At 42.0% G+C, this 950,859-nt stretch overlaps 1 protein-coding gene and 1 pseudogene across 1 annotated transcript; one reads left to right on the top strand and one right to left on the bottom strand.

Annotated features, from left to right (window-relative positions):
- Window positions 1-134,364: 134,364 nt before the first annotated feature.
- LOC124796645 lies at window positions 134,365-134,482 on the top strand (annotated as a pseudogene).
- A 101,909-nt stretch (window positions 134,483-236,391) lies between these two features.
- LOC124795457 (voltage-dependent calcium channel subunit alpha-2/delta-3) lies at window positions 236,392-732,861 on the bottom strand. The gene is made up of 25 exons (XM_047259484.1): window positions 732,755-732,861; window positions 669,704-669,926; window positions 607,691-607,822; window positions 604,614-604,891; window positions 594,341-594,451; window positions 566,417-566,609; window positions 549,427-549,563; window positions 534,804-534,887; window positions 519,454-519,534; window positions 503,079-503,153; window positions 502,293-502,313; window positions 479,066-479,170; window positions 456,154-456,225; window positions 439,812-439,953; window positions 432,620-432,665; window positions 432,309-432,487; window positions 399,185-399,278; window positions 361,110-361,142; window positions 311,884-311,997; window positions 311,526-311,778; window positions 268,417-268,659; window positions 264,069-264,186; window positions 243,412-243,676; window positions 243,059-243,269; window positions 236,392-240,285 (listed from the first exon to the last, which is right to left on the bottom strand). The coding sequence occupies exons 1-25, from the start codon at window positions 732,803-732,805 to the stop codon at window positions 240,175-240,177; spliced, it is 3,372 nt and encodes a 1,123-aa protein (XP_047115440.1). The 5' UTR covers window positions 732,806-732,861; the 3' UTR covers window positions 236,392-240,174.
- Between the last annotated feature and the right edge of the window lie 217,998 nt (window positions 732,862-950,859).

Raw genomic sequence — 950,859 nt, 5'->3', positions numbered from 1 at the left:
CGACATTTCATAACCAATAGATTGTGGTCAGAGACCATACCTGCCCCTGGAAAGTCTTACAATTTAAAACCTGGTTCCTAAATCTCTGTCTTTCCATTATATAATCTATCCGATACCTTCTAGTATCTCCAGGCTTCTTAAATATAATAAATAATTTAAAAACATATAATTGTGTGGTCCAGTATGCAAAAACTGATAAATGATTTTTACTTGAAATCTATCAGTCACAGAGATATAAATATAAACTTTGATTTTTGACTAATTGTTTTAGAAAATTATTTCAAAATTGGTTTTACTTTTACGTAATTCGCAACTGAGCAGTAAAATCATCAAACATAATGGACTGATTTACTTCCAAGAATATTACTTGAAAACGAAAATATAACAGTATTATAAGTAGCCTCGGCGTATTTGTACTTTAAGAGCATGGACTCAGGTAATGAAATTATAGTGGACCCACACATCACTCGAAGAATACTCCTGTTACCATCTGATGTATCAGCACAGCATGGAATTCAACTTCTACACAACGACACAAGCGCAGCACAATAGGCTGTGAGGTGGTAGGACTGGACCAAGTCATACATCAGGCAATGACCCACGACAGTTGCACTGAACATTTATTTGGCACATTTAAACAAGACAAATAACAAATAAAACCGTTAACACATTTTTAAAACTACCATTTATTTGAGAGCAAGTTACTTCAAAATTTAAACATTCATAAACCACTGCACTTATGGCCTATTACACATTTAGTGAAATTAGTTAAAAATTATTTACTCAAAAACTACGATCAATCCGAAGAACAATTTACTAAAATTTAACGAGGAATTTAGTCTTTTGTTACTGCAGTGATTGGTATTACCAGAGTAATTCAGAGTACAGGCAACAACAAATCAGATACCATGGCACACAACCACGTTACTTAAATGGCAGGGACCCTACAATGTAGAATATAAAATATAAAATTTCATGTGACCAAACAACCTCGTGGGATTCAACAAACTACTCCCAGAAGCGGACGCCCGCCCACTCAACTGTTTCCAATACAGGCTCGTCATGGACCCCCAAATGGGACCAGCAACGGTCACGAATAGGCACGAAAAATTCCAGAAATAGTGGGTATTGACACAATAATTCATTACAGCACATCATCTTTAGAATTAATCAGCCCATTGATGAACATCAGCTAAGCAGTACAAATGTGCGTAAGGCCACATGTAACTCACATATAAACCTTAACGTATTATATTACCAACCTCCAACTTTCGTGGTACAATATGTCTGCTTCCTATTACCAGTGACAAGCGAAGAGAGACGGGGTCAAGAACAAGCTAGGAGTGTTCTTCTCCCTGATGCATTGTATAGTCTGCCCCGATAGCCGGGTGGTAAGTCGGCTTTCAGCCGTGATACCATGCGGACGGGCTCGGCGCACAGGGCAGCGCTCCGCAGGTGTTGGCTCTGAGCACTATGCGACTTAACTTCTGAGGTCATCAGTCGCCTAGAACTTAGAACTACTTAAACCTAATTAACCTAAGGACACCACACTCATCCATGCCCGAGGCAGGATTCGAACCTACGACCGCAGCGGTCTCTCGGTTCCAGACTGCAGCGCCTAGAGCCGCACGGCCACTCCGGCCGGCTCCGCAGGTGTTGTTTACACGCTAGCGCGCGGTTGCGTCGTTGTAGTGCATTAAAGTACCGCTACCGACCCGCCATGGCGTTCTCATATCGACAAGCTACAATCAAACTGACGTTGAACGCATCGTACACGAGACAGAAGGCCCATAAAACTGAACGGTTTCTCGAGACATCATGCACATAGAACAGCAAGAACTGACAGGCATTCATTTGTCTGTTGTATGCAGCACAGTGTACCTCAAACTGATTGAGGAAGCGGCCTGCGACAGTCTCCTCTAACGATTTGCAAACGGCTTTCGCTTCTGTCACGCAGACGGTAATGTGAGCGTGGTAGGAGTTGACCATGCTGGTCTGGGGGTGCGTACTGTGCGCATCTTTGAACTACCGTTAGAAGTTCCTGCCAACCTTGTCGTTGATGAGCTGCGGCCATACGGCACAGTTCTGAGCCACATAGAGGAGAAATGGAACACATTTGAAACGTACCCTGTCCTCATCGTGGTACGACAAGTGCGCATAGAACTTAAGAGGCACGTTCCATCTTATGTTTTCGTTGGTGGCTGCCGTGCAGTTGTTATATATGATGGACAACCGAGGACCTGCTCGGGCTGCGGCCAGGAGGGTCTTGTCAGAACTGAGTGCCTGCAGCGCCACCTCGTTCAGGTGCCCCGCAATGAACTTCCCCAATGATCCACGATGACCTCTCCCCGCTAACGTATGTGGAGGCGGCACGACATAATGTGATGGATGATCAAAACCTGCTACCACCTCAAGCCACTGCGAGCTCCGTTGGACAGTCAGCGCCGCCTCCGCCGATGACGGCGACGACGACGACGACGATGCAGCCAAACGGTGCAGAGGTTCCTGCTGCCTCCGTCCACCGCTGCTTCGTGGGCACCCAGCCGCCGTCACCGTCGGGATCGGACACAGGGATTCCCAACGACCGAGACCGTGTCGAGGCCCGCCCTCCAGTGGATGTCGAATCTCGGACCCGCAAGCAAAAATCACCCAAGCCACACAAGAAGAGGCGATTGTCAGTTTATAAAGGGGACAGGGATGTGAAGCCGGCGGAGGAAATCGACTTCGTTGACGCGTCTACAGTGGCAACGGATTCCAGTGGCTTCATTCACCAGAATGCGCCTGAGGATAAGGAACACACTACTACATCTGGTGGCCTTGAAAACGAGGCGCTTCGCGGCTCCTGTGAAAGCGACCAAACACCACTGACCTCACATTCCTCTCTTGGTGATTGGGCAGACGATATGGAGGCCCATGATGCACAGCACATATCGATACCTCCATCAGAGCCCATGGGTGACATTGAGCCCAGAGGGCTCTGCCAGTCAGTGGATCATCCGCACAGTAATGCACGGCATGCGGTTGGATGGCTATGTGGTGTGTGAGATCACGGTGAACTTGCGCCAGCACACTGCCTCTGCCACTTGATATGTCCCAGTCATACCGTGTGGGAACAGTCAATGTCAATGGTGTCCACTCCACTGTCAAGACCCGCATGTTACACGACATGATCAGAGCGGCAGACTTGAACATTGCCCTTCTCCAGGAGGTCCATCCAGAGCTGCGCTTAGACCTACATGGCTACACCACCTACAGCCTACCCTCTGGTGATGGCGCAGGAGGAACGGCCATCCTTCTCCGAGATGGCATAGACGGGACGGACGTGACATACTTGCCGAACGGGCGAGGCATCGCTCTCACACTTGGCGCAGTTCTCCTCGTTAACGTCTACGGTCCCTCCGGTAATTCGGACCGCGGTGAAAGGCAAGTCTTCGATTCGGAGGAGGTTGCCCCACTTTTGCAAGGAAATATGCACTATTACATATTGGGCGGCGATTTTAACAGTGTTCTGCGGCCCGAGGACCAGATACCGCATTACCTCCCATGCCCAGCTCTACAAGCACTGGTACGTGACCTCGCGCTCCACGACACATGGTTCTTACATCATGGGAACCAGCGTGGATATACGCACTTTACCAGCCACTCTGCCAGTCGTCTGGACCGGATATACGTCTCGCGTGCCCTCCACACAGCAACGCGTGATGCAGAATTCTGGACGACTGTCTTCACGGATCATCTCGCGTATATCTGCACTATCACCTTACTCACAAGACGCAGCAGAGGCACGTGGACGCTGAACGTCTCCCTCCTTCGCGAGGAAGCGTGTCGGCAAGCAATTACTGACACGCGGCGTCGTTGTTTCAGGCGCCTGCCCATGAATACTTCCACGTTCCTGTGGTGGCTGGGATGTGTCAAACCTGCACTCCGAAGAACGCTGATGGCCTACGGGCGTGACAGATCGAACTGGCAAAGGACTACATCGGAATTTTACTATACACCGTTACGTGAGCTGGCGACGCAACTGCCGTCTCCCGAACGTCAGATGTCCGTACAGCGCATCAAAGCTCGTCTACTTCGCATCAGGGCAGAGCAGCTAGAAGGTGTCCGCTTTCGTGCAAGAGTGTAAGACTGCCTCCCAACGAGACGGCATCAGTCCATCGCAATGTGCGCGAGAGGCACCAAAGGCGAACGTCAGCTCATTGCGGTGGTAAACGCGGAGGAGGGAGGCCACGCAGTGACGCAAACGGACATAGCGCACACGTTCGCCCGACACTATGGGACCTTGTTCATGGAAAATCCGCCAAACGTACGTTATTATGACGAACTGTTGCACGATTTTCTCGACCCTAGGGACATGGCACCCGTTTATACTCTGCTGTTGCCCATGATATCCGACGAGTTGACATCGGGCCTGGCACGTGAAGCACCGAACAAATCGCCTCGGCCGGACGGTTTACCCCTGGAATCCTACCGCACTTTTGATGACCTTATGGGCGACAAGTGGCCCCAAATGTTTCAAGAACTAATACGCCCTGATTTCACTGTCCCCACAGAATTCACAGACGGCAACTTGATCCCAGTACCGAAACCGAATGTTGGTTGTAGGTGGCAGGACTTTGGCCCACTCACTCTCCTCAACAACGGCTACAAGATCTTCGCCCGCATCCTTGTCGCCGTCGATTTTGACCACGCATTCGACCGCGTCGACTACGGCTTCCTACGCGCAGTTTTGCAACACATCGGCCTCTCTCCAAAGTCTGCACAGGTGGTCCTTCGACTGGTCCACGAAGCGCGCTCCCGCATGATGGTCAACAGTTACCAGTCTGCTCACATTGTTGTTGGACAGTCAGTGTGACAAAGGTGCCCCTTGTCGGGAATATTATTTGCGGCAGCGCTTGAACCAGCTTTACATGGTCTACGGCAGCGATTAACAGGCATTTCCATGCGGGACGTGACCTTTCGTTGTGGTGCATTCGCCGATGACGTGGTGTTCCTGGCCAGATTAGAGGATGAAATGCATATGGCGCTTCAGTGGCTACGCCAGTACGAGGCGGTCGCTGGGAGCGTCATCAACGTGAAGAAGACAAAATAAATGGATGTCGGAGGGGGGCTTTCCCACGCAACGTCGGTGGCCTTTGACAAGGTGCCCGTACTCAAATGTTTAGGAGTACAGTTCTACAGCAATGTTCGCCACACGGCGGCGGCTACGTAGCGCCGGCTCCTACACCAGACATGTGCTGTACTGCAGGACAACAAATTGTGTCGCATGGATATGCTCCTCCGAACACGCTATGTCAACACCTATCTTGTCTCCAAACTGAACTATTTTGAACGTGTCCTTCCCTTGACGGCTACGATGGCCGACAGATTTCAAGCAGCATATGGACATTTCGTAAGTGCCGGCGTTCTTTTTAAGTCCGATACACCACCCTGACACTGCCGCCGCAGCGGGGGGGGGGGGGGGGGGCGGTATCGGTTTAATTCATGTATATAACCGTGCGCTATCGTTTTATCTCAACACACTATGCGTCGCACGTGGACATCTGCCCACGCCACTCTGACGGGAACCCTGATAACGGAAGTGGCACCACACTCTCTGCATTTCCCGGTTTCTGTAGGACACATTTCACCGGCACTCGCCCACATCAGAGAGTTTTTGATTGACCTTCCGACGACACGGATGCTCAGCACGAAACACTATTATCGCCTCTATCAACAGCAGCAACCTATAAATACTGTCGCCCACAGACATCCTGAAGTTGCCTGGAACACGGTGTGGCGAATGTGGCGAACGGTACACACGCCTTTTCTATCTACGACGGTGCGTTCATTGTGGTACGTGGTTGTGAATGGGAAGTTTGCTACTCGTCATACATTCCATTCATCGACCCCTTGTGTCCGACATGCTCAGTCGTTTACTCGGATGCACACCGCGTGACTTGTGTCGCGACCAGCGAGTGCTCGCTACTGACGCAGCGCATACTGGCATTACTCCTGTGGCGATTGCCGGAGTCTATCTCACCTGACGATATACTGCGTCCCAACCGCGTATATTTTCCATCAACCAGGACGAACGCCATTAACTGGCTAAAGGGCATGGCCCTTTCCTACATATTTGGCGATGCTCACAAAGGCATACTCGACTTTTGGTCCCTACTGAAGCACAGAACCCGTTTCGCAAATTATTTAGGTTCATTATTTGCGGATCCTTCTGCTCACTGGGGCGTTCCGGGTGTAAGACGCTGAAAATGAAGAAGAATCCTCGAGCATATTGATCCTCTACGGACGGATAGGGGGGAAACCCCTCCCAGCAGATGAGAAGATGACTCGGCCGCTCGGCTACGGCAGTTGTGGGATCTTTTCTTGTAATGAAACAAAAATAAGTCCACAAATACAACGTAAAATAAAATTAAAATATTAAAAATATTATAAAAATTAAATAAATAAATAAATAAAACAACATAGACAAACCCGCTAAATCCTCTTCCTGATCCCTCGATCCTTGGATCCTCGAATATGTTGCTTGGGCATGGCGGCGGGATGGCCAGGCCTCGGGTGTCGACCCCTGCCCTACCCATCGTCCTGCTCCTGCAGCGATTCCTTAAAAAAACAATAAAATTAAATTAAATAAATGAAAAAAATATTCAGTGCGACGGACTGTCATGACAAGCAACCTGGGTTCGATTCCGGCTTTGTCGGAGATTTTTCTCCGCTCAGGAACTGGGTGTTGTGTTGTCTTCATCATCACCATTTCATCACCATCGAGGCGCAAGTCGCCGCAGTGGCGTCAACTCAAAAGACTTGCACCAGGCGACAGGTCTATCCGACGGGAGGCCCTAGTCACACGACATTTCCATTAATTGCAGAGAAGTTATTACATTTAAGGAATTTACTCCTTGATACTAAGCTTAAATTTAACATTTGCTATAAAACAGGAAAATTTTACGCCACCTATGCAATTAGTGAAGCACATAAGGTTCGTTTACATTTATTTCGTCGCGAGATACACTTCTCGTTCCAATTTTGTTTTAAATTATTTTTACGACACAATAGTCGCTGGTACGGCACAACGAAAATCGTGCCTTATCAGTACACACTATAAATTAAAGCCCTCCCCCCCCCCACCGGTTTTTCTGTCTGTATATGAAGGCTAATCTCCGTAACTATTGTAGGGATTTTGATATGGTTTTCACTAACAGGTAGACTGATTGACGAGGAAGGTTTGCGTGTAAAATTTATTACCGTCACGGCAGACTAACGCGAATTCTTTACAGACGAAGGGAAAAACTGGTAGAATCCGACCTCGGGGAAGATCAGTTTGGATTACGTAGAAATATGGGAACACGTCAGGCATACTGACCCTACGACTTACCTTAAAAAATAGATTAAAAGACAAACTTACGTTTCTAGCATTTGTAGACTTAGAGAAAGCTTTTGACAATGTCGACGGGAATACTCTCTTTCAAATTCTGAAGGTGGCAGGGGTAAAATACAGGGAGCGAAAGGCTATTTACAATTTGTACAGAAACCAGATGGCAGTTATAAGAGTCGAGGGACATGAAAGGGAAGCAGTGGTTGGGAAGGGAGTCAGACAGGGTTATAGCCTCTCCCCGATGTTATTCAATCTGTATATTGAGCAAGCAGTGAAGGAAACAAAAGAAAAATTCGGAGTAGGTATTAAAATCCATGGAGAAGAAATAAAAACTTTGAGGTTCGCCGATGACATTGTAATCCTGTCAGAGACAGCAAAGGACTTGGAAGAGCAGTTGAACGGAATGAATAGTGTCTTGAAAGCAGAATATAAGATGAACATCAACAAAAACAAAACGAGGATAATGGAATCTAGTCGAATTAAGTCGGGTGATGCTGAGGGAATTAGATTAGGAAATGAGACACTTAAAGTAGAAAAGGAGTTTTGCTATTTGGGGAGCAAAATAACTGATGATGGTCGAAGTAGATGTAGACTGGCAATGGCAAGGAAAGCGTTTCTGAAGAAGAGAAATTTGTTAACATCGAGTATAGATTTAAGTGTCAGGAAGTCGTTTCTGAAAGTATTTGTATGGAGTGTAGCCATGTATGGAAGTGAAACATGGACAATAACTAGTTTGGACAAGAAGAGAATAGAAGCTTTCGAAATGTGGTGCTACAGAAGAATGCTGAAGATTAGATCACATAACTAATGAGGAGGTATTGAATAGAATTGGGGAGGAGAGGAGCTTGTGGCACAACGTGACTAGAAGAAGGGATCGGTTGGTAGGACATGTTCTGAGGCATCAAGGGATCACCAATTTAGTATTGGAGGGCAGCGTGGAGGGTAAAAATCGTAGAGGGAGACCAAGAGATGAATACACTAAACAGATTCAGAAGGATGTAGGTTGCAGTGGGTACTGTGAGATGAAGACGCTTGCACAGGATAGAGCAGCATGGAGAGCTGCAGCAAACCAGTCTCAGGACTGAAGAGCACAACAAGAAAAACAGTTGAAAGTCTCTTGCCCGGCGGTACTAGGCGCTTCAGTGTGGAACCGCGCGACTGGTACGGTCGCAGGTTCGAATCCTGCCTCGGATGTCCTTAGATTAGTTAGGTTTAAGTAGTTCTAAGTTCTAGGGGACTGATGACCTCAGATGTTAAGTCCTATAGTGCTCAGACCCATTTGAACCATTTTAAGTCCCACAGTGCTCAGACCCATTTGAATAATTTTTTCTTGCCCGGTGTCGGTGAATAAATATGATACTGCAGTGAATGTGTTATTCCGAATTAAGATGCAAATTTTCATTGGACATGCATGCATGCACGACATATGGAAGATGGGGTGTCACCGTGAGTGGTGCTCGGGTAGCCTAATGGCAAGGCGGCCGCTGACGACACGTGGGAAATCCATGTTCGAGTCACGTGCATAGAACTGATGGTTGTCCATATACGCAACCGCTGTAGTCGTCGGAGTGCCTGTTCCTTTGGATATTCATGCATGTCCAAAGGAGCATTGCATCGTAATTCGAATAACTCAGGCACAGTAATATCATATTTATCCGACAGCACCGGGCAAGCAACTTTCAACAAAAATGTCTCGTCTGTACGGGAATAAGTGTAATGGATGTACGAGTACAGGTTGTAGACAATTGGTTGACGACATAGAAAATCTGGGTCGGGCCAGAGTCGGGCTCAGACAGCCTAATGGTAGCCGCCACGGTAGCTCAGCGTGTTCAGTCAGAGGGCTGCGTGCTCCCTGTAAAAAAAAAAAAAAAAAAGGAAACTGAGTCAAAGAATCAACGATCAACTTGAACGGATGTCTTGTGACGACCGCCCAGACCAAAAAAAAAAAAATAAAAAGGTAAGGTGACTGCTCACGGTATGTGGTGGAACATCCGGGTTCGAATCCCGGTCCGGCAAAAATTTTCATTGTCGTCATTCCATTTTATGGACATGCGTGCACGTCCAAAGGAGCATTGCATCTCAATTCGGAATAACAAAGGCACTGCAGTATCGTTTTCTGGAATGTTGCAGATCTTTAGGAATGTTCTCGAATGTTCCATTGTCTTCTTGTGGTAGGGATATTACGGCGCGGCACATGGCGTTAGTATACATAACGAAGAAGAACGGATCAAGTAAAAGTACAAGCAATAGAAAGTAAAATAAATTTAACTGAAACTTCATTATGTGGAATTTTAGTGTGTTTAACAGTTAACAAGACACTGAAACGGAAAAGAGAAGGAGATTTTTCCAGGGGTGAATTGAAAAGAAGGAAACACAAATAACAGCAAAATAACGAAACAGATGAGGAGAAGAACCACGTTTAGAGGACAAATAAAACTAAAGCGAAGCAGATGTTTTTCCAGTTAGTTTTCACATATTATGACCGGATAATGGGAGAAAACGCAGTTGGTTTTATAGTCTGAAATAATCAGAAAGTTAATTTTCACCCTTGGTCGTATTTCATTTACGTGTTGCACATCGCACAGGCGTCTCACCAAATTTGCTTTGAAGTAGTGTCCGCCTAACGTTAAGGGAAACCGCTATTTCGTTTTTTCTGTATGAGCCATAAAGTCTTCAGATTAACATCCAGTTTCGTCATCTAACCCATTCTCTATATCGTCATAATTTTCAGACGAAAGAAGGTAATAATTTCCTCAACAGAAACAATACAGTCATTTAGTCGTTAGCACATGTGTTTGAATATCATGGAATATTTGCAAATGTTTCAGCGAACTCCAACGGATTGACATTGTCACGAGTTTCTTTATTCAGTGGACGTACAAACAGCTGGCCATGGTACATCTAACTTTTTGTCCTTAGAGTCTGTCACATGTTTCCTTGAAGTCATTTTAAACCCGCAACAAATGGTTCAAATGGCTCTGAGCACTATGGGACTTAACATCTGAGGTCATCAGTCCCATAGAAATTAGAACTACTTAAACCTAACTAACCTAAGGACATCACACACATCCATGCCCGAGGCAGGATTCGAACCTGCGACCGTAGCGGTCGCGGGGTTCCAGACTGAACCGCTCGGCCACACAGGACGGCCAAACCCGCAACAGACAGGGGCCATATTGTAATGTGTAACTCAGTGTTAACTTCTTAACTGACACTGTGCCAGTATCTCTGTGTTGTTGTTGAATTAATTTAAATTTAATGATTGTACCAACGACCGCTGCTACTACTTCCAAACTGTCAAATAATGAACTAAAAAAAGAATCGGAGAAGTGCGAGTGGGACTCCAGGTCTGAAGTTATTTATATATAGTTCATCCGTCCCAGGAATCAAGAATCTCGACGATTTTTGTCTGTTATCGATTTCGATACTGGCAAGATATCGATCCTGGGAACTCCAAGACTATCGAGAATGTTTTAATTTTAAGTTTAATTTTATGCGTAATTTCGGATTCGCTATTGTAATTTTTCATTTATTTTATTAATTTTGCTGCTGTATTAACATGCTATGCTAAGTGGCAAGCGCTGATACGTTGCTCTGTCTGATCTCGTCCTTGTTGTAATTACTGGTAAAATTTGACGAATGTCTCCAAAGAAGGAAACGGAACAGCCGGCCATAGAGTTAATGTGTTACGCAAATATCGAATTTTCTGTGGGATTCTTCAACAGATATTTTATGGGATATCAGATCCTCATCTCTAATAATGGAAGTGGGGTCCTGCTTCAATTAATAATATTATTTTACTCTGAAACATTACAGATGGGGTACGTGTCTTGTGCAGAATGAGCGTTTCGCAAAGGACCTGTGATGCTAACGCCGGCGTGAAACAGTAGTCGAGGCGCCTTCATCCTGTCACCGCTTGACGGCAAAGGCATCTTTTTCACAGCGGCAGGGGACTTTACTTCAACGTAGCTCTTCCAAATAGCACGAAATATTAATGTATTCTACACACAAACCTTCGTCGTGAATTACTCTACCTGTTACTGAAAACCACGTCAAAATCTCTCCATAGTTCCTGAGATTTTTGACGGATTATAAATGCAATGTAAACTTTAGGTAGCAACAAAATATTTTTGTGTAATATAATTACAAATTAACAATTTTTTTTCCTGTACTTGTACAGTGAACCCTTGCTTCTTGTCAAATTTGATGATTCTAGGTCACGGAAAGTACCTTACAAATTTTGAAGAGTGATTATCAATGATAAAATCCACTACTGCTGTAAAAATTATTTATTTCAAAAAAGCAAACACACAACCCGGTTTCAGGACATGTCAGGTGGTTTCATAGACCTGTTTTTGGTGGATGTATGAATGCAAACTTAGACCGTCAGATAGCATGAGCAGTCTGCTCGATTACGTTACAGGTACACGGCCGCTCCCGCTAGCATGTCAACTTTGGTTTGTGCTTGGTACGGTTCTGATGGGTGTCTATGCAGCACTAGTGACTAGCAGACTTTACTTAAGAGGCTCATTGTTTTCCTCGCATGCCTGCAGGTACACAGTGTACAGAACCTCTATTTTTAGAAAATTCAGTGTTCGGAAGATCACCTATCTATCTTCATGCGAATCCAAGTGTGTCCGCGCCCCTAAGGCCGGACCGTTATAAGTTTTGTAATGGGGATCTGGGGTGTCGGGCAGTTAATACTTTACATATTGTATTGCACTTAACGATGGTTTCCTCTCTTTAAACTGGGAAGCTATGACCTTTTACGTAGATCCTTGTCTGCGAGGGGCTTTCCTGTTATATGCCTTGTCCCGGAAACTCACAATTTTAACATATTTTAATCTCAGTTATGCATCCTTTGTGGACTCACATTTTAACGTACGTATAGTGAGTTTCTTCTAAGAATTTCTGTTGGTTCTGTTTAGCTTTGATTATTTTGTCCTGACCCCGGATCGTGTTTTACTTTCTAGAAATAAATGTTTTTTACAACAGTAGTGGAATTTCTCATTGATGATGAATAATAGTTGTGAATGTCCCGTCAAGAGAAACGTATGCTTGACGAGCGAGTTTGTATAAAAACGCCCATATCATTTGATTGCGTTGATTTAGAAGTTTAATTGATTTACACCGGCAAGGAACCGTAGACCTTAGTACCTGGCATAAATTTCAAATTGATGCCTCCACCCATCTGCGAGGAAACGGGGTCTTAACAGTTTGACAGACAAACAGACGGACGGACTACAAAGTGTTCCTACCGCTTTAGGTGCAGAACCTTAAAAATAAAAAATAAAAAGAATATACGATCCAGATTAACCGGAGGTCAGGATTAACGAGCCCCGGGTTAAAGAGATTCCACTACGATAAACTTGCAATTGTAGGGGTAATTGTGGCTTTATGGAATTGTCTTTCCCCTTGTTCTTCTTCTTGTTGTTCTTTTCCATCTTCTTGTTCTTCTGAAAAAAGGATAGGCCAGTCCAAAGTTTCTTCGTTATGACACAGTGGCATCCATTCAGAAGAACTGTGAGACGTAAGATGAAAGTGCTCGTGGTTTCTTTGCTCAGTATTCTTTTTACACTGATGCGTCAAAGAAACTGGTATAGGTATGCATGTTCAAATAAAGAGAGTTGTAAACAGGCAGAACACGGCACTGCGGTCTGCACGCCTATATAAGATAAATTGTGTCTGGCGCAGTTGTTACAACGGTTACTGCTGCTACAATGACAGGTTATCAGTATTTAAGTGAGTTTGAACGTACTGTTATAGTCGGCGCACCCAGTAATGGGACACAGCATCTCCGAGATAGAGATGATATGGGGATTTTCCTGTACGGCCATTTTACCGTGAATATCAGGAATCCGGTAAAACATCAAATTTCCGACATCGTTGCGGCTAGAAAAAGATTCTGCAAAAATGGGACCAACGACGACTGAGGACAATCGTTCAACTCGAAAGAAGTGCAACTCTTCCACAAATTGCTGCAGATTTCAATGATGGGCCATCAACAAGTGCCAGCGTGCGAACTATTCAAGGAAACATCATCGATATGGGCTTTTGGACCCGAAGGCCCATTCGCGTACCCTTGATTACTGCACGACACATAGCTTTAAACCTCGCCTGGGCCCATCAACACCGATATTGGACTGATAATGATTGGAAACATGTTGCCTGATTGGACGAGTTTCGTTTCCAATTGTTCAAATGGTTCAAATGGCTCTGAGCACTATGGGACTTAACTTCTAAGGCCAACAGTCCCCTAGGACTTAGAACTACTTAAACCTAACTAACCTAAGGACATCACACACATCCATGCCCGAGGCAGGATTCGAACCTGCGACCGTAGGGGTCATGCGGTTCCAGACTGTAGCGCCTAGAACCGCACGGCCGTTTCCAATTGTATCAACGTGATGGACGTGTAAGGGTATGGAATAACCTAATGAATCCATGGACTCTGCCTGTCGGCAGAAGACTGTTCAAGCTGGTGGAGGCCCTGTAATGGTGTGGGGTGTGTGCAGTAGAGCGATATGGGATCCCTGATAGGTCTAGATACGACTCTGACAGGTGACACGTACGTAAACATCCTGTCCGATTACCTGCATCCATTCGTGTCCATTGTGCATTGCGACGAACTTGGGCAATTCCAGCAGGACAATGTGACACCCCCCCACTTTCAGAATTGCTACAGAGTGACTGCAGGAACACTCTTCTGAGTTTAAATACTTCCACTGGCCACCAAACTTCCCAGACATGAACATTATTGAGCATATTTTGGAGGCCTTGCGACGTGATGTTCAGAAAGATCTCCATCCCCTCGAACTCTTAGGGATTTATGGATAGCCATGCAGGATGCATGGTGTCAGTTCCCTCCAGCACACGCCATGTTGCGGCACTTGTGCGTCCTTGCAGATGTACCGTCTCGGTCTGAATTAGTCTCCAAGTATGTTATTTTGTAAACTCATATTCAGCATCGTTCATATGTATTCCGCCCTGAATGTAATCTATTTGTGCGACACAAATATTTTGCTACTCTTCAAACAGAAATAACTGAAGGCAGTGAGGCTTGAGGGCTTGTATTTTTTAGCCTCGTACCTTTAATATTTTTGTACCATTGCGAGATCCTCATAATTATAATTTTTTACATTAAATGACTAAGTTGATATTATTAATTATGGAAGCTTATATAAAGTTAGTGGAACATTTACCCACTTTGTGTTTTCTTCGTATTTCCATTGTACACCCAAGAAACTGGTGCACCCTTGCTCTCCAACCTGTGAATCGAATTACCCAGCCAGTTATTGTCCTGTAGCTTACAGCGTATAGCACAGTAGGCACCTGCAGTTCATTGCATTCCCCATTAATACTTTTTATTTTAATCTGTTGTACATCCATTGATGTGATACATTATATCTATGCTTTCCGTTTTATTTTGATTTGCTGATAATTATTAGCGAAGCATGTCAACAAGTGTAATAACCGCGTTGTAAAGTAGACAAATTTAATATGTAAATGATGATGATGATCGCAGACTTATCTGTAAGGATATCGTATCCTGCCTAGCGATATTATCAACTGTCATCGATTTCTTTGTTTCCAGACACGCACATCGTCAACTGACTTAACCTCGAGTACAGTTATCACCTCGGAATCGGAAGACTCCACATCAAGTGAGTTCAGCATGTCCAGTGAGTCTTCATCGACTACCGACAACGAATCTGAGAGCGACCCCACATCGGACTCAGCGCCATCGCAAGTCCCTCTGCATGCCTCGACGTCACTACCGCTAGAAAGCACCCTGTCTACAGTCCCGAACACAATTACGGCCTCCGACGAGTCCGAAACCAGTGAGACGTCAATGCTTCCCACTGTCAGGACGACTACCGAGGTGCCTTCTCTGGCTTCCGCGGTCACCCACAATGAAGACGGGCTCAGCCACACCACAACGGCACCCACGGCACCAGTAGGTGGGCAGCCACACACAGCTCCCAACAGAAGCTGCTATATCTGGCAGTGCGACGCCACCACGCCTCAGCCACAGAACAGTGCCGGCTCGACAATTTGTTCTGGTGAGTAAGCAAATAATTCCCGACAACGTCATCTCAAGTCCTATTCAGTTTATCATCATATTTTTGTTTACTGAGGACACAATGAGCAACGTACACCGATACCCAGGACATTATGAGCACCTCCGTAAAAGCATGTAGGTCCACTTTTGAAGGGAAATACAGCAACAATTCTGAACCACATTAAATCGACAAGGACTTGATGGGTATGTGGTACGAAATGTCAAAGCACAGGGCAGCGCAATCCCTGTATGTACATTCACATGATTATTCTGCAGCTCACAGGTAACTGCCTGGTAAAGAGTTCATCGAACCACGTTCAAGGTACGAGGGTTTCCCAGAAAGTAACGTACTGAATTTTTTTCTTCAACAATTCTTCATTGAATATAAGGAGAATTACACACACAAAGAATGGTGTTTTATCTGCACACCCTATTTTTCCACTTAATCTCCAGCGCGCTCAATGGCCTTCCTCCATTGCGAAACAAGGACGAGTATGCGCTGTCGATACTATCCTTGTCCTGGTGGCGGAACCAGTGCTTCACTGTGTGAATCACCTCCTCATCGTCTTCAAAATGTGTTTCACGAATGGCATCCTGTTATGGCCCAAACATCAGCTCGTTACAACATATCAGGTGTACGAGCCGTGGATGTTCTCCCCGACGTCTGCAAATCGTGGAGCTCCGCCGAACCGCCTTCTGATGACCTCACCCTCCGTGCCCAACGACTAAATGTACTTCTGTCGACAGCAGATGCTCCATAGACTTTGCACAAGCGTTTGTGAATATTACGCACAGTTTCTTTCTCTGCAGTGATAAATTCAATGACGGCACGTTCTTTGTACCGTACATCACCTACAAACGCCATTTTGAAACTGTCCTGCAGCTACGCTATCTGTCGGAAGTGACGGAAACTTGGCGTGCTCACTCAGGAGACTTCAATTAATACATACTTAACGTTTCGCATTTGTTTTCTGATGAGAAAAAAAATGGGGTGCATTACTTACCGAGCAACCTTCGCACTCCTCTGTCGCGCTCTTCTTGAACAGCCCAGGGGTAAAAATGAACACTTTCTGTGCACCCTCTCATTTCTCTTATTATATAAGAATGATCATTTCCGCCTACGTAAACAGGCACCCAGTTTCACACTCAGAGGAGAGAGTTTGTGATTGAAATTTCAGGAGAGAAACGACTTTGTTTTACTGATGTCCACCCTATATTCAGTGTGATATGTGATATTCGTTGCACTCCCTTTCTCCCCCCCCCCCCCCCCCCCGCCTCCCCAGTTCACAATAATAATAATGTCGTGTGACGAGCGCCTCCCGTCGGGTAGACCGTTCGCCTGATGCAAGTCTTTCGAGTTCACGCCACTTCGGCGACTTGCGCGTCGATGGGGATGAAATGATGATGATTAGGACAACACCCAGTCCCTGAGCGGAGAAAATCTCCGGCCCAACCGGGAATCGAACCCGGGCCCTTTGGGTTGACATTCTGTCGCGCTGACCACTTTTCTTTTTTTTCCTCTCTCCATTTTGTTCGTTGTTGATCGATGTGTTTGTTCGTTGCGGACGTCACATGACATCCGGTTAAGTTCGTTTGTTGATCGTTTCACTCAGTTTTTTTTTATTTTTTTTATTTTTTTTTTTTATTACAGAGGCTAACCAGCTCTCTGACCGAACACGCTGAGCTACCGTGCCGGCAAACCACTCAGCTACTAGGGGCGGACCGTTTCACAACAATAGAAAACGAGCCCCCTCCCCCTTGTTTGAACTTTCTCGGTGTCCTATCTGACGTGGATCCCACACTGCGCAGCACTACGACGGACGAGCTTCGTGTAGGCAGTCTCTTTAGTTAACCTGTTGCATTTTCTAAGTGTTCTGGCAAAACATTGCAGTATTTGGGTTGCTTTTACAGCCCCTAGTTTTGTGTGATTTATCGTGTAACCGAAATTTAGCGGATTCCTTTTCCTACTCATGTGGATCACTTCATACTTTTCGTTATTTAGAGTCAGTTACCACTTATCGTGGCATTCAGCTATTTGTCTAAATCATTTTGCAGTGATTTTGATCATCTGATGACTTTGCAAGACGGTAAACGACAGCATCACCTGCAAACAATCTAAGAGGGCTGTTGAGATTGTGTCCTATATCGTTCATATTGATCAGAAACAGCAGAGAGCCCTTAAAACCTCCGTCAGGATCGCCGGATATTATGTCTTTTCTGCACAATGGCTTTCCGTCAGTTATTACTAACTCTGACATTTATGACGGGAAATCATGAATACACTCGCACAACTGAGACGATACTCCACAGCCACGGAATATGATTAGAAGTAGCTTGTGAGGAACGGAGTCAAAAGCCTTCTGAAAATCTAAAAATGTGGAATCAATTTGACATCACCTGTCGATAGCACGCTCTACTTTGTGAGAATAAAGAACCGTTTGTGTTTCAAAAGAACAATATTTTTCAGAAATTGTATTGATTACTTGTCAAAAAAACGTTTTCTTAGACGTAATTCATAATGTTCAAGGGCAGTACATTTTCCAGAATTCTACTGCAAATCGACGTTAGTGTCATGGGTCTGTAGTTCAGCGGAATGCTCCTATTTTCTTTCTTGGGTATTGGTGTGACTTGTGAAACTTTCGGTTTCTGTCATTTCTACGAGCGAGCAGGTGTATATGATTGCTAAGTGAGGAGCTATCGTGTCAGCATACTCTGAAAGCAACCTGAGGGGTATACAATCTGCCTTTATGAAGCGTTTGAAGCTGCTTCTTTACAACGAGGGTATCTACTTCTAAGTTACTCATCGTGACAGTTGTTCTTGATACGAATTCTGGAATATTTATTTCGTCTTCTTTTGTGAAGGAATTTCGGACAACCCTGTTTAGTAACTCTGCTTTAGTGTTACTGTCATTGACATCACCATTGTTTGTACTGTTCTCGGGTCTCCAGCCGGGTGCAGTCGTTTTCAAACCACGATATTTCAACAGCGCTCCTTGCCGTCATCTTCAGGTGATACCTGCAGACTGAGCATCTCTACTGAATCTCCTCCCCTTTATACTCTGATCGCTCCCCACCCCTTCCCCCGCGTCTTGCCGGAAGCGGCGCTGCGTGCAGTGGTGGTGGGGAGGGGCGGGCTGCTGGCTGCCGGATGCGAACTGTGGACCATCAGATGTCCTGTGGCCTCCGTCGGGCGCGGAAGTCGCTTTGGGTCGGCGCTGTGCTTTTAGTTGGCTGAGTGCTGGGTCCCAGGCTTTGCTGAGGTTGAACCCGGCGTCTCTGTTGATCAGCCCATCAGCTACACGTATTTCAATCGCCTCCTTCAGAACACAGTCCGAAAGGGACGAGGCCTGCCGTAAAACTTTCGTTTTCGCGCACTCCATAGTATCTCCAGTATCCATGTAATGTTCCACAACCGCAGATTTTGTAGGCTGCTTCAGTTCAGTGTGCCTTCTGTGTTCCTGGCATCTTTCTTCGATTGTCCGTACAGTTTGCCCTATGTATACCTTACCGCATTTACACGAAATACGGTAAACACCTGGTTTCCCGAGCCCCAGGTCATCTTTTACTGTACCTAGCAGGGCACGCGTTTTCGGAGGTGAGCGGAAGATACACGAGTGATACGTTACACGCTACAATTCGAAATCCTCTAGCCGCAGATGACTGCGAATATGTAGACATGAAGAATAAAAATGTAGAATGTTAATAAGTTTGTTTCATTTAACAAGCTACAAGAGTTTCCACATAAAAAAATTCGAAGCATTACTTTGCAGCACGCCCTGGTATCCAATTTTAGAAAAGGAGTGCAGCACACATAAAGTGAATGCTTGCATTTCAAAACGGAATAAGGAAATATATTAAACTTCTATTACCTGGGTGGCTAGAGGATGAAGTCTGAACAGTATTTCAAGGAACAACGCTCCCTCCCTATCTGCTCCTGGGTACGTCTTATAATCTAATAACTTATTTTGGGATCTCTGAACATGATGTATTCGTAGGAATCTTGCCACGTCCTCTAGCCGTTTCCTGGTGTGCCTCCTCTTTTGATTACTGAACACTGTATTCGCTATTATTAACTGAAATTTATTGCAGAAATCAGTTAGCCTTTCTCCTCTCTCATTCCTGTTACTAATCCCATATTACCTGCAATTCTCACTTCTGTTCCTTCCCCTACTACAGCATTCCAATTCCCAATGATTATTAGATTATCATCCACCATTACATACTGAATTATACAGTCAACATCCTCTTCTACTTTCTCTCTGTCTTCATGTTATGATTGTGAAGTCGCCATATATATCTGAACTGCTGATGCTGGTGTTGCTTTGCTGCTGATTCTGATGAGAGAAAATCACTGAACTGTTCATAGTAACACACACTCTGCCCTACCTACTTATTCATAACGAATCCTCCTCCCGTTACACAGTTTTCTGCTGCTTATCTGAAATCGTTATTTTCTTGCCATTTCACTTCACTGACTCCCACTGTAAGCCGGCCATTGTGAGCGAGCGGTTCCAGGCGCTTCACTCCGGAACCGCGCTGTTGCTACGGTCGCAGGTTCGAATCCGGCCTCGAGCATGGATGTGTATGATGTCCTTCGGTTAGTTAGGTTTAAGTAGTTCTAAGTCTAGGGGACTGATGACCTCAGATGTTAAATCCCATAGTGATTAGAGCCATTTGAACCATTTTGAACTCCCACTGTATCTAGAGCAAGTCTCTGCACTTTCCTTTTCAGATTTTCTAGGCTTCCTACCCCATCGCGGCAGACGAACTTTACGTCTTTCCATGTTGACATAATGATATCGCGTTTGCGATTGGAGTGGGCACCGCATCACGTAAATTGTACCGTGCATCAATGGAAACGAGTCCCCTTGCCGGAAGAAGTACGTTTCTTGTTGTACCCAATCGATGATCGTGTTTGAATACATCATAACCCACGCGAACGGCTATTCTAAATTTGCATCGACCCACATATGCAGGCTGGTGAGTCAACCATTGTATCAGGGGCAAATTCACCTGAGCGCTCGTGGGAGCTGTAGTAGTAATTGAAGGCGCTATAACATCTGTGGACTACATCAACATTATTGTGGACTCGCTGTTTGATGTTTTCCCCGATGGCTGCAGCACCTTCCAGCAAGGTAACCATCCACATCACTAGGCGAGAATCGTGTTACAGTAGTTTGAAGAGCATGATATTGTACGCACGTTGATGTCTTTGCGACCAAATTCGCCTAATTTGTACCTGCAAAACACAGGTCCGTGGTTTACCCCACTCATACTATTATTGTTGAAGGTGACTTCAACATACCCTCGATATGTTGGAGAAAACTATTTAAAAGCTTTGGTAGGCATAAAATATCGTCTGAAATGATACTAGTACACCAGCAGCAAGACGCAATCAATACCTTCAATTCGCAATAACAATGGTGATGTCATGTGATCTTAGGCTTTCCCGGCGAATTAGCTATTTGTACTGTTCTCGTGTCTCCAGCCGGGTGCATTTGTTTTCAAACCACGATATTTAGACAGCGTTCCCTGCCGTCATCTTCAGGTGATACCTGCAGACTAAGCGTCTCCGCTGAATCTCCTCTCCTTTATACTCTGATCTAAAAATTTGGAATCAATTTGACATCACCTGTCGATAGCACGCTCTACTTTGTGAGAATAAAGAACCGTTTGTGTTTCAAAAGAACAATATTTTTCAGGAATTGTATTGATTACTTGTCAATAAATCGTTTTCTTAGCCGTAATTCATAATGTTCAAGGGCAGTACATTTTCCAGAATTCTACTGCAAATCGACGTTAGTGTCATGGGTCTGTAGTTCAGCGGAATGCTCCTATTTTCTTTCTTGGGTATTGGTGTGACTTGTGAAACTTTCGGTTTCTGTCATTTCTACGAGCGAGCAGGTGTATATGATTGCTAAGTGAGGAGCTATCGTGTCAGCATACTCTAAAAGCAACCTGAGGGGTATACAATCTGCCTTTATGAAACGTTTGAAGCAGCTTCTTTACAACGAGGGTATCTACTTCTAAGTTACTCATCGTGACAGTTGTTTGTGATACGAATTCTCGAATATTTATTTCGTCTTCTTTTGTGAAGGAATTTCGGACAACCCTGTTTAGTAACTCTGCTTTAGTGTTACTGTCATTGACATCACCATTGTTTGTACTGTTCTCGGGTCTCCAGCCGGGTGCAGTCGTTTTCAAACCACGATATTTCAACAGCGCTCCTTGCCATCATCTTCAGGTGATACCTGCAGACTGAGCATCTCTACTGAATCTCCTCCCCTTTATACTCTGATCGCTCCCCACCCCTTCCCCCGCGTCTTGCCGGAAGCGGCGCTGCGTGCAGTGGTGGTGGGGAGGGGCGGGCTGCTGGCTGCCGGATGCGAACTGTGGACCATCAGATGTCCTGTGGCCTCCGTCGGGCGCGGAAGTCGCTTTGGGTCGGCGCTGTGCTTTTAGTTGGCTGAGTGCTGGGTCCCAGGCTTTGCTGAGGTTGAACCCGGCGTCTCTGTTGATCAGCCCATCAGCTACACGTATTTCAATCGCCTCCTTCAGAACACAGTCCGAAAAGGACGAGGCCTGCCGTAAAACTTTCGTTTTCGCGCACTCCATAGTATCTCCAGTATCCATGTAATGTTCCACAACCGCAGATTTTGTAGGCTGCTTCAGTTCAGTGTGCCTTCTGTATTCCTGGCATCTTTCTTCGATTGTCCGTACAGTTTGCCCAATGTATACCTTACCGCATTTACACGAAATACGGTAAACACCTGGTTTCCCGTTTTCAGAGGTGAGCGGAAGATACATTTGATGTTACACCGAGCCAGAATTCTGCGGGGGAAGGGGTGGGGAGCGATCAGAGTATAAAGGAGAGGAGATTCAGCGGAGACGCTTAGCCTGCAGGTATCACCTGAAGATGACGGCAGGGAACGCTGTCTAAATATCGTGGTTTGAAAACAAATGCACCCGGCTGGAGACACGAGAACAGTACAAATAGCTAATTCGCCGGGAAAGCCTAAGATCACATGACATCACCATTGTTATTGCGAATTGAAGGTATTGATTGCGTCTTGCTGCTGGTGTACTAGTATCATTTCAGACGATATTTTATGCCTACCAAAGCTTTTAAATAGTTTTCTCCAACATATCGAGGGTATGTTGAAGTCACCTTCAACAATAATAGTATGAGTGGGGTAAACCACGGACCTGTGTTTTGCAGGTACAAATTAGGCGAATTTGGTCGCAAAGACATCAACGTGCGTACAATATCATGCTCTTCAAACTACTGTAACACGATTCTCGCCTAGTGATGTGGATGGTTACCTTGCTGGAAGGTGCTGCAGCCATCGGGGAAAACATCAAACAGCGAGTCCGCAATAATGTTGATGTAGTCCACAGATGTTATAGCGCCTTCAATTACTACTACAGCTCCCACGAGCGCTCAGGTGAATTTGCCCCTGATACAATGGTTGACTCACCAGCCTGCATATGTGGGTCGATGCAAATTTAGAATAGCCGTTCGCGTGGGTTATGATGTATTCAAACACGATCATCGATTGGGTACAACAAGAAACGTACTTCTTCCGGCAAAGGGACTCGTTTCCATTGATGCACGGTACAATTTACGTGATGCGGTGCCCACTCCAATCGCAAACGCGATATCATTATGTCAACATGGAAAGACGTAAAGTTCGTCTGCCGCGATGGGGTAGGAAGCCTAGAAAATCTGAAAAGGAAAGTGCAGAGACTTGCTCTAGATACAGTGGGAGTTCAAAATGGTTCAAATGGCTCTAATCACTATGGGATTTAACATCTGAGGTCATCAGTCCCCTAGACTTAGAACTACTTAAACCTAACTAACCGAAGGACATCATACACATCCATGCTCGAGGCCGGATTCGAACCTGCGACCGTAGCAACAGCGCGGTTCCGGAGTGAAGCGCCTGGAACCGCTCGCTCACAATGGCCGGCTTACAGTGGGAGTCAGTGAAGTGAAATGGCAAGAAAATAACGATTTCAGATAAGCAGCAGAAAACTGTGTAACGGGAGGAGGATTCGTTATGAATAAGTAGGTAGGGCAGAGTGTGTGTTACTATGAACAGTTCAGTGATTTTCTCTCATCAGAATCAGCAGCAAAGCAACACCAGCATCAGCAGTTCAGATATATATGGCGACTTCACAATCATAACATGAAGACAGAGAGAAAGTAGAAGAGGATGTTGACTGTATAATTCAGTATGTAATGGTGGATGATAATCTAATAATCATTGGGAATTGGAATGCTGTAGTAGGGGAAGGAACAGAAGTGAGAATTGCAGGTAATATGGGATTAGTAACAGGAATGAGAGAGGAGAAAGGCTAACTGATTTCTGCAATAAATTTCAGTTAATAATAGCGAATACAGTGTTCAGTAATCAAAAGAGGAGGCACACCAGGAAACGGCTAGAGGACGTGGCAAGATTCCTACGAATACATCATGTTCAGAGATCCCAAAATAAGTTATTAGATTATAAGACGTACCCAGGAGCAGATAGGGAGGGAGCGTTGTTCCTTGAAATACTGTTCAGACTTCATCCTCTAGCCACCCAGGTAATAGAAGTTTAATATATTTCCTTATTCCGTTTTGAAATGCAAGCATTCACTTTATGTGTGCTGCACTCCTTTTCTAAAATTGGATACCAGGGCGTGCTGCAAAGTAATGCTTCGAATTTTTTTATGTGGAAACTCTTGTAGCTTGTTAAATGAAACAAACTTATTAACATTCTACATTTTTATTCTTCATGTCTACATATTCGCAGTCATCTGCGGCTAGAGGATTTCGAATTGTAGCGTGTAACGTATCACTCGTGTAACATAACTGTGTCGGTGTGCGAGAAACAGGTTGCTGTAATCGATATTCTAATTCGAAGAGTTCGTCCACACACGGAGCCCCCTTTGCTTCAGCTTGATAATGCCACGGCATTCACGCGCACTGCGGCGTCTGAAGCAGTCCGACACCTTGCGTTTATTCTGATCAACCTCCCTCAGTATACATCCGGCTTGGACCCATCCGATAGTCATCTCTTTGCAAAACTTAAAAAAAGAAAAACGCCTTCGAGGACTTGACTTGGATAGCGATGAAACGTTGGAAGCAGAGGTGAGGTTGGGGGTTGGGGCCTCCGTCAACAAAGTCAAACATATATATAGTTAAGGCTCACCAGCCATTTGACCATCTTCTTCTGTGCGGATGCACAAACAGTGCCCGAACTCTTACAGTAATCGGCAAAAAGCCGCGAGTAATGAGTAAAATGGGCAGGGGCACTATGAATATAGTGCGGGACAATAAATTGGGAATGTGGGTCTCACGGGAAGCTTGCCGTTGACAAGTCCCTGCAGTCGCACTATCCTCGGTGTTCTCGGTGGCTCAGATGAATGCCGGCCCGGTAGCTCAGCGTGTTCGACCAGAGGGTTAGCTGCCCTCTGTAATAAAAAACTGAGTTAATGGATCAACAACTATCTTTAACAGGCGTCATCGGACGTCAGCCCCGAACAAATACAACGACCAATAACGTACAAAATGATGTTTAGAAAAAGACCATGTTCGTTCAATTAAAAAAAATGGATAGAGGGTCTACCATGTAAGCAGGAGATCCCGGGTCCGATGCCCGGTCGGGGCACACATTTTCGACTGTCCCCGTTGACGTATATCGACGCCTGTATGCAGCTAGGCGTAGTGATTTCATTGAAAAGTCAAACATTCCACAGTGACGGCATCTACAAACTGATCTCTCGTTGAAAGAAATTTGTTCGAAATAAATATGTAGAAATGACGAATATTATGTAATGATGCATTATTATGTACCTCGCAATAAATATTCTATTCAAATTTAAAAGTGTTGTAGTCGAGAAGATTTTTTCAATATATACTTAAGAGTCCATGTGTTACATTATTACTGTAGTACACATCAACAATCAGTAAGCGAAAGTAAATTGAGAAGAAGTATTGTCAAGAACCAGCTAACAATTAAAAACGTTTTTAAATTGGAGCTATTCGTAACTAACACAATTTCATCTTTCAAGACAGGGGACATTGTTAAGATATTAAAGAAAGACAGTAAATTTGCAAATATCGCGTGGTAAAAGAACTCTTTCCATTTAAGATTACAAAATTGTGCACGACAGACGAAGTAAACCCTAACCGTCGACAGGTTATGTAACTAGTTTTAAATATATATAGAACGTCTGTCAGCAAACAACTCTGTAAACGAAGAATTAACAGTATGCTCCAAATAGCTTTAAGATATTACGCAGCACCATGTAGAACTCCTAATATTTACAAACGCTGCATAAAAAACGAACTTCTGTCTAACAGCAACAAAAACAGCAAAGACTGTCGGAAATTGCTTATGGCGGTGCCTAGCGGGCATTCCCTCAAATGATTCTAATGATTCTAAAATCAATCAATAGACTGAAACTCCGACCGGGAAACACCACGTGTTTCTAACTTCACTATCATCGAGGTGCAACACTCTCCCTACAGATCCGGATCACACTTTACTTATGATGAAAAGAACGCGGAAATGTAGGAGAATTGTCCGGAATAATCATTGTGGAAATAATGAGGAATGATGGACACGTTTCAAGTTATCCAAGGCTGTAGATATTGTCATGCTTACTACAACAGTAGCCAGTTCAACTGAAGAGGAATGGACGTCTCTAAAAACAGCACTCGCAGAAGTTTTGAAGGGAAACATAGGTACAAGGACGGTAACTGCGAAAAAACCTTGAGTAACCGAAGAAACACTTCAGATGATCGACGAATGAACGAAGTAAAAAAATGTTCAGGGAAAGTGAGGAATACAGCAATGTAACCAACTTAGGAATTCAGTAAATAGGAAGTGTAGGGAAGCTAAGACGAAATGAATGCAACAAGGTGTGAAGAAATCGAGAAAGAATTGGTCTTCAGAAGGACTGATTCAGCGTACAAAAAAGTCAAAACAGTCTTCGGTGAAATTAAGAGCAAGAGCGTCGGTATTAAGACTGAAATCGGAATTGCACTCTTCAACGCAGATGATTGAACGAATAAATGGAAACAGTAGATTGAAACTCTCTACGAGGGGAGGGGGGAGTTGTGTGACGTGATAGAAGAGGAATTGGGAGTGGATATGGAAGACGTAGACGATCCTGTACTATAGTTTAACAAAACTTTGGAAGACTTACAATCAAATAAGACAGAAATTATAAATAACAATCTTCCGGAATTTTGAAAATCATTGGGCGGACAGATATACCACCAACTACCGTAAAATATCAGATCTAAAGATATTAGAGACACATAACTGATAGAACTATTGCACATTCAATTTAACAACTCACGCTTTGAAGTTGCTGAAAAGAATAATATACAGATGAATGGGAAAGAAATCGGAGGATCTATTAGACGACGAGTACTTTAGCCTTGGGAAAGGTAATTTTGGTGTTACGACTGAGTATGGGAGCAAGACTTCAGAAGAATCAAGACACATTCATCGATGTTGTCGACCTAGAAAAACAGTTCGAGAAAGTAAAATGGTGCAAGACGTGTGAAAGTCTGAGAAAAGTAGGAGTAAACTAGAGAGAAAGCGGGTAATATGCAAGAACGAAGAGGAAACAACAGGAATAGAGGATAAATAAGAAGGTACTCAGATTATAAATGGTATGAAACAGTGATGCAGTCTCTCACCAATCGAAGAAGTGATGATAGAAGTTAAAAAAGGGGGGGGGGGGGGGGGGTTCAAGAGAGAGATTGAAGTTCAGGGTGCAAAGATATCAGTACAATATTCGCTGAGGACACTGCTACACTCATTGAAAGTGAAGAAGTCCAGGGCATGATGAATGAAATAAGTTGTTTGATGAGTACACACTCAAAACTGAGAGTAAACTGAAGAAAGGAGAAAGTACTAAGAAGCAGTAGAAATGAAATTAACAATAAACTTAAAATCAAAGTTGAGAAACATGAATTAGAGTAAGTGTAGGAATTCTGACGCTTAGAAAGTAAAATAACACATGGCGAACGGAGTAAGGAGAACATAAAAATCTGACTAGCTCAGGCAAAGAGAAAATTCTTCGCCAAAGGAAATCTTCTGGTATCAAACATCGATCTTGAGTTGAGGGAGACGTTTCTGAAAATGTACGTTTGCAGCACGGCATTGAATGGTACTGAATCGCGGACCGTGCAAAAACCGAAAAAGAAGAGAATCGAAGCTTTTGAGGTGTGATCCTACAACAGGATGTTGAATGTTAGTTGGACTGATAAGATAAGGAATGAAGAGGTTCTGGCTTTAATCGGTAAAGAAATGTACTAGAAGAAGGGACAGGATGATACGTGCGTTAAGACATGAGAGAACAACTTCCTTGGTACTAGACGGAGTTGTAGAGGGTAAATTGCAAAGGAAGGCAGAGTGACTGAGAATATAGAGTGCAAGAGCTACTCTGAGATAAAGAGGCTGGTATAAGTGAGGAAGTCGTAGAGGGCCACGTGTGTTATAAGACCGATATCTCGTAAAATATATATATTTGTGTTTTACGGAGAGTACTTTTTCTATTGCTGTCAGTTGCCCTCTTTCTTTGTTCCAACTGAGAATGGTCGGCGGGAAGAACTGCTGTTGGTAAGCTTCTGTGTTAGCTCGAATTGCCTTCCTGGCATTTTCAAGATATACACAGAGGAGGTCGCAGAATACCCGTTGACTCTTCTAGGAATGTACGCTCTTGGAATTTTTACAGTAAACCCTGCCATGATGCAGAACATCTCTTGTAGCGTCTTCCTGCAGAGTTGGCTAAGCTTCTGATGACGCTTTCGCGGTCACTAAATAAACCTGTAACGAAACACCTGCACTGCAGGCAATGCAGCATCAACCTGGGCGCAGCTGTCTGTACTTCTTCTATGGATCATCTGTATGTCAGGCAGCATCAGCCTGGGCGCCGGTTTCTGCACTTCTATGAAGCACTTGGATGTCAGGCAACATAGCATCAACCTAAGCGCCAGTATCTAATTCCTTCTGGTACTCAGTTTACCAAGGTTACTGTTACCCTGCTTGTGGCATTCGCTATTGATATGGAGGAAACATTTGCCGATACGCCTCTGTATACCACTGAATTTTTCTATTACGTCACTCGTGGTGAGTTATCAGGTGGTATTGAAAGAAAAGAGCAGACAGAGGGTAAGAGCACTTCTATATCCTCGCCAGAAGGCAATATATCATACCAATATGTTGTAAACTGGCAGGGTCTCACTCGCACATGCTAGCAAAATAAAATCTAGATAAATAACGGCAGAAAACTAACGTTATTGTGAATTATGGCTATCACTAAACATCACTACAGGAATCCTGACTTAACCCTTACAGATCAAATACAGTTCCATAATTCGTCCGTAGTGAAGTAGTAAGGGCCGTTTGCTGGTTATAAATTACATAACGATTTACCACTCCCAACCTGAATTGTCTTCTTCCTCCTCTCTTTCCCGTTCCCTTCTCTCCCTCTCTTTCCCAGTGCATCACGTTCACCAACCTCCGGATTGCTTCCATGCACCATAGTACTACTCTGTGAAAGTGTTCACCTGGTGTACTGTTTTCCCCTTTACATTCGTACAGTCTTTTGTGTATATTTCAGTACCAGTTTGTATATAATCTAGAGATTTGAACTAATGTCTGTATAATCATCTTGGGGTTGAAGCTCTTTTTTCTGTGTTTCCTTTAACAATACGTATGTTTATGGATAGGGTCCGCCTTTAGCAAAACACAATTTTGTTTTTTGTTTTTTTTTTAACCCAAACATGTTTCACTGTAATTTCAGCATCTTCGATAGACTTTTATTTCTCATCTGTTAAAGATAAAGAATGTTCTTTACTGTTCGTATAAATATAATTATTAGTTTTTCAATCGTAATTACAGATATTTGGAAAAAAACACATAAATTATGAATTCGGACCTTTTCATGACATGGTGTGGTTTTTCTGATGTGTTGTTTTTCTACAGTGACTATTTTGTTCCACAGTTTGTTATCTGCAACCACTTACACCTTGTTGTTGTTGTTGTTGTGTTCTTCAGTCCTGAGACTGTTTGATGCAGCTCTCCATGCTACTCTATCCTGTGTAAGCTTCTTCATCTCCCAGTACCTACTGCAACCTACATCCTTCTGAATCTGTTTAGTGTACTCATCTCTTGGTCTCCCTCTACGATTTTTACCCTCCACGCTGCCCTCAAATACTAAATTGGTGATCCCTTGATGCCTCAGGACATGTCCTACCAACCGATCATGTCATTGTCACTGTTTCACTGTTTACCAGCTGTAAAAACAAACATAGCAGCAGTGTAACAGTTGAAGATGTAAAAACAAAATGGCTGACAGTGGAACAGTTGAAGGTGTTGCAGGCGGTTGTTCTGAATCTTTCAGAGGTGTGTGCGAGTTTGTGTGTGTGTGTGTGTGTGTGTGTGTGTGTGTGTGTGTGTGTGTGTCTGTATGTTTGTGAAAAGGGAGAAAAAGAGAGAGAGAGAGAGAGAGAGATTGTGACAGTAGGTTTTAGGGTTTTTTGTGCATGTGTGTGTGTGGGGGGGGGGGGGGAGGGGGAAGCTGGAGTGGTGGTGGGAGGGGGGGGGGGGTTGAGAGCTCTATAGGTTGGTCTTATCTAATAATTCTTTGAGGGCAAAGTTCCATTGCAGAGAGCTGTGTATTCTTTATCTCTTGTTTCCCTTCCACTATGGCTTTTTGTATCTGATAATTTTCTTCAATTATTAGTTTTTGTGGGGGGCTGTTTCTGCATTTTATAATTTTCAAATCAGTATTGATGTTTGTTGGGTTATGTTTTTTGTCCATGAGGTGTTCAGCAAATGTGGAATGACAGCTTTTACTTTTTAATGCTCTTCTGTGTTCTGTATAATATGTGTAATTCAATAAGCTTAAGTATGTCAAACAAAGGATTTACGGATTTTATCCAAGGCATTCAATCCATCATTACATAGTTTTATTGTTTTGTACCCATGTCAGAACGAAGCATTCCAATTTTGTCTTTTTTGTGTAGATGCACAACTTTTAAATGTCACATAGCTATGGTCATGACCCTTTGTACAGCTAGAAGCTCTCGTTTATGTTGTATGTACTGTCTGTTCAATCTTACGTCATCTGACGATGCCCTAGAAACCTAAAAACCGGTTAGCAACAAGATATAATATAAATGTTAATGTTGTTGTTGTGTTGTTGTGGTCTTCAGTCCTGAGACTGGTTTGATGCAGCTCTCCATGCTACTCTATCCTGTGCAAGCTTCTTCATCTCCCAGTACTTACTGCAACCTACATCCTTTTGAATCTGCTTAGTGAATTCATCTCTTGGTCTCCCTCTACGATTTTTACCCTCCACGCTGCCCTCCAATGCTAAATTTGTGATTCCTTGATGCCTCAAAACATGTCCTACCAACCGATCCCTTCTTCTACTCAAGTTGTGCCACAAACTTCTCTTCTCCCCAATCCTATTCAATACTTCCTCATTAGTTATGTGATCTACCCATCTAATCTTCAGCATTCTTCTGTAGCACCACATTTCGAAAGCTTCTATTCTCTTCTTGTCTAAACTATTTATCGTCCATGTTTCACTTCCATACATGGCATTCTTCAGAAACGCTTTCCTTCCCATTGCCAGTCTACATTTTATATCCTCTCTACTTCGACCATCATCAGTTATTTTATTCCCTAAATAGCAAAACTCCTTTACTACTTTAAGTGCCTCATTTCCTAATCTAATTCCCTCAGCATCACCCGATTTAATTTGACTACATTCCATTATCCTCGTTTTGCTTTTGTTGATGTTCATATTATATCCTCCTTTCAAGACACTGTCCATTCCGTTCAACAGCTCTTCCAAGTCCTTTGCTGTCTCTGTCAGAATTACAATGTCATCGGCGAACCTCAAAGTTTTTACTTCTTCTCCATGAAGTTTAATACCTACTGCGAATTTTTCTTTTGTTTCTTTTACTGCCTGCTCTATATACATATTTAATAACATTGGGGACAGGCTACAACCCTGTCTCACTCCTTTCCCAACCACTGCTTCCCTTTCATGCCCCTCGACTCTTATAACTGCCATCTGGTTTCTGTACAAATTGTAAATAGCCTTTCGCTCCCTGTATTTTACCCCTGCCACCTTCAGAATTTGAAAGAGAGTATTCCAGTCAACATTGTCAAAAGCTTTCTCTATGTCTACAAATGCTAGAAACGTAGGTTTGCCTTTTCTTAATCTTTCTTCTAAGATAAGTCGTAAGGTTAGTATTGCCTCACGTGTTCCAACATTTCTACGGACTCCAAACTGATCTTCCCCGAGGTCCGCTTCAACCAGTTTTTCCATTCGTCTGTAAAGAATTCGCGTTAGTATTTTGCAGCTGTGACTTATTAAACTGATAGTTCGGTAATTTTCACATCTGTCAACACCTGCTTTCTTTGGGATTGGAATTATTATATTCTTCTTGAAGTCTGAGGGTATTTCGCCTGTCTCATACATCTTGCTCACCAGATGGTAGAGTTTTGTCATGACTGGCTCTCCCAAGGCCATCTAGTAGTTCTAATGGAATGTTGTCTACTCCCGGGGCCTTGTTTCGACTTAGGTCTTTCAGTGCTCTGTCAAACTCTTCACGCAGTATCTTATCTCCCATTTCGTCTTCATCTACATCCTCTTCCATTTCCATAACATTATCCTCAAGTACATTGCCCTTGTATAAACCGTCTATATACTCCTTCCACCTTTCTGCTTTCCCTTCTTTGCTTAGAACTGGGTTTCCATCTGAGCTCTTGATATTCATACAAGTGGTTCTCTTCTCTCCAAAGGTCTCTTTAATTTTCCTGTAGGCAGTATCTATCTTACCCCTAGTGAGACAAGCCTCTACATCGTTACATTTGTCCTCTAGCCATCCCTGCTTAGCCTTTTTACACTTCCTGTCGATCTCATTTTTGAGACGTTTGTATTCTTTTTTGCCTGCTTCATTTACTGCATTTTTATATTTTCTCCTTTCATCAGTTAAATTCAATATTTCTTCTGTTACCCAAGGATTTCTATTAGCCCTCGTCTCTTTACTTACTTGATCCTCTGCTGCCTTCACTACTTCATCCCTCAGAGCTACCCATTCTTCTTGTACTGTATTTCTTTCCCCCATTCCTGTCAATTGTTCCCTTATGCTCTCCCTGAAACTCTGTACAACCTCTGGTTCTTTCAGTTTATCCAGGTCCCATCTCCTTAAATTCCCACCTTTTTGCAGTTTCTTCAGTTTCAATCTGCAGTTCATAACCAATAGATTGTGGTCAGAATCCACATCTACCCCTGGAAATGTCTTACAATTTAAAATCTGGTTCCTAAATCTCTGTCTTACCATTATATAATCTATCTGATACCTTTTAGTATCTCCAGGATTCTTCCAGGTATACAACCTTCTTTTATGATTCTTGAACCAAGTGTTAGTTATGATTAAGTTATGCTCTGTGCAAAGTTCTACCAGGTGGCTTCCTCTTTCATTTCTTAGCCCCAATCCATATTCACCTACTATGTTTCCTTCTCTCCCTCTTCCTACTGACGAATTCCAGTCACCCATGACTATTAATTTTTCGTTTCATTTCACTACCTGAATAATTTGTTTTATCTCGTCATACATTTCATCTATTTCTTCATCATCTGCAGATCTAGTTGGCATATAAACTTGTACTACTGTAGTAGGCATGGGCTTTGTGTCTATCTTGGCCACAATAATACGTTCACTATGCTGTTTGTAGTAGCTAACCCGCACTCCTATTTTTTTTATTCATTATTAAACCTACTCCTGCATTACCCCTATTTGATTTTGTATTTATAACCCTGTAATCATCAGACCAAAAGTCTTGTTCCTCCTGCCACCGAACTTCACTAATTCCCACTATATCTAACTTTAACCTATCCATTTCCCTTTTTAAATTTTCGAACCTACCTGCCCTATTAAGGGATCTGACATTCCAAGCTCCGATCCGTAGAACGCCAGTTTTCTTTCTCCTGATAAACGAATGAGAGGTGGCGGCTGGAAGATGTACAAAGCTGACGGCGGCTGCGGAAACGAAGTGCTGACATCACGTACCATCGTACGGCAACAGGATGATGCCATCCGGCAGAGGACTACACGGCAGCCTGTAGGTAACGCGGGTTCGTCTGGGCTTTATTCGAAGTTAATTCTCTTTACGTTATATAACTACTGCAGTAGATACACCTGTCTAGGTCTGTGAAGTCCCACAACGTGACCAACCTACCAGGACTACACTACCATACTGCATGATGAATTTTTGGTTCGAATGGTTCGAATGGCTCTGAGCACTATGGGACTTAACATCTGAGGTCATCAGTCCCCTAGAACTTAGAACTACTTAAACCTAACTAACCTAAGTACATCACACACATCCATGCCCGAGGCAGGATTTCACCCTGCGACCGTAACAGCAGCGTGGTTCCTGACTGAAGCGTCTAGAACCGCTCGTTCACAGCGGCCGGCCTGAGTTTTTGGACTTGGAACAAAGTATGGTCGCTCTGAGGAGTTGTATTTATGGTTTAAAACTGTATAGTAGTGGAAACCAAAACAAAGATAAGTTCTGTATCTCCAGTGAAAGTCAGTGCTGTAAAATGTTATATTAATGAAAAAATGGCACGAACCAGAAAGGTGGATTGATTTGTTTTAGGTATGGTTTACTGGAGAGCACTTATTATTTTATTTATTTATTTTTTATTCTTTCATCCTTTGCCAAACGGAGAGATTGACCGTCGTACAATTGCTGGGCCGTTCCAGGTAAATCTCAGGGAGCCGAGAGTGAGTCAATATCGTTCCTAACCGAGAATATCTCGGAGAGGGAATCCACTTTCCGCATTTGTTAATACACCGGTGTGCTAAAAGTAAGGATAATGTGTCACTACCAAGTAACACAGCTCGATGAAACGTCGACCATACACAGAAAGAACTGCTACAGTACAGAAGGTAAATGGAAGAGATACCCAATGAGATGAACAGAAATTATGCTTTCATTCACACATCCATTACACTGAAGTCACCGCGATTTATAATGGTCCCTTGGACATTACAAAAGGTGGGACACGGCTCTTAATAGGATGTGTGATCACACCGGACGGCTATGTATGTTCTACAACGTGATCCCATGCGGGAGTTCCATGACTCCCCGCCGCAATTTAAAACTGCTGGATGGTCGGTGGTGCACGTGGACTGTCACAATACATCTTTGCAACTCATTCCAGACGAGCTCCATGGAATTTAAGTCGTGTAACAGATACGGCAGTCCGTTCGCCGAATATCTTCTCTTTCCAATAACTCCTTTGAAATGGCTCTGAGCACTATGGGACTTAACTTCTGAGGTCATCAGTCCCCTAGAACTTAGAACTACTTAAACCTAACTAACCTAAGGATACCACACACATCCATGCCCGAGGCAGGATTCGAACCTGCGACAGTAGCGGTCGCGCGCTTCCAGATTGTAGTGCCTAGAACCGTTCGGCCATCCTTGCTGGCCACTATTTTGAAAGGTGGCTATAATTTCGCACCTTACGAACACTCATCCACATACTTTGCCGTGATCTACAAACACAATTAGATATCATGTGATAGGTTGTACATCGTATGTATGAATATATAAAGGAGACTGACACTGTCAGGTACGTCTTGTAAATAATTGTTAACGCTTATGGCATGAAAGGTGACGGAGTGTGTTTATTATAAAAACGGCATAATGAATGATTGCCTATACTAGCAGAGGTCGGAACGCCAGTGGAAATGAAACGGCTGGCGGAACTGAAGCCCTGGGTGGAAGGCCCACACAGGTGTGTTGGTCCTGCTTAAACACAGGAAATAGCGAGACGGACGTCGTAGCACCTAAGCGCTGTAGCACAATAGAGTCGCGACCGGTCGGTTTTGTAGTCAAACTACGAAAATCTTGGACGCAGGTGAGAGGAACGAAGAAGCGGCACCTCGGAAACCACGCAGGCTGGGTTATTGCTAAGTATTTTTACTCAGAAGCGTACCATTGTACACGTATAGGTTTTTCCTCACGAACTTTCCTCGCTGAACGACTGAAGACTAAAATATGATTCGTCGGCGTTAGGAAGAATCTGTAGAGAGGGAGAATATTCTGTGGTTTCGGGAATATGATTCGTTTTCGGAATTACGAGGGTGGGGATCCGAGCCTCGCTGGGAAGCCAGCAGTGGAGAAACGCGGTCTTCCGTTGTGAGCGCACGTGTGTGACGGTCGCTTGATATCAGCTTTGTTGATACAGACGGACTTGCTGTCTTTGCTCCCAGGGGAGTTTATAGTTAGAATAGTTAGGCACTGTACTGTTATGAACCTATACGATTCTGGACTTCACCTCCGGGTTGGAGGACGTCGTTGAGTATGCAGCGTTCAGTAATTGAGAGCACATCCTCTGCCTATACTTACGTTGAGACATTATCTGCACTCCGTCCTTGGGGTTGGAAGTTCGCGTTTCTCGTTTGTAGAACACAGAGAGGAGAAGATAGTATTAGAATATATTATTCAGAGGACCGCCTTCTGCCGCCCTATTGTTTGAAAGAGTTTATTTGTGGCTGGAGCTTCCATCGACGCATACGTGTACGAGAACCAGGACGCCAACGCACCAGACGCAGTACATATGGTGATATCGCAAATTGCTTCGGCTTATTAGGGCTATAAAACTAAACACCCGTGATCACATTAGTGTATTTCCACTGAGGTTCCACACCACCGTAGATCACCTTTGAAAGTAGTGGCTTCTAGTGTTTGGTACGTAGATGATATCAGTCATTTCGCGTTATTGATATTAGATCGCGCAATCATAATAATGGACAGAGTTGGACAATTGATTAGTAACTTTACTTAGGAAATGTAAACTTTGTAATATAAAGTTTTTTTTTAATCTACAATAAAAATATATGCAGGAATAACGTTTATCATTTAGTAGGATTAGTTGCTTTCATCGTTCATCTATGTTTAGATTTTAATTTATAGAATTAAGAGATCCTAAGATTTGCTTGAAGGGGTAGTCAGAGAGGGCCAAATCTTCATTTTTGCGTTTATTATTTTCCGTTGTGCACATTCATTTTACACCCGCCTGGAGTAGCATCTCGGACCTTCACCTGTTCAGTTCGATGCGGTTGCGCATTGTCATCCATAAAAATAAAGTCAGGGTCCAATGCACAGCTGCAAAGACGGAAATGGGGAGGGAGTACAGCGTCGGCCGGTGAGTGTATCGTGTTCCAAGACTTGGAGGCCAGTCCTTTTTTTTTCTTTTTTTGAGTCATCAATCTTGTGACTAGTTTGATGCAGCCCACCACGAATTTCTCTCCTTTGCCAGCCTCATCATCTCAGAGTAGAAATTTACGTGCTCAATTAGTTGATGGCTGTATTCCAGTTACTGTCTTCCTCTACAATTTTCGCCCTCTACAGCCCCATCTAGTACCATGGAAGTCATTCCCTGATGTCTTAACTGTCCCTTCTCCTTGTCAGTCTTTTCCAAATATTCCTTTCCACTCCGATTCTGCTCAGAATTTCCTCATTTCAGACCACCTAATTTTCAACATTCTTGTGTAGCACCACATCTCACTGGAGGCCAGTGCGCCCATGCAAAATGATGGCTTCCACACCATATCACCTGGATTACAAAACCGTCTTGTTCGACAATGCTATACCACCCTCATATGGCGAAAGGTGGGGACACGTAAAGCACCCACGATCGTTGTGGAGCATTCATCGTTTTGTTGGTCCAGTTGTTTTGGTGGGGAGAGGTGTATTGTTGGGCATACTGACTTCCAAACCTTGGAACATGGCACACTCACCAGTCAACTTTGCTGTGACGCTTTATTCCTTCCCTATGATGCGCCTTTTCAGCACTGCATTCGGGCCTGACTTCATTTTTATGGAGGACAATGAGCAACCGCATCATACTGCGTAGGTGGAGAATTCTTGGAACACGAGGCTATTCGACGAATGAACTGGCCTGCCCATTCCCGCGATTTAAACTCCATCGGGCGTGCGTGGGATGCGCTAGGGAAAACTTCTGCAACACATCCAGCAGTTGTCAACCGCACTGGTGAAGGAATGGAACGCTCTACCATAATAACATCTTATCAGCCTTGTGGCCAGGTTGGAAGGACGTTGCATAGCATGCATTGCTGTCCTTGGTGATCAGATTCTCTACTAAGAAGCATGTTTCGCATTTTGTAGTGTCCAGGGGACCATAACAAATGACGGTGACGTCAGTGTAATTATCGTCTTCGAATGAAAGCATCTTTTCCGTTCATCTCATTGGATAGTTCTTTCAGTTACCTTCTGTAGTATACTCTACCAGTTCTGGCTATGTATGGTTGAAGTTTCATCGAGCGATCTTCCTTGACAGTGGAACATCATGCGAAAGATACTTTTGTCGTTAAGTTTCGCACAACATTGTGGAAAGATGCCTCCTAAATACTTCAGTGCACGTGAACAGTGCAATTGGAGCTCTTTTTGATTTGGTTCTGGGACAATATTTTTCCAGATGACTAAACGAAGGCAGTGTGTGTATGTCCTCTCATTTAATCACGGTAGTAGAATACTGCCAATACTTTATAGCATTGTATAGTATGTATTATATGTTAACCGGGGGCCTAGAACAAACGGAAAGGTTCCGTCCCCACCATAGTGGTCCATAACCCCACGACGACTACCGCAGTCCACTTCACCCTTCCGCCGTCCCACACCGAAAGACTCGCGTGGTAGAGTAATAGTGCTGTATGCGTACGTGGAGAGCTTGTTTGCGCATCAATCGCCGACATAGTGTGGCTGAGGCGGAATAAGGGGAACCAGCCCGCATTCACCAAGGCAGATGGAAAACCGCCTGAAAACCATCCACAGACTGGCCGGCACACCGGACCTCGACACAAATCCGCCGGGCGGATTCGTTCCGGGGACCGGAGAGCCGTGCGTCATACCGCACGGCTAACCGGGCGGGCATGCTTTATAGTCTGTCGAATGAGCGATATTTTGACACTGTCGTAACAGTGTCTGGTGTAGACACGTGAGCACTAGGATGTTCTCCTGATGATGATGAAGATGATGAGGAAGAGGAGGAGGAGCAGCTATGGGTGTTAGACTGACCGATTCCGAAGCAAATTTCGGCCATAGGTTAGGTTTCTAGATGTAGCTCTACAATATATAATGGTTCAAATGGCTCTGAGCACTATGCGACTTAACTTCTGAGGTCATCAGTCGCCTAGAACTTAGAACTAATTAAACCTAACTAACCTAAGGACATCACACACATCCATGCCCGAGGCAGGATTCGAACCTGCGGCCGTAGCGTTCGTTCGGTTCCAGACTGTAGCGCCTAGAACCGCACGGCCACTCCGGCCGGCTGTAGCTTTACAGTGGGTTATTTTAGATGTAGCTTTACAAAGTGCGGCCCTTCTGCAATGTCGCTCGTACCCTCCACCTGGTCCAGATTCAGCGGACGTCGAGTCCGTTGTTAACAGGCGGCCGTCACGCCCTGCAAGCAGAGCGCGTAACGTGCGACTGCGTTACGCACGTCACGCGCTGTATCCGCTGTGTTGACATTTGCTCAACAACTGCGGTACGTCCCTGAATACCAGCCGCTCAATAGGACGCCGTAGCGCTCGTGTTTGTGTGTGTGTGTGTGTGTGTGTGTGTGTGTGTGTGTGTGCGTGCGTGCGTGCGGGGACGATGGTTTGCAGAATCCCAGAGCGGCTAGACCGCCGCCGCTAACTACTGAGCAAAGCAGCTGGGCTTCACACGCGAACGCCTCTTGAAACTGAAACGGGGTGCAAAGATCGCCTAATATGCGGCTTGCCTACCCTTTGTCTCTGGAAAGTTGGCATCATCTCATCTGCTTAGGAGAAATTCAGATTATTCCTAAACGTTAAACGTAACAAAAAATAATCAATACACATTTTGAAAGCTTTTTCTGCTGCGTGGGAGCCGGCCAATGTGACCGAGCGGTTCTAGGCGCTTCAGTCCGGAACCGCGCTGCTGCTACGGTCGCAGGTTCGAATCCTGCCTCGGGCATGGATGTGTGTGATGTCCTTAGGCTAGTTAGGTTTAAGTAGTTCTAAGTCTAGGAGACTGATGACTTCAGATGTTAAGTCCCATAGTGCTTAGAGCCATTTGAAGCATTTTTTGCTGCCTGGGACACCAACAGTATTAAAGTATGAAGTTTTTTTGGCACTAAATCTATGCTCTGTACTGCAGATTCAGAACTGTACCGAATGGACAGCATATAATTCCTCCGCCAAGTATTAATGGAAACAAAAAAAAAAAAACAGTCGATTTAGTCCGTTGTTGGAAAGCAGAGTACTGAAACGCCTGCGGCAATTGAAGACATCAAAGAGGGTACGTCAAAGTTAAAATATGCACCACACATATTCATTTAATATTGAACAGAGTAATACTCTTGTTCATCATTTAAAATGATTATCATATTTCTGTGGACTACGCTGTTCCGGAATAGAATTAACGCATAAGTAATTAAATTAATGTATTGTTGTGAGTAAAAAGGTAAGAGTAGAAATTCCCTTAGGCGCAAGTGGAAAAGAAAGCAACATTATCAAATGTCAGCGAGAGTTTTCATTCCGTATTCCTGACAGACGTAATGGTATCGACAAATTAAAAGTCGTCTTAATCCAACCCTTAACACTTGCTCCGCCGTTTACTTGTGTGCATGATAAAAATATTGCCAGATAATTATGTCATTAGCTACGTATGCATAAATATCAACCATACGCACAAAGCTGATTATATTTCACAGCCTGTTAAAAATAACAGGTATCGTATTTCACGGTCATGATGAAGTAGTATTTACTATTACAGAATGGTACTTCAAATTCGCAATTAAACATATATCTAGAAACCAGTTTGTAATCAAGTGCGCACGCCTCTGGTCCACCAGGAGTGACAACTGGCCTCAAGATAAATACTATGAAATATACATCATCTACATGGATGATTCATATTCTCAAATTAAATTAATTAAAGAAATTTAAAGAAGATTAACGAATTCGTAAAAAGTATTCGAACTAGTGGTGGTATAGGTCTAAAAGTGATTAAGTGACCAAACAATTTAAAAAATTGTATGTATGTGTTTTCTGATCACATTACCTCCACATTTACCGAAGAGAATCATCGGTGATGGATACATATCAGTGGGATGGAGAGAGAGACAGAACTTCAGTAGCCGGAAGGAGTGGCCGAACGGTTCTAGGCGCTGCAGTCTGGAACGGCGCGACCGCTACGGTCGTAGGTTCGAATCCTGCCTCGGGCCTGGATGTTTGTGATGTCATTAAGTTAGGTTTAAGTAGTTCTAAGTTCTTGGGGACTGATGACCTCAGATGTTAAGTCCCATAGTGCTCAGAGCCATTTGAACCACTGTCGCCCTTCATACAGCCTGACAACCACGAGTGGCGGTCTGAAGGGCCATTTCATTTCATAGCAGGAACCCTTAGGTTGTCATCCGCGGCACAATTACAGCATAGCGGTACGTCTGTGACCCTTCATGGCAAGCCATCCTGGGTTACATTTCAGCAAGATAACACCAGCTCGCACACTGCTTGTTTTCGCGCTTCCCAGAACCTATCTTAACCAGCAAGGTCACCGGATCTCTCCGCAGTTGAGAACATTTGGAGTATTATGAGTAGGTCCCTCCAACCAGGTAGGGAGTTTGACGATCTAACGCGTCAATTGGACAGAATTTGGCACGATATCCCTCAGGAGGTCATCCAACACTCTGTCAATAAATGCCAAGCTGAATAACTGCTTCCATAAGGACCAAAGGTGGACCAAAGCGTTATTAACTTGCTCAATTTGCGAAGCTGTTTCCATAAATCATCCAGCTTTCCTGAAACTGTAATCATTTGTTTGTCTGTACATGTGTATCAGAGCTACCGATTTCCGTCCCTTTCGGTTAATTCCTTCTCGGTGTGTCGTCTTTTGTTTTTTTTTTTTATCTTGCAGTGTATTTCATTTTTAGAAATGCCCTAATTATTCACCTTTCCTTGAGATAAGATACGTTATTTGTTTCTAAAATAGTGGTAACCCTTATCACACTTCATATGTAACCAAAAAGGCTGAGCAAGTACCTACAGGTTCTCGTGTGATTTATGATAATATAAAATATTTTTCTCTTTCTTTTTTTATGAATGTCTTTAATACAAGGTGGGCTTTTCTCAAAATTACTAATTTGGTTATTAGTTTAATTTTGATTTTGTCTTTGATTTGAATTAAATTGCTTTTTGTAAGACGGCTTGTTCAATGAAAGTTAATCCTTAGCAAAATCATTAATCACGTTAATAATTGTATGACACACTGACCTTGTAACACGTTACATATAATTTGAAAAATGAAATAATTTTTTTTTAGGTTCTTGTCTTGGCTAAACGTTTCTGCTCAAACATGAGATCTCGGATTATTATTTGCATACGCCCAAACACGCGCAAGAGAATAATTTCTTGCCATTTTCTTTCGTAATGCATTGTACTCTGAGTCGTGGCTCTGAGTTTCGGCTGTTAACTGAAAATAAAAATCTTAAGCTATGTCTTCCGTTGCAGAGGCTGTGGAAAAAATGTGTATTATAACTGAAGCGGATGAATAATTCGCTTCCGCTAATTTCATAGATTAAAATTGCCACATTATTGCGGCTGTGGCTGCAACGGCCGCTGCAATTGTTGAGCTGAAAATAACTTGAATTACTGATATTCAAAGGAAGCGGACATGAGATAGGCCTCACCTCTTACAATTAAAAGTGAGTAATAGCATGAAACTAATATATTATCTGATTACAAGTACAGTAATACTTACATTCAACAGCACTCGCTAAGATGTCCGACTACTCGCATCGAAGACGACAGAGTCAGTGATAACGGATAAAAGATGGTTCCTTTACCATCTAGGTAGTCCATTATTGTCAGAGTGCATTCTTTTTATTCTTTGCACTCGAAAATGACGCACAGGATTTTATATAATGATAATAATAATAATAATAATAATACACATGAGAGAAAATTACATTTCACCTGAGCGGTTAATGTTGACGTATAATCCAATGTTAAATGTTTTTTTTTTCAAACACCACTTTCAAGTTTTTGTAATATTTGTACTGGGTATGGTACAAGGTCAAATCATTCAAACACGGAGACTGTGTTTACAAGACCCGTATTACTAATGTAAGCGTCTGAGACTCGTCTCACATCAAGTGAAATCACTTACACCAGGAGAATGCGTCAAAAACATTCATACAGCTGATCACCACTAAGGCCAGATTCATTCGACTGGAAAAACCGACTGAACAAAAAAAAAAAAAAAAAAAAACAGTCGGCTGGCCACTCGGTTGTTAAAACCAGTCGGCTGCCCCACAGCCACAGAGATAGCGCAGAAATAGACTGGAAGAAAAGCAGGAAAGAAAAATGGTTTAATTAACAGGGAGATTTTCTTCAATTCTTCTATCCATCGCGCTCCTCTCTTCTGACTACGAGAAGGAGGTTTTTCCTCGGCCTATGACAGTAAACGCACGCTGTTGTCAGTGTCATTTTGTGCGACTGGAGGCACGGTAGCTCAACGTGTTCGGTCAGAGAGCTGGCTGGTCTCTGTAATAAAAAACTGAGTGAAAGGATCAACAACGAACTTCGACGGATGTCATGTAGCGTCCGCCACAACCAAATACAAGAAACAAAATGAAAAGAAAAAAAAAGCAACTGTGGTCTAAGAGAAGCGTCCTTCATTATTAATCAAAACGTTCTGGAACCGTGGTTCCAACCCAGCCACCGCTTACATCGTTAATAAAAATCATCAGTAATGGGGGTTATAGGACTTCTGGTATGAGGCGTCATTTTTGTGGAAGTTTTAAAATCATTGGGAGAAGAGGCAACCAAACGATTATTCTAATTGCTATGTAAGGTCTATGAGACTGCAGGCATACACTTAGATTTATGGAAAAATATGATCCTCATAGTTCTGAAGTTAAAAAAGACAAATTAGTGCGAGAAATGTCACACAGTCACCTTCACAGTTTATGCATCCAGCTTTCTGACAAGAATAATACACTTTAATACACTTGTACTGGGAAAGAAAATTGAAAATATTTTACATGAAGATCAGTTTGCCTTTCGGAAAGGTAACGGTACCAGAGAGGTGGTTCTGCCGCTACGATTGACCATGGAAGTAAGACCTCAGAAAAATCAACACGAATTCATAGGATTTATCAACCTAAAAGAAACATTTCGACAATGTGGAACAGCGCAAGATCTTCGTAATTCTCAGAAAAACAGGATGAACCTGTAGGGAACATTTAATATACGTATATGAACCAAGAAGAAATAATAAGAACAGAAGACAAAGAAAGAAGAGATTGGATTAAGAAGGGTGTAAGCCGGAATGTAATCTTTCACGTACTGTAGACTACATAGAAGAAGCGACGATGAAAATAGAAAAAGACCCGTAAGAGTGATTAAAATTGTGTGTGAAACGGTATCAGTGAAATGTTTTGCGAAATCAATTTCTACAGTTACTGAAAGCAATGAGAATTACAGAGCGTATTGAATAGAGTGAACAGTTTAATGAGCTGGGACTATGAACTGAGAGTAAACCAAATAAATACGAAAACAGTGAGCAGCTGAAGAATTGAGATTAGCGATAAGCCTAACATTAAAGCTGGGGACCACGAAGAAGACGACATGAAGGACTGTTGCTATCTTGTAAAAATAGCACATTGAGTACGAAGAGAGCGGTTCTAGGCGCTACAGTCTGGAACCACACAATCGCTACGGTCGCAGGTTCGAATCCTGCCTCAGGCATGGATCTGTGATGTTCTTAGGTTAGTTAGGTTTAAGTAGTTCTAAGTTCTAGGGGACTGATGACCTCAGAAGTTAAGTCCCATAGTGCTCAGAGCCATTTGAACCATTGAGTACGAAGAGAGGAGGACAAAAATGAATGCTAGCACGGCAAAGACGGCATTCCTGACAATAGAAAATCTACTAGTAATAAATATGGGTCTTAATTTGAGGCAGTAATTTCTAATAATGTACGTTTGGAGCTTAGCCCTGATGGTAGTGAGTCATGGACTGTGGAAAACCGGAAAAGAAGATAGTCGAAGGAGTTAAAATGGGTGCAATATAAGGTTGTTGAAAATCGGATGAACTGATAAGGAATGAGGAGGTCTCCACAGAATCGGTGAAGAAAGAAACTTATCACGTACTCCGCCATTGTTCATCGGCTGTGTTGCGTAAGTATCTCGTGTAAGGCTACTGGGAATATTCTATCATGCATATACAAGGAAGAGCCAAAGAAACTGGTACACCTGCCTGATATCGTATAGGGCCCCGCGATCAAGCAGAAAGGTGGCAACACGACGTGGCCAGGACTCGACTAATGTCTGAAATAGTGCTCGAGGGAATTGACATCATGAATCCTGCAGGGTTGTCCATAAATCCGTAGGAGTATGAGGGGTACGTTGCAGGCATCCCAGATATGGTCAATAATGTTCATGTCTGGGGAGTTTGGTGGCCAGCGGAAGTGTTTAAACTCAGAAGAGTGTTCCTGGAGCCACTCTGTGGGGTGTCGCATTGTCGTGCTGGAATTGCCCAAGTCCATCGGAATGAACACTGGACATGAATGGATGCAGGTGATAAGACTGAATGCTTACGTACCTGTCACCTGTCAGAGTCATATTTAAACGTATCAGGGGTCCCATATCACTGCAACCGCACACGCCCCACGCCATTACGGAGCCTCCACCAAGGGATTTATAAAGTTGTCTCCATACCCATACACATCCATCCGCTCGATAAAATTTTCAACTAGACTCATCCGACCAGGTAATATGCTTCCAGTCATCAACTGTCCAGTGTCAGTGTTGACGGGCCCAGGGGAGGCGTAAAGCTTTGTGTCGTGCAGTCAGCAAGGGTACACAAGTGGGCCTTCGGCTCCAAAAGCCCATGTTGATAATATTTTGTTGAATGGTTCGCACGCTGACACTTGCTGGTGGCCCAGCATTGAAATCTGCAGCAATTTGCGGAAGGGTTACACTTCTGTTACGTTGAACGATTCTCTTCAGTCGTCGTTGGCCCTGTTCTTGAAAGAATTTTTTGCGGCCGCTGCGATGACGGAGATTTAATGTTTTACCGGATTCCTGACATTCACGGTTCACTCTCGAAATGGTCGTACAGGAAAATCCCCACTTCATCGTTACCTCGGAGCTGCTGTGTCCCAACGTTCGTGCGCCGACTATAACTTGACGTTCAGACTCACTCACATCTTGATAACCTGCCATTGCAGCAGCAGGGTAACTGATCTAACTACCGTGCCAGACACTTGTTGCCTTATACAAGCGTTGCCGGTCGCTGCGCCGTATTCTACCTGTTTTCATATCTCTGTATTTGAATTCATATGCCTATTCCAGTTTCTTTGGCGCATCAGTGTAAGTGACATACGCTAAAGCATCGAACTGTTATGTGCCAGCTAAACGCCCGTACTCTCACAGGACATTAGGTTCGCTATACTTCATTTATATTAAACCTACTTACAAAATTGTGAAATTTGCTAAATATGTACATAAAAACTTATAGAAAGTTAATTTACAGGGGGTGGAGAGTTGGCAGTAACTCTAATATGTACCGGGTGATCAAAAAGGTCCGCAGCTCGTGGTCGTGCGGTAGCGTTCTCGCTTCCCATGCCCGGTTTCCCGGGTTCGATTCCCGGCGGGGTCAGGGATTTTCTCTGCCTCGTGATGACTGGGTGTTGTGTGATGTCCTTAGGTTAGTTAGATTTAAGTAGTTCTAAGTTCTAGGGGACTGATGACCATAGATGTTAAGTCCCATAGTGCTCAGAGCCATTTGATCAAAAAGTCAGTATAAATTTGAAAACTGCATAAATCACGGAGTAATGTAGATAGAGAGGTACAAATTGACACACATGCTTGGAATGACATGGGGTTTTATTAGAACCAAAAAATACAAAAGTTCATAAAATGTCCGACAGATGGCGCTTCATCTGATCAGAATAGCAATAATTAGCATAACAAAGTAAGACAAAGCAAAGATGATGTTCTTTACAGGAAATGCTCAATATGTCCACCAGCATTCCTCACAATGTTGTGAACAGGACTGTAAAGCACGTCCGGAGTTATGGTGAGGCATTGGCGTCGAATGTAGTCCTTCAGCATCCCTAGAGATGTCGGTCGATCACGATACACTTGCGACTTCAGGTAACTCCAAACCCAATAATTGCACGGACTGAGGTCTGGGGACCTGGGAGGCCAAACATGACGAAAGTGGCGGCTGAGCACACGATCATCACCAAACGACGCGCGCAAGAGATCTTTCACATGTCTAGCAATTTGGAGTGGAGCGCCATCCTGCATAAACATCGTACGTTCCAGCAGGTGTTTATCAGCCAGGCTGGGGATGATGCGATTCTGTAACATATCGACGTACCTCTCACCCGTCAAGGTAGCTGTTACAAAACCAGAATCACGCATTTCCTCGGAGAAAAAAAGGCCCGATAACGGTAGATGTGGTAAATCCAACCCATACCGTGACTTTCTCGTCGTGCAATGGAGTTTCCAAGACAGTTCTAGGATTTTCGGTACCCCAGATTCTGCAGTTGTGGGCGTTGACAGACCCTCGGAGCGTGAAATGAGCTTCGTCGGTTCACAACACGTTACTCAACCAAACGTCATCTTCCGCCATCTTTTGAAACGCCCACATCGCAAATGCCCTCCGCTTCACTAAATCGCCAGGTAACAGTTCATGATGCTGATGGATTTTGTACGGATAGCATCGGAGGGTACGCCTCAGTGCCAACCAAACAATAGTGTATGGAATGCCGGTGCGACGTGCGACTGCACGAGCGCTGACTTCCCCGTGCATAGACGAACCCGCTACCATCTCCATTTCTTCCTGAACTGTCTCGGCTGCATTACGCCTTGTGCTCGGTCGGCCACTACGCAGTCTATCGTCTAAACAACCCGTGGCTTCGAACTTCGAAATCATTCTCGCGACAGCTGCATTTGTCAACGGACCTTTACCCGTTCGAATCCCCTTCCTATGGCGATAGGATCGTAACGCTGAACTAGCACATTCCCCATTCTGATAATACAGCTTCACTAAAAGCGCCTTTTCAGGTAACGTCAACATGCTTCGACTGCTGGCGCATCTGATTCTCTCTCTCATTACAGCTCCTTTTATACACGATTATCATGCGTAGTCACTGACGTTTTGCTGTCCAGCGTCATCTGTCGGACATTTTGTGAACTTTGGTTTTTTTATGGTTCTAATAAAACCACATGTCATTCCAAGCATGTGTGTCAATTTTTACCTCTCTATCTACATTATTCCATGGTTTATTAAGTTTCCAAATTTATACCGACTTTTTGATCACACGGTATATGACAATAGAAGGAGTAAAGGGAGGAGGACAATAGTAAGAAAGCAATATTTCCGTAAGGCAGGGGATGGGGCGGAGGGGCAGGGACGACTGCTATGTGGAAATAATAGAATCCACCTTTTCCTCTACCTGTAGGCCGACTGACGACAGTCGCAAGCCGCATTAATGCCGAGGAAATTTAGGCCTGCACCTCAAAAATTAAACATAAAAAAGCTGTTAGATCTAATAATGTGGTGCGGACTCCGTTATAATACCAAAACACGTTGACGTAATTATTTTGCATGGACTCATCGGCTCTTTCAGTAGGCAGCTAACAAATTAAATCATTATTCGCCTCTCAAATGTCACGTCAAATTCCTAATGGCGTCCGTTGAACTGCGTGTGACTTGAGTTGGCTAAGCCGCTAAGACTTCTAAAAAGATATTTAGCGAAATATTGATAGCCCGAAGTGAGTTCTATCTTGTGCAAACCACATTTCTTCCAGATCTAATTTCGTTCAAATCTGAACTTATAATTTCATTTTTACTTTCTGAGGCCACATTGAGATTCTTGAGCTCCTAAGATAGCTTTAATCGTTAACGATACATTTGTGCAAGATGCATTAAGACCCAGAGCGTCGGATACTGACACGTTAAGTCAGACACAGGCCATGTGACCCCTACGGACATTTGAGTGGGACATTCTAACAAATAAACAAATAAATTTATCTTAAATACGATTACTTTTTTAAAATTATTATTTGTCGTACTAAATATGTAAATAACTCATATTTTATTCTATATTCCTATTAAAACATTATGACAACTGTGCCTATCTTTGACGCACCATAACCAGAACAATTGCGGCAGCTGTAGCCATCACTGTAGCCGAATAACGATTTAAAAGCAAAATAGAGCTGCTGTTGTAACATTTTTTTTATTTTTCTGTATAAAATGTAATTATACACTGCCATGAAATACAAACAAGTGATCATAAAAAGAAAGGGTGAGTTAAAAGTGCGAGTGCTAAAAGCATATTCTCTTGTTTTTTTTAGTTTCACAAATTCGTCAAATAATAAATACCAGAGTAAAAGGTTACAAAATTAATTAATAAACGACTAATGTTGCGTTATCTTCTTCTTCTGCCTTCATAGGTTAGGTGATTTCAGCTGGTCCGGACAATAAGACAGAGCCATCTCTTTCGTCGTCTTCCCCTCTCCCCTGTCCTTCTAGGTTTGTTGCCAAGAATTTGTCTTGGAAACCTATTCTCATCCATTCTGTCTACAGGTTCCCACCATCTGTTGTTGATTAAATCTGTTTTCTTGCGCATTGCATCCGCTTGTGACTTATTTCTAATTCATTAATTTCTGAAGGATATTCTCTGGCGCAGCCCCTAACACTACGAAGAAATCTCCGTTCTGCAGTCTGGATCCTACTCGTATTCTTTTTGGTGGAAACCCAGGTTTCAGATCCATAGAGCGCAGTAAATACTGCCACGTCTTTGTGAGACTTCATCTGCGTCTGTTTGGCGGCTTCTTTTGAAGCGTATTTGTAACCGTTCCGCAGATGGCGTCAAATTTTTCGATCGTTTTATCAATTTTCGTCGTGTGTCACAGCCGAGATAAAGTGCATGACCTGTTCTAGTATTACGTTATGTATTGTAATTTAAATCTTATAGGCGATTTTCCCTTGAAATCATAACCTACAAATGCTGCGTGCGTCTTTAAGTTAAATTCTTGCCTTTCCCCTACCACTCGTTTTTGACTGAAAATACCATCAGTGCAGAATTGTTCTTTTCAAAAACTTATTTGTTCTTCTAATTATATTGTATCAGAGATAAGGTTTAGTCTACTGCTTAAGGTGATGCTGCAGATTTTATGGCCAGTGTTAACGAGACTAATTACTCCAAAGCTGTTTGGATCCCTTCTGTTGCCTTTGTTCAAGATGGAAAAAATTTTAGCCAAATTTCACTCCACAATAACTCTACCGGCAGTCTAACAGGCGTTAATGAGATGTAGCGTACGTTCATTGAGTGAAAGATCTCCGTATTTAAACATTTCGGCGTTTATGACTTTTGTCCCTGTTGCTTTTCTGTGTTTCAGGTTTTGCATTGATGAATATAATGCATTCATTTCGATGAATTTTATGTTTATGTTGGTTGCGCCATTTTTTCAGTATTATTCCACCACTGAATCGTCAAACCAGAGATTCTTAAAATACTGTTCCCATCGTTCTAAACTTATTATATTTATTTTGATGTATCTTCATCTTTATGATTCGTGTGTCTCATTATGCTTTCCACTGTTGTTCGTGGATGTGATTTTCAATTACGTTAATAAAACATTCTCATGATTCCTGTTGCTTTTTCTGGTATATTTCTAGCTACGTTTCTTTTCCTGTTATATATGAGATGTTCTTGAGAGTGTGATTGTAGTTTAATATTGCATGCTTGTTTTTTTCTATCAATCCGTTCCCAATTTTTTAAGACTGTCTCTCTTCTGTATATTGTATTTTTACCAAGAAACTTGTCAGCTGTTTCAAAACTGCTTTTTTGATGGTCTACCTCTCTTCTGCAGTCGTATTTCTTGCACTTTATCAGCTACCCTTGTCCGATAATCTAATACTATCCGTTTGCAGGAGGTATACCTGGTATTTTCTACACGTTTAGGCCAATTTATCTGTCTCGATTTTCTCCATCTGTCCCAAAACTGAATTTTAGACCGTACCATCAAGAGATATGCGCCAATATCGAATCCTCTAAAAATATCTATGTCGCTCAGACGTGGCGTTATTCTGGGGTTAGCAATCTTAATAATGAAAAAGGATCTTGCTCCTTCCCGCACCATGTATGCTCACTAATTTCTTTCTGTTGAAACAGGGTATTTGATATCTTCAAGGGGTTAAAAGCGAAGAAGTGTCTAGGCTATGGCCATTTTTATTAATGTGTGTTACACCGTATATTTCAGCTAACTGTTGGATTAATGTTTTGCCAACTCTAGCATTTTGTTTCCGACTCCGTTATATGTTTCTATTCGATAATTGCTCCAGAATGCTATTTAATGGGATTTAGATATCACAAAATTTCCCCTGCACCACATATTTAGCGCATGGATCTATAGGTACTAAATACGGCCCCTAGGGATATTCACACAAACCACCGTTTCAGTATTTTCGTTTCTCCAGATGACCTACACGAAACGTATTCAGTAAGCCGTGTAACTCAATGTAGTCTTCGTCTGGACGAAGTCATGTTCTCCACAGTACACACTTTTTATTACTATGAAATGCAATTTCGTACCTCACACTCACGTGCCACTTCTTGTAGTAATGAATTCGTACACGTTCCGCGCATTCTGTCAAATGGCTCTTTCTTTCTCATTTTAATTGTCCATTTAAAATTTTACGATTATTTTTCAATAAATCACATGCTTCAGTCTAACTGTTTTACAACTTCTCGAGGACGTTTCATACCAGTTCACTTTTATATACGTTAGTAATTATCTGCGATGACATTAAACCGTCAAGTTTAATACACATCAACTGGGTGGCGTAGCATGGCAACCGTGCTATCTCTGGAATAAAGTTATGGCAGGCTGTTGTTGAACAGGGTGCTGTGAGAAACGTTTTACCTTTGGATGAAAAGTTAAATTTAAGACACTACAATGCTTCCTGCGAATTTTACGACTATATCCCTTCCCTTCCGAAACTATATCACAGCTTTAACACTATACAGGGTGGTCCATTGATCGTGACCGTGCCAAATATCTCACGAAATAAGCGTCAAACGGAAAAACTACAAAAGAACGAAACATGTTTAGCTTGAAGTGGGAAACCAGATGGGGCTATGGTTGGCCCGCTAGATGGCGCTTCCATAGGTCAAACGGATATCAACTGCGGTTTTTTTTAATAGGAACCCCCACTTTTTATTACATATTCGTGTAGTACGTAAATAAATATGAATGTTTTAGTTGGACCACTCTTTTCGCTTTGTGATAGATGGCGCTGTAACAGTCACAAACATATGACTCACAATTTTAGACGAACAGTTGGTAACAGGTAGGTTTTTTAAATTAAAATACAGAACGTAGATACGTTTTAACATTTTATTTTGGTTGTTCCTATGTGATACATGTACCTTTCTGAACCTATCATAAATGCTCAAAATGATGTCCGTCAACCTCAATGCATTTGGCAATACGTGTAACGACATTCCTCTCAACGGCGAGTAGTCCGCCTTCCGTAATGTTCGCACATCCACTGATAATGCGCTGACGCATGTTGTCAGGCGTTGTCGATGGATCACGATAGCAAATATCCTTCAACTTTCCCCACAGAAAGAAATCCGGGGACGTCAGATCCGGTGAACGTGCGGGCCATGGTAGGGTGCTTGGACGACCAATCCACCTGTCATGGAATATGCTATTCAATACCGCTTCAACCGCACGCGAGCTATGTGCCGGACATACATCATTTTGGAAGTACATCGCCATTCTGTCATGCAGTGAACCATCTAGTAGTAACATCGGTAGAACATTACGTAGGAAATCAGCATACATTGCACCATTTAGATTGCCATCGATGAAATGGGGGCCAATTATCCTTCCTCCCATAATGCCGCACCATACATTAACCCGCCGAGGACGCTGATGTTCCACTTGTCGCAGCCATCGTGGATTTTCCGTTGCCCAATAGGGCATATTATGCCGGTTTACGTTACGCTGTTGGTGAATGACGCTTCGTCGCTAAATATCTGTCATCGTCCCGTAATTTCTCTTGTCGCCAGACTTATACATTCTACACACCAAGGTGAACTGTCGTTCTGTTGCCACTTCCCACAATGATTTTAGAAATTCTGATGGAATATTATCTATACGTTCTACCCATTCCTGAGAAAAGGAGGTCCTAACGGTCGGACGGACAACATAGCGATCCTACAATGGTTCCGTTACCGGTTGAGGTCCGGAACCCTAAAAATAGCGACTTCTGAGAGTCTTGTGATCCCTCTTCTCTCAATAGAGTAACTTTCTGCTGAGGCATATCTGTAGAGATAGCTCTTTTAAATCCTGATTCTAATACTGGATCCCATATCTCTTCTAAATCTCCTCCTGTTTCTTCTTCTATCACATCAGACAAATCTTTCCCCTCATAGAGGCTTTCAATGTATTCTTTCCACCCATCCGCTTTCTCCTCTGCATTTAACAATGGAATTCCCGTTGCACTCTTAATGTTACCACCCTTGCTTTTAATGTCACTGAAGATTACTTTGACTTTCCTGTGTGCTGAGTCTGTCCTTCCGACAATAATTTCCTTTTCGATGTCTTCACATTTTTCCTGCCGCCGTTTCATCTTAGCTTCCCTGCACTTCCTAATTATTTCACTCCTCAGCGACTTGTATTTCTGTATTACTAAGTTTCCCGGAACATTTATGTACTTCCTCGTTTCATCGATAAATTGAAGTATTTCTTCTGTTGCCCATGGTTTCTTCGCAGTTACTTTATTTCTACCTACGTTTTCCTTCCCAACTTCTGTGATGGCCCTTTTTAGAGATGTCCATTCCTCTCTGAGCTATTCCTTATTGCTATATCTATAGCCTTAGAGAACTTCAATCGTATCTCGTCATTCCTTAGTACTTCCGTATCCCACTTCTTTGCGTATTAATTCTTCCTGACTAATGTCTAAAACTTCAGCCTACTCTTCATCACTACTATACTGTGATCTGAGTCTATATCTGTTCCTGGGTACACCTTACAATCCAGTATCTGATTTCGAAATCTCTGACTGACCAAGATGTAATCTAACTGAAATCTTCCCGTATCACCCGGCCTTTTCCAATTATACCTAATCCTCTTGTAACTCTTGAACAGAGTATTCCCTATTGCTAGCTAAAACTTGTTACAGAACTCAATTAGTCTTTCTCCTCTCTCATTCCTTATCCCAAGTCCATATTATACTGTAACCTTTTCTTCTACTCCTTCCCCTACAACTGCATTCCAGTCCCCCATGAGTATTAGATTTTCGTCTCCCTTTCAATATCCACATCTACATCGACATCTACATGATGACACTGCTATTCACAATCAAGTGCCTGGCAGAGGGTTCAATGAACCACCTTCAAGCTGTCTCTCTACCTTTCCACTCTCGAACGGCACGCGGGAAAAACGAGCTCTTAAATTTTTCTGTGAGAGCCCTGATTTCTCTTATTTTATCGTGATGATCACTTCTCCCTATGTAGGTGGGTGCCAACAGAATGTTTTCGCAATCGGAGGAGAAATCTTGTGATTAAAATTTCATGAGAAGATCCCGTCACAACGAAAAACGCCTTTGTTTTAATGATTGCTACTCCAATTCACATATCATGTCTATGACACTATCTCCCCCATTTTGCGATAATACCAAACGAGCCGCCCTTCTTTGTACTTTTCGATGTCATCTGTCAGTCCCACCTGATGCGGATCCCACACTCAAAATCAATACTCCAGAATAGGGCGGACAAGCGTGCTGTAAGCAGTCTGTTTAGTAGATCTGTTGCACCTTTTAAGTGTTCTGCCAATAAATCGCAGTCTTTGGTTTGCTCTACCCACAATATTATCTATGTGATCGTTCCAATTTAGAATATTTGTAATTGTAATCCCTAAGTATTTAGTTAAATTTACAGCCTTCAGATTTGTGTGACTTACAGTAATCGAGATTTAGCTGATTTCTTTTAGTACTCATGTGAATAAGTGCACACTTTTCCAGCCGGCAGGTGTGGCCGAGCGGTTCTAGGCGCTTCAGTCTGGAATCGCGCGACTGCTACAGTCGTAGTTTCGAATCCTGCCTCGGGCATGGATGTGTGTGATGTCCTTAGGTTAGTTAGGTTTAAGAAGTTGTAAGTTCTAGGGGACTGATGACAATAGATGTTAAGTCCCATAGTGCTCAGAGCCATTTGAACCATTTTTTTTGGCATCCCCTGTCGATAGCACTTATTACCTCATGAGTATAAAGAGCTATTTGTGTTTCACAAGAACGATATTTTCTGAATCCGTGCTGACTATGTGTCAATAAATCGTTTTCTTCGAGGTACTTCATAATGTTCGAATACAGTATATGTTCCAAACCCTAACTGCAAATCGACGTAAGTGATATACGCCTGTAATTCAGCGGATTACTCCTACTTCCCTTTTTGGGTATTGGTGTGACCTGAGCAAATTTCCAGTCTTTAGGTGCGAGTAGTTGTATATAATTGCTAAATATGGAGCTATTTTATCAGCATGCTCTGAGAGGAACCTGACTGGTATACAATCTGGACCGGAGGCCTTGCCTTTACTAAGTGATTTAATCTGCTTCGTTACTCCGAGGATATCAACTTCTATGTTTCTCATCTTGGCAGTTGTTCTTGATTGGAATTCAGGAATATTTACTTCGTCTTCTTTGGTGAAGGAGTTTCTGAAAACCGTGTTTAATAACTCTGCTTTAGTGGCACTGTCATCAGTGACTCCACCGTTGTTATTGCGCAGTGAAGGTATTGATCGCGTCTTGCCACTGGTGTGCTCATACACTTTCTCTCTCTCTCTTCTCCAGCTTCCGACATCGGCATGTATACCTGAACTATCATTGTCGGTGTTGGTTTGCTGTCGATTCTGATAACAACAACCGTGTCACTGAAGTGTTCACTGTAACACACTCTCTGCCCTACCTTCCTATTCACAACGAATCCTACTCCCGTTATACCATTTTCTGCTGCTGTTGACATTACCCTGTACTCATCTGACCAGAAAGCCTTGTCTTCTTTCCACTCCACTTCACTGCCCCCTACTATGTCTAGATTCCTTTGCATTTCCCTTTCCAGATTTTCTAGTTTCCCTAACACGTTCAAGCTTGTGACATCGCACGCCCCGACTCATAGAACATTATCCTTTCGTTGATCAATGAATCTTTTTCTCGTCGTAACCTCCCTCTTGGCAGTTCCCTCCCCGAGATCAGATTGGAAGACTATTCCGGAATCTTTTACCAATGGAGAGATCATCATGACACTTCTTCAATTACTGGCCACTGCGGATACACGTTACGTGTCTTTAATGCAGTAGTTTCCATTGCCTTCTGCATCCTCATACCGTTGATCATTGCTGATTCTTCCGCCTTTAGAGGCAGTTTCCCATCCTTTAGCTACCTAGTTTTTATTTCAAAAATTGTGTACAGTCACAGCCTCTGCAGCGATGTACTCTGATGGTCGCGCTGTTAATGCGCAGTACGAAAATGGTTGAGGCTGCTTTCTATTTTGTAGTGAAACATGCGCATGGAACACAGTTAAAAAGTGCCGAGAAACAGGCTGTTCTTACCATTTTTCATAAATTTGCGGTGACAATCGGCTTTGATGTTTTCTCGGCGTTGTATATAATGCAATCCATATCGTAAACCGTATTGATTTAGTCTCGCAATCTAGATTTGAAGACTTCACCCTGACCTCATTCTTGCGTCCTACATGTTGTCTTAGCAAAGATAATTCTTGATATATAGTTAGCCTCAGGTGGTGGAATAAAATCAGTCTCACTGTATACGTGTACATTGAGAAAGTCAGAGAGAGAGTAACTGATTAATAGGATGCGGTTCCACTTTGAGAGTATGTTAAAAACTATAATACAAAAAACAAAAAAGGGAAATAAATAAATAAATAAAACAAAAAATACACCAGTTAAAAACAAAAAATAAAAAATAAAACAAGAAACACAAAAAACATAAGCAAAAAAGAAAAATTAAAATAAAAAATAAAAAGCAAAAAAAAAGTAAAAACGTGTAGTGCAGTTGGTAGCGTAATGGGTTGTGAGGAACACACGGGTACTCGTGCGGTGATTCAATTCTCCCCAGAATCATTTTTCTTTTTTTTTCCCTCGTTCAATTTGAAATACCTTCATATCGTAATTATGAAACTCATCATCATTTTTTATGAATAATGCAAGTATTCTTGTTTCTAATTACATATTGGACGCAAAATTCCTGTTTCCCTTTCAAATATAAATTCTTAATTATCGATGTTTTATGAAAGACTGTTCCGGTTCATAAAAGTTGTTTAAATTAAGAAAACATAACAATTTACTTTTTAAGGCAGAAATGAAAAACCAGATCCTCTTTATCTGGACTATGTCCATCGCCTTATACGACGGAGTTAGATAAGTATCGTAGAGACATGAAAAAGAATCATTTTCACAGCATCGAGCACATCATACAATGCTGCATTTTTACGCTTGGTACTGTACCATTGCAATATGAACCCAACAGTACTGATCTAGAGCCAAGGTGTGGGATTTGGCCCGAGAAGTAACAAGACTGCTAAGCTGGCAGACGTACTGGACCTAACGCATGCAGGTTTTTCACACGCCTCTGTCGAATGCTGGAGGGATATAGAACAGCTCGTCATAAAAGAAGAAGAGAAAATGCTGCGCCTGGTTGGATTCGTGGATTCTGTTGTTGATAGGCGCGTTATCAACGTAGCAGGTGACACTTCGAGAACTGAAACGTATTTCTCGGATTCGGATAAGGAAGGAGCTAAGAGATTACCAGACGACTGACTGTAAGTAATACCTTCAGTGGCTTCAGTATTTAGCTATACGGTGAAATCCTTCGATACTCTCTTACGTTACACAAAGCTTATACAGAAAAATTACCCTATTGTTAAGTCGGGAATTTTCATCATTCTTGTTTTTAATTACAATAGTACGTTAGCTAAAAACAATAACGTGTTGCGGTTTTCGTCTAGTCGTCTAAGGACCGTACAGTAGGATATTTTCAGTGTATTATTTCATTCTGCTTAAAAATTAAATGACATTCGTAGCCACATTGCTCCTCTGCTCGTCTCTTTTTACGTGAGAACTGCAGCTGGCCACGCCAGTGCAAGCTACCTGTACCAGCTGATCGGCCAGTGCTGTCCAAGTTAAATGAGCAGGTAAAGCTGTTCTCCCGTACTATCGCGAAGTCCGATGTGCGCGTAACGCACAGCACGATACGTATCCTTATTATCGTACTTGACAGTACCCTAGACAGCTTGGCTGCAGTCCCACGTGAAACGGAAATCCAATGAGATTCCAGCGAAAGCGGAAGAATACGTAGTGCATTGTATTTGTTCCAAAAAGAGCAACTTATTATCATGACGGATAAATGTTTTAAACAATCAGGAGCAAGACAAAAATGCTAAATGAAACACGCCGCACATGAAAATCAGTATTATGAAAAACAAATAGAAGAATTAAATTTAATTGAAGGGGTCTGGTAAAAAGGAAAGCACATTCAAGAAGGTAGTGCCATCAGCTGTAGAGTACTGTTGCAGCATTAGCAATCGCTAGCAAGCAGGCTCTAAGACTTAGAACAATGTTAGAAACGCTCTGATGTCGCAATTTCAGAAACGCGCAGCGGAGGTCGCAACAGGTCGATATGCGGAAAGTGTAACAAAGACGCCCGGGGGAATTAGATGGCAATTTTGGAAAACAGGCAACGTCCGACTTGCAGTATCCTGTTGCGTAGCTTTAGCGAACTGAAATTCGAGGAACAGTGTGATAATTCTGCACTCTGCATCGTATAGCAGTATGTTTTCCTGAATGGGGTGACTTCAACGGAAACAAGCGTAACTTCAGGTGTGCCCAAGGGCAGCGTAATAGGCCCGCTCTGCTTTTTACGATTTACATAAACGATTTGGTTGATAGTATTGACAGCGGCATTAGACTCTTTGCCGATGATGCTGTAGTCTACAGGAAAGTAATAACACACGAAAGTTGTGAACAAATCAATGAGGATTTTCAGAAAAGAAATGCGTGGTGTAATGACTGAAAGTTACCTCTCAATATTAGTAAGCGTAACCTACTGCGTAGAACAAGGCGAAAATCCACATTAATGTACGAGTACAAAATAAATATCCAGTCTTTGGAAGCGGTAACATTCGCCAAGTATCTGGGTGTGACTATTCGAAATGATCTCAAATGGAATGATCAAATTACACAAGTAACGGGCAAGGCGAACTCTAGATTGCGGTTTATTGGTAGAATACTGAAGCGATGCAGTCCTTCAACAAAGGAAATTGCTTACACTACGTTACTTCGTCCAGTCTTAAAGTATTGTTCGACTGTATGGGACCCTTAGGAGTTGGGTCTCATTCAAGAGACTGAGAAGGTCCAAAGAATGGTGGCAAGATTCGTGACTGGGACATTTAGCCATCGTGAGAGCGTAACAAATCTCACTGATAGTTTGAAGTGGGACACACTTGCAGATAGAAGACGCGCTAAACGGAAGGGGCTGCTCACTAAATTCCGAAATCCGATCTTCGCCGAGGATGTAGAGCATATATTATTACCACCAACTCTCAAACTGCGCAATTATCTACATTCAAAGATAAGGAAAATTAGAACACGTACTGAGGCGTTCAGACAGTTTTTTTCCCTCGCGCGACCCGCGAGTGGAACAGAGAGGGGAAATATGACTTTGGAGCGAATTGTGCCCTCCACCACACACCGCTTGGTGGCTAGCGGAGTATATTTGCAGATGTGTACTTCGCGGTGGGACCATGAGAATCAGATGAGAGAGATAGTATTCTCTACCGAGGTACCCAGTTATTTTCCTAATGACCAAGATTTTGCCCAAGTAACTTTTATACTGCATATTCCTTTTGAGTTGTTGTTTGTTGGCTATTTTATAAAACGTTAGTGTCAATATATTTTACAGAAAATTCCTGCTTTGAAAGAAAAAATAAATAAACTTATTATGGGTCCAACAAGCCCACCCCGCCTTAGGCTTCCATGCTATAGAAAATTTCCCTTAGTAGCATTTCGTATTTTTCGTCTCTACAAGAATGCAAGTTAGTTTCTTGTTGGTTGGTATACTTGATATTCACAACAACCGGTTTACTTTCAGAGAAGTGATTGTTGATGTCAGTCAGCTGTTATTTATCTTGTAAACTTGCAGTGAGTTAGTGCAGTTCCCTACTGTTCACACCCAGACTTAGAAATGACTATAAAAGAATTCGTGACTCGTCTTTAGAAAGAGTTCTGAATGAAATTTTAGATGAAGATTCTGACCCGGGGAGTAAAAGTGAATATGAGGATGGCGTTATGGAGTATGATTCAGATCGGGAAAGTGATGTGAATGTTAGAGAAGATTAGCGCAGCTTCAGGCAGTGACCATCAGGATGTTATTGTGGCCAAGTCTGGAAGAAGGTACGTAACCACACGGCCTAGAATTCCTCAGAGGTCTGTTGCTAATATAGTAAGAGAGCAGGCAGAAGTAACTCCAGCTGGTGTTTGCCATTCACCTGGAGAAGCCTTGAAATTACTTCTTACGCCTGACATCATGGATGTTATAGTAAAACATTCAAATGAAGAGGCAGTTAGGAGAAATGTTACTTTGACTACTGAGAAAGAATTGTATGCTTTTATAGGAGTCCTGATACTTATGGGGGCAAATAAGGACAATTCTGTCAGTGTACACGATCTTTGGTCAGACCTAATGGGTCGGCAAGTTTATAAGGGTATTATGGCAAGAGAACGTTTCAAGGAACTTATAAGGTTTGATGACAAAAGTACCCGCCAGCTAAGAAGGGAAGCAGACAAGTTCACAGCGATCCGTGATATTTTCAACAAAGTGAATGATAGGTTTCCACTACTGAATAAACCAGGGGTCCTCCTCACGATTGATGAGATGCTCAGCTTATTTAGAGGGCGCTGCCCCTTCAAAGTATTTATGAAGGATAAACTGGGCAAGTATAGCATCCTTATACGTATGATGTCCAATGCACCTGAGAGATACGTCTTGAATATGGAACCCAGTGCACGTAATGTTCAGAACTTGTCGAAAGAAGAGCGGGGTTCAGCAGCTGTCGTCAAACGTCTGGTAGCACCTGTGAAAAATACTGGTCGAAATGTTACTACAGACCGATACTACACATCGGTGGATTTGGTGGAAGAGTTATACCAAGACTACAAATTTAGTACAGTAGGAACTCTCCCCCCCCCCCCCCCCCCCTTGCCACTGGTGGGGAGCCTTGTGTGCCTCAACGATACAGATAGCCGTACCGTAGGTGCAACCACAACGGATGGGCATCTGTTGAAGGGCTAGACAAACGTGTGGTTCCTGAAAAGGGGCAGCAGCCTTTTCAGTAGTTGCAGGGGCAACAGTCTGGATGATTGACTGATCTGGCCTTGTAACGCTAACCATAACGGCCTTGCTGTTGTGGCACTGCGAACGGCTGAAAGCAAGGGGAAACTACAGCCGTAATTTTTCCCGAGGGCATACCGCTTTGCTGTATGATTAAATGATGATGGCGTACTCTTGGGTAAAATATTCCGGAGGTAAAATAGTCCCCCATTCGGATCTCCGGGCGGGGACTACTCAAGAGGGCGTCGTTATCAGGAGAAAGAAAACTGGTGTTCTACGGATCGGAGTGTGGAATGTCTGATCCTTTAATCGGGCAAGTAGGTTAGAAAATTTAAAAAGGGAAATGGATAGGTTAAAGTTAGATATAGTGGGAATTAGTGAAGTTCGGTGGCAGGAGGAACAAGACTTTTGGTCAGGTGAATACAGGGTTATAAATATAAAATCAAATAGGGGTAATGCAGGAGTAAGTTTAATAATGAATAAAAAAATAGGAGTGCGTGTAAGCTACTACGAACAGCATAGTGAACGCATTATTGTGGCCAAGATAGACACGAAGCCCATGCCTACTACAGTAGTACAAGTTTATATGCCAATTAGCTCTGAAGATGATGAAGAAATTGATGGAATGTACGATGAGATAAAAGAAATTATTCAGTTAGTGAAGGGAGACGAAAATTTAATAGTCATGGGTGACTGGAATTCGGTAGTAGGAAAAGGGAGAGAAGAAAACGTAGTAGGTGAATATGGATTGGGGCTAAGAAATGAAAGAGGAAGCCGCCTGGTAGAATTTTGCACAGAGCATAAATTAATCATAGGTAACACTTGCTTCAAGAATCATAAAAGAAGGTTGTATACATGAAAGAATCCTGGAGATACTAGATGGTTTCAGATAGATTATATAATGGTAAGACAGAGCTTTAGTAACCAGGTTTTAAACTGTAAGACATTTCCAGGGGCAGATGTGGACTCTGACCACAATCTATTGGTTACGAAATGTAGATTAAAACTGAAGAAACTGCAAAAAGGTGGGAATTTAAGGAGATGTGACCTGGATAAACTGACTAAACCAGAGGTTGTACAGAGTTTCAGGGAGAGCATAAGGGAACAATTGACAGGAATAGGGGAAAGAAGTACAGTAGAAGAAGAATGAGTAGCTCTGAGGGGTGAAGTAGTGAAGATAGCAGAGGATCAAGTAGGTAAAAAGACGAGGGCTAGTAGAAATCCTTGGGTAACAGAAGAAATATTGAATTTAATTGATGAAAGGAGAAAATATAAAAACGCAGTAAATGAAGCAGGCAAATGGGAATACAAACGTCTCAAAAATGAGATCGACAGGAACTGCAAAATAGCTACGCATGGATGGCTAGAGCACAAATGTAAGGATGTAGAGGCTTATCTCACGAGGGGTAAGATAGATACTGCCTACAGAAATATTGAAGAGACCTTTGGAGAAAAGAGAACCACTTGCATGAATATCAAGAGCTCAGATGGAAACCCAGTTCTAAGCAAAGGAGGGAAAGCAGAAAGGTGGAAGGGGTATATAGAGGGTCTATACAGGGGCGATGTCCTTGAGGACAATATTATGGAAATGGAAGAGGATGTAGATGTAGATGAAATTGGAGATACGATTCTGCGTGAAGAGTTTGACAGAGCACTGAAAGACCTGAGTCGAAACAAGGCTCCGGGAGCAGACAACATTCCATTAGAATTACTGACGGCCTTGGGAGAGCCATTCCTGACAAAACTCTACCATCTGGTGAGCAAGATGTATGAGACAGGCGAAATTCCCTCAGACTTCAAGAAGAATATAATAATTCGAATCTCAAAGAAAGCAGATGTTGACAGATGTGAAAATTACCGAACTATCAGTTTAATAAGTCACAGCTGCAAAACACTAACGCGAATTCTTTACAGACGACTGGAAAAACTGGTAGAAGCCGGCCTCGGGGAAGATCAGTTTGGATTCCGTAGAAATGTTGTAACACGTGAGGAAATACTTACCCTCCGACTTATCTTAGAAGAAAGATTAAGGAAAGGCAAACCTACGTTTCTAGCATTTGTAGACTTAGAGAAAGCTTTTGACAATGTTGACTGGAATACTCTCTTTCAAATTCTGGAGGTGGCACGGGTAAAATACAGGGAGCGAAAGGCTATTTAGAATTTGTATAGAAACCAGATGTCAGTTATAAGAGTCGAGGGACATGAAAGGGAAGCAGTGGTTGGGAAGGGAGTGAGACAGGGATGTAGCCTATCCCCGATGTTATTTAATCTGTATATTGAGCAAGAAGTAAAGGAAACAAAGGGAAAGTTCGGAGTAGGCATTAAAATCCATGGAGAAGAAATAAAAACATTATGGTTCGCCGATGACATTGTAATTCTGTGAGAGCCAGCAAAGGACTTGGAAGAGCAATTGAACGGAATGGACAGTGTCTTGAAAGGAGGATATAAGATGAACATCAACAAAAGCAAAACGAGGATAATGGAATGTAGTTGAATTAAGTCGGGTGATGCAGAGAGAATTAGATTAGGAAATGAGACACTTAAAGTAGTGAAGGTGTTTTGCTATTTGGGGAGCAAAATAACTGATGATGGTCGAAGTAGAGAGGATTAAAATGTAGACTGGCAATGGTAAGGAAAGCGTTTCTGAAGAAGAGAAATTTGTTAACATCGAGTATAGATTCAAGTGTCAGGAAATCGTTTCTGAAAGTATTTGTGTGGAGTGTAGCCATGTATGGAAGTGAAACATGGACGATAAATAGTTTGGACAAGAAGAGAATAGAAGCTTTCGAAATGTGGTGCTACAGAAGAATGCTGAAGATTAGATGGGTAGATCACATAACTAATGAGGAGGTATTGAATAGATTTGGGGAGAAGACTAGCTTGTGGCACAACTTGACTAGAAGAAGGGATTGGTTGTTGGACATGTTCTGAGGAATCAAGGGATCACCAACTTTGTACTGGAGGGCAGTGTGGAGGGTAAAAATCGTAGAGGGAGACCAAGAGATGAAAACAATAAGCAGATTCAGAAGGATGTAGGCTGCAGTAGGTACTGGGAGATGAAGAAGCTTGCACAGGGTAGAGTAGCATGGAGAGCTGCATCAAACCAGTCTCAGGACTGAAGACCACAACAACAACTTGAACTCTCCAATCAAACAGGAAGCATATTCTAGGCATAATGAAGAACACGTCAAATCGAGCGCTATATTCATTAATGTTCTTGTTCACAGACCCATCAACAGATAGGCCTCCAGTAACTTTGGTGTCCTACATAGCAAAAACGAATCCAAGTTAAAACTTACTGATGTTGTCTACAATGCACCAAGATAAAGGCACTGTTGGAGGAGAGAAGAATAAAACTGAGATAAATGCATATTATAATTCCACTAAAGGTGGAATTGATACCATAAATCAAATGGCGCATATGTACACCTGCATGAGGGGAACAAAGAGATGGCCTCTATCTGTATTTTACTCTCTCATCGACATTTGTGCTATCAATGCAACCACCATATTCATCCAGCAACATCCAAGATGGAATGAAAAGAAACACAACAAACGGAAACTTTATCTTCTGCCAGCTGGGATGGAACTAGTGAAATTGCAGGTAGAAGAAAGAAGTGCCAATGCAAGAGGGTTATCTAACCAAATTGTTCAATCAATTTTTTTTTAAGAACACATTTCAATATATTGCCAATTGTAAGCTTACAAAATAGAACAAAAATAGTAAACTGACAAAGCCTCTTCAGTCCAGACAGAGACATAGAACCAAAACGCAAATTATATATATAATTGACTGTCTTAACTAGAATGGCAGTTCTGTCATTTGATTCATAACCGTCCAAACTCAAACAAACGGATAACGAGAGATGCACAGGAAACATAAATTAATGAAAACGTCATAATGAAGTTAATAACACCATTGAGAAGTCGGGAGCAGTCCTAGGAACAGGTGTAATCCCTTATTCGTTCTGTATTTTGTTCGCTACATAGTCTTGCAAGTGATTTTTGTCCTTACCGGCATCGATAATTACCCTACGCCTTGTTTTACAAAAATTATGTCTAACATGTTAGCAAACATCTTCCTGAAATTTGGGTAACGTTTCATCTTCCAACGTGCCGTTCTCATGTAAGCCTCGAAAGTAATGAGATTATCTTCACTATTGTGGACGATGATGTATGTCACAAACTGTCCTAACATCCGCATCACGGTGTTGTTCTTGATAGCAGGAAAATGTTTCGTGTCCGGCCAGAGCAGGATGTCTGTGCAGTGGCTGGCTGGGCTGCTGCGGGTAATCAGGCCCAGCCTCTGCTGCACCCATTTCCAGTTAATGAGATGGCCGCCACAAGTGAAGCGATGGCGTAAGGTGTCGACCAGAAAACAGCGGACACATTTATCACTGTCACTTAAACCGATTCTATGCAACCTTTCATTAGTGGGTATAACATCGTTTACCACTTTATACCATGTGGACGCCACTTCAGCAGTGTGGACGGTTAAACTTATGTTGTCCCAAACTGCCTTGCAATGAACACTCGGGTATTTAAGTTCAATGGGATTCCGGACTATTGAAGATGTCCATCTTTTTAATAACAAGTGCGTCGTCGGTAAATCCTGCGTGAAATAATGTCCATCAATATAGCTTACTTCAAGAAAAAACTGCTTGACATGTCGTAGTTTGTAATGTATTTTAGCTGCATCAATGGGTGGGTGCATATCGGTGGGTTGTAAGGTTCAGAAGAGCCAACTGGTTACGCTGAGAGGTTCCTTGTCCAACAAATGGGTGATTCGTTTAATATATAACGCAGTACACTTTCGGTTAATGTCAGGCATGTTGAGTCCGCCGGCCTGTCTGGAAGACGTCAGCGTGGTGTATTCCACTTTGAACAGATGCCCTTGCCAGATAAATCTATTAGAGAGTTTCATCACGTGTTTGGCCTGCATCTTGGGGACTGGAAATAGTTGGGCCATATAGTACGCTTTACTGAATACATAACTGCTGAGGAGTCGTCTGCGTTGGAGAATGTTAACGGACCGCCAATTATTTTCATAGATGGCACCTTGCATTTTATTGGTGACCTGCTTCCAATTGTTTGCATTCATTTTTAGCGGGCATTTGTCGATAATCATCCCCAGAGTGGTGTGGGCTTCGACACGCTTCGCCCAAGGTGTAATAACTGCGTCAAATCCTCGAATGTTGACAAAGGTGCATTTACCGGCGTTGATTTTAGCACCGGAAGCACGACAGTACTCGTCTACTGCGGTCTTGACGGTTGATACGTCTCCGTCGTTGCGCAGTAACACTCCGACGTCGTCGGCGTTAAGCACGAACCACGAAGGACGTCCCGGCGATCGAAAGGCCTGCAAGATTGTCATGAATAGAGCGTAAAAGCGGCTCGAGCGATAAAACAAATAACATCATAGAGAGAGGGCTCCCCTGCAGCACTCCTCTTTGGACCTCGATGGGTTGAGTAAGCTGTCCATTTACGCTGATTCTGGTTGTAATGTCCGTGACGAAATGTTGCACGACATTAATAACCCGTTGATCAAAACCACACTGCTGCAGTAGCTGTAGGAGGTACTCTTGGCAGACGCGATCAAAAGCCTTACAAAAGTCGATAAACAGCAATGCGAGATTCACGTTAGTGACTGACGCTATGGCTATTACATCTCTATATTCCGAAAGGGGCGTCATAATAGTGCGACCAGGGAAGCATGATTGATGGTTGTGAAACACTTGCTTCATTAACGGAGACAATCTGCTGTTGATTGCTCTGGCAAAGGTTCTGTAATCAAAACTGAGTAAACTAATAGGTCGGAAGTTATCTAAGGTTTTTCGGTGTTTGCTTTTTGGTATCAATACAATTCGGTCTTCCTTCATTTCGGCCAGCACGTCACTCCCTCGCATCACTTCATTGAGAACATCTGTAAATGCGTGTCCGATTATGGGCCAGAAACGCACATAAAATTCCCGTGTCAAACCATCAGGGCCAGGGGATTTATTCGATGGCGAGCCAGAAATCAGTTCAAGGACTTCGTCTGGAGCAAAATCGTGTACGACCGCCGTGTTGTCCGCAGGCGTGACTACGGTGGGCAGAGCACGCACGATATCGCCGCCGTCATCACCATATGTATCGCATTGCGAGTACAGATCCGTGAAGTACCGGTAAACTGTAGTAAGAATATCGCTCTGTCGGGTCAAACGAAGTCCATCATTTGTGTCCAGCTCCTCGATAAAAGCTCGCTTGCGATGGGCACGATGTTTTATGAGGTGATGCAGCGATGCAAGTTCGTCCTCTTGAAGCGACTTTGCTTTAGATCTGATCTTCAGTCCTTCAAGCTGCGTTCGGTTTATGCCTATAAGCTTCGCCTTTATTTGTTTGATGGCCGTCGGCTGTGTGTTGGTTTGTGTCGTAGTCGCATACAACTCTCGCAGAACTGTCTGGTAAAAATCAATCGTGCGTTTGACATCTTGCGCCCGTTGCCAACTATAATTTCTTAAGGATAATCGCATTTTCCGTTTGACCACAGCATTCCACCAGGCTATCTTGCTCAGATATTTGCAGCATTGCTTGAGACAATCCGCCCATGTCGTGGAGATGACATCTTGTAGCAAGGCATCGGCGAGAATAGAAACATTTAGGCTTCACGGAATCCTATGCCATTTAGTGTGCTGTTTGGCCAGATTCATCGTGACACAGAGGGCGCAGTGGTCGGAGAAACTAGCCGGAATGACATCGGCGTCCAGAATATGTTGGCAAATGTTCTCAGAGATGTACAAACGGTCTAGACGGCTACATGCGGTGGTGGTCAGGTACGTGTACTTTACCAGGTTAGGAAATTTTAGTTCCCACGCATGCTTCAGCTGCAGGTGACGCACCAGATCATGTAGTTCTCTACAGTAATTAAAGTTTGGCAATTGGTCTTTCCTGTGGATCACACAGTTGAAATCACCACTAATTATCAACTGGGTTGGGTTGCGGCGTAACAAGTATATGATGTCTTGTCTAAAGAAGTTAGCTCTTTCTGATTTTAAGGTCGTTCCAGATGGAGCATAGATATTGAGACTATTCTACAAAAGAAAATCAAAGAAGTGACAACAGAAGCATGTCAGCCTCCTGCAGGGAAAGGTCGGTGCCATATTTGTGTAAGAGAAGCTAAAACAAAGACGCAGAAGTACAACAATCTAAGTAAACCAAAACAGTATTGTGGACAGTGTCATAAACACGTGTGTAACACACATTCAGAAAAAATTGTGAAGTGTGTCTCTTGTCTTGAAGTTGAGGACTCAGAGTAGTCTATTGTATATGAAGACATCTGTATTTTGTGTTGTAATATGTCAATTTTTTATTCACTCAATCCAATATTTATAACAGTTAACAACATTTATAAACCGATGCCTTAGTTACAATACATAAACCATTTTGAAAGTTGTAATTTTTCGTCAGTAAACTTATTTAATACCTGTGAGCGCGCCGAACCCCCTCCCCCCCCTTTTTCCCCTTAGGCATCCAAGTTAGAAAAAAAGGCTTGGGCGTCCTAGGGTTAAATAAAAATAAGTTAGGGTAATCACATAATAGTACAGACCTTACTTTATGATACTCCTATCCTTCCAGAATACATCTGTAGTTTCAGCACTTTGCCCGTAATTGATTGGGACCAACATGTGTATTAAGTTTATGGCTTATTAAATATGCGAACAAATCGACAAATGATTCCTATCGTTCGTAATTCCATTAGCTTTTATAATTTTTGGTGGGAATATAGATGAATTGATTAGTAACTCGGTCTCTCTTTGTATAGGCTGTAAGTAACGGTCGACTGGACGTCGTCAGAGTAAGCGTGAATCGCTCAGGAAAAATCTATGCTCTGTAATAATTACGTGGATGACGACATAGCTACTTGCAGTGATATGTACAGAACTGCACCATTTTACGACCTACTATTGAACCCCTGGTAACACAATATGGCACGTCACGCTCTAGGAGTAACTGAAACAACTACAGTGCATAAGCTAAATAAGAATGTCTCTGCTGCAGTTATTTACAGTCGCTGACAAAGGCACAGGCGGAGTTCGATCTGTGCCACGGCGCTATTGTCTGACGAGTACTGAGGAATGCCGATCGGCAAGGCAGACATTGTCAAGTAGATCTGGCCAATACCAGCAGTTAGCAGCCGTCTATTGTACCACGGCATCCAGAATTTCTGACAGGCGACAATATTGATTTCACCTGGTATTGTCTCTGCTATCTGTTAGGATTCCCTCACACCAGCGGCAGAGTAAATGCGATTGCTGTAAGAGGAAAGTGGCGTAGTCAAAACTCGAAACTGCCAGAAAACCAACCACCACTGTCCGAGCGTTTTCTAGTAGGGATGCATACCCGGCATGCACGCTGGAGATCAGCTTCTGATGACCACTTTTTCAGGTATTCCTAAGGAAAAATATTAATGTTATTCCAACAAAACGGTCAGCGTTACAATAACACGATCGTGACAGTATTATTAAACGTTAATGCAGTTATTGGGTTGGTGCAAAATGACGTCCCGACACACCTGACCTGTTGCAGTCAAAGACAGGCAGGGATGCACGTGCACCTATCACAATACCAACCCACACCATCAAACCACGACATCCATACAGGTCCCTTTCAAGGACATTAAGGGTTGGTATCTGGTTCCTGGTTCACGCTAGATAAAAACCCGGCGACAATCACGCGACAATCACTGTTCAGACTGTACCTGGACTCGTCCGTGAACATAACCTGCGACCACTGTTCCAATGATCATGTACTGTGTTCTTGACACCAGGCTTTACGGGTTCTCCTGTGACCTGGGGTCAGTGGAATGCACCTTGCAGGTCTCCGGGCGAATAAACCATGTCTGTTCAGTCATCTGTAGACTGCGTGTCTGGAGACAACTGTTCCAGTGGCTGCGGTGTGGTCCCAAGCAAGGCTACCTGCAGTACTCCGTGACCGTCTGCGGGCACTGATGGTGAGGTATCGGTCTTCTTGTGGTGTTGTACACTGTGGACGTCCCGTACTGTAGCGCCTGGACACGTTTCCTGTCTGCTGCAATCGTTGCCATAATCTTGAGGTCACACTTTGTGGCACACGGAGGGCCCGTGCTACGACCTACTATGTTTGACCAGCCTCCAGTCACCCTAGTATTCTACCCCTCATAACGTCATAAATATGTGTTCTTTGAGCCATTTTCAACCATTAGCACGTTTGAAAACGTCTGCACACTTACTCGCTGCACCGTCCTCTGACATGCACCAACACACCTCTGCCTATGTGGACTGCTGCCAGCGCCACCGTCCCACGACCCGAGGTCAAGTGCACCGCATGGTCATACCCCGAGGTGATTTAAACCCGCAAACCGCCCACCAGATTACTTGTTCCACCATGCATCAGCATTATCCTTAATTTGTGAGCATGAGTGTATTTTGCAGCCGTGACTTATTAAACTAATAGTTCGGTAATTTTCACATCTGTCAACACCTGCTTTCTTTGGGATTTAAATTATTATATGCTTCTTGAAGTCTGAAAGTATTTCGCCCATCTCATACATCTTGCTTACCAGATGGAAGAGTTTTTTCAGGGCTGGCTCTCCCAATGCTGTCAGCAGCTCTAACGTTGTCTACTTCCCGGGCCTTGTGTCGACTTAGGTCTTTCAGTGCTCTGTCAAACTCTTCACGCAATATCATATCTCCCATTTCATCTTCATCTACATCATCTTCCATTTCCATAATATTGCCGTCAAGTACACCGCCTTTGTATAAACCCTCTATATAATCCTTCCACCTTTCTGCTTTCCCTTCTTTGCTTAGGACTGGTTTTCCATCTGAGATATTGATATTCATACAGGTGGCTCTCTTATCTCCAAAGGTCTTTTTATTTTTCCTGTAGGCAGTATCTATCTTACCCTAGTGATATATGCCTCTACATCCTTACGTCCTCTAGACATCCCTGCTTAGCTATTTCACACTTCCTGTCGATCTCATTTTTGAGACGTTTGTTCTCCTTTTTGCCTGTTTCACTTACTGCATTTTTATATTTTCTCCTTTCATCAATTATATTCAGAATCTCTTCTGTTACCCAAGGATTTCTACCTGCCCTCGTCTTTTTACGCACTCGATCCTCTTCTGCCTTCACTATTTCATCTCTCAAAGCTACCCATTCTTCTTCAACTGTATTTATTTCCCCGGTTCTGGTCAAATGTTCCCTAATGCTCTCTCTGGTACTTTCATTTTATCCAAGTCCCATCTCTTTAAATTCCCACCTTTTTTCAGTTTCATCAGTTTTAATCTACACCACATAATCAACAGATTGTGGTCAGAGTCCACATCTGCCCCTGGAAATGTCTTATAAATTAAAACCTGGTTCCTAAATCTGTGTCTTACCATTATGTAAACTATCTGAAACCTTCCAGTGTCTCCAGGCCTCTTCCACGTATATAAACGTAATACCAACAAGCAAAACAAAAACGCCATGAACTTATGCACCAACGTAATAGCTTACAGCATTAGCTGTTCGCGCCTGATTAACTTAAATGTCAAATGTACTTAACAGTTTCAAAAGCTTCTCGTTTGTCTTGTCTTAGCTGCAGAACTGAATTTGAAAACAGGATTTCCAGCGGTACGACGTAGGCTTAAATGTCACGATACTTATTATGAAAATCGTGATAGCTCTTTTACGAGTCCAGAAAACTGATTCATAATAGGGTCTTACGTATAAATGTAGATTTTCTCGTTGAATACTACCGGTGAAAATTTCTTGCCTCACCAGTCCGGTTGAATTGATAGAATATCGCGACATTTCGACAAGTGTCGTACATATCATCATATGGCAAAAATAAAGGTTTGACAATACGCTAACGATCTTGATACAACATTAATTAACATGCACTAATGGCCATTAAAATTGCTACATCAAGAAGAAATGCAGATGATAAACGGATATTCATTGGACAAATATATTATACTAGAACTGACATGTGATTACATTTTCACGCAATTTGGGTGCATAGACCCTGAGAAATCAGTACCCAGAACAACCACCTCTGGCCGTTATAACGGCCTTGACACGCCTGGGCATTGAGTCAAACAGAGCTTGGATGGCATGTACAGGTACAGCTGCCCATGCAGCTTCAACATCATACCACAGTTCATCAAGAGTAGTGGCTGGCATATTCTGTCGAGCCAGTTGGTCGGCCACCATTGACCAGACGTTTTCAGTTGGTGAGAGATCTGGAGAATGTGCTGGCCTGGGCAGCAGTCGAACATTTTCTGTATCCAGAAAGGTCTGTACAGGACCTGCTGAAATGTAGGGTTTTGCAGGGATCGAATGAAGGGTAGAGCTATGGGTCCTAACACACCGGAAATGAAACGTTCACTGTTCAAAGTGCCGTCAATGCGAACAAGAGGTGACCAAGACGTGTAACCAATCCACCCCATACCATCACGCCAGGTGATACGCCAGTATGGCGATGACGAATACACGCTTCCAATGTGCGTTCACAGCGATGTCGCCAAACACGGATGCGACCATCACGATGCTGTAAACAGAACGTCGATTCATCCGAAAAAATGGCGTTTTGCCATTCGTGCACCCAGGTTCGTCGCTGAGTACACCTTCGCAGGCGCTCCTGTCTGTGATACAGCGTCAAGGGTAACCGCAGCCATGGTCTCCGAGCTGGTAGTCCATGCTGCTGCAAACGTCGTCGAACTGTTCGTGCAGATGGTTGTTGTCTTGCAAACGTCCCCATCTGTTGACTCAGGGATCGACACGTGGCTGCACGATCCGTTACAGCCATGCGGATAAGATGCCTGTCATCTCGACTGCTAGTGATACGAGGCCGTTGGGATCCAGCAAGGCGTTCCGTATTACCCTCCAGAACCCACGGATTCCATATTCTGCTAACAGTCATTGGATCTAGACCAACGCGAGCTGCAATGTCGCGATACGATAAACCACAATCACGATAGGCTAGAATCCGACCTTTATCAAAGTCAGAAACGTCATGGTACGCATTTCTCCTCCTTACATGAGGCATCACAACAACGTTTCACTAGGCAACGCCGGTCAACTGCTGTTTGTGTTTGAGAAATTGGTTGGAAACTTTTCTCATGTCAGCACGTTGTAGGTGTCGCCACTGGTGCCAACCTTGTGTGAATGCTCTGGAAAGCTAATCATTTGCATATCCTGTCGGTTAAATTTCGCGGCTGTAGCATATCTTCGTGGTGTAGCAATTTTAATGACCAATAGTGTAATTTGAAAGCTTACGGGACTGTCACAATTCACTTAAATTCACTGGATTCCGAGAAATAAATGTAGACATTATTTTAAAACAATCAAGTTCCGTTCCTTGCAATTGCGGATATGCGAAACACTGTGCGAATGTGCAGTGCGTGATGGGCAAGATTTATTTTCTGATCTATCACATGCACATAGTGAGTGAAGGGAAAGTGACTGTCTGTATGCCTCTGTGAGCGTCCTTGAGTCTTTTCTCTTTTTCCCGAATCTCTTCCGTGAGATATACGACGAAGGCAACAGAAATGTCGCACAGCAAAAATCGTCGAATATCGTAATGTACATGGTTCCCTTTAGTTAAGAAAGGCAAGAAGAAAGGCAATGATCGATTTAAGGATATCGATAGCTATGCACTCTTCAAACAATTGGTCACTTACAGAGATCTGAGTAGTGGAACTGCAGTCAGGTACATCAATGTACATCAATAATATATTCTATACAACAAAAAATTATTTGATGCCATCGTTTCCTAATGCGCCTACTGCGCGAATAATTCTTCTGAAATTGCTAGAAGGAGTTGCCACAAACTAAAGCAGTTTTTCTCGATGTGAGACTTATAAAAACATATACAGAAACGCCATTCTACCGAGAGACGTTTATTGATATAGGACTGCTAGCTGTGGAAAGGAAACTGTATGAAATTTTGGAATCCGGAAATTCCATCGACGAGTTTAAAATAATAAAGCAATAAGGATGACTGATGGCTTGTAGATACAGATCGTGGACAAAAATATTTAAACAGCGCGAGAAATGCATGCTTGAACATTCACTGAGGTGACAAAAAAAAGTCATGGGATATCCATATATACAGATATCAGTAATATAGCGTATGAAAAGTGCAATGGCACAGATGTCATTTGTACTCAGGTGATTCACGTAACAAGGTTTCCGAAGTGATTATAGCCGCACCACGTGAATTAGCATACTCCGATCGAGGAATGGGAATTTGAGCTATACGCATGGGACATTTCATTTCGGAAATCGTTAGGGAATTCAATGTTCCGAGCTCCACAGTGTCAAGAGTGTACCGAGAACACCATATTTCAATCATTACCTCTCAACGCGGACAACGCAGTGCCCGACGGCCTACACTTAGCGACCGAGAGCAGCGGCGTTTGCGTAGAGTTGTCAGTGCTGACACACAAGCAACATTGCGTGAAACAACCGCAGAAAAAAATGTGGGACGTACGACGAACATTTCCGTTAGGACAGTGCGGCGATATTTGACGTTAATGGACTGTGGCAGCAGACGACAGAGGGCGACTGCCTTTGCTAACAGCACGACTTCACTTACAGCGCCTCCCCTGCGTTCGTTACCACATCGGTTGGACCATAGACCTAAATAGACAGACATGTCTGTCTATTCGACACGATATATGACAAGACAAATTGGTCAGGTGTCTGTACGATTTCACTGGATAATTTTGATATTGTTCAGCTTCAAAGGAATATTGGATGTTTTTAACTAATCTGTCGAGCCCTACGTCCTGGATTATGGTTAATAACCTACACCGGTAGATGATTGATAGAAAAAATAAACAGCTGGGGGTTAAAATTCATTTTATAAAATACTTTACGGCTGTTAAACCTCACCTTATGGAAAATTACATACTTACGTTGGGCTATTTGGAGACCCTTTGCATCCATTCGTGGACTTCATGTTCCCAACCAACAATGGAATTTTTATCGATGACAATCTTCATGTCACCGAGCCGCAATTGTTCGCGATTGGTTTGAAGAACATTCTGGACAGTTCGAGCGAATGATTTGCACACCCATCGAACTTTTATGGGACATAAACGAGTCGTCAGATCGTGCACATAGCCCTGTACCAGCAACACTTATGGACGGCTTTAAAGGCAGCATCACTCAATATTTCTGCAGGGGACTTCCAACAATTTGTTGAATCCATGTCACGTCGAGTTGTTGCACTATGTCGCGCAAAAGGAGGTCCAGCATGACACAGGAAGGTATCCCATGACTTGTCACTACGATGTCAATTACTTGCCGGATGTTTTCCAATCTTTCTCTTCCTCTACAGTTTTCACCCTCTACTGCTCCATCTAGTACCATGGAGGATCTTCCATGATGTCTTAACAGATGTCCTATCTCCTGTCAGTGTTTTCTCATATGTTCCTTTTTCCACGCCAATGCTCTGGACAACATCTTCATTCCTTATCTCATCATTCCCCCTAATTTTCAATATTCTTCCGTGGCACCACATCTCGATTCCCTTCTGATCCGGTTTTCCCATAGTTCATGTTTCATCACCATACAATTCAATGTTCCACACGTACATTCTCAGAAATTTATTCCTCAAAATAAGGCCTATGTTTGATACTAGGAGAATTTTCTTGGTCAGGAAGGCCCTTTTTGTCAATGCTATTCTGCATTCGATGTCCTCCTTTCTCCGTCAGCTATGGGTTATTTTGCTACCTCAGTAGCAGAATTCCTTGACTTCATCTACTTTGAGACCATCAGTCCTAGGGTTAAGTTTCTTGTTGTTCTCGTTTCTGCTATTTCTCGTTACCTTTCTCTTACTTCGATTCACTCTCAGGATTTCTTCTGTTACCCACGGTTTCTTCGCGCTTTCCTTCTTTGCACCTATTTTTTTCTTTCCAACTACCGTGATTGCCCTTTTTTAGAAATGCGATTCCTCTCCAACTGAACTGCCTACTGATCTATTCCTTATCGCAGTATCTAGAACCTTAGAGAACTTCAAGCATATCTCTTAATTCTGTAGTAGTTCCGTAATGAAATTCTTTACGTATTGATTCGTACTGCCTAGTATGCTAAATTTCAGCCTACTCTTCTTCACTACTGCGTTTTGATCTGGGTACGCCTTACAATGCAGTATCCGATTTCTGAATCTCTGCATGACCATAATGTAATCTAACTGAAATCCTCCAGTATCTCCCGACCCTTCCCATGTGCACTTCCTCCTCTTGTGATTCTTGAACACATATTCAACTATTACTGGCTGAAATCGACTGCAGAACTCAATTAGTGCTTCTCCTTTCTCATTCCTACTACCTAGTCCATACTCTCCTGTAACTTTTTCTTCTAGACCTTCCCCTACAACCGCTCTCCAGTCGCCCATGACTATTAGATTTTAATCTTCCTTTAATTACTGAACTTCCCGTTCAACATCATACACTTTCTCTATATCATCTTCTGCATGCGACGTCGACTTGTGTACCTGAACTATCGCTGTCGCTGCTGATTTCCTGTCGATTCCGACATGAAAAACCTTATCACTGCACTTTTCACAGTAACTCATTCTCTACCCTACCTTCCTATTTATAATGAATTCTACCCCTGTTATACCATTTTCTGCCGCTGTTGATAACACCCTACACTCATCTGACCAGAAATCCTTGTCTTCTATCCATTTCACTTCACTGAACCCCACTACATCTAGACTAAGCCTTAGCATTTGCATTTCTCCGATTTTGTAGCTTCGCTATCACCTTCGAACTTCCGGCACTCCACGCCCCGACTCGGAGAAAGTTATCCTTTCGTTGTATATTCAATATTTTTCTCGTGGTCTCTCCCATTTGGCAGTCCCCTCTCGGAGATCCGAATGGGGAACTCTTCTGGAATCTTTTGTCAATGGAGAGATCATCACGACATTTTTCAGTTACAGGCCACATTTCCTGTGGATACACATCATGCTTCTTTAATGCAGTGTTTTCCATTGGCTTCAGCGTCTTCACGCCGTTGATCATCGCTGATTCTTCTTACGGGCCGTTTCCCACCCCAAGGGAAAAGGAGTACCCTGAACCGCTCTCCGCCGCTCCGCCCTCTTTCACAAGGCCGTTCGCAGAATGAGGATGACTTCTTATGCCGGAAGTCTTAGGCAGTCATTGCTGATAGTTTTTATTCAAAATCTAAGCGGTGGCAGGTTCGAAGCCGGGACCGAGGACGTTTTGATTAGTAACCAAAGACGCTGCTACTAAACCATGGGTGCTTGATGTTGGAGATAATGAGTTTGAACGTGGTACTCGTATGTTGGGTATTTCTGTAAGCAAGAGACCCGAAGTGTCTGCTATTCCAAGAGGCACTTCACGTAATCCTGTGCCACATACTCGCAGGAAAGCGGATAAATTTCATTCACTAAATCACAATTGGGACGAAACTGTGTGTTGAGCGATTGTGACTGACTGTCGATTGTGACGGCAATAGCTGCGAATGTCACTACAGAACTGAACGTCGCAATCGTGAAACAAAACAACACGAAGGGAGCTCCATAAGCAGGAAACTGCAAAGAGCTGGAATCTCGAAACCCTTCATCAGTTATATAAATGACCATAATAGGAAAATGTGTTTCTGAAGTCATCAAATCTGGATGGAGAAATGGAAGAATATCATTTGGTCGGTTGAGTCTTGCTCCACACTGTTTCCAACTTTTGGTGGAGTTCACGTCCCAAAAGTAAAACATGGCGAGTGTTTGGTGATGATCCGGGCAGCCATATCGTGGTGTTCCATGAGCCCATGGTTACTTTGCAAGATCGCATTACTGCCAAGGATTATGTGACCGTTCTGGCTGACCAGGTCCATCCCAAAATGTTCCCCAGTGGTGATGCTGTGTTCCAAGACGGCAGGGCTCCTGTTCACATCACTTGCATCGTAGAGGACTGGTTTTGAGAGCAGGAGGATGAATTCGCGAATCTCCCCTTGCCACCACAGTCACCAGATCTCAATATTCTTGAGACTTCGTTGTCTACTTTGGAGAGAAGGGTGCGTAACCGTTATCCACCTCCGTCATCGTTACTTGAACTTGTCACTATTTTGCAGGAAGAATAGTATAAGATTCCCTTGAAACCCACACAGGGACTGTGTTTATCCATTACTATACGATTGGAAGCTGTTTTTAATACGAGTACCAACGGTTTCCCTGCACCGTATTAGCCATTGTAATCTGTTGCGTCTTTCGTATTTCCACATTTTTATCCTTATACATTTTTATCCTTGTATATGTGAGGTCAAAATACGATCAGACTTCAAGAAGAATGTAATAATCCCATTTCCGAAGAAGGCATGTGCAGACAGGTGTAAGTATTAAAGAACATTCGGTTTCATAAGTTATTCTTGTACAATAGTGACAAGAGCTATCTACAAAAGAATGGTAAAACTGGTAGAAGCCGACCGTGAGTTCCGCAGAAAGTCAGGAACACGAGAGGCAATACAGACGCTACCACTTAAGAGTATCTTAAATGACAGACTTAAGAAAGTCAGACTTACATTTACAGCATTTGTAGATTAGAGAAAGCTTTTGATATTGTTGATTGGAAAACACTGATTAAAAGGTAGCAGGGGCAAAATACAGGGAACTGAGTGTAACCTGTAACTCGTACAGAAATCAAACTGCAATGATACGTGTTGAAGGAAAAACACGAGAAGCAATGGTTGAGAAGGTTGTGGCATGGAATTGTAGCCTATTCACGATGTTATTCAGTGCGTACAATGAACAAGCCCAGCAAAAGGAAACGGGAGAGATTTTTGGAAAGGGCGTTAAAATTCATGAACAGGTAATAATAACATTCAGGTTTGCTGAAGAAGTTGTATTTATGTCAGGGACGGCAGAGGACTTGAAAAATTAGCTGAATAGAATGAATAATGTCATTAAAAGCGGTTATGGGACAAATATGAACAAAAGTACAACAAGCATGATGTAATGAAGTGAAATCAAATCAGGCGATGCTGAGGGAATTGGATTAGGAAATAAACTAAAAGAAGTACATGACTTTTACTGTTTTGGGAGTAAAATACCTGACGACGGCCTAAGTAGAGAGGATACAAAATGCAGACCGTTTGCAGCAAAAAAAGCATTTACTAAAAAGAGAAATCTGTAATCATTTAATGTAGGTTGTCTTTTACGAAGGTCTTTTTTGGTGGCATTGGTCCGATGCGATGTGTCTTGTTGTTGTCTTCAGGCCTGAGACTGGTTTGACGCAGCTCTCCATGCTACTCTATCCTGTGCAAGCTTCTTCATCTCCAAGTACTTACTGCAACTTACATCCTTCTGAATCTGCTTAGTGTATTCATCTCTTGGTCTCCCTCTACGATTTTTACCCTCCACACTGCCCTCCAATGCTAAATTTGTGATCCCTTGATGCCTCACAACATGTCCTACCAACTGGTCCCTTCTACTTGTCAAGTTGTGCCACAAACTCCTCTTCTCCCCAATTCTATTCAATACCTCCTCATTAGTTACGTGATCTACCCATCTAATCTTCAGCATTCTTCTGTAGCACCACATTTCGAAAGCTTCTATTCTCTTCTTGTCCAAACTATTTATCATCCATGTTTCACTTCCATACACGGCTACACTGCATACAAATACTTTCAGAAACGACTTCCTGACACTTAAATCTACATTCGATGTTAACAAATTTCTCTTCTTCAGAAACGCTTTCCTTGCCATTGCCAGTCTACATTTTAAATCCTCTCTACTTCGACCATCATCAGTTATTTTGCTCCCCAAATAGCAAAACTCCTTTACTACTTTAAGTGTCTCATTTCCTAATCTAATTCCCTGACCATCACCCGACTTAATTCGACTACATTCCATTATCCTCGTTTTGCTTTTGTTGATGTTCATCTTATATCCTCCTTTCAAGACACTGTCCATTCCGTTCAACTGCTCTTCCAAGTCCTTTGCTGTCTCTGACAGAATTACAATGTCATCGCCGAACCTCAACGTTTTTATTTCTTCTCCATGGACTTTAATACCTACTCCGAATTTTTCTTTCGTTTCCCTTACTGCTTGCTCAATATACAGATTGAATAGCATCGGGGAGAGGCTACAACCCTGTCTCACTCCCTTCCCAACCACTGCTTCCCTTTCATGTCCCTCGACTCTTATAACTGACATCTGGTTTGTACAAATTGTAAATAGCCTTTCGCTCCCTGTATTTTACCCCTGCCACCTTTAGAATTTGAAAGAGAGTATTCCACTCAACATTGTCAAAAGCTTTCTCTAAGTCTACAAATGCTAGAAACGTAGGTTTACCTTTCCTTAATCAATTTTCTAAGATAAGTCGTAGGGTCAGTATTGCCTCACGTGCTCCAACATTTCTGCGGAATCCAAACTGATCTTCCCCGAGGTCGGCTTCTACCAGTTTTTCCATTCGCCTGTAAAGAATTCGCGTTAGTATTTTGCAGCTGTGACTTATTAAACTGATAGTTCGGCAATTTTCACATCTGTCAACACCTGATTTCTTTGGGATTGTAGTTATTATATTCTTCTTGAAGTCTGAGGGAATTTCGCCTGTCTCATACATCTTGCTCACCAGATGGTAGAGTTTTGTCACGACTGGCTCTCCCAAGGCCGTCAGTAGTTCCAATGGAATGTTGTCTACTCCCGGGGCCTTGGACTCAGGTCTTTCAGTGCTCTGTCAAACTCTTCACGCAGTATCGTATCTCCCATTTCATCTTCATCTACATCGTCTTCCATTTCCATAATATGTCCTCAAGTACATCGCCCTTGTATAGACCCTCTATATACCCCTTCCACCTTTCTGCTTTCCCTCCTTTGCTTAGAACTGGGTTTCCATCTGAGCTCTTGATATTCATGCAAGTGGTTCTCTTTTCTCCAAAGGTCTCTTTAATATTTCTGTAGGCAGTATCTATCTTACCCCTCGTGAGATAAGTCTCTACATCCTTACATTTGTGCTCTAGCCATCCCTGCGTAGCTATTTTGCAGTTCCTGTCGATCTCATTTTTGAGACGTTTGTATTCCCATTTGCCTGCTTCATTTACTGCGTTTTTATATTTTCTCCTTTCATCAATTAAATTCAATATTTCTTCTGTTACCCAAGGATTTCTACTAGCCCTCGTCTTTTTACCTACTTGATCCTCTGCTGTCTTCACTACTTCATCCCTCAGAGCTACCCATTCTTCTTCTACTGTACTTCTTTCCCCTATTCCTGTCAATTGTTCCCTTATGCTCTCCCTGATACTCTGTACAACCTCTGGTTCTTTCAGTTTATCCAGGTCCCATCTCCCTAAATTCCCACCTTTTTGCAGCTTCTTCAGTTTTAATCTACAGTTCATAACCAATAGAAAGTGGTCAGAGTCCACATCTGCCCCTGGAAATGTCTTACAGTTTAAAACCTGGTTCCTAAATCTCTGTCTTACCATTATATAATCTATCTGATACCTTCTAGTATCTCCAGGATTCTTCCATGTATACAACCTTCTTTTATGATTCTTGAAGCAAATGTTAGCTATGATTAAGTTGTGCTCTGTGCAAAATTCTACCAGACGGCTTCCTCTTTCATTTCCCTCCCGCAATCCATATTCACCCACTATATTTCCTTCTCTCCCTTTTCCTACTACCGAATTCCAGTCACCCATGACTATTAAATTTTCGTCTCCCTTCACTAACTGAATAATTTCTTTTATCTCATCATACATTTCATCAATTTCTTCATCATCTGCAGAGCTAGTTGGCATATAAACTTGTACTACTGTAGTAGGCATGGGCTTCGTGTCTATCTTGGCCACAATAATGCGTTCACTATGCTGTTCGTAGTAGCTTACACGCACTCCTATTTTTTTATTCATTATTAAACCTACTCCTGCACTACCCCTATTTGATTTTGTATTTATAACCCTGTATTCACCTGACCAAAAGTCTTGTTCCTCCTGCCATCGAACTTCACTAATTCCCACTATATCTAACTTTAACCTATCCATTTCCCTTTTTAAATTTTCTAACCTACCTGCCCGATTAAGGGATCTGACATTCCACGCTCCGATCCGTGGACGCCAGTTTTCTTTCTCTTGATAACGACGTCCTCTTGAGTAGTCCCCGCCCGGAGATCCGAATGGGGGACTATTTTACGTCCAGAATATTTTACCCAAGAGGACGCCATCATCATTTAACCATACAGTATAGCTGCATGCCCTGGGGAAAAATTACGGCTGTAGTTTCCCCTTGCTTTCAGCCGTTCGCAGTACCAGCACAGCAAGGCCGTTATGGTTAGCGTTACAAGGCGAGATCGGTCAATCATCCAGACTGTTGCCCCTGCAACTACTGAAAAGGCTGCTGCCCCTCTTCAGGAACCACACGTTTGTTTGGCTTCTCAACAGATACCCCTCCGTTGTCGTTGCACCTACGGTACGGCCATGTGTATCGCTGAGGCACGCAAGCCTCACCACCAACGGTAAGGTCCATGGTTCATGGGGGTAGGTGCTGTCTCTTATGGAAGTGAAAAATGGGTGATAAACAATTCAGACAAGAAGAGAAGCTTTTGAAATCCGGTGCTAAGCAAGAATGGTACAAATTAGATTATTAGATCGGATTACCAGTAAAGGTACTGGATCAAACTGGAGAGAAAAGAAATCCATGCCACAACTTGGCAAAAAGAGGAGATCGTGTCGTGAGACACACTCGGAGGCATGAAGGAACCGTCAGTTTGGGAGGTAAAAATTGCAGAGAGAGACAAAGCCTTGAATACAGTGAATAGGTTCACATGGATATAGGTTGCCGTAGACGTTCGGGGATGAAGATACTTGACCAGGATAGGCTACCGTGGAGACCAGCAACAAGTCATTTTCGGACTGAAGACCACAGTGACAACGACTGCTGAGCCACGTTATTTAGAGCTCCACACGGTACCACTATGCGTTATTTTTAATACATTTTTTTTCTATTTTGATGGATAGACTGTCTGAGGTCTGGGTGATAGTAAAGTTTTTTTTCGGCCACATACCAGAGAGATGGGATAATGGGCGGGGGGGGGGGGGGGGAAATGTGGCAGGGGTATCCCGACTGGGAATATTTCTCTACCGTACTTAATTTAGTCATTCCACAGCTGTTTAGAAAGAAAGTTCGTCTTCCGGCTAGTAAGCAACCTAATACATGAGCATTATGTTATATTTCTCTGAAATCATGCCACCACCTGTTCTTCAAGCCCGTGAAGGCATAAATATTGAATTTTGTAATCCATTTGAATTCGAGAGATCACTTTTCATAATTTAGATCACTATAATCAGCAGAAGGAAAACAGATTCAGGAGAAAAGCTTCTCAGGAAGGTGCTAATTTCGTCAAATTATTAACAACCAAAAACTTCATTCTACTGTAGACTGGTCGAGTGCTTTAGGCTGTAATGTATCTGAAGCGCAAGTCGAAGGTTCGGAGTATGAACATTGTACAATACGTCACACTTGGCTGACACACGCTCAGATTGTCAACAGATCCAGTCGTCACAAATCTTCATAGGTATTCCATATGTATTCATTATCTTTGATACTCATTTGTATGACAATGAATTTAAAACTGTTTTGAATTATGAGAAACAGAGTTCACCAAGTTACAATGATCTGTGACTTGTAGGATATCGTGTATTAATTTGGCGTTAGATTAGTGCAGTCTACATTCTTGGATTTCATGGTGAGTATAAAATGGGAGACATCAGTTTGTTCAAGAACGACGCCTGTGTATGAATACAAAATTTATGTTTAGATTCTGCAGTAGATACAGAGAGTTCTTTCTGTAGGTCAGTTCTCTCCTATATTTCTTTTTTAATCCGAAATGAGTTCACATGAAATAATTTCTTATTCACGAGATGTTCTGTTTAGAAGTGAAACTAGTTCGGGTTTAAATTCTTTATAGGACGCTATACAGATTCCTCTTGGTCGGAGTCCTGAAATTATAACAACTTCAGTCTTGACATCTTGGGTTGTCGGGTGTTCTGCCGGATATCAGCGTCGTACTTGCACGATATTTCGGTCACGTAGCTCGAGACCTTCATCAGGTGCGATCTGAGACTGCTCCTCGAGTGGATCTGGTCCAGTATTTATGCCTATGGACTTCCCCCTCCACCAACGGCTGCAGGCGCTTCCTCTGTGGTCCGCGCCCATTCCCTGTGACCTGCTGGAGCGTTGCTGCTCCGTTTTCCGTCCGCTGCGGTTCTAGGTGTTCCCTCTGCGGTCCGCGCCCACCAAACCCGCTCCTGGGGGTTTCATCTACGGTCTGGGGTACCAGGCGTTCCCCCTGCGGTCCGCGCCCGCTCACCACGGCGCGGACCGCAGGGGGAACGCCTGGTACCCCAGACCGTAGATGAAACCCCCAGGAGCGGGTTTGGTGGGCGCGGACCGCAGAGGGAACACCTAGAACCGCAGCGGACGGAAAACGGAGCAGCAACGCTCCAGCAGGTCACAGGGAATGGGCGCGGACCACAGAGGAAGCGCCTGCAGCCGTTGGTGGAGGGGGAAGTCCATAGGCATAAATACTGGACCAGATCCACTCGAGGAGCAGTCTCAGGTCGCACCTGATGAAGGTCTCGAGCTACGTGACCGAAATATCGTGCAAGTACGACGCTGATATCCGGCAGAACACCCGACAACCCAAGATGTCATTAGATCGCCGGGAAAGCCTGAAGAGTTACAACTTCAGTCTTTCTTCAACACTGTATACTCTTGTGACACTTCAAGCTTTCCCGGCGAATACTCGTGTATTGTAAACAGTCTTCACTGATTTGGCATTGGATGGCTAGCCACCAGCAAAGTTGAACCACCTGAAGATGTCGGACAGTTGCTCAAACGAAGTATTGTGGAATTTGCACAACGTTATCCGGTGGCAAACCTGTGAAGACTATTTACCACTGTATACTCTTGTCTATATCAGTATTGTGTTTAGTGACATAAAATGTTATGCAAACGGTAACAGTTCCTTTTTTCATTGGAAGCTATTCACTCATATATTGCCGGCCGGTGTGGCCGTGCGGTCTAGGCGCTTCAGTCTGAAACCGCGTGATCGCTCCGGTCGCAGGTTCGAATCCTGCCTCGGGCATGTATGTGTGTGAAGTCCTTAGGTTAGTTAGGTTTAAGTAATTCTAAGTTCTAGAGGACTGATGACCTCAGAAGTTAAGTCCCATAGTTCTCAGAGCCATTTGAACCATTTGAACTCATATATTGTGTCACAGGTACGCTGGATGGACAGTTGAACGAAACAATTCGGGAGCGGTTGCGAGACCGTTGTTGGGAAACTATGTTCGGCCAGGAACTCATGAAGCTCACCGTCATGGACTTGGTAAGTCAAACTGAATGTATTTTATGCTGCAACAGCACTTTCAAAGTGACGTTCCTCTCATTATTGCTTATCGATGATCGTAAACATTGATGTATTACTCAAACTACTCTTGTTTTCTCATTTTCTGAGATAGTATTATGCACGCAGTCTTTGCTAGCTACCTTGCCGGGAGAACCCCCACCCTACCCCCCCCCCCCGTATCAATATTATGGCCGTTTCAGTAGTCATTTCCGAGACCCTGTGATGTCTTGTTATTGGTAGGGCAAAGCGCTCGCGTCACACCCCAGGCACAGCATAACACTGAAACCCAGAGCAGAGAATCCAAGTTGCTAGGTACAGCAGGTAGACAAAAATATGGAAAAGCCAAACACAGGACACATTACCACGCCTAATACGGTGTAGGAAAACAACTGGCACTCGAACAGCTTCCAATGATCTGAGAATGGATAAATGCATACCCGTATGGTTTTTAAGGGACTCTTACACGGGGTTTTCAAGAAATCTTCGATATGGTGCCTCTTGAAGCACCAAGCACGTTGTCTGCGTTGGTTACAGAACCACCAACCATAGGACTAACAATTTTCAAGCGATAGGATGCACTTAGCTCCGACATAATGCTCTCAGAAGTATACAGAACACTGTTCTGACCGTGACTAAGACTTGCAACTTATTGAGGACATTGCGCAGGTGCCGTGCATGGTCAAATACAACAGCGAAACCTACAGGCTTGGCTACCATTTGCATTTATATTGAAGCATGCATTTTTTGCAGTGTTTCCATCTTTTTGCCCACTCACTGTATTTTGGTTGTGCTCTGGGTTGTCAGTGCTATTTTAATTTAATTTGTTTTCTCAGCTAAGCGAAATTACTGATTCGTTACAATATTCATCGGCCGACTTGATGGTTTGGATAGTTTGTGACGAATTCGTCTATGCCGGCAGTCGACTAAATCAAGACGTTGGAGACTCAAGAGAACGCAAGATCTGTACTAGATGGGGCAATACATGTATGTTTGGCGATTACTGACAAAATCAGTATCATGTTTTCTTAAAACTAACAGAGGAGCTCGTCCCATCGTCGGACAGGTGTGGTTTAGACATTCACATGCTATAAGGCTGAATTGAGTGTGCTGAAGTGGTATCGTAAAACGCTTGCGTGTTATTTCTCACGCCACTTTCCTTTTTTCTTGGCAGTGGTGAGAAATCCATTGTTAAGTGAACATGCATTGATACTGGTGATCTACAAATGACCGACATATGAATTTTGGACCCCCTTTTATAATTTTAACGAAGGTATTATAATGTCAACTAAGATTTGCATGAAGTAAAAATAAGATAGCGTTATCTGAATAGCAGTAAGTCTTTTTAAAGCTATCGCGTTGGTCTCTGTCCCGAACACTACATTTGACCCCAAAAACAGAGAATCAGTTCTGCAAACAGCTGAAACAGTCTTTAATTTTTCAGGAAAAGTTGTCAGATAAACATTTTCAAAGAAATCAAAATAGGATGAGTAGACAATTAAAAATTCTGTCAGTGGCGTACTAGCTGGAAAATTCAGCATTAGGGAAGCAGCAGGGCACTTTTTGTCCCACAGAGCTCATTATGAGAGCGTGTTGCTGCCCTTAAAAGAGCCGATAGTAAAGCAATGGTATCTACTTTGGGCAGGTTCAAAAAGACTTCCACTGATCAACGGAAAGCTGAGCTACCAATTTCCTTAAAAGGTTAGACAACTATTTTTGCTCTTAAATAGAATTTTTAAAATTAGTTTATGATTTAGAGAAACATTTGAAGTTGCCGCGTCAGTTCAACACGAACAAGAAGACTGCAGGAAATAATTTCTTTTGTGGTTTCATGAAGCACTACATTTCGGATTTTCCGTATGGCATGGCCAATCTACCAGTCTCAAAAAGAGCACAAGGTTCCACAGAGAGCAATGAATTGTGATTTTGAAGGCCGGTAATAACATTGATATTATTGTTCCCCTTAATTTTATTTTTTGTATCACCTTTACAATATTTTGTTTCGTATAGGGTGTGTCAGGCGTTGGGAAGTCAGTTGAAGCACATCATTTTGGCAACTTCCTTAAAAAATTATTAATGATATTAACAATGACTTATGCGGTTCTAGGCGCTGCAGTCCGGAACCGCGGGACTGCTACGGTCGCAGGTTCGAATCCTGCCTCGGGCATGGTTGTGTGTGCTGTCCTTAGGTTAGTTAGGTCTAAGTAGTTATAAGTTCTAGGGGACTGATGACCAAAGATGTTAAGTCCCATAGTGCTCAGAGCCATTTGAACCATTTTTGAACTTTTTTTTATTTACTTTTGTCATTTTTTGCGTTAACATCGTATGTTTTCATTATTAACGTAAACGTAAACACAACATATGTATTAGGCCTTAGGTCTGCTCCGACTGGCCAGCTACTGCCTACAAGGCAGTATGATCAGCATGATGCGAATGCCTCCGCCATTATAGCCAGCAGGTGAATCCTGTTGAAGCCGTTACGTCTTTATTCAAGCATCTCCTTATTTGGCCGCTTCTGGCTTAGTGGACTCCATTCCAGACCCCCGTCCCTCAAATAAATGGGAGGAGGTATCAGGTACCGAACCCGGGTCCGTCTGCACTGACGGCAGCAACACTAACTATTCGGCTACAGTATAATTGTAATTCGTTCATAACGATTCCAGAGACATTTGTGCCCACCAACGGCACGACTTCCCCTGCAACACTGTCTCGCGCTTCCAGATGCGAGTTTAGTTTGCAAAGATTTTTTTCTGCAGTTGGGAGCTCACGTGAGTACACCTTCTTACTAGACGATGTGCGTTCTGAACAAATGCTTGTGCCGGAACCTGGAGAATTACTCCGCACTATCGCCTCCCTAGCTTTGCTAAATAAAGTTCCCTGCACCGTGCGGATCCTACAGATGCTGTGTCGCTGCCACCAGGTTGTGACGGCGGCGTCGACGCTGGTGATCGACTTCATCCGCGCGCTGCTGGTTCGCGGGCTGAACGGCTGTTGGTGCTGGGACCTCGAGAAGCAGTTCCCGCAGTACGGCGACTTCAAGATCGCCGAGAACATCCTGCACCTGGTCTACAACCAGGGCACCGTCTGGATGGGCATGTTTTTCTCGCCCGGCCTGCCGCTCATCAACATGCTGAAGCTAGTCATCCTCATGTACCTGCGCTCCTGGGCCGTGCTCACCTGCAACGTGCCGCACGAGGTAACCTTTCTGTTTATCGCGTGCTACGTCCGAGTGGCCACAGAAAGTCCAACGGTACCAACCTCCCGGTGTCATCCTCAGCCGACTGGCGTCATCGGTTTGTGATATGGTTGTCGGTTTTCGTGGCTTGGAGCCTCTAGCCCTCGGTGAAACAGCTCCTCAATTAGCATCATGAGGCTGAATGCACCCCGGTAGGTCAAAACCGCATGGCGGCGTGGATGGTTGCCCAACCAAGTGTTAACCATGCCCGAAGGTGGCGAAGAGTTCTCGAGCTTCCAGCCTGGTGGCGGTGTCTTCAAACTGCGACGTTTCGACGAGTGACATACTCGTCATCTTCTGGCGAAGTGCCGAGACTTTGACGCTGACGCTGGGATGACGAGCCTATCCTTGGCTCGTGGTGGTGCAGTTTAGACAAAGTTTGTCATTCCTGCGGTTCCTGTAAGAGAGAGAAATATATATTACCACTCTTGTCGATTGGTCCTGTCTGGTTTAACCTGAAAAAGAGAAAGACACATTCTGTTGAGGGATTAGTAAAACTTAATCCCTCAGCAGGTCAGGTCAACGCGTGGTTGGCCTGTGATGAGGCTGTTGCCCCAGTCCACGGATGAGCCGGTTGCGGGAGCGTCCCGTCATCTCGTAGAACTTCCTGGCGATGGCGCGGAACCTGTCTCGGAGAGGCAGGATCCCGGTGTCCTCGTGGAGTTGGCGCGTCGAGAAGCTCCTTGGAAGATGCATAGCAGTCTTCAGGGCGCGGTTCTGTATCCGTTGCAGAGTCACAATGTGAGCATCTGCGGCTTTCCCCCAGACCACGGCCGCATACTCTAACAGTGGGCGAACCAATGTTAGGTAAAGCGTGATGCCGTGTTGCGGTGGCAATGACGACTGCGGGTTTAGCAGCGGATACAGGGCGCGGAGGCGTCCAATTGCTCTCCCTTTCACGTCACGGATGTGATGCTTCCAGGTGAGCCTGCGGTCTAGTGTAGCCCCTAGGTATTTCGCCGTCCCACTCCGTGGGATAGGTTCTCCCAGGATTTCGAGCGGCGTAAGCCCTGGTGGCAGAAGTCTTCGAGTGAAGACGACTGCCTGGCTCTTTGTGGCGTTGGATTTCAACCGCCATTTTGTTTCCCGTGAGCCCAAGGCGTCGCACCCGCGTTGGAGGCGGTTTCTCAGCACTTGGGCGTTCATGCTGCGGGTGAACAGGGCTGTATCATAAGCGTACAGCGCCAGTTCGACTCCTGCCACTTTCGGCGCGTCTGCAGTGTACAGGGAGTACAGCGAGGGGTCGAGAACCGACCCCTGCGGCACCCCTGCTCGTATCTGCCGGTCTGTGGACGTACCGTCGTCAGCCCTCACGTGGAAGGTTCGTTCGGACAGGTACGACCGCAGCAGCGTCATGTAGGACGTCGGTATCCCTTGTTCAAAAAGTTTGAACTCAAGACCGTCGTGCCACACCGAGTCAAACGCTCGGGAGACGTCGAGGGACACTGCGCCAAAGAATTCCCTTGTTTCCAGTGCTCTCATGGTCGGTTCTACCACCCGCAAAAGCTGGTGGGAAGTGGCATGCTCTTCTCGGAACCCGAACTGCTCGTCCGGGATGATGTCCTCCTGGGTGACGTGTCGCATCAGTCTTCTCGCGTACAGCCTCTCGAAAACTTTCGAGAGGGACGGGAGTAGGCTGATGGGTCGGTAGCTCGATGCCTGGCGTGGGTCCTTGCCGGATTTCAGGATGGCCACGACCTCCGCGTGTTTCCACCCGATCGGAGAATCTCGTTGAAAAGATCGGCAAGTTGCCGGTGTAGGCCCGGCGGAAGGTTCTTCAGCAGGAGGTTTGTGTCGCCATCGCTGCCTCCAGACTTCTTGGGGTTCAGCGAGCGAAGCTGCACAGCAACTTCCTCCTCCGTTATCGGCTCGATAACGTCGCCTTCCTTGGTAGTTGCTCGTGGACCCGCCGTATGTGGTCGTCGTCGATGACGTCGGCCACCGGTGTGAAGTTTGCTGCAAAAGCGTCAGCCAGGACGCTGGCTTTCGCGTCAGGGTCGCTGGCGAAGTCGTTCCCGACCTGTAAAGGCGATATTCGCTGTCGCCGGCGTAGGAAGGACTTTACCACCCTCCATGCACTGCCCATTCCTGGTTCCGGTGATGCTCGACTGCTGCCTTAATTTCCCGTGTCATGCGGTTTAATCGGCGCTTCGTGTCTGGTTGGCGAGTGAGCTGCCATTCACGAAACAGTCGGTTCTTCTCGGTGATCGCGTCCAGGATAGGGCGCGGTAGCTGTCGCGAGAAGTCTCGTGGTCCTCGGCGACGTCTCGGCGTGGCTTCCTCCGCTGCTCGGAGTATTCTTCGGGTGAAGAATGCTATGGTAGCGTCTGCCCCTACCACGGCGGGGTTTGGCGCGTCCTCGAGCAGTTCGAGGGCTGTCATCGGACGGCTGTCTGGAAGAGAAGCTCCGGCCACGTCGAGGCCAAAAATGACCGGTACGTGGTCGGAGGAGAGGACGTTGCGCGTCTCGGCGGTCACGAAGTGCCCGATGCCCTTCAGAAGAGCAGGGTTGTCCCCGTGCAGGGAAGATCGTGGGGTCAAACGGCCCCACGGTGATCGCGCCGTTGCGGTGAACAACGCGGGAGAGGCGGCGCCCGCTGCGGCTAACAGTTCGCGAGTTCCATTCGGTGTGTTTCGCATTGAAATCCCCGGCAATGAAAGCTCGCCCCTCCAGCGACAACAGGACGTCGAAGTCGGCTTCGTCTAGCGGTCTGCTAGGTTGCCGATAGACCGACACGAAAAGAATCTTTCCGTGCCGAGACTTTGCGGATGCCGGTCCCTGTATACCTGCGGCGTGCCGCCCCCCCCCCCCCCCCCCCCCCTCACAAACCAGGCAACGGGCGGCCGGGGTAGAGGGGGAAGCAGGTGCGCCGGTCGTGTCTCCGTCAGAGCATTCCGGTCGCGTCTCGTGAGCTGGACGGTTCTTGGTGCGTTCCTGGCGTATTGCGGTTAATGCTGGATTCCAGGCCGCGCTCAGTTGATAACCTTCGTCCCTGTTCACAAGATTCTCGTGGACCCGTATTTCTATTGATTCTTTAATGACGTTGTCCCAATAGCTCCCGGCTCGGCACAGCACCCTGGTTTTCTCTAAATCAAAGGTGTGGTTTTCTTTGATGCTATGTTCAGCTATAGCAGATTTCCCTATCTGTCCAAGTCGGACATGCCTGGTGTGTTCCTCGCACCTTTTAGAGATGCAGCGCTGCGTTTGTCCAATGTACTGTACACCACATTCGCAGGCAATGCTGTATATACCAGGTATGTTGAGTTTGAGTGGGTCTTTAGCTGAGCCCAGCAGCTGATTCGTCTTCGGCGGTGGTTGGACGAAAGAATTTATGTTTGATTTTCTCAGTAGCCTCCCGATTTTGTCAGATATGGGCCCCAAATATGGAAGAAACTTCCTCTTCCTCTACCTGAAATTTGTCAGCCTGTCTTCTCTTGAAGGCCCTACCAATCTGTGTTTCACTGTACCCTTTTTTCCGAAATACCTCTCTTAGGTGGTTTAATTCGTCTGAGAGGCTTTCTTTGTCACAAATGACGCGCGCCCTATGTACCAAGGTGGACAGTACTGACTGGCGTTGCGCCAGATGGTGGCAGCTGGTTGCATGGAGGTACAGGTCTGTGTGCGTCTTCTTTCTACACTCCTGGAATTGGAAAAAAGAACACATTGACACCGGTATGTCAGACCCACCATACTTGCTCCGGACACTGCGAGAGGGCTGTACAAGCAATGATCACACGCACGGCACAGCGGACACACCAGGAACCGCGGTGTTGGCCGTCGAATGGCGCTAGCTGCGCAGCATTTGTGCACCGCCGCCGTCAGTGTCAGCCAGTTTGCCGTGGCATACGGAGCTCCATCGCAGTCTTTAACACTGGTAGCATGCCGCGACAGCGTGGACGTGAACCGTATGTGCAGCTGACGGACTTTGAGCGAGGGCGTATAGTGGGCATGCGGGAGGCCGGGTGGAGGTACCGCCGAATTGCTCAACACGTGGGGCGTGAGGTCTCCACAGTACATCGATGTTGTCGCCAGTGGTCGGCGGAAGGTGCACGTGCCCGTCGACCTGGGACCGGACCGCAGCGACGTACGGATGCACGCCAAGACCGTAGGATCCTACGCAGTGCCGTAGGGGACCGCACCGCCACTTCCCAGCAAATTAGGGACACTGTTGCTCCTGGGGTATCGGCGAGGACCATTCGCAACCGTCTCCATGAAGCTGGGCTACGGTCCCGCACACCGTTAGGCCGTCTTCCGCTCACGCCCCAACATCGTGCAGCCCGCCTCCAGTGGTGTCGCGACAGGCGTGAATGGAGGGACGAATGGAGACGTGTCGTCTTCAGCGATGAGAGTCGCTTCTGCCTTGGTGCCAATGATGGTCGTATGCGTGTTTGGCGCCGTGCAGGTGAGCGCCACAATCAGGACTGCATACGACCGAGGCACACAGGGCCAACACCCGGCATCATGGTGTGGGGAGCGATCTCCTATACTGGCCGTACACCACTGGTGATCGTCGAGGGGACACTGAATAGTGCACGGTACATCCAAACCGTCATCGAACCCATCGTTCTACCATTCCTAGACCGGCAAGGGAACTTGCTGTTCCAACAGGACAATGCACGTCCGCATGTATCCCGTGCCACCCAACGTGCTCTAGAAGGTGTAAGTCAACTACCCTGGCCAGCAAGATCTCCGGATCTGTCCCCCATTGAGCATGTTTGGGACTGGATGAAGCGTCGTCTCACGCGGTCTGCACGTCCAGCACGAACGCTGGTCCAACTGAGGCGCCAGGTGGAAATGGCATGGCAAGCCGTTCCACAGGACTACATCCAGCATCTCTACGATCGTCTCCATGGGAGAATAGCAGCCTGCATTGCTGCGAAAGGTGGATATACACTGTACTAGTGCCGACATTGTGCATGCTCTGTTGCCTGTGTCTATGTGCCTGTGGTTCTGTCAGTGTGATCATGTGATGTATCTGACCCCAGGAATGTGTCAATAAAGTTTCCCCTTCCTGGGACAATGAATTCACGGTGTTCTTATTTCAATTTCCAGGAGTGTATATACTGAATGGCCCAGCGAGCCATCCGCTTTCTTCCTGATCAGTATGTCCAGGAATGGGCCATTCAGTATATAGAAAGAAGACGCACACAGACCTGTACCTCCATGCAACCAGCTGCCACCATCCGGCGCAACACCAGTCAGTACTGTCCACCTTGGTACATAGGGCGCGCGTCATTTGTGACAAAGAAAGCCTCTCAAACGAATTAAACCACCTAAGAGAGGTATTTCGGAAAAACGGGTACAGTGAAACACAGACTGGTAGGGCCTTGAAGAGGAGACAGGCTGACAAATTTTAGGAAGAGGAAAAGGAAGTTAACAAGAGACTCTCCTTTCGTCCATATTTGGGGCCCTCATCAGCCAAAATCGGGAGGCTACTGAGAAAATCAAACATAAATACTTTCTTCCGACCACCTCCGAAGACGAAGGAGCTGCTGGGCTCAGCTAAAGACCCACTCAAACTCAACACACCTGGTATATACAGCATTGCCTGCGAATGTGGTGTACAGTACATTGGGCAAACGCAGCGCTGCATCTCTAAAAGGTGCGAGGAACACACCAGGCATGACCGACTTGGACAGATAGAGAAATCTGCTATAGCTGAACATAGCATCAAAGAAAACCACACCTTTGATTTAGAGAACACCAGGGTGCTGTGCCGAGCCGGGAGCTATTGGGACAGCGTCATTAAAGAATCAATAGAAATACGGGTCCACGAGAATCTTGTGAACAAAAAAATGGTTCAAATGGCTCTGAGCACTATGGTCATCAGTCCCCTAGAACTTAGAACTACTTAAACCTAACTAACCTAAGGACATCACACACATCCATGCCCGAGGCAGGATTCGAACCTGTGACCGTAGCAGTCGCGCGGTTCCGGACTTAGCGCCTACAACCGCATGGCTCTTGTGAACAGGGACGAAGGTTATCAACTGAGCGCGGCCTGGAATCCAGCATAAGCCGCAATACGCCAGGAACGCACCAAGAACCGTCCAGCTCACGAGACGCGACCGGAATGCTCTGACGGAGACACGAACGGCGCACCCGCTTCCCCCTCCACCCCGTTCGCCGGCTCCTCTGGACCCAGCCTCCCGCGGTCAGGTGGGGGGGGGGGGGGGGGCGCCGCAGGTATACAGGGACCGGCATCCGCAAAGTCTCGGCACTTCGCCAGAATATGACGAGTATGTCACTCGTCAAAACGTCGCAGTTTGAAGACACCGCCACCCGGCTGGAAGCCAGAGAACTCTTCGCCAGCTGTATACGCCGGGAAAGCATACATTCACATTTATGCCCGAAGGTGCGTAACTTCGGTGATCTGACAGGAATCAGTGTCCCCATTGGGGCACTACCGCTGGCTTCATTTATTATATACCGCAGGACATATCTCCTAGCTTTGTAAGAATCAGATTACATTTTGCCTTAGTCTACGCCTACATCCATACTCTGCTAACCACTATGGATTGCATGGCAGAAGGTATTTCCCATAGTACAAGTTATTAACCCTTCTTCCCTTTTCAGTCAGGTATGAAGCGCAGTAAGAATGACTGCTTAAACGCCTCTGCGCGCTGTATTTAGCCTAATTTCGTACACACAATCTCTACAGGAGTGATAATGTAGGAGGCTGCAATCTTCAAGATTCGCCAAGGGTCTTCCGGTTCAGTTTTTTCATAATCTCCATGAAGCTCTCCTATAGGTGAAGCAAATCTGTGACCAATCGTGCTGTCCTCTGTATACGTCCAATATCCTCTATTAGTCCTAGAACGTATGGCTCCCATGGAGTGAGCAATAATCTAGGATGAGTCGCTCTAGCGTTTTCTAAGCAGTTTCTTTTTTAAACTGAATCACTGCCCTAGAACTCTATCAGGTCTGCTACCTGCTTTACCTATGCGACCGTTCCGTTTATACCCTTACATATTCTTGCACCCAGGCACGAATTGACTGATTACAGCTGTGAATACCAGATTTTGTAATTATAGAATATTACGTTATTCGTTTTGTGAAATGCAAAGTTTTACATATCTGTACCTTTAAAGCAAGTTGCCAGTCGTCCCACCAATTTGAAATCTTATCTTACATTAGTAATGAAACGAAGAAAAATCAAATATCAACACGTTTCATGACGTCTGTGGAACAAAAGAAAGGTTTGAACATTATTAATTGAAATAAGACGGTTGTAATTTGTGGAGAGTACAGAGGCAGCTCTCGCACATACTGTATATGCTACAACCAAGTTCGAGTACTAAAATGGATAATCAAGAAAAGAAGCCACGTCGTAACAACAGTTGCAAGCGGGAAAAACAGTGAAAGTTGGAAACCTAAAACTGTGTCATTGGCTGTTAGTCGATGAGCAGACTGGTATCCTAGGATTGGTTACACATTAAAGGAAACAGGAAAACTTCACAGAAAAGCTATGACACTTGGTAGTCAAAGAGACTCTTAAGGGGAGACTGAACTTCGAATTACCGAAGGGAACGTGAAACACCATTTTTATTCATAAACAACACTAAGAATCAACTAGGTGATAATGAATCTTAATTCAAGCCCATAAATACCAGAGTTTTTGACTGTTCAAGTTGTCTGTCTATTTCCTTTAGAGGCCTATGTCGTTTGGTGCAATAATGCAGCTACAAATATTCTTAAGGCGAGCTTTGTTAATAACTTAAAGCAAAGCTGTAAGGGAGTCGCGGATGATCAACAAAGGTGTCCTGCTATGAAAGAGCACTCCAGACCATCACTCTATGTTGTCGGGCCGTATGGCAAGCGACAGTCAGGTTGATATGCCACCGCTGCCTAGGGTGTCTCCAGATACGTCTTCAACCTGAAATCTCATTGACTGGATTGTGGCTGTCTTCACTGAAAAGTCCGGCTTCGAATTAAGCCCCGACGGTCTGCGAACACGTGTCTGGAGCCCCCCTGGATTGCAGTGGCATACCAATCTGACTGTTGCCCGACATACAGCCCGACAACCAGGACACATGGTCTGCGGTCCGATTTCCTTTCATAGCAGGACATCTTTCGTTGTCATCCGCCGCACCCTTATAGCACAGTGGTACGATGACCACATCATACACCCCGTTTTGTTGTCCTCCTTGGCAAGCTATCCTGGACTTCCTTTTCAGTAATATAATGTCTCGCACACGGTAAGAGTTTCTATTGCTTGTCTTCATGGTTGCCAAACCCTACTTTGGACAGCAAGGTCACCTCATCTCTCCCCAATGGGGAACATTTGAAGCTTTAAGGGCAGAGACCTGCAACCATCTCTGGAGTCTGACGATCTAACGCACCAGTTGGACAGAATTTGGCCTAATATCCTCAGGAGGAGAGCCAGCAACTCTATCAGTCAGTGCCAAGCAGAGTAACTGCTAGAGTATGAGCCAGAAGTGGACCAACGCGTTACTAAATTGCTCAATTTGTGAAGCTCTTTCTCTTGAAAAAATCATCCAATTTTTCTGAAACTTTAATCATTTGTTTGTACAAGTACGTCACTTCTACCAATTTTTTTCTTACGATGTACGTAAAATGTGTATTAATAAAACAGTACTCGATTGAACGTACTCTTCAAAGGCTTGAAGACATCCCATTTAAAGTTAGCGGTGTACTTATTTCCAGTGCGTTATAAATATTTCATACATGCAATTAATCCTAAACGTTATTGTTATTTCTAGTTCAAACCTGACAATGACTAATACACCCCAAGAAGCTAGCCAGTGCCGCTGGCGTAGGAGCAAGTGCTGCGTAGATAAACCGACACTTCCATTAAACACAGTAAAGCTGTTCACACGATATTTTTCACATTTGTCAACGACGCCGGAGCACAAAATGCAACGATCACAGACGTCATTTCGTCACGATCAAGCCCCGACCCTCCACTATCGACGACCATTTTTCGGCTGTCCTCTTTCTACTCATACATTGAAACTCAATTGTTCAAATGGCTCTGAGCACTATGGGACTTAACTTCTGAGGCCATCAGTCCCCTAGAACTTAGAACTACTTAAACCTAACTAACCTAAGGACATCACACACATCCATGCCCGAGACAGGATTCGAACCTGCGACCGCAGCGTCGCGCGGTTCCTGACTGTAGCCGCTAGAACCACTCAGCCACTCCGGCCGGTGAAACTCAATGGTGTAACAGAAACATTTACTATTGTTGAACCAGTTTAAAGTTCTTATTTTTGTTTTCTCTATTATTTAATGTGCGTTTTATTAATGTGATTGGGTATTATTATTGATTGATTTTTATTTATGGTTTGGTTTAGCGATTCCTTTTTCATTGTTTGCTCCTTTTATTTAAGTTTAGTCCTTTTAATTATGTTTGCGGTGGCTATGAAGTATATATTGCTTATTGTTCTCCGTAACGTAAAGAATACGGTTATAACATATGCGTTTCGCAGCAGCAGATCTCGTTACGTCTCTGGAACTTCTCCACCTGAAATCGCTAAGGATAATTTATCGCTCTGCGGAAATCGATCGGCACAGCCAAGTGCTATGCTATGTCATTGTATGGAATGTGGCGTCTAACTTTAGTTTGTGAAATTATTTAGGTCTTCGGTGAAATGTTCTCCACTAATCCCAAAACCGTGTAAAACTGCAGGGTCGAACCATCAAACCACACAACACTTCCGAACGACATACGTCTTTATAATCACTAAATATTTCTTTCTTTTGAAATGATAAATGGTTATGAACTCTACTCACCTGATACTCCTTTTATGCTTTTATATGTATTAATTTTCTTCGATACAATAAAACATAGATTACCGCCTTAATGGCGGCTTCCAACAATCTCCTCTCAATCCGACATAGAACATCTGCCTTCCTATGTCCAACATAGAATAATTATTTCTTTGCCGTAGCTTAATACAGTCTATATATCTTTGTTATCGAGTTCGCACGGAGATGTTTAAATTCCACAGAGTATTTATCTCTCTCGTAGGTATTTTACATTTATCGTAGTATTAATAGTCCGTCGCCCTGTATTTATGTCAACATCCCCGGTACGGGACTACAAGTCCCACTGCTACACCTTCACATGCCCATGTGAGGCAAAATTTTTCTGCCTGACTCATGTAGTATTATCACCGTCAGAGGTTGGTACGGGAGTACAAGTCCCACCGCCACACCTCCAAAGTTAATTGCAGTGATGCAGTCACTGCCCTATGGAAATTTACTGCCTCACCGACACAGTTAGAGCGCAATAGACCGGTGATGCTGTATTGTAACTTATCACCCCGGACTACAAGTCCAAATAAAAAAAAAATAAAAAAAGTATTTAAGTGTTTTGTATCATTTATGTGTTTTGTATCACGTAACGCTACCATATGATTACCAATTTAAAATCACTACGTAAGACCGAGTAAAATATAAAGGAAACAATTGTTTATGGAGGTTGCCCAGAGCTGTATCGTTACGCCTAGTCCACACCGAGACTCAATGTTTCGCATCTTCATTGCACGGTTGAATCGAGTCTGAAACAGCACACAGCTGTGATTCAGACCTGCAACGTGTTCCCATGTGCCCAGATGTGTTGCGGGCCTAACGTGATACAAGTTTGAATCCTATTGAGACAGGACTCTCTGAAACAATGTTGCTCAACATGGCAAGTGTGGACGTGTTCGGGGTAAGTTTGGCTCACTGTGGCACACGTAGTCGTCAATGCTATTGTCGTCGTCTAGCGTCGCTGTATTTTATATTTTCAAATATGTCGACAACTGAAACTGTTTCGAAACTAACTGAAGATCTTCAAGTGAACAACTGCTTGTGGGACATCACACTTAACGAACAAAGAAACCGCGACAAACAAGGACAGGCGTTAAAAAGTTTGTCGAAAAAATTTCGCATTTTAATAGCGGAAATGGGAAAAAGTCACAATCTGAAAAGCCAGTTTCGGTGGGAGTACAAGGAATTGGACGAAAGTGTAACTTCTCCCAAAAATGTTCATGATTCGGATATGAACCATTCACGTTTCTCCTACATGCTAATCAATTAAGAAGAACTCATAGTACTGGTGTAGGAGAATATAAGGTAAGAGAATATAAAATAAGCTATTGTTATGAGCTTCAATTCATTTTTGTTTTAGTTTGAACAAGGAGAAGGAAAACGTAGTTTATATTTTTTCCAAATAATTTCATTCTGCCAAGGCACTGGACCTTCAGATGATACAAAATAATCTCTAAATTCATTTCTGATTTCCTGAACTTCATTTGGAGATCTCCTCGGTAAAGTTGCGATTCTTGTATTTCTAATCTCCACGCTCCATGTATAAAGTTCCTAACAGAATATTCGAGAATGGTATCGTAAAAAATTATGCAAATAGGCACTTGCAACATCCACAGTTTTCACTTTACTAGGCTGTAGTACTATTGTTTCCCGTAAACCCTGAAATTTCGCGGCCCATATCCCAAAAACATTTTCAGTAATATGGCGTGCACGACTCAAGCGGTAACTGAATATTCTGTCAGCACGTGCTAATGATCCTTTGTTGTAACCAGGATGTGGCTTCATCAAATTTCGTAACGTAGGAAACGAATCATCTACTACAAACACGAACGGGACGGAGTTTTCTTTCCCTGGCAGTAGGATGGGTTGAGACAAACCCAATGTTCCATTACCTAATTTTTCATAAAAGTTTTGTATACCGTACTTAAAGACTCCATCACCAGAAACTCTTCCTTGACACACCACATCCAAGAATAATTAAATTGTAGATGGCATCAGCTACAGTAAGCAGAACAATGCTCAAGTACCCCTTATAATTAAAAAACATACTTTCGCTGTGTTCTGGAACCACACTGTTTCTTTTTCCTTTTTTAAATTAGAAATAAAAGCGAAGCAGATCGACGCACGTGGACTAGTTCCCAATACATTTCGAGCAGAACTGCCCCTTGTAGTGTGAACAAGACTCTTTGTCGCGGGACTGTTCCTGAACAGATGGGAAGTATTGAATCGATGCAGCCCCACAACGAAGATCCGCAAAAAGGTACTGGTGTGGACTAGGCTTTACTACACCTTACTTACAGCTGAGGGTTACCAAGCAGACGGTGCAGTAGGTAAGGGAACAGAGGTATCGTTGGGCCTTTTGTTGTTCAAACACAGTGCGTCAGGGGAGGTGCCATTCGACAGTTAAAGTCTAACATATCGCGCATAATTTGTAACTACAGCTAGCGAGACTGTAAACAAACGTTTTAACAGCTTAAGTCGATACGAAAAATAATTCGACACATATAGACGTTCAACGTCAATAGTTTCTCACTAGTGTACGAAAGAAGATTATAGTCGCATTAAGTATCAACCAAAGCAAAACAAGATTGACCACACACTGCCTGAATGAGATTTCGTAAAACAAAAATGGGGTAAAAATGTAACAGTGGACAAATTCACTTGGAACAATACAGACAATGTAAAGTAAACAACATGTGTCACATGAAAATTATGTATCATTCCCTTGAGAGCCTGCTCGTCATTACCACCTAAATCTCAGACACACTTTGAATAAGAGCCTTGCTTTCTCGTTTGCTTTGCATAAATTTAGTTGCATTTCATGTAATTACACATATCTGGTTATGAAGAACTTTCCATTTTAACTACTGTGTGTGGAGATGGCGATGACACGATATTCAGTAATGAGATAGAAATGGGGTTGGAACACTCGTTCGGAGTGACACTTGGGGCTCTCGCTGGGATAAGAGGCTTTTCACACATAGCGTACAGGAACACTAAGAATTTGTTTCCAGTCTAGCAGTGTAGCACAGCGTGCTGTAGTCTACAGCACGTGTTACTAGGAATTAGTTGCATGACATTTGCATGTGTTTACGCTACAACAATTTTGTCCTCAGTGATCACCCATATAGACTTTGATTCTAAGAATTTCTCGAGGAGAATGCCGCGATGATTTCCTAGAAAAGACATAGCCTTTAGGTAGTATTGTAGATCTTCAGTGGCGAATATTTTACAAATTGCTAGAGACATTTAGCTGATTTTGTTTCGTCTCCAGGAAGCATCACGAGGAGATAATCTTTCTTCGTCACCCATTAAACCTATTTATAATAAAAGGTGTTTATAAATGAATATCGAGGTTTTAACGCTTTATAATATTTATTACATGAAACGTACAGTTATAAATGATATGTCAAATGAAAGAGCAACTGAAACACTTTTACCAAGAACCTTATAAATGTTCAATGTGAGCACCATTTGTCACACGGCATTCATCAAGTCTATAGCAGAGCGCTGGATAGGCCGCAAGGGGCCCAATGACAGGGCTTGCTTTGCATGGCCTCCACGTTCACCCGACCTAACGCCATGCGATTTTTTCCTTTCGGACTTCATCAAGGATCGTGTGTACGTGCCTCCGCTACCAGCAGACCTCCCTGAATTAAGAAACCGGATTGAAGCAGCTGTTGCTACAGTCACTGAAGACACCCTTATCAACGTTTGGGAAGAATTCGGCTATAGACTTGATGTGTGCCGTGTGACAAAAGGTGCTCACATTGAACATTTATAAGGTTCTTGGTAAAACTGTTTGAGTTGCTCTTTCATTTGATATGTCATTATAACTGTGAGTTTAATATCATAAATACTATAAAGCGTTAAAACCCCGATATTCAGTTATAAACACCCTGTATTTACAAGATTGCCAATGAGTATGAAGTTCATTACAGTTATTTTCAATTATCTTTAATTTCCAATGGCTGTGGCGTTTTCTTCTTCACTGGTATTTCTATTGACCACACAAGTTAGAAATGATTTTAAGTTTCTGTCACTCTGAAGCCTTTTCAAAGCCTTTCTTAATTTTTTCGCTTTTTCCTATCTAACTTTAAAATTAATCGGTCAGACTTATGGCTACGGTAGTCTGCGTCTTCTCCAACATTTTTTATTAATGCGTAACACTGGGATGAATTTTTTATATTAACGAACGAAAATTGGAACTTTAATAGTGTCAACTATTTATTTAGGGCCTATACGATATAGATACTTGTTTCAGAGTTTTACTGACATAAAAATGGTCACCGGCATCATGTATAACTCGTTGCAAGCGATTTGGTAGTCGTAGATGATAGTTCGAGTGGTACGATCCGTTGCCCGACAAATCTCTGTTAACAGTTCTAAAGTGAATGCCATAAAGTGTTCCTTCAATACAGGAATCAAACTGAAGACACAAAGGGTTAAGTGAGAGGAATGCGGTGGTTGGTGCAGCACTTCCCAGCACCATCGATGGAACAAATCAGTCACAACGTGCGCCGTATGCGCACGAGTAGTCCTGCAAATTTATGGGTGGGTCGTGCAGAAAGTGTCGCTGCTTCTTTCTCTAAGCTGGTAACATGTCGTGTTCCAAAAATGTGCAGCTTAGAAAAAGAAGCCGTGACACTTTCTGCAGGGCCCACACATCAATTTGAAGGACTACATGGGCGCATATGGCGCACGTTGTGACTGATTTTAAATGAAACAACAAGTTTACTGTTACCAGTCACCGTTTTATTTGTTTCCACGACGCGTTTCAAAGGTTTAAACCTCCATCATCGGGTGGATTTACATTATTTAGTATGACATTTGTGTGTGTGTGTGTGTTGTGTTACGATTTTGGAGGAACATGTGGCACTGCCTCCAGTGGTCACAGGTTCCTATTCATTGTCGTAACACATCACATGTATACTGTCACATTGTGACAAGTTCCTATAAGTCGTAACACAACACACACACAAATGTCATACTAAATAATGTAAATCCACCCGATGATGAAGGTTTAAACCTTTGAAACGCGTCTTGGAAATAAATAAAACGGTGACTGATAACAGTAAACTTGTTTGATTTAATGTCAATAACAGTCACGGTAAAGCCTAACCTAAAATGTTCGCATTTAAATGTGACTGATTTGTTCGATCGATGCGGCCCTACCACACTCCCCGGACTTAAACCCTTCTAAGTGCAAGTTTATTCCGAAATTGAAGGAAGCAGTTAGTGGCATTCGCTTCAGGATTGTTACAGAGATTTTTCAGGCAAAAGATCGCTTCACTCGAACCATAGGCAAAAGATCGCTTCACTCGAACCATCAGCACAACTGGCGCTGCTAAGGGTATCCTACGAGCGACTTTCACATCACCAGCAACGAGTTATGCATAATGCCGGTGGCTTCTCTGGAGGACAGTAAAACTTTGAAACCATCTACTTTGTATAGATTGTAAATAAATAGCTGCCACTATTAATGTTCCAGCCCTCGAATTTATCACTGATTTCACCTTTCAGTGATGTTATTACGATGATGCCTTCCACTGCAATTCCACATCTTGGCGTATGCTTGTTATCGAGCCGCTGGTCGTAGAAGTCTTACAATCGTAGAAGTCCTGAACAGCAGGACAGAATACCCTACTTCTGCAACAGCCTGTCCCGAGGTCCATTACCTAAAGCATCTTGCGCTCCGCAAAAATGTCAAGTCATTCCATCTCCACACGAGTGCCACTCCGCACAACTGTCATGAACTCACAGCAGCGAGAACGCTCGGCACTGCGCAGGTTGGCAGGAAACAACTGGAACCGTTGCCCCTTCGGATCAATGTTGTGGAATAGGAGAACTAACAGTAATTTATGTATACAAACACCCAGGATAGATTGCATGCAACCGGTGGTGGCGTGTTTGTCGCTGTTAGTAGTAGTTTATCCCGTAGTGAAGTAGAAGTGGATAGTTCCTGTGAATTATTACGGGTGGAGGTTACACTCAACAACCAAGCTAGGTTAATAATTGGCTCCTTTTACTGACCTCCCGACTCAGCAGCATTAGTGGCAGAACAACTGAGAGAAAATTTGGAATACATTTCACATAAATTTTCTCTGCGTGTTATAGTCTTAGGTGGAGATTTCAATATACCAGATATAGACTGGGACACTCAGATGTTTAGGACGGGTGGTAGGGACAGAGCATCGAGTGACATTATACTGAGTGCACTATCCGAAAATTACCTCGAGCAATTAAACAGAGAACCGACTCGTGGAGATAACATCTTGGACCTACTGATAACAAACAGACCCGAACTTTTCGACTCTGTATGTACAGAACAGGGAATCAGTGATCATAAGGCCGTTGCAGCATCCCTGAATATGGAAGTTAATAGGAATGTAAAAAAAGGGAGGAGGTTTATCTGTTTAGCAAGAGTAATAGAAGGCAGATTTCAGACTACCTAACAGATCAAAACTAAAATTTCTGTTCCGACACTGACAATGTTGAGTGTTTATGGAAAAAGTTCAAGGCAATCGTAAAATGTGTTTTAGACAGGTAAGTGCCGAGTAAAACTGTGAGGGACAGGAAAAACGCACCGTGGTTCAACAACAAAGTTAGGAAACTACTGCGAAAGCAAAGAGAGCTTCACTGCAAGTTTAAACGCAGCCAAAACTTCTCAGACAAACAGAAGCTAAACGATGTCAAAGTTAGCGTAAGGAGGGCTATGCGTGAAGCGTTCAGTGAATTCGAAAGTAAAATTCTATGTACCGACTTGACAGAAAATCCTAGGAAGTTCTGGTCTTACGTTAAATCAGTAAGTGGCTCGAAACAACATATCCAGACACTCCGGGGTGATGATGGCATTGAAACAGAGGATGTCACGCGTAAAGCTGAAATACTAAACACCTTTTTCCAAAGCTGTTTCACAGAGGAAGACCGCACTGCAGTTCCTTCTCTAAATCCTCGCACAAACGAAAAAATGGCTGACATAGAAATAAGTGTCCAAGGAATAGAAAAGCAACTGGAATCACTCAACAGAGGAAAGTCCACTGGACCTGACGGAATACCAATTCGACTCTACACAGAGTACGCGAAAGAACTTGCCCCCCTTCTAACAGCCGTGTACCGCAAGTCTCTAGAGGAACAGAAGGTTCCAAATGATTGGAAAAGAGCACAGGTAGTCCCAGTCTTCAAGAAGGATCGTCGAGCAGATGCGCAAAACTATAGACCTATATCTCTGACGTCGATCTGTTGTAGAATTTTAGAACATGTTTCTTGCTCGAGTATCATATCGTTTTTGGAAACCCAGAATCTACTCTGTAGGAATCAACATAGATTCCGGAAACAGCGATCGTGTGAGACCCAACTCGCTTTATTTGTTCATGAGACCCAGAAAATATTAGATACAGGATCCCAGGTAGATGCTATTTTCCTTGACTTCCGGAAGGCGTTCGATACAGTTCCGCATTGTCGCCTGATAAACAAAGTAAGAGCCTACGGAATATCAGACCAGCTGTGTGGATGGATTGAAGAGTTTTTAGCAACCAGAACACAGCATGTTGTTCTCAATGGAGAGATGTCTACAGACATTAAAGTAACCTCTGGCGTGCCACAGGGGAGTGTTGTGGGACCACTGCTTTTCACAATATATATAAATTAGCTAGCAGATAGTGTCAGAAGTTCCATGCGGCTTTTCGCGGATGATGCTGTAGTATACAGAAAAGTTGCAGCATTAGAAAATTGTAGCGAAATGCAGGAAGATCTGCAGCGGATAGGCACTTGGTGCAGGGAGTGGCAACTGACCCTTAACATAGACAAATGTAATGTATTGCGAATACATAGAAAGAAGGATCCTTTATTGTATGATTATATGATAGCGGAACAAACACTGGTAGCAGTTACTTCTGTAAAATATCTGGGAGTATGCGTACGGAACGATTTGAAGTGGAATGATCATATAAAATTAATTGTTGGTAAGGCGGGTACCAGGTTGAGATTTATTGGGAGAGTCCTTAGAAAATGTAGTCCATCAACAAAGGAGGTGGCTTACAAAACAGTCGTTCGACCTATACTTGAGTATTGCTCATCACTGTGGGATCCGTACCAGATCGGGTTGACGGAGGAGATAGAGAAGATGCAAAGAAGAACGGCGCGTTTCGTCACAGGGTTATTTGGTAACCGTGATAGCGTTACGGAGATGTTTAGCAAACTCAAGTGGCAGACTCTGCAAGAGAGGCGCTCTGCATCGCGGTGTAGCTTGCTTTCCAGGTTTCGAGAGGGTGCGTTTCTGGATGAGGTATCGAATATATTGCTTCCCCCTCTTTATACCTCCCGAGGAGATCACGAATGTAAAATTAGAGAGATTCGAGTGCGCACGGAGGCTTTCCGACAGTCGTTCTTCCCGCGAACCATACGCGACTGGAACAGAAAAGGGAGGTAATGACAGTGGCACGTAAAGTGCCCTGCTCCACACACCGTTGGGTGGCTTGCGGAGTATAAATGTAGATGTAGATGTAGATATCCTTGGCGTCTACACCTCATCCCGTTATGTTAACACCCCACCATATACCTCGGAGATTTTAAGAGCCATCGTACTCAATCGAAGTATAAAGAAAGTGATGGAAATGATGAAGCCATTGTAAATTGGGCAGAAGACAATAGCTTATATTTGGTGTTTGATGCAAAGGATAAAGGAACGTTCGTTTCAGCAGCTTGCAGACAGGGGTATAATCCCGATCTATGCTTTGTAACAACTAAGGAAAATAAATTACCTCTGCAAAGTTCGCGATTCGTATTACACGATTTTCCACACAGCCAACACCGCCTAATCTTAAGTGAAATAGGGACAAATACCCCATTCGTTTAATCCTTTCCACGACCTACATGGAACTTAGGGAAGCAAAGTGGGATGTATTTAATAAAAATCTGGGCAAATGTCTTGGTTGGATACCCCCAAAAGCAAGAAACTGTGAGAGGCTTGTTGGAGCAATGATAAGTGCAGCAAAGAAGGCAATCTCTAGGGGTTACCGGAAGCGATGTATTCCAGGTTGGAATGAAACTACTGAGAAACAATTTGATAGATTTCTAAGAAACGAGGAAGTGGAAACAGCGGATAACCAACCTCATAAGCTCAACACAGCCAGACGAATTAGGTGGACAGAGACTGTTGAGTCACTCAATTTTCAAACATTAAGTAGAAAAGCATCGTCATTACTAAGGAAGTTGGATGGAAACAAAGTTAAAGTAAAGAACAACACTCAAATATCTGCTAACAACGTTGCTTCACATCTACTGTTCACATCAAGATCACCAAGGGATAGAACTCATACCAGATACATCGGGCGCAAACTTACACTGCTCAAAAAGAACACGAAGGAACAATCTGACTTCTCAAGAAGTGTCCTGAAATTTCCACTGCTCTTAAAACTCTGAAACCCGGAAGATCGGAAGTGACGGAATCCACCCAGAACTTCTTCTGAATAGTGGGAACTATGCAAAAAGATGGTTGGCGGATTTTTTCTCTGCTATTATGATGTCTGGTTCAGTCCCAAAAAAAATGAAGCAATCGAAAATCATAGCAATACTCAAGCCGGGCAAGACACCAGACCAGCCTAAGAACTACCGCCCAGTCGCACTGTTGAGAACTATTTATAACTTCCTTGAAAGACTTCTATACAGTTGGATTAGTCCAGTAATCCTTGAGAACCTTCCTATCGAGCAAGCTGGATTCCGTCCAGGATGGAGTTGCACTGATCAAGTCTTATCTTTAACATCATTTATTGAACTAGGATACCAAATGAAGCAGAAAACATCAGTTGCTTTCGTCAATCTAAGTGCAGCATATTATACAGTTTGGACAACAAAACTAACTGGCATGTTAACTGGAAAGACATTTATTGTAACTACAGAAAAAGACACTTACCGCCAAGAAGTATTGAATAATGGTTTGCTACAGGGATCCGTCCTTGCCCCTCTCTTGTTTAATCTATATATATATATATCTGATATCCCTCCAACACAGTCCAGTATGTTTGACTATGGAGACGACTGGGCAATAGCTACACAACACAAGACTTTTGAAAGAACTGAAGAAATCCTAACTTCTGATCAATATATCTTAAGCCACTATTTCCGCAGATGGAGGTTACAGCCAAACGCAAATAAAACAGACGCTTCATGTTTTCATCTGTCCAACAGTTTGACACACAGAGCTATCGATATCTATTTCGAAGGAGACAAACCCCATCAAAATATGCACCCAGAATACCTTGGGATCGCGTTACATAGGAAATTTTCTTTTAAGGAGCACTTGACACGAACGTGTGCCAACGTCAAAACCACACACAACATTCTCCGTAAACTCTGCGGCTCTCGTTGGGTATCGTGAGCAGACAGTCTCCGGTTTCAGCACTCGGTTTGATAAACCCAGAAGCAAATTATTGTGCGCCTGTCTGGCGTAGTAGTCCACACATAAAAAATATATACGTACAACTTAAAGAGACCATGCGCATTGTTAGTGGGTCAATACGATCTACTCCCACATACTGAACCACATTCCACCTCCCGATATCAGACAGAAGAGCGCGCTACTGCGTGAATAGCAGAGGACTGCTAATAACACCGATCTTCCGACAGTGGACGACGCATTCCATGAGTAGCGAAAAAGACTAAGATCATGACATCCGGCTCTCGTCACAGCCAGGACTCTCATGGAAATTGAATTCAGTCCTATCGATGAATAGAAACGCCGCTGGTGCCAAAACTGTTCCCCACACTTCATGAAGCTACCCAGCATCCAGAAGAAACCCCATGAATTCGACCAGCCTCGGGCAATTTGGACTATATTGAACGGTATCCGAACGGCCCAAGGACGATGTGCAGACACTCTCTACAAGTGGGGCCAATCTTCGTCACCATCCTGTGAATGTGGCGCAGAACGACAGACAGTTGCTCATTTTGCATCGACACGTCCCGCACATGCCTACAAGGATCCTTTCGAAGATTTCCTCACAGCGACGAGTGATGTTAAAAAATACATAAAAGACCTTGATATCCGACTATAACTGTTGTTATTTATGGTATTTTATGCTGGAGAGCTGTGCTTAAATGTTGATGTGTAGAATTTGTAATCATTAGACAGGGTGGTCCATTGATAGTGACCGGGGCAAATATCTCACGAAATAAGCATCAAACGAAAAAACTAAAAAGAACGAAACTCGCCTAGCTTGAAGGGTAAACCAGATGGCGCTACGGTTGGCCAGCTAGATAGCGCTGCATTAGGTCAAACGGATATCAACTGCGTTTTCTTTAAATAGGAACCCTCATTTTTTATTACATATTCGTGTAGTACGTAAAGAATATGAATGTTTTAGCTGGACCACTTTTTTCGCTTTGTGATAGATGGCGCTGTAATAGCCACAAACGAATAAGTACGTGGTATCACATAACATTCCACCAGTGCGGATGATATTTGCTTCGTGGTACATTACTCGTGTTAAAATGGACCGTTTACCAATTGCGGAGAAGGTCGATATCGTGTTGCTGTATGGATATTGTGATCAAAATGCCCAACGGGCGTGTGATATGTATGCTGCTCGGTATCCTGGACGACATCATCCAAGTGTCCGGACCGTTCGCCGGATAGTTACGTTAATTAAGGAAACAGGAAGTGTTCAGCCACATGTGAAACGTCAACGACGACCTGCAACAAATGATGATGCGCAAGTAGGTGTTTTAGCTGCTGTCTCGGCTAATCTGCACATAAGTAGCAGACAAATTGCGCGAGAATCGGGAATCTCATAAACGTCGGTGTTGAGAATGCTACATCAACATCGATTGCGCCCGTAACATATTTCTATGCACCAGGAATTGCATGGCGACTACTTTGAACGTCGTGTACAGTTCTGCCACGGGGCACAAGAAAAATTACGGGACGATGACAGATTTTTGGCACGCGTTCTATTTAGCGACGAAGCGTGATTAACCAACAGCGGTAACGTAAACCGGCATAATATGCACAATTGGGCAACGGAAAATCCACGATGGCTGCGACAAGTGGAACAGCAGCGACCTTGGCGGGTTAATGTATGGTGCGGCATTATGGGAGGAATGATAATTGGCCCCTATTTTATCGATGGCAATCTAAATGGTGCAATGTATGCTGTAATGTTCTACTGATGTTACTACAAGATGTTTCACTTCATGACAGAATGGCGATGTACTTCCAACATGATGGATGTCCGGGTCATAGCTCGCGTGCGGCTGAAGAGGTACTGAATAGCATATTTCATGACTGGTGGATTGGTCATCGAAGCACCATACCATGGCCCGCACGTTCACCGGATTTGACGTCTCCGGATTTCTTTCTGTGGGGAAAGTTGAAGGATATTTGCTATCGTGATGCACCGACAACGCCTGACAACATGCGTCAGCGCATTGTCAATGCATGTGCGAACATTACGGAAGGCGACCTACTCGCTGTTGAGAGGAATGTCGTTACACGTACTGCCAAATGCATTGAGGTTGACGGACATCATTTTGAGCATTTATGATAGGTTCAGAAAGGTACATGTATCACAATGGAACAACGGAAATATGTTCAAACGTACCTACGTTCTGTATTTTAATTTAAAAAACCTACCAGTTACCGACTGTTCGTCTAAAATTGTGAGCCATACGTTTGTGACTATTACAGCGCCATCTATCACAAAGCGAAAAAAGTGGTCCAATAAAACATTCATTTTTTTAACATTTTTATGCAGCGACAAAACTGACATTGTTTATAGAAGAATATACAGCCTACAGTTGCAGGTTAACTTTATCGTTTGCATAGGTTTCAACGTTAGTAATAACGTCTTCAGAAACTGCAACAAGTTAACATTATAATGCGCTAGTAAATTATATTAGATATGGTCATCCTACAGGATGCAACGTGTAGTACTTACATAAAATATTATTTAAATGTTTGCCTAAAACAGGCCATGTCCTAGGTCAACTTTATAAAACCAGATGCATAACCATAAGGTTTTGTCACTTCTATTAAACAAGCTGTAGAAAGTTCACTTTAAGCCCGTTGTATGGGCCTCGTCGTGTGACGAGACTTCGGACCGCGAGGGCTTCGCGGTCTGCCTCACAGAGGGCGGCGCGCATGCGTGAGACATATGGAATCAAACTCTTATTACGCACGCGTCAGATAACCTTTTTGCTGTGAATTAATTTTCTATTTTACTATTGTAAGTTAATTACAGTATCCAGCATGACTACGTTTTACATTCTACTACAGAGCCCTCTAAACTGACCAAGAAATCTCGTATGAACATCTGTAGGAAAGGATCTATTATTACAGAAACTGTGTGGTCACATGCATTTCGAGGGTTGGATTCCCGCCGGCGTCGTCTGTTCGCCGCCGCCGCCGCCTGGTCGCCGTCTGTCGGTGCTCGCCGTTTCCTCTTCTGCCGCCGCCGCCTGGTCGCCGCTTCTTCAGCCGCCGCCGCCGTCGTCGTCGTCTGTTCGCCGCCGCCGCCGCCGCTTGGTCGCCGTCTGTCGGTGCTCCCCGCTTCCTCTTCTGCCGCTGCCGCCTGGTCGCCGCTTCTTCAGCCGCCGCCGCCGTTGTCGTCGTCTCTCGGTGCTCGCCACTGCCGCCGTCTCTCGGTGTTCGCTGCCGACTGCAATCATGGACGCCCCAACTACCACCATCATCTACACCTCTCCTTCACCTGCCCCCACTGTCACGTCATGGAGTGCTTCCTCTGGGATTCACCCGTCTCATGCACCTCCCCTACTCACAGTCTCCTCCCCATCTATCTCCTCTCCATCGCTGTATCCCCACCTGTACGTCACTCCTGCTCCTACCCCTGCTACTGCCCCTGCTGCTTCTCCCGCTCCTGCCTCTGTCCCTGCTCCCAACCCCCCTCCCGCTCCTGTCGCCCGCCGAGACGACTTTCCCCCTCTCCCCCCTGTGACTACCTCTGCTTCCCCTTCCAGAGTCTCCGCCCGCCGCGCCACAGTCGCCGCTACACAGCGCCCTACCCTCTCATCCGGTGCTACTGCCTCACAGGAGGGCCCTGCCTCCCATCACCTCCCCATCCATCCAGTCCCTCATCCCTCCTCCCAGGCAACACCCACCAAAAAATATTCCAAACGGCCCAGTGGCGACCTCTCCTCTACTCCTTCCTCCAAAAAGCCACTGCCCACCCCACCTCCCCGCTATGGATACCAGCCCGCTATGGATACCACCCCACCTCCCTCCTCTCCAGCCCCCTCCCTGTATACCTTTGTCCTAGCCAACCCTGATCCGCAATTCCTGGATGCCCGCACCCTCACCCTTGAAATCTGGAAGTACATCCACAGTGCACCCATCACCCAACTTATCCCTCACAGAGACTCTGTTCTCATCAAGTCTCCCTCTCCGTCCTTCCATACTGATCTCCTCTGGCGCCTTCCCCGCATCACCTTTGGGCCCCACGCATCCCTCACCCCATTCCTTACATCCTCCTCTCCTCGTCAACCCCAACTGCCTCGTCGTCCGCCGACCCTCACTGCCGTCATCACAAAACTCAGCCCTGTGGTCACGAAGGCTTAGGTGTTGGCGGAACTGAATGCCCACCCCTCCCTGGAAGTCCGCTCTGCCCGCTGTATTTACAACTCCTCTGGCCCTACTTTCCTCATGCATATCTTTACAGAGTCCGCCTCCTCCATTGACCACCTCCTCACGCAGGGAGCCCTGATTTTCAACCGCCGCCACCCTGTTGACCCGTCCTGTTCCCCTCCTCAATCCTACTGCTGCCAGCGTTGTCTTCTGTACAATGACCATCTCACCCAAAACTGCAAGAACCCACCCACCTGCCCCCATTGTAAAGCCTCCCACTTCCTCAAACAGTGTCCCAACCTCGCCTCCCCCCCATCCTGCAACACCTGCAATGAACCTCACCCCACCTATTCCTCCAAATGCAAAGCCAAGCCCCCTCCCACCAACCCTGAACTCACTGTCCCCATTCGCCCCATTGACCCACCCATCCACCCTAACAATTCCCTTCGCCCTCCCCCTACAGCAGAAGACATCATCCGGTTCCTCACCGTCGTCCTGCAGAACATCCACCCCTTCCAGCGCCCCCACACACTCCAGCAGATTTCCCTCGCTGCCCGCTCTGTTTTCCACTTAAACAACTACGCCACATACTCCCACAACCAGGCCCACTTTACCTTCACCCGCCTAGACACCCTCGTTTAAGCCCCTCTCTCCCCTTCCCGCACCCTTCCCACACCCAACCTCATGGCTCGTCAACAGTATCATCTCCTCTACCTCAACATTTGCTCCCTCCCTGCAAACAAATACCTCTTCATGCATACCCTCTCCTAGCACCAGGTTGACTCCTTCATCCTTAACGAAACCTCCCTCCAACCCCATCATGTGGTCCGCGTCTCCCCTTATCTCCTTCACCACACTGACAATCCCCTTCCCCTAGCTCGAGGTGGGGTTGCTATAGGCCACCTCAGGCATCTCCCTGTCCGGCCACAACCCCTCCTCAATGATCCAACCGAACACCTTCTCCTCAGCCTCTTTTTTCCCTCCCTCACCGTCACCTGTGCCAGTATCTATATTCGCCGCGCAGCTCCTCTCCCCTTTGACTTCATTTCCCATGTTGACCGTACCTTCTCCACCAATGTGATCGCCACAGACCTCAACATCCACAGCCGTGACCCTGCCACCCTTTGGCAGTGGCATCAGTTCCTTGCCACCCTCCATGGTGACCTTGTTCCTCTCTCACAGCACACCTGTCCTGAAAGTAACTCCACCCCCGATGTTATCCTCGCTTCCCCCAACCTCCTTGGTCGCATTGTCGTTGATGTCCTCGATCCCGTCAGTAGTGACCATCTCCCTGTCCTTCTCACCATCTCCTCTACCCATCCTGCCACTGCAGCCACCCGCCCAACTGCCCCTCCAAAGTCTGTCCATGACTACCACGGTGCCAATTGGGATGCCTACCGGGAATCCATTGCCTTACAGGTCGAAAGCCATCCCCTCACTTTCCACCACCCTGATGACATCACCCATGCCTCTTCCTTCCTTCAGAAGACCATCACTGATGCTGTGGAGGCTCATGTCCCTACCAAACTCATCCACCCTCACCGCCCTACACTTCCTCCACAGGCTGTCCTTCTTCTGCGTGAATCCCGCAGGCTCTTCGGTCCTTCCTCCGCACTCGTGACCGGGATACTCTCACCCGCCGCCGGCAATTACAGCGACATATCTGGAACCTCCTTACAGCAAAGAAACGCCGGGACTGGCGTCAGACATGCACACGCCTCAACTCCACCCTCCCTGTCAACTCCTCCAAGTACTGGTCAGCCTTCCACCGCCTTACTGGTAGCCATCCCACCCCGCATTACCCCATCCTCCATGACGATCGACCCTTTCCTGACAACCTGAGTAAGGCTAGCCATTTTGCTTCCCACGTATACAAGGTCTTCTCCATTCCCGATGATCCCCATTTTGATTACTCCCTCTTCCCCACCGTCCTTGACCGCACTGACACCTCTGTCCCCCCACTCGCCCCTAGCTTCCAGTACTTGGATCGGTTACCCCCCGCCGACATCAACACTCCCATCACCATGCAAGACATCACACTCGTCCTCCGCTCCAAACGCAACACCGCCCCTGGTCATGATGGCGTCACCTGCCGTCACCTCAAGGAATCCCCTCCATCCTTCCTGTCTGTCCTTGCTACCCTGTACAATGTCCTCCTCTCCACTGGATTTTACCCTGACCTGTGGAAGACTTCCCGTGTCCTGCTGTTCCCTAAGCCTAACAAACCCCCCTCTGCTACCTCTTCCTATCGTCCCATCTGCCTCACCTCCATGTTCAGTAAGGTCTTTGTGGCCATCCTCTCTCGCCGTATCCACCGCCACCTTAACCAGCACCGCCTCCTTCCTCTTACCCAATGTGGCTTCCGGCCTTCCTTCTCTGCTGACGACCAGCTCCTTAACCTTATCCATCTTCTTTCACTCCAACTTAACTCCCATTGCTCTGCTATCTTTGTTTCCCTTGATCTCCAGAACGCCTATGACCGTGTCTGGCGTCCTGGGCTCCTTTTCAAACTCCAGACCTATGCTCTCCCCATCAACTTCGTCCGTCTCGTTGCTTCCTTCCTCTCCCATCGTCCCTCCTATGTGACTATCCACAATTCCAACTCCCATACTTTCTACCCCTCTGCCGGCGTGCCCCAAGGTTCTGTCTTTTCCTCTCTCCTCTATCACCTGTACACTGCTGATATGCCCCAACCTCCCCCTCCTGTTCACCTTCTCCAGTTTGCTGCTGACACCGCCTTCCTAGCCCTTTATCCTACCCTTCAATGGTCCCAACGTACCCTCCAAACCCACCTTGACCAATTCACCACTTGGTGCAACCAGTGGTTCCTCCGTGTTAATCCCTCCAAGACCCAGGCGATCATCATAGGCCGCACCACCCACTCCTTCCGCCTCCATGATTTCTACCTCACCATTTATGGCCGTCCTATCCACCTCACTCCTACTCTCAAATACCTTGGCCTCACACTCGACCGCCACCTCACCTTGACTCCCCATCTCCTTACCATCCAAAACAAAGCTCACAACCGCCTCCGCCTCCTGAAACTCCTGTCCGGCCAGACATGGGGTCTGCATCCTTCCACCATCCTACACACCTACAAATCCATGATCCGCCCCATCCTTTGTTATGCCAGCATCGCTTGGATTTCCGCCCCTCCCCGGTTCTATACCGCCCTCCAAATCCTCGAACGCCATGCACTCCGCCTCACCTTCCGCATCCGCCTTCCGTCCCCCACGCGCTTCCTCTATGACCTCATCCCCTTCCCCCACCTTCTCCTTTTCCTTGAACACATCCGCACACTACATATTGTCCACCGCCTTGATCCCCCTCACCCCCTGGTGTCTCCCTTCCTCTCCCAACCAGTTGCCGCGCCTTTACCATTGTGTCCCTCCCTCTCTCCATCTCCACACCCTCCACCTCCTTTCCCAACACAACTTCCACCGTCTACCCCTCCCGGATGATGAGCTTCGCCCTGACATCTACCCTTCCTACAAACTCTAACCCCCTCTTCCTGCCTCCTCCTCAGGGCTCCCTCTCCTCCCCCTCCCACCTTCTGAGCTGATTTCCCCTCCTACTCCCCCTCCATCTCTTGTGCCTTCTTTCAGTGTCTCTGCACTCCCTCCTGCCCTGTCTTCCCTTTTCCTCTCCCGCCCCATGTGTCTCCTGCCTCTTTGTGAACCCACGGTTGCCCCTCCTCTCTTCATCCCGCCGATTCCCCAGCTGCCCCATGCTCTCCCCTCCTTTTCCATCCTCTCTGACCTTTCCCTCGGCAGGTCCCACCTGGTAGTTTTATTCTTCGTCATGTGTCCTCCAAGTGGGTTTTAAGTGTGTTGTTTCGGAGTGTTTCTAATACTGTGGCCAACTTTTAACCTGTGCATGCACATCCAGTGTCTTCTCTGTGTTTTAAGAATCGCCAACTGTGTTTTTTAAGTTTCTGGTGACTTTTTTAACTGTCCCCAATGAACGTCTCCATGTCAGTGTATTTTTACCTCCATTTTCTCCCCTTACTCTGTTTTATGTTCCCCTTTTTTATCTCCTTATGTATGTATTATTTTATTCTTGTTTCAGTTGTCGTGTCACTCGGCTGAAGAGCGGCGGATTGTGCTGCTGACAGCCCTCCTCCGCCCATATGGGGCAGGGGAATGAAATCACAATAAAAAAAAAGGTCACATGCATTATGAATTTTTGTGAACCTAGTATAGGCTGGAAACCTTCGAAGTATGCCCTATTTTTTAGATACAGTTGATCGTTCAGTAACTTGCCTCTATCTGTAATTAGGTGTGCATAAATTTGTAGTTCCTCAAGGGTGTCGAGTCTGTATCCCTTGACTTCATGATGTAGTAGCTCTATGTAACGTAAAGTTTTAGGTGTATGAGCCATTTGCACCAGATGTTCCGCAAAGGCTGACCCCCGTGTTCCTACGTCCTTTATTGTAAGATGTTCTTTAAACCTTACTGCTATAGCTCTGCCTGTTTGACCTATGTAATAACATTGGCAATCATCACACATAATCTTATACACACCTGATTTCGCTTTCTCAAGGGAATGAACCAAATTTTGCTTTAAACTATTACTCGTCGAGTAGGAAATTAAAACCTGAATTTTTCAATAGGCGCCCTATCTTGTAGGAGACATTACCTATATAAGGAATCGACAACCATTTCTTGGTCTGATCTTGGGTTTGAGCATTTGTGTGCCCATACAACGGCCTTACAGTGAATTTTCTACAGCTTGTTTAATAGTAGAGACAAAACCTTATGGTTATGCATCAAGTTTTATAAAGTTGACTTAGGACATGGCCTGTTTTAGGCAAACATTTAAACAATATTTTATGTAAGTACTACACGTTGCATCCTGTAGGATGACCACATCTGGTTCAAATGGTTCAAATGGCTCTGAGTACTATGGGACTTAACATCTATGGTCATCAGTCCCCTAGAACTTAAAACTACTTAAACCTAACTAACCTAAGGACATCACACAACACCCAGCCATCACCAGGCAGAGAAAATCCCTGACCCCGCCGGAAATCGAACCCGGGAACCCGGGCGCGGGAAGCGAGAACGCTACCGCACGACCACGAGCTGCGGGCGATGACCATATCTAATATAATTTACTAGCGCATTATAATATTAACTTGTTGCAGGTTCTGAAGATGACGTTATTACTAACGTTGAAACCTACGTAAACGATAAAGTTAACCTGCAACTGTAGGCTGTATATTATTATATATTATACATTCATATTTCTTTACGTACTACACGAATATGTAATAAAAATGGGGGTTCCTATTTAAAAAAAAATACAGTTGGTATCCGTTTAACCTATGGCAGCGCCATCTAGCAGGCCAACCATAGTGCCGTCTGGTTTCCCCCTTCAAGCTAGACAAGTTTCGTTCTTTGTAGTTTTTTCGTTTGACGCTTATTTCGTGAGATATTTGGCCCGGTCACGATCAATGGACCACCCTGTGTATGTATTGCCATACGATAAATAAATAAATGTAGAATCGCGCAGCTCTTAGGATTCAATGCGATTCTGCTCACGGGCCATGCTATTTTGTGCGAGCTTTACATATTGCTTTGCTTTGAGCTTTACATAGAGGGGGGGAACCTGCTCCCAAATTTATCGACAAAAGTCAGACAACCAAGCTGTCGGATATTGGCACTACTGCACAGTTCAGTGGTGGTTGTGTGCGACAAGGTGGTGTTCCGAGCGTCGCGGTCCAACAACTTCTACCTGGCGCTGCTGCTGACGATGCTGTTCCTGTGCGTGCTGCCGGTGGGCTACGCCATCGTGTGGGTGGCGCCGTCGTGGCACTGCGGGCCCTTCTCGAACTACCGGCGCATCTACGAGCTGGTGACGAGCAGCGTGACCGCCGCGCTGCCCGCCTCGCTGCACCGGCCGCTCGAGCTGCTGCTCTCGCCCTCCACCGTCATCCCGCTGCTCGTGCTGCTCATCCTCATCATCTACTACCTGCTGTCGCTCACCGCCGCGCTGCGAGAGGCCAACAACGACCTCAAGGTAGGTTCACGTCGCTGCCACCATTGTCTCCTCCTTCCTTTTCTTTGATTGGATGTAGCCCTCCACGACTTCCTCTCCTGTGCGACCCTCTCAACTCAGAATAGCACTTACACTCAACATGTCAATTATTTGTTGTACGAGGGCTATCCACAAAGTACATTACGTTTTCGTTTGTGTCCGTTAGGGGCGGGGCTAGCGCGGCCATCTTGGTGTCATGGCATTCCGCCGCTCAGTCGGCATCCTGCCGTGCTAGTGAGAGGTTCGTGCTGTGCTCCGTTGAGTTACTGTGGCAGTTTGAAATGTCAGCGTTAATTGAAAATGCCGCGAAGTGTGAAGTGCGTGCTGTAATAAGGTTTCTGACTGCAAAAAACTGTACACCGATAGAAATCTATCGGCAGCTTTGTGAAGTGTATGGGGACAACATAATCACTGAAGGTGGAGTGCGTCAATGGGTCATAAAATTTAAAAATGGCCGAACTAACGTTCATGACGAAGAGCGAAGTGGAAGACCCAGCATAGTGACTGCCGAACTTGTCGAAAAAGTCGATGCCACAGTCCGTGAAAACCGTAATTTCACAATAACGGAACTCTCTATGAGTTTTCCACAAATTTCACGAAGTTAGTTACACGAAATCATTACCGAAAAGCTTGGTTACCACAAGTTTTGTGCAAGATGGATACCAAAAATCTTGACAGAGATTCACAAAAATCAGCGAATGGCTGCAGCGTTAACGTTTTTGGACGCTTACGGGAAAGATGGCGACTCATTACTCGATCGCATCGTTACTGGTGACGAAACATGGGTTAAGCATGTGAACTGCGAGACAAAATTGCAGTCAATGCAGTGTGGGCACACAAATTCCCCCCAAAAAACCAAGAAATGCATGCAGACAATGTCGGCAAAAAAGGTGATGGCGACTGTCTTTTGGGACAGAAAAGGTGTGATTTTTGCGGATTTCCTGGAAAGAGGCACTACAATAAACTCTCAAAGGTATTGCCAAACTCTGCATAACCTCAGAAGAGCAATACAAAACAAGCGCAGGGGAAAGTTGGGCTCAAAGATCTTGCTGATTCACGACAACGCCCGGGCCCACACGGCAAATGCCACTCGTGAAGTTCTCGAATCTTTTCAGTGGGAGTTGTTTCCTCATCCGCCGTACAGTCCCGACCTGGCACCGAGCGACTTCCACTTATTCCCAGCAATGAAGAAGTGGTTGGCTATGCAGCGTTTTGATGACGACGCATAGCTTCAAGAAGAGGTAACCACGTGGTTGAAGTCGCAGGCGGCCGAATTTTACGACGAAGGAATTTCCAAGCCCGGCCATCGCTACGATAAGTGCCTTCATTTAAATGGCAACTATGTAGAAAAGTAGTATTTAAGTATGGCTTTCATCTGTATATTAAAAAAATTCCAATACTTTATTAATTTTAAATCCAAAAAGTAATGTACTTTGTGGATAGCCCTCGTATGTATTCCAGTCCCTGTCTTCCCCTACAAGTGGAACTCCCTAGAGCTCGCCCATGTACCATGGAAGCTATTACCTGCTGTCTATGTACATGTTGTATCAATCTGTCCATTCTGCTTGTATCTCCTCGCCAACTGTGCGGAGAACCACTCCATTTCTTATTTCACCGTATCAAAGCAGTTCCATACTAGGAGAATGAGCATGAGGAAGTAGGTGCAGGAATCCCGCTTCACCTTTCTAAACAAGTTCATAGTGTTTGCCGTTGCCTTCTTTCGACCTGATACGATGTATCAAGTGTGTACCTGTGTCGTGCAGAACTGTGATGAGTTATTGTGCAACGCACTGTTATGTTTGTATCGCTTCCGATCAAGGGAAGGGAGAGGGTGAATCTGAATGTCGGCGCGGAGCCTACTCCTTTTCAGTATTACTGAGATGACCGCTGAGCTTAAGGCCACCATCTGATGTGGGATCACCATCAAGAGTGTCACATGCTCTCCCTTCATGAGACAGTGTGGAGAAGTTTGGAACTTAATGCAAGACAGTGGCGCGAAGACTACCGATCAGGAACTATATGCCATTATCTCTCCCCACCAGAATTCGAGACGCATTATCTCCTAATGGAGCGCCACAACGCAGACGTACGCTATCAACTTCGACTATGCTGACGTTTTCTTATCTTATAAGTCCAATTAATTTTAAGCATCCTTCAATAGCACAACACACATCCTCTTCTTTTTCTGCATTCCCAAAGCCCATGATCCATTACCAAAGAATGCTGTTCTCCAAATGTACTTACCTATAAATTTCTTCTTCAACTTAAGGCCAATTTTTTTTACTAGTAGACTTCTTTTGACCAGAAATGCGCTCTTTGCCTGTGCTAATCTGCTCTTTTTATGTCCGCCTTTGCTTCCAAGGTAGCAGAATACCTTCATTCCGTCTACTTCGTGATTTTGATGTACATTGGGGTGACGAAAGTCATGGGACTCCTACTGATATCTTGTTGGACCTCTTTCGTAGTGCAGAAACTCGACGTGGCATGCACTCAACAAGTCAATGACCCCTGCAGAAATACCGAGCCACGCTGTCTCTTTAGGCGTCCATAACTGCTAAAGTATTGCCGCTACAGGATTTTGTGCACGAAGTGACCGCTCCATCATGTCCCATACATGTTTGATAGGATTCATGTCGGGCGATCTGAGTGGCTAAATCATTCGCTCTAACCGTCCAGAATGTTCTCCAAACCAATCGCGAAAAACTGTGGCCCGGTGGCTTGGGGCATCGCTGTTTGACAACATGAAGTCAACGAATGGCTGAAAATGGTCTCCAAGTAACCGAACATAACCATTTCAAGTCAATGATCGGTTCCGTTGGACCAGAGCATCCAGACCATTCCATGTCAACACATCATACACCATTATGGAGCCACCACCAACTTCCACAGTGCCTGGTTGACACCTTGGTTCCATGGCTTCGTAGTGTCTGCGCCATACTCGAACCTTACCAACTGAAAAGGCCATTGTATACAAGTCGTCTAGGGTCCAACCGATATGCTGACGAGCCCAGGAGAGGCTCTACACACGACGTTGTGCTGTTAGCGAAGGCACTCGCGTCAGTCATCTGCTGCCATGACCCATTAAAGCCAGATTTCGCCACACTGTCCTAACGGATGCGTTCGTTCTACGTCCCACATCGATATCTGCGGTTATTTCACGCACTGTTGCTCGTCTATTAACCTTGACAACTCTACGCAAACGCCGCCACCCTCGGTCTTCAAATAAAGGCCGTTGGCCACTGCCTTGTCCGTAATGAAAGGTAATGCCTGGAATCTGGTATTCTCGTCACACGCTTGACGCTGTGAATTTCGAAATATTGAACTCCCTAATGATTTCCAAAATGAAATGTCCCATGCGTCCAGCTCTAAGTACCTTTACGCGTTCAGAATCTGTTAATTCTCGTCGTGCGGCCATAATCACCTCAGAAACGTTGTCACATGAATCACCTGAGTAGAAACGACAGCTCTGCCAGTACACTGCCCTTTAATACTTCGTGTATGCGATACTACCGCCATCTGTGTATGTGAGTATCGCTATCCCATGACTTTTGTCAAATTTGCAAGAGTTATCATCAGTCTGCTTTCTGCAGGTCCTCATAACTTTCGCCTTTCTTATGTTTACTCTCAGCCCATAGTATACTCATTAGCCTTCCATTCCATTCAACAGGTCCTGCAATTCTTCCTCACTTTCGCAGACAAGGGCAATATCGGCAGCCAATCTTATCACTGATATCCTTTGACTGAATATTAACCCTAATCATGAATATTTCTTATATTTCTGTCATTCTTCTTCGATGTATAGATTAAACAGTAGGGTCGAGAGACTGCTTCACTTATACCGTTTCTAATTTTCAAGTACTTCCTTCTCGATCTTCCGACACTATTTTTCTCTCTCCGTTCTTGTAAATTTTGTGTATTACCCGTCTATTCTGTAGCTTACGTCTATTTTTCTGAGAGTGTCGAACATGTCACACGATTTTATATTATCGAACGCTTTTTCTAGGTTGACAAATTCTATGAAGACCCTTTGTGCTGCTCGAGTAGCAAGTCTAGTTTAGGTAATAGCGTCAGCTGACAGAACAATCTATATGGGGCGATCAGATGAAAACAAGACAGATGGGTAAATAGTAAGCAAACTGTTTATTATCTAATCGCCAAAACTGTTAATACATTAATCCCACTGTGTGATGAGACAGTCAGCGCCTCCGCGGAAAAATATTTGCGGTTGTCTGGGGAACCATGGTTGTACCGAGCCCAAAAAAATGGGCGTGACATAGGGAGAGATCGGGACTGCGTGGAGGGTGTGTAAGGGCTTCTCAACACAAGGTTGTTTCAAAAACGTTGCAGAAGTGCCACTCGGAAGTCCCTACACGTCCTCCATACAGTCCCGATCCCTCAGTGTCCGATTTCCGTATTTTTGGAGCTCTGAAGAAAGACATTCGTGGACGTCTACTTGTCTATGAAGGGATTGACCACCTCGTATCGCAGTGGTATCAGTGTGTTAACAGTTGTGGCGATTACTTTGAAATAATTTACGGTTTATTTTTTTTTATGTGCCTAGTTTTCATTTGCCTGGCACTGATATGTTACCAAGCAACTGTTCCGGCACCAAAAGCCATTGTGCCTATCTTACGGCTTTCAGGGGTAACAAAAATTTGATTTTCAATATTTGACGTAATTATTGACCGAATTTAAGGACTTAATATGCTCTCACAACGCACCTATTGAAAGGTTTGCTCATATGTTAAAAGTTTAACACAATAAGACACGTATTACAGTTAGAAACTATGCGTTTTTCTTGAGGTAGCTTATTCGAAGGCGCGCATAATTTCAAACATTACCTAAACTTCTTCTCGCTGTCACTTCTCACCAAACGATGAAAGTAAAAAAGTTTATCACTTGCTAATTTTCACTGTAGATACAGTAAAATATTAGTATCAGACATAACTTTTTAATTTATTACTTCTTCAGTGCAAAAGCTATTCCCTGTACAGTTTTCAGACAAAATCCAAATATATCACTGAATTTACCTGCAAAATTGTATCAATGTGCATCATTTAGTTCGGGAAATATGGCGTCATAAACTTTGAGATTCGTGGAAAACGAGTATTGCTTAAAATGGCGCTCATTAAAACTTCAACATCAGGCATGACGTTTTAATTTATTACTTCTTTATTACTCTAGTCGGAACACACTTTGAAGACGGTATCTACATATATCACTGAAGGTACCTGCAAAATTATATCATTGTACAACACGTAGTTCAGGAGATATGACGTCATAAACATTGAGATGCGTGGAAAACTAGGTTTTGCTTAAAATGGGGTGCAAATTACCCAGACTATAATCATCCAATGTTTCGTAATGAGACCGCTTAGCGACCTCCAGCAAATTTTAAAAATACTTTTTAATCTTTACCAAACTTTTCCGCACTTATTTGATTAACGTCAAATATTTTGCTCATTAACTCATTTGCAATCAGACTTTTTTTATACAGGGTGCGGCGCGGGAACTTTCTTACTTGAAACGCGATCCACACACCGGCTGTTACTCATTCTTGTGTGATGTTGAGCGTATTCAATAGGTTAGTTTAGCAGCGATCGTGCAGTGGACGAGAGATGAGAGCTCGTTCACCACTTATTTTTCCATTGCCCGTTCGGTCATCGCAACCCAGCGACAATCAGCGAACAGTTTAATATCGCGCCTACAGTCCGTGTTCCTTATCGCAAATCGATTGTTATCTGGGTAGACATGCTTACGGATACTGAGAGTGTGCAAAAAGAGAAACAGTGTGCAAAAAGACAAACCAGGACCTTCAAGAACCCAGCAGTACATTAGAAAACACCGAGCGAAAACGCCAAGCGATCTGCACGCAAACATGCAGCTGTTCGTGCACTTACTGATCGTACAGTGAGACTAATTTTTCGTGAAGACTTCAAACTTCATACATAAAGACTGGCACTGGTGGACACACTTAATCCACGCAATTTTGTTTCACGGTAAAATGCACGCGGAGCCCTGATCTAAAACCTCCCTCATGTCGCCCTTATGTTCTTCAGCAATGTGATACATTTTCACTTGTATGAAGGCGTGATTAAACAAAACATGCGGTATTGGAGTGGCACGAACCCCCTAGAATTTCATGAGCAGCTTCTGCATACAGAACGTGTCATTGTTTGGTGTGCATTATCAAACATGACATTATTGGCCCATCGTCTTTTGAACAGATCGATAGGGCAGTCACGGTCACTTATGAGATGGTTGAGGAGATTTTTTTTTTGTTTCAGAACTCGAATGAAAGTGGCGCATGTCTGGTTCCAACAATATGACGCCATAGCTCACTCGGCACGAACATGAGTGACTGTCTTGCGCGGAGGCTTCCTCGAACATCTCTTTGATGGGCGATCTTCAGTGCCAGCACTCTCGCCAAATTTAGCCCACTCCGATTTTTTCTTATGGCACCATCTCCAAATCACTGGTGCATCCCAGTCGCCCACGGACCCTGGGTAAGCTGAGGAACAACATTCGTGCTGCCATTATCAACATAGACAGAGCCGCTGGACAAAGTGGACCAAATCTTACGATTTCGACTGTCCTAATGCAGTGAGCAGAACGGATGCCACCTTCAAGATATCGTTTTCAAAACCTAATGAAATAAAAGTTTAAATATACTTCAATGTAAAGAAAAGAGAATTCAGTTGCTATCTTCAATGCGTCTTGTTTTCAGACAATGGAAAATCCGCGACGGAATGTAACAGTATTTTGGCTCAAATGGCTCTGAGCACTATGGGACTTAACTTCTGAGGTCATCAGTCCCCTAGAACTTGAACTACTTAAACCTAACTAACCTAAGGACATCACACAAATCCATGCCCGAGGCAAGATTCGAACCTGCGACGGTAGCGGTCGTGCGGTTCCAGACTGTAGCGCCTAGAACCGCTCGGCCACTCGGCCAGCCTAACAGTATTATGAAAAGGATAGTTGCTACTCACCATATAGCAGACATGCTGAACCACATATAGGCATAACAACAAGACTGTCACAAATAATCTTTTGGCCAACAAGGCCTTTTTCAAAAATAGATGACAGACACACGCGTTCATGGAATAGAACTCACAGACATGTGACCACAGTCTCTAGCAGCTGAGGCCAGACTACGATCAGTAGCTGCAGTGCATGATGGGAGAGGCAACTGCGTGGCGGCGAGGAGAAGGCTGGGGCATGGAGGAGGAAGGATAGCACGGTAGGGGTGGGGGACAGTGAAGTGCTGCTGGGGAGCGTGCAGGGACGAGGGGGTAGGGCAGCTAAGTGCAGTCGGGAGGTTAGACAGAAGGCTGTGGAGAGATTGGGGGGGGGGGAGGGGGGTAGCAGAAAAGACAGCTGCTGCTGCTATAGACCGGCTTCAGCTGCCAGAGACTGTGGTCATGTGTGTTTGAGTGGTGTTTGCGTCAGTGTGAGTGTGTGTCTGTCCTCTATTTTTGACAAAGGCGTTGTTGTTCGAAAGCTTATTTTGTGACAGTCTTTTTGTTGTGCCTATCTGCGACACATCATCTCCACTATATGGTGAGTAGCAACTATCCTTATCATAATATTGATACTTCTTGTTTTATGATATTTTATAATGTTCCCGCGCTGCTCCCTGAACATGGGAGTTCAGTTCTTTAAAGAAACGGAGATTTACAGGTGTAGTAGGGTTGGGTTGTTTGGGGGGAAGAGACCAAACAGCGAGGTCATCGGTCTCATTGGATTAGGGAAGGACGGGGAAGGAAGTCGGCCGTGCACTTTGAAAGGAACCATCCCAGCATTTGCCTGGTGCGATTTAGGGAAATCACGGAAAACCTAAATCAGAATGGCCGGACGCGGGATTGAACCGTCGTCCTCCCGAATGCGAGTCCAGTGTGCTAACCACTGCGCCACCTCGCTCGGTAGGTGTAGTAGAAACGAGCACCAAGCAGATGAGTGGTCTGGTAGCTATGTGCCGTTGTCGTGCCTGGCAGGTGCAGCTGCGGCGCGAGCGCACGGAGGAGCGGCGCAAGGTGTTCCGCATGGCAGACCGCCGGCTGGACGGCGGCGCCGCGGCGGCAGGCGACGCCGCCACGCCGTTCGCCCGCTGGCGCCGCGCACTTCCCGCGGCCGCCGCCGCCGCCACGACCGCTGCCGGGACAGACCACCAGCTGCGCGGAAACGGCGCGCTGCCCGGCGGCATCACCGGTAGCGGTGAGCTTCCGTCCGCTCTTCTTCCTGCTTGGCTTCGTCTTGTAACGGTCTTCCTGCGAGGAGATCTAAGAAACAAATTGAAAAGTTACTTAATATTGAGCAACTTAGCTTTAGAAATTGGTGCACCTGCCTAATATCGTGTAGGGCCCCCGCGACCACACAAAAGTGTTGCTACACTGTGGTTTGGGGAATACGGAAGTGTCAGATTCCACCCTTCTGCTTTGACCCATGACGTCATCAATATGGCGGAAATGGCTACTCTAAATGTCTCCAATATGGCGCCTATGATATCACTACATACACACAGCAACAAACACGAAAATACGTATAAATAAGACATTAACATCTCCCTCCAAAAATACAGTAAAACTAACGGGACAACCGCGGGAAATTGGGGGTTTTAGGAAGAGGACAAGCTAAATATAACAGTAAAAAAAGAAACACACCACGATCCCAAAACACACAAGATGACGAACAAAAAAAAAATTTACAAAATCTACGGGAATCGGACACTGATCTTGACCTACATAGGTCAACGGCAGCTGACGATACCAAAACACCAACACCTACAGCAAAAACTACGGAAATTGGAATCAGACATTTCCCTCGACACCAGCTGACGGTGCCAAAACACCTATACCTACACATAAAAAGACAAAAAATGAAATCGGTCATTTCCCTTGACCTATATAGGTCAACTATAACTACTGATAGGAAAAAACCAACACCTATAACTACAAAAAACAAAACCAAAACCACAACACCTCAAAAATTAAAATTTATAACATCCCTACGTACATTAAAACACATTCAATACACAATAAATACACAAAACATTGCAACTCGAGAAAAATAGACCCCAAAAACAATTACTTATCACCAACAAATTTCGGCCGGCCATCCCACACACACACACACACACACACACACACACACACAGAGGACGCCATCAAACACAACAAGACGACATCTACAAGCACAACCAACTCAAACTCCGCTGTCCATAAATCGGTACAAGTACGAGGGGGTGGATATCTCTTCTGAACAGCACGTTGCAATGCATCCCAGATATGCTCAATAATGACAGTGTCTGCGGAGATTGGTGGCCAGCGGAAGTGTTTAAGGTCAGAAGAGTGTCCCAGGAGCCACTCTATAGCAATTGTGGACGTGTGCGGTGTCGCATTGTCCCACCGGAATTGTCCACGTCCGTCGGAACGTACAACGGACATGAATGGATGCAGATGATCAGACAGGATGCTTAAGCACGCGTCACCTGTCAGAGTCGTATTTAAACAAATCAGGCGTCGCATATTACTCCAACTGCACACCCCCTACATCATTACAGGGTCTCTACCAGCTTGAACGGTCCCCTGCTGAAATGCAGGATCATAGATTTATGAGGTTGTCTCTATACACCTACAAGTCCATCCGCGAGTAATGAGTATGTTGGGGTGAGACACTACGAATGCAGTGTGTGGACATACAAGGTGAGAATGTGGGTCTCGCGGGAGGCGGGCGCGAGATAGTCCCTGCAGTCGCGCTATTTTCTGTGCCCTCGGTGGCTCAGATGGATGCAGCGTCCGCCCTGTAAGCAGGAGATCCAGGGTTCGAGTCTCGGTCGGGGCACCCATTTTCACCTGTCCCCGTTGATATATATCAACGCCCGGTAGCAGCTGAAGGTATTAATATTATTATAATTTCGTTCTAGATGGCTGCAGGTCATCAATGTCCGAAAGAACAGACACCAAATCCATAAACGTAACATGTAAAAGTCCCTAGTACTTGAAGTGTAGATGAAGAAGAAAAAAAAAATTATGCACAGTCTATCCAGAGAATTGCAGGTGACCTCAGTGCAGTAGCTACGGTGGCAACTTCAACTAACAACAGTAAACAACATATGTGCACTCGACCAGTCAGTTGCGAGTAGGCACTCCTAAGTAGTGAACGTGAAGCCACAGTGTGTCAGCGTCGTGGTACTACAAATTGCAATGAAGCAACACCTCTGAACCAAGTTTTCAAGATATTCTGTGCAATGTTTTGAAGAAAAGTGTGCGCAAAGTTTGTCCTGCATCTCTCGACTCCCAAGCAAAATAACGATACGTTGACGCTTGCGGCGTCGTGATTTATACGCAAAACGAAGACTGTTCTTTTCTGTGGAAAATCATCAAGGGTGACGAGACTTGGCGTTATCAATTCGAACGTAGCACAAAACTAAGAAGTGTAGAAATCCACATGAAGGGTCAAGGCTTTGACGACATAACCCAAAGAAAGACTTTTCTGTTTCGCATGGCTGTATGAACGTTCTGTGCCTTGCACTCAAGTGGGGGGAAACTACGTAGAACATCTGAAGCATTAAAACTACTATCTCCTTCTCTGGTTTTTAGTATTATTATTATTATTAATCCGGGCCCGAAACTTTTTCAGCTGACGGAGGATGCATATGTTAGTAAGATCGTTTAGTTGTATATTGCATGGTAGGATATGCTAGTCTGTGTAAGAACGGCCCACTTTGTTGGTGTATGCTGTTAATTATGGGAAGACAGGCCAAGTAGAGGAGGACTCGCGATCTTAGGATTTCGTACAAACTTAATTAATCGTACACATAGTTTATCTACAGGTTTTGATGAGCGAGTTTGTGAGTGTGAAAATATGCCACATAAACGACAGTATCTTTTACTGCTTTGACTTAGGAGCTTAACTTTTTTACACCGCTAAGGGACCGTAGATCTTACTATTCGACATAAATTTCAGATTGATACCTCTATCCGCTCCTAAGAAAAAGGGGTCCTCACAGTCGGAAAGACAAACAAGACAACAAACTGATTCTATAGGGGTTCCGTTTCCACCTCGTTGAGGTACGGAACTCTAAAAATCATTAAAAATTTTCCTAGACTGGAAGCATTGTAAACATATAACACTGGTTTCGGTGTGGGGCGGCGGTGTGGTGAATGGACTGCTGTGGCCTGTTGTGGGATTGTGAATCACTGAGGTCTACGGCGGGGATGAAGCCTCTCTGTCTTTTCTAGGTCCCCAGTTCCATACAATACAAACAATACAACTGTACACATGTGAGATTACTCGCTATCCAGTCATATTATTGCGACCACTTGTCAAAAGCCTGAATGACCACTTTTTGCAGTGCGGGTCGCTGTGAGACGCGCAGGAACAGGTTCTGGAAGATAACGACAAGGATGTGGGGCCATGGCGACTCCAGTGACGTGACCAGCAGCAATAGGTTTCTCGGCTGAAGATCCAAGGGGCGAATAGCCTGATCGATGTGGTTCCACTGGTTCTCCATCGGATTTAAATCCGTGGAGTTTGGTGGCCAGGGGAGTACGATAAACTCATCCTGGTGGTCTTCGAACCAGGCACGATGCTCCGAGGTGTGTAACACGTAGCGTTGTCCTGCCGGTAAATGCCATCAGGCCGAGGAAAAACAAACTACATGTAGGGGTGGACATGGTCCCCAAGGCTAGATGCTTATTTGTGTTGATCCATTGTGCCTTCCAGAATGATGAAAACATTCCCCAGACCATAACGTTCCTTCCGTCAGCATGGACTCTTTCGACGATTGTTGCAGGGTTTTTGCTTTCAGACGTTTCATGCCGTACACACCAAAGGCCATCTGTCCGACGGAGCACTTGAAAAATCCACCTGTCCCTACTCAATAAATGCCCAGTTGCGGTATTGGCGTGCAAATTCCAGCCTTCGACGCCGACGAACAGCATTCAGGATGAGTGCATGAACCAGGAGCTTGCTGCTGAGGCGTATACGCAGCAACATTCGCTGAATGGTCGTTGAGGAGACATACACTACTGGCCATTACAATTGCTACACCACGAAGATAACGTGCTACTGACGCGAAATTTATCCGGCAGGAAGAAGATGCTGTGATATGCAAATGATTATCTTTTCAGAGCATTCACACAAGGTTGGCGCCGGTGGCGACACCTAAAACGTGCTGACATGAAGAAAGTTTGCAACCGATTTCTCATACGCAAACAGCAGTTGACCGGCGTTGCTTGGTCAGACATTGTTGCCATGCCTCGTGTAAGGAGGAGAAATGCGTACCATCACGTTTCCGACTTTGATAAAGGTCGGATTGTAGCCTAGCGAGATTGCGGTTTATCGTATCGCGACATTGCTGTTCGCGTTCGTCGAGATCCAATGACTGTTAGCAGAATATGGAATCGGTGGGTTCAGGAGGGTAATGCGGAACGCCGTGCTGGATCCCAACGGCCTCGTATCACTAGCAGTCGAGATGACAGGTATCTTATCCGCATGGCTGTAACGGATCGTGCAGCCACGTCTCGATCCCTGAGACAACAGATGGGGGCGTTTGCAAGACAACAGCCATCTGCTCGAACAGTTCGACGACATTTGCAGCAGCCCGGAATATCAGCTCGGAGACCATGGCTGCGGTTATCGTTGACGCTGCGTCACAGACAGGAGCGCCTGCGATGGCGTACTCAACGACGAACCTGGGTGCACGAATAGCAAAACGTCATTTTTCGGATGACTCCAGGTTCTGTTTACAGCATCATGATGGTTGCCTCCGTGTTTGGCGACATCGCGGTGAACGCACATAGGAAGCGTCTATTCGTCATCGCCATACTGGCGTATCACTCGGCGTTATTGTGTGGGGCGCCATTGGTTATACGTCTCGGTCGCCTCTTGTTCGCATTGACGGCATTTTGAACAGTGGTGGTTATATTTCAGATGTGTTACGACCCGTGGCTCTACCCTTCATTCGATCCCTGCGAAACCCTACATTTCAGCAGGATAATGCACGACAGCATGTTGAGGTCCTGTACGGACCTTTCTGGATACAGAAAATGTTCGACTGCTGCCCTGGCCAGCACATTCTCCAGATCTCTCAATAATTGAAAACGCCATACAAGCTCTATTTGACTCAGTGCCCAGGCGTATCAAGGCCGTTACTACGGCCAGAAGTGGTTTTTCTTCGTACTGATTTCTCAGGATCTATGCACCGAAATTGCGTGAAAATGTAATCACATGTCAGTTCTAGTATATTATATTTGTCCACTGAATACCCGTTTATCATCTGCATTTCTTCTTGGTGTAGCAATTTTAATGGCCAGTAGGGTAGTTGGTAGCCCCTCCGTTTATCTGGTGGTCAGTTGCTCCATAGTTGCACGATTATTGGCCCGTACACATCTCTGCAGCCGACGTTCATCCCTGTCATCTATGGGTCGGGGTGCTCCATAGTTGCCTCTAAGTATTTTTGGGTAGCACAATTTTGCACAGTATATTTTACCCGTGGCGGCATACCAACAGTTTACAAACTTAGTCGCTTTGGAATGCTACCACCCTTGGCCCAAAAGCAAATGCTCACGTCGTTTTGGACGTCAGGTAATTCGCTCCATTTCCATATTACGGCGACGAGTGCAACGTTTTCCAAGTTCCCCCGATACGCTTTATATTCCCTCCACTCGTAGTGCTGCCACTTGCCGTCTGTGAGAGGTTATTGCTGAACGTAGGCAGCGCTCACATTAATGTGACTGGAGCTTGTGGATACTTCCTGCAGAGCTGCTTCTACATCTACATGGTTACTCTGCAATTCACACTTATGTGCCTGGCAGAGGATTCATCAAACAATTTTCATACCACTTCTCTACCATACCACTCTCAAATGGCGCGTGGGAAAAAGGAACACCTAAATCTTTCCGTTCGAGCTCTGATTTCTCTTATTTTATTATGATGACCATTTCCCCCTACGTAGGTAGGTGTCAACAAAATATTTTCGTGTTCGGAAGAGAAAGTTGGTGATTGAAATTTCGTAAATAGATCTCGCCGCAGAGAAGACCGCCTTTGTTTCAGTGACTGCCACCCCAACTCGCGTATGATTCCAGAGACCCTCTCACCCCTATTGCGCGATAACACGAAAAGAGCTGCCATTCTTTGCACTTTTTCGATTTCCTCCGTCAATACTACCTGGTAAGGATCCCACACCGCGTAGAAATATTCCAGCAGAGGACGGACAAGTGTAATGTAGGCTGTCCCTTTAGTGGGTTTGTCGCATCTTCTAAGTGTTCTGCCAATAAAGCGCAGTCTTTGTTTCGCCTTCCCCTCAATATTGTCTATGTGGTATTTTCAATTTAAGTTGCTCTTATTGTAATTCCTAGGTATTTAGTCCAATTGACAGCCCTTAGATTTGTGCGATTTATTGTATACCCAAAACTTATCCGATTTCTTTTAGTACCCAAGTGGATGACCTCGCACTTTTGTTTAGTGCCAGTTGCCACTTTTCACACCATACAGAAATTCTCTCTAGATCATTTTGTAACTGCGATTGATCGTCTGATGATTTTAGTAGACTTTAAATTACAGCGTCATCTGCAAACTATCTAAGGGGGCTGCTCAGATTATCACTTAGATCATTTATGTAAATCAGGAACAGCAGAGGGCCTATGACACTACCTTGTCGAACGGCAGATATCACTTCTGTTCTACTCGATGATTTACCATCTATCACTACGAACTGTGATCTCTCTGCGAGGAAATCTAGGAATATGGAATCGATCTGAGGTCCCTTGTCGACAGCACTCTTTACTCATGGGAATAAGTAACTAGCTGCGCTGCACAAGAACGATATTTTTTGAATCCGTGTTGGTTATGTATCAATAAGTCATTTTCTTCAAGGTGATTCATAATGTTCGAGTACAGTATATATTGCAAAATCGTACTGCAAATTGAGGTCAGTGATATGGGTCTGTAATTCAATGGGTTACTCCTATTTCCTTTCTTGAATATTGGTGTGACTTGCGCTTCTTTCCAGTCTTTAGGAACATACTTTTCGTCAAGTGAGCGATTGTATATGATTGCGAAGAAAGGGTGCATACTCTGAAAGGAACCTGATTGGTATAGCATGTGGACCAGAAGAGTTGCCTTTCTTAAGTTTTTTGAGTTGTTTCGCAACAGGTAAGATATCTACTTTTATGTCACTCATGCTAACAGCTGTTCCGGTTTCGAATTCTGGAATATTTACTTCGTCTTCTTTCGTGAAGGAATTACGGAAAACTGTATTTAGTAACTCCTCTTTAGTGGCACCATCATCGGTAACATTTCCATCGCTATCGCGCAGTGACGGTATTGACTGTTTTTTGCCACTGCTGTACTTAACATACGACCGGAATCCCTTTGAATTTTCTACCATATATTGAGGAGCAACGGCCTTGCCGCAGTGGATACACCGGTTCCCGTCAGATCACCGAAGTTAAGCGCTGTTGGGCGTGGCCGGTACTTGGATGGGTAACCAGCTGGGCTGCCATGCGCTGTTGCCATTTTCCGGGTGTACTCAGCCTCGTGATGCCAATTGAGGGGCTACTCGACCGAATAGTAGCGGCTTCGGTCAAAGAAAACCATCGTAACGACCGGGAGAGCGGTGTGCTGACCACACGCTCCTCCACATCCGCATCCTCAGCTGAGGATGACACGGCGGTTGGATAGTCCCGATGGGCCATTTGTGGCCAGAAGACGGAGATCTACCATATTTTGAGACAATGTTTCATTGCGGATACTATTAAAAGCATCTCGCATTTACGTCCGCACTAAATTTCGAGCGGTTCTACGCGCTGCAGTCCGGAACGGCGCTGCTGCTGTGGCCGCAGGTTCGAATCCTGCCTCGGGCATGGATGTGTGTGATGTCCTTAGGTTCGTTAGGTTTAAGTACTTCTAAGTCTAGGGAACTGATGACCTCAGATTTTAAGTCCCATAGTGCTTAGAGTCTTTTTTTTTTTTTTTAATTTCGAGCTTTCGTGAAAGTTAGCCAGTCTTGGGGATTTTGCTTTCTTCTGAATTTGGCATGCTTTTTTCGTTGCTTCTGCAACAGTTTTCTGAAGTGTTTTGTGTGCCATGGGTATGCATACGCTGTGTTAGTCGTCATATACTGTTTTGAGTAGTGAAGCGTTACGGTGCTGCGTTGCTGGCAGACCTGCTGGCGAGGTTGGTGAAGCGCACGCTGCGCATGTCGTCGGCGACGTCTGAGGAAGACGCGGCCACGTCTCCGCCGGCGGGCTGCACGACGCTGCCCGAGATCCGCATCAGCGCCTCGCCGGACCCCAACGCCGCGGCCGCCGCCGGGGACGCCGACGCGGACGGCGGGCAGCGGCAGCGCAGGCGCCAGCGGGCAGAGCCGCAGCAGCACGTAAGCACAGCCGTCCTCTGCTCGCGTCACAACAGCTGTCTCCGCGGAGGTTTCCTGCCCCGTCTCACTTCTCTAAGCAACTGACACGCTTCTGTGCACTAACTTCACGTCGACAGGCGACAGCAACTTTGCTTCGTTTTCCTGTTTCTGTTACTTCTGCATCCTCGTACTAATTGTTGCAAGAGCCACTGAGATTACACAAAACAATAAGAAAATATAGTTATAGCAGTCATAAAAGCTGCCCATCTGTGTGTCTAAAGCAGGTCGCACAATATATGGCGCACATTGAAAATTTAATAATAAGTTTATAACTTAGCAACAAGTATATATATACTGACAGCCACACTGCACTCATACAAATACTGGCCGAACGAGGAGCCGTCCGCTGTGGCCGAGCGGTTCTAGGCGCTTCAGTCTGGAACCGCGCGAGCGCTACGGTCGCACGTTCGAATCCTGCCTCGGGCATGGGTGTGTGTGACGTCCTTAGGTTAGTTAGGTTTAAGTAGTTCTAAGTTCTAGGGGACTGATGACCTCACATATTAAGTCCCATAGTGGTCAGAGTCATTTGAACCATTTGAACCGAACAAGGAGTGTAAACAAAATATATAAACATATTGTGCAACATTTATCACACGTCTGTAGCATCTACCAACATAGGAAAAAACAAGTCCCGATTTCCCATTGGAAAAGGCGATCCTATATCCCCGAAGTTATTTATAGCAGTTCTCGAGGTGGCTATGTCCAAAATTATTTGGAACAACACAGGAATAAGGATAAATGGTAAAAGGCTCACCAATATGAGATTTGCTGATGATCCTAGCTAACAGTAAGATTGAAATGCAGTCCTCTATAAAAGACTTAAGAGATCGTTGTCAATAAGTTGGACTTAAAATAAATCGCTCTAAAACTAAGGTTGTGCTGCAGGACAAGCAGCATTCAACGGCAACATCCTAAACAATGTTACAGAATAAGTTTATCCGGGGCAATTAATTGACACAAAAGGAGATTTGAAACTTGAAATTTTTCGTCGAATTAAACGGGGTTGGAGGACTTACGAAAAGAATGCAACAGTTTGAAATCCAACATACGAGTCTACTTAAAGAAGACAGTTTTTGATCAGTGTGTCCTACTAGTTTTAACATGCAGTTGTGAAACTTGGACTTCAAATGAATTTTTCAAAAGGAAACTTAGAACTGCTCAGAGATCAACGGATAGGTCAATGTTAGGTCTCACTAAGATAGATCGACAGAAAAGTGAAGACATACGAGCAATAACAGGAGTAAAATATATTATAGAACGGGTAAAGACTCTAAAATGGCTGTGGGCAGGACATATTGCACGAACGAAGGATGGAAGATGGACAAAATCAGTTTTAGACTGGAGTCCCAGAGAAAAAGGAAGGCCTCGAGGGAGAACACCTAATCGCTGGGATAAGGAACTCAGGAAAGTTGCGGGCTTCAAGTGGCAGAAGACAGCAGCGGTCAGAGATGCATGGTTCAAAATGGTTCAAATGGCTCTGAGCACTATGGGACTTAACATCTGTGGTCATCAGTTCCCTAGAACTTAGAACTACTTAAACCTAACTAACCTAAGGACATCACACACATCCATGCCCGAGGCAGGATTCGAACCTGCGACCGTAGCAGTCGCGCGGTTCCGGACTGAGCGCCTAGAACCGCTAGACCACCGCGGCCGGCAGAGATGCATGGAAACACTTCTTAAAAACGTATTTAATAACTTAAAGAGGCTACATCTTGTGTAGATTGAATTAGCTGAACATTGTCCCACTCAGACCTCCCTGATTTCAAAGACCCAGGACACGCGCTCCGTCACGAACCCCCATATGAAGAAATCAAGCGGCATAATGTCGGGTGAACGTGGTGGCCAGGCAATGGGTAATCCGCGTCCGATCAAACAATTGGGAAATTTCCTGTCCAGGAGCTTGCGAACAGCTGTTGACCAATGCGGCGGAGCTCCATGTTGTTGAAAAATGATGTTGGGTTGCAAGTCTCGTTCTGAGGGTACGCAAACTGCTCCAACATGTCCAGATACACTGACCCATTCACTGTTTTCTTCCGCGAAAAAGAACGCTCCAACAATCCTTTCGTGCACTAGCCCACACCAGATGTTTAGTTAGGGCTATCTCTAACATGTTCAGTGACAACGTGCGGATATTGCGAACACCAAATCCGAACATTATGCCTATTTACCTTTCCTGATAGATGAAAGGTTGCCTCATCTGAGAATAAACATGTTTCCAGGAAGCTGGCACCCATATAAATACGCTGCAGCAGATGCGCAGCAAATTTTTGTCCGGGTGGCTTGTCGTTCGGCGTCAGATGTTGCAGAATTTGCACTTTGTAAGCACATGTACGAAGACACTTGTGAACTACACGATGCAATGTTGATCGAGGTACAATTTGCCCAGATGCTTCACGAATTGACTTATGTGGGCTTCCGAGAAACGATCGTAGCAGTCACGCGGTTCCCGACTGAAGCGCCTAGAACTGCTCGGCCGATCGGATTGCACAATGGACATGAATGGATGGAGGTGATCAGAAAGGATGCTTACATACGTGTCACCTGTCAGAGGCGTATCTAGGCATATCAGGGGCTCTATATCACTCCAATTCCACACGCCCCATGCCATTAGAGAGTCTCCACCAGCTTGAACAGTCCCCTATTGACATGCAGGAACCATAGATTCATGAGGTTGTCTCCATACCCGTACACGTCCATCCACTTTATACAATGTGAAACAAGACTCGTCCGACCAGGCAACATGTTTCCAGTCATCAACAGTCCAATGTCGGTTTTGACGGGGCGAGGTGAGGCGTAAAGCTTTGTGTTGTGCAGTCATCAAGTGTACATGAGTGGGCCTTCGGCTCCGAAAGCCCATATCGATTATGTTTCGTTGAATTGTTTGCGTTGGTGGCCCAGTATCGAAATCTGCAGAAGTTTGTGGAACTGTTGCACTTCTGTCACATTGAACGATTCTCGTCAGTCGTCATTGGTCCCGTTCTCGCAGGATCTTTTTCCGGCCGCAGCGATGTCGGGGATTTGATGTTTTACCGGATTCCTGATGCTCACGGTACACGCATGAAATGGTCGTACGGGAAATTCCCCATTTCATCGCTACCACGGAGATGCTGTGCTCCATCGCTCGTGCGCCGGCTATAACACCACGTTCAAACTCACTCAATTTTTGATAACCTGTCACTGTAGCAGCAGTAACCGATCTAACAACTGCGCCAGACAATTGCTGTCTTATATAGGCGCTGCCGATCGCAGGCCGTATTCTGCCTGTTTACGTATCTCTGTATTTGAATACGCGTGCGTATACCAGTTTTTTGGCGGTTCGGTGTATAAATTTTACTAGCTGACGTCCAGTTTGCGGCTACCTCGGTACATTTCGAGTTCTGCCTGCTCTGAGTGCGAAAATAGCGTATCCTTCAGCCGCCTGTTCGTTTTCTAGATATATTAGACCTATAAATTTAATCTGAATCATTTCTTCTTCTTTTCTTCTTCTTCTTCTTGTGAATTCTCTATGACTGGTGGCATTTCCTCGTCCCCGGGCGCCATCTTCTTCCGTCTTGGCTTGCCTCAGCAATCATATTCCTTGCCTACATTGTCTCCTGCACATAATTTGGCCAGTTGCGTCGTCGGCGACCCTTTTTTTCTTTAACGAAGTACTCACCGCTCAGGCTGCAAGGTTAATGTGCTCCCGATGTGGCTCGGTGGTAGCCTAGCTGCTGACTGGATCACCCTTGCTGACAGGCCCTGGCCGCAAGGGCCGATGGGTGAACTAACTAGCTCAGAGTCTCTTGCAGTCCTTAGTTATTCCTTTCCCACCTACTTCATCAAGGGGCAGGAAGAACTCTAAGCAGGACGATGTAGCGCGGTAGTTACCACAGTGATCTCCCATTCGGGAGGACGACGGTTCAAACCCGCGCTCTCCATGATCTCCCTAAATCGCTTAAGGCAAATGCCGGGATGATTCCTTACATAGGGCACAGCCGATTTGCTTCCCCATCCTTCCCTAATCCGAGCTTGTGCTCCGTCTCTAATGACCACATTGTCGCCGGGACGTTAAACACTCCTCCTTCTCAAGGAACTCTGAGGCGTGGTGAAGCCAATCTCCCTAGTGGAATAAAACCCTGACGACAAATCCTGGTCCTCCAGGTTGGGGGTTATCCTATGGGCCAGCTTCCCATTCACAGAAAAAGACAGGCAGCTAAAATATCCAGTAACACGTCTGAAACATTTAAAACTGTTATTTTAATTTATTTTCAAGTTATTGAGCGACTCGGCAAGAACATCTAGCAATTATTTGTAAATTACAATACGATGCTGTTACTGATAACCAATGTTTTTATTTTAAACTGAATTACAGTTACACACATTGTTATAAACCGACACAACCAACACTTCACTGAGCGCACAGTGTTGTAGCGCCACTTCTGATTTTATCGTTTCCTCATAATCAGTACTACCGCTTTCCTTTCATACTTCCTCATCATTCGTATATTCCCTCTCACTCATCTCCTATCTCCTGCTAACATATCTTAAACGTATATCTCTGTCTTTCATACCTTCTCAGAACATGTTTACTTTATTTCTATATACATCGTTCGTGACAACCTTCAGGAACTTCGGTGTGTCGCCATTACTAATTAGGCACGTCACTTCACGCTGAGGAGTTTCATGTCTCCCAGCTACCTCTTGGAAAATGCCTTTCCGAGACTGATGTCTGAAATACTCCTTTGTGATACTGACAAGGGGGAGACTGAGCACTCTCATGGATATGATGGAGTACCTAGCAGAATATTAAAGTACTCTGCTGCACACGTTAGCCCTGTACTTAGCCATATTAGTAACTCTTCCTTTAAGAGTGATCAGTTTCCTGAACGACTAAAGTACGCATTAGTCAAGCCGCTTTATAAAAAGCTAGAATGGAATAATGTAGACAATTTTAGACCTATTTTTATGACACCAGCATTTGCTAAAGTTATTGAAAAGGCTGTGTATGTAAGGATAATTGATAGTCTTAATTCACATAATTTGTTATCAAACGTACAGTTCGGATTTAGAAGTGGCTTAACTCCTGAAAATGCTATATTTTCTCTGTCTGCATGAATTTAGCAGAAGGTTTAGAATGCTAGGCATCTTTTTGTATTTAACAAAGGTGTTTATTGTGTTGATCACAAAATATTGCTTCAGAAGTTGTACCATTTTGAAATACCGGGAGTAGCTCACAGTTGGTTTACCTTTTACTTTAATAACAGACAGAAAAAGGTCATTCTCCAGTGTCGAAAAGGCTATGATGTGGTGTCTGAGTGGGGCATGATTAAATGGGGGGGGGGGGGTGCCCCAGATATCAGTGCTCCTATTCCTTATTTATATGAATTATATGCCCTCTAGTATTACAGGTGATTCTAAAATATTTCTGTTTGCTGATGACACTATCTTGGTAGTAAATGATGTTGTGTGGAACGATGGCACTCTTTCAAATAGAGTAATTCAAAACATAAGTTCATGGCTTATAGAAAATAAATTAACGCTAAATCACAATAACACTCAGTTCTTACAATTCATAACTCACAGTTCAACAATACCGATGTTTTAACTTCACAGAATGGGCCTATTATTAGTGAAAGTGAACAGTTTAAATTTCTAGATGTTCAGATAGATTGTAAACTGTCGTGGAAAGCCCACGTTCAGGATCTTGTTTAGAGACTTAATGCTGCCGTTTCCACTATTCAAACGGTGTCTGAAGTGATGATAGTTCGACACGAAAAGTAGTCTACTTTGCTTATGTTCATTCGCTTATGACGTACGGTACTACATTTTGGGGCAACTCTTCCCATTATAAAGAATACTTTTGGCTCAGAAACGGGCAGTTCAGGCAAAAAAGCGTTGTAAGTTCGCGAACCTCTTGTCGACCCCTGTTCATTGGTCTGGGTTTTCCGACATCGGCCTCTCAATATATATATATTCTTTACTGTCGTTTCCTGTTAACAATATTAGCTTATTCCTAAGAATTAGCAGTTTTCACTCATATTAGGCATAAATCTAATCTGCATTTGAATCGAGCAGAAAGGCGTGCAGTATACTGCAGCATCCACTTTCAATAAGCTACCACAAGAAATAAAAAATCTTAGCAGTAAGCCACGCGTTTTCAAATCTAAACTGAAGAGTTTCCTTATGGGCTACTCTTTCTATTATGTCGAGGTGTTCCTCGAAAAATGAAGCTCTTATGTTGTTGATTGCTTTTACATAATCTTATGGCTTGTCTTTTTTTCTTAATAAACATTTTGTTTTATGTGTTATTACCTTTACGTTGTAATTTCAAATGCTGACTCGTTCCATGATCTTGAATAATTGCTTCTCGATGTGGCCCTACGAAACTAGACGTCTAAAATAAAATAATAAAGTAAAACTTGCTCAGGGAATCCCAAATCAGCACAATTACATAATCCTGACGGTCTCTTTCGTATTCTACGTACGTATGTCTTGACCTAAAATGAACTGTACCTCTGCTTGGGACGAATGACTCATGTGTAATCTCTCTCCGATGTTTGGAAGAAGACTGCATACCCGATATGCCGTATTTCCATTGTTCCAATCCCACTGCCAACCGTCACGTGTCCTAAGTTATTAGTTATTCTGTAATCTGTAATTTCTTGTACTTTATATATATTATCTGCTCACAATGAAGATGTTGCCGCAAGATATGTACTGTTTTGTCTTAGGGACATATTCCCACAGTGACGAGAAGAGCCTCTACCGACATTAAGAAAATATAAGAACTAGTGTCATTCCAATAGAAACCAATCTTCCTGTGTTTACCGTTTACATCGACTGCGTCATAAGCCATGTAACCGTAGTACAAATACAGACTGGTACAGAGTCACTTTCAAAACGTTTTCGTATAACATCCTGGTAAAAAAATTCATACAAGCGTATGTCCGAAAATCCATCTTTTTGATTTATTGATGGAAGTTTACAGTGTAGATGACTGCAGCTCATTAATACGTAAACTCATAACAAATGTTCAAAATTCCCTCCACTTGTTTCTAAACACGCAAGCACTCGTCTAATCGTGGCCTGCCGCCTCTTTAAATATGTTCCCCGACGGCTTCGTATGGTTTCGTGGGCTTCCATGACACGCCTATGAAGAGTTTTTGCAGCTGGGTTGTCTACTGAATAGACCAATTGCTTAGGTGCCCCCGGAGACAATAATCCAAAGGACTGAGGTCGTGGGAGCGTGCAGGCCAAGCAACCTGTCGTCCTCTGACTGTCCATCTGTCATGGTAGACTGGGCAATACCAGTTGTTATATTTTCATAACGTCTCGAAGATCTAAGTTACTACTTATTCTGAAACCAATAATTTCGAGCACTTTATCTATGTTATCTCGTCACAACCAATATGTTGTGACAAGATATCGTACTGTTTTGTCAGCGGAACATATTTCCACATTGACGAGAAAAGCGTCTGCCTTACACTGAGACTGAAATGTGCTGGAACTCCATCATGCATACACCAAATGTTTCCTCTTATTTGCAGGGACACATCCTCTAGCACTTCTTGGAGAGTGTTTTGAATAACATCCCTGCAGACAGAAAGAAACCGTAAGACGAGATGCCCTACCAGGCAGTCACCAACAGTTCCACTCGACGCATAAAACTTAAACTGATGATGATGTCTACCCTACATCGTAGTATGAGGACTGCGACCGGCCCATATGTGATGGTTGTGGAAATTTGTAATTCCATCTCTTCGAAAGGTTGTCTGTAAACAAAACTGAAGAGAAAAACAACGGAAGGGGAAAAGTACTCCCGTGGTGAATGGTCAGCAAGCTTATGGCCCTGCATACTTTGAAGATGACAGGGATACATGAGCTGGTCGTGAAGTAAGCTCCACGCTGGATTTGGAGGTGCACCACATGACAGGTCCACTTGGTGTGCTTATAGCTGACTCCTTTTCGATTGCCCGCAGAACATGCTCTTGCTGGTCAGGCACACGAGCAACACGTGGTCATCTTCGGTCAATTGTCTGTGGTGCTACGGATCCTGTCTCAGTAACGCGAATATGCACAGCACCAAAGGTTGGATGACTCGGCTGTTTCCGATCTGAAAATGCCGTCTGATACAAGCGGGCGCCCTCGTGTCCATTGCCATAAAAGTCATGTCTGTCTGCTCACAAAATGTATATCCCCCCCATGTTTGAACGGAGCGTTTGCAGTTAACTCAGTACCTGTAGTAAGTACATTTACACGGCTGATGCGTTGAAGAGAGACGAATGACGAATGTAAAGAAGTCTCCCTGACGACACAACGCCAACTAGGACACAACGAATCAAACTTTTGCATAGATCAATGTTATTGGGTTGAACCTGGAAAGCCGTTGGACGTCAAATTCCATTAATAACTCGAAAACGAAGGAATATTGATCTTACGTTTATATGAATTTTTTTCTTGTTTTGGTATAACGAACTCGTCTCCAAAATCTGTAAAAGGATTTTTTAAACATTCTGTACAATATCAGCTTTATGTTACTGCGGTTTGGAATTTATTTGTTTATTTATTTCAGTGTAGCCTGTTACCTAGATTTCCCAGCGGCACCCTGGACAATCCGTCCCGAACAGTTTGGGTTTACCTCCTACCTGTCCGCTGAACTGCAAGTTCTCCGGATCACGGAGCACATCAGCAAGGGTTTTAATTCCAGCATGTCGACGGCAGCGGTTTTCTTGGATGTGCAGAATGCTTATGATAAGATTTGGCAGGACAACCTGATGTATAAAATTCTGACGCAAACGCCCATCCCTGACATCTACGATAAGATCGTGGATGATTTCCTTCACCAGAGGACCTTCCTCGTTTGCTCAGCGGGGAAAGCGCTCCAGTGTACGCCACATGTCAATGGGTACCCCTCAGGGCTCTTCGCTGTCCCCTCTTCTTTTTAATATCTATGTCAAAGACATGCCCGTCCTCCGTCAAAGCTATTTGGCGCAATACGCCGATGACACGGCGCTTTATACGACCGTCCGCAATCCTGATCAACTCATTGCTCGCCTCCAGACGCAAGTGGACACAACAGTCACCTGGTGTCGCTCCAATAAAATTGCTCTCATTGCCGCCAAAACCATGGCTGTGTATTTTACTAAAAGGCGCCCTATACTCCGCAATAACATCTCAGTCGGGGGCGTCCGGGTCCCGTGGGCCCCAAGCTACCAAGTATCTCGGAGTCTGGTTGGATAAGAAACTTTTCTTCCACCGCCACGCAGAATACGTCACCCATAAAGGGTTAAAGTTGACAGAGGCCTTGTACCCGGTCTTCTCCAGCCGAGAGCTCAATTTAGATATCAAGCTCCGGCTGTATCGCTCCTTTGTCCTACGCTCACTAACGTATGGTTCCTCTGCGTGGGCCACGATTAGAGAGTCCCAGATGCTGACTCTCCAGGGCCTACAGAATAAAGTTCTATGGTGGAATCTTCACGCCCCTCGGCTCACCAGGATTGTCACTCTGCATGAGGAGACAAATACGGCCCTTCTCAAGACGACCATTTGCCGTAAGGCTCGCCAACTATACAGTAAAGTGGACGCCCTCCGTGACTCGGTCGCAGGACTCCAAACCATCGGCACCACCGTTCCACGGCGCTGGCACCGACACCCCGTTCCTGTCACCATCCTGGAGGACTCGGATTCGGGCTATGACTGACGACAGCCCCAATACGACCACGTTTTTCTGTTAGTTTTCGTACAGTCACTAGTAGTGGCCTGTTCTCGTCCAGCCATTTTTTTTTTTTTACCCTAGAGTTGGCGCATTACTGTCCCCCTCCTCTGCATTTCCACCGTCGGAGGGTGGCACGAAACTTAAAGTTCCACCGCCACACCTTCCAGGTGCTATGCTCGGCTGTTATTCAGCTGTTGCTTTGACTCCCCTCTCGCTTGTCCACCGAGACAGTTGGACCGTATCTGAACCGTTGACGCTGTGTATTAGTACACTGCCACATTTAAACAAGGCAGCATTCATCCTTACTTAAATTATTACCATCAACAGTCAATTTTTTTGTTATACGTCGACAACTAATGATACAAGATACACTATTATACTTAACACAATGGGCTCTGCGTAATAATAATCTGCCCTTTGTCAAAGTCGCTTACTTCAGTAGATTTCACCATCTGCAGCCCATATATTCGCTACGATGCTCCTCTTATATACTTTTGTCACCGCGTAATGTGCCCTCAATGCCACCAGGCGGCATCCAACGTCGCGGCGGGCAGTGGTCATGTTTTGGCTTATCGGTGTAAACTTACTGAACTCTAGCTATAAGTATAATACCAAATTACGATACCGAGCGGGGTGGTACAGTGGTTAACACACTGTACTCGCATTCGGGAGGACGACGGTTCAAACCCGCGTCCGACCATCCACATTTAAGTTTTCCGTGACTTTCCCTCATAGCTCCAGGCAAATGCCGGCATGGTTCCTTTGAAAGGGTGCTTGCGCTCCGTGTTTAATGACTTCTATGTCGACGGGACGTTAAACTCAATCTTCCTTCCTTCCTTCAAATTACGGTGCCTGACAAGGAAATGTGTAGCACCCAGAAAATATGGTCGGTTGTCAATGTAACTTGACACATGGCGGGTATGTAAATGACTTATAATTCCCGGTGACAGGTAAAATAAAGAGTACATTAGTCTTGTTCGTAGTATTGTTGCCAGGCCTGATAGGGTAGACAAAGGGCGCGACGAGAGTCAAACGTTGAGTGATCACTGCGAAGCATACGAGATACAGCAGTCGTGATATCAGCATCGACAAAACCGGAACGAAGCCTTACTATGGGTCTCCGTTTGACCGGCTGGTCAAATCGTGCAATATCCCGATTTGTGGCACATCCGGATTTGACAGTGGCCCGATGGTGGACTGCGTGGGAACGTGAGTGCAGACGTACTTGTCGTCAAGGCTTCGGTCCACCACGTGTGACCACCCCAAAGGAGGATCACAACATTGTGCACAGAGCACATCATAAGCCTTTAACATCTGCGCCAGCTCTCCGAGAACAAACGAACGACTCCCTGAAACATTTTGTGTCATCTCATACCAGTAGTCGGAGACTGGCGGCAACCCGACTAGGAATTGCTGTCTCATGTATAGGCTGCTGTTAATCTACAACACAGACGGATGCACTTTGAGTGGTGCCATGAAAGGGAGGCAAGCACTGTTGACGAATGGCTTAGCATTGTATTCAACGATGAAACGCGTATCTGCACTGTTCCAGATGCCAATCGTCAGCGAGTATGGCGAGGACCTGGGAACAGGTACCGTTCTTCCAGTGATATAGAAAGGTACAGATATGGTGTGGGGAAATGGAAATGAGCGTTTGGCGTAGTTGGCCGGAAGGCCCCTTACGGGGCAGGTCCGACCGCCTTGGTGTAGGTCTTATTACATTCGACGCTTCATTGGGCGACCTGCGCGTCGGATGGGGATGAAATGATGATGAAGACAACACAACACCCAGTCCCTGAGCGGAAAAAATCCCCGGCCCAGCCGGGAATTGAAATCGGGCCCCTTAGGACGACAGACCGTCACGCTGACCATTCAGCTATCAGGGCGGACATGGTGTGGAGAAACATCGGGTATGACTTCGCGTCACGGCTTGTAGTGACTGAGAGAACTCTGACGACACAACGATAAGTCACGGACATCCTGCATCCTCATGTGTCACTCCTCATGCGACGGTATCGTGGTGCAATTTTTGGAAAGGACAGTACACGTCCACAAATGCCACGTGTCTCTACGAACTCTCAGCGTGATGTTGAGATGCTACCGTGCCCAGTAAGACCTCCCTATCTGTCCCCGATGGAACACGTCTGGAACCAGCCCGGAAGTCACCTCCGTCCCAGTGCCATTATCCACGATATCAAGTACCAGAACAGATGCGGGCCAGCTTACCTCAGAAGAGGATACAACTGCTTTGTGATGTCCTTCCTGAGCGAATCGGTGCATGCACCCAGGCCAGAACAGTTCAACATCGTACTGAGGAGTGGGCTCCTTTGTAAATATAACTCGATTTTGTAATCAATAAAATAACATCACATACCCTTTCAGCCACAGAAGTTTCATTTTATTCCATTTTGCGGCCCGTATCTTCGACTGAATGATTAGCCGTTCGTCTCTGGTCCGCTAATACCCTTTGCTTACCGCTTAATGCACCTTCAGCGTCACCAGGCTGGATTCAGTCTTGTGGTGGAAAGTGGTCATAACGTTTTGGCGCATCAGTGAATGTAGTAGAATGTGGTAGAACTTTGTAGCTAATGAATGATTCCTTCTGCCGATTCCGCGCGGTTTTTAACCGTCATCCGCCATGATCGACGTTCCCTGTCCGTCAGTGCGTGAGATCTGCCTGGTCTGGTTTTGCTGTAGTTATTCCATCGCGTTTTCCCTTCTCTATCACATGACCAAAAGTCGAGTTGGGCAGCTTTCCAAAAACTGAAGTTTCCCTGATATACTTGTTTCTGAAGTGACATGCAATGACTAATGCAGGTTCGAAGTGACTAAGCTCTCCTGACCGACCTGTTCTGCTGTTACTGCTTTTCTACTAAGAACACAACACTCTACACCTAATTTTATGCTAGCAGATCCGACTCTCATGACATCTAATGGTCAGTTACACATTACACAGTGGCAACTCGATACTTTTGAATATACAGCGTGTATACCTACAGCGTCCGTTGTTTCGCTCGCCTTTAATCGCCTACGAGTATTATCGAATACAGTATTGTGAACTTTCTCTATACAGGGTGGGCCACCTTAGCTGAAAAGTTTGTGGGACAAAAGTTGCATGGGACAACGGGGACCATAATATGACGTTGGTTTTTTGGTGCTAGGTGGGGTCGCTTCAGAGATATGAAAGTCAACTTTGTTTTTTTAAATGAGATGGTACAGTTTTGTACTTACTTTCTGATAGCGGCTATCGAGACGAATCCAATGATGTACAACAGTAAGGTCTTTGAAGGTCAACAGAGGTCACAAAGGTGGCACGAACGTCCATTTACAGAAGGTATTCGAAGTGATGACCATTGGTATCAATGCAGTGCTGCAATCTTCTTTATCCATCTAACGTGCCATTGACATGTAAACACAATTTGGCAGTTTCGCAATACAACACTAACAGGAACGGTACAACTAGTATCGTCGAATCAAGCGAATGTGAATTATGAATTCCTTCGAAGAACAAGTCGATGTGCCTCTCATTTACGGAAAATGCGAACGAAATTCAATGAGAGCTAGAGACTTATAAGCTGAAAGACATCCTCTACGTACTCACCCTACACGTTGTACATTTAAATATGTGTATGATAAATTGAGAACAAGTGGATCTTTAACGCATCGGAAACATATTCGGCAAAGGAAAGTTACTAACGAGGAAACGGAAATTGGTACTCTTGTCACTGTGGTTCGAGACCCTTGTGTTACTTCGCGTCAAATAGCAAGGGAATCTGGCAAGAGCCAGAGTAGTGTTGTTCGTGTTCTGCGCGCCATAAATATCATTCTTACCATATCAGTTTCCACCAAGAATTAACTAGTACGGATTGTATGCGTCGCGTTGCATTCTGCCGATGGGCTCAACTAAAGATTCAGAGGAATGACAGATTTATTAATTTGATTTGATTTACTGACGAGGCTACATTCACGAACCATGGAAATGTTAATCTGCATTACATGCATTATTGGGCAACTGAAAATCCATTTTGGCTGCGGCAAGCTGCATACCAAAATCCGTGGTTGGTGAATCTTTGATGTGGGATTCTGGAAGACAGAATTGTAGGCCCCTATTCCATCGAAGGAAATCTTAATGGTAAGAAGTACACCACATTCCTGCACGAAAGATCTGTTGTTGGAAGAAATACCTTTAGGAACAAGGAACAGAACGTGGTATCAACACGATGGGTATGCGGCACATTTATCGCTGATGGCTAGAAACGAGTTGCAAAGACAATTCCCAAATTGTTGGCTTGGACGCGGAGGAGATGTGTCTTGTCCGGTTCGTTCGCCAGACTTGACGCCTCTTCTTGTGGGGCTTCGTAAAAGACACTATTTATAAAGACGTTCCAACTACACCTGAAGATATGCGAGAGAGAATTGTTAGCTCATGTGCTTCGATAAGTGCCGATGTGATAGGGAACACCACTCAATCCATGATAAGAAGATTGTAGCACTGCACTGATACCAAAGATCATCACTTCGAACACCTTCTGTAAATGGACGTTCATGCCACCTTTGTGACCTTTGCTAACCTTCAAAGACCATACTGTTACACATCATTGGATTCGTCACGACAACAGCTATCAGAAAATAAGTACCAAACTACAACACCCCATTAAAAAAAGTGACCTTCATATCACTAAAGCGACCCCACCTAGCAACAAAAACCATCGTCATATTATGGCCCCCATTGTCCCATCCAACTTTTGTCCCACAAACTTTTCAGCTCCTGTCACGCTTTAGGTGTTATTCTAGGTGGCAATAGCTAGTGTTTTCATCCGTGTCTTCAATTTTGGGACTTTCCTTACGTGGGTTATTTTCAAGAGAAGTACGGCGCATTTGGTTTCAGTTATGCATTTCTTAATTATTCAAAACGGAGGAGCGGACTCCTACGAACTTTCACCAAGTTTTATGTCCACCCCCGGCAGCTGAGTGGTCAGCGCTACAGAATGTCAGTCCTAAAAGCTCGGGTTCGATTTCCGGCTGGGTCGGAGATTTTCTCCGCTCAGGGACTGGGTGTTGTATTGTCCTAATCATCATTTCATCCCCATCGATGCGCAAGTGGCGTCAAATCGAAAGACCTGCACCCGGCGAACGGTCTACCCGACGGGAGGCCCTAGTCACATGACATTTACATTTTACCAAGTTTTATAAATTTCCGCTGGTGTAAATCTTTTTAAAATACAATAATAAAATATGAAGACTCGGTGTTCCAGTTTACAAATTTGAACAGAACACTTATCACACAAATAATTTTAAAAGCTGTTTGAACAAAGTTATTTTACAGACCAAGTTGGCACTTGATATTCGTTATGGTGCAGCCACTACCAGCATCCCTCCATGGTCCGTATCTTGCCCGAAGGCGATGTCATCTTCCAACAGAATAACTGTCCCTGTCACCATGCCATAACCTTGCTACAGTGGGACGGGAAGTGTGATAGTGAACTCACTTTGATGTCTTGGCCATCAAACTCGCCTGATCTGAAACCGATTGAATATGTCTAGAAAGCAATTGGGCACCATCTCCGCGCCCACAAACGTCCATCCCGAGAATTGCGTGACCTGTGCCTAGGCATCTGCCGGCACATACCTATCAAGGACTTGTCGAATCCGTACAAAGCGGAATCACTGCTGTACTGCGTTCCAAAGGTAGCCCGAACGATATCTTTACGCACACTGAATTTTTAGCTATTTATTTACGTGCAGCAACTGACAATAATTATTTATTTGACGGAAAAGAATTTTCTTTTAACCTAATGTATACTGAGGTGACAAAAGTCATGGGTTACCTCGTAATATCGGACCTTCTTTTGCCCGGCGTAGTGCAGCAATTCAACGTGTCATGGACTCTACAAGTCGCTGGAAGTCCTCTGCCGAAATCTGCCTCTCTAGACGTCCATAATTGCGAAAGCGCCGCCAGTCTACAATTTTGTGGACGAACTGACCTCTATATTATGAGCCATTAATGTTCGATGGGATTCATGTCGGGGATCTCGGTGGCCAAATCATTCGCTCGAACTGTCCAGAATGTTCTTCAAACCAATCGAGAACAATTATAGTCTGACAACATGGAGCGTTGTCAAAAATGGTTCAAATGGCTCTGAGCACTATGGGACTTAACATCTATGGTCATCAGTCCCCTAGAACTTAGAACTACTTAAACCTAACTAACCGAAGGACAGCACACAACACCCAGCCATCACGAGGCAGAGAAAATCCCTGACCCCGCCGGGAATCGAACCCGGGAACCCGGGCGTGGGAAGCGAGAACGCTACCGCACGCCCACGAGATGCGGGCGGAGCGTTGTCATTCATAAATGTGTCGCCGTTGTTTGGGGGCATGAAGTCTATGAAAGACAGCAGATGATCTCCAAGTAGCCGAACAAATCCATTTCCAGTCGACGAGAGGTTCACCTGGAACAGAGGCTACAGCCCATTCCATGTAAACTCAGCTTACTGCTTTATGGAGCCATCACCAGCTTGCACAATGCCTTGTTGCACTCTGTTATATCGTTACGTTGGTATTCTACAGTATATACAGGGTGAGTCACCTAACATTACCGCTGGGTATATTTCGTAAACCACATCAAATACTGACGAATCGATTCCACAGACCGAACGTGAGGAGAGGGGCTAGTGTAATTGGTTAATACAAACCATAAAAAAATGCACGGAAGTGCGTTTTTTAACACAAACCTACGTTTTTTTTAAATGGAACCCCGTTAGTTTTGTTGGCACATCTGAACATATAAACAAATACGTAATCAGTGCCGTTTGTTGCATTGTAAAATGTTGATTACATCCGTAGATATTGTAACATAAAGTTGACGCTTGAGTACCACTCCTCCGCTGTTCGATCGTGTGTATCGGAGAGCACCGAATTACGTAGGGATCCAAAGGGAACGGTGATGGACCTTAGGTACAGAAGAGACTGGAACAGCACATTACTTCCACATGCTAACACCTTTTTATTGGTCTTTTTCACTGACGCACATGTACATTACCATGAGGGGTGAGGTACACGTACACACGTGGTTTCCGTTTTCAATTACGGAGTGGAATAGAGTGTATCCCGACATGCCAGGCCAATAAATGTTCAATGTGGTGGCCATCATTTGCTGCACACAATTGCAATCTCTGGCGTAATGAATGTCGCACACGCCGCAGTACATCTGGTGTAATGTCGCCGCAGGCTGCCACAATACGTTGTTTCATATCCTCTGGGGTTGTAGGCACATCACGGTACACATTCTCCTTTAACGTACCCCACAAATAGAAGTCCAGAGGTGTAAGATCAGGAAAACGGGCTGGCCAGTTTATGCGTCCTCCACGTCCTATGAAACGCCCGTCGAACATCCTGTCAAGGGTCAGCCTAGTGTTAATTGCGGAATGTGCAGGTGCACCATCATGCTGATACCACATACGTCGACGCGTTTCCAGTGGGACATTTTCGAGCAACGTTGGCAGATCATTCTGTAGAAACGCGATGTATGTTGCAGCTGTTTGGGCCCCTGCAATGAAGTGAGGACCAATGAGGTGGTCGCCAATGATTCCGCACCATACATTTACAGTCCACGGTCGCTGTCGCTCTACCTGTCTGAGCCAGCGAGGATTGTCCACGGACCAGTAATGCATGTTCCGTAGATTCACTGCCCCGTGGTTTGTGAAACCCGCTTCATCGGTAAACAGGGAGAACTGCAACGCATTCTCTGTTAATGCCCATTGACAGAATTGCACTCGATGATTAAAGTCATCACCATGTAATTGCTGATGTAGCGACGCATGAAACGGGTGAAAGCGGTGACGATGCAGTATGCGCATGACACTACTTTGACTCAGTCCACCGGCTCTCGCAATGTCCCGTGTACTCATGTGTTGGTTCATGGCAACAGCAGCTAACACACCAACTGCACCCGCTTCTCCTGTGACGGGCCTGTTGTGGACCCGTTTGCGTGCTACGACCATACCTGTTGCATACAGTTGTTGGTAGATGTTTTGCAATGTGCGGCACGTTGGATGCTCTCTGTCCGCGTACCGTTCTGCATACACCCTGCAGGCTTCAGGTGCATTCGTCGACACTCGCCATAGATGAGTATCATCTCCGCCTTTTCAGAGTTCGAATACACCATGGTCACAGTTCCTACAACACTATACTATCACAGACGTCTGGTAACACGGTGTACTACAGTTGGTCTGCGTGCGGATTCGAATGCAGAATAACAATAGCAGCAAGCGCTACATGCAGACACTGTGACAGCTAGACCAAACCACAACAGTGCACTACAGCCACACTCGTAAACAAGGTCGTCATCGTAAACATGTCCCTGCAGATGCTGCTCGCCGACCGTGGCCCGTGTTTCTTACAACACGCAACTGATCGTCGGAGGTTTCAAGCGCCAACTTTAGGTTACAATATCTCCGGATGTAATTAACATTTTACAATGCAACAAACGGCACTGATTACGTATTTGTTTATATGTTCAGATGTGCTAACAAAACTAACGTGGTTCCATTTTAAAAAAACGCAGGTTTGTGTTAAAAAACATACTTCCGTGCATTTTTGTATGGTTTGTATTAAACAATTACACTAGTCCCTCTCCTCACGTTCGGTCTGTGGAATCGGTTCGTCATTATTTGATGTGGTTTATGAAATATATCCAGCGGTAACGTTAGGTGGCTCACCATATATATATATATATATATATATATATATATATATATATATATATATATATATCTGTGTGTGTGTGTGTGTGTGTGTGTTCGTGTTTGTGTGTCTGTGTGTGTGTTTATGTATGACGTCATCGCTAATGTCCACAGGTGGCGCTGGTACACGAGTTGGCTGCCAGAAAGCGGCGCCAAGAGTCCAGCCCTGGACTTGAGGTTAGTACAACGGAGGTTCATCATTTTAGTGCGCATTATTGATAATCCCTTCATGAACTGCATACATGATGTATCGTATTAATGTAGAACTACTGGCTTCACGCATAAATGAAGTGTGTGCCAGGGCTAACCGGCCTTCATTTACTAATAGTTGCATAACACAATAAATAATTCCCGCTCTCTCTCTCTCTCTCTCTCACACACACACACACACACGCGCGCGCGCTTGCGTCTAATCGTGCACCACAATTTCTAGTCCCAAGTTATAATGTCTAATAAGCATTTGTTTTATAATAAAGACCTTAATTTTGTTTTGTTTCATTTTAAAAATTGTATCTGTTTAACAAATGTAAGCTATTCATCGCATTAGTTTTTTTACATATAACGTATTATTTCTGTATGAAGTACTGTCCTCAACATCCAACTCTTCATTGATTGTAAATTATTTTACAGTATTTTTCGGAACAATAATTGCCCAGTTTGGGAATACAGAAGTCAGTAAGTTAGCAAATTTTGCATATTTTCACCCCATGATGTCTTACAGGATGATACTCTGGGGTAACTCCACACTTAGGCAAACAAAAATAAATGTTCATTGCACGAAAGAAAGTAATAAGAGTTTTATGAGGGGTTCATATTGGTACATCCTGCATATCTTTAACTAGCTGGGAACGTTAATCACAGCCTCACAGCACATTTATTCACATGTGAAATCTGTTATCAACTGTACATCTGAGTTGAGAATATCAGAGACATTCACAACACTAAAAAGGAAAATTATCTGCATTGCACTGTAAAGAATTTAACATCGGCACAGAAAGGAGTGAATTATGCAGTTATAAAACTCCTTGACAATCTACCAATGGAAATAAAATGTCTGACAGATAACAAACGTGTTTTCAAATGTATGAGGACCAGACAAATGATAACCGAACACTTGCCACAACGGGGCCATTGAATGGTCGCATTCAAAAGTATAATCACCACACGCATTAAGACTTTTATCCCAATGGGAGAACGCGGTCGGCCGCTGACGCATTCACAACCCTACCCACTCTTGCACTTCCTCATCCTGAAACCAACGTCCACGTATGTCTCTCTCCAGGTTGACAAAGATGTGAAACTCACACTGTGAAAGATCCTGGCTACACGGAGAATGTTGCAGTGTTCCCTATCCAAATCACTGAAACGTAGCCTCCGTCCGATTGGCAGTGTGGTGGCGGGCGTCATGGTGCAACAGGATGATTCCACCCGACAGCGTTCCTGAGCGTTTTAACTTTACGACGCGTCCATATTTCTGTTAAGTGTCTTCATAGCGCTGCGCTTTAATTGTCATCCCACGCTCGAGTAACAGCGAGCGGACGGCCCCTGCAGCCGAAGAATGAGATCATCAGGACGTTACCGGAACTTGTGTGAACTGCTTTGTATTTCGTTGGAGGGAGTGACGTGGGATGTTTCCACAGCTGGCTTTTCCGTTTTCCCTAGGGCTGTCGGAATGTTGTCGGACGGGTTCATACTGTTGCACGATAAAGCCCGCCCACAGACTGCCAATCGGACGATGGCTTCGCTTCAGCAATTTAGTCGTGAAACACTGCAACATCCTATGTACAGCCTGGATCTTTTACCGCGTGATGTTCACATCTTTGATGACCTGAAGAAAGACATACGTGGGCATTGGTTTCAATCGGACGAGGAAGTGCGAGGGTGGGTACGGTTGTGGATGCGTCAACAGCCGACCATGTCCTGCGAAACAGAAACTGATCGTCTCGTCTACCAGTGGAATAAATATCTCAACGCGTTTGGTGATTACTTTTAAATGGAACCATTGTAGTGGGTGTTCGGTTTTCTGAACTAGCGAATAGTACATCCACATCATCTACATATATACTCCGCTGGTCACCAAGCGGTGTGTGGCAGAGGGCACAATTCGCGCCAAAGTCACATTTCCCCCCCCCCCCCCTCCCCCTCTGCACCACTCGCGGATCGCACGAGGGAAAAAAGACTGTCTGAACGCCTCAGTACGAGTTCTAATTTCCTTTACCTTTGAATGGTGATGACTGCGCGATTTGAAAGTTGGTGTAATAATATACCTTCTATATCCCCGGAGAAGATCGGATTTCGGAATTTAGTGAGCAGCCACTTCCGTTTTGCGCGTCGTCTATCTGCAAGTATGTCCCACTTCAAACTTTCTGTGAGATTTGTAACGCTCTCGCAAAGGCTAAATGTACCAGTTTCGAATCTTGGCGCTATTCTTTGGACCTTCTCAGTCTCTTGAATCAGACCCAACTGGTAAGGGTCCCATACAGACGAACAGTACTCTAAGACTGGACGAACTAACGTATTGTAAGAAATTTCCTTTGTTGAAGGACTGCATCGTTTCAGGAGTCTATCAATAAACCGCAATCTAGAGTTCGCTTTGCCCGTTGTTTGTGTAATCTGACCATTCCTTTTGAGATCATTTCGAATAGTTACACCCAAATACTTGACCAATGTTACCGCTTCCAAAGACTGGGCATTTATTTTGTACTCGTACTATAATGGGGATTTTCGCCTTGTTATACGCTGTAGGTTACATTTACTAATATTGAGAGATAACTGCCAGTCATTACACCACGCATTTATTTCCTGCAAATCCTTACTGATTTGTTCACAACTTTAGTGTGATACTACTTACCTGTAGACTACAGCATCATCGGCAAAACATTCTAATGCCGCTGTCAGTACCATCAACCAGATCGTTTATGTAAATCGTAAAAAGCAGCGGACCTATTACGCTGCCCTGGGGCACACCTGATGTTACGCTTGTTTCTGTCAGCCCATTCAGGACGACATACTGTTCTCTGTGTGTTAGAAAACTTTCTATCTAACCGCATATGTCATCGGACAGACCGCAAGCGCTCACTTTTTGTAGCAACCGACAGTGCGGAACTGAGTCGAACGCCTTCCGAAAGTCGAGAAATATGGCATCAACCTGGGAGCCGGTATCTAGAACCTGTTGTTTATCATCCACAAAAAGGGCCAGTTGTGTCTCGCATGACCGCTGTTTCCTAAAACCGTGCTGGTTTCTGCAGATGAGCTTCTCAGAGTCCAGAAAGGTCATTATGTCTGAACACAAAATAAGTCCCATGATTCTACAACAAATCGATATCAGTGAAATTGGCCGGTAATTATGTGCATCCGATTTTCTACCCTTAACTGCGAATAGTGTCGTTTATATTGATTCGTAACTTGATCTGTACAAAGGGAGCCCATGTAGCATAATAAACAGTAGCAATACCAAAAAAGAAAACACTGAATTTGTCATTCTGTAGGTTTCCTACGGACTACAACATTATAAGACATCACGTTACAGGACTGTTTGATTACGATTTCCTTGTAACCTACGGTCAATTATTTCAGAATAACATTTCATTCCATTAACAAGAAATACTTGTAGACATCAAACAGCAGAAGCTATGATGAATTGCAGAAAGACATCATACATCTACACAACAACGGGAAAATTTGTTCACTCCATTTCGAAAAAACAAAACAAGTTTACGAATGCATAAAATAGGAAGTAGGTATCTAGTGCACTAACATAATTTAACGTTTAAATAAGCCAGAGATGACCTGTGATGAAATTTATAGTGAACCAAATGTTCATATTAAATTTAATCTATTCCGTGAAAAATTCGTAACATTAATTGAAAATAGATTTCCGCATAAACTAATTAGAAAGGACATTAAACAGCCATCTAAAAAAACATGAATCACTATAAGGATGGAAGCGTATTATGAATGGAAAAGGGAAATGTATCTGTTGGCGACAACTAGTAGGGATCTTGCAGAAATTGCACACTACAAAAATTACACCAGATTACTAAGAAAAGTAATTAAAATTCAAGGGACATGCACATTATGTCAGAAATCAGTGATTCCGCCAACATGTTAAGGCTGTATGGAAGGTAGTGAAGCAAGAGACAGGACAACTTGTCACAGGACAGGACAACATGACTACTGAATTAAATGAAAGAGCTATAAATGATGAGACACAGATAGTAAATATATTTAACAAGCATTTCTTACATGTAATAGAAAATATAGGGTCGAACAGTTCAAGAGAAAATCACCGCAGAATGCCGAAATAGCAACGCTTATGAAATTCAATTATGTGAATGTATCACTAGCGTTTCCTTCTAAAATTAAGAAAATTATATATTCTCTCAAAAGCTCATCTGATTGGATGATGTTTCCAGCAGAGAACTAAAGATTTGTGCTCATTTAATAATTCTGAAATGTGTAATTCATCACTAATTTAAGGTATTTTTCCAGAGAGACTGAAATATACCATCGCTGCATCCCTCTAGGAGAAAGGTGGTAGGAAAGATGTCAGTAACTACCGACCTGTTTCACTTCCGACATCATATTCCAGAATTGTTGAGAAGACGACATATTCTAGAATAGTATCTCACCTGAGAAACAGTAATATCCTCAGTAAACGACAGTTTGGATTTGAGAGGAGTTGCTCAACTGAAAATACCATTTACAAGTCGACTCACAAAATTTTACAAGCACTGAATAACAAAATAGCACCGCCTGGTATTTTCTGCGCCTTATCTACAACGTTTGACTGTGTGAATAGCGATATTCCCCTTGATAAATTGTGGTTTTATGCTGTTGAGGGTAAATCCAGCCAATGATAATGTATCTAACCAAAAGAATGCAGAAATTTTTACTTAGTAATTCTGTCAATGTAAAGAGGGGAGATTCATTTAACTGGGGAGAAATCACGTATGAGGTTATCCAAGGCTCAATCTTAGGTCTGCTATTGTTCTTCATATAACTGTAAATAACGTTCCATCTGATATACAATAAGCAGAATTAGTTATTTTTGCGGAAGATACTAGACCTGTAATTAATCAAAGCATACATATAGCAACAGAAGAAATGCTAACAATATTCTTTAAAGTTCTGGTTCTCTACGAATAGCCTCATTCTCAATTTAAAAAGGGCCCGACATATTCAATTCTTCAACGTTTAGAGGTACTGTGCCAGTAATAAATTTAACGTGGTGAGGAAATAAGGTGGAAACTTCAGAATTCTTAGGTTTCGACACTGATAAGAATTTAAATTGGAAAAAAGCACGTTTTGGAACTCCTAAAACAACTTACTTCACCCGCATTTGCACTTAGAATCACTGCAAAACTTTGGGAGAGACAAATCAGTGAGTTGATAAATTTTGCAAATTTTCATTCAATAAAATATGAAATAATGTTTAAGCTTAGCTAATCATTAACCAAGAAAGACTTCATCGCCCAAAACGAGCTGAAATTCGTCTTGTAGACATACGTTTAAGGAGTTAGGAATTTTGATTACTGCTTCACAGTACACTTACCCCTCATGAATTTTGTTCTAAATTGTCTACATCTACGTGACTGCTCTGCAATCCAAACTTAAGTTCTGTGCGAGGGTTTTTGGCACCATCTTCAGAGAACTTCTCTACCGTTCCGCTCTCTGACAGTGCGCGGGAAAATGAAGACTTAAATCTTTCTTTATAAGCTCTGCTTTCTCTTATTTCAGTATGATAATTATTTCTCCCCATCTAGGTTGGCGATAGTAAAATATTTTCACATTCACAGCAGAAAGTTAGCGTTTGAAATTTCATGTAAAGATCTCGCCGCAAGTGAAAACTTCTTTTATTTTAAAGATTGCTGTACAAACTCGCTTATCATATCCGTGACACTCTCTCTCCTATTTCGCGATAACATAAAACGAGTTGCCCTTCTTTGAATTTTTTCGATGTGCTCAGTCAGTCCTATCTAGTAAGGATCCCATACGCCACAGCAATTGTCTAGCAGAGAACGAACAAGAGTAGTGCACGCAGACTCTTCAGTAGACATGCTGCATCTTCTAAGCGTTCTGCAAATAAAATGTAGTCATTGGTTTGACTTCCCACGATAACATCTGTGTAATCGTTTCAGTTTCAGTTGTTCATAACTGCAGTTACTAGGTGTTTAAGTCAATTTGACAGCCTTTAAATTTGTGTGATGTACCGTGTAATCGAAATTTAACGAGTTTCACTGCAGTTCCAAAGGAACAGTGATACACATAATTACAATACCAGAAGAAAATATGAAATTCATTACTCCACGTTCAGGTGGTCTTCAGTACGAAATGCTGCAACCAAAATTTTTGATCATTTAGTCAGTGATATAAAATCGTATCTGACAGACAGCAAAATAAAACTACAAAAAAATTGAAAAAGATAGTCTTTGATATCTCCTTCCATGCCATAGAAGAATTTCTATTATTTTATGTGTAAAAGGTGATGGGTAAGAAACACTGAATCACATCTGTATATTTAACAAAGCCACTTGTAAATGGTCAGCGTGTAGCTACATTTAGAAAATAATTTCTGATGTGAATGTAAAAAGACTCGCCCCACATCATTACGATTTATCGTATAAATAATACATGGAACATGAAGCCAACTAACGAACTAACTGAAACTGAATAGGAAATTAACACACTGGTGTGATAACGAAACGAAAAAACAAATAAGTTGTTCCCAGCTTAGCAGATCCACAAACGTCAGAATTTTTCAACATCGTCATCTTTTGAAGACGAAGTAATTAACCAAATGCCCGTCAGTTGGTAAGACGAGTGAAACGCAACAACGAGCCAGTCTTTAGATCTCGTGTCAAAGAATGGTTAGAGGCGCCATGTCACTGACTGCGCGGCCCCTCCCGCCGGAGGTTCGAGTCCTCCCTCGGGCATGCGTGTCTGTGTTGTTCTTAGCATAAGTTAGAGTAAGTTAGTTTAAGTAGTGTGTGTAGGGACCGATGATCGAAGCAGTTTGGTCCCTTAGAAATTCACACACATTTGAACATTTTGAATGTACCAATTGTAAGTCAGCAACTGGAATACTTGTTTCTTACGGGTAAAAGCTGTGTTTATGTTCTCTTGCTTTCCATATTTCATCCCGCTCGCCCCACGCGAACGAAGGGTAGGCTGTCAACAGTTACAATTTCTTATTCTCCTGTCAGTCCTTTTTAAAAATTTAAAACATATAAAAAAAATTTGTACATAGAGTTACAAATGAAATGTTTTCACAAAATAAAATATAAATTGTAACTTGCGTTGGTTGAAAGATAAAACATTGTTTGGTTGTTTGTTTAAAATATTTGATCATAGAATAATGAAGTCATGAGTTTATGTAGATTGTCAGGGGTAAGAGTAGTAGGGGATCTTTGGGTATTTGGATGGTATGCAGTAAGGGGTTTTACGTGGTGCGGGTTTGATTGAGGGTTCTGCGACCGTGATGAGGGGTGAGGTTCCAAGCCAAGCCTTAAGATGTGGGTGGTGGGAACGGGTGAGGGCGGTAGCCATAACAAATGGAAGAGGGACGCGTTCTACTAGACATAGTTGAAAAGTTATATATGTGAGCGGATTTCAAGGTCGGGTAGGGATATGCGATTAAAGTGTCTTTGGGAGCGAATGTGAAGATGTAGTGCTGGGGGAATGTGTTGGTACAGACGTAGCACAGTACTAGAATTGGAGAGCATGGGGAAACTAGAGGATGGTTAGTGTCACGTTTGCCGGTAACATATAATATCCGTAGATGTACAGTATGGAAGGAGGATGGGAGCATTTTATAAGTTAATAGAGGATTCGTGTAGGGGAGGGTAAACGTATCCGAAAGGCTAAGCGGAGTGAGTGGAGTTATGGATCTATAGAGCCTGTTAGAAATCGGAAGGAGCGTAAATCGTTGCTACACTTGATAGCGGAAGGTGAAACGCATCAGAGATTTATAGATATGGGGGGATTGTGGACGGGCGCAATCTCCATGTTCGGCTGGTAAGTAGTTTTGGTCTATTGTGGACTTCCTATTGAGTGGTTAGTAGATGCGATTCCGCTGTTAGTTTGCGATCAAACGTTACCCTGAGCTGGCTTTCGTGGAAATCATGGCCAGAGAGACACTAAAACTGCCTAATATGTAAATTTATAAATCAGCACATATTACAAATAATTTAAATTATTTGCAACTTTGAACCTAATTTTATCGCAAAATATTTCCATGTTTTGTCTAAAGTAGAAACAGCACTACTATCGACAAAATGAGAAGATTTTTATGTATGTTTGCGCAATTTACAATCTTTGATTGTTAAAAATATTTGAAAAAGAGTTGTGGTTGACTAAGCAATCAGTTGTTAATTTACTACGCTTTTAGTAAGCCATATTCGATATATACAAAAGAAAAGTCTCTGAAAAACACGGGCACTTTTATCCCCTACACAGTGTGAGACAGCCAAGACCATCCGCCAAACATATACCCAGAGTGAATAAATATATCGAGGTGTGGTTTTTGCCAAGTTATAGTGGACAATGCGGCGAATTTCCTGACGTTCGCAGGTAATTTTTACCGTTTATAGTCGCCCAATTACGATGTCGACTTTGTTTTCTTTTCTATTGGAACTATATACATTTATCTGTGGCACTTGAAAGAAACTTCTAAGAGAACTTCAACGACATAACGGGTATGGGACTTGATCATATAGTATCAGGCTAAAAGCGTCGCATATCGCTGTCCCGCCTTCTGGAGAAGAGGTTCCACAAACCTCTGCTCTGTTATACCAAATGTAAACAAACACATAATTCAAGTGTGGTTCTTGTGTTTGCCTGTACGATTGAAGCCTATCAGTCTGCGTTCTGCTGTTGTAACAATCAGATAACTTCCTCGTAAACCTATTGAGACATTCACAGTGTATAAATCTATACGACAGTCGAGAAAGTGAATATCGCTTATGGCGAATGGCGACAAACTATTAGCGCAACGGTACGATTGTATGTTGAACAGTATCCAGATCGTGCCAAGCGCTCATGATTTGTCTTTGTAAAAATTGTAAGAAGAGCTAAAGAAATTGGAAGTGTGGGGAGATACCGAATCGGATTTTGGGTAAAGAAATCTTTTTTAATTTTATTGGTTTATAAGATTCCTCCAAGTTTCCTCTTTTAAATGACATATCATCCATGGCTCTATTAGAATTATAACTATTTTATTTTTATAGATCCTTGAAATTGGGTAATGCGCTTTTGTAATACACTTCGATTATGGCTGACCGTAAACTTTTCGGCAGTATATTCATGTGACATGAATTGAAATACCCGCTTTCCAGCAACTCTTTATACACTATTTGTCCGAAATTGTTTGTTTCTGGTTTCATGAAGCTACTCTTTGATTTTTTGACTTTGGATTGTTTGTAAACTGTGTTCTATACGAAAGTTGTTGTGTCGACTTTTTTCGTATTTAGCGCTTCATTTGCAGTATATTGCGCGAAGCTCTTCAAAACAGGGTGTGCTGCAAAAATGTCAACGAAACGTTTCTCTGGAAGTAGAATCCCATGTTGGCCTGGATGCCCAATTTAATTTAATATGCAGTGTTTGTAAATACAGCTGTAAGCTGTAAATAATGGATACAAGAAAACTGAACTTTATAGTGTAAATATTAGGTTAGTTTATAGGTTGCAAGCATTGGGTAAGGGCCAGGCAGCAGGTGATATGCTATGTGGTGTTTTAAATCTTTCCAGTGTATATTCAATGTTTGATGCTTACAACAATGTACTAGAATCTGCAGTTGAAGATGTATCACAGAAGTCAGCTGTGGGAGAAGCAGTGAAAGAAAATGATGACAACAGTGACCTCACAGAAGCTTTCGATGGCACATGTCAAAAAAGTGACCACACCTCCAACAATGGTGTTGTCACAGCGACTACTGTTGACATTGGTAAGGTTATTGGTGATGCAATAATGGCCAAATACTGTATATCCATAGGTAGGCTGAAAATGACATGGTGATTATTATGGTAGTAGTGGTAGCATGGAGGTTGCCAGGGTGAAAAAATTTTTCATCGCTCTTCTGAGTGGTATAATGTTTGCTATGTCCAGTATGTACCAGATGGTGACTCCAAAACGTTCAAAGAAGTTTTGGTAAACAAACCACATGGGAACTGTGGAAACATAAGCAAACTTGAATGTATAGGACATGTGCAAAAGAGAATGGATGTCAGGCTAAGAAAGTTGAAATCAATTATGAAAGGAAAAAACTAGATGATTGGAAAACCTTGGATGGGAAAAGAAGACTGACTAATTTATAGAGAGACCACATTCAAAATTGCTATGAGCAATCAGGCCAAATACAGGCAATCTTGTAGGAATGACGAAAGCTATATCAGTTTTGTGTTTCCACATCGCATCCACAGATGAGCAACCTGTAACAAAACAGTTTGTGCCCCAAAGGTGAAAATAATAGGTGTAATTATTGTAATTACAATAGAGGGCTAACAACTGGGGAGAAATTCAGTCATCACCACAGTCTACTAGCAAATGGTTCAAATGGCTCTGAGCACTATAGGACTTAACTTCTGAGATCATCAGTTCCCTAGAACTTACAACTACGTAAACCTAGCTAACCTAAGGACATCACACACATCCATGCCCGAGGCAGGATTAGAACCTGCGACTGTAGCGCACGCGCGGTTCCAGACTGTAGCGCCTAGAACCGCAAGGTCACTCCGGCCGGCCAGTCTACTAGCCGCAATCATGGAATAAACGAAGGCCATCTTCTGACATCTGGCTGACAGAAGTCTTCTGATGAAATGTCTTCATGGAAGAACGCAGAATCCCAATGAATGCTTGAATAGTGTGCTATGGCATCGTCTGCTAAAACATTGTGTGTTGGACTTAATACACTGCATTTTGGAATGTGTGATGCTGTGGCAACCTTCAATCTTTGGAATATTTCTAAATTCCAGTTCCTTGAAAAGTTGGGATTGTGTGTTGGTTCCTGCACAGTACTTGTTATGTTGACTTTAGGTCGACACAGACTAAGGCATGCAGACAATATAATCAAGACATTGGTGTAAAAAGCAAGGCAGGTTCAAACGGTTGCCAAAACAAAACTTGAAAACGATAATGAAGAGTGTGAAGAGAGTATTAACTATGGGTCAGGAATGTTTCAGTATTCTTTCTCCGTTTCCCATAAGTTTACTTTTCACTTATTCTAGGAACATTATCTCAGCTACTGTTGAACCTAGAAGTCTGAAATTTTTATGATATAGTAAGATGGGTTTCTTGTACATATTAAAAAATGACTTTTGAATTACTTGATTTACAAAAGATGTAGACGTGATAATTTACTGCAAAGTGATGGAAAAAAATTTACTGTAAGGCAATTACAAAATATCTCTATAATATTATAATTTAACATAGAAGGGATAGGCGATTCCACATCCTATTGTACTGTATTGTAAATTGTTGAAAGCTCACTTTAATTTTATCTTTTCTCTTTTGCAGATATAAAGGAAACGTATTGATAGCTGCTATTGCCTTGGACAAAAGGCTCCTCTGGTCATTTGTTTGATGTGTATATTTTTCTTTAAAATCAGCTGAGCTATACTAATATACTTACTTGTAAGATAAAATATTTGCCGTTTTGTTGCTAAAATTTGTGAACTTGGATGCTGAAGACATAGAAGGCATTCTAACTTCACATTTTTAGTAATTTCCCCCAGAAAAATTAAATATTTCATTAAAAGCAGAATAGCTAAAACTTCAAATACAAACAGTGGCTCGGCCTGTCGAAATGGTTTGACTAAGAAAAACATGGCGGCTGCGTTAGCGACGACTGCCACAATGAGCGCTGTAGCTAATATCTTTGTCACTCTAAGAAATTTAACTCGTGGTCAGGCATTCATATAGTAAAATGATAATTAAATCAAGACCCTAAGCTGTCGACAGGCGTTGATTTACATCAACGGGGACAGTTGAAAATGTGTGCCCCGACCGGGACTCGAACCCAGGATCTCCTGCATACATGGCTCTGTCCATCTGCGCCACCGAGGACACAGAGGATAGGGTGACTGCAGTGATTTATCTCTTGCACGCTCCCCGTGAGACCCACATTCCCAACTTAATGTCCACACACTACATTCGTATTGCCCCTGACCATTACACTCATTACTCATGGCAGACAATCTTACCAAGTCCCGTAAGAGTTCGGGCAATGCATGTGCATCCAGCACAGAAGAAGAAGGTCAATGGCCAGTTAGCCTTAACTATATGAAGATGGTATCTGTTCGTTCGGACGCGTCCAAAAGAACAGATACCATCTTCATATATTTCATATAGTGGCGGATAGACGTCGCCCTTCTCAACAAAACGCGTACAACAGTTATACAATGAGCATTAAGCATAAAAGATAATAATAATCATTTACAGAATATATGAAACAACATCTTAAACTGACTACTATAGGTGTTACTATGCATGGGGTTAATGTTGCTGTTCCTAACACACCAGTTTGTGGTTCGTCCAGTTGAATGTACTAAGCCAGCATTTTCTAGCACTTTGAGATACCTAGATATCTGCTCCACCGAAGTTCAAATCCTTTCATCTTTCACAATATGTATCTCTCGGCACCTCATTAAATTCCTATCCCACATTTCACACAGTAGACACCTCTGCATACTGTATACTATATGTACACACGACTCTTATATCACCATGGTTTCCCCTCCAGTTCTCAGTCCCAATATGGTGCCATTGTATACAGATACATCCCATCAATGCTACATCTACAAATACTCTACACGCTCTCCTAAAGGAACCTCAGTCGATTTCCTCTCCCAGACAACGAAATCCACTCCAAGTTTCATCCATCCAGTCAGAACTAAGTCCTCCCTCCACATCACTCCCCACATTAGACCTGCCTACCTCCCTCTCCATATATCCTTAGTTTTTTCCTCTTCATATCGTGACTCGGCTTACACCCCTGCCCCCTACGTCATTTGTGTCTCCTAACATCCACCTCCTCCTAGCCTCATCTCCACAGTTTGTGACGTATGATCCCCTTCATTTATACCCACACACTACGACCAAATTTAGTGTCTAGCCTTCCCTGTCCGATAATTTTCCGGAGTAAATCTTCCAACTGTCCGTCTATATGTAAAACTTCCAGTGAATATACAGATATTTACCCATATTTACCAATTTTAGTAGATCGTATTGAAAATATATGTGTAAATGGTTGACTTTTCGGCGGGTTCACCAGAAAAACATCGGTTCAACCGATATTCGACTATCGTTTATTAGTGAGGGACCCTTATTACAATGTACTGATGGAGTGGATAGAGAAGAGTCAAAGATGAATTGCATGGCCGGCCACTTTGGCCGAGCGGTTCTAGGCGCTTCAGTCCGGCACCGCGCTGCTGCTACGCTCGCAGGTTCGAATCCTGTCTAGGGCATGGATGTGTGTGATGTCCTTAGGTTATGTTTAAGTAGTTCTAAGTCTAGGGGACCGATGACCAGACGTTAAGTCCCATGGTGCTTAGAGCCATTTGAACCATTTTGAACTGCACGATTCCCACTGGTTCTTCAGTTAACATGAGAGTTTTGCAGAAATACTGAACAGTCTCCTGCGGGAGATATTGGAGAACAAGGCTCTTTCTTGAAATGAGTGCACCTAGAGAGGAAAGGAGTAACAAACTGAGTTACTTCCTTCCATGTTCATCTAGTGTAACGTTCATGAGATAAGAGAAATTCGATTAGGGAACTTCAGTCTTTTGTGGAGTGCAACCAACACTCAGTCTTACCAGCCATTAATGCAATAGTAAGGCGATAAAATGATATTCTTAGGGTATATACCCCCTTCTCTTATCCTTGTTAAATGTAAATAATTCAAGTTGCTCTACAAAACCCAAATAACGAAATATTAAGGTTCCGGAAATATTGTATTTCAGCTTACCTGAGCCATTGCTACTGAAACTGGATCAGTAGTATACATTGTCACTATCAACACCACACTTGTGGTCAAAATAGTGGACCGTTTTAACTCGTAAAGTGGTCATACGCTCAGAAAATTTTATTGGAACTAGGTCTAGCATTTTCCAATGTCTTTTTCAAATATATTGATGAATAAAAATTACAGTATTTCAAAGGGAACATCGAGTTTATATTCTGTGCACCTCTACAGACGCAAAATGATACTGGACCATTGACTAGTTAATTTGGTTCTACCTGTTAGATTCTGATGAAATAAGACGGAAAAAATTACATTCTGTGCACCTCCACAGACGCAAAATGATACTGAACCACTGATACATTAAATTGGTTCTGCCTGTTAGATCCTGATGAAATAAGAAAGAAAAAAATGTCATTATATGACAGATAATCTCGCGAAAATGTCCTTATGTCCACAATTTTTTGTTCACAGGCTTGAATTTCCCTCAAAGCAATATTTTTATTTTAGTTTTTAATTTGTAGCCTTTGGACATATAAATATGAGAACATTCGTGGGAACTTGCAACAATGGAAGACAAATTGTACAGCTAAAAACTTATATTTATGATGAACATCCACTGTTCACTCACAGTTCTTAGTGTCCATCCTACATTAGTGACTAAGAAATGTATTTGATATTAATGAATTCTTACATATATATTTTTTTCAGGACAGAAATGAAGAAACAGTCCAGCTGGAGATGTGCCTCAGTAAGGGATCTCAAGATGAGTTAAAAGTTACTTTGTGAATACAAATATCTGAAATGTCTATTCATATAATAAATTACATTAAACTCAAAATATATCAAATAGTAACAAAATGTATACTTAATTGCATAAATTATTGAAACAATTGCCCTTGTTTATTATTTTGCAAGAGACAGAAATTGGATGAGCAGAAACTACACAGGACTCTTCAAAAACTACAGGTAGTTTTCATAATAAGACTGCAAGACAGTCACAAGGTACATAGTATAGAAATAAAGATGATGTAAAGGACCTCATGAAGTTGTAAACACACTTCACAGATCAAAGTGACAGCCCTCTGCAGTGCAACAATATGTTATTTTAACTATTTCGATAAACATCACAACATCAGTAGTCAGATACCATAATTTCAAAGTCACCCCCTCCCCCTGTACCCTCAAGGTCATCCCCTCTCAAATCACTCATCATGGTCACATCCACCCTTCACACATTAAAGTCACCCCTCCTCCTCAGGTTCATCACTTACCTTCTTCTCTCACCTCTTTCCCAAAGTGACCTCTGGTGCTGAAAATTTTGGACTTCAGTCCCATCATGTTCGTTTTGTTTACATTTCATCATAACTTTTGGGATTCAAAATGGGGGCGGGAGTTCGCCCTTTAAACAATTGCACTTTATATAAATATTTTCTGGAGTCATCAGTCTTCTGACTGGTTCAGCGTAGCCTGCATTGAATTCCTATGTCCCTCATGTCCTCAGTTATTTGTTGTATGTAGTCCAATCTGCATCTTCCCCTACAGTTTTTACCCTCCACAGCTACCACTAGTACCAAAGAAATTATTGCCTTATGTCTTGACACTTATCCTGTCATCCTGTCCGTTCTTATTGTCAGAGTTTTTCATATGTTCCTACCTATACCAGAACTGTGGAGAATATCCTGATACGTTAGTCGCATTACTGCAATGGAATAAATGTGCAGCGTTGCAATTTATTTAAACAACTGTGTAAAGTGAGCGGTTTATGCAGGGAACTTTAAACAATTCGAGGTTACAATTGTGCATGCAACCACTAATAGTGGCACAGTTGCAAGATGGCAGTATGTAGTTTAGCACTTACATGAGCGTGCATTACTTTAATAATATTTAAACAACTTACGGAGCACCAGTGGGTGGAGCCACTGTCAGCTGACTGATAGCATCTCTGAAGGGGGCGGAGTCGCCAAATACTGATGAAATGTTTGTCAAAGAAAAAATACTTTTGTGATAATGAGCTGTTTCTTCGCCAGTGCTCTTCTGACCTCACAGGCAGCACTACATATAACAGATATATTGTATCCAGCAGTTGTGGTAGATTCCTCAGCAAATTTTGAGCAGATTTATTCAAAAGTCCTACCAACACCACTCCCCTACTGGCTGGTCTGAACAAAATCCCTGCAGATTTCGACTAGTTCACCCCATCCGAACATCACCATGGCTGGTTTGAATAAGCTTCTCGCCAGTTTTATCTTGTTCATCCTGTCCCACCACCACTCCCTTACAGCTTGTATCATACGTTTCTGTAGCAGCATTCACCACAGCTGGGGTCCTGTCATTTCTGAGACAATTTTGTATGATCCCCAGCTGTATCATGAGTGAAGCACATCAGTCTGAGGTGAAAAGAAGAAACACATATACAGCACATCATCTTTATTTCCTACGGAGGCAACTAAACTGAAAAGAATAGCTGCTATCTATGACATAGGTGTCAGTGTAGGGTGCATAATAATGAATCGTGTGTGTGACCCTCAAGTGTGTAGATGAGCTAGATCATGCTGTGAGTAAGGTGCCGAGTGTTTCCTGTTGGGGTACATAATAGTCTTCTGCCTCTGGCTCCCAGCACCCATTTACAACAAGTCACACTGCAAAAATAAAGACACTGAACTTTTTTAAGTTATGGTGGATTGTGATCTGTGCAACGGCGATAATGACCATGCACTGGAAAAAAACGTTTTCAGTTACATAAACAAGAGATCGTTTCCATGCCATAGCATATAAAAAACTCCAGACGAAATTTAAGTATTAGTATTAATTGGTGCGCAATTTCAACATAAGGGGCAATCAAAGAGTTTCCATTTGAGGGCATTTCTAGAGCATACATACAAAATAGCATGACTCTAATATGCGTATATAAGCACTGATATGTAGGCAAGGATTAGTGCAGCATTCGCATCTTCAGAATAAGTGTGTGATAATTATGTAAATGTGAACTGTGGCAACTTATTACCAAATGTGTCCAGACAGGACCAAAATGCTGTTATTGTTTTCTTGACTGCCAAAGGACAAACATCAGCAGACATTCAGTGTAGAATAAAGAATGTATATGGAGCAGCATGTCCATCGAAAATCACAGTTGTGGAAAACCGTTGTGCAAGCTGCTGCTTCACGAAAATGCATGTCCTCACAGAGAAAATGTCGTAAAGCAAAAGTTAACGCCAAGCACCCATGCTAAGTTCTGATCTCTCCCCATACAATTATCATTCTTCAGTCCCTTAGAAAAGTATCTGAAGTGTAGATGATTCTTGCCAGATGAAGAATATGCAACAGACAGTTACAGACTTCAGGACATAGTGCTTTACCAAATGGGCATCTTTAACCTTCTTTGTCAGTGAAATGACTGCCTCAATGCTCACAGCGATTTTGCCTGATTCACATAGCAATTCTGGACTGTGCGGCCTTCTTAATGGAAACTTTTTGATCGTCCAGTATATGACGCATATCTATGTGTGTTTGGGTCTGTTTGTGTATGTGTCAGCGCACGTGCAGGCGCGCGCGCGCGCGCGCGCGTCTGTGTGTGTGTGTGTGTGTGTGTGTGTGTGTGTGTGTGTGTGGGTGGGTGTGGGTGTGTGACAGAGAGAGAGAGAATTAATGAGTGCATGTGTCCCATGAATTGTAAAGGTATATGAAGACACAGAATGCATGTATTTACAAGAATGTGTATTTACGGATTTAATTTGATAAACATGTCAGCTGGCATTCATATGTAAATAGCTTCTATGAAAAACTATAGAAGAATTTTGTGGAGATTCCATGTCAGAATGCACAGCCAGCAGAAGTGTCCATTAAACAGCACCTGATGTGCGCCAATATGAAACAATAATATGTGTGGCACCACCACGCTGATGTAGGCACAGAATTATAATCATATTTCAGCATTTTCATACATCCAGATGTATGCAAAAGTTTATGATGTATCTAAATAAACAGAAAAGTGTTTGTCATGTGTTTTTTCACCCCTATAAAAGCTATTGTTTGCTGATGTAGCAGCATATCAATATCATGAGTGGATGTATGAAATATCTTCTTTACAGAGATTTCTTAGTAACTCACTGGCCATGCAATACAATGGACAAAAGGGAGAATGATTCAATACAGTGCAGCAATATATGATCCATAATTGCAGCCCTGTCAGATTGTAGCAAGACGAATTTTATTATGTAATCTCATACCCTGATGGAGTTTGTTCCAAATATGTATATGCATTTTAAAAAACGTTATTTCACACGAAGTTCCAACTATTAGATCAGTTGTTCCCAGGCTCTGATGGTGCGACATAGAAGACATTCCGTGAAAGCATTGCTGTTTCATACCATAAGAAGAAAAACCAAATGTTGTGCTTGTATTTGATGACAGTGCCGTGAAACAAGGAATTGGTACAAAAATATTCCTGTTTAGATGGTCATTTGGGGTAAATGTTTTTTGTTTGACTGTGGAGATTGCTGGAATCACACATATTTGAGTTTGTGATTACTGATAAAATATGATGGCTGAATGATGTATGATACAGATAAAACTCCCAGGAATTTTTGTGAAGATAATCTAACGAGATGTAAGTGTGTCAATACACAGCACACTATGGACAAATACAATTATATGAAACCTCCTGAAAACTGAACTTATGTAATATTGAGAGCTGAATTAATGAATGTTCTTATAAATTCATACAAAAGTATTAACTATACTGCTATAAAGTGAAAGTGTGAAACAAGCACTGGAAAGCTATAGAATAGAACACCATAATGGAAGACTAGCAGAATGAATACAGTCATATTACAACGGTTGATCATGTGGAGTAAGGGAATTAATATCTAACATTCTGCGTGGTGTCTGTTGTTCTATGTCGTATCTCCCTACCTATTTGTGGGAAGGCAGGAAGCCATACTGGGACTGTTAGTACAAAATTAGAGAGAAATGTTCTACAGATTAACACAAAATTCCATAAATTCTAGATTATAATTAATATTTTCGTTTCAAAGATTATGGTACTTGAAAACATGCTGACAGAGATGAAGGTAAGAAAAAACAATTAGTCTGTAGAGTATATAAGTTGTTTCTGTTTTAATGCACATACAATGTCGACCACAACGAAAAGATGCAAAGTCACTGAAATATGTAATGTGATTTGACAGAAATTAGGATTGCTAAGACTGAGACAGTGTGAGAGAGACAGATTTCTCACAGAAATGTTTAAGCCTGTCACTGAAACTCTTGAAAAGATCACATCGTCAATGCAAACAACCAAATAGTGGAGATGATACGATCACAGTTTCGTTAACTGTCACAGCAATAATGAGATAGGTGAAACACAGAGTCATCGGAGAGGAACCGTATGTTTCATGCATTAACTATAAGCGTAACAAAGCACATAATACAAATTGTAAATAGAGTATTTGAAAGGCTTACTAAACCTAATATTCTTAAAAACTTTGAAAGATGATAGATATTAGGGAAATAATTAAAACTGTATAACTGAATTACATAGTACAAAAAATTCCCCAACATGGATAATAAAAAGCTCATACAGTAATTTAAAAAATTATTAAAACATCGTTAGAGGATCAGTGTGCTGCTGCTATTACTGACATTTAACATAAAAAATGGACAATTGATCTCTGTAGTGTATATAATGATGATAGCAATAAGTTAGTAAAACAGTTAAGACTGCTCACAGCATTGGCAACCACAGGAAATACTGCACTTAAAAACAAAACTACAAATATTTCAGAGCTCAGGTAAAGATACATTATAGAATAATTATGGAGACGGTTGTTGTGGAGAATTACACAAATCAGCATGCAAAACATTACTGCACAGGCATGTTATAATATGGGGCTTGGCAGACTTACGGCAGGTGGAGCTTGTAAATATGAAGCATTATTCATGGAACAAAAAAGGTGTCAAGTACATTTTAGCAGTTACTGATAAATATTCCAAATTCTCTTGGATCTATCTGTAAAAAATAATAAAAGATAGGGCAGGCAGTTGCACAGGTTGTGGACCAATTGTTGCAGATGGGGACGAATCACTCTCCAGTAAACCTTCAGATCAATTACGGTGAGGATGTTTATAACAGATACTTCAAGGCAGTACTGGAGCAGCATTGTATACACCACTAATCAACATTCTCTCAGATGAAAGCAAATGACATGGAACGTTTCGACAGAACAACAAAAACAGACAAAGGGGTCCTTTAAAGTCTTTGTGGGTCATACAAATGCATAGATATACCTTCACAAATAACTGAGCAGTATAATCAAACAGTAAATCAAACAAGAAACACGAAATCAGTTGATGTTCTTATAAGGATCTTCTAAATACTGAATACAGTCATATTACAACGGTTGATCATATGGAGTAAGGGAATTAATATCTAACATTCTGCGTGGTGTCTGTTGTTCTATGTCGTGTCTCCCTACCACTTTCGCGCAACGACGCTCTGAGCGTGTTTTTTAAGGAACTGACTAGTTTGAACCTGGGACCTGTTGCTGGTAGGGAGACGCCAGACCACACATGACATGTAAAGTTCAGAAGAGTTCAGTGAGACTAGCGATGATATAACCAAATACTTAATGATTTCAGCGCCAGCTCCACTGCACTCCCTGTAAAAGAATCTTAATACTAACTAAATTTAGTGGAAGGGGTTCAAGGCTTTCCTATTTTTAGTTAGCTGGTAAAATAACGTCGAAAAAGCAGTTAAGTTTACCATTGGAAATTTTATTCTACTCACAAAACATTGTTTATAAATTGCACTATTGATAAAAGGAAATGTTTTAAAACAGGATGATAAAAACCAACTGCGTTCAACAAAAATGTGAACGAATATTCCCTGAGTGGGTTTCCAAGTTCTACAATGGATCGAAGGATGACCTATGCCATATCACATCTATAATCTAGGTTTAAATTAAGTTTCACAAAAGAGAAAACTATCAAAATGGTCTACAGTGACCCTCAATTATATTTAATTACTTATCTAACTTGTCGTAAATTACAGTGGCTGATGTGGCTTCTCAGTAATCATATAACAGAAAAATCATCGCGTTTCAGATTTTAACTTATGCAGTAAATGTGAATACCATGAGCTTCAATTGACGATCGACACTAGTATTACGTAAAAAGGGGATGTAACAGATGAGACTTCTGCAGTTCTGAGTGAAGCCTTATGCGCTCAAAAATGCTGCATCGCGTGCGTTCATTACCTTGTCGGTGTTCATCAGGGGGCGGTGGCCAGCGCAGCTCCAGACAGCTCGCCATTTCGGAAGCAACTCTCTCCTAACTTCTGCTTACTACAATTTACCGAAGTTGGTTTAAAAAAAACTATCTGGCTGTGTTTTCATCTGAGCAATCAGGGTCTCAATGTTAACCTTAAGCTCCGCCTACAAAAATTCTGTTATCCAATGAGAAACGTTATACTTTGCGTGATGGGGCAATGTTTTTAAAGTTTGCAACGTATCAGAGACGCGAAAAGGTCTCACGCTAAAACTTGCAGCTGGTGTGGCCCTTTTAGTGTTATCGTAAGATCTATACTGTTCTTCTGGAGGACACTATCTTTTAACATGGTCTGGGGGGTGGTCCTGGCGGTTACTTTTCGTGGTGGAGCAATGTTTTTAACGTTTGCAACGTAACAGAGACGCGAAAAAGTCTCACGCTAAAACTTGCGGCTGGTGTGACCCTTTTAGTGTTATCGTAAGATCTATACTGTTCTTCTGGAGGGTTCTACCTTTTAATATGGACTGGGGGTGGTCCTGGTGGTTAGCTGGCGACGTGGGTATCCGTCCCTTATCGTAGGGCCTTCTAGCTTAACACGGTTCTGCTCTCGGCTTCTGTTCTCGTTTCTCCCCTCGGAACTGCGTCTGTCTCACGGTGGGAAGGTATGACATGCATTTAGGCATTCTTGTGTTAGTCTGCGGTATTCCATTTGCTCACTCGTTATTCGTATTACTTTGGTTAATTTAATGTCCCTATTTATTCGGAGCTATGTGACATACTACTGGATTTGTTTATCATGTCAACAAATATGTTGAATGAAGTTTGCAGAGAACACAATGTTGCATGTGCCATAAGCAAAGATAAAATAGAACAGCATGCTGCATGTCAAATTTTAGCTGATAAAGTTAAGCAAATGCTTACAAGAGGAATCATTGGTAAAGGACAAATATTGCTACATTTACCACTGAGTAGCAACTTTTCAAAATGCTTAATGTCCACTAGGGTGCAAAATTGAGTTTGATATGAAATCATACATTTTATGACCCCCTCTTCGAACTCCTACAGTCATATCCAGTCCAAACGGAGTCTGAAACAGTCAAAAATAGATTCAAACAGTATCATAGACAACAAATAGCGTTTTGTGTTCTAGTACAAATGAATCAAACTGCACAACACCCATCAGTTCAATTTATTTTGTTTTATTAAGCAACGTTGGCTGTAATGTAACAACAGTGGATTGAAGCGAAACCTTTTAACTGACCAGTTAGTATTCACTTTCAGTATTATGGCATTGTGGTGTAAATTTCGTCCTTTTCATTCCAGCTGTAAGAAATATGGAAGTCAGATGAAAAATATTTGTTCTTTCAAAATGGAGAGTTTAATAGGAAGTGGATTTGTAATTATCATTGATTTGTTTTTGTCTTTTTCAGTTAAAAGAAAATTTCCAATACATGTGATTTTGCTTTCCGATTTGAGGACATTCCAGGAGGACATACTTGTTGTCGGCCAACTAGAAAAGAAATTTCGTAAATGAATATTTCTGGCGTTAAAGTGCTTTATTGAATACCAAAAAGTCAATTTTTTTAAAAAATGAAATGTGTTAACTAGCTCTAAGTTATTGAAAACTGATCAAATTCATTATGTCCTAAACAGCTTACATCAAAAGGCAATTTGTTCAAGGAATACAAAAACCACATTTACTTCATCACAAAAGTCCTGTTATCCTGAGATTAAAACAAAAAATTCACTTTGTAATAACCACATGTTTATCATCATGTATTCTAGAATGCTATTTTCACTCTGCAGCAGAGTGTGCGCTGATATGTAACTTCTTGGCAGATGAAAACTGTGTCCCGAGTTCGAGTCTCAGTCCAGCATAGTTTTAATCTGCCAGGAAGTTTCGACAAGTATTCTGTGAGTAATTCGAAAAACTCATATAATCCTTTTTTTGGTACAAGCTTTTCACTTCTTTTTAAAATATTACTCTCTGTGAATACACTTTCTGAAAAGTCGCTCTTCCATAGATAAAACGATGTGTGTCAAACTTAAATTGAGTATCATTATAAATTTTCGCCAAGTTATGAACACAGTTCATTGTCCACTAAAGGAAACCCAAGTGGGTTAGCCATCATTGCCAGTAGCTAAATGTGCCATTGATCATAATAACAAGAAGACTGGTTAAAATGCTACCAGTACATCAGACATTCAGTGGATTCTTCCACTCATAATTACAACATTGGCAGGATTTTGAGCTATTGTATCAGTAAGTGGTGGAGCGGCATCCATCACCCAAATAGTGAAAAATACAAAAAGCATTCAAGAACAACTTGATGAGGTGAAAAATACCTGTGGCTGTTGGAAAAGGTCTACATTTAAAACCATGCTGACATGGACTGGGATTGTTCATTAATGATGGCTCAGAAAACAAAAGCTTCAGGCTATAGCAGCCAACAGGTTGATTACTAAGACTGATATACTTAAATACGTAAGAAAGTTCTGCATTCCAAGATTTTGCGCAGAGTTTATGCAAAATATATTGCCTGAGATTATATGTAAATTCGCCCCCATGACCGATGGACCTTGCCGTTAGTGGGAAGGCTTGCGTGGCTCAGCGATACAGATAGCCGTACCGTAGGTGCAACCACAACGGAGGGGTATCTGTTGAGAGGCGAGACAAACGTGTGGTTCCTGAAGAGGGGCAGCAGCCTTTTCAGTAGTTACAGGGGCAACAGTCTGGATGATTGACTGATCTGGCCTTCTAACACTAACCAAAACGGCCTTGCTGTGCTGGTACTCCGAACGGCTGAAAGCAAGGGGAAACTACAGCCATAATTTTTCCCGAGGGCATACAGCTTTACTGCATGGTTAAATGATGATGGCATCCTCTTGGGTAAAATATTCCGGAGGTAAAATAGTCCCCCATTTGGATCTCCTGGCGGGGACTACTCAAGAGGATGTCATTATCAGGAGAAAGAAAACTGGCGTTCTACGGATCGGAGCGTGGAATGTCAGATCCCTTAATCACGCAGGTAGGTTAGAAAATTTAAAAAGGGAAATGGACAGGTTAAAGTTAGATATAGTCGGAATTAGTGAAGTTCGGTGACAGGAGGTACAAGACTTCTGGTCAGGTGACTACTGGATTATAAACACAAAATCAAATAGGGGTAATGCAGGAGTAGGTTTAATAATGAATAGGAAAATAGGAATGCGGGTAAGCTACTAAAAACAGCATAGTGAACGCATTATTGTAGCCAAGATAGCTACGAAGCCCACGCCTACAACAGTAGTACAAGTTTATTTGCCGACTAGCTCTGCAGATGACGAAGAAATTGAAGAAATGTATGATGAAATAAAAGAAATTATTCAGATAGTGAAGGGAGGCGAAAATTTAATAGTCATGGGTGACTAGAATTCGTCAGTAGGAAAAGGGAGAGAAGGAAACGTAGTAGGTGAATATGGATTGGGGTTAAGGAATGAAAGAGGACGCTGCCTGGTAGAATTTTGCACAGAGCACAACTTAATCATAGCTAACACTTGGTTCAATAATCATAAAAGAAGGTTGTATACATGGAAGAAGCCTGGGGATACTGACAGGTTTCAGATAGTTTACATAATGGTAAGACAGAGATTTAGGAACCAGGTTTTAAATTGTAAGACATTTCCAGGGGCAGATGTGGACTCTGACCACAATCTATTGGTTATGAAATGTAGATTAAAACTGAAGAAACTACAAAATGGTGGTAATTTAAGAAGATGGGACATGGATAAACTGACTAAACCAGAGGTTGTACAGAGTTTCAGGGAGAGCATAAGGGAACAATTGACAGGAAACAAGGAAAGAAATACAGTAGAAGAAGAATGGGTAGCTTTGAGGGATGAAGTAGTGAAGGCAGCAGAGGATCAAGTAGGTAAAAAGACAAGGGCTAGTAGAAATCCTTGGGTAACAGAAGAAATGTTGAATTTAACTGATGAAAGGAGAAAATATAAAAATGCAGTAAATGAAGCAGGCAAAAAGGAATACAAACGTCTCAAAAATGAGATCAACAGGATGCGCAAAATGGCTAAGCATGGATGGCTAGAGGACAAATGTAATGATGTAGAGGCTTATCTCACTAGGGGTAAGATATATACTGCCTACAGGAAAATTAAAGAGACCTTTGGAGAAAAGGGAACCACTTGTATGAATATCAAGAGCTCAGATGGAAACCCAGTTCTAAGCAAAGAAGGGAAAGCAGAAAGGTGGAAGGAGTAAATAGAGGGTCTATACAATGGCGATGTAATTGAGGAAATGTTATGGAAATGGAAGAAGATGTAGATGAAGATGAAATGGGAGATATGATACTGCGTGAAGAGTTTCACAGAGCACTCAAAGACCTGAGTCGAAACAAGGCCCCGGGAGTAGACAACATTCTATTAGAACTACTGACAGCCTTGGGAGAGCCACTCCTGACAAAACTCTACCATCTGCTGAGCAAGATATAAGAGCCAGGCGAAATATCCTCAGACTTCAAGAAAAATATAATAATTCCAATCCTAAAGAAAGCAGGTGTTGACAGATGCGAAAATTACCGAACTATCAGTTTAATAAGTCACGGCTGCAAAATACTAACGCGAATTCTTTACAGACGAACGGAAAAACTAGTAGATGCCGACCTTGGGGAAGATCAGTTTGGATTCCGTAGAAATGTTGGAACGCGTGAGGCAATACTGACCCTACGACTTAACGTAGAAGTTAGATTAAGGAAAGGCAAACCTACGTTACTAGCATTTCTAGACGTAGAGAAAGCTTTTGACAATGTTGACTGGAATACGCTCTTTCAAATTCTGAAGGTGGCAGGGGTAAAATACAGGGAGCGAAAGGGTATTTACAATTTGTACAGAAACCAGATGGCAGTTATAAGAGTCGAGGGACATCAAAGGGAAACAGTGGTTGGGAAGGGAGTGAGGCAGGGCTGTAGCCTCTCCCCGATGTTATTCAATCTGTATATTGAACAAGCAGTAAAGGAAACAAAAGAAAAATTTGGAGTGGGTATTACAATCCATGGAGAAGAAATAAAAACTTTGAGGTTACCGATGACATTGTAATTCTGTCAGAGACAGCAATGGACTTGGAAGAGCAGTTGAACGGAATGGATAGTGTCTTGAATGGAGGATATAAGATGAACATCAACAAAAGCAAAACAAGGATGATGGAATGTAGTCGAATTAAGTCGGGTGATGCTGAGGGAATTGGATTAGGAAATGAGACACTTAAAGTAGTAAATGAGGTTTGCTATTTGGGGAGCAAAATAACTGATGATGGTCGAAGTAAAGAGGATATAAAATGTAGACTGGCAATGGCAAGGAAAGCATTTCTGAAGAAGAGAAATTTGTTAATATCGAGTATAGATTTAAGTATCAGGAAGTCGTTTCTGAAAGTAATTGTATGGAGTGTAGCCTTGTATGGAAGTGAAACATGGACGATAAATAGTTTGGACAAAAAGAGAATAGAAGCTTTCGAAATGTGGTGCTACAGAAGAATGCTGAAGATTAGATGGGTAGGTCACATAACTAATGAGGTAGTACTGAATAGGATTGGGGAGAAGAGAAGTTTGTGGCACAACTTGAATAGAAGAAGGGATCGGTTGGTAGGACATGTTCTGAGGCATCAAGGGATCGCCAATTCAGTATTGGAGGGCAGCGTGGAGGGTAAAAATCGTAGAGGGAGACCAAGAGATGAATACACTAAGCAGATTCGGAAGGATGTAGGCTGCAGTAGGTACTGGGAGATGAAGAAGCTTGCACAGGATAGAGTAGCATGGAGAGCTGCATCAAACCAATCTCAGGACTGAAGACCACAACAACATATGGAAATTAAAAGAATGTGGAATTGTAAATGTAGATGTTGTGGGGGATCTAGACCTCATTGGATAGCACAGATTAAAAACCAAAATACCATCTACTACGTTGATTTATTTGAAGACCATCAACCACCTGAAGAACTACGTTTGTGCTTTGCCAACAGCCATGCACTTTACAATTTCTGACACTATCAAAACTTTAGTATATATGTGTGTGGAGCTTTACATCTCACATTCCTCCTAACAGCTGCAAAGAAGAAAAATTATATATAAAAAAACAATCTTTATACCTCCATTCACTGTCAAGTCTTAGTTGTGATGCCACGCACTCTGATGTGAAAAGCATAATCTTCAGTACTACTTGTAAATTACTAACCACCAACTGATTTAGCCAGGGAGGATGAAGTATCACTTTGATTAATTGTCAAACTGTAAACTACATGGAGGAGGTAGCAAATCTGTGCAAATACACTATGGTCCATACGATTTTGATATTTTAAACATACATTTAAAACAGTTTGTACCCCCCCACTGATTAACACAATTTGTTTTACCTGCAATATTTCAACAAATTCGTATCCCAACAATAAATTGATCCACACAATCTACTGATTCTTACCTGACGATGTTCCTGGGTATAAAACTGTTGAACTATCTGTGAATTTCATATACCCGTGAGTGACCTTCCAGACATTAGACAATTTTGAGTTGAATATTGTAGACCAAGATAGACATGCTGTCATCTTTCACAATGATGGAATCAAAATACACTCCTGGAAATGGAAAAAAGAACACATTGACAGCGGTGTGTCAGACCCACCATACTTGCTCCGGACACTGCGAGAGGGCTGTACAAGCAATGATCACACGCACGGCACAGCGGACACACCAGGAACCGCGGTGTTGGCCGTCGAATGACGCTAGCTGCGCAGCATTTTTGCACCGCCGCCGTCAGTGTCAGCCAGTTTGCCGTGGCATACGGAGCTCCATCGCTGTCTTTAACACTGGTAGCATGCCGCGACAGCGTGGACGTGAACCGTATGTGCAGTTGACGGACTTTGAGCGAGGGCGTATAGTGGGCATGCGGGAGGCCGGGTGGACGTACCGCCGAATTGCTCAACACGTGGGGCGTGAGGTCTCCACAGTACATCGATGTTGTCGCCAGTGGTCAGCGGAAGGTGCACGTGCCCGTCGACCTGGGACCGGACCGCAGCGACGCACGGATGCACGCCAAGACCGTAGGATCCTACGCAGTGCCGTAGGGGACCGCACCGCCACTTCCCAGCAAATTAGGGACACTGTTGCTCCTGGGGTATCGGCGAGGACCATTCGCAACCGTCTCCATGAAGCTGGGCTACGGTCCCGCACACCGTTAGGCCGTCTTCCGCTCACGCCCCAACATCGTGCAGCCCGCCTCCAGTGGTGTCGCGACAGGCGTGAATGGAGGGACGAATGGAGACGTGTCGTCTTCAGCGATGAGAGTCGCTTCTGCCTTGGTGCCAATGATGGTAGTATGTGTGTTTGGCGCCGTGCAGGTGAGCGCCACAATCAGGACTGCATACGACCGAGGCACACAGGGCCAACACCCGGCATCATGGTGTGGGGAGCGATCTCCTACACTGGCCGTACACCACTGGTGATCGTCGAGGGGACACTGAATAGTGCACGGTACGTCCAAACCGTCATCGAACCCATCGTTCTACCATTCCTAGACCGGCAAGGGAACTTGCTGTTCCAACAGGACAATGCACGTCCGCATGTATCCCGTGCCACCCAACGTGCTCTAGAAGGTGTAAGTCAACTACCCTGGCCAGCAAGATCTCCGGATCTGTCCCCCATTGAGCATGTTTGGGACTGGATGAAGCGTCGTCTCACGCGGTCTGCACGTCCAGCACGAACGCTGGTCCAACTGAGGCGCCAGGTGGAAATGGCATGGCAAGCCGTTCCACAGGACTACATCCAGCATCTCTACGATCGTCTCCATGGGAGAATAGCAGCCTGCATTGCTGCGAAAGGTGGATATACACTGTACTAGTGCCGACATTGTGCATGCTCTGTTGCCTGTGTCTATGTGCCTGTGGTTCTGTCAGTGTGATCATGTGATGTATCTGATCCCAGGAATATGTCAATAAAGTTTCCCCTTCCTGGGACAATGAATTCACGGTGTTCTTATTTCAATTTCCAGGAGTGTACATTTACACTTGAAGTCGCATGGGTGTACAGTATAAAACCAATACAGGCAACCAATCGTGTACCACGTCACAGCAGAAACACGACATGCTAACATGGAAGAACTGCAATTTCCTTACAATACTATGCTAGACACTGCAGTTATGTGACTCATTGTAATTCCCCCAGTGGACCATGATGAATTGGTTATATTTCACACACAAGCCTTTTGATTCATCAATTTTTAATAACAGTGATGAAATTTTGATCCTCATTCAGCATCAGGATACTTTAACAGTCCCAAGTAACACTTTCCTATACATATAACGTTGTGAAAATAGATGGAAGTCCTACAACAACATCCCATCTTACACATAATGTCTTCACATGCCAGTTTCAGAAAATAAGATAAGAATTGAATGGTGCTGAAATCACTCTTAATGTAGGGGTCACATTAATCTTTAAAACATGTGTTTCCACATTGAAATCAGACCTAAATGGCTTAGAAATTACAAGAAGATCCACATAAAAAGTAGACTCAACATCAACAAACGAATATAAATATTTTAGAGTGTGTATACCACTCAAGCTGCTATGGATACTTCAAAAGATATGAAATATGTTCTCATCATTGTAAAATAAGAACTCAATATGGTACAGTACTAAGTGCAACAGTCAGCAATGTTTAAATTCAGGGAATGTCTGTGACTGAAACAAATAAGGTTATGACAGATGAATTTGAGTGGAAGGTGTCCTGTATTTCAATAACAAATCAGGAACACGTAAGGCATTTACAGATATTGGGTGTAGAAGTTCAGCTGAGTTCAAGTTTCTTTTCATGGGACCTGTTTGAAAAGTCTGTATTAACGAACAACTCCAACAAACAAGAGCTATTAAAAGAGCATTTCATATACAAATGCCTTGATTCATCACATTCGCACTACAAACTGGCTGGGAGAAAAAATCCGAAATGCCATTCGAGTGGATTCAATGCTTGTAAACTAACTACTGTACCTTAATACACAATTCTATCCATAGGATAATTTACAACAGGATTGGAGTAACAACAGTCACAGCTGTCTGACAGTTAGGCAATGTTTCACTCTTCTTGCAGTGACAGTGACAGTGAAACAAGAATTCAGATACATGCTCAGTCCATTCGAATCTATGAAGTTAGCACCCACTGCCATTATAAACTGCTCCAAACAGAATGAATCGGTAAAATCGGGCCCTATCAATGTTCATGTAGAATTCAGAGCTTCAAAATACTTTCCATTAAACACAACAGCATTTGTATTAATTTTAATGACCGTGTGGTAAATTATACAACACTCACAGGAGCTGTACAAGAACTTCTATAAATGCGTAGGTATGGGGCATCTCCAAAGAATTCCGCGATGATATCTCAAAGCATAAGCATTGTCATCGATACTCAAGTTTTCTGCAACGAATGTGGACAATTTATGCTCAACAATATAGTATTCGTTGCATCCATAAATGATGGATGCGTTATCACAACATTCTCCATAAAAGTTGCATCACAGAAGCCTTTCAGAAGTGTGAAAAGCAGTAAATAAACAGAAAACAACAAGTTATTATCAACAAGTAATTATCACGGAATACATTTGAACGACCCGAGGATGATCTGTGTGGAGAGGACGATAATCCTAAGGACTTTCGACCATACAAGTACAACTGTACATTTAATAGATCGTGAGAAAGCTTCATTAATATCTGATATTCACGAACACGCCACAACATAGAAGTTGGAGGAGTATGGGTATCCTTCAACCTATCATCTGAGGAGGATTGATAGTAATTATGATTCAAACTTTGTGTGCTTCTGAAAATATAAAAATGATACTAAGTTGGATGACAAACAAATGATTTTATTTTCATAATAAACCAACGCCCCACAAGCTTTCGCCTAGCAGCACAGCATGTGTGCCACCAACCCCAAGGTAGCTCCAGTGCGACTGCCCAGTGCTCATTCCTCCCACATCACCCTAGTCAGTGGCACATATATAAGGGACCAGCTCATCGTTGATTCTGTATGATGAAGTGAAAAAGCTGCAGCAGCAATGAGGAAGAAGCCAGCAGTGGTCTATGTGCAGGTCCTGCTGCTCCTACAACTGCAGTCACAGAAGCTGTAATAAAAAACTGTTTTTTACATTCATTTCCTGAAACTTTATAGGTTTTATGTGTATTCGTGATCTGAAGATTCTTTCCATACGTTATAGATGATGATTTTAATGAGTAACAATCCATTCTCATTTTCTTATTTTATATACATGTTTAACTCAAAATTTAAAATATATACTTGTACAGAGCTTTTTTGTAGTTATTAATTGATGAAGAGGCACTATTCCCCATGCCAGTATGGGGAATGCCTCACTCAGTATTCTAAACTTATAAAGAATGTCTCAGTAAATAAAGCATATGCTGTTCTATCTGTTGCGACCTCAAAAAAATTGCTCTTACACGACCTGGTCTGTTTTTGTCCAATACATTTTGGATGATGAAGTGCTGCTGTGGGCTCTGGAAAAATGGCTCAACATGTCATCATGATCTCCAGACCATGTACGTGGGCTATCGCATACACCCGATCACTTAGACAGGTTGTCTTGGGACCTCAGAACCAGACCCTAGCAGTTCATGACAGACTCCAGAGCCCATGCTCAGTTTAACAATTCGCTCCTGGGGTATGAGTTTAAAAGTATGAATTTGCAAACTGGGAGGAAAACATTGCACTGTGTCTGACCCAAACCAAATTGTAAACAGCAAGAGTTCTAATGTGCGAAGAGCTAAACCAATCAAAATCGTACACAAGCCAGAAAACATGGCGTGCGAGCGCCATGTCAGCAGCCACCGTAATCAGTTCACTGGCTGCCAGCACCATTGGTTCCACGTAGTTCATCACCATGGCATTAGTGTCAGGTGCGGGTATCTATTCCCCTCCCCCCTTTGCCCATTTTCTGGGCACATAAGAGCAAAAATGCTCAGGTCTCTGTCTGAAACGTCTAGGGACGGGAGAGAGAGAGGCGCCAGAAGCCCAGCCAGTGAGTGCATCTGGACATCAGGATCTTCAGGTTTACCTTCTGAAGCCAAGGGCAGCTCAAAATGACACCTCTTCCTTGCATGTTCAGTAGGCTGCTGGGATGAAACCAGAGAGAACAGCTCAACCTCCACCAGTTTCTCTCCCTATGCTGTGGAATATGAATGCCACCGTAGCCTTAAGTATTTATCATTGTGCAAGGGTAGTGAGTCCCATTTCGTTGTACACTGAGAGTGAACACTGATATCGTCCAGACAGGTTGAAGGTCCTGGAGCTGGTCCTGAGGCAGTGGCTTACTGTGCTCGTGTCAAAACCATATTTTATTCCTGTGTTTCATACACATACACCATGACCTCAAATATTTGCCGAGCCCTGTGCTGGACTATCACCCCTTCTAGCTAAACCAGTTGACACCCAAGCGTGTTGACTCAAACCAGTACACTATTCCGGAATCAGGATGTAAAACATGACTGGTGGGAGTGGAGGAAGGTGGAAGAGGTCCAACAACATACATGATCATCATCTATGCAGGAGCTCCAGTGGAATAGACTCATTTACTGTGACTGTGTGGTACTCGGCTAAGAAATGTGAAAGAGACTCATCTACCAGCATAGTTTGTACCGTCTTCCCCATTTCACTCTTAAACGTCCTCACCATCCCCTCCACCTCCAATCTGGGTGCTGGATGGAAGGGAGCAATAGTAATGTGCTGGATACCACTGCAGCAACAGAACACCTGAAATTCTAACGACGTAAACTGGTGGCCGTTGTCAGAAACCAGCATGGCCGGGTCACCCTCTATTGTGCACACAGTCGTGAGTGTCATTATGGTGGATCTCACTGTTGTGGTGGACATCCGTGCTATATAAGGCAAGTTAGACGGTGGGTCCACCAGTATCAACTACATCTCCCCAATAAAAGAACCGGATTTTGTCAAAATACACATGTACCCTATCCTATAGTTGAGGCGGTTGAGACCTTTAGCAAAAACTTCTGGGGAGGGTCTGCTTGGCTCCGCAAACGAGCGCGACACTGTCTCACTGCACTTTTCATCAGCGTGCTTGTCATAAGTCAATATATATGCCACCACAGTAACATTTTCATGCGAGACAGCCCTCGGTGAGAAGAATGCAACAACCGGAGGACACATGCATGGAGTAAAGGCAGAACTACAATGCGGCACTCGTCATCCTCTGTGGTAAGCAACAACACTACCTGACATACATTAAGCCACTCTTTCATGCTGAAATAACGTCGAAAATCAGGAGGGGCGTCCTTAGGAAGGCGTGCGGGCCACCTCAATTGAACTGCTGCAAAAACATTGCGTGACAATGAGTTTTGACTTAGGGCTACTATGGGAAGTCTTGCAGCTTTGTCTACTGCATTGTCAATCACTAAACAAACTGTTTCCTACTGTCAAACCCCATAGCGGGACACATGGGCAACCTAGACAACTTATCAGCACTCACATGCTGGCGGTGAGCCGAAAATGGGTATCATAAAAATAAATGCAAAGAAATAATGTCCAACGCTGTAATTTCTGCGTCGGCTTGTCATGGAATCTAGCCTTATGGTTACACAACGATACCAACTGTTTATGATACGTGACCAAGGAAAATTTTGAGCCATACAGGAAAACATGAAACTTTTTAACACCATACATTATGGCCAGCGTCACCTTCTCTATTCAGAGAGTAACTGTTTTTGTCAGGCGAGAGATCTTAGATGCTACAGCAGTACGTCGTACTGTGTGCCATTAATCAGTATTAACCTCTTCTTTGAGTCAAAGGTAGCAAGGTAAGAATCAGGACGTAAATAATGTTTCAGCCGCAAAAAGTCACGCTGACAAGCATCAGACCAAATAAATTTCACACCTTTCTTACGAAGCTGATTGAGAGGTTGCACGACCTCCGATGCATCTGATATGAATTAGTTATAATAGTTTACCATGCCAAAGAGCGATTGTACCTCCTTCAAGTTCTGAGGGCTCCTTCAATTTCTGAGGGGCAGGCAATTTATAAGTGGCTGCGACATGGTAATCAGTGCCCCCCTCCCCCCCTTACTTAAGAGATACCCTAAATACTTGAGGCCGGCCGGAGTGGCCGAGCGGTTCTAGGCGCTACAGTCTGGAACCGAGCTACCGCTACGGTCGCAGGTTCGAATCCTGCCTCGGGCATAGATGTGTGTGATGTCCTTAGGTTAGTTAGGTTTAATTAGTTCTAAGTTCTAGGCGACTGATGACCTCAGAAGTTAAGTCGCATAGTGCTCAGAGCCATTTGATCCATATGAACCTAAATACTTGACACTGAGAGCAAAAATCTTATACTCTTCCACCGCCTAAAACACTGCCCGCAAGTTTTGTAAATATTCTTCCCTTGTGACACCTACAACAATTAAATCACCGAGATAAGTTACACACTATGGAATATGGTGAACTCTTTGCTCAAGAAAGCGCTGAAAAATTCACGGGGCTGACGGAACACCAAGAGGTTACCTGGTAAAGTTATAGAGCTGGAACAGCATGTTAATAACAAGCAACTACTGTGACTCAGCATCGAGGGGCAACTGCAGATAGGCGTCTGGCAACTCGATTTCCGAAAAATAGTGTCCACCACCAACCATACCAATAGCTCCTGGATACGAGGGACTGGATAAACGTCCACCTCAATATCGGAATTAATTGTAGGTTTAAAATCGCAATGCAGCCGAACCATCCCATTGGTTTTCCCAAATATCACTATGCAGTTGCCCACTGACCCACAGCTACAGGTGAAATAACCCGTATACCCTGCAGTCTGTCTAATTCAGCTTTAACTGCACACCCATAGCAGATAGGAAAGAGTGAGCACAGCGAAACTTAGGGGTTGCAGCTGGGTCAAACTGAATGTGAGCCAGAAAATCCCTTGCTTTACCCGACGTTGGCTCCAACAGCTGTGTATGGGACTACAAAAGCTACTGAAGGCCGTCAATAGGACGGACTGAATGCGTTGAATAAATGTGATCAACAACTTGGAAACTGAATGCCGTAAAAGCGACCAACCCGAAAATATTCGACAGGTGCGGCTCAAATAACTGACTCCTCAACGGAATTCATTGGCGACTGTAGGAGATCATTGTTTTGGTAACTGCTTGCAACGGAGGGCTACCCAGCTCATAATTGTAGTCAAATTGTAGCCAACTGGTGCGGAAAGGGCGTTAATAGACAACTGGTCAACATTGCTAGCAGTGCACTTAATATGACAAGAGAGAAAACCGAGAAAGAACTACCCCTAAAAGCGAGCTGGCGGCTACCTCAACTTTGTGCCACATGACGCAGGAGCACCCTGTCGGCAGCCGCCGTAACCGGTTCACTAGCTGCCAGCACCATTGGTTCCCCATCCTTCATTGCCAGGGCACTAGCGGCTGGTGCGGATATCCATCTCTGCCCCAGAACCGAGAACATAAGAGCAAAAATGCACAAGTACATGTCTGAAACGTCTAAGGAGGGGAGAGAGAGGTGCTAGAAGCCCAGCCAGTGGGTCCATCTGGACGTCAGTATCTTCAGATGTGGCTTCTGGAGCCAAGGGCAGCTCAAAGTACATCTCTTACTTGCGTGTTCGGTGGACGATGTGGTATCAGAGACAGTAGCTCAACCTCCACTAGTTGCTCTCCCTGCACTGCGAAATATTAATGCCACAGTGACCTTCAGCAATAATCATTGTTGTGAGTCCCATTGCCTTGTATGCTGAGGGGGAATACTGATGCCCAGACAGGTTGAAGGACCCGGAGTTGGAGAGGCAGTGCATTTCTATGCTCATATGATGGATGTATTTGTTTCCTGTGTTTCGTACATCTATTGGCTTCGATTGCAACCTCAAATAGTTGCCGACTCCTGTGCGAGACTATCACCCCTTCTGGTTAATCCAGTTGACACCCAAGCGTGTCGACCCAAACCAGCGCGCCATTCCGGAAACAGGACATAAAACACGAGTGGTGGGAGCGAGGGTAGGGCTCCAAAGATCCAACAACATACAGGATCACAATCCATTTATAGTGATAGTGCGGTACATGGCTAAGAAATGTGAAAGAACCTCATCTACCAGCATAGTTTGCACAGCCTTCCTCAAATGGTTCAAATGGCTCTAAGTACTATGGGACTTAACTTCTGAGGTCATCAGTCCCCTAGAACTTAGAACTACTTAAACCTAACTAACCTAAGGACATCACACACATCCATGCCCGAGGCAGGATTCCGTAGCGGTCGTGTGGTTCCCGACTGTAGCGCCTAGAACCACTCGGCCACCCAGGCCGGCGGGCCTTTCTCCTTTGGCTCTTAAACGCTCTCACAATCCACTCCAGAACATCTGAAATTCCGACACTGGGTATGGGGAGTAGTGCACCTCCATCAACTAATAATCACAAAAAAAGCTCCGTGCAAATATATACTTTACATTTTGAGTTAAAAAACATATGTAGAATAAGGATATGAGAATGGGTGGTTGCTCACTAAAATCATCGTTTATAACATTTGAAAAGAACCTTCAGATCACGATAAGACGTCGCATAGCACAGGCAGCAGCGATGTGGCCCTTGTGGTTGCAATGGCAACAAACTTTATTTAAATGATGACATTTCCGTGAACTACGTTGGGGTAGCAACCGGGACAAGCCCAACAATCGAAGGAACTTCCCGACGGCGATGAACAACGGCTGTTACTGTCTCTCATACCGGACCAGCTATTCTGACGACCACTGCGCCGTTTGCGTGAAGGCTGCTCCAGTGGTGGGGAGAACGGATTCCTAATATTTACCATTCTACGTCTCTTAATAGGCTGGATGCGAGGCCGCCTCTTTGCAAAGACTGACCACATACGTCGGACCCTAGGGAACGAGAGCCTTCTGTGTTGTCTTACGACGACCTACGGGAAAGACCACACTCCACTTCCGCTACGTGCAGTCATCAACGAATGCTTCTTGGGCTGCCACAGACAACTCATGCGACCGTGCTAATTGTGCTATATCATCTAGGGACGGGTCAAACGACTCTAAGGCCTTCGCTCGTAACGACTTATTCGAAGCTAATCGAATAATTACATTGCGTAAAATAGAACCTGGGTAAGATCCGCCATTTTAACAACTCGTTTCCTGGGCGCAGGTTTAAAGGCATGAACTCGCACTGTCTCTGAGCCGAACCAAGTTGTCAATAACGACGTTTCTAAAGTCCGAGGAGATAAACTAACCAAAATCGTACAAAGGCTGAAACGTCATCAGCACACTTCACCCTACGTTGGAAAGGTGGGGAGCAATGCGCCTCATGGGTTTTTCTCTCGTTTTCAATACCTAGAGGGAACCCAGGGTACTGCTGAGGTTCTGAATAGCTATCAATGACAAATACCCAGGCGCGTTTCATGTGCTTTCCTTGTTCGCGCGCTAGATCTGCACGAGTTGAACATCTCCATTCTTTCCTTTGGGGTTTGTTGCACACCATCCTTCTGTAATTGTTGTTGGAGTGGGGTTAACCACCTCCAACTTTCTAACTGTGTTTCCTGGTTTTTCATCACTGCTGCACGAGTCGTAAGTGACAGATGATTTTTATATCAATACTACTATATCATAATATATTGGAAATGAAATGAGCGTTTGACGTCATTGGCCGGGAGGCCGCTTGTGGAGCAGGTCCGGCCCCCTTGGTGGAGGTCTTATTCCATTCGACGCAACATTGGGCGAACTGCATGCCGGATGGGGATGAAATGATGATGAACACAACACAACACCCAGTCCCTGAGCGGAGAAAATCCCCGACCCAGCCGGGAATCAAACCCGGGTCCGTAGGATGGCAATCCGTTACGCTGACCACTCAGTTATCTTTTTTAAATTATTGTTTTAGAAAACAAATATTCCAATTATACTGGTTTCTCCTTCCAGTAAACAAAAATGTTGGAACAAAAAAACGTTTCTCAAAGCCAAAATAAAAATTCTTTTTCCTTTAAGAACAAATTATGAGGAATGAATAAGGAAAAGTTTTTTTTGTTTTTTTGTTTTTTAATGTAAAGTCGTCGTGCGACTTGTATTTAAAGACCAGTTCTTACAGGAGCTCCTGAAGTGTCTCCGCCTACAGCAGGCCAGCTCGTCCAAACGTGTCTTCTCATTGCGTAGGCGTGGGTTCTGGGTAGCAGATCTATTCAGTTCAGTTGGGTTAATACAGTTTTCAGCTTCTCAGGGCTTTGACGTTCCAGCTACGAGGTGGGTCATCGAAGGTGCTCCGTAAGAAATTGGAAAAATTTTCCTTATAACGTGGGTTGCGTATCAGGACGCAGTGTCGTTCGTCGAGATAAGTCCAATATCCTAGCGTAGACTTGTCGCCAGAAGTAAAAAGATAGTGGATCGTGTGGCCACAGATCCAATTCGCAGAGTGAGTTTTGGCGGAGGGGTAGAAAGTCTTATCGGAGTACAAAAGCATGTGGACGTCGATCTGAGCTGGTGTCTGTCTAGTAAGAAACGCCAAAATTCGCCGCGCAAGTGTCCAGACGTCGAGCGCTGTGCCACAGTGGAACCGGTGGACATCCGTGTCATCCACTCCACAGTGGGTGCAGAGGGATGAATCGGCGAGATGGATGCGGTGTAGAAGATCTCGGTTAACTTGTTTGCCATTCACGGTGATGTACCACGCTGATTGAACGTCTGATTCGAGAAGACGCGCATGGATCGCCTTCCATATGTGTCGCCACACGTACTGTGGATACTTACGTTCGATGGGGTTGGACGGGCGGCACTGTTGTAATAATTCGGAGACTGTTTTCGTGAGGTACAAACGTGTAAGTGGTAAGGACCGGTAGACATAACCGAACTCCAGGAAAAATCGTTGTATGTAATAAAAGGGGGTTGGAATGGTCGATACCAGTACTGGGGCGGACAAGGAGGCCGGCGCAAAGTTGTGAAGCAGGAGGCTAGTAAGGCTCTGCGGGCAACGAAGCCAAATTTTTAGTTGGCCCTGGAGCAGGGGTTCCAAGGCGAAAGCATACAAAATCGTGGAAAGAGGGCAGCCTTGTCGCACAGATCGTGCGATCACCAGGGGCGGTGTGAGGCGACCATTGTACATGATTTTAGAGGTTGTACTACTCAACAGGCGCATAACCACTGTGACAATACCGCCAGGAAAACCCATATGCTGAAGAACTGTCCGTAAATAGAAGTGGTCAACACGGTCAAAAGCCTGGCTAAAGTCCAGTGAAGCCAAGGCGCCAGGGAGACTTTGATAATGCGCTAATGCTATCATGTCTCTGTAACGGCAAAGGGCCGTACGGATGTTGTTGTCGCCTCCTAGGGAAGTCTGGTCGCAGGATGTGACGTAACGTGCGACCTTCTTGAGTCGCGATGCCAGTAGCCGTGTGAATATTTTCATGTCGCTGTTGAGCAAAGAAATTGGTCGATAGTCCTGGATCCTCGATAACCCGTGCGGTTTATGTACGGGGATAATAATGCCTTCTAGAAAGGTGCTCGGGACCACTGTCATCGGTGACATCAGCTCTTGAGCGTTTGCCGTCCACGTGGAAGCCAACAAATAGTGAAAACTTTAACAAATTTCGATGGGTATACCGTCAGGTCCAGAAGACCTGTTATTGGAACCCGCCTTGATAGCATCTACCACTTCATCTAAAGTTACGTCGTCTTGGAGGTCATACACAGCATCCTCCGGAAGAGTGTTCGTAGTAAGCTGAGCGACTTCTGTGATAAGTGCTGTAGAACGTGGTACGGCTGCGTATATCCCGGCAAAATGAGCATGGAGAGCACGACCGACGCTTTGTTGGGCGTCGTGCCGGCGCCCTTCCACATCAGTGAGTACTTGGATCAGAGCTCGTCGTCGTCGTTGTCTTTCCTGAAGGAGGTGGTACATCGACGGACGTTCTTGAGGGATACGGTTAGAAGCACGAGAACGGACTACAGTTCCTTCCAAGTAACGCCGCATGATCAAGGAGATCTGCGCCTTCGTGCGATGGACCATCGACTGCCGGGCACAGTCAAGTAGTATGGTGTAGTAGAAGTGCAGGGTATTAGTTTGCCACGCCTTAAATTCCTTCCCATAACTCATCAGTGTCTTCCTGAGGGTCGGCTTTGCACAGGAGAGCCACCATGACAAGGTGGAGTCATAGGCTTCTCGACGATGGCGGCAGCGTGCCCACGCTTCTTCGACCATACGGCGACAGTCTGAGGAGGTCAGGTGAGAGACATTGAGTTTCCACAGACGACGACTATGCCACACTCGCTGTTGGGCGAGAGTGACGTCACAGAGGTACGCATCATGGTCTGAAAATGCCAAGGGCCAGACTTCCGCATGACGTGTGCCATCAGCAAGGGAGCGGGTAACGTAGATGCGATCTATGCGGCTTGACGAGTGAGAGGTGTAGAATGTATAGCCCGGTTTAATTCCGTGGAGCTTCTTCCAAGTGTCAACAAGTCGTAGACGGTCGATGACCACTGAGAGAGATGCACAAGGTGAATGTCGCGGGAGTTGGTCCGCGGGCTCTTGTGTCGAGTTAAAATCCCCACCGAGTACCAAATCGTCCTGCGGACCTGTGAAGAGGGATGTGACGCTTTCGGCAAAAAAAAGTTTGTCGGTCATGACGGCGGCCAGTGCCGGACGGAGCGTAGATATTAATAATAAGCACGCCGAACAGTGTGAGGGCCATACCTCGCGCAGTGGGGAGGTAGATGACGACCTCTGCAGGGAGTCCATCGCGTAGCAGGATGGCGACGCCACTACCGGTGTCGGATGCGGGGGAAACATGGGCGTTGTATCCGGTGGGAACTAGGAAGTCAGCCACAAACACCTCTTGTAAGAGTGCTATGTCAACATCCGCAGAGTAAATAGTGTCTCGGAACATGGCCAGTTTATGGGGGGCACGAATGGTGGCAAGATTCATCGTGGCGATACGATATTGCTGTGTACGGCCATCCTCAGTATTTGCAGAACGTGCGGTAGAAGTAGCCGGCAGGTGGAGACCCGCCGGTGGTGCCGCAGTGGTGATAATTACTGGCGGGGCGCCAGCCACAGTGTCGCCGCGGTGGACTCCTGTGCAGACACGCTGGCAGTCTGTTCCACTTCTTCTTCAACGTCATCGGCCCAGGAAGCTGACGACGTGGACATGTGACGGTTACGTACTTCCGGAACGGGTGTTGTGGATTCCGCAACATGAGTGGCAGGGGGACCTCCGTCATCATTCGTTGACAACGGCGAGGACACGTCCCTGGCTGGGAGAGGAGGCGCCACAGGAGGGGCGCCTGTTGCTGCCGCATCGCGTGGCTGGACGCAATGTGGGAGATCACCGTCAGACATCAGGTCGACATCTCGCGGGGCCGCCTGAGAAAGGGCGTCATCGGATGGCGTTCGTCGTCGTTTCCTGTGTTTGCGAGGCGACCGCTGTTTTCTGACGTGGCCTTCTGAATCAGAATGTGGTCGCCCGTCGTCTGACGCCGAACCCGTCTGGACAAAGGCAGACGTCGGCACGACACCGAGGTCGCCGTCCACGGTTCCAACAGGAACATCGGGTTCGGTCTGCAACCCGGACGGTCCTGAAGCGAGCACTGGAGCGACGCCGTGCTTGTGTCGTCGGCGCGTTGTGCAGCGGCGGGTGGCGTTGACGATGCTGCTGGCGCAATCGGGAGTGGCACGACGGGGTCCTGTGCAACCTTGGCGTAGGTGATGGGTAAGGACGTGACAGTCGAAGCCTGGGTCTCTTCACGTAACGGCGTCTTTATTAAACGGCGGTGCAAGCATTCGGAACGTACATGTCCCTCCTGGCCACATCCTGCGCACGTTCGTGGCTGTCCATCGTACATGACGATGGCTGTCACACCGCCAATCAGCAGGTACGATGGGACATGTTTCGTCAGCTCAATTTTTATTTGCCGGACGCCATTTAATCCGGGGTAGGTCGTAAATGTTTGCCACTTCTCCGCGACGTGACCCAAGACGGTGCCATATGGTTGGAAAGCGGCGACGACCACATCCTGAGGCACCTCGAACGGGAGCTCAAACACCCGCAATGTCCGGAGACCGAATCCAGCATGGGCGACTGTCACAGCACCCATATGTCCATCAGAGTGGTCCCGAACTCATTTTAATGAAAATAATTCGAAACAGATTAATTCTTTAAAATCAGTGCTCGTAGCACGATCCTTATAACAAACTGTTCTAGCTGATGTATGGAGCCGAAATTAATTACGCACGAGTTGCGAAGAATATTGTTTCGGGTAACATGCGTCAGTGTTGTGCGCGGCTGATATTCGGTGGTTTTAATTATCATTTTGCTGAAGATAACTTTCCATCACAATCCATAGTTGTATAGAATTTGTTGTATGAACTGTGATTTAGTGACACTTACACAACTTATAGACAACACTTTAACACAACGTTAACTTGGAGTTCTTTAGCAACTTGACCAAATCTTTAGCCGGGAGAAAAATTATTTAGTAATTACTCAATGTAATAAAATAAGATTATCGTTTTCATTTACAAATTAGTTAAATACCAATCCACTGAATAACACAGCGAACGCCACAATGGGCACCAAGTTTGATTGAAATCGGTTCAGTAGTTCATAACGTGATATGAAAGACTCACCCTCATTACTTTTCATTTAAATATAAAAATAGTTCACAACCCGAAAATGCCTTCCTTATTAATTGCAAAGTAAAATAATTAAATCACAATTCACGGGCGGTGACGTTAAATTGGCGACCTCAGACGAGGACTACCAAGGAATAAATAATAAATGAAATTTTACAGTGTATATAATATTTACAATTTCGTATTTGTAACTATGTACTTTTTGTTCCATGTTGAAACACATAACTAATGTCTGCAATTGAGAAACATCAAGAGAGTGAACCAAGAAAACGAAAATAATAGGAGCAATAACGCGATAATAAATCGCAACTGTAATGTAAGAAAAATTAATTCAGTGCCAGCCGGCCGGAGTGGCAGTGCGGTTCTAGGCGCTGCAGTCTGGAACCGAGCGACCGCTGCGGTCGCAGGTTCGAATCCTGCCTCGGGCATGGATGTGTGTGATGTCCTTAGGTTAGTTAGGTTTAAGTAGTTCTAAGTTCTAGGGGACTGATGACCTCCGATGTTAAGTTCCATAGTGCTCAAAGCCATTTGAACCAATCCAGTGCCAAATGATGTACTTCGTGCTAGAAAATAGATGGGCCGGAACTCCCTTCGTGTGTGAATTTATAAAATTATTTAGTGTGACTTTTAGATGTTTATGTATGAAAGTTACGCACCACAAGATGGCGGAATTTATTATTGGTTCGCGTAATGGCTACGCGTGATTAGAGTGTTTAGCTTCGTTGGTAATTATTACATCTGAAAGCGATTTTCGGATGTAGAATAACTGTTTGTAGAAAAGTGCATTTATGTGTTTAGCATTTTGGTCTATATAACTCATGGACATGGGAAAAATAGGAAAGGACCGACGTATGAGGACGAGGAGAATGTACACGATTCGGAATTAAATACCGACGATTGGCAAATTCCGGACGATGAACCAGAGTTTACAAGTTCTGCCCCAAGCACTGCTGAGAGGCCGGCAGAATTAGAAGCCAAGATTGAATTACCAACTCCTGTATCTGGTTCTTTTCCTGAATTGTATAAGGGACTAGCAGATTTTATACAGGACAATTTTGAACAACTTGCGAAAAAACAAACCGCCCAAAAGAATGAAAATTTCATACACCTTGCGCGAGAGCAGGCCGAACAAATTAGTACGCATATTCAGGAGAATATGAACGAAAATTTTCAGCAAATTGCAAATCAACAAAAGGAACAAATAAGCGATAAAATTTAACACCAGATGAATGTTAATTTCGAATGCTTGGAGGAAAAGTTAGTGCAGATTTACGGCGACTAGCCGAAGAGCAGGCCGCTGAAATAAGAAAACTAAATTCGAAGATAGAGGCTGTTACTAATAACTTTGCTCCGTTACAACTTACATATAAACACATTCCCGCGTCGGTAATGCAGTTGAACTCGGAAGTGAGCGAACTGAAACAAACGCAATCTGAACTGCGAAATACTGTACAACAGATCGCGTTGCAATGTGACCAGCGGAATGAAGAGTTTGTTACCTGGTTGCATGACAAAGACAAACGGGTTACCGAGTGCTCAACAGCACAAAGTGACAGAAATAATAGTGACTTCGTGAACTGGTTGCGTCAAAAGGATTCACAGGTTCGCGAAGCGCTTAGGACTGAATTACACACCGTAATTCAAAATTCTAGTGCTGATGTAAAAACAGAGTTAGAACAAATTAAAACGATGCTAAAACGTGATCTTCCAAAGTGGAGGCATGACGTGGAAGAGCAAGTAGGCAAACTGCACCATGAGTTGTCAGCTGCGCCATTATGCAGGCGGACACCTAGCAGCAGCGGCGACAAACAATTCGCATATGCATTTACTATCTCCACAGTCGGATGTGTTGCACAGAGAAACACCGTACAACACTACACGAATGACGGGTATTCATCATGTGATACGAGGGCCAGATATGCTTACAAATGTTTAAAATGGCTCTGAGCACTATGGGACTTAACATCGGTGGTCATCAGTCCCCTGGACTTAGAACTACATAAACCTAACTAACCTAAGGATATCACACACATCCATGCCCGAGGCAAGATTCGAACCTGCGACCGTAGCAGCAGCGCCGTTCCGGACTGAAGCGCCTAGAATCGCTCGGCCACAACGGCCGGCCCAGAAATGCTTTGACGAATAGCTTGTTGCAAGAGAGTTTGCTCAAGCATCGTCAATTTCGGACGTACATCCGTGACAAGAGAGGAGGGTCAACACCCCGTTGTTCTCATAAAGAGTTTCAGAAGGATACTGCCCAGATCATGGATAGGCACCCAAAGAAAACAATTTGTTGCCTCACATGTACAAAGCGAAGGTACGCTGTGGGATTAAAAATTATAGAGAAATGCGAAACATAAGAGCATTATTGTCAAAGTATTGGTCTACAGGCCAGAAAGAGCGATTAAGAAAAGAAGTGTACTCACCTGAAGCTTACAACAGTTAACAGGGTAGTATACATAAGTACTTCGAGAAATATATCAGTAAGACAAGATACTGGGATGATCCCATATCAGTAAAAACTGTTATTCGAATTTTAAAGGCAAAATTACCTTCAAATTTAAGAAAAAAAACTCTTGCATGACATTGAACATCTCATATCTGTTGTTGACTCGATAGACTTGTTACATGAGGACACAAAGCCATGGACTCAATAAAACGGGCATGCTAATAGTAAAGACAATGCGTACCAGAATAACAGTGGTAATAGGAACTAGAACCGAAACCAGAACAGAAACGGTAACGGTAGTGGGAATGGAAATAACCGAAAGGCACCACAGCAATGTTACAGAAACAACCACATACGGGAAGGTAAAAACCGACAGCACTTCGGAAAGAAAAGAAGGTATGATAATCAGTATAATCCTGGTTATCGGAATGACAACCACAGCAATAATCAGGGTAACAACATAGCGCCACAAAAATGGGCAAACAACGAGCAAGGAATTAGCAATTGTATACTGCACCACGAAACAGTGGGCAACAGCATTCGATACAGAATAACAACCCACACGAAAGAAATCAGACTAACACTAATAACACTGAACTGGCGGGTGCAAAACCAACCCGTGAGGCTAATTGAAGTGACTGAAAGTAAAAAACCTTCAAATAGCCTACCAACAAACTAATTTTGATCACATTGAGCCTCAAATAGCGGTCGGGAATAGTGTAGAGGGCAATAAGCAAGAAAGGATCAATCTGATCCGTTATAATAACGGTATTGATATACGTGATGAATTGTTCTCTGAGGAAAATTCCTGCAGAGAGGAAAACAAGACAGTGGCGCAGACTGCATCTGAAGCTGAACCAGGAAAAGTACCTACAGTAGTAATATTGACACCGGTGCATCGGCGAACGTTATTTCTTATAAATTGTTTAAACAAATATGTGAGAAAAGTACACCTCTCACATTACCTGGACAGAAGTGTACAATTATCGATGCGATAGGCACCAGATCGAAGAATATTACTTGAAAGATTCATTTGTAAATAGTGACAGAAAATGGAGCACTTTACTACATGTTCTGGTGGTTGGGAATTTGTCAGCCAGCTGTATTATTGGTGTAAGATTTCTGCAAGAGAAGGGCGCAAAAATCGACTATTCTCGGCAAGTAAATGCTATATTACAGTTGATGGAAAAAGTATAATTCTGGATTTGCTCAAAACAAAAGCGTGTGAAAACCAAGTTTGTAGGTATTGAACCTCCACTGACAGGTGGTAGACCGAGGGAGGTGGCGCACTGGTTAGCACACTGGACTCGCATTCAAACCTGCGTCCAGCTTTTCCTGATTAGGATTTTCCGTGATTTCCCTAAATCGCTTCATGCAAACACCGGGATGCTTCCTTTGAAAGGGCACTGCCGACTTCTTTCCCCATTCACACCTAATCCAAATGATGATGGCGTCCTCTTGGGTAAAATATTCCGGAGGTAAAATAGTCCTCCATTCGGATCTCCGGGTGGGTACTACTCAGGAGGACGTCGTTATCAGGAGAAAGAAAACTGGCGTTCTACGGATCGGAGCGTGGAATGTCAGATCCCTTAATCGGGCAGGTAGGTTAGAAAATTTAAAAAGGGAAATGGATAGGTTAAAGTTAGATATAGTGGGAATTAGTGAAGTTCGGTGGCAGGAGGAACAAGACTTCTGGTCAGGTGACTACAGGGTTATAAACACAAAATGAAATAGGGGTAATGCTGGAGTAGGTGTAATAATGAATAAAAAAATAGGAGTGCGAGTAAGCTACTACAAACAGCATAGTGAACGCATTATTGTGGCCAAGATAGACAAGAAGCCCACGCCTACCACAGTAGTACAAGTTTATATGCCAATTAGCTCTGCAGATGACGAAGAAACTGAAGAAATGTATGATGAAATAAAAGAAATTACTCAGATAGTGAATGAAAACGAAAATTTAATAATCATGGGTGACTGGAATTCATTAGTAGGAAAAGGGAGAGAAGGAAACGCACTCGGTGAATATAGTTTGGGGGGGGGGGGGGGGGAAGAAATGAAAGAGGAGCCGCCTGGAAGAATTTTGCACAGAGCACAACTTAATCATAGCTAACACTTGGTTCAAGAATCATAAAAGAAGGTTGTATACATGGAAGAAGCCTGGAGATACTGACCGGTTTCAGATAGATTATATAACGGTAAGACAGAGATTTAGGAACCAGGTTTTAAATTGTAAGACATTTCCAGGGGCAGATGTGGACTCTGACCACAATCTATTGGTTACGAACTGTAGATTAAAACTGAAGAAACTGCAAAAAGGTGGGAATTTAAGGAGATGGGAGCTGGATAAACTGAAAGCGCCAGAGGTCGTACAGAGTTTCAGGTAGAGCATAAGGGAACAATTGACAGGAAAGGAGGAAAGAAATACAGTAGAAGAAGAATGGGTAGCTTTGAGGGATGAAGTAGTGAAGGCAGCAGAGGATCAAATAGGTAAAAAGACGAGGGCTGCTAGAAATCCTTGGGTAACAGAAGAAATATTGAACTTAATTTATGAAAGGAGAAAATATAAAAATGCAGTAAATGAAGCAGGCAAAAAGGAATACAAATGTCTCAAAAATGAGATCGACAGGAAGTGCAAAATGGCTAAGCAGGGATGGTTAGAGGACAAATGTAAGGATGTAAAGGCTTGTCTCACCAGGGGTAAGATAGATACTGCCTACAGGATAATTAAAGACACCTTTGGAGAAAAGAGAACCACTTGTATGAATAGCAAGAGCTCAGATGGAAACCTAGTTCTAAGCAAAGAAGGGAAAGCAGAAAGGTGGAAGGAGTATATAGAGGGTCTATACAAGGGCGATGTACTTGAGGACAATATTATGGAAATGGAAGAGGATGTAGATGAATATGAAATGGGGGATATGATACTGCGTGAAGAGTTTGACAGAGCACTCAAAGACCTGAGTCGAAACAAGGCCCCGGGAGTAGACAACATTCCATTAGAACTACTGACAGCCTTGGGAGAGCCAGTCCTTACAAAACTCTACCATCTGGTAAGCAAGATATATGAGACAGGTGAAATACCCTCAGACTTCAAGAAGAATATAATAATTCCAATCCCAAAGAAAGCAGGTGTTGACAGATGCGAAAATTACCGAACTATCAGTTTAATAATTCACAGCTGTAAAATACTAACGCGAATTCTTTACAGACGAATGGAAAAACTGGTAGAAGCCAACCTCGGGGAAGATCAGTTTGGATTCCGTAGAAATGTTGGAACACGTGAGGCAGTACTGACCCTACGGCTTATCTTAGATGAAAGGCAAACCTACGCTTCTAGCATTTGTAGACTTAGAGAAAGCTTTTGACAATGTTGACTGGAATACTCTCTTTCAAATTCTAAAGGTGGCAGGGGTAAAATACAGGGAGCGAAAGGGTATTTACAATTTGTACAGAAACCAGATGGCAGTTATAAGAGGCGGGGGACACGAAAGGGAAGCAGTGGTTGGGAAGAGAGTGAGACAGGGTTGTAGCCTCTCCCCGATGTTATTCAATCTGTATATTGAGCAAAGAGTGAAGGAAACAAAAGAAAAATTCGGAGTAGGTATTAAAATCCATGGAGAAGAAATAAAAACTTTGAGGTTTGCCGATGACATTGTAATTCCGCCAGAGATAGCAAAGGACTTGGAAGAGCAGTTGAACGGAAGGGATAGTGTCTTGAAAGGAGGATATACGATGAACATCAACAAAGCAAAACGAGGATAATGGAATGTAGTCGACTTTAGTCGGGTGATGCTGAGGGAATTAGATTAGGAAGTGAGACACTTAAAGTAGTAAAGGAGTTTTGCTATTTGGGGAGCAAAATAACTGATGATGGTCGAAGTAGAGAGGATATAAAATGTAGACTGGCAATGGCAAGGAATGCGTTTCTGAAGAAGAGAAATTTGTTAACATCGAGTATAGATTTAAGTGTCAGGTAGTCGTTTCTGAAAGTATTTGTATGGGGTGTAGCCATGTATGGAAGTGAAACATGGACGATAAATAGTTTGGACAAGAAGGGAATAGATGGAAGTAAAGCATGGACGATAAATAGTTTGGACAAGAAGAGAATAGAAGCTTTTGAAATGTGGTGCTACAGAAGAATGCTGAAGATTAGATGGGTAGATCACGTAACTAATGGGGAGGTATTGAGTAGGATTGGGGAGAAGAGAATTTGTGGCACAACTTGACTAGAAGAAGGGATCGGTTGGTAGGACATGTTCTGAGGCATCAAGGGATCACCAATTTAGTATTGGAGGGCAGCGTGGAGGGTAAAAATCGTAGAGGGAGACCAAGAGATGAATACACTAAGCAGATTCAGAAGGATGTAGGTTGCAGTAGTTACTGGGAGATGAAGAAGCTTGCACAGGATAGAGTAGGATGGAGAGCTGCATCAAACCAGTCTCAGGACTGAAGACCACAACAACAACAACCTAATCCAATTGGATCGATGACCTCGCTGTTTGGTCCCCTTCCCCAAATCAACCAACTAACAGGTAGTACTTCAATTGCTCTAGCTGACGTAACCAAATGTACTAATGTTGGCAACAACGATCAAGATCTCGATGCAGTATTACTAGGTAAGATTTTAGAATGAGATTACTCAAGTGAGCAGCAGTGACATGAGCTATGCTATCTCTTGTATAGATACCTAAAAGTCTTTGCAGGAAAACCAGGTATAACAGAAGGGTAGGTATATCACATACAAGTTAAGCCATATGAAACGTATTGTCACACAACCTATTCGATCCCCTGGACCAAGAGAGAAGCCGTACACAAAGAAATCAAGAAAATGTTAAAATGGGGAATAGTAGAAACTTCCTTATCTCCATATAGTAAATTCTCTATTGCCTGTATCCAAGCCAAGAGGTAGTTTACGCTCAGTGCTGGATGCACGAACAATCGATGTATTTACGATGTATTTACGAAATTGCTATTCCCAGATATTGCTGTACGAGGAATCAAGAAAATAGACCGCATTCATTTTCAGCGGCAGAAGTTACCAGTTTCGTGTACCACCCTTTGGGTTAAATGTGAGTGCTGGTGTGTTTATCACCGCTCTAGACACAGTATTAGGTCGCCGAGTTACTGCATAAAGTAACAGTATCGGAAGACGACCTGCTGATAGCCACTGCAACGTGGAACGAGCATATTGAGTTACTTGACAGAGTACGTCACAAGTTCCAGAATTCGAGTGTCACTGCAAATTTGCAGAAATTCACATTAGGAATGGACAAAATAAAATTCTTACGTAATGTCATAACACGTAAAGGTATGAAACCAGAAGCGACTAAGACTGAGGCACTAAAGAACGTGCCACCTCCTTGTAGTAAAAAACAGCTAAAGGCATACTTAGTATTATCTTCTTTATTTCGTCGCTTTGTCCCGAGTCGGTTGCTTAATAATGAAGCACTATTAAGCTTACTTAGAAAAAAACACACCTTGGTGTTGGTCAAACGGGGTGCCAGATTGCGTTTGATAAAATCAAACATGCTCTGGTAAATGCACAAGCTCAGCATCACCCGGATATGAGTAAAAATTTCTGTTTGACGACAGATGCGTCATTCTCCGGACTAGGTGCTTGTGTTTTCCAGATGGATACTAATGGCATCAATGTTGACATTAGAGTCATAGGGTTTGAGAGTAGGACTGTATCGGAGTGTGAGAGATCTTATAATTTTACATAACATTGTCGGAGAACAGCGATCTTAATGTGATAAAATTATTTAAAAACAGTCTTCATCGAAGCCGCTTTTAACCTCTGACCGGTTCCGGCCGTTTAATTACGGGCCATTATCGGAGTTTGCACCATCTGGATGACGGCGATGGCGCCTGACTCGCTGTGGATGCCTCAATCACTGTTACTGTTACAGTGAATGAGGCATCCACAGCGAATCAGGCACCATTGACGTGATCCAGATGGTGAAAAAACTGATGATGACCCATTATGGAAACGCCGAAACCAGTGAGAAATTAACATAGACCGCGATCAAGACAGGTTTTAAATTATTTTATTTGTGAGATCTTACTCTGCCACAGAAATCGAGGCATTGGCCTTAATCTGGTCATTAAAGAAATTTAATTACTATGTGTATAGTAAGTATGTCAACGTAGTATGTGATCACCAAGCCTTGAGTTTCCTCATGAGCTGTTAAGTTGTTGCATCAGCGTTTGGCACTAGGGAAACTTGGTAGCAGACGCGCTATCTCGCCTACCGGAAGGATTGCACGAGTATTCAGAGCTTGTTCACCAGACTACTGAATTTAGAGTACTGTTACTCAAAGAACATACATACAGGAGGTTAAACACTACTGGCCATTAAAATTGCTACACCATGAAGATGACGTGCTACAGACGCGAAATTTAACCGACAGGAAGAAGATGCTGTGATATGCAAATGATTAGCCTTTCAGGGCATTCACACAATATTGGCGCCGGTGGCGACACCTACAACATGCTGACATGACGAAAGTTTCCAACCGATTTCTCATACACAAACAGCAGTTGACCTGCGTTGGTTGGTGAAACGCTGATGTGATGCCTCGTGTAAGAAGAAGAAATGCGTACCATCATGTTTCCGACTTTGATAAAGGTCGGAATGTAGCCTATCGCGATTGCGTTTTATCGTATCGCGACATTGCTGCTCGCGTTGGTCGAGATCCAATGGCTGTTAGCGGAATATGGAATCGGTGGGTGCAGGAGGGTAATACGGAACGCCTTGCTGGATCCCAACGGCCTCGTATCACTAGCAGTCGAGATGACAGGCATCTTATCCGTATGGCTGTAACGGATCGTGCAGCCACGTCTCGATCGCTGAGTCAACAGATGGAGACGTTTGCAAGACAACAACCATCTGCACGAACAGTTCGACGACGTTTGCAGCAGCATGGACTATCAGCTCGGAGACCATGGCTGCGGTTACCATTGACGCTGCATCACATACAAGAGCGCCTGCGATGGTGCGATGGTGTACTCAACGACGAACCTGGGTGCACGAATGGCAAAACGTCATTTTTTTTTTCGGATGAATCCAGGTTCTGTTTCAGCATCATGATGGCCGCATCCGTGTTTGGCGACATCGCGGTGAACGCACATTGGAAGCGTGTATTCGTCATCGACATACTGGCGTATCACCCGGCGTGATGGTATGGGGTACCATTGGTTACACGTCTCGGTCACCTCTTGTTCGCATTGACGGCACTCTGAACAGTGGACGTTACATTTCAGATGTGTTACGACCCATGGCTCTCCCCTTCATTCGATCCCTGCAAAACCCTACATTTCAGCAGGATAATGCACGACCGCATGTTGCAGGTCCTGTACGGGCCTTTCTGGATACAGAAAATGTTCGACTGCTGCCCTGGCCAGCACATTCTCCAGATCCTTCACCAATTGAAAACGTCTGGTCAATGGTGGCCGAGCAACTGGCTCGTCACCATACGCCAGTCACTACTCTTGATGAACTGTGGTATCGTGTTGAAGCTGCATGGGCAGCTGTACCTGTACACGCCATCCAAGCTCTGTTTGACTCAATGCCCAGGCTTATCAAGGCCGTTATTACGACCAGAGGTGGTTGTTCTGGGTACTGATTTCTCAGGATCTATGCACCCAAATTGCATGGAAATGTAATCACATGTCAGTTCTAGTATAATATATTTGTCCAATGAATACCCGTTTATCATCTGCATTTCTTCTTGGTGTAGTAATTTAATGGCCAGTAGTGTATTTAAATATGTGTCGTAAGATGCAGGTCTTACAGAAAGATGACACAAAGTAGAACACAATTATTGAAGCAATAGCTCATGAACCAGTAAATCCAAATTTCAATTTAGACAGTGGCGTTCTATTCCGTCGCCCTGATGCAGAAAAAGATGAATGGTGTGTATGTATTCCTTTTGAATATCAAGAGCCTTTGGAATGGTATACACAGTTCTCCTGTGGGCCACTATGACACAACAAATGTAATCAGAAACTCAAACTTTATTGTTATTTTCCCAGTATGAAACGTTACATCCACCAAATATTGAGCCAAATCCACGATTGTATGTTCTCGGATACAATTACATGCAATATTGCCAACTAAACCTCTTGAGACCATGGCGACTGACATAGCAGGACACCTGCCAAAATCTCGTGGGAGCGTAAAGTATGTCGTAGCACTTTAATTACTACAAAACATATGAAATTGTATGCTACGAAAACCACCAATTTTGCGGCCGTAATCAAACGCAGTAAAGCTACTGTAAAGCTGCATGCCCTCGGGAAAAATTACGGCGGTAGTTTCCCCTTGCTTTCAGCCATTCGCAGTACCAGCACAGCAAGGCCGTTTTGGTTAGTGTTACAAGGCCGGATCAGTCAATCATCCAGAGTGTTGCTCCTGCAACTACTGAAAAGGCTTCTGCCCTCTTCAGGAACCACACGTTTGTCTTGCCTCTCAACAGATACCCCTCCGTTGTGGTTGCACGTACAGCACGGCCATCTGTATCGCTGAAGCACGCAAGCCTCCCCACCAACGGCAAGGTCCATGGTTCATGGGGTTGGGGGTGGGGGTGGGGGAAGGGGGGGGGCAGCGTGGAGGGTTAAAATCGTAGAGGGAGACCAAGAGATGAATATACTAAGCAGATTCAGAAGGATGTAGGTTGCAGTAAGTACTGGGAGATGAAGAAGCTTGCACAGGATAGGGTAGCATGGAGAGCTGCATCAAACCAGTCTCAGGACTGAAGACCACAACAACAACAACAATCAAACGCATTTGCGAATGATTACATCCCTAAGATAGGAAAGCCTTATGCAATACTTTCTAACAATGCCAGTAATTTTATCAGCCACAAGTCGAAATCCTTTTTGAAAAACCAAAAAAATTTAGTAAATTGTAGTATCACACCTTCCACCCAGAAGAGAATCCCACTGAAAGAGTGTTCAGGCAATTCAATAGATTTATCAGCACTTATATACCTCATAGAGAGACCCAGTGGATAGAATATATAGAACCCTTCGAGGAAATTATTAACAATATGCCACACTTCTCCACCACTTTCATACCTGCATAACTTATGTTAAAGACACATGAAAATAATGAATTGTTTAAAACCCTTCCACGAATGCCTAGAACAATAATTGTGTTTGAGGAAAAATTAAAACGCGCTGAAGCTGCGTTAGCTCACCAAGCAAAACTCAGAAAACATAAACATGATAAACCCTTGGGTAGGAAAAAAATGTACCGAACTGGGGACAGAGTGTTACTAAAAGCAATTTTTAAACTCTCCTTGTTGAAAAAGAAGAATGAGAAGTGGCAGCTAAAGTACACTGGTCCGTAAAAAATTGTGGACATTCCTCATGAAACATCCTATCAAATAAAATTAGGGGTTTATACCCACATTAACATCTCAGGAAATTTATTTCGTGAACATGACATTTGTATTGTATATATCTGTGAAAATACACCGGTGTCCAAAATTAAAGCAACAAACCGCTATTTTCCGATCCTGTGTCTAATTCATGATATAATCATACAGACGGTCAACGGATATCCGTATCGTATTCTGCACAGAAGATGCCATTCCGCTCAACGGACAACCAAGCCAACGATGACATCAGGGCACTACCACACGGGGTGGTGTTTGCTGGGTAGCCCCACATCCACGATCGCTGTGTGCACAGTCACAGACAGGGCGGCACAGAGAAGGCGCCTACCACATCCTCTGCGGTGGAGGGTCTTAGGAAGAATAGAAACAGGACAGTCGGAAACTGGTGTAGCCCGATGGCTTAATGTGAGTCTTTCTGTTGTTTCTCGGATGTGGCGACAGTTTATAGAGACCAAAACTGTATCCCGAAGATCAGGGCAGGGCCAACCACATCTGACATCAAAAAGAGAGGACCGTTATTTGAATTAAGGGCGCGATGGTACCACCTAAGTACTGCACGGCAACTGATATCGCAGCATCCACTCGACGTGTTGCATCGAGGCAAACGGTGTACAGAAGGCTTCTGCAGAGTCGGAAAACTGACGCGTCTTCAAAGAAAGGAACGCCTAGAGTGCAGTCATCAGTATGCCATTTGGACGGCAGTACAGTGGGCCAATGTTATTTTCAGATTGGTCCCGATTTGGTCTGGAGAGTGATTGTCGACGGGTTCGCATCTGGTAGGAACGTGGAACACGATTTTGGGAACCGATATCAAGGAGGATCCCTAATGGTGTGGGGGATATTATCTTGACCACTCGAACACCTCTTCATGAAATTGTATGGGTAAATCGGCAAGGTGTAAAGTATGGTGACGAGATCTTGGGATCTCATGTACGGTTGTTGAGAGGTGCTTCGTGCCCAGGCTTCGTGTTGATGGACGGTAATGCTCGACCTCATGGAGCACAGGTGGTTGACCTTTTCTTGGAAACGGAAGATATTGCATGCATAGCGTGGGCTGCTCGCTCTCCAGAACTGAATCCCATAGAGCATGTCTGGGATGCCCTAGGGAGAGGGGTTGCATCACGTTAGCACCCGCCAAACACTCTCCAAGATTTGCGAGCAGCCCTGCAGGAAGAATTATCGTCATTGCCTCAACGTAAGATTTATGACATCATTCACAGCATGTCCCATTGTTGTCAGGCACGTATTGCTGCCTGTACTGCTCTACTGAACACATTAACCAGTTGTCGGAATGTGTGTGCAAATCCGTTAAGTTGTGGAAAAAAGGGAGGAAGACTTTTGTCCACCGTTATGCATGTTGCAGTTGTATACGTTCTGTATTCTTTACGTTGTTTCTACTTTACTATCACCTGTTTACACTTTTTTGTGGCAAAATAAATGCAATCTTGCAAAATTTCAGTTTGTTGCTTTAATTTTGGATTCCAAAGTGTTTCATTTCTATTTTCATGTACACAGTAAATTTAGTTGTGAGAAGAAAAGTCTCAGTGCATTGATATGGATATTGTAAGGAGAAGCTGAAATGCATTTAAATGACGCTAAAAAATGGTTTTGCCAAAAATCCATTTTACTTGTAAAGCCAAAACCTGTCTTATAAAGACATTTCACGTAATAAATTGTAAATAGTAATATAATCTTCTACACAGAATTTGTAGATACTGTGTTAGTTTTAAGATTATTCATTAATCCTTTGGCTCCAAAATATGTGATTAGTTGTAAATAAATGTGCACTATTCATATCAGAAGTGCATGTCCCACAAGATCAAGATAAAAGTTTTGAATGATGTAATGATGTAGATAATCACTCAAGAACGTATTTTCTATAGTGTGATGTCCTGTGTCACTGCATTAGCCAGGGGCCAAGTGGCTCGGGTCATCTATATTGCAATTAAACTATGTGCTTATTTTGGTACTATCTGGCTCTTGGACATTAGTTTTGCATTTTAGAGTTTTTTTTGCGTATTTTTTTTATCGGCATGGTACAAGATTCGGAATGACACTTGAACTGGGTTTTCTTTGGAATAAATAAATTAGCTGAGTGCCATATACGAACAACACACATACGAGTACCTGTAAAACACAGCCGCACAACACATAAAATACTGGCCAAACTGTCGTGTCACCGCCAGACACCACACTTGCTAGGTGGTAGCCGTTAAATCGGCCGCGGTCCGTTAGTATACGTCAGACCCACGTGTCGCCACTATCAGTGATTGCAGACCGAGCGCCGCCATACGGCAGGTCTAGAGAGACTTCCTAGCACTCGCCCAGTTGTACAACCGACTTTGCTAGCGATGGTTCACTGACAAAATACGCTCTCATTTGCCGAGACGATAGTTAGCATAGCCTTCAGCTACGTCATTTGCTACGACCTAGCAAGGCACCATTACCATTTACTATTGATACTGTGAATCATGTACCGTCAAGAGCGACGTTCACCATTAATGGATTAAAGTTAAGTATTCCGCCAGCTACGTCCGTTTTTTCTAAAGTCTAATTTCCTTGTCCTGTTCCAGACCTCACGCCAGCCTGCGTGAGCTAAAACGCGTGCTTTTCGGCTTCATCTAGTAACACGGTGTTGGCTCTCCTGCCAACCACAACATTGGCGACGAGGCAATACCGCGTTCTTAACTATACTGCCCTGATTTACTTGTGTAATGGCTTCGCCACCATCTCCAGATGTACTGTCCGAATTTTATCGCTTACAGAATCAGCAGACGCAGGCATTACTGGATGCCCTTGGGCAGCTCGTCCAGGGTCAACGTGCAATGCAAAACGACGCGGCAGCGGCCGCTCCACCGCTAACGCAGCCACAACACGCAGTTGCACCAACTTTTCGTCCTTTTGATGCTGCACTGGAAAGCTGGACGGAGTGGTCACGCCAATTTGGATTCCATCTCGCCGCCTGCAGAATTCAAGGTAACGAGCGGCAGCCGTTTTTGTTGTCTTCGGTCGGCGTACAAATGTACCGTGTGATAGTCAAAATATTTCCCCGACGCGAAGTAGCAACTCTGTCCTACGACGAAATTTTGTCTGCATTAGATGCATATTTAGATAGTAAAATAACTGATGATGGTCGAAGTAGAGAGGATATAAAATGTAGACTGGCAATGGCAAGGAAATCGTTTCTGAAGAAGAGAAATCTGTTAACATCGAGTATAGATTTAAGTGTCAGGAAGTGGTTTCTGAAAGTATTTGTATGGAGTGTAGCCATGTATGGAAGTGAAACATGGACGATAAATAGTTTGGACAAAAAGAGAATAGAAGCTTTCGAAATGTGGTGCTACAGAAGAATGCTGAAGATTAGATGGGTAGGTCACATAACTAATGAGGTAGTACTGAATAGGATTGGGGAGAAGAGAAGTTTGTGGCACAACTTGAATAGAAGAAGGGATCGGTTGGTAGGACATGTTCTGAGGCATCAAGGGATCGCCAATTCAGTATTGGAGGGCAGCGTGGAGGGTAAAAATCGTAGAGGGAGACCAAGAGATGAATACACTAAGCAGATTCAGAAGGATGTAGGTTGCAGTAGGTATTGGGAGATGAAGAAGCTTGCACAGGATAGAGTAGCATGGAGAGCTGCATCAAACCAGTCTCAGGACTGAAGACCACAACAACAACAACAGATGCATATTTCAATGAATCAGTCAATGTAGTTGCCAAACGGTATACCTTCTTTCGTACAAAACGTACGGCAGGTCAGACAAATCGGGAGTGGGTTGCAACCTCGCAAGGCCTTATTAGGGATTGTGCTTTTGAGTGTCAATGTGGACTCCCTTATTCAGATACTATGGTACATGATGCAATTGCGCAGAACGTTTCTGATGTTCGTATAAGGGAACAGATTTTGAAACTAGTCAATCCCTCCCTCCAACAAGTGATGGACATATTGGATCGGCAGGACACACTTGACTTTGCTCAGGAATCGTTTGAAACTTCGCCACCCGTGTGTCAGGTTAACCGGCCCGCCGGGCGAGCTGCACGGAACAGTAAACAGCCCTCGCGTCTGGCCACGCCGCTGCCGCCAGGCTCTCAGCCACATGTACCGCGCCGGCAAGCAAATGCAGTGCTAAAATCATGCCCGCGGTGTGCTACTAGACATTCGCGTGAGAATTGCCCATCACGCCAAGCTATTTGCTTTTACTGTAATAAAAAAGGACATGTTCAAAGTATTTGCCACAAAAAGCTCAGTACGGAAACTCAAAACCATTCCAGGCCCTTTGCTTCGCGCCGGAATCGGAATCGAACCAAGGATACTCAGGCTCGCGAAACTTCGCCCATGGAAATTCATGTAGTTCATTCCACTCCACCCAGTGCCACTTTCTCTAACAGTGACTGTGTTCGTCCCACAAATAGTGTGCGTCGACATCGCCAGAACTCCCATCAAGTCGCAAGTGATTTTGTACCAGCGTCAGTTCACGTTGCACGAGACAGTCGCTCTTGTCGTCAGCAGGGCAATAAACTTTTTGGGAACTTGGACATTAACGGCAAAGTGATACCATTCCAGCTCAATACCGGGGCTGCAGTTTCACTGATCAATCAAGACACTTACAAACTGCTGGGCACACCTCTGTTGCGTGCTGCAAATGTTAAGTTAACTAGTTATTCAGGTCAAGATATCCCTGTGTTAGGACGGTGCAGCCTTCTTGCAACCTACAAAGGACAAACAAAACTTGTGTCATTTTATGTCCTTCGTTCTTCTTCTGCAGTGAACTTGTTTGGTTTCGATTTATTTCAGTTGTTTAACTTGTCCATAGTAAATCAGGTCCTATCAGTGAACCAGACTGGGCCTTCAGATAGTGTTTCTCGTCTATGTGAAGAATTTGCAGACATTTTTGCACCGGGCCTCGGTTGCACTAAGAACTATAAAAAACATTTGGAACTGAACATAAACGCGCAACCAAAATTTTTCAGAGCACGCAATATTCCCCACGCATTGCGTGATGAGGTCGTAAAAACATTACACGATTTGGAATCACAAGGTGTAATTGAAAGTGTGCAGGCTTCTCTCTGGGCATCAACCTTAGTAATTTTGCCAAAACCTCCCGGAAAATTGAGACTCTGTGTGGACTTCAAGGCAAGAGTGAATCCACAACTAGTGACTGCAACTTTTCCTTTACCACGCCCGGAAGATCTTTTTGACAAACTGTGCCCGAGTAAATATTTTTCGAAGTTGGACCCAGCAGATGCGTACTTGCAAATACTGGTGGATGAAGAATCCCAGCGCGTTGGTGGTTAACACGCATCTTGGTTTGTATCGATTCAAACGACTGCCATTCGGGTGTGCATCCGCCCCTGCATTGTTTCAGCAATATCTACAAACTGTTTGTGCGTCGGTCCCTACTGCAGCAAACTATCTGGACGATATTGTGATCTCCGGAAAGATGGAAGAAGAACATTTAGCCAATCTCAGAACATTATTTCAGGTCTTGCGACAAAATGGTCTTCGCTTGCGGAAGGACAAATGTGTGTTTTTTGCTCGTGACTTGCCCTACCTGGGACATGTACTCAATGCCCAAGGCATACATCCCAGTCCCAAGCACCTCCGTGCAATACAAGACTTGCCTTCGCCGCAGAATTTGAAGTAGCTACAGAGTGTGCTGGGAAAAATTAACTATTATCACAGATATGTGCCGCATGCCTCTTCCATTTCAGCTCCGCTTCATCGCTTGCGCCGTAAAGGTGTTCCGTTCGTCTGGACGACGGAATGCGAACGCTCCTTTCGCCAGTTGAAATCGGCGTTGCTTTCCAATACTTGCCTTACGCCATTCGATCCCCGGAAGCCCCTTTTGTTGATGGTGGATGCATCGGATTTCGAGATCGGTGCTGTGCTTGCGCGCAAAGATGGTTCGCGTCCAAATTTCTCTCGTCTGCGCAAAGAAATTATTCACAGATCGAGAAAGAACCATTGGCTCTCGTGTTTGGTGTTACAAAGTTTCATGATTTCTTGTATGGTCGTCTCTTTACCATCGTCACAGATCATAAGCCTGTACCTCCACTTACAGCGCAGAAATTCATTCGCTGGTCTATTTCCCTCTCGCAGTACCGCTACGATATCTTGTATAGGTCCACTGCTAAGCACGGAAACGCCGATGCGTTGTCCCGTTTGCCTGTTGCTGAGGATAGAGCATTCGATTCCTCTGAACTTGCTTGCATGTTCATTGATTTGGAAACCGATCACGTGGTCGAATCGTTTCCGATTGATTTTCGTCGTGTAGCTACAGCCACAGCTGCCGACCCTGTCCTTGCTACCGTTCTGCGTTTTGTTGCTACGCAATGGCCCTTGTCAAAATCACGGATCGGGGACCCCTTGGTTCACCTATTTTTTGCTCACCAGGAGAGACTTTTTGTACGACGTGGTGTTTTGCTGTTGCGTTCTGATAATGATCAGTCCGGGGTCGTGGTACCACGTTCGTTACAGTCCTCTGTCTTACAGCTTCTCCACCAAGGACATTGGGGTATAGTGAGAACGAAACAACTGGCTCGTCAGCACTGTACTTGGATCGGAATCGATGCCGCGATTACGAATATGTGCTCTTCTTGCGTGGTGTGTGCCGCACAACAATCAGCACCACCGCAGACATTCTTTGCATGGCCAAAAGCCACTTCCCCTTGGCAACGCTTACACATCGATTTTGCTGGTCCATTCTGGAATGCTCGATGGTTGGTTGTGGTAGATTCATTCAGTAATTTTCCTTTTGCTGTCCGGATGTCTTCCAAGACGTCATCTGCCACCATCCAAGCGTTATCTGCTATCTTTTGCATTGAAGGTCTTCCACAGACTATTGTTTCCGACAATGGCCCACAATTCATGTCCGCAGAATTTCAGTCATTCTGCAAGGCCAATGGTATTCAACATCTGACGTCCGCGCCGTTTTCGCCACAGTCAAACGGTGCCGCTGAACGATTGGTCAGGACTTCCAAGTCACAGATGTTGAAAGAGTCGCATTCTCGGGAGGACGCGTTATTGCTCTTTTTGTCCTCGTATCGCTCTCAGCCCCGAGATGGTCGTTCGCCGGGTGAGTTGCTCCATAGTCGCCCTCATCGAACCTTGATGTCTTTGCTGCATCCGCCGCATCAGGTTCCTGTGCAGCGGCTGACACCTGCTTTTGCCCCAGGCGACGTTGTCTACTACCGCCACTATCGAGGTTCATGGCGTTGGCTCGAAGGGCGCATTCTTCGCTGCCTCGGCCGCGCTATGTATCTGGTTTGGGGGCCTCTGGTGAGATGCGTCGGCATCTCAATCAGCTGCGCCTCTGTCGTCGCACGGGATCTGCCACTCCCCGTCTGCTTTCACCGACGGTGCCGTTCGGTCAGTGCCCTGGGGACCCATCTACTGGCTCGCCTCGGCCCCAGGTGTTACCGACGCTGCCTTCCATTTTGCCCCATGGCGACGCGCCGCCGCCGCCACCGCAGCCGCCGCCTGTTCTCCCGCCGGCGACGCCCGCAGGGGACGCGTCGCTGCAACTGCCGGGCGCCTACCTGGGTCACGCGCCGCCGATCGCTTCACGTGACCAGTTGTCCTCCGACATGGAACTCTTGCCCGCTCCGGACCGTATGTCGTCTTCGCCCGTCGGGTGCCCTGGCCCGATGGAGGTCGACCCTTCGGCCTCTCCTGTCTCTCTGCGGGCGCATACACCGCATGTTGGCATGCACAAGAGGTATCACCTCTTTCCGCTGCTGACAAACAAATTTTGGGTTTCTAGGAATACATAACTTGATTTATGAAATGCCATATTTGCATACCACTTGAGTATGACACAGCATACCAATCAAACACAGACCCAATCGAAATCTAATTGATTAGTATTTTACTAATTCGTGCCGATAGAGGCCATCTACACTCCTGGAAATTGAAATAAGAACACCGTGAATTCATTGTCCCAGGAAGGGGAAACTTTATTGATACATTCCTGGGGTCAGATACATCACATGATCACACTGACAGAACCACAGGCACATAGACACAGGCAACAGAGCATGCACAATGTCGGCACTAGTACAGTGTATATCCACCTTTCGCAGCAATGCAGGCTGCTATTCTCCCATGGAGACGATCGTAGAGATGCTGGATGTAGTCCTGTGGAACGGCTTGCCATGCCATTTCCACCTGGCGCCTCAGTTGGACCAGCGTTCGTGCTGGGCGTGCAGACCGCGTGAGACGACGCTTCATCCAGTCCCAAACATGCTCAATGGGGGACAGATCCGGAGATCTTGCTGGCCAGGGTAGTTGACTTACGCCTTCTAGAGCACGTTGGGTGGCACGGGATACATGCGGACGTGCATTGTCCTGTTGGAACAGCAAGTTCCCTTGCCGGTCTAGGAATGGTAGAACGATGGGTTCGATGACAGTTTGGATGTACCGTGCACTATTCAGTGTCCCCTCGACGATCACCAGTGGTGTACGGCCAGTGTAGGAAATCGCTCCCCACACCATGATGCGGGTGTTGGCCCTGTGTGCCTCGGTCGTATGCAGTCCTGATTGTGGCGCTCACCTGCACGGCGCCAAACACGCATACGACCATCATTGGCACCAAGGCAGAAGCGACTCTCATCGCTGAAGACGACACGTCTCCATTCGTCCCTCCATTCACGCCTGTCGCGACACCACTGGAGGCGGGCTGCACGATGTTGGGGCGTGAGCGGAAGACGGCCTAACGGTGTGCGGAACCGTAGCCCAGCTTCATGGAGACGGTTGTGAATGGTCCTCGCCGATACCCCAGGAGCAACAGTGTCCCTAATTTGCTGGGAAGTGGCGGTGCGGTCCTCTACGGCACTGCGTAGGATCCTACGGTCTTGGCGTGCATCCGTGCGTCGCTGCGGTCCGGTCCCAGGTCGACGGGCACGTGCACCTTCCGCCGACCACTGGCGACAACATCGATGTACTGTGGAGACCTCACGCCCCACGTGTTGAGCAATTCGGCGGTACGTCCACCCGGCCTCCCGCATGCCCACTATACGCCCTCGCTCAAAGTCCGTCAACTGCACATACGGTTCACGTCCACGCTGTCGCGGCATGCTACCAGTGTTAAAGACTGCGATGGAGCTCCGTATGCCACGGCAAACTGGCTGACACTGACGGCGGCGGTGCACAAATGCTGCGCAGCTAGCGCCATTCGACGGCCAACACCGCGGTTCCTGGTGTGTCCGCTGTGCCGTGTGTGTGATCATTGCTTGTACAGCCCTCTCGCAGTGTCCGGAGCAAGTATGGTGGGTCTGACACACCGGTGTCAATGTGTTCTTTTTTCCATTTCCAGGAGTGTATTAAACCTGAAAAGAACAAAATGTCGCACAAGTTAGCCCTTTTTCCACATGCGACTATTTTGGGTTGAGAAGTGAAGGGAATTATGTTCAAAGTTCCATTAGGTCGATAACTTCAGCAGACAGCAGTATGGCGGTTTAAAAAGTGTAGCAGTGAATGTACCCAAACTCGCGACGTCGTGTCGACAGTGCGCGACGCTTACTGTTACGCTACTAGCTGACAGATAGCTACAACATCTCCAGAACTCAACAACAATTCCTCCAGAACTTTCGCATCGCACAGTGCTGTGAGATAATGCATATGGCCGGATCTAGACTTCTGAGAGACAGACAGTTACAGCTTTTCTTTTGCACTGCACGACGTTTTTAACAAACAGATAGCGCTCAAGTTGAAAAGAACACTTCCTGTTTAAATTTCTGCATCCTACACTGTTGGCAGTTCTGTGTAGATGTCAGTTACGTGATTTTATTTCGGTGATTACGAAAGAGTCGAATGTATGCACTGGGTAGTCGAGGCAGCTAGTTCATGGTGATTCGGTCAACCAAGTAAATGGATGTACTGAACATGCTGCAAACCACTACAGGGAGTCTGTGTGTCAGAATTCTCATCCAGTGTGGCGCAACATTGTTATGGTAGAATAATGAGTGATGGAGAAGAGACTTTGGTGGTCTCTTGGATTGATGCTAGGTTCATTTACTTATGGTCTGGGTTCGATTCCAACTTCTGCTGATGATTTTTGATAAGGAGAGACAGATTCTGTTCTCTTCTGGCTACGCCAAGTGAAGAAGGTATAATGGCATTGTGGTCTGAAATTCACGTTAAACATGATATTTCTTCTCTACCAAGTAGGCGTTAGGTTGAACCACAATCAAGTCAGGAGTTGCGTCACGTAGAAACTCTATCAGCAGTAACCTTTCTTATACTAGTTATTTATTTCTGGTGACGAAACAAACGCAATGTAGGGTCACAGGACACTTATTCCATCTTTTATTTGAGCGTTTGTATGTCGATAAAATTGGTTCTGATCTGGGAATGCAACTCAGACCGCCCTTAACGCGGAATTTGATCCCTTCGTGACTACAGCTCGACTGCAATTTGTTGTTTGTTCAAAACCGCAGATTCCTCAACATCTCCACATATTGCGCGTGAAAGGGTTCGAATCCTGACCCGGCACTAAAACTTTCATTATGTATTATCAAACTCTAGCATGATAACACCTATCTGCTGGTGGGTAATAATTTTTGTTTTTAATGTATTTTCATTCGTTTTCAGCGCTAACGGCACCTGTCGTTTTTGAGTCCCAGTGAGACACAGAACTGTTTGCGAAATCATTGTAAATTCAAGGATGCTATTCCGAGCTGCTGGTGGAGAAAAATTCGGTAGCTGACGTCTCTTTGTGTGCAGTCAACAACGATATGTGTGGGTCTCGATTCCCAGTCAGCACTGAGCTCTTCGTCATATTATTTCTAGTTCAAACATGCTCACGTGTCACTGCTGGTGTAACAAACCCATTTTAACGTTCGTTTTCTCTAGAATATAACAGCGATAGGTGCCAGGTTGGAGTCCTGGGAAAGCAAAAATTAATGTTTCGCCTCGTCATTTCAGTTAAAACATCTAGCTACTGCCGAGAAAATCCGATATGTCACAGTTGATTGTGCTTCGATGACAATCCAATTAGGTTCTGGGTTCGAATCCCTGTCCAACACAAAGCTTTACCTCACGGCATTTCAAGTAAGTTACTTGTGAAGAAGCAATATTTAACATCTCTCGTAGTTCGTTAACAAGGACAACAGATGCTAGGTAGGAATTCGCGTCCGTTAACAATGTTTACGTTATGTTGTAATTTAAAGTTGATATTTGCTAACTGGTACTGTCTAAAATCGAGGTATATCACTCTCTGTATGCCTAGCCAGGAATGACTGTTAGTTTCCGTCAGTCACGAAGTCTTTGCTTAGTCTTCATGACCTGGGTTTGAATCCATATGCAGAACGAGACGGTTCGTTGTGTTATTTGAAGTTCATACATATTCTCAACTAGCTGCTCGTGAATAACTTAAATTTTTTTGTCATTTTGTGTTAAATAATAAGTACGCCATGTTATTTGTATGAGGAAATCATGAATACGACCAACTTAGTACGTGAATTACCTATCTGACGTAATAATGAGAGTGGTAACATTTCGAGTATGTCATTTATTGTAATAAATGTGAACTTACAAGCCTGAAGAACCGTCTTATCTGTGATAAGATGTTCCCTGATATTTGTAGTACCTTCGTATTACTTTACATCTTGAGTTATGGCGATACAGAGTAGTGTTTTCTAGAGATGACTTGTTGGAACCATTTTCAATAGTCAAACGACTGTACCGAGGTGCGACTAGAGGATCTGCTAGGCAGCTGCGCTATGTGGGTTGCATTCGAATCAGGCGAAATGCAATTCAAGTCGTTCGGATACTTTTGAGCACGACTATACATCACATCTACTGATTTCCATGCCATTAAGATAATTCCTTTTTTTTGTGTCTTAGATTGTATGAGTGACATAAAGAGTTAGTGTTAGGCCTTGAAATTTATAAGAATCTGCTTGTACTGAGTTTCCTGATCTTTCAATTGCTTTTACTGGTATCTCCTAACAGAGTCCTTAATCTGGCTTCATTTTGACACACACAGTTAGAGAAGCTCATCGTTATAGGAAGGGTAAGTGGCATGTGGCAATGACAAATATTTATTTACTTATAGCAGAACCTGCAGCTGGCCATAGTATAATTACCCATATACCCTGATTGGCTGATCAGTCTGGGCTCACTTCTTCACATATACTATCAGAAGTCCACTCTCCTAGCATAGGTGGAGTAAGTGTCATGTGGTGACAATATTACTTAGTTATAGACTTCAGAACTTACCACGGATTTTGCAGACGGTGATGAATTTTCATCAATACTCACTGCCTATATCTCCTAATCAGCTTGTTAATGTTGGTAATTTTATCACAAACAACTAAATAGACTTATTGTTAGTGGAATTTAGGAGCAAGTGTTATGTTGCAATCTATATACTGAATTATGGCTCTCTGGCATCTGCAGATTGTGCAGTTCTTCCATCGTTAAATTGCCTGTATCTGGTAATTGTTTCTTTAATGTGTACTGTACTATAATGATCAGCATGCAGAAACTGAATTACCAGTAAGTCACTCATTAATAGTGGTAGCAGAGTACTACAATTTTCTGGAAAACATTTAGTGTGACACAGTTAAATACTATGTTTAAATTGTAGATATTTGTGTTGTGATTCCAATAGTTTGCTGAACTTCACTCACTTTATGTTGATATTCAGTTGAGAATATGGTACCTTCAGTTGAGGATCAATCCTATGCTCTCCAGATATCTTAGTCTGGAGATGAGATTGAGTCTTAGTTTTTAACTAATTATAATGCCTGTTGAGCCACACTCAAAAACAATTTGTGTATTCACTGTTGTAGTCAATCAGCAAAAACAATTCTGAAAATGAAGTTACCTTCAACCCACATCAAAGTGGTATGAGCCTAAGAGACTTTTCAAAGATATTTATTGTTTCCCTACTTTGCATTTCTTTTTGGTTACCAATATTTTTGTTGATGTATGAAGTGAAATATATTTTGTCAACATTTTCTAGCTTTATTTCCTAAATCATTGAATCCACTTGATATAGTCACATATTGATGTAATTTCAGATAGTTAACTCAAAAAAGTTGGCACCTATATCATGTTAATGACATAAAAAGATATTCTAGGTCTATAATTTTGGAATATTGAAAGCTTTTTTGTATCAAAGTAATTTACTTTCAAAATGTATTGTGCAGCTAACAATCAATTGTTCAAGACACAGTATGTTTAGTGTTTGTAAAATTTAGTTCTCTGTTCACAATACCTCTTCAAATTACCCTTATCTGTTGTGTTAAAATAACAATTTTAAATCTTCAATAAAGATCTGTAGACATCCCCACATCCTGTAGTGATCTTCATAAAGTGTAAAAATGAAATAAATGGTATTTTCAATCAAAGTGAAATGATCCACCTCTTGATTGAAATAGTCATTGATAGAATACAATAAACAAAATTATTTCTTCTTTTATGCAGTTATGGGATATAGACCTAATATGCATAGTGTGACAGCAAGAACACTGCTTGTAATAGATTATTCTCAGATTGAAGAACAGTGTCAAATGTCAATATTCTAGCTGTATGATATCTCACAAATGATCAGACATATCAACTTTTAGCTTATCAAGTCATATGAAGCAGTGGCCCTTCACATACAACATCATCGTCCTTCAACATGTCTCAAACCTACTTCAGTTAAGCAATGGTCAGACAAAACTCAACAAAATTCCAAACATTTTTCATCCATATGCAAGAAACTTGCAAATTAATTAGTCTTGGTAAAACTAAGGCAGGGAAATCATTTCATATTGCATGTATGAGATAACGGCACCACAAATGATATTATTCTGAGTCCAATACTTTGCAAAAATATGAGTTAGAATTTGCGGAACTAAACCGATAGACATATACTTTCAGAGATAGAAACTTATACTTTTGTTAAGATGAAGAAACATATGATTGTCATGTAGGACAGCCATCCTGAGTTTATGTTTCACAGTTTTTTTTTAAGCAAATGTATGCAGTCAGAAATACAGCATATGTGCAACAGAGCTATGACATTGTGATCATATGACAGCCAGACAAGTTGTAACTGTCATTAGTGCCTCATCCTGCAGGCAAGCATATGGACACTGATGTGACCGAACACTTAACTGTCCCTTGACTGCAGTTTTGGGTGTGGTTTTCTGTGGTGCCAGGGCATATGCCAAATCCAGGGGGAGCAATATGTGTGCACCCACAATATTCGCACATCAGTTAGTGAGGAAGCATGAAGCTAATGAAACCAGCTTCATCAGTCCCCACCCCAAAGCAAGGGAAGCTGCGTACATACCCATATGGCACACAGCAATATCATGAGAGGGTGCCACCAAGCAGATCCTCTTCATGGTGTTGTGCCACACTGAGATCTGATCTATCACAGCCTAGATGGCACTTGCAATCTGTGACATATTTTTTCTTTTCTCCCAAAACCTTCAGAGCCTCAGCTCTGTCAGTCACCATAGGGAGCATTGATACTGGAACAACTTTTCTGCTTTTGCCAACAGGATCATAGATTCAAGATTATTTCACCAGTCACACATAAATGGAGAAATGCAATGACACTCAGCTGTTTCCTGCAGTTTTACAGCTGTGGATCCAGTAGTGGTTCTTCAGTTATTTCATGCTACAGTTCCAGTTTCAGCTCATGCTGATCACCCACAGCCATAGGAAGCCTCTATTTATGAATTATTGTAAGATAGTTAAACACTGGGTGTCTAGTGAAATTCAGATTCAAAGACTGAACTTGCCAGTTGTCACAGACAGCCGTTTTTCAGTGTGTTAGATTATTTACAAGGTTAGACTTGAGCTCCCATGCCATGCACCCTCAAACCCAAAGCTATATTTAGAGGTGAGCAAACTGGGCAGCTGCCCAGAGCAGCAGGTTCTACGGGGTAGCAAACCACAGGTATCAAAAAAGATTCTAAAATTTAAACCTCCCACTCACAGGGAAAAATTGACGCATATTAGCAGTGCTGATTAGTTTCTGCAGCATGCGCACATTTGTAAAATTTAAACTTAGCGATAGCAACGAATTTGCCATGATGCACATTAACAAGGGCGGGGGAGGAGGGAGGGGGGGGGGGGGGGGGCATGTACTTTATGGTCATCTAAAAAAAAATTTAAAAAGCAGTATTCCTTAATTGTTTCTGACTTACATTAACAACATACTTTTTTTAAAGGGGTACTGATGTGTTAGTAGGATCCAGAAAATGAAAATATTTTTTGGCTGACTCTTTGCAATATCAACAAACGTTGAATGACATGTACTACAAAGGGAGAAGGGGGTTACTTTATGCCCCTCCCAAAAAAAAAAAATTAAAAGATACAAATTGCATTAACTGATGTTGATTTTTTCTCAAAACATACTTTTTAAAGACATACTGATGTGTAAGTAAGATCCTGAACCTGAAAATACTGAATATGGCATTCATCAGGGAAAGTCACTTCTACTACTAAGGTTTAAACCTTTGGGATTAAGTTTAACAGAAAAATTTAAAACATTTGTGGAATGTGGTAGAAGAATTCATTAAAAGTAATTTTTTTTCAAAATTTTAAAATACAAAGTAACTGGCTAGATTACAACATTTTCAAAACGTGTGCTTAAAATACCCCACACCCTTATATTGTGAAGTTTAAATATCTGCTCACCAGGCAATATTAATTGCCATACATGCAGAAGTGTGTTAATTAGTCTTGGTTATTCTTGACGCCATTAGCAAAGGCAAGAAATGATTTGACATAGTGATGTTAATGAGTTCTTTTATAATTTATTAGATAGTGTTCTTACACAGTTTTGATTGATAATTATGTTACAGTGTGGTTAACATGGCATTGAAGTGTTTAACACCAGATTGATTTTGTTAATAAGCTCTTATCACCACATATTCATGCACATTTCTTTTCCTGTTCATTAACAAACAACATACTTTTGAAACTTTCAGTTTGTGTTTTACAAACAGATTTTCTTTTAACTTCTTTGAGTCACATGATAAATTAACTTGTCATTGCAGTTTTGTTAATTGTTTTACATCTGACATGCAACTATGACAGCAAAGCATAGCAGATGCACACTGTATGATTGTCATGTGAACAAGTGAATAAATTTTGCTTCAGTTTGTTTTGTTAAATCAATTCACAAGAGACTTCTAATGTGATTCCTACCCTGTCATTAATTGATGCTGCTTTGCAATATCCTGATAATCACTGAAGATAATGACTAGAAGAAAGTGACTGCCTGTGGCTCAGTATTTATCCAGAAAAAGAAAAGGAAAAAGAAAGAAGAAGTGTTGGAGAAAGTTTTGCACCTTGACATTTTTTGCTGTTGTCAAGTAACATTCTTCTCAAGGATTACCTTTCTGGAGTAAGTATTTGGAGCTTTCTAATGTTTATGATCCATTACTTGCTATCCTCGTGTCACAATATAAGGATCCTGGAAAGGGAAAAATGTCATTTGTGTCATATGAAGAAATAATCAAAATCATGGAGAAGAGACTGGTTGAAGAAATAGTGGCTAAATGTGTTGTAGCTAAATATTATTTTTCATTGTTGACTCAAGTCCTGATGTTGCACACAACAATGATTTAAACACTGTCCTGCATTTTGCCAATAAACTGGGATTAACAAAAGAGTGATTTGTTGAAATTATATCCAATCCAAGACACAGTGGCCAGGATCTGGCATATGCAATATTCCACTTTCTAGAGAGACGTGGATTGGGCATAATGAACTACAGAGGACAGAGTTATGGCAAAGCATGAGGTGTCAGGTATTTATTTCGGTAAGCTAGACTTAAAGACTTATGTGTACAATATTCCATGTTCAGTACACACTGAATTTGGTGGGTTCGAGTGCAGTAAAATGTTATAAGCTCGCCACTTCTTTTATAGACATTTTGCAAGAAATATTTAATTTCTTTCATGATTCTAGTTAACAATGGATTCATTTAAGCACATTTTTCAGACACAACAACCCTGACTGTTAAATTCCTCTCTATAACCTGATGGTATGCTAGAGAAGAAGTTTGCAGAAGCTCGAATAAAGATGGAGAGCAATCATCAGAGCACTGTTGTCAATAATTAAGAATGGAAGTGAAAAGTCTTTATTGAAATCTTAAGCTAGAGACATAATGAAGAAAATGTGTAACTTGGAGACATCATTTATGACTATAATTTGGGATTCAGTTCTTGAAAGATTCGATGTTGTAAGTAAGCAATTACAAGCAGTAGTCATGGACTTAGTCACTTTTCTGATGTACAGTTCCTTAGTTGGTTTCTTGTAAAAAATGAAAATCACATATGAGGTTTTCAAGAATCTGAGTGAGAAAAAGTTTGAATCTTTTTGTAATATTAGTAAAATTCAACAAAGTGAAGTTCAGGATAATGAACACAAAAAGAAAAACAGAAAATTCTTTGACTGAAGAACTTAATTAGTGGAGTTTCTTCTTATAAGGAAACATTTATGTTTTTGTCTTAGCTGGTTGCACTTGAAATCTAGGAAGGCCCATCCTGACTTAGCAAGTCTACACTTCAGACCTTGAAGACTCAGCATTTGCATCTGAAGTTTGCACTTCAAATGCTACACCTCAGATGTAGAGAATGAAAATGTGTCATACTCTCTTACAGACTTGTGCAAGATGCTGAAGATAGCAACGTAGAAAATGCTTACCCAAATTCAAACGTAGCTCTTCAAATGTACTTGAGTACTCATGCTTCCAGTTGCTCAATAAAAAGACTATTTTCCGCTGTACAGCACGAAAATAATTAATTTACAAACATCACAAAAACAGGGTAGTGTTAGTTATCTTGGTGTCTTTGGTACTGAATCAGACTTTGCAGTGAAACTGGACAATGAACAAACCATAAACATATTTGTTAATGAAAGTGCAAGGACAAACCCCTAGTTAAAAAATAATCAATGTTTTGCCCTCTGGTACCTTTATAAATGCAATGTAAGCTGTTTTTGTTTCTGTTTGGTTGTAATAAATCACAATTTAGTGTTTGCATTTATATTTATTGTAAGAGATTTTGTTTGTTTTTGTGTTCGTAATTTTTATAAAAGCATAGTTTTAGGTTTCCAACTCAAAGTTAAGTGTTACACAGAAAAAATCATGCCTACATGTTAGAAAACTTTAATAAATATCTGTATTTCAAGTAGTGGGAGAGGGCATCAGGAGTCCTAAATAAGTGCCTGCATCCACCTATAAAAGTTTATTATTACACTCCTGGAAATGGAAAAAAGAACACATTGACACCGGTGTGTCAGACCCACCATACTTGCTCCGGACACTGCGAGAGGGCTGTACAAGCAATGATCACACGCACGGCACAGCGGACACACCAGGAACCGCGGTGTTGGCCGTCGAATGGCGCTAGCTGCGCAGCATTTGTGCACCGCCGCCGTCAGTGTCAGCCAGTTTGCCGTGGCATACGGAGCTCGATCGCAGTCTTTAACACTGGTAGCATGCCGCGACAGCGTGGACGTGAACCGTATGTGCAGTTGACAGACTTTGAGTGAGGGCGTATAGTGGGCATGCGGGAGGCCGGGTGGACGTACCGCCGAATTGCTCAACACGTGGGGTGTGAGGTCTCCACAGTACATCGATGTTGTCGCCAGTGGTCGGCGGAAGGTGCATGTGCCCGTCGACCTGGGACCGGACCGCAGCGACGCACGGATGCACGCCAAGACCGTAGGATCCTACGCAGTGCCGTAGGGGACCGCACCGCCACTTCTCAGCAAATTAGGGACACTGTTGCTCCTGGGGTATCGGCGAGGACCATTCGCAACCGTCTCCATGAAGCTGGGCTACGGTCCCGCACACCGTTAGGCCGTCTTCCGCTCACGCCCCAACATCGTGCAGCCCACCTTCAGTGGTGTCGCGACAGGCGTGAATGGCGGGACGAATGGAGACGTGTCGTCTTCAGCGATGAGAGTCGCTTCTGCCTTGGTGCCAATGATGGTCGTATGCGTGTTTGGCGCCGTGCAGGTGAGCGCCACAATCAGGACTGCATACGACCGAGGCACACAGGGCCAACACTCGCATCATGGTGTGGGGAGCGATCTCCTACACTGGCCGTACACCACTGGTGATCGTTGAGGGGACACTGAATAGTGCACGGTACATCCAAACCGTCATCGAACCCATCGTTCTACCATTCCTAGACCGGCAAGGGAACTTGCTGTTCCAACAGGACAATGCACGTCCGCATGTATCCCGTGCCACCCAACGTGCTCTAGAAGGTGTAAGTCAACTACCCTGGCCAGCAAGATCTCCGGATCTGTCCCCCATTGAGCATGTTTGGGACTGGATGAAGCGTCGTCTCACGCGGTCTGCACGTCCAGCACGAACGCTGGTCCAACTGAGGCGCCAGGTGGAAATGGCATGGCAAGCCGTTCCACAGGACTACGTCCAGCATCTCTACGATCGTCTCCATGGGAGAATAGCAGCCTGCTTTGCTGCGAAAGGTGGATATACACTGTACTAGTGCCGACATTGTGCATGCTCTGTTGCCTGTGTCTATGTGCCTGTGGTTCTGTCAGTGTGATCATGTGATGTATCTGACCCCAGGAATGTGTCAATAAAGTTTCCCCTTCCTGGGACAATGAATTCACGGTGTTCTTATTTCAATTTCCAGGAGTGTATATATATTATTTTAATAAATGTTTATCACCCCAAATTTCATATTGTGTTGCCAATATTAAATATTTTATAAATCACACACTGTGATCACACATGTTGCAAAGTGTGCAAGCCAGCTATCTTACACAGCAATACATATTCAGTGTTACAAGGTTCACTTCTATGCTACCTTAGACATTCGGCACGAGACTTCCTTTAGTGAATACAACAGTTAGCAGCACTGCAACAGTGGCTGAAAATGTCGGCCCTTATTCTTTCTTAATTCATAAGGTCATAAGCAAACTGACTGTGCATCTTTGGTGTAGTCACTTTTCCAAAAGTCGCAAAACGCCCATATTGAAGAGCAAATGGGCGGCCATCCATCATCAGTGATGACCTTGTGGAGCCAGTGCAGCAGTGTGTTATGGAGAAACATCACTTAATGATTATGGATCACAGCACCCATCTTTACAAATATCGTGATCCTTGTTGCATGAAATTGCCACTAAGCTCCTGCTGTCCAAGAAAGTGTGTGAGAGACGTGCCAAAAAGGCTGACATTCACCCCCAAAATGAATTTCTTAGGGACAGCACTGACTTTTCTGCAGCAGTACCATGATTACAGCAATGAGTTCCTCTACAGGATCATCGTGGGTGAAGAGACTTGAGTTGCTCAATTTAGCCCAGACTCTGAGCAATAGTAAATATACTACTATCACAGTCTATCTCCAGTGAAGATGAAGTTCAAGCAGACTATGTTGGAGCAGAAAGATGCACATGGTATTTTGGTACAAGAAAGACATTCTGCTTTTGGACTTCTCATTCAGATCTGAAACAATGAATGCTCACCATTGCTGCAAAACACCATGGAAATTGTGATGGGCCATTAAAAACAAGAGATGTGGAATGCTCAGAGCAGCTGTTGTGCTGATCCACAACAACGCTCAACCTTATATGGCGCAACACATAACTGCTCTGAAGAAGTTTGGGCAGGAGCTAGATAATAATTTACCATACAATCCTGATCTTGCTCCTAGTGATTTCCATCTCTTCTTGCTCATCAAGAAATTCTTGTCCCGTGGTCAGCTTCTTCAAAATAATGAAGATCTGAAGATAACTTTCATGTGGTGGTCCCATTCCCAGGTGGCAGACTTCTGCAACACAGAAATAAAAAGGTTACTCCCATGACATGAAAAATATCTACCTTCTGGTGGGTGAAAATGTCAGAAAACAGCACAAACATTGCTGTATCTGTTGCTTATGACATTTTTCATGTAAATATGTTTTATTTCTTTAAAAGTAAATAGGGAGAATTAATTTCTTAATGACCCTTGTATGCAAAAAAGGTAAATTTTCAGCAGTAATTGCAGGTAAACAATGCTTATGACACTGTTTTGAGATTTCTGTCATCCACGTTGACTTGGGATTGTTTACATCTGTAGTTCTTATTATCAGAAGTCAAATGAGAGATGAGATGAGGCAGTTCTGATGCAAAGAAGTACTGAGCTTATTTAATAAAAGAAACCATTCAGTAATAATGAGAAAGGACCTCTTTTGATATCAGTAGTAATATATGATGACAATTTCTCAGTAAAAAACAGAGAATAATGATATTTCTGGTGCCAATATGTAGCATCAAAATATTTAGTTTCAAAGTTCAATTACATACACATATGTTCTCTACTGTAACTAGCTCCAAACATAATCTGTGAGTTGATTCCTTTTTTCTTACAGCATATCTTAAACAATCTGTATCACTTGGCTTGCTTGTGTGGTGTGTGTGTGTGGTGTGTGTGTGTGTGTGTGTGTGTGTGGGAGGGGGATGATAAGAACAGCCAATATTGGCACCAAGTTTTCCAAAAACCTTGTAGCAACTGACAGTTTGAAAAAGGAGTTTTAGATTTTATAAATATAAAACACTTTCACTTATTGCAGGTATTTTGTTATTAATTTCCCCTAAGAGGTCATAAGTTTACAGTGAACATCAAAATTTGTGGCACGAATTAATTACTAGCAGTAATTGCTTTTGGTATATAGGGATGGATAATTGTTATAGTTCATAAACTTGGTTACACTCTGTTTCCACCTAAATTTGAACTTACTCACTGCACAGTTCGACCACCTATTCAAATTTTCAGCTGGAATCAGCATGTGCCAACACGACCTGATGTAAGTTCAACACCACTAGGTCTGTTACATATGAGTTCAACACTACCAACTCCATTACTTTATTATGCAAATATAAATGTCAAAGACAGTATCCTGATATTAATTTTCCATCTAATGGTGCTGACATTTGAGAATACAAATTTCTATTGAAGAGCCTGATACACAGAAAATAGTCTTAATGAATACAGTGCACATCCTGATCTAGTATTGAAGTAGCTGATACATGGTCCAAAAATGATACAAGAGCCAACAACTATTGATGACAATTTTGCATCTACACAAAAGTGCTTTGTAAGAATAATACCCCCTGGATGTGCTTAGTTTGCAAACTGAGGCTACGGAATGTTTGAATATAAGGAAAAGATAGAGAGCTACCCATCACAAAGATGACACATTGAGTTGTAGACAGGCATAATGAAAAGACACTTGCACATTAGTTTTCAGCCAAAACCTTCTTCAAAAAAGGAACGCACATGCACACACACACACACACACACACACACACACACACACACACACATACACAAATGTCTTCTCCAGTATCTTGTACTGGATTGCCAGTCCAAGTTGCGGTCAAATGTGTGTGTGTGTGTGTGTGTGTGTGTGTGTGTGTGTGTGTGTGTGTGTGTGTGTGTTTGTGTGTGTGTGTGTGTGTGTGTGTGTTTGCTGAATGAGTGGCTGTTTCCTTTTCTGAAGTAGGCTTTGGCTGACAGCTTATGTGCAAGTGTCTTTTCTTTATGCCTGTCTACAACTCAATGTGTCATCTTTGTGATGGGTAGCTATCTATCTTTCCCTTATATAGTTGATATTCCGGTCTGGAGTTTCCGTTGTTTGCTTGTTTGTATGTTTTAAGTGGTTTGTGGTTAGCCAATAAGTGTTAGGTTTCATTTTACAACTGCAAATAAAATGAAAAGAAAGGCCTAGAGTATGTACACTTATAATTTCCTCCCAGTCATAGTCCTTACTGGATTATTATTATAATAGAAGGAAACATTCCACGTGGGAAAAATTATATATAAAAATATGTCTGCTTGTGTCTGTATGTGTGGATGGATATGTGCATGTGTGCGAGTGTATACCTGTCCTTTTTTCCCCCTAAGGTAAGTCTTTCCGCTCCCGGGATTGGAATGACTCCTTACCCTCTCCCTTAAAACCCACTTCCTTTCGTCTTCCCCTCTCCTTCCCTCTTTCCTGATGAGGCAACAGTTTGTTGCGAAAGCTTAAATTTTGTGTGTATGTTAGTGTTTGTTTGTGTGTCTATCGACCTGCCAGCGTTTTCTTTCGGTAAGTCACCTCATCTTTGTTTTTATATATAATCCTTACTGGATTACTTATATTTAAACTACAGTACAAACATTATATCATTAGTGCAGTATTTGGAGGAAGAGAATATGAGGACATTTATTGATTACATGTCACACCCATATGATTTTCTTTGTTACTGCCATGTGGTATTTCAATTACATTTTTGGTAACATTTTCAGGAAGCAGCAATCTTGTAATGTATATAAAATCACTGAAGAAACAATTTAGATCAAGATGGTACTTTATTAAAATGACCAATTTTGGCCTATGCTTAGGCCACCTTCAGCTATAGTTGACGATGTGTACAACAGCCAGCTGACCTCAGTCACTGAAACTGAGGTCAACTGGCTGTTGCACATTTCGTCAGCTTCAGCTGATGATGCTGTCTGAAGATGGTCTAAGGATAGGCCAAAACCTGTCATTTTAATACAGTACCATCATTATCTAGACAGTTCCTCGCTGATATTATATTTCAATTATGTGCTACGAGATCTTAATGGATTGAATAAAAAAATAATTTTGTATTCTGCACAATGCAAGATAAGCTTTTAGCAGGTGAATGACACATTAGAATGAATATTTTACATATTTTCATAACTATAAGTATTATTCATGTCCAGTGTCTCTTGAACTACACAGAAAAAGAAGTAAGTCACTTCTGAGGGACTCAACTTGCTGACAGTGCTCATGCCACTTACAGTCCACAGTTGGAATAGGAGATTCCAAAACTACTTTCAGTAAGTACACTCCATACCTTAATATTGTTAACTTATGGACAAACTGTAATGAGAATCAATAAACACATAAACTAGCAACATATTTACAAGAAAATTTCATCTATGTAGGACCAATAAATTGTCATATTCTTTTTTATGCATTATTTACAGTTTTGTCAAATCATATGGCTGAGTAGTTAGATTGCCCAAGCTGTTGTAACATATGTACAACATGATCATAGCTCAGTTTTGCTCCCTTTTTCTGTACTTTCATTTTGTTCACCAGTGATCAGCTAATACAGGGTGGTGGACAAGAAATGGACAAATTTTAAAACCTTGTCAAATTTTCAATTTTGATTGTACTGCATTGAAAATAAGCACAATGTACAGAGTAACTTGGTAAATTTTAGTAACAGAAGGAAACAAATCAAATGTGGAAAATAATGTCATGCAGATGATGACCTTCACTCACAGTGCATTTGTTAATGTGGTCCTTGAAGTTAATCATCACTCATATCATTTGGTACTGCCACAATTTCATTTCTGATGGCACTCTTCAAATCTGTGATGGTTTGTGGTTTACTGACCTATACTTTTGACTTGAAGTACCCCAAAGAAAAAAGACATAGGGGATGAAATCTGGGGAGTGTGGAGGTCAGGGAATGTCACCATCCTTTGTAATTTGTATCCAGGCAAAATCAGTCACACAAAGTCCAGTGGAATCCTTGCCATACCATCAGTGGCACTGTCTTACCAGTATCACTTGTTCTCTGTGTCATTTCAATTTTCATCGAGGTGAACGATGAAAAAGTCTGGAAGCACAGCAACAAACACTTGGAATTCATCATCACAGCCACATTTCTCTCTTTTCCTAAAAGATAGGGTCCAATTATTCCAATTTTGGAAATCCCGCCCATAAAATTACCTTTTCACTGTATGGAGGCCACTGGTGTAAACCTAGTGGGTTGCTAGGTGCCCAGTGATGGTAATTTTATTAGTCCACATGGCTGTATAGATGGAAATAAGCCTTCCTCGTAAACATCACCACTGCATGTTCATCTTCTAAAATTTCTAACATGTGTACACCAAATTGTTCATGTGGAAAATAGTCAGACAAAAGGAGATTCCAAATGAACATGATTTTGTAAGGATAAAATTTCAGATGTTTGTTCAAGATTGTGATTAGACATTTACGAGCAATTCCAAGTGTTTGAGAGCAGTATATTGTTATTTGGCTCCAACTTTGAATAACAGACACTCTTATGCGATTAACATTTTGTGGTATGATGATGGCCATTTTTTTGATCATTTTCATGTTACTAAAAGTGTGAAAATCATTCACCCATCTCAAAACTGTGTTGTGGGAAGGAAGCACATCATGCACACAGAGATTAAGGTGACAACAGGAAGCACTTTGAGTGATCATGATAGACTACCCATTTCATATAAATTCTTCAATGGCAAACACATAATGCTCAATGCTGCAGTTATCCACTGCAACTAAACTTATATGTGTGGGCTAAGGGTAGAGGGAGTTGGTGAACTTCAGTCACCGATACTATCAACTAAAAAAAATTCCATTTCCTAGCCCTCATCCTGTATATAGTCTTAAAAATTAATATAAAACCTCAGATGCTTCCTTGAATTTTGCAGCATCTTCATAGTTACTATATGGTAGCTTGTGAAATACTGACTTAGATTTTTGTCATGAAATATGGCTGGTTAAACCAAAGGGACATACACTCCTGGAAATTGAAATAAGAACACCGTGAATTCATTGTCCCAGGAAGGGGAAACTTTATTGACACATTCCTGGGGTCAAATACATCACATGATCACACTGACAGAACCACAGGCACATAGACACAGGCAACAGAGCATGCACAATGTCGGCACTGGTACAGTGTATATCCACCTTTCGCAGCAATGCAGGCTGCTATTCTCCCATGGAGACGATCGTAGAGATGCTGGATGTAGTCCTGTGGAACGGCTTGCCATGCCATTTCCACCTGGCGCCTCAGTTGGACTAGCGTTCGTGCTGGACGTGCAGACCGCGTGAGACGACGCTTCATCCAGTCCCAAACATGCTCAATGGGGGACAGATCCGGAGATCTTGCTGGCCAGGGTAGTTGACTTACACCTTCTAGAGCACGTTGGGTGGCACGGGATACATGCGGACGTGCATTGTCCTGTTGGAACAGCAAGTTCCCTTGCCGGTCTAGGAATGGTAGAACGATGGGTTCGATGATGGTTTGGATGTACCGTGCACTATTCAGTGTCCCCTTGATGATCACCAGTGGTGTACAGCCAGTGTAGGAGATCGCTCCCCACACCATGATGCCGGGTGTTGGCCCTGTGTGCCTCGGTCGTATGCAGTCCTGATTGTGGCGCTCACCTGCACGGCGCCAAACACGCATACGACCATCATTGGCACCAAGGCAGAAGCGACTCTCATCGCTGAAGACGACACGTCTCCATTCGTCCCTCCATTCACGCCTGTCGCGACACCACTGGAGGCGGGCTGCACGATGTTGGGGCGTGAGCGGAAGACGGCCTAACGGTGTGCGGGACCGTGGCCCAGCTTCACGGAGACGGTTGCGAATGGTCCTCACCGATACCCCAGGAGCAATAGTGTCCCTAATTTGCTGGGAAGTGGCGGTGCGGTCCCCTACGGCACTGCGTAGGATCCTACGGTCTTGGCGTGCATCCGTGCGTCGCTGCGGTCCGGTCCAAGGTCGACGGGCACGTGCACCTTCCGCCGACCACTGGCGACAACATCGATGTACTGTGGAGACCTCACGCCCCACGTGTTGAGCAATTCGGCGGTACATCCACCCGGCCTCCCGCATGCCCACTATACGCCCTCGCTCAAAGTCCGTCAACTGCACATACGGTTCACGTCCACGCTGTCGCGGCATGCTACCAGTGTTAAAGACTGCGATGGAGCTCCGTATGCCACGGCAAACTGGCTGACACTGACGGCGGCGATGCACAAATGCTGCGCAGCTAGCGCCATTCGACGGCCAACACCGCGGTTCCTGGTGTGTCCGCTGTGCCGTGCGTGTGATCATTGCTTGTACAGCCCTCTTGCAGTGTCCGGAGCAAGTATGGTGGGTCTGACACACCGGTGTCAATGTGTTCTTTTTTCCATTTCCAGGAGTGTATTTCTTGCATTCTGTAGTACACAGTCAGGCATTTTTTCATTGTCTATCTTGTATGTCTGTAAATGTATAAAATGCACACAACAGTAATAAATACCATTCTAATCAACATATTTGCCAGATACTGTGGCTCCCACAATAAAAATTTTCTTTCACAAACTTCAATAAACAGTGTAAAAACTTTTCTTTTCCTTTCTGTGCTGAGACATTTAGATACTGATAGAGGATGCTGACATTTATATTGATGAAATTCCTGTTGACATTTATATGACTGCTGAGTTTCCCGATACACAGTAATTATTATTATTATTATTATTATTTTTTTTTTTTTTTTTTTTTTTAGGGGTGATTCATAATACCTATAGTTAAGGAACTTATTTGGTATTTTTATTTTTATTCAAAATCACATTTTAACCAGACTTCTATCTTATTCTGAGTTATACTTATTTTACATATTGTCACATTGTCACAATTTTTCCTGCAGAGGAGGTCCAAGAAACTGGTATTACACAAGATATAGTTTATTTGTCTTTTTCTTTTGTAAGAACCACATATCTTACTAATGTGTTGCACACAGAAATAAGAATTAGTCGAGCAGAGGACTACTTTGCAGATATGTAATACATTCCACCTCCAAAAACAGGATAGTACTTTAAAAAACCATTCTATACATAAATAAAAGGTTTAAATTAAGGAACCACTGAAAAAATGGAATTATAGTTGATAAAAATACTTGTAATATGATTAATTTTTTCATTAATAAGTAGTGTGTGATACGCAGCCATATGATCATGTAGGTGGTTTGCAGTTCACTCTGGTATTCACTGTAGAATGTTAGACTCATTACAAAACAAATCAAAATAAATTGATGTAGAGAAATATTTTTATTAATTTTTATTGCTGATTTTCTGTGTTTTACACAAAATGTTTTCAGGTTTTCATATAGCCAACCACAAGGGGATGCACATTTGTGTCCATATCCCCACAAACAGCAGGAATATTGTAGGGTATTCCAAGCACTAAAATCTATACAAATTTTAACATTACATTGAAGCTAACAGTTGCTAATATTTTACACAAAACATTGCAATAAAATCCATAATAATATTTTCCACATGAGACAAAACTAATTTGAACAAAAAGGTTTCAAATTTCCCACACATTATTACAACACCGCAGTTACGTACAAGGATTGTATAATCAAAGCTTTTTATTTAAATATTTTAGTACAATAATACCAAAAAATAAATTATTTAAATGTAACTGTGCCATTCATCCACCTACTTTTATTCATCTCTTTCCTCACTATATTCAATAACTATTTTTATTCTGATCTCTTATTCATATAATTTAAATGGAAGACATAATGTTTGCAAGAGTAATTAGCAAACAATCAACAGACTTGGAGTAAAAATTCACACATTCTCCACATTAAGGCATCCAAACAATATGCAATTCATAAGTCAATTTCCTTCCCTTCAAAAGTCAAGCCTTCTTTTGTAACAGACCACCACGATCTAATACTCCCTGTAAGTATATCACACCATATAGTATAGCATAACCACACGGCAGAGCACAGGCAAAATGCATGAAAAATGCATATGACTTTTAAAAATTACTGTGAGATGGAAAAATGTACTTGGTAAACAATTAAAAAGGAAAATTCACTCCCTGTCACTTTTTAGCTTTAACAATAGAATACTCAAGGAAAAACTTTCAGTCATCACACCTTTCTTACTATTTGTGCACTGATGAACACACGGTCATGCTTCCTTTTATGTAAGTTTCTTGATAAATAGAGATTAAAAAATAAATCTCAATTCACTATAATTTATCACCACCTCATTATTGTAACCTTTATTCACAGCAACATGAATTGTTTATGTTATAAGTTTTTCTTTCATTGAAGGTGGATTGTCCAATTATTGTTCCATTGAGATTTGCACCAGCTTATTCTGACACAAATAAATTATTGCAGTTTCTTTTTGCACAGTAGGCCGCAGGTCATTTGAGGATGGTAACTGATGTTCCTCTTATCCCTTCAGAAGAGGTATGGTTTGCTGTAATGGCCATGGAGCACTGCTAGGATACATACAGTACATATAGCACACCACAGAAATGCAATCTGATTACAAAGTACATCTTTTTTTTCTTATTGTGTATCAGTATGAGGTACTTTTCACATATAAGAAATTATGCAAAACATGCTCACACACAGAAACATGCACACATTTCTACTGTATTTCTAATTTATAAGATTTCTTAATACTGGTATAAAAAGTTACAGTATGAACAACCACATTCAACACAAATGTATGTCTCTATTAAGTTTCATACCATTTGTAGTAGTAATTTTTCCTTTTACTCTTTGAGGTATTTCTAACAGTAAAGTTTGCGTTGTTGTGCTCATTATGTAGTGTCAAAGTTCCAGTGTTTTTGCTAATATAAAACCATTTTCTTCTGAACAATAATGAACATTTTCTGCAATGACTTATCATCACATAGTCTTTGTGTATCTTCCTAAAACTATCCATTAAAGATTTGCTGGGTTCAAAGTCAGAGAGAAACAATAAACACAAATACTTTTATTTAAAGATATTTGGTGTATTTCTTGGTGCAGCAGAAACAGCGAGTCTGCATACAACTGGCTGAGTCAGTCTATTTGTTAAACTTATTGTCTCATTGTTACAATACTTTCATTATTTGCTTCTAAGTGATTAATTTCTGTATCTTTCATACATGGCAAAGTAAATCCTGCATCTTTCTGTAAATAGATGAGGTTTAGCCTAGGTAACTGTTAAGAATTGGTGGCATTCAAGGAGCTTTTCAAATACAGAGTGCATTTCATTCTCCATTAACAGATGCAGGGGAAGATCAAGAGGGCATCACTCCAGAAAAAGCATTTCTTTTCCTAGTCCATCTGAAGCATATGGGCATAATTATATATATATTTAATAAGTTAACACTTAATGATCTACAGACAATATCAAACTGCACAAGAAAATCAGAAGTGGGATAAGGGTTGTAGTGGTTAATATCACTGATATGTATTAGGAAGGTTACTACTTGAAATTGATGGATAATTAATAGTTTTTCCATATAACAGATTTGGTCTAGTTGTTTCATTTAATGTTATGTTTAATGATTGGTTCTTATTTGCAGAGATATGTTCATCTGGATATGTTTGTATTGCAGTACTTATGCCTGAAATATTAAAACAATGTCAGTTTAAGTGTTTGGCACAGCTGAAGAGCAGAAGAAATTTTTCTTTAAAAAGTATTAAGTTTACTTCTTGCTGGCTTCTGTAGGTTTGAACCAATGTAGCTACGAAAAATTTAGGATGTAAAAATCTGTAGCATCTACTAATCTACAGTATTGATCATTGCAAAAGGGGCAGTCTGTTTTAAATGATTTGTGAAAATTGTGCTATACATTATGTTTACGGTTGTAAGAAAATGGATAATGATATATGATGAGCTGAACATCAAGTCCTTTATAGTGGACCCAAGAGCAGGTTATTTCAATCCAACGACCCCTGATTTGCATAAAACATATTTTGCATTAGGTCTTACAAAGAAAATTAGTTTTCTGTGAAGTATTGATATAACAAATTGGCTCTCTTGAGAGTAAAATTAATGAAAATTTGGAAATTATTTTCACAAATTTGAAAAGAATAATTAAAAACGAAAAATTAGAAATATAACATTGTTATGACAGCACACATACTTCAACAGAAAGACTTCAATCAATCCACCATAGCACATAAAAATTCAACTAATTTTTTTGATACCAAAATGAAGTGTCACATTTTTGATAGGCTTTTCACAATACGCTCAAAAACAACCCACTACAATCTTATATAAAAAATAAAGTATTGTTCAGTCCAAGGGACAAACATTCTTTGACAATTAAAATAAAATGATACATAGTACATATACATATATATATCTAGACTAAAATTTCTGAAAATAAATAATTCAGGAACTAATAGATATCTTATCTACACTAACATAAAACTTTTAATGATTTCTTAACAGAGTTAATGATATTATTTTGTATACAAATTACATTTTTATTTACACCATTTCTCTGTAAAGAAACAGAATCTGGTGAGTGAAGGAAGTAGTAACACAGTACTTGTGGTACCAGTCCAAATTGTGATCCACAGTAATAGTTCATCTCAGTTTTTTAGATGATCAAATAACTTAATACCATTGAACACCAACAGTAAAACATTTCATTCTAATGTAAGAAATAAAGCATGACTGTCTGATAATGAATAAACTGATTTACACAGCCCACTGTGTTAAATATATAGTGATATTTTGTCTGTCCCACAAATGTTATGGAAAATAATTGTCACTGAAGATACCACTTCCTCCATGAACATTTAAAACTTGATGTTTCTTAACAAAATCCTGTAGCACCTGTCTGAAATTACACACAATAAAAATAAAACATTCATGTTATTGTAGGCTGAACGTAATCTGTTAATAATTGATGTTCACTTTTTATTAAGTCTGCTGTAATGTCATTGTCATACCATTGCAGCAATAGCTTGTAATTACATTCATTTTATTTCTCTTCTTGAGACAAACTCACAGAAAAATAAACACAGGAAAATGGTATTTTATTATAAAACAGTCAGTCATAAGGAGACTGATATTGCCCTAATAGTCCACATAAATAAACAGTAGAGTAGCACCCAAGGAGACAAGGACGAAACACTTCCATGGCCACAGGCTCTAATTTCACTTTCCTGAAACAAAATGCAAAGATTTAGCATTTTCCTAAGATGTAACATTAAAATATTACATTTTAAAATTTCAGGAGTGTGTTGTAGGTGAAAAACAATGTGTAAGTGTCCACACTATTGCTGAATGATGCAGAACTCATTGTATAAATGTCATCTGTGGAAAATTTTAGTTTTTCCTGCGGTAAGGTAGAAGAACTGCAAAATATCTCTGGCAAATTCTGATTCTCAGTAATTACTGTTGATGAAAGTAGCTCTATGAAATTCCATATCATGTGACGGACCCTATGCAGGTGAACTACAAGTGTACAGCCATTGATAAAAACAGTGGAACTAAATAATCATATCATGTTTGTTGAAAGACAGCTTGTTAACTCCATGATCAGCTCAAGGTGTTAACAAGATGTCTTTTGACAAATACTTTCAAGCTGCAGAGCATCAAGCACACAAGATTTTCAAATAATATTATGTTCCAGAATAAATCAATCAGAAATGAAATATAAGAGTTGGATGTTTAACAGTGTTTGCGAACTGAGAAATTGGCATTCAATGTAGTACGGCATTATCTGAAATCAAACTGGCAAAGAGAACTATGGGCATTGTATTTTACTTCTGGAACATGAGTCATGCTAGGATGGCTCAGTTAGTAGAGCACTTGCCCACAAAAAGGCAAAGGTTTTAGTTTTGCGTCCTGGTCTGACATACAGTTTTAATCTATCTTGAAGTTTCTTAATCTTTCTATTTTCCTTGTTTTGTTACTCTTTTGCATCAATACTCCTCATATTCCTACATACCAAAATACTGCTACAGGAATTGAGCTGACTTTACTATTCTGAGATGAGGACATATTTGATCTTGGACATTTTGCTTCTTGCTTGTGTGTAACAGTCTCAATCACAAAGGAGATAATACACACTTGTTTTACAGCTTTAAAGGTCATTAGTATTCCTTCTAAACACCTGTAAATACAAGTTTGTCATGTGTATCCTTGCAGAATGCAATTTATATGGTTGATGAAATTTTCTTGAGTTACCACCCAAGTCATTGCAATGTGTTGTCATACCATTTCGACAAATTCCTGCTCATCATCATCAGGTGAAACATTGAGTTGGTTTCTTCACAGCCGCTGAACTGCAAATGACTCTAGTGAAGGCCCAACATGTCAACAGGTGGGCCAATCACATACCTCCAGAAGAGATGTTGTGATTTGTTGGAGGGGGTAGGGGGGGGGGGCTTCAATGGGGTGAAAGGGAATAGTTACAGATGTCAATTCTTGGCTACACCTGTCTATTCTGTCCATTGCCTCTGTTGCATTCACTTCTTTGATAACTAAGTCCCAGAATTCATTGGCATGGCATAGCCAGGTACCCATAGCCCTAGGTGGCCTATCACTGACCTAAAGATATTCTGCATTTTAACCACTGAGCAAAAATGGTTTATATGTTGTGTTTCTCCATTATACTGGCAATCTTGGCTCTGGCTGACCCTGTTTGTGGAAAGAATGCCAGGTACTTAGTTTCTTCTTCTAGAGTGTTTATTTTCTTCTCCCTCCTTGGCTGGAGAGTGCATCTTGTTTGTGTCTCAGAGCAACCATTCCTCTGAAAGATTTCACTTAAATGCTATAACTTGGTACGTAGGCCTTCCTTGTCACACATAGCTCATGTTCTGTGTACCAATATGCTGAGCACAGACTGCACTGTGCTAGATGATGGCAGGTGTTGTTTAGCTATGTGTCTGTGTGTGTCTTCTTCCTATAGACAGAATGCTCCAATGCACCATCAGGGGTCTTCATTATCAGAACGTCTAGGAACAGTAGGCACCTTATTTTCTTCTAACCTACATGGTGAACTTGACATTGTCTTCTCAGAAATTCTTGTAGGTTTGACCAGACAAAGGTGATGTGCAATGCCAATTGCCAGTGGGTTCTCAGATTCAGTCACCAAAGAAGTAGAGGAAATAAGAGTACATGATTTTGTCAACAGGACAGCAATTTCAAACTGAGCGACAAGGGGTGGTGCAACTTCTTGATAGTGCATGTCCCCATATTGCTTATGTCGTAATGCAGAGGTAGCACCAACTAAAGTGGGAGACACTGAGGCATCCATCCTATAGTCTTGGTCTCTCCCCATGCGATTATCACACCTTCAGTCCCTTAAAAAAGGCCTCAAAGGAGAATTCCTGTTGGATAAGAACTTGTGGCCGCAGACAGTTATGGACTCCTTCATGCAGCACAACACGGTGTTTTACTAAGCGGATGTTTCAACCTGGAGCATCAGTGGGATGATTGTCTCAATGCTCACAATAAATCTGCATGATTGGCTAACTGATTCTGGACTTCATGGCCTTCAAACAGAAACATTTTGATCATCCCTTACATTTATATCATATATCTGCACAAAGAGGTGTGGTTCAACAATTTTGCTTGGTTACATTAAACATAATTTAATGAAAACAGAAGATAATATCAATTTTCAAGGACATAAGTTATCAGTAAGTTTCCATGAACTGAAAATGAATGAATTTCTTGGCTTTTATTAAAATAAATAGAACACAGCTTGCTGAGAATAACAGATTAATGTGTATCAGCTAATGTGTGAGGGGAAACCAAGGAAGCACAATGTAATTATGTCAAATTGTCAGTTCAATAGCTACACAGTAAATGTAAACAAAAAGAGCAAACACATAAATTATCTAAGTTTTGAGATTATAGCAAGACTATTTATAATACTGTGAGGATATTTTAGTACGAATGACATATAAATGATAAATGACTTATTACCTCTGGGTGATAATTCATACACTTTGGAGGCCTTCTTCTGTACATTGCCTCCTGTGGCTTATTACGACAGTGTGCTCCTTCTGCTTCAGATACAGAATCATAAGTTACTTCCTGTGGTACTATACTAAGTTGTTTGCTGCCACATGGGCATAGAGTGTCAACAACCAACAGAATTAAATTGCTTTTAGGTATTTTTTGAACACTGAAAGGTCTAAGAAAGGGAACAAGACATTTTCAGTTAGTGAGATTGTCATGTTACATAAGGCACATACAGCTCTAAGGAGGAAAAGAGGAGTTACCTATAACTACAAAACTAACAATGCCAACGTATAAGAAAAGAAGGTTGAACTTACCTTTCACATCCTGTTGAATGGCAGTTTGTTAGCTTTCCTTTCAGTGGATTGATATTAAGTCGATCTGGCTGTAAGATATAGAGATCTACTCGTTTATCACATGGTCTTGGTTGTGTCTTATTTGCTGGATTTATGTGATGAACCACAGGTGTCATGTAAGTATGATAGCCTTGTCTCTCAGGAAGAGATCCTTCACTAGTTGGAAGGGAAGCACCCTCATCTCTTGTTACAAATGTGTCTGCTTCAACTTCAGTGTATGCAGCTCCTGCAACAAACTTTGTTATCAGGAGCAGTCCAACTGTTTTACATTAAGAAGTAAAGGTGCAGCAAACAGAAATGAGCCTTTTTTTAAATATGGCATACTTTTGATGAATTTTAATTGTTCCAAGCACTAAGTTCATAAGAGGTGTATGTCTATAATAGTAATTACTGTAGATGTTGTAACAGACATATTAGTTTATTCATTTATAACATTTGATCACATTGTATATATCATCTTAATGGAATGAGAAAGCTATGGTTTGAGTTATCACATTCCTACAGAAACACTTTATTCTGTTGGGCAAGAGAAAGAGTACACTCTAGTTTTTCTGCACATCATAGTGCACTTCTGCATGAACAAAAATTTACTTTTGTAGGAATTTATCATCATTTACTTAATTAGGTCAGAGGAGAAGCTCAGCAATATGCTTAGATGAAGCACTGATGCAAACAATTCAAAAAAGGTGTTGACTTTGTTAAAATGATAGTACATGCATTACATTTCTGTACCATGATCACAGTAAAGGACTTTAACGTTATTTGTGAAATGAGTAAATATAAAAGGAGAACACCTGTGCTTAAAATTTCATGGAAACATCATACTAGCTAAGAACCATATAGCAGAGCTGCTGATTCACAGATAGGAACAACAAAAAGACTGTCACAAATAAAGCTTTCAGCCAATAAGGTCTTTGTCAAAAACAGACAACAGACATACAAACACACACACTGCCAGCGTGGCTCCAGTTGCCTGAGACTGCAGTCATGTGTGTGAGTTGCATTTGTTTGAGTGTGTATCATATATGTCTGTTGCATATTTTTGACAAAGGCCTTACTGGCCGGAAGCTTTGTCTTTTTGTTGTGCCTATCTGCGACTCAGCATCCCCGAGATATGGTAAGTAGCAACTTTCCTGTTCATAATATTGTTACAATCCATCCTGGATTTTCCATTGTTTGATACTAGCTAAGAAAGTATTTAAGGAATAATTTTGACGGGGATGAAAACCTTACTCTTGTATACCATGGTTAATGAAGGGTGGATTGAAATCACACGTATGTCACAAGATACAACATTTGCCACAGTTGTGCCAAAAATTTTCCCATACACTGGCTGGATTCATCCCTGTGTGGATATGCACAGGAGCACCACAGGTGCCCCTGTGTAGGCTGCAAAAGTCTTCGCAACAATGACCTGACACTGCAGTTGCATTCTGTTAGTTGATTTCCTCTGGGACCATTCATAAGAACTACCACTGTGAACTTAGTCAATAGGTTCAAGGCATTTGTTCCTCAAATCTGCACTGTAACTGATCACATAAACATTGTATCTCTAGAATAACATTGGAAATGTTGGCTGCTATGTGTTCCGTTGTTCTATAACAGTTACCATTACAGCTCGACTTGTCTTCCCCACATTTCAGCCACTCAGGTAAGCACTTGGTGCAGATGACTTACGTGCATAAAATCTGTGCATAAAATCCTCAACCAATTTCCTTATTTTTTTCTTAAGATATTAAGCAACTGTTTTCCCAATTATGAAAGAATGTAGACAGGACAGGAGACAACAAAGAAAAATGAAACAACTGTACTTTTTAATTCAATGATCAACATAATTATACGCTGTTAGCCATTAAAATTGCAACACCAGAAGTTAGCAAATAGCCAAATTTTACATTGTATGTATGTAGAGTAAGAAGAAAAACATAATTTAATTTTTTTAAGGTGATTTGGAGATGTGTAGGATGTGACTTTAGTACACAGGGCTGCCACCTCTGGCTCTGAGAGCAACAATAGTTGTAACTCTACTGAGTATCGAGTTGAATTGAGCTTGGTTGACGTATGTGTGTATATCATTTGATGCTGCTTGAAGTCTATATCACCAGAGTTCACCAATCATAGTGACTGGCTAGTGATGATGTGTGAGTCTCTTGGCAACCCATGGGGGAAAAAAAAAAAAAAAAAAAAAGGTTTCTTGACTCAAGGTAAGTGAAAGCGATACAACTGTACAACACCACTTGGCTGACTGCAAAATGTGTCTATCCCCTCAAGCACCAGTTGCTTGGTACCTTGCATGGCACTGAGTATGGCCCTCGTGAGCATATTAATTGTATGAGGGCTATCCACAAAGTACATTACATTTTGGAATTAAAAATAAATAAAGTATTGGAAATTTTTTTATTATATACAGATGAAAGCCACACTTAAATACTACTTTTCTACATAGTTGCCATTTAAATTAAGGCACTTATCGTAGCGATGGACGAGCTTGGAAATTCCTTCGTCATAAAATTCGGCCGCCTGCGCCTTCAACCACATGGTTACCTCTTTTGGGACAGAAAAGGTGTGATTTTTGTGGATTTCCTGGAAAGAGGCACTACAATAAACTCTCAAAGGTATTGCCAAACTCTGTACAACCTCAGAAGAGCAATACAAAACAAGCGCAGGGGAAAGTTGGACTCAAAGATCTTGCTGATTAACGACAACGCCCGGGCCCACACGGCAAATGCCACTCGTGAAGTTCTCGAATCTTTTAAGTGGGAGTCGTTTCCTCATCCGCCGTACAGTCCCGACCTGGCACCAAGTGACTTCCACTTATTCCCAGCAATGAAGAAATGGTTGGCTATGCAGTGTTTTGATGGCGACGCACAGCTTCAAGAAGAGGTAACCATGTGGTTGAAGGCGCAGGTGGCCGAATTTTACGACGAAGGAATTTCCAAGTTCGTCCATCGCCACGATAAGTGCCTTAATTTAAATGGCAACTATGTAGAAAAGTAGTATTTAAGTGTGGCTTTCATCTGTATATAATAAAAAAATTTCCAATACTTTATTTATTTTTAATTCGAAAACGTAATGTACTTTGTGGATAGCCCTTGTATATGCACACGATAGTTATGGGATTCTGATCATTGCAACAGCAATATCATGGAACAATAAATCAGCCTTGAATGCCCACCGGCCATTGTCAATTTACAGCAAGTGCCAGTAGACAGTTCTCCTTATTACTTGAGCCATAATATGGCCTTCTCACAAACAAACAACATTTAAATGCAATTTCTAAGTGAGAAATCCACTGTACAATGCTTCCTTATACATATAATATAGATGGCATTTGTCCTATCTGCTTTGCACGGTTGCACTAAAATGCTAATCATTTGCATATCCGAGCAAGTAGTTTCTTGTAGGGTACATTCATGATGCTTCAATTTTAATGGTCAGCAGTGTATTACTAGTAAGCATCTGCTTATATTTGATATACTCTCACATTTCACATGTAGTTATATCAAACACAAATGTTCATCAACATTTATTTTGAAGTAATAGTTTGTCCCACTGAGCACCACAATCCCATGTCTTTTCTGTAATAAATATCTATAACTACACAAGGTTTTACAAAAGGAATAGTAAATATTTTAGAGGTGGTAGTACAGACTTACTTGAATAAAAACATTTCACATAACATGTGTCCAATCATTTCTTGTTAAAGAGATACAGCTAGTTATAGAAACATATTTTCATTTCACATGTTGGTACTTCAGTTGCTGTGGGTTTATCTATGTCATTGTTTGTTCTCAAGTTCAAGTTGCAAAGTTGTGTTTGAGTTTAAAAAACAATTATTCAACTGTGATTGCAGTTTGTTGGCCTATTCTACTGTATGTAGCACACTGCATGTATTTACAAATGCTGAGTACCCAATGTGGTATTTGTGTATGTGTTCCATAGCAGAAATTCTGCTGCTGCTCATAGAGAGTACCAGAGATAACTTGCTAACCTCAAAGTACCAAATTTTAGAGAATTTACTTGTGCTTGTGCCAAACTGTATGACATTGGCACAGCATCCAGCGCCATGCTTCAAATGGATGCACAAATGAACACAGTGTAGATGAAGTAGAAGACATTGTTCTATTGGTACAATGTAGTTCTTCAACAAGCATACACAGAATTTCTACACTATAATAGTATCATTGTGCTGTGACCACTATGGCGTGGTGGGGAGACATTCTTCTGGTTGTAAGGATGGTGTAGCTCTTCTCCCACCTGGGGTCTGTGGGTTCAATAGGCTGATGGGGACTATAGGAAACAGCCAGAGGTGAATGTAGTCACAGAAAGACAGACAGAGCTCCAGAAGACTCTTTATTATTCATGAAGCTAGAGCAGCTACAGGTGTGCCTGCAACTTGTCAGGTGGGCACAGCTCAGTGTCAGTCCAGCATCTTAGCAGAGACAGTCATTCCTGAAGGTCATGAATGCTGCTGGGAGACAGCACACTTAAACAGTATTAAGTAGCACTGGCAGCCAGCTAGTGCTAGCACAGCATTCTTGCAGGCTGGAATGATTGCCCTTAGCATAGACTATGGGGCTAGGTGAAAGCTTTGCTGGATTCCATGGGCAGCACAATGGCATCAAACCTCTGATCCCACCTGGTGGCTGGCTGGAGGAGGCTATCTGACCCAGTACGTAGATCCACAGCACTCTGTCACCAAACTTTTCACTAACCCCTTCACTGCAGACAGGCAGTTATTTGTAGCACCTTCATACTGAAATGTTTCACTGTCTGGTAGCAGTGGTATACACAGATGAATGACAAAATGCTGCAGTGAAAAGTTGCTACTAGATTCTTTCCACACATTGATGTAAAGTGCAGGGAAGTCTGCAGATTAGATGCATCATCAGATGCTTGCCTTTGGGATGATAAGTGGATCACTGTGTTCCAAAGTGCCTTGGCATTGCAGTATTCCATCCACTTTGCAACAATGTGTATCAGTGTCTCATATATACAAATATGGTGGACATTATATACACACAGCCTCTTTTCTTATCATTTACAGCACATTTAACACCTTTGGGAAGGAAAGAAAAAAGATGACTGGAATTTTTTTGTTGGCTAATTGCAAATTGCCAAATAGTTCCATTAACTCTCTTTTTCACTCATTATGGTATCAGTGATACTTATAACTCACATTGTCAGTCTAACACAACCCCATCTGCCTATGTGGAGGCACATTTTCAAGAATACTTCTCTGTAAATATGTAGTGTGATATGATAGACAGTCAGTTGATTGGGGCTGTTGTGTTAAGGCACTGCATTACAGGGCCCAGTTACCTTGGCTTTCTTGAATACAATTATCCAACATTACTGAAGAGATTCCTTTGTCAACCAGGATGGGTATGTTCTCCAGCACGATGAGGCCCCTGCACTTTCTAGTCAACAGGAGGCAAATCATTTAAACCTAACATTCCCTCGACGATGGATTGGCACAAACAGTCACATTTCTTAGACACCAAGTTTTCTTGAACTTGTCTTGTAGATTTTTTACCTGTGGGGATGGTTGAAGGTGAAGTCTACAAAGAAACTGATCGTTTGAATTTTGAATAGTGTTGCCCCATAAAAGAATGCAAAGGCAAACAGAGCAGCTGAGCAGAATTACATGTGTTGTCAAGAGAATACAAAAATGCACTGATGCCTGCATTGGAATTCATGAAAATCAACTTTGAAATTAGTCACTTGCCAGCTTAAGACCTTCCGTCAGAATTTGTTTGAGTTATGTTCTAACAGCTGTATCTCTGTAGCCTACAAAAGCTGGACACATCTTATATGAAATGTTTTATTCAAATTAGTCCATACTAACTTTTCCCAAAATAAGTACACTATCCAAATTAAGGAACATAGTCCTGGAGAGTTTCTGTGCACTGAGCTTATCTGCTTCATGTGTATACAATACGATTTTGTAAAATCTCTACAGCAACACCTCTTCATAGCTCTACAGACGTCTACTGTATCACCTACAGCAGTTTGCGCTTCACAGTTGGAAGCTATCAAAAGTGCTACCAGGTGTTCGGGATTCCTTAATTTGACCTGACTGAATGAGTGTCATATTGTTAGTAGTCAAGAATAAATGTATTAAAATATCATGCATGATGCAGCAATTTTTCATGCATCTCAGTGTTTACGGTCTCATATCTCTTGAACTATGTGTCATACAGTGATGTATTTGTGTAATACATTCGGTGGCATATGTGGATACTTTTTGTGAAGTATGTTGCAAACAGAGTTAGCACCAAAGGAATAATAAATTTAAACATCAAGTATGATGTGGCAGTTTTTCATGCATCTCAGTATTTATGACATCATATCTCCAGATGTATGGATCATATAATGATATAATTTTGTAGGTGCATTCAGTGGTGTATGTGGACACTGTCTGCAAAATGTGTTGAGAGAACAATTAACAAAAAAACAAATAATAAATTTAAATGTCATGTACAATACAGTAGTTTTACATGCATCTCAGGGTTTATGGCATCATATCTCTCTAATTATGTGTTGTACAATTATGTATTTGTGTAGGTACATTGAGTGGCAAGTGTGGATACTGTCTACAAAATATGTTGTGAGTAGAATTAGTAGCAAATGAGTAATAAATGTATATGTCAATACAATGCGGCAGTTTTTAATGCATCTCACATTTATGACATAGTATCTCCTGATCTATGAGTCAAACAGTGATACAGTTTTGTAGGTACATTCAGAACCATATGTGGATACTGTCTGAAAAATATTTTGAGAATATGTTTAGTAGAAAAGAAGTAATAAATTTAAATGTCATGCAGAATTTAGCATTTTTTCACACATCTCAGTGTTTATGATGGCATACCTCATGAACTATGTGTGCTACCACGATATAATTTTGCTGGTGCATTTAGCGGTGTATGTTGATACTTCTTGTGAAATTTATTGTGAATAGAGTTAGTAGCACAGAAGTAATAAATTTAAATGTCATGCATGATGCAGCAGTTTTTCACAGATCTCAGTCTTTAAGATGTCATATAACCTGAACTATGATAGGAGTTTGTCACCCGCACAATGATTGTTGCCTGGCAGTAAGAGATGTGTGTCCCACGTTTTGTTGAGATTGTTCCAGTGATTTATGAGAAGATGTGGAAAACACACACACACACACACACACACACACACACACACACACACACACACTTGGGAGAGTGAAACAGTTGTCAGAAACCATTAGGAACTTACTGCTATGTTTGTGTGTGTGTGTGTATATTCTTCCTGACACACTATGTATAATTGTTCAGCAAGTCTATGTATGGCATGTGGTGAGTGATCCATGACGCATGTGTATCATTAGCCCAATTCCTATTAAGAAGTACTTAGGAAGAATGACTGCCTGTAAGCCTGCATAAAAGCACAAAGTTTTCTGTCACCACTGTAGCATCATTTTTATGTCTATGGAAGATAGTAATTTAGCCCTTAATTTCCTTGGAAGTTGTAGTCATAGAATCTAAGACCGATCTTTTTCATGATGTAAAACATATCTGTCTTTGTCATTTTCACTGAAGTTTGCTGGACAAATTTGTGGAACTAACAGACTTGTAACAACTAATACTCTCTACTTCTAATCTTCCCTGTCTCTTTTGTGAGTCTTGATTGGTCAGAATTATTTTCATGAAAGGGATGGAGGAGCGTTTGATAATCAACTTCTTTAACAGATGAATTACATTTTTGGAGAAGTCCAACAAATCAGCTTTCAACTAAATTTATTTAGGCATTCAATCTCTGTTCATTACAGTTGTCAAAGACCATTCAGAACTTACTGCTATGTTCATCAAAGAATTATAACCTCCCAGAAAAAAATTCAAATAAGTAAGTAATTTTCTGGGATACATACAGAAATTGTAATTGGTGTTCTGATGATTTATGTTCTTCAATAGCCTCTAAATTCCATAGCTAAGGATGTGGCAGAACAGTAGCTATTAAGTTTGTGAAAGCAAGAAGTATGACGTTTTCACAGTGTCATCCAGATCAATAACACAGGCCAATGATGGAAATTTTTTTTTTTTTTTTTTTTTTTTTTGCTGAAAATGCCTTATTCTTATGTTTTTTTAGGGTGGGAAATAAAAATATGATACTTAAAAAACTGTATCACCCACCATTTCTTCATATTTTCCAGTGAAATTTATTACATTAAGCGATTTTTTAAAGAATTTAACAGCATTTATATAGTTAAAATATGTTATGAACATAGATGATGTTGGTAACACAGATGAAAAACATTTGCTAGCAAAAAAAGGTCGATTCTATTTTTGTGTTAACAGATTGTGTTTTGTTTACTGTCAACCTAACCTCACTTTCCTGTTTCCTGTACATGTACTCAGTACAATGTCTAATCGTCGTAAAAACTCTGCTGACAGTTTTTGTTATATTTGTGGTGAATTTATGATTAAAAACAACAAATAAACATTGTGGACTCTGTGAAAAAGGTTTATGTATTATACTTATGATCTAAACTTGGTGATCAAGGTAAATCTTGGGCACCACATAAGGTATGTTATGTGTGTGTTGAAGATCTGAGAAAATGGTCCAAAAAGTAGATATGGAGGGAGCGAAGAAATCATTCTGATGATTGCTACTTTTGCAGTGTTGACATTACTGGTCATAATTTGAGAAACAAGAAGGTAATAAGCTACCCTAACCTTCCATCTGCCATGCGACCAATAGGGCGTGGTGTAGATTTGCCAGTTCCTGAACCACCAGATGATTTAAATTCTATTCCAACAGAAGTATTTTCTGGTGTACAATCTGATTTACATGAACCAGATGATAATGATTTCAATTGTAACACAGAAAGTCTAGAGCCCAAATTGTTTACTCAGACTGAGCTTAACGATTTGGTTAGGGATCTGGGTTTAACGAAAGAAAAAGCTGAATTGCTTGGCTCTAGATTAAAAGAAAAGAACTTATTGGCAGTTGGCACCAGCATATACATGTGTAGAAAGAGAGAGCAGCAATTTTCCAAGTTTTATCAATAAGAAGTTGATTTAGTGTACTGCTCAGACATTCCCAGTCTGATGAATGAGTTTGGTACTTAATACAAAAAGAAAGACTGGAGGCTGTTTATTGATTCATCCAAAACTAGTTTAAAGGCTGTTTTGTTACAATGGTAACATGTATGCATCTATACTTGTTGGACATTCTATACATATGAAAGAAAGCTATGAAAACCTAGAAATAGTGCTAAATAAAATAGGCTATTCTGCTCATGGTTGGATGATATGTGGCTATCTAAAAGTAACATGCCTGCTCCTTTGTCAGCAAGGTGGCTTTACCAAATTTCCATGTTTCTTGTGTGAATGGGACAGTAGGGCTAGAGAACAACACTGGTGCAGAAAGAACTGGTCTGTGAGGGAGTCTTTAAAACCTGGTGAGAAGAACATTCTACTCAAAAACCTTGTAGATCCGAAAAACATACTCCTACCACCTCTGTATATAAAGTTAGGCCTAATGAAACAGTTTTTAAAGGCTTTGCCTAAAGATGGACCATGCTTTAAGTATCTCTGCCAAAAGTTTCTACACCTTTTAGAAGCTAAACTAAAAGAAGGCATCTTTGTCAGACCTGACATTAGAAAAATTGATGTTTGATGTTAACTTTGAACACACAATGACGTTAAATGAGAAATAAACATGGATATCATTCAAATAAGTCATTACAAAGTTCTTAGGACCTGAATAGGACCCAGATTATGTTTCTATTATAGCTACAATGTTAAAGAAGTTTAAAACTTTAGGATGTTTAATGAGCCTGTAAGTTCACTTTTTGAACAGTCACCCTGATTACTTCCTGGACAATATGAGAGAAGTTAGTGAGGAGTAAGGAGAGCATTTTCTCCAGGACATTAAAGTGATGGAAAAATGTTACCAAGGCTGCTGGAACACCAACATCATGGAGGACTACTGTTGGCCACTTCACCGAGAAGTTCAGGAAGCAACTCATCTTAGAAAAAGCTACACAAGAAGCTTCAAAGAATGAAAGAAAGAAAGACAATACAAACAGTTTCAGCTTACAAGTGAAACCTCTATTAACACGTATCATTGTTTTAAGAAGCTTACTTTAAATACAAATCATGCTTATGTTGTAACAAAGTATTTCATTAATTTCCCCATTTACCCTATAATGTAGGATTTTTATACTATATAATAAAAAGCATATTGCTCGAAAACTATGGGTGATTAAAAAAAAAAAAAAAAACACCACTAAGGCTAGATTTGGATTCAGCTCGTAAAAATCCATAAACATCAACTATCAAGGTAAAAGAAGTTAATTTTTTTTTTCATTGGCCTGTATTACTAATCTCACAAGGTAACATTTCCAAGTATCAATGAATGATCTGGATGAAACAAGATCAGACTTTGTGTGTAGAGAGGGAAAAATAATGGAAAATGTATCTTTTTGTTTGAGCCCAATTTCACATTTAAGGGGTAAAATACTCTCTGGAAGGTAATTTGGCATATTATATTTAGAGGGAATATCTTCAAAACCATGAAATATAAAAAAATGTGCTTCATATAAAAGCCGAAGCGTAACTAACATTCTTGAAAATTTTATAATCAACTTTTGAAAAAAATTTGAAAATTTGCAAATTACCCCACCACCACTGATGAATTTTGCAAAATGGAAACTTCTGTCACAAGAAGAATTAAAGAAACTTTCATGTCACATCCATCCATGTACAACAGACCTGGTTTCTGTGATACGATTTTTGGAAAATAAGTTGAACACAATGTTCTGTCAGAGTATGTGCAACATACCTAATTAAAATATGTAAATGTTCATCGTTATTCTAATTTTTTTACTTGTTTTGGTTTATATTTTAAGTTGTTGTATTACACTGTAAATTTTTTAGTTTACCATTTCACATACATGTAGTCTGTTAATTGAAAATAGTACAGTAATGAAAATCAGTAAAGAAATGCTTACAACACAATGTTTTTTCCATCAAGTACAAAAATGAATGAATTTTCTCCCACACTTGGAAAGACATCTGTCAAATATCATTTGTCTCATTTAGATGTTAGCTTACCAGATTTCAATGCTATCATGAGAACATTTGGCGGTTCATAAAGAGATTATTGAATTCTTGGTCCAGACTCTCCCTTAGTTTCTTTTAAAACTATGAAAAGGGGCACAAACAGTTTGACAGCTACAGAGACTGATGGCTGAATCGTATAAGTCACATTCTCTTTGTGGTGCATCTCTGTAGACTCTTGAAGAGAAGGTCTCACAAACTGTGTGTGCACCATCAGCAAAAGCTGATCTGTTGGGACAAAGCATTTGAGTATGTACGGCTCGGCATGCTACCTGTCGGAAACAGTCTTTGCACAAGTTGTTCATGACATGACAATGGTGGTTTCAAGATTTGTTTCATACATTAATAGCTGTTTCTGAAGACAACTAGCTGAAGATTATAAAATTTTGTAACATGCAGTAATACACCCTGTTACCAACTCTAGAAGTTGGCCCTGTCTGACACCACTTGTCACTAGCCACAGCCCAGAGATGCATGCAGTTCATGGCCTGCAGTCTACTGCGGTTCACCAACTAACAGCTCATGGGGTACAAGACTGTACAGCTAGATGGAAACACCACAGATAACAACGTGAGTCTCTGAGAAACGCGCATGTTGGTGTCTTCTCGTTGGTGCCACCTATTGTATATGCTGCTGCTGACGGTTCTACACATCACTGCGCAACTCCTGGACCTCTTCAGGACCCCACTCTGACAGAATGTTCTTTGCATCAAGTGGATTTCAGGACGTGTTCATCAACACAGATATTTCTATGGATTCTTCTTCAGACTGCCTGTACTTCTCAGTTTTCACTGAACCTGTGTTGAACAAACTTGTTTCCCAATGGTGTATGACTTTTTATTGTGTATGAGGGGGTACCCAGTAAAAACAAGAATTATTTTTTAAAATTTACATATTTTTAAGTTGTTTACAAAAAATCTTACCCCCTTCAAAAAATCCTCCATTACAACTAATTCCATAGTTCAAAACATTTTCTGCAGTCATCTTTGGAAATGGCTGATAGCTCCTCCCTTTGTTTTTTTCTTGTCTTCTTCAGTGTTGTGGTGTCCTTTCATGCCCTTTTCCATGCATGGAAATACAGAAAAGTCACATGGAGACAGGCCAGGAAAGTCAGGTATGTGAGGCAGTGGAACCATGCCATTTTTAGCCAAAAACTGTCTAACAGAGATGGCTGTGTGTGCAGTTGCAGTGTCATGGTGTAAGAACCAGTCTCCTGTCTGCCACTAATCTCTGACAGTTGATTAACTGTCTGTTGATGGTCTGTCAGCAAAGGCTCTCAAATTTTTTCAATATTTTTGTCGATTTTGGCAGTTGATGGACTTACAGAATGAGGTTTGTCATCAGTCAACATGTTGCCATTTTTAAATTGAGCAAACCACTCGTACACTTGAGTTTTTCCAATACCATCATCTTGGTAATCTGTTTTCAACATTAAAACAGTTTCAGCAGCATTTTTGCTGAGTAGAAAACAAAATTTCACAGCTGTGTGTTGTTCACTTAAACTTGACATCATAAAAAATTAAACAAAAAGAAAACAGCACAAGCAAAAACAATCACAGCAGATGAACAGAACAAGTCAGGTCTACAACACAGGCAGCATCGAATTGGCAATGAGATGCTCTACACATGCCTATTGGGAAGATACTGATCATTAACCCAGTTAATATTTGTCAAATTCTAAACGATCATTTCAGCAGTATGGAATTCCCTGAGAGTTCTCTCAGTTCACAGGATGTGGAACTGAAAGACACCATTGTAGTACTGATTTGTGACAGCATTGATGAGCATTCGACTATTGTGGAACAAGATAATGGGTATAGTTTGATGGATCAGAGCTCTAAGATGAAACAATGATTGATTATGATTGTGTACCTGTCTGCAAAACATGTGAAGAGTCTTTCATCCCAGGCAATGTCTTTCTTCAGAAAGTGAATTAAATTTTGAATACCAGAAATATGCAGTTGAATTTTGGAAAAACAGAAACAAGGGAAAAAGGTTGCTTTCATCTGGGCACATAAAGATCACAAAGTTATGTCAGTGAGACAGCTGTATCACTGGGGAAAGTGTGTTCTTCATGATGGCTCAAAATATGATAAGTTAAAGGTAATATGCCATTGGACTTCACAAAAAGTACTAGAGGCCATGGGTCATCAACTCGTTATCCATGATACTGCCCTCGAAAAGTGGGCCTTGCAAATGAACAGAGAACTAAAGTTACACAACTTCAAGTTAAGCCCCAAATGGCTACTGCATTTTAAAAAGGAACATGAAACTGTATCTTGGAAAATAATAAGGTTTACAATTAGACACAATATAAATGACAAAAATGATCTCAATGAGGTCATTTTATGATTTGTAGTGCAAATTCAGAAGGGGCTGAAATGTGTATAACTCTTATCGGAATGGATTCAACCTGCAGTTACACTCTGAATGTACTTCTTTCCAAAAGGGTGCAATGAAAGTTGAATTCATGGTGCAGTCATTGTCATCAGTTACTTACAGTTACACATTGAGCCTGCAGTCTCTGTAGCTCACAAAGTGCTTACCCCCCTTTTCACAGTTTTATGAGAAACTAATGGAGAGTTTGATCCAAGAATCTCTTTATGAAGCCTCAAATGTTATTGTGACAACATAAAAATTTGGTAAGCCAACATTTGAACAAGTCAAACAATATTTGACAGATATTGTATTTCCTAGTGCAGGAGAAACTTATTCATTTTGTATGCATGGTGTAAAAAAGCATTACGCTGTATGCATTTCTTTACTGATTATATTACTGCAATGATTTTGTATCATAATCATGGGTCAATTATTATTTTCAGTTAATAAAATACACCTATCTGAAATGGTAAACTAAAAAATGAAAAAAGTACAATGTAAATAACAGTGTAAAACATAAACCAAAATAAGTAAAACAAATAATTAGAATAATAATTAACATCTAGGCATTTTAATTAGGGATGCTGCACATACTCTGACAGCACATTGTGTACAACTTATTTTCAAAAAATTGTATTACAGAACCAGCTTTATTACACAAGGATGTTGGTACCTTGATAGCTTCCTTAATTCACATTGTAACAAAAGTTTCTTATTTTGGAAAATTCATTAATGATGGTGTAATTTGCAAATTTTCAAATTTCTTCAGAAGTTGATTATACAGTTTTCAAGAATGTTAGTTACATTTCAACTTTTATACTAAACAAATTTTTTAAATTTCATGATTTTGAAGCTGTTCCCTCTAAACTTATGTGTCAAATTACCTTTCTTTGTGTGCTTTGCCTCTTAAAAGTGAACAGTGAAATTGGGCACAAATAAAAAGATAGATATTTCACTATTTTGCCCCCTCTACACATCTGCCAAGTTTCATCAAGATCGTTCAATGACACTAGGGAATGTTCCCTTGTCAGTGCAGCAGCTCTTGTGGAGTTGATAGCTATCTGCAGCAGCATCCACAGTAAACTCTTTACTTAGCTTTTACATGAACTCAGGACACTTTCTTACATTCTTCAGTGTGGAAGTGACCAGCATCTAGTTTCCTTATGTTTTCAGCAGTGCTATTAATAATTTTCTTGTTTCTATGGTTACAAGTGCTAAACTTGCCAGTAATTTTCACCAGCAAACATTAATGGAAATTGATGGATGAGTTGGAAGCAATGTTGGCAACTGGTGATCAGTTTCATGTGGCCTCGGTGAGTTGCACCAATATCGAGAGTGAGGGGCACCTCTTGTTGCCACAAATGCGAACTGAAGGATATCAGGTTCTCTTATAGCAAGCATCATTTTTCAAGAACTCCTGCTTGGTAGGAATGGACTCCTCATTGTGGCTGGTGGGCATTGTTGAGATATTGACTTGTTTCACGTGAAAAGTGGATGTGGAGAAATTTCAAAATCAATAAAGTAAACAAATTCCTGAAATGAGTCAATAATGTCTATGAACTTAAGGTCTATATTGCTTAAGAGCTTTTGTTTATTACATTATTCCATAGCATTTTTTATCTACTACCTCCATTGGACTCAAACTGTGAACTCTGAAAATGAAGTTCAATGTCACTGCGGAGTAAACCTTTGTCAAAGCTGAATGTCAGCTGCCTATATAGCACAAGATTTTCTACATGTTGACACTTAATTTTGTTTCAGAGGTCCTGAGCTGGGGCATGATGATGTGAGTAGCCAAAATATTTTAGAAATGACGTAATACATTAAAAAAAAATTAAGCAATCTAGATAGTTTATTTCAGAGAAATAGATTTGAAGCAGAGGCAGATGGTTTTGCTTCTCCGCTCTAGCAGTAGCCTTTTCTTCATCACTTCTGGCCAAGATTATATCCCAAGAGTAAAATATGGTAGGGGTTCAGTGAATATTTGGACATGGTAATCCATGGGCCCTATGGTTACTCTGCAAGGTCACCTTACTGCCAAGGATTCTGCGACCATTTCGGATAATCAGCTCCTTCTATAGTACGATGTTTGTTGCCCAATGGGTACAATATGTTCAAAGATGACAGGGCCTCTGTTCATCATCCAGGGCTGGTTTTGTGAGCATGAGGATGAATTGTCGCATCACCCTTGGCCACCACACTCACCAGATCTCAATATTACTGAATTGAGCCTTTGTGGTCTACTTTGGAGAGAAGGGTGTGTGATTGCTATCCACTTCCATCATTGTTACCTGAAGTTGCCACCATTTTGTAGGATGAATGGTGTCATATTGCCTTGAAAACCATACAGGACATTATCCATCTATTCTGAGATGAGAAAGCTGTTTTGAAAGCCAACTGGTTTTCCATACCATATTGGGCTTGGTAATGTGTTGTGTTTTTGGTGTTTCCATATTTCTGTCCAACCCCTGTGAATTGTCAAAGTCTGTCAGCACGATCCCCCCCCCCCCTTTTTTTTTTTTTTTTTTTTTTTTTTTTTTTGGGGGGGGGGGCGGGCGGGGGGGGGGGGGGGGCAGCTAGTGGAAGTGGCAAAGTTAGCTAACCTCAATCATGTGATCTTACTACAGCTATTTTCTGGAGCTTCATAACAGAGGCCATTTTATTTCTGTAAGGAGTGCTGCTGTAGGTTGTTCATCTCAAGATCCTATTTACAAGGGGACTTTATGTTCTGGCTATCTTTGCTTTTCTTGATACTTATGAGATTTGAAGCTCACTGCCTGGAAGATCTTTTTATGCTAATGTTGCAAGAAATCTTTTATCATTTATCTAAATTTAATATTTATTAACAAATAGATTTGTGAATTAGCAAATGAAAGCTGCATCAAACCAGTCTTCAGACTCACAACCACCACTACAACAACAACAACAACAACAACTAATAAATACTGGATTATAAATTTTAGATAAAACTGCTGCCGTATTGTTTTTAGTTATTTATCCCATGAAATCTGAGTACTGGCAGGAAATTAAAATTTAGTACAAATATGTAGAACATCAAATAGAAAATATAATACTTTTTTATTTGTAGAGATTGGACAGTATTATTGAAGTGTTTTTTTTCCATTTAACAATGAAGCATTTAGGATGTTTGTACCAAATTTTAATTTTCTTATATGACCAGAAATTAAATATAGAAGGATGTTAATTTTGTTAAAAAATTATGATTCAGTATTTGTTGATTAATATTTTCATACAATAATATAAACAAAATTTAAATAAAGGTATGTTGCATCTAGTGAGAATCAAACCACTGATCTCACATGATGCATGCTGTTACAAGTAAGGATAATATGATAACAAAAGTATTTTTGTACTTACTAATGTTTAGAAATTTTTAAAGGTGATTTTTCAAGTTTTGTAGAGAATTTTATCACACTGCTTCACAAAACTGAAGTCTTATGTTAGCAAAAAAGACAAAATAAAAAGTTCCAAAAAAGACATTGCACACAGCAAAGGTAGACAGAAAATCAGTAAGCTCTGAATAGCAAATACATGTAAATTGAACTGTATGCAGCCAGCCAAGGGTGAAATATGGCCACTGAATTACGGCAGACAAGCAGTCAGAATTTTAATTGCATAATAAAGCCAGGAGTGAAAAGCAGTGGTGCCCCATCAATGAGTCAGGAAGAAATTTCCTAATTGAGCAAAAAGGACTTTTTTGTCTTTCTGGCAGGATCAAACGATGACGCAAGGAATGAAAAAAAGGTTTTTTAATCTCATTACACATTACTGTTTCTTCAGTGCCACATCTTTATGACTTGAGAGAATGGTCCTGTGTAAACAAAGAAACTGAAAGTGTAAATGTAGAGATGCAAAATATTTGCAGGCTGTTTGAAAATGCAACAAAATATTTGGATGTACTAAATAAAATTTCAAATGTGCAGTGTGATGATACAGGAGTCGTACATCTCAGGACAAGATGTATGTGTTACCTCGAGACTCAAATGGGAAATTTGCTTCAGTGAAGCTACAGCCCTCCAAGACAAATGTGAGTTTTGTTAATGCAAGTGAACATCCCAAATGCAAGCAGCTCACAGAACAGCACAGTAGTTGTGGAAGAGCAAACACCAGAAATAAGTGAAACAGTAGCAACACCATCATCAGAAGCAGCAGCACCAGCAGCAACAACAAAATCTTATTTCTAAACATTCAGGGTCTTGAAAGTAAAGCTGAAATACTGGAGAAACCATTAATATAAAATAAGTATTCTTTCTTATGTTTATCTGAATATTGGCTTAAACCAGGACAAATAGAATACCACATACCAAAAGGATACAAAGATGCAAACAGTTTTTGCAGATCCCAGTACCGTAATGGTGGTACTGTTATCTATGTTTCAAATGAAATAGAGTTTAGAGCATGAGATCTTAGTTGGGCATGTGTAGAGAAACACTTCGAAACTAATGGAAGTATGTGTTAACCATTCCCCTGACCCAGATGAAAAAACGTTTTTAGATAATTTGCGCAGTGCACTCTGCCACAGAACAAAGTGGAAAAATATGTAACTATAACTGGGGGAGACATTAATTCAAGATTTGACGTACCATGTAACAAATTCAGTGTACATGAGTTACTGAATATGCTAAAACAGCACAATTTCCATCATGTAAATTCAGAGCTACCAGTGTACAGGAATTTGATTTCCCAGACCACTCCATGTGAACAGTAGAGTTAATACATTTTATAATAGGGCATGGGAACAAGGCAGTACAAAAGTTATCTAATACCTTAATACTAACAAAAAACAACTTCAGAAAACTGACACACCAGCTGAGCATAACTAACCGGGACAAATTATTTCAATGCTCAAACAATTCATGAAACATTCCACAATTACTTAAAAGGTATGCTAAAAACTCATCTTATTTCAAACAAATATCATAAAACAAGAAAGGGTAAATTGTGGTACACCAAGGAGTTGGAAACATTAAAAAATAAGCTACTGCTGTTAAAGTGCCTTGGCAAAGTAAATAATTCTAATGAAATAAAGGACTTTGAAACAACCACTAAGAAACTGTGTAATAAGGAGCAACTACTGGCAAAACAGAGATACAACACTAATCTCATAAAAATATAGTAAAAACCAATGCAAAGCAGCCTGGTCAGTAATCAATACCATTAAATGTGAACTCAAAAACTTTGATAAGACAGCCCCAATGCCATCAGACACATTCAACAAATATTTTGTAAGCTGTGTTGATGAAATCAAAAAGTTGATTAGTAAACCCAATGTAACATATATGGAGTATCTTAAGAGCACAAACCTTAATCATTATCAGGCCAAACCTTCCTTGAAACACTCCAAAGAAGTATTTCAAGATGAAGTTCTTAAAAAATTGTCAAAGAAATAAGAAATTCATATAGCATAGATATTTTTAATATTTCAGACTATCTATTGAAAGAAATAATACATTACATTGCAGCACCATTAACATATTCGATAAAATTGTCTCTCATAGAAGGGGTTTCTCCTGAACTTCTCAAACTATCCAAGGTGACTCCAGTCTTTAAGAAGGGTAGCAAATCTGATCCAGCAAACTATAGGCCAATTTCTCTTATTCCACGACTAGCCACAGTCATTGAAGGCATAATGAGTCAGCAGATGTATGAGTACCTAGAACTAAATGATATGCTAAACACATCACAGTTTGGTTACAGAAAATAAAAGTCAACCATACCAGCCACAGAACTATTTGTGAGAAACATTCAAGGACCATGCTCACATACAGGTAGCCTTACATGATCTGAGCAAGGACTTTGGCTGTTTTGGCTGCTCTGTTTTGCTCTCTAAACTTTAGTACAATGGAATATGTGACAAAAGTTTAAAACTCCTCAAATCATACCTTAATACAAGGAAGCAAGTCATGAGTTCAGGAAGTCAGCTGTGAAACACAATTGAGGTTCAACACAGCATGCCCCAGGGATCTAAATTAGGACCACTTCTATTCCATGTACATGTAAATGACTTACCAAGAAACATAGACATAAAGACATATACATCTGCAGATGATACAACTTTTCTGTATGTGAACCATGTATTTGATACCCTTGTTAGTAGTATGAATTTGGCAAAAGAAAATGCAATATCATGGTTTAATGTGAATGGTCTACTGCTAAATGAGAAAAAGACCCAGAATATGTGATTCAGATTATCAAAGTCTGTAAAAATAGAAAAACAAATAGCAAATTTTTTAGGTTTCATACTTGATGCTGTGTGGCATTTGAATATGTGAGGATGGTGTACTTTGCTTTTTTTCAGTCTGTTTTAAGGTATGGGTTAATACTCAGAGGAAACAACAAAAAATTAATGAAATTCTGGTGATCCAGAAGAAAGCAATCAGAGGTATGGTAAAAGTAGATAATAGGACACAATGCAAACCAATGTTTATTAAACATAGAAAATTAACAGTTATTAATCTATATATTCGTGATAGTGTTAACTATATACTTGCTGAACTACCAAATTTAGGTGTAACAAATCTATACTTCTCTGTCCATGCCACAAAATAGATTAACAAAAACTAACAATAGTCATTAGTATATGGCAATTGAAATATACAACAAATTGTCTAGACATGCCTCAAGCATGCTAATAAAAGTGTTTAAGAAAAAAGTTACACAACTTCTTGTTAACTAACCCATGCTATTAAAAGAATTTTTAGAAATGTCCAGTATCAACTTAAATATGTAAAAATGTATTTTACAAAATTAATAGGTTAAGTGAACTGATGAAGTCTACTGCATGTAATAATGCTGAATGACTAATAAAGAATTTGAATCTGAATCTAGGCATGGACCATCAAGTAATATAAAAATGAAAAAAATCAAAGACTGCCAGTCCATAAGGTCAACTTGCTAAAGTAATGAATTGTAAAATCAAACATAGAGAAAATATGACAGCTGCAGAATGATACAGTGGCAGTACAAGATGTGAGAAGTCATCATTTTTGAGGCTGAAAAGAACTTTAGGAATTAACAAATAATTTATAGCATAATTTTGTTGACTGAAACTTGAGACTGTTTCAGCTATTCATCATAATAAATATTGAAATGTGTAAAAAGTCTGTTACAGTATACCATCATCATCAGCAAATGTCCATCTAGGATCCCAAAGCTGATAGACATTTGTCTTCATCAATAACCAAAGAAATTTGCTGACGACCCACTGCAGGAACCATTTCATTGGCAGGAGAGGCTGCAAAGGAAGATCACATTTCAGGCAGTCTGCACTAACTTTTGTTACTCATTATCATTAATATATATATATATTTATTTATTTCAGTGTTGACAACTTTTCCTAATAAGATGAAAAATTTTAGCTGGGTGCTACTTCATGTATAGCGTGTCAGCGGTAATGATACAAGAAGAAAAACTGGCAACTGATGAATTCTTTGACTGATTAAGTGTTGTGTTTAAAGACACTGTGTGACATTATACCAGCTACTCTGGATGTTATTCTGTGTATGGTTGTACCAGACTGCACCATAATCAGTAATGTTATTGATTAGGTCAGTCATTGAGAATTTATCTCAAAGTTTAAAATAAATAAACAAATAAAATTAAAACATCCATATTATTAACAGCTCTAGCTTAAAAAAAAAAGAGAATTGAACCACAACATTTTTTGTTGTGTCGGAGCCTATGATGCTGTGTGACATGAGTATTGACTGTTTCAGGCAGCTGGCTCAGCCTGCACAATTACCTGTCTGCAGAGAGGAATTAAAAGTGTTGATTACTTTCCAGAATCAAGCTTTCACTTTGCAGAGGATTGTGGCAGGTTCAAACTGTATGCCAAAATGAGAATCAAATCCAGGACCATGTCTTTCAGGGCCAATGCTATTATTGACTGCCATTTATGGGCTAGGAGGGAGATTTAATCTGCCAGGAAGTTATAATGGTCACTTTGCTTGTAGCAGAGCAATATCAATTACTTTTCTGTAACATGCTTGGAACTACATTTAACTTCACATTCATTTCAAGGTGATGTGTTGAGGTATGAGGATAGGAAATAGAGGGTATTAGTTTTTGTCTTCAGTACACACTAATGGGTTCAATTAATTAGCAATTACATGGATGAGAAGTAGATAAATGGACTGGGAAATTTATCCAGTGGCTCTCAACAATGTAGAGTTATGTCTCTAGAAAATTATACTCCTGGGTATTATCACTATCTCTAGCTCCTAACATGACCTGTTGTTCAATTATGCACCCTGCTTTATTCTTTTTGGGGTGATTTTCATACTTATTGTAGGAGAAATCAGCTCATAATAACACATACCCACAGAAAGTCAAAAAAACTACTGGAATGACCAACAAGCAGTGCTCTATTGAGGTGTAACATCGATTCATTAAATAGAGAGCAGCCAGATGCAGATTAAGCAAGTGACAAAGTATGAACAGGGCACAAATGACACATTTGTTAAGCCTAAAGAAGTGTCAACAGTTACAGTTGATTCTGGTTACGAACTAGACACAAGAAAAATTAAAAACACTTGAAAAGGAAAGTAAAATTTGAAACTGGCAAATATATAATTTGGCAATGAGGGAGGGAGGGAGGAGAGGGGAGGGGTGGTGGGGAGGGAGGGAGAGGGAGAGGGAGAGAGAGAGAGAGAGAGAGAGAGAGAGAATTTTTACAATTTAGCAATAGGAGTAGTACAGATAGCCTGTTATACACATTTAAAAGCAACAAAGTTAAAAAAGAAATACAAATGCAGACAAGGCTTGAAGGAGGAGAAAGGCTCAAGCAAATCTCAGTCAATTTGTTGTAACATAGTGACATGAAGTCAGTAATATTTTTAAATTCTGGAAAAAAGGTGAAAATGTACGAAACATGGACACCACATTAATAGCTAACCTGTCCTTGGGCACACAGCTAAATCTCATACGTTCAGATGCAAAAGAATCATCATGCATTGGCAGATAAACTTAAAATGGTTTGGGGGAAGCACTGAAGAGTTCTAAACAAAGATAATCATACTCAGAAATAGCTAACTTATTATCTCCTGACAAAGCAAGTTCCTGAAATATCAGTGAAGGATGCAGTGTATAAAGGTAAAGTTTTAGTATCCTTCGGTACATAAATTTCACGTCTAATAAAAAGTCATATTGAATAACAGGGTGTTTCCTGACTTTCTGCTGGGAGAATGCTCAGAAGCACATCATTATAAATAGAATTGAGAAAACCTAAGAGATCATAGCCGTTTAGGTGTGTGTGTGTGTGTGTGTGTGTGTGTGTGTGTGTGTGTGTCCTCTAGCTCAAAAATGTATTCATCCACAAGCCTAGTCTGTGTGCTCGTCGACAACTCAACGCCTCTACTATATGGTGGGTTATTGCCTTTACTCCTAAATTATTTACATTCTTTTACATTCTGCCAGAACCTTCCATACTGTAACTGTAGAAACTGCTGCACATAATAAGGATGTACATGAATCCTAGTCAAGGGCATCGAGGTTAATTTGTGATTTTAGTCATAAACTGTTGCACCTAGCAGAGGTTAAATCCATACTATATAATCATTTTTAAAAGATGGACATTATTCCTTACATATAGTGCAGAAAGCAAATTAGTCAATTTTATAAACTAGCTCACCATTCTATGTATATGGAAGGGTACTGCTGGGATATTGTTACTGAACTGCAAGTGTAATTTTTGCAAAGTAATTTGAAGCATCAGGAAGATTTGTAAGAAACTGGTCAGAGTGAACCTTAAGGTTGATGGAAAAATGGCTGAGCATCAAGCACAGCTCTGAAAGGTACTCAAGCAGCAACAGTTATTCTCCAAGTTCACTTAACTCATATGTGTTGGCTTAGTGAACACACACTTGCAGAGTGTGTCATTTTCAATTACTCTACTGCTGACTTTGAAACCATTCCACATCATGAAAGTTTGACCTGTTTGTCAATGCAAATTAAAAATGAACAAATTTTAAAAATTGTATACATATAAAATGTCTGCATATCACTGATTGAAAAAAAAAATTGTTTGGAAAATAAAAGAGTGGTGTAAATAAACATGCTATCCTAATATCTGTTATAATAATTTATGGAATAATAAATATAAAAAAACATTAATATTTTCATCTATCAGAAACTCCGCCCACTTCTTAGATACTGCATAGAAATATGACGCAATGCTGCACAGGTGCACACCTTAACATCTACTGCTGCTACAAAAAAAGAGGGGTTGGGTTGTTTTGGGGAAGGAGACCAGACAGCGAGGTCATCGGTCTCATCAGATTAAGGAAGGAAGTCGGCCGTGCCCTTTCGGAGGAACCATCTCGGCATTTTCCTGGAGTGATTTAGGGAAATCACGGAAAACCTAAATCAGGATGGCCGGACGCGAGATTGAACCGTCGTCCTCCCGAATGCAAGTCCAGTGTCTAACCACTGCGCCACCTCGCTCAGTACAAAAAAAAAAAGAGTAATTAAGTATTATAAAAGGACTAAGCTCCAGAGAATCTTGCTGTGAACCTTCCACACAGCACAAATACTTTACAATCTATTCCTTGTACTTCTGTAAATTAATTATGGCTTTTGTCTGCCAGAAAACCAATGTAAGGATATACATGATCACAACAGCAGCTCAAAATGTACTCAAAGAACAAAATTAAAAATGAAAGACTGGAATGATATCATATAATAACCTGCCAGATTTCCTGAAAACTGATAGCTATAGAATGTTCAAATCAAAGATAATATTTTTTTTTTTTAAATTAAAGAATGCCTTTGTTTATCCAATGAATTTTAGAACAACAAATAGTAAGAATCCACTGATGGACTGTAACACAAAGTATTTACAAGCTAGACATACGAAAATCTAACTGTTTTTATAAACAAATTGGGCAGTTTCATCAAAATTACAATTTATGGTATGTGTTAAACTACCAATGATGTTTGTAAAGATAGTAGTGAATTTTAATACATATTACTGATTTTTATAGTTATTATTTGTAACACTATGAGTCATACATATGATGTTTGCAAAAGTCACCATACTGAAGGCTCCATGCAAAAAATGTGAATAAATAAATAAAAGTTCTGTGTCAAGTGTATATTTCAGATATCACATCAGTTTTCAATCACATTCCACAAATTCCTATTGCTAGTGAATGTGCCTGAAAATATGCATGATGTCTGGAAACTGGTGCACTTCACAGAATTTAAAGAAGATTATTGAACTATTTGGTTTACACACTGCTTGTGATGGTTCAGAAGGCTGCACTTATCTAAGTGCAGCCTGTAACATTATTCTAATTTGACTTTACATTTGTATTTAATACTGTAAATATAAACAATAATATTGCTCCCACTTTTTGCGGGAATAAGAAGTGCTCAGAATTTTCATTGCTTCATTACTTATATAAATTCAAATGATTACAAAACTACCTATTTTTCATATGAAGTGTTGATCTGAATATTAACTTACACTTGCATGAATTCCTGCAGCACTATATGGAGATTTCTGATCAACGCAGGCGCCTTGATAATCGTAAACTGCAACTTTCTTATAAATTTTATCTTGTACCAAGGAGTCCATTATTGTTCCATCAATTTGACCAAAGAACTTTCCTGTATTATCAAGACTTTCAGAAATAATAATAAATCCATTATTGTCCAGTACATAGCAGTCCAGTTCATCAGATACACACGTTTTCTTGCAGTTTGAACACTAAGAACAAACAAACAATTTTTTATTTAATTTACGTAGTGATCAACCAAATATATGCTTGAAAGTTCTCCAGTACCATGCAACAATCAGCAAGAAAGCACAAATTTTATAATACAGATGACTAACTTAAGGAACACAAAATTGCACATTTTTAGTTATAAGGTCACTAACATAATGTCATTTTTCATAAATTGCAATAATATTTTCTTGAATGGTGCTGTACCAATTGCACCCACAATGAATCATTTTTGTTATTTTGCAGCAGGGCTGGATATTTTAATCAGCAGGGCCACTGCTCATGTAACACAGAAGTCAATATTCAAGTCCATATCTAGTAGTACATAGGTTTCATTTGTCAGGAAGTTTCAGGCATGTGGTACTTTTGTGGGCAACTACTTGTTAACAGCTTTCCTTTCAGTGAAACTGAATGGCTGGCGTATCTTTCCACTGGAAATGACATTGTCATTTTGTGCTACCATGAAGTTATTAATTTGGTATTAACAAAGTTTCACTTCTTTAGTCATTTCATTCACAAAAAATGAAAAGTTCATGTGAAGGGCAATCATGAATTCAGGCTTCAATTTGTTTTATGATAAACACAGGAAAAACTAACAAGGCTAAGGACTAAGTACATAGTTCTTACCAATAGGAATCAACACAAGTTTGATTTCAATTAAGTTTATATAATGTTTTTCAGTGTTAAAAGTTCCAACCAGTATGACTAATTTGTTTATGTATGTACACAAAACTATTAACCCAACAGTAACAACCCATTAAAAAGTAGATTCATATACATCCATTACTTACAATAGTGTGACTGTGAGTAACAAATGTGCATGCTACTGAAGTTTAGCTAACAGTGTGGAATTTATGTGTGGGGATGTGTGAACTGTGGTTTCAACAAGACAATTACAATGGGACAGAAGAAAGTACATACAATGAGGTTATCCATGGACAAAGTAATGTGACAGACTGAGATCCATCTACTGAACAATGTGAAACACTTTTTTTACTAAACAACACAACACATGATCTTTTTTCGAGTATGTAATTATATATTTGTGGTTATGCTTGACTTCCAGCCTACAATAATAATTATTAAATGACATTTGATATAACTTAAAATAGAAAATACTTTAATAGTAGTTTTGTTTGGGTCTCACAAAGACACAAATCAGTAGTTCAGAATGTCAACAGTTAGCACAGTCTAGTATTCAGTACTAACTGAAATGCTTTTATTTGTATAAGATGTCAAAACTTCGGCACTTGAACCACAGATATTGAAGGAAATCACAGTACCTATTTACTTCTAATGAAAATTTACATACCTCAATAGCAATTATTAAAGAGATGTGTTTTACAGATTTTAGAATGGAAAATCTTTGCATTTTGCAGGACAAATTATTTAAAATACTATTCTATTTTTTGGTGAGAGAGTTACCATTATCAATAATTCTGAGCAGATTGTCGTCCATTGTGATTTTCATGAAATGAGAATTACAACAATACAATAAATATCATTTATTGTCATAAACCTATATTAGGACTTGTGCAAAGCAGTTAGTTGTAAGGTGATTGCAATTGCATTTAGCTGAAGCTGGTTTAAGGTGTTGCATATTGTAAGAATTATGTCAAGTTGAGGACCAATGATTTATGAATAACTGAAGAATGTTATGAAATCTGGCCAGCAGAAGATTATTTTTAGAGTAAAATTCTTATGATTGTATAGAGGTGTGGAATAATAATAATAACAATAATAATAAAGTCACCTCATAATTTCTGCAGCCAACAAGAAAGATGCACAAATATGACTAACAATCGCTGTCACCTCCAATTCCAGACAGTAAGCAGGACTGTTACAATACATAAGACGTGCTTAAAGGACAGGCAGATTTATGCTCTTCCAGGAGAGATAAGGTCACAAAATTGTATTAGAGCAAGTGGGAAAAAAATTAAAAAGATGAGGTTGGGGTGACAATTGGGGTATTGGAAAAGGTAACAGAAAAGGTGTAAAAAGGGAGTGGTTTATGCAACTTTGTTAACACTGAAGGGAAGGAGCCTCTTCCAGCTATACAAGAAAGTAGGGTGCAGCAGACCACAGACAAAAATACAAGAGACAGTTTTTGAAACTGATCTGAGTGGGAAAATAAAGTGGTTGATTCGTGGGAGCATCATGCTAGGACTGTAGGCCAACATCTGCAGGAAAAACTAGGATCAGGATAGCATATCACATGTACTGTAAAACACAATACTAGGCCTCAGCAAAGTAGTAAAGTATATTGAAGCACTGACACATGATGTGTCCCCAACATCAAAGTTAATTATTAGTAGTATCCTGCATAGATGATTGGTAAGTGATAAATACATAGACAGGATAAAAAAAAATGCATCAGAGAGCAGTGCAAAAGACTTGGTGCAGTTTTCATGGATTCAAATAAATTTATCAGTGATAAATGTGCAGGACTAGATGGACTGCATGCAAACAGGCCAGGATCAGCAACATTCAGCAATATGTACAGTGGTATTTGTCTTTCATACTTAGTAAGGGAAACTAGTATGCAGAGACAGGGGTGTAAAAATTGATAATGAAGTTGAAATGAAAACACACAAACAGAATTTCAAAAGAGATGTCGTTAGGAATATTCAAAAAAGTAACAATACATTTATAATGCACTTGAAAATAAATGGGTTACGTTCAAACTCCACAAATGACAGAGAAATAAAACTTAATGACTTGCAGATCATTTTGTCAGAAATACCAAATATCAAGCTTCTATGCTTGAATGAACACTGGCTTACAAAGGATAGTATCAAAATCTTAAATAACCTTGATAATTTTTTTGTTGCCAGCAGATTTGGAGGAGTAATTTAACACGAGGAGAATCATGCATACTTGTGGAAAGATCAGTGGAATATAGAGCAAGATTCAATTTTGCTTCCATTAATGAAGAATGTATCTATGAAAGCCATTGCATAGAGTTTGGTAAAAATATTGTAATCTTATCTGTCTATAGAATTCAATGTGCAGAAATAATGAAACATTTTTTTGTCGAAATTCCAGTATCTATTGCAAAAACTTCAAAAAGAAACCTTGAAAAGAGTCATAATAACTGCTGATTTCAACATAGATATAGCCAGAGAAGCCAATAACTCAACAAAATTCATTGATATGATTCAAATATCAGGTTTCAGTGCAAATTTCACTGATTTTACTCAAGTTAACAAAATGTCTGCAAAATGTATAGATAATATTTTAACCAATTATACTCATAATGGGGCAAATAAGTTTTGTTTAGATTTAGAACTTTCTGATCATTGTGCTCCATTTATGGAGTTACCAAGAACAATAAAACCTACACCAAACGCCAGTTCAGCAAAGAAAACATGAACTTATTCCATTACAGATTAAATAAGGTGGAGTGGGCTATTGATCATAGTATTTCATGTTCTGAAAATTTTGTTACTTTCTTGGATAACTTTCTACACATTTTTAACGAAATTGTACATCATAGAAAAGTAGGAAATAAAGTAAAGTGGATTACTGAAGCAATAAAAATCTCCAGTGCAAGAAAAAGATGGCCACATAGGGAACTAAAACATAACAAAATACCTGATTTTGTTACCTATGTAAAAAATTACGAACATATTTTGAAAAATGTTGTAAAGGCAGCCAAAGAACTGGCAAATAATAGATTTATATTGGATCATGAAAACAAATCAAAGGTATTATGGTCAGTGATAAAAGCTGAAACAGGTAGAGGTTATGATATTTCTGAAATCAAGACAGAGGATAAAACTATTGTAAATCCTGATCAAATTTTTGAATTATTTAATGAATTCTTTATAAATGCAAACAGATCAAACATCAATGCAGAACATTACCCAGGCAAGGAAAATTTCTTCAACAGTGAGCAATTTGAAGGTGAATTTTTCGGTATGTTTACAAAACTATTATAAAAATTATAGAAAATGTGATACTATCACTAAAAAGCAAAACATCACCAGGATGGAATGGGATATCAACAAAAGTGTTAAAAACAGTCTCTGAAATAATTCCACAGCACTAACTACAATAGTTAACCAGTCCCTTCAAGAAGGTTATTTTCCAGACACACTGAAGTACACAATTCAAATGTTCAAATGTGTGTGAAATCTTATGGGACTTAACTACTAAGGTCATTAGTCCCTAAGCTTACACACTACTTAATCTAAGTTATCCTAAGGACAAACACACACACCCATGACTGAGGGAGGACTCGAACCTCTGCCGGGACCAGCCGACGTACACAGTAGTTAAACCACTATTAAAAAAAGGCACAAAAGAACATAGGGGAAATTATCGCCCCGTTTCTCTTCTTCTATCACTATCAAAAATATTTGAAAAAGCAGTCACCATACAAATTCAAAATTTCATAGAAAAATTTAAAATAATCTCAAAAAATGAGTATGAATTTCAAAAAGGCAAAATCACAGTATCTGCTATAAATCATTTTGTTGACAAAATTAGCTCATCTCTAGACAACTCACCACATGCCACATGAATTTTTTGTGACCTATCAAAGGCCTTTGATAGTGTGAATTACTCCTTGTTACTCTGTAAACTGGAAAAGTATGGAATTAGGGGCACAGCATTAGAATGGTTTAAATCCTACATAACCAACCAAAGACAAAGACTGGATATATCATCAAAGAGAGAAACTTATACTTCAAAATGGAAAACAATTTCACATGGAGTATCCCAAGATTCTCTCTTAGGTCCCATTCTATTCCTGTTTTACATAAATGATCTGCCACTTAGTATTGAGTGTCCCTCATTTTTACTTGCAGATGACACATCTGTGATCATTGAAAGTAACAGTATTGATCAAAGTCCACAAGTTGTATTAAATACTTTAGAAAAATTAGATACCTGGTTTTATTTAAATGGGTTTGAATTAAATAAGGAAAAGACTCAGTTAATACAGTTTAAAACAAAACAAGCAAAATTAAATCATATTCAGGTCAGTCACAGAAACCCGGATTTGCTGTGTGAAATTCCTAGGAATGCAACTAGATAAAAATCTTATCATGGTGATCACACATACAGTACCTTGCAGATAAATTAAATAACCAAGCCTTTACAATGAGGCTATTGTACAATGCTGCCAGTATGGGCATAAGAAAAGTAGAATATCACAGCTACTTTGAGTCAGTAATAAGGTATGGAATTGTATTTTGGAGTAACTCAAACCATGTGTGTCAAATACTAAAACTTCAGGAAACCATCACTAGAAATATGCACAATGTAGGGCGAAGAAAATCATGTCATACACTCCTAAAAAATCTAAGTATATTAAGTGTTTCCTCACTATACATATATGAACTGATTATATTTGCACACAGTAATCCTGATTTATCTGTAGAAAATCATTTTCAACAAGATTACAACACCAAAAATCAAAATAATTGTATGCTGCCCACCAACCATTTAAAATTTTATGATCAAACTCCACATTATATGGGTATGAAAATTTATAACAAAATGAAAGAAAGAAAATTGCTCAGCATAAATGTAGAAACATGGAAAAATCCTTATATGAGAAACTAGTGCAAAAAGTTACTATTCAGCAGAAGAATTCATAAATGACAACATGAAAATTTGAGTTGGAGAGAGCAAGTTTTAGGACTGTTAATTTTTAAAAGTTTGTCACTTTTGAAGAAAAATTATTAATTGCATAATTAAGTAGCTATTCATATAATAGAGGGAAACATTCCACGTGGGAAAAATATATCTAAAAAGAAAGATGATGAAACTTACCAAACAAAAGCGCTGGCAGGTCGATAGACACACAAACAAACACAAACATACACACAAAATTCTAGCTTTCGCAACCTATGGTTGCCTCGTCAGGAAAGAGGGAAGGAGAAGGAAAGACAAAAGGATATGGGTTTTAAGGGAGAGGGCAAGGGGTCATTCCAATCCCGGGAGCGGAAAGACTTACCTTAGGGGGAAAAAAGGACAGGTATACACTCGCACACACACACATATCCATCCACACATACACAGACACAAGCAGACATTTGTAAAGGCAAAGAGTTTGGGCAGAGATGTCAGTCGGGGCGGATGTACAGAGGCAAAGATGAAGTTGAAAGACAGGTGAGGTATGAGCGGCGGCAAATTGAAATTAGAAATTAGCGGAGATTGAGGCCTGGCGGATAGCGAGAAGAAAGGATATGCTGAAGGGCAAGTTCCCATCTCCGGAGTTCTGACAGGTTGGTGTTAGTGGGAAGTATCCAGATAACCCGGACGGTGTAACACTGTGCCAAGATGTGCTGGCCGTGCACCAAGGCATGTTTAGCCACAGGGTGATCCTCATTACCAACAAACACTGTCTGCCTGTGTCCATTCATGCGAATGGACAGTTTGTTGCTGGTCATTCCCACATAGAACGCTTCACAGTGTAGGCAGGTCAGTTGGTAAATCACGTGGGTGCTTTCACACGTGGCTCTGCCTTTGATCGTGTACACCTTCCGGGTTACAGGACTGGAATAGGTGGTGGTGGGAGGGTGCATGGGACAGGTTTTACACCGGGTGCGGTTACAGGGGTAGGAGCCAGAGGGTAGGGAAGGTGGTTTGGGGATTTCATAGGGATGAACTAAGAGGTTGCGAAGGTTAGGTGGACGGCGGAAAGACACTCTTGGTGGAGTGGGGAGGATTTCATGAAGGATGGATCTCATTTCAGGGCAGGATTTGAGGAAGTCGTATCCCTGCTGGAGAGCCACATTCAGAATCTGATCCAGTCCCGGAAAGTATCCTGTCACAAGTGGGGCACTTTTGGGGTTCTTCTGTGGAAGGTTCCGGGTTTGAGGAGATGAGGATGTGGCTCTGGTTATTTGCTTCTGTACCAGGTCGGGAGGGTAGTTACGGGATGCAAAAGCTGTTTTCAGGTTGTTGGTGTAATGGTTCAAGGATTCCGGACTGGAGCAGATTCGTTTGCCACGAAGACCTAGGCTGTAGGGAAGGGACCGTTTGATGTGGAATGGGTGGCAGCTGTCATAATGGAGGTACTGTTGCTTGTTGGTGGGTTTAATGTGGACGGACGTGTGAAGCTGGCCATTGGACAGGTGGAGGTCAACGTCAAGGAAAGTGGCATGGGATTTGGAGTAGGACCAGGTGAATCTGATGGAACCAAAGGAGTTAAGGTTGGAGAGGAAATTCTGGAGTTCTTCTTCACTGTGAGTCCAGATCACGAAAATGTCATCAATAAATCTGTACCAAACTTTGGGTTGGCAGGCCTGGGTAACCAGGAAGGCTTCCTCTAAGCGACCCATGAATAGGTTGGCATACGAGGGGGCCATCCTGGTACCCATGGCTGTTCCCTTTAATTGTTGGTATGTCTGGCCTTCAAAAGTGAAGAAGTTGTGGGTCAGGATGAAGCTGGCTAAGGTAATGAGGAAAGAGGTTTTAGGTAGGGCGGCAGGTGATCGGCGTGAAAGGAAGTGCTCCATTGCAGCGATCATTTTTAGCCGCTTCCCACAGGTTTTAACGTCATTATTTCTTCATCAAACAATTGTTAGCTTCATTTCCATAATCTGCCACCACCAAACCACTCCTTTTAATACATCCTCACGTAGTTTTTTCGAAATTTTCCCGAATTTCTCCACCCTTTAACGTGTTTTGGCGGTAACACAACCACCTAACCTTTATGCACATCATTATCTACCTACACAAGTTCACCACAGGATCAACATAGCCCAGCCCTAACCAACCCTTTTTCGCCTTTTTTCACACCAGATCTCCATTTGCTTTCTAATTTTACCTTTATCTCTCCCCATATATTTTTTCATATTTATTTTCATTTTCATTTCAGCCTCGTGTTCCACTTTCCACCTTCTAGTACCATGTCACCCTCACAACACCTTCACAACGACCCCATTAAGTTTTATTTACATTCCCTCCGCAAACATGCCTTCGCCCTAGCCAGATTACACTCCCATATTTTATTTTCTCAGGCTTGTCTGACATTTGGCATCACCCCCAAAGGCCTCACACTTAAAGTTCCCATCTCTGGCTGCAACCCTTCTTTCCATCAGTCCCTATACCAGTTCCAAACCGAACAATCCATTGCCCTCACCCACCTAATCCTTCACCTACACATCCACTCAGCCAATCAACACGCCCATCAACTCCTATCCTTAATAAAAATCCTCAATCTTTCCTCTCCCACATCCACACCTGTTGTTCAGAGCATCCTCCTACAGGCCAACCGCAAATTAGAACAGCATGCCACCCTCCACCTTAAAAAACTATCCAATCTCCTGGTTTCCCACCTCCGGAAAGGCAACTCACTCACCCTTCACAACCTTTCCAGCAAACCTCAACCTCCTCTCATTGCACACAAACCCAGTCTCTCCCATCTACTCAATCTCCCACTTCCAGCTCCACTCCCTCCAAAACCTCAAAATTCCAATCAACGCAATCTGGAACCACAACATCCCAATTCAGTAGTTAACCTTTCCTCCAAACCTCTCTCCCAATCCGAAACCTCTGTCCTATCCAAAGGCCTCACCTTCAGCCCCACTCCCAGATTTAACCAAACAGCCCTCGTCATAGATTTACTGTCCTACACCCGTACTCTCTGCTGGAAATATCACTTTGCCACGAAGAAAAATGATCCTAATCCTACTCCTAATGATCCAACTCCCCAAGACACTATCCAAATTGAACCATGCCTGGAACAGTTCCGTCCTCCGTCACAGCGGGACCCACCTCCTCTTCCTCAAAATCACCCTCTCCTAACCTTCCAGGAATTTCTGACTTCCAGCCTTGCCTCTCAATCCTTCTTAAAAAACCTTAATCCTATTCCCAACATCACCACTGCTGAAGCCCAGGCTATCCGTGATCTGAAGGCTGACCGATCCATCGTCATTCTTCTGGCGGACAAGGGTTCCACAACTGTGGTACTTGATCGTCGGGAGTATGTGGCTGAGGGACTGCGTCAGCTTTCAGACAACACTACTTACAAAGTTTGCCAAGGCAATCCCATTCCTGATGTCCAGGCGGAGCTTCAAGGAATCCTCAGAACCTTAGGCCCCCTACAAAACCTTTCACCCGACTCCATCAACCTCCTGACCCCACCAACACCCCGCACCCCTACCTTCTACCTTCTTCCCAAAATTCACAAATCCAATCATCCCGGCCGTCCCATTGTAGCTGGTTACCAAGCCCCCACTGAACGCATCTCTGCCTACGTAGATCAACACCTTCAACCCATTAAATGCAGTCTCCCATCCTTCATCAAAGACACCAACCACTTTCTCAAACGCCTGGAATCCCTACCCAGTCTGTTACCCCCGGAAACCATCCTTGTAACCATTGATGCCACTTCCTTATACACAAATATTCCGCATGTCCAGGGCCTCGCTGCAATGGAGCACTTCCTTTCACGCCGATCACCTGCCGCCCTACCTAAAACCTCTTTCCTCATTACCTTAGCCAGCTTCATCCTGACCCACAACTTCTTCACTTTTGAAGGCCAGACATACCAACAATTAAAGGGAACAGCCATGGGTACCAGGATGGCCCCCTCGTATGCCAACCTATTCATGGGTCGCTTAGAGGAAGCCTTCCTGGTTACCCAGGCCTGCCAACCCAAAGTTTGGTACAGATTTATTGATGACATTTTCGTGATCTGGACTCACAGTGAAGAAGAACTCCAGAATTTCCTCTCCAACCTTAACTCCTTTGGTTCCATCAGATTCACCTGGTCCTACTCCAAATCCCATGCCACTTTCCTTGACGTTGACCTCCACCTGTCCAATGGCCAGCTTCACACGTCCGTCCACATTAAACCCACCAACAAGCAACAGTACCTCCATTATGACAGCTGCCACCCATTCCACATCAAACGGTCCCTTCCCTACAGCCTAGGTCTTCGTGGCAAACGAATCTGCTCCAGTCCGGAATCCTTGAACCATTACACCAACAACCTGAAAACAGCTTTTGCATCCCGTAACTACCCTCCCGACCTGGTACAGAAGCAAATAACCAGAGCCACATCCTCATCTCCTCAAACCCGGAACCTTCCACAGAAGAACCCCAAAAGTGCCCCACTTGTGACAGGATACTTTCCGGGACTGGATCAGATTCTGAATGTGGCTCTCCAGCAGGGATACGACTTCCTCAAATCCTGCCCTGAAATGAGATCCATCCTTCATGAAATCCTCCCCACTCCACCAAGAGTGTCTTTCCGCCGTCCACCTAACCTTCGCAACCTCTTAGTTCATCCCTATGAAATCCCCAAACCACCTTCCCTACCCTCTGGCTCCTACCCCTGTAACCGCACCCGGTGTAAAACCTGTCCCATGCACCCTCCCACCACCACCTATTCCAGTCCTGTAACCCGGAAGGTGTACACGATCAAAGGCAGAGCCACGTGTGAAAGCACCCACGTGATTTACCAACTGACCTGCCTACACTGTGAAGCGTTCTATGTGGGAATGACCAGCAACAAACTGTCCATTCGCATGAATGGACACAGGCAGACAGTGTTTGTTGGTAATGAGGATCACCCTGTGGCTAAACATGCCTTGGTGCACGGCCAGCACATCTTGGCACAGTGTTACACCGTCCGGGTTATCTGGATACTTCCCACTAACACCAACCTGTCAGAACTCCGGAGATGGGAACTTGCCCTTCAGCATATCCTTTCTTCTCGCTATCCGCCAGGCCTCAATCTCCGCTAATTTCTAATTTCAATTTGCCGCCGCTCATACCTCACCTGTCTTTCAACTTCATCTTTGCCTCTGTACATCCGCCCCGACTGACATCTCTGCCCAAACTCTTTGCCTTTACAAATGTCTGCTTGTGTCTGTGTATGTGTGGATGGATATGTGTGTGTGTGCGAGTGTATACCTGTCCTTTTTTCCCCCTAAGGTAAGTCTTTCCGCTCCCGGGATTGGAATGACCCCTTGCCCTCTCCCTTAAAACCCATATCCTTTTGTCTTTCCTTCTCCTTCCCTCTTTCCTGACGAGGCAACCATAGGTTGCGAAAGCTAGAATTTTGTGTGTATGTTTGTGTTTGTTTGTGTGTCTATCGACCTGCCAGCGCTTTTGTTTGGTAAGTTTCATCATCTTTCTTTTTAGATATATAAGTAGCTATTCAGTATTGTATATTATGTTACTGATATTATAAGGAAAACTGTAAACCAGTTTTTGTGTTTTGACAAGTCTCCTGTACTTTAAGTCAATTACTTGAAATTGTATGCTACGAGACAATAAACTTCTATTCCATTCTATTCTATTCTATCAAAAACTGGGAGGAGCAGGGAGCAGGCAACACTATGGCCAAAAAAAAATCACATCATGAATAAATGACCTGGGTAAGCTAAGCACAACTATCTTGGATACAAATGTAAGACATTTTTAATGTTCTAGCACAGCACGTTCAACAATGGATAAACAAAGCCAATAGCCAAGTTATACATATTTCTGCTGACTTTGGATGGGGCTCAGATTGACACTGTACTGGTAGCTGTTACTGAGAGGTGGGGACTCACACACCACACCAAAAGGAAGAAAGATAGCTTAGCTGAAAATATTAAACACTGCATTGTCATGACTGGTAATATTCTTGTGATTACAGGTGCGGGAGGTAAGCCTTTTGTAAGTTAAATATCAGGCTGTTATAATTAAAGTACAGCTACTCACAGAGGTCCATATGGTAGTGAAACTTGGTAGAAATGCTAACGTGTTAGTGCGGAACTGATTTACACTGGAAAAAAGTTAGTTCATTAGTTCCAGTTTTGGCCACTAGATGCAAAATCTAGCACTGCACACTATTTGTATGACAGTATGACATCCACACTGTTATTTGAAATTCTATAACATGAGTGAACAGTACGGATGTCAAGAAGAGACTGTGTGCCATTAGTAAAACTGTTTTATTTGAATCGCAGCAAATACATTGCTGCATGGAGAGAGTATCACCAACTGAAAGGTCTGAGAAGAGGCCCAATGTCATTACATGGTTCTAGGAAGATGATAATGAAATTCAAAAACATGGATGAACTTGGTGTGGCACCTAGAGGAGGAAGGCACCCTATTCCAGTGGAAGTTACTGACGAGGTTGCTGTTGCTGTAACTGACCATGTAGAATGTGCTCTGGGTAGTATCTGTGCAGTATCATGAGAATTGTCCTCAAAAGGGTAGAAAATTCTGCGTCTATATTACACTGGAACCTGCACAAGATCCAGCCCGTGCAGCTACTGAAACATCAAGATTCACAGCAATGTGTTGAATTTGTTCTTCGGTTTTCGGCATGGACTCATGTTGATGATATATGGCCAGACAATATTCTATGAGGTAAAGAGGCACATTTTACACAACAGTGTACAGTGAAAGCACAGAATTGTCGAATTTTGGTACTGTCAAACCAAACATTGTGCATGAAGAGCCATTGCACTCTCCTTATGTGACTATGTAGTGTAGATTCACAAGCACCTTTATTCTTGGTCCATTCTTCTTTGAAGAGAATACACTCAGAGGGCCTGTCAGGTGTACTGTGACTTCTGCATGTTACTGAGGCCTCCTCGTAGAGCATGTTACTTCTGCTTTGGAAGAGTGGAAACAGTGGAAACCATTGTTTTCATGCAAGATGTGATGACATCTCACCTCATTCACCCAGTGAAAGATCTGCTTAATGCAAACTTCTACAAATGTGAATCTTCAGGTTTTGGCGGCACAAAGACTGTTCCATTAAGTTTCAGGTGTGCAGCCACAAGAAATCTCCTTCCTCTTCTAATATTTCGGCTGTAAAACATTCAGCCATCTTCAGAGTGAGCCGCAAGACTGCCGCTCCAGTGCTTGCTTCGTCCCTTTATACTGTTGTACCACACGACTGCGCATGCGGCCACAGATGCAAATGTGTTATCTTCAAAATTTTCCAGATGCATGGCCTGTAAGATCGCCTGATCTGAATCCATGTGACTTTTGGCTATGGCGATATCTAAAAGAAAGCATTTACCAGGGACATGTTCAGTCTCCACCTGGTCTGAAGCCCAGTATGACCAACAGGAATCTGTTGCTCAGATGCCACTGGAACTGCTGCTAATAACTGTTGATCACATTGATTTATGGATGCATGATGTTGTCACCACCTCCAATGCTCATACTGAACAAATTGTGTAAGCAGCCATTAATAATAAGACCAACATTATGCCTTTCTCATTTGTTTCATCTTTTCTGCCCACATTCCATTCCTAATCCATTACATATGGAAACATTTCTTCATGTCTTTCTTGCATTCACAGAGCCAGATTTGCACTTGATGGCCAAAATTGGAACTAATTTTTTTCCATTGTTAATTGTTTCTGCATTAATGCATTATCATATGTATGACATTTTGCTATCATATGATAATCACAGCCCACACTAGACATCTGTGAGTATCTGCACTTTAATTACAACCCCCAGCACTTCATTCAGGCATATTGCTTCAAAAGAGGTCACACACACACACACACACACACACACACACACACACACACACACACACACACACACAAAAGTACTTGTTGCAATAATGTAACAGTGGAGCATCAGAATGTTAGAGGACTAAGAAACATAGCTAATGAACTTCTTGCCTAGAGGCAAGTCTTTCATGATGGGTTTCTTGTATTCCAGGCAGGAACAGAAGACATAAATATGGAGCTAGTTCAGTGGACAGACACAACAACAGAGAGGGCATGCTGAGACTAGTGTACAGTCAGCAGACATAAACGTGGAGCTGGTTATGGAAATTGCTGACAATAATGTGGAGGGCTCCTCCAACCTGACATTAGTTCCCACACTATCAGTATGTAGCCAAGATGATGCCACCTTTCATCATGTGATTTCTAGGCCACAATGACGCCACAGTGTGACTTGGGTAGTTCTGCTAATCCACAGCTGTATATAAGGTTGGCCAAGATTGCCTAAAGGCACTTTGTGTTTGATTTTCACTGTGTTCCATCCACCTCAAGTTGAAAACATCATCAGATGCATTGCTGTGAAGTAGACTCTGCTTAAGGATTAACTTTCAGACTAACAAGTGATTGCAGACATTGGACTCTGTCCCACATTGCCTTAAAGACCCTGAAACCGACAATATGTGTCTAATTTATGAGTTAGTACAGTTCCTGGACTTTACTCCAGATCACTGCTGGGCTCTGTATGTGATTGTACTGCGAACTGTTGTGAGTTTGCAATAAATATGTGTTGAAAAAGAAACTTGGTGGCATGTATAATGGGCCCAGTTAAGCTATTAGAGCAACAGCTGCAAATAATCTGGCTTCAACAACAACTAGGAATTCAGGAGGTGGGGCACCACCAGCAGATGAATATACTGGTTTAGCAGCTCAGCCAGCCACCTCATGATGGAAGATAGCAGCTTATGGCCCCATCCCTGTCACCACCATCTACACCATTTCCAGCCTACAAGGAAACAAAAGATGACTGGTGTGCACACCTTCACCATTTAAGGCAACACTTACAGCATTTAATGTCATAGACAGTATGCTTCATTCTTATTGTGGGGTAAGTCAGAATTGTTCCAGTTACTGCAAAAGCTGTCTCCATAAACAGACTTGGTCCCCCTGCCTTTTCAGGACTTGTGTAACTAACCGGCAACTTACAGTAAAATAAGTCATGTAGTGTCAGTCTTTCTGCAGTTTAATCAACACAAAAAAGGCCAAACCAATCACATGCAGCATGGGTGGACGCATCTTCATGGACTCAGTTGAAAATGTCAAGTTGTCTGTGACAAATCGGCTCATAAGGAGTTGTATGCCAATTCACTCAATCAGGAAATTGTAATTTAATTCTCACTTTATGAAATTGTTCACAATGAGTATTAAGACTTCTGTGCCTGACACTGGAAGAAGTCCTATGCATAACTCAATCATTCAAGGTTTCACAGGCAGCTACATTGGCAACCTCCAATATAGCCTACGCCAAGCCAAGGCAACAGAATCGTTCCCACCTACTTTCCTCAAGTCTTCCTCAACAGATAACTTCAAAGCCAACTGCTCCCATCATGTGAAGACAGTTTCCAAATGCACAAACAATTCAACTGCCCCATTTCTAGGCAATCTATGTAGTGTGGATGTGAAAGGTACCTTGCTGTGGTGTACCAGAAGAGTCATAACTGCTTATGCCTACCAGGCCCCCATCTGAAATGCTTGGATATAAACAGCATAAGGATGGAGATAGCAGACACACTTGGTGTTTCAATGCAAGTGTTTGTGGTCCAGAGACTATATTTTTCAGGTTGACGCAGGCACACCTAAAATGCTAATAAATGTGAAAACATTCAACATTTAGGCATCCCAACACTATCACTACCTACACAGAAACTAGTTGCACATGGTAACTGTTACAATATACAGTCAACGCCAGCACACCAGTCGGGAATGACAGAGAAGAGTGTGAGATGTGAGAATAGATCATCCAATCGTACACTGACCAGCCTCCCTCGAGGATGACAATGTGATAGCAGCAGCCAGTAGGTGAAGAAGACGTAAGCTTCATGCCTGACTGGTGGCAGCCCACTTTGATAGCAGCTTCAGCATTAGACATTTTGTTAGCCAATGCATCGTAGCCTCTTCATTAGCAATCTCTACGTAGCACAATTAAAGATCAGTAGTCACTGCAGTTCAGTTGACAGACTGTTGTTATCAGTGGTCACCAGGACCGGAAGTGTTACTTGTGTTTGTCTATTCTGAAGAATACCGATTATTTTGTACGTTGCCCTTTGCTTGCGACACATTTGTATAACTGCACTTGTGGATGATCAGGTATAAATGACTATAAGAATTCTCAGATCAAAGTGAAGTATTTTTACTTCTCTTATTGTAATAAAACTCATTAATATGAGTTGTCAGATTGACTGCCTAGCGAACTGAGTATGCAGGATTCCTAGACATAACAACATGGCAATGAGATGTATGAATAACATGGTGCCAATGATATAGGAGAAATAACATAGTGTTTCTTTTATTCACTGTTTTCAGGAATGTGTTGCAGAAATTTTCTTCATTTGGGTGCTTAATTTTTACATTGTCTGTTTATTGCATTTGCCTATTCCAAAATGAGCAATCCACATCTCCCACCCCCTGCTCAGGAATCTCAGCTGCAAGTGACAGATGCAACACAGCTAACACAGATGTTTCAGTTTCAGATGCAGCAGACTGCCATCCTCCTAAACAAGGTACAGCTCAAATGGTTGCAACATTATGAAGATGTGATAATGTGTTTTCAGTGACTGCATTCAATGCCAAAGACTTGATTCCTCACAAAGTATCACGTACAGTAAAACTACATTACTTTTTGTCAATGGTAGGAGGTGCAGTCTTTTGTCTCATTCAGAAATTGTTCCTTAATGCCACTCCAAATGAACTTTCCTATGATCAAGTTGTAGGTGCTCTAACTAAATATTATGACCAACAAGTGAGTGTGATGGCAGCTTGGTTCCAATTCTTTCATTGCAAGGAAAGGTCAGAACAAACTTATCGCAAGTGGGTAACAGATTTGCAAGGTTTAATGAGGAAATGCAAATTCAAAGGTTCTTGTGGTGCTTTATATTCAGATTTTATGTTGTGTGATGCGACTGTGTACAATGTAAATGATGTCAAACTAAGAGAACAGATTTTGAGACAGTAAGATCCATCATTTCATCATGTAGTGCAAATTCTAGATCAGTATGATTCAGGTACTATAGCGTGTGATAAATTTGAGCAGCCACCAATTCATCAGTTTGAGCCGTTCCTTGCTCACGACCAGCCCAGTAGGCAGCAACAGCAAGCACTATTCACAGCAATAATGCCAAGATTGCCTGTCCAGACAAGCACAGTGTTACACTTGTGGTAAGAAAGGTCACGTACAATCTGTATGTTTGCAGCAGAACAAACATAAGAATTCTGCCCACTCACAAAAATCTAGTCACAAGGGGCATATAATCAAGACAGTATATTCAAAGCCTGCTGCAGCCACTAGCAAAACTAGCAAGCAAACAGTTTCTTCAATGCTACACCAGTCCAACAAACTCTTTGTTCATTTGCATCTTAGTGGAAAACGTGTGAAATTTCAATTGGACACAGGTGCCTCTGTTGCATTACTGAATCGTATCACATATGAACTGTTAGGCTCCATGTGCCTGTCTAAAACTAGCACGCACCTGATGGCTTATAATGAACAAGACATTCCTGTTCTTGTAACGTGTACTTTGCCTGCCTTGTATCGCTCACTTACGTGAACAGGACTTTTACAGTGCTATAATTATACAAGTGTGAGATCATATTTGGCCTTGATTCATTTGATTAGTTTGGCTTTAACATTCAGGACAATGTGTTGTCAGTGACTGCATTCAATGCCAAAGACTTGTTGAAAAAATTCCCTGAACTCTTTTCTGAAGGTTTTTTGCTAATATTACTATGAAAGGCAATGCTCAGCTGAAATTTTGCCAGGCCAGAAATGTTACCATTGCATTACAGGACAAAGTGGTTGCTAAACTTAAAGAACTGCAAGATAGCGGAGCTATTGCATCCAAACAAGCTAGTTAATAGGCAAGTCCACTGGTTTTGCTCCCCAAACCTTCAGGTCACATTCGCCTCTGCGTTGACTTTATCTACAGTCAACCCATAAACTGTGATTGATACTTACCCATTGACACACCCAGAGGATGTCATGGACACATTAGGTGCTGGTCACTACTTTTCAAAAATTGATTTACGTGATGCATATCTTCAGATACCATTAGATGGAGAATCTCAAACCATGTGTGTGGTGAACACTCATTTGGGCTTGTGTAAATATTTGCTTTTGCCAGTGCTTCTTCACTCACCATTTTCCAACACTATTTGGAACAGCTGACTGCTCAAGTACCAAACTGTTCAAATTATTTGGATGATATTGTCATAGCTGGTCGTACACCTGAAGAATACATTGCAAATTTGCATGCTTTGTTTAGTATGTTATCTGATGCAGGACTAAAGTTTAGACCGGACAAGTGTTATGTTTCTAAACCTGAGTTGCAATATCTTGGTCATGTCATAAACAATCACAGTGTACATCCTCCTCAGTCACATTTGTTAGTCATACATGACCTGCTAGTTCTTTGTAATGTCACAGAAATGCACTCAGTCTTAGGGAAATGAACTTTTATATTCGATTCATTCTGAATGCTGCACAAATCGCAGCTACATTGCATCGCTTGCGTCACTAGAACATTTCCTTTGTTTGGACAGATGAGTGCCAAGAAGCTTTTCAAAAACTTATAAAGATGCATTGCTCAGTGATCAATGCTTGATTCACTTTGATCCTGACAAACCAGCTGTGCTGCAAGTTGACACTTCCACTTACAGAGTCAGTGCCATGCTTTTGCACAGATTTGGTGATGAAGACAGGCCTACTACTTTTGTATCAAAAGTGTCATCCAAAGCTCAGTGTAACTGTTCACAAATAGAGACAGAGGCATTGGCAATTGCATATGGTGTCACCAAATTCCACCACCATTTGTATGGCAGAAAATTCTACTTAGTAACGGATCATAAGCCATTGCAGTCCTTGTTTCATACGATGAAGCCGGTTCCTATACAAACTGCCCAAAAATTGCAATGATGGGCTTTTCTTGTTGACTCAAAACCAATACAAGTTGTGTATCATCCGACAGCTCAACATGATAACGTGGACACACTTTCACATCTTCCGATTGACCCTGATACAGACTTTGACACTTCTGCTGCATCTTGTTATCACACCAATGCCCACAATTCTGAATTGCTTCAATCATTTCCTCCGAACTATAGGAAAATTAACAGGCCACAGAAGCTGATTCAGATTTGAACATTTTGCTAAAATACATTCGCACATCTAGGCCTCACTCATTGCATAGCATAAAGAACTCTGTAATGCACTGATACTTTGCACATCAGCATAGCCTCACTACACAGCAAGACGTGATTCTTGTTCAAAATGACAGTGGACAGTCATGTGTGTTGATCCCTAAAGCTTTGCAAAAGGGACTGTAGTTACTTCACCAAGGATACTGGGGAATCGTTCATACAAAACAGCGCGCTGACACTGTACTTGGCAGGGTATGGACACCCAAATATAACAGATGATGTCACAGTGTCACGCATGTGTGGAAAATCAGTCCACTCCACCACAAAACTTCTCTGCTTGGTCTAAGTCGAAATCACCATGGCAACATGTGCACATAGACTTTGCACGTCCTTTTTGGAACATTCATTGTATGATTGTTGTAGACTCTTATAGCAGGTTTCCTTTTGCTGTGCCAATGAACTCAACAATGTCATGTAGTACAGTTCAAGCACTGTCCTCTATTTTTGCCTCAAAGGTTTGCCTGAAGTCATAGAGTCAGACAACAGCCCCAAGTTCACGTCAAATGAATTTGAAACATTCTGTGAACGCAATGGCATACGGAATGTAGCTAGTGCACTGTTCCATCACAGTCAAAGTGAGAAGTGGAGCGTTTTGTCAGAACCTTCAAGCAGCAGATGGCCAAACTGCAACACACACAACAGGGATCAAGCCTTGCATCTGTACCTTGCCTTCTATCATTTGCATCCATGAGCAGGACCACTGCCAGCAGAATTGCTTCATGTCTGCCGCCATCGGACACTGCTCCACCTTCCTCAGCATCTGGCGCTGAAGGAAGGCTGCAAGTATCACTCTGCGCCACATGATATTGCGTTTTCAGTGTTACCAGTGGCAGCAGACAATGGCGAGACGAGATCCTTCACTGACTTGAAGTGTGCAAAAAAAGGCCATCTGAAAGAACACCCCTGATCTGCCCCATGACTAGCATCATTTAAATCCAATCAACCACTGATCTTGGTAATCAATGCATCACTCTATGGCACAGGGACTGTACCACCTCAGGCAAACACTGCAGGGGTTGAACAACCAATCACATATGCTTAAAAAATGTCAACACCTGCCCATATAAATTACTCCCAGATGGTATGAGAGGCCTTAGCCATTAGATACAGCAGCAGCCGACAACATCACAATCTACTGGTAGATCGTGAGTGCTTATCTGGCAGATACCTGAGTACTGAGTGTGCAAAAAATCATACCCCATTATGTTTCTTGCGTTAGTTCAATCAGCCACCACCTGCACACAATGTGTTGCTACATTATTTGATTTATCTTTGTGCATTATTGGTTTGGCACATGTTGAGAGAAAATGTTGAGTTTCATGCCACTACAGTGCACTACCAACTTCTGCAAGTAATAGCGCATGGAACGGACATAGGCAGAATGCTGTAAATAGTTTTTGTGTGCTGTAAACACTGAGCTTGCATATATGCTGACACACTTTGTGAGAACACCATCGCCGGCCGCGGTGGTCGTGCGGTTCTAGGCGCTCCAGTCCGGAGCCGCGCTGCTGCTACGGTCGCAGGTTCGAATCCTGCCTCGGGCATGGATATGTGTGATGTCCTTAGGTTAGTTAGGTTTAATTAGTTCTAAGTTCTAGGGGACTGATGACCACAGCAGTTGAGTCCCATAGTGCTCAGAGCCATTTTTTTGAGAACACCATCCCTGTTCACTATGACAAAGTGAAAGTTATCTCAAAGTTTGTAGTTGGTCATCATGGAGATTTTGTGACTATCCTCAAATGTGACCTTGTATCAAGAAAATAATAGGTAGTGTAACTTCATTCACAATGAGTTGAGTATCAGAAAAAGGTAAAATTTATCATCTTCACTCCGAATGGGAACGTGAAGTTTTCATAACAGAAAGAAATGGCACATGCACTTATTTGTGCCAAGTTACTATACGGTTTGTGAAAACGAGAAATGTTAGAAACATTTCAAAAATATTTACCCAAGTCTGAATGCCAAGTTTCCTTTATACTACGAATGGCAAAAATAAAAAAAATCAAGAAACTTGAAGACCATTTAAGTTTTCAGCAAAACTGTTCACAAAACCAGTAGACAAAAGTGTTGCTGACACTCTTACATCTTATTCTTTTTCAAATGTATTGGCAAAAAGGAGAAAACCCTGTGAAGATGGTGAATTCATAAAAGAAGCATTTCAAGAACCTGCCAATGAGTTGTTTCATAATTTGAAAAACAAGTCTGAGCTAGCTGTTACAGAACAACCTCCAAAGAGCCATTTTATATGCATATAAAATACTGTCAAACATTCAAATATTGCAATTTGATACTAATTACTACGCAGTTAATAAGAAAGTTCTGGTTATAAGCTAAATAGCAAGCTCATGACTACATCAGATTGAAGTAGTATACTTAATATCCAGATTCGGTGAATGGTATGAAATTTTTTGTTAACGGTGAAGCCACTAATTATCTAAATTCTTTAATGATTACCAGTGTTCAGTAGAATTTATATTTGCCTCATATCTGCTCACAATGTATGCATTATTTCATCAAAGTTTGCATACAGTAGGTCAGAAATGTAAAATACTTGCAACATCATTTATAATTAAAGAGAAATTATGCAGTTCTTTATTACAAATATAAAAATATACTGTTTTTCAGCCCTGAAAATCATTATGAACTATGTGGCTACTATTAAATGAAAGTATATTTAATTTGTAAATCCAATTTATGTTAGGAACACAATGCAACTTACATTTTGCTTATAAAATAATCAAATGTAATTCACATTGTTAATTTCCATATATTATCTTGTTTCACATTTCTAAACTGTTTACTTGGGAAACTACCTACACATAATCATCAGGAAATAATGTACCTAAATTACATGGTCCACAGCTTATATCTATTTATTAGTTTTCTATTGCAGTTTTGTAAATTTGCATCTTAAACAATACTAACGATTGTTACTAAAAGTATAAATAGAAGTGCAACAGCATTGTCATTGTGCAGATTGTAGCCAGTTTTCAGAGAGTAAAGATGTAGTCAGTTTATAACGCCAGTTGTTCGTTGCTCCACACTGCCTAGACAGTAATAAAGTATTGCAATGCCTGAACTTTCATTGATGATTTCTGCGATGTGGCAAGATTGCTACAACTTTTTACAGCAACTTACTATGGACAACAGCACATCAGCAACAAAGCAGAAATGAAGACTGAAAAGTTGAGTATTAAATTCTACTGCTAAGTTTACATCATCCAAGAACTTCATTGACTTTTTCACTCTTACTAGTTTCAGTCTAAATTTTTGGTACAAGAACATCATGCTCTGTACCTAGTGGAGGAACCTTTTTTATTATTTATTTTTGATGAGACTACTCAATGAGAGTTCATAGTGAACATTACTTTTTTGCAGTTTTAAATAATTATATTTACTCTCATTAAAGCAGCAATGTTGCTCTGTGGCTGCCATTGAATCCCTTCAACTTTTATCAAGAACAGTCACTAGAGGAGTTTAAACAATATCTAATGATGTTTTTTCTCAGATGAAAACAGACTTGTATGTGAGTTGTTATTTTTCAACACAATTAGGTGATTGCAATGATGCAGCTGGCATTGCTCAGCTGCCAGTTTCTGTAAGGATGATTTTTAATAATATCACTGTCAAAGATAACTTTTGAAAGTAATTTCTTCGAAAGGCTTTGCAAAAGGAGCTCCAGCCTTAAGTGACTCTCAAAACAGTTCTCTTGCTTGGTGCCAAAGAGATGAAAGTTTTCCAGAGTTTTACATCAGTTTTTACATCAGCTGTCTCTGGGTGTTAAGTTTTTAAATTTTAATCAAACTATGAAAACTGTTGTGAAAACAGTCAACAAAATTAGATCTCACTCTTTTCAAATAAAACTTTTCAAAGATGTGGCTGATGAACTGGAACTGCAGTATGGAGATTTACTTCCCCATACTGAAATGCATTTGCACATTAAGGGAAATGTACTGCAACATTTCCAAAATCTTTTACTGCCTATCAAACTGTTTCTGCAAGAGCTAGAAGGGAATATCTGTCAGCTTATACTGAAGATCCTCACTACCTTATGAATTTTTCTTTCTTAATTGATACAACAGAAACACTTAATGTGCTAAATTTGAAGTTTCAAGGTAATGACAAAGATATTGCTGACACGGTACCTGAAGTAAATTCTTTCACTGATAAATGGTGTTTACGGGAGTGCTGTCTTAAAAGAGGTAGGTTAAGACACTTCCCTACTCTGAAGACCCATATAGAAGAACATGAGATCCCTTATGATAGTGAATGTCTTGCAACAACAATTTCCAATTTGAGGGAAGATTTCAATCACCGGTTTACAGATTTCAAAATGATCTCACTGGTACTCCAGTCTGTGTCTTTGCCTTGGGCTAATCTTGAACAACTGAATACTATCTTCTTCCACTGAAAATGTTTTTGACATAGATAGGGCACTTGTTGAATTTTATATAACAACTTTAAAAATGATTTGTATCTTTAAAGTAGGTGAATACGGATTGGGGGTAAGAAATGAAAGAGGAAGCCGTCTGGTAGAATTTTGCACAGAGCATAAATTAATCATAGCTAACACTTGGTTCAAGAATCATGAAAGAAGGTTGCATACATGGAAGAACCCTGGAGGTACTAAAAGGTATCAGATAGATTATATAATGGTAAGACAGAGATTTAAATCAGGTTTTAAATTGTAAGACATTTCCAGGGGCAGATGTGGACTCTGACCACAATCTATTGGTTATGAACTGTAGATTAAAATTGAAGAAACTGCAAGAAGGTGGGCATTTAAGGAGATGGGACCTGGATAAACTGACTAAACCAGAGGTTGTACAGAGTTTCAGGGAGAGCATAAGGGAACAATTGATAGGAATGGGGGAAAGAAATACAGAAGAAGAAGAATGGGTAGCTTTGAGGGATGAAGTAGTGAAGACAGCAGATGATCAAGTAGGTAAAAAGACAAGGGCTGGTAGAAATCCTTGGGTAACAGAAGAAATATTGAATTTAATTGATGAAAGGAGAAAATATAAAAATGCAGTAAATGAAGCAGGCAAAAAGGAATACAAACTACTCAAAAAAGAGATCGACAGGAAGTGCAAAACTGCTAAGCAGGGATGGCTAAAGGACAAATGTAAGGATGTAGAGGCTTATCTCACTAGGGGTAAGATAGATACTGCCTACAGGAAAATTAAAGAGACCTTTGGAGAAAAGAGAACCACTTGTATGAATATCAAGGGCTCAGATCGAAACCCAGTTCAAGCAAAGAAGGGAAAGCAGAAAGGTGGAAGGACTATACCGGTGTAGAGGGTCTATACAAGGGCGATGTACTTGAGGACAATATTATGGAAATGGAAGAGGATGTAGATGAAGATGAAATGGGAGATACGATACTGCGTGAAGAGTTTGACAGAGCACTGAAAGACCTGAGTCGAAACAAGGCCCCGAGAGTAGACAACATTCCATTAGAACTACTGACGGCTTTGGGAGAGCCACTCCTGACAAAACTCTACCATCTGGTGAGCAAGACGTATGAGACAGGTGAAATACCCTCAGACTTCAAGAAGAATATAATAATTCCAATCCCAAAGAAAGCAGGTGTTGACAGATGTGAAAATTACCGAACTATCAGTTTAACAAGTCACAGCTGCAAAATACTAATGCGAATTCTTTACAGACAAATGGAAAAACTGGTAGAAGTCGACCTCGGGGAAGATCACTTTGGATTCCATAGAAATGTTGGGACACGTGAGGCAATACTCACCTTACACCTTATCTTAGAAGAAAGATTAAGGAAAGGCAAATCTACGTTTCTAGCATTCGTAGACTTAGAGAAAGCTTTTGACAATGTTGACTGGAATACTCTCTTTCAAATTCTAATGGTGGCAGGGGTAAAATACAGGGGGCGAAAGGCTATTTACAATTTGTACAGAAACCAGATGGCAGTTATAAGAGTCAAGGGGCATGAAAAGGAATCAGTGGTTGGGAAGGGAGTGAGACAGGGTTGTAGCCTCTCCTCGATGTTATTAAGTCTGTATATTGAGCAAACAGTAAAGGAAACAAAAGATAAATTCGTAGTACGTATTAAAATCCACGAAGAAGAAATAAAAACTTTGAGGTTCGCCAATGACATTGTAATTCTGTCAGAGACAGCAAAGGACTTGAAGAGCAGTTGAACGGAATGGACAGTGTCTTGAATGGAGGATATAAGATGAACAACAAATAAAGCAAACAAGGATAATGGAATGTAGTCGAATTAATTCGGGTGGTGCTGAGGGAATTAGATTAGGAAATGAGACACTTAAAGTAGTAAAGAACTTTTGCTATTTGGGGAGCAAAGTAACTGATGATGGTCGAAGTAGAGAGGATATAAAATGTAGACTGGCAATGGCAAGGAAAGTGTTTTTGAAGAAGAGAAATTTGTTAACATCCAGTATTGATTTAAGTGTCAGGAAGTCGTTTCTGAATGTATTTGTATGGAGTGTAGCCATGTATGGAAGTAAAACATGGATGATAAATAGTTTGGACAAGAAGAGAATAGAAGCTTTCGAAATGTGGTGCTGCAGAAGGATGCTGAAGATTAGATGGGTAGATCATGTAACTAATGAGGAGGTATTGAATAGAATAGGGGAGAAGAGGAGTTTGTGCCACAACTTGACAAGAAGAAGGGACTGGTTGGTTGGGCATGTTCTGAGGCATCAAGGGATCACAAATTTAGCATTGGAGGGCAGCGTGGAGGGTAAAACTCCTAGAGGGAGACCAAGTTACACTAAGCAGATTCAGAAGGATGTAGGTTGCAGTAAGTACTGGAAGATGAAGAAGCTTGCACAGGATAGAGTAGCATGGAGAGCTGCATCAAACCAGTCTCAGGACTGAAGACCACAACAACAACAACGTCTTTAAAGTATTGCAGAGCCCAAAAACCTTTGGCCTCTAATTCCCTATATTAGTTAGAGTTGCATTTCGGGTAACGTCTTTGTTAGCTACATAGCTTTGTATGTCACTATTCTTAAATGTGAATTTATTTAAAAATGATTTGTATGTCACTATTCTCAAATGTGAATTTATTTAAAAATAAGCAAAGAAAAGTTTTGAATCTGAAATTTATAATCAGGTATAGAAGAACAAGATCCAAAAGTATTTATATAACATTTGCAGGCTTCAAAAAGCATAAGGGAAGCAATATTCAACACCTTAAAACAGTTTAGAGCTGACAACAAGGCAGCAGCAATCATAAAAGCACACTAACAAATTCAAAATAGAAAATCACATTTTCAGGTGTAATCTCCACGGCTTTTGAGATCAAAACTGGGTAATGCAAGGAGATGAATTGTCCCCTCTGCTGTTCTGTTATGTGCTAGACAAGGCAATCAAGTAATGGACCAAAAGAACAGAAGAAAAAGAAGGAATTAAAACAATCTCAATTTGGAGAAAATAGGATAGTCTGAGTTTTGACTGTTGACTTTTGCAGATGAAATTTCCATCTTAGCTGAAACTATAGAATATGCAACAATGCAGGTAAATCTCCTACAAGAGACAGCTTCAATAGCGGGCTACATAAATCTTTTGGGGGAAAAAACCCTGAGTATGTGACAGATGCAAAGGAGGCAAGAAGTACTTGGAAACTGATTACAGAATAATGAAAAAAAAAGACTCCAAAATTTAAATACCTAGGTGAAATTTTACAACAAAATTATCTGTAGAAAGAAGCTAACTTATCAAATACAAGGAAAACTTAGATGGCCCTTTAACTAACAAAAAATTTAGCAAGAAATCTACAAGTGCAAAACTCCAAGTTTACATTGTCATTAAACCAGAAAGCCTTTATGTTTCAGAATGCCTTTCGTTAAATACAACTAAACAATTACATGAAATAGAAAAGAAGGAAATTAAAATAATTGGGAAAGTCTTTGGATCAAAATATGAGAATAAGAAATGGAAATTTAGAACTAATAAAGAAGTTTATGAAAAACTAGAATAGACACAATGAGGAAGAGAAGAGTTGTATACTTAAAAAGGCTAGATGAAAAGAGAATGACGCACACCAAAAAACATCAATGACATGGATCAGACAAATTAAAACATACCTGACAGAAATGGAAATAACAGAGGAAGGAATAGGAGAAAGAGAAAAGTTCAGAGAAAAAGTAAAAAGTTTCATGGGTTTCAATGAAAAAACAAAGAAAAAGACAGGTGTGATATGGACAGATGAAAGAAGAGGAGAAACATATGGAAATAATAAAAAAATACTGGAAAGAAAGAAAGGACAAAAGAAATAAGTTATTTCATGTGGTCCTTACTAGGGAAAGAAATTACTGATGAATACCTGGACTCATGTATTCAAATAATTGTAAAAATCTATACATCAAATTTCAAAGATACTTTCACTAATAACCAATCATAAGCCATTAGTGGCAATATTCAGGCCATGCAATAGGCTTCCAGAGTGAACAGCACAGCACCCAAAATGATGGGCCTTGCTTCTCAGTAGATACAATTCCAAATTCACTGTAAGTCTACATCTAAATTCGCTAATTCTGACACACTGCCCTGCATATCAATGGGTCTTGAGACAGCATTTGTCAGTAGTGTCTGCTTCCTGATCAATTTGTCAGTCCAAGACAATGCACAAAATTTTCCCATAACAGCCACCAAAATACACTGTGGCACACAACAGGACACAGCAGTTCAGCACGCCTTTCACTTTTTTAGTAAATGCTGGCCTCCCAAGTTACCAACCTATGTAACTTACCTGCTGCAGGCCCTCTTTCAGTTATTGATGGAGCTATACTGTTGGCTACATATTGCAATGACTTCAGTGTGGTCAATCTCCAATCAAGGAGGTCCCAAGTGTTATGTATTCTACATTGGGATCAATGATGAACGACACACATGTTGAACATTATGCACCAACATCTGTATTGGTCGCGATCAACAGAGACATTGAACATCTGATTCACAAATGTACCAAGTGTGCAGAATATCAAGCAGCCATGCCATACAACTTTGCATCACTGCTAGCATCATGACAGCCATGGGAAAGAAAACACTTAGACTTCTAAAGGCTTTTCTCAAATTCTGTGTGGCTTGTAGTAATGGACATATTGTTAAGTTACACTTTTGTGATAAACATGAGGTCCACCACTTTACAACCCACCTTCTGGTCACTGAGAAAAAGATTCCCAAGAGAAGGCCTGCCTCAAACTGTATTAACAGACAATGACGCCAAGGCCACAAAAGTCTGTCATATTAACCGTTTTCGATGTACTTGTAAGAATTCTCTATGAAAAGCCAGACTTTTAGACAACATCTGCCATTGTCTTTATTAGAAAAGCAATTGAGCAATTGACTGTTAACAAGTATTGGAATAGCACACATGTAACAAATGTAGAAGTGGCCACTGGAACCAGAGATTACACTGGTGTCTATGATGAAATGTCACTCGCAGTATCTCTATTTCCATCAACAAAGTATAACGTCCATGTGCAATGCATCCTGCATCTCTGTTAAAGTTGTTGGCACACATTCTAATTTCCAAAGTGCCTTTGGCAATTGAGTCTCAGCAGTTTGAAATAAGAGCTATATTCCATGTCTGTACAAACAAGATTCTGTGCTTCTTTGTACTGCTGTTTTAGGGCAGTAGCAGTTTTTTCAAGATTGCTGTACCTGACGAGCCACTGATGTTATTTGATAAGTTGAGAACCATGAAGTAGGTCTCATGGAACAAAGGGGTTCATTGCACTTGAGTAACACAAAAAACTCATGAAAATGATGTTCTGATCAGTCCCAATGTTGTATCTTTATTTACAAAAGTGCCTGTTGAAGAAACACTGTGTTTGCTAGCTAACTGTTTCTCATCAGTATTTGTCACATTTTCCCATGTATTGTTTTACATGATATTGTATCATGAAAGTATTTGTTATCCAAAATGAATATTTCACTTGCAGCGTGATATGGGAGAATTGAAAACTTACTGACAGATTAAAACTGTGGTATGCACCAGGATGTGGATTTTTTTTTCTTTTACAGGCAAAGCTCTTACAAACTGAGCTACCTAGCCACAAATCACAATCCGTAAAACACGATCCACTCTCAAAGTTTCTATTCTGCCATTATACCTTTGTGAAGCTGAGAAGGAAGATTGCAGTTTATTTGTAGTCAGCTGAATTGGTAAGAGCATGGCTCCCGTAACACAAAAGTCCTGGTGTAGCACAATGGTTTAATCTGCAAGGAAACTTCAAGTATTTGGCATTTTTTGTGGCCTAGCGCTTGTCAAATTAATATCACTCCATTCAAATTGAAGGGAACAACTAATTACGTTTTGTACATCTTTGCAGTGAAACTAGTTGCTGAGAGAACTAAGCACTAATGGTATCACTTCAACCATCTCTCCAATGTGAGTTCTCAGAATACAGTTTCATCAGCAAGTAATTATATCTTGTACATCTTTGTACTGATGCTAGCTGCTGACAGAACTAAGCACTAATAGTATCATATCAACTGCCTCTCAAGTGTGAGTTCTCAGATTGAAATTTTGTCAGTAAGTAATCGATGTGTGGGCATTTCTTTTAGTCAAGACCAAAGAGTAGGTTATTTGACCAAACACTAATCAAAATTTCACTGTCAACATTCAAGCAGAAACAAGAACAGGTCATATAATCCCACCATGAAATACTGTCGATACACAGTCCTCTACAAGGAAAGCACTAATGAACCATGGAAACCAAAGATAAAAGATAGCGTATCTGCTAATGTTTTGGTAGCAAGCAACTATTTGATTAATCAGGGTGGTTTTCTAGTGCCAAGAGTATGAAATGTTTGCTCCTTATGACATGATTCTCTCTCTCTCTCTCTCTCTCTCTCTCTCTCTGTGTGTGTGTGTGTGTGTGTGTGTGTGTGTGTGTGTGTGTGTGTGTGTGTGTGTGTCTTTCTGCTCTTCTAGACATGTCTGAAATAACAGACATTATTCTTGAACCTGCAGCCATATGTAAACATAATGAAATTAAATATTCTAACAATGGCCTTAATGGGGCACTGAAATGAATACAATGGTGACAAGTGAAAACTTGTGCCATACCTGGTTTCCCTGCTTTATGCACATGGTTACCTTAACCACTTCAACTATCCAACAACACTTTCTGTCTGATCTAAATTCCCATCTTGTCACACACTATTTGCATAGTGCTCCCTGTCCAACACACTCATTGCTTGCTGCCACATATTGGATTCCTGCAAGTGTTCAGGAATGAGAATGCATCTGCAATGAAATGAGCTTATGTCCATCAAGCTGTATATATTCATATATGTATGGTGTTTGTACTTTTGGACATGTCTGAAAGAATAAACATCACATATCTGTAAACATATATGGCTTGACAGCCATAAGATCATTTCACTGTGGGTGTACTCTCTCTCCTGAATTCAGCAGGGTGCAGCAAGCAATGCATATGCTGGACAGGGTGAGCTACATAAGTAGTGTACAACAAGATGGGAATTTCAGTCAGACAGAATGTGTGCTTGGATAATTGAAGAGGTTAAGGTGACCACTGGTTCAAGTTCCAGTCTGGCACAAATTTTTACTTGTCACCATTGAATTCATTTCAATGTCCAACTCAGACCGATGTCAGAATATTTCATTTCATCATGTATATATATGGCCATGGGATCAAGAATGGTGTCTGTTCTTTCAGATATGTTGATGCCAAACATATATAAATAGACACGGCTTGATGGGCATAATATCATTTCAATGTGGATGCACTCTCTTCCTGAACTCTTGGAGCAATCTAGCATGATGTGGCAAGCAATGAGTGTGGCGAACAGAAAGTGCTACATAAGTAGTGTGCAACAAGGTGTGAATTTGAGTCAGACAGAAAGTGTGCTTGGATAGACATGGTGATTCAGGTGACCACTCACATAAAACAAGAAATCTGGCACAAATTTTTATTTGTGACTATTGAATTCATTTCAGTGTCCAACTGAGACCGATGTCAGAATATTTTGTTTCATCATGTATATGTATGACTGTGGGATGAAGAATGGTGTCCATTCTTTCAGATATGTTCAGTCTTTTAGATATGTCAAGTCCCGGATTAGGACAACTTTTCACTTGTCACCATAGAATTAGTTTCAATGCCCAATTGCGGCTTATGTCAGGCTGTTTCATATCATTATGTAACACTTTTTTACTTTTCAACTGGTCCCATATTTTCATCAAAACTTTTCATATAAAAACTTGCAATTGTACCCCATATTAGAAGCAACACTCGGGTGAGCAACTACTTCCATGCAGCCAAATAAGTCATCCTTCTGAATCTGTTTAGTGTATTCATCTCTTGGTCTCCCTCTATGATTATTACCCTCCACGCTGCCCTCCAATACTAAATTTGTGATCCCTTGATGCCTCAGAACATGTCCTACCAACCAATCCCTTCTTCTTGTCAAGTTGTACCACAAACTCCTCTTCTCCCCAATCCTATTCAATACTTCCTCATCAGTTACATGATCTACCCATCTAATCTTCAGCATTCTTCTGTAGCACCATATTTCGAAAGCTTCTATTCTCTTCTTGTCCAAACTATTTATCATCCATGTTTTACTTCCATACATGGCTACACTCCATACAAATACTTTCAGAAACGACTTCCTGACACTTAAATCTATACTTGATGTTGACAAATTTCTCTTCTTCAGAAACGCTTTTCTTGCCATTGCCAGTCTACACTTTATATCCTCTCTACTTCGATCATCATCAGTTGGTTTGCTCCCCAAATAGCAAAACTACTTTACTACTTTAAGTGTCTCATGTCCTAATCTAATTCCCTCAGCATCACCCGAATTAATTCGACTACATTCCATTATCCTTGTTTTGCTTTTGTTGACGTTCATCTTATACCCTCTGTTCAAGACATTGTCCATTCCGTTCAACTGCTCTTCCAAGTCCTTTGCTGTCTCTGACAGAATTACAATGTCATGGCGAACCTCAAAGTTTTTATTTCTTCTCCATGAATTTCAAGACCTACTCCGAACTTTTCTATTGTTTCCTTTACTGCTTGCTCAATATACAGATTGAATAGCATCGGGAAGAGGCTACAGCCCTGTCTCACTCCCTTCCCAACCACTGCTTCCCTTTCATGTTCCTCGACTCTTGTAACTGCCATCTGGTTTCTGTACAAATTGTAAATAGCCTTTCGCTCCCTGTATTTTACCCCTGCCACCATTAGAGTTTGAAAGAGAGTATTCCAGTCAACATTGTCAAAAGCTTTCTCTAAGTCTACGAATGCTAGAAATGTAGATTTGCCTTTCCTTAATCTTTCTTCTAAGATAAGGTGTAAGGTGAGTATTGCCTCATGTGTTCCAACATTTCTATGGAATCCAAACTGATCTTCCCCGAGGTCAACTTCTACCAGTTTTTCCATTTGTCTGTAAAGAATTCGCATTAGTATTTTGCAGCTGTGACTTATTAAACTGATAGTTCGGTAATTTTCACATCTGTCAACACCTGCTTTCTTTGGGATTGGAATTATTATATTCTTCTTGAAGTCTGAGGGTATTTCGCCTGTCTCATACATCTTGCTCACCAGATGGTAGAGTTTTGTCAGGAGTGGCTCTCCCAAGGCCGTCAGTAGTTCTAATGGAATGCTGTCTACTCTCAGGGCCTTGTTTTGACTCAGGTCTTTCAGTGCTCTGTCAAACTCTTCACGCAGTATCGTATCTCCCATTTCATCTTCGTCTACATCCTCTTCCAGTTCCATAATATTGTCCTCAAGTACATCGCCCTTGTATAGACCCTCTAGACCGGTATACTCCTTCCACCTTTCTGCTTTCCCTTCTTTGCTTAGAACTGGGTTTCGATCTGAGCCCTTGATATTCATACAAGTGGTTCCCTTTTCTCCAAAGGTCTCTTTAATTTTCCTGTAGGCAGTATCTATCTTACCCCTAGTGAGGTAAGCCTCTACATCCTTACATTTGTCCTTTAGCCATGCCTGCTTAGCCATTTTGCACTTCCTGTCAATCTCATTTTTGAGACGTTTGTATTCCTTTTTGCCTGCTTCATTTACTGCATTTTTATATTTTCTCCTTTCATCAATTAATTTTAGTATTTCTTCTGTCACCCAAGGATTTCTACTAGCCCTCGTCTTTTTACCTACTTGATCCTCTACTGCCTTCACCACTTCATCCCTCAAAGCTATCCATTCTTCTTCTACTGTATTTCTTTCCCCCATTCCTGTCAATTGTTCCTTTATGCTCTTCCTGAAACTCTCTACAACCTCTGGTTCTTTCAGTTTTCCAGGTCCCATCTCCTCAAATACCCACCTTTTTGCAGTTTCTTCAGTTTTAATCTACAGTTCATAACCAATAGATTGTGGTCAGAGTCCACATCTGCCCCTGGAAATGTCTTACAATTTAAAACCTGGTTCCTAAATCTCTGTCTTACCATTATATAATCTATCTGATACCTTTTAGTATCTCCAGGCTTCTTCCATGTATACAACCTCCTTTTATGATTCTTGAACCAATTGTTAGCTATGATTAAGTTGTCCTCTGTGCAAAATTCTACCAGGCAGCTTCCTCTTTCATGTCTTCCCCCCAATTGATATTCACCTACTACGTTTCCTTCTCTTCCATTTCCTACTATCGAATTCCAGTCACCCATGACAATTAAATTTTCGTCTCCCTTCACTATCTGAATAATTTCTTTTATCTCATCATACATTTCTTCAATTTCTTCATCATCTGCAGAGATAGTAGGCATATAGACTTGTACTACTATTGTAGGTGTGGGCTTTGTGTCTATCTTGGCCACAATAATGCGTTCACTATGTTGTTTCTAGTAGCTTACCTGAACTCCTATTTTTTATTCATTATTAATCCTACTCCTGCATTACCCCTATTTGACTTTGTATTTATAACCCTGTATTCACCTGACTAAAAGTCTAGTCCCTCCTGCCACCAAACTTCGCTAATTCCCACTATATCTAACTTAACCTATCCATTTCCCTTTTTAAATTTTCTAATCTACCTGCCCGATTAAGAGATCTGACATTCCACGTTCCGATCCGTAGAATGCCAGTTTTCTTTCTCCTGATAACGACGTCCTCCTGAGTAGTCCCCGCCCGGAGATCTGAATGGGGGACTGTTTTACCTCCAAAATTTTTTACCCAAGAGGATGCCGTCATCATTTATCCATACAGTAAAGCTGCATGCCCTCGGGAAAAATTACGGCCGTAGTTTCCCCTTGCTTTCAGCCGTTCACAGTACCAGCACAGCAAGGCTGTTTTGGTTAATGTTACAAGGCCAGATCAGTCAATCATCCAGGCTGTTGCCCCTGCAACTACTGAAAAGGCTGCTGCCCCTCTTCAGGAACCATACGTTTGTCTGGCCTCTCAACAGATACCCCTCCGTTGTGGTTGCACCTACGGTACAGCTATCTGTGTCACTGAGGCACACAAGCCTCCCCACCAACGGCAAGGTCTATGGTTCATGGGGGGGGGGGGGGGGGGGGGCATATTGCTATATGTTTCTAATAAATATTTTACATGCCCATGTAATTTTTTATCTTTGTCATTTAGTTATTGACAATGTCTGGGTGAGCTAGCAATAAGTGGCAGTTGAGCAGTCTGTACCATGACAGTAAGTGGAGGAGACACATTATATATGACTGCAGACATGATGCTTACACATGGGGCTGCATAAATAGAAGTTGATAATTTTGTGTTCTGAATAGTGATTATAATAAACAGAGTTAAAGCCAGTACTTTTGTCATTTCATAATCCAGATTTCGCCATATTAATTAATATACAAGGTAAAATAGAAGTAATACCACAACCAATTGATTGTCTGAGGATAAATCAAAGTTCAGCTGGAATTTGCTGAAATTGTTACCAGAAATCATGAAAAATGTCTTACAACTGTTTTGCTTTAATTTACATGCATTCTGTCTGGTGATTCCTTCATCACTGCTTTTCAAACCAATAAATGTCAATAATCATATAAAAAATATGAGTATGTCAGCAGCAATTCTATCAAGGACATAATTAGTGAGAAACATGGGAGGACAGCTGTGACCCTCCCCTTACACAAAAAGAAAAACTTCTTTGCATTCTGAACTCACACCCTGCCCCCACAAAAGAGAAAAACATAATAATTCAGTGTCAGTTTGAAGAAAGACTGAACATTTAATGGACAGTGACTAGTAGCAAATGTACACAGAGCCATTTGTTACGAACTCTCAGAACTGTGAGAATTGTCTGTAAAATAAGGTTCCCAATTATTTTTCACAATGAATAACATTTTTATTGGCATTGAATAATACACATGTGGAAAACTTAAACCTTTACCTATTTTTTGACATAATTGCCATTGAGATTAGTGAATTTTTTCACACTGTGTTCCATCTTCTGTGTGCCTGCACCATAGAACTCTCCCATCATGCCACAAAGATAGCTTAAAACCTCTTTTTTAAACTCCTCACCCCACCCAGGTGTTTCTTCAGTTGACGGAAGTCACTTCAGGCTACATCTGGGCTGTAGGGCAGGTGTGTAGTAGTATCCCATCCAAATCTGTTGATGGTATTGGCCTTCTGTAAGCATTCTCGGCTCTGGTGTGCATACCCTAAATTGTTTGTCAAAATTTTGTCAATGTTGATCTTGCTGACACCAGTGATTATCTCACAAAGCAGCATCCAGTCTTTCAGCATTGCTTCTTCTACTTTCACAATCATCTCGTCAGAAGCCGATGGCCACCCAGAACACAGTTCGTAATGGAAGTCTGTACATCCATCTTTGGATTCTCTGCACCATTTGTGCACATATTGTACACTCATACATGTTTCTCCACAGACTTCACACAGTTGGGAATGAATGTCCACCAGTGTAGTCTTTGCAGTACACAAAAAGCGAATAATGGACCATAATTGGCACCTGGTGTGATATGCGAGTGGAATCTCCATCTCTAACAGCTGCCAAGCCAAGATTGTGCATCACAGAGAGCTTGGCAGGGTGATAAATGGGAGAAGGAGAACCAAGCTATATGCCAGTGTTGCTGGATTCTGCGTACCTGCATTCCTCATGACTGCAGGACCAGGGGAACCTTATTTTACTGACAACCCTTGTATTTTCTCATTTACTGCAAGTCTGACATGAAGTATGGCCCTACCTCCTCCTTCCTGTCCCCTCCACCTCTAGTGCACGTACCAATTGCACTCTTGAATTACTAGAAATATAGGGTGTCTCGATAAGAATGCACATTTTAAATTTTGCATCACTTTTGTTGTGATCTGTTGGCAGCATTTTCAATTGTTAAGTTGTTGTTTAGAGAGATTGTTGTTAGAGAAAATGAATTTATTTACCAGTGGACAATGCACTATTATTGGCAAAAATTATTACAAGCACAGGGGAAGTTCTTTAGACTCACTTTGTGAATGGCAGACCTTTTCATTAGGCAAAATGTACCCAATTCATCAACACTTAGATGGGTAATTGAAAAGTTTGAGAAAAGTGATTCACCTACTGATGTTAACACTTCAGAACAATGTCAATATGCAAAATACTGCCACAGTAAATGAGAGTGTAGTCCAAAGTCCCTGAGCCTGACTCACCTTAAATCACATTAATTGAATTTTTGAGGAGCACCAAGCACTTAATTCTGACAAACAATTTTCATTTAAACCCTTATGATGTTCAACTGATACAACAACTAAATTATCAGCTATTTGCAAGCAGTGAACCTACCAATTGCATGTGAGAGAACCAAAATTTGGTTGACTGTTTTATGAGCAATGTTACCTTTGGTGATAAGGGGCACTTACAGTTTCATGGCTCTATCAAGAAACAAGAATCCTCATGAAACACTTCTGTATGAATGCACAATGAGCCACTGTTTAGAGTGAATTTTGGCCTGGCAGGAGGATTGGGATTTATATTTTTTGGAGAATATTACATGTAATGCAGTGATAGTGAATGGCGTACATTATTGCAAAATCCAAAGTGAGATTCTTTGGACCTAATCGGAGAGTATGGACTGCAAAAACAAGTGGCTCTAGCAAAATACTGTCATATCATGCATGAATCACATGCACTATTGAATGATAAATTTCCAGATCATGTCATCTCTCGCCTTAGAGACCAGAGTTGGCCAGGAAGTCAACTATATAAGTGAACAACCTGCTTATTTCTGAGTTAAAGAACAAAATTGAATGAATCACTGTGGAAATACATTCATAATTGTGTGAAAATGTCTATAAAAATTTTGTACAATGAGTACCTGGCTGATATTTGTCTAATATTGTTACTCACAACAACCAAAACCAAATTGCGTACTGATGTGTTTTAAAAAAATATTTCAACTTTTCAAATAACTAATTTTTTGCTAAAAGTTCAAATTGTGTGTTCCTACTGAAACACTCTTCATACTATTACCATTCATTAAAATAAACAACACGAATTAAGTTCACAACAATAAAAATATTAATGCATACATTAGTCACTGTTGTCCATTTCAGTTTAAGTAACCTCTTGATGAAAATCAATGTCTCCTCAAGCTTATTTACTATTTCTTTATGGATATGGTGCTGTTAAGCCAATGAATAAATTACTCTGGCATTAATATATATACTTTTTGCTTAAAATTTGTTTGAAAGAGCCAATAGAAGCTATTTACAACTACAGACAATGAAAGTTTGATGGCACTAACTGAAAACAGAGTTTTCGACCAGTAACTAATTTGAATTAAATGAAAACATACCTAATTATCGTATGGCATTTATGGCTGGAAGTTCCCACATGGAGAAGTTTGGTAGCCAAGGTGCAAGTCTTTTCAGTTGACATCACATTAGGTGACTGCATGTTGATGATGATGAAATGATGATGAGGATAACACAACACCCAGTCCCCGAGCAGATAAAATCTCCAATCCAGTCGGGGATTGAACCCAGGCGGGCAGTCAGGTGCACTGACCATTCAGCCAAGGAGACAGGCACTTGAATTAATATTAAGAAGGTAGTGATGGGCTGTGTCGGCTCTTTCTATGTTCTTTCATATTTCTCTACTGGCGCAATCCGTCTCTGTCTAGTCACTGGGTGGCGCCTTGGTTGCCTGTTAGTTGACCCTTTGGTTATTGTTTCTTGGAGAGGGTTATTGACCATATGGGCAGGCAATCAGTCAGTCACTGTCAGTGAGAGAAAGACAAGAGGCACATGTGATGTATGGTGAGCTGTTCATGGAGCTTATGGGCTGATGGTTGTCTAAGTAGCTGGAGGTCAGTACAGCTGTGTTGGGCAGCAATACTTGGGTCTAATGTTGATGGATTAAGGAGGCATAGCTACTGAGGTGGGTGTTGGAGTGCTGTTCATTTTCTGGTGCCATCTGTTCTGCCCTTTGGGGGTCAGGTACTCATTACTTGATTCACATATGTGCTCCTTTGTTGAAACTGCTCCCGCTATGCAAGATTGCCTGTTTTTCTCTATGACTTTGTCTCAAGTATTAAATTTACTTTCTTGTGCCTCTGTCTGAAATTATCTGAGTGCCATATTTTATGTGTTTTAAAATTACCTTTAATTGAAACTTGTTCAATGCCTGCTTACCTCCCCATTCGGGCCTGAAATTAATTGTCATATATTCTAGGCCACTACATGTATTAGTGACCACTGAGGTTGAAACAGTCTTATTGGTATTGGAAGCTGTTGTTTCCCTGACTGATGTAATGACTATAAAATTTCCTGCAGTTGTGTTACGCAAACGGAAGCAGCTCAGTGAATTTGCCTCATTTGAGTAATTAAGTTCCATAACTTTGGTGACATTTTGCCCCTTTCAAAAAAATGAATATTTATTGTTCTAAATACAATTACTATTCTAAGTGTTTGAGTGTTAGTGCTCAAGATTTGCCTGTTATCTTTTAAGTCACTTATGTTAATGTGTTCGAGTAGCTCTGTGATTTCTTCGTTATTCCACTAACTTCTTGTTATATTTTATTGAAAGATTAATTTTGAGTTTCTTGTCTTTTACATTCTATGATTATTTTGCATGAATCAGATGTCTGCTTGTTTGCTCTCGGCTTTCCGAACTGTTCATGGCATTTGGAGGCACTTCCCCAGGGTGTTAGCTGTTGCTCACCAGTTCATTGGCTGCGTATATGCGCACATGCGGCATGCCGCTTCCCGTCTCACTGTAGCCTCTGAGATGCTGTGGCCTCCTGGTTTGCTTCGGCATCCCTCATAAGCTGAGTTTCTGTCTTGTAGCAACTGCGCGTTAATTGAACCTGAAGTGCCCATTATTCTAAACTTTAATATTGATGTAATGCTCAATTTGTTAAATGATATTTTATTTTTATTCCACATCAGTATCTTGATTATGCCCAAGGGGCTTCTATCATTGATCACATATTGGATATTTGTGTTGAGAATCATTCCTGTGCTCTTGCATAAAACATTATTACATTACTGGCCTCAGCTAATCAGATACCAGACGTGTGAAGTTTCATATTGCTACACTTCTTGTAAGTTATATACATTAATAACAAGCATCCCCTTTGAGCAGCCAAATGTTAGAATAGTAATCTTTAGCATTATTGCTGTTATTGTTTGCCCAGTGCTAAGTGATGTTTAAGTTATATTTCATTGTACTAATTGCTTGTTAGTCCTTCCTAAATTGGTGCATCTTATTTGTTTAAATTAACTAATTAATCATCATTTGGCTTAACTGAAGAACTTTTGTAGTAATTGCCTGAATGCTTTTCCTTAGTTATTTTATCTAATTTTCTGCTGAAATTTGAGCTGCTGTTGACTTTTTGAATCTGTTGCTGGCATTAATTATTGTCACTCATTGTGTTAATCACAAACAGCTATCATCATTTGTATTTTATTAGTGCTTTTGGTATCTGTGAAATACAAGACTGATGGACTCTTGTAAAGTAACAAATGACTTGATGGCCTGCACCTTTCCCATGCCTGTTTAGTTGTTCCTTTATCCTGGGTAGTCCCCTGACATTTCAAGTGGCTTACTGAAAATTAATGAAGATGGTGGTAAAAATTGGAATAGTACAAGGCTGTAAGGACTGAAAAGTATGGCTCTTAGAAGTATTTCCATTTAAGATACAGAAGTCACTGAATATATTGTCATTTAACTATGATAACCACCACTGACCATTTTTTAAAGGGACAGATATTATGAAATGGCTAACAGAATGGCCACACACTCACCTTTTTCACCAGGTATAGTTTCTTTTTCCTGGAGAATTTTGAAAAGCATACCTTAAAAATTGCTTCTCTTTGCTCATGTTGTTTTTATTATTGTACTGATGATTCCTTTTTGATCTGAATGCATGACAAGAAAACATTTCATCTCTTCACTAATCACAGGACAGCCCACATCTCAGCACACTGTTTACTTTATAAATGGAGAAAGAAGAAAATATACCATTCTTAAACATTCTAGATGAGTAGTAGTTAGTTGGTCTACTTGTCCTGTAAATGCATAGTAAATTGACCCAATGGGCTTGTATCTTAATGGATACAGTTTCCACCAGCCTGCCCATAATGGAACTGTCCTGAACACTGACACATAGAGCCAAAAGCATATAAGATGATCGCCATCTTGGTACCATAAAGAAAAAATCTAACCTCTGTGTTCAGATAATATGCCTATTGGGCAGAAGCAATCAAGACAGATCCCTGCAGAAAATGCATGTCCAACTCCAGTCAAGGAACACAATGGGATGAGTGTACAATATTCCTGCTGTTTCATGGAGCAACATCCAGAAAAATAGGGTGAATTTTAAACAAACACAGGTTAAGACAATCTTTCAGCTGCCACAGAAAATCAAAGAAATGTTGTGCCCTGTGAAGGATAGTCATGCCATCAAAGTCCCAGGTGTTTAACATACACCATTTGAAAGTGGCAGCAACTAAGTGGAACAGACTGTTTGAACCATTTCTCAGCACTATACCAAACATCATTTATAGAATCCTATAAAACTTTACTGTTGTCAAATACAGCCTAAAGAATAAGCAGACTGGATCCTAGCCCACTTTTCAAACTACTGAGACACTATCATTAAAAAGGCTGTGAAAATTAGAATGTGTGCCAACAGCTTTTGTAGATATGCAGGCACCACACTCAGAAATGTGTGGAAGCATGTGCTTGCCATGAAGAGACTACTTGGGAGTATGTCTAGTATTACACTCCTGGAAATGGAAAAAAGAACACATTGACACCGGTGTGTGAGACCCACCATACTTGCTCCGGACACTGCGAGAGGGCTGTACAAGCAATGATCACACGCACGGCACAGCGGACACACCAGGAACCGCGGTGTTGGCCGTCGAATGGCGCTAGCTGCGCAGCATTTGTGCACCGTCGCCGTCAGTGTCAGCCAGTTTGCCGTGGCATACGGAGCTCGATCGCAGTCTTTAACACTGGTAGCATGCCGAGGCAGCGTGGACATGAACCGTATGTGCAGTTGACGGACTTTGAGCGAGGGCGTATAGTGGGCATGCGAGAGGCCGGGTGGATGTACCGCCGAATTGCTCAACACGTGGGGCGTGAGGTCTCCACAGTACATCGATGTTGTCGCCAGTGGTCGGCGGAAGGTGCACGTGCCCGTCGACCTGGGACCGGACCGCAGCGACGCACGGATGCACGCCAAGACCGTAGGATCCTACGCAGTGCCGTAGGGGACCGCACCGCCACTTCCCAGCAAATTAGGGACACTGTTGCTCCTGGGGCATCGGCGAGGACCATTCGCAACCGTCTCCATGAAGCTGGGCTACGGTCCCGCACACCGTTAGGCCGTCTTCCGCTCACGCCCCAACATCGTGCAGCCCGCCTCCAGTGGTGTCGCGACAGGCGTGAATGGAGGGACGAATGGAGACGTGTCGTCTTCAGCGATGAGAGTCGCTTCTGCCTTGGTGCCAATGATGGTAGTATGTGTGTTTGGCGCCGTGCAGGTGAGCGCCGCAATCAGGACTGCATACGACCGAGGCACACAGGGCCAACACCCGGCATCATGGTGTGGGGAGCGATCTCCTACACTGGCCATACACCACTGGTGATCGTCGAGGGGACACTGAATAGTGCACGGTACATCCAAACCGTCATCGAACCCATCGTTCTACCATTCCTAGACCGGCAAGGGAACTTGCTGTTCCAACAGGACAATGCACGTCCGCATGTATCCCGTGCCACCCAACGTGCTCTAGAAGGTGTAAGTCAACTACCCTGGCCAGCAAGATCTCCGGATCTGTCCCCCATTGAGCATGTTTGGGACTGGATGAAGCGTCGTCTCACGCGGTCTGCACGTCCAGCACGAACGCTGGTCCAACTGAGGCGCCAGGTGGAAATGGCATGGCAAGCCGTTCCACAGGACTACATCCAGCATCTCTACGATCGTCTCCATGGGAGAATAGCAGCCCGCATTGCTGCGAAAGGTGGATATACACTGTACTAGTGCCGACATTGTGCATGCTCTGTTGCCTGTGTCTATGTGCCTGTGGTTCTGTCAGTGTGATCATGTGATGTATCTGACCCCAGGAATGTGTCAATAAAGTTTCCCCTTCCTGGGACAATGAATTCACGGTGTTCTTATTTCAATTTCCAGGAGTGTATATAGGATGACAGAAATAAAGATGCTGCAGATGGCATCATACCAGTGACACAAATTCAACATCTACTCGCAGTGGGCACAACTACATCATTCACAGCTGTGGGATTCTATTACTTCTTTGCAAGTGAGTTTCTTTCCTGGTGAGTACATTAGTGGATAGTGTCAAAAACCTGAAGTTTTAAAGAGAATCACTGTGACAAGAGTGCCAAAAAAATTTAACGCAGGTTTGTCATTTGTATGCTGGCCACAAATACACGACTAATTGATGTACATATGCTATGTTCCCTTTCAGCTTCTCTTTATTATTTTCTTCAGAAACAGACTCAGAATCAGAACAAATAGTTAGTATGTTACTTACTGTTGCTGTAATATTCAGGAAGTGAGCAGCCAATGTGGAATGTTGGAACTGGAGCCCAACCACAGCAGCTGGTGCTTGATGACCTTTTGATTCTACAAAAACTGCGTGTGTTGCTGTTACCAGGGTTTTGGGCACCGAACCAATATCAAATGGAACAGAGAAAACAAAACTTTCTGGTTCTATATTATGTTGGTCAACTGCCCTTTTGTACCAAACTTCATCAATTGCACGACGATTATCTTCACTAAAATGACTGAAATAAAAAAGTAAAAATGAAAGTATATGGGCATTAAGACTCAGTTCAAATGCATCATTTATATCTCACAAATCTTAGATTACCATACTGATCTTAGATTACCGTATTGGCTGACTGCTGTCAGTTGTACTAGGAGGAATATGATCTTGCCAGCGTAGTAATCCACTTCGTGTTGCTATGAATGATAATGTCACTCCAAACATTTGGTATCCTTGTCTGTAAAGATGGAAAATGTGTTACAAAACTAATGAGACTGCAATACTGAATGGAAAGAACGTGAGGACAAAGTAACATATTATTTTTAAAATACTTGGAAAGTCTTTCTTTTCTGTACATACAGTACTTTACAAATCTTATACATTTGGCAGGGTTTTGAAAAGAAAGTACATCACAGCTGGAAGCACTGCTTTTGCTTTGGTTAAGTTCTTCACTGAATCTGAAAGGAAACATATGACATTAAAAATTCCTTTAAAAAGAATGCAGGTGACTGATGCCAGATGGGAAGAACCAACTCAAATGTCATATCATTCTATGATGCTCATGTACATGTTCTATGAGTATACTGTTTGCTTCATGAGCTACACCATTTGTTGTCAGTAGCTGCATTTGTTGTTTACCACACTGTAGAAATAAAAAAAAAATGACCAGGCCAGATATTGGTGCTGGTATGACAGCCTGAAGTGTAACTGGAATAGGTTAAAATTTCTAAAGGTGATATAATATGTAAAATTAGGAGAAACATGAATTTTCACAACTACAAATATAAAATTCTACGCATTTTCAAAACCAAGAACAATTCACAAATGATATAACAATCCTCTATTACAAGCTGTTCATTAATAATCGATTAATTTCACAAAAATGGCCTGGGATTTTGCAATGAAAACTTTCTCTTGTAAGCTAAAGGAGCAAAAAGAATACAGTGAATAACATACCAGCAGACAGGTACAAATATATATGTATTTGCATATATATGTATATATATTTGCATAAAATGCAAATGCACAAACACCAAGCATCTTTAATGAATAAAGACATCAACAGTTTTTCATATGCAACCAAAACTTCCTCTAAGGGAAAAAACATTTTATATTGATTTAGAAACTGCACATGTTAGATAATAGTAACTACATTATTTGATAAAGGTCCACAGTTTTGCAGTGAAAAAAATTTAATTGAAAATACAATGTTTAAACACAATGGACATATTCATGAGAGAGGCATCAGTCAACTTATAAACAGCGGTATAACATAATGACATTTCTTCCAAGGCAGGAAACATTTATGTTCCACTAAAAAGTGCAGATCTTAGATAAAGTAACTACATTATTACTGGGTGATGTCAACATTTTTCCACAGAAGAAAACATAAATTTTATTGAAAATACAGAACTCAAGGCAAAGGCATTAGTAAACTTATTGACAGCAGCAGCCCATAATGATAATTAATCTTCAGCACTTGAAACCAGTTGCTTCCCTCTGAAAAGCTACAGGTGGAAAAGAGAAGGTATGATAAAGGAAGAAAGGTTAAAAAATTGTAATACCTCTGCCCAAGTGAAGCTCCAGAAACAGTTTGAACAGATGAATTAACTATAAAGAACAATAATAAAAAAATAAACTATGGAAAGTCCAGGTTGGAAAAACAAAAAGAACAGATCATGTAATTTCTTTTCTGAAGAAGGTTTTGCCCAGAAGCTCAGTGTGTAGTAGTCTTTTTGTTGTGCCTGTCTGCAACTCAATGTGTTATCTTTATGGTGAGTAGCAATCCATTCTTGTCAAAATACTGATAATAATAAAACAGATGCTTAGGCCTACTGAAAACGGGGCAGTTAAGAATAGACTATAAATAAAAAAGATGTTCAGTGAAAACCAGCCACTTTAGTCACCACACATGATTAATTATACTAAAAAGGGGACAGTATGATGAGTGAAAAGATAACATAATAACATTTTATGGAATAACATAAAAGGAATTCCCATAAAACAATGGCAAATCCAGGATGGAATAATGACAATGCTTTGAAAAGGATAGATTTCTACTCACCGTATGTTGGAAATGTTGAGTCAACAGACAAAATGGCTAAAGGGATTTGATTGTACTGCTATCCAAAACATGTAAATAGACAGATAAAAATATCTACTCACCAAGTGGCACACAAAAGGATTTAACTTTCACAAGCTTTTGAAGCCCGTGGCTCCTTCCTCTGGCAGGAGAGTTGAAGGGAAAGGAAAAGGGTGAAGGAAAAGGACTGGAGACATTTAGGGAAAGGGGTGCAATTTGGAAAATACACCCAAAACCCCAGGTCAGGGGAGACTTGCCCGTCCAGCAAGTCTCTCTTGACCTGGGGTTCTGAGTGACTTTTCTGAAGTGTACCCCTTTCCCTAAATGTCTCCAGTCCTTTTCCTTCACCCCTCATTCTTCCCCTTCAACTCTTCAACCAGAAGGAGCCACTGGCTCTGAAAGTTTGTGAAAGTTAAATCCTACTGTGTGTGTGTTCCGCTGCCGCCACTTGGTGAGTATATCTTTTTATCTGTCCGTTTACATTACATTATCAATAATTAATTATTTTCATTGTTATAACTGCAACATGTGGAATACATGATGCTTCTTCCCAGTGGCTACCTTTACTTGGACTGTACAGCCCATCAGTGATTTGAGAACAACAAGAAAAAGCTCAAAAGGTGGGACAAATTTTCTTGGTGGCAAGCAGCAGCAGGCATGCACAGTCAGAGAACAATGGAAGAATAGAGCCAGACACCACAGAGAGACAATAGAGTCATACACAAATAGTGTTTGGTGCTGTGTCACACAGTGGAACAAAAAAGCGAATAAGATTTTATATCTCATGAAGGGCATGGCTGATGATGTCTATCAAGAACTTGTTTTGAGGAGTCATCACAACAGAAGACTTCATCAAGTGGTGTCAGCACAACATGCCAAGGAAAAGAAACAGAAAAGAGCACACCAACAGGTGTTTGACAGACTTCTGAATGCCATACTGATGGCAGTCTTGGATAACCATAAGTATCTCACACTACTAATATGGCAAATAGAAGAGGGAAATGAGGATTTATGACATACATTATTATCAAACCCAGGTGACTGGATGTAGCAGCATTGAGTATCAATCCCAGCCAAGAGAAGGCAGCACTGCTAATTCAAGAAGCAATTTGTCAATAACTGTCCCCAATCTCTACAAGGTAAACCACCACTGAGGAATAGAGCTGGAAAACCCAGACTTTGGTTGCAGCTCTCAGGCATCATCCAAGGTAGTCAATGATGTAGATATAACTGGCTCCCTCATTAATTAGATTGTGTGACAATGGAGGACAACATGCTGGTATGTTCCCATTGCTGATGGCCTGGCATGCTGTACAGTTTTTTAAAGGAAGATGTAGAGGGTTTGATGGCTATTACACTGTAAGATGTTAAACAAGAAGCAATTTGTCAATAACTGTCCCCAATCTCTACAAGGTAAACCAACACTGAGGAATAGAGCTGGAAAACCCAGACTTTGGTTGCAGCTCTCAGGCATCATCCAAGGTAGTCAATGATGTAAATATAACTGGCTCCCTCATTAATTAGATTGTGTGAGAATGGAGGACAACATGCTGGTATGTTCCCATTGCTGATGGCCTGGCATGCTGCACACTTTTTTAAAGGAAGAAATAGAGGGTTTGATGGCTATTACACTGTAAGATGTTAAACAAGAAGCAATTTGTCAATAACTGTCCCCAATCTCTACAAGGTAAACCAACACTGAGTCCCACAGCTCACACTCTTCGAGTTTACTCTCTAACAGGCCACTACCACCAAAATCAGGAAACAAAATCAGCTAACCATGTGTGGCAGTGAGGCAGCCATAAATGAAAATCTTACATAGATGACAGTTGCTAATATATTGGGAAATTTCATTGACATAATCATCAATGATCAATCTGTCCACATGTTAGTCAATTCTGGGTTGTTATATTATGTGATACCAGATACTTTTCATCACCACCAGAATATAATCATGTTTGAGATTCCATGGCTATTGTGCTAAATGTTGCACAGGGAAAATATGTCCAAGCAACAGAGATCTATGTTGTGAGAATATCTAAGAAGGACAGAACCTAGTCCTTTGACTTTGTTGTTTTACCACAATGGACCCATAATGTCACCCTGGGATGGGACTTCTTGCACACCTCACAAGTAGTCACTGTCTGTGAAAGACTGGATCTCCAGATTTACAAAGCTACTCTCAGTACATGCAACCAACAACTGCTTTAGGCAGTTGTCTATGACTGAACACTCACTTATCTCACCATCATAGTTTCGGTGCTTAATTTAACCTCCTTTGCTCCACATAAGGACAAAAAGATATTCAGCCTCCCGGAAAAAAATATATATGTTCATCACCATAACAACAAGTTGATAAGGAGAGGACAGGGACACCAACTGTGATGAACAGCTGCAGCTCATCCCTAAGGGTATGGGCATAGGGACATGTATACCAGTCCAGGAAGCTCAGTTCAGTGTTATGAACATACAATCATGTTGCCCTACCATTGATGAGTGCCAGTCTGTTGTATCTACTATCCAGCTGCCAACAAGTCCCGGCTTTTCTGAGGAAACAGTTTGTGCGTGTTGGTCAATTTGGGTGCATTTAAGTCCAGTGTATTGGAGGCAGATCAGATGACTCAATGTCAAACACCATACCAACACTAGGGATCATTCACCCATCAGTCAGCACTCACATGGTACATCTCCTGATAAATATTAGGTAACTCAGAAAGAAGTACACAAAATGCTGTGGGATGACATTATTCAGCTGTTACACAGTCCTTGGTCCTCCCCCGCGGTCCTCATGGAGAGGAAAGATGACAAATGGTATTTCTGCATCCATTACTGGTGGCCGAACAAAATCACCAAAACATAGGCATCCATTGCCATGAACTGATAACAACTTGGACTGTCTGAGATGGGTGAAGTATTTCTCCTCTATGGATATACAGATTGGTTACAGGAAGAAGGATGTTTAAGAGGCTGACCAGGAAGAGACTGTTTTCATAATGCTGGCTGCTTTCCATGAGTTCAAAATTAAGCTGTTTGCACTGGACAGTACTCCAGCTAACTCTGAATGCAATACAAACAATCTGCTTTACATCTTGAATTAATAAAATATCTTTGGTCCTGCATGACAAACCATTTTCTTGGAGAGCATCTAAGCCACTTGACAACTGTCTACGATGCAGGCCTTTACCTGAATCTGAGAAACTAGATGACTGTTGCTCAAGAAATAAAAGTACTGAGGCAGTTAGTTAATGGAAACAAAGTCCGTCCTTATCTAGAAAAAGTTTACAGCTCCTCGATACATTTGTGATGTGAGAGGCTTCCTCCGTATGTGCTCCTTGTACAGTCACTTCATAAAGGGTTTCATTTGTAATACATGGCTGCTATAAGAACTGCTGTGAGTAGACACTATTCTTGGAGTGAGGAGCACGAAAATTCTTTCTGAATCCTTGAGGAGGTGCTGACATCTTTAACACTCCTAGCACTTCTTGATGAGAATACTGAGAAAGGTAGCAGCAGTTGTTTGGGCATTTAGTAAGTTTTAAACTTATTTACATGTCAGACCATTCACTGTTGTGACTGATCAATGTTCTTTATACTGGTTGGTAAGCTTACAGGATCCATCAGGATAACTAGCAAGATAGGCACTGAAGTTTGTGAAATACGACATCACAATAAAGTATTAAAATGAATGGAAACACAAAGATGCTGATGCCTTTTGTAGAATCCTTTAGAGAGTGCTGGTGGTATCCCAGTCGTACCAACACTAACAAACCTTGCAGCCAAAAAAGGGAATATCCAATGTTACTGAAGATCATAAACTTTTTAGAGAAGGAAGAAGCAAAGGTGAATCCAGATTAATAACTGGAAAATTGTATAAAAGGAATTATGGCCCAATGGTATGGAATGGTTGCTCACTGCACCAGCTTGTTAATGAAGTATTTTCATGATACTCTGACACTATAATTTAGAAAGGCCACAGTGAGCATTGGAAGTAGGTATCGTGGTCCAGGTCTCAACTGATTTGTCAAACATTATGAAATCTACTCTCTGAAATGCCAATGACAGAAGAATGTCCTTCAATTACTCCCTCCCAAGACATCTGATACCAATTCTTTCTGCAGCTGCTCCATACTGGAAGTAACCACTTGGGCTGTTTCCCAAGAAGACAAATGGCTGTAAATTTTCTGTTCTAACTACCTCAAACATAGCTCTGTCTCCAAGGCTGTACTGGCTGCCAAAGTTCTGAAAACTACTAGGTTTCTTATCATAGACATAATTTTGAAGTATGGAGCACCTCTTGTAATGATCTCTGATCATGTAAAAATGTTTAAATCAAGACTACTGTAAGAAGTAATTTTATCATTCAATGAATTACAACTGCCCACCACCCACAGATGAATGGCCTCTTGAGATCTTTTAAGATATTGTTGGCAAATATGCTTTCCGCGGGTATGTTTATGTTTGAGACTATTGCAAACTTTACGTACAACACAGCAAAGCAAGGCACTACAAGTTTTTTTCTCATCCATGATAAGGAGGCTTAAACTAAAGGAGACCTTTGTTTCTGTTTCACCATGATGATGCTCAGAATGCTTACATAAATCATGTGTCACCAGAACTGAAGAAGCAATATAGCTAGTATGTATGTGGACCTTGGATGTCTAGAATAAGGATGGTGAATCTTATAACACCTCACACTGAACTGTAAGCTACAAAATACGTGCTCTAGAATGGACTTTTGCATATTTGTGGAAGGCTGAGCTATCAGAAACATTAATAACATACTATGAGGGTCACTCCAAATGAAATGCACACTATTTTTGTAAAAATACAGTTTTCATTCTGCATGTGTGAAAGTTTTACAGTGTGTAGATACATCCTTCCCGCTTGTTTTCAAACTTAGTTCAACCTGTTCCCGTGTGTGGCACCATAACAGCATGTCTTCAAGATGGCTGCCACACTTGACATTCGTCAGAAGCAACGTGCTGTCATAGAAATCCTGTGCTGTGAAAACAAGACAGTGGAAAACATCCACAAGAGGTTGAAAAAGGCGTGTGGAGATGCTGCTGTCGATTGCAGTACAGTTAGTCGGTGGGCAAGCAGGTTGCATGATGAAAGGGGGCACGGCAATATTGAGGATTGTCCTCGCAGTGGAAGGCCTCGTACTGCACACACTCCAGACAATGTGCAGAGAGTTAACGAATTGGTGACTGTTAACAGATGCATCACAGTGAACGAATTGTCAGACTACATTGGGATAGGAGAAGGAAGTGTTTGTAGAATACTGAAAATGTTGGCATTAAAAAAGGTTTGTGCCATGTGGGTTCCCAGGATGTTGACAGTGGCTCACAAAGAAACAAGAAAAATGGTATGCAGCGAACTTTTGGAACAGTATGAGGATGGTGGAGATGAATTTCTTGGAAGAATTGTGACAGGTGATGAAACATGGCTCTATCAATCATTTTTCACCCGAGACGAAGAGGCACTCAATGGAGTGGCATCATGCAAATTCACCCAAGAAAAAAAAAAATTTAAAACCACACATTCTGCTGGAAAAGTTATGGCTACGGTGTTTTTCGATTCCGAAGGACTCTTGCTTGTGGACATCATGCCAAGTGGAACCACCATAAATTCTGATGCATATGTGACGTCACTGAAGAAACATCAAGTTCAACTGAGTTGTGTTCGACCACATCGGCAAAAGCAGGATGTTTTGCTGTTGCACGACAATGCACAGCTACATGTCAGTCAAAAAACCATGGAAGCGATCACAAAACTCAGATGGACAACACTGAAACACCTGCCTTACAGTCCTGACCTGGCTCCATGTGACTATCATCTCTTTGGGAAACTGAAAGACTCTCTTTGTGGAACAAGGTTTGCAGATGATGACTCCCTTGTGCACGCTGCCAAACAGTGGGTGCAACAGGTTGGTCCAGAATTTTACCCTGTGGGTATACAGGCGCTGGTTCCAAGATGGCTTAAGGCAGTTGAGAGGGATGGAAATTATGTGGAGAAATGAAAATATTGTTCCTAAAGGATGTATTCTACACACTGTAAAACTTTCAAACATGTAGAATAAAAGACGGACTTTAAAAAAAAAAATAGTGTGTATTTCTTTTGGAGTGACCCTCGTACTTTCCTCTTCACAAAATCATATGTCGCTTGACAGATGGTCAAACACTAAGTAGAGGATGACGATCTTACATCAATGAAACAAAAGCTGTGACACATCACCTGTGTTATCTGCATAAAACTACAAGATTCACAGTGCCATCATACAGTGGGCCACTGACTTGATCTAGGTCCAGGATGATACAGATAACTGTGAAACAATGGGTCATGCTTTCAAGAGGAGGGGGAGCAATGCCACATGCTGTGCATTACCTGTTACAATGTAGTAGTTGTAGCTGCTAGGATGGTGATGTGCAAGTCAGCAGTCCAATTATCACCTCATATAATTATTTATAGTTTAATATATCTAAAAACAAAGATTTTGTAACTTACCAAATGAAAGCATTGGTACGTTGATAGAGACAATAACAAACACAAGCAAACACACAAATCTCAAGCTTTCGCAACCCATGGTTGTTTCATCAGGAAAGAGGGAAGGAGAGGGAAAGACACAAGGATGTGGGTTTTAAGGGAGAGGGTAGGGAGTCATTCCAATCCCGGGAGCGGAAAGACTTACCTTGGTGAGAAAAAGGGACAGGTATACACTCGCACACACACACATATCCATCCTCACATATACAGACACAAGCAAAGAGTTTGGGCAGAGATGTGTGTGCGAGTGTATACCTGTCCCTTTTTCCCCTCAAGGTAAGTCTTTCCGCTCCCGGGATTGGAATGACTCCTTACCCTCTCCCTTAAAACCCACATCCTTTCGTCTTTCCCTCTCCTTCCTTCTTTCCTGATGAAGCAACCATGGGTTGCGAAAGCTTGAGATTTGTGTGTGTGTGTTTGTGTTTGTTATTGTCTCTATCAACGTACCAATGCTTTTGTTTGGTAAGTTACAAAATCTTTGTTTTTAGACATATTTTTCCCATGTGGAATGTTTCTCTCTATTACATTTATAGTTTAATACGTACTAGTAATTCTGGTAGTTTCTGGGATTGATTTATTCATGGTATATGTTACAACATTCTATATATGTATGTATGGATGTACTCTCCACTGTGGCAGGCAATTCATGTCCATCTGTACTTTTGTCTGTACTTAGAAATACACTTTACATGCGAAGTGTCAGTTCTTGTTGATGGCTCTGTTCTCATAACAGGGACTTGAGTCCAGATTCTACATTAATGTCCTCTAATGAGAGAACTCTAGCTAATAACAAATAACTAACCAATATTGGATACTGAGCTAGATTAATGAATGATAAGAATGAGTGAAAAAGAAAGTGTAGTGTGATAGAACTGACCAAAAAAATAACACAGACCTATATGAAATGGATCTCAGTCACTCACAAAAGAAAATTATAATGAAAATCAAGAACATTATAGCACCAATATGATTTGTGATGTATTTGTTAATGGACACTGTACCACAACAGATTTGCTATGAAACAGCTCATGCAGAGAAAGAATTTGTGACATGCAATGAATAATCATGCAATGAATATTGTAATGAAGTGTTTGAATGAAATTAATCTAATTATGTGCTGCTGTTTCTTAGTATTTTATAAATATCATGAAAAATGAAAGGGAGAGAAACTGTAATGAATTTCAAAAGCATACTAGACTCAATCTTATGGGTGGGAAATAGTGATTGTGGTATCAAACAAAGTGAAGATGGTGCTATTATTAATTGTTTGTGCTGTTCTCAAGAGTTCTGCCTGGAACGTTTTGTAATAGGACCTCATTATCACTTATGAATTCTATTGTATGATGCAGCAAAATACATCAGTATAGAAATGCCATTTTACTGCAGAAACATGCTACAATTTTGGGTGAGGAAGGTGGAATGAGGATCGAGGCAGCTGGTTCCCCAATTTTCTGTCAGTCTTTTGAAGAAGGGCATATTTGCCTTTTTGTGTTCCTACAGGAGCATTTTTGAGCTGGTAATAAAATGACTGTATTTTCATCTCAGTTTGACCATTTTTGTTCAACATAATCAGTTATAATCATATTTGTTTTGTAACAGTTTCCACACACAATGATGTATTACTTCACTCTGCCAAGACATCCCTTAACCCTGTGAGCTACGTAGAAATTAATGCTCCAAAATATTGGAAGGCATAATGTAAGTTTAATGTAACCCTTTTCCTTCCTGTAGAATGAGATACAGTTGAGAAGAGTCCCTGCTTGGTTATGCCAGGGGCAATTCAGAATCAGTTCATTCCGAAGTTTGTTTCTGCTATTCTGTCATCATACAATTTCTCACTCCATTGTGAAGAGATTATAATGAGTACCACTTTTATTTTAAGAATTTTAAGGAATTTGTGCATTTAAAAATATTTTTGTTGCTGTTTGCATATTATGGCAGTCACACATAACTCTTAAACTCACACAAAACTTTAACCTGTCATGGACATGTCACCCTCCGTCCCCATTAAAACTACCTTTCTGTAATTATTTCTACACAGATATAGAAAATTTTGTAATTTGAAAGGTAGGTTTAATAAATATGAAGCATTATTGAAAAATATTACTTAAATTAGCTACATGGATGAAGGAAGAAAAGAAAGAAATGAAAAGTGTCATTGTAGTAAATAGAATTACAAGTTGCACAAATTTATCAAAAGAATTTAAAGTAAAACATAATCTGTGTCCTATTGTTTGTAACAGCTACAGCACTTTGATTTTATCATGCTGTACAATAAGCAATAAATTTTATTTGCTCCTGTTATGAAGATATGCTGAAAAGTAACACATCCAAATTTTTATGTGAAAAGTCTTACAGCTTTTTAAATAAAGCAAACATTATTAACATTCTTTATGCTTACAAATTTTATTTCTCAACATGATTTCCTGGTGACAAACACATTTTCTCCCAACAAGAGACCAGTTTGCTAATACCATCACTGTAGAACTCTGTTGATGGCGTCACAACCTCACTTCTGCTTGCACCATGTAATCACTATTAAAGTCCTTGAAGGTGTTCTTTAAGTTTTGAAAACAGATGAAAATCAGATGGGGCCATATTAGGACTGTGTGGAGGATGATTTATGACAGTATACCCAAGGTGCTGGATTGTTGCAGATGTCACAGCATTCTTTGTGTGGTTCAACACTGTCATGCTGAAGAAGAGGGTGCTCCATGTGTGGACAAACTCTTCAAATTCTAAACTCAATTACAGTATACTCTTTCTCATGCAATGATATAGTTATGTTGGACACTGTCATGTTACACTCACTCACCAATTTGGAGCTCTCTAGCAGCAGAGCACTGCAAATATGTAGATATGAAGAATAAAGATGTAGAATGTTAATAAAAGGTTTTTATTTAAAAATCTTTAAGAGTTTCACATAGCATTACTTTCCAGCATGCTCTCTTCAATTATTACTTTCAGGTGGCGACCAACTTGTCGAAATAGGGTCAAGCTTGCAGAAGACAAATGCACACAAGAATAAATCAGGAAGAAGACAAGACAGAAAGGGAGAGCAGCTTCTCATATCTCACATGCCCAAACTGCAGTAGGAATGGTCACTCTCGAGTGGGACTTTTCAGCCACAGCAGACATTGCAGACTCTGAATCAAGCATGCTACACCATCACCCTTTGAGAATGGATGGATGCCAAGGACAAGGTCATTCCATTTACTTGCTCTGAGCACAGAAAACTCATTGATAATGTTGTTGAAGTAAAATTTCGTGGTTGTGTTGTATTCTGTTGACAAGATAGCTGAATTTGACAGTCTGCTTCTCCTATACTCAAACTGAAGTAGTTTAACATCTTTAATTTGCTGAAACTACATTGAAACTGCCATAAATATCCTCAAAGCTATTTTGATGTTTGGAAAGCATCTTGAAACCTGTACTTCAGAAAAAAAGAAGAAGATGAAGAAGAATAAGAAGAAAACTTTAAATATCCCAACGGGAATCTGTGTTAGTGCTCTCATTTAAGCTTTCCTGACAAGAAATGAAACTGAGATAAATGGTGTGTTTTATGTAAGATCTGTTTCCCATTTCATTCACTATTACATTAAATATTTTGAGGTAGTCTTGCTTAAACAGTTTCACTCCAGTCCTCGGTTGGCAAAAAATCAGCAAAAACAATATTATTTACTTCAAAACTCAGTGGCCAACCTTTGAGATTCTCACTTGTTGGACATGAACTACCTATGTAGGCAGCAGCTGTATGAAACATGTGCACTGTTGACACAACCCACATCATGGATGTTTAGTAGCAGTCATTTCTTTCTTTACTACTTGGACAAAATGAGACTATGATAATATCATGCATTTTCAGTCTCATGTGAACAGAAAGGCAGAAGACAAGAACAAGTGGGGCAGGAGAACTCATGTGTAACTCATGTATATCATTTTTCTTTTTTCAGTCAGTTTTTGCACTCCCTCTATACTGGCACCAATGGTGGGTGCCTCTCTTGCCATGGCTTCGGCACAGCCCTGATACTTCCCACTCATTTTGAGCAATGTTTTTAACCACATCAGACTTTGCTGTTGCAACAGTTACTGTAAGTGTTACAGATGATGTGACATCTGCATTGTATATCACAGAGGCAGTAGCTGCAGAATTTGCTATGAACTTGAGAAAGATCCACATTTGCTAAATAATTCTGAAGCATGAGATTCTTATGGTATTCACAATGAGCATTTGACTGAGAATTCTTGGTGGCAAAGTCTCCCTTATTCTTTGCAATTTTCTAGGTAAAGAATTTGACTTTTTTACATAAAGCACTTGCATATAAAATGAAACATGAATAAACTAAAACTCAGATATCATGTGGAAGGTATGTGTGACTTTTCTGAAAATGTATATTTCCCTTGTCTAGTTATTCAAGTAAAATCTAAATTCCTTAAAATTTTTAAAAATACTTTAAAATCTACATCTTTAAGCAAAAAAAAAAAAAAATAGTTGTATAAAAAAAAAAAAAAAAAAAACCCTCCCCAATCTCATAATCACAAATCTTGCTGAGGCAGGGTGGCTTGTGTGCTTCAGTGATACAGATAGCCATAGCAAAGATGCAATCACAATGGAGGGATATCCGTGGGCATGCCAGATAAAACATAAAACTGTGGCTGCTGAACAGTGTCAGCGACCTTTATAGTAGTGACAACAGCAACAGTATGGATGATTGACTGATCTGGCTTTGTAATATCAGCCAACTTGACTTTGTTATGTTGGTACTGCAAATGGCTGAAAGTGAGGAGAAACAAAAGCTGTAATTTTTCTCAAGGGCCACATAGCTCTACTGCGTGGTTTAATGATGAAGACATCCTATCAGGTAAAATACACCAGAGGTTGAATAGTCCACCATTCAGGTCTGGGTAGAAACTACTGAGGAAGATGTCAACTTCAGGAAAAACAAAATTTGTATTTTATGAGTGGGAGCTTGGATTGCTAGACCCCTTAATCAAGCAAACTGGTCAGAGCATTTAAAAAGATAACTACATAGGTTGCAGTTAAACATAATAGGAATTAGTAAACTGTGGTAGCAGGAAGAATAAGGCTTCTGATCAAATGAGTACAGTCTCATAAATAAAAATCAAATTGGGGTAGTGCAGTATTAGGCCTAACGATGAATAAGCAACAGGAACACTGGTAAGGTACTATGAACAGTATAGTGAATGCATTATTGTAGCCAAGATAGACATAAGGCCAAAATTCACCACAGTAGTACAAGTTTATATGTCTACTGCCTCTGCAGATAACAATGAAATTAAAAGAATGTATGATGAGATAAAGGAAATTATTCAGATAATTAAGGGAAGACAAAAATTTAATTGCTGTGGGGATGTGAATTTGATAACAAAGAGGAGGAAAACAATAGGAAAACTTGAACTGAGAGAAAGAAATGATAGGAGCAACTGCCTGGTAGAATTATGCGCAGAGCATAACAAAATCACTGCTAACACATGGTTTAAGAATAAAGGAGGTTGTATAAGTGGAAGAGACCTGGAGATGCTGAAAGGTTTCAAATAGCTTACATAATACTAAGATAAAGATTTCGAATCTAGATTATGAACTGCAAACATTTCTAAGGGCAATGTGGATTCTGTCCATAATTTATTGATTGTAAACTGCAAATTATAACTGAAGAAAGTGCAGAAAGGTAGAAAATTATGGACATGGAACATGAATAAACTGAAATAGCCAGAAGTTCTTGAGAGTTGCAAAGGGAACAATAGGTAATGTCTGACTGAAACATGGGAAATGAATACAAAAGATGATGAAGAAGTAGTTTTGGGAATGAAATAGTGAAGGCAGCAGAAGACCAAAAATGCAAACAGACAATGTACAGTAGAAATTCGTGGGTAACACACAAGATACTGAATTTAATTGACAAAAGGATAAAATACAAAAATGCAGAAAATAAAGTAAGCAAAAGGGAATACAAACATCTAAAAAGGTAGATTGAGAGAAAGGCAAAATGGCTAAACAGGTACGGGTAGAGGAGGAATGCAAGACTGTGTAAAGATGCATGACTATGTGTATGATAGATGCTGCCTACAGGAAAATTAGAAACCTTTGAAGAAAAGAGTAGCAGCTGTATGAACACAAACAGCTCAGTTGGCAACCCAGTACCGAGCAAAGAAGAAAAGGCTGAAAGATACAAGGAATATATAGAGGGTCTATACAAGAGAAATGAACTTTAAAACAATGCTATAATAAGGAAAGAGGAAGTAACTGAAGATGACAGGGGAAATATGATACTGCATGAAGAATTTGACAGAACACTGAAAGATGTAAGCTCCAAAAGTCTCCTGGAGTAGATAATATTCACTCAGAATAGTTGTGACTCTTGGGAGAGATAGCCATGACAAAACTAATCCACCTGGATGTGCAAGATAAATGAGACAGGTATAATTCCAATTCCCAAAAAAGGCAGATGTTGACAGATGTGAATATTAATTTACTATCAGTTTAAGAAGACATTGGTGCAAAACATTGACATCAACTGTTTACATACAAATTTAAAATCCAGTAGAAGCCAACCTCAGGGTAGATCAGTTTGGGTTCCAGAGAAATGTAGGAAAATGAGAGGTAATACTGACCTACAACTTATCTTAGAAGATAGCGAAAGGTATGCACAAATTGTACAGATACTAGGCTGCAGTTACAAGAGTAAAAGTGCATGAAAGGGAAGCAGTAGTTGAGAAGGAAGTATGACAGTGTTGTAGACTATCCCCATTATTATTTAGTCTGTACACTGAGCAAGTGATAAAGGAAGCAAAGGATAAATTTGGAAGGGTGATTAAATTTCAGAGAAGAAATAAAAATTTTAATGTTTCCTGTTGACATACTAACACTGCTGGATGGCAAATGACTTGAAAGGGCATTTGAAAAGAATAAATAATATCATGAAAAAAATTGTAAGATGAAAATCAACAAGAGTAGAACAATGGTATGGATTGTAGTCAAAGTAAATCAAATTATGCTGAGGGAATCAGATTAGGAAATGAGACACTAAAAGTAGTAGATGAGTTTTGCTATGTGAATGACAAAATAGCTGATAATGGATATTAAATGGCGACTGACAATAGCAAGAAAAATATTTTTGAAAGGCAGAAATTTGTTAGTATAGAATACAAATTTATATGTTAGAAAGTTTTTTCCAAAGCTATTTATCTGCTGATATCAGGTAGTGACTTTTAATTAAAATGTCCTCCTCCATATGGGAATTACGTAATGTGTGAATGAGTACAGGCTGTGATGCAGGAATTATGACATTTGGAGGTTGGAAACCATCCATGAGTTGTGCATTGATAGCCAAGTGGTTAAGGTGTCCACTCACAAAAACAGAAATCCAAGTTTCAATTCTGACCTGGCACAAACTTTCATTATCATCATTACCTCATACAGCTGATGGTTGTCCGTGTTTGCAACTGTGAATAAATTTTCATGTATTACACAATGGCTGTAGTTGTCACAGTGCCTGTTTATTCAGACATGTACACATGTCCAAAGGAACACTGCATCATTCTTTTTAACAACACAGGTACTGCAACACAGTATTTATCCGCCAATATCAGGCAGTAGATTTCAATTAAAATGTTCTCCCCTGTATGGGAACTAAATAATGTGTGTACACATACAGGTTGCGATACAGGAACAACATACAGAAGTTTCTGTTTGGCAGTGAGTTGTGCACAGATAGCCAAAGTGGTGAAGGTGACTGCTCATGTAAAGCGGGAAAGTCAGGTACAATTCCTAGTCAAGCATAGATTTTCACTGTCATCATTCCCTTACATAAATGATAGTTGTTCATATTCACTATTGTGAATGCAAAACAATAAACAAATATCAAAAGCATGTAATTACTCTCTTGAAATACTTATCAGTATATCAGAGATAAGTATCCAATGAATCAGGTTTAGCTAAGAAGGGAAAGGTTCAGCTACACAGAATTACAAATGCTGACTCATACACTCCTGGAAATGGAAAAAAGAACACATTGACACCGGCGTGTCAGACCCACCATACTTGCTCCGGACACTGCGAGAGGGCTGTACAAGCAATGATCACATGCACAGCACAGCGGACACACCAGGAACCGCGGTGTTGGCCGTCGAATGGCGCTAGCTGCGCAGCATTTGTGCACCGCCGCCGTCAGTGTCAGCCAGTTTGCCGTGGCATACGGAGCTCCATCGCAGTCTTTAACACTGGTAGCATGCCGCGACAGCGTGGACGTGAACCGTATGTGCAGTTGACGCACTTTGAGCGAGGGCGTATAGTGGGCATGCGGGAGGCCAGGTGGACGTACCGCCGAATTGCTCAACACGTGGGGCGTGAGGTCTCCACAGTACATCGATGTTGTCGCCAGTGGTCGGCGGAAGGTGCACGTGCCCGTCGACCTGGGAATAGTGCACGGTACATCAAAACCGTCATCGAACCCATCGTTCTACCATTCCTAGACCGGCAAGGGAACTTGCTGTTCCAACAGGACAATGCACGTCCGCATGTATCCCGTGCCACCCAACGTGCTCTAGAAGGTGTAAGTCAACTACCCTGGCCAGCAAGATCTCCGGATCTGTCCCCCATTGAGCATGTTTGGGACTGGATGAAGCGTCGTCTCACGCGGTCTGCACGTCCAGCACGAACGCTGGTCCAACTGAGGCGCCAGGTGGAAATGGCATGGCAAGCCGTTCCACAGGACTACATCCAGCATCTCTACGATCGTCTCCATGGGAGAATAGCAGCCTGCATTGCTGCGAAAGGTGGATATACACTGTACTAGTGCCGACATTGTGCATGCTCTGTTGCCTGTGTCTATGTGCCTGTGGTTCTGTCAGTGTGATCATGTGATGTATCTGACCCCAGGAATGTGTCAATAAAGTTTCCCCTTCCTGGGACAATGAATTCATGGTGTTCTTATTTCAATTTCCAGGAGTGTATTATTCAGAATTTACTGGATGAACAATTGGAAAAAATTAGCAATGGCACATGGCAGAAGACAAAATTTAATTCTTTGCTAAAAATATTCTTTCAACATTATTAATCTTTGAATTCAGATTTCCTTTACAAAGGATCATGGACAAACACAGCAGAAACTAAGAGAAGGAGTTCCTAACATCCAGGATCAAAGTATTTTGCACCTGGAGGAGAGAGCTGTTTTAGCTGCATAGGACTAACTTTAAGCAAAATATAAGATGCACAACAAGCTGTATTGCAAAATTAACAATGTAGGAGAAGACAGATTGTTATTTTCTGTAAAGAAGATACGTTCAGTTGCAGACAGGCACAATTAAAATACATTTACATAAAGCCTTCATCAGTAAAAGAGACGCACACACCATTCATATGGCATCTGTCTCTCTTCTACTGATGAAGGCCATGGCCAAAAGATTTATGTAAGTGTCTTTTAATTGTGCCTGTCTGCAACTTGACACATCTTCTTTATGGTAAGCAGCAATCTGTTTTTTCCTACTTTGTTGATACTCCTACCTGGACTTTCAATTGTTTGTATTGCAAAATTCTTTGATGTGACATCTAATAGGCAAAATTCTCACACCACATACAAAAACTTCAAAATCCCAATATCAAAGCAACCATAATTTAGAGTATTATTAGGAATGGAAAGAATAAATTTGCAAAGTCAAATGAAATTCAACACTGATAACAATAGTAGTGAGACATCTGACGTTAAATTCAAATCACTGGCAACAAAATTCAATGAATTCTTTTTAAGAAAATGTGAAAACAAAGGAAAAAAACAGGGAACTGAAAGCACAGCCATTTGATTTAATTATAAAGGCACTGCCCATGCTATTAGCAGACATGTCAAAGGTATCACAAAAATAATAAGGTCACTGGATGGAAAAAAACTTTTCTTTATAATAGTATTTCAACCAAAGTACTCAATTCTTGGGCTTATTTGGTAGTTTCCCTTAAGTTAGCTTTGTAATCAGTCAATGGATCAAGATGTACTTCCTGAAAGACTGAAATATGCAGCAACAACAGATGTCCATGAAAATGGAGGTAAGTAAATGACCTCTAATTATACAGGGTGAAAAGTATTTAAACCGACAAACTTTTGGAGATTGTAGGGGGACATCAAAACAAATATTTTTCCCTAATGTCATTTTTTCCTACAAGGATTATTTAAACCGTTGGAGGCTGTATTATGCTCATCAGTTGATAGAGGCCTTATTACAATCTTCAGTAGTTAGAGGGAGTATTATGCTCTTCAGTTGTAGGCAACTGCTGTCCACCAGTCTAGTAGTGCATTGTCTCTGTTTACTAATGGAGCGATACACCTGGAGTGAGTACACTGATATGGTTGGTGCATACTACCTAGCGCACCACAACGGACGAGCTGCACAGCAGGTTTATCAACAACAATATCCTAATCGCCGCATCATACGACCTTTGATGCTGTGTACCAATGTCTGCATGAGACCAGGTCATTTAGCAGATTACCTGGACAGGGATGCCGTCACACGGTAAGAATGCTGCAATTTGAGGAAGCTGTCTTGCAGCATGTGGAGTGGGATCCTTCAATCAGCACTCGTGCAATTGCACGTCACATGGGGACGAATCAGATGAATGTAAGAACAGTCTTTCGAGAGCAATTGTTATGTCCACTTCACTTACAGCACGTTCACAACCTAGAACCAGTTGATTATCCACCCAGAGCACAATTTTCACAGTGGTACCTGGAACAGTGTGAATTGCAATTTACATTTCCATTCTCTGTGTTGTTTACCGATGAAGCAACGCTCGGGTGTGATGGAGTCTTCAACATGCACAATTCACATGTTTGGAGTGAGGATAATCCACATGCCACAGTTACTAGCACTCATGAAGTGCGGTTCTTTGTTAATGTGTGTGTCGGTGTTGTTGAAGACTGTTTAATTGGGTCGTATCTGCTACCTAGTTGTTGTCTCTTGGTCATAAAAAATGGAAAAGTGTTTGTTGGTTTAATTAATTTGCTGCCAGAGAAATCTTCCTCTACCGGGTGAAATACTCCTCATACTAAAAACTGACATTAGGGAAAAACATTTGTTTTGATGTCCCCTACAACCTCCCAGAGTTTGTCAGTTTAAATACTTTTCACCCTGTAGAACCATTTCCCTCCTCCTAATGATAAATACTTTTTGTGTAAAGGTTGCTTCTATCACAACACTGAATAACATTCTGACAATAATCATTTAATACCAGCTTAGTTTGGCTTCTGTACAAAACGAGCAATATGTGATCTCATAAACTCAGTTCTGTTAGAATTAAAGAAGGGAAAAATACACAGGGGCATCTCAAATTTAGTGCTGCAGTGGCACTAGTGTCTGAGTCAGTGTGGGGACTATGTTGAAAAATACTGTAAAGTATGTAGAATAGTACATATATTTGTAATTACTTGTATGTACCCTATTTTGGCTAATAAGAAATAGGGACACAGACTTTCTGATTCATCTTCACACATAATTACAAGCACTGTGTTTGGATAAGTAGAGCAGGGCCACATGAAATGGGTTGTTGTTATTGTGGTCTTCAGTCCTGAGATGGATTTGATGCAGCTCTCCATGCTACTCTATCCTGTGCAAGCTTCTTCATGTCCCAGTGCTTACTGCAACCTACATCCTTCTGAATCTGCTTAGCTTATTCGTCATTTGGTCTCCCTCTACTATTTTTACCCTCCACGCTGCCCTCCAATGCTAAATTTGTGATCCCTTGATGCCTCAGAACATGTCCTACCAACTGGTCCCTTCTTCTTGTCAAGTTGTGCCACAAACTCCTCTTCTCCCCAATTCTATTCAATACCTCCTCATTAGTTAAGTGATCTACCCATCTAATCTTCAGCATTCTTCTGTAGCACCACATTTCGAAATCTTCTATTCTCTTCTTGTCCAAACTATTTATTGTCCATGTTTTACTTCCATACATGGCTACACTCCATACAAATACTTTCAGAAACGACTTCTTGACATTTAAATCTATACTCGATCTTAACAAATTTCTCTTCTTCAGAAACACTTTCCTTGCCATTGCCAGTCTACATTTTATATCCTCTCTACTTCGACCATCATCAGTTATTTTGCTGCCCAAATAGCAAAACTCCTTCACTACTTTAAGTGTCTCATTTCCTAATCTAATTCCCTCAGCGTCACCTGACTTAATTCCACTACATTCCATTATCCTCGTTTTGCTTCATTTGATGTTCATCTTATATCCTCCTATCAAGACACTGTCCATTCCATTCAACTGCTGTTCCAAGTCCTTTGCTGTCTCTGACAGAATTACAATGTCATCTGTAAGCCTCAAAGTTTTTATTTCTTCTCCATGGATTTTAATACTTACTCCGAATTTTTCTTTTGCTTCCCTTACTGATTGCTCAATATACAGACTGAATAACATCGGGGATAGGCTACAACCCTGTCTCACTCCCTTCCCAACCACTGATTCCCTTTCATGTTCCTCGACTCTTATAACTACCATCTGGTTTCTGTACAAATTGTAAATAGCCTTTTGCTCCCTGTATTTTACCCCTGCCACCTTTAGAATTTGAAAGAGAGTATTCCAGTAAACATTGTGAAAAGCTTTCTCTAAGTCTACAAATGCTAGAAACATAGATTTGCCTTTCCTTAATCTTTCTTCTAAGATAAGTCGTAGGGTCAGTATTGCCTCATGTGTTCCAATATTTCTACGGAATCCAAACAGATCTTCCCTGAGGTTGACTTCTACCAGTTTTTCCATTCGTCTGTAAAGAATTCGTGTTAGTATTTTGCAGCTGTGACTTATTAAACTGATAGTTCGGTAATTTTCACATCTGTCAACACCTGCTTTCTTTGGGATTGGAATTATTATATTCTTCTTGAAGTCTGAGGGTATTTCGCCTGTCTCATACATCTTGCTCACCAGATGGTAGAGTTTTGTCAGGACTGGCTCTCCCGAGGCCGTCAGTAGTTCCAATGGAATGTTGTCTACTCCCGAGGCCTTGTTTCGACTCATGGCTTTTAGTGCTCTGTCAAACTCTTCACACAGAATCGTACCTCCCATTTCATCTTCATCTACATCCTCTTCCATTTCCATAATATTGTCCTCAAGTACATCGTCCTTGTATAGACTCTCTACATACTCCTTCCACCTTTCTGCTTTCCCTTCTTTGCTTAGAACTGAGTTTGCATCTGAGCTCTTGATATTCATACAAGTGGTTCTCTTTTCTCCAAAGGTCTCTTTAATTTTCCTGTAGGCAGTATCTATCTTACCCCTAGTGAGATAAGCTTCTACATCCTTACATTTGTCTTCTAGCCATCCCTGATAAGCCATTTTGCACTTACTGTCGATCTCATTTTTGAGACGTTTGTATTCCTTTTTGCCTGCTTCATTTACTGCATTTTTATATTAGCTATGATTAAGTTATGCTCTGTGCAAAATTCTACCAGATAGCTTCCTCTTTCATTTCTTACCCTCAATCCATATTCATCTACTATGTTTCCTTCTCTCCCTTTTCCTACTCTCGAATTCCAGTCCCCCATGACTATTAAATTTTCATCTCCCTTCACTACCTGAGTAATTTCTTTTATCTCATCATACATTTAATCAATTTCTTCATCATCTGCAGAGCTAGGCATATAAACTTGTACTACTGTAGTAGGCATGGGCTTCGTGTCTATCTAGGCCACAATAATTCGTTCACTATGCTGTTTGTTGTAGCTTACCCTCACTCCTTTTTTTTTTATTCATAATTAAACCTACTCCTGCATTACCCATGAAATGGGTAATGATACTGATTTATTGAAGATCTAGATTCCAATCAAAAGGATTTCACGCATATGGCTAAAAAGTACAAGAAGGTTTGTGTCTGTATGGGTAAAGGAAATACTGCTCAAGGCCAGCAACAAACTGGCAATAATTTGTCATGACTTCAGATCTAAAATTGTCCTGGCTAAAAAAGTATTCAATTGGTAGTACATTGTCAGTTTCTAAGAAAATACATATAAATTGTAACACAATGGCTAGAGGTACATATTCCGACAGAAATAGAGCAAATGTCATGGGAACTAGGATAGCAAGGAGACAGTGGTAGAAATGGGTGGTGTGATGCACACAGAAACTGTAACAGGAATGATCAATGCAACCACTAAGACTGAATTCCTAAAAATAGTGGCAATTACAAACTTTTGTTATATGTATGAATGTAATAAGATTTATGACAACACAGCAAATTTATAAAATCTCTTTCTACTGAATCATGCAGTTGTAAATGAAAGATATTAACACCAGAAGAAATAAAATATAAATTATTTATGATGATTAGCTCTGTAGTTTCTTTTGCCACCCATTGGCTTAATATGTTAGCATCAAATCATGAAAAATCATGTCCTCTTTAAGCACTAAATATACCTGAAAAGTATAAATTTTGTTAACATTAGTCATTAATATTTCTTTAAAATAGGTTACATTTTATCTGTAGAATCCCTAATTGTTGCATAAAATTAATCAATCTTAGAAAAAAATAGTTGATAAACACTACAAATGAAAAAATATTGGCAAACTAAGATTTGTGTGTGAAAAACAAATTTGTCAGCACAGCATCTACAAAATATTATTTTTAAGCACAAAACAGCATACTCAGTAGTAAATTCATCCTCTTCTTTCACCTTGTATTGAGTGAAAAACTAGTGCAAGCGATCAAGTATAGAAAAGGGCAATGTTGTTTCATTATCAGATCCAAAGTTTTCCAAGAGAAGACTAAGATTTAGCAGTATAAAGGGCTTACAAAACAAATCAATGTAAAAATTCTAAAATATAGTTAGGAAGAAAAAAGAAACATAAGAAAGATAAAGGAAATAAAATTGGTTTGGAAAAGGGAAAGCTGATGAAGGAATTTTGATGAAGTGTGTACAGGTGAACTCCTATCTTGCATGTTTTGTTTATTGATGCATCCAGACAAATTAAAATGTGCCTCATAGCAGAACAACCCAAGGGCATTATGAGGCAGGCCTTTGATCAAGGCTTCACGTGCAAATTTATTCATTTATTTTTATTTTTTATTTTCTTTAACAAAATGTATGGTTTAACTGTGATCACCAGTTTGTACGGATAACGCTTGGGGGGGGAGGGGGGGAGGGGGGGGGGGAATTCAAACTCACCACGTTCACAACACTTTCTAGTGTCCTGGTGGTTCTTGAAGGTCCTGGTTTCTTTTTTTTTTTTTTTTTTTGCACACTATTAGTATCCATAAACATGACCTTCCACATGTCAATCAATTTCAATCAGGAAGATGACCTGCAGGTATAGTATTAAACTACTGCATGAATGCTCACTGGGGTGCAATGAATGACTGAATGGCCTTGAAAAAGTAAGTCACTATGGCAAATGAGTGCTCCTTTCTCATCCACTGCATGACTGCTACTACACTAACCTTAAAAGCAAATACTGAGTCTCGCCCTATTGAATGTGCTCAACCACAGGCAACAATGAGTAACAGCTATTGTATGACATGGAGTTGAAATAAGGAAGTTCTCACACTGCACCCTGTACATGTAAACAGAATATGTAAAAATACTAGGATGGGACAAGTAGTCAGCCATGGTGTTGATGAAGGAAACATTTACCTGAAACAATATAGGAAAATTATGGAAAACCTGTCAGGATAACCAGAAAGAGCAAACTCCGTCCTCCTGGATATGAGTTCAGTGTCTTAACAACTGACTGCCTCTGGTCTCTATTGTACATGTTCCTCAATTTAAACACAATTTGCACCATATATAACTTATAAAATAAAACATAGCTTTTTGCTTCATTGCTGCGCACTCTTAAGTACACTTGCTGGTGACTCTTGTACCAAGAACATGTTGCTGTGTCCACTGCACTAACTCCATCTTGAATATGGTAGTAAACTTTAAGCCCTATGCATTTAAAATCAAAAAATATACTTTATTAATAACTGCTTCTATGTATAATCTGCATAACTTTGATCTGGAACTGAAAAAGACTTTGTTAGTATGCTGTGCTACAATGTTTAACAACACAAAAACTGAAACTGCGGCATACTTCTTCTTTCAGTCACAGCATATCTGTGTAGTGTCATTATGACAAAGATATGAACATATATGAGGACACAAAACATTAGGTACTGTTACAATGAAATTCTCATAAGCCACTTACACAGTATGTTTGATGTGTGTACAATATATAACATACAAAGAGAGGTGCAGCTCACTGTAACTTGGCAGAGATGTCTTCCAGAATGTCTTAGGTCAAAGACAGAATCGGAAGACTGCTTTTTATGATTTTGTACATAGAGGATCTACTCATTTGAAGTTGTATATCATGGAAAAAAGAGCTTGTTGTTGTATAAACAGTCCCACTCATATTGCCCAAGATAATGCAGAGATTTCTAGAATCTACTCTTGAAAACTGAGCCTTACTTTTTAAAAGTTGTAGCATGTTAGTGTTGTAGATATTATATAATAATTTGATGTGCTGAGACAATAAATAATGTAAGACATGTGGCCTATGAGGCAAATGGCTCCTCAGTAAGCAACGACTGCTACAGCTATTTTGGTCTATGACAGTCTTACTTAATATGTCACAGTTCATGTTACACACTCAAGTGTTCTCTGACAACACCATCAATGATTTAAAGTTATTTGTAATGTAGGTGGGCCCTTACATGAAACTTGTGTTGTACCAGTTGAGACTTGTGTAAGTTCAAAGCCACTAGTGACAAGTACCAAGGGCCACGGAAAGGGATGATATTAAGTGGAAAATAACTGGACTTGGGTGGTCTCGGTTTATTTCTGCCAACCCACAGAAGAATATAATACTCATTCTCAAACAGAAAACAAAAGCATAAATGGTTGTTAGAAAAGATTTGATTGAAGAGACTCCATATTTAATATTGTGCAGTTCCACAATAAGACACATTGCCCTGCATAATGAGACACCATTTTGCAACTATTGAAGCAACATTTTTCATTAGAAACCTCTTCGAACAATGTGTAACAAAAGATAGATTGTTATGTTTGTACACATGCTCGGAAAACCAGTACCATGCTCATCGCATATCTGTCACAGTTCAGAGCGGTCTTGCTCCTAAATTGTCTGAGGATGATTGTCAGATCATTAAATAGGTTAGGGACTGGTTTTCTGAGATGGCTGGAAGTGAGCTCCTTGAGTTGCAAATGACTCGGCTTGTACAGCATAGAGAATGTGTAGGTTGATGTTGAAAGTAGATAAGAGATGACTTGCTCATAATTCTCCAGCAGATGCTCTCTTGGAATTTGTTTGCCATGCTTAGGAGACAAGGGTGCTGCGTGGAGGCTATTGTGTAAAACTAGCGACATCAATCCAGTACTAGTTGTGTTACATAGTTAGCGCAGTTGAGACCTAAAAGAAACTGTAGCTTACAGTCGAAGCAAATACTTTTAAAGTCATTGATATTAGCTAAAGGAATAGGTGCTACAGTAAAACTGTTTTAGTATTTACTTTATCTGATATGTTAACTTTACATTAGTGACCAAAGAAAAATATATTTTTGCACAAAATGAATGAACACTTTCACTTTCTCTTACGGTTATGATACCCGTGATCCATTCTTAACACCATGGGGACATGGGCTTGTGCATGTGGACAAGTTGGGGTATTACAACATCACATTCAATTTTGTGTAGTTATATATTCTTTCCTCATGCACCAGGACTACAATTATGAAAAAAATCTGTATTTTCAGTTTTCATCAACATAGCAGACAGGAAAGATATAAAAATGTGCACTGTGTAATTGTAGTATGGTTCACATACATTTTGGTTGGGACTATTCTTCTTCATGGCAACATAAAAATTAATCAGGAGGACTTACATAAAGTATACATGACACATTCCATGCTGTTAGTGGTACACATTCATAATATAAGGGTTACCAAGAAAGTGGCTGCAATGTAGCAAGGATAAACTTTACACCAAACTTGTAGTGACAAAAATAGTAATGGTTTTAAATTAAATCTCCACTTGTGATCTTCACTATTTGAAAAATCCATGGTAGGATGTGTATGATGATACTCGAATTAGTTTTGTTGATGGACAGCACAACACTATATATCAAGGAGGGCAAATCTAGATATGTGATGCACTGAAAGGATTCTTTCATTTTTGTAAAGCCTTCATAATCATGTTGGCTCATATCTCAGTTTGTCTTGTAGGCTGTATCACACAGCTTGGGAATATGACTTGACCTCGTGGAACAACTCACAGACAGTCAAGCAGCAATAAGTTTCTAGAGGTCATGTACTAACATTTATTTCTCTTCCATCTTGGGAAGGCAACCAATGAGGGCTAAATTAACTGGCTCAGCTTACCTAACACAAAACTCCATTTAATGTCACGCTACCATCCAATATGACAGTGCATCATTTCCACATGCCAACTGTAATCCTCTATAGTACTTCAATTTCAATCCCTTGACTTTTCATCTTTCACAATTTTTTTTCAATTTCACAAATATCACATAGAGCACCTCAAAGACACTGTTGCTTCAAAATCATTCCAGCTTACAAGCAATCATTTCAAAATTACTATTCTGGCTGACCCATACATCAACAATGGTTTTTAGTAACAGCATAAATGTGCTACCAGTCCAAATATATGCATGTAATTATTCTTCAACAGTGTTGCCATCACTTTTTTTACCATTCTTACAGAGTAACACAATAAAAATATACAAAAAATCCTTAGAATATTTTAAGTATAAAAATATAAATGATTATATTATGACCAGCAGCCTGCACTGATTAATTAAACAATAGTTTTAAAATCACACTGCAATCAAAATATTGAAGTTTTTTGTTTCTTTGTACATTCACAGCTTTTCTGTGGACAGAGAAGATTCCAGTTACTTAACACACACATACACACACAAACACCAAGAAAAAAACTGTTTTACTAACAGATTAATATCTCTGTGACATAAATAAAATTAATGTTAGATTTTAACAACACCTAACATGGCATATACAAACAACTTATGATACCTGCCAAGGTTAATATTACACACAACTTTAACTTGGTCAACTGCAGAAGGAGAATGTACAAGAGAAGGAAGCAGTCTCTATCCCACACTTGTATTGCAATGGGGAGACGAGTGTGCAGAGAGAAGAATGCTTCTAATTTCAATAAATTACATGCCAGTGATGCTACACACACCATTTGTCTGTGATTATCACAATGCAACTGCACACAGTATCCTCTGATAGTGACCTGATGCAAAAATACTTCCAATCCAAAGTCTCTCAACTTTCATCTGTTGGGAACTAGTGAGTACAGGAGCCAAGATAAAATGTGTGCATAGTAAACAGGTCAGCAATATTTTACATGCGTCTAAAACTTCTTCTTATGGTGAAATCTATGGAAGCCAATTCACACACACATGTCAAGAAAATTATGAGAGTACAGAGGTTTCTCCTCCCTCCAAGGCAAATATTATATTCAAGTGTTTATAAGAAGAAATCATTATTGTTGAACTTCAAATGGGTTTTGTTTGTGGAGAGGACAGAACTGTTTGTACAGCATGGATTAAAGTGGTACTACATGATACATTTAGTATATATACAAGCTAAGGACTCAGACTCGGAAAATTGTGCTATCTGAACATACTTAATGGAGCAACTCAAAGCTTCAGCCTACCACAGGCTTCTAGCATTACCTTACAGAATTGTGGAGAAAACTGAAGCAATTCACAACTTTCAATGAGTCCATGGCATGTGACTTCATATCATAACCAGTAGTGCCATTTACAAGGGCTGCCTGAAAAGTTCTCCACTCACCCATAAATCACAGCACTACTTACATGATTTTTTCCCCCTTACACTGGTGCAAGTGTTAGAAGATGACACGTAAAACTGCAGGTCATCCCAGGTAGCAGTCAACTGTAGGCAGTTGTTTCATGCAGTTGTAGTGCACATGGTGTTGGATATGGTAAAAATCGAGTATCATACAGTGATTAAATTTTTCGTAAAAAATGGTTTAACACTGACCAAAAGTCATTTGTAGCTCGTGAATGTGTATTGCAGGTCTTCTCCTTCAATTTCCACTGTGAAGAAATGGGGGGCCAAGATGATCCACATGAAGGATGACCAAAAAGTATAAGCACATCGGAAATCATCAACAAGGTGCATGATATGATTTTGGAAAACCGGCATATAAAGGCATGTGAAAGTGCACATATTCCATGGATATCAAAGGAATGTGTTGGTCACATCTTGCACTAGGAACTAAATGTGAGAACCCTTCGGGCAAGATAGGTGCTGCATGTGCTCACTATGACTCACTAAAACATTTACATGACATGTTCCAAAAAATGCTTGTTGTGTTTTAAGAGAAACAGAAGTGACTTTTTGCATAGGTATGTGACAGTGAATGAAACATAGATTGATTGCTACACACTTGAATCCAACAAACAGTCTATGCAGTGGATAAAAGCTGGTTCTTAAGTTCCAAAGAAGGCAAGGACAGTGCCTTCAGTGGAAAATATCATGGTTCAGTGTTTTGGGATGTGAAAGATTTTTTTTTTTTTTACTGACTAGCTAGTAAAAGGTAAAACCATAACTGGAGAATACTACTCTGCACAATTAAACTGGATGCAAGGATTCATGTAAACTGACCCAGCTTAAAGAAGAAAAATTATCTAGCATGAGGGCAATTCTCCTGTCCATGAAAGTGTCTTTGCAGTGGGGAAATTGAGGGACTTACGCTATGAAGTGCTGAAACATCCATCCCATTTCCTAAACACTTTTCATCCAATCAAGAAGTCATGAAGCAAACAAAATACTTTCAGTCCACTGTGGCTGTAGATGGGTACTTCGCATCACTTCTGGAGGAACACTACAGAGAGGGGATAATGACACTGGAACACCACTGGATGAAATTTACTGATATTAGAGTAGATTAAGTTGAAATATAAAGCTTCTATGGAATCATGAATTGTTGTTTTCACTACCAGATTGGGAACTTTACAGTTTGCCCTTGTAGATACACAAGTTTGAGTCCTATTCTGGTATGCTGTTTTAACTTGTCACACATAAATATTGCTCACAAGAGTAGAAAAATATTGTCTCCAGAATCTATTTTTCTTTGAAATACAGAAAATTATTGGCAGAAATACTGAAGATATGTGAATGGCTGTTATCACTGTATGTTCCTTATGATGGCAACCTAATGTGCTCATATACAGGGCTATTACAAATGATTGAAGCGATTTCATAAATTCACTGTAGCTCCATTCATCGACATATGGTCACGACACACTACAGATACGTAGAAAAACTCATAAAGTTTTGTTTGGCTGAAGCCGCACTTCAGGTTTCTGCCGCCAGAGCGCTCAAGAGCGCAGTGAGACAAAATGGCGACAGGAGCCGAGAAAGCGTATGTCGTGCTTGAAATGCACTCACATCAGTCAGTCATAACAGTGCAACGACACTTCAGGCCGAAGTTCAACAAAGATCCACCAACTGCTAACTCCATTCAGTGATGGTATGCGCAGTTTAAAGCTTCTGGATGCCTCTGTAAGGGGAAATCAACGGGTCGGCCTGCAGTGAGCGAAGAAACAGTTCAACGCGTGCGGGCAAGTTTCACACGTAGCCCGCGGAAGTCGATGAATAAAGCAAGCAGGGAGCTAAATGTACCACAGCTGACAGTTTGGAAAATCGTACGGAAAAGGCTAAAGCAGAAGTCTTACCGTTTACAATTGCTACAAGCCCTGACACCCGATGACAAAGTCAAACGCTTTGAATTTTCGGCGCGGTTGCAACAGCTCATGGAAGAGGATGTGTTCAGCGCAAAACTTGTTTTCAGTGATGAAGCAACATTTTTTCTTAATGGTGAAGTGAACAGACACAATGTGCGAATCTGGGCGGTAGAGAATCGTCACACATTCGTGCAGCAAATTCGCAATTCACCAAAAGTTAACGTGTTTTGTGCAATCTCACGGTTTAAAGTTTACGGCCCCTTTTTCTTGTGCGAAAAAAACGTTACAGGACACGTGTATCTGGACATGCTGGAAAATTGACTCATGCCACAACTGGAGACCGACAGCACCGACTTCATCTTTCAACAGGATGGTGCTCCACCGCACTTCCATCATGATGTTCGGCATTTCTTAAACAGGAGACTGGAAAACCGATGGATCAGTCGTGGTGGAGATCATGATCAGCAATTCATGTCATGGCCTCCACGCTCTCCTGACTTAATGCCATGTGAATTCTTTCTGTGAGGTTATGTGAAAGATTCAGTGTTTAAACCTCCTCTACCAAGAAACGTGCCAGAACTGCGAGCTCGCATCAACGATGCTTTCGAACTCATTGATGGGGACATGCTACGCTGAGTGTGGGAGGAACTTGATTATCGGCTTGATGTCTGCCGAATCACTAAAGGGGCACATATCAAACATTTGTGAATGCCTAAAAAAACTTTTTGAGTTTTTGTATGTGTGTGCAAAGCATTGTGAAAATATCTCAAATAATAAAGTTATTGTAGAGCTGTGAAATCGCTTCAATCATTTGTAATAACCCTGTATTATGTTTTGCCACCATGCTCCAGCTGTTCCCCTGAGAATTTTTTGTATATGATGCACGAGATAGGGAGATTACATAGAAAACTGAACAACACCTTCGATTTTTGTCGGAATCTTTTAAGAATAAAAATACTCTACAAACCCTGAGGACAAATTGTATATGTACCATAAAGCCTCCTGCTTTGAGTTGGTATGCTTTGCTCTTAATTCAAGCTCCATCAGTGCACCAGTCCCAGCCCTATGCTTCATTTGTGTTGCTGACTGACGAACAGACCTGCTGGCTGCGCCTGTAGGTAATGCATTGTTTTTGTCTCTTATTTCTTTCTTCTCTTCCTTAACTATTCATAAAAGGACAAGTAGTAAAATTGGCAATCACACATCTCATTTCATGGTACTTCATGCAGGATTCCTTGACAATGATCAGACATAGAAGACTATCAGTCTGAAGTCTCCTTACCATCATAGTTTTTCTACATTTCCTAAATATATTGCACTTTAGAGATTATAACAGTGGAAATCAGTGTTACAAAATAAACGTCAAACTAACAGAAAATACTGCACGACTGTCAACTTATCAATTATACACCTTATATTTCTTCAAACATTGCATGCAGTGAATAACGCAATGCAGGAACTGCTACTAAAACAGGAAATGTAAATAAAAGAGTATGTGCTTTAATAGAAAGGGAAATTATGAGAAGAGTATGCTATATACAGGGTGTAAATTTTAAGTTGACAAACCAGAATAACTTGAAAAATAAGCTTCACAAGAAAAAATGTGTAGAATCCTAAGTAGATTATTTTCGAGGGGGACATCTGCTGGTGCTAAAATTAGCCCGCCACCCCAGCCTCCTGGGGATGGGGCGGGAGGCAACTTTAATGGTTACAGATAAATAAAAAATACTTATTTACTTCATAAATTTTCATTTGCTAAAACTAAAACTCTCCCTCCCTCCCCATAGGGTGGGTCAACATTTGTAAAACTCTTAATTTCTCTCTCTCAAACCCCACCCTATGGGGAGAGAGGGAGAGTTTTAGTTTTAGCAAATGAAAATTTATGAAGTAAATAAGTATTTTTTATTTATCCGTAACCATTTTCCATGCAAAAATGAGAACATGGATTTTCCTGAATTACAGCGCCAACTACCAAGACTCAAAACAAATATTTAAGATAAAATGTATGTAGTTTTTTATGTAGAATCTGATTCGGCAATAAAAAATGGGTGTTCCCATTTTAAATTTTAAAGTTGCCTCCCGCCCCACTCCCTGGGGGCTGGGGCGGTGAGCTAATTTTAGCAGCAGCAGATGTCCCCCTCAAAAATAATCAACTTTGGATTCTACAAATTTTTTCATGTGAAGCTTATTTTTTGAGTTATTCTGGTTTGTCAACTTAAAATTTACACCCTGTAAATGACTGACTTGAGTTTTTAAATTTATTCACTGTCTCTTGAGAAGACGAGCACATACGGATGGTAGCAGGGAAGGCAAATGGTCATCTTCGGTTCATTGGAAGAAATTAGGGAAGTACAGTTCATCAATAAAAGACTCTGTGTATAGAACATCAGTACGACCAATTCCTGAGCATTGCTCAAGTGTTTTGGAACCCCAACAGGTTGGATTGAAGCAATTCAGAGACAGGCTGTTAGACTTGTCACCAATAGGTTCAGTCATCACTCAAATATTATGGAGGTGCTTCATGAACCAACATTTCAGCTGACTGCAAAACAATTCAGTTGCCACCAACATATGTTTCATGTAAGGACCATAAAGAGAAAATATAAGAAATTAGGTCTCATATGGAAACATATAGAAGTCATTTTTCTCTTGCTCTATTTAGGACAGGAAGGGAAATGATTAGCAATTGTACAAGATACCCTCTACCATGCACAGTATGGTGGCTTGCGGTCTGTAAATGTAGACGATGACTACATACTCCCACAGAACAAATCTGAACAGTAATGTTCACCATAAAACATACACATTGTGATAGCCAGCTACAAGAACATAGGAGATGGGGAGGTAGAATGCAGAATAAGGATGAATTTTCAAGTTAATTAGCTGCAGTGAGGAACAGAAGACTCATCCTTATCAATTTATATTGAAATAAAGTTTGCATTCTATTTGTCAGTCACTGCAGCCAGCACAGCTACATTTAAAAATTGTTGAAATAAAGCACTATACAAAATACAATGTAGCTGTTCTGTTAAAATGGTAACTCATAAGAATATGTTAAAGGAAGTCTGAAGAATGGTCCTTACCTTCACCCATTGCTTACGTGGGATTTATTGATGCAATTCTTCTCCACTGATGCTCTCTGCATATTGCATGCCATTTTAATTATATGTTATATTCTGATACCATTCTTAAGACATTTCAAAGAAACAGTAGCAAAGTTTGAAAGACTGCTAATCCATTTACATTAATCTTTGCCATATTTATTTACTTATCTGCAGCTTTAGTACAGCCTCAATTTTTTTATATGCTTACTCATTGTGTACACTGATGAGCAGTTGAGAAAATAATTTTTGAAGAGAGGCCTCCTGTCAGCACAGCAAACAGAATAGTTCAATATGTTTCGTGACTATGATATCAGCAGACCTTATATTGGATGTTGGAATGACAGTCAATTGCACTGTGTATGTTACATGCTTTATCAGTAAATTTGATCACAGTCAGATTGTGGATGCCTGATGCATGTGGGTCATGCAGTCACTGGACTTTCCACATGCCACTATATGAAAGGTGTATTACTAATGCCTCGATTCTGGGAATACTGTCACTGCCGGTGTCACCTGCACTTAGAAACATGTAGATGACAGAACTTTCTGTTGACTATTTTGGTTTGTAGCAATGATCAGATAAACTACAATGTATCAATTCACTCACTAATTCACTGCTGGAATAACAGCTCAGCAGTCATACCATCTAAAACCATCTCCTTGCTATAAAGTACACAAATGACCACTGCATGTGGATCTCTCTCCACCAAGTCCAGAAGTAAACATGAGGAAATGTTATTGGACGAATGAGTTTCAGCACACATTTGTACATTCTGATGGGGCAGGACAAACATACACTGAAGCTACATGAGATAATGTCTTCCACTTGCCAACATGCAACGTTTAAGTAGATAGTGGAGATATTTTCATGTGTGGGATGTTTGCGTTGGTTGAACTCGAGTTCCTGATACAACTTCCATCATCTCTAAATGGGGTGAATGATATGGGAATCTACTGTCCAATAACATGCATTCATTTCTTTGCCAACAGGACCCTAACAAGTGGCTTATCTTCTGCAAGACAATGCACAATGCCATCAATCCCAAATTGTGTCCCAATGGTTTAAGGATCTCTTGATAAGCATAAGAGGGCTCATGAGGCTTTCACCTGACTTCAATCCCATTGACATCATCTGGCACACTATTGAGTGAAATGTGTATCTATGTTAATGCACAGTGTCTGTTTTTTAGACATGTCCGAAAGAACAGATACCACGTGGAATTTGCAGCTGTGATACATATTATGTAAATTGAAGAATCTGTGATGACAAACAAAAATGTGTGCCGGTCCAGAATTCAAACTGGGATCTGCTGCTTACTAGGCAGTTACGTTAACAACTGCACCACTTTAACACAGTGTTTATCACAATTGCACAAACTAGCTTGGCATGCCTCTCAGCCAACCCACATTCCCACTGGGGGCCATCTATCCACAGTCCTCATCCGTGTCCTCCAAGCTTGCTATTTTGAGATTTCCGCAGGAGGTCCACTATAGTTGTATATCTCAACTGAAGGTAGTGGATTCATTCCCCACAGATGTGAATCAATTATATGGATGCATGGTGTCTGTTTTTTGGACTTGCATAACTATGTCCAACCTCCCGTGGCAATGTCAAAGTAGCGAGCATGGAGAATGTGGAAGGGGACTGCAGATAGGTGGGAATGTGGGTCGGCTGAGAGGCATGTCAAAATAGAGCCATTGTGATAAACACTGTGCCCAGATCCCACAGTGGTTAACATGTTTGTCTAGTAAACAGGAGATCCCAGGTTCGAATCCCGGTCTGACACACATTTTCACCTGGCACCACTGATTCTGCATTAAGTCTTGATGCAGCTGACAGCAATAGTTCTATCCCTTTCTTTTCTCCCCTTCCTCTCCCCACTTTCAATTTACATAATAAGAAATTTGTAAAATTTGGACACTGAACAATCTCTGTGACTTACTGAAAGCAGTTGAACATTCATGGATCAGAATGATACCCAAACACTTCCAGTGTCTTGTGGATTCTATGACTGGCAACTGCTGTTATCATGAAGGAAAAAGAGGATGGTGAATGCTACTGTGTAGGTCTATTTAATTCACCTGACCATGAGTGTCTATGAATAAGAAAGCAGATAAAAATAATAACTCCAGACACAAATGATGCACAGAATACTTTATGATTTAATGAAAGCGGTGGTGGATGAGGGGGGGGAGGGGGGGAAGGGGATGAAGGAGGGGGGGGGGAGAGAGACAGAGAGGGGGGGGGGGGGGAGAAGAAGAAGAAGAAGAAGGGGACATGGTCCACAGAATTTGAACTATAGAATTTTCTTTTGTAATCTGATGGAGGAAAGCAGGAAAGCAATTTACAGGTAAACTGAAGTGTATCAAACTTTAAATACAACTGCTTATCATCCCTTATATGTACAAATTAACTACGATTTTCACAAACCCCTCCTTCAAGAACATGTACACATATTCAATACTATTTTATGTGCTTTTTCTTGTAACATGCAATATCTATAATGTTTTACATAAATTTTTCACACACGGCAGTCACAATGATTTAAAACACAATCATAAATGACTTCTTTCTGCAGTCAATATGGATAACCAATATTTCTGCCTAAGTCAAAATGAACTTCATAAACTAAATTTCATACCTAAAAAAGGAAGAAATATAAACATACAATAAAGGCTCAAGAGATTTTCTTTTGTAGGCCCCAGCCTGCTGGAAGACCTGTAAGGATGTGAAATTTATTAATGTAAAAACATATTTGATAAATGACAGCTCTCCTTCTAGATACAGGAAATATCAAAAGAAAATACCTGTTAATAAGTTTCTTTCTGGCCAGAAATATTGTTTTCTGCTCTGCAAAACCTGATGGCCAAAACATTTTCAGCCTGGTCACAGTCACAAAGTAGTAAGTGAAGATTTATAGCCTCACAAATGCACTACTGTGGATTTGTTACTGTAATTCATTTTCCAGAATGCAACAGGCTGATAGATCGCAGGTCAGATGGAGCTAGGAATATCATTTGAATAGTGTATCAGTACCTCAAAAAATTTGGTACAGATTTTATCATTTGTATTTTACTTCATTGAGAAATATGTTACATGTATCTACACACTCCTCTACACATTAATTTTTATGTAAAACACATTTGTATAATTTGTGGTATAAGCTTGGCAATGGTAGCTACAAATAATATAAGAAATACATTAATTAAGTCATTGAAAAAATTAAAAACATTAAAAATTAGCATTTCTTTCTGAGAAAGAAATATGGTTTGTTGGGGAAAAGCAAAATAATGCATAGTGGAAACTACTCATACATTGCATTATATAACAAGAGCATAACCACACTTTCAAATAACAAGAAACTACAAAATGCTTTTCAGTAATGAACATAATACTTACTGCATCCAGAGTGCATAGAATTTTAATTTTTAGTGGATACTACAATATACAGGGTGAAATTTTATGAAAAACCATATTAAACACTGAACTTCTTTAAATGATAATTCTTTTGCAGCACTATGGTCAAAAATATGGTTGATCTCTATTTGCTACCCTAGTGTCAGTGAACAAAAACCAATTAACATGGAAATGGCATATAAAACACATTTTAGTGTCTGCAAGAAATGTGAATGAAATTGAAAAGACAATCTGAAACATTTTGTAATAATTATGTCCCTCATAAGTGATGATAAGAAGGTACAGTACACTCATATTTAAGTTCACAAAGAAACTGAAACTTTCCCAGATCTCTCCACTCTTTAAAATAGATTCAGCCCGTGAAGTTGCTTTATACAGAAAACACAATGGGAAATAAGTTATGAGATGATATAACGTCATTGAAACTTCTGATGAGACAAACTATATAAAACAAAAATAACTTGCTTAACATTACATACTGCATGGATTTGTTGTGGTTTAATATTCACTGTGCTTTTATGTTTCTCTGGCTCTTAGCTTGCCATGTTCTGCCTGCTTCTCACATACCATTACATCACAGAATGCAGATTCAACAGACTGATGACCTCAGCAGTTTTGTCCCTTAGAATTCACACAAACGCGCAGATTTAACAGTTTATTTTAGCTACAGATGTACACAAATGCATCTGCACAAAAACCTGTTAGGCTCTAATGGGATGAAACATTTCTCCCCCAAAATAGCCTTAACTTTAATCTGTATGTGCAGAAAAAAACATCACGATGATACAGCAAACTATCATGATTACATATTTTTTTAACCAGTTTGCATTGCAATCGCAAGGAATTAACAATTGTATATCCAAACAACATTTAAAGTGTGTGAAAAAAATGATAGATTATTTGTGGCTTAAATAAACTAAGCCTATCAAGTGAGAAGAGATGCTACACTTAATTATGCAGCATTAGTGAATTCTTTCATAATACTTGACAGTATATCCTTCATGTACAGTTTACTGTAAATGAAGTTTATCTAAGGCAAGTAAGCTAAGCCACAACCATTTCCATGCACATCAACATGTACAAAATTGCTTTGCCAGAACCGAGTGCTGGAGCAGGTTCTTTTCAAAAGGCTTCCTCACTGCTAGTTAGGTGTTAGGTTGCTACTTTATGGGTGACACTAATAATGAAGTCATTTATGACACACGATGGCTGCCATACAAGTAGTTAAGAGTGAGGAAAAAGGTAAGAATATGTGACACAGATATGTTTATTTAAAGCTAATTTATATGAAGGTAAACTTGTACAGCACTATTCTTTTCTTTCTGCAGTGCATCAGTTAAATTTTGAAAATTATTGAGAAAACCAAGACCAATACACAACATTTAACGCCTGTAGGAAAGGGAAAATGAATAAAAGGGCATGTCACTATGTGATTCCTTAAAGTTCATATACTCTCTGATAATGAAGCAGCCATTGCTCTTTGCAGTGACATTATAAACTGTCATTATTCTGGTCTTTGTTCCAAACACTGGCATAGTGATTACCTATTTTTTAAATATATTTCTGCATAGCATTGTCAGCTTTTGCAATTTCTAGCTAGCAATTTTTCAGTAACATAACAAAGGCTGTCTAATTAAATCAATTAAATTACTCCCATCAAAGATTTTACATTATTAACTTAGGTAATGGTTAAACCATACTGCAAATAAGAAGGGATAGTTAAAAATCTTGTTAGTAACTTGCAAGATCTCCCTTAATTTTGTACTCATTCATCATCTGCAGACTGGTCCTATATGTAATGTATTTTCTCCTTACTAAATCTTTTCTTGCAAACAGGTTTCACAAAAATTGGCCATGTGAAATACCCATCAAACAAAATCTATTTATCTAACTTCCTGCATCACAAAATGTTAACGTTCCTAACATAAATCATTAATACAATTGCCTACACTATTCACATCTCAAAATAACAAATTAGTGTCACTTGTTGAGGGGTGGTATATCTGACCTATACCTGAGACAGTACAGCCATCTAATCACACTAAAAAATGGAAGAGTTTGTTGGCTTGAATAACCTAGATATCTTTCTTCAAGATAAAATGTTTCTCAGTCACTAAAGAGATATTGCTTTCTGCTGCAATTGTTGAGATACTCAGGTTTCGGTTTTGTAAATTTTGAGTAGGGTGTGTGTAGTCTTTAGTTTTAAAAATCACCGTTCATCTTAGCAATGCAGCCTTGTTGAACACATTAAACCAGTAAATGGCAACATTATGAAAAAGACAATTGCTACTCACCATACAGCAGAGATGCTGAGTCACAGATGGGCACAACAAGAAGGTTGTCAGACAAAGCTTTCAGCCAAACACAACATCAGAATTAGACAACACACACATGCACGCGCACACACACACACACACACACACACACACACTTACACAAATGCAACTCACATATACAGCGTGTGTGTGAGTTGGATTTGCATTGAACAAAGTTTTTGACCAAACAGGCCTTCATCAGAATTAGTGTGTACAGTGTGGTGCACGAAATGTGTTACCATTTTGTTTTTGAATATAAACTTTGTTGTCAATACAATCTAAAAGGAACATATACTACAATGAAGAGCCATTGATGGAGATTTGTTCTAACTCAACACATGCTCAATATGTCCACCATTTTGTTTCCTAACTTCCTTCAAACAAACACAGAAGTTAGTGATTACCCTACGGCACATGTCTTCCGTAATTTCACTGCAAGCTTGAAGAATAAGTCTTCTGAGCTCCATTATATCATGTGAACATTTCGGGATAATTTTTTCCTTTAGGTACCCCCAAAGAAAAAAGTCACATGAATTGAGGTCTGGACTATTGGGGGCCCAATTTTGTCCATCACTGAAGCAACCTGGAAACCTGAGTGAAATGATCTGCATGTCAAAATGCTAATGTAAAAACTCCAACACAGTGTTTGCAGTATGTAGCCTTGCTCCATCTTGCATGAACCACTGCATGTTGAAGGGCAAGGCAGTAGCAAGAAGCTATGGAATGAAGTTATTGCAAAGCATGCTCAAATAATGCTCGCTGTTCACAGTTTCTTCAAAGAAAAAGAGTCCAATAAGTCCGTGGCTGGAAATTTCTGCCCACACTGTTGTTCATGAAACACAGTGGCCCAAAAGTGTACATTTTGTTTGTTAACCACACCATCTAAATGAAAATGTGCCTCGTCTGAAAACCAAACGTTGTTGAGAGTTTCTTCCCTATCCTCCGCCCACTGAGCAAACAGTAGTCTCTGCTGCTTGTGTTCTTCAGTGAGCTTCTGTGCACAGGTCATCTAGTATGGGTACATATGAAGGTCACCTTTAAGAATGTGTTGAATGGAGCATCTAGATATTCCCAGTTGCACTGCTGCCTTTCTACATGATTTCCCGGGACTTCTCTGTACAGCAACTCGTACCGCTTCAATATTCTCCAGCGAACAAACAGGCTTAGGCCGATGTCGCTTCACTTCCAATGCTGTTCCTTCCTGTTCCTTCCTGTATTTATCATACAACCTGTGGATGGTCTTCTTGCAAGGGACCCACCGTGTGTTAAAATGTTGTCGAAAACGCCTCTGAGTCACAACAAGGCTTTTTGTTTCATGAAAAAGGAACACAATTGCCGATCGTTGCTGTGTCGTCAGTCTTCCATTGTCAGCCATTGCTGCTTAGTAGCCTCCTAGCGGCAGTATCATGAATTACACATCATTTTGTAACTCATTTGTTTTTCCAAGCTCTGCTGGTACTGCTGTAGAGATCCCAGTGGGTTATCTAATGTGTGTCATAAATTGTGAAAGAAACAATTGGTAACACATTTCGTGCACCACCCTGTATGTTGTCTAATTCTGAGGAAGGCCTGTTTGGCTGGATGCTTTTATCAGCAGCCTTTTTGTTGTGACTATCTGCGACACAGCATCTCCGCTATATGTGAGTAGCCACTACCTTTTTCATAATATTGTCATTATTCCATCCTCAATTTTCCATTGTCTGATTAAGCACTGTAAATGCAACTTATCATTTTAGTTGGAAGCCAATGAAAAAAGAAACTACATAATGTCACCATTCCTCATTACAAGGACTGTACCAATTAAAATCATTTTCCAGTTCATTTCTGGCATAAAATATTTTCTTCATAGTCCATACTAACACTTAATGACAACTCAGCTTTAAGCAGTTTGAAATATTCTAAGGAAAACCATTCCCATAAGAAAAAATCATTCTCTTTGAGGGTGCAGCTGTCACACATAAGACAAATTTAATGATAGATCTATACAGGAAAACAATTTAAAGAGCCAAATGGAGAATATTTTTTACACACTGAGGAAGGTTTCCCCATTTTCCCAAGAACTTAAAAATGGTGAGCAATGGTACCGATCAGTGCCTTTGACTTTAGTCATTATTTGAGATGCAGGTATTATAACCATTTAAGTGAAAGTAATAGATGCAGAAAAAATAGCCTCTTTGATCATAAATCAAAGTCTAATAAGATTTACCTGATTTTTCAATTACTTTCACATTTTTCTGTTTCAGATTGCCTTTTCATTGCCTGATAATCAAATTCTTACTCACATGATAATATGTCTTTAAAAGTCATGCTTCACAGTTCAGAAGCAATTATATTAATGCAATATGTTCAGTGTTTGGACCCAACTGCAAACTGCAATAACATTCACTAATGTCCTACAAATTATGAACAGTGGTGATAAATCTTTCACAATTAAAAGAAAGAATACACACAAAATTTCACTTATGGACAGAGCACTTCTGCATAATTTACCAAATCAGCCTGTCACTGAATAATTGTGTTAAATTTCCAACTTGAAACACATGACCAGAAAAGTCTGAAATTGAAATAATGGGAGTAAAATAGCAGAAACAAAATAATAGGGGTAATTTCATTTCAGCCAAATATGAAAGAAAATTAATACCAAACATAAACATACAGCTCTCAAGAACAAATCATTTAAAATCCCCACTAAAAAAGGCACACATGATATATGGTGTAACTTGGAAGTAAAAATTGTATGAATTAGCTTAATTCTAAATTGACATGTAGGCAACTGACTAGACAAATACTGGAAACAGAAGATAAGTTAGGTGTACACAAACACAAAGGTAGGTGATAGTGTGAAGAATTACTTAAAGACTAAATGGATTGTGAAAACAGATAAAGTGACAGATACACAAGATAAAGAAGAAAGTTTGTAACAAGGAGAGTAGGTGTCTACATCTACACACATGTTCTCCAAACCACTATGAAGTGCATGGCAGATTATTCTTCCCATTGTGCCATATATTATGGTTCCTTTCATTCCTCTTGTGTATGGTGTTTGGAAAGAATAACTGTTTAACTGCTTCTATGCATGCTGTAATTAAACTAATCTTGTCCTCAGCATCCCTATGGGAGCAATATGCAGGGGGTGTAGAGTATCACTAGACTATTCACTTAATACTGGTTCTTGAACATTTGTATTACACACTCCAGCACTTGCCTGGCAATATCCCTTTGTGCGGTGTGGCGTCACCAATTGCATAATCAGCAAGTGCTATCATACAGCACAACTGATAGTGATGACTGCCTTGAAAGGGAACTGCAGCCGACAGAACTACACTGCTGTGCATTCTGTGGAGACCAGTCACTCGCTGGATAACATCACATTGTGCAGAGAGCCAATGAACAAGCAGCCTCTCCTCTGTGCCAGTGGCAGCCTATCATGCAGACAGAGTGTTCTCATGTTAATATAACCAGCACTGCTGGGACTCTACAGTCAGTCTACACTCTGCCCACAGTGAGGACAGTGAGTTCACAGAAGTCCACACTTGGAGTCCACACCAAGAAACCACTGAGCTACCTCCTGTGACAGTCATCAGTCAGTGGTACCACTGCCAGTACAGTGGATGTCTTCGAAGCCATCTCAGAATATAAAGTGGTGTATACAATCTTGCAAGAGGAGCAATCAGACTTGCACTATACGTCAGAATGCAGGCTTTGTTTTTGGAAGCTACCTCTTCCAGGAAGAGATATTTGTGTTCAGCCTATACCAGGGTTCTATGTTCTGTTTGAGTGTTCTAATAAATACAGTAATGGTACCTGAACAGGAAAGCCCCTGGGCCTGATGGCATTCAAAACTGTGTCCTCCAGGAGTTCACATATAGAGCCATAGGATACCTTACACACATAATGAATGCCATCCTAAAACACCAACACTTCCCTGACATTTGGAAGGCGACCAAGGTCCTGATGTTCAGGAAGCAAGGGAAAGACTACTCCCTCCCACAAAATTACCGACCCATCAGTCTGCTGTGCTCACTCAGCAAGATTGTTGAGAAGGTAATATTAAAACGCATCACTAGGCACTGCATCGCCAATGACACATTAAGACTGGAGCAGTTCAGCTTTAGGGATCACCACTCAACAACACGACAACTCCTCCACATAGTCAAATATATAACACACAGCTACAAAATGAACAAAGCCACAGGGGCCATGTTCCCAAACACTGAAAAAGCTTTCAACCATCTCTGGCACAACAACCTTATACGCAAACTAAGCAAAGCTTGTTTCCCGAACGGACTCGTATGTCTCATACACTCATATCTCATGAACAGATGTTTCAACACTGACGTGCAGGACAAACAATCAACACAACGTGGTATCCAATCTGGAGTACCCCAGGGAAGCATCCTAGGGTCCATCTTGTTCAACCTGTACATTAACGACTTCCCAGAAACACAAAACACAACGTTAGCCATCTACGTGGATGACACAGCCATCCTTGCACAAGATTGGAAACCATTGAACATTAATTCAGGAATACAGATGGCACTCAGAACTGCCAAGCCTCGGTTGGAATGATGGCATATTAAAGTAAACGTCAACAAGTGTGAAGCAGTTCTGTTTACATATAGACCGAAACTACTGCGCAAACATCAACACAGTAACAGATAATACTACATACACGCCCAATACGTTTCCAAGAGAAAGTCAGATATCTCGGTGTCTGGCTGGACCAGAAACTTACATGGGGGGACCTCATCGAATACATTGCCAAAAGAGCACATGTGAGGCTCAAACAACTCTACCCAATGGTCAATAGGTGAAGCACACTGAATAGGAGGGTGTCGAGGACCATATACATGACACTGATTAGACCTCTGATGACGTATGCAGCTCCCATCTGGGGATATGCAGCTCCTACACAACTGTGCCACCTGCAGATCATATGGAACAAAGTGTTACGAAGCATTAGCAATGCTCCACACTGCACACGCACCATGGATCTTCACAATGAATGCCGCCTTGAAACTACTAGCTAGGGCATTACCACCTATGGCAAGCCAACATACACCAAGAAGCAACAAACGTCAGCAAGCTCCTGCATATCAGCAACGTTGACTGGAAACTACCAGCTGCTATTAGAGCCAACCGACAGGCCACAGCAGGGAAACTGATGAGCTCGCCCAATGATGCACAAACAAATCGCCAACATCACCCTACACTGTGCATCTGATATATGACCTATCGGACACAAAACAATGATAAACCTAACTGTTGCAGGTTGCTGATGCTGATCGAGAGTTCAACACCAGCACCCAGCGGCAGCCACTGAGCAACAGCACTGCACAATGTCAAAGGTATTGACATGCATGATAGCCACTACTAACAAAGCCTACCCTTGCATGACCTATCGCAGGCAGCAAGACATCCGCTACTGCTCTTACCACCCGACCTAATTATTGCAGAGGTTTTTTTTCCACTTGGCTCTTGCCTTCGCCCTTTTTTTCCTCTGCCCTTCAAACTGCTACCCTTCGTTCGACTTCGACTCAATCTATCTCCAGATGAGCATGTATTAATGGTTAACCGTAACCAGATGTACGCAAAAATCACAGTACCCACATCCTGCGACAACTCACTCTAGTGGAAACTAAAACTTATGCAGAGATGGCAGTAGACCTTTTGAGTTGGTCATCATGCCGGTGTGGGCATGGGAGGCCTCCACATCTAAATAAATAAATAAAAAAGGACTGTTTATTTGTGTAGTTTTCTCCAACACTACACTGGTGCAGTTGTATTGTAGTGATAAGTTACTGGACAGATAAACACATCATAACAGTGCTGCAGCCAATTTTGATTTGAAACCTACACATTTTGCAACTCCTCGGTATTGTGGTATGAAGCTTCTGCTTCTCCTGCATTGCTCAGGTAGTGAACATTTTAGTTGACTCTTTTCCAGTGCATTGCATTGATCTGTGGCCATCTACATGACAGTAATTTGCTCCTTGTTGGGCATTAGTTTTGTGTTCCATGCCATGGATCCTTATCGTTTGTGTATTATTCCGAATGCCAAAATCAATGGACTTCTCTGTTCCCATGTTTACTCTGAACCAGTTCCTGCAGACCAAGCTGGACAAGTTGGTAGCTGCTCAGGGTCAACTGCTGCACCACCTGAAGGACGAGTTGCACCACAACTTAGACGTTCAGTGTCCACCTCCATGCTTCCCCATTCGACCTGGAGTGGGGCAAGTGGACTGCTTGGATTGACACTCTGCTGCTTATGGACCTCATAGTGATGTAGCAAAGCATGCATTTTTCTTGTCAACTGCTGCTGCTCCTGTGTTTCAACTTGTAAAGTGACCTTTTCCAGATAAGCATCAGAGTCAATGCAGTTATACAGACCTAATGCAACATCCAAACACATATTTTCAGGAAAACCTTCCTGTGGCTGCAGCAATCCATAAGGTTTTTCATTCATATACGAGGTTATCTCCATGCAAGGCCTAACCCATGATTGTCAGTTTATATGTGGAAATCTGAACTGCGCCAAGTCTTACGCAGGTTCTGCGGTCAAAGACATTTTACTTGTTTGTACCCCACACTCATGGTTTTGTAACAACCTCATTCACTTGTGCAACTCCTCATTAACTAACTGTTTATCCAAAGTGCATGCTTTTGAACAAGCTCAAAGCCCTGCACAGACATTTCAATGCAATGATTCTGAGGTGTTTCAGACGACTTTTTAGTGTCCTGCTGTTAACAACTGTCATCAGCCAGATCATCAGTGTCAGCCACCTTGACCTTAGGCCACACCCTTCCTGCAGGTCATCCACCAGCTACACGCTGGGCTATGCCTCAGAACCTGGACTCCACTTCATCTGACGGTCGCTCACCACCATGGCCTTGGGCTACACCATGGAACAAGGACTTGCCACATGCCGTCGTCACCTGTCACCGCCAGTCATCTTGCACTCAGTGATTCATCCACTACATCAGGCCATCTTGTCCTTTCAGAACGTACAATGTCTCTTTTTCTACCTGCAGGTTCATGAAACTGATGTTTGTTCACACAAATTGTGCTGTATTGATCCTTCTGGTGTTTCAAGTAACCCAATGTGTCTATGTGGCTCATCACCTCAGGCTTGGGGAAGTGATTCTTATATTGACAACCTCACAAATAGGCTGTTTCATATTCAATTATGAAGTTCTAATGGTAATACTTGTTCTAATGTAAATTCTGCTACACATACTGTAGATAATGATAAAACTGTTTGTTAAAATGTTAATTTTATTCCAAATAATATTCACTTGTTGCACTGAATTTTGCGAATTTGGACGTTGTTGGACATTTTTTTAAATTTTCACACAGATACTAGATCTATTACAAATGTGAATACTGATGCTTTTATTGGTTCTCCACCACTGGTTTCATTAGTTACTCCCAATGTCTCATACAATAACCACAATGTGCCCCTTTGTGGTAATTGTCTTGTACAATCAGTGTGCTAGCACAGTTTCTTGTTGTACGCTCATGAACACCAGCTAACATTTTGGAACCTTGATCTTTTCCAGCATCTGAGTTTCTGTGTCTATGATTTAAGTAACCACGTACAAATCTCAGATGTGGCAAATGGTGGCTTCGTTACTTGAATGGACTGGAGTCACTGACACCAGGGTATTAGCTCTCCTCTCCCTCCACGGGGCCACTTTGGGATACAATCTGGATGGCCATTCTGGATGCTTCCACTAGCTATCTGTACGTCATGTGGTGGGATAACCAACAGATGCCCCCCCCCCTACCCCCTCACCCAGATGCATCAGTGAATCTATGTGATGGATGGCCTTCCTTACCCATTTTGTTGGGCTCCCAATGCTCACTTCGTACTGCAGGAATCTCCCTCATCTGATGCAGCTGATTGGATACGCCCCTGCAGTGGCACCTTGGGCAGACCTCCATCTGCGACCAGCCCTGACAAAGAGTCCTAATGCTGCTGTTTTTTGGGTGGACACCTCTTTTCCCTTCAGCTTGCCTTCTACTTGCTCTTCTCCTGGGGCCACATCATCGCTGTGAGTGTCTCATGAGCTCAACGGGCTGCACCTTGCCTCCAGGTCTGCAATCTTCTGCTGCGACAATCCTGGTGCTCTCAGCAACCCTCCCCTTCTGTGCAGTGCTCTGTCTGAGCATTTACTGTCACACCAGTGTTGTGAGTAGATTGGTCCGAATGCACCAACCACCCATCTGCCCATGCATCATCTCCTTCGGTTCGTCCCTGTTTGAGAACCATTCTCACTTCCAGGAGCCATTGTCCCACCTTCCAGCAGAGGAGAAAGGGGTGTTCCATTGTTTGGCTGCCCAGAGGCAGCCACCTACTATGACATCAACCAACAACTGGGCACTAGACAGATGTCACCAGCTGCAATTCCAGACCTCACTAAAGTGCTTTGCTTCTGCTTCCATGAGGGAGAGGGATATTATGTCCTCTTGAGCTCATTGGCAACATCCCTTTGTACATCACACTATCAGTGGTTGCATAATCAGAAGGTGCAGCCATTCAGCAAGACCAATAGCGACAGTGACCTTAAGAGGGTACTGTAGCTAATAGAGCTACCTTTCCACACATTCAATGTGTGCTTATCACTTGCCAGATAACATCATGTTTCATGGACAGCCAATGAGCAATCGGCTTGTCATTTTGGCTGGTGGCAGCCAATCATGTGCACTGAGCACACTCATCCATGTGATAATATAACAAGCCTTGCCTGGCCTCTACAGTCATTCTACTCTCAACCCACAGTGAGCTCACAGATGTCCAATGTTGGAGTTCATGGCAAGAAGCCAGCGAGCTACCTCATTTGTACTGACTAAAAGTGGAAGTCAGCAGTAGGGAAAGATTTTGTAACTGTGACAATAACTTCATTTGTCATAGCAAACTAAAAAGTTCTGGCTAGGCGTAAGGCTGGCCTGAAATACATCATAATAGTTTGGATGATATCACAGCTCGACACCTTATGCATTCAGCAAAACTACCTACAAAGAACTCATAAAATTACTGGTTGACCAATGATATTTCCTGAGTTCCACATTCATGGTTCCAAGATTGGTCTGATAGGTCTACAAATTGTTAGAACAAAATTAATAATTTGGATGGAAAAAGAGGTAGATGGGCATTCTAGAGACATGATGTTTAATAGTAGACATACCATGAATCTTTGGGTGATACAGATACATAAGACAGTGGTGCCAATTTGGATCATCACAACTGGAAGTAGAAAAAAGTAAAGGAAATAGCAGATATTTTTTCTGTCAGTTTTTTAATGTGTTCAGTAGGATAGTTAAATATTTAACACCTGGTTGGTCATCACAGCTTGGCATACTAGTATTTGTTTTGCAACACATACACCCATTTTTGCTTCCTCATTGGAAGGAAACTGGAAGTTCAAATGAGGTAATGTAAGAGTAGAATTCTTGTAAGATCCAATCACATAAAAAGGTGGATTCCCAATCTAATATCACAGTGGACAAGAAAAGGAGTATGTCAAAAAAACAAGTGTTCATGGTCATTTACTGAAGCCTATTCAGTAAGTTCAATGAGAAAGCTGTAATACATGGAATTAGGTCTCATGATTCTGTTCTTTCAGAGAAATAAAATAATTTTTCCATATTATTGGTATAAGGAGATAATTTATGTCTATAACAGAACCTCAAACACTAAGTTATGTCAGTCTGACGTAATGAAGGCTCATGTTCATAAGGTTACAATATTGGTTAATACCTTCAATCTGACTTGAGATGAACAGTGTGCTTAAAGTTACGTGACTTCTTTATTATCATTATATAGATTTTTCCTCATGTTGTATCTGATTTTTTTTTCATGTGATATTTCTGAAGATTCATTACCACTGATCACAGTAATTAACTTTATTTACCTTTAAAATTGTTGTTTAAATGTTTCTAAATTAAAGAATGTTCTATTAAATTGCTAATTAGACTTTTTGGGTCCAATATCTGACACAACACTATGTATTTTTTTTAGCACTGAATGAAATACCAAACTTTTCAATACCAAGTTTGTATACCTTAAGTAATTTCTAAATTAATAAAAATATACAAATTTATTATTCACTTAACTATACTTTACCTGTGAAGTAGAGCCATCAGCATGGCTAACGGGCTTTAGTGGGTGAGAACAGGAGGTATTAACAGTTAGTGCAGAACAAATACACATACATGAACAATTGCTAAAATTGTGTGCCTTTCATACTAAAATGTGAAGGAAACTGAAACAGAAACACATTCACAAGTAGACTGGTCTCCAGCAGTTAAAATGATATTAATACCATGACATGAGGTGAGGTCATCCATAAAGAAAACCTAGATGCCTAATATGGAAATTCTTTGGCTCTTGAATCTCACATGGCATATATTTTAGACACAATGGCATTATTAGGTTTATGAAACTATTGGTGTTATCATACATTAATGCATGTAATTGTGTATGTTTTCTTTCAAATATGATGAAAGTTGATATATTTGGCATGTAAGTTCCATGTAAGATGTGTGTATACATATTTATTTATGGATGAACTCGCATATGTGAACTAATGCGAAAGTTTAGTTTTCTAAGTATAGTCAGTGTGTCTTTGAGAAAGAGAGAAAACATAAATTTCTTGTAAAACTGTACGTTTTCACTTAAGTAATGTTTGTTGTCTACAAATTCATGAAATCAGACAAGCAAAGTTTTAAATATCTTACATTATAGCACAGGTTAAAAACATTAAAAATTAGTCTGTTTTTGGTTTCATCTTAATCTTTACAGTGTAAATTCATGAGGAATTAGGGATCCTTGAATGCAGTAAAATTAAATATAGAAAAATGGGACCAAAGTAGAGCATGAAAGTGGAAACAGTTATTCTGAGACCACTGAAACCTTTTGAGAATGAAACAATGAGATATCTCAAGTAACTAAAGTTATTTCTGGTAGTGAATCAATTCAGGTGATTGAAAGGGGTGTATATAAATAATTAATTGTTATATTATGTGGAAATATTGTCAATACATACAATGTTCTAAACACAATAACATTTTACTACCACTACAATCATAATTTAAATTTCTTAAAACTGGAATCACATATAACATTTTATGACAGACAATGGAGTTTAATAAGCACACAAATGTACACACTGCTGGCAAAAATTTGAGGATTGATCTCCCAAAAATTAAGCCCACCACAGACTTCAAGACTTAACCTCAGCCTTGTGTACAACTTTTTTTACCTTGTCTTCACAGCAAAAGGAACATTACTATACATGTACAAATTCCATTACAAAAATTTTAAACTTTAGGTAATGATGAGGTATGTATAAAGGTTGAAAATTGTTTTATTTTTTAATTGTTTTATACTACATGTTTTATTCTATAGTGTTTTTTTATGGTGCTTATTCTAAGAATTTGTTTGAAATTGCAAATCTGAAAGCCTTTAGCCTCTTGATAATACAGGTGTATACATTAATTAAAAATGGAGAGATCTACAAGCTAATTTGGGATAAATACTTTCTGTAAAGGAATAATGTACAATAACATCTTGTGTCTGATTAACACACACAAAGTATAAGGTTTTTGTGTTCTAGGATTGGTATAAGTGCTTGTATTAATTATGAACAAATTAGAACTTGTTTATACAGCTTGTTTCAGTTTCCCTTTGAAGAGACTACAGGAACTATAGTCCTAAGTATTTCTTGTATTTATTTACCAATATGTACACCTTGGATAGCCTTAACCTTAGTTATTGCTGAAGAATGTCTAATGTAGTGAACACAGGACATTGTCTCACGTGCAGGCAGCTGGTACTAGCAATAGAGCAGGTCTCATTGGACGTGGACAGGATGAGACATGACTCAGAGCTGTTTGTCTTTCATGTCGACATACACTTACTAACAGTGCATTTTTATGAGTTTTACAACCTGTTCTACCAACGAAGTCTCGTCTAAAAATATACAGAAACTTAAATCAGGTCAGTCACAATGTCCAATGGTGTGATATAAGAAATGAGCTGTCATATGCAAAACACATTCCTCAACATTCAAAATAAAGTGAAATCCTGTTCCATGGTTTACTATGAAGCCACACCAGATAATGAATAAATGAGATGCTTCACACAGAAGCATCAGATAAAACTCAGTATCTGAACTTTGTATATAGGAGACTACAGAGCAAAGTAACGCAAAGCAAATGTGACCACAAAATCAGGCATGCCCATCCTATTATATGCAGCAAGTCAAATCCTGTTGCATAGCTTCAGGATCTGAATGGGGCAGAAATTGGTAGATCTGCTGTACATGTACAGACACACAAATAATTATAACTTCAGGAAAATTGGTTGATTTATTCAAGAGAAAGAGCTTCACAAACTGAGAAAGTGAATAACACATTGGTCTGCTTCTGCCCCCTACATAAGCAGTTATTTCGCTTGACATTAATTGGCAGAGTTATTGGATGTTCTTCTGAGGGATATCATGTCAAATTCTGTCCAACTGATGGATTATATTGTCAAAATTGCAAGCTGTTTGGAGGGTTCTCCCTGTAATGCCCCAAACACACTCAACTGGGGAGAGATCCAGGGACCTAGATAGGGTTTGGCTAACATGAATACAAGCACTAGAAAGTCTCACCATGTGTGGGTGGGCATTAGTTTGCTGAAATGTAAGACCAGGATGGCTTGCTATGAAGGGAAAAACAGGGCATAGAATAGTGACAGCATACCACTGTGCTGTAAGAGTGCTGCGGGTAACAACCAAAGGGATCCAGTTATAAAATGAAATGGCACCCCACACTATCACTCCCAGTTGTTGAGCCATATGGAGAGTGACAGTCAGGTTGGTATCCCATCGCTGTCCACGGCATCTCCAGATATGTCATTGCTGCACGGCATCTCCAGACATGTCATTGCTGGTCATCAAGGCTCAATTCGAAGTGGAATTCATCACTGAAGACAATCGTACCCCAGTCAATGAGAGTCTAGGCCAAATGAGCCCGAACCCCTGCAAACAGACTTCTTGATGTACAGAGGGCAATGGCAGTTAGTGCAAGGGTCTTCTGTGAGCTGCCCATTAATGGTCCTTGTGATCACTGAAGTGCCATTTGCAATTGGGATTAATGATTATGATGAACCTGTGGCTCTGAGTGCTCTCTGACAATTTCTTGGTCCTCACGTTCTGCTGTCCCTCTAGGTCAATGGTTCAAGATGCTTTGTTTGGCCATTGTTCAACCATACCTCCCAAAATCCCTGAATTGTGTCATCACTCCTATTCAAGTGGAGTCTTGCCAATTACTTCACCAGCTTCTTTGAGCTCAACTACACATCCTCTCTCAAATGCTGACATCTACGTATATTGTTCATGTGCCTGTCTGTCAGGCATAGTTACTGTCCAACTGAATACACAAAATGAAATTCACAATGACTTTATGTCCTGGTATTAACATGTCTCATGTTTAATATCCTTGCCAACTGCATGGTGAAAATGTGCTGCAGCGTCACTCATTCATCCATCGGCCACTGAAGTATACAATTTTCCATGTTCTATCGATATCTGTATGAATATTAATTTGTTACCAATTTACATAAATCCTTCATGGTGGATTGTTTTGTGCCCCTCCCCCCCCCCCCCCCCCTGTTCTTCTTCATAAGTAAATGAATTACTTACACACACTGTATAGAAATCAATTGCAAGACTCTTTTGTAGCAATATGTAATAATGGAATATGGAAAGATCATAGGTATTGGTGCCCAAATTATTATTCCAATGCTTACAGACACCTTCAATCTTTCAAATTAGTGGTACAAATTTCACCAAGTAGAAAGCATCAAAATCACTAGGTGACAGTAGGCTGATCAGCATATTACCTGCAATATTGAAGGTCTTGGAATACATTTGGTCTGCTTTAAAACTTATAAAACACTGTGACACAGCCACTGCATTAACTAAAGTGACTGACAACATCAAACATGCCATGTAAAGGAGTGAAGAGACCATTTTGACAGAGTTTATTTCACTACATTATTAATGGAAAAGAAATAGCTGAATTCCTCAACAGTGCAATACTTTGATACAACAGATATCTTAAACACTGATATTAATGAGTGATATCCACTTTTATCAACACACCAGTCCAAAAAACATTACTTATACCATATCAAGCATGAATGTTGAACTTCATTCAGAATCACAGTGGGCAGAAAACCTGGAGCTTAAACTAAACCCAAAGAAGTCACAGGTTATCCTCCTACTGAAATGAAAGTTGATCCACAACATTTTCATGAAACAGTTCCTCCTATACTCCTTGATGGTGTCCAATTGCCTTATTAAAAATAAAATCTCAGTCTAGTTTTGTATGAGCAACTAACCCGGGATGAACTTATTCTCAGAGCATGTAGCAAACCTCTCTCTTGATTGCATGCAATCCAAAAGTTTAGAAAAATATTTCTGCCTATGTAAGACAATAACTAGTTGAGACAGTAGTACTATTACATATTTACTACTGTGATGTAGTTCAATATCGCACAAATAGTGAAAACTCAAGACCACTTGAGATAGCCTTGAATGACTTTATAAGATATATACATGTCAGTCCTTCACAAACTCATTTACATTGGACATAACTGGACGTGACCTTCACATGCTCTATTTTGTACGTCAGGTTCTTAGTCATTTGACTCATTAACACCTCTCCTAAAAAATCAAATACCTATCATTATTTCATAGCTGCAAATGAAGATCTGAAACATCCAGCACCTTGGTCATACCTACGCGTAATGGTAAATATTTTCCATCTCCCTTCCCATTTCAGTCATACAACTCTACAACAAATTAACCAGTAACCAATGTATCATTCAATACCGTTCTGTATTTAAAAGGCGATTAAAGCTTCATCTATTACAACTGGCAAGGAATCCCTTTCAGTACATACCACCTGTTTAACAGTGAACCATTATTCATGTTTCATTGTCAACACTATACATCTTCTCTCAAGCCTAGCTATTTCTATTTTCTTTTTTCATGTCAACTGCTAACCTTGCTCCATTATTTCCCTCTATTTCCCAGTCCAGTAACCTTCTTCTCCAGATTTGATTCTTTATGTACTGCTGTCATGCATTTCTGTTAGTGTGCCACTACTCACTTTAACAAGAATGTCATGAGGAAATTACTTATTACAATTTTAATAAACCACACATTCATTACTGTGTCAATTATTATTGTGTACAGCTCAAGTATTGTGTACACTGTACTGTTAACTAACAAAAGACATTGGTGAGACGTAAAAGAGGGCCTGAAGACACTATTCTTGGCACATGAAATAAATGCATACATAAATAAGTACTGTAATGAACCAAACAGTGCTTATAACCACAGTAACATGTTCTGGGCACATACCACTGCAGTTAATGACTAATGAAAAAAGATTACCCTAAACCAAAAGCTGCATCACCACTCTGACATGGCAACAATCAGATCCGTAATCGAAGAATGCAGCAGTGCTACCACATCCACATAATCAGCCTTATAACAGCAGAATTTATAACTCCCTGGGGCCAGCAAGTCAGCATCAGACAGCTGATCTACATTATGATGCCCACCTGTGTTGGACACTGCTGTAAAGAGAATGATGCACCTATGACAGTTGCCAGCACTGTCACCAAGCCTTGAACCCTTGACTACTGCCTGACTGCCAAATCTCTTGGCAGCCCTGCACTTTGCACCCATGCGGATCAACTCAGCAGGAACCAAACGCCTCCCCATGTTCTGAGGCTTGAACCAAAGTCCCACCAGCCCTATGCCACTGAAGTCTAATGCAGCCAGTCATAGCTATTGATCATCCGGTGTGGAGTTCAGAGCACTGGATCACCCTACTGTCACTTGACCACCTTCACTGGGATGACAACAATTTCCAGCATCAGCTCTGTTATAGACTCAGTAACACAAGACATGCAAAGAGCTTGATACAGCATCAGTGAACACTTGATATAAATAATGTACAATAAAGGGTATTTGTATCCATGGACTGCCTTCTTCTGCTGCACCCATATTCATCTCCAGTGTAGAATCACTTGCCCTCTACAAGCCATCTTGACACCTCATCACAAGACTTTAGGTTTAAAATATTTACATACAATATACAAACCCCATAAAAAGTGCTATGAACAGTTTGGAGAAGATTCACTAACAATTAAACAAATATGGGATTAGTAATTAGAAAAAATAAATAAAACTGTTAGTCTCTGGAAAACATTGGTTATCATAAGGAAAGAGAAGGGCCTCACAAGTAATTAAACCTGATAGAGTTTTAAGCAAAGAAGACAGCACAATAAGCTTACTGTTAGTCAAACTTCTGGAGTTAGCACAAATCCTGTGTAGGATACTGTGAAGCAGCAGCTATCACTTAAATAGCTGCACAGTTAAAACTTAATCCTTAATCAATGGATTAGTTTTCTGTTTGTTAGTTTGCTTGAGAATATTTCAAAGAAAGACATCATTTCCATTAGACAGTTAGTTGAAATGAGTACTTTACTATGCACTGCTGCTGACTTTTGAGTATTTGTTCCTTTTCAAGAGCCCAGATGGATAAGCACACAACATCCTTGTAAATATGTGACAAATATCACATGTCAAGCACAGGAATGCATAGCATGATAGTCAAGGTATACAAACTTGGAATAAGTACCCAGAAATCAGGCATACACAACTGATTGTATTCCAGTGGCATACATTAACAAGTATATGCAGGAAAGTTTAAAACAATTATGGGAACAGCACCAAGCTGTAACCTACACCACAAGAACAACACCAAGCTCTAACCTACAGCCAACAAATAATTCCACTTTGAGGTCAAGTAGCTTTCCAGAAGTGTTAACATAATTTCTTTCAGATGCTTTTTTTTTTATTTGAGTTATAAAACAAAGAACAAATATATCTTGTACCTAGTTCAATTCCTCCAATGATTTGGACAGTAATTACAAGCAGCTGACTGTGCATAAAACTTCTCTGTTCACCCAACAGATTAAAAGTATTAGAAATAATCCCACCTATTAAATTCAGTCAGTGGGCAGCCCCAGAGGTCACCATAAACAAATTGAACTATAAGATTATACAATGATTTGAAAGCTGCAGTAAATGCTCAATCACGTATACTCATACATTCACATCCCACGCAGTGGCAGAAGGAATTGGATCTAAACTGGTGGATGGTGAGATTTTTTTCAAAAATTGATTTGGCTGACATTTACTTCCAACAAGATTTTGTGACATACGTCATTTGTACAGAACAAATACAACAGATTACAATTTTGATCTCCCCACCTTATTTTGGAGATACTCAGAGCAGCTAATTCAAGGCATTACATAGCGTGCACATTACGTTAATGATATCATTACAATATGATCAGAGTGAGAACAGCATTTAAGAAATCTAGCAATGCTCTTCAAGCAACACTGATGACCTGCAATGTAAATTAGATAAATATAGTTTCCTTCATGCAAACGTGTAACATGATGACAATTATTGAACAATATGAAATACAATCATCATAACTTCTGAACAGTTAGGGTTAGGACATTCAAACTGCACAATTCACCGTGAAGCATCATGGAAAGTAGCATGTGCATGTGCACGCATCTTGTTGTTATCGTCCATTTGCACATGAAAAGTCATGGTGCAGCTTGCCTCAGCATATAACACTTGTGGAGGCCTACAAAGTGGGCAATAACAGCCCAACTGGGGCTCAAAGGAAGTTTGTGACCAATTTCCAGGTGCACTAATAACCAAGAATTTGATAAGTAAGTTTGAGAGAATGGGTAGTATCCATGAAGACAGTGTTGGCAATGCTGGTCATACAAAAAGGGTGAAAACGCCTGAAAACATCGAGAAGACAAATGCTGTGTTTCAAACCAGCCCCAGAAAAATGATCAGACGTGCTGCACAAAAGGTGGGAATCAACTGGGAGACACTGTGACAAATTGTTGTTGAAAACCTGCAACTCTTCCCATACAAAATTGAAACCCATTAGCCATTAAGCCCCAGGGCCATGGAGCAGTGGTTGTGTTTCACCAACACTATTGTCCACAGAATTGATGAACAGGACTTTGACGTGAATATGGTTTGGTTTAGTGATGAAGCCCACTTTCATTTGGATGAGTTTGTCAATTGGCAAAACTGACACATTTGGGGGACTGAAAATCCACATTTCATGATCAAAAAGTCCCTTCATCCTCAACAGGTGACTGTGTGGTGTGCACTGTCCAGTTGTAGAATAATCAGTGTGATATTCCTTGATGGCACAGTGATTACCAATGCTATATGAAGGTTTTAGAAAATGATTTCATCCCAGTTATCCAAACTGACACTGATTTCGACAAGATGTGGTTCAAGCAAGACAGAGCTTGACCCAGCTGAAGCAGGAGAGTGTTTGATGTCCTGGAGGAGCACTCTGGGGACTGCATTCTGGCTCTGGGGTACCCAGAGGCCACTAGCATGGGCTTCAATTGGCTGCCGTATTTTCCAGATCTGAACACATGCGACTCCTTTTTGTGGGGCTACATTAAAGATAAGGTGTACAGAATAAAACTATTGCTGAGCTGCAAACAGCAATTCAAGAGGTCATCAGAAGCATTGATGTTCTGACACTTCAGCGGATCATGCAGAATTTCTCTATTTGTCTGCTCCACATCATCGCCAATGATGACATGTGTATCAAACATGTCATAACCTAAGTCCGAATATCTAGGGTGATGTTTACATATTGAATAAAGTTTGTTCATGTCCTAGTTTGAATCAATTTACATTTTTTCATGTAGTTCAAGAATTGTCAGCCTGCACTAAGAAAAAGGAGATTCCTCCCTATGTCTGCACACAGCCTATAGTTCCTATACTGCCTCCAAAAAAATATCAAAGAACAAAAATAATTTCTGGAAAAGTGAATTATCATGCACATTTCTCCTGCAAAACAGTTCATATTGCAAACATACAAATAAAATAAAGGAAAAAAAATCATCAATTTTTTCATTGGTAGCCTGAAAGGTTTTCTTGCATTTAAAGCAGTAACTCACGTCCAACCATTATCAAAACCACTCGTACCCTCTGGGTAAAAAGGTCAAATGCTCTAATGATGCCACCCAGCATAGTACTGGTGGTCTTATTGCAGAAACAAAAAACCAGCAGCTGGAACAGCAAATTGTCTTCACATCTAAAATACACTGTTCAACAGAACATTATGACATCCTACCTAATAGCTGGTATGTCCACCTTTGTCACGGATAACAGCAACAACCCTTCATGACATGGCAGCAGTGGGGCCTTGGTTGGTTGCTGGAGGGAGTTGGCACTGCATGTACACACACCACGTTGAATCACATCCCAGATGTTTTCAACCAGGTTCTGCTCTGGCAAGGGGTGGGGACCAGCACATCAATTGGAACTCACCACTGTGTTCCTCAAACAACTCCATCACATTCCCGGCCACGTGACATGGCACATTATCGTGTTGAAAAATGCCAGTGCCATTGGGAAATATGATTGTCATGAAGGGGTGTCCACTGTCTGCAACCACTGTAACATAGTCCTTGGCCATGCAAGAGCTCCACTGGACCCATGGATGCCCACTTGAATGTTCCCCAGAGTATAATAGAGCCACCAGCGGCTGGTCTCCATCCCACCGTACAGGTGTCATGGACCCATTTCCCTGAAAGATGACACATTCATGCCCTCCCATTGGCATGATGAAGATGGTATCAAGATTCATCAGACCATGCCACTGCACCAACATCCAGTGCCAATGGCCACATGCCCAATTCAGTCATAGTTGATGATGTCGTGGTGTTAACACTGGCACGTGTGTGGGTCATTGTCTGCAGAGGCCCTTCGTTACAAGTGTTCGGTGCACTGTGTGTTGAGACACACTTGTACTCTGTCCAGCATGAAAGTCTAATGTTAGTTCCACCACAGTTCAATGACTTCCTGTTTTACCGCTCTGCCCAGCCTATTACGTCCAACATCTGTAATGAGGGGTGGCCAGCCAATCCCACAAGGTCTGGATGTGGTTTCACCTTGGTTTTGCCACGTACTGAAGACATTCACCACAGAACTCCACGTACTGAAGACATTCACCACAGAACTCCACATACTGAAGACATACTGCAGAACTCCACAAACACCTACATGTCATGCAGTTTCTGAAATGCTCATGGTGAGTGTCTGGTCCATCACAATCCACTTTTGGTCAAACTCTCACAGATCATGGATCTTCCCCAGTCTACACACAAACAGCATGCTCACTGATAGCACGCGCACCATGCATGTGACTGACTATCTGTCATTCCTCACCAGGTGATACTGCTAGTGCCTGGATGGGTTTATAGTGACAGCAGGAATTGGCAGTCATAATGTTCTGGCTGATCAGTGCATTATCAGGAACTCAGCCAAACTATCTGCAGTTTGGAAAAGAAACCATAATTTTAATTTACATAGTCAGGAAGTACCATTTATATCTTCATCATACCAAATTCTACCAAATTACTGATCAACAGCTGCTGTTTTCCTGATTCAGATGCTTGTCATAGCTACAGGCAAAGACAGTGCAATGGGTCTTACAATTTAGCAAACCATCACTACTCACTGTATGCCCACTGCTCAACATACCAATGGTGACATATTGAACTGGTTATCCATGGTCAACAATTATGAATTTGACAAACATTAGGCCACATGTTTCCAAATTGATACTAATATCTTACATGTCCTGGATAAATTCCCAATAATAGACCACAAAGTTACCTAAGCAACATAGCAAGAGCCACGACTTTAAAGGGAGCATTTTGCAGTCCTGAATGGGTGGTCAGAGCATTTACTCCGACAGGCTGGCCCACGTTTCTTGATAGTCTTCTTATTAAGTGAATGCATGATGTCTCTTCTTTCAGTCATGTCCAAAAATACAGACTCCACGCGGAATCTGCAGCTGCTGTATATATTATGTAAGTTGAAGGAGGAGTGGGGAGAAATGAAAGGAAAGAGTAAGAACTACTAATGTTAGGCGCCTCAGGACTTTATGTGGAATCAGTGGCAATGAGTGAAAATGTGTGCTGGATCAGGATAGGAACCCAGGATCTTCTACTTACTAGGCTGTTGCATTAACCATTGTGCCATCCAGACAGAGAGTTCATTACAATTGTGTAGACTATACCAGCATGCGTACCAGTCGACCCACATTCCAACCTAGTGCCACCTATCCTCAGTCCTTGTACATGTCCTTCATTTGAGCTACTTTCGAGGTCAAACGTAATTGTGGATCTGCACTGAAGGCGGTGGATTCATTGCCACTGAGCAGCTGGCCTCAATAGTTCCTTCTTTTTCTTTTTCTTTCCTTTCCTTTGTCCCCTATCCACCTTCAATTTATATAACAAATAACACAGTTGCAGACTCCTCATGGTGTATGTCCAACTTTCAGTGTGGATGCACAATTACATTCAACCTTCTGCGGGAATCTCAAAGTAGCGAGCATGGAGGATGGGGACAGGCACAGCAGGAAGATGGGGACAGGGACAGCAGATAGGTGATGCTAGGTGAGAATGTGGGTTGGCCAGGAGGCATGCCAGGATACTGTGAGCAACAGTAATAAACTCTGTGTTTGGATGGCACATTGGTTCAACCTGCTCCGGCACACATTTTTTCTGCATAAAGTCCGGATGGCAGCTGACATCAATAGTTGCTCCCCTTTCCTTCCCCCCTCAACCTCCCTCCCCCTCTCTCCACCTTTAATTCTTTTCACTGCCTCACAGGTTTAACTCATGTGACAGCATCCAAAACCTCACAACAGAAAGAAATACAAACATAAAAAAAATAAATACAAGAACAAAGAAAACAAACAATGGAAAATCCAGGATGGAATAATGACATTATTATGAAAAGGACAGATTGATACTCACCATATAGCAGAGAGGTTCAGTTGCAGATAAGCACAACAAAATGACTGTCAAACAAGTAAGTTTTTGGCCAAAAAGGTCTTCATCGGAATTAGACAAAACACACACACACACACACACACACACACACACACACAAACCACAACATGCAACTCAGGCACACATAACCTCTCTCTGACTGCCGAGGCCCAACTACGAGCAGCAGCGTGTGATGAGGTAGTGACAGTAAGGAGGAGGCTGGATTGAGGAGGAAGAGGGATAGCTGAGTAGGGGTGGAGGATGGTAAAGTACTGCTAGTGGGAGCATACAGGGATGAAGTGGGAGAATGAGGCAGCTAGGTGCAATCGGGACGTTAGATGGAAGCAGAGGGAGGGGGAGTGGGCAGTGGAAAAGTTGTGAAGTAAAACGAATGTGGGTGTGTTTATGGAACAGAGGCCTGTGTAGTGCTTAATGGGGACGGGAAGGGGATGGGTGGGTAAAGGACAATGACTAAAGAAGATCGAGGCCAGGAGGGTTATGGTAATGTATGATATATCGCAGGGAGAGTTCCCAACTGTGCAGTTCTGAAAAGCTTATGTTGGTAGGAAGGATCCAGGTGGCACAGGCTGTGAAGCAGTCACTGAAATGAAGAACTTAATTTTGAGCAGTGTGTTCAACAACTGGTTGGTCCAGCTGTTTCTTGGCCTCAGTTTGTTGGTGGCCATTCATACTGACAGGAAGCTTGTTGGTTGTCATGCCCATGTAGAATGCTGCACAGAGATTACAGTTTAGCTTGTAGCTCACGTGATTGGTTTCACAGGTAGCCCTGCCATTGATGGGATAGGTGATGCTGGTGCAGACTGGAGTAGGTGGTGATGGGAGGACGTATGGGACAGGTCTCGCATCAAGATCTATTATAGGTATATGAGCCATGAGGCAAGGAGTTGGAAGCAGGGGCTGTGTAGGAATGGACTACGATATTGTATACATTCGGTGGGCGATAGAGTGCCATTGTGGGAGGGGTGGGACAGATAGTGGTATGACATCCCTCATTTCAGGGGACGACAAGATGCAGTTGAAACCCTCGCAAAGAATGTGATTCAGCTGCGCCTGTACTGGCTGGTAGTGAGTCATGAGGGGAATGCCACTCTCTGGTTGGATGGTGGGACTTTGGGAGATGGTGTGTGACTGGAGAAATAAGGCATGGGAGATCTGTTTTTGAACAAGGTTGGGTGGGTTATTACAGTCTGTGATGGCCTCAGTGGGATCCTTGGTGCATTTTGAGACGGTCTGTTCACCACTACAGATACGATGGCCATGGATGGCTAGGCTGGATGGACAAGACTTCTTGGTATGGAATAGGTGGAAGTTGTCAAAGTGGAGGAATTGCTGGTCGTTAGTAGGTTTGATATGGATGGAGATTCTGATGTAGCCATCTTTGAGGCAGAGGTCAACATCAAGGAAGATGGCTTGTTTGGTTGAGGAGGACCAGGTGAAGTGGTTGGGGGAAAACATGTTGAGGTTCTGGAAGAATGTAGATAGGATGTTCTCACCCTTGATCCAGACCATGAAAACGTAATCGATGAATCTGAACCAGGTGAGGGGTTTTGGATTCTGGCTAGTTAGAAAGTGTTGCTCTATATGGTCCATGAATAGGTTGACATAGGATGATGCCATGCAGGCACCCATTGCCATGTCCAGTTTTGTTTGTATGTGATGCCTTCAAAGGAGAAGTAATTGTGGGTGAGGATATAGTTGGTCATGGTAACTAGGAAGGAGGTTGTAGGTTTGGAACCCATCAAGCACTAGTAAAGGTTGTTCAGTAGCGGAAAGGCCATTCCAGAAACAAAGAATGGTATCCAGGGTCCCCTCAAATCCTTAGGCCCATTCCATAACTCTCCCCAGAGTCCACCTTTCTCCTCACACCTGTCACTCCCCACAATACTACCTTCCATATTTTTTCTAATGCCCATAAACCCAACTGCCCTCTACACCCCACTGTAGCCATTTACTGTATCCCCACAGAAAGAACCTCTGCTCTCATAGACCAATACATTCAGCCTATTACCACACAATTACTTCTCGTTTATCTACTTTCCCTTCTCATCTACAAACAAAGCCAGGGTATGGCATTGGACACCCGCATGTCACCATCCTATTCCAATCTATTCATGGGCCATATAGAGAAATCCTTTCCAACCACCCAGAATCCCAAGCCCTTCACCTGTTCAGGTTCATTGATGACATCCTCATGATCTGGATTGAGGGTGAAGACACCTTGTCCACATTCCTCCAGAACCTCAACACCTTCTCCTCCAACTACTTCACCTGATCCTCCTCAACCCAACAAGCCACTTTCCTCAGTGTTAACCTCCACATGACAAATGGCTACATAAGTACCTCCATCCATATCAAACCTACCAACCACTAGCAGTACCTCCACTTTGACAGCTGCCACCCATTCCATACCATAAAGTCCCTTCCATCCAGCCTAGTCATCTGCAGTGATGACCAGTCCCTCTTTAAATATACTAAAGTTCTCACTGAAGCCTTCACAGACTGTAATTACCCACCTAATCTGGTATAAAAACAGATCTCCCATGCCTTATCTCTCCAACCATCCACCACCTCCCAAAGTCCCACTATCTGGCCACAGAGGAGCATTATCCTTGTGATTCAGTATCATGCAAGACTGGAGCAACTAATCACATTCTACACCAGGGTTCGACTACCTCTCGCCATGACCTGAAATGACGACTGTCTTACCCACTATCCATCCCACCCCTCCCACAATGGTATTCCACTGCCCACTGAATCTATACAAAATCCTCAACCATCCATACACAACCCCTGCTCCCATACCCTTGTCTCATGACTCACATCCCTGTACTAGATCTAACTGCAAGACCTGTCCCATACATCAGCCCAACACCACCCACTCCAGTCACAAACATCACATGTCCCATCAAAGGCAGGGCCACCTCTGAAACCAGTCATCTGATCTACAAGCTAAGCTTCAACCACTGTACAGCATTCTGCATGGTCATGACAAGTAACAAGCTATCTGTCTGCAGGAATGGCCACTGACAAACTGTGGCCAAGAAAAAGCTGGACTACCCAGTTGCTGAACACACTGCCCAACACGAAATTCTTCATTTCAATGACTGTTTCACAGCCTGTGCCACCTAGATCCTTCCTACCAACATCAATTTTTCAGAATAGTGCAGTTGGGAACTCTGTGTTCCTATAACCCTCCTGGCCTCAATCTTCATTAGTCGTTGTCCTTTCCCACCTATCCCCTTCCTTGTTCCCATTCCAGCACTGAATAACCCTCTGTTCCAGTAACACACCTGGTCTTTTTACTTCTCTCCTTTTCCACTGCTACCCCCCTCCCCCCCTCCAAACTGCCAAATGGACCTAGCTGCCCTACTCTCTTTCCATCTTATCCCTGTGTGCTCCCACAAATAGCACTTTATCAATGCCCCACCCACACCTACCCCAATATCCCTCCGCACCCCATCTTCCTCCTTCCCAACACCAAGAGTGTTTCTCCTATTATGTGCTGCTGCTCGCAGTCTGGCCTCGGCAGCCAGATACTATGGTCAAGTGTGTGTGTGTGTGTGTGTGTGTGTGTGTGTGTGTGTGTGTGTGTGTTGTCTAATTCTGATCAAGACCATTTTGCTAAAAGCTTAGTTGTTTGACAGTCTTTGTGTTGTATCTATCTGTGACTCAGTGTCTCCATAATGTGGTGAGTAGCAATCATTTTCATAATATTAAGTAAATAAATAAGCAGATAAATAAATAAACAAATAAATACTTTAGATTTCTGAATATTTACATTTACTATGTGATCAAAAGTATCCGGACACCTGGCTGAAAATGACTTACAAGTTTGTGGCAACCTCCATCGGTAATGCTGGAATTCAATATGCTGTTTGCCCACCCTTAGCCTTGATGACAGCTTCCACTCTCGCAGGCACATGCTCAGTCAGGTACTGGAAGGTTTCTTGGGGAATGGCAGCCCATTCTTCATGGAGTAATGCACTCAGGAGAGGTATCAGTGTTGGTCAGTAGGCCTGGCATGAAGTAGGCCTTCCACAATATCCCAAACATGTTCTATAGGATTCACGTCAGGACTCTGTGCAGGCCAGTCCATTACAGGGTTTTTATTGTTGTGTAACCACTCCACCACAGGCCATGCATTATGAACAGGTGCTTGATCATGTTGAAAGATGCAATCGCCATCCCGGATTTGCTTTTCAACAGTGGGAAGCAAGAGGGTGCTTAAAACATCAATGTAGGCCTGTGTTGTGATAGTGCCACACAAAAAACAAGGGGTGCAAGGCTCCTCCATGAAAAGCATGACCACACCACAACACAACCACAAGGCATCGTTTGGCATTTGCCGGTGTGATGTGTGGCTTATGAGCATCCGCTCGACCAAGAAATCCAACTTTTCTCACCTCCCGCCTAACTGCCATAGTACTTGCAGTTGATCCTGATGCAGTTTGGAATTCCTGTGTGATGGTCTGGATAGATGTCTGTCTATTACACGTTACAACCCTCTTCAACTGTCAGCATTCTCTGTCAGTCAACAGACGAGGTCAGCCTGTACGCTTTTGTGCTTTACATGTCCCATCACATTTCCACTTCACTATCATGTCAGAAACAGTGGACAGAGGGATGTTTACAAGTGTGGAAATCTCATGTACAGACATATGACACAAGTGACACCCAATCAACTGACCATGTTCGAAGTCCGTGAGTTCCACGGAGTGCCCCATTCTGCTCTCTCATGATGTCTAATGATTACTGAGGTTACTGATATGAAGTACCTACCAATAGGTGGCAGCACAATACACCTAATATGTTTTTGTGGGTGTCTGCATATTTTTGATCACATAGTGTATATACACAAATTCTTAGACAAATATTAAGAGTAGTCTGGAATACTGTCTCCAACAACTCCAAAACTATGTAATTACTCATTTAAAAATGAATAAATAAAGCAGTTATTTCCAGATGACATTGATTATCATAAGAACAAAATGGCAATAGAAGTAATTAAAAACTGATAGAAGACTGAGCAAAGGAGATTGCACAGTAAACAATGGCACATTTAGATCTCATGTAAAATTTTAGGTTTCACATTTTTTTGTGAGTAGACTTATGTAAACCAGTTCTTAACTTAGAGAAACATAACAGCATACAGCATCCATTGGTGCTTGTCTAGTACAGTAATGAGGCATTAAAAATTGGTTTCTGTAATATTAACTGAGATTATAGGAAACTACTTTGTGGATAAATATTATGCACATCTAACCTCATTAAGATTCAGAGATGCAATTTATGGTTGTAAAGACGAAGAAAAATATTTCAAACACTGGTTTTGCTCAAGTAACTGTAATAAATACAGAATGAAATCAACACGACAGACACACCTGCATCAACAGCTATAAACCAGCAGCTATCATTTAAATAACTGCTTAGTTAATACACAGTCAGTAACACACTTTTCTGTTTGTAACTTCCTGTAAAAAAATTGTCAGTTTTTAAGAAAAAGCAGTAATCTCTCAAATGTAACTGAGACTTCTGTCAGTTAAGGTTTGTCATCACTGTAATAGCTTCAATTGAACAATATCATCACTTGATATATTCCTTAGTGACAGATGAAAAATGTAGCGAATGAAGACTTCATTTAGAGACACATCATTATATCACTGAAAATCATTCATTAAGACTGGTGGAAACACAACCACTGTAGATACACCACTGTTCTTACATAGTATTTTACATCAGAAAGTCTTGTGGAGGATCAACTTACAGTAACAAAGACAAATAATTTATTGATAACAACTGCAAACACACAGATATGGAACTTTATTGGGGTTACAGGATAACATTCAGAGGATACTGCTATACAATACTGTTGATTTTATGTAACAGTAACATTTAATTTGACCATTATTAATCATATGTGAAGGAACAATAATTTTGAGAGCTGAGTGAAGATCATGTTTCATGAAAAAAGACCGAGTAGGTTTTCTTTTTAATCATCAACAATGACAAGCTTCCCACATGACTACCATCGCATTATTAAAATATTTCAAGTTTAATTTTATTTACAACCTCTATGTCACTAATATTCTTCATTTAGGTACATCAGAGGTAAAAATTTTCACATTAAATCTTGTGAGTGACAACATAAGAGTTATCTACACAGGTCACACTCGTGTTGAGATGCACTGGAAGAATTTACAGTAAATATTGGTGGACATGTAGGAAAAATTCTATTACACTCAACTTGCAAACCTAGCCTCTTTTTAGATCTCTTGGCATTCATTAAAGAAAGAGTACCACAGTTATCTGCAATTCACAAATTTTACATAGATTGCAGGAGAAGACTATAAATATTATAAGAGAAACTGATAAGTGATAACATTTGTACATTTAGTTCTGTTCAAATGCGACAGAATTCATGTCCATGTTACAAATAGCATGAATATAGACTATAATTTTGGAAGTGTATGAATTTCTCAAGATTTGAACATTTACAGCACGTTAAATCTTTGTGCCACACATGGAACTGAACCAAAAGTTCTTAATTTTGTAAACAGTTGCACTATCGATGTATACACCATCCAATTTCACTCCTTTATCTACATTTTTACTGAAATTATTGTTGAATGTTATGTAAAATATATCTCTACTGTCAATATTTTTTTAGAATTTTCCTGCAGAAATCCCAGAGGTAAACAAACACATAATCAGCTACCTTAACAATAAAATAAACACGACATTAACTGAAGAATAGGTTTCAAAAGAAATGAAAACCAGGCTTTAGCATATTGCAGTTAGCTTTCTGTTACATCAAATCATGACACAATATATGATAGAAGATTTTGCAATTACTTAATGAACCACACGGATTCCATGGGTGATATACAAGATGGATCAACTGGTAAGATTTACAAACAACCCAATAACAACAATGGAAATTCCAACAGAAAGGCAACTGCTCACTTATAGCTCAATGATGTGTGTGACACAGATACATGCAACATGGAAACAGGTTTTATATTAGCTTTCAAGCTCTTGCTCTTTCTATGCACTTCAGCATAAAGAGGGAAAAAATCTCTTTGTATTAGGCATAGATGATAAATCTATAGACTGTGTAACAAGCACGAAGTTTTTAGGGATGAATACTGATTATCAGTTAACATGGAATGAGCACACAAAGATACTGGCTACAAGAATGTCATCACCATGTTATGCTCTTATGGCTTTATCTACAGTTTGTAACAGACAATGTCTTGTGGTGATATATGATTCCTACATACACTCAATTTTTACCTATTTGATTCTTTTCTGAGAATAAAAGGCACAAAACATGGACAAATTGCAGAAATGGGCTTTATGAGTAATAACTTGTAGTAGTAGTAGTCAGGCTCATTATGAAGAGAAAAACTGGGCACCCTTACTATACTAGCTGAGTACATTAATCGATCTGTGGCGCATATCAGGAATAACACTGCTAAGTATTCCACAAATAGTTCTATACACAGTCATAGAACAAGTGCCAATATAGTTACATTTACCAAGGAAAAACAAGCAAAAATCTCAAAACAGTATTTTCTATGGAATAAAATTGTGTAATGCCATGGAAGTGTTCAAAGCACAATTGTTCAGAAAGGTAACTAAAGCATTCTTCATAACTAGTGCATGATACACAATTAGAAATTACTTGGAGTAACAGGTAATACTGAAAGGGGTGAACAAGAACACCCAAATAAATATATGGACACGGTGAACATGTCAGGACCTAAAATGCCAGTTAATGTGTCCTGACCTAAAGTGCCAGGCAGTATTGTCTTGCTGACCCAGTCGTCCCTCCCCCCTCCCCCCCCCCCCCCCCCCGCCCCCCAAGAAGGAACATGGAGCACACTTGAAAGTTGGTGGCCAAGAACTGGTTGTCCAAACAGGCTGGAGTTATCAAAAGGGGCATAGGAGGATCTTATGGCTCAGAATTCATCAGTGGATGTGCAAATGTGTTCTTATGTTACTAGTTATCAGAAGACATTTGTGTGTTAATCAAGGAAGATTGTATAATAAGGACCAAACAAATGAGGGAAGGATGGAGAGGAAGAGAGAGAGCCTGCTAATGAGTTTCAAATAGAGACAGTAGCAAAGAAGCAATAATAGATATGTCATGACATCGTACCTGCAACATGAAGAGCAGATATCTGGTAAGCAATGAACTTCTTTCCTTTCATCATTTTGTGGGAGTCACCACTGAGAAAAAGTTTTCTAAAGATTTGAAGTTATGTGTAAAGTTTACTGCAAGTCACTAAGTTTTCTCATTCTCAAAGACTGGGTAGTGCACATAGCAGCTATAAATTTTGCAACAAATAGTGTGTAAGCATGGAATAAACATGTTGAAGATTGTATACGCATTTTATTCATTACTTTCAATTGCCTCACATAGCATAAATCAATAAAGAAAAGCATTTTCACAAATATGGTTCAAAAGTCAAAGTGTAAATAGATTTTTCGAAGAGTAAATATTTGTCCCTAATTCTCATAATACTCTTCAAATCAGTAAGTATCTATGCATGATGTGGCAGCTTTCCATATCCTGATCTGAATGTTGTACAATGATATAATTTTGCAAGTAAATACGGTGGTATGTGTGAACACTGTGTGCAAAATGTGTCATGAATACAGTTAGTAGTAAGGAAGCAATAAATTAAAATTTCATGCCTGATAGAAAAATGAACAGGGAAAATGTTGTTGTTGTCTTCAGTCCAGAGACTCATTTGATGCAGCTCTCCATGCTACTGTATCCTGTGCAAGCTTCATCATCTCCCAGTAACTCCTGCACCTACATCCTTCTGAATCTGCTTAGTGTATTCATCTCTTGATCTTCCTCTTCAATTTTTACCCTCCACGCATCCCTCCAACACAAAATTGGTGATCCCTTCATGCCTCAGAATGTGTCCTACCAACTGATCCCTTCTTCTAGTCAAGTTGTGCCACAACACAGAGAAAATGAAGTACAAACCTCCTCTCATCATTACATGGGAGGTGTCAGTGAAAAAAAGTTTTGTAAGGGTTTGACATTATGTGTAAAGATTGTTGCAAGTCACTAAGTGCTCTCATTCTCAAACACTGGATTAATAAAATCTGGATATTTGCGTGTCATGGCCTACACTTCTTTTCCATTCCCACCTTTATCCCTTGGATAGACAGGGGTTCTCAGCCCCTCCAGTGATTCATTCCAGAGAGTAAGTGATATAGGTACTAAGTCTGGTTGAAATTTGTCCACTGATTCTGGATGAGATGTGGAATGTACAAATATGCATACATAAATTTTTATAATATGTATAATTTTTCTTTTCTTCTGTGATCTGATATTGATGAAATATAGCCTATATGGTGCCCTTAGCTATGTTGAAATTACCAGAGAAAGCCCACAAAATCTGTCTAGTAGTTTTGGAGATTAGCATTTTCAGACACACAGACAAGAAAGTATCAGTGAAACTGTAAATCATGTCTTTTTTCCAGGACCTGATTTTGATAAACTAAAGCCTATATGGTGCCCCAAATATGATCAAGCTACCTGCAAAGGCCTCATGAAAATTCATCTAGTAGTTTTGGAGATTAGTGTTTTCAAAGATAAGCAGACAGACATGATGGTTTTACAAATTTATTACTAATATTTATAAAGAATAGGCGACATCTCACCTATAAATGACTGATGCATGTCACTCAGAAACATGGAATGGAAAACAGTGTTTACATTAGCTTTCAAGCTTTCGCTCTTCCTCTAGTAGAACAACACACACACACACACACACACACACACACACACACACACACACACACACACACAGCAAGACTAACCTGATTAGCGATATCAGTTGCCTGGGCAGAAGGAGATGGACAGCAGACCGGGAAGGATGCACAAGGCAAGAATAATGGAATAGTGAGGCATGTCTTTTTTCAGATTAGACAACAGCTGCATAATAAGATTAAAGGAGTTCAGAGGGAAGACAGAGGTAGAAGGGAGGTGGTAAATGCCCACATCTGTACCCTGTTTCTCTCTCCCCTTTTTCCCTCCCCCTCCCCCTTTTTGCACTCTCCCTTTCTCTCCCCCCCCTCTCTGCCCCCATCTTCATCTCCACCTTTCTCTCCTCCACCCTCCCCCCACTGGTCTCTTACATGTTCAACCCTCTTAACTTCTTTTTTCCCGTGTAGCTGTTGAGTCATCTGTCAGAAGACCTGCCTCACACTACCCCCTCCTCAGCTAGTACATCCTTGCCTACTTCCTTTCCACATCCATTTGCCTAAGCAACTGCTATTAACAATCAACAGTTAGTACTGAGTTTGGTTGTCTGTGGGGTTGTGTGTGTGAATATGTACTCTTCCAATAGAGAAAGAGCAAGAGCTTGAAAGCTAATGTAAATAATATTTTTTTTTGTTACCTGCGTCTATGCAACACACTTCAGTCAACTGTAGATTAATAATTATATGTCATTTATTTTTCATATAAATAACACAATAATATTTTTATGCACAAGATGACAAATGAAAGGATTGAGCAACAGCAGATTTCATTTTTAGGCATATAGTTAGGATCTAATGTGATAACATGCTAGATATTGCTTATGTTAGGTGTTTATGATATGATGATGTCAGAATGACCACAACTAGTTTTCTGTATATCTTCCAAACTACTTTCATATACACATTTTCTTTGGAGTAAATCATATGTTTTTGACTGGAAGTAGGTAGTAAAATAGCTATTTGCATTTTCTGGGGTACTTTCTGAAGTTGTGAATGGGTGGTCTGAACATTTGCTTGGACATGTAGGCTTCATTTATGAAGCTATGTTTAGTTCACATCATACCTGGTATTTTTATTCAATGATGGAAGCACTGCATGAACGGGATTTGACATTACCCATAGCTTAATTATACTCACTGTTCTACTAATTAGCAACCGTGACATATGTTGCATGACAAGTGGCTGTGTTCCAGTAACACATTACATCAACTAACAATAAAATTCTTGAACATTGCACATTAGATATAAAATTAACAATGTGCTTCTTAGATATTTAAAAGTCATCAGTAGAGCTGGACTTAATGAGAAGCAGATTAAATCAAAAATAAATTTCTCAGTCACAAGCTGTTGTAACCGTGACAGGAACGGTCATTGGGTTGCTGCTAAAGAAAATGCGGCGGGACCGAATAGTAGTGGCCCACGAACAAACAAGTTAGACTTGGGGCCAGGAGCGTATGCAGCCACCGCTTACAGTGAGACTGCTCCAAAGACCTCTAGTGATCATCGAGTTCCATTCTGTCTGACATGGATTCGAAATCCGTGGCGCTCAGTACCAGACAAACTGTGTAATGTTTTGTTCTGTCAGAGCATCTATGACAATATCCATTCAAACTGCTTACGCATGTGCTCAAGCACATCAGCCATAATAGCATACAAATTATTATAGATCTGAACAACAAACATCTATTAAGACATACATTTATTAAGACATACATGTTGAAGGTACCCAAGACCTTGCAATTTTTAATTGTGGCATATTTACACTTGGCGTGATATGTCACTAGTAGCAAAGTAGTTCTCACTATCTGTTCCCATGGAGAATCTATAAACAAAACAACTGCCAACGTTGAAACAAGAGCACCTCTGACAGTTTGGCAGTTGGCCAGTGAGCTTGCTAATGGCTATGAAACAAAGTGGGTGACTGTTTTATTCACTACACCAGCCTTGTAGAGAGAAGTGGAGCATCATTCAAATATCTTGCTCTAAAATGAATCAATGCTTGAAGTTCATACTTCTGCATCTGTTTTGGGTGGTAGTACTTGTACTTGATGCTGAGCTGGTTTTGAGGCACAAGCATATGTGGCATTTCTGGATATACATATGCTAGTTTTACCCTGTCAATTGAGATAATAGTAGTTTTATGATTTAGTACAATATCCAGTGATTTAGTACAATATCCAGTGTTTGTTTTCCACTTTTGATCACCTGATGTGAGCTCATGTACACAGCCTGTAGAGATGATCTGACACCGTCTGTATATAACATAGCATACATGCATGTTTGCAGCTCATGATGCATGAAGGTAGGTGCCATTCCATGTCAGGAGGATTAATGTGGGTGAATGTATGCAATGTCGTTCCTTACATGACAAATTAAATCAAATGGGGTCATGATCCATTAACTGCACAGATCTCAGATCGATGAATTCACCAGGCACTCAAAATGTTTTGCCACATACAAGCTCCACTGTTGATGAGAATAAGTCTATTTTGTAAGTAATGCAAAGTCCAAGACTGTATGGTAATGCAGTTGTCCTGCTTGTGGTGGGATACATTAATGCAAGCTTTAAAGAATGGTGCCATCATTCAACCACACAACTGCTTGCAAGGTGGTAAATGGTTGTCCTGTGATGGAGAGTACCAGAGAATTCGCCAGGTGGTAAATGGTGTCCTGTTATGGAGAGTACCAGAGAATTCGCTGAGTTACTTAATAAGTAACTCAGACTCAAATCATTGGCCATGTTCCTCAGTAATGTGCAGTGGACAACTGATGTGAGAAACCCAATTTGAAATGAGGGTAAAGGCTGGTAGATTGTCAGCTGGTATAGAGCTTTTGGCCAGTGGATAAATGATCAAGGGCAAGTCATCAGATAACACTGACCATTAGAAGGAGGTACTGGACCCACAACATCAATGTGCATTACTGTGTGTGGTAATTCTCCAGTGGGCACACGCACATGATGGGCTACTTTACTGTGCTGACACTGAAGGCATGTATGAGCCCACTCATGACAATTCTTCTGCACACCAGGTGACTCGACGCTCTGACACCAGGGTAGCATATGCTGTGGGGGCTATCAAAAGCACATCTGCAGAAAGTGGGTGGCAGAAACAGGTGAGAACATCTATTGGAGATGTCACACTATAGTCTGACATCAGAACATGGAATGTCAACAAGTTGTATTTGAAGGTTGGACTATACACTGTGCAGTAGCTTATGGCATTCCTTGTTAGATTCCTGTGCCTACATGAGCTGAACAAAATCAATGAAATTGGTCACATTGTTAACTCACAATAGACAGTCAGTGACCATGCTTTTACACCATAAATATGGTGAATATTAGTGCTGAAATGAGCAATAAATTCCAGGAAACTGTATTACTGTGATGACCATTTGTCATTATTCTGTCTGAAGGCATAGATAAATGGCTTGTGATTGATAAATACTATAAGTCCTCTGGCCTCCATACTCAGACAAAAGATGATGATCACAAACACTCTATTTCCACTGAGAAGCAGAGAGCTTATATGAGAAGAAGGTAAGTGATTGCCAAGCACCACTGACTTGCTGCTGCAACACTGCGTCAATAGCTGTCCGACGCATCAACTTTTAATGTAAGCGGTGCATTCAATGCAGAATATGCCAAGAGTGCAGCATTTGCTAAGCTTTGATTCACTGCACTAAAAGCAAGGCTTATCTCATCTGTCCAGTGGATAGGTGAATTCCCCTTAATCTTGGATCCAGTAAGTGCTGTTGTTAGTAGTTCTTGCAATTTTTCTGATCGTGGTAGATGTTACTGGTAAAAATTCAGCATCCTTTATCAGTGGCATACTTCCATGACGGTTTATGGCCATGGAATCTTCATGATAGCTTCCTTTCTCTGGTAGCAGCAGGGACCGCACAGGCAAAAGCAGATGGCCCAAAAAGGTAACTGAGGTTTACCATGAAAAATACTTAGCTGTGTTCAACCATACCATGCTGTTATAAGTGTTTGAAAATCTTCATCAAGTGTTGCTGATCTGTATTGTGGGCCCCTACCACCACAGCACAGCATGTCCCCTGGTTGCGGATAGAGGATACGGCCTTCAGATATGAAGGGTAGCTGCGAATACAAAAAATAAGCAGTCGCGGACAGCTGGTGGGGAGCAGGTGATGGCATGATGAACCATCCATGTTTCTTCTTCTCTTACTATCAAATATATTCATCAAGTATCAGCAACATTAATGGGCATGAGTCCCTTTGAAGTAAAATATTCTGAGGTAAACAAGTTTCCCATTCGGATCTCTGGGCGGAACCAACTTCGAAGAGATTCACGCCAAAAGGAACTTTCAGGTTGGGAACATGGAACGTTAAAAGTTTGAACAGGTCAGGAACGTTCCAGACATTATTAGATGAATTAGATAGATACCATATATAGACATTACAGCTATTCAAGAAACTTGGTGGCAGGGGGAGGGTAGCATAAAGAGGGGTAACTATAAATTTTTCTATGGAGGTGCGGAAGCTTTTTCGGAACAGGTTTCGCAGTACAGAGAAAAGTGCTTCATGCAGTCAGAGATATAAGGTTCATTAGTGACCGACTATCAATTATAGTGTTGTCCAGCAGGTGGAATAGACTAGTAGTAATTAATGTACATGCACCAACTGAGGACACTGAAGAGGTTGTTAAAGACGGCTTTTATCAAGAACTAGATCAACTGTGGGATGAGTTCTCCTCGTACGATACAAAATTAATCATAGGTGATTTTAATGTGAAGATAGGGAAGGAGGAAGTATTCCAGCCTACAATTGGAAAAGAAAGTTTGCATAACATTTCAAACGATAATGCCACAAGGGTGGTTAATTTTGCTGTTTCAGAAGACACGATTGTTGAAAGCACATATTTCAAAAGGAAGGGCATTCATAAAGCAACTTGGGTCTCTCCAGATGGATGCACCCGAAACCAAATTGATCATGTTCTTGTAGATCAGAGATGGCGCACTAGTATACAAAATGTTAGGACTTTCAGGGGAGCAGACTGCAATTCTGATCATTTTCTTGTAGTTGCCAAAGTTCACCAACAGCTATCTACAGCAACATCAAGGTGTCACAATGCAGAACTTGTTAGGTTCGACACTGACAAGCTAAATGATAAAAACTTTAGAAGAAGGACATGATAGAAATTTGAAATAGATTTGATGCTCTCAGGACACACGAAGATCAAGACGAGGATGTAAATAAACAGTGGATCACTGTGAGGAATAATATCAAAGAGGCAGCAAAGGTCACAATAGGTACAATTAAGAAGAACAGGAGGAAACTGTGGTTTGATGAGGAATGCAAGAAATTGGTAGAGGAAAGGAGAAAAGCACGATTAGATTGGGATTGAATGGGAGACAGAAAACGAGAGGAGTTCTTGAACATGAGAAGGGAAGTTGGTCGTAGGCTACGGGCAAAGAAGAGGGATTATTTGAACAATCAAATTAAAAAAAAAAAAAAAATGGAAACAAACAGTAAAACAAAAAACATTACAGAACTTTACCTAGACATAAATGGGTACAGGAAGGGGTTCAAGGCTAGGACAAATGCACTTCGAGGGGATGCCGGGGGGATACTGACAGACTCCAGTGCTATATTAAGTAAATGGAGGGCGTATTTTGAGTATCTATTAAATGTACACCAGGAAGCAGGAAAAGAGCAGGCATACGAAATACATACAGCAGAACCCCAGATACCTGAGCCAACGTTAAAGCCCAGATCACGTAAGAAACAGATTGACCGTCCTTACGGCGGAACAGGCAACCGTAAAAATAGTTTTCCCGTCGGTCAACAGATGTCGCAGGGGACGCTACAATGCTAACTGAGCTGTCTATGTCGCGGAATTGGCAATGCTGTATCTTCGGTGACTTGAATGACGCTGATTTGCGTTCGGCTAGAGCGCTGGGCGCGAATTGCATTCGTCACACAGCTGACTGTAGACCATGATCGGCTACGGTTTTTTCCGAGTTTTCAATCGAAGAATGTAGATTAGCTCCTGTAATTCTACAAACCAAGTTTATTTCTAGTGTAGGGATACTTCTCACAATCATATGCGAAATGAAATAAATGGAAAGTAACACACAAATAATTCTCTGTTTAAATGCAGACTGTATTGCAGTCGCATAGGTTTTACACTCGCCTTCCATGCCATCTCTTTCCTCGTTGTTATAGAGCTCTTCTGATACGGATTAGGTGGTAAAAAAGATCTCCACGTGCAGGCTAACACTAGAAAATTTTCAAAATCTTCTTGTCTGTGAAATATAATTCATTAATTTACTGACAAATATTGCACTGAGCAGTGGGTTTCGCGTCCTGACGTTACCGACATTATTATTTTCCTACGCCATTTGTTTGCTTTGTCAAAACTAGCGGGCAAAATAATCTTATCTCAGTATCAAAGATTTACATCGTAGCTGTAACTAGAAGTCTGCGCGGACAGGAAAAATGCCGCCGTCCGTATGTGCACCGCATCCACAAGATCATTATCCACATCTGCCAAGTTGCTTATCCGCATTCTGAGATATTAACATTATGTAAAGCAGTTTAACCCACCACTGCTCTGAAAAAAGACTTGTGCCTGGCCTGAATTTTTGTCTGCTGATATCCGCACTCGGTTGTGATGCGAATTAAGGCTTGACATATTTCAGTGACAGTCATTTCAAATTTAAATTCTTTTACTTTGCTTATAACTTATCCTAAATGATATAAGAGTGGCACAAAATGATGAATTTTGGATTGTTGTTGAAAGGGGGCTGCAAACGCGGTAATATACAAGTGAAAGCGTGTTTTTCGAGCATATTTTGGCGGTGTCAACTTTGAAGAGCCACAGACGGCAAACCATAATAATGTTAAAAATTTACTTTGTGCAGTTTAAAGATAACCCGCAAATATTCGCAACAGACGTACGCTTTTATCTGCAACACAGTTATTACTGGGGATATCCGCACTCGCGCAGTCCTGTTACTATCTGTTGTTTTCGAGTGAAAGCTGTGTGAGGATTATTACCGCACAGATAAAAAAAATTAAAATAGGCAGCGTCTATAGTTTGCATGCTATGCTCGTTCTCTTCTATTCTCTTCCCTTCATTCCATTATAAACGCTTGTTCACACGTATAAACGAATGGCAGTGAACATTGGCGAATTATCTATGAATACTTATTTGCAGCAGTGTAAACGACGTTTTACACTCGTTCACTTCGTTCGCTCTAGTATATACCAGGATTTAGAGGGACCGATGACCTAGCAGTTAGATGATCGCTATTATTCATGTATTCCACTGTTGCGATTTCAGCTCTAGAGCCATTTTAAAGTGCCAAGGAAAAGTCTTGTAAAGTAATGCTTCTTAAATTGTTTACCAAATGTTACCACACTATGCTTTGCATTTTGTTATCCATATCTTATATTGGTTTCAGTTTTCACATTGCACACAAAGATGCCTCTACAGCCAAAATTACGATAGTGAAGTGAATAAACAGTTTAAAAAAGTCCAAATCGCAGCAAAGATTTCATTTAAAAATTATATGATATGATTCTTGTACAGGAAGGGCTGCCACGTTATATCAGAATATAAGATCGACAAAATTTAGATAGGATCGAATGCTTAGGGCTCTTTATCAATTCTTACTTGTAACTAATACACTCCTGGAAATGGAAAAAAGAACACATTGACACCGGTGTGTCAGACCCACCATACTTGCTCCGGACACTGCGAGAGGGCTGTACAAGCAATGATCACACGCACGGCACAGCGGACACACCAGGAACCGTGGTGTTGGCCGTCGAATGGCGCTAGCTGCGCAGCATTTGTGCACCGCCGCCGTCAGTGTCAGCCAGTTTGCCGTGGCATACGGAGCTCCATCGCAGTCTTTAACACCGGTAGCATGCCGCAACAGCGTGGACGTGAACCGTATGTGCAGTTGACGGACTTTGAGCGAGGGCGTATAGTGGGCATGCGGGAGGCCGGGTGGACGTACCACCGAATTGCTCAACACGTGGGGCGTGAGGTCTCCACAGTACATCGATGTTGTCGCCAGTGGTCGGCGGAAAGTGCACGTGCCCGTCGACCTGGGACCGGACCACAGCGACGCACGGATGCACGCCAAGACCGTAGGATCCTACGCAGTGCCATAGGGGACCGCACTGCCACTTCCCAGCAAATTAGGGACACTGTTGCTCCTGGGGTATCGGCGAGGACCATTCGCAACCGTCTCCATGAAGCTGGGCTACGGTCCCGCACACCGTTAGGCCGTCTTCCGCTCACGCCCCAACATCGTGCAGCCCGCCTCCAGTGGTGTCGCGACAGGCGTGAATGGAGGGACGAATGGAGACGTGTCGTCTTCAGCGATGAGAGTCGCTTCTGCCTTGGTGCCAATGATGGTCGTATGTGTGTTTGGCGCCGTGCAGGTGAGCGCCACAATCAGGACTGCATACGACCGAGGCACACAGGACCAACACCCGGCATCATGGTGTGGGGAGCGATCTCCTACACTGGCCGTACAACACTGGTGATCATCGAGGGGACACTGAATAGTGCACGGTACATCCAAACCGTCATCGAACCCATCGTTCTACCATTCCTAGACCGGCAAGGGAACTTGCTGTTCCAACAGGACAATGCACGTCCGCATGTATCCCGTGCCACCCAACGCGCTCTAGAAGGTGTAAGTCAACTACCCTGGCCAGCAAGATCTCCGGATCTGTCCCCCGTTGAGCATGTTTGGGACTGGATGAAGCGTCGTCTCACGCGGTCTGCACGTCCAGCACGAACGCTGGTCCAACTGAGGCGCCAGGTGGAAATGGCATGGCAAGCCGTTCCACAGGACTACATCCAGCATCTCTACGATCGTCTCCATGGGAGAATAGCAGCCCGCATTGCTGCGAAAGGTGGATATACACTGTACTAGTGCCGACATTGTGCATGCTCTGTTGCCTGTGTCTATGTGCCTGTGGTTCTGTCAGTGTGATCATGTGATGTATCTGACCCCAGGAATGTGTCAATAAAGTTTCCCCTTCCTGGGACAATGAATTCACAGTATTCTTATTTCAATTTCCAGGAGTGTATATTGATTTACCTGAATTTAAAATCCACTCGCGTAACCTTTCTTTATCTTTGACAGGAAATCTGAACATTTTTAGTTCAGGATTTGTTCGTCTACTCCTTCTACAGTTGATATACTCGCAGGCCCTCGGCATGACGTTTCACTACCACCGGTATGTCAGAAACAGCTGTACTTCACAGACGCCAAATAGTGGAAAGCTGCACGCGTTCGGCCGACGTTGCCACATATTTCACAGAACGGAGTGCCATCTAGTGGTTGATTCCACAAGTAAGGGTGTGACGCTGTTGCCGCCTGGTGGCCGTTCCCTGACAAGGGTTGCCTGCTAGACCATACGATCGGGCAATCTGTTTCTTACGTGATCTGGGGTTAAAGGAAGTAAGAGATGCATTCAACAAATTGAAAAACCATAAAGAACTAGGATCAGATTGCATAACTGTAGAATTAGTTAAAAATGGGAGACAGAAATTGGTGGAAGTAGTTCACAAAGTGATAACTAAAGTATGGAACTCAGAGATGAAACCCGAAGAGTGGCAGGAGTCAATTCTGATCCCAATTTTTAAGAAGGGTGACAAAATGGATTGCAGTAATTATAGAGGGATATCACTATTACCAGTATGTTCCAAAATTTTTTCAAATATTCTGCTAATCAGGCTTACACCATATGCAGATGAAATTATGGGGGATTACCAAGCTGGCTTTTGGAGGAACAGATCAACTATAGACCAAATATTCACCCTGCGTCAAATTTTGGAAAAGAAATGGGAATACAATAAACCAGTTCATATTTTTTTCATAGATTTTACAAAATTATACAGAATTCTTTTGGAACTTGGAATACCAAAGAAGTATGTTAGACTTATAGAAATGAGTTTGAAAAACAGAAAAGGTAGAGTACATGTGGGGAGATTGGAGTCAGAAGAATTTGTAATAAAGAACGGACTTAAGCCAGGAGATGCCCTATCTCCGCTACTTCTTAATTTAGTCCTAGAATATATTGTACGAATGGCAGCAGATAATTCAGAGGGTGTGGAGTTAAATGGAAATATTAAGATATTAGGGTATGCAGATGATCTAAACATCATTAGCGCTAGGAAAGAATCTGTAACAGCAAATGTGAATGCGTTAATCAAGGCTAGTGAAGATGTAGGTCTAAGGATAAGTGAAGACAAAACTAAATACCTGATAGAATATACAAAACTATTATTCTACCTGTTATGAAGTATGGGTGTGAGACTTGGTCTCTCACTGTGCAAAATGAAAAGCCATTTCAAGTATTTGAAAACAAAAATTTGAGGAAAATTTTCGGAGGATAAAGGGATGACATTAGCGGAGAATGGCAAAAACTGCATAATGAAGAGGTTCATGAACTCTATTCAAGCCCTGACATAAACAGTATTACTAAATCACGTAGGCTGTGATGGGTGGGTCACGTAGCTTGAATGGATGAGGGCAGGGCAGCACGCAGAGTACTGGTAGGGCACTTAGAGGGAAAACGTCCTATGGGGAGACCAAGGCGTAGATGGGAGGACAATGTGAAGGCTGATTTGAGGAGCCTTGTTATTGAAGGTGAATGGAAGGAAATGGCCCAAGACAGGGACAGATGGCGAAAATACGTTGCTGCGATAATAGACTCTCGAGTCCAGTATGACCAGTGAATGTGTGAGTGAGTGAAGTGTTGTTGATGCTGTTCTTGTGTGCCTAAAAAGCCAAGCTCATCCAAGTATGCAAAGCAGAATGACAGTCCTGCAGCACAGAGACAATGAACCTTTATCATGACTGAGCATCACTGTGTAGATTAAATGTCATATGAGGATTTCTGAATAAGCTGAATGGAGTGATTACAACAGTCTTTGGAATGTCTTAGTTCATCACAGGAATTTGCATGAAAGCCTTTGCACAAGGAAGCACACTAAACACAGTTGCATCACTAAGAGCATAATTGTAATTCCTTAACAGAGGAACTGGATATCTCTCCAGAACTGTTCTTGGGTATCAGATAGAGGAGTGAAGACCAAGGAGTAAAACAAGGGTAAATAAATCCCTTAGCACTGGATTAAACTCCATTTCTGTAACTGTGAGACGACCAAGAGCTAAGCTTCTAGAATGGCTTGAAACTGGTGGGCCATCAGTTGTTTTGCTAGAATGTGCAATGTTGTGACATACTTCATTCGGCACATTGGGTGATCAAGTTATGGCTGCAAACTGTTCAAGCAACTTGGCATTTCTGCTTCCTGCTGCCTACACCAGCTTGGGGCTGTGAGTCACTGTACTGTGTCAGAATCCACCTGTAGATGCAGTAGATGAGCTGTGAATTCATTACATCAGGTAACAGACTGTTATACTCCAGGAAGATGGTTCCAATTATAGGCTCCATAACAGGCTCAACAATAAAATTCCAGATGGAGGTCTGACACAGCCCTAAGTCCAGCTCAATACATTCTGTACTTCACGTGCCTATTGATGAGTTGTTAGTGCTAGGAAGATTAACAAACCTGGTGGCCAGCAGTTATACAGAAAAGTTCTTGGACAAATGCACAAATCTGAGCCTTTGTCCAAAAAAAATGTCTGTCTGGTCTTCCAGTCACTAATATAGTGATGCTGAGAGACTGTCCTGCAATTGGATGTGCCTTTGTCTAACTGCCCCTACCGTGTATGTTTGCACAACTTATCCCCAAATATCTGGTGACACCAACATGTTGTAGGTGACTGATCTGTACTGCCAGTGAGTTAGTTCTTGAACAACTGCAGGATCTTCTGCAGTAATGATCTCCAACCTTACTATAACTGCATTGAGCCAGCAGTTTGTTCATTTGGCAAGCCAGAGTGTCTGCTTTGCCTAACAGGCAATCGCACTGTTGCACAGCACTGCTGCACTACTGATTGATGGCAGCATTATTGCTTCCTGATGCCTGTCAGACAGATCTTTGATGGTATCCAAGGGCATTTCAATACAAAATGCTACAATGGCCTTAACCTGAGCTGGAGGAGGTAGAGACTGTAAGACATAATGTTTTCGGTACAGTTCCAATGTATACTTTACTATGTAGGAGCCTGAGGTATTGTGATGGCTTTCTGTCTCCGATGTCTTCTTTCATTAACACTACAGATGCATGCTCTCCTGCTGTGATGCAGACACTCAGTGAAACAATGTGATGCAGACACTCAGTGAAACAACTGTCTTTGACCACACGGTGGTGAGTGAGCTGACTGACCATTAGCATAAACTTCATAGTATCTGTGATTAGTCCTGCATAATGAAAAATAGCTTCAAAGTGCACAAACTGAAGCCCTGGATTTTGAGGCCAGAATGACAGAAAACAAAGGACAAGTCGTGACAATGTTGGACCTTTACCATCTGCGGTGTCCTGCATTTCAGTAGTTTGAAAATCGTTTGGCCAGTCATGACACTTTGTATTTCTGTTTCTAGTGTCTATAGGCTTATCTCGTCAGGGTCACCAATGTCAGAACAGCTACGGTAATATCCATCAAAATTACTTACGCGTGTGTTTGGGTACACAAGCCATGATAGCACACAAATTATCGGCACTCGTATAATCTGATCAACAAACATTTATTAACATATAACATGTTAACAAACAGCAATAACTTGTAACTTATAAAATGTGACAAATTTATGATAGGCACAGTGTGTCTCTAATAGCAAAGAAGTTCTCACTGTTCCCCAACCCAGAGTGCTCGTAGGTGAAACAAACACCTGTGCTGAAACAAGAGTGCCGGTCAGAGAACTCACTGATGGCTACAAATCATAGTAGTGAGTGCTTTATTAGCTACACTTCTGTATCCCTGAATTCCTGTATGTGAGGTGCTACCCAAAATATCCAAGAATTGTAAAAATCAGAAAAATATACTTACTTCTTAATGTCACCTTGAAAGTAGTCACCTCAGGCCATTTTTGGAAGTCCTTAAAGACTGCATGGTGAACAGTGTTCAGGACCCTTTGTGATTTCACTTGAATGTCTTCAATAAAGTCAAAACATTGCCATTTCAACACAATTTTCATCTTCAGGAATGGGCAGAAGTCACATGGAGCTAGGCATGGTAGGTAGGGAGGGAGGGGTACTACTGCCATGTAGTTTTTGGTCACGAATTCCTTCACAATGATTGATGTCTGCACTGGCGCATTGTCATGGTGGATGAACCAGTCTTCCTTTTTCTACAACTTTGGCCATTTACACTGAATATTTTCCCTCAGTCACCTCAAAACCTTGCAGTAAAACTAACCATTGACAGTCTGACCATGTGGAACAAACTCCTTATGCACTGTTTCCCAGAAATAAAAAAAATGATCAGTGTTGACTTCACATTGCTACAAACTTGTCAAACTTTTGACAGCCTTAGAGAGAACAGCTCAAATGGTTCAAATGGCTCTGAGCACTATGGGACTTAACATCTTAGGTCATCAGTCCCTTAGAACTTAGAACTACTTAAACCTAACTAACCTAAGGACATCACACACATCCAAGCCCGAGGCAGGATTCGAACCTGCGACCGTAGCAGTCCCGCGGTTCCGAACTGCACGGCCATTGCGGCCGGCAGAGAGAACAGCATTTTCCATTGTGATAATTGCTGCTTTGTTTCAGGATCATAACCATAGACCCAAGATCATCATCTGTTATGACTCTGGATAATAATTTTGGTCACTCTCAAACTCTTTGTTGCAGCTCAGTACATGTCTGAATCCTGAGGTTTTGTTGCTCAATGCTGGGCAGGCAAGGGACCAACTTCACTGTAATCAATCTCATGTTCAGCACATTGGTTAGAATTCACTGACATATACAGTATGACAGCTCAAGTCTGTTGCAAACATTGTGAATTGTCTGCCTTTGATCTTCGTGAATAAAGTCATGCAGTTTCATGACCATTTCCAGCGTTGTACATGTTGATGGTTGACTGGAATGTTTGTCACCTTCCACAGATTCTAGGCCTTCCTTGAACCTCTTGAAACACTCAAATATTCTTGCTTGACTCAGTGCGCTACCACCAAATGCCCCTCTCAGCATGTGGTGGGTTTCAGCTACAGTTTCTTCAACTTGAAACAGAATCTGATGCAAACCCATTGCTTCTTCATGTTATCCATTTCACAATTTGCAGAAGCACTGAGGCACATCCTGACATGCACCACTACAACTCAAAATTGCATGCACCAAAGATGACGCAACTTTGTGCCACAATAGCTAAGATATGTACCTTGCGACATCTAGTGGCAGATGTCATACTGCTTCTGGTTTGACCAGTACAATGAAATTCTCAAGATATTTTAGGTAGCACCTCATACACCCCATATTCCTGGCTTCATCTACCTTTCTATTATAACTCACACATCAGTTTTCTTTTTTTGTTCCCTTCTAATTTCCTAATCTGTTGGGAAAATATAGTTTCCATAGTGCTTTTATGAGATTTTGTCTATGAGAGGATATTTAACAATTTTCTGATTACAACTATAAAATTATAACTAATTGCAGCACTTTTTTTAATGCTTCTGAATGATAAACAGTAAATGATTCACATACCGGTAGCCTAATAAGATATGAGCAAAATACTGTTGTGAAATGCTATGCAATCTAATGACTCAGAATATGTTACAAGATGGAAAACAATATGTGGCATTTCAACTTATCCTCTACCCAAAAAATTAAAAATCTTCTGGCTAATGTTTAATTAACAAAAAAATCAAGAATCTTAGTTTCTGACATCTGAACATTGACCAGATATTTGATTTACTCTTCACAACTTTAAAATTCTGGGCTGAGGATATCTGATGGTTGTAATATTAAACTATTATTTAATAGATGGCAATATGTTAATTTAGCCATAAGCTTTGTCCAATACTCTTAGTTGTTTTGCACTATGAGGGAAAGGAAGAAAATGAGAAACTGTTCCTTCATTTCTTGTACAAAATAAAGAAAATTCTTTCATTAATATTTATTAGGAATTTGGTTTGGAAAAAGAACCTCCAGAGTTGCAAGAAAAATTTTCATGTATGACACTTCCTGACAGATTACACATGTGCTCTGAACTGAGCCCTGTAATTATACTCCCACCTCTTGTGAGCAATGTTGCTACTATCAGTGACATCAAGTCAAATCTCACTGCTCAGCTTAAAGCTTCAGTTTATCAGTATACTTCTGCATCTTTCCAAACCCAAAACAGATTGTGTGGAGTTGGAAAGGAAGAAGTAACAACAGCAGAAGCTTTAATTGGAGTCATTAGACATGCCTAAACAACACTGCTGATAAAAGCATTACCCGTGAAAAGGATGTATGTGGGTTCAACAACCAATGCACCACAGTCTCATTCTGACAGGAAATTTCGTAACAGTGTTGAAACTGTTGTAGGTAAAAGATTCAGTCTGAAGTACAGGAATCAGCTATCTATGTGAAATGACTTTCCTTAGTATTAAGACATCCAATAAACATTCATGGCCCAACAGTAAATTAAGTTTGAAATTCAAGGGATATAAATATTGCATTAGAGCACAAAAGTCATAACGGATTTCTTTGCACATACATAATAATACATCTACAGTTTTCACTTTCTTAGTAAGTAAAGATCATCTCATCACCAGAATAAATTACATTGGTTATACGCTCATAGATGTGTCAACAAATAATGAACAGAATTACTGATTTTTCTTAGTTTTACATTTTACTGTTGTCACCACTATAAGTCTCTTCCAACTGAAGCATGTTGTCGAGCAAAAATTATTTTTGAAAATAAGACAACAATGCAAGTAAATACATGGCACAGATGTAAGCATGAGGACTGTGCATTTTCCATTCTCTGGAATGAGTAATCAACAAATTGTTTAGTCACCAATCAAATACTGTTGTGCCCTAGAGTGTTTTGCGACAGATGTGAAGCACCTATGCAATATAGACATGGCAAACAGATTAAGACTTAGTGGGCATGTTTAAGTGTGTAATTACATCAAACAGGTTTTTTGTGGTTGATTATTATATGTGTAATGACTGCTATCTATCGATCCAGCAAATTCACAGTGAGCCAAGCTGTAAGTTTAAATCGAGTGTTACATAATGGCTTTGATGCCAACTTTGCTGGAGACCAGTTTTACTGCATTGCTTTAAATTTTAAAATAATTCAAACCTAATATCAAAAAATGTGCTTCACATTATTGTGAATGGTGTTTTAGCCATGCAATATCATATAAATTTTTGCTGTGCAAATTTCAAATTTGTGGTAACTGACTCAAAAAGTGTACATCTAAAATAACACATATTTAATGTGATGGTGATGGTACTGGTGGTGGTGGTGCATGGTGCATATATAGATTTTTACATTTGCTGTAACTTACTGTACTCACTTTGTATCTTGGCCAACTGATGAAGGAGTCTGCCGTTCTAGGCCATCTGTAATCACTGCATCATACACAAGAGACTGCATCAATGTCTTGTCACCTGAAACAGGAAAATTTAAGCTGAATATTTACTTATGGGCGAAATCTTAGTTTTGATCCCAATTTGATACTTTATGATTACTTCATTCTATTAAATAAATAGCTGCCATGTAAAATACAGGGTGACAGAAGGTTGCTTAAAGCTAATACCAGTATATAATCTATATTATTTAGCTGGAATATTGTGACCTCCTATAAATAGAAGTGGCTGCCAATAATGAGGTGTTTAAAGTGGAGTAGGAGAGTGTGTACTCGCTATATGGAAGTTCTACTCTTCCTCAACAGCGTTCTAGGAGAGTTCCTTGTCAGTACATAGTGGGTTTACTGGAGCATAGGAAGAAGATACTTCATCAAGGCAGAGGATGATAACAGTTGGACAGCTTCCCTTCCTACACACAAAGTAAGCTGATTCATGAAGTTAAAAAACAGATTACAACAGGGGCAAGAAGCTACAATCACATCAAGAGAAAATGGGCTTCAATACATGTGACATGAATTGTGAGTATGGAAAGAACTATTGTACTCACAAGTCAAAATGTGCAGGGTCCTTCTTGGCCAACATCTTGCACAGAGTGTCTTGTATGTTACAGAGTTCTGTGTACTCATAATATTAGAACACAAGTTACATCTCAAGTGAAGTAGCTTCACCTATTAATATGTATTTTCTCAAAATAGGGGGAAAACATTTATTCACCTACATCAGACTGGATGGATGGAGCATAGAAAGAAGTAAGAGAAAACAGTATTTAAAATAATTTGCGAATTCTTCTTCTTTCTCTAGCAACACTACACACATTCACAAATACAACCACAAATACACCCAAACGTATATTCCCACAGCTGCAGCCAGACTGATAACTGATTATTGTTTAGTGAATGCAGTTGCCTGGACTGGTGGAGGTAGGGTATAGTCAGGCAGATCTCTTGACAGATGACTCAGTGCCTGCACAACAAGACAAAAGGAGTTCAGAAGGTAGAGCATATAAGAGATATAAAGCAAGAGAGGGGGGGGGGGAGGAGGGAGAGAGGGAAAAAAAGAAGAAGAAGGTCGAGATGAAGTGGGAGACAGAGATGGGACAGAGAAAGGGAGAGGAATGGAAAGGGGGGGGGGGGAGGACTGAACAAGAAAGTGAGGGACGAGTGGTGGGAGAAGGCAGTACATGATCTGGGCGGGGAAGGACTGGTGTGGACAGGAGTGAGAAGGAAAAGGGTAAGATAAGGCAGTGGGAAACAGATTAGTGGATATTTACACCAGGAGGCCACGAGAGTGCAGGATATTCTGAGGAGAGAATTTCCACCTGCATAGTTCAGAGAAATTTTCACTTGAAGGGAGTATAGAGTTCACCAGTGTAGTGATGCAGCCATTCAAGTCATCTGTGCAGCATGTTTGGCAACTGCATGGTCAAGCTTGCAGTTCACCAGTTTGGTAGTGGCCATTCATGCAAGTAGACATTTTGTTACTTGTTACAACAACTTATATATGGGCCATCTGGAGGTATACTTCAGTCAATACCTAAAACCCCCTGGGTACTTCAGATTCATTAATGACATTTTCATCTGAACTCATGGCAAGGACAACTTTCACTCTTTCCTCCATAACCTGAACATCTGCTGCCAAATCTGGTTCACCTGGTTCTTCTCAACAAAATGAACCATCTTCCTAGGTGTGGCTTTTCACCTCTCAGGTGGGTCCAAATTACTTCTGTTCATATCAAGGACATCAACCCCCAACAGTAGTAACTCCACCATGACAGCAGTCACCTGTCCCATGTCTACAACACTTTTTGTTACAGCCTTGCCATCTGTGGCTGCATCTTCTGCAATAGAAAGAAGGAGTTTTCTAAATATACTGATGACCTCCTTTATTGACAGACGATACCATACCCAGTTCATCCATAAACCATCTTGTGTGCCATGTCATCCTCAGAGTCTAGAGCCTTATGGCTGTGAACCAGCCACTGACAAGCACTCCTCTGATAATCCATATCACCCTGGGCTTAAAAAGCTCAACCACATCCTTCATCACAGCTTCAACTAACTCTTTTTGTGCCCTAAGATGAAAGATATCCTAGCCACATCACCCACAATTGTGGTCCACTGCCTGTCCAACATACAGCATATCCTTGTCCAACCCTATTGCTGTCCTACACCCCATGTTTGTTGTTGGCCCAGCTGCAAGACCTTCCACATACCCCACCCACCATCTCCTATGGTAGTCCAATCAGAGGCATTTCATACCCAATAAAAGGCAGGGCCACATGTGAAATCAGCCATGTTATACATCAGCTATGCTGCAATTACTGCACAGAATTCTATGTGGACATGAAAAGTAACTAACTGCCTACTTGCATGAATGGTCACTGCCAAACTGTGGTGAACCACAAACTAGATCATCCAGTAGCTGAAAATGGTGCACACCACTACACAAATTTCTTCAACAGCTTTTTCACTACATGGGCCATTTAGATACTCCCTCCCAGCACAAGTTCTTCTGCACTACGCAGGTGGCAATTGTCTCGCCACATTATTCTGTGCTCCTGCAATCCCCCTGGCCTATATCTCCACTAAACTGTTTCCCATTTCCTCTACTTTCCTTTCCCATTCCCTCTTCTGCCCACACCATTCCTTTCCTGACCAGATCATGTACTGCCTTCTCCAATGAATCTTCCTCCCCTGCCCCTCCCCCATTCTTCACTGATCTCCCTCCCCTCTCCACTTTTTCCACCACTCACTCTCCCTCTTCATCTCCACCTTCACCTCTACCTTTCTCCCATTTTTCCCCTACCCTCCTTCTCTACCCCTCCCACACTCTTATGACTCTTACGTGCTCTACCCCCAGAATTCTTCTCATTTTGTGAGACTTGAGTTTCTCCTGGCATATACAATGTTCAAATAACATAGGATTACAGCTACGCGATGTCGTCAACAACCATTGATATTTTGACAGGAGCATACCCTGTCATTTTCAAGGCAAAACTGTATCAAGTAAGTACTGTGCAAGGGAATTTAAAAACTCAGTTTTGCACAGAAATTCCAGAAAGCAGATCACACACACATACACTCACACAAACACTGTGAACACTAGTGCCATCACAGTACCAAAGACAACTGACATCAGAAGTTGTCAATAGTGAAAATTCACATCCAATGGGTGAGGGTAGTATTAACTTTGCACCTGTGTTTTTTGACAAAGGAGAGAGCAGGATTCTACATGGAATTTAAACAAAAATCTGTAAGTCTTTTTATGGGATTACTCGCTTATTTAATTTCAACTGCTTCCTTAATAACACTCTCAAATAGCTGGAAGCACAGGCCACAATCTTTGTGTTGTTATATTCCAAAAGATGACTTGTGCCAAGACAATGTTCCACAATAGTGGATTTGCTCAGCTGTTGTAATTTTGTGTGACACTTATGTTCAGTAGACCAGTCCTCCACAGTTATGACAGTCTGTCCAATATATGACATGCCACAGGTGTAAGGAATACAGTAGACACCTATATTACACAAACCAGGATCATCCTCTGTGGAACCTAAAGGTACCCTAATCTTAGACGGTGGACAAGAAACACATTTCACAACGTACTTCTGTGAAACACAACCAACCCCATTGGAAATGCTCCCTGTGTAAGACAAAAAGGGTGCAGAATTTGGTGCCACCTCAGTATTATCAGCACTCACCCTATACATAGTTGGTCAATAGCATGACTCATGTCTAACCTGTCTCTCACTGTAAGCATTGTGCAGAAAAGTGACCTTAAGATGGGCTTATTCACCAACCAAGTCTCAGGGTCTGAGATGATGGCGGCCCTGTGAACCAAGGTATGAAGTTCCCCTTCACAGTGGGTCAGATGGTGACAACTATCAACCTGTCAATGTGAGTAGGCTTTCTACAAATAGCATTTCCCAATGTGCCAACAACCTTCCTCCTTACCAGCACATCAAGGAAGAGAAGGCAGCCATCCTTTTCCACCTCCACCATGAAACAAATATTTGGGTGGATATAATTCAGGTGTTCTAAAAAGTCACTCAAATTCTGACTGTCATGAGGCCAGGCAACCAAACTGTCATCTACATATTTGAAAAAACACACAGGTTTCAAAGCCGTTGATTCCAAGACACTTTTCTCAGAGTCTTCCATAAAAAAAAAAAAAAAAATGGCAATAACAGGTTACATCAGGTTTCCAATTGCAGCTCCATTTGCTGATCTTAATACTGTTCGCCGAACATAAAGTAAATGGAAGTTAACACATGTCAAAATAGGTTCATTAATTCAACACCAAACCCGACCTGAATCAATCATGGCAAATCAGACAGAAGAATGCAAGTGAAGAGAGAGACCACGTCCATACTTACTAGAATATCAGTTTCAGCCATATGTATTTCTGTAATCAATGTAAGAAATCCACTGAGCCCTTAATGTGATGGTCACGCCAACACACTAGTGAGCTCAACAGAGTAGCAAAGTCTTTTGCTACAAGATATGGCGGAGCAACGATGTTACTCACAAGCGGCTCAAGAAAAAATCTCTTCTTTGTTGACTTTCAGAAAGCTATATAACCTAGAAGGAACAGCACAATAAAAATGAAGAGTCTTGATAGTCTTCTGCAACAAGGAACTCTTCTTCAGGAGACTGCCAGTCTTTCACTCAACACTTTTTGTGGTGTCAGCATTGGTACCACGATACGCTGAATCAGATAGTAACACTACACCTTTTAAACACAATCCTGCTTGTCGAGAACAACTGTAGCATTACCCTTGTCCATGGGTAAAATAACAATATCCAGATCAACTCTTAAGTGAACATACAGGATCCATTACACTCATCAGCAGTTTCATTTAATGACTGCTTCAAAACTGTCAGCTTTTTCTTATGATTGGCTGGACAGTGTTTCACAGTCACATTCTGATTGGAAATTTCATTCTGTAACTGCCCATGTTTGGTGAAGTGAGAAATTTCCATGGCTCATAGTATCCTGCCATATATCAACAGAGAAAGCTTTTCATGATGCAGCTTTATCCATGCTAGTTACATTTTACGCTGAAGCCCAAGTGTTTGCCAGTGGTTGATTTTATTAATTCTGTTGAACAGGCTGTTTTTAAACTACCTCCTGAAGTTGCAGAGGAAGCTAGGAGAGAGGCATACTGTGTGCTGACTGGGACACATTCACCTAACACCATGACGCCATAACAGCAGCTGAGACGACTGCTTTACTTTCTCTTAGAGTTGATCCAGATATTGTTATTTCACCTGTGGACAATGGCAATGTTACAGTTATTTTGAACAAGCTGGATTGCATTCAAAAGCTGGAGTTTTTACTTCCTGATTCAGCAAATCACAGGATCAGTGAGAGAAAGACTAACAGGCTCCTGAAGAAAGTTCCATATCACAGGAGAATATCAAGACTATTATTGTGATGCCCCCCCCCCCCCCCCCCTAGTTTTCATGGCCTGCCTAAGGTCCACAAGGAAGGGATTCTTCTTAGGCTGGTTGTGAGTAATATTGTGTAGCAAAACACCTTGCAACTCTGCGGAGCCCACTAATCAGTCAGTGTAAGCATTATATTACATCAATCATAGACAATGTGTTTGAATGACTCATGATATTCTAGTAAGTTTTGACGCCATCTCTCCCATCATTAGTTCCTCTGTCTGATTGGTTACAATTGATTGAGGTTAGGCTTGACAAACCTATTTCAATGTGCATTGACTTCCATTTAGTTTTTATTCAACAACCAGTGCTACGAGCAGCAGATAGAATTTCAATGGGAAGTTCACTGCCGCACATTATTGACAACTTGTTTATGGAAGACTTCAAAAAACATGTCTTTGAGTCAGTAGCTTTGAAACCTGTGTCTGTTCTTTTTTTTTTTTTTTTTTTTTTTTTTTTTTTTGTTTTAGATATGTAGGTGATACTTTTGTTGTTTGGCCTCATGGCAGTGAGAATTTGACAGACTTTTTAGAACACCTGAATTCAATCCACCCTAATATTTGTTTCATGATGGAGATGGAGAAGAATGGCTGCCTTCCCTTCCTTGGCATATCAGGCAGGAGAAAGGTTGATGACACATTGGGACATGCCATTTACAGGAAGCCTACTCACATTGACTTTTATCTACAGGCTGATAGTTGTCACCACCTGGCTCAGTGTGAAGGGGAGCTTCATACCTTGGTTCACAGGGTCACCATCATCTCAGACCCTGAGACTTTGCTGGCTGAATCAGCCCATCTTAAGGTCACTTTTCTGCACAATGCTTACAGTGAGAGACAGGTTAGACATGAGTCGTGCTACTGACCAACCATTCACAGGATGAGTGATGATAATAACGAGTTGGCACCTTTTTGCTTTATGCAGCGAGCATTTCCAATGGTGTAGGTTGTATTTTGCAGAAATATTATGTGAAATGTGTTTTTTGATCACTATCTAAGATTAGGGTCCCTTTAGGTTCTCTAAAGGATGATCTTAGTTCGTGTAGGGTGGGTGTCTACCGTATTCCTCGCAGTTGTGGCACGGCATTATTGGGCAGATTATCAGAACTGTGGAGGACTGGTGTACTGAGCATACACATCACAAACACAATATCCAAGCAAATCTGTTACTGTAGAACATTGTCAGCACCGGTCAAACTTTGGTATGCAACAAACCAGACATTCAGGCATGACTTGCAGCTATTGGGATAGTGTTATTTAAGAAGCAGTTTAAATGAAATTAGCAAGTAACCTTGTAAATAGAGATTGAGGTTTTTATTTAAATTCTGTGTGGAATTTTGCTCCCACCATTGTCAAAAAACAGAACGCTACCTTACCTATTCATTATTAATTTTCATTATCGATAACTTCTGATGTCGATTGTCTATGGTTGTGTGACGGGACTAGTGTATACAGTGTGTGAGTGTGTGTGTGTGTGTGTGTGTGTGTGTGTGTGTGTGTGAGAGAGAGAGAGAGTATGTTTTCGTCTATGGTTGTATGATGGGACAAGTGTATACAGTGTGTGAGTGTGTGTGTGTGTGTGTGTGTGTGTGTGTGTGTGTGTGTGTGAGTATGTTTGTATGGTCATCCTTCTGGAATTGTTCTGCAAATGAAAGTTTTAAATTCTCTTGCACAGAGGTGACATGCTGCAGTTTTGCCTTGAGAATGACAGTGTGTACTCCTGTGGAAATATCAGCTATATGACTACAATTATTTCAATCCTTTCACCTTGTGGCACAACCAGTAAGTCATCTATCAAAAGACCTGTCTCACTCTATTCCACGAACTCCTCCTACCACACAACACCTGTTGTAACCAGAACAACTGCTCTGTTCACTGTATGACCTGCCATCCTGGTATAAATGGTCTGAAGATGGTCACATACTAGCCGAAACCAGTAACCATAACAAATAAATATTTTATTGTTGTCAAGGCTGTTTTTAATCCCTTCTTAAACCCCTAAGTAGGTTACAGAATTCATCACGTCACTAAAAAGTAGTGATTCCGCTGGCTGTGATTATATTTCTAGGTAAACATCAAAATCTTGTGCTTATTTAACAAGATTACACTTAAGCTATTTTGTAATCTATTAATGACTCTGGGCACATTTCCTGACAGACTTAAATAAATACACACACACACACACACACACACACACACACACACACACACACACACACACACACACTGAAGCCACAACTGAAAATTTGTACCGAGTCTGGAATTCAAACTCAGGTCTCGTGCTCACTAGGCAGGTGCACCAACCACTACGCCACACTGGCACAGTGGCTTTGAACAACTGCATAGACTAACCTGCATGCCTCCCTCCTCAATACAAATTCCCATTCATGCCTCAGCCCACTTGGTATTCCCCCTAAATTTGAATTGCATTGCAGAGTTTCTCCAACTGTACTGGTATAGCACCTCAGCATCAAATGAAACAAGGATCCTGCCTGAAACTCAGGCATAGGTGATTTAGTCAAATGAAACTGTATGGTTCCAGAGACTTTTTCAAGTCTCGAACAGCTATGAATTTTATATATATATTTCCTCCCAGCCTTTCCAAACTGCTTGAGAAAGGGGAGTATGACAGAATACTGAGTCATTTAATTAAGCAGAACTTGTTAACTGACCTGTTTTGGTTTTTGTGAAGCGTTCTCCACAGAGAAAACAACACAACACATCTCAAATGATGTGCTAGCACAGCTAAACAAGAAAAATTATCATGCTGGAGTATTGAGTGTTTATTGTGTGGACCACAAAAAGTTATTCAGCAAACCAAACAGTTACATAATCCTTCTTACATGGATGGATGCTTACCTCCACTACAGAAAGCACCAGTTGTCTCCAACAGACTGTATCTCAGGCATGAAAATAACTTCTGAAAGGGAGAACATAACCTATGGAGTGCCATAATGACTGTTTTTTAACCTACATCAATGATCTACATCCATCTCTACAACTATATTCTGCAAACCACAGTGATGTGCATGGCACAGGGTACTTTCTATTGTACCAGTTACTCTTCCATTCCATTCAGATACGGAAAATGGGAAGAAGAAACTATTTAAATGCCTCTGTGCTCACTTTATTAGGATAATCTTCCATTCATGATTCCTCTGTGAGGTTCTATTTGGTACAGGTCCCACACAGATGAGCAATACTCAAGGATGTGTTGCATGAATGTTTAGTTAGCAATCTTCTTTGTAGATTTATTGCATGTCCATAGTATTCTACGGATAAACTGAACTCTATCACCTGCTTTACCTATGATTGAGACTGTGTGTTCATATCCCTACAAAATGTTACGTTCATTGTATGAATTGATCAATTCCAACCTTTAACCATACATATTATAGTCACAGGATACAACTTTTTTTTAAGTGCGCAGTTTCACACTTCTGAACATTTAAAACAAGTTGTCCATCTTTGCATCAATTTGAAATCTTATCAAGATCTGACTGAATAACTGTGCAGATTCTTTCACGCAGTACTTTGTTACACGTAACTGCATCATCTGTGAAAAGTTTGAGGTTACTAAATGAATTTACATTCTTCACAAGGTCATTAATATTCAACATAAATAGCATGGGTCCCAACACATATGCCTGGAACATTCCCAAAATTACTACAACATCCATTGCTGACTCTCCATCCAAAATGACTTGCTGCATCTTCCCTGGCAAAAAATCCTCAATCCGGTCACAAACTTTGCCTGATACCTCATATGATCATATTTTTGATAATAGGCATAGATGTGGCACAAATTCAAACGGTTTTTGAAAATTAAGAAATATTCCATCTACCTGACCGCCTTTTTTCATGGCTTTCAGCATGGCACATGAGAAAAGTGAGAGTTGGGTTTCATAAGATAGATGTTTTCAGCATCCATGGCAGTGGACATGTAGGAGGTCATTCTGTGTGCGATACCTCATTACATTTGACTCAGAATATTTTCTATGAATCTACAACAAATGGCTGTCTAAGACTCTTAAAGATCAGTTCAAAAACTGTAATGTTTGCTGATGACACACACTTACTAATGAAGGATCCAGACTCAACCTTAGCAGACACAGTTTAGATTACACATAAATGGTTCGGAGCTAATAGTTTAAGATTTAATCTCACAAAGACCCATGTTACGTAATTTCAAACAAACAACAGAAGTATATATTAATGGTCAGATATAGAGTACTTAATGAAGCACAGTGTATAAAGATCCTTAGTGTTCAACTGAATAACAAGACAAAACAATGTCAGCACGTGGAAAAACTAATCAATGAACTCAGTTCAATCTGTTATACCCAAGGAAGCATTTCTCACTGTGTTGACATAAAGCCAAGAGTGTTGACTCATTATGAATATTGTCACTCCATGTTGTCTTACAAAATTATCTTCTGAAATAGTGCATCTAAAGTAAAGAAAGTATTTGTTCAGCAGAAGAGAGCAGTAAAAACAGTGTGCAAAGTGGACAACAATATATCTTGGTAAAGCCTTTTTGCAGATCTATGATTTCTTACATTCAGTTTCCAACACAAATTCCTTAATGGGTTCTGTTGTTGGCAATAAAAATAATTTTCAACTAAATTTTGATGTACTATCATGATTTGCATATGCACTTCACTGGAGAAAGATGGCGCCAATAGGAAAGTGTAGTGACGCTTGTCTCTCGTTAAAAAGGCAAGAAAAGAACAGTTCTTCATGTAGAGAATGTAAAAAGCGTGTGATGAAGGGTATTCTGTGTATCCGCACTTCACTGGAGAAAGATGGCGCCGATAGGAAAGTGTAGTGACGCTTGTCTCTCGTTAAAAAGGCAAGAAAAGAACAGTTCTTCATGTAGAGAATGTAAAAAGCGTGTGATGAAGGGTATTCTGTGTATCAAATGCAACTTCTGGTTACACGAAAAGTGCGCGAAAGTAAATCTAAAGTTCGTCAGCGATGATTTTCCGTGGACATGTCACGGTTGTTTACGTGACGAAACGGCCGATCTTGTAAGTGCAGTTGATACAAAAAACGAAATTATAAAGTTACTACGAAGTCACATTGAGGCATTAAAAACAGAACTTTCAACCATCAAGAAAGAAAACGATACATTAATACAAGAAAAGAAGTCCTGTGTGTGTAAAAGCCATCAAATGGAAAAGCAAGAAGATCGCGAAAATACGAATGACCGATCGTACTTTAAAAACAACATTTCAAGTGTTCCCGTTGATGTCTCGGTAAACTCAGTAAGCCAAAAACCGGAAGATAAATACACTCCTGGAAATGGAAAAAAGAACACATTGACACCAGTGTGTCAGACCCACCATACTTGCTCCGGACACTGCGAGAGGGCTGTACAAGCAATGATCACACGCACGGCACAGCGGACACACCAGGAACAGCGGTGTTGGCCGCCGAATGGCGCTAGCTGCGCAGCATTTGTGCACCGCCGCCGTCAGTGTCAGCCAGTTTGCCGTGGCATACGGAGCTCCATCGCAGTCTTTAACACTGGTAGCATGCCGCGACAGCGTGGACGTGAACCGTATGTGCAGTTGACGGACTTTGAGCGAGGGCGTATAGTGGGCATGCGGGAGGCCGGGTGGACGTACCGCCGAATTGCTCAACACATGGGGCGTGAGGTCTCCACAGTACATCGATGTTGTCGCCAGTGGTCGGCGGAAGGTGCACGTGCCCGTCGACCTGGGACCGGACCACAGCGACGCACGGGTGCACGCCAAGACCGTAGGATCCTACGCAGTGCCGTAGGGGACCGCACCGCCACCCCAGCAAATTAGGGACACTGTTGCTCCTGGGGTATCGGCGAGGACCATTCGCAACCGTCTCCATGAAGCTGGGCTACGGTCCCGCACACCGTTAGGCCGTCTTCCGCTCACGCCCCAACATCGTGCAGCCCGCCTCCAGTGGTGTCGCGACAGGCGTGAATGGAGGGACGAATGGAGACGTGTCGTCTTCAGCAATGAGAGTCGCTTCTGCCTTGGTGCCAATGATGGCCGTATGCGTGTTTGGCGCCGTGCAGGTGAGCGCCACAATCAGGACTGCATACGACCGAGGCACACAGGGCCAACACCCGGCATCATGGTGTGGGGAGCGATCTCCTACACTGGTCGTACACCACTGGTGATCGTCGAGGGGACACTGAATAGTGCACGGTACATCAAAACCGTCATCGAACCCATCGTTCTACCATTCCTAGACCGGCAAGGGAACTTGCTGTTCCAACAGGACAATGCACGTCCGCATGTATCCCGTGCCACCCAACGTGCCCCAAGGTGTAAGTCAACTACCCTGGCCAGCAAGATCTCCGGATCTGTCCCCCATTGAGCATGTTTGGGACTGGATGAAGCGTCATCTCACGCGGTCTGCACGTCCAGCACGAACGCTGGTCCAACTGAGGCGCCAGGTGGAAATGGTATGGCAAGCCGTTCCACAGGACTACATCCAGCATCTCTACGATCGTCTCCATGGGAGAATAACAGCCTGCATTGCTGCGAAAGGTGGATATACACTGTACTAGTGCCGACATTGTGCATGCTCTGTTGCCTGTGTCTATGTGCCTGTAGTTCTGTCAGTGTGATCATGTGATGTATCTGACCCCAGGAATGTGTCAATAAAGTTTCCCCTTCCTGGGACAATGAATTCACGGTGTTCTTATTTCAATTTCCAGGAGTGTATAAATGGAAGGTGGTGACATACAGCAAAAGGAAAAACAAGGCGACAGATACGCAACAAAAGGAAAATGACTTTTTAATAATTAGCGATTCGCTGCTGAAGAATATCGCTGTCCCCAATTGCAAGATCGACGTACGACCTGGTATTAGAACGCATCAACTCAGTAAACATTTTAAAAATATGGTAAATGCAAGACAAGATACTACAGAACCAGATTCTGAAACCAGACATAACTATAATGGGGTGTTTATACATGTTGGGACGAATTCGTTAAGGAGCAGCAGTGAGGAAGAAATGGCAAGCGAAACAAGAAACATGATTCGTACTGCAAGAAATATGTATGCAGGATCTCATCTGATACTTAGCGGAATCATAAACAGAAGGTCGGTGAGTGAAAAATATATCGCCAAAATAAACTGTACTCTTAAAGAACAATGTGATCGTCTTGGGGCAATTTTTATAGACCCAAACAAATTCCTATGTAAAAACTCACTAGCGAAATGGCTTGCATTTAAATAGACTGGGGTCTGTAACGTTCAGCAGAATGTTTGCAGATGTCTGCAAAATCATTAGATGCAAGGGAAACTAATGTGGCCTGAAGGGGATGAAAAATCATACACTCCAGCTGGAAAAGAAAAATATAAGCACCATACAAAAAAAGACGATACTAAAGAATTTGCCCCAGAATACAGCTCACAACATGTAAACCAACAAAAGAAAAATTACATAAAAGTACTTCATCAAAATATTCAATACTTTGGTAACAAAAAATTAGAAGCAGAAGTACTCCTGAGTGAAGTAAGACCAGACATATTATGCATAAGTGAACATGGACTAACTGAAAGTAAAATACATAATGTGGCAGTAAAGGACTACAAACTAGCTAGTTACTTCTGCAGATCTAAATATAAGGGTGGTGGCGTTTGTATATATATTAAAACAGGTACTCTATCAAAGAATGTAAACAGTGAAGCTGCTACATTTCCCATAGCTAGAGAAAAAGACTTTGAAGTTACTGGTATAGTGGCAGAGGATTTTAGAGTGTTTTGTGTGTACAGGTCACCATGTGGCAATATTAGCATCTTTCTAAAAAAAGTTGCTAGCTTATTGAGAATGAATATGAAGAGAAATCTTATTATATGTGGAGACTTCAACATTGACATGGGAAAAGACACAAAAATAAGACAGGATTTTGAAGAATTGTTAATACAGCATAACATGAAAGTGACAATAACTGCACCAACAAGAGTGACTTCACAAAGTGAGACAATTATTGACAACATAATTACTAATATGTGTAACTATGAGTCACATGTAGTTCAGACAGAAACATCTGATCATCATGGACAACTAATCAGCTTTTGCAGAAGTAATGACAAAGTATCAGAACCAAAACAAACAACCAAAGAAATTAGGATCATCAGTGAACAAAATATCAACATCTTTAGAACAATGTTAAGTAAGGAAACCTGGAATGAAACCCTACAGGCCCAGAGTGTACATGAAAAATATGATGCATTTATTTCAAGAATTAAGTACCATTTTAATGTAGCATTTCCCAAAGTAAAGAGACAAGAAAGGCATCAAGATCAAACACAGTGGATTACGAGTGAAATACTAGAACAGCGAAGGAAGCTTCAGGATGTGAGACGGATGGGCGAAGCTGAAAACTATAAAATGTTAAAAAAGAAGTATAGAAAAACAGTAAGAGAAGCGAAAGCAAGAGCAATTGACACCACTATAGCGAAATCAAAAAACAAGGCAAAGGCAGCTTGGAATGCAATCAATGCTGAAAGAAAGGAAAAAGATGGGTCAAACAAAGAAGAAGGTATTAGGTCAATTAAAGTAGACAACACAGTGGTCACAGATGGTATGGAAATAGCAAACATACTGAATAATAACTATATCAGTGTAGTAGAAAACCTAAAATTGGAAAGAAATAGTCAAAAACAGAAGGGTATTAAGGTACCAAAAAGATCATGCAGTACTATGTTCTTAAGACCAGTCACGGAAGATGAATTGCGGAAAACTATACAGAAACTGAAGTCCAAGAAATCAGCTGGTGATGATGAAATATCAAATCATGTAATAAAGCTGGTATGTGAGGAGATAATAACACCACTGCTGAACATAGCAAACTGTTCTTTCAGAGATGCAATTTTTCCAGAAAAACTGAAGATAACGAAGGTAGTGCCAGTGTACAAGAAAGGGTGTAAGGATGATCCCAACAACTACAGACCAGTTTCACTGATATCAGGTTTCTCAAAAATCCTAGAAATGCTTATGTATACCAGATTAGTTAACTATTTGGACAAACATAACATTCTCATGACCTCACAACATGGTTTCAGAAAGGGTAAATCTACAGAATAAGCAATTGTCAGTCTAACAGAATACATTTTACAGTCCTTAGATGAGAAAAAGGTTGTCTCTGCAATGTTTCTGGATCTTTCAAAGGCATTTGACACCATTGACCATGAAATGCTGATACAAAAATTAAGCAACTATGGCATTTGGGGGCAACCAGGTGAATGGATAAAATCATACTTGTGCAACCGCAAGCAGTATGTATCATTAGGAAACTCGTACCAATCAGAAACCAAATCCATCAAATATGGAGTGCCGCAGGGTTCGGTAATGGGGCCATTGTTATTTAATGTATTTGTTAATGATATAGGTGTTGAGGAGGAAGAAAAGAAAATATTGTATGCTGATGACATGACAATACTAAATAGTACCAAAATATGGAACAGCTTGAGAGAAGAGCATACATATCTGCAAATGTCACAGCTCAATGGCTGTTGGAAAATGAACTGGTTATAAATCTAAAAAAGATTATGTATGCAGTGTTTAAAAACAAGGAAAAGACTGTAGACATGGATTTAGAGGTTGACGGAACAAGGCTGGAAGAAGTAGAATCTGCTAGATTCTTAGGTATTCTTGTGGATAATGAACTGAAATGGAAAAAACATATTAATAATGTCTGTAAGAAACTGAGCTCTGTCATATTCTTAATGATGCAGCTATCACAGTATTCAGACAAGAACCTTCTGTGTACAGTGTATCATGGACTTTTCGAACCATACTTACAGTATGGAGTGACGGTGTGGGGAAACTCAAACAAACAAGAGACAAAACGAGTGTTCACATTACAAAAAAAAGCAATTAGGACCATTTTAAGAAGAAAGACCTCTGAAACATGCAGAAACTGTTTCAAGAATTTAGGTATCTTAACTTTTTCATCATTATATATATACAAAACAATAATGTAAATCACAAAAGGTAGTGAGGACTGGATTACAAATGCTAGTGTACACACCTACAATACAAGAAAGAAGAATGAAGTACGGAGCATACCCCACCGACTGGCAATGCTAGAAAAAGGACCCCAGTACTCTGGTATCAGACTACTAAGAAGTCTGCCCAAAACCCTGCAAGATAGTGTACTTCACAATGAATTTACAAAGAAACTTAAAGACTATCTCATTGAAAAAGAGTTTTACAATGTTGCAGAATACTTATGCCATTAAATTTGTATATATTGTTACTCATTATCAGTGATGTAAAAATGTAAGCTAAAGGTGTAGAAAAATAATTGATAAAGAATTTTAATACTTTGACATGTCCTATATTACACGTACATTTACTGTACACGATGTAATCTTACAGGATCAAATAAAATTCAATTCAATTCAACCTCCTTGTTCATGAAATTGTGTAATCTGGTGGTACAATATTCAGTAAGCTCCCATATGACATAAAACAAGAAACTGGGAACTACTGCCCCTTCAACAGAAAATTAAAAACATAACTCATTAGCCACTCTTTCTGCAAATCATCTGAATACAGAGAAACAGAGATTAAAAAGTTCTGTCAGACACACAACAAGAATCAGTGTTTATTATAAAGCTGCATGCATCATAAATAGAACTCAGTATTTATATGCATAAAAATATTGTATTTGTAAAATATAACTGTAATCAAGTAAATATTAAGCTACTACTCGCAGTTAAGTAGAACCTACATAGTAAAACTGAGGAGGCAGCAGCTTTTATTTGAAAAGTTGCCGCATATGGAGAGGAGAACAGATCAAAATCACTTTCTGATGCTGTCTGATCTTGAAAACATTGCTCAAATTCTTCCTTGGGGAAATTAATATATGTGAGTAATGCCAAAAGTCTTTGTTAACAACATCATCTTGCAAGGACGATAATTTAGGAAAATGAGCTGGATTTTATTTTTCCAGTTGTCACCCTAAGTGTCAATTTCATTTTAAAAGCTCATAAACTATCTACAAAATGAGTAATCACCACATGCTTACCCTGTAGTGACATGTTCAAAGCATTCAGATGACTATCTGACTCTGCTATGAATGCAAGAATGCTTTTCCCTGAGGGATCTTTCGATTCAGGAAAACATGTTATTTATTTCCATGAACATATTTATCCCATCTACTAGAGGGAAAAATCAATTTATTAATTCACCCTGACTACACCAGCAACCCTCAGTGTAATAAGGCAGGCTACCATACTGCCTCTCAGTATTCTCAAAAAAGATTTTAAATTGCCTATGCTGTAGTTCATGCTTCATTAGATAACTGGTTGTATGAATACCACCTCTCATCACATTTTTTAGATTAACACTCTTTGCACATTAAGTGCTCCTGGTGAACTGTACAGTGGACACTCCCAATTTCATTGGCCAATGACAGCTTTTGCTTTTTCTCCTTCAGCAGTGCAACAAACCTTGATTTCTTCCCTGTCATTACTGGCACACTGTCTGTAGGAACAGAAACTAATGAATTCCATGAAAAGCTTATATTTTCAATGCTTTCTACAACTAAACCTAAAATATCACTTCAGATTGTAGTGTTCTTCAAGGCTACTACATCAAGGAGCTCTTTTCTCACCTCATGCTCCTTATTAACATCTCTTCTAAAAATGGCAAGCTAGACTGAGCCCCTTACATCAACACTTTCATCAAAAGCTAGAGAATATGACGCAAAATCTTTACAAATACTGTATTTGCAAGCTGGCTCTGAATGTCGTCTGTCATGTCCTGTATGCAATGCATAATGGTCATGTTCCATATAAACACCATCTGAAACTGTTCTACTTGAGATGAGCATAAATGTTCCATTTCAACTACTACACAATCCTTTTTCAAACTGCCATCTTCAAAGGGGCACAGACATTTTGTTAAAAGCAAAGCTATTTTGTAATTCACTTGAACAGCAAACTCCATTTATCTTTCTTCATCTTCCATATCTTCTTCAGATAGCTTCCTTGTAAGTTTAATAATTTCCTGTGTACAGTCAGGTCCATCACATTTTTCACTTCCAAATTCTTTTGTGTGGAGTGACATAATGTCACTGCCAATTAAATTTTCTAAAAGAATTTAATGCTTTGTGAAATACTGCTGAGTAGCAGATAGGCACAACAGAAAGACTGTCTCAAAATAAGCTTTCGGCCAATAAGGCCTTTGTCAAAAATAAACAGACACACACACACACAAACCAGGGTGTATACGTGGACAAGGAAAAAAAATTCCCGGATTTCTCCCAGATTTCCCGGTTAAAAATACACTGTCTACCGAGTGAAAACATACTTTTTCCCTGTTAACTGACAGTATATTTTCTCTCAAAACTGTATAACATATCATACTTTTGAATGGCTATGGTTTTATACATGGATGTAGAATTCCCTGGCACTTTCAAAAATGAAACTCAGGGAAAAAGACATGTTTTGGAAAGATCTTTGATGTACAGCAACATGTACACTGCACATTTTTGTATTACAAAAGTATAAATTCGATTTCCACCAAACACTGCATTTTACTTTCCAAAGCATTGAAATCAAGATTGCGATGTGCTTTTGTAAGCCAGTCATAGCTCACTCCACTTAATCTCACCAGCCGATGACAGCGGTTATTCAGAGCTTAGGACACGTGATGTAGTCAGCCAATAGCAACATCACTGTTAAGTAGTGTGAACACATAAACAGGAAATGTTAATGGTTTAAATTAATTTACATAGAGTTGCTACAAGAAAAGCAAAGCTTTCACATATGATATTGGTTTCTAAGGTTAATACACTGGAAGAGAAGCTAAGCTTTCACATATAATGTTGGTCTTTTATGAGCGTATTACATTTTAAGATATATCACACAAATGTGCCAGTAAAATTTCAATAACGACATAAATTCTCGCTCATAGTTCAACTTGTGTAAAAGGAAATTTACTTTGAAAGTAACAGTTTTCAAACCATCATCCGCAATATTTTCCCACAACCTGTTAGAAATAGGTTCATTTCAGCAGCTGCCAGAGTGCGCCAGGTAACAGGTGCCGCCATGCTTGCGCAGCTACGATGACGTAGGAGGCCCACATGTTCGTATGTGTTAAACATTAAAAGATCTTACGTTACGTCATAAAAGAAACAAGACATCAGAGGATATTCCAAGAGCATCAGAATTTCGTGACACATACTGAAATGTGCACATCTGAAGTGCATATTTAAAGTGCACATTCCTATGTCAAGATTCCCAGTGCAGTATGCCTCGAACTGATATTCAGCTTTTCAGTGAGGTTTTTGGGATGTAAATTTTCAGTACCAGTACTGTATTATGTTTGGTTCTTTATTATGGCATATATATATATATATATATATATATATATATATATATATATATATATATATATATATATAATATGAGGTGACTTACCGAACAAAAGCGCTGGCAGGTCGATAGACACACAAACAAACACAAACATACACACAAAATTCAGGTTTTCGCAACAAACTGTTGCCTCATCAGGAAAGAGGGAAGGAGAGGGGAAGACGAAAGGAAGTGGGTTTTAAGGGAGAGGGTAAGGAGTCATTCCAATCCCGGGAGCGGAAAGACTTACCTTAGGGGGAAAAAAGGACAGGTATACACTCGCACACACGCACATATCCATCCACACATACAGACACGTGGAATGTTTCCTTCCATTATATATTACCACACGAAAGCGCTGGCAGGTCGATAGAAACACAAACAGACACATACATACACACAAAATTCAAGCTTTCGCAACAGACTGTTGCCTCATCAGGAAAGAGGGAAGGAGAGGGAAAGACGAAAGGAAGTGGGTTTTAAGGGAGACGGTAAGGAGTCATTCCAATCCCGGGTGCGGAAAGACTTACCTTAGGGGGAAAAAAGGACGGGTATACACTCGCACACACACACATATCCATCCACACATATACAGACACAAGCAGACATATATATATATAAAAACAAAGATGATGTGACTTACCAAACGAAAGCACTGGCAGGTCGATAGACACACAAACAAACACAAACATACACACAAAATTCAAGCTTTCGAACAAACTGTTGCCTCATCAGGAAAGAGGGAAAGACGAAAGGATGTGGGTTTTAAGGGAGAGGGTAAGGAGTCATTCCAATCCTGGGAGCGGAAAGACTTACCTTAGGGGGAAAAAAGGACGGGTATACACTCGCACACACACGCATATCCATCCACACATATACAGACACAAGCAGACATATTTAAAGACAAAGAGTTTGGGCAGAGATGTCAGTCGAGGCGGAAGTGCAGAGGCAAAGATGTTGTTGAATGACAGGTGAGGTATGAGTGGCGGCAACTTGAAATTAGCGGAGACTGAGGCCTGGTGGGTAACGGGAAGAGAGGATATATTGAAGAGCAAGTTCCCATCTCCGGAGTTCGGATAGGTTGGTGTTGGTGGGAAGTATCTAGATAACCCGGACGGTGTAACACTGTGCCAAGATGTGCTGGCCATGCACTAAGGCATGTTTAGCCACAGGGTGATCCTCATTACCAACAAACACTGTCTGCCTGTGTCCATTCATGCAAATGGACAGTTTGTTGCTGGTCATTCCCACATAGAATGCATCACAGTGTAGGCAGGTCAGTTGGTAAATCACGTGGGTGCTTTCACACGTGGCTCTGCCTTTGATCGTGTACACCTTCCGGGTTACAGGACTGGAGTAGGTGGTGGTGGGAGGGTGCATGGGACAGGTTTTACACTGGGGGCAGTTACAAGGATAGGAACTCTTGGAACCGAAGTGATGCAAAACTTTTCTTGATGTGTCTACTAGAGAAGATCTTGTAGGTTACATTCAGCAGGGTAATTCCTCAGTAATTTGAGCAGCAGGTCTTGTCTCCTTTCTTGTGTATTGATCTATTCTTCTGGGATTATTTTCTGATTCCATATCAACTTAATAATTTGTAGATCCAATTATGAAGATCAGTGCCCCCAATTTTTAAACAATACACTGCCTTTCGTACTTCCTCTAATGTTGGTTCCTCTATTTCTGGGTCGATGGTATAATAGAGTGGCTGCTTATTCCTGGTAGGATTGCCTTCCAAAATTCCCTTCAAGTATTCTCTCCACCCATCCAGAACATTTTGTTTATCTGTCAGCAAATTTCCCTCTTTGTCCTTACAAGCTGTTATTTTTGGTCTATATTCTTGAGTTCTTTAATTTTCTTGTAGAATTTTCCGTTTTCATTCCTTTGGTAGTGCTATTCCATCTCCTCTACCTTTCTCTTCACGTCTTCCCTTTTTTCCCTCCTGCATACCATTCTGCCTCTATTCTCTTTTCATTATATAATGCCTTTTTGGTCTAGTATTCCACGCAAGCATTTCAGACATGCTTCCTTCTTCTGTTCCACTGCCTGTCTGCATTCAACATCATACCAGTCTTCATTCCTAAGTCTCCTCACTTCTGTTGTCTTAATGACATCTTTAATAGAGTTACATTCTTCGTCCATATCATCTCCACCATCTTTTGTTTGTAACTCCCGTCTCAATTTGTTCTGGTACTCCAGAACAGTAGACATATCTTTCAGTTGCTCTATATTCCATTCCTTTACTCTGGTACTACTTCCTCTGTCAACCATGGCAAGTTTCTGTCTCATTTTGGCTCCTACTAGGTAATAGTCAGAATCAGAATTAGCTCCTCAGAATTTCCTGTGTACAGTCAGGTCCATCACATTTTTCACTTCCAAATTCTTTTGTGTGGAGTGACATAATGTCACTGCCAATTAAATTTTCTAAAAGAATTTAATGCTTCGTGAAATACTGCTGAGTAGCAGATAGGCACAACAGAAAGACTGTCTCAAAATAAGCTTTCGGCCAATAAGGCCTTTGTCAAAAATAAACAGACACACACACACACAAACCAGGGTGTATACGTGGACAAGGAAAAAAAATTCCCGGATTTCTCCCAGATTTCCCGGTTAAAAATACACTGTCTACCGAGTGAAAACATACTTTTTCCCTGTTAACTGACAGTATATTTTCTCTCAAAACTGTATAACATATCATACTTTTGAATGGCTATGGTTTTATACATGGATGTAGAATTCCCTGGCACTTTCAAAAATGAAACTCAGGGAAAAAGACATGTTTTGGAAAGATCTTTGATGTACAGCAACATGTACACTGCACATTTTTGTATTACAAAAGTATAAATTCGATTTCCACCAAACACTGCATTTTACTTTCCAAAGCATTGAAATCAAGATTGCGATGTGCTTTTGTAAGCCAGTCATAGCTCACTCCACTTAATCTCACCAGCCGATGACAGCGGTTATTCAGAGCTTAGGACATGTGATGTAGTCAGCCAATAGCAACATCACTGTTAAGTAGTGTGAACACATAAACAGGAAATGTTAATGGTTTAAATTAATTTACATAGAGTTGCTACAAGAAAAGCAAAGCTTTCACATATGATATTGGTTTCTAAGGTTAATACACTGGAAGAGAAGCTAAGCTTTCACATATAATGTTGGTCTTTTATGAGCGTATTACATTTTAAGATATATCACACAAATGTGCCAGTAAAATTTCAATAACGACATAAATTCTCGCTCATAGTTCAACTTGTGTAAAAGGAAATTTACTTTGAAAGTAACAGTTTTCAAACCATCATCCGCAATATTTTCCCACAACCTGTTAGAAATAGGTTCATTTCAGCAGCTGCCAGAGTGCGCCAGGTAACAGGTGCCGCCATGCTTGCGCAGCTACGATGACGTAGGAGGCCCACATGTTCGTATGTGTTAAACATTAAAAGATCTTACGTTACGTCATAAAAGAAACAAGACATCAGAGGATATTCCAAGAGCATCAGAATTTCGTGACACATACTGAAATGTGCACATTTGAAGTGCATATTTAAAGTGCACATTCCTATGTCAAGATTCCCAGTGCAGTATGCCTCGAACTGATATTCAGCTTTTCAGTGAGGTTTTTGGGATGTAAATTTTCAGTACCAGTACTGTATTATGTTTGGTTCTTTATTATGGCATATATATATATATATATATATATATATATATATATATATATATATATATATATATATATATATATATATATATATATATTATATGAGGTGACTTACCGAACAAAAGCGCTGGCAGGTCGATAGACACACAAACAAACACAAACATACACACAAAATTCAGGTTTTCGCAACAAACTGTTGCCTCATCAGGAAAGAGGGAAGGAGAGGGGAAGACGAAAGGAAGTGGGTTTTAAGGGAGAGGGTAAGGAGTCATTCCAATCCCGGGAGCGGAAAGACTTACCTTAGGGGGAAAAAAGGACAGGTATACACTCGCACACACGCACATATCCATCCACACATACAGACACGTGGAATGTTTCCTTCCATTATATATTACCACACGAAAGCGCTGGCAGGTCGATAGAAACACAAACAGACACATACATACACACAAAATTCAAGCTTTCGCAACAGACTGTTGCCTCATCAGGAAAGAGGGAAGGAGAGGGAAAGACGAAAGGAAGTGGGTTTTAAGGGAGACGGTAAGGAGTCATTCCAATCCCGGGTGCGGAAAGACTTACCTTAGGGGGAAAAAAGGACGGGTATACACTCGCACACACACACATATCCATCCACACATATACAGACACAAGCAGACATATATATATATAAAAACAAAGATGATGTGACTTACCAAACGAAAGCACTGGCAGGTCGATAGACACACAAACAAACACAAACATACACACAAAATTCAAGCTTTCGAACAAACTGTTGCCTCATCAGGAAAGAGGGAAAGACGAAAGGATGTGGGTTTTAAGGGAGAGGGTAAGGAGTCATTCCAATCCTGGGAGCGGAAAGACTTACCTTAGGGGGAAAAAAGGACGGGTATACACTCGCACACACACGCATATCCATCCACACATATACAGACACAAGCAGACATATTTAAAGACAAAGAGTTTGGGCAGAGATGTCAGTCGAGGCGGAAGTGCAGAGGCAAAGATGTTGTTGAATGACAGGTGAGGTATGAGTGGCGGCAACTTGAAATTAGCGGAGATTGAGGCCTGGTGGGTAACGGGAAGAGAGGATATATTGAAGAGCAAGTTCCCATCTCCGGAGTTCGGATAGGTTGGTGTTGGTGGGAAGTATCTAGATAACCCGGACGGTGTAACACTGTGCCAAGATGTGCTGGCCATGCACTAAGGCATGTTTAGCCACAGGGTGATCCTCATTACCAACAAACACTGTCTGCCTGTGTCCATTCATGCAAATGGACAGTTTGTTGCTGGTCATTCCCACATAGAATGCATCACAGTGTAGGCAGGTCAGTTGGTAAATCACGTGGGTGCTTTCACACGTGGCTCTGCCTTTGATCGTGTACACCTTCCGGGTTACAGGACTGGAGTAGGTGGTGGTGGGAGGGTGCATGGGACAGGTTTTACACTGGGGGCAGTTACAAGGATAGGAACTCTTGGAACCGAAGTGATGCAAAACTTTTCTTGATGTGTCTACTAGAGAAGATCTTGTAGGTTACATTCAGCAGGGTAATTCCTCAGTAATTTGAGCAGCAGGTCTTGTCTCCTTTCTTGTGTATTGATCTATTCTTCTGGGATTATTTTCTGATTCCATATCAACTTAATAATTTGTAGATCCAATTATGAAGATCAGTGCCCCCAATTTTTAAACAATACACTGCCTTTCGTACTTCCTCTAATGTTGGTTCCTCTATTTCTGGGTCGATGGTATAATAGAGTGGCTGCTTATTCCTGGTAGGATTGCCTTCCAAAATTCCCTTCAAGTATTCTCTCCACCCATCCAGAACATTTTGTTTATCTGTCAGCAAATTTCCCTCTTTGTCCTTACAAGCTGTTATTTTTGGTCTATATTCTTGAGTTCTTTAATTTTCTTGTAGAATTTTCCGTTTTCATTCCTTTGGTAGTGCTATTCCATCTCCTCTACCTTTCTCTTCACGTCTTCCCTTTTTTCCCTCCTGCATACCATTCTGCCTCTATTCTCTTTTCATTATATAATGCCTTTTTGGTCTAGTATTCCACGCAAGCATTTCAGACATGCTTCCTTCTTCTGTTCCACTGCCTGTCTGCATTCAACATCATACCAGTCTTCATTCCTAAGTCTCCTCACTTCTGTTGTCTTAATGACATCTTTAATAGAGTTACATTCTTCGTCCATATCATCTCCACCATCTTTTGTTTGTAACTCCCGTCTCAATTTGTTCTGGTACTCCAGAACAGTAGACATATCTTTCAGTTGCTCTATATTCCATTCCTTTACTCTGGTACTACTTCCTCTGTCAACCATGGCAAGTTTCTGTCTCATTTTGGCTCCTACTAGGTAATAGTCAGAATCAGAATTAGCTCCTCAGAAAAGTGTGCACATTTTCCAATCAGATGCTCATCTCTTTGATATCACTATATGGTCTATTTGGTTTGCTTCATTTGTTCCTCATATTTTCCATGTCCCTTTGTACATATTTTTCCTTGTGAAACAGGTATTTACTGCCTTCAACTTGTCTGCAGAAACAAACTGCACAAACCTCTTACCATTATTATTAGTTTCATCATGCAGACTTTTCTTAGCAAACACATTTCTGAACGCCTCTTCCTTTCCTAGTTTTGCATTATAGTCACCAAGAACTATTTTGGAATCATATCTGGGTATCCTGTCACACATCTTCTGTAGTTGATCATAGAAGATGTCCACAGTATTTTCATCTGATTCTTCTGTTGGTACATATACATCCACAAAGGTCACATTGTGAAATTTGTCTGTCATACACAGAGTACATATTCTTTCATTACATGGGGTCAAAGCAATAACTGATCTATGCATATCCTTGGAGACTATAAACCCAACTCCAAACTCCCCTTGTCTTTTGTCTTTTTCTGAACAGTACACGGAGAATTTCTGTTTATAAATCTCTCCTCTTCACTTCCACCTGATTTCCCGCACTTCAACAACTCCCATTCTATACCTTAGTATCTCTTCTGCAATACTATTCATTGCTCCTGTTTGCAACAGCATACACATGTTCCATGTTCCAAATTTAAGCACCAATAAATACATATTCCTGTTTCCTAGCACAGTTTGTCTATATAGGGACAGTCTGGCATTTCTTGTTGAATTATTTGCAATAACAGATTTTTTACAAGCCAGGGGTATCAATCCTGCACTCAACCCCCAATCTGGAGGACCAGGGTTAGCTCCCCTAGAGGGGTTGATGACCTAGGCTGTAGAGTCACCCCTACCCTATGATGTGGGACACACTCCGTCTGGCTCCACTGTCGAGACCACTCCAGCTTGGGTGACCCTGCCAGTAGCTATGCTATGGCTCTCAACCTCATCAAAGCACACAAACCATCCAGCCCAGCACTGAAGGTGCCTACGATAAGGCAGTGTCACCTGGGAGGGTCATTCACAAGTTATTTACAACAATTGTATTGTCTCTGAGCTTATTATTTGCATACACAGACACAACACCATGGTTAGAAGTTTCCTTATACCATGCATATTCAATATGTCTGTAGTATCCTGTTTCTCAATGGGCTAGACAGTGTTCACATACCGTATACAACTGAATAATCCCCACATTTCTTCCCAAATTTAAGGGTGAAAAACCGGGTTGCACAAATTATTCAAAACAAGGTTGGTACTGCTCTGCCTCCAACAATAGATCCCATTATACTATTGCATTATTGTGGCCTCAGTCTGTGACACATCAGTAGCACGTTAGAAGTGAAGGATTATCAACTTCTTCAAACTTGTTAATTATGGCTACAAGTTCTCATTTGTCACTTGTACACTGCTAAAGAAAAACTGAAAATTATTGAAGAAGCTGAGAACATTGGAAACTGTGCAGTGGGAAGAAAGTACAACATGAGTGAGAGTTGTATTCACATTTGGCAAAAAAACAAAACGTTGCTTCAAGAAACTAAGGGTAATTGCCAGGCATTTTGCAACAAAAAGTGAAGCATCCGGACCTCAAAAAAAGGCTCTGTAGATGAGAAGCGGCAAAATGGATGCACGGTGATGAGTGAAATTTGCCAACTTAAATCCAAATAACTAAGCATTACCAGCTTCAAAATTAGCCAGGGATGGCTCGGTGATGAGTGAAATTTGCCAACTTAAATCCAAATAACTAAGCATTACCAGCTTCAAAATTAGCCAGGGATGGCTATCAAGATTATTCAACTGAAATAGATTAGGATTCTGGAGGAAAACTACCATCACTCAACAGCTTCCAGGCAATTATGGGGAAAAAATGGTGCATTTTCATCGTAACGTGATAAATCTGTGATGCTAACAGTCCTGTATATTATCACAAACTGGTAACGCAGATCAAATGCCAGTCTATTTTGAGATGTCGCTTGACAACATTGTGAACACGAGAGGAGAATCCAACATCATGATATGAACTGGTGGCAGTGAGAGGCAAGGGTGTACAGTGATGTTGTGTGTAATTGGAGATGGACTAAAGCTACCACCTTATGCAATATTTAAAAGGAAACCATTATGCAAACACCACTGAAAGGCATATTAGTGAGAGTGAATCTAAAAGGGTCAATGGACAATGGCCATGTGATTGACTGGGTGACACACGCTTGGCAATCTCGCCCTCATGCGTTACTGAATTCCCGTAACACGTTGGTCCTGGACAGCTTCCATGGACATACAACTAAGGAAGTGCAAGATAAATTATGATACAAAAAGGGACAACTGAACTAGTCATTATCCCTGAAGGCCTAACATCCATCCTACAACCACTAGATGTGTGTATAAACCAGTCATTCAAAGCTGCACTTAAACAGGGATACACACAATAGATGGCTGATGAAAACCACAAGTTCACACCGAGTGAAAACATCAAACGCCTGGATTTGTCCCAGATTTGTGAGTGGGTGAAACATGCATGGGACTCCATTCAGCAACCACTGGTGGAAAAATCCTTCAAAAAATGTGGTATCACAAATTCACTGTATGAAATAGTGGACAACACTCTATGGGAAGATGATGACAACAACAATTATTCTCCCACTAGTGATGATTATGAAAGTAATGATGAATAGAGAGGTAAGGGAGCATATGTACTGACTAAAATATTTTATTGCACATTTGGTATTAACATTAAACTCTTAAACATGGTAATTCACATTTCTTTTTGTTGCTACTGTAGCTAGACCTACAGTAAGCTGGCAGGGATAATGTTACCCGGCTGGCCGCCCGGATAATAGGCCAGCCGGCAGGCCTGCTGACTGGCCAGCTATACACTGCTGAATCAGTTGTGTTTTAATAATTTATCAACCTGTCCAACAGCAGGTGAAGATTATGACACATTTCTTCAAACTAGTGGATATTATACGTAATTTTGAACACATAATCATTATTCTAGAACTTTTTTTGGTAAAGAAAACAAATTAAAAAAAAAAAATTTTTTTACTTCCATCAAAATTAGGGTATGTGGATAATTTGAGGGTGTGGATTATTCAAATATATAAGGTACACAATACATTGCATCTCACTTCCGCAACAAATGACGATAATGAAACCCTTTTTCCCTAAGACACTGTACATTTACACTGTGTGTAACTTAGCTTGCATATTTTCAGTGCTCACATTTCCTTCGCTACTGGAATATTTTTGGTCTTCGCCGTTTATCTCACTGGATCACTGGGCATCCTCTGGAATAAAAAATGTCTTATCAACTAGTACCTGCAGAAGATGTGGCAACTCCACTACTTGACAAAGTTGGCATGTTACTTCAGGCCGATGTTGACTTGGTACCAACTGGGGAACAGAAACCTTTGAATGGAATTTACTCACCATGCAAATTGAATTATTGGAAGTGGAGTGCGCATACCCATAGAGATAAGTACATGACAATAAATCAGCACATGGCTGGCAAGGACGCCTAATGACTGAGCACAAAAAAATGGTTCAAATGGCTCTGAGCACTATGGGACTTAACTTCTGAGATCATCAGTCCTCTAGAACTTAGAACTACTTAAACCTAACTAACCTAAGGACATCACACACATCCATGCCCGAGGCAGGATCCAAACCTGCGACCGCAGCGGTCACGCAGTTCCTGACTGTAGCGCCTAGAACCGCTTGGCCACGCCTGAGCCCATGTCAACTCTCAGCACAAGTGTTAGGCTATGGCCACTGCAGTCTAACTCCAAGGAGCACTGCCCACTTCGCTTACTGCCACTCACGATACGTTGCGATGTGTGCACCCTTCAAGGCAGGCTTTACTCCTCTGTTCTACCCATGCCATTTCACTTGCTTCCTTCGGGACATCTGCTGGCAGGGATACTAAAATAACATTCTTGGGCCTACGTCTTTGTCCATTATTATATATTTTTACATCTTTGTCCATTATTATATATTTTTACATCTTTGTCCATTGTTATATATTTTTAAGTTGAAATGAATACCAATTTTGAATCTATTATTTGATACCTTCATTTTAATTTTTCAACTGTAAAACTGTTCTGACTTTGGAAAGTATTTTGTAAGAAGCTAGTTACAATATTAGTTATGATGCCACCTCTTATTTTGCTAAGGTGAAACCAGGCTCTTCTTTGCTATATGGCATTCACCATTTTTCATTGCCAGTGCCTATTATGACATTCCAGAATGAGATTTTCACTCCGCAGAGCAGTGTGTACAGATATGAAACCGCCTGGTAGATTAAAACTGTGTGCCTGCCAGACTGAGACCCAAACTCGGGACTTTTGCCTTTCACAGATAAGTGCTCTATCATCAGAGCTACCCAAGCATGATTCATGCTCCATCCTCACAGCTTTACTTCTGATGGCCCCTCATCTCCTACCTTCCAGACTTCACAGAAGCTCTCCTGTGAACCTTGCAGAACTAGCACTCCTTGAAGAAAGGATATTGTGGAAACATGGCTTAGCCACAGCCTGGGGGTTGTTTCCTGAATGAGATTTTCACTCTGCAGGGGAGTGTGAGCTGATGTAAAACTTGCTGGCAGATTAAAACTGTGTACTGGGCCAAGACTCGAAATTGGGACCTTAGCCTTTCGCGGACAAGTGCTCTAAGGTAGAGAGCATTTGTCTCTATGGTAGAGAACTTGCTCACAAAAGTAAAGGTCCCAAGTTCGAGTCTCAGTCTGGCAGACAGTTTTAGTCTGCCAGGAAGTTTCTATTATGACTTTGTTCCTGTTTTCAGTATTGAAATTTTCGAACGTTTGCATAGTAGGCTTCAAAGTAAACCTATACTGTTCACCAGTTTTTCCAGTTTGTAGCACAGTTGTTTTTATTACAGTTTATTCCTTTTGCTGTGTCTGCAGTGGTTTTAGCCAGTTTGTAACCCTGCACCCCTGTACGCCTGCTACTGTTGAATTTCTTCTGGGTCCTTGCTTGTTGTTCACTTCCTGCTGTGTGTATTTTTGTTTTCTGTGGAGGTTACATCCAGCAACTTATTTACATTTGTATTTGGTTTGTTCTGAATGATGGATTTTGTTTCACTGACACTACTATGACTTTTAATCTGCTTGTGAGGAAGTGCAAGTGCCCAAGCAGGCACAGGTACTTGTGCTCAGGATCTGTAGATTGTTAAGCTCTGTCCTACACTGTAGAAAAACCATTTGTGTCATTGCCTCAGATAAATTTGCTTTGAAAACTTATGTCCTCAAACTTCATGTAGAATTGGACAGGCTTTTCTTGTTAATTTTATTAAAATACAGTGTATATTTTCAAACAGTGAGTGCTGTGAGAAATGTATTTTACACTGTAGCATGGATTGTAGTCTACTTTTGTGCCTCATACAATTTTATACGTTGGGCCCCTCACAGTTTTTGTTGAATATTAATAATGTTACAGACATTATTAACAGTAACCTCAGACTTTTTGCAGATGACATGGCTACCTACCAGGGATATTCAATATTGATTTACACTTTATTTTTTCTCATCATTCATAGTGCACCATTTGACTCTCATTACAGTTGCAGGTATGAAGTATTTTTGTCTAACCATAGGTGGCAGGAAAAATCACTAGAAGTGTAATCCATCCACAGTAAAGCCCATTTCCCAACTACTGTTATTACATGAGTGAACAACATGGGGTATTATCACAAGGACAATGCTGGACTACATGTTTTCTGTAGAAGTAGGGTGTAAAAACTAAGGATATTCACAGACAATTGGTGGCAGTTTGTGGAGAGTGTGCACCATCATGATAAGTGCTCTTGCAACATGACAACATTTGTCCCACATGAGTTGAAAAACTATGGCTGCCATTGCTGAAATGGGGCTCCAAGTAGTGCCACACCAATTGTATTTGACTGATCTGGCCCATTTTGATTGCCACCTTTTTAGGGCTTTGAAGAGACATCTGCACAGACATCAATCACAGACTTCCTGGACCTTTGTGCAGCTGTCCTGAACTTGGTGAACAGACTCCAAAAAAGTGGTTTGAGGAAAGCCTACATAAGTTAAAGTGGCCAAGTTAGAAGGATATGGTGGGTGTGGAAGTACCTGGAACCTCATTTTAGCAATGGTACCTGTGGTTCTTCAACTCATACAGAAGTGATTTTCATGATGGTTCACAGCCTCCATACACTACCACCAACTGCCTGAGAATATCCTCAGAGTATACACCCTCCTCCCATGGAAACCACGGCATCCAGTGCTGTCCTTCACTGCCACACCTCATGCTATTTTCTCAATAATGATAGCAGGTGGAAAAATGGGCTGCACTGTGCAGGGACTACATCTACTGACGCTGTATATAATGTGTGTGAGCACGGATCAGCCACTGGCATCTTGTTCCAGGACCAAGTTTTTAGTTTATGTGTGTGGTCTTAGTCTGTGTTGCTATGATTTATGACCAACATTACACGAGATAACCTGATGATGCCCTACCTGGCTGAAACATGTCATTTTTGAGACAATAACTACAGTTCTGCAATCTAGGACTGTCTTTTAATACGATTATTAATGCTACTGCTTGGCATGCCACCTGCAGTTAGACCAAAGTACTGCATACTAGCAACTGTAATGATGAGTCAAGTAGTGCACCATGAATGATGGGAAAAATAAAGTGTAAATCAATATGGAACACCTTTTATATAATGAAATAATGTCTGAAATACACTTCAGAAATATTCAATCAAATCTTGATAAGATTTAAAAGTGGTGCAAAGATTGGCAACATGCAGAAACATAAAATTGTGAATTTTACAAAACTAAAAAATGTAGTATCCTATGATTACAATATCAATGAGTCATAACTGTATCAGTCAACTCATATAAATACCCAAGTGTAATAATTTATAGGGATATTAAATTAAATAATTACATAAGGTAAAGCAGGTGGTAGACTTTGGTTCATCAGTGGGAAACTAAGACAACAAAGTAGTCTATGAAATCTCATGATTTTTTATAACATAAAGCAGCAAGTACAGATATGCAGAATCTGTGACAGTCAATTCCCAACTAGTGTCACATGGGATTTTGCATTTCATGGCTCGCTCCTCTTAAGTTAGTACTGGTGGCCCTATACCCCTTTAGGACTTGAAATTTGCACAGCTCCTGTGCAGTGCCTACACAGTTCTTGTATAGCTGTTTGTAATTAATAACAGAAAATAGCTAATTACTCGACTTCAGCATTCGTTACTTGGAATTTCCTTTCTAAATTTTCCTAAAAAGCTGAGTTCAATACACATGTCTCTACAAAAGGATGCATTGTTACCTATCTTGCAGTAGTAGCCTAGAGCAGACAGGTATTGGTCACTTGTAACACCTAGAGGTCTTGCACAGACCTTCTGCGCACGACAATTTTTCACTCTGTACTGGAATGTATACTTTACTTTCATTCTGACATCATTCAGACATTTACTTACTTCCATGATTTGGAGTTGGGCAAAGGAGAAAATTCTATATAAAACTCTTTTGATTCAATGTAAGCACTCATATGTCCAACTTTGTTAACAATTTTTTATCTTTTACTATACACTCTCTTTTCGATGAACTTCACTTCACCCAAGTGTCACAATAGTTAAGAGATTGGATGCATACTTGGGAGGATGGCAGTTCAAATCCCCCTTCCACCACCAAGACTAAGGTTTGCCACTGTTATGTTAACTGTTTCATGCAAATACTGGGTTGATTCCTTTGAAAAGGTTGTAGCCAGTTTCATTCCCTAGGTCGAGCTTATGCTCTGCTGATAATGATCTTGTCATCAGCAGAATGTTAAACTCTCCATCCTCCTTTCTTGCTTCTTTGAACTTTAAATCTTCACATCATTGCTACTGCAAATTATTTTATGTTTCTGCCTTCATTCATGTAATAGTTTTCACTTATTGCAGTTCCATTCACTCATTTTTTAATAATTTAATTTTTGCTTTTTACAGTGTTTCCACTGTACATGTAACGTACAGCATAATTTTGTGACATTTCACTCTGTCACTATTTTAGATACTTTTCACTGCCTCAAGACATTTGAAATCTGACTGATTACAGAATAATTATCACTGCTAGTTTGGTTCTTTGCATGTTAAATGTCAAAATTCATTTTCAGGGACATACACTTACAGAAATATGAGTCCTTCTCCATTTTCTTCATATTAGGATGCCCATCTCTGAGTGGTGATCTTGGCCTCAGTGACATCCATTTCCATCCAGGCTTACGAGTTCTTGACAAAAAATGGAGCACCTGTTCTTCAGGTGTTTTAAATGTATTTTCAGAGGCATAGTTGTATTCACAGTAAACCCTGAAAATCAAAGTATGGCCTTCATTACGGAAACACCAAACTGGATTGTGAACATAAAAGGTCTAAGAACACACTGTCAATTCATTACATTAATTAGAACCATCATACAAAAGACATCTTATCAGTAATTACCATTCTGGATGCACTCGCCAGTTGTTCCCTTTGAAAAATTCTGTAACTGTAACAGAAGAAAGTTTTGTCAGTTAGAGTGAAAACTACTCTATATCAATGTAATTTGCTTCTGATAGTGTTTAAAACAGTGCCATTAAAAGTTATTTAGATATATACAATGACAACATCTTTCATAATTTTACAATATGGTAATCTACTAACTGTTACTGGGAGTCTCGGCACTAATGAATAAAATGTATAATGGTCTGAATGATAGCTAAGGAGATTAACAACGGAAGGTTAGCATTTTATAAAACTTAATGTATTCCTAACTGCTGCATGCACCTTGTATAAAAGGCACATAAAGATTTGTATTTGTTTAAGTCAGTTTTAAGTGGGTTTAACGACACAAGTTAAACATCATTAAAATGTACTGGTGCCCATTATCTTTCAGAAGATATTGTATCAAAACAATTAACGAACTCTTTAATGAGAGTGTTATCTTCATTGCACAACACAAAGAATGGGTGAGATACTGAGAGCACTGTAAACATTAACAGCATACTCTGTTGCAGCAAACCTATTACAGCTCTGACAGCAGTTATTGATTAGTAGGATAATAATTGGCAACTTTTACGTGTGTTGTAATGAACATAAGTAATTATAAAATAATAAATACATAAGCCACTTAAAAACTAACAGCAGTAATGGTGTCTACTAGACACTGTCATATACACAACATTCTCAAATGCAGCAACATACCCCCATAACAAACCCATACATGAAGGAAAACAAAGGAAATGAAACAGTAAATGAGTACACATTCTCTGCAATGGATCTCTATTCTGTGACCTAACAGAACTGTCAAATGACCCAAATCTATAAACACAGGTATGTGCACACATACGCACATACTTGCACACACATGCACACGTACAAACGCGTGTGGGTGTGCATGCACATGTTCAAACAGCCCCCCCCCCCACACACACACCAACACACAGACACAAAACACAGCAAGCCACAATAACCTCAGCATGTGTAGACAAGGTCTGTATATAAAATTTTGACTGTTTCCAAATTTATGAATACTTTTCTAAAAAACTGCAATTTTTGAATTCTATATGTACAGACAATACAGAGCAATTTTCCTACAATAGAAAGAAAACTAAAAAAAAACATGGATGATGCTGTAACTTCAACAAAGATGTCTGGATAAAAAGAAGACCAAATTATGTTTGCTCATGGCAAAATCTGTCCAAAAACAAAATTATTTGTAAGCAATAACGGGCACAAGAGTGCATTTCATCCTCAAGATGAAAAAAATTAGTTTTATTTTAAATATTTCAATTCACTAAATAGTTTTAGATCATTTATTGTGGAAACTCAACCTATGGGGATAATATTTTCAGACCAAAGAAATTTGTTATAACATTTAGATTTCATGTTCAATCAAGAATATCATGGAGAAACCACCTCAAAAATTTCCTCCACTTTGGTCGCACCCTTCCTATCACAATGACCTTCAAATATTTGAATTTTTCCAAGCCCTATGTATCAGTAAACAAATACTGGAGAATCAAATCTTGATGGCAAAGGCATCCTAAAAACAGTTCTGCTCCTTCCTCAAGATAATGTCAGTATTCAGTCCCAACTAACATCTTCCAAATTGAAACCTTTGCCTTCCAACACCTGTAAGACCACTTTCGATAGCATCTCCAAAAGGTTTCCAACTTAATGATAGCCTGCTCCCAATTTGGAGTGCCAGTGCCCAATTATATTAATCTTATCCTGGTGTGAAGAAACCTTGGGCAACAGAAGAAATACTTCAATTGAACGATGAAAGAATGAAGAGGAAAAATGTTCAGCAAAAGACAAGAATACAGCAAAATAAGTCATATAGAAATGAAATAAATTGGAAGTACAGCAAATGCAAAGCAAAATGGAAAAAACATGAAGAATTTAAAAAAGAAACAGCTGTCAGAACAACAGATTCAGCATATAGAAAAGTCAGAACAATCTTTCCTGAAATTAAATGTAAAGGCATGAACATTATGAATGCAAAAGGGATTGCACAGTTAAACACAAGGACAGAGCAGGTGGATGGAAAGAGCACACTGAAGGCCTGTATAAGCAGGAAGAAATGGCTGATGACATGATAGAAGAAGAAGTGAGAGTCAATGTGGAAGGTATGTGGGACCCAGTATTCTAGTTTAACATAGCTCTGGAAGATATGAGATCAAATAAGGTAGAAAACATAGGTAACATTCCTTTGCAGTTTCTAAAATCATTGGGAAAGGGGGGGGGGGGGGGGGGGGGGAGTGCCAACCAAGTGACTATTCAAGCTGGCTTGTTGAGTCTATGTATCTGGTGACATGCCATCAGATATTCAGAAAAATATCATCCACACAATCTCAAAGATGGCTTAAAGTCGTTGACAAGAATAATCTACAGAAGACTAGAAAAAAATTAGGACTTGTTAGTTGACAATCAGGTTGACTTCAGGAAAGTTAAAGGCATCAGGAGGCAGTTTTGACATGTGCTTGATAATGCAAGCTAGATTTCAGAAAAACCAAGACATATTCATAGAATCTGTTGATCTATAAAAAGCATTTAACAATGTAAAATGATGGAAAATGTTAACTATTCTCAGAAAAATAGGTGCAAATTATGGGAAAGATGGAATGTAACAAAATTATGAAAAGGAAATTTGCTACTCACCATATAATCACCACAGTTGACGAAAGCCTTAATGGCCGAAAGCTTTGTGAGAGTCTTTTTGTTGAGCCTATCTGTGACTCAGCATCTCTGCCATATGGTGAGTAGCAACTTTCCTTTTCCAAATATTGTTACATTCCATCCTGGATTTTCCATTGTTTGATAGGGAAAGATGGGTAATACACAATATGTATGAAACCAACAGAGAACTATGAGAATTATTTAATCCATTTTGTTTACAGAACACTGCAGCTGCCGTCATAAGCCACAAGTAGGAAATATGGCAGCCAGCCACTAGCGTTTTTTAATGATTTATTGTACCATTACTAGTTTTGGGCCTGAGCACATCATCAGATGGAAGTGTTGACTTCTTTGCAAGATTTAATTTTATGTAAAGGAGGGCTTTCCATGAAGACACAAATGTAAACCTTGCAAAGAAGGCAATGCTATCAGTTGATGATGGGCTTGGGCCCAAAACTAGTAATGGTACAATAAAATAATTTCAGGAAACCTGGCTGTAATATTTCGTACAGTGTAATAATAAGAATGGAAGACCAAAAATGAAGTGCTCAGATTAAAAAAGGTGTAAGGCAGGGATGCAGCTTTTCTCTACTGCTGATCAGTCTATATGTTGAAGAAGCAATGACAGAAATAAAAGAAAGGTGCAGGAGTAAGATTAAAATTCAGTGTGAAAGAATGTCAATAATAGAGTTCACTGATGACATTGCTATTCTCAGTGAAAGTGAGGGAGAACTACAGGACACGTCAAATGGAATAAATAACTCAATGAGTACAGAATACAGGACCTGCTGAATTTAATAAATAATCTAATGAGTCCAGAATATACAATGAGAGTGAACTGAAGAATGACAAAAGTAATTAGAAGTAGCAGAAATGAGATTAGTGATGAACTTAACATCAAAACTGGCAACCAAGAAATAGACAAAGTGAATGAATTCTGCTACCTTGGAAGCAAAATAATACATAACAGACAAAGTAAGGAGGACATAAAAAGCAGACTAGCACAGACAAAGAAGACATACCTGCTAAGAGAAGTCTGCTAGTATCAAAAATTGGCCATAATTTGAGGAGGAAATTTTCTGAGAATGTACATTTAGAACACAGTATGGAAGCAAATCATGGAATGTTAGGAAATCAGAAAATAAGATAAGCAAACCATTGCAGAATTGGTGCTATTGCAGAACGTTAAAAAAATTTGGTGGACTGAAAAATGGAGGAAGTTATCTGCAGAATCTGCAGGGAAAGGAATGTATGAAGAACACTGAAAAGTAGTAGGGACAGTGTCATAGGACATGTGCTGAGACATCAGGGAATAACTTCCATGGTACTATAGGGAGCTCTAGGCAAAATCAGACACTGGAGTAAGTCCAAAAATGGAGGATGTTGGGTGTAAGTGCTACTCTAAGATGAGGAGGTTTGCACAGGAGGGGAAGGTAAGCGGGCGACATCAAACCAGCCACGAGACAGAAGACCTACAACAAAACTTCTGTGAACCCCTTCATTAACCCCTCATGGTTCCCTGCCCTGCTCACTATTACTACCTGATCCTATTTAACTGAATTCTTTCATGAAGAAAAGTTCACAATCATCTTTTCATTCACTGAATATTACTTGAAAAATTGGTGACATAGTGTAATCCTTACTTTTGCTGTAAATGAGAACCAACTACTTAGCAACAATACTTACTTTTTTATAACAATATCAACACTCATAGTTTTGTTGATCATTGGAAAAGAATGCTGCATATTTCCTATTGCTGCTCATGCTTGAGAATCCTGTCCAACTCAAAGAGAGGACCTCTGTGACTTCCCCAGTGTTGCATCCCAGCAAACCCATTTAGAATCAGCCTTCAGTTTAAAATCTTGATATTCTTCTCTGAGCATTACTTGGCTTGACTGTTCTACTTTTTTCATAAATAATGTCAGTGTCAAAGCAGAGAGAAATAATAGTTTTTATTTTTTATGAAATGATGCCTGAATGATAACACAAAAGATATGCGTTGGCACTGTATGAACACAGACTCTGACTCATTTATTTTACAATGAGTCCTTGTTCTGAGAACCAAAGGCATTGTAAACATATAATATGATGTACCTCTATCTCTGTTATAGACTTCACATATCTGAAATGTCCGATACACAATAATTTCACGACTGTTAAAAGTCTCCAGCCTTGCTACAGTGTTTATTTTAGGACCACATACCGCAGCCACAGTAACTTACCTGTTACCATGTCCATTAGCATCTGTGTTTGTAAGTGTGAAATTCAATACACATCTGCAAAAGACTGAAGGGCCATGAAAAATCACTTGGGCACCTACTCAATTGTTCATACTAATAGCAATATTATCAATAGCTTTATATATTGTAAGGCATGAACACCTTCTCCTATAATAATACAGCATCACGAGTCTGTGTCAATGCTGCTGCAAGTGCGTCTTAAGAGAAACGTCACTTATATAGCTCTTCCTTATCTAACCTCAGTGTAGCTTAAGCAACCTACCAGAAGTGGATTTTAGCCCAGCAGAGCTCAAGTAAGCCGCACTGTGGTTACATAAGGAAGTGCTATATAAGCGACTTTTCTCTTAAGACGGCATCAGTCATTGAGCAGTCGCACTTGCAGCAGCATTGACACAGACTAGTGATGCCGCCTTATTATAGGAGGAGAAGGCATTCATGCCTTACAGTAAATAAAGCCATTGATAATATTGCTATTAGTTCGAAGATTGAGTAGGTGCCCCAGTGATTTTGCATGGCCCTTCAGTCTTCTGCGGATGAGTATTGCTATTAGTACGAAGAATGCAGTAGGAGCCCAAGTGATTTTGCGTGGCCTCTGTGCATAATGCACTGCAGTACTTAAGAAAGGGCATTAAAGAAGGAGCTCCTGCTACAGTAAGCTCCTCCTAAAGTAGACACTTTAGCAGAGCTTGAGGCTTTTAGCAGTCGAGAAATTATTCAGGGTGTATACGTGGATGAGGAAAAAAAATTCCCGGATTTCCCAGTTAAAAATACACTTTCTCCTGGATGAAAATACACTTTTTCGTGTTAAGTAACAGTATACCTTTCCTTGGAACTGTAAAACTTATTAATCCTTTCAATGGTTGTGGTTTTATACACCAGCGTAGAATTTCCCGGCACTTTAAATAATGAAACTCAGGGGAAAAAAAAACATTTTAGAAAGATGTATACTGCATATTTTCGTATTACGAAAGTATAAATACGAATTCCACCAAACACAACATGTTACTTTCTGAAGGATTGAAATCGAGATTGAGATGCGATTTTTTTTAAGCCAGTCGTAGCTCGTGTCAAGCCATCTCGCTAGCCAATGACAGCGGATATTTGGAGCATAGGACATGTGATGTAGTCAGCCAATAGTGACATCACTGTTAAGCAGCACGAACACACAAATAGGAAAAGGTAATGGTTTAAATTAATATACATAGTGTTGCTACAAGAAAAGAAAAGCTTTCATGTATAGTGTTGGATTAATAATGTGTATGTCTGTCTATTGTTGACAAAGGCCTTAACGGCTGAAAGCTATAATTATTAGATCTTTTTGTTGTGCCTATCTGCGACTCAACATTTCTGCTACATGGTGAGTAGCAACTTCCCTTCTCATAATATTGACACATTCCATCCTGGATTTTCCATTGTTTAATTAAAGGAACATGATGATCAAGAGTGTCACTGGATACAGTTGCTTCAATTAAAACAACTCATATCACTTTTTGCTTCTATAAAATATTTTTATATGTTGTGCCAAATGCAAGTTGGGTGATGTGCAACTTTTCCTTTTCCAATGACCAATTTTTTCTGAGTTTTGCAGTAATTCAACTAACTCAAAATTAATCACTCTAGGGTTTTAATATGTGCAGAGGAGAAAGATGGATCTGTAATTTTGGAGATCAAGTAGATACTTTCTTGGTTTATGTATTGCTGTAATTTTGCTTTTCCTCTGTATTCCAGGTATCTTGGATGGAAAACTGTGATTATTGAATAGTTTTAATAACCATACTTTCACCCATGGCTCAAATTATTTTTGTCATCCAATGCACATATGTCCAGAACTGCTCCATTTCTGTTCTTGAACTTGTTAATAGCCTCAATGAATTCTTAAAATGTAAAAGACTTTGGAAACATACTAAGGTATCATTTATTCTCTTTTATGAAATCTATTTTTTTGTGTGTGGTATCAATATGCAGATTTTACTCTTTTTAGGAGGCATGAACATATGACCAGAAGCTACCTTAGAGTGTGATGGGTCTTTATTTGGATGGTCTCTATGATGGCTTAATTAACCCCACATCTTTTGGTTTTGTCTTCCCATAACAATATAAAGAAACATAGAAATTAAGTACACAAATACTCACACAAAACATTTTTTCACATGCAGAATTGCTAGATTACAAATTTTATATTAAGAAATAGAGTTTACAAAGAAAAGATTATGAAGTGATTAAAAAAGACTTACGATTTACAGGCCGCAGTTTCAACTCCTGTTCACCTTTCACTTCATACATCCCATAACCTTCTGGAATGGCAAGACCAAGAGAGAATGGAGTTCCTTCTATTGGATTATAAAAATATTTATGTCTTCTAGTAGTGACACGCCTCTGCAAAAGCAAAGTGCCAACTAACAGTGTAAACTAACACATAGCTACAGATTTATTTTTAAGAAATATAATGTTCTGAAATAATAATTACATTGACATTAAACGGTTTGTAGCTATTTGTTCTTCATTAAATTGCTGTTGCAAAAAACTCACTCCACATTTTGGTATTCAGCTGCATGGAGTGTTTAGCAACTGTGCTTCATTTTATGCTATGGTTTATGAGTATACCCAAAATTTCATTGGTACAGTCTGTTACTGAAACATGAGAACTACATAGGGCTTTCAGTGACCATGGTTACAAAAGACAGTGTTATTTGTACAGCCACTCTACAGATAAGTGGTGTCCGCATAAGCTACAGATAGCTTTGAGCACATTTTTCAGAAAATTTGAGGAACCTTGTACAAACACATTACCATCAGTAAATTGTTCTCAGTGGATGCATTATCCCACTGAATTCGGGAGGCATAGGAAGGTGTCAACACTGGAAAGTCCCATCCTGTGCAACACATGTTCACTGGTGACAATTATTGAATATATCAATATAATCCAGGTCTGACAGCTGTGGTTGCTTTTTCCCCCAGTTGAGAAGCCAAACGTGAAAGTGAAGATTCTTAGGAGTGATGGATGGAACATGGTGACCAGATTCTTGTCTACTCTGAGCCTTGTTGCAAATATCACTTTGGAAAGTTGTATGACTGTTATGGCACATTTTTGCAAGTACAAAAGGATGCCTTAGAATGGTTTTAGGGTTTGTTGCTGTAACATGGTGATATATCTACCCATACTACCTTAGAGAAGTGAAACTCATTGAGATATCAGGAGCTGAGTTGGTCAACCATTGTTGTATAGTCCAATTCGAGCTCAATGTCAAATTCTCCTTTTTTTCCCTTTTGAACATTCTAGTTGCTGTTCATAACCTCTGATCCAAGAGAGGCAGAAAGTTATTTTTTTCTGCAGCACATAAGAATTTCTCTCTGTTTTCAAAGTTTGTATCCCAAAAGTTTCAAGCTCAAGGTTTATTGTTCAGGATTTGACTATTCTCATGGTCATATCTTTCAGCAATATCACTGCTTCAATTTATCTTTTGTTTCTACTGAATAGTCTGAATTATAACTACACTATTTTTATTTCACAATATTACACAAATGCAACAACTGTCTAGGGTTGTTGTAGTGCATAACTATCTTAAACTGGCAACAACTATTTGCAATTTGTCTTAAAAATGTCTACATACTGAGCATGAAAATTTAGTCCTTACTTAATACCTACTGAATTTCAATGAGAAACATTCACTTAAGTCACTTATCTGTTTTGTAAACTGAAATTCTAACAAATACTGAGTGAATATAATATGTTAAAGCACAAAACATAAATATTTGTATTTTACTATAATTAGCTTAGGGAAGAGATTATTAATGAGTTGCTTACGTTTCAATTGCAGTTAATCATAGAAAAACGGTAGAATTCAATATATGGCACATGTTTAAATTGTGTGAGATTGTCATGCAAATAGTGACTGGTGGGGATTTACCTACTGCTTTCAGTAGAACTATGAAAGGGAATTTTCATTGAATTGTGTCAACGCTGTTAACACTTTGTGCAGTAACCATTAATGTTTGGTAACCGAAGGGATAGCATGTACTGAGGCAATGTGGGTGCAAGCAAAAAACATCCACACCAATGTCCGTGCCATCCAGTCCATATTTCTTGAATAATTTATCTCAGAAGTGTTGATTTAAGGATATCTATGTTCCCAAGGAAACAATGTGATTTAATATTTGTTTTGTAAATAAAAAATGTGTTTTTCTTGTTGCAATATTTTTGTTTCAGACACATTTCACCTTTTAGTTTATGACATCTTCAGTCTAGAATGGTACAATATTGTTTTGATATTCAATATATGTAGATTATAAAACAGTTCACAACTTATTTTTCATGTATATAAATCATTACTTAAATCTAAAAACAAAGATGATGTGACTTAGCAAACGAAAGCGCTGGCAGGTCGATAGACACACAAACAAACACAAACATACACACAAAATTCAAGCTTTTGCAACCAACGGTTGCTTCATCTGGAAAGAGGAAAGGAGAGGGAAAGACGAAAGGATGTGGGTTTTAAGGGAGAGGGTAAGGAGTCATTTCAATCCCGGGAGTGGAAAGACTTACCTTAGGGGGAAAAAGGAGAGGTATACACTCGCACACACACCCATATCTAGCCGCACATACACAGACACAAGCAGACAGTTGTAAAGGCAAATCTGCCAACTTATGTATTAAAATTGCCCATTGCAATTTTAATACATAAGTTGGCAGCTTTGCCTTTACAAGTGTCTGCTTGTGTCTGACCCTTAATGAACAGGATCTTAATGTACATTGGGCCATCAGGGTTGGTAAGTAGAATCCAGAGAGAGGAAAAAACTACTGAATCTTTGCATGAAGAAACAACCTGATGGTGGGCAACCCCACTTGAAGAAAAAGGACTTCAATAAGATAAAAAGATGTATGTCAGATTAAAAAACCAGTGTAATAACAGATGCAGTATGGAAGGCCATAAATGAAGTCAAAGTCATTCCAAATGATTTCAGCAGAAAATACTTTACCATATATATATATATATATATATGGATATGTGCGTGTGTGCGAGTGTATACCTGTCCTTTTTTCCCCCTAAGGTAAGTCTTTCCGCTCCCGGGATTGGAATGACTCCTTACCCTCTCCCTTAAAACCCACTTCCTTTCGTCTTCCCCTCTCCTTCCCTCTTTCCTGATGAGGCAACAGTTTGTTGCGAAAGCTTGAATTTTGTGTGTATGTTTGTGTTTGTTTGTGTGTCTATCGACCTGCCAGCGCTTTTGTTCGGTAAGTCACCTCATCTTTGTTTTTATATATAATTTTTCCCACGTGGAATGTTTCCTTCCATTATATATATATATATATATATATATAATAGAGGGAAACATTCCACGTGGGAAAAATATATCTAAAAAGAAAGATGATGAAACTTACCAAACAAAAGCGCTGGCAGGTCGATAGACACACAAACAAACACAAACATACACACAAAATTCTAGCTTTCGCAACCAATGGTTGCCTCGTCAGGAAAGAGGGTTCCCTCTTTCCTGACGAGGCAACCATTGGTTGCGAAAGCTAGAATTTTGTGTGTATGTTTGTGTTTGTTTGTGTGTCTATCGACCTGCCAGCGCTTTTGTTTGGTAAGTTATATATATATATATATATATATATATATATATATATATATATATATATATATATATATATATATAAAAAAAACAAAGATGAGGTGACTTACCGAACAAAAGCGCTGGCAGGTCGATAGACACACAAACACACACAAACATACACACAAAATTCAAGCTTTCGCAACAAACTGTTGCCTCATCAGGAAAGAGGGAAGGAGAGGGGAAGACGAAAGGAAGTGGGTTTTAAGGGAGAGGGTAAGGAGTCATTCCAATCCCGGGAGCGGAAAGACTTACCTTAGGGGGAAAAAAAGGACAGGTATACACTCGCACACACGCACATATCCATCCACACATACAGACACGTGGAATGTTTCCTTCCATTATATATTACCACACGAAAGCGCTGGCAGGTCGATAGAAACACAAACAGACACATACATACACACAAAATTCAAGCTTTCGCAACAGACTGTTGCCTCATCAGGAAAGAGGGAAGGAGAGGGGAAGACGAAAGGAAGTGGGTTTTAAGGGAGAGGGTAAGGAGTCATTCCAATCCCGGGAGCGGAAAGACTTACCTTAGGGGGAAAAAAAGGACAGGTATACACTCGCACACACGCACATATCCATCCACACATACAGACACAAGCAGACATATTGGTCTTTAAATATGTCTGCTTGTGTCTGTATGTGTGGATGGATATGTGCGTGTGTGCGAGTGTATACCTGTCCTTTTTTTCCCCCTAAGGTAAGTCTTTCCGCTCCCGGGATTGGAATGACTCCTTACCCTCACCCTTAAAACCCACTTCCTTTCGTTTTCCCCTCTCCTTCCCTCTTTCCTGATGAGGCAACAGTTTGTTGCGAAAGCTTGAATTTTGTGTGTATGTTTGTGTTTGTTTGTGTGTCTATCGACCTGCCAGCGCTTTTGTTCGGTAAGTCACCTCATCTTTGTTTTTATATATAATTTTTCCCACGTGGAATGTTTCCTTCCATTATATTGATATCATTAATTTGAATCCAACAATTACGTTTGTTATTGTCACTGTTGCATTTCGAAATCTTTTCTGTCGTCTTATTTTCCTCTTTCTGTAGGTCTTTAAATATGTCTGCTTGTGTCTGTATGTGTGGATGGATATGTGCGTGTGTGCGAGTGTATACCTGTCCTTTTTTTCCCCCTAAGGTAAGTCTTTCCGCTCCCGGGATTGGAATGACTCCTTACCCTCTCCCTTAAAACCCACTTCCTTTCGTCTTCCCCTCTCCTTCCCTCTTTCCTGATGAGGCAACAGTTTGTTGCGAAAGCTTGAATTTTGTGTGTATGTTTGTGTTTGTTTGTGTGTCTATCGACCTGCCAGCGCTTTTGTTCGGTAAGTCACCTCATCTTTGTTTTTATATATAATTTTTCCCACGTGGAATGTTTCCTTCCATTATATTGATATCATTAATTTGAATCCAACAATTACGTTTGTTATTGTCACTGTTGCATTTCGAAATCTTTTCTGTCGTCTTATTTTCCTCTTTCTGTAGGTCTTTAAATATGTCTGCTTGTGTCTGTATGTGTGGATGGATATGTGCGTGTGTGCGAGTGTATACCTGTCCTTTTTTTCCCCCTAAGGTAAGTCTTTCCGCTCCCGGGATTGGAATGACTCCTTACCCTCTCCCTTAAAACCCACTTCCTTTCGTCTTCCCCTCTCCTTCCCTCTTTCCTGATGAGGCAACAGTTTGTTGCAAAAGCTTGAATTTTGTGTATATGTTTGTGTTTGTTTGTGTGTCTATCGACCTGCCAGCGCTTTTGTTCGGTAAGTCACCTCATCTTTGTTTTTATATATAATTTTTCCCACATGGAATGTTTCCTTCCATTATATTGATATCATATATATATATATATATATATATATAAAACAAAGATGATGTGACTTACCATACGAAAGCGCTGGCAGGTCGATACAAACACAAACAGACACATACATACACACAAAATTCAAGCTTTCGCAACAAACTGTTGCCTCATCAGGAAAGAGGGAAGGAGAGGGAAAGACGAAAGGAAGTGGGTTTTAAGGGAGAGGGTAAGGAGTCATTCCAATCCCGGGAGCGGAAAGACTTACCTTAGGGGGAAAAAAGGACGGGTATACACTCGCACACACACACACATATCCATCCACACATATACAGACACAAGCAGACATATTTAAAGACAAAGAGTTTGGGCAGAGATGTCAGTCGAGGTGGAAGTGCAGAGGCAATATATACACTCCTGGAAATTGAAATAAGAACACCGTGAATTCATTGTCCCAGGAAGGGGAAATTTTATTGACACATTCCTGGGGTCAGATACATCACATGATCACACTGACAGAACCACAGGCACATAGACACAGGCAACAGAGCATGGACAATGTCGGCACTAGTACAGTGTATATCCACCTTTCGCAACAATGCAGGCTGCTATTCTCCCATGGAGACGATCGTAGAGATGCTGGATGTAGTCCTGTGGAACGGCTTGCCATGCCATTTCCACCTGGCGCCTCAGTTGGACCAGCGTTCGTGCTGGACGTGCAGACCGCGTGAGACGACGCTTCATCCAGTCCCAAACATGCTCAATGGGGAACAGATCCGGAGATCTTCTTGGCCAGGGTAGTTGACTTACACCCTCTAGAGCACGTTGGGTGGCACGGGATACATGCGGACGTGCATTGTCCTGTTGGAACAGCAAGTTCCCTTGCCGGTCTAGGAATGGTAGAACGATGGGTTCGATGACGGTTTTGATGTACCGTGCACTATTCAGTGTCCCCTCGACGATCACCAGTGGTGTACGGCCAGTGTAGGAGATCGCTCCCCACACCATGATGCCGGGTGTTGGCCCTGTGTGCCTCGGTCGTATGCAGTCCTGATTGTGGCGCTCACCTGCACGGCGCCAAACACGCATACGACCATCATTGGCACCAAGGCAGAAGCGACTCTCATCGCTGAAGACGACACGTCTCCATTCGTCCCTCCATTCACGCCTGTCGCGACACCACTGGAGGCGGGCTGCACGATGTTGGGGCGTGAGCGGAAGACGGCCTAACGGTGTGTGGGACCGTAGCCCAGCTTCATGGAGACGGTTGCAAATGGTCCTCACCGATACCCCAGGAGCAACAGTGTCCCTACTTTGCTGGGAAGTGGCGGTGGGGTCCCCTACGGCACTGCGTAGGATCCTACGGTCTTGGCGTGCATCCGTGCGTCGCTGCAGTCCGGTCCCAGGTCGACGGGCACGTGCACCTTCCGCCGACCACTGGTGACAACATCGATGTACTGTGGAGACCTCACGCCCCACGTGTTGAGCAATTCGGCGGTACGTCCACCCGGCCTCCCGCATGCCCACTATACGCCCTCACTCAAAGTCCGTCAACTGCACATACGGTTCACGTCCACGCTGTCGCGGCATGCTACCAGTGTTAAAGACTGCGATGGAGCTCCGTATGCCACGGCAAACTGGCTGACACTGACGGCAGCGGTGCACAAATGCTGCGCAGCTAGCGCCATTCGACGGCCAACACCGCGGTTCCTGGTGAGTCCGCTTTGCCGTGCGTGTGATCATTGCTTGTACAGCCCTCTCGCAGTGTCCGGAGCAAGTATGGTGGGTCTGACACACCGGTGTCAATGTGTTCTTTTTTCCATTTCCAGGAGTGTATATAATAGAGGGAAACATTCCACACGGGAAAAATATATTTAAAAACAAAGATGATGTGACTTACCATACGAAAGCGCTGGCAGGTCGATAGAAACACAAACAGACACATACATACATATATATATATCAGAGCCTGTAACAAAAGCACCCCAAAATAAAAATGTGGCAGCTTTCTGAATCAAGTGAAAAGGGAAAAATTTTGATGAAGGATATTGCCAGATGAAGAACTAAAATCATAATATGAAGAGTGATACACTCTTGCGAGAGAGGTGGTAGTTACAAAAGATGTGGGATGTAGATATGTAGATGATAAGAGTCACATACAAAAACCTAAGAAAATAGGTTGGTGGAATGTGGATATTAAAAAGGCCATCGCAAGTAAGAACAATGCATTATAAACTCTGCATCAGCCAACACACACACTCACACATACACACACACACACACACACACACACACACACACACACACACACACACACACGATAATTCAGGTGCAGCGAAAGATAAGTTTTAGTTTACAAGCAGAAAAATGAGAAGCGATTTACAGTTAGCTGAAGCTGAGAATCAGGAATTCCAGGAAGTTCTGGACACTAGAATAACATCAGATAGGAATAAAAAATTGTTAAATAACATTATAAAGAGTACAAGTACTGAAAATGAATCTACCCAATCAGTTCAACTTCCCAGTGACGAGGAAAACCCATATGCGTTTTGGTACTTTATTGAAGTGTAATGGAGAAACTTAATTAAAGTGTAACAGAGATAAAACTCTGTTAACAATGAATTACATGACTGTGTTAGTGTAAACACAGATAGGTTCATCTGGTGGGAAAAGGAGGATAGTGGTATATAAAATGAAAAATAATAAGCCTGTTGGATAAGGCAAATTCAATGAAGAAATGATCTTGCACAGATTGGGCACCAATGGTTTTACACACTTCCAAGTAGAATTTTGAAAGAGAAATTAATTTGACCCGAAGCAGCTTGTCAGGAGTCTATTACTGAAAAAGAAGTGCACCAACTACTCAAATGTAACTCTGTTATCCCATGGAGTAAAAATCTATGGATTCATCCTCGGGTTAAAATAAGAAAAGTTATTGATACTATATGTGATGAGAGTTAACATGGTTTTGGACTTTAAAGATCAACTTTTGGCACAAGAATGCTAGATGAGAATAACTGGGATTATATGGGAATGTTTTAGTATTAAAAAAGTTCCTGATACAGGAGCAGCCGTGCCACAGAAATATGTGAATGGATCAGACGCAATCATGGCTAGCACAAGTTGGCTGCATCAGAAATCTGTTGGTGCACATACCTACCGTAAGCAAAATTCTGGCAATGTGTGGCTCGCATGGGCATGTGTCAGCAAAAGGCAGTGACAGTGTGAACTAAGATGATATATAGTACAGATGTGTTTTGCAAGACTCTATGATTTCAATCCACAGACTATGTGAGTCAAGCTTAATGTGAGTTCCCCACAGATATATACAAAAGTTTGTCGGGTGCTCTCTGTTCATTTCCACTTTCACTTCATCACATCCACGCAACACATGGTGCTCCACAACCATGAGGAAAGCTAGTTTCATTCTGGCCACGAGTCCACTGTTTTCCCGTGCTCATACCATCAGATGACGCACTCGTCACCGAGGAGTGTACACACTCCACGAGAGGTGTTCACGGGGAGCTCTTATGCAAACACAAATTATTGCGATCACCGGTTAAGGGACGCTGTGATCTGATTTCATTTTTGTTACTTGTTCATTTAGTAATTTTTGCAGAATAAACAAATTTCTAACAAATGTGTACATATCAGTTCCCATCACCACAGCATCACCATAGTCTAAATCCTGAACAATGTGCATCAATGGGACAGTAAAGTTGGATCACTGCATGACTGGCATGTAAGCAGTGATATCCACATGTTCCCACTTTGCTGGTGACCCCAACATGATAACTAGGCTAAATACGTGGTGATGGACTTTCATCAGTGTGAATGTAGCAGAACCACAAGTGATCTAACACTTACATCCTTGTAAACAAAGAGTGATTTGTTTATGGACAAATCATCAAGAACTAGGTCCTAAAGCAAGATGATGACTTTGGAAGAACTGCAAAAGACAATAGACAGTAGACAAAAGACAATAGATGAGCTGCTAGCAGGCAAACAGAGGCTGGAGAGCAAGCTACAGGCACACTCTGCATGCATGGTCTCTGCCCACGCCGAACCAGCTGAGGAAAACTTCCACACACAAAGCATGGCCACACCACCACCACCACCACCCACTGTTACAGGAGCAGCAACAAGCATAGGAAGGGTGCGATTAGGCTGCCGCCCTTTTAGCCCTGCGGCCCAATCGTCGTTCAGCAACATGGAGGCTGTTTTTCTGAGCAACAACACCCAATATGACCTCACCACATTCAGATGCTTCTTGGGATAGCTAAATCAACACCACACGGTTAAAGTGTGACACATTATCACTGTCCCGCCAATGCAGTCTACATATAAGTGACTAAAAGAGGAGTTAATCCAGTGAACTTCATCATTACAGGAACAACGAGTACATCAGTTCCTGCACCAAGAGGAATGCGGTGAAAAGAGGCCATCTCACTTTCTGCGCCATCTGTCGAGCCTCACACTGTTCAACATGATGCTGGACTCACTACTGTGTGCTATCTGGATGTGCAAGCAGTCACTGCCATGCAAACAGAAATGCAGCTGGATGTCATCATGGGTTTTGGCTGATCAGGTGCATGGTGCCCAATAGCACTGTCACAGCACTGTACAATGCCACAGATCAACTCGCAAATTTGATTCCACAGTGCCAAGTGTCTCCTGCAGCCACTGGCCTGAATCCTGACTTGCACCACCTAGTAAAATACTTGGCCACACAGATGGCAGCACTCATCATGCAGGTCCACTGGTTGGCCCACTCACAGACAGAGGGCAGCATGCGCCATAGTGGTAGCTGATCCCACTGCCACTGAGCCAGCTTGTGCAACCAGCAGCACAGTACCAGCCATTCTGGTGTACACTGATGATGCCAGAGCAGCAGCAGAGTGGTTTTTTCTGGTATCATTCACACTTTGACATCAAAGCGGCAAAGTGTTGGCCTGCTTGCTAGCACCAAAATGCCAACTGCAACCAGGCCTAGGTGCATCTGGCTGCAGAGCAATATCCAGGCATCTCTTCAAAATGGAATGGGCAGGCAGAGTGAAGTACCTTGTTGACATGGGTTCCAATCTTTCTATTTTTCCCCAATCCATGCTAAGAGACCATCTGAAGGCTGAGGTGCTGTCTCTTATTGCAACAGACAATTCAACAAAAAAAACGTATGTCACATATCACTGAGATTTGGACCTTGGATGGCACTGCACATTTATGTGGACATTCACTGTGGCTCACATCAACAACCCAATCCTGGGTGCAGATTTCCTCAAATACTACAACTTATTGGCTGACATTGCGAATGCCCAGCTGATCAATTCGACAACAAATCTGAAAATAGTGGGACACTGATGGCCGGCCATTTTCTTCAGTGTTATCCATTGAAGTCATCCAAATAGTACACAAACATACTAGACAAATTTCCAGAGCTCACTCACCCACTTGGTGCACTGAAGGAAGTAAAATACTCGACAGTCCACCACATCATAACTACGCCCAGCCCACCCACCTCGAGCTGTCCATGTCAACCCATGCCTGAGAAACTCGCTGTAGCAAAGCCTGTGTTTGAGGCCATGTTGTGACAGAGCATATTTTGACCATCAAGCAGTCCATGGTCCTCTGCCTTGCACTTAGTGCACTTGTGGCACCCATGTAGAGACTATTGTGCCTTAACTACATGAACGGTGCACCAACAGGATTTTAGTCACACCTTGGTGGACTCAGTTATATTTAGCAAAACTGTGTGAAGGGGTTCACACTGGATCCTATGGCACCTGAAAACATTCACAAAACACCAATTATCAGAATGCTGCCCAGACCTGGCAGTGTTTCCTGGATAGGTTCTTATGAGGCTTACTGTCATGTTTCACATACTTCAACAGCATCCTCATCTATTTGAAGTCGCTCAAACTCCATCAAGCCATCTAACGACCATCTTTCAGCATCTCAGCAAGGCTGGCATCATCATTGACACCTTGAAAAGCATATGTGGGGTCAGACAAACTGAGTTTGTTGGGCATTTAATCACCCCTAGTAGATTTACACCACTATTAGACAAGGTACAGCTCGCCATCTACCCAATGCCGCCAAAGTGCTGGAACCTCTGACTGCAGTGCTACACAGGGCGACTTGAAGCGAAGGGCTCCCACTGGACAGCTGCAATGGGGAAAAGCATCAAGACATCAAGAGGTTGCAATTGTGAAGTAGGTCCTCCTGGAATAACAGCAAGATCTATGTTTTCCTAGCTCAGTTTCACTTTCACACAATTTTTCAAATGACTGCTAAACTGATCTAGCACAAGAAGAGAACTCTTCTTTAATAAAACATGTTTCCTTCTCTCCCAGATGATGTTAATCTATAATTTCATATCAGCCTCATTCATCCAACCCTCAGCCCTTATCATGAGTGTGAACAACAACAACACCTGGTGGTAATTAAAAAGGTTTTAGCATTGTTTTGCGCTCAAAAATGACCTTTGGATTAAGTTCAGTACCATCAGCACAACATGAAAGGACAACAGTGTAGTGCATTTTTTCAGGTCCACTTGTATTTATAGTTACAGTTTTAGCACTAACAGTTATGTTATTCGGAAATCCAATTTCGGAGGAGCTTTGTCCACATTTGCTATTTGGCTTAATTCCACACTGGTTCTCTTTCAATGCTGAATAATAAAGTGATGGAAAAGTAATATTTTTTCTTCATACTCTTGTGGCATTTTCTGAGATATTTAGCTTTTCATTTGCATGCTAAATCCATGATGCTTCATAAACCTGTAGCACTAACCAACTCGATGCTTAAAGTCTTTTAAGTTCCACTGTAGTGCTACCTTACAAGCATGTACTTGATTCATTTTTGTATTAATTCCAGTGGCATTTTGATGGTGTCCTTGACTAAACTTCAATACATCATCTTCTTGTTTTGGCCATTTTGCATTCAGCCCACATCATATGAATACCTTTTATTTTTTCCATTATAAAACTAGCTACTAAAAAAATATTGTACTGTTACTGATAACACAAATCACTTTCAATTGAAATTCACTGGCACGGTACACCGCAACGATGCATCATAAGTTAGACAGTGTTCCAGGTTTTGTGATGGAAGCATGGGAGGGAGACTGTCTTAGCAGGCTTGTGAATTCCCACACCTCATGTTTGTCACATCGGTGCACTGCTGCTGCCAGTTGAATGCAATGTTTCTGGATAGAGATAGGTTTCCTGTGTGATTGAATATATGGCCATTTCTATGACTGGTGTGTATTTTAAATCAAACACTGGGCATTTTTATGTTAACTGTGAGTATAAGATGCACTTGAAGTTTGGAGGCAATTTTTCGAAGAAAAAAGTGCATCTTACAGTTCGTAAAATATGGTACTCCCACCTGCCAATAGAAGCCCTTCCCTCCATGATTTTCACTGACCACAAGCCCCTAACTCAAATGTTTCAGATTAATAATACTAAGTATATACCTTGCCAATTCCGGCAGTTGGAGTATGTGTCACAGTTCTCCATGGACATCTACCATACTTACAGAATCAACAACATTGCTACCAATTGCTTGTCCCATGCTTGTGCCATTATCATTCCTCCTGTGAACTTTGAGGAGATTGCCCAAGAACAGGAGGATGACAAACAACTGGACAGGCTCTGCCAGGGCACCTCCAGCAGCATATAACTTGAGTTAGCGCCTATTCCTGGTTCTGCCCACAAAATTTGGTGTGACATTTCAACAGCAAACACTGCCTGTTTCTCTTGGAGAAATTACGGCACAGTGCTGTCGACAGTGTCCATGGGCTGTCACACACATGCCACAAATCAACACCACTGTGCTGCTCATGCACCTCATCCCCAACCCGGCATCAACACCACTGTGCTGCTCATGGCCACACATTTCATCTGGCCAGGCCTTCGGAAAGACTGCCACAAATGGGGATGCACCTGTACTGTACGCCAGCATGCTGAAGTCGGGAGGCATATCCGCACACCCGTCAGTGCGTTTCCTGACGCAACACAACATTTTGCACATGTCCAAGTGGACATTGTTGGCCTGCTCCCTTTCTAGCAAATGTTATCTGCTGCTGCTTCAAATGCTGGCTGGAGGCAACACCCATAGCTGAAATCACAAGACCATCGCCCCTGCCTTCATTGACATCTGGGTGGCATGCTTTGACTGCCCCACTCACGTCACAATGGATCATAGTGCTGTTCACTGTGTGCTGTTCACAGAACTACCAGCTACCACCTGGTGTCTAACAGTATGGTCGAGCAGCTCCAGTGAACAGTTAAACCCATTCTAACTTGCCACAATGTCTCCTGGAGATCAGCACTCCCACTGGTACTGCTTGGTCTGCAAATAACACTGAATGAAGAGATCAGTGCTTCACCTGCTGGCCTCTTGTATGGACAATCCCTCACCACCCCTGGTAATTTTATGGAGGAGATACCATCACCCTATGATGTGTCGGCCCTTCCCTTGGGAGAACATCTGCGTGCCCACATGGCCCCCCTATGACAGCATGCACTGATGAGGTATCACACTGGCAAAGTGTTTGTTCATGCCAACTTACAGTGCTGCATATATGGCGTGCTGTGTACTGACACAGTACAGCCACCACTTTGGCCACCGTACTCGGGACCACACCGCACCATCACCTGCAGCAACAGAATACTCAATATCAAGTGCTGTGGCAAGCCAAACATAGTGTCGATCAACCGAGTCAAGCTGGATTACATCTTGACTGCTCCTGCTGCTGTTCACGTCTTCGATCCAGTGAAAGACTTGTCAGTGGATGATGCTTCCTCTGCCATCAGTCAGGAATCACCCACACTCGTGATCACCCATGACGCATGCATGCCACCAGCTGTCATCGTGCCACAATGTGCACCTCGTCCCCCAAGCCATATTGCCCAGCCAGCCACCACAGCTGCACAGGCCGCACTCACCACAAGCGCCTAGGCCACCACCACCACAGCTACCAGAGGACTATGTCATGCACTCCGGCTGTTGCATCCATTTCAAACACCTGTGCTGCGTCATAACAATGCCCCAGCCATCATCTGCTGCAGATATGCTGTCTCCAGTGAGCCACATTATCAACATATCATCTCCAGTCAAGCTCCAGAAACCATCTCCTTCGCAACCAGTGGCTTGTCTGTCTCAGCTCCTGGACTTGCGTTCGTTTCCCTGTGCCTCCACCATGTTGGATGTTGATGCCAGATTACCTTCCGTGCTGAGTTTCCGTGTCCTTTCCCATCAAGCTCCAGACATCTACCCCTGTACCCCTGGGCTTGTGTACCACAGTCCCAGGAACCATATCCACATGACAACACTGTATTCACATGAGTAAAGAAATTCATGAACACTTTACTTCATTTCCCTTTCATCCAGTGTTTTTTTGAGATGACATCTTTTCAAGTGACTCACAGTCTTGAAGCTGGCCACTTTTTGCTATGGTCAGCTCATAGGCAAAGCTGCCTGCTGCTACTGTCACTAGCCAGCTGCATGAAGACACACTCACCATGCACCTGCATGCTGACAGCACATACCACTGCCCAATCACCCCTGACAGGCCCTCACACTGGAAACACAATGAAGTAAGCCAAAACAAACATCTATCAGACAAGATTCGCACCTGCACTTTCTCGCAGCTTCCGAGCTTTGGTTTCCACGGTGGGATCTGTCTTTCAGCCATGCCGCAAAAATGCATGAAAGTACCAAGGCCACTCATAGCCAGCCTGAGTTAGATGCATCAGATATCCATCAGTGCACATACCTACTAATAGGCAAAATTCTGGTAAGGTGTGGCACGTACGGGCGTGGATCGGCAGAAAACAATTAGAGTGTTAACTGAGCCACTGTACAGTACAGATGTGTTTTTTGAGAGTCTATAACTTCAATCCACAAACCACATGGGTCGAGATTAATGCGAGCTCCCTACAGATGTGTACAGAAGTTTGTTTGGCACTCTCTATTTGTTTCCACTTTCACTTCATCAAGACCACGAAATACATCATACCCTGCAATCACAAGGAAAGCACATTTCATTCCAGACATGAGTCCATTGTTCTCCTATGCTCATGAAGTCAGATGATGCACTCATCACCGAGGTGTGTTCATCCTCTGAGATCAGAGTTCGAGAGGAACTCTAATGCAAACACAAATTATCGCAGTCACTGGTTAATGGACTTTGTGATCTGATTTATTTTTGTCACTCATTCTATTATTCATCTGTGCAGACAAAAATCATTATCAGCAAATGTGCACTTATCAGTTCCCATTACCATACTATCACCGTAGCCTATATCCTGAACAAAGTGCATGAGTGCGGCAGTACGTCAGCTCACTGCAAGACTGACATGTAAGCAGCGATACCCACATGTTCTCACTTCAGTACTATCATCGAAGCAGTAAGATAATTATATGATGAAACCAAGAGCAGTGAAATAGTACTAAAAGGAAGATCAGTTTGGTTCAAAATAAGGAGTGGGTTCCAGAAATGAAGTAGCATTTTTCCATTCCTCCTCATCATCAAAATGAACAAAGTTTTAAAAGAAGTCACAAGAAAGGGACCAACAGCTAATGATTTTGTTTTTGCCGTAACTTGAGGCAAGAGAGAAATAGAAGTACAAACCAAGCTAAATCTTTGGCATAAGGAATTCATGAAAATGGGACTTAAAATCAGCAAAACCAAGACAGTTTATTTAGTGTTCAGCAGGAACTTTTCAAAAGTGCATCTAAGATTTATGCCTGAGGATACATATATTTTGACCAACTTCCAGTACCTGGTTAGTACTGTTTCCTAAGACGACACCATACAGCAAGAGATTGAGAACAGAATATAAAAAACTTAAAAATTCAGATGCTTTGGGATGGAACATCTCCATAACTGCACCCACTTCTAAGTTCAGCCTGTGCAAACCATACCTCCTATTTATAATGATATAAAACAAAAAAGATAAAATTACTAAAGACATCTGAACAGAGCTAAGATTAGAAACAAGGCTGCTGGAGGCCTCTGGATTGTAGCAATTGCAGTGCTACAGATATAGAAGCCGATCCACACCCAGCTTAATGGAGATGAAAAATGGTGGTGACAAAGATGTTCTTTGATCAGAAAGATAGTAAACACAAAGAAATGGTGTCAAAAGAAATATTATGCTTACCATTTCATCATAGTGGATTTTGACACTAAGCTCTGTCTCTCCCTCCTTTTGGTCAATCATATCATGCCGCAGCTGAAATTAAATAAGAAAAGAAAAGCATAAGACAGAAAAATCATAGAAGTCTTAGAACAGGAACACAACTGAAACTGAAAGTTACAATGAAAATAGTGATGTAAAAAAGAAAAATAATTATGTAACTAATAATTCACTTATTCATTCACACACTTTGTTTCATAAACCCTATCTTGAAGAAGAACCTTCAGGAATCTGAAAGTCAAGATGTACATTAACAAGGAGAAAGCCATTGCAGGCTACTACTGTAAATTATCTAACAACCCATAAATCATGTAATAACCCACTACCACAGGTGCCATTCAACTCATATTCTTCAATACACTGTAAATCAAGATTTTATAAATATTACAAAAAACACAGAGCTTCTGGGGAAAAAAACCACTGCTTTGCTGCTTACACTACTCAGCTGCTGTTTTCATCTAATATTCCATACAAAGTAGTTGTGTACCTTCATTCATTCCATACAATGTTATATACTTAAATGCTTCCTAAGCACAGGAAACATTAAGATCTATTTAATGTGCATCTTAGTGTTGACTGGAATTACATCTCTGATTTAATAACCCGACCAGATGTGCAAATGGAAGATACGGACATATCAGTATGCATAGTATTCCTCACATCCAGTGATGGTACTTCCGGCAAGGCAGCTAGATATATCGCAGGCTGGTCATGAGAAACTCCATAGAGTGCCAATATAAACCCACTCACCGGCTAGTTTGCAATCAGTTTTTCTTTTGCTGGCTGCCATTACTTGACTCTACCTCTACAAAGTGAGCTACAACTGCTGCTTCCGCTGTTTACTTGGGCTGGACTGAGCTTGTGTTTGGACAAAGACTGCTGTTATTTCCAATTAACTGTATGATGAGTGGGGGCCCGATATCTGTATTAGACAAGTTACTATAACTTTTCTGCATAGTGCTTCTGTTTAATGAATGTGCAGTTTTCCCCAGCACTGTAAAACTTATTTGAAACTCTGTTTAATATTATAATAGCAATATGTGAGAACAACAAAGTAGTCATGCTAGGACTGACATTAATTTCAGTGAGAAACAATTATTTTTAGTTTTTTGCAGACTAATGGGCAATTTAACAATTGTTACAGAAAGATAATTTTTTTGTACAGTTTGTTGGTCCTAAAGTGAGGATTGCAATAACTGAATTTCCAAATTAATTAATAAATGACAGAGCCGTTCATATAACACATTAAAGAGTTAGTGGATATTTCATGCATTTTTAAGATGATGCAGTTGTCCATGACAAATTTAATCTTATGTTAATCATAGCAATATCCATTAATATGGTTAAAGGACTGGCAGTCAGCTCTTCATGCATAAAAACATAATGTTGCATTCTTCACCATGTATCTGTATTTCACTGCACAATTAATAAGTCACAACTACATGCACAAGGGAACCTTACAAACTGACTTATGGATTCTGTGTGCCCCTGATTACTTGCAGTTCATCTCTGTTGCTGCACATTGACTGGTTTCAGTATTGTTTGAGTTGCTTGTGGTATTGCTTTTTGGTGCATCTGTGATGGAATCCAACTAAGAGGAGTCCTACAGGAGTCATTATTGTGCTGAGTTGTTAAACTGCTTCTTTAAATTGTGTTTTAGAATTATATTGGCCATCCAACTGGGTGTCTGTTAGCCCAGGCCGCACAGGGAGATGGCTGTCATGTTGCTGACACTGTAGACTGTTGATGAATGCCCTATATTGGTTGTTGTTGTGGTCTTCAGTCCTGAGACTAGTCTGATGCAGCTCTCCATGCTAATCATCCTGTGCAAGCTCCTTCATCTCCCAGTACCTACTGCAACCTACATCCTTCTGAATCTGTTTAGTGTATTCATCTCTTGGTCTCCCTCTACGATTTTTACCCTCCACGCTGCCCGCCAATGCTAAATTTGTGATCCCTTGATGCCTCAAAACATGTCCTACCAACCAATCCCTTCTTCTAGTCAAGTTGTGCCACAAACTTCTCTTCTCCCCAATCCTATTCAACACCTCCTCATTAGTTATGTGATCTACCCACCTAATCTTCAACATTCTTCTGTAGCACCACATTTCGAAAGCTTCTATTCCCTTCTTGTCCAAACTATTTATTATCCATGTTTCACTTCCATACATGGCTACACTCCATACAAATACTTTCAGAAACGACTTCCTGACACTTAAATCTATACTCGATGTTAACAAATTTCTCTTCTTCAGAAACGCTTTCCTTGCCATTGCCAGTCTACATTTTATATCCTCTCTACTTCGACCATCATCAGTTATTTTGCTCCCCAAATAGCAAAACTCCTTTACTACTTTAAGCGTCTCATTTCCTAATCTGATTCCTGCAGCATCACCCGACTTAATTCGACTACATTCCATTATCCTCGTTTTACTTTTGTTGATGTTCATCTTATATCCTCCTTTCAAGACACTGTCCATTCCGTTCAACTGCTCTTCCAAGTCCTTTGCTGTCTCTGACAGAATTACAATGTCATCGGCGAACCTCAAAGTTTTTATTTCTTCTCCCTGGATTTTAATACCTACTCCAAATTTTTCTTTTGTTTCCTTTACTGCTTGCTCAATATACAGTTTGAATAACATTGGAGAGAGGCTACAACCCTGTCTCACTCCCTTCCCAACCACTGCTTCCCTTTCATGCCCCTTGACTCTTATAACTGCCATCTGGTTTCTGTACAAATTGTAAATAGCCTTTCGCTCCCTGTATTTTACCCCTGCCACCTTTAGAATTTGAAAGAGAGTATTCCAGTCAACATTGACAAAAGCTTTCTCTAAGTCTACAAATGCTAGAAACGTAGGTTTGCCTTTCCTTAATCTTTCTTCTAAGATAAGTCATAAGGTCAGTATTGCCTCACGTGTTCCAACATTTCTACGGAATCCAAACTGATCTTCCCCGAGGTCCACTTCTACCAGTTTTTCCATTCGTCTGTAAATAATTCGCGTTAGTATTTTTTAGCTGTGGCTTATTAAACTGATAGTTCGGTAATTTTCACATCTGTCAACACCTGCTTTCTTTGGGATTGGAATTATTATATTCTTCTTGAAGTCTGAGGGTATTTCGCCTGTCTCATACATCTTGCTCACCAGATGGTAGAGTTTTGTCAGAACTGGCTCTTCCAAGGCCGTCAGTGGTTCCAATGGAATGTTGTCTACTCCCGGGGCCTTGTTTCGACTCAGGTCTTTCAGTGCTCTGTCAAACTCTTCACACAGTATCATATCTCCCAATTCATCTTCATCTACATCCTCTTCCATTTCCATAATATTGTCCTCAAGTACATCGCCCTTGTATAGACCCTCTATATACTCCTTCCACCTTTCCGCTTTCCCCTCTTTGCTTAGAACTGGGTTTCCATCTGAGCTCTTGATATTCACACAAGTGACTCTCTTTTCTACAACGGTCTCTTTAATTTTCCTGTAGGCTGTATCTATCTTACCCCTAGTGAGATAAGCCTCTACATCCTTGCATTTGTCCTCTAGTCATCCCTGCTTAGCCATTTTGCACTTCCTGTCGATCTCATTTTTGAGATGTTTGTATTCCTTTTTGCCTGCTTCATTTACTGCATTTTTATATTTTCTCCTTTCATCAATTAAATTCAATATATCTTCTGTTACCCAAGGATTTCTACCAGCCCTCGTCTTTTTACCTACTTGATCCTCTGCTGCCTTCACTACTTCATCCCTCAAAGCTACCCATTCTTCTTCTACTGTATTTCTTTCCCCCATTCCTGTCAATTGTTCCCTTATGCTCTCCCTGAAACTCTGTACAACCTCTGGTTTAGTCAGTTTATCCAGGTCCCATCTCCTGAAATTCCCACCTTTTTGCAGTTTCTTCAGTTTTAATCTACAGTTCATAACCAATTGATTGTGGTCAGAGTCCACATCTGACCCTGGAAATGTCCTACAACTTGAAACCTGGTTCCTAAATCTCTGTCTTACCATTATATAATCTATCTGATACCTTTTAGTGTCTCTAGGATTCTTCCATACATGCAACCTTCTTTTATGATTCTTGAACCAAGTGTTAGCTATGATTAAGTTATGCTCTGTGCAAAATTCTACCAGACGGCTTCCTCTTTCATTTCTTAGCCCCAAGCCAATATGGCTACGTTTCCTTCTCTCCCTTTTCCTACTGTTGAATTCCAGTTACCCATGACTATTAAATTTTCATCTCCCTTCACTACTTGGATAATTTCGTTTATCTCATCATACATTTCTTCAATTTCTTCGTCATCTGCAGAGCTAGTTGGCATATAAACTTGTACTACTGTAGTAGGCATGGGTTTCGTGTCTATCTTGGCCACGATAATGCATTCACTATGCTGTTTGTAGTAGCTTACCCGCACTCCTATTTTTTTATTCATTATTAAACCTACTCCTGCATTACACCTATTTGATTTTGTATTTATAACCCTGTATTCACCTGACCAGAAGTCTTGTTCCTCCTGCCACCGAACTTCATTAATTCCCACTATATCTAACTTTAACCTATCCATTTCTCTTTTTAAATTTTCTAATCTACCTGCCCGATTAAGGGATCTGACATTCCACGCTCCGATCCGTAGAATGCCGGTTTTCTTCCTCCTGATAGCGACGTCCTCTTGAGTAGTCCCCGCCCGGAGATCCGAATGGGAGACTATTTTACCTCCGGAATATTTTACCCAAGAGGACGCCATCATCATTTAACCATACAGTAAAGCTGCATGCCCTCGGGAAAAATTACAGCTGTAGTTTGCCCTTGCTTTCAGCTGTTCGCAGTACCAGCACAGCAAGGCCGTTTTGGTTAGTGTTATAAGGCCAAATCAGTCAATCATCCAGACTGTTGCCCCTGCAACTACTGAAAAGGCTGCTGCCCCTCTTCAGGAACCACACATTTGTCTGGCCTCTCAACAGATACCCCCCCCCGTTGTGGTTGCACCTACGGTACGGCTATCTGTATTGTTGAGGCACGCAAGCCTCCCCACCAATGGCAAGGTCCATGGTTCATGGGGGGCCTATATTTGTAGGGCACAATATTTGTATCTAGTGAAACTTTTGAGTGAGTAGTCAATTTTAATGCTGTCTGAGTACTGGATCTTGGAGGCAACTTCTTGTAATTACCTTGGATTAATCTTGTGTTTAAGTATTACCTCTTGTTTCAATGTTTGTCAATATAGGTATTATATTTCAGAGTACTGGGCATAAGTGATAGTTTTCAGCAATTATCTCTGATAATTTCTTGGGCTTAAGTGTTATAATCTTATTTAAATGTTTGTAATTTTTTTAAATAAAAATGGGGTCAAATTTGCAAAAGGTTCAAATGGTGAATTATTCTTGTGTTTTACATGGTTACTATCTAAGCTGATCTAACACTAATATTAGGTTGTCACTTTTGCAGGCTGGGCTAGTCAGCCATATTGTACGCTGACCCAGCTGATGGTTGTCCTGTCCGACCAGCCAACAAATTGTTCTAGTGTGCCTCACCAGCTGGCTGACTTGATGATGAGAGAAGAAGCGGTCTCAATTCTGAGTGGAGGCTGGTACTAGGACCTCATCAGAACCACTATTCCGTGCTGAGTTGCAGTTGTGGGTTGTTGGTCACTTAAGTTAAGCACTTATGCTTATTGCGATACCCTGTCCTGGGGACCGTCTTAATCTTCCATTCCTCGTTAAATTTGCACTTGCTTGCCATCCCATCCCGGAATCAAGCCTCAAAATTGTGCAAAAAAAGACATTTCAAGCCATCAGACAGTTATTAAATTTCATCAAGTTAAACTCTATGGGAAGTTTAGTTCACCACACAAACACAAAAGCACAGAGAGGGAGAGGGAGAGGGAGAGGGAGAGGGAGAGGGAGAGGAGAGGGAGAGGAGAGGGAGAGGGAGAGGGAGAGGGAGAGGGAGGGAGAGGGAGAGGGAGAGGGAGAGGAGAGGGAGAGGAGAGGGAGAGGGAGAGGGAGAGGAGAGGGAGAGGGAGATGGAGATGGAGATGGAGAGATGGAGAGGGAGAGGGAGAGGGAGAGAGATGGAAGGATTATAAATATCTTGACCTATCTCTGTCAAAGCATATTTTTAATTTTTTAAAGAGAATATTTCTAACAAGGAACCTCCCCATCGCACCCCCCTCAGATTTAGTTATAATTTGGCACAGTGGATAGGCCTTGAAAAACTGAACACAGATCAATCGAGAAAACAGGAATAAGTTGTGTGGAACTATGAAAAAAATAAGCAAAATATACAAACTGAGTAGTCCATGCGCAAGATAGGCAACATCAAGGTTAGTGTGAGCTCAGGAGCGCCATTGTCCCGCAGTTAGCGTGAGCAGCTGTGGAACGAGAGGTCCTTGATTCAAGTCTCCCTTGAGTGAAAAGTTTACTTTCTTTATTTTCGCAAAGTTATGACCTGTCCATTCGTTCATTGACATCTCTGTTCACTGTAATAAGTTTAGTGTCTGTGTTTTGCGACCGCACCGCAAAACCCAACAGAATACATCTCATGTATTTAATGCACTCTCGTCCAAAGTAGCGAACAGTCAACTGCCCACCAGGAACCTCGTTAGCAGGAATACTCTCTCTTCTGTGCGCTGTAGTCGACTGACATCGCGTGTTTCGATGTTTGTTTAGGTGTAGCGTCCCCATACTATGGCGCAGTTACCTCGCATCGGACGGACGGAAGGACAGATAATAATTGTCTGAAAATAAAAAATCAAACTTTTCACTCGAGGGTAGACTTGAACCAAGGACCTCTCATTTCACAGCTGATCATGCTAACACGGGACCATGGCGCTCCTGAGCTCATACTCTCCTTGATGTTGCCTGTCTTGCCCATGGACTACTCAGTTTGTATATTTTGCTTGTTTTTTTCATAGTTCCACACAACTTCTTCCTGTTTTCTCGATTTATCTGTGTTCAGTTTTTGAAGGCCTATCCACTGTGCCAACTTATAACTAAATCTGAGGGGGGTGTGATGGGGAGGTTCCCTTGTAAGCCTTCTGGGGTTCTATATTGATCATGATAATTAAAAATTTTATGTCAATTTCTAAGCCTTCTGGAGCTTGGTTATAATTGATTTTGATCTTGTAAATTATTTAAAGAGAGATTTTAAAATAAATGCTAAGCCTTCTGGCACTCTGTGATTATTGATGTTGATCTTGTTGTAATTTAAAAAAAAAAGAGGGGATAAATTTCAAATCAAATTTTAACCCCTTCTGGCGCTCTGTAATTATTGGTTGTTGACAACTAGCTTTTTGCTTCATTCCATTGTAAAGGAAAATTTTAAATGTTTTCACAAAATAAATCTAGATGTTGTCAACAACAAGTGGTGTTAAACCTGGAGCTTGGCTCTTCCATGAATTCCTGCCACTGCCAATGAAAGAACATTTCAGGCTGAGTTATTTATCAACTCAAAGAACCACCCACAGCATCCTGCTACAGTCTTGCCACAGGTACGTCTTATCCAATTTGAGGTAAGTTTATTTGTGCAAGTATCCGTGCCATTTACCGGGAATGCAAGAATTATACGTCGACATAAAACCAGCCAGCTGCCAAAGCACATGTTGGACACCACAAAACTGTGGCTAACTACAAACTTAACCACCCATTTGCTGAACATGCCACACACCACAATGTCAATGACTTCAGCAGCTGCTTAAATACCCTTGCTATATGGGTCCCCAGTGCTAGTTCCACATTCTCTAAACTATAAAGCATTTATGCCTAACTTTTTGTCTTTAGCTCTAGCCAATTTCTGCCATAATCCTTTTCTGTTCTGGCAGTGAACCCCATTTTTAGGAATATGTCGTTTGGATGTTTACACTGAAATGACTTTATGGCTGGTAAATTATAACTGAAGGCAAGGGCAAAATGGTCCAATCCTGTGTCACCCAAAATAGTGCAATCCTGTGTCACCAGTCGCCTGAAATTCCAACAACATTTTCATGCCCATATATGGTCATTTAAACACTTGATAGAGACTAATGGATGTGGACAAACTTTACTGGTTGAAGTGTCATGGGAGTGTTTCCATGATATCAGTGAGAAAGAGCTCTGTTTGATTTTAGTGCTCGCGGCGGATTGTTAAAACTAGAGCTGCCGTGCTCCCCACCACCCACCTCCCGGCTGCCCAAAGACCCTAGTACCACAGACCAAACACTGTGCATACGCAGTTTGCTGCTGCCATCTAGCGGTAGCCCACAGAGTTACCCAGACGTGCCTCACAGAGAGAGCATCCCAGAGTGCCCCTGAGTGCTAAAACACCAAGAAGAATCGCTTCTCGGCTTTTGGCAAGATCAATGTGTAGTTTTCTTCTTCTTCTTCTTCTTTTTTTTTTTTTTGTTTCTTTTTTAACAGGGAAAAAGGTTCAAGGACACACACTTTAGTTAATGTTTATAATAATAAACAATATCACCAACAACTTTTATGTCATAACAATTTCCGGATCCTTTGACCCAAAGACAAACACCCTCTTGTTCATTTATTTTACGATGATTGCGAGTCCTCAAAACAAAAGCCATGTTACTAGTAAAATAAGAAGCTCCATTATCCCTATTGTACACCTCACAAACTTGAAATGTACGAAAAGCAGTAACATCTCTGGTATTGAAACCCTCCAATCCAGAAACACCTCTAACGGTACTACCATCGTACCGTACAATAGCAACAGTTGGGTCAAAGGATCCAGAAATTGTTATGACATAAAAGTTGTTGGTGATATTGTTTATTATTATAAACATTAAATAAAGTTGGCGGCTCTAGTTTTAACAAGCCGCCGCGAGCACTAAAATCAAACAGAGCGGAAGTGATAAGGACTTCCTGTCGCTCTGCTATATAAGTGGTGTTATCAGTAAAACGGCGTCAGTCGTCATGCAGCCGCGCGTGCAGCAGCATCGAAGTCCACACAGAGAGCATGCCCCGCTATACGATGAGATTTAAGCGTTCGCGTGTTTCTGTTTATAAGGCAATAGATGATGTTGAAATTACTACAACATCAGGTCTTGGAGGTCAAGTGTTCCTTCATGGCCCGTCTACATTTTGTGGAGGTGTTTTGAACTTTACTGTTACCAAAAGTACAGCTGCACAGCATGGTAATGGCTGGATAACTGTTCCTATTGTGATGAGACACCAGGTGAAGCAAACCTTTGCTGGAGGGATAAAACGCAGAAAGATTGCATTGCTCAACAGCTATCATTATTAGCAAAATTATAATTTTTATCTGTTTGTGCACTGAGTATAATGCATCATGACTGTAGAATATTTTAATAATAAGTCATAACTGTCAAGAGAGAATATTTAGCCACAAACTCTGAGCAAGACATTAGTGCAGTCTACTTATACACACAATGTATGGAACATAGTGAAAAAATATTATGTCTGGGAATAAAAACTGCATTGAGAATAACACAAGAAGAAGAGGTCCCGGCCACTATCTAGGAAAGTTTCAACCAAGAACTCTGTACTTACTAGAAGTCAGTCAACACGGACATACAGACACGAAATATTTCAGAAATACTGAAAAGAAGTTGCCAATGAGGGGAAAGTGGATGCAAGACACAATATCTGAGTATGAAAGGCCTTTGAAAGGCATAAAAAAGTATGGCAATAGCAGTAACAGTCAGTCAGTATCAACTAATCATCAAGTAGTGAAGCTGAGGCAGTGGCCAGTGGCATCAGAGGGCAGCAGCAACTAATGATGGAACAGGAACCTCACCCACAAAGAAGACAGTAATAATGGTCCAGTTTATGGAACCCCTACAGGTATTGCGCAACAGCTCATTCCCACGGTACCGACCGTGCCAGCTGCATTGTGTTTTCACGACACGTCTAGGACAATGCAAATCGCCGTTGCTACGGACATTCTTGCCAGTAACACACCCACGCCTACTATGCTGGCCTGCTGTATGGCCTCTCCTGCCATGGACCAGCTGCTTTTCCTAGGGACATCAAAGCCTCCTTCATCCCCTCCCCCAGGTCATCTGCTGAAGCTGCCACCTTTATACGGAGACAACCCTATAACATGGTTTGCTCTTGTCGAGCATCTTTTTGAGTTGCATCACATGTCCGACAGCCACTCTAAATTCCTGTGTCTCATCACGCACCTCCATGACCACTTGGACATAATTTGCAATCTACTCCTCGCACCACTGCCTCAACCGAAGTACGAGTTCACGAAGAAAACGATCATGGAACGACTCGCCTGCTCACCACAAGAATTAATCATCAAGATGTATGAGGAACACCTGGGGGACCGAACTCCATCACAACTCTGGCGCCACCTTCAGTTACTTGTGAGTGAGCATACCATGCCGGACATCATTCTGTGGGTGGTGTGGTCTGCCAAATTGCCTACCAACCTACAGATCCACCTGCTACCACACTCCTTCGAGTCAATCAGCTCTTGTCTCTGCATTGCAGACCAACTGTATTCATTGCTACGACAACACCAACCAGCTCACTACTCACCACTAGGTAGCACAACTGCTCCTGCTTACCAGCCGTCTGCTGGCAGAGGAAGGGCTCGCTTCACTTCTGCGCCTTCTACATCGCCTGACAGTATCCGCTCGTTCTCTCCACCGTCCGAGCACTCCAGGATCACCCACGCACCATATGTGATGGTATATATGCCTCCACTGCCGCAGTCATCACCACCACTGCATCCGACTCATCCGCACTGCTAGGTACCACAAGATTTTTGGTGATAATGCCAAGAAGTGTCAATTATCTTGCCAGCACACAAAAGCCGACCGCAGGACCTAAAAGATGCCGAGTCCTGCAGGGAACCTCACAGGCATCCTCATACATTGCACTCCGTCCACTTGTCCATCTGGCCGAGCGGTCGTTTGTACATGGCTGACATTTCGTCATGGCTCGTTTTCCTAGTCAGCACTGGTGCTGATGTGTCTACCATAACTACATCGATGGCTCCCCCAGTCTTTTCGCTGACGAAGTCACTTCTACGAGCTGTCAATGCAGCAACATTACAAACCTCAGGCTCTGTCAAAGTTACGGCGCGCCTATCTCCTTCTCTGTGTTTTCCGTGGACTTTCTACATTGCCGACATTGATGAACCAATACTCGGTATGAATTTTTTGTCCCATTACAAAATCTCTCCGAACATAGTTCAGGGCTCAGTGCTACAACATCCCACTAACACTCAGATACTGTGCTCCCACACTTATGTTCCACATTCTGGTTCTCTCGCAACACCCTCACTGGCGACATTGTGACCTGCATCACTAACCTACTGTCAGAATACGACTTGGCGGCACAACTCCGCCAGGAAAGCGATGAGCTGAAACAATGAATAGCTCACACTTACAATGAGCTCATCGCAGCACATACCTCGCTGCTGAAACTGCAGTCCACAGTCCCGCCACCTAATCGTGTTTCTCCAGCAGACACCAGCTCAAACACTCATCAGGTTAGTCCAAAAACATTAATTGTGTGTGACAATTCGCGTCCAGTAGACTCCGCATCCCCGCCGTGCTCACCACGTTCACTGCCATACGTGTCAGACAGTGCTTCTACTAACAGTTGCGTGTGCGATACGGCCATGTCCACCGTGCATGCAGCCACCCTGCGTGTTGATAAACATTACCCCTCTCTCGTGTGCCAGCCACATGACTCGATGATCATCGCTGTTCCACACGCGACACCAACACTGCTCTCACCCGTGTCGGGTACCAAGTGCAAGGTTGAGACCAGACAGTCGCCGCACATTCCGAGCCCTCCACACTGGGCACACAGCCACCCTCTCCAAACAAGCACATGCCATGCTCACTTGCTAGACATGTGACTTTCATGCTGCCTTTTCCCACTTGTACTAACGGCTATGCCTCATCGTGCCCTACCCATCCAAAACCTTCACGTCAGGACATTGATCAGTCTTGTGTGCAGTTCTCTGTTTCTTCTGTCACTGACGGAATGACACACAAGATAGTTACCTCTGCCGGCCCTCCCATTAGGCACAAGGTTAGATGCCTCAACCCTATTGAGTTGCACGCAGCCCAGAAGTAAATTAATGAACTTTTGGATGCAGGTATCCTACAACCATCAGACAGCAACTGGTCTTCATCGATCCACCTCATCAAACATGATGGTTATTTCCGAATGTGCGGTGACTACAGACGTTTAAACGCTTGTACTGTCATGGATATGAAAATCACTTATCCATGGTCCTCCAGACCTTGAACTCCAACAGCGTTAAGGTCAACAAAGAAAAATTCCAGTTGCATCAGCCTTCCGTCACTTTCTTGGGTTACACCTGCTCCACCGACAGAATACAGCCTCCCAAATCTCTTGTGCACACCATCACTTCACTGCTTCCCCTGGCTACTTCCAAAGAACTCCGACGTTTCCTGGGCACAATAAATTACTACCATCATCACTTGCCTTCTGCCGCTGCCATGCAGGCCCCACTGACAGACTCACTGCCGGGTAAATAGACTTCAGGATTCATCCTGTTCACTGGACTACACCTATGCTGGAGGCTTTCAATGCATTACAGACTTCTTTATCTCATGCCATGATACTTGCCGACCCCAACCCCTTGGCCGAGTTGTTCATCACTATGGACGCTGGTGACATCGCAGTGGGAGTGGTACTACAGCAATGCCAGACAGACACAGTTTCCCATCTTCATTTCTTCTCTAAAAAACTAGCAACAACTTAGAAGAAATACTCTACTTTTGATAGAGAACTCCTTGCGGTCCACGAGGCCATCAAACACATCCACCACAACGTGGAGGGTGGCTCGTTCTTCATCCTCACAGATCACAAACCACTCGCAGACGCTTTCTGCAACCCCCTCGAGGACCCACCCCCTCGGCGTTTCTGTCACTTTGATCTAGTCTCCCAATTCACAACCGTGTTCGCTACATCATAAAAGGCACGGACAACATTGCCGCAGATTTCTTTTTCGTGGATCAATACTACACTCCTGGAAATTGAAATAAGAACACCGTGAATTCATTGTCCCAGGAAGGGGAAACTTTATTGACACATTCCTGGGGTCAGATATATCACATGATCACACTGACAGAACCACAGGCACATAGACACAGGCAACAGAGCATGCACAATGTCGGCACTAGTACAGTGTCTATCCACCTTTCGCAGCAATGCAGGCTGCTATTCTCCCATGGAGACGATCGTAGAGATGCTGGATGTAGTCCTGTGGAACGGCTTGCCATGCCATTTCCACCTGGCGCCTCAGTTGGACCAGCGTTCGTGCTGGACGTGCAGACCGCGTGAGACGACGCTTCATCCAGTCCCAAACATGCTCAATGGGGGACAGATCCGGAGATCTTGCTGGCCAGGGTAGTTGACTTACACCTTCTAGAGCACGTTGGGTGGCACGGGATACATGCGGACGTGCATTGTCCTGTTGGAACAGCAAGTTCCCTTGCCGGTCTAGGAATGGTAGAACGATGGGTTCGATGACTGTTTGGATGTACCGTGCACTATTCAGTGTCCCCTCGACGATCACCAGTGGTGTACGGCCAGTGTAGGAGATCGCTCCCCACACCATGATGCCGGGTGTTGGCCCTGTGTGCCTCGGTCGTATGCAGTCCTGATTGTGGCGCTCACCTGCACGGCGCCAAACACGCATACGACCACCATTGGCACCAAGGCAGAAGCGACTGTCATCGCTGAAGACGACACGTCTCCATTCGTCCCTCCATTCACGCCTGTCGCGACACCACTGGAGGCGGGCTGCACGATGTTGGGGCGTGAGCGGAAGACGGCCTAACGGTGTGCGGGACCGTAGCCCAGCTTCATGGAGACGGTTGCGAATGCTCCTCGCCGATACCCCAGGAGCAACAGTGTCCCTAATTTGCTGGGAAGTGGCAGTGCAGTCCCCTACGGCACTGCGTAGGATCCTACGGTCTTGGCGTGCATCCGTGTGTCGCTGCGGTCCGGTCCCAGGTCGACGGGCACGTGCACCTTCCGCCGACCACTGGCGACAACATCAATGTACTGTGGAGACCTCACGCCCCACGTGTTGAGCAATTCGGCGGTACGTCCACCCGGCCTCCCGCATGCCCACTATACGCCCTCGCTCAAAGTCCGTCAACTGCACGTACGGTTCACGTCCACGCTGTCGCGGCATGCTACCAGTGTTAAAGACTGCGATGGAGCTGCGTATGCCACGGCAAACTGGCTGACACTGACGGCGGCGGTGCACAAATGCTGCGCAGCTAGCGCCATTCGACGGCCAACACCGCGGTTCCTGGTGTGTCTGCTGTGCCATGCGTGTGATCATTGCTTGTACAGCCCTCTCGCAGTGTCCGGAGCAAGTATGGTGGGTCTGACACACCAGTGTCAATGTGTTCTTTTTTCCATTTCCAGGAGTGTATTTCACGCATCATTGACTTACCCCCCTGCCCCCTGCGCTGGCAGGCCTTCGACGCTCTGCGTAACCTCGCTCACCCTGGCGTTTGCGCCACTACACAGCTCGTCTCCAAGCGTCTCGTTTGGAAAAATATAAAATGGGACAGTCAGACCTGGACACACAGCTGCGTCCCCTGTCAATGCAACAAAATTGGCCGCCACACTGGGCAAGTTCAACATTCCTCCAGGACGATTTCGTCATGTACATATCGATCTTATCAGTCCTCTTCCACCGTTGGAGGGCCACAGATACAGTCTATCCACAATTGACAGCACGTCCCGCTGGGTAGAGGCAGTCCCCTTACCTAACATCACTGCCAAGACTGTGGCCAAGGGTTTTATTTCCTCATGGATTGCTAGGTTTGGTTGTCTGACCACCATCACCACGGATAAGGGTCAGCAGTTTTAGTCTTCCCTGTTCACCACTTTATGTAACGTCTGCAGCATAAAGAAAATTCACACCACAGCCTACCACCCACAAAGCAACAGGTTAGTGGAATGGTGACACTGCACTCTAAAAATGGCGCTCAGGTGCCATGACTGCCTCTGGTCTGAAGCACTTCCATGGGCACTGCTCAGCCTCTGTTCAACTTTCAAGCCCAACTTACAAGGAACTACGAGGGCCGTTCAGAAAGTAACCTCCGGTTGATTTAAAAAAATACACCAAGTTAAATAAAAATATTTTAATATATACATCTTACAACTACATCTTTGCACTATTTTTCTACATAGTCTCCATAGCGATTGAGGCACTTATCGTATCTCTTCACAAGCTTTGAAATTCCTTCTGCATAAAAATCACCCGCTTGTGCCTGGAGCCAGCCTGTGACCGCATCTTTGAGCTCTTCGTCGTCATCAAACCGCTGTGACCCGAGCCATTTCTCCAAATGCATGAAGAGGTGATAATCACTTGGCACCAGGTCTGGGCTGTAAGGTGGATGGTTGATAACGTCCCACTTGAAGGACTCAAGAAGGGCCGTTGTTCAGCGAGCAGAGTGAGGACGGGCGTTATCGTGCAAAAAAACGATACCGGAAGTCAGCATACCACGGCGTTTGTTCTGTATAGCCCGTCGTAACTTTTTTATTGTTTCACAGTACACGTCTTGATTAATGGTCGTACCACATTCCATGAATTCAACCAACAACACCCCTTTGGCATCCCAAAACACCGTTGCCATCAGTTTTCTGGCAGAAAAATCTTGCGAGGCTTTTCTTGGTTTGGTAGGCGAATTTGAATGTGCCCACATCTTTGATTGTTCTTTTGTCTCAGGGTTCACGTACTTAATCCAGGTTTCGTCACCGGTCACGATTCTGTTTAACAATGGTTCTCCTTCGTCCTCATAACGTGACAGAAAGTCTAATGCAGAGGCCATTCTTTGAGTTTTGTGGTGGTCGGTAAGAATTTTGGGCACCCATCGTGCACAGAACTTACGGTAACCCAATCTTGCTGTCACTATCTCATACAAGAGAGTCTTAGAAATCTGTGGAAAACCAGTAGACAACTCCGACATTGAGAAACGTCGATTTTCACGAACTTTTGCATCAACTGTCTGAACGAGTTCGTCAGTCACCAATGACGGTCTACCACTCCTCTCTTCATCATGATCGTTTTCTCGTCCACTTTTAAATAAACATATCCATTCACGGACAACTCCTTCACTCATAACTCTTGGTCCGTACACAGCACAAAGCTCACGATGAATAGCTGCTGCAGAATATCCTTTGGCTGTAAAAAACCTTATGACAGCACGCACTTCACATTTGGCGGGGTTTTCTATTGCAACACACATTTCAAACTGCCACAAAAACTAAACTAGCGCAGGTACGACGTTCACTCGACCACGGCTTGATGCCGACTGACCTGTTGAGTGCGTGAACGCACAGATGGCGTCGCCACTCCCCCTACAACCCGCACTGTGACCAATCGGAGGTTACTTTCTGAACTGCCCTTGTATATCAGAATTCGTTTTCGGGGAGAACCCCATCCTACCAGAGGAACTAATTCAGCCTCAAGTACCTGAAGACTTCCCCCCCTCCCCAGATTTCATTTCATAAGCCACATTCACACCACTTCAAACATGCATGCCTGCACCCACCTATCAGCCACTCGCTGCCGGACACTTACGTGCTAACCGCTCTCAACACTTGCTCCCATGTAATGCTGAGAGACGATTTGGTCCGACAACCTCTGCAACCACCTTATCTCAGCCCCTTTAAAGTCCTCCTGTGGGGCAATACAACTTTCAACATCATCGTCAAAGACAGTCCACAAACTGATTTTTCACACCGACTCAAACCAGCATTTGTGGACCCCGACGTCCCTCTGCTGCCTCCGTCTGATTCTCCTAATGACTCTCCCGCCAGTCTCCCTCCCACCGTGGAGTCTGACAATGTTTCTCGTTGGTCCATGCCATTCTGTTCATCCAACACCTTCCCGTTGCCTTTTGTGGGTTTCTCAGACACGTCACCCTCCACCCCGTGTGCAGGTTTCGCTGATACCTTATCAACTATGGAGACACCCTCTCCCATAGTCACCCTGCTCTGCAATGTACCCCCACACCACGTGGGCGACATTTCAACAGTCACTCTCGACAACTGAGTTCTCATTCTACTCACAGACACAGTGGCCCTGCCACCCAATGACCAGTTAAACATCAGTGTTGTGCATAGCCTCAACCTCCCTCGTGAGTGCAACCTGAATGCAGTTCACGCCTTCATCTCGCCGGACGGCTCGATTAGTATCCAGGCTTGCCACATCTACACCCTGCCATTGGCTGTTCAACCTGCCTGCTCTCGGTCTGGCCGCCGCATCATCTGTCCTCGCTGGCTCAACGACTTCGACGTGGACCTGCCTCCCGTCACTCCACCTCCGCACCCCGCCCCGGTCGTGGTGGAGGTCCCGGTCATGCATCTACCAGCTCGTATGACCACCAATAGTGTCGATGCCCAGATGGTCTTCCCTCAAGACTCACATATGGTACTCCATACTGCGGGGGGTGGGGGTTAGAGGGGGGTGGGAAGGGGGGGGGGGCTGTGTGGCGTCAATAGGTCATATCGACCATAGACAACATTAGTCTTTGGGACTCAGGTCGCTCATCCGAGCTGCCATGTTAATTCAGTCTATTCTCATACATTGTATTGTGTACACATGTATGATAATTGTTGAAATATATGTACGTGCAGATATTAGTGGGGACAGTTTATTCCATATACCGTTATTCGTATCCTGTTCCCATAAAAGTAACATGTCTTGCTCAGTTCTACATTAAGGTGTTTAATATGGTTATTCCATTTTACATTGCTCTGTAGCCAAAGTCCTAAGAATCTGGTTTCAGTGTAGTTACCAACAAGCCCTTAACAGGACGCTTGTTTCAGGAAATGTAAGACATGTTTTTCAGTGTTAAGTGTGCCAAACTGCACTGCCCCGCCTATTCGCACAGAATTCTTCTATCGCATGCCACTGTATTTCGCTCTGTGGATTTCAAATGTGTATATTTTGTAATGGAAACCATCAAACATATATTAAGGACAGTGGAAAGTAAAATGTCCTGTGGTGTCTCTACTGCTCCCAGGGAGCTGATTTGACATCCTATGATTATTTGTAACCGGGAGAAAAGGAACTTTTCAGAAAATTTTCACTCTTTATTGCCTAGCAGCTAGTAACTTTCTCTTTAGTGTGACATAAAATTAAATATAGGAAATGTACTAAAGGCATGAGACAGGCAAGACAGTACGCATTTCTTTTTCTCTCTGATCTTGCTACAGCTTTACACAGTGTGCTTTCCCTTCTATGAAAGAATCTATTACCTCATTAAGGTTGTCAAACATTTTGTTACATGAAAAATGAAAATGTCATTGTGTAACACTGTAAACCCTGTTAATAAGGATAGCACCCAAAACTAGTGTTGTTTCTCGATTTAATTAAGTCTATTTTGTCACTGTCTGCTAGATGAAACGAAACAGCCTTTTCCAATCGTAACACATGCCAAATAAGTGAGATTGTTTTGGCACAAATGGTCATTTTTATAATACAAAAGAATATACTTCAAGTAGTACAAATATCAAATGCGTATCAGACCTACTACAAGCAAAACATTTTATGTTAGGAGATAGTTTCACATTTTATTCGTATGCTCCAGTTTCTCAAGCAAGAGATCAAGAAGTAGTAGCACGAAATTTTTATATAAATTAGGAATATTAATATTCTTCCATATAATTTTATGTGATGTCCCTGTTTCTTCTCCTTCCTCATTCTGATAAACAATCTCGTCATCATCAATTCTGTAACTATTCCTGCCACTGTCAAAACTTATTCTCCAGTTAATTTCATTAACCATGCCAGAATCACCAGTTTAGTTATCCCACACTTATTTTCCAGTTAGACGTTATTACATGGTCACACAACACGTTTTCCACACTATTCCAAGAATAGAACTTAAGTGGCTGCTAACCGGGTACTGCACAACTGGCCTTTACTAATTTAGTGATCTGGCAAACATTTTCAGTCAAAATTTCATTTGCTTGGATACGCTGAGAAGATAATATGTAATCTTCATTACCTGCTATTCCTGTTAGTTGTTTATTTCCACTCTCATAGTCTGGATGTATGGATTTCACTATTAATTATAACACTGATCATTCACACACCCAATCAGCCACATAAGCAAACAGTGATTGGCATTCACCCTTTCAGGGGTATTCCACTCAACTCGTGTAGCCCTGTCCCCTTTGTCCATGAGAAAGTTTATTTCTAGATGCAACGAGGATTCCCTGGCACAGATATCACATACACTATGCATACATCCAAAAATCAACTTATGATTTGTTCATAAATCAACTTGGAATGTGCTCAAAAATGTTCAAAAACCCACAGGGATGCATTTCAAAATCACATAAATAATCCATAGACCAACGTGTGCTGGATCTAGACACTTTGTGAAACTTGGTTTTTTTCTTCAAGAATATGAATTTGGTGTCCCCTTGAAATAGCCACCCGAGGCAGATACCCCAGATACAGTATGATAACTTTGTTGATCTTATTACACAGGGATTGAACATTCTAGTGATAAACTTTTAGATTAGGTCTGTTTATGACTTGATAGTTGGGAGTCATATTTACAGCATACCTTTTGTTTAAACTAGGGTCACCAGTTGTGTTGTCTTTTCATCTGTCTTTCTTTTTCATTTTACTTTCCTCACAGTTGTCAGTTGGACATACAGGAAGCTAGATTTCAATGCAGCTTGCTTATATCCAGTACATAATACTTTGCATATTGTGAACACAATGTCTTTACTTTAAGGTTTGGTTTTAGAATTTCTTTGTTTACACACAAACTATAAATACACTAAGTGAATTAAATTTAAAGTTGTTTGCTACAAAATGATACATTTACTGATTCTGTAAGTTATCTCGATAAAATTCCATATCATTCCAAAGTTGTAGAGTCATTTCTTACTCACCCGGTATTACTTGCAATAAATATGTTGGGAAGTGAGTGCAACAATTCCAGATCATTTTGAAGCTCACTTTACAAGATGAACATTTGTCTACAGTATACAATATTCTAACAGCTTGCGTTTGATGAATGAATGCTTTCTTTCCCTTGTATGTCTCATCCCTGAGGACAGTGGAGAGCTGCAGTAGGGTAAATAAGCAAGTTAGTTTTATTTATGTGTTGCTCCATATTAGACTGTTATCTAGCAGGACCTCAAGACATGTGTTGGTCCATTTTAGATTGTTTTTTATCTATATGTTGCTCCATTTTAGATTGTTGTCTATCTGGAAACCAAGGAATTTCATTCAGTGTTTCATACAGTGTAAGGCAATTAATGTCTCTTTTTGGTACCAACAAGTCATTTTTATTTGCTTGAAATTATGTAACACAAGTTTTTGTGAGATTAAGGTTTGAATTGTTTACTTTGGATCAGACATGCACTTCTTCAGCCATCATTTTAATTTAAAATCATGCATTCTGTTTGTATTTCAATACAGGAACCTGACTTTCAGAATGACAGGTCTGGTACTTAGAAAGAAGTCCATACACGTACAGTGCATCATTCTTGCAGCAGACAATGCTCTCGCATGAAGACCTCATTGTTCAATCTGCTGACAGTGTTTGCATGACCACTCAACTATGTTGGCTGAATACTGTTACTGGTAGTTTTTCTTCTTTGCATTGATGACATAAATTACTTTATTCAAGCAAAAAGAACAAATTTTATTTCAGATGACACCAGTATTTTAACTGTGGCTGCAGATAAAGTATTTGTAATATCAGCAGTACATACTTCTATGTCTCTGATTATTAGCTAATTTCAACAAAATAAGATAATAATAAATGTAGTAAAACATGTTTTCATTAATGTCCACTCTTCCTCACTTCAATAAGTATTTGACACAACACGACTTCTTGACAACACATTATAGAAATCTGTTCCAGAAACTAAAGCTTCAGGGATATGGCTAAAAAAATATTTGAAATAGGATTGTCATGTGAAAGATCTTGAAGCAAAGCTTTCAAAAGTCTGTTACGCACTTTGTGTGTGAAGCCAAAGTGCAAGCAGGTAAAGAGCAATTCAGACATATTATGTGTGCTTATTCAGCACTATTCATGGGCAAATATTCTGGGGAAATTCTGTCCCCAGAAAAAAAGTCTATAGAATGCATTAAAAAGCTGTCAGAGCTACCTGAAACTTAAAGAAATTTGAAATATGTAGAATACACTTCATTCAGCTGAAAATAATGACCCCACTAAGCCTTTATATATGAGAATCTATTTTGTATGCAAATGAGCATCTTTCAAACAGAACTGGGTACCTATAACAAAATAAACATGCCAATACCCACAAGCACATCTCTCAAAGTAGGACAATATTGTATCAGGAAAGTGTTTTGACACATAACAATGAAATTATTCAGTAGCCTATGTAGTGATTATAAATATTAGCCAGATATCTACATCTACAGGGATACTCTACAAATCACATTTAAGTGCCTGGCAGAGGGTTCATCGAACCACCTTCACAATTCTCTGTTATTCCAATCTCATATAGTGCGCGGAAAGAATGAACACCTATATATTTCCTTACGAGCTCTGATTTCCCTTATTTTATCATGGTGATCGTTCCTCCCTATGAAGATTGATGTCAACAAAATACTTTTAAACATAACTTTAAATCATTTCTGATGGAACAGTACTTTTATTCAGCAAAAGAATTCTTGAATTATGAAACACAGCTTGGGTAGATTAAATGTGTAATTATAGACAATTTCTATCATTTAAATTCTATTGTTTGTTATTTACAATATATGAAAAAAAGTTGCTACACACCATATAGCAGAGAAGCTGAGTCACAGATAGGCACAACAAAAAGACTATCAAACAGAGCTTTCAGGCAAACAGGCCTTCATCAGCAAACACACACACATACACACACACACACACACACACACACACACACACACACACACACACACACACACACGAACACACATGAAAAAGCAACTCCAGCTGCATGACCACATTTCAGTCTACCCTTGGCTGAAAAATTTGTTTGACAGTCTTTTTGTTGTGGCTATCTGTGACTCAGTATCTCTGCTATATGGTGAGTAGCAACTTTCCTTTTCATAATCTTGTCATTACTCCAGCCTGGATTTTCCATTGTTTGTTATTTTTTATTTGTAAACTGAAATCTCTCTCTCTCTCTCTCTCTCTCTCTCTCTCTTTCTCTCTCCCCCCTCCTCCCCGCCCCCTCACCCCCTCTCTTTCAATCTTTCAAATTTAATTTGTCCTATATTCAGTATACTATAGTACCTAATGGATTAGAATGTACCAATAAAGGATTATGATGGGAATTACGTTGCTGTATATGCAATCTTCAGACCATACAGGAATTGAATTTACAAAGTCAACTGTAGTTGATTAGATGAATGTCTGTAGCAGTAACTTTTCGTAACAGTCTGTAAATGATGTCAGATTTCCATTTTAATTAAAGATTTGAATTGCATCATAGATGTACGGATGTATGGACAAGCATCACATGTGAAAAGAAAAAGGTGTGTGTAACTTGAGGAAGAAAGCAAAACAATAGTTGTGCTACTAATGTTATTTTTCATTTATATGTAACTGTCTGCTGCTCTGTGCTTCCTCTTCACAAATAGTGGTTATCGTACCTTAAACCAAATAAAAAGCTGACCTATGACATAACATAAATAGTGTGTATCTATTCTGAAAAAAAAATATATGCTTAAATTTCCTGTAATTTTTTGGATAAAATTTTTTGGATATTTATTTTCACTAACAAGTACAAGCATAATACTTTAAAACTCATTCTTGTGTCTTCAATTAAAATGTCATACATGAACAGAGGTAAATGTTTCACTCCATTTGCACAACATCTGCACAGGGTAAAGCTTTCTGACAGGTATTTAAGGTAAAATTTTCAGTAATGCTTACATCTAGTAACAGCGTGTTGTTTTCTCGTGGTCCACCATCACTGTCAACCAACTCAACTTCTGTTAAGTCTACACTGTTATAATTGGGCTTCAGTGTTTCCTGAAACTGTAAAAAAAGTTTTCAAAATTCCAATAATCATATAAACAGAAAATTCATTTTGAGAAATGTGCAAAGCATGATACTAATTTTACACTTTATGAAATGAAATAAAGACAAAATAGTGTCCCATATCTTCTTACTATGTTATTCCACAACTTCCGTTAAGTCTACACTGTTATAATTGGGCTTCAGTGTTTCCTGAAACTGTAAAAAAAGTTTTCAAAATTCCAATAATCATATAAACAGAAAACTCATTTTGAGAAATGTGCAAAGCATGATACTAATTTTACACTTTATGAAATGAAATAAAGACAAAATAGTGTCCCATATCTTCTTACTATGTTATTCCACAAATTATACGTAAATGGCAGAAAAATGAAATACAGCACTATATGTTAAGGAAGTCACGAGTTGTGGACAGGAAAAAGATTATCACAGCTTTCTTTTTAAGAAACTTATTATTTTGTGATATATATTTCTCAGTATCCTTGCCAGTAAAGACAAATTCCTGCATACTAAAAGTGGGCAATAAGTATGAGTTTGTTAATGTTAAATAATTTGGCAGTATCAAATAAGGCTTCTTGTCAATCAGAACATGTGTGGGTATCACACTGAAATGCTTTTTATTAATGATGTAAGATGAAAAGCTGTGGATCATTTCCTGATGTCCATGAATTTGTTTAATGTAAATTTAGGTACTGTTGAGTATTGAACTGCTACATATTGGGAATATGCTTGAAAGCCCCAATAAATTAAGTCCATCCTTTCTCTTTCTACAGGTACCATGCGAGTTAACAACACCAGTATAAATAAAATCATTCTACCATCTTTTCAGTTAATACAACCCAAATACATTTATGGAGCTATAGACAATACTGAGAAGACTGCAGATAAATGTGTATGTGTGTTCACAGCTTCGATGAATTCCAAAAAAGAAAACATTGTCCATTGTATGCTGTAAATTTATCTTTACTTGTTGTACTATTGACCAACTTCAACTAAGGCATCAATATCAAGCAAACATGTAGTAACATTATACACCACATTGCATGAGATCCAATGGGCAAATCAATTTGTCAGTCCACATGTGGACCCACGCATCAATGTTAGCATACTCAGTATCAAATTTGATCAAAATGATAGAAAATATGTGGAAAATCCACTTAGAGTATAACTTGAATTAAACAGTGTGCATAGTGTTTCTGCATATGTACTTGATAATGACACCCCAGTTGAAAGTGGCCAACAGCACAACAAATGCAGATAAATTTACTGCCTACAATGGATTTCTTTTCTTTTACAAAATACAGGGTGACACATGGGAGACAGACGGTTTTGAACTGCGTAGTATTGGGGGCGCAGTGGTGGGAGGTGGTCATGGTGGGGATAGTTCTGATCCACACAAGATGCCATTTCATTTACTCAGTCACTATGGGAGCAGTGGGACTTGCAACATCGAGTGTTTGTCTATGACACTTTCGTGAAAAGTGGTGAGTCTATTATTGCTACGCAGCGATTGTTTCGTGCGCGGTTTAATATCGGTCGACATGGAGCTGTTCCAAGCCGTAACACCATCATCAGATGGGTGGAAAACTTCAGATCAACTGGAAATACACTGGATAAGAAGCATCCTGGCCCAAGAAGCAGAGTAATGACACCAGAAAATGTTGAAAGGGTAAGGCAAGTGGCAGTGAGAAGCACAGGATGGTCATCTAGACCTCATGCCATTGAATTACGAATCAATCGTGAATCGGTTATATGAATTTTGCATAAAGAATCAAAATTCCAATCCTACAAAATGCTCATTGTCCAACAACTTAAGGAAACTGATTTTGCTGAATGAGAAGACTTCGTTTACAGAATGCAAGTGATTTTGGGATCGAATGAAAATGAAATTTTATTGATGAGCGATGAGGCTCATTTTCATTTAAACGGGACCGTGAATAAGCAAAACCTACGTTACTGGGCTCCAGAGCATCCACACCTTATCCACCAGCATCCTCTACACTCAGAAAAAGTAACAGTCTGGTATACTCTTGGCTCTGTTGGCATTATTGGAGCTTATTTTTTTGAAGACAACGGGGCCACAGTTACTGTTAATTCGGTTCGTTACATTCGTATGCTTGAAACATTCTTGAAACCAGAACTAAGAAGACGACGAATCCCTTTAAAACACATTTGGTTCCAGCAGTATGGGACAACATTGCACACTGCAAACACTTCAAATGACATTTCTTAGCCGCATGTTTCCTGGCCGGATTATCTCACGTTTTGGCAATGTTCCTTGGCCTCCCAGGTCTCCCAACTTGTCAGTGTGTGACCTTTTTCTGTGGGGTTACCTTAAGAACTGTGTCTATAACCACAAACCACGAAATTTGGACGAGTTGAAGAATGCAATCATTCAAGAAATTGCTGCCATCCTTGCAGAGATTTTAGTCCATGTGATGGAGGATTTTGAGAAGAGACTTGAGTCCTGATTTTGAAATGATGGACATCACCTTGATGACATTATTTTTCACAAATAACTCTGTTAACTAAAATGGCAGATAATGAGCTTTGATTTTGTGTAAATAAACATGCATTAATTTTAAAGTTCGAGGAGTATTATTTCATTAAAAACCATCCATCTCCCTTGTGTCATCCTCTAAAATAGGAAACCAAATGTAGGAGAAGACAGAGATTGGCATATATCTGCAGGTGCTACTCTGAGATTAAGAGATTAGTGCAGGAGAGGAAGACACGGTGGGTTGCATGAAACCAATCAGAAGATTGATGCCCTACAAAAAATTAAAACTCATTCATATGAACAACTGTCTACCCCGATAAACCATGGACGTTGCCATTGGTGAGGAGGCTTGCGTGCCTCAGCGAAACAGATAGCCGTACCATAGGTGCAACCACAACGGAGAGGTATCTGTTGAGAGGCCAGACAAATGTGTGGTTCCTGGAGAGGGGCAGCAGCCTTTTCAGTAGTTGCAGGGGCAACAGTTTGGATGATTGACTGATCTGGCCTTGTAACACTAACCAAAATGGCCTTGCTGTTCTGGTACTGCGAACGGCTGAAAGCAAGGGGAAACTACAGCCGTAATTTTTCCCGAGGGCATGCAGCTTTACTGTATGGATAAATGACGATGGTGTCCTCTTGGGTAAAACATTCTGGAGGTAAAATAGTCCCCCATTCGGATCTCTGGGCGGGGACTACTCGAGAGGATGTCGCTATCAGGAGAAAGAAAACTGGCATTCTATGGATCGGAGCATGGAATGTCAGATCCCTTAATCGGGCAGGTAGGTTAGAAAATTTAAAAAGGGAAATGGATAGGTTAAAGTTAGATACAGTGGGAATTAGTGAAGTTTGGTGGCAGGAGGAACAAGACTTCTGGTCAGGTGACTACAGGGTTATAAACACAAAATCAAATAGGGGTAATGCAGGAGTAGGTTTAATAATGAATAGGAAAATAGGTTGCGGGTAAGCTACTACAAACAGCATAGTGAATGCATTATCGTGGCCAAGATAAATACGAAGCCCACGCATACCACAGTAGTACAAGTTTATAGGCCAACTCGCTCTGCAGATGACGAAGAAATTGAAGAAATGTATGATGAAATAAAAAAAAATTATTCAGATAGTGAAGGGAGATGAAAATTTAATAGTCACGGGTGACTGGAATTCGTCAGTAGGAAAAGGGAGAGAAGGAAACATAGTAGGTGAATATGGATTGGGGGTAAGAAACGAAAGAAGAAGCCGCCTGGTAGAATTTTGCACAGAGCACAACTTAATCATAGCTAACACTTGGTTCAAGAATCATAAAAGAAGATTGTATACATGGAAGAAGCCTGGAGATACTGACAGGTTTGAGATAGATTATATAATGGTAAGACAGAGATTTAGGAACCAGTTTGTAAATTGTAAGCCATTTCCAGAGGCAGATGTGGACTCTGACCACAATCAATTGGTTAGGAACTGTAGATTAAAACTGAAGAAACTGCAAAAAGGTGGGAACTTCAGGAGACGGGACCTGGATAAACTGGCTAAACCAGAGGTTGTACAGAGTTTCAGGGAGAACATAAGGGAACAATTGACAGGAATGGGGAAAAGAAATACAGTAGAAGAAGAATGGGTAGCTTTGAGGGATGAAGTGGTGAAGGGGGCAGAGGATCAAGTAGCTAAAAAGACGAGGGCTAGTAGAAATCCTTGGGTAACAGAAGAAATACTGAATTTAATTGATGAAAGGAGAAAGTATAAAAATGCAGTAAATGAAGCAGGCAAAAAGGAATACAAACGTCTCAAAAATGAGATCGACAGGAAGTGCAAAATGGCTAAGCAGAGATGGCTAGAGGACAAATGTAAGGATGTATTGGTTTATCTCACTAGGGGTAAGATAGATACCGCCTACAGGAAAATTAAAGAGACCTTTGGAGAAAAGAGAGCCACTAGTATGAATATCAAGAGCGCAGATGGAAACCCAGTTCTAAGCAAAGAGGGGAAAGCAGAAAGGTGGAAGGAGTATATAGAGGGTCTATACAAGGGCGATGTTCTTGAGGACAATATTATGGAAATGGAAGAGGATGTAGATGAAGATGAAATGGGAGATATGATACTGCGTGAAGAGTTTCACAGAGCACTGAAAGACCTGAGTCACAACAAAGCTCCGGGAGTAGACAACATTCCATTAGAACTACTGACAGCCTTGGGAGACCCACTCCTGACAAAACTCTACCATCTGGTGAGCAAGATGTATGAGACAGGCGAAATACCCTCAGACTTCAAGAAGAATATAATAATTCCAATCCCAAAGAAAGCAGGTGTTGACAGATGTGAAAATTACCGAACTAACAGTTTAATAAGACACAGCTGCATAATACTAACACGAATTCTTTACAGACGAATGGAAAAACTAGTAGAAGCCGACCTCGGGGAAGATCTGCTTGGATTCTGTAGAAATATTGGAACACATGAGGCAATACTGACCCTACGACTTGTCTTAGAAGCTAGATTAAGGAAAGGCAAACCCACGTTCCTAGCATTTGTATACTTAGAGAAAGCTTTTGGCAATGTTGACTGGAATACTCTCAATTCTGAAGGTGGTAGGGGTAAAATACAGGGAGCAAAAAGCTATTTACAATTTGTACAGAAACCAGATGGCAGTTATAAGAGTCGAGGGACATCACAGGGTTGTAGCCACTCCCCGATGTTGTTCAACCTGTATATTGAGCAAGCAGTAAAGGAAACAAAAGAAAAATTTAGAGTAGGAATTAAAATCCATGGAGAAGAAATAAGAACTTTGAGGTTTGCTGATGACATTGTAATTCTCTCAGAGACTGCAAAGGACTTGGAAGAGCAGTTGAACGGAATTGATAGTGTCTTGAAAGGAGGATATAAGATGAACATCAACAAAAGCAAAACAAGGATAATGGAATGTAGTCGAATTAAGTCGGGTGATGCTGAGGGAATTAGATTAGGAAATGAGACACTTAAAGTAGTAAAGGACTTTTGCTATTTGGGGAGCAAAGTAACTGATGATGGTTGAAGTAATGAGGATATAAAATGTAGACTGTCAATGGCAAGGAAAGCATTTCTGAAGAAGAGAAATTTGTTAACATCGAGTATAGGTTTAAGTGTCAGGAAGTCGTTTCTGAAAGTATTTGTATGGAGTGTAGCCATGTATGGAAGTGAAACATGGACAATAAATAGTTTAGACAAGAAGAGAATAGAAGCTTTCAAAATGTGGTGCTACAGAAGAATGCTGAAGATTAGATGGGTAGATCACATAACTAATGAGGAAGTATTGAATAGGATTGGGGAGAAGAGAAGTTTGTGGCACAACTTGACTAGAAGAAGGGATCGGTTGGTAGGACATGTTCTGAGGCATCAAAGGATCACCAGTTTAGTGTTGGAGGGCAGCATGGAGGGTAAAAATCGTAGAGGGTGACCAAGAGATGAATACATTAAGCAGATTCAGAAGGATGTAGGTTGCAGTAGGTACTGGGAGATGAAGAAGCTTGCACAGGATAGAGTAGCATGGAGAGCTGCATCAAACCACTCTCAGGACTGAAGACCACAACAGCAACAACAACATGAACTACTGTGTGCATCATCTTCATTTTGTGAGAATTCAAAGTAAATAGCCTATGAGTATAATTTTGTATCCCTCACTTTACAGACCGCCATTAGGAAATTTTAAGAACTTCTTAGAAAAATTGAAACTCTATGATGTCACCGGTCTGACTAAAGGATACAAATGATAATTTGTGGTGAATTCAGTATTAATGTTTGGAAGAAGTCTGAGCTAAAATATTACACTGAAATAATATTACTTAGCACTTACAGTGTAACTTCAGTTGCAATCTACAAGGGTAATTCAATAATGAACTGCAATTTAGTTATATTTTTGTTTATTTTGATAGTACTGTCAGTTTACATAGATGATGCATGCTTTGTTTATTTGTTGTTATATCTTTGCGATTTTCAAGCAACTAGGTTAGTTTTCTTATCGCTGCCATGCTGTTAATCTTGGGTGCTCCACTGTCTATTTGCACCAAAGAAGAGCAACATTCAGTGATCCGTTTTTTTGTGGTCGGAAGGCATTATCAGGGGCCGAAATTCACAAAGACTTTAGGTACAGTACGGGAACAGTGTTTTGCCATAAAAATGTGTCTACAAATGTATTGAAAAATTCCAAAATTGTCGCGCAAGTGTTACGCACGATGAAGGAGCCGGACGTTCGTTTACCACCACAAATGAAGAAACTATTGAGCCTTCACAAGAAATGATTCTCTTAGACAGACGATTAACTACTGACAAAGTGGCGCATTGTATGCAAATTAGTCACAGTTCTGCCTACGAAATCATCCACAACAGACTTTGGTTTCATAAAGTTTGTGCAATATGGGTCCCAAAACTACTCACACAATTACATAAACAAACATGCTTGGACATCTGCAAAAAACATTTGGATTGCTATGGTACTGAAGGGGACAACTTCTTAGACAGCATCATTACTGGTGACAAAACATGAATCCATCATTACAAGCCCAAGAATAAACGGCAGAGTATGGAATGGAAACATCCAAATTTGCCGTGCAAAAAAAAGTTCAAGACCCAACCGTCTGCAGGAAAACTGATGCTTATGGTTTTCTGGGATGCACAAGGTCCAGTACTGGAACATTATGGAGAAAGGGGCACAACAATAAACAGTGTATGTTACAGTGAGACGCTTACTGTCAGGCTAAAGCCTGCAATTCGAAGCAAACACCGAGGATTGCTGTCAAAAGGCATTGTGTTGCTGCACAACAATGCCTGTCCGCACACTGTTGCGCACACTGCTGAAATGCTCCAGAAATTCAAATGTGAAGTACTGGATCATCCTCCATATAGTCCCCATCTTGTCCCTTCTGACTATCACTTGTTTGGTCCACTCAAACAGGCATTGAGGGGCCATCGATTTACCTCGGATGAAGCAGTGGAAGAAGCAGTGCATTCCTGGCTTGCAGCTCAACCGAGAACCTTCTTTTATGAGGGCATCAGGAAGCTTGTACAACTATGGACCAAGTGTGTTGAAACGCAAGGAGACTATGTCGAAAAATGCTGTTCTTGTAAGTTTCCTATTTGATTACAATAAAATTTTATAACTACTATGCAGATAATAATTGACTTACCCTTGTATGTATGGAGATAGTTAACAAACCTAAAGTTCATCCAGTTTTACTAAGTTACCAAATAACAATGTCCAGTTAGCCATAATAGACAATATGACAAATCTTAAAACATGTGTTAACTGAAAAACCATTAGAATAATTAAGTAACTTATAACATACACCTTTAAAAGGAACCTGCAAAGCGTACAATGGAATTATATATCTAAAAACAAAGATGATGTGACTTACCAAATGAAAGTGCTGGCAGGTCGACAGACACATAAACAAACACAAACATACACACAAAATTCAAGCTTTCGCAACAAACTGTTGCCTCATCAGGAAAGAGGGAAGGAGAGGGAAAGACGAAAGGAAGTGGGTTTTAAGGGAGAGGGTAAGGAGTCATTCCAATCCCGGGAGCGGAAAGACTTACCTTGTGTCTGTATATGTGTGGATGGATATGTGTGTGTGTGCGAGTGTATACCCATCCTTTTTTCCCCCTAAGGTAAGTCTTTCCGCTCCCGGGATTGGAATGACTCCTTACCCTCTCCCTTAAAACCCACTTCCTTTCGTCTTTCCCTCTCCTTCCCTCTTTCCTGATGAGGCAACAGTTTGTTGCGAAAGCTTGAATTTTGTGTGTATGTTTGTGTTTGTTTATGTGTCTGTCGACCTGCCAGCACTTTCATTTGGTAAGTCACATCATCTTTGTTTTTAGATATATATTTCCTACGTGGAATGTTTCCCTCTATTAAAACCGTACAATGGAATTAGGTATTTGTGGCACTGGATGTATATTCTACATTTAACGTGTTTCTAAGTAAATTTCTCTCCACCTTTGAAAGCTGTTTCCCAATGAAAACTGTGAAATACAACTTCTGCACACTGTGAAATGTATAGGAGAGGGTTCCATTATACCAGCTAATAGAGCTTTTTCCCATTCCATTTCCATAGTGAGCATGGGAAGAATGATTGCATAAATGCCTCTGTCAGCATTGTAATTAATCTAATCTTGTCTCCTTACTCTCTTTGTGAGTGATACTTGTATAGTCCTAGAGTCCAGAAACTTTCTAAGTAGACTTTCATGGGATAGTTTGTGTTTATTTTCAAATGTCTGACACCTCAGTTCTTCAGTATATTCGAGACATTCTTCCATGGGTAAAACACACCTGTGAACATTTGTGGTGTCCTTCTTTGCATCCATTCAATATCACCTGTTAGTCATATTTGGTAAGGGGTTCCACACACTTGAATAGTATTCTAGGATGAGTTTCCCAAGTGTTTTGTATGCCATCTCCATTGTATACTGACTGCATTTCCCTCGTCTTCTACCAATGAAGTGCAGTCTGCCACCTGTTTTACCTATGAGGGTGGTTTGAAAGGTTCTCGGAATCACCACGAGGGGTCTGCACTAGCACAATGAGTTGTTCATGTGATATTCATTGGACTGTTGCCTGTAAACAAGTGCCACATCAGAGCTCTTGGGTGATGTGGCTCTGTTGTTGTTCCCACATAGTGATTTGCGATGATGGAAAAAATTGAGATTCGAGCAGTGATTAAGTACACTACAAAGGACATTCATGCTGATTTCCAGAGATACACTGGGGGACTCTGCTCCTTCATTTTCAATTGATGCGAACTGGACAAATGAATTTAAATTTGGTCAGAAGAGCTTAGATGATGATCCACACAGTGGTTGGCCAAGATGTGTCACTACACCAGAAATCATTGCAAAAGTGCACAAAATGGTCATGGAGGATCGCCAATTGAAAGCGCGTGAATTGCTCACACTTGCCAGATGTCATCTGAAAGAGTATTTTAGAAATGAAAAAATTATCTGCAAGATGGGTGCTGCCACTTTTGACGCTGGATCAAAAATGCATGAGAATTGACATATCCGAACAATGTTTCACCAATTTTAGGAGAAACGAACAAGATTTTTAGCACTGGTTTGTGACCACAGATGAAACTTGGGTGCACTACTATACCCTAGAGAGAAAACAACAGTGAAAGCAGCGGAAACATGCGGATTTGCTGCCACCAAAGAAAGCAAAAACAATTCCTTCAGTGGGAAAGGTCATGGTACCAGTGCTCTGGGATGTGAAAGGGGATTCTGTTTGTAGATTATCTCCCCATTTGGCAAACAATTACTGGAGAATACTATGCTAACCTCCTGGACAAACTGCAACAAAAGATACGCAAAAAAGCCAGGTTTAGCAAGAAAGAAAGGTCATCTTCCACCAATACAATGCACGCCCGCACATATGTGCCATCGCCAGGCAAAATTACATGAACTAAGATATGAATTGTTGCCACACCCACCTTATTCACCTGATATGGATCTGTCAGACTTCCATCTCTTCTCAAAACTGAAAATTTTTCTTGGTGGATGAAGATTCACTTCAAACAAAGAATTGATAACCATAGTTGACAACTATTTTGCAGGCATGGAGGAAACTCATTTTTGAAATGGGATCAAGGCACTAGAACATTGTTGGACGAAGTGAATTCATCGACAAGGAGACTACACTGAAAAATAAAAAAAGTGTCAGTGATGTAAGTACTTTTTTCTATTCCATTCTGAGAACTTTTCAAAATACCCTCATACAATTGGGCCAGTGTGATCATTCTATTTAGTATCTCTACAAATAGTTATGATAATAAGTTGTTTTTTTTTCATCTCATGAAATACACAATTTTACATTTCTGAACATGTAGTGTGAGTTGCCAATCTTCACATTGCATTAAAATGGCATCAAGAGCTGAATAAGTATTTTTGCAGCTGTTTCAATGACGCTTTGTAACTGCGTCATTTGCAAAAAGTGTCAGATTGCTATTAATACTGTCTGCAATCTCACTAAGATGCAACGCAAACAGAAAAGCTTCCCTGGGGCACACCCAAAGTTACTACTACATCTATCAATGACTCTTTGTCGAAGATAACATGCTGTGTCCTCTCCACCAAGAAACCTTCAATACAGTCAAGAATATCATTTGATACCCAATATGACATACTATTAATAATAAGCATATGTGTGGCACTGAGACAAATGCCTTTTGTAAGTCAAAGAAGACTGTCAGTCTGGCTGCCTTCATCCACGGCTTTCAGGATTTCATGTGAGAAAAACAGAAGCTGGGTTCCACATGATTAATGTTTTTGGAATCCACACTGTTTGGCATCAATGAGATCATTCTGTTTGAGATACTTCATTACACTTCAGTTCAGACTATGTTCTAACTTTCTACAGCAAATGGATGTCAAAGATATTGGATTGTAGTTTTGTGGACACTTCTGCTGCCTTTATGGTAAATGGATGTAAACTGTACTTTCTTCCAACCTCTTTTTCTTCATTTTCTTTAATGGCCTCACCTCCACGAGCTTTGGTTAAAAGTAGTATGATCTGTTGTTTGTCCACGGCTTTTCTAAAGAGCGATTCTGTGCTCAATCCAAATTACTGGTTTAGCCAGGTTAATCCTCCATGTCTTGTACTTTGCTTGAAGTATTGGTTGCAATAGGCTGCTATGCATTAGATGACCAACACCTTAGAGTCTTCTTCTCCTGATGGTATTGAGAATTTTTCCAAATTTTTGTTCATACATCATAGTTCTGCCCCATTTGTGACCATTGTGGATGGTATCCTCAGTATCATTTGATACTCCCAAATTTGAAATGCCTCCATTTGCTTATATAATACTGAGGCAAGTGTCCATGACTTAACTCTAAAAGGTAGGACATTGAACTCATGGCATTTAAGTAGTTGAGTGCAAAGTGTCATGGCTAGACAGAGTTTCTTAACTTTCTGGAAAGAATTTCTGGCCTGCTCAATCTGCAGTGAATTTCTTGAGAGAAGTCCCAGTTATCGTTGATTTGAGACCGCAAATATTTATATGCTAAAATCCTTTCTCTTTTGTCATTACTGAGTGAAATAGTGTCCTGAATTTTATCTCAGTTTCTGATGACATTTTTCTTCTTGACATTTAAATGTAACTCCATGGTGCTGCTCTCTTCAGTAATAGTGTTTAATAGTTCTTGCAATTCTTATAGCCTGGATGCAAGTGAGACATTGTAATAAGCATATATGATGTTATTGATAACTCCATTAATGATTTCTCCTTGATACTTTCCACCAAGAACATCCTGGAAATTCTTTTCAGAATAAATGCTAAAAAGTAACTGGGAGAGAATGCAGCCCTGGTAAACTCCTTTCATAATCAATACTTCCTCTCACAGTTGACCATTGACATGCATGACAGTACTTTGATTCCAGTGAAGATTTCCAATCAACTGTATGTCACAACCATTCAGACTACCCAAGACATCCATCAGTCTGTCACAATGAACAGTGACAAAAGTTTCTCATAACCAATTAAACAAGTATAAACAACAACACATGCATCACAAAATCATTGAAGAAATAGTTGAAGGCTGAGTAACACTTCCTGAGACTCAAAACCTATCCTCAATCCAAATTGAGAGTCTCCAGTCTCCAATGCTCGCCTCATATTTATGATACACCCTCAAAGGCAGTATTTTAAGGAATAAACTGATGGCAAGACTCATTAAACTGATCTTTCTGCAGCTGTTGCAGCACTTTCACTGAGCATTTGGGAAATGGTACAAATTCCAGTCAGTCACTCATGTGGTAATATTCCACTTTGGCAGATGCTGTCGAACAAATCAACCAACATGGAAAGAGATTGTTTGTTCTTGAGCAGTTTTAGAACTTCAACCTGCATTTTGTGAGGACCTGGAGCCTCCAACTCTTTGATATGGTTATGGCATGATCTACTTCTGCTATTGTGGTATCCATATCATCACTCTCCCAGATGCCATGATCAACCATCCACTGCAATTGATTTGTTGTAGGATTTCATTTGTTATGCAAGAGTTGAGTTTCTTACTCTCTGCAACATTTAGTTTTCCTTGGCTCACTTTATTCACTATAGTTTTCACTTGGATCCATGTTTCTTCCACATTATTTATACCTATGTTTGATTGGATGCAATCCAATTTTGTGCACAGTGCTATTTGACCTTGTTCCTCGGTGCTTGATCTTGAAATTTATAGATCCCAATTCAGCAGCTTTTAACACTGGGTGACACTTTTTTCATTTTCGTAGTTTTTTGTGATTAGCAAAAGGTTAATGATCAGAGGTGCCAAGATATGCTATACCTGAGGTCTTCACAAAAGCAACTGGCAACCCCTTGGGCACCTCAGTCAAGCCTGCACCCTACATGGCCCATGCATACTTCAGCTTCGCAGACTCACCCTGTCACAGAACCAGATGGACACCAGGTGGGAGTTCCAGCACTAGCAGAGGCCGGCACTTCCAAGGAATCTATTCATGCCCACTGCACATGTGGGTAGAAAACAGTGCCACGAGTATTCCACCACCAGCCACAATAAAGTTCGGCATCACAGCTGCACAAGTTAGTTCTTCTGGCTTTGGGAGCCTCTCCTAGCCTCTGGGCAGGTGGTATTCACACTTTTGTCTTAGGACACTCTCAAAGCACATCATAGGAACCAATGCCACTATATTCTGCCTTCATTGTAGTTTCCTTGGCGCAATCGGATTGTCTCCAGGGTAGACTTTTATGCTCATATGCTGGTGTTATTCAAGACAGCTTATTCAGACTTGGAATATTTTTCATACAAGTGTATTTGTCTATGAAGACCCTATCATGTTACTTTGTCAGACTCTGGAATCACCACACTGTCGAGTCTTCATACCTGTGAGACACAGTAATTGTGATTTTATTGTCCATTATAATTATCCGGGCTGTTATGCCGTGGTCAGTTGATGAGTTTTGTCTCAATTCCCAACGTTTCGTCTCCGACTGTGGGAGACATCTTCAAGGGGGTCCGTAGGTCGATGGAAGATCCAACACACCCACTGGCTCGCTACTGACTGCCGCTAAATTCCGTGTCCGCGCGCTCCCGCACCGCGGTGTGACGTCACGTGTTTTGAAAACGTCAGTGCAATTGGCCGTTGTCCGTCGCCGTCGATCGCCGTTGCCATCACCCAGTAGTGGACGGGTGGTACACATCTTCTTTAACACCGGCATCCATATACCATTTAATTTCACGCCCTCCTCCTTTTGGTTGAAATTATTTGGGTGTTTAGCAATTTCAATTGCCTCCCTGTAGAGCCTTTCGTAATATTCGCTTGTGGCCGCTAGTACTTGCATCTCTTCAAAATGAATATTGTGGTTACCTGGCTGGAAAGCATGCTCCACAACAGCTGATCGTTCCGTTTCTCCTCTTCTACAATTTCCCTTGTGCTCTTCCAAACGTTTAGAAACAGTTCTTTAAGTGGTACCCACATAAACATCACCACAGCTGCATGGGATCCTATACACTCCAGCTTTTTCCAATGGTTTGCGAGCATCCTTGGCAGGCTTAAGATATTCCTGTATCTTCCTGGTGGGCTTGTAAATTACGGTAATATTCCACTTTATCAAGATCCTCCCTATTCTTTCCGTTACATTTTTCACAAACAGCAGGAAAACCTTAGATTTTGCAGTAGCCTGTACGTCAGTATGATTTCTGCATGGCTGCCTCAATGCACGTTTTATTTCGGTGGATGAATATCCGTTCTTCATTAGTGCATTGTGGAGATGTTCCATTTCAGCATCGAGCAATTCAGGTTCACAAATATTTCTAGCTCTGTCCGCTAATGTCTTGATAACACCCTGCTTCTGTTGTGGACGGTGGTTCGAATCCTGGTGCAAATAATGGTCCGTGTGCGTGGGTTTGCGGTATGCTGAGTGCCCCAAACTAACATTTTTGTTTCTAGGGAGGAACTAAGCCGGTTCCATGAACATCTGAACAGTATAAACTTGAGAATTCAGTTTACAATGAAGGAGGAGGTAGACGGCAAATTATATTTCCTTGATGTGCTTGTTTTTAGAACGAAAATGGTAGTTTGGGCCACTCAGTATACCGCAAACCCACGCAAACGGACCGTTATTGCACCAGGATTCGAACCACCACCCACAACAGAAGCGGGATGTTATCAAGACGTTAGCGGACAGAGCTAGAAATATTTGTGAACCTGAGTTGCTCGACGCTGAAATGGAACATCTTCACAATGCACTAATGAAGAACGGATATTCGTCTGCCAAAATAAAACGTGCGTTGACGCAGCCACGCATAAATCATACTGACGTACAGGCTACTGCAAAATCTAAGGTTTTCCTGCCGTTTGTGAAAAATGTAACAGAAAGAATAGGGAGGATCTTGACGAAGCAGAATATTACTGTAATTTACAAGCCCACCAGGAAGATACAGGAATACCTTAAGCCTGCCAAGGATGCTCGCAAACCATTGGAAAAAGCTGGAGTGTATAGGATCCCATGCAGCTGTGGTGATGTTTATGTGGGTACCATTAAAAGAACTGTTTCTTAACGTTTGGAAGAACACAAGGGAAATTGTAGAAGAGGAGAAACGGAACGATCAGATGTTGTGGAGCATGCTTTCCAGCCAGGGAACCACAATATTCGTTTTGTAGAGACGCAAGTACTCGCAGCCACAAGCGGATATTACGAAAGGCTCTACAGGGAGGCAATCGAAATCACTAAACACCCAAATAATTTCAACCGAAAGGAGGAGGGCGTGAAATTAAATGGTACATGGATGCCGGTGTTAAAGAAGATGTGTACCACCCGTCCACTACTGGGTGATGGCAACAGCGATCGACAGCGACGGACAGCGGCCAATTGCACTGACGTTTTCAAAACACGTGACGTCACACCACGGCATGGGAGCGCGCGGACACGAAATTTAGCAGCAGTCAGTAGCAAGCCAGTGGGTGTGTTGGATCTTCCATCGACCTACGGACCCCCTTGAAGATGTCTCCCGCAGTCGGAGACGAAACGTCGGGAATTGAGACAAAATTCATCAACTGACCATGGTATAACAGCCCGGATAATTATAATGGACATGATATTTCCGGCCATGAAAGTCTATATTTTAGTATGTGAGTTTATTACCATCGAAGCAGATGTTTCTTTCTTTCGTCAATAAACTTTTTAAAACTTTGTTCATTATTTTCCCTGTGTCAGTGTGAGTGACACACCAGTTTGGCTACAAGGAAGAATTTTAGTGATGCGTATCTTCCAATCCAGCCTTGTTACATTTCAACAATGTTTCATCTGCAGGCTTATCATGGTGGAACAGATAGACTTTTCACAAAAATGCTACTTGTCCATCAACAGTTACAACAAAATGTGGAACTATTGTTTGAGCATATAACTACAGGTACTCCCACCCTCCCGGAACTCTCCAATCACCTGGAAGCTCTTTTGTCCACAGTCTTTTGACTCTGATTAGTACCTTTGGCATTCCAACAGTTTAACAAGAAGGTGAAACCTTGGACAAACTACTTTGCCCAGCTAGAGCAGTATTTCTTTGCATTCAAAATAATAGAGAACAAATAACATTGTATTTATTTCCACGCTTGTGTGGGACCAGAGATTTCCCAACTCCTCAAGCAGTTAATCCCTGAAGCAGAACCATATTCACTACCCTATGAACAACTGAGGTCCAGTCTTCCAGAATACTTTGATGCACACGTCCATGTTGCCACCGCAAGGCACAAATTTTTCAGTCACAAACAAGCCAATGAAACATATATATAGAGTGGATTGCCCAACTGCAGAGCCTGTCCAGAGACTGCCATGCCCAATGTACTAACCCCAACTGTATGCTGAATCTTTGGTCAGAACCATGATCCTTGTCCACACACCAGATGACAATCTTCATACAGACCTACTCAAGGTGAAGAATCCTCATTTGGAAACGTGACTGCCTATCATCCACGCATTCAAACAATCTCTCCATTCCACAGCAGCTATTCAAGATCCTCCAACAGTGCTTGTGACAAAGCCACAGTCAGAAAACAAGATCCAGCCCAGAGGCAGCATCCTAATCGCACCAATCACCTATATCGTCGACATTCATAGCAACTTTCCTCTTGTAGTCAAAGTCTCTGCAGCAACAATGCTGATTCAGGAGGGCAAAGGACAGTGGGTGTGACACATAAAGTGTCAGTGGAATGTAACAGCTGGGGACAAAGCTGACCAAGAATCAGAGGTTGACAACACTCCGTACCCACCCAACAGCTTTGTTCAGGCTACGATGCCGCTTACCATCAGTCCCATGTGCCTCTCACTTCAAGTCAATGGACATCCAGTCAATTTTCTGCTTGATAAAGGATCTTTGGCCGCTATCATTGATTGGATCATATATTCAACTTTTGGAGCACCAACTCCAGCCATTCAGTCAGCATCTACGGAGCTCCACTAATGATATCATCCATATCAAAGGGCATTTTCAGGCCATAATCTTGTATCACTAATGCACCATTCAACAAGAGATTCTGGTAGCAGACAAACTGCATCATTTCAACCTTCAGGGGATGGACTTATTCTCTGCTCTCTGAGTCGAGATCCACGATGCTCAGCCTGCCATCCACTCAGTGACTACGAACAAATTCACACCTGTTTTCAAGCATCCCACCTCTGGAGTTACGAATTTTACAGCAGATATAGACCTTCTTCCCACAGCCAAATTGCACTTCTACAAAGCCTGCAATGTTCCGTTTGTCCTTAAAGACATAGTACAGGACAAATTATCCCAGGTTCAAGATGCAGGCATCATCACTCCATTGGCCAACAGCCAATGGGCAATGCCCATAGTTCTAGTGGAAAAATCAACTGCTGTACTATGAGTTTGTGGAGATTTTAAGTCAACAGTCAACATAAAATCCATTGCGGATGTGTAATCAATTTCTAAGTTTGACACTTTGATGACTCCACTGGCAGCGGGCAAAATATATGCCAAAATCGATCTTGAAGATGCCTATTTACAGCTCCCTTACAACACAGTACAATCGTCTTCCATTAAGAACTGCTAGTTTCCACTATATTTCACAGGCGCCTGGAGCAACTGGTCCAGCCACTTCCTGGTATAGTCAACTATCTGGACAACTTACTAGTTGCAGGCAAGGGTGACAAGAAATTATTGGACAACCTGGAGGCCTTCTTCACAGAGCTACAAGAGGCCAATCTAAAATAGCACAGAGACAAGTGTCTCTTCTTTGTCTCTCAAGTCACATACCTAGGATATACTTATTCATGGCCTTTGGCTTTCATCTTACACCAGAACATGTTGACACAATCCGAAATCTATGCACACAAACAAATACAGTTCAGCTTCAATCTGCATTAAAACACCTGAACTACTTCAGGCATTTTATACCACATGCAGCCGCCATCATGGAACCACTACACCAACTACTTCAGAAAAATGTCAAGTGGCAATGGACCCTAGAATGTGCCATGGCACTCTCAAAGCTCAAGCAATCACTCCTGCATCCCACATGCTTAATGGCTTATGATGTGCAATACCCATTGGTATGGGCAGCAGACACCTCAGATTATGGTCTGGGGGTGGTTCTCTCTCACATCATCAATGGAGTTGAACAGCCAATTGTATTTGTGTCCAAAACTCTTGTCTACTTCACAATGCAATTACAGCCAAATATAATAAGAAGCCCTGGACATCATCTTCGGTGTAAAGAAATTCCATGATTACATCTATGGCCACCACTTGACATTCATGACTGAAAAAAACTGCTTCTGTTGTGATTTAATTCAATGGTCACTATTCACAGTTGCACTTCACAGCCCTTCATCTTTCTGTCTACACATAAGATAGCCCATATTGAACGACATCACAGTGTGCCATTGCGGACCTGCTATCTCACTTACCTGTAGGCAATGACAAGGTGTCGATGACAAATCTGGGCTGTGTTTTCACTCGGACACCACTCTGGCTTAGGTTGTCTGTCGCCTCCTGCTCATTGCAAAACTCACCGCACAACACACCAACATGGATCCCACACTTAGGGCAGTCAGCATAACTGTCCACAACGGATGGCCCCCACACCGAAAAGGCATCAGCAATCCAGAAACTGAAGGATTCTGGCATCACTCAGATGAAATCTTATTGCTGCACAATATCCATCTCATACAAGATGGTGCTGTTATTCCAACAACTTTACAGTAACGGGTGTTGTAGCTCCTAAATGAAGGACTCTCGGGCACTATCCTGATTAAGTGCCTCACAGGGCAGAATGTGTACGGGAGAGCATGGACACCACCATTACCATCTTAGTCTCTTCCTGTCCTACAGGCCAAAGCAAACAGGCAAATTCCCCTCACCATTATTACCACTGGCCTGACACCTCTGAACCTTGGTCCTGCCTACCCATTGACTTTGCTGGACCTTTCCTTGGCTTCTCCTGACTTATTGTGGTCAATGTGGTAAGCAGATTTCCCTATGTCTCCAAAATGTCAGACACATCTTCAGACTGCAGCATCCATGCTCTTTCAAATATTTTTGCCGCTGAAGGACTTCCTAAAACAATTGTTTCAGACAGTTGACATTTACATTGTTCATGTAATTTTGAGAAAAAGGTAGCTTCCAACTGATCCACACAACAACCTTTCACCCAGCTTCCAATGGCAAGGCAGAAAGATTCATTAGGACGTTCAAAACACAAATGACCAAACTCCATCAGCACCATCTATTAGAAGACACACTCTTGTTATTCTCAGCATCCTATCAAGCCACTTCCCAGGAAAGCTCCTCTCCAGCAGAGAAACTACATGGATGTTCTCACCAGTTCCATCTCTTTCTTCTGCATCCTCAGTCTGGCCCTGAAGCCACTCAGCACACTCAGCACCATCACTTTACCATTCAAAACCCTGTGTGGGCCCTTAAATTTTCTTAGGACCGACAACAATATCTACCTGCCACCATCTCCCGTCTCCTTGACTAATCTATGGAGGAAGTTACTTTGGCTAACAGGGTCACCTGCCAGAAGCACATCTATCAGCTCCAAAAATGCCTGGGTCCTGGCATAACAGACACTGGTATAACTCTGGTTTCTATTCCAGAGCCACCACACTCATCAACCAGATGGAAGAGGACAGGGCAGCCAACTGGGATATGGACAATGCAACCCAGGGCCAGAACCCTGCCTCCACCACAGTGACACCAGAAGCCATCCCCATGAACTTGGTTGCTGCGCTGACTGCAGTCCAGCACCCATATGAGGACATCAAGATGGGCTGCAACCTTTCATTCTTTTCTGGTGGGGGAGGTATGCAATATCAGAGATCTTCACAGAAGCAGTTGGCAAACCTCTGGGCACCTCAGGCATGCTTGGAGCCTTCAGTGTCACAGACTCGCCCTGTCGCAGTAATGGATGGACACAAGGTGGTGGTACCAGCACTCGCAGAGGCCACCCCTTCCAACGGACCTATTTGCATCCACCATCCATATGGCAAAAACATAGTGCCATGAGTATTCCACTGATGGCCACTATAAAACTTGGTGCCAGAGCACACATATCAGTTCTTCCGGCTTTGAGAACCTCTCCTAGCCTGCAGGTGGGAGCTATTCACCCCCTTGTCTTAGGATGTGCTCAAAGCCCACCACATGGACTGACACTGCTGTATTCAGCCTTCATCGTTGTTCCCTTGGCACAATCAGACTGTATCCTGGATAAATATTTATGCTCATATGCTGGTGTTATTCAGGACAGCTTATTTGGAGTTATAATATTTTCCAAACACATGTATTTGTCTAAGAAGACCCTAACTGTGATACTTTGGTCAGACTCTGGAATCACCTTACTGTCAAGTCTTCATACCTGTGAGATACTGTAATTGTGATTTTATTATCATTGAAGTTGACATTTTTTTCTTTGGTCAATAAACTTTTGTAAACTTTGATCACTGTTTTTCATGTGTCGGTATGACTTATGGAATTTCTGAATTGTTTGTAGACAAGGATGCAGTAATTTGATTGTCCATGCATAGAGATGATGTAGAGGCAACTCAAAATAAGGTGAGCAATTTTCTCATCATTGCCAGTCTCTAAAATAAAATTATTTACCATATCAGCATGTCAATAACAGCCTACCTGGCACTGATATCATCCATCACTGCAGGTTTGGTGAAAGACGGGACTGTCTGGACTTGGGTGGAAAAATGAATCGAAACCAACATCTGATGCACTGGTGCATACACTTGGATAACTTTCTGCAGAATAGTTTCTGTATTGAACTGGAAGAAAATGACCTTACAGGACACAGGTACAACTTTCTTGACAGTCTGTTTGATAACTGGATGAACTATGAACACTACTCCATTGAAATGGTAGGGACCATTTTTGCCAGTATAATACACTTGATAACAATTAAGCATTAACATTTTCCCAAATTAGGTCAGCACATCTCATTCATTCTAAGGATCTCAACTTGAAGTCTTTCTACCCCTCTGATGGCTTTGTAAGTCTTTCCATTTTGAAATAAGCTGCAGCTATTCCAAGTCGTTATCTGTCTCATGAGTGGTCCAGAGAGTCTTAGCACCCCTGCCCACTGGGGGCCATGGCTTTTCAGTTTTACAGTCATGTTAAAGACTTTCCTGTGGATTAAGTATGATGTGGTTGCCTGTTGCCTGTTGCCTTCCTTGTGCAGTTTTCAGACTGCTTATGGCACTAGAGCTGCATTCTCAAACATGGGTCATACCACCATAGCAGATAGTATCTAGAGTGGGGCCCACGTGCACCAATAATGAAGCTGTTACCCTCGATCATCATGGATTCCAATGGAATTTCTTCTGCTGATGGACTATATCCCTCCACAAAGGTTAATCTACCTGAAGCCAATGGCCTGTTAGGGCCATCAGGTTATTTTCTGCCAACATTTCTCAGGACTGGAACACTGGCTGCACACTGTGCTCCATTGCCATAGCAGGATATTCTGGCAAGTTTTTTGTTCAGGATCATTGGTATATTACATTCAAAAGGGGGCTAATTCATTAGTAATTTCAGTGGAAAATCTTATAGGGATTCCATCAGACCCTGGAGCTTTGTTTAATTTTGATGACTTCAGCTGTTTCTCAACACAACTGACATTAATACCTATTTCACTAATTTCCGCGATGATTGGATAATTAAAATGGGGAATTACTCCTGAGTTTTACTTTGTAAAGGAACATTTGAAAATGGAGTAAAGTATTTCTGTTTTGCTCTGCTAACCTCAGTTTCAGTTACTCTCTTGTTCATGAGTGTCTGGACACTAACTGAGGGTCCACTATAAGTCTTTACATAAGTCCAAAATTTGTGTTTTGTGAGAGGGCTTTCAATAAGATTCTACTACAGTAGTCACTGAAGTCTTCCCACATCACCCTTTTGACAGCTAAATGTGTTTTATTTAGCATCTTTTCATCTACAACCCAATGCTCTGTCATATATTTATTGTGCATTTACATGTTTCTTGACAGAGACTACACACCATGGGTGGGTCCATCTCATCTTGTTCCACTACATAAATATCTATCCAGTGCTTGACCAACTATTTTTCTAAACTTAAGCCATGGTTCATGACACTGCTCCTTCCCAGAGACAAATGCATTGATTCCTTGTTGAGATATGATTTGTATTTCATTATAATTACCACAAATCAATCCTATAACAACTTGCAGACATTGTGTCACATTTATATAGATTTTGTAACTGCAGAAAATATTTACAGATAACAGAACAAGTTGTAATGTTACAAAATTTTGAATGGATGGCAACTTAAAGGCAACAACACAATCATGAAGGTTAGCTGTCTGAGTATCATGAAAAGTGTAGATGTCTTTATTGATACAGTACCATGTAGAGTAAAAGAAGAAAGCCTTACTGACAATTTCTTAAAACAGATAGATTAAAACAGAGTCCAAAAAAGCAGAAGAAAACCAAATTCACATCTACTCACAAACAGAGCAAGGGAAAAGGACTGTCTATAAGCTTCCATACGAGCCGTAATTTCTCACATCTTATCTTCATGGTCCTTATGTGAAATAAAAGTTGGCGTCAAAAGCCAGTTCTCTAAATTTGTGAATAGTGTCTTGTGGAAAGAGCATCATCATCCCTCCAGGAATTTCCATTTTTCATTTCATGAAGCACTTCCATAATACTTGTGTGCTGATCAAACCTGTCTGTAACAAATCTAACTCCCGCCACTGAATTGCTTCGATTCTTGCCTTAACCTGACGTAGTGGGGATCCCAAACACTTTATAACAGTCTCCTTTATGAATGAGCTAAACTTTCCCAAAATTCTCCCAATAAAATGAAGGTGAACATTGACCTTCTCCACTAACAACCTGACATGCTCATTCCATTTCATAACACTTTGCAATGTTATGCCTAGCATTAATCGAAGTGACCGTGTCAAGCTGTACCCTGCTTACACTGCGTTCTTGTTTGATCTAGCAGAAAAATGACTGTATAAAAAAAAAATAAAAGAGTGCAAATGATACAGAGAAACAAAAGTCATTCAGAAGCACAGGGCCTGAAACATCAGTGTAGCAAAATATTGCAACTACCAAATTAAAATATCTAGTTTATTTTTTTCTCTCTTATGTGAAACTTACCTGACCATTTCCATTCTTGATCTACAGTGACAGACATGGAAAAGGACATGGATTTTTAAGTTCCAGAAACTACATTTTTTGCAATATGCTATGATTGCTAGTCAAATAGTATACTACAAGCTACATTTTCCACAACTGATTTCATTCAATTCTGTTTCTGCAGTGTGTTTAAATCAAAGACTTCCCATGTAGGAACTTAATTATGCTTGTTCTTAAGACATACAATATTGTAATGTGAGAAATGTCTTTTTAAATAAAAACTGCTGTTGATCAAAAATAATGTTGTGTATTTCCTTTTCAATGTATTTCACGTATTCTTTATGACAGACAGATGATCAAATGTAGACTAACAATTGTACACAGTCACATTTCTACTCTTGCTTTGCATATGTGTGTGTGTGTGTGTGTGTGTGTGTGTGTGTGTGTGTGTACAGGTGTGTAGATGTGTGAAAGTTTTGGGTGGTACTGAATTTAAAAGCAGTGCAAAATTTAAAGAATCAACTGCTTTGAAAATCTTCATTATTACTAACACTTTTGAATGTTATTGATTATCATCAAGTACCTCATGACCAGCAATCATCATCAGGTATCTCATGTTTGGTGATAGTGACAGAATCGAACTCAGCAGTAATAATAAAGATTTCATCACAGCTAGCAGTGCAATAACACAAGTTTTAATAAATATATACAAGCTGTGGAACTCAATTTCAACACTGAAAACTGCTATAATTTGTGATATAAAATGTATGTATGGAGAAACTTTGTTACTAATTAAAAATACTTTACCAACGGCCGGAGATCTGGATGGTACAATATATGACCATTGTTGTTAATAATGAAAGAGTAGCCATTGACACCAAGCTGCAAAGAAGAATTTCAGTTATCATTAACTCTTCAGCTGATGTGACTGACAAACAGCGCATTTAAATACTGTTATTGAAGACATAGTTTATAATATTGTGTAATAACATAAAATTAATTATTCAAGAAAAAAGCACAAAATATTACATAAGATTAATTCAACATCTCTTTTTTTATTTAAAGCAAATAAGGGTAATAAGAATCAAAAAAATATTGAATTAATAAAGAAGAATTCTGGAAGGGTAATCTGCATTTCCGTTTTATCAATATTAATAATAAAACTGTAAAACCGCCATGTCTGTCTGAACACATCACTCTAAAACTACCAGGCGAATGTTTCATGAAGTTTTCACAGGTACTTTTAGTGTAACTTGGGGCAGCATATAGGGTTTATTTCATCAAAAGCAGATCATGGAAAGAAAAGTTATCATAACTTAAAAGTTTTACGTAACATTTTCTGCTGAGCTTAGTATCTTGGAAGTTAACCATCATGCCATAGTACCCCAAAGAACCAACAGAGGGCTGTGTTACTTTCATAGTACATCAAAGAACCAACAGACAGGCTGTTATTTTTAATTTCGGAAATTTACATCAGTGACAGAATTAGGCACTGCAATCTTATCTTTATGAATACAAACTACCAGGGAATTTACATGGCTAAGACATATGGATTTACTAATTTCACTTTGTGTTAAAAACTTGCTTTGATTCATTTGATAGATTTTGTTTATATTCTTTGCTATGAAAAAAGAATTGATTAACTTTGCTTTGTGGTTTGGGTGCCTAATCATTACATTTTGATTTCATACTAATATAAATACCTACAAAGCAGTCGAGTCCTACTGAATACACCAGAATGGCTAAGAAACTGATGACTATGTGGTCTCAAGAATCGGTGAGACTTTGCATAGTTCAAGAACATCTGGCTTTAACTTGCTCTTTGGAAACACCTTCCAAACGTGAAGCACGACATAACTGTGATCAAGACTGTCATGCATTATATCACTACTAAGAACCCTTCACTCACAGAGGATTAAAGTTACTTCTGTCCAATGTAACATCATAGAAGCAGACATTTTGATGGTAAGTGATGCATGTGAGTGAGTTTTATACCCCAAATTTCACTTATTCCTAACAATTTATTATTCTGCTTTAAATATGTACAACTCCTATGAACTTAAGTTATGTCATGACCATAAACAAAGCACAAGATCAGACACTGTGTTTTGTGACCATGAAAATTAGTGTCAGCTGATTTTTGCACAGCCAGCTCTACAGGGCACTCTCCCACCTTAGTGAAGCAAACAAGCTCTTCATTCATGTCACCAATCATACTGCTTTAAACATTTTATACAAAAAAGCTTTTTACCCAATCATACTACTTTAAAATTCATATACAAATAAGCTTTTTAAGTCAAAAATAAACTCCATGTGTACGAAGTGTCAGGTACAGATAAATACCCAAGCAACATTGGTTTCCTCAACTAGTTTTGAAGAGAGAGAGAGAGAGAGAGAGAGAGAGAGAGAGAGAGAGAGAGAGAGAGAGAGAGTGTGTGTGTGTGTGTGTGTGTGTTCGTATTCTAGCTCAAGAATCGATTCATCCACAAGTTCACAATTTCTTTCTTTTGATGAATCAATGCTGTTGATGAATCAATGCTTCTGCTTTTCGTTGAATGGTCCCCTTCACTCCTAAAGTATTTATGTTCTACCAGAACTGATGTGGCCATTCCTCAGGACTGCTTCACTTTGTGTATGTACAGCTACCAGAACTGATGTGGCCATTCCTGACGACTGCTTTACTTTGTGTATGTAGAGCTAAAATTAAATCTAATCTAAGCTTATCAATACATGTGTAAAATATGTATACTATACTTTTTGTTCTGACATATTTCACATCCTTGAAAGTCTCTCTGATTTGAGCCTATGACATAAACAAAGTATACAGTCTAATCCAAACTTATCCACTGATAATAAGCTTCACTCATTGAACATTATTTTTTTAAAATGCCGGTTTCCCTATCTGAAATACAATGTGTCCACAGCCAATATGCTCATACAAATCTCATGGAGTATTTCACAGTAATAATGAAAATATGAGGGCTATTCAGAAAGTAGGGAACATTTTGGCATTAAGAAAAAACTAAGTACAGGAAATACATTTTATTATATACATCTGAAAGAGCGACTGACATACGACTTTTCCACATAGTCACCAAACACATTGAGGCATTTATCATAGCGATGGACAAGCTTCAAAAGACCTTTGTCGTAAAATTCTGCCACCTGAGACTTCAGGCAGTGAGTCATGCCTGCCTGGAGTTCTGCATTGTCATCAAAGCGCTGCGTTGCGAGCCGGTTCTTCATCGTGGAAAACAAGTGGCAGTCGCTTGGTGCAAGATTGGTGCTGTATGGCGGATGAGGGAAAATTTCCCATTGGAATGAATTAAGGAGTTCTTTAAAGCAGTTTGCCATGTGAGATCAGGCACTGTCGTACAAAAACAAAATTTTGGATGTCAGCTTTCCTCGGCATTTGTTTTGAACTGCTCTCCTAAGGCTGTGCAAAATTTGACAGTACCGGGCAGAATTTATGGTTGCTCCACATTCGAGGAAATCAATACGAAGCACACCTTGCCTATCCCAAAACACTGTTGCCATCAACTTCCTTGCTGACAAGGTTTGCAAACATTTTCTTTGTTTTTGGGGGGACCTTGTGTGCCCCCACTCCATGGACTGTAATTTTGTCTCGCAACTGACATGTTTCACCCAAGAGTCATTACCGGTTATGATTCAATCCATTAATGAATCACCATGTTTGTGGTAGGTCTCCAGAAATGTCAATGTTGCCTGCCATCAACTTCCTTGCTGACAAGGTTTGCAAACATTTTCTTTGTTTTTGGGGGGACCTTGTGTGCCCCCACTCCATGGACTGTAATTTTGTCTCGCAACTGACATGTTTCACCCAAGTCTCATTACCGGTTATGATTCAATCCATTAATGAATCACCATGTTTGTGGTAGGTCTCCAGAAATGTCAATGTTGCCCCCATTCACTGTTCTTTATGGTGGTCTGTAAGCATTTTAGGCACCCATCGTGCACAAAATTTGTGGTAGCCTAGCTTTTGAGTGACAATCTCAAACAACAACGTCCGTGAAACTTGTGAAAAAGAAAGTGAAAGCTCTATTATTGTGAAGTGATGGTTTATTTCACGAATCATTTCATCAACTTTAGCAACAAGATCGTCAGTCATAATACTCAGGCGTCCACTCTTCTCTTCATCATGAACGTTGGTTTAGCCATTTTTAAACTGAATGCATCATTACTAGATGGAACATTCACTCATTATATTGCTTCCATACACTTCGCACAGTTCACAATAAATTTCTATAGGTTTTAGGTTTTTTACCAACAAAAACCCTAACACAGACCGTACCTAACAACTGGCGAGATTTTCGATTGCAGTGCACATTTCAAATTTGAATATCGAAAAAACCAGACATGCAGAGATGTTTCCACTGTCACAGATGGATGTCGACTGAGCTGCCGAGCACACATATACCAAAATATATGCGATCGGCATGCACCTAGCAGCGTCAGATGCCAAAGGTTCCCTACTTTCTGAATAGTTCTTGCAAAAGTTTTTCCATGTCAGCTGTTCAAAGACTGATAGGGGTCAGGCAAGGAAATTGACTGTCACAAATCCTCTTCAGTACTGCCCAGAAGCTGTCAGAGCACAGTGTATTTGACACTTGCACTCAATGGCCTAGAACACACTAGCTGGTGATCCTTAAATACTAGTATTTTTGGTTGTTACATATCTTTTCTGGCAGCTGGGGCAATGATGTGTTATGCTGACAATACCTACAGCAGTGAGCCATCGGAGACAGGTTACGAGACTTTGAAGTTGAGATAGGGTGATTAACATCTGAGAACAGAGTCATGGGAAATGGACATGTGAAAGATGAGGTGGCAAATATTACAGCAGGTATACCAAGGCATATATTATTTGATACACAAAGATTAACCAAAGTATGTGACTTGTAGAATGTTTCACTTTAATCAGAAATAAATTTACCGGTCCAGATGTCAACTTATGCAATTTGTGTGAATACCTATTGTTAGTGTGGATACCAGCACATAGAATAACCTTTAGTTGACCTTTACTTTACTTACAAACAGACTGGTACTGAACCAACATGAATAAAAATGAACTTTGATTAGTGAATTACATCAGTGTCAATGAGAAGGACTTAGGTAGGCATGTCCTGTTGTATGATGATTAATAAGCTAAGTCAATGCGTCTTTTGTTGCAGAGGATGCTTGACATCACTAGCTACGAATTTTGTGTTGTAACAATATTATGAAAAGGATATGTGCTATTCACCATAGAACGGAAATGCTGAGTTGCAGATAGTCACAACAAAAAGACTGTCAGAAAGTGAGCTCTTGGCCAACAAGGCCTCTGTATGAAATAGAGAACACACGCACACGCACACACACACACACACACACACACACACACACACACACACACACACACACACACACACACATGTGATTCACACACAAATGACCACTGAGCACTCCCACAAGCAGCACTCAGTGTCCCCCATCCCTACCCTACTTTCCCTCCCAGCCTGCTCTTTACCTCCACCATCTGGTTGCCTCTCCCATCACACGCTACTGCTCGTACTCTGGCCTCAGCCAGAGCTGTCATGTGTGTGTGAGCTGCATTTGGGTGAATAAATGTATGTGTATATGTGTGTGTGTGTGTGTGTGTGTGTGTGTGTGTGTGTGTGTGCGCGCGCGCGCGTGCTCTATTTCTGATGAAGACCTTGTTGGCTGAAAGCTAATTTTCTGACAGTCCTTTTGTTCTGCCTATCTGCAAATCAGCATCTCATCTCAACTGTATGCTGATTAGCAACTATCCTTTTCATAGTATTTGTGGTGTCACTGCCAGACACCACACTTGCTAGGTGGCCGTTAGTATACGTCGGACCCGCGTGTCGCCACTATCAGTGATTGCAGACCGAGCGCCGCCACACGGCAGGTTTGGTCTAGAGAGACTCCCTAGCACTCGCCCCAGTTGTACAGCCGACTTTGCTAGCAATGGTTTACTGTATACATACGCTCTCATTTGCGGAGACGACAGTTTAGAATAGCCTTCAGCTACGTCATTTGCTACGGCCTAGCAAGGCACCATATTCAGTTACTATAAGTCATATCTTCAAGAATGTCTTCTGAACAGATAATATTGTGACTCATGTACCGTCAAGAGTGACGTTCATCATTAATGGATTAAAGTTAAGTATTTTTACATTCCATCCCAGATTTTCCATTATTTAATTTTGTGTTGTATTGTATTTAATTACAGTCACACTGCAAGTTGCTGTCATGCAGTTCCATCCTTAGCCGGGAGTGATGTGTTTGTAAGTTGTTTACCTACAAAAAACCCGGTTGCCTACAAATTAAATGAACTGTAGTATTTTCTGAAAAGTATGAGGAACTTAAAACTTGTTTAGCTTGAGAACATAGCCCGTTGCACTGCTATCGTTGATATGCCATGATAATGACGACTCATACCAGTGCAGTTCATCTTCTTTATGAAGTAATGATGGTGTTCCCTGGTTCACTTGTAGGTTACTTCTTTCCACATGTGTCAGTAACGATTGTAGTTCACATATATGCTACCCTCCCTGCTGTTGTCTTGCATAGTTCCCAATTGTTCAGTTCCTTTCTGGGATTTTTGAATCTGAAGATTGCATCCTGTCAGTCACATTGGGTGTCATTTGTAAGCTCCCTTTCCTTCTCTTGAAATACAACATTAATTTAATTCTGAAGACAATCAGATCTTTCACAAGGAGACAACTTACAAAAGGTTCATGCCGGGCTAAGGAAGAAAGCCAAGTGCACAGTGCCCGCGAGTGCCTGTAGTTAACTATAACACAAAATTAATAACTAGAACTGGGAAGTTCTCTTGACAGTGAAAGATGGTGTCCACCAACTTTGTTTATTAATGTTCTAACAATAGGACACATCTAACTATGCCCTTTTCATTGGCAGTGATATGATTTGCAAATCAGAGTCCATTTATTCCAGAGAAGCAATAGTTCATTCACTCTGGTTCAGTACCAGCCTGATTATAAGTATACTAAAGATCAGCTATAAATTATTCTATATGCCGTTATCAACACGAATAATGGATGTCCACACAAACTAAATAAGTTGGCACCTGGCCCCATGATTTATTTCTGCTCAATTCCAAAGATTCTCTAATCCATTTGTAACTAACCTTTGTGCATATAACCTTTGTGTATATAATAATATACCCCCCAATATAACAGCTTTAATACTTTCCACCATCAATTTCACATACTGATTTCCTGTAACTCTGTGCCCAAATGTTAACTCAGCCAATCTCAACTTCTGACTCACACAACCACAGACTGTCTCTCAGGGTTTGCTGCTTCAAGTGTTGTCAGCATGACATGACAATGTCACCTGCCAGAAAAGACCTGTAACAACCAAAAATACTAGAATTTAAGACTCACCAGCTAGCCACGAGTACAAGTGTCATAGACACTGCACTCTTACAAAGTAAGTCATGAGACCATGAAACGAGGTCATTTTTACTTCCTGATGAGACCAGTGATGTCCATACTGTGCTATATTATAAAAATTAGTGTCTTGGGCACATTACATTGTATTAAATTTGATTACCAGATTCGGCTTTTCAGTCATCATCAGATCTACAAATTTAACAGCAACATATAGGTTTGTAGTCAATTCTGACCACACATGTCTGTGCTAAAATTTTTAGATCTGATGATTGTTGAAAAGCCAAAACTGGTAATCGGTTTTAATGAAATAATTGTCACAAGGAAATCACAATCAAGTTCAAAACCATAAGGCAGGATCATCAATGAAGTACAATACTTAGAACTGAAAACAGATTTATTATTGACACCAAAATACAGCCAGAACAGAACTGAACTCCTTGACAGAGAGAGGAGTTACTTATACACAGACTGAATATTCCAGAATGCTGGTATTTACATAGACATCAAATATTCCAGAACATATAAACATTTCAAATATAAGATAGTTCAAGAAAATTTCAGGAATGATAAATACTATATAACAAAGAATTGTTGGTGATCAAGTTTGGACTGGTCAGCCCCCATACACCAACCAGTGAGTGCCAAATGCACGTGCCATACGTTGTGGCATTGCTCCTCCTCCTGGAGGGACAGTGACCTCCTCACATCCTAATCAAGTTGTTAGTTCTTCTTTACTATTATGAGTATTGAAGGTAGCACCTCCCATTAGAGCTTCATGATCATCGAGTGGTTCGCACCTCTGCACTGTAGCAGAACTTCACATGGAGGACATGGATGATGGCTCCACACTTTTGTTTTCTTGATGAAAAGTCGTAATCTTTGACTTCATCTGTGACATTCAACAAGTGAGAGAGGATATGATATGGCCCAAAGTAGCACTTTAGTAACTTTTCTGATGGTCCTACTTTCTGGACAGGTGTGAGACTTCAAACCAAATCTCTAGCACTGCACCTCACTGGTCAATGCTTGGCACTGAAGTGCTCTCAGTTCTTCTCCTAGACGACCACAGCCTGTATGCCAGGCAGCTGTCTTGCTTCTTTGGCCCTGGTGATGGGGTGTTTCACATATTCATCCTGAGTGTCATTCACTTGGAACAGGAACAGTGTATCCATTCTTGTATCAGCCTCTCAAAAGTGGAGCAGAAAAAATGATGTGGAGCCTGTAGTGTCTTGCTTCGCTGTGTTGCATGCAAATGTCACAATGGGCAGTGCTGTACTCTAATCCCTGTGTTCAACATTAATTACATTGGAACCAAACCTGCCAGCATCTTATTAAATCATTATGTGAAGCTATTTACCTGTGGATTGTAGTTTATGTCCCAATGTGTAATTACCTCTTATACTAGTCTCAACCGGAAAACATTCCCACAATCAAAGATCATCACACTGAGTGTTCTGTGCTTCAAAATTATGTCTTCTATAAGGAACTTTGCAATTTCTAGACTTTCAGCAGTTGGCACATCTTTAGAGAGAGCATATCAGGTCAGGTAGTCAGTGCCAACTATTATCCATTGATTCCTATTTGTCGACTTTGGGAACATCCCCACCAAGAGGTTGATTCCAATTTGTTCAATGGCACTGCTGCAGATGGGATGGGTTCCAAATGCCTTGGAGGTAACTGGGGCACATGATTCCATCATTGCCAGTGGCAGTGGTAGTCCAATGGATTGGTAGTGCCATGGCCTGTGACACTTACATTTGATTCAGTCCAGTCTTTATGAATCTCATGTGATCAGATGTTGGAGCATCACAGAAAAACTTCAGGATAGCTGGCTATAGATGAGCTGGGATGAGAAGCATCTGTTTTTCTCCAATGTACTTCAGTTCCTCTCATATAACACTCTGTTAATTAATTAATTAGAGTTCTCCCTTGATCAGTTCCTCCTTCTTCAAGGCTTCTAAGGTTTTCAGCCGTGCTGGATCTTCCCTTTGTTCAGCAGCAGCGTCATTTAATGCAGCAATGATTGTGGTTTCATCCACACTACCATTGTTCTACCAAAGGATTCCTTGAAAGACACTCAGAGTCCTTGGGTTTGCGTTCACTTTTGTAGAGTATTGTAACGAACTCCTGAAGCTTCAGTGCCCACATTACCAGTCAATCTGACAAATCCTTCAGGCTTGTGAGCCAGCGGGAAGAATGGTAGTCCATCATAACAGTGAATGGGTTGCCAAATAAATACAAACAGAACTCATTTATGGCCAAAACAACTGCAAGGCATTCTTTCTCGGTTGTAGAGTAGTCCATCTTGGAGAGTACTCTGGAAGAATAAGCTACCACCTTTCCAGCAGCTTCCTGATTCTTAATTAGAACTGCTCCTATTTCAAAACTGATAGCATGGGTTCGAAGTTCTGTCTCAGAATTATCGTCGAACAATACTAGAATTGGAAAAGATGTTGGCACTTACTTAAGAACAAGGACAGCTCTTTCTTGCAACTCATTCCAGGAAAACCTAGCATCTCCCTGCAGTAGCTTTTGCAAGGGACATGCCTTGGTACAGAGGCCCTTTTGAATCATAGCAGTACAAGCACATTTCAAAAAAACTTCTCACATCATGATTGTGCTGAGGAGTTGGAAACTCTGTGACTGATCTTATTTGCTCTGGGATTGTAATGGACACTCTCACCATTCACAAGGTGCTCCGAGATTTTTATTTCTTGTGTGGTGAGGAAGAACTTTAGCAGACTGAGGCAGAGACCTGCAGTGTGAACATACTTCACCATGGTTGTTTGGGAGCTTAGATATTCTTCAAATGTCTTAATAAAATGACAATATCTCCAGATACCACATAAGCATTGTCCATTTAAGGTAGCAAAGTAGGTTGTCCATGATATTTTCAAAGGTGATTGGGGCATTACACAATCCAAATAGCAACCTTCAAACTCACAGAGTCCATTACGAGTTATGAGGACTGTCTTTTCCCAAGCAGATTTGCCAACCTCAATTTTCCAGAAGCTTGCCTGCATGTCCATAGATGAGAAATTCTTTGCTCCTTTCAAGCAGTCTAGCATCTCATCAATGCGCAGCAATATATAGAAATCTTTTTTTGAGATTCTGTTCAGCCATCAGTAACCAACACAGAAACGCCATGTGTTATCCATGTTCTTCTTAAGAAGTATAAGAAAGAACCAATGAACCTCTGGAGGGTCAGTGATGTTATGTTGCAGCATATCCTTCACTTCCTTACAGATTATCTGTTGTTAAGGTGATGACAGTGTATATGAGCACTGGCTAATTGGTGTATGATCCCCAGGGTTGACATGGTGTTTTACCCTGGGCTGCTTGGTCTGTCTTTCCTTCACTCCAGATTTGAAAGCATCCAAAAACTGTCAAGGAATGGCTATCACTCAATGACGTTGTTCCTTGGTCAGACCACACCCTACTGGCAGTTCGATAGTGGCTCACTCATTTGCACTGTCAATTGTTGTGTGTGTGTGTGGAGGGGGGGGGGGGGTATTATCCTCTGTCAATGGCACTAAGCTGCCTTTCCTGGACTGGTACAACTGTCCCTGGGCATATACCCATTGGGATGAGCTTGGCTGGTTGTGGCAGTTAGTGATCCAAAGTTATCCTTGACTGTCTACAATGCTTATGATCACTGCTGGCATTCAGATTTCTTTGTGAGCCTATATAGCTTTTTACAATCAACAAATGCTTCACAGTTCAACTGAGCATTTCGATTGATGACTGGAACTCATTTCTTTAATGATGATAGGATAAAGTCTTCACTGGCAAACAACTGCGCAGACCAGTGTTTGTTATGTGTGCTCATTCGAATAGCTTTGTCAGTCAGGAGCTCTGACCTTCCACAGTGTATGACTGCTTGTAATGCCTGTACGAAGTCCCAACTGAGAATAACAATATGACTACATTCTGTTAAAACAACAAACTCATCAGGTTGCTCACTGATAGTTATTCTTGTAATAACACATGTCACTGTTGCTTGAAGGTATTTTCCATTTGTGATCTTCAGCTCAATCTCTTTTGCATCACAAAACCAGGGTGCAGTGATGGGCTTTGTCCCAAAAGTTGGCTATTATCATCTGCAGTTGCCTGGCATGATAGGACTGTAGTGATGGTTGACATGTTACAGCATAATAATCATCAAACATTTATTTCCTCTCTCTACAGTATCCCAACATACCACTGGTATGAAAACTTAAAGTTGAGTTGTTATTTGTCTTCAAATGTCTGTTTTCTGTGAGATTTTGTACTTAGTGGAGGACCTGGTTGTCCCTGCATTGATCAGATGCTGAGTTGTTTGATGGTTGCACCATAAGATAAAGTTGGCAGAGTCCTTTCTTCAAGGCATGTTTGACTGGTGGCAGAGATTGGTGCCATAGATCAATACATCTCTTCTTTACAGTCCGAATTATCTCCTGACATGTTGGTTCAACATTCATGGCTGCTATTTCTTGTGTATTCAGTCTGGTGTTTCTGACTGTCGTACATGGCTGTATCTCTTCCCTCACTATCTGACGTATGAGGGAGACAAGCTCATGGTGACCCACAACTGCCACAGGAACCATATTTGGCAGCTGGTCTTCATCCATCTCTTTCTGTTGCATTTCCTTTACTCAATGGCATCAATGATGAATTACTCTGTTGTTGTGACTTTCTCTGCCAGAAGAGCCTGATACATGTCTTCTATGATGCCCTTCATTATGTGTGAGATTTTATTGATGTCTGTCACATTCAGATTTATAAGGCAGCACCAGGCCAATGTACAAGGGTTGGAACTTTAATAGTGACAACTATTTATTTACAGCTCATACAAAATAGATATGTGTTCCAAAAATGAACAGCATAGAGACAGAAGTGATGACACTTTCTGCAGGACCTGACCATCATTTTGAAGGAGAATGCTCAAGCACGTACAGTGCAAGCTGTTACTGATTTTTTTGACTGATGGGGCTGCTAAGTGCGATACCACCTACTGCACTCCCCTGACTTAAGCCCTCGTGAGTTCAACATGATTTCTAAACTGAAGAAACACTTCAGGCATTCGCTTCAGAACTGCTACAAATTTGTCGGGCAATAGACCACGCCGCTCGAACTGTCAACGCAACTGGCACTGCTAAGAGTATCCTACGACTTCCACATCGCTGGCACCGGGCTATACACAATGATGGTGACTACTTTGAAGGTCAATAAAACTTTGAAACATGTATCTATTTTGTACAAGCTGTAAGTAAATAGTTGCCATTGTGAAAGTTCCAACCCTCATATTCTCTATGTAAATCACACTTCTGCTAAGCAACTTGCTACTGTCACCTAACATTTTCTTCAGTTCAACCTGGAATTTTCCCCAGCTATTGAGTTTCTCTTTATTAATATCAAATCACTGCTGAGCTATGCCATCCAATAAAAGTACACATTTGCCAAAAGCATGATGTCACACACTTGTTGTACTTCATGAGTCGGTCAAATCTTCTCAGCCATTTTGCCACGTCCAAACTAGTGTCTCTGGAAAACACTGATGGATGTCTTGGAATCCATCTGTACCCTGAATATACGGAGCTTACAATAATGTACTGCTTGTATTATGCTTCCTCCCCATGCATAGGTGGCAGTTTGTATGTTGTCTAGTTGGAGCCATCGTGGTGTAGATGTTTTGAAGCACATGGCATCTCTACCAAACAATTTCATGTCAAAAAGATAAAGAAGTCAAAATCCAAAGGCAGGGCCATTAATGCAGTACAACACTTAAAACTGGAACCATGTATATCACTGACACCAGTGCACAGTCACAACAGAATTGAACTCCTGGGCAGTGATTGCAGTCATTTACACAAACACAGAATATTCCAGAATGCTGTTATTTATGCACACATTAAATACTCCGGAATATTTGAAAAATTTAAAAATCAGATATTTCAAGAACATTCTAGAAAAAGTAAACACCAGTTAACAAATAAATGCTGGTGGTTAGGTTTGAATTGGTGACCCATAGCAAGCCAACCAGTGATGGTAACCACTATGCCACACTGTGAGCACCCATGCTTGTGGCAGTATTCAGCGACCATGAGATTGCATGTTAGTATTTAAATCTTGCGAACTTGGGAAGCAGCTCTGAGAGCTGAAGCAATAAAAGGAATACACTTTGGGAGAATAGGAATAAATCTATCATTTAATTTTTAGTCTTTACTGATAAATTTACCCATTAACTCATAACTAAGATAATATGCAAAAGATGGTGGATAATCACTGTTGTTGAAACTGTAAAAAGACAAGGGACATAGAATATAAACATCAGAGAGAAAGATAAAACATAACTGAAGACTTACATCTTGGTAAAACTATGATCACTGCCGGTATAATGAAAGAACACAGCCACTTGGTAAAATTCATTTTGCAGTACTGCACCTGAATATGATCTGCTCGTCAAATGAAAACTAGTAATAAAAAAAATAAATACAGATATCTATATCATATTTCCTGTCAGAAAGAGGCATAAAAACAACATGGAGCAGCTAAGTGAGTGGAAAAGTTCAAGTAACTGGGGGAACTCTTCTGATCCAACGGAATATAGACAGAGAGGGAATAAAGACAGATCCAAAAAATTAGAATTAGCATACCATGTAATCTATACAAGCTAATTAAAAATATGCATGATAAAGGGGTGACCATCATGCCCAAAATTAGACATTATAGTACAGTAAACCCATAGACCCCTCATGGTCTTTGATTAGTGATCAGAACATCTTCATTCATTCCCAGGTTCGAGCCTCACCACCACTTAAATTTTGAATAAAAATCATTGGCAATGGCAGCTGAAGACTTCCAGCAACAGAAGTTACCCTCAATCTGCCAATGGCCTTTCCCATCCCATTATGGAGGGAAACTGCCCCTAAAGGTGGAAGAATCAGCAATCGTAAATGGTATAAGTATGCAGAAGGCACTGGAAACCACTGCATTAAAGACACATAATGTTTATCCACAAGACATGGGGCCTGTAATTGAAAAGTGTCACAATGATCTCTCCATTGGCAAAAGACTCCAGTCTTGCCCCCATTTGGATATTCGGGAGGGGACTGCCCAGGTGGAGGTGACCACGAGAAAAAGATTGAATAACCAAAGAAAGGATAATGTTCTACAGGTCAGGGCATGGAATATTAGAAGTTTGAATGTTGTAGGGGACTAGAAAATTGAAAAGGGAAATGCTAAGGCTCAATCTAGGTGTAGTGGGAGTCAGTGAACTGAAATGGAAGGAAGACAAGGATTTCTGGTCAGACAAGTATAAGGTAATAACAACAAAAGCAGAAAATGGTATAATAGTAGTAGAATTCGTTATGAGTAAGAATGTAGGACAGATCAAACAATGCAAAATCCAGGATGCAATAATAACAACATTTTGAAAAGGACAGATTTCTACTCACCTTGTAGTGAAGATGTTGTTTAGCAGTCTCTTTGTTGTGCCTGTCTGTGACTCAAAATCTCCACTATATGATGAGTAGCAATCTATTCTCTTAATAATATAGTCAAGGAAGGGCAGAGAGTGATTTACTGTGAACAGTTCAGTGATAGGGTTATTCTCATCAGAACTGGCAGCAAACCAACACAACATCACAAGCTGAAGATGAAGAATTTGAGAAAGTATATGAGGATACAGAGAGGGTAATTCAGTGCATGAAGAGAAATGAAAATCTAATAGTCATGGGGGACTGAATGCAGTTGTGGCAAAAAAGTAGAAGAAAGGGTTACCAGAGAATAAGGGCTTGGTACTATAATGGAGAGAGGAGAAAGACTAATGGAGTTATGAAATAAATTTCAGCTAGTAATAGGGAATACTCTGTTCAAGAATCACAACAGGAGGAGGTACACTTGGAGAAGGCTAGGAGAAACAGGAAGATTTCAGTTAGATTACATCATGGCCAGGCAGAGATTCTGAAATCAGATACCAGATAGTAAGGCTTACCCTAGAACTGATACAGACTCAGCTCACAATCTGGTAGTGATTAAGAGAGGCCAACAGAAGTCTACTAATATCAAACATAGGTCTTAATTTGAGGAAGAAATTTCTATGAATGTATGTTTGGAGTACAGCATTGTGTGGGAGTGAAACATGGACTGTGGAAAAACCAGAACATAAGAGAATCAAAGCATTTGAGATGTGATGTTACAGAAGAATGTTGAAAAACTTAGGTGGACCGATAAGGTATGCAATGAGGAGGTTCACCACAGAATCGGTGATGAAAGGAACACATGGAAAGTACTGACAGGAAGAACAGACAGCATGGTAGGACATCTGGTAAAGCTCAAGAAATAACTTTCATGGTACTAGATAGAGCTATAGTGGGTAAAAACTGTAGAAGAAGACTGTTGTATGTGCCATTCTGAGGTGAAAAGATTGGTACACGAGAGGAATTTGTGGCAGTCCACATCAAACCATTCAGAAGACTGATGACTAAAGAAAGTCAAACCAACAGGATTAAATGGTTCCAAGTCTTTTATACTGCAAAGAAGAAAACAGAATAACAAGTACTTGTGAAAAAACAATGAAGGATATTGAGAAAAATGTTGGTATTACAGTAAACTGCAAATGAAACACGGAACAAATTAAGATTTACAAAAATGTATCAAAAAGATTACGCATACAACATGAAAATTTATGTTGAAAATATCTGGGTATACTCTGAGAACAGACAAAAACACATTTACCAAAAAGATTTTTCATTTAATTTTCAGATTGAGAATGACCACCAAATTAGCGGGGGAGGACAAGAAGGACACAGAAGAGATTGGTATACACCACAGGTAATATATAATAGTGATGAGCAAAGGAACTGCATGAAGATTTCAATATCAAAACACAAACCACCTACAATTAGAGCCAGAGTTTTATTAACTGAACAGCAGAAGAAGACAAGAAGTGAAAGAATGCAGAAGTTCTGGGAAGAGGAAAAGAGACAAGCAAAAGTGTGATTCACAAATGGACAAATTCAATGATGAAGTAAAAAACCTAAGCACTCTGCAAAAAGCAGTAAATATTTCTAAGTACAAATGTAACTAATTCATGTCCATTATATACGACTTGACTAAATGTAATACTTTGTAAATTTACATGATCAGCACAATGGAACAAACTTTTGAGTGTTACCACGCAAATGTTCCATCTAATCACCTGATTCTAACAATTCTTGTAACTATTGTAAGAATTAGTGTACATGTCTTACAAACAATTATGAATGATTCTTATTGCAAACATCTTACTCATTCTACATCCTACTGATGTATTTGCAGTATGGTTTCAAGAATCTTAAAATAAAGTATGCTTACATTTTAACTTTTATTAAACATTTCCTGAATTTCAAATTTTCTAGTTTTCCTGCTTATGTGATTATTATGTAGTTCAAAAACATTAACTTAAATTTCAAACAATGGAAAAATCCAGGATGGAATAACGACAGTATTATGGAAAGGATAGATTGCTCTTCATTATTTAGTGAAGAAGTTGAGTCACAGACAGGCACAACAAAAAGATTGCTGAACAAGTAAGCTTTCAGCCACAAGACCTTCACCTGAATTAGACAACACACACACACACATGCATGCCTGTGCGCATAGTCATACAGACACAACTCACACACACATGATCATTGTCTCTGGCTGCTGAGAACAGACTCACTTAACTTAAATTTCACTACACAGCACTTTTGAAAAACAGTTTGCGAATGATCACTAACCTTATATGGCTGCACCAGTTTCTTAATTTGTTCTACAGGAACATCAGTGCCTACCACACCTAGTAAATTGGCCACTCTTTCCTGAAAATACAAAGTATTCTTCTCTTACTTTCATTTCATAGAGGAGAATTTACAAACTTAAAACAATAAATGTGATATTCTAAATCATCTGCAAAGTTTGGGAAACTCTTCTCCTAGCATCTGCCTGTACATCAATGTCTGAAATACTGCGTGATTCACAATTCCTATTACAGTCTTCTGAAAAGGAACACATGACTTGAAACGTACTGTTTGGATATAAAATAAGTTTCAAGATCAGATCACTTTCAAATCTCCCATTTCATGGTGCAGCCCAAAGAGGGTGCCGTCATTAGTTCTTTTGGTAATTATGACATCACATACCACTTTCATCTGGCTACAAAACAGCTGCAAGAAACTAGTACACTTGCAAATATGTGGGTCAACTGTGTTGTTCCATGGATGTACTGCACTCTCAAGTTTGAAGAGGATGTCATTTGGCACATAGAACAGGACCTGATGAAGAGTACTCAAAATGTTGCCCACAGCACACAGAGAGCACTTTTCCCGCTGTGTGCATACCATGAAGCAGGAGGTCTGAAAGTGATCCGATCTTACATCCAAACATACATTTCCAGACATTTACTTTCTGTTAAGTCATTTACAACTCCTAGAAGCCTATAGTATTAATTGCAAAACACTCTGTGTAACTTCTCAAACAATGTAGACAGCTATATCTACAATTTTTAAGAAAACGGTTCAGAAACAAATTTATTAAAAAACCACAGGTATCTTCAATTCTCATACATGGAAACTTGCAGCAATTCTGAAAATATTAATGAAAGCATAGCTTTCATGAATTGTTTAATAATCAAAAGCTTTCATGTGTTCTTCCTTGCTGCTATCAAATTGCTGACTGCTGTATAGAGGCATTATTTTGATATGGCAACAGGTGTTGGTCATGACAATATCATCAATATTTCTGATCCTTATCCATACAAGCGACATTTTCTTACCTTGTTGGCAGCATGTATTCCATTATGTGGTTTGGTCACAAAATAAACAAGCCAGTTTCTGAAAAGGTGGAACTTCAAGTCCATCTGCCCCTCCCCCAAAAATAAACAAACTATGGGACACAGCTATGACAATGTTCAAACAGGCATGACAGACAACTGATCGAAACATGAGCACATATGGTAATGGCTTGGGAAAAACAAAAGGAAGGTCATGTTTAATGTTATGTCTATGATAATAGTACTAGAGATGACGCTGAGGAAGGATAAGGAAGGAAATTAGCCATGTCCTTTTAAATCAAATCGTCCAGGTATTTCATAAAATTTCTTCCACTTCAGTGTGAAGTGGAATCCTACCATCGCACCATTCTGGACTGCTGGTACAAATTCATTAAAGGGTCTGCAAGCTCATCCGATTCAGTGCACGAGCCAATCTATCACAGAGACATTTTATATTTTTTAATATGTTGGAAAAGGAAAAGGTCTCTGTGGGTTCATCCAATACAACATGTGCTTGAGTCTATCACAGAACCATTTCATGGTTTTTTGTTTGTTGTAAGAGGAAAATTTTAATGTAATCTGAAGCTGCCCCACAAAGGCAAAATGCACTGTTCATAAAAGAATAAGTTGCAACCAAGACTGTTTTCAAATCAAATATTCTACATATGGTTGCTGCACCAGACAGCATAATGGAGTGCAAGAAATTTTATGAGAAACAGTCATGTCAGGCAAACAAATTTATGGCCAGATCGTAAAAAACAAAATTTAAAATTATACAGGCATTGATGAACGTCAAATTCAACAAGCAATGTTTGTTTGATAAATCAAATATCAAACATTCTGCTATTTGCCTTACGCAATTTAGGAAACCATGGAAAACCTGTATATGGATGGATGGATAGGTGAGTATCTGAACTGTCATCCTACCAAATTTGAGTCTAACCACTCTGCAGGGATTGCATTGTGGCATCTTAAACATCCTCTTGACTATTAGCTGGGATTTTTATAAGTTTGGTGGCTATAAACTGAAACAGAAAATAGGAAGGAAATACTATGTAGAAAGCTCATGCATTATAAATAACTTGCAATGTCTTGAAACCCACAAATAATTTTTAAGAGATAGTTCAGTTAGCTTTATGAGCAATGTAGTTAATTTATCCTGCCCAGAAACACTGTCACAAGTAAGAAGCACCAATGCTTGGAATGCGTTATCCTCAGCCCTTATCTTAAACTATAAAAGTGGTTCCTAAAGAAGTTTGTTACAATCCAACCTCATGGAACAGCAAACTCAAGCCCCTAAATCTCAAAGTACGTAACACAATAAAAATCATTCAAAAATGAAAATCTTAAAAGATCATTAAAAATTTCAGTGTAACAAGACGTAGTTAACAGTGTGCCTTTCAAGAGTTTGTAAAAAATAGAAACAGAACAGTAATGAGAAGAAAATCGTATTTGTCAGTTACAAAATATTAATATGGTAACTGAACCAGTAAAAACTCATAGAAGTAAATATTTTTGAACATATAACATTACTGAACATTACAAGTAGCAAACCATTCAAGTGACTGTTGCACAGGGATAGTTTAACAAAGAATGCTACATGTTAAAGCTAACTGACAGATGAGTGTAAATGGAACATCCACATCCAACAGTTCTACAAAGAAAGGCAACAAAATAAATACTCTGGATACACAAGATCTGCAGTACTCTGTTTTTCTACCAAGTGAAAGGGTGTTGCCCTAGAATCTGAAAATTTCTGGAAGTTATACTAAAGCCTTCTTAAAAAGAGGATGAATTATATAATAGAGTTCTGCCTGCTCTGATCTCCTGGTCAAAACCACACTTTTTAGAGGTGATAGAATCAGAGTAGACACCTTTGTTTACTGTCACTGAATGTACCTCAAGTATGTAATATCCTAGTGTAATGGAAATAGGCTAACAATTAATGAAACCTAAATTAATATGCTACAAATATAACAAAACACTCACACTGAGTAAAGTTTTCAAAATTTAAGTGAGTATTTTGACTTATTTGGTAACAACTCCTTCACTTTTTACTGAGTTTGACAACACATGAATTTTGAAATCTTGTTGATGAAGTGACTGATTTGTAACAGAATTAAGAGAAAGTTTAACAGACTGAAGTTTTTCTATAGCAAACCTGCTAGATGTGCAAATGAAGGATATCCACATATTGATATGTGTAACACTGCACATGTCCAGCAAGTACATCTGCAGTGGAAACATGGCCAATATCACAGCCCAGTCACATGAGCTCCCATAGCGGGCAAATATAAGGCTGCCTTGTGGTGGTCTCTCTTCAATCTGCTGTTCTCCGACTCATCTATACCTGTGGACTCTTATCTGCATGGAACTTTTATTTTGAAACGTGTGTTTATCAGCTAGGTAGTGCAATTACTGTTTTATGACACAGAAGAGTTACAGACATTGGCTGCAAGTGGGAAAGTTAAAAATTTGTGCCGGACCAGTAGGCATGCTAGAGTAGTCTGTGTAGTTGCAATGACCACTGTGTCAGCTGCTTTAGTAGTTAGAGTATCTGCCTAGTAAACAGGAGACCTGGGTTTGAATCCTGGCCCAGCACAAATTTTCAATTTTCCCCATTGATTTCAATCAATGACCACTTGCAGCCAATGTCTGTAATTCCTCTGTGTCATAATTAATAATGGATGTGGGATCAAAATCTTTCTTACTGTTTTGTTCATGGTCTAACATATACTTGTAATTTGTTGTTACAGAAGTTCCTCGTGTTCAATAAATGTTGTTGGCCCTAATTGAGGGTGTAAATGTCAAGTTGCTGTTAAATGTAGTCCACCATCTGAGATGACATGTAATTGAGGAACATTTTGCTTTAGTGTGCTAACAGTGTTATGCCAGTTGGATTCTGTATATATTTACAATTTGCATGTTTGTATCATATCAAATTCAAAAGTGGGATATACATTCCAAATGTAAGCAAAAACATTATGCTAATAATATTAATGTCACATTATCATCAACCAGAACAGTAACAGATGTAAAAATTGAAATTGAAACAAGAAAAATTAACAGCTCATTAGTAGTTTATAAAACTCTTTCAGCGAAATAAAGACAAGAAGCAGCGAAAGTAAAAGATATATGCTGAGGTTCTGAAGTCAAGGAAAAGTTACTCCCAAATCTTGGTTGTGTCTCTCCTGAGTCAGGGCATAATGGTATTTTAGTGTGCTATGAATTTAGTGGAAGTGCTTCTTTATCTGTATAGATTTATTCTTACACTATCTTGCAAGTATTGATCTATTTGTGGAATTTGATGAAACACAAGTTTTTATGGTTGGTTTTGAGTATTGCTTTGTAAACATCAGTTTCTTTTTAATCATCGTATGTAGACAAGTCCCTAATATACTGCTTATGGTTATTTTGATGGTAAAAATATAATTGGTACAGAATGGATCAAATAAGTTTATTTGTGTATTTATTTGTCTATCTTTATTCATCCAAGGATGTAGGATTTGTGAAGGTAATAAAATGGTCACTGAGTAGGCCAAAATATAATACACAGCATACATAACATGCTTTAAGAGGGTAGGAAAGGTGTTTGGCCATGGCCTAGATTAAGTAGATTAAGGAACCATCCCAGCATTTGCCTTAGTGATCCAGGGCAACTATGAAAAACTGAGAATCAGGATGACCATACTATTACAGTTTGTCACTTGTAGAATTGGAAGAATATGTTGTGGTGACTTAGTCACTTTGATCAGGACAAATGCTCACCAGTGCAAAAGTGTGTTATCTTTGAAAAAAAATGTTACTATAAATGATTTTAAAAAAGAATGTTCTAAATATACGAGCAAAACTTAGAAACTGAATGAATGTATATTCAGTTTGTATTTTGTGTGTGCACAAATGGTTCAAATGGCTCTGAGCACTATGCGACTTAACTTCTGAGGTCATCAGTCACCTAGAACTTAGAACTAATTAAACCTAACTAACCTAAGAACATCACACACATCATGCCCGAGGCAGGATTCGAACCTGCGACTGTAGCGGTCGCTCGGCTCCAGACTGTAGCGCCTAGAACCGCACGGCCGCTCCAGCCGGTGTGAGTGCACAAAAGATTGATAGAAATAAACTTAAAGCAGGAAAAGTGAGCCACTGGTGGAGCAAAATATGTAGAAACTCCCACAGGAAAATTATTTCTCCAGACAGTATGTGGGGTGAGAACTCTTCACATCCCTTCCTATCTTCTTTGCGTAGATAAAACTGGCAGAATGTGTACCAGTACCAAAGTGTGAAATACCAACTCTTGAAGCTTATCTGAAGACTTTCTGCTGTCATGTAGTATACTTCCCTGCACAAACTAAAAGTGTATGTAACACCAGGAAATTCTTTAAATGGATCACCATACGTGGGAAAAATGAAGACTTGGAAATAATTCATAATAAAATAAATAGAATGTCATCTGCTACGCTCAACAAAATCACGTTATTTGTTCTTCCATTCTTTTAGCAAAACAACACCACTTCCAATGCGACAGAAATGCAGCTCTATAAAATAACATGACAACGCACTCCTGCACTCACAAAAGCTGTAATAAAGATGGCAACAGATAAAAAATAATTCATAATAAAACAAATAAAGAGTCATCTGCTATGCAAGACAAAAGTCCATTATTTATTCTCTACACTTTCAGCAAGTTTATTAGTAAACCTGTTATAAACCTGTACATAATGCTTATATATGCCCCTTGGCACCAGGCTGTTGGTGTGCTATGCTTTGAATAGCCCATCAATGGTAAACGTATGGGGCAGCCAACAGAAGCTGCTTATGGTGGGCCACATGACTTGTGCACATGGCATGGTATGCATCGCACCATTTACTGGAGTCCTCCACTTTATAAGTGCAGTGCAGCAGGCACTACCTCTCATACTGTGTTATTACTTTTTGTCAGCAGCTGCTTGTATCAATACCAATATCAGTGTCTCCTGTTCGGCAGTTTTCAGCATTTTTGGAACAAGTGACGACGTTGGTTCCAGGATACATCAACTATCTTGATGACATCGTCATGATGGTTGCATCCACAGAGGAGCCCTTATGCAATTTATGCATTTTGTTCACAGTCTTACATTGCACTGAAATGCAACTTGGCCAAATCACATTTATTTCACTCACCCATTTTGTATTTGGAAATGTTGTTAAACCTTTACATCATCCTGTCATTGCAGTCACAGCTCTGCCTTGCCCTACAAATGTCAAAGAACTCCAAGGATTTTCAGGTACAATTGCTTACTATCACAAATATATTCTGGGCGCAGCTGCACTGGCCCATCACCCACATTGTTGCTCCAAAGATTGTACCTTATCAGTGACTGCTGACCAACAAGTGCAAGTTCATTCTTCTGAAATCTGCAGTACATTCTGCTCCTTGTTTGCCTACTTTCCATCCTGGCCACCAACTGGTTTTGGCTACACATGCCTCTCAGTATGGACTTGGGGCCCTTCTCACACATCAATATGAGGATGGTTCTGAATGTCCAAAACCTTATGTATCAAGAAAGCTCAACACCCCTTGCATCAAAAAAGCTCAACTCTTCTCAGCAACACTACTCCCAAGCTGATAAGCAAGTACTTGCTATCATCTACAGGTCTAAGTTCTGCTTAATTATTGACCACAATCCCTTGGTTTCATTGTTTAATCTATCTATTCCACTGCCTGACAAAGTAGCACATCACCTCCAGTTTTGGGCCTTGTTTCTGTCCCACAATTATGAAACACATTTTCAGCCTACTGTGCAGCATGCTAACACTGACTGATACACTGTCATGAGCCTGGATCCCACTTTTGATCAGGATGAACTCCATTCTCAATTAGATGTTGAGGCATGACATACAGTGGAAAGGTTTCCTATTATTGGCTCCTGGAACACAGCAGCTGTACTGCCAACTTAGTTTTGAATCAAACTGTTCACCTTGTTCAGACTGGTTGGCCATACGCACCTCTGGGCAGTGATTCTGATCCTTTGCATAACTATTTTGCTCTCTGTCATCACATTTTCATATTTGATGGTGTTGTTTTCTTAGCTACATATGGGCTGTCACCTACAGTTGTGACCCCGGCCACCCTACGGTGGCATGTGCTTCAGCTCACAGATCTGGGACATTGTGACAACTCGCATACGAAATTATTGGTCCATCGGCATGTGTTCGTGCTCAGCATCATTGGTGATGACATTGTACTTCTTGTCATGGCCTGCTCTGAGTGTGTACTCCAACAGATGGTGTCGCAGGCAGCTCTCTCTCTGTGTCCCACACTGCAGCATGCAAGGAAATGTGTCCATGTTGTTTTCGTAGAAACCTTCCAAAATTCCAGTTGTTGGTTGTCGATGCTTTCTCTAAATTTACATACATTATCTTCTGTCATTAAAACCTCAGCCATTGCAATGATTCAGGTCCTCTCCCAATTTTTTTCTATAGAAGGATTGCCTTATGCACCTGTGGCAGATTACAGTCCACAACCTGTGTTCCAGGTCTTCCATGATTTTTGCGCCCATCAAGGCATTCTCCATGGAGGGAAAGGTGCTATAACCTTGCAGATACCACTCTTTTTCACCCCCAATCTAATGGTGAGGTGGAACGTCTCGCCCACATGTTCAAGGTTCATACAAAGAAGTATGTTAGACTCCTCCATTGTCAACACCTCGACAGGCTTCTTGAGTTCCCACAGATTTTTGCCAGTGGAAGTTCAGAGTTTGTCCATGATGCTCCTTGCTCGCCAGCCACGCACCCTCCTGCATCTGCTCATGCTGCTCACTAATGGCCGTAGATGGAGTCCTCATCGCAGCCCTTCTTCAGTTTGCTCCTGGTTCTGTGCTCTGAGCTTGGGGATTCTGCTGCTGACCAATGTGGATTATAATCATGGACCACAACTGCAGAGACTGCTGCCTCTATATGGTGTGCACCAGTGATGAGATGGTGGCATGCCATGATGACCAGCTGTGTCCTCGCACCACAGCGAAAGCTGCAAGTCCATTGCCACTGCTACTGCTGCCTTTGCCTCTGACTCTCAGCACCTGTCCTGGTCTCACAGGGCATTCATATTGTGGGAGTAGACCTGCCCTCCTCACGGATGTCGCCACCTCCTGCTTCACCTCCGAGCTCCTCAGTGCCTGCTGCCAGGCCTTCCCCACAACGCTTTGCTGCTACCAGAAATTTTCCCACCAGCTGGGTAGATGCCTTCACGTCTTTCAACACCAGTGTCATGGACGCCACTGGCCCAGTGGCCAGCATCTTCACCATCAGCATAATTCCACCACATCAAGAAACCGAATGTCAAGATGCAACCAGCATTCTTGTCACTGGTCCTTTCTTATGGTACCTTGTAAGGGAGCAGGCACCACATGAGTCCACAGCTGCAACACTTGCATCTCTTCTCACTCTTACTGACTTGGAATCTCCTTCTCCCACAAACATTATCACCTGCAACATCCACCCCAGAAGCCATGGAAGTTTCAACATTTGCCCCAATGCCTGCATCAGCAGAGCGTCCTCTCCCGATGGAGGGAAGGGTGCTATAACCTTGCAGATAACACTTGTCTATACATTGTGGCACAAGGCTACTGGTGCACCACACTTCGATTATTCTGCCAATAGCCTCTATGTAGACCAGCCAACACAGGGCACCTGCGGTGAGCCACATGACTTTTGTGAGACCTGAGTTTCTGTTGGTGTATACAACTTTCAAACAACTTAAAGGAATACAGCCAGGTAATATTTACAGTCACTGCTGATATTTCGGCGGGAGTACATCCTGCCATTTTCAAGGCACAAACTGCAATGGACAGGTGATGTATAAGCAAATTTAAAACCTCAGTACTTTGATTAATTCAGGAAAGATAACACACACACAGTAAACACTAGTGGCACCAAAGATTATCAAAGACAGAGGCATCAATATAGAAACACTACAAACTAGCAGGTGACGTAACATTGACTCTGTCCCTCTGTTTTTTGACAAGAGAGAGAGCAGGATTCCAAGCAGAATTTAAACAAAACCTTCCATCCATGTTTACAATGCTGTTTGCTAATTTAATCTCAACAGATTCATTAGTACATTGGATGTGCATGCCAATATCTCGGTATTGTTATATAACATAGGGTGACCAGTATGCAAACTATGTTCAGCAAAAGCAGATTTACTTGGCAGCTGTAATCATGTGTGCCGTTTATGCTCAGTACATCGGTCCTCCACAGTCCTGATAGTCTGACCAATGTATGCCATGCCATTGCTACAAGGAATGCGATATACATCCACCTTACGTGAACCAAGATCATCCTTAACCGAACCCAAAAGACTCTAAATTTAGCTGGAGGTCGGAAAACGTATTTTACATCATATTTCGATAAAATACAACCGATCTTTTTGGAAGTGCTTCCTGCGTAAGGAAAAACAGCAGCAGACTTAGGTGTCGACTCAGTATTATCGTCAGTCACCCCAATGCACAGTTGGTTGAAAGTGCAGTGCACAATCAATCTGTCTTTCACTATAACCATTCTGACAAAATGTAGCTTTAAGATGGGCCAGCTCAGCTGGCAAAGTCTCAGTGTCAGAAATGACATGTGTCCTGTGTACCAAGGTACAAAGTACCGCTTCACGCTGAGCCGAATGGTGACAACTATCAGTCTGTAAATACAAGTTGGTGTGAGTATGTTTCCGGTAAACTCCATGTCCCAATGATCCATCAACCTTCCTCCTAACCAAAACGTCAAGAAAGGGAAGGCAACCATCCTCTTCCGTCTCCACCGAAGAACAAATGTTTGGGTGGATCGAGTTCAGTTGTTCTAAAAAGGTATTAAAATTCTCCCTACCACGAGGCCAAACAACAAAAGTATCATCAACATATCTGAAGAAATAGACAGGTTTTTGTTGTTTGGCCTCAGGGTAGGGAGAACCTGAATACCTTTCCTTGTAGCTGTGGCATGGCATACATTGGTCAGACCATCAGGACCATGGTGGACCAATGTACTGAGCATAAATGGCACACACGATTACAGTAGCCAAGTAGATCTGCTATTGCTGAACATTGTTTGGATACTGGTCACCCTATGTTATATAACAATACCAAGATATTGGCATGCACATCCAGCGTATTAAGGAAGCTGTTGAGGTTAAATTAGTGAACAATAATGTAAACATGGATGGAGGTTTTTGTTTAAACTCTACTTGGAATCCCGCTCTCTCCATTGTCAAAAAACAGAGGAACAGAGTCAATGTTACGTCACCTGCTAGTTCGTAGTGTTTAATATTGATACCTCTGTCTTTGGTCATCTTTGGTGGCACTAGTTTTCATTGTGTGTGTGTGTTATCTTTCCTGAATTACTCCAAGAATGAAGGTTTAAATCTGCTTGTACATTGCCTCTCCGTTGCCGTTTGTGCCTTGAAAATGGCGGGATGTACTCCTGCCAAAATACCAGCAGTTGCTGTAAATATTACTTGGCTGAATTCCCATAAGTTGTTTGGAACACATGACTTTTGCACATAGCACTGCATCTGCTATGCGATCTACTGGAGCCATACTCTTTATAAGAATAGTGCAACAGACACTCACACTCATCTTGTGTTCATACTTACTGTGAGCAACTGCATGTATCAACAGCTGGATTATTTGTATATTTGTGTCTATGTTATCAACTGTTGTTCACTTATATGTGGAAGAAGAATGATTTCTGGTTTACTGCAGCAATGCTGTTCTCTGTGTCTTACCGTACGATACAAAACGACTGTCTCATATAAACAAATTCCTCATTCCAGAAATGGCACATTTGCAACTAATTTCAAAACTGCAGTCATACTAATACATAAAAAATGTTGGTAAAGAAGTTACTAGCAACTCCAATCACTAGCCGAATTTAGTAAAATACCAGTGACCAGCAGACCGCACTCATTTCTGAAGAAAGCAAACATGTTAAAATAATACATAGGTGTGGGGCTGGATTTCAGAACTGGACACTGATTGTTTGACCAGGCCATTTTATCATCAATTATAGTGGGAGAAAATGAAATAATAAAAATGTCACCTACTCAGTTTGACTTCCAAGGTGAAAAAACTACAGTTGATGTAATACTTGAAATGGTAGATTTCAATCTAAATGTTTTTTTAAAAAGTCATCCAGTCATAGCTATTTTTCTTGGTTTCATTAAGGCCTCTAACATGGTAAAACATAGTGTCCTGCTTGCAAAAGATTTATACATATGGAACAAGGAGAATTGCTCATAACTGATTTAAAAGTTATCTTGAAAATCAAGAACTGTATGGAGAAATTCAGCACATTCTTACACACTACTCATAAAAACCTGGGGTCTCGTAGGGCTCAGTCTTTGGCCTTGCTTATTTTTGCTTAACATACATGAGATCCATCTAGTTTACCCACCAGCAGAAGACCTTCTGTTGCTGCTGATTGTTGTATATGTTACAGAAGAACCTCTACTGTTTTTCCGTAAATATAAGTACTGACCAACTAAATACACTTTTCTGAGTAAAACAGACTGTTTCTTAATATAAAGAAGGCAGTGAAATAATTTAACACACTACCCCAAATAAAATTCCTGGTATCAATTATATCACTAAATGATAATGAACTTGAATTTTTCAATGAAATTAAAAGCTTGAGCATTTCCTTCACTGATTTACATATCCGAAAAAGTCAATTAAAAAACCACAACTGAGTATGATAAAATTCCTCATGTGTCTGAAAATTTATAATTGTTTCTCTCTTTCTTCATAATTTTTGTATAGTTAATAATACACAGCAGTAATTTGCAAGTGATTCCTTTGGTTGACAGAGAGATCACAGACCTTTCTAAAATGGTATCATGGAATGAGAACTGCAAATATTCTTACAAATGTATTATGTGAGATGGCCAAAGAAATGACCATGAAAATGAGGCTGGAGATTCCAGTGCATAAATTAATGGCTGGATCAGTTAGAAATAATAACAATCTCTCTTACCAAAATTTAAATGGATAAAATGAAACTGTGGAAATGGAAAAGATGTAAGAAGCAAACCTTGATATTTTTCCTGTTGCTGAAAAATAGTATTTTTGGAGTGCACCCAGTCACCATTAACTACAAAGAATGATATTTCATCTGTGAACCTGCAAGACATCTTCAAGTGAGCACTGAAAAATGTCATCAGCTACCAACCTTGCACAATTTGTTATTACTCAGTATGTATTTTGCCCATGTGATGTGATTGTAATTACAAGACTGACAATGGACAGTGCCATCAACAGTGAGAGTGCAAAACTCAGCTACTTGGTGAGCTGCCACTCAATGTGTTGCAGACTTTGCTATGGCAAAAAACGAGTGCAGTGTTTGATGCAACATTGTTCCATAACACAACATATTCTCCATAGAGAAGGGCTGCATTATGAAGTCTGTGAGAGGATCTAAAGATAGTGATGGTAATGTGGCAGTACTGTTATCCCACAGTTTTTAAGTCAATAATATGTATGGTTTATAATTAAATGACAATGCCTATCGGAAGATCAAGTGTGACCTTAAAGAAGATTTTCATACAAATTCAGCATTCGTTACATTTTCTTTGTTACCTCAAGGTACCACCAGGAGACTAGAATGTCAAAGTTGCATTCCACCCAGCCTATGTGGCCTTCCTAAAATTCATGAAGAAGGTCTACCGGCTGATACTACTCCTACAAATGATTTAGCTGAACATATCTTATTTCCTTATTGAGATCATTTGTATTCATGCAACATATACAAATTTGCAGACTTCATCAACAGACTTGGAGTACTTCATCTAAACAATTCAGATTGCTTAGCCTTTATGTCATCTCACATTTTACGTGGGTACCACTGACAAGTGTTTCTTGCACTGATCAGCAACAAATTTCTGATGGACATCAAAGCCTTAATCTGGAAACCATGCTCTTATCTCAGCCTGTTTCACATTCAATAAGGAATTTTTTGAACAGACTGACAGGGTTTCCATAATCCTCTTGTTCCCTGGAGGGGCAACCCTATTTTAAGGATGATTTTAAAAGGGGGGGGGGGGCTGGAATCAGCAGCTCTTAAACTATTGTTTGGAGGTACATTGACGATATTTCCAAAGTGTGGCCCACAGAGAGACCAAATTAATGGAGTTTTTGCACAATATCAACTTCATTCACATGAGCATCCAGGTTACTGTGGAAACAGGAAAACATGGTTGTGTGTCATTCTTCAATGTTTCGTTAAACAGAAGAATAATGGCTCCCTGAGTCATTCACTTTAATGTAAGTCTAGTCACATCAATTTCTACTTACAGTGTTCCAGTTGCCATCACCCACTCCAAACCATACTTCCACAAAGGAAAAGTACAGTTTCTGATTCTGAGAATTTGCCTGTGGAGATAGTCTATCTAAGAGCAGTCTTCAAGGGAAATTGATACCCCACCCGGCAGAATAACAGGACACTATCAGTTAAACCAAAAAAACAAGCAATTAGATAAGGAGGTTAGTACACCGGAAAAATTCAGTTTTTCTCCAATTTTTGGGAATCCCTCATTCAAAATATGCAGGATCCTCCAGAAATTTCAAGTGAAAGTAGTTTACCATCTAAGATTGCAGACCTTTTTGGATCACTGAAAAATTATTACTGCAGGAGACTGGAGTATGTGAAATACCTCGTCAATGTCATATGGCTTATATACGTCAGACCACACACTTCATCGAAGAACATTAAGTAGAATATCAATGCTTCAGTCACCTTCTGCAGTCAATGAATCCTACCAGTGCTAAGCAATGCACCCACACATATAATGGAATATGATAAAAAGTATTTCTAATTACTGCTAATTCTTTTTGGAATACCATTATCAAAAAGACTGTGGAGATACAGTTGGCATAAAACCTTAGTAATCAGTGTAGTGATATCAAGTTGCTAGCACATGGAATCCAGTTATTCCCATGATTTGCTCTGAGTGGAGATGACTGAGTATGTGGAGAATCATGATGAGTGGCAGTGCTGTCTGACTGATAATTATAATAATGAAGTATGTGTGAAATGTATACGCATGCTACTAATTTATATGACATGTGTAGCCAATGTCAGTCTCCGATGGCTCACCTGAAGGTTCCTTGCAGATGCACAGATGAAATACTGCACATGGTTGCATGTGATAACCAGCTGCACTCCCAAAAAATCGCTTAAGTTGTAAGAATATTGGAAAACCAATACTTTGATACAGCTGATACACAGATTTAATGACAAAAATCTGTAGATTAAACCTGGGCCTTCCAGCGTGCCATACAGATAAAAACATCTAAATTAAGTCATGTCAGTGCTGTACATTAATTGTGATGGAAGTCAAAATTAACTGCCATTAACAAATGAAAACACAAAATTCCAAGTGTTTTAAGAACTAAAAAATATTGGCCTACACTTAATGCCGTAATTTCAGAGCCTGGATGACTACACAAATATTTACAAGGTTTCTTATAGCATTACATTCCAAGATGACTGCAGCATGAAGTGTGATTGCCTTTATTACTGACAGCTATCCTGCACTTTCAAACGTAAACTTACTTTTTCTCAGTATCATTAATCTAGTGTTTATTTCTGCTAACTGTGCAAGTGATCTTCAGCACTTGGGTCTGGGCATAATTAGCTCTGCAAAAGCAGAATATAAAATGACTGTTACGCCAAACTCAATTTCACAATCTGAGAATAAAGAAGTAATGAATATGAACATAACACAAGCTATACACATGCTTCTTGCTGTGCAGAATACTTTAACTCAGTGGACTGTGCTGTATGCTTTTGGGAATGATGCCTGACATACAGCATCACGTACTGCACAAAATATTGATTTCTCTGAAGAAGAATGAGGCGATATCACAGATGTTTCAGAAAGTGGGGCATTTCAGAGCTTTGTATTCTCATGATGATGACGTCATTGGTTCCACACCCTGGGCAGAGTGACCCATGTGAAGGAACAGTCTGAAAGTTGTAAAGGTGTAAAAATGTTCAAAACCTGGTTCACAGTCATTCCTTTGGTGAAGCTGAGCTGAAAATCTATTTAAGGAAAAGTTCTGTTCAAGGAAAAAGCATTTTGGTCCACTGAAATTCATTAACAAAAAGTTTTCCAGTAAGTAAGCAATTATAATTTAAAATTTTTACTTGATGTTGAACATTCTTAAATATATGAAACCATTGTGGTATTTTTATTTTAAATCAAGATATAATACACAAATAAGCTCAAAAACATTTATTCTAATGCAAGACAAAGAAGCTTGCAAAACTGAGAATAAGATCGGATTCACTTACTGAATAATTCTTACGGTCAAAGACAGGAGTGGAGACAGAGGTCATCAGCTGGCCATCTTGTGCAGCCCCATAAAAATTGTCACCCTACAGACAAAAACATTATTAGTCAGTTCTCATATTTAATCCAAATACATGGCTTTCTGTTAAGTAACAAACTGGAGAAATTTAGTAAGGAGATGGTATGGCTTGATGTTCCATGTATACAATACAAAACACATGTAGAGCAATAGGGCTCTGGCCTTCTCCCCTCTCCTCAGGCAAGAATAGTATGCAGTCAAATTGCCACTTCCAGTACAATATGAGTGAGTGAGTGAGTGAGTGTGTGTGTGTGTGTGTGTGTGTGTGTGTGTGTGTGTGTGTGTGTGCAAGATAGAGAGAGAGAGAGAGAGAGAGAGAGAGAGAGAGAGAGAGAGAGAGAGAGAGAGAGAGAGAGAGAGAGAGAGAGAGAGAGAGAGAGAGTCAGTTGCAAATAATTATAAAATCAGGTCTGACATACATCTAATAACTGAAGTAGTTACAAGTATAATGAATGTTACTACAGATATTTAGGTTGGAGTAGATCTGAAACTCATCAACTAAAATATATTTGGTTAACATCAAGAACATCTTGAGCATAAAATTTTAAATTATAACAAAAAAGTATTGTTACAGTATACATCAGTGCCTATAACTAACTGGTCTGGGGGATGAAAAATTTGGGGAAAAACTGTTATAGAAGTTTCTTTCTGAAAATACAATGAGATAAAACAATAAATATTTCTGTTATTAATATGGTTTTATTTTTATTATCATAAAAGATGAAGATAAGACTGACTAAAATTAATTTTATAGGTGAGTGATAGTGAAGATGTAGGCATTTTTAAAGAAAGTGGTAACAGCTGAATGACCAAGGACTGTAATTACATGTACTGTATGTATGTCAATAAGTGGTTTACTATAACAAGTATCACTGATCCAAATTAAGGAAAGAGATGAGTATCAGAAAGTAATGGCGCCATACTTACAACAAGCAAAAGGTTCAGATTGTCACAAGGTATAACAATAGGAAATCCGTACTAAATCAATGGGAGCAATCTAGCTCTTTACCGTCACTTCACTAGATGTACACAATCATCATCAGTCATTTAATGTCTGCTGCTGGATAGAAGCCTCCTCTAGACTGTCCATGCATTACAGTTTTGACTTTCATGCATCCATATAGCTCCTGCATGCTTTCTATTTCAATTTATCCACCTATGACTACATTGTTTTCTTGTCTTGTGGAAACTAGCAAACAACTTTCTAGGCACACCCACCCATTTAACTGGCTGTACGTGATACCTCCACCTTCATAACTCATCAACAGAGGGCAGCATTGGTATGTGGCAGGTACTAGCTTGTTCTGAAGCCTCTTTTCTGCAGCTCCAGTTGGTAGGAAGCCTTCACATTGAACAAGTGTATAGAGTATGGAACCCTGTGCAGACGGCCAGTCAGTGCGATTTAAGCAATGTGCAGTCATTGAATTCTTGACAGCAGAAGGTGTCACCCCAAAGGAGATTCGTCATCAGAGAATGAAAGCAGCTTATGGTGATTGTGTTGATGTGAGTACTGTGCGTCATTGGGTGAGTAAGTTTTAAGATGTTGAGGCGGGGACATCTGACCTGTGTGACAAACAAAGAGTTGGACATCCTGTGACAGCAGCCACCGAGTTTCACAAGCAAAATGTTGGCAGATTGATTAAGGACAGTCATCATATCATTCAGAGAGAAATTGCAAGCACAATCAGCATTTCCATAGAATATGAGGGTCACATTATTGCATTGCTTGGCTATCGGAAGATCTGTGCACGAAGGGTACCCCAGATTGTGACTCCTGAAATGAAAGTGTACAGACTTGAAATCTGCCAGGAACTCCTCTCGCATTACGAGAATGAAGGTGATACCTTTCTCCATTCAATTGTGACAGGAGATGAAATATGGGTACGCCATTATGACCCAGGGATGAAATGTCAGTCTATGGAATATCGACACAAAGACTTGCCCCAGAAAAAGAAATTCAAGACACAGCTCTCAACTGGAAAAATCATGGCCGCAGTGTTCTGGGACGCAGAGGGTGTTATCCATGTTGATTCCCTTGATCGTGGAACAACAACAAATTCAGAGCATTACATCACAAGGCTACCTTTGATTGTGGCACCACACACAATCATTAACCCAGCTTCAGGGAGGTAGGGCCCTTTCCTTATTCCTCCACTGGGGTAATTCCTGTCTGGCGTGTCCACGTCGCAGGGGTGGGCATCCTACACTTCAGTAGGCCAGAGTGCTAGGAGGGCTGAGTTCAGGCAGGGACCCAATCTCGTGGGGTATAACACGGAACCCATGCCCAGGGTTACGGGTGAAGACCTTAATGGCAGCGACGGCGGAGAAGGAAGACTTCGGAACGGCGTAGCTGGCAGATGAGGCAACCCTCCTTTCTGGGGATTAAATGAGAAGGGAACCACTGCCTAGTGGGGGAGGAGAAACTCCAAAGGCTAAGGGAAACAACCCCAACAGAAAATCCTTTCTTGCATTAGGCCTAGCAAGCCAGTAGGAAAGTCTTCATATATTGCTTTCAAAACACAGACGAGCCTCGGAACGAACCACTCAGGATTTGACCCCACTGCTTCTTCAAGTACTGGTGAAAATGATGGGAGACCTGATGATATTCATCAGTACAAGAAGATGAAACCAACTGGACTAAAAAATGACCTAAATATTGGCACCCTTAATATATTAACCCTCAATGGAAAAATGGAAGAAATGACAGATGTACTAACAGAGAGGAAGTTAGATATATTGGGATTAAGTGAAACAAAGTGGAAGGGAAAAGGTGAGAAGAATTTGAGAGGAGGAGGAAAACTGTATTGGAGTGGGAATAACAGGTCTGGAAGAAATGGTGTGGCAGTGATGGTGAATAAGAATGTACAAAACTGTATTGAAAATGTGAGATATATATCAGACAGGATCATAATCTTAAATCTGAGATTCCAAAAAGAAACACTAAAAGTAATCCAGATTTATGCACCTCAAGTGGGATGTAGCAAGGAAGAGAAGATGGACTTTGAAAATGTGTTAGAACAGCATATAGAGAGTGTTAATATAGTGATGGGAGATTTTAATGCACAGGTAGGCAAAGACAGAGAGGGATTTGAGCAAGTATTGGGATGTTTTGGATATGGAGGCAGAAATGAAGAAGGGGAAAGACCCCTGGATTTGTGCCAGAGGAATGGAATGAAAATAGCAAACAGCTGGTTTATGAAGAGAGAAAGTCATGTTGTCACCAGATACAGTTGGGATGGAAGAACAAAGAGTGTAATTGATTATATTCTAGTAGATAGGGAATGGGGAGGGAAAGTAACAAATGTGAAGGTAATTCCAAGTGTGAGTGCAGATGGAGACCATAGATTACTGGTGGGATAATGGAAAATGAATCAGTGTGTGAAAAATAGAAAACAGAAGAAAGTGATGAGGATACGGGATTGGAAACTGAAGGAGAAGGAATGTGCTGAGAAGTACAGAGAATTAATCACACAAAAATTTCCAAAAGAAGTTTTCTGCGACGTAGAAAAAGAATGGAATTTATTCAAAGACAATTTAGTTGAAGCAGCACAAAAACTATGTGGCAGAACATCTGGAAAGGAAAAAATAAGACAGACAAGTTGGTGGGATGATACCACAATCCAAGCAGTTAGAATAACAAATGGAGCACGGAGAAAGTGTTGGAAAACTAAAAATGACGAAGACCATAAAAGATATATAGAGGAAAAGAAGAAGTGCAAAGAAATAGTGGAAACAGCAAAGAAAAAGGCATGGAAAGAGTTTACAGAAAAAAACTTGTAGAAGATGTGAAGAGTAATAAGAAAAAGTTCTATAAAATGATGAAAAATAAAAGGAAGGCTTCTGAAGTACCAGTAAAGATGGAAACAGAGGACAGTACCATTATTGAAGATCCGGGGAATATAAAAGATCTCTGGAAAGAACATTTTAAGAAGCTGTTAAACACTGAGGAGCAGGTACATGAGGAAACAACAAATAATGGAGAAATTGAGAGAAGTTGGGAAGCAGAATTAGGACAAATTACACGGGAAGAAATGGAAAAAGCTGTGAAGAAGATGAATGGGGGGAAAGCCCCAGGACCTAATGAAGTATCAGTGGACATGATAAGAGCAGCAGGTCCAGTGGGAATGCAGTGGCTGTATAGAGTACTATCAAGCATGTGGAGAAATAGTACAATTCCTGACGATTGGAGAACAGGAGACATTGTTCCCATCTTCAAGAAAGGCAATAAAAGACTTTGTAAAAACTACAGAGGAATAACCCTCATTTGTCATACAGCAAAGATTTTTGAAAGAATTTTACTAAATCGAATAAGTGAAAAGATAGAAAAGGAGCTGAGTGAAGAACAGCATGGGTTTTGGAAAGGAAGAATCAGGATCGACCTGATATTTTCTATCCGTCAACTGATGGAAAAAAAGTTGGGAGTATAACAAAAGGGTGATAATGGTTTTTATAGACATAGAAAAGGCCTATGACTCAGTTGACAGAGAAAGACTCTGGGAAGAAATGAAGAAGATAGATATAGAAGATGGATACATTAATGTTATAAAGACAATGTACAGAGGACACAATTGTAAAATTAGAACACCATTGGGGAACTTTGAATATTTCGAAATAAGAGAAGGACTTAAGCAAGGAAGTATTCTATCTCCTGCACTTTTTAATGTTGTGATGGAAGGAATGAATAGGGCAGTTAAGGATATAGTAAAAGAAAAATACAAAAAGATGATTTTTTTCAGATGATATGGTAATATGGGGTGATAAAGAGGTAGATGTACAGTTACAGCTTGATGCGTGGAAGGAAATAATGAAAAGGTATGGATTAAAAATAAATAAAGATAAGAGTGAAGTAATGGTATTTGGAAGAGAGAAAGGGATCAACGGAAATATTACCTTGAATGGAGAACCCCTCAAAGTGGTAGAAAGTTTCACTTATTTAGGGAGTGAAATATCTAGGGATGGAAGAATAACTAGTGAAATTAGTAGGAAGTTACAGAAGGGAGGCAATTTCTACCAAACAATAAAACACCTGATTTGGAATAATGAAGTTTCAGAAAGAGCAAAACTCCTTATGTATAAGAATTATTACATCGCTTTTGTCACCTATGGTGGAGAAACTTGGACAATGACAGAAAGGGACTGGAGCTGACTGCAAGCAGGGGAAATGAAATTTCTCAGAGCAGTTACGGGAAAAACAAGAATGGACAGAGTAAGGAATGTAGAGATTAGAAAGGACTTTAAACAAGAAAGTATGAGAGAAGAAATTGAAAGAAAGAGATTAAGATGGTATGGGCATGTTAAGAGGGTGCATGGGCAGAGACTCCCCAAAACTATGGATGAACTAAAGATGGATGGGAAAAGACCTAGAGGGCGCCAAAGAACATGGTGGAAAATGGGAGTGAGAATATCTGTAGAAAGGAGAGGTGTAGCCTGGCAGCAAGTGGAGGAAGAAAAGTGATGGGAGGACCGAGCCAAATGGAGAGGACTCATCAGCACCCAGACCCGGCTCCAAGAGCGGGATTCGGATATAGATAGATAGATATAGACATCACAACACTGCGAACTCTGAAACGAGAGCTAACAAGATACTGAAAGGAAAACAGAAATATTTCCTGCAGCATGAAACACCAAACCACGCACTTCACATGCCACCACAGCAGAGCTTCAGAGACTGAATCTCATCACCATAAGGCACCTGCCATACAGTCCAGATTTAGCACCATCTGACTTCCATCTGTTGCCAATAATGAAAGACAGTCTAGGTGGACATCTTTATGCTTCTGATGAAGATGTTGAGAGAACTGTGAGACTGTGGTTGCAGAAACAGTGTGTCGACTTCTTCCGTGACGGCTTCAGAAAACTTGTTCATCGTTGGCAGTAATGTAGCCAATTGGCTGGTGATTACATGGAAAAGTGAATATTGTTAATTAAAGATCACATTCTAAGGATTATTTCTGTGTTTGATTTATTAAAATATTCCCATCCAAACCCACTTAACAAAGGTGGAGGCATTACTTTTCATTCAACCTTCATATGCAAGAAATTCTGGTGTGTCCACCCCTTTCAGTTTATATTAGCAAAGCATGTGATGAATGTGCATGTTGCATGAATTGGGCCACTGATATGTTACAACAAGAGTTGGTACATATTTCTGTTTGTTGACTGGTTTCAGCATCCCTGGCTATGCAGCAGACAGCCAAATCATACTCAGTAACTGAACTTTAAAGGAGCACCTCATGAAAACCTCTCAAGGAAGGAAAGAAGACGAAGGTTTAATGTTGTGGCAATGGCAAGGTCTTTAGAGATTGGAGCACAAACTTGGATTGCAGAAGAATGTAGAAAGAAATTGGATGTGTACTTTTGCAAAGAAACCATACTGGCATTTTGATGTGTCTTGAGTGGCTGGCTGCACACAATAAGTGATGAGTAGCATATAAGTGACACTTCATTAACACAGTGCATGAAGAACAAAGTACTACATAATGTAGCTTCTGATAGATAAAACAGAAAACGATCTTCCCGATCTAGTATGTGTGTGGTGAAGCCAAAAGTCTGCTGTGACTTGTGCTGTAATAATATTTTGATGTACATTGTGGCATAGTCAGGTTGTGATGTGGGTTGTGATAGTAACTGCAAGGTACGGGTTCATATAGAAGAATACTAGTTCTAGGGACACCGAATCCAGGGAAGGCTGGCATGGCATCAGCGGTGGCAAAGACTCATAGGGTAATGGCTGGCGGATTGGTGTGGACGTCGTTGTGTATCTTCCATGGATAACTCCTGAGATGCCAAGTCCAAGGAAGGCTAATGTTGGAGCAGGCAAAGACTACAAGGCAATGCCTGGTGGTTCTGCATGGCATAGTCAGGGAGAGCTCCAACTGATGGGCTGCTAGGCACTGTCAGCATAAGCCTGGAGTGTGAGCATAAGCAATAGCTTGTGGGATGCCTGCCTGTGATCGAGCAACATCTTAAATGGGCCGAATGGGTGGCCATAGCGAAGCAGTCCCTGCCCCGGGCAACATGAGATATCCAAGCATGTTGCAAGCTCTTAGCAATGGTAACTGCAATCCAGTTCCTGGAATCTAGGACCTGAGGTTAGAAAGCGGTTGCCACAGAGGGGGCAGATGGTCTGGGCATGGCTGCCAAGGAAGTCGATGAGAGGCTTGAAATGAGAACAGAAGTGCAGTATCACTGCGGCAGCTTTGTGCTTTGTCAATCTCTTGAGAGAGGCTGGCCATGGCTACATTTTCTACACAAAGTTGCATTTCAGTGGGGAAACCATCAGGCATGGCTGGAGAAGGGCAGCAGAAGGGGCAATGGTGCTGGGATGGGAAGGGGAGTGGACCCAGAGGGTGGGGATTTACCTGAGCAGTGGGGCACCAGGAGCACTGTATGTGAGATGTACAAGAGTGTGCCTCTTGCGGCGGAAACACTGTGAGCATCTAGGTGGTGTGGAAGGAACATGATAATGGGAAGGGCCATTAAGAGGCCAGAGGTTGGGCCTGGGCAGCAAGGCACCATGGGCATCGAGGTCATGCTTGAGGAGCACAAGAGTGAGTCTGTGATGGTGGATGCACTGTGAGGTGTTGAGGTCATGACAGAGGTTGTGATAATAGTCCATTGTGATGGTAACTGCTAGGTTCAGGTTCACATAGAAGAACACCTGTTTCAGGAACACTGAAACCAGGGAAGGCCAGCATCAGAGGAAGGGAAAGCTCCAAAGGTGATGGATGATGGATCAGTATGGATGCTGTCATGTATCTTCCATGGATGGCTACTGAGATTTCAAGACCAGGGAAGGGTAGCGTCAGAGTAGACAAAGATTCCAAGGCAACATCTGCTAGATCAGCATGGCACAGTTGGTGAAAGCTCTGACTGATGGGTCAATAGGTGTGGGCACTGTAAGCTTGGAGTACAGGTAAGAGCGTAAGTGAGAGCTTGTGTGCTGCCTGCCTGCAATCGAGCGGCATCTTAAATAGGCAGCAGGCAAAAGAATATCTTTGTGGTGGACAAATGAATGTGACCCACCGATTTACCTAGTGCCATGATTGCAGTGCCGCTATTGCTGGTGCGTATGCTACTCGTAGTGAGATTGGTGCCTCTGGTGGCAACTGCTGGAGGATGGCTAGTCAACAGGTCTTCTTGCATTTGTTGGTTGTACTGTTGACAAACCAACAGGACACTTCATTTGTTTGGCAAATACTGTCTCTAGTGGAGGAATGCCTGGAACCACACTAGCCATTGGTTGCAGGTGTTGTGCTGGAGACAGAAGTGGTCAGCATATGGCCGGGTATATGGCAAACATCTGTCTTGAAGCTGGCCAGAGATTTTGTAATTTTCCTAAAGTAACTTAAGGAAACCACAGTAAAACTAAATCTAGGTGGGGAGATGGAGATGTGAATGGCCATCCTTCTGAATGAGAGTCCAGTGTCTTGACAAGTGTCCCATCTAGCTTAGTACTTCTCATGATTAATGTATAATACACAAATGTCCAAAATCAAAACAACAAATTGCTATTTCACCATCCCATGTCTAATTCATGATATAATCATACCAACTGTCAACTAGATGTCTGTATGATCATGTTCTACACAGAAGATGCCATTCTGGTCAATGGACAACCTTGCCAACAATGACGTCAGGCCACCTATGAAACAAGGTAGTGTTTGGCAGGTATGTTCACATCCACAATCACTGTGTATAGAGTCACTAATGGTGTAGTGTGACACAGAGACGATACCTACCAGACATATGCGGTGGAGGGCCAAAGAAAGAAAGCAAGCAGGACAGTGGCAAACTGATTTGGCCTGATGGCTTAAAGCGAATCATTCTGTTGTTTCTCAGATGTGGTGACAGATTATAGAGACCAAAACCATATCCCAAAGACCCATGTAGGGCCAACCATGGGTGACTTCAGGAGAAAGAACTTTTATTTGGCTGTAAGGGCATGACAATACGTCTTAGTACTGCACGGTAACTGGCATGTGTGCTCACAGCATCCATTGAACATGCTGTATTGAGACAAACGGTGTGCAGAAGACCTTTACTGTCAGAGATCTGCTGTATGTCTACCTCTGATGTGTCTTCACAAAAGGGAATGTCAGAGTGGAGTCATCAACATGCCACCTGGACAGTCTAAAAGTGGGCCAATGTTGTTTTCACAAGTGAGTCCCGATACAGTCTGGAGAGTGATTCTTGATTAATTCTCATTTAGAGGGAAGCTGGAACACGATTTCTAGACATGAACATTATGGAAAGAGACCGATGTCAAGGAAGATCACTAATGGTGTGGGCAGGGATTATGTTTACCACTCAAACCTCTCTTCATGAAATTATAGGAGTGAAATGGCAATGTTTAGTAGCTGTCAGGTTTCAGATGAGATCTTGGTACCTCATTTGTGGTTGCTGCGAGGTGCTGTGGGCCCATATTTCACACTGATGGATGATAATTCTCAACCTCATAGAGCATGAGTGGCTGATGTTTTCTTGGAAACAGAAGATATTGCATGCATGGCATGGCCTGCTCATTCTCCCAATCTGAATCCCCTAGAGAATGTCTGTGATGCACTAGGGAGACAGCTTGCATCATGTCAGCAATCACCAACCACTCTCCAAGACTGCAAGCAGTTCTGCAGGAAGAATGGGCTTTATTGCCTCAACATGAGACAGATGACATCATTCACAGCATTCCCTGTCATTTTCAGGCCTGTATTTTTGCCAGAAGTGATCGCACCCCATACTGAGCACATTAATCAGTTGTCGGAATGCATGTGAAAATCCATCAAGTAAGAAAACATGAAGAACATATTTGTCTAATATTATGCATGTTGCATTTGTTTATGTTATGTATTCCTTACATTGTTTCCACTTTAGTATCACCTGTTTACACTGTTTTGTGGCAAAATAAACGCAACATTGTAAAATTTCCATTTGTTGCTTTAATTTTGGACACCAGTGTAATTGCTTGCACAGTGTTTTCTGCTTTATAAACAAAATAAATAAATGTGACTTCATGGTCTGTTCATGAACAGTTTACTGGATTCTCTTCTGAAGAGAAACTTTCCTGCTACTTATTTTTAAAGATCAATCAGCAATAATGCTTCTAAGCTATCTGTGTTAGTCTACCCTTCTTCATGCACATTACAAAAATTGTGCTTCCTGTTAATTACTCCACCAAAAACAGTTCCTGGATTATATCATAGTCAAAATAGACACCATGTATAAAAATAAGTAGCTGTACAGTGTCAGTCCTATTTGTATATTCACTCATGCGAGTAAATGCCAGCCAGACTGATTACATTTAATGCATCAACTGTTCAAACAAACTGTGTTCTACCAAATAAGCTGAAACAAACAAAAACCTTTCTACTGCCTAGACAAATGATTTTGACCACATAAAGCTTACATTTCTTGAATAACTCACTGTTCACTAACACCCTGTTCACTTTTGTAATATTATACACTGTGGTGTATATGTCGGACCCGCGTGTCGCCACTGTCAGTGATTGCAGACCGAGCGCCGCCACACGGCAGGTCTAGAGAGACTTCCTAGCACTCGCCCCAGTTGTACAGTCGACTTTGCTAGTGATGGTTCACTGACAAATTACGCTCTTATTTGCCAAGACGATAGTTAGCATAGTTTTCAGCTACGTCATTTGCAACGACATAGCAAGGCGCCATTATCAATTGCTATTTATCTTGTGATGCATGTACCGTCAGACCAATGTTCACCAATTATGGATTAAAGTTAAGTATTCCAGAAGCTACGTACTATTTTTGCTACTATAAAGACCTTGTCCTGTTCCAGACCTCACACCATGAGCTTAAACGCGTGCCCTTCGGCCTCCCGTCCTAGTGGATTGGCTGTCTTGCCAGTCCACAAAATACACCAAAATAAAACTAACTTTTGTTTTCACATGAACATTTTTGCTTTGGAACAAATATTTGTTGCTTCTTCAGCTGAACTATCATTCTGTACGGTTTTTTCATCCCTGAGTCTTTGGAAAGCTTTCTTAAGTACACATAATGTTTTGTGTTAAAATGTGTGAGAGTGTTCTCTTTGAAAACTGCCACTTTTCATTGCAAGTTAAGCATATAACTTATCTCCCAACAGCTCCAGAAATATGTTGTGTTGTCCACACTTTGCTGAATATGCTACACCGCCGTTCACTTTCCTCATTTTGCTATTATTGACCACAATGAAATACTATAATAACTGTTCTCTGAAAGAAAACTGTGAGCTTCTACACAAGCAGGTACAATACAACTGAACAGCTGATGCATTATTGTCTCTATAATTTGCAAAATACAACCACTACCACACTAGATTGATCAGCCACATTATTGGTTTCCGATTAAGCTCATCTTTGGTGCAGTGTTATGCACTTACAGCAGACATTCTTTCACAGAAACATTCATTCATTTACGTAATGAAAACATAGTTTTATGGAAATACATTATGAACTATCTTGATACTGAACCAGCTCATGGGATGAAGTTTGACCACCCAAGTGTTATAAAATGACTGCTAAATTGAAATTAGTAATTATCAGATCTAAGCATTTTTTTCTAATGCATCCAAGGGGTAAAAGTAACTGGTGACAAAGAGAAAGAAGATCATGTCAACATGCACAGGAGAAGTGCTTTACTAAATATAGTTCACTGCAAATGAGAAACAAAAGTACAGAGGTTCACAGGATCTAACAATGAATTGTATTGGAAATCCTGACATAGCTTGAAGATGTGGCTGGTTACCTTGTGGGGTGAGTGAGTACTCTGACAATGAAGAGCTACTCAGGTAGCAGAGTATGTGTGTTGTGTGTGTGTGTGTGGGGGGGGGGGGGGGGCGGGTTAAGTAAGCAAAATTGTTATAAAGTCATGATGGACAATTGTGTACTACATTTGGAGACATGATTAGATTACCAACATCAGTTAGAGAGAAGAACATTTATCCTTGTGGGCCAGAAGATGTTCATAGATAGATGTTCAATAAACTACAGGACTGTCCAGCAGAGTGTGCTACAATTTATTCATCTTATCAACAATAACAATACTCATGTAGTACTAGCAATAGGAATGTGGTTGAAACGAGAAGTAAAAAGAAGTCAAATTTATATTCCAAATACAATATACATTGCAAGGGTAGGCTTGACACCAGTTTTTGTGGTGTATTTACTGTTACAAGGACCTCTCCAGGCCCTAAAATGGTAGCACACAATATTGTTGAGGAAACTGAATCATTCCATAAAATCATCAGCACTGATATGATGGATGAAAGTGACCATATTACAAATGTATACGTTCACGGAATAAGACAAAAAGAAAATTATTCTAGAGAATGGGATGCTAAGTTGACAGATCATAATGAAATTTGTGTGGTTTTCGGCATTCTTTATTTGACTGACTTGAAAGGTGGAAACCACACAAATGTACTGGAACTTCAGTCAAATGACAGTGCAGGAATGATCGCTTTGAGATCCTGCATAAGTTATAAGAGATTTTTATTCCTTTTCAGTTCCATTAGATTTGATGATGAAGAAACTAGGGATATGAGATGTGAAACAGATAGGTTAGCAGTGTGGCCAGATGCATTCTGGATGCATTTCTGAATGCATTTGCCGAAAGCTGTACGAACAGTGACAGTCTTCGAGATTTTGTTACTACTGACAAGAAACCAGAAGCATTCAAAGATCATTGCAGCTTCATATAATACGTTCCCAACAAACCAGCTAAATAAGGCATCAAAAGATTTGCTCTGTGCAATACTAAATCATTCTACAATGGTTTATTGGAAGTGTGTTGTGGCAAACAGCCAGAAGGCCCATTTTGTGTTTCTACTAAGCCACTTGATATTGAGTGTAGACTAACAAAGCCAATAGAAGGCACAAATAGAAATGTAACAACAGTTAACTGGTATACTAGGTATCCACTGGCTCTCTCCTTGCTGTAAAACAAAATCACTTCTACGGGAACCCCAAAAGGTTAAAAAAGAAATACCACCTGAATTTTTGCCCAAAAGGAATAGAGAAATTGGTTCAGCAGTTTTTTGATACTGGAGAGACATTACTATGGTGTCATATGCACCCAAATCCTTTGCAATCATCTCCATAACACACAATCAAGGAACAGTAAATGAGGTTAGTAAGAAACCTCATATAATAGTAGACTATGATAAGACAAAGGTTGGGGCTGATACTGTTGACCAAATGTACAATAAATATTTAGTAATGCAGAAGACAAGAAGATAGACAATGGCTATATGGTATGCACGGTTGAGCGTGGCTGGTATCAATGTGCAGGTGCTACTTCAAGGGGGGAAAAAACATTCACGTGAGTTTTTCTAAAGAACCTTTCTTTTCAACTCATCAAACAACATTTTATCAAAATATGTATAACACCAAGCTTCATAGCTGTAGTTAGCTTGTAGATGTGAAATATGTGGAAGGGCAATATACAGCTCCACAACAATAAGATGTAGGTATGGTAATGATTTTGTCTGCAATAGTCATTCTCAGACGACAGCTCTATGTGAAAATGCACTGTTTGCTCACCTGAGGTTGAAGACAATTAATTCGCAAGTAAATTTATCCAACTTAACAAATTAACATCTGTAACACACATGGAACAATTGTTATGCACAAGCTTAAACATTACTTGTAATCACTGTATAATGTAAATTATTGCAATAAATGATAAAGCACATGTACATAATATACCATGTGCCTGCTCCTGTAACATTAAAGAGAGAGTCTGCTCTATGGTTAAATGGACAATGATGTAATTAACTGAACTTTGCAGACATCGCCCATGATGTCCCACACAGATGCAATCTCCTATTTAACAAAACCCTGTAAGAGCTTTATTCACAAAACCTGAGGGTCTGGTTTTGAATCCTGGAAACTGCACAGTTTTCATGTGTCAAGAAGTTCCACAATGGTCACTGTTTAGCTTTGAAAAAGCATTCATGGGAAATGTAGCACTTTTTCAGCTGTTTACAACTGTTCAAAAACACAATGTATCTTACAGTGATTTTAAGGCATTTCTGGTTATCATTCACTTTATTATGTTTCTGGAATGTCTCTATAACAGCAAGACATGAAAAAGTAGATTAGATATTATAATGATATGAATAAGTTATCCTTCAAAATCAACATAATGAACAGATTATGATTATTACATTACATTCAAACACCCATTTAAGTTTCTGAAATAGGAGTTATTGTAGGAATGATTTCCCCAAAACAGTTTTATGACTAACTAGTGGACATGTAAAATGGGTAAATATCTTGGAATAGGTCTCAGAAAAGCTTAATTAAAGATAATACAGCTACATTAAAAACAACAATTGAAAAAGAAAAAAGTGGAACTGAAAACTGGATGAATATTTTAACATGACAGTTCTGCATGCACTTTGTTACATATGTGTAGTCTTTGAGTATAAGGTAAAAATTACTGAAATATATAATATTTCTGCTGAAAAAAACAAAAACTGAATGTGTATAAAAAACAGGAAGGATGAATTGCATTCAGGCACAAGAAGTTTGTCTTACCCTTCCTCCAGCATAGACTGGTGTCCACTGGATTGGGTGATCATTCTGATACATAACCATTGGTCTTGCCATCACCGATATGTATTTAAGAACTTTCTCCTTAACCTCAGACTTACTCCCTATTCTAACATAATAACCTGGAAAGAGAACAGCATTAAATAATTCCTCAATCTGGAAAAATAAATTCCTTAAGAATCATTGTATTGAGAATCTTACTAAAGGAAAGCATAATAGTTCACAGGTACATTGTTTCACACTCAAGATACATTTTAGAGAACACTATATAAGTGCAAAGGAAGAGTTTTTACAAATAAATTATGCTCAGACGACTTTAGTGGAAGAGTTGTCTTGAGTTAAACTCAGAAGAATCTTTGCTTCTTTTTGGCAAGAAGCTAAAAATAAAACATAATTTGACAGGAAAACATTTTCATGTGATGGCATGCAGTATATGAAACCAAGGATACCATACAAAAAGTAATCACAGTTTTATGCTGAATCATTACCTGCTCCAAAGAATATGTATTGAATGATAGACATCTTACACTTCATAAGAAGAATGCTACTATACTACCATATTTAATTAGAGACAGTAAAGAAAAAAAGGGCGTAGTGATTACTCATGTTAAACAGGCACTATAAAACATGATACACAGCCAAATCTGTTGGCCATATCTTATTACATTGTGATTAACTCAACCATACCCATTAAACAGCAAGCAAAGATGCCCTCCCCAATCATTATAAAAGACCACCTTGGCTGGGAAAGCTATGGCTACTAGTCTTTTCATCATGACCCAACACAAAGAATACCCTCCTCAAAAATTAATCCCACCAACGCAAAGGGGCATTACTACGCCTACCAAACCTACAAAACATTCTGGTCTACCCATATGAAACTCCTACCTCAAAACCTTGCTACATGAATTGTATCCATGTGAAAGATGTAAGACCTGGCCCAAACAATTGTCTACCATGCTTTATTCCAATCCTGAGTGGTTTATTCTATCCAACTGAAGACAGATCTACTTGCGAATGCCACCATGTCACATATTACTTCCACTGCAAATCTTCATGCATGAGTGCAAAGACTACCCATCTATACTCCCTGACAAAGAAAGTGAAACATCCTGAAGGGAAGAATGAATCAAAATGAAACTTCATAGGTTGAGATGGTATGTGATGTTGTTATATTAGTGATTACAAAATCAAGTAAAATTTATAAACAATTTGGCAGTATGAGCCCACTTATCAGCATGAGGTTGTGTCCCCTCTGGCCTGGGTACGTACAGTGATTCAGTTGGGATGGGTGTCATTAAGCCACTGTATCCTCTCCTGAGGCAAGCTGGCCACGAACTGTTGTAACTGATTACTGATATCCTAGATACTGGCACTGGGATAGAGTTGACATCCTAGCTGGTCACAGGCTTATTCTATTGGAGACTAATTTGGGAATCTTACTGACGACAGGAATATTTCAACATCACACTGACAGTTCATAGAGACACATGGTATGTGTTGATAAGCATGGGGCTGTTGAAAATTGGCACAACGATACTGTCACTTGTGAGTTAACACACGATAATGCAGGATTTCCATAACATACTGTTGTGTCATCAGTTTCCTCAGTCACTACTAGCCGTGACATGAAGTCACGCTTGAGGTCTCCCCGCATCATGGCACCAATAGTAGCACTGCAGTGCCTCTCCAAATCATTAGAAGAACCGTACGACGACCCAGGTCACCACCACACTTGCCAACTATGGTCATCCATGGTAAAACAGAAGTGCAGTTAATTGCTGAAAACAGTGTGATGCCATTCATCAGCAGCCCATGCTTCCCAGTCACGGCACCACTCCAAACCCAGTTGTTTCATGTTGTAGTGTTAACTGCAGCCTAAGCATAAGATGGTAATTTCACCATCCTGCTACTCTCTGACCATTTGTGTGGGATGACACAGAATGTAGCATGGAGTCCATTACTTGCTCTCAGATGGCAGGTGCAGATGAGAAAGCATTATGATGTGCTTGGTGCACAATATGACAATCCTCCCTTATGGTGATCAGAGGTTTTTCACCACAACCTAGAAGACGAGTATGCCTGTCTTCATGTTCTCATGCAGTCAGACATCAGACCATCCAACAAATTTAGATACTGTATCATTTGACCAGTCAGCCAAATGAAAAGCCACAGTGTGACCCCTTTCAAACTCTGTCAGATGCTGATAATACTGTCTCACAGAAGTACATAGCAGTTTCTTGTCCTGCACAGTGACCACTTCACGTCTAAAATTTTGCATGCCCCATATACAGGGTGTCCCATGAGCAATGTCAGTAGTCAGGGATATAACAGGAATGGTCATTTGAAAAAAAAAAAGTCTAGTAAACATGGGCTCTAAAACGCCTATCTTAAGAGTTACAAGCAGTTGTTCAGTACAAGAGATGTTTTTACCAGAAGTGAAGATGAACAAGTGCTCATAGCTCCTAAAGTGTGCACTTTAGAGCTCATGTTCACTGGAGATTTTTTCTTGTTTTGGTCCTTACTACCACCTCTCAAAGCATGGAAAGCAAAGAGCTTGCAGTAGAAGATACATGTTTCACAGTATCAAACATGAAAATGTGCTCATAACTCTTCAGGTACATATTTTAGAGCTGATGTTTACTGCAGTTTTTTGCTCTGAATGACATTCCTCCTTATGGACTACCACCTTAATGTTGGTGGGGAGGTTAGTGTGTATCAGTGATCCACTGAGCTATGCTGGTGGGAGCTATGCTCCCAGTAGGGTCACTCATGCCAGACAGGTCAGTTGGTGAGATTCCAGACAAAGAGTAGTCCCACAGGGGGCTCCTGTCTTAGGAGTATGTGTGTGGCAACCACATGGGCCCTTTGCTAAGTCTGAGACTACTTCCACATACTTGTGTCAGACTTCTTCTGTTTTCTTTCCAATTGGCTTCCCTTGGCCAACTCTTACTCTTTCGACCCCAATGGTATTAGGTTTCGAGGCCTGAGGGTGTCTTTCATTTCTCTTTTCTATTCTCCAACAGTCAAAGGTTGGCAAAGGACCCTGGAGTCTGGTCAGGCTGCTGATACCTGTTTGCAGAAACATAACTCTAGGAAATGTCCACTGAAATTTGAGAAATTAATCAGACCTCAAGGATTTCAATGCAGCTCTGCCAACAAACCCTACTCCCACATCCTAGAAGGCATGAGTCATGAGACCCATAGACAATGTATGATACACAGTGGATACAGGCTACAAAACCAATAGGAGAGGATAAAGGCAAACTTATTTCCAGCACCTTTAAGTAACCAGAACATATCAGCTAAGGGAGATAACCCCGAAAGAAAATCCTGGTCCTCCTAGAAGAGGGTTGAGCAGATGGCTGGAAACCAACTCTCAGAAAACACAGACTACTCCCAGTACCCAAACAAGCCTCAGAAACAAGACAGTCTCAAAGGTAAATGACAAGGCTATGAAAAGGGACAAACAAAAATGGATAAATGGACACACCAAAGTAGCAACCTGGAATGTGAGAGGAATTTCCTAAAAGGAGGTAGAACTAGTAAATATACTAAGTGACATGAATATTGATGCTGTAGCAATCATAGAAACTAAAAAGAAATTAAGAGGAAATAATTCTGTAGGGGATTACATTACATTCTATAGTGGTGTTGAACAACATACAAGAGAAAGCAAAGGTGTAGTACTATCCTGCATAAAAAATGGGAAAAAGACATTTAAGATTGTATATACGTAAGTGAAAGGACACTTACAGTCAGGCTGAAACTGATAATGCCTAACGCCACCTTTATATGCATATATGCACCTGAAGCAGGTATAAAAGGTGCATCTGAAAGCTTCTATGCAGAACTACAGAAGACTCTGAGTAATTACAGTGCTACTGATCAGGTTATTATGCTGGGTGATTTCAATGCCAAAATAGGAAATATCCCAGCAGAGAATGTTATAGGTCTGTTCAGAGAACCAAAATGTAATGAAAATGGAAAATTACTAAGGGATTTTGCCACTTAAAACAATTTAAAAATCACCCTCACTTTTTGAGAAAAACGATATACACTAGTATACTTGGACCAGCAGAGGTCTTAGATCAATAATTGACTACATCTTAGTAAATGATAAGTTAGTGGGCCAAGTAAAGGATATAAGAGTTTATAATGGGCAAGATACAGGATCAGATAATTTCTTACTAATCTCCAGAATAGATCTTTTTACAAAATGGAAGAAAAAATTAAACAAGTAACAAACCACCAAGATCAAAGCATTTATAAGGTATACTTGCTTGAAGAGGACAGTATCAGACACCTGTACCAAAGGAGATTAAATGAAGAACTAGCAAAATTCCAAACTAAAGACAATATAGAAGAAGAATGGCAAGCTTTGAAGAATACTGTATGCAGAGTAGCAGGAGAAGCTCTTGGTAAAAAGGAAAGAATACAGGAAAGAAAAGGTCTAAAAATTTGGAATGAGGATATTATGAAAGCTGTCAAAGAAAAACAGGATGCATATATAAGATACTTAGGCAACCCCACTATTGAGAACAAACAATACTATAAGGAGAAAAGAAATAACGCTAAATGCATAGTAAGGAAAGCACATCAGGAACAATGGGATAGGTTTATTTCTAATATCGAACATGACATCCACAGAAGACAATAAATGGCATATAAGGTTTTAAAAACCTTAAACACAACAGAAAGAGAGAAGATACAAACAAATAGTATTGAAGAAGAACTGCTGATAAACCATTACAGCGAATCATACAGCACAAGAAACTGAGATTGAACAACTAGATGAGAGAGGATTACATGAATTAAAATCTGCACTAACATCACTTAAGAACAGAATGCAACAGGAAAAGACAACATTAATGGTGAATTATTTAAATATGGAGGAATGATGCTACACCAACGATGGCTACATCTCTTCAATGAATGTTGGAAGAAGAAGAATATTCCCGAAGACTGGAAAACAGCTAGAGTGATATCAATTTTTAAAAAAGGAGACAAAAGCCTATGTAGTAATTACAGAGGAATAAGTTTACTGAACTCAGCATACAAAGTGTATGGTAAGATTTGAAATACAAGACTTAAAAACTTAGCAGAAGCAGTACTGCATGAGGAACAAATGGGTTTGAGGAAAGAACACTCCACAATAGATGCAGTTTTTATTCCACAGTAAATAATATAAAAACAGAGAGAGTATAATAAAGAAATACACATTGCTTTTATTGACTTTAAAAAAGTTTTTGACACTGTCAATAGACAGAAACTTTGGGAAATAATGACAAATCATGGATATCGAAAGCATCTAGTAAATGCGATAAAACGTTTACATCAAGACACAAATATCACTCTAGATCTCAATGGTGAAATAACTAATGATACCAACTAACAAAGGGGTACAACAAGGTTGCTCCATCTCTTCAACTCTGTTCAACATCTACATTAATATTACATATATGGAAATCAGAATTTCAGAAAGGCATCAACCTAGACAGGAACATTCTTTTAAGTAATTTACTATTTGCTGATGCAGTAATCCTAGCAGATAAAGAAGATGACTTTCAGAAAGGACTCTTACTTGATAAAACAAATAAGTGCAAAATTTAACATGGAAGTTTCAAAAGAAAAAACTAAGACAATGGCCTTCATAGGGAAAGAACCAATCAGAGGAAGAACCAATCAGAACCAAATTAGTGATAGATCAGAAGATTTTAGAGCAAGTAAACCACTTCAGTTACCTCAGATGTGAAATGATGTAAGGCTACAGCAGAATATCAAAATTAAGATTAGTAAATTCAGCCGGGTATGTGGAACAATTAACAGAAACCTAAAAACCAAAACCAGGAAAGACATTCATATTAAATTTTACAAAACTGTTGCAGTTCCCACACTGCTATATGGAAGTAAGACCTGGGTGATTACCAAGAAGCAAGAAAGCCAGATTCAGGCATGAGAAATGAAATTCTTTAGAGGTGTTAAATGTTGCACAAGAGAAGACAGGCTAAGAAATCAAGATATTAGAGAAGAGCACTTGCCCGCGAATGGCAAAGGTCCCGAGTTCGAGTCTCGGTCGGGCACACAGTTTTAATCTGCCAGGAAGTTTCATATCAGCGCACACTCCGCTGCAGAGTGAAAATTTCATTCTGGTGTAGATGATGTTCCAGTGTCACTTATAAACTTTGTTGCCTCACAAATTGCAAAGCCCTTGGCTCACCCTGTTAATTTAACATTCACTGAGGGTGAAGATAAAAATATCGAAAGTGAAATCTCTGTTCAAGTATTGAAGTAGGCATAAAGTTGAAAATTACCTATCCATTTCACTCCTCTCAGCATTCTCTAAAGTAAATGTGCCTTGCATGAGCTCCTCTGGACCCATGGATGCCCATGTGAATGTTCCCCAGAGCATAATGGTGCTGCCGCCAGCTTGTCTCTGTCCTGCACTACAGGTGTCAAGGGGCTGCTGCCGTGGAAGAAGATGGATTCGTGCGCTCCCATCAGCATGACAAAGAACATATCAGGATTCATCAGACCATGCAATGCTCTACCACTGCACCAATGTTCTGTGCCGATGGTCACATTTCCATTTCAGTCATAACTGCTGATGTTGTGGTGTTAACATTGGCACGTGCATGAGTTGTTGGCGGCAGAGGTCTATCACTAGTAGTGTTCGGTGCACTGTGTTCAGACACACTTGTACTCTACCTAGTATTAAAGTCCGATGTTAGTTCCACCACAGTTTGCTTCCTGTCCTGTTTCACCAACCTGTCCAGCCTACGATGTCCGATATCTGTAACAAGAGGTGGCCGCCCAACCCCATGACATCCAGACGTGGTTTCACCACGTGTTGAAGAAATTCACCACAGCACTTCTCGAGCACCCAACAAGTCGTGCAGTTTCCGAAATGCTCGTGCTGAGCTTGCAGGCCATCACAATCTGCCCTCAGTCAAACTTAGATAGATCATGGGCCTTGGTCATTCTACACATGGATAGCATGCTCAATGACACTACATGTATCATGCATGTATCTGATTAACAGTCATTCCTTGCCAGGTGATACTGCTATCGCCTGGATGGGTTTATATCAATAGTAGGTCATTGGTCATAATGTTCTAGTTGATCAGTGTAGAATACAGGTGGTGGAGCTCACGTCAGTTCATAATAATCATACAATCAGATTTATATCTGATGCAAGCTAAGTCGAAATAGATGTACCCCATAGTAGTGTGTTAGCCCTCCCTTCTATTCCTTATGATACGTACACCTCAGACACTGCAGTCAAGATCATGTTTGCATATGACACTAGTGTAACAGAGAGTGATATGAAGGAACCTCTGTCCATTACAACTAATATAAAGTCCTTAAGTCCTTGCATTCATGGTTCAATGCCAGTAAGCTGAGCCTAAATGTAAAGAAAACACACTATATACAATTTGGGGAGATGAGTCAAATCCAAGCTCTCCATCTGCCACTGGGTGGATATCAGTTAGAAATGGTACAATGCCCATAACTTTTAGGAATGTACGTTGACCAAGACAAGCTGGAAAGAGCATGTAACTCATCTCTCCCAAAAATGTTTTGCATGTTTTGCTCTGAGAATTATTTCTAAAGTTTGCTCCTCAGATAGAATATGGGTTATTTTGGTTACTTTCAGTCCCTAGTTTTCTGGAATAAAACTAAAAGTTGATCAAACAAAATTTTTAAATTACAGAAATTACAGCTTGGCTAGGGCTAACTGCAAATCCCTATTCAAAAAGTTATGTTTGTGTGCTGTACCAGCCATCTACAAATACAAATGTGTGTTGAGGGCAAAAAAGACATGTGAACCACTTTGGTGCCATTCTCTATAACATGCTGCCAACATATATACATCTACATCTACATCCATACTCCACAAGCCACCTGACGGTGTGTGGCGGAGGGTACCCTGAGTACCTCTATCGGTTCTCCCTTCTATTCCAGTCTCGTATTGATCACGGAAAGAAGGATTGTCAGTATGCTTCTGTGTGGGCTCTAATCTCTCTGATTTTATCCTCATGGTCTCTTCGCGAGATATACGTAGGAGGGAACAATATACTGCTTGACTCTTCGGTGAAGGTATTTTCTCGAAACTTTAACAAAAGCCCATACCGAGCTACTGAGCATCTCTCCTGCAGAGTCTTCCACTGGAGTTTATCTATCATCTCCGTAACGCTTTCGTGATTACTAAATGATCCTGTAATGAAGCGCACTGCTCTCCGTTGAATCTTCTCTATCTCTTCTATCAACCCTATCTGGTACGGATCCCCCACTGTTGAGCAGTATTCAAGCAGTGGGCGAACAAGCATACTGTAACCTACTTCCTTTGTTTTCGGATTGCATTTCCTTAGGATTCTTCCAATGAATCTCAGTCTGGCATCTGCTTTACCGACGATCAACTTTATATGATCATTCCATTTTAAATCACTCCTAATGCGTACTCCCAGATATTTTACAGAATTAACTGCTTCCAGTTGCTGACCTGCTATTTTGTAGCTAAATGATAAGGGATCTATCTTCCTATGTATTCACAGCACATTACACTTGTCTACATTGAGATTCAATTGCCATTCCCTGCACCATGCGTCAATTCGCTGCAGATCCTCCTGCATTTCAGTACAATTTTCCATTGCTACAACCTCTCGATACACCACAGCATCATCTGCAAAAAGCCTCAGTGAACTTCCAATGTCATCCACAAGGTCATTTATGTATATTGTGAATAGCAACAGTCCTATGACACTCCCCTGCGGCACACCTGAAATCACTCTCACTTCGGAAGACTTCTCTCCATTGAGAATGACATGCTGCGTTCTGTTATCTAGGAACTCTTCAATCCAATCACACAATTGGTCTGATAGTCCATATGCTCTTACTTTGTTCATTAAACGACTGTGGGGAACTGTATCGAACGCCTTGCAGAAGTCAAGAAACACGGCATCTACCTGTGAACCCGTGACTATGGCCCCCTGAGTCTCGTGGTCGAATAGCGCAAGCTGGGTTTCACACAACCGTCTTTTTCGAAACCCATGCTGATTCCTACAGAGTAGATTTCTAGTCTCCGTAAAAGTCATTATACTCGAACATAATACATGTTCCAAAATTCTACAACTGATCAACGTTAGAGATATAGGTCTATAGTTCTGCACATCTGTTCAACGTCCCATCTTGAAAATGGGGATGACCTGTGCCCTTTTCCAATCCTTTGGAACGCTACGCTCTTCTAGAGACCTACGGTACACTGCTGCAAGAAGGGGGGCAAGTTCCTTTGTGTACTCTGTGTAAAATCGAACTGGTATCCCATCAGGTCCAGCGGCCTTTCCTCTTTTGAGTGATTTTAATTGTTTCTCTATCCCTTTGTCGTCTATTTCGATATCTACCATTTTGTCATCTGTACAACAATCTAGAGAGGGAACTACAGTGCAGTCTTCCTCTGTGAAACAGCTTTGGAAAAAGACATTTAGTATTCTGTTTGAGACAAAAATGGCTTTTAGATCAGAGTTAAAATAATATCTTGTTGAACAGTGTTTTTACAATGTAAATGAATACGTTAGCTTATAGGATTACTAGGCCTTCATTCACTGTTGGGTTCTTTTGATTCTGTTAACTGATAGACATCAGTGCTGTGTTTGTCTTTGCAGAGAACATTTCTGCTGTTGGTTTTCTGTTTCCTCTGTTTCAGAAGCAGTGTGATACACCTCTGTTGAGAAGGATCTTGTGCTAGCCTAATAATGATGATTATAGTGATGGCAGGTTTTCGTGTGCTTGTGCTTTATACTTCTTAGCAGTGCTACACAATGCGCTCACATGTTTTATTTCTTGAGGGGTGTTTTAAATCAAAGATTCCTGATCCACCTACATCATTGACTGACTTATTGTACATTTTGTACTTTTCTGCACTGTTAAGTAAATTTGTTCATGTGTACACACTTTTTCTGTAGCTCTTTTATTTTCCTTTATCATTTATTTACTTACTGTGCATGTTGTACTCACAATGTAGACAATGTATTTTATGAATCACTTCCAATCATGACCGAGAGAGAGGTAGCTACTCCATTATTAATGTACAGGACTCGCATTTGAGAGGACCAGCCATCCTGACTTGAGGTTTTCCAAGGTTTCCCCTGTAACTAAGATGAATACTGGGAAGGTTCCTTTTATCAAGCCATCGCCAATTTCCTGCCCCATCCTCACCTTATTCTATCCTATTTTGACATGTCTAATACTATTGTACTAAATGGACTATGGACAAATAAATAAAAAAATAAAATTTACATACCCGGCGATTGTGTGTATGTATGAAGTTATATGGGCACCCAACCCTGTCTTCTTCGTGCTTCACATTTTTGGTAAGGCAGAGTATATGAACAACTGTAGTCAGCAGCATGAGTTAACCTCCTGAAGGCATAGCCACTGCATTTTGCAAATGTGAGTTCGCCTCTTAATGATGCTTCATTGCTGGAAACTCCTGCCCTCAATCTCCACTTGTCTCTGCCCTATGCCTACATGCATCCATGTCCCCACACCATTAACTGTATTCAGATTATTTCTTTTCTCTTTTAGCTAGATTTGTTATCTATGGATCTTCACCTGCTCGTTTAGTGCAACATACAGTATGCTACCTTGAGGGACAGGAAGTGAGCCAGATTTGGTTCAAATCCTTGTGGCAGATTAACGACCATGGCTGATGCATAGACAGCCTGAGTATGATTTTCTGGCCACTTTCCGCACTCATCCATGTCGTTGCTGGGCTTGTTCCCACTTTTAAACTCAGAAAATATTATACACAAACAGTTAAAATATGATAGCACACAGAACAAAGTTTCCATGACTTACAATTATGTGGTGCTCTCCCTTGGCCAAAACCTGAATGAAGCCTCTACCAGATGGGGTACACACTAATGAAAAGAATAAGAAGATACATGTATGGATTCTTATTCATAGTGTTCTCTGAGAAGTCTCTTTCTCTTTGTCTGTAAAATGGAGAGCATGCAGTACTTGTGTTGGAGAAAGTAGCCATTCCCGGGAGAATGCAACAACTGCTATACAGAAAACAGTTCCTGTCTATTTGTGTATTGTTGCATATGCTGATTTACATGGATTCTGTTCATGTGAGATTCTTTTGTTCACCACATCAGTATCTAATTCTGCATAATGTTAACATATTCAGTGGACAATAAACACTCCCTGGACATGTCTGCACTATGTGTTCCCACTGATTTAAAAGGCACATTGCAGAAGAGTTAGTAAAACTTTGTGAAATAGACTGTAGTGCTCTCTGTGACATATTGAGGTAGATACTGCAGAGACACTTCTGCTCACTCTTCAGTTTGCAGACGCATTACATAGTAGGTCATCACCTCAGATCATCGCTTACATTCCCCCTAGGATTTTACATTGTCAAATTACTGAAAGTGACATAGTATGTAAGTTGCATTAAAATCATAGTGGATTTACTGCCCTTTCATCTTACAAAATTTTAAGTATTTTATAAGATGTTGCAGCAATACACCTTGGAGAATCTTACTGAGACTGATAGTGGCTGCAGAAGCCTATACATTTATAAAGTTTATTTATATAGCTTTCTTGTGCCCTCCTCTTTTTGTTGTTTGAGTATCGTGGGAAGTTTCCATTCTTATTATCATTAATTCAAGATAACATCAATTTTCAGTTGTCAGACTCTTAAATGCTTAATGCTAATAACTCTGCTACCATTACTGAGAACAGTGTTATAATGTTTAAGGCACTGATCCTACATTTAGATGAAATGAGCTTCAAGTCCCTATCTAATTATGTGAATTTAGGTTTCCTGTAGCTTCTCTAGATACTTTGAGGCTGGCAGTTCCAGCTCGAATGCCCATGTGTTCACGGGAACAGGTGGGCAGGGGTGGGCAAAAAGGCCACACAAGGGCAGTCAGGCAGCTGGGTCATAGTGTATGCAATCATACTGCCCTGTCTGGCCGAGTAGATGCAGGCAGTGATGGCAAAGTGGTTCCTGCATGCGCTGAACATATGCAATGGGGTCATCTGATAGGTACCTTATATTACAACTGTCCTGTTGGTGAGCTGAGCTTGCAGTAAGTTTCCTGTGGCTTATGTCATGAACAAAGCTTCACATTCTCATCACTCTTCATTTCCTCAATTCCATTATCAGACAGCAAATAGCTAATAAAAGATATGATATATTGAAACAACCTTAGGGCAGCCACAATAAGTAAATTTCAGGGCATATTACATGCCACCAAAAAAGTAAATCTACATATATATTCTGCCAGCCATTGTACACTGCATGAAGGGATGGAATTTCGTACCATTATAATCATTCCCCTTCCTGTTGCACTCACATATGTGCTTAGGGGAAAATGTTTGTCTGTGTACCTCTGAACAATCCTTAAACTACCTTATTTTGAGCACACTCCTGTATATGTAGGGCAACCACAGCTGAAATTTCCCATGATTTGAATAAACAAGGCCACTGCAACTGTTAGAATTCTCTATTGGAGAACACGACCGGTTTTGCATATTCAGGGGCTTCATATCAAAAGATTAAGGTTGTATTTAAGCTGGATTAAGTCATTCCAGGTATCTAAAACTCCTGGCTCATGAATGATCAATGCTTCTTCCCAGGGCTGTCTACAGTAGAGGTTGGAGATGGCTTTAGCCCCCAATACATTTTATCATAGACACATTCGTAAGCCAGAAGTTTTAAGTAGCTGGATATAAATGTTGGAAATGGCTTTATCCTGTTTAAACAGAACCTTACTCTTTTGACCTGAAGATGCAAATTTAATTTGTGAAACCAGTCATGTTCTCCAATAATGACATCTAATAATCACAGTGGTCTTATTTATTGAAATCCCTTATTTTTTCCTTATACAGTATGAATGATGGATGCAGCTGAATCATTCTGAAGTCTATCACAAATTCTGGTTCTTTAAACGTCCTCAATAACATTCAGTGAAAAAATTATCTGTTTTCCCTCCAAGGATTCCCATCCAAGCTCACAGAATAGTTCTCTAACACTCTCACACTGACTGATCCAAACAGTAAAAAAATCTACATCTACATACATACTCTGTAAGCCACTATTTGATGCATGGCAGAGTGTACCTTGTACCACTGCTAGTCATTCCCTCTCCTTTTCCACTCACAAATGGAGTCAGAGGAAAATGTCTGTTTACAAGCTTGTGTATAAGCCCTAATCTGTGCAATCCTATCTTCACCATTATTACACGGGATGTATGTTGGTGACAGTAGGGTTATTCTGCAGCCCGTCACAAATACCAGCTCTCTAAGGTTTCTCAATAGTGTTTCACATAAAGAACACCTTCCCTCAAAATATTTCCATTTGAGTTCTCAGAGCATTTTCTTAAAACTCGCATGTCAGTCAAACCTACTGGTAACAAATCAAGCAGCATGCCACTCAATTGATTTCATGGTTTTTTTTCAATCTGGCCTGCTGGGAATCTCAAACACTTGAGAAGCACTCAAGAATGGGTTGTGCAAGTTTTCTGCACACAGTATCATTTACGAATGAGTTACATTTTCCTACAATTCTCCCAAAAAACTGAAGGCGACCATTCCCCTTCCCGACAATCAACCTTACAAGCTCATTCCATTTTGTACCAGTTTTCTAATGTTACGGTTGGAAATTTAACTGAAGTATCTGTGTCAAGCAACACACCTATTCACCTGCATTCATTTTCATTCTCACACGTTTATAGCAATCTGGCATTCATAAAAACAAATAAAAATTCTGTTTAAGTTTTCATACAGACACTCAGAGACAACATTTTCCCATATACTACAGCACAGCAGCAGGTTGCTGCTCACCCTATCCTTCAGACTCTTTGCATATACAGAGAATAAGAGCAGTTTTAGTACACTTCCATGGGACACTCATGACAATACCTTTGCCTTCAATAAACACCCACCATCCAGGATAATATACTGGGTTCTATTACCTAAAAGTCTTTGAGCTATTCACATATCTGACAACCTACTCTGTATGCTCAGTCCTTTGAGCGCTGTGTGGCACTGTGTCAAATGCTTTTCCGAAATCTATGAATATGGAATATGCCTCTTGCCCATCATCCATCATTTGCAGGATATTGTACAAGAACAGGGCATGCCATGTTTCATGAAAGCAATGCTTTCTAAATCCAAGCTCACTTATGAATAGAAGCTTTCCTCTCTCAAGAAAATTTATTACATTCAAACTTATTATGTACTCAAGAATTCTGCAGCAAACTGATGTTAAAGACATTCGTATGTAACTTGGGGGGGGGGTTCATTCTTTTTAACCTTCTTATATACAAGAATTACCTGTGCTTTTTCCAGCCACTTAAGATTCCCCAATGGCTGAGAAATTAATGATAAATGAAGGCTAAGTAAGGGCCAATGCTGAAGAGTACTCTCTGTAAAAGCACTTTGGAACAGCATCTAGGCCTCACAACTTCTTTGTTTCTAGCTCTTTCAGATGTTTCTCAACATTAGGAATGCCTATTTCTATGCCCTCCATATGAGGGTTTGTGTGGTTGTTAAATAATGGTTTTTCTGTCTGATCCTCCTGCATAACTGATTTTCTAAACATGAAATTTAATGCCTGAGAATTGAATCAATGTCTTCCTTTAATCTGAACTAGTTGGGAATCCCTAACACTTAATCATTACTGAGGAATGACTCATGTTCTGCATGTGATAATTTAGAGCACCAAAAAATATTTACAGACAGTTGACAAGAGGAAAACTGAGGAGAGACATACCAAAAAAGAAATGTTGGATAAGAAATGCAACTCAATTTTAAATCTTTCTTTCTTGGCAGTGTGAAGGGATGTTTCATACTAATGCTGGCTGGTATCAGTCCAAATTCAAGTGAAAGGAATCGGTGGATATTTTGGTAATTAAAATATTCTGTGTCAAAACAAGAGAATTTTAACCACTGCTGATGGTTTGAATGAATTACATGAAAGCGAAGAAAATTATCAGAACCAACAAAATGTGAGATCTGTCTGGAACATTACCGTAAAGAAAAAAACTGGGGGGGGGGGGGGGGGGGGTATAATCCAAACCATCCCTCTGGTATTGGAAAAGAGTGAAATTATCTAAAACAAGTGCCCATGAAATTCAACAGACTTTCCCTCACTTACTAAAAATCAAAGGCAAAAACTAACACACACTATAGTCTAAAATATTCAGTTTTCCTTCACAGAGGCCAGTGCCAAGAGCCTTGCCGCAATGTTAACACTGGTTCCCATCAGATCACTGAAGTTAAGTGCTATCGAGCCGGGTTAGCACTTGGATGGGTGACCATCCTGTCTGTTGGCAAACAGGGTGCACTCAGCCCTTGTGACACAAACTGGGGGACTACTTGATTGAGAAGTAGCAGCTCCAGTCCCATAAACTGACATACGGCAATAAGAGCAGTGTGCTGCCCACATGCCCCTCTATATCTGCATCTAGTGATGCCTGTGGGCTGAGGAGGACACAGCACACGGTCAATACTGTTGGGCCTTCATGGCCTCTTTGGGCGGATTTTAGTTTAGTTTTTTTCACAGAGGCCCCCCCAGGTTTATGGACAACACACAACACATTAAAATCGTGCGATAACTTTGACCCTGTAAAAAGTCAGAATACTCAGAGACAAATCACTTAGCGCTTTCTGAGATTCTTTCATATATAACTGGAGGACAAGTGTCTTCTAACTGATACAGTTATATTTCAACCAGGTAACATTACTCTCATCAAATTTCATTATAAGACGGAGCCTGCATTTATTGTAGAAGGGCTTAAGTGCCAAATATTAATTTTTACCTACAACTACAATTAAACCTCCTGCTAGGTTGCTGAGGGTGGGGTACTACTGTTTTTCAGGCTCTTAGAGTGGTGTCACATCAGGTATTGTTTTCCACATTCATAATTCATAAAATTATCACAGAATATTTTATTCTTTTTTAATACATTAAATTGTCTGAAAGCACTATCTTATGTGATGTACTTCCTAAAACAAACTTAATTTGTCAGGAAACTAAATACAGATGTGTTCTGTTGTGTGAGCTATATGGAAAGAAGAATTTAACACAGATTTCATCATTTCTGACTGACATTCAGTGTGTTATTCATGGCTATTAGTCACTGAATACGTGATCTGCACTGCAGTGGGTTTGGGTCATAGTTTCAGAATAAAAGTATACTAAGTTGCTGCACCGTGTATTCCCACTTGATGGAACTACCATTAAGTCACTGCAACAGTCTTCCTGCTCTCTCCACACACCATATTGCATTACATATTCACGTCCTCTACCTTGGTTTTGCTGTTCATATTCTGCGAGTCCTTGATTCTTGCACGTCTCTTTTTTCCTCTACTCTTCGACGACATGCTTCACGGGTGGGAGAAAACCAACAATCATCAAGTTAATGACCACCCTACTTTTTCTGACACCTATTACATTTTTTGTGTTTTTCTCCTGTGTGCTCTTTTAGTTTTTGTAATTTTTTTTTCTTTTTGCTGTTACTTCTCCAAATACTCCAATAACTTGCAACTGACATTTCAGCCTTGTAGTTAGGAGTGCACCATTTCTATTAAGCTTCTGACAGGTTGATATAACACATTTACAAATCTCACTGATTATGTCCATTGGATTCCAGCCTTCACTCATAGCTTTATCGACCATTAAAATGTTGCTTATCTTTCAAAAAACTATAGTAGCTTATTTTCAGTTTTTCACAGTCATTTACCACAATTTTATCAATAACTGTGCTGTTAGAATCACTGGACAATATCTTATTAATATGTAGTTGTTTTGAAAAGACAGAAAGTACATAAAATGAGCAACATTTTCAATGAGACAGCTTACTCATTATGAAATACATCTACTTGTGAGTTTCACTGCATATTACAAGTTATGAGTTTATACGTGTATCGCCTTGTGTATTACCTTTTAAAAATGCATTACCTTTATTTTCACATGCCATCCAATGCATTTCTTCAGCATTAGAAGAATCAGCGCCTATTAGATATGTGAATACTCGTACAGGCATATGTGGGAAGTTATAATGCTTGAATATTTCACGATATTTATCTGGTGGTCCATCCGTTATCAACATTATTGCCTGATTACACTGGCAGCCTAATGAACTTTTGTTGTACTGCAAAAGAAAAGCAATTTCTTTATTGATGATCTTCAACACATAATCTGTAATGAGAAAAAAAGGCTAACAGTTATGTGTGTCAACTGTACTAAAGTTTTTCTACTAACAAGCAAGTTATTTAAGTTCACAACAATAAAATGACACACACTGTCGAACCATTAATCTTTCCAATGTCAGAAACAATGAGAAAACAGGTAAGATATAGTTTATTTAGCAGATGACAAAATGAGTAATAAAGCTTTTAATGACATAATCACACGATCATTTCATAATGCTGTAACCAGTTCCAAGCAGTGGTCATTTCCATACTATCAACAGATTAAAGCAGGAGACAAAGAATGGTTATAGAATTTATAAAATCTGCAAAGTAACTATCTACCTAATGACAAAAAATAACGAAATTGTACCTACAAGCACATGCCGCAAGTGGGGACATAATGTTCCAAAGGCAACAATAGATAGAGGTCAAGGGGTGTTATAAGCGGAGTGAAGGTCTCTCCTTGTCTATTTTTACATGTCGATATCCTCAAAAGGAACAGCTACTCTGGCCTATTTTATGGTTACATTCATTAGAGTAATGTAACATAACTTTTCACACAGGTAACAATAGATAAGGGTCAAGGGGTGCTACAGGTGAAGTGAAGGCCTCTTCTTGTCTATTTGTACATGTCGATATCCTTGAAAGGGACAGCTACTGCGGTCTATTTTATAGTTACATAAATAAGAGTAATGCAACATGGCAGAATCAGTAATACATCCAGACATTATATCTTTGTCTAGGGTTTAGAGTGGGGTTATGTACTCCTAATGTTAATATCTTTAACAACCTGCCCCTAGAACAAGGGCAAGAAATAGATAATTAAACCTAACAAAACAAAATATAGGCCTAAATTAAAAATATGACTTTATCTTTGAAGCTTCCCTAAAGGTCTTCCCTCTTCCATAAATTAGGAAAAATTAGGAACTTTGACCACTTACAACATAAATAGGCCACTGATTGATCCCTTGTAATTGAAACTATCATTTTACACTGATGAGCCAAAATATTATGACCATATGCTTAATAACTTGTTTGTCTGTCTTTGGAATGAAACATGTCACCGATTCTGCGTATCAGGGGTCAGACAGTTTGCTGGTAGGTTTGTGGCATTAAATGTCTACGCACAGGTCATGTAATTTACGTAAATAACGGAACACTAATTTGCATACATGGCGATGGTGCCTGATAGCGACACAGATGGGTTCCGTAGGATTTACATCAGGTGAATCTGGTCACCAGGACATCAACGTGAGGTCACCATAATGCTCCTCAAACCATTGTAACAAAGTTATGGCTCTGAGACAAAGACAATCATGCTCCTGAAAGATGACATCACCATCGGGAAGATGTCAAGCATGAAGGTATGTAGGTTGTCCACAACTGTCAGCATATCTTAGATTACTTCCGAAGGTCCCATGCAAGTGCAACGAATGTTTCCCATTGTATAATAATACTCCCACCAGCCTAAATCCATGGTACACTGCATGTTTTGAGCCTCTGTTCACCTCGATGATGGCGTTCACAGAGACAACCATCAGTCTAATGCAGCAGAAATGTGATTCGCATGAAGAGGCAACACATTTCCATTGATCAATGGCTGAATCCCAATGGTCTCTTGCCCATTGTAATTGTAACTGACAATGTTGTTGCTCAACCTGTGAAAACATGGGGGTGGCTGCTGCAGAGCTCCATGTTTAATAACGTACAATGAATGCTATGCATGCACCAGCATTGCGCTCTTCCAGCGGAGATGCTACATATCACCATCTATTCTATTTTACAGAGAAGACAAGCCTCCGAACCCTATGCACTGTGAAGAGCTGTCGTAGTCCAACCATTGGACTATGTTCACTGCTCTTGAGATATTTGTTCACAGACTCTGCGTAACAACAATCTGCACTTTGCCAGAGTTAATTATCTCAATGGATTTCCCCATTACCTGCCCGCATTTTGCTAGGGTGATCTCCCATACATGTCTGCTCTGCTTACATTCTTTTATTACTGCGTCACATTCCCGCAACACCACCAGGTGGCATCCAATTTCGCAGTGGGCAGTGGTCATAATGTTTTGGTTTATAAGTGTACAATCTGTCAGTATTTCTTACGGAATAGGGACTAATGCACATTGTACCTAGATCTCAGTTTTTAAATTATTTATCAAATGGCAGTGTCAGCCGCACAAAATTATGTATCTACATCTACACTCTGCAAACCACTGTAAAGTATATGGCACAGTGTCCTCTCTCTCGTTCTATGTACTAGTTTCTTCCCATTTCATTTTTGTATGGAGTGTGTGAAGAAATATTTCTCAAATGCCTCTCTGCATGTAATTAATCTAGTCTTGGGAGCAATACAAAAGAAGCTGCAGTAGCCTATAGACATAGATGCCTCACTTAATCTTGAAACTCTGTTAAGTCGGCTTTTGTAGGACAGTTTATGTCCATTTTCAAATGCCTCACTGTTCAGGTTTCTTTGTATATCCAATGACACTAGTTAAACACACTTTTGAACATTCATGCAGCCGTTCTTTGTATATCTTTAGTGACCTCTCTTAGTCTAATTTTGTATGCATCTAAAAACCTTGATCAGCATTTTGTGATGGCTTGCATGTGACTTTCAGAAGACAAAAAAATATTTTCATCGGTGGGTTCATATTTTGGTTGTCATGTATGATAATAACACTCATTTTAACATTCTCTGGAACACTTCTTTCTTTGAGGGTTACAGTCTCTTAGAATGAAGCTTGCTGAATTCCAAAGGAGTTATTTTTTAACTAGTGGTTGTGGCATCCAGCACACACCTCGATTATGATTAAGGAAATTAAACACATCATATTTAATTGATAAGTTAGATTCCATTGTATCTTTAACAGGAAGGGGAAATTCTACACCATCCCCCCACCCCCAGTTCTCTCCAGTTAAGATCAAGCAAACATAATTCAGTCCGACAGAAATTGTTCGATTCCTCCGTGATGAAGTACTCTAATGGATGTGAAATCAATAGAAATATTACAAGAGCATATTCGGGACTTAATTAAGGGAGGGGTCAATTGCAGTATTCAATTCAAGTAGCCGAAAATTGTTCTTTTACTTGACATAGCAATTTCTCAAATGAAATAAAAAAATGTTCATTTTCTCATTATATTCTTCCAGCTTACGAAGAAATAATAATCGGACTCTAATTTAACGGAATCTTAAGTTTCATAGAAGAGGCCGCGTAAGGAAACAAAGTAAGGGGAAAAATGACATTCGATATTCAACATAAAGGATATGATTATTCTAACATAAACGAAGGACGAGAATATGAGCATGTTTGATAACTATGGCATCGTACCTGAATTAAGAGAAAAAAAATATTGCATCACAACAAAACTATGACGAACCTGGCGCGCTCAGTCGATTGTTTCCTTGTTTCCGATATTATCATACGAGCAACGATCATTACAATAACAATTTTGAGACGATTAAACGCTACTCTTGTTAAGCAACACGTTAACTTTAAATTTTATACACTTCTGGCTGCAATCGAACCAATAGTGGACACATTTTTTACATTTTTTGTTAGTAGCCTATCTCAAAAACATGGTTTTGGTAGAATTCAAGTGTCTTGAGGTGGTGGAATCGCCGTCCACGCATTCTTTGTTTGATATAAGGAAAAAAGTGCAATTTAGACTATTAATATTTATTACTGTTAATGCTTATAATTACTGGAGTTAATGAAAAAGCGTCATCACCAACTAAAACCGCCTTTTATAGCGTGCCGAGTGTTCTCGAGTGTACGAGGTGTGGCTAGAAAAAAACCGGACTAGTACTGGTGAAACAATAAAACGAATGCAATAAGGCTGAAAGTCGCGTGGCCTGTCACGTGACTCTCGCTCCGCCTACTGCTCGAGTTTCATCTGCCTCCTGCACTCAGTCTGCCCGTGGCGTCTGTTTTAAGTAGTTGACGTTTTGTCTGTGCGTCGGAAAATGTTGAGTGTACAGAAAGAACAGCGTGTTAACATCAAATTTTGTTTCAAACTAGGAAAATCTGCAAGTGAAACGTTTGTAATGTGACAACAAGTGTACGGCGATGATTGTTTATCGCGAACACAAGTGTTTGAGTGGTTTAAACGATTTAAAGATGGCCGCGAAGACACCAGTGATGACACTCGCACTGGCAGACCATTGTCAGCAAAAACTGATGCAAACATTGAAAAAATCGGTAAACTTGTTCGACAAGATCGCCGTTTAACAATCAGAGCAGTGTCTGAGTTAACAGGAGTTGACAAGGAAAGTGTTAGGCAGATTCTTCATGAAAGTTTCAACATGAACAAAGTGTGTTCGAAAATGGTTCCAAAGTGTCTCACAATTGAACAGAAGGAACGCCGAAGAATGATTTGTTCTGACATCCTGGAAAACATTGAAAGTGATCCCACCTTCTTACAAAATCGATGCATTGGAAAACTCCTGGTTCTCCACGACAAAAAAAAGCACGAATGTCAAAATCGAAATTCAAGGCAACGATGATTGTTTTTTTTGACATCAAAGGGATTGTGCACATTGATTGGGTACCAGAGGGACAAACAGTGAATCAGCATTACTACATTAGCGTCCTGGCTACCCTACGTGAGCGAGTACGGAGAAAACGGAACGATTTGTGGAGAAAAAAGTCATTGATTCTTCACCAAGACAATGCCCCAGCTCACAGTGCGTTGTCAGTGAAGACGTTTTTGGCAAAACACAACATTCCCATCTTAGATCATCCACCCCCTGTAACTTTTTCTTTTCCCTAAAGTCAAGTCAGCTTTGAAAGGAACTAGATTTGAGACTAATGAAGCAGTAAAAGAAAAAGCGACGGAAGTAATGTATGGACTTACCGAAAATGATCTGCAGCATTGCTATGAACAGTGGAAAATTCGTATGGAGCGGTGTAGAGACCGAGGAGGAGAGTACATTGAAGGAGATAACATTAAATTGTAAATAATTGTAAATAAATGTTTTTCCAGCATCAGTCCGGTTTTTTTCTAGCCGCACCTCGTAATGCACGCAATGTGATATGTAATTTCAGTTCTGGCGGCAGTGTTCATGCATTACAGTATCTTTATTCCTTATCGGTAATTAACTCTATTTAAAAGAAACGTGAAGAGTTCTGGTGGAATTCTAAGGTATTTCAAAGAACTTCTTGGGTCTTCCATTATAAATTATTTCAGCAAGGATGCTGATCAATCGAGCTGACGTCTTTTCTTCATCCAGTCACGAATTGAACCACCTTTCTTATTTTTTCCTTATGCAGCAACAAGCTTTAACTCCATCACAACTCGTGCGACGTGCAGCTGCAAAAACTTTCACTTCAGACACGACTCAGGAACCCACAAAACTACGAAACTGAAGTGTATACTCGTTTTGCCGTGTCTACAGTCGAATATGAAACAATTTGCGTGCAACTCATTCCACACGAGTGGCGCAACCCAACGTGGTCGTGTAAACTAGGAGTGGTGATTTTAGTTGATCTTTGAAGACCGGAACAGTTGATTGCTACCTAAACGGTGCCTAGATGGTCAATAATATTGCATAATAATAGACGTTCTCCTTGGAAATTGGTTCAGATGGCTCTGAGCACAATGGGACTTAACTTCTGAGGTCATCTGTCCCCTAGAACTTAGAACTACTTAAACCTAACTAACCTAAGGACATCACACACATCCATGCCCGAGGCAGGATAAGAACCTGCCACCGTAGCGGTCGCGTGGTTCCAGACTGTAGCGCCTGGTACCGCTCGGCCACTTCGGCCGGCGTTCTCCTTAAACTGCTCAATAATATAGTGCAGAAATATTTTAGTTCGTAATATAAAGATTCTGCTCTTGTGATAATTACTCTATTTTGCTGTAAGCAGAAAAGAAAGATGAACGAAAAATTGAGTAAACGAGCGTCAAAGATCATTCATGAGAGCGTACCAGTTTCATAACTTTTTATGCGTTGTTGGTCCAAAAATTTATAGGCCTACATTAAAAATGGAGCAGCGCTATGTCCCCACACATGGGTACTTGTTTCACTTCTCCCCCGCCCGCACCAAGAAAGCCGGGGAGTACGGTATTGTTATTCGTTACAAAACTTCTTACGCACTTCTAGAAGTGATTTCCCTCGACTCCGCCAAACCTTTCGTTTAGCCAAATGTAGCACTACGTGGCTGAACGCAACGAGACAGTAGCACGGCTTTATCAAATGCTGTATAACCGTTTGTTTGTTGTTTTAAGTATGTAAGTAATGTTCGTGTAACAAATATTGAGTGGGTAGCCATCAGTTCTTGAGGCATGATCGATTTGAAAACTGACTAACTCATTAACCGGTACATCAAAAATGGCAATTTTATAGCCTTGCCCCCCCTCCCCCCCCCCCTGCTCCTAGGCTGGTAAAATTTCTTCCGACGCCTACACCTGATCACCAAGAGCCAAAATACTGGTACTATAATGAGAGACGTAATTCCACCAAGTCAGTGTTTACCTGTTGCGCTACAATACCTTGCTACTGAGAATTCTTTCGAAGATTTGAATTTATAAGTGCAGTTTGAGCTTAAAGTATATGGGACAGAGTTAAAAAAGTCTTGCAACAATAATCTAAGCACTAAACGATTATATTCTGGTAGGTAATGTATACACACACATCAATATCCATATATTCTTTTATTCATAATTTTGTTCTACCGCTAGTTAATTTTTTAAAAAAGCATCGTCCTTTCACGGTCTTTACCGTATTTTGTGAGTAGCAAATCATACGATTTCTGTTTTGCGCTAACATTCCAAAAGACCGACAATCAGATAGCCTACCGTACATATGTATTTCGAAGCACTCCGTCATGACGCTCTTTTGTCTTGTTTCGAACTCATTTTCAACACAACGAATAGTAAACACAATGATAGCCACATATTTAACATTGTCGAGTGGAAGAGACTGGCAAGGACATTGTCACTACCGCCCACAAACGGCACAATATTTCCAGGCAGCCCAATATATTTCAAAAGTTGTTTGTCAGTGTTATTGTGCAACCTCTCAATCTCACAATATCATCTATGGGTCGCTTTAGATCCAGGCCGGTACGAATAATCTGAATTTCGTTTACTGTTACAGATCTTGCGTTTCCTCGGTCGAATCCATCGGGAACGGATGTTTTTCACAGCTAAATGTTCATGCAAAACTGAATGTAGGCCACTGTAGTCTTCGATATGACCCTGTATCTCGTGCAAGTCACATGCCGATGCTCCTCAATCTTGTTGCGTACAGCACCTGCTCTTTTTGGAGCATTGTGGCTGAGGTAGCCCCTCTTTTAACTATAATCTACTGTAGATTCTTCGAGCAAAAAACGGTGCCCAGTAGTTGCACGGAAGCACAAGACACACGGTCGATCACTCACTATTAACAAGGAATCATCCAGCCTCAGTCATCTGTCCCCTTTTTAACCGTGTCTTTCTCGGTATTTTATCCATGATTTTATCTATTTATTCTGTTGTGCCTCGTCGGGATTTTTCGACGGGGTTTCCTGAAGCTCGTGTTATCGGGGTTTCCTTTCAATTCTTGTGAAGGAACGGAACTTGGTTTTCCGTTTTATTGTTATTTTATAATAGATTTTCACCGTGCTCTTGGGCATATCGTTAATATTAAGGTGCTGGTGACCTTACTGTTTAGCGCCCTAAGCCTTACCTTGCATACAGTATTAATAGTAACCTCAGAGTTTTTGCAGATGATGCAACCACCTAGAATGAAAGGAGCTGCATAAATAATCAGCTCTCGATAAGACTTCAAAGTGGTGCAACTTGCTTTAAATGTTCAAAAACGTAAAAATGTGCGCATCACAAAACGCAAAAAGTAACAGGCTATGACTACAGTACCAACAAGTCACAGTTTGAATCGGTCAACTTATACGAATACCGGTTGTAACATTTTGTAGGAATATACAGTTCGTTCAAAAAGTTCTGAGACTTATTTTACTCCTGGCGTATAACCCACGCCAGTACCTTCAAGCAACAATGTGCGTTCGATCAGTCAGTTGTGAGTAGGCATTGTTCAGCAGCATACGTACCATCGCAGTGTGCAATTGAGCAACATCTCTAAAACAAGTGTTTCAAGACATTCTACAGAATGTTTTGAAGAAGAAAAAAGTGTGTGCAAAGCTGAGTGGACGCATGCAGCAACCTGATTGAAATGCAAAACGCGAACAGTTTTATCCTGATCAAATCGTCACGAGTGGAAATACTTGGTGTTATCAATACAAACCAACCAAAAAACGACAAAGTACAGAAATGCAGAGGAATATCAACGCTATTTCGACATAACTGACACTGAAAACAACGTGACACGCATGTTGAACAACATCGCAAAGAAGGACTTTTCTGAGAGTTTTACGTGGATGTATGAACGTTCTGTGCGGTGTATTCCAGTGTGGAGAATTATGTATGATATCTGAATCATTAAAGCCACCATCTTAACGTTTCTCAATTTTTTTAATCTAGTCTCTACATTTTTGGGGCTGACGGGGTATGAAACGATCTCAAAGAGCAGTCGAAGTGGAAGAGGGGGCAGACTGCGTTTCATTAGTTCAATACTAGGGAAATGCAATCAATCTAGAAAGGAGACTGCATACAAAACACTCCTCCCCACACATCCTAGGGTATTGCTCAATGTGTGGGAGCATATTTAACGCATACAGAGGAGAGCAGGACGAATGCTCACCGGTTTGTTTTAACTGTGGGAGAGTGTCACAAACATGCTGAGGAAACTGAACTGTCAGAAACTTTGAGACAGAGTCTGTCCATCCCGAGAAATCCTGCTTACAAAGTTCCGAGAACTGGCTTTAAATGAGGAGTATATTACTACCCTTTACACATCGCTCCCGCAGGCATCTTGATGATGAGATTACATTAATTACAGCATGCACAGGGGCATTTAAACATCGCACAGAGGCATTTAAACAGTCATTCATCGCTTGCTACTTACGTGAATGGAACGGGAAGAAGCCCAAATAATTGGTTCAATGGCAAGTAACCTCTAGTTTGCAGATTGTGGGTGTGTATGTAGATGTAGATGCTGTTGTGTACGCCACGTCAGCGGGCAACTTTCCTTGCTGAAAGTCCTTCTATCCGTGAAGTGACGATTCTCTCAGCTTGAGCTAGAAATGACCCTTTCAGAACACAGATTGACAGGGTGAACAGTGCATACAAACTCCATAGCCTCGCTTACGATTGAATACATTGTGCGCTCTATCGAACTGAACTGAGGATGCAGATTTAGTTTTATCTCCATTAGCCATTTTCCTAGGCCAAAAGATAATCGAGAACGAAGTTTAGATCAAAAGCCACAAACAATTCAATCCATGAGGGCGTTGCAAAATTGTTTTTGGGCTACAGAAAGGCGTATTGGTTTTCGTCGGACCATCGATGTTAGTTACGAGTTGATACCTTCATTAGTGAAAGTTACTCCGTCAGTAAAGAGTATTAACGGTATTACTCGCCGACATGCAATTAACCAACGACAAGATTCCAATCTTGACACACATGCTTGGAATGACATGAGGTTTTATTAGAACCAAAAAAACAAAGTTCACAAAATGTCCGACAGATGCACGTCGTTTGGTGATGATCGTGTGCTCAGCCGCGTCTTTGGTCATGCTTGGCCTCCCAGGTCCTCAGACCTCAGTCCGTGCGATTATTGGCTTTGGGGTTACCTGAAGTCGCAAGTGTATCGTGATCGATCGACATCTCTAGGGATGCTGAAGGACAACATCCGAAGCCAATGCCTCACCATAACTCCGGGCATGCTTTACAGTGCTGTTCACAACATTATTCCTCGACTACAGCTATTGTTGAGGAATGATGGTGGACATATTGGGCACTTCCTGTAAAGAACATCATCTTTGCTTTGTCTTACTTTGTTATGCTAATTATTGCTGTTCTGATCAGATGAAGCGCCATCTGTCGGACATTTTTTGAACTTTTGTATTTTTTTGGTTCTAATAAAACCCCATGTCATTCCAAGCATGTGTGTCAATTTGTACCTCTCTATCTACATTATTCCGTGATTTATTCAGTTTTCAAATTTATACGACTTTTTGATCACCCAGTACATCTATATCTACATGATTACTCTGCAATTCACACTTAAGTACCTGGCAGAGGGTTCATTGAACCATTTTCATACTACTTCTCTACCATTCCACTCTCGAGTGGCACCTGGGAAAAAGGAACACTTAAATCTTTCCGTTCGAGCTCTGATTTCTCTTATTTTATTATGATGATCATTTCTCCCTACGTAGGTGGGTGTCAACAAATATTTTCGCATTCGGAAGAGAAAGTTGGTGATTGAAATTTCGTAAATAGTTCTCGCAGCAAAGAAAACCGCCTTTGTTTCAGTGACTGCCACCCCAACTCGCGTATCATATCAGTAACACTCTCGCCCCTATTGCGCGATAGCGCGAAACGAGCTGCCCTTCTTTGCACTTTTTCGATGTCCTCCGTCAATCCTACCTGGAAAGGATCCCACACCCCGCAGCATTTCCAGCACAGGACGGACAAGTGTCCATTAATATAGGCTGTCTCTTCAGTGTGTTTATAGCATCTTCTAAGTGTTCTGCCAACAAAGCGCAATCTTTGTTTCGCTTTCCCCACAATATTATCTATGTGGTCTTTCCAATTTCAGTTGCTCGTAATTGTAATTCCTAGGTATTTAGTCGAACTGACAGCCCTTAGATTTGTGCGATTCCAATCATATACCTTCATCCCCTTCTGGGACATGTTGAATCCATCGTAAATGATAAGGACAGAGGCCGTGCTGTCATCAAGTCCGCCTTATTCTTGTAGATACTCTGGGTATGCTTGTTGAAAGACTACTTCCTAACAACTGACAATGTCTTCTACTTCATCCGCAATCTGTTCATTTGCACGTTCAGATAAAATGTGACTGCTGGGCATTGCACCAGTATCAAGCCGTTCGGTGAAAACACGAGTAAACACTGCCGAATCTGGTTTGGAAATCGTTACCATGGTCTCTACAAGTAGCAGCACCATTTCCGCTACAAGATCCGTTAGCAAATACCATATCAGCATATTCAACATGTGTAGATACGTGCGGCATGCCTAAACGATACACTAGAATTAGGCAACAAATCACATTGCCAGTTGAAAAGTCAATTATGTAAACTCAAACGCAACTTCACAACTTGAAATTCAAATATAAAACCGCAGTCGATAAATAAACCCATAGAGATTGAAGTATAAACACGTGAAGTGAAATCTTATCTCTCTAACCAGGTACGTCTACAGCGAGGTGACAAAAGACATGGGATAGTGATATGCACACAGACTTGTGGCAGTAGAATCGCGTTCAAAAGGTGTAAAAGGGCAGTGCACTGGCGGAGCCGTCATTTGTACTCAGGTGATTCATGTGAAAAGGTTTCCGACTTTGAACGCAGAGTGGTAGTTGAACCTAGAAATGGTTCAAATGGCTCTGAACACTATGGGACTTAACTTCTGAGGTCATCAGTCCCTTAGAACTTAGAACTACTTAAACCTAACTAACCTAAGGACATCACATACATCCATGCTCGAGGCAGAATTCGAACCTGCGACCGTAGCGGTCGCGCGGTTCCAGACTATAGCGCCTAGAACCGCTCGGCCACTCCAACTGGCTAGTTGAACCTAGACACGTGGGACATTCCATTGCGAAACCGTCAATTAATTAAATATTCCGAGATCCACAGTGTCAAGAGTATGCCAAGAACACTAATTTTTTTTCAGTTATGTCTCAATACGGACAATGGGCATTACGTCTCACCACGGACAACGCAGTGGCTGACGGCCTTCACTCAACGACTGAGAGCAGCAGCATTTGCGTAGAGCTGTCAGTGCTAAAAAATAAACAACACTGCATGAAATAGCTGCAGAAATCAAGGTGGGACGTACGACGAACGTACGCGTTAGGAGAGTGCAGCGAAATTCGGCGTAATGGGCTATGGCAGCAGACGACCGACGCCAAGTGTCTTTGCTAACAGCACGACATCGCCTGCAGCGCATCTCCTGCGCTCATGTCGATATTCGTTGGACGCCACACGACTGTAAAACCGCGGCCTTGTCAGATGAGTCCTGATTTCAGTTTGTAAGAGCTGATGGTAGGGTAAGAGTGTGGCCCAGTCCCCACGAAGCCATGGACCCAAGCTGTCAACAAGGAACTGTGCAAGTTGGTGGTGGCTCCACAGTGGTGCGGGACTGGGTCCTCTGGTCCAACTGAACCGATCATTGAATGGAAATGGTTATGTTCGGCTAGGTGGAGACCATTTGCAGCCATTCATGGACTTCATGAGCCCAAACTACGACAGAATTCCGTGGATGACAATGCGTCATGTCACCGGGGCATAGTTATTCGCGACTGGTTTAAAGAATATTCTGGAGACTTCTGGCGAATGATTTGGCCATCCAAATCGCCTGAGATGAATCCCATCGATCATTTATGGGACATAATCGAGAGGTCAGGTTGTGCACAAAAGCCAGCGTCGGCAATACTTTCACAATTAAGGACAGCTATAGAGGCAGCAAGGCCCAGTGTTTGTACATGGGATTTCCAACGACTTGTTGAGTCCATGCCACGCCGAGCTGCTGCACTACGCCGGGCAAAAGGAGGTCCGACACGATATTAGGAGGTACCCCATGTCTTTTCTCACCTCAGTGTAAGTCATCAATAAAAGCTCTACACATGTTATATGCAATGTTTTATTAGAATTAATCTCTGGTACCAGCTACTTAATTCATTCTGGAAACTCCTTGCCGGCCGTGGTGGGCAAGCGGTTCTAGGCGCTTCAGTCCGGAACCGCGAGACCTCTACGGTCGCAGGTTCGAATCCTGCCTCGGGTATGGATGTGTGTGATGTCCTTAGGTTACTTAGGTTTAAGTAGTTCTAAGTTCTAGGGCACTGATGACCACAGATGTTAAGTCCTATAGTGCTCAGAGCCATTTGAACCATTTTTTTGGAAACTCCTTAAATATTTGTTATTTTTCCAGAAACAGCCCATATAGCGACTTTCTTGACAAACTATGGAAGGAATTCCTCACTGTGAATGGACATAAGCCAACAAGAACAGAAGTATGCGGTAAGGTGTCATGTAAAGTCACGAACAGTCACGCCAAGAATCGACAAGCCGTATGCACAGTGTGAACGACAGTACACGATGTGTTTAGTAGACTCTGCAAAACACTGTTGAGAATCTCTGTAGGTAGGTTGTTCCATTCCCCCTTCGAAGCGGTTTTCAGCTCCAGATTATTAATTTCAAAAATGAGTACAAACGTAATCAGTTTTTTTACTTGTAACTCATCAAAAATATTTACTGAAATGAAAGAGAAAACATAAAGGAACAAAGAGGAAATAGTAAGAGTAAAAAAAATTGTGAATATTGTCAAATTTATGGTAAAACCAAAGTTAGTCACATGCGCATCAACGGCACCCTTTGCTGATCCGACCAGTGCGTGTGGCTACTATTTTGTCGTTTGTATGGGCTGGTTGTGGCGATAGCAGTTTGGGGAGGGGAGGGGGTGGGGGTGGGGAGTGGACAATCATTATCATCACCCTCAGTCATAGCCTACCAAGGGATAACCAGTTTCACTTTACTGAGTGATACTGTAACTGTTCGTCCATCCATGTCAGTGTCATACGTCTTGTCCCTCCGCACTTATACTGCATCCGGGACGTCATATGATGCCTCTACGGGTCTAACTGTAACGGTATACGAGAGGTGGTCATGAAGTTTTAACTGTCATCCCAAAAAGAAAATTACCGAGCGAGGTGGTGCAGTGGCTAGAACATTGGACTCGCATTCGGGAAGACGACTGTTCAGACCCGCGTCCGGCCATCCTAGTTCATGTTTTCCGTGATTTCCCTTAAGCAAATGTCGCGGCGGTTCTTTTGAAAGAGCACGGCCGCTTTCTTTCTCCATCCTTTCTTGACCCGGGCATGCGCCTTGTCTCTAATGTCCTCGATGACGTCGGGACGTTAAACACTAAATTCCTCCTCCGCCACGAAAAAAATTAAGTTCGCTAAGGATGAGGATATTGCGGTAAGGAATACCAAAGTAAGCAGTTCAGTTGAAGAGGAGTGGACATCTCTAAAAAGAGCAGTCACAGATGTGGGACATACAAACAATACAAACATCGGTACAAGGAAGGTAATTGCGAAGAAACCTAGGGTAACAGAAGAAATAGTTTAGTTCATAGACGAAAGAAGGAAATTAAAAAAAAATGTTCGGGGAAAGATTGGAATATAGCAATGTAAAACTCTTAGGAACGAAATAAATAGGAAGTGCCAGGCAGTCAAGGCGAAATGCTTGCAGGAAGGACGTGAAGAAATCAAAAAAGAAATGATCGTCGAGAGGACTGACTCAGAGGGGTCCAGAAAAATGTAGAGACTCTTTGATAGTTAATATCTTTGGAACAAAATGATACATTATTGCAATTTTGTTCAGTAGCTTAGTCCACTGTTTTCTCAACAGATTTTGGCGCGCGTTCTCCAGCAGATGACAGTTAAACAATGAATGAAGTAATACTGTCGTTTGAACAATGCAAGGCCGTATTGGTAGTGGTACTGGAAATACGAAAAAATGATGGAGGTACAATGGCAATGGCGTAATGGATGCGGAACTCAGCCACCAACACATGCAACAATTTACCGTATTTAGGATAAACTTGAAGCCGGCAGTACTGTTCGGAATGTGCATATGGAAAGGTATGGTTGACCAAAAACATCAACAAGCCCAGCTTCCAGCGTTGCAGTGTTGCAACATTTTACTAGGTCACCTCCAAAATCTATGAAGGAGGGTGTACGGGAAAGTGGAGTAAGCCAATCAAGCGTACGACAAATTCTGAAGGCTGCAAAGTGGAAAGTGTACATTCCAAGATCGCTGTACGCTATGAACGAGGGCGCTGTGGTTTGAAGGATGGTGTCCTGCAAGTGGTTTGAAGGCCTGCTTCGCGAGAATGAACGGATTGGAGGGATGGTTATCTGATCTGACGAGGCGCAATTAAAAGTTAACGGTATTATAAACCGCCACAACTGCGTGCAAGGGTCCTGAAAATCTTCACGTTCACGTGGACAAACGTGTTAATCTACTCGGTGTTAATGTGTGGTGTGGTCTGTCATCGTAGGGTGTGATTGGCTCATTCTTCTTTGAAGGTACCGTAGCTGGTGAGATGTATCTTCACATGCCATCCGAGAGGCGTTTGGAAATGATAGATTTTACCTACAACAGGATGACGCACCTCCTCTCGACCACAGAGATGTTACAGCGTACTTAGGTGAAAATCTACCTGGACGACTGATAGGTCGAAGAGGAGCTGCTGAGTATCCACCACGGTCTTCAGACCTTACACCTCTTGACTTCTTCCAGTGGGAGACCTTGAAAAACGAAGTTTATCAACAGAAGCCAGCTATACTGACTGAGCTACAGAAACTATCGAACTGTCCTGTGCAGTTATCACACCGGTAACACTGACAGTCATAGTTCAGCGGTATCGACGTTGTATGGCTGCTAATGGGGATTATTTTGAACACATAAAATAACCCTGTTGTAACGGTATGTCATTTTGTCCCGTTAATATTGTCTATTAAATAGTGTCTACATTCTTATCAATTCCTCTGTAGAAAAGTCAGAACAACCTTCGGTGAAATTAAAAGTGAGGTTGGTAATAGTAAAAGTGCAATGGGAATTCCACCGTTAAATGCAGAGAGAGCGGATAGATCGGAAAAATTCATAGAAGATCTTTATGAGAGGATTGACATGTCTGATGACGCGATGGAAGAAGAAACTGGAGTCGACATGGAAGATGTAGGATATCTAGTATTAGAGTCAGAATTTAAGAGAGCTGTGGAAGAGTTGAGATCAATTAAGGCAGAAGGGATAGATAACACTCCACCAGAATTTCTAAAGTCATTGGGAGAAGTTACAACCAAACCACTACTCAAGTTAGTGTGTAGAATCTATGAGAATGGCGACGTACCATCAGAGTTTCGGAGAAATGTCATACGCACAATTCCGAATACAGCAAGGGCAAGTAAGTACGAGAACCGTCGCGCAATCAGTTTAAGAGCTCGGGCTTCTCACCTGCTGACAAGGATAACACCCAGAAAAATGAAAAACAAAATTGAGGATCCGTTAGATGATCAGTTTGGCTTTAGGAAAGGTAATGCAGCAGAGAGGCAGTTCTGACATTGCACTTGGGAGCAAGACTAAAGAAAAATATCTGGAAAAAGCGTTCGATAGTGTAAAATGGTGCAACATGTTCGAAATTCTGAGCAAAATAAGAGGAATCCATAGAGAAAGACGAATAATATACAGTATGTGAAAGAAACAGGAGAGAACAATAAGACTTGAAGACCAAGAACGAAGGACTCGGATAAAAAAGGGTGCAAGACAGGGATACACTCTCCCGCCCGTACTTTTCAATCTATACATCTAAGAAGAAATGACAGAAATAAAGAAAGGTTCAAGAGAGGGATTAAAACTTAGGATGAAAGGATTTCAATGATAAGATTGGCTGATGACATTATAGTTCTCAGTGAAAGTGAAGAATAATTACAGGATCTGTCAAATGGAATGAACATTCCAACGAATACAGACTGTGGAACGAGATTAAACCGGAGAAAGACAAAAGGAATGAGAAGTAGCAGAAATGAGAATAGCCAGGAACTTAACTTAGAAATTGGCTATCACGATACAAACGAAGTTCAGGAATAGAGCTACCATGAGAGCGAAATTAACCATGACGGACGAAGCAAGGACGACATAAAAAGCTTACTAGCACAAGCAAAGAGAAAATTCAAGAGAAGTCTGTTGGTACCAAACGTAAACTTTACTTCAAGGAAGCAATTTCTGAGAATGTTCGTTTGGAGCATAGCATTGTATGGCAGTGAATCATGAACAGTTGGAAAACCGGAACAGAAGAAAATCGAATTGCTTGAGACTTGGTGCTGCAGCAGAGCACTGAAAATTAGATGGACTGATAAGATAAGATGTCAGGAGGGTCTTCGCAGAATCATCGAAGAAAGGAGCATTTGAAAACACTATCAAGAAGAAGGGACGCGAGGATAAGGAAGTGTGTTAAGACATCAGGGAATATCTCCAGTGTACGAAAGGGAGCTGTAAACGGTAAAAACTGTAGGAGAAGACAGAGATTGCAATACATCCAGTAAATAATTGAGAACGCAGGGTGTGAGTGCTACTCTGACCCGAAGAGATCGGCATAGGAGAGAAATTCGTGGCGGGCCGCACAGGTCAGTCAGAAGACTGATGACTCAGAAACAAAACGGTGCCTCCCATTGATAAAGGGGAGTCTCGTGCGGCAGTTCGATTTCTACGTTTAAAGTATAATGACGGTACAGCGATTCATGCTGAGATGGTGGAATTGTACGGCAACCATACACAGTTAGGTAGCACAGACGTTTCCAGAGTTGTCCAGTAAGCCTGAATGGCAAAATACGAAGTAACAGAGCATCTCTCTGGAATCTCAAGAGAAGTCCTGGTGCTGGAAGACTGGCGCAACACAATCAAGACGATAGTGGAAAAAGTGAGAATAAATGATGGATCAGTTTTGAACATCTTGCACGACATTTACAACACGACAAACGTACCATGCTCCTCTGCTTGATTCTGCGACTGTTCACAGCTATTCAAAAGGCCCACCGAACCGAAGCAGCAGCTGTGTCTGTTGAATCTCCATGGACGGGTACTACAATTTAAGACAAATAAAACGATGCACCACGAAGGAATTATCCGAATGAGATGGTAATTAGTTTATGTGATGCACATGTTGTCAAACAAATTATTACATTTTCAGAAAAAATGAATGATTGATTCAAGAGACAGGGCTTCAGGTACTGAGCAAGTCAATGAGCCTTTGATCCATCTCTGGCCCTTATACAAACAGTTTGTGGCTTGGCATTGATTGACAGAATTATTTGATGTCCTCCTGAGGTATATCGTGTCAAATTTTGTCCAATTGGCGCATTAGATCGTCAACATCCCGAGGAGGTTGGAGGACCCTGCCAATTATACTCAGTCAGTTATTGAGAGATCCAACGACCTTGATGACCAAGGTAGGGTTTGGCAAGCACGAAGACAAGCGGTAGACACTCTCGGCAAGTGCGGGCTGACATTATCTTGCTGAAATGTAAGGCCAGAATGGTTTGCCGTGAAGGGCAACAAAAAGGTGCGTAGAATACCGTCGACGGGGGCTGTGCTGGAAGGGTGCTGAGGACGACAACCAAAGGTCTCTACATGAAAAGAATTGGCAGCCCAGACCATTATTCCTGGTTGTTGGGCTGTACGGTGGCCGACAGTCAGGTTGGTATCCCATTACTGTCCGGGGCGTCTTCAGACACGTCTTCGCTGGTAATCGAAGTGGAACACATCGCTGAAGGCAGCTTTAGTCCAGTCAGTGACATTCCAGGCCGAATGTGTTCGACACCACGGCCAACGGGCTTGTTGGTGGGCAGAGGTCAATGGTAGCAGGCACTAGAGGCACCGTGAGTTCAGCCACGTTTCTTTGAGCCTCCTACTAATGGTCCTTGTTGTCACTGAAGCACCAGTTTTTGTACGTCGGATGATGATAATGATGACTCTGGGACTGTGAGTGCCTCTCTGATTGCTGGGTTCTCACGTTCTGCAGTCGTTCTATCTCGACTGCTTCCTTCTTGACGCTTTGTTCGGCCATGAGTCACCTATTCCTGAACATTGTCAAATATTGGCATTGCTCCGATTCAGATGTCGAGCGATTCGCAGATTACTCCAACCGGCTTCTTTGAGCGCAACAACACGCCCTCTCCAAAATGCTGATATCTGCGGATATTGTTCACACGGCTGCTTGTGAGGCATAGTTACCGTCCAGGTGTGAACACAAAATGAAATTTTCAAAAATTTTATGGCCTGGTATCAACATGTCTCTTGTTTACTATTCTTACGAGCTGCGCGGTGAAATTGCGTTGCGGCATCACACATCCATCCATCGGCAGCCAGAGTTTACAGTTTTGCGTTTTCCTTTGTTATCTGTAGGAATATCAATTAGAGACCAATTTGCGTAACTCCTTCGAGGTGCGTCGTTTTTTGTCTTTAAGTGTATTTGTATCACTGTGTCCTGGAGAGGAAGGAACAAACTCAGCAGCGGGGGCATTCATTCATTACTGCCGAAGAAAGTCAGGACCCAACCATCATCGCACATGGTGAGACTGACATGGTGTGCTGCAAACAGATTGCACTCGCAAGAGGCAAATCGTCACAGGAGCAAACCCCAGAAATTTCCTGGCGATATTACAGCAGACCGTCCAGACAAAGTGCCGCGGAAACCTATCCGAGGGGTTTTTATCGCTCTATGATATCGCCCCAACTGATTCTGCACGGGTCACAATCACATATGCTGCTTTTTTGGGCTATCCAATTTTTTCTCACTCCCCATATTCTCCTGGCATGGCACACAGTGCCTTCTTTTTCTTGCCTTGGACGGCAGGCATTTCCAGAATGACGATGAGGTGAATTTCGAGGTGTAACGTTTCTAGAACAGCGTATATGCAGTCTAAAACCAAGGTTTCGCCAAGTCATCCGTGGTCGGAAATGATTTCCTGCCGTGTAGGGCGATTATACAGAGAAGGGTAACACCACCAGCAAATTTCACAGATGTAGTTTGATTTTTTTCCGAGTAGATAATTTTAAAAAAAGTTATACCCTTCGTATGTAAAGCATCGTATCTCCGGTGCTTTTTTGTGTGCTGTAAGCGATCGTGATTGGTCGTCATCGCCGCACTTGAACGCGCAGCTGCCCTCTAAACTTTGACAATTTGATGATGCCATGTGACATATTCCTTAAACATTCACTTGATAGAGGTAGCGTTTGACCGTATAGCACCTCGCCTGTCAAAGTGTCTAAGTCTCTTTTAAAAGACGCATGCGATCCCAAAAAGTTCAACAGCAGCTGCTCGACCCAGTCTTTCATGGCGGGGCACCTGAGCGCTGTGTTTTGAACGCGCTATACAGTGCGGTTAATGGCTGGGTGATATACATTCGTGCGAATGGGTTTCGTTACCAATAGCACCATTAAAGTCTTGAACAAACTGTTTTCTTTAGTCAGCTGTTTTGTGTGAGCATATCTCGGAAACGTCCGTGCGATCTGGGATACGACGCATCCTTCTGTGGAAGTTATTGGTAAAAACTTCCGATCGGGATGTATAGCGGCCTGTTAATGTTACACAATGAAGGTTTCCGATACTGGTAACGTGCCCACTACGTGCATGCGCACATTTGCGAAATGTTGGCTGGATGGTACAAAGGAACCTCGGCGCTTTGTGACTTGACGCTTGAAAGTCTGGTATTTACGTAGAAACTATTTGCAATACCTCTCTAAGCCAGGCAACACGAATGCACCTTCGACTAAAAGCATTGTTGCTATGAGCCCCTGTGTGATAAAATCTACGGTGCGGGGAAATGGCAGATAGATGAAATTCTGCTGTTAGCTACGGCTTTAATCTATCTGTAACTGCAGAGAGCTACCTATGTCTAGTTTTAGGCATACAGATCGAGGCCCGTTTCAGTAATTTCTCATATCCACTGCTTCTGTGGAAATATTCTGCTGCACATCAATATGGCCACCAACAGCGTTGCCACCACGCTCTTATTCAGAAACGAATACAGACAGCGTCAACTGGAGCTGCCAGACCACAACCTGTTGCTTGCTTCAGTTTGCTAGTAGCGGCCGAAACTAACTGAAAAACTACTCACCTCCAACTGAGGCAGCTTCTTTTATTACGGTGGCTTGTGACGTCCTTTGGCCTGAATAAATGCACTGATTCGTTTGGAAAGGGTTTCATAAAGCCGTTATATCCCCTAACTGTTGTAACTGGTATTCGAAATGCTGGATACTGGCACTGGGACTGAGCTGACGTCAAAGTTAGGACAGATCTGGAGAGCTTGCTGGCCAGGGAAGTACTGTGGACGAGCATTGTCCGGTTGAAAAATTACGCTATGATACAGTCTCATGAGAGGTAACATATGAGGACGCAGTATGTCCGTGATGTACCGTTGGGACGTCAGAGTTCCACAATCACCACCAATCGTGACCCGCAGTCATATCCGAAGACTCCTCACACCATGACGTTAGGAGCAACTACGTTGTGCCACTTCAAAATACAGAGGGGGACCTCTCCTCAGGTTGCCGGCATACTCGTCGACGATGGTCATCCGCGGTAGTGCAGGACCACAATTCATCGTTGAAAATGAGACGCCATTCGTCGGTAGTCCATACTTCCAGGTCACACCACCACCCCCAAATGCAGCCGTTTGTGTTGGGGCGTCAATGGCGGCTTACACATGAGACGGCTACTAGCCTCAGACCAATGGTGTGGGATGATGTTGCGTGGAGTCCATCACTTACTCTCGGATTTCAGGTGCATATATAAAAGAGTTACTGTGTGCTTGGTACACAGTACGGTGATCCTAGCTCGTACTGGTCAGACCTCGTCGACCGGAACCTCTACGATGAATATGCCTGCCCTCACGTTGCCATGCAGTCCAGGATCGGGTCATTGTCACATCAGAAGGCTCCACAAATCTGGAACTAGCACGTTCTACCAGCTGGCCGTACAGAGACGACAATGATATCCCTTTCAAACTGCCGTCCGGTGTGACCGAGCGGTTCTAGGCGCTGCAGCCTGGAACCGCGCGACCGCTACGGTCGCAGGTTCGAATCCTGCCTCGGGCATGGATGTGTGTGATGTCCTTAGGGTAGTTAGGTTTAAGTAGTTCTAAGTACTAGGAGACTGATGACCTCAGCAGTTAAGTCCCACAGTGCTCAGAGCCATTTGAACCATTTTGTTTAATGTTATTACCAGGCATGGCACGGCATGTAAGGGGCGTTAAGAGCGTGAGATGAACGCTGTGAAGGACACGGGATGCCGCGTACCAAAGTGAGTCAGCGTTATCAGCACCTGACAGAATCTGAAGGGGACCTCGTTGTGCGTCTGCAGTTGTCTGGCTGGTCAGATCGTGCAATATCCAGATCTGTGAGGCGTACGGATGTGACATTAGCCCTGCGTTGGAATGCATGGGAAGTGAGCATAGTCGAGTTCAGGCTGACCACGTCTGACTCGACAGGGAACCCCTTCACATCCGTGTCTGCCACTAGGGAACAAGCAATATACTCCCTGCAATATTCTTAGCTACCCCGCACCGTTACTCAGAGACGAGCAGGAGCCGGACTAAGGAGTTACCGTCCCATAAGTAGGCTGCCATTATAGCACAACACAAACGGCTGCAGTTGGAATGGTGCCATGACCGGAATGCATGGACTGCTGATGAAAGACGTTCGTGTTGTGTTCAGCGACGAACAGCGGTGCTGCCCTGCCGCAGATGACCATTGTTGGCGAGTATGGCGGCTACCTGGAGAATTGGTCCCATCCTTCGAATGTTTTGGAGAGACACAACGGTGTTATTCCTGCCGTCGTGGTGTGTGAAGCCATCGTGCACTACTTCGGGTAACGGCTGGTAGTACTTCAGGGAACTCTGACGGCACAACATTACGTCACAGACATCCTGCGTCCTCATTTGTTACCTTTCATATAACAGTATCGTTGCCATTTTTCAGCAGGACAAGTCCATATACCGCACGTGTATCTATTAACTGCCTTGGCTCGATACTGTAATCACTGAAATAACATCGCATACGTTTTTGACGAGGCAAATTTCATTTCGTTTTCTCCTCCTGTTGTGTATGCTTCACTTTTTTTATTTTAAAATTTTATGTTGCAAACTCCTCTCCTGGTGTGGGATCTTATGCACCAGCTTAAACAGTCTGTGCTTAAATGTCACCCTGGATATACATAAATATCGACTTTTAGTTTAAAGTGTTCCGATTACATTACATGCTGTAATAATAAAACATACTATAGCAAGTTGGTAGTGATGGGTACACCAAGATCTTTATATATAAAATATCCGCGTGCGTATATTTGTGCTCGGAAAACTCGTAAAGTAGCCACTCGATTGACGTGAAATTTTAACACAATTTTGCTTTCGAACATGAACGTTTTTTTATCGACCTGTTTTTAAATATTTGTAATACATAAATAAATATTAATATATAAGGGGAAAACGTTGTTACCAAAAATTTCGAGAAGTTCTTGACAGATTTACTTAAAATTTTACGTGATACTGTTATGATCATTCAGACGGACAATAGGCTATATATCTTTTACCATGTGAATACATATGTTACATATAAAGACATAAAGAGGAAATATTGTTACCAAAAATCTCAAAAATACTCGACCGATTTACTTCAAATTTTTTACGTGTTATTCTAGTAAATGTTTGGGCAAACATAAGCTACACATAAGATATATATATATATATGTGTGTGTGTGTGTGTGTGTGTGTGTGTGTGTGAGTGAGTGTATGTGTAGCTTATGTTTGTCCAAACATTTACTAGAAAATATGTAAAAATTTGAAGTAGAAAAATTCGAGGACTCTGACATTGCAGCGCAATTTCTCAAGTACTAGCAATAAAAAAATGTCTCTCACAAAATTTCGTTCTGCGCATATTTTCCGGCAGTAAACGGAGGTTAAAGATGGGCAATCTCGCAACACTGTAATTATACGAGTATGTAACCTAACTACCTCTGGCAGCATCTAGTAGCAGTGCTGTGCATTGGGTAGCACTTTGGGTGAACACAAAGAAGGTCCAGGGTTCGATTCTGGGTCGAGGGATATTTCTTTTTATTTGCATGGTATGGCATCTGGTGTCTTAATCGTCTTAAACCTATTTGCACTTACATACCACGAACACAGAAGTGGAAGTACAATCGCTGTCACTGGTCAGCTTTTAAAGAAGCCTTCTGCACGTCGTGGACGCGAATTGTTCACCACTCCATCTACTAGATTCCATGCCTGTTTTCTGTGTACTCTCCCCCAATGGTCCCACCCATTACGTTTCGTTATGACCTTACGTTGAAGGTAGGGCTAGCAATGTGCAATTTCCAAACATGAACAATGTAAATGTCGGATACATGTGGCTTAAGAAACGGTCTATACTGCAGTATTATTTGGCAGAATGAAGTTGGCAAACACAAACAAATACATTTGGATCCAGAATCGAACCCTCGATCTCCTGCATGCTAACGTTAAAGGCTGTCCACTGCAAAACTAGACAGCACTGTATCCTGACGGAGGTAGTTAACGTACATGTGATTACAGTGTTGCCAAATTGCCAATCTTTAGCGTCCATTTACTAGTGGAAACATGGGCAGGACTAAATTTTGTGAGAGACATTTTTGTATCACTGGCATGTGAGGAACCGCGCCGCGAAGTCCGAGTGCGCGAATTTTTCTTCACCCTATATGTATATATGTCAGCGGAGCATTTATACACAAATTGTTTCTCCCAAGTATGTTCTCTGTCACGATACAAATTTTTAAACATAAATTGTATGTGCAAAAATGTGCTGTTTTGTTTTCTTCCTCGCAGAAGATTTCCACAGAAAACAGAAAGTTGTATTTATGACTTATCGGCTTGTGATTAGAATACTACTGCAGAACGTGAATTTGCAATAACTTTGAACAAGGTACAAGGTCAGAGAAAGGGAGGAGAGGAAGATGGTATGGATAGAGCTACGGGAGAAAATGGACATGGAGAACGGAAAGGAAAGAGGAGGACAAACAGATGGAGGGAGGGAGGGAGGGAGGGGGGTGGACAGAGACAGGGCGTGGAACGCGGGTCACGATGGCGGATTTCTCCTCCGGAACTACCACCGCACGCAGAGGGGGGGGGGGGGGGGGGTCGTTTCAAATGCTCTCGTTCTATGTGGCCGACACGATGTAGTAGCGTGTGCTTCTAACCCACGGCGTGGTCACGGCGCGGATGCAAGTCGCGGTAGCTGGCCCAGCCCACGCTGTTGTCTTGTGTGACCGTGGTTCCTTAGCTAAAGGCTGCCACCTGTTTCGGGAGCTCAGTCTGCTACTTTGGCTCGTAACACGTGAATTAAGTTTTCTCACTTCAGGCGACACATTACGATGCCCACAAAATGGTTCAAATGGCTCTGAGCACTATGGGACTCAACTTCTGAGGTCATTAGTCCCCTAGAACTTAGAACTAACTAACCTAAGGACATCACAAACATCCATACCCGAGGCAGGATTCGAACCTGCGACCGTAGCGGTCTTGCGGTTCCAGACTGCAGCGCCTTTAACCGCACGGCCACTTCGGCCGGCTACGATGCCCACAACGGCGTATATTTTCAGCGCTTTTTCTGCTGTTTGTGGTAACACATCCAAACCACCAGTAGACACTGTTGACACCATCTTTGCTTCCACTGGATGATAAGGATGTCGTACACTGATGAGCCAGAACATTATGACCGCTTGATTAAAAAGTGGGTTGGTCCACTTTTGGAACGCAAGACAACGGCGATTCCGCTTGCAGAGGTATGTGGCTCCAGAAATCTATGCACAGGTCACGTAGTCACCGTAACTTACGAGCAAGTAGTTTGAGGGGGTGGAGCGGTGCCGATAGCGTTCCAGGTGTGTTCCAGTTGGTTCAGACAAGCTAATTTGTTCCAAAGACATCAAAATAAGTTCACTGCCGCGTCCCTCAAATCACTGTAGCACGACTTTGGTATTGTGACACCGACAGTTTAAAAAATGGAAGGTATCATCGCTGGCGGGGAAGATATCAAGAATGCAGGTGGTCTCCAATAACCCTCACATAGTCCACGGGCGTCATAGTGCATTCAGTCACTGCCACAGGTCTCATGGAAACCCCTGGGAATGTCCACCATACGATAATATTGGCCATAGTATCCTGTGTCCTTGGTGCTGTACACGTTCATCGACCAACCTCCACGATGCGGCACATGTTTCGAGCAGCAAGTAGCCTGGATGACAGTGTATCTGAATCCGACCGTCGATCTGGTCTAATGAGAAACGTGATTCATCCGATCAGGTGACACGTCGGCATTGATCCACGGTCCAGTCTTCACGATCCCGTGCCCACTACAACAGTGTAGTTGTGTCAAGACAGGAGCATATTGTGGTTGTCAGCTGCGGAGTATCATGTTCACAAATGTGCGCTAACGATGTGCTTCGAAACACTTGTACACGCACTATACCTGTAAACTGTCGTCAGATCCGCCAGAGGCTGCTATATAGAGCGGTCAAGGCTCCACATATCCCGTTCAGTGAAGAGGCGTCGACGTCCAGAAACCTCATCCGCACTCGTGGTCTCACCATCTTTCAACCACAGATGCTCATCATAGTGGCATGCGAACAGCCGACGAGCTTCGCCATTTCCAAGATGCTCGTTCCTAGAAGCCGGGGTATAATAATCGGCCCCTTTTCAGGGGTTTCCTCATTTTCGGCCCATGTCGTCGCTAGAATGATTCCCAGTTCGTCTGCTCCTTTTATGTACTTTCCTTACCGCATCAAGCACCTGCAACGCCACTGGTTGGCATTCAGTCTCGTGGTGAGCAGTAGTGACCATGTTTTGGCGCATCAGTGTATATTACGCAACATATCTATGGTTCCCCACTTCCAGCTAATATAGGAGCGCAGTCTGTGTATTTGAGCTTCTTGAGTCTTTGAGCTATCTTCCACTTATTACGGTTCTAAAAATTTTCTCCTAGAATGGAAGCTAGTCTATAAACTTCAGAGATCAATTTTCAGTGTGTTCACGTAACTGTTTTCGGGTTCCCTGTATACGAGGGTAATCCCAAAAATAAGGTCTCCTATTTTTTTTATAAGTACATAGACCTGTTTATTTCTACAATGGTTTCATCAGTTTACAGCTTGAACATTTAGCTATTTTTCGACATAATCACCATTTCTGTCGATGCATTTTTGTAGATGCTGTGGCAGTTTTCCGGCCAAATGTTTCGTCATCCGTGACAATTGAGTCCAGAAAGTTGTCCTGTTCGGCTGCAAGGCGGTGAAGAAATGTGCGGGAAGCATCAACTCGTTGCCGCGTGTCAGCATGCATGACACCCATCTTGCGCACACTTTCCGGTAGTTCAATGTTTCCGTTAAAATTCTGTGAGCGGTGCTTCGGGAAACTTCAGGAACCAACGTGCAGAGATCATCAAGGGTGATCCTCCGATCTTCACACATGCTTTGCTCAACCTTCAACACTGTCTCCTCAGAAATTGATGGTCTCCCGCTCCTTCGGTTCGACCAGCTGCAAACTCTCTACACCAGTTACGAACATTTTTGACATCCATGCACGTCTCACCATACACTTCCGTCAATTGGCGATGGATTTTAATCGGCGCAGTGCCATTTGCGTTCAAAAAGCGAATAACTGCGCGCAATTCGCACTTGGCGGTAACATCCAACGGGAGCATCATTCTCAACGGCTGCCAAGCCAAGACTGAGCGCATGTTTACACACAGAGCGTGAAGCACTCTTCATAACAGTGTTAAAACAGAGTTCTGCACTTATAAAAAAATAGGAGACCTCGTAGTTACCAACAGTCTCATAAAATCTCAGTAGACATTTCTTGTAAATTTACATTTTTCAACTATTCCAAATAATATTATCCACAACTAGTTTAACAGTAATTAGTGTAGCGACACACTCAGGTAATCTAGTGAAAGTAAGCTGAGATAATTGTAAATAACGTAGCAAGTAATTAGGTGGAATGTTTGCATCACTTACCCTCTGTAATATGTCAAATGCTGTTACCAGTGCAGACGAAAAATTGGCGATATTTTCCGATTTTCGTGACTCCAAGTTGTTTTTCAGTTCTCTGATGTTTTCCATGTTCGCCTGAAAAAGAAAATTAGACTGATACTAGTTTTACTTTGCAGGGGTACTCGTAGAAGATGTGTGAACGAAATGCAAATTACGATGAACATGAAGAAAGTGAAGCTTCAATTAAAAAGAACGAGAACGCTAACATCTCACTGGCAGACTGCAAATGATGTAGAATAAGTATGAACAGCACATATTTAATGTGTAAATAGACAAATGTAATTTGCAATTTTTGTTTTGGTACTTACTGTAATTGACACATTTATATGTTTAATTTTTTCTTAGATGGATGTATAGAAATTACGATTACATTCTACATAAAAGCAGATGGAATAACAGGTAAGACGTTTGAATATTATTACAGTCACTATTTATTCCCGCCTTATTCCTGTTGACCCTCTTAGAAATATCGAAGACTTTTAATTTATGTATTTACTCTAGATACGAATTATAAAATTTTATACCAGGTTATTAATTTCGGTCAACATTTTTCTAAATGCGCCGAGTCTGCATATGCGAAAGTGACACGTGTAACAGCTACTAGACAAAATCAGTCTCAAATAAAAAATGAACTCGCATCTCCTGGAGGACTCCTTTTACTACATAATAGAATTTCTGAATGTATAATCATATAAAGAATGTGTGTGTGTGTGTGTGTGTGTGTGTGTGTGTGTGTGTGTGTGTGTGTGTATGTGTGTTTGTGTGTGTGTGTGTGTGTGTGTGACTCCTTAAACACATACGTAGTTAAAACAGATCACTGTATGTTCACCATAATGTTAGCTTAAAGTTAATGTAAAAGATATTCACGTGAATGGTCGACATGTTGCCCTACTTTTCATTGAAAGAGTATATCTGTAAAATGATTAATTATACATCACAGCGGGAGATCGCAAATATGATCCGTGGAACATGCAACTATTAACTATACCAGAATGCATGTTCTGTGGCATTCCCACTGAAAATATAATTTGTCGTAGCTGACACTGACCAACAAATTTTTTCGAACTTTCAACTGCAAGAGAATTTCTTACTGATTATTAATGTTTTTGATCATCTGATTTCAAATACGAGATCGGTTTTGCTCTCCTTGCTCTCGTTTTCATGAAATTCGAACTTTTCCATTCCAGCCATTTGCGGTTTGACTAATTATCTATATGTTTATATTATTGACAGTTTTGTAATACTCTGTCCTTCTCCCTTTCAGATCTGATATCATTTCATCATAGCTACGACCAAACTCCAATGTAATAAACATCCAGAAAGTTTCTTTTACATTTGTGCGTGCTATACTTATATTCGTCAAGGACGTAATATAATATCATTTGTGGGGCACAGTTATAAAACATACTATGACACTCTTGGCGAGCAAGACAAACCATGGGCCGCACATACTGCAAGTCACAATTATGAGTAAATGCTGCGTGATTGGACGAAATGGAAGAGTAAGGGTTCACCTATCAGAACCCCATGTCTTGATGAGAACCACCGGATCACACAAGTCACTGCTGTTATTGTATCGCTAATACTACGGCAATCGGTACGAAAAACGGCCATAACATAATCTCAGCAATCAGACCTAATATGCTCTCTGATGAGCTACTACACCCAGTTTTTATACGATTTACTCCATCTGCAGATGCGCATAGCGACAAAAATCCAGAGGCAGGTGAGGAAAGCAAATAATCCCTCACAATCCTCAATTTATCATCAGCTTAACCAGTCGGAGCCGAAAGACGCTGTGTGTGATTTGGGTCTTTCCAAATTCGCAGCTGAAGTGTTAATCTCTAGACTGCAACAAAAATGTGGACTGAGTGGTATTGTAAAAGTGTCATATTAATGAAAGCGGAATGGAGCTTTCTTTCATATTTCAGAGAAGCAAACAGATATTTGTGTTTCCATAATGTCTCAGGTCTTCTCCTGAAACTAGGAATTACATTGTACAATCCAGATGATTTATAGACTGAAGATTTATAGACAGTTCAAAACGCAGTCTGAAGTATGTTACACCTGTTCCAGTAGGTCATTTTTCTGTATATTTACGAGAAGAGCGCAATGACAAGAAGACTGTGATTAACCTACTAAAATAACAGAAGCATAACTGAATAATATGGGTGGAACTCAAAATGTTTATTTCGCTGCTAGACCAACATAGAGCATTTACAAAGTGGCCCTGCTTTCGTTGTATGTGGGACACCGGCTACAAGATAGACACTGGAACCAGAAGAAGAGGACCAAACATGAGAATCTGCAAACCGGTATGCCAAAGGTTGTGAATGATCCAATTGTCAGTCGAGAAAAACAATTTTCCCTCCAGTCCATATCAAACTGGGTATGATTGAACAGTTTGTTAAAGCACTGGATACAGACAGTGAATGTTTCCAACATGTAGTAATGACTCTTCCTGTTTTGTCCCTTGAGAAGATGAAGGTAGAAATGTTTAAACATACCCAAATTCGGGCACTTGAACTTGAGGAAGGATTTATCGCAAAGATGAACATCAAGGAAAGGGCTGCGTGGCTATCATTCGTGGCGGTAATGGAAAACTTTCTTGGTAATAAAAAGCTGTTAACTGTGAAAGTCTCATAGCTGGTATGTTGTCATCGTTTCATGACCTGGGATGTAATGAGAGCGTCAAACTCCATTTCGTATAGAGTCATCTTAATAAAGTCCCTGACAACTTAGGAGACGTCGCTGACCAGCAAGGCGAACCATTCCTTGAGGACCTCAGGACAATGGAAGAGAGCTATCAAGGGAGATGGGAGAAACATGATGGTTGATTACTGCTGGAGTATTTACCGAGATCTCCCCGAAGTACTTCATAAACGGAAGAGCTTGAGACGAAAATTTCTGCCTCAATAGGGTGTGTTAGGTATGAGACACATTTATCTAACTGTAAGCATCTTCATGATGGTACGAGTTTCAATTTGCACTACCGAATTGACATAGACTGTGTTTCTACTTAATTTCTATTTAGTTTAATTTAATTTGTATTACCCAGCTAATTTTAAGAGATTTAAATCAAATATTTATCTCCCTAATTTATGAGTTCAAAATTAAAACATGACATATTGACATGGGGCGATTGTAAAAAAAACTGGAGGTTTCAGAAAAACGACCTCAGTCATGAAATCAGCACCGTTAAATTAGGTAAGAATAACTGCTGATAGCAATGCAACAAAATCTTGTTGACTAGTGTGATTTAGCTAACCCATGGACAGCAGACGTTGGAAGAGTGAATGGCAATTTGATTTGGATGACGCGAGAGTATGGCTACGAGGTGCTATCCGGAATTTTCGGGACTGGTGCTGCCATATGTTGAAAATCTTTGGACTAATGGTCACCATCGCCCTTGAAGTAGGTCTCATTCGCACGTACACACCGGTCCCAGCGCTTCTGCCACTGGTCAAACGTTTTCTGGAAGTTCTATTCTTTGAGGGTGTTTATCACCGCCAGCGATGTTTCTTGAATCCTCTCTAGAGTGTCGAACAGACGGCCTTTCAACTTGAGTTTCAGTTTTGGGAATAGCACGAAGTAGCAAGGTGCCAAATCTGGCGAGTACGGTGGATGGGGTACAACTGCCATGCTGTTTTTTTTTTTTTGCCAAAAAGGTCCTGGTAAGCAAGGACATGTGACAGAGCGCATTGTCGTGATGCAGCAGCCAGTTCCCTTGACGCTAAAGTTCGGGCTTTCATCGCTACATGTTTTCAGGAGCCGTCGCTAAACGTCACAGTAGTATGCAGAATTCACTGTTTGGTTGGGTGGGACGAATTCTTTGTTCACAATTCCCTTGGTATCAAAGAAAACTATGAGCATGCTCTTCACTTTGCTCTTCACCCGTCTCGCTTTTTGGCGTCTCGGAGAACCCGGGCTCTTCTACTGGGATGATTGCTGCTTTGTCTTTGGGTCACAACCGTAAACCCCAGCTCTCGTCGCCAGTGATAACCCGTGACAAGAAGGTTGGAACATAAGATGTGGTCTGACGAAGGTCCGTGCACACTTCAACATGCTGTGCCTTCTGATCGGGAGTCAAGATCCTTCGCACAAATTTGGCAGCGACACAATGCATGCCGAATTCATCAGTCAACATTCATTGACATGTCCCATAACCAGTCCCCACTTCATCTGCAAGGTCTTGAATGGTTCGGCGTAGGTCTGCATGTACCAAATGTTGAACTTTGGCAACAATGTCTGGCGTTGTGCGGCTAACGGGCCTTCCAGTATGATCATCATCTTCGACGTCTGTAAGGCTGGCCCTGAACCTAGCATGCCACTCAAACACACGAATACGGCTCATGCTCTGTCAGCCAAACACTTATTGAATGATTGCAAGGGTCTCCGTAGCACTTTTCCCGAGATTCGCACAGAATTTGATACACACGCGCTGTTCTGTTCGCGGATCCATCGTAAATTCGCCACATACCAAACACAGAGCACTGGAGAAATCAGTGCGGACACGCAACACGTCCTCCTAGCTGAATGCCACTCCGCACACTGACTCATCAGATATGCAGCTCTCACCACCTAGCGGTGCAAAGATCTACTACTCCTAATTTCCAGATGGCAGCACCAGTCCCGAAAATTTTGGATTCCACCTCGGATAACGTTCAGTCTTTGCACGAGCTTTCTCAGTGCAACTGTTCATAAGCAATAGTCTAAGTTTGTAAGAACTTCTCACTTTCTAAATATTAGTCACTATAGCGAATAATGTTTACATCAGTGCAACTGTTCATAAGCAATAGTCTAAGTTTTTAAGAACTTCTTACTTTCTAAATATTAGTCACTATAGCGAATAATGTTTACATCAACTGTATTAGAGTATCTATTGGTAACACATGAAAAATCTGTGCTGGACTGGGACTCGAACCAGGGTTTCCCGCTTGTAGCAAGCGGTCGCTTTAATCATTTCGGCTATCCGTGCACACTTCCAGGACGTTCCAAACCTCCATATGACACATTGTCTACGGCCGCTAATGCTCGCAGATTTACCTGGATTCTCGTAACAGGGTTAATGAGAAAGGTGCTCAACATTAGTATCGTCATTGTTGCCCACATATACTGTAATACATATCAAATTTCACTTATAAAATCTACTTCTGTGTAAAGATAAATAAAAGTGGACATTTGACTGTTATCTGAGCAATGACTTAAAAATCGGTTTGTACATTATACATCGTTGGCTATTAAAACTGCAACATCGTACAGGCGGCATGCAAACAATCTTGCAATTGGCACGAAGTGTACTGCATGCTTGGATATGTAAATTATTAGTATTTCAGTGCAACAGCAGAGTGTACATTCTGTACATAAGGAAAGATTGCGCAGCGGGTTTCTCATTCTGAAATTTCGCACGAATGTTGGTTGTTTGTGAACAGATCTTGTTATTCTTCATGTAAGAAGGAGAAATATCTACCAGCACTCGTTGGAAACTGACGGTGACACGATCTTGAACTAGCGATATTGCAGTTTACCGGTTCCACAGTATTTCTGCTTGCGCGTGTGGGGATACTAGGAGTGTCTTGCTATTATGGAATCGGAATCTTTGGATTGCGGGGGGGGGGGGGGGGGGAGGGGGGGAGGTTATTGGCATACTCAATGCTGTTCGACGCTATGCAATGGTCTTATGTGACTAGCGCACGAGAGGACAGACATACTGTGCGCTCCGCCGTGCAGGATCGTGTAGCCTCATCAAGTACCTTGTTTGCAACAAGACAAGTATGCTCAGGGACAGTCAGCGCGGCGAACACTGTTGCAGGTCCCCTTGTCACGACAGCAGGAGCATCGATAGTGCACCTCCAAAGGCAACGCTAAAGACACAGCAATGGTACCATGTCGTCTTTTCAGACGAATCCCGGTTTTGCGTACAGCATCAAGGTGGACGTATATATGTGTAGAGGCTCCAGGCAGAATGCCTACGGTCAGAATGCATTCGTTACCCTCATATAGGATGTCCCAGGAGGAATGGTCGGTATTCAGGGATATGACAGGCACGATCGTTTGAAGTAAAAAGCTCCATATGGACATACGCCCTAGTCCAAATAGTTTCGGAGACTTCTGTGTTATTCAATACAATATCAGGTTTATACACGTCCACACGTACAACAGTCAGTAAACAGATAGTAAACATTACAACATGCATCTTGGGTATTAATAACCGCTTCAGCTCTATTTAGTCCTCTATTACTGGATCACAACCGGTTTCGTGCCACTAAAAGCCAGTTCTTCAGGTGAACATATGATTAAAACACCAGAGAAGAAAACTTCGCAATCTTTTTACTCAACATTCGTTGTCCATCAAAACAAAACACGCTAAGAGCCAGTATGCCATAGATTAAAAACTGACAGATTCCAATATAGTGGATGGGTCCAAAACAAATCGTACCATAGTGATCTATTGGTAAGGAGATTCAATAAATAGATCACTATGGTATGATTTGTTTTTGACCCATTCAAAATTGGAATCTGACAGTTTTTAATCTATGGCATGCCGTCTCTTAGCGGTGTTTTGTTTTGATGGACAACGAATGTTGGGTAAGAAGATTTCGAGGTTTTCCTGTCTGATGTTTTAATCACATGTTCACCTGACGATGTGGCTTTTAGTGGCACGAAACCGGTTGTGATCCAGTAATAAAAGACTAACTACAGCTGAAGCGGTTATAAATACCCATAGCTGTGGTTGCGCCGCCTACAAGGTTGTCTGCAATTGCAACATGCTTTTTACAAAGTATCTATTGAAAGTATCAGTTGAAAAATACGTATTTTTAACGTGTTCGTCGGACATGCAGAAAGTCGCCACACGGTGCTATTAGCTGCAGCACTTGAACAATATGTTGTTGTTCCTGAACAGGTTGTTGGACCATGCGATCAGAAGAAAAATGGCATCTTTGAAGAATACCTGCTGAATGCAGTATGCCGAAAACTCTGATAAACACTGTGCGAAGGTATTCTTCGACAGCAGCAGGAGCACTAGCATCGCAAAAGCCGTAAATGTACACCATATGTACATATTCCTCATTAGTGTAGCTGCGTGGCGTTTTAGACATTGTTTGTACAAACGCAGTTAACCGATGCTCTCAGTTCCTCGAACTATCTCACCCACAATACACCATGGACAACTGCGCCCAAAGGGTTAGTTTAATGGTAGAAACAGATCCCGAGCAAAGAGACTGAAAGCAGCAAGATATGCTGGGGTAGAATAAAACGTCAAAGAGAATGGCTGGTAAGACAGATGAGTGAGTGCCACTCAAATATAGATTTATATTATATATGCTCTATCTCGAAAACCATTCAGAACAGGACACATGTTCATATGAAGTTTGTTGTTTCGAATGAGCGTTCCTGGCACATTCATGAATATTGGCCATTAATATGTGTGTGTGTGTGTGTTTGTGTGTCTGTGAGTGCCTAAGGGAGCAAACTGCTGATGTCATCGGTCCCTAGACTTACACACTACTCAAACTAACTTAAACTAGCTTCCGGCGGGAAGGACCGAGCAATCCGTGACATGGCGCCTCAAATCGCACAGCCACTCCGCGCGACTGTTGGCCATTACTCCTGGGACAGACTGTATAGCACCTGGCGTGATGGTACGGAATGCCAGCGGCTACACAACACGATCAGCGTTTCTTCGCAAATCCAGTAGTTTCAACAGCAGCCATTACACTCCTGACGTGCAAAAGATGGGCAGCTATGCTCTATCATACAGGTCTCCATGACACTTTTCAACAAGATAGCGGAAGACCGTATGTTGCTGTCCTAACTTACTTTGGTGTAGAGGTTCCATTGTTGCCCCGGGTAGCATGTTGTTAAGATCTCTCACTAATCTGGTCATGGTTTACCGAGAGTCACACGACTACTTGCCAACCGCCACGGCTGATGAACTCCAGCACGGAGCTGAGCTTGGGGTAATGAGCTATATCTGTCATCCAAGTTCAATTCGGCCTGATTCCCAGCTGGGTTAGAGCTGTTGTTGCAGTCAGATGTGGCGGCTCTCGATGTTAAATTTCTCACCTTGTATGCCCTCGAATCGTCTACAAATTTAATTATATGTTCTCCCTGTAACACTATAACGCCCAATAAGTAAAATTTTTTATTTGATGTGCTTCCTTGTGTTGCAGTTTTAATGGCCAACAGCATAATAGCTAACATTTCGTTTCAGCTATTAGAAAAAGTCTTAAAAATTAGTTTGTACACTCTGCGAAGCTGAATACTCCATGTTCAAGCATCAGGAGCCACCAATAAAATCTTTTAACCTTACAAGGGGAACACGTCGGAGGTCGCCGGCAGAGTGATGAAAGAATGAAAACAAAGGGGTACGTAGTTGGGCTTAGGTACCAACACGCAACTGCCTTCGAGAAAATGTCGGTCAAAGTTTCGACGCGTCTTCATCAGGCTACTCGCGGAGCGTAAAACCAACTGCATGGTTAGCGCTGTGGCTGAGAGCACAGTTTCGAAATTTCGCGCCCCATGTTCAAATTCAGTCTTATGTTTATTTTTTCTTTTGTTGTCACGGAAGTATGTGACAGTAGTATGCGACAATCTTTTTATCACATCGGGAAAAACAACGAATTTAATGGCAAAAGAAGTAAAGATCTCAAATCTTATTTTAAAAAAATGATTTTATCATCATAACTGACACGGAGCAACACTTTCCGGAAAAGTGCGGCCAACAGTTTTCGTTTGTCTTCAAGAACTTAGTAACAAATTTGGCCCTCAAGTCCATATCAAGACGTATATCATTTAATCGGACGACATCAGAATGTGCACGCAACAGCCGCAAAACCTCGAAAACTCATTTAAGAAACTTATCATCAGTTTCTGGACAACGTTTCGCGACCTTCCTTAAAACTGGAGTTCTTTCTGTACTTATTCACTCGTGGGATGGGCAAAACGATCCATGCTTGCACGATGGGCTGTTTGTTGATGAAACTGGAATACCGACATGTTCATTAAAAGTAATTCCGTCAAAGTGTATGCAGTTACGTAAACCCTGAGACGTACACTTTTACTAATAAGTGAAAAGTTGCATTTGCCGATTACAGAAGTGACGTTTCTATTCTCACTGCACTCCAAAGGGAAATCACAAGTAGAATTAAAATACGTACCTTGACCTATGCAGGCTCCAGCTTTTGGAAAAATGCTTTGACATACGTGATTTACAGCGAAATGAGAACCAGATCGCAATGTTGTTTTCCAAAAGACATTTCCACAATAAAAAATGTGGCTGTGGTATATGTGACTTCGCACATTGATCTTCGTGCTCTCATTTTTTATATTTTCGATGTTTTTATGAATGCAATGGTTCTCTTGAAGTATAAAAGTAAACATCAAACTGAAAATTGAAGTACTAGAATTTTTATGTTTTTAATTTTCTGTTGGTTATATATGATTCGCGATGATACAGTCTTTTTTTAATAAAATTTGAAATGCTTATTTCTTTTGGCAATAATTCCATTGTATTTTATAACGTTACAAAAAACATTGATGTGACCTATTTCGAGGGCAATAAAAGAAAAGCAGAACATATTTGTTTTGAAGACAGGGAGCGAAAATTCGGAACTGCGCTTTTAGTCACTTAGTTTTATGAAGCGCGAGTGTACTGATGAAGTATCGGAAGTTTGACCGTCATTTTCTCGAAAGCTTTTACTTGTTGGCACCTAACCCGAAATACATGTCTTTTTATATTTTAACTAAAGCTCAGTCTTGATCGCAACACTTATGTCTCAATAACATAGGTCACCGGTTTCGGTTATATTTATATAACCATCTTCAGACCCTTGGCTTCCTTGGAGGATGGAAGGCGGAGCTCTCCTCAGCTGCTACGAAGGGTCTGAAGATGGTTATATAAATATAACCGAAACCGGTCACCTATGTTATTGAGACATAAGTGTTGTGATCAAGACTGAACTTTAGTTAAAATATAATACTCTATTGATCACTGTTTCCAAAAATGTTTACCAAAGATGTCCCTTTATTTTCACCCTTCTTTCATCATGCCAAGTTTCGTCCGTACCAGAGAGCGACCTTTGGCCGGTTCCCCTTGTTAGACCTGTAAATGGCAAGCTACGTTGTAGTTCAGTGTCTCGGTACAGCGTCTTACATTTGGTAGAGTGTTTACACATGAGGTTTTATGAGGCAGACTGCACAGAGAACAATAGCAAAGCGAAGGCACAACGTCTACCTGCACCAGCATGTCTTTGAAGCAAGCGACCAGCTCCTCCGTGGTATCCGAGAATTTGTAGACATTCACGAAGTCGTTGTTGCCGAGGGTATCGAGGATGGCGGAGGCGACTGCCGTCGCCAGGTCCCTCCTGAGGCCCGTCATGGAGCCAGAGCTGTCCAGAAGGATGACGACGTCCTTGGGGCTGGTGGCAGCGTCGATGTACCACGAGCTCATCCGGAAGTCGTGCAGCTCCTGGTCACTTCTGGCAGACGCTTCATCCGGAGGCCACTTAATCGCTGAAGAAGATGATTACATTATCAAAAGACGATCGCGAAAGCGTTGTCAACAAGAAGCGTTTGAAGTAGGAGGTCAGTTTTCAGCGGGGTTCATAAATGGGAATGGAGTTCGAATGACCAAGTCCGTTACGAGGTGATATCCAAAAGTTGCCGAAATATATTAAGTAATATTTTGACGTCTTACATAGATTTAATTCTGCACTCTCACCTCCAGAGTAGCGCCCTTGGGAGCAAATATACGGATTCCAATGTTTATGGCAATTTTTAATTGCATCTTGGACGTCTTTGTTGGGGCGGTTAGAAGTCTCCGCTTAGGCTTACCATAAATCCGCAATTAGCCTGGACAGTCCTGGATTTTTAGTGCTGTCCTTGCTAATGTCTGGGTTGCAAAACTGTCCGAGGTCTGAGAATTTTATGGTGCGAGGATTTTTTTGGAAATTTTAGGCCTACATGTTCGACATCGCGTTTTTAAGCATTCTCTTACAGTCGTGCGTCTCTCAGTCGACGTGGAGGAAGCGCTAACGTCGATTGCTGCAGGCTATTTCAGTCTGGAGAAGGGAATTCAAGTTGAACTTTTAAAGTTCGATTCTCGAGGAAGAGGCTCACTCAGGCTTAGACCACATACGCCTGTAATACCGAAAAAAAACCTATAATGCCAGGTGAAACTCTTTAACTGTATTAACAGGTTATCATTTTCTATTCTGGAATGTTATGTTACAACTCTTTTTGCCTTTGTTCGTTCTCATTTCGCATACTACTTTTGCATTTTTTTTTCTTGTTCATAGCTTTTATTCTGATGAAAGTGCGCGCTATTACGAAAAACATTGCAGCAAAGTCCTCCAGTCCTTCTTTTCATCGTTTTCAAATTTTGTTAACAACTTTGAATTTTCAAAACACTAATGTTAAAATCAATAAAAAGTAGTAGAACATTAAATTGCTTGAGTCTTCTTTTAATAGTGACTTCATTAGGAATAGGATATTTCAATATTTCACTGACAAAAGATAATGCTTTACAAGATAGGCAACGTAAAGCTTTACAAGATAGGCAACGTAAAGTTGTAGCCTTTACAATATCTTCAGGTGAACGCTTAGTACACCGTCCTTCCACAATCACTTGTTGTTGGCACTCAGAAAAAGAACCCTGAATCACTTTTTAAAAATGTTTTAATTTCAGTAACTCATCGCTACATGGAGAGAGAGAGAGAGAGAGAGAGAGAGAGAGAGAGAGACGACCCTGCAATTCTGCATTCGTTTTCCTAAGTCTTTTATTTGTTTCCACAATTTCCAGTTGTTAGCGTAAGCGCACATTGTCGCATTCACAGCAGCATTTTCACGGTTAACGTTTTGTCTGGTAGTCATCTCTTCATTAGCTAGTAAAATATTTAACTGTAAAATATCTTATACTTCTTTACGGTAGCTTCCTTTTTGTGCCCGTATATTTCTGTCGTTATTAGGCTCATTACTACGGCCTAAATCAGCACTGGAAGATTTAGGGTTGTAACAGCATCGGCCTCCAACTTGCTTTTCGAAGGAATATTCAACAGTTCATTTTTCCAATGCCTTCCATAGTCAGAATCAGTAAAATGTATTGAGCATGCACGAGAAATTTCAACTCAAAACGAATCTGCACGTTTACAAGCATTTATCCATTTTCGTTTCGCCTCATCGTTTTTAGGAAGTATATGAAAATTGAATCCTAACTCCCTTACTTACTTGTCAGCGTGGTTAGCACAACTGGTGATAATTATTTTTCGTTCAGAAACTTACTCTAAAAAATCCCTCAATACACTGATAACTACGACGTAACTCTGTACTGAATCGACAGTCACTAACAAAAATTTACACTAACGTAAACAACCCCGCTCGTAAACGCAAGTATAGCACAATGCGTTAGGCAATTGCAGGCTACTGAGCGATGGTTGCGTTCACTGTGTCAGCCGCACAGCTTAATGCTGCGCATACTCCGATATTGCATGATCTGTCTACGATCTTGCAGAATCATATTACTTGCTTTCTGATCGTTTTGTCGTGTTTTGCTGTCCGCAGCTCATAGTCCAGTGGCTAGCGTTGCTGCCCCTGGAGCAAGGCGTCCTGGGTTCGATTCTCGGTCTAGTAGAGGATTTCCCCCCCCCCCTCCTCCCCCCCCCCCCCCCCCCGGGGACAAGGTGTTTGTGTTGTCTTCATCATCTCATCATCATTCATGAAAATGGCGAGACTGGGGAGTGAAAAGATTGGGAATTTTACCGTGCGCTGATAACCACGCCTTTGATGGCCTACAAATCAAAATCACCATCATCATTATCATTGTGGGATGCTAATTTACGGCCGACCGGAACAGCAGTCAACATTAGCCGATGTCCGTCCGTGTTTGCAACGCTTATACCAGCCGTATGCCTTGTCTTAATTAAACATGAACTCCAAAAGCTATATTTAATATCTGTTGCGCCCCTGCAGCCGTTCTCCTACGTTTAAGCAAAACTTTACTCTAACATGCTGCTCTTTCAGGACAGCCATTGGAAAACCGCAAATACGCGCTACAACTACCAACCCACTCAGTTCGCAGCCACCTACCACACCAATTCAGGAAGGGTGTATGAGGAGACACCTAGCGGTATTTCAGTGTACTCGAAAACAATTGCGCACGAAATTCTAATTTCGGGAACTTTTGGATGCCATCCAGCTGTTGAAAACAAAAAGTAAACAACTGCTTTTCCCTGATTTAATTAAGATATACTGAAACAATATTGATAAGTTCAATTATTATTTCTAAATTAATTTTTCAATCCTATATGGTCACACCTGGATATCGTCGCAGAAAGCCAGAAGCGCTGCCGAAGTATTGCCACGACAAGGAGGGATCGATCTCGTAGTTGTTTACGAACAGCGGATCGAGGTGTTCCGACCACCTGATCGCGTTCATAACCTCAGCGTCTGAAACAGAAAACATTGTGAAATAAAATAACGTGCTATGAAGACTAATCGCTGGAGGAAAGGGTTTTGTTGGATTGGAGAAGAGGTATATACTTAATTTTTAATGTTCTTATTTCATAAATGTACCTAGAAATAATAAGACAGAGGCGATTTGGAATAAGGTGAGTGAGAGAGAGAAGTCACCTGACAGCAATACTGCAACTAGACTGGCGAACTGATCGCAGAATGCTTGCCAGTCACAGCCAAGGGACTAATGACGAGGCAGCCGAGTGGTGGGAAACATGAGAAAGGCGTGTCCTCATTAAGAAGTGCCAAGGAAGGAAAACGATTTACTTTTGCAAGCAGCGTTCCACATAACTTACAGTAAATGTACATATATATTTATTTACACACATTTCGTTCATGGCATAAAGAAAATTGAAATATCTGTGTTTTTTCTCTCTCCAACGTAGCACCATGTATCGATATCGAAGTATAAAATTCATTTTACCATCTACGATAATGAAGGCCAAAGATTCGCATTGCTTTCTATGCATTCTTTTTCACAGTAATGTGGCGTACTAAATGTTATTACGAAAGAAGAAATAATACACTGCATATTTTTCCAAGAACCTTCTCGAAATTGTTTTCTGCACCAAGGAGAATAAAAACAATAAGGAAATTTGAAAAGTCTCCCCTATATCTTGTGTGTATTATTAATGCAAAAGCATTTTATTTTCCAAGAACTATATTAACAGAGGACCAACAGCTTAATACATTATTCCAGTATTCCCTGTCCCAAGTTAGAGATAACACGGTTTATAGTTATTTAATTGATATGGGACAAAGAAAGAATCAAAAGGAACCATAGCAATAAAAAGGCAAAAAAGAAGAAAAATACGAAAAGAGATACTCTGTATTTCCTGTTAAGTAGTGAATATATTCATAACATCATGCAAACCAGATGGAGAGCGACACTATCAATACACGAATGTTATATAATAGCAGCTTGTCTGTGATCCGAGACGCCATTTTTCAACCAAATAAAGATGGCTTACCCTAGTAACCACCAACAAAAACAGAGATACGGGCATATTTCCTTTTAATATACACTACTGGCCATTAAAATTGCTACACCACAAAGATGACGTGCTACAGAAGCGAAATTTAACCGTCAGGAAGAAGATGCTTTGATATGCAAATGATTAGCTTTTCGGAGCATTCACACAAGGTTGGCGCCGGTGGCGACACCTACAACGTGCTGACATGAGGGAAGTTTCCAAACAGTTTCTCATACACAAACAGTAGTTGACCGGCGTTGCCTGGTGAAACGTTGTTGTGATGCCTCGTGTAAAGAGGAGAAATGCGTACCATCACGTTGCCGACTTTGATAAAGGTCGGATTGTAGCCAATCGCGATTGCGGTTTATCGTATCGCGACATTGCTGCTCGCGTTGGTCGAGATCCAATGACTGTTAGCAGAATATGGAATCGGTGGGTTCAGGAGGGTAATACGGAACGCCGTGCTGGTTCCCCCCTCGTATCACTAGCAGCCGAGATGACAGGCATCTTATCCGCATGGCTGTAACGGATCGTGCAGCCACGTCTCGATTCCTGAGTCAACAGATGGGGACGTTTGCAAGACAACAACCATCTACACGAACAGTTCGACGACGTTTGCAGCAGCATGGACTACCAGCTCGGAGACCATGGCTGTGGTTACCCTTGACGCTGCATCACAGACAGTAGCGCCTGCAATGGTGTACTCAACAACGAACCTGGGTGCACGAATGGGAAAACGTCATTTTTCGGATGAATGCAGGCTCTGTTTACAGCATCATGATGGTCGCATCCGTGTTTGGCGACATCGCGGTGAACGCACATTGGAAGCGTGTATTCGTCATCGCCATACCGGCGTATCATCTGGCGTGAGGATATGGGGTGCCATTGGTTACACGACTCGGTCACCTCTTGTGCGCATTGACGGCACTATGAACAGTGGACGTTACATTTCAGGTGTGTTACGACCCGTGGCTCTACCCTTCATTCGAACCCTGCGAAACCCTACATTTCAGCAGGATAATGCACGACCACGTGTTGCAGGTCCTGTACGGGCCATTCTGGATACAGAAAATGTTCGACTGCTGCCCTGGCCACCACATTCTCCAGATCACTCACCAACTGAAAACGTCTGGTCAATGGTGGCCGAGGAACTGGCTCGTCACAATACGCCAGTCGCTACTCTTGATGAACTGTGTGGTATCGTATTGAAGCTGCATTGGCAGCTATACCTGTACATGCCATCCAAGCTCTGTCTGACTCAATGCGCAGGCGTATCAAGGCCGTTATTACGGCCAGAGGTGGTTGTTCTGGGTACTGATTTCTCAGGATCTATGCACCCAAACTGCGTGAGAATGTCAGTTCTAGTATAATATATTTGTCCAATGAATATCCGTTTATCATCTGCATTTCTTCTTGGCGAAGCAATTTCAATGGCCAGTAGTGTAATTTGTGAGCCCGCCGCTGTGACCGAGCGGTTCTAGGCGCTTCAGTCCGGAACCACGTTGCTGTTACGGTCATAGGTTCGAATCCTGCCTTGGGCATGGATGTGTGTGATGTCGTTAGGTTAGTTAGGTCTAAGTAGTTCTAAGTCTAGGGTACTTATGACTTCAGTTGTTAAGTCCCATAGTACTTGGAGCCATATGAATACTTTGTGCTGATACGGATGAAATTTTCTTACTCTCCCGTTACAACTGCTTTTGGTTTTAATGCTGTTTACGAGACGAATTTCTCATTTTTAGGGTTTCGTTCCTCTATGGATAAAATCGGAACCATTATAGGACAACTTTGTTATCCGTCTGCCTGTCTGTCCGACTGTAAAAACCATTTTTCTCAGGAACGGGTTGACGTATCAAGTTGAAATTCATGTCACATACTAAGGCATTGTAATAAATGTTGGCTTCTACGTCGATGCAGTTATAAGATACTGCTGATGCTCTTCACGAGTATGCAACCGGGTTTCATCGTCCTGATGACACGATATTTCGACGCTCCAACTGGCGGCCACCTTCAGGTGAGATTGGAGATTCTCTTTTTTTTCCCTTATTGTCATTTTCACACCTGATACAGATGATACAGGTAGGCCAGTATCGGCATACTACGCCGCTCTTCGGCCACATATATGACTAATGATACAAAAGGAGACAATCGAAAAACAGACATGGTAGATATACAAACGTAGACATATAAGATGAAAACACATGGAGCCATTCAGAAACGTGGACACGCACAGAGATGACAGAGTCGACACATGCGAACGATGGAGCACAAACGATGAAACACTATAACACGAACACGACGGCACACACAAACACTAGGCGATGATCTCGGGTGTGCGAAAGTTCACTACATGTGTATGAGTCCAGGACCTGCCAAAAAGGGGAAAAGGTGGGGGAAGAGGGAGAGGGGAGTGTGTAGATGCCAGTGGCAGAGGAGATGGGAGGGGGAGGAAAGAAGGTATGGGGTAGGGGAAGCCTGGGGGGGAGGAGGGAGGGAGGAAGGGAGGAGGGAGAGAAGGGAGAGAGGGTGCCCTTGGTAAAAAACACAGGGTGTGGTAGAGGAGGATCAAAGTTGGTAGGAGGGGTAGATGGAGGGGATGGGGACATCATCAGGGAGGGGGAGTTGGTGGAAGCCACCTTGGGGGAGGGTATGGATATTGGAGAGATGGAGAGCAGGTGGGATGTGGGAATGCAGGCGCGGCGGGACAGGTGCTCAACGCGGCAGCTCATTTATACGCCGTGAACAGCCGAGCGTGAGAAGCGAAAGAGCTGCCCTCTGGAAGGCGAAGAACTGCAGCACTGCAAGAGGTAGAAGCTAAGAAAAGCGATGATTCGCAAATTAAGGTGCTGCCGATCGAAAACCGGACTGTTGTGGTTTTATATATGATAAAACAGGATTCCATATTTTCCTGAACTAAAATCTTTATCGCTATTAATAATCTCATAGGATAATCGTATTTCGACGGATTCCTTGAGTACAATCCCAGAAACGGGAAACCGGAGCAATAATTTGCGTCTCCTTAAACACATATTATGCTCTTCATTGAGACAATGTTCAGCGGCGGCAGATTTTTCAGGCTGGAGCAAACGTGTGTGACGTTGATGTTCCATAAATCGGTCATGAATCGTACGAACAGACTGTCCAGTATAAGCCTTGCCGCAAATACAGGGAATTTTATATACTCCAGGCTTCCTCATTCACTAGCCATCTTTAACAGATTCAAGAAGGGCTTTAGTTTTGGCTACAGGCAAAACGACACTTTTAATACTTATTTTCTGAGAATTCTTGAAATTTTCGAAGAAATGCTCCCCGCAGAGAGTAAAAAAGGAAACTGGTTTACAAGTGTCCATTGTTGCTCCATATGGTGGCCCAAATTGAAAATCAATTTGATGACCGATTTTGCCTGAAAACAATGTGAAGATAATCCTGCTTCAAATTATCGGAATCCGAAGTAGCATTACCTTTCTTGACCAGTGTGCATAAAAAACTCTCAAGCGTTAATGCGGTGGACGACAATTAGTAGTATGTAGGTAATGGTACATATGCGTAGGTTTATGGTATACACTGTGTCCCACAATCCCACTTTCTTTTTTGCGTACGAAAATATCCAGAAAATTAATATTCCATCTTTTTCAGTTTCCATCGAAAATTTGATGTAGTTAAAATGAGCTAAAAACCGATGAAGAGCTTCCATTTCATCTGACCAAACGAGAAAAACATCATCCACATGTCTTAAAAACTTATGGGCTTTGGAGAAAAGTCCTGAGTGCGGTGCCTTCAAGATCTTCGATGAAAAGATTGGTGACAATAGGGGAAAGAGGACTCCCCGTAGGCACACCGTCCGTTTGTTCAAAAAATGTATCATTAAAAAAATATGTTCATATCCACACATGGCGACACAACTTAGTAGTTTTATCATCCAAAAGCTTACCAATTAGCAACCAGGACTCCTTCAAAGGTATGTGAGAAAAAGAGTGGAACAACATGGTAGTTAACTAGGTCTGATGTTCCAAGGCACAGAGACTTCAAGCGTTGAGTAAAATCAGTCGAGATGGATATATGACGTTCACATTTCCCCACATGAGGGCTAAGAACAGTAGCAAGATATTTGGCCAAATTATGTAAGTAGGAGTGTCCAAATTGCAGACGACTGGAGGAAGGGGAATTCTAGGTTTTTGAACCTTGGGTAAACCATACAACTGGGACTCCCGTCTGGGTGATGAAATCAGGCTGCGTAACCGTGAAGGACATCACGCCGCAAAAATCTACATAATCAAAAGATACGGTTGTTTATGTCACATAGTTTGCTACTTATAAACTCACTCATCAAAACCTATAGAGTACTTCCCGTTGGCCTAGAATCATGAAATTTGGCAAGAAGCAAGGATTCACAGTAGAAGCAAAGGAAAAAAATCGTGAAAAGTGTTAATCTGTAGCTATATCACACGAAAAAAATTTCTTTTGTCATTTGTTATCCGATTTCAAAGTAACAATTAAAAACTGAAATATTCCCGAACGTGTTGGAATTCATGGGAGCTGTATCCCCCAGTTTCAATGTCGCCAACGGGCAAAAATCGTCGAGATTGTAGACTCCCAGGATAACAAACTGTCTATATACATAACTGAATTTTTGTGGAACCCTCAGAGCGCGGGTCCTCCTCGCACCTGGCCTTTTTTTCTTTTTTCAAACGAATGCATACTAATCTTCAACATGTCGTCAACGTCAACACCATTAGAGAGAAAATATAGCAACTTGGGGGAGGGGAAGAGACTATGTTGTTGTTGAAGAAACAACCTTTGTCTCAGCTGCTTACTTGTTGCCATAGTCTTTAGTCAAAAGATTGGTTTGATGCAGCTCTCCATTCTAGTCTAGCCTCTGCAAGCCTCGTAATCTCCGAGTAACTACTACAACCTACGTCCATTTGAAGCTGCTTACTGTATTCAAGCCTTGGTCGTCTCCCTTTGCAATTTTCATCATACCCTCTCCTCCCCCCCCCCCCTGCTGCTAGTTGGGGGGGGGGGAGTAGAGTGGCCCCAATTGGGCAATTGGGTGGCGAAGATGGACGCAAATTGGAAATATTTTATCGAAGAATATCAGTTTCGGAGTTTGACTTGTGACCAAGTGGTCAGAGAATCATGGCTACAGACTATTACTAGTCTAACCAGTAATTCCCTGCCCTCGATTCTTTAAGGAATCCAACTCCCATGTATAAAGCAGCATGTTTTAAATTTTGTTGTAAGTCGATATGTGCTCTCATTATCAAACACTGGATGAACACAGTCTGGGTAATTTACGCTACTCCATTTTAAGTAAAGCTAGTTTTTCACCTATCTCAATATTTATTATGTACCTTCTGAAATATGTATCTTACAATGATATAATTCTGCAGATGTATTCAGCGGTATGCGTGGATACTGCCTGCAAAATGTGTTGCGAATAGAATTAGTTGCAAAGAAGTGATTAAGTAAAACGCCATGCCCCATGTTAAAGTTCTACTGCCTGAAAAGCGAAAATGTATAAGCCATGAAGTTTTTTCCTTTCAGATTCTATGAGCCGTGTAAGCGAGAAAAAATTCATAAGGGTCTGAAACTATATACAAAGTTTGTGGCACGTGTTCTTCTCAAATAATGGATGAATATAATTTGGGTATTTGCATGCGGACAAATACTCTGCCTCAATACACAGTATCTAACTTCTTAATGAGTACATTATTATAGTATTTTAAATTTTTAAATTCTGTCAGTAATTACACGAAATGCCGGAAATCAAATTTGTATTGTCCCTGAAACCAGTTGGATAGACAACATGCAACTGGGTCTGTGCACCGTTTTAGCCGCTGAGTAATAACAGACTCTGAGTCAACGGGTTACAGACAAGAATATGAAGGCCTGTTGCGTATTTGTGTATCTGTTTATGTAGGTAACAGCGTAAAGTCGAGAACTTGTTAAACATGTGGAATGTTGTCACTGAGTGTATAATTCCTTATGAACTTTCTTTATTTTCAGTTGTGATAAACAGTGTAAAGGACGATGCTTACAATAGCATGGAATTACAGCTAAAGTATTTCAACGGAACAAAAATAAAAGAGTAATTTAAAAATCCTTATCAACGATAATTACCAACATAAATTCAACGACTTTATATCGCTGTCACCGTCATCTTTGTGCCAGGGTGAGAATTTATCACATTAACCAGCCGCCAGAGTGGCCTCCAGGTAGTCAGATGCAAAACTCCATTCCAGCAACATTGACAGCAGCAGCTAAGTACGGAGGCTAACCATGGATTTTTTTTCAGCAGAGACTTGCTGTTTTCAGTGACATACCACACAGTCGCCTTACTCAGTCGCTGCTAGAAATACTATTATTCTTCGTGTTTTGGAGTTACCCTTTATAAACGTCCAGGAACTTAATATTGCAAGAAACTAATATGAAGCACTTCATTTACTGTGCACTCATGATTATACCTTAAACAAGGTTTTGTCTGTAATGAGACAATGACTTTCTGTAGTCACCGGACGTTACATGGAATACCCGTTGAGCAGTCTTTGTCTGGACTGACAATCCGATGAATATTACGAGGAACACGCGTGTAATTAGGAAAGGCTGGAACCAGCAATAAACTCTATGGCTCGTTTGGTAGAGAAGTAAATACAGTCTTCAGTCTTGATTGCTTTTGCTTACACATGCCCTTTAACTTTAAGCGTTTCGGCCCATGCCTTTATGACCATTAAACGCTCTTGCTGTCTTATACACTGCAATAATAAAATCACATTTATACTTTATAACCACTAGTTAAAAAAAGATGCAATCATGTTTCAAATAATTATGCACTTATACAACACAAAGTATAGAACTGACTGACGTGCGGAAGTACTGTATTTTTTAACGTTTATAAATGCCGAGTAATGACACCTACTTTCTTGAATGGAACGCTGTAATTTTTCTGCAGAAAGAGCCCTAGAAGAGTACTGCAGCGACATAATACAGGGTGAATCAAAAAGAATACCACAACTTTAAAAATGTGTATTTAATGAAAGAAACATAATATAACCTTCTGTTATACATCATTACAAAGAGTATTTAAAAAGGTTTTTTTTCACTCAAAAACAAGTTCAGAGATGTTCAATATGGCCCCCTCCAGACACTCGAGCAAAATCAACCCGATACTCCAACTCGTTCCACACTCTCTGTAGCTTATCAGGCGTAACAGTTTGGATAGCTGCTGTTATTTCTCGTTTCAAATCATCAATGGTGGCTGGGAGAGGTGACCAAAACACCATATCCTTAACATACCCCCGTAAGAAAAAATCGCAGGGGGTAAGATCAGGGCTTCTTGGAGGCCAGTGATGAAGTGCTCTGTCACGGGCTGCCTGGCGGCCGATCCATCGCTTCAGGTAGTTGACGTTCAGGTAGTTACGGACAGATAAGTGCCAATGTGCTGGCGCTCCATCCTGCTGAAATATGAATTGTTGTGCTTCTTGCTCGAGCTGAGGGAACAGCCAATTCTCTAACATCTCCAGATACTGTAGTCCAGTTACAGTAGCACCTTCGAAGAAAAAGGGACCAAAAACTTTATTGGCTGAAATGGCACAGAAAACGTTCACCTTAGGCGAGTCACGTTCATACTGAGTTGTTTCCCGCGGATTCTCAGTGCCCCATATACAGACATTGTGACGGTTGACTTTCCCGTTAGTGTGGAAAGTTGCTTCATCACTAAACACAATCTTTGAAACGAAAGATTCATCTGTTTCCATTTGAGCAAGGATAAAATCACAGAAATCGATTCTTTTAATCTTATCAGCTGCAGACAGTGCTTGAACCAATTTCAGACGATTAAGGTTTCATAACTAACCCTTTTCGCAGGACTCTCCATACAGTTGATTGTGGAATTTGCAGCTCTCTGCTAGCTCTGCGAGTCGATTTTCCTGGGCTGCAAACAAATGCTTGCTGGATGCGTGCTACATTTTCATCACTCGTTCTCGGCCGTACAGAACTTTTCCCTTTGCACAAACACCCATTGTCTGTAAACTGTTTATACCAACGTTTAATACACCACCTATCAGGAGGTTTAACACCATACTTCGTTCGAAATGCACGCTGAACAACTGTCGTCGATTCACTTCTGCCGTACTCAATAACACAAAAAGCTTTCTGTTGAGCGGTCGCCATCTTAGCATCAACTGACGCTGACGCCTAGTCAACAGCGCCTCAAGCGAACAAATGTACAACTAAATGAAACTTTATAGCTCCCTTAATTCGCCGACAGATAGTGCTTAGCTCTGCTTTTTGTCGTTGCAGAGTTTTAAATTCCTAAAGTTGTGGTATTCTTTTTGAATCACCCTGTATTGTGGAATGAGATCAAATAGTAACAAGATAGCAATTGCGCAAACTATTGTCCCGCCATCAGAAGAATAGGTCCTACAAAGCTCTCCCCTGCTACACCAAATGTAAGCACTTAGTTAAGGTACGCTTATTATAAGAACTTTCAGCACTGTAGCGCGTCAGCAATCGTAAGTACCAAAATAATTGTGAATAATCCGCCTGGATTTCACAAACTACCTGGTGTTTACCTAGGTTTCAGCGTGGATAACCACGCCTTCTTCAGAACAAATGTTCGGTGGAGAGCCTATGACCATCGTACGTTGGCTGGGGCGAGGCACCACACACAGGGTTAAGATAACTAATATTATTGACTTGGTACATATGTACCGTGTATTTGTAAAAATTATTTTATGGGGTCTTGCCGCTGTAGGTGTTGATTTTAGCCTTTGACTATGCCTATTTAGGCAAGCCGTTTTATATTTGTTCTGAAGAAGGCGTGGTTACCCACGCTGAAACCTAGGTAAACATCAGGTAGTTTGTGCAATCGAGGCGGATTTTTCATAATTATTACGGTTATTATGTTTATTATTGCAGCTGTCTTATCAAGAGCTCAAAATAAACCTTGAGCAATGAAGGAGACTGCAAAACTATTCCGGTCAGACAATATTGCGCGTTGAACTTCGTCTGGACTTATCGCATTGTAGACACCATGTTTTATACCAATTCATCTCTTCGTGAGCCGACGGCGTTTCGTTATAGAACTCTTTTTTTAGTTTTTTTCTACAGACAAAAGCCCAGATGCTTAAAGTCTGTTGAGAATGAATGTCATTTTGGGTTTCGTGAACGATCGATTCATCGATTTCCAAAAGTTCTGTGAGAAAGTCTGTAATTGTCTGCGCGGAATGAGCGAGATATCCATCATGTTGCTCTCTCTCTATGTCCCGCCAGATGGGTTCCAATAATGACGGCAGCATAGATGTTAGGAACTGTAGATACTTCTGGTACTTTGGGGTTCCATCGATAAAACGGGGAGCAATAATGCGATCCTTCAAAAGCTCGCACCACAAGTTGAAAGACCAAGGTCAAGGTTTTAACTCTTCTCTAAGTCTTCGTCGATTCTCATATGACCAGTGCTGCACTTTGCGAAGGTTGATTTACCCTTGGATTGTAAGCGATGTTTCACCCCTAAAAAAAAAAAAATCTTGCATACTATCGCAAGGTCTCGTGGACACCATTCGAAGAGCTGTAACTGATTTCGAAAGTCACCAGCGATGAAACTATTGATGCAGTGAAATGTGGAAAGGAATGTATTATTAGCAGGATACTACTTTTGATTCCGCTCGTACATTCAAGGTGCTTCATAATGACATAAGGATTGCATGTTACCACTGCTAAAATGTTAGTTTCGTCTCGCTTATCAGTTGCTATTCTTTCCGTCGGTGTATTTTATTTTTTACACATTCGGCCTATTAAATTTTTTTATGGTGTTTTAAACGACAGTCTCACTGCTGCTTTAACAGTTTGGCGACATTCGTCACTTTTTCGACTCTGTACACATTGTGAAAATTTGAACAGCTACACAAGCAAACTGCCCGATAGCTAAAACAGCAGAACGCAGACTGATGGGATTCAGCTACAAAGGTGAACACACGAGCCTCTCGTGAATTATGCGTGTGCCTACATTGCGTACAAAATAGCAGGCGTTCTGACGATATCTTCTCCTGACCTCAGGAAAGTGGTTTATCAGCCACTACTGACATTGTGACGTGGCCCCTCTGGCGGCATATGTACTGATCGTATTATTAACTGGTAACCTACATAAATTAGTATGTTATGAGCCCCCAGTAGACTAGCGATGGATTGACCGCCGGCTCCCAAATACTGACCGCTATGAGTCGGCACCATTCGTAACACTTCGTGTCGACTGTTCTCTGTTTCAGACCGCTGCCAGCCTCAGCGACACCGAAGTTGTCACAGAGCAGTTACCAAACCAAGTGTTGTTGTGTTGTGCATGTGAGCGGACAATTAAAAAAATAAATTTGTGGTAAGGCCTTACGGGACCAAACTGTTGAGGTCATCGGTCCCTATGCCTACACACCACTTAATCTAATTTAAACTAACTTACGTTATGGACAACACACACACGCATGCCCGAGGGAAGACTCGAACCTGCGACGGGGGAGCCGCACGGACCGTGACAAACCGCCTCAGCCCGCATGGCTACCCCACGCGGCGAACGTACGACTAACTAATAAATAAAAGTAACTGCACTTACATTTTGATTCATTATTTAAAATGAGACACGATTACAAATGTTTACAAATAGTTTTGAATGTCATTTTTCTTCTAGTCATTGCGTTGTATTACAACAGCCCTAATTTAATTTCATATTCCTTGCTACAAATCTGCACCGCGTTTGAAGACGACAGTCTCTGTAACCTGCATTCACGAATCCGTGTTACGTTCGTGTCAAAATTTATACCATAATTGCTGATGGGTACGAGTCACACACGAGCCTGAGTTGTCAGTACTGGAAGACAAATAATAAATAATAAAACATTCGCCACTCCCCCCCCCCCCTTCTCCCGCACAACTTCTAATCCCGCAATGGCCGCCGCACAGCTTACCTATTTGCCCCTGAGGCCAGCGGCAACTTTACTTAGCTCACGGTAGAATTCACCAACGTCGATTAAATTTAAGCACGTTTTAAAATACTGTTGTCTCTGTAAGTATTTTTGTTTGTTGCTGAGCAGGAGAACTACACTCTTAAGAAGATCTTAAAGTTAATTGACGATACAGCTAGGAACCCCGGGCCGCACTAACACTTGTTTCGGGCAGCATTTGACGACCACCGTGTTAAGTCGTAGAATTTCTCTTCGAAGCTTCTTCCCTATGCCACGGAATGAAGTATTCAGTATGATAAAAAAATCGTTGTCGTAATTCGCCACTTACATGCACACTTCTGAAATTCGTTGTGTTGACCGCCACAACTTAACGAAAAATCGCAAACCAAGAACGAATGAATTTATAGTGAAATCTAGACCTTTCGCTGCTTACAGGCGATGATAAATATCAACGGGGACAGCTGAAAAATGTGTGCCCCAACTAGGACTCACATAGATATGGCTTACCGGCCAATGATCTTTTTCAGTGCAGATGTACAAACATCGATGAAACTTATGGGAATCTGTAGATTGACTGCCGCGAGTAATGAGTATAGTGAGCTGGGGCACTACAAATGTAGTGCGTGGACAGTAAGTTGGAAAGGTGGGTCTTACGGAGAGCGTGCCAGAGATAAGTCCCTGCAGTAGCCCTATCTTCTGTGTCCTCGATGGTTCAGTCGGATAGAGAGTCTGCCCTGTAAGCAGACCCCGGAGTCGAGTCCCGGTCAGGGCACACATTTTTCAACTGTCTCCGTTGATATTTATCGACGCCTGTAAGCAGATGCCGGCACGGTAGTTCGGCGTGTTCGGCCATAGGGCTCTGCTCGCCCTCTGTAATAAAAACTGAGTAAAGGAATCAACGATCAGCTTGAACGGATGTCTTGTAACGTCCGTCCAGACCAAACGCAACGAACAATACCGAAAAAAAGAGCGTCTGGCATGTAAGCAGGAGATCCCGGGTTCGAGTCCCGGTAGCGGCACACATTTTTCAACTGTCCCCGTTGATATTTTTCACTGTCTGTAAGCATCTAATGGTCTAGATTTTATTATAATTTCGTTCTTCTAGAGCTGCAATGATATCTGTACATATACCAGCTTCACCAAGAACGAATTGTGAACATGAGGGAAAGCTGGTAGGTGTGTTTCTACATGTGAAAGATGATGTCTCTTCAAAATCCGCGCATATAGATCAGGTTTGCTTTAAATACACGCTGTAACGGTCGTGAGCGTTAAGTTAGCTTTGAGATTGGACGTGGCCAGATGATGTTAGTCAAGAATGTCTTAAAGGCGACAAAGAAGCCATTATAAACAACTCACTGAGACTGAACGAGGTCGTGTAATAGGGCAATGAGAAGCTGGATGTTCCTTGTGCGATATTGCAGAAACACTTGTCAGGAATGTAGCCACTGTACATGACTGCCGGCAGTGATGGTCACGACAATGTACAGTCGCAAGAAGACCGGGCTCCGGACGACCATGCGGCACTACCGAGAGGCAAGACCATCGAGTTCGGCATATGACTCTGACGCATCTTACTGCATCTGCAGCACAATTTGAGCTACAGTTGACATCGCAGTGACATAACGAGCTGTTACAGATCGGTTACTTCAAGGAGAGCTCCGACCCGGTCGCCCTGTAGCGTGCGTTCCACTGACCCCAAACGACCGCCATTTGCGACTTCAGTTGTGTCAAACGGGAACTCATTGAAGGGCAGAGTGGAGGTCTTTTGCTTTTCCTGATAAAAGCTGGTTCTGCCTCAGTGACAGTGATGACTGTGTGTTGATTAGAAGGTCGCCAGTTGAGGATGTGCACTCATTCTGTCTGCATGCTAGACACACTGGACCTACGCCTGGGATTATGGTGTGGGGTGCGATTTCGTATGACTGCAGGACCACTCTCGCGGCTATCCCATGCACCCTGACTGCAGATTCTTGTGATTCGACCTGTTGTGTTGCCATTCGTTAACAGCATTCCAGGGCGTATTCCAACAGGATAACGCACTCCCACGTACGTCTGTTGCAGCCCAACATGCTCTACAGAGTGTCGACATGTTGCCTTGTCCTGCTCGATCACCAGATCTGTCTCCAAGCGAGCACGTATCGAACATCATTGGACGGCCATTTCAGCCACATCCACAACAAATATTAAAGAGTCCCTGTACTGACCAGCCACGTGCAACAGGCGTGGAACCATTCCACAAACTGACATCCGGCACATTTACAACACAATGCAGGCACGTTTGCATGTCTGCATTCGACATGCTGGTGGTTACACTGGTTATTAATGTACCAGCATTTCACATTTGCAATGGCTTATCCCGCGCTTGCAGAGAACAACAAGCAGCAGTCAATTGAAAACGAGACTGATGGAAAAAAGTAAGTAGACTGTTTATTATTTCTAAAGTGATCGTCATAACTGTTAATACATTTACCCCCTCGTGAAAAAAGTCGATATATAACTTCATGGAAAAATGCAGGCTGTTGCCTACGAAACCTTCACTACACCCTGGTGTTCATCTCTTCGTCCGGAACAAATCGACGGCCAGTAATGACCTTCTTCAGGGTTCCAAAAATATGGTAATCGCATGGGGAGACATCGGGACTCTGGAGGGTGGGTAAGGGTTCCCAGCGAAACTTCTGTAGCGTAGCCGAAACAACCCTGGAGCCCTGAAGAAACACATTCGTGGCTGTCGATTTGCTTTGGACGAATTGGTGCACACCTGGGTACATGCATGGTTCTGTAAGCAATCGCAAACATTTTTCTGTGAAGACACAGACCTTCTTGTCTCACAGTGGGATACATTTGACAGTTATGGATACTAATTTTGAAATAATGAAAATTTTTCTTACGTTTTTTCACATGTTTCATTTTCCTTTGGCTGCCGCTTATAATATTGCGGAACCAAAAAACTGCACAGCTTTATCTGAAAAACAAATAGCCAAGTGCAGATAAGACTCGCGCACTGAAGACTCGGTGCAAACCTCATTATGTATGTATGTAGTTCATCCATCCTCGGAATCGAGAATCTCGAAGATTTTTGCCCGTTATGGATACCGATACTGGCAAAATATTGGTCCCGGGAATTCCAACAACGTATCAGACACGCTACAGTAGTTTCTCCGACTAGCCTGGACATCCAAAGGACTTCAGTTTATGTGTCGAGAGAGAAGATTTAATAAAATAGTTTTATTTACTTACTAAACCATGACTACAACAAACGTTTTATATTTGTATGCAATAACGTTCTTTCATTATGCTTCTGACGGATGCTGAATGTTCAGAGGCTGAAAAATATTTTTTACGTGATATAATTACAGTTTGACGAGTTTCATACTTTTATACTTCACTTGCCTCTTGCCAAATTTCAGGATTCTAGGTCAACGGGAAGCATCCTAGAGGTTTTGCTGAGTTAGTTTTTGAGTATCAAAATATGTGACATAAATGTCCATATCTTTCCATTGCATTGACTTGGAAGCTTACAATTTTTACACCGCCAAGTGACATAAATCTGAATTTAATACGCCAAACTGTTCCAGAGAAAAAGGTTTTTATCAGACGGACAGACAAACAGATAGACGGATAAAAGTGACAAAAATAGTTTTGCTTGTTATATAATGACTGATTAACAATTTTCGGCTTTTTTCCTTTACCTTTACTACGAAACACCCTTTACTGCGAAACACTGTTTCTTGCCAAATTTCATGATTACACGGCAATGGCAAGCACCCTGTAGGTTTTTATGAGTGAGTTTTCGGGTATCAAAACATATGACATAAATGGCCGTATGTTTTAACTGGAGTGACTTAGGCACTTAAAATTCTTACAAGTAGAAGGGAACATATCTTCATATGTGACATCAATTTGAACTTGGTACGTCCATCCGTTCCTGAGAAAAATATTTAACAGACAGACAGACAACAAATCGATCCTATAAGGGTTCTATTTTTGCAGGTTGAGACACGGAACCCTAAAAAAGAATTTGATAGTTGCATCTTGGTGGTTGATAAGGTTGCGATAACAGGCTGATTTTTTATAGTGACCAATCGTTAAAGTGAGTGTAGATTACCAACATATTTAGTACGTCAAAAAGTACGAGCAGTCTTCAAAAAATAAGTTACACATCAACTGAGCTATCCACGTACAACGCACGACCCGTAAGTAAGGTGGGAGATACTACAATAAAGCTACGAGTGGGGGTCGTGAGTCGCGTCTACATAGCTGAGTCGGTGCACCAAATCTATGCCAGCACGGTAGTTCAGCATGTTCGGCGTCTGTAATGAAATAACTGAGTGAAGTTCTCATTGATAGGATTTGAAGGATATCATGCGTCATTAGCACAAAACCAGAGACAACAAACTGCAAAGAAACACATCAAAAGAAAGACGACAAAAAAAAGGCGGTGGAGCACTTAACCGCGAAAATCAAAGGTCCCAGATTCGAGTCTCGATCTGGCACATAGTTGTAATCTGCCAGGAGGTATCAAATCAGCGCACAATCCGCTCCATAGTGGAAATTCATTCTGGAAAGTTATACATTACTATGGCAGGCTAAGTAACTTTTATTGAATGTTGCACTAAACTTCAAAGTAACAAGGATACATGACACTATTTTGCAACATAGAAACCAAGTCTCTGCAAACATCGGTCGGAACGTTCTAACAGTCGTTCATTTCCTCGCCGGAAGACATATTCGCTCCTTCGTCACGGAGCTATAGAGAGTCCCTGTGTTAACGTCCTCATCGTTGGAATTGTCCTGCCCTTTCCCGCGCCCTCCTCCCCCCTCCCCTCCTCCCCGGAAACATGGAAATCACGTGGTGCCAGAGCTATCTGAAATAATTGGAAACAATTGACTAGCATCATCCACGTCTATACATCCTTGATTAAATTTCTCGTACCATTTCATTACGGTTGATCACGACGCTGCATTTAATCCATATACCGTCAGAATTTCACTGTGTATCTGTGTGCAGTTCAGATGTTTTGTGGCCGAGGGGTTCTAGGCGCTTCAGTCCGGAACCGCGCTGCTGCTACGGTCGCAGCTTCGAATCCTGCCTCGGGCGCGGATGCATTTTTAAGTAGTTCTAAGTCTAGGGGACTGATGACCTTAGATGTTAAGTCCCATAGTGCTCAGAGCCATTTGAACCATCACATGGTTTCAGTAATTAAAACTTCCGGACTAAGAGGCCGTGGTCCAATAGTAGAAATACTTCTCCCTGACGTTTCGCTGCCAGCTGCGGGCAACATCATCTTAGGATTTAGGCACAGATTACAAATACTACAAACGCTTCTCTTAGCAAATGGTTCAAATGGCACTGAGCACTATGGGACTTAACTTCTAAGGTCATCAGTCCCCTAGAACTTAGAACTACTTAAACCTAACTAACCTAAGGACAGCACACACATCCATGCCCGAGGCAGGATTCGAACCTGCGACCGTAGCGGTCGCGCGGTCCGAGACTGTAGCGCCTAGAACCGCTCGGCCACCAGGGCCGGCGCTTCTCTTAGCAACATTGTGAGTACACTACTACATTTAATTTTCAGATTTTTTCTCTTACGGTTTCCTCGATGACCCTTGATCTTTACTGTCCGTCTTCAACATCCAATAATTCTTGGCAATAATATTTTCGTTCGATCTATTCTGTTAGTGCCTTTCTGTCTCCTTCAGTCTAGTGGAAGAGTTCTGTTTGCTCTTCACTATGGTGTCCCACATTTTTAAGGAAGTAAATATGAGGATGTAGGAAGTATACTTTTACTTTCATGTTACGATCCAGCTTCTTGAAATTTTCTCACGCGGTTTTGATAATGCCCCTGTAATTTGGATCCTTTTTGTTCCCTAAAAGGTTTTCAGTAACAGGCATGACAGCAGTCCATGCATCTGTTGCTCTAACATTCATTGTCTTCAGATTCGTAATCCATCATCAATTTGTAAACTTGAGTACCAACAAAATTCCAATATTTCTTATCTGATGAAGGAAAATTTCATAGATAGGCATTTTCTGGAACCGCGAGACCGCCACGGTCGCAGGTTCGAATCCTGCCTCGCGCATGGATGTGTGTGATGTCCTTAGGTTAGTTAGGTTTAACTAGTTCTAAGTTCTAGGGGACTAATGACCTCAGAAGTTGAGTCCCATAGTGCTCAGAGCCATAGATAGGCATTTAAAGCAGCTTGCATTTTGTGGAAGAGCCCTTACAAACTGTGCTTCAACTCTGGTTTATTATAGCGTGGTGGAAGCAATAATTTTTGTGGTCGACGAACGGTTCATGCAAGAATTTTTAGTGCCAAACACAAATGTCTCCGATTTAGTTGCACTTTTGGACACCAACGCTTTAACTTTGCCTGGAGACCACACTCACAGCTCATTTTGTGTACCCAGCTTCTTTTCCTAATCAAATTCCTATCAACAAAAATAAAATAAACTTTCTTCCCTTATGAAAAAAGTGTATCTGACGGGAAAAAAATATGAGCAGTTTTGAAATCAACATAAGAGCTATTAAAGAACACATATTCATTTGGAATCATCTGATATCATCCAGGCTGGTGTTGTATATTTCATGGCTTCAGTAACAATGCATGTAACTCGTAGGAAAGCCGTATTCTTACTTAATGGTTCTTTGCGACGTGGGACCAAGTACGACTACGTAGAAACCGTAATGTATGTCAGTATGATTAGCAAAGAATTTTTGTCCGAATTTTCATTGACAAATATGTAGTGGGAAATGGAGTGTCAAACTGATCAGCGTGAGTTCTCGTTTTGCGGTAAAATATTTAACTCCTTGAAAGTGATCAGGATAAATAAATAACGCGGGAAATTTGAGGGAAAACTAAAATATTTTACGAATATCTGCTGTTAGCTATGTAAATGAAGTGTTAAAAAGTTAATCTGTTTGAGGCTTAGTTTATTCTTTCTTTTTTTCGCATAAAAAGTTACACTCGTATAGAAATTGTAGTATTCTTTATTTCATGTTGGAAAAGTAAAATAAATACCGAATTGCATCATAAACTGAAACTTCTGTTTTCTCTTGCACTACATATTCTTAAGAATAATAGAAAACATGATATTTGTTCGCACTTTCAGCTGTGTAAGGGAATGACGATAACGAACATTTATGCCGAACCGGGTCTCGTACCCGGATTTCCCGCTTTACGCGAGCGGTTGCCTTACCCCTTTTTACTTTTTTACGATTATTTACGTCTCTTGACTTTTTCATGCTTGACGCACGAAAGTATAGCTGCTACATAAATTAAGCACACAAAAAAGTTAGGAACAGACGTTAATCTCACGGCACATCTGACGTTAGATGACGAATAGCTTTCTTGTCGCTAGGGCGCTTATGTGTCTTCTACTAGCAGACGGTAACAAAGATTACGTACAAACCGAGTTGACACTCGGCGCGGTGGCTGATGGGATACACCGTGCACGAGTGTTATAAAGTAGCGTGTCGACACGCGCACCACCTACCCGCCGAAGTTGTAAACGCGGCAACCCGTAACTAATTGTGAGACGGCAAACAGCCATCTGTACCTATCTTACCAAACGGCTCATTCAGTTCGTGGTTCATGGCTCATGGTCCGAGTTGTAGTTTGACTGCGTAACAGCATCCAGGGACAACAAAAGTTTGTTATTCAGTATTTCATATTATTACTGACCGAATTTAAATATTTAAAACGCTGTCATAATCTATTCCTTAAGAGGTACGATCATTTCTAAAAGCTTAAATACACTATAGACGTGTTTTACAGTTAGAAACTGTGTAAATGTCTTGAGGTAGAGTAAATTACCGCACGCGAAAAGACAGACTATAAAATCTGTCCAGTATTTGAGAATGAGAGCACTTAGACTTCAAACAAACTTTATACATAATTTCAAACCTTCTCAAAACATTTTCTCACTGAGACCCCCGCCCTCCACAAAATGTGAAATTGAAAAGCATACCACTCGTAATATTTTCTCTGTTCATGGATAAAATATTCCCATTAGCAGCGTGGTTTGAGGCGCCATGTCACGGACTGCGCGGCACTTTGGTTCCTTTAGGAATTCACACACATTTGAACATTTTTTTGAATGACGTTTTAATCTATTACTTTTGTACTATTTACTCTTTTCGGAACATATTGTGCGGACAGTATCCACGAATATTATTGAATGTACCTGCAAAATTACATTACTGTCTAATACATAGTTCAGGAAATCTGACGTAGTAAGCGCTGAGAGACGTGAAAAAAAACTAGCTCTTTCGCTTAAAGCAGATAGCGACCTACCCGTACTGTGGTTTGATAGCGAGAATACTTAGCGATTTCTAACTAACTTTGAACATAATTTCACACTTTTTAAAACTTTTTCTCGCTTTAGTGGTTTACGTCAAATATCAAATACATTAATTCATTTGTAAAGTAATCAGACGTTTGAAGTTGTTTTACACTTGGGAGTCTGATTCTTTATTTAAGGACTCGATGGTTTACTGGCAGTTGGTAAGAACAGATAACAGCGAAACTGGAGGGAAGGAAATTACAAACTAAACCCTTTGTTTGAGACACACACGTTGTATTCTCGGTGTAATAATATCTTACAAAACGAATATATTGTTCTGGTCGATGTAACTACTTTTCTGAATTTGGGTGTTTTACAACTTATTTTTGACTTACATCAAATTTTTATTGTTTCTACTCAGGTTTGATTTTTACCTGTTAACAATGACATGTTTGCTGGAAACAGTAGTTTTAATAGTAATTAAAATGACTACAACTTCAAGAAAATTATCAGTGGTGGTGTGGCGGGCACAAAGCTCGGAGGGATGGAAACAAATCTCACTCTGTTGCATTAGGAAAACTGCTGGCTGGGAGTAATGGCGCACTCCTGTAATCCAAGCTACTGGGAGGCCGTTGTGTGGGCGAGAAATGCAGATCCACTGCATAGTCGGCCGTTATGCGAACTCTGGTACAACCGCAGTGATCCCGTTGTCCTCTATATCGCTTTGGAAGAGCGAGGAATTTCGTCCTAACAGTGAGTGAACGACGCTCCTCGCAAAACCAAGGTGGACAGAGACTAGTACAGGTGCCACTCCACCACACAACAATTTTTTTTATAATTTTTCTTTCATTTGTGACATATTAGTTGTATTATCTACCATTATTCACTTGATTCAGCATCAGATTCCCGCTAAACTATATCATCACAACACTACATCGAAAGGCTCGAGCAGGTTGTTAGCTGCTTTACTGCTTCAACACAGAGACGAATGGAAGAAACACAGACAGAGCACTGCATGCCACAGTTCGGTTACAGAAAAAAAATGTAATTAAAACTAGATACTGGAGGAGATTTGCTCGTATCTATATCTGTCCTTTCATTATTGTTTAGATGTGAAGAATAGCCAACCAGCGAACTTAAAACTTAATTTCAAATGATTTTCAACTTTTTCTCACTTTGATGCTTAACGTAAAATATCTAATACAGTAACTGATTTGTAAAGTAATCAGACTTTTGAAGCTCTTTTATACATGGGAGTTTGACTAGGGAATCATTGGTTTTATTGATAGACACTGCCCGCGCCAATGTCTGTGAAAGTACTTCGGAGATACCCTGCAAAAAAAGTTCACTGTCCACTATGAGGAGTATCAGTGAATGGCATTATATAACTGATAATAATTATGGATGTCCATCAGGATTATTGCAGTTGCTATGATTTCATTCTGTTTCCGATCTGTAATTTTCGATGTCAACCTAACATTGTTGATACAATTACTAATAGATTACCACTGATGAATGTTTTGTACATATAATTCGTATCACGTTGTTAATTTTGTTGCACGTTAGCTAGATATAATAATGTAAAAAAAGTTTTGAAAAAAAGCCGATCAAATGTTTTGTGGAACGATTTGCTTAAAAGTAAGATATAAAACAGATTAGAGAAACTTATGACGCCCATTCAACGATGCTCGAAATCATGTACAGTGAATGTCCCTCTAATCTATTTTATTTCTCACTTTTAGACAAATCGGTTCACGAATCATTTGATCGTCTTTTTTTCTTTTTCGGAACTGTTCATCTGTTCATGATTTTTCTTGACGTACCGCATTACAAGTGTGTCAAGCAGTAAGCGAATGATCGGCATTGTTTCTGCCTTAGTGTAACAATCAAATCCTTGGGTGACAGTTGTACTCTAAGATGAGTCGCTTTATTATATCAGTTCGTTCGTGGGAGCATTATTTCTGGCAACAGTAGGAAAGATAGGCGAGCCAGATTTTGGAGTGGTTTCTCTTACGGTACTGTTCTAGATTAAGAGGAATGGAGGCTGGGTTGCTGCAGACTGCAAATGATCAGGGGCGTAAGTATAGTCATGAGGGCTCTGGGGAAGTACAGTACATGCACCTCTCCCACTTCATCCCATCTGCATCTGAAACGCAACAAAACATTGTCCATGCATCTTCTCTCACAGCCTGCCACCCTTCCCCTCCTCCCCAACCTTGGATACACCCCCCCCCTCCCCCCCCTCACACACACACACACACACACACACACACACACATACTACATTACACCATTCCAAGCCCCTCTCCTCCTACTGAAGTCTAAAAGTGAAACAAACTTTAAAAAAAGAAAAAAAACAGTTGATTTTGTGTTACATACTTTGGTGAAACGAATAAAATCGCAACAATCTTTTTTTGTTCATCCATACATGAAGAAGCCATTCGTGTGCGCATTATAGCACATAATAAATGTTGCACACCACCCAAAGCACATACTAGTTAAACACAATTGTTAACTAATAAGACTTCTTACATTCAGGATAAAAACATGAAACTAATTAATTAAAAAATTAAATAATGTCCAAAGTGTGAAATACTGTCTAAGTGGGACTGCAAGACCAAACAAGAATGAATAAATTATAAAAGAGAAGTACCTAAGTTTGAATATCCATGAAAACTGCTAATGAAACGTATCTGCCTAGAGACTTAAATCCTTTTCTTACTTAAATGAGCTTTTCGTCGTTCTTTTATGTACAAGACGATGCATCATTTTAGACGAATCAGTATTTCTCGCTCTTTCATTTTCTACTGAAAGTGTACGTCTACATCTCCATCACCAATATGCGAATCACCGTTAAGGGAATGGTAGAAGATACTGTACCTTTTACTGAACCATATTTTAAAGTCTGTTCCTCTTCGGTTCTCGGTTGGAGCGAGGGAAAATGAATTCGTCTGCGTATCTGAGCGAGCCGTTTTCCCCATAATTTTGCCTGCACGGTCTCTACAGAACAGACAAGTTGTCGGATGGCGAACATTCTTGAAAGACGAGTCTGTGAGTTTTCCAAGCACGTCATTGTGAAATGTAGGACTTATTGCTCCGAATTCCACCGTTTAATCTACGCAATTTATAATAAATTCCATGTGCTATATTTTGAAAATTATGAATGTTATTTTAGAATTACATACAATATCTTTTGTTACTGTTTCGATTCTTATATTTCTGCAACTGTTAAAAATATACAACTTTACTTAAATTTTTCTCTATTTTAGAAACCGAATGTCATTATGAATTTTGATTTTGATGAAGTAATTTCTAGGACAGTCTGGAAAACAATACAATAGAACATAGAACAGAATGCGCGGGCGTGAAAACAGTCTTAGTCAGTCTGAACACATCGTGCGTAGTACGTCTTTTGTTATTAGCAAATGCGCGAAAATGTGTTACTTTGCCATAAAAACAATTTATTTGTGATGAGACTGTGTTTTCGTCAATCCGTTGATTGGAGTAAACGTAAAAACAGTTTTATTACAAAGTGTGTTTCATTATGTTTTGACAATTTCAAATGTGAATAACGCGCGCTAAAAACAAGATACAGCGACGGTGGCACCATCTGTTAGTAGTGCGGAGTGTCAATTTTCATCCCATATACATTTGAGTAGCGATCTGATAAGACGATTCTTTCCAAACGTAATACGAACAACGAGTGCATGTTAGTAACATGTGAAGTGTGTACTGCAGGTATATAGGGCGTGAAGTGTATAGTGACGTGTACTTCGATGACTAAAGTGTTACTGTAGACTGTTTACCTTCTAATAAGCTTATCATAGCTTACGAAAATGCCTAAGGATGGAAAGAGAAAGTGTCACTTTTCGGATGATTATACAAAAGAGTGGTCTTTTGTCAAGAACGGGCGTATGGATCAAGAAGCGTTGTGAGAGATTTGTAGCTGTTTCATCTCAGTGACTCACGGAATTATGCAGATGTGAGGCATCACATTTCTACGAAGAATCATACAAATATATTCGCGGTAGCGTCGACATGAAAGACTATTAAATTCATGATGAAAGAAGATACCCCGGAAAAAATGCTTTTTGCTGCTGCACAACCAACAACAGCTTATAAAGTGGTCAGGCATCATTAGTTCGTCATTCCTCTTGAGTGAACCGTAAAACTGAATGCTGAACGTATCCTGACTCTATAGTCGCCACAAAGCAGTCTACATATAGCCAGGAGCCAAGTTACATCGATCGTTAAAAGTATTCTCTCACTACACTCGGTGCCCGAATGTTTAAAACAACTGCAAGGACTTACATTTTACGGCTTAGGCGCCAACGCATCGAACCACAAGGCTGAAAATATGTTTCCTTTAGCTGCTCAATACTTTACTGAAGTTGACGGAATCCAACAGAAGCTGTTGAAGTTTGATTCGTTGAATAATGAAACATCGAAGACAACTGCAGATAAATTAATCGCTTTTTGTGGAGACAATACCAATACCAGTTTCGGAGAGCTTCATCGATGCGGTCAGTGGAATATGTTTCACTAAGTTAGAGAAGAAGAACTAGGAAAAAACGAAGAAGGCATTTGATGCCCTGCCCATATTCTCCACAATAGTACAGGGTTATTCTAAATGATGAACCCATTTACAAAAATTCGTTTATATTCAAGTGCAAATCCAAAATAACAAGCTTTATACCAATGAAAAGAGAAATTTTCAAAGCTTTTGGCGGGCGGACGGTGATGGTTTCAGAAGCGGCCAGTAGAGTTCGCGCGACAATAGGACCGTCATTCCGTTTCACTGTCAGTTGTGAGTGAGATGCTGATTGTGGAGCACAAGGTTTTCTGCGCTCTTGAGTTCGCGAAAAGTGAGTCGCAAATTGTAGTGCAGCGGGAATTTTGTACCAAATTCGGTATTCAACCACCAACTCGCAAAAGCATTAGCTGTTGGTTTAAGCAATTTAAACAGACTGGGAGTGCGTGCAAGGGAAAAAGCACAGGCCGACCACGTGTGTCAGAGGATGATGTCCGACTGATTTAAGAAAGTTTTGTGTGCATGCCCAGTAAGTCTACCAACAAGAGCCAGTCGAGAACTTTGAATACCTCAACCAACTGTATGGAAAGTTCTGATACAGCTTTTGCTGTACAACCGTACCGATTACAACTTGAGCAGGCTCTCAACCACAGAGACAAAGAGAAACGTCTCGGATTTTGTGGTTATGTGCTGGCAAAGATGGAGGATGACGCATTTGTACAGTGTGAAATTTTTAGCGGTGAAGCGACGCTCCACCTTAATGGTAAAGAGGTCCGCATATGGGGTTTGGAAAATCCACATTCACCATTGCAACACGAAAGAGACTCACCGAAGATCGACGTGGCCGATCCCGTGCAAAGGTTTATGGACTATTTTTCTTTGCGGAAAGAATATAACGGGAATCACATGTGGGAACAATGGCTGTTCCCTCAAGTTACGTAAGATTCTCAGTACTGCATTTTGCAAAAGGATGGAGCTCTGACACATTGGCACCGTGATATAGGAGGCTTTTTGAATGACTCCCTTCCTCAGTGCTGAATCGGTTGCAGGGGACTTGAGGACCTGGCTCTGCACTTCTGGCCACCGAGACCTCCTGGTCTCATACCCTGCGACTATTTATTATGGGATTATGTGAAGAAAGCTGTTTACGTCCCGCCTCTACCAACCACCCTCAGCGATCTGTGGAACTGGATCACTGCTGCCTTGCACTCAGTAACAGCAGATACGCTATGGCGTGTGTAGGACGAGTTTAGCCATCGCGTCGATGTTTGCCGTGCAGTCAACAATGCCCATATTAAACATGTATAATTTAGCACATTTCTAATTATTAAATAATTATTAAAAACTAATTAATTACAAATTACTTAGTTGATATCAAACATTCTGAAAAAAACTTTGAAACTTCCTATTTTCATTGGTATAAAGCTTGTTCATTTTAAATTTGTACTTGAATAAATACGAAGGTTTGTAAATGGGTCCATCATATAGAAAAACCCTGTATATCAAACGCTGTTGGAGTCTTCACTGTCGACATTGAAATAATGGTAATGAAAATATTTAATTATTTTTCAATATACACGGTAAGGACAGAGAAGCTGCTTACGCCTTAATGTCAATCATCAGACTCCTCTATCTTCTAAAACTGAAATAAGAAATATATTAATCGACACTCAGAGATGTCTGAATGAAAGAAAGGCTGCCAATTTTATTGACATGCAAACCAAGATTAATCTGAACAAATTAAAGAATGAATCCCTAACCAAGAAATAATTAATTCAATTTCGAAATTTCAGGTAGATACAATGGCTTTTTATACCATAAAATTTGCTTACTTAGAGAAATGGGCTATTTCTTTTAATAAATATCAAATATCTGGAACTCCAGATTGGGTGTTGATTGAAAACACTATTATATAGCTGACTAAAGATGGTGTATATATTTCAGGTGATATTTGTATTCCGGAATTTGTGTATCTTGAAGAGTTGTTAAAAAACCGAGCGGGACTCGGAGGAACGAAAGTTTAAAGACTCCGTGGAAGAAAGGTGGATTTACCATCTTCAGGAAAACGAAAATCCTGAACGCAAATATCAACTGCTAAAATTATGCGAGTATTTTTTTCTTCTATCCCCACACACAACGCCACTGTGGATAGAGAATTTTCGGTGATGTTTGCCCAGTGGACTGATGAAAGAAGTGAGTGCTGCCAAGGACTGTGGAATCAAACTTAAAATGCCAGTTTAACTACAATCTGACTTGCATGGAGTTCTATAAATACATGAAAGGGAAAAAGACTTGCTGGAAAAGGTGAAATCTTCGGAAAAAAATATGATGTAGCAACTATTTTTGGGGCAACAAGTTCCATGTAATTGTACACCTCCATCTCAGTGTCCCAACGAAATCCAAGCTAGATAAGACAACCTTAGGAATTTCACAATGTTCTGACGATTTTAAATCTGAATGACACACAAACTAATCTCGCTATAAAGTTAAGTATTTTACACAAGGTACGACGTTTATTCAAGTTTACTTATGAAATACTACAACGGATAAATGACGACCATTCGCGGTTACACAATACTAGAGGCATTTCACCCAGTTTTTGAACACATCTTTCGTAACAGTTGGAGGAACTCTGGAAATTTCATTGCGAATTCTAATTTTTAGCTGTTGCATGTGTCTCGGCCGGACGGAGTACACTCTCGCTTTCAAATAACCACATAGGTAAAAGTCTGGCAATGTTAAATCAGGCGAACGAGGTGGACATTCGCTACAAGCGCGTTTGGAAATTGTGCTTTTACCATACGCTTCACGGAGAACTTGCAAGATCTTCGATGTGTGGCATGTCTCATTGTCTTGTTGGAACCACATTTTCGTAACGTACAACGAGGGCATGCCTGCAGACTAGTACATCCTTAGCCAAAAGTATTGAGGACCCTAGAAATTTTGCGATATATGTAACAGTAAAAAATAGTTTGTCGGCATCGAAAACGGCCAAAAAAAAATGATCCACGTCAAAGCCACCAATAAAACATCTAGTGTAATAAAATTTGTCATTTGAATGTTTTTCTGTGTACTACTGAGTTTGCTACATTCACTAGTTGTGGACACTTGTCACTAATGATTTCCTGTTTAGATCTGTGACATCAGCGATACTGCTGCGTTATGCGTAATATAACCGAACTTGGTTTAGACAAACGAGTGCAGATAAAGCTTTGCATGAGCAAGGGGATGTGCAGGCGGAGACTTCGAAAACTGTGAAATATTCACGCCGATTTGTACAATATGCTACTGAGCGATTCTCGATGACCGTGTCGCATGTTAATAGGCCCAGAACCTGGCGCAGGCGGATCACAGCAGAACGTGAGGACCGAATGATAGTAAGAGAGTCGTTAAACGAACAGGAAGAAACCCCTTCAGATGTCGCTGGTGAGTTGACTCAAAGTTTTACTGAAACAATATCTGCTCGCATCAGTTGTAGCCTATTTCAAGAAGTTGGTCTGAATGGCTGTAAGGCCAGGAAGAAGTCATGGCTCTCTGACAACAATGGCACGGTATGAATGGGCTCTAAAACATGGAACATTCATCGAACAAGATTGGTCAAATATCGTGTGGTCTGACGAAGCAAATACTCAGTTAGGTTTGTCAACTTGATGCTCTAACAACACAGACCAATTTGGATAGGAAAGAAAATGCATTAATTTAAAAATTCATGAAAGAATTTTCTATAATATTTATTTAAATTTCAGATTTTTGATTCACCGGGTACAAGGAACATAATCCAGAGTGTATGGTACCTAACGTAAAATACGGCGGAAGGAGCTTAATGATCTATGGCTGTATGAGCGTTCCAGGAGTGGGACAATTGGTCGTATGTGAAAGCCGCATGGATTCTGTGGTGTCACCGCCAGACACCACTCTTGCTAGGTGGTAGCCTTTAAATCGGCCGCGGTCCGCTAGTATACGACGGACCCGCGTGTCGCCACTGTCAGTGATTGCAGACCGAGCGCCGCCACACGGCAGATCTAGAGACACTTCCTAGCACTCGCCCAGTTGTACAGCCGACTTTGCTAGAAATGGTTCACTGACAAATTACGCTCTCATTTTCCGAGACAATAGTTAGCATAGCCTTCAGCTACGTCATTTGCTACGACCTAGCAAGGCGCTACTATCATTGCTATTTATCTTGTGATGCATGTACCGTCAGACCGATGTACACCAATTATGGATTAAAGTTAAGTGTTCCAGCAGCAACGTACCTTATTGGCTATATTAATTACATTGTCCTGTTCCAGACCTCACGCCAGCCTGCGTGAGCTTTAACGCGTGCTTTTCGGCTACCAATCATAGTGGCTTGGCTGTCTTGCCAAGTCACAACAGATTCCACGAAGTATATAGACGTCCTAGAATCTGCTTTACTGCCCTCTTTTACAACCATTTTTGGCGATACAAACATGAACAGGGTTAAATACCAACACTGTAACGCAGCCTGCCATAAATCTGTCCTTACAGTGGCTTGGCTTCGGGAAAATAACAGCGAGCTTCTGGACTGGCTTGCCTAATCACCGGAACTTAACCCCATAGAGCATTTATAGGATTTGATGCAGCGCATGTCTGACGACACACAGTTGAGTCAAAATAAGAATTAAAACACCACCTACGCCTTGAGTGGAACGTCATAACGCTGAAGATTCTAAAAAGCTAGTGTACTGTCTACCAAAACGAGTTTCTGCTGTAATAATGGCAAAAGGTGGGCCCAAGGAATATTGATTTTGTGTTACCAATAAACATTAATTTTCTTATTTTTTCACAACACTCGAGGTTACCTAGCGTGCTCAATACTTTTGGTCAAGGATGTAAGAGAGTTCTCCGAGACCCGGAGACTGCAGTTGCATGGAAGTTTCATACCAATTTCCATATTGTTCCCTGAACAGAAATCAGATATTGCGGCTGAAACTTGAAGTGCTTACGAAAAGCATGTTGCATGCGCTCGACAGATCCACCATAGCAAAATAACGCTCCACCGTGAGGGCGCGATGATGCTTCGGCCAGTACGAACTGATTACTGACTTGTACATGGGATGAAAATTGACTCTCCGCACTACTAACAGATGACGCCACCGACGCTGTATCTTGTTTTTAGCGCTCTTCATTAAAATTTTAAATCGTAAAAACATTCTGAAACATCCTGTGGACTAACACTCAAAAAATTGTTTATACGTTTACTCCAATCAACGGGACGGCGAAAACATAGTCTCAACACAAACGAACGGTTTTTATAGCAAATAAATATATTCTCGCGCGATTGCTAATAACGAAAGACGTACTACGCACGATGTGTCCAGACTGACTACAGACTGATTTGACTTTAGCGCATTCTGTTCTACATACTATTGTATTGTTTTTCAGAATGTCCTAGAAGTTACTGCATCAACATAAAATTTCATTTGGTTCCTACAGTAGTGAAAAATTTAAATAAAATTGTATTTTTTACAGTTTCAAAATATAAGAATCTAAACAGCAAAAAAAGATATTTTACGTAGTTCTAAAAACAAAATTCATAATTTTCAAAATACGTCACAAGGTATGTTTACGTATTGTAATATTAATCTTTTACATCGAGAGAAATTGTTTCTGGCAAAATTAATTACTACTTTCAGTACACTGATTACTGTTTGTCTGATGAATAATAAATTACGCTTTTCCACAGCTCATTTGACATTTGGAATTTTAATGAATTCATATGGGATTTATTATAAATTGCGTAGATTAAATGAAAGCTAACTACAACTTTTAAAGTTAACAGCTGTTCTTGAATGTAAACTGTTATGACGCGAAATTTATAGGATGGCCGGTTTTCGTAATATTACACTTTCAGATTATCTTGTTAAACATAGACAAATATGGAAAAGAATATAATTCCGTAAATACTACAGAGTATGACATACTTATGTAAAAATCATAAATCCCGTCCTATATGACTGAAATCGCAAAGAATGTTATGCAAATGGCACTGGAATCTCAACTTTCGGTAGGTCAAGGATAGTATTGAAAGGTCTTGATTACTGACCTGTATATGGGATGAAAATTGACACTCCGCGGTACTGATAGACGGCGCCACCGTGTCTGTATCTTGTTGATCCAGCTGATCCAGAAACCTTTAAATCTTGGTTTGTTATAAGCGCGAACTCTGGCAGGGGAAGGATGGGTAAGGAAATCTTTCACCGCCTCTTCAAAATAAACCCTTCCGCTTTTGCCTCAAGCGATTCGTGGGAAATCACGAAAAACCTCAATACGGATGGGCGGACGGGGATTTGAATCACCGTTCTTCCGAAAGCGAATCCGGTGCCTTGCTCCTGCGAAATATCGCCCATGTGCTGCCAGGAATAGCTAGTGTAAAAGAGTCATGTGGAAAGCTACTTAATGAAACTTTCAACACGTGTGTAAGACGTTCGCTTGAGTGTATATTTGCTAACAAGGGAATGGTCAGACTTGTCATGCCGAAACATGTATTGCTTTTTCTAGCACTCTTATTTAACTGTGCAAAAGGTCCGTATGCAAAATTGTAGCTGCTGACATGAACTGGAAGTCACCTAAAAAAAATCACGAACATGGCTGTTTTCTGCTTGGCGCTTGCAGTGACGACTGGCCACCCCTGGAAATGGCGAGTCGCGAGCGTTGTGCGCATGGCCGGGAAGTGCGGCCGTCTTATCGCGGCGTTCACTAAAGAGGAATACCGCTACAGGGTTTTGGTGGAAAGGGGAAACGAATATTCGGTTCTGTCGCATGCGCGTCCTTTCAATTTCTGGTACGTATTTCGAAACATACCGTCATGAAACTGGTTAGATATGTGAAAGATGTTCTGTACATGTTCATCTATACTTCGCAAGCCACTTTACGGTGAACATTCAATCTTCCCTCACAGGTGATGGCGAACCCTGTAAATGTTTTGCTGCTTGCCAAGGAGATATACCACAGACGCCAAATGAAGCAATCAACAGAAAACACGCGTGAAGACTATGTGTTGTGCGACATGGTTGTTAAACTTCTAGACGAGCATGTAAATGGCGCAGACATGTGGCTAGAAGCAACTGAAACACTCGATATTGCAGACTTTGAATCCACAGACGGCGAAGACACCGACGGAAGTTGCACTCATGAAGACTCTTCTAGTGATAGTGCCACGTACCAACATCAATTATCTCCGAAAGTAACACCAGCAACTACAATTACCTTATCAGACAAAGAAAAAGCTGTGACGTATTGGTTGAACGAAAGTGATAAGAAACGCCTACGTGTCAGTACTGTTCAAAATAAGTATCGCTTTGTCCGTTCTGAACGTGAATTGTTTAGATGGAAAAAGGAAGTTGCTGGACGACGTAAGAGTCGACTGGAAATTGCGACGGAGGTAAATGCGCGACTTTTTGAGGTATTTACCGATGCCAGACAACAGTCATTTAGTGTCAGCGATACAACTTTGCGTGACTGGGCGTTAGAGATTGCCAACGCGATAGGCGCTAAAGAATTTACAGCTTCTCAAAGTTGGATCAGTCGCTTCACGAGATCACATAAAATTGTGGCAATAAAAATAACAAAATTTGTATCGAGAAACAGGTCGGAAAATGAAGTGACACAAATCGAATGATAGAAGTTTTCTTACGAATGCAAAAAATAAGATCGCTAGTTTTAGTGAATCGTACGTGTACAATGCAGATCAGTCAGGTTTTCAAAAAGAAATGCGTGCGAAAAGAGCACTGTCATTCAAAGGGGAAAAACATATTGAGGTAATTGCGCAATCCACGACTGCACTCACCCATTCATACACTATAATGCCCATAATTAGTCTGGATGGTTCATTGCTGCCTAAACTATAAGTGTGTCTTCAAGAACCAACTGGACGTTTTGGACCACGTGTCAAAAGAACAATGTTCTACGCAAGCAATCTTCTCTAGACGCATCGAAGTCTGGAAAAATGGGAAATGAAAACGTTACACTTCTCATGCGTCATGCTTTTCTTCCGTTCTGCGGGAACAAATCTCTTCTCCTTCTAGATTCGTGGTCAGGTCATAAAAAGTCTGATTCATTAAAAGCTGTATTTCGAGCCCACCCTGACAAAGAAGTAGAGATACTTCAGATTCCATCCGGCACGACGAACGTATTTCAACCTTTAGACAGAGTATTTTTCCGTCAGTGGAAGGCATTTTACAGAAAACTAACAGAGAAAATTATTGTGTGCAGATCACTGCAATTTCCTGTCTATCAACGTGACAATATTCTCAAGCTGCAATCAGTAGTACATTATTAATTTTCCTCCCCACGGTTTCAGAATTTGATTAAATATGCGTGGCACTCCTCGAAATATACTGATACTAGGCCTGATTCATTCCTAACACCAGACCAGTTTTGTCACGGACATCTAACAACGTCTGTGATTCGCAGAGCTGTCATATGTCGTCTTTGCTTGTATGTTCTTTGTGCACAAAAAACCTATGTTTTGAACACTGTATCAATAAAAAATGGTTCAAATGGTTCTGAGCACTATGGGACTTAACTGCTGTGGTCATCAGTCCCCTAGAACTTAGAACTACTTAAACCTAACTAACCTAAGGACATCACACACATCCATGCCCGAGGCAGGATTCGAACCTGCGACCGTAGCGGTCACGTTGTTCCAGACTGTAGCGCCTAGAACCGCACGGCCACTCCGGCCGGCCTGTATCAATATTTCGCATTTTTGCGGTAATTACAAGAAATAAAATTTGGACGTGTTCTAAACCGTATATTTATTTGTGTCTATTTCATAGCTATTTGGAAAGAATGTTGTAGATAACATATCAGCCATATTTGTCAACGAATGTTTAGTTATCATACGATGCTTTCACTGGGGGAATCAGCTCTCTCACTGCTGTGGCAAGAGAGCGGCGCGTAGCTAATGCCACCTTGTCCCTAGATGGCGTTGGTATAACCTAGCATGGCTGTACAAGAGGCAGTTATAAGCGCGGAAACCATGCGACAGTCATGTCTTCCTTCATAAAATTGTTTACAGACTTCCAGGTCATGTCAGCAGCTAAAATTCTGCATACAGACTTCTTGCAATGTAAACTCACAGTGGTAAAAAAAGCAACACAGTTTTCGACATGACAAGTCTGACCATTCCCTTGTAAGTAACGAACTAAAGCAGTGGAGAAGCACTTCGACGAGCTTTGTGAGGACAAGGAGCTGACAGAGCCCGTAACTGAGTTTAAAGTAACATTTTTTTGTCCAGTGATTGACAACATTTAATCGAACTAAATACCTGAGTTTAAATAATAAAGTATACATACCAAGACAACATTTTTTCATATATCTAATCTGCTGCCTGTGACGAAGATCTTAAAGATGAAGCACTTAAGTCATTCACCCATAAACGAACTTTACTGGCAGAATTCGGAGCACTAAGCCCTACATTTCGCAAGAACGTGCTTGGAAAACTCCAAGACTCATCTTCCAGCGCAGAACCCACGAATGCAGACAAAATTTTGAGAAAAATTGCTCTCTCAGATGTGTAGACGAACTCATTTTTCCCACACTCTAACCGCGAACCGAAAGGAACAGACTTTAAAGTTTGGTTCCGTAAAAAGTATTTTCTACCATTCCGTTTACAGTGATTCGTAGATTTTAGACGAACATATAGACGTGCATTTTAAGTAGAAAATGAATGAGCGAGAAATACCGGTTTTTCTAAAACAATGCAACATTTTGCACGTACAAGAACGAGGGAAAACTCAATTAAGTAGGAAAAGGATGTAAGTCTCCGTGCAAATACTTTTCAATAACAGTTTTCATGGATACTCAAACTTAGGTGATTTTTTGAAATTATGTACTCACTCTTGTTTGGTCTTCCAGTCCAGTATTAGATGTTATTTCACTTTATTGACATTATTTAGTTTCTTTATTGGCTTAGTTTTTATGTTTTTATTCTGAATGTAAGTAGACTGTCTTATTAGTGGAATAATTGTATTTAAGTAATATGGAACTTCGAACGGATGCAATATTTGTTACTTGCAGGGACGAATAAATTTTTCATGTCTGGATAAATCGAGAAAAAATTGTCACGATATTATTTCGCTTCACGAAAGTATACTCGTATAAAATAAAATCAACTGTTTATTTAATTCATCTGTGTGTGTGTGTGTGTGTGTGTGTGTGTGTGTGTGTGTGTGTGTGTGTGGGAGGAGGTGCCCAACAGTATGTACTGCACTTCCCCGAAGCCCCCAAGACTGTACTTACATCCTGGTGCCAGTAGTAAGATTCTCAGAACCTAACTCTGATAATAAAGCGACTCGCCTTAAGCGACGATATGAAATCCACCTTCTTGTAAACCTGTCTTGTTACCCTAACGCAGAAACAATCCCGATCATTCGTTCTCTGCCTGAGACAGTGATAGTATAGTATGTCAAGAAAAATCGAGACCAAACAAACAGTCTTGAAAAAAGAAAGACGCTCAAATGTTTCGTTCACCAATTTGTCTAAAAGTAAAAAATAAAACAGATTAGAGGAACATTCGCTGTGCATGAATTCGAGCATCATTCAATGGTGCGCCAAATGTTTCTCTAATCTGTTTTATTCCGTACTTTTAAGCAAATCATTTCACAATACATTTGACCAGCTTTTCATTTCAAAAATGTTTTTACATTATTACATACAGCAAGTGTGCTTCAAAATGATCAACATGGCACGAAATTGCGTTTAAAACATTCATTAGTGGTAATCCATCTATAACTGTATCAATAATGTTAGGTTGACGCCGAAAATTATAAATCAGAAACAGAATGAAATCATAGCAACTGCAATAATCCTGATGGACATCCATAATTATTATCAGTTATATAATGCCATTCACTGATACTCCTCATAGTGGACAGTGAACTTTTTTTGCAGGGTATCTCCGAAGTACTTTCACAGACATTGGCGCGGGCAGTGTCTATCAATAAAACCAATGATTTCCTAGTCAAACTCCCATGTATAAAAGAGCTTCAAAAGTCTGATTACTTTACAAATCAGTTACTGTATTAGATATTTTACGTTAAGCATCAAAGTGAGAAAAAGTTGAAAATCATTTGAAATTAAGTTTAAAGTTCGCTGGTTGGCTATTCTTCACATCTAAACAATAATGAAAGGACAGATATAGATACGAGCAAATCTCGTCCAGTATCTAGTTTTAATTACATTTTTTTTCTGTAACCAAACTGTGGCATGCAGTGCTCTGTCTGTGTTTCTTCCATTCGTCTCTGTGTTGAAGCAGTAAAGCAGCTAACAACCTGCTCGAGCCTTTCGATGTAGTGTTGTGATGATATAGTTTAGCGGGAATCTGATGCTGAATCAAGTGAATAATGGTAGATAATACAACTAATATGTCACAAATGAAAGAAAAATTATAAAAAAAATTGTTGTGTGGTGGAGTGGCACCTGTACTAGTCTCTGTCCACCTTGGTTTTGCGAGGAGCGTCGTTCACTCACTGTTAGGACGAAATTCCTCGCTCTTCCAAAGCGATATAGAGGACAACGGGATCACTGCGGTTGTACCAGAGTTCGCATAACGGCCGACTATGCAGTGGATCTGCATTTCTCGCCCACACAACGGCCTCCCAGTAGCTTTTTTTTTTTTTTTTTTTTTTTTTTTTTTTTTTTTTTTTAATTGTATTTTACTAAAACATACATTTCAAGTATTCAACAGTACAATTAATGATTAAACCATTTGCAACATTAAAAAAAAGAACCAGTTTTAAACTATTTATATGCTAAATATGTCTAATACAGTAATAATGGTAAAACAAACTTTAAAAGTGGTTACAGTATAAACTTTGCTCAAGATAACTGAGATTATTCTAGGTGCAAATTATTGTCACCCAATCAGTGGGTTTGTCTACAAAGTTGAATTCACTGTCTAATTTGTAAACTGTCCATTGAATAAAAAATAACAGCATATTTAATACCAGTTTTCTTGACTATGAACCAGTTTAAATACAATACAATTGAACACATACAAAAAAAAAAAAAAAAAAAAAAAAAAAAATTCCGGAAGCAAGGTTAAAGTAAATAATAATAAGGAACCAAGTGACTTTTATTTTTCTTCTGTTCGTTCTCGTTCAAGGTGTTGTAGTGGTTTCACACATTTAACCAACACCCATTCTTTCAAAAATGATCTTCAGCATGTTGCCATAGTGCTTCTTGTGGTTGCGATACGTGCTGATTTTTGCATATTCGCACTTCATGTAAACGCGGAATTCTATCTCGTTGTCCGACCCAAGTGTGTGGATGACATAACTAACATATTTTCCCAGTAACCAGCTAATGGCGTTGGTTTTTAATTTCGGAAAGTATGTCATGTCTGGTCTCAGGAGGAGCGATGGCGTTATATATTCCGTAGAGGATCTGGTGAGAAAGGCGATTTGTTGCCTGATCCAATTCCAGTTATGCACATTGCCACCACAGGTGAATCTGTGGCTAAGTGTATCCACCAGATTGCATTTTCCACAAAGGTGTGTCTGGTTTAAACCGATCCCATATAGTCTCTCGTTGGTGCTGATGACATTATTAACTGTTTTGTACCATGCGGAAATAGCGTCTGTAGATAGCCCGGCATAGTTGATGTTCCGCCATACAGCTTTCCAGTCACAATTTGGGAATTTCGTTTCAATTTTGTTTCTACCCTCATTTAACTTCCTTTCAAGTATGATGTCGCGCGCTGTGATACGTGTGTTGCTTCTGATTTCGTCACTAAGATAACTTGCTTCGAGGAAAAAGTTCCTCACATACTGCAGACGGGCATTAATCCTTCGCACATCAATCGGTGCTTGCAGGCTATGGGGTGTCACAGCCTCAAAGAGCTTTGCGGTTATACATTGTGGAAGTTCTCTGAGTATATGGAAAGTCCGTTTGAGGAACAGAGCAGACGCTTTATTGCCAATATGCACCAACCCGAGGCCCCCGTTTCTGACATCCAGTATAACCGTAGTCGCACCAACCCTGAATATGTCTCCTCTCCATAAATAATTGGTAACAGTGGACATGATCCCTTTCGCTACTAGTTTAGGGATTGGAAATACCTGCGCAGTGAAATACGCTTTAGACAAAACGCAGGAGTTGATGAATCTGACTTTTTGCACCAGGTCCATAGTTCGATGGATGTTCTCCATTACAGCACCATGAACTTTCCTCCTAGTTTCCGTCCAGTTAAAAGCAGCCATCCGCATCGGACATGCCATTAAGGTGATTCCCAAAGTTTTATGTTTGTTGTCTTGTTTTGCCCATGCCAGTCGAAGGTGATCTAGGCCCCGTAGATTCAATATTTGACTTTTGTTTTCATTTACTGTCGCTCCCGACGCTAGACAATATCTTTGGATTTCTCTTTCCAGTGTAACTGTCTCCTCCTTATTCCTTATTACAACGCCCACGTCATCAGCATAAGCTCGTATGACAGTTTTCTCACCACTCAATGTTATGCCTGTTAATCTTTCGTGGACAGTGCGGAGGAAGGGCTCTAAAGATACTGAAAATAAAAACATTGATAAGGGACTGCCCTGTGGAACCCCTCGCCTTATCTGTATGGGTTTAGATGTTTGGCCATTGATTGCTATTTTCGCATTTACACCTGTTGCAATATTCCTTAGCATGTTCACAATCTGGGGGTGGAAAGCCATTCTTGACAGCGTCGCAAAGAGGTATCTATGACTAACGCGGTCAAAAGCTTTGTTGAAATCTATAAAGATTAAAGCACATTTTATACTTGTCACTGAGGTAATTGCAATGACGTCTCTGTATGCAGATAGACTGTCGAATATCGTTCTGGTCGGAGAGCAAGATTGGTGATGACTCAATATTTTGTTGGAAAAGGCAGAGAGTCTTTTGTTGATAATACGCGAAATTATTTTGTAATCAGAATTTAGTAGCGAAAGAGGCCGAAAATTGTTTAAGTTGGTTTTGCCTTTACTCTTAGGAATCAGTACTATTTTACTTTCCTTAAACTCTGCAGGGACCGGTTTTCCGTTCAGGACCTCATTTGCCATGGAAGTGATCTTGTCCCCAATTATAGACCAGTAGCGGGCATAAAACTCCACAGGGAGGCCATCAAGTCCCGGAGATTTGTTGAGAGGTGAGTTACGCACTGCCTCATGCACTTCATCTTTAGTAATAGGTGACAGGATGTCAGCGTTGTCTGTTCCCGACAATTGTGGACCTAAAATAGTGAGAAAGTCCTCGAGAGCTGCATCTTCCACTGTGGTAGGGGCATATAAGGTTTCATAGTACCTGTGGACTTCGTCCAGTATTTGTTTCTGGCATGTGAGCCTCGTACCAGTATGCGTCTGAACTTCATCAATTAAAGTTTGACGTCTGTTTTTAGCATGCCGCACCAAGTGATACAGAGAAGCTGTTTCATCTGCTACGACAGATGTGGCTTTCGATTTAATTTTGAGTCCCTCCATCTGTTGCCGTTTAATGCTTAATAACTTGGCTTTTATTTTTTTGATATCATTCAGACGAATTACGTCATCATGGGCCTGTTGATATAAGTCTCTTAAAACTTTATAATAAAACTCCATTGTTTTCCTCAACTCCCTGTGCCTGGCTGCACTATACTGCATGACAACTTTCCGCAGCCTTGGTTTAGCCCTCCTTGTCCACCAGTCTATGACTGTTGGGTGCTTGTCTACTGTGCGGAGGCACATAGTCCACGCAAACCTTATTTCCTGTTCCAGTTCTTCGTCAGTTAAAACAGAGATATTTAAGTTCCATTGGCCTCTGAATCGACGGGTTGGTTGTACACTTAGATTAAAGTAAGTTAAAAGTGTACTGTGATCGCTAAAATACACTGGAATAGTCTCAACGTTTAATAAATAATTTTGCAAATTTGGTGACACGTAAATTCTATCTAGTCTGCTGCGGGAGTGGCTGGTTATATACGTGAACCCGACTGACGTCGGGTGCTGAAGTTCCCACACATCCTTAAGGTGTAGATCACTTACTAATTTTTTTAACTGTGGCGAGTAGTTGAAGTTGGGTTGTTGATCTTTCTGGTTTAAAACACAGTTAAAATCTCCACCTAGTATAAGAGAACACGGATTTTTCCTCAATAAATAAATCAGTTCATCTTGAAAAAACTTCGCACGATCCAATTTGTGGGAAGTTCCTGATGGGGCGTAAAGGTTAATCACTGTCACATCGAAAAGTTTTATGCCTATGGCTCTTCCTGATTCTAGTCGTTCGATTTCAGTCACCGGAATGCCTTCCCTTATAAGAATGGCTGTACCCATATTGGCTTCCGTAGAAACATTAACAATTTCGAAAAAGCCTGGGATCCGAAATTCCGTTATCGCAACTTCTTGTAGCAACGCGATATCTGTTCCGGACTGGTACAAGAATTCCTTTAGTGCTGCCAATTTCAAGGGTGACTGTATTTTATTAATGTTAATAGTAGTAATGCTATAAGCTTGCAGCACAGACATACCGGAAGAAGCTATCTGGGATGAGGTTCGGTATGATTATAGCAGCAAACGTGCTTCCCTACAAGGCACGATCTTTACAAGCTGTGTGCCCATTACATGTACTAACTGCCTAGAAAATTTGCACTGCTTTTAAACAAATAGCTTGAGAAGAAAAGTATCCTGATATCCTGACAATGCATTGCTATAAGTCACTGTGGCCATTCTCTTTCTCCTCGTCAGTGTTGGACCTGATGACTTCATATTTGATATTCTTTTTCTTGATGTCTTTCTTCTCTGGTGTGACTTTCGCTTGATGACGCGTGACAGCAAGGCCCGGTGTCTGTCGCAGCCGCCGGCGGTGGCTAAATGGGGCAACGGCCGTGGCTTGCGAGTCGTCAATGTTTGGTTCCGGCGTGGTGTCTGTTGTGTTGTTTTGCTGGCGAGGCGGTGATGCTTGTGTATTTCCTCCTTCGGCGCGGCGTTGCGCTTCGGAGTCAGCAGGTTCTTTACCTGGTACTTCCTCGTACGGTTCGCACTGTATGGGTTGTGCACTTGATGCGGTTATTTCAGCCGTGACCTCAGGCTCAGGGTCACATTTCCGTGAAAAATCACTACCCGCTGCGTCACTATCTGTTCGTGGCGGTGTAAGTCCTTGTGCGGAAGTGGGAGCCACATCGACCTTCATTCCATCTCCTTTTTCCACTTCCAACAGATCTTCAGGACTGGGCTTCGGCCTCCTGGCAACGGGTGTTTCACAGGAAGAGTCCTCATCAACATTTCTTTCAGTGTCCTCTAGAGGACGCTTTTTTGTGGGAATCTCGCTGTCACGGGACGGAATTTCAGCAGTTAATGCAGGTTTTAAAGACGGAAAGTCATTAACATTAAGTGCAACATTTTCAGAGGTAGTAACAGGATCCACGACCGCCGCTGGCTCTGTTGTATTACTGGCTGGCAACAAATCGTTGAGTGTCAATTTCCGGCGTTGCGTAAGGTTATTTGTTAGCACAAATACACGGCGAGGGCAGTCCTGACGGAGGTGACCAGACTCGTTACATACATGACATGTAGGGGTTTGTCCTGAGTACATAACATGCGCCTTGAGCCCGTCAACAAAGATGTGGGAGGGAATGTTTGCTTTCACTTCCATCTCCACGGAGCGAATGCCGTTAAAGCACTGCAGCTTGAAATGCGAAGCCCACCTTTCGTTGACTATTTGCCTGACAACCCCATACTTTGAAAGGACATCTTTAATTTTCGAATTGTCTACTTCTATGGGAATATTCAAAACCCTAACATTCCTAATTACAGACTCGGAATTCCGGAGTTTGACAGTACTTTTAGTACCATCACGGTGTATAAATTCCGTTTCATAACCAAATTTTGCCAGAAAGCGGTCTACACTCGCGGAATCGTTAAACTTTACAAAAATGCAGTATTCATCAGAGTCGAGCTGCATGGTATGAACAGATTCAGAATGAAGGCCAATTACCTCGGTAATCCAGTCGTGTATTTCAAGTGCAGAGGGCTGTACTCGACGGGTGTACTTGTCGAAGGTGAAAATCACGGTGTTTTTTCTCACGGAGTTTGCCATGGTGTTCTGCAGCGAAGAAATCTCGGACAACGCCGAAATCCCAACGGCACTTCGTAGAAAGATGACACGAAAGAAGACCAAATGCTCAATTGATAACGCTTAATTCACGTGCAAAACGTCAATAAACGAGCACAAAACACGAAAACACTGGCGTAAACACTGAACGTTCACGGAGCAAACTTGAGGAGCGTGCGACCGCTGCGGCAGCTAATGCCAGACTGTCTCCCAGCCAGCAGTTCTCCTAATGCAACAGAGTGAGATTTGTTTCCATCCCTCCGAGCTTTGTGCCCGCCACACCACCACTGATAATTTTCTTGAAGTTGTAGTCATTTTAATTACTATTAAAACTACTGTTTCCAGCAAACATGTCATTGTCAACAGGTAAAAATCAAACCTGAGTAGAAACAATAAAAATTTGATGTAAGTTAAAAATAAATTGTAAAACACCCAAATTCAGAAAAGTAGTTACATCGACCAGAACAATATATTCGTTTTGTAAGATATTATTACACCGAGAATACAACGTGTGTGTCTCAAACAAAGAGTTTAGTTTGTAACTTCCTTCCCTCCAGTTTCGCTGTATCTGTTCTTACCAACTGCCAGTAAACCATCGATTCCTTAAAGAATCAGACTTCCATGTGTAAAACAACTTCAAACGTTTGATTACTTTGCAAATGAATTAATGTATTGGATATTTGACGTAAACCACTAAAGCGAGAAAAAGTTTTAAAAAGTGTGAAATTATGTTCAAAGTTAGTCGGAAATCGCTAAGTATTCTCATTATCAAACATTCCATGAGTACAGTCTGGGTAGCTCGCTATCTGTTTTAAGCGAAAGAGCTAGTTTTTTCACGCCTCTCAATGTTTACTATGTCCTATTTCCTGAATCATGTGTTATACAACGATATAATTTTGCAGGTACGTTCAGTAATATTTGTGGGTACTGTCAGCAACATGTGTTGCGAATTGAGTTAGTAGTAAAGAAGTAATAAATTAAAACATCGTTCTTGATGAGAAAGTTTTATTGCATAAACAGCGAAAATGTAATGAGTGGTAATCTTATTTTCCTTTCATTAATTTGGTGGGTGGTTTCAGTGAGAAAAAGTTTCGAGAAGGTTTGAAATTACGTATAAAGTTTGTTGGAAGTCACTAAGTACTCGAGTACTGGATGAATTTTATAGTTTGTCTTTTTGCGTGCAGTCAATTACGTTGCCTCAAGCCATTTACACTCTTTGTAACTGTAAAACGTGACTTCAGTGTGTTAAACCTTTTAGAAATGATCGTACCTCTTAATGAATAGATTATGACAGCAATTTAAATTTTTGAATTCTGTCAATAATCGTATGAAATACTAAGTATCAAACATTTTGTTGCCTTGTGTACCGTGAAGCGGTTAGCCGTTTGATAGTGGCAGCGAACCGTCTCAGTTGATGGTTGCCAAGTTTAGAATTTCGTCTGGTAGATGGTGCGTATGTTACGCGCTACTATACAACACTGATTTACGGTGGCTCACAGTTGTTACTCTCTGACAGTTGGAAGATACACTAGCACCTCTAGCGGCAAGAAGACCATTCGTCACGTAATGTTAGATATGCTGTAAGATTAACGTATATTTTTAATCTTTTTCTTCTTGATTTACAAAATAGTTATAGTTTCTGCTTTCCAAGTATTACAAATACTAAGAGACATGAATAACAGTTAAAATAAGTAGAGCCAAAACTGATGAATAGAATGACAAAAAAGTGTTGTAAAAGACGGTCAAACGTTTTGTGAAAAGCTTTGTCGAAAAGTAAGAAATAAAATAGGTTAGAGAAATATTTGAGGCAATTTTGAATGCTGCTCGAAATTATTTACAGCGAATGAGGTGTATCAAACATTTCTCTAATCTATTTTATTTCTGACTTTTTTCGCAAAACATTTGACTTTTTTTCAAAACTTCTTTTTATTTTCACGTTTACAGTATGAAGTATAATATATTCAAATATTGATCAGCAGATCATAGTATTATTCTTAAGAATATCTAGATCAAGTGAAAGCACAGAAGTATCAATTTATGCTCCAATTTGATATTTATTTTACTTTTGCAATATGAAAGACGGAATTCTACAGTTTCTACACCAGTGTAACTTTTTATGTGCAAAGTAGCTAACCTTCAAAGACGTTAACTTGTTGACACCTCGTTGATATATATTACAACAGCTGTTTGTGAAATATTTTAATTTCTTTACTTATCTTTATCACTTTCAAGAAATTAAATCTTTTGCTGCAAAACGAGACCTCACGCTGATCAGATTAATAACCCATTATTCCATTTCCCGCTATTCCTTTCGCAATGAAAATTCGGACAAAAATCACTTGTGTAATTTTCCCTCACGTCACTAAGTATTTCGTTATTAATTTGATTACTTTCGAGCTGCTAAACATTTTCTGCAAGACTACACCTCACGCTGGTCCGATTGATGCTCCTTCTGTCCATTTACTGCCCTTAGTTTGGCGATGAAAATTCGGACCAAAATTTTTCCTCAAATAAAAATTAATTTTTTCTTAATTATCTTGATTAGGTTCAAAAAAGTAAACGCTTTTTGCCAACCGAGGCCTCACGCTGGTCAGTTTGACACGCTATTTGTCCATTTCCGACTTCATCTGGCAATGAAAATTTCGGACAGAAATTCATTGTGAAATTCCTTTGGGGACCTGTTTTTGCTCCACTTCAGTTTTTCCAAGAGAAAGAAAAAGAACTATCCCTATACTATTTGACGTGTATTCACATCTGTTGTTACGTGAGCAGTTGTTGAACACTCCTTTGGTGACCAGAAATAAGCCTGGGAAAGAGGTTTAGTCTAGAAGCAAGTACAAAGCCAACTAGGGTAAAACACAATTTATTATCGAAACACTATGGCCTCTGCTACTCTTTTTTGACATAGTTTACAATTTCTACGTAGTCTGTACTAGGTCACATATTGGAAATTACCGTCAAGAAGGACCGTAAGTCAGAACACGTCTTCCTTACGAGATCTACGCATTGTTACTAATACCGTAACAGATATTTGAAAATCAATATGTTTTCTTAACTAAAGTTTGGTGTTGGTCAAAACTGCTCTTAGTTTTCTTCCGTCACATACATTTCTTTCGTAATGGAATAAAGATTATTTTATTCTTTCGTTATAGAAATTTTAATAAGAAAACGAGCTGGGTACACAAAAAAGCGCTGCTTTTTACGTAAGTGTGGTCGCCGGGCATATCAAAATCGTTGGAGTGTAAAAGATTGACAAAATCGGAGACATTTGTATATAGTACTGAAAACTGTTGCATGAACCGCTTGTAGTCCACAAAATATTTTGCTCCCACCACTGTGTAACAAACTAGTGTTGACAAAGTGGTTTGTAAGGGCTCTTTCACAACATGGAGACTGCTTTAAGCGACTTTCTATGAAATTTCCCCTCATCAGACAAGAAATATTCAAGGCTGGAATTTTTGCTGCTCCGCAAATTCACAAAGTGATGGATTACGAATCTGAAGACAATGAATGTGAGAGAGACAGTTGCACGGATTGCCTTCACGTCTGTTACTGAAAACCTTTTAGGGAATAAAAAGGATCCAGATTACATGTGCATCATCAAAGCCACTTGGAAAAATTTCAGGAAGCTAGGTCGTAACTTCCTACACCTCCATATTAACTCCTTCACTGAAAATCTGGGACATTATAGTGAAGAGCAAATAGAACTCTTCTACCAGGACATTAAGCAGACACAGGAGCACTGCCAAAGTGGATTGAATGAAAATATTATGGCTAAGAATTATTGGATGTTGAAGAGGGACAGGAAATATCAAGACTCGGGGAGGAAATCATAACAGCAAAAGTTTGAAAATTAGACGTAGAAGTGTACTCACAATGTTGCTAAGAGATGTGGTTTTAGTACTTTTAGTCCGTGCCTAAAAAAATAAAACAAGAATTTCGACAGTATAGACATTGATTAAAATTTAAATTTCATAATTATGCTTCAAATAGTTCGGGTTTGTTTACGAAATAACTTTTGTACTATCAGCCACGATTTTCTTTTTATTTATATTTTGCAGTACGCTTTTCGGAAAATGATTGTTTACTTGTATATATTTGCTACGGTACTTATTTCTATGTGTCACTATTTTTATTTAAATATACCGTTGAAGCTTGTTGTTGTTGTGGTCTTCAGTCCTGAGACTGGTTTGATGCAGCTCTCCATGCTACTCTATCCTGTGCAAGCTTCTTCGCGTCCCAGTACTTAATGCAACCTACATCCTTCTGAATCTGCTTAATGTATTCATCGCTTGGTCTCCCTCTGCGAATTTTACCCTCGACGCTGCCCTACAATGCTAAATTTGTGATCCCTTGATGCCTCAGAACATGTCCTACCAACCGGTCCCTTCTTCTTGTCAAGTTGTGCCACAAAATCCTCTTCTCCCCAATTCTATTCAATACCTCCTCATTAGTTATGTGATCTACCCATCTAATTTTCAGCATTCTTCCGTAGCACCACATTTCGAAAGCTTCTATTCTCTTCTTGTCCAAACTATTTATCGTTCATGTTTCACTTCCATACATGGCTACACTCCATACAAACACTTTCAGAAACGACTTCCTGACCTTTAAATCTATACTCGATGTTAACAAATTTCTCTTCTTGAGAAATGCTTTCCTTGCCATTGCCAGTCTACATTTTATATCCTCTCTACTTGGATCATCATCAGTTATTTTGCTCCCCAAATAGCAAAACTCCTTTACTACTTTAAGTGTCTCATTTCCTAATCTAATTCCCTCAGCATCACCCTACTTAATTCGACTACATTCCATTATACTCGTTTTTCTTTTGTTGATGTTCATCTTATATCCTCCTTTCAAGACACTGTCCATTCCGTTCAACTACTCTTCCACATCCTTTGCTGTCTCTGACAGAATTACAATGTCATCGGCAAACCTCAAAATTTCTGAGCTTCTGAAGCTTCTGAAGAAATTAACTGAATCACTTTCCAGTTTCCCATGTAATATTATGTTTCTAGTTGTTGTGGTATTCAGTCCGAAGATTGATTCGATGCAGCTCTCACGTTGTTCTATCCTGTTCAAGCTTCTGCATCTCCGAATAACTAGTGCAACCCACATACATTTCAATCTGTTCATGTCTCATGATCTGCCTCTGCAGTTTTTTGCCCCCCCCCCCTTTTCCGCTTTCCTAGAATATTAAAAACTGAAAATTTCTTGATGCTCAGAGTTGTCCTTTCAGCCCCTTTCGTCTTTGACCAAATAGCAAAACTCATCTACTACTTTTGGCCCTCTGCATCGCCTGGTTACACAGACGGCATCCGCCGCACGTAGGGGCCGCGCGCTCTGATGGCCTGTGTCACGGAATTCGCGGCCCCTCCCGCCGGAGGTTCGAGTCCTCCCTCTGTCCTGGGTGTGTGTGTTGTTCTTAGCAAAGTTAGTTTAAGTAGTGTGTAAGTCTAGAGGCCGATGACCTCAGCAGTTTACTCCCTTAGGAACTCACACACATTTGAACTGCATCCCTTTATCCTAACTTCACTTTTGCTATGTTCATCTTATAGCCTCTTTTCAAGACACTTCCCATTCCATCCGACTGTACTTCGAAATTTTTTGCTCTCTCTGACAGAATTACAATGTCATCGACAAACCGTAGTTTTTATTTCTTCTTACCAATACCCTTCCCAGTTTACAGATCGAAAAACAGAGGGAATAGGCTACAAACTGTCACATTCCCGTTTCAGTCACAGTTCCCTATTCATGTCGTTCGTCGTACAACTGTCGTCAGGTTTCTCTACAGGTTATAAATAGCCTTTCGCTCCCTGTATTTTACCCTTACTACTTTCAGAAATTTAAAGAGTGTATTCCAGTGAAGTGTCGAAAGCTTTTTCCAAATCTAGAAATGTTACGATCTTAGGTTCGCCTTTCCTTAACCAGACTTCTAAGATAAGTCGTAGGGTCGCATGTTACAAATTTCTTAGGAACACAAACTCATCTCTTCCAAGGTCAGCTTCTATCAGTTTTTCCATTCTGCTATAAAATAAATCAGTGTTTGGCAACATGACTTACTAAAGTCATAGTTCAGTAGTATTCACACTTGTCGGTTCCTTTCTTTGCGTACTACTGATTTCCATTTGAGCTCTTGTTATTCATACAGTTGCAACTTTTTTCTCCAAAAGCGTCTTTAATTTTCATGTTGGCGTAATCTATCTTTCCCCTAGCTGTGCATGTTTCTATAGACTTACATTTGTTCTCCAGCCTCTCCTACTTAGCCATATTGCATTTTCCACTTCTGACACTCTCATTTTTAGACTCTCATATTCCCTTTCACCTCCTTCGTGTGCTGCGTTCTTAAATTTTTTCCCTTCATCAGTTAAATTCAATATCTCGTGTTATTCAAGAATTTCTACCTGCCCTTGTCTTTTAACCTATTTGATACTCTGCTGCCTTACTTTTGCGTCTCTCAAAACTACCCATTCGTCTTATACTGTATTCCTTTCCCCTCTATCAGTCATTCGTTGCCTCATGCTCCTCATTCATGCTCCCTTTGAAAGTCTCAACAACCACTGGTTCTTTCAGCTTATCCAGGTCCCATCTCTCTTATTTCCTACCCTTTTTCAAATTCTTCAGTTTTAATCTGTAGTTTAAGACCAATAAATTATGATGGGACACACCTGCCTCTGGAAATGTCTCACAGTTCAAAATCTGCTTCCGGAATCTCTGATTTATCATTATATAATCAATCTGAAACCTTCCGGTGTCTCAAAGTCTCTACCAAGTATACAATCTTCTTTCAACATTCTTAAGCCAAGTGTTAGGGATGATTAAATTATGCTCTGTGCAAAATTCTACCATGCGGCTTCTTCTTCCATTCCTTCTTCTAGTCTATATTCTCCTACTATTTTTCCTACTCTTCCTCTCCTACTATCAAATTTCAGTTGCTCATCACAGTTTAATTTTTCTCTTCTTAATTACCGGAAAGCATTCTTTTATCTCACCACACATTCTTTCAGTTTCTTTATTATTTGCTTACTTAGTTGGCGTATAAACTTTTATTACTTTGTTCGATGTTGTCTTTGTGTCTGTCTTGGCTTCGATAATGCGTTCGCTATGCTGCCCCTAGTAGCTTTCGGGATTCTTATTCGTTATTAGACCTACTGCTGCACTACTTCTATTTGATTTTTTATTTGTAACCTGTATTCACATGACCAGAAGTTCTGTTCATCCTGCCACTGCACGTCAATAATACTCACTGTATTTTCTAACTTACCTACCCAGTTAAGGTATCTAAATTCCACGCTTCGATCCATAAATTGCCGGTTTTGTTTTTCTGATGATGACATCTTCCCGACTAGTCTCCACCCGGAGATCAGAGTGGAGGAGTGCGGTTTACTGGCAGAAAACTCACTTGTCCGCCCTCTTCTGGAGTACTGTTGTGCAATGTGGAATCCGCATCAGACAGGACTGACGGAGGACATCGAAAAAATTCAAAGAAGGGCAACCCGTTTTGTATTATCGCGAAATGGGGAGTGTGTGCCAGGGATATTATACGTGGATTGGGGTAACAATCATCAAAACAAATGCGTTCTTTGTTGCGGCAGAATCTTCTCGTGAAATTTTAATGACCAACTATTACCTCCGATTGCGAAAATATTCTGTTGGCATCCGCCTACATAGGGAGTAATAATCATCATGATAAAATACGAGAAACCAGATCTCGCACAGAAAGATGTAAGTGTTGGATTTTCCCGAGTGCCGTTCGAGATTGGAATGACAGAGAAATAGCTTGAAGGTTGTTCGATGAACCATTTGCCAGGCACTTAATTGTGAATTGCAGAGTAATCATGTAGACGCAGATGTTTAACCATAAAGTTGAGATGCATATCCTCGGGAAAAATAACGGCTGTAGTTTTTCCTTCCTTTCAGCCGTCAATATTTTATCTTCATGTTTTTGGAGTATGAATGGAACTCCAGGTCTTCCAACAGACGTACCTTACAACCTTTGTTTAACCTGTGGACTATTTTGACATTTTGCTCTGTTATCAGAATGAGTGTCTTGTATTGTTTGTACGTGGGGCTATTACTGATGTTGTGTCGTGTGTGTGTGTGTTCAGGCCTCAATGTGCTCTGTTTACATGATGTTGAAAACTCGGCCTGTTTGTCAAAGGTTCCAGTCATGTTATTTTGTATATTCCTGACTCTGAATATGTGTCATGATTGCAATTTATGTTTTAGTAGATGTAGAGAATCCAGTTTCTACTCTGTTGGTTTTGAAGATATTTACAATCTTTGCCAATTTATGGAATGCTAGATATACATTTAGTTTTATTTTCATCTTTTGTGGTGTGATTTGTATCAGAGTGTTTCTTCATTTTGCCTAGATATGCATCAACCATGGAAGCACTGTAGCCACCGGAAACTGCAATGTGTTTCACTATTTTTATTTCCGATTGCGTGTTTTCTTGATTCAAAGGTATTTTAATTGCCCTAAGCAGCACTGAACTTTGTTGTTGTTGTTGTTGTTGTGGTCTTCAGTCCAGAGACTGGTTTGATGCAGCTCTCCATGCTACTATATCCTGTGCAAGCTTCTTCATCTCGAAGTACCAACTGCAACCTACATTCTTCTGAATCTACTTAGTGTATTCATCTCTTGGTCTCCCTCTACGATTTTTACCCTCCACGCTGCCCTCCAATACTAAATTGGTGATCCCTTGTTGCCTTAGAACATGTCCTAACAACAGATCCCTTCTTGTAGTCGAGTTGTGCCACAAATTCCTCTTCTCCGCACTTCTATTCAGTACCTCCTCATGAGTTACGTTATCTACCCATCTAATCTCCAGCATACTACTGTAGCACCACATTTCGAAAGCTTGTCTATTTATCGTTCATGTTTCACTTCCATACATGGCTACACGCCATACAATTACTTTCAGAGAAGACTTCCTGACACTTAAATCTATACTCGATGTTAACAAACGTCAAACGTCTCATTTCGTAAACTAATTACCTCAGCATCACCCGATTTAATTCGACTACATTCCATTATGCTCGTCTTGCTTTTGATGATGTTCATCTTATATTTCCTTTCAAGACACTGTCCATTCCGTTCAACTTCTCTTCTATGTCCTTCGCTGTCTCTGGCAGAACAATGTCATCGACAAAACTCGTAGTTTTTATTTCTTCTCCATGGATTTTAATTCCTACTCCAAATTTTTCTTTTGTTGCCTTTACTGCTTGCTCAATATGAAGACTGAATAACATCGGGGATAGGCTACAACCCTGTCTCACCCCCTTCCCAACCATTGCTTCCCTTTCATGCCCCTCGATTCTTATAAATGCTATCTGGTTTCTGTACAAATTGTAAATAGCCTTTCGCTCTCTGTATTTTACCCCTCCCACGTTCAGAATTTGAAAGAGAGTATTCCAGTCAACATTGTCAAAAGCTTTCTGTAAGTCTACAAAAGCTACAAACGTAGGTTTTTCTTTCCTTAATCTATCTTCTAAGATACATCGTAGGGTCAGTATTGCCTTACGTATTCCAACATATCTACGGAATCCAAACTGATCTTCCCCAAGGTCGGCTTCTTCCAGTTTTTCCATTCTTTGGTGAAGAATTCGTGTTAGTATTTTGCTGCCGTGACTTATTAAACTGATAGTTCGGTAATTTTCACACCTGTCAACACTTGCTTTCTGTGGGATTGGAATTATTATATTCTTATTGAAGTCTGAGGGTGTTTCGCCTGTCTCATACATCTTCCTCACTAGATGGTAGAGTTTTGTCATGGTTGGCTCTCCCATGGCTGAACTATATGCTGCCTGTTTGTGACGGTTTGGGTGACATGAAGTTGCAGGTGTTGTGTTGTTGACTATTGTATTTTTCCTATAAATTATGAATGTACATGTGTTGTTGTGTCTCATGATATTTAGGTCTAGGTAACAGATAGTTTTGTCTTGTTCATGTTACATTGTAAATGAAATTTTCTGTTGTAGACTACTGAACAAATTAACGATGCCTGCTATGGTTTTGGCATCGCCTTTTGCTACCAGGAGTGTGACATTATCTCCTAGAAAATTCTGTTTCTTTTAGGCAGTGTTCTTGGCTATTAAACAGTTTGTGTTTCAAGTGGGTTGTTTACATGTCGGTTGTGGTACCAGATATACATGCTCCTATTGCTGTGCCATCTGTATACCTACAAATGTCATCATAAAGCAGGGCCAGCCAGAAATTCCGCACGCGTGCGGTGCCTCTGCACATGTGCAACTTCCGGGCCACAGCGTGCACGCCGCAGCCGTCAGTGTTCATGTAGTGCATGTTTCTACGCACAGATGTCGCTTTATCCACTTGCTGAGATACTCTGTACCGGCGCATTCTAGTGCTTTTTCCACAGCTTGCAAGCCAATCATGGGAAGGTATTTCGCGTATTAAACACTTAAAATACTGTCACAGTCTACTCATTGAGACGTCTGCTTTTATGTTAACAGTTTAACCCAATAAGACAAGTAATACAGGTAACAACCGTGGGTTTTTATTAAGGCAGCTTGACTGACGGCACGTAAATACGCGTAATGTTTTTGATCTAGTGTTTAAGAAATAGAGCACTTAGCGACTTCCAATGAACCTTAGTCATGATTTCAAATGGCATTAAACCAACGCAAGGTTTCCTATAACTAATTCTCGGTGCCCTCAGTTACACCCACATAATTTCTGTCTCGCTGACCTCTGAACAGATGACAACCGCAGACCTCTCGATGATCACCTGTACCATTATTGCTATATCTTTCATCAGTTCCGTCTGAAATCTGCGTAATAAACGACAATTAGATGAATGTTATGTTTTATCGACTTCAGCTGAGCTTAGCCCTTCACACATTTAAAAAAAAACCTAAATGTAAGTATACAACAATCGGTTTAATGACCAATTTTCCTGATAATAATGTAACATGGAGCAGAATGAGGCAATAATGCACAGTTAGTAAACACTAATTTTTAATTATGAAAGGAATAAATCCAAACACGTTTATCACTGGTCATGCGAAATGATATAGTTAATATCGGGCACAAAAGCACGGCTCATTGACAAACGCAAGCAATTGCGGGGGATTTTCATCACTGGTGCTTGATCGAAACGACCGAGAACATAGATCTGCCGTCCGTTGCTTTTTCACAGTACCTGCCATTTCTCAGTACTGTCAAGGTTACGGTCACCAGGGGGTAAACGAGACTGGGTATGTTGCGCTCTTCCTTGTACCACATAAACAGGGAAGAGGAGCCGCCGCCGTTCATTTAGGACACATGTCTAATAACAGATGTCGCTGTCGCTCGCTGTCGCACACGTGCGCACATGTGCAGCACTTCCGCACGTCTGCACACTGTGCAGCGTTTGGCCGGCCCTGTCATAAAGTGTAAAGCACTTGTAACTTAGGAATAGCCGGAGAAGTTCCATGAAGTTCAAGTACGCGGAATAGTGTGCGGTTGTTGTGAACAAAACATTGAAATTGCAAATAGACTCACGGCGAAATTCTGGCGGTGTATGAACTAAATACAGGGCCGTGTCCAGTCGCAGCGGAATGGTGTCAACAATTTGATCAAGGCTGTATAGACGTGGCTGATGTTGATCAGGAAGTTCAGATCTTGCAGCATTTGATTTCCACTTTTCAGCAAACAGAAAAAGACGTATGTGGGAAAAAATTTTTGCAACGATGATGACATTCACAGGTCTGTGACGAAGGAGCCAGTGTCTAGCGGCGAGGAATTGAACGGTTGCTAGAACGTTCCGACCCTTGTTTACAGAGACTTGGTAACTATGTTGAAAAATCGTGTTCTGCATCTTTGTTACTTTGAAGTGTATTGTGCCTTTCATTAAAAGTTACTTGGCCTGCCATGATAACGCGTAATCTTTCAGAATGAATTTTAACTCTGGACCGGATTGTGCGCTGATCTGATACTCTCTGACAGATTAAAACTGTTTACCAGATTGAGACTCCAGTGTGGGACCTTTGCTTTTAGCAGATAAGTCCTCCACCGTCTTTTTGTCGTCATTCTTCCGACGTGTATCTTCGCCGTTTTTCGCCACTGTCTCTATGCGAATGTCGCATGGCATATTTCAGATTCTATCGATGAGACCATCACTCAGTTTCTTTTTAATTTTATTTACTTTTTATTATAAATGTTTGCCAGTTATCTGACGAAAGACGCTGAGCTACCGTGCCGGCAGAACCTCGGTATACGACCTGAGGTATCCAAACGTGACTCACGACCCGCACTCACAACTATACTTCAGCCAGTACGTCGCCACGTATCTCTCTTACGGGTCGTGAGTTGGGCGTGGATAGCTCAGTCGGTGAAGCACTAGTCCGCGAAATTAAAAGAACCCAGTTTCGGGTACCGGACTGGCACACAGATTTAATCTGACAGAAAGTTTCGACATGTAACTTATTTTTTGAATTTCCTTCGTATTTTTTGACAGAGTAAATATATTGATAATCTATACTCGCTTTAACGATTGGTCACTATAACCTCACAAAACAATTAGCGTGTTATCGTGACCATATTAACCACCAGGATGCATGTATCAATTTTTTCTGTGTAAAGCTATGCACTGTTTAGGTTCCGCAATCGTATAAGGTGTAGGCAAATGAAAAAAAGAGACAGATGGAAAAGAAGTAAGTAAACTGTTTATTATTTCAAAAGTAATCGCCATAACTGTTAATAAATTTATCCCACTGTGAGACAAGACGGGCCGGCCGCTGTGGCCGAGCGTTTCTAGGCGCTTCAGTCCGTAACTGCGCTGCTGCTACGGTCGCAGGTTCGAATCCTACCTCGGACATGGATGTGTGTGATGTCCTTTGGCTAGTTAGGTTTAAGTAGTTCTAAGTCTAGGGGACTGATGACCTCAGATGTTAAGTCCCATAGTGCTTAGAGCCATTTTAACTATTTTTGAAGACAAGACGGATTGTACCATCATGGAAAAATGTTTGCGGTTGCCTACGGAACCATGAATGTTCCTAGGCTTGCACCAATACGTCCGAAGCAAATTGACGGCCACGAATGAGTTTCTACAGAGCTACAAGGTTGTATCGAGTACGCTACTTATGTTTCGCTGGGAAGCCCTTACACATTCTCCATACAGTTCCGATCTCTCTCCAACATTTTTGGAGGCCTGAAGAAAGACATTCGTGACCGTCGTTTTGCTTCCGAAGAAGAGGTGCACGCCTGGCTACAATCATGGTTTGGTAGGCAACCGCAAACGTTTTTCCACGAGGGCACTGACCCCCTTCTCTCGCAGTGGGATAAATTTATTGACAGTTATGAGAATTGCTTGTGAAATAATAAACAATTTAATTAATTCCAGAATGAGATTTTCACTCTGCAGCGGACTGTGCGCTGATATGAAACTTCCTGGCAGATTAAAACTGTGTGCCCGACCGAGACTCGAACTCGGGACCTTTGCCTTTCGCGGGCAGGTGCTCTACCAACTGAGCTACCGAAGCACGACTCACGCCCGCTACTCACAGCTTTACTTCTGCCAGTACCTCGTCTCCTACCTTCCAAACTTTACAGAAGCTCGCAGGAGAGCTTCTGTAAAGTTTGGAAGGTAGGAGACGAGGTACTGGCAGAAGTAAAGCTGTGAGTACCGGACGTGAGTCGTGCTTCGGTAGCTCAGTTGGTAGAGCACCTGCCCGCGAAAGGCAAAGGTCCCGAGTTCGAGTCTCGGTCGGGTACATAGTTTTAATCTGCCAGGAAGTTTCAATTTAATTAATTTTTTCCCTCTGTCTTATATGACTGTCGCTTATAGTTCTAGGTGAGTTATGTCCCTCTTTAGGCATTCCCTGTTAGTTGGTTATCTTGTCAGCAAATACATAATTATTAAAAATCATTGTAGATCTAAAAAAATATTTACTGGTAATATATATGTAAACAGCACCATAGTTCCTGGAGGTGTACATACATAAATTACGACTTCGTATGTACAGGGTGATTCAGCTGTCCCTAGTAGTGGGATACATTTACGCTGGATGCCACGGTTTCCTAGTTATTCAAGAAACACGTACAAAAGTAATTTTAAAACGAACCTCCACCCCACACTCATCCCTCACCAGTTAGGATTTCTATGTGTCCCTCGTGACACGTTTCAGGGCGTTTCTGCAGCGCGTAAGCAATATAGGGTGACTCCGATACGGTTGTATAAGCACCGACATTTAGGCAAGGGATTAGTTTGACATTCGTGTCTTCCGATGCATATGCGGTAAATACAGAAAAGTCAACTATGCCTACGTTATTACCAAATGATTCCGAACAGGACCAACATTCTGTTTTGCTTTTATTGGCTGACGAAGGACTATCATCGATAGACATCCATTGGAAAATGAATAGTGGGCATGGGGAGAAATTACGGAGAACAATTAAGGTGAAAAGTCCGGGAAAACTGCGACATGAATTGCTGCTACTTCATCATAACGCACGCCCCCCATGTTGAAAATGTAACACGCAAGTCATGCCAAATCAAGTTAGAGACACTCGGGCGCCTGTCATGTGTCTTGATCTCTTCCCATGCGGTTAACACGCATTCGAGCCCTTAAAAAAGGTGTTGAAAGATCAACGATTTCTTTGCGACGTGGATGTGCAGCAGGCAGTGATGGACTTCCTCACACAGCCTGGTGCTTTGTGCGATGATTGCCTCAACGCTCACGGCGATTTTGACTAACTGGCGTACCGATTCTGGACTGTACGGTCGTGGAAGGGGAACTTTTTCATGATGCTTCATATGTGGTAACAGAAGGAACAAACCAAGTTTTGGACACGAGAAGAAAGGATGGAAACGATTACACGTGCAGAAGGGTATAAATATCTAGCAGTAAAAATGACACAAGATAATAAACAAGATGCGGAGATTAATTCAACAATAAATTCTGGAAAGTTCAGTATTGGAACATTACATGGTATTTTATGGAATCAACAGATTGTAAAGTAAAGGAAAAAAATCTTCAAAACAATTATTAGAAGCGTTATGACACATGGATCAGAAGTAAAGAAAACGGAATTCCAATCAATAGAAATATTGATGGCAACTAAGATGGTCTATTGAAGACGTTTGTAGACATATTAGTGCAGAAAAGATTTAGAAATGAAGTCACAAGGAAGGAAAATTCATGTCACAAAAGATTATGTGAACGAAAGACAACTCGTATGGTATGGACATACGAAAGGATGTCAGAGGAGAAATTGCTGTGGCCGATCATCGCATGGGAACCACTAGGAAAGAAAAAAAAAAGAGGGAGAGCACTGGCCACATTAACAAAAGGTTCAAAAATGGCTCTGAGCAGTATGGAACTTAACATCAGAGGTCATCAGTCCCCTAGAACTTAGAACTACTTAAACCTAACTAACCTAAGGACGTCACACACATACATGCCCGAGGCAGGATTCGAACCTGCGACCGTAGCAGCAGCGCGGTTCTCGACTGAAGCGCCTAGTACCGCTCGGCCGCAACAGCCGGCTTAACACAAGGAATTCACGCATTAATTAGAGGAAAAAGTAGTGAAGAACAGATAGGCACAAATGAAGAATGAAAATTAAGATTGGTGTATAATCTTTCGATACCAGAAAACGTAAACATAACGTAAAAATCGGGAATGATAACAACATGTAAATATAAAATATTAAGAAGGAACATTGTGTTAATTGATGTCATTATACTGAGGTGACTGAAGTCATGGGAAACCTCGTAAGCCGGCCGGGGTGGCCGAGCGGTTCTAGGCGCTACAGTCTGGAACCGCGCGACCCCTACGGTCGCAGGTTCGAATCCTGCCTCGGGCATGGATGTGTGTGATGTCCTTAGGTTAGTTAGGTTTAAGTAGTTCTAAGTTCTAGGGGACTGATGACCTCAGCAGTTAAGTCCCATAGTGCTCAGAGCCAGCCAACACCTCGTAAGATCGTACCCGGACCTCCTTCTGCCCATTGTAGTGCAGCAGCTCAACGTGGCGTGGGCTCAACAAGTCGCTGCAGAAATACTGAGCAATGCTACCTCTATAACCGTCCATAACTGCAAAAGTGTTGCCGGTGAAGGATTTTGTGCTCAAACAGACCTTACTATCAAGTCTCATAAATGTACGATGGAATTCATGTCGGGCGAAGTGGGTGGCCAAATCATTCGCTCGAATTGTCCAGGATATTTTTCAAATGAATCGCGATCAGTGTGGCCCAGTGAATGGCGCATTGTCATCCATTAAAATTCCATCGTTGTTTGGGGACATGAAGTCCATGAATGGCTGTACATGGTCTCCAAGTAGCCTAGGACCAAGTCCATTCTACGAGGGTCACTCCAAAAGAAATGCACACTATTTTCGTAAAAATACAGTTTTCATTCTGCACGTGTGAAAGTCTTACAGTGTGTAGATACGTCCTTCCCGCTTGTTTTCGAACTTAGTTCAACCTGTTCCCGTGAGTTGCGCCGTCACAGCATGTCTTCAAAATGGCTGCTACAATTGACGTTCGTCAGAAAAACAAGGTGCTGTCATAGAATTCCTGTGCTGTGAAAACGAGACAGTGGGAAACATCCACAAGAGGTGGAAAAAGGTTTATGGAGATGCTGCTGCCGATCGCAGTACAGTTAGTCGGTGGGCAAGCAGGTTACGTAATGAAAGCGGGCACGGCAGTATTGAGGATTGTCCTCGGAGTGGCAGGCCTCATACTGCACACACTCCAGACAATGTGCAGAGAGTTAACGAATTGGTGACTGCTGACACACGCATCACAGTGAACCAATTGCCACGCTACATTGGGATAGGGGAAGTGTTTGAAGAATACTGAAAGTGTTGGTGTTAAAAAAAGGTTTGTGCCATGTGGGTTCCCAGGATGTTGACAGTAGCTGACAAAGAAACAAGGAAAACGGTATGCAGCGAACTTTTGCAACAGTACGAAAATGGTGGAGATGAATTTCTTGGAAGAATTGTGACAGGTGATGAAACATGGCTCCATCATTTTTCACCAGAGACGAAGAGGCATAATGCAAGTTCACCCAAGAAAAAAAAATTCAAAACTACACTTTCTGCTGGAAAAGTTATGGTTACGGTGTTTTTCGATTCCGAAGGACTCTTGCTTGTGGATATCATGCCAAGTGGAACCACCATAAATTCTAATGCATATGTGACGACACTCAAGAAACTTCAAGCTCGACTGAGTCGTGTTCGACCACATCGACAAAAGCAGGATGTTTTGCTGTTGCACGACAATGCACGGCCATATGTCAGCCAAAAAACCATGGAAGCGATCACAAAACTCGGATGGACAACACTGAAACACCCGCCTTACAGTCCGTGTGACTATCATCTCTTTGGGAAACTGAAAGACTCTCTTCGTGGAACAAGGTTTGAAGATGATGACTCCCTTGTGCACGCTGCCAAACAGTGGCACCAACAGGTTGGTCCAGAATTTTACCGTGCGGGTATACAGGCGCTGGTTCCAAGATCTCGTAAAGCAGTTTAGAGGGATGGAAATTATGTGGAGAAATGAAAATATTGTTCCCAAAGGATGTCTCTACACACTGTAAAACTTTCAGACATGTAGAATAAAAGATGGATTTTAAAAAAATAGTGTGCATTTCTTTTGGAGTGACCCTCGTATATAAACACATCCTAAACGACTAAGGAGCCACCACCAGCTTGTACAATGCGTTGTGGACAATCTGGATCCATGGCTGCGAGGGGCCTGCGCCACACTCGAACCATATCATCAGCTCTTACCAACTGAAATCGGGACTCATCCGACCAGACGCGGCTTTCCAGTCGTCTAGGGTCCAACCGATACGGTCACGAGCCCAGGAGAGGCGCTACAGGCGATGTGGTGATGTTAGCAAAGGCATTCGCATTCGTTGTGTCCTCCCATAGCCCATTTACGCCAAACTGTGCCGCGTTGTCCTACGTTTGTCGTACGACCCACATTGATTCCTGTGGTTATTTCAATAATTGTTGCTTGTCGTTAGCACTGACAACCTTACTCAAACGCCGCTGGTCTCGGTCGTTAAGTGAAGGTCGTCGTCCACTGCGTTGTCCGTGGTGAGAGGTAATGACGGAAATTTGGTATTCTCACCACAATCTTGATACTGTGGAGCTCAGAAAATTGAATTTCATAATGATTTCCGAAATGAGATGTCCCATGTGTCTAACCCCAATTACCATTACGAGTTCAGAGTCTTTGAATTCCGTTGGTGCGACATCACGTCGAATACATTTTCACGCGGAACACGGCAGTACAAGTGACAGCTCCGCCAATGCAATGCTCCTTTATACGGGGTGTTCAAAAAAGTCTCTCCGCAGTGCCGTATGATTGTTAGCCGCGCGTGCCGTATGATTGTTCGCCTGCCTGGGTTACTTCCTTTCAAGTGGACTCTCCCAACGTTCCACTGTTTCGTTTATCTTAGCCAGCGTCAGTAGTATCGTTGGTGTGTGTCGTTACGTGTTGACGTGAACGTTCAAGTTTAGTTCCTTCCTTCGTTTGTTTCGTTTTGGCACTGTTAAAATGCTAAACATTGAAGGACATGTGTTTTTAGTCGGACAAGTGTTCAAAGCTGGTGGTAAATATACAGTTTCAGTTCGTCAAACATTTAATTCAGTTTTCCCGGAGACAACACTCCCACATCGCGATACTGTGCGAGATTTGGTTAACAAATCGAAGTATGGGTTCACCGAGAAGTGGTCGTCCTAGCGTTTTGTCTGAGGATAAACTACTCGATATTTCCGATAAAATGTCAATGAGTCGGAACAAGTCAGTAACAAATTTCGCCCAAGAAATCGATGTTAGTGTCGGAACGGCCCATACAGCTGTAAGTAAAAAATTAAAACTTTTCCCATACAAAGTAACATTCGTGCAAGAACTGAAACATACTGATCATGGCAAGAGACTGCATTATTGTCAATGGTTGAAAAAATTCGTTCAACAAAATGGAAGGGATGTTATTAATAAAACGTTTTTCACTGATGAGGCGTGGTTTCTTTAATCCGGGTACGTGACCTAGCAGAAAAAAAAGAGAGGTCATCAGTCCCCTAGAACTTAGAATTACTTAAACCTAACTAACCTAAGGACATCACAGACATCCATGCCCGAGGCAGGATTCGAACCTGCGATCGTAGCGGTCGCGCGGTTCCAGACTGAAGCGCCTAGAACCGCATGAACTTGCAAAATTTTCGATGTGGAGTACTGCAAATCCATTGTGCATTCACGAGAAACTACTTCATTCTGTGAAAATAGGAGTTTGAATTGCAACTTCTAGACGTCGGATTGTGGGTCCCATATTTTTCAACGAAACAATAAACGCACAACGATACTGCAGTGATATTCTGTACCTATTCATAGGAGAACTTATGTTAAGTGAAATACTGAACGGTTATTTTCAACAGCTCGCGTTTCAATGTTACTGCTCGCTGATGTTTTTGGTGATCGCATAATTTCACAGGGACTTTGGCCCCACGACTGCCTGACCTAACATCACCTGACTTTCTCTTCTGGGGTGAAGCGGAAGCAACTGTCTATAAAAACCGTCCAAAATCCATCGATGAATTGAAAACTGCAATATCCATTTCCACTGCTTCTATTACAGAAGAAATGTTACATCTTGTATTTGGAAACATGATTGGACGAATTGAATTGTGTAGTCAACAACAGGGGGGACACTTTCAACATTTAATGTGAAAATTTGTAAGTAAAAATGAATATTTAATAAATTAATAACTTATATTTCACTTAGTTTTATTTCGGTATATTCACTGCGGCATACGGCACGCGCGGCTAACAATGATACGACACTGCGGAGAGACGTTTTGAACACCCCGTACCTTGCGTATGCGATACTACTGCAATCTTGTTTTTGCACACCGCTCTCTCACGGCTTCTGTCACCTCGGTGTATGATCGCGCAGTCGTGTTCGGATTTAACATCGAACTGACACTGGTGGAGGTTAGCTCCCAGCCCGTGCACGATCATCACCCGATGTGTTGGAGAAGGCAGCGGGCAGGACCCACCTGAGTCGTGCACGTCGGGCGGCATGAGCACGGCGCTGAGGCTGGTGTTGACGGCGAGCTGGTCGAAGTGGCGGTTGGGCGTGAGCGCCATCTCCTGGTAGCCGGGCCGCAGCCGGCCGTCCGGCCCGTACTCGTTGAGGCGGCGCGAGTTGTAGTAGCGCGCACCCGACGACCGCTCCGGCCGGTGTGACAGCGCCGCCTGCTCCGCCGAGTCCATGATCCTCTGCGCACAAACAACACGAGGAGGACCGCCGTGAGACACAGGCAGCAGCAACGGCTACGGAGCGAGCATAGTGTACTCTATACTACACCGAAGCGCCAAAGAAACTGGTATAGCCATGCGTACTCAAATACAGACATACGTAAACAGGCACACCCCTCCCGATGATGCCCTCTCTCCCTCCATTTATCCCTCCTATCAACTCTGATCCTCACCCCCCTCCTTTCCTCCGTCCTTTCTCTGGGCTCCCTCTTCCATCCTGTTCTTCTCCCAGCCTACCCTCTCTTTACCTCCCTTCCCCACCCCCCCGAGTCCCTTTGTGTTCCCGTCCTCTGCCTTTCCCACTCTCTGCCGCGTCTGCCCAGCACCCCCCCCCCCCCTCCTCTTGTAGGTCCTCGTCCCCCATCGGCTCCTTTCCCCCTCCCCCCCTTACGTTTTCCCTATCCTTCCGCCCCCCCTTTTATTTTCCCATCATCTGTCCGGGTTCCCAACCCCCCCCCCCTTGCCCTCGGCTGCGGCATGTCATATTTGCCAACTTTTTAGTGCAGTGTTCAAGTGAATGTTCAGTGTTGTTCGTGTTTCCAAAGTGTTACGAACAGAAATCATGCTGTCGCTGGGTGTGAATTTTATGTCTCTTGCGAACAGAAACCAGACTGTCGCCGTGTTTTTTAATTGTCTGTCTATTATTTTACCTGTCTGCTTCATATGTATTTTATTAGCATCATCATCCCTTTGTTTCTATGTTTGAGGTTCCACGATTTTTTTCCGCCATATTGCCATTTCAGTCTCCGATTTTATCGCCTGTTTTCATTATTTATTATCTTCCTCTTTTTAAAACAAATTCTGTAGGCTCAAGAGCGGCATACTAAACTGCTGCCAGCCCGCCCCCTTCGTGGGGAATCGAAACTCAATAAAGAAGAAAAAAAAAGCAGGCACAATGGCGCTGCGGTCGACACAACAAGCGTCTGGTGCATTTGTTTGATCAGTTACTGATGCTACAATGGCGGGTCATCAAGATTTAAGTGAGTTTGAACGTGGTATTATGGTCGGGGCAGGAGCGATGGGACACAACATCTCTGAGGCAGCGATGAAGTGAGGATTGTCCCGTATGACCATTTCACGAATGTACCACGAATATCCGGAATGCGGTAAAACATAAAATCTCTGAAATCACTGAGGCCGGAAAATGGTCCCGCAAGATAGCGACCAAAGACGACTCAAGACAATCGTTCAACGTGACACAAGTGCAACCCTTCCGCAAATTGCTGCAGATTTCAATGCTGGGCCATCAACATGTGTCTGCCTGCGAACCATTCAACGAAACATGATCGATATGGACTTCCGAAGCCAAAGGCCCACTGGTGTACCCTTAATGACTGTACAACACAAAGCTTCACGCCTCGCCTGGGCCCCTTCAACACCGACATTGGACAGTTGATGAATGTAAGCATGTTGCCTGGTCGGACGAGTCTCGTTTCATATTGTATCGAGCGGATGGACGTGTATGGGTATGGAGACAACCTCATGAATCCACGGATCCTGCATGCCAGAAGGGGACTGTTCAAGATGGTGGAGTATCTGTAACGGTGTGGGGCGTGTGCAGTTGGAGTGATATGGGACTCCTGGTACGTATATAGGGTGTTACAAAGAGGTACGGCCAAACTTTCAGGAAACATTCCTCACACACAAAGAAAGAAAATATGTTATGTAGACATGTGTCTGGAAACGGTTACTTTCCATGTTAGAGCTCATTTTATTACTTCTCTTCAAATCACATTAATCATGGGATGGAAACACACAGCAACAGAACGTACCAGCGTGACTTAAAACACTTTGTTACAGGAAATGTTCAAAATGTCCTCCGTTAGCGAGGATACATGCATCCACCCTCCATCACATGGAATCCCTGATGAGCTGATGCAGCCCTGGAGAATGGCGTATTGTATCACAGCCGTCCACAATACGAGCACGAAGAGTGTCTGCATTTAGTACGGGGCTTTCAAATGCCCCCATAAATGAAAGTCAAGGGGGTTGAGGTCAGGAGAGCGTGGAGGCCATGGAATTGGTCCGCCTCTACCAATCCATCGGTCACCGAATCTGTTGTTGAGAAGCGTACGAACACTTCGACTGAAATGTGCAAGAGCTCCATCGTGCATGATCCACATGTTGTGTCGTACTTGTAAAGGCACATGTTCTAGCAGCACAGGTAGAGTATCCCGTATGAAATCATGATAACGTGCTCCATTGAGCGTAGATGGAAGAACATGGGGCCCAATCAAAACATCACCAACAATGCCTGCCCAAACGTTCACAGAAAATCTGTGTTGATGACGTGATTGCACAATTGCGTGCGGATTCTCGTTAGCCCACACATGTTGATTGTGAAAATTTACAATTTGATCACGTTGGAATGAAGCCTCATCCGTAAAGAGAACATTTGCACTGAAATGAGGATTGACACATTGTTGGATGAACCATTCGCAGAAGTGTACCCGTGGAGGCCAATCAGCTGCTGATAGTGCCTGCACACGCTGTACATGGTACGGAAACAACTGGTTCTCCGGTAGCACTCTCCATAGAGTGACGTGGTCAACGTTACCTTGTACAGCAGCAACTTCTCTGACGCTGACATTAGGGTTATCGTCAACTGCACGAAGAATTGCCTCGTCCATTGTAGATGTCCTCGTCGTTCTACGTCTTCCCCAGTCGCGAGTCATAGGCTGGAATGTTCCGTGCTTCCTAAGACGCCGATCAATTGCTTCGAACGTCTTCCTGTCGGGACACCTTCGTTCTGGAAATCTGTCTCGATACAAACGTAACGCGCCACGGCTATTGCCCCGTGCTAATCCATACATCAAATGGGCATCTCCCAACTCCGCATTTGTAAACATTGCACTGACTGCAAAACCACGTTCGTGATGAACAGTAACCTGTTGATGCTACGTACTGATGTGCTTGATGCTAGTACTGTAGAGCAATAAGTCGCATGTCAACACAAGCACCGAAGTCAACATTACCTTCCTTCAATTGGGCCAACTGGCGGTGAATCGAGGAAGTACGGTACATACTGACGAAACTAAAATGAGCCCTAACATGGAAATTAAGCGTTTCCGGACACATGTCAACATAACATCTTTTCTTTAATTGTGTGTGAGAAATGCTTCCTGAAAGTTTGGCCGTACCTTTTTGTAACACCCTGTAGATACGACTCTGACGAGTGACACGTACGTAAGCATCCTATATGATCACCTGCACCCATCCATGTCCATTGTGCATTCCGACGGAGTTGGGCAATTCCAGCAGGACAATGCGACACCCTACATGTTCAGGATTGCTGTAGAATGGTTCCAGGAACACTCTTCTGAGTTTAAACACTCCTGATGACCACCAAATCCACGAGACATCAACATTATTGAGCATATCTGGGATGCCTTGCAACGTGTTGTTTAGAAGAGATCTCCACCCCCTCGTACTCTTACGGATTTATGGACAGCCGCGCGGGATTCATGGTGTGAGTTTCCTCCAGTACTACTTCAGACATTAGTCGAGCCCATGCCACGTCGTACTGCGTTACTTCTGCCTGCTCGCGGTGGCCCTACACGATATCAGGCAGGTGTACCAGTTTCTTTGGCTGTTCAGTGTAGAACTATGGTCTCTGAGCAGAGAACAACCACATGCCGACACTATCCTGTCGTCTGTCGCATCTAGACAAAAAGCTTCTTTTAACAAATGCATGTTAACTTGGCTGCAGTGAATTTTACACATTTATACCGACCGATTTCGGTTTCCAGCCATCATCCAGGGACTATACCAAATACACAGTCAGGAACAACACATGTTGCTGACGAAAAATTCACAATCCATAGTTGTTAAGTACTGAACATCATACATAATCAAAAAGAGGTGCTTACAAAGCAAAAAACAGTACGACTTTTACATTTCATATATCATGCTGCAGACGAATGCCGTACTGCAGGGCGTATTATGACACACAAGTGAAGTATTTTGACTCATTCAGCTGACATACAGAGACTGAGCGTAATGGGTACTTGTAGAACCATTGTAACCATATGTTGCCACAGCAAAGAGTGTACCCATCGAGATATTATAATTTAAGAAATACACGTGATTTTCAATCGGTCATTATCAAATATCCAAGGTATAACATACACACTTTTTGTAATGCATTATACAGGGTGAGTCAAAAAGGACTTTACAATTCTGGAATAACTTATTGAATCGTGAGATGTGTCATTTTGTAGCGAACAACCTCAAGTTATACGCTAACGTGTCGTGTCATTTTGGTTTGACGTGACCGACATTTTTACTTATTTTTTATTTCTTTATTTTAGCTTTGGATTATAAGGACCATACAGCCAACAACGGTTATAAAGTGCCAAAGAAACATCATTGCAAAAAGCAGAATAAAACAAAATTGCCGGCCGCAGTGGTCTAGCGGTTCTAGGCGCTCAGTGGGGAACCGCGCGACTGCTACGGTCGCAGGTTCGAATCCTGCCTCGGGCATGGATGTGTGTAATGTCCTTAGGTTAGTTAGGTTTAAGTAATTCTAAGATCTAGGGGACTGATGACCACAGATGTTAAGTCCCATAGTGCTCAGAGCCAAAACAAAATTACGAAGTTAGCATACAAAGACTAGACATCTGGCGGCAGTGATAACAGTGACAGTGGAGCGGGATTACAAACAGCACTACACAACAACATTAAGACACTCAGATGCTCTTAAAATAATACAACACATGAAAGGGCTGACGCCGTACATCATACAAAAAGTACAACAATAGCTGAAGTTTAAAATTATGAATAACATCATACAATAACATGAGAAATGTAGCATACAGGCAGGCGTACTTAAAAGTAAAAGAAAAACTCAAAATAATGAACACAATACAACCAACAGTATGTACAATAGTGCCAGTAGAACAGTGAGTTAAAATGCACAAGAAAGCAAGAATGAAAATTTACTGTGCGAACAGAGATCTGCGCGCAAATTAAAACACAAAATTACGCACTCGATTACGAACCGGGCTGATGCATTGTGAAAATGAAGACCTCAGCAACTCATAAACTAAATTTGGATGCTGTGGCTTTCAGATAGTCTGTGAACAAGTTATATTTCTCAAAACGGTGGAGTAAAACCAGATTGTTTGTGGGGAGGGGATAAACTCTCACAACCAATTTCAAAACTGATTGTGCAGCAGTGTACTTGCAACATTGCAATGTGACGTGGTTTAGATCCGCTACTGATGTTGAGTCCTTATCGCAATGTCCAGAACTGATAATCTTCAACAGATATGGGTGTGTGGGGTAACACCCGTGTTGTAGCCTCATAAGAATGATATAACTCACATAACGTCTAGAAGCTGCACCGAGGCGAACCAAGGTCAAGAAGAGGCGTCGGGTTGTATGGCCGCCAGGTGGCCGCCCTTAAGAGTGCTGAACACATGCCATTCACAGCTCCAAGCGTCATAAGCATGGAGGTAAGAATAGAGGGAGACGCCGTGACGTCACAGCTGTGAAGCTATGTGAAGCCGAGGGTAGCCATCTCAATCCGAGCAAAACATTGCTGCTGTAAGCTTGTGTGCATAGGCTTGTCGCTCGCTTTTGGAAGGATTTTGCGCTATTATGGTGAGGAGGAGGAGGAGGAGATTAGTGTTTAGCGTCCCGTCGACAACGAGGTCATTAGAGACGGAGCGCAAGCTCGGGTTAGGGAAGGATGGGGAAGGAAATCGGCCGTGCCCTTTCAAAGGAACCATCCCGGCATTTGCCTGAAGCGATTTAGGGAAATCACGGAAAACCTAAATCAGGTTGGCCGGAGACGGGATTGAACCGTCATCCTCCCGAATGCGAGTCCAGTGTGCTAACCACTGCGCCACCTCGCTCGGTTATTATGGTGACTTGTGTGGTGTTCGGATGTACGAATCGTTCTGATTGTGATGCGAAATCGAAGGGAATAACATTTCATGTGTAAGTTGTCTCGTTAAGTGTGCTTTTACAACTTCATTGTGAATGAACGTGTGCTACATCGGTACTTGTACTATAGCGTGTTTTTCTCCTGTACGATTTTCGATTTCCTAAAAATGAAAGTCGGAAAGCTCTGTGGGAGAATGCCGTGAGGAGGAAGAATTGGCGTGCGTCTAAATGGAGCACTATATGTTCTTAGCATTTCCGAGAAGAGGACGTAGACCGAACTTCCCTTTCAACAGTAAGGCTCCGAGAAAATGCTGTACCATCAGTTTTCCCTACACACCCAAAACATTTGCAAAAGGTATGTTAATTCTAAGAATTAAATTCTTAGTTTTCAAGTTCACGTTTCAGTATAATACGTACGTATCGTCGATAATCGAAGTGTTGAGTAACTCACTTTGTCTTCATCATGTACCAAATTAAAAGCTAACCCTACATTAACTGGCGTAAAGCATATGCCTAAACAGGACACTGTGTAGATTTGCCATTCTATGTACCGTATTTCAGTAAATATTGGTGATAATGAACAGTGTTTCCCAGTAGTGTAACGTAACTGAAATGTCCCAGTACGTATTACACACAAGATGTATTTATGGAGCTTTGGAGGGAGGGTATAGCTAACTTAGTTTTCAGTTTCTACTATTTAGTTTGTGATACACGTTTATTACTGAATTAACAAAATTGTATCGTTTACATTGAAGGCTAGCTATTCGTAATATTACATTAAAAACTATTTTTAATCAGAAGAAATGCGGAATTTCGCCTTTACGAGATTTTATTTTAAACAAAAACTTTGAAACAATCAATCTAATGACGTTAAATGCGTTTATGGTGCAATTAGAGACTGTAATACACGCAGCGCTATAGCACACGGGCAATGTTTTGGTCAGAGTGTCATGGCAACGAGCCACGCCCCCATGGCTTCAAAACGTAGTACGGCTGGGATACGTAGCGCCATCTCCCCTTATTCTTACCTCCATGGTCATAAGTGTGACTGCCATTTGTGATGCGGCAAACATCCCACCGGTAATCAATTTCTTCCCACACTCGTTGCAGAAAATCGGGTGTAACTTGTGCAACGTGTGAGGTGACGGGCTTTAGGGGGCGGATGTGAAGACCGCAGTTTCTGTAGTAAAAATCGCGGCAAAGTGGCAGTCGAGAATCTGGCGTGTTTACATCTAAGGTGGGTGTGTGTCAGCCGTCTTGACAGCAGCAGAATCGTCCTAGTTTCGGCACTGACCGACAGATGGCGGTACTTTAAAATGAGTACGGTCAGTTTGGCGTCCAGCAACGTGACGGGGAAACTCAACGGCAGGTACGCTGGCTCATTGCGGGCTTTCTCCGAGTCGATGTAGCAGAGAGCTAAAGTGAATGTATGATGTAGAAATACATAAAAGCTGATCCCAATGTGGCACAAAGGAGCTTGTAGGCTCATTTTAAAGCAGAAAATTAGCCAGTTGTGCTCTTATAAACGCGCCTCCAGTCGCCCTGATAGTTTTTTAATTATAATAAATTGAATATTTTAATAACTAAGTAAGATTGTAAACTGGACATCTTGGAGACGCTTTGACAAAATTTTACGAACTAAGTGTCAAATGAAAGGTCTGAATGAGTAGTATTAAGATATCTATGTAATTTTCTTACATGTTTTAAAAATTCAAATGAGGAGCCGGAATGCTGTTTTCGGGATTAAAAATGCAGAATTTTGATAAATAAAAAACAGGAACTATCAAGATAGCGGCAGCACGGAAAAGTAGACTTAAGGAAATAGGTAATACGATAATAATATCAGTTATTTATGCATTGAAAGTATTTTAAATAATGAAAAGTTCTCTATGAAGAACACATAAATTTTAATAATATGAGAATGAGATTCGGTACAGAAATTATGATGATGAATCTGAATTCAGCGGATAATTTCCGTCTGAATAGAAGTGTTACATGCATTTTCTTGTATCTATATTAAGTGTAAAAGTAAATTTCACGTGCACAAAAACTTGATTTGACTTCAGAGTATTCAAACCGAGGGCTTTTAAGGGCGGCCATTTTCTGTGGTAGAGGGCAGTCGTTCAGTTGAGCTGAAAGGGGTAGCACGAGTGACTGGCGAAAGTCCGTGCACGAATTGACTTAGAATATTTTCGGACCGCGAAGCTGCGTGGAATTTGTGATTTTCAGCAGTTGGGTGCTGCTGGACTTTGAAGAGTTGGGGTTGTTTTGGGAAAGGAGACACGACAGCGAGGTCATCATTCTCATCGGATTAGGGAAGGACGGGGAAGGAAGTCGGCCGTGCATTTGCCTGGAGCGATTTAGGGAAATCACGGAAAACCTAAATCAGGATGGCCGGACGCTGGATTGAACCGTCGTCCTCCCGAATGCGAGTCCAGTGTCTAACCACTGCGGGACTTTGAAGAATTCTCTGTGGTGTGTTTGTGAGACTTGTGAAAATTTCGCGCACGAGTTGAATTCAGAATATTTTCGTACCGCGAAGTTGTGTCGAACTTTAACTCTGAACAATCGCTGTGGGACATAGTGATTTCAGCTTGCAGTTGGACTTCGGACTGTGTTTAGTTTATTATTATTTTTGGAGTATTCTCCGCTCGGAACTTTGTTCATCTTGGGGTTTCAGCTATTTTAAAAGAAACATTAATGATTGTGATGAACATTTGAGTGGCGCTGTTGAACTAACTCGGTAAATATTTGAGGTGAAATCAAGAACACGTACCAGTATTCCAGTCACATCTGTCCTGAACAAGTTAAAATAAACTCCAGTTAGTTAAAACTGTGTTGTGTGCACTAAAAATTATTGCTACCTGCTAACATTTGTTTTTATAAACTTGACATTAATTTAAAATTGCTGGGGATAGTACAGCAGATGTGGTTGGCACCCCTCAGACCTAACGTAGCCAATTTAGTTAATAAGTTCAACCACATTTTACGAAACAGCAAGGGCATGCGTGCTATGTAGGTGCTTGGGCGATAATTGTTTTCTTTCTTTTTTTGTGCAGAAGCACGTGGGGGCTCGAGCCATCTAGTTTTACTAGATAACTGACTTTGAACTAAAATTATTGTGATCACCCAGTGCAACCAGTGTGTTTCTCCCGTCCTCGCCCATAGCGAGAAACCGTAGCACGTCGCAAATGGTTTTCTCGACCCAGCGAAGCTCTCAAATGGGTAATTCTAGTCCGTAGTAACTAGCAAACGGCAGCGTAGATTTTATTTTTCAGGTCGTCTAAATTGTTTGGTACGGGAGGAACATACACACGGTCTTTAACGAAACCCAAGAGAAAGATGTCCAGTGGCGTCACGTTTGGCGAGCGAGGTGGCCGTGCGATAGGCTTCACGACCAGTCCACCGACCTGGGAAGCGATTGTCGAGGAAACATCGCACTTCCGTGAGGAAATGAGGTGGTGCACCGTCTTGCTGGTAGTAAATCATCCCATCTCTGTCAGCTTCATCGTTCTGTGGAATTAAAAAGTTTCCAAGCGTACCCAGGTACACAATATCACAGACAGATTTTTCCATGAAGAACAAAGCTCTGCACACTTTCGCTGTGCTAAGAGCACAAAGCAGATTAACTTTGGGGCTGTAACGAACGTGTTCCAGGGTTCCTTAGTATTCGGTGCGAAATTTACGTCGAAAAGTTTGTTGCAGAGTTCGTTTCATGAAACCAAAACAAAAAGCGAGCGCGTTCCGCAGCGGTGAAAGTAGGCCATTTAACTGCGCTCTACAATGGCGCTTCTGGTGGCGAAATGGGGTACTGAGGCACTACGTGAATGAGACTTGAGGTTGTTCGTTCCAAAATGACACATCTACTGATTCTGTAAGTTATCTAAATAAATTTCTATATCATTTCTAAGTTGAAATGTCGTTTTTGACTCACCTTGTATTCTCTCAGATTCACATCTGCATATTGCCAGACTGTCAAAATAATATCAGTAACGTCAGGCTATTATAAGCCCATACTAGCCGGGGAATTACTCCATTGTGTTGAATACAAAAATGATGTAAAAGTTGGAATATTACACATGACAGTCAAATATGTACTTGTTTCTGTGTCACTACAGTTATAGTACTCCTCTAACGTACACATGTATGGATTTTACGTGGTGTATGGTTTTTTGTACTTTTTGTTTCTCAACAATAATTTTATTCATATGAATTTGAAAGATTTCTTTGTTCATTTATTTGAGACATTGCATCATATACAAGAAAAACAATTTTGGTTTCATATCAAACTGATGTACTCTGTATTTCAGCTGAATAAATCACAGTATTTCACTGGTAGCTGTTGATGTGTGCCACAATGTAATCTGTAGTATGGCATTCATCCGTAGAAATGAACTTTAAAAGTCGTTTTGTTTTTTGCATTGTAAGTATTCTTTTCGATTATCTTTATGGATGATGTTTGTTACGCAACGACTATGGATTGTGTTTTTTTCGTCAGCAAGATGTATTGTTCCTTTCTGTGTATTTGAAATAGTCTCTGGATGATGACTGAAAACCAAAACCGGTCGGAATAAATGAGTAAAATTCAATACAGCAAAGCTGACATACATTTCTTAAAATACATTCATGCTGCAGACTGTCACTTGAAGAAAATATTTGAGAAACTTTCTGTTGGTTGTACTTGATTAACAATTTCACTACCATTAGGACTTAAGTGTCTCTTGGTACTGTATCGGAGAACCAATGGGAATTTTCTGCATTTATTGCTGTATATCAATATCCCATTTGGAAAGGGAAACCAGCTAATACTTTACAGGAGTCTTATTATTACATTTTGCACCTGTAGATTGTACTGTCTTCAGGTTTCTTTGTCCATCATCTGCTCCCTATTGTCGCATCGAATTAGTTTGCACCTGCAGATAGGCAACCCAATCAACAAATTTGCAAAGCAGGGTACAGTCGCGCCTTCTCAGACAGTTTGTGTCAGTGAATTGCAAGCAAGTACTGGCGTTTGTACATCGCAAACGATGTCCATATTGAACACCTGTAATGTGAGTACAAGGCGTGCCTTTGAATTAAGCAGAATTTTGAAATTTTCGGTTTTGCACCGCAGCGATCGGCATTTGGCGCATGCGCTATGTGTACCGCACTCTGTTGGCCAGCCACAGACGCCATTACAGATTCATTCGGCGTGTTTAGGTTTGTTTGAAATACCCCCTCCAGTTGAGAATTTTGCCGACTGTGAAAATGCGCTCTGATTCGTTTACTTAACACCAAAGGCATGAAAGCTGCTGAAATTATCGTTATATCAGTGAAGTGTGGAGAGAAAACATTATGAGCGATGGTATGGTACGGAAATGGGTGAGAGCTTTTAAAGATGGCATTACGAATGTGCGTGATGAGGAACGATGCGGGTGACCTTCAGTCATTACTGATGATTTGGTGTAGAAAGTTTATGAACAAATGAGAGAGAACAGATTATTTATGATTTCGAGGTTATTTGATGAGTTTCCTTAATTGTCAAGAAGTGTGATTTATGAAGATATTAAGGAGCGTTTAAGTTATCGAAAGTCATGCTCACGCTGGGTACCGAAAATGCTGGCCGAGCTGCACAGATGCAAACATTTAGCCAGTTCTTTGACTTTCCTGGAGCGGTACAGTGAAGAAGGTGGCGAATTTTTAAGCCAAATTGTTACAGGCGTCGGAACTTGGATGGTTTACGTTACACTTTAATCAAAGCAGCAGTCTATGGAATCGCGGCATTCATCATCCCCTAAGAAAGTGAAATTCAAGAACACAATTTCAGCCCAGAGAAACATGTGTACTGTTTTTGGGGCAGTGAAAGGGTTTTGCTTGTGGATTTTTTGCCTCATAATGACACAATAAATTCTACAACTTATTCGGAGAACTGAAGACAAACTGCGCCGTACAATCCAAAACAAAAGGCGTCGCAGGCTGAGTAAGAGGATCGTTTTGCTTCATGACAATGGCCGTCCACACGTGGCCAATCGAACACAAGGACTGATCGGTTAATTTGACTAGGAACAACTTGAACGGGCACGATCTAGCGTCCAGTGACATCCACGTGTTCCTGCAGTTCAAGAAGCATCTTGGTGGTCAGCGCCACGACGACGAAGATATCAAAACGGCCGTGTTAAAACCGTTGTCTAATCAGGAAGTAGATTTCTGTGAGGATGGTATTCAAAACCTGGTTGTATGATACGATATGCGCCTTAATATTGGTAGAAATTATGTAGAAAAGCCGATTAAAGTACAGGCTTTCATGTAAAAATAAAATTGCTAAGAAAAGTCTCCTTGTTTTATTTTTATTTCAGAATGTACTTAGTTTAAAAAACACGCCTCGTACTAACTTGGAGAGATGCTGTGACCACTTACGTATGTCTGTTTACTGCGTGTCTCATAGTTGTTACCCAATCATCATGTGAAGTCACGGAGTTACGAGGTGACTTCGAAAAGTAAGATACGCATTATTATGGAAGGCTGAATAATTTTTAACGAATGCTGCACTACATGTCCAAATGGCTGAGATAAATGACACTTTCTTTCAACATGGTTACCAAATCAGTACGAAGAACGACTGGAATGTTATACGAATCTTTCGATTCCTCGACGATAGAAATCCGTTCCTTCATCACTGAGGTATTCGAGAAGCGCTGAGCGAACGACCTGATCGTTAGAAAATCTGCGACTGCTGTGAATCAGTCCCTCGACTACCTGGACAATGTCGTCCGTGGTCGATATCGGTGGCCATCCATACCGATCACCGTTACCCATGTCTGTGTGGCCTTCGTCAAAATGTTGGTACCATTTCACTACGGTTGCACGCAACGTTGCATTGATCAATATACCAAAAGTATTACACGGTGAACCAGTGTGTAATTTAGACGTCTTGCCACAAGAATCCCAGTGTCCCGCGTAATTCAACTTTGGAGTGAATTTCCGGTTAGTTAACTACTTTACTTTCCGCGTCGTGGCAAGAACATCTAAAGTCCCCTTTTTCAAAACGATGCAGGTTTAATAGCCTTATCATTGAATGAAAATGATGTTTCGCTGTGCAATCAAAGTCCATCCTTGTGGACATGAGTAAATGTTCAAACGTCTGAGTATCTCCGTATTTACACTGGTCATCTTCAGAGTAGCCCCACATAACCATGTTTACTTCACATTTTGTGACTCTTGCAATTAGTGTATTCAGAGCTCTCCATGTACTATACTGTTGTTTTATCGTTGTGCTACTTTCTGGTTGGGCTGAAGGTTTCTATTTTGCAAACAGTCCAATCATAAAGACATGTGCCGGGTCTGAGGTCGACCTTTTAGTGGTAGTGTCCATCGGATAAAACTCTTCCTTAACTTAAGGCGAGTTGCCGTTATTAAAAAAAAATCCCATTGCTGATGGTCGAAGAACTTCAGGCTGCTCTTCCAACGCCGGTCCAATTAATTTAGTATAATATTGTTTCTTGCACTTTTTTTTTAATCATCAGTCTTCCGACTGGTCTGATGCGTTCTGCAATGAATTCGTTTCCCGTATCAAATGCGTCATATCACAGTAGCACTTGCAACCTACGTCCTCAATTATTTACTGAATGTATTCCAATCTCTGTCTCCCTCTTCAGTTTGTACCCTCTGCATCTCCATCTAGTACCATGGAAGTTATTCGCTGATGTCTTAACAGATGTTCTGTCAGCCTGTCCCTTCTTTTTGTCAGTTTTTTCGATATATACCTTTCCTCGCTGATTCTGCGAAGAACCTACTTTTTTCATAGCTTATCAGTCTACTCAATGATCAACATTCTTCTGTAGTACCACATCTCAAATGCTTCCATTCTCTTCTGTTCCGATATTCCCACAGTCCATGTTTCACTACCATACGGTGCTGTGCTCTAAACGTAGAAATTTCTTCCTCAAATTAAGATCTATGTTTGTTATTAGTAGATTCCTCTTGGCGAGGAGCGCTCTTTTTGCCACTGCTAGTCTGTTTTTATGTCATCCCTGTTCCGTCCGTCATGGGTTATTTTGCTGACTAGGTAGCAGAATTCCTCAATTTAATCTACTTCTGATGTTAAGTTTCTCGCAGTTCTCATTTCTGCTACTCCTCATTACTTTCGGCTTTATTCCATTTATTCTCAATCAGTACTCATTAGATTGTTTATTCTATTCAGCAGATCCTGTAATGCTCCTTCACTTTCACCGAGGATATCAATCCCATCGGCAAAACTTATCACTAATATCCTTCCACCTTGAATTTTAATTCCAGGCTTGAACCTTCCTTTTTCCGTCATGTATAGACGAACAGTATTGGTGAGTGACTACAACCCTGCACATATTTTCCGTTTAAGCTCAGTGCAGTTTTTTTTAAACGACCGAGTACGGTATAGATTGACTCCCAAGTATTTTGCGTTGGTGCAATGGTGTAGTCTAACTTCTCCCTATTCTGTTTCCAACTCCCTTGTGCCTTCTCCATTACGCAGGTGAAATGCGTGTAGTTGAGTTTTTCCTCGCTAAGGTCGCCGATGATTTTCCCCATATTAGTTCCCCAAGGTTTGGAAAGCTCCTGTCAGTTTTCTTTCAATCCTTTCAAACGTTCGTCCTTCGAGCAGTGAAGACGATGTAGTATAAGTATATGCATCTTTCCACTTGACACGTCATTCCTGTCGTACCCTGATATGCAAGTGTTTAAAGTACCGGAGCAGGACGGTGTCTGCGGGAAACCCGAAACACGTGCTTTCTTCAGAAGTCACACTCTTGTGGCGCTATGGTCTCATCGAGGTATAACAAGTGTAACTTACTTTCTGATGTCCCATCTTACCTATGAACAATCTTGTATCGCCCACCCTTCTCCATACTAGAAAAAACGATGGGAAATATTTTTTCGTGTTGTTACTTTTAATTACAACATTAACTAATATAGCAGTACATAAATGTCTTTCGTTCCGAACAAAATGGTTCCGCAGTGATTAAAAATTATGTACTTATTCCTTGTTATAAACTTTATGTCATTGGCTGTAACAGTGCCTGAAGCAGGTAACTGTCAGTCCAGCACAAGATTGAAATACCACATCAGAAGACGCCCAGGTAACCGTAACAGATTCTTTCTTCATCTACGCTATTTCTGACAGCTTTCTTGCTGCAAACGGCAACAAAAACTTCAGTGCTCGAGAAATATTTTGTACAAGTGTTGCTTTTACTGTGTTTATCCAACAGGAAATTGATAAAGACTGCAACATTATTTCGGAAATACGTTAAAAATTGACGTAAATATTCAGTTAGGTTTTACAACATAGTTACAGGCGTGGGTTCCAACTCGTTCTTATTAAATGGGAGGAAAAACTAACTGAAACAAACTCTATAGTCCAAAATATAACGTCAAGTCATACATTTTTTTAGACAATTGCTTATTTTAAGTGTATGTTATTCAGTATATCAGACATTATGAAATGCGCTACCTATTTTTCTACATATGGTTATACAAAGATGCCAATATACAATCCATCTGCAGCACTTTTGAACTATGATGTCTACATTACGTATAGAAAAACTTACCACATAATGCGTTTTGTACTGAGCTGTGGGAAAAATTGGTACGTTTGCTCATCATACTTTCTACACTCGTAGAGTCTGTGAGGTGGCAGCTGAGCTGTTTACAATATTGCAAGATGCTACAGATCCTATCCCCGGTGACCTACAGGAATGGGAAGTTCTCCATAAGATCACGCAAATTTAAAAGAAGAAGATCGCACTATGGATAATGGCTTATTAATTGAAATTTACTAGGGATGACCCAATTAAGCATGAAAATATGGACATATTGATGACGGGGTCCATGAAACTACTAAAGGAAACAAATAGTCACTGCATCAATCTGGTTTATTACCAAGAGACATTAAAAATGACTTACTCACTGAATCAAGAATACAAACATTTAACAAGTGAACAAGGGATTGCAGATACGAGCTATGCACAGATGGATGTATACATAAAAGAACGATATAAAACTACGTCACAAGTACGGCCAATGCGTGCGAAAAAGGTTAGTGACTTGAAGAACAGTCCCGGAAAAGCGTGAATGAACAGCAGTACTGTCGCCTAAGTGCATGATGAGTGCTACTAGCTGGGTGCGCAAATTAGATCTGTAAAATGAAACCTTGGTATAAATTAACTGACTTTACGTTCGCCTCGCATCAGTGGCTGCAACGACGGTCCATGCTTACTACTAATAATATGTGTGAGGGTAGAAGACGGCTGCAGCGCTGTCTCAAAATCCTAAGTTCAGCTCGGCATTTGTATTCTGCTCTAAGTCGGGGACATCTCTCGGTGCAGCTGTAAGACTGGTTGGTGTCTCAAGCCTTGGAACATGTGTCCTCTGCGGTGGCCGAAGCGAATGTGTTCTAACTCTTCTGTACAAAATTTAGCTAGTTCTGCCAGCGTCGGAATCTCTAATGACGGTTTTTATTGTAGGATCTCTTGGTTTCTGGGATCGTCGACTCTATCGTTCTGCCGACATTATTACCTGACTACAGTTTCTTCGACGGATGATTTACTTCGATTTGACTGAGAATGTTTGGTTGTCCATTTAACCCTGGTCTGGGGCATATACAAACTGATTCTGAGTACTCTTATCCGTTATCTGATACATCTTTTTTTAACTGAGGTTGTAGAAAATACACTACTGGCTATTAAAATTGCTACACCACGAAGATGACGTGCTACAGACGCGAAATTTAACCGACGGGAAGAAGATGCTGTGATATGCACATGATTAGCTTTTCAGAGCATTCACACATGGTTGGTGCCGGTGGCGACACACACAACGTGCTGACATTAGGAAAGTTTCCAACCGATTTCTCATACACAAACAGCAGTTGACCGGCGTTGCCTGGTGAAATGTTGTTGTGATGCCTCGTATAAGGAGGAGAAATGCGTACCATCACGTTTCCGACTTTGATAAAGGTCGGATTGTAGCCTATCACGATTGCGATTCATCGTATCGCGACATTGCTGCTCGCGTTGGTCGAGATCCAATGACTGTCAGCATAATATGGAATCTGTGGTTTCAGGAGGGCAATACGGAACGCCGTGCTGGATCCCAACGGCCTCGTATCACTAGCAGTCGAGATGACAGGCATCTTATCCGCATAGCTTTAACGGATCGTGCAGCCACGTCTCGATCCCTGAGTCAACAAATGGGGACGTTCGCAAGACAACAACCATCTGCACGAACAGTTCGACGACGTCTGCAGCAGTATGGACGACCAGCTCGGAGACCATGGCTGCGGTTACCCTTGACGCTGCATCACAGACAGGAGCGCCTGCGATGGTGTACTCAACGACGAACCTGGGTGCACGAATGGCAAAACGTCATTTGTTCGGACGAATCAAGGTTCTGTTTACAGCATCATGATGGTCGCATCCGTGTTTGGCGACATCGCGGTGAACGCACATTAGAAGCGTGTATTCGTTATCGCCATACTGGCGTATCACCCGTCCTGATGGTATGGGGTGCCATTAGTTACACGTCTCGGTCACCTCTTGTTCGCATTGACGGCACTTTGAACAGTGGACGTTACATTTCAGATGTGTTACGACCCGTGGCTCTACCCTTCATTCGATCCCTGCGAAACCCTATTTCAGCAGGATAATGCACGACCGCATGTTGCATGTCCGGTACGGGCCTTTTTCTGGATAAAGGAAATGTTCGACTGCTGCCCTGGTTAGCACATTCTCCAGATCTCTCACCAATTGAAAATGTCTGTTCAATGGTGGCTGACCAACTGGCTCGTCACAATATGCCAGTCACTACTCTTGATGAACTGAGGTATCGTGTTGAAGGTGCATGGGGAGCTGTACCTGTACACGACACCCAGGCTCTGTTTGACTCATGGCCCAGGCGTATCAAGGCCTTTATTACGGCCAGAGGTGGTTGTTCTGGGTACTGATTTCTCAGGATCTATGCACCCAAATTGCGTGAAAATGTAATCACATGTCAGTTCTAGTATAATATATTTGTCCAATGAATACCCGTTTATCACATGAATTTCTTCTTGGTGTAGCAATTTTAATGGCCAGTAGTGTATTATCTGTTTTATTTCCCCCCTCTTTTTCTACTAATATGTATACCTGTGGATGCAACTATAAAACTGTGAAACTGGTCGTTTCAATGAAGGATCATTTAACAGTCGCGGTTGTTCATTTATCAAGATGTATGTCCAGAGGCGTGACTGCCCAGAGCATGAAGTGTTGTGTGAGCAGATAAGCTATGAAACTAGTACGCTGTACGTATATTGCGATAAGGGTAAGGGGTGTGTTTCCCGAAAAGGGACAACCGAGAGCTAGTCGATCTTTCACCAGAAGAAGGAGAGGAAAGATGAATCTGTGGAGAGTGAGAGAGAGAGAGAGAGAGAGAGAGAGAGAGACACGAGCGTGTGGTTTGCGAACACGTGATGCAGCGGCGAGAGGGTGCGACGGCGGGTCCCTGAGTCGCCTCTCGGGGCGAGTGGTCGCCCTCTTTCCCGACGGTGGCCAGGGCGAAGGCGACGCCCAAATCAATAACACGAGCCGGCTGGGGGAGGGGGGCGGGAGGGGGAGGCTGGTCGCGCCTAAGAAGTGCCAGATCCGGCGGGCTACGTCCAGGCGCGCGCCCTGAGTGCTGCAGTCCAGCATCTCTTAAGCACGAGCAGCCAACTTCCGTCCGGGAAGCCATCTCACGCACCTTCTGTTTATGCAGTGTCTTGTCTGTTTAACTGAGCGTTCATCTACAAGTCACCAGAACACCGTATTACTCACACAGCTCTTTAACTCACTAGTACAGCAAAGCTTAATAACTGAAAATAACATCATCTCTAAGAGATGGCAATCGACTTCGAAGAGCAGTCATTTTCATTAGCATCATCATCATCTTCATCTTCCTCTTCCTCCTTCTTCTAAGGCAGAGTGCCAAAATGCACATGAGTATGATTTACGGGCCGATGCCGGCCGAGGCTCGGCCTGTCTCGACTTTGCTCGGTTCTTTTCGGATGTATTCGGTACAGCGTGACGTTTCATTTAGCGTTGCGGGGCACGGCACGAGTTTCTTCATTTCGGCAGAATCGTGGTTTCAACGGCGATTACCCTTCGCTGTTTGTTTGTGGTATAAAAGTTCACAGGTCCATAGGCTGTCTGCACAAGAAAGAGACGGTCTAGTGATCTATCGTAAGAAGCTTTTAGAAACGTATGGAAATGACAGAAGATTTCGTGGTTAAGTTCCTATGGGACCAAACTGCTGAGATAATCGGTCCCTAGGCTTACACACTAGTTAATCTAACTTTAACTTACACTAAGGACAACAGACACACCAGTGCCCGAGGGAGGATTCGAACCTCTGACGGGCGGAGCCGCGCGAACTGTGGCAAGGCGCCATAATAGACCGCGCGGTCAGGACAAGAAAAGGATAAGAATTCTCTATATTTATTATGCGATATTCAGTCGCATAACCGAAAGGTACCACAAATTTGCTATGGAATTACGTTACAGTACCATGCAAAAAGAACTAAGTCTTAGTTGACAATGAAAGAGGAAAATATTACAACGATCGACAGACGGGATTTATTGTGTAAGTGTTGGCAGCGCTGTGTAGCGCTTTGGATTGGATCTCTGACTGCGCTTTCTGTGTAAGAGCTCTGTGGCTGGTTGGACTCGTTGTTAGTCGTCAGCAGTGATGGAAGTGCTGTTGGGCAGTTGGAGTTGAACAGCCAGCAGTGATGGATGTTAGATGTGAGAAGTTAGCATTGATGGAGGGCAGAGGTCTGAAGAGTTAGCGTAGGCTAACGATCTGTACATGTTCCAGTTGGAGATGGAATATTATTCATGATTATATACCTTTGTACTAGATGTCAATGGCGATTTATTCGTGTCTGAAGATAAAGATAATATTAAGATAAAAAAATACATTATTTGATTTAACAAAAATCTTTCCTTTTCTAAACACATGCCTATTAGTAGTTAGTGGCTTTAGTAGTTAGAATCTTTTATTTAGCTGGCAGTATTGACGCTCGCTGTATTGCAGTAGTTCGAATAATGAAGATTTTTGTGAGGTAAGTGCTTAATTAAATGTAAAGGGTATTGTTAGGATTTCTTTTTAGTCAGGGCGTTCTTTTGAATTAATTATTTGAAGTCAGGTTATTCATTTTTTGGGCAGTCAGACTGTGTCGTGCTATAATATTGTGGGTCAGTGTTGACATGATAAGAATAAGTAGGAGGAGGAGATTACTGTTTAACGTCCCGTCGACAACGAAGTCATTAGAGACGGAGCACAAATTCGGATTAGGGAAGGATGGGGAAGGAAATCGGCCGTGCCCTTTCTAAGGAACCATCCCGGCATTTGCCTGAAGTGATTTAGGGAAATCACGGAAAACCTAAATCAGGATGGCCGGACCCGGGATTGAACCGTCGTCCTCCCGAATGCGAGTCCAGTGTGCTAACCACTGCGCCACCTCGCTCGGTGATAAGAATAAGTAAAGAGAAAGTATGCACAGTACGTTCAGTTTTAATCAGCTGCTTCAGAATTAAATAACGCAGAAGCTTCAACTTCCCATTTCATTCAGCAATAGAAGCAGAAAAGAATTTTTATAAAGAAGTTTCAGTTGCTGTGTACATCAAGAAGCACCTTATGCAAAATTTCCGTCGTGGAGTACGTCATGAAATTGGCAGTAGATACAGTAAATTTTCTGAAGTTGCACACATTATTCCACTTTCAGCTGGAACAGTTTTCGTTGGAACTGAACGATTACTTTACATATTACTGCAATTTACGTGTCAAGGGACATGCCTGGGACGATTTAGCCATTTTAAAACCCGCTATTGTAGAATTTATGAAGGGAGAAAAAAAGCAGGAACGAAAATTAGAACGTCCAGAATGGATTACAGACCTCTCACTTTAAGTGGACTTGACTACACGCTGCCCACAGTAAGACACTGCGAGATGAGAAAAAAGTTATTTCTGGTTTGATGTTGATATATTTGAAAAGAAAATCTCATTGTGGAAGGTACAAATTCTGAGAAAAAAGGCGCCGTCCATTTCCCTAAGGTCACTGGCGTTACGGAAAACGCGAGAACTGCAGATGTTGTTGTGGCGTTGAAAGAAATACAAGGATTATTTTATGAAAGTTTTGGCAACACTGCTGATTTCACATCCGTTTTTGAACTGTTTTCAAGATGTTTGCCAAGTCAACATGCGTGTGTGCATGGAAGTGATTGATCTGCAATTACATTCCCGTTTAAGAATCACATTCTTTTATCTCAAAACCATCCACGACGTCTTCGTTATTGTTTCTCTGGAAGAGTTTCCACGTCTGCCTAATGAGGCTACAAACATAATACAATATTTCAGTCAACCTACATGTTTGCGGAAGGCTTCATTCAATTATGAAATTAAATAAGTCACTATTACGTAGGAACCTCGGTGTGAAAACCTTTGAAATTGTCTGCGTCTGTCCATATGCCGACAGTTTGTACCACGCAAAAGTTATGTCTTCAGCACACCAAATTACACTACTGACCATTAAAATTGCTACACCAAGAAGAAATGCAGATGATAAACGGGTATTCATTGGACAAATATATTATACTAGAATTGACATGTGATTACATTTTCACGCAATTTGGGCGCATAGATCATGAGAAATCAGTACCCAGAACAACCACCTCTGGCCGTAATAACGGCCTTGATACGCCTGGGCATTGAGTCAAACAGAGCTTGGATGGAATGAGATTTTCACTCTGCAGCGGAGTGTGCGCTGATATGAAACATCCTGGCAGGTTAAAACTGTGTGCCCGACCGAGACTCGAACACGGGACCTTTGCCTCTCGCGGGCAAGTGCTCTACCATCTTAGCTACCGAAGCAAGACACACGCACGGTCTCACAGCTTTACTTCTGCCAGTATCTCATCTCCTACCTTCCAAACTTTACAGAAGCTCTCCTGCGAACCTTGCAGAACTAGCACTCCTAAAAAAGAAAGGATATTGCGGAGACATGACTTAGCCACAGCCTGGGGGATGTTTCCAGAATGAGATTTTCACTCTGCAGCGGAGTGTGCGCTGATATGAAACTTCCTGGCAGATTGAAACTGTGTGCCCGACCGAGACTCGAACTCGGGACCTTTGCCTTTCGCGGGCAAGTGCTCTACCATCTGAGCTATGGTAGAGTACTTGCCCGCGAAAGGCAAAGGTCCCGAGTTCGAGTCTCGGTCGGGGACACAGTTTTAATCTGCCAGGAAGTTACATGTCTCCGCAATAACCTTTCTTTCGGGAGTGCTAGTTCTGCAAGGTTCGCAGGAGAGCTTCTGTAAAGTTTGGAAGGTAGGAGACGAGATACTGGCAGAAGTAAAGCTGTGAGACCGGGCGTGAGTCGCGCTTCGGTAGCTCAGATGGTAGAGCACTTGCCCGCGAAAGGCAAAGGTCCCGAGTTCGAGTCTCGGTCGGGCACACAGTTTTAATCTGCCAGGAAGTTTCAGAGCTTGGATGGCATGTACAGGTACAGCTGCCCACGCAGCTTCAACACGATACCACAGTTAATCGAGAGTAGTGACTGGCGTATTGTGACGATCCAGTTGCTCGGCCATCACTGACCAGACGTTTTCAGTTGGTGAGAGATCTGGAGGATGTGGTGGCCAGGGCAGCAGTCGAACATTTTCTGTATCCAGAAAGGCCCTAACAGGACCTGCAACATGCGGTCGTGCATTATCCTGCTGAAATGTAGAGATTTGCAGGAATCGAATGAAGGGTAGAGCCACGGGTCTGAAATGTAACGTCCACTGTTCAAAGTGCCGTCAGTGCGAACAAGAGGTGACTGAGACGTGCTACCAATGGCACCCCATACCATCACGACGGGTTCAAAAAATTGTTCAAATGGCTCTCAGCACTATGCGACTTAACTTCTAAGGTCATCAGTCGCCTAGAACTTAGAACTAATTAAACCTAACTAACCTAAAGACATCACACACATCCATGCCCGAGGCAGGATTCGAACCTGCGACCGTAGCGGTCGCCCGGTTCCAGACTGTAGCGCCCAGAACCGCACGGCCACTCCGGCCGGCTCACGACGGGTGATACGCCAGTATGGCGATGACGATACACGCTTCCAATGTGCGTTCACCGCGATGTCGCCAAACACGGATGCGGCCATCATGATGCTGTAAACAGAACCTCGATTCATCCGAGAAAATGACGTTTTGCCATTCGTGCAACCAGGTTCGTCGTTGAGTACATCATCGCAGGCGCTCCTGTCTCTGATGCAGCGTCAAGGGTAACCGCAGCCATCGTCTCCGAGCTGATAGTCCATGCTGCTGCAAACGTCGTCGAACTGTTCGTGCAGATGGTTGTAGTCTTGCAAACGTCCCCATCTGTTGACTCAGGGATCGAGACGTGGCTGCACGATGTGTTACAGCCATGGGCATAAGATGCGTGTCATCTCGACTGCTCGTAATACGAGGCCGTTGGGATCCAGCACGGCGTTCCGTATTACGCTCCTGAACCCACCGATTCCATATTCTGCTAACAGTCATTACATCTCGACCAACGCGAGCAGCAATGTCGCGATACGATAAACCGCAATCGCGATAGGCTACAATCTGACCTTTATCAAAGTCGGAAACGTGATGGTACGCATTCCTCCTCCTTACACGAGGCATCACAACAACGTTTCACCAGGCAACGCCGGTCAACTGCTGTTTGTGTATAAGAAATCGGTTGGAAACTTTCCTCATGTCAGCACGTTGTGTGTGTCGCCACCGGCGCCTACCTTGTTTGAATGCTCTGAAAAGCTAATCATTTGCATATCACAACATCTTCCTGCCGGTTAAATTTCGCGTCTGTAGCACGTCATCTTCGTGGTGTAGCAATTTTAATGGCCAGTAGTGTAATTAAATAATACTGTAAATATGTTTTGTTTGTGAACTACGTTGTTAAGAAATATGAAATACGAAACAAAGTTGTATGCAGTACAACTGCATTCATTTAAGTACGACTCTCTCACAGTTGCTCGCTTCTCTCTCCTCACGCTCAGACAGCGTGGCGCGGCGGTGTGGGAAGTGTGCAGCCAGTCACGCGAGCTCTGGCGGGAGAGCCAGAGCCGTCCTCGCATGCCGAATTCTTGGCTGTCCATGTCGCTGCTACCATATTTGTCTCTCCTCTGCAGAGGGTTGCGAGTCAGCGTTTTCTTCCTGTTAGATCCATCCATCTAGATGGTATTTCTGCGTCCTTCCTCTTCCCTTCTTTCCTAATTTGTTTTTTTTTTTTCAATGTGTGAGTCAATAATTCGTTGTGATGTGTCGCGTGGCAGGTGAACTCTGTTTTGGTTTTTTTATGGCACTGATCAAGTCTCTTGCTTCGTCTACATCCCTGAAGACCATCTCGTTGAACTTTTTCTCTCTGCAGCTTATTTTCAGCATCCTTCTCCACATCCATATTTCTATTGCTTACTGGCGTTGTACATCCTGTTTCACCAGACCCCTTGTTTCACTGATATATAACGAAACACTCCAGGCAATATTTTTTATGACTTCTTTTCTAGTTCTGTAATTTGTGTGCCTACTCATCAAAGCTGATCCTTATTACTGCACGCCTGTTTATCGACGGCAACTCCCTTCTGATTCCCGTGGTGCACCTGCCGTCTTGAGTGACAACGCCTCCTAAGCAGTAGAACTGACTGTATTGTTACATGGTTTCCATCAGCTATCTTGATGTTTGTTTGTATCTCTTCATTGGTATTTTGGACTGTCATTATTTGGGTTTTTGAAGTGTTCTGTTTCAAGTTTCCTTCCTTTAGTGATGATGATAAAACTAGCAGCATTTTACGTAGTTCCTTCCCCGTATCCACACTTAATGCAACATGTTCTGAAAACCTTATACAATGGATGTGCTGTCCGTTGAATTTGATTCCTTTTGCTCTTTTGCTTATATCTAGATATGATACCGTCAATGAACGTGTTCAACAACTATTGGGACAGCGCGCAATATTGTCTCAATCGCTTGTTAATGGATACTGTGTGTACATTTGCATTCGCGTCAATCTCTGGGCTTTGATAAAACAACGGAAATGGAATTTAGTTGAATGAAGATGGCCGATGTAGAGAGGGTAAAAATGCAGACTTTCAATAACAATAAAAGCGTAACTGATAAAGAGAAATATGTTAACATCTAATGCAAATGTACGAGTTAGAAACAACAGTATATGATCAAGAGTATCCGGACATCTGGCTGAAAATAACGTACACGTTCGTGGCGCCCGCCATCGGTAAAGCTAGAATTCAATATGATGTTGGCCCACCCTTAGCCCTGAAACAGCTTACACTCTCTCAGGCATACGTTCAATCAGGTGCTGGAAGGTTTCTTGGGAAATGGCAGCCCATTCTTCACGGAGTGCTGCACTGACGAGAGGTATCGATATCGGTCGGTGAGACCTGGCTCGAAGTCGGCGTTCCAAAATATCCCAAAGGTGTTCTATGCACATACAGGCCAGTCCATTACAGGGATGTAATTGCCGTGAAACCATTCCGCCACAGGCCGTGCATTATGAACAGGTGCTCGATCGTGTTGAAAGATGTAATGCCATCCCCGAATTGCTCTTCAACAGTGGGAAGGAAGAAGGTGCTTAAAACATCAATGCAGGCCTGTGCTATGATAATACCACGCAAAACAACAAGGGGTGCAAACCCCCTCCATGAAAAACACCATAACATCTCTGCCTCCGAATTTTACTGTTGGTACTGCACACGCTGGCAGATGACGTTCACCGGGCATTCGCCGTACCCAAACCCTGCCATCAGATCGCCACATTGTGTACCGTGATTCGTCACTCCACACAACATTTTTCCACTGTCCAATCGTGCAATGTTTATACTCCTTACACCAAGCGACGCGTTGTTTGGCATTTCGGGCATGATGTATGGCTTATGAGCAGCCGCTCGACCACGAAATTCAAGTTTTCTCACCTCCCGCTTAACTGTCATAGTACTAGCAGTGCATCCTGATGCAGTCTGGAATTTCTGTGTGATGGTCTGTATAGAGGTCTGCCTATTACACATTACGACCCTCTTCAACTGTCGGCGATCTCTGTCAGTCAACAGACGAGATCGGCCTGTACGCTTTTGTACTCTACCTGTCCCTTCACGTTTCCACTTCACTATCACATCGGCAACAGTGAACTTAGGTATGTTTAGAGTGTGGAAATCTCGCGTACAGACGTATGACCAAGTGACACCCAATTACTTGACCAGCCGGCCGAAGTGGCCGTGCGGTTAAAGGTGCTGCAGTCTGGAACCGCAAGACCGCTACGGTCGCAGGTTCGAATCCTGCCTCGGGCATGGATGTTTGTGATGTCCTTAGGTTAGTTAGGTTTAACTAGTTCTAAGTTCAAGGGGACTAATGACCTCAGCAGTTGAGTCCCATAGTGCTCAGAGCCAACTTGACCACGTTCGAAGTCCGTGAGTTCCGCGGAGCGCCCCATTCTGATCTTCAAAAATGGCTCTAAGCACTATGAGACTTAACATCTGAGGTCATCAGTCCCCTAGACTTAGAACTACTTAAACCTAACTAACCTAAGGACATCACACACATCGACGCCCGAGGCAAGATTCGAACCTGCGACCGTAGCAGCAGCGCCTAGAGCCGCTGGGCCATAACGGCCGGCCATTCTGCTCTCTCATGATGTCTAATGACTACTGAGGTCGCTTATATGTAGTACTTGGCAATAGGTGGCAGCACAATGCACCTAATATGAAAAACGTATGTTTATGGGATGTCCGGATACTTTTGATCACATAGTATATTTTATGAAGGTATTCATCTGGTGCGTAGCCATTACGGAAATGAAACATGGGCGATAAGCAGTTCAGACATGGAGAGAATAGAAGCTCTTGAAATGAATACTACAGAAAAATGCTAAAGATAGCATGGGTAAATCGAATAACTAATGAGTAGGTGATAATTCGAATTGGGGAGTAAAAATTTCGCAACGTCACTAAAAGGAAGGACACATCCTGAGGCATCAGTTTGGTAATGGAAGTAAGGTGGCCGGGGGGGGGTTAAAATTTGTAGAGGGAAACTAAACCCAGAATTCAGTATACAGGTTCAAATGGACGTAGGTTGCGGCTGTTACTCAGAGATGATAAGTACTAACGTGGAGGCATCAGATCAGTCTTCGGACAGAACACCACAACACCACAATCATGCGTGATGCGAAACAAAATTTGTGACTGGATTGATGCTTTCTTGGCACTACGAACGCAACATATTATGTTGGATATAGAATGTAATTTCAGGCTCGCCCCAGGAAAATGTGTTGGGACCCTTGCTGTTCACATCGTAAATTAATGACTTGTTAGACAGAATTAATTGAAATTTCATACTTTTTGCAGGTGATGCAGTTATCTGCAATGAAGTGCTACCTGAAAAAAACTGCATAGATATTCAGTTAACTCTCGATAAGATTTCAAAGTACCAAAAAAGTAAGGCGTCTTAAATAAAATTTTCTGAAATGTAAAACTGTGCTCTTCAAAAAGCGCAGAAAAGCGGTATGCTATGTTTACAACATCGGTCAGTCACACCTGAATTCAGTCAAACCATTAGTATACCTGGGTGTAACAATTTGTTTGGGGGTAAAATAGAATGATCACACAGGCTGAGTAGTAGTAGGTAAACAAGTGGCAGACTTCCGTTTATCGATAGAATATTTGCGAAATGCAGTCAGTCCACAAAGGAGACTGCTTATAAAAAACCCGTGCAAGCTATTCTAGAATATTGCTCAAGTGTGTGAGGCCTCTGATGGATAGAGCTTACGAGTGATATTGAAAGAAGGGTAGCACGAATTGTCATAGAATGGGCTATAATAAGAACTTGGAGTCGTCAACTATGTCACAAAAGCATAGTTACAGCGTTTCCTGTTATATGAGAAATCTAGAAACATAACATTTTGATGAGTGCTGGTTTTCCATACCGTCGTGTATTTATTGAATGGAGTCGTCCCTGTTATGGTTTTAGGAATACTCTGGTGTGCAAAACTTAAGGACATAAGGACTTTTCGCAACATGCGTCATTGCCAAGGAAAACAACTCGGTTAAACTTGGACCACACATAGGAAGAACCGTAAGAGTGTAGAAAGAAAGGTAACTTAAAGAAATACGCAGTGAGGCGGACAGAAAAGACACTTTTATGCACAGACAGTAATTAACTGAAGTCACCGCAGTGTACGAACGATAGTCCCCTGACGTTACAAAAGGCTGGACATGGTTATTAGTAGGGTGTCTGATCACCACGATGCCAGTGCAGGCTCTGCAAATGTTCTCCCACAAGGTTGGTAAGGAGTTACTGTGGTCGGGCGTTCCATTCCTCCACCAGCGCGGTCGATAAGTGCTGGTTGGTCGTTGGCGCATGTGGTCGTGTTGCAACATGTCTCCCAAACGCATCCGACCCCGTGCTAGATGGCGTTTAAGTCAGGAGAACGGGCTGGCAAGTCAGTTCGTCGAATCACCGAATATCCTCTCGTTCCAAGAGCTCCTATACCTGCGCTGTTACACTACTGGCCATTAAAATTGCTACACCAAGAAGAAATGCAGATGATAACTGGGTACTAATTGGACAAATATATTATACTAGAACTGACATGTGGTTACATTTTCGCGCAATTTGGGTGCATAGATCCTGAGAAATCACTACACAGAACAACCACCTCTGGCCGTAATAACGGCCTTGATCGCCTGAGCATTGACTCAAACAGAGCTTGCATGGCCTGTACAGGTACGGCTGTCCATGCAGCTTCAACAAGATACCACAGTTCATCAAGAGTAGTGACTGCCGTATTCTGAAGAGCCAGTTGCTCGGCCACCATTCACCAGACGTTTTCAGTTGCTGAGAGATCTGGAGAATGTGCTGGCCAGGGCAGCAGTCGAACATTTTCTGTATCCAGAAAGGCCCATACAGGGCCTGCAACATGCGGTTGTGCATTATCCTACTGAAATTTAGGTTTAGGGTTTCGCAAGGAACGAATGAAGGGTAGAGCCACGGGTCGTAACACATCTGAAATGTAACATCCACTGTTCAAAGTGCCGTCAATGCGGACAAGAGGTGACTGAGACGTGTAACCAATGGCAACCCATACCATCACGCCGGGTGATCCGCCAGAAATGGCGATGACTAATACGCGCTTCCAATGTGCGTTCACCGCGATGTCGCCAAACACGGATGCGACCGTCAAGATGCTGTAAACAGAACCTTGATTCATCCGAAAAAATGACGTTTTGCCATTCGTGCACCCAGGTTCGTCGTTGAGTACACCATCGCAGGCGCTCCTGTCTGTGATACAGCATCAAGGGTAACCGCAGCCATGGTCTCCGAGCTGATAGTCCATGCTGCTCTAAACGTCGTCGAACTGTTCGTGCAGATGGTTGTAGTCTTGCAAACGTCCCCATCTGTTGACTCAAGGATCGAGACGTGGCTGCACCATCCGTTACAGCCATGCGGATAAGATGCCTGTCATCTCGACTGCTAGTGATACGGGGCCGTTGGCATCCAGCACGGCGTTCCGTATTACCCACCTGAACCCACCGATTCCATATTCTGCTAACAGTCATTGGATCTCGACCAACGTGAGCACGAATGTCGCGATACGATATACCGCAATCGCGATAGTCTACAATCCGACCTTTATCAAAGTCGGAAACGTGATGGTATGCATTTCTCCTCCTTACACGAGGCATCACAACAACGTTTCACCAGGCAACGTCGGTCAACTGCTGTTTGTGTATGAGAAATTCAAAGTCGGAAACGTGATGGTATGCATTTCTCCTCCTTACACGAGGCATCACAACAACGTTTCACCAGGCAACGTCGGTCAACTGCTGTTTGTGTATGAGAAATCGGTTGGAAACTTTCCTCATGTCAGCACGTTGTGTGTGTCGCCACCGGCGCCAACCTTGTGTGAATGCTCTGGAAAGCTAATCATTTGCATATCACAGCATCTTCTTCCTGTCGGTTATATTTCGCGCCTGTAGGACGTCATCTTCGTGGTGTAGCAATTTTAATGGCCAGCAGTGTAGATGCGGGCACTGCGGAAACCTCGCCTGAAAAGACGCACTTGGGGAAGAAGTATGATGCCACCGTAGCGTTGTTCGGCGAGCGCACCGTGTTCAGAGATCTGGAGGTCAGTACGTCCATGCACAATTATGCCTCCCCACACCACAACTACTGGACAACTAAAACGACCATGGTCACGGCCAGAAGTGACTGAGAGAACTTTGACGGCACATCGGTGCATCATATACATCCTCCCTCTTCATGTGTCACCTCTCGTGCTGCCGACCATTATTCAGCCGGCCGCTGTGGAAGAACTTTTCTAGGCGCTTCCGTCCGGAACCGCGCTGCTGCTACGGTCGCCGATTCGAATCCTGCCTCGGGCATGGATGTGTGTGATGTCCTTAGGTTAGTTTTGTTTAAGTAGTTCTAAGTTCTAGGGGACTGATGACTCAGATGTTAAGTCCCATACTGCTCAAAGCCATTTGAACCACTTTGAACCATTTTTCAACAGGACAATGTTCGTCTACATGCTGCATGTGGCTCTGAACAGTATGCTTGATGCAGAAGTACTCGTGTGGCCATCAAGATCCCAAGATCTGTCCCCGATAGAACATGTGTGGAACCAGCTCGGACGTCAACTCCGTTAATAAATCTATATGCTATTGTAAAATGTTTGTGGCGACGCTAATGCATATTTAAACACAAATTTTCAATACAGTCACTACTTCCAACACAGAAAGAGCCAAATGAATCAAAGTGAATTAATATGCTTGATCAACTGCAACGTGCAGAACATGTGCAGGTAAAAATAAATATTGAATTTGTTTCTTAAGAATTTCACGTATCAGAGTCGTCACAAAAGTTGTTTCTAAGATACCTAAGGTTCAAATGGTTCTAAGCACTATGTGACTTAACATCTGAGGTCATCAGTCCCCTAGACTTAGAACTACTTCAACGTAACTAACCTTTGGACATCACAAACATCGATGCACGAGACAGGATTCGAACCGGCGACCATATCAGCAGAGCGGCTCCAGACTGAAGCGCCTAGGACCGCTCGGCCACAGCGGCTGACCAAGATACCTAAGGCACTGCAAATGAAACCGACAGTGGGTATAAGAGAAGCAGAAGAAGGCACGGAAAGTTTTAAAACCATGCCTTTTCTGCCATACGTGGGAAGCCTATCATCAAAAGTAGGAGGGATCCTCAGTAAAGGCAAAGTGAACGTGATCTTTCGCCCTCCACCAAAGATGGCAGCTCTCCTGGGTTCCGTTAAAAATAGAAATGAGCGTTTGGCGTCATTGGCTGGGAGGCCCCTTACGGGGCATGTCCGGCCGCCTTGGTGTAGGTCTTATTACATTCGACGCCACGTTGAGCGACCTGCGCGCCAGATGGGGATGAAATGATGATTAAGGTAACACCCAGTCCCTGAGCGGGGAAAATCCCCGACCCAGCCGGGAATCGAACCCGGGCCCGTAGAACGGCAATCCGTCACGCTGACCATGTGCCGGCAGTACAAGATCACCTGTGAGTGTGGCCATCCATACTTCGGTCAGACGACGCGTGCAGTCCAGGAGAGATGTACAGAGCACAGCGGGTACACACGGCTCTTACAACCTAATAAATCTGCGGTGACAGAAGACTGTATTGACACTGGGCACTCTATGGTGTACGATAGCGTAGAAATTTTTGCCTCGACTTCATCTTAATGGGACGCAGTAGTGAAAGAAGCAAATGAAATTCGTTTGGTGACGAATTTAATTAATAGCGATAGCGGATTCGGCTTGGACAAATCATGGAATCCAGCAATTTCTGTAATAAACTGACAAAGACGACGCGACGGTGAAGCTCGCAGTGTTACTTTGATATTACCGTTTGGATCGACCGCGCAGCCATAGATCTAATTCCATGCGTATGTCATACCTCTTTGTCGCCGATCAGCGTCTCTGGCGCATTGTGTAACTGTGGCCGCAGTGGTCCGATCCGCGGGTTCAAAAGAACGGAGCAACTCCTGGAGCCTCAGTCACCACGGCTCAACTCTGAAGATGGCTGGACAGTATTCAGCCGAAATATTAGAAAAAGAAGTCGAATTTATTTCTAGTATATTCCTTTACGCGAACCGTTACACGATTTTAAAAAACTCTGTCGCCAAAGTCAGATCCAAATATATTCACAACTGAAATGAATTTAAAAATCTTATATAAGAACTACGATACGAAATTGTAAATGCATTATTTTGTCCATTGTGTCCTTATCTGCACTCAGATACTTCACTATCTTATCTCGTACCTTGGAAATTCGTGGTAAGATCTTATGGGACCAAACTGCTGAGGTCACCGGTTCCTAAGCTTACACACTACTTAATTTAACTTAAACTTACTTACGGTGAGGACAACACACACTCTCATGGTCGAGGGAGGACTTGAACTCAGACGGGGCCACGCGAACAGTGACAGGACGCATCAGACCGTGTTGATATCCCGCGTGTCTTATCTCGAATCTTAATTTTGAGGCAGAAAGTAAACTCTTGTAATAAACAGTATTTTGTAATTGAGGGTTTCCAGCCAGCTGGGAGTATTATAACAGCGACATTTCGGCGAGTGACACACTCATCATCTTCTGGCGAAGACGATGAGATATCACTCGTCGAAACGTCGCGGTTTTATAATACTGCCACCCGGCTGGAAACCCGAGAGCTTGAATCAGATGTATACGCCGGGAAAGTCTACGTTCACCGTATTTTGTAGTGTAGAGGACAATATTATCTCATTCCAAGCAAATCACAGCTATAGCGACATCAGATCCCTATTTCAGATTTCCGCCTAGCGATTTAACACTAATAAGATCAGATTTAACATTTTTTTTAAACTGATAACTCTATCCCACTTCAGCGCTACTATTAAAATTTAGTTAATGATTTCTCAAAATTGATGAACGTGATTAGTGTCGTTACTCACCAGCATGCTACTAGTTTAGATCGTCAGTCTATTAACGGCCACTTTTTTCACATTCAGATGTGATGCTCGCTAAAATTTGGATAATGTTTGTTGAAAGGTATTTTCACTCTGTTATCACTAACTGATACATATCTTTGCACCCACAGAGCAGTATACTCTTTGGTAACTAGGTCCAAAAATAAATTTTCATCTTAAGTGAACATTACGGAACCCAAAACGAAGGAAAGGAGTACGCCACAGCTCACACTAGTTTACTATCTGACTATGACACGACTCCCTTAGCACAGAATTTATTTACAGAACTAGTTCTTTATCTGTTCTTTCGTTAGGAATGGTAAGGTAATTATACATCCTCAACAACGACACCTGCGTGCGTCCGGTGCTGTTGCCAAGACCGAATTTTTGGATGTTAGCCTGTTCATACGAAATAGGTATTTCTTTACGAGTTGGGAGGAAATTAGGGTCAGTTACGAGCATATCCTGACAACGGCCTTGCCGCAGTGGTAACACCGGTTCCCGTCAGATCACCGAAGTTCAGCGCTGTCGGGCTGGGCTAGCACTTGGATGGGTGACCATCCGGTCTGACGAGCGCTATTGGCAAGTGGGGTGCACTCAGCCCTTGTAAGGCAAACTGAGGAGCTTCTTGATTGAGAAGTAGCGGCTCCGGTCTCGTAAACTGACATACGACCGGGAGAGCGGTGTGCTGACCACATGCCCCCAACCAGCGACGCCCGTGGGCTGAGGATGACACGGCCGCCGGTCGGTACCGTTGGGCCTCCCAAGACCTGTTCAGGCGGAGTTTAATTTTTACTAACATATCCTGGTCGGATGTGGTAGTCGATGCGCCGCAGCACTAATTTTACGGGTTTAAGTAACAGAGCAGATCACAGTTATTACATAACGACTACCTCAGTAAATAGAATATAGAGATTCGATCTGATCGTGATAGGAGTTTAGTGGTTTCGAAAATAAAGCGTATTTATGAAAGCGCCACAAATTAAGAATGTCTACTAGAATGATAAATAGACCTATTGACGGCAAACGTTCAACTGAAACAAAAGTTGTCAGTGTCTACAACTGTGGACAAAAGAAAGAGAATGCCCATAACAAAAATAAGGAACCAGACTACAAAACTAATAGTACTGGAGCTCGTCACATCCTGGAAATATTTAGGGATAATATTACGAAGCGATATGAAGTGGAACAAACGTACAAAGCTAGAAGGGAAGATTTAGGTATGTGAGGAGGGTTCTGAGAAAACTGCAGCGCATCTGAAAAGGAAACAGCGCACATAACGGTAGTGCGATCAATTCCAGAACACTGGTCCTGCTTTCAGCGCGCTTCTGAAGTAGGAGTGAGAACACATGTCGAAAGAGTTCCCAGATGCTCTTCAAGGAGCTTAGCAGGTGGATACCGCCAATACGAGTATGTAACAAAAATGCTCACTGAATTTAAATGGCACTCTTTGGCAGCAAGGCGACGTTGATCTCACGTGGCCCTGCTAAGGAAATTTAGAGAACTGATATTCGAGGAAGGTTGTGGGACAATCCTACTGCTATCATCGTGTAACGCGAATAGCGACTGTAAAGTGATAAGATGAAATACTTTTTTCCGGATTTTATTCAAGTTGATATCTAAGTCCTTTCAGATTCACTTGTGATAAATTGTTGAGCGTTACAAAATAAAGGCTTGCTTGAATTTAAAAACTTACAAATTTTCTTTTCGAAGTTGTTTCATGATTCAAAGAAAACGTAAAACCAGAGTTAGAAACGTTTTGTTGAGACATAACTTCTTAGAAAATACTTGAATGAAATGATCCTGAGTCGTGTAAAATTCATTTTATTTATTGTAAATCATACTCGAGTTATATTATGAACTAATTACATTTAAAATATCTTCGAAGGCTGAATGCAGCTAAACAGTTAGGACATTTCTTTAATCACAAAATGGTTAAAGAGGACAGCCATCCATAAAAATGATGGCAACAGTCAAGGTTTTTTTACGTTCAAAATTTAAGTTTTCAGTGTTTTCAGTAGCTTTTGAGACACATGTTAGCCACGCATGAAGAGAAACTATGATTACGAAATATATGGACGTATAGCTGATTATCTGTTTATATTAGTCTTATACAAGAAGAGATTAAAAATCTTTACAGAATAAATACAAACATACTTTATTTACATTTTTAAAAGTATAAATAGAGTACACAAATGTTAGTTCGAAACTGTAGTTCGTTTTCGATTATTTTTACATATCATGCGCTTCACACCTGCATCTCACTCTAAGGGTTGTTGGGAGGGTCTTATGCGAACGGTGAACTTTTCTCGGTAGTAGGTTATAAGCGCACTTAAGTTATGTTGAAATTGCTCCAGGTGCTGTAAGGTGCCAAAGCTCATTACGAGTCACCTGTAACGTATAGTACATTTTCACTGACGTCAAACGGGGTTGTGTACATCTTTCTAGTCTGCCGATACAACTAGTTTTAGTCGCACTTAAGTTATGTTGAAATTGCTCCAGGTGTTGTAAGGTGTCAAAGCTCATTACGAGTCACCTGTAACGTATAGTACATTTTCACTGACGTCAAACGGGGTTGTGTACATCTTTCTAGTTTGCCGATACAACTAGTTTTAGTCGCACTTAAGTTATGTTGAAATTGCTCCAGGTGTTGTAAAGTGCCAAAGCTCATTACGAGTCACCTGTAACGTATAGTACATTTTCACTGACGTCAAACGAACTTCTTTTTATTCATTAATCTTATAATTTAACTGCAAGAATTTGCACAATTTACTCGATGTGTCTATAAAGATGTTGTCAATAGCAGCACCATTGATTACCGTAACTCTTGTTGTTATAAATTGTATGTCTCTCTTCCTTGTCAGTGTTTTCTATTTATTCCTTTTCTCTCCGGTTCTCTGGAGAACCTCTTCATTCCTTACGTTCTCGTTACGTTACTAATTTTCAACATTCTTCTGTAGTACCACATCTGAAATGCTTCCATTCCCTTCTGATCCGGTTTTCCCATAGTCCATGTTTCACTACCTTACAATGCAGAGCCGCAAATGTATATTCTCAGAATTTCTTTCTCAATTTCAAGGCCAATCTGTGATATTAGTAGACTTAGGTAGAGTAGAAATGGCCTTTGTGTCCTCCTTGCCACGGCCGTCGTGGGTCATTTTGCTACATAAGTATCAGAATTCCCTAACTCCATCTAATTAGTGACCATAAATCCTCACGTTAAGTTTCTCTGCTGCTTTTAGTTACTTTTGCCTTTCCTTGATGCACTCTTAATCCATATTCTGTACTCATTAGACTGTTCATTCCATTCAGCTAATCTTGTAATTCTTCACTTTCACTGAGGATAGCAATGTCATCAGCGAATCTTTTCATTGATATCCTTTCACCAATAATTTTAATTCCACTCTTAAACCCGTCTTTTATTTCCGTCATCCCTCCTTCGCCGTGTAGATTAAACAGTAGGGGTGAAGGACTACATCCCTGCCTTACAACCTTTTCAATCTAAGCACTTCGCTCTTGGGCTTCTACTCTTTTTATTCCTTCTTGGCCCCTATACGCATTGTGTATAACGCGCCTCACTCTATAGCCTATCTCTATTTTTCTCAGAGTTCCAAACATCTTGAACCATTTACCATTATCGAACACATTTTCAGTTCGACAAATCCTATGAACGTGTCGTGATTCTTCTTTAGTCCTGCTTTCATTATTAATCGCAGCCTCTATCTGGAGCCTTTACCTTTCCTAACGCCAAACTTATCGTCACCTGACACATTTTCCACTCTCCTGTATATTATTCGTGTCAGGAATTTGGATACTTGAGCTCTTAAGCTGATTATGCAATGATTCTCGCACTTGTCATCTCTTGCTATCTTCAGAATTGTGTGAATGATGTTTTTCCGAAAGTCCGATCGTATATCGCCAGACTCATAAGTTGTACACAGCAACATGAACAGCCATTTTTTTGCCACTTCTGATGGAATGGTATCCATCCCTTCTGCCTTATTCGATATCAAGTCTTTCAAAGCTCCTTTACATTCTGATTCTGATACTTGGTCCCTTATCTCTTCTATATCGACTACCGTTTCTTCTTCTATCACGTTATCAGACAAGTCTTCCTCCTCATAAAGGTCTTCAGTGTACTCTTGCAATCTATCCGCTCTCTCCTCTGCATTTAAGTGTGGAATTTCCGCTGTTAACGTTACCAACGTTGCTTTTAATTTTTACCAAAGCATGCTTTGACTTTTCGATATGCTGAGTCCTTTCAACAATCACTTCTTTTTCGATTTATTCACACTTTTCATGCAGTCATTTCGCATCAGCTTCTCAGCACGTCCAATTTATTTCATTTTTATTTTTCTGTATTTCTCTGACCATTTTTGTCCTTCCTTCTTTCATCGATCAACAGAAGTATTGCTTCTGTTGCCTATGGTTTCTTCGCAGTTACCTTCTTTTTACCTATGTTTTTCTTTCCAGCTTGTGTGATTGCCATTTTTAAAAATGTCCATTTCTCTTCTACTTTATTGCTGTCTCAGTAGTAGAGAACTGTAAGCGTATCTCGTCGTTCCGTAGTACTTCCGTATCCCACTTCTTTGCTCGTTGATTCTTCCTGACTAGTCTCTTGAACTTCACCCTGCTCTTCATCACTACAAAATTGTGCTCTGGGTCTATATCTGCTCCAGGGTACCTGATCGTGACAAACAAGAGCTTCAATACAACCCTATCGTTATTTTTGTCATTGTGAAAACGTAACTGCGAAAGTTTTCTTTTCCATTCGTGAACGACGTCGTCAATGTATAAATCAAATTAAATAGACGACAAAGAGGAGCCTTGTTGAACGCCCATGCTCATGTATTCTGAAATCAGTTCCCCTTGCTTCTTTGTAACACACATCTATGTCTTGTAGAAGTCTTTCGGCACTTCTCTGAGATGCTTGGGGATTGTTTTCTTGCCTGTGACGTATCATAGCTCGTTACTTACTAACGTGTCAGCGGCTTTGTCATAGTGTATAAATGCATTGTAGATATGTGGCTCGACTCTCTTATTTTCTCAGATTTATTTTCCAGGACGAAAACATTATTAGCACATGACCTACCTGTGCAAAATCCGCTCTGCTTTCCCAATGAAACAGTCTAGATTACTGGACCGAGTCGATACAGGAGTATTCTGGTATAAAGCCGAGAGTTCAAAAATCTGATTCCCCTTTAGTTTTAAGTTGGTCGTGTCTCCCTCCATAACTATGGGAACTACAATAGATCCCTTCTCTCTCTCGCACTTGAGCTTAGGGTGCCCAACTCACAACACAAAGCCTGTGGTGTAAGGAATACATTTGTTGTTTGTAGTAAATAATACAGAAACAAAGATAGTTCCTAAAATCAAAAATTTTTAAAACGAGTTTTAAGGAATTACAAATGAAAATCTTACCAGCTACGTTTTCGAATGATATGCATCTGTTTTGCTGCCAATGAAATGGCATGTAGTATGGATCATGGATGTGGGACTGATAAGGTGTTGAACTCAACAATTCCGGAAAGAAGAAAATTTTACAAGGAAATTTGGTTATTCATAGTCTCATGCTCAGACACACAGTATCCGTGTGATAACGTAGCGGTGCGTGTATTTTCCTTAGCAAATGCACATGTTGATAAACATTTTGTATTTCGTAACAGTTCGTTGTTTCACCAATTGTAAACATTAAACATCAAGATAAAAGATGCTTTGAACCAATCACCATAAATGCGCTATTTATTGCAGTAAAGAAGTTAGTTAACATTAAACAATTCACAGCGTACTTAGTGTGTGAATAGCTACCCCACATGGTTAGTTACATGAGCGTCTATAAAACGTCAGGGGAACTGATAAGATAAATTGTCACTTATAAACTGAGCGAACGCTAGCTATACCTCTTGCTTACACTGCAGCCGCCCTAGTTCCACGAGATGAGAAGAATATCGTGCTGAGGGACGGTAATTAGAGAAAAGGTGAAGGGTAGGGGATAGGAGGAGAGTTTGTTGGTAGAGGTATCTAGCACTGAGGGAGCAACTGAGCGTAGACTCAGTTTCGTTTTGAGCAGCGTCCGGAGTGATTGGTTGCCGTAGCTTTCCTCTAATCTGTGGGCTGCGACTGCTTGCAATATCAAATGATCTCTGGCATTCATTTCTGCCATCTCAGTAGCACGCTGCTATGTAGAGAATATCTCGTAGATAGATCCCTAGTTAGACATGGCTTACCTCCAGGGAATAATGTTCCCACAAAACAGCATCAATGCCCACACAGCTTCTTCATCGTGGTAATGTCTCCAAACTTTCAGTAGCCTTTACATTTGAATTTCACAGTAAATATTATACGTTAATTATTGAAATTTCACGGACTAATTTACACGAGGTGTGCAAATGTAAACTCGAAGTGAATTCTTGAACTGCTTCATCAGCAGGTAGCTTTGACATTACTGTTGTCAAAATGTCCTCGTAGTAACAAAGAGTATTTCAAACTAATAGTAAATCTGTCTGTATACCGAACTTCTGTTGTAATGTCTCTGGAATATGCCAGGGAAGAGATGGTTTTCATCTTTGTTATGTAGTAGCGCAATATTTGATGAGTATCGCTCTTTTGGAAACATTTCTGGGCGGAGTACCGAGAAATGTTTTGTGTGTTCACAAACTGTTTTGGTTAATATCGCAGAATAATTTGAGTTCATTGCCTAAGTTCAGCACAGACAGTTCATTACATCTATATCGTTAAAATGCATAGATTTAGTGTGTTAGTTTATTTTCTATAGAGAAAAGCTTTAATCACTTTTTTAATTATTACTTCGAGTAAAAATATTGCAATAAATATGGTACTTTCAAACCATTACAAAATTACACGACGTATTTACCCTCCTTTATGTATTCTTCGAACAGATGAAATATATTTGGTGCAGCTATAAATGCAGTATTGTGTGCTTATGCGCGCCTCAAATGCTGTAATGGAGTGACATTGGTCTAATTTATTAGACTTACAGATTATGATAGTTTCGGTTGACATCTGACTCTGCTAATAAAACCAAAGATTACTCTGAAACTTTATTTCTGATTACTTCTGTTATTCTTTTCAGATTTAACAAATCTTTAAGTTAAGAAAAAATGTCTTAGAGGACACAGCGCTTCTTTGGATGAAACGTAAATGCTCCAAAATTACAAGGAAATTTTGAAGCTGTCCAAATTCATAAATAGTGCTTTGAACCTAGTCTTCACGTACGAAACATTATCGAACACGAGGTTCACGGAAATGTCATAGAAGGAAACTAATGTGAAGAAATTTCTGTCTGTAATACGTTGCACTTCTTGAGAAGGGACTGTAAAGAGAAATTGCACTTTCTTCATATGCATAAGCACAAGTCACGATAAATCACACAACTAAACTATATTGACGTGAAATTCTTCGCTGTGTAAATTTGAAGTGCCCCTTGAGTTAGCCACACGTAGTAATAATTCCGAGTTGCCAATGAAAAATTTCGTTTACTTATGACTTTGCTAATTAAAAAGAACAAATGTGTAAATCTCTCAGTATTTCAATTTTTAAACTCTTTATTATAACCCATAATAAGGAGCTAAGAGCTGTTCACTCCTACGAGATTTAAACTTGTGTTTATTTTCTTTTCGATCGAGAAAATAGCACACCTTTGAGGGAACACTGATTCTGATTTATATGACCTGTAGTGACGCAGGCTGTCGTTGTCTGGCCTTGCCATAGATTTTGTGACCAAAGACGTTAGTAACGGACCGAGACTCGAACTCGGGACCTTTGCAAAGATCCCGAATTCGAGTCTCGGTCTGGCACACAGTTTTAGTCTGCCAGTAAGTTTCATATCAGCGCACACTCCGCTGCAGAGTGAAAAATCTCATTCTGGAAATTATAATATTGTTTTAGGTGTGCATTGCTGGGACTTTTTATTATTAGACTGCGAGAGACACAAAAACCACAACATGAAAATCCACCATCGGAACCACCTACAGTAGAAGAAATAGAAAAGATTATCAAAGCATTGAAGAATAACAAAGCACCAGGAGAGGATGGGATAGTAGCAGAAATATAGAATAGAGGTTCAAGCAGGATCTAATATACGAGATTATCAAGCAGGATTTAGAAAAGGTAGATCATGTGCAGAAAAGGATTCTTAATTTAAAACAATTTTGAGAGTGAGAGATATACAAAATAAAAATACAGTAATTACTTTCGTAGACTTCAAGAAGGTCTACGACTCAGTTGACAGACAAACATTATTCCAGATACTTTATGAATCAGGGATAGTCGAAAACACCAGAAGACGTGCTGAACAAACGCTCACAGATATAACATCGAGGATTAAGTTTCAAGGCGAAATTTCTGAACTGTTCAAAATCAAAACATGAGGTCGACAAGGAGATGGACTGTCCCCAATTCTCTTTAACTTGGTTTTAGATAAAATAGTAAAAACTTGGGAAAGCACATTAAAAACAGAGGCACAAAGGGCAAAAGCATGGGCCAAGGAAAGAACAAATCCGAAGTGAAATGATTAGTCTTTGCGGATGATATAGCATTGATAACTGAAAACCGAACAGACGCAACAGTTATGCTTGATCTGTTATACGAGATTGCTGAAAAGTCTAGGCTAAAATAGCCTATGAAAAAACCGAGTATATAGAACACAAACATAATACAGAAAAGTTTATGAAAACAAAGTATGAAAAATTAAAAGAGTTGATAAATTAAATATATTGGGGAGTAGATTCAAGTCAATGGATTAGATAACACAACAAAGAAAGAAAAAATAAAAAAGTTAGAATTTGCATATAAATTAACACAAAACTACTGCAATAAGAAATCAATATCCATACAAGCGAAGATTAGACATTATAATTCAGTTATTAGGACACAAGCAACATATGGATCAGAGTGCCTAACATTGAATAAGGAAGGCGAATTAAGAGAACTAGAAAAAAGGGAGAGAATAATAAAAGGAGAAATGAAGATTTATACAAAAGTACATAAAAGATCACAGATACAATGAGGAAGAGACGGCAAAAATTTTTGGACCTTTGAAAAGAATGGAAGAAACATGGATTACAAAGAAAATTTTTAATTACGTTAGTAAGCTGAAAAAACCCTAGGATGGATAAAAGCAGTAAAGAAAGAGGCCAACAAAATAGGTATTACAGAACAAATAATACGTGACAAGAATTATTTCAAGCTACTGATAGCAAACGCAAACTATGAAGAAGATGAGCCAAAACCTCGACCCAAGAGAATGTGGACAGATCAGCAGAGACGAGCGTTGGGCACAAAATGAAGAAGTACTGGGAAATACAGGAAGAAATAGAAACAATAAGTCTAAATTTGTATGCGGTTCATAGCTGACAAAATTCATAAATAAAAATAAAAAAAGACTGCGAGAGACACTTTGTTACTTGCCCGAATTTTATCAACACACGAAAAAAAACGTTATTCAAGATAAAAAGACAGCTTGAAAATTATGGAATTAGTCATCGAAAATGTCATAAATATATGTACTAAAGTCTGTTCTTAGTGAAGAGTGCAGAGCTATACAACTTGGGACAGCAATGGCGTGTGTTAATGCCCTCTCAGCGAAATGCCAGAAGCGCCTGTAAGAAATCCTTCCACGCGACGCCAACAGTTCCCGGCGAGCACAAACTTCTCCCGTGTAACTTTGTAAGGATAATCGATGGAAGCTGTTCCGTCTAAAAATCAAAGTACGTAATATTTTAAAGGTCTTTTTCGGAAGTTCCAGACGCCAGAAAGCCGAGGGCAGAAGATATACGAGAAGCTCTCAACTTTATAAGAACTATGTATTACTATCGGAGTCGGAATTCAACTACGTTTCTGGAAAATTACATCTGTAGTCAATTACATGTTGTCTACAGAATATGACATAATGAAATGAGCTAAGTGCACTGTAAGTGGAAAAAAGGGCCAGAAGATGAAATGAACAACGTGTTATGAATCCACCCACTCATCTCGCCCTTCTAAAATTTTTATCTTTCAACAGTCAGGTGAGATATACTGCGTAGCTGCTTCGAAGTCCATCGACATATTTTACAAGCTTATTTAAATATCAGTAAATCAGTTATTTAAATATCAGTAATATCTTATTTAAATATCAGTAATCCACTAATGTTGACTTTGTTGTTCATTTTGGAAAGTACAGATAATTTCTATAAGTGGCTGGACATTCATGTCGTATTAACACAACTCTAAATTTTTTGTGCTGGTGATATCAACGAACGTGCACATTCCGAGTGCAAGTTCACCACAGTCAATAGTACAAGGAGTACATGGAGTACAAGGAGTTCATGCCAGAATTTTTATCTGACGTGTGCAGTTAATCAAGAAGATGAAAACATAAACAGACGAATCTGGAATTAATACTGGACAAACAGGTTGTAATGACGAAAATGTGATGGCAGGGGTGAAATTTTCTATCTGAATCGCCAGAATTATACTGGACACAGATAATAAAAGCCGTTCAAGCACTGTAATAGAAAATTTGGGACGAAATCAACGCAGAGCAAACAAATTGTACAACTATTGAGAGTTTTTCGAGGATAAACCATCCAAAGGACTAACTTGACATATTTTTCCAAAACTTGAACACTTTCGAGGGCTCAGGTCTTCAGTTTGATAGTGATGAAGCGGTGCTAGCAGAGGTGAGGTTGTGGATCCGTCAACAAAGTCAACATTCTACAGTGACGCTATCAACTAACTGGTCTCTCGTTGGGGGAAGTGTGTTGGTCGCCAGGGTGACTATGTAGAGAAATGAATATGCAGACATGAAGATTAAAGATACAGAATGTTAATAAGGCTTGTTTTATTTAAAAAGTTTTAAGAGTTTTCACTTAAAAAATTCGGAGGCATTGCTTTTCAGCATGCCCTCGTGATTTCTACCTTCAACGCTTGCGTATTGTGAATTATCGGTTGCTATACAAAAAGAAAAGGAACAATACTGCACTTCTTTTTATTTTGTGAACAGACATTTTACATAATATTTTTCTTAGTGTATTCCTCATATTTGCTTGTCATAGCAGTTTAAAAACGTGCCTGATGTAATTAATGCAGCGCTTGATCTGAAGGGAAGTCTATAGCAAAATTTGTTTCGGCGAGTGAATATGGAGAAAGAGGGTATATAACCAAGATCTCCATAAATAATATGGCTTAAATTTATTGCGGTGGATTAATTCCGTCTGTAAAGTCAACGACCATTTAAATTACATAACGCCGAATTTGCGGTAAAGAGAACAACAATGCAAATCTAAAAAGAAAGCTACTTGCAAGGAAAAATGTTGAATATATGCCGGTGGTAAAGTTAAACAAAATAAGGTCCGCACGCACGTGTTTTCACACACGTGATCTCTGTTTGGAACATTTCATTAACAATATTACGAAACTGTTGCATGAGTGAAGTGAGCTTTGTTGGAGTGGAGCAGGAATACAAAAACTTGTAAAAAAAGTGTTACAGAAAAACCAAAATATGCATTGAATAAGTATCCTTCTTTTCTAGCTTCCTTATTGTAGCACGTGCTAGATAAGAAACAAGTAATTAGAAACGTACAATTAAGATGTCTGATGGAGGGCAGATGTAAGTTATAAAGAAACAGACAGGGTATACAGAGATGGGTAAAGGTAATGGTTATTGTTTGTGTAGAATTTTGGTTAAGTCTTTATCTGTTCGTCGGTGACAAGTGACTGATGTTGATGAAGCAATAGCTGGCTCTATCCTACTTTTAAGGAGATCCAGAGATCTGTGGTATTTAGCTACACGTGACACGGTGTCCCCTATGATTCACTAATAGTTAAGTGAAATCCACTCTTCTCGCATGCAATCTGACATGTCATGTTATTGGTCTCATCATCTTGAACAATGTCATCAGTTTTTGAAACAAAGGTAATTATTTAGCATGCAAATAATTCTGAGACTCAAAATGCTTCAAAATATCCTGTGCTGTGAAATAAGCTGTGGGCCTTTTAGAACGCAAAGAGTGATAGTAAAATGTGGAAATCGCTGAAAAAATTCCGGGTAGCTTTTCCCAGTGAAAATTTGGGAACGAAAGCTCTTTTATTTGAATTTATTTGTGACAACCGGGACCCGGAAAAAAACCGTATATTATATTAGTAAGCACTGCCACGCTTTGGGTAGAGTGGACAGTTTGATGAGATCGTGTTTCATTTTCCACCACAGCCTTTGCCGTTTGCATTGTGCTGGATCTCCCGTGACCTACAAATCCTATGAGATACGAGATTTCTGTCGATTAGAGATGGCCGTGATTGCTGTGTTCGTTGGTTTAGTTATTACCAGACACGATCTCAGTATATTTTTATATTACCGGTTCAGACAGTCTATAACGGTAGTCTTCAAATCCACACATATTATGTATGTAAGTATGTTTATATGTATGTATGTTTCACATCTCCTCCTAAACCACTGAATCGATTTCAACCAAACTTGGTGCACATACTGCTTACGAACTGAAAAGGACCACTGTGGGGGTAAGAATCACGTGCCTATCAAAGGGGTGGGGGTGGGAGCTCGAAAGGAGCGTAGCTCACGATTCTCCAGTACGCTGACTGAAATCGTCTAGTATTTGACTTTCAACAAGCTTTACACATAATTTCAAAACATAATGAAACTTTTTCTCTGTTACAAATCCCACAAAATTTTGAAAGAAAAATTTAGTCGCTCTTCCTTCTCAGTCCCAGGATCGACTTCAACTACACTTAGTACATGTGTTACTTACTATCTGGAAAAAATACTATGGGGAAACAAAACACCAAGCTCCAATTGGAATGGGGGTAATAACGTGGTGATGGAGAGAGAAGAGGCTTGGTGGACAAGAAGATGGGTAGATAGAGGGGGAGGTGGGGATGGACAGAAAGAGGGGGAGGAGCTGGACAATGAGAGGGGGGAGGAGGAGGTGAACTAATAGAAGATCGGAACAAAAACGTACCCGGGCAACGCTGAGTAGTAAACTAGCCTAAGCATAAAAATAAAAAGAGACATAAAATACTTTCAGTGTTATACAGCATTTAAATAGTGAATTTCTCACACTGCAAAAGCGCTCTACAGGATGTCCATGCATTGAAAATAATTTAAAATGTGTTCTGTGAGACTATACACAGAGACACCGAAACAAAAATTAAAATCATGTCATAGTCGCTGGGCATGGATGTGTGTGATGTCCTTAGGTTAGTTCGGTTTACGTAGTTGACCACGATGGCACCGAAACAGAGGACGACCGAAGAAAGGCAGAAATACTGAATTCAGTGTTCCGAAACTGTTTCACTGCGGAAAATCGTAACACGGTCCCTGACTTCAGCCGTCACACGGACGCCAAAATGGAAAATATTGAAATAAACGATATCGGAATTGAAAAACAACTGCTATCACTTAGTAGCGGAAAAGCATCCGGACCAGACGAGATACCCTTAAGATTCTACAGTGATTATGCTAAAGAACTTGCCCCCTTTCTATCAGCAATTTATCGTAGATCGCTGGAAGAACGTAAAGTACCTAGCGACTGGAAGAAAGCGCAGGTCGTTCCCATTTTCAAGAAGGGTCATAAATCAGATGCGAATAATTATAGGCCTATTTCGCTTACGTCAATCTGTTGTAGAATAATGGAACATGTTTTGTGTTCTCGTATTATGACGTTCTTAGATAATACAAATCTCCTTCATCATAACCAACACGGATTCCGCAAACAGAGATCATGTGAAACTCAGCTCGCCCTATTTGCCCAAGAAATTCACAGTGCCGTAGACACTGGCGAGCAGATTGATGCCGTATTCCTGGACTTCAGGAAGGCATTTGATACGGTTCCGCACTTACGTTTAGTGAAAAAAATACGAGCTTACGGAATATCGGACCAGGTTTGTGATTGGATTCAGGATTTCCTAGAAGAAAGAACACAACATGTCATTCTTAACGGTTCAAAATCTGCAGATGTAGAGGTAATTTCGGGAGTACCGCAGGGAAGCGTGATAGGACCTTTATTGTTTACAATATACATAAATGACTTAGTTGACAACATCGGTAGCTCCGTGAGGCTATTTGCAGATGACACGGTTGTCTACAAGAAAGTAGCAACATCAGAAGACTCGTACGTACTCCAGGAGGACCTGCAGAGGATTAATGCATGGTGCGACAGCTGGCAGCTTTCCCTAAACGTAGATAAATGTAATATAATGCGCATACATAGGGGCAGAAATCCATTCCAGTACGATTATGCCATAGGTGGTAAATCATTGGAAGCGGTAACGACCGTAAAATACTTAGGAGTTACTATCCGGAGCGATCTGAAGTGGAATGATCACATAAAACAAATAGTGGGAAAAGCAGGCGCCAGGTTGAGATTCATAGGAAGAATTCTAAGAAAATGTGACTCATCGACGAAAGAAGTAGCTTACAAAACGCTTGTTCGTCCGATTCTTGAGTATTGCTCATCAGTATGGGACCCTTACCAGGTTGGATTAATAGAAGAGATAGACATGATCCAGCGAAAAGCAGCGCGATTCGTCATGGGGACATTTAGTCAGCGTGAGAGCGTTACGGAGATGCTGAACAAGCTCCAGTGGCGGACACTTCAAGAAAGGCGTTACGCAATACGGAGAGGTTTATTATCGAAATTACGAGAGAGCACATTCCGGGAAGAGATGGGCAACATATTACTACCGCCCACATATATCTCGCGTAATGATCACAACGAAAAGATCCGAGAAATTAGAGCAAATACGGAGACTTACAAGCAGTCGTTCTTCCCACGCACAATTCGTGAATGGAACAGGGAAGGGGGGATCAGATAGTGGTACAATAAGTACCCTCCGCCACACACCGCAAGGTGGCTCGCGGAGTATAGATGTAGATGTAGATGTTCTAAGTCTAGGGGATTGATGACCTCAGATGTTAAGTCCCATAGTGCTTAGAACCATTTCAACCAATCATAATCGCCATTTGGTAATGGTTAAAAGTGCGACAAAAATGTATTGCGTAGCATGTGATAATCTGTTTAGTTAAAGTGGCAATCTTAGAACAAAACGTCTACAATTTATTTACTCGTACGCTAGATAGATAACTATGTAGAATTGAGCGGTTTGCACGGAAACTCATTCATAAAAGAGGAGCTGAACTTCAAATGCTGCAGCGGTTCTAGGCGCTACAGTCTGGAACCGCGCGACCGCTACGGTCGCAGGTTCGAATCCTGCCTCGGGCATGGGTGTGTCTGATGTCCTTAGGTTAGTTAGGTTTAAGTAGTTCTAAGTTGTAGGGGACTTATGACCTCAGAAGTTAAGTCCCATAGTGCTCAGAGCCATTTGAACCATTTTTTTTTCAAATACCGCAGCCAACAATCCTTGACGATATTAAGAGCAGGTATTACGACAAAAAGGTTTCATCGATGTTCGGAATGAATTATCTGACAACGACACAAAACATCGAATTGCAGCGAACGGTGCTTTGTTGGCAAAATACCCAAATGCTGTGCCTCGCTCAGGAGTGTTATTTTATTATGACTGATGGATGTATTGTAGTTAACACAGGGGGATCTTGTTTTCTGGTGCAAGGAAAGTCACTATCATGTTAATGTGTGGTCTAGGATGTCAACGCCTGGACCTAACCACGCCCTACAACTCTTTATGGGAAATAACCCAGTCCCATGTGGCTCAACGTCGGTACAAGACGCCGAGAACTGTGAAAAAGTTTTGAGGAAACCTTTCGAAGTATAATCCCTGAGACGTTCTGCAAAATGTGAAGGGTGACATGAGATGCATAGATCTATGAGGAAGCACGATGGTACACATACTGATCTACTGGCTACATAGTTTTTGTGTGCAAGTACTCCAAAATACAATATACTCTTTTGACCTAGGCGTGTCGAGGCTGTTCAGTATCGATGCGGAGCTGGAGGTGATTGTGTACATTGAGGTACGCGTCCGGAATAAACGAATACTGTTCTTTCAGCTAGCTATCCAGCTCCTTCCTGTTTGGTGTGTAGTTTTCAAGCTGTCTGTCTACAAGATTTTTGTATTTTCAAAATGAAACTACAATTCATAAAACGGAGCGTAGAATGACTGACGATTGCGTTCAGAACTGTAGCAAATTTGAAACTTAGCTTCAGGTTCTCAAGATGAGAAAGGCTGTGTTTTCTTTTTCCGTCGTTTTCAGTATTACCTGAGGTAACTTCGCGAAACATAACAGAGGCCAGATTCGAAGATATCCTCTGAGGTTTTTCAAAGAGGGCACGTATGCTTGTAACAAGACATATTTCGGTTTGGAGAATCATAACATTACAACATTGATGAAAATAAGGCTCTTTCAAACAGCCGATAAAGGACCTTATCTGGACTTCCTGGAAGACCCATAAATCCACACATCAAACAGGAAACCTGATAGATTGCGGAGTAGACAAAATGAGTCTATTACCGACGAGTACTTTTATGTATAAGTGACGTCCAGCTCCGCAAAAATGAGTTTCGGTTCTTCAGTGGGTGCAATTCGTAAGGTACAAGCGGACGCATAATTTTTGTCTACTGCAAAATTTACCTGTGCCAATATTAAAAAATGGATGATGGTATAAAAGGAGACATACGTAGCAACAGCTATGAGATGAAGCAGCAGATTTGTACTGTACTAAACTTTAATTTTAATTCAGTTTATGTTTGTTTCAGGCTCGCAATAATTTTAATTACGAAAATTATTTAAAACACTAAAAGGAACAGGAATAAGATGTGCTCTAAAATACTATAGGGAATCTGATTCGTTCATTTATCGGAGAGAAGACGCTAAAGGCAGAACCAGACAAGGAAGACGAGACTGAAAATCGCTGTCTGAGACTTTTTATGCAGCCGGCGTTTACTGTCAACATCACAGAGAAAACATCGAGAACTAATTATTTAGCGGTCAGATACATAGGAAAAGAATCATCAGGACGCGGAAGGGGGGGAAAAGGAGATACAAAGATGCCACTGCTTAAAAGTGACAGAACAGATGACTCCCAATTACGCGAATATGAATTACTTTTCATACGTAATTATTTACGACTGTATACAAGTCCTTACTGTACGAATGCTACAGTTACTTGTTATTGTGTGGTGTAAAAAAACTTATTGGCAATCTTATGTAATATTAAACTTCCTGACAAATGAAAATTGTATGACGGACCGTCACTCCAACCAGGGACCTTTGCCTTTCAAGAGAAAGCTACTGAACTAACCGAGCACGACTCAGGACCCATCCCCATAGCTTTAATTCTGCCGGTACCTCATCTCCGACCTCCTACATTCTGTTAGTATAATGTTGTATAAACAGTAACTCAGAAAAAAGTCAGTGGTATAAAGACGAAATTAGGTTGTACAAAGAGTAGTGCAAATAAAAAGTAAAGAAATGGGAAAACGCCAGATGACAAATGCAGAAGTGCAGGGCTCAATACTCCATGCGTCCTGGGAGTTTACTGCCTCTCGTCGGATCCGTCACCCCTGTTAACGTGCGCCGTTGTTCGGAGCCCTCGTTAAACTGTTCCCTGTCCTCCTTCCCCGTAACTAGCTGGATAAGTTCGAAGGTCAGAGTAAGGCAGGGGTAAAAGGGCTGCGCACAGCAAACTGCTGTGGTGTTCAAACAGTAATGAAAATTTTTCTCATTGTAACGAAGCAGTTTGCACGTTTGTCATAAAGTACACTACCTGATAAATAAAAGCTAACCACCCAGGAGGGGAGGAGGAAACGGAATGAAACTTCACGCTTTCAGAGGGTATGTGATTACAAAATAAAGTCAAATTTACAAAGAAATTGACAGGATGACCACACTTATGACTATGTGCCCTCCTGGCGTGGATGGATGCACTGATTCGGTTGCGGAAGATGCCATAAAGCCTTTGTTTTCCTTCGTGAGGCAAGCTGACCAACAACTGTTGTAACTGGTCTTTGATATCCTGGACACTGGCAATGGGACGGTGTTGACATCCCAGCTGGTCCCAAAATTTTCTGTCGGGGACAGGTCTGGAGATATTGTAGACCATGGGATTATCTCAACATCATGCACAGCATTTACAGAGACACGTGCCTTGTGTGGACTAGCATTTTCATGTTGAAAAATGGTAGCACGGTACTGTCGCATGAGAGTTAATACATGAGAATGCAGGACGAAAAAATGGTTCAAATGGCTCTGAGCAGGTGCAAGCCTAGGAACATTCATGGTTCTGTAGCCAACCGCAAACATTTTTCCATGAAGGTAAAATCCGTCTTGTCTTCAAAAATGGTTCAAATGGCTCTAAGCACCAGGGGACTTAACATCTGAGGTCATCAGTCCCCTAGAACTTATAACTATTTAAATATAACTAACCTAAGGACATCACACACACACATGCCCGAGGCAGGATTCGAAACTGCGACCGTAGCGGTCGCGCGGTTCCAGACTGAAGCGCCTAGAACCGCTCGGCCACCTCGGCCAGCAGAATGCAGGACGTCTGTCATGTATCGTTGTGCCTTCAGAGTTCCTCCAATCACTTCCTACCATGACCCGTCGACAACCTACACGGTGACCTCACCAGTAACACCACTGTGCACCTCCAAAACTTTGGAAGAGTAGGATCTCTTCCCAGGTCGCGGCCATACTCGTCGACGATTATCGTAGCGGTAGCTTAGAACCACTATTCTTTGATGAACACAATATGACACCATTAATCCAAGCTTTCTGCGCCACTCCAAACACAGCCGTTTCTGGTGTGCAGTCTGCACATGGGACGGTAATTCCCAAGCCCGTCTACTGCTAGTGTCCGACCACTGTTGCAAGATGACACAGAATGTTGCAGGAAGTCCATTACTTGCTCTCGTAAGGCACACGCAGACGTGAAATGGTTACGATGCGCTTGGTGCGCAATAGTCAATACGTGATCATCCCTTGTCTTGTGTTGGTCAGACGTGGTCGAAATGAACCTTGAAGACCGGTATACCTTCTCTCAAGTACCTTTGCAGTCCATCATGGGCCCATTGTCACATCCGAATGACCCACAAATCTACATATCCGATTCGACCAGCTGGCCGAAAACAGACCCACAATGAGTCCGCTTCAACCTCTGACCTTTGCTGATAACGCTGTCTCACACGTTTGTGCGACATATGCGCGTCCTTCACAGTGATTACTCAATATATGAAGCAGTCCACGGTTCTTACACACCCAACTTGGCCTAGTAACAATACTAAATACGACGATCACTAATGCACTCTGGTGGACTCTCCATAATTATAACCATTTACAACCAGTTGATGGCGTGTTAATGTAACAAGTTGCATTAACATTCGACCATATCTTCTAGCTGTGTTCCTTTTTTTGTGGGGTAGTGTATTTTAGTCTTAATTTCGTCACTTACAACCATTATCATGTGACAGTAGTGTCTGGCTTCTTTTTTTTTTTTTTAATATCGGATCTGATATATGGGCTGGGACAAATAAAAGTGGCCCAGAGCACAGGGTTCCAGGGTACAAAGAAAAACAGCAGAAAAAAGGAAATACAGTAATAATCTGACTATAGCACATGTTGAAAGAGACCATTCTTTCTCTCTTCACACTTTTGGCCCCTGATCAGCAATTTGCTGAAGGCGGATCGAAGCTGGACTGCTGGAATTGCTGCAGTCTCACCCAAAATGTTGTGCTGCAGTTGTTGTAGGTTATGAGGGTTACTGCGATACACCTTAGGCTTGAGGGCTCCCCGCACAAAGTAATCACCCATTGACAGATGAGATGACGCGGGTAGTCAGCTAGTGCCCCGGCCAGACTAACTTTTACTAACAACTCGGTCAGGCATGAAGATTGCGTAAACGTGCTCCAAAGTTCGGCCGGTTATGTGGCCAGTTGCTCCATCCTGTTGGAAGTAACTGTAAGTCTTTTCCTCCTCCGTCAATGCTGTCCCACATAGTCGTCCAGTGGTATCCGCTCGTTCGACCCATTTTTACTTGCCTCGTGTTCAAGGTGTTCCAAGAGGAATACTAAATATTTTAGGAGATAGTAGTATAGATTGACTCACACAAAACATTCCATATTACATGTGTCCATCTGTTACTGGTTGCACAGATACAGCTTTCAGAATGTACCCAGACAAACAGAGAAGGCAAATGATTAAGTGCAAAGTTGATTTTCATTAATTACACCTTCGGCATTAATGCACTGTCCAGTTCTCTAACCAATACTACCTGTAGCTTTTATGGCCGGTCCATGTTGCCGAGAGGTTCTAGGAGCTTCAGTCTGGAACCGCGCTACCGCTACGGTCGCAGGTTCGAATCCTGCCTGGGGCATGGATGTGTGTGATGTCCTTAGGTTGGTTAGGTTTAAGTAGTTTTAAATTCTAGGGAACTGATGACCACAGAAGTTAAGTCCCATAGTGCTCAGAGCCATTTGAACCATTTGTAGCTTTTCCGACGGTGTCTTGGTGCTTCTTTTCATGGGGGGGGTGGGGGGGGGGGGGGGGGAGAGCACTGTTCATAATCCGTTCTATAACTCTTGTTGTTACTTTTTGTTTGTAGACTTTGCAGTCAACAGGCATAAACGTAAAGGATTAAGGTCCGACGACGTGATCATTTATGCTGATCCATCTTCCAGGGAGCGTTACGTTTAGAAGATGTGTCTCCTGACGACTAGACTATACAATGGTCTGTAGCCGAACGATCCTCTTCCAATAACGGCGAAAGCTAGCTCTCAAGAAAATCTAGATAACGGAGTCCTGTGTGACGATGCGGTTAACATAACAGGCCCAGTCAACTGTCTCTCATACCTCATCACACATTTACAGAGAAGCGTCATGAAAATGTGTCTCTACAAAGGCATGCGGTTTTTTGTCGGACGACCGACGTGAGCTACAAGCGTTACGGTATTGATATCGTGACGAGTGAAAGTGGTTTCATCAGTAAACAGTATTAATAGGATTGTCAGTGATTTGCAGTTAGTAAATGACAGAGTTCCAATCTGCATTCATATCCGTATATCCTTCTTGTGTTGAACCCGCTGTAAATGATAAAGTCAGGGGCCGTTATAACGCCCCCCCCCCCCCCCTCACCCAGTTTCGCACCGAACTTTATTATTCGCATACGCTGAAGATGAAGTTATATTTAATTAGTTTAGCATAACAAGTAATAGCTTCTTTTCATAAAACTCATTGGCGTGCCCTACTATTCATGTGAAGTCTAAGGAAAACTTCTAAATGATAACATGTCCGCCGGCCGGGGTGGCCGAGCGGTTCTAGGCGCTACAGTCTGGAACCGCGCGACCGCTACGGTCGCAGGTTCGAATCCTACCTCGGGCGTGGATGTGTGTGATGCCCTTGGGTTAGTTAGGTTTAAGTAGTTCTAATTTCTAGGGGACTGATGACCTCAGAAGTTAAGTCCCATAGCGCTCAGAGTTATTTTGATAACATGTCCTTTGTCAAATACTCGATTTTATTAATTAAAACATCCTCTTGTAACCCAACATTTATAAACACTCAACAGAAATCAAATACTGTGTGCCATTACATCTACATTCTGCCACCGATTCCCGGCCTCGCCACCGAGCAACCGTCTCTCGCCTCTCGCACACCCGACTTCCACTCACGGACGCCAACACTCAACTCTCGCTCATCCAATCGCACATAGTTGACTGCACTGCAGTCTTTGCTTTAGTTTATGACCGCTGCATAGATCGCTAGATCGATACTATGTAAGGATACAGGGATGTAAGGGTACTGTACCCTTACATATCCCCACCAAATTAACACTTTAATATGATAAAATATAATAGCGACTTTAGATTTGAATATTAAAGTTTAAAAATATGTAGAAAGACAAATAAGGAAAAAATGTAAAATTTAAAATTATAAAACTGCAGTAATTAGTCAAAACTATTTGCTTGTTATCGCAGAACCTTAATTCATTAAGGGGCTCCGGAACGCCCTATACTTGCAATGTTAAAATAACGCTTATAAATTACATCTTTCCTCACAAAGTATTTGAGGTAGGAAGCTGAACTTTTTACAGATTATTTATTGGAATACGGGCTACAACTTAAAACAGGGATTTTACAAAATTTTAGTTCAGTTATTAACTGTTCGTAGATTTTGCTACCATTTTTTTCAGTTGCAGTTACTGCAACACTGTTCCAAAAGGTGCTCATGTATGAACACTTATCACATTTCAGTTGTATTTCACTAGCAAGTCCTACGTGCTTTATTATGGAGAGTTCCAGACCAACTTCACTACAATGAATACATCTTACACAGTTTGAAAAAATTCCTTTGAGAACCGACATATCAAATATTTCATTCACATCCGATTCGCCCATAAAACATTCATAGTTTTCACTCATTGAACCAAGCTTCTTCTGTGAAGTATTTTCTTTCCCACTTTGACTGCTATGGGCAGGTGTACTTGAGAGGTTAGGTTCACTCACTTGGTTATCGTCTTTATTGTTTACAGTAATAACACATACCTTTGGCTTTCCAACATTTCTCCTTTTCTTAAAAGCCTTCAGAGGATTTCTAATAACTTTACTTTTACTCATTATTATACTTCAACAAAACAGAGACTCAAGAAACAGAATTAATTACGAATATTTTCGAGATAAAGACAGAGTAAATAAACATGAAACAATCGACAATCACACCAGCGATATATATTGAACCATCACAGGTTAGCCACAACACATACTTTATCTCACATCACTAAAATGTACCTGATGAACATGGACGTTAATAATAACACCATTTGACAGCAGTTTAACAGCGCCACAGTGGGTCACGCCCATGTAGAACACATTTCAAAAAACATTTAAAAATAGTTGTAGTCTTCGGAATTGAATAAATTATATATCTATTAAAAGGTAATAGTCTGCAGATTCAGAAAACGCAAAAAAGTAAAAATTGAACTTTTCAATATTTTGAGCCTTTCCGGAGCCCCTTAAGAATAATTCTCATTTGAGTCCCTGTTTACAATATTTTTTTATATTTGTAAATGGGAAATGGCATTTAAGAAGTGACTGTTAGTATCACTTAATTACACTGCATTAAAGTCAAAGTATATCATTAGCTGATTCAATAACTAATCAGCAACAAGATAAGTCAGGTTAATCACAAGTTCTTGTGCACCCTGCATAATCTCACTGAAATAACATGGCAACATGAAAACCCAATGCTGTAATTTCCCATTGAAATAGCATGGCTAAATGTGACACATTAATAACAATTGTCTGTTAGCGTTTACTGTTCATGTACCTTACACCGTGAATATATGGCTGCCATATTATTGTACGTGAAACACAGATACATGTGATTGTTGAAGAATTACTTTCTACTAACTTAATAAGATGAAATATGGCTGCTGGGTACTGCACCAGTCTTATGCAGTTTAGTGAAAACATAAATAAATACGTATGGATCTGGTACTCCGCGGTTAGGAAAGCGCTTGCTGTATTTTCTACAAGCAGCAGAAGCAGCGTATCCATTACTAAGCTCATAAACGAACACTTGTCAGCCACCTCAGCATTTGTAAATCAGCGCGGCATGCTTAAAAGTGAAGTAGAATTGGGCAAAAAGTCCCAATCGCAGATGAAAAACACAGATATGTAAACTCAAGGACAACTTCACAACATGTACTTAAATAGAAGATACTCGATAAAGAAACTCACTAGTCTGCGGTAGTACCAACATGCAAACTGAAAATTTATGCCTGTGATCATCTGTATTTCTGTAACCAACAAAACTTCGACACACATCGAATATTTTATTTGAATTTGTCTGTACTACTGCCTAACAAAATTTCGCTATTCCTTCTGAAACACGCTATACACTAGGTGGTTAGAAACAGTCTGAAAAGCCTGTAAGGGTGTTGCAGGGGAGGCTGTGCTGAGAAATAACTGTCTAGAAAAAAAATCGATACATTGCGCTGTTTCCGAGTTCATTCGCATGGAAGTTAGCCAATCAGGCCGTTGCGCGTGCAAATTCAATCGGACCGGTGACGCCAAATGTGTTCTTCATTTGGTTTCCTAAAATCGAAACAGGGGACGGTAGTAAATATCCAACCAGAGCTAAGAACTAGGCAGTCTCGTGTGCTACCATCTATGCCATGAAAGCAACTGACTCTCATTGAACCTAGAGGGCCGCTTGAACTTGAGCGCGCAACGGAATGATTGGCTAACTTAAATGCTAAAACTCAGAAACGGCATAACGTATCCAATTTTTCTCTTAAGACTTATTTCGCAGCACAACCTACCCTGCAACAACCTTACAAGGTTTTCAGACACTTTCTGACCACCCTGTATAGCACTGCAGATCTTCCTTTACATTAGTGTCAGTGTATGGTTCTCATGTGTATGAGAATTTTACTGTCCATGTTTTCAGAATACTGAGTGTACATAATATCTCACACGTCAAATTATTTAGAAGTTCATTGCAGTTTGTCATCCTCAAAAACTGCTAACGTCACTAATTCCTTAAGAAATACGTGCCGCCGACCCCTGTGACCGAGCGGTTCTAGGCGCTTCAGTCCGGAACCGCGCTGCTGCTATGGTCGTAAGTTCGAATCCTGCCTCGGACATGGATGTGTGCGATGTCCTTAGGTTAGTTAGGTTTAAATAGTTCTAAGTCTAGGGGACTGATGACCTCAGATGTTAAGTCCCATAGTGCTTAGAGCCATTTTTGAAGATCAGAATGGGGCGCTCCGCGGAACTCACGGACTTCGAACGTGGTCAGGTAATTGGGTGTCACTTGGTCATACGTCTGTACGCGAGATTTCCACGCTCTAAACATCCCTAAGTCCACTGTTCCCGATATGATAGTGAAGTGGGTATGTGAAGCGACACCGACAGCACAAAAGCGTACAGTTGAACCATTTGAGCCATTTGAAATAGGTGCCCCTAACAAGATGCAGCCCCACTGAATATCAGATTATCCTAGCAAACATAAGATAGCATGTCATTCTTAGCTGAGAGAATTCGTGGGAGTTGAAGGTAACATCGGGTGTAGTCCAAGAGAGTGTTATAGGACCATTTATTTTCACAATGTATACAAATGACTCAGTAGATAATATTGGAATTTCCATCAAACTTTTTACGGACGGTGTTTTTGTGTACCGAGAACTCGCAACGGTAGAAAATTAAAGCGAAATGGAGGGATTCGCAATTCATTTTCAACATAAACAAATGTAACTTACTGACCATAAATAGGCAGAAGGACCCATTATTTAATTACTTCACGATTGCAAAATGGTTCAAATGGCTCTGAGCACTATGGGACTTAACTTCTGAGGTCATTAGTCCACGATTGCAGAATAATCAATGTAAGCAGCCGCATACGTTACAGTATGTGTACGGAGCGATGTAAAGTGGAATGACCACATAAAACCCGTAAGAAATAAGAGAGATGCAAGACTAAGACTTACATCAAGGAAGTGTAGTTTACCAACAAAGGAGGTAGCTTACAATCTCCTTGTGTGACCAGCACATGAATATTGGCCGTCAGTCTGGGATCTGTAGCAGATAGTATTGATAGAGGAAATACAGACGATTCAGGGAAGAGCAGCGCCTTTTGTTACAGGTTCATTTGGTAAACGTGGAAGCATCACTGGGCAATCGCAGATGTTACAACAGAGAGTTTGTGCATCATGTAATCCAGTCAATGAAGGGCCAAAAACGTCGACTGGGGTAATACATTGGTATAGTCGAAAATTTTTGTGCAGTGTTAAGGGGAATGTCGTGAACAACATACCAAAAATGCTGAGCTGGAAAATGTTTCCCAGTATAAAAATGAACTACATTAAATTTCCTACAAAAAAGGGCCATACTCATTTTTGTCTAGGACTAATAGTTTCCACTTCGCGGTGGATTAAAAGATCGCAGATTATTGGAATATGTCTTAATGGTACAAAATTAATGTATATTGTTAAAAAAGATGGGTTAAGAACAAATATTAAATATTTGTACCACTTGTAAGTGCAGTAGGACCGTATGGAGGGGTAAATTGTGTTATGCGAGGAAAGGGGGGGGGGGGAGCAGAGTTGGAGATTGGAAGCGTTAGGGAAGGGAGGTGGCTGGGATGTGCTCATACACTTCCCTTCTTCATAGGTCTGCAAAATGAAGAGCGAGCAAGCAGTTCCCCATTCTCTCTACGGCACTATGTCACACAAAGCAACTACAGGCTATTTCACAAGTATATAATATCCTTCCGCATCTCACCTTATGAATCAATGGCGACACAGTGTACAGACACTCCCGGGGGACAGTGTTTACTTTCCACAAAGTGTGTTAACACTACACTGAACGCAGATATGAGTTACTAATAATACTAAAGCGAAAAAACGCATATGGGCAGATTCTACACAATTCTGTGCTACTCTTCTATAGGGGAAATTGATTCTTTAGCCATCTTGTATAGCAGCTTTAGTATTCTCCTAGAAAATGCGACTTCCCCCACTACGACCGCTGCTCCCTTTTAGGTTTACAGACAGACTAAATCTCCAGAGTGCTTACCGTCCATTTCTCTCACGTGAGCAAACAAAATTGTTTTACTGAGCTCGTGTGTATATAGCGAAGTTATTCTCAGTTTACTGAATATTTATTTGTCGTTGTTAAATGAGTTATTACGCAAAAAGCGCTCATCAGCTGGAACTGTCAACCGTCTACCGCACTGAGGAGCCTGTCCTATGCGTAACATGCTCTCAGTATGTATTCGATCGGCAATATCGATTTCATTGCGTCCACTATCAATGGCTGTAATACTTTTTAGCAGCTTGAGGGTATGAAATACAACTCCTGAGCCTCAGCTCTCCCAACATCTGAAGAGACCCACAGCCATAAATTGGCTCTATCTGCAACAGAAGTAGGTCACGTAGGTGTTACAGAGCTTTAGCCATTTCAATACAAATAAAGCAATGCATTAAAACAGATTACTGTTCTGAGTTTTAACATGATGAGTCCTATTCCGTCAGACATACTGAAAACCACCTTGCAAGATATACTTTGACAGTGCGGGAAGTGGCTCCACTCAGTGCAGCCATTTTTGCAAGTGCCCGAAATTCCTGAATTAAAGAGGTTTATGCACTCTACAAGCTACACAATTAATCGTGAAAGAAATGCAGTAATCAAATGGTTCAAATGACTCTGAGCACTATGGGACTTAACAGCTGTGGTCATTAGTCCCCTAGAACTTAGAACTACTTAAACCTAGAACCGCTCGGCCACAGATGTCGGCGCAGCTTTATGTATGTGCCTGTGTGAGCAATGGTCTCTTGCAAGGTGACCAACTCCAAATGTTCCTTTTTTGCAGTTCTCTCGCTAACAGTTGGGGATGGACCATCATTCACAGCCTGCAGCAGTTTGTCGGGTTTGGAAGCGATTTTGATTCACAACCTGTGAAACGCGTCTCCGGTCTGTCTCAGTCATGACTTTTTTTCCGAGCACAATACTGACGTTGTGTTTCGTGGCCACATGTGTTGCACCACTGCTTGTAGACACTGTGAACAGTCTTACAATGAAGGCTTTCACGACTGGATGTTTCAGCTGCCAGGAATTCTTCCGGGTTGTATGGCCGCGGTCCATGGAACTCTTCTACCCCTGACCTTTCGTCCAATGCTACGTTGGACATCTTCGGAGGTGCTCCTGATTGTGCTGAGTCTTGCCGACTGACGAGTCGGACGTCGAAGAACAGCCTAAATACGGTGGAAAGTGGGCGTGGTCTGGATTTCACGTGATAGCAGAGATAAACCTTGTCAAGGATAAAATATAACAATCGATCATAGTACGCCAAAGATAAAAACTTCTCGTCGATTCTGTAGCGCCACTGTCCATATATCGCTGAGTTTCATAGCTTCTTCTTTTCTGTTAAAATTATCCCCATGTTTGTATATTTCGATGGCTTCTCTATATAGCCGTGGATAATAGTTCGTCATAGTACATAAAACTTCAGTTTCCGAAAATTTCACTACGTGATCACCCAACTGAAGAGCATGTTCCGCCAGGGCTGACTTGTCTGTTTTCCCTAGTCGGCAAAGACTTTTATGTTCCTTCAACCGTGTATTCACACATCTCTTTGTAGTTACAATGTAGATCCTACCACATGTACACGGCATCTTGTATGCACCACTTACAGACAGATGGGGACGTTCATCCTTGACGGAACGAAGTGTCTGGCCTATTTTCTTAGTTGGTCTGAAAACCGGTCGAACGTTATGTTTCCTTAAAATCTTGCCGATTTTATCCGTTACTTTTTTGATGAAAGATAAAGAAACCGTCTTCTTCCATCGCTGTGTCCTATCGTTGTCCTTTGGCCTCCTGTTAGCCGCTCGCAAAACTTACTAGAGTACCCATTTTCCTCAAAAGCCTGATTTAGATGTTTTAACTCTGCGTCCAGATATTCCAGCTCACAAATCCTTTTAGCTCTGCCAACTTTCCACGGTATTTAGGCTGTTCGCCGGCCGGAGTGGCTGTGCGGTTCTGGGCGCTACAGTCTGGAACCGAGCGACCGCTACGGTCGCAGGTTCGAATCCTGCCTCGGGCATGGATGTGTGTGATGTCCTTAGGTTACTTAGGTTTAATTAGTTCTAAGTTCTAGGCGACTGATGACCTCAGAAGTTAAGTCGCATAGTGCTCAGAACCATTTGAACCATTTAGGCTGTTCTTCGACGTCCGACTCGTCAGTCGGCAAGACTCAGCACAAACAGGAGCACTTCCGAAGACGTCCAACGTAGCTTTGGACGAAACGTCAGGGATAGAAAAGTTCCATGGACCGCGGCCATACAACCCGGAAGAATTCTCGGCGTTTGAACAGCCCGCCGCGAAAAATCAGCATATCGAGCAGCTTCACACACTGTACAGTTACAGGCATGGCCAAACACTATTGCCCTTTTTGTCACTCTGTCACGCCCTTACATTTACCTACGTTTACCTACAATCTCATCTTGAGGTCTCGCTGACCGCTACTTCCTTATGTTCACGTAGAGGCAGTGCGCGAGCAGTTGAGCACGTGGCTCGATCACTGCATCATCTGTAAACACTTTATGAGTCATCCGTGCGTGCGCACTGGACTATATTTTTTTGTCCTGTGAACTTACTTCACATGGCTAGCAGATTACTGTTGTAGCAGACAGCGGCCTCGATCTGTCACGTCACTGAGTGTCACACGTTTCCGTGCCGACCCACCTTATTTGGTTCATACAGTATCGACATTCCGCAAGTCTCTTTTACGAAGCTCAAAGATCACTCAGACTGTAGATATGGGGGTACTACAGCCCCATGAGTTCGTAAATTAGACACAAGGAACATGAAAAATATTTGGAAAGACGAATCGAGAACAGATTACGACGCTAAGACTAAATTCTAGGGTAATAAGTCCCTTTTCTAGAACGTAGTTTCGGTTTGTATACTGTAGTTATATTTTTAAGAATATTCAAATATCATCTTAACTTTTTTTGCTTTATGCTATTAATTTAGAAACTCTAAGTCTTCATCGATAGCATATAAACAAAAGACAATCAATGGTGCTCCGCGGAGACAAAACAGGAAGAGAACAGTCTTTATTCTCCTTAATAAAATATTAAGCAGCTGACGTCCCGGATTTATAGCATTATGAAACGAAGATGATTATTATTCCATACTCAAGAACGCGAAAGCCTTTTTACTGGCTCCGTCTAGTTTTTGTTGTGTATAGAGATCGCTGTATTTTTTGTAAGAAAGCTCATCGTCATTGCACAGCTTATTGGCCACGTTCGACAGTCTTGTGCGTGGAAAGACGCTTCTTTATCAAGTCCAGAATAACAAAGTCTACATGAAATAACTGGTGAAGTAATTCTACTTTACAAGTTATAAGTTACATGCGTAATTACAAAAGATTCTCACCATCACCGCGTGCATTTTGATGTCCATCATGTTCTTCACCTCGAGCGCCATTTCCCGTATGAGGATCAGGCCATCCTTTCGTGTTACGTCAACATCGTGGTCTTGGTATTTCTGCAACGTAAGAAAAACACAATTATTCAGTTTCACAGTTCACTTCAATGGCTGCTGTGTAGTCTGAGTATTTCTGTCCGTAAGGAATTATACATTAATTAGGTTATCTGTCTGCCGACTGTGAGTAATTTACTTAATTAATTGGTTACGTCGGAAGTTGCTTGTGCTACCGTAGCACAAAAGGTGCTGCAATTGCCCTATCTGAACTCATTAATTCATAAATTACACTCATCGAATAGTAAATTATACTCCATGGATTAAATTATGTAGGAAATCCTTGAGAGATGCAGAAAGAGTCGACGCACCGTCAGGTGGTTTGCGGGGTATGGATGTAGATGTACACATCTAGAGAAACTATTATTCGAAACTCCTGTAGGAGGTACCAGCAATCATCGTGGCAATGATAAAGGTATTATTTCACCTTAGCTATTCTGCGATGTAATGTATTATTTTCCCCCCACTAATTTTGGCCTTAGATCACTCCAAAGCATCAAATGCAACATGAGATTATTCCACATGGATGTCAAAAATATGAAATCCGTGGAATATCAATAAGATATCATCGAAGAGCCTCTGTACCTACATTTGAGTGTAATCAATTAGTAATTACAAATTGAGTTCTCTATTAAACTACTGGCTTTAGAATAACTCTGAACAAGGCGTTATCGTTTTCTTCACATGAGTGTTACTTTAACCTCAATTTTAGAAACTGAAAAAAACCATGCTTTGTGATACGATTTGTCTAAGAGTGAGAAGTAAAGCAGGTGTAGATAAACGTGCAGCTTGTCTTTGAATGATGCACATTATGTAAAGCAACTGAAGCGCATCAAATGTTTATCTATTTTTTCCGTACTTTCAGTGAAATCATATCAGGAAACATTGACTGTGTTTGAAAACTTTTTTATTTTCAAATTTTATTCAGAAAGCAGGAAATATAACATATTTAAAAATCATTCGGTATTTTATTATTATTGAGAGCATGCAGATAAAGAGAAAGCAGAGAAGTTTCAGTTTATGCTGTAAGTTGATATTTATTTTATTTTTTTCACCTTGAAAGAAAAAATTCAGTATTTCTACACCAATGTAAATTTTATACGCAAAATAGCTAGGCCTTGAAGACGTGAATTTTTTTGACACTTCATTTACGCAGCTAACACCAGCTGTTCGCGAAATATTTCAATTTTTCCTGAAATCAAGTATTTCTTAATGGTCCTGATTGCTTTCAATCAATTAAGCCTCTTTTTGCAAGACTGGATCTCAGATTGGTCAGTTTGTCATCCCAATTGTGCGTTTCCCGTTCTTCGTTCGGCTACGAAAATTCAGCCAAAAATTTTTTCCTAAATTACTATTAAAATTTTGTTAATTATCCTGATTATTCTCAAGCAATTAAAACCTTTTTTGCAAAACTAGACCACACGCTGGTCATTCTGATACCCGATTTCTCCATTTCCCACTCTTCGTTTGGGTATGAAAATTCGAACATAAATGCATTGTGTATTTTCTAGGGAATCTTGTTTTCGCTCCGCACAACATCTGACCAGAAAGTCACTGCTGTTAGCGCATTTATCGGGGACATGTGGACACGCTGAGCATTCGACTAGAAAATTATCATCACTTGTATCAAGAACCTCTGCATGACGTGCGGTGTGAAATTAGTGCAATGCAAATTAGTGGGCCGATCTTTTTTCCACCAGATCATACCTGCTGATACACTATGTGATCAAAGGCATCCGGAAACCCCAAAAAACATACGTTTTTCATATTAGGTGCACTGTGCTGTCACCTACTGCCAGGTACTCCATAGAAGCGACCTAAGTAGTCTTTAGACATTGTGAGAGAGCAGAATGGGGCGCTCCGCGGAACTCACGGACTTCGAACGTGGTCAGGTGATTGGGTGTCACTTATGTCATACGTCTGTACGCGAGATTTCCACACTCCTAAGCATCCATAGGTCCTATGTTTCCGATGTGATAGTGAAGTGGAAACGTGAAGGGACACGTACAGCACAAAAGCGTACAGGCCGACTTCGTCTGTTGACTGAGAAAGACCACTGACTGTTGAAGAAGGTCGTAATGTGTAATAGGCAGACATCTATCCAGACCATCACAAAGGAATTCCAAAGTGCATGACGATCCACTGCAAGTACTATGACAGTTAGGCGGGAGGTGAGCAAACTAGGATTTCATGGTCGAGCGGCTGCTCATAAGCCACACATCATTCTGGTAAATGCCAAACGACGCCTGGTGTAAGGAGCGTAAACATTGGACGATTGAACAGTGGAAAAACGTTGTGTGGAGTGACTAATCACGGTATACAATGTGGCGATCCGATGGCAGGGTGTGGGTATGGCGATTACCCGGTAGTGTAGTCTCAACAGTAAAATTCGATGGCTGTGGTGTTATATTGTGGTCGTGTTTGTCACGGAGAGGGCTTGCACCTCTTGTTGTTTAGCGTGGCACTATCACAGCACAGGCCTACATTGATGTTTTAAGCACCTTCTTGCTTCCCACTGTTGAAGAGCAATTCGGGGATGGCGATTGCATCTTTCAACACGACAGAGCACCTGTGCATAATGCACGACCTGTGGCGGTGTGGTTCCATGACAGTAACATCTCTGTAATGGACTGGCCTGCACAGAGTTCTGACCTGAATCCCACAGAACATCTTTGGGATGTTTTGGAACGCCGACTTCGTGCCAGGCCTCACCGACCGACATCGATATCTCTCTTCAGTGCAGCACTCCGTGAAGAATGGGCTGCCATTGCCCAAGAAACCCACCAGCACCTGACTGAACGTATGCCTGCGAGAGTGGAAGCTGTCATCAAGGCTAAGGATGGGCCAACGCAATATTGAATTCCAGCATTACCGATGGAGGGCGCCACGAACTTGTAGGTCATTTTCAGCCAGGTGTCCGGATACTTTTGATCACATAGTGTATGTACAATGAACAATATACCGCAACCTTTATTCAGAGAACGAACGATAAATCTATAGTTATTTAATGCAAGACAATGCAAGGGCACACACTTCCAATGTGCCCTTGACCACATTACAAAGTATGTTTGTTAAAATTAGGCCGGCCGGAGTGGCCAAGCGGTTCTAGGCGCTATAGTCTGGAACCGCGCGACCGCTACGGTCGCAGGTTCGAATCCTGCCTTGGGCATAGATGTATGTGATGTCCTTAGGTTCAAGTAGTTCTAAGTTCTAGGGGACTGATGACCACAGCAGTAAAGTCCCATAGTGCTCAGAGCCATTTGAACCATTTTTTTGTTAAAATTAGATAATTCCTATATATCCATGCTATGACGGTATGAGTCGTCTGTGGTGTAGCGGCGTCACGGATATCGTAGTTTTAGCGGGAATTTGCGGCTGACCCGTAAGTCAGGCGTGCGGTTGTTGATAAAAACTTCGTGCAACGTGAAATAGCAAAGCGCATAGGGCCGACATGGGTGCGAGAGTTGCTAAAACGGCGTGCTCAGCGGGATTGGGAGTAACTCTTGTCACAAACCGCCCTCGAATCCAGCGCACTGGCGCTAACCTAATGTATGTCAGTTGGTGAGTTGAACAGGCACATTCTCAAAATATATGCTTACTGCCGAGTATAAAGTAATACTAGTATCTTTAGTGTCACATATCTCTTAGATGACCACAGTTCCAGTCTGGGGCGGGACCACGGTTCGACCCTCTGAGCTCGCAAGGGACCCAGAGCCATCCAGTAGCGGGCCAGACCAGGCCTTCGAGCAGCACGGCCTACTCATGCCCGGAGGTAAGGGGGTCGCATCCCGGCTGCTGCAGAGGACATTAGACATCAACTCTCCAGCATCAGGGGGAGCGGGTCGGCGTGGCGCGAGTGCCACTTGTCACCAGAGTCCAGCCAGTAGCCGTCAGGGGAAGAGTTGGCTGCTGGGGATAGCGTGCCTCGCCGGGTCTGTCACAACTGGGCCACGGGCAACTGGGCTGTGCCCTCAGCAAAGCAGAGCGACCAAACCGCCGAGTGAGTAGGCTCCGACGTGAGTGGGGACGACGGACACCTGTAATGCCTGAAGCTAAGGAAAATAAAATGTCTACGGACAGTCGCAGCGTCTCTCCACAGCCGTGAGCTGCCCTGTGCCCCGTCTCACAGCGTCCACTCCAGCATCCCCGTACCTCTGGCGACTTCTGTGCTATTAGGGGTTTGAAATGCTGTTACTGTATTCTCATAACCTGAGAATTCAGCGAGTCTAGGTCTGTTTTTTTCTGCCAAAGTGCAGCTGATCACAACCGATAGCGATACCTACAATCGTGCTATATATGGGCAACGACTAACAAAATACGCACCAATGATGGTAGACGCGCTGACTCTCTATGTAGACTGGGTAAGGCTCCATCTCCAAAATGTGAAGGTCAAGCAGCCAGTGAAACCGCGCAGAATGTCCCAACGGGGCATGTCGTGGAATTTTCAATAATTTTCTGATGGCAGCCAACGACGCTGTAGAATGTATTAAAAATATACACTACTGGCCATTAAAATTGCTACACCACGAAGATGACGTGCTACTGACGCGAAATTTAACCGACAAGAAGAAGATGCTGTGATATGTAAATGATTAGCTTTTCAGAGCATTCACACAAGGTTGGCGCCGGTGGCGGCACCTACAACGTGCTTACATGAGGAAAGTTTCCAACCGATTTCTCATACACAAACAGCAGTTGACCGGCGTTGCCTGGTGAAACGTTGTTGTGATGCCTCGTGTAAGCAGGAGATATGCGTACCATCACGTTTCCGACATTGATAAAGGTCGGATTGCAGCCTATCGTGATTGCGGTTTACCGTATCGCGACATTGCTGCTCGCGTTGGTCGAGATCCAATGACTGTTAGCAGAATATGGAATCGGTGGGTTCAGGAGGGTAATACGGAACGCCGTGGTGGATCCCAACGGCCTCGTATCACTAGCAGTCGAGATGACAGGCATCTTATCCGTATGACTGTAACGGATCGTGCGGCCACGTCTCGATCCCTAGGTCAACAGATGGGGACGTTTGCAAGACAACAACCATCTGCACGAACAGTTCGACGACGTTTGCAGCAGCATGGACCATCAGCTCGGAGATCATTGCTGCGGTTACCCTTGACGCTGCATCACAGACAGGAGCGCCTGCGATGGTGTACTCAACGACGAATCCAGGTTCTGTTTACAGCATCATGATGGTCGCATCCATGTTTGGCGACATCGCAGTGAACGCACATTGGAAGCGTGTATTCGTCATCACCATACTGGCGTTTCACCCGGCGTGATGGTATGGAGTGCCATTGGTTACACGTCTCAGTCACCTCTTGTTCGCACTGACGGCGCTTTGAACAATGGACGTTACATTTCCGATATGTTACGACCCGTGGCTCTACCCTTCAATCCATTCCTGTGAAACCCTACATTTCATCAGGATAGCTCACGACCGCATTTTGCAGGTCCTGTACGGGCCTTTCTGGATACAGAAAATGTTCGACTGCTGCGCTGGCCAGCACATTCTCCTGATCTCTCACCAATTGAAAACGTCGGGTCAATGGTGGCTGAGCAACTGGTTCGTCGCAATACGCCAGTCACTACTCTTGATGAACTGTGGTGTCGTGTTGAAGTTGCATGGGCAGCTGTACCTGTACACGTCATCCAAGCTCTGTTTAACTCAATGCCCAGGCGTATCAAGGCCGTTATTACGGCCCTAGGTGGTTGTTCTGGGTACTGATTTCTCAGGATGTATGCACCCAAATTGCGTGAAAATGTAATCACATGTCAGTTCTAGTATAATATATTTTTCCAGTGAATACCCGTTTATCAGCTGCATTTCTTCTTGGGGTAGCAATTTTAATGATCAGTAGTGAAAATGTATGTTCGTAAATTACATTTATTGCTGTTTGTATTTTATTTAATACTGTGCTTAAAAACCATACAATAGACAAATAAATAAAAACTCCAAGGACATCACCAGATTCTCAACCGGGAATAAACAAAACTATGTCAGGACAAGTAAATCTTACAGTACGTCCAGAATAAAATTTTCTCTCTGTAGTGGAGTGTGAGCTGATATGAAGGTCCCTGGAAGATTAAAAATGTACGCCGGACCGAGATTCGAACTCGGGACATTTGTCTTTTGCGGGGAAGTGCTCTACCGACTGAGCTACCCAAGCACAACTCAGAAATCCCCCTCACAGCTGTAGTTCAATCAGTACCTCGTATCCTATCTTCAAAACTTCACAGAAGCTTTCCTGCGAAGATCCGAAGGAGAGCTTATGTTAAGTTTGGAAGATGAGGTACTGGCGGAACTAAAGCTACGAGGATGGGACGTGAGTCGTGCTTGGGTAGCTCAGTCGGTAGAGGCCTTTACTGCGAAAGGCAAAGGTCCCGAGTTCGAGTCTCGGTCCGGCACACAGTTTTAATCTGCCAGGAAGTTTCCTTACTGTAATTACTTACACAAAAACATCTAGGCCACGAATTGCTTCTGGATAGGGAAACCAACAAACCCGTCCTGCGGGTTAAGACTATCGATGAAGAAGTCATGTGCGCCCTCCGCTTATGGTGGCCAAGGAGTTAGTGCATTTTTCGAGTGGTATCGTCTCCAGACTGGCTTGCACTGTGCATGTTTGTGGCGGCAGTGTGGGGCCGCTACCTACCTCCACACTACTTTAGCTTTTAATGTCATTTCATAGTAACTGCAGATTTGAAAATTATTGATTAATCTCCCGAGATGAGTTGGTGGCAGATCAACCCCCATTGCCTATTTGTATTACTTGTTGTAGTAACTAAGGCTGTCATTCGCTGATTACGTTTTCAAATGAACTCCAGTGTTTCCTACGTGCCCAAGGCTGAATGGACCGTTCCTTCGTGCACCTCAGGCAGTCAACGGTTTTAGCCTGGTGCCACCCCATTGGCAGACTTCGCTGTATCGCGTTCCACTCACCCTTTCTAAAAGAGCTGTTGTGTCTCTCCAAACACCTTAGCATTCCCGGCTGTCAGCTTTTCACTCCAGCGTCAGCCGGCCGCGGTGGTCTAGTGGTTCTAGGCGCGCAGTCCGGAACTGCGGGACTGCTACGGTCGCAGGTTCGAATCCTGCCTCGGGCATGGATGTGTGTGATGTCCTTAGATTAGTTCGGTTTAATTAGTTCTAAGTTCTAGGTGACTGATGACCTCAGCAGTTAAGTCGCATAGTGCTCAGAGCCATTTGAACTCCAGCGTCCGGCCTCACTCCAGTTTTCATTGCAACCACCCGACACCAAACTGTCTCGGTATTTGATTGCCCCCTTCAGTTGCAATGGGACAAAATGAGCGTTTCATTATATGCCTCGCCATCATGTGCAGACTGCATGACCTCTTAGTACTGACATCGACCAGCTGTTTCTGAACTGAACAGTCGATGCACTACCATTACGTTAAATTTGTGCACAGCTCTGAGACGAGATGGAACATATTCCATCTCGTCACGGAGCTAACCAAGCAACGGGTTGGGACTCCATGCAGTGATCGCAGCCTGCCCACGGAAGTACTGGTTCTGGCGCATCGACACAGACAGAGCTTGCGTTGTACGTTAAACGCACTGTGTGTAAAGAATTGTAGGTATAAGCACTGTTTAAGTAACGTAGTCGCTCAGAGCAGTAGTATGCTAGGGCATAGAGTCCATCTAGTTTAAAGCAATAATGAGTCTGTGTAACTTGAACGATTTGACAGCAAATTAAATCATATTTATTCCGTTCAGAGTGCAAACGATGCATCTATCGACACATTACTGTGAAATTCAAATAGAGGTAGCTGGACTCGTTTCATTCATTTTACACTGCTTGATAATATCAACTGTTTTGGTCGTAATTTTTGTTGTTGCTCACAAATTTCCCAGCTCTTATTTCCAATCGTGTTGTCCACTGCCAAGTGAAAATTTCATTACTGCACTTTATTAAAATGGCATGTAATGAAGTCTGATCATCACAACTGTAATCAGTAAATTGGCTCGCTTACTTTTAATTAACTGCTGATCTGCAGGTTCGCCCAACGACTGCGTCATTAATTCTCTGAAAATGGTTTATTATCAGCAAGTACAGTAACAACTACAACTCACTGCGCTGCCGGGTCAAATTTAATATATTCATTCATTCATTAAATATTGCATTTCCTTGCCGATTTGCCTTGTATCTCTCGTGTATAACTCTTGTTCGAATGAAAGTATGCATGTGTATGTGTGTGTGTGTGTGTGTGTGTGTGTGTGTGTGTGTGTGCGTGTGTGTGTGTGTGTGTGTGTGTGTGTGTGTGTGTGAGTGTGTGTGTGTGTGCGTGTGTGCGCGCTGTGTAGAAGTTTATGCTGCTCAACAGAAATTTAGTTTCTGAAAATTGCGTGTGTTGAATAACTTTAAGAAAAACATACGCTGAATTTTTGTGCAGTGATGCGTAAGCTGTAGCCAGACACAGTGAGATATTTTGGATGCAGAGAGTTTTATTTTTGTTTGTAAATTCTAATCCGGTGTCGTAACGAAAGTAAACAGATGAGCGCAGGAGTGAAGGATTCTACGTCGTTTAAAAGACGATTTAGGAAAATCAAATGAAACCTGAAAGTGGACTGATGGGTAGGAGTTTGAACCCTAAGTCCTAGTCTCTGTTAGTTACACGGCTGATGTGTCAGCAACGAAAAGCATGTCTGTTCAGAGAGTACACACTGAGGTGACAAGTCAAGGGATAGCGATATGCACATGCCCAGATGGCGGTAGTATCATGTACACAAGATATAAAAGGCTCGTGCATTGGAGAAGTTGTCACTTGTACTCGGTGATTCAAGTGAAAAGACTTCAGAAGTGATTATGGCCGTATGACGGGAATTAACAGACTTTGAACAAAGTGGAATGCTAGTTGGAGCTAGAGGCATTCCATCTCGGAAATATTTGGGGAATTCAATATTTCTAGATCCACAGTATCAAGAGTGTGCCGAGAATACCAAGTTTCAGGCATTACCTCTCACCATGGACAACGCAGTGGTTAAACGGCCTTCACTTAACGACCAAGATCAGCGGCGTCTGCGTGGTTGTCAGTGCTAACAGACAAGCAACACTGTGTGAAATAAGAGCAGAAATCAATATGGGACGTAAGACGAACGTATGTGCTGGAACAGTGCTGCGAAATTTGGCGTTAATCGGCTACGGCGGCAGACGACCGACGCGAGTGCCTTTGCTAACAGCACTAAATCACCTGCAACGCCTCTCCTGGGCTTGTAAACATATCGGTTTTACCCTAGGCTTGATTGTATGAGTACCGATTTCAGATGGCAAGAGCTGATGGTGGGGTTCGAGTGTGGCTCAGACCCCACGAAGCCATGGACCCAAGTCAAAAATGGTTCAAATGGATCTAAGCATTATGGGACTTAACATCTGAGGTCATAAGTCCCCTAGACTTAGAACTACTTTAACCTAACTAACATAAGGACATCACCCACATCCGTAGCAGCAGCGCGGTTCCGAACTGAAGCGCCTAGAGCCTCTCGACCACAGCAGCCGGCCCCAAGTTGTCGTCAAGGCACAGTGCAAATTGGTGATGGCACCATAATGGTGTGGGCTGTATTTACATGGAATGGACTGGGTCTTCTGGTCCAACTGAACCTATCATTGAGTTGTAATGGTTATGTTCGGCTTCTTGGAGACCATGTGCAGCTATTCATGGACTTAATGTTCCTAAATAACGGTGGAATTTTAGTAGATGGCAATGCGCCATGTCACTGGGCCACAATTGCTCGCGATTGGCTTGCAGAATATTCTGGAGAATTCGATCGAACGACTTGGCCATCCAGATCACCCGACTTGGGACATAATCGAGAGGTCAGTTCGTACACAAAATCTTACTTCAGTAACTCTTTCGCATTTTTGGGCGGCTATAGAGGCAGCATGGCTCAATGTTTGTGCAAGGGACTTCCAAAGATTTGTTGAGCCCATGCCACGTCGAGTTGCTGCACCAGGCGGGCAAAATGAAGTTCAAGACGATATTAAGAGGTATCTCATGACTTTTGTCACATCAGTGTATATTTTAGTTACTGTGACAGGTAACAATTTTGTTGTACTTCGAGTGTCGCAGCATTTGCAGGACGACGACACTTTTCCACGTAGGGTTCATTACTCTCTGACTGAATAATGTAATGTATTGTTATATGTAAAGTTCCTATACACCAGTATCGTTCAAAATTCCTAAGCTCAGCACAGTGCCTCTATGAAGTCAGGCCAAGTGAGACTGCATAACAATTCCTTCATAAGTGGGATTGTGACGATCCTGATCGTTAGATTTTCACCAGTGTCCTCGGCTGTATTGCGAAACATCGCACACTGTCTCGTGGGATTAGAGCACGATAAAATAGTGCGCCTTCCATGGGACGGAGAGATTAAGCTCAACAAGCATTTATTTTCGTCCCATCAGTCTTCTAACTGTTTGATGTGGCCCAACACGAATTCCTCCATTTTACCGACATTCTCACTTAGTTTATAAATATGTTGTAGCTGCTGTCTTTGCCTACAATTTTTTTCTATACAGCTCCCTTTAGTACCATGGAAGTTAATCTCTGACATCTTAACACATGTGCTATCATCCTGTGCCTTCTTTTTGTCAGTGTTTACCGTATGTTTCTTTGTTTCGGAGAACCTGCTCAATACTTATCTTATCAGTCGACCTAATATTCAACATTCTTCTGTAGCACCAGATCTCAAATGCTTCGATTCTCTTCCTTCCCAGCTTCAGTCCTTGTTTCACTACCATACAATGCTGTGCTCCAAATGTACATTCTCAGCAATTTTTTCCTCAAATTAAGGGCAATGTTTGGTACTAGAAGACTTCTTTTGGCCAGGAATGTCCTCTTTGTTAGTGTTTGTGTGCTTTTTGTGTTCTCGTTGCTGCATCTGTCAGGTTTTGTTTCCATTCCAAGAAAGCAGAATTCTTTCACTTCATCTACTTTTTGATGTTAAGTTTATAGCTAATCTCATTTCTGTTACTTCTTATTACTTTCGTCTTTCTTCTGTTTATTTTCTATCCACATTCCTTGGTCAATAGCCTTTCACTTCTTTCAGTATGTCCTGTAACTCTTTCTCGCCTTGGGTAAGAATAATAATGTCAACAGTCAGTGTTTCGCCTTGAATTTTTATCTCACTCGAAATTATCTTTTATTTGTGTCATTGCATCTTCTACGCTGCCGGAAAGAAAAACACAACGCCCCAGAGGATAAGGTCATTTTATTGACAAATGAGGTCACAGGTAGTACATCATTCTAGGAATATATGATGACAAATGCAGACCAAGTCACAGTAAAGGGTACCCAAACCGTCGCATCAGTGAACAGTGTATCCCGTGTGGTGGCAATGCAGACGCGTATTATCTCGTGCAAACGACAGTAAAGGTACCGAATGGCATCCTGCGTAGATTATGGCTATCATCACGCCCTTTTGTAGCAATTTGGCAATGTCTCTTGCAGGATCTGGAGAACGTGTTAGATTCCGTTTCACTATATCACATACATGTTCAATTTACGGGAGATTTGGCGAGCTTGGTGGCCAGGGCAATTGTTTTACACCACAACTAGCACGTTGTGTCATAGCAGCTGTGTGTGGACGTGCCTTGTCCTGCTGAAAAAGCACATCGTGTCGAAGAAATGGCAGTAGCACGAAAGTAACAATGTAGAGGGTGCTGGTTAGTTTACCCTGCAGAAAAACGAAATGTAACCGTGACACCCTGAAACCCGGGGTGAGACCTGTGCGTAGTGGGCGAATGCACTCTGGAGTAGGACGCTCACCAGGTATATGTCGTATACGTGTACGTTTATAGATCACATACAGATAGAACCTACCCTCATCAATCAAGACAAAAGGGCGCCATTCCAAACTCTTTACACGACCACAAGTGGCCTGCTGGGTGGTGTCTTGGTGGCAGGGTAGCCTGGCCAGAGGCACACATGGTCTTAGTCCTGCTGCAAATAGACGGTTTGGAGTGGGTCTCGATGATATAGCGTGTGCAATATGAGCCCAATTTTTTTTCCTTTGGTGACGTTCAATGAGCCACCGCTGCTCGCTGAGTGCGTTGATCTTGCCGGGTGTCTATACTACAGGATGTACAGAACCTAGTTAAGCGCGTTGGAATGTTCCACGGACTGCTACTGAAGAGAGCAACACACCACTGATAGACCAAAATGGCTCAAATGACTCTGAGCACTATGGGACTTCACTTCTAAGGTCATCTGTCCCCTATAACTTAGAACTAATTAAACCTAACTAACGTAAAGACATCACACACATCCATGTCCGAGGCAGGATTCGAACTTGCGACCGTAGCGGTCGCGCGGTTCCAGAGTGTAGCGCCTAGAACCGCTCGGCCACCTCGGCCGGCTGATAGACTGTGCCCAACGTGAGTACCAGTCCTTCCAACATGCCAACAATGCACTCCCATTTAAATGGCTGAAATTGTTCAACAGGAGTACTTACTCGTCGGTGGCGCATGGTTGTACCCTACAATGAATGATGCAACAAGTGTTGACGTCTAAGCACAGTTAACCGCCTGCAGAGTCAAATCAGAGGATGCACAGGTAGGCCTCCAGATCAGTATCTGATCGCCAATGACAATGACAAATGAATCACTAACAGCACAACGTCTCAGTATGCACATCTTATAAGGTGATGCCACTGAACACAGTTCTTTAGTGTGTTGCATTTTTTTCCGCAGTGTATATAAAGACTGAACAGTAAGTGAGATAGTCTGCATCTCTTTCTTAGACCCTATTTAATAGAGCACATCGTTTTTGGCCTTCCATTCTTGTTGACGTTCTTATTCATATTACTCAGGCTGCAGGTTCGTAGTTTATGTGGCCGTTCTGCACTGACCGAGCGCACGAAGGCAGGCAGTGCCCGTCAAGTAGCTCGCAGGTACACAGAATGCCTGCATCAGGGCAGCCTGGCAGGTAATGTTTACTAGCTGGGCTCGCCCGAGGGCAAGCAGAGGTGTGTCCAGGAGCGTCCGTCTCCTAGTGGACAATGTTGGCACAGCATGTTATAAAGAGTACACTGGCGTCCAAAATTAAAGCAACAAACTTCTATTTCCCCGTCCTGTTTCTAGTTCACGATATAATTATACAAACTGTCAACCTATGTCGTACGATCGTGTTCCGCACCAAAGATGGCATTCCGGTCAACGGAGAGGCACGCCATTGATGACGTCAGGGCACCTATCAAACGGGGTAGTGTTTCCCTGGTAGCCCGACATCCACAACTGCTGCGTACACACCCACAGACGGTGCAGTATGGCACAGACAAGAAGCCTATCAAACTCTCTACAGTGGAGGGCCATAGGAAGAATGGAAGCAGGATAGTCGCAACTTGATGTGACCCGATCGCTTAATGTGAATCGTTCTGTTGTTTCTCGGATGTGGCGACAGTTTATAGAGGCCGAAACTGTAGCCGCACGGGGTAGCCGTGCGATCTGAGGCGTCTTGCTACAGTTCGCCCGGCTCCCATCGTCAGAGGTTCAAGTCATCCCTCGGGCGTGTGTGTGTGTAATGTCCTTAGCGTAAGTTACTTTAAGTTAGATTAAGTAGTGTGTAAGCCTAGGGACCGATGACCTCTGCAGTTTGGTCCCATAGGGACTTACCAGAAATTTTCAAAAAAAATTCCGAAACTGTATCCCGAAGACCAGGACGGGGCCGACCACGTGTGACACCAGAAAGGGAGGACCATTATTTGGCTGTAAGGGCAAGACGGTACCGCCTTAGAACTGCACGGCAACTGGCATCTGACCTGCCAGCATCCACTGGACGTGTTGTATCGAGGCAAACGGTGTACAAAAGGCTTCCACAGAGTGCCCTATACTATCGAAGACCTGCTGTATGTGTACCTCTGACGCTTCTTCACAGGAGGGAATGTCTAGAGTGGAGTCGTCAACATGCCATCTGAACGATCGAACAGTGGGCCAAAGTTCTTTTCACAGATGAGTCGCGATTTGGTCTCGAATGCAATTCTCGACAGACTCACATTGGAGGGAACGTGGAACACGATTTCGAGACCCAAACTTTGTGGAAAGAGACCAATATCGAGGATGATCCCTAATGGTGTCAGCAGGGATTATGTTGACCACCTCTTCATGAATTGTACCTTTGAATCGACAAGGTGTAACTGGTGTCAGGTATCCTGACGAGATCTTGGGCATGTGCGGTTGTTGCGAGGTGCTGTTGTTCCAGACTTAATATGGATGGACGATAATTATCGACCTCATACAGCACGGGTGTTTAATGTTTTCTTGGAGACCAAGATAGTGCACGCATGGTATGGCTTGCTCGCTCTCCCGCTTTGAATCCCATAGAGCACGTCTGGGATGCACTGGGGACGCGGGTTGCGTAACGTCAGCATCTACCAACCATTCTCAAAGACTTGGGAGCAGCTCTGCAGATTGATGACATCATTCACAGCGTGCACAATCGTTGTCAGGCCTGTATTGCTCCCAGAGGTGGTCACCCCATACTGAACACATTAACCAGTTGTCGGTATGTGTGTGCAAATCCGTGAAGTTGGAAAAAACGAAGAACATTTTTGTAAAACAAATCAGATGATGGCAGTTTTAGTTTTGCCGAAACCGGTAATCATGAAATAAAAAGAATTTCTGCGATCTTGGCTACCAGTTTACTGTTTTACAACCATCTAGATCGCTCCCACATAAGCACAACGTGCTCCCCAGAAAGAGGAACATTTTTGTCTACCGTTATACATGTTGCAGTTGTTTATATTCTGTATTTTTACATTGTTTCTCCTTTGCTATCACCTGTTTTATATCGTTTTATGGCAATATAAACGCTATCTTGCAAAATTTGCGTTTTTTGCCTTAATTGTGGACACTAGTGAATATATATCACCGACATTAATTTGTCATATTAGAGCATTAGTAATTATTTCGGTGAGTATTTGCGGAAAATCAAGGAAGTGGCCAGGCCGTATTAGCAAAGTAAGGTAGACAGAGATTCCAAAATCTGACACCATCTACATACATTGTCAGGTAGCAGAAACGTCTTCGTATGTGTATCTTTGGATACTGAAAAACATTGCCAGCAAAAATGAAAGTAAATAGATTCATGTATACATCGCAAGAGCCAAAAAGTATATAAAGACCTCCCCCTTATATAGTGGAAACTGAAATACTTATTCAGAAACAAACTCGCAGGTGAAATTACATAGACAGTTTATATATGTATTTTATAGTCCAGAAATGATTTATTTGATGCTCGTTCCACTGCGACCCTCACCAATTGGGACAAGTATATCAGGGTACTTATTAACACCATTCGACACGACCTCGATTTGACTTCTTAGGCCAATATCGTCCGTGCTGTGGATTACCTTACCGCCAAAATACAGAAAGCAGTGAAACTCTCCACCTCCACTGCACCTCGAAATTTAACACCCCTGGACGACCTGCCCCCTCTGTTACGAGAGCTGAAGGTGCAAAAGAACCGCTACCGCCGGAGGTGGAAGCAGTTTCGTGACCCCCAGGACAAACGCCAAATGAGACGCCTCCAACGCGAATTCAGCCACCGGCTAGCCGAATGGAGGTCTGAACAGTGGGAGGACAGGATGTCCACTTCCCTAATCCACCAAAAATCTGACTGGGCTGTCATTCGCACCCTGCGGCGTTCTAAGCCAGCGACTGCCCATCCTATTCGCACAGCAGCGGGCTTGTCATATGATACCCTGCAAATTGTGCAAACGCTGGCAGATGCGTTCGAGGCCCAAAACCGCCCTCTGGTCCAGGACCTTTCTCCGAACGAACTACAGGAAGAACATGAAGTCCTGACAGCTGTTGCTGCTTTCCGCAACCGCCCACCCCAGTCTGCTCCCCTTCCTACGTCCATGGCAGAAATTCAGCGCATCCTTCGACGGAAACGTGGCCGGTCGGCCCCTGGATTGGACGGAATTTTAAATGAACATCTTTGCCACCTTCCCCGCACACCACTCATCTTGTTCACCAAATTTTAAACTGTTGTCTCACATCTGGCGTTTTCCCCCCTCAGTGGAAACAAGCCAAGCTGATTGCGATCCCCAAGAGGTTCAAAGATCCTACAGTCCCCACCAACAACAGGCCCATCAGCCTCCTAAACACTATGGCGAAGGTCCTTGAATCTGTGATGCTTCACCGACTTTCCCAACCTCTTGCAGCAGCTGGGACGATCCGTCCTGAACAGTTTGGATTCACTTTGCACCTCTCTGCTGAACTTCAGGTCCTACGGATCACTGAACACATCAGCAAAGGCTTCAACACTGCCAAGTCGACAGCTGCCGTTTTTCTGGACTTGCAAAACGCCTACGATAAGAATTGGCAAGACAACCTCGTACACAAGATGCTGACACAGACCCCTATACCGGATATTTATGTCAAGATCGTGGATGTCTTCCTCCGTGGTAGGACTTTCCTAGTGGCTCAACGGGGAATGCGTTCTGGCATTCGCCAGTTGTCAGCAGGCACTCCGCAAGGATCGGTGCTATCTCCCATCCTATTTAATATCTATGTCAATGATATGCCGGTCATCCCCGAGTGCCACCTTGCACAATACGCTGACGACACAGCGCTATACACCACTGGCCGCATTACTGACGCCGTCGTCGTCCGCCTCCAGCGAAAGGTGGACGCCACTATCACCTGGTGCCGGACAAACAAAATAGCTCTCAATGCCGCCAAAACTACGGCAGTTTACTTTACGAAACGGCGCCCAGTCCTCAGCCGCAATATCTCGATTGCAGGTGTGCAGGTGCCCTGGTCCCCGACAACCACCTATCTCGGGGTCCAGATAGACCACAAGTTGCTCTTCCACTGTCATGCGGAGTATGTCACCAACAAGGGGCAAAAGCTAACCAGGGCTTTGTACCCGCTCTTTCGCAGTAGGGAACTTAACCTGCATACCAAGCTCCGCATTTACCGAACAGTTATCCTGCCTGCCCTCACGTATGGATCTGCTGCATGGGCCACGATTAGTGTCACCAGGATGCGGACATTGCAGCGCCTGCAGAACAAGGTGCTCAGGTGGAGCCTGCACGCCCCGCCACTCACGAGAATTGTCACTCTCCACGAGGAAGCGGATATCGTCCCCCTAAAGACGACCATACGCAACAACGCGCGGCGGCTCTATGAGAAAGTGGATGCCTTAAGGGACACTGTCCATGGGTGGGTTACCCCACGTTGGGACCACACTTCCACGCCGCTGGCATCGACATCCGGTTCCCTTAACCATCCTAGAGGAAACGGATTCCGACCATGGCTAACGATAGGTCTGGCACGCCCACCACGGACGCATCCTTTGGCGGGACTAGCCCCCATTCTACGTCCAATACTTTCCAATCATACCTGCCCATGTTAGGCTAAATTTTTCTGCCTGGCTCATGTAGTACTGTCACCGCCACACCTCCAAAGTGAATTGCAGTGACGCAGTCACTGCCCTGTGGAAATTTACTGCCTCACCAACACAGTAAGACCGCAATAGACCGGTGATGCTGTATTGTAACATATCACAAAAAAAAAAAAAAAGGAAACGATTTAGATGTTAGTCGTCGTCAATGTATTGTATCTTGAGACGGGTTGCAAAATAATATGATTTAATTCAGTATTAAGCTGTTATTCAAAAGCAGGATGAGAGTTCTACGTAGTAATTAATATAATAACTTATGTAGATCTCAAGTGCCCTATGTTTGTATTTCAATATGTGGTTTGCGAATGGAACTTTGCGTCGAAGTACAATTAAGCAGCGGTAGAAATGGGCAAAGAAATGAAATAAAAGGAAGCAAAAGACCGAACAGTTAGTTATACGCCCGAACTGTATTCCATTCATACTGGCGGCAAGCCCGCTCTCTCTCTCTCTCTCTCTCTCTCTCTCTAACAGTTCACTTAATTCTGCTTACAACCGCAGCCAAAAATATTATAGCTTGTCGTGACCAATAAAACAAATTTTGGCATTGGAATTGGCAGACAAAGTTACGAATATGTGAAAAACTTGCGATTTGAACCGTAGGAGGTACTTTCCTGCAGTCCGTAGTGATGTGTGACGAAGCAACTCAAGTATGCTTTATTTTCCCCTTCGTCTAAACAAAGAATATCTTCAAGTTCTTCACCATTCAAAAGACGGAAATTGTAGTCGTCTGTTAACAAGGCACTCGGCTATACTTCTCCTTTGACTTGAACATTATCATGAGTATTATTCTGAGCAAGGTGTAACACTTTTCGCTTGGTATCGTTCTTTTCGCTTTATAATCAGATCGCTAGTCGAGCAGCAAAACTCTTCAGACTAGGTAAGAGTAAGTTCAGTTGACATTTTATCGCAATGAGTTGAAGATTAACACTCCTAATTGGGTGGATATACTTGCTACAAGTAAACATCCGTTACGTATTCTGGTTTCCTTTCGACTGATAATTTATTTATACGTCTGTCTGTTCGTGGGGGTGGGGTTTGGGGGGGAGGGCGCTTGGATGCGAAATAGGTTTGTGAAGATTTCTTTCTAGGGGTGGGAGGCACCTGTCCAACTTTTCCCCTCGTTGGGTACTCCCTTGGAGGATGAGGTTTCTAAGAATCGTTAAATAAGGACAACGCAAAAAAAGTCCTTTCGAATTCCAAAAATCTGTATCTTAATGCCATTATTCTCCAAGATAATGTCTGTTGTTAGACGCCGCAGGGGTTGTGATAACACGGTCAGCCTTGTGAGCAGGACGCTTGCCTGTTCTGGCTGCAATTCAGACCTTGTACACAGTAAGTTAAGACATTCTGTTCCGAATTACAATGCAATGTTCCTGCGGAGACTACAGCTGTTATGAAACACATTAAGTGTATTCGCAGTTGCGAATATGGAGAACCATCTGCTGTATAAAGAAATGATGACAGTGAAAATCTATACCGGGCTCGGACCCTGATTTCCCACTTCTCGCGAGCGGTCGCGTTACCGTTAGGCTATCCGAGCACGAATCACGGAGAGACACAAACTTCTAAATGTCGCCAGCTATGTGTCTTTAGCCTTTACCTCGTACATCCATTATGTATACTCTTGTACAGGTGACACATTTTACTCGAAAGTCACTCGCCCAGTGTCAGCGGATAAATAAGATGTCATTACGAATGACGACGGAATGTGTTTCTTTGGACATGCATCTGCCGGCAGCGGAGAAGTGACTTCCAATTAAAATACCTCCCCTGTACGGAAATAAACATAATGGATGTACGAGAACAGGTTATAGACGCATGACTGACGACGTAGGGAAGTTTGTCTCGTCAGGCGCTTCAGTCCGGAACCGCGCTGCTGCTACGGTCGCAAGTTCGAATCCTGCCTCGGGCATGACTGTGTGTGGTGTCCTTAGGTTAGTTAGGTTTAAGTAGCTCTAAGTTCTAGGGGACTGATGACCTCAGATGTTAAGTCCCATACTGCTCAGAGCCATTTGAACCATTTTTGAAGTTTGAGTCTGGCTCTGATTCGTGATCACGATAAACAGGACATCCCGGTTCGGGTCGGGGTCTGGCACAGATTTTCATCGTCGTCATTTCACTATACAGCTGATTGTTGTCCGTATTCGCAACTGCGAATAGATTTCATGTTTTGCACGCAGTACTGTACTGCCCTATAGAGGGCAGGACATCGCATGGGACTACGGGAAAAATCGAAATAAGAAAAATAAAAACATTTGAGATGTGTTGTTTATAGAAGTATACTCAATGAAAAGCGCCCTATTGAGATAGTGGATGACGAGATTCTCAGAAGTGCAAAAGTTAATGCCAGTTATTTAATTCTTGTGAAAATATATGTAAATAATTCTGCGAAATTGTTAAATAGTAATGGTTCAAATGGCTCTGAGCACTATGGGACTTTAACTTCTGAGGTCATCAGTCCTCTAGAACTTAGAACTACTTAAACCTAAGTAACCTAAGGACATCACACACATCCATGCCCGAGGCAGGAATCGTACCTGCGACCGTAGCGGTCGCACGGTTCCCGGCTGTAGCGCCTGGAACCGCTCGGCCACACCGGCCGGCTGTTAAATAGTAATTGTATTATAATAAAAACTGAGGTAAAGATAAATGATGTGCCGTTAAATGAGGAAGATATTGTGGATAAATAACAGTAACTAGAAAGATACAAGGATGATAGAAGATATGCTAGGACTCCAGGGAAGTGCTTGGGTAACAGAGGAAGCCGTAGGAGGCAAAAAATGTAGGAGAATACAAGAGATTGGAATATAACGACAGATGGTTGAGGCCGTTGGGTGCAGTGCTACTCTGAGGTTGGGGCAAGAGACGAAATAATGGCAGGCCGCTTCAAAGCAGTCTTAAGACTCAAAATGGCTCTGAGCACTATGGGACTTAACATCTGAGGTCATGAGTCCCCTATAACTTAGAACTACTTAAACCTAACTAACCTAAGGACATCACACACATCCATGCCCGAGGCAGGATTCGAACATGCGACCGTAGCGGTCGCGCGGTTCCAGACTGAAGCGCCTTTAACCGCGTGGCCACACTGGCCGGCTTCTTAAGACTCACAACGAAGAAAGACACCTACAATGGAAGACATGTGAAACTTGACAAATGCTACAGAAATAAACATTTATGATCTAAAACTTATGACCACTCTCTATCGCAAGACTAAATGCCGCCTGGCGGAGAAGTTTACACTGACCAGCCAGAACATTATGACCGCCTAACTAATAGACGGCATGTCCACCTATGGCACGGGTAACCGTGGCGGTGCGTCGTGGCATGGAAGCAATGAGGCCTTGGTAGGTTGCTGGAGGGAGTTGGCACCACATCTGGAAACACAAGTTACCAACTCCCGCAAATCCGAGGGGGCGATGAGCTCTGACGCCACGTTCAATTACATGTCAGATGCGTTCGATCGGATTCATATCTGGCGAGATGGGCGGCCAGCACATCAATCGGAACTCGCCACTGTGCTCCTCGAAACACTCCATCAGACTCCTGGTCTTGTGACATGGCGCACTATCTTGCTGAGAAATGCGGTTACCGTCGGGGAACATGGTCGTCATGAAGGACCGTATGTGGTCTGCAACCAGTGTACAATACTCCTTGGTGCCTTGCACAAGCTCCACTGGACTCACGGATGACGCCCACGACAACGTTTCTCAGGGCATAATGGAGCCACCGCCAAGCATGTCTCCGGCCTGCAGTATAGGTTTCAAGGAGCTGTTCCTCTGGAAGACGACGGATTCGTGCCCTCCCACCGGCATGATGAATAAGGAATCGGAATTCATCAGACCATGCAACGCTCTGCCACTGCGCCAACGTCCACTGCCGAGGGTCACCTGCCCATTTCAGTCGTAGTTGCCGATGTCGTGGTATTAACATTGGCTCATGCTTGGGTCGTTGCCTACGGAGGCCCATTGTTAGGAGTGTTCGGTGCACTGTGTGTTCAGACACACTTGCACTCCGCCCGCTCTGATGTTAATTCCGCCACAGTTCGTCACCTCTCCTGTTTCACCAGTCTGCCCAGCCTACGACTTCCGACATCTGCAACGGAGGGTGGTCGTCCAACCCCACGACGTCTGGACGTGCCTTCAGTTTGGTTTCGCCACGTGTTGAAGACACTCACTGCAGGACTCCTCGAGCACCCGACAAGTCTTGCAGGTTCCGGGAGGGGACTGCCATGGGGAGGTGACCATGAAAAAAAGATTGAGTAACTAACGAAAGGATAACGTTGTGCGAGTCGAGGCGTGGAACGTCAGAAGCTTGAACGTGGTGTGGAAGCTAGTAAATCTGAAAAGGGAGATTCTAAGGCTCAATCTACATATAGTAGGGATCAGTGAGACGAAATGGAAAGAAGACAAGGATTTCTGGTCAGATAAGTATAAGGTAACATCAACGGCAGTAGAAAATAGTATAACGCGAGTAGGATTCTTTATGAATAAGGTAGAAAGTGTGTTACTGTGAAGAGTTCAGTGATACGGCTGCTCTTACCAGAATCGACAGCAAATCAACAGCTACAACGATAGTTCAGGTATACATGCCGACGTCGCAAGCTGAAGATAAAGAGACAGAGAAAGCATATGAGGAAACTGAAAGGGTAATAACAGTACATAAAGGGAGAGGAAAATCTAACAGTCATGAGGACTGGAATGCAGTTTTAGGGGAAGGAGTAGAAGAAAAGATTACTGGAGGATATGGGCTTGGGACAAGGAATGAGTGAGGAGGAAGACTAATTGAGTTCTGTAATAAATTTCAACTAGTAATAGCGAATACTCTGTTCAAGACTTACAAGAGGAGGAGGTATACTTGGAAAAGGCCGTATGATACGGGAAGATTTCAGTTAAATAACACCACGGCCAGCAAGAGATTCCGAAATCAAATGCTATATTGTAAGGCGTTCCAAGGAGCAGATAGAGAGTCAGGTCGCAATGTGTTAGTGATGAAGAGTAGGCTGAAGTTTAAGAGATTAGTCAGGGAGAGTCAATACGCAAAGAAGTGGGATGCGGAAGTACTAAGGAATCATGAGATACGCTTGAAGTTCTCTAAGGCTATAGATACAGCAATAAGGAGTAGCTCAGTAGCCAGTACAGTTGAAGCAGAATGGACATGTCTAAAAATGGCAATCACGGAAGTTGGAAAGCAAAACATAGGTACAAAGAAGGTAAATGAGAAGAAAAGATGGGTAGCAGAAGAAATACTTCGGTTGAGAGATGAAAGAAGGAAGTATAAAAATGTTCAGGGAACTTGCAGAATACAGAAATACAAGTCGCTGAGGAATGAAATAAACGGTAAGTGCTGGGAAGCCAAAATGAAATGGTTGCATGAAAACTGTGAAGAAACTGAAAAAGAAAAGTTTGTCAGAAGGACTGACTTAGTATATAGGAAAGTCAAACTAGCCATCGGTGAAACTAAAAACAAGGGTGGTAACATTGACAGTGCAACGGAAATTCTACTGTTAAATGCATAGGAGTGAGAGGATAGGTGGAAAGAGTACAATGAAGGTCTCTATGAGGGGGAAGATTTGTCTGATGTGAAAGAGGAAGAAACAGGAGCCAGTTTAGAAGAGATAGGGGCTCCAGTACTAGAATAAGAATTTAAGACAGCTTTGGAGGTCTTAAAATGAAATAAGAATAAGGCAGAAGGGATAGATGCCACTTCCATCAGAATTTCTAAAAACTTTGGGGCGAATTGGAAACCAAATGACTATTGGAGTTGGTGTGTCGAATGTAAGAGCCTGGCGTCGTAACATCTGACTTTTGGAAGAATATCATCCACACAATTCTGATGACTGCAAGTACTGACAAGTGCGAGAATCATTGCACAATCAGCGTAACAGGTCAAGCGCCCCAGTTGCTGAGATGAATAATATACAGAACAATGGAAAAGAAAACTAAGGATGTGTTTGATGACGATCAGTTTCGCTTTAGGAAAGGTAAAGGCATCCGAGAGGCAGATCTGACGGTGCGGTTGACAATGGAAGCAAGACACGTTGACAGTAGTATTTGTCGACCTGGAACAAGTGTTTGACAATGTAAAATGGTGCAATATTTTCGAAATTCTGAAAAAAATGGGGATAAGCTATAGAGAGAGACGGGTAACATGCAATATAGACAAGAGCCGAGAGGGGATAATAAAAGTGAACGACCAAGAACGAAGTGCTTGAATTAAAATTGGTCTAAGACAGGGATTTAGTCTTTCGCCGTATTGTTCAATCTGTACATCGAAGAAGCAATGACGGAAATAAAGGAAAGGTTCAGGAGTGGAATTAAAATTCTTGGTGAAATGATATCAGTGATAAGATTCGCCGATGACACTGCTATCCTCAGTGAGAGTGAAGAAAAATTATAGGATTTGTTCAATGGAATGAACAGTCTAATATGTACAGAATTAAGAGTACATTAAAAACAGATGAAAGTATTGAGAAGTAGCAGAAATGAGAACAGCGAGAAACTTAACATCGGGATTGATGGTCACGGAGCAGATGAAGCTAAGGAATTCTGCTACCGAGGCAGCAAAATAACCAATGATGGACGGAGCAAGGAGTACATCAAAAGCAGACTAGCACTCGCAAAAAGGGTATTTCTGGCCAAAAGAAGTCTACTAGTATCAAACATAGGTCTTAATTTGAGGAAGAAACGTCTGAGGATATACGTTTGGAGCACAGAATTGTATGGTAGTGAAACATGGACTGTGGGAAAACCGGAACAGGAGAGAATCGAAGCATTCGAGATGTGGTGCTACAGACGAATGTTGAAAATTAGGTGGACTGATAAGGTAAGGAGCGAGCAGGTTCTGCACAGAATCGGAGAGGAAAGGAATATGTGGAAAACACTGATAAGGAGAAGGGACATGATGATAGGACATCTACTATGACATGAGGGAATGACTTCCATGTTACTAGAGGGAACTGTAGAGGGCATGAACTGTACAGGAAGGCGGAGATTGAGGACGTCGGTTGCAAGTGCCACTCTGAAATGAAGAGACTGTCCCAGAAGAGGAATTCTTGGCTGTCCACATCAAACTAGTCAGAAGACTGATGACGCAAAAAAAAGAAAAAATATTGTGAAGTAAACGCACATATTTCAGAGATAACACTGTTGATAACAAGAGCTCCAGACATAGACAAGACAAAGCAAGCGCAGAGTGAGCGAATCCACAATGCCTACGAAGTATTTGGTTGATTATTATAGAGGAATGACAGCGAAGATTTAGAACAGTACTTCTTTTGAAAGTGCAGACGTGGAATGAGGGTTTTCTATGATTTGTCGATATGGAAACCCTGAACTCGGCTGAGCAGGTTTTCTACTGATTCTATTTCCACAGCTTCCTGCATCACTGACTCCCAATAGGATGTGGCTAAGTCCAGTATCTTAGCTTTCCCGTAATCGCTGGAATGTCCACTGGAAATACAGTGTTCAGTTGCTGCAAATTAGGTGGGCTGTTGTAGGTGAATGTATCGCTGGGGTTCAATGCAACGTAGTTTTACAATGTTTATTGTTACCAATGTACCTTTTAGTACACTCACAAGAAATTTCGTATATACTCATCTTTCGTAAAAGCAGATCATCCTTCACGGATCCCAGAAGAGCTACCGTGTTGGCCGTTGGGGGAAGATTACATCCACTTTATGTTTCTTCATTATTCTTTGAACTTCTGAAGAAGTATTTCCCACGTGCGGTAGAAAGGCCATAGACATTACATCTCTCTATTCTTGCTCTTATTTTGGTTGGTCTAGCGTTTTCGCTTGCAGAGCTCCCTCAATTTGATGTTTTGTGTATTCATTGTTACTGGATATTTTTTCCAAGTGTATCAGTTCGCTCTGTAGACTATCAGCGTCGGGGACTATAGGAGCCCTATGTGCTTACGTTTTGAGTCCACTCATGGTTTGTGAAGAATGATGGCAACTACATGCCTGCGAATATAAATCGGTATGGATGGGCTTTCAGGTAAACGCGGTGTCCCGAAAACCCATCTTCCTTTCATAGAATTAATACATACAGAAACGATAGACAGCCATTCATTTCCCACTCCAGTGTAAATTTGATTTTTAGGAGATGGAATTTAGATGTTGAAGAAACTAGATCAAACTGTTCGCGTCATGGCGACAAACTGTGAATGTGTCATTGGCGTATCTCTAGAATACTGTCCGTTTTAAAACTGCAGAGTTGAGTACTTTTTCTTCAAAATTCTCCATAAATAAATAAGCTAGCGTGTGTTAGAGAGGACTGCCCATAGCAACACCATCAATGCGTTCAAAATGTTGATTATAAAATAGAAAGTAAGTGTAGGTTAGCGCATGCGTAAATCGTGCTGTAATGTCTTCCTCAAACCTGGTGGTAATCAACGACAGTGAACAAAAGGTACTATGGTGAACACAGAAATGGCGTCAAAGCTGTCCAATACGTCATAGCTGTTAAGCTGTTTTTTAAAAATGGTTCAAATGGCTCTGAGCACCATGGGACTTAACATCTGAGGTCATCAGTGCCCTAGAACTTAGAACTACTTAAACCTAACTAACCTAAGGACATCACACACATCCATGCCCGAGGCAAGATTCGAACTTGTGACCGGAGCGGTCACTGTTTTCTATTCATCGTTTTATGGGATATGCCGCGCGAAAGTGTTTCGTAAAAGTTTGAAATAATTTGTATATTTTGTTGGAATTCGCTAAGTACTCTCATTCTGAAATACTGTATGAATATATTCTGGTAATTTGCGCGCCATGATTTACACTCCTCAAGACATGTACACAGTTTCTAACCGTAATACTTCTTAGTCAATGGAGGTAAAATGAACCGCAAGACAGCTGTAATAGGTGATTTCTTTATCGTCACAACAGGTTTCTCTGCCTTACAACAGCATCCTCAGGTGGACTACATAGGAAGGAAAGGATCCCATGTAATACATATGATCAAAATAGTATACGAATCTTTTACAAGAGTTTGAAATATTTTAAATATTTCGAGAATTTCATGCAAATTTTTTAAATATTTTTATAGAACCTATGTTAAGTATTTAAACAGAAAGAAAAAAACCAAACTTAAAACGTACTTAATAACGGTCTCACATTAGCGCACCAAAACGCTCGCAAAGTTCGTATTCAAAAACCGGAATTCTTTAAAATAAATAAAACAGGACACCGAGGCGAAATGTGCGGTGACGGACTACGGGAAAAGCATAATAAGTTTTGTGAGTGAAAATGAAAGACATAAATAAGGAAAGATCGAAATTGGAGCATCCAGCTAGCTAAATAAACAATCCCTCTCTCCTCGACGCTTTCGCACACCGTTCCCCATTCATTCGCTCTCACACTATAATGACCAAATGTCATGACCGTAAGGCTGACTGAGCAACAAGCCGGTAATCGTATCCATGTGGAATCCACGAAACAGAGAACACTAAATTAAAACCGCAACATACTGCCATAGTTAATGATACGTTAATATTTTTTTGTCATGCAGGCTAATTCAATTGAAAGGACACCTATGACCGAAATTTAAGATAATAAGATAGCAAAGGATTAAGACAGCTTGATACAACATCAAACGAGAATCTATACATACCCTGTGATGGTTGTAAAGGTACAACACGGAAGCCCTTCAGGTGTGTACTAAGGCGGAAAGTCGATGTACGAATGGGGAAGGTTCGAGACCGTCTTAGCAGTGAAAGGATGCATTCAAAGATAAAATAATAAGTTCAAAATTACAATTACTCATTCAAGGAAAGTAAGTATAATGATGAGAAAAGTAATATAAGTAAAAATAAGTAGACTCACAAAGCAGATGAAATTAAACCCCGCTTTTTAGACGACTGAAGTTATTCAATTTACCACACTGCCTTAGTTCCATCTTAGTGTGCAATAGGAGGGTGTTCTTACAGCGCATGATTTCCACCTCCTCAAGGATGCTGAGCATTAAAGCGTTTTCTTGACAGTATAAAATTGATAAATTGGAGTGAAGGTTATCAACTACATGTCCCGTTCACGAAGATAAGCATTTAAGGCAGACTTCGAACTGGCCAAATTAAGATGCTCGTGGAAACGCACACTAAAAGCTCTGCCAGTATGTCCAATATATCTCTTCGGGCAGTCCCAACATTGAACACTGTGAACACCAGATGTATCGAGCTTACAAACAGAAGTTTGTAGTTTTGGACAATACTCTGGGAAATAAAATATGCTGGAGAGGTACTATCGTAAGTACGTCTTCAGTTTGATTTTTATGCGTGTTTAAATACTTTACGTAGGATATAGTAAAATATTAAAAAATTCTCTTGAAATTCTCGAAAAATTTAAAATTTTTAAATTTTTTTAAAAAGATTCTTATGGTATTTTGGTTAATGCAATACATGGGATACTTTCCTTCTTATGTAGTTCATCCGAAGATGATGTTTTAATGTAGCGAAACAGGTTGTGACAGTAAAGAAATCACCAATTACAGTTGTCTTGCGGTACACTTTACATCCATTCATTATGAATTTTTACATAGATGATAACTTGTAGTAAGTAAATTATGATAGCACTTTTAAATTTTTAAATTCGGTCAGTAATTACACTAAATATTAGAAATCAAATTTTTGTTGCTCCTCTAAGTCGTTAGATAGGCAGCCTGCACTTGGGGCGTGCGCCATGAGCCGGGTTAGTCCTTTAGTACCTAATATGGATAGGGATTCTTTCCAGCAACGATACGAGTTACAAATGGGGAAAATCACTAACATAAGTGGCTTTGAGGAAGGCTAGATTTTTATAGCCGTGTCCGTGGAAACTAGCATCTAGACAACGACGAAGATGATTGGTTGTGCACGAGCTACTGTCGTGAGCATCCATGAAAAGTCCTAGAAGGACGGTGAAACCACTAATTGGCAGCAAGGTGTTGGACTCCACGCTTCATCATCTCAGAATGTGGTCACAGGCTTGCCCACTCTCTAACATTCACCTGTGGTAGTAATCAAATGCACCATGACAGCTTGAGCTACACGAACCTTGTTGCGGACCACTTGCATCCCTCCATGCATGGTGTCTTATTCGACTGCGAGAATGTCTTATAACAGGATAACTGTCCGTGTCGTACGGACGGGATCGTACTACAGTGGTTTGAAGAGCATGCTACTGAACTCACTTTGAAACCTCGGTTACTAAACGCATCCGATCTGAACCCGATGGATCACGACTGGGACGCTATCGGGAGCTAGCTGTACGCCCACAATTGTAATTTATAGAAATGATTTATAGAAATTATATGACGACTGCGTAGACATCTGACGTCAAATACCTCCGCAAACCTGCCAAGGACCTGTGAAGTCCACGTGACGCAGAATCACTGCTGTATCCCGTTCCAAAGATGGACCAACATGCTTTTAAGCAAGAGATCATTACGCTTTGGCTCATCAGGTAGTTTACTAAGGTCACTACAACAATGAACATCTCTCCACACCAAAGAATCTCCTGCAAAAATGGTAACAGTGAGTTGACATTCAGGAAGGATGCTTCGAAGAACTGATATAGTGAAACGAGCGTACCACTTTCCGTTTCCGAATTACACTCCTGGAAATTGAAATAAGAACACCGTGAATTCATTGTCCCAGGAAGGGGAAACTTTATTGACACATTCCTGGGGTCAGATACAACACATGATCACACTGACAGAACCACAGGCACATAGACACAGGCAACAGAGCATGCACAATGTCGGCACTAGTACAGTGTATATCCACCTTTCGCAGCAATGCAGGCTGCTATTCACCCATGGAGACGATCGTAGAGATGCTGGATGTAGTCCTGTGGAAAGGCTTGCCATGCCATTTCCACCTGGCGCCTCAGTTGGACCAGCGTTCGTGCTGGACGTGCAGACCGCGTGAGACGACGCTTCATCCAGTCCCAAACATGCTCAATGGGGGACAGATCCGGAGATCTTGCTGGCCAGGGTAGTTGACTTACACCTTCTAGAGCACGTTGGGTGGCACGGGATACATGCGAACGTGCATTGTCCTGTTGGAACAGCAAGTTCCCTTGCCAGTCTAGGAATGGTAGAACGATTGGTTCGATGACGGTTTGGATGTACCGTGCACTATTCAGTGTCCCCTCGACGATCACCAGTGGTGTACGGCCAGTGTAGGAGATCGCTCCCCACACCATGATGCCGGGTGTTGGCCCTGTGTGCCTCGGTCGTATGCAGTCCTGATTGTGGCGCTCACCTGCACGGCGCCAAACACGCATACGACCATCATTGGCACCAAGGCAGAAGCGACTCTCATCGCTGAAGACGACACGTCTCCATTCGTCCCTCCATTCACGCCTGTCGCGACACCACTGGAGGCGGGCTGCACGATGTTGGGGCGTGAGCGGAAGACGGCCTAACGGTGTGCGGGACCGTAGCCCAGCTTCATGGAGACGGTTGCGAATGGTCCTCGCCGATACCCCAGGAGCAACAGTGTCCCTAATTTGCTGGGAAGTGGCGGTGCGGTCCCCTACGGCACTGCGTAGGCTCCTACGGTCTTGGCGTGCATCCGTGCGTCGCTGCGGTCCGGTCCCAGGTCGACGGGCACGTGCACCTTCCGCCGACCACTGGCGACAACATCGATGTACTGTGGAGACCTCACGCCCCACGTGTTGAGCAATTCGGCGGTACGTCCACCCGGCCTCCCGCATGCCCACTATACGCCCTCGCTCAAAGTCCGTCAACTGCACATACGGTTCACGTCCACGCTGTCGCGGCATGCTACCAGTGTTAAAGACTGCGATGGAGCTCCGTATGCCACGGCAAACTGGCTGACACTGACGGCGGCGGTGCACAAATGCTGCGCAGCTAGCGCCATTCGACGGCCAACACCGCGGTTCCTGGTGTGTCCGCTGTGCCGTGCGTGTGATCATTGCTTGTACAGCCCTCTCGCAGTGTCCGGAGCAAGTATGGTGGGTCTGACACACCGATGTCAATGTGTTCTTTTTTCCATTTCCAGGAGTTTATTAATAAACGTCTTCTTTAACCTTAAACGACTGTTGACAACTGTTCATAACAAGAAATTCTCTCTGTTATTGGGAGATAGGCGCATAAACAATTACCTCATTTATTAACAGATAGTGCGTGATTGTACCAAAACTGTTCTGGAAACCAAATTAAACACTATATCTCCATTGAAAATAGTCTTGAGTATATCGTAACTCAGTAGTGGGGAGTGTGTTCTTCAGGACCATCACTTCGGAATTTCGTGTTGTTTTAGATATAAGCTCCAAGTAAAGTCACACATTCGAACACGAAATGTGTTCCAGGACCCCTTACATAACTGATGAAGCAGATAGGTGTTAAGACCTTCCTCGCAGGTGAAAGTGATTTCACTGTCTTAAAATACGTAAAAAGTAACGGATGTAATGGGCAAGGCTCGGCGTGGCGGCTAGGGGAGCAGGCGCGGTTTGCAGCGTTAATCATTCATCGGAAGAATTGCTGCTTTCTTCGTGCTTTGATGGTAGTTTGGAAGGCGCTTACTGTCTGAGCTGGTGGACTGCAATGTGCGGAATACCCCCGCCCCCATCCTTAGCTGAACCGCATTGTGCGAAATACCACTGCCCTTATTCTCAGACATTATACGCTAAGGTGACAAAAGTCATAGGATATCCCCCAACATCAGAAGCTCTCAGGTGACAAAAGTCATGGGATATCCCCCAATATAGTGTCGGACCTCCCCCCTCCTGCTGGAAGTCCCCTGCAGAAATTTCAATCCATGCTACCTCCATGTTGTTGTTGTTGTGGTCATCAGTCATGAGACTGGTTTGATGCAGTTCTCCATGCTACTCTATCCTGTGCAAGCTTCTTCATCTCGAAGTACCAACTGCAGCCTTCTGAATCTGCATAGTGTATTCATCTCTTGGTCTCACTCTACGCTGTTTACCATCCACGCTGCCATCCAGTACCAAACTGGTGATCCCTTGATGCCTCAGAACATGTCCTACCAACCGATCCCTTCTTCTAGTCAAGTTGTGCCACAAACTCCTCTTCTCCCCAATTCTGTTCAATACCTCCTCATTAGTTATGTGATCTACCCATCTAATCTTCAGCATTCTTCTGTAGCAGCACATTTCGAAAGCTTCTGTTCTCTTCTTGTCTAAACTATTTATCGTCCATGTTTCACTTCCATACATGGCCACACTCCATACAAATACTTTCAGAAACGACTTCCTGACACTTAAATCAATGCTCGATGTTAACAAATTTCTCTTCTTCAGAAACGCTTTCCTTGCCATTGCCAGTCTACATTTTATATCCTCTCTACTTTGACCATCATCAGTTATTTTGCTCCCCAAATAGCAAAACTCCTTTACTACTTTAAGTGTCTCATTTCCTAATCTATCTAATTCCCTCAGCATCATCCGATTTAATTCGACTACATTCCATTATCCTCGTTTTGCTTTTGTTGATGTTAATCTTATACCCTCCTTTCAAGACACTGTCCATTCCGTTCAACTGCTCTTCCAAGTCCTTTGCTGTCTCTGACAGAATTACAATGTCATCGGCAAACCTCATAGTTTTTATTTCTTGTCCATGGATTTTAATACCTACTCCGAATTTATCTTTTGTTTCCTTTACTGCTTGCTCAATATACAGATTGAATAACATTGGGGAGAGGCTACAACCCTGTCTCACTCCCTTTCCAACCACTGCTTCCCTTTCATGTCCCTCAACTCTTATAACTGACATCTGGTTTCTGTACAAATTGTAAATAGCCTTTCGCTCCCTGTATTTTACCCCTGCCACCTTTATAATTTGAAAGGGAGTATTCCAGTCAACATTGTCAAAAGCTTTCTCTAAGTCTACAAATGCTAGAAACGTAGGTTTGCCTTTCCTTAATCTTTCTTCTAAGATAAGTCGTAGGGTCAGTATTGCCTCACGTGTTCCAATAATTCTACGGAATCCAAACTGATCTTCCCCGAGGTCAGCTTCTATCAGTTTTTCCATTCGTCTGTAAAGAATTCGCGTTAGTATTTTGCAGCTGTGACTTATTAAACTGATAGTGCGGTAATTTTCACATCTGTCAACAACTGCTTTCTTTGGGATTAGAATTACTATATTCTTCTTGAAGTCTGAGGGAATTTCGCCTGTCTCATACATCTTGCTCACCAGATGGTAGAGTTTTGTTAGGTCTGGCTGTCCCAAGGCTGTCAGTAGTTCTAATGGGATGTTGTCTACTCCCGGGGCCTTGTTTCGACTTAGGTCTTTCAGTGAACTGTCAAACACTTCACATAGTATCTCCCATTTCATCTTCATCTACCTCCTCTTCCATTTCCATAATATTGTCCTCAAGAACATCGCCCTTGTATAGACCCTCTATATACTCCTTCCACCTTTCTGCTTTCCCTTCTTTGCTTAGAACTGGGTTTCCATCTGAGCTCTTGATATTCATGCAAGTGGTTCTCTTTTCTCCAAAGATCTCTTTAATTTTCCTGTAGGCAGTATCTGTCTTACCCCTCGTGAGATAAGCCTCTACATCCTTACATTTATCCTCTAGCCATCCCAGCTTAGCCATTTTGCGCTTCCTGTCGATCTCATTTTTGAGACGTTTGTAATCCTTTTTGCCTGCTTCATTTATTGCATTTTTGTATTTTCTCTTTTCATCAATTAAATTCAGTATCTCTTCTGTTACCCAAGGATTTCTACTAGCCCTCGTCTTTTTACCTACTTCATCCTCTGCTGCCTTCACTATTTCATTCCTCAAAGCTACCTATTTTTCTTCTACTGTATTTCTTTCCCCCATTCCTGTCAATTGTTCCCTTATGCCAGGGCCGGCCAAACGCTGCACAGTGTGCAGACGTGCGGAAGTGCTGCACATGTGCGACAGCGAGCAACAGCGACATCTGTTATTAGACATGTGTCCTAAATGAACGGCGGCGGCTCCTCTTCCCTGTTTATGTGGTACAAGGAAGAGCGCAACATACCCAATCTCGTTTACCCCCTGGTGACCGTAACCTTGACGGTACTGAGAAATGGCAGGTACTGTGAAAAAGCAACGGACGGCAGATCTATGTTCTCGGTCGTTTCGATCAAGTATCAGTGATGAAAATCTCCCGCAATTGCTTGCGTTTGTTAATGAGCCGTGCTTTCGTGCCCGATATTAACTATATCGTTTCGCATGACCAGTGATAAACGTGTTTGGATTTATTCCTTTCATGATTAAAAATTAGTGTTTACTAACTGTGCATTATTGCCTCATTCTGCTCCATGTTACATTATTATCAGGAAAATTGGTCATTAAACCGAATGTTGTATACTTACATTTAGGTTTTTTTTTTTAAATGTGTGAAGGGCTAAGCTCAGCTGAAGTCGATTCATGTAATTGTCGTTTATTACTCAGATTTCAGACGGAACTGATGAAAGATATAGCAATAATGGTACAGGTGATCATCGAGAGGTCTGCGGTTGTCATTCAGTTCAGAGGTCAGCGAGACAGAAATTATGTGGGTGTAACTGAGGGCACCGAGAATTAATTATAGGAAACCTTGCATTGGTTTAATGTTATTTGAAATCATGACTACGGTTCGTTGGAAGTCGCTAAGTGCTCTCTTTCTTAAATACTAGATCAATTTTTTTTCTTCTTTATTGTGATTTTAATACCAGTATAACAGGTAGGCTGGCAGCAGCACAATACGCCGCTCTTCAGCCAAAGATAGTACAATGACAAAACAGAGAAGACACATGGGTTGGAACAAAACGGCGGGAGAAAAACGGTAGACACATGAACATAAAAAAAACATGAAGCCGTTCACACTCGAAGACAATACACACTACAAACTGTTGACACGAGGCACAAACACTGAAGATGGCGATGGCACTGGTGAACGATGGAGTGTGACGGTGAACACTGAACACTAAACATGACGGCACACACGAAACACTGATGGCGGTGATCTCCGGCGCGCGAATGTCCACATAGCGTGTGCGAGTCCGGGGACCTGCCAAGAGGGGAATAGGGGTGAGGTGGGGGAGAGGGGAGAAAAAGGATACCAGTGGCTGAGGAGATGGGGGCAGGAGGAGAGGGACAGGGGAGGGGAGGCCTGGGGGAGGTGGGGGGAGAAAAGGAGGAGGGAGGGAAAAGGGAGAGAAGGGAGGGAGGGTGCCCAGAGGAGCAAGCACAGGAGGAGGGCGGGGGGGATCAAAGTTGGTAGGAGGGGTAGATGGAGGGGAGGAGGGCATCATCAGGGAGGGGGAGCTGGCGGAAGCTACCTTGGGAGAGGGTAAGGAGGGTGAAGAGATGGAGACCGGGTGGGACGTGCGAATACAGGCGCGGCAGCAGGCGGAGGTGGGAGAGGATCGGGGAGACGAGCAGGTGAGGAGGATTGAGTTTGCGGGAGGTGTACAGGATCCTTATCCTTTCAAGGAAAAGGAGGAGGTGGGGGAAGGGGATGAGATCGTACAGGATCCGCATGGGGGAGGGGAGACGGATGCGATACGCGAGGCGGAGAGCATGATGTTCAAGGATTTGGAGGGATTTATAAAAGGTAGGTGGGGCGGAGATCCAAGCCGGATGGGCATAACAAAGGATAGGGCGGATGAGGGATTTATAGGTGTGGAGGATGGTGGAGGGGCCCAGACCCCATGTACAGCCGGAGAGGAGCTTAAGGAGACTGAGTCGGGAGTGTGCCTTGGCTTGGATTGTCCGGAGGTGGGGAGTCCAGGAGAAGCGACGGTCGAGGGTGACGCCAAGGTACTTAAGGGTGGGAGTGAGGGCGATAGGACGGCCATAGATGGTGAGATAGAAATCAAGGAGGCGGAAGGAAGGGGTGGTTTTGCCTACAATGATCGCCTGGGTTTTGGAGGGATTGACCTTGAGCAACCACTGGTTGCACCAAGCGGTGAACCGGTCAAGATGGGATTGGAGAAGGTGTTGGGAGCGCTGTAGGGTGGGGGCAAGGGCAAGGAAGGCGGTGACATCGGCAAACCGGAGAAGGTGGATGGGGGCTGACGGCGGCGGCATGTCCGCCGTGTACAAAAGGTACAGAAGGGGGGAGAGGACGGAGCCTTGGGGCACATCGGCAGAGGCGAAAAAGGTGTAGGAATCTGTGTTATGGATGGTGACATAGGAAGGACGGCGGGAGAGAAAGGAGCCGATCAGACGGGCGTAGTTAATTGGAAGGGCGAAGGTTTGGAGCTTGAAGAGGAGACTGGAATGCCATATGCGGTCATAAGCACGTTCGAGGTCCAGGGAGAGGAAGATGGCGGAGCGACGGGAATTAAGCTGTTCGGAAAGGAGATGAGTGAGGTGAAGGAGAAGGTCGTTGGAAGAGAAGGACGGCCGAAAGCCACACTGGGTAACAGGAAGGAGGCAGTGCTGGCAGAGATTCTGGTGGATGCATCGGGTGAGGATAGATTCCAGGACCTTGCTGAAGACTGAGGTAAGGCTGATGGGACAGTAGGAGACGGCGGACGGCGGTTTGCCAGGTTTAAGGAACATGAGGATACGGGAGGTTTTCCACAGGTCGGGGTAGTAACCGGTGGACAGGACTACATTGTAGAGCCTGGCCAGGGTGGAGAGGAAAGAGACAGGAGCTTCACGAAGGTGACGTTAGGTGACACGATCGTGACCAGGAGTGGTGTTGCGTTTTGTGCGGAGTGTAGCAATGAGATCCTGTGTAGTGATAGGGGCATTGAGTTCCGTGTGTGCAATGTTGTCCAAGTACTGGAGACCAGGAGCGAGGGGAGGGACAGAGGTGTCAGTTCGATCGCGGATATCTGGGAAGAGGGAGTAATCGAACTGGGGATCATCGGGGATGGAAAATACATTGGAGAGGTAGGAGGCAAAGTGATTGGCCTTACTAAGGGTGTCAGGGAAAGGGTGATCATCATGGAGAAGAGGATAATAGGGGGAGGGTTTAGATCCGGTAAGGCGACGGAAGGCCGACCAGAACGTGGACGAGTTGATTGGTAGGGTAGCATTTAAACGGGTGCATGTCTGTCGTCAGTCCCGGCGTCTCTTAGCCGCGAGCAAATTACGAATGTGTCGCTGGAGTTGCCGGTGGCGTCGTAGTGTGTCCGGTTCACGCGTGCGGAGGAAGGCACGGTAGAAACGACGGGATTCATGGAGGAGGAGGACGGCCTGTGGGGGTAAGGTAGGACGGTGGGGGTGGACGGCGACAGTAGGGACGTGGGCCTCCAAGGCCTCAGACAAGGTCTGCTGGAGAAAGGAGGCGGCATGGGTGACATCGTCAGGGTGGTGGTAGGTGAAGGGGTGGCTATCGACCTGGGTGGAAAGGGTATCCCAGTAGGCATTCCAGTTGGCACGGGAATAGTCATGGACGTACTTAGGGGGAGGCTCATTACGAGGGTCGGGGCAGGGGCGACGACCTTCTGAGATGGTGAGGAGGACAGGGAGATGGTCGCTACCAATAGGCTCCAGGACATCCACCGTTATGCGGCCAAGGAGGTTGGGGGAGGAGAGGATAACATCAGGAGTGGAGTTGGATTCAGGACGGGTGTGCTGGGGGATGGGGATGAGGTCGCCTTGAAGGGAGGAGAGGAACCGATGCCACCGCCGTAACTGGGCAGCGGAACGACTATGGATGTTGAGGTCGGCGGCGATCACGTAGGAGGAGAAGGTACGGTCGATGTGGGAGAGGAAGTCGAAAGGAATAGGGGCGTTGGGGCGGACATAGATGGTGGCGCAGGTAATGGTAAGGCCGGGGAAGGTGTTTGGTGGGGTCGGGAAGGAGAGGTTGGAGCCGAACGGGGATCTGGCGGTGGTGACATCTACATCTACATTTATACTCCGCAAGCCACCCAACGTATGGTTCGCGGGAAGAACGACTGCCGGAAAGCTTCCGTGCGCGCTCGAATCTCTCTAATTTTACATTCGTGGTCTCCTTGGGAGGTGTAAGTAGGGGGAAGCAATATATTCGATACCTCATCCAGAAACGCACCCTCTCGAAACCTGGACAGCAAGCTACACCGCGATGCAGAGCGCCTGTCTTGCAGAGTCTGCCACCTGAGTTTGCTAAACATCTCCGTAATGCTATCACGCTTACCAAATAACCCTGTGACGAAACGCGCCGCTCTTCTTTGGATCTTCTCTATCTCCTCTGTCAACCCGACCTGGCACGGATCCCACACTGATGAGCAATACTCAAGTATAGGTCGAACGAGTGTTTTGTAAGCCACTTCCTTTGTTGATGGACTACATTTTCTAAGGACTCTCCCAATGAATCTCAACCTGGCATCCGCATTACCAACAACTAATTTTATATGATCATTCCACTTCAAATCGTTCCGTATGCATACTCCCAGATATTTTACATAAGTAACTGCTACCAGTGTTTATTCCGCTATCATATAATCATACAAAAAATGATTCTTCTTTCTATGTATTCGCAATACATTACATCTGTCTATGTTAAGGGTCAGTTGCCACTCCCTGCACCAAGTGCCTATCCGCTGCAGATCTTCCTGTATTTCGCTGCAATTTTCTAATGTTGCAACTTCTCTGTATACTACAGCATCATCCACGAAAAGCCGCAAGTAATGAGACTGATTTTCTTTGGGAGATGTGGCAACCCTCCAGGCCTGCGTAGGCACAACATCTTTGACCTTGGTCTATAAGCCACTTCTAGTCCAAGAAGCACATAGATGCAACTGCTCAGTCGTGCGTTGTGCTGTAATAAGTTAACACGTGTTTGTGTCTCTTATCACAGAAATGGAACCGCATAATATTGCGCAACGGTATGCCATTTCTTTTTGCGTTAAATTGGGTGAAAACGCGACGACAACTTATGGTAAGCTTCAGAACGCTTTTGGAGAGGAGGTTATGTCAAGAGCCCTTGTTGGCATAAAATGTTTAGTGAACGCAGAAAGAGTGTTGAAGATGAAGACCGCAATGGATGACCATCAACCCCATGGACAGATGTAAACTTGGCCAGGATGTGTGAACTCGTACGATCTGATCAAAGATTATCCGTGAAAATGATTGCAGAAGAACTGAAGATCAATCGAGAAACAGGTCGTCTTGGTATGAGAAAGATTTGTGCAAAAATGGTCCCCAGAAATCTCACACCCCAACAGCGAGAAACATGGAAAAATGTGGCAACCGATATGTTAGAGCAAACGGAAATCAATCCAGAATTGTTGAGACGTGTTATCACTGGTGATGAAAGTTTTTTTTTTTCCAGTACGATCCAGAGACAAAACGCCTAAGTTCGCAATGGTGCTCAAAGGGATCACCCAGACCAAAAAGAGCTCGCATGTCAAAGTCAAAAGTGAAATGCTTGTGTGCTTCGTCGACTCCAAGGGAATTGTTCATAAGGAGTGGGTGCCTCCTGGACAAACAGTTAACCAATCTTACTACAAAGAAATTTTAGAAAGACTTCGTAAAAGAGTTCTTCGTGTTCGTGCCAACATTGCTGATAATTGGATTCTGCATCACGATAATGCGCCATCCCATACTTCTCTGTCAGTACAGCAATTTTTAACCTCAAAACAAATTTCAGTACTACCACAGCCACCTTATTCGCCAGATATCGCTCCGTGCGACTTTTTTTATATTTCCAAGAGTCAAAACGGCGGTCAAGGGACACCATTTTCAAACAACACAACATGTCCAGAAAGCTATGACGAGGGTCTTGGAGGATATTACAGAAGATGAGTTCCAGAAATGTTACCATCAATGACAGATGTGCTGGAAAAAGTGTGTGCAATCAGAAGGGAACTACTTTGAAGGAGACTACACTAAACTTGACTAAAACGGTAAGCAACATTTTTTTCACATCAGTCTCATTACTGTATTGTCGCAACTCGTACTTAGGTTATATGTGTCTCAAATCTTCATTGTCCAGCTTGACATGATCCACGTGGGACGTTTTGTACACAATGGAGCATTTGTTCTCGTTGAATTACACTGTGTGTCGCGTTGGCTTATACAAATACGTGGCTTGTGAAAATGAGCAAGGCCTGAAACTAGTCAGTCTGTGAATAAACAGCAGATTTGGTGCTAAAAGTCTTTTCTTCAGTAATTGTACGTGACATGGGTACAGTTCACACTTCGTTGATGAATCAATTAAGTTATTACAGTTATAATTATTAATTACATAGAAAAGTACACAAACCACTCACCAGCTATTTACGTTAGATATAAACGTCATTCTGCTGTATTACAAACGTCACGCAACAGACACAGCACTTGAGGCAGAGCACGACAGTTGTAAAATTCATAACCTTATCGATATTGTCGCATCGAAAACGAATGACGTTGTAACACCGTGATAGCTTGCTACAGGAGGAAATGGATGGCACTTTGGTGCTTTCTTTAGGGAGCCGGAGACTTTGGAATGGCCAATTAATCATCCTTACTGAATAAAGGTGAACACTTATTTCTTGGATGTAACAATAAATCTTCTCCAAATGGCTTCCGAGGAAAACACATTTTCAGCGATAATGTAGCTCCAGAGGCAGTCTAATGCAAATGCGATGAAATTTATTTTTGGTTTTGCGTGCTGCTTGAATGTCTCGATACGTTTGGTGCCAGCTCTCCGATACAAACTATTGGACTAAAGCACTATCACGAAGACAGCTGTTCTCAAACTTCTTTTCTGGTTGGGATTACTCTGTAAAATGAATGGTATGTGAGTACATATACAGCTGCGATAGAAAACATCTTCTTGGTTTCAAGAACCACGTGTTAGTCATTTTCATTCATTCTGCACAAATCTTTTTTTAGTGTTTGGTACAGCCTTCACACTCGGAACCTGTATTTTTCATCCTAACGCAGGAACGCAGAACGGGGTCCAGCAGCAAGTTCAGTCTACCTTGCCAAACCATTAATTCCTTATACTATTTTTTAAAAAATAAGCAAAGACAGTGCCGTCCGAAATAGAGTCTCAGTGCTGGTGTCAGAGGAAGGAGGATAAGACCACAGTAACGGACATCGATCCGAAAATGACGGCTTGATACGGTGGAAATAAATCATGTAAGAAACATGGAAATGAGAGTTTGTCAGAAAGTAAATACTAAATGAAAAAACCTGCAGTGCGATCGGGCCCAGAAGATGTGGCGTCATCTGGAGGCAGTATGGGGGGCATAGGGTCAAAACATCTATCTCACCTCAGGGCTAGTAGTCTAGTGGTACATCGCGTGCTGGAAACTGAAAGATCACGGGACTGACCCCCACTCGGATCGCGGAAATTTTCAGACCTCCGCTAATCGAGCCTTCTTCTCTCAACGATTTGAGAGTCGCCAGGAAGGACAATTGTTTCGGATTACACGGTAAACTGAGGTTCCCCTATCCTCAGTTTGATAATTGGGGTAGATTAGGGACACGCATGTCACCGAAGTGGTATAATAATAACAATACACTGAAGAGGCAAAGGAACTGGTACACTTACCTAACGTCGTGTAGGGCTCCCGCGAACACGCAAAAGTGCCGCAACACGATGTGGCATGGACTAGATTTATGTCTGAAGTAGTGGTGGCGGGAACTCACATTATGAATCCTGCAGAGCTGTTCATACAACCATTAGAGTACGAAGGGGTGGACATTTCTTCTGAACAGCACATTGCAAGGCATCCCAGATACGCTCAATAATTTCATGTGGACAGTTTGGTGACCAGCTGAAGTGATTAAACTCAGAAGAGTGTTCCAGCAACCACTCTGTAGAAATTACGGACGTTTGGGGTGTTGCATTATCCTGCTGGAATTTCCCAAGTCCGTCGGAATGCACAATGGACATGAATGGATGCAGGTGATCAGACATGATGCTTACGTTCGTGTCACGCGTCAGAGACGTATCTAGACGTATCAGGTGTCCTATGTCACTCCAACTGCACACGCGCCACACCATTACAGAGATTCCACCAGCTTGAACAGTCCCCTGCTGACATGCAGTGTCCACGGATTCATGAGGTTGTCTCCAGATCCGTACTCGCCCATCCACTCGATGCAATTTAAAACGAGACTCGTCCGACCAGGCAACATATTTCTAGTCATCAATAGTCCAATGCCTGTATTGACAAGCCCAGGCGATGCTTAAAGCTTTGCGTCGTGCAGTCATCAAGGGTACACGAGTGGGCCTGCGCCTCCAAAAGCCCATATCGATGAAGTTTCATTGAATGGTTCGCATGCTGACACTTGCTGACGGCGCAGCATGGAAATCTGCAGCAATTTGCGAAAGGTTTGCACTTCTGTCATGGTGAACGATTCATCTGTCGTCGTGGGTCCCGTTCTTGTAGGATTTTTTCCGACCGCAGCGACGTCGGAGATTTGATGTTCTGATATTCACGGTACACTCGTGAAATGCTCGTACAGGAAAATCCCCACTTCATCGCTACCTCGGGGGCACTGTGTCCCATCGCTCTAGCACCGACTGTAACACCACGTTCAAACTCACTTAAATCTTGATAACCTGCCATGGTGGCAGCAGTAACCGTTCTAACAACTACGCTAGACACTTGTTGTCTTATATAGGCGTTGCCGACCGCAGCGCCGTATTCTGCTTGTTTACGTATCTCCGTATTTGAATACATATCCCTATATCAGTTTCCTTGGCGCTTCAGTGTAATTACTGTTATTATTTCGTGCGGCTCAGTGGCCAGGTGCAATTCTTTCAATTGGGCGCAGTTGAAAGAGCGCACGAAATCATTGTTATTATGCCATTTTCTCGGATCTGTCGGCTTTCAGACTTTGAAGACGCCACTTATCCTTCAAGCAGCTCTTCACTTAACATCTTGAGGACGTGTGGATCCATTCAAGACCTCATGCCAAGGATCAATCCGTGAGAGTACCAGGTGCTGAATCTAGGTTCTCCACATGGCAGTCAGAAGCACTGATCATTGTGCCTTCGGAGAGAATCGAACATGAGACTTTCGACATATTAAACATGAACCAATCTGCCAGATCATACAGGATTTGCCAACCACTCAGCTGCGGAGGTGGACACTAGAATGTAAATAATTTTTAAAATAAATGTATTAATCGTAGGTGTATTCATGCCATTGTACTCATACATAGATATATGTTCTTATTTCTAAGATGAAATTTAGATTTTACATATTTATCTGTACGCAGATGCTACATTCAAAAGATGTTTTTCTGCAGATATTCGATGTGACTTACGTTGTAAAAAGTATGTAACTGTTAAATTATGGCTTGTGGTGAGTAAACAGTGTCTTAGGAGTGATTCGATAAGTCTCAGTCTGAATAACACAGTCTAGATCGCAACTTTTGTTATATTTTTGATCATATAACATACTAATACAGTAAAAATCGTAACATAGTCTCATTCAGACAATTATAACGAACAGGTCACTATCGTATGCCCATGACAGCATAATGCCATAGGAAAAAAGGATTGTTAGACTTTCACATCTCGTCGACAGCGAGGTCCATGTAAACGAAACAAAAACTCGGATTACGAAAGGATGAAGAAGGAAATCAGCTGAAATGCATAGTCTGCGAACAGCCACAGAGATAGGATAGTTGATCGACAGGTCGTTTCCTGTACATACCGCGAACATTTACTTGATGTATAACGGCCATCATTTTCACTTCCAACATTGTTACCCTCGTTAGGAGCAACGTAATACGAAGATTAGATATAAAGTTTTAATTGTTGTGGTTGTTGTGGTCTATCTGTCTAGCTACCTTTCTCCCCTCTCACTGTCCATCTCACCCTCCCCCTTCTCACTTTAGGTCTCCTCCCCCCCCCCCTCTCTGATCAGTGTCCCCCCCCCCTCCCCCAATCAATACGCCTTCTGATGCTACTAGCACAATCTGGCGGTGAAGGGTAGCCTAGATGTCAGCGTTACCTACAGTTTTCATCCCCACCTCCCACAGTGCTTCTTTTCAGACAACAGGTAGTATGTGTACCAAGTTTGGTTGAAATCGATCCAGTTATTTAGGAGGAGATTTTTATGTAAAAGGTACAGATATTAATTTTAAATAACTTCTGCTCTTGAAACATTTTGTATGCAGGATTCATGCTTTTGATAATGTCTCAACTTTTCAAAGTAGTATAGTAATTTTAAAGTAAAGTGTAATAATCACACCCAACAAGGAAGAAGTGGCTGAGGAAATTGCAAATAATATCTTTCAGAAAATTGTTAAGTGGTTCTCTGCAAATGAACTCTCACTAAATTTTGAGAAAACATAGTTTATATATTTCTGTACAGTAAATGGCATAACACCATTGATAAATATAGGCTATGAGCGGAAATGTGTTGCTAAGGCAGAAACTCAAAATTTCTAGGTTTGTGCATTGATGAGAAATTGAATTGGAAGAAACACATCGATGATCTGCTGAAACGCTTAGGTTCAGCTACTTATGCTATTAGGGTTATTGCGAATTTTGATGGTAAACATATCACTAAATTAGCCTACTATGCCTATTTTCATTCACTGCTCATATGGCATCATATTTTGGGCAATTCGTCTTTAAGAGAGAAAGTATTCATTGCACAAAAGCGTGTAATCAGAATAATAGCTGGAGCCCACCCAAGATCACCTTGCAGACATTTTTTAAGCAACTCGGGATATTCACAGTACCTTCACAATACACATATTCACTTATGAAATTTGTCATTTATATGTTGTTGTTGTGGTCTTCAGTTCTGAGACTGGTTTGATGCAGCTTTCCATGCTACTCTATCCTGTACAAGCTTCTTCATCTCCCAGTACTTACTGCAACCTACATCCTTCTGAATCTGCTTAGTGTATTCATCTCTTGGTCTCCCTCTACAATTTTTACCCTCCACGCTGCCCTCCAATGCTAAATTTGTGATCCCTTGATGCCTCAGAACATGTCCTACCAACTGGTCCCTTCTTCTTGTCAATTTGTGCCACAAACTCCTCTTTTCCCCAATTCTATTCAATACCTACTCATTAGTTATGTGATCTACCCATCTAATCTTCAGCATTCTTCTGTAGCACCACATTTCGAAAGCTTCTATAACCCATCCCAATTCAAAGGTAACAGGAAAATGCATAGCTACAACATTAGAAGAATCACTATTCTGGATTAAATCTCACTTTGGCGTAAAAAGTGGTGAATTATGCTGCCACAAAGATCTTTGGTCTTTTGCCAAATAGCATTAAAAGTCTGACAGATAGCCAACCAACATTTAAAAGCAAATTAAAAGAATTTCTGAATGACAACTCCTTCTACTCAATAGATGAATTCCTAGATATGAATTAGTAACTATAAAAGAAAAAAGTTAATTAATTTATTATTTTGTGTAAAGAAAATTTATGTTAAAGTGATACGTTCACATCATTACGAAATGTCGTATTCATGATCTATGGAACACGGATTAAAGTATGTATGTATATACTTGACAGAAACGTAAAAACATAATAACAAAAAAGAAATTGTGTTTCAAGAGAGATGTCAGTTACGTTCTTCTTGGGATATTTGTATGGATGGAATTGTTATAACTGGATGCAATAGGACTGTAATGATTAACTATAAACTCTTTTTCGGTCTAAAAGGCCCGTAATTTAAATTACAAGTTTTAGAAAACGGTTGACATTGTTAGTAATCTCACTTCATAAATGCTTTACCTTCCATTTTCTTCATTTTGATTCTGTATCTTCTCTTCTCTTCAACACTTTTGTTTTTCAGTTACGTGATTCTTAGCTGAAATGCTGTTTCGCAAATGTTAAGTCTCACGAGAGATATTCAAACTCTAATTCAGTTCTGAGTTACATATATCTGCATTGACACACCTGCACCCTGCGAATAGTACCGTAGCGGCTGAAACGGTAGATTTCCAAATTAAATTTGCAGGTAACTTAGGGGAATAATAATTATACTTTCTTTTGGGAATGATGGTACTCTAATAATGAAATATAGGTTCCTGTAAATTGCTTCTCACGATGACAGGAAAGAAACGCTGACGTATTTTGCTGATGCAAGACACAAGCTTTTCTTTCCGGGGTCCTTGCCAAATATTGTTCCTCTGTACAATCCCGAACTACCATTCTATCGCCAGCGTTACGCTAGATGTAAATTAGTGCTTCCGGACGCTGAATGCTGCTATAGCTAAGGATATTCAGTTTACGATAACTATGCATTGAAACTAAGCTACGCCCGAACAGGCCATGAAGGCATTGGGATGCATAAATATGACAGATAAAGAGCTGCCGTGGAGCAGTGCCAAGGAAGCAGCACCGTGGAAATTTCCATGTCGATATCTGAGCAGAGATTGCTTTTGAATAAGCGTAAAACTTGAAGCTCATCTGTGTTAAAGATCCATGGACAGGCTGCTTTCTTGCGCTCTCTTATCGTCAGCGTGCAGCACTTAGCTAATTGAAAAAAATAGGATCTCAGTCAAATTCAGTTAGTGTAATGTACAGAAATAGGCTGCAAGACATGATCGTGTTACACTACATTAAAACCGCTCAATCACAGGAACCATCCACAGCCTTCAAATATTACGAGGTATCAGTCTGAATTATCTTAACAATAAATACAGGTAGCTCTAAAATCCCCCTTACATACTTCTGGGACTTGCAGAGGGGACTGAGTAGACAATAATTTAAAGTGAAGCCGATGTTCGGAAACGTACCTACCGCTTCCGTGCTACAACCATTGGAAAACACTTTGGTAACGCGACCACTTTTACAAGCAATTTATTAGGCGTGATCCAGTACATCACTTGTTTTACAGTTCTACTCATTAATGACCAAAGAAACAAAAAGGATACTTAATCAGTTTTCACAAATACTGTTGTTTACAGTTAAACTTAAACCGTTTTTGCCCTTTGCAAATGAAGGTTAACATTCTGATTCACAACGAGTAAGATTCATTTGGCGACCACCAAGTTCAAATGGTACAAATGGCTCTGAGCACTATTGGACTTAACATCTGTGGTCATCAGTCCCCTAGAACTTAGAACTACTTAAACCTAACTAACCTAAGGACGTCACACACATCCATGCCCGAGGCAGGATTCGAACCTGCGACCGTAGCAGTCGCGCGGTTCCGGACTGAGCGCCTAGAACCTCTAGACCACCGCGGCCGGCCCACCAAGTTCAGTGCAAACGTTATACCTACGAACGATATTGTGGTGCACCCGCTCTGTCACACCTGGTGTCTCTGCAATCTATCCTACAGCGACCACAACTTCTGCCACTAGATCTTCTGTCTCAGCAGGAGTCTCATAAATCAAACTCTTCAATGGATCCCAGAAGAAAAAGTCCAATGGAGTCAAATCCAGTGATCATGGAGGCCATGCGACTGGACCACCTCAGCCTATCCATCGGTGTCCGAATCGTTGGTCCTGATGGTCAGTGTATTTTGCTAACGTGTACTCAAACATGTCGCTCTGACATTCACAGAAACGTGAATGAGGCTCGAACCAGGTCAGAGAGGTAGGTCAGACGTCAGATGACATCAGATGATCCGACGTAAGCAGCCCCCTCCCCCCCCCCCCCTCCACGACCACCCTGCTCCATACCTATGAAGCAAAAATATTTCCAAACGACTCTAACAGGGAAACGGTGCGTTTCCGGAAGTGAGTTCCAGTTCAGAATACTGTCTATTCAGTCCCCTCTGTAAGTCCTAGAAGATTCTAAGGGGAATCTTGGAGCACTCAGTATATTAATCATACAACCTAAAAATGTTACGTTATGTACAACGAAAGAAACTGAAAACAGTGCTTTACTCTGAACTACGATAAAATATATAGGCAGCTTACTGACAGATTAAAACTGCGTGCCGGACAGGCACTCGAAACTGGGACGTTTGTCTTTCGTGGGAATGTGCTCTGCCCACTGAACAGTCCAAGAACGACTGACGATCCGTCCTCAGAGGTTTGCTTCTGCCAGTACGTCATCTCTCACCTTTCACTGAAGTTCTCCTGCATACCTAGTGGGACTAGCACTCCTGGAAGACAGGATTCTGTGAATACAAGGCTTAGCCACAACCTAGGGAATTGTTTTCAGATTGAATTTTCACTCTGAATCGGAGTGTGTGCTGATCTGAAACGTCAGAGAGAAAATTGAATCTGGGAACAATGTTCTAGATTGAGGATGAGCAACGTCTTCGCAGTATCCTTTTTTCCGAGAGTGCTCATCTCGCAAGATATGCAGGAGAACTTCAGTGAAATTTGGGAGATGGGAGATGAGGTAGTAGCAGAAGTAAAGTTTCGAGGGCTGGTCGTGAGCTGTACTTGAATAACTCAGTCGTAGAGCGCATTCCCGCGAAATGTAAAACTCCCTGGTTCGAGTCTCGATCAGGCACACAGTTTTAATCTGCCATGAAGTTTCAAATCTGCACAATTTCCGCTGCAGAGAGAAAATTTCTTTGTGAAAACGAGACAACTAGCATTACTAAGGGAACGCTAGCCGTAGCGTATTAGTAGGCGAGTGACTTCACCCTTTAAACTCGAACTTAGCTGTGACACATTTAACAGAGATCGATCAAGTTATTGGAAACAGACGAACGGTTTACTACAGGTCTGTTCTTGCACTATACCGGAGAATGTGGTGCAAGTTGTCTGACACAAGATGAAACGGACCTAACTTGATTCCACACAGGCTTCTATGATTCCTTCTAGTGGCCCGAAACATTTCTGCAAGTCGTTTTCAATGAGTCAGCGCAGGAGTTTTGCGGTTTTCGCCTTCCGGCAAAGCGCAACACTACCTCTTTAGCAGGCGCAATTTGTAGTTAACGGGCTGAAGCGCGCCGCCCCTAATTGTATTTTTCGATAATGAATTACAAAATCTAAATTATTAGGACGCGTTTATAATATTTTCCGCATCGACATAAATAATGACAGTCAAGTTTTTTGGAATTGATGACGTCAAGTGATGGCTAAGACTACACACTGAAATGTCGATTAGCTCCATGAAGTAGAAGTTTGAGGGTGTGGTTCTACGGAGTACAGCTCATATAGGCTTCCAGAAGACTCAGTTTGTGGAGTCTAAGGGTGATCTAATAAGCTCCACATGATTTTCACGTTACGCTGTTTACTGCTTTCGTTTGTCGTTAACCGAAGTTGAATATTGATATTTTGGTGGTTTAAATACACACTTTGTTTCTGATATTGGGAATTCCATTCATTGTAGAAAAGACATGCTAAATTTTTAGAGTTTCCTTTAGAATGCAATGGAATATGGTAACATAACTGTTACCAAGTTGCGAGCGTTTCCCAAGTGAAAGAAAAGTGCAAAATTGTGCCATTACCTCCAGTTCCTACGAATTTCCTTGTTTGCTGACGATATTAACAAGTTTCTGTTTGTGAATGTATTGTTATCGCGTCCTTGTGAGTTTTACTTTCTTATGAATTACTACAGCCTACCTTTAACTTCACAGTAATAACTGGACACATGTTTTGCCAACGTCTTCACATTTCCTGGCTCTTTAGTGCAACAAATCGTACCAAAAATAAAGCACTTTCAAGAGATATTTAATTTGATGTATCATTTAAAGCTGAATATTTTCCTAAAACGGAAGTGTAAATAAGAAAAAACACCAAACATAACATGATAGCTTGGCAATAGCTCTGATCAACATGGCGGCTGCTCGGTTTGCTTCCTTCAGCTATTCACAGCACAGGACTGGGAACATCACAAAAACACCACTGTCTCTTCGCGCGAACTCACAAACGCCGCAGACTGAAAACACACGAAACACTTTTAATTTATAAGTTAAGAATTGAAAAATCGAAAAACATTAAGCTTCCAGCGAAGATAATATGGAATATTTGGTGGTTTTCGCGAATATACTTGCGTAGTACGAAAATATACAGTTTGACCGATAAATCGCAAAAAAACACTGTCCCTTTTTTATGCTAAACTGTCAGGTAATGTGTCGTCAACGGCTAAACAACTACGTATAGATCTTACACTCCTGGAAATTGAAATAAGAACACCGTGAATTCATTGTCGCAGGAAGGGGAAACTTTATTGACACATTCCTGGGGTCAGATACATCACGTGATCACACTGACAGAACCACAGGCACATAGACACAGGCAACAGAGCATGCACAATGTCGGCACTAGTACAGTGTATATCCACCTTTCGCAGCAATGCAGGCTGCTATTCTCCCATGGAGACGATCGTAGAGATGCTGGATGTAGTCCTGTGGAACGGCTTGCCATGCCATTTCCACCTGGCGCCTCAGTTGGACCAGCGTTCGTGCTGGACGTGCAGACCGCGTGAGACGACGCTTCATCCAGTCCCAAACATGCCCAATGGGGGACAGATCCGGAGATCTTGCTGGCCAGGGTAGTTGACTTACACCTTCTAGAGCACGTTGGGTGGCACGGGATACATGCGGACGTGCATTGTCCTGTTGGAACAGCAAGTTCCCTTGCCAGTCTAGGGATGGTAGAACGATGGGTTCGATGACGGTTTGGATGTACCGTGCACTATTCAGTGTCCCCTCGACGATCACCAGTGGTGTACGGCCAGTGTAGGAGATCGCTCCCCACACCATGATGCCGGGTGTTGGCCCTGTGTGCCTCGGTCGTATGCAGTCCTGATTGTGGCGCTCACCTGCACGGCGCCAAACACGCATACGACCATCATTGGCACCAAGGCAGAAGCGACTCTCATCGCTGAAGACGACACGTCTCCATTCGTCCCTCCATTCACGCCTGTCGCGACACCACTGGAGGCGGGCTGCACGATGTTGGGGCGTGAGCGGAAGACGGCCTAACGGTGTGCGGGACCGTAGCCCAGCTTCATGGAGACGGTTGCGAATGGTCCTCGCCGATACCCCAGGAGCAACAGTGTCCCTAATTTGCTGGGAAGTGGCGGTCGCGGCATGCTACCAGTGTTAAAGACTGCGATGGAGCTCCGTATGCCACGGCAAACTGGCTGACACTGACGGCGGCGGTGCACAAATGCTGCGCAGCTAGCGCCATTCGACGGCCAACACCGCGGTTCCTGGTGTGTCCGCTGTGCCGTGCGTGTGATCATTGCTTGTACAGCCCTCTCGCAGTGTCCGGAGCAAGTATGGTGGGTCTGACACACCGGTGTCAATGTGTTCTTTTTTCCATTTCCAGGAGTGTATCTTGGAGTTAGCTATACGTATTATGAGGTAGTTGATCATGAAAAGAAGGTGCAATCTGCAAACGTTTTAGAGAGCTTCACCATTATGGTAATCACGATCCGTGTCAGTTCTGCAGTGAACCGCGCTTCCATTACCTAGGATGATCAGAATTGATGAAACTAGTTACAGTCAAAAGATACTATAAAGTGTCGAAAAACTATTAAACGCCGTTACGCCATGCCAGACAGTTCTCTAGTAATGTAAGCAGTCTGATTTATTTTCTTCGAACGCACAATTAGCTAAACAGAAACGTACAAGAGCTTACGCTGATAAAGTGTAATACCTGGTAATTCATTTTATTAAAATGTTTGTATTACGTCTGACAAAGTGCGATTAGGATGAGAGAAAACGCACTCTATAACCAACCATGTAATGCTCGTATTTTCATATGTGTGTTTTGGGAGTCCCTGAGCATGTTTCCAAGAGCAAAAGAAAAGGAACTGGGGGGTCTGCAGATAATAAGAGATCAGGCGTTGAGATTAGGTCCATTAGATTTGAAAACATATCTTTTTTGTTCTTTTTTGCAAGAAGTCAGTTGTATTTCTTTGTGTCAAAGTTAATGCTGTCGTGTTATCTGGAGAGCAGTAAGTAATAAAGTAGCGTCTTTTGGATACTTTTGCGTGTCATATCTTAATTACTCTGATCCTGCTGTTAGCTAACGACGTGGCGATCATTAATGTTAAAACAACGGATATGAAACTTGCTTTGTGTTGTGAACATAAGGTATTCAAATTAATTAAAATAAATGCAGGACAAACAGTACACTGAGCACACTGAGGTATTTTCTTTTTCAAGGGTAAGTAGAAACTGACAACCAGTTTCATGGGCTTAGTCCGCCGCCTTCGATCCACGTAATGTATCATCTTGCCATTTCCTACAATTCCTGTAGTTTTTATGTATTTTCGATATTTTTTATTTAGATAACTAGCACACATACAAATGTGGTACTAAACTTGTATGGAAGCATCTTTGAATCTTTAGCTTTCCCTTTAATTATTTAAACTACGTCAGTTTTTAAAAAATACAAAAAAATTACCAAAGTCAAAAAATTCTTTAATAGCCATTCCGGTACTAACAATCTCCTATTCCACTTTCAGTAAATCTCCTGTTCCACTTTCAGTAACTGGAAACTAACATGGTAAACACCTAAATATAAATTATTGCACGTTATTTCCATATAGTATGAAACACTCTGAAATATGGTACTTTGTAAATGCCGACATTGCACTCACTGCACTGGCATGTTGTGTCTGTTCTTGCAGCCTTTCCAGTTTTCTTTTATTTCTTTGACTGAGCATACTTTGCACAATCTTGGGGGTCTTGTTTTACCTTGTGAAGGTGGAATTTTCTCCAAGAAAATCGTATCCAGAAGACAAGAAGACAGCTTGTCTGGCTGGTCCCCATCAGAAATAAGTCAGAGAGCGTGTTCGCATATTGGTAACACCTTTATGAGTTTAGTGAGAAATATCTCCTTAATATTTACTTTGTTGTGGAGAAACCACACACCAGACACTTCGAGCGGCTTGATATCACACAATAAGTATGGCTAGTTTAGAAACTATATTTCTGAAATCTATCAGCCGTTATAGAAGCTTCATGTCTATAGCAGCACAAGGAAGACAGATCGAGCCTATGAATATACGTAACTTCCAATTAAAAAACTCTACATTGGGTTGCAATTCTGAAAAGCTTTAAATAGCTTCTGTCTTCTCAGAAGAGAGCTGAATTCATCTGCATTGTAGGACGTATCCTGGAAACTCAATAGTTCTCATCAAGAACTGAATATCTGCTAAATTAGTTTTTGGGTCGTTTTCTGTTGTTTCCTACACTAAACCAAACTGCTTAAGAACCTCATACAAGTTTTTCACTGGTATTATAAACTCTTTGGTGTAAATAATAAATATGTTCTCTTAAGTTAAAATCCAGTAAACAGTGTTTGTGAAGGGCTGGGTAACTGCAGGCGAATTTGATGTTCCAAATGGGAATTTCTTGTACTGGAGCTGTCCTGAGTATGTCACGGACAAAATTCACTTTCAGTGTCATTGTGAAAGAATCTATCGTTGGGCTCCAGTGCCCAAATGACACCAGCATCTTGCTGTTTACCTACACTATCTTCTATATGGGGCAACAGGTAATGACTTAAATACAGCATAATTTTATTTCAATTACTGTAGACCACACATAAGTCATGCTCCCTGTTTTTATTCTTTCTCACTGTGAGTTGGCCTGCGTGTTCAGATCAGCTTGGTCCGATGACTCCTTAATCATGTCTCATCCGAACTCCGTCGCTGACAATTTCTTTTTCTCGTCATAACAATTTACGGATTCTGCTAACCGACAGTTTTTCTTCTTTGACAAGAATCTTCACGTATTTAACCACTAAATCTTGTGCATTTTCCTTTGTTTTCTCGCTAATTTAGCTTGCACAGTACAGTTATGATTAATCTAATGTACAGGATACACACGTGGATCCTAAATAGTATTTCCACCTTTGTTTATAAATATTTCTAGTTACTCAAGAAGACTGTTCCAAACTACTAGGTTTCAGTTCATAGTGTTTCCTAATGCAACACAATATACATCACATTGTTAACACTGTTAATCTCAACAGAACTTATTATATTCCTTTGTAGAGAAACAATGTTTTTCTCTTTCGAAAATCACATTTTTGTTCTGCAGTTGGTTGGCTGGTTGGTTGATTTGCGGGAGGGGACCAAACAGCGAGGTCATTGGTCTCATCGGGTTATGGAAGGAAGTTGGCCGTGTCCTTTCAAGGAACCACGTGGCATTTGCCTGAAGCGATTTATGAAAATCACGGAAAACCTAAGTCAGATCGGCCGGATGCGGGTTTGAACCGTCGTCCTCGCGATTGCGCGTCCAGTGTGCTAACCACTGCGCCACCTCGCTCGGTGTTCAGTTCCAGCGTAACCATTGCCTCATAGGCGCCTTCTATTAAGTTGATTTCCACAGTCGATAAACACTCACTTCTCGTTTGAACATTCGAATACTTTTCAAGTTACAGCTGGCCCATGCTCTTTGTAGCGGCGCTTTCGTTCGTCGTCTTTAGACAATATTTCTTTGCCTACATGGATTTATCTGAGGTATTGGCCAGTCGTTGCAAATGAAGAATCTATTGCCATTTCCCTCGTAGTTGCAATCAAATGACGTATGTCCGCCGGCTTCTGTATGTGGATAACGAGGTTGTTACTTGAGTCTTTAGTGCATTATTTGTCACTGGAGTTTCTGAAATTTACATTCCCATTCATTTTCTACTTCTTTTCGGCAACGAATCCACAACACGTACGTGCTTTTTCCGTAAGCTCTTCAAGCCTCCCGCACTATTCGATAGAAACCGCGTGTTTGAATATATCATTTACTGATACAGCGAATGGTGATCAATGTCACCTCGCCTGGGGATCTCTTTCAGTAGGAGCACATAATCTTGAAGAGACTAATTCCAGATTTTGTTGACTTTTGTACGAATGATAGTCACGTCGAATTCTTCTTGCAAAGCATTTTTCAGTACAGGCCTCGATGAAAGACTCTCCTAGTATCAAATAACGAGTTGAACAAAACCATTAAGGAAACTGGAAAAACAAGCACCTGCAACTGCTTCCATACAATTAAATTTGTTGTCGTCTCTAAAGCTGAGATCCGCTTTCTCACGATACGTTACTGCCATTAAATGACTAAAGAGCTTCCTCACCCGCAAGGAAACGAGACCAAAAAAGTTGTTTGGTTATTTCGACGTAGAGAGTTTCACGCTTCACTTTTATCGGCAGTTCCTTAACCGATATTTTTTCGTCTGTTTATCAAATTACCACAACCTCTTTTTTAAGCCGGTTTGTAATTCCTCTTAATTTCATAGCATTTTCTTCATTGATGTTTCTCCTTCATCATAATAGTCCTTGTCCCATACGGTATAAGTTTCAACGAAAGTTTTTTCGGTCTGCGAAATAATAAGAAATATAGGAATCATTTCATTTTTTGTCCCACCCTATATACATATCTAATACAATGAAGCGCCAAATAAACTGGCATAGGCACGCGTATTCAAATAGAGAGACAGGCAGAATACGCAGCTGCCGTCGGCAACCCCTGTATACGACAACAAATGTCTGGCGCAGTTGTTAGATCAGTTGCTGCTGCTACAATTGCAGGTTATCAAGATTTAAGTGAGTTTGAACGTGGTGTTACAGTCGGCGCACGAGCGATGGGACACAGCACCTCCGAGGTAGCAGTGAAGAGGGGATTTTCCCGTACGACCATTTCACGAGTGTACCATGAATATTAGGAATCCGGTAAAACATCAAATCTCCGACATCGTTGCGGCCAGAAAAACATCCTATAAGAACGGTACCAACGACGACTGAAGATAATCGTTCAACGTGACAGAAGTGCAACCCATCCGCAAACTGCTTCAGCGAGCGAACTAGTCAACGAAACATCATCGATATGGGCGCTCGGAGTCGAAGGTCCACTCGCGTACCCTTAATGACTGCACTGCACAAATCTTTACCCCTGACCTGGGCCCGTCAACACCGACGTTGGACTGTTGACGACTGGAAACATGTTGCCTTTGTCGAGCGAGTCTCGTTTCACGTTGTATCGAGCGGATGGACGTGTAGAAGCATGGAGACAACCTCTTGAATGCAAGGTCCCTGCATGTCAGCAGGGGACTGTTCAAACTGGTGGAGGCTCTGTAATGGTGTGGGACTTGTGCAATTGGAATGATACCAGAAGTTGTGGATTTCCGTGCTGTTTTGAAGAAGTAGTGCTGTCCTTCCAATGGAAAGACAGTGCTGACTCTTGACATGCAGACAAGTAATGGGCCACAACAGAGCAAACCCACAGCAGAGTCAATCGAAGTTTTGAAGAGTATTGGTAGGTCATCACAGAGCAGACCCACTGTAGTCCTGGTAGAGATTACGATATTGGTGGGCCACCAGAGGCGCAGACCCACTGCAGTCCTTGTAGAAATAATGGTATTGGTGAGTCAGCAAAGACGCAGACCCACTGTAGTCCTTGTAGAGACGGCCAGCAGCCATCTGTTGCAAGAGTCTTGCAGACAATATAGCAAGTCCATAAACCACCACTTGTGCACTCACAAAGTTTCTGGAATTGTCCTTAGAACTAGCAATGCTGTTATCCAGTCCTTTGCTGAATCATTAACACACGTGTAAACACTAACAGTCCCTACTTCTCACATATTGTCCATATACTATGACCAACAGAAACGTGTGCAGTGAAATGTAACTTAATTTGAAGAACTGGTGTCTGTACAATTATAAATTTACAACATGAAAATACAATTACAAAGGTACAAAATACATCATTAAAGAACATAACAATACAGATAACATTTGTAGTAACACAGGCTTTACAAAAGAATAGAAATTGACATATACGTCAGTGTTACAGGAATTATGACATGAGTACATACATAAAAGATCAGAATAACTTTCGAAACATCAACTTCACACATGAGCATTGAACAGAACAGAATTAATAATGTCTAACATCTTTACAAAGTAAATAACATATTATTAATGCCAATTAAATTCGAGGATAACAGTATTCCTCATCATAGTGAATGTAGCTTAATATTAAAAGAAAAAAAAATTCTATGAAACTACACAGAGACAGGAAGAAAACAAATACACAAGGGTACACAAACATATAGTGGGATAACACAAAAGGGAAAGGACAGGGTTTGTTTTACTGCAGTATTTTGCATGGAGATCTCCCTTTGTTCATCATTATTCCCAAAAAGTCCTATCTAAGCCTGCTTTCTGTATTCTATTCATTTTCTTTTACTGCTCAGACTTTGAGAAAAACACTGCTATTTTACTGTGATGAACGATTAGGACTGTCTTTATGGACTGTGAGAAAATTTTAGCTTTTGACCAACATTGTATCAATAAGTGTGTGCATTTGATATCTTTGTTATTGTAATTATGAAAAATTTTATCAAATCATTATCGGCCACTGCCCAAAACAATTTGTAAAATTTTTGTGAGGAGCATGGGGGCTATGTAAGTAGGCTGTTTAGGATTTTTTATTGGTAACGCCACCTCTGTATGAAAATCACTGGCTGTGCTGTGTGCAGTCTGTGGCTAGTTTGCATTGTTGTCTGCCATTGTAGTGTTGGGCAGCGGCAGCTGGATGTGAACAGCGCGTAGCGTTGCGCAGTTGGAGGTGAGCCGCCAGCAGTGGTGGATGTGGGGAGAGAGATGGCGGAGTTTTGAAATTTGTCATGAACTGCTATATTTATATATGATGATATCAAGGTAAATACATTGTTTGTTCTCTATTAATATCTTTCATTTGCTAACTATCCCTATCAGTAGTTAGTGCCTTCAGTAGTTTGAATCTTTTATTTAACTGGCAGTAGTGGCACTCGCTGTATTGCAGTAGCTTGAGTAGCGAAGATTTTTGTGAGGTAAGTGATTTGTGAAAGGTATAGTTTAATGTTAGCCAGGGCCATTCTTTTGTAGGGAATTTTGAAAGTCAGATTGCGTTGCGCTAACAAAATATTGTGTGTCAGGTTAAGGACAGTCATGTATAATTTTTCTAAGGGGACGTTTCAGTATCGAGCGGATGGACGTGTAGAAGCATGGAGACAACCTCTTGAATGCAAGGTCCCTGCATGTCAGCAGGGGACTGTTCAAACTGGTGGAGGCTCTGTAATGGTGTGGGACTTGTGCAATTGGAATGATACGGGATCCCTGACACATCTAGATACTACTCTGACAGGTGACACGTACGTAAGCATCCTGTCTGATGGGCTGCATACATTCATGTCCATTTTGCATTCCGATGGACTTGGGCAATTCCAGCAGGATGATGCGACACCCCACACATCCATACTTGCTACAGAGTGGCTCCAAGAACACTTCCGCTGGCCACCAAACTCCCCAGATATGAACATTATTGAGCATATCTGAGGTGTCTTGAAACGTGCTGTTCAGAAGAGATCTCCTCCCTCTCGTGCTATCACCAATTTATGGACATCCCTGTAGGACTCATGGTGTCAATTCACTCCAGCACTACTTCAGGCATTAAGCGATTCCGTGCCACGTTGTATTGCGGCACTTCTGCGTGCTCGCGGGGGCTCTACACGATATTAGGCAGGTGTATTAGTTTCTTTGACTCTTCAGTGTATATTGCCCATTGTTCACGATTCTGCTTCTGAGTCTTGGATAGATGACCGCTTTTTCTTTAAAATTCGCAAATTTGTATTTGAAATTTCACTTTCGATGATGATCTAGAAACAGAATCTTTTATAATGTGTCAAAGTGCATCTCATGGTTATAGGCTAGAAGTTGTTTCGTCTGAAATGTTTTTTTCATCCGTTACTTTGCCTTTTTTCACGACATATGAATTCAGCCTCTCTACGTAGATGTGCTACTGGTGGCCGTCATAAAATGTGAAGTCACAAATCCAAAGTGTGGGTGGTTCTGGGAATGTACAGTATCTGATAAAAAGTGTAGGGACACGTATTAGTGGACATTAATATGGGGTGTGTCTCCACCCTTGACCGTTATGACGGCTTGAAGTCTCCTGGGGACACTTTCAGTAGGTGTCTGGATGTAGTAATGCAGGACGCTAGAGTCTGGGTCGAAGTCGATGTTCTAACTCATGCCGGAGGTGTTCCATTGGATGCAGGTCGCGACTCCGGGCAAACCAGTCCACTTCAGAAATGTTATTGTCGACAAACCATAGCATCACATACGCTGCTTAGTAACAGGGTGCGTTGTAATGCTGAAACAATCATCGTCTGCGAACTGTTCCTCTACTGCAAGCAATACACAATGCAGTAAATTGTGTTAATATCCTTCCGCAATTAGCGTTTCCTTAAGCACAATAAGGGGACCATACTCTAACATGAACAGTGCCCTCATATGATAATACCATCTGCTTCACTGTTGGCACTACACTGTTGGCACTATACATGATGGTAACCTTTTACAGGCATTCGGCATACCCAGACCCTTCCATCACATTGCTACATGGTATAGTGCGAATCATACAATCTCACGTATCAACTCATCCACCGTCCAGTGGCGTTACCTTTTATTCACCAGAAGTATGGTTTAGCATCGACTACATAAGCATGTGACTTATGAGGAGCTGCTCGAACGTCGTACCCCATTCTCTTTAACTGCCTATGCCTAGTTATGGTGTTAGCTGGACTGCTGTTAGCACTTTGGAACTCACGAATGATTCCTTCCGCTGATTTCATGCGGCAGCTTAATGTTCCTGAGGGATTTGCTACTCAGATACAACCAATAATTGGTCCACATTCAAAGCCTCCGAGCTGTCCCCTCCTTATACTGGTGGGTCGTCCCCTCGTGACATTTAACGATCAATTCTGCATCACATAGGGGTGTCCGGATGATAGTGTATAGTACATATCTAAGGGCTATCACTGCACGACTCTCCGCCACCATTTTCCAGTTATGCTCCTGTGTTTAGAGTCATTATCAAATACGCAAGACAGATTAAACAGGGACAAATTAGGGAGGCGCTTTTAGAATCGTAAACTGTTTGTTTGAACCATACGAAAGCGTAACAGAGTTGCTAAAGGAACTTGAATCGGTATCTTTGGAAGAAAGACGATGTTGCCCCTCTCGTGTATCTCGGATAGTACCATGAGAGTAGATATAAAAACTGTATATGGGCACATATAGAGGCATACAGACAGTCATTTTCTCCTCGGTCCATACGCGGCTAGAATGAGACAAGTACTGGCTGAGTACTAGTTGTTAATTCAACTCGCCACGCTCTGAGCTATGGTTTCGAGTTACAAATGTAAATGCAGATCAATAGAAGCAAGTGTCAATGAGTCATTGTTATAGAAGCTTAGGCATCAATTTCAGGTAAAACTGTTTAACAAAGAAATTATTCTTCAAAGCAAAGTTTCTTCAACGTCCAGTTCAGCTCGATTCACAGAGGACATCAACGGAATGGAACGGATCGGAAGGCGCCGTCACCATCAAATGGAGAGATGTTCTCACTAAACGGAATGTCAACACGTCGAATCGTTTAGATTGTGAGACAACATCCGCGATACCAAAAGTCGGGGTATCAGAAATGAGGAACTAGAAATGAAACAGTTCATTAATAGCCAAAGCAAAATACTCAAACATAGTTCCGCAAACCAGTGATTTCCCTGATACGACGTATGCACATGCGCAGTCATGGACGTGTTAAATGTTTCATGTCAATGTCTAAGGATACGTTTATTTCGAAACACCATAAGTGAGGCCTAAATTAGAAAGCTATAAACTGCTATCTATTGATTTTCCCATAATTTCGTATACCGAAGTACTGGTAAATAGCGTCGATAATAGCGTTTCGACCCTGTGTACCGGTCATGGCTCTTCAAAACCATGGCCTTACAGGTTCTCAGACTTGAAACAGACGCGGTGGGTAGCCGCCGGTCTATGGCGCCTTGCCTCGGTTCGCGCGGCTCCTCCAGTCGGAGGTTCGAGTTCGAGTCCTCCCTCGGGCATGGGTGTGTTGTCCTTAGCCTTGTTAGTTTAAGTTAAATTACGTAGTGTGTAAGCCTAGGGACCGATGACCTCAGCAGTTTGGTCCCATAGTAACTTACCACCACTTGAAACAGTTGGATTTTTGTAATGTGGGGAAATTAAAACTCTTCGTTGTACTCCAGTTCTGATGAGATCATCGATGAACTCTGGGGACGCATTATGGATGGCTGTCAGTGCATTCAGAACGTGCGTGGAGTTTTTGACCGGGTACAGAAATCAGTGACGAGAGCCTGCCTATATTGTGGACTTTATGATGAGTAAAGGGCAGTAATTTTGTTGAAACTTCCTGGGAGATTAAAACTGTGTGTCGGGCGGAGACTCGAACTCGGGTCCCGAATTCGAGTCTCGGTCCGGCATACAGTTTTAATCTGCCAGGAAGTTCCATACCAGTGCACACTCAGTTGCACAGTGAAAATATCATTCCAGTAATTTTGTTCTTAAATGATGCGTGACTCACTGCATCCTGGTTCTTTCCGGATATAGGTGGTATCTGTAGTCGTTCCTTAGATATTATGTTGTGAGGAAAGGTGCTCATTTATATTTCTCTATCGGGCGTTGTTTGGCTGGTTTTCTGGACTTGTATTTGCGAGTTGTAGCAAACATGGATTGTAACTTGGAATCTGATTCTTACTTGTGAAGTTATTGAGAAGCGTGGCTTGGTTGACCCCACGCATACTCTTAAATTTTTCTGTAAGTTGCTTGTCTGACGTATTACCTACTCAGAACTTGCCAACCTTTTTTTATTTATCGCTATTTTATAAGAATAATGTTTAGTTCTGCTTATGTGTATGTGTTAAAGGACAGGTTAGCCATTATTTAATATCTTGCGTATTGAATGCAAGAGTGCCCCAGGAAAGGAGCCTCATTGTATGCTGTAACTGTTCTTGTTGCTTTCATCAAATAATTTTTGGTAATGCAAATTCCTCATACATGTGTGGAAAAGTTATCAGTTTTAGTAAGACAGCTGGCCAGCTGATTTTGGTAAAATCCGCATAAGTTGTTTGCCGAACTAGTAGCCTATGTAATAATTATATTGTGATTTCGTTGTTTGCCGTTTCTGCCTGCCGTACTTAGCTAATTCTTTCTGTATATTTGATCGGCTACTGTCGTCGTTTGCTTGCCAAGATTAACTGTTTCCCGTACTCTGCGGTTCCATACTTCATTTGAGTGTGGTTCTGGCCACAAGGCCTTTATATTTACGATTAGGTTGTGATTAGTTTCTCTTAAGAAAATTCAAATGGTTCAAATGGCTCTGAGCACTATGGGACTTAACATATGTGGTCATCAGTCCCCTAGAACTTAGAACTACTTAAACCTAACTAACCTAAGGACATCACACACATCCATGCCCGAGGCAGGATTCGAACCTGCGACCGTAGCGGTCGCGCGGTTCCGGACTGAGCGCCTAGAACCGCATGACCACTGCGGCCGGCTTCTATTAAGATTTACTACTGATTTACTACAACCGATTCCTTCTAAATCCCGCTTAAGTGTATCTAGGAAGCACCTCCTAGAGGCGGCACTTAGTATAAGTTTGGTTCGACAGTTTGCGACAGCCTGTATGTTCTAGGCAATTTGCCGTGAAGGTCTCACGAACTCCACACCTTGTACCGAATGTTTTTGATCGCCCGTTGCGCCGTAAGGCCCACTATGTTTACAGGCCTAATAACTTGGCTGCCCGCAGACGCGTGTTTTAATGTAAGCTTAAAGTCCCTTACTAATGGGCATTTGTATTCTTAACCAAACGTCGTGTAAATCGTAAAGCACCATCGTACACTGTAAAACTTGATTGCATGGTCGCCGGCCATGGAATCTGTTGCCCTGTATTCCTCTTAAATGTTGTTAAAGTTTCTTTGAGCAGTGAAATTTTATTCTCTTCGGTCAGTGTTGCCATAAGCTAGTCTTTATGGGGGAGACATCTTGTTACTTAATGAAATTTGTATGTAAAAGTTAGTTATTTGAAAGGGCTTGGGCCTTAAGCCGTTTGTGCAGTGGATAAGTGTAGTTATTTGCTTGATCAACTGAAGTTTTTGACCTGTAATTGTGTGTTAACGAACACTGCTGTATAGCAATTAATAATCCTACCTGAAATTGCTTAGTATTTGAAATCATTTTGATAAGAAAAGGAAGGAGGTTCAATTTGGGGTCCGTGAACTTACGGTGGATTGTATTTTTTTTTTTTTAAGAACTGCATTATTGATGTGGTGAGCCTTGGGTTTAACTGACTTCTTTACGACTCATCAGTGCTTCCAATATTAAATTGTGCACTTTGCAAATTGTAAGGTTTTATATTGGTTTTTGATAATAAACGATTCTTTGAGTGTACATATTCAATTTCCTCAATTCCGCAACCATATCCCTCCCGCCTCACCTACATTGTCACTTTGAGATATTTGGCCTCTTTCATGTAAGAACATTCACAGGAAAAGAATCGAAGTGATCATGGAATCTTCGCAAAGTGACACGGAAACAGTGAAGACTATAGGATAAAGATGAAGAAACAAAAGCACGATGTCCACTACTACAATAACATTAGTCAGAAGAGCGAGAATAGTTTAATTCCTGATGATTCAGACGTTAGACGACAACGCACTTTCCACCACCGCCCTCCCCCCCCCCCCCCCGACCTCCTCCACAACCACCACTTCCCATCCCCAGTGGTCAGAACTATCCTACCGAGAATTCTTTGCGTTGACGTTCCTTTTCGTTAACGGTGTGAGTGAATTCCGCCAATCGAAATGCATTGTGGACCGTTTTGACGTTCTGATCCGCGACACCAAGTGTGAGTACTAGAACTGACTACTCGGCGCACGGGGCGAGTCGCCAGCTGCAGCTGACAAGAGCTATATCGCGGATGCCGGGCTGGCCTCCTCGGCGAGGCTAATTAGCACGCAATTAGCAGCTGCCTAAATGAGTTTCCTTGCAGCAGGCAGCGGCCGCACCTGTGCATACGGAGGGCCTCCTTGCAGAGTACATGGCTTTCCAGTATCCCGCGTAGCGTGCTGGCCGGAGCCCGTTGCTGCCGGCAAGGGCCGCTGCCGCTCGGGACGACTGCTACGTGACCCTCTGCTGCTTTCGTCCTTAATTTTCACACACGCCTCTGTGAACTCCTCCTTTGGAATTTCATCACCACCCAACATGGCCAATTGTGATTCCAGCCAGGATGTTAACGCCGTTACGGGCAAAAGTGCACTTGTGTCGTCCACCGCTCTTTCGTTCCGTCCTGCTGTTGGTAATGGTTCAAGTGATGAAAGGGGAAGTGAAGACGACGAATCATGAGTCGAGTGTTGGTAGCTCAAAAGCAGTTCCCTATGCTTCGTGCATGAAGTTAGTTGGTATTTTGAGTTTCTATGTATCATCTTAACCACGTCTTCGAAAATTGCGGCAAATTCTGAAGACACTCAGGGAGGTGACAGCAACGACAAACGTAGGCCTCGGGCTACGCTACACATCAACGTGTTACCGCAATAATTTTTTGGTGTTCACATTCGCTAGCTTTGCCAACTCATAACCTGTTTATCACATTTCAAACCTAATCTAGACATCGATTTTCGTCAAAGCGTCACCACACTCGTGAATGGAGTTTACGTTCGTTGGTCTCGTCATCTCAAACGAAATTATCACATTTCAACCTGATCTTGACCTCGGGCTGCAGTGCAGGTGCCGCCCGGAGTGGCCGAGCCGTTCTAGGCGCTTCAGTCTGGAACAGCGCGACCGCTACGGTCGCAGGTTCTAATCCTGCCTCGGGCATGGACGTGTGTGATGTCCTTAGGTTAGTTAGGTTTAAGTAGTTCTAAGCTCTAGGGGACTGATGACCTCAGACGTTAAGTCCCATAGAGCTCAGAGCCATTTGAACCATTTGCAGTACAGGTCAATCTGTCAACACAATTAAGAGGGGGGGTTTCTGTGGCCATATCACACTCTACCCGATAATCATTTCTTTAAGCAGTTATGTTAGGCCGTATTCCGAAAGAAAAACGTGACTGTCAATATCTACAAATTGCTATAAAAAGGTATTACTGCTATTGACATCAGTTAATGTTACACTCTCCACATCGAAAACGAAAGTAATCAGTTTGTATCTTCCAACGAAAAAAATCATCAGATTCAGCCTCTCTCATTGAGTATCGTACATTATCACCGGATTGGCTACGACCAACTTAACGAACTGCCAAGAACTGGACATAACGGAAGATACTTTGCCCATGTTATGTTTAGATGCCAGCAAGGAACTAAATTATCGTTGAAGTGACTGTTAAGATGCTACGAGTAATCAAAGACAGTTTTTTTTTCGTTGCAGCATAGTGACAAAGAACTTCGAAAGAAAAGTACGGGTGTAACTCCACACGTCTTACTTCCCAGTTTCACTGTGGAGTGAAATCATAGAGCTGTAGTCCATTCGGTTAGAGAAGACCTGTGACAAAGTAGGTTCTGCTACCACGACTAGTCACCTGACGCGATTTTGTTTACCTGTGTATGGCATCGACTCAGTGTTGTCGTACTTAATGCCGAGGGTTATCGTATTATCAGCGGTTATAAATTGTAGCCCCAACTCCAGGCTTTGTCACCTAATTACACCTATCCGAATAGTTCTGCCTAAGCTAAGAAAGAAGGAAAGTAAAATGGGAGAGAGTATCATATGCATGCAACAGAGAAGTTTTTTCTGATTTTTGTTTCGAGTGCTTATGTTATGTTTCACTCATTTTTTAATTTTTTTCTATAGTCTTTTTTTATAACCTATGGAGTGAAGTCTGGGAAGCCTCTCGTAGCCGCGGAGAAATCCATGCACGTCTTCTCGAAAGTAAAGGGGAATACCGTTGGAGATCATGGTATCAAAAATAAAAAAAATAGTGCATCAGGTCCGATCAACTGCTAGTGGCAAGAGACATTCCAACTACGTGGCGAGGGTAGAAATACCTTTCAGCTGCGGAGGCGGAAACATGTCTAGTATCCTGTTACGTGTAGTCGCTAAGAATTCCATTCCTTGCCGACGGCTTTTGCGGGGTAAAGTGTGTTATTAGCAAGTTTCTTTCTCAGAGTGTGTTACGTCCGAGTTCTTGTGAGTTTTAGTTCCTTGAAAACAGCTACAGCGTACCACAAGATTAAAAATAGCACAGTCTGATTTCAGTGTACAATTTATTAGGCATTAATTTGGAACATGAGTTTCGGGTGAAAGGGAGCGAACTTTGTGAGCCCAAATTAGATCCGTCGAAGGGTGTATAAGTAATGCGAGTGGAGCAATGTACAGCGGCATGTTTAGTCACGGCGTCACATTTCCCGATGCTGTATCACCAAACAATCTAAAAATGATGCGTTTTGGGGAGATCTCTAATTGTAGCCTCACTTACACTGCGTATTTTCGCAATACGCAACTATAAATACGAAAAACAACAAATATGGCATGTAAACTTCGCAAATATTTAAACCAAAAAGGAAGCTAATTGATGTGCTTCGTTTAGTCTATCGCAGCACAGACACGTACTAATAAACGCCGCGGATTGAACGCACACGAAAAACTTACAAGTCTGAAGTTCTGAGTCGGATAACAGAAAAATATTAATCATGTTACGACACCAATATACACCGCATTGAAGATCCTTCCAAAACACGCCAGTTATTGTATGGTTTATTGTGATAAAGAATCGATAAATGTGACCTCTTGAATGAGAGGTATCACGTCCTTAAACACATATCTCAAAGAGCAGTTGTTAGTGACGGAGTAGTCGATAAGTGGTGAGCACCTCACTGTTGAGGAGGTGTTTTGAATCGTAGATGCTGATACCAGAGGTAACGGCTCAGTGACTACGGAAGTGGATGTCAGTCAGACGATCTTACCTGCTGAGATGGAGATAGGAGTACCGTGGAGCGGGCGGTGTGGAAGAAAAGAGCTAAATGAAATCTAAGAACGCAAAATGTCAAAGATAATATATGTATTGTAACTGTTAGTTATCTAGTTGACTATCAGATCTGCTATGTACGTAGTACAAAGAGGCAGTATACTAGTTGGTAGCTGTCCTCATTTATCATCTACTCAGTTGTAAGTCTGAAGATAATATGGGAAGGTGAATTGAATCTCACTTCTTTCTTATGTGGGGCAGTGAATGAGAACGAGAAGTTAATTTTCAGCAGGTTTATATACAGCCTGTAAGGAAGCGATGTCCGAGCCAGGTTAGAGCAAGAAGGCACATGGATTCAGGGCACAGACTAGCTGGACCCTGATTACTTAACGGTGACCGAATATTCAGTAAGCAACATTCATAGTATATATAAAAGGAGTGTTCAGATGGTAACTTATTTAAGTCTTTGGTGCATGAGGTGAAGTATAGCAAAACACCACGCAGCCCAAGCCAATCTGAAACACTACCTACAGATCTTAATTTGGAATTGACGATGGTGTGATTTAATATCTAATAACGAAGAAAAGAGGAGGTAACGTCTATAAACTGTTTAGTATCCTGGCACGATACTCCCGACCGGTAAATGTAGCAGCCTTCCCCCGTATGGAAAGCACGAGCCTTGTCTGATTTTTATGTTGACGAACCGCAGGCGAAACTCCTTGCAGATGGACTTGATAGCATTCAGGGCGTTAAAACGTGCAGAGGAGATGGCGAGGTAGGCCTCCTCCAGTGGAGCAGGCACAGAGGCGTCGCAATAACTGGCAAAAATAAATACATAAATAAATAAAATGGCAATTTAACAACGAAGCGGGCGAGATACGTGAGTTCTCGTACTCGTCGTGTCCCTACGAGAAGAAGCCTTTCCTTCGGCAAGTGACTAAACGCACGCTGTTATCACAGTGTCATTTCGTCCACGTAGCATCATACAGAAATGACCACTACCGAACAGATGTCTATCGCTGTCATGATTTTTTGCGGCAACGGTCCTCCTATTTCACACAGCTGCACAGTTCGTTCGCTGCTACTGCACTAAGGTAATGTACGGTGTCAGAGGTCGGCAAGCGGGAGCTGTAGCACGTATCTACTTCACCGAAGGCTTTCTATTTATGCCGATAACTGCCGACTAAAAACAAGAGCGAGACGTGACGGTGGAGGAGCCAAGCGAAAACGGTGGAAGGGATATTTAACTTGAGTCCGAATTTCATGTAATTACATATTCTGTTACATTACAAGTAGTTATAAGAAAAGCTCAAATATCGACGAATTACATAGAAAGGACCGTTATTTCAAAGTTTTAATATACATATTTTGAAGTATAACACTTATTTCACACTATACTACATAACTTTACCTGTTTTTAATATTATTTTGGAATTATTATACGTTTTCGTAAGTCCGATACGTTTTCGTTACATAGCAACAAAGAAAAAAATCATGTTTTGTTATGATTTTTCTCATACTGTCGTTAGTCTCGTTATAGTCAAAGCAAAATTCCACCACTTCGATGCGGACAACAATGACTTTGCTTTCAGCGCTTTCCTTTCTTGGTGTCAAACGTTTCACAGTCAGTTGCATTTAACTTAACCATGGCACCGGTTGCGTCTTTCTTGTCATCAAAGTTGAAATCATGGATGGGAAGGTGGGGTAAGATGACGAAGCGAGTAAGATGACGAACACGATATTTCTCCGACGCATTCATAGATAGCAGCACCTCACGAAGCAGTTTCTGAGACTCAGGCATGAGTTACGAAGTTCGCCGAACTTGATTTCGGGACTGATTGTTTATCGATCAGTGGCAAGAAAGCTGTGTTTTGTTTATGTGAATTTGTAATTTTTGGACTTCGCAGCGTAAGGAATTACTCGAGTGTGGTAAGCTATTTACGTTCCTCCATAAACTATTCTCAAAATACAACTCGTAGATAATTTAACGAACGGTGTATGGTGTAGGTGGTCGACGATCAACTAGAGTAATAATAATGGAATTCAAAACAGAAATGGCGGCGTGGGGTAAGATGACGACCGACAAGGTGTGTAAGATGACGAGAAGTTCGCTAGTTCGTCATCTTACCCGACATGTTTTGGAGAAGAAATTTTATATTAATAGCTTTAGTCGTTATTTAATTATTGATTTTAAAACTGCATTTCAGATGCACTATTTTAAAATTTTTAAATCCTAATGTAAGGCAGTTCATCTGTTAACGTTTTAGATTTTATAAACGTAATTCCTAGAAATTACACCATAAAAAGTGATAGGAGATACTGGGATGAGGCAACGACTGCAGCTATTGCTGAAGCAAGAGATAAAACCTGTAGTGTAAATGTAGCAGCAAAGAAACATAACGTGTCAGAGCCAACACTATGGAGGTATTTTAAACAGAGATGTGACCTCCAATGGGAAAGTCGTTAAGTGGGCTATCGTAGCATTTTTTTTTAAAGAAATCCCTCAAAAAATGGTGCATCTTTAAATTTATGGATAAACTTTTATTTTTTTAGGTGTATCCTTAGAAAGATTTAAACCACATTTACCGACCATCAGACAGAAGAGCTGAGACGATATGCGATTTATTTGGACAACAGAACATTCGGGATAGCAAATAAATAGTTTGGGAGACTGTGTTTTTCGTATGCAGGGGAACCAGGAGTGAGCCGTCGGTTCAATAAAGATATGAAAGCCGAGGGAAAAGACTTCATAAAATATTTTCGAAACATCCGCAAACTATCTCTGAGAAAGCCAGAGGCAAAATCAGTAGTTCTACTCATGACATTGAATAGAGTTAACGTAGTGAAGTTTTATCAAACACTAAAGAACTTAGACTGAAATCTTTGTTCAAAGCTGAAAATATCTACAACGTAGATTAAACGGGATTTTCCACAGTGCCAACGAAAACCCCTAAAGTGATCTGACCTATTGGTTTCCGCTATACGATTAAAGCTTCTTCTGCTGAACGAGGAGTAACAGTCACGGCTTTATGTGGTATGAGTGCTACTGGGACTTACATTCCACCTTTTCTCGTCTTTCCCAGGTTAAGGATGAAACCTGAGTTTTTAAATGAGCACCCCCATGCACCAATGGAGTGGCTGATGAATCAGGGTGGATGACAGCTAAAAATTTTCTGTAGTTATTAGAACACTTTACCATTCATGCTCACCCAGGCAAACAAAATCTAGTCCTGATTATAATGCACAATCATGCATCACATGTCACTCTTGAGTCTGATGACTTTTGTAGGGATAATGGGATACGCCCACTAGGATTTCCAGTTCATTCATGTCACAGGTTGCAGCCGATCGATGTGTCTCTCTGTGGTCTATTGAAGACTGCCTATTGTCAAGACCGCGAAGATTAGTGTCTAACCCATGAGCCGTGATTACAACCAGAGAGGTAGCCGGAATATTTGACAAAGCATACCTCAGAGTGAGTACGAGGGTGGTTTGAAAAGTGCCCGTAACAGAAAAGTAAAAATGTCCTTACATCACTAAAACTTTTTTTTTTATTTTCCAGGGTAGTCTCCTTGTAGATTAATACACTTGGTCCAACGATGATACAGTGCCTTGATCCCATCTCGAAAATTAGTTTCCTCCAGGCCTGCAAAATAGTTGTCAACTCCGGCTATCACTTCTTCGTTTCAAGCGAATCTTCGTCCACCAAGAAAAAATTTGTTTTGGGAAGAGATGGAAGTCTGACGGAGCCATATCAGCTGAATAAAGCGGGTGTGGCAACAATTCATACTTGAGTTCGTGTAATTTTGCCATGATGATGGCACATGTTTTTGATCCAGCATCAAGAGTCGCGGCACCCATCTCGCACATAATTTTTTCATCTCTAATTCTTCAGATAAAATGTGATATACCCTTTCAGATGACATCTGGCAAGCGTGAGCAATTTCACGAACTTGTAATCGGCGACCCTCCATGACCATTTCGTGAACCTATAAAATGATTTCTGGAGTAGTGACACATCTTGGCCCCAATTCATTTGTCCACTTGGCACCAGCGGAATATGAAGGAGCAGAGTCCCCGAGTGTATCTGGAAATCGGCATGAATGTCCTTTTGCTTTCATACCTTTCTTTATGAATTACTTTATCACTGCTCGAATCTCGATTTTTTCCATCTTCGCAAATCACTACTCGGGAACAACAACAGAGGCACGTCACCGCCACAACTCTCCTCCAAGAGAACTGACGTGGCACGTGTTTACAGATAACAGTCCAATGAATATCAGGTGAACAACTCTTTGCGCTAGCGCTGACGTCTCGTGGTGATTCCGAGAACTTTTCAAACCACCCTCATACTATTCAGACTGCTATGAATGGGTTCAGAGCTACTGGCAGTGTGCCTCTAGACAGCAACATGTTTACAGATCAAGACTTTCAAGCCTCATACACCGCTGATCTTGTTGAAAACAATCAACAGGTTGCTCCTGCCGATGATCAACTTCATTCCGTCAGCTCTTCCTCCAGAACGCACGATGTCAGCAACCCCCCACCTCCACAGCCTACGATTTCCTCGGCTGTTTCTCCACAGTCATCAAATTCCTCGATTCTTCCTCCGCAGATCCCCACTTGCTCACCTCTTCCTCCACTTCAGATGGCGAAAAAAGGAAGAAACTACGTTCTTATGACAGTTATGGAAGTCCTATGAAACGAGTTCTTGAAGACAAGAAGGAAGAAAAAATTGCTAGAACTGAAAAGACAGGAAAGATTGAAAAGAAAATTTGAATCACTAGCTCCAAAGTAATTTAAGTGTTCCAAAGGATCGAAAACTCCTGAAATAGTAAAGAAAGCTAAAAAGTATCAATTGGACTGCTCATCATCTGACAAATCATCGCAAGAGATTCCTTGTATGGAGGACGACAACTTTGATATCGGAACAATATTAGAAGAAGATGAGGAAGACTGCATTATTTGCGGAGAACATGGAAAGGAAGACGTATGGTATCAGTGCTTCTTGTGCAAATCTTGGGTACATACTGCATGTTCTGGCTGGGATGATGGTGAAGCGAAAGCCACTCCCCGGAAGTGCGATTTTTCTGTATGAAGTATATTGCCTACCTAATTAAAGTTATTCTAAATTTTTGTTGTGACTAATATTTCACAACTGAGCTTGATTATGAGCAATCTGTTATTGTATTTATATTGTTTCATCTTTCACTTTTATACATTACGTCACATCCATTGTTTCTCTGAATTTTTAAAATAAATTTTTTCTCTCTTAATGTAAACGTTTATATATTTGTGATCTTACCCACTCCTGGTCTCCGTATTACCCCTTAGGTAGAGTAAAATATTTTTCATAATTTGAGAAGCGATAACAGAATTTAAATATTTTCATTGAACATAAACAATTATAGTAACTGTCCCCTTAAATTTCAGGTTTTCAACTACTTACCAAACCATCGGAAAAATCCTGAAGTTTACGTTCGTAATCTTACCCATTTCCTCGATTTCTGTTGACATTACTTTAACCACAGATGGTAAAATATTCCTCCGCCAAACTTGTGATACACCTATAGGGTGCACGATGAAATCTCAAACTGAACAACGTTTTAGGAATAAACAATGTATTTCTTCAAAGATAGATGCTCTATGAGGGTTGTCCAGAAAGTAAGTTCCGATCAGTCACGAAATGGACACCACAGTAAAAACCCGATGAATCTTTGCACAGACGTTTCGGGCAGTGTTTCTAGTATGCCCGTCGATCGCATCAAGATGCTCTTTTCAGTTGTGAGCGCACTGTGAGCGATTAAAGGTGCCTAGAACAACGATGTCTCCTGCCAAGTAGAAGGGCCCGCCGAGAGGCGAAGCCTTGATGAATGCAGCCCACCTAACACAACTGCCACGCACTTCCTTCTTCATGACAATTCTCAGCCGCACTTTGCAGGGGCAGTGAAGATGCTCCTGCAGCCTTTTCGATGGGAAGTGTTCGATCACCCACAACACAGCCCTAATTGGCTCGTCCTGAGTATCATCTCTGTTCACATGAAATGCTGGATACGAACGACACTTGGGCGCAGGCTAAGCGCTATAGACCAGCGTAGAGAATTATCGGAAAGCATAGGCGGCTGCCTTCTATGACGATGGTGTTGAAAATTTGGTATAACGCTCAGATAAATGTCTTAAGTCGGAGCAGCGACCATGTGGAGAAGAATGTGGAAAGTAGAGCTAACTCTTGCAAATAAAATGTTTCTGATTTTCACTGTGGTTTCCATTTAGCGACCGATCGGAACTTACTTTCCGGACAACCCTCGTACTCACACAGTTATAGGAATGGCCTGCATCATCTAATAGTGAATTTTACAAGGAACTGTGTTTCTCTTTGGTTGCAGGGAACATACCCTGGAAGAAACTTCAGGCACCTGAATTTAAACATTTCTTACAGAAACACTGGAACCGAAACATTCCCAAAGAGTACAGTTTCATAAATACTTATGTACATATTTCTTCATTTGATGTTACATAAAATCCGGGCTCTTTCTTTCCCCTCCAGCCAGTACCATTGCTGCTTCCAAGCTTCGTTTCATACCATCTACTGTGCAAATAAAAACGAATTCGGGAAGACGCCTTTTTCGGACGATTGATAATATTTCGGAAGTTGTTAGTCCTTGTGTATTTAGGCAGCTATATTCTCTTCATCTGAGGAACCCCCGTGTATGCTCTGCCATTGGTCATCGGATGCATTGCAGCATCTGATGCTGTAATACCAGTGGAAGTAAGCCTAGTGATGCAGTAGGTATTCGGTTGTTATTTTAATGGAAATTAAACACTGACACATGCTAAAGCATTGAATGTATTAAGCTCCGTTGTTTATCAGTGTGCTCCAAGTATAACCCATACAATTATAGGGTGGAGAAGATAAAACTGATCTGGAAAAATATTTATGGTTAAAATTTATTTTACATATATCTGAAAAATAAAAGGTCAAAAACTGTCTTTTGTTAGGATCAATAATTATTGTAAGTTTACCGATTTTCAAAATCTGAGAGGCGGACCACATGTGTCCTACGAAACTATCTAGTTCCACGTTTTCACGTGAATTTAAGATTTTCAAAGTTAAATTTTTGTTTGTAGAATGATTTTATCGGGACACAAATATGGAAGAAAGTGTAATGAATCAGTATCAAAAGATATTTGTTCTTGTGACAAAAGAAGAACTTGAAATATTGCACTTTCAACCCAAAATTTCGAGATGGCTTTGATGTACCAGATCTCCACGTTTTCTACATTCTATGAAGTTTACTGGGATATATACGCCCCAATAAATACAATTTATGTCTGTACTAGCAGACATAATGAGGAGCTTCGCATTATTTCAAAACATTGTCTACAGGATGTTTATGTACGAGCGTGTAAAAATGTAACAGGAGATAGAGAATGCTCCACTGAACAATTTTGAGTTAAGGAACATGGGGTGGGAGAAACCAGCTTAAGGAGCTATGGAAGAAAACTTGCCTACTGCTTTGTCTTGCATTACTGTTTTACAGCTTATTTACAGTTAATTTACGTACAAGTTTACACGTACTGTGATGGATATTCTTTATTTACTGCAAGGAAACAAGGAGGACGAACCTGATTACTAGGAAGTGATGATACAGATTTTGTTTTTTTTACTTGTCCATAAGGTGGCTCTGTTGTATCGTTGATTCGTAGCACGTTCTGTCACGGGACAATGTAAACACGATACAACATGACGGTGCACCGCCTCACTTCAGTGTGGATGTCCGCAGCTGTATTTCCTGGTCGCTGGATTGGAAGTGGAAGTCCTACTCCATGGGCTGCGAGATCACCTGACCTGAATCCCCTTGTTTATCTCGTATGGGTATGTCGACAGTCACTTTTATATGAGACCCCAGTGGATAAAGGGATGGAATTAGTTGCCAGAATTGAAGCTGCCTTTGATGTGATTCGAAGCACACCATAGATATTTGTCAGGGTGCGTCAGAATCTTGTTCGCCAAAGTCATGCTTGCATTGAGGTCGATGGACGTCAGTTTCGGCACATGCCGTGCAAATGGTACATTCATTGTGTCAACGATGGTATTTTGAGTTGACTGTAACTAATATAAATAAAAAAATACACCTAAATGTGATTTTATTCCTCTATCTCCTTAATTGGCTTCTTTGATCCCAGGTTCCCTACCTGAAATTGGAGCACCCTCTATTCCTATTAAATTTTTGCATGCTCTTATGGAAACACCGTGTATGGTGAATCAGGAAACCCAATTATTTACTTCAAACATTCGTGAGTGGGCAAGATGCTGATTTGATCTGATTATAGTGAAAGAGATGCACTGTGCCAGCTATAAACACACGCCACTCCATCTGATCGTCCATAACGTTTCTTATACTCACCCCATTGTATGTATTGTATTGTATGTTAACCGGGGACCTAGAAACGACGGAGAGGCTCCGGCCCCGCTGCAGCCGCAGTGGTCCACAACCCCACGACGACTACCGCAGTCCACTTCACCCCTCCGCAGCCCCACACCGAACCCAGGGTTATTGTGCGCTTCGGCCCCCAGTGGAGCCCCCAGGGAACGTCTCACACCAGACGAGTGTAACCCCTATGTTTGCGTGGTAGAGTAATGGTGGTGTACTCGTACGTGGAGAACTTGTTTGCGCAGCAATCGGCGACATAGTGTAGCTGAGGCGGAATAAGGGTAACCAGCCCACATTCGCCGTGGCAGATGGAAAACCGCCTAAAAACCATCCACAGACTGGCCGGTGTACCGGACCTCGACACAAATCCGCCGGGCAGATTCGTGCCGGGGACCAGGCGCTCCTTCCCGACCAGAAGCCGTGCGTTAGACCGCACGGCCAACCGGGCGGGCTACTCATCCCATGGTCCGCATTATATATTTTTTTACGAATTTCGAAAGCTTCTCGCTAGATGGTAGCACTAGACAGATATGGAATATACATGTCCAAACACTGAAAACTGTATATTACCTTAGTGGGACATATGTTTTTTATCTCCATCTGCATCTGTATACATACTACGAAAAGTTTAATGAACAGATCTGCCCATCACATAAAACGCTGGAAACTATGGTTTCGTTGCACCAATCGTTTGCTGTTACATGTCAGCACACACGCATCTCCTAGCATGTTCTGACCCCAGTATTACGTTGTGTCATTGCGTTTGACTGAGTGAGAGGAGTAGGCCTGTTTAGTGCTCTTTTGAATGCATATCAAATTGCTGTTTACGATACAACAGCGCGTGTCCATTACCAAGTGTTATGCGAAGTACAATTCGCGGCAAATGTGTGCGAAACCGTTTGTGCAAGAGCTTAAGACGAAGTGCTTTGCTAAAACCTCCAGAAAGGTCTGCAGTGCAAAATTTAACAGTGGCGAAATGGCACGATGCGGGCTCTATAGCGAATAATGTTCTGTGGTGTTCATGAACAAGGGTCAATACAGATTCAGTTTCATTGCAAATATTACTTGGGTAGTTTTACTTTGTCCATCTTATAGTTCTTACATTACACATCGCTGAACTTCCGGTTTTGCTGTTCTTAATTTTTATTATGCCTACTTACAAATTTATAAAAATTTTCTAAATCTGAATAGAAAAAGTGCAAAAAAGTAGTTTTATGTGGGAAGGAGGCACATCATCGGTAGTTCTGCCAAGGGCGCAGTATCACCTCGGTAGGGCTCTGCGTTAGATGGCGTCACACTCTTCCGCGCCTGTCACATCATTGTCTCAGAGCACAGACCCAATTTAGCTGGGTGCCGAGCGTTAACCCCTATAAGCTCTGTAGCGTCCATGGATGACGTCTGCGAAAGTGGTTTCCTATCGTCAGTTTGTTCCTCAGCTCTTCGAAATTCGCCGGTATCGTTTTATTTGTACTGGCTCGCCTCCTGTGGGGTGCGGCTTGCGAATTCGACATACCACGGCCGCCAGTTTTTCATCTCCATCACACATACTATGAAAGGCACCGTAAGGTGGCTGGCGGACGGTACCTTGTACTACTGCAAGTCATTCCCCTTCCTACTCCACTCACAAGCGGAGCCAGGTAAAAAATACTGTCTCTTTTCTTCAGTACGAGCCCTGGTTTCTCTTACCTTGTCATCGCCGTCCAAAACCCCGAGATGCACTTTGGTGGCAGTAGTTGCAGTCTGTGGCAAATGCCAGCTCTCCAAATTTTCCCAATACTGTTTCGAGAAATCCCACCAGAAATTCCCATTTTGTGTTCACGGAGCATTTCCGCAATCCCCGAGTAACTCTCGGCGACACCATGTCTCTAATAATTTCGACATCCTACCGGGGATCCAAAACACTCCAGCAGTACTCAACGACGGTCGCACTAGCGTTCTACACACATAAAAAAAAATTGCATCACCTCGATTCCGAGAGTTCCAGAACCTGTACAGAAAATTGGTATAGAGATCAACATAAACATCATTTCCGCCCTTTTTATTGCCCATGAAAACCACACATTGCTTGTTGTACCACCATGCAGTGAGACATTCAGAGGTGGCGATCCAGATTTCTGTATACACCGGTATCTCTAATACCCAGTAGCACGTCATCTTGCAGTGGTGCATGCCTGTATTTGTCGTAGCATACGATCCACAAGTTCATCAAGGCACTGTCAGTCCAGATTGTCCCACGCCTAAACGGCGATTCGGCTTAGATCCCTCAGAGTGGTTGGTGGGCCACGTTGTCCATAAACAGCCCTTTTCAATCTATCCTAGGCATGTCGATAGGGTTCATGTCTGGAGAACATGCTGGCCACTCTAGTCGAGCGATGTCATTATCCTGAAGGAAGTCAGTCACAAGATGTGTACTATGGGGAAGCGAATTGTCGTCCATGAAGACGAATGCCTCACGAATATGCTGCCGATATGGTTGCGCTATCGGTCGGAGGATGGCACTCACGTATCGTACAGCCGTTACGGCGCTTTCCATGACCACCAGCGGCGTACCTCGGCCCCACATAATACCACCCCAAAACAGCAGGAACCTCCACCTTGCCGCACTCGCTGGACAGTGTGTCTAAGGCGTTCAGCTTGACCTGGTTGCCTCCAAACACGACGATTATGTGGTTGAAGGCATATGCGACACTCATCGGTGAAGAGAACGTGATGCCAATCCTGAGTGGTCCATTTGGCATGTTGATGGGCCCACAGTTGTGCATCATGTAGCCTACTGTGCACAGTGTGAGTCGTAACACGACGTCCTGTGGCTGCATGAAAAGCATTATTCAACATGGTGGCGTTGCTGTCAGGGTTCCTCCGAGCCATAATCCGTTGGTAGTGGTCATCCGCTGCAGTAGTAGCCCTTGGGCGGCCTGAGCGAGGCATGTCATCGACAGTTCCTGTCTGTCTGCACCTCCTCCATGTTCGAACATCGCTTTGGTTCACTCCGAGACGCCTGGACACTTCCCTTGTTGAGAGCCCTTCCTGGAACAAAGTAACAACGCGGACGCGATCTAACCGTGGTATTGACTGTCTAGGCATGGTTGAACTACAGACAACACGAGCTGTGTACCTCCTTCCTGGTGGAATGACAGGAACTGATCGGCTGTCGGATCCCTATGTCTAATAGGCGCTGCTCGTGCACGGTTATTTACGAGGTGCATTCAAGTTCTAAGCCCTCCGATTTTTTTTCTCCAGATTGGAAAGAGATAGAAACATGCGCATTGTTTTAAAATGAGGCCGCGTTCATTGTCAACACGTCCCAGAGATGGCAGCACCATACGGCAGATGGAATTTTACCGCCAGCAGCGAGAATGAGAACTGTTTTAAATACTTAAAATGGCGACGTTTTCCTTACTTGAACAGCGTGCAATCATTGGTTTTTGAATTTGCGTGGTGTGAAACCAATTGAAATTCATCGACAGTTGAAGGTGACATGTGGTGATGGAGTTATGGATGTGTCGAAAGTGCGTTTGTGGGTGCGACAGTTTAATGAAGGCAGAACATCGTGTGACAACAAACCGAAACAACCTCGGGCTCACACAAGCCAGTCTGACGACATGATCGAGAAAGTGGAGAGAACTGTTTTGGGGAATCGCCGAATGACTGTTGAACAGATCGCCTCCAGAGTTGGCATTTCTGTGGGTTCTGTGCACACAATCCTGCATGACGACCTGAAAATGCGAAAAGTGTCATCCAGGTGGGTGCCACGAATGCTGACGGACGACCACATGGCTGCCCGTGTGGCATGTTGCCAAGCAATGTTGACGCGCAACGACAGCATGAATGGGACTTTCTTTTCGTCGGTTGTGACAATGGATGAGACGTGGATGCCATTTTTCAATCCAGAAACAAAGCGTCAGTCAGCTCAATGGAAGCACACAGATTCACCGCCACTAAAACAATTTCGAGTAACCGCCAGTGCTGAAAAGATGATGGTGTCCATGTTCTGGGACAGCGAGGGCGTAATCCTTACCGATTGCGTTCCAAAGGGCACTACAGTAACAGGTGCATCCTACGAAAATGTTTTGAAGAACAAATTCCTTCCTGCACTGCAACAAAAACGTCCGGGAAGGGCTGCGCGTGTGCTGTCTCACCAAGACAACGCACCCGCACATCGAGCTAACGTTACGCTACAGTTTCTTCGTGATAACAACTTTGAAGTGATTCCTCATGCTCCCTACTCACCTGACCTGGCTCCTAGTGACTTTTGGCTTTTTCCAACAATGAAAGACACTCTCCGTGGCCGCACATTCACCAGCCGTGCTGCTATTGCCTCAGCGATTTTCCAGTGGTCAAAACAGACTCCTAAAGAAGCCTTCGCCGCTGCCATGGAATCATGGCGTCAGCGTTGTGAAAAATGTGTACGTCTGCAGGGCGATTACGTCGAGAAGTAACGCCAGTTTCATCGATTTCGGGTGAGTAATTAATTAGAAAAAAATCGGAGGCCTTAGAACCTGAATGCACCTCGTACTTCTTTAGGCGGGTTTAGTGACATCTCTGAACAGTCAAAGGGAGTATGTCTGTGATACGATATCCACAGTCAACGTCTATCTTCACGAGTTCTGGGAACTTGGATTATGCAAAACTTTTTTCGGTGTGTGTATATGCTGTCTCCTTCATATATTAGTTACAGTTTTCTAGAATTCTCCCACTAAACAGAGGTCTTTCATTCACCTTCCTTATGACCGGGCTTACGTGCTTCTTCCATTTCATGTCGCTTTGCAGCGTTACGGCTAGATACGTATTCGACGTGACAGTGTAAAGCTGCACACCACTAATATTGCATTAGAGCATTGCTTCCCCATATTTAGAGCAAGTTACCATTCATCCCACCAAATATAAATTCTGTCAAAATCATCCTGTACACTCCTACAATCACTCAACGAAGAGACTTGTGTACACTACAGCGTCGTCAGCTAACAGCCGCAGATACTGTCCACTCGGTCCATCAGATCGTTTATGAGCGAATACATAGAGAGCAAGACCTGTCGTATCACTTTCCCCTGGAGCGCTACTGACGATAGCTTCGTCTTTGGTAAACACTCACTGTGCTGAGCAACGTACTTATGCATTTGGATGTTAAAAAAACAAAAATAAGAAATACAGTACTGACATTACACGCATATTCTCATGTCGGCATTAGGAAAATAAAAAATTCGTATCATAAACCAGAGCAAATAGTATCTGACACAATGAGACATTTGTTCCACAGCCTGTAGCAAACAGAGTTTCTAGACAAGCAGCAAAAACTAAACGATACATGAAGTTGATGGACGAGGCGAAATCCATACGTATTATAAAAATGTATGTATGTATATACTGTATGGATGTTTGTAAGTAGTTCCACATCTCCTCCTAAACCAATGGATCGATTTCAACCAAATTTGGTTCACGCATCGTTTATTGTCTGGAAGGAATCACTGCGGAAGTAAGGACTCAAAGGAGTGGGGGTGGATGTGAAAAAGGAGAGTAGACCATGGCGCGCGAATACCGAGACTATTTTCATCCAGTATTTGAGAATGAAAGCATTTAGTGAGTTGCAACAGACTTTACACATAATTTCAAACCTTTACGAAACTATATGTCGCTGACACCACCGAGAAAATGGTCAAAGGAAAAAAGTTTATATCGTTTACTACATTTTCGTTGTTCCTGCAGTAAAACTGTCGCATCAGGCATGACGTTTTAATTTGTTACTTCCTGACAGCTAACTGCAGTACAGTATTCACATACACCACTAAATGTACCTGCAAACTATACCATTGTACAACACATAGTTCAGAATATATGACGTTATAAACACTGAGGTGCGAAAAAAACTACCACACGATGCATGACGTTTAAATTTATTAGTTCTTTGCTACTATGTCTGTTTACAACACATTTGGCAGACCGTATCCACGTATGCTGTTAAACGTTGCTACAGAATTATATTATTGGACAACACTAATTCAGGATACGTAACGTCGGAAAAACTGACCTTTGTGATTACGAAATTCACTACAGATACAGTTCAAGTATGTGTGCAGATATGTGTGAAATGTGTTAAATATATGCGACATGTTAAATATGTATGATATTACGTATACGAGTAAATTCACGAGTAAGAAGGTCCTCATAAACCCCTGGGTCGGCTTCAACCAAACTTGATACACGTATTACTTACTGTCTGGAAAGAAATACTGTGGGGGTAGGAAGCAGCAACCTTCTATTGGGGTTGTTGATGTTGTTGTTGCTGTGGTCTTCAGTCCTGAGACTTGTTTGATTCAGCTCTCTATGCTACTCTATCCTGTGCAAGCTTCTTCATCTCCCAGTACCTACTGCAGCCTACATCCTTCTGAATCTGCTTAGTGTATTCATCTCTTGGTCTTCCTTTACGATTTTTACCCTCCACGCTGCCCTCCAATACTAAATTGGAGATCCCTCGATGTCTCAGAACACGTCCTACCAACCGATCCCTTCTTCTGGTCAAGTTGTGCCACAAGCTCCTCTTCTCCCCAATTCTATTCAGTACCTCCTCATTAGTTATGTGATCTACCCATCTAATCTTCAGCATTCTTCTGTAGCACCGAATTTCGAAAGCTTCTATTCTCTTCTTGTCTAAACTATTTATCGTCCACGTTTCACCTCCAAACATGGCTACACTCCATACAAATACTTTCAGCAACGACTTCCTGACGTTTAAATCTATACTCGATGTTAACAAATTTTTCTTCTTCAGAAACGCTTTCCTTGCCATTGCCAGTCTACATTTTATATCCTCCCTACTTCGGCCATCATCAGTTATTTTGGTCCTCAAATAGCAAAACCCCTTTACTACTTTAAGTGTCTCATTTCCTAATCTAATTCCCTCAGCACCACCCGACTTAATTCGACTACATTCCATTATCCTCGTTTTGCTTTTGTTGATGTTAATCTTATACCCTCCTTTCAAGACACTGTCCATTCCGTTCAATTGCTCTTCCAAGTCCTTTGCTGTCTCTGACAGAATTACAATGTCATCGGCGAACCTCAAAGTTTTTATTTCTTCTCCATGGATTTTAATACCTACTCCGAAATTTTCTTTTGTTTCCTTTATTGCTTGCTCAATATACAGATTGAATAACATCGGGGATAGGCTACAACCCTGTCTCACTCCCTTCCCAACCACTGCTTCCCTTTCATACCCCTCGACTCTTATAACTGCCATCTGGTTTCTGTACAAATTGTAAATATCTTTTCGCTCCCTGTATTTTACCCCTGCCACCTTCAGAATTTGAAAGAGAGTATTCCAATCAACATTGTCAAAAGCTTTCTCTAAGTCTACAAATGCTAGAAACGTAGGTTTGCCTTTCCTTAATCTTTCTTCTAAATGAGTCGTAGGGTCAGTATTGCCTCACGTGTTCCAACATTTCTACGGAATCCGAACTGATCTTCCCCGAGGTCGACTTCTATCAGTTTTTCCATTCGTCTGTAAAGAATTCGCGTTAGTATTTTGCAGGTGTGACTTATTAAACTGATAGTTCGAATTTTCACATCTGTCAACAACTGCTTTCTTTGGGATTGGAATTATTATATTCGTCTTGAAGTCTGAGGGTATTTCGCCTGTCTCATACATCTTGCTCACCAGATGGTAGTGTTTTGTCAGGACTGGCTCTCCCAAGGCCGTCAGTAGTTCTAATGGAATGTTGTCTTTTCCGGGTGCCTTGTTTCGACTCAGGTCTTTCAGTGCAGTAGGAGTGATAATGTGGAGAGAGAAGAGGGTAGGAGAAGATGGGCAGACCGAGAGGGAAGGAGGATATGGACATAGATATGGAGGACGAGATGGAAAGAGGGGGATTGGGGGTTGGACGTAAAGGAAAGAGGTAGAGATGGACAAAGAAACGATAGAAGAGGAAATGGACAGAGAAAGCAAATAGGAGGAGATGGATACAAAGAGGTGAAAGAGGAGATAAAGGGGGAGGAGAGCAGAGAGGGGGGAGGAGATGGACAGAGAGAGCGGGAAGGAGAAAATAGGTGTGGAGAGAGTGAGGGGGAGATAGAGGAAAAGGAGCAGATAGACAGAGGATGGAGGAGCAGAGGGACAGAGAAAGGAAAGAGGAGGAGATGGACTGAGACAGAGGCGAAGAAGAAATGGGCAGTTAGAGGAAGGAGGAGGAGTTGGAGATGGACAGAGGGAAGGGGAGAAAGAAGTGAACAGGGAAGGGAAAAGGAGGAGACGCACAGAGGGAGGGTGGAAGACGAGCTGGGCTAATAGAAGATTGGAACAAATACATACCTGGACAAAGCTGGGTACTCAGCTAGTAATATCATACAACAACCAAATATTCTCTTCTTCCATTCTGCTGCAACTTGTGATTGCTTGTAATCCATATCAGGGTAAATCATACTAATTCATCGCGTATAAATATCTAAACAACTGAAAAGTGAGAAGTTTCAACACTGATAATATTATTTTGTATTTTGTTGCAGAAAAGCAACTTCCAATGTGTAAAATGAAAATAATTCTGTGAAATGTGCTACACTGGTACTTTCTCCGGTGGCCCATTAGTGAAGTAATTCCGTGCGACGAGCAGCCCTTAGACGTTGACTGTGTGCTCCGACATCTTAATCTCTGGAGTATTAATTCCGTCCTCTCGGAGAGAGAAGGAAAAGTAAGAAAAAGGACATTGACAGAGGAACTGTCGCTCGCACAGAAGCAAATTGAACCTCTACAAAGGAATGTTAAATTGCTCCGTCATTAATAAAATCAAAGTGAACGTTTTGTCTTAGCGTGAAGCGGAGCTTATGAAATTTTCACAGGCCTCTTTCTTAGGACTCTCAAGATGTCGGCCTTTTGAGATATCATCTTATAAAAGCGAAAAGCGTTTTTCTGTGAGGTAAAGGAAAAATTGCACAAGAAGACGAAACTTATCTACGCATTACATGTCCAGTGTTAACAGAGACAAATACGAGGGTGAGTCAAATGACAACCTTAAATTTGTAATAACAAATCGAAATTTCGCGCCCTTATCCTGTAAGTTGGTAATCGTTCTATAAACAGAGTGCAGAATGGCCTGTAGGTGGCAACATAGTTCAGATGCACGCATACCGTCGCAGTATCACTATAAAGATGGCCGTCCCACTTGCGACTTGCATCAGGGAAGAACAGCGTTCTGTTATTCGGTTTTTGCGTAGTGAAGGTTTGAAACCTATTGAAATTCATCGACGAATGAAGGTTCAGTACGGTGATGCATGTTTGTCACAGCAGCAAATCTACCGTATGGAGTAGGAAGTTCGCAAATGATGTGACTTCAGTGGAAGATGCTCCTCGCCCAGGTCAGGCACAACGAGTTGTGACTCCACAGAACATTGTAGCAGTTGAAGCCTTAGTGAAGGAAAACCGCCGAGTGACACTGCATGACATTGCAGCATATTTACAGATTAGTCATGTGGCAGCACACCACATTGTGCATAATGTGCTCCAGTTTCACAAAGTGTCTGGAAGATGGATGCCACGGCAGCTGACTCCTGAAATGAGAGAACGACGTGTTGATGCTTGTGAAGAACTTCTTTGGCGCTTTGAACGAGAAGGTGATGGTTTCCTTGCAGGAATTGTTACTGGCGACGAAACCTGGGTTCACTTCCATTTTGAGTGTCTCTCTCATCCACCATACTCACCAGACCTTGCCCCAAGTGATTTCCATAGGTTTGGACCACTCAAAGGCGCAATGAGAGGAAAGAAGTGCCGTTCTGATGAAGAGGTACGCCACGCGGTGCATGAGTGGTTGCACGGACTACCAAAAGAATTTTTTTCTAAAGGAATTTATGCACTTTGTAAGCGCTGGAGGACTTGCATTGAGCGTGGGGGAGATTATGTTTAAAAGTGATACAGCTTTGCAACATTTCTGCACAATAAATAACATTTTTTAAAAAATTTAAGGTTTTTATTTGACTCACCCTCGTAACATTAATATGTTCTCACATATGGCCGTTGTTATTCGATTCCAAAGGATAAACTATTCCTCATACAGCTTATAAAATGAAAGGTGTTATGCAACGGAATTTTTAGTTTATTTTCACTCATTTAAGTTTGATCTCGCTTGAGGAGACAGCATGGATTTCTCTAGCATCCTTAATTATACGCAATGATAAATTTTTAAATAATGGAGATCCATTATAAACTGCAATGAGACGATGTAGCGAAGGACACAAGTATTTACTGATGACGCAGAAATCGTCATGTGTAGTCTATGTAAACGGTGCAGTGGTGCATTTATAGGCCAAAAGCAAAGAAACATTCATTTTCCATACGTTGATTATGTGCTTGCACAAGTAATTTTTAATGTTAGAAACGTAAAGAAGGAAACAATTTGGAACGGTGACGTATAAGTTAAGTCGACAGTATGGGGTAAGTGACATCTTTATAGACGGTGTGTTTTTAAATCTCATATACAGATTTCTATAGTAATATGTAGCTAATGTTATGATCAGGAACCGGTATTCGGAAACGAAATATTTCCGCGCTACAACAAAAAACACATAAAACACAGTATTTGTTAGGTGACGAAACTGCAATAATTGATTGTTTCTTTGCTAATTACTGCATTGGGAGCCAGTTTCCTAATGTTGTAACAATGTTGGCCGATGAGAAACATACGAAATTTGGGGTATCCATGTGTCACTTCTTCTCCTGTTGGTTATCCTAGTGTCGTTCCATTGGAATTCTTACAAGTTCGTTTATTGTTGGGAATTTCAGCATTACTCACGCAGTTACAAATCTAGTAATTTTAGTCACACTTAATTATTAACGCTCTTTCACACAGGAAAAGTGACGGTAGAACAGTGCATTTTACTTACTTGTAGCTGTTGTATGAAACAATACGTATATGAACATATTATAGATTCGTATTTACGAGATTACTTAACCAGCCGCCTCTTCTCGTACTCAGAGTTTGTAAGGGGGATGTACATACACCAAGTATGTTTGCGAAAAAACTAAAAGGAGCCAATCTTGACGTAGCGCATGTGAAACAGATATTTAAAACCATGTATATTTCCAGAAAAAATTATACTAGTCAGGAACTGTCGAAGAAAATGCATAATGTTGGAAACAGGGCGCCCTTTTCTCCGTTGGGAATGTCAGAAATTGCGTTTCTTTGATGACGTTACATGTTATACTACGAAGTCACGAACAGGTAGGGACAAGGCAGAATTTCAGGGCATTTGACAGCAGGCAGGTGATTGCTACCAGAAATACGGTACAAACACTGAGTTTCTCGAGAGATATCGTTAAGCCGGCCAGTGTGGCCGAGCGGTTCTAGGCGCTTCAGTTTGGAACCGCGCGATCGCTACGGTAGCAGGTTCGAATCCTGCCGCGGGCATGGATGTGTGTGATGACCTTAGGTTAGTTAGGTTTAAGTAGTTCTAAGTTCTAGGGGACTAATGACCGCAGATGTTAAGTCCCATAGTGCTCAGAGCCATTTGAACCAGTTTTGATATCATTAAAACAGCTACCGAAACACTGGTCTAGCGTCATTTGATTTAATAATATGGATCAATGTGAACTGTCTCCACCTACAACAGTGATAAGCCAGCCAAAGTGCAATAGGTCGCTTGCAGATTCAAACCTGGATAACGATAAGAATGTGGACACACTACCATCCAGAAACACGACATCGCAATGATGTTCAGAATCCACCATTTAGTATGACCATCTGTCCTACCAACATCGCATAGTTATATCAGCATAGGCTCATCAACAGTGTTACAAAGCGCTCATATCTTGAACAAACACGTACTGGAGCGAAGAGTGCAAGTACAAGAGTACACCGATGGCTGGGTGGCTAATGTATCGAACAGAACTTGAAATGAATTTCTCTATCTTAAATAACACATTCCTGGTTGGTGGTGGCATCCGTGTGATGCCCGACTTGTATAACATGGCCTGTCAGTTGATTTTATTCCTCACGTCTGGCCACAATCGGAAGAAATGACGTTTAGTAAGACATTGATTTGTAATCACGGCTTCTACCGTATTGGTTTGATGAAGACATCGTGCTCTAAAGGAAAGTTGCCTGCCGTAAAACTCAAAACCAATATTTTAAAAATGAGCGTTAACTGCGTATCATCTGTTTTACGTGCTGAGTGAACGTGTGTGTGTGTGTGTGTGTGTGTGTGTGTGTGTGTGTGTGTGTGTGTGTGTGTGTGTGCGTGGGAGGGGGGGGGGGAGGGGGGCGGCGTGTGTTTTCTTACAGGGGAAACTTCAGAACAAACAAAAGGACGTACAAGGGTTAGACAAAAATATGGAATCGCTGCGAAAAAGGCATATTTAAACATAAACGTAAATGCTAGCCAAGCCTGCAGGTTGCCCTGTTATATTTGGTCAGGAACGGCACCTGTGCAATGTCCTCAATACACTGCAAGTGTCAATCGTGCTCCGAACAGTATTCTATGTAGGCGTGACTCCATTAAGGCGGAGCTAAGTGAACTCTAAAGTGGGCAAGTTGTTGCTATTCGCATGGTGGGTGTTTCTGTACCCAAGGGTACGCAAGTGTTTGGAATTTCAAGAGGCATTGTGTCGAAGGTTTATACTACATATATTGCAAGCGGAAGAAGAGGTGTGTTGAGTGATCGTGACAGACAGTCATTAAAGACCATTGTGACGAAAAATAAGAGAACAACAGCTGCAAAACTCACTGCAGAACTGAATGCCTCACTCGCGAATCCTATCAGGACCAAAATAGCACGATGGGGACTCCACAAGCAGGGAATTGCAGGGAAAGCTGGAATCCCAAAACGACTTAACATTGTTGCAAACGCTCGTAACTGGAAAACGTGGTGCCGAAAGCATTAACCCAGAACTATGGAGCAGCAGGAGAAATTCATTTGGTCGGATGAGTCTTGCTTCACACTGTTCCCAGTTGCCGGCCGGGACTGCGTCCCAAGATGAAACGTGGTGGCTATTCGGTGATGATTTGGACAGCCGTATCGTGGTATTGCATGGGTCTCATGATTACTCTGGTAGGTCACATGACTGCCAAGCATTATATGACCATTTTGGCTGATGATTTTGTGAGCACAATGATGAACGTAGAATCTCATACATCCACCACGGACATCAGATCTCAATAATCTCAGTATTTATTGAGCCTTTGTATTCTATTTTGGAGAGAATGGTGTTTGATCGCTTTCCACCTCCATCATCGTCAAATGAGCTTGTCACTCTTGAGCGGGTAGAATGGTGTATGATCCCCTTGAAAACCGTACAGAACTTGCATTTATCCATCCCGAGACGAGTGGAAGTTGTTTTGATTGCCAACGGTTTCCTATGATTTCCTACATTGATCGTCTTCCTAGTCTTAAGATGTGCAAATGCTTCATAGCATTCTCATTACCCGCGTCATTATTATTGATGTAGACGTCGATTGGTTATGTTAACGAAAATAAAGTCCAGGCAGTTTTAAACTATGCTTTATTAAGAGCTAAACTTTTTATCCTTTCCGGTAGGTTGTTGAAAGCGAGTTGTCCTGAATAATGAAAACCTTTTTGGACCAAAGTACCGTGCAAATTGTTCTTATACTTATGAAAATTTAGCACTTTATTGACAACAGATCTCACTGAGGAATACATGTATTGACAAACAGTAGTTTGCAGTATAATATAACCTTATAACAGTTTTGTGCACGATCCCCTGAACTGATTGCACAAAAAATTCCACTTCTGTGTTTGGTCACCGAAACCACCCAGATAGCCGTGCGTATTAAAGCCCGCTTCGGGGTTGGACAGACACGCCAGCATCTGATCACAGGTAGACTAGCGACGAGGGTCGGAGTAATGGCCGACTTGTACGCCGTTTTTCGGCGGTTTCCAACAGCCCAGTTGGTGAATATCGGACTGGTACCCTAGTCCCACTCGCCTCAGTTACACGATTCGCAAACATTTAGAAAACTTTCGCTCATTTTCACGTGAATAACACTACAGGCAAACAGAGGTGGTACATATATCCTGTTCCGGGAGGGTAGCTGACCGTGCGTCGATGGGGAACAAAAATACCGTAGGTTCGATTGAGGATTTATCTAAAAACACAGGATTTTCCGGCATGAAACCATAATATAGGGTGAGTCAATAACTATTGTCACCTAGAATAACTCCGAAAGTATGTTAGTAGCTGGGACGTTTGTGGGACAAATGTTGAATGGGACAACGGGGACCATAATATGACGTTGGCTTTTTGTTGCTAGGCGGAGGCGGGGTCGCGTCAGAGACATGAAGGTCAACTTTTTTTTTTTAAAATAGGGTGTTATATTTTAGTACTTATTTTCTGACAGCGGCTATCGAGACGAATCCAATGATGTGTAACAGTAAGGTTTTTGAATGTCAACGAAGGTCAAAAAGGTGGCATGAACATCCATTTGCAGAAAGTGTTCGAAGAGATGACCACTGGTGTCACTGCAGTGCTGCAATCTTCTTATCATGGATTGAGTGGTATTCCTTATCACTTCGGCACTTATCGAAGCGCATGCTCTGACAATTTTCTCTCGAATATCGTGCACGTAGTAAATATTCGCCGAATACAGCGTATCCATGTCACGTGCCATTGACATATAAGCACCATTCGACGGTTTCGCATTACAGCACTAATAGGAACGGTAAGACTACTATCGTCGAATCAAACGAATGTGAATGATGTATTCCTTCGAAGAACAAGTCGATATGCTTCTTATTTACAGTGAATGCCAAAGAAATTCAGTGAGAGCTAGAGAGTTACACGCTCAAAGATATCCTCAACATATTCACCCTACACGTCGTACGTTTAAATATTTGTTTGATAAACTGAGGCCCCTATTTCATCGAAGGAAATCTCAATGGTGGGAAGTAAACCACATTCCTACAAGAAACATTAGGTCTGTTATTCGAAGAAATACCTTTCGGAACAAGGAAAAGAATGCGGTATCAACACGATGAGTGGCACATTTTTCGCTGATGGCTAGAAATGAGTTGCAGAGACAATTCCCAAATCTTTGGATTGGACGCGGAGGAGATGTGTCGTGGCCGGCTCATTCGCCAGTCTTGATGCCTCTGGATTTTTTCTTGTGGGGATTCGTAAAAGACGCTCCAACTACACCTGAAGATATGCGAGAGGGAATTGTCAGTGCCGATGTGATAAGGAGTACCACTCAGTCCATGATAAGAAGATTGCAGCACTGTATGGATACCAATGATCATCACTTCGAACACCTTCTGTAAATGGACGTTCTTGCCACCTTTGTGACCTTCGTTGACCTTCAAAGACCTTACTGTTACACATCATTGGATTCGTCTCGATAACCGCTATCAGAAAATAAGTACCAAACTATAGCATCCCATTTGAAAGAACAAAGTTGACCTTCATATCTGTGAAGCGACACCACATGGCAACAAAAAAGCAGCGTAATATTATGGGCCCCGTTGTCCCATGCAACTTTTGTCCCAGAAACTTTTCAGTTGCTATCATACTTTCGGAGTTATTCTTGGTGGCAATAGTTGTAAATCACCCTGTATATTGCACCTGCATAAGGACGTAGAGAAGCCTACAGATTATTTGATAATCATCATTTGGGACCCGTCTGGTTACAACTGAACAAAACGAAGTTTTCGTGTCATACTCGTTTTGCCTTTATTATATGCAAGTCATCATCAGTAGCAAGTTTCGTAGATGCTGCTTTAAACGTGTACTGATTCTGGTTTTAGAGCTGTTCTGATTAATGCCATTCGAAATTTCATTCGGGCCGCTCGTAAAATGAACACTCATTTAGTTCATGTTATGTTTCATCCATATGTCATTAGCCCGACCGAAAGCGATAATTATGAAACAATATTAAGAGCTGAGAAAGACAGCACAACAGAAGTTAAAGAAACATCAAATATGTCTGCTGCAGAATTGCGTAATCACAATTTCCAGTGTGTGGTGTGTCTACATAAAGATATACAACCCATTACTCGGGTGGGTGAAGATTGACAATTAGTTCAGGCTTGCCTTCAGCTTGCAGTTCGCAGTCTGCAGTCAGTTAGTAAGCTTAATCATGACTCATGAGTCAGTTACGAAGGATGCGACGTGGCATGCCTCTTCACAATTCGACCGAGTTCTCTGAAGTGTTTCGTTGCTACCTAAAATGAAACAATTTACTCATCTCTTCTATTCAGCTTTAATTACTTTGTATCGTCTTTATTACTCCTGACGGAGATATACTACCTTATCAAAAGTACGCGGACACTCCTTTGTAATTCGGAATTGACCATTAGATGTTAGAGAGGTGGACCGACTGTACAAAAGAAGGCGGAGAGTACTGAGTGGTCAGTAGATAAGCCGTAGCAGCAGGATGGGCTAGACAGGAGTGCTGAGTGGCTTCAAACGTGGACTACGCAGTGGATGTCACTTGAGCAACAGATCCGTCAGGGACATTTCAACCCTTCTACAGCTGTCCAATTAGACTGATTGTGAAGTGCAAACGCGAAGGAAAAACCATAGGTAAACCAAGAGCAGACGGGCTTCACGGACTGCCGCGCGGGATTAGCCGAGCGGTCTGGCCGCTGCGGTCATGGGCTGTGCGGCTGGTCCCGGCGGAGGTTGGAGTCCTCCCTCGTGCACGGGTGTGTGTGTTTGTCCTTAGGATAATTTAGATTAAGTAGTGTGTAAGCTTAGGGACTGATGACCTTAGCAGTTAAGTCCCATAAGATTTCACACACATTTGAACATTTTGCTTCACGTACTGACGGACAGTGCCTGTCGAGCATTGAAAACGGCGGTTGTAAAAAAACACGTGAAATCAGCGGAAGCCAACACTCGTGAATTCCAAAATACTCCCAGCAGTCCATCTAACACAGTGACTGTGCGTAGGGAGTGGCTGGCAGCTTTTCGAGGAGCTCTTTGCGGTGTGGGGGAGTAGCCATGTATGTGAAAAACGGCATCCCATTTGAGTCATTTGATGTTTCAAAGTACTGCACTGAAAAGGTGTTTGAATGTTGTGCAGGTGTGGTTAAATTTAACGGAGCTAAACTTCTAACTGTTGTTATTTATAGATCCCCAGACTCCGATTTCACAACATTTTTATTAAAGCTAGAGGAGGTTCTTGGTTCACTTTATAGGAAATACAAAAAGCTAGTTATATGTGGTGACTTCAATATTAATTGTATAAGTGATTGTGCAAGGAAGAGGATGCTGGTAGACCTCTTTAATTCATATAATCTTATGCAAACCGTATTCTTTCCAACGAGAATGCAAGGGAACAGTAGAACAACCATAGACAACATTTTTGTTCATTCCTCATTACTAGAAGGGCATTTCTGTTAGCAAAAAGGTGAATGGCCTTTCAGATCATGATGCACAAATTTTAACTTTAAAAGATTTTTGTGCTGCAACACGTGTTAAATATAGTCATCAGCTGTTCGGGAAAGCTGATCCAGTTGCTGTAGAGACCTTTGTAAACCTTATAAAGGAACAAGAGTGGCAAGATGTTTATAGCGCTGATACAGTAGACGATAAATATAATGCTTTTCTCAAGACTTTTCTCATGCTCTTTGAAAGTTGCTTTCCGTTAGAACGTTTAAAACAGGGTACTAGCACAAACAGGCAGCCTGGGTGGCTGACTAGAGGGATAAGAATATCTTGTAGAACAAAGTGGGAATTATATCAAAACGTTAGAAACAGTCAAAATCTAAATGCAGCAGCCCATTACAAACAGTATTGTAAGGTGCTTAAAAATGTTATTAGGAAGGCAAAAAGTATGTGGTATGCAGATAGAATAGCTAAGTCTCAGGATAAAATTAAAACCATATGGTCAGTCGTAAAGGAATTTGCTGGTCTGCAGAGACAGGTCGAGGATATAGAATCAGTGCGTAGTGGGAATGTCTGATAAGTCGCATAAATGTACAGTATTTAATAATCACTTTCTGAATATAGCAGGTGAACTAAATAGAAACCTAGTCCCAACAGGGAATCATATAGCGCTCTTAGAAAAAAGTGTTCCGAGACTGTTACCTGAAATGCTCCTCCATGATACTGACAAGAGGGAGATTGAGTTAATAATTAAATCACTAAAGATCAAGAACTCTCATGGATATGACGGGGTACGTAGCAGAATACTGAAGTATTGTTCTATGTATGTTAGCCCAGTTCTCAGTCATATCTGTAACTTTTCCTTTAGGAGTGGTCGGTTTCCTGAGCGATTAAAGTATTCGGTAGTGAAGCCACTTTATAAAAAGGGAGACATTGATAATGTTGACAATTTTAGACCTATTTCTATGCCATCGGTGTTTGCTAAAGTTATCGAGAAGGTTGTATATACAAGGTTACTGGAGCATTTAAATTCACATAATTTGCTGTCAAATGTTCAGTTTGGTTTTAGAAATGGCTTAACAACTGAAAATGCTATATTCTCTCTTCTCTGTGAGGTTTTGGACGGATTAAATAAAAGGTTGCGAACGCTAGGTGTTTTCTTTGATTTAACGAAGGCTTTTGACTGTGTTGACCACAAAATATTACTGCAGAAGTTGGACCATTATGGAGTAAGGGGAGTAGCTTACAATTGGTTCGCCTCTTACTTTAAGAACAGAAAGCAGAGGGTAATTCTCCGCAATATTGAGAGTGGTAGTGATGTTCAGTCCCAATGGGGCACTGTTAAGTGGGGCGTTCCGCAAGGGTCGGTGCTGGGGTCACTGCTGTTTCTTATTTATATAAATGATATGCCTTCTAGTATTACAGGTGATTCAAAAATATTTCTGTTTGCTGATGACACCAGCTTGATAGTGAAGGATCTTGTGTCTAATATTGAAACAGTAACAAATAATGTAGTTCATGAAATAAGTTTGTGGCTTGTGGAAAAATAATTTGATGCTAAATCACAGTAAGACTCAGTTTTTACAGTTTCTAACTCACAATTCAACAAGAACCGATATTTTGATCAGACAGAATAGGCATATTACAAGCGAGACGGAACAGTTCAAGTTCCTAGGCGTTCGGATAGATAGTAAGCTGTTGTGGAAAGCCCATGTCCAGGATCTTGTTCAGAAGCTAAATGCTGCTTTATTTACCATTAGGACAGTATCTGAAATAAGTGACACTTCAACACGAAAAGTAGTCTACTTCGCATATTTTCATACGCTTATGTCGTATGGTATTATTTTTTGGGGTAATTCTTCTGATTCAAAAAAGGTATTTTTGGCTCAAAAACGGGCAGTTCGAGCTATATGTGGTGTAAGTTCGAGAACGTCTTGTCGACCCCTATTCAAAAATCTGGGAATTCTGACATTGCCCTCACAGTATATATTTTCTTTAATGTCGTTTGTTGTTAGCAATATTAGCCTATTCCCAAGAGTTAGCAGCTTTCACTCAATTAATACTAGGCAGAAATCAAATCTGCATGTAGAATGCACTTCCTTGACTCTTGTGCAGAAAGGAGTGCAGTATTCTGCTGCATCCATTTTCAATAAGCTACCACAAGAACTCAAAAATCCTAGCAGTAGCCCAAACTCTTTTAAGTCTAAACTGAAGAGTTTCCTCATGGCTCAGTCCTTCTGTTCTGTCGAGGAGCTCCTGGAAGAGCTAAAAAATTAAGCAAATTCCAGTGTTACATTGTTGATTTTCTTCATTTAAACTTACGACTTGTCACCTGAATATGTTTTTTTATATTTCATTTTATCTGTTTCTAATATCGTGTTATAATTTCATGTATTGACTCGTTCCATGACCATGGAGACTTCTCCTTAATTTGGTCCCACGGAACAATAAATAAATAAATAAATTAAAAAAAACGGGGCACAATGGTCGTAAGTCACACGATTCTGTGGTCAATGCTAAGCTACGCTTTAGGTGGTGCAAAGAACGACGTCACTGGACAGTGAATGACTGGAAACGAGTGATTTGGAGCGATGAATCACGCTATACCATGTGGAACACCGAATGGAAGAGTTTGGGTTTGGCGTATGTCTGAAGAACGGTATGTGCCATCACGTCTACTCCAGACTACGGAGGAGGCATTGTAACGGTACGGCAGTTTCTTTCATGGTTATGGCTTGGTATTTCGGAGAACGTACGTCTGGAATATAGCACTGTATGGTAGTGAAACATGGACTGTGGGAAAACCGGAACAGAAGAGAAGCGAAGCATTTGATATGTGGTGCTACAGACGAATGTTGAAAATTAGGTGGACTGATAAGAAGGTTCTGCGCAGAATCGGAGAGGAAAGGAATATGTGGAAAACACTGATAAGGAGAAGGGACAGGATGAGAGGACATCTGTTAAGATATGAGGTGATGACTTCCTTGGTACTAGAGGGAACTGTAGAGGGCAAAACTGTAGACACAGTACTAGGACATAAGCGCTACTCTGAGAAGAAGAAGTTGGCACAGGAGAGGAATTCGTGGCGGGCCGCATCAAACTAGTCACAAGACTGATGACCCCCCCCCCCTCCTCCCCAAAGAAAGAGGCGTGGTCGCCTTACTGCGCAGAATGAAACGGTAAATGCGGAAGGATATGAACTTGTTTTACAGCGCTGTGTATTGTGTACAGCAGAGAAACATTTCGGAGACTACATTTGTATGAGCAGGACAATGCAGGATCTGTGAGGCAATGGTTTGTGACCTATAAAATTTCTGAAATAGACTGGTCTGTCCACAGTCCCGACCTGGAATGGATTAGAATGTCGACACGTTCCAGACCCAGAGTCGAATATCACTACGTCCTCTGGTTTCGGCTCATGTAGAAGTGTGGGCTGCCATTCCTTGAGAGATATTCAGACATCCCAGCAGAGTTCACGGCATCATGAAGGCAATAAGTGTCCAGATACTTTTGATCAAATAGTGTATACCAGTTTGTTCTTTAATAAAAGCCACTTTAGTATTAACCACAACTCGCCTACACAGTGAATTACACCAGTGAAACGCAAATTTGAAGTTGCGAAGCGTCTTTCGCAGAATGATGTTTAAATTGATGGCAGCAAAAGAGAAGGAAGGAATGTCCAAAAAGCTGGAGGTATGAGCGTGTCTGGCACAATTACGAGTGGGTTTATGCGCGCAAGAGGGCCATTCCAGAAGTAATGTACTAGAACGGACGGGCGCAGTCATTGGCGCGTTGCTTTGTAATTTATTTGTCGCAGTTAGCGGCCGGCGCGGCCGCCTTTATTGCGGAATTGGGCGCGCTGTGAAATCGGCCTGGCCGGATCGAAAGCGGTCGTTCGCGATCGGATCGGCTCGGCCCTGGTCGAGGCGCGGCGCGGCGCGGTGCGAACGCATGCAGCGTGCGGACAATGCGCTCGCCGGACCGCAGAGGATCCGGCCGTCAATCTACTGTGCGGCGGGGCCGAACTGCCCCCCGATTCCCTGTTTTGCCATACGTGACTATTATGCCGGTGTCAGTCAGCTACTTGAACACCGTGCTCGCCACCAGAGCGCATGTGAGGCTCAAGCAACTGTACCCAAGCCTAACAGGCAAGGTGCAGCACTCTGAACAGGAGGGAGTCGAGATTCATGTACATCAGAGGTCACCAAAGTACGGCCCGCGACGTCAGTTCATCCGTCTCACCATGGGGACTTCAAGTTTCTTGAGAAAACGTATGGAATACGAGACCATGTGATACAGTTTAAATTTAAGTATTTTGTTTACAATACTAGGAGATAGTCGCACGTGCAGAGACTTCCTGGCTGCTATTTGCCTCAGATTTACTATGTTCAATAATCAGGACTCAGTTGATCGATTTGAAAATTCCGTGCGCTCTGTCCTGCATCAGGAAGCACTCTGTGGGAAAGAGTTAGATATTTCTTTTGTACCGGAACCAGTCGTTTCTGCTCACCGTCAGCTCCAAACTTTTCTTGAAAAAACTGATTCGGAATTCTGTGACTTGCCTTATCACACACAGCAGTGTGGAGGATCAGATAGGGTAAAGCCTTGAATGAGATTTTCACTCTCCGGCGGAGTGTGCGCTGATATGAAACTTCCTGGCAGATTAAAACTGTGCTGGATCCGAGCGACCGCTACGGTCGTAGGTTCGAATCCTGCCTCGGGCATGGATGTGTGTGATGTCCTTAGGTTAGTTAGGTTTAATTAGTTCTAAGTTCTAGGCGACTGATGACCTCAGAAGTTAAGTCGCATAGTGCTCAGAGCCGTTTGAACCATTAAAACTGTGTGCCGGTCCGAGACTTGAACTCGTGACCTTTGCCTTTCGCGGGCAAGTGCTCTACCACCTGAGCTACCCAAGCACGACTCACGGTCCCTCCTCACAGCCTTATTTCTGCCAGTACCTCGTCTCCTACCTTCCAAACTTTACAGAAGCTCTCCTGCGAACCTTGCAGAATTAGCACTCCTGAAAGATAGGATATTGCGAAGACATGGCTTAGCCACAGCCTAGGGTATGTTTCTCATTCTGGAAACATCCCCTAGGCTGTGGCTAAGCCATGTCTCCGCAGTACCTCTTCTGTAAAGTTTGGAAGGTAGGAGACGAGGTGCTGGCAGACGTAAGGCTGTGAGGAGGGGGCCTGAGTCGTGCTTGGGTAGCTCAGATGGTAGAGCACTTGCCCACTAAAGGGAAAGGTCCCGAGTTCGAGTCTCGGTCCGGCACACAGTTTTAATCTGCCAGGAAGTTTCAGGGTAAAGCCTTGTTTCGTTTTTACGAGCTCCGAAACTAATAGATATTTTTCTTACTGAGAAAGATAGAGCTGATCCGTAGCTGCCACATCCTACCTGCCTATCGATATTGTCATTTTTGATCGACATCACATCCCACATGAATGAACTGAACTTGAAGCTTCACGGAAAGTATAACTTCTTCTGTGATCTGAACAAAATCATCAAAGGATTTCGGAGATTGTTGTCATTGTTTGAAGCACAACTGCAAGGCGGAAATTTTTCTTTGTTTTATTGTTCCAAAGAGTTTTGTGCCACAGTGCTCTAAGATGTAACCTTGATTTTCCGAAACAAATTATTCGTGGCTTGAAGAAGCACTTTTTGTATAGATTTTCAGGTCTTGACAGAAGTGAGAGCAACATTCTTCTGTTCCAGAATCCGTTTGAACGTAACCTTGGTGATGTGGCAGTTGAACTGCAGTTGGTGCTTATTGATTTCCAAGTAAGCAACTTGTTGAAATAGAAGCACAAAGCAGAAAAAATTGTTGAACTTTACCCCTGCTAACCTGATGTCGGGTTTCCGAAATTGAAGAAATTTGCTGCTTGTGTGGCATCAGTGTTTAGAACAACTTATGTCTGCGAGCGAGCTTGAATGAAAATGGGGTATGTTGAGTCAGCACATTGAATGAGATTGACTGTTGAACATTTGAAAACTATTATTTTGGTTCGATGCAGCAATACGAAACTAAACATTGAAGATATCTTGAAAGCCGAACGTCAATTTCACAAATCTTGCTACTATTTTTTGCTGTTTAGTTTGAGAGATATGTGAACAGCAGGACTGATGTAAGTATCTTTTTTCCTAATTTTTTTAGTAAGTAAATACATTGGTTGTCCTTTTATTTGGGCATTGCATCCCACTCACTCTTGATTAACATGGAATGTTAAAATTAATTTTTCGCCTTTTTCCCAGAATTTTCGTTCTGGGGTGCAAGTACTGTACGAAATCATAATGGAGCACGCGCTCGTCATTTTGTCAGTTATCCGGCCAGCTGTGAAAACGATTTGGTGACCTCTGATGTACATGACTCTTATTAGATCACCGATGACATACGCTGCTCCTCTCTGGTAACGTGCAGCTTCAATTCATCTGCGCCGTCAGTAGGTCGTTCAGAATAAGAGTTTTCGAATCATAAACAGTGCTCCACGACGTACGCTCATCGTGGACATGCACAATGAATTCCACCTCTACATCATATTGGAGGTATTCAAGGAACTCGTCACATGACTGATCAGGAACTCGAGGCATTCGAATATCTCCGCTATTCTAAACCTGTAGAATTACAAGCACAAACATAAGGTAGAAGCATCACAGACCAAAGACACTCTTTCTTCTTCTCTTTCGTGTTAATTACGTCTAGCACGGGATTCTGGCAAATTTATTTTACTTAACTTTGCAGTCTGCAACTGTACTGTCAATTACTTCCCTACAAATTGCTGAGCCAACCACATGCGACTTAACTCTGTGGAAGCTATATAAATAAAAATGTAAATGTTCGTTTTTCAAAATTGTGTGTCTTCGAAAGCTCTTCACAGATTGCTTTGAAATTTAGCCACAACGTTGTATTAGAATACGAGTGTGATACGATGTTAGCAAAAACCTCATGTTTATTTGTTGAGAATGTCGAATCTCCAAAAGTTCTTCATCGATTTCTATGATATTTCGACACAACGTTGCGTTAGAATACGCGTGTATATACCTAATTTTATTATATAAAATATATAAATGAACATATAGTATATCAACGGGGAACGTTATTACCAAAAATCTCGAATAGTTCTTGACTGATTTACTTCAGATTTTTACATTTTACTGTAATAAACGTAGGGACATACATAGGATTTTTAAAAATATTTAATAGTGAAATGTTGGCAAACAGGAAAGTTGTATTAATGGCTAATCGTCTTATGAATAGAATACTATTATAGAACTGAAGAAACTGCAAAAAGGTGGGAATTTAAGGAGATGGGACCTGGATAAACTAAAAGAACCAGAGGTTGTACAGAGATTCAGGGAGAGCATAAGGGAGCAATTGACAGGAATGGGGGAAATAAATACAGTAGAAGAAGAATGGGTAGCTTTGAGGGATGAAGTAGTGAAGGCAGCAGAGGATCAAGTAGGTAAAAAGACGAGGGCTAGTAGAAATCCTTGGGTAACAGAAGAAATACTGAGTTTAATTGATGAAAGGAGAAAATATAAAAATGCAGTAAGTGAAACAGGCAAAAAGGAATACAAACGTCTCAAAAATGAGATCGACAGGAAGTGCAAAATGGCTAAGCAGGGATGGCTAGAGGACAAATGTAAGGATGTAGAGGCCTATCTCGCTAGGGGTAAGATAGATACCGCCTACAGGAAAATGAAAGAGACCTTTGGAGATAAGAGAACGACTTGTATGAATATCAAGAGCTCAGATGGAAACCCAGTTCTAAGCAAAGAAGGGAAAGCAGAAAGGTGGAAGGAGTATATAGAGGGTCTATACAAGGGCGATGTACTTGAGGACAATATTATGGAAATGGAAGAGGATGTAGATGAAGATGAAATGGGAGATATGATACTGCGTGAAGAGTTTGACAGAGCACTGAAAGACTCGAGTCGAAACAAGGCCCCCGGAGTAGACAATATTCCATTGGAACTACTGACGGCCATGGGAGAGCCAGTCCTGACAAAACTCTACCATCTGGTGAGCAAGATGTATGAAACAGGCGAAATACCCTCAGACTTCAAGAAGAATATAATAATTCCAATCCCAAAGAAAGCAGGTGTTGACAGATGTGAAAATTACCGAACTATCAGCTTAATAAGTCACAGCTGCAAAATACTAACACGAATTCTTTACAGACGAATGGAAAAACTAGTAGAAGCCAACCTCGGGGAAGATCAGTTTGGATTCCGTAGAAACACTGGAACACGTGAGGCAATACTGACCTTACGACTTATCTTAGAAGAAAGATTAAGGAAAGGCAAACCTACGTTTCTAGCATTTGTAGACTTAGAGAAAGCTTTTGACAATGTTGACTGGAATACTCTCTTTCAAATTCTAAAGGTGGCAGGGGTAAAATACAGGGAGCGAAAGGCTATTTACAATTTGTACAGAAACCAGATGGCAGTTATAAGAGTCGAGGGACATGAAAGGGAAGCAGTGGTTGGGAAGGGAGTAAGACAGGGTTGTAGCCTCTCCCCGATGTTGTTCAATCTGTATATTGAGCAAGCAGTAAAGGAAACAAAAGAAAAATTAGGAGTAGGTATTAAAATTCATGGAGAAGAAATAAAAACTTTGAGGTTCGCCGATGACATTGTAATTCTGTCAGAGACAGCAAAGGACTTGGAAGAGCAATTGAATGGAATGGACAGTGTCTTGAAAGGAGGATATAAGATGAACATCAACAAAAGCAAAACAAGGATAATGGAATGTAGTCTAATTAAGTCGGGTGATGCTGAGGGAATTAGATTAGGAAATGAGGCACTTAAAGTAGTAAAGGAGTTTTGCTATTTGGGGAGCAAAATAACTGATGATGGTCGAAGTAGAGAGGATATAAAATGTAGACTGGCAATGGCAAGGAAAGCGTTTCTAAAGAAGAGAAATTTGTTAACATCCAGTATTGATTTAAGTGTCAGGAAGTCATTTCTGAAAGTATTCGTATGGAGTGTAGCCATGTATGGAAGTGAAACATGGACGATAAATAGTTTGGACAAGAAGAGAATAGAAGCTTTCGAAATGTGGTGCTACAGAAGAATGCTGAAGATTAGATGGGTAGATCACATAACTAATGAGAAAGTATTGAATAGGATTGGGGAGAAGAGAAGTTTGTGGCACAACTTGACCAGAAGAAGGGATCGGTTGGTAGGACATGTTATGAGGCATCAAGGGATCACCAATTTAGTATTGGAGGGCAGCGTGGAGGGTAAAAATCGTAGAGGGAGACCAAGAGATGAATACACTAAGCAGATTCAGAAGGATGTAGGTTGCAGTAGGTACTGGGAGATGAAAAAGCTTGCACAGGATAGAGTAGCATGGAGAGCTGCATCAAACCAGTCTCAGGACTGAAGACCACAACAACAACATAGAATCTGAATTTCCAAAAACGATAAAGAAGGCTCAGGGTCAGAGAGAGGGGGAAATTGACATAAAAAGTCGGTAGGAGGAGATGGAGAGAGAGGGGAGAGGAGAAGATAGACAGAGGGGGGAGGGAAGAGGAGGAGATGGTCAAAGAAAAGGGGATATGTAATTGTGCAAGGACAGGGGGAAAAGGAGATTAGGACGTATATCCAATTCCAATACATATTTGAGACGTGTGCTTTCTCTTTTCTTTCTTTTACTTTTAACTAGACCGAGACACAGTAATGGGTGACCAGAGAACAGCTAGTAAAAAATAAAAAAAAATAAAAATGAAGATTTACTGGTTTGAACTGTTCGCGGGTTTCACAATGCGCTGTTGGTTTAATTATTTGGCTACGTTTGACGTCTAGGGGTCAACAAAAACATTGATAACAATACCCCGATGGTAGTTACAGAACAGTTCAATAATAAAAAAATATCCAAGTATAATCTTTCTATGCTGTGGAAGATAAACAATTTTCACAATTCACAAAATCAATAAGTTAACATACTCACGCTGCACTGACAACTGCGTTTCGCTCTGTAAGGCAGCACGCGTATTCATGTTTTCCTTCGTCTGGCGGCGCTCCTTTTCCTGTTTGTTGCCGTCGGGCGGCAGTCGTATTCAAATGCCCTAGGCTACTATTGTAATATGGAAATGAAGTTCGATGCTTCTAGACAGAGCGTAGGGGAACGATGCGGGAGACCCACACCGCCGTACTAGGCAAGGTCCTAATGGAGGTGGTTTGCCGTTGCCTTCCTCCGAGCAAAATGGGGATGAATGATGATGATAAAGACGACACAACAACACTCAGTCATATGGAGGCATGTGAAATTCCTTGTCCCTTCCGGGAATTGAACCCGGGACCCCGTACTTGGGAAGCGAGAACGCTACCGCGAGACCACGAGCTGCAGAGTTTTGTAATATACTGATCTTTTATTTTGAAACTGAAATAAGTCCCTTTTTTTAAAAAAAACAACTGAATATCACATAAAATAATTTTACACTACATTAATCACAAATTATGTGATATTTCATTTGTTCAGAAAGTTCTCTCGTCGAAGGTTCACTCAGAATTGTATTCACAGCTGTTGGTGGCGCCTCGCTGACAGGTAATACATCATACGTTAATGTATTGCTGGTAGCATAATTGGTAGAGTCGAGTGTGAGGCACCGTGGTACACGGCGTCCGATGGAAAGATCTAGCGTGACCCACCTTGACACTATCGTACCCACAAGAATCCGAACGGCCTGCATTGTGTTTCACGCTAATCTCCATGCAGCCCACATAACGTAGCTATCTCGCAGGCCCTCTAATCTCCTTGCAATAGCCGTTTGACTATACAAAATGGATACCGCAAGAGATCACTAGAGAACATTGTACTTTAAAGTAATAATTACAGATGAAAATCAACACCACGACTTTGAAAATGCTAGGAAATTCTTCATTAGAGATGAAACAGTCCTTAACGCTTGTAAACTCAACTTAATTACAATAAGTAACATTTCAAAATCACTACCACACTTTAAAGTCATTCCAGCAATCTTTAGGCAAAATTAAACATTTTTATGAACACGGTATTTTGAGACAACATCTGTACGCCAAATGTTCTCTGTCAGTTTGAATCATTTTTCTTCTTTAAAAGGTATTCGCACACCTGTGAAACCCGATAACAGTCGTTTGTCGTAAATTGGACGTTGAACTAACCAGTTAAAAGCAGCGAGGTTAACAGCGGAAAGCGCTCTACGGAAACCTCAAAATTAACATCGTATCATAAGTAATTTCTCTCTACTTATGATTGAACAATTATTTGCCCACATATCTGAACTTTAAACGACATGACTAATTTTTTTGTTCCGGATCTGGATTGAAACCAAACACGTATAGCTATTGTAACTAAGCAAAACTTTCGTGCCTGATCGAGACTCGATTATAGCAACGTTCGTCATTGGTGACTAGGCACAAAGAGTCGAGAAATATCGAAGTTTTCACCAGTATCAGTTAACAAATATGAACTTGAAAATATTTGTGTATTTCCTAGAATCCTGTCAAGATCTTTATCCTCCTGTTAACTAACCACGAAAAACATTTAACATAATTTTCAGTAAAATTTTCTACGTGTTTTAAACCAAGTGCTATTATGTGAAGGTTTGCGACTTGGAATAGGACCCAGCACTTAATCAGATTGTTAAACAAGTAAATTCAGATGTTACATATCGAAGTTTTTCACCGACAGAGAGAAATTCTAATCTGAAATGAAGACACATTTTTTTTGTCTATCCGAGATCTGAACCCGGCACCTACCTCAGTTTTCTCCATCTATGAATTGTCTGCTCACCAGTAATGATACGTGTACATGTTTGGCCAGAAATAAGGCACCTATCGCTTTTGTTGATAACACACGAAGAGACATTAAAAATGAAAATTATTTACCACTAGTAGTTCAGCGTACGTATGCTAGGGCTTGAAATCAAACCATGAATATTTTTGTGCTGGATCAGGATTCGAACCCACATGCATGTCTTTCGTGCAGACCTAAAGGAGTTTGCAATTTTGGGGAAAACAACGAAATGATCGAGCTATATTGTTTCGAGTGGGTCAGATACCACGAAAGAGGAGATCCGAATTCGAATCCCAATCCAGCAACATATTTTTCAACGTTTCAAATTCAAATAAAATTACAACCCTGTGACCAGTGGCTCATTAAATAAAATAAAGTTCCTAGTGTAAGGAAGCTCAGTGGCCACAGAGTTTCTTTAGCAGCGACTTCCGTCTCTGCATAGTGAAACCTTAACTGGCTCTGTCCCAGATTTCAGCGAAGGTATATGATGTTCATAATGCGGACTCTGCACTACGGTGCATCCTAAGTTCTTTACTTGGAATTACTAGACGTGGAGTAGATCTGTTCGTGCGTGAGTGTCTAAAATACCTGTTTTAAGTGGGAATGGAACTCATACTTCGTAACACAGGAAGTGGGATCAGTCCACGAGTTCAATGAAGCCTAGATTTGTTACATTCGTGATTGTGTCGTCATGTATGATGAGCTTAGCTTACAAACCAGACACTGTGGAAAAATGAAGTTCTCTATTAACTGCTTCACTATCAGAAGGTTTCGGACACGGAAATTATGCTTGTCTCATGTCAGTGGGATGGAAAGATGCTTTTAGCCATCATAGCCTCGATTGGAAGTCCTTTTGAAATTTTCACTTTTTTAACATATTTCTTGCAGGGAAATATGCAGTTGCAGAGTATGAAGTTACCAAATACTTCAATTAATACTGCCATTATCACTATTAGCTTCCTCATTCTACTGCTGCTACACGCTTGCTTGAAGGAAGCATTTAATGATTCTTGCTCATTTTTAGAAGCAGTTGCGCAAAAACGGGTAGATATTTAAATCGCAGGAAATGGTTTTGACGTTCTGTGGCAAGTGGACCGTAAAAAGTATTTATTTAGATCTTTTCATGTTTAGGGAATACTTTTCAAGTTAATATTGGACATCGCGAATTATTCTTAGATTACGGTGAAATTAAATTAACTGATGAAGAAATTACTTCATAGCAGAATTTGCATTGCACTACTTCATTTACTTGCACATAGCAACGACGCTTGTGGAATGGTAAAACTGGCTGTGAACACCACTTTCAAGACCAGTGGACGTTAATGTCTTCTGTTAAATGTCACGATCATTCTCTCCAGATTGCTTGGTCGACGTCACCTATTTTAAGTAGTAAAACGAAGAAAATATTGCAGAAGATCAACTGTTTTCTTTCCAATAAACTAATTTTACGTGCTCCAAATCCACATTTCCATGGAATTACTCTAACCGTAGTATCCACTTCAACAATGTACAAAAATGTTTCAACATAGCAAAAGTGACACCCTACTCAGATGCCTTACACTTAGCCGCCAACCAGAAATTATAACTTGCGGTACACCGGTTTCAGTAAACTAATGTTGCGAACACCCCCCCCACCCCCCACCCCCCATGAACCATGGACCTTGCCGTTGGTGGAGAGGCCTGCGTGTCTCAGCGATACAGATAGCCGTACCGTAGGTGCAACCACAACGGAGGGGTATCTGTTGAGAGGCCAGACAAACGTGTGGTTCCTGAAGAGGGGCAGCAGCCTTTTCAGTAGTTGCAAGGGCAACAGTCTGGATGATTGACTGATCTGGCCTTGTAACACTAACCAAAACGGCCTTGCTGTGCTGGTACTGCGAACGGCTGAAAGCAAGGGGAAACTACAGCCGTAATTTTTCCCGAGGGCATGCAGCTTTACTGTATGGTTAAATGATGATGGCGTCCTCTTGGGTAAAATATTCCGGAGGTAAAATAGTCCCCCATTCGGATCTCCGGGCGGGGACTACTCAAGAGGACTTCAAAGTCATTGCTTTTCAATTCAATAAATTTTACCAATAGCCGTACACTTCAAGATATTTTATTTTATTCTGAAAGCAACCAGTTTCGGCAATTCATTTTTCCATCTTTTTGGCTCCATACGCTTTTTTCAAATCAACGAACTTATCGTATAGCGCCCTAAAACTGGATATCGTGACCTCCAGTCGCTGTGCAACTGCTTCATACGAAAACGTGACAGCAACGTTGATTTGATAAAAGCGTGTGGGGGTCTGAAGATGGCAAAATGAATCGTCGAAACTGGTTGCTTTCAGAATAAAATAACATATCATAAAGTGTACGGTTGTTTGTAAAGTTTATTGAATTGAAAAATACATAACAGCCGATGTACCCTGGCCGTAATGGACCAACAGAGATTGAAAGTGATTGGTCCTCAGCAAACTTCCAAGCTCTAACGCACAGAAGATAGCTCATTCCTCAGAAAGTGCCTACCCGTCCAGACGCCAAACGACGCAGAGGGAGGGAGTTTTCCGTATCATCTGTACCTGTTCACCTATTCATTTCATTATGTTGTTTGGTGATTTTTATCATGAGTGCCAACGTAAATTCGCTGTCGTGCTCTGTAGACCACTGTAGCACAATTTTGGCCTTGTGACGTGGACAGTTATCCTCGTGGAAGATGCCATCGCCGTCGGGCAAATCATCAAGCATGAAGACACGCAGGTGGTCCACACTACTTTTAACGTGGTCCACAGTTGCCATGGTGCCTAAAATTATTTTCACAGGTCCCATGGAAACCGATGAACGTGCTGAGAAACACTTGCGTCTGCACCAGCATTGTACTCTGTCATCAGATCTGTCTATCTCGGTTTACAAAGTGGAGGGCCTCCGACCTCCAAGTTCTGTGATGGGGCGTGGATGTCCAAACACTTGTGGCCTACTTTTGGTGTTGCTATCCTTCAACCATTTTCCATAGATGCTCACGACAGCAGCATGTGAAAAGCCGACCAGCTTCGCCATTTTCCAGATGCTAGTTCCCAGGAACAGAGCCATAACAATCTGCCGTTTTGAAGTTGCTTATGTCAGTGGATTTTCCCATTTGTGACATCACTTACATACTTTCCTTACCGCGTCACGTGCCCGTAAACCCACCAGTCTGCCTTCAGTCTCGCGAAGGGCAGCGGTCATAGGGTTTGGCTCACCAATGTATGCATTATTTATAATTGTTTCATGCGTAACGTAAAATTACAATTTTTGCCATCGTTGTAGAGGATTAATTAAATATGTAACTCGCTTTGCGGATAAGAAACTCGCCAAGTCAATAGTTTAAATATTCTCAATAAGAACGTTATCGTCAATGCCCAAGTTAAGCCAGAAATATTTCTTCCATCAGTCACGCCAGGAAATGTTCAGACGTCAAAACATAACAACAGTTGCAGTCGTTTTCGCATTATACGCACTTCAAAAAAAGTTTTGCATCACCTCGGTTCCGCGAGTTCCAGGACCTGCAAAGAAAACTGGCCTAGAGATTAACATAAACATTATTTCCGCCCTTTTTATTGTTCATGAAAACCACACATTGCATGTTGTACCACCATACAGAGAGATCTTCAGAGGTGGTGGTCTAGATACACACATCAAGAAAAGTTTTGCATCACCTTAGTTCCGAGTGTTCCAGAACCTGTACAGAAAACTGGAACAGAGATCAACATAAACATCATTTCCGCCCTTTTTATTGCTCATGAAAACCACACATTGCATGTTGTACCACCATACAGCGAGACCTTCGGAGGTGGTGGTCCAGATTTCTGTACACACCGGTAACTCTAATACCCAGTAGCACGTCCTTTTGTATTGATGCATGCCTGTATTCGTCGTGGCATACTATCCACAAGTTCATCAAGGCACTGTGGGTCCAGATTGTCACACTCCTCAATAGCGATTCGGCGTAGATCCCTCAGAGTGGCTGGTGGGTCACGTCGTCCATTAACAGCTCTTTTCAATCTACCCCAGGCATGTTCGATAGGGTTCCTGCCTGGAGAAGACGCTGGCCACTCTAGTCAAGAGATGTCATCCTGAAGGAAGTCACTCAGAAGATGCGCACGATGGGAGTGCGAATTTCCTTCCATGAAGACGAATGCCTCGCCAATACGCTGCCGATATGGTTGCACTATCGGTCAGAGGATGGCATTCACTTACTAGACAGCCGTTACGGTGCCTTCCATGACCACCAGCGGCGTACTTCGGCCCCACATAATGCCACCCAAAAATCGCAGAGAAGCTCTATCTTGCTGCACTCGCTGGACAGTGTGTCTAAAGCGTTCAGCCTAACCAGGTTGCCTCCAAACACGTCTCCGACGATTGTCTGGTTGAAGGCATGTACGAAACTCAACGGTGAACTGGATATCGTTGTCGGGCCCATATGTACCGCGATGCATGGTGTAGTGTTTGCAAAGATGGACCTCGCCATGGACGTCGGGAGTGAAGTTGCGCTTCATGCAGCCTATTGCGCACAGTTTGAATCGTAACACGACGTCCTGTGGCTGCAGGAAAAGCATTATTCAACATGGTGGCGTTGCTGTCGGGGTTCCTCGAGCCATAATCCGTAGGTAGTGGCCATCCACTGCGGTAGTAGCCTTTGGGTGGCCTGAGCGAGGCATGTCATCGACAGTTTCTGTCTCTCTATATCTCCTACATGTCCGAACAACATCGGTTTGGTTCACTCTGAGATGCCTGGACACTTCCCTTGTTGAGAGCCCTTCCTGGCACAAAGTAAAATGCGGACGCGATCAAACCGCGGTATTGACCGTCTAGGCATGGTTGAACTACAGACAACACGAGCCGTGTACCTCCTTCCTGGCTGAATGACAGGAACTCATTGGTTGTCGGATCCCCTCCGTCTAATAGGCGCTGCTCATGCATGGTTGTTTACATCTTTCGGTGGGTTTACTGACATCTCTGAACAGTCAAAGGGACTGCGTCTGTGATACAATATCCACAGTCAACGTCTATCTTCAGGAGTTCTGGGCACCGGGGTGATGCAAAACCTTTTTGATTGTTTGTAGAGCCTTATAGCGCCATGCAAGTTGCCTGAGGTCTCTATCGCCTCGTCGTTCCGAGGGACACAGTGGATGTGATGGCATCCCTCAGAAGACGGCGACATTGCATGTAGTTTACTGCACACTTTAAGAGCTTCGCAGGGGAAGAAAATGAGGGACGATTTAGGGGGTCCAGCCTACCATATGCTGCCACAGGCGGCCATCTATTACTGCCCCATCTGCCTCATGTAGATACAGACCTCCTCATTCACAGCACACAGCCGCCTTCCTCCCACACCCTCGCACCGAAACACATGCTGGTAAAGCAGCATACAGTAACTTCATTTCCATAACACATATTAATGGAGCGACGAGGTCATTAATATCACTTAATAATCAGAGTGTGATGTTACTGCTCTAGTGACAAGCCTAAAAAGAATTTATACTTCCCGTTGTAAACATTGTTATTTTCCATTTCGTTTGGTAACAACTTTCATCGGAAAATATACACACGTTTGTTGTTAAATTATTCCTGACGACATATTCGCTCCTTGATTCATTCGCATGAGTCTAGTCCTTCCTTTGCTGTCTTTGTGGCCTTGTTCATTAGTCCTGTCTTCTCTTTTGGCCTGGATATTTTAATTATATCTTTATTACATGCCAAATGAGCAGTCCCCTTATCATTTACTTGAATTCCAATGAAGCCTTTGTTGGACGTTCCTTTCTTCATCTTTTGTTGCGCAAGGTTCGGCAATACGGTGATAAACCGTTTTTTGATTATTGAGAGAAGCAGTAACTTTGTCCCAGAGTTTAACTTTGTCTTTTATGTTGTATGGGCCCACACTTACTAATTAGTTCCTTACGTTTGTGAAGCAATCTATTGTGCTCTCCTGGCGAATTCCGTCATACTCCTTCATAATGTTCTCGAACAGCACAATGCTGATCTTTGCGCTCGCACGTCTTCTAGATAAGTCATTGGAAAATAAAGAATTAATCCATACAGGTCAGCCTAAAACTGTAGTAGACTGGATCGCTACTGATACTTGCAGCACCATCAAGTGGTGTTATTACCGGTTTCGACTTATTAACAACTCTTCATCAGACGATTTGAGTAACTCGTCACCTGAATACGCCCGAAGGCGCGCTCACTCTGTAAACCTGTCTGCGCAGATACGTTTAGTGTGTAATGTTTCCGATAAAACGCTATTTTCACTGACATTTACTTCGTGGTTTCCATCCCAGAAAAACGTTCTGCTACGATCGATTTCTCAGTATGTCCCAGACGGCTGTTCCCTTTGTGTTCGGGGAAGCGGGTGTTAATACTTCTTTTTATGGTTACCCACATCGAGTTTTATACGTACCAGGCATCGCTCTTTTACTGTTCTTAAGCCTTCTTTCCTCTTCTTGGTGGGACTTAAGATCATCCCCAGACTAGGCCAACACTTCTCCTATTCGACCCGTAGTTTTGTTAATAAACGAGAGGAAAAGTTTCCCTGTTGGCGGATGTTCTTCCTCATTAGTTGTGGCTTTCTCTCTTCCTCGATCCGCCTCCTTACTGGAGTAACCCTTTTTCTCGAAAGCCGTAGGTGATTCAGCTCATCTTGTACATAAACCTGCTCGCAAATTTTATAAGCTCTGTCCACTAGGGTTTTAATGACATATTTTTTTTTGTCTCGGGTGATAGTTGCACAGGTATTGGCCAGTGTATGCAGTTTTTCTGTACAACTCATGGCCCGAAGTCTCGTAAATCCCTTCGATCACAGATCATCCAGAAAATTAAGTTACCCATTGTTCTCATATGCCATCGTAAATTAAATTTTTGGGTCGATACTGCTGAGATGTAAGAAGATGACATCCAGTTCTTCTTCACAGTTTGTTCACAGTACCAAGGTATCACCGACGTAGCGACAGCGCTTAGCAGGTATTTTATTGACTGTCTGCAGCGTCCGTTGTTCTAAAGCATAGACTGCAACCAAAAATGGTTCAAATGGCACTGAGCACCATGGGACTTAAATTCTGAGATCATCAGTCCCATAGAACTTAGAACTATTTAAACCTAACTAACCTAAGGACATCACACACATCCATGCCCGAGGCAGGATTCGAACCTGCGACCGCAGCAGTCGCGCGGTTCCAGACTGTAGCGCCTAGAACCGCAGGGCCACTTCTGACGGCTCTGAAACCACAAAAAGAATTCTTATCAGCAGCTTAGACGCACATAAAAGGGATTGCCACCTGGCACATAGTGACAAGTCGTTCGTATTGGAATATGTTTTCCAAGATGAAAACCACGAAATAAAAATCAGTGATACGAGTGTTTTACCAAAGACGACGCATTACAATGCCTGCGTGTGTAAAGGGATTCACAATTACTATAATAATTTTAATAGAACAGGAGAAAGTTAAGTTAGATAAAGTACGGTTGTCGACATTGCGACAACTAAATGACAGTCGATACATTTCTTAGATGCATTGCATATGGCGAGGATGTGGTTAGGTCAGGACCTGAGCTTAAATTCAGGGCTACAAACCGCATCGTCTGACGCAGTTCAACCATTGGCCACTACAGATCAGCTCCCGAAAGAACATCTCCCATTTCCGTTACATGTTGCGGCGTTCTCTTCCAACAATGCTCCAAGCTACACATTAACAGCACTTACGAAGTGACCCGCCATGTTTGTGTGTCGCCTATAACCGAACGGTGACAGGCAGCGCAATGGTAACGCTGCAGCAGAAAGTCAACCATCGAGAAACTTTAATCAGATTGTAGTGACGGATATGTGTGGCGTTTTCGTAAAGCAGAAGGAGAACAGCAGAAGTCGCAGCAGACTTGAGCCGAGGCGCAGCTGCGGTTCGTTAGGGCAGCGCAAGCGGTGCTCAGCAGTCGCCGCGTAACGGCGGCCTGGCAGAGCTGTGCGGTGAGGTGGGTGGTAGGCGACGGCGGTTATCTGACGGCGCGGTGCGCTGCCGCCCGGACGCGTACAGATTTCTCGCCCACGATCTGCCCAATGGACGTGTCGCTGCGAGACAAGGCGGACACGCACAAAAGGCAGCTAGGCGGCCGCGCGGGACGGCGCCTCCCTACCTCCCCACCTGCCTTACTACCTCCCTACCTACCTGCTGCTGCTACTGCTGCTGCTGTAGCCGCGTGGTCTCTCTTCATCTAGCAACCCAAACACGTACACACGTAAAATAATTTAACCTAAAACATCAGGTAGCCACATATTCGCGCTAAAACTTAATTTCGCCACACTTCTGTCTCGCACTGTTGCTACGTTCTTAACCGTTGAGCAGGGGACGGCAAGAAATCACTTAGGTATCTGTTACACAGAAATGGAGAAGTCGCAGTTTCCACATTAACAACTTAACAGAAACTGGTTACTACTTCAGTCACAACCAGAGGTCGAAGTTCCTACTTCTTCCTGAGAAACTTTTGTCAAGCTATCGAGTCTGTATGGGATTTCAGTGAAAGGTGCAACTAGAAATGGAAAGTATCATCTAAAAGTAACATTTAAAGTTCAGCGCCGTATGCAATCTGTCGACCGGCGTTCGTATTTCGTTCTAAGAACCTCGTGTCTCGCGCTATGGATGTGTAATCTACGTATGATCTGAGAATGGAACCAAGAAGCTAATTTTCTCAGAGAATACTTTTACACTTGGTGTTTTAACTGGCAGCAGCACTGATGACGTACAATATGGGCATACATCGTTCATAAACTAAGAAAAGTGTAAGGGCCGAAGGGTGTCAACTACGTAACGAAAACTGCACTGTAAACTCAACTTATATTAGATCCAAGATCGGGGGCATGGCAGCAACGATCGTAAATTTTTAATCTGTTTACTGCAGATCGATTTCAGTTACTCTACCTTCACTGCAGTTATATCCAAGTCGTGATGACTCATAATACATACAACCTCACATGGTACCTCTTGACGCTACGAATATCCGTTCTCAGATGAACTTACGTTTGTTTTCTGTAACTTCAAATGGTACCATGTGCTATTAGATCTACGATGACCCATCAATACTCGGATATAATTATATTGAAGGTAGCTACACAGTACATGAAATAGATCTGCAATAAACAGATTAATAACTGACGACCGATGCTGCCCTCCCTCCGATCTTGGATCCCATTAATACGGTCATGAAGCACACTCTTCATGATGCATTTTTTTTCGGCGCTCACGAGGAAAGAAATTGTTACTATTAACGAAGTAAGAGCATCTCACCGGTAATATTAGAAAAATGAATCATATGTGATAATTAATTCTCTCCAAGCTTTGATCCCTGCGTCACTGATGGGGACTTCGCACATCTACTAAGAGAATGTCATAATTACAATCATCCAAGAACAATTACGCTGTACAATATCTAAAAATTAGGGAATGTTTTTCTCTTGGAGTAGCTAGGAGGTCAATTTGTAAACGCATTTGCCGTTTCATCACCCTTTTGTTGTGGTCTTCAATCCAGAGACTGGTTTGATGCAGGTCTTCATGCTACTCTATCCTGTGCAAGCTTCTTCGTTTCCGAGTAACTACTGCAACCTACATCCTGAATCGTCTTAGTGTATTCATCTCCTGGTCTCCCTCTACTACTTTTACCCTCCACGCTTCCCTCCAATACTAAATTGGTGATCCCTTGATGCCTCAGAACGAGTCCTACCAATCGATACCTTCTTTTAGTAAGGTTGTGCCACAAATTCCTCTTCCCCCCAGTTCTATTCAGTACCTCCCCATTAGTTACGTGATCTACCAATCTCATCTTCAGCATTCTTCTATAGCACCACATATCAAAAGTTTCTATTTTCTTCTTGTCTACACTATTTATCGTCCATGTTTCACTTGCATGCATGGCTACATTCCATACAAATACTTTCAAAGAGACTTCCTGACACTTAAATCTATACACGATGTTAACAAATTTCTCATCTTCAGATACGCTTTCCTTGTCATAGCCAGTCTGCATTTTATCCCCTCTACTTCGACCATCATTAGTTATTTTGCTCCCCAGATAGCAAAACTCGTCTACTACTTTAAGTGTCTCATTTCCTAATCTAATTCCCTCAGCATCATCTGATTTAATTCGACTACATTCCATTATCCTCGTTTTCCTTCTGTTCATGTTCATATGTTTATATCCTCCTTTCAAGACGCTGTCCATTCCGTTCATCTGCTCTTCCAGGTCCTTTGCTGTCTCTGACAGATTTATTTATTTATATATTTAGCGTATGGCTCTCTTCGATCAAATAATAACATAAAATCAAGTACAGATATCTAAGCCAGTGTTAATATGATGATAATGTACAGTTACAAAGCAAACTACTATATAGATATACATATTCATAATTTTACAGTTTAAATACAAACAACTATATTTAGAAGCTATTATGATATCTGACAATTAGAACTATATTGTAATATCGAGGCCATCGATTCAGTCCAGCGCCGTGTCTGCAACTTGAAATAAATCGGCTGGGTCTCCAGGGTATGATCTTAGTGGGCATGTGGTTGTGTGAATTGGATAGTCTGGCGAGGTGCACCGCAGTCGCTAGACGATGGTTCTGCAAATCCCCATTTGTAAAGTGCATCCTGACAGACACCATGTGAAGTACTTGTCCTATTAAGTGCCTTCCATATGTGGCGAGGCAGTTCCATTCCTGGCATGATCACAGTATGGCCTATGGTATAGGGGGCAAGGACTTGCATTATGGACTCGCAGTAGTCCCTCCATTTGCCATTTGTACTGAAATTTTCTGCTGGTAGTTGTTCTGCAGTAAGGAGTGGAGGAGACCTAGACTTAAGTATTATCAGAGCTATACCAGAGAGGTCTTCGTGGACAGGTAGTCTGTGACTCGCTAATATTTTTTTGTATTCTCTAAGGAAGTGTTCTTGCCTGTGAATGTGGGGGGATCAATATGACACAGGACAGGAAGCCAGGGAACTGGAGTACTTCTTAAGCTACCACTGACTGTTCTCATAGTTTCATTCAGCTTGATGTCGGCATTCTTTGTGTGGCAAATATTTAGCCAAGCCTGGGAGCAGTATTCAGCAACGGAATACACCACCCTAAGAGCTGAAGTTCTAAGTGTGGATGCCTTTGCACCTCAGGTTGTGGCGCATAATTTGTGAATTATGTTGTTCCTAGCATCAACTTTGGCTGCGGTGTTCTCCAAGTGCCTTTTATACGACAGTGTTCTATCCAGTGTGATGCCCAGGTATTTCGGGCATGGATTGTAGCATAGGAGGTGGTTGTTAAAATATGCTACTGGCTGTTTATTTGCTTGTCCATTGTTGAGGTGGAAATTGGACTCTTCAGCTTTATTCATGTTAGGAGTAAGTCTCCAGTCAGTGAAGTATTTGCCTACCACTGAGTGGTCCTCTGTGAGTATATTGCTGGCCTCTTCTATGGTTTTACTGCAGGAATCTAGTGCTGGGTCGTCAGCATAACAGTATTTCTTGGAACTTGTTTGAGGCGGGTCAGAGATATATAGACTGAAAAGAGTAGGTGCGAGCACCAATCCTTGGGGTAGGCCATTATTCATTTTGCTCTTGCTTTCTCCCATGAATATTTGAAAAGGATGGTCACAAAATGACTGTAATTTATATGTTGCTTATCGCTTAGGCGACCATCATCCGACAGAGGCGTTACAAAAGCAATGAACATATTGAGGTAAAGCTGGAGGCGAATGCGTGTTGATTAGCAAAGTTGCACGCTTTATCATATCTTTCTTTTTGTACTCGCATCAGAAGCGATACATTTTGCTTGTAAATGTAGATTTTGATTACTATGTGATATACTCGATTCATTTCGAACGATGACTAAAACAAACAGTTTTCTTTCATTGCATCAAACCTTCGCCGTACGATGTAAAGAACTGGAAGCCACAACACCATTAAATTCTACAATTCATATGCACTGCTTGCACATTAAATTACTATGGCAGTATAGCTATACAGCTTAATAAGTCAATTCCGTATTTCTGGTGAGAAAGAGTAGTGGTAAACAGTCTTCGCAACATTGTTGTTGTTGTTGTTGTGGTCTTCAGTCCTGAGACTGGTTTGATGCAGCTCTCCATGCTACTCTATCCTGTGCAAGCTTCTTCATCTCCCAGTACCTACTGCAACCTATACCCTTCTGAATCTGCTTAGTGTATTCATCTCTTGGTCTCTCTCTACGATTTTTACCCTCCACGCTGCCCTCCAATACTAAATTGGTGATCCCTCGATGTCTCAGAACATGTCCTACCAACCGATGCCTTCTTCTAGTCAAGTTGTGCCACAAACTTCTCTTCTCCCTAATCCTATTCAGTACTTCCACATTAGTTATGTGTTCTACCCATCTAATCTTCAGCATTCTTCTGTAGCACCACACTTCAAAAGCTTCTATTCTCTTCTTGTCCAAACTATTTATCGTCCATGTTTCACTTCCATACATGGCCACGCTCCTTACAAATACTTTCAGAAATGACTTCCTGACACTTAAATCTATACTCGATGTTAACAAATTTCTCTTCTTCAGAAACGCTTTCCTTGCCATCCTCTCTACTTCGACCATCATCAGTTATTTTGCTCCCCAAATAGCAAAATTCCTTTACTACTTTAAGTGTCTCGTTTCCTAATCTAATTCCGTCAGCATCACTCGACTTAATTCGACTACATTCCGTTATCCTCGTTTTGCTTTTGTTGATGTTCATCTTATACCCTCCTTTCAAGACACTATCCATTCCATTCAACTGCTCTTACAAGTCCTTTGCTGTCTCTGACAGAATTACAATGTCATCGGCAAATCTCAAAGTTTTCATTTCATCTCCATGGATTTTAATACCTACTCACAATTTTTCTTTTGTTTCCTTCATTGCTTGCTCAATATACAGATTGAATAACATCGGGGAGAGACTACAATCCTGTCTCACTCCCTTCCCAACCACTGCTTCCCTTTCATGTCCCTCGACTCTTATAACTGCCATCTGGTTTCTGTACAAATTGTAAATAGCCATTCGCTCCCTGTATTTTACCCCTGCCACCTTCAGAATTTGAATCCAAACTGATCTTCCCCGAGGTCGGCTTCTACTAGTTTTTCCATTCGTCTGTAAAGAATCCGCGTTAGTATTTTGCAGCCGTGACTTATTAAACTGATAGTTCGGTAATTTTCACATTTGTCAACACCTGCTTTCTTTGGGATTGGAATTATTATATTATTCTTGAAGTCTGAGGGTATTTCGCCTGTTTCATACATCTTGCTCACCAGATGGTAGGGTTTTGTCAGGACTGGCTCTCCCAAGGCTGTCAGTAGTTCTAATGGAATGTTGTCTACTCCCGGGGCCTTGTTTCGACTCAGGCCTTTCAGTGCTCTGTCAAACTCTTCACGCAGTATTATATCTCCCATTTCATCTTCATCTACATCCTCTTCCATTTCCATAATATTGTCCTCAAGTACATCGCCCTTGTATAGACCCTCTATATACTCCTTCCACCTTTCTGCTTTCCCTTCTTTGCTTAGAACTGGGTTTCCATCTGAGCTTTTGATATTCAAACAAGTGGTTCTCTTTTCTCTGAAGGTCTCTTTAATTATCCTGTAGGCTGTATCTATCTTACCCCTAGTGAGATAAGCCTCTACATCCTTACATTTGTCCTCTAGCCATCCCTGCTTAGCCATTTTGCACTTCCTGTCGATCTCATTTTTGAGACGTTTGTATTCCTTTTTGCCTGCTTCATTTACTGCATTTTTATATTTTCTCCTTTCATCAATTAAATTCAGTATTTCTTCTGTCACCCAAGGATTTCTACTAGCCCTCGTCTTTTTACCTACTTGATCCTCTGCTGCCTTCACTACTTCATCCCTCAAAGCTACCCACTCTTCTTCTACTGTATTTCTTTCCCCCATTCCTTTCAATTGTTCCCTTATGCTCTCTGGTTTAGTCAGTTTATCCAGATCCTATCTCCTTAAATTCCCACCTTTTTGCAGTTTCTTCAGTTTTAATCTACAGCTCATAACCAATAGATTGTGGTCAGAATCCACACCTGCCCCTGGAAATGTCTTACAATTTAAAACCTGGTTCCTAAATCTCTGTCTTACCTGTCAGTATCTCCAGGCTTCTCCCATGTATACAACCTTCTTTCATGATTCTTGAACCAAGTGTTAGCTATGATTAAGTTGTGCTCTGTGCAAAATTCTACCAGGCGGCTTCCTCTTTTATTTCTTACCTCCATTCCATATTCACCTACTACGTTTCCTTCTCTTCCTTTTCCTACTGCCGAATTCCAGTCACCCATGACTATTAAATTTTCGTCTCCCTTCACTACCTGAATAATTTCTTTTATTTCATCATACATTTCTTCAATTTCTTCATCATCTGCAGAGCTAGTTGGCATGTAAACTTGTACTACTGTAGTAGGCGTGGGCTTCGTATCTATCTTGGCCACAATAATGCGTTCACTATGCTGTTTGTAGTAGCTTACCCGCATTCCTATTTTCCTATTCATTATTAAACCTACTCCTGCATTACCCCTATTTGATTTTGTGTTATAACCCTGTAGTCACCTCGCCAGAAGTCTTGTTCCTCCTTCCACCGAACTTCACTAATTTCCACTATATCTAACTTTAACCTATCCATTTCCCTTTTTAAATTTTCTAACCTACCTGCCCGATTAAGGGATCTGACATTCCACGCTCCGATCCGTAGAACGCCAGTTTTCTTTTTCCTGATAGCAGTCCAAAATGTTTGGAATATGCATGCATGGCCGAAATACATTTCTCGAACAATATGGTATAACACGGAAACTGCAGTGTAGTACAAAAAAGTGCTGTGGCGTTCGAATGACCGGATTTTGTTTCTCCCTGTATATCAGCCGCCTCAATGGATTCACAGTATATTATTAGTTGTTGTTGTTGTGGTCTTCAGTCCAGAGACTGGTATGATGCAGCTGTCCATGCTACTCTATCCTGTGCACGCTTCTTCATATCCCAGTACTTACTGCAACCTACATCCTTGTGAATCTGTTTAGTGTATTCATCTCTTGGTCGATTTTTACCCTCCACGCTGCCCTTCAATACTAAACTGGTGATCCCTTGATGCCTCAGAACATGTCCCATCAACCGATCCCTTCTTCTAGTCAAGTTGTGCCACAAATTTCTCTTCTTCCCAATTCTATCCAATACCTCCTCATCAGTTACGTGATCTACCCATCTAATCTTCAGCATTCCTCTGTAGCACCGCATTTCGAAAGCTTTTATTCTCTTTTTGTCTAAACTATTTATCGTCCACGTTTCACTTCCGTACATGGCTACACTCCATACAAATACTTTCAGAAAAGACTTCCTGACACTTAAATCTACACTCGAAGTTAAATTTCTCTTCTTGAGAAAGGCTTTCCTTGCCATTGCCAGTCTACATTTTATATCCTCGCTACTTCGACCATCATCAGTTATTTTGCTCCCCAAATAGATAAACTCATTTACTACTTTAAGCGTCTCATTTCCTAATCTAATACCCTCAGCATCACCCGATTTAAATCGACTACATTTCATGATTAGAAATAATACTAATTTCTATTATGTAAGAAGGAAATTATAAGCGTTGAGGTTGCATAGGCGTAGGACGCGCTTCGAAGCAATGCGCTGTTGTAGTTCTACGCTGCAGTGTGGCAGCTGTACTAGGCGCAAGCGCAAAACCTTGCGATGGCCGTCGGTGTGTGGTGCGTGGCCGGGTTGTCAGCTGTACCGCTGGGCGGCCTACGCGGCAGGGACTGAGCCTCGCTAGGCATGTGCCCAGGGCGCTGCATTCCGGCACAGCCAGCAGCAGCGGGGCGGTAGCGGGGGGCGACGCTCCTTTGCCTTTGAGAGGCCTCTTTCCGGGTCGCAAAGGTAAACAAGGACACGCAGGGCCTCTAATTACCGCCTGCGGACTCTGCGGACGCCCCGTCGCAGCCAGCGGGACCGCAACTTGTGCTCTTAGTGCCCGGCTCTGCGCTGCTCAATCCTCCTCCACCTACACAACTTTCTCCAGCAGCGCTCCACACAGTCTTTTAGAACCTTCACTTTTAAATCGGTATTTCAATGCACACTACCACGACGCGAAAAGACATACGTAACAGCCGACTGGTGGTGCCTTTCCATGCCTATTCACTCATGTCCATAAGCGATCTTCTAGATGAACTGGATACTGCATCCTACCTGTGCCATTTGCATATTGATTTTGGCTTCAGACAAAGACTGTTTGGCTCCAATAGTTCCTAACTGTTGACACTGTCGAAAATTACTTGTCTGCCATGTTTTAAAGAACACGTTTTTAAAATCAGGATTTATGTACTCTTTAAATGCCTTTTGAAACAAATCTGTCCATCTATGCCAAGGACACAAATTCAATTACAATCCAAAAAACCTCTTGGAAGAATATTACACAAAGCGACACTAGAATTCTCGACACCGAAAGAAAAATGGATGGTTCCTTTGAAAGGGCACGGCCGATTTCCTTCCCCATCCTTCCCTCATCCGAGCTTGCGCTCTGTCTCTAATGACCTCGTTGTCGACGGGACGTTAAACACTAATATCCTCCTCCTCCTCCGAAAGAAGAATACATGCAAATATTGTAGATGCACAAAAATCGTACAAAATATACTTGGAAAGCTAACAAAATCACTCAAATTAGTGGAATGATCAAGGAAACTAACGACGTCACGCCCTAGGAAATGAAAATGGCGTATCAACTCTCCAACGAGACCTAGAACGAAAAATATATCCCCAGACGCTGTGGAACAGTTATGAAATCACAAGCACTCTTTGCAGCAGACTGCAGCGCCACACTTAAAGTAGAAGAAATAGAATAACGAGAGCAGAATCCTTAGAAAAATTGTATGTCTCACCATAGAAGAACATGAAACTACAAATTGAGAAGCAATCTAACAATTCGCAGACTTTCAGACACAATCCGCAAAATGTGAGTCAGTTTCCTTGGAGATCAGGAAATAGAGAAGGCTAACAGATTAACTAAGAGAGTCTTCAAATTTTACAGTGTTTCAGTAACGAAGAGGGAAAGAATCGGTTCTAGGCGCTCCAGTCCGGAACCGCGCTGCTGCTACGGTCGCAGGTTGGAATCCTGCCTCGGGCATGGACGTGTGTGATGCCCTTAGGTTAGTTATGTTTAGGTAGTTCTAAGTCTAGGGGACGGTTGACCCATAGTGCTTACAGCCATTTGAACCATTTGAAAGAATCGGTCGATGAAAGATACTCAAAAAGACTTACAGGATATGAACATAACAGAGGGCGTTATTCAAAACAGAGAAAAATTCAGAAATAAAGTAAACATCTTTAAAGGTTTTCAAGAAAAGAGAGGAAACTTTCTAGGAACTTCATACACAAACCAAAATACCAACAGAGCGAGAGCATTAAGTAGTAGTGGGACGATAGGATGAAGTACCTCATTAGAGAGAATATCTCCACTAAATGTTCTTGTTCCATAGTAGATTCGAGTCAAGAAGAAGAAGAAGAAGGAGGAGGAGGAGGAGGAGGAGGAGGAGGAGGAGAAAGAGTACGACGACACGTAGCATATTTTAAAATGCGTTTTTTTCTATTTATCGTGTCAGCATAAACGGCCTTATGGGACAAATTCAGTGTTATAAGCCATTTGCAGAAGTGACAAACTGCCGAGTAAAAATATATGTTGAGTATATTGCGACCTTATGAATGTCTCGACGCTTGGTGAATGACCCCTTTCTTCACGGAAACTAATGCCACCAAATCAAACGATACGTGAAGTTTATGCCACCCTTGATGGAAAGTTAAGAGCAGAGTATTTCTGCGCGGCGAGGCATTCAAACGGCCGAAGCAACAGCACAAAAATCCCCATATTCAATACGTATTTTTACTTAGTGATTTTTTTGTATCACTGGATTTTTTTTCAGACAGAACCGACATTCTGGCACAATAAATGTTAATAGTCCCCTTTTACCCTCTTCACTCAATACAGTCTTTCGGGCATAACCTGGGGCAAAGTGTTCATTGCACAGAAGCACAAGCTAAGGTTAATATGGACTTTTGTAGACCCCTAATCTAACACTTGAACATATTGTGAACAGCCGCCTTTGTGAAGTTTTCGTCGACAACCAATCACATTTCAAAAAGAGCAGTAAATTCATAAAGGTGATACTAGAAGAATAATTGGGTTGTTTCGTCCGAGGTTCAGCATTAAACGGTCTGAGGTATTCAGCCATCAAAATCTTTGACTAGTTGCCCAGTGTTATGAACAGTTTAATAGATAGTAGATTTAACTGCACACTTAAACTGAGATCAAACTCATTGATAACTCCTCCTACTCCAAAGAAGAATTTCTGAATAATGAATATTGTAATGTGTGTGTGTGTGTGTGTGTGTGTGTGTGTGTGTGTGTGTGCGCGCGCGCGCTTCATAGCAAAAAAAAAAAAAAAAAAAAAAAAAAAAAAAAAAAAAAAAAAAAAATATGGTTCAAATGGCTCTGAGCACTATGGGACTTAACATCTGAGGTCATCAGTCTCCTAGAACTTCGAACCTCTTAAACCTAACTAACCTAAGGACATCACACACATCCATGCCCGAGGCAGGATTCGAACCTGCGACCGTAGCGGTCTCGCGGTTCCGGACTGAAGCGCCTAGAACTGCTCGGCCACGGTGGCCGGCGCGCTTCGTTGCACAAAGAGGTAAGTGTATATCCCCATATGAAAACAAAGACAAATTAAGATTATTTGTAAAAGAGAATAATTTAAATTGTCACCATATTCCCATATTTTTCACTGAGAAGGTGTATTATGTCTCTAAACTCATTGACACGGTCCACAGCAAAGCTAAAAATCGTAATTGTTACCCATATAAGGAAGAAATAACTAATTAAGGAAGGAAGCATCTTTTGTATCGAAAACAATGGTGTGAAATCATAAAAGCATATGACTAAGAACCTGGGATTTCTGAAAACTGAAATACTCGTGCCTGGTCAGTAGGTTTCTAAATTACATTTTTTAAACAGTATTTAAATTTTCCATAAGTTCATAAACCACAATGGCTGTAACTGTTCGTTGGCGAGACACCTGAGTCTTATACGGCTTTCGTCTTTTCATGTTCATTGCGTCAACGTAAGCGAAATTCTCCCATTGGTCACCTACACCTATAGCAACTGAACCACGCAAACGCTCGCTTAGTATTTCATTTGATACCGCAAACCCGTAACAGAAAGTCCCAATGAACGCTATCGTAATTATTATCATGTTTTCTTCTGACAACCGCCACGAATTATTTACACATTAGCATCAGTACCCGCGAAGCAGTAGCGCACAAGTGTTTTGACAGCAAACATCAGTAGGGGTGGAAGGGGTGCGATTACCACGCAGCGAGCCAGCCTCGCTAGACTATCGATTGCGCCAACATCGCGTGTGGACGGGTCGTTAGGCGAGAATCGATTGTCATGTGGCGGTTGGTCGGCGCGAGCTTCCACCGCGAGCGTGTGGCGTGACTCAACAGCACCGTGTGCCGTAGCTCAATCTGGACTGACGTGCTGCTCATGTAACTGGATTTGCTTATGCAACGCTACGAGAACAGAGGTGCTCCTTTCGTTTCAGGCCAGCTGGTACTGGTTACCCATCCACTTTGGCAAGTATGCACTATTTTGAGACGAACATACTCTAATAAAGGAGAACAGATATCATAGCAGTGAGGCACTTGAATCGCCTTTGCGGTGAGTGGGTGTCAGTTCTCCGCACAGCCACTCACACATATGTTTGACGTGGTTTCCTTCTGTCAATATCCCGGTTTAAATCAACTTTCGGCTGACCGGATTTCGGTTTTACGTGGATCCCTTAAATTTTTTGGCACAAATACCACGATGATTCCTATCAATAGGGCACTGCTGATTTCCTTCCCCACTCTGTACTCTTTCCCGTATTGTCGACAGGACGTTAAAAAATTTCTTTCTTTCTATCTCCATACTGTTCCAGTAGGCGATAATTCTCCACTTTCAAAGCACTAATGTAATTTTAAACCTCATTTTTCTAAACTAATTAATCATATTCTACAACTACATTTGCTCTGCAAACCACTGTGAAGTGAGTGGCAGAGTGTGGTTCACATCGTACCATTGGTAAGGCTTCTTCCCGTTCCATTTACATATGAAGCTTGGGAAGAATGATTGTTCAAACACCTCTGCGTTCTGGAATTAGTCTAACCTTGTCCTCGCAATCCCAGGAACGTAGTGGTTGCAAAATATTTGTAGCCTGGTCACTTAAAACTGGTTTTTGAAACTCTGTAAGTAGGCTTTCTCGGGATAGTTTGCGTCTATCTACATTTTATGACATTTCTGGTAAATATTTATGAACTATTATTTTGGTTATTTCATTTATTTTTATTTTACTCGTCTTGTTCCGTATGACCAAATTGAGGAGCAAATCTCCAAGGTCATGGAACGTGTCAGTACATGAAATTACAACATAAAAGTAATAAGAGATAAAATAAAATGTTTATGAACCAAAAAAGAAAGACAAACCATAAGTTTAAGTAAAAGCAGTCAACAGTATAACATAGGAACCAGTTTAATTTTCCAATGTACTCCTCGACAGAATAGAAGGAGTGACCCATGAGGAAACTCTCCAGTTTCGATTTGAAACTTTGAACTTGACCTAAATGTCTGGCCATTCATGTTAGACTATTTACTCCATCCCAACCCACACTATTCAGAAAAGCAGAGTGGTTACTCTGAAACGACCAACTGATAAAACACAAAAATAGAGCGCCTTCTCTAATCACATGGCAAGAAGACGAAAACCTCTAGTCTTTCTGTCTTCCTCTGAAATGAAATTTGAGAACACTGCCGTCAGTCTGCTGAACCACTAATCCAGCACCTGCTAAACACAGCACAGTGTTAAATTTCTACGAGCAGCTCGGCTAGCATAGTAATAGCCACCAAATATGTAGTACTCTAGATCACGAACAAAACAACGGCTCAAAACAGATGGTGATATGCTCTTGTCAGGCTTCACTTTAACAGCAAGCAAACAACTAAGCTGCAACAGGGAATAATACGCTGTAAGCAAAAATACGCAGGCACGTTTTACATGCATAACCCAACATGAAACTGCCTTTTAGTGTCCTCTGACATTTGTGAACTCATCGACAATGTATTCAATCGTTCGTGGAAAATCAAAATAGCTAACCCGCAGGGATTAAATCCTTATAGAAAGTGATTCAGCATCCAATACCTTAAGGTTTATTGCAGCCCACAACGCCTCCAAAAACCAGACGCGACGGTCTCATATTGTTGCGCTCGCTACACGCAAACTATTAGTCTTACAGGGGCATTTTGTAGGAAATTTAATTTGGTTAAATTTTGTGCTGGGTTACGTTTTCACTGGAGGCTGTGGTGTTCGAGAACTATGACCTGCAGCGAAAACGTATCCCAGTATAAAAGGTAACTACATTAAATTTCCTATAATAAAGTGGAATGGTCAATATTCAGGGATATGACAACAACGATAATTCGAAGGAAAAAGTCTAGTCAACATGGAGTCTAAAATGCATACCTTAGGAGCTACGAGCACTTCTTCATCTTCGATTATGTGAAAAGAATCTCTTCTACTGAAGAAGTGATCATAGCTCGAAAGGTATGCATTTTAGAGCCCATGTTGACTAGACTTTTTCCTTCGAATTATCGTTGCTGTCATATCCCTGAACATTACCTGTTCCTCTTGGAAGACCCGTATAATTTACTGAAGGTGGACTAGAAAATTTATAAGCGAAGTAATTAATAAAACACGGAAAAATTGTGAGACGCTGTAGGAATAAATAACATCGCAAAGAAAACTTCTCAACTACTGTGAGGAATTCCTGTAAAGAATAGAAGTAGTATGCCGCAAGGAAACCTTTCAACTTAGATTGGAAGATTTGGTGTTTATCGCTCATTTTTTCATCTCTGCTGAAACCCATTGAAAATTAAACCTGCTTTGTAATACACACCTTTCTGTAGAATGCTTAAGCAGGTGTTATCAAAGTGCATATCGTTTTCCTGCCTCGTGTTCACAGAACACTGGTAATGAACCCCGAATGTTGATAATAGTGGATTAAAACAATAATTATTATTACTGTCACTCGTATGTAATCTAAACAGACGAAAATAGTGATATTGATGCTATCCTATAACTTTTAACCCCAAAGCGTTGGTGTGGGATATTATCCTCAAAGTATTTACTACTTCCTGAATCAGCAAGGAAGTGTGGTACAATGAAATGTGCCTGCAAAATATTGGAGAGGGAAGATTGGCTAGGAAGAGGTGATTAGAAAATATGAGAGACGAAGAGTTAAAAGACAAGTATACCAGAACAAGGAAGAAAACAGCAAATATAATAAGGTAAGAGAAATTGAAGTATTACAAGGAGCTAATAGGAGAAGCCGTAGAGGTCTGTATCCAGCACAGAATAGGGCGAATGTACCAAAAAGTAAAGAGAGTAACACATAAATTAAAGAAAAGGAAAACATTAGCTAGAGACATGCAGGGGAAGAGCCTCACGAATGACACGAAAGTAGAACGGCGATGGGCACAGTACTTCGCAGAATTGCTAAACTTGATGACCGCATTCACTCTTTGCCATGTGAGGTATCAGACACCATAGATAACAGCGTAGAGATCCCTGATGGAGAAATACGACAAATAATCAAAAAACCTAGAAAATGATAAGGCTTTCGGTGAATATCAAATGGTGGACCTGTGCTGATTAAAATGATTACGAAACTATTGCCTGATGATTGGAAAATGGCCGTAATATTCCCTATACTATACCACTTTACATTTGATAATTATTGAAGGATTGCACTCACTAATGTAAGCTACCAAGTTCTGTGTAAGTGTCCACTGAGGAAAATGATTCCAACTTCAGAAGGAATTATGGGGGACTACGGCTGTGGTTTCAGAAGAAACAGACCAACCAAATGAAGTGATTCACCAAAAACTTAGACCATAAATATTGCAGGAATGGAAAGTGCTATTGATGCGCAATTTTCACTAAATGTATAGGTAGTCAAGGGCTAGTACTGTTAGCCAATCGAAAGACTGTAGTAATACTTATTGTATTTTTGTGCAAACCTAAACTTTTTTAAAATGGAACAATACCTATGACACTAACAAACTAAAAGTAGGGTAAATTGGAATGTCAGGTATGTTTGTAGCAGGATTCTAGTGCGAGTCGTTTACGAGATATCATATTTTGAAAAGTTTCCACACCTATACTTGTTTGTGCCATTCAACCAGCGTAGTTGCTACGCGCGATGTCGTTATATTTGCTTACAGTGTGCTAGTGTGTTCCCTGAGTGCACTGCGACTTGCTAGTCAGTTGATGTGTGACAGTCCAAGCAGTAGGTCATAAGTGGAGGATGGCTTTTACGGTGCAGAAAAGAGCCGACATGTTCATGGAGTACGGAGAGTGTAGGAAGAATGCACTTCGTTCTTGCATGGTGTATGTGGCAAATATATCCCAATATATATCAACCATCTCAGCGTTATTTATCAACCTCTTCAACCAGTTACGTGAAAGTGGTAGTGTAACACCTAGACAACGTAACAGAAGGAAACAAGTGATGACAGAAGAAGGCGATATTGAGATTCTTGCAGTTGATCTGCATGTTAGCTTCCGCACAATCTCATGAGGAAGTGGGATGAGTGAGGCAAGTGTCTTACGCATTCTTCATCAACATAGGTTCCAACACTACCACGTTTCTTTCCATTAAAAGCTCTAAGGAAGCGATTATGAGCCTCATGTTAATTCCTGTACGTAGATATTTAGACAGGATACTCCAGATGTATCATGTATCTTGTGTAGTGATGAAGCCACATTTACCAATCATACCCTGGCAAACCGCTGAAACATGCATTATTGAGGTTTTGACAATCCCCATTGGTTTTGTCAGAAGTGTAAACGTGTGGTGAGGTGTGGGATAGTGAAGCATCAGCTCATAAACCCCTTTTTCATCGATGGAACAATGAAAGCGCCCCAGTATCGAAGCCTCCTAACAGACCATCTTCCACGGGTGTTGGAAGACGTTCCTCTGCAGACTAGAGGAACCTGTGGTACCACCATGATAGCTGTCCAACCCATAGTTCACGAAGTACTACAGCATTTCTTCACGAATTGTCTGCAAATCATTGAATTGGACGCAGGGGACCTGTAACTTGGCCAGTCCGTTCTCCTGATTTGACACCGCTACACTTTTTTTTGTGGGGAAAGCTGAAAGACCCTGTATGCTAGGAGACACCAGCAACGCCCGGCAATATGCAACGGCGTATTACTGCAGCCTTCTCGGACATCTCCGCTGAAATGCTAGCACGAGTTCTGCAGTCGTTCCATACCAGACTGGAACCTTGTATAGCTGTTGCCGCCGGCCATTTTGAACACAGCCTGTGATGGTCAATTGTCTCGTTACTGGTCAGAATCTATATAATTAGTGTATGCATTTATGTTGTTCTTTAGTGTGTGCTACCACAGGTATAGTTCAAGTGTCAGCTTGGGAACTTTTCAAAACATAATATCTCGTAAATGACTAGCACTAGAATCCAGCAACAAACACCACTGACATTCCAGTTTACCCTACTCTTAGTATGTTAATATCAATAGTCATTGTTCCATTTAAAAAGTGTATGTTTACACAATAAATATACTTTCTGAGTATTACTACAATCTGTTGATTGGCTAACAATACGGGCGCCTGGCCACCAATTAATTCTGTGAAATTCGCACATCAGTAGCACTTTCTGTTTCCACAATAATTGTGGTGCAAGTTTTAAGTGATTCACCCTGTATGTAGGCTTATTACGCACATATAGGTAACCGATAAAGGTTGGTAACATAACGTTGAAACCGCGCGACTGCTACGGTCGCAGGTTCGAATCCTGCCTCGGGCATGGTTGTGTGTGATGTCCTTAGGTTAGTTAGGTTTAAGTAGTTCTAAGTTCTAGGGGACTGATGACCACAGCTGTTAAGTCCCATAGTGCTCAGAGCCATTTGAACCAGCCATAACGTTGAGGTTCACATGGTTGTTGTTGCCTTCAAAAAAGTTATTGACAGCATAAAGGGCAGAGTCACCAATGTGTTGAAAGAGTCTGTTTCCACAAAAGTTATTACGTCTAGTAGAGATGTGTCTAGAGGAAATCTATCAGTAAAGGCGTGTCAGAACATTGTGGGGTCAGAACTAGCCTTAGATTAGGAGACTCATTATCACCAATATCTTTTTATTTAATTTTACAAAAGATAGAGAGAGAACACAAAATAATTCAGCCTAACTGAAATAAGACGGTGTAATAATAGAATAAATCGGCTTTCATATGCAGGTAAGTGATAGCGAAGTGGACCTGCAGCTCGTGACAAGTTCTTACAGAAATACTGCAAGAAAAGAAGGGCTACAAATTAACGAGGAGAATGAGTGCATGGTGATAAGCAGGGTACCCAATGTTGGTACCCTACTGACAACTGATGAATTGAATTTTAAAAGAATAGACTTATTTAAATGTTTATGAAGCAATTTTAGCAAAAAAAAAAAAAAACAGAACATCGATTGAGATTAAGGCAAGGATTGCAGCGACGAACAGAGCGTATTTTGGGGTAAGGGACGTGTTGTGCGGTACAGCAATTTCGAGAAGTTTAAAAAGCATTCTGTACCAGAGTGTTTCTTCCGATAGCTCTATATGGGTCTGAAACATTTATATTAAGTAGAAAAGATGAACAAAAAGTGCTTGTATTCGAGCAAGAGATATTAAGTAAAATATTTTGCCCCAAAGGGGACTCGCCTTCGGGAGGACGACGGTTCATTCCCGCGTCCGGCCATTCTAATTTAGGTTTTCCGTGATTTCCCTAAATAGCACCAGGCAAATGTCGGGACCATGAGCTCCGAAAGTCAGGAACAGAAATAATTGGTGGAGGAATGTGCAGAACGCATATTGTTTCCCAGGCCAATGCGACAATTAACATTAATAATAATAATAAGAAGAATCTGCGGAATATCCTCGGATATCCTCACCCGCGCAGACTTCTGCTTAACACTCGGTGGTGGATACGCGGTGGTTGTCGGGTATTTCAGGACCTCGTTAATAAAGCAACACCTGGCTGCTACACGTTTCAGACGGCTGAACTCAGACAGGGCGACCACTCGGAACAAGTTGTCCTCCAACAGTTCTCGTGAAGGCCTCAGACACCTGCTGCTTGCAGCCCTTGCAGCAATTAGCCGCTAATTGCGACGCACTCCAGAAGCACTTCTCTTTCCTACCTCTCTCGAAACATGGAACCTCTGATGGAACTTCCTCGTATTATATTTAGCCCGTGAAATGAAGGCAATATTTAGTTTACGTCAGCGGTAGGCAACTGCACAGTTTTGGTTATGTTGTCTAATAGCTTCGAGCGCGCATTTTCTGATCGGGAAAGATTTGTCTATCATGCGTAATTTTGTATCTGCGGACAGCAACCCGTGCGTAAACAGATGTTTGTACGGATCAGTGGGTCCCGGACAATTCGTAACGATCTATGAAATATTTTCACGCTGCGGTGGAGAATGTTATTGCCGTAACTACGGAGAGCGGCAATTGCTTCGAACAACGGGTTTCCACATCCATGACATTGTTGCACTGATGCTTCGGAAGTTACTCATAGGCAGCAGGAGCACACGTCATAGCGCTATTGGAATAGTGGAGAAAATACGAGCATACGGAAAATCGGACGACTTTTTGATTTACGAATTCCTAGCAGGTAGAGTACAGAACGTTCATCTTAACGGGGAGAAACCAGATCTGAAAGCAACTTCGAGAATGTCTTAAGTTATTGATTGAGGGAGCTGGCGCAGTGGTTATCACACTTCATTCACCTTCGGGTGGACTTCAATTAAAATATGCATCCCGGTATCCCGATTTTGATTTTCCGTGCTTCCTTAAATCGCTTCAGGCATATGCCGGAATGATTTCTTTTAAAGGGCCCGGCCGATTTCCTTCCCCACCTTAACAACATTGTCGACGGGACGTAAAACCCTAATCTTTCTTCCTTCAAGATGTTGGGCCCTCACTGTTTACTGCACTATAAATGACCCTGTGAACAATGTTGGAAGGTCCGTGGGGATATTCACAGTTGTGTTCTATAGAAAAGTTGCAAAGTGTGAAAATTGTAATGAAATGTAGGGACACAAGCTGAATAAATAGTCAAAAAGTTCCATTATTGAACTTCCTGGCATTTTAAAACTGTGTGCCACACCAAGACTCGAACTCGGGACCTTGCCATTTTCGGGCAAGTGCTCTTCCTTTTTTAAAATTTTTTTTGTTCCACAAAAACAGTAACAAAAATGGCTAGCTTACAATGAAATGACATAAATAAGGTGACAGATATTTGCAGTCATAAATTACAGCATTCAAAGTATGAGTACTGATATGCAGTCTTTAGCAGCAGCACACATTTAGCACCTCCACTGTCACCTTCAACTGGTGGCAGTTCAGCATGCACATTTTCTTCTTCTGCAGCCTGAGGTTCCTTATCCTCGTTTTCGAGACCCAAATTAATCATTCAGTAAATCCTTGATGTGTGTTCCTTCGAGGGTAAATCACATGGACAGAAGAGCAGTCCCGAACAGCGACATCGCAAAGTCCAACCTTCTAAACGCATCCTTAGGGAGTTCAAGATCTTCCTTTATAACAGACACCAGATGTTTGCCGTCATATTCTTGTATCTGCTGTACTACTGATTTATTTTTCATGTGTGACTTGCAGGTGAGGTTAGGGTCGGGAACGTGACACAACCCATCCCCTCTCCACGAGGAGTCTAGTTCCTAGCCTATACCCATTCAGTTGAAGACAATTCGAAGCATGTTACCATATTTCTTATTGTGATTCTGATACTTAAGTGTTTTCTCGAATTCATTTTCCATATACATCTTGTGTTCAATATGTTCATCGCTCCAATGACTGAACATCACAGCTTTAATTCTGCAGTACCTCGTCTCCTACCTTCCAAATTTCACAGAAGTACCTTGCAGAACTGGCAGTCCTGGGAGAAAGCGTATCGTGGAGACATGGCTCAGCCACAGCCTGGGAGATTTTTCGAGAATGAAATAACAGCGCACTCTCTGCTGCAGAGTGAAAATTTCATTCTGGAGTTCCATTATTATTTGTTCGCATTATTGGCGGAAAATCACCGGTAACAATCACAATTTAAAAATACCATGATGAGCAGAACGTACGGATGAAAGTACACTACTGGCCATTAAAATCGCTACACCAAGAAGAAATGCAGATGATAAACGGGTATTCATTGGACAAATATATTATACTAGAACTGACATGTGATTACATTTTCAAGCAATTTAGGTGCATAGATCCTGAGAAATCAGTACCCAGAACAACCACCTCTGGCCCTAATAACGGCCTTGATACGCCTGGGCATTGAGTCAAACAGAGCTTGGATGGCGTGTACAGGTACAGCTGCCCATGCAGCTTCAACACCATACCACAGTTCATCATGAGTAGTGACTGGCGTATTGTGATGAGCCAGTTGCTCGGCCACCATTGACCAGACGTTTTCAATTGGTGAGAGATTTGGAGAATATGGTGGTCAGGGCAGCAGTCGAACATTTTCTGTATCTAGAAAGGCCCGTACAGGACCTGCAACATGCGGTCGTGCATTATCCTGCTGAAATGTAGGGTTTCGCAGGGATCGAATGAGGGGTAGAGCCACGGTTCGTAACACATCTTAAATGTAACGTACACTGTTCAAAGTGCCGCCAATGCGAACAAGAGGTGACCGAGACGTGTAACCAATGGCACTCCATACCCTCACGCCAGATGATACGCCGGTATGGCGATGACGAATACACGTTTCCAATGTGCGTTCACCACGATGTCACCAAACACGGATGCGACCATCATGATGCTGTAAACAGAACCTGGTTTCATCCGAAAAAATGACGTTTTGCCATTCGTGCACCCAAGTGCGTCGTTGAGTACACCATCGCAAGCGCTCCTGTCTGTGACGTAGCGTCAAGGGTAACCGCAGCTGTGGTCTCCGAGCTGATAGTCCATGCTGCTGCAAACGTCGTCGAACTGTTCGTGCAGATGGTTGTTGTCTTGCAAACGTCCCCATCTGTTGACTCGGGGATCGTGACGTGGCTGCACGATCCGTTACAGCCATGCGGATAAGATGCCTGTGATCTCGACTGCTAGTCATACGAGGCCGTTGGGATCCAGCTCGGCGTTCCGTATTACCCTCCTGAACCCACCGATTCCATATTCTGCTAACTGTCATTGGATCTCGACCAACGCGAGCAGCAATGTCGCGATACGATAACCCGCAATCGCGATAGGCTACAATCCGACCTTTATCAAAGTCGGAAACGTGATGGTACGCTTTTCTCCTCCTTACACGAGGCATCACAACAACGTTTCACCAGGCAACGCCGGTCAACTGTTGTTTGTGTACGAGAAATCGGTTAGAAACTTTCCTCATGTCAGCACGTTGTAGGTGTCGCCATCGGCGCCAACCTTGTATGAATGCTCTGAAAAGCTAATCATGTGCATATCAGAGCATCTTCTTCCTGTCGGTTAAATTTCGCGTCTGTAGCACGTCATATTATAGTGTAGCAATTTTAATGGCCAGTAGTGTAGATTTCATATGATGAGTGACTGCGAAGAAGATAACTTGATGAAACTTGGACCGTACATACAAGTAAAAAGAAGTCCTACCATATAGTACAGCAGCTAACTGAAAGATAAAAGGAATGAGACCAACACAAATGACACTTTTATTCGAAGACAGACAATAATGAGACCGAACTCACTGCGATTTATGATGATCCCCTGGACATTAAAAAAGCAGGACGTCGTTGTTAATAGTGCGTCTGATTACCAACACGCCAGTGCAAGTTCTGCAACGTGCTCCCATGCTGGGCGGAAGGCTGGTAAGGAGTTGTTGTGACAGGGTGTTCCATCCGTCGCTAGCGCGCTTGAAAACTGCTGGATGGGCGCAGGTTCATGTTGACTTGCTGAAATATGTCTCCCCAGAGCATCCCACACATGCTCGCTGTGATTTAAGTTGACGGAATTGCAGGCCAGTCTATTTGCCGAGTACACTCTCATTCCAACAGCTCCTCCAACTGCTCTGCTCTATCCGGTCGCGCATTGTCATCCATGAAAATGAAGTAAGGGCTGAATGCATCACTGAAAAGAAGCATATGGGAAGGAGTACAGTGTCACAATAACAGCAACCGATGAGTATACCGTGTTCAAGGACCTGGGGGGGCAGAAGCCCATACAACATTATGCCTCACCTGGACCACCAAAACGATCATGTTGGGTGATACTGAATGTGGCCTCATACGGCGAGATGTGAGAACACATAACGCCCTTGAGAACGTTGTATGATGCATTATCCTAACACTTTTATACAGTCTGGTGCCTTCTTGGGTAGCAACTCAGTATAAAAGCATAATGGCGACGTCACAACTCGTAACAGGCGTGTTTTATTTCAGAGACAACATTTATTTAAGGAAATTAAAAAAAAAACAAACTATGCAGCGGGCTGTACTTTAAGGTGAGTTATTGGTCGACTTCGTCTGCTACACGAAGAGGAAGGTTCTTCGCATGGTTTCGATCTATCACACTAGCAAAAATACATTGCTGTCAGAAACAGTACTTAGAAGCAGTAACATCTCATGCAACAGAACAGAGGAAGTTTGTGCAGAGATTATCATCCTGACGGTAAATTTCTTAGTACGTTAGCTGAGACAGTTAAACGAGCTCTGAAGTAACCTGTTATGTTTAGTGCGTCTCAGCCAGCTTATTGTACAACAGTTTGATATTACTACACGAAGAACACAAAGACTGTTGCATTTACATGACACGTGACTAAGTGAATATAATATATCATTTCATAGCATCAATGAACATTGCAGAATATGTTACATAAAAACGACTAGAAACAGTGAGAACTGTTTTTATAGAGTATAGGCAAACTAAACAATTAATTATTTGAAAAAGAAAGAAACTTTTGATTTACCTTTTGTATGTCAACCATTTTCGTGAATTGCCGGCTGAACTCCCAAAGACCAACACCGAACTTCAGAGCCCAATTTTTCACCCTGAAACAAAATAAATACCTTCAGTTACATAAAGAAAGATATTTTCGTAGTTTGTATTTGCGCACTGCAGCAGACTGACGGTGAAATATATATGATAACTGATAATGTCTGGAAAATTCAAACCAAAACGTTTTTGAATTTACGGAAGTTTCGTTAAACAGTCACATCATCGGAACTTTCGACTCCTCATACTCACCATGTTAAGCAGCGTAAGTCGCCTACTAAATCTCGCGTCAACCGTTGCATTTCTGCACCATTCGCGCTTTCTGAAATGTCGGTGACCTCATACTCCGAATTCTTTCTGTTGTTATCGCTATTTTTGATTCTTTACTTACCCTTCTTCTGTTGTACAATATGGTTAATCACAACATTATATTTAAAATACATCTGCTACTTGCTCTTAAATTTTGGACAAACCTCTACGTATGAGCAAGAATTGCAGGACCTGTTGAATGGAAAGAACCGTCTCATGAACACACATTATGGACAGAGAGGAAACAGCGGAAAGACGAAAGAGTTGGGAGTAGCAGAAAGGAGATTAGCAATAACCTGAACATAAAAACTGGGCACTACGAAGTGCAAAAATTCTGCCACAAAGCAGCACATGATGGATAAGACAAGGCAGACTTAATAGATAGACTAACAGAAGAAAAGACAGCACTTCCGGTCAAAAGAAGTCCACTAAAATCGAACATCGGATATAATTTGTGGAAGAAATTTCTGAGAATGTGCACTTGGAGTACAGAATTGTGTTGAAGTTAAACGTAGACCATGGGAAAACTGGAAAAGATGAAGATCGAAGCATCTGATGCTTGGTTTTATAGAAGGGTGTTGAAAATTAGGTAGACTGATCAGATATGAAAAGAAGAAGTTTATCGGAGGATTAGCGAGGTGAGGAACATGTGGAAATATTGAAGATGGGAAGGGACATGTGTTAAGACGTTGTATTTTGGGATATGTTGACAGTGAAAACTATAAGAGAAGATAGAGTTTGGAATATATCCAATAAATAACTAGTCGGAAGTCAGGATGTAGTAACAATAATATGAAAAGGATGGACTGAATTAAGAACGTTGGACGGAGAGGAATTCGTAATTCTTGGAGGGCAGCATCAAATGAGAAAGAAGGTTGAGAACAGCTGTCCCCGCTCTAGACCCCTCCACCTCTAAAAAATACTGGATAAATTAGGGTACAGTCTGAAGAAGTCGCACATGACGCTTAGTTCACGCATATTCTTTTAACAGCATATGATTTAGAACAGTCCAGAACAACGTAAAATTCCTATTGTTTAAGTCTCTCTTCAGAACGTTTGTTTGGTGATACAGCAGCGAGCTCAACAACGTGGAAGGAAGAGAAGAGAGACTTTGTTCTCACTGTGAAATGGAACTCCTGTAGATTAAATTCAGATTCACATTTTTCTTTTTTTTTAAAAAAAAGATGTTAAACAATTGTGTGAGAGGAGCCCCTTGCATGATGTTCAGACCTCTTGCAGCGGACTGTCCCCAGACGTCACTTTGTCAGTGACTTCCTCTGTATTAAGATTTCGAGACGCCAAGGCAGCCCCCTGCCCTTTATGCAATCCCGCAGGACACCAGCGCTAACAAGTCTCATCCGGTGGGGTCTGCGACGCGCGAGCCGTCACACTACATCCTGTTTTTGCGGCGGCGATGATTGACTTTCCTTGTCAATGGCAACTCCACTTGACACCCTAGCACGGCCACTTCTTGCGATCCTTTGTGGGTGACAGTGATAAACACACAGCAGGGGGAGCTACGGATTGTTACCGTCCCCTTTACAGAGTTTATGCGTGGATTCCCAGCTGCCCGTGGACCTTGAGGACTCTCCTTAAGAACAGCAGTACATACGATATACAAGAATCGGCATACCGTGCATTTTTTACAATACAATGTCATGTAAAATGAGTTTCGGTTAATGTTTTAAGGAATATGTGACTTTTAAACGTTATGTAGTCTGTAATGTGCTGAAAAATTATGGGAAATAAAACTTCATTATATAAAATGAAACGATGATAAATTTAATACGGCAGATAAAGCTATCACAAGTTAAAATTTTTGTCTGGAATATTTCTAATATATTGCTGTGATAAGATGACGCAAAAAATGTACCTGGCAGAGATGAAGATTATAAGACAGAAAGAAAGACAGAAATTTTCTGTGATGATAAAAGAAAATCTTTAGCTGTCCAAACCGTGTGCTGGTTAAAAGTCTGAAAACTCTTTCCCTTTTCAGAATGAGATTTTCACTCTGCAGCGGAGTGTGCGCTGATATGAAACTTCCTGGCAGATTAAAACTGTGTGCCCGACCGAGACTCGAACTCGGTCTCGGTCGGGCACACAGTTTTAATCTGCCAGGAAGTTTCTTTCCCTTTTGTTGTAACGAATTTTATAGCTAGTTTTTTCAAGGTCAATCCCCTGAGCGGTATAGCTTAGATATTTGAAGCGAAAACTCTTTCTTTTTTCTGAGTGTGGCATTAAAGAATACACATGATATTTTATCATATTATCCTTCATAGAAAGTTTCCTTTTCTTGCTTATTTGCCGTTCTGGTGTTTCACTGAATTGCCGGAATGTATCAAACAGTGGTCTGAATACGAACCAAGAGGTGTTAGATGCTTCTGCGCACAGTGCGACCACCAATACATGTTTACTGCGCTAGCAGCGGATGATAAGTGCTGGCAGAGTTAAATAAAATCTAATCATTTTATTGTCATTACAGCATCATTATTAAATTGTTTTTGATGCATATACTTGCTATGGAAACATATTAATAGCACAATCGTAAAAAGCTGGTCGTATGATAGTAGACTAAATAATTCTGTGGTGAACGATTATGCAGTAACATCACGGAAAGTTTATTTGTTTTTATTAGATTAGAAATTAAGGTATACCTCTTTTCCTAAGCACTTTGCTAGCACAGAAAACTCAAATAATAAAATTACAAGATAACTGAAAATGTTTAAAATATGCTGGAAGTTACTACATCAGTAGCTAAATAATGTGTTGTTGTTTTCTGGTACAGCTGAAATACAAGTAGGAAAAATTATCTTTTGATTTCAGGTTATGACAAAAACGTAAGATCTGTTTCTGTTTGGTGCCCTGACCACAAGGATATTGAGTAACTCAGCTGGTGTGGCGTTCCATTTATCCCTCAGTGCTATCTCCAGGTCCAGAACGGACTGTTGTAGCTTGCTCTGCGCATGTTCTCTGAGATCCTCCACCCACTCTGTAATCTATTCCGACTTGGTGATTACGCAGACCACACCAACTGCACCACGTCCTAGTACTTCGCTATCTTAGCAAAGCTGGAATTCCTTGACAACGAAGTCGCAACTCTAAGTTTCACGGAAATTTGAACATTTCCATTTTTTGCGACGCCATAATGTCGATACCCTACTACTGAATCTGCCACAAAGATATGCAGTTGCATTGTTCCAATGGAAGTGATGGACGCCGACATCCGACTGATAGTCTTAGTCAAATACATTTTGTGAATAGTAACGTATTACCATACTTCCCTGTCGCTGCTTACAACGAATCAAGATTTATCGGTTAAGATGAGCATTACCCCACAACTATGTTCAATATACCACTGCAATCTCGTACGGTTGCGGGTTGACACATTAGAATGGATAGTACGAGATTAGAACCATAAAGACAGAAATTATGAAGTCGTATTGAACTGAGGACCTGTTACATGACGATTAATTTTTCATCAGGAAAGGCGAGGAGACCAGAGAGGCAGTTTCTGACGTCGCGCCTGATAAATAAAGTAAAACTTAACAAGACACTTTCATAGGATACAAACAGGGTCACTTTGGATAATGGGGGTGAAATTATCTTCTAAAACCTTCACGTACGGTTCGGTAGTCACCGTGCCATCAAGGAATATCGCGCAGATTATTTCGTGACTGGACACTGCATACCACACAGTCACCCGTTGAGGCTGAAGAGACTTCTCGATCGCGAAATGCGGATTCTCAGTCCCCAAATGTGCCAATTTTGCTTATTGACGCACCCATCAAAATGGAAGTGGGCTTCCTCACTAAAACAAACAACAATGAGCATACTAATCCCCATCACGCCCCGCAGGCAACCGTGATATTTGAACGTTCTATTTCATATTGTCACCCCTGTATGAGGCAATGGTGTTTTGACAGCAAAATTGCTGAAACAGACTGTCCTGTCCAACGTCTCGATTTGAACCCAAAGCAACACCTTTGCGACGAGTAGTCTCCAGACCGCTGCGTCCAGCATCACCAACTTCTCTGGTTTCTGTTCTTGACCAGGAATGGGTTGCCGTTGCTCCACAGGTATTCAGGCACGTCATTGAGTCCATAGCACAGTTCAGGCAATCATACACGTGAACGGTGGACATACCCACATTGTTGTTCTGTAATAGGTGTCCGAGTTCTTCTGATGTGTTGATCAGATTGTGTAAGTCCAGTACCTGGTTGAGATTTTCGTACTGTTGCCGAAACAGGTGTAGCGATGTGGTTTTCTGAATGAGGGGGTTAGCGGGCAGCCGGCCCGGCCTGCGAGCGCGCCAGCTACGCACCCACGCACCGCGCCGGTGCCGGCCGGCGCGGCGTGGCGCGGCGGAGGCTGTGCCGCGGCGCGCTGTGCGTATTGATTGGAGGGAAGCGGCCGCCCTCGCAGCTCTGAGCGGCGCTGGCGGCCGAGCGCCTGCACGTGTCACCCCCACTGGTCCACCGCAAATAATGGCCTGCGTGGGCGCCGGCTGCCGTCACAACGTATACCCTCCCCTTCCCCTTCCCATGCTCTCCCCATTCTGGGTTTAGTGTTTTTTTTTTTTTTTCTTCAGTTTAAAACTACCGTCAATAACACAACAAAGCGATTCACCTGTACCTGGTGAGAGGTAATCTCGAAGTTTTAACATGATATGAGAGAAATATCGACGTTAGCCGCATAAGGGCATTGTAATAATTCAATGGCGACAAGTGAAAATTTGAGCCAGAGCAGGACTCGTCTATCCGAGCACGCTTCCCGTCCAAAGCAAATTCCCAACTTGTCGCACATTCCTTCAGTAGAGGCCCCCTGTCCACCGTCCTCACTGCTTGCAGCTTTTGGCATGATTCTCTTCACTTAAAACTTCGGGGCTGATATAGGCCGTGGTCGAAGTATAAAACTCTCTCCTGACGTTTCGTCTCCAACTGCGGGAGACATCCTAGGAGGTACAGCAGTTCGCCGCTGTACCTCCGAGGATGTCTCCCGCAGTTGGAGACGAAACGTCAGGAGAGAGTTTTATACTTCCACCACGGCCTAACAGCCCGGAAGTCTTAAGTGAGGACAATACCGGCCGTAAAAGCTTACATGTATGATTTGGCATGATTCCTGCAGGAGTTCTTACGCAGGGTGCATCCACACTGTACATACCATGAATAGACAGCATACATAAACACCGAAGAGTCAAAGAAATTGGTACACCTGCCTAATATTATGTTGGACCGGCGCGAGTACGCAGAAGTGCCGCAACACGACGTGGCATGGACTCGACAAAGGTCTGAAGCAGTGCTGGAGAGAATTGATACTATGAATTCTGAAGGGCTGACCATAAATCTGTAAGAGTACGATGGGGTGGAGATCTCTTCTGAACAGCACGTTGCAAGGCATCCAAGGTATGCTCAATAATGTTCATGTCTGGGGAATTTGGTTGCCAGAGGAAATGTTCCCATATCTACATCTCCATGGATACTCTGCAAATCACATTTAAGTGCCTGGCAGAGGGTTCGTCGAACCACCTTCACAATTCTCTATTATTCCAATCTGGTACAGCGCGTGGAAAGATTGAACACCTATATCTTTCCGTACGAGCTCTGATTTCCCTTATTTTATCATGGTGATCGTTCCTCCCTAGGTAGGTCGGTGTCAACAAAATATTTTCGTATTCGGAGGAGAAAGTTCGTGATTGAAATTTCGTGAGAAGATACCGTCGCAACGAAAAACGCCTTTCTTTTAATGATTTCCAGCACAAACCTTGTATCATTTCTGTGACACACTCTCCCATATTTCGCGATAATACAAAACGTGCTACCTTTCAACTCAGAAGAGTGTTCCTGGAGCCACTCTGTAGCAGTTCTGGAAGTGTGGGATGTCGCATTGTCCTGCTGGAATTGCCCAAGTCCATCGGAATGCACAATGGACATGAACGGATGCAGGTTATCAGACAGGATGCTTATGTACGTCTCACCTGTCAGAGTCGTATCTAGACGTATCAGGGGTCCCATGTCACTCCAGCTGCTTACACCCCACACCTTTACAGAGCCTCCACGAGCTTGAACAGCCCCCTGCTGACATGCAGGGTCCATGGATTCATGAGGTTGTCTCCATACCCGTACACGTCCATCTGCACGATACATGTTTCCAATCATCAACGGTGCAATGTCGGTGTTGACAGGTGCAGTCGAGGCGTACAGCTTTGTGTCGTGCAGTCATCAAGGGTGCAGTCATCATATCGATGATGTTTCGTTGAATGGTTCAAACACTTACACTTGTTGATGGCCCAGCATTGAAATCTGCAGCAATTTGCGGAAGGGTTGCACTACTGTCACGTTGAACGGTTCTCTTCAGTCGTCGTTGGTCCCGTTCTTGCAGGATCTTTTTCCTGCCGCAGTAAAGTCGGAGATCTGATGTTTTACCGTATTCCTGTTGTTCACGGTACACTTGTGAAATGCTCGTACGGGAAAATCTCTACTTTATCGTTACCTCGGAGATGCTGTGTCCCATCGCTCGTGAGCCGACTATAACATCACATTCAAACGCATTTAAATCTTGATAACCTGCCATTGTAACAACAGTAACCGATCTAACAACTGCGCCAGACACTTGTTGTCTTATAATGGCGTTACCGACCGCAGCAGCGCATTCTACCTGTTTACACATCTCCTTATTTTAAGCCTCGCGGGGTAGCCGTATAGTCTAGGGAACCTTGCCACGGTTCATGCGGCTCCCATCTCCCCCCCCCCCCCACCCCCGTCCACAAATTTCCTAACATTCTTATTTGAGTACGCATGCCTATAGCAGTTTCTTTGGCGCTTCAGTGTAATATTAATGTATACTGCTTGACGGTATTTTACGATAACTTCATTGTGGATTCACACTAGGTCTGAAGTCCTGTGGGCATCATGCTAAATGCTGCAAGAAATGAGGATGATGGACAGGGGGGTGCTATGAAAGTAGTTGCGACAGGTTGGGAATTTGGGATGCACGGGAAGTGTGCCCGGATAAACGCAGTGGGAAAGACGGCCGCTCGTGTATAACAGGAAATCCGTGTTCGACTCCCGGTCTTGCGCGCGCGCGCAGACGCACACACACACACACACACACACACACACACATATATATATATATATATATATATATATATATATATAAAATGGTTCAAATGGCTCTGAGCACTATGCGACTTAACTTCTGAGGTCATCAGTCGCCTAGAACTTAGAACTAATTAAACCTAACTAACCTAAGGACATCACACACATCCATGCCCGAGGCAGGATTCGAACCTGCGACCGTAGTGGTCACGCGGTTCCAGACTGAAGCGCCTTAAACCGCACGGCCACACCGGCTGGCATATATTATATATGAATGTGTGCTGTGTGTTCTTTCGGACATGTATATTGCCTGATCCTGAAGTTCTTCTTTCTATGTATATTCACTCTCCTATGCTATGCATTTTCCGCAACGATGGGTAACTTGTTGGAGATACTCTTCGTAGAATTCTCCGTTTTTGCTATGGTCAATTGAGATGGGATTTTGGAGATGTTGCTGTAGGTTGGCACTATGGAATAAACTTCAAAATGAATAAGTGACAGGATGAACCTTGCTACCACTGTAATAGATACAATCGAATCAAAACGATTGAAATGTTGTGGGCATGTATGCAGTTTTGGTGAGAACAGATGACCTAAGAAGGTGGTAGAATGGATTCCAACTAATGGAACAAAAAGAAGGCGCCCGAAAGCAATACGGAAAGAGAGAAGAGCAAAAAAATGTGTTCAGATGTGTGTGAATTCCTAAGGGACCAAACTGCTGGAGTCATCGGTCCCTTGACTTACACATTACTTAAACTAAATTATGCTAAGAACAGCAAACACACCCATGCACGAGGGAGGACTCGAACCTCCGGTGGGAGGGGCCGCGCGATCTAAGGCACCATGTCAGAAGAGCTACGTGAGAGAGGAATCTTCAGGCGGAAGAATGGAAAGATGAGACACTTTGGAAGTTAGGATGCGTGAAAAATCTGTAGTGTTTTATATAAAAACGAGGAAACATTTCAATTGGAAAATCACCTCATTCTTGTTCTCGGAACACCTGCCATGCAGTGGCAGGGGTAACACAAAATTTTGTACATCGGAAAAGAATATTGTTTGTGTCGTGTGCAGTATGAACTGGGGCTTTGAACGTTTCCCCATCTACATCTTTGCTAACAATAAATTTGTAAAACTGTCGTGTCTATCTATTTGCCTGTTTGAACACACTTCTCCAAATCTTGTAGACAAATTTTCGTGGGGTTTTCGCATGTAACTTGAGCATTGTTCGGGACACCGTGTAGCCTTTATTTCATTAAAATCGGATCACGAACAAAAAAAGATATTGAATATTTCATCGTACTAGTATTTCAAGTGCGTAACTACCTCTCTGTTACCTTTCCTCGACTATCTCCCTGAACCAGTTTCGATGAAATCTGTATGGAGGTAGCTTGAACCCTGAGGAAGAACATAAGCTACATTATATAGTGTGTAGTACAAGAAACTTATTGGTTTGAAGAATATTTCGCAAATTAGGGAAAATATTTACTCTTTGAGAAAGCAATTTAATCTCTGAATTTTATTCTTTGTCATATCTTTGTCCGCAGCTCGTGGTCGTGCGGTAGCGTTCTCGCTTCCCACGCCCGGGTTCCCGGGTTCGATTCCCGGCGGGGTCGGGGATTTCCTCTGCCTCGTGATGACTGGGTGTTTGTGATGTCCTTAGGTTAGTTAGGTTTAAGTAGTTCTAAGTTCTAGGGGACTGATGACCATAGTGCTTAGAGCCATTTTTGTTATATTTTTGAAAACGCCTTTATTGGTTGATATGTGTTCTGTGATACGATTCAAAGTAGTGAATACAACCATTATACTGTCTTTAATGTGTTTAATCCATACTTCCACACAATTTGCTGCATAATGTACACGTCGTATAATATATAGCTACATCAATAGCACGTTGTACAGATGCGCGCTCCTACCCACTGCCCTCTGTACGCACTGCATGGCAAAGACGTGCGCATGGCCACGCATGGTGCGTTGGTTCGTACAGCTCGGGAGGGGGAGAGCGGGACGCATATCACGAGCTATGCTTACCCGAACAGGCAATATTGCACGTACAATAGCTTACTTACTCATTATCACTCACCATAACAAAACTTCTGATATATGAATGCAGTCGCGGCTAACAACTAATTACGACTATAATCTGTTAGGACCACACTGTTGCGGTAGCAAAAAACACTCAGTATCATCTTGTCCGATCAGTTGCCGCTTCACCTTTTTCGGTGATTCACACAGCTCGCTTTGATCTTTTGTCCGGGGTCGTAGGGACGCATCCAGCACTCCTCGATGATGATTAGTCGACTATACAAATCATCTGCCTGCATTCCACACAAGATAAATTCTTAATTTGCTGCCCCTGTGGAAATGATTGGTGTTCAATCCAAAAAATACACATGAAGCTATTGTCTAACATAGGACACCAACACTGTAAATTCCCTGCCCCAGAAATGAATGTAGCTTTACAATGATAAAACAGAAAGGCTGACAAGAAAAATAGACTGTCAAGACTCTAGTTCAGTACACAATATCCAGACTAAACCAACCAGAGCCCACACACAAAAGCTTCAAACTAATACAAATTCCGCTATTCGTCAAGAGACAACAGTAAGTAGTAACAGTACACAGAACCAGCCTACCCAGTCCTGGCAAGAGGACCGAATAAATCGGACTAATAATTCAAAACAAGACCCACAAACATAAACCAGAAAGTTAACTTAGTTAAGCACAATTAACACCAAGAAGTCTGCCCCTATAGCTGAGTGGTCAGCGCGACGGATTGCCGTCCTACAGGCCCGGTTTCGATTCCCGGCTGTGTCGGGGATTTTCTCCACTCAGGGACTGGGTGTTGTGTTGTCTTCATCATCATTTCATCCCCATCCGGCGCACAGGTCGCCCAATGTGGCGTCGCATGTAATAAGACCTGCACCATGGCGGCGGACCTGACCCGCAAGGGGCCGCCCGGCCAATGACGCCAAACGCTCATTTCATTTCCAACACTACGATAAAGCCTAGATCACCTAGAATCTTGTCATCCTGAAACTAATTTTCGATAACAATACTAGGCCTTCCAGTTGCCCCACCTTTATCACAAGAGGACAACTGGCACTGCGGAAGCTGACACAGAGCCAGACACAATTTTCTGCACACCGACGTTTCCACCGAGCACAAACAGTATGTTACTCTTCTCATGCACCACCGTTTGAACGTACATAACACAGTTCACCTCTGCCTTTGTCTTGTCAACATGGAACAGAAATCGATGCATTGTGTTCAGAACAGCAGCCACTTCTAGTTGCCCCCCCCCCCCCCCCCCCCCCCGCCTTGCTGGCCACGCGAATTTGCCGCTCAAACTATACAGCTATCCCAGTTGCCAGCCTGTTGTGCTTGCTCAGTGGCTCCCTGCAAACTCCTTGCTCCCTTAGCTTCCATTCTCCATGATGACAGAGGCCGCCGCTTCCTCAACACACACAGGCCCACTGTCATCAGCTGCCAGCTACGAACGGGCACTCGTCCTGCCAGATGACGCTGCTCGCTGGCCAAGTCACTGAAACAGTCAGTTCAGGATGTAAACAAGTCCGAACATTGCGCTGTCCATGGGCCGGCACCACAGGAAAAATCTTGTGTTGCCACTGCTTCCCACTGCCCCGGGCACTGGGTCCAAGTTGTCGCTGCTTCCTCGCCCCACACCAGACTGCTCTCTACGGTAACTCATGATCAGTCCTCACCTCTGTGTTGTGTTGCACTCAGCTATTTCGCAGTTACGCGAACATACTATCATGATAGGAACACATCAACAGCACTGGCGTCATCTGCGAAGCGGAATGGGACTTCAGCTTTGCCGTGAATTGATAATTCATGGCACAGTAGTAAGGCGAAGCAATAAGGAAGCTTGAAGTGTGCAAGTCGGCAGTTGACAGGTAAGTGAAGCGAGTGGGCTTACCCAACTTTCAGGATGAAAATGTGTTTCTGCACAAGTGCCACGTTATTTTTTGTGAGCTATACCAAACAGCTTTTCTTTTAATTTTTTAGGGTCACCATTCTTGCGACCCCTCTTCCGAGCGAACATCTTTATTACAGAGACGCACTTGTACCCAACATCTCCAATTATTTGTTGGATATATCCAATCTTTGCCTTCTTCTACAAGTTTCACCCTTTACAGCTCTTCTTAGTACTAAAGAAGTAATTTGCTCGATGTCTTAACGCAAGTCCTGTTACCTTGTGGGCAACGGCCTTGTCGCAGTGGATACGCCAGTTGGCGTCAGATCACCGAAGTTAAGCACTGTCGGGTGTGGCTGGCACTTGGATGGGCGATCATCTGGGCAGCCATGCGCTGTTGCCGTTTTTTGGGGTGCGCTCAGCCTCGTGATGCCAATTGAGGAGCTACTCGACCGAATAGTAGCGGCTCCGGTCACAGAAAACCATCGTAACGACCGGGAGAGCAGTGAGCTGATGACACACCCCTCCTACCCGCATCCTCAGCTGAGGATGACACGGCGGTCGGATAGTCCAGATGGGCCACTTGTGGCCTGAAAACGGAGTGCTCCTGCTGCTGATGCTGTTATCTTGTCCTATATTCTTTTCAGCATTCTACTTATGCTGATTCCTTCACCAATTTTGAGTGGGGTACCTCCTAATTTCTTATATTATTTAGCCATCTAACTTTCAATATCCTTCTATTGCGCCACACAAGAAACACTTCACTTCACTTTTTTCCAGTTTTCTCACAGTTCATGATTCACTTGTACACAATGCTGTGCAACAAACGTCCATTCCAAGAAATTTCTTCCTCAAATTGAGTGCTATATTGGATACTAGTAGTCTTCTTTTGGCCAGGAATGCCCTCTTTACCTATGCTCTTCTACACTCCTGGAAATGGAAAAAAGAACACATTGACACCGGTGTGTCAGACCCACCATACTTGCTCCGGACACTGCGAGAGGGCTGTACAAGCAATGATCACACGCACGGCACAGCGGACACACCAGGAACCGCGGTGTTGGCCGTCGAATGGCGCTAGCTGCGCAGCATTTGTGCACCGCCGCCGTCAGTGTCAGCCAGTTTGCCGTGGCATACGGAGCTCCATCGCAGTCTTTAACACTGGTAGCATGCCGCGACAGCGTGGACGTGAACCGTATGTGCAGTTGACGGACTTTGAGCGAGGGCGTATAGTGGGCATGCGGGAGGCCGGGTGGACGTACCGCCGAATTGCTCAACACGTGGGGCGTGAGGTCTCCACAGTACATCGATGTTGTCGCCAGTGGTCGGCGGAAGGTGCACGTGCCCGTCGACCTGGGACCGGACGGCAGCGACGCACGGATGCACGCCAAGACCGTAGGATCCTACGCAGTGCCGTAGGGGACCGCACCGCCACTTCCCAGCAAATTAGGGACACTGTTGCTCCTGGGGTATCGGCGAGGACCATTCGCAACCGTCTCCATGAAGCTGGGCTACGGTCCCGCACACCGTTAGGCCGTCTTCCGCTCACGCCCCAACATCGTGCAGCCCGCCTCCAGTGGTGTCGCAACAGGCGTGATTGGAGGGACGAATGGAGACGTGTCGTCTTCAGCGATGAGAGTCGCTTCTGCCTTGGTGCCAATGATGGTCGTATGCGTGTTTGGCGCCGTGCAGGTGAGCGCCACAATCAGGACTGCATACGACCGAGGCACACAGGTCCAACACCCGGCATCATGGTGTGGGGAGCGATCTCCTACACTGGCCGTACACCACTGGTGATCGTCGAGGGGACACTGAATAGTGCACGGTACATCCAAACCGTCATCGAACCCATCGTTCTACCATTCCTAGACCGGCAAGGGAACTTGCTGTTCCAACAGGACAATGCACGTCCGCATGTATCCCGTGCCACCCAACGTGCTCTAGAAGGTGTAAGTCAACTACCCTGGCCAGCAAGATCTCCGGATCTGTCCCCCATTGAGCATGTTTGGGACTGGATGAAGCGTCGTCTCACGCGGTCTGCACGTCCAGCACGAACGCTGGTCCAACTGAGGCGCCAGGTGGAAATGGCATGGGAAGCCGTTCCACGGGACTACATCCAGCATCTCTACGATGGTCTCCATGGGAGAATAGCAGCCTGCATTGCTGCGAAAGGTGGATATACACTGTACTAGTGCCGACATTGTGCATGCTCTGTTGCCTGTGTCTATGTGCCTGTGGTTCTGTCAGTGTGATCATGTGATGTATCTGACCCCAGGAATGTGTCAATAAAGTTTCCCCTTCCTGGGACAATGAATTCACGGTGTTCTTATTTCAATTTCCAGGAGTGTAGTTTTATGTCCTCCTAGCTTCCTCTGCTATGTGGTATTTTGGTTGTAAGGCAGCAGTTTTCCATCACTTCATCTACTTCATTGTTGCGACTCTGATGTTAAGTATATCGCTAGTCTCATTTCTTCTACTCCTCATTACTTTTACCTTTCTTTGCTTTACTCTCAAGCTATATTCCATTTACATTAGACTTTTCATCATATTCAACAGGCTTGTGCCTTATTTGGAGATAGCTTGAAAACACCCTCGACAGTTGTGGTCTTCCCACTGGATGTAGTGCCCTCGGCCCACGTCGTGGAAGCGGCTCTTGCCGACGACAAGTCGCCTCCAGTAATGGCCTTCAAACCGCATTAACGCCTGACTCGACGGCGCAGGCCCAAAAATACTGGCCCCGCAGTAAGCCGGTATAAAAGGCCGCGCGCAGTCCAAGTTTAGCCAGTCCATTTCGCGCAGGAAATTGCACCGCGTCAGTTCCCCGCGTGCAAGGGACATGGCTCCGTAATTACCTCGGACGGGCCTTTGAGGAAAAATAATTGACGCCACAGCGGGACGCGTGCGTGACACATTTGCACAGTCCGTAAGCGGGCGCTGCGTTCGTAACTTGATCGAAGGTGAAAGGGAAGTTGTGTTTTCAGCTTTCACGTTTTATAAGCGTTGCACACTTTGAGTTCTTATCTTGATTGGTCCGCAGCTGCAGAAAACAACACAGGGTTTGCTAGTCCGCCTTGATTAGAAACACTGTTTAACTGAATACGCTTCGGTCCAGTCTTACGGTCGTCAACGTTCTAAAATTTTCTTTTTAACCTCCCATCTCTTCTCTAGATTTGGAGTAATTATTATCTTTCAACGATCTGAAGATATGTGCAAAATAAGATAAAACAAAAAACTAAGATATTATGAAATATTTAACGTTGAAAAAAATGGCTCTGGGACTTAACATCTGAGGTCATCAGCCCCTAGAACTTAGAACTGCTTAAACCTAACTAACCTAAGAACATCACACACATCCACGCCCGAGGCAGGATTCGACCCTGCGACCGGAGCGGTCTTGTGGCTCCAGATTGAAGCGCCTAGAACCGCTCGGCCGCACCGGCCGGCGTTAACGTTGAACCAATGAAACGAAGTAATATAAGATGGTAGGACCACGTGCAGTTAATATCAGAGTGACTATTACCATTAGCCAAACCCTGGAACACCTACCACATGGAAGAAGAAGTATTAGAAGACCAAAGAAGAGGAGAATATAAGGCACAGAACAAAGAGAATGAACCCAGTAGCATCAGATTACAAGATTAGTGGTGAATATCTCAAGACGTCATGCCACATAGGTATCTACTGGTAATACTCAAAAGTGGTGGGGAATGCTATGCATACATACCTAAAACCGGGAGAGCAACACTTACTACACTTTATCCATGGTTGCATGTGGTGCAAAATTCACACTATCATTATGATTCCTTCGTTACGTTATATGTCTTGTTCAGCATGTAATATAGTTCTGATACAGATTTTCTCAGCTTTCGATCGTTGAAATTCTTGACATCAATGAGGCCTGAATTACCTCGGAGAAAGGATATGGAGGAGAAATGCTATTGCAATTTTCCTTCTGTGGTCGACCTAACAGTTGCAAAAGCTTAAAACTGTGTAAATAACCTCTCACGTATCACAGTTGTTGTAGGCCAAGGTGTCCCAAACCATTCCTTTGACGGACCAATTTGAGAATGCTGGTAGCTTGACGGAACATTTGGTTTATTTTGAAGGTTAATAAAATTTTAAAAATGAGAAAAACTTGTTTTATTCAGTGATTACTTCAATTTTAAATCAAACTAATAACGTAGAAATCATAATAAAAATTTCGAAAAATAGTATCGTCAAAATGTCGAAGAACACCAGCATTTTATTAATAGTTTTTCGCGGAGGCCTTATTCACTTCCCATGGAACACCACTGTTCTGCAGAACAGTTTGGCAAGCCTGCTCTAGAGACACCATTTCAAGATGAATGTCTGTCTCTCTCTCTCTCTCTCTCTCTCTCTCTCCCTCTCTCTCCCTCCCTCCCACATCCTGAAACTCCGTAAAGGCTGAAGAGTATGCCTTTTTTTAGGAATATTCACCCTGTATCGTTATATGTGGGGAAACTTGGGACTGGAATGCTTAAATGTAAACGAAGACTTACAGCGTCGTGTTGCCGATTGCCTTCCCATAGTTAATTTGCTAAATCTATGTTCATAATACCCACAAATCTGCTTTCTGATGAATTTTCATTCTGCAGCGGTGTGTGCGCTGATTTAAAATTTACTGGTGGATTGAAACTATGTGCCGGGCCGGGACGCGATCCTGGGACCTTTGACTTTCACGACCAAATTTTGTTACCACTGAGCTCTTCAACCACTACTCATGACCTACCGTGAAACCTTTATTTCCGTCAGTTCCTTAACTCCTATCTTCCAAACTTGCATACTATGGGAACTAGCACTCACGGAAGAAAGAATATTGTGATTACACGATATAGGAACAACTTGGAGGTCCTTTTTCAAAAAATGGTTCAAATGGCTCTGAGCACTATGGGACTTAACATCTGAGGTCATCAGTCCCCTAGAACTTAGAACTACTTAAACCTAACTAACCTAAGGACATCACACACATCCATGCCTGAGGCAGGATTCGAACGTGCGTCCGTAGCGATCGCGCGGTTCCAGACTGTAGCGCCTAGAACCGCTCGGCCACCCCGGCCGGCCATGTATGAATTCGGGCGTCTTCTCCTTCCATTTGTAGGAAACAATTTCATCATCTTCTTAGGTCATATGTCAGCAATCAAATGGCAAACATTCTTATACCATCTCAACCGTTTTCCTGCAATTATATCCACCGTATTGTGCCCAGGGGCATTCTCTTATGTAAGTCTTCATGTTTAATCTTATCAGGTAGTGTCAACACCTCCAAAATACCATCTCCATTGCCAGTATGCACCTCTTAATCGTATCCCAAGTTTCAGCTCCATGCATTCCTATATTTTCTACGACAGGTAAGCATATCCTACTCTTGGTTTCTGACTTAACAGGTGAACTTCATAAAATTCCATTTAATTGTTTGTTTGCTTGCATGCCTTGGGAAATGCGGCTATTAATTTCGATTTTACTGGATCCAACCTTATTAGTAATGATTCACTAATATTTACATGAGTCCAAAGAGCTTACTGCTCCAAAGTCTGTCAGGGATTTTCTCTGCCTCGTGATGACTGGGTGTTGTGTGATATCCTTAGGTTAGTTAGGTTTAAGTAGTTCTAAGTTCTAGGGGACTGATGACCATAGCTGTTAAGCCCTATAGTGCTCAGAGCCATTTAAAAGCTCCAAAGTCTAACATTAGGTCTTGAACTGCTTCTCCAGAACCAAGTATTTATTTCATTTCCTGCAAGTTAGTGATTAAATTCCGATTCTGATGTTCTCTGGCCAACTTTCGAACAATGTAATTTTTGTCGTCCTTGTCCTCTGCAAAAACGAGTTGGTTATCAGGAAAATGCTTAGTGAAGAGATTTTAATCATTTATAGAAACACTCATACTGCAGCAGGATCACTTCTATGGCCTTAAGTAAGAATTCAACTATATTTTAAATAATGTAGGTGCTGAAACCTCCTGGCAGATTAAAACTGTGTGCCGGACCGAGGCTCGAACACGAGACCTTTGTCTTTCGCGGGCAAGTGCTCTACTAACTGAGCTACCCAAGCACGACTCACGCCCCGTCCTCACAGCTTTACTACTGCCGGTACCTCGCCTCCTACCTTCAAAAGGTTCGCAGGAGAGCTTCTGTAAAGTTTGGAAGGTAGGAGGCGAGGTGCTGGCAGAAGTAAAGCTGTGAGGACGGGCCGTGAGTCGTCCTTGGGTAGCTCAGTTGGTAGAGCGCTTGCCCGCGAAAGGCAAAGATCGCGAGTTCGAGTCTCGGTCCGGCACATAGTTTTAATCTGTCAGGAAGTTTCATATCAGCGCACACTCCGCTGCAGAGTGAAAATCTCATTCTGGAAATGTAGGTGCTATTTCAATTCCTTGTCGAACTTTTTGGTTAGTGGATTCTCTGCAAATATATTTGCATCTACTTTAATTCTAGAGATTCTACCACTGCTAACATTACAGTCCACAGTTTGCAGGGGGAAATAGTATCATAGGCTTTCTTAAGAGCAATAGAGACCATATAGCTCCCTAAATTCGTGGTCTGCCTTTCTGCCATGGGCTATTTTAGGCAAAACTAATTGTCTTTGCATGATCTTTTGGCACAGAACTCATTCTGTTCTTCTTCGCCCACAATCTATGATTCGATTCTCGCTGTATAATTTTCCCATACTGAATTTGTTACACTTACTCCTCTGTAGTTTGTGCATTTTTTTCCTGTCATCCTTGGTATGTATTTATGGTGGAAATATTTGATGTTCCCCATCCCTCAGTTAATTGTCCCCCCTTAGGAAGCAATTGAAAATGTTGGCCAGACGTTTGTCTGGTCTACCTTTGAGCAATTAGATGGGCAATCCATTTCGACCTGAAGCTTGTCCATTCTTCATAGTCAAAATCACTTTTCTAACCTCTATAGACATAATTTTTCGTTCTTTTCATAAGATGCATCTGAGATAAACAATTTTTATGCTGTGTTGCAGAGATTTCAGATTTCCATTGCTTAGCCCAACTCCAATATACTGTGTTTACATCTATTATCACACACATCATTCTTTGCATTCCTGAGTGCTTTATTCTCTTTCACGTCGTGAAATTTTAAAAATGACTTCCGTCTACCTATAATTTAGTCAGTTACAGATTTTCTTTGGAGTGTAGCCTGTGACCATATAAGTTTGTATACATCTTTATTCTAAAAATAACCATTTTGAATCCTTAGTGAATATTGCTGACATTATCAGTCACATCTTTTCCTCCACATGATTCCACAACTACGTCCATTAGTCAGGACCCATCACGACCGTTAAAATCACCCAAAATAATTACCTGTATCCTTCGGTAAACACTGTCCAATTCTTGGTTTAATTCTTTAGCATGTTCATCCTTGGCGTTAACTCTGTCATCATTTGACGGAACGTGTACTCCAGTTACACCCACAACATACGTTCTTACATTAAGCTCTACTTTATAATGCACTTTTATGTTGCATCTCAATCCTTAATGTTTTTAATTAAATTGTTCTTGATAAGTATAAAACACCCAGCCTGTGCTCGCTCAAATTTATCATCGACACTACTGTATAGATGGGTACAACCGTCCAGCTGTTCGCTTCCTTTCCTCTTCCGTTTAGTCTCGTTAAGAGCTACTACGCCCATCTAAAATCACTGTCCGTCATCCATTACCTCTTTCGTTTTTGTTTGCTGGCCTTTTATATTATTTCATATTGCAAGATCCAAAATTCGTAAGCTACTCTTGCTTGTCACGTCGCCTACTGTTAGACCAACCCACCTATTTCCTACTGCGAATTTATTCTGTTAAATAAATATTCAGTTCAAAAGCCGGCCTAAGTGGCCGAGCGGTTCTAAGCGCTACAGTCTGCAACCGCGCGACCGCTACGGTCGCAGGTTCGAATCCTGCCTCGGGCATGGATGTGTGTGATGTCATTAGGTTAGTTAGGTTTAAGTAGTTCTAAGTTCTAAGGGACTGATGACCACAGAAGTTAAGTCCCATAGTGCTCAGAGCCATTTTTTCAGTTCAAAAAACTGTTGCTTTTGTACTTCTGCAGATGAAATCGTTTATCATATTCACCTATGTCAACATATTCGCCCTTTCCTACTCTACCACTTGCTGAGAGCAGTTTTTTCGATAGAATACACGATCCTTGACCTGTTTCCATATTCGACGATAGACCCAAGCACCAAATATCGAACAGACGCGCTGGAAATGCCTGAAGTGTTACATTTTCGGCTATCTTACACCATTTATGAAATATCTCGAGTATTAAAATTAAGGGTAGTCACGCTGAGTTCTCATACGGTGCGCGGAATGTAAACACATTTTTTCATTGACCATCATTAGGATAACTGTTGGCATGGGATGGCAGTGGCTGTGTTACTGATCTTTAGTCTCTGATCAATACAGAATAGTTCAAGGTATACGAAACACTCAGAAAAATTGGTGTAAGCTAGGGAAAACGTATAATACACAACATTTTTCTTGAGTCATCAGTCTTCTGACTGGTTTCATGTGGCAAGCCAAGTATTCCTCTCCTACGCCAACCCCTTCATCTCAGAGTAGCACTTGCAACATACGTCCTCAATTACTTGCTGGATGTATTCCAATCTCTGTCTTCCTCTACAGTTTTTGCTCTCTACAACTCCCTCTGGTATCGTGGAAGTCATTCCCTGACGACTTAAAAGATGTCCTATCATCCTGTCCCTTCTCCTTGTCAATGTTTTCCACATGTTGTTTTCGTCTCCGATTCTGCGAAGTATTTCCTCATTCCATACCTTATAGTCCACCCAATTTTCAACATTCGTTTGTAGCACCACATCTCAAATGCTTCTATCCTCTTCTGTTTCAGTTTTCCCACAGTCCACGTTTCACTACCATACAATGCTGTGCCCTAAACGTACATTCTCAGAAATTTATTCCTCATATTAAGAGCTACCTATCATACCAGTAGGCTTCTCTTGGCCAGGATTGACCTTTTTGCCTGTGCTACTCTTCTTTTTATGTCCTCCTTGCTCAATCCGTCACTGGTTATTTTGCTGCCTAGATAGCAGAATTCCTTAACGTCATCTACTTCCTGGTCACCTATCGTGATATGTTTATCGCTGTTCTCATTTTTGCTACTTCTCATTACTTTCATCATTCTTCGATTTAATCCCGGTCCATATTCTGTACTCATTAGACTGTTATTCCATTCAGCAGCTTACGTAATTCTTCTTCACTTTCACTCAGCATAGCAATGTGATCAGCGAATCGTACCATTGATATCCTTTTATCTTGAATTGTAATCCCACACCTGAACTTCTCTTTTATTTCCATCATTGCTTCTTCGATGTACAGATTGAACAGTAGGCGTGAAAGACTGCATCCTTGTCTTACACCATTTTTAATCCAAGCACTTCGCTCTTGGTCGTCCACTCTTATTATACCATAGTGGCTCTTGTACTTATTGTATATTCCCCGTCTCTCCCTATAGGCCGAGCGGTTCTAGGCGCTACAGTCTGGAGCCGCGCGACCGCTACGGTCGCAGGTTCGAATCCTGCCTCGGGCATATATGTGTTTGATATCCTTAGGTTAATTAGGTTTTAGTTCTAAGTTTTAGGGGACTGATGACCTCAGAAGTTAAGTCCCATAGTGCTCAGAGCCATTTTTGAACCGACAAACATCGCTTTTTCGATTTCTTCACATTTTTCATCCAGCCATTTCGTCTTATATTCCCTGCACTTCCTACACTCCTGGAAATGGAAAAAAGAACACATTGACACCGGTGTGTCAGACCCACCATACTTGCTCCGGACACTGCGAGAGGGCTGTACAAGCAATGATCACACGCACGGCACAGCGGACACACCAGGAACCGCGGTGTTGGCCGTCGAATGGCGCTAGCTGCGCAGCATTTGTGCACCGCCGCCGTCAGTGTCAGCCAGTTTGCCGTGGCATACGGAGCTCCATCGCAGTCTTTAACACTGGTAGCATGCCGCGACAGCGTGGACGTGAACCGTATGTGCAGTTGACGGACTTTGAGCGAGGGCGTATAGTGGGCATGCGGGAGGCCGGGTGGACGTACCGCCGAATTGCTCAACACGTGGGGCGTGAGGTCTCCACAGTACATCGATGTTGTCGCCAGTGGTCGGCGGAAGGTGCACGTGCCCGTCGACCTGGGACCGGACGGCAGCGACGCACGGATGCACGCCAAGACCGTAGGATCCTACGCAGTGCCGTAGGGGACCGCACCGCCACTTCCCAGCAAATTAGGGACACTGTTGCTCCTGGGGTATCGGCGAGGACCATTCGCAACCGTCTCCATGAAGCTGGGCTACGGTCCCGCACACCGTTAGGCCGTCTTCCGCTCACGCCCCAACATCGTGCAGCCCGCCTCCAGTGGTGTCGCGACAGGCGTGATTGGAGGGACGAATGGAGACGTGTCGTCTTCAGCGATGAGAGTCGCTTCTGCCTTGGTGCCAATGATGGTCGTATGCGTGTTTGGCGCCGTGCAGGTGAGCGCCACAATCAGGACTGCATACGACCGAGGCACACAGGTCCAACACCCGGCATCATGGTGTGGGGAGCGATCTCCTACACTGGCCGTACACCACTGGTGATCGTCGAGGGGACACTGAATAGTGCACGGTACATCCAAACCGTCATCGAACCCATCGTTCTACCATTCCTAGACCGGCAAGGGAACTTGCTGTTCCAACAGGACAATGCACGTCCGCATGTATCCCGTGCCACCCAACGTGCTCTAGAAGGTGTAAGTCAACTACCCTGGCCAGCAAGATCTCCGGATCTGTCCCCCATTGAACATGTTTGGGACTGGATGAAGCGTCGTCTCACGCGGTCTGCACGTCCAGCACGAACGCTGGTCCAACTGAGGCGCCAGGTGGAAATGGCATGGGAAGCCGTTCCACAGGACTACATCCAGCATCTCTACGATGGTCTCCATGGGAGAATAGCAGCCTGCATTGCTGCGAAAGGTGGATATACACTGTACTAGTGCCGACATTGTGCATGCTCTGTTGCCTGTGTCTATGTGCCTGTGGTTCTGTCAGTGTGATCATGTGATGTATCTGACCCCAGGAATGTGTCAATAAAGTTTCCCCTTCCTGGGACAATGAATTCACGGTGTTCTTATTTCAATTTCCAGGAGTGTATTTATTTCATTCCTCAGGACTTGTATTTCTGTATTCCTGGATTTCCCTGAACATTTTTGTTCTTTCTCCTTTCATCAATCAACTGAAGTATTTCTTCTGTTACCCATGCTTTCTTCGGAGTTACTTTCTTTGTATCTATGTTTTTCTTTCCAACTGCTGTGGCTGCCCTTTTTAGGGATGTCCATTTCTCTTCAACTATACTACTTACTGAGCTATTCCTTATTTGCTGTATCTACAGCTTTAGAGATCTTCAAGCGTACCTCATCATTTCGTAGTACTTCTATACCCCACTCCTTTGCATATTGATTCTTTCTGACTTACCGTCTGGACTTGAGCCTACTCTTCATAACTACTGCATTGTGATCTGAGTCAATGTCTGCCGCTGGTTACGCCTTACAATCTAGCATCTGATTTCGGAATCTCTGCCTAACCGTGATGTAATCTAACTGAAATATTCCCCTACCACCCTGCCTTTCCCAAGTATAACTCCTCCTCTTTTGATTCTCGAAGAAGGTATTCGCTATTATTAGCTGAAATTTATTACAGAACTCCATTAGCCTTTCTCCTCTTTCATTCCTTCTCCCAAGCTCATATTCCCCTGTAACCGTTTTTTTTCCACTCCTTTCTCTACAACTGCATTCCAGACCCCGATGACTGTTAGATTTTCCATCTGCCTTTACGTACTTTATTGCAATAGCCGCATATACTTTCCCTTTGTCTTCATCGTCTGCGTGCGTCGTCGGCATGTATACCTGAACTATCATTATCGGTGTTGGTTTTCTGTCGATTCTGATAAGAATAACTCCATCATTAAACTGTTCATATTAACGAAAATGGTTTAAATGGCTCTGAGCACTATGGGACTTAACTACTGAGGTCATCAATCCCCTAGAACTTAGAACTACTTAAACCTAACTAACCTAAGGACATCACACACATCCATGCGCGAGGCAGGATTCGAACCTGCGACCGAAGCGGTCGCACGGTTCCAGACTGTAGCGCCCAGAACCGCTCGGCCATCCCGGCCGGCTCACATTCTGTGCTCTACCTCCCTATTCATAACGAATCCTACTCCCGTTACATAACTTTCTGCTGCAGTTGATATTACCCTATATTCATCTGATCAGAAATCCTTGTCTACCTTCGATTTTACTCCACCGAGCCCAACTATATCTAGATTGAGCGTTTGCGCTGCCCTTTTCAGATTTTCTAGCTTCTCTACAACGTTCAAGCTTCTGAAATTCTACGCCCCGACTCGTAGAACGTTATCCTTTCGTTGATTATTCAATCTTTTTCTCATGGTCACCTACCCCTGGGCAGTCCCCTCCCAGAACTCCTAATGTCGCTTTATTTCAGTATCTTTTGCCAATGGAGAGATCATCTGCGGATAGACGTTTTGTTTTTTTAATGTAACGGTTTCCATTGCCATCTGCATCCTCATGCCGTTGATCGTTGGTTATTCTTCCACCTTTACGGACAGTTTCCCACCCCAAGGACAAGAGAGTATCCAGAACCTCTGTCTGCTCCTGCGCCCTCTTCGACAAGAGAATGAGGGTGACTTCTTGTGCCACAAGTCTTCGGTCGTCAGTACTGATTACTAATCAAAATTTCAGCGGTGGCTGGTTTCGAACCCGGGACCGAGGTCGTTTTGATTACATATCAGAGACACTACCCCCTAGACCACGGTTGGGTCCCATGTAATATGTGTAAGGAATGAAAGAAGAATAGAAGATCAACACGGGGTTATAAAGGAATGCAGTCTTTCTCTCCTTCTGTTATATCTGTTATCGAAGAAAAAAGGACGGGAACAAAAGGTAGGTTTATGGGTGGGATAAAAATTGAATGTGAAAGAATATCAATGATAAGATTTTCTGATGAGATTGCTATTCTCAGTGGGAAATAGAGGAAGAATTGCAGAAGATACTGAATGGAATTAACAGTCTACTGAGACAGAATATGGACTGAGAGTAAACCAAAGAAAAGCGAAAGTAATGACGAGTAGCGAAAGGGGATTAGCGTCAACTTTGGAGACAACGAAGTAGACGAAATGCAGGGATTCTGCTACCTAGGAAGCAAAATACCGTATGACATAAGAAGCAAGAGGAACTTAAAAAGGCGACTGACACGGATAAAAGGGGTAAACCTGGAAAAAAGTCTACTAGTAACAAACATCGACCTTAATTTGTCGAAGAAATTTCTGAAAATGTACATTTGGAGAGCGGTATTCTATGTTAGTGAATCATGGACGGTGGAGAAATAGGAAAATAAGTGAATCGAAGGATTTGGGACGTGGTGCTGCAAAACGATGCTGAAAATTAGATGGATTTATAAGAGATCAGAATGTTTCTAGTAGAATAAGTGAGGAAAGAAATATGTGGGAACAATGGCAAGAAGAATAGGCAGGATGATGGGACCTGTGCTAAGACATCAGGGAATAATTTTCATAGCCTTTGAGGGAGCTGCAGAGAGTAAAACTTTAATAGAAGACAAGGATTGGAATATAACCAACACATGGTAGGGGACATTGGATCTAAGTGCTTTTCTGAGATGATGAGTTTGGTGCGGCAGGAAAGTCGAGGCGGGATCATGAAATCACTAAGTTAATTGATGATCCAGTAGAAAGAAAAGTCAATGACATTGGTAGTTTAATAGTGACGCCAACGGACGATACCGATAAAGGATCGGAGGCATTTCAGCACATGAGTGAAGAGCGCAAAGGGCGTGTCACGTGGGCTCAGCTGCTCACCGCAACGGGCTAAGCAATCGGCCGCGGCTCAGTTTGAAATATGAGGGTCACTCCAAAAGATATGCACACTATTTTTTTTAAATCCATCTTTTATTCTACATGTTTGAAAGTTTTACAGTGTGTAGATACATCCTTTAGGAACAATATTTTCATTTCTCCACATAATTTCCATCCCTCTCAACTGCCTTACGCCATCTTGAAACCAGCGCCTGTATACCCGCACGGTCATATTCTGGACCAACCTGTTGGAGCCGCTGTTTGGCAGCGTGCACAAGGGAGTCATCATCTTCAAATCTTGTTCCACAAAGAGAGTCTTTCAGTTTCTCAAAGAGATGATTGTCACATAGAGCCAGGTCAGGACTGTAAGACGAGTGTTTCACTGTTGTCCATCCGAGTTTTGTGATCGTTTTCATGGTTTTTTGACTGATATGTGGCCGTGCATTGTCGTGCAACAGCAAAACATCCTGCTTTTGCCGATGTGGTCGAACACGACTCAGTCGAGCTTGAAGTTTCTTCAGTGTCGTCACATATGCATCGGAATTTATGGTGGTTCCACTTGGCATGATGTCCACAAGCAAGAGTCCTTCGGAATTGAAAAACAACGTAGCCATAACTTTTCCAGCAGAAGGTGTGATTTTGAATTTTTTTTTCCTTGGGTGAATTTGCATGATGCCACTCCACTGATTGCCTCTTCGTCTCTGGTGAAAAACGATGGAGCCATGTTTCATCACCTGTCACAATTCTTCCACGAAATTCATCTCCACCATTCTCGTACTGTTCCAGAAGTTCGCTGCATACCGTTTTACTTTTTTCTTTGTGAGCCACTGCCAACATCCTGGGAACCCACCTGGCACAAACCTTTTTTAACACCAACACTTTCAGTATTCTGCAAACACTTCCCTCCCCTGTCCCAACGTGCGTGACAATTCGTTCACTGTGATGCGTTTGTCAGCATCACGGTATTTTTACAAAAATAGTGTGCATTTCTTTTGGTGTGACCCTCGTAGTACTTCCCGCTAGTAGCTATCACGCATAGCTTCTTTATGGAACCTGACCGTGCTGTGGACTTTAACATTCTGGCTTTCTTTATTCTGTGTTCCACTCATGACTAACTTCACTTTGTTTACGATTACGCGTCCGTATCTGGAGAGGACATAAAGGCAGGAATGAAACTGATGATCTGAGGTTGATGTGGTGATGTGAGAGACCAAAATCATTTTAATGGTGTTTTTACCGAATCTGGGGTGTGAATGTATATGGGATCGGAGAGGAAGTGGTAAGACAAAGATCGTGGGATGAGTAACGGAAAGGGTCTATAGATGGGAAATACAAGAGGCTGGTACTATTGAAGATATGCAGAAGAGTGGATTGGAACCCTCAGAGCTAAAGGAAAGGTTAGGTTATTGTTGATAGTATGGGTAAGTCTCAGGAATAATGCCATGGCCTGGGAGGAAACAGGATTGGAAATGTTCCGGGAAAAAATAGCCTAGAAGGTGTAAGATAAAGTTACGCACTGTAGCCTAATGAATAAAATGTAAGGTTACAGGGATATCAGACCAGATATATTGCTGGACTGAAAACAGAACACCGCATAACTTTCTTAGTGGAGGGGCATTTTCAGATGGAGAAGTTATATCTGGCGTTTCCCAAAGGAGTTTTATAGGAGCATTACTTTTCACTTAGTGGATACATTAAATTTTTGGCGGTTGATGATGTTGTAGACAGAGACTACTTTGTGTTCTGCCTTAAGGCAGGTCTTGTCATGGGGGAAGCCTCGTCAGAGAGGTCCATCGCATGAGCGTCTAGGGAAGTGATTCCAGTGCTGGTTTCCCGTTGCCTTCCATTGATGAGGATGATGATGATGATGAGGACAACACAACACCCAGTCCCTGAGCGGAGAAAATCTCCGACACAGCCGGGAGTCGAACTCGGGTCCCTTGGCGTGACAGACCGCCGTGCTGACCACTCAGCTATCGGTGAGGACATAAACAGAGAAAATTGTAGCAAAATGTATGGAGACCTGCAGAGGATCGAGGCTTGGTGCAGGGATAGGCAGTTGACGCTGAACATAAATAAATACCCACTATTGCACTATTGTAGAACAATTGCTGGAAGCAGTCACATCTATTTAATATCTGGGAGTACGCGCACGGAGCGATTTAAACTAACGACAACATAAAACTAAGAGCAAATAAGGAATTGCCAGACAGACTTATCGGAAGAATCCTCAGGAAATGTGGTTCGTCCGCAAGAAGGTAGCTTACAAGACCCTCGTTCAATTTGTACTTGCATATTCCTCGTCTGTCTAGGGTCCGTACGAGATGTGATTGACAGAAGAAATAGAGAACATCCAAAGAAGAACAACCATTTAGTAAGCGCGACGGAAGATGCTCTTCGAAGACACTACGAGAGAGTTGTTGTGCATCACAATGACGTTTACTATGAAAATTCGCAAGCGTACGTTCCTAGAAGAGTCAACCGTTGTATTGTTTCCTCCTACGTATATCTCACGAAAAGAACATACATGGAGAATTAGAGAAATTCAAACTTACACTGAGGCTTACCAAAAAGTTACCGTGGGCAATTAGCTGCTGGAACAGAAAAGAGTAGTGATACATAAGTACCCTCTACCACACACCATATAGTGCCTTGCAGAATACAGCTGTAAATTTAGGAAGGAGGAAGGTGAAGCGTGGCGAAAGGGGTGCAGCATCAAGTCACGGTTCTCCAAGGTGGGGGATGCGAGTAAGGGTATGGGTTTAGATTTGTCGGGAGACACAGGCCTAGCAAGTGAAAAGAATGGGAGAAAGCTTGTTACAGCGTTGACTGGAATAAAATATTGGTAACTCTGAAAATAGCAGGGATAAAATACAGGAAACGAAAGGCTGTATGCAGTTTATACAGAACCCAGACTGCAGTTATGAGTCGATGGACATGAAAGCAAAGCAGTAGTTGGGAAGGGAGCGAGACAGGATTGTAGCCTATCCCAGATGTTATTCAGTCTGTACGCTGAGCAAGCAGTAAAGCAAAACAAAGAAACATTTGGAGAAGGTATGGAAGTTTAGGGGGAAGAAGCAAAAAATTGAGGTTTGCTGATAACATTGTAATTCTGTCAGAGTAAGCAACAACTTGGAACAACAGTTGAATGGAATGAACGGTGTCTTGGGAGGTGGTTATAAGGTGACCATCAACAAAATTAAAGCAATGGTAATGGAATGTAGTCGAATTAAATTGAGGAATTAGATTAGGAAATGGGATACGAAAAGTAGTAGAAAGGTTTTGCTATTTGGGCAGCAAAATAACTGTAGGGCCGAAGTACAGAAAATATAAAATGCAGACTGCCTATTGCAAGGAAACCATTTCTGAATGCGAGAAATTTGTAATGTAAATTTAAGTGTTAGGATGTCTTTTCTGAAGATGTTTAGCTGGAGTGCAGTTTTGCAAGGAAGTGATGCGCGGACGGTAAGCAGTAAGAGTAGAAGCATTTGAAATGTGGTGCTATAGATTAATTCTAAAAATCAATAAACTAATGAAGAGGTACTGAATAGAACTCGAGAAAGAGAAATTTATGTCACAGCTTGACTGAAAGAAGAGATATGGAAGTAGGACACATTATAAGACATCAAGGAATTGTTAAATTGTATTGGAGGAAAGTGTGGAAGGTAAAAGTTATACGGATAGGGAGACCAAGGTATGTAGACAGTAAGCAGGCTGAAATTGATGTTCAGCTGTTGCACAACAATATTGAATCACAGCAATAAACACTTGCTTGAATATAAATGTAGATGCTAGCCACACCTGCAGGTTGCGCTGTTGTCCACGAACGGCAGCCATGCATCGTAGTCGATAGGTTTCCAGTGCCAGTCGTGGTCAGAACAAGGTTCTGTGTAGTTGTGAGTGCAATATGTCTGCGCTAAGGGAATTGTTGGTGCTGGTATTGTGGTTCCTCCCGTAACCAAGGCAGCCAAAGTGTATGATGTTATGGTGTATCCAGAGGCACCATATCGAAGGTTTACATCGCAGATTGGGAAAGTGGAAATCATCTTCCACTGTCGCAACGCGGACGATAATGAGTGTTCAGTGATCGTGACAGCCGGTCATTGAAGAAGACTGTGACGAAACATAAGAGGACGGCAGCTGTATAAGCCACTGCTGAACTCAATGTCGCACTCGCAGACCCCGTCAGCATCAAAACAACACGACAAGTTCTGCAGAAGCAATGAGTACCAGAGCGAGCAGACATTCCAAAGCCACTCATCAGTGATGCAAATGGACGTAACAGGAGAGCGTTGTGTCGAAGTCATAAAACCTGGACTATGGAGCAATGGAAGAAAGTTGTTTCTTGGATGAGTCTTGTTTCACACTGTTTACAACTTCTGGCAGAGTTTACTTCCCGGAAGTGAAACGTGGTGGGAGTTCAGTGATGATTTAGACAGCCTTAGCGTAGTATTCCATGGGCCATATACTTACTCTGCAAGATCACATTACTTCCAAGGATTATGTGACCATTTTGGCTGATCAGGTACATCCTACGGTGCAATGTTTGTTGTCCAATGGAGATGCAGTGTTCCAAGACGACAATACCCCCATTCACGAACCTCGCATCTTCCAGGACTGGATTTGTCAGCGCGAGGGTGAATTGTTGAATTTATCCTGGCTACCACATTTAATACATCTCAATATCTGTTGTCTACTTCGGAGAGCAGAACTGACCGCTATCCATCTACGTCATCGTTACTTGAACTTACCACTATTTCGCAGGGATAATTGTGTAATAGTCCCTTGAAAGACATACAAAACATGTATTATCCATTCTGAGACGACTGGAAACTGTTTTTAATGCCAATGGTTATCCTACACCGTATAACACCGAAGCGTCAAAGAAACTGGTAATAGACATGCGTATTCAATTACAAAGATATGTAAACAGACAGAATACGGCGCTGCAGTCGGCAACGCCCGTATAAGACAACAAGTGTCTGACACAGTTCTTACGTTGGTTACTGCTGCTACAGTGGCAGGTTATCAAGATTTAAGTGAGTTTGAATGTGGTGTTATAGTCGGCACATGAGCGATGGGACCCACCAAGGTGGCGATGAAGTGGGATTTTGACGTACAACCATTTCACGAGTGTACCGCGAATATCAGGAATCCGATAAAACATCAAATCTCCGACAACGCTGCGAGCGGAAGAAGATCCTGCAAGATAGAGACCAACGACGACTGAAGAGAATCGTTCAACGTGACGGAATTGAAACCCTTCGGCAAATAGCTGCCGATTTCAATGCCAGACCATCAACAAGTGTCAGCGTGCGAACCATTTAACGAAACATCCTCGATATGGCCTTTCGGAGCCGAAGGCCCACTCGTGTACTCTTGATGACTGGACGACACATAGCTTTACGCCTCGACTGGGCCCGTCAACAGCGACTTTGGACTGTTGATGACTGGAAACATGTTGCCTCGTCGGACAAGTCTCGTTTTAAATTGTATCGATCCGATGGACGTGTACGGGAATGGAGACAACCTCATGAATCCATGGACCCTGCCTGTCAGCAGGGGAGTGTTTAAGATCGTGGAGGCTCTGTAATGGTATGGGGAGTGTGCTGTGGGAGTGATATGGGACCCCTGATACGTCTAGGTAGGACTCTGACAGGTGACACGTACGTAAGCATCCTGTTCGAGCACCTGCATCCGTTCATGTCCATTGTGCACTCCGATAGACTTGTGCAATTCCAGCAGGACAATGCGACAACCCATACGTCCAGAATTGTTACAGAGCGGTTCCGGGAACACTGTTCTGAGTTCAAACACTTCCGCTGGCCACCAGACTCCCCAGACATGTACATTATTGATCGTATCTGGGATGTTTTGAAACGTGCTGTTCAGAAGATACCTCCGCGCTCTCGTACTCTTACAGATTTATGGGCAGCCCTGCAGGATTCAAGGTGTCAGTTCCCTCCAACACAACTTCAGACATTAGTGGAGTCCATGTCACGTCGTGTTCGGGTTGCGGCACTTCTGCGTTCTTGTGGGGGTCCTACACGATATTCTTTGGCTCCTCAGCGTAGGTGTGGTAATGGTTGTGTTTTTGGTGTTTTATCTTTGTCCACTCCCTGTATATTACAGTGGTTATTCGGAGATGAAGAGGCTTGCACGTAATATAGAGTAGTGTGGGAGGTTCGAACAAACTAGTCTTTAGACAGAAGATCACAACAACAACATCGACAGCAACAACAAAGGATTGAGAAAAGGGCACAGGTCATCCCCGTCTTCAAGAAGAGACGTCGAATAGTTATGCAGAACTATAGACCCATATCTCTAATGTAGATCAGTTGTGATTTTTGGAACACATATTATGTTCGAGTATAATGACTTTTCTGGAGACTAGAAATCTACTCTGTAGGAATCAGCATGGGTTTCGAAAAAGACGATCATGTGAAACCCAGCTCGCGCTATTCGTCCACGAGACTCCGAGGTCCATAGACACGGGTTCCCAGGTAGATGCCGTGTTTCTTGACTTCCGCAAGGCCTTTGATACGGTTCCCACAGTCGTTTAATGAACAAAGTAAGAGCATGTGGACTATCAGACCAGTTGTGTGATTGGATTGAAGAGTTCCTAGATAACAGAACACAGCATGTCATTCTCAGTGGAGAGAAGTCTTCCGAAGTGAGAGTGATTGCGGGTGTGCCGCAGGGGAGTGTCGTAGGACCGTTGCAATTCACAATATACATAAATGACCATGTGGATAACATCGGAAGTTCACTGAGGCTTTTGGCGGATGATGCTGTAGTATATATAGAGGTTGTAACAATGGAAAATTGTACTGAAATGCAGGAGGATCTGCAACGAATTGACGCATGGTGCAGGGAATGGCAATTGAATCTCAATGTAGACAAGTGTAATGTGCTGCGAATACATAGAAAGAAAGATCCTTTATCATTTAGCTACAATATAGCAGGTCAGCAACTGGGAGCAGTTAATTCCATAAATTATCTGGGATTAGGCATTAGGAGTGATTTAAAATGGAATGACCATATAAAATTAATCGTCGGTAAAGCAGATGCCAGACTGAGATTCATTGGAAGAATCCTAAGGAAATGCAATCGGAAAACAAAGGAAGAAGTTACAGGTCGCTTGTTCGCCCACTGCTTGAATACTGCTCAGCAGTGTGGGATCCGTGCCAGATAGGGTTGATAGAAGAGAAAGAGAAGATCCAACGGAGAGCAGCGCGCTTCGTTATAGGATCATTTAGTAATCGCGAAAGCGTTGCGGACATGATAGATAAACTCCAGTGGAAGACTCTGCAAGAGAGACGCTCAGTAGCTCGGGCTTCTGTTGAAGTTTCGAGAACATACCTTCACCGAGGAGTCAAGCAGCATATTGCTCCCTCCTACGTATATCTCGCGAAGCGACCATGAGGATAGAATCAGAGATATTAGTGCCCACACAGAGGCATACCGACAATCTTTCTTTCCACGAACAATACGAGAATGGAATAGAAGGGAGAACCGATAGAGGTACTCAAAGTACCCTCCGCCACACACCGTCAGGTGGCTTGCGGAGTTAGGATGTAGATGTAGATAACTAGGAAAAGTATTCCCGGCATAGATGTGGAAAATTAGTATGCTGGTACAGGATGCATGTGGGAGAGGGTAAAAGCATACGGATAGCTAGGCGCAATACACGTTGCCCGAGTGGTCGGAGCGACAGTGAAATTTGGATGGGTGGGACGTCCGTGGAACATTTTCGTAGGTGAGGATGAAACGAATCGGAGTGTTGTAGGTACGCCGAGGGATTTTGCCACCAGAAATTAAACAAAAGCACTGGCCTGTCATGGCACCTGTCTCGGTGTGCACAACAGAGGCCGTGTAACGAGATTGGGATCGACGTGCGAGGAGAGGAAAGGAGTCGGCGTGCGGAGTGGGAGGCGGCGGCAGGGCTGCAGTGGGGGCCGCCTGGGCTGGGCCGGCCGCTCGATGTGCCCCACATCGGGCATCGATCGGCCGGCGGCGGCGGCGGCAGCAGCCAGTGCCCGGGCGCGCCCAAGACGCGGCGCCGTGCTGCTCTGCAGGTAGCGGCTAGCGCCACCGTCCACAGCCTCCCCACCTCACACACGCACACACACACACACACACACACACACACATATATATATATATATATATATATATATATATATATATATATATATATATATGTAGCACCTTTTTGTAGTATATATAGGGTGCTACAAAAAGGTACGGCCAAACTTTCAGGAAACATTCCTCACACACAAATAAAGAAAAGATGTTATGTGGACATGTGTCCGGAAACGCTTAATTTCCATGTTTGACCTCATTTTATTTTCGTCAGTATGTACTGTACTTTCTCGATTCACCGCCAGTTGGCCCAATTGAAGGAAGGTAATGTTGACTTCGGTGCTTATGTTGACATGCGACTCATTGCTGTACAGTACGTAGCATCAACAGGTTAGTGTTCATCACGAACGTGGTTGTGCAGTCAGTGCAATGTTTACAAATGCGGAGTTATCAGATGCCCATTTGATGTATGGATTAGCACGGGGCAATAGCCGTGGCGCGGTACGTTTGTATCGAGACAGATTTCCAGAACGAAGGTGACCCGACATGAAGACGTTCGAAGCAATTGATCGGCGTCTTAGGGGGCACGGAACATTCCAGCCTATGACTCGCGACTGGGGAAGACCTAGAAACACGAGGACACCTGCAATGGACGAGGCAATTCTTCATGCAGTTGACGATAACCCTAATGTCAGCGTCAGAGAAGTTGCTGCTGTACAAGCTAACGTTGGCCACGTCACTGTATGGAGAGTGCTACGGGAGAACCAGTTGTTTCCGTACCATGTACAGCGTCCGCAGGCACTATCAGCAGCTGATTGGTCTCCACGGGTACACTTCTGCGAATGGTTCATCCAACAATGTGTCAATCCTCATTTCAGTGCAAATGTTCTCTTTACGGATGAGGCTTCATTCCAACGTGATCAAATTGTAAATTTTCACAATCAACATGTGGGGGCTGACGAGAATCCGCACGCAATTGTGCAATCACGTCATCAACACAGATTTTCTGTGAACGTTCGGGCAGGCATTGTTGGTGATGTCTTGGTTGGGCCCCATGTTCTTCCATCTACGCTCAATGGAGCACGTTATCATGATTTAATACGGGATACTCTACCTTACAATAGATTCCGTGACCGATGGATTGGTAGAGCCGGACCAATTCCATGGCCTCCACGCTCTCCTGACCTCAACCCTCTTGACTTTCATTTATGGGGGAATTTGAAAGCTCTTGTCTACGCAACCCCGGTACCAAATGTAGAGACTCTTCGCGCTCGTATTGTGGACGGCTGTGATACAATACGCCATTCTCCAGGGCTGCATCAGCGCATCAGGGATTCCATGCGACTGAGTGTGAATGCATGTATCCTCGCTAACGGAGGACATTTTGAACATTTCCTGTAACAAAGTGTTTGAAGTCACGCTGGTACGTTCTGTTGCTGTGTGTTTCCATTCCATGATTAATGTGATTTGAAGAGAAGTAATAAAATGAGCTCTAACATGGAAAGTAAGCGTTTCCGGACACATGTCCACATAACATATTTTCTTTCTTTGTGTGTGAGGAATGTTTCCTGAAAGTTTGGCCGTAGCTTTTTGTAACACCCTGTATATATAAGCTCATGGGATTGACCTTTATCAGTTTCCCAAGGATGGTACCCCTTCTCTTGTTTATCGTCGGGCATTTGCTGCTCTCTGCGCACAAATGAAGGATGCCACATTTATTTACACTGATGGCTCAAAAACATCGTTTGGTGTTGGGAGTGCCTATATTGTTGGCGACACCACAAATCGATTTAGGCTTCCCGACCAGTGTTCGGTTTGTACTGCGGAGCTTTACGCTGTTCTCCAGGCTGTCCAATACATCCGTCGCCATCAGCGGATACAGTATGTTATCTGCTCAGACTCTCTCAGCTCTCTCCTCAGTCTCCAAGCTCTTTACCCTGTCCACCCTCTGGTCCACCGGATTCACGACTGCCTCCACTTGTTCCACTCGAGGGGCGTCTCTGTGGCGTTCGTCTGGATCCCAGGACATGTTGGTATCTGTGGAAATGAGGAGGCCGATATAGCGGCCAAGATTGCAGTCTCTCTTCTTCGGCCAGCTATTCGCATGATTCCCTTCGCCGATCTACGGAGTGTTTTATGTCGCCGTGTTGCTCTTTTATGGCGCGCACATTGGTCGACACTTCCCAATAATAAATTGCGGGACGTGAAAGCTCTTGCCTGTGCTTGGACCTCTTCCTCCCGAACTCGTCGTCGGGAGGAGGAAATTTTAACTGGACTCCGGATAGGGCACTGTCTTTTTAGCCATCGACATCTTTTAAGCGGCGATCCTCCCCCACTCTGTCCCCACTGCTCTCAACTGTGGACGGTGAGACACCTTTTACTTGAATGCCCCTATTTTACTCCGTTACGCGCCCGTCTACAGCTGTGCCCTGATATATGTTCCATTTTAGCAGATGACACGCGATCAGCCGATCGCGTTCTCGAGTTCATTAGTGCCAGTGAGATGACGTCAGTCATTTGAAGCTCTGTTTGGGGACAAACAACCCCCCTTCTATAGTGGTTTTTTAAGCTTTCCTTCTGTTTTTCGTTTCCCCACGTTTTTGAGTTTTGCTCCCATTGCTGCTGGTTGCCAGTTCCGTTTTTTAGCTTTTCCTAAGTCACATACCGGGCGCTAATGACCGCAGCAGTTTTGCGCCCTAAAGCCATAAAAAAAGAACAAAAAAAGCTCATGGGACAAAAATTAGACACCCCTAAAGAAATCATGACAAGCATCATTTAATACAGTGTAATTCCGCTCCTAGACTTGATAACCGCCTGGATCCGGTAAGGAAGTGAGTCTACGAGGTTGTGCAGATACGTCGTATCCAAGTTAAGCCACTCGCCGAGGAACAGATCGAGAAATTCCAGCGAATTTCAGGGATTTTTATGCCGATGTTTCACCCACTGTTCCAACGAGTTCCACAGATATTCTATCTGTCAAGTCAGTGAGTTTATAAGCCAGTCGAGATGTAATAGGGTGGGATTGTTCGGAAAACGAGTCATATTCTTCCAACCCGGTGGATTCTGCTGCTATCGTCTTGTAGAATAGGGTATCAACAGCATATTCATTACCCATATATTGACTGAAAGGCAATACCTGATAACTGAGAATGTTTAAGGGGGGTAGGACGTCAAACGGGCCGTCTTGGAGCAGGAGAGGCACCACACGACATTTTCATTTCCACTGTCTATACTTTTACAAATAAATTCATAAAACTTTGTCAGCATGACCAGGAAGGATTCGGGATTCACACTCATAGCAGTGGAAGTTCAAAAACATAACAAATTTTTTTACATGTGAAATTTCATCGTTTTTTCGCTTACTATTGGCTGCATTTGTTGCTATAGGTACATTTTTCTTCACAAGTGAGAGAGATTCTTTGATGACAAACCATACTTACAGGTGTATGAAACTCTAGATTTTCCAAATCTATTAAAAACTGTGGTAAAAATTGAGATAATTAACTACAAAATTAGATTTTTTCTAAACATAAAATTTAAAACGTAACAGCTCATTCTTTTTTTCATAAATTAAAAAGATTCTAGAGTTTCAGACAACTGTAAGTATGGTTTGTATGCTGTGCAAAATTCATCGAACAGTCTCTCTTACTTATGAAGAAAAGTGTACCTATAGCAACCAATGCAGCCAATAGTAAGTGAAAAAATGATGAAATTTCACATGTAAAAAAATTATTTTGTTATGTTTTTGAACTTCCGCTGCTACGAGTGTGAATCCTGAATCCTTCCTGGTCATGCTGACAAAGTTTTATGAATTTACTTGTAAAAGTATAGACAGTGGAAATTAAAATGTCCTGTGGTGCCTCTCCAGCTCCTAGTCGGCCCGTTTGACGTCCTACCCCCCTTAAGTAAACATGTCAGTACAGGTTAATGGTAACCTCAGCAGGCGGTAGCGATTCATGACAAGAAAAACAGGCCCAGTACACCACAGACCAATCTCCTTCTTGAACCTGACACTGCACACATTCAGGATGAAATGCTTCGTCTAACCCTCGGTGCACTCGACGACATGTGTCACGCAAAGACGTGATTCTTCAGACCACATTATTTTCAGCCATTCAGCTACGGTCCACTCTCGATCATTTCAATCCCATTCAAGACGAGCAGCTTCATGTGCTTGTGTGAACAGTGGCTTCTTGCAAGGTGACTGACTCCAAATGTTGATTGCACGCATTTCCCGTCGCAGTCTTCTCTCGCTAACAGGTGGGGATGGATTTTCATTCACTGCCTGTAACGATTACTGTCGTGTCTGGAAGTGATTTTGATTCACAAGCCGTCGAAGACGCCTTCGGTCCCTAACAGTCAGGATCTTTTTGCGACCACAATTCTGATGTGTTTCATGGCCACGTGTATTACACAACTGCTTGTAGACCCGGTGAATAGTCCGCCGCGAAACACCAACAAATCCAGCAACTTCACCCACGGTATGGTTATGGGCAGAGACAGACACGATAGCCTCTTGTTGACACTTTGTCACGCCCTTGAGTTTACTTACGTCTCACTGACAACTGCTGGCTTATGCTCACGTACAGCCAGTGCTCGCGCTGTTGAGCACGTGACACGATCGCTGTGCCATCTAAAGAGGGTTAAGGATTCATCTGTGCGTCCGCACTGGGATCACTAATTTTATATCAGGCGAGCGTATAAGGGGTAGTCATATGAAGAAGAGACAGATGTAAAACGTAAGTGAAGTTTTAAGTATGCAAAAAGTAATCACCGTAACACTCCAAGACAGGACGGTCAGTGGCTTCATGAAAAATGTTTTCGATTGCTTATGGATTGCATCCTGGCGTGTACCTCTTCGACGGAAGCAAATCGACGGCCACGACTATCTTTTTTAGGGCTCCAAAAATACTGAAATCGCATTGGGAGAAATGGGACTGAGTGGAGGATGCAAAAGGGCTTCCCAGCGAAGCTTCTAAATCTAGAGCATGCTCAAAACAGCCTTACCAACATGTGGGCCAGCACACATCCTTCATACAGTTGCGGCATCTCCCCATGCGATTTCCATATTTTTTTGAAACCTCAAGAAATACATTCGAGGCTGTCCATTTGTTTACGGACGACGAGATGCACGGCTGGGTTCAATCATGCTTCCGAAGGTAACCGCAAACCTTTTTCCATGAAGGTACTGACCTTGTTTCACAGAGGGATAAATGTATTGTTGTAATCGCCACAACAATACATTTATCCCTTTTGTTTCAAAAGTAATCGAACAACAAACAGTTCACTCACTTTTTTACATATGTCTCGTTTTCATTTGACTGCCATTTATACGCAAGGGATGATATGAGTGATAGGTCACGTCGTGTAGAACAACTTTTGTCAAACAATGATGAGGGTGTTGCTAGGCATCTTTTAACTGAGTTCGCCAGCTCTAGCTCTCACACAACGATATTTCACAGAGTTACAAGGGTCTACTAACCAAGTGTTCTGTAATGCATATTACCAACCTCAGTAAATTGAGAGAGTGATTTTCAACAAGAACCATTATGAATGAGCGTTTCTGAGCGGAGAAAAGTATTTTGGAAGCGAATCAGGATTTCTGCCCAACCCCTTCCACGCTCAACACATGATCGGGTTATAGGCTACCCACGTTGCCCATGCACACTACAGAGTGTCTCGCGTCTGTGACCTCTATGGGGCGTAACCGCTAGCAAAAGACGCCTAGCGCCATCGGAAAGCGTCAGCCAACACTTTGCCTTTAAGAAAATTTGTTCCAAATGACGTAATCTATCACTTAGAGACACTTGATGGAAAGATTATCAATTTAACATTGAGTTGTACATCGGTTTATCGCTTTCGTTTGCCGCGAGTGTAAAATGGCATCAGAGAGAAAGAAGATGATGAAAATGTGTGGGTAGGGCCTCCCTTCGGGTAGACCGGTCGCCTGGTGCAAGACTTTTGAGTTGACGTCACTTCGGCGACTTACGCGTCGATGGGGATGAGACGATGATGATGAAGATAACACAACACCCTGTCCCTGAGCGGAGAAAATCTCCGACCCAGCCGGGGATCGAATCTGGGCCCCTTAGCACGGCATTCCGTCGCGCTGACCATTCTTTTTGCTCTCATATCTCATTGTATTCGTTCTATTTGTTAGGGAGAGACGTCCCATGACGCTTGTTCAAGTTCATCATCGCCGCGCGGGGTAGCCATGCGGTCTAGGGCACATTGTCACGGTTCGTGCGGCTGCCTTCGTCGGAGGTTCGAGTCCTCGCTCGGGCACGGGTGTGTGTGTTGTCCTTAGCGTAAGTTAGTTTAGGTTAGATAAGTAGTGTGTAAGCCTAGGGACCGATGACCACAGCTGTTTGGTCCCATAGTCCTTGTCACAAATTTCCAATTTTCCAAGTTCATCGTCATTCCATTAACTCAGTTTTTATTAGAGAGGGCGGCTAACTCTCTGACCGAACACGCTGAGCTACCATTCCGGCACCACTCAGCTATCGAGGCGGACAAAGAAGGTGATAATACCCATGAACAAAAAGTTAGATACGCTGTATAGAACGGAAAAACCGTCCGGATAGCTGAAACCCATTGCAGCGCCGCTTCCGGGATACGGGGAGGCGAGCCTGTCACGTATCGAATCCGACTCGTGGATTTAGTACGAAGGCGGATGAGCCGGTCAGCCTAGATGTGGTTCTAGGCGAGTACCCACACCCAGCTTGGTAAATACGGCCTGGTACTCACAGCCCGCTGAGATAAACGCTATGGAAACGTTTGGAGAACGGTTTCTTACTTGAACACAGCTTTACTCTAGACACAGACACACGGGGCTACATAGATTCCGTCCTAGGGAGAGTGGCTGCTTCAGGAAGAGTAACGAGCCACTAATCTGTTAGTAACATTGCCTCAACACGTATAAAAAAGCAGATCCCGAAAGGAAAAGAAAACTGTACGGGATGGGTAAAAAGGAATTGTTGAAAAACATCGTTACTGAGTTTGGTGTTGGAAATTCAACTCCGTCAGAGTGAAAAAACAATCTATGACCAGCCACTTGTCAGTCCGCTGGTGCAGTTTGCCCGTTGAATAAAACTAGTGACAAAGGTGACCTATCGGAGTTTGCTGAAGCATCTTCAAACATTCCAGAGTGGTCAGATATGAATGTTAATGACTTAATCACTGGCTGTGAAATTATAACAACGCTGGCTGCGGTATGGTTTCTGATGACGAAATTATCACCCGTTCGTTCGTCTGCGTGCAATGACGATAGTGATGATGCATTAGCTCACAAACTTCGCAGTCATTCTGAATACATTGACAGATACAGGGGCATCAACACACTTGGTCAAAATAATGGTTTCTTTGGAAAACCAGATGGAAACGACTTTGGCCGAACTGCTGCATGATATGCTGCACATAAACGACGTAATATTCTCGCTCAAAAGGAGCTTACTATAGCAATCTAGAAAACTAAATGCGGAATATTTTTCCCAATCACTGCTCAAAATTTACATCTACATTTATACTCCGCAAGCCACCTAACGGTGTGTGGCGGGAGGCACTTACGTGCCACTGTCATTACCTCCCTTTTCTGTTTCAGTCGCGTATGGTTCGCGGGAAGAACGACTGCCGAAAAGCCTCCGTTGCTTGAAAATAATGTATAATTTGTTTTTTATGTGAAAATGAATATAGCTTCCAGAATGAGATTTTCACTCTGCAGCGGAGTGTGCGCTGACATGAAACTTCCTGGCAGATTAAAACTTTGTGCCCGACCGAGACTCGAACTCGGGACCTTTGCCTTTCGCGGGAAAGTGCTCTACCAACTGAGCTACCGAAGCACGACCCACGCCCGCTACTCACAGCTTTACTTCTGCCAGTACCTCGTCTCCTACCTTCCAAACTTTACAGAAGCTCTCCTGCGAACCTTGCAGAACTAGCACTCCTGAAAGAAAGGATATTGCGGAGACATGACTTAGCCACAGCCTGGGGGATGTTTCCAGAATGAGAATTTCCACTCTGCAGCGGAGTGTGCGCTGATATGAAACTTCCTGGCAGATTAAAACTGTGTGCCCGACCGAGACTCGAACTCGGGATCTTTGCCTTTCGCGGGCAAGTGCTCTACCAACTGAGCTACCGAAGTACGAATCACGCCCGGTACTCACAGCTTTACTTCTGCCAGTACCTCGTCTCCTACCTTCCAAACTTTACAGAAGCTCTCCTGCGAACCTTGCAGAACTAGCACTCCTGAAAGAAAGGATATTGCGGAGACATGGCTTCGCCACAGCCTGGGGGATGTTTCCAGAATGAGATTTTCGCTCTGCAGCGGAGTGTGCGCTGATATGAAACTTCCTGGCAGATTAAAACTGTTTCTCATTCTGGAAACATCCCCCAGGCTGTGGCTAATCCATGTCTCCGCAATATCCTTTCTTTCAGGAGTGCTAGTTCTGCAAGGTTCGCAGGAGAGCTTCTGTAAAGTTTGGAAGGTAGGAGACGAGGTACTGGCAGAAGTAAAGCTGTGAGTAGCGGGCGTGGGTCGTGCTTCGGTAGCTCAGTTGGTAGAGCACTTTCCCGCGAAAGGCAAAGGTCCCGAGTTCGAGTCTCGGTCGGGCACAAAGTTTTAATCTGCCAGGAAGTTTCATTTTTGAATATAGCTTGTTTGTCTAGGCTTTTAAGTCATGAAATTTTAATGTTTTTGTTAATTTCCAGATTATGGAAAATCCAGACAACTACAAGTACAGTCACACCGTAACGATCCCCATGTATGAGGCAATAGACAACAATTGGCCCTCTCTAATTTCCAACTATTTCTGGAATCTACTCAGCCTATCACCAACATCTTTCACTAAAGAGACCGGCCAGGACAGTAATTAGGACTTATAGAATCCCAGATTCTCCTAGGGAAAATTTCATGATAACTGACCCGAAAAGTAGGTTTTACCGTAATTTTAGAATTAAGAGTCTATAGTGCACTTGTCGAGGCTTACTGCTTAAACGTATAAAATTTTACTGCACAATTCATGATTACATTGACAGTTTCGTTTGCTGCTACGTTGTTCTTATTTGCCTACAATGGCGGATACAGATGCCACATCAGCTATGTACATTGCGACTGCAAAGATGGATAATAAACAAATAAACTATGCGATCAGACCCAGGGGACCGCGCGATCACGGCTGGTCGCCGTGTCATCCTCTGCCGTATGACGTCTCGCTTGCTGTATGGGGACCATGAGTTCAGTACATCACTCTCCCGGCTTTCCATGTCTTCGAACAGCAACTTCCCGTACAAGAGGCTCTTTAGTTGACATTACGGGTCTGAGTGGAACACGTTCCAGTCCACTCACTAAGGAATAACCCCTGGCAGAACCGGAATTTGAACCATGATCATCGGTATGGCAGTCAGACGCTCTGACTACTCCATTTCGGAGGTGATCACAGTGACGGGTAAAGCCGTCATAATGATGTACTAGCGATGTGCACAATTTCTTGGAGTTGCTTCCAATTGGTAGTCCACCTCCGTAACATAGGAATCAGACTGACTGACGGCTATGCGGAGACCCGGTACTGCCAGGTATCTTTTCTTGGCAGGAGGAATGGAATAGCTTCCACTCAGCTTCGTGCTAGCAGTTGAGGAGCTACTTGAGTGACAAGTTCTAAAATGCCGAGAGCAAGAAGAGTGCTACGTGTTGACCCACTCACCCTCTATACTACACGTGAATAACATCATATGGCAGACAATGACGCGGCGGCCGGTCAGCATTTCGCGGTCTTCAGTTCCTCATGGTGGAAATACTTACTTGCTTTCAATTGGTAGTAGTATAATTATTTCGATCAAAAGCATACTACTTTTATAAAAAAAAATATGATCGTCTTTTTTAAATGTATATGTCCATTTGATTTTTGAAATCCCCGCTAAAGAGCTCGTTGCAGCCGCGTAACCTTGTTATGACGTCACCAAGCAGCACGCTGTCTGTAATACCCTATCCACTTTACGACATCACGTACGTTTCCCACAATATCTCCTTAACGAATGAAGTTATCTAAAATTGGTTTTCGCAACCTTCAAGGGCTCAAGAATCTGCACCTCACAACAGAAAGGTCATGGTTTGGATGAAACAAGGGTAGAAAAAAATTAGCTTTCCCTGAAATTAAACTCACTTAAAACTGTCAAAATCTCGTTAATCATTCCTTTGAAAAGTACTTGCGATTTTCTCGCCTGAAGGGCCACACGGCTGACGACTGGATGCCACTAGGAATCCGACGCTAAGGAGCGCGGCGTTTGAGAAATGAGTGCCAACTTAATTCATCCGAATAAGCCCTTAAAAGTAATCACATCTGTGTTGTTTGCAAGAGGTGCCCGCCACAGTACTAAAATGAAGACTTAAATTTTTGTTCTTTGGTGCCTTGGCCACAGCCTAGCTAGCCTGCGGGTGAATTCGGCTCTGGGTCCAACCCTCACCTCACATGTGTTCGCACACAATGCCACCCCATAGTCTGACACCAGGCCCCCATTTATTCGATCCTTTCACCAGATACGTACATATCCACCTACACTAAAAAAGGCAGCAAACGTATCCCTTTCAAAATTACTAATATCTCACAGCAACCAGGAGCCCACACAATATTATCTCCGCATGTTAATACATCACCACCATTATCATCATCATCTCATTATTACCTTATACTCCATTACCAAAGCATTCTATAATTTTAAAAGAAAAATGTATTTTTGGACAACATGGTTGTGGAGAGAAGCAGCGATTAGTATGATTAATCAATAATTCAAAAACAGTCTTAATCGCATTTATTAATATTATTATACCGCCAACCGGTTTCAACCCGACGTAGGGGTCATCTTCTGGGCGTTTACACCATTGTTCGACTGCTGGTGGTGTCACTCCTGTCTACATAACGGCAGGAAACGCCGGGCTGAAACCGGTTGGCGGTATAATAATAATAATAAATGCGATTAAGGGTGTTATTGAATTATAGAAAAATACATGTTGCATATTCTGTGATTGAGGAGCTATATGGCAAAATGCTTCCAACCCACCCTTGCCCATGAGTGGAGAGGGAGTGAAATAACATGCCTTCGTTACTCAGTAAAAGGTTTGCAGCACCAGCACATCCCCCTAAACCGACATCTACACAGTCGCCACAAGCTATTAGAACGAAACTATGATTACCTGATCATGTATTTCGCCCAGAGATCTATCTATCTTTCCAGATGTAGCAGAGAACATATAGTCTCCACATCAGGGCTCTTCTTCAGCTCACTCCTCTTTTTTCCCCTGTGACAGCTTGGTTTGCAAAACATTGACAGACAAAAACCTGTAGTGGAGTCAGCAGGTGAAGAGCGCCGACTGTTGGGAGCGCCGTTGCCAGTTTTCAGCTGTAAAGCGCAAACGGTTGCAGTGAAAAAGAATACCCGCCTATATAGCAGCGACAACACTGAGCCGTTGCCATAGAGACGTGTGCAAAATCGCGTTGCGTGGTTGGTTGAGGCTGACGCGCGAAGCAGCCGTGCCAAACCCACTGCAACAGTCAGGGAACTTCTTTCGCCGATTCTGCTACAAGTCAACTACTGTTCTTGGTATAACTTTCCTGGCTTTAATTTCAGCTAAGCTTGATAATGGTCATTGACTGAAATTAGTAGCGCATTGTGCAAAATGAATGGCAGCTAAAGGTTTCACCATGATTTTTACCAATTATCTGGCGGCTGAGTATCCCCCTGAAAACGTACAGATACTGTTCATTCCATCCTCAGACTCAATAAATCCCTTCCCATCCATTCCTGCTGACAGTCAGAAAACTCTGCTTGACCAGTATCACCAGTGACGTCAAACATCGATACAATTATTCAGCCTTTTTTTTTTTTAAATTTAAATCCCGTATCTATGTAAAGAAAATTACTGTCGTCTTGTTCAAAAAATGGTTCTGAGCACTATGGGACTTAACATCTGAGGTCATCAGTCCCCTAGAACTTGAAACTACTTAAACCTAACTAACCTAAGGACATCACACACATCCATGCCCGAGGCAGGATTCGAACCAGCGACCGTAGCGGTCGCGCGGTTCCACACTGAAGTGCCTAGAACGGCTCGGCCACAACGGCCGGCTCTGTCGTCTTGTTCCTCAAGACCATATGTTCATCTGCTTTTCCAAGATGGAGATGCGATCTACGCAACATCTTTTCGTCTTAGAGCCGGCTTGTTAGTCTTAAACATTGCTGCCTATCTTTTCTGCTGTTCTCTCCAACAGGACAATACCTTGTAGCTGACCTGCAGTTGTGATATTGTTTTGCAGTAGTATGCATTCCGTTTTTCGATTCTCTTTTATTGTATCTATGAAATGATCCGTAATTAACACCGTTTTTCCTTTTTTAAGTAACTCTTGCATTTCTCAAATCTCTAAAAGCTGGATACAATTGTTACCGCTGTGATACAATTCTGTTGAATTCTCTGCTCTTTTCTCAGTCATAGGTCAATTACAAACGCTATATCGAATTCTAATCAATTGTTGCATACATATAACTCATTCTTCATCAGTTGAAGATATAAAGTCTGAAAATGAGTCCGTGACCATATTTTTAGCACTTTATTTAACAGGTCCGTCTTGATCACACAAACTTTTACACTTCACTAAAAATCCTGCATCACTGCCTAAATTTTCACGCAACAGTAAGCTGGTTCTGTTTTAAAATAACCGACACATTTGACTACAACATAGTATTTTTTTGAAATTATCCCTCTTTTTTCGTACCAGTGATATTGCTCAGCTTTACACTATTGTCATCACGTGACTTTGATTTCACTTTCGATCTTTAATTTTCAGAAAACATGCCTAATGTTACTAACTAAAGTCAGAAACACCACCAAGTATTCGCAACGGGGTAACAAGTTTCGCGGGTAATCGATGCTTCCATGGGCTAACCCCAGAAGCCTCGTACAAGAGCACTACTCATCGTATTTTCAACACTTTGTAGCAACAGCTTATTGTAACAACTGACCTCTCTCAACCGAAGTATGATGCCAAAATTGGGTAACTAGTTTCACGTAAACAATAGGTTTCAATTAATATTAATTAATTATAACATCTATAAGTAGATACCGATAACTTGGAAAATGTTCTACTTTGACAAAATTCGATTGCAATCGTACGCTATTGGTCGCTACACATAATAACATCCAATTCAATTTTTATTTTGACAATCTGCGGAACAGTGTCAAGGGAAGGATGACACATGCTATTTGTCACTCGAACAAGAACAGTTCATAATATTTTGATGGCAACACCGATGTCAGCCATATTAGAATTCTGGCCAATGTACTCTCGTATATGTCTCAGTCAGATGCTGTTTCATCTGCAAGTCAAAGAAGTAATTCAAACAAATAATTCTTAAATGTTATTCTTGTTGTTCAGTATTAAAACAGTCACACATGGACCAGAGCCGTGGACCTGCACTTCTGCAAAATACGACAGAAGAGATGTTCATTATGTTCTCAGAGGTTGTTGATTTGCGTATCTATCGTTGTATTTTCATGGGGCTCGTTAACTTGCTAAAAATAAACATTACGTAAATGTCACCGCTAACAGCCCACCATCCGCCCATGTGGGGCGAGGGTAACGAAATTTCAATGGGAAAACAGTATTCGGCGTGACTTAAAGTACCGATTCGGTCCTTACTAATACGTTCAGCTACTCGGATGTTTTCTTTCCTGCACTCAGATCGTGACTTATTCAGCTCTAGTCGACAGTGTTCTTACTCCAAGTAGTCACTCTCACATACATAAGCTTTGTTGCTTTTATGTAAATTCGCTCTCACCCTGCGCTAGCCTGGTCATAATACATAGTACTGGTTGATGCAGAGATTCTCAAGCTGCATATACCATCGCAACCACTCGATCTAATGAAGAGACTTTACGCTTCATTTCTTTTTCTTTTTTAATTTTTATTAACGACACACGTTGTGGTAAAGTATATATTTATTGCTCAATTTTTACGCCACTTCCTATGAACCGATTACGTTTAAATAACTGTACATGAGCCGGCCGGAGTGGCCGAGCGGTTCTAGGCGCTACAGTCTGGGACCGCGCGACCGCTACGGTCGCAGGTTCGAATCCTGCCTCGGGCATGGATGTGTGTGAAGTCCTTAGGTTAGTTAGGTTTAAGTAGTTCTAAGTTCTAGGGGACTGATGACCTCAGAAGTTAAGTCGCATAATGGTCAGAGCCATTTCAACCATTTTGAACGTTCACTGCGTTCTCTCTTGCGTTCTTCCGACCATCTTTTTCCCGGTTTATTGAAACCAGAAATACACTTTTTTTAATAATAAAAGTGTCCCACTTTCTTACAGGAGATAGTACTCGTGAAAACGAGGGAAAAAAGTGCTGTAAATGTGTCCAGAAACGAATAGTTATTGAGATGGGCCTTTCAGAGATATGGTAGCCATCTGCCTGTTGACAATACGGGAGGTACCTAATGTGATTATCGACCATTCTTACCCATTCTTGAGCCCTCCTTATCAAACAATCGCGAACTAGAGGAAACACACCTGGTTGCTCTCAGATTTGGTCACTTGCATGGATACACGCTCCTGTAACGTGCATTCGGGGGGACGACGGTTCAATCCCGTCTCCGGCCATCCTGATTTAGGTTTTCCGTGATTTCCCTAAATCGCTTCAGGCAAATGCCGGGATGGTTCCTTTGAAAGGGCACGGCCGATTTCCTTCCCCATCCTTCCCTCACCCGAGCTTGCTCTCCGTCTCTAATGACCTCGTCGTCGACGGGACGTTAAACAATAATCTCCTCCTCCTCCTGTAACGTGTGCACGTTGTCGATTTTTGTGGAAACACCGCTGACTGAAATGACCGCCTAGTCAGAAATCGAATGTAGGGATGAAAGGAGACAATGTTACAACGGAACTGTGTGGTATACGTCTCAGCAGCTCTAGGTTTTTGCACAACTATTTCAGGGTCGTCTTCCACTCATCGCAACATCTGATCCTCTATATTTATCGTGTGGATTGTGGAAGGTTTACCGCAGTCCCTTCAACTCATGATCCCGTGTCTCTTTGTCACAAATATTTATTATTATTATTTTCGATTATTCCCTTTTAAGAGGGCGATTGAACTTGAGTAGTCATGATGTCTTCTTCTTTCTTCGTTCTTTCCAAATTCTCTTCATACGTTCACTGCCGGTCGGAGTGGCCGTGCGGTTCTATGCGCTGCAGTCTGGAGCCGAGCGACCGCTACGGTCGCAGGTTCGAATCCTGCCTCGGGCATGGATGTGTGTGATGTCCTTAGGTTAGTTACATTTAATTAGTTCTAAGTTCTAGGCGACTGATGACCTCAGAAGTTAAGTCGCATAATGGTCAGAGCCATTTCAACCATTTTGAACGTTCACTGCGTTCTCTCTTGCGTTCTTCCGACCATCTTTTTCCCGTTCTGTTCTCCGTATGTTCTTGCTTAAATGTAGGTTTCTTTATGATGTTTATAAGCCGTTATCTATTGTTTATGTTGTCTTGTGTGATCCACAGTTCTTTAATGTCTTGTTCTGTGTCAGTGATCCACTTTGTCTTGTTTTTGCTCTTGTTTACTATCTCAAAGATTTGCCTTGTGAGCCTGCTTTTATTCACCCTGCTGATATGTCCATAAAATTTCATCCTTCTCTTTCTAATGGTGTCTGTTTTTGTTTCTACGTCTTTGTAAATCTCTCTAGTTGGTCTCTCCATACAAATTCCTTCCCGAAATACTGGTCCACATATTTTCTTCAGAATTTTTCTTTCCTGCTTTTCAATCTCTCTGGTCTTCGTATGGCCATGAATCACTGTCGTTTCTGCAGCATCAAGTGTTTCTGGTAGGACTACTATGTTGTAATGCCTTAGTTTCGCATTGACAGAAACAGATTTTTACTACAGTGATTACAAGTGAGCTTATACGCTTTTTGTAATCTGGAGATTCTATCTTTATTGGCAAACGAGTTCAGTCCTGATGGTTGGATTATCTCTCCCAGATATCTGAAGTAGGCAACTTGTGCCACTTTCCCGTATTGGGTAGTCATGGGAAGATTATCTAGAGGTTTGTTTTCCATGTACTGTGTTTTCTCGTAGGAGATTTGTAGGCCAGTTTTCTGTGAGATTTTGTGTAGTTTTTCCAATGCAAGTTTGGCTTCCTCTCTATTGTTCGTTAGAATGGCAAGATCGTCCTGATTCTCTGCTCTTTTATTTCCTTTTCCCATGTACTCACAATTTTTTTCCAGAACCATGTTAAATAGAAGGGGGGTGGGGGACATTCCATCTCATTGGCGAACACCAGAATGGATATGAAATGCTTCTGATGTTCGTCCCATGAATTTAGCTTTGGAGGTTGTATCTGTTAATGGCTGTTGAATAATTGACCTTGTTTTCCCGTCAATCCTGAACTCTTCTAAAGTGTGAAATAATGTTTGTCTATCTATTGAATCGTAAGCCTTTTTAAAATCGACAAAAGTTAAAAAACATCTATGTTATATAACAAATATCCAAGACATTATAAGATTGTGCAATACTGTGGAAAGCGTACTCTCCGAATAGAGAGACAATATGGTGTCGGAATAACATGAAAGTTACTGCGTGGCATTTTGCTGGCGTGGCCTGACTTAAGCTTTCTATTGGCTGAGCAAGACTCCAGAATGAGACGGTCCGTACTAGATTGCAGAGAGTCTTGCTATCAGCCCACGATGTACCGCGAGAGGTGGCGAGAGTCCAGTGCCGAAGTATAAAGGAGGTAAGGCTTTGCAGTGGAAACAGTTGGGGACGGCAAGTGAATGTGATGTGGTGCAGTGCATCCTCGGAGCTGAGTTTACGGCAGACACGAGGTAGTGTGGTGGCGAAGTATACCCTAATATTGTACTAGGCAGCAGCGGAAGCCGAGAAATGTTGTGACGTGTTATTAAGCAGTCGTGTTAGGGCTTGCATGGAGAGACGGCGCTCGGCTTGAAGGAAGTTTCTCGTTGCAGCGGGGTGAGTTGGCCGTTTTAATCGTACTGGGCTGCGGCATTTTTGTGGCTCGCTAAGTGGAATACGATCAATGCTTAGCCGCTTTAAATGCTGCCACATTGGGAAGCCGTAATGCGCTGACGGAAAGTTGTTCTATGTGACTTTTACGGATTTATGGACAGACCTACAGGACTCATGGTGTCAATTCCCTCCAGCACTACTTCAGACGTTAGTCGTGTCCATGCCATGTCGTGATTTGGCACTTCTGCGTGCTCGCGGGGACCCTACAGGATATTAAGCAGGTGTATCAGTTTCTTTCGCTCTTCGGCGTATCTTGCGCTACTCATAGTGTATAGAGAGCTGTGATGTGATTAAAACCATAGGAATCAATAAATACCATTCCTTGAAAAAGATAACCTGTGTAATCTTTACCGCAAGCCAAGCAGTTAAGGATTTCTCCAGTTATCGACATTATGGCGCCACATCCACCGCATCTGTGGGATCCCACGACCGAGTGTATACAATGCAGCGAAAGGGACATCTCTCAAGAAGTAAGGTTAGTGACTTTAAGACAAACCACGAGATGTGACGGATTTACACAGCTTCAACGACGAACTCGCGTCTACTGTTGCTCTGATACAGCCAGAGGTCGAGGCACGTCTTGCCAATGCAAGGAGAGTGCTGTAACTGGAACGACCAGAACTTTTTTTATGTTTTAATGTGACACTGAGGATGTACGGCGTGTGTAGGACGTGCTTGTCGATTAAAGGCAATGGCTAACACATACACTGTCTCATCGAAAGTGTCCAATACTTATTAGTCGACATTATTAAGGGGAGTGTCCACTCTTTGCTTTTTGATGGCTTGAGATGTGTTAGGGACACTTTCAGTGAGGTGTCTGAATGTCTGTGGAGGAATGACATCTCAAGAGTACAAACCAGAGAATGTTGTGATGTTGGACGCTCGGATCTTGAGCAAAGTCTACGTTCTAACTCATCCCAAAGGTGTTCCATTGGGTTCCAGTCGGGGCACTGGGCAGGGAAGTCCATTTAAGGAATGTTATTGTCCAGGAATTATTTCTTCACAGTTGATGCAATATTTCAGGGTGCACTGTCTGACCACATGCTAAACACGAACAATGCATCCATTTCGTAACACCACTTCTTCCGTAGTGCACTGTTAGCACTACAAAAGACGACAGGTTTCTACAGGCATTCGCCGAGCCCAAACCCTTCCAATGTATTGCCACAGTGTCTATCGTGATTCATATCAGTTCATGTCACTCGTTTCTAGTCAACCAATGTCCAGCTGCGCCCTCAAGCGTCGCTTAGTACTGGGTGTAGAAATGTGTGACTTGTGAGGAGCTGCAATACCATTGTCCCCGTTATTTTTAACTCTCTAGGCACACTTAGCAATTCACGTGTGATTCCTTCAGGTGGTTTCGTGCGATTTCTTACGACCACCCTCCGCCATACTGGACAGTCACTGTTTGTCACCACGAGGCGTCTGCCTGGTCTTTGTTTGGCAGTGGTTGTTCCTTCGACTTTCCTTTCACAATGAGTCGCTAACAGACGAGTTGGGCACCTTCAGGAGCGTTGAAATTGTTCTAATGGTTTCAGACGACATCCAGCAACTAGTCCACGCTCAAGGTCACTGAGCTGTCGGCAACGATCTATTCTACTGTTATTGCTTCTCTAGTGACAACGCTATACTTCCCCACCTCCTCTTAATCTGGTTGGTCCACCTCTGTGACATTTAGTCGTCACGTACGCATGACATAGGGGTGTCAGGGTACTTCTGATCAAATACTGTAGCAGAATACCATACCTGCGATTCCGCAACTCTAATAATAAATCACCATGTCAATGTTTTCACTGTTTGCTCTCCATGGAATCACTAATCTTATTCTATTCCCAGCACAACCTCAAAACGGTACATACGGAACAGGTGACGTACGAGACAAAACTTGTAAGCGGTATGTACGACAACATCACAGAGGCTTAGCTACAGACGTAACCCAATTAGAAATGAGCAATGAACGTTGACAGAAACACAGCCTACACCTCTGTGTAGTCACCGTAAAACAACAGTAACAAGTAAAATGGTCCATATCCCAACAACTATTTATTTCCATTCATATGTCTATAGGACGTTATTTACAGCGTTTACCAGTATTGTCGTCTATATGTTAATGGAATGAGTTGATAACGTATAAAGTTGTGAACTTACCGGTAACACGATACAGTTCGCTGAATTTAAAGTGAATGATTGTCGTCGTCGATTGTTGTCATTATGACCGTATTGGCCAGATTATAAGCCGCCCCTGCGTATAAGCCGTACCCATAAATTTCGAGAAACAGAAAAATATTTTGCACGAAAATAATTTGCACACTGATTGAGAAGAGAAAATTACCAGAAATCTACTTGTACTTACACGGTGGACGTAGGTATGTACTGTAAACATTTGTTCTAATATATGATCCAACACAATGGCACATAATATATTAGTACCATGTTCACTTTCATCACAATCAGTATCGGTATTCACTTTGATTACTGTCACTCCCATTTTCTTCATTCTCTTCCCGTAGCACGTCATCGTCGCTGCCATCCAGCACATTCTATATGCATCATTTCTTGAACTCCTTGATGATATGGAGGTCCATGAAGGAAGAATCCACTCGCGTAGAAAGGAGACTTGAGGCTTCTAATCTCACTACGTGGTGTAATGACATGGCCTTTTTCCAGCAGCCAGTCTGAATACAGTTTTTGTAGGTTGTCGTTGAACGCCTTGTTTATGGCTACTTCTAGTACATGTAGTTTTGATGAAATTCCTTCGGATACTACAACAAGGTCTGTCTTTTGAGCAGCAAGATTATCTTTTCCTTCAGCAGTTAGATGCCTCTTAAAATTCCCCAAAACTAGCATAGCTCTCTTAGCTAGCAGTTCCCCAGGTGTCCGATTCCAAACAGTAGACAGCCAGTCAGCCATCAGTTGCGCTGTCATCCAGCAGTTTTCTCGGCAACGAGTCACTAAGAAAGTTTCCCTTAGGTTCGTTTTTTCTATTCGGAATGGCGTAAGGGGATTAATTTTAGTGAAATTATTCCAACAGGTTGTGTTTAAACTGTTTTCTTTGCACCACTAGTTTTTGGCACTGCCCATTCTCAGGTGCATCTATAGCACCAGCTGTGAATACATCGTCGTGGTTTGTGGTAAACATTATAAGATGATGACCGCTTACGACCGTGCTGTAGACAAATATGCATGGCAAGAGATTTTTTACTGTAACGACGATTATTTATCTACATCTGTTACTATAGACGCAGTTGAGAATAGTCAGAACGAAGTAGTGCAAATAAAATATTTAAACACAGTGATAATGTCTTTCTTCAAATTTATTGAGGCTCAGTACTGAGAAAATAGTCTTAATCGCGATTTTTTATTTATTTAATGCCGACCGGTTTCAGGCCATCGCAGGGGCCATCTTCAGGGTGAGCATATGGTCTCCTGCTGGTGGCGTCACGTCTACCGATGTGTGTGTAATCGCGATTTTTTATTTATTTAATGCCGACCGGTTTCAGGCCATCGCAGGGGCAATCTTCAGGGTGAGCATATGGTCTCCTGCTGGTGGCGTCACGTCTACCGATGTGTGGCAGGAGACCATATGTTCTCCCTGAAGATGGCCCCTGCGATGGCCTGAAACCGGTCGGCATTAAATAAATAAAAAATCGCGATTAAGACTGTTTTCTCAGTACTGAGTTAATTCATAGCAGTTGCTGTTTCCCCATAACCACGTTGTCCAAACATTTATTGAGGCTGTTGAGCCCAACCAGAAGAAACTGTTAAGGGGGTAGCTTTCCGCCATCGGCTGTGTGAGCTAATGTCACAATTATTCTGATCTGTTAATGGGATATTTTTGCCCCTTTCATATCTACCGTCATATTCCTCGGCATGTCAAAAATTACTATCATTTCATCAGTATTGCCAATCTGATGGAAAGGGTATGAGTGACAACGTCGCAACTGAATGACGTACCGCTGGAAGTTAATCAGTTTCTCCTGGAAATATGCTGGCATTCTCAGCGTCAGCGTAGACGTCATCGGACAGAAATGCCGTTTATTCACATAAATCGACGATGCTAACTAACACTCGCACGGAATTCCCCTTGTGGCACGTTTAAGACTCTTGCTATCTCCTAGGCCTTCAGTTGGATTTTTCTCGTGGGATAGGCATTTCATCTGATCTTCCTCACAGGAAAGAATCTTGGCTTCAGGTGCCGGATATTTGCCACATTTCGGTCCCTTGAATGATTTTCTCTTTGAAACTCTTCCAGAGATAAATGAAACGAAAAAGATATTAGCCCACCAACCACTTCGAACTGCCGCAATAGTTTCGAAACAAACGACTCACGAAAAGTGTTCTACCACTCTCATGACTTGTATACATGGTGAATCCGCTATGACATTAGACTACTGGACTGTCCTATCAGTCCCCCCCCCCCCTTTAAATTTCATCGAGAACTTGTAGCGTGTGTTGGGAAAACGTATTGCACGACCGCATGCACCAACGACCACCCAGCAGATGTGAGGGTGGAATGGAACGCCCTAGCACAAGAACTTCTTACCAACCTTTTGGTGTCTATGTACGGTCCAAGTTTCATCGAGCTATGTTACCTGGGAGTGACACATGATGAGAAAGCTACTTCCATCTTTAAGTTTTGGTCGCTAGAGTATATAGGAAACAAATTTTCCAGTACGTGTTTAACCACAGGCGGTCGCTACCTACAGATTAAGATCTTAGCTTATCAGAGGACAATGCTTCATAACTGTTTTGGAGGGATCTCGAACGGATGCGTTGACCGAAGGAGTACCATCAGTACCACCAAACGATCAGTTGTCCTTTACGTCGGAGGGAACACCGGTAACAGAATTTGATTCACAGCATCTTTTTGCGGGCGAGTGCAGGATTTGTCAGGTGCATGGTGGTCGCCTTAGAAGAATGTGGAGGCGGCAAGTACCAAGGCACTTATCAGATATTCAGGCCTTCCGGTTCAACAGAGGTATGGGTGTATACATATTGTGCCGGTTTCTCGCATGGGCGTCGACCTGCTCGTACAGCGTTCTGTCTTATGAGACAGGGAGGTCAGCCAGATCGGATCGAATCCACACGGCAGATTAACGACCTTGACCTGGCAGCCTGAGTGTAGGCTTCTCACTCTCGTGTAGGCAAAAGCAGGGCTGGTCCCCGAATTCCGGATCACACAGTACGATACACAAGCAGATCAAATTTACGCAGTTCATAGACAGATGGCGGATAAGGCTCCCTCCCGTAGGCTACCTTGACGACAGTGGCATCAAAAATAGCATACGATCACAAAGTTAATAAAATAAAGAACTGCGAAATTATGTAAAAGCGTATCCCGTACTAGACGGGATAGACGCTTGAGTAAAGAAGCATCATGAATAGATGTCGGACGACTCCCACCACTGTCGAGGGTAATTTGAGGGTTTGTGTTTTGTAGGGAGCGCATCTTCCAACTTGTTCAGTCTTACACTTTCGTATTTCAAGACGTTGATACATGGGCAAGCTGTGTCTACCTTGATTGATTGATTTAGAGGGGTTATGGGGCCAAATGTCGAGGCCATCTGTCCCGCGATTCCGAAGTTACTCACAGAAGAAAGAGAGTCTACTAACAATGGACGGATCCAGTCAGGGGAGTCAAATTATGAAATGATGAAGTTCAACACACAAAGAGTAAAAGTCATAAAAGGTGAGACCAAATGAAGAAACTGGAAAAAAGAGCGGCCTTTCCATGGGGAAGTGGTCATGGGGACCCAAGACGAGAAGACACGAAAGATCCCAACCACAAACATCCTGCCCCTGCTCCAGGAGGATAAAAACCTTATATCTGGAAACAAAAACCACTTTCACGGAGGAAACTGAGGACGAGTTCAACCATCCGTGAATTGTCTGTTAATATTAAAATTAAGGATCAGGAAGACTGTACTTAGCACGAAGCGCCATTAGAAGATGACATTCCACCAATATATGGGACACCGTCAGTCTGGCTCCACATCGTGGGGGTGGTTCATTAAACAGGAGGAAACAATGGGTGAGCCTGGTATGACCAATGCGTAGACGGCATAGAACAGTGGACTCCTTCCTAGAGGAGCGGAAGGAAGAGCGCCAAATTGCAGTAGACTCCTTGACTGTGTCTACCTGCCGGCCGGTGTGGCCGTGCGGTTCTAGGCGCTACAGTCTGGAACCGCGTGAATGTTCTGGTCGCAGGTTCGAATCCTGCCTCGGGAATGGATGTGTGTGATGTCCTTAAGTTAGCTAGGTTTAAGTAGTTCTAAGTTCTAGGGGACTGATGACCACAGATGTTAAGTCCATAGTGCTCAGAGCCATTTGAACCATTTGTGTCTACCTTACTTCGACCTTCCTCCTGGAGGCCGAAATCAGCCGAATGGAATTACTTGTTGACTACTCCCGCCTGATCATGCTTGGGTCTAGTTGAAACTTGCGTCAAACAGACCCTGGGCAGATACTTGATGCCCTCAAGAAGATCGGCGTCGAAGCGTGGGACAGGCTCGTCTGCCTTTCGACGCCTTTGTAGAGTTGCCGAACCCGAGAGTAATCTCGTAGGACACCAAGCTTTTGCACCATTACAGAGAAAGGCTGCAGGCACCTTTGAGTCAAATTTCAAACTTATGTGTCGCAATGAGGATCAATTACGGAGTTTCGAAAAAGTGATCCTTTAATTGTGTTGCCCATCGCACTTAAGACACAATTATATGAAATTATATTCGAGAATTTTTTTAATCAGATATTAATTTTTAAATCAGTTATGTTTCCTTTGCACCATTTTCCTATTAAAACGAGTTCATACCTAACCGCACTTAGCAGTCAGCACACGATCACCTGATGCAGAGTGTACAACTTCACCTCACCAATGATATAAACGTTCGAGAATTTTCACTGCGATTACCTAAAAACTAGACCCAATGTCTTAGGACCATTATACTTCGTATTCCTGTGCATGGTTTTACTGTAAATGAGGTGAGTATTGGAGTTTGACGCACCTGGCAGAGCCTTAGTCCTTTGCTATATAGAAAATGTGATCGTTTAATGTCTTGTAATTGTGAACTTCGTAGCAGTATGTGGCCGAGTACCCATTGCACGGCACATGGCTCTAAGCGCAGTTTTCATTTGAAGTAATGTGTTTGCTACGACTAGTCAGGTTCATGAAAACTGAATTTTCTTTTCCCACGCCTATTATAAAGCGCTGCGCAAAGTAAGCTTTCACTGTCTAGGACGTTATTCCATACACTCCGGTGTCGGTTCTTTTTATTAGCTGCAATTTGCATGAAAATGTTGTGAGTCGAATCGGTCATTTGGATGTACTTTCATAACTTTTCTTATGTCTTGACCACATTTTTTTTTTTTTTTTTAATTTCGCCGACCGCGGTGGTCTCGCGGTTCTAGGCGCGCAGTCTGGAACCGCGCGACTGCTACGGTCGCAGGTTCGAATCCTGCCTCGGGCATGGATGTGTGTGATGTCCTTAGGTTAGTTAGGTTTAAGTAGTTCTAAGTTCTAGGGGACTGATGACCACAGCTGTTAAGTCCCATAGTGCTCAGAGGCATTTGAACCATTTTTTAATTTCCAAAAACACCTTACGCTTTTCTCCTTTCCGTCATTATCAAAGGCAGTACTGTCGGTTATATAAAATTGCTCATTAGATACGTTGTATCACGTCAACATTCTCTTGTCTCGTGGTTGAGAATGTTGGTGTGATACAGTGTATGTAATGAGCAATTTTAAATAGCTGACGACACTGCCTTTGATAATTGCGGAAAGTCGAAAAGCGTAAGGTGGCCGCGCGGGATTAGCCGAGCGGTGTAGGGCGCTGCAGTCATGGACTGTGCGGCTGGTCCCGGCGGAGGTTCGAGTCCTCCCTCGGGCATGGGTGTGTGTGTTCGTCCTTAGGATAATTTGGGTTAAGTAGTGCGTAAGCTTAGGGACTGATGACCTTAGCAGTTAAGTCCCAAAGATTTCACACACTTTTGAACTTTTTTTTGCGTAAGGTGTTTTTTGGAAATAAAATAGTATGGTCAAGACATAAAAAAGTTATTAAAGTTCTCGTTACTAATTCGATTGATGGGTGTAAACGTTGTGTATGAGAGGGCATTTTTCAGTTCGGGACATACTCCGGATTCACTTCTACAGGCAGTCCGCCTTCAAATCGTTGCACGAAGCTTACCAAGTTTGATGCAATTTATGTTGGCAGAAGCTGCCCGCCGATGCCCTTGCTAACTACTGCCACCATTACTGTAAGGACAGGCATTCTAGTTTAAAACGTGTACCCGCTAAATTTGTACTCTTGGCAATGGTCATATTGTTTAATCATGCTTTAAGACTCCCAGCAAAGGATGAATCACCGTTCTCGAGTGCGGACGTTACTTGCTGTCGGCAGTGCCTCGTACGTTCTACCATCAGCAAGCACACACCTGGACGCTAGCAAAGTGGCTCAGAACGCCACGAGTCAGTGAATTAAAAGAAGAATCCGAGGCAACGAAGCGCCTCCCCCCCCCCTCCCCCTCCTCCCCCCTAACCGTCAGAGTCCGCGGCTGGCCGACGGATAATCCGCCTCGCTTCCCCGAAATTACCCGGAATTACACAGACGCGCGGCTGCTGTTTGGAGCTCCATTGTTCGACCCGTCCCCGCTCCTCCGGCACGAGTATTACGGACGCTTGTGTGGGTGGAGAGGTAAACAAAGTTGGAAACTTTTCGTGCTCGCGTTTCACGGCCTCATTGATTTAGTGCAATGGGAACAGGGACAGGGGTAGAAGAGGAAGGCAGGAGGAAGAGCGAGGAGGACAAAAGAATTTTCTTGGTCGAGCGCGGAGGAAGTGCCGGTATTACACGGCCGGCTGCGGCGCCGGCGTAAGGCTGCGGACACGCGGAGCGACAAGGGATTAAAAAGTACCGAGCGCCGGGCGCGTTATTAACAACACGCGGCAGAATGAGAACAAAAGCGCACCAAAATACCCAATACTCGTACTCGTCTCAAGGAATTTAAACGCGGCTCTTTTATTCGGCGCCCACCGGCGGGCAGCAGTGCCAAATCATGCTGACGGCAATAAGCCCCGAGGCAGTGCGTGAAAGCTGTATTAGGAGGCGAACGGCGGGAAGCGGGTAACCTATAAACATGCCGGATAGCGCTGTAAATACTGCTGACGGCTCCACTTTAATCGGCGGAGCTTAACGATGCAGCACTGGAACGCACCGCCAGCTTTCAACGTCCAGGCCAACAACAGAGTTCACTTATTGGTTTTTTAGCACTCGGTATGAGTCCGATACTGACGTCCGTTCCTGTCGCCTTCTACATATGCAGCTACATATATATACTCCGGAGGCCAACTTGCGGTGTGTGGCTGAGGGTACTTTTTGTACCCTTGTCACCCTCCCCTCCCCTTCTTTCCCGTTTGAGTGGCGGATAGTTGGCTGGAAGAATGTTTGCCGGTAAATCTCCGTGTGGGCTCGAAGCGCTCTAATTTTGTCTGCATGGTCTTTTCGCGGGATGTACGTAAAAGGAAGCAATATATACGGTCCACTCATATTTACGGGACCGACGCATATGTTCGGTGTCAACGTACAATAACCACTCACAGACCGCACGTGGCAGCACTAGCAGTGGAGGGCACGTACACTGATGGGACAAAAGTCGTGGGCCGACCGCTGTGGCCGAGCGGATCTAGGCGCTTCAGTACGGAACCTCGCTGCTGCTACGGTCGCAGGTTCGAATCCTGCCTCGGGCATGGATGTGTGTGATGTCCTTAGGTTAAAATGTTCCAATGTGTGTGAAATCTTATGGGACTTAAATGCTAAGGTCATCAGTCCCTAAGCTTACCCACTACTTAACCTAAATTATCCTAAGGACGAACACACACACACCCATGCCCGAGGGAGGACTCGAACCTCCGCCGGAACCAGCCGCACAGTCCATGACTGCAGCGCCTTTGACCGCTCGACTAATCCCGCGCGGCCTGTCCTTAGGTTAGTAAGGTTTAGTGCTAAGTCCAGGGGACTGATGACCTCAGATGTTAAGTCCCATAGTGTTTAAAGTCATTTGAACCATTTGAACAAAAGTCGTGGGATAGTGATAAGTGCCGGCCGGAGTGGCTGAGCGGTTCTAGGCGCTATGGTCTGGAACCGCGCGACCGCTACGGTCGCAGGTTCGAATCCTGCCTCGGGCATGGATGTGTGTAATGTCCTTAGGTTAGTTAGGTGTAAGTAGTTCTAAGTTCTAGGGGACTGATGACCATAGCAGTTTAGTCCCATAGTGCTCAGAGCCATTTGAACCACAGCGATAAGTACATGTACAGATGGCAGTGCTGTCGTATACACAAGGTATAAATGGACAGCTCGTTGGTGGAGCTGTGATTTGTAGTCAGGTTTCCGAAGTGATTATGGCCGCACGACGGGAATTAACAAATTTCAGGCATTACCTCTCACCACGGACAACGGAGTGGCCAACGGCCTTCACTTAACAACCGAGAGCAGCGGCGTTTGCGCAGAGTTATCACGGCTAACAGACAAGCAACATTGAGGAAAATAATCTCAGAAATCAAGGAGGGACTACGACGAGCGTATCCGTTAGGACAGTGCCGCGAAATCTGGCGTTAATGGGCTATGGCAGCAGAAGAACCGGCGCGAGTGCCTTTTCCAACAGCACGACATACTCTGCAGCGCCTCTCTTGGGCTCGTGACCTCATTGGTTGGACGCTAGATAACTGCAAAACCTTGGCCTGGTCAGATGAGTCCCGATTTCAGCTGGTTAGAGGTGATGGTAGGGTTCGAGTGTAGCCCAGACCCCACGAAGCCATGGACCCAAGTTGTCAACAAGCCACTGTGCAAGCTGGTGGTGGCTCCATGATGGTGTGGGCTGTGTTTACATGGAATGGACTGGGTCCACTGGTGGTAATTTTTAGCTGTTCATGGACATCATGTTGCCAAACAACGACGGAATTTTAATGGATGACAATGCTCCATGTGACCTGGTCATGTGACTGGTTTGAAGAACGTTCTGAAGAATTCGAGCGACTCATTTGATCACACAGATGAATCCTATCGAACATTTATGAGATGATCGAGAGATCACTTCATACACAAAATCCTGAACTGGCAACACCTCCAGAATTATGGACGGTTACAGAAGCAGCGTAGCTCAATATATCTGCAGGGGACTCGCAACTACTTTTGAGCCCATGGCACGTCGAGGTGCTACACTACGCCAGGCAAAAGCATTTCGCACCCGATATAAGAAGGAATCCCATGACTTTTGTCACCTGAGTGTAAAGCATTTCGGGGTGACGTGGAAAACAGTGAAGTCGTGTCCTAATATGGAAATGGAACGGTTTATCTGACATCCAAAAGGGCGTTCTCATTGGTGTGTCGAAATGCGTGTCGCCATGATTAAAGTATTCCTCCGTGGGAAAATGGAGCTGTCAAAAACTGGCGCCGTGGCTACTGTGGAGCACGACGGGCCGTAGGTGACAGGGCTGCGGAGAGGTGTACGGGTGAGTAGACGTGCAACTGTTGAGCAACTGAATCAAGGGGCTACCAAGAGTGTCTCCTCAACGAACGTTCAGCGAAGGTTACCTGATTTATGCACCCATGCTCTGCAGTACATCGGCAACGAAGGCTGCACTCCAATGCCCCAACAGGACGTCCACTGAGAGGCGACAGGTGAATCAGATGAATCACATTTTAGGCTCCATCGGACAGAAGTCTGTTGGCGTGTACGACGTGACTCGTCTGAAAGCAGACACACTGCTTGCACAGGCTGCGACATGGTCGCGAATTAAACAGTGTCCCGAATATAGAATAAATTTCCTTTGCTATACGTCTACGGTCGCAAATTTTTTGTGTTTAAAAAAATCAAAAAATTTGTGATCGTAGACATGAAGTAAAGGAAATTTAAACACCCTGCTATCACGATGGAGCGTTCTGGTCTGGGGAATGTTTTCGTGGCGTGCCCTGCGTGACCTCGTTATTCTGGAGGGCACAATAAATCAACACAAGTACGAACCACTTTCCTCGGTCGTTAACTGAGAGCCTTCGGCCACTGAGTTGTCCGTGGTGAGAGGTAACATACTTGACACTCTGGATCTTCTACCCTTGGGGACCATGTCCACCCCCACAAACAGTCTGTTGTTCCTCGACACGACCGCGTCTACCAGCAGGACAGTGCAATGTGTGACACAGCTCACAGTACATGCACATGGTTCAAACAGTACCGGAATGGGTTTACCGTACTACCCTGGCCACCAAACTCCCCGGATTAAAACCCAATCGTGATTCTGTGCTACCACTTCGGTCGGGCAATTCGCGCAATTGCTTCTCAGCAGAGAAACCCAGTGCAGCTGGCCACGACACTTGATATGGCTCGACATTGCTGTCGGAGCTTTCCAGAGCCTCACTGATTCTCTTCTTGCAGGGTCCTCCCAGCAAAGGTGGCTATTCAGGATTTTGACTCGTGTTCACACTAATGTGACTGGATAGTTTGTTTGTCGACTGTTCTAGGAGCGTGCATTCTCAGAATTTTAACAATAAACCACACCGTGATGCAGAAATGCCTCTCTTGCAGAATCTGCCACTGGAATTCGTTCACCATTTCTGTAATGCTTTCGTGCTTACTAAAAGAAACTGTACCGAAACGCGCTGCTCTTCTTCCTCGCTTTCCTCCACCGTCCCTATCTGGTACAGACCCCATACTGACGTGTAATCAAGTATTGGTGAAACGAGTGTTTTGTTAGCTACTTCCCTTGTTGACGCATTACGTTTCCTGAAGATTGTTTCAATGAATCTCTTGCATTTCCCGTACCCGCAGTTAATTAAATGTAATCAGTCCACTTCAGATCTCTCCGTATGTGTACTACTTGATGTTTCAAATGTTCAAATGTGTGTGAATTTCTAAGGGACCAAACTGCTGAGGTCATCGGTCCCTAGACTTACACACTACTTAATCTGACTTAAACTTATGCTAAGAACAACACACACCCATGCTCGAGGGAGGACTCGAACCTCCCACGCAGTCCGTGGTCACTCTGCGCGGCGTTCGAAATGACATGCTAAGTTTTGTTTGCTAGAAACTCGTCAATCCAGTCTCACTGTTGGTTTGATATTCCGCAAGCTAGTATTTCGTTCATTGGGTGGCACTGCGGAACTGTATCGAATGCCTTCCAGAAGACTAGGAAGCCGGGTATCTACGTGGGCGCCTGTATCTGGATTTCACACCCGGTCGTTGCTTATGGAACCCACGTTGGTTCCTACAGAGAGGATTTTCACTCTCGAGATATGACATAATACTCGAGCATAAAACATATTCGCAAATTCTACAACTGACCAGCGTCAGAAAGTTTGGATATAGTTTTGCGCGCTTGTTCGACGACCCTTCTCGAAAACGGGAGGCATCCTGTTTCGAGGGAACCGGTTCAAATCCAGCTTGTGACAGAAATTTATTTATTTAATCGTATGGCTAGAGCCCCCGTCGGACAGGCCATTCGCCGGGTGCCGGTCTTGTCGATGAGGGTGATACGATGATGATGAGGACAGCACAACACTCAGTCCCTGGACGGAGAAAATTCCCCGACCCAGCCGGGGATCGAACCGAGGCCCAGAGGATTGACAATCTGTCACGCTGACCATTAAGCTACCGGCAGCGGACTGTGACAGAAATAAAATCACACAACAAAGCGTTAGTGACACTCTTTTAAAAAGCGCACACTGGTAGCTTTGAAGTTAGGTGTAGAACTGGTACCAAGTGATAATGTCACTCTCCACTGGTAACGTATAGCCCCTCTCATACAAAGTAATAATATGCTTAATTACTACCTTGTTCGGTGACTCCCAAGTGACTGGAACATAACCTGGACGCGGACTCTTAAAGCAACCGCAAGAGAGGCAGTGCCTGCGTCACATAGAACGTGCTGATTAGCTCTCTGCAACGCAGTTGTCAGCTGTACGTGACTCGCAGGTCAGTTTGTTTACGAAAATAGACAGACGTAAAATTGTTACGTTAACTTCACCAAAATGCACATTTCTTTTCTTCTCCACATGCTAACCATATTTTTCTGTCTGCAGCATACATAAATAAAAGCTTCAAACATCCATGGTGGAATATGGAATGCGAAAAGGCAATTCAAGTTCGTACAGAAGCCTTTGCGAAGTACAGTTCAAATAAAAATGAGAAAACTCTTCAAAACTTTTTAGAAACACGGAAACTTTCAAATAAACTTATTAGACAAGAGAAGAGAAAGTATGTAACTCAGCAACTGGAATCAATAGAAGCAGATTTTAAAAATTATAATACGCATGGATTCTACAAAACTTTTGCAAACCAAATTAAAGGGTATATCCCTCATAATGTCTGTTTTCGGAAATCAGATGGGAATCTGGCACTAAGCGACGAAGAAAACTGTGAAGAATTAGCCAAATATTTTGAAACGCTACTAAACTGTCCAGAACCAACAGAAGCTCTTCCAATATCCAGCAATAAAGCCCCGCAACAGCAAGACTCTGTACCGCCAACTGAAGAAGAAATTATCAAACACATAAACAAACTCAAAAATAACAAAGCATCAGGAGAAGATGGAATTGTAGCCGAATTTCTCAAAAGTCTAGGGTCTAACTCAAGAAATGAGCTAGTTAAAATTATTCAAAACATATGGGTTACTGAAGAAATACCAGAAGATTGGAAATGTGCCCTAATACATCCGTTACATAAAAAAGGGGATAAATCGGATGTGAACAACTATAGAGGAATCTCCTTACTTGCCGTCACATACAAGATATTATCAGCTTGTCTTCTTGAAAGAACACAAAAACTGCTAGAACCCAAAATCTCAGATTTCCAAGCTGGATTCAGACCAAACAGATCATGTCCAGAACAAATTTTAAACTTGAAATTGATTACAAGGATGAGACAAATGCGAAGGAAGCCTACAGTATATGTCTTTGTCGACTTTAAAAAGGCATATGATTCAATTCACAGACCCACACTATTTAAAATTCTTGAAGAACAAGGACTGGATAAGAAGACACGGAACATCATAGAGCAGACATTAACAAATACAAAATGCAATGTGAAATTCATGGGAAAACTTTCAAAATCATTTGAGATAAAAACTGGGGTTAGACAAGGGGATGGATTATCACCTCTGTTATTTAACTTAGTTCTGGATAGAGTCATGGCAGAATGGGAAAAAGAACTCAAAAAAGAAAAGTACTGGAAACCAATATCACTGGGAACCAAAAAAGATGACCTACAAATCCCCTACTTAGCCTACGCAGACGATCTTGCAATAATGGCAGATTCTAGTGAAATGGCAGTCAAACAGATAGAAACCTTAAAAGAGTGTGCAGGAAAAGTTGGCCTACAAATATCTTTTGAGAAAACGGTGTTTACAACAACAAATCTAGAAATTTCTAAGTTACAAACCAAATATGGAGAAATTAAGAGGGTACCATACTTTAAATATTTAGGAGAGATAATTTCTGAAAAATACTCACAACAAGAAAGAATATTAAAAGCTCGTAGGGGTCTAGGGCTGGTCCAAAACATTTACAATAAAAAATGTCTATCTATAAATACAAAAATTAAACATTATAAGTCGGTAATTAAACCAATAATGCTATATGCCAGCGAAACCTTGACACTTAAAAGGAAAACAGATATGGAAAACCTGAAGAAAGCGGAAAGGAAAATCATTAGGAAAATTCTGGGACCAAGATGGACCAAAGAGGGGTATAGATTACAGAAAAATTCTAAAATTGAAGAATATTCTAACATAGAGATAGACATGAGGAAGAGGCGTCTAAAATTCTATGGCCACATAATGAGACTTCCCTATCACAGACTTACAAAAAAAATAGTAAGATACGTAGCATCCCTTGTTAATGGAGGAGAATGGATCAAAAATGTAAAGAAAGATCTGGAATTAGCCAACATTACTACTGAAGATATGAACAAAAGAAACAATTTCAAACTTAAAGTTGACAAATGGGAGGTCAAACCAGAGACAAAAGCGCCGAGAACTGGAACAAAATGGAGCGAAGAAAGAAAAGCTGAATTCTCGCAAAGAATGAAGATCTGGTGGGCAAACAAGAAGAATAAGAAGCCCCAGAAGTGAACCATCTTTACTTAGCGTCTTCCATGTTGGGAGCTTTACGACTAATAATAATAATAATAATAATAATAATAAAAGCTTCAATATCCATGAACATGTTATAAGGCTAAAAGGGACACTTCCACGTCCTGTCAGTAAAGATATCAGCTTATAAAACTTCCTTTACAAACGGGGCGATGGAACAGTCGTCCACATGATATAAATATTATTTCATCATTCTTACTTCTGAGTAAAACCTTAAGTTCGTTCTTATTTGATCACTCTTTCTACGCCGCAGGAGAATTTTTAGAACATGTGAAGTACATGACTTGAAACAAGCAAGTGCAAACTATCCTACTGCAAGTAACGCAACCTGTCTTTGAAATAAAGCAGAAAAACATTTATTAACTGCAATATTACTATTATGTTTTTTGTACTTTCATGTGTGTGTGTGTGTGTGTGTGTGAGAGAGAGAGAGAGAGAGAGAGAGAGAGAGAAAGAGAGAGAGAGAGAGAGAGAGAGAGAGAGAGAGAGAGAGAGACAGGGAGAGAGAGAGAGAGAGTATCCCAAATCTAGAACATTCTTTTTGGGTGAATGATAAGTACTGATTTGCAACAGAATCAGGCAGTGTCGTAGAAAACAATCTTGCAGTTCGTAAGTCGGTGTTCCGTGGCATGTTCACAAAATCAAACTCCCTTCCTGTGAGAGTGCACTTACATTTATATAACATCGAATATTGTAGAACAAAATTCCGCTAAATTAATAAGAAAGTCCCACATCGTTTTAGAAAGCACCACGGTAATTAAAACAAAAATATTTGGACATATAGGAAGTCAACCATCTAGATTCACTTTGTAAGCCCACACATCTCCGCACTAGACTAGGATGAAATTTTGCGACTTATCTTTTATGTTACTGTATCATGACACGTTATTGATTGACATATAATTATAATAAACCGTACTAAGAACAATGCGTTTTCGATAAATCTTCAATGGCCTGATGCCTTTCATAACACGTAAGTTTTAATACTAAGATAAACAAATACGAAAACTTCTTTAACCAACAATATGAGGTTTCTTGTCATTTTATAACAACAAATCTTAACAATAACGACGCGTTTTGAGAGATGCTGATTGGAAACAGCATACATTCGTAGGACGTAAGTTGCTATGTAAAAACCACCAAACATGAGGGTGCCGTGAGGGCATTAAATCCTTGGCGCTCATGGCTTATAAGGTTCTTGTTCGGCTTATTCTTTAGTACTGTTCGTCTGTCTGGGAACCGTACCAGGTAGGACTGATAGAAGAGATAGAGAAGATCCAATGAAGAGCGGCACGTTACGTCACGGGTTCATTTAGCCAGCGAGAGAGCTTTGCAGAGATGCTCAACAAACTCCTCTTGTAACCAAGAGAGGCGTTGTGCATCACGGAGAGATACGCTATTTAAATTTTGAGAGAGCCCTTTCCGGGAAGAGTCGGACAACGTATTATCGCCCCCCCCCCCACTTATGTCTCTATGTCTCGCGCGTAGTGACCGCGAGGAAAAAAGTCGAGAAATTAGAGCCAATACAGAGGCTTATCGATAATCTTCCTTCCCACGCGCCATTCTCGAGTGGAATAGGGTTGGAGGGCTCAGTCAGTGGTACAAAAAGCACCCTCCGCAACAACCACCATTAGGATATTTGCGCAGTGTGTTTCTATGCCTCGTTGCCTGGAAACTGGAGGAAACCGGCCAGCAAGAGGGCACGTGAGCACCCGCGACCGCGGATTTAGGGACGTGCGCATAAGTGAATGTAGTGAAATGGTTCAAATGGATCTGAGCACTATGGGACTTAACATCTGAGGTCATCAGTCCCCTAGACTTAGAACTACTCAAACCTAACTAACGTAAGGACATCACACGCATCCATGCCCGAGGCAGGATTCGAACCTGCGACCGTAGCAGCAGCGCGGTTCCGGACTGGAGCGCCTAGAACCGCTCGGCCACGGCGGTCGGCTGAAGGTAGTCTCTGGTAGCAGGGTGGAGGGTTTGAGGTCTGGATTTACCGAGGACGTGTGAGCGCTCTGTTTGGCCGAGCGTAGCTGGAAGGCGATATCCTAACCAGTGGAGTATTAATGGCACCGTCACGTTCACGTTGGATGCGGTTTGTTTGCTACAAAATAGTTTTGGCAAGCGAGCCTACTCGGTGAACCGTTATGTGCCTGTATTGTGGACTTCGTGGAGACCTATTTCCTGTAAGGGGCAGTAATTTTGTTCTTAACTGACGTATGACCAACTGCATCCTGATTTCTTTCGGATCCAGGTGGTACTTGTGGTCGTTCCTCCGATATTCTGTTGACAGCGAAGCCGCTCGTTTGTACTTTTCTACAAGTGTCTATTGCTGGACACGTATTCTCTGTTTGGCACGAACGTGGATTGTAACTTGGATTTCGACTGCTACTTACCACGTTACTGGATATCGTGGCTTTGTTGATTGTGAACGCAAGCTCTCACTTTAAAAATTTTTCTCTAAGCTACTTGTCTGGCATATTACCTATTACCATTTATTTTTTATTTTTGGTGTTTTATATTTTATGAGAATAGTGTTAAAATCTACTTATGTATATGTAGTACAGGACAGATTACAATTATTCAATAACTTATTTATAGAATTTAAGACCGAACCTGGAAAGGGACCTTCTCATGTGCATTAGCTGCTCTTTTGGCTTTCACTAAATCTTATTTGGTAATGTAAATTCCTCGTTCATCTGTGATAAAGGCATGTATTTTGGTAATACAGCTGGCCAGTTGATTGTTGTCTGTTATTAGCTGTTTACCAAACTAGCCAGCTGTATAGTAATTATATTGTGATTTGTTTGTTTCCTTTTTCTGCTAGCCGCACTTAGCTAATTCTTTCTGCATGTTTAATCTATTACTGCCATTGTTCACTTATCCGTAACCGCTTGACATTGTTTGCCGTATTTTGGCATTCTACGAGGGTCACTCCAAAAGAAATGCACACTATTTTTGTAAAAATACAGTTTTCATTCTGCATGTGTGAAAGTTTTACAGTGTGTAGATACATCCTTCCTGCTTGTTCTCAAACTTAGTTCAAACTATTCCCGTGAGTGGCGCCGTCACAGCATGTCTTCAAGATGGCTGCTATACTTGACGTTCGTCAGAAGCAACGTGCTGTCATAGAATTCCTGTGCTGTGAAAACGAGACAGTGGGAAACATCCACAAGAGGTTGAAAAAGGTGTATGGAGATGCTGCTGTCGATCGCAGTACAGTTAGTCTGTGGGCAAGCAGGTTACGTGATGAAAGCAGACACGGCATTGAGGATTGTCCTCGCAGCGGCAGGCCTGGTACTGCACACACTCCAGACAATGTGCAGAGAGTTAACGAATTGGTGACTGCTGACAGACGCATCACGGTGAACGAATTGTCACGCTACGTTGGGATAGGGGAAGGAATTGTTTATAGAATACTGAAAGTTTTGGTGTTAAAAAAGGTTTGTGCCAGGTGGGTTCCCCGGATGATGACAGTGGCTCACAAAAAAACAAGAAAAACGATATGCAGCGAACTTTTGGAACAGTACGGGAGTGGTGGGGATGAATTTCTTGGAAGAATTGTGACAGGTGATGAAAGATGGCTCCATCATTTTTCACTAGAGACGAAGAGGCAATCAATGGAGTGGCATCATGCAAATTCACCCAAGAAAAAAACTAATTCAAAACCACACCTTCTGCTGGAAAAGTTATGGCTACGGTGTTTTTCGATTCCGAAGGACTCTTGCTTGTGGACATCATGCCAAGTGGAACCACCATAAATTCTGATGCATATGTGACGACACTGAAGAAACTTCAAGCTCGACTGAGTCGTGTTCGACCACATCGGCAAAAGCAGGATGTTTTGCTGTTGCACGACAATGCACGGCTGCATGTTAGTCAAAAAACCATGGAAGCGATCACAAAACTCGGATGGACAACACTGAAACACCCGCCTTACCGTCCTGACCTGGCTCCGTGTGACTATCATCTCTTTGGGAAACTGAAAGACTCTCTTCGTGGAACAAGGTTTGAAGATGATGCCTCCCTTGTGCACGCTGCCAAACACTGGCTCCAACAGGTTGGTCCAGAATTTTACCGTGCGGGTATACAGGCGCTGGTGACAAGATGGCGTAAGGCAGTTGAGAGGGATGGAAATTATGTGGAAAAATGAAAAAAAATGTTCCTGAAGGATGTATTGGTACAAAGAAGGTAACCACGAAGAAAGCATGGATAGCTGAAGAGACATTTCAGTCGATCGATGAAAGAAGGAAGTTCATAAATGTTCAGAGAAATTCGGGAATACTGAAATGCAAGTGACTGGGGTATGAAATAAACAGAAAGTGCAGGGAAGCTAAGGCGAAAGAGCTGCATTAAAGATGTGAATAAACAGAACAAGAAATTATTTTCGGAAGGACTGACTCAGTATATAGAAAAGTAAAATAAAATTTAAAAAAATGGATCCAATTAAAAGTAAGGGTGGTTACATTAATAAGAGTACAATGGGAATTCCACTGCTAAATGCAGAGGAGAGAGCGGATACATGGAAAGAGTACAGTACATTGAAGCCATTTATGAAGGGGAAGATTTATTTAATGAAACGCAAGCAGAAGAAATAGGAGTCGATATAAAAAGTTAGGGAATCAGAATTTAAAATAGCTTTGGAAGATTTAAGGATAAATAAAGCAGAAGGGATAGATAACACTGGATCAGAATTCCAAAAATCATCCGGAGTGGCCAAGCGGTTCTAGGCGCTACAGTCTGGAGCCGCGTGACAGGTATGGTCGCAGGTTCGAATCCTGCCTCAGGCATGGATGTGTGAGACGTCCTTAGGTTGGTTAGGTTTAAGTAGTTCTAAGTTCTAGGGGACTGATGACCTCAGAAGTTAAGTCCCATAGTGCTCAGAGCCATTTGAACCTGGTGTTTAGGGGTGAGGCATCTTGTTCCTTCATAAAATTTTCTTGTAAAATTTAATTACCTGAAAGGGCTTCGCTGTGGTAAGCATTTATCATCTGGCCTTATGCCGTTTGTGCAGTTGCTAAATATAGGAGTTATTTTTTTATCATTTGAAGTTGTTTGCCTGTAATTGTCTGTTAACGAATAACGTCAAATAATAATTCTTGCTGCAACTGCTTAGTACTTCAACTTATTTTGATAAGAAAAGGGAAGGAGGTTTTATTTTTGGTCGGCCAAAGTGTGGTGATGTTCGATTCATTTTCAAGAATTACAATTTTGCATCCACACATTTTGAGGATTACATTTATTGATGTGATGAGTCTTGGATTAACTGCCTTATTTACTAGTTAACAGTGCTCCCACTGTTAACGATGCACTGCATGGTGTTGCCATTTGGCAACAAAACGTAAATTTACCCGTAATGTCAAACAAACCACTCGTATATGCGTGATGCTTCCATCTGGCAAGACACACAATCTGATCGCATCGAGCCAGGCTGTGCTCAGCGTCATTATGTTAGCGCAAACCGTTGAAAATCGATAATCTTTGCGGAAGGTCGAAAGTCTACAAACGTGCACGAAAGCAGGTGGAAGAGTGTACTATTTCTGTCTTTTAGTTCACACCTAGTCAGATTTTTGAATATGTAAAATGCTGGTTAATGATAAAACAGATTATTTCTGTGACTGTAGTTGAGCGATTAATAGTTAATCAATGCTATCGACAACAGACCAAAAATACTGAATATATCAAAATTAAATTAAATTTTTGTTGTTGATCGTATTACTTAGTATTGTCTGTGTTAGACCCTACTCCCAGATTTTTTTTCACTGAAATTGGTTTTCTACGAATAAGGTCATGCATTCGAGAGTTAAGCTGGTATTTTACTAACTGTAAAGTGTCAGTTGTTTTTTTAAGTATACTACTGTTTAAGTACGAACAGTTTTTCAAAACCAGCACGTTACCACTCTCCAAGCGGATCTCTGCCGCCTCACTGGGATTCATCTAAAACGACAAAATCCAATAAAACGTCTCCAAATATCTGATTGTGGCGGAGAGAACGCTCTTGTTGGTTAAACGTTTCGATGTACGTTGCCGAAATATGGTACAAATTATTTAGTGTTTCACATGCAGCAGTGGTTTCTCAAAGTGAAATAACAGCAACTGGTACAAAACTCGTACAGCGCCACGTCCACTTCAACCCGTGTGAGGGCGGCCTAACGTGCCATCAGTTGCCACATATATCTCCACAGCCGATCAGACAGACAATTATTGTTTTCATTGATGCATATAAGGAACAGTTTCTGTAATGAAGATTTGTGCTCGAAGCGGGCATTTTGCCCTGATACAACTCGCAGCAGATCTTACACAGCGTGATTGCGTCAGCATGCGAGCTAGTCGTTCCTGTTATCCAACATTTTTAAGCCGCGCCACGCAAACGGCGAGTTTACTCCATGTGAGGTACGTGTAAGTCATGACAGTGGAATGATGTAAACAGCACAGTCGGTTTTATGGAATGAGCACAGAAAGATTGGTCGCCGGGGAGCCGTATCAGAGTAGCATAAAGGTGTTATCGTTTGGATGTGACAATGACAGTGAATTTAGTTGCCCGGTTGGTTGCTGTATCAGTGCACACTCTCTAAGGTGTATACGATGAATGATGTACCACTCGCAGCCATGTAATACAGCATAAGAGCAGTGGTCGTTTTTATGATATGCTTTGTTCATAATTCGTTACACTATTCCGTGTGTCCTCCTTTTGTTTCTAGCGACGAATTCATAAATGTTGTTTTATTGTCTGCGTCCAATGGTTTTATAACGCCACATAAGGTTTTATGTGAGTACGTCACTTTTATTACCTGTGGATATTCGTTAAAATTTACATCAGTTAATAGGATTGTGACAATGTAATCTTGTAATGCTCTTTATATGTTCTTTCAATTGGTAAACAGGAACCTGACGACGGTCTGTGGACCGAAATTGATTGTTAAGTGAAGAAATTTTATCAGCAATTTACACAGTTGTATTTATATTTTCAGGAGATGGTGCCCCGCAACTTGTAGATATTTGAATTGTGGGTGGAGATTTAACGGAGCTCCTACCAAATACCAGTTCACTGTGTTATTCAATCAGAGAACAATACTGCTGATGTCGATCTACGTCACTAAGGTGACTCTGGGAAGTCTTTAAGAAATGCATTGTTGTGATACTATGGATAATTATGAGGATGATTCGGCGGGAGAGGGTGGAATTTGGTGCTGACTTATTGTCTACTCCTCTCACATAGAACCGAAGGTTAGAAGAGCTTAAAAAGACCAACACTGGCATTGAGCTCATTCTCTATGGGACTACGTAGAGGATTCAGATTTATTCCTAGGCATTCAAACACAGTCTGGCGATTAGGAAGTGCATTCAACTAATCTCAGTCTCTTACTACAGATGTACTACAAAAGAACATTTCTTTCGCTTCCAGGATTTTAGTTCACTTTCCACCAGTTCGAGTGCATTCACTTTGGCAAGCTCGGCTATGGAAGCAGGTGCTTCTCACTGCAGCAAGTGACGTCCTAAGTATTGATACCGCCACTCACCGTTGGTATTTCTCTGTAGATCACATAGCCAATAAATAAACGATCACCGTCGTTCGCCCCCTTTGGTTAATAGTTCGCCCAGATTCAGCCACGGCATGTTCGAAGAACATATCGGAGGGAATTGTCTTTGTCTACAAGATCACGTCCAAACTGATGATTCGTGTTATCTGTAACTTATCCGACTCTGCTGGGGTGCTGCAGCGTTGTTACAAAAGCGCTGTGCTTGTTTGTCTAACTTGTAGGCACCTGGAATATCGCAGAGGGAATGCCTCTATAATAATTTAACGTCATAAACAGATCAAAAAATAGAAAGAAGTTTCGGACAATCGATACTGCCTAAAATTATATGTAACATTTGAATACTGAGAAGATTTTATTTACCAAGGTACTGGAACAATTATCTCTGTTTTAATTGAAGTTTGTAAACACACTGACGGAAACGGAATGTGTTACTTCAGAAACACGTTGACCAAAAGCTATCAACACACTCCAGCAACTTCATGTTTGCGTGATATGCCGATCAAAATTTCATACGTACGTGAATTTGTTTCCAGTACACAAAAAAGGTATTCTTGCAGATGCGGAATGGTGTGAGTACATGACATCTAACGGGTGTCTCTGACGTTACTAGAATTTTCAAGTGAAGATGGTGACACAGGCGCCCAGAGGACATGTGTGTGCAGCTCATGGTCGTCTTTCGGACTGTGAGGCAGGTTGAATCATTATCACGTGCCCATGGAGAGTTGTGACCGTCGAGTGAAAGATATAGGTACGTTCCCTCTCACACAGCGAAGCGGACTTAGAAGGATCAAACATATAGGCTCTCTCAGTTGAAACAGGACATGAAGCAGTGGAGTTGTATGATTACGAAAGAAGTACAAACGGGTTATATAATATCTGGGAACATATCTGTATTTGGAGGGACATAACACAATGGTGGTTCATTTGCGTACTGTACCTGCGTTGTGTAGATACGCGATATTACCTGATACCGATAATGCAGAGTCCGGATTAGTACAAAGTCAAATCGAAACAAATAACTCAAAGAATAAACCAACGAGAGATCTCACAGACTGTTGGCTTTAGTACAGTAGCTGCAGATCAAACCGTGACGGGATTGATTGAGGACAATAGCTAGGCAAGAAGAGCAGGCACCGCGACACCACGAAAACATCGCAGGATTATTCGAACTGACACTGGTGAACACACGGATGAGAACAGCTGAAATCTGGGGAGCGGTTACTGGCAGAGTATCGTCACAAACCATCCGGAAAAGATTACTGGAAGCTGAGTTCAGATCTTGAGATGTCTTACGCCGCTTACCGCTGAAGCCGTACGACAGATAGCAGAGTAAAACAGAACTGAATAGTGTAGAGGCAGAGTCGATTGGGACATTCGGTGTAATTATGTTGTGTTCAGCAGTGGGCTTCTGTTTGTGGCGGTCAGATCGACGCCAACATTCCGTGGACGACCTGGTGAAGCAGCGATCCTCGAGACACATACCTCTCCATGACAATAAATGGTTCAAATGGCTCTAAGCACTATGGGACTTAACATCTGAGGTCATCGGTCCCCTAGACTTAGAACTACCTAAACCTAACTAACCTAAGGACATCACAAACATCCATGCCCGAGGCAGGATTCGAACCTGCGACCGTAGCAGCAGCGCAGTTCCCGACTGAAGCGCCTAGAACTGCTCAGCCACAGCGGCCGACGATATGACACTAAGACTGATTTGGTAATTGTTTTAGGAAGGCTAAGTGATCAGCAGTATGTGGCAAGAATGGTAAGCCTGTTGTCGTAGCAGGCCGCTGTGGCCGAGCGGTTCTAGGCGCTTCAGTCTGGAACCGTGCGACTGCTACGGTCGCAGGTTCGAATCCTGTCTCGGGCATGTCCTTAGGTGAGTGGGTTTGAGTAGTTGTAAGTTCTAGGGGATTGATGACCATAGATGTTAAATCCCATAGTGCTCAGAGCCATTTGAACCATTTTGTTGTCGTAGTTTTCATGACCAGGGTACCAAAAGGCATATTCCTGAAGCGTTATGCAGGAATCCACACTGCAGTTCATACTGCAAAGGCCCTGAAGAATGCACGGATGCTCGGCTGGCCTACTTGGTTCCTTGGTTTATGACTCATAGAATATGTTCAGGATGAGACAGGAAGACGTATTCTTTCACGCCAGCTTCTAGCCAGCAGTGTTTAAGATGTGACACAGCAGGTGTTTGAGGTATAGCAAGATATTCCTCAAGATGACATTCGTCCCCGATCTAAGCTCTCTCTAACTAATTAACTCAATAGTCTGGCTCTGAGGACCGCCCATCTCTAACTGGACGCTGAAAGACATTACTTCATCCTAAATCAGGAAAGAGAGAAGAGAGGAGAGAAAGGAAGAGGGAAGACAAAAGTGAGAGGTGAGAAGAGAGAAAAGGAGGAAGAGAGCAAGTCGGTAGAGAAAACAGAGGAGAGACAGAGAAGAGGGGAGAGAGATTGGAGAGGAGAGAAGAGGGGAGAAAGAGTAGAAAAGATAGAGGAGAGAAGACAGAAGAGAGAAGAAGGGAGAAGAGGAGAGAGAGAGAGAGAGAGAGAGAGAGAGAAGAGAGAGAGAGAGAGAAGAGGAGACACAGGAGAAGAAAGTGAACAGAAAAGAGAGATTAGAAAAAAGAAGACAAGAAAGATGAATGGGAACCGAAAAGAGAAAAAATGGCGGACAGAGAATGGAGGAGTAGAAGAAGAGAGAAAAGAGAAAAGAAGCGAGAGGTTAAAGACAGGATAGTGAAACGACACAAGGGGGTACAGAAAAGGGAAAAGAGAGAGTGGAAAATAGAGTGGATAGAGGAGAGAGAATGGAGAAAAGAAGAGAGGTAAGAAAAAAAGAGAATAGAGGAGAGAGGTGTGAGGAAGAAACAGAGTGGATAGAAAAGAAATTAGAGCTCATACGGAGGAGCACCGACAATCGTTCTTCGAACGCACACTTGGTAAATGAAACGAGCGAGCAAGAGGGATTACTGATGATGGTGCAAGTAGTACCCTCCGCCACGTCAGGCGGTTTGCGGTGTATAGATGCAGAGGAGAGTGAGTTGGCGGGCTGTAGGCAGCGGCAGTAGGTGGGTGAATGAGGCCGGCATCCCGCGGCTGCAGCACGGCGCCTCTCTCTTCCCGCCTCCCGCCACCGCCTCTCGCAGCACCCGTATCGATCCCGTGGCGGCGGCAGCGGCCGCTGCTGCGCCTGCCCGCCCGCGGTCAGGCCGCGCGCCGTACGCGCAGGGCGGGCCTGGGGCGCGAGTACTACGCGTAGTGCGTAGCCTGCGTGGCCTGCGTGGGCAAAGCGGGGGACAGTCGGCGCGGCATGGCAGCACGCCCGGCCACACGCCTCTGCTCAGCGGCGTTTCAGTCGCATGAGTCAACTCATCTTCAGCAGTCGCATCCTCAGCAAAGTCACTGCGCTGCTGACCATTAATAATGCACAAGGAAGGATAATAAATAATGAAATTTTGTTTACTGTGCATTTACATTGTAGTTGAAAGGACACACGACTAAATTTTTAGGTAGGATGATTCAGCTGCCCCTAACAATGGGTTTTATGCAATCCACAATGCCTTCAGAAACCAAGTGCTAGATATTCATATCCTCTCGCACGCGCTGTGCAAAATATTAGTCCCACAAAAAAATGAACTCGATCTTTTTGTAGGAAACTTAATGTACACTACTGGCCATTAAAATTGCTACACCACGAAGATGACGTGCTACAGACGCGAAATTTAACCGACAGGAAGAAGATGCTGTGATATGCAAATGATTAGCTTTTCAGAGCATCCATACAAGGTTGGCGCCGATGGCGACATCTACAACGTGCTGACATGAGGCCGGCCGGAGTGGCCGTGCCGTTCTAGGCGCTGCAGTCTGGAACCGAGCGACCGCTACGGTCGCAGGTTCGAATCCTGCCTCGAGCATGGATGTGTGTGATGTCCTTAGGTTAGTTAGGTTTAATTAGTTCTAAGTTCTAGGCGACTGATGACATCAGAAGTTAAGTCGCATAGTGCTCAGAGCCATTTTGCTGACATGAGGAAAGTTTCCGACCGATTTCTCATACACAAACAGCAGTTTACTGGCTTTGCCTGGTGAAACGTTGTTGTGATGCCTCGTGTAAGGAGGAGAAATGCGTATCATCACGTTTCCGACTTTGATAAAGGTCGGATTGTAGCCTATCGCGATTGCGGTTTATCGTATCGCGACATTGATGCTCGCGTTGGTCAAGATCCAATGACTGTTGGCAGAACATGCAATCGGTGGGTTCAGGAGGGTAATACGGAACGCCGTGCTGATCCCAACGGTCTCGTATCACTAGCAGTCGAGATGACAGGCATCTTATCCGTATGGCTGTAACGGATCGTGCAGCCACGTCTCGAGCCCTGAGTCAACAGATGGGGACGTTTGCAAGACAATAACCATCTGCACGAACAGTTCGACGACATTTGCAGCAGCATCGACTATCAGCTCGGAGACCATGGCTGCGGTTACTCTTGACGCTGCATCACAGACAGCAGCGCCTGCGATGGTGTACTCAGCGACGAACCCGGGTGCACGAATGGCAAAACGTCATTTCTTTCGGATGAATCCAGGTTCTGTTTACAGCATCATGATGGTCGCATCCGTGTTTGGCGATATCGCGGTGAACGCACATTGGAAGCGTGTATTCGTCATCGCCATACTGGCGTATCACCCGGCGTGATGGTATGGGGTGCCATTGGTTACACGTCTCAGTCACCTCCTTGTTCGCATTGACGGCACTCTGAACAGTGGACGTTACATTTCAGATGTCTTACGACCGGTGGCTCTACCGTTCCTTCGATCCCCGCGAAACCCTACATTTCAGCAGGATAATGCACGACCGCGAGTTGCAGGTCCTGTACTGGCCTTTCTGGATATAGAAGATGTTCGACTGCTGTTCTGGCCAGCACATTCTCCAGACCTCTCACCAATTGAAAACGTCTGGTCAATGGTGGCCGAGCAACTGGCTCGTCACAATACGCCAGTCACTACTCTTGATGAACTGTGGTATCGTGTTGAAGCTGGATGGGCACCTGTACCCGTACACACCATCCAAGCTCTGTTTGACTCAATGCCCAGGCGTATCAAGGCTGTTATTAGGGCCAGAGGTGGTTGTTCTGGGTACTGATTTCTCAGGATCTATGCACCCAAATTGCGTGAAAATGTAATCACATGTCAGTTCTAGTATAATATATTTGTCCAATGAATACCCGTCTGTCATCTGCATTTCTTCTTGGTGTAGCAATTTTAATGGCCAGTAGTGTAGTTAAATTTTGTACTGAGATATACTTTCGCTGGAGGTCATACTTTTAGAGTTATTGAAAAAAGGCATTTGAATGTTATTTTTCTTGAATAATTCAAATTTACGGCCTCTAGAGAAAACGTATCCCATTACAAAATTTAACTAAATTAAAGCTCCTACAGAATGATTGTGTTCATTTTCTGTGTAGGAGTAAAAGTCTGGGTGTGCCAAGCGAAAGAATGTTAAAACCTTCCATATGGTATTTGAAGGCATTGCACGTTGCATAAAACCAATCGATAGGCAGTTGAGTCACCCTATATACTATCTGATCAGAAACGTCCAGCCACTTATTAGAGGAATTAATATGAAGTGTGTATATCCTTTGCGTTTGTGACAACTTGAACTCAAATGGGGACATTTTCAGTGAGATGTCTGAATTCCGGCGGAGGAATGGCCTCCAGTTCTTCCTCAACAGCGGAAACCAGAGAAAGTAATGTTGGACGCTGGGGTCTGGAGCGAAGCCGACGTCGTAACTCAGCCCAAAGTTGTTCCATTAGGCCCCGGTCACGACCCTGGGAGGCATGTGCATTGCTGCCAGGAATGTTGCAGTCCACAAACCATTGCTTCCCGCTTGCTGCTTTATGACTTGGTGCATTGTCATGCTGATACAGTTATCGGCTCCGAAGTGCTGTAATACTTGCTCATATCCTTCCGCATTTACCGTTTTATTATGCACAGTGAGGGGCCACACCCTAACTACGGAAAACAAACACATACCGTGACATCACCTTCTTCGTAGTTCACTATGAGCACTACATATGATGGCAGGTAATGTTTTCCAGGCATTTGCCAAACCCAGACTTTTCCAGCGGATTGTCATCACTCCAGACCATTCTCTTTTAGTCATCTACTGTCCAATGACGTCACTCTTTATGCCATCTCAAGCGTTGCATATCGCTGACGACAGGAATGTGTGGTTTATGAGGGGCTGCCCGACCACTGTACTCCATTCTCCCGCCATACAGTCACTGTGGTAGCTGGAATGCAAGCAATTTTTAACGACCAGCAACTGTAATTCTCCACAGTTTCTCCGTGTCACTACATGAGGTCTGTCTTGTCTTTATTTTCACAATCACATCACCAACAGTCGACATGAGCAGTTTTAGAAGGGTTGAAACAACGCTGATGGATATGCTATTTAGGTGACGTCCAACAACTACTCCACGTTCCAAGTTATTCAGCTTTCCTAACCGACCCTGTGGTTTTGCGTCCTCTACTGTCAACATAATACTGGCGAGTGCGATTCACGTCACTCCAGGTGGTCAAATCCGTACTACTTATGGGTGTACAAACAGATCCTCGCCGGCCGCAGTGGCCGAGCGGTTAAAGGCGCTACAGTCTGGAACCGCACGACCGCTACGGTCGCAGGTTCGAATCCTGCCTCGGGCATGGATGTGTGTGATGTCCTTAGGTTAGTTAGGTTTAAGTAGTTCTAAGTTCTAGGGGACTTATGACCACAGCAGTTGAGTCCCATAGTGCTCAGAACAATTTTTGAAACAGATCCTCATGCGGGGGTCAAGTTCAATTCCCTGTCGCACCAAGGAAGGAGGAGTGGACTGGTGTGCACTCAGACTCGTGAAGGCAGCTAAGGAGCTACCTGATTGAGAGGTAGCGGCTCCAAGGTCTACATGTCAACAACGGCCGGGAGTGCAGTGTGCTGACTCCATGCTGATCCATCCTGCATGCGACGATGAATGAGGATGAAATGGCTTTTAGTCGACAATTGCGAGGTCTTCAGGGCCTGATCGCGGAGTTTCACCTCATTTCGTATTGTAAAGGATGGTAAATTTAATGTACAGATCTGCGACCTCCAGTTGGGCTGTAACCCACTTGTACAACGTTTTGAACCGAGTTTGCATGACAGATACAAGAATGTCATTCGACAGTGCTTCACCCCTACGCCAGGATTCGTCAATCGTAGTGGCCAGCGAGTGGCGGCGTGCCAGACTCTCGGAAACCTAAAAAAAATGGGTCAAATGGCTCTGAGCACTATGGGACTTAACATCTGAGGTCATCAGTCCCCTAGAACTTAGAACTACTTAAACCTAACTAACCTAAGGACATCACACACATCCATGCCCGAGGCAGGATTCGGACCTGCGACCGTAGCGGTCGCGCGGTTCCAGACTGAAGCGCCTAGAACCGCTCGGCCACTTCGACCGGCGAAATCTTAAACCAAATGTTTTCAGTTTTCGTAAGAAAATGCTGGCTGAGATAATAGTTCGAACATCGTGTGTGTAGAGGCAGCTCAGGACAGCAGGAACAGCATGCGGTCTTGCGTTATTTTCTTGACATATATCGACACGGAGACCTCAAAAACAGGGTACAGCATCGGTCTCGTTTAAGTCTGTGACCACTTACTGACGTGGCACCAGTAATAATGAACAACAAGACGGAACAAGAGTAATAGGAAAAAAAGAGTAACTGCTTTACGTCAAGAACAAAATAGAGTCGCTTCTAGACAAAAATAAGTAAGAAGATTCAGTCAAAGTGTAGGTTTGATAACTGAGGTAGTATTGTGTCACAGCATTTATAACTGCAGAAAAATTAGAAATTTGTGGTAAGGTCTTACGGGACCAAACTGCTCAGGTAATCGATGCTTAAGCTTATGCACTACTTAATCTAGCCGGCCGAGGTGGCCAAGCGGTGCTAGGCGCTTCAGTCCGGAACCGCACGACTGTTCTGGTCGCAGGTTCGAATCCTGCCTCGGGCATGGATGTGTGTGATGTCCTTAGGTTAGTTAGGTTTAAGTAGTTCTAGGTCCTAGGGGACTGATGACCTCAGATGTTAAGTCCCGTAGTGCTCAGAGCCATTTGAACCGTTTTACTTAATCTAACTTAAACTAACTTACGCTAAGGACAACACACACACCCATACTCGCGGGAGGACTCGAAACTACGACGAAGGGAGCCTGCGCGGACCGTGACAGGACGCCTAGACCGCGCGGCTACCCCGCGCCACTCCTAACTGCAGAATCGCGCGAGGCAGGAGTCCGTGGAAAGCAGTGGCGGCACCCGGTGATAGCTGGGCAGGTCGAGGACGCAAGACAGGTGGCTAAGAGAGGGGCCGTGGCCAGCGTGTGAGCGGCGGCTGCGCGGTGACGGCGCAGCTGCTCTTGGAGCGTCAGGCGGCGGACTAAGAAGGCTGTGGTCGGGGCAGGCGACGTCAGCTTGCGGCGATGGCGAGGCGAGGCGACTCGGGAGCGTGCTGCTGGCGAAATCCTTCCTGGCTGCCAATGGCGGTGCTGCTGGTTTGGCTGCTTGCGGAGACTGAACTCTCAGAACGACCCCTGTTGGGATTCGCAGAACGACTGGTTTGTTGCGATCCGCTATCTTCTCTTTCTCTGGGTGAAAGATGTAAAGCAATGTTCACCCTTGGTCATTTTCTGCGACAATAATGTGTAGTACTGTTCCTTTATTTCTTCAGTCTGTCGGTGAGACGTCTCGTAAGCGATAATGATGGACTGCAGAGTCGTAGTAAAGTGAGCCCACTATCTATCAAGTGCCAGGCCGCCGAAAACTGTCTCTGTCGCCTTTCGTCGGCCGAGTTGGCGGATGAACGGATCCCCTTGTCTTCTCGTGATGTTGGAAGCTGGCAATGACCTACATTTTTTTGTACTGCGTCGAGAAGAGGTTGAGCTGGAAACCATCGGGTTACATGAAATATTCTCCGCAGTGCCATGTTCTGCGTCTGCTAGAGAGAGCGTAGGTGATAGGTACCTGCGGTGCTTCATGCCTTGCACGGCTTTTCCATGATAGGCCGGACACAAGCCTAGAGGAGTTGACCGGTAAGGTGGATCCTTCATGCGGGATTGGGTAGAGTGCACCAAGTCATTGCTGCAATCTCCCTTTAACATGACGCACATTCTTTTGCCACGTGTGCATACGGTCAAGGTTGACGCCAAGGTACTTTGCGTCGTTACTTAATTGTATAAGTTCGCCGAAGAGCTGCAGTTGCTACATCACTGGACGACATCTGTTGGCGAACTGTACAACTCGGCCCTTAACCGCATTGATGCCTTTCTTCCGCTTCGCCGCCCAGTCTCCTAGGTCTAAACACGGTGTATGACTAG

Source organism: Schistocerca piceifrons, chromosome 4 (assembly GCF_021461385.2).
Source record: "Schistocerca piceifrons isolate TAMUIC-IGC-003096 chromosome 4, iqSchPice1.1, whole genome shotgun sequence".
Lineage (NCBI taxonomy): Eukaryota > Metazoa > Arthropoda > Insecta > Orthoptera > Acrididae > Schistocerca > Schistocerca piceifrons.
This window is presented reverse-complemented; position numbering and strand designations above follow the sequence as displayed.

Bases quoted from the DNA above. Each gene is read 5' to 3' on its own strand.
- LOC124795457 (XM_047259484.1), bottom strand. From the start codon at position 732,805: ATGGCGCTCGAGGTGAAGAACATGATGGACATCAAAATGCACGCGGTG. The intron at 669,927-732,754 runs GTGAGAATCTTT...GTTTGTGCGCAG, and splicing joins TCAAAATGCACGCGGTGATG to AGGATCATGGACTCGGCGGA. The intron at 240,286-243,058 runs GTAATAAGTCAT...ATTTTGTTTCAG, and splicing joins GTATGAATTATCACCCAGAG to GAAAGTGAAATTAGAGCCTG.